This window comes from Vicugna pacos, chromosome 1 (assembly GCF_048564905.1).
Source record: "Vicugna pacos chromosome 1, VicPac4, whole genome shotgun sequence".
Lineage (NCBI taxonomy): Eukaryota > Metazoa > Chordata > Mammalia > Artiodactyla > Camelidae > Vicugna > Vicugna pacos.
Genome location: NC_132987.1, coordinates 49,278,902 through 50,432,334, shown reverse-complemented (window position 1 = coordinate 50,432,334; position 1,153,433 = coordinate 49,278,902). Strand labels below are relative to the sequence as shown.

Sequence of the window (1,153,433 nt, the reverse complement as noted above, 5' to 3'; positions counted from 1 at the left end):
AATTAAAAGAGTTAAATTCTGTTTTTAAAATAATAGAATTTTTATAGCTTATACAGAATCACTATTTTTAACAATATCTTTGTTTTTCAGGGGGTCCATCTCACCTATAGGCTAATGATTGCCAAATTTGAATTTTCCATTCTAAATTCTAACCATACCACAATTGCAGTTGCCTACTGAGCTCTCACTAGGTATCTCATTGTCACAGCACCACATTACTGAAATGGCACTTGATTTCCACAGAGTTCCCAGCATCAAAACCTCTTGAACACTTTCTGTGTCTCACTTGTCACTGGGAATTAAAACAGCTTTGCCAGTACCCTCATTTCAACAAGGCCATCATTCAAGAAACTCCTTTAGCTTCTGCCTGATGTTCCTCTCCCTAAAGGGCTCAGACACAAATGCAGAACATCAAGCTCTCTTCACATCTAGCCACAACTCTATGCAGTTAATCCCTGTGACAGTTCATCCCAAAAGGTCTGCATATAAATCTGTTTAGGCTTGCAGTCAGTAAGATCACCACCAAACTGGTTTGTTCTTGTTTTCTCCTCTGTCTCTCTCTGAATCTGTTTCTCCCCCGCCACCCCCCTTTTCTCTTCTCTCTTTCTCTCACTCTTCTCCCTCCCTATCAATTACATTCAAAATGCCACATAACCTTGTCCAGTCCATTTATAGTATATATTATAAGAGTTCCCAAGGAAAACTATATCCATGAAGCCAGAGATCTCTCACTACCATGCAACTAATATTCCTCCTCACTGAACGTAAGTGGGATGATAATTATTTGTGCTTTTAGTTAAGGTAGGCAAGGTTTTCTATGTCTATTCCCAGAAGATGAGTGATCTTTTGTAACAAAGGAAAAGAACATGTAATTTCTGCACGTTCTTTGTTAAAAGATTTTGTTTGTAATCAGATCTTGCTATTTTTGTTTTTTGTTTTATACTTGTCCTTATCAAAGAAATACTAGTTTATAACATTATATAAGTTTCATATGTACAACATATTTCTACTTCTGTACACCTTACAGTATGTTCACCACCAAAAATTTAGTTTCCATTCATCACCATACAGTTGATTCCCTTTAGCCATTTCACCTCCCCCATCCCACCCCATTCCCTCAGGAAACCACTGCTCTCTTTTCAGCATCTACATGTTTGCTTTTGTTCAGTTTATTCATTTATTGTTTGTTTGTTTGTTTTTATATTCTACATATAAGCAAAATTATATGGTATTTGTCTTTCTTGGTCTGGTTTATTTCACTTAGCATAATACCTTCAAAATCCATTCATGTTGTTGCAAATGGCAAGATTTTATCTCTTTATGGCTGAGTAATATTCCACTCTGTGTATGCGTATATATATATATATATATACACGCATATGTATATACCACATCTTTTTTATCCATTCATCATTCATCTGTTGATGGACACTTAGACTGTGTCTATACCTTGGCTATTGTAAATAATACTGCTATAAACATAGGGATGCATATATATTTTCAAGTTAGTGTTTTGTATTCTTTAGATAAATACCCAGAAGTGGGATGGCTGGATCATATCGTAGTTCTAGTCTTAACTTTTTGAGGAATCTCTGTATTGTTTTCCATAGTGGCTGTACCAATTTATATTCTCACCAATAGTGTATAAAGGTTCTCTTTTCTCCACATCCTTACCAACAGTTGTTATAGCTTGTCTTTTTGACAATAACTATCCAAGGAGGTATGAGGTGATATTTAATTGTTTTGACTTGTATTTTCCTAACAATTAGTGATGTTGAACATCTTTTCATGTGCTTGTTGGCCATCTGTATGTCTTCTTTAGAAAACTGTCTGTTCAGTAACTCTGCCCATTTTTTAAGTCACATTGTTTGTTTTTTGTTCAGTTGTATGAGTTCTTTATATATTTTGGATATTAACGTCTTATCGGATATATGGTTCACAAATATCTTCTTCCATATGGTAGGTTGCCTTTTTGTTTTGTTGATGGTTTCCTTTACTAGGTAGAAGCTTTTTAGTTTGGTGCAGTCCCATTTGTTTATTTTTGCTTTTGTTTCCCTTGCCTGAAGAGACATATTTAGGTATATGTTGCTAAGGCCAATGTCATATAACATATTGCCTATGTTTTCTTCTAGGAGTTATATGGTTTGAAGTCTTACATTCACATCTTTAATCCATTTGAGTTGATTTTTCTGTATGATGCAAGACAGTGTTCTAGTTTCTTTCTTTCTTTCTTTTTTTGCATGTGGCTGTCCAGTTTTCCCAATACCGCTTATTGAAGAGACTGTCCTTTCTCCATTGTATGTACTTTGCTCCTTTGTCATATGTTAATTGTCCATATATGTGTGGCTTTATTTCTGGGCTCTCAATTCTGTTTCATTGATTTATGTATCTGTTTTTCTGCCAGTACCATGCTGTTTGTATTAAAATGGCTTTGTAGCATAGTTTGAAATCAGGGCATGTTATTCCTCCGGCTTTGTTCATTTTTCTCTTTTTTTATATTGCTATAGAGAACAGGGAGACTTTGAATTTCAGTCATGAGTAAGTAATTCAGATCATCCTAACAAGAAAGGAAAACAGGAAAGGACAGATAATATATAAAACATTGACCTGAATGGGTTAGAGAACTAACAAGATGAAAGAATAAGTTGTCTGAGATATTGGAGAAGTCAGAAATCTAGAGAGGTTAGCCAAACATTAGCTTCTTTTGCCCTGACGGCATTTGCCAATTTGGGGCGAGGCAACTGAGATACTAAAAAGAACATTTTTTTATAGGCTAATGCAGCAAAAATGACAAAATAGAGTCCAGACCTCCCAATGATAAGGGCTCTGCTAAACCCTCCACCCTTACACTAGTACACCCAAAGAGCTGTACCCTGTGAGTTACGAGAACCAGAATGAAATCTCAGCTTCAACTAATTTGAGTGGTCTAGAAAATATCAGTCTCTGAAGTTGGATTCATGTGATTCCAAAGTTCAGTGCTTGCAGACACTTGAAAGAAGAGAAAAAAATCTACTCTGGAAGAAGGTAACATCCTTCAAGTTCTCAAATTTCTACAAATAGTTTTTTAAATAAAATGTCCATAGAAAATCAAGTAGAAGAAGATATAACAGAAGACAAGACAATATGAACAAGAATAAGTGTAAACAACAAACAAGGGAAACAGAGCCATTAAAGCTCCAAATATTTAACTGCTCAGATACTAACGTTAAAATAGTTCATATCCACTTTTTTCACTGAAAAGACTGAAAATTTTGTCAGTGAGCTAGAAACTATATACAGTGACTAGAAAATGTATAAACAGCCAAATAGAAATTCTATAATTGAAAAAGAACCAAAATTAAGAACTCAATCAATGTGTTTAATAGCACATAAAATTCAGATAAAAAAAGAGACTCTGTAAACTGAAAGATAGGTCAAGAAAAAAAAACTTTAAGAGTAAAGCACAAATTAACTCTGGGACAAGATGAAATGCATTGATATTCACATTATAGGGATCCAGAAAGAGAAGAGAGAGAGAAAAGAGAGGGAAAGGACCTAAGAAAATTTTTGAAGAGAGAATAACCAAAAACTTCCCTAACTCACAAAAGGAAACAGTCATCCAAATCCAAGAAGCACAGAGAGTTCCAATGAGGAACACACCAAGGCACACAGTAATCAAATTGACAAAAATTAAGGATAAGGAGAGAATATTAAAATCAGCAAGAGAAAGGCAACACATAACATACAAGGGAACTCCCATAAGGTTATCAGCTGATTTTTCAGCAGAAACTCTGCTGAAGGGAGTAGAACGATATATTTAAAGTGACAAAAGGGAAAATCATGCAACCAAGAATACCCTATCCAGCAAGGTTCTCATTCAGATTTGATGGAGAAATTCAAAGCCTTACAGATAAACAAAAGATAAAAGAATTCAGCACCACCAAACCAGCTTTACAACAAATCTTAAAGTAACTTCTCTAGTCATCAAATCACAAGAAATGAGAACAAAGAAGAAGAAAGAGAAAAAAAAAAAAGACCCACAAAAGCAAACCCAAAACAATTAACAAAATGGCAATAAGAACACATGTATCAATACTTACCTTAAATATAAATAGATTAAATGTTCCAACCAAAACTTATAGACTGGCTGAATGGATATAAAAACAAGACCCATATATATGCTGTTTACAAGAGATCCACTTCAGAACTAGAGATACAGGCTGAAAGTGAGGGAATGGAAAAAGATATTCCATGCAAACCAAAAGAAAGCTGAAGTAGCAATACTTATATCAGACAAAATAAATTTAGAAGTAAAGACTGTTACAAGAGGCAAAGAAAGACACTACATAATGCTTAAGGGATCAATCTAAGAAGAGGACGCAACAATTGTAAATATATATGCATCCAACACAGGAGTACCTCAGTATATAAGGCAATTGTTAATAGACATAAAAGGAGAAGATGGCAATAACACAATAATAGTAGGGGACCTTAGTACCCCTCTTACATCAATGGATCACCCAGACAGAAAATCAGTAAGGAAATACAGGTCCTAAATAACACATTAGACCATATGGACTCAACTGATATCTATAGAGCATTCCATCCAAAAGCAACAGAATACACACTCTTCTCAAGTGCACATGGAATATTCTCCAGAACTGACCACATGCTGGCCCACAAAGCTAGCCTCAGCAAATTTAAGAAAACTGGAATTGTATCAAGCATCTTTTCCAACCACAATGCTATAAGGTTAGAAATCATCTACAAGAAAATAACTGCAAAAACTGCAAACATGTAGAGGCTAAACAATATACTACTAAATAACCAATGGGTCACTGATGAAAGCAAAGAGGAAATCAAAAAATACTTTGACACAAATGAAAAGGAAAACACAATGATCCAAAACCTCTGGGAAGCAGCAAAAACAGTTCTCAGAGGGAAGTTAACAGCAATACAAGCCTACCTCAGGAAACAAGAAAAATCTCAACTAAACAACCTAAACTTACACTAAAGCAGCTAGAGAAAGAAGAATAAACAAAACCCAAAGTCAAAAGAAAAGAAATAATAAAGATTAGAGCAGAAATAAATGAAATAGAGACTAAAAAATCAATAGAAAAGATCAATGAAAATAAAGCTGTTTATTTGAAAAGATAAACAAAATTGATAAACCTTTAGTCAGATTTACCAAGAACAAAAGGGAGAGGGCCCAAATTAACAAAATCAAAAATGAAAAAGGAGAAGCTACAACCAACACCAAAGAAGTACAAGGGATCATAAGAGGCTACTATGAGTAACTATATGCCAACAAAAAGGACAACATAGAAGAAATGGACAATTTCTTAGGAAGGTACAATTTGCCAAGGCTGAACCAGGATAAAATAGACAATATGAATAGGCCAATTACCAGTACTGAAATTGAATCAATAACTTAAAAACTCTCAACAAACAAAAGTCCAGGACCAGATGGCTTCACAGGCAAATTCTACCAAACATTTAGAGAAGAGTTAACATCTATCCTTCTAAAACTATTTCAAAAAATTTCAGAAGAAGAAATACTTCCAAACTCATTCTAGGAGGCCATCATCATTGATATCAAAGCCAAAGATACCACAAAAAAAAGAAAATTACAGGCCAATATCACTTATGAATATAGATGCAAAAATCCTCAACAAAATACTAGCAAATTGACTCCAACAATGCATATATATATATCGTGGAATACTACTCAGCCATAAAAAAGAATAAAATAATGCCATTTGCAGCAACATAGATGGAGCTGGAGATTATCATTCTAAGTGAAGTAAGCTAGAAAGAGAAAGAAAAATGCCATATGATATCACTTACATGTGGAATCTAAAAAAATGGACACATATAGGGGGAGGGTACAGCTCAGTGGTAGAGCACATGTCTAGCATGCACAAGGTCCTAGGTTCAATTCCCAGTACCTCCATTAAAATAAATAAATAAGCATAATTACTTCCTCCCCCCAAAAAGAAACACACATAAAAAAACGGACACAAATGAACTAGTTATTATTTATAACTTAGATGACTGATTTCTTGAATATGTGTGAGCACATATGATTGTCCTTTATGATTGGATTACTGCATTCTGTTGTTTCTTATTTTGTGGTTGGCTTTATTCCTTTGATAACTATGTAACTTTAAAAAGCTAAAGCTCTAAACTGTTCTTAGAAACAATGAGCACTACACATATGTAAAATTTTTTAATGTGCAGAATATTGTATATATGTATTTACATTAGTATATTGTGTATCTTCAGTCAAATTCTAACAATTCTACCTAATAAAACTGAAAACAAATAAATAAAATTATTACAAAATTTTTTTAAAAGAGTAAAGCACAAAAATAGAAAAGGATGGACAAAACAGAATTCAAAGTATGGTGGTTTTAAAATATACCCCAAAATTATTTAATACTTGTCCTCTCAAAAAGTAGAACCTAGTTCCTCTCCCTTTGCATAAGTTGGACTTACTAACTCAACTTCTAGCAAATACAATACAATAAAATTAACACTTTATGACTTCCAAGACTAGGTCACAGAAGGCACTGTCTCTTCCTTGCATTCTGTCTCCTTTTTCACTTAATCTGGAGAAAGTCAGATACCATATCATGAGACACTCAAGCAGCCTTTTTGAACAATCCACATAGTGAGAAAATGAGGCCTCCTTTCAACAGGCATGTGAGTGAACCATCTCAAAGAGTTACCTTCAGCCCCCTTCAAACCTTTAGATGACTACTGCTCCGGCCAAAATCTCAACTGCAACCTCATGAGGGAGCTTAGGGCAGAATGATGCTTGCTCCTTAATTCCTGATCTAGAGAAAATGTGAGATAGCTAATGTTTATTTTATGCCATAAATTTTGAGGTAATTTGTTACTCAGACAGATAACTAATTCAGAGTGAAAAAAAGCAGATATATAGTAAGAAGTTTTCTCATGCATCTAATTGAGGTTTCAGAAAGAGAGAAAAGAGAAAATGGGTTAAAAACAATACATGAAGAAATATAATGGAGAATTTGTCAAAATGAAAAAAAATCCACAGGTTTCTGAAGAAAAACTGTCCCATGAAGTACAAATTTTTAAAAATCCACTTATAGGTACATTACATTAAAATTGCTGAACAACAAAGATAAAGATAAAAAAAAGCTTAAAAGCACCCAAAGAAAAGTGACAAATGTGCAAAATTAGACTGAGATCTTACTTCTCACCAGAATATAATGAGAGCCAGACACATTGAAATGTTTTATCTGAAGTGATAAAAGGAAATAGGTATTAATCTACAGTTGTATAGTGAATATATCCTTTAATAAGTAAAACAAAATAAAGATATTTCCAAGCAAACAAAAACTGTAGGTCCCCAACAGACCGCAATAAAAGAAATACTAAAAGTGTTTCTTCAGGTGAGGGGAATCTGACCACAGACAGAGGCATGGAAATGAAGAAAAGAAAAATAAAAAGAATAAATAATAATAGAAAGATAAATATCTAGGTAAATCTTAATAAACATTGCATAAAATAAAAACAAAGTTTCTGGTATTTGAAATGTATGTATAATTAAAGTACATGACAACAATAACATAAAAGGCAGAAAAGGAAAAAGATTTTTAGGCAGTGGCAAAAGTATTACTTTATATTAGATTTTAGTAAGTAAAAGATTCATGCTGTACCATCAGAATAGCCACCAGAAGAATAGTAAAAGAATGTGTAACCAACAACTAATAGAGGAACGGAAATGGAATTTTAAAAACAAAATGAAACACTTAACTGATGCAAAAGAAGACAAGAAAGGAGGACAAAGAGAACACGGAATAGGAGGGTCAAGTAGAAAACAAATAAATAAAATTAATTATATTATATATAAATTAAATAGACAAATTAAAAGAATTAAGATGATCAGACTGGAACTTTTTAAATTCTCAATTATATGTTGCTTACAACAGTAGTTTATAAAGAAACAGGGAAAAGAGAAAGGTGAGGGAGATTAAGAGGTACTTCGAATGCCAACTTATGAGTCATGGGTATGAAATGTACAGCGTGTGGAATTAAGCTAATAATAATGTAATATCTTGGTTTGGTGACAGATATGGTTAGACTTATTGTGGTGATCATTGTGTAATATATAGATATATTAAACCACTATGTTGTACACAAGGAACTAACATAGTGTTGCATGTCAATTATACTTCAAAAACAAACAAATTCATAGAAAAAGACATCAGATTGAAAGGTTCCAGAGGTAGGAGTGGAAGGATGGGAACTGGATGAATGTAGTCAAACGGTACAAACTTCCAGTAACAAGTTAAGTAAGTACTAGAGATATATTATACAACATGATAAATATAATTAGAACTGCTGTTATGATATGTATGAAAGTTGTTAAGAGAGTAAATCCTAAGAGTTCTCATCACAATGAAAAAAAATGTTTTCCACTTTCTTTTACTTTTTATCTATATTAGATGATGGATGTTCACTAAACTTATTGTGGTAATCATTCATGAAGTATATAAATCAAATCATCATGCTGTACACCTTAAACTTATACAATGCTTTATGTCAATTATATCTCAGTAAAACTGGAAGAAAAAAGAAAGAAGAAATAGGGTTGAAAGTAAAATATGAAAAGATACAGCATGCAAAGGTTAACCAAAAGAAAATTGATATAGATATACTAAGATCAGAAAATAAAACCTTAAGGCAAGAAATATTACTTGAGATAAAAAATGGATTTCATAAGGATTAAAAAGTCAATCCAACAGGAAGATATAACTATTCTGAACTTCTATGCATGCTATCATACCCTCCAAATACATAAAACAAAAATCAAAAAACTAAAAGCTGAAATGGAGAAATCCACAATTATGTAGAATATTTAACACACAAATATCTTTCAGAATGTGATAGAACAAACAGACAAATAATAAGATACAGAAGATTTGACCATTATTAGCAAACAAACTAATGATATATATTGAACAACGGCAGAATATGTATCTCTCTCAAATATACATGAAATAGTTATTAAAAGTGACCATAACCTAAGCCATAAAGTAAGTCTCAGGAAATTTCAATCAAATCAAATAATATAGAATATTTTCTGACACACTGCAATTAAACAAGAAGTCAATTTTTTTAAAAAGTAACTTAAAGACTCCATACATTTGAGAATGAATTAATTCACTTCTATTAAACCAATGGGTCAAAGAAGACAAAAATCTCAACAGAAATTAGGGAAAATTTGGAAATGAATGATAATAAAAATACCACCTATCTAAATTTGTGGCATATAGCTAAAGCAATGCTTAGAGGGGAATTTATAGTCCTAAATGCATGTATTAAAAAAGAGGAAAGGTGGAAAATTAATCATTTAAGCAAACATCACAAGAAGTCAGAATATGAAGAGCAAAATAAGCTCAAAATAAGTAAAAGAAAGGAAATAGTAAAAATATGAGCAGAAATTAGTAAAATCAAAACTAAATATATAATAGTGATAATAAAGTCAGATTTGGGTTCTCTATAAAACTTTTTCAATTGATAAATGTCTACTGAAACTGATCAAGAAATAAGAAAGAAGCATAGCTATCCCAAGAAGACATCATTATAGATAATTCAGACCTTACAAAGATATGAACAGGATATTTTAAATAACTTTATGCCTTTAAATTTGGAAATTTAAAGGGCAAAAATCCTAAATAATATATAACTTACCAAGAAAAAACAGAAAATATCGACATTTCTGTAAGTATAAAACGAAATAAATCTATAATTAAAAACTCCCAAAAAGAAAACCTCAGTTCAAAAGTATTTACTGGTGACTTCTACCAAATATTTTAAGAAGAAATTATATCACTTTTTCATATTCTTCCAGAGAATTCAAAAAAATAATGGTAAGGAACACTGCATATATGTTTGCTATGGCTGCTTTGACAAGTTATCACAAACTGGCCTAAAACAACAGAAACTTATTCTCTCAGTTCTGAAGGCAGAAGTTTAACATCAGTTTCACTGGGCCAAAGTCAAGGTGTCAGCAGGGCCACACGCCCTCTGGAGCTTCTAGGAGAGAATTTATTCTTTGCCTAGTCCAGCTTCTGGGAGCTGCCGACATCCTTTGGCTTATCCAATCCCTGCCTCCATCCTACACTGTATTCTCTACTGTGTGTAATCTCTCTCTGCCCCTCTCTTATAAAGACACATTTAGTAGCATCTAGGGCCCACCTGGAAAATCTCCCCACAAGATTCTTAACTTCATATCTGCAAAGACTTTTTTTTTTTCCAAATAAGGTAATATTAATAGATTCCAGGGATTAGGTTATGAATGGCATTTAGGGGGCCATTTTTCTAGTCTACCACCCATCCCAATTCATTTTGTGAGGTCAGTAGAACTTTGACATCACTACCTGAAATGACATTATAAGAAAGGCAAATTATAGGCCAATGTTTTGAGTGAACATAGGTACAACCCTAAATAAAATATTAGCAAACCAAACCCAGCAATACAGAAAAAGAATTCATGTATCACAATCCAGTTGAGGAATGCAAAATTGTCTTAACATTAAGAAATTAATGTAATTCTCCACATGAACATTGACAGAAAAGAAGGGAGAAACACACAACAAGAAAGAGGAGTTGTGTTAGATGTCACCTTAGTCTACAGTTTTTCCCCTGAGAAAATTTAATGAAAGGAGCCATAAGCTCCTCCGCCAACACCTCCCTCAAATAACAGATGATTGGGTCTGTAGGCACCTGCAGGTATCCCCCTTACCAGGTTCCTATAATTACTAAGAGAGCAATAACAACTTTGTTGGAAGCCCAGAACTTCTTTGATGATTGAAGAATCCCATTTTTCAGTAGAGGGCAGGAAAAGGGCAGGTTATATCTAGGTAATGTCTAGCACTTAGTTTCATTAGGAAGAGGGGACATGTGAAAACTTTCTGACTGGTCTCTGACTTTAATGACTTAAAATTTCCAGCTCATTGAAATCAAATAAAGTCAATGTATGATCTAGTCCAGAGATGGCTGGCAGGCCCAGTTTTAGTAGTCCCTGAAATATTATAGTACAGTAGTTCTCAACCAAAAGCATATCCCAGCCACGAGGGGACTCAACAAACCATGCATGCCTTAGACCCACCCTTGGATGTAAATATCCTATATTTACAGATATAGGGAGCCACTATTGTGATAGAAAGATAACACGTTCTTCAGGTGTATTGTTTGTGCAATATAGTGGGGAAAACAGATTAAAACCATTGGGACAATGGTGTAACAAATATGAAAATATAAATGTATAAAACAAAAATATAAATACACTCCTCTCCCTTTTCCCTGATATTTCTGGGCCTTATCACACAAACCAAATTAATGTACATGTATTCATTTTCTATTGCTGTTTAATAAATTACCATAAATGTACTGGCTTACAATAACATATATTACCTCACTAGGTCAGAGGTCTAAGCACACTGTAGTTAAGTTCTCTGCTCAGGGGCTCACCAGGCTGAAATCAAGGTGTCAGCCTAGGGCTGCAATCTCACCTGAGGCTTGGGGCCTCTTCCAAGCTCACTGAAGTTGTTGGCAGAATTCAGGTTTTGCGGTCAGAGAACCAAAGCCCCATTTTCTTACTGCTATCAGCTCCTAGAGGTTGATCTCTGTTTCTAGAGGCCACCTTCAGGTCCTAGCCACAAGACCTTTTAAACCATGATAGCTTACTTCTTCAAAGCAAGCAGGAGAATCTCACTCCAGTCTGCTAGGATAGTATCTAACATAAAGTAGTGTAAGCACAGTGACTATCTCAACACCTTTTTTATTTTGAGGAAATCACCCAAGGAGGCCATGTTCCTACCATATTCACAGGTCCAGTCCACTCCCAAGAGGACAGAATCATACAGGGGATGTATGCCAGTAGCTGGGAATCTTGGGGGCCATCTTAGAATCCACCTACCATAGTATGCATTGCAGAAAGGGAGAAAATATAAAAGAATGGGAAAACATTGAATGGGCAGAGAGTAACGGGACAAAGGAAATCAAATTGATTGAGGAGTGGTAGCAGGAGGAGAAAGAGCTGAGCAAACAGCACTGGGGGAGAATTAGGAGAGTCAAGAGTTTTATCTGGCAATGGACTTTGTGTGAGGAAGACAGTAAGAAAGATACAGTAAGGAAAGAGGACCTTAAGGAAATTCTTCTGAATGCTGAAAACTTAGTCCCTTTTTTGAGATTCTCTTTAGAGACTGCCATAAAATATCTTAATCTCTTTCAACTAATTGAATTTGTAGTTGTTTTTCTTTCTTATTTTTATTTTTTGCTTCACTGCCATTCATTGCAATGCAAACCTGTGCTCAGAATAAAACTCAACATGATCCAATAATATTTTGATTACATTGAGGCTTAGGAATCAAACAGACTTTAAATCCAATCTCCACACCTTTGCTTACTAAGTAAGTTATTTTTTAAACCATCACCAATTATTAAGCACAATATGCCGATTCTAAATGATGTTGTTTAACTTAGCTTGTGATCAAGTCATTGCCTCTAGTTGTCTAGTTTATCTCCTGTGATCTGGTTAAGTGACAACTGTGATCCACAGTTTATCCAGATTGACAACAAAATAAGTAAGTGTAGTTATTTCCTTCCTTAAATTCATTATGCGATTGTACATATTAAAAATGATATATATGACTATCTAAGGTATACATAAATGTCAGCTCTTATTATTACAGTTTTATTATTTCTTGCACCGTGGTAAACCAAGTGGCAAATATATTAAGTCAATTATCCGAAAAAACAGGACAGTGAAGTTGAGACATATCAGGAGGAGAGCTCACATTAAGATCATGCTTCCCAGCCTAGATTGCAAAGCACAAAAGGAGCTGAGGTTTCTGTCTGTCTTGTTCATTGATGTTTTCTCAGAGATTTGCACATAATAAGTTTTCAATGAATGATATTTAATAAATGAAAGTAATATTCTATGTCTAATTACCAGTTGCATTTATGGCGCTCATGGCCTTATTAAGGGGTCTAGGGTCAGGGTAGAGGTATAAGACCTGCCTGTCAGAAAATCAAAGGCTTAGAAGAGTTGGGAAATAAATGATGTTCCTGCTGGAAGCTATTATAAGTAACTCACTCATTCATTTTAAAAATATCCTTTGAGCACTTTCTGTGTTCACATGCCATAACAGATGGAGGGAGTAAATAAAGTATACAAGACATGATTTCTACTCTCTTCAGTCCAATAGAGAAAACACTTGTATACCAACAATTTCTATACAAGGCTAGATATGCTGAGTGGCACATATAATAGGACCAAATTTGTATAGGAGTCCAGAGAAAGGAGAGATCACTTTAGACCATGGATTAGCTAACTATGGTTCATTAGCGGAATTCATCCTGTGATCTGTTTTTGAATGGACCACAGGCTAAGAATAGTTTTTACAGTTTGATAAAATAAGAATACAGAGACTGCATGAGGCAAAGTCTAAATTTTTCCTATCTGTTACTTCACATAAAAAGTTTGTGGACACCTATTCCAGATGAATGAACAAAGACGGCTTCACAGAAGACACACTAGATCTGGGCCTTTAACCGATGGACAGAGCTGGGATGGGGGAAGGGTACTTGGAATGGAAGGAATTACTTTTACTCAAGCCCAGGGGCAGTAGGAGACACATCCGGAGAATAATGGTGACACATCCCATCTGGCAGGACTATGAGGTTTATGAAGGGAGAAGTGGAGGGGTCTGGAAGAGTTACCTGTGATAGATGAGCTAAGGAAGTTGACTATGCAGGACCTCACAGTTGCCAGAAAGAATCTCATGGAGTTTTGGCAATGGGCTCTCTTCAAGGGTTTTAATGATGAGAAAGAAGATTTTTCATAGGCGAGCACTCTAGTGATGTAATTTTTATCACAGTTAGCCAGAGATGAACTCCATGCTTTACTCTAGCCACCAAAAACTCATGAAGGCAATGCGTATTCTCTCAACTTCAGCTTATGTCGGACTGAAACTCCCAAATGGTTGCTTAAAGACACCTTGCTTTATTACTTCTCGTCTCCTCCACCAGCTAGCTCCCTGAAAAAGTGATTTAAAATGGGATTTCAGACAGACCCTCTAGCGTAGCTTTGTTTCACATGACACTATGTTATTAATGCATGACACTATATTATTAATAATATTCACCAACAAGTCTCAGACCTACTATTTCACCGTCATTTAGTAGCAGTCTCCAGCAATCAAATAATTGTACTTGTCTGTCTGGCCCAGGCACAAGATGCACTTACACAGACTATTCTGTTGGTCAGCTCCATTTACTGACAGCTCAGCAGGGAAGACCCAATTTATTCAATGCATAAAGCTGCAGCACACGAGTGGAACTCTGGTGAGGGAAGGGGAGAAAGGACTGAGAAAGGCAATGGAAAAAAGAAGTCCAAAAATGGAATGAAATGGAGGGTTGGTTGGGAAATCTCCATTTGGGAAAGGACCTCTAGACTACACCAATCTCCAAGCTTGCCCTGAAATCCTGAGTGCCTCAATTTTCCTTCCTCACAGCCTGAGAAAAGAGCAGAGCCTTTACACAGAAATACAAGCCTCCTGGGTGCTGTCAGTCTGGTCAAATGCATTGCATTCTCTGACTGGCCTTCCACTCACATACTCTGGACTTTATTTATAAGGACAACAGTTCTTATAAGTAGAAAGGAAAGTAGGAAGTCAGACTAAAACAGCTGCAGTGAGGAAAAAATAAAACAAGTTGAGGAAAGGGGAGAGAAAATCACAGGAGAAATAGTTATAAATTATTTTATAATAGCCACAAGGCAAGGGGGGGGGGTCACCTGACTTGGATGCAGATGAGGCAAACTGGAAGGAAGGGGGCTGAACCTCAGCCTTTCCTCCTGGCCTTCCAGCATCCTCCCCGTTTCCCCACTGCCTGAGGTCCTCATATTCTTACCCAGGCCTATTTTCCATCTCTCTTGCTCTAAACTTCTTCTTTCTTCCTTCCATTCTGCTCCCCGATTAGAGCATTTCGTTTCCTATTAATTAACACCAAGAGAATCTCTTAAAACGCTTCTGTTGATCATAGCTCAATATGATCATTTACCAAGAATATTCATATCCTAACAGGGGACAATAGGATGAATTCCCACTGGCAGATTGTCAGGTCATGGCAGGATCACTAAAGATCAGGAGGAAAGGAAGAGGATAAAAAGGGGTGGAGTGAAGGGCAAGGGAAGGGAATGAAATGTTTATTAAGTTCTGTTCAGTTTTACAGAGAGCACTGTGTGAGCAGCTGCCTACAAAAGGTTCTGTGGGCCAGATGGCTGCTAGTCAGGAACTTCAGCTCCATTAACCCAGATGTGAGCAAATTTCTAAAAAGAGTGGTAAGGAAATATAGAGAAAGCCAATTCTGTGACCATCTCACGACCCTAACATTATATACGTCTAGAAAGTGGACAATAGGGTGAGCAATTACTGGACTCTGTCAGGACTTGAGAAAAATCAGTCAACCATTCTGAGGCTCAGTTTCCTCATTCATAAAACAAAGCTGATGGGGGTCGGAAATGGTCTCTACATTTTCTTCTCATTCTTAAATTATGTCATTCAATGAATTTTGTCCATTTTTCCCTCTATAAGATCATTCCTATAGCAAATAAACATGCTTTAATTTCTTCCATTTTAAGAAAACAAAAACAAAAAAAACTCTCATTCTAAGTCTCCTTCTGGGCACGCTCTTAGTTCTCTAGTTCCTTTTTCAGCAAAATTTCCTGGAAAAGATGTCTTATATAATCCATATCTCCACTCTTTCTCTTCCTGTCCTCTTTTGAATTCACTCCAATCAGACTTTTGTCCCCATCATGTTGCAGAAACTCTTCTCATAAACACCATCAATGATCTCCAGTAGCCAATTCTCACTTGTTCTTTTAGCAGCATTGTATACAGTTCCTCCATTGAATACGTTCCTCATTTGGCTTCTAGGACACCACACTCAGTTCCTGGTCACCCCTTTTCACTTTAATTTGCTGGCTTTTCCTCATATTCCCAGATTCCAAATATGAATGATCCCAAAACACAGCCCTCATTCCACTTCTTTCCCTCTCCACTCGTACAGCGAATGATTTCATCTGTCCCAAGGCCTTGAAGACCATCTATGGGCCAATGACTCTCAGACCTCTCTCTCAACACCTGACACATATTCAAATGTCTACTTGAAAATCCTTAAATATCTAGTTGATATTTCAAACTTAACACAGCAATAGCTCCCACTCCCAGCTTGCTCTTCCTGAAGTCTTTCCAGTCCCATTAAGTGGCAACTCCAGCCTTCCAACTTCTCAAGCCTACTGCTTGGGAGTAATTCCTGAATCCTTTCTCTCGTATACTACATCTCATCCATCAGCAATTCTATCAATTTCCTTCAAATTCTCTTCCTTCAAAATATAAGCAGGAGTCCAGCCACTTCTTTCCGTTTCAACTGCTACCATCATCTCCTACATGTTGCAATAACCTCCTATATCACTATCCATGCTGGAAACAGATGGCATACCCCAATGGAATAAGTGAGGAAATTTTAATTAAGGACTCTTTACAAAGGTTTGGATGGGATTATGGGAAATTAGAATGATGGTCAAGTGTGCAGTGTCTAGTGCAGCTTCTAGGGACCAATGGAGTCATTACCACCCTTAGACACGAAAGAACAAGGAATAGGAGTAATTACCTGAACACACACATGCAACAGGAGCTGTATTCCTCAGTGGACAAACTCAGTCAGCCTGGAGCAACCACCAGAAAGGAAGATGGGAGAAATGAAGACTGAACTCCCTCTCCTCCTGCTTGCTGATCTTCTGATCCCAGAAATAACTGAACCCAAAGCCAGAAGACAAGGGATCCCATTGATGGAGTCCACTGAGGTCAGCCTCCTAGCCGCCTCTGCTCCTCTGGAACACAGAGTAGAATGGAAAACAGCAGAGAAAGGATCTGGAGGGGAAAACAAACATATTTATCAAAATATCCTCATCTGCAAAATATAAAAAAATATTGCTATCATGGAATAAAGTGAATAATCAACATAAAGCACTTAGCACTATGCCTGGCATGTAGTTTTTACAAAAAATAATAATAACAACTCTTATTTGCCTGGCATCATATTCCCAAGAGTGGATTTTTATGGAGTGATGCTTTCCAAACTTCAGATTATGAACACTTAGTCAGTTGTGAACTTACTGGGTTTCCTGGCTTTTTTTTTTTCTTTAAGAAATAGAAAAGACCAGCATGTATCTCATGAAGTAACTATAAATATTGTCTCAAAAACTAATTTCCATTCAATTCAATTTAAGTTCACATTAAATTCAATGTGCACTTGTGTGTGCATGTGTGTGTGTGGGTGTGTGTGCGTTCAAGTATATACTTATTCCTTAGGGTCACAAGGTAAAATATATTTTTTACTAAGAGTCATAGTCAAAAAGTGTTTGAAAGCCTCGATGCAAGCATACTTCTCGCTGCTCCCTCTCACCTCTCACTTATTTCTCCCCAAGAAGTGACTTACCTGATTGACAAATTTGGGAGGAAAAATTGAGCAAATGAGCTTGAGTCTTTTCTCATTCTCTTGTTCTCTTATCCCTGCTAGTCCCCTCTTTTGTTTTCTCTTATCCTCTATAGTAGACTAAATAATGGCCTCCAAAGAAACCAAGTCTTAAAACACGGAACCTGTGAATGTTAGCTTATAGGACAGTATTTGTATCTATGATTAAGTTAAGGATCTTGACATGGGGAGATTATACTGAATTACAGGGGTGGACCCTAAATGCAACTATATGTATCCTTTAAGAGGGAGGCAGTGGAGAGTTTACATACAAAAGAGAAAGGCAACATGAAGACAGAGATTTCAAGATACCGACCTTCCTTCAAGATTGAAGTTGTGCAGTCACAAGTCAAGGTATGCTGGCAGTCACCATAAGCTAGAAGAAACAAGGAGTGATTACTTATTCACTCATCAGTCAACGGGCATTTTTAAAAAATTGCTTTTAAGGGTTCTTTGCATGCCCTTTGTGGGCTGGGAAGGGATTACCAGGCTCACATAAATGGGCAAAGTGTCATGATAATTGGAAAGGCTTTTGCATGCCAATTTGCACTCTGACTTCCTTTTTAATAATTACAGATACACACTGAGTGATAATTATGTGTAGAGCACACTATGTACATTTCTATCCTTACAAAAAATTGCCAAAGTAATCATTACCCTAGTTTCACAAATGAGAAAACTCAGTCAGAAATAACTTGTCCAAAGTCACACAACTAGTAAGTGACAGAGCCAGGCTGTACATCTAGTTTGATTTGCCTCCAAAAACAAAGCAATCTTCGCTTCAACTTCAAGTGCCTCCCTGTGTTGTCCATCTCTGGTTTCCTGAGGCTGAGTTTGTGTTCCTCAAGTAAGCTGCATGCCATAGTTTGTACATACCAAAACTAAACACGATAGAAAGCTTTATAGTAGCAGGTTTTTTTCTGGCCAATTTGGTCCCAAGATCTTATGCCTTACTTGATTATTTCTTTTGTAGTTGTAGGTAAATCTAGATAGAAGAAAGGCAAAAGAGGAAGATGTACACTTAACACTAGGGTCTTAGTGCTGGATCATTTGTTGACAATAACTTGCATTACGAAAATATCAGGACTATCAGAGCTCTTGGAGAGTCAAATGCAGAATCTTTTTATAGATAAGGAAAACAGAGTCAACCTATTTCCGTATCTGTCTAATAACCAACCAGCTGGTCAAAGCAGAATTTCATTGCAGGATAAACAGATTCCTAATACTTTATAAGTTCTAAGTGAAAAGTAACTCCAGATTTATTTTAATCATCCAAACATTGCACTGTAAAGTTGTCATTACTGTCTCCATTATTTTTCTCTTCTTAAGCATTTATGTAAGAATATATGAAACTGATGCTCTGTAAGGGCAAAATCAAACCCTACTCTTTCCTTTGAGGAGAGGAGGAGAAATTTTAAATAGTATTTTTCAGTTGTGGGGATTTTGAGGTCTCACGTTCAGAATATTAACTGTCTTTCAAGTGGTAATTCCATTCTACAAAACAAAACCCCAAACATTCACACAAGTTTCTGTCAAGTCACATAGTTAAATAACATTATTTTAAATAAAAGAATGCTACCGAACACCCTCTGAAACACAATGTGGCTTGTTCGTTCGGTTTTCTGGAACATCTTCTTTTTGGTATACTGGGCTGGTACATATTTACCTGGCTTCATGATGGGACTGTTAGGCATTTTTAAGAATACTCATTAACCTTGACAATTATAAACGAAATAAATGGCAAATGGAAGTGCTGAGGTAGAAAAAGAAAAACGTTCCGAGTGAAGCTACACAGTATTTGCTCATGCCCTTCTACACCAGTACCCTTCCCCGCAGGAATTTCCGAATACCCTCGGCCAAGGAGCAAAGAGCAAAACACCGAGAAGCCCCACCTTTGAGCCCAGTAAAGAGGTGATCCGCCCACCCATCCACCAATCCGAAGTCGTGTTCTCCACCTGCTTGAGCGACCTTTTCCTTCCCGTCGGCTGTCTCCTTTTACGACAGTTTTCCGGCCTGGTTTACGGCCGTCACTGCCGTATGTCCCGGGGTGCCCGTGTCTGGGCGGTTTGTACCTGTAGCGGAGCCTGCGTCGCTTTGTGGTAGAGGCGCAGAGCTGGTGGCTGCGGCCTCTGGGCTGGGATGAACCGCTCTCCCGGTGGAGGCAGGGGAGCCGAGCGGGAGCCATGGTGAGTGCGGCCTTCCGGCCTCTTGGGCGATCTCAGGCCCAGGCCTCAATCTTGGTTCAAGGTCTCGGAGTAGAGGAGCCGCAGCTGTCTCCCTAATGCGACTCTGGGCTGGGGTTGTAGCGCCCCAGAGAGTCACCCTCTCCAAGACTCAAAGCTGTTGGCTCACCCTTCTTGGGCCTTTGTGCCCGCCGTCCCTGGGGATCGGAGATTGATGGAAACGCATTCTATTATAGCTTCCCTTCCCCTAACATCATCACAGTCTTTTCTCTGCTTTGCTCATCTTTCCCCTTGGCTCTTGCTGACACACTTCTTCTCGATTCCTGAACATATTTGGCTTTCCTTCCTGTTCTTTAATCGTGAGGCAGGACAGTGCCGAAGGCCCTGTGAAAAGCTAGTCTAGTTAAGCCCACGTTTAACGTTGAAAACAGGTTGTAAGAATTTTATAGGAATTCTCTGTAAACAATTCTTCCTGCTCTAGCAGAAACTATTATCATTGCTCTTGATTGAATTTTAATGACTCCATTTGTCTGGAGGTGAAAGAGAGGTCAAAGAGAGGGAAATCATCCTTTCACTTTGTAAAAGTAAATAAGCAAATCGACTTGCCTTTTTCTTCCTTAGTGAAAATCCCATACTTTTACAATTCATTAGATATAAAAATTGCAGATCCTTGGGCAGAATATTTTCACCCTAAAAATTGTTTCTCCCGTTGAAATAAAACTTGTAATAAGTTGGAATGGGAGAATGGGCATGATAGGGTAGGGTAAAAATAAGAGAAATAAATACTTACTCTCCTTCCCCTTACCAGGCCAGTACAGTGGTAGCAGTTGGACTGACCATTGCTGCTGCAGGATTTGCAGGTTTGTTTATGGTTTGGGGGTGGAAGTGAACTAGGAGAGGATGGGAACTTTTTAATCATTATTGCTTTTATTTTTAGGCCGTTATGCTTTGCAAGCCATGAAGCATATGGAGCCACAAGTAAAACAAGTTTTTCAAAGTCTACCAAAATCTGTAAGATTTGCTAAACATTTTTGCTAATTCTTTGCTGTCTGTGTATGAAGCCTAGAGCCACACTTGAGGAGGGTAAATTTCTAGACATCCATGAAGTTCTCACTGATTGCTTTGGACCCCTTCTCTTGCTTCCCACAAAAAGGGTTTAGAAGTTCTGAGCTGTGTAATGGTGCTACCCTAAAATCAAATGTTATGTGAGATGGATTTGGGACATAGGTCTTAATAGTTCTAGTATCATGAAAATTAGTATCACTCTATTGTTCACATACAGTTACCTTCAGCATAATCTGTCCACATTTGTGCCCTCCCTCATCTTGCTCTGCATCAAAAACACAGAGGGATCTAGGGGTCTATGTGGCCCTGGCACTCATAACATGATACTTGGGTCACACTGCAGTTAATTAGGCTCTAGAGTATGACTGGATGTGATGATCATACCTTCTGTGGTCACAATTCAGAGTAAATTTGACTGTGACAGCCTGTAGAGTATTGGTTTTTATTGTTGTGATTGAATGTGACAGAGTAGGGTGGTGGTAGGCTTTACCAGTATGATTTCTGACATATGATTCTGGACCTGATAAGCTGATTTTTTTCAATACATACCCTATGGTCTTATTTTATTTTAGCCTTGAACCTCAAAATAACCTTGAACCACTTGTCTCAAAAGACCTCTAAATCCTCTTTTTTAGGCACTTCTTCTAAAACATATAGTCGTATTCTGAGATCAGATTTTATCTAGAACATGGCTAACTTGGAATAATCCTCCCTTTACTCCCAGAAGAACTGGCTTTGAGGCACTGTTCTTTTTGTCTTATATCTTCAAAACAATTTAATTCGGGGGAAAACAATGGGTCTGTTTAATGATCATTAAAATATTTTTTACTTATAAAGCTAAAATACCATGGGAATTGTACTATATCTTAGTTTTTCTGCTGGTTCCATGAACATTTACAGACATTTTTTAGTAACTTTCAGTTTATTCTAATAATCTTTTCTTACAAACATTTTTTCTTTCAGGCCTTCAGTGGTGGCTATTACAGAGGTGGGTTTGAACCCAAAATGACAAAACGAGAAGCAGCATTAATACTAGGTGTAAGGTAAAATAATTTGTTTTTAATATTTTTCATCAACTTTGGAGCTATGAACAACTGTAAAAAAGACCTCTCTTTTATTAGTAGGGAGTTATTATGTACATTAAGATCTAAACATTCCCTACAAAAGTCCAGTGAGAAGGCACACTGACACATAAGTACTTTTTAAACTCATTGAAGGTAGATTTTTCAAAAGATAATCAGTGCTCAATATTGTTCTCTGTAACTGTGTAACACATTTCTGTGGTGAAATTCTGCCTTTGTTTCCAAACACTTAAATATGCTTTCCTTTGTCAATAAAAGGATTGTTGTAATGAATAGTTTCAGATCCAACTAAATTTTTGAGAATGCCTTATTTTTCCTAAGGTGCTCTGTTTAGTTGTTTGATTCAGAATACTCAACTTTCTGTGTGTTAAAAGAAGAGATTCCTTAATAGCTTTTCATACTGTTGTGTTGACTTACTCCATTTTCACAGTATCTTTACTTGACTTTATAAAGTAGTTTTCTGATGTGATCCAGAACTAGTCTAAACAATACCTTATTCTTTTTAAATTAGCCCTACTGCCAATAAAGGAAAAATAAGGGATGCTCATCGACGAATTATGCTTTTAAATCACCCAGACAAGGGTAAGTAGTCATCAAACTATTGTTACACGTTTTGTTGGAATGACTAATTATTAATGGGATAATTTTATATCTGATTTTTGGCTGTTATAAGGGAAATGCCTAGATCTGTATGTGAACACTGTCTCCCAGGCTGGATCCATTTGTTGATGTCTTAAAAGAATAAATTCTGCATGAAAAATGTATTTATAGATTGAGCAGATCTAGTAACTGCTATAATTTGGAAGTAGTGATAAGCATTAACCATGTTTTGAAATCTGCAGCTGTGATGTGATTTCCAGTAGTGTGTCTCAAATACTGCTACTGCTACTGTTGGGGAGGGTCTACATTCTTAAAGAAAATGCTGAATTTCAGTGAAACTAAAGGGTAATTTTTTCCTATCTATTTGACTTTTTAACTAGAGGTTACCTAGTTAGAAACCTATAGGATGTATATATTGGTTTCTGATTCCCTGCTAAGCAGCCCAGACTGTGTTGGGAGACCAAATGGAATAGCAATATATAAACCACAAAACCCATGTTCCAGTGTTCAAATCCTTTTACTTTCATAGGAGAGGCCTTTCCTTAAGAAAGGAGGTTTTGAGTTTAAATAGGGTTATAATTGTTTGATATCTGACTGTATAACCTCTTTTACGACATAGCTTGTATTAACTGGAAGGCTTCTGATTCAGTATGTCTAAGGTAGAGCCTATAAGTATGCAATTCTAGTAAGCTTGTTACTGATTATGGATGCTTGCCGGTCTGAGGACCACACTTTCTTGAGAAGCACTGCTTGAAGCAGTTTAGTAGGAAAGCAGCTGTAGGTGACATCATAAAAGGGCAGTTTAGTAATAGGAGATAAGGCTAAAGCAAAGTGGATCTTTGCAGCAAAGCTCAGAAGCCTCTGAGAATTTCATGGTTTTAAAAATAACACAGTAAAATAAATTGGTTTTCATTTATGACTTTTAGTCATCATGAATGGGTAACTTACACTATTTAAAAGTCACGTAAGTATGATCATTTTTTTAATCATTTTTATCAATATAAGCTTTTTTAAAAGGTGCCATTTTTGTGGAAATCTCTGTCCTGTGAATTACCTCATTTCCCACTGGTCAGATATATGAACCAAGTATTTGTCCAGTTCCAGTGTCAAAAGTTATTTTAAAAAGCCAAAACACCATTTCTGCTAATTCCACCTCTTAGATAAGCATAGGGATCTTTGAAACAAGAGAATAGCTTTTCACCAAGCAGAAATTGAGAATCCATATTATAACTATTCCTTCTTTCTTTCTTTCTTCCTATAGGAGGATCTCCTTATATAGCAGCCAAAATCAATGAAGCTAAAGATTTACTAGAAGGTCAAGCTAAAAAATGAAGTAAATGTATGATGAATTTTAAGTTCTTATTCATTTATGTATATGAATACCACCTTTTTATAATAAAATGCCTCAAAGCTACAAATTTTAAAAATGATTTAGCACAGGCTAAATCAAAGCCTTGGTATAAATTTCTTTTTTAAACTTTGAGGATTTTATATCAGATTACAGGATACTTATAGGTTGATACACAATAATTATACATACGTACTATTTGAATAGAACTATTGTTCGTTACTCATTGGCACATAACTCATTTGGTACGCACTTCAAGGCAAAGTGAACAAGACAGTCTCTGCTCTCAAGGGATCCCAGTCCGCTGGGAGACTGATACTGATGAAGTACAGTGTGATGTTATGATGGAATTAGCACAGGTGGTTCAGTAGGGACTCATCTCATTGGAAGGGAAGGCTGTTCAAGGTACAGAGGACTCCCCCAGCCATCTGAAACCTTGAAGTGAAAAGTGAATTTAGCCACAAGTTTAAGAAATTTTTAATCTAGTGTGTATTTATCACTGGCACAGTTCAGATAAATATTTAAAACTGTAATAATATGATAAAGATTTGAGAGTACAGGTCTTGTTTTCAATCAAGAAAGTATTTACATTTTGTTTAGCTAGCTCCTTAAATAGGCTGACCATTTGTAAAGTATTACTTTAATTGGTTATTTTTCAACATAATCAAAAGTTTTGCATTTGTTATGACCAAGCTTAAACAGTTAGTGAAACTGAAAACTGAAATGCTGTTGTTATCAAAGTATAACTGGGACTCCTTGAGAATGTATACACTGGTATATTTAAATGACATTTCAGTGTAAATGGCTATTGCTCTAATGTAAAATGTATAAGGATTGTAACCAGAGGACCTTCATAAAACATCTGAGGTTAAGATAGCTAGCCTGTGGCACTAAAAGGAATACTCATTATGTTCAGTTCTAAGGTGATAAATTATACTACCATCTTAACTTTCTTAAATTATCCTAAAGTTGTTAATTGTAAATGGAGAACACAAAGACTTTCAAAGTTAAAACGATGGAGTTGGTCATATTTAGTGATGGAATGTGTTTAGGGACATTTTAAAGTTGGGGTATGTTTGCCCTTCTGGCTTATATTCCATCCCATTTCCTTGTTTAAAATCTGATCAAGTCTATGATTTAGAGTATGATGAAGCATCTGGCTATTTCTAGGGTCAAGGGGGTATTAAGGTACAGCTGAGTCTTGTTATTCAAAGTACTTATGTTCATTGAGAACACTAAATTAGTGAATACTGAACCAGTTTTCGTAGGGGAAGTATGGGTTTCCTCTGAGCCTCTGGTCACAACGTTTTTGTCAGCCAGTCAGTATTTAATCTTGTTTTATGTGTTTCTGTTTATGATTCATTTATACTGAACTCACAGCCAACAACACTGTACCTTCATGCTGGCACATCACAGCCTTCTCGCATTTAGGAACACTAGACAGCACCACTTCATTAAGCATGAAAGCCAACTTAAAAGGGGGGGGAATAAAAAATAAAAAAGAACAAAAATGTGAAAAACTTGGCACTAAATAGACCACAAAAAGGATACTTAATTTACAGTAGGAAAAGTGAAACAAGGCAGAGCATCAGTTTATGGCTGTCAGGTGAGCCAGATTTTTCACCACTTTGCATGTCCACGGCCAACCAGGAAAACACCTCGATTGTTGATTTCGGGGGTATAATTTTAGTGATGGGTGAATTTGTAAGGAAGCTGCTAATGAGGATCAACCGTATCTTTTACTTCAGTTCTTTGGACTAATCAAAAAAATGTTTCTATGAACAAGAGCTTTAATTAAGAAAAAGAGATTACCAACTAAAAAGTAGATTTTTCAGACCAAGTAGAACATGAGATAATATATCCACAGGCAATCAAGTATTAATTTTTAAAGAATTTTTTTTATGTAGGTATTGGGCATTGAACCCAGGGACTCGTGCATGCTAAGGATGTGCTGCTCTACCACTAAGCTTATACCCACCCCCACAGCATTAACTTTACAAAGATTTCATGTAGCAGTTCTAAATACTTTTTGAGTGTTTAATGCAAAAATAGCATACCTGTTTTAAGACAAATATTAAGACAGTGGGAACCACTTTAGAATAATACTGAGGAGCACAGCAGAGCATATTTTTCTTTCATGGTAATCAGTTTTATTTCCTCTAGGTTTGCCTTTTCCAAACAGAATAATCCGTATTTCATCAAAGGCTAGTAGGCAAACCTACATGACTTTTCTTCCCTAAGAAAATGGTGTTTGAGGGCTCTAATCATGGTAACTGATAGAAGTATGATCTATAAAAGAACCTTCATCTTTCAATGGTATTTTATTGCAATATATTTGTGGTATTAACATTTATTGACTACTTAGAACGTGCTAGCACTGTGGTAAGCATTTCCTCTGTATGTCGGTAGTAAATATTATTTACTAAGTACATTCTACAGGTAATGAAACTACTTCAGTGAAGAAACTTGCCCAAAGAAATATGGTGAGTGAGGAGGCTGATCTTTCTCAAACCCAAAGTTCTGTGCTGATAACCTCTACACCTTTCTTAAATCTGACAACCCCAGTATGTTTTCCTAGGTGGCACTGAGATGTGAGTCCAGTACTTGTCATAAAATTTCTACCTTGGGGCCTTTTTATTGATCAGTTGGTGCTTACAGATACAGACTTTTCAAAAGGGGGAGGAAGATATGGTTGAATACACCACTAGGGAATAGGAGGGTACAGGTTTCAAGTCAGACTTCTGTAATAACACCCAGGCAACTCTGAGCAAGGCATCTACACGCTTAGGGCTACACTTACGGTTCTGTTTCCTCATTTGTTAAGGGCAGGGGAAGTAACGGCCAACCTGAATTGTGAGGATTCTTCCACACTTTATGAATAGGAAAACAAAATGCTTTCTGAAGTTACACAGCTAGTGAAACTATAAGCCCTGAATATCTTCTCTAGTTTACTATGTTCACTTATAACTTGGTTATCTATATGTATCTATTAGTCCTCAACAAATATGTGTAGAGGGAATGCCTATCCACGGCCTTAGTATTAGAACCGGCATACCAGAGGTTTAGTTTTCCTACTTAGCCTCTTCCCTCTTGGCTTCACTGGGCCTCTGGTTGACATTAGCTGAGCCCTTTGCTACTTTATAAACTTGCTTTGCTGGTGATGAAAGTGAGTGATAATGAGTGGTCTTGAAGTTAGATCTTTTGCCATCCTTAGAGTTTTAAGCAAATTCTCTTCCAGATGATAGAAATACTTATGGAAGCATTTAAACAAGTCATGCATGTCTGTATTCCAGGAGACCCAAACCACTCAAGAAATAATTGAGAACTTACATGAAAACAGATGGAGCACAAGCCCTTATATAGGCTGATTCTAGAAGCTTGGTTGTAGTTTTATCTATCATTAATTTGCTGTGCTCTAAGTTACAACAGAAGCAGGGATACAAGGCAGCTAGAGGTAAAACCACTGAGTACTGGATAACTGGGTAACTAGCATCTTAACACAAGAGTAAAACCTATATTGGACTATGCCATACTAAAAAGTTATAGTGTTCAGCAAACTGAAAATTCATGCCCTACCTTAAAGAAAACCTTGCATCAGAAGTTGTATTTTAAGTAATTCAGGCACAACACTTCGTTTACATTAAACAAGTTTTAAGTTTAAACACTTTAAGCTAAAATACTGAGTTCTACTACCTCAGAGAACTTACAAGACATCTTTGTGTTGATCACAGCCTGTAAGTTATTTTGCACTTCAGAAGTATACAGTGGGGGTCACATTTTACTGAGCATAATGATCCCCCAAACATGTTAATTTCAATGAAAATTTAGAAACTGTCTCAAAAACTTGAACTGAATGTATTATAAAAAATTATAAATCTAAGGTAAAGTTTAAAAAAAAAACTTATTTAGAATGCTATAGTAGGTTTTTGGTTACATAAAGAATCCTGGACTGAGAGTAACTTTGAGTACCAGGAAAGTTAAAACCCAAGCTTTACTTTTTGTTGGCACTGTTGTTTAGTGCTGTGTATCTACTTGGAGCCAAATGTTGCCTTAGCAACAGGATTTAAGAAGAGCTTCTATCCACTGTTAATTAACCTGTTATTCCTGAGCCAATGACAAAGTCATAGTCCAGTGTTAAGGTATAATTTGGAATATGTTAATACTTGTTGTGACCTTAGTTCTGTTTCAATTAATGTTCAATTAATTTCAAGTGTAATTATTTATATGACACTTTTCTTTAGAACCTGAAAATGGCACACTGAAAAATGAAGCTCCAAGAGGTTGAGGTATGAGCTCCAAGCAACAAGTATAAATTAGTTCATCGAGAGAAACTGGGGAAATGTTTGTAGTGAACATAGTCTCTAAACTAGAAAATGAGTAGCTATATTTGGCAATCCATCAAGTAAAAAGGGTACAAAACATTCAGAAAATATCCCTGTAATTTCACCCTCCACCCGCCCCCCACAAAATACCAGTCACTGAAACACAAATTTGAGAAACTGCTAACTAGTTTAATAGTGGGGCTTTCAGACTGAGTATGTTAGTGAGAAATTTTGCTCTTGCTTTTGGTATCTTCAGATTGCATACAGTGTAGTTGGAAATGTCTGGGATGGATACATAAATAAAATATACACCATTTCATTTCAGTGTACTCTTGTAGAGAGCACTCTGGACTATGGTTAAGTGTCACCTAGGATCCAACATATGATTACATCAAGTTATATTAATATTGGAATGGACCTTAAGGGATCACCTAGTCCATCCCTCTCTAGCTGGATTAAATGGAATGTAGAAAAAGTTAGAACGATAGTAACACCCAATTCTGTACTTATACCTAAAACATCTTTTCATATTATCAAAGGAAGAAACAGGAAAGCAAATGCACTGATGAAATCCTGCTATAAAGCTGCTTTAGTTTATCTAGGGTCACTTTTATGCACCTTATTTCAGTATTTGAAATAGTAATAGAAAAGATACAGATGAATCTGAATCTAAAGTGATCCACTGATAAACCATTTTAAAAAACAAAATTAATATATTTCCTTACAGACTGTGTACCTCCTTCATCCAGTAATTAGGGGTTTTCTGGATTATCAGATCCTTACCTGGATTTCTAAAGTAATTATACTTAAAAATGTATTATTAGATTGAACCATAAGTAACTGTCACTTTTGTGGGTCAAAACTGGTCAGCTCCTTGCAATTTCCTATGGTTCAACATAACTGACATTTTCAACTGGCAATTGAGTGCAGTTTCAAATTACCGCCACTTGCCCTAAGTGTAACTATAGCAGGCTACAATTATTACTTTATTGCAACAGTTCCCTGAAATAAAAATCAAATGCTATCATAGGTTAATCATGGGTTATAAGTCACTATCATCCATTCAAGCACACATCCTAATAACTAAAATTTTAAAGTAAGGAATCAGCAAATTCAGTATATGATATTTGAATAGAAGGGTTTAGGGGATCCGAACTGTTTAATAGCAAAAGATAGGAAGACTGAATGAGACTTTACAATGAACATCCTATTTGTCCTTCAGAATTTTGCTAAACCTGTAGATCAGTTCAAATCCAAGTTCCTTGAAGCCTTCTGGAAAATCCCAGTATAAAAGTAATTTTCCTTTACTCATTTCCAACAAATCTTGACATAGGACTTAGCAGCATTATAAGCAGTTTTCCATTCATCTGTCTTTAGTAGACTAACCTCATTGTAGGCAAAGTCTGAGAAAACTAACTAGTTCGTTTCTACCTCAAAAAATGTCAGTTTGCAGGACACGAATAGTAACTATTTCCCAATCTAACTGCAATATTCAGTTAACATCAATTTGAAGAGACCCTTCTCAAGTTAAAACACTAGACTCATAGCAAACAATAGCTACAAAAAGATGACGTATCCCAGCCACAGAAGAATGGCTGACGTGAATGGAAATCCAGAACAAAAAGTAAAACACCGAGTGTTTCCTTGTTCTTTGGGTTGTTCTGCTAACCTATATATACCTGTACTTTTTTAAGAAATTATTTACTTAACCAACCTCCCTCAGCCTTCTCCTAAGCAATGTCTCAGGTAAGTTTTCATTACAACTCACTGGTTCAATATACTTTTTAACTCAACATTAAAATAGTTAACTACTTAAAATTTTTGTGTATCCCTAGTCTAATTTTACCAGTGGTGACTGACCTGTCAACAGATACCCAGACCATTTTGCAAAACAGTTTTAGGCACATGGAAGGCTTAAAAAGTGATGCCAAAATCCAAGAATCCTAGGCTTCCCAGGGTTTCAGGGAAAGATCGTTTTTAATCCCCATTTAATCTCAACTCTTACTTCCTTATTTAGTTCAGATACATGACTTCACATATATATGCTGAAACTACTTAAGCCATATAAGACCTTTAGGGGTTTTTCTGCTGGCAAGTTCTACCATAGCATCATCTCATGTAACTAGTAGCCAAAAAAGATGCACCCCTCTCAAAGTAAGTTTGGAAGGCTACCTATTAACAATGAATGGATACCTCTGGGGAGTGGCTTTTCACTTCTGAATCTGAGCATGTGCTATTAAAAAAAAAAAAAAGCCTCATGATTCTACAGTACTTAAATATACATGTTTTTAAGGACATTGGGTTTATTAGTCTTTTGTAAATAATGAAATCTTAATACTTATCGCCTATTTAATAGTTCTAAAGAACTCTGTGGGCTAACCTATTTTTTTTTAATGGTTTTGTGCTTCTTCCTTTCCCAGTTTTTACAGAAGGATTTTAGTCAATCTGTTCCACATGTAAGAAAATGAAAAATCATTTTCTTTATGCTGTATTTATCAATTTGGGGATCAGTGAAAATTCTTCTCATAGCTTATAGTTAATTTATAACGCTACAATTGAAGAGAACTAAGAATAAAAAGGCTAACAATTTTACTTGTCTCTAACTTTGACGGATAGGAAGACATTTGTGGGCAAATTTTTAATCAGGATATGAAATTACTTGATAGTGTACAATGATTGCACACCTTACCTAAAAATTCTGTTATTGGGGGTTTTAGGAAAAAGCATTTAATATCATCACATCTTAACCTCAACAATAATAAATTTGAGGGCTAGGGCTATACATACACTGACCTGGCAAATATTTTTAACTATATACTTCACTCATAAATTAGAATCACTTAGCTTTTTTATGTACATAACAAATTAACACAAATTATGCACATAAAAAAGCACTTCAAATACCAAATGGACAAAACCAAGGGCTGTCTGTCTTCCTGCTCAGTATTCTTTATCTAAACACTGTGGAACCTTCCCATAAATCCAATTATTTGGTATCACCTTGCAACACACTCTCATGTGAAAGTCTTTATCTTCAAAAATTAAGCCACCTGACTAAAATATTTACAAAAAATACAATCATCAGTATGAGACCCTTGACAATTATTGTTGAGAATCAAAAACTAGTGCCTTATTTTAAAATTGTTCATTATACTTCTTTATAAAAATAATTTTAATAGAGAAAGGCAAAAAGTGAAATGCTGGATTTTACCACATCGCCTTCCAAAAGTTGCCTATGATGAGAATTTTGTTACAGACTTAGTCCTAATATTGAACCTATGATCAATACCCTAAACCATTCTGTTCTAACAGATTAAGTTTTTAAGTACTAAAATTTCAGAGGATTCATTACAAAATGATTAACTGACCAACTAATATTTTAATACTATTTATAAGCAAGTATAAGTGCTTCTTAAAAAGCAATCATAATACTATTCTAGGCCTTTTAAGTAGCTCCAACTACTTTTCAACAGTTGGTATAAAAACTAGAAAGTTAAAAATCAGCAAATGGTAGATCAAAGTTTATTTACTACCTGCATACAAAAACATATTGCACATCAAACAACCAAAATCAAAAAAAAAAAAAAAAAAGGAAAAAAAAGAAAAGAAAAAAAAAGGGGGGAAGGAGGGTTGGGGAAGAAAAGGAAAAGATACTCTATTGAAGACTAACATGTAGTTTATACAGAATAAACCTTCTGGAAATTGATCTTTTCAGTAGTTCAGGTTATGTCTGAATGGACATGACTAATTCAGCTTAGTGTTTAACTAAAGCTATGTTTGATTTTTTTTTAAATACTGTACACTTTAATAAATAAACCAAACAAAGCCTCATTGTAGAACAGTCACTGCCAATATCACCCAGTGTCCCTGCAGATGAGAGTTTAACAAATGTATTCCAGTGGTCTGCAGATTTTCTACATACAGCATTTTAAAAACACATTAAAACAGACCAGTTTCCAGACTAAACTAATGAAGAAATTACAATTCAGTGCAAAATATCTTAGACTGCATTTCATTCTAGTTTTCCTCAGGTGAAGAAGTGGTTGCATATTATTAAAAATGTAACAAAAGCAGCTAATGCTTTCATAAAGAATATTACGTTAGGGATCCCACCCCACCCACCTCCCCCGTTTCTGCCATATTTTGAAAACAAAATAACATTTCCTATAGCCAGCAACTTTTTTTAATGTTACATATACTATTCTCAAGGCACATCTGATGATATATTTTATAACACAGTAGGTGTCAAAGTATGTTTAACATATGATTTCTTCAGGATCCCTCCCCTTCCTGAATTCCAAATGGAGGAACTGAAAGTGCGATGTAAAGACTGGCGATCCATATTCTATCTTTGGCAAGCTTGTACAAGCACTATTGTAAAATGTAATGTAAAAGAACTGTAAACTAGGAACTTCTTCAGTTTATGAAACACCATTCAGGACTGCTGCTTCTTGAGTATTTTCTTCTTTTAAGGTATTAATCTTTTCTTCTCCTGGAGTACGCTGTAGCTTAGAAATTTCATCGCCAGAAGCACTAGTTGGGCCATTTATTGCCTTTTCTGAAGGACCATGCTCTTCAATCACATCTTTTGCCTGCCAAAGGGAGACAACTTTTTCAACTTCTTTATAAATGAAATCTACAGCTGAGGAGGAAAACAGCTACATAAACATTAATTAGCTAATAAATAATTTGTTTTATATACCACAATGGATCAAAGAATTAAAAGGTTCTTAAAATTTAGAACAAATAACAACGTACTCCACCTCTCTGGGTCTTTCAACTCTTTATATCTAATACCTAGCGGTCCATAAACCACAAGAACCTGTACCTGTTTACCAGAAACTTGCATCAAATTTCAGTTTAACCACAGGAGAGCTCACCATGTAAAAGATATAAACAGTAGATACCTTAAATAAGGCAAATAACCACCTACTTACTCACCTTTTTTTCTTTGAAACTCATATTTACATATCAAATCCTTTTAAGTATTTAAAAGAAGTGAAACTTAAAGGTCTAATCCATCTCTGAGAAGAGGTACATACAGCCTACTGCTCCCCCAAATAAAGCCAACAGTCTCCATGCCCAGTATCTTTGGGCAGACTGAGTTTTACAAATACTACTTAGAGTTCTGACTGCAAAGTATTTCAGGTTCAAGCATGCATATCTTCAGTTACCTGGGACCAAGAACAACAAGAGTACTCTTTAACTAAAATATTACTCGTCTAGTTGGGGAAACAAGTGATCACACAGTAAGTTAAGAAGTAAAAATAAAACTAAACCATACCAAAACAAACAAACAAAAAACAAACCAAAACCAAAACAAAAAGCCAAAAAAAAAAAAAAAAAAAAAAAGACCTACAGGTTAAATTCTCCTTACCATTTCTTTCTTGTTTTTAGCCAAAGTTTCCCTTGGGAGGTTTCTTTGTCTGCTCTGAGACTCAGCTCTAGAAATATAATCTGCAACTGTGACTGTTGAAGATGAGAGAAAAATTACAGGTGTTGAAAAAATATTTCTAAAGTTTATTTATGGATAAAGAGTTATTTTACTTTTAAAATAAACTAGTGGTGGGTTACCCAATTTCAAAATTTTCTTAAGCTGGGTACCACCTCCAACCAAAAACAAAGCTTGAAAAATGTGCCTGTGATTTAGTGCTGACAATAGAAAAATTTCAAGCTGGAGACTGAGGAAGTCTACATTAAAGTCCTCTTTCACAAGAATCCAGCCATTTGCTTCTGGTGAGTCTACAGTTGTGGGCTAAATTTGTTATAAAAATCCACAACCAAGAATAGGAGATGCAGCATTCTAAGCCCCAGACAGTGTTTACACTTCTGGGGGGAGAGGGGAAGAATGGGGCAAAATTAGTGCAAATCATGGTGTGGCAGGCTTCAAGCTGAAATTTTCATCAAAGATGTAACAGATTTACTCAGATATTAGTTGTTCAATTTTTTTAAGTTGTTTATGTTTTTAAAGTACAAATAAGATATCCAAGTGTGGTATTTTATGGTTCCTTTTTAACATTTCACACTAGGAACCACTCTGAGTAATCTTAAAAAAAAAAAAAAAAAAGAAAGAAACTGCAAGCAAACTAAAGATGACAGAATACCAATCTAAAAATGTGGACATTGATTATGGTGGGAAAAGCGCCACCATGAATTCAGTAACAACCCCCTTTCCTCATTTTGCCAATCTTTCAATCTTTTAAGAAGCTGACTGAAAACTATGTGTGTGCAGTGACAGTAGGGATACAGGGAGAAGACTAACCCAAACTCATACCCTACTGCCAACCCAACTGCAGAGAATGACCTCTGGTCTGCAGGTATTTGTAAGTGGGCTGGACCCACTCTTATAAGCTCAATCCTTTCTCTTCAAGGACTTACAAGTTAGAATTCACTGATTTTCAGAAATATCAAAATAATCACCCTCTTCCTTTCAAAGAATTATTTTTCTCTCAGAAACTGTTGGGGAAAAAATCTTGACTATGTGAAATACAGTGTATTTTAAATTAAGAGAACAAGTTATTTATGTAACAAGTAAAACTCAGGTAAATTTAAAACTTAAAGTCACTATGTATGGGGAGAATTAGTCTATTAGGTTCAAATTTTATGAAAATAAATCACTTTGATATAATAAACAGCTGGATAGTATTACAATTCCTTTTTCTTAAGAATTAACACCCTAGCACCTTTATTAAGAGCAAAGAACTTTCTAGAACTATTAAATGTTTTAAATCTCAAAAAAACAACTTGAGAATACACTTCTTTAGGAACACTGCTAAAGATGTTTCCTGTCTAAAACTCTTTTCTTCCAAATTCTAAGAAACTCAGTGTGTTTATTTTGGAGTTTTTTTCAATCATTTAGATTCACTGTTAGTGAATTTACAAATACATTTAATAAGTTTCCAAAATTGGGGAGGGAGATACTATCAAATACACTTCATCATTATGTCCATGTACATGGGAGCAAAAGCATCCTAGGAATTATTCTAGTTTGGAGAACATGTTAATGAATTCATTATTTTCATGGTTCCAGCCCTCAGTGACACCTGGGAGAACTCAGCTACTTGGAAACCCTGCTGCGTAGACACATATACTGCTAAGTTTCAACAGTGACAACTCTTAGACCCCTTCATCCGCTAGGTACAGACATGGAAAAATACACTTTGATACAGTTTAGCAATTAATTAAGAGGCACTTAGCTGGAAAGGTAAAAACTTAGCAGTGTCCCTCCCTAACCAAAGGGAAATAAAAATAAAAATAACCTCAGTTGATTCAAAAAAACACCTGTTTATAGCCAGTCTTTATAATATAAGCTACTTAAAAGTTCAAAGCAGATTAATAAATATTTACAATATCTAGAAAAAAAATTTAAGGCAATTTGTGCAGCATGATTTGGACTCTAGAATTTCCTCTAAGGTTCAAAGTTAATGAACTGGACACCAGTATACTGCACATTCTAAGTATAATAAAGAATGTTCACAGCTTAATTTATTACCAAAGGCAACAAGAACAAATTAACTGTATATTTCAGAGAATGCTGACATTAACTTTAGATGGAAGCTGACTTCCTATAACTGCTGCCGGGGGCAAGGAGAAAGGAGAAAATATGTGCTTGTTTTCCACCTATCCTATCAAGATGTGTGTGTGTGTTTTGTCTGGGGATAGGCGGGCTGAGAAAGGCATTCTTGCACTGAATTCTAAAGAGAAAAAGCAGTAATTCCAAAGAACAGAGTAAAATAGGAATAAATGCAGACACAAATCACTGTCAAATTATTCAAGTTTCGATTAACACCATGCAGAAATCTCTTCCTTTAACAAACCCTTTTATGTTACTTCCTTTATGTTATTTAGTTTATGTCCTTTGACTTAGTGATAAACCACCACCCATCTAGTTAATAAATTACGTTGTAATTTATCCTGTATCAAGCCCATACTTATAGCTTAAATCTTATTTATAAAATATAGCCAGAAAGTTTACGCACTGCTATGCCAACTTCAAAAAACAAAATCTCTTCATCTAAAAGATATTTCTAAAACTAAAGAGAAGTTTTCAAAAAGAAGGGAAAATAATAAACATTTTCTGGAAAATTTCTATTTTGACCATATTTAATTCCTTTTAGATTTACAACTATTTTTAAAACATGAACTTTTTTTTTTTAAGAGTGGGAACTAATACCCTTAACCAGTTTTCTCAAATGTCTCTACAACCACTAAACTTAAAATAGTAAAGATACTGGAATTTACAGTCTTTATTTGGGGAAAACACAAGAATTTGTTTTGGAAAGAATGCAAAATTGATTAGTTTAAAAGGGGTTTATTTCTGGTGAACACAATTTCTTCACTGTGGATATACAGCATGATTCTCTGTACATATGAAATGGAATTATGTTCAAAATAGTATAGACAACAGCAAACAAGTTTCTTTTAAGTTACTAAAAATTGTATCTACTTAAATTAACAATCTAAAGCTAAGTAAGTACTATTAATTTGAATAGTTAGTAGGTTTAAGGGAAAAGGCATCACACTACAATAAACAAACAAAAACATAACATGCATTCCTCTTATTAGGAAAAAGACACTTCTCAAGTATTTTTCTCATTTATACTTTTTTTTTTAAACTGTGGGTATTAGAATTCCCACAAAATTGAGGTGCTGAATCCAGATATAGTAAGCAGGCACCATGCAAAAGCTGCCCAGTTTTGCCAATCAACCTCAATCACAATCTACAATATAGTCCCTGGCATGGCAGGCCCCAACTCAAGTGTGCAGACTCTGCCAAGTGGACAAAATAATGATCTTCTCAACAGTATTTTAATGTAAAAAACTGAGACACAACATTAGTTCAATTAGAGAGGTTACTAAACATATGTGAAGGAAGAATGCATCTTCTTAATAGTAGTCTTATTAGTTGAGTAAACAATTTATGCAATGCACATCTTGAATGTATATGCACACATGTGTACATGTCAGTATAATATATTTAGGAAGCAGACACATGACAATTTTTTTTTCATGCTTGTGACCTGGTGTTGTCAACAGGTCCACTCAAGTTACCTGGCTGTCTATCTTCTGCCTGACCCCTGAAACGACGCCTGCGGCTACGATTGCGTCGCTGGGGTTTTTTTTCACTATCATCTGTAATTGCAAAGTTTACCATGAACTATTCTGACAAAAACAAAGCAAAAAACAAGGCAAAAAAAACAAAAACAGAAACAAAACCACACAAAGACAAAAAAACCTAAAAAACTTCTTTCATTTAAAGATTGAAGGAAGGAGAAAGAGAACCTTTTAATTAAACAGTAAAGATAAAACAACACACATTACTCACAGGAAAAATACTTCTGTAGTTTTAAGCATTCCAACTAAATTAAAAATGGAATTATCATCTGGAAATTAAGAGGGTTTTAACTCTTGATTAAACAAACTCTAAGACTTAATTTAAATTACCATCACTCAGGGATAAAGTTTTCCTCTCCAATACTGTTTAGTTTTTACCAAAATTAATGACCTTTTAGCCCTTTGGAAATCAATGCCTACTCAGTACACACATCTTCATTAGTGTCATTTATAGTAATATTTAAAGAGACAAGATGAAAGCCCAATTTTGGTTTATGAACAGTGAGACTATTCAGAGCCTTGCAGTTTGAGTATTTATATTGTTTTAATGGCATCAAAGGGCACTTTAATAAACCCTCCCAGTCTCAAAAAAAATTGGCCATACAAATCTGAGAACTAGACATTTAAGACAGACACAAAGCCATCTATTTTGTCTGAAGTAAACACTGTGAATTGCATATGTCTGGGATCTTTTTTTGCAAAAAGCATCATACATTAACAATATTATACAATAATATATGTCTTTTCCCTAAGTGCTTACATACCTAGCCCATTTTCATTAACTGAAGCTGTATCAGATTCAGTCATCCCATCCATCAGAACAGCATCTTCATCAGTCCTTCGTCTACGAGACCGCCTACGACGGTTAGTACTGTGATGAGATTCGCTGGCATCAGTGTCTGCAGTCTGATCTGATTCTGTATTATCAAGTAAGCTGTATGGATTGCTGTCTGGATCTTTGAGCACTATATGCATGTCAGAGGCAAGAAATATTCGTTTAAGAGAGCTGCATTTATTAGGAATGTTTTGATCTACATTGAACTACATCAATTAATGATAAACTTCAGTTCTCCCCCAATAAAAGTATACTCTTGTCTTCAGATAAAATGTTTTATGTATCACTATTTTACCTGAAAAATAGCAAGTATGAAAAAATTTTAAATGGCGATGAAAAATTAAAGCAGATCAGGACACCTTGACTTTCTACCATCTCTCTTTGACCTGTTTTGAAAACGTATTAGGAAATAGTATATTATAACATGCTATTTTTTACATTCACATTCCTAACTAATCCTATCCAGAGGCTAGAGAAATAAAAAATGAAGAAAAACAAATCAGCTAATATGAATTAATCCCAAAAAAGCTTTTTGTCTCCATAAATGAGTTCAAGGTGGCTGCTGCTGCTTCATGCCAATGTTAATGAACTATTTCCAAACAATACTCAACACCTGCACTCCATGACATAATAGAAATGCCACTGTGAACTGAAACAAGCAAAACAAGTCTACACAAAAATGCACACTGAAAAGTTTGAAATTCTAACTGGTTATAGGAAAATATGGAAATGAATGTTGACGAGTACTCCCATCTCTAGAAAACAAAGAGCAAAGGTGGGGTAAGGTGGGGTGAGAATGGGAAAAGAAAGGTTTTAAGATACAGTTCAAAAGAAAAAAAATACCCATCTTACCTATGTGCATTTACTGCCTCCACCAATCAAATTATAGAAGAAATTCACCTAATCACGATTTTTTCTAAGTTTCCTTTGGTAACAGCTAGCAAGCTAGCATCTTTGCAAAAGACACTAAGTTTATCCATTAATCATAAACACTATGTAAAGTACATTTATTTTGTAACTCGGCATACTATTAACTTTATAAACCTCGGTAACAGCAATGTACTAAAATTTATAAACTATTTCCCTTAAAGGCTATAAACTAAATTTAGGACTTAAAGAATATCAGTGGAACTAAAGAGTACCTTTTTAAACATCTCTAAAAAAAACATGCTAGGAACAAGTTTTCTGGTAATTTGTAAGCATGTTTGGTTATATGTAATTACATATACGTATGTTCTATAACATTTAAAGTACTATATAAACTTTCATAGGATGTACATTATAACATTAAGAAATGAGTGGTTTTCTTAAAAATGCCAGATAATAGTATGTTAAGGTTACATCCCTGACAGAATCTAGTCCATATATCCCTTAACAATTCTCCCCCCAGCACATTGCTAAGCAAGAACATTCTGTCCAACTCCTACCAATTCCATTTAAGTTACAGCATTTAAGCTTTCAGAAAGATATAAGCAAAAGCTGGTTATACACCTCAAATCTCAGTCTTCTGAACACTTCTCTTTAAAGGTCAATTCCTCAAACATTTAAAAGAAAGTTTTAAAGAAGGTGATTTCCCAGTTTTTCCCTGTTCCCCAAGTGGTACAGAGTATAGCAAAAAAATGCTTTTCAGTTAATTTTCAATACTAAGTATACAAAAGTATTTACAGCTCTCTGTGCATTAGAATTCTCTGGGTCTGTCTGGCAAACAGAAACACATAACCCAAAAATTCTAAGCGGAAAAAAAAAATTCTAATCACCTAAGCCCCCAAAAACTGAATGGATAAAACATCTGACCAATGAAACAGAGAATCAGCCAACTAATGTTACTCTGACCTGAATATTCTAGCTAAAACCTCACTGAGAAACACTCTATAGGGCTTTTCCTTATACTGCTATGTGTACATATGTTCCACTATTTTCCTTAGTCAGTAAAAAGTGGAAACATGAACTTCCAAAACTGGGTGGCCCTGGGAAACAAATTAACTTGTATAAAGTTATACTGTTTACAAAAAAAGGATGCTGACATAGTACATAAAAGACTACCAGAACTGATGGACGATTTGCCACCACGTGGTCCACCACGACCTCGACCCCCTGAAACACTTCTGCCTCTTCCTCCTGGGCGTCTCCTGCTGTCACGCTGATGCCGGCTCTCTCGATCATCTTCTCCTGCCAATGACCAATCACTCAGCTCGTCTTTACGCTCCGATTCTGTTTCAGATGGATTAGACAGCTCAGAGTTTGTACCTTGGGAAAGAAGAGAACATGAGCCAATTATAATTCTATAAAAAACAAAGTAAAATCATTCATAATTATTTTCTACAATTCACTGTTTAACCCTACTGACTGGCTGCTCCAAAAAAAGGAAAATACAAATAAATCTGCAATTTGTTAACTAAGAAATAATGAAGTGTTTATATTACATACTAGTAATGTAACATCTACCAGAGTCAGACTAAAAATTGATTGTCTAGATGTGCAGAAACAGTCAATAAAATTTTATAGAAAACATACAAAACATTTTAATACAGTATGAAAATGCACTTTATTAAGGAATACCAAAAAATTTTTTGCCCATTTTTAGGTTTTTTAACAAATTGTTAGCATAATAAAAACAACCATAATCCAATATTTAAAAGCAAGTTTAATTATATTTATACAAATTAATAATTTAGTTGTACAGTGTCTTCTACCATTATTTCACTGATTCTAGGCAGCACTTTTTTTTCCCACATTTAACATCTCTGAAATCAAGTATTTCTTATAATTGACGGTCATAAGCTGGGAGTGTATATAAAATAACAGTATGTTTTAAGCATAATAATGTCTTCAATTAGAAGAATACCGTATGTGAAATCACTGAACAAATTTTAGATGGTTATTCTGAGAAGAGACTTTAAATCTGAAGCCATTACCAGTGAGACAAACATTCAGATTCACTTTAAAAGCTTACACTATTTCTAACATCCCAATGAGTTAATTTAACAGTGACCTTTTAAAAAATGTAAACACTGCAAAGATTCCCCTACAGTATCATTATATCACAATTAAAGTGTCAGATTTATATGAACCAATCACTATCATACTTTTCCCTACTTTTATTCTTTGTTAGTCCTGGGATGGTACTTCTTCCATCCTTCTGTTGTATCATACAGGTAATCTGCTTTTCAAAAGTTCACTACACACCACTTTGCTTTTATAAAAGACCTATATTAGTACCTGTTTTCACCAACCAAAAGAAATCCAAAGATTTTCACTTCCAGAAAAAAAAAAAAGGCACAAAGAGAAAATAGCGTTCAGTATTTGTTTTAGAGTAAGCCATCACAGATGCAGCGAGCACCTCAGTGAAAGTGGCACTGCCCAGATCCTTCCTAGGGAACTAAACCACAGCATCTCACCATCAAGCCACCATAGCTTTGAACTTTGTGAAGGTCTATGCTTTATCTCAATTTATTTTGTGCATCTATTAGCAAGATGTGTCCTAAGGTAACTGCTTTTTCATATTATGCCATTTCAGCTTAAAAAAGGTTGCAAAGGAACACTCTACTTTCTGATAGTATGGGAAATCTATACATTCAAATATATGTCCTTCAGAGCCCAGTTCAATGTCTTTAACTTCAGATCAATTTAACTGTGAACAGACCTCTCCACTTACTTCCTTAAAAGTAATGTGCATCTATCATGCTGTACTGTCATGTGTTGTTTTCTATCTTTCTCCGTTTGGATTTACTTCCCACTTGGTCTGTAATATATTTAAAGGGTAGAGCTCTGTCTTAAACCTCTAAATGCCCCCAGAAGCCTAGCAATGTGCATTATCAATTTCCTCTTGATAAATGAATTTGCTGCCTGATTTTGAAGTTCCTTTGCTAAACTCCAAACATGAATGAATACATGATAAGCTAAAAATATCCTATATTAACGCCACAGTCATTGATGATAAAAGCAAACCAAAAGATTTTCAGATGCACAAAGTTGTAAGTACTAAGGTACAGGGAACAAAATGTAAAGTTTAACAAGCGAAGAAGCCTACCGACTTTCTTTCTCCTTTAAAGATAACTCAGCCCATCTTTTTTTCCCTCCATATGCCATTAAATATGGATGTAGCTAGTCAATTATGTAAGAATGGATTCAGCAGCAAATTAGAAGTACATTTCAGGAAAACCATAGCAAGCTTCTATTATTCACATAGGAGTCTTGGTTAAGAAATGAATCTCCCAAAACACTTATTTTTCCAAATGACAAAAAAACTTCATTAACTGATGTCATGGTTTAGTGGAATAAGGGCAATTTATCATTTCATGAGAAGCTAAAAAAAAAAAAAATTACAGACCTATATACCCTGCCTGAAAACATAACCAATTTGAAGGTAGTTGAGTAATTTTTAAAGATTTTAACAAAAGTTCCTATTGAATTCTCTTTAGAAATACAGTGTATTTAACTCAGCATCAAAGCAAAGAAACTCTAAGTTTAACCTAAATCTAGTATTCAAGATACTTAAAGGTGTCTAACTCATAAACAGATTTCAGTAGATAAAGACAGCTATTAAGATCAAAAACACAAAAAAAACCAGAAAGAGCTAATAAACTGAGTAGTGCTCCACTTTCTTAATATTAAACAAACCTTAGCCAATTTTGAGATGGCAAAAGGAACTATACAGATTAATTAAGGTTAAGGATATTGAGATGGGGGGATTATCTTGGTAAGGTCAAACTAATCACATGGATATTTGTGAACCACTCCCAGCTACAGAGAACCAGAGAAATAACAGCATAAGGATTCTTCATAGTTACAGGCTTTATAAGATGGAGGAAGTGGGGATGGAGCGGCATAAGCCAAGGAATGAAGGTGGCCTCTAGAAGCTGGAAATGTCAAGGAAACAGATGTTCGTTCCCCAAGAGCTTCCAAAATGGAATAAATACATGCCAAATTTTAGACTGAGACTCCTATCAGATTTCTGACCTACAAAGGAAAGACAATAAATTTGTGTTGTTCAAGCCTCTGAATTTGTTACAGAAGCAACAGAAAACAAATACTCTGTTGAAATCATTGCAATCATTCCAATCTCTCAATTTTGTAAAATGTAAGTTCATGAATCAAAAAAGTGGGGGGGACGTTAAAAATGACTCATGAAACTGATCCAATCTTAAGACTCCAAAAGATAGAAATGTTTTAAACAGAATTTTAAACCATATTTTCCTGTAAACTTCTAAAATCACCTTATGAAGATGGTTCACATCCTTTTCAATGAATACATATGCTAACGTCGTATTTCACCAAATCCAACATGCCATCCATTATAAATCATAGTATTCTGTGTGCCATTCAAGAAAATACTGCCAATTAAAGTTCTAAGACATCATCCATTATAAGAAATAGCAACTTCAAAGATGTTATATTGAGAAAAATAGCTTATACATATCATCACCTAAAAATACTTCTGCTATTAAGTGCACAAGAACACCTATAATCAAATTCAAATGATTTTTATTTCTCTGGAGCCCACTTAAGTTCAACAGTTATTTCAAGAAATACAACGTTATTAGTCTGTAAAGATTCAGAGGTTAAGAGTGCCATCTACTGAACAATTTATATAGCTTTCTTCACTCCAAATGATAATCCCCTCCCATTCTCATTTATTATCTTCCGTCAACAAAGCATTTTGCCAAAGGGTGACCTCTCATCAGTAAGTGGTCTCCCCAGAGGCTTATAAAATTCTTCAATAATTCATCACCTGAAAAGCCAAATCTGATTATTTGTACTAGTAATATATACCCCTAAAATCATTCAGTATGTACTCAATTTCTATTTAATTACTGGCTGTCTTTTGTATTAAATGTGTTTTCAGGAATACAATATTTTCCAATTCTCAGTCCTTCACATACAGACACATTTACTGTAATTTTGCCTTTCAGGTTTCAACAGAGGGTTAAATTTAAAATAATGAAAAGGGTGGAAGGGAAAATTAACTCTTCAACTCTACAACAAATGCAAGATAGCACAGATTTACTATATATCTCTAGCACTGGTAGATGACTTCAAACGTGAAATGTGGGTGTGGAATCTGCACATTGTAAGCCTTCATGTACTTCTACTTTCCCTAAATGCCTTCTATTCTGGAATAGGTGTATGAAATATTTTCCCACAGCAGTTAGGAAGAGCAAAGGGGAGTAGAGAAGAGAAGGGAGGAAAAAAATCAGGTCACAGCTAAGATCCAAGTCCAAATGTAGAAAAATGGAAGAACTCCAAAGCTGAAGAAGAGTAAGTGAGAAATTTAGGATTAGAGAATCATTGATCATCAACTGTCCACCGGCCCGTTCCTACATGAGTCAGGCCCCATCCTCAGTGAATGTATTTTAGAAAAATGTTCATTTATAAAATGTTAATTAGTTTCTCACTTTTAAAGCCCTCATATTATTGAAATGCTATATGTCACATATTCCAGATGTGAGATATTAATATTCAAAACAGCCAAATGAACCAATAAAATGTATTTTTAAAACTAGTACTTATTTGCTACATGCAGTCTAGGCACAGTGATTAGCATAATTTCACGTTCACTTTTCCTAGAGGTTAGGCAAAAGATAAATCCTAGTAGTATCACTACCATCACAACGTTTTTAATGGAAATTGTATACAACTGTACGAGGGAAATATGTGGAAAACAAGCTGCATATGTATTTATCCTAAATGTTTAGAATAAACATGATCATGAGCTATAAACGTAACAAAAACATTTCATTACACTGCTACTTGAACACTACGTATCTTTTACTGTCATTAATACAGAGTATGCTGTCACGACTATTAAGACACAGACCTCAGAATCATCTCCTGCCCTCAAAGTCAAAAAGTGATGAACTAATTAAATAATAATAAGCAAAATGTACTGGAGCACCTCAACTAGTACTACCCCCAAAAAGAATGTTTTATTACCATAACCGGAGGTGTAATTAGGGCCCCGACGACCTCTGCCTCTTCCACTATAAGACCTAGAACCTTGTACAGAAGAGACGGTACTTTCATCAGTGGCATATCCTTTCTCTTTTTCAGGCCCTCTGGTGGAAGAAGGTCTGAAACCCATACCAATCTGTCGTAGCTGTTCATCAATCTGTAGGCGTTCCATTCTTAGCTGTTCTACTTCCTATAATCAAAACAAAAAAGTGTAAATCTTACATGTATTTTTTTTTTCTTCCTAAAGCCTAGAGATCAAGCTATACTCCCTACCAATAAAAGAGGCTGTGGTCCGGGGCTGTTATTAGGTAAAGTGTAACTGAGTTCCTAGTGAATTTATGTTTTAAAATGCCCCAACCATACTAAATGCAAAAAAGACATGGACTCTCCTCCCTTAAGGGAATGTTTATAGACAAGCATCAAAATAACCTAGAGAATGTTTAACAGTCAAGTGTTAAAATAACCTGTTTATTAAATAGCTAATGATTACACAGTATTACCAGATCTAGCCCTCAAGGAGTAAAAACTGCTAAAGGAGGTAAGGTACCATTACTAAAGGTACTATTAATAACCTGCTTTCCTACCAAAATAGTGACACACTAGAGTCGTCACCTAGATGAACTGGGAGACTTGGTCATTCAGAAATTAAGGTCAGAAATGAAGGTAAGGTGTCTAGAGAAAGTGCCTGGCTAAAAGGTAGTAGAGTTGTGGAATATAAAACATGGAATGCCATATTGAATTGGACCTAAAGATGAGTTTGAAAAGAAAGGAATGACATTATCAGGGACACTTTCAAAATATTAACATAGCAGCAGTAGTACAAGTGACTAAAAGGAAAACGTACTAGAGACAGAGCAGATGAGGTACTATATGCTAAGCAAGAAAAATACAGCACAAATAAAAATTGAGTATAAAACAACAATTCCAACTTACAGTAATTTATAGGGCATTTCTTTTAGTTCTAAAACCTTTGCTCTTTACTTACCAACTCAATAGTATATAAAGAACAATGGTTAAATGTGACAATGAATATATGTATGTTCATGTATAACTGAAAAATTGTACTCTACACTGGAATTTGACACAACATTGTAAAATGACTATAACTCAATAAAAAAATGTTAAAAAAAAATGATGGTTAAGGATTATCAAATGATGTCTATGAGGGTACTGCATGTAATTCAGGGAATACCACAGTTATCAAAGCCCACCTTCATTCACGGTTCTGGGCCCTATTTGCATATAAAACAGAAAGGTAAAAACAAAATGGTTCCAATACAGAACATGTAGATACAAAAGTAATGACAGTTAAGTTACAAGAACACAAATGTGGCCATGTCTTAAACAGGAAAGAAACGTAGAAGTTCAGAGGAAAAGAGAAACAATGTGCATGAGGCCAATCATTTTATTACGGCAAAGGACTCTTTATCTTTAAATTCTCATGCAGAAAAAAAGGGCAAATATGAACATGAATTAACAAAAATATTTAAAGATTTAAAATTTACTACAAATATTAATGTTAATGTGTGGAGCAACAATGATATGAATGTGAACAATATACAAACCTTTAGATAAGCAATATGATACTCTAAAAGAACTTGCACGTTTCCAATGCTTTCTTTAGTGCCAACAAATACAAATGGAACCATCCCCTGTAAGAAAACACAGCATCCTCAGTATTTAATATTTTTGTAAAAGTTCTAGCCTAAATATGACATATCAATATATATGGAAAACTTTTCTAAAATGAACAGTAATTTACTTCAAAGTTTAAAAATAAATGACTTTTAAAACATCAATATAATTTAAAATACTGAGATTTTTTCAATAAACTGCCTTATTTACACTATAATTTAGCATTTATGTGTGCTAAAAATTTTTAATTACTTTCTAAGTATCAGTTTGTTTTCTAATTTCTAATTCAATCTAATTTTCTAATTATAGAAACCAATTTAAAAAGAAATTTTCCTTCAAATTGGCATGAATTTTCAGACTAGATACCACCTTAGTAGTGTTGCCTTAAAAGCATAATCAAACAAATTAGCCAGGTTATCCCCAAGTGCTCAGATAGCAGAACTTTAAGTGTCAATGTACTAAAAGGAGTGCTTCGTGACCATTAACATAAGTATCATCTACAGACTAAATATTTACACGATGTAAAATAAAGGAATTACTGATGTAGGCAAATAAGTCACCAGTTATTAAAGCAAACGAAAAGATCAACCGGGACCTGGAGTATTTTACTAAATTTCAAAAGAGGAAGGTTTTGAAAAGTGGGAAGGAAGAGAAATAAGATAGCTAAATGATGGGTTTTTCCCTTTAAAGAAATGCATTTCAGTTTCCTACTGGCTAAGGGAAATGAGTATAGCCTAAGTAAACTCACCCAGTTGCAATGTCTTTCCTTACTTTCCTGATTGTACAGAACAGTTCCTAACAGTTATTTCAGACATGGGAGACTAAAAAGAAGAATCGCACTAGGGCAGGTACTAAGGCTACAGTACAAAGCACAGCTATTGTGGAGCTTAGTGACTAAAGAAGTAACTACAACTAGGAAGGCATAAACAAGGGACTCTAAAGTGAAAGAAGTCTTGACCCTGTCCTCAGGAATTCACAGGTAGATAATACAGGATACAAAGTGAGTAAGAGATGGGGGTGGGAAGAGAGAGCTAAAAACTTAAGCATGTTATCATATTTCCAAGAGTGTATTATCTACGTTCATCATTTAATGTTCATTAAAGTCACTTTAAGAAATATCTCAATTTTACAGCTGAGAAAACAATTTGCCCACAGTCGTAAAATCAGCAACTGAGCCAGCCAATTTCATATCCAGTTACCTAATTCCAAATAACATCCACTTGTTAACTGCCAGAATCTATGTTAAGGAATAAGAACAAAGTCCCTGTTCTAAAGCTAACCATAATCTCAGAAAAGATACTAAACACTCCTATAATACTACTGTACAGCATTAGTGATAGGAATTAAAAAAATGGCAATATTAGGTGGAATGTGAAATTATGCCACCCCCAGATGTGGAAATTTAGGGGAATTCATAAGACTATTATCCATTTAAAGTGAATATTAAAAACAACTAGAATTTTACCAAGTAGATAAAGATAGGATATTCATTCCATACAATCAATCTGCAAGGATTATGAGAAATAAAATGCCTTAACCCTGAACTGGAGATATTATCACTAATAGTTACCTTGGTAAAAAGGCATCCTTAATGGTGTATATTTTATACAATAGTTTGATAGCTATTATAAACCATAACAAAAAAATCTGGAATAAAGAGTAGGTAATTATTACTGCATATATGCATTCACATCTAAGTAATTCTAGTGAACTTTCTAGATTAAAAAAATTTTAACTGATTATTTATAGTTAATAGATGACACTGAGACAAACAACTAGCACTCAGAAAAAAATTAAAGCTTATCCCTGCTCCCGATACATTATACCAAAAAAATTCTAATTGGAGAGAAAAATTTAGTCATTAAAAGAAAAACAAACTCAAACTGGAGGGGAAAATATAAATGCAATTCTGAATGATCTACAGGTAGGAAAGACCTTGCCAAACAACATACAAAATGCAGAAGTCATAAGGCAAAAGTCAGAAAAAAAAAATCCAGTACAAAAAAATTTGAATGCCTGCACAGGAACAAAAAAGTCAAAAGAAACAAATATTTGCCACATACATGAAAAGAGAAAAGACTAACTTCCACAAAATACAAAAAGGTCTTACAATTCAGTAACAAAAAAACCAAAAAATATGTAAAGGACAATCTGCTTACAGAAAATGCCTTTCAAGCAAACGGAAAGGTAACATGTCTATCTTCTGGAATGGCACTAATTAAAGTTTGATAAAACCCCAATATTGGCAAACGTGGAAACTAGACATTTCCTATACTGGTGGAAGGAATGTATGGGAAAACTTACAAGATCTAAAAATTTAAACGCCCTTTGATCTAACAAATGCACTTCCAGGAATTCACTTTCCAGTCACAAGGAACCTTTGCTACAGCATTGTTTTTAACAGTGACAGACATAAAAAGGCAATCTGACAACAGTCTTAAATCTATTAGGCATGATGGAGAAAGACAGACATGGACAGGACATAAATATATTTTTACACTCTACTCAAGTTATTCTTTCACATAAACCTGTTTCTTTAAACTCACTTATCCTTTAAAAAATCTTAATAAACTCATATTTATCAGGTGTCTACTCTATACAATTCACTGTGCTAGGAAAGAATGGAGAACATGAGAATTCAGATTTAATTTTTTGACTTCAAGGAGATCATAACGTGGCTTGGAGACACAAGATAAACCAGAAAACAACACATAAAGCTTAAAGAAAATATTAAATACACAATTACAAAGACAATAAATAAAGGCTGCAGTATACAGGTGGGAAAGGTCATTTCAGGCCACAGGTAAATTAGCAAAGACTTCCAAGGAAACAAGTTATGAACTGACTCTCCAGAGGAGTTAGTTTAAGTTGTGAAATAGTGGCTCAAAATAAGTCAGTATTAGCCTTCTAGATATAACATGTAATCTTTCGAAAATTGAAAAATTTTTGTATATTATTGGTTTCATCTTAAAAATATTGGAAGATACAGCAACACATAATACATGCATTCCTACATGGCAACCAGATTAAACCTGAGCAGCATCTGCTTCTTTTACAGAAAGACACAATGTGCCCTCCCATCACTATCTTGTGCTTCCCAACCTGCTTAATCATTTACATAATCTGTTTGGTATGTTTAAGCATTTTAATTTCTTAGCCCTGGCAGAGAAATGGCAGTGACAATGACTAAAAACTATAAACACAGGAAAGTACAATAACTTCTTAATTTATGAAGGAGGACCTGAAAAGAACTAGCTTGCAACAAGACAGTAAATACTGGAAAACAACTGGGAATAGAATAAGTCAAGCTAAGGGAAAACCAGATACTAGGATCAAGCTAAGAAAATTATAGCTGAGTCAAATGACCCTGATCAGTAAACATCTTGATCTTCAGATCAATTTTAGGCAGTAGCTGTATGCCAAATGGATGACATATTTCACATATTAAATATAAATGGGGAAAGCATCAATTTTTAATAATATAACACCACCAATTTTAACCATTATGTCAAAGGCATCTTTAAGTCATGAAAAATGGGGTCACCTCCCCCACCATGTTGGGCATAGTGTTTGCTTAACAGGAGGTTAAAATTACTTGAGGTTTATGGCAATTTTTGAAGTAGTGTAGGATGAAATCAATCCACAAGAACTCATTTGTATAACACTAAGTTAATTCTTTCCCTCATTCATTTCTAAGTGTGTATTTATCTCTACATTCTAACTAATTAAAAGGAATAAAGGAAATGGCTATCTTTCAAAGGTATCTTTACAGCATTCAATAATTGGTGTGAAGCTATTTAACTGAACTAATGCCTACAGTTCTCTTTCTCCCTCTCCCTCTTTTTTCTGTCTTTAACAAGACTTATCCTATTCAACAGGCTAACAATCTCTTCAAATAGTTATCTATTGTACAAAACTGAAGAAGATGCGAGCATACTACTTTCTGGGAGGTAATTTGGGAGAGAAATCCTTCCCTTGTATTCAGACATACAACTATATACAGAGTTGACCACTAGAGTCACAAAGGTGAGAAATGCTGAAAGTAAATAAACGAAAAGTAAAACACAGTTCTGTGAACAAAACATCAAAATGTAAGAAAACTGAAGAAATTTCAGAAAGTTATCAGAATTAATAGGATATAAAGCTTCAAGATTTCAATAAAGAAATGGTCAGAGCTTTCAAATTCTTAAAAAAAGTCAAAGAAAGTGTTATTAAGAATTCCCTTACAGCAGACTGTTTTATTTAGAGTATCAAATTTTACAGCTTGACACTCCAAAAAAGAAACAGAACTGTTAAGATTATCAAACTGAAGCATTTTTATCAAAGTGTCTTTTTTACTGAAGTACTGAGAAACCAACCAAGAGCCCAAGGCCCACAACTGAAATATGACTTGTTTTCTAAGTGTATAAAGCAATATTATAAGGAACAGAATTTTTTTAAAGAAAAATCTGCTGCAGAGTGTAAATAGTTCACTGGATATAACTTTCCTACCACTCTGAAACTGTAACATTGTAAGTAAACCAAGAAAACATGAAAAAAAAAAAAGACGAATTAAATTATTTTAAATACTTACATCTTCTCTAGGTAGTTTATTTTCATTGTCTCCTTCAATTCTCACCCGAACCACACCAGATTTGTCCACTATTTCTTGAATAACTTTGCCATTTTTCCCAATTACTTTTCCTTTAATAAGAAAAAACAAATATAATGATAAGTTAAAAACCAGTATTATCATTTCAACACCAGCCCAAATAACTTATGACTTGCTATCAAATTAGAAAAATCAAACAAAGCTCCACCTTGTCACTCTCAGAGTGAGGAATTTTATCCTTGGTCTGAAACCAGCTTCTCTTCAGTATACCTAAGGTTACTACTATTAACTGGGATTCATAGTGCTGCTCACGTGAGACATTTTCAAAGTCTAAGTATTTTTCAATATGTTCTATATCATTTTTATATTTTTAAAATATCAAGCCCAACCCATTTCAAAAGCTTGGAAATATAAATGAAGACAGAAAGAAAACTTATTTTGGCATTAATCATATCAATTTATTACATATTACATATATTATTCAAACAACTAATAAATTCAATCTTACATTTATTTTCAAGTTCCTATCTGTTCAAAAGACACCTAGGACTTCAAGATTCTTATAAAATGAATATTCTCGTCACAGAAATAAAATGTTTACATTTAACAAGCATTACATTCTATACCCATAAATTCTTAAACTACTTCACAGATATGCAACGACATACAACATGTATATGTTTTGCTGTCTTTCTAGATATGAAATACTGTAAAATGAAATAAAATTCAAATTATTTACCTTCATCACACTTTGTAAGTCTGTCAAATAGCAGTTATTGAGTATCCAACAATTAAAGGAGAACATGAAGATGCTCTTCCCCTTAGGAATGCACTTGTTATAAAGCTAACACACACTCAAATAACAAAGCAATACTGAGTAGTGTTACCTGGTAACAAAAGTAAATATTCAGGTAACCACCACTACATGGAATAGATGTATCGCTTATAGTTAACAGCAATACCATATTTGTTATTAAGTCCCACTTCTCAATTAGTTAAATTTTTATACTATATCAGCAATTTATTAGCACAATAAATTTGGGTTGAAAGAGGTTAAAATGGAAGTATTTCCTATTGCATGCTTAAGAGAACAGTTTCCAATAAAGAATAAATAAAGGAACAATGGCAAAAGTAAGCCAGTCAATACAGCAGACACTATTATAGGATTTTCTATCCCTAGTCTCAAACCTCCTTCCCCAATAACCCTAAATTTAAAAGCAGCAGCAACTGAGAGGGAAAAAGAAAAAGAGTAGGAGAGGAAATTCACATGATGTACGTCTTCTCTGAGTAGCCCTAGCAGCATCATACAAAAGCAACCTTCATGTTAACAGTGACGCTCAAGCAGCAACTCCATCCTTGACCCTGCTAAAAATAAGCAAATATCTTTTCGAAAATACAAAAGTCAGGTTGATGTATCATAATCACTCCCCAAAATCTTTGCCCCTTCCTTCTTGTGAACTGTACCAGTGGTGAGTGAACATTCATCATCCTTCTGGGGTCCATGGCAAGGACCTAGTTGACAGTTTTATTTAGTCCCACCAGAGACTGTCAATATTTTAACTAATCATTTCCACAGTTCAAATTTCAAAGCATACTGACAAACTGAAGCAGACCTGTAGTGTAATTTGAGCACTGAGCATAAATGCTGAAGGGACAGAGTAGAGAAGTGATTAAGGGAGGCTTCCAGGAGGTGAAAGGTTTCAATTCACTTTCAAACCAATTATCATATAATAAATTTTCTTTGATTTGGGAGGGGTGGGAATTTTCAGTCAAAGTCTAGAACTCTTAAAACCTGAATATGTATGGAAAACCTCTCTGCTCTGAAACTTACCCAAGTAGTCCTCATTCTCTTTTACTCCTCAGTCCTCTTTTTCTCTTTCACTTGAACTAAGAATGCACTATTTTTTGAAAGGCTGCTTCACCCATAAAACACTTGAGAGAAATGTCGTATTATTATACACAAAAAAACAATTGAAGTTTTCCACTACTTTCGAGTATTTCACCAACACATGTAATACTCGCTAATACGTATTTCCTAAACGGTAAACACATAACCCCTAATCACCAAAGCCAACCAAGCCAGAATAGAGGGGAAAAAAGAAAAATGACTGGACCTAACAGTACATAGATAAAACGAATAAAAAGAATCTGAGAGCTACAAATACATCCAACTTCCTTATTTCTGAAGTATCAGGAATTTTTACTCAAAACTAACACTACCAAAAATTCAGGACCAAGGCTATCTTCTATTGAATTGTTGGGTTGGAAACAACACTGACTCCCTTGGAAACACTCACCTCCAAATCATTTTTACAAGAAATCTAAATTAAATTATGTTCTGTAAAAGGAGCAACCACAATGTTAGTATGTCAGTGATGGAGTATGATTTAAGTAAAGGGGATCAGTTTCAAAAGCAGCTTTCTCATCAAAGGTGTTTTCATTTGACAAAAATAAGCATTTGGTAACATTCTATTATATTAACATTTATTAAAATTATACAGAATTCATGAGGCTTATATTCAATTTTAACATCTCATTTCTCCAGCAACTCAGCATACAGTGAACAACAGTTTCCAAGAACAGATAAAAGTGGAGCTTAGTTAACTGGCAAGATGTCATAACCATTCAAATGTGGGGACAGAAGTGAAAAGCTTTTTAGATAACCAACAGCTGAACACAAAAACTATCCAGATTCTTGTGTTGTGCACTACTGTTTCAAGTACACTACTTGTTACTGACCAAAACATCTTTTTTTACAGTTGAAGTGTACTGTTTTTTTTAAATCTTCTCCTACTGATGTTTTGACCAAAAAACACATACAGAATTCTTTTCCTAAAGCCAGAACAGAACTAACTATATACAAATGGAGCCTAAGCGGCTCTAATTTACTAAGGTCAAAAAACGAATCAATAGACAATCCTCTCCTCCCTCCAAAAAAAAAAAAATCATTCCCCTAGTAAACTTCACTAGTTTATGTTCATGCTTATTTTTATATTAAACTTTCAGAATAATCAGAGTATTTAACATGTGACTAAAGTGTTCCCATATGTCTCAAACAGCATTTAAAAGGGCAGCACAGATATAGGGGATGTTAATAATAAAGCTATTAAACAACTAATCCCAAGCTATAATGCTGTAACTTCAGCTTCAAATTCAAAAATTTTTGTCACTTAACTTACAACCCATGGGGTACAGTGATTCTCATTAACAGTGTCAAAAACTTAATAGTGAAACCTCCCCTCATATCCTTCTCTCCTGCCCGTGACTTCTTACCTTATTCTATGTCTTTGCAACAACCAATTATTATTTATTCAGGGCCTACTGTGTAGAAGTTTATTACCCTATTGTTAGTCCACTCATTTTTTCTTCTGCACTAAACAAAAGAAAAAAATTATCACAAATACCTTCTCAAAAAGTACTATGACAATTTTGATGGATAAATAAATAATAAAAAGACATGAAGCAAATGATAAGAAAGAGCTCAAAGGATGGAGAGGCTTAAGAAAAATTAATGACAAACTTATAAAAATCGTAAGTCTTATTAGTGGGTCACTCCGTACAGAAGAAAACATTTTAACATGATAATAATGAGATACAAGTAACATACATTATTACTAAAAGAAAAGGAAAAGAAAAACACTCCACATAACTTTAAGTGAAATAAGGTATCACAAAAGACTAATTGTCAATTAAGTCACTGTGTGTAATTAAGTAACATTTAACTTATTTAACATTTAGTAGAAGTTACTTACCAACAAGATTCCTAGGAACCTGAATAAAATCCTCCACAAATTCCAAGAAACCTCTAGCCTTTTTCACAGCATCAGCACTCTGTAAGGGGGTGGAGGAGGGACACAAACATGAAATGCAACCCTGAAGAAACCAACAATCCATAAAACACAAAAAATGAGAAAAAAACCCTTAGGCTCTAATACAAGATTCTGCTCAGCCCACCAGAGTGACATTTCAAATCAAGTAATTCATGAAGTTTTTTTTAAGTCAGAGTAATTATTAAATGGATATGAAAAAAGTCTATTAGAAATCAAAATGTTAGACATCCCTAAGGTCCCTTTTAAGCTCCTGAGAAAACGAGCGAAAGAGTCTAACTTACTTAATCCTAAATACATCTGGCCCATACTCCTATGCTGAATTTCTCCAGGTGGATGTTAAAACTCAATTGTTCATATTATCTGTACTGTCTGCACTGATTTTTTTCATTCTCACCATTAGAAATGACTTAAGAGACTGTTTTTACAGAAATGCATTTTTTAAGCTCGTATTGATAATACCATTAAAATTCCTAATTTTTAATGGGTACAATTTTAAAAGACTAAAAGATGGGGGGGTACCTCTCTAAAAGGAATGTATAGTTCTCAGTAAGTTAACTTTCACTTTTAATGTCTGCCCTTTAATAACCATAAATCAAGTATATTGTGTGCTCACTATATCATACACAACAAAAAATTTAAAACTGTATTTAACTCTCCTAAACTGTAAGGTAAGCACTATTATTATTCTCATTTTACAATAAGGAAAACTACACAAGGAAGCTGAGTAACTTTCTCCAAGCCCTCTCAAAGTGGCAGAGGCAGAATTCTAATTCAGGCAGTATAGCTCCAAAGCCTTTCATCTTCATTACTTTGTTATACTTCCCACTTCTAAAGGTTTCAGAAGTAAAAATCAGGCCTGTATTCAGATTTACTGTATGACTCAAATGAAAAGTCAAGACTTGAAATTACCACTCCAAAAAACCTCATTCATTTATTCTAATGTGAAGGATGGTCTCAATGACAAAAAGTTTATTTTTCAGATTTATTATTTTCCTGTCCACACAAATGTCACCAGCAACCAATGACAAATTACTACTCAAATTCAAGTTCCATAAAAGCTATTCTATTCTATGCTATTTAAAACTGCCAGTGCCTGACACATAGTAAGCACTCAAAAAATATTTGAATAAATTACTTGTAATGCACATAAAACAGAGTAAAATTCAAAAGCAGTTAGTTGGTTAAGGAACTTCTGAAAACAGTACACAATAAATACTCAGCAAATATTTCAATGCCCCATATAACACAGTATCTTCAATCTACCTACATATGTGTACTGATTGCTGGGCTGACTGGTTTTAAAGCATTTTACCAGGAAACTGAATTTCTAAACAACAGTTAATGTTATAGTAAAAGCTACCCAACGTAGGGGACAGCAGCTTACCTCTCCATAGATTCTAAATGTTCCAGTATCTTCATCTAGCTCAATAGCTGTAACTCCAGGAACCTTCCTAGCTTGCTGTATATTACTACCATGCGTTCCTATCGCCAGGCCCATCAAATCTTCTCTCACAACAAATTCCTCATGAAAAGCTGCTGCAAGTTGTTTTGTGCACTAGTAAAAGAGGCAAATTAGAATTTATTATAAAAGATCAGAAAAAATAAAATTTTTGTATACCCATGTTCATAGCATTATTCACAACAGTCAAGAGGTGGAAGCAACCCAAATAAATGTCCACTGACTAATGAATGGATAAACAAAATGTGATATATATTCATACAACACAGTATTATTCAACCTTACAAAGAAAATTCTGACACATGCTACATACAACATGGATCAGCACTGAGGACAGTATGCTTAGTGAAATAAGCCAGTCACAAAAAGACAAATACAGGGTTATTCCCTTATATAAGGTATTCAAAGTAGAACAGTGGTTGCCTGGAGCTGGGGGGAAGGGGAAATGGGAAATTGTTTAATGGACATAGTTTCAGTTTTGCAATATGAAAAGGTTCTGTAGATTGATCAATAATATGCATACACTTAACACTATGAAAGGCACACTGAAAAATGGTTACTTAGGATGGCAAATTTTGTTTATTTCACCACCGTTTAAAAAAAAGAACTAAAAAAAGGAATAAAGAAAATTACTTGGGATCATATAATGGAAAGGAGAAAAGGTTTGATCAGTCTATTTAATCATGGTCATAGAAAACAGTAATTTTAAAACAATTTTCCAGAATTACTGATACAGGCAGTTTTTCAATTCAGATGATCCATGTTTCAAAACTCATTCCCATATTCCTCGTTTAGAACTTTTAAATAAGGGTACCTGTATACCTGTCCTAGAGAAATTGATGTATGTTTATCTTTAAGACAGTGTGTGTGCATGTGTGTTTGGGAGATGGTGGGAGAAGCTAAATCTAATAGTGTGGCAGTGAAGAATAGAAGACAGGAGTACCTTAGGGCAGGGTAGAGAGAAGCAACAACCAGCTTTCTTTTAAAAACTACAAGCTATGTGTCCTTCCTCTCTTACACAATGGTTGTATAGTGAACTACTTACTAATGAAGTGCATTGTGACTGACAGACAACAGGGTAGAAAATACAGAGTAAAGAACCAGTAGTACAGTTCTACTGGAAATCCCTAGCGATTTTCTAAGCTCTCTGGCACCTGTCATCTAAGTCCTAAGAAATGACTCAACGGGCATTTAGCAGACAAAAGGCTATGTTTGAGGGGTTCCGGTCAAGATGGCAGAGTGGTAGGACCACGAGCTTGCCTCTCCTTGGGACTACAATGAAACCACAACAGAATGCTAAACAACCATTTAAACCACTGAAAGAAGACTGGAACCTAGTAAAAAAGATCTTCTGCAACTGGAAACAAAGAGGGAACCACAGCAGTAAGAGGGGCGTGCTCTTGATATAACTGGGTCCCATCCCCCCCGGGGGGGGGGGTGCAACCCACAAGCTGAAGATTTGTTACAGAGGCCCTCCCACAGGGGTGAGAGCTCTAAGCCCCACGTCAGGCTCCCCAGCTGGGGGAAGAGAAGGAGACCCCAGTACATCTGGTTTTGAAGGCCAGGGGGGATTGGCTCTGGGAGCCTCATGGGACTGAGGGAAACGGAGACTCCATTCACTTGAGGCATACACGGAAACACACGTGCACCCAGTCCAAGGAAAGAGGCAGTGATTTCATAGGAACCTGGGCCAGACCTGCCTGCTGGATTTGTAGGGTCTCCTAGGAACACAGGGGGGTGGCTGCGGGTCACTCAGGAGACACAAAGGCTGGTGGTGGACATTCCGTGAGTGTTAATCTACAAGAGCTTTCCTGGAGGCTGATATCTTGATTGGATCATTAGCACCAACAGCCTGTAGAGGCCAAACAACATACCGGGTGGGAACACAGTCCCACCCATCATCAGACCTCCTGAGCCACAAAGGCCTCTAGACACAGCCCTGCCCACCAGAGGTCCAGGACCAAGCTTCACCCAGCAGTGGGCAGGCACTGGCTCCTCCTGCCAGGAAACCTGCATAAGCCTCTAGTCCAGCCTCATCCACCAGGGGCAGATACTAGAAATAAGAAAACAATAATCCCAAAGCCTGTGGAAGGAATCCACTAACACATAGAAAGATAGACCAAACGAGGTGGCAAAGGAGTATCTCCCAGGCCACAGCACAAGATAAAATCCCAGAAGAAGAAATAAGAGATGAGGCGATAGCTAATTTATCTGAGAAAGAGTTTAAAGTAATGATGGCCAAGATGTTCAGAGAACTCAAGAGGAGTATAGACGCTCAAAGTGAAGTTTTTACCAAAGAGCTGGCAAACATAAAGAATACCCAAACAGAGTTGAAGAATAAAATCACTGAAATGAACAGTACACTAGAAGGAACCAAGAATAGACTAAATGAGGCAGAAGAATGGATCAGTGAGCTAGAAGACAGATTCGTGGAAATCACTACTTCAGAACAGAAAAAAGAAAATAGGAATGACGATAGTTTAAGAGAACTCTGGGACAACATGAAGTGTTCTAATATTCACATTATAGGGGTCCCAGAACAAGAAGAGAGACAGGAAGGACCTGAGAAAATTTTTGGAGAGATAGTAACTGAAAACTTCCCCAACTCGGGAAAGGAAACAGTCCCCCAACTCCTGGAAGCGCAGACAGTACCACACAGAATCAACCCAAAGAACACAAGGTACACACACTTGTACTTGACTATGACAAGGTACATAGTCATCAAATCGACAACAATTAAGGATGAGGAGAAAATACTAAGATTAGCAAGAGAAAAGCAATGAATAACATACAAAGGAACTCCCATAAGGTTATCAGCTGATTTTTCAGCAGAAACTCTACAGGCCAGAAGGGAGTGGCACAATATATGTAAAGTGATGCAAGGGGGAAACTTAAAACCAAGAATACTCTATCCAGCAATGCTCTCGTTCAGACTTGATGGAGAAGTCAAAGCTTTCACAGATAAATAAAAACTAAAAGATTTCAGCACCACCCAACCAGCTTTACAACAAATGTTAAAGGACCTTCTCTAGTCATCAAACTATAAGAAAAGAGAACAAAAAGAAAAGAAAAAAAAAGAGAGACCTACAAAAGATTGCTTTGGCTGTCTGGGGTCTTTTGAGGTTTCTTATAAACTTTGGAACTGTTTGTTCTAGTTCTGTGAGGAATGTTGTTGAGTATTTTGATGGGGGTTGCGCTGAATCTGTGGATTGCTTTGGGTAGTGTGGCCATTTTGATAGTGTTGATTCTTCCAATCCAAGAGCACAAGAAATCTTTCCATTTCTTTGTGTCATTTCGGTTTTCAGAGTATAGGCAACCTCCTTGGTTAAGGTTATTCCTAGGTATTTTGTTGTTTTTGATGTAATGGAAATGTCTCTGCCAATTATAAAATTCTAGTTTTTGAAGTGAAAAAAAAAGTGAATGAAGGGCCGCAAAAGGCAAAATATCCTTCTTTTTATGGGTGACTTCTATTCCATTTTACATATACATATATAACATATGTATAAATATATATATACTGCATCTCCAATATCTATTCAACTATTGATATGCACTTAAGATGATTCCATATCTTGGCAATTATAAATGATGTTGCTGTTAATAGCAGGGTGTATGTATGTTTTTGAGTTAATTCTTATTCTGTGGTTGGTTTTATTCCTTTGATAACTATGTAAGTTTAAAAAGCCAAAGCTCTAAACATCCTTAGAAAGAACAGTACATACACATAAATTAAAAAACACATGTGCAGTAAAAAAAAAAAAAAGATCTATCAAGCCATAAAAGACATAGAAGAAACTTAAAAGACATATTACTAAATGAAACAAGCCAGTCTGAAAAGGCTACAAACTGTACAATTCCAACCAAGTGACATTCTGGAAAAGGCACAGCTACAGAAACAATAAAAAGATCGTGGTTTTCAGAGGTTTGGGGAGAGGAAGGGAGGGAGAAATGAATAGATGGAGAACAAGGGATTTTTAGGGCAATGAAATTATCCTGTATATAGTATAGTGGTGGCTACATATCACTATGCATTTGTCAAAACTCACAGAATGTACAATATGAAGAGTAAACCCTAATGTAAACTATGGACTTTGGTTGATAATAATGTCCCCATGCTGGTTCATCGATTGTACCAAATATGCCACACTGATGAGGGATGTTGAGGGTAGGGGAGTATATACGCGTGGGTGGGAAGGGCTATGTGGGAACTGTATTTTCTGCACAATTCTGTTGTGAACCTGAAACTGCTCTAAAAGAATAACTATTAAAAGATTTGTTTTAAAAAAGGCTATGTTTGAGAAAAATAACAGAAAAAAGCAATTCTTCGAAGGACATATGACTCCAGGTATTGGCCAAAAAACAGATCCCAGGTTGCCTTACCTAACAGTCAAGTAGTTTTGAGCCATGGAACTTAAATAATGTACTCATGAAACTAAATGGGACACACAAAAAACCTTTTCAGTAAACCTACTTACTTCTAAGTGCTTAGTGGCCTCTTCATTTCTGGACATAAGCATCAACTTTGTACGAATACTCCGCAAATGCATGTCACTTAAAATATTTACTCTCTTCACAGTTGCTTCACTGGCAGACTATAAACAAACAAGTTAATCACTCAAAAATTTAAATGCCTTTTCAAGATAATACAAACACAATCTTCCACATAGGGCCTTCCTTGATTTTCGTCTACTGTACTTCTCTTCTCACCTAACATGCCCACCACCCATTAGTAATCTTTCATTTCTTAACTTTCGTATTATTTAGATCTGCTCTTCAAATTATGATGGGGAAGTGGAATCCAGGAATCCACACATTGAGAATTTTATTTTGTTAATAATGTCATACAAAGAATTTTCCTCCTTACTCCAGAGATTTTAAAAATTAACATTTTATAACTGCAAAATATTTTTTCTCCCACACTGTATTTTATTTATTTTTAAATTTTTTTGGAGTGGGGGAGGTAATTAGGTTTATTTATTTATTTACTTATTTTTTAATGGAGGTACTGGGGATGGGACCCAGGACCTCATGCATGCTAAGCACAAGTATACCACTGAGCTCTACCCTCCCCCAACCAATACACAGTATTTTAAGTCACTTATACCAAGTTAGCTTTTATCTTTTGAAATATTTGCTTATAAAAACCATGCAATATCCATTAGCTATCTTAAAATATGGAGTTCACTTACCAGTATCATTAGCTGCGTGGTTTCCGGATGGTAAAATATTCTGCATGCTCCCACTGCTTTCTTAAAATCTTTATGTGCATTTTCATTAGCACACCTAAGGAGAAATTAATTCATGTTTAAGACCTAAATAATAGGTTAAATTTAAGAGGGCAATTATAATGCAAATTAAGTAGTTTATTTTAGCACCATCCATTAAAACTTTTGTATACTAAAAAGATTTTCTATCACAAGTTTTTGATTGGGTATTTAGGGAAAAGAGATTTTTGTAGTACTGAAAAATCCTCTTAATTTACAAAGCAATTCAATAGTAAACAAAATTACTCACGCCTCTCTCAAATCCTCAGGAACATCCACTGTGCATTTAAAGAAGGTATTTTTTTTGACAGTTTTATTTTGATTGACAGGCCGAAGTCGTTCAAATGTGACTATTTCATTGTAAGTGGCATCACAAGCAGCATATTCAATGACATAAAACTAAAAGACATCAAAATACTTTAAAAATCCCATCTGAACAAAAATAATGAGCTTTAAATGAAGTTCTAATTACCTTGCTCAGCTTAACCAGTAGACCCTCCCCCTGTGGCATGAATACACAGCTTAAGTTACATCAATCTGATTTGCCTGAACTAGATTATAGGTTCTTAACAAGCATGAACCTTGAGGGTCCTTACATGCTTGTGGTATACCTCTAGAGAGGAGCTTTGGCGTTTGCAAATCCAGAACACAAACAGAAATTAAGGCTCTCATGAATTTTTTGAATGTGTGACTATTTCTGAAGTAGGCTTTTAGAAACAAAACTATAAGTTGGAGTAACATTTATAAAAATCAAGTCGAAGTACTTCCTTGGAAACTAGTCACAAAGCAAGTGTTAACAACACTTACTTCTCCCTTCATCATTCGAACTTTAGCCAACCACCATCCACATGGTTCTTGATCATTTGCTCTGGAATATACCTGACAAGAAAAAACAGATCCTTATTTATTCATTCCAAAAGATTTCAACACTGTAAGTAATGACTTATTATTATAAATGCCAAATTCCATTAAACTCAAGAATCAAAAATGTTATTATATTGAAACTGGCATACTACACATAGCTTAATAAAAAGAGTCACGCATGCTTAAATTTTACTACTGAAAAATAAAACTGAATCCTTTTTGGGTAATTTGCCTCTTTGGAAAATGAATTCCAAATTCATGAGGATTTACTAAACATAAATAAATATTATTGTAAACAATTGTTTCTTACAAGGCAGTTTTATACATAGTGAAAAACACAGGTCTTTCTGTTTTTGTCAAGACTGTACATCAAGCACTGCATTTTGATGATTCAAGTTATGATTCAAATATCAAAAGTAAGAATAAGCTACAACTTTAATAACATGTATTTTAAGTCTGATGTCAGTATTTATAAAATGTTGAAATTAAGAACTGTATTCAGAAAGTGATAAACCCTATTTTAAAATTCCTTCAAGGTTATGACATTTAAATCCCTTGCTGAAGAACTTAAATGTACTAAAAACTTTAGCTGAACAACAAAAAAATTACACACATTCAGCATCTAGCAGAATATGTTAAGTATCTTAGAAAACCTCCTACCTAAAAAAATCTGTATCTTATATACTCTACATCTATAATTATCAAGTATTTTTAAACACAACTTTAGAAGTTTCCACTGAGGATTAGAGTTATTTCTTATGACACAGTAGCTTGTTTGATGCATTTTCAATACACAGAAAATGGGGGCAGAGGGTTGTGAAGAGATAATTAATACCCCCACAAAAATCTTGGTTAAAATAAGGTTGCCCCGGTATAGGTGGCCAGAGAACTCTACCAATCAATACATAAAGCCATCTATGAAATAATGCAAACAACTACGGATAGGCAAACAGTTTTGGAAAACCTGAAGCTTCTATCAACATGATCTGAGTTATCTCGGAAGTGGTAGACTATTAAAAGTAAAAATAAATTATGACAAAACTTCATGATCAACTTTATCATATGCCATGATTAGAGAAAAAATAAGAGCGAAAAAGGAAAAAAAAAAAAGGAAGGCCTCTATAATAATCAATCTCCAGTAAATTCAATTTTAGCTTCTGCATTTCTTTTATGAGCAAATCTATTTCATGACTTTTACCCTTTCTTATAGATCTCCCAAAAAATACGAAATTTTACTTTTTAAGAATAGAATAAAACTCTAACTTACAATTATTATATGCATCCAGTGAATTCTATCACAAATCTAAGGCAGAATCCATCAATCTTATTTTTTCTATACACTGAAAAACTTTGCTATTTTCATCATCATTCATCAATTACTCACACCTATGCTTTTAAAAAATTTTAAAGAAAACAGAAGGATGATGGCATCACCTGGAAAGGATACAACAGTACACTTTATTGTTACTACTGCATCATCTTCATTTCATAGTCTTTCAAGAAAGTATATAAAAAGGCTGGAGATATCACTCTTGTAGTCTGCTTTTGGCTGTCATTAAACAACTGGAAATTCAGAATTTCTATTTTTTACCCATAATTGCAAAGAGAAAAAAACTCAGAGGAAGGATTTTCACGATTATGAAAGGGATCAATCAGACTGATGCAATGAGACAGACACCAACACTCTAGATTCTAATGATGAATGTGAAATTATCTTTTAAGCAGAATCTCAGACTATGACATCTTCAGGTGACAACATACTTGCTGAATATTCCCAACTAATATACTTCTAAGGAGAAAAACGTAATCTTTAGTATTCTCACCCAGCTAGTCATTCAACTGTGACTTCATCATACAAAGTCCTGCAACAAGATTTTGGACCACAGTGTTTTTCTAAAAGGACACATGACAGTATTCTTTCATCTTTTTATGTTTGCATACCAAAATGTACTGATACAGTTCACAAGAGAACAAAAGCCAAAAGCAGTTGGGTATAAAAAGAGAACTAGAAAAAGAACAGATAATGAAATGCACTGAATACAATGAAATAGTCAATCCCATTGGTTAAATACGAAAATGGTTTAATTATAGTGCAAAGATGACAATCCTCTGTTCAATAAGATTAGAAGTCACCAAAAGTTCCAAAATACAAATGACCCTTGAACAGCACAGGAGTTAGGGGCATCAACCGTCCATGCAATCAAAAAGTCGAGAGTAACTTTTAGCCAGCCCTCTGTTTATGCAGTTCCGCATACGTGGACTCAGTCAACCACTGATCACGTAGTACTGTAGTATTTGCCACTGAAAACAATCCAAGTGTAAGTGGACCCATGCAGTTCAAACCCATGTCGTTCAAGGGTCAACTGTATTCTTAAAAGTACTGCATTCTGATAACTCAAGTGTTTAGATAAAATAGAAGAAATGATAAATTACAACTTCTTAGAGATGGACTGTAACTTTTTTTTTCTAAATTGAAGTGGAGTTGATTTACAATGTTAGTTTCAGGTATACAGCAAAGTGACTCAGTTACACATATACATATATATATTTTTTTCTTTTCAGATTCTTTCCCATTATGTTATTACAAGAAACTGAATATAGTTTCCTGTGCTATACAGGAGGTCTGTGGACTCTGATATCAGTATTTGCAAGATAGGTATGTTCTGGGTTTACACACGACAGCTAATGAGCAATAAGTAACTTTACTCATTTTAGGTATATATATATTGTCAAAACCAGCAAGATATAGAAAACTTGGACTTTTGTCTAAATGCTTATTAAAAAGAATAATGCTAACATCTTCACCATCCTTTTATTTTTACTCCTATAAAATTGTACGTGGGGGAGAGTGTAGCTCAGCGGTAGAGCGCATGCTTAGCATGCTCAAAGTCCTGGGTTCAATCTACAGTACCTCCACAAAAAAATAATAAAGTAAAATAAAAAATAATTAAACCTAATTACCTCTCTCTAAAAAAATTTTTTTAATTATATGTAAAACTATTTTAAAATATGAAAAACAATAAAAATGGTTCACTGGACCCAAATGACTATTTTCCCTAGTATACTGAGGATTAAGAAAAAAAAAAAGGAAACCTAAGAACAAGGAAAATGCCCATTCCAGGCACTATCTCAGAAAGGCAGTTGAGCTAAACAGACTGAAGCATCTCTTGGTGACCTGTAGTGGACAGGTGCACCCTTAGCTTGAATGCTGAAAAAAACGGGTCTTAAAACTATCTGTTCTAATTCTATTTTCACCAAAGAATAACCTTCTAGGAATCTGGCCTCCTACATAAGTTTACCTCTGAAAAAGAAAATAAACCATTTTGGATTGCCTTGAGACTTTCTCACTGAATATTAAACGTTAGATTCTGTTTTATACTTACATCCACCTCTTTAAGCTTCATTAATAACTATACCCCTGAAGGAAAAAGCCACTCTCATAGACCCAAATAAACCTAATTTCCTGGCCTGAATCAAAATGCAATGGATTTGGCTCCACTTGAATGTTGCAGGTCAAATCACATCCTTTACAAAATGAACAGCGTTATCTCGACACAATAAAAAATCATTTTAACAACCCAGCATTAAAACTGTGCCCTAGTGTACTATACCTGAGATGTTGATTACTAAACTTACGACTATGTCATTAGAGTAAAAGCACCTCATAGAAATTCCCTTACTTCAGATTTCACTTACATCTCCAAACTATTACAAGGGAGCAATTAACACTCTAAGGTAATGCCCTCATTGCTCTAACATTCTAAGCTTCTTCAAATCCAAAGAAGTTTTAAAAAAGCAGAAGACTAAGGAGTGTCCATGAGAGACTTAAAAACACAGTAGTTCTCAGAATGAAGAAGGCAGGCTACAGTTTCCTGGAATAGGGGATGAAATATGAAGAATCAAATTTCAAAAGCCTGTTTCAGGACTCTTTCTACCAAATGAATCCAAGTCAAACCTTATTATAAAATGGTCTTCAAATTGCAGCACACAAACTAAGACACAATGGAGAAACAGACTCACAGACACAGAAAACAAATTTATGGTTACCAGGAGAGGAAGGGGGTGGGAAAGGATACAATGAGAATTCAAGATTTGCAGACACTGGTGGGTGGGTATCGCTCAATGGTAGAGTGCATGCTTAGCATGCGTGAGGTCTTGGGTTCAATCCCCAGCATCTCTACTTTAAAAAAAAAAAAAATTGCAGACACTAACTACTGTATATAAAATAGATACATAAGTTTATACTGTACAGCACAGGAAACTATATTCAGTATCTTGTAGTAGTAACTTATGGTGAAAAAGAATATGAAAACAAATATAAGTATGTTCCTATATGACTGAAGCACTGTGCTGTACACTAGAAATTGTCACAACATTGTAAGCTGACTATACGTCAACAAAAATATTTTTTTAATTTTAATTAAAAAAAAAGACATAATATAATTCCAGTCTGGATCCTAATGTTATCAACTTTTCATTCAAGTTAATGTTCAATATGCCTTTCAAAGTTACAACCAATTGAGATAAGAACACCAGCAGTAGAGAATTTTTAACCAATTTTTACCAAATTCGAAATAATGTTAAGCATTAAACTGAATATGGAATCATAACAACCCATTTTACAACTACATCAAATAAATTTTTAGCAGTTACCCCATATTCACTATTTCATCTCATTACAATCAATGAAGAAACAGAAATTATACATGATGAAAGCAAGCTTAACATCTAGGACATACTAATGTAATTTATCTATTTACACAAATAGTATTACTTCATTAGCATTTGAGGCTGATACTTTAACAAATGGGTTTCCTAAGTCTTGGAAACCGACCATTCCCGAAAAGAGAAAAGATATAAGTAATAGAAAAGAATATGTTTGCCATTTTTTTAATGTATGAGCATTTCTATGCAGTAAGACTAAAAATGGACTTGGTGTTATGTGAGAGACAACTTTAATTACAAACAGCTAAAATTTTCAGACTGGTTCCAAGAATCAAACATTTTTAAAGATAAGATGTAAACTATACAAGTATATCATACTTTTTTAAATAAGTAAAATATTAAATTTAAAAACTGTAAGGTAAGGGAGTATCCTTTCTCAAATTATTCTTATTCCCTTTACCTAATTTCTCTCAAGGGATCTATCCCAATGTTATAACTAAATTATAAAGGTATATAACTGTAACGTCTGACTATCTACCATAAAAGATGGAAGAAAAGGCATGTGTCCAAGAACAAAAACTTGCCAATCCCTATTTTAACCAGAAAACATCACAATTCAGAAAAAAAAAAGTTTTTAGTATCAAATATGTTAAACTCAAGAAGAAAATTTTTTGTCTTATAAAATTATGTATCAGCTTGGGCTGATATATAAAGCTTCCTAAGTAACATGTGTGTGTGTATATTAACTTGCTGAGTAAGTCAGGTTTCTTATAAAGACAAAGCATCCCACATGTGAAATCACTGGAGAAAAAAATTTTTCTAATGCCCTTACAGTATCTCAGAAAATTATATATCCAGCTCAAGAGAATCTAAAGAACTCTTCATTTTCCCATTGCTCCAACTTTACAAGGTAAGCATTATTTTCTTAGCTATCTTTAGTTAGCAAACAACAGTCAAACAATTACTTATAAAAAAATTTAATCATATTAAATAATATAAAGATTTTAAAATATAATGCTACCATTTTTTAAGAAATCAAATAAAAAGCCACTAATTAGATTTAAAAATAAACTTTGAATCTTAAGACTTTTCAAAACCAACTTTCTATTATAAATCATATAATGTCTTCTTGAAGCCATTACTACACCATGACACAAATTTATGTTTTATAATTTCACAGGAGCCCCCTAAGTGGGCTGGAAGGCAAACCTGAAGCAGCCAAATATGTTTTCAAAGTAATAGAATTTTAGAGTAAACCATGAAAAATCGTCAATGTTCAACCATTCCTGACCTACAAAAAGAAAAGAAATTTCACATGGCCGAACTTTAGACAAACACCTGAAGAGCTCAATGAAAAGCTCTTTCCTGGATCATTTGTGTTCTAAATCAATTACTAATAGCCAAATCAAAGTCACCTCTTCCTCTTTCAAAGAGAAAAGGTTCCTAGAGCTGCAAAAGAACAAGTCAGGAGTCTGACACAAAAGTGACAACACCCTGTGAATACAACATGACATATTAAAGAGAATAGTATTTAGGACAAAAACTAAAACTGGTTATCAGCTTCCCAACCTTCAGGCTATATGACTTAAAAGGTTAATAAAGTATTCAGAGTTTAGAAGAGGCCTTCAAGAGACTGTTATGTCAAACTGAGATAATGTGTTTAAACAGCCAGTTAGTTATATATTATATAGGTTAGTGTTATACAATTGTCAGGTGTTATCACTGCTATTATAGTATTTGTGACTAGTAGAAAGACAACAACAGCCAATGACAATTTTAAAAAATATATACTAGTCAATAAATTTCCCTGGAGAAAAGAATCAAGTTGTATCAAAAATCTAAATACTCTTAAAAAAAAAAAAAAAGCCAACATCCGAAGAAATACTAAAATGGATTATCTTGGAGGCCACAGAGAAAAAATTGGCAGATCTGAGCAAAAATATAACTTTTTACAAGCCACTAAACAGTTTTTTAACGACTGCCTGAGAGAAAACACAATACATAACAGATAAAAAACTTTCCCACAAAATGCAAACATTTCCTACATCAAAAACTACATGGACCCCCCCAAAAAAAAGCCTACATGGACAAAAAATAAAAACACAATCAACAGAACATGGGGCTAACAGCCAATAAACAATTTAAGACATTTTATATCCCTAGTGATAAAGATTCAGAAGACCCAGAAGGTAACAGCTTTCTTCTATCATGTTTATAAAATTTTACAGATTAATAATAATTCAGCAAGTCAGTCTATGAGGAAACAAACATCTTCATGTATTAGCAAAATTAGGAATTGGTAATTGAAAAAGCATTTTTGGAAGACAAAATGTTCCACTGAAGTTTTAAATACTTTAAGAGGGACGGTTCACTTGTTATTTCATGTAATTCTGTATCATTTCTTTTTCTATATTAAGCTTTATTACTTTGAATTTAAAGGGGAGAGCTTAACATAAAGTCACTGGGCTCAAAACAAAAAGCACTAAATAACAGAATACCTTAACATTCAATGTCGTTTGGATAAATTCCTAAATGATGGTGGCACGTCAATCAATCCACAGGTGGCAAGATTAGACTTACGTGAATTTTCAAAAATTTCAAAAGCAAGAATAACATCTTAATTCCAGATCGTAACTCTCACAATTTTAAGGAGCAAATTTCACCAAGACTGAACCATAAAACAGAAAGTGAAATAAAATACTCTGTAATCATCCATTTCCAAATCATTCAATGTTATATACACAACTGGGGAGGCAAGTCACAAAGGTGGTCCAGGAACCAGACAGGACCTTCCCAGACTGAGACTGGGGAAAGCATACTATAAATAACACCCTCAGCACTCCACCAACTTTTTCCTCTAATCTGAACCTTTAACTACTAGTAACTGTCTGAACAATTATTAAAAGTATGAAAAGCACTACTCTCAGAATTGACCACCATACATTTCTAATTCTAGCATTTTCAAAACTAAGTCATTCCTTGCCTGATCTGACTCATCATAATTCCAGAAGAAAAAACTTTCTAAAATGGAAATAAACTTTAAAAAATGAAAACAAATCAAGCTCTTTTATCCATCCTCACAGTAAGATGTTGATTAGAAAGGGATATAATATTAAGAAAAACATTATCACTGGAGTCTAAAGCCCAAGTGAATATGGAACAGTAATCAGCAGCATCACTGCTACAATTCATAGCACCCATCAAGTACCCCCAGTACTAATTAATTTTCAGTAGTCACTTTGCCGTATTATTTCCCCAAATCTTCCCGTTTCATCAGTGCCATTTCCCTCAAGGACACAAATACACAAAACACCTAGATTACAGTTAAAGGTCTCTTCACAAAAAAATTCTTAGTATCCATTTTTGGTGGAAGTCAACTATAAAAGAAAAAAGTAAACTTGAAAGCTATAATATTAGGGAGTGGGCTCATGGAGCCCTGACGCAATTAAGTTACAACATACTTTGATTTAGCAAAAGTAGAAGACTTCAATAAACTTAGAGCAGGTAATTAAAATCTAGGCAGGATTTTAATGTCATTTCAAGTTGTTAGGGGTTAAAGTCCTACAATTTGGTTTCCTAGCCTAACATCCACAATTAATGAGAACTCAAACAAAATGTAACGTTAAAGCAATAACGAAGAATAAAAGTGGCAGGTAACTAAATGAGTTCATCTACCAAGTACTCAGAACAGTGTCTGGCACAGAGTATGTACTGTTAGGTGTTTATAAAAATTTCATCACTAAAGATTCTCCTATGCCCCCAATTCTCCTACCCCAGCCTACATAAACTAGTACAAATGAGATTTAAAAATCTCTTTCAATATTACCAAGCCAACTCCTTATGAGAAATATATTTAGCACATTTGAGCTCCCTGGAGTTATCAATCTCTTGAAAATCAAAAATCAAATTTTCTATCTCCAACAAACTCATTATACTTCTGTTTGATAATTATCTCCAAGCTTCTTTTTACAAAACAGCAGGCGTTATTAATCAAAAATATTAACATATTGTAGACAGACATCCACGATCTACCAAGTGTGAAAAAAGCACAATACAAAGCAGGAGTGTAATTTTTATTTTTAAAAGGAGGAAGGAGAGCCTAGGGATAGATATGTAAATCAAGAAATGCGGTTTTTACCTCTGGGCAGTGATTTTTGGTTTTTCCTTTTTGTTTTTCCTTTCAAATTTTTCTGAAAATTCCCAGAATTGTCAACAAGGCAATACACTAGTTACAATATTTCATGTTGTTACAAATGAACTATATTATTGATCACTACAATAAATAACTATTTTTACAAAGATACTGAGGAAAAAGACAAAATTAGCAAAAAGAAGAAAAATAATGACCAACGTATATAGTTCTCTGCCAGATACTGTGCAAAGTAACTCAAATCCCTATCATATTCAACTCTCAAATTATTTTTGTTTTAGTAGTGAAGAAATCTGACAAGGGCTACAAAGCTAAAAATGGTAGAGCTGAGACATCTCAGTTCTGACTCCAAAACTCAAGCATTGCTACATGACACAGCCATTACCAATTAAAAAGAACAGAATAAAGGAGTTAGATTTATTCTCTCTCAACTAAACAGATTTTCCTACAAGAATATTTACTTAAAACAAAACAAAAATAGGCACACAAGAAAATAAACTTACAAATACATACCTCTACTTCATCTCCTTCACTAATTTCTTTTTTTATATCAGGTGGTGGTGGTAATCTAACTTCATTAAATGGAACCTGGCGTTCTGGTTGCCAACTAAAGGATTAGAAAATGAATTACCAATGTTAAAATATATTATTCTAATAGCACGTAACATGAAAGCTATATAGTCTGTAGTTAGTGCTGTATATTTTTCAAAGCAATCATTTAGCTTTCCCAAAAGAAAATCAACCTCCATATTAAATCTTTCTCCCAATAATTAGTTTGTTTAGGTCGAACAGACTGTATTACTTGATGAAGTTAACATCACTGATGATAATTATGTAATACCTTCCAAATTACTCACCCTAAGGTAACAGTACATACATTATTCTGCAAATGAAACGGGCTAAGTTCACAGTAATGATTGAGATTCAAAATAATGTCACTTCTACACTGCTGCAATGGGATCAACTTACTGCAAACACTTTTACAACTTTACAAACTGTCAAAGGAACACAATTTCAGAGATTATAAAACAACATAAATTGCTTAATTCCTTTCTGGTGTACATGTTCACAGAAATATAGAAAACTACTCAATTATTTTAAACAGTTGATTTATAAAATATTTCATTTTCTTACACAGAATTTATCTTTTCTACAATGAACACATAACACATACATTATAATTAAAACTTATAAAAAGCTTACTTTTAATCTTCGTAGCAAATATGAATGTATTAAAGCTACTTATTTAGCTGTTGTTTTATTTGTATTTTATACGGTTAAGTTGATAAAGTTAAAATTCTTCCCTACTTTAAGTCCTAAAAGGTCATTTATATGCCTGGGAGGTACCTCAGCACGTAAAATATTCCTACAGCTTCTATGTGCCAATGTTGGGCAAAATGCTAGACAAGTAAAATACATGAGTGCTTTTTCTTTTCATCTTTACTGTCTAAATGGCACCTGCTCAAATACAGAAATCTTCTCAACATTTGTTTCTACATGAAACAGCTGTTGGGCATATTTCTTTTCAGGCAGCTCCAGAAGTAACTTAAAAGCAAAAAGTTGACCAGTTCTTTTCTGACCTTCAATTATACAGTACTCCTTCATAATGCTTCCTATCCAAGTCTTTCACATTTTTACCTAACCTTTACAATATCTGTAAAATTAATAAGCAAGCAGTTAAAGGCAGACTAATACTTATTCTATCAGTAGTCACTTGGAAAGACTTCTAACAACATCGTTTCAAAATTCTGGGTTTTTAAGAATTAAGCATATGATATAAATCCCATTTATGCCATCTATCTTTGCAAAAACCACTTACTAATTCATGTCCACATGTGATCTGACAAAGAAAAGAGTCATGGAAAAAGAGACAGGTGAATTGTGGGCAGAAAAACAGGTGAAATTACCAAAACTAAAATTGCATAAACTCTTAAAATGATCAAACCATCAAAGAGTCTCACCCAAAAGCCAACTCATTTTCCACTGGCAATAGGAACAGTCAAAAACCAAAGTTTTTGCACTACCAATCTTTAAAATTAAGATCTCTATCAATAAAAAATAACTTACTTGTTCTCAAAAACAACTGTGAGGGAGTCTTCATGAACATCTTTGATAAATCCCTGTAAAAAAAATTAGAAGATACCAATACTCAATTAAATGTTACGTTAACTCTAAAAGGCTATATTAGAGATACAAAGACAACATGGACTGATAACAAACCAGATCTTGGAATTAGCTCATCTAGGTTTGATTTCCATCTCCATCATTTGTGAGATGTATGACCCTGGAAGTTACTTAACCTCAGTTCACATAATATCACCTACTTCAGAATTAGGAAAAACAAATGCACATCTCTGAAACATCACAGGTATTAGTCAAGACTCAAACTGGGTGAGGTAGTATTTAGTACTTGGACTAAGAGTTCAGGCTGCCAGGATTAACATCCCAGGCTGTATCACTTACGTATTATTGAGCATAGCTTTAACCTAACAGTTCATTACTATTTCCTACCTCATGGAATTATAAAAATTAAGTAAAATAATTAATGTTTACCAGTGTTATAAATATTAAATTATAGCTCACCTTTAATAAAAGGCATGTCTACATTTTGAATACTAACCTTACCTTTAAATTATACATTTTTCCTACCAACTTCTCTTTCTCCTTAGCTTAATAAAAACTGAGCCATGAGTATACTGCCTCAAAAACATTTTGGAATGAATATGGATTCTCAATAAAAATCAGTGGTCATTTTCTAGCCCTAACATTAATTTTGAATCTAGTCTTTTTATTCTATCTTCATTTGATTAATACAGCTGAAAGGAACCATAAGATCTGACGTATTCAAGGAGGAGCAAATGACTTGGATGTAGAATACAGTCATCCCTCAGTATCCACAGAAGACTGGTTCCAGGACTCTCAATACCCTCTCTCACTCCCAGCAGACACCAAAATCCAAGGATGCTCAAGTCCCTTATATAAAATGGTGTGGTACAGCTGACCCTCCATATCCATGGGGTTCAACCCACAGTTGGCTGAATCTGCAAATGTGGATACCAAGGACCAACTGTAATTGTTGTTCAAGTCCTTGCTCCATCACTATGTAATCTTGGGCAAGCAGTCCTTGCACTTCTGTGATCACAACTGGCATCAAATGACACTGTACATTACTGTCAATCAGAACTGCAAAGTTCTCAACCTTAGTCAAATGCTTACAAACTGAACCACTAGGTACTTAGTAAATACGTTTCTAAAACAACTATCAGACTAGACTTTCATAATGTGCACTAAAAACTAGCTAAATAGACACACATATTTGCAGTACCTGGTTAAAACATGATAAAAATAAATACATCTATTTACTTCATCTCCTCCCAAAAGTCTATTAACTACTACTAAAAGAATTTTAAGGCATAACCCTACAAGGGGGAAAAAAAAAAACAACAAAGAGGAAAAACTTACAGTAAAATTTGGGAAATTTACAAAGCAGAAAAGGAGTAACAGTAATTTAAAAAGCAGCAATTACCAACATATAAATGCTTACTGCGTGTCAGACATTATTTTAAGCAAATCAGCAAACCAAAGACTATAAAACAAATTTGTGGTGGGAAAACCATAAAGCAAGCAGATTGGCACTATCATCCTAGAGAATCTTTGGAACTGAAGATACAAAGTCTTGGAGAGAAGGTAACAGACGGGGCTGAAAATAAAATCATTTTATTTTCTTTAATAATGTAGGATCACCAATCATACAGTATATAACTCATAAATCCAATTTCCCAGCACCCTCCTCCCACATTTGTTACTCAATTGTATGATTCTGTAATTTGACCTTGCTCTCTCTCCAGCTCCAAATGCTTGTTACCGATTTATTTGTGTGCTACCAGATATTTCAATGCAAATATCCTAGTGTACGGCCTAACCCTAAAGACACCTTCCTTTCAAGAGTGCTACAGTAGCTCTTGCCTTTTATTTCTGAAGACATTTTTTGTTCCTTTCTCCTCTCAAAGCTTAAAATTAAGAGCTACCACACTGTTTAAGCGCTGATAATCTGATACTGCTGTAAGAATGACTTCCTGGCCAGCTTCTCTATTTCTACTAGTGCATGTAATTTCAGCAATCATTTTGGTCACTTTCATAGTTATGTCACCAGTAAATCTATCTGTATTATACTCGTGCCATTTCTAAGGAATATTTCATAAACTGAGATTTACCAAGTTCATAAATATTAAGAGTAAAACATCTATTCATCAGAGGTTAGTCATATTAAAACTTTCACTAACATTCTTCTAGTCCTTCACAAACAACTTTCAGAGTTTGGGCTGTTACATTAATTAATCTTTTTCATTTCTGTGTAACTTGCACCATGGATAAGTTCATATCAGAGCTCCAAGTCACTGGGAGAGTCCACTCTTTGTTATAATAAAAATCTTTTTTTCTATCTAAAAATCAGTGTTTATATCTCTCCCCACTTCTACTTTACTTCCACCACAAAAATCAGCATCAGCTTTGTTTGGGTGCACACTTTTAAAAAAAAATACAGCTCTGGAACCTACTCATATTGCTAATATCGTTCAGGCATGAGACTGAATAAAGTAAAAACCTGACACCCAGTCCTTTAAGTATACTTGAACTGTAGTGAACAATTAGAAGACATCCCCAAACTCTAGATTCTAGGGGTAAGGGACTTCTGATGGCTAGATCTCTATAAAATTTGAATCCATTTGATGCAGGACACAGTCAACACTTTTCCAGTCACTAGAGTGATTGTAGTTCCCTATATAGTAAAGAGATGCAAAATGGCAGAGTTAGGTCTTTACCAAAGTATGTGAGGGCCAGGGAGACATCCAATAACAATGGCAAGCATTTGCCTGCACAAGGATAAGGGGGCTTTATGACTTTAAGTGTCCGTAACTTATGCCCTGTTAGTCCAACCTTTGGGTATCTTCCTATTCACACTCATCTAGCCCAGAACCCATATTTCTCAAAAGAAATCCTTTGATATTTTTCTCCCTCCCATACATATGCAAACATGGAAGATTCCAAGCCATCATAAAATGGCCCTTTAATTTGTTCATTAACACGGTCTGATACATACTTATGTTTCAAACTCTTAACTGTAATTTAAAATAATGATTGATAGGTAACAAGGCACTTTAACATACATAAAGTGCAATCAAAATATCTTAGAATGCTATCCCTGACAAAGTAACAAATAGAGCATCATATAGTAAAAGTCCAGGAATGCCATAAATCATCTATAAATTAGGAGTAAGGGAGGGGATGGAGGGAATAGCAGGAATCCCTAAGCACTGGAAGCACCATTTGAAGAACTGTTTTCTCAAAATCAACCTAGCCTAAACATAAAAACTTTAAAAAGACACTCTAAGGTTCAGTAATGTGCCAAGTTAACCAATAATCAAGTAGCTAAAAATAAGAAGCTAGAAAATAAAACAGACAAAAAATATTCTACTAACAACAGCCATCAACAAATAAAGTCCTAGAAATGCCCTCAATAACAACACACACACACACAAAATGTGCAGGACCTATGTGCAGAAATCTCTGAAACCTGACTAATGAATATAAATAGAATATTTAGGAAAATGTAAACATCCATCACATTCTTAGGTCTTGATACTGTAAAAATTTCAAAATGCCTCTAAATGAGATCCCACTGAAATATTAAGGGAGTATGTAATTCTGTTGGGGGAATAAGGAATAACCTTAATAAAATTAAACCAAAGTCTATTTTGAAAACAAGGCACTCAAAAAGGAAATTTTTAAATGGGGGTAGCAGATAAGAAAACATTATCCATACCAAATACTAAAAAGTTTATTTTAAAGCTACAATAATCAAGACAAAAAAGGCATTTTAATAGAACATAGATCCTAAAAATAGGTCTAAATCTTTTAAGAAATTACAAACGGGGAAAAATGATTATTTTTAAATGGTACTGGAACATTTAGATAATTATTTGGAAAAACAGAAATTGATGTCTTCACCAACAATAAAACCAATGGATCAAAGCTCCAGGAGAAAGTATAAGTAAATTATTTATAACCTCAGATTAAAGAAGGCTTCTCTAACCAAAAATCAAAACCCAAAAGCCACAAACCAAAAGTTTGATAAATTTATACTACCTAAAAGCCAAATATGATCAGTACATGGTGTTACATACCAAAAAAGAAAAGGGAAAGAAAAGGTAAATGGGAGAGAGGGAACAACACACAACAGAATTGAATTCTCAATTTATAATATTCTCAGGTGAGTTTGGAAAGGCAGCTATCTTGTCCAAAACATGGACTGAGGTTAAATAAACTAAAATTCTTATGTTTGAAATACTGATCAATTTATCAGAGCCTTTGCTTGAGCGGTAACTTAGAAATCTACAGATGCATGAATTCCTTTGAAAACATGCCCACTAAACTTAGTAAGAATGTTATCATCCTACTCTAAAAAAAAATTCCTCTGACTGTAAAGTATCATTTCAAATTTACCTCTACTTTAGATTTTTCAGAAAACCACTAATGACCTGTTATTGCAATTCACTACCACACCAAATTTATATTCCTTATAAAGAGGGAAATAGAAACTTAAATCCTTAATACTCAGCAAACTACTACCAGAAGTCAGACAGCTTGAATCCTCAAAGTTAGGTTTAAAGTGGAAGAACAGATCCAAACACTCGAGACTTACACCCTAAACTAACTCTTAAGCTTCAAAATTCCTGTTGGAAGAGTTTGCTGACTGCCAACAGACTGAGCAAAAAAAAAGGCCATCAAGAAACAGAACAATCTTCCTAATTAGAGGGTAGATTTTTAAAAACTGTAATGTCAAGTTGTAAAAGCAAGGATTCATCAGGAATCAAAACCTCTAGTTCACATTTATCCTTTTAAGTAAAAACCAGAAAGTTCTCACACTCACATTACTGCCTCCTTCAAACCTGATCAAGTATTCTTACATAATTTAAGATCCATTCTAGCTTTAATACTTCTATCAAAGTTTTTGTTTTTATAAGTCTTCTCAAGACCACTGGAGTAAAATTTAAAGATTTTTTAAAATATTTATTTGGCAGAACTAACAACTACATTTTAGATGCCTTTTCCAATATGTTAAGGCATTACAGTCCATAGCTTAATTACTGAAGCAAACTTGTGATAAAACACTGTATTTCTAAAATTAAACTGATTAAAATAAATTTAATATATAACTTATTAGACATTGGGATCAATTTGTTCTATCCTGTAGGGCCTTTCCTCTGACTCGGTAAATGCTCCATTTTCCCCAACTCCATCAGTTAAATTTTACTGCTGTGGATAAATGATGAGAAAAATATGACCCAGGAGAAAGGAAAAGTTAATAGTACAATTTATGCAAAATGCACCTCAGGTTTTTGCTTTTCAAGAACTGGCAAAATGATCACTTGTTATTCTTTGACCAATTATCCAGTTTATTGAGATTCATTCTCTAGCCCCAGTCTACCTTCCCAGCCCATCAATTCTAACAATTTAACATCCCTGAAATGAGGGATGCTTCTTACAACTGAACAGCCAATAGCTGAATGGCAGTCAGGATATAAACGTCATTATTAAGCATGCTCAAACTTGGTTTGCTTGAAATTTTCTGTGGTACTTGACTGCAAACCCTTTGATAGTTTACTCAGCAAACCAATGAAGTATCATTTTAGGAAGGACTAAGGTTTCTTACCAGAAGGTTGTTCTGTTGACACCTTCTGATAAAATCAAGAAAGCACCAGCATCAAAACTTGCAGAGTGGCTGAAAATTCTTGGAAGAAAATCCTAGAGATAATAGAGGAGAGCTCTTTTAAAGTATGCTTGCAACATCAATGCTCTCCATGGCACTAAGGAAGATATTCTAAGAAGAAACACAAGCATCTGAATGTGAAGATGTTCTAACCAATTCATTTTGCTTTTATTTTCCATTTTATGTATGGGTTTAAAGATAATCTTTCAACAAGTACGTTACAAGAATTCTAAAAGATAAAGCTATCAGTTATAAATTAACTGGCAACATTTCTTCTTTCTTAGTGCCCCTTAACAGCTGATGTGCTTCTAGATACAATGAAATCATATCGATCTTTCACTAATTTCCCAAATCTACAAAAGAAAAAATAACCTGTTCCCTGGATTCTAAAACCCAACTTTCAACTATATAGACATCCCTACCCATCGCTTACTTTATACCTCAAATCAGTATGTTAACAGTGAGAATCATCTACTATCCAGCTTTTGCACTCTACATATGTATGATCCATTTTACAGGATTAAAAAGAGAAAAGTGAATACAGCAAACTATTAGCTACGGTTCGAAGAGAATAGAGCTCAATCACTAAGGCACTGTGTAGTGAACTTCTAGACTGCATCTAGAATCATACTAGTTATGCACAATCCTTGGAAGAATTGAGAAAATGGTGTTTCTGTATCATTTAAGTAGATAAGAAACTCTATTAGGTTTACAAACCTGACTTAGGGGCTCCCAGATCCAGGTGGTCATCTTTACCTAAGCAATTTTAAATATGAGTCTCAATTTACAAACTGAAGGAGTTGAAACTTCCTAAACTAAGGTAAGGTATTCCTAGGCACCCAAAGTTGTGCCAGAAGTAAAGCTACTCCTCTCCCCAAAAATATACCATAATCTTCCTGGAGCTTTTATATCAAGCAACTTAACAATAAAACAATCATGTCATGTTTCTGGATGGTGCATACAGTTAACAGTTACAGAAAGAACTCCCTATTAAGGAAATGAAAAAAACTATGGTATACTGGTTTCACTGTTAAAACTGGTCTCAGATCCACTACTATGTGGTAGGTCAAACAACAGCAGGCTCAGAGCATTAAAGTAAAGAAAATAAGACTCTTAACTGGCTTTATTTGCCCAAAGCTAAGTCACAATGTCCTCCCTTCAAGGACTCTTTATGATCTTTGCAGAGAACCCCAGAGACTTTTTGGAACAATTCTCAGAAGGTTCTATCAACCCTGAATGGGACCGAGCTCTCCAAGATTCTGGACATCCTCCTCCTGTCTCAATCCTAGAAGTGAGGAATATCTGGTTAACGAGAACAAGTATCTAATTTCCCACATGCAAAACAAAAAAACACCTTGAAAACAGAGATTATTTAATACATGGTGCTAGCACAACTGCCTATGAATATTCAAAATAAGTCTTGATGTAGTAGACATGAAATAAATAAAACTCTATCAGAAAATTTTAAAAATTACATGTTAATCTGGACACAGGCTGTCTTAACCAGGACTGGAAACCCTGAGCCTTAACAGGTAAAAGAAAAGTTCAGTATGTAAAAAGTAGAACTTCTCTATGGTCAGAGATACTGGAAAGTTAACAGGTAATAGACAGGGAAAGGGCATTATAATAGAATCCTTAAAAAAAAAAAACTCAAAAAGTGAAATAGGACATCCCAAAAGGAAAAATAGGGAAACAATAGGCAGTTTATGGAAAAGCAAACCCAAATGGCCAAACATTAAAATTCACAAGTGGGGATTTGCAAATCAACGTTGCAAAGAGATAACCTTTCACATCCAAAGGACTAGCAAAAATCAAAGATTATAAAACCCATTTCTGGCAAGGATGTAAAGAAAAGAGTTGACATTCATCAGCAGAGAAAATAGGAAGTGTTAAACTTTTCGGAATGTAATCTGTTAACATTTATTAGAGTTAAAAAAAAAAATCCCTTCCAGTAAGCTGTCAAACTCTTTGAAACCTATCCAATGGAAAAACATACATGGAGTGGCAAACATCTGAAAACAAAGTGTCTATTAACTGGGGAATGGCTAGATTTCATAATTTTTACCAAGAAATAACCATTAAAAAATTATACTCCAAGACAATACAGCCAAGATGTAGATTATCTTATTTTTATAAAGCAGTACTGAAGAAAACCTACATTTGTACCTGAATGTGTACCTATGTACATTCTATGAGTATTAAGAAAAATCTGGTATGATGTATATATACTCAGCTATAAACAGGCTACCTGAAATGGAGTGTGGATAAGAGATCAAGTGAAAGGAAGCCAAGGGGAAAAAAAAGGAAAAAAATTAACAATAGAGTAAATTTGTATATGCTTATAAATATATATAAAATTAAATAAATGTATATTTTTAAAGAGTTGATATATATCTTTAATGCTTTGTCAACCAGCACTTTTCCATATAGCATACACTACCCAATCTTTTCCAACTCTAGTGATCTCAAATCTACATTCTAAGTAACAAACTTGTTTGATGTTTACAACACCTAAAAGATCTGAGTTGCAATTTGATTCCAGTAATAAACACAAACATTCAGGACTGCTACTTCAATCAAAAACTAACTTCAAACAATACACTTTTTTAAAAGGACCTACACCTATAAATGGAAATCATTTCAAATCAATGGACACATATTCTACAAATAAAGTCCACAGATTTACTAATTACATTATTCATTACCAAAATAATTGCATCATTCTGAAATAAGTTCTATTAAGGAAAAAAAGCTATTCAAGGCAAGCCTTCAGCATCCATTACTACTGAAAATTCACCTTTTCTGAATAAAAAAATGACAATGAGAATGTGAGGATTTCATAAGAATACATGAATACATTATGCTTGCATAATAGTAATGTTCTTGGCTCATTAATTTCACAAGTTTATAATATCCAACAGTTCTTGAAATGGAGTGACTCAGATTTCAAATGGCCACACAAAACTATAATGATTTTCCTGTTACAAAGAGTTTAAGTTCCTTATAGTTTATGTATGCATAAAGTTCTGGGACAATATCTGAACTCAACGAAGATCAACACATAACCCATTAAAAAAATTCAAGTTCAGTCTGAAACAAAATCAGAAAAGATGAAGTTTGTACATGTGCGGTTATATAAAGATTAACAACAAATCAAAGAATGTCCAGAAACCAAGAATGATTGATTCGTTTGTTCATTCAACAAATATGTACTGAAGACCTACTATACTAAATACACACAGAGTCAGGAAAGACTAAGGAAAACTTAGACTTGAAAATAACCTGGGAGACTACTAAAAGCAAAAAGCTATGAAGCAAGAAAGAATTTTAACAATGATTGGCCAAAATAAGAAAGGCACAGAGACAGAAGTCTGAAAGTTGAGATTCCTGATGCTGAAGAAATCTTGACAGGGAAATGTCATGTTCCTTTGCCAACAATAACTATAAATTTCATAGTTATTAATGAGGAGACCTCTACTCATGCTCCCAAAAAAGCTAAGCAAAAAATGCTTAGAGTACAGGACACAAGTTACAACAACTGATATTTAACTGAGATTTAATTTTGGTTCAGTCTTCCCACGGCTTACAGCTTCTTTAATGTAAAGAAAAATAAACTGAAGAGACTGCTGTATGTGCAAATATCCATGTTCAGATTAACAAAAGCAACGCTTTGCATAGCTTAATCTTGTTTCACTCAAGCTATTCTTTATGAGGATTCAGTCCTAGAAGATTTAGTCCTAGAAAATTCAATAGAAGCATCACAACAGAATTTATTACTATTAGCTAAAAAATCTGCCAAAGAATTTTCTAAAACCTTTTGATACTATTGAGCCAATGTTACCAAGATGTGACACATCTTAAGAAAATTTGAGTTGCAAGTTTCACATATATACCTATATAAAAAAGCATTTCAAATATTTCCCAGAATACCATACACAACCAACAATATAAACTGATGGTATAAATCATAACTATCCAGCACAAATTATAATTTGATCCACATAGCTAGTTTTAAAAGTTCTAGGTGTATTAAAATACATAAAAAGTAACAGGTGGAGTTAATTTTAATAATTTTAATCATATGTATCCAAAATATTATTTCAACATGTAATCACTATTTTAAAATTATGGAGTCTTACATTCCTTTCTTTGAAAAACAGCATGTCTTTGAAATCTAGCATGACTTTTACAATTAAAGCACATCTCAATTCAGACTAGCACATTTCAGTCCCATGGCTTAGTGGCTCAACATAGAAAAGATTTTTGTAAAGGGAAGACAGCTCAAATCATTTCTAGAGGAATCCTCCCAATTCAGTTCTCTTGACTTCCGCTGTATTAATCAGTAATAATTTATAAGTAATGATCATTTATAAGCCATATATTTATACTTGAAAAAAAAATCACATAATGGTTAAAGAGATCAGGTGCTCTGGAGCCTGAAAGATCAGTCTGAATGTTGAATCAGCCTATTTTATGGACCTAGATTCCCTTAGCCTCAGTTTCCTCAGCTGATTGTAACTCTTTCACTGTGATTGAGAGGTCTTAATAAAATAAACTGATGTAAAGTACTTTCACATAATCTGATACTCCTGAGTGCTCAATAAATAACAGCTGTTGTTAGAGCGGAATGGGACTTCAGTGAAGTAACCTAGCAGATTCCACTTGATACACTGTCTTTTAAGAGAAAACCCAGAGCCTCACACTGCAGATGAAAAACCCAAGGTCTCACAAGTAGTTAGTACAATCATAGAACACATACTGCTCTTCCCACAACAAAAAAAGCAAGTTTGCTGCATCCTTCATCATGGTAGAGAATGCACTTCTTGAGTTACCCAGTCAAGTGTCTGCCTTATCTCCCTATCTAAAGCATAATCTTAACTACTTACTACCCTGAGATTTCCTTTGGAGAACCTCTGATGCTATGCTAAACTTATACAACTGGAAGTTGAGAAGCCCTAGAGCTAAATCTCATTTCAGTACAATATAATTGGGACAACTTACTTAATTATTATTAGTTGCCTAATACGTAAAACGAGGATAAAAACACATACCTCACTGCAGTCCTTGAGAGAACAAAATTAGTTAACACATGTATAAGCCGCAATGAATATACAGTAAATAACAGGCACTCATACTAAATTATTATCTTAGTCACAGAAAGCACACAAATACCTGATGATATAGAAAATACACAGGGGCATAAAAATAAAAATGAGGGAAAAAAATGTTTTCTGTAAGCAAAGCCAAAGCTTTTACAATACATCCTAGATGAGACTGTTTTTCTTTTTTTCACTTTTCTGTTTTCAGGTTTTTCCTAATTACATATAGTTCTTGTAATACAAAACAAAACTTCACAGGAAAAATATTTAATTTCAATTTCTAAAAATTAAGTGGCCTTTTCAAATAAGTTAAATCTTAGTTCTTTTAATATTTATAAAAACTGCATTTTAAAACATGCACAAAAGTAGCTTCAAAATACCTGTAATTGTGTGCTTTTAACTTAATAGAGTGACCCTAGTATTAAGACAGCCACTATCTTTTCCTGAATTACTAATCTCCAGCAAGATATCAAAACATTCTGTACTAACGTTGAAAAGTCAGTAGTCTCAAAATACAACTCTTTCACTGTAACTCTGTAGGTCACCTTCATTAGTGATAACAAACCTACTGCAAAATTTAATTACTCTCAAATCTCATTTTAATATTAAGCTAAAGCTAAAAGGAAATTCTGGAAATATCGCAGTACTTTGAAATTTGATTTGCAAACAATTAGAGTCAAAAGAAGAAATCACAGAGTTCCAAAAGTAATTCTATTTTCTACAGAGGCTTGAAAATTCATTCAGCCATCTTAGAGATCACACATTTCCTTGGAACACCATGGAAACTTTCCTCTACAAGAGCCAGAAATTGAGTGACTTACTTTCAACTTCTAGTCAAAATTATATTCTGCCCACGACTATGCAAGTTGCAATGCTATTACAAAGCTTAATATCATATACATGAGTTAAAAAGCATTTTAATTATTCCAAATGGGCACGAGGCTTTTCTGGGGTTAATGGAAATGTTAAATAAGACTGTGGTAATTGTTACACAACTCTGTAAATACACTATTATAGAATGTAAAATCTATTGAAAAGCTAAAGGAAAAGGTGGGGGGCACCTTAAATGTCCAGTAGTATAAACCCTAAGATGCTACACTCCGGTAGAAAAGGCAAATTTTTATATAAAATTACATCCCCTATCATAGCATATTTCCCATTCTTCCCAATCCCCAGTTACATGGCTGCAAACAGGAGCATATCAAATTTTTTATCTTTAACAACCACAGATCCACTGTTAAGTAAAAAGAACAGGACGCAGGACAAAGTATTTAGTGTGCAACAGTCTGTAAATATTTTCGGGGGTTGGGGGGGAGACTATCCTATTTTTAGGTCAACTCTTCCGCTTTTCCCTGGTTCCAATTACTATGTGAAATGAAGTTTTAGTTCTACTAAAAATCTTAAATCAATGTCCATAGAGCAATGCCTCAGGCATGATGATACTGGCTACTAATTCCATGACTCTGAAATTCTTCAATGGCAATTCACATTTACAGCTGGGGGGGGGGGGGGATCAGAATTACCTGTATGTTTAAAACCACCACTGAAAAAATACACCGAAGTGTTAACAGCTGTTATCGCAAAGCAACTTGTTTTTTCCTGATAGTTTCCAAAATCCCCTCAATGACCATGTATTAATTTTTAAATAGAAAAAAAATTACTTAAAATGAAACTATCGCTACACCAAACAGAAGACGCCAAATTCTGAACTTTACACAGTATTCTCTATGATTCTACATTTAGGACATTCTGGAAAAGGTAAAACTATGGGGACAGAAACCACCACAGGTTCTGGGAGTGAGAGAAGCTGACTACAAAGGGGCATGATAGAAATTAAGGGAATGGTAGGACTATTCTATCACTTCATCGTGTTCGTGGTGGTTACATAAATGTCACCATTTATAAAAAGTTTACATAACCATGTCAAAAAACATATTTTACTACATGCAAATTAATTTTAAAAATTCATGGAGTTGAAATTAAAGTGTGCAATGAGCCAATTTTTTTCCAAGTGGATAGTTTCATGGGATAAAAAACATTGCAGACTACTGAACTACTTCAAACCCCTCACTTTACAAAAAAAGAAAATATGTCCAGGGAAATTTGTTCAGGATGTTATTATTACTAGATACATTTAAACCGAGGTACAGACCTAAAATTCCCACTTGTTTAATTTCAAATGCAGGGCTCCCTCCTCTTCATCATCCTCACTCTTCTAGAGTTCTGAAGATCATAGTTTCCACACATGTACAAGCGGATTATGGCAGGACATTAAATTCCAACTGTGTGTGCTTTTTCAGTACATACAAATGTGACTAGGGTCCTTCCCAACCTCTGCCAAAGAACCACATTACTTTATTTTGTTAGGTAAAAATGGGTAATGAAATCAAAGTCTAACAATTTGTATAGATAATAATCAACAATAAACACTTTAGAGTTTCAAAACTGATTCGACTACTGACAAAATAAAAGGAAAAAAAGAGACAGAAAAAGCAAAGTAAGATGGTAAACAATCTTCACTAAAACTTTCAAACAGACCACCTTATTACAGAATTTTATAAATTTAAAAAGTGTATTTACAGCACGTGATATAAAAATATATTTGAGTGAATAAAAAGAAATGTTTTATCTACCATCGACATGCTGAAAATAATTTGTTAAGGCATAGTAATCCTTTTCTACTTTTCAACAGATAACCAGGAAAAATGCCAGTATGCCAGGAAAAAATGCATACTTTCATTAAACAAGAATTGTATGGCCAAATAGCAAGAATTTGAAAATTTTTCATGGGGTGGGAAGATGTTTATGCAAAAATGAACCTTATCTACCCTTGAGAGGAAAGGTATGATAAGCCCATTCTTTGTGCATCATGCCACAACTGTATCTGCAGTTCAGAGAACTGCAACCATCAGGCTTAAGTTAATGAAGTATCTACTCTTGTCTGACACCAAGTTTTAAATCTAGACTGATAATATAAAATTTGTCACGCATTAAAAGACTCCTTTCTACCAGCCATTGTTTTTACTTTATGCTGACCACCTAAACAGATTTAAACTTGTAAAAAGCTTAGGGAGATCGTTTAGACGCCAACTGTGATTCCCCAGTACGCTATTACCACGTGACAGCTAAACCAATTCCACACAGCTCATTAGTAAACAAGGAAAGGCAAAAACAACGCTGAAAGTAAGAAATTACGACTACCTAATAAATTAAAATACTGTGGGGGATAAAAGGTACGCTAAAAAGAAACTCAGTGAGAATACATTCTGCGTACCAACAGTATTCCTGTTATTAGGAGACGGCCCTTAACAAAAATAGCCAGGACTCTCAAACATTTGAGATGCTGGCTTAGTGAGATTGACTGACAGACAACAGCTGGGGAGATTTTGTATTGATCTTGTAACACGGAAAGCACACTCTGGGAGAAAAGGAGAATTGGGAGAAAAGACCGTTATAATGGCAAAACTAAACTAAGGATTTCATTTTCATTTATATGACCCCTACATCAGAAGCCCCTACTGAATTCCTCTGCTCTCGAATTCCTCTCCCATGTGCCAGCCCCGATCCCATAGCAATGCATCTCCTTCCTCCCGCTGGAAACTAACAAAAACCTCGTGGGGGGGGGGGGGGCAAAAATCAACACCTCCTTCCAAACACACCAGGTAACTGATTAAAAACAAAAAACCTAGTCACCTCCCCACCTGTGTCTCCCTGATCCCGTTTCACGCTTTAATTCTTAAAGGCTAAAACTCTTCGCCGTTTCTTCCGTAATAGAGGGGCTAAGGCGCCGCCCAATTTCCCAGGCTGCAAAAAATATTTCTACTAGCCACATTTCAAGGGTTTCTGGTTTTCTGTCTTTGATCCTAACCCTTAATCCGGTATCCGCTTCCCTTTCAGACACTAAAGTTTATTAGCACAAAACCGTAGTACAAAGGTGAATTCTTAAGATTCCGCGACGCGCCCCCCAAGGGGGTGGGGAGGGGTCGGAGCAGCGAGCCGAGGCGCTCGCGCTCGGCACAGTCCGAGGGGCGGGGGAGCGGCTGTGACCACACAATCCCACTACCTCCTTTCACGACTCCCCCACCTCCCGGCGCTCAGGCCTGCTCCCGAGAAGCTCCCTGCGGCCCTGCAGCCACTCAGCTTCTCCTTACCGGCCCGCCAAGGGCCTCGCACCCAAGAAGAAGGTTCACGAGTAGAATAACTCAAGAGGTGTCCAACGTGTTGTTTCAAAACATAACGGAGCCGGGGCCCCCGAGACCGTTAAACCGCGGGTGGAGGGGGGAGAAGCGATGAACCCAGCGGCCTCGGGCTTTGGCCTGGCCGCCCTTCTCGACCCCAAAACTCAGTCTCCTGGACCACTGACCCTCCCCCAAACCTGCCCCAGCCGCCAGAAAACCCAACAAAGCGCCAAAAAGCTCCGTACCTTGTAGAAAGCCCCGTTGGAGCCGCGAACCTCCACCGTCAGCTCCGCCATGTTGGAACCGCAAAGGCCGCTGGGAAGAGATTCTAGAAACTTTCCAACCAGAGGGGAGGAGGGGGGAGGGGCGTGAAGGAGGCAGGGGGAGGGGCGGGGAAAACAGGGCGGGGACTGGGATCCCCCGCCCCACACCCCTGGGGTCTCACCGAGCCGCACTGACTCTCCCTGTGGGATCCCTCCGCCCTTTACATCACTCGCCCACGGCTCCGCCCGCCGCCGCCAACGCCCAGTTTGCCTCCCGACACAATCGCCCGACCTTTGCTGACCCGCCCCTACGTCCCCGCCTCCTAGTGCCCGCTGCTTGCCCGCCAGAGCGGGTCGGTCCCTCCAGCCGCCGGGGAGTGAACTGATCGGGCACCGCCTGTCCCGCGCATCTGTATTCCTCTGCTCTCGGGCATCTTGCCCTGAAACTTCCTTGAAACGCTAGTAGCCCTGGAGTAGCGTCCTCACCTCGAGAAGAGCAACTTTGGGGGCTCCAATTGTCCATTGGCACAAATTTTGGAGGAAAGAGGAAGACTAAAAATGTACATGCTATGTGCTTTGAATTCTTTCGCCTAGCTCTATTTTTAAAAATCGGTGGCCTTTTTTTTCTTGGCTCAAATTCCACAGTTCCACACCACCTCACACGGTCCAGTCGAGCCCTCTCCCCACCTGTTACAACTTTAGCTGCTTAAAAAGTCAAGCTAAGTTCAACTTTTTGCGGTTCAACGTAGATGTGTTCATAACCTGCAACAGAGTTTAGGGTAATCCTCATTGTTAGAAGTAATCAGGGAAACTTAATAGGAGACGACGTTTTCCCCTGCTGCAATGAATAGGAATGTCCACAAACAGGATCAAAGCAGAATCAACTTGTGTGTTTTTTCTATCAGCACCTACCCCAATACTGTTAAGCATTATAATGGAGATGTTTTTAGTATCTATTATTTTCCCACAGCAAGGCCTGTGGAAATACTACTTAGAAGTATTCTTTTGTGTGTTATATTACCATTTTGACAAAAAAGCTTCGGAAAAGGATGATTTGCTGGCACTCTACACTTAAGGAAATGCCCACAGGCATAGCCCTAGTCTTTCTGAAGAAAGGGGGTCCCTAAAAAATGTACATAACATTTGATCAGCACTTCAATATCTCTAAGGATTGGGGAAAAAAATGGAGCCTGTAGAATTGCCCCATATTACGGAATACTCTTTTTAAAATACTGATCATGGTGAGGAAAATGTAAACAAACTAAACACACTCGAATAATGGCCACTATTTATTAAGGGCTTCATCTGTCCAATGCTTTTTTTTTTTAATTATTTATTTATTTTAATGGAGAATTGAACCCAGGACCTCTGCATGCACTCTACCACTGAGCTATACCCACCTCCCTGTCCAGTGCTTTATATACCATTTTATTACGATCCTTCAGAATTATAATGCCCTAGTTTGCTTTTTTCAACAGCTTTATTGAGATATAATTCACATATCATACAATTCATTGATTTAAACTGTACAATTCAATGGTTTTTAGTATATTCACAGAGTTGTGCAGCCATCACCGTAATCAGTTTTAGAACATTTTCACCACTCCAGAATAAAAACTCTATACTTGCTGGCAGTCACTCCTATTTCACCCCAATCGCCAGAGCCCTAGGCAACCACTAATCTACTTTTTGTCGCTATTAGATTTGCCTAGTCTAGATATTTCACATAAATAGAAGCATAGAATGTGTAGTCTTTTATGGCTGGCTTCTTTCAGTTAGCATAGTGTTTTCAAGGGTCAGCCATGTTGTAGCATATACCATCATTCATTCCTTTTTATTGTCAAATATACCATTGTATACCACAACATTTTATTTATTCATTCAACTGTTGGTGGACATTGCCGTATTTTCACTTTTTTAGCTGTTAGGGGTAATACTGCTATGAAGATTACAGTTATTGTATAGACAGACCTTTTAATTATTCTTGAGTATATGGTTAGAATTGGAATTGCTGACTCATAAGGTAACTGCATGTTTAACCTTTTGAGGAATTGCCAGACTCTTTTCCAAAGCAGCTGCAACATTTGCATTCCCACCAGCAATGTATAAGGGTCCTATTGTTATCAAACTCCAGTTCGGCTGCTCACTGCTCAAAAATCAATACTCAGGAGAGACAAATGTTGATAGAAAGGAAAGTTGCTTTTCATCAGAATGCTGGCCATCTGGGGAGGTGGTGGACTCAGGGTCCACAAAAACCAACTCTGAAGATTCTGCTTAGCCAAGAAAGTTTTAAAGGGGGAAGAGGAAGAAATCTCAGTGAATCATTGAGATAGCGGGTCAGAGTTGTCACTATCCCCCACTGAGTGCAGGCTTGTCGACTTCTCCTGATCTTTTCTGTAGACGCTTTCTTGTTCACATAGTTTGTTCACAAGATTACTAAAGGAGAAGCTAGAGAAGAGACCCAGTCATCTGTTAATTACTTATTCTCCATTCCTACTTCTTTGATCTATGAGAAGAACGGACATGTTAGGCAAGGTATTGTGTGATCAAGATTTGAAAGGTGTGTGAGGGCCAGACATGAGTAAAGCGTGGGGGTGCCTGGTTTAAGGTTGGTGATAAGACAAAAGGGGTTTCTGGCTGAGGGGCTGTTTCCTGCAAAGGGCTACTTACTACTACTTTGCTTTATGGATTTTTCTTTCTCTCTCTCTCTTTCTTTATTTGTTTTGCCTTCAGTGTATTACTTTCCTTTTTTTTTTCAATGTAAATGACTTTGGGTAAGTCTATGAAAGTTCCATTTGGACCCAGGTCAAAGCATTCGGTATCATCTAATCTTTGAAGAATAAATGTTGGTCCTCTTCAGGTCTTTCGTGCCAAAAACATTTGAGTTTGGACACCCCCATCTCACCTTCCCGCTAATACTTTACTATTCCTGCTAGGTAGACCTTATGATTTCCATTAAGCAATTGAGATTTACAGCAATCAGTTCTTTTTTTTAAATCACACAAGTTCTAGTAGTAGAACTAGGATTTAAGTTCCCCTTTCCATTTCCAAAGCCCACATCAATGTCTCCATGTTATATTCCTAATGGAATATTACACAAACTTTAAAATTTTTATGTAGAGCTATTTTCATTATCTTGAAAAGACATTCATTATTAAAAGGGAAATAATGTCAATTATATCTCAATAAAATTGGCAATAAATTAAAATTAAAAGTTTTTTAAAGAGAGGAAAAGTCACAAAACAGCAAGCATAATCACATTTTAAACAGTGTGTGTGCATATGTGTATGTGTACACATAAATGGCCAGAAAGTTAATAGTTGTATTAAATTTCCAGAAGGTGGACTTACGGTTGACATAAATTTTCTTTTTTTTTTTGCATCGTCTGAATTTTTTTGGAATGAGCATACTACTTGATTCTCAGGAAAAAAAAAGTATTTACATTTTTAAAACACTATACCATGGAATATTCTGCAGCCATTAGAGAACTATTTAGAGGAATATTATTAATATGAATAAATGTCTATAATGTAACTATAAAAAGAAGAATGTCAAATACTGTATGTGGGATCAATTTTGTACAGAAAATATATACATATATCACATAAAAATATATTATAAATATTTACCAAAATATAAATGTTTACCAAAATGTTAACAGTGGTTATCTTCAGGCAGTGGCATTATGAATTTTTTTTCGTGTTTTCTATGTTTTACAAGTTTTCTACACTGAAAAGTAGTATTGTTTCTAATTTTAAAAAATTATAAATAAAAAATATGTTATTTAAAAATAGATTAAATACACACATAATGAAACCTTGTATACACAGCTACTGGAACACAAAGAACCTAAGATTTTGATCAATTTTGTGGCACTGTATTTAGTTTGAGTTGTCTTAGTGAAACATGATATGGAAACGTGCTATCATCATTTTAAATCTTCTCAAAGTAGTTCACTTGAAAATAATTTTAATTTGACAAAACTGAGACTGTAGGAGTTTTTCTTCCTCAAGAAACAAAGACTTCAAGTCTAAAATTACTTTTAATATTTCAGCCAATTGTTTCCAAAACAAACTATGCATATTTTATAAATAGCTAATGAGAGACTGAGGAGTCACAATTTAAAATATTTCAATTTTCGTTCCATAGGCATCTTTGGTTTTTTGGGTTTTTTTTAATCACAATATATTATCAGACATTAAGTATAGGAGTTAGTATCAAGGAAAGTTACATTAAACCAAACTATTGTGTTCAGTTTTCTTGATATTGTAGAGTCCCTCGATGTATTTCTTATGGTATAGGCTGCCCAGGATTAAAGTAGAAAGAAACTATAGTGGTTTTATTTTGCAAGTCAGAAATTGAGCCTCATTCCTCTTTAGGCCCTAACCTAATGGGATGTTGAACTTAAAGCAAAAAGGACTAGATCACATGCCCCCTTGAAGAATAACAAATAGAGATAAGAGCATGGGCTCTGAATGTGGATTGCCCATTTTGAGTCCAAATGAAGTCTGTCATTTTCTAGTTTGGACTCTATGTTAGAGAGAAGGGAATTTTTATTAATGTTGTACCACAAATATTTAGGGTGGTTTAATGTGGCAGTTAGCATTAATTAAACTCTCAAATGCATAGCCCTACTTTACTGCTTACGTCAAAATAAATTCCAGTTGGAACAACAATTTAAGTGCAAAAGTAATCAAGAAAATAGTACAAGAAAATATGAGTAAATTTGAAACTACTGTTTGTTTCTGCCATAACAAAATGCCCAGCAGCCAATGGGGAAAGACTTGTAAATTTGAATACATAAACACTTAAAATTTCTCAAAGGGAAAAAAGTACCATAAATAAAGTTAAAGAATAGCCAGGAGAAAAAATGACTGAGTTTCTTACTAAATAAATATCTCTTGCAAATCATAAGGAAACACAAATAATTCCATAGAAAAAGTGGACAAAGGACATAAACATTTGACATAAAACTAAATATAAATAGTCACTAAATATAGTAAAAATGCTCACAACTAAAATGCTCAACAAAAAGATACATATTAAAACATCAAAGTTTCATGAAACAAGTGTTAGAAAAAATTAGGAAAATGGTCATGCTGATACACAAATATGTAACTTGGTTTATCCTTTTCGGAGACTTTTTTTTTAAGTATCAACATTTAAATTAATCATACCATTTAAGCCAGCAATTCAATTCATAGGAATTTATCCTACAGAAATACTCAAAAAGGTTGCAAGATTGCTCATAAGGAATTTTCATGGATGGAAGAATCTCACAGTCACAATTAAGAGAAAAATAAAAGAAGAAAGGAAATAAAAACAGGCAAGAGCCTAAGTTAACCCCTAATAGAGCAACAATTTAAATAGGTTATCCATAAAATTGGTTAATATGCACCCATTTAAAGGAATGGGATGGGGCCAGGGTTCCTATATTGTGCAACAAGAAGCACCAGGACATGGCAGTGAATTCACAAGAGTGTTTTGGGATACTTTACATTTTTGAAGTAAGCACACTGATGCATGATACCTGTTGGACATTGTGTATGCAGCTATCTTAAGGGAGTTCAGTTTCAGTATTAGATTATGCTACATTCCATTTGATGATTTCATATCTTTGTAAACAGGTTTTCAGCAATTAATGTAACAATAAAGCAAAAAATCAGTATCAAACAGGAAATGAGGGTGGCAGTGTCCACTGTGATTCCAAGTGACCAATGAGTTTGCACACCCTACTAGCAAGAAACTGATTATTTAAGAATAAGATTAAAATATTTCTTCTACTAGTTTACACTTATTTATTTTTCACATGTATAGTAAATCATTATGACATAAATGTTCCTTAAGTTTTTAGATCTAACTACTTAATAAACAGAATCACTCAGTATTTATTTGAGCAGTATACTGAGTACTAAAATACTAAGAATGTTATGAACCAAAAAAGTTTGGGAACCTTTGAAGTAAGAAGTACATCTAGATATACAAATATGGAAAGCTTTTCCTCACATATTAAAAGACATGAACTGCAGAATAGTTTATTTATGGGAGGGGGGAACTGGTTTCTTTCATATATTTCTTGTTACTTTTTTCTTTATGTACATATGTTACCTTTTGTGATTTTTTTAAAGTGAAATTTTTAAAATAAAATGACATGTTCCCCAAAAAACAATAATCAAAATGTCAATTGCCAAAATTCTTGCCTGCGTATGGTAAGATATTTAAAATTTGTCTTACTTTTCTATTGCTCCATAAAAACAAATTACTGCAGGTTTAGAGGCTTAAAACAACATATATTATCCTTTCAAAATATGTATTATACCTCACCCTCCCTAATGTGGGTGGATCTCATTCAAACAGTTGAAGCCTTTAAAGACTGAGATTTCCCCAAAAGGAAGGAATTCTGTCTCCCAACTTGCCACCTCAACTACCTCCAGAATTTCCAGCCTGAATGGCAGAAATGTCTTTTGTTATTCATAAGGAGACTTAACAGCAGAGTATATTCTAAGACGTGACTTAGGGTAGGGCCCCTAGGTAGCCTTAGGATGAGGCTGGATGTCCTAAAGACCAAGGGATTCGAATTTTCAACCCCAACCCTGGTTTCTGGGAAGGAGGAAGAAGGGAGACTGAAAATTAAGTTCTGTAAAAACTCTTTAACAAGAACATTTGATGATCAACCGAATTGGTGAACACACGCACATGCTACGAGAGTGGTGCACTCTTATTCCCTAGGGACAGAAGCTCCAGCGATTGAGACCTCTTCCTGTGTACCTCTTCTTGTGGTTATTCATCTATATCCTTTTTAATATCCTTTATAATAAACTGGTAAACATAAATAAATGTTTCTGTGAACTGCTCTAGCAAATTAATTAAATTCAAAGAGGGGGTTGTGGGAATCTCCAGTTTATAGGTTAGTCAGAAGCACAGGTGACAGCCTGGACTTGGAGATTGGCATCTGAACTGAGGGCAGTGTTGTGGGACTGAGCCCTTAACCTGTGGAATCTGATGCTATCTATCTCCAGGTAGATATTGTCAAATTTTAGTTAAATTTGTTGGACACCCAGTCACTGTCCACTGGGAATTGTAGTAGTATTGGTACTGGAAAAAACACATCAGAGAGCAATCTGCTTTATTCAAAATCTACTGTTTTAAATGTTAATCATATCTTTAAAATACCTTTAGCAGCAACATGAAGACTGGTGTTTGACTAAACAACTAAGTTGACAAATAGAATTAGCCATCATAGCCTCTGACCTGTAGATGCTCTTTTAAAAGGCTCACCTGATTAAGTTAGGTCCACCCAGGAAAATCTCCCTTTTGATTAATATTCACAACCTTAATTGCATCTGCAAAACTTTACCTTTGCTGTATTTTGTTGGTTAGCAGAAGCTTACAGGTTCAGTCCATAGGAAAACATGGATAACCAGGAGGCAAGTATCACAAAGGCTATCTTAGACTGCTGCCTACCACAGTGTAAAGAGAGCAGAACCTAGCAGTAACTCTGAAAATCTGTGAAGTATAGCTTTAACCAGCCAACTTCTTTCTAGTCTCTTTCTCTCATTTATTCATTCATTCGTCTCTCCATTTATTCACCTTAGGAAAAAACCAGACACACAGTAAATAGTAAAATACTGACTGCTTTCATGTTTATTTTTTATGTTTTAAACAATTATCCATAGTTTATGTCCAGTGCTAGGTGTGGTAGAAGGGCATACAAAGAAAAATAAAACTGATCTCTGTTTATAGTCTGGGGTTGAGGTCAGGGGCAGACCTGTAAGTAAGCAATGACAATTCAACAGACTACGTGATATTGCAACTCTGCACCATGTAAGATGGACAAAGGAGGAATGCAAATTCTGTGCTGAGAAGTCGCTATGTTTCTACAGGGCAGAAGACAATTTAGTAGCATCCAGAAGAAACTGTAGTTTGTCATATAGTCAAGGAAGGAGACATTCTAAACCCAATAACAACAAGAATAATGACTAAGTATGAAAAAGAGAGATTCAACCCAGTTGGAGCTTTTTACTCTGTTTCATAGAATTAAGGATATTTCTATTTCATTGAATTACACTACTTAATTGCAAATTTTGCCCTCATGTTATTTTCATATTAATATGAAAATTCATTTAATATTTTTGTCATGTTATTTTCCACTACCTGTAAGCTCTTTGAAGGAAGTTTTTTTAATACCTAATTATACATGTATTTAATACATATTTAATGAATAGATGTCTGGATTTTTGGATCCAATTGGAAAACATAATATAAGCCGCATTAAGAGGTTTAGAATTAGTATATTTCTGAAAGGCAGCTGTAAGATACTGTTAAGAGCAACAACTCCAGACTCAAACTACTAGCTCTGCCCACTTATTAATGCTGTAACCTTGACCAAATTATTTAAATTCTCCGTTCCCTGGTTTCCTCATTCATAAAATTGGAATGATAATAGTAGCTACATCAAAAGGGTTGATGTGAGGATGAAATGAAATGAAATATATAAAGTACTTAGAAGAAGGCCTAGGATATATTAGGTGTTCAATAAATGATGGTGATAGTGTCAGATAATAAAGAAGCCATCAGAAGTTTGGAGGTAGAGAAATCACTTGACTACTTTTGGGTTTTAGGAAGAGAATTTTTATCAGTCAAGAGGAAGAAAGATTTAAAAATCACGATAGAGACGGCAGAAACCAGTTAAAAGCCTATTGCAAGTGTAGAGGAGAGATAAGTAGAACCTGAACTAAAGCAATGAGAGGGAAGAAAAAGAGACAAAATTGATGTATTTAAAATGTTGAAGCAATGGGGCCTAGTGATATGATGAGAAATGAGGAGAGACTTGAGGATAAATTTGAGTTTTTACTTGGACGATTGGATACATAATGATGCCATTAATTTAGAACATAAGGGAAGATCTGTGGAGAGAGATAAGGTGTTCTGTTAGGAGAAATACTGCATTTGAGATGTCTTCAAAATATTCAGTGAAGATTTTAGTAGAAGCATAGTGTAGAGATTAAGTTTGGAGAGACTATGGTGACTAGCTTTTAAAATCAGGAAAGTAAATGAGATTTCCCAGGGAAAATTTATGAGGAGAAATTAGAATAAGAGTAAATGCAATTTATAGATGGGATTATTTGAGGAAAGAGGCTACACGGTGTAATTTACATAGCATAGGAGATCATATTATTTTATTAATATAGACTGAGTATTTAATAATAATACTAATAAATGATAGAAAGCAAAGTGTCTGATTAATGTAAACCAGACATAAACTCCTCTAGAGCAACCATTCACTTTTGCTTCTGCACATTATCACGCCTAGTACTCAAAATATTGTAGGCTCCAGATATAAGTGAATGAATGAGACAGGAATAATAAAAATAAATACCTAATCTATGTAACAACATGGAAAATGCCTGACAATATGTGGATAAAAACTAAAGCAGGAAAGTTGATCTGCACAATGATTACAACTATGTAGAACTTACATGCACAAATCGACAAGAACTAGATGAGCTTAAACAACTGAAAATAGTTTAATTTCTTAGAGTGATTGCAATGTTGCTTTTCCCCCCCCGTGTTTATTTAGAGTTCCATTGATAATGTAATTTAATATGAAAGAAAACTATGAAAACTTGACCAGAGGGCAAGAGTACTCTCTATGGCAGGCCCAATTCTATTGTGATTACCCTATATGGTCAAGTCACCTCTCTGAGGAAGCACCATTGTGTAGAACCTGAAAAAGCTGATTCCAGATTTAACAAGGTACAATGGGGACAGTAGTAAAAGGGACAGTATAATAGTCAGAGAAAAAAATTGTGTGAATGCCCCCAAAGTGTAGAATGACTGGTGTATAGAGTACAAGGGAGATGTGACAAGAGATGACCTTGGCTAGAGATCCCTGGGAAACAACCAAGGGGTTTAAATTTTATACTAAGGACAAGGGGAACCCATTAAGAGTAAAACAAAGCAAAGATGTGGCTCACACAAGACCTGAATCTCACACTGGAGAGCCTACAGTTTCATCAGAATGTAGAGTTTAGAGCAAAGACTATCTATCACAAGATAGCTGACTTGCCTGGCCAAGTGACCTAAGGAAAATTCTCAACTTCTATAAGTATGAAACATTGAAAATAGATGATCTCAAATTCTTATCATATGGGGCCTGTGACTAACCTACTAAAAATTTGCTCACCTCCACTTTACTCTGAATATTTTCCAGAATTTAATTAGAAAATTATGGGTCTCCTGATTCCAAGAATTATTTGCTTTTAGTTCTTTATTAGTGATACTGTTATTGAATTATATTTCTTTTTAATACATTTTTTATTTTGAAATAATTATTAATTTACAAAAAAATTACAAGGTTAATACAGAGAGTTCCCACACACCCTTTAGATTGTTTCCCCTAATGTTAATATCTTACATTACCATCATACATTTGCTAAAATCAAGAAACTGACATTGCTATATTGCTATTAACTGAATTCCAGACTTTATTAAAATTTCACTGATTTTTCTACTAATATTCTTTTACTGTTCCAGGATTTGATCTATGACACCAAATTGCAAATAGTTACCATCTCCCTTTGTCTCCTCTGGCCTGTGACAGTTTCTCAGCCTTTCTTTCTTTCTTTTTTTTTTTTTCTTATTGAGTTATAGTCAGTTTACAATGTTGTGTCAGTTTCCAGTGTAGAACACAATTTTTCAGTTATACATGAACATACATATATTCATTGTCGCATACTTTTTCACTGTGAGCTAACACAAGATCTTGTATATATTTCCCTGTGCTATACAGTATAATCTTGTTTATCTATTCTATATATACTTGTCAGTATCTACAAATTTTGAACTCCCAGTCTGTCCCTTCCCACCCCTCCTCCCCATTGGCAACCACGAGTTTGTATTCTATGTCTATGAGTCTATGTCTGTTTTATATTTATGTTCATTCTTTTTTTTTTTTTTTAGATTTCACATATGAGTGATCTAATATCATATTTTTCTTTCTCTTTCTGGCTTACTTCACTTAGAATGACATTCTCCAGGTCCATCCATGTTGCTGCAAATGGTGCTATGTTGTCATTTTTATGGCTGAATAGTATTCCACTGTATAAATATACCACTTCTTCTTTATCCAGTCATTTGTTGATGGACACTTCAGCTGTTTCCATGTCTTGGCTATTGTAAATAGTGCTACTATGAACATTGGGGTGCAGGTGTCATTTTGAAGTAGGGTTCCTTCTGGATATATGCCCAGGAGCAGGATTCCTGGGTCATATGGTAAGTCTATTCCTAGTCTTTTGAGGAATCTCCATATTGTTTTCCACAGTGGCTGCACCAAACTGCATTCCCACCAATAGTGTAGGAGAGTTCCTTTTTCTCCACAGTCTCTCCAGCATTTGTCATTTGTGAACTTTTGAGTGATGGCCATTCTGACTGGTGTGAGGTGATGCCTCATTGTAGTTTTGATTGGCATTTCTCTGATAATTAGTGATATTGAGCATTTTTTCATGTGCCTATTGATCATTCATATGTCTTCCTTGGAGAATTGCTTGTTTAGGTCTTCTGCCCATTTTTAGAGTGGGTTGTTTGCTTTTTTCTTATTAAGCCATATGAGCTGCTTATATATTCTGGAGATCAAGCCTTTATCAGTTTCATCTTTGACAAAAATTTTCTCCCATTCTGTACGTTGTCATTTTGTTTTTCTCATGGTTTCCATTGCTGTGCAAAAGCTTGTAAGTTTGAATAGGTCCCATTTGTTTATTCTTGCCTTTATTATTTTTAATATTTTTAAAATTTTTTATTTATTTTTGTATTATTTAGTTACTTTATTTTGTCAGGTCAGGGGAGGTAATTAGGTTTATTTACTTTTAGAGGAGGGGCTGGGGATTAGAACCCAGGACCTTGTGCATGCTAAGCATGTGCTCTACCACTTGAGCTATACCCTCCCCCTCTTGCTTTTATTTCTATTGCTTGGGTAGACTGTTCTAGGAGAACATTTTTGAGATGTATGTGAGATAATGTTTTGCCTATGTTTTCTTCTAGGAAGTTTATTGTATCTTGTCTTATGTTTAAGTCTTTGATCCATTTTGAGTTGATTTTTGTGTATGGTGTAAGGGAGTGTTCTAGCTTCATTGATTTACATGCTCCTGTCCAGTTTTCCCAGCACCATTTTCTGAAGAGATTGTCTTTGTTACATTGTATATTCTTGCCTCCTTTGTTGAAGATTTGTTGATCAAAAGTTTGTGGGTTCATTTCTAGGCTCTCTGTTCTGTTCCATTGGTCCATAAGTCTGTTTTTGTACCAATATAATGCTGTTTTGATTACTGTAGCTCTGTAGTATTGTCTCAGTCTTTCTTTGTTTTTCATGACCTTGACAATTTTGAGAATTACTGATCAAACATTTTTTAGAGTGTACCTCAATTTAGTTTTGTTTGTTAGTTTTCTCATGATTAGACTGGAGTTATGGATTTGGGGAAAGAATACTGCAAAGGTAAAGTGTCCTCATATCTCAGAGGTAAAATGTCATCAACATGACTTATTCCTGATGATATTAACCTTGATCACTTGGTTAAGTAGTGTTTTCTGATTTCTGCACTGAAGTTGTTCCTTATCCACACTGTACTCTTTGAAGGTAATAAATTCGACTTGCATTCAAGGCAAGGAGTGGAGGGGGAGTGGAGAAGGGGAAGCAGGATAAAGCTCTACTTCCAGGAGTGGAGAATATCTATATGTATTATGTGAAATTCTTCTATAAGGAAACTTTATCCCTTCACTCCCATTTATTTATTTATTCAATCACTTATTTATGTAAGTATGGACTCATGGTGATTTGTTTTATACTTTGTGCATAATGTAATACTACTTTGTTTACTTTGTTCAAATTATTCCAAATCATATTTAAAAACCAAGGTCTGGGTGATGAATATATATCTACTTCTTCTAAGATATAAAAATTTTTAAACATTTTTTAAGCTAAATTTATTTTTTAAGACTTTAGAATTTTATTCTTAGGTATAAAAGATGAGCTAGGATGCAATAGACTCCAAAAATTTCCTTTTTGGACTTCGGTAGTCCTGAAAACTAGCAGTTAACTTATTGTAAACACGGACTTGACCTTAGACTTTCATTATAATTTATAGTAGCAAAGAACTTGAGAAACACACACAATTATTTATACTATCTTTAATCTACTTTTCCATAACTGTTCTTTTACTTAAAAGGAGAGAACCACCACTACCTTTGAATAGCATGCTTCCCTCCTATCAACACTTAGGCCAGCAGAGAGAGTATAGTTCAGTGGCATGCCTAGCACACACAAGGTCCTGGATTTAATCCCCAGTAGCTCCATTAAAAATAAATAAAAACTTATTTACTTAAAAAAAAACTTAGGCCAATGTTTCTCAAACACTTACATAAATCCTTACTAGTACAAAGTACTTTGGTTTATTCCTTATTACTTTGTGCTGCAGTTTTAAAAATGTTAATAATGATCACCTAAATTGATTCCATGATCCAACAGTGAATCAGGACTAGCAAAAGGGCATCAAGTACCCATAATTATTTCAAATAATTGGATCTCATATTTAAATTAAAATACTGATTCTAACAGTAATACTCTTCTAGAGTTTATTAATAATGATTGAGCTTGTATGACATGCCAGACACTGTATTCAGTATCTTCACATACATTGTATCATTTAATCCTCTCATTAGCCCTTAGAAGTGGCTGTTATTATTCTTAATTTCACAAAGAGAAAACTAAAACTCAGAAATGTGAATTATCTCACCAAAGACCATATGACAAATAAAGAATCAAGTCGGAATTCAAACTCAGTCTTTCTGATTCTAAAGTTTGTGCCCTTAACAATATGACAATATCTTAATACCATTAGCAACTTAATTAAGGTGGAGTAGGCATAAGAGTTGGATGATAAGAGTTGCCTAAAGAGAATGGTGAAGGAAGTCAGCTTACGAATGGAGAAATGATTTGATAATGTGAGGTTGAAATAGGAATCTAAACTTGAGAACCAAATCTTACCTGTTGACCTGCTGAACATCCTTCCACTTCTCTCAGTTAGCACTGGTGCTTCCAAACCTCAGAGTTTCAGTCCTGAATTCTCTGCAAAGCACACACGATACACTTTCCTTCTTTTTTAAAAATTATATATCACCTCTTAAGCTTTTCTTTTTGCCAAACTTATACCTAATTTAAAGAATCAGTTAGTTCCCAAGGAATTTTAGAAACTGCTGTGCCCTACTCCCATATATAATCATTACCCCTTTCCCAGAAACAACCACTTTTAACTTTTTAGCTTATTATTTTTGCTATCTTCTATATATTTTTTTGTCTTTCTCACATTTTACTTTATTTCATTTAACTTTTTTTATTGAGTTATAATTATATTTTTAAATCATATGTTAGCATTATCTGTGGACTTCTCACTATGTAAGAGGAGGCCTTAGGTCTCTTCTTTTTACTGCCTCTCCTACAACATTCATACTTTCTATTGCTTTTCCTCCAATTTAGTCTTATTGAAATTTGGGTGAGATCAATATCATATATATGACTATATATTCATATACTCTGAATGCTGAGCCATAAGATAAATTAGGATACTTCCTTCACCATCCTCTTTTTCAGAGTTTTAAATTATTTTTTAAACTTAATGTTCTAACTACTTATCAACAATTCGATTCCAAGTCTTTCCCAGAGATATTTTTACCTCCTTTAAATTGGGCTGGTTATACTCTTTACCAGGTACACACGTATTATCTGAGATCTCACTGCACCAACACCCTGGGGAATTTTTTCACCTCTCTCCTGTATTAGTATCCCTTGTTAACCTTGCTTGCTTCCCCAGAAAGACTGTAGGGAGGTAAATTTTACTGCATTTTTCTCTGTCTTTAAGTTTCTCTATTCTGCTTCATAGCTGAAGATAGTTTGGCTGGCTATAAAATTCTCAGTGATACAGTGTTTGCCTAGCATGCATGAGGTCCTGGGTTCAATACCAAGTACCTCCATTAAAATAAATAAATAAACCAACCAAATTGCCTCCCCTTCCCACCCCAAAAAAGAGAAAATAAAACTAAAAAAATTCTAAGTCAGAAATCACATTCCTTCAGACATTTGAAGTGCATTGCTCAAGTATCTTCTTGTTTCCAATGTTGTTATTGAGAGGTCTAAAGCAATCCTAACCCCCTGTCTTTTGTATGGGATCATTCTTTTATTTATGGAAGCTTGTAATATCTTTGTCTCAAGTATTCTGGAATTTCATGATGACATGTTTTGTTGTGGGTCTATTTATATCCATGTGTTGAACACATGGGAAGGTCTTTCAGTCTGGCACCACATGTTTTTCTTTTGGGGCCATGTTCTTGAATTATTTCATTGACAGTTTCTCCTCCTCCTTTTTCTCTGTTCTTGCTTTCTAGAATGTCGACTGAATATAGTATCTCCTAAACTGATATTCTAATTTTCTTTTCTCTCCTTGTGTTCATTTCTTAATATTTTTGCTCTATTTTCCAACTTCCCTATCGAGTTTTTCATTTTTTGCTATCATATTTTTAATTTTCAGAGGCTGTTTCTAATTTTCTAAAATAAATTAATAAATATATAATTGTCTTAGTCCATTTGGGTTGCTATAACAAAATACCACAAATTGAGTGGCTTATAAACGAAATTTTTTTTCTCACAGTTCTGGAGGCTAGTCAGTCCAAGATCATGGTGCTGGCAAATTCAGTGTCTGGTGAGGGCCAACTTCTTCCTAGATAACTGACTTTTCACTGTAACCTCAAGTGGTGGGAGAGGCAAGGGGTCCCTCTGGGGCCTCTGTTATAGGGATGCTAATCCCATCCTTGAGGGCTTCACTCTCAGGTAAAACCACTTCCCATTGCATGTATGCAATATAGTGTATATTTTTTATATACTTCTGAGAAAAATATATATACACCTTCCTGTTATGTTTTGGCTACCTTGATGATGTTATTGAGTAATGATATTTTGTAAGTTTGTCCATCTTTCATTGTCTCTGTATCTTCCAAGTTGACTTACATTCCTGTCCTGATAGATGTTCTGCCTATTCACTTATGGCTTTACTCATTGACTTCTTAAAAAAAAGGGCTCATTTGCACTTTCAGGGAAGCTGAAGATTATAACATACAAACTGTTCAGTTTCTATTCTCCTTGGAAGGTGTATGTTAACAGTGGCAATATAGCCCTTCTGTATACATCTAGGTTCAGGGTTGTTACTCAAGAAACTTAACAAGAAACATGAAATTGCTTAAGGATGGGTGATACAAACTATAAAGAAAAGTAAGGGACTATTTAGCAGAGAAGTCAGGATAGCGGTTACATCTTGGGATAGGAGAAAGAAAGATTTTCAGTCTGGGAGGGACATGAAAAGACCTTCAAAGATACTGGTAATGTTTTATGTTTTATATTTCTGCTGTTATTTTTATTCTCTAGACTGACTAATTTTTATATGCTTCATGAATACATGATACATCTAAAATTTTTAAAGATGATCTGCAAACTTAAAAAATGATAGGCATTTTCAGTTTTTACTATAAAATTCCTGTATTTTGGACTTACCTGCTTTTACTTGCTTTGACTATACCACTTCTAATAAGGTATTTTGAAAGGTAACTGCAGAGGATACATAATTTTTAGTACTTTAAAAATATTTTGGATAAATAAAACTACTTTGAAACATGTATGAAATTTAATAAGGTTTTCTCCAACTTCCAATATAAAGGAAGTCTCAAAGCCAAAAAGATGGAAATTCATACCTTTCAAAAATTTTATTATCCAATACTCTCTAGAGAGAAGAGGGATTTGGTTTTATAAAAAATATTTTTAAACAGTCCATATCATTTCATAATGGTATGAAACATGCATCAAAGAAAATTATTCTAAGACTCTATAAAGCACAACAGTACCACAGTTCTGGTCAATTATGATAAGAGGAATTGGCTGGAACTCATATAATCTGCATGTGAATTTGATTAAAATTGTTTTGCTTTAAATCTATACTTGGTGATGTTTAGAAGAAGATACTTCTATACAAAGAACGTTAAAGATGCAGTTGGGCAAAAATGGGCAAGAAGAGGGTAGATAGAAAATTTTTTTGGTTTTCTTGGGTTTGACGAATCTTTTGACCTGGTTTAACTATTTTGTTTGTTATTCTTCTGTGAGTTTTTCATTCTGTTCCCTGAAAATAAGGTAATGATTTTCATTCATTCATTCATTCATTCATTCATTTATTTAATTTTGTGTGTGGGGGGTAATTAGGTTATTTATTTATTTAACTTTTTTTTTTATGGAGGTAATGGGGATTGAACCCAGGACCTCATGCATGTTAAGCACACACTCTACCATTGAGCTATATCCTCCCCTCAATTTAATGATTTTTAAAAAGGAGTTGCAGTAATATTAATGACATAGTTGTCTTAAAAGCAGAGGATGTAAAGGCTGAATTGGATTTAGTCCACTGAATAAAGCTAGGTTTTTATCCATAAACAAGGTTTTTTCCCTCTACCAAGCATTATTGGATATATTGGTTAACATAATCCACGTAACCAAATACACATTTGTATGGAGTTTAAGATAGGGTTTTCGAAAATTCTAATGTGCTATTATGAAAAACTGATTCTTATAAAAACTTTTTCATTCACTCATCAATTAAACATTTCTGGAATATATACAACAAGCCAAGCATTTGTTAAGTGCTAAGTGTGTAAAGAGCAAAAGAAAAAACATGGTCAATTTCTTTGAATCTCATATTCTTTTGATGGGTATATGTTGAATAAAATTTTTTTTAATTATGTGAATTCCCCATCCCCTCCCCAGGGAGTAAAGAGTAGGGGGTGGAGAGGAGAAAAAGGAGATAATTCTTGGACCCTCAGTTCCCTTTGAATTCTCTAATTTACTAATTACATTGCACATAAGCTTTAATATTAAGATAGTAACCATAATACTCTTGTTCATAGGTCATATTTTTTGTTTCAGTGAAGAGTGGCTTGGCATTCATCATGAGAAAGACCAAAGAATATATAACTTAACCAAGGAAATGGGTTGAGAACCTAACAAAATTGTTAATACACCAAAGCAGTCTTGATATTTTATCACAATTTTGTTTTCTGAAAGTTACTTATAGATTTATTTTATTTCTTTTTCTGATCTTGCTTTGAAAATTCTTTTTCTACCATGGCAGGAAAATAGAAACATTTTTTTCTTCTCTACTAAGAGTTATCTTCGTAAGGAAAAGGATGTCTTTGATAAGACGACATTTTTGGAAAATAATATGTAATTAATTCACAACAACTCAAAAAGTGTGATAATTCTGAATTTCATCTTCTTGGTGATCACTCATTCAAAGACATTGGTTATCTAGACACATATACTGTGAAGGCATTTTAATGATACTGTTTTGTTATTATTATTATTATTGTTGTTTCATTTCCATGCAAAAATGTCCACATTAATGTGTTAGAGGAAAATTAAATTGATTAGAACCTTAGGGGATTGCATCACTAATGAAAACTTTTTAAAGTAATCATTTTCAACACTGAAAATAAAATTTTATGAAACGAAGAAAAATCTCCAACTTTTTTTCATTCACCTTACAAGTATTTATTAGAGTTTTACTATGTCACATATTTTGCAAGCACATGTGGGTATCATTGTGAGAAAGATGGATAGAGACCTTGTTCCCTAAGAGCTTTCAGTTTATCAGGCAAGAAATGTGACTGAACAAGCAATTACAATAAAATGAGAAAAATTCCAGATGGGAGAATGTTCTTTTAGAGCCTAGAGCAGAGTGTCACAACATAATTGTGGGGACAGGCAATGCGCTGTTTACTGGAGGAAGTAAGGTTTAAGCTGAGATCTTATAGTAAGAAATTACACTATGCATCTGTAGTAGGAATATACGGAAATTAAAATGATGATAGTTAAAGACACATTCATAAACCTTCATAAACTTGACATTTGGCAAGTGATTTTATAAAATAGTTTACAAACAAATGATCATTAGGTAGGCAACTTTATCCCCACTTTATCTTTAAAGTTTAAACTTTATCTTTAAAGAAGAGGAAACATGTCCAAATGTTGAGGTATGATTGGAATTCTAATCCCTTGAATCAGTATGCTCAGGCATATTTCAAAAAAGGTGTTAAGCATATAAAGGTTGACATGAAAAGTTTACGTTTCCCTTGCATGTCAATTAAAATTAAAAGAACCAAGAATGTTAAATGTTCAGTTACTCAAGAAATCTCAAAGCACACTGAGTAAGACAGTGAAAAAGTATAGATACGTTTCACCATCACTAATCAAGTAAGTTATTATTCTGAGATAAAAGGCAAGGGATTTTTGGCATTGTCAAGGAATCATGTATTTCAAAATATCTTGATTTCAACATTATTTCAAGAATATTTACAAAACCCCTTGTAAACCAATTTTAAAAAAATAATAGATTGGAGCTGCACAACCTCAGCCAAACTGTCTAAAATCTCTGCTGGACCTTCCACACAGGATTATTGTGAGAAAATGAAACCTAACAATCTGCTTCGTAAACTCCTAAAAGCTTTTTAAGTTTACTTTCCTCCAACTTTCTCTTGCTTCCTGAGGGCTGGGACCAGTGCCCAGTAAATAATAAAGTAATCAAGGAATATCTGTTATATGAGTTGTTTCTAATCATATAACAATTAGACACTGTTGGGTAAGGAAGGAGGTTGCTCTGCATCACCACTGTTCTCTCCATAATCAACTCTACTTTTATCTTGTCTACATTTTAGACTGCCACAATGACAGAGGACACTGTTAGTTTTATAAAATCATGGAAAATGATTACAGTAAACCATAATTACTTGATGGTAATATCTCAGTCATTCTGGCCCAGATTTACATGTTTAAAGTCAATGGGGACTGGGGGTATACCAGAATACAGAAATACAAGTGTTTCTCAGGGCTGTTCCAATTTTGTGTTATGATATGGGAGCCCGATTTCTTTGAAATGTTTTTGGTAATCAGACCTCTTGAAATGATCTTCTATTTGACTTCTATAGTGTTTTTCATAAGGTCCATTCCTCTGGCAATCAGTTTTGTCCAACCTTAGAGGCTTCCTTGAATTCGGTGGTTAATTTCTGTCCTAAATTTTTATATGTTTGTCTTCTTTCTAGAACATGAACATCTAGTAGGCACTCAAAATATAATTTTTGATTGATTCATAACTGTGAATGTTACAGTCCTATGCCTCTCCATATTCTGGGATTTGACAAAGTAAGACACATAAAAGTCTTAGGCCTAATATACAGATACAGAAGAAAGATCATGAGCTTTGCATTCAGAGGGATTAAAATTCCAGTAAAGTCTTACATCTCTAAATGTTTCTTCTTTTTGAAAGTAGGAATAATGATGCCCACACCAACAGAACATTGTGAAACAAAAGCACTTAATACTTACAATTCAATTCTCTCTCATTAAAACACATATACTTTGTAGACCATGAAGTCTCTGGGATCAGAGACTGTGCTAATCACATGTCTATCTTAAATACCTAGCAAAATGTCTGGTCTATATAATATATAGTCAATTCTTTCACTTAATTCAACTGTATTAACAAATGGTAGTGGGTCTCATAAATAATGAGATAAACTGGAGACCTATTGTAATTGGATATTTCATTTACACACTTATTTTCAGCTATTACTGCCTTTATTTTTCTTTAGTTGCATATATGTCAAGATGGTCGATATTTACTGAGTACTTAGTGTAGTGTATATTTTGATGCTTTCAATAATGTTGGTTCACTTAAATTGTGGAGCTGTCATACAAAAGGTAAATAAGAATGAGTACCTTACCTCAGCAAAGTTACAATCTTACTGAAAATGTATAAATGTCCTTATAAAAAGGACTAAGAGCCTTTAAAAAACAATAAAAAGTACACGTGATGTATTAGAGGGCTTTCAAACTTTTTATATCTTGATACAGAATAAGAAATATGTTTTACATGGTGACCAAGCATATATACATATAAACAACTAAAATAAAAGTTTCATAAACAGTCAATATAGCTGCATTTTATTTTTTTTTATTTCATTGTATTTCATTTAATTTTAAAAATTTTGGAATCTGCCAATTAAACTTAATTTATGACCCGTAATAAGTCATGGCCTACAATTTGCAAAACACTGAGTTTGTTAAATTACTACTAATCATTTTTCATTTATCTGTAATAACATGCCTTCTATGCTTTCAATTTTTTGATCCACAAAAGTTATGGATAATATAAAAAATGACTACACAAAGACAATCATTTTATATGAGGTAGAAATTGTTTGACAGGAATAAAGTTGATAAAACTCCAGGTTTCTACAGAGAATAATCCTGGGCCCTAAGTGGGAACAAGGCAAAGTTAACTAGAGGCCTGTGGGAACTAGAATGGTGAAAAAAGTGTTGTCCCTAGGAGCAGCGAAAATAAAGTGGCATTAAATGAAACAAGAGCAGAGATGGAGACACAGAGAGGGAAATGGCTAATTCAAGACATTTGAGATGTGGGATCAGTTAAGAGAAGCCAGGGCAATATGATTTGACCTAAGCTTTTGATCACTTGGAATGACCCCAAAATACTTGGTAAAATTAGTAGAATGAGGGAAATAGAATAGTCAACATAAACACTAAGCAGATTAGATATGAGACCCCATACTACAAAGCTGGTTTCTGGGATTACGTTGTTTGCCTGCAAATTGGTCATTTAGGTGTGATTTCTGCCCTATGTGGTCTCAAAGTCATTTTGAGTTTCTTTTCTTAATTGTAATTTATATTAATCTATCTTTACTCTTATACATAGTCTCATTATAGTCAGCCAATTTGTGTCACACCAAAAATATTAACTTTTGAGATAATAAAAGCTAACGTTTTTTCAGTGCTTACTATATATTAGGCATTGCTGTAATCGCTTTGTGCATGTTAATTCATCTCAACTTTGAATGACCTTTTGAGATAGATGTATCATTACTCCCTATTTTACAAACAAGTAACGTTGGCAGAAGTAATCTGCCCAATATCATATAGCTAGCTAGTAGCAGAGTCTGACTTCAGAGCCCTTCTTTGTTTTTTTAATGCTAATTTTATTTTATTTTATTCGGGGGTAATTAGGTTTATTCATTTACTTATTTTTTGAATGGAGGCATTGGAGATTGAACCAAGGGACTTGTACATTGCAAGCATGTGCTCTACCACCGAGCTCTACCCTCTCCACCAGAGCTCTTATTCTTAAGCATTGTGCAGTACAGGCTGCCTGAGGCTAATATGGTCACAGCAACTCTCAACATTGTGTTTCTTAGTACTAGAGCCTAGCCATCTGAGCTGGAGGCCCTAGGCTGCCCATTTCTATGGTTTAGTATTAGCATACATAACATATACATGTTGCAAAAACTTAGAAACAATGACATGCATGAAAGACATGATAAATTAATCAGGCACAGATGAAATATTTAATGTCATTGCAATTTGTACAAGGAAATTACATGACTACTGATGGGATTCATCAGGGAAAGCTATTTCTGATATTAGCAAAAATGAAAGCTTTTGAAAGAGAAGGGCATACCCCCAGCTCGAGTAGCTGCACTCCTTCTTTTCACCACAGTTTGGACCTTGTGCTGGAGTGCTTCTGCTGGCCTCTCTAGGCCGTCTCTCCAGGCCGTCTCTCCACTCTTCTTCAACCAGCTCTATGCTCTGGGAGGCCGACCTGCATTGACTGCATCACAGGCTCTTTTGCCTTTCAGCTGTGTGTGGATGGCACCAAGAGAGAATCCCAGCAGGAGATGGTAGGAGGGCAGAGAGCTATGGGAATGGTTCCACTGTCTTGCATCTGTTGCATACGTACAATATCCAAAGAACACATGTCATATATGGGTATAGGTAATATATTTTTAATATATTATATGTAAATACAATATACACATATGTATTTCAGAATCCAAGATTAGCAGAATGAAAGTTGAATGAATATATGACATAGAATTTGCCTTCATAAATGCACTAGCTCTTTATAGCATACTTTATTGCATTCAATAGCAATATAGCTATGATTATAATGGGCAAGTACTTGGAAATTAGTGTTTTCTTCAATAGGACTAATAAAGTACAAGGTCTACATAGCATTTTGAAAACTTTGTTGCAGGATCCAAAATCAAATTCAGGAGGAAAAAAGTATCATGTAGCAAATCTTTTAAGTATAAATTTGTTGTTGTTGTTGCTGTTGTTGTGGTGGTAGGTAATTAGGTTTATCTATTTATTTTTCAGTGGAGGTGCTGGGGATTGAACCCAGGACCTCGTGCATTCTAGGCATGAACTCTACCACTGAGCTATCCCCTCCCCCGTTTTAAGTATAAATTTAAGAATATTTAAAAATTAAACCTGATTGGAACTACACCATGAATATTGTAGTGCTCATGTATATGTCTGAAAGACATTTTAAAAATATACATGTGTTTATGAATAAAAATTAGTTCTTTCTAAGTGTGGTACAATATATGCCACTTTTTTGATAATGGAAAATTTTAATTAAAGAGAGATTTTGAAGCAATCACTCGGCCCCTTGGTTTATTCAGCTGCAATGCACTAAATGCCTCTGCTCTGGAATACTTACAATATCTTGTTCAGGCAATTAGCTGAATCATTTGGGCTAAGATTCAAAGCCCTGATTCAGATTATATTTTGTTATTCTCTCATTTCCTTCCTAGATTTCTTCCTCCTTCTGTCAGCTGACACCCAAGCCATAAAAAATTAATATGCTACAGGAACCATATTCTAGTACAAATATAAACACTAACCACTATTCTTGGTTTATTTAAGTTTTGTGATTCATGCTTTAGGTAATTTTTTGAAATCATAAAACATGGCTGATATTGGAGATAAAGATAGTTCATGTATTGCAATATTATCCATCTCCAAATTCTGTTTTTATTTTTTGTTTGGTTCCTCTTTTCTTGGGTCTTTTGTTCTCCTAGTCATTCAAAGCAAACAAATAAATTCACTTCGGTGTAACTTATGTTGCTTGAGAAAGCAGTTCCGTGTGTTTATTTTTCTTTTGCAGTTGTTTCAATTAAACTTAAATTAAAGGTGCCTCAGTTGTTTTTTGAACTATGATATAACAGAAGCTGAATGTAAGCTTCATGGCAACAAGAATTTTTGTTTTGTTTGCTGATATATTCCAAATACAGTGCTGTAAAAGTTCAATGAATGTTTGTGGACTATCATACATTTTGGTTGCAACCAACATAAATAATAAAAAAATTTTAAATTTTAAAATTAAAGTCTTTCCTTCCACAATCTTGATTCCTAAAAGTAACTATATTAAGTAGTGTGTTCTTACAGATTTTTTTTCTATGTATATCTTTTTTTTTTTTTTTTTAGTTCTTAGTGAGGGTTCTTTTTTTTGTTATTAATTAGCTATTTATATTTCTTATTCTATTTATATACTTTGCTTTTTTTGCCTCTTGGGAAAAATATTAAAAATAACAAACTTCTATACTACTGCTCTATGGCATCAGCTACAATTTGTTCCTATTTTCAGTCACTGCATTGGTATTTTAAGATCATTTGGTGGGTTAAGTCACATCCTGAAATTTGCAGAAAGCTAATTCTTATTTGTTACTAAAACATTATGTGAGCTTGGGAAAGTTATTCAACTTCTCTAAGCTTTTTATTCTTTGTCTGTAAAATGGAAGCAGCCAAGAGGTTGGTGGTGAAATCTGGCAAACTTTGGTCATAGAAAATGAATAATGAATGGAACTTCTACCTCTCATAATCCAATCCCATGCCACCACTGAGCAAGAATCAAATAAATTGCACAAGTTGCAAAATTTAGAGCCAATAAGTCACTTTTTTCTTTGCGATTAATAAATCATTTTAAATTCACACTTCAAAAATTTGAATATTTGAATAATGTCATCATACAATCAAAATTTGAGGAAGCATTTATGACTTATAAATCACAAATGGTGTGAAATCCTTGTGACAGTTACCTAAGATTATTTAGAGTGAATAAGAATTAGAATGAAAATCACTTCTGGATTTACAAATGTATTTTAAAAATTCTTCCTAATTTTAAGCACCTTTGCAGATCTAAATGCAAACCTGATTCTAACTCATTACGTTTTAAAACAATCTTTGGTCGAATTACGAAGAGATTGCACTGATGTTAATAGGACAATGCTGAGAGTATAATTAAGATTTTTAAAAAGACTCAACTGAGAGATATAATCCAGTTCTACAGCCTTCTAAGAAATCTATTTACAAAGTCTCTGAACGTTTTCTTTCTTTAGTATGGTTAAATTAACTTCAATCTGACAGGAAGTTTTGTGTAACAAAATCCCTTACATGTACAAGGAATATTGTCTATTTCTGCACTTGACTAATATCTAACCTGGCCTTTGTGCTAATTGGAATAACTTAGTGTTCATTCCTTTATGGGTTCTTGTACTGCCAAATCACAGACGCCTTTTACAACTGGCTGCCTGGGAAGGCTCAACAGTAAACAAGTTGAAGAACTACTGAAAACAATATTGGAATTAAAATTAAAATTAAAATCCTTTGTTAGTGTTTGGGATTCCCAAGGAATTTTTCACTATGCATTTTGCCTTAAGGGCTTAATGAAGTTGGGAAAAGTAGTTATTAAATTTTAATACATGAAATCCACACCTAAAAAAGAGCAGATCATGACCCCATAGAAGTCTAAAAATAGCCTCTGATGGCTTCAGACCTTGATTCTGTTACAATATTCTTCTTAGGTTGCTAAAGTAAGAATTACTGCTAATGCAGACTGTAATATGTGAGGGACATTTGGTGTCATCGTTTGGTTTTTGACTCATGAACCACAGGAATACTTGATACCTTACATAAAACTTATTCTGCTTATGTAAAACAAAGTTCTGCTTCCTTTCTGCTGAATGAGAAAATCTATTTATAGACTACACGATAACCCGAAAAGCATGGCAGGTGTTCATCTTTCGGGCAATAAAAACGTAATGCAAGTCTTCATTTATAATGAAAAACAAACAGCTCAACAAGTGTAATTCTATAACTGCCTAAAAGAAGATCACTTTTCAAAAGCTGATCTTTTAGTCTTCTGAATGTCAAAATTAGAAACACCTCTTAGGAGTTGCCCATATGTAATAATTATTACACAGATATACCTCAGTGGGTAATGGAAGTACTAAGATTTGAAAGGTGTATGCTAACGTATTTAATAAGTGCTTACTGATATCTACACGTGTGAGAAGAAGGAAGGAAGAAAGAAGTGGAGGGAGGAAAGAAAGAAGGAAGACAGAAGGGAGGGAGGGAAGAAAAGAAGGAAAGAAAGTATTTGCTCTAATAGACCATGCCTAAAGTCAGCTTGCATTCCCAGTTTGGTTAGTCAGCTCATGAACTTGTCTGTTGCAGTGAGACATGAGACATTTATTAAGTATACTATTTTAGGTAATGTCCATGCAGGCAGTGATTTGTTTGTCCAAATGATAGATTATTACAACCTGCTTTAGACAACTCTCTACATATAATTGAAGCAAGAACTTTAATCAAGCATATGGGAGTGATTTAAAGGATATTTCATTGTTCCAGGTATATATTCTCTTAATTTTTAAAAATGGTACAGAAAGATATGAATAAAGAAATATTTATAGTTCATTGCAATGTTGTTTATAATGACTGACAATTGGAAGGAATCTAAATGTTACTGGATACAGTTGAATAAATTATATGTACTCCATTATTGAATATTATGCTGTTGTTAAAATGAGCTCTCTATACTGGCTTGGAAAAAATTTCAAAACAAATTATTAAGTAAACATGCAAGCCACAGAACAATATATTTACGATGACATTTATGTAAAATATTTAAAGTTATATGTGAGTATGTATGCAAATACTTATAAAAAGGGAAGGAACTTGGAGATTGAATCTTTCATAATAGAACATATTCATGTGTTACTTATGAAATTAAACAGGCATCTGTAAATAGCAGTTATATTTGGGTTCATATTGGTTCATTGTGTATTTAGCATGCAGCTGGGTACAAAATTAGTGCTCTTTGTTCTAGTTCTTTTGGTTTCTTGTCAGTTTTTAAGGCAAATATATTACAGTTACTGCTTAAGACATATGAGCATTCCATCTAATTTTCAAAATACAGTGAAAATAAAATCTGTCAATTGCAGAAAAAACTCAGGGCCGTCTAAGAATAAAAATTTGGGAAGCCTGCCCTTAGTTTGTTTTGGAATAAGGTTCTCAAGACTTTTAAAAATAATGTTATTATAATTTTTATTCATAATCAAAATCAATTCATTTTCTGAATATTCTCTGAGGCCCTGAAGACACTAAGCTTAGCGCTTCCAAAACAGGACAACCGAAATTTCCTAAAGAGAAATCAAACACACTCCCTTCCCACAAAATTAACAATACCAGGAAGAGAAAAATTAAAGTAACATATCCCAATTATCAGTAAAAGTGCCTTTGACTGCAGATAACCTAAGACTGTGCTCAATTAACGTGAACTATAAGGAAAATTTATACTTTCACACAGCAAGACTTATTTTCCAAGAAAATTGCCTGACAAGGTGATGGGTCTCCAACAGAGACTCTTGAGAAGTACGCTGCTGCTTGTAGTAGCAGCTAAGGGTGGACTGGTAGCTGTAAGTACAGAAAGGCCCATGTCATGGGAGTTACAGTTGGAAGGGTCTATCAGGTTAGTCTTCAAAGGACCCACAAAACTGTCTTCAAGAATGACTCAGCTTTAAATATCTGCCAAGCCAGAGAATGCAAAGACATCTTAAAATAGTACCAATCCTGGTAGCACTTTTCTGCCTCCCTTTCCTCTTTTCCCTCCTAGTACTCCAACTTAAAGGAACCAGCAACAGCAGCTGATAATGTGGAAGAAGGTAGGCAAACCAGAAAGAAGAGGCTGATCATGTTCTCTTTTGCCAAAGCAAGTGGCCTACAGTTTTGCCCTCTCTGGGTAAAAGGGTGAGTGGCGAGAATCCTACTATTGATAAAGATGTAAGTGCTGATTCATATAATGGCCTGGTACTGGAATTTCAGGTTCCAGTGACTGTATAGATGTACAATGTGATTTAAAGTAGTGGTTCAACTTTGTATTACTTAAGCATGAAGAAGAAAGTCAAAGCCTGGGTTGTCTTCCAAGGACCCAGGAAGAAATCTCTTTTTTTTTTTAACTTAATTTAATTTAATTTTTATTTTTTTATTTTATTGAAGTATAATTTCTGTGCAATATTATATAAGTTAAAGGCATACAATATAGTGATTTATAATTTTTAAAGGTTATACTCATTTATAGTTATTGTAAAATATTGTCTATATTCCCAGTGTTGTACAATATATCCTTGTAGCTTAGAAATTTCTTTATTCAATGTATTTTCTAAGAAAGAGTTGAAATTAATTATCTCTTTAGATTCATTGATTAGCTTCCATTTCTTTCATACCTTTCAATGCTTACTCCCTATTGGCTACTAAGCACAAGCTCCTAAACATACTTTTCACTTCTGTTTTAACAAACCTCCTCATCTCCATATTCCACTTTAGCTATAATGACCTCTCTACTCCTGTTCAAGGTCTGACTATCAGAAAAAATATTTATGTTTGATACAGTTGACATGTGTTATTAGTATCTGCCTAGCATTTGGTAGTGTGTGCATGCAAATTGCTTCTCACCCACTCCATATGGGTGAGTGTCAGAGGTGTCTATTCCAGGATCCTGAATTCCTAACCTCAACAGTGGACACTTGATTCCAACACAAAAAATTATAGTGATTCACCTCTATGGAAACAGCAATTTGTCTAAGGATAGACTATTGTTTCACCAATTGAATGGTCTTGGTAACCCAGTCAAAAATCAACTAACTGTAAATGTAAGCTATATTCCATTAATATATATGTCTATCCATGTTCCAGTACCACACTGTTTTTGCTACTGTAGTTTTGCAGTGAATTTTAAAATCAGAAATGATGAGCCTTTCAACTTTGTTCTTTTTTCCAAGATTGTTTGTTTATTCTGGGTCACTTGCATTTGCACATTGATTTTAAGACCAGCTTGTCAATTTCTGCAAAAACTCCATTTGGGATTTTGATATGGATTGTGTTGAATCTGTAAATCAATTTGAGGGAACTACCATCTTAACTATATTGTCTTCCAATCCATGAACATGGAATGTGTCTCCATTTACTTAGCTCTTTTTTAATCTCTTTCAGTAATGTGCAATTTTCAATGTACAAGTCTTTGACTTTTTTGGTTTAATTTATTCCTTAGTTTTTTATTCTTTTTGATGCTATTATAAATGGAGCTGTTTTACTAATTTTGCTTCAGATTGTTCATTGTTAGTGTAGACAATTCATTTTTGCATATTGGTCATGAATCTTACAAACTTGCAGAACTTGTTTCTTAGTTCTTGTAATTTTTTGATGAATTCCTTAGGATTGTCTACATACAAGAATGTATCATCTTCAAATAGTGAGAGTTTCACTCTTCCTTTCTAATCTAGACATCTTGTATTCCTTTTTCTTGCTTAATTGCCCTGGCTAGAAACTCCAGGATGTACAATGTTGAATAGAAGTAGAGAGCAGATATAGATATATATTGCTTATTCCTGTCTTAGGGAAAAGCATCCAATCTTTCACTATTAAGCTGACATTAACTGCAGGTTTTTCTGTAGATGTCCTTTATCTGGTTGAGGAAATTCTTTTCTGTTTCTAGTTTGTTGAGTGTTTTTGCCACGAAAGGGTGTTTGATTTTGTCATATGCTTTTTCTGCATCTATTGAGGTGATCATGTGAGTTTTATCAGTTCTTCAACATATATTCATTTAAACTTTGTAGATAATGCTAAATTGTTCTTTTCAAGCTGTAGCAATTTATATTCCCAAAAGACTTTATGAAATTTTCCATTTCTTCATTGTCAGCAATGATTATTATTAAGGTCATTTATTTGTTATCAAGCTAATAGGTGAAAAATACTATCTCATCTTTTTACTTTACATGTCTCTGATTCTAGTGAAGTTGGAGATGTTTTAATATTTTTAAATTTGTGGACATTTGCAATTTTTTTCTTTTCTTGTAAATTATCATAAAATCAATATCCTTTGATCATTTTTATACAGCCTCATTTATTTTTCTTATTAATTTGTGAAAGCCCCTTATATGTTATAGATATTTATTTCATGTAATTTATGAATATTTTAGATATTTTATCCAATTTCATAAAAAGATAATTCTGGAGAATACAAGAATCATTAACTTTGCCTTAATCACTGCATTAAAATTACTTTTTACATAGGATCTCACATTAAAAGTATGTAAAACAGTGATTCCTTTTTTTAGGCCTTATGACACATCTTTGACACATTTAAAATTATATTCTCAGATTATACTGATGCCTTTTTGCTAAAAAACTGATCATAAAGGAACCAAAAATTTCCAGGTGTTAAAAACTACTAACTATGCCCTGTAATTTTCCATGGTTACATCTGTTCTCTTTCAATTATACACTAACCTGCTTTTGCCTTCTGAGCAGAATTGGGATTTCCAAAGGAAATGCCTAGGTAGTTGGTGTCTTTCAGAGAATTTTAATATTTCATCTAAGTTATTGAACTTAATGACATAGAGTTGTTCATAATATTTCCTTACTGAACTTTTAGTATCTGTAGAATCTGAAGTTGATTAACCTCTCTCATTCTCAATCTTTCATTTGTGTCTTTCTTACTTTTCTATATATTTTATAACCCCCAAAACATATTATTATTTTTCTTTAAATGATTATCTTTTAAAGTGATTTAAATAATAAGAAAAAATATCTTTATAGTTATCTGTGTAGTTAGTTACCATTTCTGATGCTCTTCATCCTTTTTTATAGTTCCAGATTTCTATCTGCTATCATTTTTCTTCTGATTGAAGGACTTCATTTAACATTTTTTAAAGTGTAATTCTGCTTGCTGGTTATGAATTCTTTTAGCTTTTGTACATCTGAAAGAGTTTTATTTTACCTTCATTTTTGGCAGATATTTTTGCTGAAGATAGAAATCTAGGTTAACAGTTTATTCCTTTCAGTATTTTAAAGATGTTACTGTCTTCCAGCTTCTGTTGTTTGCAATGATAAATCTGTAGTCTTTGTTCCTTTGTACCTAAAGTGTCTTTTTTCCTCTGGCTGCTTTTAAGATTTTCATTTTATCAATGATTTTAAGCAATTTGTTTATAATGTGCCTTGCAATGGTTTTCTTCATGTTTCCTGTGCTTGTGGTTTGTTGAAAATCTTGGATCCATGGATTTATAGTATTCATCAAATTTGGGAACTTTTCAGTGATTATTTCTTCTAATTTTTTTCTGTCCTCTCATCTACTCTTTCCTTTGGGGACCCCAGTTACACTTATATTAGGCTGCTTGAAACTATTCTGCAGTTTACAGGTGTTCGTTACTTTTTTTCTGTCTCCTCCCTTCCCCATTGTATTTTTCATTTGGGTAGTTTCTATTTCCACATTATTTCATTCCTCAGCTTTTTCTTCTGCACTATCTTCCTCTAGCTAATTCCATCCAGTGTGTTTTTCATCTTAGATTTTGTAGTTTTCATCTCTCGAAGTTCAATTTGTGTCTTTTAAAAAATATCTTTTATATCTCTACATGTTCAATCTTTCCTCTAACTTAGTGAACATATGTGGAATACGCTTATAATGTTTGTAATACATATTTTAATGTCTTTATCTACTAATGTTATCATCTGTCTCATATTTGGATCAGTTTCTATTGATTTTTTTTTTCTTTCTAGTCCTGTATGAGGTCTGAGGATTATACTTCTAATCTTTTAAATGTTTTTTCCCCGGTGGCTAGTAGTTTCCTTATGTGTATGTACTGATCAGTACTCGGCTGACTACTGCAGAAGGAACCTGTGCAGACCTCTGAAGTTCTCTCTCAATGCAGATTTATCCTCTCTGGGACTCTGCCTTGTGAGCTCTAGCTGTTTTGGCCCCTCGAAAGCAAAGCTTCAATTCTTCAAATCAGGAAGACCACTGGGGTATGTTTCCCTATGTCCCAGCTGGGAAACTCTCAAGGCAGAAAGCTGGGCACTGGTAAACTCATTGTATAGTTTTCTGACTCAGAGGTTACTTCCTTTCTTGACTAATGAGTGATGTCTTAAAAACTATCATTTGATGCATTTTGTCAGGATTCTGGTTACTTCAGGAGGGAGGGTATATCTGATCCTAGTTACTCCACCTTGGCCAGATGCAGACATCCCTCATACTGTTTAACTGTCCATTTACCAACCAAATTAAAGCCTCAGCTATCCTCTCTTTTGTACTTCAGACCACTCAAAATAATCTCAGTTCTAGGTATTCATCTTATTTTCCTTCCCACCACATTAAACCTGGCCATTATTTCACTGTGCTATATACTGGTTGACTCATTAAAGGACCAGTGCAAAAATGAACTAATGTAAGTCCTATTCGAAGCAGTTTAATTTTTCAAAAATGAAAAAAAAAAACCTCCTTCTCTGCTTATAATAATGAGAATACTCAGTCTAAAGAGCATGTGTAAAGAAAAATTTGAAAATCATCTGTAATTGCTCTATTCAGAGAGAAATACTGTAAATATTTTGTTTTTGGTTTATCCCAAAATTTTTTCAATGTATTCTTTAACGGTAACATATAAATATGCAATTCTGCGTCCTACTTTTTTCACTCAACACTTTTTGCTCTATAAAATAAACTTTTTCTCTATTATTGAAACTTCTCTGAGAAGCAATTTAAGTGACTGTAGAGTATTCCATTTCACTATAACCAGAAGTTTGGATAATTTCCAGTGTTCACTATTATATATAACACTATACAAATATTTTTCTGTATCTTGGATGATTTCTAGAGTAAGGACTCAAAATCGAATTACTAAACTAAAAAATGCAAGCTGCTTTAAGTCTCTTAGTGAATATTACCATTTTTTTTCACAGAAATACTGTATTATTTACATTCCCCTCCAGGAGTGTGTGAAATTATCTGTCTCATCATCTTATTTTCATTGAATATCAAAATAGCAGGGGTTTCCTAGAGAGAGGAAAATACTTATTCACAAGGAATTATTTAAATGATAGAAATTTCAGTTGATAATAGCACCCAAGGCCTTTAAGTACAGTTGTGCAGTTTGTCCACTGGACAGGAGCACCAGGCTGAGGTGGCCAGGGGAGGCTAAAATCCAGTTTGTTCTTTGCTTTCCAAGTTGAATACAAATACCCACAAGGCTTTTTCTAATTCAAAGGAACAATAAAGTCTATGGGTGGCCCTGATAACTACCATTTATCCCTGTAATTACTATGTGTCCAACACTATGCTAAGAGTTTTAAATTTATTATCATGTTTAATCCTCATAACAAGCCTGTATTGAAAGCACTATCAATTTCATTTTTAAAAATGAAAAAAACCCTGAGGATTAGAGGACTTACATAATCTAAATTGGAGAATTTATATGTGTTATATTCTGAATTCAAATTAGATTTTTTTCTGATTCCAAACCTACTGTCACATCGTCAGTGATTGATTTTTAGTTAAGTGGACCATCAAACATTCCTCAAATGTCTCTGGTGGGTCTTTTAGGCAGGTAAAATGTTCACAGTTTACCAACCACTAAGATAAATAATACAATAATATCATGATAGTTTGAAAACCTTTGTACTCTGGGGATGAAAATTCTCTACTTTGATTACCCAGTGTTCATGTAAATAAATTATTTGGGTAATACAAGGTGATACACATTTATGAAAGTAAATAATTATCCATAGACACTTTTCTCTAATGAACTCTGGTTGTAAATAATCTCCCTGCTCTTCTTGGCAATAATAATGCCCACCTGTTGGGGGCGCCAGTTCATTCTGAAATAATCATTTTGTGAAAGGTAGAAAACAGAAATTTCACCTGTTGGTAGAAAGGTAAGTAAAGAGAAGACACCGGTTATGGTTACAGAAGAAAAAAGGTATAGTTATTCTGCTTGCTTTAATTAGTTAAAAAAAGGATGTTTACAAACGTGTTGGTTTCTCTGTTTGGACATCTCATGAACATAAGTTATGTTAATGATAAATACGTTAATCAAAAATGCAGTCAACATTCTATCTTGATTCCTGAGGGAAATAGAACTTGGATGTAATATAAACTCAGCATCTTTTTCGTATATGTTGTTTAGCTTGATGAAAAGATTGATGAGCGTAAGAATTTGCGGCTTCCAGTCTAGAGTAAATGAAAGTTGGCTTGAAATATACTTTTAAAGGACATTCATCCTCTGGTCATCACCTAGCTAGGGCTTACATTTTCACTGATTTGTATTTTAGACTATTTATAAAATTTGTCAAAATTTGGGAAACTGAGAAAGGTATTATGCTTATCAGTTGGCTATACCTTGATGAATATTTCTGACATTTTAAGATTATTCATTGATAATACTGTATCTTGTGGAGTTTTCTCTTGATATTTAGTTTAAAGAGTAAGATACAGTCTGTGATGAAGCTCAGGACTGGCTTCTGACTTAAAAACAAATATGGTGATTGCTCTTTACACACAACCTACCATCAGAAACAACAAGAGCATCTAAGGATGCAAAACTTTAAATCATAAGTGCATTGGGTTGCGTCCTGGTGTATCTGAAACATGTTACATACTACCTTGGCTTTAAATCTCTCTAATTTTTCAATTAGATTAGAAGTTATTCATTTTGGGAGCAATATAGAAATTCCAACTTAAACCGCCTCATATCTTTTAATCGGAATTTTCCCAAAGCACAAAAGTCAAAATGTAAAAGTTGCTGTTTCATTAGTTTTATTCTTTTGAATGTTGCTACACTGAAGGCTCTGTGTGAAATTATTAGAAGACAAGTTTTCAAATGGTTGTAAAGGAAGATGCATATATGGGGACTCACTCAAAGAGCATTATTTAAAAAAGAAAATTTTCAGCCACCTAGATCTCAGGGTAGCTATGTCCATTCAAGGACAGAGAATCCACCATCTGTATGATTATTTTTACATCTGAACTTTTTTATACACCAGAGAGACTCAAAACTTTCAAGGTCATTTGCCCAGCATGTAGTGGAATGTCCTGTGCAATAGATTCCAATTAATATGACCGTGTTCAATGGCCCTGTACCACCAATGATGTATAACTGCTTTCCACTTGGCTTTATATGGCACTTCTTTGTTGTAGCGGCAACCAGGTCTATCGCCCCTTTGATAAGAATTTCAGTTGCCCCAGGGAGAAGCTTTCAACTTTATTAAGCATTGAAGTCTTCACATTTATTCTTCTACGAAAGAACAGATAAAAGCACACTTCCTAAGGAAGTAATCTGAAAATTATGGATAGCACTTGCGGACTTTGGCAATAATGTTTTCCTGTAATTGAAACCTAAGAACTAGTATCTAATTACTAGACTATTATGAACTTCTTAGCATTTAACAAACCTGCTCTTTTTTTTTTTTAAGTAAATAGGGTTTCTTGATTCTATTTAACTAATTCTTTAGCATGCTGTGTCCCTTTTGTTGTGCTTAGGAAAACCTCAATCTAGGTTTAGAGAAAGGGAACTGACAATCAAGAAAAAAAGCAATTAGATGATCAAATTGTGGTGCAGAGAAAAGCCTGTGGCTTTCAGTCTCATCTCTGGCATTAACTCAACTGTAAAAACTTTAGCAAGACACTAAAATTTTCTGGGCCACGATTTCCTCATCTTTGAAAAGTGAGGATTGGCTAGAAGTTATGTTAAGATTTCTGCTGAATCTTGAATGTCTCTGAATCTAAATGTTGGGCAGGATGTGATCAGACACTGATAACATCTTACATTTGCACAGCCTTTATTTTCTTGCATCTTCCGTCTGCTTCGATTCCAGATTTGGTTTGGCAGTGGAATAACATGGTGGGTTTATATCTTTCGAGTTGAAATAAGATCTATCTGAAACACTCATTAAAGTCAGAGTAATACTATCTTCACAAAGGAGATTAGACTGAGTCCTATTTCTCCTACCAATCCCAAGCAGCTAGAACTTTGGAAAGGTACTGCACAGACTTCTCTTGAGAAAAGTGTCCCTTCTACACACACACACATACACACACACACAATTCAGAGTCCTCCACAGCTGATGGAACAAATTATTGCCTTCTGTGTAAGTCTGAATTTGAGGGCTACCCCTGTTATTAGTTCTTTTAAAGGTTTAGAGAAAGACTTTTGAATTCCAGTTTGTGGGGTTTGGATCTTTGAAAGGGGTCCCTTGAATCAAAATGTATACTGCGTATTGCCTGTAGACTGCGTATCATTCCTTGTAATATTTTGTCAATGGAGGCTCAAAACACAAGCACTAAATGTAGAATGTTTTAGTATTAAAAAGTTGGAAACTATTTTATAGACCAATTCTTTCTAAAGTTTTAAGTTCTGATGATTAAGGATCAAGTTGGAGCCATGTCCTTCAGAATTTTTGTAACTACCACTGAGGATCTAACTACCAAGACAGGGGTAATATTATTAGAAACTCTTTCTTGGGAGGTATGGATTTTGGAACTAAGTTTCTAATTTCAGATCTTCAGCAATTTATTTCTGATATTGGGCAATTTACTTGTTCTGTCTGTTCCTGCTTTTTTATCTTTATATTATACGAAACCCTATAAGTGATAGTTTCTTATAGGTTAATTGCAACATGGAAACAGAAACCATATAAATAAACTTTCTGTACTTGGTTGTATTCAAATCTACTGACCTATGTTCAACTTTGAATAAATCTTTTACTAATGCATGATTTCGTAACATTATTGTTTGTTTGTTTGGAATATATTGGTTCACTGACTTATTCAGATCTTCTGAATATGGACCCATTTCATTACACAATTTCAAACAAATTTTCTGCGAGAAATTGTAAAGTTCACTGCAGTGGGCTCAAGTTTTCAAAAATCTTAATTTTTTCTTGGAGGCTTAAATTTAATCAGGGGCAAAAATTACCATCTTGTTTTCCTGGAAGTGACAGGCTTACTTGTTAGTTTAAAAAAATTGAAAAGTCTACCAAATTCCCAATCTGATAATCCATCATTCTTCTGCCACTCTGTTTTTCAAGTAAAGATGATGTTTCATGAAAACATAAGCTGGTTCTGCTTGTTACTCCATTGTATGCATTTCTTTTCCTAGAGACAACACCATATTTCAGAATGCAGCAGAAGTACTGTATACACACTTCCCATTTCATCATACAGAATATTCATAAGAGGTATAGATTTAATAAAGTTAATCATTTTTATTGCTTTGTAAAGGACATTATGAAGTGAACCTGACATTTTATTTTTATTGTGAGTGCATGATGATGAAGGGTGTGACTACAGTGTAGTTTGGTATCAGTGGTTTGATTTTTCCTAAGGGAACAACAGTTTTATGCACCATTGCTTTTGTACCGTAAGTAAATTAGCATAATGAAGAAGAAAAATAATATGTTAGTTTTATTATAAAAATAGCTTTGGCCTTGCAGACTTCCTGTAATTTCTTGGGGACCCCAGAAGCATGCTGATGGCACTTAGAAAACTGCTGCACTTAGAAAACTGCTGAACTAGAGTTCAATATTATATTGATCTTAACTTTTCCCCTTCTGTTGTCAGAAGATTGGGCCAGCTTCTCACTGCTCCTTTTCTCACGAAGTTGCTTGCTTCATCAGAAGTAAAGAATCATTGACAACAAGGTTTACTCATTAGAAGCAGGGACTTACTCCTGAGTGACCAGATTGCCCCGTCTTGCTGACTGAGACAGAGTTTAGTAAAAGTAGGAACTTGAACTAACATAGTAGCTGGTAAGCGGTACTAATTTACTTTCTTCTCACTGTCCTTGCCTTTTTTCCCAAGGTGGGATAATAATAAACAGAACTTTAAGAAATTTGTTACAGGGGCAAGGCTAGGATTTGGATTTAGCCTGAGGCCAAAACCCATGTATTTGACTACTACCTTATAGTGATCTCTGTGTTGCTACTCAGCTCTGAAAGTCAGTGATTCTGGAAGACAGATATATTCCAGGAGTGGCAATAAGTCTGTTGGTAGTAGAGACAGGTCCCACAGACAGCCTTGAAAGAGTTTAGTACTAACACATACCCAAAGAATTTGGTTGAACTGGAAGGATTTTAGCAAATGCAACAAATAGAGAGTTTTTAACCATACCGAATGTAGGCAACATGGACTGATGGTTAGAAGAGTAGGCTTTGAATACTAGCTTTCCAAAGCCCAGAACAACCATTGACCAGCTCTTTGATCTGGGGCAAGTAACTTAACCTCTCTGTGCCTCAAAGTACTCAACTGTAAGATGAAATGATGATAATAATACTACTACTTATTGAAGCTTCAGTCAGTAATGGTCTGGTAAGCAGTAGAGCACATGGTAAGCAGCAATGAATCTTGGCTATTAAAATTAGTCTCAGTGCTGGGCACATGAAAACCATGCAGTACAAATTCGCTGTTATTATTTAACACACTGCCTCCTGCTTCTCATCACTGGTACAAACACAAGGTTCATTTGTCATTTATTCATTTACTCTTCTGTTTGTTTTGCACCGTTTACTGAACACCAACTATGTAACTCTCACTGTGCTGGGAGATGAGCCTGCTCTGGTTCTGTAGTTGGCAGCTCCAATAGGTCTACTATTTCCTTTTCTCTCACTGTAGATCGGAGGGAAGAGAAGTAGTACTTGCACTTTTCATGGGCTTTCTCAGGTAATGCAGTTCATGTCAAGTGCCATATCAGTTTCCTCTAGTCTTTTTTTTTTTCTTTCAGATTAGAGCCAGCTAGTTAATCATTGCATCTTTATATTTTGGCCAACATTTAAAATTAAACAAACATAGATGGGAAAGTAAGCACCTCCCATTTTCTGGAATTGTTATTAAGGTTTTAAAAATTCAAGCCAAAAAACACTCTGTGTGGTATATGTGTCTTTCATCAAAGTGAAAACATAAGCTAATATTACACTAATGATTACAAATAGATTATCTGAGATGAAGGTCTCTAACTCATTTTCCACTGTGCACAATGTACCTAGTGCTTGAAAATTCCTCAAGAAGTGCATATATGCAGATAAAGATGGAGTTCACTATTATCCATATAACAAATAAATTTCCTGAGAATGTGAAGAGTCTCCCTAAGAACCCAAGAACATAAATGCTAACACTTTATTCACTGCAACTGAAAATAAGATTTGAAAATTTAAAGAAGATAATCTTTGAGTGCTAAGAAAAGCTAATCATTTTTATTTAACAGATTTTAAGCTCCATTCTTCCTGAAAGTTTAAATTCTTCCTAATCTAGCAAACACTAAAATACAGAAAAATCATAGTACAGGTTGCACAGAAAATGTGTCTTTAAAATTTCATGTCAGACAGATTTGAAAATTGAATCATATTTTAAATGTATTAGGAAAAATCCTCATATAAAAGAATCATAAGACAAATCATTTCAGTAAGGAAGTCTACTGTTAACCACAGAAAAATCCTCTCTAAATTATATTTTGTGTGTCGGGATTTGTGTGTTCCATGTATTGAATGTAGAAGGCAAGATGTTATAGTAGAAGCTATGATACTTATATGTAAAATAGTAGAAGCTATTTATTATTTATCAAGTTAGAATCATACCATAAGTTATTCTATTGAGAAGTATCTTGATGGAAATAAACTGTAACGTGAGTCATGAGCTGAGCTGGCTTCAGTGATAGAATTAATTTCAGCATGCATTTTCCTTGACCTCTCAGCACCATTCAATACCATTGGCCACTCCCTTTCTTGAATATACTCTTTTATTTTTTTCCTTTGGTAATGGGATAAAAACTGATGTGATTTTTTTTTTTTAAAGTAATAATTCCTCCCGTTTACTTCATAGAACTGGTGTAAAGATTGATGTGATGGTAAATGTAAAAGTGCCTGACAATTAAATACAAAGTAATATATGGATGTAATAGATTATTATCTGCTAATAGCATCAAAATTCTCAAAACAGATCTCTGATTCAATACTGTGAATGCATATATATGCTCTTTTTAAGGCTCTAGATAAGAAAATTATTTTAATATCTGTTTACAGTTTGTATGCATGTATATGCACATGTATAGCCTTAAGCCTAAAATTGTAATTTATTTAATTTTAAAATATTCCATTTAATATAGACAAATAAAGCTCCTTTCTATCATAGTGTTAAGGTCCATAGGCTAGTATCTATAGTTCCTAAATCCAAAAAAATTTTTTTAAGTTTTTTTGGGAATTAATTTGTAGTAAAATTTGACTAGAACTGACTACTTATAGTCTATTTATTCCACTTAATTTATATGTTAATTCACATTTTTCACTGAAGAAGAAATATTTGATTCATCCTTTTAAGACGAGCTTAAGAAAACCAGACAATTGACAGATACTGACTGGTACATATAGAGTATTTAACAAGTTCATACTGTTTAGCACAAGGAAATATATTCAGTATCCTGTAGTAGCTTATGGTGAAAAAGAATATGAAAATGAGTATAAGTGTATTCATGTGTGATTGAAGAACTGTACACCAGAAACTGACACAACATTGTAAACTGACTATACCTCAATAAACAAATTTTTTTAAATAAAATAAAGTAAAATAAGAAAACCAGACAAAGACAGGAAAATTAAAGAAGAGTTTAAGCTGCATATATCCTAGAGCTGAAGCATGTGGTATAAATAATAAATTTTGTGTGTTATCAGAAAGATAAAATAACTGTAGATTGTATTCTACTACCTTTCAGAAAGGTGAAAAGAATTTTACTGAGTGATTCATAGTGTGTTCAAATTCAACACAGTCCCTTTAACAAATTCAGTACAGTTCCTGAAATGAACTCTCATTTCTTCTGAACAAAGGAAAGAACCCCTGATTCCTCAGAACTTTTCTTTCATCAAAGCTGAAACATCAAATAATGAAACTCTGTGTCCTTTGGTGCCGATTATGGCATGAATTGGCTTCAAAAAGTGTAGGGTTATTGTCAGTCTTAAGTAATAGAGAGTTTGATTTCCAGATGTTGGATTGACTTTGGAACAACACTTACATAGGGTTTTTGACCTCAGTTTTTGCTTAGCTCTCTTTCAAGGCTCTGTCTTGCTCCATCTCATTTTTGCAAGGTGCCTCTTTGCAGCCCTTGGTTGCTGCCCTGTCCGGTGTTTCAGGGCAAGGTCAGAATGCCCTGCATTAATGTTGGAAATGCAGTCCCTAGGATCCTCAGTGGAATGCTGCCAATCTTGACAATGTTTTGTTACTTTCTTTTTGGAAAAAAAAAAAAAAGACATATTTAAGCCTCAGACTAAAGATGTAAGCTCTTGGGCACTTACTTAAAAACCTAAAGTATCTTGAATTTTCAATCCATCTGTCCTCCTTCAAAAGGTCTTTCTACAATACACAAATTTATAACAGAAAGAAATATTTTTCTTCAGTAAATGTTACATTGCTGTCAGAAGAGCTAATCAAAAGCATTTCCACTCAGCAGTCATTGTAGGACATGGATTAGAAGTAGGAAGTTTAGAATAGGAGAGACTGAATTCAAATCCCAGCCCTGCCACACTTACTTACTCTGTGACTTTGGACAAGTAATGGAACCTCTTAGCCTCAGTTTTCCCCTCTTTAAAGTGGAGCAATAATAATACCTATAGTAACAGATTATTCTATGTAATAATGTTAAATTTTAAACTACTTAGCAAATTTCCTGACATTATGCATAAGAACAGAAGAAACGTTAACTTTTCACCATAGTAGCAGTGAATAAACCTATAATGTTCTAATAACTTTAGCTTGTGAAATGGTTCATTGTTTGATCCTATTTTACTACTGTCCCCTTCAGTGACTGCTGTATGTCTCATTTTGTCCCCTTCATGGTCGTATATCTGTGAAAACATGTCCTTCAAAGTGGCCAAGAATGTGTGGGAAAATATTACGCTACATTTATTCAAATGTAACTGGCCAATGTGACTGTGACCCAAAATGTTATCATGACAGTGTAGCTCTCTGCCCTCAATTTTAAAAGTCCCATTTTAAATACACTCATGCTGAGTCCTTTTACTTGAAAAATTCCTTTTTCTACCTCCAAACTGGAGATAGACCTCGCAGGGCCTGCTTGGCCAACACCCTTTTAAAACTCTATTTCTATATCTTATCAATGGGGAAGGATAGAAATAAGTTTTATATACATCCAAACTCTAGTGAAACTGATCATGTTGTCTTTCAAGATATGAATATGAAATTTACACACTGGTCTCACATTGATTCCATTTTCTAGAACATAACATATCATCTAAAGCAAAAATTAATTTCTGTATTTCTCTTGTTGACTACCTACTATATGCCAGGCACTCAAAATATTTTTATTAAAGGTAAATTAAGTACAGTAATAGTCACCCTGCAAGTTTTGACAAATGCATACATGTACACCATAAATAAATTATCGAACAGTTCTATCACTCCAAAAATTTCCCTGTGCCCCTTAATGTTACCTCCTTCCCCAAACCCCAGCCCCTGGCAAACACTGACATGCTTTCTGTCCCAATAGTTTAGTCACTTTTCACATATATTATCTCAGTTGATATTACTTAAAATCTGAGACGACAATACCACTTCTGTGGCAGAGACAGAATTGACTGAATATTTTAATTTACTGCCTTAGATGATAAATATTCTGTCTTTTAAATTTCTCCTCAACACAGAGCCTTGTATCAAAGTGTTTGGGGGAAAAAAAAGAAAAAACAGTTACTATCAAGTCCAGTGATTTGATTCATGGTTTTTAATTAAAGCTTCTTTCTTTCTTTTTTTTTTTTTTCAGTTTTCAGTTTTATTAGGTAGAATTGTTACAGTTTGGCTGCACATATGCACTATATTGCATGTAAATACATATACACAATATACTGCACATATTTTTAAAATTTACATATATGTACTGTTCATTGTTTCTAAGATGGTTTAGAGCTTGAGCTTTTCAAACTTACATAGTTATCAAAGGAATAAAGCCAACCACAAAATAAGGATTAATTCAAAAAGATGCATACACCCTGCTATTAACAGCAACTTCCTTTATAATTGCCAATATATGGAAGCATCCTAAGTGTACATCAATAGATGAATGGATAAAGAAGATGCAGCATATATTTGTAATGGAATACACCTCATCCATAAGAAAGAAGGATATTTTGCCATTTATAGCCCTTCATTCACTTTTTTCCCCTACTTCAAAAACCGGAATTTTATAACTGGCATAAACATTTCCACTGCATCAAAACCAAAATACCTAGAAATAAACTTAACCAAAGAAGTACTTATACTCTGAAAACTATAAAACATTGATGAAAGAAATTGAATAAGGCTAATTTATTAAAGGGATGAAAAAAATTTTGATACTATATTCTTCCTTCTCAAAATGTGGACTTTTATTCAATCTCCTTAAGATCAAATCATTAACTGTTTACCTATCTCTGACTCATTGAACTTCAACCATGAATAGGAAAGAGGAAAGAGTCAAACATGAATTTTATGATAATATTTTCCTGCTCATGCCAGACTCCCCTCAAGGACATCTTCTGCCTGGAAAAATTGACTAGAGACTCAGTCATGCAAATGAGTTTAGGACTGTATTTATCTTGATTGGTCCATGTTAGTTTATTTAAAACTAAAGTCCTGACCTTTTATTGCTCATCGTGAACAGCCGCAATAATGTAGCAACAAAAATGACATGGAATTTCCCAAAGTTAGATGGTTCCTTTGATTCCCTTGCTTTGACTGGAGCTCAACCATGTGTTGCTCCAGGCTGTGGAAGGTCAGGTGTCCGTGTAGAAACAACTGGGGTTTATGCCATGACTTTAGCTGTCACATTAACCCAGTGTCACAGATTCAGGACAAGCCTATTAATAATCTGTTCAGCTAATTTATTTTTAAATAATATTTATTATTTGTAATTATAAAAGTAATTCCTATTATTATAGAAAACTTATTTGGACATTTTGATTATCCATAATAGAATTGCAACCTGCCTGCCAAAATAAATAGGGCTCTTATACAACTGAAGATATGGCACAAATTCCTTTTTATTAAAACTCATTCATTCTTAAAGAGGCCCTTGCTCAGAATCAACTTACTCTTACATTAGATAGTGGTGGATAGGCTGGTGCCTAAAACACTGAGAGAGAGAAATCCCCTTTGACTAGGGGGAACATGGTCCAAGACTGAGGGTAAATCTCCATTGCATTTTTTTCTTTCTCTGTTCTCCTGCTGGTTGGTCCCAGATGCAGGGGTAGTCCTGGGAAGTGCTTGCAAGATTGAGGAAACTAAAACCCTAGCTTTCTGGACAGAGGACCAGAAAGAAAGACCACAGGGAGCTGGACAGTGCCACAGAGGCTGTGGGAAGAAGGGAGCTGAATAGTGATCCCATAAAGTGCTGTATGAATTCCTGGGCTCATCTCTGGGCTGTGATACATTTATCTAACCTAACAAAGAGTATCAAAGGCTTTGAGAACTGAACTATGGAGTAGACCACTGCCCAGGTCCCATGTTGGCTGTGGGAGGGGCATATATGGGATTGCTTAGGGTAGTAGTGCAAAGACTTTGAAAATTAAATTGACATTGGAACCACAGTTCACAGAAAGAAGATTGGAGCTTGCTACCTAAATAGGTTGACTGTTTACTACAACAGAAATATCAATATTTTTCTTAGAATTTAAGGAAGACCCAAAATCTCATCCATAGTATTTTAAATGTCCAGGATGAAGTCCAAAATTATTCAGCACATGAAAAACCAGGAAAATCTCAACTTACAAGGGAGAAGGAAATCAACAAATGCCAAGATGAAGTATATGTTGGAATTATTAAAGACTTTAAAGTAGCTATTATAACAATGCTGCAAGAAGTGACAAGGAATGATTCTGAAATAAGAGGGAACCTAAAAAGTCTCAGCAAAGAAATAGAAGATACCAAGTGAAAACCATATGAACATTTTAGAACTGAAAATATGAAAGTTGAAAACAAAAATTCACCAGATGGGCTCAATAGCAAAATAGAGATATAGAGATGACAAATTGATCAATTCAAATGTCCAGTCTGAACAAAAATTTTTTAAAAAGATGAAAAAATGAGCAGAGCTTCAGGAATCTAGAGGACAATACCAAAAGGTCTAACTTCAATGTTATCAGAATCCCAGAAAGAGAGCAGAAAGAATGTGGTATAGAAAAACCTTTCAAGAATTAATGGCTGCAATATAAAAAGAAAAAAGAAATGAATAAAAATACAAAAAAAAATCCCCCAAACAAAAACAAACAAACAAAAAGAATTAATGGCTGAAAACTTTCCAAGTTTGGCAAAACATATAATCAAGAGCTCAGAAACCATAAATGGGATAAGCTCAAAGAAATCCATGCCCAGATGCATAATAATTAAGTTACTGAAAACTAAAGACAAAAAAATCTTGAATGGATCTAGAGAAAAATGAAGCATTACATTTAAGGAAAAAAATCATTTGAATAGATGAGGATTTCTCATCAGAAAATACTAAGGCCGAAGGAAGTGGTAATGATATTTTAAAAGTGCACAAAGAAAAGAATCCAGAATTCTGCAAGCAGTGAAAATTTCTTCCATTAATGAAGGTAAAATAAAGACGTTCTCAGATGAAAGAAAACTAAGGGAATTAATCATCAGTAACCAGCCCTAAAACAAACAATGAAGGAAATTATTCAGATGAAGGAGAAATAATACCAGAGGGGAACCTGAAACCTAAGTGGTCAATTTTGAAGTAAATATAATGGAGTAGTCTTCTTAAGTTCTTTAAAATATATATGGCAGTTGAAAGCAAAAATTATAACATTGTTCAATGGGGTTCTCAATGTATGTAGATCCATAGTACATATGCTGCTTGCAATGTAAAAATGGGAGGAGAAAAAGGACCTGTATGGTGATCAGGTTTCTACATTCCACTTGAAGTAGTAAAATATTAATTCTAAGTAGAATGTGAAAACTGAAGGATACGTATTATAACCCCTAGAGAAACCACTAAAAATTACATGAAGTGTATGATTAAAAAACTCAATATGTATATTAAAATAAAGTACAAAAAATTCAAACAATCAAAAGAATGTAGGAAAGTGGGAACAGAGGAATAAAATACAGAGAGAATAACCAAAACACAAATATTAACATGGTAGATCTAAACTAAAAAAAATCTATAATGGCAGTAAATGAAAGTTGTCTAAACACACTAATTAAAAGACAAATTGTCAGAATAGATAAAAAACACTATGTGATGCTTACAAGAAACTCACTTTAAATATCACAATATAGTAGAGGAGGTGCCAAGACGTTAGAGTAGGGAGACACAGCTTGCCCTCTCCCACAAATACACCAAGAATTACATCTACAAACTCACTGAATCACACAGAACACTTACTGAACTCTGGCAGAGTGTTTCTCACTTCCAAGTACAGGAGGATTCTCACAAAATCTGGTAAGAGGGAAAAAAAAGAAAAAAGAAAAAAGAAAAAATCGGTGCGGGACTGGTCCTACAGGGAGGGAGTGGCAAAGGAAGAAAAGCACCCTCATGCTGGGACACCCCCACTTGAGTGGGAAGGTCAGCAGGGACAAAAGCGGAGCCTCTGAGGCTTGAAGAAAGTGGCAACCGCTTGGCAGACAGAACTAACAAAAACTGGCATGGAGGGTCCCTGCAATCCCCAGCCCTAGATGCGAGCAGGCAGGGATGAGCCAGGACTGGCTGCAGGAGATCGCACAGAGGGTTGGGGCCCACTGCACGGAGGCAGCCTCAGGGGACTGGAGGGCAGTGTGAGCTCTGGCTTGTGGGAGTGTGTGTGGAACAGAACAGCCTGAGATCCCCCGAAAAGGACCATTGCTGGTGTGTATGGCAGGAATGAGCGCAACGCAGCCGCTGCCTCCGCTTGGCTCCATGGTTGGTGATGTTCTCGCGAGAAGAGAGGTGGGGCTCGGTCATAGCCGGCGGGGCTGCCGCAGCTGCCTCTGGCTGTGTGGAGGCTGGGCTGAAAGCTGAATCCATACCCAGGGGCTCTGCAACTCCAAAGGCAGGACTGAGATTTGTTTACAGCCCCAGGCAGAGAGGGTGGATTTGTTCACTCTGGACCCTTTGTGGACCCGCACCTCTGAGAAAAACAGGCAGTGAGTGGAGTGCTGGCGCACAGCAGGGGTGAGTACGGGTATTTACAACAGGCCGGCTTACCATACCATACACGGAGGCAGGGCTGGGGGCTGCAGTGACCCTGTGGTGCACCACAGATTCAGGTGTGTGACTGCATGCTTGCTATGGCGGGCCCTAGCACCTGACACTGGCAGATTTGTGTGAGTGGTTCCTGGGGCCCAGAACCTGGGGAGACACCAAAGTCGGTGGCCAACATTCTCACAGCTAAGGCAGGGACAAAGGCAGCGTCAATAAACAGTACTTTGTAAGCCCACATAACAAGTGACAGACAATACCACAGAGGGCACGTCCCAGGGAACATCTCCTGTGGAGGTAAAGTCAGTGACATTTCTTCCCAGGTGAAGCGCTCCAACCCTGCCTACCACACACCACAGCTCAGAAATGGGTCTAGAAGCCTCTATTCCAGCAATAGGGGAGCAGACCTGGGCCCTGTCAAGGCTGTGACAACCACAGAACAAAAAAGGAGTCCCCACTCAACAACAGCAGTCAAGGCAGGCTCTGATCACCACAGCACCAACCATTCAGTCAAAGTGACAACAGCCAACACACGGAAGAAAGGTGTGGCAACGATCCATACTAAGAACAGCCCTCGCAACAGACCTATTAGAGGCACCCAGTCTACACAGGAACACTCCCACTTTAAATCAAAACAAACAAACAAGCAAATAAAAAGCCAGCCCTTCAAGACCACAGTAGATAACTGATACTCCTAAATCCATACAGCCAGAGAAATACAAGTAAAATGAAGCAGGGGGACCACTCCCAATTAAAAGAACAAGAGAAGTCTCCCGAAAGAACGAATAATGAGATAGACCTCGACAATCTGCTAGATCATAACTTCAAAAAGGGGATGATTAAAGCACTGAAGGAATAAGAGAGACTATGAATACAGAGAATACTATATAAAGGAAATAGAAACTATAAAGAAGAGTCAGTTAAAAACAGAAAACTCAATGGCTGAGATAAGAGCCAAGCTAAAAGCTGACCAGATAATGCAGAGGAATGAATAAGTGACTTAGAAGACAGGATAACAGATATCACCCAATCAAAACAGCAGAGAGAAAAGCAAGTAAAAACCAATGAAAGAAATATAAGGGACCTATGGGATAAAGTAAATTGTGCCAACCTATGCATAATGGGGGTCCCAGAAGGAGAAGAAAGAGAAAAGGGGATTGAAAAGGTATTTGAAGAAATCATGACTGAAAACTTTCCAAGCCTAAAGAAGGAAACAGATATCCAAGTACAGGAAGCACGGAGGGTCCTAAACATCCTAAACAAGAAGAACCCAAACAGACCTATACCAAGACATATTATAATTAAGATGGCCAAAGTTAAAGATAAAGAAATGATTCTAAAGGCAGCAAGAGGAAAACAAAGAGTTAGTTACAAAAGAACCCCCATAAGGCCTTCAGCTGATTTCTCTACACAAACACTGCTGGCCAGAAGGGAATGGCAAGATACATTCAAAGTCCTGAATGAGAAAAAGCTGTAATTTTAGAATTCCCAATTTATCCCTTCCCACCCCTTTACCCCATGGTAACCATAAGTTTGTTCTCTATGTCTGTGAGTCTGTTTTGTAGATAAGTTCATTTGTCTCTCTCTCTCTCTTTTTTTAAGATTCCATATATAAGCAATATCATATGGCATTTTTCTTGCTCTTTCTGGCTCACTTCACTTAGGATGATGATCCCCAGGTCCATCCTTGTTGCTGCAAATGGCATTATTTTATTCTCTTTTATGGCTGAGTAGTATTCCATTATATATATATAATATATATACATATATTCATTTTATACATACACACACACACACCCCACATCTTCTTTAGCCAGTTATCTGTTGATGGACATTTGGGATGTTTCCATGTCTTAGGTATTGTAAATAGTGCTGCTATGAACATTGGGGCACCTATTTGATTTTAAAATAACATAAAGTGTGACAGCTTCCTTGCCATTGATTCAACATAACTTATTTTAACATTTTACTTGAGTGTCACCCATTCATCACTGTAGAAACATTTTTATTGTGGGTGACACTGGGGGTTGATTCACATTCCAGAGAGCAAACTTTGCCTAGCACCTGTGGACTGTATTTTCTTGGATTGACTCACATTTCTCCCCTCTTGATGACCTCCCTCTTGACTGGTTAATTTCATTGTTGAAAATGGGAATCAGGATTGGAAGAGGTGATCCATTCATTTAATATATTATCATTCAGCACTTACTTTGTAATAAGCACTGTGTTAAATAGTGGGTAAACAGCACCAGAACTTGTGCTCCAAAGGGAAAGCAAATACAACAAATTACAATTAAGTAAGCAATTAGAATTAAAGGCATTGGTTGCTATGACAGTTGAAATATACTTTTTTTTTTTAATTCAAGTGTAGTTGATGTACTACTGTGTGTTGAAATATAGTTTAAAGGACAAAGATCACTTTGAGTTCAACTTCCCTTTGCAGTTGCTTTTCCATTATTCACCATGGTAAGCAAGGGTAGAAAATAGTATACCAAAACAGGTGTCTGAGCTGGTGGAGGACTGGCAGGATAGGGAAGGGAAACATCCTTCAGATGTGCCCTGGTACGTTCATAATGGTGTCATAGACCCAAAGAAGATTAGAACACACTGTTATAAGTTCACCACCCAGATCATCTTTCAAATTCAGAGATGCCAAAAGATTGCAAGATTCCAAAATTAGGATCTCCTTAGTTTCTCCAAGTGAATATGCTTACCAGCATTGCCAATATGATTTTACAAGTATCTATCAAAAGCTGACCTGAGGAAAGGACTCTGCTTGTAAAAAGTAAAAAGATTTGTTATTTTAAAGAAAATACTTTTCTATAACTAAAGACTCTAATGTCATATTACATTGTGGCTTCCAATAATGTACAGGAGACAGGTGTCTAATGAAGCCATAAGAGACAGAGATAGAACTCAGAAGATGAAATGGGGGGTTAAATCAAATCTCATGGTCAGCAGGTTTAAAACTGGTTTCTCAGATTAGAGAGGGCATAAGGAGCTGGAATGGAAAAGGAATTCCAATGAGTGAAATAACCAACTTTTTGACTGTACTAGAGAGAAGAGTAACTCTTTAGCTTGCATCCTTCAACAAATGGTTACGAAAAAAACCAGGGAGTTAAAATTAACACGAACATTATTACTGGCTGTTTTGTCAGGCTTAGCATCCTGCTGTAGAGGGACAGTTCAATGGATTAAGATGTTTCATTCAGTCACAGAAGCTTTCAACTAGCAAGGTCAATTCCTTGTTTATGGTAGATCGTCAAATCTGTAAGAACAGTGGTGAAACCTATTAATGAGAACAACAGAGTTGTCCTGGCTTGGCAATGCCTCATAGATCGCATACAATTGAATAACAACAAGCATACTGCACATAACTTGGTGATCTATAAAGATGTCGGTCTTCTGGACATTCTTAAAAATTAGAAGATTCCCAAAAGGAGAACTTAAAGAACTAATATCTAACCTTAGTTAAAATTCCACTGAATATTAGTATAAAGTTTTATAAAGTATGCACAGGTACATTCATTCAATCCATACAAGAACTAGTAAGAGAAGTTATTATTTCTTTTTTTATAGATAATCAATCTGAGGATCAGAGATGATAAATGACTTACTGAAGCTCAAATTATTGGTAAGTGGCAGACTGGGAACTTCCCTTTTTTGGATTATTCAGCCTCAATGAAATGGGAGATAACTTGAATATGTGAATAACCTCCATAAAAACATTGTTCAAAAGTGTAAAAATTAACCACAACTTTCAGAGATATCACTGCTATATAAGTACCAAGTAATTTTGTGTTGAGTGTAGGTCAACACCTTGAGATCTTATTCTAAGCTTGATAAGTTAAAATGTGATTAAATTATTATTTGACATCAGTTAATGGCATTTTAAGCTCATTTTTGTTTTATTTATAAAAATGATATGAGCTTTCTGTAGAACAATTCAAAAAGAGGGATAAACCAAAAGAAAGATTATCCAACCCTCAAATTCTTGGCCAGAGAAATCACTATAAATTTTATTGTATATCCTTCTATTGTTTCATTTAAGTGTGTGTGTATATATACATAAAATATATATATTTACATATAGTCAGTATATACTAGATTTTATTTATATTATATATTTCATATGTATACTTAAACATATACAGAAAATAAAACATACACATCTATAGATATATGTATGCGCATTTTAAATATATGCATATTTTACATTTATATAATGATATAAATATATTTGTATATATGCCCATGTAAAGTAAAATTATTGAGGCTATTCTATATATTCTGCTTTTATATTGATTTTTGAAAATTTGTCATGGACATCTTTTCATTCAATAAATATCCTTCTACAGCATTACTTTTATGACAACATTGTTTGACATTTCAGATTGTTGTTAGAAACAATACTATGGTGAACATTCTTGCAGTTTTTACTTTGTCTAAATTCTCAATTATTTCCTGAAGGTAAATTTCTAGGAATGAATTCTGCTGCGTGTTGACAAGTTCTCCTTCAGGATGTTGTACTTCCACCAGCAGTGCGTAAGAGTGCTTGTTTCCTCATACACATGCTGGGAGGGGATATTTTTAGTTTATCAATTGGCATTTATTAAATTTCCTACATGCCCATGGCTCTGTCCTCCTGAGGATCTCATGTTCCAAGTGACTGATCCTGAGATACATATGCATAGGGAAGTGATAGGCAGACCAGCTGGGCTGCAAGGTTTAACAAGATAATCCACGTATGCATGTGGTAGAGTATCTACATGCAGTAAATGCTAAGTAAATGGTAGCTATTTATTATTATTGTTATTTTAGTTTGGAATCTTCCCTTCCATCTCCACTAGGAAAAGTCCTATTCTTTCAGCACCCAAATGGAGTATAATCTTTCTGACACCTTTCTTGATTTCCCCAAGGATGATTTAGACCCTTTCTCTTTGCACTCAGCGCACTGTGTACACACTTCTGTTGTAAGTCATATCACATTGTAACATAATTATTCTTTATCTCTTTGACTCTCTCAGTACATTGTGAATGCCTGTGAATAAGGACTGTGTCTTATCGCTTCCCACAGCACTGAGCACAAGCCCTGACAAGGTAGCAATGCAATAAATGTTACATGAATGAATGGATGAAGAAGCAAAAGGATAGATTTTGCTCTTCAGATGGGTGTGTGTGACTTCCTCATGACTCTTTATTTTAGGATTTAAGATATGGAAGAAAGTAGGTGAGGACTATGTTCCTACCTCTTTGGAAGTTGGCAATACAATTAAGAAAATATGAAACAAGCATGAGGAAAACTATGGTTGAAGGTGTCGTGGGAAGTTTCATCACAATACCTGTGTGTGGATTTGAGTTACTGAGCTCCTTCTTTTCTACCTGTTTAGTCAGAGTATGTCATCGAATAGGAGAAGCTTGCCAAGTTCTCTGAAGGAGGGAAAGCTAGCAGATTCTTGTGGACTTGTCTATCCAGACTGCATTCCTCTTCCCTAATCCAAATGGATGGGCCATTTTCACCCCTTTCTGGCTGTGACTGAGCCAAAGTAGATACCTAACTCAGGAGAAACCAATCCATTCATTGTAGGGACACTTGGGGACATGTAGGGACACTCAGGGTGGCCGTCTTTAGCTTTGTGTGTGGAGTAGCAGAATAAGCACTTCTGCAGAGTAAGAAGAACAATACAGATGTGCACAAAGAAGCAGAAACATGCAATGGGATAGAGTGAAAGAGGAAGAGGGATAGAAGAAAAAAGAAAAGAGAGAAAGAATTAGTTGCCTGTGCTTTCCAGTCTGACTCTGGTCCTATGTGGAGCTCAACTGGGCCCTGTGCTCTAAATCCCAGGAGATACCCTGAGATTAATTTAGAACATTTTCCATTTCACTTGTTCATTACAGTGGTGTTGGTTACATCTAACCGGTGGAATTTTCAACAAGGCAGTAGGGTAGTTGGTTTTACAAGTATAGTAGTGTATCCTAGTAGTGCCAGAATTCTGTCCCAAAAGACTTGTTAGAGGGTGTGTGATGGTAGGGTGTCATGTTGCTGTCTCGTGGAGGGTTCCTGGTGCTCGATGCATAAGTCAGCCTTGAGGGCACCTCAGCAAAGGGGTCAAGCTAGGTGTCAAAAAGACTTTCTCCTAGCAGGATACATGGCATATTAGTAAACCCTTGATAAATATTTAATTACTGAATCTTAGTATGTCCAACAATTTGCCCAATCATTCCTCTGTTATAAATCATTTCCAGTTTGTTCACTGTTGTAAATGACATAATGATGAACTTGACTGTGATCCAGATGGGTTTTGGAGTGTACCCTTGCCCCCCATTAACCCTAATGCAGCCTGGGGAATCTCAGTATTCCTGGGGTAGCCTTGCATCGTAGCACATTGATAGAGACAAGGATTAGGATCTTTTGAATTGGAAGCAGCCTGCTGACAGAAGGGGAAGATTTGCAAGGTAATCTAAAAACTTTCTGGGAAAAATGTAAAAATATACCTGTAGGGTGATTTATTCAAACTTTTGAGAGTGATAGGGGCACTATTAATAGTTTACCAAAACAAGACATAAAGTGGCGCTGTCTTCAGCAAATACAGTGGTATTGTCACCACACTCTGAGTAATGTGCAGTGATTTACATATATATTTAATTAACAAAGGTCATAAGGACAGATATTTATTTTTATTTGGGAGTACTCATTTACTCTTGTTTTTTAAAAACAAATCTTTGTTTATTATAGACAAAAGTTATAAAAAGTAAACATGCAGGAAGAAGGCAATTAAAAAAACCTGCCACTCATCTCTTAAGGATAATAACTATTAATATTTTGATATGTACCCTTCAAGAATTTTCTATGTATGTATATGATACATTTAAATAAAAGATTAGACCATATTGTATCTTTTATTGTGTAAATTGCTTTTTTTAAATTGCTTTTTAATGCTTCCATGTCAGCATTTTTAATGATTACTTTCTAATTTGTTTATGATTACCATAATTCTTTTAACAACCCTTGTTCTTGGCCATTTAGACTGTCTCCAGTTTTATGAATTGTGCTTTAAAAGGCTGCTTATTCTCCTGCAATATTTTTTCTTACAAAATAAAAGTGGAGAAGTAGAGGTGGCTTGTACAGAGGACCATGCCCTCAAAGAGCTCTCAGGTTAGAAGTCTGTTGTAGGCTGTATAAATAAGTCTATTTAAGCATTTAACTGGTCACCAAATCAAATGTCTGTTTTTTTTCTTCTTCTTCTTTTTTTTCCCTTCATTTCCTGCAAGACAAAGGGAAGCATTTGGAAACAGGGCCTGTGCACCCCCTTGTGTCATCTGGGTGAAATGTGCTTCTAGCATTTCTTCTCCATCAGAATAGTCCTTTCCAACACAGGAGGAAGCAGGCTTTGCAAAAGACTGCAATAGAAATTAAAACACACCAAAAAAGGACAGTGTAATTTGTCTTTATATACTTAGGGACTTTCCTTACTCTGAAGTGATTCTGGCTTTTGAGTACAGGATTAGGTATGATTCTTTTTATGGTAGCCCACATTTGATACAATGCCATTTTGTATCATTAAAAAAAAATTTAATACTAACATACTCATTGTAGAAAATTGTTGAAAAATTATTCTGTTACCCTCACTTGGGGATAACAATGATTAACATTTTCATGTATTTTCTCCTAATATCTTTCTCTATGTATATATGTATATAAATTAGATAGTGGATAGTATAATAAGGGTTTTATAGCATTGTAAAGTATGATATTATTATAAAGGTGTCGACTGAAATAAATGCACAGCCTGAAAGTTGAGAGTTATGCTTTATTTGGCAGGAGGACTGGAGCCAGGATGACAGCCTCTCAGAGTGCTCTGAGGGACTGCTCCGAAGAGGTAGAGGAGGAGCCAGGATATATATATAGGAGCTTTACAACAAAGACCAGGTAGTTGGAACATTAAAATATTACTTGTTAACTAAAGAAAACCAGGCATCTCAAGTTAAAGAATTTAGTGCTTTTCTATATATGGGAGGAAGTAAACATTTGGGCTCATTGAATTCATTCCTTTGACAAGCACCTAGCTATCTAGGGCCACTATCCTGTCCTTTCTTATTCTGAGTCCCCTCAGGGTGCACCATTGTGAGCGGCTGCAGAGGCTGGGCTGCAGGCCTGTCTTCACTGGGGGGTGGCGGCAGTGGCTGATGACTTGATCATTTCAGCGTTCTTTGTTTACTGATATGGTTTGCAGTATTCTTCGTTTGCAAAGGTTTTCTTCCTGATTTTTTAAAATTTGACATTAAATTATTATTATAGGAAAGACAAGTTCCCTATCTGTCACGTTCAGTGCTGAATCTCCTAGCAGAATACATGGCAAATTAGTAAACCCTTGATAAATATTTATTCAAATACTGAATCTCAGTATTAACTACAATTTGCTTAACCATTCCTCTGTTGTAGATAGTTTCCAGTTTGTTCACTACTGGAAATCACGTAATGATAAATTTCTTTGTGCAGAAAGCTTTGTCTTCCTTCATGATTTTTCTCTCATGCAGATTTTTTGAATGCAATGATTAAATCAAAAGAAATTTAAAAAATAAAATTTCTGATTACATGGTGCTAGACTACTTTCCAATTCACCCAAACACCAGCAGGACCTTTGAGTAAATGGCAGAGCTACAAATCCAGCTAAAACCTCTGCATCATAGCCTGAGTCCTTGACACAATTCTGTGCTGCCTCTCTATTGATCTAGTTAAAAAATGATTGAACAATGGTAATCTAAAGATATTGATTAATTAATTCTGATTTATCAAGCTAATAATTTTAGAACAAAAAGAAAGTGTTAGTTGGTAGAGCTTTAACTTAATGACGCCCTTCTGAGTCACGATAACAGGTCCCTGGTGGTCCAAAGGACACTTTTGTGTAAATTAGGAAAAAATGACCCTTCTCCAAGATACTTTAATACACTGCAGGAAAGTTAATCAAACCAATACATAAACCTGTGGCTACAGAGATGTGAATTGCATCCTCTAGAGCAATGAGGCACAAAACCTGGACAATTGTATTTTCCAATCCCTTGGGAATCCGCTGTATCCAGCCTAGTGTGTGAGAATATAACGTCAACCAAGATAATGTTTTTCTTGAAATTCCTTTTTGAAAATTATTACAACTTTCATCTTTCTTATATTTTCCTGGATTTTCTTTAGGTCTTTTTTTTTAATTTTAATAATGTTTACAGTGTTTTTGCAATCTCATCTACAAATCATGTTCTGGGATCACTTAGGGAGTGATGGTGGAACATTTTATTTTATAATAAAATTATTTCTTTTATAATATTTATAAACTATTTGTAATTTTAATATATATATAAAAGTCAGTTTCATGTATGTATGCTTATTTGAGACAACTTTAAAAACATAAATTTATTAGAGAAACAGTAAAGTTTTATTCAGCTGGAGAACTTCTCTCTATTGTCTATTTGGCCTTTTATTGGATAAAGTTCCTTTAATTGTAAAAGCATATTTGACATTTGACCTTGACATCTCAGCTTCCAAATGTAAACTTATGTATATAAGCTGTGAGTCTTCACAGAGGTATTGTTATCATAATAAAAAATCTCTATAAATACATTATCTGTCACCTTACAAGTTGAACAATTGTGAATACATCTGTACCTTGACTTTTAACTACTGACATATTGTTGATATATTTGTAAACTGGAAGAAAAAAATGAAAGGGCATATTTTCTTTCAAATAACATTCTGAGACCTTTTATTTTTACCTAGTAGACTACATTCATTTCACTGAAAATAGAAATTTTTTTTCTCCTCTATTTTGTTCTGCTGCTGCCATCTAGAGTAAAAGTGAAGCAAAGGAAGCAGATCTCAACCAAACAGTGCAGAGAATCCAAATTCAGTTGGAAATGGATAGTGAGAGACTTTGTCAGAGCTCATTCTAGCACAAGTGGTACTCCACTAGATAGTTCTGAATCTAGCAACATATCCAGAACCTGTTTCAGGCCCAGCTGTGAATAAGTCTTCTTTGTCTAGAGTATCTTCTGCCTCCCTCCCCATTTTGCTCCCTTTTCTCTTGCTTGTGGTATCTCCCCAGGGTTTCTGGGCCTGTAGATACTTTCTGTTCCTTCTCATCAAAATGTACTTTTTGGACAGGATCTGATAAACATATTCATACTCAGCAGTAAAGGATAAATAAACTAGATGTGTGGCGTGACACCTCTCGGTATCTGTGTGGGAACAATTTGGGCTAAACACATTCAGATCCAAGTGGCAATGAAACTATGAACTCTTTAGGAGTATCTAGTTTACTTCCTTTGCATCTGGCTTTTAGGAAGATTTTGCCTATAACTCCACTGATGATAACATCATATAAGACCTCAATATTACCACACAAAAATTCTTTACTTGTGCTTTTTTTCTCCATAAGTAAATTTTCTCATAGTCAAACATTAATTTTTCTTTGATGGCTTCTATGTATTATAAAATATAAAAGGACTTCCTTATTCTGCAATTATAGAAAATATTTCCTGTGGTTTCTTACAATTATTCATTGTTTCATTTTTCACATTTAAATCTTTGATTTTTCTCAAATCTATTTTAGGGTAAGATATAAAGAGTAAATTAAAATTTACTTCCCTCCCAAACAACCATGCCCCTATCTCCCTAAGTTGGTACTCAAGTGATCCACTTGCTCATTTTAAATCATTTATAATTAAATGCCACTTTTATCACATACCGATTTTCTTTAAGCTTTTGGATTTATTTCTGGACTTCCTTTTCTGTTCTACTGAGCTGTCTGTCTATTCATATGCAAGTGCAATAGATTTGTTATTTTTATACTGAAATATCTCATAGGGCCAGTCTTGCTCGTTTTTTTTTCCCCAAAAAAAATTCCCACCAATTTTTACTGCCTTATTTTCTCAATAAGTTGTAGCTTATTTTGTTTAAAAAAAAAACAAAAAACTTGTTGATTCTTTACTGGAATTGCAATTTATTTAAAGATTAGTTTGGGGTTTAGTGCTCATATACAAGAACATGGTATGCCAATATACTTGTTCACGCCTCCTGTTATTTTCTACAATGATATTTGAAAGTTTTCCTCATATAGATCTTGGGTATTTCCTGCTACGTTTTCCCAGTATTGTATTTGGGTTGAAATTTGTGACCTACCTTTCAACTTCAGGTTGCTTTTCATCCTATAGAAGATTTTCATATTGATGTCATCATATTTTCAGCAGTTACAAACATTTTTCCTTAAGTTTTGCAATTCATGTATTATTTAATTAAGAAGGCCTTCCTTTCTCCATGCCTACATATAATATGCATATATATGTCTATATACTACATGTAACTTTTCTTAAAATCTGAGAAAATTATATTTTAATCTATAATTATGTGGAATTTCAGATCATACCCACGGGGCCATACACTTCTACATTTTATTTAATACATTTACTTAATATTATCTCTTTTCTTTTTTAAAATTTAAAATCTGTAGAATATTTTAAGGAACAGGGCACTGAACATCCCCATTCCCCATATTTTGTTATAAACAAAATAAAATTAGAGAAGAGCAATAAGAAAATATAGAGAGCAGCAATCAAATAATAAAAGTGTTTAAAAGCAATGAATGATGTTGATTCTAAGATAAATTTTCTACTTATTGAGATTATTAGTCACTTGATGGATATCAATTTAATGGACAAATTATTCAAAAGTTTGATGTAGTTATGTGAAGACAGGGATATCTTTTAGGGTCACCATTTGATATATGGTGCTGTTACTTTTCATATCAGAATAGTTTCCAATTGCTCCTTTGATTTTTTCTTTAATCCAAGAGTTATTAAAATGGGATTTTATAATTTTCAAAAAGACATAAATACATTTGGCTATTATTATGAGAATTTCTAATTTTATTGCATGTGGTAAATGAGTTTATTCTGTATGCTGTCTGTCTTTTTTGAGGTTTTCTTATTGGCGTATATGTGGCCCTAATTCTGTGCCATCTTCTCTTCCCCAAAGCTAACAATTATGTTAGATTTTGTCTTCACCATTACTACATTTTTCAAAGTTATTACACCTGTATGTATAATAAACAATAATCATTTTTTAGTTTTGACTGTTTTTGAACTTTATATAAATGTAGTATGACTTTTTGCACTCTTCTGATTTGCCTTTTCCTTGAGTTTTTCTATATTCTTATGTATCAATGTATATATCTAGAATTAATTCATCTTCATTGTTGTAAAGTATTACAGATATTAATTTATCATGTTTTTTAAATTATAGTTTACTTTTCACTTAATTGTGGACATTTGAGCTGTTTCCTGATATTTTTTCCATTGTAAAAAAAAAAAAAAAAAGAACTACGAGCATTGTTTTCCTTATGTTTCATGCCTGTCTTCTCGAAACAGCATATGGATAGATTTTGTGTCGTTATATGCACTCTGACAATTTTTGTATTTTAACTGGAGAATTTTAGTCCTTTTAGATCAGTTGGGATTGTTGGTATATTTGAATTTTTTTAATGGATCTGAGTGTGAGTTGGTTAGTATTCTCAAATTGCTCTCCAGGATTTCTGTGCTCGTCTGTTCTTTCACTAGTAATCCTTGCAGGTTACCATTTCCCCACATCCTTACCAACATCTGTTACTATCTGATTGCCTAATATTTGTCATTGTAAGGGTATAGAGTGATATCTTGTTTTAATTTGCATTTCTAAGATAAGCAGGGAGGTTGAACATCAATACTGTACTTATTTTTTTAAAAATAGCTGGTTTTGGGTGAGTGTGTATAATTATTTTCTGAACTAATTGAGAATAGATGGCATGCACTATACTCCTTTACCCCCATAATACTTTAGCGCTTATTTCCTGTGAACAATGATATCCTGCTTATATAACAACAGCACAGCTATCAGATTCAGGGAATTTAACATCAATAAAGTACTTTAATCTACATCCTATATCCCAATTATCCCAATATTGTCTTTTACAACATTTTTTTCCCTCAAGGACAGAATTCAGTCCAGATCACATATTAATTTAGTTGTCAAATCTCCTTGAATCTGAAACAGTTCCTCAGTCTTTCTTTGTCTTTTTTGGCATTAACATTTTTGAAGAATATGAGCTAGTTATTTACAACAGAATGTCTCAGTTTGGAATTTTCTGAGGCATTCCTTCTTAATTGGGGTTCCTTGAGAGAATTAAGCCTTGGGGCATCCGTTGTATAAAGTTAATTAAATTCTCTCCTATGTATCTAGAATAGAGAATAGAGAAAATAGTAACTGAAGTCATTAAGGCTTAATTTTGTCGTGGAACCCTTCATGAGAAAAGTTGGCTGTTTCTTCACGGTTTGATTTGGGTCATGTATCCCTGGCTAGAATGCGGCATATGTGATACTGTGTTTCTCTCAGGATATCACTACTGGAGGCATGCAATGTTAACTTCCCCTTATTGGTGATGTTAATTTTGATTACGCAATAAAGGTGTTTTCTAGTTTATCCACATCCAGTTATTGCTTTCCCTCTTGCAGCTAATAAACAGTTTGAGGGGGAGACCCTTTTAAGATCATTAAAATATCCTGCTCTTTATCAAACTTTCCCCCTTAGATTTAGCATACAATGATGATACTTGCCCGAACAAATCATTGCTATGATTGTTCCAAAATATGACGAAGAAATATGAAGAAGTTACACAGAATGCAGCATCAAAAGGCAAGTATGTGGAAAATATAAAATGTTTCAAGGCAAGCATATGGTCTGCTATGTATGTAGTCAGAATCCCTGAAGGAGAGAATAGAGAGAAGGAGGGAAAAGAAATATGAGAAGAGGTAATGGCTGAGAGTAATTTGAAACTGATGAAAGATATGCCCCTCAGATATAGTGATACAGGAAAAATGGGGTGTGAGAGGATGGCCATGTCCCAGGTCCCAGGCAAGTCCCTGGGATGTGCCCCATCAAGTGAGCATCTTTGGCTTTGAGCAGGAAAAGAATTCAAGAGCTAGCCATAGTAGAGTAAAAGTAAGATTTATTCAGAGAGATACACACTCCATAGACCAAGTGTAGGTCATCTCAAAAGTCCAGAGAGGCCACGAGGTGTGGGTGTTTTGTTTAAAGTAAAAGTAGATACATACTCCATAGACAGAGTGTGGTCCATCTCACTCAGAAGGGAGAGTGGCCACGAGGTGTGAGGGTTGTTAGTTTTTATGAGCTCAGTTATTTCATATGCTAACAAGTGGGAGGATTTCAACTACTTTGGGGAAGGGGCTGAGATTCCCAGGAATTGGGCCAATGCCCACTTTCTGACCTTTCTGGTTAGCCTCAGAACAGTTATGGCACCTGTGGGTATGCCATTTACCGTGCCAATATGTTACAAGAAGCATATAATGAAGCTCAGTGTCTACAGGAAGTCAAATCTCCTGCCATCTTGGTGCTAATTGCTGTGTCATTCCCTTACTGGCTGTGCCCTACACCCTTCCTTCCTTTCTCAATAGAAAGTCTAAGAATCTTAAGCAAAATAAATAAAGAGATATTCACACCAAGATATATTGTAGTCTATTACTAACCCTAAACAAAAACAGCAGATCTTAACAAAATAGTCAGATAGAAAAGATACATGCCAGCACCACTCCCATTGGTAAAACTGTGAAAAAATAAAAAAAACAAAGCAAGGAATTTGTTATCTCGAAAGGAAGGAAAGTGTTCACCTCTTGAGTGAGTCTAAAGGTCAGGGACAAGATTGTAATGGGAGTGGTGCTGGCCCAAGGTGAAATACCTTTCTGTTTTATTTAAAGATAGATTTTTATTAGATGGAATCTTGTATATACTTAGAAAAAATGTAAGCAAGATAAATTGGTTAAGGTACTCCTAAAATATCTTCACAGCACCTATCACGACTCTTTTACATTAAATCTAAAACTCTACCTTAGTGGCAACTTCATCAGTTGCCTGGGGTGAAGATATATCCCTCCAGAGTAGATTTGCTTTTGCTTCTGATGTTGTGGGGCCTAGAACTGTTTTTTCTTGAATACATGATGTATATATTTTTAGAATCTTATTTTAGATTCTTTCTTGGTCCATCTGTGAATGTTGTGCTTTAAAATTTTTTTCCTGCCTGTAACCTGACTCTAGTGATCGCGAGCGAGAGGTGGCATGGGTTGCGGATGGACTGGAGTATTCTAGGTATGGGAACTCTTCATACCTTCGGAGAGTTCCATCCCCACTGGGTACCTCTACCTCTCTGGACTAAGGACCCCACATTTGTTGCTTTTGTCTGGGATGGGAGCCCTCTGTTACTCTATAGTAGATAAATAGAAACAGGGTAATAAACATTAGGCCTACTTGGCTGCTCTTTCTGTGGACTCCCAAATAACTACCTAGTTTTCTTCAAATTTCTTTCATCTCCTCAAGTCTACATCTGTCTTGAAGTTTCCCTCAAGCTGCTTCTGCACATCTTTATGTATTCATTTTGGGCTGTGATTTCTCCTTCATAATCTCTGCTTCCCATATTTCAGAGATTTTTATATGCTTTCTAGACCAACATAACCATCCTTTATTGTTATCCTAGGCTATTGTGGATTTATTAATATTATTTTTCTATTTCTAACAAGCTGAGGTGGGTGTAAGGCTAGAATGTGCATTCATACTACAGTATTTCTAGTCTCATCTGCTAGCGTTTAAATAGTGGTTATGCCTGGGTAATTTAAAATTTATATTTGATATATTTTTAAACTTTTCTATAATGTACATATACATAATTTTGCTTAATTATATATTCAACTACAAAAATAATTGAAGTATGCTTGTACAAAATCAGAAGTGAAACTGTCTCCGCATGCCCACCTCCAATGCCACTCCTCAGAGTTAACCACAGTTTAGATCAGAGTTTCACAGTCTTGGAACTATTGACACATGGGCCAGATAATTCTTCACTGTAGACCATCCTGTCCCTTGTGGGTGGGTTAGCATCATCCATGGCCTTTACCAAGAATGCTAATAACAACTCCAAGTTGTAACAACCAAAAATGTCTCCAGACATTCGCCAAATGTCCCCAGGAGGCAAGATCACCTATGGTTGAGAACTACTGGTCTAGATTTATTTCTATAAATTTACAAACACATATATGCACACACATTTAAAGAAAAATAACTCATATATCAAAATGGTAAACCTGCCAGCTTATGAACCTCTAAGTCAGGATGCTAAAGTATACTCTTTGAACACTAGCCTGATGCTGAGTGTTGTATGAAGAAAAAAAAAAGATGTTCTTTGGTCAAATAAACTTGGATAATACTGAGTTAACAAAATTAAACCATGTTCTTTCCCATGTGACTATTCTGAACCTTTAAGTTAGTACTGCGCATTGTGAATCTCCAGGAGGGAGCTATAATTGCACTATTTCCTAAGTTTATATGGCTGCAGAATCTTTAGTGTATTTATTTCATAGAGCATTTCATGGGACTATATGTTCTGTGGAAACCTATTGGGAAACTACACATTGATCCTCTGAGTATAAGAAAGTCCATGGCAGATTTTAAACAAACGTAAAGCTGAAACGAACAAAAACTATTTTATGTTCCCAGTCTTCTCCCATCTTTCTACTCTATTTTAATCCTAAGGAAAATCAGACCACAAGGTAAGTGCAGCAGATGAATCAGACAGAAGCAGACTGGCAGGCCCACTTGGCACACAGAAAGTATGTGACTCTTACTAGCAGGCCAGTTATTTATGGAATACTACTAGTTGCCAGAGAGAAAAAAGGACACCAGTACCATTTGAAAAGAGGTTTCTCTCATGAGTGGCCATTACAGTTCTTTAATTTTTCCTCTGCTTAAGATTCTAGGCCACCATCTTATTTTTGTTCCCTCACTGGAGTAGGTGGATAAAATTGTTGTTTTCAACAGAATTACACTGGCAAGGAATTTTTTTTCCCTTAAATGCTCATTGACTTTCCGAACCATTTATTGGGGTCTCTGGATCTTAAAACAAAAATTCAGAGGAATACAAATAAATGAGAATCCTTTATATAATGTTTCCCTCAGACTGCTCAACACTGCTTATGTATGGTGAATCTAAGGCATTTTCTTCCTTGTTGCTGTTTTAGTTGCAGTTAGACAAGATCTAGCTTGGCTCTAGGGTGTGGAGCAGGGGTCCTTTTCAAAGATACACTTGATTCAAATGGAGGCAGCCTGGGATCAGTTGGGCATTCTGAGGTGCAGATAGCAAGGATAAAAATGAGTAACACCCATGCCCTCCTGTCCTTTCCTCTCCTCATAAATGAAATGAGAAAGTGAAAAGCTGAAAAAGAAACGAAAAGCTGAAATGGTATCACTGCGCCATTTCCAAGCTGATTATTCAATATTCAGAATTATGAGAGAGAGAAAAGAATGAAAAAAAATCATATCAACTTATTCGGTGGTACCAGAGCAGAAAAAGTGAAGGCTGTTTCATGTTTATCTAAATAGTCTTAATTTTCATTTTCAAAAGAAAAACATTATAAGTGAGGCCCGTGTCACAGTATCTTTTCTTATCCATGTTGTCACCAGAGGGCACTAGTAAATGTCTTAAAAAGTAAAAACTCTCAAATTTACAGAGTGCAAAATTTTGGTTAAGTCCATTAACCACTCTATATTTTTTATTTTTTCATCTATAAACAGAGATATTTACAACTACCACTCTATGAAGGTCTCATAAACAGAAATATTTATGACTCCTAAATGAAAGTCTCAATTCTTTTCATCTAAAACTATGTTTTAAATTCAGATTTTTTTTTAAATTATAATCAGTTATAACAGGTTTTAACTGTTACAGAAATCTTAGTTTAAAAAAGAAATCTAGACTTCGAGAGGCAGTGGTGTGAAGCTGTTACCCCCAGGGTGCCATGTACTTGGGGCTTTACATTTTTTTCTTTCTTAGCTGTCAGCCAGATACTACGTCTTGACTTTGTGGGCGTACTTCAGGAAGACTGTATTTGGAGAGAAGGAGAGGGTAGAGTGAGGTTGAGAGGGACGGGAATATGAAGCACTATAGGATTTGGGGGAAATTTTAATCTTTAAAGAAAAAGATTTCTTCACTGCAAGGAGAGGGGGAAGGGACAGATAGAACTGAAATTATGCAAGACATGCTTCAAAGGAAAGGACACATAGGCTTAATACACACAGATATGCTGTTTTGCACAAAACTCGATTTAATACAAAATGTTTATTTTGGAAGAGTAAAAGTATAGTTTGTTTAAATGGTAATTACAAAAAAATAGTAATTACAGGTTTACTAATTAAAGTCACCCACTACAGATTTTAATTAATTAAGTTATTTTTACAAATGAAGCAAGGAAAAACTTGAGAATTAAAGAGACTATCATTATTTTGGTAAAACAGAAGAAAGTAATTATGTGTTCAGGACTTGGTATCAAGCAGAAATGGAAATGACTTATTTTCCAAGAAGAGAGTGCATGGGGAAAAAAAGAAAAATAACTACATTTAAAATAAAATTTGTTGAATGTGGACTGGTTTTTTTTTTAACAGTTTCAGTTGTAGGGCCACTCTTTGCAATTTCTCCTACTTCCAAATCTTCATTTTTATCACCACAATAAACATTAGAAAACTAAGGGGTTCCCTAGGTTGAGAAAATCTTCTCTACTTGTATTTCTCTCATAAAATAAAGCCGATATAAAAGAGGATAAAAGGCTATCATTTTTCAAAATTGTTATGATCTTTAGTATCATGTTTGGTAAAAATCTTGGGCCAACTTCAACAGCTGTACACAGCAGGATCTTTTCATCTGAAATCTTGAAACAAAAGCCAGATGTTGATGAACCCCATTCATCCACAAAGACTGACTCTGTTTTTGTGAGGGGCTAAACTTATGCATTCACAAGAAATCCAACTGAGCCCAGTTAGAAGAATGTTCACTTTTTTACTGAAGACTTGTGGGTACAAAAAGGGGTTTCACACACAAAAAGTCAGCATTTCTTCAGAAAAATCCCCATAAGTCATTTCTTCTCCCAGGAATCTCCTCCCAGCTTCTAGTCACCAGGTACCTCTTCCTTTCTGTCCCATTTACTGCTCTGATCTACCCCCAAGAACCGCTTAATTCTGCTTCTTCTTTCCCACCATTTTATTTTTCAGAGCAGTTTCCTTCTTTCCATGAAAAATGCCGTCTCCCCATGAAAACTGGGAGCCATCTGTGGCTTAATTTAGCCAGAAGTGGGCTATCAAAGCAGCATCTCAATAGAGTTGGTCCCCTTTCTTTTGCTAATGCAATTTTCATTATTCCCCAGCTACTGAGAATTATTTTTCAATAAGTAATACATGCTCATACAAATAAACAAAATGAAGAAAGTCATTGTTCCTTCTCTGTGAAGTAGTGGATGAGAAAGTATAATTACTGAGACTTACTTATTATGGAGCGCATATAACTTTATCACTCATGGGATATTTTCAAAGACTTAATTTTGCCTCAAACACATTGTAGAGGACTGAGGTTCCTTAACTGCTAAAGTGCAGAAGAAAGTGTTTCTTCTTCTGAAACATGCTACAGTAGTAGGTTCTTAAGGATCTTGACATCAAAGTAGAGATCAGTTTCATAGTGTATTAATTTTCTACTGCTGTGTACAAATAGCCACGTATTTAGTAGCATTAAAAAAAAAAGTTATGGCTTAGCCAGGTCCTATACTCAGAGTCTTACAGGCCTAAGATCAATGTGTCAGCTGGGCTGTGTTCCTTTCTGAAAGTCAGGATTCTCCTCCAAGACAAATTGTTGGCAGAATTCAGTCTCATATGGTTGTAGGACTGAGGTCACTGTTTTCTTGCTGGTTATGAGCTGGAGGCTGTCTCAGCTCCTAAAGTCTACCTGAAGTTCCTCTAACCTGCCACATTTTGGTGCTAGTTAAAAAAAAAAACAAAAAACATGAGACCCTTGGGTCAGAAATGAAGCACAGTTTATTATTGACAGCAGTAGCAATAGCCAGAGTATCAACACTTGTGTAGGTTGCCCGTACCCCGTACCCCAGTTCCCACTGGGTTATGTGAAGAGAGCAGGATAGATGGATGCCCACACATGTAGTGGGTTGCATTACAAGAAAGGAACCTTGAATTTAGGGAAACTACATCTTTTATAGTGGACAGTAAGTACACCTGACCTTTGATCTAAAGGGAGATACTATCTCTATCTTCCAAGGCTGTTGGTCATATAAACATTCCTGAAAAGACAGTTTGAAACAAAGGTAGTCAGTGCCTCTGTTCAAAAGACATGGAGAATTATCTCTCAACAACAACCACTGTACAGTTTTCAAAATCAGAACATTAAAATTGCTATAGCACTATAACTTAAACTAACAACCTAATAAAGTATCACCAACTGTTCCACTAACGTCCTCTCTCTGCAACAGGGTCACATATTGCATTCACTTGTCATGTCTCTTTCATCTCTTTTATTCTGGAACAGTTCATCATTCTTAGTCTTTCATGTCCTGGCCACTTTTGAAGAAAATAGGCTAGTTATTTTGTAGAAGGTTCTTCAATTTTGTTTTGTCTGGTATTTTTCCTCACTATTAAACTCAGATTATGCATTTTTGACAAGAATACCACAAAAGTGGTGTTGGAGCTTTGTAGTGCATCATAGTAGGAGGTGCTGATATCATTTTGAACCTCTGGCTAGTAGAGCTAACACTGATCTCTTGGTCAAGGTGGTGTCTGCCAGCTTTTCTCTCCTGTGAATATAAGATTTTCCCCTTTGTAATTAATAAATCTCTTATAGGAAGACATTTTAAGACTACACAAATCAGCTGTTTTTCATCACAAATTTGCCCGTGAATTTTAGCATACATTAAAGATTCTTGCCTGAAACAATTATTACTGTGGTCTTTGCCAAATGGTAGTTTTCCATTTCCATTTTCCTTTACTATTTATTAGGTGGAAAACTACTATAAGAAATAGCTTTTCCTTCTCCTCATTTATTTATTAATTCAACTATTTATTTCAGCATGGACTCAATAATTACTTTATTTGGGGGATTCTAATCCAGTATTGTCACTATTTTGTTACTCAAATTGTGGCAGATTTGGCCATTGGGAATCTAATCTTCAAGTTGGCTCCTCTGCCCTTCTGACATGACCTCATCATTTTTTGAGTACTTCCTTACTTGCTGACAATTCTCACTGGTGCTGGGATGTCATTACCTCTGGACCTTCTCAGCACACAGGCCTAGGAGCTATGTGCACAACCCACCCCCACACACACAACTACACCCACACACACACAGAGCTATATCTGTCTATATATTAAAAAAACATGAGTTTATACTCCAATTCCGTTCCAACCCTACAGTAGTTATTCTAGTCTTTTCCTTTTCCTTATTTTAAACAAATTTTATCCTTAAATATGTCCTCATGCTTCTTTGCACAATTTCCTCTCTTTACCCCAAGCTTCCACAGATCTGAGTTCTTTCCCTATAGTGTTATCTTTTCTGGAATGTCATATAGTTGGAATCATAGAGTATGTAGTCTTTTGTGTCTGGATTTTGTCAGTTAACATAATACTTCTGAAATTCATACATGTAACATGTATTAGTGATTTGTTCCTTTTTATTGGTGAGTGGTATTACATTGTATGATGTACCACAATTTGTTTATCCATTTTCCAGTTGATATTTTTTATTTTTATTTTTTAATTGAAGTATAGTTGATTTACAATGTTATATTATTTTCAGGTATACAGTAAAGTGATTCAGATATATATATATAATTTTTCAGACTCTTTTCCATTATAGGTTATTACAAGATATTAAATATAGTTCCCTGTGCTATACAGTAGATCCTTGTCATTTGTCTGTTCTATATATAATAGTGTGTATCTGTTAATCCTCAACTCCTAGTTTATCCCCCCTGTTGTTTAGTTGTATTAGTTCTAGTTTGTCACATCAAATATTTATACATTATATTCCTTCTTTGTCCTCATTTTTTATTTGTAATAATCTACAATCATGTTATATACATACACACACACACTTATTTGGGCTCATATTTTCTCAGTTATTTTTTGGTTCGACAAAGCTTATTCTCTAGAACTATGCTGTCCAGTGATGTCACTAACTGCATGTGGATTTTAAGCACTTGAAATGTGGTTATACTGAATTAAGATGTGGTATAAGTATAAAATACAGACTGGATTCTAAAGACTTAGTGCAAGAAAAACTGTAGAATATTTCATTATGTGTTATACGTTGACATTTTAATATTTTGGGCATATTGTGTTAAACGGTGTCTATTATTAATTGCACCTCTTTTTTACTTTTTAAAAATTGGCTAAAGCTATCAAATATATTTTGAAAAACACAGTAATTATTTCATTGTGTTTAAAAAAAACAAGAAGAGATATAGGAGTCTGGGGAAGGGAGGCAATCATTGATTCTTGGAATCCTCGGACAAGGAGGTGAACGTGATTTAGAGTTTGAATCATTTGTAAGTTGCTTGTTTCACATAATAACATGTCGTGTGACTAATTACTAAGCTGTTGCCATTTAGCTTCAAATCCACTCTTCTTTACTATGTGCAATGCTAGGGCTGGGACTCTGCAATCATGTTTCTACTTTCCTGGAATGCTCTGCCAGTAGGAGGTGCTAGAGGAAGACAAAAAGGCTTAAGGAGGGAAAACGGACTAGAGACTTTTTGTTCAGCTTCCTGTTCAGCTTTTACTTCTTGTTCCTGTCATTTGGTTCTGGCAGCAATTGGTTGCTGAAGGAATACTCGGTCCTAGTTTGCAGGGTTTTTTAGAACCAGTCCCCTCTTCACAGGTTTAAGTCCCAGCTCTATGGGTCCCTCCTCCAAATTTTACAGTTTTAGAAACTGTGTCCAGTTTTACATTTGCATTTATCTGGAAGAAATTCCAAAATGTATTAGCTCTTATAGAGGGCAAATTACTACTTAATATACTGGACAATGTTACTTCTCTGCCGAACGCTTCCTGGTGAATTTTTTGAAAATAAAATTTGTATTATGATTACAAAAAGAATCTACATTCATGTCAAAATACTTTCAGAAAGTCTTGTGACAATTTATATTCCCACTTGCAATGTATGAGAGTGCCTGCCTTAAGCTAGTGGAATTTTAAAAAGAATAATGTTCAGATTATGATTATACAGGAAATACATATTTATAAGAAATAATTTAGAAAATACATAAAACTGAAGAAGAAAATTAAAATTACCTCAAGTCTAATTCCTTATATACAAGTAGTATTAAGTTTTAGTGTATTTTTTTCAAATTATTAAGGCTGTTTTTAACTTTACTTAAAAAAACTGTCAAAATGATACATATTGTTTGTAAAAAATTCTAACAATTTAAAAGTAAAAGGTTCTTTACCTCTTTCCCTTCTTTCTCTAATTTCAATTCCTGGACACTATCTTGCTTTTCAAATTAGCATTTTGAAATATTTTTCATATTATTATAAACTTTGATATAAATTACCTAATACAGCATTATATGAATACATGCAAATTTATTTACACACTGTCAGAGGGTGAGATTGTTTCCAATATTTCCCTATCATAAGTTTTGTAGTGAACATCTTTGTACAAAAATTATTTTTCTGAATTTAATTTTTTTTCCCAGAAGTGGAATCACTGAGTTAAAGGATATTCGTATCTTTTAAGGTCTTGATATCTAATGTAAAATTGCTTTTGGAAAAAAATTGTGAATTTATACTTCCAAGAACAATAGACTTTCTAATACTGGAGTTTTCAGTACCATGACTGATAACAGATTCTCAATAAGAGGCTTTCTATATTATTGTAAAGCCATCTTACACATATGCCTTTTTAGTTACACTAATTTAACTGCATTGCCTGTCCAATCATATCCTCTATAATGAGATTGATTCCAAATAAAAGGTATTTCAACCTCTAAAAATAATGTATCTATTCTACCCCAGATGAACAACACCTGGCAATTTTACATCCTTGGGATATCCTATTGGACACCGTCTCAGTGGCTGTTAAACTTTAGAGCGCATAATAATCCCAGGGCTGGGGATGGGGGCAGGAGTAGGCTGTCAAATTGCAGAAGATGGGCTTGAACTCTGCAGAGTCTGAGTTAGTAAGTCTGAGGTTGGGACCCTGATACCTGTCTTTTTAACAAGGGATTCTAGCCATGGTCTCTTGCTATATGAAGAGAAACTGCTCTGTGGATTGAATCACTGTTTCTTTATGTTTTTTTTGGTAATTAACAGTGATTGATTGTGGAAGGGAGACACTGGGTAAAAATAAATGTGGCCAACACTGGGTTAAATATATTAAATAGGTTTAAAAATATTTTTCAGAATGTTTATTATGCTAAAGTTACTTTGTGAATTTCCAAGGAGGGCTTTTTGTGTGTGTGTGTGAAATATTCCAAATATATACAACTCACTGGATTCATTTTATTGTTTATTTTGTTCAGTTTGTTTTGTTTCAGGGTAGGCCAACTATTAACATCTGGTGTTCCTTGGAGCAAAATTTAGAAATCCTGGATTAAGTGATTTTTCTATTATAGTATTTTCCATTATCCCCTTAGTACCTTTAAAATTTTAATAAACTTCCCTAGGCACATAGCTTTTAGTACAGTTTAGATAAATTAAAATATATTTTGTAAAATCTAAATTATCAGGGCTGGACTAAGTGGACCAGGAAAATCCTAGCAAACATGCATTAACTTCTTCTCTTTATATTCAAATGCCTTTTCTGTTCATTCTCTTAATAAAAAGTATACCAAAGAAACTTGTTTTGAAGCTCTCCATTTCCTATTAGTGCCTATTAACTAAAGTAAGATGTGATCTAGAAGAACTTCATATAATAGAAGTAAAGCCCACGTGACCAAAAATTTAACACTCATCCAACAACAACTGCTTTAGAAGTAGCAGGGTCTTTATTGTTTAGAATTTCTGATGTTGGGGTTTTATTCAAAGGGTTATAAAAAAGGTCTTTTGAAACACTCCTGTAGCAAATTATTTTGGCTGAATTATAAATCCTTAAAAGCGGGGTTTTATTATAATGGAAACAGAGTTAGAAAAAAACTCTAACAGCATTTGTAGGCAGCACTGTATAATGAGGATTGAGTGCATTGCTGTATTATGATTGCAAGTGTATCTTTTCACTATCTCGGTAAAGCACTCCTAGCTTTTATACACAGTGTTATTGGTCAAGTACTCTGTGAGTTTCCCTGTTTCTTTTCAATTAATTGTTTAACACATCTTCTGCATATGAAGCACCACGATCCCAGATGACCCTGTCAGGTTTAAATTATTAGCCCTGGATCATTCTTCTGTTAGAAATGTTCTACATATTTATCTTAGAAGTAAATAACTGCTTCAACTTAACATGTCAACAACTCTATAAAACGTTCTAGCCAACTTGGATGAGTCCTATCTTCTTAATAGCGGCATCTTAAATTTGGCTGGCTGATACGAATAGGAAGGACAATGAAGGTCAGCTAACTTGGTACTGGTGCTTTATAATTTGCAAAGCATTTAATATACTGATGAAATTAGAGAAAACTTGAAATAATCCTGTTTTCATCTCCATTTTGCAAAGGTGGAGAAATTGAGACTCAACTAAATTAAGCAATTTATCAAAAGTGTCTTATTGAGCAAATGATGCGACTAGGACTCAGAGCCAGGTAATTCAATGTGAAAACCTGTATTCTTTTTACCATATAAAGTTTCATTTCTCCAAGTCACCTTCCACTCAGACTGTATAAACTCCAAGAGAAGTTACTTGTTTAAATCCACATTCACTTTAAAGATCACCAAGGAATCCACCAACTTTCGAATTACAAACACTTTCCATGTAATTTCATGAAGGCAGTGGGGTGTAGGGCACTGAATCAATTACAAAGACCTGGTTTGAGTACCTGCTGCATCCACTTACTAGTCCTGTAACCTTGAGAATGTTACTTTCCATGAGCCTGGTTTCTATTTGTAAAAATGGGGGCAGTAGCATTTATTTCAGGGGGCTGTTATGAATTAAATTAATTTTATGAAGGTTATAAAAATATTTATGGACTATGCCCAGCATAATACTAAGGATACCAGTAATTTCTCAAGGAGTGGAATGGTAGCTATTTTTAACCTCATTTGCAGAAATTGACAATGTTAAATTTTACCTGAGCCCTCTGATCCTGGAAAACAGTGAAGGTTAAGAAATCTTGCCTTTTGTGCTCTGAAAAATGACTTAAGAAGACTCAAAGATGCCTCCCTTGTTTAAACGCAACAAAGCCTGACATAGACCCTCGCAATTCCTTTTTTTCTCTCATAAATGATCAGTTAAATTACTTGTTCCAATTGATCAGGTGGAACAAAATACTTGTTAACCAAACTTTGGTTACTCTTCTTTCTATCTTCCAGAACCCTGAACTTTGGCCCACTCTAATCCTGAACCAGCATACAACCTCTCCTAAGGGAGAGAGAAGTGGGAGGTGAGGAGGGGGAGAAGAGAGGGAGAGAGGTAGAGGGAGAGAGAGCTAGGGGGAGAGAGAAACGTGGAGAGAGAGCGAGAGATAGAAGGGAGAGAGGGATAGAGAGAAAGAGAGAGAATGAGCTCTCTGGTGCCTCTTATTATAAGGACGCTAATCCTATTGGATTAGGACCCCATTCCATGATGTTATTTAATCTTAATTACTTCCTTACTCCAAATACAGCCACACTGGGAATTAGGGTTTCAACATACGTATTTTGGGGGGAACATACATTCCATCCACAATAGACATATTTACTATAAAAGTTTAAATGAGCATATATAAAATTAGTGAAAATGTTCCTCTTTCCCTTTCTACTTCCACTCCAGAGACAACCACTATTCCAGTCTTTTTCTTATGTTCACACAAACATATATGAGGAGAGAATACATATACACTTACACATGAATACATGTGATCATGTATGTTTAGATTTTGGTTCTAATGGAATCATAGTTTCCATATTGTTTTGCCTTTTGCTTTTTCACTGTATGATACATCCTAGACAGCTTTCCAACACAGGTCATATGGATCTATTTTATTATTTTAAAGAGCTACTTAGATTCCATTTTGGTACTATCATTTGTTTAAGGATATTTTGGTTATTCTCATTATTTTTGCCTAAGCTACATTTTAAACATTTTAAAGCAAGGATAAAAATCATTTAGTACAGTGTAAGTCTAGTTTTGAGTAAGTAAAATACATACATTTAAAAAAGGCTAGACAAAAACAAATCAAAATATTAAACTTAACAAACTTTTGCAAAGGAAACCTTTGACAAAATGAAAAGACAACCTGCCGAATGGGAGAAAATATTTGCAAATGATATGACTGATAAGGGGTTACTATCCAACATATATAAACAACTCATACAACTCATCATCAAAAACAAACAACCCGACTGAAGAATGGGCAGAAGGATGAATAGACATTTTTCCAAAGAGAACATGCAGATGGCCAACAAGCACATTAAAAGATGTTCAACCTCACTAATCATCAGGGAAATGCAAATCAAAACCACAGTGAGATACCACCTCACACCTGTTAGAATAGCTATCATTCAAAAGAACACAACAAATGTTGGCAAGGGTGTGGAGAAAAAGGAACCCCCTCACACTGTTAGTGGGAATATAAATTCGTTCAGCCACTGTGGAAAACAGTATGGAGTTTTCTCAAAAAAGTAAAAATAGAACTACCATATGACCCAACAATTCTACTCCTGGGTATATATCTGAAAAAAACAAAAACAGTAACTCTAAAAGACACATGCACCCCAATGTTCAGAGCAGCATTATTTACAATAGCCAAGATATGGAAGCAAACTAAATGCCCATTAGCAGATGAATGGATAAAGAAGATGTGGTATATATATATTTAATTGGAATACTACTCAGCCATAAAAAGAATTAAGTTTTGCCATTTGCAGAACATGGTTAGACTTGGAGGGCATTATGTTAAGTGAAATAAGCCAGACAGAGAAAGACAAAAATTATGTGATATCATTTATATGTGGAATCTAAAAAATACAACAAACTAGTGAATAAAACAAAATAGAAACAGACTCATAGATATAGAGAGGAAACTCGTAGTTACCAGATGGGAGGAGGGGAAGGGCAATACAGGGGTGGGGGAGTGAAAGGTACAAACTATTGTACTATTATTGGGTGTAAGGTAGGCTCAAGAATCTATTGTACAGCATGGGAATATAGCCAATATTTTGTAGTAACTGTAAGTGGAAAGTAACCTTTAAAAATTAAAACAAAAACCAAAAAACAAGTTGCAGTTAGTTAAAGCCAAAAAATAAATAAATAAATAAAGTGCTTATTTCTACATGGCAGAAATAAAATAGTTTCATTATTAAAAAAAAAATTTGCTTTATTTTCTGCCTCACACTTGGTAAAGTTGCTGAACTTTTTTGTTTTCAGTTTCTATGGACAGTCTTGTATTAGGATGTTAGGGATTTCTGCTCTGTATCTCTGCTGCGAAAAATGACACTTCGACCGTTCTATAAGTTACTTAGTTTAGCTGTAAACACTAGCCAAAATAACTTTTAATTGTATCATCATCACCATTATCACTCTATTTCCATAAAGCAGTAGGTTCTTTTAGGAGAAACTGTGTGTCAAGGAGAATGTATATGGATTTTGCTTTTGACAGATTTGGGATTTAAACCTATTTGGACGGTGTGACTTGGAAAGGTTAACTTTGTTTCTCTTGGCTCAGTTTCCTCAGCTGCTAAAGAGAAACTTGTGAAAATTAGAGAGCAGGAGAGGGAAGAGCCCACTTGTTGCATTTAGATACAACAAGGCAGACACACCTTTAATTTCTCACCGTATCTGCCCATGATGAGTGGAATCTACAGTCTGTGTAATGTCCTTCTGGCCCTCCCTTGAATGTGTGTGAAATACATAAGAAAGAAAATTGGAGTTTTCTCTCTGCAACCAGTTTACACAATGGTAAGCCAGACCTATGTCATTTCTCCTTTAAATTGTTTTTATTCTGTAACACACTTGCCTTTTTCTGTTATGCAAGCATTTTAAAAGCTATTTTGAGGGGAGGAATATTGCTAACTCCAGGCTGGTTTTCAAGAAAAGGTCAGGACAGATTTTGTGGGTCGGGTTACTTCCTCTGGCATTCCGCTGAAAAGAATCTGAGGTCTGCAGTGCCCTTGGGCAGTGCTGTGCAGTAGAAGCAGTTAGGTCCCTGTCCCAAGCTCCAGCAGGTCTGTTCCCGTAGGCTAAACTAACCCAGGTTAGGGCGGCAGATGGCCCGGCTCTGTAGGGGAGCCTTTACAGGGGGAGGGAGTTGGCTTTCCGAGAGCTTTCCCTTAGCGTCAGAAGATGGCCTGGCTGCAGGCTGTTCACAGTTGTATCTCCACCCAAGCCTGGGAGCACAGGACAGTCTCCAGTTCTTCATTTCAGTGTTGGAGACAAACTCCTCCCTTTCTGCACTTAAAGAAAAAAAGAAAGGATAGACATGCAGGGTATTAATACAAAGCCAAAAGTGTAAAAAAAACCCCAAAAAACACCAAACTATAAAGTCTTCTCTATTTGTCCCCTTCCCCAATGTTAAAATAATTAATGTATACAACTTGATACATATAAAAGTATAAATATATATATTTATATATATAAACCCTATATATAGCATTTCATACATACACACACACTATATATGTGTATATATATATCTCATACACCCTTAACTCTTATCTGGTTATGTGTGTAAATACTTTTTTTTTCCAGAAAGTGGTATCATATTATCGGTATATAAGCTACAGTAAATGAAGCTAGGGTGATAGAACATAAAATTATAGGTGCATTTGGCTTCCATTACTTTAAAAAAGTAATTCCACACATTTAAACCTCCTTCCCTCTCCCTGCCCTCCCTTGGAAAGCCTCACGACGATCTTTCTTCTCAGACTTGCCAATTGTTGCCAAAAGTTTCGCTGAGAGAAGAGTCTGTGCAGGAAAACTCATACTTGCCTAGGTATTACAGTAAGTCTTCCCCCATCCCTGGTTTTGCTTTCACTGGTGTGTGGTTCCCCAAGGTCAACTGTGGTCCAAAAGCATTACATGGAAAATTTCATAAATAAACAATTCATAAGTTTTCAATTGCGAGACTTTCTGAGTAGCATGTTGAAATCTTGCACCATCCCACCCCGTTCTGCCAGGGATCCCCACCCAGCAGCACTGTCTGCTCCTGACATCAACTAGCCTCAAGCTCAGTGATCCAGAGTCACCCAAAGCAGATGATCCTTCTGACCTGTAGTCAGATGCTCAAATGTAGCCTAAAGCTAAGTCGCAATGCCTGTCATTCACCTCAGTTCCTCTCATCAAGTAGGTGTTTTATCATCTCACACCATCACAAGAAGGGTGAGTGCAGTATAGTAATATATTTTAAGAGAGAAAGACCACATTCACATAACTTTTATTATAGTATATTGTTTTAATTGTTCTATTTTATTGTTAGTTATTATTGTTAATCTCTTACTATGCTTAATTTAGAAATTAAACTTTATCATAGGTACATATATGGGAAAAAATGTAGTCTATATGGGGATCGGTACTATCTGTGGTTTTTTGCATCCATTGCGGGTCTTGGAATGTATCCCCTGTGGATAAGGAGGCACTATTGTATCTGTTTATATTTCCTTTTTTTAATTCCTGCACTCCTTTGGAGGCTTAATAGGTGGAAGGGAAAATTTTTTTAAAGAAATAATTTAAGTGTTTGCTTTGAAAGTCTTTATCTTAGTCTGTTGGTTTTGTGTCTAGTCATACTCGCCAGAGTTCAAGCTGAGAGACATAGTCTTTGTCACAGCATTTGTTGAATTCTGCCCAACCCCCACCATCCCCCCACCCCTCGCCAGGCATTGTAATAACTGCATTAAAAAATGTTTCTAAAACAGGATACTTGTGATACAATTTAAGGCTTATGTCCTCTTGTTCCCTTAGATAGAGTTATTTGTGCTCAGTTTTGATTAAGCCAGTAATTGGAAAATAATCACATTCAAATGGGCTTTAGGATCTTGAATGATACTTGGAAGCTAACAAATACTCCTCAAAGAAGCAGGTTGTTGGGAAAAACACAGTACAGGAAGCTTTCGGATGGGTCTGCCCAGAGGCCATCTTATGTCTTCCAGGATTAGTTGCAGGAGAGTACTGGCAGGCAACAACACTTTATTTCTACAGAGTGAACAAACAGGGATTCTGGCACTCTGCCAAATAGTTTGGCCTCAGGATAACTAGCCAAGTCTTTAAAAAATATTTTGTTAAGTTTCAATTTACTACCTATTTCCAGGTTGACCCTTTATAAAGATCTGTCTTTTTCCCAACTAGCCCCAAGGGAAGAGTTTCTGGCAGTTAGGAGTAGGGTGTTTTGGACAACCAATGGTTCCTCCCCTCAACCAGTTGTTACTCACCAAGAGGACAATTGCTCTTTCCTTCTTCACAATTCATTCAGTCATTGTCCCTTTAGCCCACATGAACTGGGGTAAGCAGCACTGATGAAAACAAAGCCACACCTTGCTAATTATTTTTGCACCTGAACTGGATATGTCGTGTTTAATAAGCACTGTAATGTTCCTTTAATCAGTTGGGTTTTAAAGACCTCTTAATTCTTATTTAAGACAATTTTTAACTTATTGTTACTTGTTTCTATATTTTATAGGCTCCATGAGAGCAGAAACTTTTTTATGCACTACTATATCCCCAGTACCTAGAACAGTACCTGGCACCCAGTAGGCCCTCAATAAGTATATGTGGAATGATAACTGACATTGTCACTTTACAGCGAGGGTCTCAATCTTAATGTTATATGGAGTAACTAGGGTTTTTTTTTTAAATCACCAATAAAGATCCTTAGTTCAAACTCCCTGAAGGTAAGAAACATGTTCCCAAAGTACCGGGAAAAGAGCTCTCCATAAATCCTCAGTGAAAGTTGTTGAGTACAGACTTCTTTCTAGGAACACTTTGTTGAGAGGTCAGTCAAACTCATCCCTCTCCTGAGATGGCTAATAGGAGCATAAATTAGTACCCATTTGTTCATGTGGAATCATGGATCACCAAATTTGGTTTTATCCATTTTCTTGAGTTGGTATCAAAAGAAATCATCTCTAATGATTCACTGGCACTGCAGTCAAAGCACCACACACGTGAACAACCAGTATACGAACTGCCCCATCGTGACTGCCTGTGTGTGTTGCATTGTACATCTGCTTTGTACCAGAAGTCTTTTGAATACCTTGTGCCATTGTGACATTTTTGTGACAAGATGCAAAAGATTAGGGCAAAATAAGAACGAAATAGGAGTTATTGTTGTCTTAGGAAATATCATGTATTAAGGGTTGGTTCTACGAGAAACTATAGTACAAAAAGTTAAAGAATGCAATTAACCTAAATGAAATTCAGTTAACAAATGGAATGAATGAATAAGTGAGTAAATGGACACATAGATGGTTAATATAAAAATCTATGTGTCTGGTATAATTCCTAGATCTCAGCAATCCTGTCCCCATTCTTATCTCTGCATTGGCAACACGTGTAAACTCCACGTTCACACGTTTTAAAAGGCTGCATACTTGCTGTTTTGTCTGTATCACCAGAGGAAGAACGGCCTGAGTTTCATTGACTACTAAAAAAGTACTGAGGAAAATTTGATTTGCAAAAATTGCTTTCACCCAATTTATTTATTTATTTGTTCTCTCTTCTTTTGGTCAATTATTCATTTTTCTCAATTGTATAAAAGGTGCTAGGCTCTGGAAATATACTGGGGGAAAAGTGCAGCTCTTGACTTACAGTGCTAAAGCTTCAGTGGGGACTTGGTTATAAAGAGTTTTATTAAAATAATGACTTAATCACGAGTGAGTTGGAAATCCTGATGTCAAAGTCCGAGTTAATTGCCAGAAAGGGAAAATTTTGTGTTGTCCTGTTTAACAGGCTGCTATTTCACTGAGGCCGCTGAAGCTGGTGTGGTCAAACATGGAGTCCAGAGAGTTGAATGGCTTCTGGTCCTCCTAAGGCGTTTCTGTTAAGGCAGTGTACCCAAGAGCACCTAGGTCAGAGTAAATGCCCATTTATTTCTTTTATTCCTTCAATGTCTGCTTGATTCATCTAAATATGATCCATAGTTACTTCAGAAATCACTGTTTTTCCACCCCTAAAAACTGAAACATATTTCTGAAAGCAAATTTAACCTACTTTTGAGAAATATAATTGCTTTAGGGGGTCTTTACATGTTTCTTTTCCTTGGTGCAATGCTTTTAATTTCCAATGTTTGTTTTTACTAAAAACAGAAACTGAAACTCAGAGGGGAATCCATCATAACATGCGTTAATCATAGGAAAAGGTGAAAACATATATGAGAGATGAGAAAAAGTATACTGCAAGGCAGGAAAAAAAATCCAGCACCCAAATTCACACTGACTTTGGAGCCCTTCATTACTTTATTGCATGCAAACCTTACTCCTCACTTGTCATTGCTAAAGGTACTTGTTGAGTTGCCCAACTGAGAAGGATTTGTTTTGCACAACTTTCTGGAGATGGCTAATTTTGATAGCACTTAAAAAGGTATACATTTTTATGTATATACATGTATGTATATTCATTTAAAATTACTCTTTCCCCTGTAGGAATGACTTTTGTTGTAAGCTATATTGTTGAGTTGCTGCGTTTCTATATAATGAAGTACCACTGGAGAGAACAGTCACTTGTGGCAGGTAGCAAAGAAATTTCAATAAAGTAAACTCTTAGTATTATCAAAATTATACATTTGGGGTTGTTAGCATGGCCTAGAAAAAGATGAGGACAGGCTCATCTCATTAAAAGAGAAGAAATAGTGGAATTAGCTTGAATCTAATTACAAGCCACACTATCTAATGTAAAAACATGACTGTTTTTTCACTCCCATTCATTTTGACTAGTAATTAGTTTTGGCCTCTAAAATGCCACCCTTTAATCATCCAAACACAGATGTGATTTGCCGTGCAATTTAATCTTGCTTTAATGAAGAACTAATGGACGCATCGCAAATTACTTTCCCTGTTGGAGAAAAATTCTATTTCCTGCTTTTCAAAAGATCAAGAGTATCTTGTGATAATAGCCCAAGCGGCCCTGGCAGCCTCACCGCACAGAGCAAACAAGCTCTTTTACTCAACTCCCAATTCAATGGAGAAAAAGAGGCTACAATTAGCAACAAAGCAGGGGAAACGCAGCATTACAGCCGAATCACTTTCTGTAGCTCAACCCCCAGCAACCACTGGCTTGTTAGAGCCAGGTCTAAAGTGTCAGGCACGAACAATGCGCTGTGATAAATTACTCTCTTCAAACAGCTGCACTGCTAATTTTCAATTATACACACAAATGGCTCTCAGATTGGAAGAAAATGGAGTGCATGGGGAGAACAGTAGTAGATTTCTATGTTTGTTTGGTAGTGAGTGTGGAGGCGGGAGAATGACATCTTGAAAAGAAAGCCGTGGTGAGGAGTCGGTGTTTGAACTTCAGAAGAGGAGCCATCCGGAATCTTAGGGAGACCTGTGGTTTCCCCGTTTTGCTCTGGGCTCTAAAAGGCATGAAATTACGAGTTACTTTCTTTCCTTGGTTTGCTTTTTGTTTGTTTGTTTTGATCCATTGCTCACTTTATACTGAACATTCACTACTGACCTCGCTGCTCTGCCTTGGGAAGCCCATTAGGAATCACAGAGGCTCCGTTCCCTGGGTACCCCTGCCATCCTGGTACCAAATCCACACAGATGCTCCAGTCTCTTTCCTTACTTCCTTAGTTTCCCACCAACCTAGTTGTACTTCATCCCTTACATTTTCTCTCCCATTCACGCCCATCAATGGCTATTCCTGAGTCATAGTTCAATGCTTTATGCATATACTTTAAAGGGACACCTCCTCTACCCACATAAAAGACATTCACCCTCTTAGAGCAAAGAAGAATGTTAAGAATCTCAGTTTTGTTTTGTTTTCCTGAACAAGACTTGCCTTCAGGGTTACCAAAATATCGCTCTCAAATGAAAACAAGTATCACGAGCTGTTTCCTCTTCTTTGGTTTTTGGTGCAGAGACAAGCACTGTAAATTAACACACTATTATTCTGTTTTCTTTACCTGTATGTTTTCCCTGGGTCCTAAGGGTCGGCCTATTTTCTGGTTTTTTGAAATTAGAGTTCAAGGAGGTCCATGTTACTCAGCCGTCTCTTAGGCGTTCAGGAAGGATTCATGGTGAGTCTGTGCCCAAACCAGCCCCACCCCAGACCATTAGCACCTTTGTGGAACATATGTCCCCTGTGCCCATCCTATTTTTCATGTGGCTATTACCCAAGAAAGAAAAGGCAAAGATGGGCTTTTTCATAGAGAGACACTTACTAACCCTCTGAATGGCAGCACAAATTTATTTTCTTACAGAAAACACCAAGCCACTTCCTGCTGGATTTGTCTCTATCTCATTCCAAGCAGGAGGATATAGCCACAAGTGTGTGACACGGAGTTCTTCCTTTAGCTCTCTTTCTTAGAATTCGGTTTGCAACCGCAGGAGCTGCTCTTTTGTCTTGCAGCAGGGTTGGTGTGGATGTTACCATGTTTGTCATCTTGAAGACGCCACAAATCTCTTGCCACTATTAGCGTCTGTTCATTGTGTTCAGTGATAAGGATGCATTCACCTTTGGGGGAGCAGTCTGGATAGACAAGCCCCTATTTACTGTGCTGATTCAGACCGGGACTTCCTTTGACTTCAGCAGCCCACAAGAAGACAACAAATGGGTCTCATCTGCTTAAGGGCCTCACATTAACATGACACAATCATTTGGCCAGAAGAGGATAATGGCCATTAAAATGTTCTGATTTCTAACCATTTTCTAGAAGATTGAATGTAATGTAAATTAATGTTCAAAAAGGGGGCTTCCAGAATGGAATTTGTTTTAAAAAGAGCAACCGTTTTAGAAAGATAGGGTAGAGTAACCTCTTTTAGAGTAGTCTTCCTCAGCAAGGAAAAATTGTGAGCATTATATATTTGAATTAGGAATATTATCATTTAGAAAAGACTATGTTGCAAATTTAAAATGCCAGTCCATTAAAAGTTACTTTCCTTGATGGAGCCAGGGAAGACTATGGGGGTGGTGGGGGATGGTTGCGATACCAAGTGGAAATGCAGTACTTTTTTTTCTTTCTTTTTTTGCTGAAGTGGGATTTTACTCCTTCTACTTTATAATCGTTACAGAAATTTAAACCTCAAACCATTTCAGCCCAAGCTTATACTAAGCTTGTTAGTGGTTTCTGATGCTGTGGACGATAATGCTGCAGCATTACCATAAATCAGCAGAATTAACTATGATCTTCAGAAGCATGCTTGAAAGTGGGTGACAGAAGTCTGCAATTTGGTGCTCTGAATATTATGATAACATTCTATATTAAATGTTCATAATCTACTTAAAGCTGAGCTTCAAGTACATTTTGTATTTGTGCTTTGCCCAATGTTAAAAGCCAGTAACAATTATTACCATCCATGTGAGGCATCATTATTTGCAAATGCAAAATGTAAAAATATATGGTCATGTACGTACCAAGTGGCCTTTTTGTTAATTTTTTAAAGTGTTGATTTATTGTTCATTTATATGTGGTTATTGCTTTGTCCATTTAAAAACTGGCTTGAAATTGTATTTTTATCACATTACCATTCACAGGAAAATGATTAGATTCAAATACATTTCAGATACTCGACTGCAAACTTCTAAAATATGTATTATTCACTCTGCCTTTTACATCAGATGTCAGTTTTCATATAATTTTATGCCTTGAAAGCATCCACTTTGGGCATTGAGTCCCAAAAAGTAACAGTCTACTTTGAAGGCAACAATAATTATTGTCTGTACCATGTTTTTTTGTACACACTCCCCAAGATATATATTCTCTGACTTGGTCCCTGAATGACCTATTTATGAGCAAATTGAGGTTTATTTCTTTATTGCCCTTGTTGTTCTATGCTAAATTGCACATATACCAAAGCATGTTGACCAGTGCGTTAGGGATGGAAAGAAAATATGGAGACAAGTCATTCTTAGCAAATGGATAGAAAGTGAATTTTTTGCAATGTTGAGAAAATACGATTGTTCATTGCTTGAAATGAAACCACCACTGAGCTATTTAAGCTTACCTCTAAATAGCACCTCCAATAAAGGTTATAGCATAATTAAGTGGTTACTTCAGCAGGTAAGCAAGTTAGACACAGTGAGGATTTTTAATACATACTTTATTGGCCTACAATGAGACTCAAGTAAATGATGAAAAATGTACATACAACTTTATTTTCCCACTGATTTTGTGAAATGTAAGGAAGCAAGAATTTTGACAGTATTTTTCATTCACAGGGGTTATATAGAAAAGCTCATCTAAACCAGATCCTAAATGGGATTAAATATGATCTATTTTAAATGGATCATCTTATAAAAACCTCATACATTCCTAACATTCAAATGCTCTCAAAGGAGCTCTGCCTCTCAGGTCTTGACTGGGGATACAGGAGGAATCCGAGTCCTTGAGATCCCACAGTGTACAGTGCTTTCTCAAGCTCACCCTTGTTTTCCTCCTCAGCAGTGAATGGTTGCCAGCAGCCCTCCCTCCCAAAGTCCCTGTGCCCATATTTCATCCATAGAAAGAACATGAAAAGACCCACAGAAGCACTTTGAAAAGAGAAAACTGCTATATGGATACAACAGAAATAACTGATAACATCACAATTTATTGAGTATCTACTAAGTGCTGCAATGTTTAAGTACTTTGCATACATTGTTCCAAATCCTTACAGACAACGTAGGCATCTTCATCTTTATTTTATAGGTAAGGAAATTGAGTTTCCCAAGAAGTTAAGTAACTTACCATAATCTATGAGATGAATTAAAATGTCTGGTTCTAAAGCCCATAATTTAAATCACTGAACTACTCTGGCTCTAATTATTTAAATATACCTATTATATATTCATCATTATTTAAAAATGTGTATTAATGTGAATTCTCCAAATTACATGGTCAGTATGTTATATTATCACTTATGAAAACCAGGATTTTTGATCAATTTCCTGCCTTTCTAAGGGAACAAGATTTGAGAGATATTTGTCTCTTGACTATATTAATTGGGCAAAGAGGGAAAGATGCCAAGGACTGAGGTTCTCGAAATCAGTCACTCAGGGGCATAATCGCTTTAGTATGAAGATGTAGTGGTGGAATTTGATATTCTAGGTAGCTTCAAACAGACTTTTTTCAGTATGATATGCATTAATAATGTTTTCATCAGAAGTAGCACTATTTTCCCCATGAATTTAGCAGTTCTAAGAGTAAACAGGCATATAGGGTTCATCTGGATTCCTCGGCACCATTACTTAAAATGAGTAAGAAAATTTAGGAAGAGAACTGCCTTTGAAGACTTACCTTACCAACAGTAAATGAAGAATATATGATGAAGATATGTTAATATGCATGAGGTATTGATACAGGGATGGAACAAGCAATGAAGAATTAAAAGTCTAGAACAAGATCAATGTATACATGGTGATGTAGTTATGATAAAAGTACATATCAAATCAGTGGAATAGATGATCTATTCAATTCATGTGTTGAGACAATTGGTTGCCCATTTGAGAAAAGATGCTATTAGATCCTTACTGTTCACAAAAAAATTCAGGGTAAGTGATGATTTAATGTAGCAAACAAACACACAACAAAATAACAATACCATAAAAATCCTAGAAGAAAATATAAGAGAATAGTTTTTATGAACTTCAGCCAGAGAAGTTTCTAAGCAAAACATGAAATTACCAAGTCAGATGTGAAAAGAAGTGACAAGTTTAACTACATAAAAATGAAAATTAAAAAAAAAATGAAAATTTTTTCTATTCATTAAAAAATGTTAAAAGACAAACAATAAACTGGAAGAAAATATCTGCAATACATGTAACATTCAAAGGAGTAATATCTACAATAGGTAAAGTTCTCCTACAAATCTAATAGTAAAAAGAAAAATATGCCAGTGGAAAATTGATCAGATACAGAAAGGCAAATAATTCTTGGAAAATGAAATACAACTAGGTAGTAAACACAAATGTATCATCTCACTAGCATTCAGGGAAATGCAGATGAGAGCAAGTTACCATTTTTTCTCCATTAAACTAGCAGAAATGTAAAAGCCTGCTCATGTCTAGTTTTAGTGAGGATATAAAGAGCACACATATACTGTGATGGAAGGTGGATTGATACAATACTCATCCAAATTAAAAATACACGAACTACCTGACCCAGCAATTCACCTTTAAAAGCAATTCTATAGAAATATTTTGTACACCTGCTCAAAGATATATGTAAAATGTTCATTATAACATTTGTAATAACTGAAAATTGGAAACATACTAAGAGTTCATTAACATTAAGATAATAAATATGGTACACCTACACAAGGAATATTATGCAGACAGAAAGAGGTCCATTGATTAGTCAAAAAAAAAAAAAGGCAAATCTTAGAATAGTATGTGTAGTGTAGTCCTATTGATATAAAAATCTCTCTATGTATATGCAGTGCATCGAAAAGCTCTGGAAAGATACACCTACAAATTGTTAATAATGGGAGGTAGAGCAAGACTGAGACTGGCTGATTGAAGAGTGTGTGTGTTTGTGTGTGTGTGTGTGCACATGTGTGTGTGGTTTTTACTCATTAGACTGTATTGTGAGAAACTTTTTAAAAATTTTACAATAGTAATAGTAATAAGAAATCCACTGTCAAATTCATATAAACAGGCATGTTGTAGGGGAGATAAACATATTGTTAGCATTTCCTTTCATGTGTTTACATAAGAAGTCCAGTTGCTGACCCTTCCCAGTTTAGCACCTAGTTAAGAGAAAGGGCTTTGGAGTCAGATACATGTGCTAAAGTGCCAGTGAAAAATTGCCAAACCTTTGGGAACCTCAGTTTCATCATCTGGAAAATGGGGATAAAGTTTCTCATTTTACAGGACTGTTGTAAGGATTTCAGAGGTAATGTACCTAAATTGCAGAACTCAAAATCTGGCCCAGAGTTTGATGAATGGTCGCTTTTTGTAGCCTCACAACCATTCTGTGATGTGGTAAGACATATTTTAACTCTAATTTTTTACAGATGGAGAAATTCAGGCTCAGAGAGGTTAAACAGCTTTTTTAAGATCAGACAGAATCTGGGACGAGAGTCTGGATTTAATTATTATTTTTCTGGCTTATGGTTCTTTTTCTTAGAAGCTGAAGGAATTGAAGGTTGGATAATTTTTACTTCAAAAATTGCCTATTTTATCTACATTTTAGAAACTACTAATTTCACCTGTGAAACGAAAAAAACTAATTTGCAGTGGAAATTGGTATTGAAGGAACAAAAAAATCCCCCAGTAGCTCTACATGATTTCCTATGAATTGCCTGGCCTCTGATGTAGAAATATCTGTCATTTCATGGACCTTAGGGCCATGAAAGAGACAGATTTCTGCTCTATTCTGATTCAGATGATTTCTTCTCCTAATCTCCCATCTCACTCCAACTAGCCTGCCCCAGTCTAGAATTTCAGCTTCCCCTTCAGTTGACAGAATCCTCTGGCCTCCAGCTTGCTCCCCTGTCACCCTGACTCCTGGGCAGCTGTAATGCAGTGCCTGCTACCATGTTCATTGATTGAATGAATGATTATGACTTTCATATGCTCTTTGTTTCCATCTTTCATCAATGAATAGAATGTTTAGTGCTACAGATTTCAGTTCAATCTAAAGAGGAAATATCTAACAATAGGACAGATTATCTGGAAAAGTTTGAGGATCTATCAAGGATGTCTGTAGTGAGTAGGGAGGTACAGATCATATATATGATCTCTGCTTAGTTCCTGGATTCTGAGATTTTAAAATCAATGTTGAATATCTGCTTTTGTTTGTGTGTTTTGTTTTGTTTTGCAGAAATTATTTTCCAGCTATTCATTTACTATGAAACTACTTATTTTCATGGAGGATGATTTGCTCAAAAGTTATCCTTACTCAGAAAGAGAAGAAAATGACCATTGGTTAATAATAGTCACAAAATTGCCATTAGCATTATGCAGTTTTTAATGAACCATCATCTATTTTAAGCTAATAGTTTTGTGATATGAAACTGACCATACTGTCTTTACAGAAGGGCGACTGACCAGGGTGGTCGGATCAGTACAGAAAATAAAAATAAGATCAGGAGCTTCAGGCCTTGCTTTTGGTCATGGGACTAAAATTGGGTCTCTAATAAAAACATTTTGAAAGCCCCAGAGGTGGTAGGAGTTTTCTTTTGGTTGACCACCGTAAGGCTTCAAGGACTTGCCTTCCCTATGGTGACAGGTTTTCTACAAGACTGTGGTCTGGGCGGCCTCTCCAGGAAGCCAGCAGGTAGCACGCAAGTTTTATGAGGGCTTTGATTTGCATTAAGTCTCCTACACACACTTCTGAGCAAAGGACGGGAGGGGGATTTTCCATGAGGAGATCCGTTGAGTTTTTGTGCCAATTGAAGACTATGAATTAATGCTTTTCTGATATTCCTAAAATTAAAACCCCATGAACTAACCATTTTAGGGTATTAAGCTTTGCTTCAAAATGCATTCTCCACAGATGAATCAAAGGGCCTAATGCATTTGCTATTTGGGAATAATAAAGCATGAAATGGGGTGCAGGACTTATATATTTACATAAGAAGAAAGAGCTGGAAAAGTTTAGGAGAAACAACAACAGAGGAAGGTGCCACTGTGAGACTTGCTCTGAAAAAAGCAGGCATGTAAATTGCTCCTCTTCAAACCGCTACCCAGTTTATGACAACTGAGGTGCATAAAGGATTTTGGAGGCCTCACCCCTTCCTTTCCTTTTGGTTTCCTAGAACTTCCTCTAGATTTTGGCATTGCTCTTGCCTTGCTGTGCAGTCCTGGGAGTACAGTTAACATTATGTGACACCTACAACAATAGTAATGACCTGGGAAGACAAGAGGTGAAGTAGAGGTGGTTTCTAACTAAGGAACAAAAAGACAAGGAAGCAAAAAGGGTCTAGTTAGCTTTCTCTCTCTCCTCTCCTCTCTTCTCCTCTCCTCTCCTTTCTCTCTCTCTCTCTCTCTCTCTCATTCACCTCTGCCCACCTCCACACATACTTGTACACTCTAGCTTTTTTTTTTCTTGGCCAGAGCACCTCACTGTGTAGTTGAAAATATTTCACATCATCCAGTGAAGAGAACAAGGATAGTTACTTGACCTTTTTTGCACTTAGTGGCAAGTCATTTCACAGAAAGGAAGCTGGTTTTTCTAGGGAATTAATTAAGAGGCAAATACTAATATATAAAAGGCATTAGAAATAAGAGAGAAGCAAAATCTTTTAAAAATCACTGTTAGCAGAAGAAAGTCAAAAGCCTTGAGTTTCTTTGGTTATTTCTAACACTCTCTTTTATTGGGTATCTTTTGCTCTCAAATTTTTGCCATTTGAGATATAAGTTATTTCACTGAGATAGCCAGTAGAAGTGAGATAGCCAGTAGAAGTGATAGGTTTTACCTATAGCATCAACAAAACCAATGCATTCAGTTACAAGATTCATTTGTTGTCTATTTCATCTTCAGGGTGGGAGTTGCCTTACTCAGGGGAAGCTATATGGTAACACTCAAATACATTGTAGATGGAGACTTGATTGGGCTGGCCTTGAGAGTACCACAGTGTGAGTCAAGACCAACACTATAATGTGTTGTTTGATTCATTAGTTGGATGATGGTAGTGTGATGTAGTAAAAATAATATATACTTAGAACTGTAGGTCTTAATTACATCAAGAACTTGCTAAAACCGTCTGATCCTGGTCCATCCCCAAAACTCTGATTTAGTACATCTGGATAGGTCCCAGAAATCTGAATTTTTGACAAGCATCTTAGGACCAACCTTTGAGTAATACTGACCTAGAAATTTAGGTAGCATGAGAACATTGACAGAATATGAGATTTAATATTGTAAGAACTGGATTTGACTCATCTTCACCATTTAGTAACTGTGTGATCTGGGCAGGCTACTTAACCTCTGAGCCCAGTTGCCTCATTTTAACATGGGTAAACACACAACTACCTTATTGGATTGTTCTCTGGATTAACTGGAAAAAGATACGTGAAAACATATTGTACATTGCCTGGCACCTAATAAGCATGTAAAAATGTTCCCCCATCATGACATAATCTGAAGTGTTCTGCAGGGACTGTTTATCTAAAACATCTGTCACAAGTAAGCACCTGAACTTCCTACCCAAGAATCAAGCCTTTAGGTTAAAACGTAGTCTTGAGAAAATAACTGTTGTGATCCAAGTAAGTCACTTGGAACTGCTTATGCTTTCCTGGTTCTTCCTGGGATGTGTTCTGGGAACAGGAATCCTATGGCATTAAGAGGTGGTATAAAAAAAGTTTCATGGTCAAGTGATTTTGGGAAATATAAGATTATACAAAATCAATAGTTTTTTGGTATAAGCCTTTTCTGAGCCTTTAATACGTTAATACACGTTTTGAGTCTATAAGAGTGGGCTTGTGTATAGCCTTCCCTAAATTTAACAGGAAAGTCTCTTTGAATGAAGCATCTCAGGAAAATTTACTTGGGAAACACAATGACGTATTTTTATACATTGAAGTTTTAGATTTGCTAGCAGAGAGCAGTAAACTGAGAGAAATACTTCAATGGGGGATTTGGGAAGGAAGAAATAGGAAAAAGCATGGGCCGTGGGATCCAGACCAGGGAGGGCAAATCCAAGTGAGAAGCTCACAGCAGCAGAGGACATCCTGGGGGTCCCAAGGGTCCTGGAGGCTAAGCCCTAAGAAAAACCTTCATAGTCAAAATGGCTTTGTCATGATTTAGTCTAATACTCCTTGGCAGGAGGAGCAAGTTTCATGCTTCCTTTCTCTGTTCTTATTTTTACTTTCAAAGCTTCTGATCTGCCTAACTGAAGTCACCTAGATACCACAGTTAAAGTGCATTCCTCCTCCTCCTCAACCAAAACCCAGAAACGTCAATTAGATATTTAACATATGTCAGGCATTGAGCTGGGAGCTAAGAATAGAAAGATGAACAAGGTATTGTTTATGTCCTTGAAGAACAGCTTTCTAGTAAGAGAGAAATATAGGTAAACAGATGATTACAGTTGCATGGTAATGTTAATTAGGTTACACATACCACTTATAGTGAATGAGGGGCAGTGTTTCAGGAATTGAAAGTATCAGAAAGATTTTAGGTATAAAGTTATGGTTGAGCTAATTGTTGAGGGGTAAGTGTTGTCTGAAATGCAAAGGCTTAGAAGCATGAAGGATAACAGAGTTCTATAGGACAGATTTTCGGCTGGAAGCAGGGAGCACACATATTTGATGGAGCACACAGCCCTTTTAGAGTGTAAAGGACTGGAGGTGAATTCAGAAAGCAATGACCCTAAATCCACCCTATAATTAAGAGTTATTTTCCATCCATAACACAGTGACGTTTATGAAAGAAGTCAGCCCTATTACACTATGGATAGGGGGATCTAAAGGACTTTGTGGTAACCCTGATAGATCCCCTTTCAGGTGGCCTTTTTGGGAACCTGCACGGTCACTGCTGAATCTTGAGTGCATCATCTGTGCTCTTTGCTTAGACTCGTTCTTGAGTCAGATAGCCCATCTATTATCATCTGAAATTAGCCTGTCCTTTAAGGAGTAATTCACATCTCAGTTATACCCAGTATGAAATTTTCCCTGACTCAGACTGTAGTTCACAGCATCATCTTTTTCTGAATGTATGAAGTGTTTATGGTCTAAAGAGAACATTAGACACACAAGTCATTCTCTAGAGTCGCCTCTTACATGTGAAAGATCCCTGAAAATTTCTTCAGTTACCATTTAAATTGGTAGGTCTGATCTGAGCACTCTGAAATTCAAGAATTAGCTAGTTTTTTCTTTGCTAATTTCTTGGCTGTGACCTCTCTTTCCTGGAGCAGTGCAGTCCAAGATTTCAATGTACACCTTGACAAGCAGAGGAAATGGGAATTTCTCCCCAAGCAGGGAAGACTGTATGCAATCTGAGGCCAAGGGACAGGTCTAATATCTCTTTTTATCCTCCCTGGTTTCCAGTATTATTCTTTGTTGGTTTGTTTGTTAGTGTGGAGAGAGAAGCACCTATATAGAATTAAAACTGTGCAAGTACTTTCCTGGACAAAAGTGGCTACCCATTGTGAAGGTAGTCAGACAGAGAAGCCATCTCTCTGCCTCAAGGCAAGTGTCCCTGATAAACACCTACTTCTTTTCTACAAGGCTCTATGTATTTAAATTATTTTGAAAAAGAAAACCTGGGATATTTATGAAATAAAGCTGCTTTCCCCTAAAATTCACAAATTAAGAATTTTAAAATATGTTTAGATAAAATAGAGATAAAAGTCCATAGACCTATTAATTATTTTAAGTTCTGGCAGAAAAAAAAAAACTATGCTGTTAAAGAAATAAGGGCCACCTTTTTAAGAGCCACCTCTCCAGTGCTTTTTGACAAAATGTGAAAGAGAAAAGCAGAATGCTCTCTCCTTCATAACTGCTATTACTTTAGGCAAAACTTTGGCCACAAAGTCCACTTCCTTGCCTCTCTGATTTTCTTATTTCAACAATTGCACTAAATTCTGGGTAAATTAATTTTCCCTCAAAATGAAAGGTCCTTTTAATAATTTCTTGAATGTTCACATCATTGTCATTAATGGGCTTTGTTCTGTTCACTGTAGGATAACTTCTTTATATACTTGTCTTTTCAAATGCTTTCTTCCCATGAATAGACATCATAGTAAGTCACTTGAAAAAATCTCCTGTAAATATGGATTTTTTTTTCAGTATTATCAACCATTGTCTCATAATTTTCTTTCATAACTCTGACTTGGAATTACAGAAACCCTGGTCATGAATGCCAGGTCACTTCTATACTTGTAGCTTGAAAAAGCCATTTGATAAGAAATACAAAGCTTTTTGTAGTTAAAAAAACAATAGTAAAGCATCAATATGGGTTAGGATTCTGAAGAACTTATTTTTAAGTATCTTTTGTTCTTTTTCGGTACTTTGAAGTTTAAACTGAGAATTCAAGATAAAAATATGAATAGTTAAGAGTTCAAGGAAATGTCACTTCTAGAGACTATATTCTTGAGAATATATATATATGTATGTATTTAAAAATATTTATAAAAAATTTATTTATTTAATTTTTGGGAGGGGAGGGAGGGAGGTAATTAGGTTTATTTATTGATCTTTTTTTTTGAATGGAGGTCCTAGGGATTGAACATAGGACCTTGTGCATGCTAAGCACACGCTCTGCCACTGAGCTATATCCTCCCCCTGAGAATATTTATTTTTTTAAGTGACCAAATGTGGGATTCAGGGTAGTCCAGTGGTTAGGGCTGTAGGAGCCAATGAGTGACACACCTGATTGTGCTGGTCTCTCGGCTCTTCCACTCATGAGTCCATTGTGTGGCTTTGGTGTCCTCATTGATAAATTGAGGATTACAGCAGCTACTTGAAAGGGCTTTTATGAAAATTAAATGAAGCAACCTATATAAAATGCTTAGCAGTATCCTAAACCTATCAAGATAGCTATTATTTTAACAGCTCAAGGTAGTGTTTGTTGTAAGACACATGTAATCGAATGTTAACTTTGTGGTCTGAAGTGTTTTGCTATTAAGCAGATTCTTTAGTAGACCAAATCTCTTGTCACTGAAGTGTTCTGAAACATACCTTGATGTTTAATAGAAAAACACATTGTTATTATTATTGTCTATATTTGCCTGCTTTTTTGGCACTGTATGGAATTTACAACTAGGAAGCTAAATAATTCCAGGAATGGGAATTTAGAAACTTTTTTTACATAGGGCCCAAAGGAACCATATTTAGGGGTGATAGTACTTTCATTTGAGGGGCTCGGGTGAGAACACAACTTTCCCAGGAGGTTTATGTGATTGAGTATTATTTTTGTGTGCTTCAAGAGGATGGTCAGTCACATAGAACAGGTTAGACCCACACTCCTAGTTCTTAACCTAGAAAAACAAATCAAGTGGATTGAGAATAGATTTATAGGCCACACACCCAGGTGTGTCAAAAGCACTTTATTTTTCTACAGATAGAATTAATGTCTACCTCTAGCTTTCATTTACTGAGGGGCAGAAATTCAATTTCCCTTTAATTCAGGTTTGCATCTAAATCCTGGAGGGTTTACACGGTGCTTACTCACCAAGGATTTCTGGGGCTTGACTCAAAGTGTTGGGTGCGGGACTCAGTATCCAATCCACTTTAAACATATAGCACAATTGCTTTCTTGTCTATCCCCTCTTCCTGCTTTACCTTCCCCCCATCTGGAAGACCTATATTTAGTCGTTGGAGTAAAATGTTATGTCTTCTCACATCGTCTCCTTCCAACTTTTTTTTAATGGATAAATCTTACGTACTGAATCCTTCAGAGATTAGATTTTTAAAATACTAAAGTTCAGTCTTGCAAGTGAAAAAGCTGTGTGTTTCATTTAAGGGCTGTCAGAAAAAAATGTGATTAATAAGATATTTGATGATATTAAAGAATTATTGTTTAATTTTTAAATGTGACAATGGTATTTATTGTGGTTATATTTTCTTTAAAAAAAAAAGAGTCTTTCCCAGTTAATACATCTTGTACAACAAACAAACTGGTATGGAAAAAGGGAATTACCAAAAAGTCTTTATCTTTTGGAGAAGCAGAGTGGGTAAGGGTGCAGATTAATCAGGATTGGCCTTGAGTTGATGATGGTTGAAACTGGGTGGTGCATAGAAAGGAGTGTATTATATTAATCTCTCTGCTTTTGTATTTGTTTGAGAGTTTCCATAATAAAAATGTGTTTTTTTAAAAAGGCATGAGTTCTAAGAGCCTGTTATAGCAATCAGAAAACAAGAACTGAGTGTCTGTGTGCTCTGAATTCTTTTAGGTCTTCCTTCTTTCCTTAAGTAATGCCTCGTTCTGGCCAACTGAGAAGAGTCGCAGAGTGACATAATATTCTTGGAAGAGGAAGAGCTTGTTAATATATCAAAATTTCATCCTATTACACAAACCAACCATTCACTTCAGAGTTTGGATATGGATATATTTAATGATTAATAACATGAATCATTGATACATCCCTAACATCCTTTGGTTATATATTCACCATGTTAGATGTGCAAAGTGATGTAGAAAGTTTGGAACTGCCAAAATATTTTGTAGACTTGAGGAAGATTTTTTTTTTTAATCAATCAGGTAGCCAGTATGTTTGGGGGTAGGAGCTGAGTAGAGATTATACCATATGAGTTATTCTGCAGAGTTCAGCTAGTGGAAAATGTCTTCTAAATTATGGCCTCTGTTGCTGAGAATTTGTGTAGATTGATCTAACCACATTCTTGAAAATGTTAACAAGCTCCTGTAAGAGAAAGAAGTTGGTAAGTATAAAACACAGTATTAAAGTAGTGGTAAAGTTCATGTCAATATCAAAAAAGAAACGACAAAGGCAGCTACTGTGTAGGCTACAGAATATTTAGCAATTTAGCAATATTTAGTAATCAGCAATATGGCTGGTTTCATCTCCGGCTTGTCTCCTACTGTAGAGAAGGTATTCATAAAACATTTGTTGAGCACCTATGCTGTGCCGGGAACTGGACATGAGAAGACAAATAACATAGATGCCAACATAGAGCTCACGGTATGGTAGGTAGCAGGAAGTACAGCTTGGTCTACTTCTGATTACCCTCTCATTCTCTCACTCTCCCAGTTTATATTATTACGTGTAAGATTAATACAAGTATTAAGATCAGGGGTAAGAAAATTCTGCAAAACTTTATAATTAGTTTGAAACATTTAGAAATACATAGATTTATTCTTCTTAATGGCAGAGTAGCTAAGATGAACAACTACTGAATATTATAATTTAGTGCATTACTTTTCTTTAATACTTTTGAATTTCAGAGCTAGGTGTGAGAGAAAAGGTATTTTTCTTCTCCACTTGTTTATTCTCCGACCCATTTCTTCTTTCTTCACTCCCTATATCCTTCCTAGAGCCACAGTGAAAATTACTTTAATTTCTGAAAGGCACTTCTGTGGGAGAGAGGAAAAAAATTATTACAGTGGAAATAAATGTTGGAATAGGCAGTGTCTTCTACGAAGGACACTGAAGTAGCTAATAGTTCCCCTAAGAGATTACCAGTGGAGTGCTCTCGAATGAAAGAAAGGTGGCATGAAAGATCATTGCTTCAGTTATTATTAATGTATTGTTATTCCCACAAAGATCATCTGGGGAATGGTTCTGATTGGTCAACTGGTACCATCAAAGGTAGTTTGTTTAGCTGTGTGACTAAGGCCACTGTTTTCAAGGTCTGCTCACGGTACTTCAATTAGCTGGAGGCTATGGCAGTTAGAGAAGCTTTCTTGAACTCTCTGGTGAGTTTCAGGAAAGGAAAACTTTTCCATTAACTGTGAAATTTAAAAAAAAATCCTATAATGTATTTCTTAACGAGATTAGAAACCAGAACCCTGGTAGGCTTTTGTTTAGCTATTTTGCTAAGGGTGTTCTGCTAAGTCCATGCAAAGAATGAATAATTCAGATTGAAAACCTTAGCATTTTACTTAAAAGCCTTATTTTCATTTTTGGAAAATGTGACAGCAAGAATTAGTACTGGCACTTCTGTTTCAATAATGGTGGTGATGTTTAAATGACAACAAATACATAATTGGACTTACATGCACATTTATGGACACAAAAATGTCATTACCTATTTTGGTGGAACATTTTACACTTACTCTATAAACAACAAAAATCAGCTTAAGTTGTTTTTACCTATAAGCAATGAATCAATGTGACAAACTCTTGTGGTATTCATACTTTGAGGAAAAATATCCTTTTTTTCCATTCCCTGATTTTGAAAGAATGAAATTGTTTGTTTGAAATAAGTTACTTGATGAGTCCTCTTTAAATAAATGTTAACCCATTTTCATAACATTCCTAAAGGTTCTTTGACGATCAATAATTAGACTCCTCTTCAAATTGGAAGATAGATTAGAGACAAACTGTAGCAGAATAATTCTATGCTTCCCTCAGTTTGACTGAGCTGAAGTTGTCTGAATATTATAGGGTATGAGATTAGGCATTTTATGGGAGAACAGAGAAAAGAGATCAAGAAATAGAAAGTTGTGGAAAGAATGGGGGAACTCACTGATATCACCTTGAGTACCAATCATTTTACCCGTGGAAGACACAGGATAAATAATGATATAAAACAACAAAGAAAAATAACTACTTATCTCCCAACTAATGCATAGATGTCTGTTTTAAGATTAAGAATAAAGCAAATTTGTGTATTAATAAGAAATATGGTTATGAGCTCAAAGGCTTGCAGTGAATTCCTGGTCTACTCCATCCCAGCAGGAGGTCTGAATATTTCCATACCTCCTTGAATTTTCTGAGACACGTAGTCACTCTTTTTTAAATTAATTTTTTAAAATTGATGTATAGTTTCTGTACAATATTATATAAGTTACAGATGTACAATATCGTGATACACAATTTTTTAAAGGTTATACTCCATTTATAGTTATTATAACCAACACTCTTATTATTGCTTTCTGTCTGCTAATCTCTTGGCATGATACTATATGATCAATTTGTTAACTTGAATTTGTTAACTTTCTTTTAAATAAAGGGTACCTTGGTAGGTGTTTTCCCAGATGTTGCTAATCTTAAAAATAATACATGCATTCAACTTTGGAGTAGCAAACTCTGATAGGTTTTTCCTAGAGGCAATTTTAGTCCACCTATTAGTTGGGACATATGGGTAAACTCTGAGAATTAAATAAAACAACTAGCTACAGATATGTTAAGATTGACTGTCCTGTCTTTAGCACCTTTATAGGATTAATCTGATTTCTCTTGCAGTGGGTCAACAAGAATGTGTCCGCTACTGTTTTTGTTCCCTGTTCCTTTCTTAGGCATATGTAATTCTTTATTCCTGTTTTTTGGCCAGGCTGCTCCACAGTTTATGAGCCCTCAGTGGTTTTCGCATCACATACAACTCACGCTTTGCCAACAGATGGTTCAGTACAGTTTGTGCTTGTCTCAGGTCCTGCCCAGGAATGCAGGCTGTCTCAAATGCAGTCCACAGTAGAATCCTGATACCTGCCTTACCGCTCCTCTCCAGTCATATCCCTCTTGCTCAGTTAGTGCTTTCATGCCCCTTTTTCGCCTAACAAGTCTAGGTTTTCCCTGACAAGAACGATGTTAAACCCACAATACGGTCTAAATCAATGATATTGCTTAAACAGTTGGATCTCTCAGGCACATCTACATCTACTAGCTGACAAAAGTTTTAGGGAATAAACTTATTCATTATTGGTAGAATTTAGGTCTCAAAAGATATATTGGAAAAGTTTTTTTGGGGGGGAATAGGGGTGCAGGTGAGTCAAGGGGTCTTGTCTGGCACCTGAGAAAATATTCCCAGTCTCTTACTTTGCTTACTTATAAGATTAGTTCTGGTGAGGCATAACTCTGCTTCTCCAGACCATCTCTCTCTCCCTACCTTCATACTGAAGATCAGGGAAACCTCCACTAAGAAGCTTTTCTTGATTAGTCTCACCATGCTTCAGCCAGTCTGTTTAAATTCTGACCTACTCTTCCACTGTTATCAGGCTGTTAAAGACCTCCAAGGGCTGGGGCCCTCCCACTTTTATAGACCCTACCCCACATTATATCACATCGAAATGCACTGACATCCTACTTCAACTATACATATACTTTTTTCTGCAAAAATAATTTAAAAGGATTGTGATACTTTTACGTCCCCAAATTTTTAGCTATGTATATCTTGTTTATTTTTAAATTGACTGTAATTTTTTAGTAATCATTGTGCCTGCTCAGAAATTTTGGTGATGAAAAAATATACCTTACTATTTTTTAATATAATGAAGTTTTATGAACATTAAATTTCACAAGTAACAAAGACGACACTATGTTGACAGTTTGTGGAAATTTAAGTAAACCCTTATTAGTTTACTTTTAAAGTTTTTGTGTTTCGTACTAAAATTGTTTTCAGGTGTCAAACATTTTTCCAAGTTCACAGAAGGCTCATTTTAGTGATTTCTGTATGTCAGGCAGTGCGCTGGCAGCTGAAGTTAAGAAGTTGAAAAGACAAAGTTCTTGCCCTCAAAGAGTTCAAGATGTGAGGAACATATTTAAATAAATAATATCCATACAGTGTGGTAAGTGCGCTAATAAAAATAGCATGAGGAACACACGATGGCTGTGACTAACTCGGTCCAGCCCAGTTCTCAGGAGAGGTGACTTTTGAGCATAGCAATGACTGACTTCAATCATTTCTAGATTGAAGAGACCCTGGCTCAGGATACCGCATGGAGAATTATCTCATTGGTTATTTTCACCGTCTTTTAACTAACACGATCTTGAGTTCTTCTTGTTGAAATCTGGAATGTCTACCAGAGCTGGTCTGACATAATTTTCAACCTGTGGGGCCACCCTGCACTGCAGAGAAAGAATATGAACAGGAGGGAAATCCAGTTGCATGTGGTCCTCAGAGAGGCCAGTGGTATTATGATCTCATCATATAGGTGAGGAAAGAAAAACTCAGAGAAACTTAGAGAAGGGAAGTCATTTGCCTAAAGTCAGATGGGTGGTAAAATGGCAGAGCTGGGATTAACCTCCCTCCTGTATGACTCCACAACCCTTAACCTCAGCACTCTATAGACTGAGACACGGAATGCACATTCCCCAACTCATCCTTTGGGTGCTATTCTCTAGGTAACTTGGTGTGTAGTACATTTTTTTCCATCAATTTCCTTCTCTGATGATGAACAGTAAAAGGACTTTTAAAACGAAGGGGGAAAAAACTTATATCAGGAAAAGATAACTCAGAAAGGAAAAAACGTGGAGCACAAAATCATTCCCCAAATCCCCCCAGCTTTTCCCATAGCTTCTTTTATAAAGTGACAAGCATTTCCATCTTCACCCTATATTTTTGTATACCTTAGCAAGAAATGTTTTGCTTGATACATAAACTTTGATAAGGGAAGATTCATCAGAATAAAAAAGCTATAATATTTCATATACTTGAATGAATTTTAGGAAGGAAGCTGAACAGAATAGGAGTATTCATATTATAAGAACCATTTTTAATGATCTAATTTTAAGATCCTGTTAGAAGCTGAGAGTAGAACCCACACAAACATTTAGTAAGTGAAAGGTACTAATAGCAAAAATTCCTCAGAACCATGAAGATTAGTCTTTGCTATAAGTTAGGATTATATTCTGTTAGAAGGGTTCTGATTTTAGTATTGTGTAAGCTGTTTTCTTAATACATATCTACCCTCTGCCTAGGTGATATTCATGGAATAAGGCATAGATAATGCATTTAGTAACACTGAGCTGAATCATGCAAAACATAATTTGTGTGCAATTTTGGGGAGTGTAAAATAAAAGTTGTTTTAAATGTCAGGGAAAAAAATCCATAAAAATAAAGCATTCTAATCAGAGAAAAAATTCAAAAGCTTGTGTCATAAAGGAAAACAATTTACTTGTGCCGGTACCCTTAATAAGTGCCCCAAAGCGTTCCAGTGCTGTTACATTCTCTAATGATATTACAGTATGTGGCACATCTCATCTAATCTGTTAGTAAAATCCTAAAGTCACTTATGTCAGTCTCTAATGCAAGCCAAATGAGTCTTTCCAGTAATAAGAAGCTTCACAGAATTAGTTTTCGTTTTGCAGAAAATTGCCATTGGGGCTGGCACTTTTATCTAAAAATTTCACTCGTGCATAAGCAAAAAACTCATATATTATTTGGTTACATTCCATCAGTATGAGAAATAACATTGTGAGAATTCTATGCATGCTAATGATATATAGAAATCCACCTGCTTTCAGATAAAATGAGTTTAATTTTCTGTTGCCCACTGCCTGGTTGGCCTTTCATAAATTACTTATGCACAGCTATTATTAAAATAGAGGGAAAGCAAATTAGAAAGTCCTCCTATCTCTCCACTGGATTTAGCCAAGGCAGGGCTGTGACAGCTAGAGTCAGCGTTTTTGAAAAAATTCTGCTCTCTTGAAAAATTTTGCATCTCTATACAATTCTATACCACTGTTGTAAACGTTCTGACCTGCCTTCTTACCAAATTAACCTAAATCCTTTCTATTTTTCAACATTAATGGAATCCTCTAGAGTCCTGCTGATATATATTAAAATATATTTATTGGTTAATTTGAATTCCAGTATTTTGTACCTCATTTCCAGCCCTCCTGTAATATCTGAACAGCTTTGAGCTTTAGCATTAAAAACTTACAAATTAAGATACATACAGTACATCTTACAATTATCAGATCAAAACAACTTAACTTTTATTGGAGTATAGAATGGCAAATTTAACTTTCTGATAAAATAGAAAATGAAGGCTGTCTGTGGGAAAGAGTTAACTGGATTTCAAAGAGTGTTTTCTAGCTGATTGGGGGTGGTCTTTACAGGTCAATGAATACTTGACCTCCTGGTTTTAAGGACAGGTGAAAAGTTTTCATTTCTAGAGGGTTTTGGAATCCAAAGTTTCCAATAACTTAGAACTAGTTTCTGTTAACTATTACATTGTTCAATTATGATCACAAGTTTCTGAGAATATCAGGTGACAATGTCTTTGAAGACTGAATAAGCATTGGTGAGGCTCCACCCTTTCAATGCCATGGTGTTAAAAGAATGATCAAAACACTGTTTTGAAAAGCAACTTCACCTGCAGTTCATATTAAAAAAAGATAAAAGAATACTTCCAAGCCATTTCATAAAATTTCAATATAAACAGATTATTTTTAAAGACAATTGTATCCTGGCTTGGGGAGGATGGTTACCAGACTCAAATAGCATTTAACCTAATTCTGGAAAATAAATATGTTCATTGGTTTCTGTTGCTAAGGTCTTCGTCATAGTGTTTTGATATAAGCTTTGTGCATAACTAAGTGAAGTTTTTTAAACAGCATCTTGATAGTATGTTATTAATACAAATAAAATTACAAATGAATATTTGTGGTGTATGTGTGGGGTGAAAGTGGAACAGTCTTAGGAGACTATAGTGGAATGAAAAAGGGAGACACATACCTCTTTTTATTCTCATCTCTGCCCTGAATCCAAAGTAGCCATTTTTCTATGTTGGGAGAAATCTTTCCAACAAAGGTAACAAATGTACTTTTACTGATGTTCAAAATGAATGTTGAAAAAGAATCCCAAGCAAATAAAACCTAGCAACACAACTAAAAGGCATAACAAATGATTTTGGAAATTGGCTGCTATAAGATACCAGAGAAAAATATCATTTTCAGGTCCATCCGCAGTGATTTTTAAATGAGGTCATCTCTCCTTCTGTCAAAGTTTAATGACAAAGTGGTTAATCCTTGAGAGAACTGGATGAAAAATATTGTTTATGTATCCAGCATTATTAATTCTTAAAAGTCAGTGTGCAATTATATGGTCTTATGATGCCTTTAAAATAAATCTATTCTGAAATTTGAAAGGTGGAATTCACTAGCAATAGAGTTTTGTCAAATGTCTCAAAAAGAATACAGAATTTGAGATCCGTGAACTACTTGAATCACGATATGTTAATCCTCTGTGTATAAAATACGTAACTAGCTGAAGCTTCTTAGATGTATTGTTTTTACCTTGGCAATGGTGGTTTGAGTGAAGAAATCCCAAGGAAGACAAATAATCAGTGTGTCATTACTCCCCAGGAGTCTGCATAAAGTCTAACACCTGCATGAAAAGAGAAGCGTCTGTTCCTTTAGATAGTTTAAGGTAGCAGCATAGTTGGCATTTTGCAGACACAGCTTCTTATCAGTTCTAAGGGTTGCAGACTAGGAAGAAACTTAAATCTAAATTGACAATAGAAAATGAATTAAACTATCAGGATAGTTAGGGCAAAAAGCTAAAATAAAGTTTTGCAAATAAATCAATCACATGCTATTCCTCAAAAACTATACCTTGTTTTTCCTGTAGACTATTTGCTTTGAATTGATCCATTGTTTCTCTGTAAATTGCTTGAAAGGCAGCATGAATGGAGTTGTGAAAAGTTAGGAACCCTCGAGTCTCACAGACTTAGATTTGAAACTTGGCTGCATTATTAGCTAGCTAGGTAGGCACATAACCTCAAGGAAGCGTTAATTTCTTCATTTGTAAAAATGGAATAATACCTAATTCACAGTTTATTGGGAGGATAGAATAAGATCATGTATGAAAATGATTAACTTATGAGTATGTAGGTGCTCAATAAACATTAGGCTTTCTTTAGTACATTTAACCAGCTGCAGGTATGTAAGACTTTTTAGAACGGGCTTCAGCTCTTATACAGTTTTGGTGGTATAATAGGTATGATTTCCCTTCAGTCAATTGTAGGTATGTAAAAATTTTATTTTTGTGGTGGTACTTTAGCTGTAACATATGTTTTTGTAGTGTAGTGTTATGATCTCCATATATAATTCCTCAGTATGTACATCCATGAATGAAGCAGAGAAAGGCTCGTTTCTTAAAAAAGGACATGGACTTTGAAAATGCAAAGGATTTCAATACATTCTTAAACAGGAAAATACTCGAGTTGCTCATTGTAGAATATTTGAGAATTATACAACAATATAAGTTGAAAAATGAAAATCTTGTTTCTCTCCATATTCCAAAGACATTTGAATATGTTGTCAGCTTACTTCTAAACATATATCCATTTTTTTACAAAACTGAGATCATAGTGTATTTGCTAAGATTTGATAAACATTTCATTTAATAATGTATTACTCTTTCCTCATGACAAAAATTTTTTATAAGCATAATTTTTAATGATTGCAAAATAATTGATTGAATGATCTGACAATAATTTATCAAACCATTTACTATTTGTGGATACTTAGGTTGTTTCTAATTTAGAGCTATTATATAAATTTATTTAACAAACTTTTGTCTGCATTTCATGGTGTCTTCTTAGGTGTCAATGAATATAGACATTTTTGAGGTATTTAGAATTTAATGCCAGAATCCAATAGAGTTATAGCACTTTATACTCCCACAATAAAATGCAAGAATATCCTTCTCAAATTCCCTCTGCATAAGTTGAGCATGTTATTTTTCAAAACTTTTGTGAATTTAATAAATGAAAAATACAATTTCTATCAGAAGTATGAGTACCAGTTTCCTATAAACCTCATCAGCACTGAACATTATCCACAAAGCACAAGATATTTTATTTGTTTTGATTAAATTTATTTTAAATGAAAGGTATAGTTGTTTTTACTAGGACTTTTTAAATTGCTAGTCTGTTTGAACAATTTTTTTCTGTTTATTGGAATTTGAGTTATCTTCTTTGGTAAATCATGTTTTCTCATCTTTTTATCATTTACCTATTGGTGTGTTTATCTTTTTCTTATTGACTTATAAAAACTATTTTTATGTGAAAATAAAAACCATTTAGTATTTTGCATTTATTTTTGGCCTTTTAATATTATGATGTTTTAAAATGAATATAGTCTTACTTTCCTATAGTAAAAAATAAATCTTTTCCTTTATTTATAATGTTGTAAATTTCAATACTTTTATAAATATTATCTCCAAATATTTTACTCATGGAGAGTAGAAAAATTATTGCTTAAAATTAATTCTCCTTTTATAGTTTCATTTTTTAGATTTTATGCAAACTGTCTGAAATTTATTTTTGTATTTATGAAGAGGTAGGGTACTACTTTTATTTTTTTCGATACAGTAGGCCACTTTTTCCAACCTCTTGTATTGATTAAGTCCCATGGATTTAAGACACTTTCTGTCTTACTTCTCAGTTATCTATAAGATCTGTGTATCTGTAGGTAGTTTTCCCCTAATATTATGCTCTTTTATGCAATACAAATCTTAGTCATTTTAACACTGTTTTGGCAAAAATAAAATAATAATAATTACAGTAAATGATAATTATCAAGAGGAGAAGAAAGATCATTTCAGTTAAGTCAATGAGTCATTTGCTAGGTGACCTTGGGTAAGCTACCTACCCCATTTGGGGTAAACAGAGTGGGAAGGATCTGTAAAATGGGGAGAATAGTATCAGTGAACTCGTCAATAGGCATTCCACTTCAACTCTTTAGTGGCCAATAATAATGGTCTTATCAAGCTTAACAGTGAATGGTTTAGATGAGGTCCTGTCTAAGCCAATTTGGGCCAATAAAACTTGAGAAAGTCTTGTTCAGGGCTTCTGGGCAAGAAGCTTCCGGCATGTTAGCAGATGGGCAGGAGTGGTTTCTGTCTGTCAGTCTGTCTCTGACACATATACATTTCTCTTACACATGAATAAGGAATTCCATTTCCCTGTCTACTACTGGCAATCATTTGAGATTATGAGGCAAGCCAGCCTGAGAACTAAAGCTGAATCAAAGAGAAGGGGAAAGCTGAGAAAATAACAGGAGATTGAGCCAAGAGTCCTTACCTTGCTTTGTCTGAAGCTCACACTACTACTGGCCAGTCACTGTTACTTGCAACTGAAAGCATCCAGATTGATACATATTATCTCTTCCTGATCTAGTGTGACAAGCAAATAAAATCATGATTCCACAGCGCTTTAGAATGTGGCCAGGAACATGGCAATGTGTGGTTGTTGTCATTAAGATGTTGCTAGGTACAAAAATGTTGCTGCTGTTATGCTTGAGTTCGTTTATCACCCATTTCTATTAGCAGAAAATGTTTAAGCGTGCAGCTTCAATATATTTATTTACTAGATACATTAATGTAAATATCTATGTGATATATAAGTAAAATGTGTATTAGATGTAATATATGTAACCTTGTATATTGTGAACATTATAAAAATTCATAAAATAGGAGAGAACTAAGAGGAGATAAAGATGAAATAACTAATTTGAAAATTATTTTGTTTACTTATTTATGTTATAGAAAACCCTTTCCCACTAACAGCATCATCATTATTAAATTTATTTATTTTTATAAAATACCTACTGGATAACATCCCATTGCTTAACACTTATCATCTCAGAAAAGGTCAACAAATTCTGAACAACTGTCTTTTAAAAAAAAGTCACAATTCTCCTTTAAGTTCAGCCACTCTTTTAAGTACTTTTTGAAGAAGTTACCAGCAAAATCTGTAATAAACCTGGCTTCTCTCTTTGTCTAATGTCAGGCATTGTAAAGATTCTCTTCTTTAATGAGGGGAGGGTATAGCTCAAGTGACAGGGTGCATTTTTAGCATGAATTAGGTCTTAGGTTCAATCCCATACCTCCATTAAAGAAAAAAAATTAAATAAATAAACCTAATTACCTCCCTCTCCTCCCTCCACCCACAAAAAAGACTCTCTTCTTTAAATCTTAATATCCATTTGTATATTTTGGCCTCATGCATAAACTGCAATAAGCCATAATATGCTGAAAGCTCGTAGATGAATTAGGGCTTTCCTGTTTACCCTCTGCATTGTTAAAACCACACACTTCCCTCAGCCAAACGGACAAACTTTTTATGATAGGTTGACCGATTTAGGGTGTCAGTATCAACTGTATATTAAGTACTACAAGGTTTCTTTTATTACTTTTTCAAGATAAAAATAAGTATGAACTCATTATTTCTTCTCCTATGTCAATAGATTATCATTATGTACTCTTGCCCTATGAGTGCCCAGCATTGGAATCTAATAGTTAGATATCAACTGTGAGCTGCTAAATATATATATATATTTTTTTTTTTTCAGAAAGAGCCATCATGAGGTAACATGTTGAAACAACTGAAAATCAATCCTCGGCAATAGAATATCGTAGTTGATAAACTGCTATGAATGTAGGGGCTCTTGTTTTTATTCTGGCCACAGTATTGATTACAGACTGTATAATGATAGTAACAAGTACAAACCTAGAGGAGCTGATGCTAAGGTAGAAATGGAGGAATAGCAATGTTAAGTCAAAGAGATCACTTCTCTCAGTTAAGGGACAGAACCAGGAATTTATCATAGTATATATTATCATAGTATCTAAATGCTATATAGCTAATATTTCAAAACCACATGAAGTATTATCATGAGTGCTTTCCACATCAGTAGAGACTCAGTAACATTATCATTTATTTGTAGGAAAATGCAGATGATTTTAAAATAAGGTAAAAATGTTGTTACATCTGGGTACTCTGAACTCTTGGCAAGTGAATTGTACCTTTGAGCCAAAGTGTACTGATCCTTAAGCACTAAACCCTCAATGATCAAGCCTTTTATTATATTTAAATTTTTCTAGTGTGAGTTCCAATCATTTATGTACTAAGCAAACATTTTCAAGAGTCTTCTGTAGATCGCTATAGAGGGCTCCTTGATGTAAGACCATTTGGCACATCCTTGAGCTCTGCACAGCTGCCCTTTTTGAATTCTTGCTTTGCTTTTTATGGTGGTTTTATCTTTTCTTTTTCTTCTGCATTGTCACTTCTTGTTAATATACTAAGTTCTGCTTGTAGGAAATATCCTACAGCCCTTCTCCCCCTTCTTAATTTGCTGCTTCAAGTCAGTTTTGGCCTTGAAACAAGTTAGAAATGTTCATTAATGAGTAATTGGTTTGGATTACTGGCATAAATTCTCTCCTGTGAGCGAAGTGTGTCAGTTTTACTGCCTGTCTGTTAAAATATACATTTAGATTACTTAATATTCTTTTTGTTTTTGGCTTTGATTTTGGTGAGGGGGCCACAGACCCATGCTTCAGAATAGGTAGATTGTTATTCTGGCGCTCAGTGTTTCCTGCTTTTGACCTGATGGCTGTGGATTCCTGGAAATCTGTCACATTTCTGTGTTGACTGATAATCCTTAGCTCATGAAGGATGGTTATAAGCATTTCCTGTTATCCCAACTTATTAAATGACTTTTTCTCAGAATATGGGGTTTGAAAAACACACAGAAACATCCTAAGTAATGTCAGAAAGAATCCTGCACTGAACACTAGTGACACCCTACTGAATTTCTGTAATTCTTTTAAGACCACATTACAAAGTATTAGCTGACTACGAGTTGTTTCTTTTTGACTTCTGGAAACTTGGTGTCATTGCCTAAATTTTTGGCTGAAATAAAATAAGAAGTAAGTAAAGTAAAATAAAATACAATAAAATAGAATGCATTTATTGTTTGTCCCACAATAACTTTAAGTTTATTTGCCTATTTACCACAATTAGAGTTGACAGTGTTCACTTGATATTTGAGATGCATTTTATAATATGGGTTTTTTTGCAATTTTAAAATTATTTCAAGACCTTTCCTTTGAGAAATTACAGAAATTTATTAATCATACAGAATGAAGTCCAATAACACCACTTTCTGTCTGCTTTGTATTTTATAATTTCCAAAGCATTTTCTCCATAGCTTCATTTTTTTTTAGTTCTCAGAACAATGCCAAGAGGCAAATGTGACAGGAATTACAACAATGAGATAAGAAAACGGAGCCATATCAAGATAGCAACTAAGGGTCTGACCAAGGAGGTCGCATAGCCAGCTTGTAACTGGCAGATCTCAGATGGGAATGCTGAGTCTGGTTAGTGCTTTTTTGCCCTTCAGCATGCTGCCTGAGGGTGCAGTTCATGGAGCTCCTGATATGAAAACGAATGCTTGATAAAAACCTGTTGATTGATTGATTGGTATGGAAACAAGTCATCTCTAATTGAAGTGAGGAGACTGGCAAGGATCTCAGAATAGGCCTGGAGAGGACCCGGCACATGCTTGTGGATTTTGTCCTCAGTCACTGCTGGGTCCTGCTCCTACTGTCCATGAACTGGCCCAGGAATACTTCTTCCCTGGCAGTGTTCGTACCAACTGTCCATGTAACTAGGGTTAAGGAGGGACTGTAGATAAGTGATCTCCCCACTAAATAGGCTGAAAAATATTCAAGATTCAATGTTAGAAACAGTGGGTCTTTGCTTTCCTATACATGTGGAAAAAGAACACTGGAACAAAGTTCCAGGTTTTCAAAGTTTGACGTTCCAGGACTTCAAAGTTCTGTTTTTTTGGTTTTTTTTTTTAATCTTGGGGGAGGACTTTAGGATGACGTACCACATATCAATACATACAGTATTTTACAATAATCAGTTCTTTGTCCCCAGAAGCTCATTTCCTTTCTTACTTAGTACAGGGCATATCCCAGGAACTTAGTAAAGGGCATGCTACAATATTAAGAATTCTATAATTAATGTTGGCCAGGATTTGAATTTAAATCCTTTACTTTTCAGGGTCTAATTAAACTGAGACATTACTGTGAGTGGAATGAGACATTTTCCTGACCAACCATTAATATATTAAAGGTTTAATGTGTAAGGATTTTATATTAAAAGTTTAAAACATATTTGGAATAATGCATTTTCCTTTGAAGTCAGGAGGAGTGAAAAGTTATCTTGCCTCGGCATGAAAGGAAATCACCTTTCTTAAAAGTGGCCTTATTCAGGCAAATATTATTTTATCTCTTTAGAATTCTCAGTAGCTGTAAATATACTACAAGATTGTAAGTATAATTATAGACACTATACCAACATAACTGCTATAGTTCAGAAGGTTTTGGTTCTAAATTACTAATTCACTTTAGATCACACTTTTAGCTGTGAAATTGAGCTCTTTAGGGAATAATGGTAATATTTGCAGGTAGCTTAACTGCAAAACTCTCGATATAACACAATTGTGTACTCAAGTGCTTAATTTCAGGCTTTACTTGGGCTATAAAAGGTAACTTCACACATGTCCTAGTAAGCCAGCTCTAAGAAAACAATCAATCTGTTGACGTTTACAGTGTAGTCTAGAAAGGAAATGCTGTTCATTTTCTGGTAATCATTTTCCCCCAGAATTCCAAATTATATGCATTAACAGCATTAATATCTTAGATGTCTATGGCAAATTTGTTCCAATAATTCAACTGCTTTTACATTTATTATTGCACTGTATCTTATCATCATTATCTGTACTTCATTATATTTCAAACTCACAAATCAATGTTAATTGAAAATAGCATTATAAAATTTAAACATAAAAGAGAAATGCATAATCTGAAATCTGTGAACTATAAAAATTTTAAAAAGACAAACCTCCAAAAATGCTCTGTTCCAAAAAAGAATATTCTTCAAATTTCACAAGATGAAACTATTAGTCGGATTATTTAAAATCCAACTAATATTGAATAAAATCATCAGGCATAAATAAAACAGCCAGAAATGCTATAAAATAAGCCCTCAGTTTTTGTGTAAAAATAAAACTGTGTTTTCATGCTCCTACAAGCTTATAATCTTCTGCCCCACTTCTCTGATCTTAGGAAGAAAGGATCAAGTTCTTTTGCTTTTTTTTCTGTTTCGTCAAAATAGAAATCATAGATCTTAGGAGAAGGAGACAAGGAAGCAAAACAAACGGCAAGCTAAGGGCGAAGTGGACTGAAAAGAAGGCTGCATACATTTTCACGAATCCAACTGTTCTCTGGAGTTGGCTTATCAACGTCTTGTATAGTGGTAGCAGTAGAATAACTGTCACTCATATTGATGTTCTTCCTGAAAATAGAGAAATTGCCTATTAAATTTAGGAAGAATATAACTTTCACGGAGTCCTCAGATTAAGATCCCTGGCACTGAAAAGAATGTATGAGCACTCAGAAATGTTTAATTTAAGATTGAACTTGGACCATTTACCTTTAATTGTCACCACCAGTGAATCCTGAAGTTGGATCTCTTGAAACTCACTTATGGTTTCAGCAGCACAAGGGTTAAGTTTCCTTCCAACTTGCCCTAGGCTCTTCTTAGGAGCTGGGAGAGCAGTTCTCCCAATTCCCAAGTAACTTATTCAAGACTGCATAAGGCAGAGCTCAGATTCTTCTGTTGAGGACTTATCATTACTAAAACCAGAAGGAAATCTAACGAAGTCTGCCAAAATGCTTCTCTGCTGCCCTCCCCAACCAAGAGAGATATAAAAATGGAAAAGTTACAAAGCAAATACAGGCTATGGAATATATATATATATATATATATATATATATATATATATATATATATAATTTAAAAACTCCACCACTTTGTCTTATTTGCATAAGCACAAATCGCTTTCAACTTAATGCCAGAGAAAAAGGCAACATTCCCTGTGATGACTTGCTGAAAAGCTCACTGTATTTGTTTGATAATGGATTTTAGTTCATTGTCATGTACTTCACTCTTCATCAGCAGGAGCACTTCAGGGTAAAGAAACAGGCTTTTACCACACTGGAACAAAAGCCATATAAGAAAAAAAATCCCGAGCAGATGGAATATTATTTGCATTTGCACAAATAGTGGTTTTTAGCACAATTCATATTACTCCATTGTGAGCTAAAGTAAGCCAGATGTGTCTACAGCATGCTGCAGACGCAGAATCGGCTTTCTGTTTGTCAGACTCAGAGGTCCCAACCTTATGATATCTTTGTACTTGTATATCCATTAGTTTTATTTCAGTTACTTATCAGGAGGGAAAAGAAGAAAATGGCACTATATATTTAAGAGGACCATTGCAGAGAGGGCCAAATTAACTATTTTTTTATTTTCATGAGTGAGGATCAAATAGGTTTCAGTTATCTGAATGTCCATCCAGAGGTCTAGATGATGACGTAAAGTTAAAAAGCAGAATGTAAGTGTAATATAAGTCAGTTTTCTATGATTACATTAAATAATCCTTGACATATGTATTTTCTTAAGTATCTCTCATGCAAAGTAGAACAACACATTATTTGACATGATTAAAATAGAATTTAGATCTGAAATGAATCTTTGACACCATATAGAACTTCCTCATTTTAAAGATTGGGAAAATGAGGTTCTGGAAGAGAAGTGAGTTGTCGGGAGTGGTACAGATAGGACTGGACCCTGGTCTCTTGACCTTGAATCCAATTATCTATTCATATATCAGCATTTTCTAAAATGTTTTAGTTGGGTTACAAGCTCAGACAGGTTTGATAATTCAGGCTTCAAAAAAGTTAAGCTAACAAATTTTTCTCAGCCTTTAGTATGTGCCATGCTGTTGTACCTTCCTAGGAGCAGGACATAATAAGCAGCATTTCCCAACGTTACTTGGCCCAGACACCCCTTTCCCACAATACATACCAAGGGTGACTTGTGTGGAATGGTCTTTGGGGGGTTGCTGCCATGGAGTACTGCATCTTCTCTACACTCTAAGACAGTGAACCAATTTAAAGAAATCACAGAGGGAAAAACATGATGACTTCAAATTCTGGTACAGATAAACTAAAGGTATTCAGTTTAATTAGAAACAATAAGTGATGTTTTTAAAGACAGCTAGACTTTTTAAAATCAGGTAACATTCATTTATTTCATTTCTTAAGTAAGCCTCTGCTTTCCATGTTATTCACTATGTTTTATATAAAATAGTGTGCTCATCCATGCATGCTGATAGTGGAATGGTGGCTGCTCTACTTTTGACCTAGGTAACATCTACTGGGTAACCCATAAGCCATTTTTATCTGGCTTTGAGATGCTTTCATTCATTTATCCATTTAAACAGTTAATGATGTAAGTGATCAAGCTCCTGCTGTATATCAGGCACTGTGCTAGGCATTGAGACTATAGAAGTAAATAAGAAGAGAACTTCTCCTCAAGGAGCTTACAGTCTAGTCAGGGAGAACCAAATAACAAATAAGCAAATATAAACAAGAAAACAAACATATCAAGAAAAAATAGTTACAGTAAAATACATTACACTATATTCCATACCACATGTTATCCTGACATACTTTCCAATACCGTAAAATAGAGAGTGCTTATAACAGGACACCATGCAAGCAAGTGGAAGGGCATATTACACAGACCCAGAGATCAAGGAAAGCCTCCTGCAGAAAGAGCTATCTCAACTAAGACCTGGAGGGTAACCAGATGTCAGCTATTGTTAGGCACAACGGAAAAGTGAGAAATCAAAAAACATTCTAGGCATAGAGTCTAGAATGTACAAAGACCGAGAGGTGTGTGATAACATGACATGTTCTACGGGTTCTGATGCAAGTGTTTCTAAGTGCTGGGGCATAGAGTATGACCAGGCAAGAAGCTATATGGCTGGGTATTTAAGAAGACACCAAAAGATGAGGCTCTCATAAACTATGTAAAGAGTTGAGACTTTATGTACTCAACAGTGGGTATGGGAAACATCCGAAGGATTTTACTTTGTCAGGATGATCCCTCTGCTTGCTCTATGTACTGAAGGGGAGGATCAAGGCTGAAAGTACACAGACAAAAAGACTGAAATAATCTAGGAGAAGGATGGTGGGGAAGTAAACTTAATAGTAGTGGTGATGAAAAGTAGACAGTTGGAAGAATACTAAAAAGAGAACATACACAGTTCTTAGTGATGGATGACTTGTGTGGACTGGGAAGAGAGAGAACTTTTGACTCACATGATTGGGGCGTTGGTAGGTTACTTTACTTAGTTGTACTTGGTTTAGGTTATTTCTTTAACCACTTGACAGCAAAGAAGAAAAAATGCCTTACGTTAGATTTGAAATGATGGAGAGCCACAGGGAGGCACATAAATATTCTTTTTTCCCCTAAAATCTGAGACTAAAAGAGAAACTATTTTAATCTCTTACTGTAAAAATAGAAATATCTGTATCTTAATAACTTTTTAACTATAAAGAAAGCATTTTAATTTAGCAAATGTGCATAATCTACAAAAGCAGATGAAGAAAATCTGTCATCTCTCACTCAGAGACAGTTACTGCTTTAACATACAGACATTTCTAACTGTCTGAAAGCTTATTATCTGAGTTCAGGAACTGAATTTTGATAGCCTGGAATATCTGTATTTCTTTCTAATCTTTTTATGTGTACATTTTACAAAACTGTATTTGTAATTGTGTCCTGACTTTTTGTTTAACATTTTGTTGCATATATATGTCCTGTGTCATAATATAATCTTTAAAAATGTGATTGTACTGACTGTACAACAATGCACTGTATCATACTCTTTTGTACCATCTCTCTATTGAAGAACATTAAGGTTATTTTTGTTTTTTCACCGTAACAAATACTGTGACAATGAATACTTAAAAATGCAATATTAGCCTTTAATTGTTTTTAGTTCATATTCCTAGAAGTGGAATTGATAAATCAAAAGTCACATCTTGAAGTCTCTTAATAGATAATGCCAAACTGGCCTCATACTTTATAACAATATTTTGAATGTTCTCTGTGTTCCCAGAACACAGTTTTGAGTGTTCCCGGAAAGCAGACATATTTCAGAAAATGTCTTTAAATCAGGAGTACATAACAGATATTTGAGTTATGGGAAAATGTGATTTGTTATTCACTTGAAAAGTGGCAGTAGATATACTTGCCCTAAAAAACAAGTGTTTAGTGTCTCTTTACACCAACTGAACATTTACCCTGGCCTAACAAAGGTGGGGACAGTGAAAGAGATCTAGTATGAAATGAACTCATCATTTTGTTATATAGTCAGTGGGGAATAAATTATACAATACATGATCAAATGTTTGACTACATGTTTCCATCAAGAAAAAAAGTTATTTGCTGTCTTCCCTTCTTCCCAGAAAGGAGATGCTTCCTCCAACCCACTCCTTAACTGAATTCCTTTTCCAGGATCTTGCACAGGAAGCTCCATTTTCTCTGCTCTTCCTTCAATAGCACCCTTCCATCACTAAATTATAATTTTCAAAGTGTTAAAAATATCAGTTTCATAAGCACATACAAAATGATTCTCATACAAATATAAAATAAACACATGACAAAAATTTTATTCAGCTCATTAATCAATGAAGGGCCATTATTGAAATAATTGTGACTGTACTGAAGGAGAATTTGAAAAACAGAGCTATGTACAAGTAGTTGGGAATGCTGAAATAAACTTGCTAGTAGATGGAAAACTGCTTAATATCCTTTAGGGCAGCAAACCATATGTTTAAGGTTACCTTTTTTATAGGGCGAAAGTCAACGATATCTCCACTAGACAAAATTCATTTGTATTGCTGTCTCCAAGAATAATTTGCATTACTACACATTTTTTTTAACAAGTAAAATTCCACCTCCACAGAGTTTTAAAATAGCTTGGTCAACAGAAAGTCAGTCAGAGGTACACAAAATCAGATACATCCTGGAGGGGCCCTGGAGGGGCCCAGTAGGACATTTAATAATTGTTTTTGCCCATTTCCAAGTCTCAGATATTTTTCCTGACACAACCATGTCCTCCCTTTCAGTTAAATGCATTTAACATTTTTTCTCATTTTACAAAAATTGTCCTTCTACATGTTTCATATTCAAGTTACCGCCACGTTTCTTTCTGTCCCTTTATCATTCAGCTTATTATAAAAGTTGCCTAGACCTTCTGCCCTCACATCTCTCCATCTCGTTTATGCAGCAGTCACTGTAATCTCCTTTGAATACTCAACATTTCTCTAGAATCACAATTTCAAAAATGACCAAAATCCTTTCTGCCCAATCACATGCCATACTGCAGCCCTCGTTCTCCTGGGTCTGTCGAGAGCGTTTGGCACTGTTTACTATCTGTCTTGACATGCTCTTTTCCCTTCTTTCCATGCCTCTGTTCTCTCCTGATTGTCCTCTTACCTCTCTGGCTTCATATCTACTCATGTGTGAATTCAGCACGCATTTCCTGAGTGGCCATGAGCTATCAGATCACTTTGTCAGAGAACAGAGGTATAAAGATGAGGAAGACATGGGAGGAGACTGATGAGTAGAAACAGATTTATAAACACATGATATCTACTCTTAGTCTAGTGTTTCCTATGTGCTTGTTGCTGTACCAATAGCTTTACAAATATCTTCTATTTTCAAAACCACCTTGCAAGGGAGGTATTTTTGTCCCTTTTCCCACATAGGAGAAAATTAAGACTTAAAAAAGGTCAGATAATTTGCCAAAGGCCACGTGGTTAGTGGATCACAGAGTGGAAATTCAACCCAGATCTGTCTAAATCTGAAGTCTGTGCTCTTGTCCCTAAAGCTCTAGAATAATAGTATTATAAGAACTATAATAAGAATATTATTGTACAGAATCCCAGGGGCCTGATACAAGGGTTGAAGCATTCAGTTTTATTAGAGGACAAAGATGAAGAGCCAACAAAATCTTGAAGAGGTATTATGATTGTGTAATGTCATCACAAATGACTATACATTCCTAAGGTAGATAAAGGAGAAGAGCACTCCACAGGGCGGGAGCATGAACAAAGGCGTATTCTTTAAATGCGGATGCTTTCAAATCTAGAGGATTCCTCTTCTGCCATCTTTTATTTCTCACTTGATGGGTTGTCTGTGGACGATCTCATCCACTCCAGACGCTGTAAATACTGGTATGGATGTGTTACTCTCACACCTATGTATCTATTGGATCACTGGAACTGTATTCTTAACTCACTGGATGGCTCTACTTGGATATTCAACATACACTTTATTTTATTTTATTTATTTTTATTGAGGTATAGTTGATGCACAATATTATATGTTACAGGTGTACAGTATAATGATTCACACTTTTTAAAGTTTATACTCCATTTATAGTTATTATAAAATATTGGTTATAGTCCCTGTGTTGTACAATAGATCCCAGTAGCTCATTTTATATATAATAGTTTGTACATTTTAGTCCTCTACCTGTATATTGCCCCTTCCTCCTTTCCTCTCTCCACTGGTAACCACTAGTTTTTTTCTCTATGTCTGTGTGTCTGCATCTTTTTTGTTATATTCACTAGTTTGTTGTAATTTTTAGATTTCGCATATAAGTGATGTCATACAGTATTTTGTCATTCTCTGTCTGGCTTATCTCACTTAGCATAATGCCCTCCAAATCCATCCATGTTGCTGCAAATGGCAAAATTGCATTCTTTTTTATGGATGAGTAGTATTCCACACACCTCCTTTATTCATTCATCTGTTGATGGACATTTAGGTTGCTTTCATATCTTAGCAATTGTAAATAATGCTGCTATGAACATGGGGGTGCATGTTAGTGGTTTTGTTTTTTTCAGATATATATACCCAGGAGTGACATTGCTGGGTCATATGATAGTTCTGTTTTTAGATTTTTGAAAAATCTCCATACTGTTTGCCACAGCGGCTGCACCAATTTACATTCCCACCAAAAGTCAACTTACACTTTAAATGAAACATGATTTGTTCCCTTCCAGTCAGGCTTCCTTCTATATATACTGAGATTAAACTGATTTCAGAATGTTCTTAGATTTCTACTGTTCCTCAACATTTAAAATTCTCTGAAAATAAATCACTGAGAACTATTGTTTCTCTTTCCTAAATTATCTCTTGAATCTGTCTTCTTCTCTTATTCTCGCTGGTATTGCCTTAGTTCGGGCTTTTACTATTTCTTATTGAGAATATTGCTTTCTAATGGTACAGTGCAATGTAGCATAGATATGGTGAGGTACAAAGAATATAGGCTTTGGAGTTGAACAAATCTTTAGAATATCATTTCCAACTCTTACTAGTTAAATATACTTTTTGAAATTATTTAATTTTGGGGGTCATGATTTCTCTCTCTATAAAATGGGGAATCATAATATCTACTTTAAGGGCTTTTGTAAAGATTTAATATGATAATGTGCCTAAAGTATCCAGTACCATGCTTAGTGAGATATAGATGTTCAGTAAATTTTGTTCAGTTGTCCTTTTGTATTCAGTTGTTATGTGAAATAAATGCAATTAAGAGACAAGCAAAAGATAAATGATATTGACACATATAACTGGAAATTTCAAGACACTGTCAATCCAGGGCTGACACAATGTCCATAGAGCACTTTTTTTCCTTTCATCTCTATTCTTTTCTCATTTATTGGTTTCTATTTACACAGACTCATTCTATGTAATGGCAGGATGAGTGCTGGAAACTCACAGCCTACATCTTCAGAGAATGTTTTCTGAAGCGATCCATGGGTTAAAACTCAGGAAAGAACTCAGGCTGGCTCTGCTTGAGTCATGTGCTTATCCATGAATCAACCGTTTGTCCCAAGAAATGCAGCATTAAAATTGACCTAAGCCTGTGGTTCTGTGGGACACTGATTGACAGTCTCACCAAGACCTCACAGAGCAGAGAGGAAGTTCTTACCAGGAAATGATTGCTTTCAGACAAAAGCAGCATACCCACCAGACCTTTCCTACTCAATCTCCTTGTCTTCAGGATTTCTGTCCCGCATATCCTCCACCATATAAGAAAATTATTTTTCTAAAATGTAGAGTATATTATGTAACTCTCAAAACCTTAAAAACCTGTACCCTGCTTAGAGAATACAGCACCAACTTCTTTATAGGGCTTCAGATATTCACCCTATTTGACCCCAACCAATCTTCCTTTCTTTCCCGCTGTGTACCACCAATACCATCAGACCCCTCAACAGATGCTGAGTTTTCCGTCTTCTTGCCTTTGCTCAAACTCTTCTGCTTGAAATGACCCTTTCCCCCATCTTAGCATGGGGGTTGGCCAATTTGCTTTTCTAGACTGCAGTGGCATTCATTCTTTTGATCTACCCAGAAATACTCTTTCAAATAAAACTTGCTTCTATCCCTTTGCAATGATGTGTTTCCAAAAGCCTTGCCAGTCACAATAGTGTCCAATTCAGGCTACTTGACATAGGCCATATAAATATCATATTTGTGGCCACAAGGGTGAGCAAGTAAACCAAGCTGGGCTAATCGGAGTCCTTCCTAGACTGAAAGTAGGCAAGAGAGACTCTTTTCTTTCTGAATCATTACTTTGGAATGAAGTTTAGCCCAAAGCTGCCAGTGGCCGTGTTCCTAATACAAGGAGAAAGCTCATATGTAGTAGAAGACACCAAAGCCAACATGGCAAAGAGAATCAGACAAGAGAGGTAGAAAGACTAAGAGAGTCAGTGTGTACCAGTCCTTTCCTAATAGTGACAACCCATAATCTCTGTTTTTCCCCCTTACACTTCTTTGAATTAAGTCTCTGCCACTTGAAAGAAGTAGTCTTCCAGTTCCATGTTAAATATTTCTTCCTCTAAGCAGCCTTTCTAGACCATACCCTTATAGACCTGTTTTATTATATATTTCCCATCTGCTTTTTAAAGCTATAGTTAAATGTGTACCTATCTCACTAGGTTCAATCATTCAGTAACATCTGCCAAGTATTACCATGTTTCCCACTGTGCTAGCCTGGGAGCTTGACTCCTACCCTGGTCAGCACAGGGCCTGGTACACAATAGAGTTTCAAAAAATGTTTATTACATTGAATTGCTGAAGGTCATTCAAAGAAGGATTTTCTTCCCATTGTGTCTGATGACATGTATTTCACTCTCCATTCCAAGCTCTGCACTGGTAACAGAATCACAAATAATCTACAATATTTCACTGAAAATGTAATTTTTGAAAAACTACATGAACAACTGGAGAACATGAGCTACATTTGAAGCAGAAAGATTAGTTTTCAAATAATGAACTCAAGCCATTTCTATGTCTTACCTCTAAATAGCAGGTACAAATTGGTTTATTTGCATTTTCTTGGTTAATTACACATTTTGGAATGATCTTTCCATGTGGAAGTCATTGATAACAGGATCTAATTCCAGAGACCAAAGTGCCATTAGTTTCATTGAATTGAAGCATTTTCAGAGGTTGGAGTCAAAGCCTGTGAATTAGAAATCATGGGTCTTAATTACATCTTGGTCACAGATTGGTTGTTTTCTTGGAAGCACACAACCTCAAAAAATTCAAGTGCCTGTAAAATGAAGATGAGAATCTCAGTTTCCTTCATCATCACTTTTATGTGGTTTCATGAAATATTACCTATACATACCCTTGAATTTCTAGGATGATGTGTGTTACATTTCTGAGTTCTTAAATAGAGTGGCTATTTAGCATCCTGGATAAATAGGTAAATTAGGGTCTGGTCCAGTGGAAAGCAAAATCCAGTTCTTTGTAAGGAAAGTACAGAAATAAGAAAGAGAAGGAAGCCACCCTGAATCGATGCTCCTATACACCAACTGGGTGTTGGGCAAGGGTCTTTATTTATTTTCAATCTTTAAAAGAGAGTTATAAGAAAGGGAATGTATTTTGCCCTAATGAGACCAAACCTCAGATACCTTAAACAATTTTCTTCAGGGTCACACAAACAACAACTGGATGATGGTCTGTGTGCTGGTCTTTGTAGTTAATTATGCTGTAAAAAGGCTATGCTTTTGGTCCTGGCAAACTAAGCCATTTACTCGTAACATTTAATAAAAACTGGGCAGCCATTCTGGATATCTGCAAAAGTAGTGTTACACAATTTGTTGTTAATTATTGTCAGCAATAAGAGGGACTTTGAACTTCAGGATGGTTTTGCTTTATCACAGTGGCTCATAAATTTAAAAAGTTAGCCCTTGAGTTTGTCTCTAGATGGGACTATGGGAAGGCTGTGGACAGTCATTCTTAAACCACAGATTAGGCATCAGATTTACTTGTGAAGCTTGTTGAAGAAACCAACCCTGGATGCATTTCCTGTAGACTCTGATTCTGAAGATTGTGTGTGTGTGTGTGTGTGTGCGCGCGCACGCACACATGCGTATTTACATGCTCCTCTCTGAGACAGGAAGATAGTAATCCAAGAATGACAGGTTTCCCTGGGAGAAGACGAAAGCCAGTCCTAGGGAGATGCATAAATATGGGAAACCCTATGAAATCTAGCGTATCTGGAAGGTATCCTGGAGTCCCTAAACCCACCCTCCAGCTGCAGACATTTCTAAATTGGCTTCAGAATTTACCCACTCTTATATAACCTGCGTGGCAGAGACATCACCTGGTCCTGACAGGTTTTCTCTCATCCTGGAGCAGGTTTGAGTCAAAACAGCTAACAGAAGTAAGAAGACAGCACCCTGGGTAAATATGTGAAGCAGCTAAAGTGAGAATCCCTTGGCTACAAGCCAAAAATCTTACCATGAAGGAGGCTGCACCCCTTTCAACCACCAGATAAGACAGGATAATACTTTCATGTTTCACTTGGCCAGTTCATAATGTGGCACTCAAAAGGAAGCAAGTCTGTCAAGCTGGTGTCTGCATTATCTGATTTCCCCCACACTGCCCCTGCTGTCCCCCATTGTGTCAGAAGTGCATTACTTGTTGGAGCACTGAGGCTCAACCAATGTGGAGAGTGGGGCAGGGAGGATTATGGTGAAGAGCAGTGAGGCTCAACTAATGTGGGAAGCGGGGAGAGGCAGGGAGACACATAACAACACCCACTCTGCTTTGACTCACACAACCAAATCCACTTGAAAAGCTGGTTCAGATTTGGGTGTAACAACTCTATCGGCAAAAGACAGCAAGGGTTTTCTCAAAGCTGTTTCTTCAGAATTCAGAGGAAACAGTGTTAGGAGGATGTAAATACCACTCCCTTAATTAATTTTATTGAAGAGAGGTTTAATTGTGTATGTGGAGGGGGCAGTGGGTTTGTGTGTGTTTATGCACACATGAGTGCACTCATTTATTCCTCCATACACCAGCATGAAACATGGAAGATGTCTTTCTTGGGAATGGCCATTGAGTGCTATGGGAAAAAGCGATTTCACTGGTGGTTTTTTTGTCCATAACACAAGGAATTTAATCTGATATTCCTTCCCCATAGAAACTGGCAGTAGTCAAATGATATAGCATGGGAGTCTGATGAGCATTAGGTGTATGAGGGTCCACAGTTTAGTTTGAGACCATATGCAAAAGCCAACAGTCTGTGGCATAGTCAGAACAATCAGTACAGGTTGACTATGGATTCTGAATAGCTCATAGAATCATTATTTATCAGTATAGGTGTAGTCATCACATTGATTATGAAAACTGACCTTAGAAAACAACAGAGATCATTTAGAAGATTGAAGTCTAACAAGTTTAAATAGATCAGATCATAGATGATGCCCTGTGTTTTCTCATCTCCATACTAAAGAAAAATATAAATTCTTCAGGTGAGAATACCTGAAGAAATTGCCTGGTAACTTTTACTAGAGACTCTTAGAGTTACTTTAAAAATGAACATTAAACAGTAATAAATAGTTATAATGAAACAGCTGTCCTTTACCTGACTTAGTAGTGTTTTACACACATTATTTCAGTTAATTCTCTCAAAAACCATAGGGCTTAATGCTTAATGCTCTTAGTATCCCCATTTTACTGATGAGGAAAATGAAACCCAGAGAATTCGAGTTTACACAGATAAAATAAGTGGCGGACTTAGGAATGGAACCTATAGAGGCCTGATCCCTGGAACCTGGTTCTTAATCATTGCTGTATTCTGGAACAGCAAGCACCTTCAACATAACCCAGAGATGTAGCAAGAGGAGTTAAATGGCTTGTCATATTGATAAATCTAGGGTGAGGTTTTCCAAATTCATAAACTAGGGTTGTTCACTAGGTCACATAACTTCATTAAAGCAAATCAAGTAATCCTCCTGGCTTCCTAGCCTGATATTAATAAAGGATGGACCAGGGAGACGAGATATCCAGTTGAAGTTTGTTCTAAGCACAGCCTTGTTTATATAAGCTTATATAATGTAAGCACCATCCTGCTGTCAAAAGATCTCAGAGAAACCTTATTACAGTCTCTTTAGGTTACTTTTCAATTAAGAATTGCTATTTAGAAAAGAAATATCCTTTCACCATAAAAAAAAGGGAAAGAAGAAAGAAAAATACACATATATTCAAGGAAAAAATCACCCATTCCTAACCTTATCGCTGTTTAATTTTGTTGTGCTTATATTCTCCTAGCTTTTTGTGTCCGTATATACATTTTTATTTTTAAAATAAAAATTAGATGTAGCATCATATTATTTCATTTACTGTGTTTCCTTGTCAATATATCAATATATGTTTCAGCAGCCACAACCTAGCTTTGCATCTATGAATTGTGAAACTTTAGGAAAATTGCTTAGTTTCTAAATGCCTCAATTTGCTCTTTTGTAAAAGAGAGGTACTATAATATTGCCATAAGGGTTTATTTTTAATATATGAAAAGTGCTTAAGGAAGTGCCTGGCACATAGTAAATATTATATAGACATTTCTTACATGAAAAAACAATACCGGAGAAAAGGATATTCACCCTTTTTAAGGATTCAGATATTACCAAATTGCCTTCAAGAAAGATTCTACCAATTTAATGCTTTCAGCAGCATGTGAGTGGAGCACCCATTCTCCTGCTCTTGGCAGAGTGGTTAAGAGTACAGAGGACAGGTCCAAATCTGGCTCCATTGTGCAGTAGCCATGTTATTTTTGGAAAGTTACTTGACCATACTAAGCTTCACTTTCTTTTCCTGTAAAATGGAAATGACAATAAATATCTACTTTTTCTTGTTGTGAAGCTGAAATGAGATAATATAAGTAAACTGATCAGCACAGTGTTTCATATAGAGAAAGGGGTCAATAAATGACAACTCAGTCTATGTTTGCAATCCCTCCATTTTAAAGACAAAAAAATTTGGACCAGGAAGTATGTCATCCATGACTGAAGAACTAAGGTAATGGGTCAAAATGATACAGGTAATCCAGTGAGGAGGATGTATCTGATTCTAGGTGACAAATTTTTGTGCCTGGCTGACCAGTATGGGTATCTTTTAAAAAACATTTCCAGGATGACTTCCTGTGGCAAGTGCTCAGCATTCGTTAAATAGTGACATGAACAGTGGGACAGAAAGTGCTTATTAAACCTGCCACTGTCAGAGAGGGAGTGCATGAATTTCATCTTGAAAGAACCAAGAAAATACTATTCTACCAGAAAAATATAGTTGACTACTTGAGAAAAATCAGCTGCCCAAGTACCAGATAGAGAATAAGTGATGTTCAAATCAAGAAGCAAAAGCTCTGTCAGTCTGTATGTGCAAAACAACGTGTGATGAATCTACTGAGTAAGTCAACCTATGAGACTCGAGCAGATAGACTGCGAACTGGGTGGTGTCCTGCTCCTTTTGGGCATCACTGACCAGCCTTTTCTATAAGTAACAAGATAGGACTGGGTTCCTTAGTTAGGAATGGTCTTGAAGAGTGTAGGATGTCATCAGATAAGGTTTACAATACAAATGGCTGAAAAGATAAAAGTACCTAGCATTATTCACCTTGAGGAATTTGTCAGACATTTTTGTTATTTTTTTTCAAGTACAGGCAAGACTCTCTTAGAGAGGAAAGTGTACAGTTGTTTATTTCCACTGAGACTGGAACTATGGGAAGTGGATTTCAAACTGCAGCATGAGAGATTTAAGTTAGAATGATTGGAAAAAACTTATCAGTAATGTGAACTGTGAAACATTGTAGATGATTACCAAGCAAAGCTATGTAATCTTTTCAGAATTATTTAAAATAAGATTTTTTTTATATTAGTTTCAAATTATTTTAGTGAGCCTTAACTAAGGGCAGGTGAATAGGCTGGGTAGACTCTCAAGGTTCCTTTTTATGATTTGATGATAAAAAGACTTGATCCTGTAAAGATTGCTCTGTCTTCTTTTTTCTTGCAGCTACCCAAGAAACAGCTGTTGCCTTGACAACAAGCGACATTCTTAGGTTCCTCATATGCTAATAGGAAAACGGCCAATTTTCTTGTTCATAAAAGAAAACTCTTGGTTAATGTGTGCATCTCTTTCTCTCTCTTCCCCACCCCTCTCTCTTTCACTCTCTTTCTCCCACCATTACCAGCCACCTTTACATGAACCTCAGTGAGAGGTAGAGTTAAAAGAATATGAGAAAGAAGATGAGAACAGTTAGCATTTTCAGAAATCCTCACTGAAACTTAAGAAACTCATTCTCAAAAGAGTTTGGAGTAAGATAATGTTATGGGAATAACAAGAAGTCAGCATTGGACACGTAGAGAAGAAAAACAATGGATGGCATAAAATTCTTAGAATGTGGACAAGCATACTGAACAGATTCCAAGAGGAAAGCCTCAATATACCGTCAATGGTCTCATCATGGGATGACATAACCACTTCCAATTATCTAGGCGCACGTATACAGACATCATCCACTTTTGACCAGACTGAGTAATGGTATACAGATCTAGCTTCACATAGGATTTATGTGAGTAATACTACAGAACATAGCAAAAGAACAGCAATTATTTCCACACACAGTTCATTAAAGTAATAGGCAGCAATTAGTACCCCTAGGGCAAGAACCACAGAATAATCCTGCTTTCTCCTTTGCTACCAGAAATGTAGCCAAATGCAGGCTAAGAAACAGATTGACAGCTGATAAAAAGTGCTTTGAGTAAACTTACCCATATATTATGTGGTGAGCTATAGGTACTTTGAATTAAAGCAGGCCACCTCTCTGCAGTGTCTCTTAAAGCCTTCGCTGTAAAAATGCCAAACTTCTTAGCCCGGTGGAGTGGTACTTTCTCCACACAGCAGCATGGAAGATTCAAGCCGTAGCACCATACCAGGCTTGTTCTCATGCTGTGCGCGCGGGGATGGTGTGTACATCACGACAAATGCATGTTTCTTTGTATCTTTACCCTACCTTTTTCTATACAGTAGTTATGTGGTGGGTATGTTTTTTGTTTGCTGTTTTCCCACTCCCCATTTCCTCCCAAGGATCTTTTTTTGCCCAGAGGAGGGGTATTATCGTAGTTAAAAAGTATTTTTCTTCTGATTGTAAAAATAATTCATGCTCATTGTAAGGAATATGAAAACAATTCAGAAAAGAACAAAGAAGGAAAGGAGAGAATCTTTATATTATTTTGAAAAGCAGTACTGAAAGCAAAGAAAGCCAATACCTGTATATATATATTTATTTCTTTAACTAACTGCTGGGATAGTATAAGACACAGGATAGTACTTCCTGATTGTCTTCTTTATCTTTCTGTGTTTACCACGGACCCTGGAGCGTAAGAACACTCTGATGATGTGCACTGTGGGTGTTGCTCTACACTCGACTAAAGGAGTGGGATTGTCAAGCACATGGGAGAATATATGAGGTTGAAAGGCTAAGCAAATCCACCATTTGTGGAATGATCTTGCTGGCAGATTTTGGAGCTGGCTTTTCTCATCCCAAGTCCACTGGTCCCTGACATTTCCCGCAGAATGAGAAGACCATCCTCTTGGTTTGCCTCACTTTTAAACAGTCGCAGAGTCTTATCTTCTGCCTCTTTTTTCTTTCCCTATTTCAAATCCTCATTACTGATCTCTTTTCCATTCATCCCCCTACTCCATTTAAAATTACTCAAGGTATCCCTATTGTCTGTAAGAGAATATTTTTGTGACATGGGACCTTTCCAGTCTCCCTGCCTCAGCTCATGGTACTCCCCCAGGCAAATGCTACCTCAAAAGTCACCCCATTCCCCGTTCAGCAGCATTGAACTATTTGTAGTTTCTCACTTCCCTCCACCTCCTAGACTTAAAATTTTCTACATTAATGTCTTTTTATTGTTATTCTCTCCACCTGGAATAAATTTCATCTCAGCTTTTCACCAGGAATATTTGCATCCTCATCTTTGAAGTTTCAGGTAAGACCTTATTCTACCGGTGTGACTGCTCTGCCCCTAATCCCCTCCCACCTGGAGCCAGACATGCTTTTTTTCTGATAAGTCCTGATAGCTTTGTTATACTGTGTGCACTTGGTGTGCTTTAGCTAATTTAACAAAAATTCTAGAAGGCAGCATCCTACTCTCGTTTCACTTGCTGATATATGTCCCCATCACTTACTACAGAGAGTATGTCACACATTAGGTGCTCATCAATGACTATAGATTGAATGAATAAATGAATGAGTGAATGTCTTCTGTGTGCCTAGTGCTGGGGACCCAGTGTCAAGTACGCTGGACACTCTCTGACTTATGTTGCTTACAGTGTAATAGGGGGACTCAGAGAAGTAAAAAGAGGAAATGCCATATAGCGGAACTATGAGGCCTGGGGAAATGCAACAGGGCAGGGAAGAGTGACATTAGCTGGGAAAGTGTGGGAAGCATGTCCAAGCAGCAAGAACAGATGTGCTAAGGCTTGAAGTTAGGGAGAACTTGAGGAAGAGGAAACAAACTCATTGTGGCCAGAATTCCCAATGTGAAATGAAGAAGAATAAGAGATGAGACCCGGAGAGAGCAAGGCCAGTTCCTGAGGGCCTTGGAATCCCTGTGAGGAGGCCACGCAGAGTGGTGGAGGAGCTTTTATGAGGAGGGCTGCTGTGCTGAGATTTGAGGGTTAGAAAAGTCATTTTGGCTGAGGTGTGGAGATGGTAGTAGAGAGATTAGTTATGAGGGCAGTTACCAGTCAGAAGGCAGCTTCTGTGGTCAGTTTCCCCACTTAATGGCAAAATCCTTGAAGGAAAGGATAAACACTTTTTCAATTTTGTAACTTAAGGGCTTAGGTCAATATTCCTTTTTTAAAAAATATATTTTTATTGAGGTATAGTCAGTTTGGTCAATGTTCCTTTTACGAATGAAGAACTCTACATATGTCAATTATCGTACTTCAGAAAGACAGAAATAAAAAAAGCCACTTCCTTAAGAAGTTGTATCCCGTGTGGCTCTTCTAGTCATTGGGTCAATGTTAACTACCTCCAGGTGAGTAGTCAGTTAGACAAAGGCGATTTAGTGGCACCCCACCCTGATCTTGTTCTCAATAGATATGTAAGTTGACTTATGTTATCTTACTTTACCTGTAGTATAACTGTTGAAATTGTTTTTTATTTTGGGGTTTTAAATAAGATGTCATTGCTAGATTAAGACCATGCTTTTCCCTGTTGCATGATCTACCTAGGAATAATCCACGCAATTCTACCTCTTTGAGTTTATTCAAGGAATGGTACGAGTTAATGAAGATGTGAATGCAGGAAAGCACAAGTGACAAAAATTTCTGACTTCCCTGTATTTGTGTTAGAATCTAGTCGTTAAAGTGATATAATTCACTGAATAAAGCCTTTTTACTAAGCCTTTGGTCAGCAGATTAATAATACCTATATTGTGTATAGAACTCATCTAAAATTAGTGATTACAGTTCTCATTTTTCTTTTGATACAATGAAGAGTAAAAGCATGTTCAAAGAATGTGAAATCACATCACAGTTAACTTAATCAGAATTTAATATAATAAACCAATACAGTAATAAAAATGTCCTAATTTTTGTATTGGCAGTTGACATCTCTTTATCCTTATTTTATAATATGAGACTTTCAAAGCATTAGAAATTTGTGAGCTAATAACAAATCTACAAAGATAAAAAAGGCAAAAAATTGATATCTTCTGATTCAGAATATATGTCAAGTTTAGTTGTCGTGTTTATAGTAAATAAGTAACATAAATTAACTATTTGTAGATTGCTGGGTGATATGGATTGTTTTTGCTGTTACCTAAATAGAGTTCCTACTTTTCTAAAGCTTCCAGTCTTTTATGACTCACAAAGAAATATTATGATCAGCTTAATCACTGATTAACAAATTTGCTTTATAAAATTTCATATACCTAAGTTTTTTTAAGCATGTGTTATCTTCTTAAATGGATAGTTTACATGTTGATTTATCCATGACAGTCTTAATTTAAACTTTCATTGTTAATTATTATCATTGTTATGGTTGCTTCACAATAATAGCAACTAACAGTGTTCAGAAGAATAAGAGGGACTATGATATTGAATCTGGTTGTTTTTAATGGAATGACACAGAGTTCTGTGTGACACCAAAGATTTTGTCATTTTAGAATGAGAATGAGCTGAGAAAAAAACTGTTAATAGATTGTTAGATTGGTATTTGGGCCACAGTTATTTCTGTTTTTTTTTTTTTTTTCTTAAGTACATCTTTAATGCTGCACCTAGAGATTTGGCTCAGATGTCAGGAATAATGAGCTTCATTATAATGGTAGACCTTGATGAGAGTTCTGGCTAAAAAAGAAAGAAAAGATTAAAAAAAAGAAAAAGAAAAGGCATTTGTGGTACTTTACATATACAGACATGTAGCACCATCTACTGGATTTGAGTAAGTGAATAAAACCTGTAAAATATGTGTTTCCACCAGCAAAAGAATGAAACTATGAATATGAAAGCTGCTTATAGTACTGGTTTATCCAATTCTTTTGATTTTGGGGATTGTTTTTACTGGTAGATGTGAATACTTTGCTATAAAGGGCCTTCTTTTCCCCTTTGTCCTTGCTTCTAGGAAATTGTCACAGAAAATCATTAGCCATTATTTTAGGTTACCCATTTACAGCAATTGATTTTACATGTGCATACACACACATATCCCACTGTACTCAACAAAATTACGTAATATTTTTTACAAGGCAGTAGTTGCCATGGGCAAAATAAATTTTGTGAATGTAATTTCCCAGAAAAGAATTTAGAAGTCTGTAATTAAGGAGATCTTTCCTCTACTGTTTCTCTGCAACAGAAAATGTTTCCATTAAATATAGTTATGGTTCCCAGTTATCAGGAGAAATAAATCCTTAGAACTAATCCATTCATTAGTTCATTAATTCAGCGAGCATTAATCAACGGATTACTATGTTTCAGCAACAATGATAAAAACATTGGAAAAAAAAGAACAGTGATTTCAGAAATATTGCATAGTATTTGGCTGTGAGGTAAGTGTTTTTTGGTTAAGACTTACATCCACCTCTTTCATTAACTGAACAGCCAGTTATCCAATATAGTCTTGTAAAATGTACAAGTTTGCAAATGGTTATAGATACTGGTCAAGATATTCACCACTGAAAACGTGTTTTGTATAGGAAGGGAAATTGTGGAACAGGACAATTAAAAGACTCCTCTGACCTTCTTCCAATGAGACTGTTATCTCATTATCCAAGTTGTTATCTGTTTCATAATATAATGCACTTCCTCAGGAGGGAGTGAGCACATAAGCACTAGCAGTGTGAAAGCATTACATGTCACTGAAGTGCACACTGTAGCTGGATTGTAGATTGTGGGCAATCTTGGAAGTTTCTTCTAATTCTGAGGTTATAAATATGCTCTGAATCTAGTCATATGCAACTATATTAAGAAAGAATTACATAAAAGAAGATCTGAGAAAATGGAGACATTGACCGTATTTCTGGGGAGGAAGACAATAAAAGTTTCATTTATTCTTAAATTATTATGTATATTTAAGGAAATTTCAGTGAAAATCCCTAGGGTCCTGTGTCCTTTTTTTGAACTTGATAACTTGATTCCAAGGAAGTGTTTGAGAATAGACAAGAATAGTTGTAATGGTGGTAGTGGATGGTGCATCTGGCCCTACCATAGTAAGAAGCTATGCTAGTCAAAACAGTGTGGTACTTTTGTAGAGATAAATAAATCAACAAAATACCAAACATCCAGAAACACAGCATTGGATATATAAGAATTTAATATATAAAAAAGGACACATTTTAAACCAAAGGAGCAAGAGAGACTATTTAATAAGTGATGTTGGGAAAATTTCTATTTTTTTTGAAAAAGAGCTATGAATCTACTTCCTCTAATACACAAATATGAATTTTATGTGCATTAGAATTTTAATGTAGAATATATAATTATAAAAGTACTAGGAAAAATATAAATATACATAAAACATTTTAATAAACAACAATAAATTTTAATGAATAAACATTAAAATTTAATATTTAAAAATTAACGATAAATATATAAAATTAAAAATTAAATATTATTAAAATTTAATAATAGTATAATTTTAGTAAATTAAATTGTATATTATATATATGTATAAATACATAATATATAAAAATAGATCAATTTCATAGTCTTCCAGGAAAGGCTTTCCTTTAGTGAGGTGCAAAACAAAAGTTATCAAGGAAAAGGCTGACAGATTTAACTATGTGAAAATTTAAAACTCCTCTTTTCATTCATACATTTATTTTCTCAGCAGATTTTTATTGAGCACTACCAGGTGCAGGTATTCTTCTAATTTCTGAATATAGGCTGAACAAAATGCACATGGATCCTATTGTCATGCATGTTATAGTCTAGTGGCAAAGACAGAAATAAGTAAACAAGCAATTAAAAACATGAGTACTAATTGTGGTGAATTAATCCGAATGTAATTACTAAGTGTGAAAAATTTGCTATAAGAGTGAATAACAGGTAAGAGCTATATTGGATTGAATGGGCAAGGAAGGCCTCTCTGAGGAGCTTATATACTATAAACTGAAGAGCATAGAGCCCTGAAGCATACTCCAGAACTAGACCTTATGGAAGGAAAATATTCCAGGCAGAGGGATCTGCAAATATGAAGACCCAAAGGCAGAAAGACTCCTTGGTGTTTTGAAGCTCTGAGAAAATAATTTAAAAAATTCAAGGTAGCTGAAACAGGGAATAAGGGGAAAGATGGCAAGAGATGAGGCTGGGAAAAAATAGGCAGAGATAAGATCGCATAGGACGTTATAGACCAGGGTAAGAAGTTTAGATTTAATTTTAACTAAACCAGGAATCCACTGAAGAGTTTTAACCTGTAAGAAATCTTAAGTTTTTAAAAAACCCTTAAAACAGTACAACTTTGGAAAAAGGCCTGACATGTTTTGTATAACTAAACCTACACCTCTCCTATGGTGAGCAATTGTACTCCTTGGTATTTATCCAAGAGAAATAAAAACATGTGTCCTTGAAAGGCTTGTACTGAGAGTATATGTTAATAATTCTGAAACTACTTTAAATGTACTTTGGGACTGAGCAAATAAGTAAATGGATGATGGATAGTGGGAGCAAAGTTTCTCACTGTCAGAGGGAAGTTTCACATAAATAAGAAAGGAATCAAAAGCCTGTAAGTTTAATTAGGCCACCTATAATGAAAAAAATATGAAAATGAATATATGTATATATATATATGGCTGAACTATCATGCTGTACACCAGAAATTGACACAACATTGTAAACGGACCATACTTCAATAAAAAAAAATCTCCCAACAACAACAACAAAATAAATAAAGGAAGGCTAGAATGAACTCTGTGGTATAGGATTGGAGACATCAGTATGTATTAAAATTTAGTTTACATAGATAGATAGATACAAACACAATTATAGAGGTTTATAAATTCTTGGGTTAATATACATACATATATTATCTAGTTTTGTCTGCTGAAAAGGCCCAGAAGCAATGACAACCTGGTAAAAGCAAACAGACGCAGAGCCTAGTTCTTGCTTTCTAAATACCATTCTCCAATAAAAAGAACCAGAGCTTTTTGGAGAAATGACTAATTCTTGGGCTGTGTAAGGAAAATACAAGATGAGCCTAGAGCATTTTGCAGGCCAGAAAGTAAGGAGTGCTCAAAAGACAAAAGGACGAAGGCATGTCAAAGAAACACGAGGGGCCAATGGCCAAATCTGGAATAAATTGGGTAACAAAATAGCATAGTTTGGATTATAGTCCAAAGTATAAAATATATATGAGTCTGTAGTAATATAAATAAATAATTGAAAAAATAAATAAATGGAGAAATAATCTTACTTATAGAAAAATTTCAAATAATAATATGTAGGTACTCTTCTTTTGGGAGGTAGGGTGTACTCTCCCTCCTTGAGGGCAGACTGAACCCAGTGAATTATTTAGAGTATGGAAGGGGAAATAGTTGCTTTGTAATGGAGAAACCAGGCAAATGTTATCTTTTTTGGGGGTGGGGAGGTAATTAGGTTTATTTACTTATTTTAATGGGGGACTGAGGATTGAACCCAGGACCTTGTGCATGCTAAGCATGTGCTCTACCACTGAACTATACCCTCCCACTAAGTGCTATCTTAACAAAAGGATCATAGTTAAAATCACCAGTAATGCCATGAGAACATCATGAGCCCTCTAATATGATGTGATGAGAAGTATATTTCACCTCTATGGTTTTCTTCCCCCAAACCCATAACCCCAGACAAATCATGAGAAAATCTTCAGATAAACCATTTAGAGACATTCTACAAAATATCTGACCAATACTTCTCAATATTGTCCATGTTATAAGTCACAAGAAAAAACTGAGAACTTGTCCTAGATCAGGGAAGACTAAGGAGACATCACAACAACAAAACACAATGTGGCATGCTGGATTGGATCCTGGAACAGAAAGAGAACATTAATGGAAAGATGGGAAAATCTGGTGTTTGGTTTATAGTAACAGCCCAATATTCGCTTCTCTCTTTTGTCAAATGTACCAGGGTAAGGTATGATGAAAATATTAGAGGAAACTGACACTAGATGAGGGATATACAGAAATTCTGTATTATCTTTGCAACTTTTCTGTAAATCAAAATTATTCTAAAATCAATAAATGTATTTAAAAAACTTGTACAAGAATGTTTATAATAGCTGTAGTCATAGTTGCCCAAACTGAAAACAGTCCAGGTGTTCATCATTAGGAGAATGGATAAACAAAGTGTGTTATACTTACATAAGGGAATACTACTCAGCAATGAAAATAAAGAAACCACTGACACCACAATATGGATGAATATCAAAAACACGAAGCCAAGTGAAAAAAGGCCTGACATCAAAAAGTACATAGTTTCATCAATCTGGGTGCCATCAGAAGAGAGAAACCACACAGTAATTTAATTGAGAAAGTTTAATGTAAAGAATTGTTAACTGTAACAGAGGATTGGAGTAACAAGGGGCTGGCTGGTAAGAAGTAAACAGAACTCTAAAGAATGTAGAAATATCAGATGCAAGGAGCAGTTATTATCCTTAAAGCTAAGAGAGTGTGCCCAGGGAAGTGGTCTTCCAGCACTTGATGAATGGCAGAGAAGTCACTGTGCTGGTTGAACTTGCTGGAAACCTTTTCTCTATGGTGCCAGGGGAATCTATTAATGGGGAGATGTTTCACTGGGGGCACTCTGTTGCCAAATTTCCCAAGTTGGGGTGGGAGTGGGTGCTAAGGAGAGCTGCTGTGCACAGCAGGAGATGGGAACTGGAGAAGCTGCAAGCCAAGTGCTGCAGGAGCCTGATGCTGGAGAAACTGCCTGTGATGCAGGACCTGGATGCTGGAGAAGCCGTGCATGCTGCAGGAGCCTGTCAAGTGAGCACACTGGAACCTGGGAGAAAAAGAGCTTTTTTCTTCCTGCAGTGTCTCTCCTGTGCTCTTTATTGATAAATCTTGATAGCGTGCCAACCGTTGAAAGAGAAATAAAGGGCCCATATCTGTTTTCACAGGGCAGGCAAAATGGGTGAATTTGGAGCTGAGAGGCAATAAATTGTAAATGTAACACAATATAGTGCCTTTCCATTTATTTGAAGTTTTAAAAGAGAGAAACTAACTTAGAGAAAATATCAGAACAGTAAGTTGCCTCTGGGGATTAGGGGAAGTGAGAGCAGGGACTGACTGGAAAGCGGCAAGTGGAAACTTTTTGGGGTAGTGTTAATGTTCAACAACTTGAGAGTAGTCTAAGTTAACCAGGTGTATGCATTTGTCAAGATTTGTATATTTCTTTGTATGTAAATTTTATCTACTGAGGAAAGAATGTAAACAAAAGTAAACATATGCATAGTGAAGTACTTACAGGGGAAGTGTACTGATCACTGCAATTTACTTTGAAATGAACCAATAAATAAGATAGATTGATGAATGGATAGACATATATGCGATAACAAGAATAGTCATATTGATGGTAGAATCCAGGAAATATCTTGATCAAGGGAGTACTGGTGCTCACTGTAAAACTTTTTCAACTTTTCTGTATAGTTTGAACTGGCATGGTGAGCGTGGAGATGGAGAGAAGTCATAAAAACCAAGAGAAGAAAATGTTTTAATAGAGAAGGAACAGCTGAGCTGAATATAGTCCATAGATCAGGTGAGCTGATGATGGACAGAACCACTGGAATGTGAAGCATACTGATGGAACAAGAGCAGTTTCTGAGGTATGTATGGCAAAATACACTAAAAACAAAGTTTAAAAAAAGCAAAAAAAAATTGGAAGAAAAATATTATTCATAGACACATACACAAATATGCACAAAAATACTATCTATAACATATAAAGCACTGCAGTAATTGAATAAGAAGAGACAATCTAATGGGAAAAAATGGGCAAAGGATATGATAAAGAAATTCTTAGCAGAACTGTGTTGTCCAGTTTCACTCGAAATTATAGAACTGTCATTTAAGAACGAGGTACCATATTGTTCTCCTTAGGTTGTTAATATTTGATACTTCATAACATTCAGAGTATGCAAGGATAGTCTTTCTCTTTTGGTATGTATAGACGTTTTGAAAGATAATTTAGTGGTAGCTATCAAAATAAAATTGCTTACTCTTGTTTCCCATTAATTTTACTCCTAAGAATGGCCTGAAGAAACAAACAGGTGTGCAAGATTATATCTTATTCACCAAATCTAAGATGCCACTAACTGAAAGATGTATTCCAATTTCAGAGATATTAAAATATGAAAATAAGTATACTCTAGAATTGATGAAATTCAGTATTGTAAAGATGTTCACTATAGCATTGTTTAAAAAGTTAATATTGATTGATAATACTGAATTTTAATCTCCATTAAAAGACCATAGATCTAATACATTGACATGGAAACACGGCCATTACTGCTAAATGAAAAAATGAATTTGCAAAAGAACATTCATAGTATGATTCTATTTCTATAGGAAAAATTAATATATGCATATATTTATAGCTTCCTTTTAAAAAATGCCACTAGGATAAACACTAAACAGTGGCAACATTTTAGGAATGAACTGGCATGGAGGTGAGAATATCTTTTTTGTTACTTCACACATAATTGTATTTTTCTATTTTTTTTGTACAAAGATCACATTTTTGCAAACCAAAACTCTCTTCATATTTTAACCTAAACAACCTGATTTGGATGAAATTATCTATTTGGGAATGAGATGTAAAAGAGTAACACCTACCTTATCATTTTGGGATTAAATAGATTATTTCATGGTCAATGACAAGGCTTGTAAATCTATGGGTTTTGTTTTCAAATCTAGATCTGAATGAATACAAATAGAGTTATGATCTGGAAGTTGTAGAATTATAAAAGTGGGAATTGGATGAGATGGAATGCTGTGCTGATGAGGGGGAGAAGCAGGGATATTGTTTAAAGGCAGAAATGTAGAATTTGGAGACTGCATACACATTTTGTCCAAAAGTCAACATTGTGTAATTGTCATCCTGAAATTCAGGAAATAGAAGCCTTGAGATATAGGAAACAAGATTCTTTGCAGGGATTTGGCTGCCAAAGTTCTTATGTCCTTGGGGCCTAGGGGAGTACACAGCAAAGACAGCTGCAGTCATGTATTTGGCAGCTACAGCTGACACTGAGAAGGGTGGATCAACAGATTGGCACAGGCCAAGGCAGCTGCCTCAGTATTCACATTTTTAAATAATTTTTAAAAGGGACATTGCCAGAACAAATTTCAAGTAGAAATAACTATATGTCATCTTAATATATGTTGGATACTAACAAGTCCATTATTCCATATAGGTCAAAATTCCCTCTTCATCTGAGTCTTTCTCGCCCACCAGCTTGGAAATTCAAGAAGTGGGGAATAAAATGCCTTGTTAACCCTAGTCTTTGAAGACACTATTTCTAAGTCCATAAGATTAAATATATGGAAAGTCATGTAAACACAAAGACACAGCTACAAAAGAGGATTTCAAAAGTATAGTGACAAACCAAGGATAAAAAAGACATTTTCAAGACATTTGAGGAAATATGAATATGAAAAGACATTGATAATGAAGAGATAGTTTGATATTAACTTTGTTAGATGTGATAATAACATTGTGTGATTAAACATTAGTGATGCATGTTCAAGTAGTTAGTGGTGAAATGTTATGCTGTTTGTGATTTACTGTAAAGTGCTTCAGCAGAAGATACAGATGAAGCTAACATAAAAAAATGTTAAATCAAGGTGATGAGTATGTGGGGGTACATATACCCCACTCATTATTCTTACATATGTTTAAACTTTTTATAATAAAAAAATTAACAATGAACAGGTAAAATAAAATTCCAAAGGGCAAAAAAATCTAGATAGTTGATTATTGGATAAGCAAAATTAATTGATCCTTATGATGCACTGGTAGAGAGTATTCCAGCCAAGAACACCCCTCATAGCAGAGAGCATAGTTTGGATTAGCAGACCTGTATCCTAGTTTAGGTCCTGCCTAGTTTAATCGCTTCACCCAGGGAGACTCAGGTTATTCATCTAGAAAATGAAAGGATTAAGTTAATTGATTGTTTTGTCCTTTCTAGTTCTGAGAAGCCTTACCACAGAGGCCCTAAACTCGGCCCTAAACTCAAACCCCTACCTGTGCCTAGCAGGTGATTCAAATTAGTAAATTGATGGAATGTTTGCCAGTCTAAAGGGGGCGCCTCTTCAGCCGAATAAAGTCTTCTGATAATGTAGGCACAGGTGTTCCCTACCCTTTTTTCAGATTAGGAAGAAACACAGGTTTTTATGTGAACTGTAAATGTTAACAAGTGAAAAATGTAAAGAGGAGTGGGGAGTCTGCGCTGCAAGTTTGCCTTCTTTGCGCAGTTCACGTCTGCGGTCAGCTTGGACTCTACAGCCGGGCAGCAGAGCACTGTGAGGAAGACCAGAAGTTAAAACAGACGAAGATCAAAACATCCAGTAACGATTCTAGGGAGTGAATTCTGCTTCAAAATACCAGTCTACTTCAGCCTGCGAGATTTCATCTACTTATGGAACTCGGTAAACGCCACTTGATTATTTTCCCTAGCTCTCATCTTCCGCCCGCGATCGCAGCTGCGTAGCGCTAAGCCATTCCCGTGCCCTGTGGTCCCCCGGAGACTGCGGGCGCCACCGGTTTTGCACCCCTCGGGAGCGCCGGGAGGACGGTCGGGGCTGCGCTTTCAAGGACTGTTGTGCTGGCGCCTGGCAACCCAGCGAACCTCTGGAGGAGTAATTTTATTCGCTTCTCTGTGTTCTCCCGAAGAAAAAAACGTTGCCCTGGGTCCAGGGAAGGAGTTCTCAACCGGAAGTCCTGCCCCCGGACTTGAGCGCTTCCTGTTTGGTAACTAAGGGCGCGAAACGGTTGCTTGAGCACCGGTAGCAATCACTCCCGAGCTTCGCGAATGCCTGGGATTATCTCAGGTGCTGCTCACGGGCGATACGAGAAGGTGACTCTTTCCTCCTCCGGACGTTTTCTGGAGTCCCCTCTCCATTTGTCATCATGAGTAGTGAATTTCTGGCGGAGCTGCATTGGGAGGATGGGTTCGCCATCCCGGTGGCGAATGAGGAGAACAAGATACTGGAAGACCAGGTAAGGATCAGGTGAAGAAGGCGGGGGATGGGGGGTTTTGGAGCTACGTTTTCTGGTTTGTAGAAATACAGTCCTTTTATTTCTCTCTGTTCCTTCCCTAATCTTATCTTTTCTGTCTACCTCCTCTCGGCACCATCTCCTTCGTCACCTGCTCGCCCTTTTCGGTACTTGCTAAGCATAAAAACAAACAAACAAAAGAAACGGTAATTGATATTCACGACTATAAAGCCTGAATCTGTATTCTTTCCTCCTCTTCCACTCCATGTACTCATTTCCAGCCTCTTGAGCAGTAAAGACTGTTCCCGCGCCTTCTTTTTCCTTCCTCAGAATTAAGCGCGGTTTGCAAAGGGACTTCTGAGATTTGCGTAGCATCAGCTATTTGCGGATGCTTGTAAACAAAATACGTTATGGTTGACGTTTCTTTTTGAGTTTCGGCGTATGATGTTTAAAGTTAAAGTGACTTGAAGAAATGTTTTCAAGAGGGATGTTCTAGTAAGAACGTAAAATGTGCAGTTTACAGCTTTTCAAAGTGAGGATTAAGTTGTCAGAGAACAATATAAAATATTTTATGTTGTGAGGAATATTTTACAGCAGCTTGCAAACAGAGCATGGTAGTTGTTAAAAATAAACTTGCAGCCAGCTCAGGAAACTTTTAAAAACCTTTAGCAGCCAGTCTAAAGTTCCATCACATGGCAATGTGTTGTATGGAAGAGGGTCGGAGAACAGATGATGTTTACACTACTTTAGAGAATGGAAAAGAAGGTCTTCTCTCCTCTGAGAAATGAAATTGAAAATCCCCCACTCTGTGTTTTGAAAAACTTTTTTCAAAATATTCTGACTTATTTACTTCTGTCTAATTTAGATGGCTTCAGTTTTTGATTTTTGTTTTTTTCAGTGAAGAGCAACATTAGGAAATAAAAGAAATCTATCACTGAGTACTGAGGAATATCAAGAAGTGCTGTTCAGATCCCACTTACTAGTACTTAGTCTATTTCTTCTACTGTAAACTGTAATAAGTAAAATAATTATCTCACAGTTGTGTTATACAGCTCTAAGGACATTAATATAGGTTAAAGTTACATTTAAATGTTAGTTTTTGGTATTGTCATACTATTTGTCTCAGGATTTTATATACATATGACTTAAATTAGCTATTTTGAAAAATATTAAAGAGCAATAAAAAGAATAATGAGGATCATAATCACCTCACCTGAATAAACTCTGATATTAAAAAAAGCAACTCTTGAAAGTTTAAGATATTCAAGCAGAACAGAAGGATATAAAATATAAAAATACATGATATTCCCTCCCCCCAAAACCCACTTTTGACCATAGAAGTGGCTATCATGGCCTTAAACAAATATCCCAGACATCATGGTCTACAGGTATATAGATAGAAAAAACAGGAGTATTATAAATATGGGATCCTATTGTATATTTTACTTGTATTTAAGAGAAGGAATTCATTGAATGTTACTTAATTACAAGAGAGAGTGGTTGCTAAAAAGCTTCTTTAATATTAAGAGAAACTAAGAAAAAAGGAAATGGTTAAATTGTTTTTTAAAAATTATTTGCTTCAATTGTAGACAGTATGGGTTGACTCCCTGCTTTTTCATCTTTTGTCTTCAAAATGAGGAAATTAACTCTCAACACTTTCTGCCACCTTCTTTTCCCCATTAAAAACTGGTGGTTTTATTATGTTTATATTATATTATTTGATTTTCATTCTATTCAATGTTCTTAATTTATTACAAGTGTTTTGTCTTAGTTTTATATTTAAGATGATTTAATGGTCCTTAATGCAGCCACTTTTGCTCAGTTTATCTTTTTTTTGAATTTTTCACTTTGATTCATCTTTTGATTAGTTGGGTACTATCCACAAATCGCTGTTTCAAGAAGGGCCCATACTACTGTGCTTTTAATTTCTCATATCCTTGCTTGCCAGTCTGGTTCCTTGCATTGCCCGCTTTGAGTTTCTGTTCCTTAAATCATAGTATCAAATACTTTCTCTCACCCCTCCTACCCCAACTCCTTTCTTCTGGAGTCTTGTGTTTTCCAGTATGGACTGTTTTTCCACAGGCATACCTCCAACTGTTAACTTAAGAATTCACTTTATTCCTTTACTGGGTTGATGCTCTATTTCCTACATCACATTATCTTCTTTTTAGCTTGGATTAGTCCCTTATTTTGATGAAATACTTTCTTGTGTCTCTTTAAGAAGAGTCTATGGGAAATGAACACTCTGAATCTGAAGATGTTTTTATTTATTCTCATGTTTGATGGTAATTTGGCTGGGTAGAAGATTATGGGTTAAAAATAAATTCTCCACAGAATTTGGAAAATATTGCCCTTTTATTTTCCAGCAGTGTTGTTGGTGAGTAATCTGATATTAAACTGATTTCCATTTTTTGTAGGTTACTTTTTTAATCTCTGTAAGCTTTTAGGGTTTTGTTTCATCTTTATGTAGCAGTTTTTATTTTGGCAACTATATTAATCATATTTTGAATTTTCAAGTTATTTGCTTGTTGCTTTTTTGTAGTACATGGCCTTGTTTTAGGAATACAGTATCATTTATCATTTATCATCTGTGTATGTGTGTCCGTGTCCATATCCGTGTGTGTGTGTGTGTGTGTGTATTTAGTATTTTTCTTTTTTGTCCTGAATTATCTGTTTCCTTTGGGATCTTTTTGTTTGTTTATATTGATATCCCTTACATTATGTAAGTTTTCAATAAATATCTGGTGGTCCTTGCATGTCCTTTTTATTTAAGAAAGAGGCAATAAAATATTGTTTGGAAACTGTGGGAAAAGAATTATCAACTTGTAGAGAGTTAATCATTATACTTTCATTAAAAAGCAGATGCTTTTGCTCTGGGTTTATTATGCAATGATAAAAGTCATAATCGATAAAGAAAATAAAAGTCGTAAAGTACCAAACAACACAACAGCTAAGTATATAAAAGTACAGGCTATTAAAAATGCAAGTAGATCTTGACCTTGATATACTGGGATACTTCAATATTGACTTCCTCAGAATTAGACAGCTCTAATAGACAAAAATAAAGATATGAAGGATATAAATAATACAGTAAAAATAAAAGCATAGAGAGCATATATCCCTTACATAGAATATGTTCATAAAACATTTACAAAGGTAGATCATGTACTAGACCAGAATAAAAACCTTAAAACTTTAGAAGGGAGTAATAAACTTTAAAAACATTATGCTAAGTGAAATAAGCTGGACACAAAAGGACAAATATTGTATGGTTCCAGTTGTATGAGATAACCTAGAAGAGTCAAATTCATAGAGACACAAAGTAGAATGGTGATTTCCCGGGGCTGAGGAGAAGGGAAATGAGGAATTAGTGTTTAATGAGTACAGAGTTTCAGTTTGGGAAGATGAAAAATCTCTGGAAATGGATGGTGCTGATGGTTGCACAACATGTGAATATGTTTAATGACACTGTATTTAATATATGCTGAAAAATGGTTAAAATGGTCAATTTTATGTTATATATATATATATAACCACAATTAAAAAATGAGTGATAGAAATTTTATAGGTTGATTCCCTGATCATAAACCAATAAAATTTATAATAAACCATTTAAAAAATTATCCTCCATTGTTATGGACTGAATGTTTGTGTGTTCCCATCCACTCAGCCCTTTCCCAGCCACCAAATTCATGTTGAAGCCCTAATCCCCAATGTGATGGTATTTAGAGGTGGGGCCTTTGGGAGGTAATTAGGTTTAGATGAGGTCTTGATGGTGGGGCCCCCATAATGGGAATAGTGTCCTTATAAGGAGAGGAAGAGAGACCAGGGCTCTTTCTCTCTGCCATGTGAGGACACAGTGAGAAGGCAGCCATCTGCAAGTCAGGAAGAGAAATTTCTCTGGAATTGAATTTGCTGGCACCTGGATCTTGGCCCTCCCAGCCTCCAGAACTGTGAGAAATAAATTTCTGTTGTTTCAGCCACCCAGTCTATGGTATTTTGTTATGAAAGTTGACCAAGACATCAATCTTAAATTCTTAGGCAAGTTTCTCAGAAATATATTCCTGGATAGCAGAGAGAAATTGAAAGGAAAAGGTCATCTTTTAGAGAACAATTAAAAGAAGACTGCTTCATATCCACTTTCGTGGGTAAGGACGAAAAATCTGTCTTAGATAAAACTTACAGTCTTAAATGCCTTCATTTTAAAATCAGTGTCTTAGTCAGCTTGGATTGCTATATAAGAATAACATAGACTGAGTGACTTCAAAAAAATAAACATTTAGTTCTCACAATTCTGAAGGCCGGAAGTTGAGATCAGGCTGCCACCATGATTGGATAACTGATGAGAGCCCTCTTCCTGGCTTGTAGATGGCTGCCTTCTAGCTGTGTTCTTACGTGGCAGAGAAAGAGTGAGCTCTGGTATCTCTTCCTCTTCTTATAAGGACACTAATCTCATCAAGAAGGTCCTATCTTCATGTCCTAATTTAAATCTATTTACCTCCCAAAGGCCCCACCTCCAGATAACATCACATTGGGAGTTAGGGCTTCAATATATGAGTTTGAGGGTAACATAAACATTCAGTTCATGAAAATCAGTAAGACAAAAAGTAAAGAAACGAAGAACTCCTCTAATAAATTAAAAAAAAAGAGTTAAAATAAAAACTGAAATTAATGAAATAAAAAGCAAAAAATACACATTTATTATTATAGTTGACCTTGAACAGTGTGAATGTTAGGGGAGCTAGTCCCCCCAGATTTGAGTACTGCTATCTCTGCCTCAAAAATCAGGAACTGATAAATGACTCACCCAAGGACAGGAAGCTGTGAAACAGTTTGGATATAATCAGGACTCAAACCCTAGTTCTTTTGATTCCACATATTGTGATCTTTAATTGAACATAGACTTTTCCCCACACTTAGTTAAAGATCTGTAAAATGAAAATATAGGTACTATATTTATTGAAAAAAATCCAGGAATAAGTGGACCCATAGTTCAAACCCGTGTTGTTCAAGGGTCAACTATATTTAGTAAGTTTAATAAAATAAAGGACATAACAAATGAGTAAATTAGTATTTATTTTTTTCTTTAAAATTAAGTATTCAAATATTTCTTCTGCACTTCAGTGGATGGTGTTATGCACCTCCTGAGTTGTAACCCCAATTTTGGGAACCGCAGCTCAAGACTCTAAGGAAGCATATGTTTGTATTGTTGAGCTTTTATATTGCTTTGAGGGATGACATATTCTAATGGTCCTGAGAATTTATGTTGTAATTTACTAAAGTTTGTTTGCTTTGCATTTACAATGTTTTGTTTCTACCCAAGGTTCTAATTCAAAGACACAAAATACAGTAGAAAATAGGTAGTAAGCAAATGGGAGTTACTCTGTTGTGTTAAGGTTAGTCTAAGTCTACTGGTTTTGAATAGGAATTTAGGGAGAAGCTATTATGCCTGGTGTTCAGCTACTTTTCAAGTTTATGATTCATGCTCTGTTTGTATTTCATCTTGTAGCTATGCTTTTGTTTGCTTTAGCTATCTTGTGATATAATTATGGAATAGAATCTCATTTCCTCTGTTTAAGTACTGCTGTATGAAAAACGCATTTTAGCAATGACCCTGCTAAAGCTATAAATTTGAGAGAGATTTCTATTCTCTTTTAATATGGTGCTAATTTTCCCACAGTAATCTCTAAATCACAATACTATTTTATAAGACTTAAAAGATCAGTAGATTTTAGAAGTTCAAATGGCTATTGAAACAAGCAAATAAATGAAGATTTAATTTTCTTTTAATTTTAGATCTTTTAATCTGGTGAAAACTTAGTAGGACTTTGGTTAATCATAGCACTTAATATTTACAGTTGTCAAAGCTGCAGAATGAAAAGTCAAGCTTGCAAGATCAGCAACGTGACTATGAAGATCGAATTAATGCTATGACTTCTCATCTCAAAAATGTCAAGCAAGAGTTCTTATTTACACAGGTATAATAATGTTGAAATCCACATTGATTATATATCATATATAGTCATGGAACATTTCACATTACATTTACATCTATGATTTGGTTTTAGAGATATAAGAGAAAACTTTAGCATAACTAAATGATTATGAACATAGCCTTGAACCTGGAAGTAGGTAGAAAAAAATACTTTTAGGATATCTACTGTCACCAAGTTCATGGAATAATTAATTCATTGAATGAGAAATCATCATTCATATAGTCTGATATAATACTAGGCAGCAGATTAAATGAAAAGGTACAGTGATAGTAGTGAGCAATGATGGCTTTAAGTGGGAAAAGACCTAATATAACACGTAATAGATTTTTTGTCTACATTTAAATTTTTCAGCATAATCCCCTGGGGCCATTTTGTGTGGAGGCAGAGTCCACACACTTGAGTAGCTCTTAGGACACCATGCTATTTTAACATGGTTTAAGAATTGAAATTTATAATGACAATCCTGAGATAACAGAGAAGTTAAATTATATTTAGGAAACTATTTAAGGTAACTGGGGAAAGTATAATGCATTTTAGAAATATTAATACAAATAATATAAATTAAAACTTAGAGTGATTAATTAAGTAAGCATCTGTTTTATGGATAATCTGTTCATGTGTAGAAGCTCTTTCTTTGTTGCTGCCCAGGAAATCAGACAGCTCTGCAAGTAAGCATTGGAGAGTATTCTAACTTCCATCTCAAACTATTTTTTAAAAAATACATCTACTTTTCTTTGAAGAATTGTGTAATTCTTGAAAACAAACAGTTGTGTTTTTAATAATAATTTATAATTAATATAGATAAATAACTTTTATGGTTTTTAAAAGTCTTATTTAAAGTTATAAATTTAATGACCTTTAAAAAAACAATCTCAGGATTTTTTAATCCTGATGTGATTTAGTAATTAAAAATGGCTTGGAATAACATCTTTTCCTCAAGTTATTAAACCACTGAGTTGGGGATTTGATAGACAGAGATTCTCTGTAGGTATATTTCATTATAGTCAAACCTCAATTAAATAGGATTATAGAGACAAAAGATGATAGACTTCCTACAACAGTAACAGCTTTAATAATGTAAAAATAATACTGATGGTGATAACTTTGAAGCCCTACAAGATCAGTAGTCAACAAGTACAATTTTTTTAAGTAAAACTTAACACAAAGGCATTATTGTATATTAATATATTCTAGGAAATATTTACAACCATAAGTGTTTACAAAATTATTTAAAAATTATGTTTTCTAATTAGAATGTGAGATCAATTCATACATTTTATTTCCTAAGTATTTTTTAATCAATTTCGTTTTTATTTTTAGATAAGTGAATTATGTTTTCAGGTCTCATCTTTATAGACTTTGTTTTCCTGCAGTTTCCCTAGACCAACATAATACCTGAAAATTGCTGACATTTTTTTCCCAGCACATTCCACAAACTGACTTTTTTACAACTAGTAAGCAACAATGACCACACTGAATCACAAAGTCTGACGTGGTGTGGGTTTCAGAGAAGAGGAATTAATACTACTTAATCTAACATTTTGTAGGAACTTTATTATCTTTTTGTTTAATGTATTATTATAAATATTTTATAATATTAAAACTTTAAAAGTCTTTCTGTCCTGTATATTATTCTGTAGTCTCTTTGTAAAGCCAGGGAGCATGAGATTGAAAGCGAAGAACATTTTAAAATTATTGCTGAAAGAGAACTGGGGCGAGTGAAGGGTGAAGTTCAGCGACTGGAAAATGAGATGGCTTCAATACGGGAAAAGAAAAGTGATAAGGAAGTATGTTTCAAAATGTTACTTAAATTTTGTGCCATTGTTCCTTCTTCTCTCACCCAATAAACATCGATTTTTTTTTTTTTTTCTGTATGGCAAAGGCATTCATTAGTTTCCCGACATCCACTTAGGTTGTTTTATGGACAGTGGAAGTCACATGGAGCTGTGATTTGAATCAACAATGACAGAATATTACATTTATTTTCACAATTTTCATTTACCAAATACTCATTGAGCCTTATTATGTGCAAAGTACCGTGCTGGCTGCCTGTTATGCCATATTAGGCATAATTTATTTATAAATGCTACATTTTTTAAAGCTACATTAATTGGGAGCTCTTTCCAAATTTGATTTCTTCTCTTTTACATATGCAAATTTGATTTTCTTCTCTTTACAAAATGTATATATATGTATACATACACATAAATATCTTATTATATTAATTTTTGCATATTGACCTATTTTTTTATGAATCTAGATTTGTTAAATGAATACATTAACAGAAATAGTTTATCTCTTTAACTACTACGATTATTTCAATTAGATATTCTTCCAAAATTTCTATTTAAGAGGCCTTTTAGAGGCAACAATCTGGTTGGAAATGGGGCTGAAAGGGGCTTGTCTTGGGTCTGAGTTAGCATATCAAGCACGTTATTTTTACTAAGATTATGTACCTACTTGTCGTGGCTTTGGTGAAGTGACTTATGAGATTGCTCTAGAGGAGCTACCCGAAAGCCTTTCTAAGCAAACTTTGGTTCAACTACTGTTCTCAACTTTGTGTAATCATCTCCCCTCTATTTCACAACTAAACAACTAAAATATAAGTATGATAGTTACACAATTAAATATGGTATGTTATATACATCTGGAGATCAGGGACAGGGACGGGGTTTCTTTCTTCCTTTTAAATATGTTCTGTAATATGTAATCTTATGTTTAATTTTAGTTTGTATAGTAAGTAATGTTTTGTAATCTTCCCTGCCCCCTCTCTTTGGAAATTAGAATTATATCTTTAAAACTACTCAAAAATTGGATGGTTTGAAATGTCAAATGAACTGGGACCAGCAAGCATTGGAGGCCTGGCTGGAAGAATCAGCTCGTAAAGACAGTGATGCCCTTACTCTTCAGAAGTATGCAAAACAAGATGATAATAAAATTAGGGTGAGATATTGTAAATTAAAAAATACTAGATTTTCTCTGAATCTGTAATAATATCAACCATTTTTAAAATCTGAGTTGGACTTATAATTCTAAAGTAGTTCTCAAAATTTTGGGGGTCTATTAAAGTCAGGTATCCTCTCTCTAGAAAAATGAATATGCTCAAATACAAAATTTTGCAAGTTTTACTTATCCTTTGAAGCTCTTTGACCATTTAGGGATCTAGGGACTTCAGGTTAAGAATCCTGATTGAGAAGTTTATTCAAAAGCATTTCATAAAAGAAAGTTTTGTGCTAAGACTATGGATAAGTATTTTAACTTCTCTTGTGTAATAGTTTGAATGTTACAGATAGTTTTTGCTGATTTGAGACCATAGTGCTATTGATTACTTAATATATTATTATGACCATTACTTAAATATCTACTTATAATTAAATCTGGTAGTACTTTAGTTATCATGAAACATACTATTTTATAATAGATTTAATACCACAGGCATTATTTAAAATAATTTTAAATGGCAAATGATTGTTTAATCCCTTTTCTAACTTTAAAAAGCACTAAAGGTCTTTTTAGAAACAATTGAGTTTTCATTGCAACACTTTGCAGTTAAAAGATGAATATATATATATATATGTTATTTTGTAGTTGTTTTAGATATCAAATAAATGAATATATATACTATAATATGACTTATAATATCACTTAATGTGAGATATACTAATATCTTTTATGTTAATGAAATGATAATTATGAATATTTTTGTGTGTAACTACATCATAGGCACTGACCCTGCAGTTAGAAAGACTGACTGTGGAATGTAATCAGAGAAGAAAGGTACTTGACAACGAACTTGCAGAGACTCTCAGTGTGCAGGTTGGTTTAGTAAAGATTTTTATTTCTTAGTTGTCAAGGTGATGTTTGCAAAAGCACTTAAATTCACAGAAATGTTATTTGCTCTTATTTGACAGTTAGAATTGGATAAAGCAGCACAAGATTTTCGTAAGATTCATAATGAAAGGCAAGAACTCATTAAACAGTGGGAGAATACAATAGAACAGATGCAGAAGAGAGATCGAGACATCGATAACTGTGCCTTGGTAAAGTAATTGGTCGTTGCAGTGTTCAGCTGTATTTATCTCTTTTGTATTTAACTCATTCATTTCAAATGTAAATCACCCTATTTGAAAGTCGCTTTTGTAGCATGATTCAATGGTTTTGGTAAATGTTTTTTTAAAGTTGACTTTGTATCCATTTAGAAATGTGATTTTTATGAAGATTATTTACTTAATATATATTATGCTGAAGACTCTGAAATGTGGGACAAGAGAAAATCAACAGATAGTGTTACTGCAGTAAAACCAATGCCCTGACTTATACACTGTTGTCCAGGGTGCCTTGGATTTAACATGTGTGCTATTTGTGTGCTAATTACAGGTATAGGGAAATGAGCCTTATGGATAGCCAATAAAGAAGGAAGGAGAGTAGGAAAGAAACCTAGACTGCAGCTTCCCCTTCTGAACCTGAGGCACCCATCATGGGCTAGAAGCTCTGAAGGGGAAGAACACCACTCTGATTAAACACGTGTTATTTTTTGCTACTTCCAGAGATAATTTAGGAGAACTTTTGGGGGAATCATTAAAGAATAAAATAGTGGTGAGTGAAAATTAGAGAAGATTGGAGAAAGTTGGGAAGGAGAAGGAGTTGAGGAGGAAAGAAGGCAGGTGAGAAAATGTGCTGACTTTCATTCTGAATATACTCCATGGAAAGGCCTTCAGCAAGCAGTTCAGGCACTAGGAGTTTGGAATTCTGATTCCTTGATGTGGTTTACTTGTTATATGTAACTTATATGTAAAATGTTATTCTTTTAATATAAATTTCTGCAAGTAATCAGTATTTTAGCAACAAGATGGCCTGTGCCTCCCTAGGAGGGACATGGAAGAACCAATCTTAACTATGAGTTCCTTTAAATTCTTAATGCTGATGTTAGTTTCTTTTTCTTGACTTTCTATTGCTTTCAAACACCAAGTCCTGATTGCTTCCTTTATGTAAATCAGATGTGTCGGATCCAAGATCGCAGATCCATAATTGAATTCTCATACAACCATACAGCTAAACTGACTCAGCCTGCTGATTTGGTGGAATCCACAGCTTATAGCTCCCTGGTCATGTTCATAGTGGTTCCTTATTTATGAAGTGACATCTGGCAGTGTGTATTGATGGAGACTAGAGAGAGTGCTAAGAAGAGGCTCCATAGGTAGGGGGATGTATTTAAGGCCTGGCTCCTGATATGTAGCATTTCTGATGTCTGGTGAAACTACTTCTATACCAACTTGATTCCACTGATCACAGAGTTGAGAAGAGGTGTGTAAGTCAGTTCTGGTGAGCCAGTGAGAGCCGTTTCACACCACTAGAGGATTTAATCTGAGACTGGACCCTTTTATTCTTCGTCCTCCAAAATAGTTCCTGCCTTCTCAGTGCCTTCTTGGCAGGAATCTGACCATATGATCCTGAAATTGGCTTCTTAGAATAAACTTCTACATTATTTAGGAAAGGAAAAAATATTTGTCTATTATAGTTCTATTCTAGTGTAGACATTTTGGGATGCTACTTACAAGCATCACCTATACGAAAACAATTGTAAATACATTACACTGGTAAGAAACGTGAACCTTGAAGTAGATATTAAAGCATGTGATTAAGTGATAGAAAAGTTAATTATAAGTCAGGAAATTCTAGAATAATCGTTTGACATATATAAACTTGGGAAGTTTTGACCTCTCCTTTGGTTGAATGAACACAGTAGATATATGTAGAATGCTGCAATTATAGAATGTTAATTGTTATGGAGATGGGAATACTAGATTAAACAAATTTAAAATGTGTCTAAAAATGCAGTGCATCTCAGATATATTTTGGCTTAATATGCCAATATGTACAATACTACATGCAGCATTTCTAAAACTTACTGATTTCAGAACATATACCCTCCCCTGAACCAGTCTCCTGGGGTTAGTTGTTTGGTGGGACCCCATTTCAGAAAACTTGAAAGAAATATATTTTAGGGTCAATTTTCCTTCTCCATCTAGTTCATCTAACATATTGCCATCAGAATCACCTGTAAAAACCATATATGGCCTTTTAATTCCACAGCTCTAAAATCTTCTTTGTTCCACATTGCTTAAAAGTTGACCCTCTTTAACATGGTAATTGAAAAATTGAATTTCTTGATAGTTTGGCCCTAACTTCTACCTTTCCAGCCCCAACCCTTTCATCTGTACCCACCCCTTCTTAATGTATCCCTGTTCCATCCCTGCCCTCCCCTGCTACACTTTAACCACACTAGAGGATTTATGCAGCCCTGTTTATCTTTTTAGGCCTGACTCAAGCAAAGCCTTTTAGGTAATGCCTTTTAATGATTTCTCTTGTGTAGACTTCATCACCTCTTTGATCCCATAGTGCTTTGTCCACACCTCAGTTACTACTTTGTATATTCTAGTTATTTTGTATTCCCGAGACCAGCAAAAAGCCTGAGTGAAGGCATTCCTATTGAAACTAGTAGCAAAAATATTATTCTCAAAAAATGAAAAAAGCTAGTCTTGTGAAATATTTGGAAAATGTCATTGAAATCCAGCTTTCTATGTGAAAACTATTCAATACTTTTATATTTTTAGATGTCATCTTCCATTGATAAAAGGTTGATATTTTTCTCATTCTTTAGCAAAGTACCAGATGGATGAAAGAAAATAGAGAGGCCTTTAAAAATAAGAACTTATAGGTATTATTGTCTAGTATATTAATATTGTGCTTTATTAATATAAAATAGTCTCCCTGTAAAAAAATTTTCTGAGAAGTTTTGGTAAAATAAATTTTGACTATTAAAAAAACTAAATTCTTCTTAGTTTTAGTTTTGTTCATCATATTAAGTATATATTTAACGCATTTTTTAAATCCTAGGCATTAGCAAGGATAAAGCAGGAAATAAGAGAAAAAGAAAATTTGGTTAAGGAAAAGATCAAATTTTTGGAAAGTGAGATTGGGAATAATGCAGAGTACGAGAAAAAAATTTCTGTTGCTGATCGTAAAGTTTTAAAATGTAGAATGGAATATCAGCGTCATGAAGCTAACAGAATTCAGCTGAAAGATGAGGTATGCCAACAAAAAAGACTAATTTGTGTGTTTATGACAAATTACTATACAAATAACCATAAAGACTTTCCTTTGATTAAGGAACTGCCTTCTAGTTCTTTTTGTGGAACTTCCTTGGGATACTCTAATGAGACCTTGGTTGGTGAAGGCAACAGGTGGGTGTCATTCACATTACAGGTGGCGTGACGGGCTCCCCCTGGAGATGTGCAATGCCCAACTTGCCTGTCACGCTTATAAGAGACCTGAGGCTGAAGGCTCCTGAAGAGTCTTGACTGCGAATCGTAATTATCAGATAGTTGGCAAATGCGCAAATGTGAAGGTGAATTATTGACATTGGTGATAACTAGCAATGTCCTTCCAGTGCTACATATGTATGGTGGTTTTAATTCTCAGATTCTAGGTGGAGCTACCTGCTTAAGTTCAGTTTCTCATCTTGGTAAGGGAAAATATTCTAGTGTGATAGTGGGACAATATAGTGGTAAAATACCTTGAAACAGACTAAGAGAGAATGAAACTTCTCCTGCTTTGTTCTTTTTTTTTGAGCATACATGCCAACTAGATTCCATAGGGAGAGTTAGCAGTCCCTTAGTTAGCAATAAAGGGATCTTTATGAAATTTGTGCCTTGAGGCCATGTTATCTGAAGTTATTGCTATTAGGTGGGAAATTGGAATATTGCAGAGCATTCTATTCTATAAGTTGTTATACTTTTTATTTCTGATAAAGAAGGAAAGATTTTTTTTCTGTCCAAAGAGAAATTATTACGATCCTAAAAAGTAAAATAAGTGAATTTCTTGCATAAATTCAATGTCACTCCTAATAGCTCATTCTTAAAAATTTTGAAGTTTAAACCAATTGCCAAAAAGAATTCCTTCATTTGTAATTTTTTTATTGAGATCGAATTCACATATCATAATACACTCTTTTAAAGTGTACAATTCAATGGTTTTTAGTACTTCACAGAATTGTGAAACCATCACCATCTAATTTTAGAATATTTTTGTCTTTCACAAAGAAGACCCATTAGCAATCACTTTCCTTTCCCTCCTCCAACCAGGCCCTGGCAACTACTGATCTACTTTCTGTTGCTATGGATTTGCCTATTTTGGACATTTTATATAAGTGACATCATATAATATGGTGCCTTTTTTGTCAGGTTACTTACATAATGTTTTCAAGGTTCATCTGTGTTACAGCATGTATCAGTACTTCATTTCTTTTTCTCAAAATTTTTTTTTATTGTGAATACATATAGCATACGATTACCATCTTAACTGTTTTTAAGTGTACAGTTCAGTGGTATTAAATACACTCCTAATATTGCACAGCTATCACCATCACCCATCCCCATAGCTCTTTTCTTGTAAAGCTGAAACTCTGTACCATTTAACAATGACTTCCCATCGTTTCCTCCCTGCAGCCCCTGGAAACCACCATTCTACTTTCTGTCTTGATGATTTAGACTACTCTAAGTACCTCATATAAATGGAATCATTAAATATTGGTTTTTTTGTGACTGGCCTATTTCACTTATTTTGCTTAGTAGAATGTCCTTAGGGGTCATCCATGGTATAGCATATGTCAAAATTCTGTTCCTTTATAAGGATAAATTCTATTCTATTGTATGTACATGCCACATTTTGCTTTTCCATTCATCTGTTGAGACCTTGGGTTGCTTCCATGTTTTAGCTATTGTGAATAATGCTGCTATGAACATGGGTGTATAGTTGTCTCAGAATTGTTGGATCGTATGGTAATCATATTTTTAAGACTTTGAGGAACTGTCATATTGTTTTCCACAGTGGCTATACCATTTTACATCCCCACTAACAGTGCACAAAGGTTCCAGTTTCACCACATCATCATCAACACTCGTTATTTTGGGGTTTTTTTGATTGTAGCTATCCTAATGGGTGTGAGGTACTACTTCATTGTAGTTTTGAGTTGCATTTCCCTAATGGTTACTGATGAGCATCTTTTCATGTGCTTATTTGCCTTTTGTATCCCTTCTCTAGAGAAGTATCTCTTCAAGTCCTTTGTCCATTTTTTAATTAGGCTGCTTTTTTTTGTTGTTGTTGTTGAGTTTAATTAGTTTTGTATATATTCTGGATATTAGTCCTTTATCAGATATATAATTTGCAAATATTTTTCCCCATACTACGCGTTGCCTTTTTGCATTGTTGTTGTTGTCTTTGAGGCACAGAAGTTTTTAATTTTGATGAAGTCTGATTTGTCTGTTTTTTCTTTTGTTGCCTGTGCCTTTGGTATCATATCCAAGAAATCATTACCAAATATAGTGTTGTGAAGCTTTTGCTGTATGTACCTTTAACTTATATGTGTAGATTTCTATAGTATCATACAAGTCATTTAAAATTTAGTATCAGATCAAAAAAAAATTGTTAAATATGTATTGCAGCAACATGATTACTTTATTTGTGGGTGTGATGTAGCCTAGAAATCAAGGTGTTCAGAACAGAACTTCTCAGAAATGAAATTAATTTATAAGATACAAAGTAAATATGTAATTTCTGTCTATTAACTAATAAATAGCTGGATTCTTTAAAAGCCACTGTGAAAAGAAGTTCCAGTGATTTAGAAGCTCTGAGGAAAAATATTTCCAAAATAAAAAAGGACATTAGTGAAGAAACAACAAGGTAAGAAAAAAGATATTTAAATATGTTTATGGTTTTTGACTAACCCTAGAAAAATTATTGAATATTTGACTTTTTGGTTAAATAACTGTAAAATTATAGCTACTAAATCATTAAACTTAAGAAACTTTTCCTGGGTTTTTCAATACAAAGGCTTAGGAGAAAATTTTTTTTAATTGTTATTTTAAAATTTTATTTCTTTTTAGGGGGGAGTTTATTAGGTTTGCTTATTTATTTATTTGTTTGTTTGTTTGTTTCTTTCTTTCTTTCTTTATTTTTAGAGGAGGTACTGGGGATTGAACCCAGGACCTTGTGTATGCTAAGCATGTGCTTTACCACTTAAGCTATACCCTCTCCACCTTAGGAGAAATATTTTTTATGGCTTATTAAGTATATATTGGTAATAAAAACGTTTATGGCAAAAGAAAACTTTAAGTTATATGAAGAAATCTTAGGTTAAACTATTACTTGTTTGTTTGCATTAAATATATTTTAGACATGTTTTCCTCATAAATTTATTTTTTCCTCATAAATTCTCTATAGGTTATACAAAATTAAAAATCATAATCAGATTGTAAGAAAAAAATTAAAGCATATAACTGAGAAAACTATGTCTGTGGAGGAGAAAGCTACTAACTTGGAAGACATGCTAAGGGAGGAGGAAAGAGGTGTAAAGGTAAGGTTTTTAAAAAATTACAGCAAATTTAGCAACAGTGACTTAACTAGACTCTTGATCAGAGGAGTAGGAGGTCTTTTAAGAGGCTCCTAAATTTCTGGTGTGATCACATTTGTAATCAGATTGTTGAGTTGTTAGACCCCTTTTTTAATCTTAAGCTCCTAATTCTCTGTTCTCTTCACTTTCAGCCTTTAACTTTGATGTCTTCTTTTAAAGGTAGCCCCTCTATCTTAGATTCTCTGCCTTCTCAATTCTTACTGTGTCCCTATTCCTGTTTGCCATTCATACAGATAGTCTTATATTGCAAATATACCTTGAAAAGTGCCTTTGTTTTACAACTGATTATCTTCATTTTTGTTTGTGATCAGATTCCCAGCAATGGTCTACATTCATTACTTCTTCATCATCTATCTCTTGAACCTCTTACATTCTTCTACCATTTATTGGTAAATGGGCTTTTAAGTGCTAACGTTTCACTCACTTCACTGGCATCCCCCTTCTACCTTCATCTCTGTCATTCTGGTGGCATTAAAGCCAACTTTTGAGGAACTGGAAAAGGCTGGTTCACCATTTCCTCTTTGAAAACTTCAGATTGACTTGTGTGACCTATCACTGTAGGTACTACTTCTTGCTTTTACTCTTTTTTGAAAGGGGGAAGAGGAGGGGCAGCTGAAGGTGGTGGCAAAATCCTCCATTTGTTGAGGCTTATGTCAAGTATGGTTTCACTTATATTTGGATAGAATCCAGCTTCCTCAGTGTGCTGTTGTGTATGTATAAAATTCCTGAGTAATGAAGCCATGCAACAATCTTTTTTTTCCCCTTTTCAGTTTTATTAGGTAGAATTATTACAGTTTGACTGCACATATACATTATATTACATTTAAATACATATGTACAGTATACTGCACATCCATGCAATAATCTTGACTTGAGTGGTATTTGAGTTCAAATCATACAACATTATTTTTTAAAAATTATGGCTTTTTCTCCCCTTAAGACCATGATTTTCCGTAGCACATGAAATGGGAGGGTGTTAGGACTTATTAGAAATATGTAAAGACCATGAAATTTATATGAAATAGACCTTCTGATGACAGAATTAAAAACTAGTGACTTTTTACAGAAATTAACTGAATTAGAAAAATATTAGATTGGTAGCATGTGAACTGATTGTGCCCTAATAGGGTTGTACTCATAATCTTGTAGCTGTTGATTTTGATTGCAAAAATCCCAAGCTTGTTTTGGAGATGTGCTATGTTATTCACCATCAATCACCAACTGTAAAACTGCCAGGCAATCTTTCAGAAGGTCTTAAACTCAATGAAAATTGTCTATTATATGACAAGTAATGTATTTCACAAGATTAGATCAGATTATATTTCTTGATTGGTGAAAACCTAAATGTGCCAGTCACAGACTTCTTTTGTTTCATGTTGAAGTTCATTGGTTGGCAAAGGGAATTATTCTTATCTGGGTATAGGTGCACAGAGGAAACTTACTCCAACATTTTAGAATGATAGCTTTCAATAGATCTTGGCATGGGAGGTCTACCTGAAGCCTGGAATACACTGATGTGATGTCTTGAGGTCAAAATAGGCTTGCCTCCTGAGAAAGGAGCAATGGGAATGGGGGACTGGTTTTTATCTCCTAGAGAGCTGCACATGTAGGGAGGGCAGCTACAGGCAAGGTGTGAGGAAGAGGTAGTGCCAGTAGTGTGTTAGGGCCAGCTCACACTAGCTCACAAGAGCTGATAGTTAAATTTTCTGAAATTTTATAAGTCAGCTGTTAACCATAACTACTATTAAAAATTAAATTATATAGACTTACAATTAAATTACATTATAAACAAAAGTAATAAGTACTCAGCACATATCATTTTCAAATTATTTTACAACATTTTACAGTTACCTATTCTCTTAAGACTACTTAAGATTACTAACATCTATTATATCTGTATAGTAGAAACACTGCATAATGGTCTGCTAATGCATATCTCTTCCAAGTGCTGCATTTAGTGGAATAACGTTAATAATGTACTTAAAATTGGCCATAGTGGGATTATAAATAATCGTGGTAATCAGCCTCTTCCCCCAGCTTCCCACCAGAAGGCTGGTGGTTAAACATTTGTCTGCCCACTGGGTAGTGCCCAAAAGAAGGTGGGAAACTGGGTGATGTGATTTCTTCCCTTGACACTCTAAAGACTTTGTTAAACTTTGTGAACTTATAAGCTGTGTGTCTCTAGTGTATTTATTTATCTAGCACTCTTTTTTACTGAAATATAGTCAATTTACAATGTGTCAGTTTCTGGGGTACAACATAATGTTTCAGTCATGCGTATATATACATACATTCGTTTTAATACTCTTTTTCATTATTTTTAATTATAGGTTCATGTATTCATATATTTTTTATTTTAGGTTACTATTAGATATTGAATATAGTTCCCTGTGCTGTACAGTAAAAACTTGTTGTTTATCTATTTTATATATAGTAGTTAGTATCTGCCAAGTCTGGAACTCCTGATTTATCTCTTCTCCACCCCCTTTACTCCCTGGTAATCATAAGTTCTCTATGTCTGTGAGTTTGTTTCTGTTTTGTAAATAAGTTCAGTTGTGTCTTTTTTTTTTTTTAAGATTCCTCCTATAAGTGATACATTTTGTATTTTTCTTTTTCTTTCTGGCTTACTTCACTTAGAATGATGATCTCTAGGTCTATCCCTGTAGCTGCAAATGGCATTATTTTATTCTTTTTTATGGCTAAATAGTATTATATTGTATATATGTACCACATCTTTTTTATCCATTTATGTATCAGTGGACATTTAGGTTGTTTCCATTTCTTGGCTGTTGCAAATAATGCTGCTGTGAACACTGGGGTACATGTGTCTTTTCGAATTATAGTTTTCTTTTGATATATGCCCAGGAGTGGGATTGCTGGATCATATGGTAAGTCTATTTTCAGTTTTTTAAGGAACCTCCATATTGTCCTCCATAGTGGCTGCACCAATTTACATTCCCACCAACATTATAGGAGGATTCCTTTTTCTCCACACCTCTCCAGCATTTATTATTTGTAGACTTTTTCATCATGACCATTCTGACTGGTGTGAGGTGATACCTCATTGTGGTTTTGATTTGCATTTCTCTAATAATTAGCATTGTTGAGCATCTTTTCATGTGCCTGTTTGCCGTCTGTATGTCTTCTTTGGGAAAATGTCTATATAGGTGTTCTGCCCATTTTTTTTGATTGGGTTGCTTGGTTTTATATTCTATATTAAGCTGTATGAGCTGTTTATATATTTTGGAAATTAGTCCCTTGTTGGTCACATCATTTGCAAATATTTTCTCCTATTCTGTAGGTTGTCTTTTCATTTTGATGATGGTATCATATCCTTAGCTGTGCAAAAGCTTGTAAGTTTGATTATGTCCCATTTGTTTATTTTTGCTTATATTTCCATTACTCTAGGAACTGGTTCAAAAAAAACATTGCTGTGATTTATGTCAAAGAGTGTTCTGCCTATGTTTTCCTCTAGGAGTTTTATAGTATTTGGTATTACATTTAGGTCTTTAATCCATTTTGAGTTTATTTTTGTATATGGTGTTAGAGAATGCTCTAATTTCATTCTTTTACATGTAGCTGTCCAGTTTTCCCAGCACCACTTGTTGAAGAGACTGTCTTTTCTCCACTGTATAGTCTCGTCTCCTTTGTTGTAGATTAATTGACTAAATGTGTGTTTATTCTGGGCTTTCTATCCTGTTCCATTGATTTATGTGTCTGTTTTTGTGCCAGTACCATGCTCTTTTGATTACTGTAGCTTTATAGTATAGTCTGAAGTCAGGGAGCATGACTCCTCCAGCTCTCTTCTTTCTCAAGATTGTTTTGGCTATTCAGGGTCTTTTGTGTTTTCACACAAATTTTAACAATTTTTGTTCCAGTTTTGTGAAAAATATCATTGGTAATTTGATAGGGATTGTATATTGCCTTGGATAGTATGGCCATTTTAACAATATAGTTTTTGAAGTACAGATTCTTTGTCTCCTTACATAGATTTATTCCTAGGTATTATATTCTTTTTGATATGATAGTAAATGGGATTGTTTTCTTAATTTCTTTATCTGATGTTTTATTGTTAGTGTATAGAAATGCAACTGATTTCTATATATTAATTTTTTATACTACAACTTTACCAGATTCATTGATGAACTCTAGTAGTTTTCTGGTTGCATCTTTAAGATTTCCTATGTATAGTATCATGTCATTGGCAAACAGTGACAGTTTTACTTCTTCTTTTCCAATTTGGATTCCTTTCATTTCTTTTTCTTCTCAGATTGTTGTGGCTAGAACTTCCAAAACTATGTTGAATAGAATAAAAGTGGTGAGAGTAGGCATCCTTGTCTTGTTCCTGATCTCAGAGAAAATGCTTTCCACTTTTTACCATTGAGTATGATGTTAGCTTTGGGTTTGTCATATATGGCCTTTATTGTGTTGAGGTATGTTCTATCTGTGCCCACTTTCTGGAGAGTTTTTATCATAAATAGATGTTGAATTTTATCAAAAGCTTTTTCTTCATCTATTGAGATGATCATATGGTTTTATTCATAAGGTTATGTTTCTCGACCTTGGAGAGGTGGCCTTCTGTGGGAGAAGTCCTGTGCAATCCAGCAGTGCACTCCCCTGTCACCCAAGGGCCAGGGCCCAGTTTGTCCCAGCGTAGAATCTGGCCTGCTATTACGGACTCCTTCCACAGGCTGTGGGACTGTTGTTTTCTTACTTATGGTATTGGCCTCCTGGTGAGTAAGGCTGGGCTAGAGGCTTGGACAGGTTTCCTGGCAGGAGGGGTTGGTGCCTGCCCCCTGCTGGGTGGAGCTGGATCCTTGTCCTCTGGTGGGCAGGGTTGTGTCTAGGGGAGTGTCTAGAGGTGGCTGGGGCTCAGGAAGTTGGCTGATGGGTGGGGCTGCATTCCTACTGAGTATGCTGTTTGGCCTGAGGTTTCCCAGTACTTAAGCCTACAGGTTGTTGGGTGGGGCTAAGTCTTGGCACCAATGACCTAAACAAAAATGTCAGCCTCCAGGAAAGCTTGTGTAGATGAACACTATCTGAATGTCCGCCACCAGCATTTATGTCCCCAGGGTGAGCCACAGCCACCCTCTACCTCCCCAAGAGAACTTCCAAAACTAGCAGGCAGGTCTGGCCCAGGTTCCTATAGAATCACTGCTTTTGCCCTTGGCCCGGTGCATGCAAAATTCTGTATGCAGTTGCAAAGAGGGTGAAGTCTCTTTATCCTCCATTGCCATGGGGCTCCTGCAATTAAGCCCCATTGACCTTCACAACTGGATGTTCTGAGGACTCCTCCTCACAATGCCAGAACCCTGGGCTGGAGAGCCTGATATGAGGTTCAGAACTCTCACTCTTCTGGAAGGGGCTCTGCAATATGATTTTCTCCAGCTTGTTGGTCGCCCACCCAAGGATAGGGAACCCAGTTATATCATGAATGCACCCCCTACTGCCATCCCCTTGTGGTTCCCTCTTTACATTTCCAGTTGAAGGAGATCTTTTTTGCTAGGTTCCAGTCTTTTTAATCAATGATTATTTAGCAGTCAGCTGTGGTTTTGTTGTGATCATGAGAGTAGGTGAGCTTGTGGTCCTAATACTTCTCCATCTTGACCAGAAAAATCCTCCAGTATATTCTATGTTCTAAGGAAACCACTGGAATAGCCAGGTTCTAAGGCTAAGGTGACATAGAACAGAGTTAAGATGACAGATCAAGGTGCATGCTACAGGAACAGAAAACTGCTCTTCTAGTTTACTAGATTTAGAGTATCCTACAAGCAATGTTGGGAATTTGTTGAAGTTGTGGGAAGGGCTACAATGGGGGCCTTTGAGCCCCCCATTTTAAGAGCCCACAAATTATAATATTCAGGCAATAAAACATTTCAAGGTATTATAATTTCATTAATCACTTTTATTCTTATCATCAGGAAGTAGAAGTTCAATTGAACATAGTGAAAGATGTGCTATTTAAGAAAGTCCAGGAACTACAGGCGGAGACAATGAAAGAAAAAGCTGTTGTATCTGAAATTGAAGGAACCCGTTCCTCTCTAAAGCACCTCAACCATCAGTTACATAAACTGGACTTTGAAACCTTGAAGCAGCAAGAAATTATGTACAATCAGGTAGATGTTACACTTATGAATATTTTCCAGATTAATTTGTTATCATTGTAACAGTCAAGATACTGCAGTATCCTAAGGAAACAAAAATTTCTAAGAACTCTTGAGGGGATAGATGGATGCCGAAGATGGGCTATCATGTTAGGTCAGTAGCTGGATGAGGGAGCCTTAGAAACTATTTTTCTCTCAATCTGAAATGAACAAGTAAGAGGATAGACAACTCTACTGGGGGAGAGCCATGCTTTAAAGGAATCTTGGAGCAATTGGATCTCTAGCAAAACAAAACAAGGAGTGGAATATCTGAAACCTAGAAAAACTGTGATTCTTAGTTATGCAGACATCGGCTTCCCCACCCCAACCCGTGGACCAATAGGTTAAAAATATTTTTTTAAGTTTTTCCTTATTTGTTCTGTTTATATATTCTGTCTTACGTTACTTTCTTAATGTCTTCCTTCTCTACATCTTAATTTCCCTGTCTGATATATTCTTAGTTTCTCAAAATTACAGATGCTAATATGTAATTTTAAAAATAACTCATTAGAAGTTCATCAGATTTATTAGGCCTTTCATGCCTAACAGTCTGTGACTTTATCTTTTTTACACCCCTTACAAAATGTCCCATCAAAAATTGATGTCTGTGTAAATTCAGTGGATTCACTGAGGTTCCATCATGGTAGGATGATAAATACCTACTTAGCTGCTTTGTTATATTTTCAGAAGATTATTTCTGTGTCATTGTCATGTACCCTGGCTCTTGAAGAATAGTTTGCTGTGTTACCCTTTAGACTAAGAAGGATTTCATCCTATAAATTACTGAAGGTTTAAAGTGACTTTAGTAAATGATGACATCAGGCCAAACTCATATAAGAAAGTATTTTTACAGTGTTTTTGCATTTGTAGAAATGATTTTAACTGTTTTTCCTTACTAACTTATTTTTTAAAACTGTAACAGGATTTTTACATTCAACAAGTGGAACGCCGAATGTCACGGTTAAAGGGAGAAATTAATTCAGAAGAAAAACAAGCACTTGAAACAAAAATTGTTGAACTTAAAAAGACATTGGAAGAGAAAAAATCTACAGTTAGCCTTTTGGAAACAGAGATCAAGAAGCTTCATGTAACTTACTTTTTATGCTTCATATATTCTATCATTAGTCATTCTGTTTTAAAGTTGACATGTTCATAGGACTTTACTTTGGATAGGATGACTGCCAAGCTACCCACATATATAAAAAAATGTATGAACTAATGTTCATATTTCTATACTGACTAAGAGAATGAAACATTACCATTCATTACGTATTTACTATATGCTAAATATATGTCTTTAGCATTTTATTTCATTTAATCCTTATAGATGTCTTGTGAGAAAGAAGTTATTACTTGTTTTACAGATTAGGTAACTTGTACATGATTACACAGCTACCTCATGGAGAGCTAGGATTTGATCCCTAATTCATGTGACTTAAAAATACTCTTAAATAGTATGATTTTAAAAATTGATAAATTCTAGTTTTATATTATGTATCTACTATAATAACTTGATTTCCCTTTATCTTTGAAATGACACCTAAAAGAAGCTGCTCTTTTATGGGTCATCTATTGTTGTTATCCAAATATTTACTTAGTTAAACTATTTCAGATGACTCAATATTGTTAATAAGATGAAAATGTTCATCATCTTTAGGTATTTTAATATGTTTATGGCAATATAAAACCTATATTAGGGGAACCTGTGTAATATAGAACCTATGTTAAAGTTTAACTGGAAAGTAAGAGTGAAGGAGTGAGCATGGACCTAAATGTGGGGAAAACTCCAAAGGGTTTAGATGTTAAAACAGCTGGAAAGGCTAGTGTTGAGTGTCCTCTAGTGGTTACAGAAAGAATTGCCCTGAACTGCTTTAGGGCTAAAAGGTGAAAGGGCTCAGCTATTGCTTTTTAAAATTAAAAAAACAATAATAATAAATTTTAAGATGACAAAATATTGGTTTGGGCCTGATGAAATTTTAGAAAACCTGCTTCTTGTGGTTTAATGGAAAAGAGCACATGTTTTGGAATTAGAACTGGTTTTGAATGTCAAGGTTATATATACTACTACTGCTGTTTTACTTTTTCTGAGTCCTAGTATTCATTTTAAAATAGAAAACAATATTTAATATTATTTTAGGGCACTTGGGGGCATTAGAAGCATTGTATATCTTAATATAGTACTTTTAGTAGGTACTCAATAAATGTTATTTTTAAAATTTCATAGAATATGAGAATATTAGTGCTGCAGAATGATAGGAGGATGACATTTGTATCTGAACATGTTTTTTGACCCCGACCTGAGTTATGTCTGTTTTGCTGTGTGGGGATGCTTCTAGTGTTCCCCCTTTTCACTACCGTGGGGCTCTGTCCATTATGCAGTAGGCTAGTACTAATGCCTATTTCAGCTGTGGTTTTGATAGAGAGAGAAAGTGAATGGAAATGCAGTGAATTTTTAAAGATATTAAAGCTAGTTAACCTGATAATGAAGGTTTTCTCTTCTCAGTAGTAGCATCAGATTGTAAAGTCATTCTGCATTCAGTCTCTCATTCCACTCCATCTCTTATTTTCCTTAATAGAAACATTACTTCAGGTTGGAAATTATCTCAAATTAGAATTTTCTTTCTGAAAGTTAATTTTATAAAATCATTCCTTTATGTAAAAATATTCTTACTGCCCTGCATCAGTCTTAGGTCCTGATACAGCAGAGAAGTACAAGCAATGAGAAAGACAGAGGAGGGAGGAAGGGAGGGAAACAGGAAGACAGAAGGAGAGGAGAGGGATAGGTCTTGGCACTAGAAAATTTTTGTTTTAGGTACCCTAAGAGGGGCTAACAGAGGACAAGGAGCACAAAGCTTGTTCTGGTTTTGCGTTGGAGGGAGAGTTCCAATTGGTATAAAGCTAGAAAACTGAAATCTGAGTATGTATGACCATCTACGCATCCGATGGAGTTACATCCTATTTAGCATTTTTCTCTCCAGCAATATGTGATTAGATATGTAATAATAATAATAAGACATGGCGTTTCTACATGTCAAACATTGTTGTACATACTCTTTGACAGTAACTTCTTTATCCATTACAACAGCCCAGGTAGGTAGGTATTGTTATTATCTCCATTTTAGAAATGAGGAAACGGAGGAAGAGGAGTTTGCCCCCCAGGATCAGATGGCTAATATGTAACTAAGACAGTCTGATTCCAGAGCTTATAGTTAACCAAGAACCTGAGCTTTCTCAGACTGTTAATGTTTTTAACCTTCTGGGACATGGGTTGAATCAAATAATGAACCCCAGAAGGTGAACCATCTATTGAACCAAAGCTTGAGATCCTCTCCCACCTATTTCTCCCCATAAATAGCAGTCACTTAATAATTCAGTTTGAACTGTAAGCATACGTAATATTTCCTAGAATGATTGAATTCAAAGCAAACCCAAACATCAATAGATAATTATATCAGAGACATTAGAGCATGAAGGGTGACATTTAAAAATTTGATTATTAGAAATATTTAATAGAATATATAACTTAATGTAAGACATGTTTAGTAGTATGTATTTAATATTGTTATTTAAAATATGTATTTATGTACCTTGTTTCCTTTTTACAGAATGATCTTTACTTTATCAAGAAGTCAAATAGTAAAAATTGTGATGAAAAGCAGTCCCTCATGGCCAAAATAAATGAATTGAACCTTTTCAATGACAGATCAGAGAAAGAACTTAATAAAGCCAAAGCTTTGAAACAGGTGCAATAAAATCATATGTATAGATACTATTAAAAAGCATATGTTTTCATGCTAATTGTAGAAAAAATTTTAAATATACCAAATTATAAAGAAGGAAATAAGTCATTATATCACTGTACACAAGATAAACAATGTTATAGTATATTATTTTCTTTCAATCTTTTGAAGAGAATTTGCTTTATGTATTGTATTTAAAACCTTAAAAATACATTGTACGTGTTTCCTAAACATTAAATATCTTCTAGACTTCCTATAGTCCATTGCATAAAGTTACAATAATTTATTTAACCATCTCCTATTTTTTGGATATATGTTTGTTACCAGTGTTTGGCTCTTCTAAATAGTACTATCATGTACTATGCATTTATTTTGTTGTACAGTTCTTCATGTAGTTCTTTAGGATAAATTTCCAGCTGTATAATTATGGTTCAAAAAGAATGAACATTTTTGGTGTCTTGAAACTATTTTCAAGCCAAGTTTCCCTCTGTAGGGTTCAGTTAATACTGCCACCAGCAGTATGTAAGTTTTCTATTTTACTCACCACCACCAGGGCTGGGTATTATAATTTATAAAATTGTTGTCAATTTGATGGGCAAACACGATATCTTATTGATTTTAGCCTGCATTGGTGACATTTTAAAACATCTAAAGTTTAAACATAAAATTTAAAATATTTATGTTTCAGTTAAAATATTTGAAACATTTTTTCTGTTATGTGCCATAATTTTTCTTTTGGATTTCTAGGTTTATTTTTTGGGCCCATATTTCCACTAGGAGGTTTATATTTTTAAATTGCTTTGCAAAAGATCTTTATGTGTAAAAATATTAACTCATAAATATTGTCAGTATTTGTCCCATTGTCTGTAAATTTTAATTCAGTTTTTTTGACATAGAAACTTTTTTTAATATCAAATATTTAAGTGTTTTTCCCTGTATAGTTTTTATGCTTAGAAATGTCTTCATTGCACAAAAACTCAAACAAATAGCAACTGTTTCTAGTAGCTGCATTGGCTTCATCTCTTATATTAAGTTTTTAAAATTCACCAGGAGTTTATTTTAAAATTATTATTATTATTATTTTGCATTTTTAAAATTTATTTATTATTTTTTAATTGAAGTATAGTCAGTTTACAATGTGTCAATTTCTGGTATACAGCATAATGTTTTCAGTCATACATGTACATGAATTATGTATTAATTCGTTTTCATAATCTTTTTCATTATAAGTTACTACAAGATATTAAATATAGTTCCCTGTGCTATACAGTAGAAACTTGTTTATCTGTTTTATTGGAGTTTATTTTTGAGATGTGGGGATCTAATCTTTTCTCCAACTGAAAGGCTGTTTTCAAACAGTAAAATCTTATATTCTGGAGTATTTTTTCTAGGCTTTCTTTTCTGGAAATTGATCTATTTGTGTATTCTTGCATCAATAGTCATGACTGAGTTGTTTTAAAATAATTTATTTACACGTTATTCTGTATGATTTAGTTTAGAATATAAAAATCCTCATCCATAGGCCTTTATATATATTCTGGATATTGTAAGTTTCAATTTTAGGAATAACTTCTTACTTTTTTTAAGTAAAACTTGAATTTAAAATTTAATTTATAAGAAAAGAGTTGGAATAGCTGTAAACCCTTTTCTTATAATAAAAAGAAAAGAAAAACCAGAGTCATGACTTGGAGCAATCTAAATTTAACCCTAATTAATATTTAGAAATTGGAAGAAATTGTATTTTCAGGTTTCACTTTTGTAGCAATAAAAAAGAAACACATTTTGGTTTAGGTGCACAAATGATTATATCAGTAGCTGATGATTTTGTTATATTGTTAGGATCTGATGGTAGAAGACAATCTTTTAAAACTTGAAGTTAAACATACTCGAGAAATGCTTCACAGTAAGGCAGAAGAAGTTCTTTCTCTGGAAAAAAGAAAGCAACAATTATACTCAGCTATGGAAGAACGGACTGAAGAAATTAAGGTTCACAAAACAATGCTTGCATCACAAATACGATATGTTGACCAAGAACGGCAAAACATAAGGTATTAATTAGAATGTTAAAGTTCTGCTTTAGCATTTTGAAAATGTAAGGGTAATATCAGAAGAGCTGGCTGCCACCTCCACCACCTTGCTTGTCCATCTTTTTCTTACTCATTTGAAAAAGCTTTTAATATAATACATAGGAAATATTTTATCCACAAATCTATGCTTTTTCCTTTCTCTTTCTTTAAGCTAACTCCTACCTCATTCTTTGGATTTACCTTTTTTATGTTAAGACCTTTAATTGGAATTGATTTTTGTGTGTGGTTTGTGGTAAGGGTCGAATAACATGCTTTCCCTTATGGATACCCAATAGCTGCCTTTATTGAAGCAGTTTTTTCATACAGATTTTGCATATCTTCTATAAGATTTATCTCTGGCTACATGTTTTTTTATAATTACTGTCAACGTTATCTCTTTTATAACATTTCATTTTTGGTTTGTTACTGGTATATAGAAATACAGTTGGTTTCTGTATATTAAGTATCCAGCAACCTTGCTTAAACTCTTACTAATTCTAACAATTGATCTGTAGATTCTAATTTCTAGGTATTTCACTGACATTTTTGGCAAATAACAGTTTTGTGTCTTCCTTTTCAATTTTTCTCTTTTGTTTTTCTCACTTTATTGCCCTTGTTATGTAACCTTCAGTTCACTGTTGAAAAGCAGTGGTGATTGCAGGTATCCTCATCTTGCAGGTGCTTGATCTCAAAGGGAAAGTTTTCATTGTTTTATCGTTAAGTATCAAGTTTACCGTGGTGTTTTTTGAGATACTCTGTATGATATTAAGGGAGCTCCCATGTATTTTCATTCTTTGTTAAGAGGTTTTTTTTTTAAAATTTGCATTCTTTATTGAAGTATGTAGTCAGTTTACAATATTGTGTCAGTTTCTGGAAGAGGTTGTTTTCATTTGTTTAATCAAGAATGAATGTTGACTTACTGTATGCTTTTTTGTACTTATTGTTATGATGTAGTTTCTTCAATCTGTTAATATCATTGAATATATTGATTGCTTTTTCAAAGCTCAAACAAACTTACATTCCTGTAATAAACACAACTGTCTGTCACATATTACATTTTGTATAGGCCTAGATTTTGTTTCCTAATATCTTTATACAATTTTTGTATCTCTGTTTATAATTCTCCTTTCTCTCCTGCCCTTGTCAAGTTTTCAGGTTATGAGGGTTATGTCTACTTTTATAAAATTATTTTTGTGTTTCTTATTTTTCTATCCTCTGGACAAGTTTATAAAAGAGCAGAATTATATCTTTCTTAAACTTTCAAATACCTCACTGGTAAAGCCATTGGGAATCTGGAGTTTTTTGAGGATTTTCAGCTGTTGGTTCAATTTATTTATTGGTTATAGGACAATGCAGATATTATATTTCTTCCTGAGTCTGTTTTAGTAAATTATATTTTTCTCTAGGAAAAATTTTCCATTTCACTTAAATTTTCGAAGTTATTGCCGTAAAGTTTTTCACAATATAATTTTATTATATGTTTAATAGCTATAGTGTTTGTAGCTTTTCATTCCTGATACTGATTATTTGTGACTCTTTTTTTGGATGGCATAAGTCTTGCCAGTAGTTAGTTAATTTTATTTGAAAAAAATAAACTCTTGCTGATTTTTTAAAATTGTGAATTCTTTTTTTATTTTACTAACTGCCGCTCTCATGTTTACTATTTTTTCTTCTATTTTGGGGGGTTTATTTTGATGTTCTTTTTCTGACTTCTTGAGACAGATAATTAATTTTCAACCTTGAAGGCTGAAACAATTCTTCTAAGTATTATTTAGCTGTAACCCACACAATTCTCTATAAGGGCCGATAGTAAATATTATAGGTTTTGTGAGCCATATGGCCTCTGTTGCAACAACTCAACTCTGCCATTGTGGAGTGTAAGCAGCCCTAGGCAATATGCAAATAAATGAGTTGGCTGTGTTCCAGTAAAACTTTATGGACACTGAAGTTAGAACTTCATATATTTTTATGTTTCATGAAATATAAATTTTCTCTTAATTTTTCAACCATTTTACATTAAAACATGTAAAAGTCATTCTTTGCTCCTACCCTAGGCTGTATAAAAACAAGTGGCAGGTGTAGGATGGTTTGCTGATCTCAGCTTTTTATCACAAAGTGGTAATATTCCATTGTATGTGTCTGTGCCTATATATATATATATATATATATATATACATTTATCTGTTGATGAATATTTGAATTGTTTGTAGTTTCGGGCTGTTGCAGATAAAGCTGCTATGAACATATATATTCTTGGTATGGACACGTGCTTTCTTTTTTCTTGGGTAGATACCTAGAAATGGAATAGCTGGATCATATGGTAGGTATTCTTTTTGTCTTTCCTGTCTTTCATTGGTTTTACTTTTTTCCCCTTTGTTTGTAGATACACATTTTAATTTTAATTATTTTGTTGTTTCTTTTTTTTTTTAGTTTGATGCAGAATTTATTTATTTATTTATTTATTTTTACTGGTTGTTTATTCTTAAATTCAGAAGAAACTCTAATCTTCCTATCTCTCTATGAATACTGAAGATTAAGTCGTTCCTATTATTTTTCCTTCCTAAATGAATTAAGACTTTTAGCATCTTTTACTGCTGCATTTCTTCTCTCCATCCTTCATGTATTGTTGAAATCAATGATTATAGTTTCAGGTTATTATTTATTGTTTTTAATATTATGTCTCTACTTTTAAAAGAACTCCTTTCTTATAATTTGCATTAAACTGTACAGCCCATTGCCAGCAATAATTTCAGCCTACCCACATTTTACATGTTTATTGTTTTAATATTCTTTCATGTATCTTAAAAAAATTTCTTTTTATTAAAGTAGTCAGTTACAATGTGTCAATTTCTGGTGTACAGCACAATGTCCCAGGGATGCATATACATACATATATTCATTTTCATATTCTTTTCCATTAAAGGTTATTATGAGATATTAAATATAGTTCCCTGTACTATACAGAAGAAACATTTTTAAAATCTTTTTTTATGTATAGTGGCTAACATTTGCAAATCTCAAACTCCTAAATTTATCCTTTCCTGCCCCCTTTCCGTGGCAACCACAAGATTGTTTACTATGTCTGAGTTTGTTTCTGTTTTGTAGATGAGTTCATAGTGTCTTTTTTTTTCTCTTTTGGATTTCACATATGAGTGATACTATAGGGTATTTTTCTTTCTCTTAGTGGCTTCACTTAGAATGATGACCTCTAGGTCCATCCATATTGCTGCAAATGGCATTATTTTATTCTTTTTATGGCTGAGTAGTATTCCATTGTATCAATATACCACAGCTTCTTTATCAAGTCATCTGTCAATGGACATTTAGATTGCTTCCATGTTTTGGCTATTGTATATAGTGCTGCCTTTCATGTACCTTTTGTCATAGTATTTTCTTGGATTCTCATTTCATTTCTCTGGAGTATATTTTGTAATTTTTTTCCCAGGACTGATGTTTTCTGAAATTTTTGAGTCCTTGAATGTTTAAAACATATTTATTCTACCCCATATTTGAATTAGAGTTGAAGTTTGAAACCATTGTTTCATATTCTTCTACACTAAAGTGTTGTTTATGAGAGGTCTGATTCCAGACTAATTCATCTGATTTTGTAGGGAACCTTGTTTTCTTTCTGGAAGCTTTAGGACAATGTTTTTATTTGGGAGCATTTTAGAATTTCCATGTATATGTCTGGGTGTTTTATACTTTCTCATTTTTGTTTGGTGAGCTCTTTCAGTTATTTCATTCAAGTCTTTCTTCAGCTCAGGAAAATATTTTAGTTCTTTAATTTTTTTTTCCACACCACTCTCCCCATGTGTTGCTCATTTTTAGTGGGTGTTGGCCTTCTTAGATTTGTCTTCCAGATTTTTAAATTTTTGTCTTGTTTTTTTTTTATTCCTTTTATTTCATTTTTTAAGGTATTCTCTCTCTCTCCCCATCCCCCTCCTTTCTGTCTTCTCCCCATTCCCTGCCCTTCTCTTTCTCCCTCTCTGTATATCATTGATTCACTCTTTTGACCTGTTGTGTTTCTGACCTGGGCCAGTTCACCCCTCCTGAGGCAACCTGGTGGTCTCCTGCTCCCTGGAGGTCACATATTGAGGCTGAACTTAGTGGGGACTCCTGATCGGCATAGTGCAGGACAGCCCAGAACTCCTGGCCTTAAGCAGTCCTCCTGCCTCAGCCTCCTGAGTCACTGGGACTGCAGGAGTGCCACCGTGCCTGACATTCTTCACTACTTTTAGATTAAAAAGGGAAGATTATTTGTAAGAACTCTGTTCTTTCATTGGTTCTCTCTTTTCATAGTGGCCCATTTTTGTTTTATGACTATTTTGGGGTGCAATATTCTTTCATCTTTTAGATGATACTAATTAGAATACTCTGAAGGTTCTTTTCTGTTCATATATTATCTTTGTTTCTCTTAGGGTCTGTTCTGTTTTGATTCATTTTCTTTTTATTCATGCTGCGGGCTTTTCATAAATGCTGATAGCCTTTGGCTTTCTGTTGTATTTATTAACAAATGCTTAATTAATAACCATGATGATTGGTATAGCTAGCTGATATGGTTTCTTCAACAATTAGGTAGATCTCTTTTTCTAACAGGTCTCTCCCCTAACTGGAAGGGCTGACTCTGCGCTCTGGGGTAGTCTATCTGGAGCATAAGGAGTTTATTTTGGGCAATGAAAACTTTCATTCCTGACTAGAACTGCCTTTTTTTATTAACCTCCACTATTGTGGAGGTCTAGAATTACATCATGTTCTTTTTAACTTTTCTCTCCAGGTTCAGTGTGCAACTGTAGGAACTCTGGTAATTTTGGAGATTATCATTGGAACAGAAATAATTCCTGCTAATATTTCTGTGTACTTTGAGGGGCTGAGAGTGGCCCAGATGTTTTGTAGGCAATCCTTTTATTAATTACCTTATTAATAGCCTGAAAGATCACTCTTGCTCTTTTTCTTTCTTATTCCTGAGTTTGGATTTTCTCTAGACTTCTTTGGGAAGAAGTGTCCTTTATTTCTATATTAATCTTCAGTGTGTGTATCCATTTTTTCTCCTGTCAATCATATTGTATTTGCTTTCCATTTTTTCATGAATTCATGAAAAAAAAATTGTCTTTCTTGTTCCCAGAGCTGTGGTGGGGTTTTTTTTTTTTCTTTTAATCATTTCCATTTTAGGAAGGAGGAGAGTTATGCTTGTGCTTAGTCCACCGTCTTAAAGCTGGAAGTCTACAAGCCTTGTTGTTTACAATCACATAAAGGATGAATAAATACTTTCTGATGAAACAACGATAATACTTTAAAACAAGCAAAGCTGTAACTCTGATACTTAATTATTTTACCATCAGCTTTATGTAGGAGTAGAAAACTGGTAGGTTTAAGATTTCTTTTGACCATGGTTGGAAGGCTCCCTTTCATGAGGTTGTAGCACACAGATGAGTCATTCTCTGCATTGCTATGCATATATTAGTGTTATTAGTATTATAATAAAATAAGTTTGAAACAAAAAATATAAATTTACTGTGATAAAAGGGAAAAAGTAACTAGCAAAAACAGTATAGTCTATTTTTGAATAAAGTATGCTATTTGTTTTTCAGTGTTTTCCCTTTCTTTTTGTTTTCCTACTAGCACTGAGTTTCATGAGCGGCTAAGTAAAATTGATAAGCTGAAGAACAGATACGAAATCCTTACTGTTGTTATGCTGCCTCCTGAAGGAGAAGAGGAGAAAACACAGGCCTATTATGTAATAAAGGTAATCTTGATTTATACTTGTGATAAAATGAAGTGTCCTTTCTTTCTTAGCTCTTTGTTAGCAACCAAAATGGCAATTTTTTTTTGCTGTGAAATTTGAAATTTTATAGCACTCTAGTAGTTACTGAACTTGATTAGGGACAGAAAACATCAGTTGCTAGATGGAGGTACTAAAGCAATATTAGTTTTATACACATCCATTAGGTCAAAGAGAGGTCTGGACCACTGTTGTTTTTTCTTTTTTCTTTTTTGGATTGTCATTTGTGTGATGTTGTTTTCTGTCATTTACTCAAGGGTCATAACCTCTTTTACTCTTAAGACCTGCTGCCACTCTGGCTGTCTAATATGCATGTGACAACCTGTTCAACACCTCGGGCTCGGAGCTTTACTTAACTGCCACCCATTTGTATGACCACACCCTAGACTTTATCGTCGCCTGGAGCTGCCCCACTGACTCTTATACCCCAGTTTACCATTGCTGTGTGTGGCAGATGTCCAGAGAGGAAGGGGTTGTTCCTTTGCCTTCATATTGGATGGAAGACAAACAGATCTGGTGAATCTGCTCTGATGTTCTGAGAGTTGTCTGCCATCTCATAGTTATCTTTACCTCATAAATTTAAGGGGCAGTTTAGAAGTGATCAGGAATTGGATGCATTTTCCTTCCTGACTATTGCTATCTTCATCTTTCCCATGTAGAAAATACCCTGAACAGGTGTGATTTCCTTTACAGAGAGGTCTGGGAAGTTACTCAAAACTACCAAGAAGGAATGGGAATTTTAACTTTAACTCATTTTTCCTGTATCATACATGGATAGGAGTGAGAAGGAGGTCCCCAGTTCACACTTTTTGAGGATGGCCCTTGTGGATGTGCCTTCCCTTTGACTTCTACTTAATTTTCCAAGTTTTCTTCTGTAGTCCTTCTTTAAGGATGCCCCAAACACATTCTGCACACTCTGCTGCTTTGCCTCAGGAAATTCCACCTAACTCAAGTATGAGAAATGAGTCCCAGCTCTCAAACCCTTCTTATAACTCATCAGTCTCTGGTACTTCATGCTTCTGCCCAGTATTAACAGGCCTTTCCTCCTCTCAGGTTTTGAATGTTCCCAAGAGGTGAGTGGTAGGTTCGAGTCTGTTAAGCTGGGAAGTAGACAGATGTTGCAGTTCCAGTTAACTTTCGCTACCAACAAGGGATCTGATGAGTTACATAAAAGCACTGGTGTTAGAGTGTCTTTGCCCATGCCTTGGCTCTATCAGTGATTAGGCAGGTGACCTTGAATAAGTTATTTAGCTATTTGAGGCTTTAGTTTTCTCACTTGCAAAATTAGGATAATATTGTTATTTTTGTTGTTAGAAGGGACAAAATATATGTAAAGCCTTTAAAACAGTACCTGGAACAAAAGGAGCCCTCAATAACTGTTAGTTATCATTATTGTTTTTGCTGTCATGGTAATGATGATGATGAAGAATTCACTTCTCAGGAAGACAGGCAAGTTTTATGAGGAAGAGTATTCCTTCTGTACCAGTATCAGGAATATGTGGAATTAATCAAGGCTGTCAGTCGCCCGTCTCAATTTCCTGATGCCTCACTTCACATTGCATCTTCTCCAGGATCCACAGCTTGCCACACGGTTATTCGCATTTTTTGTTGTGTGGCATATTTAAATATTTTACCCATATCACTTCACATGTGCCAGTTGTATAAAAATGAAACTTTTCTTTATAACTAAACTCAGTCTGGTTTACGTTGAGAAAAATTATCCATGGCCTGAAAATGGGCAAAAACAATCAGTGCGTTTGCAATGATGCCACTGCATGGTGACACTAAAGACTTGGCATTTTCTAGTGGGCCTTCCAGGGATTGCCTGATTCTACAGAAGTGCACACCTCTGATTGATTTTCTATTGACTAACATACTTTACAACTCTGTAGAGGGATAGATATTAATTTAAAAAAATTAAAGTATAGTTGATAAACAATATTGGTTAGTTTCAGGTGTACAACAACATGGTTTGGTTTTATATGTATATATTCTGAAATTTTCAGATTCTTTTCCATTATAAGTTATAAGATATTGAATACAGTCCCTCTGTTATACAGTAAATTCTTATTGTTTATCTATTTTATATACAGCAGTGTATGTCTGTTAATCCTATACTCCTAATTTATCCCTCCTCCACTCTTTCCCCTTTAGTAACCGTAATTTTGTTTTCTGTGTCTGTGAAAACAAACTTTTCTGTTTTGTAAACAATTTCATTTGTATTATTTTTTAGGCTTCACATATAAAGTGATACTGTATATGTCTTTCTCTGTCTGACTTACTTCACTTAGTATGATAATTTCTAGGTCCATCCATGTTGCTGCAATGGCATTATTTTATTCTTTTTTATGGCCATATACATATATATATATGATACATATATCTCACATCTTCTTTATCCATTCATCTGTTGTTGGACAGTTAGGTTTCTTCCATGTTTTGGCTATTGTAAATAGTGCTGCTGTGAACATTGGAGTGCATGTATCTTTTCAAGTTATAGTTTTATCTGGATATATACTCAGGAGGGGGATTGCTGGATCATATGGTAACCCTATTTGTAGTTTTTTAAGGAATGTACATACTGTTTTCAATAATGGCTGCACCAATTTACATTCCCACAACAGTGTAGGAGGGTTCCCTTTTTTCCAGACACTCCAGAATTTATTATTTGTAGACTTAAATTTTTTTTTAATTTTCAAAATTTTTATTGAATTTTTAAGTGTTAATTGTCATTTACAGTTATTATAAAATATTGGCTATATTCTCTGTGTTGTTATATGTAGACTTTTTGATGATGGCCATTCTGACTGACTGATGTGAGGTGATACCTCATTGTGGTTTTGATTTGCATTTCTCTAATAATTAGCGATGTTGAACGTCTTTTCACATGCCTGCTGGTTTATCTGTAGTCTTCTTTGGAGAAATGTCTATTTAGGTCTTTTGTCCATTTTTTGATTGGTTTGTTGTTTTTTGATATTGAGTTGTTTGAGCTGTTTGTATATTTTGGAAATTAAGCCGTCAGTCACACTGTTTGCAAATATTTTCTCCCATTCTATAGGTTGTCTTTTCATTTGGTTTATGGTTTCCTTCGCTGTGCAAAAGCTTGTAAGTTTGATTAGGTCCCATTTGTTTTATCTTTGCTTTTATTTCTTTTGCCTTGGGAGACTGATGTAAAAAATATTGCTATTATTTATGTCAGAGAATGTTTTGCCTATGTTCTCTTCTATGAGTTTAATGGTGTTAGGTCTTATATTTAAGTCTTTAAACCATTTTGAGTTTATTTTTGTGTATGGTGCGAGGGAGTGTTCTAACTTAATTGATTTACATGCAGCTGTCCAGCTTTCCCAACACCACTTGCTGAAGAGACTGTCTTTTCTCCATCGTATATTCTTGCCTCCTTTGCTGAAGATTAATTGGCCATAGGTGTTTGGGTTTATTTCTGGGCTATTCTATTCCATTGATCTACATATCTGTATTTTTGTGTCAATACCATGCTGTTTTGATTACTGTAGCTTTGTTGTATAGTCAGTCTGAAGTCTGGGAGGGTTATGCCTCCAGCTTTTTTCCTTTTCCTCAGGATGTTTTGGCAATTCTGGGTCTTCTGTGAGTCCATGTAAATTTTAGGATTATTTGTTCTACTTCTGTGAAAAATGTTATGGGTAATTTGATAGGGATCACATTAAATCTGTAGATTGCTTTGGGTAGTATGGCCATTTTAACACTATTAATTCTTCCAATGCAAGAGCATGGGATATCTTTCCATTTCTTTGAATTATCTTCAGTTTCCTTTTTCAGTGTTTTATAGTTCTCAGCATATAAGTCTTTCACCTCCTTTGGTTAGGTTTATTCTTAGGTATCTTCTTTTTTTTTTTTTTTTTTTGATGTGATTTTAAACTGGATTGTTTCTTTACTTTCCTTTTCTGACATTTCATTGTTAGTTTAAAGAAATAAAACTAATTTCTGTATATTAATCTTGTATCCTGCTACCTTGCTAAATTCACTTATCAGATCTAATAGTTTTTGTATGGAGTCTTTACGGTTTTCTGTATAGAGTATCATGTCATCTGCATATGATGACAATTTTACCTCTTCCCTTCCAATTTGGATCCTTTTTCTTTTTCTAGCCTGATTGCTGTGGTTAAAACTTCCAATACAATGTTGAATAAAAGTGGTGAGAATGGGCATCCTTGTCTTGTTCCGGAATTTAGGGGGAAAGCATTCAGCTTGTCACTGTTGAATATTATGTTAGCTGTGGGTTTGTCATAAATGGCTTTTGTTGAGCTATGTTCCCTCTATAACCACTTTGGTGAGCATTTTTATCATGAATGGATGTTGAATTTTATCACATGCTTTTTCTGCATCTATTGAGATGATCATGTGGTTTTTTTTCTTTTTTTTTGTTGATGTGGTGTATCACACTGATTGATCTGCATATGTTGAACCATCCTTGTGACCCTGGAGTGAATCCAACTTGATCATGGTATATGATCTTATTATATGTTGTTGGTTTTGGTTTGCTAATGTTCTGTTGAGGATTTTTGCATCTATATTCATTAAAGGTAGTGCCCTGTAATTATCTTTTTTTTTTTTTGTAGTATCTTTGTCTGGTTTTGGTATCAGGGTAATGTTGACTTCATAGAATGACTTGGGAGTGTTCCCTCCTCTTCAGTCTTTTGGAAGAGTTTGAAAAGAATAGGCATAAGTTCTTGTAGGTTTGGTAGAATACCCCACTGAAGCCATCTGGTCTTGGACTTTTGTTTTCAGGGAGTGTATGTATGTATGTATGTGTATGTATGTATGTATGTATGTATGTATTTATAGATACAGATTCTGTTTTGCTTCTTATGATCAGTCTGTTCAAATTTTGTTTCTTCTTGACTCAATTTTAGCAGGTTGTATGTTTCTAGAAACTTGTCCATTTCTTCTAGGTTGTCCAGTTTATTGGCATAAAATTGTTCATAGTATTTTCTTACGAGGTTTTTTTTTTGTATTTCTGCAGTATCAGTTGTTATTGATCCTCTTTCATTTCTTATTTTGTTGCCTTTAGAATCTTTTTTAACTTTTGCCATTTTAATTATATGTCTTGATGTAGGTCTGTTTGGGTTCATCTTGTTTGGGACTCTCTGCTTCCTGTATTTGGATATCTGTTTCCTTCTTTAGGTTTGGGAAGTTTTCAGCCATAATTTCTTAAGATACCTTTTCAGTCCCCTTTTCTCTTTCTTCTCCTTCTCAGATTCCTATTATGTGTAGATTAGCACACCTTATATTGGGATAGATGTTATTTTAGAGAAAATTGATGGTCATGTGTATTATTCTCGTCCATAACAATGCAAATGGATTTGGCCAATATAAATACAATTGACTTATGCTTGTAGGAAAGATAACCTAAACATTGTATTTTATTGCCCTAAAAGATATTAGCCAGTTTTGTATCTGTAAATATAAACAAACTTATTTCAGAATTTTTGACTCTGTGTGTGTGTGTATGTGTATATATATATATTTATGCAATTCTCCTTTTGAACTTGTCAAAATTTCATGGTTTACTTCATTAATGAATTGAACAAAATCTTTGACATGTTCATTTTATATTTGTATAAGCATAATTTTTTTTTAACTTTTTAAAAGTAAGACCTCAGCAGTTTCACTGCTAGGAAAAACTTGAACTTGCCAATTAGAAGCTAACCGTCATTTCTGTTTCTGAATGTGGTAGACTCAGGATGTAAATTTAGTCAATTTAAGCTCCTTTCCTTTCCTTAGATCCTTTACATTCCTCCCAAAGGTAATGTTTCCTTATATATATATACATATGTGTGTGTGTGTGTGTGTGTATATATATATATATAATAACTGGGGAAGAGGAATTCAGTCACCGTGCTAACAATTGTTTTATTTATTGCATACTGTATTTCAGAAGTAAGCAAACTATGGGCTCTGGGCTAAATGCTGCACAATGCTGTTTTGTAAATAAGCATTGGAACACACAATACATAAACTCATTCACTTACCTATGTCTGTGGCTGCTTTCATGCTACAATAACAATGGTATTAAGTATGAGTAGTTTTTACAGAGACTGAATGGCCCATAAGGCCTACAATACTGTCTCACCCTTTACATACAGTTTGCTGACCCCTTGTTTAGTTTGCTAGGGCTGCTATAACAAAATATCACAAGCTAGGTAGCTTAAACTATAGAAATTTATTGTCTCACAGTTCTAGAGGCTGGAAATCCAAGATGAGAGTGTCACCAGAATTGGTTCTTTCTGAAGGCTGTGAGGGACAGTCTGTTCTATGCTTCTCTCCTAACTTTTGGTGGTTTGCTTGCCATCTTTGGTGTTCCTTAGTTTATGGAAGCAACAGCAACACCATGATCTCTACGTTCATCTTCATGTGGCATAATCCCTTTGTCCCTTCAGTCTTCCCTCAAAGTATGTCCGTGTCTGTCCAAATTTACCATTTTTATAAGACACCAATCATATTGGATCAAGGCCTCCCTAATTATGTCATTGTAACTTAATTACATCTACAAAACCCCTATTTCCAAATAAGATCACATTCTGAGGTCCTGGGGGTTGGGACTTCTTATATTTTTTGTGAGGAAGCAGGTCAACACACAGTCCTCATTTTTGGTCCTGCACTGGCCTCTTGTCTATGTGGCACACATGGTTTTATATTTCCTTTTACCCATTTCCAAGTTCCCTTGTCTTTAAAGGAAATGGTCCAATTCTGATCACCACTGAATGAAACCGTCCAATGGAACTACTAGAAAATTCTTTAAAATGTTGATTTAAAAAATGTAAGTAAAAATGTCTTCCAAATATCAGCTTTTCTAATCTAAGATAAAAGGTAAATATTACATAATTTCTGATTTTGAGGCAAATGGGATCATAGAGATTTAGAAATTTAAGGTATATATGGAATTAAATCAGGAATTTGTATAAATGAACAAATTCAACCCCTTCATTTGACAAGTAAACTGAACTTGGAGTAGGAAAGTGTATCATTTAATGTTGTTCAACTCACTCATAGGAAATCCACAACTAAAACCTAGCTGTTTTGATTCATTCTAACTCTTTCTTTCACTATAGTATATTTCAAATGAAATGTTTGCTAATTCTGGACTCAAAGGAATTAGATATAATTTATCTAATGACTTTACTTTTTTTTGCTAAGCTTTTTTTATTATGTGCTATTTGCTATAAAAATATGTGTAATATATATCTTGAAGCATAATAAAACAAAGAACAGTGAAAATGTTAAGAATTGTAACATTACCAATAAAACTTACCCAGTGACCATATTCTGGTTTAAATGTACATACTTGAGACTGAATAAATTAACCAATGAAATTATTAGTTGATTTTGACAAAAAGTGGGTTTTGGCACTTTTAAGTATATATGCATGCTAACCCTGTAAACCCTTAATTGGAGAAGTTCTTTGGAACTATTTTGGCACAACTCTAGAAGGCCTAGCCCAGTGACACAGTTAAGCTGGAAAGTCACTGAGTATATCCACTCACTGAGGAATTGGTTTTCAGCAGTTTTTACACTTTATTTTTTCTAGCCACGTTTATCACAATTATCTTTCTCTAATTAAAACTATTTTTAAAATGTGGTAAAATATACTGAAAATTTACTGCTTTAACAACTTTTAAGCATACAGTTCAGTGGTATTAATTATATTCATATTGTTGTGCAATCAATACCAAAATCCATCTCTAGAACTTTTTTCATCTTTTAAAACAAACTATACCCATTAAACATTAACTCCCCATTTCTCCCTCCCTGAAACCCCTAGCAATCACCATTCTACTTTAGTTTTTGTAAATTAGACTACTTGAGATACTGCACAGAAGTGGAATCATGCAGTATTTTTCCTTTTAAAGATACAGGACACTTCATAAATTTGCATGTCATTCTTGCACAGGCGCCATGCAATCTTCTTTGTATTGTTCATTTTAGTATGTCCGAATGAAGCAAGCACTCTAATTCTACTTAAGGATGTTGAGATCCTACTTCTAATAACTACTTCTAACAACACACATAATAACTCTGCTTCTAATATACCTGGGTTTGAAATGATAAGTATTTACTTTCCTTGCTCACCTCTTTTACTTCTAAGATTTAAAATGAGAAAGTGTGCCAAGCCTCTTTCAGGCCAGAAACATACATTCTTTTTATTTAATATTTACTTTGAAATCCCCTTCTAGCTAACCTTATTTTTCTTCCCAGTAAAATTTATACCTGCTTGACTTTTTGGTCATTTTTGTTGGAGAGTTTTCATGTAAGCTTTGGTTAGTTACTACATTTCCATCACCATTTTGTATCTATATGCTATATTTGGAAGGCCTTGAGGATTTGTTCTACTCAAATCAAGTGCAAGAAATAAGTCCTTGGTGCTGCATGTAAGGCCCCAAGGCAAATTGGTACTGTTGTCAATTAAGTATTTCTTGCCATGAAAACAGACATTCTCCCCCATGATAAATACTTTTAATCAATCAGTTCTATTCTGTATTTTATAGGCTGCTCAAGAAAAAGAAGAACTTCAAAGAGAAGGTGACAGTTTGGATGCTAAGATCAACAAAGCTGAAAAAGAAATCTATGCTCTAGGAAACACTTTGCAAGTGCTGAACAGTTGCAACCACAATTACAAACAATCTTTTAGGAAAGTGACTCCATCTAGTATGTAGGAATTATTCAAACTTCTAATTGAATATACATGCAGTGAAAGCTGTACAGTTATTTATTTTAAAAAGAGGAACACTATGAGACAAGGAAAACAAAAATGTACCATGTTTGAGTCGGAAAAACTGATCACCCCCACCTCCTGTAAAATAAGTGCTAAGGTGTTATTTCCATTATTAGTTCTAGTGCTATGACATCACTTCTCTGGGGAATTAATTTCAAATCTGAAGAAAATAGCAGCATATTGGCTGCTCTGTGCTGACAAAATAAGAATAGTTATTTCATGCCCTGTTTTTCAACAGTTAGACATAAGGAGTTTAACCTTTCATAACAAAAAATGTTAAAGGTTTAATTTATGTAAGACTTTAAGGTTGCTTTCTTCACAGCATGTTAAACATTTAAAGTAAAAATTCTCTAAACTCCAGGTGATGAATATGAGCTAAAAATTCAACTAGAAGAACAAAAAAGAGCTGTTGATGAAAAATACAGATACAAACAAAGACAAATCAGAGAACTACAGGAAGATATCCAGGTAAATTCTATAGGATTTAATGATAAGCCCTTAGTAAAAGTTAACTACTGTTATTATTACTCTATTGTTTTCTTGTACAAAGACACTTTTGTAGAGAAGTAGATAGTAAGAGATGTCTCATTTAAGTGAGAAAAAAACAAGAGATCAAAATATTAACTAAATTAGTTAAAATGCCAAGGCTAAGCACAGACTGGATCCGTGACAATTACTTGTTAATTAGTTGATAAATTATAGCTAGCTAATTATGATCTACCCACTAACCTTTATTTAATGAACTTTTATTTCATTTAAATCCTTAAAGATCACCTTAAAGATTGTTCCTTAAAACAAAAAAGTTTGAAGGATATAAATAATTTAGTAGAAAGTAGTTACTAAAGTACATCACTGAAAGAGAAAACAATGTGCTTTGTAAGCAGGTTCTATATAAAAATTTAGACTTTTTTGGTTAATGAAGTTGAAGGAAAAGGTATGAATTGGGAATCTGAGAATTGTATGCTTTCAACAGTCATTGTTTGAATTGTTTATTTTTCTCTTAATTACCATAAAAATACTTTCCAGTGGAATTATATACAAAACTTAATCCATAAAACCATTGTACTTATCAACCAATAGAATGTACATTATATACAAAAATAAATGAAAATTAAATGAATACTTAAGTGGCAATTTATAAGTTATTTGATTCTAACCAATAAGTATGTTAATACTTTATTTTCTGCAGAGCATGGAAAATACTTTAGCGGTTATAGAGCATTTAACAAATGATGTTAAAGAAAAATTATCAGAGAAGCAAGCTTATGTACGTCAACTAAGTAGAGAAACTGAGGAGCAGAAGCCAAAATTAGAGAGAGTAACTAAACAGGTATTGATAACTTTTCAAAACTGACCTGTCATATTTATATTTTTTGGAGTTCCAAATGATGACCCCAAATCCTCCTTCATCCATTAAAAAATATTAAGTTGTGGAAAATAGGCTTGTATAATAATTGACTACTATTGACCAACAGTATGCTAAACTCACCAAGGAAATTCGTCTTTTGAAAGACACAAAAGATGAAACACTGGAAGAACAAGACATTAAACTTCGTGAAGTGAAACAGCTTCATAAGGTCATTGATGAAATGTTAGTTGATATCTCAGAAGAAAATGCTGAAATCGGAGTTATCCTTCAAACATACTTTGAACAGGTAATAAGAATACCTTCTAGATAAAACACTTAATGAAAATAAAAAATTTATGGCATTCATCATAAAGTGAAATCTAATGAGAAATACTCTAAAATGCAGTGGTACTAACGATTGCTATTGAATATTCTTCCAGAGTGGTTTAGAACTACCTACAGCTAGTACTAAAGGCAGTCGTCACAGCTCTAGATCTCCTTCACAGACTTCACTGTTATCAGCAAGGTAAGTGGAAGGCGAAAAAACCCATCTCCTTCCATACAACTCTCATGGCTTCCAGCCTAAGTGAACCCAGCACCTGCACATTTCCGCAGCTGTGGGATCTGCCAGTGCCAGTGCTCTCCTCTGCGTTACCTGCCTTCCTATGTCAGTGTCACATACGCAGGAAACAGCCAGCAGAGCCAGACTCTTTCCTTCTGACTTCTGCCTGGTGTTATCATTTCCATTTTGGTGTAGAGTGCTTTGTGACTCCCAGCTATTTCAGTAGAATAAAGCAGGGTGAAATTTTGGAGGTTACATCTAGCATGGTCAACCCTGAGTAGGGGGAAATTTATTAAACCATAAATGGGCAACTTGTCTTTACAGACATATAGAGTAAGACTTTTATGATTAAAACCCATTGTTAAATCTTAAGTAGTCAGACTTTTATGATGCTTTATTTTGCTAAGAAGGAAATTATTCTTTACTTCTGCAGTTTAGTTTTATCCAGAATTCTATAATCAGGTAGACATTTAGTCAACATCCTTGTGCTTTAACAAAATAAAAATTATTAATGATCATTCTAATTTTAAAATTTCCAATCTCCTACATTTACCAAGTTAGAGATGTCACAAAGGGGCTTCCCAAAAGATAGTGTTTAAAAACATAAACACCCCACTTTCTTTGTAAACATGATGAGCAGCCACTTGAACATCCCAGTACTTTCATATAAATATATATATTTTAAAAACTTAGCATTTAGAATTGTATGGCTAGTTATATTTTTCAAATGGACCCACCACTCTATCCGATCAGTAGGCCCCCTCACTTTCTTCTCGTCAGCTTAAATTACATAACCTATCATTTTAGTCACTCTTGCCGGCACTCAAATTCCCATGCCCGTTTTTGTTCTTTTATGTTTGATAAATTTTGCCAACTTTTAATACCTAATGATTCTACCTTTAAATTGATTATAATGAAAGCACTTTTCATATAGAAATATGTTGAACTGTTTTTTCTACTGGCTTGAAACCTTGTTACCGTTCTTTTCCTTTTTAAACTAATTTCTTCATATTATTAATGGTCATGCTTTTAAAATTTATTATTAGCATTATTAATAGTATATCTTTTTTGATTCTTTAATTACTTGTGGGATTATGGCATCTTTTGCCACTAATAAGGGGGTTTCTGCTAAAATATAAATTTTGAATTAACTTTTCAGTAATTCTGGTTTTATTCTAGGTCATCTAAAAGTACAAGTACTTCTGCTTCTCAGACTTCGATTAAAGTATTAGAGCTGAACTTCCCAGCCTCTCCACTAATTGGCAGCACTTCTAGACCAACTAGTGCTAGCAGTGGCTCCAGTAATGGTAAAAGCAAAAAAAGCACCAAATAAACATTTTAATCTCTTTTTTGAACAAGTTGTAAACGCAAAAACAAAAATCTCATAATTTTAAAATAGTATATCCCACTCTATGCTTTTGGGTGCCGTACATTGGTATAGAGGTCTACTGAAATAGTGTTAGAGGTGTGAAATGACCAGACAAAAGTTTTATCCAGTGGAAAATATAAAACTGTTAAAAATAATTTCTAAGAGTCATTGTACTATATAGAGTTTATATTATTATTAAAATTCTCTTTTACCCTAGAAGATCTTGAAGTTAGCTTTTATTAAAAGAAACATATTTTCTTTGTGGGAAGAAATTTGTTGTTTCTTCTTTTAGCATAATTTAAAAATTCTTAGCCAAAAAATAGCATTATCTTCCCTCAGCAGGAAAATGATTGGTAGGAAAGAGAACCACTATATAGCAATGAGTGCAGCTTAAATTTCTAAAGTAGTCTACTGATCTTGAAAGAAGTTACACAAAGATTTTGCTCTCAAGATGCAGCCAAGAATGTATTTTTAAGATTTCCCTGATTTAATAAACAACTTCAAGACAGCTAGGTGTGACTTGACTTGCAATAGGAATTTCATTAATTTGCAGTGAAGGTAGGCAACCAGATTAAGAATTAGTTATTCTAGTCAATACTTTTATTACATATGCCCAACACTTGGAACTCTTGGAACAGAGTGTGAAGTATGACTATGTTATAAAATTGGTTTTCAAATAGATGTATCAGAATCTATGTACTTAAATAAGTACTGTCTCTTTCAATCTTTGGGAACAAATATTTGTTATGACAGCTGTCATTCTTTAGAACTGTCATTTGCAATTCCTTCTGAAAGGCAGGAGTGGTGTAAACCTGTTTCTCCTGATCATTATTTGAGTATTTTATTATTACTATTTTTAGAAATAGCCAGCAAAAGGCATGGCCAAGTCCAATGAATAAGATGGGTAAAAAGCTGAATTTTTTTGGTAAAACATTGTTCTGATGAGTGAGATTTATTTTATAAGACCTAAAAATTGATTAATCTTATGGTCACTTTGAATGTTCACTAAAGTTCTTATTTTCCACCCTACAGTACTTTGTAAACTACTTGGAAGTTGAAATATTAAACACTGTATTTAACGCATCTATGAAACACTGAAGGGATTATGTCTTACTAGTTCTGTGACCTTGGGAAAGTTACTTCTCTATGCTTTCTTCCTCATTTATAATATAGAGACAGTAAGAGTTACCTCTATCAAGTTTATTAAAATAATCAGGTATTATATATAAAATGCACAGGGCCTGACACGTAAGAATTGCACAATAACTTCTACCTATTACTGAGTCACCAACCAGTCTAGCACAGTATTTGTGGAATGGTTAGGTTCTCAGGCCAGCATACAAGCCTGCATTTAACTCTTAAAGTAACATCTCCAACCTCAGTGTAATGTTAAATGGTTAGACAATGGATCAACCCCGTTATCTCCAAATGCGGAGTCATCTTAACATTCACCTGTTGTGTTAGAAAGTCATCTACTTATGGAAACCAAGATACAGCCTGGGTATGTACAAACTATAGACATAATGATGTTAAGGGGAAAAAAAATTGCTTAAGATACCAGTAGGGATTCTTAATAAGTAAATCCCTACCCCCCTTTTTTTTCTGTGATGGGTTTCTTTTATGTTTACGATTAATATGTCCTGGGAAAGCAGCTTTGGGGAAGATGCAATTTCTAAATTTAGGCAGGCTGTTATGTAAGTTACTATCCTAATTTTTTTGTACCTGAATCTAACAGTAAACCACAAAGATGCTTTGGAAAATGACAATGCTGGTTGACAGTGATGCTCAGAGATTTTATTAAAGTGTATGTAAAATTCTGAAGCTGTACTACAAATTCCTAAAGGTCAAGGGGTATGTCAAGAGACAGTTTCCACTCTTTAAAAACACCACTATGTAGGACTAGGTTGGGATGATACCAGAGCTATTAATACACAGAAAGAACTGGAGATTCCCTTCAGATCAATTTGTTGGTGCAAAGACTGATGCCCAAGTGACTGATTTCTACTGCTATCATCTACTGTTTTTGACCAGAATTTCTTTTTCTGTTCCATTGCAAAACAAATTTTAGCTTTTTTATTAGGCTCCCATCACTGAAGTCTAAAGGTTTCAAATAGTACACATCCAGTTGCACTTAAAAGTTTTGGTATTTTACTGTTGGCAAGAACTGCAAGACAGAACAAGGACTAAGTGTCTTCTTCCTCTAACATTCTCTCACTTAGACCTTTGTAGATGGATACTCATATCCCCCAACCCACCCATCCAGTGTCATCATGAGTTGGAAAGATTCTAAAACCAAGTGTAAACACCTATGACTTCTATTTTTCTCTCTCTCTATCCCTATCTATACTGTTTTCAATAATCTGGGGAAGATCCGTATGATACAAGTTCCTTTCTTCTTCAGCTCTACTTGCTGAAATTTATCCTGAGCAAAACGTGGCTCTGTCAGCTAGTAATTTATTCAGACTCTGAGAAAGGAGGCATCAGGGGAGAGGTGTTAAGGAAGAAAAGCGGAAATGCAGGGCAGCTCTAGGCTATTTAAAAACATCCCAGTGCCTTCCCAAATGGACATGAGCAATATTAGGACAGTTTTCTGGTTTCCTATCCCTTAGTGGAAAAGCAGGTTTATAGTGTGCTTCTCTAGCTGTTTTTGCTAACAGGATTCTTTCCTACTCCGATTTATTCTTGCCTGGAATGTAGTCTCTTAGGGTCTTGCCAATAGTTAAAGAAATTTTTTAGGGCTATACTGCTAGTAAGAAGGGAGAAGAAAAAGAAAAATGAGCAAAATGGGCCCCTATTCAACTTTCATGGCTTTATTCCTAAGAAACTTGTTAAACAGTCGGTACACAAACCATTTGAATTAAATGAGGCTTTAGAGGTCAATTAGACAAGACAGACAACCTGTCTACTATTTTAAAGTTATGCAAAAAACTTAATATTTAAACAAAAGACTATAAAATGGTACTTAAGAAATATTCAAATGTATCTTTTAAAAGCCAAGGGATTTTAATTTGACAGGAGAATGAAGTAATTTTGATAAAAACGATCCAAGTGTTCAATGCACAAATTTAATTTTCTCTCAAACAGCAGGATAAGGTGGACCCCCAAAATTCTCATACATAATGAAGAAACACTACTTTGAGAGTTATCTTTAGGTGAAGAAGTTTAAATCATCTGAGTAAGAAATACTGTACATAAACATACTCATGAAAAGCCTAAAAAATCAAGCTGTTAAAAGGGGACCTACAACTGAAACAAATATACGTTGAGAATAGCTATAAAAGGCATCTGATTTCTGCAATCTCTACAAATAAAATAACCTTAGGAGCAGAGACTTCTGCACCAGACTGTTATAACTACAAGACTCAAAATTTTTATTAAAAGCCTTTAGTGTAATGGTGCTGATCCCCTTGGCATATTAATTTTTTGGCTTATTTCCTTTTTCTTTCTCAAATGCAGCTATCTGATTAAATATATTGAGTAAATTTTGAGGTAAATTTTTTTTAACTCCACTTTCTGAATGCTGTTTGCTATTTAGTCCCTCTTCTGGAACCTCTGTTTTATCCTCCTCATAATTACCTTCTCTTTCATATTCTCCTTGATTTTTATTTAGTTGATATCTTTGCTCATGTCTACTGAAGTCACGTGATCCAGTGTAAGTGTATTTTTTATATTTTTCAACTGACTTCCAAGAGTAGTCCGAGCTTGCTGGTGAAGTGGAACATCTCATGGAACCAGGCTCCCACCTTCTATAGTGCTCTTTTCTTCCTTCTATCTCTTTTTCAAATCTTCTGTAACCATAAATTTTCATCTTGTCCTCTGAATTCCTATAGGACTCTGAGGAATCTCTTCTACTAGAAAAATGTCTTTCGGATTTATATGGCTTTTCTGTTTTGCTACTACCTGCCTGAGTTTTAGAGCTATTATAGAAATCTCTTGGATCTTCAGACCTACCTCCAAAATCATCCGGAATTTCAACTGAAGATGAAGAGAGAGGGCATCTATCTTTCTCTTTTACCTGTTTCTTTTGATATGGTAACCTATCCTGCTTTTCCAGTAGTTTTTCCACTTCTTGTTTTTGGTTAAGAAAAGATGCTGAAGTATTGGCTGGGACGGGGAAGCACTCATCTTTCTTATTCTGATCTACCTGATTTGAGGATGACTTAGCTGAATGCCTTTTGGAACTTCGAGAAGACTCTGAGCGGTTCCTCTTATGTTTCTTATGCCTTTTGTGACCAGAAGAGGAAGAGGATGATGAAGAAGAAACTGATTCATCAGCAGAAGAAACACTTGATGAAGAAGAAGTTGATTTTCTTCTTTTTTTCTTTAGCCTAAAAAAATGTAGTTAACTCATCAGATATGTTGAGTATAAAATGTTTAATTATCCATAAAGATTTTAGTTCTGTTCTAACGATTTCATAAAAGCTATGCCTTAGATAAGGAATTATTATAATAATCTTAGTTACTACAGAATCCAAGTTTATCATTACTCATGGGTTTTGGGGAAAAAATACTTGTGTAGACAGTTGTCACTGTAAACAAATCCATCATTTCTGAAAGACACAGTGACACTTCTAATATTACCTTAAAAACTTAAGACCATCTGAACACATAAAGGAGAGAACTGAAGTTTTATATTTGACCACCTCTGGTTCATAGTTTCTCCACCTCAGCACTATTAAAATTTTTGGCCGAATAATTTTTTGCTAGGAGGGTAGGGTGGTGTTGGGGGACTCCTACATCACTGTAGTTGAGCAGCATCTTTGTCCTCTACCCACGAGATGCCAGTAGCACTCTACGAGCTATGACAACCAAAAATGTCCCCTAGGGGACAAAACCGCTCCTAGTTGAGAACTACTGCTCTAGTTCTAAAACATTTCTACCTACAATACAGATAATTAAAATAACTTATTATATATATATATATATATTTTTTTAATTTTATTTATTTTTTTAACAAGAGGTACTGGTTTTAGATTAAACCCAAGACCTCATGCATGCCAAGTATACACTATACCACTGAGCTATAACCTCCCCCACTAAAATAACTTACTATATATTTTAATTATAAGGTTATTTATTTTGCAGAATTCTAGCCTTAGACTCCACTTTGCATTATCTCTTTTATAAAAAAATTTGTGGTGTACACATACTTGCTAAGAATTACTGATTATGACTTGAAGCACTTTTATTTTTTTACTTACTTTACCTCCCATATGGCACTTTGGTTCAACTCAGTACTTGCTTTAAGTTAAAGAATACTGAATATCATAGTTTACCTTTTCTCCTCTTTTAAGAGCTTACGCAACTTTTCTGCACTTGTTTCTATTTTCTTTGTTTTCTGCTTTTCTTCCTTTTCAGCTTGTTTTTCTCTTAATTCCAAAGATTTCTTTTAGAACCCAGATATCGGAAAAAACCACACGTTAAAAATAGCAGAATATATAAAACCCAGTTTTCAAAAGACCGCCCCCCAACCAGAAACCGAATGTAGTATATCCAAATCACCATTCATCCAGCATTAAACAAATATTTTTAACATATAAAAATTAATCACACAGGTGTTTGGCATTAATCATTGGAACAGCCAGAACAGAATTGAGGACCATATTGCAGTTGGTATTCCATGAAAAAAGGGGAAGCCATTGCATTGGTACCCATGACCCAGAATGCACGAAAGAGAAAAGAATAAAATACACAAAAATTAAAAAAAAATTAAAATTTAAACAGGACACAAAGTTTATAAATAAAATTCAAATAAAGAAATTCCATTAAGGTGAATTGAGGAAGGAATCACCACGTTCAAATACAAACCATTTAAAAAATAGCACAGCCCAGGTGGATGCATGATTACATAAGAAATCATTTTCCAGTTTGAGGATGGGGATGAGCAGCACCAGATGTCACAGACACAGCAGCAATGGTCCAATTCAGAAGAAAATGCATGAGAAAACATCATCATCAGTATTACAGGAAAAGACAATCTAAAATATTTCTCAAAAAAGGTTTTTATAATTAGCTCAATTACAGTAACAACCCTGAATTCTATAACCACCAGGAAAGCTCACAAGGACAGTTCTCAAAACCGCATACCAAATTTAGACAATGGGAATTTTCTCATGGGGTTATTTTTACTTTTGAGCATTAAAACTATGAAGCTATGTCAAACCCAATTAAGAAAACCTGGATCTGAAAAAATTCGTAATGCCTTAATTAAGTGATCTAGTCTAGTCTTCCCCAGAAGAAAGTTAAGTTTTGGTACTAATTTCAAATATCACTAAATTTCTAAGAGGAAATAAAGAATCACCTGCATATATTTATGAAGCTTCTGCAAAGCATCCTCTGCATCTTTAAAAGTTTCATCCAAAGCCAAAGCTTTCTTATAGTAACTTTCAGCATTTAAAAACTTTTCTTCTTCTTCTAACCTAAATTTGAAAGGAAAATTTAGCTTTTTTTTTTTTTTTTGGTAAAAATAAGAAGTCCTCAAATATGCATATGGGGCAGAGGATTGATTATATGAGAGAATTTATTAGGGAAAAACCATGTTTAACAAATTATTTTCCAAACTGAACAATACTTAATATGCTTATTGCCTTTTAATTTTTTTTGCAAAAAGACCATATAAAACCACATAAAACAGAAAAACAGAACTCATAGGTACAGAGAACAGATTGATGGTTGTCAGAGGTGGTAGTGGTGGTGATGGAGGGGTGGCCAAAATGGGTGAAGGTGGTCAAAAGGCATAAAATTCCAGTTAGAAGACAAAGTCCTGGGAATGTAATGTACAGCATGGTGACTATAGTTAATAATACTGTATTATTCTCAAAAGTTGCTAAGAGAATACTTCTTAAACGTTCTCATCACAAGAAAAAAATTGTTAACTATGTATGACAGATTTATTGTGAACTCTTCACAATATATACATATATTGAATCATCATGCTGTACATAACCTGAAACTAATAAAATGTTATGTGGCAATTGTATCTCAATTAACCAACCAACCAAACAAGTAGGAAACCATTACTGGTAACTAAAGCCATGCTGTAGGTCAAGTATTGGCACTGAAGTATACAGGACATGAAAATACATGATCAACTGAGGTCCTGTGTAAACTTAGTATGATCTTGATTTAGCCCAGAATTATACAGACTGACTTTTTCTAGTAATTTACAAAGAATTTTCTACAGAAAATTTTCCCCCAAAATTGCACTGTTAAAAGTTGGAAATACCAAGGCACATATGTATATCACAACCAGCCTATAGACAGAATAATTATTAGATGATGCTCACAAGTCTCTGCTGTGAAAAGTCAGAATTAGAAAGTTTGGAAACAGAGCTGTGAAAGGATTTTGCAAAATAGTTTCAGTTTTTAGAAAGAAGGAAAAAGTAATTATTGTAAAACAAATTAAAAAAAAAACAGTGGCTTCAATGTGATCACTTCTGTGTCAGATTGGATGAGGGGAATAAGGGACCAGTCAAAGATGATTAACATTTCTGGCTTGGATAACAGAATAGATGGCATTGCCATTCACTCAGCTAAAAAAACATCAATATGTGAATAATAAGACAACCATATCTAAGTAGGTACTTGCTATGTATCTAGTGAGAAAGTGAAAAGCTGTTCCAGTCACTTAGGTCCAAGTAGAAATTCGTATCGGTTAAAAACAAGTATTACAAAATTTCATTAACATGGAATTCTGGAATGATCATACAAATTGGAATGGTCAGGCAAATTCATGAAACAGAAAAGAGATGATTCTATTTTAAAAAGTAGTGAAAACATGCTATTAACTATAAACTGGCCTTTAATTATTAAAACTGGTTATTACCAAATTATTTATATTTGAAGTATTATGTTTCTTCAAAACATTTTATGAATTAGACTAGTCTGTTACTCATTAAATATTTACGATACAACTACTATGCCAAGTATTATGCCAGCATCTTGGGATAGTAACATAGGTTATAGGGTTTGTTTTTAATGTTTTGCTCTTCCATTTAATCTAAGTTTGTGGTTTTACTAGACAAAATAGAACAAATAAGCTGAATACAACAGTGACAACTTATTCACAATTAACTATAGAGTTCTAAATTTATATTTCAGGCATTATATTACTAGAATGATGGAATGAATAAGAAATTAAATTTCTTCCTATTAAAACAAAAACTTCTAGTGCATGTCTAAGAAAAGAATATTTACCTAACTGCTTGTACCTTTACTCTTCTATTTCTACATAACAAGAATTAATATTCAGAACAGTGAACTCAAGACACTAAAATATCTCCAATCATAAAGAATCTAAGTAATAAGGAAGGAAAAAAGGACTAAGAAAACATTTTCAACCAAAATTTAAACTAAGGGTATCCGAATTAAGTTGAGTTAAAGATGCTATTTCCTTACATTAAGTTCAAGATTTTATAATAGTTGGTTGAAATATTAGATCCCTACTATTGAACAAAATCTGACACTTACTGCCCTCCTCTTTCTACAAGTGTCTGGCAGAGGTATTTTCTTGCATTCCTGTGAGTTGGACAGTTTTCCAATGCAAGCTCAAAATCTTCTATTGCTTTGTTCAGACTTCCTTTTGTTGCATATCTATAGATATGAAAAAAATTAGAGGAATTCATCTTGTAAGCTATTCATAAATCTTGTACACATTTATGTTGTAAATAATCCTTAAAACCCATGACCCACTTACAATGCTCCACGAGCTACCAATGCTTCCACATTTTGTTTGTCTATTTCCAGAGCCTTATTGTATTCATTCATAGCATCCACATGGCGTCCAACCTTAAAATAATCAACTCCAATCTTCACACTAAAAAGATATTTGTCAAGCAAACGTAAATATTTCACAGACTATCCAAACAAAATGTTACCATGGATAAATTTTTAAAGCATATCAAATTTAGTTAATATTTAGTCTTCGATATTCTCAATATAACTAAAAGCATTCTGTCTTTGGATAATTTTATAACAAATATTTATGAAATCCAGATACCAGTATACTAATTCCTTTTTAAAAAAAAATGTTGGCTAAAACTTAAATTTTTAAAGTTTATGACATAACACCATTTACACCTGTAAAATAGCTAATGTCAAAAAGGTTATCAATTTGAATTCATTTATAAACAAATTTGGTCTTAATGATGACACAAGCATGCTTGCCTTACTCGATGCTTGCCTTAGACTAGATAACACAACTGTGGAAAGACAAAGTTTTCATACCATTTTAAAGCCCAAGATGCAGACTGTTTCTTTCTTAATGCAGAAGCAAAATCGTCTTCAGAGAAATTTTTGCTATTAAAGAAAACAAAAGTCAAACTGTAAATGCTTTTTTGGGTAACTATATTTCACTCTGCCCAGACAAATGAAAACTCAACACTAAAAAATGAATCCCAAACAAGAAACTGGTATTCCATTTACAAAGCAAAATTCCTGAACCCTCAGGAATGACTATTACTGTTAAATAGTATTTTTCTTAAGCATACACACAAAACTGATGAATTTTCTGCATCTTTCTTCACATCTTGTAAGTTTTTTCTGCATCCTCTTGGTCACATGATACACATCAAGCAGTGTTAAAATACTCCATTCCAGAAGGAGATAGATCACCTAGTTCCTTCAAACTTTGGCATATTGCTGCTGTCTGGCTTAGGATAATCAAAACTGTCCCTCAGTTTTGTAGCTTTTGACCTCAGCACTCATCTCACCACTTAATAGAATAATGCTTATTTACTATACCTCTGGAGGCCTCTCATTAAAGATGGTGGGTTGGATTCATCGATTCCTAGTTTTCCTAGAAGGAATTCAACTACTCCTGGATTAACAAATCCCAGGGAACTCTGCATGATATTCTCATAGGATTCCAAAGAATTGCTATTTAGTTCAACGCTTCTCCTTGAGAAAAAAAGAAAAAAAATGTATGATTAACACAATTAGCATGTCCCACTTCTACTCAAGAACTAACATTATCACATAGAGTTTAAATACTCAGACCATTTTTGTACATGAAGGTGTGGCATTATTATGATTTGATTCCTTTTATCAAGTTTGAAGAAATTAAAAGATTGTAAAAATAAAACAAGCATATTTTGAAGTAAGGGAAAGTAAGATTCTACTTTCTTGTTAGAAATTGGACAAAATTTGTTATTTTTAGCCAAGAAACAGTTTTGCAATTAACTTGTTGAGACAATGTGAATAAATTACCTGTAGTACAAAGGAAGTTCTTCAGAACTAATTACACCTAATTTAATACCAGACAGGTATGGTGGAAGAGATGAGCTATACAGAGATACTGCAAGCTTTTCATGATATCTGTCAATATCCTTGATTCCAGCTTTGAAAATAAGAAAATTAAGTTGATTAAAAGGCAATGCAAACTAAAATGACAACTGTCACTTTTTACTAACATGATAAAACTGATCACCTCGAATGATGTCACCAGTTTGATAATATGATAAAGGATCGCCGTGGTTACTGAGAGAAGGTACATCTCTTAATGGACACAGAGCCTGAAATGAGAAGTATTTTAAAACACCAGACATTCCATTCTTTGGTAGGAAGTGTCTTCTTTTATTCTAGTTGTTCAGTAGAAACAGCAAATAGTTGACAGGAACATTAAGGAAACAACTAGCACCCTAAAGTCTAAATTTAAATAAGGATTTTAATAATTTCTGTGCCCAGACACAATAAAACAATGGTTCTGTTCAAAAACTAACATCTCATGAAATTTGCAATTAGTTTTAGGAACCAAATGTAAGTATGGATTATGAAACAAAAAGATATTTTATGCTTGTTAAATATAAAACTAAAATTTGTCCAGAAAGCACGATAGTTCCAATGAAAATGAAATGTGAATTCTCCAGAGTTTAGATCTGTTATCCAGTTTGTGATACCTTCTGCTTTTCTTCCCTTTTCATCTGCCTTTTATATTATCAAATCTTTTAAAGTGACATGTTGAACCTTTTACATTAAAGTGACATATTACTTCAAATTCAGGTCTATTCATCTTGGGCAAAGTATCTCATTATAATGTACAAATTACTTAATTACTGTAAATATATAAATAGGACAGGAATTTGTTTCTAAATTATCCACATGCAAGTATCTAATGCTGAATACTAAGTAATTGAAGATGTGTTCAGCAACCTCAGGCTACCAGTCAATCTTACCACGTCCATTGATATCTCTTGGAGCATTTGTTTTAAAAATGATCCCATGGCTGCCAACCAAAGGTACCAAAAAACCCCCAAAACTAGAAATGGTGGAGGAAACTATAAATAACTCTATTACTACTAATTTTTTAAAAAGAAAAGGTGCTTTATTTCTCTCCAATTAACACTTAATTCTCAAAACTATGTCTGCAGGGTACACTTAATTACAACTGATGCAAAGACATAATTCTTTCATTGAGATGACACTTTATCAAAAAACAGAAACAACTGGAAAGTGAGTAACTTACTGTGATTTCTAAGTGGGATATATCTCTCATGATGCCACTGCCTAAGCAAATCAACACCATGAAAAACCCAAATTCCCGAATGGAACTAATTCTTCCAATCACTATATCACCACGCTCAATATCTCGGAAAAATAGCTCTCTCCGGTCCATACTGGGTATCTCCATGAATTGCTCTAAAGGTGGCATGACTGCATAATGATCTGAAAAATAATTAACAAAATTACTAACAATAGCTTCCTGTTCTGCTTTCTGAAGTGCTGTTAAACCAAACCGCAGTCAAAAGATTTTAAGACTAAACTCACCTTCATTGTCTTCATTAACTTCAGAAGCTGTAGGTACATCTGATTTCCAGGAAAGTGCAAAAAGCAGATCCGCTTTTTTGGAAATGAATTTTTGTATTTCAATGTTGTCAACTCTCTTCTCTTTTCTTAAAAAGAAACAGAATTTATGAAAACTGGTTTATCTGCAAGACTTTTTAGTACGTCCAAGCTTCTGCTCACGGCTTTCATCGCCCGAACGGGTCCATTCTAAGCTCTTGGGCGTAAATCCGGCCGTACATCCTCCAGGAAAAAGTTTTAACCAGGGATTCCCTCATTCGCCAGTTTGTAGGTGGAGGGCGGGGAAACTTAAAAAGTGCCACCCGCGCAATTCCAAATAGGAACACCCGAGGGATTTTAGCTAAAGAATCCGCATCTTTGCTACGCACTACCAGATTTAAAAAATTCAGCCCGCATCCCGCACTGCCCTCACACCAGGAGGGCGGACCCCTCCTCCATCCTGCCCTCCGAACCAGCGCCGCAGTCCTCACGTGCTCACGGCCACCGCTCGGCTCCTTCAGGACTCAGGACGCTGCGGTAGTGGAGCCAAGAGCTGCATCCCCTCCCCCGTCTCGCAGCGGCGCCGCCGTCCCATTACCTGCCCTGTAACTGCTGCTGGGACGGCGGGCCCCGGGCAGGTTCGGCCACCGACCCCAGGAGACTCCGGAAGTGCGAATTGTCCTGCTGTTCGCTGCGGAGCAGGGAGAGCAATGACGGCCCGTGGAAATTCAGTGACTGCCGCAGAAGGTCCCGGTCCATGGTTGAAGATTGCCGGGCCCAGTCCAATGACTGATGGGCTGCCAGCCTCCCGTTCCGTACCCTCTACTTCAGCCGGGTGGTCCCAGCCTGGAAGCCGCCGGAAGCACACATCACAGACGCTAACAGACTGGCCTCCCGGAAGTGTTCTGGGGCCGCCCCCAGCGGCGCCGCCTCGGAGCTCTGCCTCGGTCTCGCGAAGTTGAGCGAGACTACGGAGGCCGGGAGGATTGGGCCCGGCTTTTCCGGAGCTAAGGGCCAACTGCGGCTTTGAGGTAGCGATTCTTGTGGCAAGCTTGGTTTTTAAAACTTCTGTGGTGATGTTACATTGAAATGGCCCAGCTCTTATCTGTGGTAAATAATAGCTCATACTCTTATTTAGTGAGGTGCTTCTAAGTGCCAGTGTTAGGATGAGAACCTCAAACGGGTTGCCAAGTTTCCTTCCTTGAAGTATTCGCTGGATAAATTACTTTCTATGCGTCAGGCATAACCACGTTAAAACGACTGCTCAGGGAGATTTTCTGGTAGGCTAAAGGGCAGAAAAATGAAGGACACTAACATTTATTAAGCACTGAAGTTGCGTTCTCCATCTGTACCCCGTTCACTATTAGTGACTTTAGAGTTGAAACCAGAATGGCGTTAACGCCTAGATATGTGCATGTATACATTCTTTTTTATTTCAAGTGGTTTCTCAAAATTTATGGCCCACAAGGTCTACTTACAGTTGTGTACTCGAAAGTCAGTATACTGTACTTCTGGGTAATTCAAGTGATTTTCAAAGGTAGTTGTGACTTAGGCTCTCCCCCGCCCCTTACATACTGGCTTGAGAACCTCACCTCTGTACCTTACAGTACTCTCATTTTAGAGATTGAGGAAACAGGCCCAGAGACTCCCAATAAATTACTCAATGTCACCCAGCTGGGTGACAACCTAGGTCTGAAAAGATCCTCACCAGCAGAGTTGCTGGAGAGAGTATTTTTATCATATAGAAGGCTTAAGTTACACTTACATTGAGATAAGGTGGCTTGGTCTTATTACAGTATGTTAAAAAAAATCTGTACTACTTAAAAAAGGGTAGTTCAGTATAGTCCTCTTGAACAAAAATAAAAAGCTGTAGTTATTCTGCCTCCTCTCCAGCTATGTCTATTTGGGGAGATCAGTTTGCCCTTCAGTGTCTCACCACCTGAATAGAAGACCCAGCCAGAATATAGTGAATGCCTTCACAGTATTTTGTGAAAAATCCAGGCAAATAGGTAAACAGTTTACTAAGACTTGAGAAAATGCAATAAAGAAAAATAAGTTAAAAAAGTAATAAATGTTAAGCCTTTAGGGGCACATCAGGAAAGTTTAATCAGTGGTACAGACTGATTTGTGTTAAGCTATGCAACTCTAGAGAATTTCTGTTATTAGGAAAGAGGGTGCTGACACTGAAAAGAAAAGCTGACCACTAAAAATGAACTATATATATGGACATTTTAGTTAATATATTATTAATGATCTAATTATCTCTGGAGGGACTGAGAAGCTAGTGTCTGAGCCAGATGCCAGACAGTGGCAGTTGGAGAATGCCACCTTGTGATGTCCTTCTTCAGTAGCAGTGTGCCTTCATCACTATGGGATCTAGCTACTCTTTCCTAATTCCAACACCAAAGTAACCTTCAACCACCCCATATCTTGAACATCTAAAGTTGCTGTGGTTTAGCCATGAAAATAGGAGAAAGTAGCTGCTTTTAGAAGGTAAGCGGTGTTCATCAAGAGTGACATTTATTGGAAGCTAGCAGTATACACAGTAGTGACAGAAAATAAAATTCAAGCAGCTGTAATCAAAACTCAGGCAGGTGTTTTCTATCTTTGATTAGTGCTGGCCTGGAGGTAGTGATAGTAGCTAAGTGCCAGAAGCCACACTGTTCTTCACTTTTCAAATACCTCTCCCACAGCAGGGAATTGAGCCCTTTCTGATTACAGTTGTATTTGAATTCATTTTCTCCTGGGATAGACCCTTTGACTTTGAAGGGGACAGAGCACTGAATTTTTGAGGTAGGACTGGAGGGAGTGAGGAGAGAAAGTGAGGGAACTAGTTTTGCTTCTTATTTTGGAGAAACCAGTCCCACACTTGGGGTTTCTCAAGGTGGACATAGAAAGAGAAAACTTTTTTTTTTCACTTCTTACTTTAATTTTTTGGTTGCTGGCTTGAGCTTTAAAAATATTTTTTAAATGTTTTCAAAATAATTTTTCCACATTAAGCAGTATGAATGATAAAGTGAATATATAGGAGAGGAAAAGGGCAGGGCGTCCAAGACAATCAGATCTTTAGGATCCGCATCCTGGGCCTATTTTTACTGTGACATCAAATTCTGTTTCTAAATAAATAAATATGTACATCTTTTAACAAATGCTTTCTAGGCCCTGGAGATATAAAGGTGAAAAAAACACCTGTTTTTTCCGTGGCACACAGTTCAATGAGGAGTAGATATAAGAAGAAACAGATATGGCACAGTGGTAAGTACTATTGTTGTGGACACCTACTACGTGTCTGCTTAGCTCCCTTTTTTTTCCCCCAGGGGATGAGGTAGTGGGAATTGATGAATGTAAGAGAGGAGAGGAGGGGGTAAAGTATGTGCATTTCAGGATGAGGGAGCAATATAATTAAAGAAGTAGAGATGTGAAAAAACAAGATGCTTCCTGGAGACTGCAAGACTGAAACTGAGGTAGGTAGGGATGTTTTAGTTATGGACATTTTAATTATATGTGTCATTTCAGGTAGGTTATATAGATTGGTGGGAAGAGATCCTTTGTCGCCTCTGTGTGACTGTATACACACACACACACACACACACACACACACACACACACACACGAAGATTAAATGCCTGATTTATTTAGCAAGGAACGCAAAAACTTAACTCAACCAAGGCAGCCACATGAAGGAGAAGCAGCAGCATATCACAAAGTAGCTTTTCTTGGATCCTCCAGTTTTTCCAATATAACATGTGTATCTGCAAGTGACACTGTGTGCAAAAGGTAAAGTATCTGGATCTCAGAAACTTGTATATTACCATTTGGAAAGGATTTACACAAATAATCTATGACTGAATAAGAAATATCTGTAGACAGGTTCTTTCTAGCTCTTGACTCTAATGGAAACAATTTCAGCAAAGCCTATCCTCATCTGGGGTTAAGGATGGGATCAAATTCCACCTTGAGTGAATTTATAGTTTGGAACCAAAAGAATCTCGACCAACTAGTCTTTGCTCTAGTTTCTTCTCTAACATTTAAAAAATGAATAAACAGATATACGGAGCTTAATAATTTGTTCAAAAACTAACTTTAGAATCCATACTATCTTTCTGTCTATCCAGTATACTTTTTACCATGCCATACAGTTTAGAGGGTCAACTGAAACCATGCTCCTTAAGGATGTGGTTTATAAATATATATGCATGGAACTTATGTTATTCAAGAGCTATCTATTAATATCCAAAGATAACCTTGAATCTTTTTTCTTATAGTAGAGCTACTTGGTTTCACTCATAAGCACATGGTGCAAGAGATTTAGATTACATCTTTGCTACCATATAAGGTTGTTAGCTTTGTTCTTTTCAGAGTTCCATTCTAAGAGAAACGTTGCCAATCTAATATTTAACCACTTGAGGGTGCTATAAGATCGTTGTGGATATCAAATTTTCTACCCTTCACCAGAAAACCAACTGCAATTAAACAAAGAGTCAGGGATGGGAAATTTTTACCTATCACATAGAGTCATTTTAAGATAGTTGAGTCTCTAACACCTCCATTTTTCAGTTACTGGTAAATGTTATGAGGATATTATTTTAATGTAAGTCAGTTCATATCTCATTGTCTAAGATTGATTAGCTCAGTAATTTTGAATTACTTTTTCCAAGAGGAAAAGATCATTGACTTCAGTTCCAATCTGGGCTGGTTAGATTGAGCAGACCTACAGGTGAATACTGCACAACTCCAGGGCAAGGTGGTAGTGGGGGTGTTGGTGCATTTAGAATCCATACACGATCTATGTGGCACTCCCAGAGATGTGCAATGCTAGACCATACACGGTGGCCACCTGCAGTGCTATTCTCGGCCAGCCATTTGTCCATGTTTGTCTTTGTTTGCAAAAAGGACCTGGAAATAGAATGAAGATGTTTAAGAACAAATCCATCACTGTTGTTGGGAAAAAAAAACAGTTTAAAGATGTGTGCGATACTCGCAGGGAATAGGTCAGTATGCTTACCTTCAGACGCTTTGTCATGACTGCCTTTTAAATCTTTTTAGATGAAAACATACACACATACAATCACACACACTTCTGAGATTCTCATTTTGTGGCAGTTTCTCAAAATACTATGCAAGGGAACATGTCTGGATTGTAACCAAGAAAAACTGACAGTTCAATTGATGCTGAATATATAGTATTCCTTGTCAGATACATTCCGGGTTGGTTTGATATCCATTTTTAATGCAGCTTGGACGTTCCTTTGAAAAAGAGTAATTGATCATCTTTTAATTATTAAACAATAACTCCCTTTTATTTTATTGATGGCAACACCGAAGAAGAATTTCAGAGACTAGAAATGTATTATTGCTTTAGTATATTGCCCCCCTTAATAGAATCCATTGGAAGAGCCAGCATATCTGAGTAAAGATTTAACTTTGGTCTTGCTCACTTTAGGTATGACATCTTATTATTGGTAGATATAAAGTGGTCAAATTTCTGAATGCAATTAATTGAATGAATGAATTCATCTAGTAAATATGTTTTGAGGATTAGACACTGCTTTAGATGTTAGGGATATAATAGTGAAAAAATACACCAAAATTCTGCCTTTATGGAGGTCACATTCTGGTGGAGGGAGACAGATAATGAGCAATAAACATAATAAGTAAATGTAGTATAAAGTTAAATCAGGGGTAAGGGCACTGGAAGTACAGAGGGGTGGGTATAATCCTTTTAAATACAATGGTCAGGGCAGGTCACATTAAGTAGATGACATTTGAGCAAAGACTTGAAGGAATTAGTCATTCAGCTTATTTGGGAGAAAAGAGTTCCAGGTAGTGGGACCAGCTAGTACAACGGCCCTAAGGCAGGTAGGTACTTGGTGTGTTGGGAACAGCAAGGAAGACAGTGTGGCAGGAAAAGGGTGAGCACAGAGGTGCAGGGTTTGTAGGCTATTGGTAGAACTGGCTTTTACACTTAATGAAACAGGAGTCACTTCAGGGTTTTAAAGCAGAAAGGCACAATATGACTTTCATTATAAAAGGATCATTTTGGCTGCCATATAGGCTGGAGTTAACTACCTATTGCTCATAATGAGAAGGAGAATGTTTCATAGAAGGCTGTCTTTTATTTCTTAGGAAACATAATTTCATTTCAAAATTTACCCATCATTGCGTAGAATGAGAATATGAAGTTTCAATGGCTGCAAGATTAAGAGTGTGAGCAACTATTACCATGAGGTAGGGGGTTATCATAGTGGAAACAGTTTAGCCCAGGAGTCCTGGTTGTGTTTTGGGAGCAGACCATCTAATCTCCTAAGCCTCTCTTGTCACCTTTAAAACTAAGGATTTTGATACAATGAACTTTGAGATCTAAGCCTTAACATTCTCTGTTCTATGATTAAAATAGTCCAAGTGCTAAAACTGCATGTCTCTCTTTAAGCCACTGTTTCTTTTCCTGTGAAATAGGTAGGAAGTTCTTTTCCTATCACATTGCATTGCTGATAAGTGGGGTTCCTACTGTGGATAGTCTCTTTAAATGGATGAGATTCTCTAGTTCCAACTGGTTGTGGATAGAAAAGAGACCACCCACAGAAGTCACAGAGAGACATTGTTGGTCAGTCTGAGGAAGTCTAGGTGTGGTAGTTCCATGAGGTAGTCATTGCATTGGGAGATCCTGTGTTTCAAGTGTAGAAATGCAAGTCAGGCTTGGCAGACTGATGCACACTAACCAAACTAATGAGACACTGATGTAGAAACCACATTGTTGATGTTTAATGGTGAAATATAAATATCATGTGCACCAGAACCTCATATGGAGTATCAGTATATTCCCCCATGAGAAGCCAGCTTTAGTCAGAAGAAGTTTGTTTGTGAGCCTGGAATTGTAGCAAAAGCAGTCTGTCAGGTGATGTTAGTGAGTAATTCCATCAAACTACATAATCTTATGCATTCATTTCCTCTATATGAGTATTTCTGCTAAGACTATCAGATACTCTGCTCACCTAGCACCCTTCCTTCTCTCTCTCCCCTCCTCCTCTCCTTATGTATATATTTTATAGTCTCCACATATATAATATATATATGCTATATTCTCCATGTATATCAATTAGAGTTGCTGTTTTTGAAGCAGTTTTCAAATTTTTTTTTAGCCTTTTTTGAAATGGAAGCCCAATATGCAAACAAATAACAGCAGAACTGTCTTTGTTGGCATATTGACAAGAAGATATTGAGCAACCTATTAACACCTCCCCCACCCTCCCTATCCTGTCATGGCTGCAGAGGTACCTTTAAGGAATATCGCAGACTTGTTCACAGATTACTTCTTCAGGCAGGGTTCAATATCATTGATTATTTTTCACCTTAAGTTATAATCATATTCTAATCATTATTCTTTATGTCTATACTGTAGTCACTCTGGAATTGTATATTTCTCAAACTCTCTAGCCACACACACACTTTGTCTTCTGCTGGTAGCCGCTGCCAAAGATGGTGACTCTTGTGCATTACGCTTTAATTCTTCCTGGTTTCACTTTCTGAGAAAGTAATTGGATTTCCAAGTTCAGGAGGGCTCCATTCTTTGCTCCAATAAATTTACTATGAAGTTCTTTATGATCTCTCATTTTCAACCCTTTCCATTGTCATCCAGCTTCAACCACATAGATTTTCTGATATTTTCTAAATGCTCTAAGTTTTCCCCACTTCAGAGCTTTTGTACATGCTGTGCCCTTACTTTCCTTTATTTTATTTTTACCTTCAGGTCTCAGCTTAAAGGTGACCTCTTATCTCTCACAACACTCCATTTATTGCCATCATAGCAGTTATCATAAATTATTTTTTTATTGATTATCTGTCTTCTCCACTAAAGTATAAGACCCATGAAGTCAGGGCCATGTCTGTCTTGTTCATGACTCTGTACTCAATAACTAGCTCAGTGTCTGGCACATAACATGTATTAATAAATATGTTTGAGTGAATGAGTGATGATATACAAATACTTACATGCAGATACCACACTCACTCAGGGTAAGGGATGGGATAGAGTATGTCATATATGTCGCATTTATGGCTGAACAAGGCTTAACTAGGTTGCAGGAATGGGAACTGGAAATAAACTGATTCTGGGCCATGGGACCATCTCTTGGCTTGGGAGGTAGTTATGGCAAACAAACATGTCATTTGGAAATTATAGCAACAGACTAAGGTGGTATTCCAAAGAAGTAGTTCATATTGTTGGTTCAACTTGGAATAAAAGGGCTTTCTGGACAGGTGCAGGGAACATAGTAACTGGACACCCCAGAAGTAGGTGGGTTGATTTATAAGAAAACTTTAAAGGAGTTTTTTTTCCCTTTAGCTCAATTATGAGTTGAATGATGTGATAGCTAAAAAAGCAAATGTAATTTTCTCTCCTCCTGCCTTTATATTTTTCTTCTCCTGGGTTTACATTTGGTTTTTGTTTTTTATCTTGTATTAATATTTGTTGATTTCATTGTATCTGTGACAAAGGATCATCTCTCTAAGGTATGACTAGGAATAATCTCTCTGCAGTATTTTGTGCATATAGGACAAATGTCTGCATACTTGTTATATTAGTCAAGGTTTTCCAGAGAAACAGAACCAGTAGGATGTGTGTATATATATATAGAAAGAGATTTATTTTAAGGAATTGGCTCATGTGATTATGGAGGCTGGCAAGTCCAAAATCTGCAGGGTGGGCTGGCAGGAAGAGCTGAGGTTGCAGTTCTAATCTGAAGGCCATCTGCTGGCAGAATTCCCTCTTGCTTGAAGAAGGTCAGTCTATTAAGCTTATTCTGGCCTTCAGCTAATTGGATGAGACCCACCCACATTATGGACAGCATTTGGCTTTACCTGAAATCCACCAATTTAAATGTCAAGTTCATCCCAAAACACCCTCACAGAAAACATTCAGAATAATTTTTGCCCACAGGTCCAGGCGCCATGGCCCAGCCAAGCTGACACATAAAATTAACTATCACAATTATGTTGTACTTCAGTGCCACATTTTAAGGCAATGAAGCTTATTTGATAGTACAATCCCATGATAGGAAAGCAACTAGAGGCCATGTTATATGAAGAACAGTTGAAGGGACAGAGAATGTTTAGAAATTCTGTGTTGTTCAACCTACTGTGTTCAGTACTTGTTCATGCCAGTATCTTTCTGATTTCAATGATCACATCTTATTTCTATCAGAGTTGTAATGCAAATTGTAGACATTTCACTGTCCTTTTACTTTAAATTGCTTTAATTTCAGTTAAGGGTCTTTATCAACAAAATTTCTAAGCTTGTAATATGTTTATTTCATTATTTCCAAGATCTAGAACTTAAGGAGATTTCTTACCTACCCTTGTGATTTCTGCAAAATAACTTCTGTGTTGAGCACTAAGTAAAAAATTATCTTCCATTCTGCATGAGTCATTGACTTCAGGTGACTTCCCTCTTTAAGCTGTAAAACATCACTCCTAATTGTAAGAACCTAGGGCTTTGCTGTTAACTGTTTCGTGCCCATTTCTGTGGCCGCTTTTCTTTTTTTTTTTTTTTTTTTTTACATTTTTATTGATTCATAATCATTCCACAGTGTTGTGTCAAATTCCAGTGTTCAGCACAATTCTTCAGTCACACATGGACATATACACACTCATTGTCACATTTTTTTCTCTGTGATTTATCATAACATTTTGTGTATATTTCCCTGTGCTATACAGTGTAATCTTGTTTATCTGTTCTACAATTTTGAAATCCCAGTCTATCCCTTCCCGCTTTTCAACTGCTTCCCCAACAACAACAAATAAAACCAAACACCATCATGTCAGGAAAGGTTTTTTGCTTTTATTTTTGTTGTTATTTTCCTTGACACTTAGACGTGTATTAGCTGATGATCCAGAATTCTTTGTATTGTATTAATTTATTGAATTCATTGTTAGCATCATGGTGACTAGCATGAATATAAGAATTGTATTCATTCATTCACCTAATGTTTACTGAATATCTACTTGTGCTCTAGATGCTAGGAATTCACTAATGAACAAGTCACAGAAACACCATAATTGAAAAAGATAGCAGGAATGGTTATCACTGATACTTTATTTTCATCCTGATGAATCTTCCTTAGTTCCATACCTGTGGGCTTGGATATGAAAGAAAAGTGGATTATTTCTATAATTTTTATCAGTCCTACAGAATAGAAGGACCTATTAAAATTTTAAGATTTATAGAAGGATAAAATTCACAATAGTGTAGTATAATTTCATAATAACAAATACCACTACATTGATTATCTCTGTATGATTAAAGTATTTCCAAGTCTTTTCTTATTTCTGACAAAATTAAGGATAACTCATTTCCTGAACTAAGTGAAAAGGCAGTATCTGTTGGATCCCTGGAATTAGATGAATTAGAACTGAATTGTTGACATTTTTATACCATTTACTAGGAAATTTGTTTTATGAAATTTTCTGAGTTGGCATAATTTCCTTTCCCAATGTTCATGGAGAGAGTTGAACTATGAGCAAGTGTTCTTATGATAGATCCTCTTAAAAATGATTAAACAAAAATAAACATTTTGTATAAGAGATATTAAGTGAATTAATAGGATATCACTGCTGAAATTTTCCAGGCAATCTCAGTATTTACAAACCCATTTATCTATTTGTCTTTTTCAAACATTGATGCCTTACCTCTTCTCAGAGCTGTATGGGACTTTTTGGCATGCTTGTCCATTTAGGTTGTATACCCTCCCAGTTCTCCTGAAATTCTATCTTAAGTGTTCATTTCAGTTTCTCCTAAGATCCATGCAAGACCTATGTCGTGTTCCCCTGGGGCATGTGACACACTTCTGCTGTAAGGCTGGCTGTAGCACCTCACATCTTTAGTCTTGGAGGCAGCCATGAAAATCCTCTTAGCTCTTCCTCACTCAAGCCTCTATTTGTCCTCTTCTGATGGATTATGTTTTGTTTTACCAAGGCCATGCAGTGAGCCAACACCAGCCCCCATCCTGCCATTGACTGCAGGCTCCTGTATTATTAAATTCTGAAACTTTTCAATTTTATTAGAAAAGAGGAGAACTTAATCTCTCCTTTGTTCTCCAAGAAATTGCTTTTCCTTTGTTCTCCTGGAAGTCATTTTTAGTTCCCATCTTTTTCCTCTCTTCCAGTAACTTTTCTTTTGTCCTGTTTTGTGAATAAATCTTCTAGCTGATCTCTCTTCGTGACATACCTGAATTATGGTCATTACAGAAGTAATAAAATTTGACTATACAGTCTAGTTTACATATATATGGAAATGTGGGATGTTATAGTAGTATCATTTATGAATTATTAATTGATTTTTCCCCTGGTATAAATGATTAAATGGTGATCCTCTTCTCATTGGGCACCTACATAGAAGGATACCTATTATTTTAGGGGTTGTCAGTAGGAGTATAAATGGGGAAAACTGGCAACTGTGACTGATTGTTGCCAGACAATAAACAATTGAAAGAAAAACAGGACAAAATATACGAAACAACTGTTTTCAGACATTGTATAACAGGCAATGAAAAACTGCTGTGTCTGAGAGAAGGGAAGCAAGCTAGATAAGTCCTACAACTTCCCAGTTTTCTGGCTGGATGCACTTCCTGGACAGTGGTGCAGAGAGATGGAATCCACACAGAGCGCTGCAGCTTCGCTAAGCTGGGAAGACAGATATCAGGGTGAGAGAGGCTTAAGAAACTGTAATTTATGGGGCAGAGGATCAAAGATAAGGGAGCTAAGCAGAGAAAGAACTTCAGAAATTTTCATGGGGGTCCATTTGAGTATTTGACTGAATACTAAGATTAACATATATGGGATGAGACTCTGCAAGGTCAGACAAATAACTACCAGGGAAGGAACTGTAAGCTGAAAAACCATCAGAGTATCACAGGGTTGGGCGATGTTTGAATCCTGACCAAATAGATTGGAAAGACCTGTTCACATTCTGGGAATTCAATAGAGATCCCAAAAGGTTATACCATTAGTTTTGCTACTAAGAAGAAGGAAGGCTTAAGAAGGGCTAAAATTAGCCCTAGAATGAAATCTTTTCTAGACTCACCTTAACAAAGTTGAAAAATAAACTCCAAAATGATCATGTTAATCTCCAGGTAAGGCACACCTCAGAGATATTGTGGTTTCAGTTCTCTACCACTGTAATGAAGTGAATATTGCGATAAAGTGAGTCACACTAATATTTGGGTTTCCCAGTGCATGTAAAAGTTATGTTTATACTATACTATAGTCTATTAAGTGTGCAGTCTAAAAAAAATCTTAAAAACAATGTACCTACCTTAATTAAAAAATACTCTGTTTCTGAAAAAATGCTCATTCATCTGACAATGCAGAGTTGTAACAAACCACAGTATCTGTGAAGTGCAATAAAGTGAAATGCAATAAAACGAATATGCCTGTAAATTAAATGACTACCAGAACAAAACTCAACTCCCTTTAATGAAACAGAAAAATCATCCAACAATAAAATTTACCATATCCAACATTCATCAAAAATTACTAGACATGAAGAAGCATGAAAATGTGACCCATAGCCAAGTGAGAAATCCATCAATATAAACAGACCTAGAAATGACAGAGATGATGGAATTAACAGATGAAGACTTTTCAAGCAGCTATTATAAATATATAGGTTTAGAATGGCAATGTAGATAAAGGGAAGGAAGAGAGCTTCGTCTTTTTCTGTGTAAATGAAATAAATTCCCTTGGAATGAATTCTAGAGCAAGTATAGGGAGAGGAGAGAATGGTGTTGAATTCTTCTTCCCCTCTTCCTCTGATGGGTTTACTCTCTGTGAATCACGCTCTCTCTCTGGGACTTTGGTAGGCTTGCTGAGGATCACACACCGTAACAACTGGAGAGCAATGGAACAAAGAATGCTGGAGAGGTGGTATGGTATAGCAGGTGCCTACTGACAACCCTAGAACCTCTGTGGTCCAAGAGGTGTATGGAAAAACAGTGAACGTTCCTTTGTGTCCACAAGAAAAAAAGGGCCCAGAATATAGGTGAGAAAGAAAGACTCAGCAGACTTGCAGGAGGTTTGCCAGCCTCTCAGCCTGGGTAAGAAGAATCCTAGGGAGATGGGGGAAGATCAGAAGAGGATGTTGCCACATTTCAGTGGATTATCAACATAGTGGTGAAACATGATCCTCAAGGATACTGGTTTCCAAAAATGGGACCAATTAAAATGCAAGGTGGACAGCCCTACTAGAATGCCATAGTGACATATTTAAGTCTCCCAGCTCAGCAAAAACCAGAGAGGAGGAAGAGGACAACAGGAAAGCAATCTTAAATAGTAATGAATTTTCATTTTGGTACACCTCACTTTCTTTCTTGTTAAGAAGACTAAAAGAAAATGATTTCCTGCTCTCCAATTGCTTTTCTAATCATCTAGCTTTAGCTTCGTTACTGGGTAATTTCAGAGATGTGCTTATTTCTGTAGAGGAATAAACATGAAACCAGCCTATAAACCTTTGAGAAGCTAATGTGCTTTGTGTAAGTAAGCAATTTAAAAACTAATATGTAGGTACATTATTGAGAGGAAAGGTAAAAAATCACAGTAGACAGCTAAAAATAGATGGTTTCCTGTGTCATTTTAGAGATGTGATGATTAAGTACTTGCATTCTTCACTTTGTCTTATCAGCAAAGACGCAGCTGCAGTTAAAAAAAAAAAACCCTCCATTTGCCCTGTAAATATGATCTGAGAGAAATGAATCCTATGTCTACCTGGTTAAAGCTTTTCTTCCTTGAACAGGATGATTTAAGGAGAATATACATCTAGGCTCAGCCTTAATAGTCCCTTGCCACTCACATGGTTAAATTTACTGTGGATTGCGAGTTCATGTGGTGTCCCTGACTAAAATATAGAAGCTCCACTCATTACCTCGCCATACTATAATTTCTCTGGGACACAGCCTTTCATTTCTTCAAGATCTGATTTTAAAATGTTGTCTAGTTTTTAGGTCCTTTGAACTTTGTTAGTACTCAGTTCCTAAAACAGCCCAGGCCTTTCCAGCTTTAAACTTCTGTGACAGCGTGATATTTTGGATTTCAAAACCACTTATGTTTGAAAATAAAGATACTGCTTTTTCAGAGAAAAGTACCCCAAAGGATAGTTTTATCATTACTAACATCAAGTTGACTCATTAATTCATCCTCCTATTCCAATAGTTTGAAAGAATTTATACTATCAACTAAGAAAGAAGTGGCTCCTTTTTTCCCCAAGAATTGGTAACCTGAAGAGAATGTTCATGTGGTTCACACTGCTTATAGATTTTGAAAGCTAATATAAATATTTAATAGAACAGCAAATCAAATTATTGCAAGATGGGAAATTTTATATACATACTTATATAGATAGCAGTATATACACATATGTTTATATAAACATATACGCATGAATAAATGTATCATGATTTCACTGGCATAAAATGTGGAAATTAGAAGAAAGGTAGAAGTTGTCACCATATTTTTCTTATGCTACATGGTCAACCTAAACTGGTGGCTTCCTGGATATCCTAAACTGGATATCCCTGAACATCACGATAAGTAGAGCTGAGAAGTGAATTAGATTACCAAATAGGCCTCAGGGGTCATTGCTGTCTTTTGGCAGCCTAACATCCATTTTCTGTAGTTTTGGTAGCAGTGCCCACCTTTCCCCACCTTCTGTTGTTGGGCTTTGTCTGGCCTAAACTACTGAGTCTGAGAATAGGCATGCGATTCAGTACAGGTCAGTCATGTTTCATTCCTCTGATTAAGTTGATTGGTTTAGGAATAGGCAGGTGACTTGATTTAGGCCACTGAGAGTTAAGCCTAGGAACTCTGATCAAAAGGACCTTGAAAGGACCTGTTGAAAGGACCTTGTGTTTTTTACTTTATTATTTCTTATTTTGTTTTATTTTATTATTATTTTACTATTTTTTCTTGGTCTTCAGTCTGAAACTGCTATCAGATGTCTTGCCACTTTGAATAAAGTCTACATGGGAGAGCTGTTAGAGAGATACTGAATCCCGATGACATCCTTTGAAATGCTACATGAAGCTGGGCCTGAAGATAGAGCTACTGCTATAGTTTTGGGATACTTGAGTCAATAAATTCCCTTGTTTGCTTAGACAAGCTTCAGTTAGATTTTATGTTACCTGCAAGAGTACTATATTGGATATTTTCCATTTGCCCTCCCAGATTCACTCTACTCTTCTCCATCCTCTCTGTGCCCCAGGGGACTGACTGACCTATCTGGACTGCATCAAATATTTCTTTGTCCCTCTAGCTTCTGGTTGTGTTCAGCCAATGGAAATCTCCCTGGAGGCTGAAATCGGGGCATTTATTCCCCATTTATTCCCAAGGGACTCTCACTGGTAGATAATAAAATGTTGGCTAGTCTCTCTTGCAGAGGCTGTAGATCCTGTCAAGTGCCCTTCTCTTTCCAGGTTTGAGTAGTCATTTCTCCTTTGCACCATCAGACTAGAGGAGTAGTGTTTCTCCACAACTGCTATCCCTGGGGTAAAGCATTATTTGAAATTAATTTCCTGCAACCCTTACCATACTTCTGTAGTCTATTAAATGCTCCTCAATTATCCAGTTTGAAGATAATCCAGAGCCATACCTCCTTCTGCCAGAACCTGAGTGGTAACATACTTCATTCATTTAGACTCAAAATAAATGGAAAATGCAGTAGTTTAAGAAGACATAATCAGACTTGCCATTTGAATGATTTATTGATGGTGAATGCTCAATAGAGTATTAAGACAAGGCTTCAGACTTTTTGCAGTGTAGTCTCTTATGAAAGGAAAATCAAAATGGAGTCAGTATTGCTAAGAGAGCTTTCTAAAATGGAGCTGGGAGGCCACTGAGGAAGTGACTCATTCATCTCTCAGCCCAGATGGAATCTGATCATTTAAACACTTACTGTCCTATTCAAGATGCTTATTGGACACATCCCCTAAAATAACTTGTGACAACCTATCTACTTATGTAATTTTTACCCTAAAACAACTCATGATTACTTAAGGACAAATATCCTGACTTGCATCAGAGTAAATCACAATTCTCTCACAATTTAACACCTTTGTGGATTTTGTCTTTTTAAGTCCCTGTCTCTTTCTCTTCCCTGGAATAGTATTTTGGTTTTACCAAATCTGTGTCTCCCAAATCGCAATTCTTAAGACCCCAAATAAAGCTCTTTGTTCTTTGCAGCATCAATACAGATTATTGTTCGACACTTTCAGTAGCAAAACAGCTTTAAAAATATGTGCCAGTCTTAAAGAGAAATCTAATAGATTTAAGAAAATATGTGTTATAGTAATAGTTAATATTACACAAGAGTTCTGTAGCATGAATTAGTGCTTCACTGTGCTAGGGACCCTTGTTGATTACAGGGTACAATAAAATATGGTTCCTACTTTTAAGGAGAATTAAATTTAGGACAAATGAGCTATCAACACTAGGAAGTATAAGAAACCTTGACATTTCAAAGGACAGACTTGCTGAGGACTATTAGATGAAGAAAGAGGCAGTGTGTGCAGAACTCTGGCCTTGGCTATACTCTGAGCTTTAGTCCTGGGTACAACATATGCTAGTTATGTGACCTTGGCTAAATATCCTGAGACAAGGTTTTCAAAATGAAGATGGTTACTACCCTCCTGTCCCACAAAATCACTTGGGAAGATCTGTCTTATGCACTCAACTTTTCCCTACTAAATTCTCTTTCTTTAGTTTCCTTTGATATATTTTCTAGAATTCCATCCTCAGCTGTCTTGTCTTTTCAATTTCATAATGTCTTCCAAAGAAATTGCCTGGATGTATCAAAGGCTCCTTAAGCCCTGCATATCCAAAAACTGAATTGATAATCAAATTTATTAGACAGAACATGTTTAAGACAATAGCCAAATTTTCCCAGTTGTATTTTTCATACCTATAACTTCTGTTACCAGAACATTTAAATTGTGAAAGTAAGTAAAATGTGATCGTATTTTCATTTGCAAAGCAGTAACTCTCCAGCATCAATTTGCAGGAAAAATTAGGAGATAAAGGAATGGAGCTTCCAGGCAAAAGATTATGAAGATCTGAGCTCAGGCAATGGTTGTGGGCATGGATCATAGTTAAAGAGGGAGTTAGGAAGAGGATAAGCAGATATTTCCCCTCTATGTTTTGTAACATAGAAGCATTGGAATAATCTGATCTTTGGAGGTTTGCTAGAATTCCCTTGTAACACCATTTTGGCCTTATACTTTTTGTAGGCTAGTATTTTCAAAAACTATCTCTATTTCTAGAGATAGGGAATCAGTTTGTTCAAAATCTTGTATACACTAGCGTCAATATTCTGAATGCATACATTTCATCAAGTTTTTATAATTTATTAGCCCAGAGTTGCACCATGCAGTCTGTTAATGATTTTTTAAAATTTCCTGTTTTTATGGTTATTTACTTGTTGTCATTTCTTATTTTGTGTATTTGTGTTTCTTCTTTTGCTTGATTAATTAGTAGATTCCATATTTTGTTAATTTCCCCCAGACATTTTAATTTATTTATTCTTTTTTTCTGTTTATAACTCATTATTTTTGCCATTGTTTTTAATATTCCCTTTTCTCTGTGTTTATTTTTAAATGTTTTCAAGTTAAACTTTATGTGCCTGTGAAGAATTGACATCTCTGTGATATTAAATAAATCTTATTTAAGAACAAGGAATGTCTTTCCATTACTTCAAGTGGATGTTAATTTATTGTCCTTCTTTCATTTTTTTCTGTGTAACCACTTAAGGCTATCATTTTTTTCTCTAATCTTTGCTTTAACTTTATCTCACTGATACTAATATGTAGTGTCTGCATTGCCATTATTTTTATAAATAATTCTGAAGTTTCAGTTCCCCTGTGCTTCAAGAGTTGTTTAATAAAGGGTTATTTAACTTTGAATAGAAAGTCCTATTTATGTTTTGATTTTGTTATTAATTTCTATATTTTTAATATGAGAAGATTATCTTTGTATCATTTCTATTTTATGAAATGAAATAATTATTTTTGTGTTATTTCTACTTTGTTAAGCTCATTGAGATTGTCTTTGGACCACAATATATGTCTATCTTTATGAATGCTTATGTGCTCTTGAAAAGAAGATATATTTTCTATTTTGGGATGCAAAGTCTGATTTACATTCATATAATTTACTTTATTGATTATGTTGTCTAGGACCTCTATATCTTTATTTTTGTCAACTTGTCTTGGAGAGTGGTATATTAAAATTGTACATTATTGTGTGTTTCTGGTTATTTCTCCTTGGATCTCTTGGAGTTTCTGCTTTATAAAGTGATTGCTATGAAATTCGGTGCATAAATATTCAAAATTTTTATATATTATGTTATTTTGCATAATGACATGTCATTTATTGTCTTTTTTTTAAATGCTTAAGGTACTGAATTCTAGCTCGTCAGATATTAAGATCACAACGCCTCCCTTCTTTTTGTTTGCTTTTTTTTTTCTTGTATACCTTTACTCATCTCTTTATATTTAATCTTTCTCAATAACTTTGTTTTAGGAGTTTCTCTTATATATGGCATAGAGATGGGTTTTACTCTGTAAGCTGAAGTAACCTTTTCTTTTCATATATGAGTTAAGTCCATTTGAATTTGTCAATGTCATTGATAAATTTTGATCTCTGTCATTCACGTTGTACATGTTTCCTTTGTCCTTTTTATATTGCTTTTGGTATTTAGGAAGGTTTATATTTTTGTTCCAGTGGCTACCTTTATATTAATTCTAATGATTTTCTGTATATAATGCCTTTAGTACCACTTTTTCTTACTTAGGCTTCTGTTTAGTTCATAAGTTTCAGATGCCATTCTTTGACTATCACCTACTACGGTGTTGGTGCATAAACATCTTGTAATTTAGTCTTAACTGTTGATATATTTTTCTGATTTCTCCTATTGTTTGGTTAGTTATGACTTAACATCTCTCTGATGCTTGTTCATTTCTAGACTGAGTTTTAATATTTTTATATCTATAATTTCTTTTTAAATTATATTTAATTTATATTGAAGCCTCGTTAGTTTTCCCTACTCTGTGGTTGATGTCATCTCTTTTTTTCTGTCTTTCTGTCTTCCTTTTATATTTTCTGCAGCTGAAAATTTTTGACTTCTCTCCTTTTTTGGATGAGAAAATTTGAGGTGCAGAGAAGTTTAATGCTGAGTTTGGGGTCACACTACTAATTGTAAAAGAATGGGGATTATGACTCAGGTCTTTTGACTTTCAACATGTAACATTGCTGAGCTACATTAAATTCAAAAATGCAATCTTAAATGAATAACAGAAGCAAGGCTACTGAGTGATTGAATATACATATGGACAATGGCCAGACCATATGTATGAATAGAACTCTGACCCACAGTTTGCAGCAACCTGCCCAGGAAACCAACTTATTATCTATAGTGAGCAGCCCAGGAAGCCAGCCTGCTATAAATCAGAGTAGTAAAAAGTCAGACTACTATCTCCAGTAACAGTAAAAACAACACAACAAAAACCCTTGTTACAATCTGCCCCAAATGTCCAGAACTTGAGTAATAACCAACAGCTTCCATAATTTTTGTACCTGCTACCAACTTAGGACCAGCCAGAAAAAGCCAAATACATAGGATTAATCACATAGGATTAATTATTAATCACATAGGATTATTTTAATTAATTAATTAATTAAAATAATCAATCACATAGGATTCCCCACTTCTGTTTAGCCAGCCTACAGCTTCCCCTTGGCAACAGTCGTCATTCAAGGCATACCTGAAACCTTCCCTTTTTTTCCATTATAAAGGTTTCCCACTCTGCCTGCTTTGAATCTCTGCCAAAATGCAAGTGACAGTGGCTAACTCCTTTTCTGTAGCAAGGTCTGAATAAATAGCCTTTGCTTATTTTAATTTGGTTGATCTTTATTCATTTCCACACTGCTGTTCCTCATAATCAAAAATTTCCTTCAACATAACTCAAATATGACTCTCTCTCGATAGGACTACCTTCCCCTTAACCCTCTTACAGTGAGTGGCCTTATCCTCATTTCTCATTCTCCTCCTAGTGTATTGAACATGACAGAGGTGTCCTCCTTGCTCCCAAATATCATTTTTATGTCATTTTGTCACTTTATTTGCTACTGTCATCCCATTTCTCATCTGAGGTTCAGATAATCCATTTAGGAAACCTTATCCCCACTTGTAGTTTTGGGTACTGGTTTCCATAACCCATTCCTGTCTTCAGCATGTTGCGTGGGGCATATTTACATTCTCTGTCTCTGAGTTGTCCAGTAAGGAAGCCACTATTCACGTGTGGCTATTAAGCACTTGAAATGTAGCAACCAAACTGAGATGTGCTGCCAGTGTGAAAAACACACTAAATTTTGAAGATGATGAACAATAAAAAGAATATAAAATTCTGGGGGAAGTGTATAGCTCAGTGGTAGAGTGCATGCTTTGCATGCACGAGGTCCTGGGTTCAATCCACAGTGCCTCCATTGAGAAAATAAATAAATAATAAACCTAATTACCCCCCGCCAAAAGAAAAATTTTTATATTGTGAATTGAAATTTTGCAATTTAATATTTGAAATTGGTTTAAACAAAATATATTATTAATTTTACTCATTTCTTTTTACTTTTTTAATGTGGCTACTAGAAATTTTTAAATTATACATGTGATACATATTACCTTTCTATTGGTCAGTGCTAATGTCACCCATTTTTCCTACTTCCTCATTATCTTAAAATTTGGCTTACGTTAATAGCCTCTGAATTGCTAAACTTAATTTTTTCTTAATTCTCATTCTCATTGGTCTGTTTTCTTGTGCTTCACACAACTGAGATCCTCAGTTTCTTGCTTATCTTCCTCTCTTGACCTCTGTAACTCTGAGCCACTCCAGTTCTCATTCGGTTTCTCTGATTACTGTTCTGCTGTCCCATTCATTGGCTTCTCTTCATCATACCTTAAAGGTCCAGCCATATGCTTCGCTTGTTTTTCTTCACTCTTTCCCTTAGATGTTTCATCCATTATAATGCCATAACTGTTGCAGAAATGAAAATGATCAAATCACCACCTTTGGGCCTGCGCCCTGTCTTTGGCTGCAATACTGTAGCTGCAGTTATCTGCTAGACATCTCTGTCATCAGTTTTAATATCTCATATGTGAAGTGAAATGCATAATTTTGGTCTCAGAACCAGTTCTTCTCTTTTCTGTTTCTTCTGGTGGTGTCATGATTCTCTTTATCACTCAGCTTGAAACCTCTGATTTAAGTTGAACTCTTCCCTCTCTCCTTAGCCTCTACTGTCCATTCAGTCAGGAGGACCTAATAGAGTCCCTTGTATCCATTCTTTCTGTTATGCCACAGATGGATGTCTTCACGTGCTGCTCAGGCAGCTGCTGCTTTCTAAACCCAGGTTACCCAGGAGCATGCTATGGTATGAAACACCAAGGGATGGGGTTGGGAGCCATTCCATAGATCATTGCTACAAAATGATTTATTCATAGTACTTTTAAAAAAATGTTAACATATCATTTTGGCTCATGGGTGAAACTAGGATTAAAAAAGGAACTGTTCTTATATAGTCATAGTCAGAGGCAGCATTCTTTATTTGGAGGGAAAGAGCTGAATGTAGACATACAGGCAGAAAAGACAGAATGAAAGCACAGTATAGACAGTGGGAGAGTTGAGGAGAAGAGAAATGAGCCTTATCACTCAAACCACATTGACTATGAAACATATTGCAGTCACAGTGCTCTGAAATCCTCTTTATTGGATACATTGGGATTGTGAAAAAGGCTGTGTGAGTACTAAGGCTTTTGCATTACTGACAGTATTTTAAACTATTTAATATTCTGTTGCTTTGGATTTTAAGCCCACCTCCTCCCCTCCTTTTTTTTTTTTTTTTGACAGAAATGTAGTTCCTAAAGAGATAAAAACCACTTTATGCATTCTTTTAATTTCTTTGACACCTTCTACATAGATGGTATTTTTTGGCCACAGGAAAACACTCCATAATTCTCAAAGATGTGAAACTGAAAACTTCAAGAAAGCAAAGCATAAAGATCTTTGGTTGGTCCTGGATAGAAGTTCCTTAGGAATTTAAATAAAATATAAACATTATGTATAATACAAAATTGTATCTGAGTTTGGGCTGGCTGGTCAAAGATGAAAATGCCAAAAGACTGTGCCTTGTTCCTGCATTGACACATGTTGACCTAAAACAAATAGACTATCAAATATTTCTCCAGGAAAAGTGAGTGTATTGGAGATCAACAAGGAATTGCAATTCAAGGTCTAGAACTATGGGGAGCCACAGTACAAGTTCCCACACAGCAAGAAGTGAACTCTTTCACAGAGGAGAAAATGAAGTTGGGAGGGCTAAAGTAATGAATAGTTCGTTGGAGGAATTGAGAGTTGAAGTATAGTGACTTTTCATTGGCTGAACTCTTGCCAGGCAAGAAGAGGAAGTCTTTTTTTCTTCCTAATGGGCTCTGCTATTGTTGTGGAACATGAGAGCCCTCCTGTCTGCCTCTTGACTCTATTTTTATTGAAGTTTCTGTTTTACTAATTTTTACACACGATATGCTATACTTTTCCTTCAAGTTTTGCAAAACACTTCACAAAGGCAGATTGTTCCCTTTGGTGCACCTTCCCATGAAAGCTTTCATTTCTTTGTTGTTTTGTTGTTTAAGCCTGTGACATCATTCTGATGTTTTCTATCTTAGTTAAAAAATCAGTGAGTACAGTAAGACATTGTAATTTTGATTTCAGTCTCATGTTTCTGCCCTTTGATGAGATTCCCATCTGATCATCTTTTCTTTCTTGTCTAAGAGGATATACTCCTGATAATCGTATTATTTACTTTTGTTTTAGTTTACTGGTTCTCAAACTTCAGTGTACATAAATATAGCTTAGAGGAGCTAATTTAAAATGCCGATTACAAGTCACCAGTCCCAAGATGCTGATTGAGTAAGTCTAGGATAAGAATTGTAATAGGTTCTCTACTGAATGTGGGACATTGTGAGATCATACTGTCAGCAGCACTGGCTTAGTTAATTTAAGAAAATGTATTCCCTTTCCTAAGTTATGTGTGCATGTTCCTATTTTCTACTGTGGAATATAATTTTTATGTCCCTGTACATGAAATTTCAGATATTCAAAGGAAACAAATAGGGGAATAAGTAAAAGTCTACCTGGTATGGGAAGGTTATAGTGACTAAAAGAAAAGTTTTAAAATAGTATTAAAATATGTATTTCCTCTAGAGAGCTTTTTCTTTTAAAGTACAAACTCAAAACTTACAATATTAAACAAATAAAATTAAATTTTGATAAATATTATTAGAGCATATATAGCATAGGAAATCACAAAAGTCTACATTGTTCATTGAAAATATGTATATGAACAATTAACACAAAGGGAATTTATTACAATTATAACTTTTTATCATTCCATAATCATACCTAAATTAAAAAATTATAATTAAAATAGCAGTTCCCAAAGGAAACTGCTATTTTACACACTTCAAAGGAAAATCATGTACAGCAATTTTTAAAGATATGAATGTAAAGCATTAGTTTGCTTATTATTTGTTAAGAAATATAGTTTGGATTGACAACAATATTCATTAAGGATAGCATGTATCTATACTATCTGTATTTCATTTGAATAATTGAGATTGATTGAGAAATAAGTCTCATAGAGGTATGTTGATGGGAATGGGAAAAGAAATTTTAAAGTAATTTCAGAAAACTCAGAATCCCAGCTTTCAAGTTTTATCCCTAATGATGCAAATAAGACCATATTTTGAAAATGATCTTTAAGTCTTTATCAGTAGCTAGTTCCAACAATTTATATTGTAAAGTTTTTTGACAAGCTTAAATTACCTTTCAGCAGAAGAAATTAATTCAAAAGTCATGAATTTCCTGTGTGGATTTTCTACTGAAGGAAAATAAAACTCAGTACATTCTACCAAATTTATAATATATTTGGTGGCAGCTTTTCATAAATATGCAATATCAAGATTATCATCTACTTATTGATAATTGTTCAATTATGGAGCATACCATAATAATGTAGACAGCTTTTTTTTTTTTTTTAGCATCCTAAAAAGAAAACAATCAGGTAACTCTTAACTGCATAGCTCATCATTGGAACTGCTAGAATGGGATTAACCAAGTGAAGAAATGGATGAAATCTGATTTTTAGTTTTTCTTTCATCTTTTTGTTACTTTTAGGGAAGAGATAAGTATTGCCAAGAAAGTCCCCCTTTTTTATTGTGATAAAATACACATAACATAAAATTTACCATTTGACCAGTTCTGTGGCATTAGGTACATTCACATTGTTGTGCAGTCACCACTACCTTCCATATCCAGAACTTTTTCATCTTCCCCAACTGAAACTGTGTACCCAATAAATACTAACTCCCCATTCATGCCTCCCCCAGCCCTTGGCAACCACTGTTCTACTTTCTGTCTCTATGAATTTGACTACTCTAGGTACCTCATATATGTGGAATCATACAATATTTGTCCTCTAGTGACTTGCTTATTTCACTTAGTGTAATATCTTCAGGATTCATCCATATTGTAGCATGTGTCAGAATTTCCTCCCTTTTTAAGGCTGAATAATATTTCATTGTATGTATACGCCACATTTTGTTTATCCATTCACCCATCAGTGGACACTTGGGTTGCATCCATCTTCTGACTCTTATAAATAATGCTGCTGTGAACATTGGTATACAAATATCTGTTTGAAGGAGAAGGCCCTTTTTCTAATTTAGGAAAAGCCCTATAGGTTTATTGCTATGCTTTCTAGATACATAAAGTTTATTCTCAGCCACCTACTGATAGAGTGGATATAATACTACCACTAGCTTGCAGAACACAAAAACCCCTGGGTGGAAAGTCTGCTGCATTATTATTTATTTATCTTCTGTTCTGACACAAATAACTTCCTTGTTCAGGAGACAGTGAAGTCTTCAAGTGAAATATCACTCCAGAACTGGAGTACAGGTTTGCCAACCAGTGACCTGGAACCAATCCATATGCAGTAGCATTACAGCATACATAATACAGAAGTATAAGAGAAAAATAAAAATACATCAGAGTGCCCATTAAACCTGTAGCAAACTTGTTTCTAGCTCAGCTCTTTCTGCCCTTACAAGAAAGAAATGAAGGAAGTATTACTGTTTAAGCAGAACCAAAAGGATTGAGTATGAGGTGGATGTGCTTTCAGAAAGGGGTAAATATAGTCAGGAGGAAGATAAAAAGAACTAGAGCTTTGGCTGGATCATTGGGTTAAGCAGAGGCCTAGGAATGAGAGAATGTCACTTTGGGGGATCTCCTCTGGGCAGTCTTTCCAAAGCACCCCCTCCACCCAGGCCTGTGTTAGTGCTATCACAACACCCTACCAGTAGCTCCTCATAACATTACTCTCCTAGTGTGAAAGGACATAAAGCACTCTCCTAGTGCCCCTGGAGTTTATACTCTGATTATGGAGAAGAGGAATAGTTCAATAAAAGTAAAGCAACCAAGCAACATGAGATATAATGAATGGCAGAGACAAAGGTGCTTTAGAGAAAAAGGGAATCGATATGTGCTGATGCACTTGGAAGCTGACTCAGGCAGAAGTTGGAAGTTAGAACTGAAAGGACAGGTAGGGTCTGGATAAGCGGAGAGGAGACTGAGGGGCCCTCTGAGAGGTGTTAACTTGTGTAAGTTAGACCAAAGATGGAAGACAAAACAGATTTTCTTTTTGTCAGTACTAGAATGTTCTTTGTCAAAAAGAAAAAAAAGAAATGACAGTTTAAATCCAAGCAGCAGCAGCTGTCTCCTTTATAAGCACTTCCACACTTATAACAAAAAAAGCTTCCTTTCCTTTCCTTTTTTTTTTTTTTTTGAGATCACTAGACTTCACAACTTGACAGGATTATCTCTTTTCAAGGACTTGTTGTAGTGTAAGAAACAATTTAACAACTTTTTTCAACTTTGCAAATTGGGTCAATCTGTGTAAAACTTTCAGGTTAAATTCTGAGTACACATCAGAGTGTCAGGTTGGGGTTTGGCAGAACTGGGTCTTTAGATTCCTTGATAACTTTGTGCAGAGGTTGCCAAAGGAGTTGAGGACACAAAGGATTTCAAGATTCTCTATACCTAGTGAATTTATCAATAGTTTCACAGTTTTCCTCTTATCTTCGAATGAACGATTCTAATGAGCAGCTTGAGAATGTGCACAATAAATACTCACTAAAGAGCAATTTAGAAGAAATAACCATTGAGCATTCAATGAAGAGTAATTTTACACATTTCCCTAAAGTAATTAACATTCTTTTTCCTTGTTTTAAGTTTTGTTTTTACCTAAATTACCTTAATGTTGCTCTTAGTAAAATTGTTTAAAGTAAGAGTCACTGGAGTTGGATCTTCCTTGATTAAATGTTAGAAATACTGGAATAAATAGACCAAAACTGTATCTGAAGCTGTTGAGTACAGATCAGTGGTCCTGATGTTTTCTAAGGAAGTCTTATGTTTCACATTAGACTTGGAATTTAAGACATGGAGGACCATCATCCCTGGAGTTCCATTTGTACCTCCACCTTTGTGAAAACAAAGCACACAAAGGGCTAATGACTTGGAAGTATTATCTTGAGTTAGGTGAACTCCTTTCTTCTCACATCTTGTCTTGGAAACAAGCTAGTAAAAGTTGTGTTACCCCAAGTGGAGCTGAGGTGAGGCTTTGTAGACATGTTCTGAAAGTCTAGCCTGGCGGTAGAGAAGAAGCAAGAATTTCTAGAAATTAAATATCTATGATCCCTGAACAAAAGGGTATTAACTAAAACATATATGCCCCTATCATCCACAAAATACATTTCTTGCAAATACAATGGCTTTCTCAAACTTTTTGACCATTTTCTGTTGGAATGAGAACTTGTAGGTAATAATGAAGTGTCCTTGTTAACCTTCCCCCTGCTATCCTCCATGGACTGAATTTCATATAACTGTTTTAACAATAGAAGTGTGAATGACTCATTAGAACTACATTTCATTCTTGTCTTAAGACCTGTCAGTACAAAATTATAGACCCAAAATACTGTTGGTATAAGCATGACATCATTACAAATAGTCGAGTAACCAAACAACCATTAACAAACTCGACTGATAATGTTAAAGCTAAATGAAAAGTTCTTTAAAATTAAAAAACAAGAATTGAAGCAATTAGTGACCTGAAGCAATTCATTTCATTCATTCAGCCAACAAATATATAACAAACACTTACAATTTTCCAGATATGCTATGGGCTGGGTACACAGTGGTGGGAAAACCAGACATGACCACTGATCTTTTAGAGCTAATAGTCTGATCTAGACTTTAATTAAATAAATTAATTACAATTATGGTAAGTGGTATGGGATAAAAGTACAATGTGTTATGGTTATGATGGTGTTTAACAAATCTGTGAGGTAATTTGGTGATAAAACATGTAATCTTTGTAAAAGTTAAAAAGGCTAAGAGGTAGGGAACAATTCTGGTGTTGGGCCAGTTTTAGTTTTTGATACTAAATATAAGTAGCGTTTAATAAATCATTTAGTAGGTTACTAGTAAGTAGCCTCACATGTACATAACAGTAAGTCTATGGTATTTCATGTCATTTATCCAGCCCATGACAACCAAAGAAGGAACTAACAATTTTGAATCACATATGAGGAGAAAACTTGCAACTTCCAAGTTATCAAAGACCATAGTTTAAGAATTATCATCCTAGACCAAGGGTTAGCAAATTGCAACCTGTTTTTGTATGGTCCATGAGCTAGAGGTGGGTTTTACATTTTGAAATGGTTAAAGAATAAATAAAAAGAAAAACAACCTTTTGTGATATGTGCAAATTACATGAAATTCAAATTTGTATCCATAAATAAAGGTTAACTGGGACTCAGCCATGGTCTTTCATTTATGTATTATCTGTGGCTGCTTTTGTGCTCCAAAAGCAGTGTTGAGTAGTTGAGACAGATACCTTATGACCTGCAAAGCCTAAAATGTTACTATCTGGCTCTTTACAGAAAAAGTTTGCTGACTCCTGCCCTAGAATATAACAATTTAAATGACATCAGCATCACCTGTCCCCAACTTTATAACTTTTCTTGAAAGATCTTAGAAATATGATCCCCAGAATGATGACCCCAATTTTTTTGTGATGGTTTATCTTATGTATCAATTTGCCTGGATCATGTTGTGCCCAGGCAATTTACTAAACATTATTTCTGGGTGTGTCTGTGAGGATGTTTCTGGATGAGGCTAGCATTTGAATCAGTAGACTGAGTAAATCAGATTGCCGACCTCCCCCTGTGTCAAACAATGTGAGTGAGCATCATCCAATTCACTGAGGACTTGAATGGAACAAAAAGGCAGAGGAAGGGAGAATTTGCCCTTTTTGCTGACTGCTTGAGCTGGGACATCAGTCCTTTCCTGCCGGTGGACTGAAACTTACATCAGCCGCTCCCTGGTTCTTAGACCTTTGGACTTGGACTGAACTACAAACACTAGCTCTCCTGCATCTTCAGCTTGCAGACAGACAGTAGATTGTGGGACTTATCCTCCAGAATCACAGGATCCAATTCCTCATAATCACCTAATCTCTCTCTCTCCCTCTCTCTCTCTCTCTGTGTGTGTGTGTGTGTGTGTGTGTGTGTGTATATATATATATATATATATACACACACATACATACATACATATATACATCCACCTATTGTTCTGTTTCTCTGAAAAACCTTAACTAATACATCCTTGTTTAAAATTGACTAATCATAGGCTAGTATAGTAAGGCCAATACTAATCAATTGGTGTTGGGCCAAAGTAACTAAGGGTGACTTAAAAAATTTAATTTACTGATTCATGAATTGAATGAACTTAACTGCATAGATGTACAATCAGTCCATTGCAACAAAAACATATGCTTCTGAACAAAAGAAAGTTTTTGGTAGAGGCATTATCTCAGTTATCTGAGTTTCCTTAGAGTTTCTCTCTGGAAACTCAGGACACAAGATGAAAATGGACTTTACTCAAGACATGAGTAAGCCTACTCTTAGGCTTTGTTCACCCAGCAGAACTTGCAACCTGCTGCCTTTTTGTAGACATCCTATGGTCACTGGTTATGTGAACCCAGATGGTGTGATCTCTCAGAGTTCCTAAGACTTCTCTGAGAGTTGACCTCTAAGGGGGCCTCCAGTCTTTCCTAATTAGAGAGCCCTGCCTTAGATTATCCCTTTGGTCTTACCACTCAATGGACTATAGTCTCAGAGCATCCCTTTTCTCCTCTGAGCCTTAATTAAACACCACAAATTGAGATTTGGAAATCATATACTACAAAAAGAGCAATCATTGATTTGCCCCATAACCTGTCCCTAGAATTTACTTTTCATCTTTTCTCTCTGCAGCCCCAATTCCCACACTTCTGTTAACACTTTTTCTGAGTCCTTTTCTAAATGATGGCTCCCAACTGAGTTGTCTTTAGGCTTATGGATATTTCAGGCCCAGTGTTCTCTACTTCTCCTTGTTTCAAGCCTGGTCTACCCATAGACCCAATCCTACCCTCCCAGTCTAAAACTGGTTTTGTCCTGTTTCATCAGACAATTAAGGAACATTTAGTTAAGATTGCCCAGAGAAATAGAACCAAAGGGATGTGTGTATGTGTAAGTGCATATATATATGTAGATATATATAGGATGTGTACATAAGAGGATATGTGTGTATATGTATGTTTGTATGTATGTACATATGTATTAATAGGATGTCTGTATATATATGTTTATATAATTTCATATATATACAGAGAGAGAGAAAATGAATTGACTTAAATGACTATGGAGGCTAGTGAGTCTAAAATCTGCAGGGCCAGCAGGCTGGAGACCCAGGAGTGCTGGTGGTGCAAACAGATTCTGAAGGCAGAATTCTCTTTTGCTTTTGTTCTATTCAAGCCTTCAACTGATTGGATGAGGCTCACCCACATAAGTAATCTGTTTACTCAAAATTGAGTGATTTAAAACTTAGTCTCATTCAAAAACACCCTCCAAGTTGATACATTAAATTAACCTTTATATTAACTATGCCAACTTTGGTTTGATTTGGATATTTAGCTAGCATTTATTGTGTCTGCTGTTTGTCAGACACTTTATTCCTCTTTGAATCATACAGCAACCAGCAAGTTAGGTAATACTGTTATTTTACTGGTAAAGAAACTTGAGCTCTGTGAAGTTAAGAACATTGTTCAAGATCTTACAGCATGTAAATGGCAGGCCAGAATTGTGAATTCAGACTTGTTTGATTCCAAAGTCTGTGTTCTTTCTGTTGCGCTGTAGTACCTGAGAGACCAATTTCAGCTTCTGAATTCTTGGTTAGATGATGCCTTATAGGGCCAGTAAATACAATTTACTGAAATGCAAAGTCACAATGTATGCAACTTTGTCAGCTATATGTTTTTTTGGTATGTAGAGTGGTATATGGCAGATGTCAGGAAGCAATAGGCATCTGCTGTAGCCAGAAAATTGCACCCACATAAACATCAGTTGCCTAAATGTTTTCTTTCATATATCCTGATATTTCTCAGAAGTACACCATCTGCTCATCAATAGATACCAGGACATGTCTGCAGCAGTTTTTCTTGTCAAGTTATCTCTCTTACAGTGCATTAGTTTGGTTCTTACGCATACTTAATCCAATCCAGTAGAAAAGCATACAGTATTTGCTGGCTCATTCACCCCAAAGGAAGGGAATATATACTAAATTGATTCAATGTGGAGAAACTGAATGTGTGGAGATTAAGAGCTCAGTCTCTGGTATTTGACAAAACTAGCTTAAAATTCTAGCTTTTGAATTTTAACAATTTACTTTATTACTCTAAGCCTTAGCTTCCTCATTTACAAAATAAGGACAGTGAAAATAGTGCTTACCTCATAGGGTTTGGGGAAAATTAAATAAGGTATATGTATTCGAAACACAGCACAGTGATTATCTCATAGTAAGAACTCAATAAATTTTACATGTTTTTATCATGATCTTTTTTTTTTTTTTACTTGCATGACTTTCTCCTTTATTGTGAGTAGACTATGGTTAGTTGCTCTTTTGTTTGGCCCTATATGCTATGTAATGTTTTAAAATCAAACTAACCTCTCCATTCATTGTTTATCCAAAAAATATTTAATATGCCTTAAGTATTTTTCTAGTTGTGTGGAAGGAAACAGTAAGCCAAAAGACAATGTCTAAGTTAAGGTCTAAGAGCCCTTAGGGCTTTGAGTCTAATGTGAGAAAGAGGCATTGAGCAAATACCCATACTCACACTGGTTACCAAATAATTATAGTGAGGGGAGAATGAGAACAAGGAAGGTGGGGAATTGGGAGGGAGCGCTTGACTTTAAAAGTGACATTTGAATTGAATTCTGATGAATGAGTAGGATCTCACTAAGGGGAAAGAAATAGCAAGATAAAAAAATATTTTAGAGGGACTGATATGTTCATTTCCTCTCCCCACGCCATTGCTTTCCGTCTTCTCTTTCTCAGCTACCCAAAGCTCATGACAGTGTCAAGGGTAATGTTCGATTGGCATGTATTGTATGGCTCTTCCAGGAGTTAAAAATACTGAAATGCTTTTTTACTGGTTAGTAAAGAGCCTATACTCCAAGCTCTTTGACCCTACCCTCACCCCCACTGGCTTGGCCCTAGACCCTCCCCCAGAACTCACCAGGCCTCCCCCAAATCAGCAACAAAATGGTTCTTGCCTGCCACAAAAGGGGTCCTCAAAGACACTACTTTCTTACTCTGGCAGGCTGGAGTCTACTCTGCAAGGTCAGTGCTGGTACTATATTGGTTGTAAGATATTTTTGATCTCGTACCTGGTTAGGATATCAACAGTTCAGTCAATATTTTCTGGGAGAGAGATGAAGAAGTATTAAAATGATATAAATCAGTCTCAAGAGTTATGTTCACTGTCTTTGTTTCAGTTTGCTTATAGTTTTTAGTTTATTATCTACAGCCTTTGAAGCCCACAGCAGAGTAGCTAACTCGTTTTTTGAGTGAATTACTTAGAATTTCACCTCAATTCCTTGGTTTATTGTGATTATATATTACTTTGAGGTTGTTTATTTTAATGATAGAGTCACAGAGACTGTAATCTATGCTTCAAATAGAGTTTAAAATGAGTAGATCTAATCTCAGTAGAAGGTTAGCAGAGGGCACAACTTCAAATCTGTTTCTAGAGAACTAAATGCAGTCTTAGCACATAAAAAAGACTGTTGTTATAAATACTGTTTTGGAAATTGAGAACTAACTTATTTCAACTCCTATGATTGAGCCTAGAAAACAGCCAGTTTAGAGATTTTTAGTTTTATTGTTGTCTGTATATATGGAATCAAATCATAGATGTTGCTGTAAGATATTTAATGAAAAGAAAAGGGTTTGTATCCATTTTATGGTCTTTTAAACCACTAGATAGTGGTTACTTCCATAGATGTTTAAGGGAGGAATTAATGCTTTCAGAACACATGAATGGAATCTTCTAGAGCACTTTCCTGAACTATCACAGCTCAGGAGGGAAAAACAAAAAGAGACAAAGGCTTCTTATTCAACTTTCATGTGTCGGTATGTTTGACTTACTTGATTTCCCTTGATGAGGAAGTCAGGTTCCAGGAAGCAGCAGCTTTTCCTTTCCACACACTGTGTATGCACGCCACCAGTTTTTAAAACCTGTGATTTTAAAAATAAATAGTATCATTAATTATTCCAAAGGTTCTATCTGAACTGACAAACATCAGTCTTAAGCCAGCAACTTATCATTTGTAATGATGAGTACACAATACCTAGAGAATAAAGGGCTGCTGAGCAGGTAGTTTTTGTCATTAAAAAAAAAAAAGATTTTCTCAGGGCACTCTAGGAAGTTTCCATAGAATGTGAAAAGCGAAAGAAGCAGGGGGCAGCTTTCATTTCTGCATCTCCACATGGCATGGGCTTTTAATGTAGTAATTATCTTAGTGTTTAATGCTAATGAGTTCACTCTCCTCCAGTAGAGACAGAGCAGTTGCATTTTGATAGGAAAAAGTACAGAACATCAGAGCAGAAGTTCAAAGATTTCAGCAAGTTTCATTCAGATAGCAAAATATTCTCCATAATAAAAAATGGATAACAAGTCCACGAGGGCCAGATCATGATGAGTTAGGCCTTGGTAAGGAGTTTAGATTTCATTCTAAATATCATGGGAAACCATAGGAGGGTTTTGAGTAGACGGGTGATGTGATCTGTTTTAAAAATAATTACTCAGTATGCTCTGTGGAGATTAGACTGTAGAAGAGTAAGTGTAAAAGCAGGGAGGTGAATTAGGAGATAATTGCAACATTACAGGTGAAGGTGAACAGGAAGACACACCAAGTAGTAGCAGCATAGTAGTCAGAAATGGTTGGATTCTGGACTTGTTTTGATGGGAGACCTAAGATGGCTTGCTGTTGGGTTCTGGGGTGAGAGAAAGGTGAAAAATCAAGAATTACTCTTCGATTTTTTGACCTTAGCAATTGGATAAATATTGGTGCCCCACTATTGTAAACTAAGAAAACAGCCCCAGGAAGGATGCTATAATTAAACGTTATTATCCATTTTACCTTAGAAGACTATACAAAATCTCTTAATCTCTGTCATCGTCAGCCACCCAAACCTGTCAGCTTACCCATCGTCAAGGGGCAGTATAACACAGCATTTTAAGTGCTTGACTCTAGAGCCAGATTGGGTTAAAACCCTGGTTCTACACTTATTCTGCGTATGACATTGGCAAGTTACTTAATCTTCATGCCTCCGTTTCCTCATCTGGAAAATGGAGATAAAAATGATGCTAATCTCATTGAATTTGTGACAATTAATCCATGAATTCACATATTCGTAGTTCTTGGAAAAATACCTGGCATATGGTTATTCTCTGACTTAGCTATTATTATCACACAGACTTTTATGTACATAAACCATGCTTATATCCTAGACCCTGTTTTTTGCCAGAATTGGAGTACATCTGCATGGAGCTCTGGAGGCTTTATTTAAATCCAGGAATCTTTTATATTAGTTCCAACTCCTCCTCCTTCCTCTCCCCTTACCTCCTTTCTTGTCCCGCTCCCCCTCTTCCCTGCTTCTCCTTCTCCTTCTTCTTAAGAGGAATCTGGTTAAATGAGTTCCCTGAGGTCACAGAATTGATTAGTGGCTCAGCTGGGATGCCTACTTGGGTAATTTTCACTGCATTTTTACATCCCTGCCTTTATTTTAATTGAATTCTTAGTTTCTCCCATCCTATCAAATTTAATATCGCTATCAATAAAGCCACTTAAAGATTTTTGTAATATTGTCATTGATTATTAACAGTGACTACCATCCATAAATTGTATCTGACAGTTTTTGAGCCATATACTAACAGAGTTGTATAAACACATTGGACATTGCATTTTTTGTTTTGTTTTTAGCAGTAAAAGGAAAGACCAACAAATAAGATATTCATGTAAGTAAGAGAGATTTAGTAAGCAAGCTATTTGGGAAATATAGTCTGATAAGAATATTATTTCATGAAGTCTTGTGCAAGATAAAACAGTCAGCAAGGAAAGCTGAATGTGTTCACATTATAACAGAACTAGCACTGTGCAGGGAACAAGCACTGAACTAGGCGTGTTCGTGGCATAGATTCTGGTCCTAATGCTCTCTCTAACTGGTAGTTGTACTGTGTCAAAGAAGTCATGCAACCTCCCTGCACCTTAGTGCTTTGCATGTGCAATGAAAAGAGGGTACCAGGTTATCTTGGGATCTGTGCTGATCACTGGACTACTAATGCAACAGCTAAGTGGTTTTGCAACCGTTTTTGATTATGTTCATTAACTCTTATTCAAAGGAGTCATCATAGAACCATTTGAAAAATATTGGCTATAGATAGTATAGGAGTTGAAGAAAAAGTTAAAAACAGAATCAAATAAATGTATTTTCTCTGAGCAAAAAGCAGCCATCAGTTTCACAGAATCTGAAGTCTGGTAAGGAATGAGCAGCAGGATGATTTTAAGAGCTCTTCTTGAGAAACCTTGTGATTATCAGACTCAACATTAGTCCAGCCTTGCTATGCCCTGCCTTGACCTTTATGCTATTTGTAGCTACTGACTCTAGAGTCTGGCATTCTTCTCCCAAAGCCAACCTACAGACATTACTTGCCTGCAGACTTCCATAAAGTATAATACTGTCAGACTCCCTCTAAGCGTGCTTCACCTGCTCCTGTGAGGAGGGCCTGAACCAGTTACTTCTTCTGGGAGATTCCATCTGGCCCACCTATCTGGCTTCCCAGGGTATCTGGTGCATCTTGATGATTGTATTTCCTTTCACTGCTCAGAGTCAATTTTGTCTCCCAGTGTGGACCCACTAGGTGGACATCCATTCCTGCCGGAATTTCTGAGCCCATTCTGACAGCAGGGTCTCAGAGCTTTTTATCTTCTCTATAGTTCCTAGGTCTGCAGGGCTGGACCACTCACAAATATTTTCCACCATTGCCTCAAAAAGCCTTCTTGTTCATCATGAGCTCTCTGGTTGAAGGCTCATTCTAAAGCAATTATTTTCAGAAATGAGCTGAAAGCCACTAGTGCTGTACTAAGGAACATCTGGTACCATCCCTTAACACCCTAGCCATCCATTCAGTTCTACTCAATCTCATGGAAGCAGTCGGTTGCTATGGCTTGTTTAAAAAGTCAGATGCTGAGTTCGTCATATTGTCAGAACTAGAGCCAGAGCCTTTGACCCAGAGGCTACTGTTATTTTTTTAAGGATGCTGCCAAAGGATTTGAAAAGATATAGAGTTCATTTACTTAACAAACTTTTTAAAACACCAACAGTATACAAGGCATGTATGCATGGGGTTAGAGATAAAAATGGTGAAAAAGGCACGTGTCCCTCCTGATAAAGGTCTGAGGTATTTAGAGGACTTGGAAGTAGTTATAGACTCTCTCCACATGTCTAGAGTGTATATGCAAACTGAATCAGTGAAGGTCCTAAACATGCCTTATTTACTCAAGATATATATGTAAACTGTGATTGGGTATATTTTCTTTGAACAAAAGAAATATATAGATTGCATGAATAAGTACTCAGTAAGAGATTATTGTATAACTAAATTAATAGTCATATGTTTTTATAAAATGATCACGCTCTAGTCCACTACCATAGAAGTCAAAATAGTAGAACTGAGTAGCTGCAACTCCTGGCTGTTTGGCAAACACATAGGAAAGAGCCCAGTCTTGGATATTCCACACGATTATAGGCATTTTAGATTTGAGGGGTAACTCCACTAACACGGAGGGACCAGCAGGAAATTTCCATGCTGGTCAACGCAATGATAGTTTTTCAGTTACCTCTGTGAAATTCATTGCGATGTTGGCTGTTAGCAAGTGCTACAGATGAGACTGGGAATTACTGTCAACAGAAAAAGTACTTTAATATTTACACTTTTAACCACAAATGAAATTTAGGTAGCTAACTTAGAAATGATTCATACTTAACTTTAACAGAATATTGATTTGTGCATTGTTAGATACTCTAAATATTTACATCCCTTAAATTTTGAAATGGTTTAAAGTGATTTGTGTGGTATAGTGGAAAGAATACAGAGCCTGTTGTAAATTCAAATCCCAGAACAGCCACTTATGAACTTATTATTTGACCTCTTCTGTTGAACAAATTATTTGACCTCTTTAGCTTCCCATTTTTCTTCTGTAAAATTCAGATAATAATAATAATAATACCTAATTCATAATAATTTTGAAATAATGTGTAAAAAATAGCTAGTGTAGTGCCTGGCATATAATAAGTACTCAATAAAAGTTGATTTTTTGTATTAATACAATACCTTACATGTACTAGATTCTTGTAAACATTTGTTGAATGAATGATCAGATGAATGACTGCAACATTTTGCTTATCTTGATATAGGGGATTGTTTAGACTATCTTGTAAGTAAAATGGCTAGAAAAAAAGTTTTTAGTTGCTATTATTTTAATAATAAATAAATATCTTTTTGAAGTTAAGTTCCCATATATGATTTAAATCTTGCCTCAGTTGAGAGTGTATCCCTCTGCTTTTCTTTTCAATGGTCATTTTCTTGTCAAATGTCATTAGATTAGAAAAACATTACCAAGTTTCCATCCAAACCTTCTATCTCATAATTGCTGACAAAGGTGTTGGATTTCAATCTGTATGGATATTAAAAAGATAAGTAATGACTCAGGAATTAAGTAATTGTGCAGATTTTTTAATATCAATTTTGCAATCAATGTTGCCAAAATATCATTTTATTATTTTAAGAAGAATAAACAACAGCAAAAAAATCTATTAAAAAAAAGAAGCCTAATTTGTATCAAAGAGCCCCATGAGTAGGTTTTTTTTTCTTCAAAGAAAAGGGTTCTAAAATCAATTAAGTCACTCTTTTGATTTATAGTTGGTGAGTAGATAAAGTATTATTGGTCTAAATATCATCTGTTTCTTAGGATATAAGGCAAGAAAAAGAGCTAATACTCTTAAGAGGTGGTGATTGACTCTCTGAGGGGGTCTTCCAGAATCACCTACGTTAACTATTTAATAAATTATTGATCAATTACTGATGAAATTAAGGAGTTCCAAGATGATTTTAGGAAGCAACATCCTAAGATATAACTGATATAAAATTAGTCAGTTTAGAAATTTGTAATATACCATTATGTTGTAATGGCAGACTTTTAGTAACTGAAATATAGGAGACAAAGAACAGAGAGAATGAATTTTTTAATGACTCATTCATTAATGTATTCAACAAACATTAATTGAATATTTCGCCCTCGAACTATATACCAGGGAGACAAACAACTCAGTGGCTTTGCATACATTATTTCTTCCTCCAAGAATGCCTTTATACTAGTTCTCCATCTGGAAAACCACTCATTCCTCCAGGTTCAGTTCAAAAGAAATTCCCTGTTCAGAGCTAATTAGTTGGTCATGCCTCTGTGCTTTGATATATTACTTGTATATTTTATTACTTGCATATTTCTAAATAGATACAAGTAATGTATTTACTGACTCAATATATCTACCAATTTAAGTGTAAACTCTTCAAGAACAGGTACCACTATTAAACTTCTGGTATCTTTCCTTCTTGCATTTTAAGGTACATTGTTTTCCTTTATATCATTGTGGTAATCTTTTTGTTTCATTCTCTAAAAATTATATAAGTAACCACTCATGCAATTAAATAGTCTTCAAATCTGTTATTTTTATTAGAAGCATAATACCACATGTATGAATCATAATTAATTTAGCATCTACTTTGGACTACTTCTGGACAATTAGGTTATTTTCAGTTTACAAGCCTTATAAATTATTCTGAAATCCTGAAAGATAAATAATTGTCCATATCTCTGATTGTTTAGAGTTTTAAAATTTCTAGAAGTGATATTACTGTGTCAAGTGATATGAGCACTATTAAGGCTCTCACTGTAAATGGCCAAATTGATTTCTAAGTAGTCTGTTCCATGAGTAATAAATGAGAATGTCTATTTTACCACACCCGCTCTTGCCAACCCTAGACATTATTATTTCAAAAACCTGTGTCTATTTGGTATACAATAAATAGCTCTTTTATTTCTTGAATGAGTTTATGTTTTTATATTATTTACTCTTGTTCTTTGGGCAGTTGTGTATTCAACTACTTGGTTATTTTCTGTGCTCCTTTTAGAAAAAGAAGTTAATAAGGTTAAAGAAGAATAAACTTAAAAAATACTTTAAAAAAGGCAAAAATGTTTATGTAGTATACATTGTAAGTCAATTTTTAATTGTTGATAAATACAGATATTAAGGTAATTGCCATTGTGGTAAAAATAACTTATGAATAAATACTCTTATCCTTGTCCTTCAGTCACATATTACATTATTAAATGTGCCATTGTTTCCTCTAAATTTGCAGAGTAGCACAAGTTGTGTCAGGAACATCCAAGGTGTTAAAATAATGCAATAACAACTGGGATAGCGTACCCTTAGAGTGGTTAAAATGAAAAAAAAAAAAAAGAAAAATCTGACAATACTAAATGGTGACAGGTTTATGGAGCAACTAGAGCTCTCATGCTGGTGAGAATGTGAAATGGTCCAACTTCTTTGGAAAATTAATAGATATTTTTCAAGTTAAACATATACATGTCATATGACCCAGCCATTCTGTTCTAGATAAAAACTTGTATGTGAATATTTATAGCAGCTTTATTTTTAATAGCCCCAAACGAGAAATAACCTAACTATTCATCAATGCTTAAATGAATAAATGTGTGGTATATCTATACAGTGCAATACTACTCAGCAATAAAAAGGGAATGAACATTAATACATCCAGTAACGTGGATTAATCTCAAAATTAAGCAGAGTGAGAGAATCCAGGCTAAAAAGAGTACCATATACTGTGTGATTTCATTTATGCAGAATTCTAGAAGATGCAAATTAATCTATAGTGACCGAAAACAAATCAGTGGTCATCTAGGGGTAGAGGTGGAGGGAGGAATGGAATACAGAGGGGCTTGAGGTAAATTTTTGGGATGATGTGCCATGTCATTTTGATTGTGGTGGTGGTTTTATGGGTATATACATGGGTCAAAACTGATCACATTGTATATTTTAAGACATTTATTGTACTTCAATTATATTTCAGTTAAGTTAAAAAAAATTAGAAGGAGATGGCAGTGTAGTGGAATAGAAATGAATACTACAGTCATAGCTCTGGCTTTGCTGGTAAACTTTTGAAAAACAGGTATCACCCTAGGACATACTTTTCTCATTTGTAACAAGAAAATTTTTGGTTAACGGTGTTCCAGAGTTGTAGGTTTATAAGGGAAAACCAGAATTAAACATAGTCTGTTAATTTACTATAATAAATAAAATGGCCAGTTATTCTGTTGATCTGTTGATTTTAAACATATTTAGGATTACTTTAAAAACCTAAACCTCTGACATTTCTTGAAATATTGAAAAATTCATCAAAATATATCTCCCTCCCCAATCCTTACTTGTAGGAGATCTAAAATCTAGGTTGGCCTTAGAGATTATCTATTAGGTTGATTTAATTCAGCTGGGTGCCAAATTTAATTTATGATGTCCATTAGAGAGTCTATATAAAATGCATTTGGGGACTTAATTCTGAAAGCTTAGAGCTATCAAACATAGGGAGGCATAGCTAAAGTAATTTTATTTTTCCAGATTCTAAAAGGTATATTATTAAGTACCTTTATAAGATGTGCACTAAACCTGTGTTTTTTTCTTTTAAGTTATTAGCAGTTCGATTTGTTTGAACATAGTTGCAGGTAGTAATTTATCATAGTCTCTTCTTTTATAAAAAAAAAGTATCCATCAGATGTCATCCAATGACCTAAATCTGCCACGTGAACATCTTACATTTGGTTTAGAGTGAAGTATTTATGAAACTTTAAATCTTCATTCATGAATTTTTTGCTGTTGTTTAAGATATATAGCTATTTAATTGAATTATAGAAACTGAAAACTGAATGAGACCTTATAGATGATTTAACTATAACCTTCATTTTAGGATAAGGATGCTGAGATTTGGCTATATATATATCACTTGCATAAGAACACACATCAGATTTGGAAGACCTGAGGTTTGAACTAAGATTTTCACCCCTGATCGATCACCCTTTCTTGTACATCACCTGGAACACAGTAGATTCTCAATAAATACCTGCTGATTGAATGAGTGGATCATTGTGGCAAAATACTTTAACCCCACAAGCTACCCTTATAAGATAATGGATGTAAGGGAAAGAGAATCAAATTAAGAATCAGGAGGTTTCAGTTTGAGGTCAAGCCTAGTTACTTTCGAAGTCACTTTACCTGTAAGTTTTTGTTTCTAAAATGAAGTCATTGGCCTTATATAATCCAAGATTCTTTCATTTTTTAAAAATGTATACTATCAAAAACTTAAAGACTAATGACTGTGTTTTTGTTTAGTATGTTAACTGCAACTAGATTTAATAATCTACTTTGAAGTCTGTTTTTTGGGCTCATCTACCTTCATATTTTTGCCAAGAACATTGAAATTTATCTCAGATTCTGAGAAAAGTGCGCTCAGTATTTGAGGAAATATTTGCATGCAAGATGCTGATCAGGACCATTTTAATATTAGCTTATATTTCTAATGTTTCAAAAACATGCTACTAATTAGTTTTAAAATATGGGGCTAACAAGACCAGAACTCAGTATGTGGAGGTATGAAACACTTTTCTTTCTGTCCTCCCTTATTTCTAGCTCCATTCCCTGATTTGCCTGAGATCCAGGGTCAGACTCATACTGACATTTGTGACATTTATGAAGGTTGGAAAGTGGCTTCATAGGAATCTTTGAAGGAAACCAGAGTGAGATAAGAGATAAAATGGCTCCAGAGACAAAAGAACTATCACAGCAAATGAAGGTGACTGTCACAATGGGAAGGGAGAATTAGTGTAGGATATAGATGTATGAATAAAATTTATTTCTGCTTAGACTCTTGTGGGTGCTTATGACCTTGAAAAAAGAGATGTTTGTGTGCTAGGGTTGAAAGCACTTTATCACAATGATCCCAAGCTTTTCTGCTTTGGGATTCCTTCTGCCTTCATACATGAAGAGATGAAAAAGTTGTGGGTTCTTGTCCCTGCGAGTGGTGGTCACGTTGGGGTCACCAGTTGTGCGTTCTCATCTCTGAGAGTGGTGATCACATTGGGGTCACTAGTTGTGGGTTCTGTTTGTCATGGGTTTTGTCCAGCAAAAGTCCCCACTGCAGAAGAACAAAATTACTCAAGACTTTATCAAGTCAACAGAGTGACAGTGAGCCAGAGACCAACTCCCCGAGCTCCTCCAAAGCTCTTGTATTTGTTGAGACTAGTCAAACAAAGAATCAAAATAAAATACGTCATAGGAATAAGTAAGGAACATGGTGTACGTGCAGGGATGCAGGTCAGTATTTTCAGTTTGTGAAAAACAGAAACATTATAATCTTAATTTATACTTAGAGAGAAGATTACAATATTAATAGTACAAACAGTTATTTTACACCTTAATCATGAGCAGGGTTACAGTGTTCCGAACAATTGATAATGAAAACCCAGACCAGCACAGAGTATACAATGATCAGAAATCGTCTAAACATGCGAAGCAGCCCAGCTGTTCCCAGCTAAGGGCTAAGTCGCAGTCTTCCGTGAGCAAGAGCAGCGTACACTACCCTCCTATGCCTGATAAGCGAAGCATGTCCTGCTGGTTAGGGCAGGGGATGAGTTACAGTTTTCTGTAAGCACAAGCAGCCCTGAATCTATGACCTCAAACTAAGCAAAGCAAGCAAAGTATGTCTCTGCTTTTTACAGCAAGGAGACAGTTTGTAGCAGATTCCTGCTAGCAAAGCAGCTTCAAGGCAAATAAGCTAAATTCCATAGATAAGGTGGTGACTGGTATTGAGAGTTTAGTCTTTTGTGCTCTTAGACATTTTGCTTTGAATTAGCAGTATAAAGACAAATATAGGAAGCATTGGCTTTGATTATACATTTCTTATGTGTTTATATAAAGGTAAGAATTTGATTTGGTAAAAGCAATCATTACAATATCAGTTTGTTAACCCAAGTTTGTGCTCCCACAAAAAGTGGCAACCATTTCTCTCTAGGTGAGGACTGCAGGTCAAGACTGGGTTAACACCAGTATGGCCAGAATAGAGTTGCAGGTGGTGTTCATGCCAGGAACTTGGAGGCAGAAAGATTTCTTAGGCACCAGATGTTGAGAAAATAGACACAACAGAGAATGTCAAAGGTCACTACCACCATTGTGTTCCTTGCCAAGCAGAATTAGCCAAAAGGAATGTTAAGAGCGAGAGTATAAGGGCAGCTGAGATAGGAAGCTACGCATAGCCTATGTGAGATATTCCTTCCACATTCGCATGGAAAATCCAAGGACACCAGAAAGGATGGAAGGCCTGCCATTTGGCAAGTGGAGACTATTAATCTAGTGGCGTTGGGGAAAAAACATTACAGTGGCTATATGTAAGATCCACAAGCAGACAGCAACGAGGGACTCACTTGAGTTAAGATATATTTTATAAAATAAAAATTTTAAATCTAACTAGTTTAGTTAAGATTATGGTTTGTATAGAAGAACCTGTTGTTGACCAAAATTGGAAGAGTGATTTCTTTCATTTTACAAGTACAATAGACTGGTTTATAGATTGTACATTTGGTCCATAGTTCAAAAGCTGAGGTCCCAGGTTAGTCAAAGGGTCTCACATCAGTTACTGCCAGGGCTGTTGATCACCCATATCCTATATTTTAGACATGTAGCTCAAAGGTGTCCTTTATGGTGTCTCTGTTAACGTGTATTCCTATTGTTTGTTCTGATGTTCTGCATTTAATTTAGCAAATTTCTGCTCCCTGGTTATCTTGTTACTTTCTCTCTCTCAACAGATCAAGACTTTTACCCAAACATTGCATCCTGATGTAAAATAAGTTTGATTTGTGTTGTTATCTTGCCATTTAACCATTTAACAGCATGGTCACTTTGTGCTGGATTGGGGCTTTGAGGGAGTTTAATTGCATTCATTTGGAGGTCCCGAAAAATCACTGCAGTGCTCGTTCAGTTTTTCTCTTTGGGTCTCTCTCCTTTATTTGTATTTGAAGGAAGGATGAATTGGAGGAAGAAATAGGGTAGAAGAAGGAAAACAGTTCCCTTTCAATCTCCACTTGAGTTTTTAAGAAGAAACATAAAAGAAATTATTCCACATCTTAAAGTGAACAGATTCAGCTCATGGTAAAAAAACATTCATTTGTAAAAATACATTTGAGTTTTAACTTGAAAGTGGAGTCAGAATTTTTAGATTCTGACTATTTTTTTTTTTGGTAGCCAGATTTGGTAAACATTTATTGAGGACTTACTCTGTGCCAGAGTCTTCAGATGTAATAAGTAAATAAAATCAGGGCGTGTTCCTTGAGGTAATTAATATTTAGTCTCACTTTACTGATGAAGAAACTGAGGTGAAATAAAATATGGCTAATAAATGGCAGGATCAGGATTAGAGTTCAGGCCCAGCCATTACTTCCCCAGTGTGCCCAGCAGTATTTCCCAAACTAATCTGTGCATAACTCACCTGAGGGTCTTGCTGAACAGTGGGTCCTAAAACAGCAGGTCTGGGGTGGAGCCTGAGATTCTGCTTTTGTAACAGCTCCCAGGGAATGCTGATGCTCTTGGTTCACAAACTACGCTTTGAGTGGCAAGGCCTTAAACCCTTCTTACTTGGAGACCTGTAATGACAAGTGAAGCTAGAACAATTAGTATGCTTATCAGTTTGCATATTTAGTTATTTTGTTTCCTGGAAAATCTTACATTGTTTTATTGATGACCCCAGAAGATAGTGGTTAGGTATACACGTGCTCTAGTCTGATCCAGCAAATACACAATATGCTTTTGAGAATGTGATATAAAGTGGCATATACTAGCAAGAAAATTACTCAGTGCTTTTTAAGTGACTTAATTTTTTGAAATAATAGATTGAAAACACATCCAAATTAGATAATGTAGAGTTATTGTAGCAGAGAACGTTTGAGTAAATCCTGGGTAAAATTACTTCCTAAATCAGTTGTATGGAAGAGAATTTAATTGAAGAGCATGAATACACCCCCACTGTTCTCTTTTCTTTGTTAGGCTTTAAATAGATAATGGACAACGCCAGCTGTAATCTAATTGAAGTCAGTAGTCCCCAGGTGTTCAGAGAGGCTGCTCAGTCAAAATTTTCCAAATCAGGTCTGACGTAGCTAAGCTTTCCAAGGGCATTAAAATTGAAGTGCATGTGTATCTCTTTTCAGTACTCCTAAATTAATGATGCCTTTTCTTGTGATTAAATGCACTAGTAAAACTGACTATTTTAAATTTAATTTATGGTAGTCAAGACAAGATTTCACTGATAGTAGAAGTTATAGCAGGCAGTCCATTTCTAACGAGAGAGTATTCTAAATTTTAGAATAAATATTAGACTTAGAAGGACTCTTAGAGATGAGGATGTCATGTGCCCTAAGCTCCCTTTCCCAATGTCAGGTGAAGACATTGAGTCCCAAAGAGATTAATGACTTTTTAAGGTCAGTCAAATTATTGGTAGCATAACTTTATTAAGAGTTTGGTCATTGGTCACCTGGCTACAAGGGTCAGGTAGGAAACATAATTCAGGATTATAAATTAGAACGTGGAAGGTGGTGATAAAGAAATACATAAGCATAGGTGAAGGAGTCACTGCCACACAGATGCAGCTGATGATTTACATGTGAAAATGGAGGTTCAGTATAGCAGATCATATGATTTTTAATTAACAGCTGGGACTCCAGATATTTTATGTAAAATATTTCAATTTTAAAATGCTAACAACAAAGAAAAAGAAAAACAAAAAACTGTACGAGTCTAACAAAACACACTTCCAGGGCAGATTTGGCTCATAGGGTTGCACTTTTACAGTCTCTGACCCAGACCTTTGCTCTCTCAGTTTAGTGTGCCTTCATCAGTAGCTGCTGTAGGAGCTGAGGAGAGGCCAGGTGGATAGGGTTCTGGTCCTTCCAATCCCATATCAACAAGGTCTCCACATAAGGACTGTTTGTAAAGAAGTGTTTAACTAATGATACTTATTTCACTAGTACCTCCTTACATTAAAATAAAAACTTAAGATCCTTCCCACTGTCCTTGAGGCAAAGCCATTTAATTTACAAGGCCAACGAAGAAAAACAAAATCATAAAAGAGAAACTCTTACCTCAAATGGGCACTATCCTGATGGACAATAGTCAAGTTTCCCTAACAATTTAGCACATTAATCAGCTAATTTTGGCACTGCTTATTGTGGAAAATTACCTGTGAAATTTAGCCGTACACATGTATTTATATACATATATGTACATATGTATGTAAGAGAGAGAGGACACTCTATTTAGCGCTAGAATTACACTTTTTTCTTTCCCTTCTTCATGGCATTGAAAGAGAATTAAGGTCAGACATGAAGAAATGATGAGCTATTAGAATACCAGTGTTATCTGAGATGGAATTGGGGTTATGAAACGAATGAGGTTATCAGTATTATCAACTTTGGCATTCATTGGCAGTTTCCACTATTTGTGAGCCTCTGGAAGGCTGATGTTATATAATGTATAGTCATTTTTTTCCAAGACACAAATTTTATTTTTATTTATTTATTTATTTTTAATTGAAGTATAGTTGGTTTTTATATTCATATCCTTTTCAGATTCTTTTTCATCATAGGCTATTGTGGGGTACTGAATATATTTCCCTGTGCTAAACAGTAGGACCTTGTTGTTTATCTATTTTATATATAGTAGTTAGTATCTGTAAATCCTGAACTCTCTGTTTATCACTCCACTCCCCCTTTTCCCCCCTGGTAACCACAATTTTGTTATCTGTGTTTGTGAGTTTCTAAATAAGTTCATTTGTGTCATTTTTTTTTTTTTTAGATTCCACATATAAGTGATACCATATCAATGGCATTTGTCTTTCTTTTTCTGGCTTACTTCATTTAGTATGGCAATCTGCAGGTCCATCCATGTTGCTGAAAATGGCATTATTTTATTCTTTTTTGTGGCTGAGTAGTGTATTTTATATATATATATTTTACATACACACACACACACACACACACACATATATACATACATACTGCATCTTCTTTAGCCAGTCATTTGTCAGTGGACATTCAGGTTGCTTCCATGCCAAGACACAAATTTTAAATGCATGGTCAATGATTGCTATGGAGGAGAGGGACAATTATCTGCTGTGCAAACTTAGACTACCATTAAACATCTGTAAGGATGAAATAAGTTAATACAGTTAAATAAGTTAATACAGGTACAGTGTATCTAACATGGAGAAAATATTTAATCAATAGTGGCTGGTATTATGATTAATTATTTCTTTATGTTGTGGCTTTACTGTTAGAATGCACTACCCATCATCTTTGCTTGATGACCTGTTATGATACAGTTCAAATGCTGTGTCCCCTAATACCTTGACTGAGAAAGATTACACAGGCACATCATTTCTGATACATACTCTTCTCCAGATTCCTTTTACATCTACCCTAATGAGGTTAGATAGTACATGGTATAAAATTTAAGGATGACCTCATTATTTATTATAATGTTTTATCATGTGCAGGATTGTGTAGGGTATAAGACTTTCCCTTCCCTAAGGCTTACAGAATATTGATTTGAAATCATGATATGTGAGCTAAAATAATCAAATTTATGTAGTCATTGATGTAAGTTGTCAAACTATAGTAGGAAGGTAAAAATAAATATTGTCATTGAATAAAACTTTTCATAAAAATTATGAGAAATTAAAAATATAATCATTGTGAAAAATAATCAAGGTTGTCTTCTTTTACTGTATTTACTAACAACTCTCTACATGTGGACTTTATGAGACATTTGGGTTTTAAATCAAAGCAGTAAATATATAATTTATTTTGTTCTTGAGCTGTGCCTTCATAAACCCATTTCAATGCATAGTTGAGCTAAATTTCATTTAGTTTATTTTATCCCACTTTTGAAGATCATCTACCTCGTCTCTAACTTGCACTTATGAATATTTTACTCAATAATGAGAAATTGGAGTTATTCTCTTAAATTAAAAAAGGAAAAGGAATCTTCTATGGGGGAGGGAGCTGCAGTGTTCTTGACTTTCTGAAGTGTTTGCATGTCTAATTGACTGAGAGATATTTTGGGGGTCACACCTATGATCTCCTAGCCACTCTGCTTGGCTACACACTGAGATTTTTCAGCCATCTTAATTTGCAGATTGATAAACTGACAGTCAACTTCAGGAATTTCTCATAGAAATATTTTGTGGAAACTAAATGTCAGTAGTCACTATAGGAATTAAGGTTTAAAAAATTATGTCACTACCATTTTCTTGAACTTGGCAAATAAAGTAGATAAAACTTTCTCTACTTCTCCTATTTTACAATTAAAAAAATCATTTAAGAATGTGTTCTTTTTAGTTGACTGTTTATAGTCTTTAATGGACTTGAAGGTCAGACTTGATTGTCATTATTAACTGTATAGTATTGGGAGGTTTGTTGTTTTACTTATTTTTTTGTAAGATCAGAAACAACTCACTGTGTCTAGAGCTTCAAGTTTGTAATGATGCATAGTATTAGTTAGAGCTCTAGGCTGCAAGTTCTAGAAAATGAAACTCAAACTGTCATAAACAAAATATGGAATTGAACACTTCACATAACTCAAAAGTCTAGGAAGTATGGCTGACTTTTGGTACAATTTGACCCAAGGGCTCAAATGATGTCATCAGGATTCTATTTCTTTCTATTCATTGGCTCTGCCTTCCACTGCTTTCTCCTGTAGGGCTGAGTCTTTAACAACATGGCAAGTGCTGTTTTGAATTCCTGGAATAAAGAGAAGGCGCAGTTCCCTTAAGAAGAGGAAGGGTTTGGGCCATGTGGCGTTCTGTTCAGGAGAAGAGATAGGTATAGGACATCCTAAAAATATCTACTTCAGAAGCCAGATTTGAAGCATGTGACCTAGTAAGTCATCTGTAACCAAAGGAAAAGGAGTTTTAATTTGAATTTTTAATTGCATCAGATTTTTAATAGCTTTACTCATGCATCTCAGTAGTAGAAATATGCATGCCAGGAAGACCAGATGTTCATCTTCACTGTCCTTCTCCTTGAGAAATGCTTAGATGGCTCCTACCTGTGTTTAGCTCTACAACATTTATTTCTGCTCCAATTCTAAATAGACACATTGTTTAGATTTGTTAATACAGTTAGCAATCTGTTTCTCTAAGATTCTGCCTATTTCTGATGTATTTCACTACGTGTTGTTTTTATTGTTTAATTATCAGAGGGAAATTTTGTTTTCAAGTTCTGGGCAGGAAGCTAAGTGTTGCCCTATTTATCACCTAATCCATTCAGAATTTTGGAGTGTTTTGTACATTTTTCTGAAGAGGCAAAGGTAATTTAGCAGAGTAATCTCTTTTATAAGTAAATTCTTAAGTAGTAAGTGTACCTTAACGTGTTACTTTTGTTATTAAGCAACCTACTTTGTTCTGCACAAAGCATAATTTGGCTGTATATAAGTAAATTTAGAGGATTAGGGAGAAATCTATGAAATTGTTTTTACCATCTGCTTTGATGTAGAAAGATGCAGTAGTAGCTGCTGGAATATTCTTCACTTTATTTTTTTCCTTTTACCTTATTCTACCTTTCTCATCATGCATTACCTCTTTAACCAAGATTTTTTATATGACAGTACTGTCCTCACTCATATTTATCCAAACCCCAAACCCGAAGTCATCACATATGCCTTCATCTTGTTCAGCCCACGTCAATTAGTCACTAAATCCTATGTATTCGACTTCCTGAAAGCTTTCTGCTCCCTTTCACTCCGTTGCTGCAGGTCTTCACAACTTCTCAGCTACCTGTTGCCACTCTCCAAACAGGGTCTGTCTGCTTTAAGTCCTTCCCCACCCTAACTCTCCCAATTCTGGTTCTAGCCTCATCTTAGCCCTGTAGTAAAGGTTATTTTTTTCTGATATGCTGATTTGATTGTATAACTCCTTTTAGATGAACTCTTATAGCCTTCAGGATGTGGTTCAGATGCCATAGTTGGCACACAAAGTCCATTGTGATCTGGCATATGACCACTTTTTCAGCTTAATTTTCTGCCTTGGTGGCATATGTATTTTTTGCTCTAGACAAATCAAATGAACTTGCATCTTTTTTTCTTTTACACAGATCACTTTGCAAATGACTTTGTCCCCTCTCTTTCTCAGTAACTCTTACTCATCCTTCTAAATTTTGTTCAATCATTATCTTTCTTCTAGTGGCTCTTAAAATCACCAGGACTCAATTTGATGCCCTTAATCTAGCCTTTTTAGCACTTTAGCATAGCACTTTGCACACTGCCATGTAAGTGTTGATTTACTTGTTGCCTTCCATATGGTAAGTGATGGCTTGAGGGTAAGGTCTGAATCTGGAGTAGTACCAGGCCCTTGGGAGGTGCTCAGTAAATATTTACTGACTGAATGTGTGGTGGTTAATTTTCATGTGTCAGCTTGGCTAGGCTATGGTCCCCAGTGGTTTGGTCAAATACTAGTCTAGATTTTGCCGTGAAGGTATTTAGTAATGTGATTAAGAAGACTAACAATTATAATCGGTTGACTTTGAGTAAAGCAGGTTACCCTCCATAATGTGGATAGACCTCATCCAATAAGCTGAAGGTCTTAATAGCAAAATCAGTTTTCTGGAGAAGAAATTTTACCTTTAACAGAAATCTTGCATGAGTTTCCAGACTGCTGGCCTGCCTTACAAATTTCAGACCCAACTCTGCAACTTCCAACTTTTGTCTGAGTCTCCAGCTGGCCAACCTACCCTACAGATTTCAGACTTACCAGCTTTGACAAGCATGTGAGCCAGTTCCTTAAAATAAATCTCATTCTCTTTATGTGTGTGTTTATTCTTGGTTCCGTTTCTTTAGAGTATCCTGACTGATACAGAATGTATTAATTGAGTTAGGACATTCTGAACATATTTTATCCCAATCATTTGGAGAGATACTATAAATATTATAGTTTCATATTTAATGAAATAAAAGAATACAGGATAGCTGCATCTAAATTTAATTAAGCTCTCACAGGAAGCTTCTAATAAAATGTTATTTGTTGAGAACTGTATGTGCAAAACTTTTAGTGGACTAAGTTTATGACATTTAAATATTGCATCTTTGTAGCAGTTCAGAAAGTGAAAACAGGGTCTTTTTACTGGAGGCTTAGGAAGGCCACCTTTAAAAGATCGGATTATGGGAATATTGGCATCCTTGGTTCTAAACTTGTTTTTTTGTTCATCAGTATTTTTGGTGATAGAGTTCTGGTCAGTTTTGCAAAAATAACCTGAAATTCAAAGTATGGTTTGCACTTCTATTTACATGTTTTTATAACATGCCAAAAATGTGATAAAGTGTTAGAGCTCTTTGAGCTAATTTCCATTTATTTCCCTGAAATGTTCTATGAGGAAATGTAGAGCAACAGTGGAATTTTACAGCTATCCAGGCATTGACTTATCCTTTATCTAAGGCATTATTCACCTCAGTGGACAGACTAATTTTCTTTCATCGAGATATCAGAAAAATAGATTTCCCATATAAAGCAAAAATGAGCCAGAGAAGATTAAGATAAATATGTCTATGTGAACTAACATCTCTCTCTCTAAACCAAGTAATTAGTAGGATCTTGAAGTTTAAACAATTGCCAAATGCCTGTGAGATAAATAAATTTAAAAAACATTTATGGAAAAGTAAGAGTTACAATGGCTGCAAGCTAAGCAGCCTTCTTGTAGGTCTTAGTTTTGGTGTTATCAGATACTTTTGACTTAATCCAACTTTGTGCCATTTGAGCTGAGATTTAATTCAGCATTTAGTGTGCCTCTACTATGAATAAAGCCCTATACTAGACGTTTTGGGTGACTCAAAGATGATATGTAACTTGAAGCAGATTGAGTTAGAAATAATTAATAGAGGTACAAAAATGTTTTAGAGAGAAAAATGGCTAAGAGGTAAGACTAATTCCAAGTAATAGAAGTTGGGTATGGTTCACAGGATTGGAATTTGAGCTGAACCTTGAGAAACGATCCAGTACTTTGAGTAACAGATACTGGAGTGGGAAAGAAGTTTCCAAGCATCAGAACAATTTGAACATCAAAAGGAAGATATGGAAGGCAGGAAAGCACAAAGCCATTTGGAGCAGAGTTCCAAATCCAGATAATGATTGGAGAGGGAAATCTTGGCACCCAGGAGACCAGTTTTAAGGTTATTTTAGTGATCCAGGGGAGCACTGATGAGAGTCTGAGCTCAGACAGGGGTGACAGGAGATAAAAGGAAGCGCATATGAAAGACAGTGTAGAAATATTATGTAATATTTTAAGGCCTCAGATAAGATGAACTCTTTAAAAATGAAATTTCTTCTGTTTGTAAATAGACTTTTGCTAATAATCTAAACTAAATTTAAAAAGAAAGGATTCAAATCTCACAGAAATTTAAATAATCATGGTAAAAATACATGAATATTCATCTATTGTTTTTACCTCTTCCAATAAAAAGGTGGATCTTTAGAATGGAAAAATATAGTGTAAACATCTATGAAAAAGTAAATAGAGTGCTGAATTGTTTCAAGTTCGATTGTTTAGTCTTAATTAAACTGAATCCTAGGGTATGAAAGAACTTTTGGTGTGTCACAGGCCAATAATTATTGGTGATTTTGAAGGGCCCTATAGAATGGGGATGGACAGGATGCAGAGATGGATAACAACTATTTAAATTGTTAAAGGGGTGTGTGTGTGTGTGTGTGTGTGTCTGTCTGTCTGTCTGTCTGTTAGATGTGGATGGAGGGATATATCTTCTGGGAATAGAATAATTAATTTAACAACAATTCCTAGAAGAATCTGGAAGAGAATTGAAGAGTAGATTATTATGTACATAGAAATAATGTGTTCAATATTAGGAAACATCAGGGGTTCAAAGAACAAATCATGCTCAATTTGATTCCTTTTTATTTTAATTTTTTTGTTATAACAGTAGTATATATTCATGAAAGAAAATTTGAACCACCCAGAAAAAATAATCTCAATATAAACTTCATTGACATTTGTCTGAGTCTCCAGCTAACTGGTAAGGCCAGCCTACCCTACAGATTGTACACTTCTTGCCCTTAGTTTTGGGACTTCTGTGTAATGTGTTTAGAGGTCATTTTTAGATTTAATTTTTATTAAGTCCAAAAAATATGCAAATATCATTTATTTTAAAAAAAATTTTATCAAATTATTCTTCAAGACTCATAATGAAAATCAGCAGTCCCTTGCCCTGTTCTCAATACCAGAAGCAACTATTTTCAACTGTTTTTGCTGTTTCTTTTGGAATTTACTTTTGTATTTACAATAACAGATTTTTCTTTGATGGCATGACTTTCTAGATCTATTGACTTTCTATTATGGAAGATGAGAAATTGCTCTCTCGCTCCAGCATTACCCTTCACCCAACCCCCACCTATCCACATCTACTTTGTTTTCTCCCATATTGTTAGGTCACAAATTTTTGGTTAAATAAACATTTACTGTCTCTATTACTATGATGATTATATAAATTTTATTTACAGTTCTGCTCTTCTGTGTCCTATTACCATATTTCCTTTCTTGTGAAATTTTTTGTTTCCAGGGGAGATCTTTTTTCTGTGCTTAGTTTTTTAATGTGCTTGTCATTAAGTAAATTATCAATTGATTCAAACACATAAACCAATGCCTCAGTTTCATTGTTTTCTTGGTGAAATATTTGTATGATTATCTTGGTGACTTATCTGGAACAATCTGACCTCTGAGCCCAAAGCTCAGTTGGCCCCAGGACTTTCTTCCCTTCACAGTCATCTTAAGGATTATCCTCACCTTCTTCCTGAATGAGATCCTTTTTTTTTTTTTCTGGATTTCACGGTTTCCTATTTGGTTTATTGCCTTGTTTTGGTGGAACACATCCCTCTGTGGCTTCCTGAGAAATAATTTATGGAAGTATACTCTTTGAGACTTTGTATGTCTGAAAATGCTCTTATTTTGCCTTCACTCTTGATTAACAGTTTCCAGGCACAGAAATCTAGGTAGAGAATATTTTTTTCTTCAGAATTTTGAAGGCATTTTTCTCTTTTCCTTTTTTTGGTTTATTTTTCCCTCCTTTTAAATAAAAATAAGTATGTATTTACACATCTATGTATAGATTCCAGCTAATCCTTCTGTTTTTTTTTGTCCCACCTGTACCCCTACCTTTAGTACTATTTTCAGTTTTTGAGTCTTTCTGGGATTATTCAGTGTAAATCACTAATGTTTTGCCTCCCTCAGCCATATCTTTTTGTTCTACTAAATTGGTTACTTCTCAAATTCAGAGTTTTATTTTTATTTTCTCCTGTCTACTGGCTTCTTCTTTCCCATATTCTTTGTGCTTTTGATTTTATGACTTAAAAATTAATTAATTGGCATTTTGTGAGGGAATGGAGATAGATTCATGTTCCATAAGCAACTATTTGGTCTGTCTAGAATTTTTTTCTCATTTAATATTCTACATTATGAAAGTCCCTATATTATTACACACTCTTGGGTAAACAGTTAAATTAAAGTCAGTGTTTGCATAATATTGCATGAAATGAATATACCATCTTTCTTAACCTTTCTTTTGCTGGTATATATTTCAGGTTTTTTTTTTTTAATCACAATGAACATGTTTCTGTGAATTTTTTTTTTTAGTATGGAGAATGATTTTAACTAAGAAGGAATTTACTAATGATACGCTACCGGATCCTGTATTTGGCCCTGTCATTAACTATTTTTAGTGGCTTTGATAAAGTAAATTCTCAAAGGCCTCTTCTGTCTGTAGAATAAGGTTTAGGACAGAGTCTATTCATTTTTCATGATTCCAGAAGGCATAACTTGGATAAAAGTTTTTAAGGAGACAGTTCAATAAAAGTTCAATAAAAGAAAAAGTTTTTCTATTTAGAGTTGTGCAGAAAAGAAACAGGGCTGCTTAGTATGAAAATAGGCCCTCCTTCACTAAACAGTGAGCTCTAGGAGGGTGGAGACCATCTGGTTTCCTAAAGTCCAATCAACCCCTAGGACAGTGCTGTCACAGGGTGGGCACTTAATAAATATTTATTTAATGTTGAAAGCATGTATGCTATTTTACCACCAGATACAATTGTAGAAGCAGAGATGCTTGTTCTTAGTGAAAAGTTTACCTCTTAAAATCTGTCTTTGAAATTTTCTGCATCCAAAAGGAGACCCTAAAAGCCAACAGCTGATAACATGGGGAAAAAAATGAAACCAATATCTAAAAGTCTCTTTTTTGACACCTGTGTAGAACAATTATCATTAGTGATACCAAGTTAGATAGCTAACTCACATGGCTATGTTATTTCAATAGTCGGAAGATTAATGACTTAATTTGCTTTAGTAGTGAGTTCTTCCCATGTCCCCATCTTTTCTGCCTTGTAATCACAGGCCATTGTTTTCATTGTTCTCTGCTTAAACTTGATTACAGAGAGTGTTGTTTTTCCCCTGTTGGTGTCTTCTTTATTTAGCGGAATCATTTCATTTTGATCATCTTTCTGCCAAAATAATGAAAAAAATCAAATATAAAACTTAATCATATATTTTTGTATTTAATACTTTAAAAAATCATCTTATAAGTTAACTTCCTTGCATGTTTATTTATCTTCTTTCTTAATATACATATTTTGCCTAAACAGTCATTATTATTTTGCCTTAGTTATATGCTTAGAGTGGGCTAGGAATTTACATGGAATTTGCAGATGGCAAAACTTTAGTTCTTTATAAACCATCTGATATTACTTTGCGTGTAAAGCTCAAAGTTATAATAATTTGTAGAATCCCTGAAAGAGACATGTCCTTTAGTATTCTCCTTTGTATTGCTAGATTGTCTGTCTGGTTCACTGACTTACAACCAACTGTTTCAAAATTGAACATGGGGCAAAGGAATACCTTTATTTTTTTTTTTTAACATTTTTATTGATTCATAATCATTTTACAGTGTTGTGTCAAATTCCAGTGTTCAGTACAATTTTTCAGTCATACATGGACATATACACACTCATTGTCACATTTTTTTCTCTGTGATTTATCATAACATTTTGTGTATATTTCCCTGTGCTATACAGTGTAATCTTGTTTATCTATTCTACAATTTTGAAATCCCAGTCTATACCTTCCCACCCTCCACCCCCCTGGTAACCACAAGTCTGTATTCTCTGTCCATGAGTCTTTAGATTCCTTTAGATCCTAGGATGTGATTGCCCCTTAAAAAAAAAAAAAATTGAACATGGAATTAGTAACTCTTGAATACATTTTCCTGAGCCTGTTCAAATAGGGTTAATCTACATCTAAATGCTCATAGCAGCATCTTAATGTCTCATATCATTTATCCCTTTTGACATAGTACTTGTAGTGGATAAAAAGAGCTAAATCTCTCCAGGGCAGTGTCCATGATTGACAGCTCTGGATTTCCTGAAAACTGCTACCGAGAGCTCAATAAATATTTGTGAAATAGATTGAATTAAGTATATATTTGAATCCATATTTTTGCGTTGATAAAAACATTATATAAATATAACAGAGAAAATAATATTTTATTAACTGATATCAGGATTCCTGTTTTAGAAGGGAACTACCTAGTTTAGAAAAGTGCCTTCAGAAATTGCTTTTTTAGGTGGAAGGTGATGCCCTCAGGGAGAGCATGAATAAGAAATTAATAGGGATACCTGGGTGTAGGTGGGGAATAAAAAGAGGAAGAAGAGGAGGCAGATAAAGGTGTCTGTGTTGTGGGGGGAGAGGCTTCTAGACCATGTGGCAGGAACCTGCAGGCTCTGAAGGAAATAGGACATTACAGCTGTGGGGTGGTTAATAATGTCCGAGACTACATGTGACTAATATTCCAACTGAAATTGTTTGTATTGCTCTATGTAAACCCCCTTAGTACATAACTCCAGGGAACATGGTTCACTGAACAGTAATATATTGAATACACCAATGTGAGCCCAAACTTTCATTCAAGTCTATTATAGAAATGTACCTCAAGTGAGTAGTTTGGAGAAGGAATCAAGGAAATCAAGCAGAGTCCCAGACTGGATTTGGTTTAGAGCAGTAAGAAGAGAATAGCTACAAGAACTGAGAGACATAAAAATCAGAGATTTGGAGCTGTCAATGAGAATTAGCAGATGTCACTGGACTTCACATAGCACTTAGGGTAGAGGATAGTCTTTCTGATTTTATTTACAACTAAAAGGCATTGTGAACTCAAATGATACCTGGGTTACATAGGCATGGCTGAGATTATCAAAGGCCTAAATCCTTTTCACCTCCCTAACAATAGAAAATCCAGTTTTTTTGACAACTGGCTAGAGATTCAGTAAGGACCAGAAATTACCAAATCACATAACCTATGATATCACTTATATTTAAGTGATTTGTCTCACAATAAAGCTAGCTCTATTAGACAAAATAAGTATACTATGGGTTAAGCACTGTTTAAGGACTTTACGTACAATTACATATGGATCTTAAGCTTACAAGTAAACAGGTTGTTATTCTAAGTTGACAGGAAACTAAGTCATGGAAACGTAAGTCAGTTGCCTAAGCTCCCTCCCAGAGCCAGTTAATAGCAGGGCTGGGGTTTGAACCTAGGTAGTCTTGTTCCAAATGCCATGTTCTTAATAACGATAGATATTCTGCACTGTTCTTATTTAGCATAGTCAAAAGTCTGAGCCACAGAAGAGGGTGAAGCCATCTTAAGGTTTTAAGTAAAAAGAAATGTAGGTCAGCAAGTGAGAACAGCTCTGCCTAACTGTTCAGCACTACTGTTACTTATTTGTGTTAAGAACTGTTGTGAGTTACCTAATGGCTCTGATGCCTTTCATGGGGAAATTTTGAGACAAAATGAATATATAAGTGACACATTTAATCCATGTAGAAAAAGGTCCCATAGAAATTATAAGGTTGTGTATGAATACTACAGGTAATTTGAACCTTCAGCTAATGGTCCAGTAGAACCGAATAATGCCTCAACAACTCTTTGAGTTGAAAGATAGAAACTATCAATAATTCAAGCTTTGAAGGATATTTCCTAAACCTTGAATATTTTCTCAGTGGTGCAGTCAGCTGTGAAGGAAAACAGATGCTGGATTGAGTAACCCTTTGACCTTAACCAGGCTTAATTTTTTTTTGTATTTCTAATTTTAATTTGATTGTCTTAACATTATATTACCTGTGCACAGTAAAATTTGTCAGTTAGAGAGGGCCTAGGATGTTCCTCTTTGTTATTAGTTCCCAGTGTGGTCAAAGGCATGAGTGAGAGAGGAACTGGCAAGCAAATTAAAGGCCTTGGGTCAGAGTCTATAGGAAACTAACCCGTGGCAGTCCATCTATCACCCACACTGTCTGGCAACTTCAGTGCAATTACACTAGGTTTAAGATACTAAATATAAAGTGCTACACAAACAGAGTTAAAATGGGTGAGATGGAAGCCTGTAGCACTTTGCCAGGATTAATACAACAGACACTGTGAAGAGACAGAAAGTCCCAGTGTACGTTCAATTCCTGAGAAGTAGCAATTTCGGCAGAAGCTCCATAATGCAATGTAATACCATTATTTTTCCATTTATAGTTCAAAATGTAATGATTGCTTCCTGTGAGAGCAGAGATCTTTGTTAAAGGAAAAGGTTATTGTGATAGAGGCAGGGAACGATAAGCTAAAAAGGGCAAAACAAGATTATTTAAAGAGAAAACTTCAGTTTGTGAAAAAGAAAATACTTGGTCAATGTTGTATTATTCATTCTATAAACTATAATGGAGGCCTAAGTGAGGCGAAAAGATGGTGAGGTGGGAGGAAGAATAACATGAAATCCACAGTCCTGATCCTACTTAAGAAGTGTTGATCCAGCCTGAGATAGATCTGGGTGATGGTAATTAACACTGAGACCCAGATTTCATCCAATTTTACCTAAGTTGGTAAGTTTTAAAGAATCTTCAAGCTATTTCTTTTTCTTAATGAATTTTTTAGGGACCAATTGAGTGCTCTTTTTGAAATGGAGACTTAGACATTTCTTTACCAGCTCCTCTTGTGTGATTTTTGTGGCAAGAGCTCAGTGCTAGATACCATGAAGCCATGAAAATAAGACTCTGGCTCTGCCCTCAGGGAACTTACGATTTTATAAGGGAGATAACCTGTACTTAAAATAATATTAAAAAGTCAGGAAATAGCTCAGAGTGCTATGAGGGCTTACAGTTGGGAAAGATTACTTGCAGTGAAGATGTGAGAAGGATTTCATAGGGAGTTCAGGAGGGTGTCCTGAAGAGTGAATAATTGTATTTGACTAGAACATTGGGTATGAAATAACATTATTTCTGCTGGCTGAAATTTAGGGTTGCAAAAATGACTCCTTCTCTGAGGTGGCCTGAAAGTTTGGGGACGGACTGGAACATGACCTAGTAGCATATAGGCATGATTTAGTCCTTTCACAGGCTCTAGGCAACAGCTGACCACTCTCCACCTTTGTGTCTGGCCCAGGGGAACTCAGCCTGGATCCATTCCTTGACATTGTGCCTGAACTCTGAAGAAAGAATTCTTTCCCATGTTGAATTCTATCCCATATCATTCCATGCACATGTTTTATTTATGTATTTGCTTTTATTTAGGGATTTAATTATAAAAGATAGAGATTCACTTTTTAAAAAACCCTTGGTTGACACATCCTATAAGAAACTCAGTTTATTTTTAATATATTTTATTAATTCTGTTGGATAGAAGATTGGTTAGAGGAAAATCTTTTAATATTTACTAACACCTACTTTTTATGACACTGTGTGCTCATATTCACAGTGAAGAATCAGAAGATACCTTACATTACATAATATGAAACCTTTTAAAATTAATTATGAATTCTGCTTTAGGTTTCTACCTTTTAGGTTATAGTTAAATAATAAATCAGTGCTCAAGAGACCCTAAAATCATTTGGATATGTATACAAAATATAAAATTTCTCTAGAAGTCTATGAAATTAGGGGAAAGAAAATGAACCCCAGGGCTCCTATTTTAGTTAGTGATTTAGTTAATGTCCCCAGCAACCTTGATCAAGTCTTAGTTTGCAATTATTACAAAAGGTACAGACTTTCCCCCTCTTAATGGGGAAATAATAGTGAATACTTACTCAACATCTCTCCTATTCATTGTTTTCTTGAAATGAGTGCCAGATCTACTTCAGGCCCTCATTATCTCTTCCCTGGGCTATAATAAGAACCATCTAATTGATCTCACTGCCTTCTGTTTCTCTCTCCTGTAATCCAGCCCAACCCCTTAGAAACTCCGCCTGCTAAAACATAGATCATGTCATCTTCTTGCAGAAAATCCTTCAATAATTCCCTGTTACAACCTGTTCTAAGCTCAGATAGCTTGCCTTGATTTGCAAGGCCATCACCATCCAGTTCCTCCATATATCTTACATGCTCTAGTCAAAGTTGATAACTTCTGTGCAAACATTCCTACTTCCACACTTAAGCCCACACTATCTGGAAAATCTTCCCTGGCATTTCTTGTTGCAGAAATGCTCATCATCCTGCATAGTCTGACCCTAGCAAGTTCTTTTACCCTAACTCTACTTTGCCCCAGCCCATCACAGTCGAGCCAAGAAGGCTCTTCCTCTGAATTCCCAAACTCACTCTTTGACCCACCCATAAAGCACTTACCGCACTCTTCCTTGCATTACAATGATTTATGTGCTTATTTAAGCCCCTCCTATACTGTAAAATTCTTGAAGACCAAAATCACATCTCCTCATCCTTATATCGCACAGCACCTGTCCCAGTAGCCTGCACATTATTGTTGTACATAATAAATTCTATTGCTTGGAAGATATATTTAATGCAGTGTTTCTTACTCAAAGGTTATGACTGTCATTCATCTTATTGGGAGCAATCGGGGGCCTCCAGTAATTTCTTTGGGTTTCTTGTCCTGAAACTTCTGACTCATTTTAGGCCGTATTTCAAAGTAAAATATTTTAATTAGAGTTGATAAAACTGGACACAATATCAGAAGAGTGCCAGCAAAGGAAATGCTACAGATTGTACTTGTGAATTTGTTGAGCTCAGGATAAGGAAGCAGCATCTGTTCCAGAAATATCTACCAGTTAAGACCCCAAAAGTCAAACATACCTAACCACCCTGCATATCACATTATTTCAGCAGGAGGTGCCAAGAAGAAAAGGAGCAATCTACCATCTGCTAAGCCATCTGTTTCATAAGAACTATTCCTTATTTAGTGCCATTAGGGTTTTCATTTCTTTAAAAAAATGATTAGCATCATCAAAGACCCCAAATAAGAACATATGATAACATAACATTATCTAATAGCCACGTCTATTTGTAGCAGCTTCTATTTTTCTGATAGTTATTTCCCTACTGAATTATGTCCTTTACATTATGTGTAGTATGGAAAGAGCACAATTTGTGAATCAGAAGCCCTGATTCTGAATCCTAACTCCGCTTCCTACTAACTTATCTAGGACAATTGCCTACATCTGACCTTAAAACTCTTCCTCTGAAAAAATATTAATAACATTTACCTCACAGGATGTGAGCTAAAATATAAGCCCCATGAAGGCAAGAATCTTCATCTGGTTTGTTCATTGATGCATTCCCAGCACCTAGAACATTGTTTGGCACATTGAAGATGCTTATTAAAGACTTGTTGAACGTGGTAGAACTGAAATAAAATTGATAGCTATAGAAATATCTTGAAGCCTATTATCCAAATAATAGAATTTTAGGATTAGAAGCAGAAGGATCAACTAATGCAGTCTTCTTGGTTTTTAGATGAATAAACTGAGGACCTGAAAGCCTGACTTGAACAGGATATTGCAACCACACAGTTGTGGAGTTGGCATAGTCATTCAGGCTTCCTACATTCTAGTTCAGGTCTATTCTACAGAACCATGCCTTCTTCTCCTGTTTTTAGCTGAAGTATAGTTGATTATTGTGTTAATTTCAGGTATACAGCATAGTGATTCAGTATTTTTACAGATTATATTCCATTATAGGATATTGTAAGGTAATGGGTATAATTTACTGTGCTATACAGTATAGCTTCCTTGTTTACCTATTTTACATATAGTAGTTTGTATTTGTTAATCCCATACCCCTAATTTGTCCCTCCCTACTTTCCTCTCTCCTTTGGTAACCCTAATGTTTTCTCTGTCTGAGTCTGTTTCTGTTTTGCGTATACATTCATTTGTATTATTTTTTAGATTCCACATATAAATGATATCATACAATATCTGTCTTTCTTTGTCTGACTTATTTCACTAAGCGTAATTTTCTCTAGGTCCATCCACATTGCTGCAAATGGCAGACTTTCTTTTTTAAGGCTGAGTAATATTCCACACAATATAATACTGCACTTTTTTTTTAATCCATTTGTCTGTTGATGGACACTTGGGTTGCTTCCATGTCTTGGCTGCCCCTATTAACATTGGGAGTTACTGATATTGTGCCCTTTACCAATTTTTAGAAATGCTTCATCAGATCTGTCAAGTCTATTAACAAGTTCTTCACATATTCAAACACCATTCCAAACACTCTGTCAGTTCCTTTTTCTTTTCATCTCTGCAGAATTCTTTCCTGAAGGTCTCTGTCTCCTGCAGCAACCTGAATAGCTATTCTTTGACCTGATGCAAGCTATCATCCTGAGATTTTCCTGTTTCAGTTCCCCTATTTTTCCTGAATTCTCATTTCTTCCTCTTTATTTGAATCCTCATTATACAGAAACATGTGGCCTACAAGCTTCCTGTTGCCTCTATACTTGAATTCTGTGGGAGGAATTGGCTTGTTTCTTCTTATCCAGCCCTGAAAGTGCTGAAATATCAACTTCTAGTCATTTTGTCAGTTACTGTTCCTCTGTTGAGTTTCCCCCTTCCAAAATTTGCTGACATCCCTTGTCTACTTTGGTCTCCTCTAATGTCATTTTAATGGGATTTGTAACAGGAAGTTTCTATATTTTGTTTTAAATTTCTCCCCTCATCACTCCTTCCTTGACACCAACCCCAAAAAAGTGCTCAGCAGAGTAACTGCCACATATTGATCCTCGATATTTGTGAAGTGAAAGAAGCATAGGTGACATTATTGATATTCCTAAATACTAATTTCTCAAAAGTATATCATATTATTTAGGTATAAGTTTAAAAGGAAAGCTTTTTCTTTTTAATTCTTATCAAGAGAACGTTGTTTGCAAGGTTTTTTTTAAAAAATAAAGGCATTGGAGAAATATTAAAAATCTGAGATCTTTATCAACAAGAATGAAATTTAAGTAGTGTTAAGAGATGATTTCTATTAAGTAACTAAAAACTGACATAGTTTCTTTGAAAGCCATAAATAGTTCTTAGTAAGTTTCTTAATTTGGTCAAAAAGTATGATGGTGACAATCATTACAAAGACTATACCTGAAGCTCTTGTGTCCTCTATACGCTGGTGACCATGTAATTTATTTTCCAAACCAAAACTATTTTAAAGTGAAAGGGGGGGCTCTCAATTGGGCAATGTTAGGTGTAAATGAGAATTGTCCTGAGCAACCGGGACACTTGGTTTCTTTACTGATACTGCAGATTAGGTTGTGAAAGACCCAGAGCTATATATAACTTACAGAGGAGAAAGTTGGGGTAAGGTTCTAGGGGGAGGTCCCAGATACTGATGGATCTGTAATAAAAGTAAGATTCAGGATTGCTATTTAAATAAATAGACTGTGTATTGAGTTCATCTGAAGGTAAATGTATTTAGTGAGTAAATTAGAGTAACAGTTTTTAGCATTTTGAGATTTATCATAAACCAGAACAGGGTTTAAACTTATTTGAAATAAAAGATTTCCTCCTATTTGAAGTAGTTAATTTGTTGTGTCATAATGAGAAGCATTACCATATTCTAGCCAAGGAGCCTTCTGTACAGTGCCTTCACTAAGAAATAAAACAAAACAAAACAAAAATTCCCAAAAACAAAAACCTTAGTGCAAACTGTAATATGTCTCTTCTTCCCTGTATTATCAAAACACTTCATTGTGCCATTCATAGGTACTACCTTCATTTTCATCCAAATAGCATTCTTTCTGATAAAACAAAATGTTTCTCTATAAACTTTGAAACTTAATTATGACAATATAATTAGGCAATTTCCTGTCAATGTAAATAACTTTAAAAATACCAGACAAACTTAGAACCATTTTCATGATAAGACATTAACAAAATTGCTAATTTTTTGAAGTTTCTATTCTATTTTAACCATTTGAGTGATGCTGAGTTGTGCTTCCTCATTTGAGTTTTATTTCATCTTGTTCCTGAAATAAATTTTTATTAGTTTTATTTTGTTATTTTATCAAGATCACTTTTTTTGTTGAAGAATAGTTGATTTACAGTATTGTGTTAGTTTTTCAGATATACAGCATAATAATTCTCTTTTTTTCAGATTATATTCCATTATAGATTATTACAAGATAATAGCTATAATTCTCTGTGCTATATAGTATCATTGTTGCCTATCTCCTTTATGTATAGTAATTTGTATCTGTTAATCCCATACTCTTAATTTGTCCCTCCCTGCCTCCCTCTCTCCTTTGGTAACCGTAAGTTTATTTTCTGTGTTCGTGAATCTGTTTCTGTTTTGTATATAGATTCATTTGTATTGTTTTTTAGATTCTACATATAAGTGATTTCACATAGCATTTGTCTTTTTCTGTCTGACTTACTTCACTAAACATAGTATTCTCTAAGTCCATCCATGTTGCTGCAAATGGCAATATTTCATTCTTTCTTATGGCTGAGTGATATTTCACACACACGTGCGTGCATGCGCACGCACACACACAGACACACATACATATGACATCTTAAACCAATCATCTGTTGATAGGCACTTGGGTTTCTTCCATGTCTTGGCTGTTGTAAATAGTGCTGCAGTGAACATGGGGTGCATGTATCTTTTGGAATTTGAGTTTTCATCTTTTCTAGATACATACCCAGGAGTGGAATTGCTGGATCATATGGTAGTTCTATTTTCAGTTTTTAAAGTAATATCCATACTGTTCTCCATAGTGACTGCACCAATTTACATTCCTACCAACAGTGTACAAGGATTCCTTTTTCTCCATATCTTTTTGAGCATTTATTATTTATAGACTTTTTGATAATAGCCATTGTGACCAGTATGAGGTGATAACTCATTGTGGTTTACATTTGAATTTCTATAATAATTAGCAACGCTGAGCATCTATTAGTATTAATTTAGAGAGAACATGCTGTCATATATCTTTCTGTGTGCAAGTGTGTGTATATACACACACATATGTATATAACAGGAAATGTCATAAAATTAATAAGGAACATATTTTAGAAAAACTTGCATTTGAACAATTGTCCTAAATTTGAACATAGTTTCAAATTTCTTCCAATTTTGCTTTCTGTTGACTTTACTTAAAGTAGTGATATACCAATAATGGTTCTAACAGGTCTGTTGAAATTTCCCTTGTGCTTTCTAATGTTTTTCACAATAGTATTTTCATTTAAAATAATTGGGTTAGATTAAGAAATGCCAGTAAAGTCTTTTTAGTCCATGAAATCTCATGTCTAGCTGGACAGTTATCATATAAAATTAATTGTATAATGGAAATGTTGAATTGTAATTTATTCACATTAAAAACTGCTGAAGAGTGAGAGCTGTTACACTGATGCTTAGAATATTGACAGACCTAAACAGACAAAGAAAAATATTTGATATATTATTGTATCTTGGTGAAAATTTTGGTTAATTGTTTTTATGATACAGAAAATATAATTTAAAAAATCAGTTATCACTTAACTATAAAGACAATAACATTGCCCATTCTATATCAAGATTCTAATGAAGATTTATGTCCTTTTGTTTAAAAGGCTACCAAATGTCACATAACTTTCAATTGCTGAAACAACTGTTTTTGTTGCTGTTAACAAAGGATTCTGAATCCTTTTGTTTAAAAAATAGCCATTAGTTTTCATGGAGGTTTAAATATGCCTGTCATACTGGCAAAATCTCTCTTTGTACCTTAAAATAACCAAGACATGCTAAACTCTATTCTAATGATGTAGAGTAATACATTCAGAGACTAAATTTAACAAGTACACTGATCTACTGTGATATTGTTTTCATGGTCAAGTTACAATACATCTTGGACATCCTTACCATTTTGAATATAGCATAGCTAATAGAATAATTTGACAAGGAAAAGGTAATAGAATAGAGATTGAGTTAACATCTATGAAATTTCTCCTACTCTACTTTCACTGAGACTTTGTACTAAAACACATATATGCCTTTAGATCGTAATAGCAAAAAAAAAAAAAGCAATTAAGTTAAGTGTTCATTAATTACTGGTAAAGGAATTCTGGGGTGCTCACTGGACAAAAGCTCTAAAACATATTGATAAATGATAAAGAACTAGTTGCAGAAAGAACTCACATTTGTTTAAACTTGCTTAAAGTGTATTATACACATATATAAGCTTGTAAATCCATGGGAAATTTCTAGGAAGAGATATGTGAGTGAAGGAGAGGTTATGTGAAGGACAGGAGGCTTTTTTAAAAAAAAAATGTTTTTTTTTAATGGCTTGCTTTTTTTTTTAAGTCGTGAACAGCATTATCATTATTGTTTTAAAACTAATTGATTAAAAAAAGACTCTTACAAAGATATGAATAGACATTTTACAAAATAAATACAAATTACCAGTAAATCTGCAGAAAAAACATATGCCAGTATCTTAACACTGTAGTCAGATTTTTAAAAGGTCTTGCCAAATATGGACTTTGTGTCAGGAACGGTTTTGTTTGATTGATAATGATGTCATACTGATCTCAAATTATAGCCTAGTCATAGTCATAGTCATATTCACAGTCAATATTATGAAAACATTTGACTCTCATGAACACATTGGCTAAGTCATCTAGATTTCACTACTGTTTCTGGGGCTAAAAACCATATAGTGAATAGCATAGAGTTATACAATCAGAAGAAGCCACATGTTATCTGTGGAAACATACTTTACCTCTACTTTGCTCACCAAAATCCTGCAGTACTGAATCTTACCTACATTTATTGTGCAGAGCCTCCTACCAAAACTTGAAGTAGTCCACATTTTTAAAGAAATAAGTTCTTTACACTTGGACCAAAACATGAAGCATTTATTTGTAGCTTCCTCTGAGTACTGTATGTGATATATAGTCTTGTTGGCTTTTCTTGGCTTCCAAGCAATCTTTATCAAATCCAGTTACATGGTACAAGATCTGACACTTCTCAGGGCAGGCAAGCACATTTCAGTCTGTACAATTTACAGGTAATGCTCTCAAAAGTCAGTCAGAGGAAGAAATTTTATGTTCACATTAAGCATCTTCAATACTCCATCCAGCTGTTTGAACAATTAAACCTGGGGTAACAGAACATGTGGACACAATAACTTTCAACTGTGAGATCTATATCTAAACAGTTACTGATAATAAAAAAGTTCTAATGCCTAAACAATTAATAATACTGGATTCTTGATTAGAAGTATTATTAGCCATTACAAACTAGTGTTTCTGTGGCTAAATTCACCCTGCAGATATATACATTTGGCTGGATGGTGCTTTTAAAATCTTAAACTTGAGTGCTTTTTTAGGTCAGTTATGTACACTGCAGCTCACCGTAGGCAGCAGTAGTTCCTAACATTTTATACCTGCCGCTTCACACTTACATCCGTGTACCTGTCCTCTGAAGGGATTTGCAAATGCTATATGTTTTACACTTTCTTAATTTCTTATCATTTAATAGTATTAAATTACAGTTTAAAAGTAATAGGGGGAAGGTATAGAGATCACAGGGAAGTAATCTTCTGAATCTTGATCTGGTATGAACGGAGATTTGCAGAATCTTTCCAAATGTGGCCTTTGCTTATTGAGATTTCTGAGCTTCCAAAGGGTTCATTAATCATGTAAATATCGTGACTACAGAATTAAGATCTTGCAAGGGAGAATATGTATGTTAAGAAATGTTGGGTGTGTCTAATCACTCAGCTGCCTCGAGATCAGAAATAATACATTCTTATAGGTTACAAGATACTCAGAAATAATTGACATTAATTGAAATGCCTGTTGCCTACCTACCCTTACTTCTATCAAAGTTAAATTGTCAAATTTTCTGATAGAACAGGTTTTTAAGCTTTGAAGGTGAGGAAATTCATTATTTATGAAAATTTATTTTGTTATGAGCAGTCATGGTAAATCTGAGAGGAAAAGTTTTAACCATATGAAATTTCTAGCCGTGTACCTGCCTGCTTGTTTTTCCCTTTTTACAATCTGTCAATTCCTGGAGGCAGTGTGGAAATACCAGCACATAGCACATTGTTCAGAAGAGTCAGTGATTAATGCATAGTGACTATAGTTAATAATACTGTATTGTATATTTGAAAGCTGCTGGGAGAGGTTCTTATCACAAGAAAAAATCATAACTGTGTCATGATGGATGTTAACTAAATTTATCGTGGTAGTCGTTTTGCAATGTGTACATATATCAAATCATGTTGTACACTTAAAACTAATACAATGTTATATGTTAATTATATCTCAATTAAAAAAAGAAAAAAGAAAGCTTTGAGTTTAGCTCTAATTTAGAATAATTTCAATAGTGACAATACAGTAAGCATTCAATAGTTTTTTTTTTTAAAATGATTCAGGAGTTACATAGTATGAAGGAAAGATTTAGCACAATAATGAAAGAAAAAAGGCCAAGAAAAAAAGAAAAATTAGTGGTTTTCTGCCTAAGGAGAGCAGCAGAGGAGAGAAAGGAGCTCTCTGATGTTACAGGCTCCAGGAAATAATGTTACCACCTATCAAGTATTTACTTTTTGCTATATACTATCCTAAGTTATTTACAATCATTATCTTATGTAATCCTAACAATATTTTAAGGTAAGAATTATTTTCTCACTTTACAAATGAGGAAACTTGGCTCCAAAGGTAAGTTGCTGAAAGATACACAGCTAGTAAATTAAGGAAATGTAATTTAAGTCCAATCTGTCTGATTACAAAGACTGTATTTTAGTGGCTCCATTACATTGCTTTTCTCCAAGGACACTAAATCTCCATGATTCCCACTCTTGAATCCTTTATTACCTTGCAGATCAGAGTATTGTCCACACCAACATTACGTCATGGCCTGGGACCTTGTTAGAAATGCAGAAACTCTGAACTCCTACCCTTCACCAAATGAATCCGAATCTTCTTTTTACCAAGTTCTCCAGGAACTTTGTATTTTAAAGCTTGAGAATCTAAGGCCATCCACACCTTATTAATCTTGAATCTTATCAATACAGGCTCAGCTTCTAACAGATTCTGTTGTACATCTGTGTTTCACCCATTTCACATTCATGCCTCTGTGTCTTTGTGCCTTCCTGCCACATGGAATGTCCACTTCCCTTCCCTTTCTCTATCTAAAGCTAGCACATTACCCATGAATTGATTTATTCAGATGCAACTTTTTTGTTCTTTTGTATTCTGATCAATTGGAATTAATGGTTCTTTCTTGTGGATTCCCACAGTCCTTAGCATGTATTTCCACTGCAGTCTGTGATTGCCTCACCTTGGAGGACTGTCACATTTGCCTTCACATCCCTATATGCCTGGCAGAGTGCTTTCTTTGCCATTGCAGGTGCTCAATAAATGGTGTGAATGGTTCATCTTTCCATACTTTCTAGAAACTTTCAGTTTTAATTTCTTCTTTGATCCAAAGGTTATAGAAGCATGAATCTTAATTCCCAAGTAGTTACCTTTGTTTTCTGGTCGCCTTTTAATTATCTCCATTTTTATTCAGTGACATAGATTCTACTGTTAGAAACTTGTACATGATAGATTTTTAATGCATGCACATAAAAAAAATAAAAAAGTATTTGAGAGGTGAAAAGTTTTATACACATTTATGAAATTCAGTTTATTTTTGTATTCAGTTCTTCCATGTCATTGTATTTATTACAAAATCTTTCCAATTCTGAATGGTGTGTTAGTATTATTGTATATACATGGTAATTATATATGAATTATCTAACAATATTTAGATTTCCAAGCCTTCAGATGCATCCCTTGAATGTGGTATAAGTTATATTTAAAATAAAAACTTTATTTCACCCTACTTTTAGATTAACATGCATTATGATATCTGTGTTTGAGTTGTACTACAGTTTTACCAGACATTTCCTTTAGCAGCATTTACATAATAATTATAGCATATTTCATTTGCTATATCTGATCTCCTCCCCTCCACCCCCATCCTCAAACCCCTCAACTTTTCTTAGGATAGACACAATATTACTAGCAGGGACTGTTTCTTTTGTTATGAAAATAGTAGCAGTTCTACATTTTCAGATGTTGAATAGTCTCAGCAGTCATATAAGTTTATAAACTGCAAAGGAGTATCAGCTATAGAATTAGCATTAAAAAATGCATGACTCTCTCCCTGTGTGTCTCTCTCTCCCTGTGTGTCACCTTTGCTGTCTCTCAGCTCTGTGTTGTGAGCTGACTGTGTATTAAAGCATCTGTTTGTGCACAGGACAAGAGACATGAGGTAGGGAGATTTGGGCTGGCTCAGTCCATCTGATGGTCTGGGGTCTCTGTTCTTGAGTACTCTGGGAAGGGTAGTGGATGGGAAGACACATTGAATGAGAAGGGAAGGTGTCTAGGACATAGCTATGAGATGTGACCTCACATAATAATTGAAGAGAAATGTTAGCTCCTGCTGCCTAATTGGGTTTGGTTCATTTTAAAATTCTGTTTACTTTAATTAGGTTCACTGCAGAATGGAAATCTTGCTGAGCTTGAAAATCTCCTGTCTCAAAATAATAAAAGAAGTTTAGCTCTCTTGGTGGTTCTTTGCCACTCTTCCACTCTCCAAATTATTTTAGACATTAGTGGGACTCTTTCCTAAAATGATTTAAGTTAAATGAAACCTGCAGTCAGGTCCTTGCTTGTTTCCTCAGTCAGCTCAAATAGGCATAAACACTATTTAATCTGCCCCTGGAAAGAAACCAGGATATGGATGAGGATGTCCACTGGAGACCTATTCTTTCCACATTCTACAGAAAAACAGCTGGCTTTTTAAGCATGTAATTCAATACTTTTTCCTTTTTTCATCATTACGCGTTTAATAAAGTGACAATTTATAAAGTGCAGGGGCAGAATGTAGGGAGAATACAAGGCATAGTACAAAAATCTGGGTGTAATAACAATGGCCTGTTGCTAGGAGGAGCTGTAGACTTTGGTTGAGGGGTACAGTCCAGTCCATGGAAACCTTGCAGAGGGATAAATACTCCAGCCTCTCTCGCTTCCCTTTTATCTTTGCTGGTGCACATCCTGTTAACTGTATGCAAGTTACTAACTGAAAGCATGAGGAAAAGAGAGTTCGTAGATGTTATCCATACAGGTCCATACATGTATCTCTTCTCGCACAGAGCAGGTGGAGAGTGGATCTGGAAGGGGCCACGGGAAGATCATTAGCATTCTGTTTGACGTTTGGTGCTTTGAATCCTTCAGAGGTTCTGTTTCATCCTCCTCTCTACTACGTACAGGTTTTTTTTTTCAGTCATTGGCTTGTCTCACTCCAAGTGCTCTTCCTTGGTGATCTCACTCCTCCTCACTTTCTTATGACCACAAAGACTCTGTCACTCCTTTCTGAAACTTCAACTCTAACTCTAGCTGGGTTGGTTTTTAGATTCTCTTGAGAAATAAAAACCTAAAATAGGTTCATCATGCTTCAGAGCCACCATAATTCACTATTTATATGACTGTTGTGTAAGAAGGACTGCACACTATTAATTGAGAAAACTGTAGTCAACTTAGGAAACAGTAGTCTTCTCTGCATAACCAAGGAGGATCAGATATCCATTGTCAGACTCAGTGCTGCTATGTTTACTTGATTTGGACCGACTCTATATGAAACTGCCGTGTGATCAATCAGGATTCCTGCAGATTCTAGGAGTTGAAATTTAAAAGAATTCCTGAGTTATAATGTGCAGTCTAGAGCATAGCAATGGCAGCTACCTACCAGGTAAATGTTGTATAACACTGTTTCAATCCATTTGCCTAATTATTCTGACTCCAGAGCACGTACTGTTATTGTTTCACTATCCTGGACATGAATGATGGAGAGAAAGGGTAGCATCAAAGTTGATGCCAAGGTTTTGATTCCAGGTGATGGGGAGGAAGATGAGAAGTCGCAAAAGTAACAAGTTTGGAGGGGAAGATAGTTTTCTTCACCTTCACTGCTGTCTGCTAATCCAAGACATTGACATCTTTGATCTTTTGCAGTAATCTCCTCACTGTTCTGTATTTTGTCTCCTATTCAATCCATTCTCCCACACAGCCCTCAGCCCAGGTGATCTTTTAAAATATGGGTCTTCAGAGTTTAAACCCATCCAAGTTTTCTCATTACACTTGGAATAAAATTCAAGCAAGTGCTTTGGAAAGTCTACCACGTCTCTGAATGTCCATAGGCACATGCTATATCTTCCATCTAACTTTATCTTATGCTGTTGTTCACTGTTATAAGTTCCTATCATACTGGCTTTCTTTAAATTTCTGGTAAACATCGAACTTCCAAATCAGAACCTTTGCTCCAACTCTTCACCTGCTGGTTCCTTTTTATCCTTCAGTTATCAGCTTAAATGTCACTTTCTCAGAGAAGTGTTCCCTTTGCCCCAAGTGTAAAGAGTTCTCCATCACTGCATCTTGTTCTTTTGCTTAATAGCATGTGTCTGAGTTCAGAATTATGTAATAATTTGTGTTTACTTTTAAAATACCTACCTCTATTTCGATTTTATTTGTAAGGAATTTATTGAATATGCAGCTCCTACCACATAATACTCAGTAAGTAATTGTTGAATGAATGAATCTATACTCATTCAAGTTATCTATATTAATTTACCCTGTAATCATTGACGTCCCCTAATATTTATGTATTCCCTGTATATCATTTTCTCATCTCTCATTTATTAAGTGACTCTCTGTGCATGGGTGCTAAGTAGCTGAAACTCTAAAGCCTCATTTTTTATCTCCCCACAGGAGTAAAGAGATCATTGTTATACTTTATGCAAGCAGCTGCAGGTAAATTTCTGTCAAGATCAAATAAAGACAGCAATATTTAGATGGAAGACAGGAATGACCTCCTTTATCTATGTTCTGTTTAGAAAAAAACCTAATTTCCATAATTGGCTATCATTTTATCTATAAATATTATGCAAACTATCTTGAGTCCTTATAATGCAAGTTAGGTTATAAGGAGAAATGAGTAGCAATGGCCCTCAAGATGAGCTATCTTCTGGGTGTATTTTTTCCAACATGCTTATGGAGGAATTATAACAGAGGTTAGGGTTCATGAAATAAGAAAAGGTGGGGCCGAACCTGTTCTTTCACTTGATCTCTTTATTTTTTTTTTTTATCCTTTCCTACCTTTTCTGTTTCCTCTAGGGTAGATGGTGAGAGAATGAAGAGTGTAGGAAAAAGTGAAAAATCCTACATGTAATCTGGTTGTATGAGCCCCCCTAATAAGGCAGGCACCGTGCAAGCAATGTGTCCAGGCTGAGCTCTTATGACCCAACCTCAGCCCCTGCCCCTGGAGGTTCACCTTCTCCCTTTCTCCTGGGTTTCTCTATTTCTGACAGAATATTAGCTTATGTGGGGTAGCTTGAGCTTGGTTACCTCCTGCGGTCTCCCACTGACCCACAGGGAACTCACATCCTTGCCTTAACAGTGGGGAAAGGGTAAGCTGTTCCCTCTTTGCTTTCTTCTCTCCTTGCTGCCATCATGGGGAGCTCCAGCCACCTTCATAATCTTCAGGTGGGAGGCAAACTTACATCTTCCTGTTCTTAAATACTTCCAAATGCTGGGGGTCACATATCAGGGTCACTCTCTCAGAGTTCCAACCTTGGTGGTCACACCAAGATGGGCCTCTGGCTTTTGTGGTTCAGCAAAAGCCTACCTGAAGTAAAATGTTTGTCTCCTCTTCCCTATGGTTCTCTCAGCCCTTAAGAGTGGTTCTCTAGGGGCCCTTCCATTGAGAGTATAGAATAAAGCCAGTGTGCTGTCTACTTACATGAATCCCCCTACCAAATGTTCTCCCTTCCTCTGTCCTTCCCCACTACAGTTCCTTCTTAAAACAGAAGCCAGAGTAATTTTTTGAAAGACTCAAGATAGATTAGGTCACTCCTTTGCTAAAAATTCTCCAATTTTTTAAAATCTCATTTAGAATTAAATTCAAAGTTCTTATCATTGTCTGTGTATTCCCCTTGCTCTGTTCCTCACTATTTCTTTGATCCCATTTTCTCCTATTCCTTTCCTTTAGCTTATTCTGCTCCTTGCTTTTCCTTGAACATACCAGGCTTGCTCCTTTCCATATGCCTGGAATGTTCTTCTTCCAAACATCCATTTGGCTAGCTTCTTTATCTCCTTCTACTTGGATATAATCTTCTCAGAGAGGCCTTTGCTGACCACCTTATCTGAAATATATCCCCCACCCTGCTTCTGGTTTCCAAGCAATGCTGACAATGGATAAGTTGGGTGTTCTAAGTCTATAGCCATTATTTCTTTACTTGACTCTAAAATGATTATGTAATTTTTCTACTTTATTGATTTGTTTAGTGTACCCATTTAGTTCATATGTTCCTGGGAAAGCATAATCATGACCCTTTTTATTAGTTCTGCAGCAAATAGGTACTTAATAAATGCTTTTTGAAGCTTGGAGGAAAATCGAGATAGACAATAGTTTTTGAAGCTCTCCAGAAGCTTACTGTGGGACATGCAATTTACTGATTTATACAGTCTGGTTGTTGAAAGTTATGATGAAATTTAGTAGACTTCCTGTACCCTGGTTTCTACTATAACCCTTCCTTAAAAATACTGTCAGATTGTTGTTTCTAAAGGACTGCTTTCATCATCGTCCTCCTTTGCCTAAAACCTTCAAAATCATGTCTGTGTGGTTGTGTGTGAGTACATATTAGCATATCTGTATCATGTTAGGCCAAAGCTTGCTTTCTTTCCCCTCCCATCCTCACTTCCTCCCTTTCTTTATCACTAGTATTTAGTGAGCAATATTATATATTAGGTCTATTTTTTTTTTGTATTTTACCTGAAAAATTTTCCTGTAACCTTCACAACATCTTGCAAGGATCTATTATTATCCTCATTTTACAGATGGAGAAAATAGAGCTTGTACTGGTTAAGAAATTATCCCAGGTTATCCAGCTGGTAAGTGGCAGAATTGCAACTAGGAGCTAAATCTGTCTGTTCTAGAGCTCTTCTACCAGTGTTTCCTCAAACCTAAGAGATATACAGACTACTTTGGGGGGGGTTATTTTTCCACTTTTTCATTGAGGTTTAATATAGATGCAGTAAAGTACACAAATATTATGTTCAGTTCAGTGAATTTGTAAATATCTGTTCATCCATTGAATTACCACTCAGATCAAGATATACAGTATTTCCAGTTCTTTATTTTAGGTAGACTGCTTTTTAAAGACAACACAATTTTTCATAGATGACCAGTGCTGACTTAAATTATTTTTACTAAATTAAAATAAACAGAAAATTATATATAATCATCTTATATTTATAGTTCTTGTACAAGCATAAAACCTATAAAATTATATATTTAATTTAAACAAAGCTGAAAATTCAGTAAAATTTCAATTAGCAAAATTCAATGAGGCAGATGATGTTTTGCTGAAACCAAATCTCTGTCACCAGGTGAATATAGTATTGATTTAAAGATAGGTATTTGGCTTTTGCTGTGCCTGGGTCACTGTGTGGTATCACTTTTTCCCCATTTGAATTGTCTCAAATGTTTAATCATACATTACTCTATGTCACCATTTGGACCTTGTTTCATGTGAATACATCATTTATGTATTGAATCAACTTCTGTTTTGTTCTTCAATAATTAATTAGCACCAAGATAATCACATACATACATAGATGTGGGTACTAAAATCTTTTGTCAATACTTGGTATTGAGGTGGTCATAATCTATCAAGTATAAAAATTTTCTCAGAAAATAAAATAAATGAAAATACAAAATTTAAAAATTCTGTGGAGAAGAAAAAGAATGCAGCTGAGGCATAAACCTCTCAGACTTTAGACAATACTACAAAGGTACAGTAATTAAAACAGTGTGGTATTGGTGCAAAACCAGACATGGCTCAATGGAACAGAATAAAGAGCCCAGATGTAAACCCACACACCTATGGTCAATTAATCTTTGACAAAGGAGGCAAGAATATAGTCTCTTCAGCAAGTGGTGTTGGGAAACCAGACAGTTGCTTGTTAAATCAATAAAGTTAGAACACTCCCTCATACCATACACAAAAATAAACTCCAAATGGCCTTAAAAACTTAAATTAAGACATAACACCATAAAAATCCTAGAAAAGAACACAAGCAAAACATTCCCCTACATAAATTGTAACAATGTTTTCCTAGTTCAGTCTACCAAGGCAATAGAAATAAAAGCAAAAATAAACAACTGGGACCTAATCAAACTTACAAGCTTTTTTTTTTTTAACCTTTTTTTATTGTGTTATAGTCATTTTACAATGTTGTGTATAAGCGTTGAATAGCAAAGGAAACCATAAACAAAATGAAAGGACAACCTATGGAATGGGAGAAGATATTTGCAAATGATGTGACTGACAAGGGCTTAATTTCCAGAATATACAAATAGCTCATACAACTCAATAACAATAACACTTAAAACCCAATCAAAAAACGGGCAGAAGACCTAAACAGACATTTCTCCAATGAAGACATACATATGGCCAATAGGCACATGAAAAGATGCTCATTATCACTAATAGAGTAATGCAGATCAAAACTGCAATGAGGTATCACCTCACACCAGTCAGAATGGCCGTAATTAAAAAGTCCACAAATGATAAGTGCTGGAGAGTGTGTGGAGAAAAGGGAGCCCTCCTACACTGTTGGTGGGAATGTAGTTTGGTGCAGCCATTATGGAAAACAGTATGGAGATTTCTTTAAAAACTTAAAATAGAGTTAACATATGATCCAGCAATCCCACTCATGGGCATGTATCTGAAGGAAACTGTAGTTTGAAAAGATACATGCACTCCTGTGTTCATAGCAGCACTATTCACAATAGCCAAGACATGGAAACAACCCAAGTGCCTATCAACAGATGATTGGTTTAAAAAGATATGGCATATATATATATATATGTATATGCATTTTAGTCAGCCATAAAAAGGATGAAATAATGCCATGTGCAATAACATGCATAGATCTAGAGATTACCATACTAAGTGAAGTAAGTTAGACAGAGAAAGATAAATATATAATATCACTTATATGTGGAGTCTAAAAAATGACACAAATGAACTTATTTACAGAACAGAAACAGACTCACAGACATAGAAAACAAACTTATACTTACCAAAGGGGAACAAGGGAAGACGGATAAATTAGGAGTTTGGGATAGGCAGATACAAACTACTATAGATAAAATAGATGAACAGCAAGGTCCTACTGTATAGCACTATATTCAGTAGTTTGTAATAACCTATAATGAAAAAGAATATGGAAAAGAATGTATATGTGTGTGTGTGTGTATGTGTGTTTCTGAATCACTATGCTGTAACTAACACATCATGGTAAATCAACTATACATTAATTTAAAAAATAGTTGCCAGTTATTAAGTAGTGGAGCTGAGATGGACTCTTCCTTTCTAAGATCATGTTTGACCGTTTGGTCAAACTGTTAAGTCCCACTGAGCAGATTGAAGGAAGAGTAGGTAGTAAGTGTAAGGAGTCTTGTTACCTGAGTTTTCATGATTTGAGGCCGTGTAGTTATGGGATTGTGTAAGAAGGTAAACTTTGTCATAACACAGAACTATTAATAAACTAGTGACTTAAAAATATCTAAAAAAAAAAATCTTATGGAGAACCTTGTGGACTACTGAGGCTATGCCCATGGAGTTTCAGTTAAGGAAACACTGTGCTGTATCCTGCTCATTCCAATGTCTGAGCCTCAGGGTCAACCATCCTATGAGTCATTTCTACTTAGAGCACATGATTGGTGATAAAACATGGCTCCTGCTCTGTTAGGCTGGTGTCCTTACTTCCTGAGGAATGTGTCATGGATATTTCTAGTATATGCCTTAAGTTTCCTAGAAAACCTTCCATTAAGGTATTGCCTACCTAATGCTGACCGTTTTTTTAAAATCACAGTTAAAATTTCACCTTCTTTATAAAATCATTCCTAATCTCTTTAACTTGTGTAAATCTCTTTTCTTTCTACAGTTTGTATCCATATTTTAGTAAAGATCTTATTTAGTTCATAGCGTTTTTTACAAATTAGTATAATTTACAGTCATAATTTCTTTTCTTTTCTTTTTTTTTTTGAGGATTGAACCCAAGACCTCATGCATGCTAAGCAAGCTCTCTACTACTGAGCTATATCCACCTACCCCCTATAACTTATAGTTTTAAAGTTTATTATATTATACCATGTGTATTAGTTTTAGTCATTAGATTTTAAGAGTTTGAGGTCAGTGAAGTTTTGTGATAATGTAGTGTAGCAGAAAGAACACTGGTTTTTAATTACATTTACATTACTGCAAGCCTCACTGGAATTGTTTTCATATTTAAAAATTGGCATTAAGAATTCAGAGGAGTTAATATGTTTAAGAAAACCTATAATAATGACCTAGGAAGAAGAGTCTTAATGGTGAATGTTTATTTACTCTGTATTGAAGATGGGTATGGTTGTAGCTACATGAAGATTTACTAGGAAGATAGAAAACCTGAAAGTCATTGAAACTGCTGACCATTACTTTTGATGATAAGCAAAACCATCAAAACAAGCATAAAATGATTGCTAAGTGACTTTGGGATCCTGGAGAACTCAAATGGTGAAAAAAGAGAAGATATTACAAGTGAATAGCTAACTGAATATATAGTATCATGGGATAAAAAAGGGTTTTCCAGACTAATTGGGAACCTGGGAAATTTGGAATATACATTGCAAAACCTGGAAGAGAACCTGCAGACTTTTCAAAGAGTTTTCAACTCAAATTTAAAAGGAGTTTAGACATAGAGATAATGTTTATCAAAAAATTTAAGTCCAAATAATATACAAGATAGCAGATCTAACACTGACAGATCAATAGTGGAAAAGATGCATTTTCACTGAAGAAAATAGGAAAGGGGTAATTAATAACACTTTTGGCCTTAAATGTCTCCATACCAATGCAGAATGTAAGTAATAGGAAAGTAAACTAGAATGTTAAGACAAGGATGTAATTATAAAGATCTGGGTGGGATGAGGTTTAGAAGTAGAATTGAGTAATGAAATGGCATAAAGGCACACCTTGTTCAAAGAAACTAAAGAAATGATAGTGTGCTTCGTATTTGTTTTTAAAAAGTTGAGGAAGCAGTGAAGTAAACCTCCAGTATGAGCTTAATCTGATCAATGAGAGACAACTGCTTGAAGATATGAAAGTGTGAAAGACCATTAATACAGGAACCATGTCATTTTGGATTTTGTAAAACCTGAAAAAAGGTAATGTAGGAATGTCTGTACCACTAAGTCATGCTAAGTAATGGTGGGTCTTATTTATTGAACAGTTGCTAATATAAAAGACACTGTAATAAGTGTTTGACATTGATTATTTCATATAATTCTCATAACTATTATCCCAGTTTTACAGATGAAGAAACTGAGGCTTACTTAGAAAGATCAAGTATGCTGATGACATGTTACTATATATAGAAAACCCTAAAAGGTCCACACAAAAGCTACTAGAGCTGATTGAAGAATTCAGCAAGGTAGCAGGTTACAAAATTAACGTTCAAAAATCAGTTGCATTTCTTTACACTAACAATAAATCAACAGAAAAAGAAAGTAAAGAAACAATCCCCTTTAAAATAGCACCCAAAGTAATAAAATATCTGGGAATAAATCTAACCAAGGAGGTGAAAGAATTATACACAGAAAACTATAAACCACTGATGAAGGAAATTAAAGAAGACTTTAAAAAATGAAAAGATATTCCATGCTCCTGGATTGGAAGAATCCATATTGTTAAAATGGTCACACTGCCCAAGGGAATCTACAGATTGAATGCAATCCCTATCCAATTACCCAGGACATATTTCACAGAACTAGAACAAATCATAATAAAATTTATATGGAACCATCAAAGACCTAGAATTGCCAAAGCATTACTAAAGAGAAAGAAAGAGGCTGGAGGAATAACTCTCCCAGACTTCAGACAATACTATAGAGCTACAGTCATCAAGACAGCGTGGTATTGGTACCAAAACAGACATATAGAACAATGGAACAGAATAGAGAGCCCAGAAATAAACCCACAAACTTTTGGTCAACTCATCTTCAACAAAGGAGGCAAGAATATACAATGGAATAGAGACAGTCTCTTCAGCAAATGGTGTTGGGAAAACTGGACAGCAGCATGTAAAACAATGAAGCTAGAACACTCCCTTACACCATATACAAAAATCAACCCAAAATGGATTAAAGACTTAAACATAAGACAAGATAGAATAAACCTCCTAGAGGAAAACATAGGCAAAACATTATCTGACATACATTTCAAAAATTTTCTCCTAGAAGAAATAAAAGCAAGAATAAACAAATGGGACCTAATGAAACTTACAAGCTTCTGCACAGCAAAGGAAACCAGAAGTAAAACAAGAAGAAAAACCTATGGAATGGGAGAAAATTTTGCAAGTGAAACCGACAAAGGCTTGATCTCCAGAATATATAAGCAGCTCATACGACTCAATAAGAAAAAAATAAACAACCCAATCCAAAAATGGGCAGAAGACCTAAACAAGCAATTCTCCAAGGAAGACATACAAATGATCAAAAAGCACATGAAAAAATGCTCAGTATCACTAATTATCAGAGAAATGCAAATCAAAACTACAGTGAGGTCTCACCTCACACCAGTCAGAATGGCCGTCATTCAAAAATCCACAAATGACAAATGCTGGAGAGGCTGTGGAGAAAGGGGAACCCTCCTACACTGCTGGTGGGAATGCAGTTTGGTGCAGCCACTGAGGAAAACAGTGTGGAGATTCCTCAAAAGACTAGGAATAGACTTACCATATGACCCAGGAATCCCACTCCTGGGCTTGTATCCAGAAGGAAATCTACTTCAGGATGACACCCGCACCTCAATGTTCATAGCAGCACAATTTACAATAGCCAAAACATGGAAACAGCCTTAATGTCCATCAACAGGTGACTGGATAAAGAAGTGGTTGTATATTTATACAATGGAATACTACTCAGCCATAAAAACCGACAACATAATGCCATTTGCAGCAACATGGATGCTCCTAGAGAATGTCATTCTAAGTGAAGTAAGCCAGAAAGAGAAAGAAAAATACCATATGAGATCGCTCATATGTGGAATCTAAAAAACAAAAACAAAAACAAACAAACAAACAAACAAACAAAAACAAACATAAATACAGGACAGAAAGAGACATTCACAGACAGAGAATACAGACTTGTGGTTACCAGGGGGGTGGAGGGTGGCAAGGGATAGACTGGGATTTCAAAAATGTAGAATAGATAAACAAGATTACACTGTATAGCACAGGGAAATATACACAAAATGTTATGATAACTCACAGGGAAAAAATGTGGCAATGAATGTGTATATGTCCATGAATGACTGAAAAATTGTGCTGAACACTGGAATTTGACACAACATTGTACAATGATTATAAATCAATAAAAAATGTTAAAAAAAAGAAAGATCAAGTTATTTTCCCAACATTGCCCAAAAATTTAGTAGAGGAGCCAGATTTGAATCCAGTTAGTCTGAATTTAGAAATCTATTTCTAAGAATGTAGATTTCTTAGACTTTTCAGAAAAGATAAATAGATTTCTTTGACCAGTGAATTTAAAAGAAAGGATGGCAACCCAAAAGACCCCAAATAGCCAAAACAATCTTGAGAAAGAAGATCAAAGCTGGAAGTATCAAGTGCTCTGATTTCAAACTATGCTACTAAGCTACAGTAATCAAAAGAGTATGTTACTGCCACAAAAACTGATACATAGATCAATGTAACAGGATAGAGAACCCAGAAATAAATGTACACACTTATGGTCAGTTAATCTACAACAAAGAAGACAAGAATATACAATGAGGAATAGAGCATCTTCAGTAATGTTGGGAAAACTGGATAGCTTTATGCTAAAGAATCAAAGTGGGCTGTTCTCTCATACCATGCATAAAAATAAATTCAAATGGATTGAAGACTAAAATGGAAGACCTGAAACCATAAAACTTCTAGAAGAAAAAGTAGGCAGTATGTTTTTTGACATTAACCATAGTAATTTTTTTTAAGTATGTCTCCTCAAGCAAAGGAAAGAAAAGCAAAAATAAACAAATGGGAATAATCACACTAAAAAGCTTTTGCACAGCTAAGGAAATTATCAACAAAATGCAAAGACCACCTCCTGAACAGACATTTTTCTAGAGAAGACATGCAGATGGCCAATAGGCACATGAGAAGATGCTCAACATCACTAATCATCAGGGAAATGCAAATCAAAACCACAATGAAATATCACCTCACATCTGTCAGAATGGCTGTTATTAAAAAGACAACAAATAACAAGTGTTGGTGAGAATGTAGAGAAAAGAGAACCCTTGTGCACTGTTGGTGGGGATGTAAATTGGTACACCCACTATGGAAAACAGTATGAAGGTTCCTCAAAAAATTAGAAATAGAACCACCATATGATCTAGCAATTCCACTTGTGGCTATTTATTTGAAGAAAACAAAAACACCAATTCAAAAAGATATGTGCAACCCTATGTTCATTGCAGCATTATTTATAAGAGCCAAGATATGGAAGCAATCTGTGTCCATCAATAGATGAATTGATAAGGAAGATGTGATATATTGCCCATCAATAGGTAAATGGATAAAGAAGATGTGAGAGACAAATTTCCAGTTGCAAAAGAAATGAGTCATGGGTGTGAATTGTACAGAGGGGGAAACTATAGTAAAGATTATGTATCTTTGTATGGTGACAGATTTTACTAGACTTATTGTGGTGACCATTTTGAAATACATAGATGTATCAAATCACTATGTTATATAATAGGAGCTAACATAGTGCTGTAGGTCATTTATACTTCAAAAAGAAACAAATCAGATAAACAGCAATGACCTACTCTACAGCACAATGGAACTATATTCAATATCCTGAAATAAACCATAATGGAAAAGAAAAATAAATAAATGTACAAACTCGTAGAAAAAGAGATCAGATTTGGGGTTACCAGGGGTAGAGGATGGGTGGGAAGCAGGGGATTGGATGAAGGTAATCAAAAGGTACAAACTCCTAGTTGTAAGATAAATAAATACTAGGGATGTAATTCACAACATGATAAATATAACTAACACTGCTGTATGTTATATATGAAAGTTGTTAAGATAATGAATCCTGAGAATACTTCTTTCTATTTCTTTAATTTTGTATCTATATGAGATAAGGGATGTTCATTAAATTTATTGTGTTAATCATTTAATGATGTATGTAAGTTGAATAATTATGCTATGCACCTTAAACTTATACAGTGCTATATGTCAATTATATCTCAATAAAATTGGAAGCAAAAAAAATAAAAGAAATGATGGCTCAATAATAATGAAAGTCCTTCAAATAACATGTTGGCTTTACAATTTGAGATTATTCCAACGAGGGAAGAAAACAAAGGCACCAAATAAAACTTACGTGGTATATAAGGATTGGGTGATATGGAGGAAGGGTCTCAGTGATGTTTTTACTTCTTTTTCCACTTGTACTTTATGATCTTTAAAGAGAAGATGGAAGAGATATAAATTTGAAAGAGGAGATATGTATTACTTCGAGATTAGGTTTGACTAATAGGAAATTTAAGTTATATTAACTTAAAAAATTGATTTCTCTTTCCTGTTAAATCTGAAGATAGATAGTCCAGGACTGCCACAGCGTCCATGCTCTATAAGGTTCTCATAAATCCAGCCTTCTTTGTGATTCTGTCTGATTGCATACAGACATTATTTTCAGGATCACCCCATGGTTCAGTGTAGCTGCTCTACTTCCAGCCATTAAGAAGGAAGAAAGGAAGAAGGACATGGCTCCACACTATGAGGATACTCTTTAAGTTGCACGTACTAGTTCCTTTTACTTCCTTTGACCGAAATTAGTCAGATGCCCACACCTAGCTATAATGAAGACTAGGAAATTCAAATTTTAGTCTGGATATCTGTGTTTCTACCTAGAATCTGGGTGTTCTATTAGTAAATTAAAAGAAGGAAGACGTATTGGGGGGCATCTAGCAAATTTTGTCACATATATGTAATCAAATTCAAATAGATGGATAACCAAAATGTCTAATAGTGTCAGGAAGGATAAAGGCCTAGAGTAATCTGAAGCATATAGAAAATACTAACAAAATATTGGCTTTTGATTGTTTAAAAGTTTTGCATATTTTTGGAATAAATATATTTATAATGATATTAAGAATGAATAGAATAAAAGAAGGTGACATTTCTTACTTGGAGAAAATTCTAACATTAATAGGTGATGGAGAAATAGTAGAATTAATCCCTATATTGTCAAAACTAATAATTAAATTGGAAGAAGAATGTGCTGATGAGAAACTGAAAGCACAAATAGGATAGGACAACACCCTGATTCTGGCCCTTTTTATTATTTGCCTGCATTATCTCAGCAGCCTCCTTAAAAATTCATTCTGCTGCTTGGCATACATTTTCTTCTCTCACCCTCCAATCAAGTAAAGAAGAGAACTTCTTTACTCCCACAAATTATTTCTCTAAAAATAAATCTTGTCATTCCCCTGCTTAAAAACATTTTTTGTTCTCTGTGATTTATAGAATTAAGCTCAGACTTCTTACGTTGGCACATATGGCTCTTTATGGTATGTTTTGAGCTTTTCTTTCATCTCATCTGTTCCTTTCATGCTTTTTGAACTCCAGCTTTGCCAAACTTCTTAGTGTTTCCTGAATATTAAACCTACTGATCCTTTTGTGTAAATGCCTCCTCTTAGCCTGGGGAATTCATGGACAGTCTTTAAAACTTAAATATCTCAGTCTTTTTAAAGCCATACACAGGTGGATAGTTTTTCCTCTGTATCCACATGGCATTCTGTACATACTTCAATTGTAGCATTTGTCATGTTGAAGTAAATATGTATTTATTTACATATCTTTCTCTCCTGCTAAAGTCTGAGTTCCCCAGGGGAAACAGTTTTAAACATACTGCTCTGTACTTAGTATTCAGAATGTTTATTGACTGATTGATGAGAGCATGCAGATGGTCTAAATTAATTCAAGTCCTTAGGGTCAAATGAAATACACCATGCTAGAGTGAAAAATATCCATCTGCGACTTAGGAGATATTGCTAGGCATCTTGGAGGAATTTTGGATAGTAGAAGTGTCAAAAGACTGGAGATAGGCAATGTTCCAATTTTCATAATGGGTGTAAAATATATCTAGAAATCATAGACTCACAAGCTTTAGGCCATACCCAAGTGGAGAGCAGATTATTAGACATTGTGAGCACTTTAGGAAAAAATACTGAAAAGTACATTTCTATTGTTAGATTTTTAACCCTGCCTACTTTCGTAAAGAATTAGAGGCAGTTGTTGATTCCCAGGAAACGTAGAGGTTTGCTTAGGACAAGTTAAAATTGTGTGAAACTCTTTTCCTATGTTTCTTGAAACTTACTGACTGAGAATAGTGGCCCAACAAATTCTATAGGCATTTGTTGATGTCTCTCATTGATTCTCTATTGTGGTTTATGTGGATCAGATGATGTAGTTGTATATTGAAAACTATAAAACTCTGCAGAGTTTTTCTATTTTCAGTCATTTGCTTAATATCTTCATATTTTTTGCCACCATATTCATGTACCATCTCTACTTTTATATTTGTATTTTTTCTTTAACATCAACTGATTTGTTTTACTTAAACTTAGCTTAGTGCTAAATGATAGTATCTGTAAGGTCACAAGTTTGTAATGTACCAGTGATTTTTTTTCTAATATGCTCTGTAATAAATAAATAACTATGAACAAAAAAATGATGGCCCATGTGTCATCTTGAATACAATCAGTATATAATTTTATAATATTTGATGCTACAATCATTATGTAAAATATGGAGGAATTAAGCTAATTCAAAATACCAGTACCATGAGTAATTTTTATCTATTGCACCATTGCATGGTACACGAAGGCAGCTGATTAATAGATTCATATCAAGTTAGAAGGGTGTTTGAGTGACAAACGGCAGGGCTGTAACTTTTGTCCTGACCTGTTTGGCATGTTTATTAGTGACCTGAAGATATAGGAAGTGAATGGATTCAACTGGAAGTGACATAATCCAGAAGGGAAAACTAATATACCGGATGATAGAACTCACTCAAAAATTTTTGACAGGTTTGGATTATAGGTAAATAGTAGGAACATCCTCACAATTAACACAGAGGATACAAAATTAGATTAAAACAAACAAGTGTTTAAATGTAGAAAGGAGAAGATCTGGCAAAATTTCTTCAAGGTTTCAATTGGCTATAAGTTCATTAAAAGTGAAAAATTTGATATAGATGCCTAGAAAGTAAATGCACACTTAGATTTTAGTCATAATGGTAATATGCTCAAGAAAGTGCTTTAAAATGACATGTCCAAGGTAAGAGAGTCAAATTTTCTGCAACTGATCAATCATATCTGGAATATTACATTTAATTCCAGAATATAATCCATGAAAATTATAGAGCTGGAAATCCTATCAAAAAAGAGGGAAAACTGAAGGAACTGGGCATAGTAAACCTAAAGAAAAAAATTCTAATTTGGGACATGAGAATTGTTTTCAAATACAGTATTGGGAAAGCTTTCAACATAGAAGGAAAATTTTATTTATTCTGCAGACTTAGTAAGCAGATTTGACTTCAACTCAATAAAAATTAAAATAACTTTACAATCAGTGATACTTCTTGCCAGGGAAGGAGCAATCTGTCAGGATTGCTGTATGGTCATTTTCAGGGTATGAGTGTATGTTTGTGTGTGTGCGTGAGTGTGCATAAATTGGCAGAGAGGTGACCCTTTAACTTTGTATGACTTTAATTTTTACAATGATCATATAGTCAGAAAAAAGATGTTTCAATTTTGAAATGTAAAATTTAAAAATACTGGAAAAGGGGAGTGGTTGGAGACAACTCTTGCTTCTGTCACTTAATACTGATGTATTTCTGACTGATTCCTTAAGTTCTCCAAGCCTGAAGTTCCTCTTGCAGACAATGGGGATAATAACACTTTCCATGCTTGATGGTTGTGAATATTAAATTAATACTATAAACAAAAATCCCTGACATAGCACAACTTCAGTGCATGTATTTAGGGTTTTCTTTTCCTTATGGTTGATCTTGAGTTTGTTATTGGAAGGGACTGCCAAAAATTAGTGGGCAGCCAAAATTTCAGCACTAATTTTGAACCTTAAGCATTTCAGTCCTAACTTATTATTTAGAAGTTATGTTGTATGGGAAAAGTAATATAGAAGAAATACAGAAAATCCTAAGACCTATATGCACGCTTTTGGTCACTAATGGAAGCCCTCATAGTATCATATTAATAGTCGTCACAGATGAGTTCAATATTCATTATTTTCTTGCTTGTGTTTCTTTTAAGTGATTCAATTTTTTTTATAGATTTTACTTCGTTTAAAGCTATTACAAGATAATGACTATATTTCCCTATGCTGTACAATATATCCTTGTTGCTTATTTATTTCATATGTAGTGATTTGTGTCTCTCTACCCCATTCTCTAACTTGCCCATCCTCCCTTCCCTCTGCTCACTAGTAACTATTAGCTTGTTCTCTATATCTGTGCATCTGTTTCTTTTTTTGTTATATACATTCATCTGTTTTATTTTTTAGATTCCACATATTAGTGATATCACATGATGTTTATCTTTCTCTGTCTTACTTATTTCACTAAGCATTAATACTGTCTAGATCCAGCCATATTGTTGTAAATGACAGAATTTCATTCTTTTTTATGATTGAGTAATATTCCATTGTATATAGATACCACATCTTCTTTACCCATTCATCTGTTCATGGGCACTTGGGTTACTTCCATGTCTTGGCTATTGTTTGTTGTTGTTGTTGTTGTTCTTGTTGTTGTTGTTGTTGTTACTGAGTTATATGAGCTATTCGTGTATTTTAGAAATTAAGCCCTCGTCAGTCACATTGTTTGCAAATATTTTCTCCCATTCCAGAGGTTGTCTTTTCATTTTGTTTATGGTTTCCTTTGCTCTGCAAAAGCTTTTATGTTTGATTAGGTCCCATTTGTTTATTTTTGCTATTATTTCTATTGCTTTGGGAGGCTCACCTAAGAAAATATTGTTATCATTTATGTCAGAGAATGTTTTGCCTATATTCTGTTCTAGGAGTTTTGTGATGTAATGCCTTATATTTAAGTCTTTAAACCATTTTGAGTTTATTTTTGTATATGGGGAGAGGGAGTGCTCTAATTTCATTGATTTACATGCAGCTGTCTAGTTTTCCCAACAACAATTGCTGAAGAGACTGTCTTCTCCATTGTATATTCTTGCCTCCTTTGTCATAGATGAATTGACTGTAGGTGTGTGGGTTTATTTCTGGGCTTGCTATTCTGTTCTATTGATCTATATGTCTGCTTTTGTGCCAGTACCATGCTGCTTTGATTACTGTAGCTTTGTAGTATTGTGCGAAGTCTGGGAGACTTATGCCTCCAGCTTTGTTCTTTTTCCTCAGTGTTGCTTTGGCAATTCTGGATCTTTTACGGTTCCATGTAAATTTTAGGATTATTTGTTCTAGTTTTGTGACAAAAATCTGACCTTTTTTGGGTATTCTCTAGTTAAAATTCTCACTCTATTCTTTTCCCTAATTCAGTTAGCATCATTATTACTAATCCTTTGAATTCTTTATGTGGTAAATTGTTTATATCCATTTCATTAATTGTTTTTCAGGAATGTTCTCTTGCTTTTTCAGTTGAGACAGGTTCCTCTGTCTTCTCATTTTGCTTAACTTTGTGAAATTAAGTGAAACAGTTACTTATTGCAGTCTTATGGGGTGTCCTTATGTAGGAGCATCCCTATATAGTTTCACATGCCCAGCAGCTTTTGTGGGAGAGCTATATTTGACATGAACACAAGTTGTGTCTTTTCTCAGGGTGTGCTGGCAGGTATCACCTTGGTTGGATGTGGAACTGGAGATGAAGGGGCTAGAGCCAGACCCTGGTGTCATCTGGGCTTCCCCTCTGCTCAGTGGCCATCACTACCCTATCAGGGGTGGGATCAGGTCCCATATTGTTGAAGCAAAAGCCTTGAGGATAGGGTCTGAGAAGACTCATTTCCCTTGAAGTGTAAGCTTTCCCTGCTCCCAGCAGCCCTGGAATAAGAGGGGCTGGCTTGGGCTCAGGGAGGTCCTGGGCATTGGGCTGTAGCAGTCTGGCAGCCCTTTGATGTTCCAGCTGTCTCTGATGCACCACTCATGTAAGTGCCAGCAATGGTTTCCCCCTCCCTGCTCAGACACCACTTCAGGTTTGAGTTGCCTCAGCATCTCACAGCCATGGTTTTTTCCCAGTCCTGGTAGCTCTCATTCCGATGTGGAGCTGCCACATGAAGCAAGTAGTGCTGGAGCATTTGCTCAACCCAGGCTGGGGCATGTGTTAGTGCGGTAGCAGGATCCAGTCACCGACACCTGCGTTCTCAAGCCACACTCTCCACCCTACATCAGAAGCAAGCAAGCACAGATGCGCTCCTCCTGAGTATAGTCCACTCTTCCCACAGCTCTCCTGTGAGTCCCATCAGCACTCCCACCAACCAAGGGCTCATCTTCCCTTTGCTGGACCTCAGGGCTGGAGCACCCTGTACGTGGCTTAAACCGTTCCCTCCTCAGGGATGATCTCCACCCATGTAATCTCCCTGTCCTCTGAGTCCTCTCTCAGGGGCTCAGGTCCTGATCTGATTGTTTCTCTTCTCTTCTTACCCAATTCTGTGTGGATTTTTCTTACAGCTTTGGTTGTACAGGAGTCTTTCTGCCAGTCTCCAGTTAGTGTTCAGTGAGAATTGTTCCACATGTAGATATATTTTTGAAGTGTTTGTTGGGGGCAAGTAAGTTCTGTGTCCTACTACTCCATCTTGATCTAATGCCCTTGCTTGTCTTAATAGCCAATCACCAAGCAATAAATATGTGGGCCACATGGCCTATTCAGTTTAGTGACAATATGGATGAGATCATCAAATCATCAATTTCACATTCCTGTTAACTGAGTTTTTATATCATTAAATTAAGTATTATTTAATAATCCAGTTACTTGCTCTATGAATTGACCCTTCAATTACTTTGTAGAGTTCTCACCTACATCAAGTAAATGTACTTGAAACTCTAGGCTAGCTTTTTCTAAAGATGCTTTCAGATTTTACTAATTTGGGTAGGGGAAAGTGAATAAAGGGCAACCTCAGACAAGCACGTCATCATTCAGTCTAGGCAAAAAGGATACGTCTGCAATTCTTGAGACATCACTTCATGTCTTTACTTTCAGATTCTATATTCAAGATGTTAGTATCAGTTTTCAGAGAGATTATTCTGTTACTTAGGAATACTGCCAGCAGGTAACAATAACCTCTACTGCTGTTAGTTCCAGAAGGAAAGGCTTAAGTTATAGAACCATTCTCTGGGATTTCTAAGTAGTAGTGTTCTTCTAATGCCTCTGTGATATACTTATTATTTTTCTATGTATTTTTATTTTACATAAAAATAAGTTTTCCTGAGTGGTTGAGCTCAAATAATGTTAAGCCATCACTATTTTAAAGATGATAATTTAGAAAAAAGTATAGAGATAAATGTTTAAGGTACAATCCATTACCTTCCTCACTAATCCTTCACTTTTTTTTCCATTAACCCACAAAACTTTTAGCTTAAAATTTTATCACTTCCTAGAAGCCATGTTCTCTCTTTAGAATGTCTTGGCTTCAGTACCTGGCTTGTTTCTCTCAGTAGTCAACAAAACATTGCCTTAGGAACAAGCAGCCCATTGGTCCTTTCTCTTTTCCCTTCCCCCAACTGTTCACATTAAAAACAGAAAAAAGTTTAGTTGCCATTGTAGTTTTGTTACTTTGGATTCCCCTTCTAGTTTTTCTTTCATGCATGCTAATATCAAATTATAAACCATATTTCTTTCTAAAAAAAAATCAATTGAGTGAAAAAACAACCCTCAGAGATTATACTAGCCTTTCTCTATAGATTTTTAAGTTATATCTTAGTCTACAGTTTCTTTACAATTTCCAGAAAATGTATTTGCATTACAAAAGATGGATTACAGTAATTACGACTAATTTCAGTAATGAAAATGGATATAACTTTCTTGGGAATACTGACTTTAATTCTTTTAGTTCACTTGCCAGTATCAATAATCTTCACACTTGTGTGGCTAGAGGTAGGGGAGAGGAAGAGGATGAAGTAATGGAGATGGTGGCTTGCATTTTCTTTTGCAGTTTCTAAGGCTCATTGTTTGACACAGAAGGTTTTAGAATGTGAACTATGCAAATGTATTTTTAAGATATTCATTAAAACCAGTATGCAAGTCTCCTGGTGCTTGCTCTATTGCTCAGGAACCTAAATGACCTCAATCCACTCAGGACTCTTTACTGTGTCACGCTATTTTTGAGCAAGGAGAAATTGCTTTAGGCTTGACTTTACAAAAATAGAGAAGAGTGTATATAGAAGGAAAAAATCCCTATGTATTTAATTGACCACTACACCAGTTACAAGAAAGATTTCTTTGCACTCAATAGCTTTAGCTGTCAAAGAGGAAGAAGTGCAGAATAACCCTTACAAAAGGTTAAAGATAAGAAAACTACATCTTATATATAAAATACATTAATGTATAAGATGGATAGTGCTTTCACAGTTTGTATATGATTTTAAGAGATATTTAGAGGAGGCAAGATCAGATTAGCAAATTTTTCTTGTAGAAGTCAACAGAGAAACTTTTAAATAACATTGCATGCGGCTTTCATCTTCTGAAAGTAAACCCCCTTCTAATGGCCAGTGGGAATAAAATGATTTTCAGATCATTTCTCTAGTACATGGTGAAAATATCTTTTGATTCCATATTAAATAAACAGTTGCTGATTTTCTTATAATCAAAACATGTCTAAATTGGAAAAAGAGATATGGAATCAGTGTGACGTGGTAGAAAGAACAATGAACAAGGAATGAGAAAAACCTAGATTCTAGTCCAGGTTCTTTATTAATTTAATAGCTGTGTGGCCTTGGGACCTTAATTCATCAGCGATAGTTTCTTCATTGGTGACAGAGGGAGTAATAATGGCTGCCCTGCCTTTCTCACAGGGTTCTGATGATGATCACTTGGGAATACTGAGAAAGGTCTTGCCATAACAGCTACTATCTACCCTAGTTGTTCCAGGAAATGCTCAGTCACTGATGATCTTCTACTCGGAACCTCAAACACTCCTTCCTCTTTTTGAAACTTCCCTAAGCGTCTTGCCTTTTTACAGTCAACCAAGGGCTATCAGTTTATCTGAAGACCAATTAGAAAGTCTCCCAAACTTCCAAAAAAATCCCACATCAATAGGACACTTGCCAGAGATTATCTCAATATTTCTTCTATTAAACTTAGTCTTCTTTCCAAAACTTTTGAACCTTTGCTGAAACAAAAAATGAGTTTTCTTCTGCCCATTTTTTGATTTTTTTGTTTGTTTGTTTGTTTTTTGGGTATTTTTGGTATTGAGTTGTATGAGCTGTTTCTATATTTTGGATATTAACCCCTTGCCAATTGCATCATTTGCAAATATTTTCTCCCATTCCAGAGTTTGTCTTTTCATTTTGTTTTTGGTTTCCTTTGCTCTGCAAAAGCTTTTATGTTTGATTAGGTCCCATTTGTTTATTTTTGCTGCCTTGGGAGACTCACCTAAGAAAATAACTGCTATGATTTATGTCAGAGAATGTTTTGCCTATATTCTGTTCTAGGAGTTTTGTGATGTAATGCCTTATATTTAAGTCTTTAAACCATTTTGAGTTTATTTTTGTATATGCGTTGAAGGAATATTCTAATTTCGTTGATTTACATGCAGCTGTCCAGCTTTCCCAACAACAATTGCTGAAGAGACTGTCTTTTCTCCATTGTATATTCTTGCCTCCTTTGTCATAGATGAATTGACTGTAGGTGTGTGGGTTTATTTCTGGGCTTGCTATTCTGTTCTATTGATCTATATGTCTGCTTTTGTGCCAGTACCATGCTGCTTTGATTACTGTAGCTTTGTAGTATTGTGCGAAGTCTGGGAGACTTATGCCTCCAGCTTTGTTCTTTTTCCTCAGTGTTGCTTTGGCAATTCTGGATCTTTTACGGTTCCATGTAAATTTTAGGATTATTTGTTCTAGTTTTGTGAAAAATGTTAGGGCAGAAGATCTAAATAGACATTTCTTCAGAGAATTCATACAGAATGTGCCAACAGGCATATGAAAAGATGCTCAACATTGCTAATTATTAGAAAAATGCAAGTCAAAACTACAATGCAGTATCAGTTCACACAGGTCAGGATGGCTATCATTAAAATGTCTACAAATAATAAATGCTGGAGACATTGTGGAGAAAGGGAATCCTTGTACACTGGCGGTAGGAATATAAATTGGTGCAGCCACTATGGAGAACAGTATGGAGGTTTCTTAAAAAACTAAAAATAGAGCCGCCATATGATCCAGCAATCCCATTCCTGGGCATATATCTGGGAAAGATGAAAACTCTAATTCAAAAAGATACATGCACCCCAATGTTCATGGCAGCAGTATTTACAATAGCAAGACATGGAAACAACCCCAGGCACCCATTAACAGATGATTCGCTTAAGAAGATGTGGTGTGTGTGTATATATAAATACACACACAATAGAATATTACTCAATCACAAAAAAGAATGAAATACTGTCATTTACAGCAACGTGGGTGGACCTAGAGAATATCTTACCAAGTGAATTAAGTCAGACAGAGAAAGACAAATATTATGTGATAGCACTTACATGTAGAATCTTAAAAAATAATACAAATAAATATCTATATAAGATAGAAACAGACTCACAAACATAGAAAACAAATATATGGTTACCAAAGGGGAAAGAGAGAAGGGAAGGGATAAATTAGGAGTATGGGGTTAACAGATACAAACTACTATACATAAAGTAGATAAACAACAAGGATTTACTGTGTAGCACAGGAGACTGTATTTAATATTTTATAGTAACCTGTAATGGAAAAGAATCAAATATATCTGAATTACTTTGCTGTACACCTGAAACTAATACAATGTTATAAGCCAACTACACTTCAAAAAAAAAATGAGTTTCCTTGCTTCAAGTGTATGCCTTGGTTAATTTTGTATTGGACTTAAGTTTTTCTTTGATGACATCTATGTGTCAGTATTTATAATGTATTTAAATAGATGTAAGATTGCTGCTGCATAATTTTAAATTTGTTCAAGAAGGTAGCAGAACTAAAAATGAAATTTTAAGGGATCAAATTTAAAGTTCTTTTGGGAAAAGCATATGGTAAGATATAGCTGATTTCATGTTTCAGAATCTAGGTTAATCATTTTTGATAATAGCCACCTTTATAAGTGTTCTGTGCATACCACTTTAGAGATAGAAGAGTGTATCTCTGGAGGCTGACGGCCTGGCTTTGATCCTTATCTCTAAAGCTTACTAGCTCTATGACCTAGAACGAGTTACTCAATGCGTACTGTTATTTATTGAGCACTTACTGTAAGTCAGGCACTGTGATAAACATCTTATGTGGATATTTCATTGATTTCGCAGTGAGACTGGTATTTTTATCATCCCCATTTTAGAGAAATCCAAAAAGGTAAGTGAGTTTCCCAAGATCACACACCCAGCAGTTTCCACATAAACAAAACAAGAGATATTAATAGCATATAGGTTAAAGTGTTGTTGAAATGGACACATAAGACAAAGCATGTACTTATTTAGCAAAATGATACACAGGAAGCATTCAGTAAATGTCTTGTGACTATTACTAGTGAGTATAATTGTCTACATTATTAAGATAAAGAAACTTCAGCTGGCCTTAAAAAAAACCAAACCAACATAGTGTCAGGAATGATGAATAACATATTGGTACTCTAAAATAGAGACCAATTAGATTAGCCAGAGAAAAAGTTCATAAGCTTTTTTATGCATAAAGAGCTAAAATGTTCCTCTCTTGAATCCTTACGATTAATGTAGGAGAATGTCAAGGGAAAAAAGTTATTGATAGATTCTGATGGGAGACAGCTAGGGACAGCTGATGTACACTGCTGAGGGGTTGAGTTTCGTGTGGGGACATACTTCCCTAGGAGTCATTGCTTTTCTAGAATCACTCCATTTGAAGGATCAACATTTAAAACCATGAGATATAGGGAAACTTACATTATGCCTTGATATTTGAAATGCTAGCAAGTCATATATTAATGGGTTATTTGAAAGATTGGGAGAAATGGTAGTGGCCTCTAGATTATAGTTTATCATAGCAGGGCCTGGTTACATAGATTAATAGAACACAAGTCAAATAAGTTTGGCTAGTCAGTGAGGTAATGTAGAAAGATCTGGGTCACTGCTGGGAATTAAAAACCCCAGTAGGAGTGGTGCTGGGAGCAGACTTCAGAAGCTAAAGAGTCCTCTGAGGCTGCAAAAGAAAAAAGCAAGAGAGTAAGAAAGAGACCGAAAGGAGTATCAAAGCCAAACTGTGCTTAGTTCTTTCCAACCCCAGTTCTAACAATGTCATAAAAGAACAATGATTCTAGTTACCCAACCCCTATTGATTAATTGATATAAGTATTTTAAGTGTCAGGCATTGTGAAGCTGATGGGAATTTTAGGCCAGGTGGGAGAGGGCTAGGGTCATTGCAGGCCAATGAATGAGATGTTCTGAGGCTTGCAGGACAATTTAAATTGCACTGTGTAATAGTTGCCTAGTCATTTAACCTCTGGGCTTCAGGTACTTCATCAGTAAAATGAAGACATTGAACTATAAAATCTCTGGGGAACTTTGCCACATTAAAATGTTATGGTTCTCTTTGGCTTACTTTGAGGGAAAAAGTATGATCCTCTTTGGTAAATAAAGAATTAAGAAAAGAAGCTCGCATCTCACAAGGGTGCATACAAATGAATATGTGCATACCCAAATACACACATGCATGTATAGCGCTATGAGGATTAGCATGAAAAATTACTAACAAAACTGGAGTGACATAAGATTGAAGAGATCCAACTTACAAAGTATCTCTGTCTTTGCAGCATGAAGTAACATAATAACACAGATACTCTTACAAGGAGAATCTTCTGGCCAAAGGTAAGGAAATGTAGCAATGTATGTAAGTTCAAACATTATTTACTCAAAAAGTAGTAGCATTCTTTGGTCTGTATCTTAAAGCTATAACAAGTATTCCATGCTTTATTGTCCATGGTTTGTCTTTATCTTAAGTACTTTTCTTTTGATAAGTATTCATTTCAGGAATATTAAAGCCAAGATTCCCTAGACTGACCCTTAGGAAGTACTTTAATTTTCAAATTACTCAACCATTACCAATGTCATTTTGATAATTTCTTTTACAAGATGCTTTATGTATTTAAAGCTTTATATATAGCCAGCAGACCTGTTCCTCATGAGGTATGGGATCTAAGGCAGTGTGACTCCATTCTTTCTTATTAGTATAGAAGTGACAAGACTTACTGGAAACTGAAACAATGGGGTCAAGCAGTAAATAAAGGAAAAGCAAAAAAGCAAGGCTGGGAAATTCTCAACCCAAACTAACTAAAACATTCATGATGTCCTATAAGGAGATGGCCGCAGTTGAAATGTCTGAGCAACAGACTGCTATTTAAGAGAAACTTATGATGACCATTAAAAAGTAACTAGCAAAGACAGGAGAACCAAGGAAGAGAAGAAAAGATTAAGAAATAAGGTCTCTCTCTTGTCTTGTGCAAATGGAAGGCCTCAATACCTTTCTGTGTGGTTTGTATAAGCTGCTCATGGTTATCAGTGGGATACTCAAGAGAGGTAGATCAATTTCCAAGAAACAACTTGAAATTTTTGGTTGTTTCTGCAGACTCAGTAATAAAGAAACTGAAGACTAAACAAAAGTTTAAGATTTTTTTATGCTTATAAAATGTTTTAATTCATTCATTCATTCTTTTTATGTTAATAAGCACATAATATGAATATCCTTCATATTCCAATCACTGGATGAAATACAAGAAAGAAAAAAATGGTCCTGGCCCTTAAGGAGTTAAAAATCTATTTGCAAATAAAATATAATGCTTTTGTTCTAATTAATTCCCCCTATTACTCTAATAAACTAACTTATAAGAAACCTGAAAAATCAAGTAAAAAAGTTTCCTCTGAAATGCTTAAGGAGTGAGGGTTTAATAATACTGTTTCCTTTATGTAAAAACTGGCTAAACGATAACGCAGTCTATTTTATTAGGCTATTAGAGCCAAATTTATTCATATTCAATATGCTATAATTTTATTCAGAACCTATTTTTATTCTGCTAGATATTTCAATACTAAAATTTACATGGTCCAAGGGAAAAACGTCCTGGAATGTATCATCTGTTCCACTCAGTAGTTAGAGTTCCAACAGCTGGAACGCATGCCTGCTTTGCATGATCTCCCTTTATCCCCATGGAGCCCTTTAGACTTGTTCTTACTCCCCTGCTGTCCTTGGGGGAAAACTTCTAGCATCTGGTATCTGGGACTACACATAAGTTAGATATAGATGCTTTTCTCCATTTGTTGTTTAGGGCCAGTATTCCAGTTTTTAGTTCAGTCTAAGTATGTAAAGCATGATGGCGGAGGGGTGTATATTTTTCAGACAAGTGGGAGTGCTGGTAAAAATGAATGAAAGAATATAAGATTTAAGAATATGGTGATCACTCATTTCAGTTTGCCTGTGATTATCGTGGTTTAAGCTGATTTGCTGGCGTAATTATTAATAGTGCTCCTTTTCACTCACAGATACTGTCCCAGTTTGGACAATAAATTATAAAGTCACCCTATTTAGGATACACAATAAGCAAATGCAAGTATTGACTTCATTTTAATCAAATAATAGACTATAAAGAAATATTTATGAGATAATTTGGAAAATTAGAAATTGATCATCTATTTGATTATATTAGGGAATTATGATCAATGTTTTGAGGTGAAGTTATGCTGTGATTATGTTTTATAAAGAGACCTTGTCTTTAGATATTTGTAGGTGAAATGATATGATACCAAGGATTGGCTTCAAAATAATCCGATTTTGATGTGCTGGGAGTGTGGTTAACAGCATAGACAGCATTGAATTGTACACTATAAAGTTTACAGTTGTTGAAGTTGAGTAATGCATCTATGGGAATTCATTATGCTGGTCTTCTTTCTTTTGATTTTGTTTGACATTTTCCATAATGAGAAGTTTTAAAAGAGATATATATATATATGACAATTGGAAGAGCAGAATTAGAAATCACTATTCTTAGAAATATTTTTGAACTTTGTTCTGGGGATACAGTTAAGTTACTTGGCAATAGTTGGATTCATTTTGGGTTTTGCATTTAAGCTCTGTTAGGCAGGATCAGAGCAGAATGTAGTCTAAGGTTAATTTTCCTTGAGGCAAAACTTTTGAGTACCCTGCTGGATGCTCCGTGAACTATGCAGTTGTTTACTCCTGCTGTGGGGAACAGGGACTACTCCTGACGCTGTGAGCTCCTAGAATTATTCCTTCTAATATTTTTGTGAGGTTCTTTCCCTGGCCTCAGGTAGTTTCCTCTTAAGCTGATCAGTATATAACTGAAGACTCAAAGTGGATCTTCCGAAGATCTCTGGAAATTTCTGTACAGCCGTCTCCTTAATGATACTCTCTATATTGAGAATTCTAGCTTTTTAGTCTCTGCAGAGTATCAGCAGAATCTCCTCAGTTGTTGATGCCTATGGTGTCTGCCTTGGTTCTTCCTTGCGGAATAGTGGCCTTGGAACTCTCTCAAAGCAGTAAACTGAAGCAGTTTTAGGATTCGCCTCATTTGTTTCCCATTTCTCAGCAATCACTTTTCTTGTCTGATGACTGATATCTTGAAAACTATTATTTCATATATTTTGTCCTGTTTTAATTGTTCCTGGGGGGAGGCCAAATGTGATTCCTTTTACTTGTTGGCTGTAAGTGGAAGTGCTTGTCTGACATTAGGTTATAATTTTTTCTTGTTTGGCTGCTGCTGCTAAAAACAGGTTACTTGTATGCCAGTTTTCTTTTGCTTAGTTTTGTTTATCACAGTATCAGAGGGATATTCTGTAATCTGTGTAGCCATCTTTATGTGTTTACTGGACATTTATATTTTCTTTTCTGTGATTCGTGATTTTCATGCTCTTTTCTTACTTTTCAACTGACATCTACATGAATTTCTTACAAGTTTCACTGAGATATTAAATATCAACTATACATGTCGTTTATATGCCATACTTACACCAAATGTTGTTCACAGTTTGTTGTTTGTATTTAATCTTGGTGATGTTTTCTTTTGAAGTATAAAAGCCTTTTATTTAATGTAGTCAAACCTATATAGTCTTTTTTTAAAAAGTCCCTTCACAATCAAAGAATATTTCCCTGTATTGTTCTATGTTTTTTGTTGCTTGATTGTTTTTAATATTTACTTCTAGATTTTTGAGAAATTAATTTTTTTACATTGAGTGTAGCTCTAAATTTATTTTTTCCAAAGTATTCTGTTTGTGCTATTTATGAAGTATCCCTTCTTTTATGCATATTTGTAGCACAACTTTTACCATAGGAAAAATTCTGTCTGTTGTTGGATTATCTATTCTCTTTCACTTACTCATATATCTACTGCTATGCTGTTTAATTATTCTATATTTGATATCTTATAAAGTAAGAGCTCCTTTTAAACTTTTTTCCATATGAATTAAAAACTTTTATTATGCAAAATTAATATATGTTCATCACACAAGAATTAAACAATGAATGTTCATGCAAAGAATGCAAAGCATCCATGCCCAGCCAAAATTAACATCTCATTTTATAGTCTTTCAGATTATTTTTATGTACACACTTTTAAACTTTTTGTAAAATGGGCTTATACTACATTATTTTACAACTTACTTGTATTTTCATACCAATAGCATACTGTAATATTTTAATGGTTGAAGAATACTTCATTGCATGGATATATGATGATTTAACCAACCTCCTCTGCCCTTTTAGTAGACTTTTTATTGAAGGACATACATACAAAAAAGTTTATAAATCACATATGTACAGCTTATGTTTATACAGAGTGATCATACTCATGTAATTAGTACCCAGATAAAGAAGCAAAACATTACCAGCACTCCAGAAGTCTTCTTATAAATTCTTCTCATGCACAAGTAACTACCATACACCCCAGGGCCATAACCGTTCTAGCACCATCAGCTAGTTTAGCCTGTTTTAGAACTTTACATAAATGGAATCATAAAATATGTACTCTTTTGTGTATGGCTTCTCTTCATTAACATTGCGTTGAGATTTACCCATTTTGTTGCATGCAGTTCTGGTTATTCATTCTCAATGTGCTTGAGATTTTACAGTCATGGTAAATGTATGTTTAACTGTATACAAAACTATTTTCCAATGTAACTATAACATTTTGCACTCCTACCTTCAAAGAATGGGAGATTCCTGTTATTCTGCATCCTTAGTAGCAGTTGCTGTTTTTGCTGTCTTTGGTTTTGCTCTGTAATTGAACCATACTATAGGTGCACACTGGTATTGCATTGTGATTTTAATTTGCTTTTCCCTAATCAATAATGATGTTGAACATCCTTTCATATGTTCATCTGATATCCATGTATCTTCTTTGATAAAGTGACTGTTCAGCTCTTTTGCCAGTTATTTTTTCTTGTGTTATTTGTCTTCTTACTGTTTAGTTGAGTTTTTTTTGTCTGTTCTGGAAATATCTTTATCAGATATGTGATCTGTAAATATTTTCTTCTGGCCTGTGGCTTGTCTTTTCATTCTCTTAATGGTGTCTTTCACAGAGAAAAAGGTTTTAATTTAATTTAATTTAACTTATTGACTTTTTTTATGGAGTATGCTATTAGTGTCATATCTGGAAACTCATCACCTAACCCAAGGTCACACAGATTTTGTCTTACAGTTTCATCTCGAAGTTTTGTGGCTTTATTTTTACATTTGGAATTATGAGTCAAAGAACATGTATATTTTAAAGTATAATAAGTCATACTGAAAAAATGCTTTATGAATGATTTTACTAATTCACACTCTCATCAGCCATTTATGACAGTTTCCACATCCACCACCACACTGAATGTTACCCTTTGTTTTTAAATTTTTTGCATCTTGATGTTTTAATAATGGCAGCTTGTTTAAATTTTTTCTGTTGTTAGTGATTTTCAGTACCTTTTCATATTTGATTTTTGTAGTTTTAAAATTATATGTTGTATGTTTAGTTCAATTTTTCCCTAACAGAATATTTATCTTTTTCTTTAAAAAATTGTTTGAAAAATTTTTTTCAGTTTAACTACACGGAACAAAAACCAAATAGTGTACCTTAATTAAATAAGAGTATATATTTTTTTTCACACAACAAGTTCAGCAGTGGTATTCCAGGGCTGGTGCAGGCACTCAAGGAAGTAGACTTCTTTCTTGATGCTTCACTCTTATTGGCATGTGACTTTTATTTTCTTATGGTCAAATATAGTTGTTTTACTTCTAGGCATGAGATTCATACTTCAGGAAGGAAGAGAGAAAGAATAGATGGCAAAAGGTATTCATTCTTAAGATAAGGATAAGGAAATCTTTCTTTAGATAAGGAAAACATAATTTTCCTAGAAATGCCATCCAGAAAATTTTGCTTATATTTCATTGGCCAGACTAGGTTACATGGCTACCTCTAATTACCAGAGTAAAGAAATAGTTGGACACATTGTTGTCCCAAATACAATATGGGTTCTTGAAGCGAAGAAGAAGCATCATATAGATACAGGCTAGGCATTAGCAAAGTCTTCCATAGGAATATGTTGCTTTTTGCCAGTTTTGAGTGTTGAAGATTTTTCACTTTGCCTTTTGCCATTTTATGTATATATAAATGTGTGTATTTTTATATAGAAGCTTTAGATTTTTATATTTGTTGGTTTCTGTTTTTGATAATTGTATTCAGAGGGTCTTCTATAAGCCAAAATTTACCTAATTTTTATTTTATATTCTTTGGACTTCCCTATCAGAATTATATCTTCAATATCGAGAGGTTGACAGAATTATATTAAGCCAAATTATATTAAACTATACTAAATCTGAAGAATTGATATCTCTGGTATCTTTATTAGCCAATTATATCTAAATGTATAGTATAGAAACAAGATGTATTTTCCCTTCTTGCTCATGTGTTTTCCCATCTTGTTCATATAACTCTTATATATCACATTAAGGTTGCTCCTAGATACTGTATATTATATGGTTTTGTTTTTGTTTTGTTTATTGTTATGTGAAGAATCTTGTTTTTATTATATTTTCTAACTATTGATGATTTGTTATAAACAATATATATATTTTATATGTATATGTATGTGTGTATATCCATACAAATATGTATATGTTTGCCTAGAGAGAGACTTATTTGCAGTTACTTTTCATAATTCTCTTATTAATTTTAAGCTTTTTTGATGATTTTCTGGAAGTTCTGGATATATAATCATATTTTATGCAATGAATTATACTCTTAGTATTTTCTTCCAATTTCTTAATACTTTTCAGAACTTCAGAATGCCTGTATTTATTCTGGACTTTAATGAGACTGACTTTAATATTTCAACATTACAGTGATTTTGGTTGCTGGGTGAAGATATATAATCTTTACAATATTAGGAAAGGATACTTCTAGTGCTGATTTTTTATTGAGATTTTGTTTTTATTCATTGTAAAGCATACTATCAACTGACTGCAGAAGTCCTTTTTTTTTTCTTATAGGGCTCAGGCTTTAATCCAGTTTTGCTCCTGAGTCTTTCCTGGGGTTTCAAGTTAATTTTAAAGTTTTCGAGCTCAGGTTATATATTTCCAAACTGCAAAGAAATAATTGAAATTCAAGTGATGGCTCTGCTAGCTGTTTACCTAGATGTGTCTCCTGATTTTAAGGCAACTTAGGATCATAGGCAAAAGCTGCTTTTACCACAAACTGAGGTCCTTCCAATTAAAACCTATGTGTTAATCTAGTCTGAAATATATATCTTATGGTGCTTCATTCACTAAAGAAAACTCACTCAGTGACAGATGCTGAATACTATTATACCTGAATAAATTAATACCCTTAACTATGTTTACCCATGAGAAGTTCAAGATTTTCTGGATCAGAATATCCAGGGAAGGAGCAGCTTTTAGTAAAGGATGAATAAAAGTGCAAGTCAGAGACATAGGTTTTTACTGTATGTATCCACATAATGGATATTGAACACCTGTACTTTCCTTACTTACTGTTTTGGTCGATTCATTTAGATGTTCTGTCCTCTGAAACTGTTTCTTGTCTAAGGCACAGTGCTTATTATGGTAATTATTTCAAAGAAATTTTAAAACAAACTTTTTATGGTATCTGAAAAAATGCAATAATATTTCTACGTTCACTAGAGGAAATAGTTTTTCATTCTTTATCACTTAAATTACAAAAGTTGTATCAATACTGAATCTACTTTTAATGTTGTCTCTTTCATTCATTCATCTAATATTATTGATTACTTAGCACATATTAGTACCAGGCATTATCTTTAGGAGTAGGAATATAAAGATGAATAAGTCATATTCCATGCCCTCACAGTGCTGATAGTCTGTAAAGGGAAATGTTTAAACAAAATAATTCAGGTCATTGTAGTATATACTAGGATCAGGTACTTTAATAGTGTAAAGAATAGTCATCTAAATTAAACTAAAGATCAAGGAAATTCACTGACAGTGGCAGTGGATGTTTGTCCTCCTCTTCTATTATTATAGATTTTTTTTTAGTTATGTACATGAATAATTCAGCTACAGCCTACATTTCAGCTAATTGTAGCCGTATGAATAAGTCCTACACAAAAGAATGTGAAGGAAAGTGATGTGTGCCACTTCTGGGTCACACCTCCTTCCTTCCCTTTCTCCAGATGGCTTCCTAGAATGTGAATACTTTGAGAAGCCATCAGGAACCATACAAAGCAAGCAAGCAACGTCCTAGGAGCAGTAAAGAGATTGGGTTCGTAATAACTTTATAAAGCAGGGTCACCCTTCTCTAGACTACAAGGGAAATAAATGTCTACTTTGTATAAATCACATAGCCATACCTAGATCCAAGCTAATGTAGTGAGCTTTCCCTAGTCTTCACTCTTTGGACCATTCAGTGTATTTTGACCACATTCACCAATTCTCATGTTTATAAGCTTCTTTATTGATGTCTTTGCTTTGGTTCTCTTAATGCCTCTCAAATATTTCATCAGACTCTTATTAAGACTCTTCTTCCTATTTATTCTGTTTATGTAGAACTTCCCCAAGGTTTTTTCCTTGACCCTCTTCTATCTTTATTCTTTTCTTTCCCCATAGAATTCCATGGTTTTAATATTCTCCTTTGAAACTGATTTCCAAAGCTGTATTGCTCTCCTAAAGTTTTGGTGTATCCTGTGGGCTTCAGGTCCAGGTTTTCAGTAGACTTCAATAACTTTCCACTTGGGTGTCCTGCTGCCATTTCACATTCAGCTGGTTTAAATTTAAACTCATATTCCTCTCCAAACCAGACTCCCTTCTGGAGTTTGCTATTTATGTTAATGACATCATTATTCTCCTAGTCATTTATGTTGAAACTTTAGCATTGTCTTTAGTTTCTCCTCTCTTACCTATCAACTGAAATTTAAAATGGTAGACCATCTGAATCACCTCCTTTAATAGTCCTGGCCTCCCACAGTCCTCTTTATAAAGATGGAGATGATAATTTAGGTATCCAGAACACTTTAATTCCGACTTGTCAAAGCCTCATCAAAGTAGCTGGTTTTAGGTCACCTTTGTGGGAAACCCAGTTTAGGTTATAAAGGAGGAATTATGCTGGCAACTAAATTAAATTCCTTTGCACAGATTTTGAACCTGTAGCGCTGACTCTTCTTTTCTCATATGACTACTAATTCCTGTTTGTGCATCTTCTCTCAAATAATTTCACATAATTCTTCTTTTCACATAATTTCTGGCCTCATGTTTTCCTTTACATCTGCCCATCCTCTGCAGTTTAATCTTGCAAAACTAGTACCTTCATCACTTTCTTTTCATAAACCTAAAATGGTTCCCATTTTTATTTTAATATATAATCAAGGCTTATTATTATTTTTTAGCTTTTTGACCATACCCTTTTACATGACATATCATCATCTCTAAGATCACTTCTTCAAAATACTGTGGAAAGGGAATGTTACCTGCCATTCCAGTAAACAAAGAATGTTGTCTGCTACCAAACCATCAGCCACTACAGCCACCCTGATGGTGTGCCCTGAGGGGAATTCAGTACAGAGAAAAATAGGAACCATTCTGTTCCCTGGATGCTAGCCTTAGGTAGTTAAGATGCATATATGAAGAATAATTTCAGTAAGCATCTTCCCATAATACATAGAAAAGCACTAAAATTGTTAACTTGAGATGTCTGGTTTTTTGTGATTAGCAGTTATCTTTTGATGTTTGACCACTTTTTTTTTTTTTTAGCAAAAACTCCTACGCATTCTGTCTTCTGTCTTACTTCTTCAGAGCAGTTTCTCAAAGCTTTCTGAGAAGCTGTCTGCTGGCCTGTTGTTCTTAGTAAGATCTGCAAATAAAACTTGACTTTCAGACTTTTAGGCTGTGCATTTTTCTTCAGTCAACAGTACTGAGAAATGCCTATGTTCTTTTCCTTCCAAAGCCTGCAGTTTTGTTTTTTTTTTAATTGAAGTATAGTCAGTTTACAATGTTGTGTTAATTTCTGGTGTACAGCATAGTGATTCAGTTTTATACACACACACACACACACACACACACACACATACTCCTTTTCATATTCTTTTTCATTACAGGCCATTACAAGGTATTGAGTGTAGTTCCCTGTGCTATACAGTAGACACATGTTGTTTATCTATTTTATATATAGTGGTTAGTATCTAGACATCCCGAGCTCCCAGTTTATCCATCCCCACCCTTTTTCCCTCCGGGTAGCCATAAGTTTGTCCCATGTCTATAAGTCTGTCTCTGTTTTGTAAATAAGTTCATTTGTGTCCTTTTTTGTTGGACACTCAAAATGTCTTTCCTCACACAGGAAAATCTTGCTTAGCTCTTTTATTCTTAAGGCACATTTTCCCCTCTCAGCATCCTATAGATGTTACTCCATTGTTACTCTACTGTTTAGTGTTGTGAAGTAGTTTGGGTCATGCCAACTTTTGTTCCTTGAGAATAATCTGGTATTTTTTTCTTTCAAAGCTTATTGGATTCTTTCTCTTGAAAGTTTGAAAATTCCAAAAGAACTGGCCTACATATTTTTTTTTCAATTAGTTTGTCACAAATATGATGTAGATTTTGAATTTTTAGACCAAAGTTTTTCTTTAAAGCAAGAGAGTTACTTGTGTGCAGTCTGGATGTGACTCATGGGTAGCCTCCATTGTTGTCTCACATTAACCTTGAGGCAGGATTTGAGCACAGTGCATTGTCTCCTAATGCTGAGAACACCCTCAAAGCACTAGTGAACAGTATGTATTTTATCTAAATTTTTAATTGGGAAATGGAGGAAAATGATTCTTTTATGGAAGGTACATCATTTTCTTCCCCAGTACTCATTTGAGATCTTTTTCCTTCTCTCACTTCTCAGCTACTTTGTTTTCCCTACTTCCCCGGCTTCAGCCTTTGCTTCCTCCAGCATGTTTTTTATTCCCCATGTCTTTTTATATCCCTTTCCTTGAACAGAAGACTTTTACTTTCTATGGGATTATTCATTATCCAACAATAGAATCCTTCTTAAAAGTCATCAAGGGACTGTATATTAAAATTTTTCCTAAAACATAATTTTTTTCAATTACTTGAAGATTTTTCACTATTATTTGATTATTGCTTCTGCTCCTTCTGCTGTTTTTTAAAAATAATTGTTGATATTTATAGGTTGATTTTCTAGTTTTGTCATTTCTCTTTTCTCTCTTTGTCTTTATCTTCTTTTCTCTAAGATGGAAAAAATTCTTGAATTTAATCTTAAATTTCATTTTGAGTTTTGCAGTGTCCAGTGTGCTAGTCATGATCTTTGCTCAAAATCATTAATTTATTCATTGAGTGTCTCTACTATATTTAGGCTGGTCATCAGTATGTGCAGGAAACTTCAGGGCTTCCAAATATCACTCCATTGTCTCACTATTGTTAGTCAGAGACCTTTAGACTGAAGCCTTGAGTGGTGGGATTTCTGAAGTAAGGAGATGTCTTCTGAATTCCTTTGGTTCTTATCTTGCACATGCCACATCCTCTGAATGGAGAATTGTGTGTGTCATCCTTCAATACCTTCCTCAGACTATTGGTATGTATCTAGTAGAAATTCTCCCAACTTTCAAACATTAAGGATAGCTTTCACCTTTGTTTTACAAAGTTGATGCATAATTATATATTCTGTTATTCATTTCAGTGGGAATTTGGCATATGAAAAAGCAATTGTCTAATAACACTGCCTTAATCCTTGAATACTGAAAATTTTGGGCTCATTTATGCAGTGCAAATGATCCAGGTCACCAGTTATGTCAAAATAAAGGTAAACAACATTTTCTAGATTAATGATATGGATTTCTTATTCTAACTTCTTAAGAAACTGAATCTGTTGACTTTATTATGGTCAGAACAAAACAAGAAAGCTTTAACTATATTAGAACTGAAATAATTAATTTTGTCACATATTTTCTCATATGTAAATGAGCAATCCAAGAGAATCTCAACCAGAAGGTCTTCCATTGAGTTACCTGAGAATACTTTTCTTCCTAACTTGTCTTTGTAGACTCATCAGAATGTAGTTCAATTTAAAAGTAGCTCATAAAGGAATTTTTTAATTTTATTTTAATGTGTAGGGTAGGTTCTTTGATAACAACTGAAATAAAAGCTAGCAAATGCTTCTGTTCACAAATAATGGAAAATATAATTTAACATAGCTTATAAAATAAGGAAATTTACTGGTTCATGAAACTGAAAAGTCTAGTTTTTTGATTTGGAATGTTTTGATCCAGAGACCCATGGTGCAATCAGATCTCCAGAATCATTTCTCTGTGATTCTTTTGACTCTGACATCCTGCTTGTGTCAGTTTCACCCTCAAAGTGAGTTTCTTTACAGTAGTAAAACTGGACATCATGGCTTTCAGTCTCAGTCACATAACAACAGCTTCGGAAAGGATTTGAAAAGAGCAGATTAGTCCCAATAATGCAAGCCAAGCCCTAAGATTCATTCTAATTGGACTGGCTTGGGTCTCATGCCTACTCCTGAATAATTACTATGGCCAGGGAAATGGGTGGTGCTAATTGGCCAGCCTGACTTATGTGAGTTGGCTGTGGCAAAAGAAGCATTCTTAGAACTATATGGATCCCTACTTTGGATAGCCAGTGCTGTTGGGAAAGGAATATTGATTGTTCACTACCTATTCCAAAATTGTTTCTTTCATATATAGCACAAAACTTGAAGGTTTTAATTAGATACTTAAGATAGCTGCCTGGGAATTTAAAAAAAATTTTTTTAAGAAAATATTAATGTTTACTGCAATTACTTTTAAAGTTAGTGTATACTCCTACTGAAGTTGGCCTGCTGTTAGTTTTTCCTGTACGTTTCCATAGCTGAGTGGGAATTCTGTCCCTCATACATATTCTCTAAAATATCTGAAGCCCTATTTAGTTCATAAAACAGAATATTGGCACTTACTAATAAGGGAATTCAGCCATGAATTCCTAAAACTAATTTATCAATCTTATATTTGAAAAACTGCTTAGTGAACAAATTAATTATCTTTTTTTTTTTTCCTAGTTTGTCTACCTTCTCCATCCATATTAAAGTTAGACCATCTGAAAGCAATATAGCTGAATGGTATTATCACCACACTCTGGAGAAATAATTTTATGGAGTGAAGATTTAGTATCATGTATGCTCTCAATTTTATAGATGGCTCCTTGGTTGACAAAATTACACATTGATTTATCCAGTGTTTCTCATTTATAGATATATGCCGTAAAATCTTCCTTAACATTAGTGCCAAGTGAAATTCTATCTCTGAAAAAATGACTTGCATGATTTCTTCTATCAAACAATAAAAAACTTGGCAAGAAATTAACATTTCTAATACTGCCTTTATGCATTTCAGAGCTTTTCTCCTTTTGTTTTAGCTGTCAGGAAATCCGGAGTAAATATTTCACTAACTTCTCTCAAGTTGGTATGACATCTATCACTCTCCTTTTATCAACTTGTTTGGTTTCTAATTGCATATTTGTGGCTTTTCTTAAGCACTTTTTGAAAATAAGGGGAATAGAAATCTTGCATACATGTAAAAATGACAAACAGTGTATTACTTTTTCAACTGAAGTTGTTTAGTACTTTAAACTGCTTTGAGAGCTTATTGATAACTTCCGAAGTTCTCAGTAGGTCTTCCTTCCACGCAATTCTTTTGAACTCTGTAGTCAGCAAAGTCTAGATTTGGTAATTGTAGTTATCAAATGAATTACGTTGCAGCCTCACAAGCACAGCAGCTACTCAGGTTGTAGATTCAGAGTGGGATAGATCATGCTGATGCTACAAACTAACAACATTTGTTCACAGAAGCATTTGGATCTAGATTTGTCATTGTTCCTCGTTTAACATCCAAGTGCTGAGACTTTTCACAGAATTTAGTTTAATAGATATAGCAGTGTGAAGCTTAAAAAGAGTGATCTGCAGTGTCTGGAGACCAGCTGCAGAATACACAAGCCTTCAGAATGAACCTCAAAACTCCCTCACGCTTAGGCAGTCATTCCTCTTTTATGACAGTCAGTGCCAATTTGTATCATGTTGCATTAGAATTAAATGAACAAACAAAACAAATAAGCATAAAGTATTAATAATAATAAAAATAGTGATAGCGGTGGCATTTAGCTACTACCTTTTCTTTTCCTTTACCTAAAAAAAGGAAGTTATGCACAGATACATTTCCACGTAACTTGAAATTACATATAAATTGGTTCTCTATAGTTGAAAAACTGACGTATTACAGGTGAGGCAAAAGTCTCTTTTTTTAACCTTAGTCTCCTCTATTATATAACAAATTAGCCTTCTCTTTTGTATAATGAAATTACCACAATGTAATGGCTTAAATATTACAAATTTATCTTACAGTTCTGGAGGTCAGAAGTCGGAAATGGGTCTCACTGGGGTAAAACTAAGGTGTCAGCAGGGCTGTGTACTTTTTGGAGGCTCTAGGGAAAAATCCATATCCTTACGTTTTCTAGCTTCTAGGGGCCACCCTTACTCTGTGACTTGTGGCCCCATCCTCCATCTTCAAGACCAGCAATATCAAGCCAAATCTTTCTCATGCTACTATCTGTTTGGTTCTATCTCTCCTGCCTCCCTCTTCCACTTTTAAGGACCTTTGTAATTACACTGGGCCCACTGGGTGGATAATCCATAATAATATCTGTATTTTAAGGTCATTTGATTAGCAACATTAACGCATTCTATTATCTCAATTCCCCTTTGTTATGTAACCTAACATAGTCACAGGTTCCAGGAAAATGGACATTTTGGGGGCCCATTGTTTTGCCTACCTTACCGCTACCCATAAATCATTATTCAGTACCATCTCCTCAGAAATGAACTGTTATCCCTTTGGTATATTCCTTCTAGATTTTTTTTCGCATTTACCAAAATATATATGCATCCATACAGACATATAGTTTTATTTTTTGTTGTTTATCTACAACTTGCTTTGATCTGATAATCTGTCTTAGAAAAGATGTATTTAAATTCATTCTTATTAATATATTATTTATTTTAACTGCTACATATTACATAAAGTGGGGAGTCCCAGGTTTATGGTCCTTATTTCCCTTTTGATAGACATGTAAATACTTTCAAAGTTTTCTTTATCACAATCCGTTATGAGCAACCTTGAGCACATCTTCTAGAGCATATGTGTAATTCTCTAGGTGAGACAATGGAACTGCTTGGATGTAAGATGTGTGCCACTTTATATTTGAACAAACACAAAATTGTCCTCCTTAGGGCCTTTGCCAGTTTACGCTTTCAGTCAGCAGTGTATGATGCACTTTATGCATCTTCACTAATATTTAATAGCAAAATTTAAATTTTTGTCATTTCAGTGTGTTCTTTTAATATACATTTCTATGATTACCATTGCTTTGGGGGTTCTTTCTTTCACGTGCATTGCCATTTATGTTTCCTTTTCTGTGAACTGCCCATATGGTGGTGGAGGGAGCAGGTCTCTGTCTTCTGATTGAGTTAAAGTTCTTTATATATTCAAGTTACTAACCCTTAGACTATTATATATATTGTAAATATTTACCTCTCATTTTGTTACCATGTTTATGCTATCTTTAAAAATACAGATTTTTTTTTTAACTTTAGGGCTTCTGTTCTTGTGTTATACTGAAGAAGATCATCTCTACCTCAAAGTCAAAAACATATTTACCTGTATTTTTCTACCATATTTTTACATTTGGGGGCATATTCTGAAGTTGTGAATTAACATGATTTGGGTTACTACCTTTATTTTATATTTCCTTATTTACATACATGACTCAGTTTCAGGATGCTCTGTTGTGTTCCATTGATCTATTTTGTTCCTGCACCAAGGCCATATTATATTAATTACTTTAATTTAAGAACTTGTCTTGATTTCTAGCTGGTATTGATAGATACTACCTTTATTTGTATTAAAAATGATTATGGCTTTTCTTTTTTTTAACATTTTTTATTGATTTAGAATCATTTTACAATGTTGTGTCAAATTCCAGTGTTCAGCACAATTTTTCAGTCATTCATGGACATATACACGCTCATTGTCACATTTTTTTCTCTGTGAGTTATCATAACATTTGTGTATATTTCCCTGTGCTATACAGTGTAATCTTGTTTATCTATTCTACATTTTTGAAATCCCAGTCTATCCCTTCCCACCCTCCACCCCTCTGGTAACCACAAGTCTGTATTCTCTGTCCATGAGTCTATTTCTGTCCTGTATTTATGCTTTGTTTTTGTTTGTTTGTTTGTTTGTTTGTTTTTGTTTTTGTTTTTTAGATTCCACATATGAGCGATCTCATATGGTATTTTTCTTTCTCTTTCTGGCTTACTTCACTTAGAATGTCATTCTCCAGGAGCATCCATGTTGCTGCAAATGGCATTATGTTGTCGGTTTTTATGGCTGAGTAGTATTCCATTGTATAAATATACAACCACTTCTTTATCCAGTCACCTGTTGATGGACATTTAGGCTGTTTCCATGTTTTGGCTATTGTAAATTGTGCTGCTATGAACATTGGGGTGCGGGTGTCATCCTGAAGTAGATTTCCTTCTGGATACAAGCCAGGAGTGGGATTCCTGGGTCACATGGTATGTCTATTCCTAGTCTTTTGAGGAATCTCCACACTGTTTTCCTCAGTGGCTGCACCAAACTGCATTCCCACCAGCAGTGTAGGAGGGTTCCCCTTTCTCCACAGCCTCTCCAGCATTTGTCATTTGTGGATTTTTGAATGACGGCCATTCTGACTGGTGTGAGGTGAGACCTCACTGTAGTTTTGATTTGCATTTCTCTGATAATTAGTGATATTGAGCATTTTTTCATGTGCTTTTTGATCATTTGTATGTCTTCCTTGGAGAATTGCTTGTTTAGGTCTTCTGCCCATTTTTGGATTGGGTTGTTTATTTTTTTCTTATTGAGTCGTATGAGCTGCTTATATATTCTGGAGATCAAGCCTTTGTCGGTTTCACTTGCAAAATTTTCTCCCATTCCATAGGTTTTTCTTCTTGTTTTACTTCTGGTTTCCTTTGCTGTGCGGAAGCTTGTAAGTTTCATTAGGTCCCATTTGTTTATTCTTGCTTTTATTTCTTCTAGGAGAAAATTTTTGAAATGTATGTCAGATAATGTTTTGCCTATGTTTTCCTCTAGGAGGTTTATTCTATCTTGTCTTATGTTTAAGTCTTTAATCCATTTTGGGTTGATTTTTGTATATGGTGTAAGGGAGTGTTCTAGCTTCATTGTTTTACATGCTGCTGTCCAGTTTTCCCAACACCATTTGCTGAAGAGACTGTCTTTATTCCATTGTATATTCTTGCCTCCTTTGTCGAAGATGAGTTGACCAAAAGTTTGTGGGTTCATTTCTGGGCTCTCTATTCTGTTCCATTGTTCTATATGTCTGTTTTGGTACCAATACCAAGCTGTCTTGATGACTGTAGCTCTATAGTATTGTCTGAAGTCTGGGAGAGTTATTCCTCCAGCCTCTTTCTTTCTCTTCAGTAATGCTTTAGCAATTCTAGGTCTTTGATGGTTCCATATAAATTTTATTATGATTTGTTCTAGTTCTGTGAAATATGTCCTGGGTAATTGGATAGGGATTGCATTCAATCTGTAGATTCCCTTGGGCAGTGTGACCATTTTAACAATATGGATTCTTCCAATCCAGGAGCATGGAATATCTTTTCATTTTTTAAAGTCTTCTTTAATTTCCTTCATCAGTGGTTTATAGTTTTCTGTGTATAATTCTTTCACCTCCATGGTTAGATTTATTCCCAGATATTTTATTACTTTGGGTGCTATTTTAAAGGGGATTGTTTCTTTACTTTCTTTTTCTGTTGATTTATCGTTAGTGTAAAGAAATGCAACTGATTTTTGAAAGTTGATTTTGTAACCTGCTACCTTGCAATTCTTCAATCAGCTCTAGTAGCTTTTGTGTGGACCTTTTAGGGTTTTCTGTATATAGTAACATGTCATCAGCATATAATGACACTTTTACCTCTTCTTTTCCAATTTGGATCCCTATTATTTCTTTCTCTTGCCTGACTGCTGTGGCTAGGACTTCCAGGACTATGTTGAATAGAAGGGGTGATAGTGGGCATCCTTGTCTTGTCCCAGATTTTAGTGGGAAGCTTTTGAGTTTTTCACCGTTGAGTACTATGCTGGCTGTAGGTTTGTCATATATAGCTTTTATGATGTTGAAATATGGTCCCTCTATACCCACTTTGGCGAGAGTTTTTATCATAAATGGATGTTGAATTTTATCAAATGCTTTTTCTGCATCGATTGAGATGATCATGTGGTTTTTGTCCTTTCTCTTGTTGATGTGATGTATTACATTGATTGATTTGCGTATGTTGAACCAGCCTTGTGTCCCTGGGATGAACCCCACTTGGTCATGATGTATAATCTTTTTTATGTGTTTTTGGATTCTATTTGCTAAAATTTTGGTGAGGATTTTGGCGTCTATGTTCACCAGTGATATTGGCCTATAATTCTCTTTTTTTGTAGTGTCTTTGCCTGTTTTGGTATCAGGGTGATGGTGGCTTCATAGAATGAGTTTGGGAGTATTCCCTCCTTTTCAATCGTCTGGAAGAGTTTGAGAAGGACTGGTATGAGTTCTTCTTTGTATGTTTGGTAGAATTCCCCGGTGAAGCCATCCGGTCCTGGACTTTTATTTGTAGGGAGGTTTTTAATTGCTATTTCTATTTCCTTTCTAGTGATCGGATTGTTCAAGTGTTCAGTGTCTTCTTGATTCAGTTTTGGTGGACAGTATGTTTCCAGAAACTTGTCCATCTCCTCTAGGTTATCCAGTTTGGTTCCATATAGTTTTTCATAATATTCTCGTATGATATACTGTATTTCTATTCTGTTTGTTGTAATTTCTCCATTTTCCTTTCTTATTTTGCTAATTTGTGCTCTCTCTTTTTTCTTCTTTGTGAGTTTGGCCAGAGGTTTGTCGATTTTATTTACTTTTTCAAAAAACCAGCTTTTGGTTTGGTTGATTTTTTCTATGGTCTTGTTAATCTCTATTGTATTTAATTCCTCTCTGATCTTTATTATTTCCTTCCTTCTGCTGCTTTTTGGGGCTTTTTGTTCTTCTTTTTCTAATTGATTCAGGTGGTGGGTTAACTTGTTTATTTGAGATTGTTCTTCTTTTTTGAGGAAGGCCTGTATCACTATAAACTTCCCTCTTAGCACTGCCTTTGCTGTGTCCCATAGGTTTTGAGTGGTTGTGCTTTCATTATCATTTGTCTCAAGGTATTTTTTAATTTCAGCTTTGATTTCCTCATTGATCCATTGTTTTTTTTCAATAACATATTGTTTAAGCTCCATGCTTTTCTTTTTTTCTCCTTTGTTTCTCTGTTGTTGAGTTTCATGGTTGTTGAGTTTCTTTGTTTCCAGTTTCATGGCATTGTGGTCAGTAAAGATGCTTGAGATAATTTCTATCTTCTTAAATTTGTTGAGGTTTCTTTTGTGTCCAAGTACATGATCGATCCTGGAAAATGTTCCATGTGCACTTGAAAAGAATGTATATTCTATTTTTGGGGGGTGTAATGCTCTGAAAATATCCACCAAATCTAGTTTTTCTATTGTAGTATTTAATTTCTCTGCTGCCTTGTTTATTTTCTGTCTGGAAGATCTGTCTAGTGATGTTAATGCAGTGTTAAAATCTCCAACTATGATTGTATTCTCATCAATATCCCCCTTTATCTCTGTTAGTAATTCTTATACGTACTTAGGTGCTCCTATATTGGGTGCATATATATTAACGAGTGTAATATCTTCATCTTGTATCACTCCTTTAATCATTATAAAATGTCCCTCTTTATCTTTCTTTATGGCCTTTGTTTTAAAGTCTATTTTGTCTGAAATCAGTACTGCAACACCTGCCTTTTTGGTTTTTCCATTTGCATGGAATATCCTTTTCCATCCTTTCACTCTCAATCTATATTTTTCCTTCTCCCTAAAGTGGGTCTCTTGTATGCAGCATATTGAAGGTTCTTGCTTTATTATCCAGTCTGCCACTCTATGTCTTTTGACTGGAGCATTTAGTCCATTAACATTTACAGTAATTAATGATAGATGTGTGTTTATTGCCATTTTGAACTTACCTTTGCAGTTGAATTGGTATATCCTCTTTGTTCCTTTCTTCTTCCTTTTGTGGTTTGGTAATTTTCCTTTGTATTATCATGGATTTTATTTAATTTTTGTGACTCCCTCGTAAATTTTTTACTTGTGGTTACCCTTTTTTGTAAATCTATTAACCTATACCTGTTTTTATTAAACTGATAATATCATGATCTCAAACCCATCCTACTGTTAAAAAAATTTAAAAAAGAAAGAAAAAAAAATTCTATATTTCCCTGCCTCCCTCTCCCACTCTCAGTGATTTGTATGTCTTCTTTTATAATTTTGTGTTTTCTTTATTTGTAATTCATGAGTTATCACCTTTCCAGTTGTGAGTTTCTCATTTCTGTAGCATCCTGCTGCTTTTCTACTTAGAATAGCCCTTTCAATATTTCTTTTAGCATGGGTTTAGTGTTGCTAAACTCCTGCAGCTTTTTTTTTTTGTCTGTGAAACTCTTTATTTCTCCTTCCATCCTAAACGATAGCCTTGCTGGATAAAGTATCCTAGGCTGCATCTTTTTTTCATTCAGGGCTTTGAATATATCTTGCCACTCCCTTCTGGCCTGTAGTGTTTGTGTAGAGAAATCAGCTGAGAGCCTTATGGGGATTCCCTTGTAATTCACTCTTTGCTTTTCTCTTGCTGCCTTTAGAATCATTTCTTTATCCTTGACTCTGGCCATCATGATTATGATATGTGTTGGTGTGGGTCTATTTGGATTCTTCCTGTTTCGGACCCTCTGAGCTTCCTGTACTTGGATATCTGATTCCTTCTTTAAGTTTGGTAAGTTTTCAGTCATGATTTCTTCAAAAACCTTTTCAATCCCCTTTGATCCTTCTTCCCCTTCTGGGACCCCTATTATGCGAAGATTGGGACGCTTTATATTATCCCATAGGTCCCTTATGCTATTTTCATTATTTTTTATTTGCTTATCTTGTAGTTCTTCTGAATGGGTGCTTTCTATTGCCCTGTCTTCTAGATCACTAAATTCGTTCCTCTGCATTATCTAGTCGGCTTTGTACAGCTATTAGATCATTCCTCATCTCTGTCAATGAGTTTACCCATTCTACATGGCTCTTCTTTATAGCTTCAATTTCATTTTTGACATATTTTATATCTCTAAACACTATCTCTTTTAATTCCTTCAGCAATTTGATCACTCCTTTTTTGAAGTCTTGATCTAGTAGGCTATCGATGTCTATTTCATTGATCTTTCTTTCAGGGGATTCCTCTTGTTCTTTTAATTGGGAAAGGTTTCTCTGCTTCTTCATCTTGCTCATACCTCTCTGGCACTGTGGTTTATGGAGTATCAGTTGTCTATTTTGGATCTTAAGGATTTTATCTATCTAATGCCTATTTAGGAATAGAACTTAGGAAAAAAAGAAAAAAAATAAGAGTGGGAGAGAGAAAGATTTTTAAAAGAAGGGAGAAAGAGGGTTTGAAAACAGTGTATAATGAATAATAGAAGAGCGAGTTGAAGCAGAGTATTAATCGGGTTGAGACATCCTTTCAAACCTTTAAAAAAAAGGGGTGGGGAGATGAATAGATGTATTTGAAACCTGTGTCTAAACAATAACAGGACATCAAAACCCAAGAGAAATAGAAATGAATTAAGAAGTAAAAATTAAGAGAGTAATAGAAAATAGAACAGGTAAAAACAGATTTAAAAAAAAAAAGGGGGGGTTGTCAGTGTTCTCCTGGAGTCTGTGTGCTTTTAATGTGAAGTCTTTCTGTCTTCGTCCTGTTCTGGAAGCTCAGCTTGTTGTTTTCAGAGGCCCTCCGTTGGCGCCCTCTTCTGTGCTGCTCCCAGCACCTGTCGGCAAGCAGATCGCGCCTCCTCCTAACACGGGGTCAGGTGCAGCTCTCTGCTGTGGGCGGGCGGGTCACTGCCCCTTCGGATGCCGCGGTCAGATGTTGCCGACTGGCCAGGCAGGAAGGCGGGTAGTGCCCCCTCCCAGCACCTCGGTCAGGGGCTGTGTTCCTGCCCGACAGGCGGGGGGCCGCTCTCCCTCTACCTGGGCTGCTGGTAGCTCCGCTGCTGTGTGCGGCTGCGCGCTCCGCCCCGGTCGGCTCTCCGCAGGTGGGCTCCGGGAAGACTGAGGGACAGCCTAGTCCCTGCTCCGAGCCAAGACCCAGCTCCCTGTTTGTCTTTGTGGAGCAAGTTCTCTGAGGGACCAGGATGGAAGGATCCTATCTGCCCTGGGCTGTAGGCGAGTCTCAGTCTGGCCTTTGAGGCTGCTAAGCCCTTTGGTGTGGATGCAGGTTTCGCCCCTGCCCCCGCCTGGGTGCTAAGTGCCGGAGATATGGCGGCTGTGCCTGAGCCCTGCCTCTCTTCCCCTGAAAAGTTTCCGCGGGTTTTCAGAGATGGGGGTATGCACCCTTCCCCCGAGAGCACATCAACCTTGCTGTTCTATGGAGGGCCCAGGTTGTTCTGTCCTGTACCCCCACAGCCACGGCGCCCAGCCCCTTGCAGTCCCCCTGGGCTGCCGCTGTGCAGCCGCCCCCGTGCTCCGCCCGGCTTATACAGCCTGGCCCTGCCCGCCGCTGCTGGCCCCCGTCTCAGGCTGGGTGTCGGGGGGGACGCTCTGTGCCCGTTTAACTTAGTTCTGTCAGACAAGGGCTGCTCTGTACAGATCCGAGCCTCGGAGGCTCCCCCTCCGTCCCGCTGGCCTCTCAGTTGGAGAGGGGAGACCCAGCGAGTGAGCGCCAGTCCTCCTTTGCCGCTCCCTCCCCGTGGGACCCTTCCCGAGCTGCTTTGCCTTTTGTTCTTTCTTTTTTCCTTTTCTCCTACCAGATTTTTGGCGTCTTTATCTTTTGAAGAGGGCGATGTTCTGTCGGAGTTCCACAGGTGCTCTGGTTGGCTGAGTGGGTCTGTAGATGTGGGTCTTGGTGTATTTGTGGGAGAGGGTGACTTACGAGCGTCCTTCTACTCCGCCATCTTCTCCGTCTTGATTATGGCTTTTCTTGTTCACTGTGCATTTTTAAAAACTTTGTCAAAAATTTGATGAAACTTCTTATGGTATTTTGATTGGATTGCACTGAATCAATAAATTAATAGTCAATAAATCAATAATCAATAAATTAATCCTGGGAGTATTGATATCCTTCCAATAAACAACCTTCCTGCCTATAAATATGTTATATTCCCACTTAGCAAACTCTTTTATATATTTCAGAAAAGTTTTTCTTAGTTTTTTCATAAATGTCTTGCATTTCCTGTTAGATTTCTTCTTGAGTACTTTGTGACTTCTCTTGCTATTGTGAATAAGCTTGTCTTTTGATTCTCTTCTATTTCCTAAATTGACTGTTACATTGTTTGCAGAAATTGACAGTTTGTCTTTTCTTTCCAATCTTTACATCCCTTATACCTCTTCAGTTATTATTCATTCATTCTTGCTCCAGATCTTACTGCATTAGCTGGAGCTTATATTGCAATGTCAAAGAGTTGAATGGTTGTGTCATCCTGGTCTTATTCCTGGCATTAATGGAATGCCTTCTAAAATTTCACTATAAGATGAATGTTTGCTGAAATTTCTGATGGTTACCCTATATAAAATTAAGAAATTTACTTTCCATTCTTAGTTAACTAAGGGTTTTAAAATATGATTCTGATTTCAGATATTGGATTCTATCAATTTTTAAAAATATCTATTTATATTATAAAATTTTCTCCTTTAGATTGTTAATATAGTGTATTACATGATCAATTCTGTTATGTTAAATTATTCTTGCATTTATTGGATAAAACCTACTTGGTTATTATTTATGATTATTTTTACTGGCTGTTGTATTCAGTTTGTTAATATTTGATTTCAGAAGTTTGCATCTACGTTTATGACATTTGTCTTTCTTTGTGCTGTCTTCACTTAATAGGTATTAGAATCTATATCTACTTGATAGTAGAATGATGCCTGTCTCAGAAATGAATTGGGGAGCATCTCATCTTTTTCTGTGCTTCAAAACAGCTTGTCTTTTTTTTTTTTTAGGTTTTGTAGAACTCACCCAATCTGGGTCTGCTACCTTGTTTTGGGAGTATATCAGCTACTTTTATGTTTGTTGGTCCAGTTTTTCTTCATAAACTGACTCCTTCTTATTCTGCCAATTTTAGTCTTTTTGTTTGTTTGTTTGTTTTCCTGGAGAGGAGAACACAGAGTGAAAACACTGCATTTCATCTAACTTGTAAAGTATCTTAGTATAAAGTTGACTATATCTGTCTCTGCAGTTTTGCCTCCATTTAAAATTTTTTTTTCATTATCATTATATTTGTTTTATTTATTTATTCATTTATTGCAGTGTGGTTGACTTACAATATTAGTTTCAGGTATACAGCAAAGCAATTCAGTTATACATATATATATATTTTCAGATTCTTTTCCATTATATATTATTAGAAAAAAATTGAATATAGTACACTGTGCTAAGCAGTAGGTCCTTGTTGTTTATCTATTTTATATATATTTATGTATATCTGTTAATTCCAAACTCCTAATTTATCCCTCCCCTACCCTATCACCTTTGGTAAACACAATTTGTTTTCTATGTCTGTGAGTCTATTTTTGGTTTGTAAATAGGTCATCTCAATAGATGCAGAAAAAGCTTTTGATAAAATTCAACATCCATTTATGATAAAAACTCTCCAGAGAGTGGGCATAAAGGGGACATACCTCAACATAATAAAGGCTGTATATGACAAATCCACAGCTAACATCTTACTCAATGGTGGAAAGCTGAAAGCAATTTCTCTTAAGATCAGGAACAAGACAAGGATGCCCACTCTCATCACTTTTATTCTATTCAACATAGTTTTGGAAGTGCTAGCCACAGTAATCAGAAAAGAAAAGAAAAAAAGTAATCCAAATTGGAAAAGAAGAAGTAAAACTGTCATTATTTGCCAATGACATGATACTATACATAGGAAATCCTAAAGACACTACCAGAAAACTGCTAGAGCTCATCAATGAATTTGGTAAAATTGCAGGATAAAAAATTAACATATAGAAATCAGTTGCATTTCTATACACTAACAAGAAAATATCAGATAAAGAAATTAAGGAAACAGTCCCATTTACCATCATTTCAAAAGAATAAAATACCTAGGAATAAACCTACCTAAGAAGGCAAAGACCTGTACTCTGAAAACTATAAGATACTAATGAAAGACATTGAAGATGACACAAACAGATGGAAAGATATAGCATGTTCTTGGATTGGAGGAATCAGTATCATTAAAATGGCCATAATACCCAAGGCAATATACAGATTCAGTGCAATCCCTATCAAATTACCAATGACATTTTTCACAGAACTGGAACAAAAAAATGTTAAAAATTTGTGTGAAAACAGAAAAGACCCTGAATAGGTGAAATAATCTTAAGAAAGAAGAATAGAGCTAGGGGAATCATGCCCCTGACTTCAGACTATACTGCAAAGCTACAGTAATCAAAAGAGTATGGTACTGGCACAAAAACAGACACATAGAGCAATGGAATAGGATAGAAAGTCCAGAAATAAACCCACACACTTATGACAAAGGAGGCAAGAATATACAGTGGAAAAAAGACAGTCTCTTCAATAAGTGGTGCTGGGAAAACTGGACAGCTACCTGTAAAAGGATGAAATTAGAGCATTCTCTAACACCATATACAAAAATAAACTCAAAATGGATTAAAGACCTAAATGAAAGACTGGATACTGTAAAACTCCTAGAGGAAAACATAGACAGAACATTCTTTGACATAAATTTCAGCAAGATTTTTTTCAAACCAGCTCCTAGAGTAATGGAAATAAAAGCAAAAATAAACAAATGGGATCTAATTAAACCCCATTTAAAATCTTGATCTTGTTTACTTGTGCCCTTTATAAATTTTTGTGGGCAGTCTTATCTGAATTTTATCTATTGTATTTTTTTTTTATTTTGTAAGACAACATTTTTTTCTGTTATTTGTATCTATTGTGAATTGAAGGAAAACAAAGTAGAATTGGACAGAAGGAGAAAAAGAACTGTTGTGTAGGCTAAGCAAAGCCTTGGCCGGGAGCTCTGATGTGGGAACTGCCCCTCAGAGTTGTCTTCAGTGGGTCAAATAGTTCTTTACTCCCCACCTCCCTCAGTCACCAGGTACAGGCTACTCTGGGAAAGTTGGATATAGGGGCTTTTTGTGGCTGAGGTAGACCCTGAAGCAGCTGGCAACTGGAGGCTGCCTTCTGACCACACTTCTTTTCTGTCCCTGGGCAGAAAGTCTTTCCTTGAAGGGAGATCTGGTGGTGAATCTCCATGTCTAATACTTGGTTTATTTTGTCCTTTCATGTTTATTCAATCAAAATGTTATGTCATTTACTTTCAGTTCTTCTTGGTTAATAATAAATGTGTTTCGGCTTATAAATGTCCCTCTGAATATTACCTTGGCTGCATCCCACAGATTTCAATATGCAATGACTTAATTGTTCATTCTACACAGCTCATAATTTTTATTTATCTTTACTCTTAAACTTAAAAAATTATTTTGTATTATGTTTTAAATCTCTAAATTATAGCTGTAAGAAATCATGATCATAGAAATTTTCAAATTTGGCCTATTAATGCAATATAAATTTATAATGTAAGCCATTGTTAATAGATCTTTTCTGTGGAGAGAGGAGATATACATACACACATATATATGTACACACACACATAAACATACATATAGTTACATGTGTATACACATACATGTGTATATATTACTTTATATTTCTCTTATGCATCCTCCTCCTCTGCCTGGTCATCAACTTCCTCTTCTTCCTCCTGAAAATAAAATAATTATCAGTTCATACTAATTCTCTGAATTCAAAATCAGGACCGAAGAGTCACAGAAATATTACTTATATATTTATTTATTTATTTAATATTATATTTATATTTTGTTTGTTTGCTTTTGTTTTGGGAGAAAATAATTAGGCTTATTTGTTTACTTATTTATTTTAATGGGGGTACTGAGGATTGAACCCAGGGCCTCATGCATGCTGAGCATGCACTCTACCACTGAGCTGTACCCTCCCAAAGAGTTTTTAATTAATCTCTTCTATCGTGCATTTGTATTCTTTTTTACTCCCTCACAGAGAATTCCAGACCTGAAGGACACCAGAAATGCCAGAGTCAGTGATTGATTCTGGCACTCCCACACAAGACACTTCCATTGAGAGTAGCTTTTTACTAGTGCAGGAGCATCTCTACATCCTCAGAAAATTACTTACTTTTAGTGAGTGCCTGCATTGCAGGAAAAGGCCTAGCTCCCTCCAAGTGTCAAAGGGTTGAGAAATACCCATTAGCGCAAGAGGGAGAGAAAAGAGGTCAGAGTTGATGGAATGTTCTTGTTCTATAAAGACAGACTGCACTCAGCAGCTCTCTTGTTTCTGTTGATCCCCAAAGGTTGACATTTAGCAACTCTCCATTTAAATGAAAAACATTTCCTTACTGCATTGACCCTAATACAGTCTAATCTCCATGTTAGTAATCTTCTGTAAAGTTGTGGCAAACACTGAATTATTGAACACTGAGCTATTACTCCCATTGGAAATACAGGGTTAGATTTCCATGAGCCTTCAGTCACAGCATTTTCATCAACCAAAATGCCATTGAAATGCCGTTTGCATTACATAGGTTCATTTGCCAGCGTCCTTGTAAAACAAGTCAGTCCTGTTGGCATAGAAAACCTGCTTTTCCACATAACCCTTTTCCTTTATAACACATAGCAGGTATTTTAAAAATTCTTCCACAACTTCCTGTTCTGCAGAACCTAACCTTACCTGCAAATTTAACATCTTTCACCCTGTATTTCCTTATTTCCTTCAGAAACATGCAAGCAGCCAGCACTAGCTAAGAAGGGTTTAACATTTTCCTGACCCGAGATAACATAACCATAAATTTCTTTGACTTTCAGCCTCACAACAGTACTGTCTGCTGTGCTTTTTAAATTGATTGTCATCTGATAAATTGACAGACTTAGCCATTTTTCCATCTTATCCACAGCTCCGTCACACACTATAGATGTTACTTTAGCACTTCCAGGATGGCTTCGTGTACAGATCAGTAAATTTCCTATTTTTTTTCCTAGATGTGTCATTTTATTGATTCATTAGCATTGAACTCTTGGCCAACAGCACTATAACTCCCAGCTGATGGAAGCTTATCTAACATGTATTTTCTTCATAAGGCACGTCACAGCCTTTTCACACTTCAGAACACTAGGTAGCATTTCAGCACTATGCTTGGGGGCCATTTTAAACAGCAGAATCATGAAGAAAAAGCTCAAAAATGCAAAAAACATGGTGCTAAATAGACCACAAAAAAGGACAGTTGTTTATAGTATTAGAGGAGACAAGGAGACAGGAAGGCAAATATTTCCTTGTATGACCTCAGCTGGGAAAATTATTCTCTATTCTGTGCATGTTCATGAATGACCATGAGAGAATCTGAGCATTGATTTTGAGGCTGCAAATAAATTTTAATGAGTAGGTGAATTTGCAGATATGGAATTTGTGAATAATGAGGATTGACTGTAGTTGTGCAGATGATGGCAGAGGAATAATCTATATTCTTTCCATGCCAGCAGGGTTATTGTATAAACCTTTCACCACAGACTGCCGTCGTTCTTTGTGTACAGAATGTCCTTAGAAGATTGTTATACAAGGTAGCTAACGTCAAATTTTTAACATCACTTGGTATAGGTTAAGGAAAAGGTTTACTGGGAAATTTAGGACCCAAGAGCCAGTGTGAAGGAGCACACAGACCCCTATCTAGAAAAGCAAGCTGGGGCCAGGGGCACAATGTAGGAAGGTAACATTCTAGGCTAGGAAGGCTTCCTCCTTAGAGGAAAAGCATGAAAGCAATCTTCTCAGTTGGGAGTAGGATGGAGGAGGTGCAGATCTGGGATGCCAAGCAGACTGAATTTAGTTATTTTCAGGAGATTTCTGTGAGTTTGACTGCCCTAGACCCGGAGAGCTTAGAGCGGGTGGTAAGTTTCAGACCCTTCTGCTTGGGGGAAAGGAGTCACAAGTTTGGAGAGTTGAGTGCAGGCACAACCCTTCCCACTGGAAGAATGCAGGAATCTGAGGTCCTCACTAAGGTTTCTGGACAAGTGAGCTTCCATGTCAGTCTAAGTCAAATCTCATAGCACCGTGGTGGTAGTTGTATTATTGTTTGTGTTAATCTCACTTCCAGATTGGAAAGAATCCAATCATTATACTTGAGTGTAATTTTCTATTATATTGCCCCCTCTTTTCTTTCTGACCAAAAACATTACTTTTTAAAAATTGAAGTATAGTCAGTTACAATATATCAATTTCTGGTGTACAGCATAATGTTTCAGTGATACACACACACATATATATATATTCATTTTCATATTCTTTTTCATTATAGGTTACACATGATATTGAATATAGTTTCCTGTGTTATGCATAAGAAATTTGTTTTTCATCTATTTTATATATCGTAGTTAATATTTGTAAATCTTGAACTCTCAATTTATCCCTTCTCACCCCCATTCTCCCGGTAACCATAAGCTTGTTTACTATGTCTGTGAGTCTGTTTCTGTTTTGTAGATAAGTTCATCAGTATCTTCTTTTTTTGTTTTTGTTTGTTTTGTTTTTTAGATTCCACAGAAGAGTGATAGCATATGGTATTTTTCTTTCTCTTTTTGGCTTACTTCACTTAGAATGATGATCTCCAGGTCTGTCCATGTTGCTGCAAATGACATTATTTTATTCTTTTTTATGGCTGAATAATACTCCATTGTATAAATATACCACACTTTCTTTATCCAGTCCTCTGTTGATGGACATTTAAGTTGTTTCTATGTCTTGGCTATTGAATATAGTGCTGCTATGAACTTTGGGGTGCAAGTATCTTTTCTAATTTGAGTTCCCTCTGAAAAATATTACTCTATATTGAGTACTCTGTATTCAAAATTGTTGGAGAGTATAGTAGAACATTATCAAGTTTGTACTAGTTAAGTTAGCTATAAAAGTTAGTTGTATAACATATATTACTTCCTTTAAAAATTAAATCCATACAAATTAATCTATTTCCCTCCCTTCAAAAAAAGACACATCTATTCAGTTGAAAGTTCAGCTAAAGAAATCCTCAATTTAAAATAAAATCTAATTTATCTAATTTTGGTGTAATACACATTTCTGCCATCTTTACACTCTTTAGCTTTTATTGTAAAGGCTTTAATATTTTAAAAGTTTAAATTTCCCAAATAAAGAGTCTTTCCAATTTGTAGTTATATATATCTCTTAAAAAGCATACTTTATTAGAGATTTTGGGAGGGCTGGCCAGCACTCCTTTTCATTTAGAAGTCACAGATTCCATAGCTTCAAACCAAGATACAAAATAATCTTCAAAGAATTATCTCCCCAAACTTCAGCCTTGAAGAATAATTGTTGGATAACCACTGTTAAACATATAATGCCATGCATTTCTGTGTTATAGGAAGATTTTCTACCTTTACCCACTTTTGTACTCTTATTTAATATCACCTTTCTAAAAACAAGCTTAAGCCTAACACACATAAAAGTGATATAAAATATAAGTCAATTTATAACATGAGACCAACAGAGCAGTTGTTTCAAGATCATTTCAGTTCAGTGTACTTGGGAACAAAGGTCTGTCCTGAAAGTTAAAAACCAAAACCAAAACCAAAACCAAAACCAAAAACGTAGCCTTAAAAATTCTTATAAGCATATCCCAAATTCGAATCTTTCTACCTGGTTTGTTTTACAAAAATGTTTCAGAAATACATCACTGTAGTTTTGCTAATGGATACGTTGTTCCCATTTCAAAGTAATGAATCCCTGAAGATTAATTTGAAACCAGTTGGCTCTCTTTTGTACATTCATAGTCTCAAAGGCTAGAGTTTGTTATTTGCAAGGAGAAAGATTTGAACTACCACATTTAAAAAAAAAAAAAGGTTTTTTTTTCCTTTAGAGCTTAAGGTTTTGTCTTATAATTAGCATTGTACTTAGAGTTTCAAAATTTTTTACTTTAAAACACTTTACTTGGAACCAACATTTTTTTTTTAGGCTGTTTCTTCTGAGAGGGTCAATAAAAGCACAGCATTGCCCCACTCTCACCTCTTAAACCTTTTGGCATTCATTCAGTTTCTCTTGTTTTTTAGCCTTTTATTGCTGACAATTCGTAGAGATTTCTTCTATATTCCCTTGTCAGAGAGGCAGGCCATCTTATGAGGTGTCTCACTCTGTTTAGCCACCTTCTCATTTTGATGTCCTTGATTAGGACAGTCCAGTGATCCAGATGCAAGATTTGCGTCAGCTGCTGAATATAAAAAGGAATATATATGTATATATATTATTTAAATCACTATGTTGTACACCAGGAATTAACACAGTAAATTGACTATATGTCAATTTAAAAATTCTAGTTTAAAGTTTTTTCCATCAGTAGGGCTGATGAGTAGAATAGACGAGACATCATGGAATGGAAGAAATAGTTGACTTATTATCCACATCAGCAAAGCACATGGAGAAACAATAGATATGCCCTGTTCCCAGAAAATATCTTGAGCTTGCAGACTGAAATGAGCTCTACTATAATACATGATCCAAAATTCATCCTTTAGGATCTAATCATTGTTTTTGGCACAAAAGCCTCCAAACCTCTCTCCAGACCTTTGTCAAAAGGTGATAATAACTAGACTATGTATAGTGCCACCTCTCGTTATAAATTTACTTGCGTGTGGTTTTCCCCATCAGAATGCCAGTGGCATGGCGCAGATGTCTGTTACCAAGAAAACTAAATGTGGACCTTGAGAATTTCAGCCCCAGCTGCTCCATGGGGTTTAAAAGTGTTCTTGGGGCACCTTAATTTTCTGGTCATGCATTTGTTAAGTTTTCTTCAACTTCTCCCTCTTTTTTATTTTTAATTTATTCTTTCACAAGATCTTGCTGACCTATACGTGTTCCTCTGAATTCACTGACTTTACATATTCCATTTCTTCTAACTAACTCTAATGCTTTTACCTCCTCCACTCTCATGGATTTTTTTCCCCTCTGAATTCTCCCTCTGATCAGTATTGCCCACTTGACATAACTGATGAGGTAAGTGCTTTTGTAGAAATGTGGAGGAATTGCTATGTGGAATCAGAGGGAGGAATTATTGATTTCACAAGCAGAAAGATTTCCTAGAGGAGTTAGAATTTGAGGACATTTGAGGAATGCACAAAACAGGAGGTTGGGAAGGGCATTTAGATTATGAGAACAGCTTGCGCGAAGAGTTAGAGTTGTGCTGGTATCTGAGAAACAGGACAGATTGGAGGAGGGAGGGCAGTAGAGATACTGAAGGGCCTTGATCTCATGCTAAAGACTGTAAACTTCATCATATGGGATCTGGCAAGCAAGTGGTGTAGTTAAGTGGTATACTTTGACTGGTAAAATATATGTATTAGAAACAGTATTTCCTGGCAGAAAGAGGAAAGAATGGATGGGAGATGGGGAGAGGCTAGAGGTACGGAAATGAGTTAGGAGGGACGTCATCAACTGTCCTCATTCCTCAGATCAGTGCGTGTGCTCCCTGTTCTCCCTGCCTGTTGCTCCAGATGCTGTAAAGCTATTCTGGTCTCCAGAGTAGAGCAGTGAGAGAAGGAGGGACGGGCGTGGTCCTCAGGATGTACCTTGAGTCGGGGTCTAGCCTTTGAGTGCCTTCCGCAGTGGGGACTTACCGTTGTAACCCTGTTTGGCGTATAGTACTTTGCGTATCATAGGTACTCAAAAATAATTGTTGGCTGAGTGAGTAAATAGGAAAAAATCCTTCCCTGGCTTCATCCTACCCACAAAGTCAAAAGTCCCCTTTTACATGTCCCTGTAGAAAAATCTGATCTCCTGAAATCTAGTGCTAGTATTCCCCCCCCCCCCCAGTTATATTTCCTTGAAAATTGACTACTTCCTGCGATGGAGTCAACTTGGGGGTTAGAAATAGCGTAGGCTTCAGAGCCAGGGAGACTCAGATTCAGATCTTCACTTGGTAATGGTGTGAACTTGAATATGTAACATTCTAAGCCTCCATTTCCTTATCTCTACCCTCTCAATGAGAAACAGGTTGCAGTGAGGAAATAGACAATGCCTGTAAAATGCTTAAGCTCAAATTTGGCTGCAGCCCAGCCAGAGGCACACAGGAGTACATGCGTAGGAGCTCTGAGAGCAAGTCCCAGGAAGAGCTAGGAATTACAGCAAATCACTGTGGCTCCTCCCCTTCACTCCCCTGCTCCAGTCTCATGGGAGGGAAGTCATCAGTTGTCCTCATGTCTCTGATCAGTGCATGTGCTCCCCACTTAGGCTCTCGTCTGAATCCAATGCATGACCTAAGTTAGAATCAGACAGGGTTGATCCCATTTAGCTGGTACCTCTCAGTCCAAGAAAACAAAGTTGTACAAGAATATTAATTTTATTTTTCTATAAGATTTAAAATTTCTAATTTGAGAATCAATTTAATGGAAAGGTAGAACCATAATTTCAGTCACTGTGGCATTCCTTCTCAGTAACTGCCTTTATCTGGCACTGAATATAAATTCTGGGACACTTTCATAGGGCCCAGTCATTGGGAAACCACATCTGGCCCTTTATAGTGTCAGGTGCCCACATCAACATTTGATAGAACGATCTCGTTCCTCTTTGGTCCTGCTGGTAACTTCTGGGTCCCTTCTTACCCTTTACCAAGCTGCTGGCTCCCTGAGCGATTTCTGTACTGCTCTCGGGAACACAGGAAACATTCTATGCTCCTGGCCCTGTAGTGTCACGGGGACATCTAGGACACCATCTGAAGGCTGCCCACCTCCCTCATACAGCCATCTCTTTTGCATGTCCACCACAGGACACGTGGGAACCTTAGAGTTTTGCTGCTTCCTCAGGACTCACCCAGGAACTGGAGCAAAGATTCATCCAAACACACCTGGGCCTCTGTGTTAGGCAGGGTCTCTCCCCTCTGATCTCTTCCATCCTAGGAATCCTTATTTTTATTATTTATTTATTATCATTATTTATTTTCTAGCTTATTTTTAAATCTTTTAGCTTTACTGGGATTCCTATGGATTGTTTCATCATACTTCTTTCCTTTTGTCCTCTGATTCCAAGTTTTTGAAATTCAAAAGCCAAAAATAAATATTCTTTTTCTCCTTCTTGAGACAATGAGTGCTGTTGCTACTGAACTGGGGTGGGGCTGGGAAGTCAAGGGATAGGAGTAATACAGAAGGGAACTGTTAGTTAATTTAAATTCTTAGCCACTTCAGTTTTTATATTTCCTTTGGTTAAAAATTCCACTTAATTTTTCCATATTTCACCTTCTTTTGCCCTTGATATTATACCTTGTCTAAAGCAATTTTCTCTGCGTTGCCAAGCACATCCTTTTGAAGCTGACCATGTTAAAGTAAGAAATACGGATCTCATCTACTGGGCTATTCAGCATATTCATGAAAATCATTCATGAAAAATTTAATTCGGAATTAAATCAATCAGTCACTTAAAACTAATGTACTTATATACACCTCTATGGACAGTGTTTTGAAAGACTGTAAAAGGCGGATAGTGAAACTCTCTGTAATCATTAGATTTGGGGCATTATTAGGACAAGAACTTAGGTGTCTTCTTTTAGTCCAGTTGGTAAATTATGGTATTATATGTCTTTATTTAAAATACAAGTTAAATTAGGGAAACTAGATAAATGCCAGTGGTTTTTTCTTTTTTCTTTTTTACAGTTTCATGTGTTTTTGTGTCTCATCATTAAACATAGAATTTATTAGCATCTTGTTTTTTTCTGGTTCATTAGTTTTGTTTATAAACATTTCTATAAATATATCTTACAGAAATAGTTGACAATTTAGTTTGTTGGAAAAAGGTCAGAGTAGTAATATATTTTAAAATCTGGTTTCCCAAAGGAGTAAGTTATGTAAAATAGGAAATAAGAGCTTGGGAAAGGGACTAAGTGAGGCTTTCAGTCTTTTTATTAGACTATCATGATCAGATGATTCCTTTATCAGAGTAGAATGTCTATGTCTGAAATAAACCTGAGCCTCCATCAGAATATAAATGGAATATACAATCAGTTGGAATGTAAATCTTAAACACTGATTTGTGGGGACAGTCAGTCAAAAGTTCTTTTGATTTGAAGTCCAAATTGATTCATAAAATTACCTATGATTTGTGATCAGTCATGCCAGAAAGCAGTAATATTGTTGAACTTGAATTTGATATTTTTGGCCTTTGATCATAGAGTAAATTAAAAATTTTTTCTAATATATAATTTATACCAAAGAATTACTACACACAGGGATTTCTACTTTACCCAGCAGCTCTAACTCTGCATAAAGAACCTCAGCAAAGCAGATTATAGAACTCTTTCATCAGATGAATAAGCTTATGGAATAGACCATTTGTTCATAGAGATGTACATAACTTCATCTTTTATGCACAACTTATAAAGCCTTTATTTTGATGTAAGACTGATGTAATAGGACACATAAACCTTCCTGTAGCTAACCCCTCCCCAACACTAAGACAACCTGTTAGGAGCTGAGTCAGAAAATACTGGAAATGGAAAACACCTTAGACATCACTTAGTCTAACTCCCTTGTTTTTTCAGCCCAGAAATTAAAGTTTTAAACAGCTTTGCCCCAGAACACACGTTGACTAAACCTGGCCAAGCCAGACCTGGGGTCCTGGGCTTCCTGACTCTTACCCTCTGAATACCGTTGCAGAATTTGCATTTCCTGCTTTTTTGCGGGATGGAGATAGATCTGTAGTTTAACCATCTCATTTATGAAAAGTAAAGAATGAAGGACTATGAAATAGTTTTACCTTTTAATTTTACTTTAAAGTTTTTTTATGGTTAGGATTACAAAAAAAAAAAGTTTCTTTAACATTCCAAACACTTCTAATTATAGAGCAAAAGTCCAGCTCACCATGCATCGCCCACTTTCTCCTTATTTCATTTGTACATTCATTCTATATTAACAAAATTGCATTCCAGTTATTCACTTAAATATTTTTCCCATTAGCAATGAAGTATTTGAGATCAGCTGTCATGTTTTATCAGCTATTATATTCCTAAATCCCTAGCATAATTCATGGCACAATACATTTTTGGTGAACAAATGCCAGATTATCAGTTTCTTAGAGGAAGTAGCCTTGTTCTATATTTTCATCCTTTGTGTATATTAGGCTCTCAATGTATGTTTTTAATAAATAGTAGAATGAATGAATGAACAAAAGTTCAGAGGGTCCTTTTGTAGATTTTCTTAACTAGAAACAGTGGTGATTTTTTAAAGTATTAAGCTGTGCAGTTCTTAGTACTACTGAAATTGGGCTTTTTTGTTGTATCAGATAGCTTACGCTGACTGATGACATTGCTCTACCTGCAGTGCTCAATCTATCCCTGGCATATAGCAAGCTTCTAGTAATTTATAAGGATAGGGGAAATCAAAGGAATAGCAGGTTTGTGTTGAAAGATGATTAGTTTTGGTTTGTATATAAAGCATCTGCATGGGAGAGAAGTGACCACATCCAAACCTCCTCCTCACTTCAGAAGGCTTGGAAGAATTTGGAGGGACTAAGGATTTAGAGGTTGCAGTGTTAAATTTGTGTAAAAAGTGACTCAGCAGAATGAGTCAGTGGGGATTTGTGGAAGGAGAGGTGATCAGAAAGAGAAATTTTGATGTAGGGATCATTAATTTGTAGAAACTCTGAGTGATAATGGATTCACAGTGGTAAGTAGGGAAGTTGGAGTTGAGAAGGCGTAGGTGCTTAAAGGACCATTGAGTTTTAAGGTCAGCAGGATGAATTTGTTATGGGATAAAGGTGGGATGATGTACTGTTTGTTGAAATAATCCAGGATGATAATAGACATTTATGTGGCTGAGAGAATGATACATTTTTTTAAACACTGTCTTCTCAGGGATCATCTTTCATTTGTACTTTCGCCTGTCACTGATCTATCAGTCGAGCTTTCTTTAGGTAAGTTCAGAGAGATCTTTCTTGGGGGTGTTGAGGAGGTGCTATCTACCAAAGTTTCACCTTTAAAAATCTGAGCTTACTACTATAACATTTATTATTACTAATGCTTCTATGGCTAGCTACAATTTTTTTCTGAATAGGAAAATTACAGTGAAGCAGAAGCAACACATCAAAACTTTAGGAACTTTAGAGAAAGAGGCTCAAGCTAATTCTGAATAACAAAACTTTTCCTTTTTATAATGTCTGTAGTATAAGATCAACCATTCATTCACATTATTCTTTACAAAGCCCAGTATTCAGTTTCTTTTTTTGGTGCCAAACCCAGGAACCCAGTATCCAGTATCCAATTTGTATTTTCAACTATGCCTCTTTAGACTGGCTTTGTAAGTTTCCAGGTATTTGACTTTTAATAGGGGATTTGCTTGCGTGTGTGTGTGTGTTTTCAGGAACATAGAACTCCTCTATAATTTGGTATAACCTGCTCCAGAAAGTTGTTTAAGAGACTTTCAACTTTCTCCCGGAACATGTCTTTGCTTCTCTCTTGTTCCTACTTTTGGAAGAAGGCAGAAAAGAGTTAGTGCTGATCAGGGTGGTGATATTGGATAGAAAAGAATAGTTTTATTTATCTCTCTCATCTCCATATTAAAATGTCTGAAAAGTAGTATCAAGGTTGGGAATCTCGAAGATCTAAGAGTAAGATTAATTTATTTCCTTCTCGTCTTTCAGGGTTTAGCTTAGATGTTTTCTCCTCTGGGAAACAGTAGGTAAATTCCCAAGGCTGAGTTGAGTGCCATCTCCAGGGATACTCACAGCATTCTGTGCTTCTCTCTTCACATGTGATCCCAAAGGATGAGCTCATTCCAGAGGCAGAGCCTGTAACTGCGTCATTATTGGATCCTTACAGCACAACCCAGGAACTGATAAAATATTCAATAAGTATCTTTTAACAAAAGGGTAAATAAGATTCTCATTTTGGATAACAGGATCATCATTGGAGGCAGTGATTATTTCATGTCTCCAAGGTTATTTCAAGGCCTGCTAATCGAGGTTTAAATACATTTTAAAAAGGAGAAGCAGGGGAAAAGCAGACTACTCTGGGTTGAGCTTTAATTTCAAGTCAAATGTTTTTTCCTTGGTTTTTCTTCGTTATTCTTAGACTACTCAGTATGAGTTTATTGGAATGGGCTCCCTTCTAATTTGTAACCCACATTGAATAGACATTTGGCACAGCTTCATAGTAATCCATTTTATCTTCTAAATTTGCAGATTTTTATCTTCCTTGGCTCTTCTTAGACTTCAATTTAGTGCCATGGGCTTTCGACCATTATAAAAGTTTCAGTTTTAAGGTGGAAGTTTGAGTTGATTGGTTGATTGGTTGATTGCCATCCTAAGATAAAGCTAAGTTATTTGATATTTTAGCTGTTAAGTTAACACATATATAGTAGTCATGAGAGAATTACACTCAGTCTTAAATAAGAGCTTAGTTAAGCTGCAGCCCTAAGGCTTTTTTATTTTCCCTGTTAGGAAGTTGTGAGAAGCAGGGTGACAGGGCCCTGCCTAGAGGGATCTCTGGCAGAAATCTGTCTGTGGCAGTGAATTTGGAGAGATGAAGTGAAGGGTGAAGGGGAAAGGAGAAAAGAGGTTGGGCTAAAATAATAGGGACTAGGACCAGGTGGAGTAAGGAGAGGGCAGTATGAATAAAAGGAATGACCAAAAAATTAACAGCTGCTACTATGCTTTTACAGGTAAGACAGACATACAAAGGAACAAAAAAAAAAAAAAACCCCACATTTGTATCTACCACCTAAACCCAGAGTATTTGCAGAGAGATAGAAAGGTGTATTTAACTGTTATTTAAATAATGACCAAGAAAGAATCAATAAATCTGGCATGAACAATACGATAGATCAAGAAACTCAGACAATCACAAATATAATTTGATTTCTTGGGGGACAGCACAGTACCTGACATGTCAGCTGTTCTGAAAGTATTGGTTGATTGTTCTTGAATTCTGAATAGGACACACTGAAAGAATAAGAGGAGGAGAACAAATTACAGAATCAGGACCAGAACCTGAATAGAGAAATGACCATAACTGCCTATTATTTGGTACTATATCAAAACCCCAGAGATGAATGAAGTATCCTTATCAGTGAGTTAAGAATCAAACTCATTTAAATAATTACAAAAATTTAATTTATAATTATATTTAGACTGTTATATTTTATTTTTCCTCAACTAACTATTTTTGCTATTCTTATAGAGTCCTTAGGTAAACAACTTCTTCAGGTATTGTTAAAACAGAGAAAGATGATGTTCATTCACGTGAATAGACAATATTAATGATCTATTGGTGCCTTCTCAAGGAATGACTCTGCCTAGTAAACCTATCTGAAAGTCCAGTCTCTAACAATGCTTGTTGTATTCTTAGCACTCAGTAAATATTTAGTGACTGAACTGTTTGGTAGATGATTAAGTGATCTCTTAAATGAGTGTCACTTATACACATATACCCACCGATGATGGAATTACATATGCTTCCTTAGTGGTTCTGTAATTGAACTTTCCTGCTTTACAAGAGAAAATATTTTTTCTTCAAAATGCAGTGTTATGAGCTACATCCTATTTATTGGCTTTGTTTTTATAGCTATAGCTATAGAGGCACAGATAAGTCAATCATTTCATCTGTCACAAGGATTTAATCTTTTTAACACTTGCCCAGCTGTCAAGCAGTATTGTAAACTAAAAGTTATCGAATAAACACAGCCACTGCCAATTCAGTAGCATTGCACCAAATAATTATTTCTCTCTGAAATTTCTGAATCAGTGCTTTTTCCAATATGTAACCTCTTAGGATTTGCCTGTCTATGTTGTTTAAACTTACTACAAATAACATGCAAAATGTTATAAAACCAAGGCAAATCATAGAACAAGTGAATGCATTCACAACTTTAGTAAGCTATACATAAATCAGATGACCTTGTTCTCCTATGATGGTTCCATTTCTGGTTTTTCTCTTTAAACTGAATTCCACAAAGAATTCTAATTTAAGCAGAAGTCTTCGCACTCACTGACAGTGTGTGTGCTATTCAGGAAATCTATTTGGCTTTAAATCACTTTATCTGCAAATCACTTTTCCATTTCTGGTTCCTTCTAGCAATTAATGGATTACTATTTAATAATGGCTCTAGTCCATTTATGAAAAATTTTGCTTTTGTCTGAAAACTTAAATTGATGAATCTCTAACACTAAACCTTTTTTTGTCAGTGGATTTTTTTTCTAATGAACTGCGCTGAAATTGGAAAAAGTAAATTGCAAGAAAATTTTTACAGGATAGTTTTATTGTAAAGCATAGAGACAATGGAATAAAATTACTTAAAATGAAGTGGAGAAGTGAATAAGAACAAATGGATTTAGTGAAAACAATATATATTTTTAAAACCATTAATATATTCAGATGAAGAGTGTTTCTCTGTAAATTTCTAACTCTTTGCTTCTTTCAGATTCATCACTGTGTACACCCCCAAACTCTGAGCAGTTAATTTCAGTGCCTTACTCTTGAGGCAGATAGGCAAATACTAGTATTCTACGGGTCGATTAGGTGTACCATACTTGACATGCCCCATAATTTTATAGTTGGGAAAGCTAATAATTAGTCTGTAAACTCTCAGGGATGGAGAAATTAAGGAATTAGTCCAAAATCATAATGACTGTCAGAGTAATTGTTATCTTTGTTTTCACAGGTTCTTGGCTCCTATACACAAAGCTTATCTCCTCATTTTTTCCCTTGGTCTTGAATTCCCCTGCCCCTAAACCTTTTCCTGCCATTCTCCATGCTATCTAATTTTCCTCCAACAATTTCCCATGTTAATTTGTTGACATAAATACCTCTTATTACAAAAATTCAATATATACCTTGAGAAAAACTGTTCTGATTAAATAAAATTAAAGAAACTTTAGGCATAGATTGTCTTTATTAATAGGATGGTGATCCCTTAATTTTCTCCCCTTCAGTGGCAAACCCATCTATCACTTCAGCCACCTTTGGAGCTGTTCATGCACAAAGGCTCAGTCCCTCCATCTCTGCAGCTGCGTAATTCTAAAGCGTCTCCTTCACTGGTTTCTTCACATTTGCTTACAGATATGCTTGAGTTTTTTTCATTCTAAACACAAAAGAAAACTCCCTTACTTGTGTTTTCCTCTTCAACCACTTTCTGCTTTAGCAGTCTTCCTTTCACTACCAGGAATAGAATTCTCTAAACTTATTGTCTCTCCTTTTCTCCCATTATTTTGCTCTTTAACTCATTGAGATCTGGTCCATATTCCTGTCACTTGATTGAAATTACTCTCATAGAAATCATCAAAGATGTAGTAGCTCTTTAATCTAGTAGTATCATTAAATTTCTAATCCTCAATTACTTTCTGTAACATATAGCATTATCTATCACATCTTCCTTTATTACAGCTTTCCTCTAGCTTCGTATGTGACTGTATTTTCTTTGATTCTCTCTTTAAAGAATGAATTTCCCCCCTCTCTTTCATTCATTGCTAATTTCTCCTCAACTATCACTTTATTTTTTAACGCCTTTATTGTGTTAAAAGTATAGGTATAATTCCTATACAGTAAACTACATATAATTTCAGATGTACAATTTGATGAATTTTGATAGATGTATACACCTATGAAACCACCACCACAATCAAGAAAGCTAACATTTCCATCACTCCCCAGGAGATGCAAATTTCAAACTCCCGATTTATCCCTTCCCACCCACTTTACCCACTGGTAACCATTGTTTTCTGTCCACTATCACTTTAAATGACTAGCATTTAACCTTGCATCAGCATGAAATACAGTTGCCTCCAAATATGTCATTCCTGACCCAATTTCTCTCCTACATTTCCTCTATATTTCCAACTGTTTATTACTCATTTTCTCTTCAATATCCTTTCCCAAACTCCATCTTTAACACGTACAAGGCAGAGCTTATTATCTATCTTCTGAAATCTGCTTTTCTTCCTAAATTACTATCTCAGCTAGTTTCCATCAAGCTCAAATCCAAGAGAATCAGTAGACTTGGAGTCAGAAGTCCTGGGGTCAAGTCCTGGATCAGAATCAGATTAGTTTTATGATTTTATGTGAGTTTCTTCACCAGAGCCTTCATTTTCTCACATGCAAAATAGTAACGAAAGTACTTTAGAGAGTATAAAAACAAATGAAGATTCAAAGTGAAAGCATCTTGCAAAATGTCTAACATATAGCTGTCACTTTCTACATTGCGTTCTGCTTGTAGAAGGAAAAGACTACCACACAGTAAGTAAAACAAGCAGGTTAATTTATTAGATAGAGACTTATTAGGCAGAGATCTAACTTGTTCTTTTTAAGAACTAGGTAAAGTGTTATAGTATGGATTATACTACCATTTATTCAACCATTTCTCTGTTATTAGACAGCTAGCAAGGCAGTCCCTCTTAGCAAAGCAAACATTTGGACAAGCATGGGAGAAATTGACAGACTTTGGGGTGGCATGGATTTCAGAGTTTAGAAGACTTACAAGAGTAGGAGTGTGTTGAAGTTAGCTGTAGAAGCATGGGTTCTTGGGTCAGACTTATTGGATGACTTTCAGAAATTTATTCTCAGAGGGAAGTTGTCATCTTTTGACTAGTAGTTTTAACTCCTGTTTGGGTGGTTACTCACTGCCATGGCCTTAGAATAACCAATCTTGTCCTAAGAGAGTAGGATCTTTTTTTTTGCTTTCTTCATTTTATTTTTTCTTTCCTTCCTGCCTCTTAACAACTTTCAGTTGACCAACAGCCTTGCCCATTCAATTTCTGATATCTTTTAAAACTGCCCCCAGCATCTGTCTCTGCTGCTGGTTCCCTGACTAGTGCTTTCATTACCTTTCAACTAAACTTTGGTAATGCCCTCTGGATATCTTAACCCAATCTCCCAGTCCCCAGGCTGCAATTCTAATTCATTCTCTACATTGATGCCAGAATTAGTCATCTAAAACACAGGTCTGATAACATCATCATTTTAATGAAAAATCTTTGATGATTTCAGCAATTTTACAGCGTTGTTTCTGAATAGCAGCATCACTCGAGTATTATAATGCAGATTCTTGGGTCACGTGGGGCTAGATTTCAGGAATCTGAGTTGTAATAAGCACTCCTGGGACATCACTATGTACGTTCAAGTTTGAGAACAACTCACCCATAGGCTACAATTCATATCCCTTAGCACAAAAAACCCTAATGTACTTGCTTGGCAAATTCATATTTTGTCATTTTTTCATGTAGCCAGTGTTGTAGTCACACTGACCTGCTCACCACTCCTCAGACATACACAGGAAATCCTCTTCTGTTTTCTCTGTATATTCTGGTCTTTCAGCCTAGAATATGGGTTAACCTTTTAAACTCTCGTTAATCCTTTGAAGACCACCTCTTCCCTAAGATAATTATAACCTCATAGACGTTCCTGTGCGTTTTTGTATACTTTGTAATTGCAACAGGTAGAATTAACTGCCTCCTTTTCCTCTTGTAGAACTCTGATTTTTCTATACTCTTAAGTCTCCTAGATCTAGATCTGTCCTCCAAGCCTTTTACTTTTCCTTCATGGTTTTCATCTCTGTGTTTTTTGCTCTGCTTGTGAAACATTTAGTCTAGCTGATCAATTACCATCTTCTAAAAAAATTTGTACTGACATTTTAAATTAAAAAATCATGTTAATGGGGGCACAATTAATAAGTTATAGGATTGTAATATGGATTAAATGTGATAATATATAAAAATAATTTAGCATATAAGTAGCTATTGGTGATATGTGGTAGTTTTTAGTATTATGGTTTGTATACAGTAACTCTTCTTTGTGTTGTAAAAGCATGTTCTTTACATTTCCTTTCCGTTACAAACACAGGACAATGTCCAGCTCATGGATATGCTAACTATATAATGCTTTAATTAATGAGCAAAGAAAGAAATAATGTTTCTGATTGAGATTGCTTCTGCCATTAGACAAAGCTGTATGTACACTTGGAAAAATTTTAAACTGAAATAAACTTTCTTCCTATTCTATTTTCTCTTTCTCTTGAATCTCAAATTGTTTCTATTTTAATCTCAGTTAGTTCAACAACATGGATGACTAATTGGAAAAAGGCTGAATTCTAGAGACATGCTATGGCTCACTAGATACAGAACAGAAAAAATGTGCCATATACGATCCAAATAATAAAAAAGCCGTGGCTTTGGACATTGGTACCCTGCTCCTTTATTTCAGTGTATACTAAGTCAACTACATGTTACTGGCATAGTTTACTATAACTGTCAAGTGTAAACATTGCCTTAACTCCAAGAAATTTGTTTCTTTGTGAAATATATGGGAAAACTATTTTAAAATAACAGAATGATTCATTCTTCCTAGTTGAAAACATTTATTCAATGACAAGGGCAGCATAAATGTTTCTGAATCATACAGAATCAGTCAGAAAACATGGTAAATCTAACATTCTTTTCATGCAACAGGAAGCTGGAAGCATGGGTTCTATATTTCGAGGGGGGCTGTCTTGGGGGTCACAGATTATAGATGGGTCAAAACATTTATCTGTCTCTTGACTTAATCATCTATGTAATTGCTGAAAGAAATTTTTATAATTTCTATTTTAATGTCTTTTCACTTTGAGAGTCTTCTATTTTTGTGGCCTTTAAAATGAAACCTCCAAGTATGCCATTTTTCTAGCAGCAATGTGTTAGCATGTTTTTTTTTTATTATTTTATCTTTTCAGTATGAGGTGTTGTTTATATCTTTCTACAAGCTGAAAAAATTTCTTATGCCAGAAGTATGTGTTACATATTCATTGTTTTTGGAGACTATCCTTGATCTTCTTACACTATCTGCCATATTACCCACACTACTTCTTAAACACATATCGTTTAAATTTTACAGCAAAAAAAATTTTTTTTTAACCTAGAACCTTAATTAATGGACTTTAGTTCAAACTCTGCTATTGAAATCTAGAACTTTACTTTAAAAAGTTGCTTAGAGATCTCATTTTTATGTTTAAATCTTTTCTATAAAATAGAATTAGGACACTGATTAATATAAAATACATTTTTCCAAAATTGGATGATTGTTGAATGAATCAAACATAAATAAATTAATTTTGCCATCTACATGAATTAATGTATTTATTGGTTTGCCAAACATGAATTGAGTATTTACTATGTATCAGGTACATTCTAGTCTTTGAATGTACAGTTATCTATTGGATCTGGTCCACTTCCCAAAGAGAACTCATATTTTGGTTGAAGAAACAGTTGAACAAGTAATTCATTATGGATGAGTATAATAATAGAGCCATGGACAGGTTCAGTGCTGGTAAAGAGGAAGAAATGATCAGTTTTGTCTTGGGCTATGTAGAGGGTATCTGGTAGGTTTCATTGAGAAGATAATAGTTAAATTAAGACTTGAAAGATAGATAAGCATTCCTGGGTGGATAAAAGGTACGAAGTCATACAGATAGAAGGAAGAACATGCCCAAAGGCAAGAAGGGAAAAAACACATGGTACATTTTAGGGAATGCAAGTGGTTTAGTGTTTTTTGAATATAAGATTTGAGGAAAGGAGTTACTGGAAATGAGCCTGTATTGATATAATGAAGCTAATTATGTGTGTAGATGATACACATTCTAAGGAATTTTCATTATAAGATTTACCTTTCAGGTAATCTAGCTGTAGTGTAGATAAACCCAAATACTAAAACAGTCTACTTTTGTTCACCAAGGTAGGAACTGTGTAAAAGCTAGGTAAAACAATGCGGATGCAATTGTTTGTTACTTATTTCCCATGGGTATTTTGGGAAATCATAAACTGTTCATGAATGCATAAATAAGGTCAGAGCAATTCATATACAGACAGTGAAATTACATTTAAGTTACAAGTAAAACTAAAATTATTAAGTATGAGAATGAGCAATTACAATACTAATTCAATGATGAGACTGAAATAAATTTGGATTTAAAAGTTTTGATTTGGTAACAACAATACAAACTAACTGAAATAAGAAAACAGTTTACTGTTCCATTTATTTATCATTCAAGAAACAGTTCAAGTGGATAATTAAAATTTGGCTGAGTCACAGTAATTTCATCCAATAAGACAACTATATAAACATTTGGAAAGTTGAAAGTATTTTTATCTTTTCCTTAAGGTATGCTTCTTTAAGGGTTCAGGGAAATGAAAGATTATTTCTAGTTGGATAAGGCAGTATTTTAGAGTTGGGATTATAAATTGTGGACATGTATTAGTGAGTTTGCAGACTTACAATAAATGAAATATATTCAGGAAAAATGGAGTAAAGTAAATACTTAGCAACTGACCAGAAATTTAGGCTGATGGGATTTAATACTTTTCAATTTATTTCATAAAGTATGAGAAAGCCATAACTTTGTTAGCCATTACTCTTCAGATTGCAGTCATGGAAACATAAATAGCTCAAGCAAAAATGAAAATTTGTTGGCTTCCATTACTGAAGTGTCATGTATGGCTATATCCAAGGGTTCAAGCAATGTCACTGCTACTCTCTGTCTTACTCACTGTTGGCTCCTTATAAAGGCAAGTCCTTTCCTGTTTCAGTGACAGCCAGCATTTTCAGACATATATGCCATTGTCTTAGCAACTTCTACAGAAAGAGAGCTTCTCTTTCACAATTATTTCAATACACTTCTCATTATTGGCTGTGTTTGCATTAACTGAGATTCCAGGTTCTTCCCTGAACTAATCACCATGGCTATTGGTTCATTCATGGGCCTGGTTCATATAATCTCATGAAGTCCCTTGAAGTACTGAAGTAGGGCCAACCTGAGAAAATTATGTGAACTCAGAGTTGGGAAGCAGTTCCCCAAGTGGAAATCAAGTGGGTCCTGGTCTGGTAAATCCAATAGTTATCTATCATCATCATCTTATACTTTACTTTCTTAATTTTGAACTTGGTATAATGGAACTACTGGTACTTTTTAATTTTATCAAAATTAACTAGAACAGGGAGCACTAAGCTTTGTTCTTACTTGGCCAAACCTTACATATTAAGTTTTATATGTTTCAAAGTATACTTAAATGATTAGAATCATCCAGCTGTAGTACTAGTAACTGCCAGCTCACTCTTGAACTCATGTTCCTGATACATTCATGGTCTGTAATGTAAGAGAACTACAGGAGGAAATTAGGTTCAGAGAGAAGACATTATATAATGAGAAGGTACTTTTATCACAAAATTCAAAAAATTAAATATTTACATACAACCCTGATTGATTCAAACAAATATTTTATAGTCCCTATATTTCCCTGTTCTCAAAAGGCTCAAAAACTAGTAGGAAAAAAAATCAATGGATTAAAAGATAATTACAGTGTAATAAATATATTGTTGGAGGAGGCTCTGGGAACCCAGAAAAGGGGTGTTTTTCTAGGTTGTAAAATTGGATGTGAATGTTGTGGGCAGATGTGTCTGGGAAGAAAATGTGGTCTCTAAGAATTGTTGAAACATAATTTCAATGTCCTCTGATAATTTAAAAATGAAATTTCTTAACTGTTGAAAAGAGTAATAGCTAAAGAAAGAAGTAACCTAGGTTTCATTTCCTATAAATTGCTTTAGTGGAAATATATTCCACTGACCTCTCACAGTTTTCAGCTTATTAATATTACAACTATCCTGTCCTCTGCATTACTAGGCAAGGATGGAACTCTGGAATGGAGGAAGAACAAGAGAACCAGTAAATAATTTTTGAAAGAATGCTGTGAATAAGGGATTTCTTTTGAAGTTTCTCTGCTCATATTAAGCAAAGCCCTGGTTTTATTCATTAATAGAAAAAACTGCTTCACACAACTGTCTCTATCAGAGGACAGAGAGTCTCAATGGGAAGGAGAAGGGAAATATCAACTTGTGGGGGCCTACTCCTTTCCAGACGCCAGATTATGTGCTCCCTGGACTCTGAGACAGTTGAGTTCTTGTCTTAGCTTGACCAGTGAGTCAGTCCATGGGTAGTCTTGGACACTTATTTTTTCTTTTGTTTTCTCATCTGCAAAATGAAAATGATGTTTCTATTTCTTACTTTAGCAAGCAAGAATGACTGCTTTCTTTCTCTTCCCTTCACCTTTTCCCTCCCTCCCTCCACTCCTCCTTCTATTCTCTCCTTTTTTCTAGAAACATTTCATTAGAGCCCCCTAAATATTGGCACTGTGATTAGTGCTGCGGATACAGAAATGAACATGATATAGTTCTTTTTCTCAAGATCACAGGCAGTAGGGGAAACTGAACAGTGAAGAAGAAATGTCAGTATAGTACGATCTATGTTCTGGGAAGAAGAGAGAATGTTACCTCAGGCTGCTGGTAGTCTCTCAATAGCTGAGAAAAGAAAAATACCTGCTGGCAGCATATGCACAGACTTCCTTATAGAAATCAAACCTGAAGGAGAGTAAACATAAGTTACTTTAACACATTAAATTACTCAGTGAATCATGTCAGCCACACAGTACCCATCCACTGGACCTTTAGACCTGTATGAGAGAACTTCTTTTACCTGTCAGTAGTGCCACTGCTCTCCCTAACGAGTGCCGCTAATCTCTCTAACTGTTCCACAACAGAGACCATGAGTTACTGACATCCCAGGGCTCTGGTGAGGATTAAAAAATATATATATTTTATATATATATATAATATATATATGGAAACTATTCTTAAGTAAGTGATATTTTAAAAAATTCATATACTATGTATTCAACAAAAATATGGACTTACTTACTCTATGCAATGTGCTGGCTAAGCACTGAGAAACCATGCAAATAATATACTTTTCTTATCCTAAGGAGTTTTAGGTCTAGAAAAAGGAAACAGTCATGTGAAAAGATATTACAATACCATGTGTTGAGAGCAATAACAGGATGTTCTATTCAAGGTATCAAGGTGGCTCAGAAGAGGAGGTTTTATTTTCTGGCACATCAGAGGGAACTTCACAATGGAGAAAAGTTTGGGTCTGTTCTGTAAAGAAGAGTAAAAGTTTGGTAAATGGATGTTGCAGTGGGTGAGTATGGGAATGGAAAAGACATTCTAGGCAATGGGGAAACTATGTGCAAAGATAGGAGAGCATGAAACAATATGCTATTTGAGGAACTTAAACAGTTTACCCTGACTGAAACACAAAGTATGTATAGGATGTTGAAGTTGAGAAAGTTGATAAGAAGGCCAGACACTGGGTTTCACATATCATACTGGGGAGACTAGATTTCTTGTTGTAGGCATGTGGAACCATTGAGGGCTTCAAAACAGTGGAGTTATATATAATCAGATCAATGTTTTAGGAAGATCAGCCTTGGAACAGTATGGATAATGTATCGGGATGAGGACCATTAAGAAATGATTGCATTATTCACAATAACCAAGATAAGGAAACAACTTAAATGTCTGTTGACAGATGAATGGATAAAGAAAATATAGTCTATACCTACAATGGAATATTATTCAGCCTTAAAAAAGAAGGAAATCCTGCCATTTACAATAACATGGGTGAACCTGGAGGACCTTATGCTAAGTAAAATAAACCAGACACAGAAAGACAAATACTTCATGATTTCACTTATATGTGGACTCTAAAATAGACTCGTAGAATAAGCAAGTAGAAAGGTGGTTACCAGCAGCAGGGTAGAGGGGGAAGTGGGGAGGTGTTGGTCAAAGGGTACAAAGTTTCAGTTATGTAATTAGAGTAAATTCTGGAGATGTATGGCGAGGTGACTGTAGTTAACAATGCTGTGTTGTAGACTTGAAATTTACTGAGATGGTACATCTTAAATGTTCTCACCCCAAAAAGAAAGAAAAAAAGAAGCAAAAAGCAAGGAAGGAAGAACAGTACAAAGGAAGGAAGGAAGGGAAGAGAAGGGAGGGAAGGGAAGAGAAGGGAGGGAAAGGAAGGAAGGAAGGAAGGAAGGAAGGAAGGAAGGAAGGAAGGAAGGAAGGAAGGAAGGAAATGTAGCTATGTGAGATGATGGACATGTTAGTTAGCTTGATTGTGGTGATCATTTCACAGTGTATACGTATATCAAAACATCAAGTTGTATACTTGTAAACTTAAGAATATATAATTCCTATTTGTCAGTTATACCTCAGTTAAGTGGAAAAAAACAGTTCCATTAAAAGAGCAATAAAACAATAATAATTTCATTATTAGATTAAAAATAAGAAATATGGAGAAGAGAGCAGGTTTGATGGGAGGAAGAGATGATGAATTTAATATTGTACATGTTGAATTTGAAACAGCGCTAGAGGTCTGGCAATCAAAAGTATGATCTGGCTTAGAGCTATCAATTTTGGAATCCATAGGCACATAGAAGCTCTCAATATAATTTCCTTTTCTTTTTAAAAATGTCTTTTGCTCTGAAGTGATATGAATTATAAAGGACATCTCTAAAATCTACTAAATAACTTATAGCAATTCCTACTTAGAAAAAGATGGATTATGTTTGTGTTGGCAAACACTTGCCCAGAAAATGCTTATATCTGAAAATAAGCCAATCTATCTCTTCTCTTCTAATATCATGCAGTGTTGTTCCCTGTAGATATAAGAGGATGTTATAATGGTAGAATGAAGAGTATGGACCAAGAAGCAATCCATTGTATGTGGAAAGAGAACAAAAAGCTCTCAGCACAATGCAGTCATTTTATGTACTTGGTTTCTTTTTTGTCATAACAGAGTAATCATCAGTTACTCTGGGCACCAGAAAACATACCTCTATTCTCTTTTAAAAGGTCAAATGTTGTGTCCATTATATGGACTTTTCCTCACACCCAGACTTTAAGTAGTAGTTGTTTCAAATTCATACTATAAAAAAAGCATAGGTAAATGATATTTCATCATAGTCTTTTTTTTCCTCATTTTTCTCCCTTTAAAAATAAAACCAAGTAAATATATTTTGTATAATAGGAATTCTCTCATTGCCTGAGACGATCAATACTAGAATTTTGTTTGATGAAAAGAAACTACAGAGAACGAAAGTATAACAGTTTCCCATTTGCATATATTTTTTCTAAAAATATTTCACAGTTTAATCTTGTAACAACTTGTTAAGTAGGCAAGGAAGATGCTATTATTCCCGTTTTGCAGATACTTAACTTCCTACAGATTTAGCGATTTTTCAAAACCAGTGACTTGGAGACTGGGGACTAGGGTTCACGAGAGGTACTGTAGAACTCTAGCAAATAACAAAAATTATGAAATTTAAATTGTGCATTAAAAATACACAATTTCCCTAACAGTAAAATGGAGTTCAACAAAAGATGTCTAAAGTCCTGTTTATATTAACGTCTATCAATTATTCCAGAAAAAAGTGCTGTATTCACTCTATGCACTATTCCTGTTGCCCAGAAATTTAGTGGATCATTTCAGGCCATCATGTATATTGGGCCAGTATTTATTCCAGAGACAAGGATCAAGAATCTCTCATTAATTTCATAATTCCCTGTATTACTAGTTTTTTAGATAAATGTTTGCTTTGTACTAGAATGAACATTATTGTTGATAATTTATGTTTTATGTGAAGCTACTCCCAAGCATTATTTGAGGTGACTAAGTAACCATAGCCTGCGTTAACTGAGGTCCTGCTGTATCCCAGGACGTGTGGGCTCTGCATGTGCTTTGTAATTTAATGTTCCAGCAATGCTGTAAGAGAAGCAATAGGAGTGTTCTCATTACCCTCAGTTTACAGACTAGGACGTTTAGGCACAACGGAATTAAGTCACGATGAAGAAAGCTAAGGGTTAAATTCCTATACATGTCTAGTGAACTCCAAAATCCACCTACTATGGAGTCCCTCCATCATAAAACACACATGAAATATGGGGGAAAACAGAAGAAAAGCTTTTAGAAGGAGGATATGGATAACAATAACTTAGTTGCTACAAGTATTCACTATATCCAGCTCTGATTTCCTAACAAAGCAAAAGATATGAAAGTGTTTGGGTTGGAAACAATCAGACAAGTAGAAATATATATTCATTTTTTATTAACAGTGAATTTTTAGAAGTATTTTTGTTATACCTCTGTATGATAAAGATACTGAATAAAACAATGGTCTACATCTTTTATAAAAGATTTTGCAGAAGACACAGACGTCTTCTTCAAATGAATGAGTATCTTGCTTGAAATTTACCAGAGTTCTTGGGTTGGTGGTTTGCTGTTTTTGATCAAATATTAGATTGCTTTTAGTCAGTATTTCTTCAAATATTTTTCTGCCCCCTTTTCACTATCCTTGCTTTCTGGAACTATGCTTTCATATATTTTTAGATGGCTTGATAATGCCTCATATGTCACTGAATTTTTTTGTTGTCTTTGTTGTTGTTTCTCCTTCTCTTTGTGCATCTGTTTAGGTAGTTTCTACTGACCCCTGCCAGGTTCACCAGTCTTTTCTTCTGCTGTATCCAATCTACCATTAATCTTTTCAATACATCTTTATTTTATTTTATGTAAAAATATATGTTTTCAGTTCTTGAATTTTTCCCATTCTCTCCTGAAATCCCCCAGTTCCTTTCCCACTATAGTATTTTTTAAATTTATATGTGTTAACATACTAATCATAGTTATTTTAAAGTCCTTATCTGCTAATTGAAACTTCTGGGTTTTCTGTGGATCTCCTTTTAGTGACTGATTTTTCTTTGGTCTATGTGTCACATTTTTCTATTTATTCACATATGTAGATATTTTTTGTCATATACTATATTTTTAAAAAACACTGATTTTTGACAGCTTCCTCTCAAGAGTGGGTATTTGTTATAGCAACAGATAACTTGAAAGCTTTATGCTTTCTTCATGAGGGTCTTTACATTTTGCCCTTCACTTTAGGGAAAATATTTTAGTTCTGGAGCTTAATTTGTATTCCTAAGATGTGGTCATTGTGGGATGTCAGTGGAAAACCAAGCGGCTTACCAAGCCTGTATAACTGGCAGAACTCAAATTCCAAACTGTCTCCCCTGTAGTGGGTAGAAATGGAAATATCTGCTGATACTACCATACCTACCTTTAAACCTAGGACAGAATGTCCAAGTGAGCATTCTGTGTTTATCATGTCCAGATCATGTGCTGGTGAAATTTCTACTTTCCCTTCCAAACTGGGTCAGATGTGATCACCCGAGTTGCTCCACCGAAGTGTTTTTCCTTAATACGCTCCTGAGAACTGAAGGTAGACAATGGTGATCTTGAAGTAGAAAATACAAAACTAACTTTTCCTATTTGTCCAGCCCCTGGATATACTTCAAGTCTGCCAGACAGCCAACTGCAATCAACTCTAATTTTCCATATTCATTTATCATCTTGTCTACTGCTTTCCTTAGAGGCTCCCATAAACTTTTGGGGAAGCTGAAGTCAGACTATGCCCCCAGAAACTTTTCAGTTTATCTTCTCCTGAGAACCTTGTTCTAATTGTGGTTGCAGTACTGACTTTTCCTATGAACAGGATTTATTCTTGTGATGTAATTTGTCAACATGGAGTAAAATATGTCTAAGGCTACATACATGGGTGACAAAATGATAAAGAAACACAAAAGAATGATTAACATAAAGGAGTGGTAAATTCTGTAGGGGAAAGAGAAGAGTAAGATTAAGGAGGGGCTTACAAAGGACTCCTGACATGTTGGTAAAATTCTTTTTCTTAATCTGGATATTTGGTTATTCATTGTATTATGATCCTTTAAAATATACATATCCATTTCATGCAACTTCTGTGTACATTTCATAATTTTTAAACAAGAGGTACAACTTAGTACAATTTAAAAAAGACAAAAGAAAGGAAGAGGCAAAATGAGATATTAGAAAATGATTTCTACATTTACATTTCTGTTTTACATAGGGAGACTGATGTGCTATTTTCAGAAGATGCTTGCTCAACAAATAGTTAATGATGATGATGTTCAAAGATGCAATTAATTAAAATAACGTCCTTTCTATGGAAATAAAAAGCAAAAGTTTAGAGCCTGACTCACCAAGGTTTATATCCTACCTCTGGCAAATTCTAGTAGTGTGATTTGAGGCAGATTATTTCACCTCTCCAAGGCTCAGTTTCCTCAAGGATAAAGTGAGGATAAAAGTAACTACTTCACAGAGCTGTTGTTAGAAATGTTGAGTTAGCATATGTAAAGTACTTGCTAGCACAACATCTGGTACATAGTAGGTCCTCAATAAATATGTCAGCCAACCCCCTAGCCTCAAATTTATTTACTTGAGTATTGGACAAGTAGAGGCAGAATCAAATCCAGAGCCAATTTAAATTCTTCATATTAATTATGAGAGGCTCTTTCAGCTCAGGTTTCTTGGACCTTCGTTTTTTATTCTAGAGCCAAAAATTACTCATGGTATCCATTGTTATTACACATTCAATTGCTTTATCTCTCAATATCCTTCAAATTCAGTGCCCAGATACTTTCTCTGTTACTGAAGCACATGAAAATGGAGGATAGGGAAAAAAAAGAAAGAAAATAGAGGGTAGGAGTCATTCATAGAGAAGATGCAAATTGAATGAAAACAAATGAACTGTGAAAAGAGTACCCACAGGAAGATTGTACAAAGTCCTCCCTGTTTTAATGATTAACATGGTAGAATTTTCTTGTATTAATCAGCAGCATCCCAAGAATAAGAAGTGCTTCACATGAAGAAGCACTTAGCCCTAAGACATATTACTCTACCTAGGATGAATTTTTATGAACACAGAAATTATTTTCCACAGGCTAGCAAAGACATTTAAAGATAGTTGGAAAAATTTCTCTGGACTTTTTTCTAAAGCTAAATTTATACAAAAACATTTTAAAAACCATATAAGAAAGAAGCAGTTTTTGTTAATGAAATTATCACTCCTAATTAAACCTGACACAAAACAACCTCTTCCCTACCCTGGACAGTCTATTTTTTGGTTTTGTTTTCTAATCTTTCATCACAAGCAGTGCTTTTTCATGGTGCAGAGGTTCATACCCATATCGCTTACACAAACACAAAATAGTAATTTAGAGACAGCACATTCCTATGTTGAAGCAATTATTTTGCTATTATCAGTGCAATAAAGGGTCAAAATGTTAAGAGTATAAGATTTGAGAGTTAGGCAGACCGAAGTCCTGGAATAACAGAAGTGGGCCTTGAAATTAAACAGATCCAACTTTGAGTCCAGGCTCAGTCATTCTCTAGCTCTACCACCTAAAGAACTAAAGAAGCTATTTAATCTCTCTCAGCATCAGTGTTCTTTTTAGTAAAGTACCATGTCATTTATCTTCATAGAGTTACTGTGGGATTAAATGAGAAGGCATTTGTGAAGGGCCTAACACCGTGTCTCTTTGCTTCTCCCTAGAAGCTAGATTAGGACTGGAAACAGATCTAAGCCCTCCTGAGTCCCACACCGACTACAGTTGAACTGCTTCCCTGCTCTCCTCCCCAGTGTTTTTCTGACCTGTACTATTGATTATAAAATATAATGCAGCTCTAAGGGCTCCCCACTTGCTGCTCTTACCTTGCTTCCAAACACCGAGCTGTCTTAAATCAAAACCACATTCTCCAAGGCTGGCAATTGAAGAATAACCCCTCACAAAAGGAAAAATGTCTGTATTTTAGTCATGATTCCTTCCCCCAGGTTGAGTTTCTCCTTAAAGTTTTCTCACCAGTAGTGCTGCCCTCACCCTCTGGCTTCAGGAATGTTATTTTCCTAAAATATAAACCTAGTTATTCTTCATCAAACATTCATTAATTGCCAAGTATACTCCTGGCACTGTTCTAAGCATAGGGTAATGAGGCTATGCTAAAGCAGACACACACCGTTGCCCACATGGAGCTTGAATTTTTGTGTGGACTAGAAAGAAACATTTAAAAATAGGTTCAGCAAACACATGGGAAAACACAAGGGAAAGTGATAGAGCTGATAATTTGTGATTGGATAACCTGGCTCATAAATCTAGCTTCTTATCTCTCTTCAGCCTGTGACCGACCTACTCCAGAGTGTTTTGATGAATCTTTGTTGCAAAGTGTCATTAGATGTTTCTTCTCCAACATCTAGAAGTGTCCTTAATCTTGACTTGACTCCTTCTAGTCAAAATGAGAAGTGTGGGACCTAGAGATAATATCTTACAAAAATCAGCTGGTCCCAGAACTAGTCTCATTGCTTTTCAGGGGCTAGAGAAACTCACCACTTTCTCACAGGGATGTAGTCTTTCCCCATCATCTCAGAGCAACAATGTTAAGTAAGCACTGGTATCCAGTAAACACAAAATGAACCCTTGGGCTACACACATGCTTAAGTGTCTGGATGGTGGAGAGAATGGCTGTATTTAATCACATGCACATATGCACATACATACACATTCAGGCATGACATTTTGAGTTGCTGGGTTTATCTTGTATTTTATTGATGACTACACAATTGTGTGTAAGGGCTTTTCTTTCTCTCACAGAACAAGACTTGAAAATTCATGTATTTGGGGATATATTGGAATTTGTTATTTAAGATGACATGCATACTTACCACATACGCTCATACTTGTAACAAGACATTTTGACTGGGTTCACTGGATTCAGACTCTGCTAGTATCGATAGCATCTCCTTCCACTTTCTTTGAGTTAGCTATATTTTTTAACCATGCAGAGAGTTTACCATGAGTATATTTGCCTTAAGAGTGCATGCTCTTTTGTCGTCAGGACCTCTCCCCAAAATAAAATGTTAGACATTTATGATTTCTGATCCTACCTTTAGCTGGAACATTATTTGACAGATGACATATATATGTTATTTAAGAGGGATTGTTCCTTTTTCTCATATAGAGAAGAATATTTCAAAGATTCATTCCCTAGAAAACACTTCTCTAGTTTTAAATGCTGTAGCAAATTGTCAGTTTCTGCTACATTCATTTTTCAAGTGGCAATGCTATTAGGATACTATCACTCTGTGCACCTTTCAGGGGTAAATTGCATTGGGGGATGGTTGAAAGCTCTAGGTATCAGTGATTCTATCAAGTCTGGTTGCAATTCTACCTTCTCAAAAGTCACTGAGAAGAAGCTTTGATTCTGGAACAGTATTATAAAGGCTTCTGTAACTCTTTATCAGCTCTCTGTTTTATGGACTTGTTTTCCTTATGTAATTTACAATACTTCATGGTTAATTCTTTTCTCCATGCTTGCAAAAAGATTTAATTAAAGGTTTCCTAATGGGGATGAAGGTCTTTAGCACACAAGCACATCGTAATCCCTTTTATGTACAGTCAAGGGCCATTTCTTTGGTCCTATCCTTTATCTCTCATTAAATTTTTCCTCATTCCTTCTCCTGACATGGAGCTAGCTCCATCCCGGATTCCTATAAACTACAAGTACTTGTGACTTTTCTCATTGATAATATCATTAATATGAGGAGGAAGTTTCATGGCAAAAAACCAAGAGTAGAGTTTACACATTTTAGTGTCAGTTATATGCTCTGTGCACTTGGGTAAATTCCAGCTGTGTTCTTGGCTTATCTAACTTCTGTAGTCCCAAGAATAAAAAAGTCCTCAATTTCCTTATCTTTTCTCTTTTTCCATACTGTATTACAAGCCTATGCCTATTCCCTTGAATTTGCTGATATAACATATTCTCTTTCCACTAACCTTACACAGTTCCCTCCTCTGATACAATAAATCCTCTTGTGATCAATTCTATCTAACTCCAGTAAAGTAAATGATTCCTCAGGCATAGGTGAGAAAAGTGTTCTACCAATGAAACAAATGTTCAGTTTTTCCTCTAATGTCATTTTTTATTCTGAAAACCTCTTTATTGTAAAGATAGCTTTAATTAAAACCAGCTTTCACTTATATATACAAGAAACAAGGTTAATTAATGTATTCCACATTAAGAATAATGAACAGTTGAGAAAATCCATTTTTATAGCTCTTTTAATGACTGCTATGGTTAGTATTTTAAATACTTTCATATTCTATTTTACCTTGAGAAAAATGTAAAGACTATTCTTAAAAATTCAAAGTTACATTACCAAGAAAGTGAAAAGACAACTTAAAGAATGGGAGAAAATATGTACAAATCATATATATAATAAGGGTTTAATATCTCCAAATGTATAAAGATCTCCTAAAACTCAGCAACAAAAAGAGAACTCAATTAAAAAAGGGGCAAAGATTTGAGCAGGCATCTCTCCAAAGAGGACATATAAATGGCCGATAAATACAGGAAAAGATGCTCAACATCATCTTAGTCAATAGGGAATCACAATGAGATACCACTTCATACCCACTAGAATGGCTATAGTAATAATTTTTAAAATATAGAAAATAACAAGTATTGGGAAGGATGTGGAGAAATGGAAAACCTCATACAATGCTGATGGAAATGTAAAATGTTACAGCCACAGTGGAAAATGGTTTGGTGTTTTTCAAAAAGTTAAACATAGAATTATCATATGATCCAGCAATTCCACCTCAAGGTATATCCCCAAAGAATTGAAAGAAAGAACTCAAACAGATATTTGTATGCCAATGTTTCTTGCAGCCTTATTCACAATAGCTAAAGAATATAAACACCCCAAATGTCCATCAACAAATGAATGGATATCCCAAATGTGATGTCTGTCTGTCTGTCTGTCTGTCTATCTATCTATCTATCTTATCTGGAATGGAATATTACTCAGCCATAAAAAGGGTGACGTTTTTGTACAAGCTGTAACATGGATGAACCTTGAAAACATTATGCTGTGTGAAATAAGTCAAACAAAATGACAAGCATTATATGATTACATTTCAATGAAATTTTCTAAAACAGGCAAATTCATAGAGACAGAAAGTAGATTGGAGGTTAACAGGGGATTGGGAAGAGAGGAAGAATGGAGAGCTATTACTTAATGGTTACAGAGTTTCTATTTTGGGCTATAAAAAAGTTTTGGAAATAGTGGTGATGGTTTTCCAACATTGTGAATGTAATTAATGCCACTAAATTATACATTTTAAAATGGTTAAAAAGGTTAATTTTATGTTAAATTATTTTACAATTTAAAAATTCAAAAAATTTCCAAAAAAAGGCAAATTTAATTTAAGGGTGTGTTTTATTTATGGTGTGCTGGTAAGAATCAGTGTTTGTGGTTGTTTTTAATTCCAAAGAAACCTCCTAAAAGTTTTGTTCCTATACCCAATTTTTCCTTGGTGTTAGGTTATGAAAACTACTTCTGAGAATTTTTGAAAAATTATTTCCTCAGTATGCCCATGAATACAATAAAAAAAATCCAGATTGGCACTCTGATTTACATTATGGCAAATGAAATTATTTTAACTGATCAATTTCTACAAGAATGGCTCATATTTTCTGCAGCTAAATAGTACTTAGCAAACCTATGTAGCGTCAAAGAGTATCATAATTTATGTTAACAGGCTTAACTGAAGTAGTAATTTGAATAAAAGGTAGATGTTCTTTTTAAGTTCTAATAGAAAACATCAAGTTTAAAGTGGCACTCGGGGACTTGTATCGTAGAGAAGGCACAAACATTTAGAGGCTTGTTTTTAAGAAAATTTGGAACAGCAACAGTAATAAAAAGACAACTTAGGAATTGCTTCGATTTCTTTTTCAGATCAGAGAACTATAATTCTGGAAGCAAACATGCTATAGCTTTTGAAGATTCTTGTGGTTAGCACAATAAAAATCTGCAGGATTTTATAAAAATTTAAAACTCTTTATCCTTACTATTTGATCATACACAGTACCTTTAAAGGTTTCTTATCCTTATTTTGCAAAGGAAAATGTTAAATGTTAGGTTTGGGTGCCCATTTTTCTGCATTTATTCTGGTCCCATGATTTATTCATTTGGTCCTACAGGATCATGAGAAGCCCTAAAAATGAGGTATTCCTTTCATTCCAATCTAGCCTGCCCAGTCTCTGCCAACGCCTGCTTAATAATTCCTAGCCAGTCACTGAGGAACAAAGTTCCCTTAGGAACGCTTGACTAATTCAAATGCTTCTCCACAATGTAAAATCTGAAGAGGATGAGAAAAAGGTGGAGAAATGTTTGACTTAAGTACTAATAATTTTTGCCAGCATCTTTTGCCAAATAACAGGACAGATTGAGCAAAATCTGCTGCTGCAATATCCCAAAGGTGTTCTTCAGCAGAGTGGGCTGCTTTACAGGGTTCCTCTGCTCCTACTTCTACCAACTATAAGGGTTTTTTTTTTTATATGATATTTTTCATTTCATGTACTGCTTTCATCCCTGACTTTTTATTATTTTTCTTGTCTTTAGTTTATACATCATTTTGACTATCCCAGGTATGAATTGTATTTTAGCCTTTTGAAGTGTTTTGTTTATGCTGCCTCAAAACATTTTTGGAAAGAGAGAAGAAGGAAGGTTTTTATTTATAAAAGAAAAGTAGCTACATTTGCCAAATACTTACTATGCTAACCTATGTTTTAAAATTTATTAAGCATTTTACATGCATCAGTACATTAAATCCTTACAACCCTACATGGCAGGTTACTAGTATTATCTCCATTTTTCAGGAGAGGAAACTGAGGCATGGAAAAGGTTGAAACACATAGAGCCTTTGCATGATGGAGCTAGGAACCCTGGCTCCACAGCTTATGCTCTGCCATTATATTATAGTGCTTTGTCTGGTATATTGAAAATCTCTTCCTGTATCATTATTATCACATGGCTAATTGAATTCTTATTAATTGTATTAATCATAGTGCAATCTATTTTATTTTTTGACTAAACATTTATTCAGAGCTTATTTGTATCAGTTGCTGTCAAGGCTGTTGAAAGTAATAAGGTGCAAGAGATACTTTTCTATTGGGTAAATAAGTTAAATCTTCATAGACAAATTTGTTATGAAGCTAATAAGCTTAAGCTTCAGCAGCACTGGAGCTTCCCAAAATCCTGGGAGGGGGCCCAAGTCCATGTTCACATTGTCAAAAAAGTTTTGGTAAATTTTTTTAAAATTGGATATGTTAATAGCAATTGGTCAAGATAGCTGTCTCTCTCCACACCTATTTACTATCTGTCACACTTCTAGTATCAGGTAGCATTGGAGAGGCCAGAGTTAATTTGGGGATCCAACTAAAGGCAAGTTGAGTTGGGAATACATTTAGTTTGAGTTTTGTGGACTATATTTATGTAGCTTGCAATTACTTTCTTATATGATTAAATTAGTGCTAGCCATCCCACTGTAGGAATCATTTCCAGGATAAATTTTGAGTAGAAGCAATGAATTAGGCTTTTAGATTGTTTAATAACCCAATTAATGAAGAGAAATACATCATATGAAAGCACATTTTAATATTTTAATTTGATAAGAGTACTGAAATTGATGAAGATAACATAATTCTAGGATAAATTGATCAAGGGGTATCACTAAGTCAATGACTATGTTAAGTTAGAGTCTAGACAGGAAAACATGAAATGCTCTGAGATCATAGAGCACACACAGGAAAGACACTAATAGAGGTTTTTCCACATTTGACAATAATTTTTAAAATGTAGATGATACTGCCAAAAACAAATTGCGAAGCTAAAATTTATAGACTATTCTAAGTTACTTTAAAAATTCTGATCAGTCATCTTAAAGGAAGGTTTGAATTATTTTTCTTACCATCAAAAAATTATATTATAAAACCATTGTCATATCAAGAAGTATTTAAAGAGGGTCTAGCCAAAAATGTAGGAAAAGCCTATTTTTAACAACCTGTCAGACAGTTAATTAATAAAAATATTATGCTGGATTGCTGGATTTCATCATGTTTGTGGTATTTGTCAGTATCTTAGTGTTTATAATTTGCTGTGACTTATTTTATCATTCTAAATTAATAGATACTTCTGTATCTAATTTTATATTCATAATACTGTATTTTTTCCTTATAGGGGGCTCTCAATGTATATACATACATACATAGATATATGTATGTATATATATATAAGCCTCATGGCACCTGAATGTGTTCTTGAATTTCTGTATAGTATTTTCAGTTTAGAAAGTTTTTTCACATTTGTTTTTCAAAGTTATTATACCTGTTTTTCTGGATATGAAAGGAAGTTTGAAAGGCTTCAGTGACTCACTCATATCCACTGAAGTCTGAAATTCAATATCCAGAATTCAGGCTTAGATTGCTGGATTCTGCTGTGCTTGCCCCTACACCTCACCGCATTCCATGCCTAAGATTTGTTAATTAAAGCAAAATCTCCTGGAAATGTATGAGTAAATGAAAGCAACACCAGATTTTAATGGTTTGGTATGACCTTGTAAGGAAATCTTTTGTGAACTCCCATAAAGCTATAAAGATCTCAATGAGCACTTAATGAAACAGTCTAAACTTAGACTTCACAAGTTTGGAGTTTGTAAACATTAAGGGATGTGACAAAGGGGCTTGCTTGTTAAGCGAGTAGTAAGTGTCCACGAAGGTAAAAGGGAATGTGTAAGGAACAGAACAGGCTATTTTCAGGCCCTTTGTTTTATTTTTATATGACAGTTTCCTTTGACTCTATTTTCTCTAGGCTTAATGGAATGCATTAGGTTTTAGAGAGATGATGGCGTGCCAGACGGAATGTTGTGTATAGTCTTGAAGCTATAAAAGTTTTTGCATACACATAGTACTGCTTCTTGGTTGTTATGTCTCCAAATCCATCAGGTCATCACAGTAGCCTGGGAGGTCTTATTACTTTGATAGTCCTTATTGTGTGCCAGCTCTAAGAAGCTTTATTGAATACCAGGCACTAAGTTTTTTTACATATATGAACCCATGCTATAGTCACATTAACCTTACAAGACTGGCATTATTATGATCACTCCCAGATAGAAATTGAGGCATGGAGAGGTTAAGTAACTTGTTCAACGCCACATAGCTAGTTAAATGGGACTCAAACCCAGACTTTGGTGCCTAAACCCTTCATTAGGCACTCTATACTGCTCCCTTTATCATATCTGTGAGAGGGATAATGCTGCTTGCAACATTTTACTTGGATATATTTATTCAGTATGAAGGCTACAGCCACAGGTCATGTTCCATATGCAGTTGGTTCCTTTCTTTGTCTCTATTTCTGCTAAATTAGAAATTCTTTCATCATAATTATAGGTTCTTAGAAATGGCAGAAAGTGTTTATTGGCACTGTCATCTAGTTCTAGATTTTCAAACTGCATGTGGATCCAGAAATATGAAGAAATTTTCCACTGAAACTTACTTTGAGCATTCTGAAAGATGCTACACAGGCAAGGTTAGCACACACTAACCTTAAAACTCTCAACTTGGAAGATACAGCCAGTGGTTTTCCAGTTTACTCTTTAGGTAGTACTCAGCTTGAAACTATAACCATTTTCTATTGCAGGATTTGGATTTGGTTTTAAAATAAGCCAATTCTTTTCTCTGACAAGCACTGGACTCTTGACAGTTAAGCTGCTTGTCCTACTACTTGGTCTTCTTAAGAAATCCTGATATCCCAAATCTCAGTATCAAACTTGTGCCATTTTGGCCACAAGGTGATAAATTCAGGCTTTTGAAGATATAGGATATATCTTAGAGACACAGAGACTGAGCAAGTCACTTGAAATAATAGAAGCCATCTTTTCTGGTACTGTTAATTTATAAAGAAATGCTTTTATCTTGTCCATCTTTTCAAAACACCTATTCTTTCAACAGCTGGCATTCTGGGTTTTCTTTCACTTTATTTTATTTTTTATAAGTAACTACATATTTTTTAATTGAGATATAGTTGGCATACAATATTATATAAGTTATGGCTGTACAATATAGTGATTCACAATTTGTAAAGATTATACTCCATTTATATTTATTGTAAAATATTGGCTATGTTCCCTATGTTGTACAATATAGCCTTGTAGCTTAGTTATTTTATACATAACAGTTTGTACTTCTTAAACCTCAACTCCTGTCTTGACCATTCCCCCTTCCCTCTCCCCACTGGTAACCACTAGTTTGTTCTCTATATCTGTGACTCTGTTTCCTTTTTGTTATATTCACTAGTTTGTTTTATTTTTTAGATTCCACATATAAGTGATATTATACAGTATTTGTCCTTTTCTGTCTGACTTACTTCACTAAGCATAAGACTGTCAAAGTCCATCCTTGTTGCAAATGGCAAAATTTTATTCCTTTTTATGGCTGAGTAGCATTTCATTGTGTATGTGTATATATATATATATATATATATATATATACACACACACACCATATATATATATATATATATATATATATATATATATATATATATACACACACCACATTTTTTTTAAATTGAATTATAATCAGTTTACAATGTGTCAGTTCTGGTGTACAGCATAATGTTTCAGTCATACATATACATACATAAATTTGTTTTCATATTCTTTTTAACTATAGGTTACTGCAAGATATTGAATATAGTTCCTTGTGCTATACAGAAAAAACTTACCTATTTTATATATAGTAGTTAGTATCTGCAAATCTTGAACTTCCAATTTTTCCCTTCCCATCCTCTTCCCCCCTGGTAACTATAGGTTTGTTTTCTATGTCTGTAGTCTGTTTCTGTTTTGTAAGTAAGTTAATTTGTGGTTTGGTGTTTTTTTTTAGATTCCATATACGAGTGATATCATATGGTATTTTTCTTACTTTTTCTGGCTTACTTCACTTAGAATGGTGATCTCCAGGTCCATCCTTGTTGCTGCAATGGCAATATTTTATTTTTTATGGCTGAGTAGTATTCCGTTGTATAAATATACCACAGCTTCTTTATCCAGTCATCTGTCAGTGGATATTTAGGTTGCTTCTGTGTTTGGGCTATTGTAAATAGTGCTGCTATGAACACTGAGGTGCATGTACCTTTTCAAATTAGAGTTCCTTCTGGATATATGCCCAGGAGTGAGATTGCTAGATCATATGGTAAATCTCTTTTTAGTATTTTGAGGAATTTCCATACTGTTTTCCATAGTAACTGCACCAAACTGCATTCCCACCAACAGTGTAGGAGGGTTCCTTTTTCTCCACACCTTCTCTAGCATTTATCATTTGTGAACTTTTGAATGATGGCCATTCTGATTGTTGTGATACGTCATTGTAGTTTTGATTTGCATTTCTCTGATAATTAGCAATACTGAGCCTTTTTTTCACGTGCCTATTGGCCATTTGTATGTTTTAATTGGAGAAGGGCTTGTTTAGGTCTTCTGCCCATTTTTGTATTGGGTTGTTTGGGTTTTGTTGTTGTTGTTGTTGCTATCATTAAGTTGTATAAGCTGTGTTTTCTAAAAGTTAAGCCCTTGTGAGTCTCATCATTTGCAAATATTTTTTCCCATTCTGTAGGTTGTTTTTTTGTTTTGCTTATGGTTTCCTTTGCTGTGCAAAAGCTGGTAAGTTTAATTAGGTCTCATTTGTTTATTTTTGCTTTTATTTCTATTGCCTGGATAGACTGCCCTAGGAGAACATTGCTAAGATTTATGTCAGAAAATGTTTTGTCTATGTTTTCTTCTAGGAGGTTTATAGTGTCTTGTCTTATATTTCAGTCTATAAGCCATTTTGAGTTTATTTTTGTACCACATATTCTTTATCCATTCATCTGTTGATGGACATTTAGGTTGTTTCCATATCTTGTCTATTGTAAGTAGTGCTGCTATAAACATTGAGGTGCACATATCTTTTTGAATTAGTATTTTTGTTTTTTTCAGATATACACCCAGGAATGGAATTGCTGGGTTACATGGCAGTTCTCTTTCTAGCTTTTTGAGAAACCTACATATTGTTTTCCACAGTGCTGAACCAATTCACATTTCCAAGAAAAGTGTAATAAGAGGGTTCCCTTTTCTCCACATCCTTGCCAACATTCATTTTTTGTAGTCTTTTTGATGATAGCCATTCTAACGAGTGTGAAATGATATCTCACTGAGGTTTTAATTTGCATTTCTCTGATCTTTACCAGTATTGAGCATCTTTTCATGTGCCTGATAGCCACCTGTATGTCTCCTTTGGGAAAATGTCTGTTCACATCTTCTGCCCAGTTTTTAATGAAGTTGTTTGTTTTTTTGATGTTAAGTTGTATAGGTTGTTTATATATGTAGGATATTAACCCCTTATCCATCATACCATTAGCAAATATTTTCTCCAATTCAGTAGGTTGTTTTTTCATTTTGTTGATGGCTTCCTTTGCTGTGCAAAGCTTTTAAATGTTATTATGTCCCATTTGTTTATTTTTGTTTTTATTTTTATTACTCTAGGAGAGGGATTCAAAAATATATTGCTGTGATTTATGTCAAAGAGTTTTTTGACTGTATTTCCCCCTAGAAGTTTTAGAGTATCCAGTCTTACATTTAGGTCTTTAATCCATTTTGAGTTTATTTCTGTATATGGTGTTAGAGAATGTGCTTATTTCATTCTTTTACATGTAGCTGTCCAGTTTTCCCAGCCCCACTTATTGAAGAGACTGTCTTTTCTCCATTGTATATTCTTGCCTCCTTTGTCATAGATTAACTGACCATAAGTGTGTAGGTTTATTTCTGGGCTTTCTATCCTGTTCCATTGACCTATGTGTCTGTTTGCAGGGGGGCAGTACTATTACTGTTTCTATTACAGTAGCTTTGTAGTATAGTGTGAAGTCAGGGAGGTGATTCCTCCAGCTCTGTTCTTTGTTCTCAAAATTGTTTTGACTATTTGGGGTCTTTTGTGTTTCCATACAAATTTTAAAATGATTTATTCTAGTTCTTAACATCTAGCATTCTTTAGTGGGGAAAGCAGTCCTGTTCTCTGCCAGTTTCTCTGTGCAGTTCATAGAGAAGGTTGTACCAGTAAAACCTTTCCTCTCCTTCCAATTCCCTTTCCTTCACCCTACCTCACCCTACAATTCCCTCTCCCTCTGCCCTTTTTTTGTATCCATTGTATTTATCATCTTCTAAAATATTAAGTTAAACTACATGAAATTGTCACTTCTTCAGAACAAAAATGCCAAATATAAAGTATCTAATTCATTTATTTATTTGGTTTATTGTCAGTTTCCATGCCCATACCCACACCCTCACCAAAATGAGACAGGATATTTTGTCTGATTTCATCACTGGTGTGTCCCAGTCTCCCAAAATCAATGCCTTTCAGATAAAATGAAAGTTTGAATTAATTAGACTATTATTTGCAATTTGAATCATTTTCTTCAATACTGAGTTAAGATGAGGAGTCAAGTTGGTGACTGCCAACAGTTCTCTATGAGTAAGGCAGTATGTGGCCTGGCATTTGGGTGCTGTTTCTCTATTTGTCCAGCAGTACTCCTCCTTCCTGTGTACACACACACACACACACACACAGCTTGCACTGTCTGTTCTGAGTCAAGCTTACATTTTCTTACAATGAGCATGTCACAGCACTTTACTCCTTTACTTTGTATGTAATTGATATTAAATGACATCCAATAGTGTTATTTGATAAAGGAATTTTACCTACAACTCATTCTACTTTCCCTGTGAATGTAATATTTGTTAACTTTGTAGCTAATTTAATGAGTGTCCCACACTAGTAACAGAATGTTTACCCCTTTTCCCTATGAGGAGTACAACTGTGAAAGATGCCTATGGTTTTGGTCACATCTCTCTAAATTGATTAACAAAGTTAATTAACAAAGTTAAAAGTTGATAACAAAGTTAATCAGTTTCATGCTGGAAACATTATTATGCATTCATTCTGGTAAAATGTAATTGGTTTACTAGAAAGATCACTGTGCTATGTTTGAAAATGAGAGAGCTTCTTTACCTAGTTACTGTTTTACATAGTCTCATAGTATACAATACATGGAGAGAGAGAGGTGGCTAGATCTCTTGTCCGATGAAGTCTACTCTTTAGATAAATGTAATTGTGTTTGTTATTTGCAAGAAATAATTATATTCATAGAATCTCTGTCAAAACACACACATATTCAATTTCCACATTTGCACTGGAATACTGTTCATATATATGGTGATATTTCGAACTGAAACCTTTTCATTACCCTTTTTGTCATTACTTTCATGCTTTTCTGAATTATTTTAAGTCACTGATTTATTTTTGTAGATACAATATAACCATATAATAACAATTTAAAATGCCAGCTTTATGCAAATGATGTGAAAATTCATTAGCTGAGACTAATTCAACTCTTCAACTGTAGCTATCCTTGCTTCTGAACATCATTTAAGGAGATAATGATAATTAAGAAGCAACAATATTTTGAGGATGGTAATAATTAATCTTGAATTTCATATTTATGAAATGGAGGTGAGCAAAACACTAAATAATTACTTTTTCTTTTGAAATTGCCAGACCACCTGTTGACCACTCGATAATGTTCAGACAGTGGTGTGCTGGTAATTGTTTAACGGGAAGCTCTCTGGGAAGAAGGGCTGCTAATTTGTAGCATTTACCAAATTTTGTGGTGTAAACACTTTCAATTATGGCCAGTTTTAACCTACTACTAGCTTTCAAAATTCCTAAATACTTAACAGTTGGTTCTCACAAAGTCAAAGTTGTATTAGACTGTTTCAGCATCCATTGCAGGGGCCATGCACCCATCTTGGAAAACTGTGGCCAAAGAGAGAAAAGTAGTAAACACTCTGGATTAAAAACTATGGCTTAAATTGTAAGAGTTCCTTTATTTCAGTTTTGTCTTGTGACAGAACTGGCTTATTAGGAGATGCAACTAATTAAAATTCAGCAGAAATCCTAGTTTTGAAACCAAAGGAAAACTTCATATTTATAGCTTGATTTTATTAAATATGTGAATTTAAATTGGAAAATGACTAGAGCTTAAATATTTAAATCAAAATGAGCCACAAATTTATTTAAATCTGTGAAATATCCAGTATGTAGTGAGTTGAATTGTATCCCTGAAAAAAGATATGTTCAAGTCCTAACCCTTTCCCTCCATCTCCCCATACCTATAAATGTGACTTTATTTAAAAAATAGGGTTTTTACAGATGTAATCAAGTTAAGAATCTCAAGGTGACATGATATGGATTTAGAATTGACTAAATCCAGTGACTGATGTCCTTATAAGAGAAAGGACACTGAAGCACAGGCACTGTGAGGGGAAGGGCATGTGAAGACAAAGGCAGAGACTGGAGCTCTGCTGACACAAATCAAGGCACACCAGGAACCACCAGGAACCGCCAGAAGCTGGAGGTGGCCAGAAAGGGTTCTCCAGGGAGTGTGGCCCTGCCAGCTCCTTGATTTCGGACTTCTTGTCTCCAGAACAGTGAAAGAATAAATTTTTGTTCTTTTAAGACACCAAGAAATTTGTTAAAGCAGCCCTAGGAGACTAATATATGGTAGATCAATTTAGTCATAAAACTAGGGAAAATATTACTTGGCTAGTTTGTTTTCAGCTGAGTCACACAAAAGTTCAATTTATTTATTTATTTTTACTCTACTCTGCCACTATCAGTTTAAATACAAAATTACTACTTATTGATGAAAAGTAATGAACATTAAATAGAATTTCTTGTAACTGTTCCTGTAAGTGTTAAGATCATTGCTAGTACTCTAAGTAATGAGTATCATAACTCATTTATTTAGGAAACTGGCATTCACAGTATCAAATAAATGCCTAAAAACATGAGGCGGGTAATTTAAGTGAGTGATTTTGGCTGGATCTGGTGTGCGGTGGTACACGAAGGGGCCTCTGGGACTGGGGTATTCTAGCTGCTGTTGCCAGTGGAAATGTGAGTTGCCAGGTCCTCAGATTTTTCTGAGAAGAAGCCAGGAGACCAGATTTTTATGTGATTCCTGAAATTTTAAATTTTGTCTCAAAAAAGTTTAAAAAAAGAAGGAAAGAAGAGGAAAAGATTAGAGACCAGTTATCTGCTTTTAGACAAATCTGTGACCTCTTCTTTATACAATAACTTGTGATTTTGTTTTCTAAACGTCTTCTAAATCTGAGCAATGCCTTACAATAAAATAGATTTAAAATTCTCTGCTCTTTGTCTTCTTATCAAAGTAGTTAGAGTGGTCAATGATCTAGAGGAAAATTTTAAATGTCTGGGGAATTCATTTTCTAAAACAATTTTGAGGTAAAGATTTTTAAATAACGAAAAAATTTTTATATTGCAAAACAATACTTAGTTTATTTTCTAAATTTGGCTTTTCATATATTGCATTTTAAGAGACCAGACTGATGTTTCTATAATAAAAATTGTTATTTTGTGAGTGATTTTGACTACTCATCTCCTGTTTGAAACCTACAACTTTCAGAGCTTGTTATTGTGTCTTAAAAATTTTAACCATTCCAGTTGAAAGAAAATTCATTTTCTCAATTTTAAACATACACTTGGGACATGTATTTTTAACTGTGAGGATAAAGGTGAATGGTTTGCTCTGCTGGTGTCATGCTGTCTTTAAATTTTTATGAAAAGAAGGAATTAGGAACAACTTCTGGACAATATACTGCAGCACATAGCAGCTGAGGTTAATTTATTTTGATTCTTTATGGCTACCTGCTTGAGGTAGTAATGGACGGGTGGCAGTTTACATTATCCAGAAGCACAGCTCTCACAGAGGACTGAAGGCACTGTCACAGGAGCTGTAGGTCAGGGCTCTGGGTGCAGAGGCTTTGAGACAGTGTATAGAAGTGGGCCAGAGAAGGCTTGGCTGCGAGGGGAGCAAAACAATGAGGCATGACGTCATACAGGTAAATGAGAGAAAGTCTGGCCATTTCAACAAAGCACACTTACTGTTCAAAAATGGTGCAGGAAAGACAGCTGTGCCTCATGGAACAAGAGAGTAGGATTTACAGCAAGGATTATTTTAAACGTATTTAAATAAATGTAACCATAAGGAGAAACTATGCCTCTTTATTTGGAGTTCTCTGAAGAGGCAAAAGGATTTATGGAACATGAATGATAGGATTGGGAGGTGAGTGACTAATGTTTGCTATAGAGAGATGGCTTGGGACAAAAATCCAATGGAGGAATAAGTGAATATTTTTCTGCATAGAGAAAGATACAGTAAGGTTTCTTCTTGAGAAACTTGTCTTATTCAACATTTTCAAATTAAGAGATATAAAGTAACTGAAAGGAGGAGGACAATGTAATTACTCATTTTGCATTTGACCCTATATTATTTATGAATTGAGTACCCTGGTCAGTTGTACATATCCGAACATACCTGCATGGGCAAAAGAATATGGGATGAGTTTCCTCCCCTACTTTTACTTTGCCAGTTTCCTTTTTTTAATTGTTAGCAAAACAATATGTGTACGTAGTCTAAAAAGTACAATAGTACTAAGAAACTTAGAATAGCAGTTCCTGACTCAACCTTTCCTTTCTTTCCGATCCTGCTTGAAAGGCAGCCATCTTGCATGCATCTGTCTGTGTTCCTCTAGCATTACTTGAATGCATCTAAATAATGTAATTACTCTGTTAATCTTGATTGATCACTTTTACACATTGTTAGTGTTATACATAATAATGTAGATGCATGCTTCTGTGTCGCTTACCACACACTCCACTTTTCTTTTTTTAAGAGAAGTTGTCCTAACTCTTGAATAAAGCAATTATCTGTTTGCATCGGAGATGTTATTTACAAATCTCGTAAATGGACCTTAAGAAAAAACTAAAATAATTAGAAGGGTAGAGGCGTGCTGCTTGTAGACTGACCAAAAAGGGAGGACAGACCAGGCTAATACTGGATATGATTAATATCTAAAATATATATAAATGCTATGGATAAGATAGACACAGACGTCTTCATTCAATTGTGAAATTACACTAAGTAAAACTTTGTAAGAACATAAACACTTTGTTCTAAAAGTGCTATTTTTGTTTTAGAGAGTTAGCCTACTTTTCAGGTGCTCAGTTTATACCTTTAGAAGAGGATCTCATTTTTATAGTTGAGACAGACAGCTGTGTCCATATGTGTTTGTACGTGTTTTGCATTTTGCTTTGATTTGTTAATGACAGATTCCATGTTAAGAATATATAAGAAGGATTGAAAGTAAAACCTGATTAAATTTTCAATATGTGAAATTTGTTATTCCTTAAATGTGTATATTGCATGAAAATAGAGTGGCTTTAAAAGTGAAACAAAGTAAACAATATATTTCCTGAACTGAAAAATGAGGAATAATTTTCTTCAAATGCACATGTGTTGGCTCTATGACACTGGCTTTCTTGGGAAACAAACATATGAGGAAATCACACTTTATCCTGGGTTCATGAATCTATAAAGAATGTTAGCTTTGCATATTAATAGCCCTTGTTATCGTGTTATTTAAAAATAAAACAAAATTTTCTCTTTCTGCAAAGGCCACCTCAAAAGATGTTTCCATAGAAACCTGAGAAGAAAAATAAATGGGAATATCATTTAAGCTCTTCTCAAAGTGATCTGCAGTGCCCAAAGACTTAAACTTGACTTGAGATAACATTATCTATGGTCATTACATAGGTTTGTTAGGAAAAGCAGTTTATCCCTTGAGTATACGTTTCCTAAATAGCTGATTTATTGCTCTTACTAATTTTGGGTTGGGGTTATTTTCTCTTGTCATCATTAGGATAGGGAAGAAACTCACAAGGTTTTTATGCAACAGATGCAACATTCTCAATTTTAGAGCCCAGGGGAAAATTCACCTTATTCTGGTTGAGGTATACCATGAAAATTAAAAAGAAGCAATTTATCCTGTAAACTGTTTATATTGTACTTCAAGGGTGGTAAATTCATTCTTTAATAATTAAAAATCATTCAATCTTTCAATAATTTCAAGCCAACCTTGACCTAGGGATGGTGCTGCTAGAAACATTGTGCAAACCTTTTCTAAACTCAGCAGGTAAAAGTAATGAGTTTGATTAGCAACAGGAGCTCAGGACAGAAAAGTGACAGCCTGAATGCTACATGTTTACTATCCCTAACTCTCTATATTCATGGTTACATTCAACAGACTCATGTCTGGCATTCATCTCTTTACCCTGATTAGTACTACAACTATGTCTCAGTCTAAGTTTCTATTTAATACAATATTAGAAATAATTTTGGACAATAAGAACTTCAAAAAACTTTTCAGATCTAAAGTTAAATTTTAGATTTTGCTTCTTTTGTATCAAAAGCCTAAATAATTCCAATTGTTTTCTCACCAAATTGATCTTTAGAAAGGAAAAGAGATAGAAAAAGCAACGAGGAATTCCTACATAATGCAATAAGATAAGAAAAAGAAATAAAAATATTCAGTTTGGGAAGAAATAAAACTGTCTTTGTTCACAGATAACAGCATCATCTGTGTAGAAAATCTGAAAGAATTGCCAAAAAATTGAAACAAATAAGTAGTTATAGCAAGGTTGTGGGATACAAAGTTAATATACAAAAGTAAATTGCTTTCCTATATACCAGCAATGAACAAATAGAATTTGAAATTAACAACACAGTATCATTTACATTAGCAACCTCAAAAATGAAATACCTAGGTGTAAGTCTAAAAAATATGTGTAAGATCTACATGAGGAAAACTATAAACTGATGAAAGAAATTAAAGAACTAAATAAATGCAGATATTTCATGTTCATGGACAGGAAGACTCAATATTGTCAAGTTGTCAGTTCTTCTCAACTTGATCTGTAGATTTAACACAATCTCAGTCAAAATCCCAGCAAGATATTTTTGGGATATCAACAAACTGATTCTGAAGTTTACATGGAGAGGGAAAAGACCCAATGTAGTTAATGAGATATTGAAAGAGAAGAACAAAAAGTTGGAGGACTGACGCTACCTGACTTCAAGCTTGCTGTAAAGTTACAGTAATCAAGATAGTGTGGTATTGGTGAATAAACAGATAAATAGATAATTTGAACAGACTAGAGACCTCAGAAACAGACCACATAAATATAGTTAAATGATCTTTGACAAAGGAGCAAAGACAGTAAAATGGAGCAGCAATAGTCTTTTCAACAAATGGTGTGGGGACCATTCAACATCCACACGCAAAAAAAATAAAGAAGAAAAGAAGAATCTAGACATGGACCTTACACTCTTTACAAAATTAATTCAAAATGGATCAGACAAATGTAAAACACAGAACTATAAAACTCTTAGAAAATAACAGGAGAAGATCTAGACAACCTAGGGTTTAGTGATGACTTCAGCTAAAACATTAAAGGTATAATCTATGAAAGAAACAATTGATACACTGGTTTTCATTAAATTAAAAAATTTCTGCTCTGCAAAAGACACTGTCAGGAGAATGAGAAGACAAGCCACAGACTGGGAGAAAGTATTTGCAAAACACATATCTGATAAAGGACTGTTACCCAAAATATACAAAAAAAAAAAACAAAAACAAACAAACAAACAAAAAACTCTTAAAACTCAACAATAGGAAAACAAACAACCTAATTTTAAAATGGGCCAAGATATACAGGTGACAGATAAGAATATGGAAGTATGTTCCCCATCTTATGTCATCAGGGAAATGTAAATTAAAACAAGATATCACTAAATATCTATCAGAGTGTGGTCAAAATGTGAAACACTGATGACACAGAACACTGGCAGAGATGTGGAGCAAGAACTACCTTTCGTTGCTGGTGGAAATGCAAAATGGTAATCACTTGGGAAGACAGTTTGGCAGCTTCTTACAAAACTAAATATACTCTTACCATATGATTCAGCAATTGCATTCCTTGGTATTTACTCAAAAGAGTTGAAAATTTGCACCCACACAAAAACCTCACAAAAACTCAGATGTTTATAGCAGCTTGCTTCATAATTGCCAGAACTTGAAATTAACCAAGATATCCTTCAGGAGGCAAATGGATAAACTGTGGTACATCAAGAAAATGGAATATTATTTACTACTATAAAGAAATGAACCATCAAGCCATAAAAAAGACATGGAGAAACTTTACATGCATATTACTACGTGAAAGAAGTCAGTCTGAAAAGGCTACATACTGTATGATTCCAACTATATGACATTTTGGAAAAGGCATTATAAATTCCAAATCCATGGAATGTATAATACCAAGAGTGAAGCATACTGTAAACTGTGGACTTTCAGTGATTATGATGTATCAGTGTAGGTTTATCAGTTGTAACAAATGTACCATGCTGGTGGAGGATGTTGTTAATAGAGGAAGCTGTGCATGTGTAGGGGCAGAGAGTATATGGGAAATATCTGTACCTTCCACTCAATTTTGCTGTGAACCTAAAAATGCTCTAAAAAAATTCTATTTAAGAGAAAAAGAATTAATGCAAGGAGAAAAAAATGTAAATAAAGAAAATGAGGCATGAGTACTCATATCTTGATAAATAGTAAAATGTCTCTCCTACTCCTCCCCTATTTCTGCATTCTGTATTGAATGTATAATATCAAACTTATATGTATTTACTAGGACACTAGGTACATGCCCACGGATGTCACTTTGAAAAATGAGAACAAGAAAAAACAAGATCTTACTGCTCTTTAATGCTGACTAGCAGCATGAAAACACAAGGATACACCATATTTTCTGGTAGAATCAGTCCAGGCATTGGCATGTGAATTTGTAGCTACTGCCAAATGTATCAGTCAAATGTTAATTTATTTAAACTGACATACTTAAGCATCATTTTGGGGGAGAGGGATAAAAGATATTTCTAAATTGTTAGTAGCACATATTATTTTTCAAAGTACTGACATCATAAAAAGAATCAGATGAGGGGAGTATGTTTTGGGAACAGAAAATAGGCAGAAACCAAGGTTTTCAATAATAAGTGATGTTTCTCTGAAAAATAAATACCACAGAAGATTCCAATAATTAGAAGAATTAATTGTAAATTTCAAAAGAAGTTTAAGTCTAGTGTTGGGAAACCAGGGACTTCTCCTACATAGACGTTTCATTCTGAACATATTCCTTGGTGAATTATGTTTGATTATGTATTTCTATATTGACTAGAAGTAAGTAGAAGAAATGTGTGTTTTCCTCCTTGTAACTAAATAATCAATGCAAATATATTTTTAAAATATCCTAGTGTTGAATTTACATTTGCCCTGCATACTGTGAAGTTCAGTCTAGTCTGCACCTAAAACTAGCTTCTCAGCAGTCTTTAAAATACACAACTGTCAAATAGAGAAGACACTTCTGTCAGGCTTTAATTTTTTTAAATGCTAATGGAAGTCTCATGTTGCTATTGATTATGAATTCAGTTTAGCATCTTGTGTAAAAAAATTTTTTCTAAGGTTAATAGGATTTTTAAAAGATTTGAGGCAGGATAAGAAAATTCCTTGTCACAAGTATCCCTAAGTATGAAGGAGAAAAAAAAAAACACCATTGTCTTTCTCCTAAATAGTCATTTTTTTTGTTACAAGAGAACCATTCTTGTGTGAAAATGTGACCTTTATAGGATTATAAATGTCAAAACATGGCCTTTTTAAGTCTCCAACTTTCTGACAGGCAAATATCTAATTTGTTTACTAATGTCAGCTCTTTTACTTTTATGTTCCTAGCTCTTAGCCCAGTGTTTGACACATAAGTCTCTCATAAATGCTAGCTGAATTTAAATGAATTCTTTGAAAAAGTTCAGTTATTCAGATCATAGCTGTTACCTCTATCATTATCACATTGCTATTGTCAGACATTTATTAGTAACCCTTTATTGAAATAGAAGAAAGTCTTATCAGTCAGTGAAACCACATATTATAAGAAAGGTGGAGACTTGCAACATAAAAGTTTAAACTGGAAAATAAAAGTGAGTAAGGACCTGTATTTTCCATCTCTGTCATTACAGCAACATTATACTGTGTTACATTACAGTAGTCCTGTGTAACGTAGGTTCCTCCAGAAGCAGACACTGAGGCAGAGAGTCCAGTGCAAAGAGAGGAATCAAAAAATGGGATAGGAAAGGGAAGGAAGTTGATAGAGAATACGTATCTTGCTAGTTATTACTGCTAGTTAACTTGGAACTCTGGGAGTCAGTGAGAAATTCAAGCCACAGAATTATCCTAACTGTGGTTGAGGGAGTTGAAGTCTATGTATTCAGAGTTCCTGAGTCTTTGGTTGAACTGAATGCTGCTCCCAAGTGGTGTTAACTCCCTGGCACTTCCAGCCTGCCAATCAGGAAGCTAAACCAAGCTACCAGAAGAAGCCCTCAGGAAGGGAGAAGCAGAATGCTAACCTTCTGGGAAAGCTGCGAGTGATAACTGAAACAGTAAAGCCAAGGGGAAAGGGTGGGACAGAGATTGTACCTGATACAAATATTACTCTCCTCTTAAAGGAACCAAGACTCTTTGGGATAGCTTATTCCAGGTCTCAGGGCAAGAATAATTTAGATAGTTCTGGAAAAACTCATTGCCAGAAAACAAGGGTATTTTACTTATTTATATATTTATATTATTTTATTTAAAGGACATGTAGCAGTGCTAAAAGGATAAAGTTGTGATAATATAAGCATCAAAATAATAATGATGATGATTATTGTGACTAGTTGGAAGAAGTGGTCTGTGTAAGGCCACGAGTTTTTATAATAATGTAAGTATACAAAACAGTCATAACAAAAAAGGAAGAGTAAATGGAATAGGGCATGTCTAATTTTTGTATTTACCAAAAAAAACAGGGGAATGCTAATATATTTGGATGTGTTGTTACTTCTACATTTGTTTATAAAGCATAAATAGGTACTTATTTCCATCCAGACACACGGAACCACGAGTACAATCCTACAATCCTGGTAAAAGTATCAGTTACACTAGGGTCAGTACTGGTGGTCACACATTACAACCAGTCAGGAGGAGAACTGAGCTGTGAATTGGGATTAATGATCACACATAATAACCAAGGAGGAATAAGGCTTAGCAGTGTGTTCAAGATGATAAATTAGCCCCATGATCTAAAGACGAGAACTAATGGCTAAGGCCGACATAATCTCCGTCTACTGAAAGACACAACCTCTAAATGGCCCCAACCAATAGAAACAATAATGATAAATATATAAACATTTAATAATATTAACAATACAAGTCATTGTTTTAGGGCAGAACAATAAGTTATAGTGAATCTTGACAAGTGAGAATTTAAAAGTACATCTTGGAACGTAAACACTCATAGAAAATAATTACTTCACTGACCTAAAAGGCAGCATTTTGACTGTAGGTACTGAAATGCAAAGAAATCTTAACCTACAGTCAAAAATTTGTATTGTTAGTGGTAATATCAATGATTTTTTTTGAGTATATGAGCATACATATATGTGTATATAATAGGAAAAATCAAATAAGTAATTATGTTAATGTTGTTAAGAATCAAGATTTTCAGAGACAGAGCTCGAGAATCAATGATGTTAAGTAAAAGTCCTGTGACTTTAAATTTCAATTGGAAATATTAGGCAGAACTCATGACTTTTTTTCTCTTATCTTATAAAAATAAGTGTTTCCCAACTGTGTCCACTGAAAAGGCATGGAGGTATGACGACTCAGGAGCAGTGAGCATTCAGAATGCCTAAATTGTAGTGTTGAAATTCCTCTGCTAAAAGGAGTCAGAGCTCCTTGGGGGAAATGGCTGATTCCATATGTGGGACAGGAATGTTCAGGATGAACCTGTAATATTTCATCGTGCTGAAAAGCAAAGAATCTATCAAAGACTAATGGAGTCATACCAAAAGAAAGTGGGAACCAAATGAAGTGACTCCTTTTGGCCAACATTAAGACTGCAATTGAGTTTATCATATTGAACCTAAAAAAGCTGTGTTTCTAACAATATTAATCCTTCTAATCCAAGAACATGGTATACCTTTCCATCTTTTTGTGTCATCTTCAATTTCTTCTTTCATCAGTGTCTTATAGTTTTCTGAGTACAAGTCTTTTACCTCTGTAGGTAGGTTTATTCCTAGGTATTTGATTCTTTTGGAAGTGATAGTAATTGGGTTTATTTCCTTATTTTCTCTTTCTTAAATTTCATTGTTAGTGTATAGAAATGAAATAGATTTCTGCAAATATATATAAATATATATAGATATCTATATATATATCTTTGTCTTTTGTTATAGCCTTTATTAAGTCAATTTTGTCCAATATGAATATTGCTACCCCTAATTTCTTATAGTTTCTGTTTGCAAGAAATACCTTTTTCCATCCCTCCGCTTTCAGTCTGTGGTTTTCTTTTGCCCTAAAGTGAATCTTTAGTAGGCAGTATATTGAAGGCTCTTTTTTTTTCCCAGTCAGCCACCCTATGTCTTTTGATTGGAGCATTTAGCTCATTGACATTTGAAGTAATTATTGATAGTGTATGTATTGACATTTTATTCCTTGTTTTCCAATTGTTTTTGTAGTTTTTCTCTGTTCATTTCTTGGGTTTTGTTCATTTGTTTGTTTCTCCTGTTGTGTTTTGATGATTTTCTTTTGTAGTATACTTAGGTTTCTTTCTTAGTTTCTGTGTGTCTATTGTAGGTTTTTGATCTGTGGTTACCATGGGGTTCATATATGTTGACCCTTAATTGTATTTGCTTGTTTTAAACTGATAGTCATTTTGGTTCAAATACATTCTAAAAGGTCTACATTTTTAATTCCCCTCCTCCACATTTTGTGTTTTTGATATCATATTTTACAACTTCATGCTTAACCCTTTACTGTTTTTTGTAGCTATAGTTGTTTTTACTTTTTTTTTTTTGTCTTTTAAATCTATGTACTGGCTTATTTAAGTGATCTGCAATCCTTATTATATATTTGCCTTTTCTGTGGTGATTTTTCCCTTTCCCATAGATACTTTTCTTCCATTTAGAGAAGATTCTTTAATGTTTCTTTTAGGGTAGGTTTTGTGTTGCTGAATCCTTTTCGTTTTTGTTTGTGTGAGAGGTTTTTATGTCTCTCCTCCTATTCTACGTAATACCTAGGCTGCAGGTATCTCCATTCATCACGTTGTCTATATCATGCCACTCCCTTCTGGCCTGCAAAGTTTCTGCTAAAAAGTCAGCTGATATACCACTATTCCCTTGTATATGACTCTTTGTTTTTTCTCTTGCTGCTTTTAGAATTCTCTTTTTATCTTTAACTTTTGCCATTTTAATTATGATATGTCTTGGTGTGGGTCTGCTTGCGTTCATCTTGTTTAGGACCTTCAGTGCTTCCTTGATACCTTTTCCTTCTTTAGATTTGGGAAGTTTTCAGTTATAATTTCTTCAAATACATTTTCAATACCCTTCTTTCTCTCTTCTTCTGGAGACTTTTTAAAGTGAATGTTGGCACATTTTATGTTATCCCATGGATCTCATATGCTGATTTCATTTTTTAAATTTGTCTTTCTGTCTTCTATTCCAGTTGGATGATTACTGATATTCTGACTTCCAGATCACTTATGCTTTCTTTTGTATCATTTTGTCTGCTATTTATTGCTTCTAGAGTGCTTTCTATCTCAGATATTGAATTATCTATTTTTGATTGGTCATCTTTATGTTTTCTAGTTCCTTGTTAAAAGGACCCATGTTTAGGTCAGTTGTTTTCTCTAATTCAGTTAGCATTTTTATTATCAATATTTTAAATTATTTGTCTAGTAAACAGTTTATCTCTGTTTTATTATTTTTTCCCTGGTGGTTTTCTCTTGCTCTTTCAATAGGGAATTATTCTTCTGTCTTTTCATTTTACTTAACTTTCTCTGTCTCTGAATTTAGGTGAAACAATTACCTATTGTGGTTTTTTAGGAGTGATCTTAAGTGGGAGCGTCCCTGTGTAGATTGTGTTTGTCCAGTGCTTTTTGTGGAAGGACAGGGTTTGATGCAGACATTAGTCTCACCTTTCTTCAGGATGTGCTGGCCATCTTGGTTGGAGGCATGATTTGTGATGGAGGAGCTAGGGTCTGCTTTGGGTGTGACATGGGACTTCCTCTCTGCTCAGTGGTCCTCACTTCCCTGCAAGGGTGGAGTCTGCTCCCAAGTTGCTGGAGCAAAGCCCTGAGAATTGGGCTCAAGCTGGCTCACTTCCCTTTATGTGTGTGTCTTCCCTTCTCCCTACATTGAAGGCTTTGCCCCAGAGGAGGGGAGTCTGAAAGCAAGTGGGGCTTATGTACTTACAGAGGTCTGATGTGCTGCCTGTGTAGGTATCTGTAGCTCTGCCCAGATGCATCCCACAGTCCTATCTTTTCCCTTGTTTTACTGATTATGACCAATTATAGGGCCATTACTAGATACAGGCCTCCTTGTCGGTAGGGTTTTTAAAAGTCAGATATACTAATATTGGTTGTAACCATGGTAATAATGATATTGGTAACTACCGTTTATTAGGTCTCCACTATAAACTTGGTGTTTCTGTATACTATTTCAGTTAAGCCATATATCAGTTCTATGAAGCAGGCATATTGCTGCTTTAGAGATAAGAAACTTAAGGCTTAAATAATTTATCCAAGGTCACATAGTAAGTGGTAAAGCAGAGATTTAAACTCAAAATAAATATGACCTAGAAGTTCATGTCTTTAACCATTAAACCAATTCCTACAATCTGTCTCTCTCCCTAAGACTGGTACTTGGCAGAGAGTTAATATTTAGTAATAAATACATAAAATAACTCAGATAATACATGTGAACAAAGCTTTGTATGCCCTAGAGGACTTAGTTAAATGGAAATGGGAATGATATATAATTAACAGAATAATATCTATGCATAAAAGATGATAGTAAATTAAAAAATATAAACCTAGAAAGATAGATAAAATGTGGTATAAGGGGCTTATTTTCAGATCTTGAAAAACTAAGGCTAAGATGAAAGAAAAATGAAATGGGAAGATACACATTCAAGTAAATGATAAGAGAGGAGAGACAAGAAGAGGGAGATTTGTACGTGGTGGGGACTGTGGCAGTCTATCAGCAGTTGCCTCAGATATTATTACTCACTGTTAGAATGACCATCCCTATTTCACCCTTCCAAACTGAAATTATTTCTAGCACTTCAAACTTCTGTATTGTAACAGTTTTTAAAAACTGAAGTTATGTGACATTAAATGTAATCTCCCTATGTTATTCAAGATATACGAACTGCTGTAACAAACTACCTTTAATTTCAGTGTTATAAAGAATCAAAGTTTAATTCTTGCTCATCTTATGGTACGTAACCATGAGGGAGAGGGACTCTGGTACATGCAGTTATTCGGCGATCTAGGCTTATTCCATTTAGTGCAACCACTAGCCCCTCAGGCTTCAGAAGCCTCCACTGGATCCTCCACATCCAGTCAGCAGGGTAAGACAAAAAGAGAGAGTGAGGATATCTACATGAGGCTTCAGTGGCCATGTGTGGAAGTGCTGGCATGCCTCCTGCCCACATGCCGCTGGAGAAGCTCAGTTCCATGGTCCATCAAACTGAAGGCACGCTCTGATAGTAGCTTATTGATGTGTTAAAGAATGAGAACAAATATCAATAAACAATTACTCAGCCACTTGCATACTCCCTTACTATGTTGTTGGCTCCTAAGAGACATAAGTAGTACTTACTAGTTATTTGTATGCCCCGTAATACCTAATAGAGCTTCTAGAATATAGTGGACTCTCAACTAATTGTTGAATAACTGTATGAACTCTCTAGCTCACTATTTATGTTGGGGCCATTTAAAGACCTTCAAAGGCCACAGGCCCACTTATTTTAGAAGTCCAAAGCTGTATTGTATCAAAATATCAGCATATCTCACATACCATATTAAATATGTTTTTTACCAGTTAGATTGGGAAAACATTACAAATCCTCATTTTGGAGTTATTTGACTACTATCAAGTGGCAAAACTGATCAAAAAGAGGATTTGTTATGTTGAAGAAGAAAAAGGTATAAATGCTTGATAGGTAAAATAGAATGCATTATTAATACATTCAAGAAAAAGTGTGTAGGTTGGAAATATCTGTTAATAATGCACAAAATAAGGAGAAGGAAACTGAAAACTGTAGTGTTCTTGCCATCACAAGAAGAGTGAATCAAGAACACAGTTAAATTTTGACCAAACAGAGGAGAGGATCTAACTAAGAAGCTGCACAGTCACCCCTTCTGGCTACTTTGGTAACTAAACCCTACATTATAATAATGTTATTATACTGTGAAATGCTTCCATGAAAATAACAAAATTAATAATTAGAGGTGGAACCACATATTACCCCCTCCCCCAATCTGGAGGGAAGTTTTTGCGATTTTGGAAAGAGTTTATTCAACAAAGGATAAGCGTAAGAATAATTTGGGATATTGGGTTAAATTAGGGCCTGCAAGCTTAGGAACACCTTGCTTACCAAGGATGTTGTATTCTCTACCAACTTCGTTGTGCATAAATGAAATGTTCATCCATGTTACCTCACCTGTCTTAACTGATACCATCATTACGTAGGAGAAAGCCCTGTAGAAGATGGTAGAAGACAGAGTTTTAAGTAATTCATTTAGGTAAAATCAGTTCTGATTTCTTTACAATAGTTATATAGACTAGGGAATTCCTAATTAAGTCAGAAAGTCTAACCTAAAAATTGCTTTCAAATATAAAGACAATGTGAATTCTAAGAATTAAGTTGGCATGTTATAATTTATTTAAATGTTTAATTATTTATAGATTTAGACTTCACTTCTTTTCATATTTTGAAACCAAGGCATATATATTTTTCATGTTTCCAGTGTTCGTGTAAGCCCTTCAAAAGCTCAGAGGCCCTGGGCTCTGTGCCTATATTGTGTAACAGAACAAATGGTCATGCTTGGTACTTGCCATTTGGGTTTGCATTGAAACATTGCATGTGGTGAGATGCACATTTCTCCTCCTGTGTCAATTCATGGATGGAAACCAAGGGTGTTCTTTCAGAAGGGTTTTTTTTTGACAGATAAGTTTAAATTCTATAAATAATAATTATAAATACATATATATGTATAATAAAAATTAAAAGATAGATAGATAGGTAAGTTTTACCTGATGCCAGACTCTGCTGGTTATTGCTCTTTTCAATAGCCCTTACCTCCAAAGCTTTATAGTAATCAGCTAGTTATTGATTTTGCCTGAATCAATTTTTTACATATATTATGAATATAAAAATTATAATTTTCTAAATTCATTATTCCCTCTGGTTATTATAAGTAGCAACTTTTTCTTCTGTCTATCTATCTACTGTCTGTCATCATTATCATCATCAATATGGAGTCATGGATTCTTATTTTACTCAGTGAGTTACTGTCTTCAGTTTGATGCTAAATTGCTGCAGATGTGGCCAGTGGGCCTCTTTTAAAGGGGTTCTGGTCCCTTTATCACATCTCTATAATTTTTAGCACCTTTCTTATTTTCGAAGGAGCTCTGGATCCTTTTAAGTGTGGAAAGTTATTTAGAAATGGAGATCTGTGTGCTAGTTCTACTCCTTGCTAATGGGTCTTATTGCTTCTTTTCAGCAAAGAAAGCTACGAAATACATACTCTCCACCACATGCATACACATTAATACTGAGATCTCCCATTCCAATGCAAACTCCATAGGGTTCTTTCTTTACTACCCTTATTCCATTTATATCTCCCTTTTGCAGTGAGAACCCTCGTTCCTAACGTCAATATGTTTACTTAATTTTTCTCTTCTACAATACACTCAAAAAGTTTCAGAATTGCTATACTGCTATAAAAAATAAGTCTACTAAAAAGAGTTCAATATTTGTTTTAATTTTTTATTTTCTTTTGATTCAGGTTATATAGTTAAACTTTATAAAGTTTCAAAAATTCCTTAGATCTTTTTAATCCTCCTTCAGCCTCCTTAACACATTTTGAAGCCTGGCTAATTCCCATTCTTTTTAGCTTCAGTATCACTTTCTAATGGATGCCTTCCCAGACTCTCTGTATTAGGTTAGGTCTGTTTGTTAACTGGTCTCATAGCATCTTTTGCTTTCCCTATATAGCACTTTTCTTTTTAGTCTTTGTGGTTGTTTACTGTCTCCCCTACTATGCTGTAAGTTTCAAAAGGACAGAGATAATGTCTTTCTTACCACCTCTTATTCCTCTCTGAACACATAGTAGATATTAAATAAGTGTTCGTTGGCTAAATGAATTACATCTAATAGTTGCTACAGGAGCTTAGAAAAAGGAGAAATTATGAAAGGTTGTTACATTCCTTCTTTCTCTCACTAGTCCATCCCTTCCTCCTCCAGAGGCAAGATGTTTTCAGCTTACTTGGCAAACATTTGTTAAGAAACATTATTAAATAACTAATGTATATTTCCTGGGCACTGAAAAAAAATATATATATATCTCAGGAGATTAAGATATAGTGCCAAAATATATCTAGTGTCTAGTGACTAAAGGAATGAATTTGGGTTTCTCAAAGACCTCAGAATTGGTTAGATGAGTTTCTACATTTATCTGAATTAATAGGCAGATGTTCTTTTTTGACTAATGATCAGTACATTTCCATGTTCATTTTTGAAGATATTCTGCCAAGTATACCAAATATGCTTTCTTTTCAGTGGTTAAATGTAAAAACAGAACTTCTCCCTTGAGCCTCTGAATTAAGTTCCATGAATGAGTGTGAAAATCCATTACTGACAGGATTGCAGTGCAAATAATTGTAAATAACTTTTCTGAGGTGGGTCTGGAGCTATGTGACTTCTAATTTGGACCCTCCAAATGAAAACCATGTGGCTCATGACTAAATTGAATTTTTTCATTATGTTGAAAAACAATAAATAGGAAACAAAGCAGTTTAAAAAATAGTGAGACCCTCTTCACAAAGAATTTAAATGAACTAGGAAAGAAATTAATATGACATGATTTCTGTCACATGCTTTTCCTTCCTTTGTTTCTGCTAGGTCACAGGAATCCTGTGTCATCTTTCTTCATACCCTAAATCAGATCATTTTTAAGTCTCATTTTCTTCATCACTAAAATAATAGTCCATTTGCAGAATTTTTTTTAGGATTTAAAATTATATACAGTAGGAGAAAAAGGAACCCTCCTACACAGTTGGTGGAATGTAAATTGGTGCAGCTATTATGGAGGACAATATGGAGGTTCCTTAAAAAACTAAAAACAGACTTATCAATGATCCAGCAATCCCACTTCTGGGCATATATCCAGAGAAAACTATGATATGAAAAGACACATGCACCCCAATATTCATAGCAGCACTATTTACAATAGCCAAGGCATGGAAACAATCTAAATGTCCATCAACAGATAACTGGATAAAGAAGATGTGGATATATATACAATGGACTATTACTCAGTCATAAAAAGAATGAAATAATGCCATTTGCAGCAACCTGGATGAACCTAAAGATTATCATATTAAGTAAAGTAAGTCAGACAGAGAAAAATACATATCATATGATATCACTTATATGTGGAATCTAAAAAAAATGATACAATTCTATTTACAAACCAAAAACAGACTCATGGACATAGAAAACAAAGTGGTTACCAAAGGGGAAAGGGTGGGGGAGGGATAAATTAGTTCAGAATTAGCAGATACACATTACATAATAAACAACAAGGACCTACTTTATAGCACAGGGAACTATATTCAATTTCTTATAAAGACATATAATGGAAAATAATCTAAAAAGAAAATATGTATATGTGTATATGTATAATTGAATTGCTTTGCTATACACCTGAAACTAACACTGTAAATCAGCTACACTTCAATAAAAAATAAAATAAAAATAAAAATGCAAAAATTACACAGAGTAATGTTCCTTACACTATGCCTGGTACATAGAAAGTATAAATAATTTGTAGTCATTATGTGGGTTCTTTGTCTTATCTCTATCCACGAGCAGTTATTATATATCTATTATGTGTTCTGTGGACTAGGTGGGATATAAATTAATTGTAGGATACAGTACCTATCACATATAAGGGCATAACAGGAGCCGATAGAGGAGGGCTGAACCTGCAATTACTGTTACTATCTAGGTGGGAAGAAGGCCAGCCATGGTTGTTGAAGAGATATCAGAACATAGTATCTAAGGTTGGCAGAGCCCTCTGGAAGATTCAGCATACAAGGGACCCAGTGTGGGTACAACATGAGACTCAAAATATGGAAAGAGCCCACTAACTCCAGGAGTGGGTGCTATTCTTAAGAGTCAGGGATATAAGTCAAATCAGTCATATCTTTCCACAGACACAAAGTTGATAGTCATTGTGCTAGGTTGTTGAAACAACAACAACAACAACAACCCTCAAATCTCTGGTAGAGACTAGCATGAAAAATGCAGGACTTTAGTCCTGCAAAGTCTGAGGTCGTCAAGTTTATCAAGAGAGGGTTTCAGGAGACAGAAATCAGAGAAGAGCTAGTTAGCAGAGCTAGGATGTAGAGAAGGGATGGGATCCCAAGAGTTAAGTAGAGTACTTTTTTCAAGGCTGGGCGCAAGGCTAGAGTCAGAGAAGCAGAAGTGTGATTAGATGGTGAGATAATACAAAGAACTGGATTATCAAATTGGACACACAAATCAGAGATTCTGGCCAGGAACAAGTTTTACTAATGATTTCAGACACAAGTAATCATGAGACACAGGTGAAACAGAGGAAGACATCTGAAGTAGTGCACCTTACTGGGTCTTTTTTTTGGCTGCATCAGGATGTTTCCTGGTCCCAGATCTCCAATGAGGTGTACAGTTAAGTCACTTATGGAGAAAGAGCTATTTGGGCCATGACATTTTATACTCTATTTTATACTCAGAGAGTTCCATAGTTTCTGTGACATTTTCTAGGAAGCCATGTCTATAAATCCATAGATGCCAGGTATGTTATCATAAATAATCCTATAACAGGTATATCCTGCTACAGATGAGGACTGTACTGTTAGTAAATGCCATTACTTTGCTAGAAGTCATTAGCCTTAGCATATTTACAAGGATATTTGACCAGGTCATCTTTTTTTTCCCCCCTGGAAGCATCCCCTGCCAATAGGACAGGAATGGGAAACAGGAATTGCAAATCTTCTACTTGACTATTTACTTCCCAGGTGATAAAACCCAGAAAGTTGGAATCAAGCCAAATTCCCCCCTCCCTGAATTCTGGATTACTTTTGGAGTTTGACTAAGGATAGAATTAGCAAGTGGGAGGAATACAGAACTGGAGAAAAACTTAAGGACCGTTTGTGCTTGTCTCCATACTCAAGGGATAAATATACTCCGTATCATTAAGGAGTAAAAAGGACAAATGGACATATAATAGATGAAAGTGCCGTGAGCATATGGATAAAGGGAGAGCAGGTGAGTTGAGGTAACTAGGGCAGGCTTTGTGATCTTCTTTGTTTTCCTTCTCTTTTAATTTAACTCTTTCTCAGCCTGTGCTGTAGTGAGGGTGATTTCTCCAGTCCACTAATGAGTGAAGTTCTGTACATAAAGTCAAGGCTCACTCAATGCAAAGTTTAAAACAGAAGTATTAAAGGTAAAAGAGGAATTGACTATGAGAGAGGATATTGATAGGTAGGTGGTTTCTGTCTTGAATGGGCTTAATTTATCATTGACATCTGGTCCATTGTCAAGCCTGAAGACCTCTCCTGGTAACATCTCAAACCAGTTGGAAATATTTTGTAGGGTGATCATGGTTCCTTAATCATGGTTTCTTGTGCAATATTTAACACTCAAACTAATATGAACAGATTAATTTCCTTATCAAGGCAGGGGAAATGTGTGTGGGAGGACCCTACAGGTTCTCTGAGTCTTCTGGTTAATGATATGAGCAATGACTCATTCATTACCTTGCAACGTTTCGACTGTTGTCTTGAAGTATTATTTAAATATGTTTTATTGTTTTCTACATTTCCATGCTTGCATTTTTCTTGCCGACTAAATTTTCAGTTTCTAGAGAGCACAACCAGTATAGGTGCTCAATAAATGTTTCTTGACTTAATTGGCAGATTTATGGTATCTTGGGGAAATATTTTAAAAATTAGTCTCTCTGGTATTCTATCTCTGCTAAGGCACCTTTAAGAATCTATAATGACAGGCCAAGTACAATTTATAACAGATAATTTAAATTTTCTTTTGGTGGGCATTCATTATTTCCAGCTTCATTTTAAGAGCCTATACAATAGTTCAAAAATAACACTAGGCTTAAAGAGAAAGAAAGATAAAGAAAGAACATTAAATATAATCAAAAGGGAATTAAACTGCAATCAAATAAAAATTTCTTTAGTATAGTTTGAAATGGATTTTAAGAGAAAGGGTTGAAAATATTCTGATCTTTCAATAAAATTTAATTTTTTATTCCTACTCTATTGTAAATAATTCGAAGAAGATCTTAGGTTCTTCACTAATGTTACAGTTGCTATCTGTATCGGTCAGGTTTCAATCAGAAAAACGGATGTTACTTTTAAGTTATTCCAGCTGGGGTCTTGAAGTGAATGATTCTCTGGAGTTTGTCCGAGGCCTCTGCTAGCCTCCTGCATCTGCTCACATGCCAGCAGAGACTACTGGCTTCTTCTCTTCCAGATTCCAAATCTACTCTAAGTGCTTCTCATCGTCAGAATCTGACTTATGTTGCTGGGGATTCTGGGAAACGTAGTTTGGATGTCTTACCTGTGATACAGAAGAGATGTAGAAATGGGTAGGCAATGATGTCCAGGAAACCACAGATCATCTGCCACACTATCTGTTCAGCACTTAAATGTTTTAAAAGCAGTTGTAAAGTACAATTGGTTTAGTAATACTTACATATTTGCTTCAAAGGTACAGTGAACTCCCCTTTCAGATAGAAACCAGACATTTTCAAATATAGTTAAGGAAATTCAGAACTGACTCTAAGTGTCACAGTGGACAGTAGCACTGCCGGGAGAAACCCTTGTTATCATCAGAGCCAGTGCTGACACTGTGAAGCACCCCAGCAGAACGTTCTTTGCTTTTGTTTTGTGCTGAAGGAGTTCCATGAACTATGGTGAACTAAGTTTTCTCATTTTTTGATATCACAAACATGACTGCAGGTAAGAATGAAGGGAACCAACTTAGTTATCTTAACGATGGATATAAAAAGAATGAGGTATACAAAAGGCAATTAACAATTAACAATTGTATTTATAGTGAAGAGGAACCTTAGAGAGAGCTAGTCTGGACTGTGCATCTTATACATCAGTGAGCGGAAAGCTGAAGAGCTGGCACATATTGCCTTTGGTTTACTGCTAATTGCAGGGTTGTTACTATGACCTGGGTACAACAGTGGGGCCACGCTAGGCTTGACTGCAGTAAAAAAGACCTGAAATTGCAGTGGCTTTACCACAAATATTTGTTTCTTCTCTTACAAAGACTAGTAGAGGTCCAGCAGTCCCACCCTATGGAACATGTAGCCTCCACTTGCTTTTAGCCTTCTGGAACTAAAAGTGACACATTAGATTCCACATGAGAGAATTAACGAAATGATCTCAACCTAAATGTCAGGACAGCTGGGAAATATGGTTTTCCTATAGGTGTCTTCTATCATAACAGGAGTCTTGATACCAGGTTACATCCTTTTATCATGACATTAGTCTGCCTCTCACTCCAGACAGGCTCCAGCTTTGAAGCTGGTTTAATATTTTTCAATACAATATTTTTAGCTAAAGCATATTTGTTTCCATAAAGCTAATCATTTTTATCTTTCTTTAAAAATATTAACTGTGGCTACTTATAATGGATGTGACTTCTTTTTTTAGTTCCCACTTGATATAAATATCAAAATATACATGCAATATTCAGCATAGCCTCTTATTCTAAATAGATGGGGGAACTCATCAGGCCTCATAGAAACACCTCAGGTTTCAAATTTATTTCTTCTAGTTTTACAATGCAAATAAGCACTGTACACATTTCATATCCCCACTTTCTGTTAAATAATGTCACTCTATAGTTCTAACTCCATGATTTTAGATGAAATATCTATAGAAATATGTCATTGTGATAAAGAGGAGATTTGGCTAAGAATCAACATTCAGAGAAAAGCTATAACAAAGGCTGAACAATATATCTGCTATATGAATAGAAGATATATAATGATGCAAAAATGCAAATATTTATTGAGTAATAACTAAATACAAGGGAGACAGTTTGGATCCTACACTGACACCCAAGAATCATTAAGTGTGGTTGGACAGCTGAATATTACCAAACAAGGTATGTAGTCAGTGGGCTTGGCATGCTCAAGTCCTGCATATTCCAGAGAAAGGACTGGGCCTTGACTAGCTCCTTGGGGACACCCTCTGAGCCCTTGGAATGTTTTGCCTGAAAAGAGTATCTTTGTATACCTGAACCCTTGGACTGTACAAGATAGTTAATGCCAACAATGAAATTTATAGTAAATACCTGTTTTTATTCTCTTGCGACCCAGAGCCATGCTATGTCAGTTTGACCTCTGGAGGGTGCAGGAGAGGTTGGAGACTGAATAGTTAGTTAAGTCACATAAGCATGGAATGCCTGTGTGACCAACTCCTAATAAAAACCTTGGACACCACGGTTCTAGTGGCCTTCTCTGGTTGACAATATATCATATACCTTGTTGCACATTGTTCCTGGGAGAATTAAGTGCTGTCTCTACAACTTTAATGGGAGAGGATAACTTGCACCTGGTTCTCCTGAACTCCATCCTATGCAGCTTTTGCTTTTGCTGATCCTTTAATCTGTATCCTTTCTCTGTAACAAATTGCAACCATGAATATAATAGCTTTTCTGAGTTCTATGAGTTCTTCTAGTAGATTGTTGAACCTAGGGGTAGTCTTGGGGTCCCCTGAAACACAAGGTGAATAAAAGTTCATAAACAAAAAAATTCCCAATAGAATTAGGAGACGCAAAGTATCATAATAATGTATCAAACATTTGTTAAGTGTGTTACAGTTTACAAAAGTTTCTCTTAATTTACTCTGTTTGTTATAGGGATTCAGAAGGAGTGAGAATGACTTCAAAGTATAGAGATAGAGCAAGGTTTTATGGAAGAAGCTGCATCTCAAAGGGCTCAGAAAAGAAAGGAAGACAGAACAAGGTAAGGAAAATGCAGTCCAGGGTCAGAGGGCAGTAAGCGGGAACACATGGGCTCATGTGTGAATTTAAGGTAAGTGAAGAGTTAAGACTGTAAATGCAGGTTCAGGCCAAATTGTAGGGTTTTAATGATGCTGCTGTTTACGATAAAACTAAAAGCTAAACTTTTAGTAAATTAAGCTAATCCAGAAAGTTTCTGTGTGGAGAAATTTCCCTGTAGGGGATCTCCATATGCTGCAGAATTCTAAGGATAAAGTGAATCTTACTGCCAGAAAAAAAGTCACTGTAATAATAACCTAATGGGGTTCCACATGTATCCTCTTACAGTGATGTCCACATCAAATTTGCACAATTTTTAACTACAAAATTAAGTTGTCTTCAGCCAGAAATTGTGAGCTCCACCTGTCATCTGAGAATCCAGCTATGTTCTTTTTAGATTATTGTAATATCACAGTATTAAAGATTCTGCAATTAGAATTTAGCTCACAATTTTGGAAATGATTCATGATCCAAAACTGTCTCCAGCTCAGCTTCCCTGTGGCTTCACCAGCCTTAAAGCTCCCAAAACTGCTGTTGTCAGGAAGACACACTGGCATTACTTTTGTTGTTACTCACTGAGTGCCCTAAATACATACCATTTTCTTTGGAAGTAAGTTGTAGGGGATGGGACTGGAGTGGGTAGGATTTATAAGGAAAGGATGTTAGGTTTGTGCAAGGGTTTGAATTACAGAAAGGCATAAAACCTAATGAAGGTCTTAAAAGGCTGTAACTGTGGGCAGGCCACCCCACATCTTTATTTCTATAACAAAATATTATGCCAGCCTGCCCACTTCCTTTTCCCATGGCTATATAATGATGAAAATGATGTGTGTTTTTGTTTCAATTGTGTTTATTCCATCAGGAATGGAAAATGGAAGCACTCCTTATTTGATGGTCCTTAGTTTAGTTCAACACAGTTCTGACCCTCCAGTCCTATTACTGTGCAGACATACTCTGTTTCATATTTTAAAAAATTATCATCTGTATTTAAATTGCATGAACATTTTCTCCAGTTTCTCCTTAGTGTTTATTAGACATGAGCTTGCAATATGACTGAAATTGAACCACTTATTTCCTTTTCTCCAAAACTGAATGCTTTCCATGTATTTCTGTCTCAGTGTCACTAGTATCCACCCAGACTCCACAGTTAGAACCTAAAGTCATCTGACTTCCCAATCCTTCACACTTCTAATCAATCATTGACTACTGGCTAACTTACTGCCTGAAAACTTCACCATCCTGCCCACTTTTTTCCCTTCCTGTGACTATTTCTTAGTTTAGACCACCATTATTTTCCACATGAATTGTGGAAATAACTTCTTGCCTAGTTCCTCTGTTTCTCATCTTCTACCTCCTAATTCACTTTCTTTTTGAAAATGTAGCATGAAATATTATACTAAATTTTTAGAATACAGAGCAAGAGATACATGACGGTCAGGGAAGTTCTTTCCTGCCTCTTTCCCTCTCCTTCCTCCCCTGTGCAGTCCTGGAGCGGAGCTGGGGAGTTGGGAGGAGACAGAGTGAGAAAGAAAATAAGCCAACTATATCCTCTTCTCCTCTCAAAGAGGCCTACTAAGGAGAGAGGAAAACTTTAATTGGAACGTTTTGGAATAGAGAAGAGAACTCTGATATAGACATGTTAATTTTGAGCTATCTATTATGCATTTGAGTGGAGATGTGGAATTGGCAGTTGGATTGATGAATCTAAAATTTAAGGCTGAAAGGTGCCCATCTCATCACTGCTCTTCAACATAGTACTGAAAGTCCTAGTTGGAACATTTAGACAAGAAAAATAAATAGAAGGTATCCAGATTGGAAACAAAGAAATTAAATTGTCTCTGCGGATAACATGATCTTATATATAGAAAACACTAAAGACTGTAGCAAAAACTGCTGGAACTAACAAACAAGTTCAGTAAAGCTACAGGGTACAAAATCGACATACATAAATCAGTTGTTTTTCTATATACTGACAACAAACTATCTGAAAAAGAAATTTTTAAAAATCCCATTTATAATAGCATCAAAAACAGTAAAATACTTAGGACTAAATTTAACCAAGGAGATGAAAGATCTCTACGTTGAAAACTATAAGAATTGATGAAAGAAATGGAAGGAGAAAAAAATATGAAAAGCTATGCCATGTTCATGAATCAGAAGAATTAATATTATTAAAATGGCCATACTACCCAAAGCAATCTTGAGAGAGAAAATCAGAGGTTGGTGGTATAACACTTCCTAATTTCAAACTATATTACAAAGCCATAATACAGTCTCCAGCTTATGATGATCAGCTTATAATTTTTCAGCTTTGCAGTATTTCTTGTGATGCTGGGCAGATCCCAATTAGCCACTCGATCAGCAGGGTAAACAACCAATACACTTTCAGCCATTCTGTACCCACACAACCATTCTGCTTCTCACTTTCAGTACAGTATTCAATAAACTTCATGAGATATTCAACACTTTATTATAAAATAGGCTTTGTAATAATTGATTTTGTTCATGTAAGCTAACACAAGTGTTCTGGGCATGTTTAAGGTAGGTTAGGTTAAGTCATGATGTTTGGTAGGTTAAGCATATTAAGTTATTTTCAATTTACAATATTTTCAACTTACAATGAAAATATTATTGGGAGAAGTGTATTAGGAGGTAACCCCATTGTAAGTTGAGGAAAATCTGTAATCAAAACAGTATAGTACTGGCATAAAAACAGGCAGACCAATAGAACACAAAAAGAGCCCAGAAATAAACCCGAGCTTGTATGGTTAGCTAATTTTTGACAAAGATGTCTGGGACACACAATGGGGAAAGGAGAGTCTTCAATAAATGGTGTTGGGAAAGCCGGATATCCACATGCAAAAGAATGAAATTGAACTGTTACCTTACACTATGGACAAAAATTAACTTAAAAAGCATAAAAGACTTAAACATATGGCCTGAAACCATAAAACTAGAAGAAAACATAGGAGAAAAGCTCCTTGACATTGGTCTTGGCAATGATTTTTTAGATGTGATGCCAAAAGCAAATGTAACAATAGCAAAAATAAAGTGGGACTACATCAAACTAAAAAGCCATAAAAAAGAAGGAAATCCTATTTGTAACAACATGGATGCAACTTGAAGGCATTATACTAAGTGAAATAAGCCAGGCAGAGAAAGACAAATTCTATATAATCTCACTTATATGTGGAATCTAAAAATATCAAACTCATAGAAACAGAGAATAGAATGGTGGTTGACAGGGGCTGAGGTTGGAGGAATTGAGGAGATGTTGGTCGAAGGATGCAGACTTTCAGTTATAAGTTAGTCAAGTTCTGGGGATCGAATATACAACATGGTGACTATAGGTAATAATACTATATTGCATACTTGAAATTTACTAAGAGAGTAAATCTTAAACGATCTCATTGCACACACACACACCACACACACACATACACACACATACAAAAGTTAACTATGTGAGGTGACAGATATGTTAAACTAATTTTATTGTGGTGATCATTTCACAATACATATGTATATCAATTTATCAAGTTGTACATCTTAAGTTTATACAATTTATTTGTCAATTATATTTCAATAAATCTGGGGAAATATGAGTAAAAATGAAAAAAAATTTAACCCCCTGGAAATAAATAAAGTAGAATAGAATTTAAGGCTAGAGATATAGATTTGGGAGTCTTTAGGACATTAGTGGTATCAAAAGCCATAAGGCTAGATGAGACCATGAGGGAGTGAGTATAAATAGAAAAAAATGGGAGGTTCAAAGACTGAGATGTGGGGCTTTCCAATGTTTAGATGGTGGGTTGATGAGGAGAAAACATAAAGGAAACTGAGAAGGCACTTCCAGAGATAGGGAAGAACAACTGGGCTAGTGTGTCCTGGAAGCCAAATGAAGAATGTGTTCAATGAGGTGGACTGATGGCCTCTGTGAAATAGTGGTCAAGAGAAGTACAATGAGGATTGGGAAATAACCACTGTATTTAACAACATGGAGGTTGTTGGTGACCTTTCAATTTCAGTGAAGTAATGGGGCAAAAAGCATGATTTGAACAGACTCTAGAGAGAACAGAGAAAGAGCCATTGAGGGTAAAGAGTATAGACAAGGAGAGGAGGAGTTTTGCTCTAAAAGAAAACGAGGTGATTGCTGGAGTCAGAAGTGGACTCTAAAAGGACTTTTAAGATAAGAGATGTTTACATGCCGCTGAGCAAGAGAAAAATTGATGACACAGGGAAGAGAGAGGAACAACTGAAGCAGTGTTCTTGAGTAAGCAAGAGGGGATTGGATTTGGTGCACAAGTGGGGAGGTTGGATTTATCTGAGAGCGTCAATAGTTCTTCCAAATTAACAGGAGAGAAGGCAGAGTATACAGGCACAGGTGTTGATAAATGGGTTGATGTGGTAGGGGCTTGTGCAGGTTCTCTCCTGAATACTTCAATTTTCTCAGGCAAATAGAAAGCAAGGTCATCAGCTGGAAATGGAGTATTGAAAATGTTAAAATGTCCCCTTTTCATCAAGCTATCTAAAACTAAGCTCCCTGAGCACTTGTCATTAGCATACTATGTATTTTGATGACTTATCATGTGTATCGTCTATCTCCCCATCAGAACATGAACTGCATGAGAGGAAAGTTTTCTGCCTAATTTAGTTACTGCTGTAACCACAGAACCTAGAATACTACCAGGTAAATAGGTGTTCAGTAAACAGTAAATTAATTAAGGGAAGAATTTTGTGATTATTAGACTTGGAGTGGATTGGGCTCTTTAATATGAAAACAAAGGAAGTATCTGTGTATCATATAAGAGCAACTACAAAAGCTATGGGACTTGGGGAGCATATTATCCTAATAGTGAGGGGAAACTGGGCTGCTGAGTGGTTTGAAGGAAGGGGGAAGAAAAATAAGGTTTGTTTCTACTGGCACACTCCTGAGTCCAGCTCATTCAACAAACTGATTATAATATTTCTGATGTTTCAGGAAAGGATGAATCTTCACCTGCCTGAAAGCATTCTAAAGCTTGGAGAAAATAGTTTAGACTGCTTGTGGGTTAGACAGTTATGAATATTGAGTCTCTTTTTCCACAACATATAGCAAAAGCTTCAGGTTTAGCATTTGACAATATAACAAATTGCAGGACTGGTGGCTAAAGGGAAATGAGTCTTAGTAAAACATTAACATCCATGGTTATGTGTCATACTTTTTGGGCTCCATATATCTCTCTGCCAAAATCCAGCCCACACTGCAGTAACTTATACAGAAACATGTTTTGAACATAGCTATGTCAGTAATAGTTTCCAGTTACATAAAAATATTTTTAAAATGCGTAAAGTGACAAGACATCGGATAGTCAGGGGATATATGAAATGGAGTCATAGAAATTCTTGGCATATGTTAATAATGTATGACCATGCATTCATCTTAAAAAAAATTACCTTTTTGTTGGCAGTGTACAATCGTGGATTAATAGAAAGAGAGCTAGGCAAGGGTATCAAGCAGACTCAGATTTGAATCTTTATCAGTTAGGCTGAATTAGGAGCAGAGAAACCAATCCTGGAGCTTCCTTCCTTCCTCCCTCCCTCCCTCCCTCCCTCCCTTCCTTCCTTCCTTCCTTCCTTCCTTCCTTCCTTCCTTCTTCCTTTTTCTTTCTTTCTTTTTTTTTTCAATGCTAGAGTTTTAATGCAGAATATTATTTACACAGGTGATGAAAGCGCTGAGAAGCTGATAGGAAAGGGAGCAGGGCAGGCAATTCAGAGATTAGCAAGAACAAGAAGCAACAACCCCTAAGGCTAAAGCAGCAGGGAGGAGGTGGATTGTCAGAGCCCCAAACTGAGGCCATTTAATGGGAACTAGAACTACAGCTAGATCCATTAGACCTGGAGGCACCAAGTTGCTGGAGCTGCTTCTGGAAAAGTTAGCTCAGGCAAAGCGAGAGAGGGAGGACAATCTTGTCTACTTTTCTCTGGCCTCCTAATCTGTTACTGAACCGAACTTGAATCCACCCTCCCAATGTGCAGAAAAGCCAATCTACTGACATTGGCTGCTGGTGTACATTTATTTGCAGGGCACCCATCAAAGAGAATGGGCAGGTAGTGCTCAAAAGACCCCGATGGCGTTTTTAAAGACAATTTAGAGGTGAGAGCTGCAGAGTATGAGATCAGCTCATGGACATTCTTTTGATTGGTTGGTGGTGAGATAACAGAGTGATGTTCAAGGAATCTTAATCATCAGCTCTCTGGTTCCAACCAGTCTGGGGTCTGCTGCTTGTGGTCAACACGCAGTCACCATCCTCCCCTAGGTGGAAGTCTTAGTTTCTGCAGAACAACTCAAAGATATGCATCAGATTGTCATCTATTTCCTTTCAGGAGGAACTTGGAGTCCTGTGACTCTACTGTTCTAATCTTTAACTTCTTGAGTCTTCTCTTTGGAACTTGGGGAAAGCCAGACAAGAAGTGGGGGACACAGAGGGGCTTGTACCTGAGAAGACCCCTCAGGGTTCTGCTCGGTTCAGTCTTCCCCTTTTTTTGGATACTCCTCAATCCTGAGGGGAGCAGGGGCTGGACAAGAAAGGGAATAAAGTTTTGGATAGAGAGGTTAACCATAAACTTGGTAGGGGGACTCAGTTTCTTCTCCACCATGTCCTGACCCTCCCACTCCTTGGCTGAATATATCCAGAAGCCACAATAGAGGAACCTGGGAATTGTAGTTTCCTGACAGCAAGGCAGAGAATGTATCTGAGAGCAAAGAAAGAGCTCAAAAACTCTGCTCAGTCTCTCTTTATCTGTGAGTCCTTGAGTGATTGCTTTAACATGTAGTCTTGTTTCTTCATCTGCAGCATGAAGGATACCTACCTCATAGGAGTTTTGTGATTCCAAATCCAATAACGTTTATACAGTGCCTGGTTCGTAGTAGAAGCTCAAGACATCTTTTTCCCTTTCCCCATTTAGAAATATTTCTCAAAGCATTGTTTTCCTAGAAAGATAAAGAAAATAATGGTTCTGAAGAAATTTGGCCACCAAGTCTTATCTTTGGCTCTGCTTTAATTTCAGTAGTCTTTATCAAAAGTGGCACAGAACCCAAAGCTTACTCAAAGTGGGCAGTTCTCAAAGATCACATTTATCAAGAATTGTATCTTTGAAATCTTGGTCACTTCCAGGTCCATTGATAAGATAGTAGTTGTAGTAATGACCATAAAAATCAATGAGCAAGTGTTTCTAGAAGAGACTAAGGTCAATAGTCTGTTTTCCTTGCTCCTAAAATAGGATGTTTTAATTTTTCATAAAATTATTGAAAGAGAGGGTTTTTAATGGCTGCACTAAAATCTTAAGGGAGACCTATCTCTAGACTGTAAAACCATTGTCAAGGTTAAGAATCATGTTCACAAAAGTGTGCATTAAGAAACATAATAAAACCTCATTTGTTTAGTTTGTTCTTATTTGAAATTTAGGATAACCTTCTCTTGGAAAGATTTAAGTTCCTGCTGAAGGATCTGATTAATTTAATTCATGAAGTTCTTACTAAGTCCTTACATTGCCTCTGACCCTGGGCTGGGCTGAGAACTACAAAGTCACCATACTTGTTAGTCCCTGCTTTCAAGGCATTCCTCAACTTTGATAAAAAGTTTTGTATAAGTTATGATTCAGGAAGCAATCTTAATCTATTTGATAAAAAGCTTTAAGTATGCAAATTGTATGACTCACTACAAATACTTTTTATTTCTTCATTGAAGTAGGCTGTGAACTCTTACTTTGCTTAGAGTGTTAATTAATTGCAATAGAATGAGCAACACTATTTTTAGCAGATAATCCTGGAATCAAAATCTGACTATACTAGAGTGAGTTTAGACAAGCCATCAACATGTGAATAATGACATCTGCTCTATGTCATTTCCATGGCAGATAGCTAAGGAAATATATGAGAGGGTTTGTCCCACCACCTGGTTCTACATTCAGATATATTTGATTCACATTCTACCCTTCTCTGGGAAATGCTCTACCTTTTTGTGACCAGTTCTAGTTATCTGGTCACTGGACAGTACTAAAAATGATTTTAAAATCTTTCTATGTTTTAGAATTATTAATAGTCAGGCTTGCCTTATCCAGAATTTATTTGAATTAAAAACAGTTTTCTTTTGTGTTTTTAACTTATATATAAGAAAGCATAATTAAGGGGACTCTTTTCTCCTGATAACCAGACTATTACAGGAATTTAGGAACTAGAGGAAAGTTTATGGGTGCAAAATTATTTTTCTTAACTTCATTCCTTAGAAGTACCACTGCTATCTTTTTGGTGTATTTTCCTTTAATCTTTTAATCAACAGTTTTCTTTATATAATTGAAATGATACTGTATATACATATGCATTTTGGTATCTCATTTTGGGTGGTGATTTTATATTATAAGCATTTTTCCTGTAATTAAACACACTGTAAAGCACTACATTTCATTGTAGTGTTAAAAAATAAAATCCAACCAAGTAAATTTGAAGATCTAACTGACTTTATTCAATGAATTGGGCAGCATCCTGTCTAACAAGTGAAAAGGAAAAAGCTCTGAGGAGCTGTACAGAGTGGAAGGTATAGGCACAAAGGGGATGGGACAAAGAAATCATAAACAAAAGGAAGAATTATTTCCAGCAAGCTAACTTCCCTTAAGGGTAAGGGCAGGGGTCTCTCATGCAGATTACCTCAGTAGTGCTGATCAGGTAATTTCAATTGATTGGTTAAAGGTCACATTCCTAGGAATGGCTGAAATTGCAATTGAGTTTTGGTTTGCTGTCATGGAACTTAGCACAAGTGACTCCATTTGGGTCCTATTGTTTCTTTTTTAACAGTAGAGATATATCACAATTTAAGGAGATTAATTATTTCGTTAACTCTGGTCCCCTTGCTTCTGTTCCATTTTCTTTATTATAAATAACACTGTAAACACAGGTCAGTGCAATATCCACATTGTTGGATTATTTCATGAGAATGGACATCCAGTAATATATTTACAGGGAAAACTTTATAAACTTATTAAAAGCACTTTCTAAGAAGTACTGAACTGAGTGTATCAGCAGTAGTTGAGGTATTATAATTATCTTAAGTGTTTAACCTAGGAAAGAAAATAATGTGTATTATTTCAACTTTCAGCTGTTTAAATAATAATGAGATTGGGTATTTTCTAATATGTAAGCACGTTAGGAAATAATGAGTTAGCCATTTGAATTTCTTCTTTGGCAAACTGCTTGTGACAGAGCAAATTTTTTTTCAGTTCCATTCAGTAAATATTTCTTGGGCATTTTCCATGCTCCAGATGTTGAAACAACAGGAGTTGCTGTATAGAGATGCATAAAATGCAATCCCTATCTTCAAGGAATTCTAAATATAGAAGGAGAGAAGGGGAAAAAAATAGTATCATATGATCAACGACAGAAACAGAAATGATTTGCAGTTAGAATAGAAGAAGGAGTGATTCATCTTTGAGACTAAGGAAGTTTTTGAAGGATGAATAGAAATTTTCCAGATAGATAATTAAGGGAAAGGCTTTTCAATACAGAGTTAAAAGCATGGACAAACCTTGGAAGCATGGAGGAGCAAATATTTGGTAAGTAGAAGTAGTTAGCAACAGGAGTATACAAGAGAGGATGGAGTAGGCAGATGAAGATGGGAAGATGGAGAAGTTTGCAAGAAGCAGCTTGTGATGAAACTCATATTCCACACTGAGCAGTGTGTCTTTACCCTGAAGGTGATATGTAGCCTCTGAATTCAGCCTTTTTATCTGATAATTTATGATTTATAACTAAATAAGAGGATGGCCATTTAAGCTTTTTTAATATCTCATCTGTAAGTTAGAACAATCTGTTTATATTTTTGCTGTGCTAAACATGGTATGGAAAAACCAACACCGATTACGTGATGTTACCTTGGAGACATGAAAATTATTTTAGGAAGCAGACTGATTGCCTTGTTCATAGATCAATCCCACCAGGGCCCAATTATTTCGCTCATATCACACACATCGTTTATCTACTTAGTTCTGGGAAACTGTGACCCTTTCCACACCACAGCAAAATTGTATGTATTTTAACACTGTCAAGCAATTTTTATTGCATCCATATCTTTATCAAGCCATCACATGACATTCCTTTTAGGGATATAATTAAACCATATTTCCCTCTTTATATGTTAAATTTTAAAAATGTAGATGTTAATTTGACAGCTAACCCTCACCTTCCCCCTGAAGGTCAAGGAGTCCCAACTAGCCTCAGGCCAAACTAGGTAGGGATCCTCTGTGCTGCTCTAGTTCTGTCAGCACTGCATACACGACCACAATTGGCAAGTGAGCTTTGGATGGCAGATGTCCGAGGAATAATTTAAATAACAACTGAGGGTTAAGCCACTTCTACACACTTCTTAAAAATAAACTTAAAAAAAATTTTTTTTACTGAAGTACCATACACACAGAAAAATACAAATAAGTATACAGCTAGATGAATTATCACAAATAAGCACCTCATGTAAGTCACAAAATAAAATACTACCAGCACCCCAGAAGCACCACTCACATCCTCTCATATCCACTCATAAAATAGCAGTCATTATTCTGATTTCTAATAACATAGATAACTTTTCTCCTTTATTTTTTATTATTGTTTTGTATCTGTCATTTTCCCCCCTCAATCCATTAGTCCAATAAACCATGCTGTAAATATACTGCAATTTCTAAATTTACATTTTTTAGAAATAAACTTCGAGAATATTTTCAGTTTAGGGCTATTACAAATAATGCCATAGACATACTTATATATAGTTTTTGGAGTGAATATGTGTGCATTTCTACTGCATATATATATATACACCAGCAGTGTATGTATCTGCACTTCATCCTCACCAACACATGTTGTTATCAGTCGTTTTAATTTTACCCCTTCTGGAAGGTGTGTGATGTTGTCTCATGTGGTTTTAGTTTTCATTTCTCTGATGCCTAAATTGAACATCTTTTCATACATCTATTGATTCTTTGCATATCCTTTTTAGTGAAATATTTGTTCAGGTGTCTTGTCCATTTTTTTATTTCATCATTTACCCTTTTACTTATTGAATTGTGAGGGTATTTTATACATTCTGGATACTAGCTCTTTGCCAGTTACATGTTTTGAAAATATCTTCTCCCAGTATGAGGTTTTGTCTTTTTCTCGCTCTTTATGGTGTCATTTGATGAACAGAAATTCTTAATTTTAACGTAGTCTAATTCATCAGTCTTTTCCTTTTATGGTCAGTGTATTTTATATTGTCCAAGAACTCTTTTTACACCCTGTCTGTGTACCTTGCAAGAAATTACTAAATGCTTTCCGCCCCACTCCAGAAATTTTACTCAGTTTCTTTGCTGTTTGTAACCAATAGGAGATTAATACAGGCAAGGCATTTTTGAGGTATAGGAGCACTTGGGTCTGCACAAATTCACATCAGTTTTTTTCTTTAAAGACTTTTTTTGCGTGTGAGCTCAATCTTCTGGAGAACCAGGGACTCTCTGCAGTCATTTGGTCTATTAATACCAGCCTCTCAACCTGCCTCAGGGTGAAACCAGACACCTTTAATCATATCTGATTGTCTAATCTTCCTCTTGAGGAAGGAGGGGATGAGTAAAGGGTTTTGCTTATCCAGAGTAAATTCATATAGAGGTCATCTTTCACTGTCTCACTGTCAGTGGGGTATGCAAGACAGGCAGCAAATAACAAAATCATGTCCAAGAAAAAGCATCAAGGCTGTTAATCCAGGGGACCATATCCATTTCTGTTTTCAGAGAAAGGTGGGCCTGGGTTGAATATCAGTTCATCAGTAACCTTGCTGAAGAACTGGAAGGTGGTCTGGGCCAACCAAGATGGAGTGGCTGTTTCAATGACTGGTTTAAGTATGTTTCTGGAACAAGTCCCTTGCATGGAACAACGTCATGGAACATACCTGAAGTACTCGTTATCAGACATATTTCCCACATATTTTCTTTCTTTACGTGTTAGACATTCCTATATCAATAAAATCCTCTTAAATTTAATCTACTAATTGTAAACATGACCATAATCTTAATGATGTATGATTTCCTTTCATAATTTCCCATAAACAAGAAAGTGCTTTTTATTTCTTAGTGTTCTATTTATATCAAGCATTGTGTTTCCCTAAGTGCAGCAGGGAAATGTGTGATTCTGTCTTTTTTCCCTCTTCCTTAGAGATTGCTATTTATAGCCTTCCAGGGATACTAACACAATTTCTGCTCAGAGAGGAAGAGGCCAAGGAGTCTAAAATAGCTCTGCCTTTCCCTGCCCTCAGTCTTGCCCAGAACGTTAGTCCTCTTGGGGGAGGTGAGGTCCTGTAATCCTTCCTGGCTGTAGTTGGCAGTCATTTTCTACATATGTAGCCAAGTATGTGTATCTTCTGTGTGTTTTATCGGGTGCAAGTCAGAGCCTTTAAGAGTCCGTGGGCCTTCAAAAGAAAAACAGATCAAGGAACTGTTTGGTATTGTTGGTTACAATGTTCAGCCAACTGCTCCTTGTACTTCTCATTCTCATTCCCGTAACTTCCTTCCCCCAAGGTTTATTCATTTCCTTTCCCCATATGGCTTTGGGCACCTCTTGACATCAGCTAGTGTCCTTTTGTTATGGACTTTGGCTGCTCTTGAAACCTTGCCTCTTGGATTACATGTTGTGCTGCCTACTATTTCTTTAGATGGTGGAATCTCTCTACTTACAGGCAAGTGAGTTTCAAAAATGCTATCTACCTGTGTTGCTGGGATGGAACTCAAATACTTTCCTATCAATCCCCACTTGCCTCTCTACCACATTCTCTCCTAAGTTCTACTGACCTGTTTTTAGGTTTCTAAATCTCTCCCCAACTCCCACCCCTTCTTCCATCTGCCTCTCTTCTTGGTGATGGAGACCAGCCTATTTGCTTGGAACCCTTTCTGACTCCATCCCCTCTTGTCGTATGCTACTTATAATTAACCCTCACAACTCCCTTCAGGCATCAAGCTTCCTAGGAAGCTTTTGTAATTGCTTTTCCAACCAAATCCTGGTCACTTAAGTTGTTTTAGAAGCTTTTTCTATGGCTCCCCATAGCTCCTTATGTGTACCCCAACTTGGAACTCCTCAGGCTCTGTTTAGTTATGTGTCTACTCATCTGTCTCCCAGACCAGACTCTAAGTTCCTTGAAGTCAGGGATCCCATATTTTTCTTTGATGGGTTCCCAACTTCTGTGCCAATGCTTGACACAGCTAACAAAGTATATTTGATTGTTGAGTGTTGACCTGAAAGAAGAAGCTCTGAAATACAGCCGAATGAATGTCTTACAGATTAATGCTGAACTCTTTCTAATTAATTTGTAATTTCATTTTGGACCCTTCAAAAATTTCCCCTCAAGACTCTACTAATACTTTACCATATACATCCTAACAGAGGAAGAAATTGGCTAATTTTTTAGCCTTATTAATAGAGAAAAACATCAATTTGTTTTCCGTTAATTTCAAATTTGTGAAAATATAAACAAGGACTGAGCTCAAGCTTAACAAATAGGTTTCAAAGATGGTACAATTTAATCTTGTAGGCAAGAATGTTCAAATTATTCAAGGAAGCAAATATTTAAATATTAATTTAGAAAACAAATTCATATGTTGCTTATCAGTCATTCTCATATAGCTATTAAATTTATAAATTATAAATATAAAATAAAATTTATAGAATAAAGAGGGAGACCAAAGATTTCTGCTAAGTAACTTTTTCTTTTTAGCTGTTAGCTGATAGCCTTGAAAACAACAGAACAACCTCACGATGTTTCAGAACATGTCAGACAACATGAAAAGATTTCAACCAGTTCATGATAATGAATCTTGTGAAGAGCAGATCTTTAAAGCCAGAAGCTCTCTTCCACTAGCTACTTGCATGACTTTAAGCAACTTAATCTCTGTAAACCTCAGTTTCCTCTTTTGAGAAATGTAATTGCCCTAAAAATAGTGTGACTAATGTAATCCTTGGCTCAGCATGCCACTCAGTGCTAGTAGATATTATTGTACTAAACTGATCTAAATTAATGAGAGTACTTTATGCCTTCAAAGTTTTTATTGTACTTCCTGATAATGACTGCAATGATATTCTTTTCAAGGTAGGAGAAAGATAAACAGTATCTTTTCGTTTTTAAGCATTAGATTCCATGAAATGCTGATTTGCCCCATGAGTAGTTGTCTGTTGCTGTTACTGTTTTGCTTTGTTTTTAATCTAACCATAACCCTAACCCTTTCCTCTGGGAAACTCCTCTCTGTATGGGGTAGATGTATTGAATCCAAGCAACTCCGCTTACCCACAGGTCTGAGCTCAATATCCAGATTCATTCAACAAGAATACTGTATCTCCCTCCTTCCATGGTAGATTCATAATCCAAACAGGGCCAATCAGAGCCTCACTATTAGGTGATACAGGGACAATGGGAGAAAGTAAGACTTTCTTCCTCTCAGATCAAGAGCTATGTGAATACCATAAACTAGAGCTGCTTTCACCCATCTTCTTTGGCTACATGGAAGGGGCCATCTGAAGAAGAAAATGAGATCAAAATATAAAACAGAGAATAATATGGCGCCGAATCAGAAATGAACATAGACGAAGCTCTGCCTTTGGAATTGGAGGATCTGGAATTTAGATCTGATTGTATCAAATACTATTGTGTGACCCTCAAAATTTTTTTTCAATTCTTTAAATGGTCAGTTCCCTAAATGTCACAGAAGGGGAGGAACACTTACCTCCTCCGGGTGACTAAAGGACTAAATAAAATAACATATGTTAGCATTTAATTTTTTAAAATACAAATTTCTTTACAGATTTTATGATTCACATTAAAATTATATATGTATAATATATATGTATATATTATAACTGTACCAATTTCTTTGACTTTAATCCACTTTTAAGTACTGATTACCCTATGAACTATCAGAAGTGTAGGTTGTACACTTCAGATCAAAACCTCTATTCCATCCATCCTGAATCTCATGATGTCTGTCTAGAGCATTTGCCTTCTGTAAATATTCAATAAATGCTGGAAAAAAAAACAGATGAATAGAGATAAACCCTGGATCAAGCCATGGACCTTTCATTTATGTGAAACAATATATTCTTTCTTTCTTTTGCATTTGAGCTATAAATAGTATGAATATAATTGGCAGTAGAAGCATTCCTACTTATATACTTCAAAGCAGGAGGAAACTGAGGCAGTAAGAGATAAAAATAAAACTAAACCCTTGGTGGTCAGTACAACTATTTATGATCAAAACATTTATATTCCAGAAGAACTTTCAATTTTACAAACATGTATCCTCAAATAACTATGAAAGAATGTACCTACCCTAGAAAATTAGAAACTCACAAATATCCATTCTTTCTGTTACTAAATTTCAAGCTATGAAAAAAATATTTATAGATTGTGACTCTGATATTAGGAAGAAAAAAAACTGGGCTGTTTTCTTTATCCTCTTGGTATTTCCTATCACAAATTTACTAATGGAATAAATGAATCTTTCCTCTTTCTATTAATCTCAAAATAACTTGAAGTTTCAAAATGAATGAATACTCTACTGATTATCCTAAAATTATCAGCAGTCTTTGGATACGAAGTTCAAACCAAAGTGAAACTGAAAATTCTCACAAGGGGACTGTGGTGTGGTGGGAAGGAGGAAATGTAATTGTTATCCCTGTCATGAATAAAATTAAAGCCTCTTCTCTTGAATTCGTGTAAAATAATTTTCATTTGTATCTTCTCTGCTATAGCCTGAGTTTAATATATGATCTAGTACTGGCAAGAAGTAATAAACTCAGGAGTCTTGCCCAATCTGTATTATGGGATCTCTCATTGTCTAAAAAAGTCATTCCTCTTGTCCATATTTTTCCCCTAGGATACTTCCAGTAGATATCTTTTGTGTGTGCTCAGAGATAGGTCTTGAGCTACGAGATATGGCCACTGTTTACTTTCTCTTTTGCTTCCCACTTACCTTCCATCCCATGACACCTGGTATTGGCCGACCCTTTTAATTACTTACTGAGTCCACTTTTCACCTTCTCCCTTACTAAAAGGATCCTGACTTTGGGCAGGATGACAATGTACTCAGTCTCAGGGATGGGTAGTTGATTAGTCTAAGCCAATTATGGCTGGCCTTGCCAGAGGTGGTCATGTGAGATAAAGAATACATTTGTTCCAGGGTGGTTCTGGGAAAGCTTTTTCTTTCTTGATGAAAAGAGGCATACTCTGTCACGGTCTCTTACACTGTTTCCTTCTTCCTGGCTTGGACATGAATTTGATGTCTAAACAGCAGCAGCCATATTACATACAATTAAGAGTTATGGACACGAGGATGGAAGCTGAAGTGCTAAGAATGACAGAACATGAAGCTGGAAAAGTGTGGGTCTCTGATGTCATTGCTGAATGGCTGAACCAATGCAACAGCTAGCTTTTATGTCATATGTCTTGGCTTGTATGAAACGCACACTATTTGTTTAAACTACTATTAGTTGAGTTTTCTCTAATTTGCTATCAAATCCAATAATAATTTTCACATATGCTGTTTTGGTCTCCTTTACCTGAAAAACCGGAGGAAGTTGTCTCATCACGTCCTGTTGGACATCAGAATCTCTGCATGTTGCTGATGCTGGGTGGGCACATCGTGTCGTCTGGCTCCACTGAGCACAACTGTCTCCTGTGAGCCTACCTATTACCTACTCCAGGCATCATTTCTTTAGTGTGACAATCCTGCTGATGTTCCTGCTGTTCATGCTACTAAAACAGTGAGCACATATAGTAGTAAAGACCAAACACCAAAGTGCAGTAATAGTCTCAAGGTTCAGAATGAATATGGTCTGGAATTAGAAAGCAAAAGTGAGTCAGGTCTACATGATAGTGCCCCCACCCCCATAAACGTGGAGATCCAGTTGTCAGAAGTGCTTCAAGACTGGGCTGAGACATACTAATATGTTGTCTCTCTCAACCAACAAGATTTAACTGCCTATTCAACATTTACTTAGTAGAGATGAAGAGAAACTGATTTTCTATTAATCAAAATTACACACCAAAAAAGGTAACATACTAAACTCACTTCTACTGCCTGAAGCAGATTCAATCTTCTAAAGATGAAAAATAAGAAAAGCACCTCCTTCGTTTCTGTCATCCTGGTTCTCTAGTTTTCTTTGTCAATTTTCTGAACCAGAAAATTTTCCATGAATCATATTAAAGGATTTAACATCTGGATATAGCATGTGTTCACTCTAAATAACCTTGTGCCATTCTTTATTTTAGTAATTTTAGCTATCATTGCTGAGTTCAGGATCCTCTGAATATCCAACAGAATAGATAGGCACATCCAGCAGGATTGTTTGCATGTCCTCTTGGCAGAAGTAATACCAGTTTGCATTTTGCTGGTCAGCTGCAGGTGGAAACCTGCGTCAACTGGCACCTGTTTCTAATTTATCCTGTTAATGCCTTGGCACTCCTTAAAGACTGACATCCTGGGCAGTTGTCTGGTTGGCATGCCCCTTAATCTAGTTTTAGATGAGTCGAAGTTACTGGAGAAGCGCAGGAGAAGGAGAAAGAAGGGCATCTACAGTGCCCACAGGGAACTCCTCTGGACTGCTGGGTGCTGAGCATTCTCCGTGTGGGCGTTCTGCCTGCAGGCCTGAGAGGAAGGAGCACAGCTCCCGACAGAATGCGTCATATCACCACAGGATGATCCTCATTCAAGCTTGTTAACAAAAATTCAGAATCTTAAACTAAGTCAGCTAGAACAAAATGGTGTAGCTGCTTCATTTAAAAAATTCAGAAAGCTCAACATATTTGTTGAGAATCTATTATATATTAAGCACTGTTCTAAAAAGCACAGGTGATATTATGAGAATATCAACAAAAGAGTTACTGAAAAAATCACAATGGGATTGAAATTAGAAATGAATGTGGCAGTAATTGGATGATAGGCAAAATAAAAATGAAAATTATCATAATTGAGTTAATATGTGCATTAGTTGTTGTCTTCAACAACATCAATTTCACTTTGCCTGCTGACATGTTATTTTAAACTTCTTAAGATAACATTGTATCAGCCTCCAGCTAATGGCAAGTGGATAGAGGATTTAGGCCCACTCAGTATTCTAGAAGAAGTGAAAAATGATGTATAATATTTTAAGAAGTGAATTACCAGCAACTTTCTACAACTCAGCTGACATTCAGCACACAAGTCCACATTTATTTGGCCTCAGGAAATTATTGTAACTGGAGGGAAAGCAAAATCAAAGATACACATTTTTAAACTTGAGCGAAAATCTGAGAAGTGTCAATTTTGCACTAAAATTTGGGGCCATAATTTTTAAAATGTACTTTCACTAAACTAGTTCTGACTGTATTGGGTCACTCTGAGAGAAGTGATGGTTCTATCATAAGTAAAGTTTTTAGGAAGAAGAATTTCTTCAGGACTGCAAACAAGGATTGCTGTCCCATGGAAATGATTGGGTCTTTGAGTTGCATCTTGGAAGACTTTTTGTATTATCTTACAGCTTCACAAGAGAGGCCTTAAGCTTTTCTAGCAAGAAAAAATTAATAACAATAATATCCTTTGAAAGGAATTACTGAAATGAATTTCTTCTACTGGACACAGAAATAACTGTTCAGCTATTTAAATACGTTTAGTTATGTATGCAGATTTTCAATGAACATTTAATATTAGATAATCTTCACTTTATATAATAGCTGAGTTTAAATAAGATCAGATTAAAAATTTGTAGAGAGTCTTAGTTTTGTCGTCTTTTTAAAAATTAGAATATATTTCCTTTTAGAGGAAAAAAAATGTCATTAAAGGCTTGAGTTAAACATCTTCGATAAAAAACAAAACCTAATGGTTAAGTCCATGCTACGCTCCCCATCATATTTTACCAACAGTAAAGATCTGTGGAAAGACAAAGTTCTTATTTAGCAACTCAATCATATTTTTTTAATCGAATTATCTTTCTTCTGTTCTTTCATAACTTTAAGAAATTCCTTTAGGTACTTTGTCATTCCCTTCTATTCCTGTTCCCCTGGTCTGTTTATATGTTCTCCCTGCTGTATCTGGGATTTCTTTCACACTGCATTCAAGAATCTCTGAAATTGATGCATGGCTATTTTTTCCCTAAATTCTGGTTACATTACTTCCAAAAGTATACATAGTTAGGTAACTCTAGCTGTTTAACAAATACCAAAATTTCAACAGTTTAGCAAATTACAAGGTTATTCTATATTCATCTAATAGTGTCATGTGCATGTTTCTGGTTGGAGGGCAGGTTTCTTCTATAAGGAGATTCAAAGACTCCGGCTATTCTGTTACAAAGGTCCACCATTCTCTCAGGTGTTTTCTTCTTAACAGCCTTGCCTGGAAGTGACTCAGTACTTCTGCTCCCTTTCCTTTGACAAAACCTTTTTCTATGGCTCAACTCAATCAAGTTGTGAGCAAATTAATCACTAGCTGGGAAGCTGCTTCCCAATTATGACTCTCCACTAAGAAAAAGGCAGTACCAATTTTTATTAAATAGCTGCATATTTCTACCACCGATTTGCAATAGAACTAGACTACAATACACACTTTATCAGAAGATAGCATTATTGTTCATGATGGACTCTAGCCTCAAAAGTTGTTTATATATGAGGGTCTAGGTCATGCAAAATTAATTTGAGGTGAGGAGATACACTGAAATTTCTTCATAGTACTTGAGCTTTCCCTACTTCAGCAAACCAGTAACTTTGAGAAAATAAAGATGCCTATAGTGAGAAAAAGTTAATTTATGTAATAAATATGTGCTGAACACATATTATGTGTTGAGAATTAGGTGACCTAAAACTGGAAATAATAAGAAATGTAAAACCCCATCCATGCTCTTGACTTGCTCTTAGAAAAGTGGGCAGAGGTTTTTGGGAGGGAAGGGAGTACTTCTTTGTGAAGTTTATCACTATCCCTATAAACTTCTTTTTTTTTTTAATGATTTTTGTAAATGAAGTGTAGTCAGTTTATAATATTGTGCCCATTTCTGGTGTATAGTATAATATTCCAGTCATACATCCACACATATATATTTGTTCTCATATTCTTTTTCATTGTAGGTTACTACAAGATGTTGAATATAGTTCCCTGTGCTACACAGAAGAAACTTGTTATCTATTTTACATATAGTAGTTAGTATTTGCAAATCTCAAAACTTCGTTTATCCCTTCCCAACACCTTCTGCCCAGTAACCATAAGTTTGCTTTCTATGTCCGTGAATCTGTTTCTGTTTTGTGAATATATCCCTATAGACTTCTGAAAGAGAAATATTTGACTCTTACTGGCTCTAAACTCCTACTTGCTCTACATAAACTTCATCCCTCAAATCTGGGTACAAGTTCCAAAGCAAATTTATGAATCCTGTACAAATTTAGAAAACAGTATACATTGTCCTCTGTGTCAGATCATTAATTTAGTATCATTTGATAATGCTATTTCTAAATGTCAGGGGTGTCCTGGTTGAGCTAAAGCTAAAAATTAGATATGGTTGGTGGGTTGAGCTAGCTGAACTGAACTCCTCTCGTCTGTATGTTTTCAGCTGACGACTGACCTAGGAATATAAAGCATTTAAATGGTGTATCCCAAAAGAGATGACCTGATAGAATTATAGAATTCAAATTTCCAGGAAGGGGTGGGCACCCCATCAAAAGAAAAGAGGATTTGGATATCGTTTTCTCAAGTCAAGAATGGGACTTGATGTCAGTTATACTTGATGTAAGTAAATGAATGAAGAAAGGAAAGGAGAGAGGGAGGGAGGAAAGAAGGAAGGACCTAGAAGCCTGAGAGGAGTAGTGATTCTGAGCTAGGCATGATGGTCAGTACTTCAACATGACATTACTCAAATTCCTGGGCAGCGTGTGAACATGGGGAGAAGGTGGGCTCTGCATGTACCATCTCACTAAATACTGTAACATGCACCCCTGCCGTGGGACCCTTATAAATCCGCCTCCCTCACCTGGCCCTGAATGCCAACTATTTTCTGCTGATGGTTAAATGATCTGCCCTGCCAAGGTGCAGGTCTTACCGTCTGTGCTAAATACCAGGCTGCCTGCACAATACTGCAGTATACACGTCAGCAGTCACTAGCATAAGAAAATTCTTCCTTTTTTTTTTTTGTATTTCGTTCAGTTGTCAGAGAAATCCTGTAGCCTATTTACCAGTCTCCTGTTATTCCTTGGTATTGACACATTGTCTTGGGGACAGTGTCAAGCTTACTTAGATACGGACTCAGACCAAGGTGCAAATCTTAGCTCCACCACTTTCTTCTGAAGTGACCTTTATCTTTCTAAGCCACAGTTTTCTCACATTAAAATTATTTAAACAGTAATGCCTGCCCTACTTCTATTAGAGTTTCTTTTAAGGATCAAGTGAGATAATGTTTATAAAAGTGTATTGTGAAGCATAGACTGTTATACAGATTTGAATAAATTCTCTTTTTTAACCATTGTTAATTTGTAAAGGAAAATAGGAAAAACTATTTATGAGAAAGAACAAGCTCTTCTGAAATTCTCAGAACTATTCCAGATGGCAAAAGTCTTTTCACTAAAAGCTTAGCATTTTGTTACCTCTGGTAGGGAATAGAGAATATAGAGAATTAAGAGAAAAGCACGATTGAAAGAGAAAGCACAAAGATGTTTTGTGTGGGCATTTCTAGGCGAACGATATTATAGAGATGGTCCAACTAATGTGAACTTTGTTGAAAATGTTAAATGATCCTTGAAGTGACAGACAATACATTTTGTGTGGTAGGAAATATCCACTTTTTAAATGAAATGATTTAGGAATCTTTTCAATTTGAGATGAACCCATAATTCAAAGGGGCTCGTCATAAATTATTAGTGCTTAGAATCTTGCTTGCAGCTAATATAGGAAACTGGAGACATTCTTCATGAACATTTTGTATTAAGTTGTAACTTCTTTTCTGAATGAAAAGAATATGAGTGGCTGCATTACTTGCATGAACGTGAATGTCACCTTGGAATTTGTACCTGATAATTTTAAGACAGAATATACATTTTGAAAAATCCAACATTTAACTTAAAGACAAACTCTCAGAATAAAATTTTTACAATTTATTTTGGCATTAATAGGGTAAATAGTATCTTAATGACTTAAAATTGTTAATGTAACTCACGTTTTGTCATTCTTTAGCCTGAACTTGTTCCAGCTTGGCCCATAGTTCTTGTTGATGTGAAGGTATTGCCAAGGAGATTAAAGTGAGGAGTTTGATCCTAATTCAACTACATCCTAATCAAGCAACCAGTTGAAAGAATATGAATGGGTGAATACTAGCCAACACCAAAACCAGAGAAACAATTCGAAATAAATTTCCTGCTGACGATGATTATTAATACCACCTTGTGGTGCACAGATTCGCTCTTAAGCCAGATTCTCTTTTCTCTTCATTTATTTTACTTTTTAAATTTCCCAGTGAGCAAGTCCATTTTTGACAGCTTGTTCTGCCGTGTCATTTACATGATACTGAAAAGTTTAAAAGTAATTTTTAAAAAACACACACACAAAGCAGGAGGTAAATAATTTATAGGCAATAACTCTTCTTTTCCTGAAAGTTACTGAACTCTTCTAGTGAGTTAAGAATAATTTGAACAATAATGCTCTAACAGGAATGAAGGGGGAAAGGGAGAAAGATGCACAGTATTTCAAGTACAACAACCCATTCCTCCATACATGCCACCAATTTATCCTATGAATTAGAAATTTACTAGTTATGACAAACAAGAAAATCTCATAGCTGATAAAATTGAGAAATCACCTTTGTATCACTTTTTCAGTTGGCTTTAAATTAGTCTCCTAGTTTCTATTACCCCTCACCTTCTTCAGTCCCTCATTGTATCTACGACATTAACATAGCCTCTTAACCAGTCCTCTGCCTTCTTCCCCTCTGACTGTCCTTCCACCACTGCCATCTGATCTTATTCTCACTTCAAATCAAAATGTGAGATGGCTTCTGCTGCCTGTAGGTTGAAATCTCAATTACTCACCTGGATTTTCAAGGTCCTCGATAGCAAGACATCTACCAATCTTTCTAGCCATTTACTCTGCTTGGAATCTAACATCAATAATAGAGATTAGACTTAATAGAAATTATGAGTCAATCAGAGTTGATTAAATTAGAGATGATTAGAGATATCTCTAAAGCAATCTTCATTATTCTTGGAAAATAGTAGACATTAATAAATGATAACTGCTGTTGTCGTTTTGCTGTTAGTGTTCCTATTGTCACTTGCTATTTCTTCCTGGGGTGCCTGCTCAAGTCTTGCCTTTAAAACTCCCCAATTCTAAGGTCCTCTCCCCCTCACTGTCCCACAACACAATACTGAAACCTTATTTATAACGTTTATCATTCTACTTTAGAGCAGTGTTTTCTTTCATTGTCTATTTTTTCATCATGATAATGAACTTTTGGGCAATAGGCATCATATTTCCACCTTAGCTTTATAACTTCTGAAATATATTTTGCATGCAGCAAACACTCAATAAATGTTTGTTGGATTGAAGGTATGGCATAGGAAAATCAGTGTAAGTTATATAATGTGTTCAAATAAATTGTAAATTCATTTTACAAAGTATGACTGTGGTGACCAAATAATATATTGTTCCAAAGAAGGACACTGACAGTACGAGAGGATGTTATTGATCATTATATGAAGACAGTAGGCACACACTAGAATGCATGGTCATCACAAGTAGGAGAAAACTTCATGAAAACACAGCTGAATGCTGCAAATATTATCCTAATTATATTACCCCTTTCCCTTTCCATCAGGAAACCAACCTCGTTACAGAGAGAAGGTTGGGTATGATGAGGTTTTTTAAGTGAGGAGCACTAATAAAAGCAATTGGAGTATGTGCCACAGTTTGAGGGTCCTTGAAATTAGCGTGGGTTGACAAGACTCCAGAGGATTTGAAATGAACACCCTTCTCTCTTTGTCACCTGGGATGAAAAATATGTGCAGAATGTTTTAAATTTGCCTGCCATGTTGAACAGGAGTGTAAAGAGGGAGTGTCCCTGGGCAGAGAAGTGTGCTGCCTCCTGATAATAAAACCCTTGTCTGAGCTGTTTCCTCTCTCATCCCAGAACTCAGGCTGTAGCCTTCACAGCTCTGTGCAGTCTTCTGTTTCCACATTCTTCTTTCCTTATCTCTTAATGCTGGGTGACTGTTTTAAAGAGGTTTTATTCTACCCTCTGCACATCCTTAGTGAGCATATTCTTAAGCCATCAGTAGTGTTACCCACAGTGTGTTGTTAAAAAACAAAATTCAGCCGAGGAAATTTGAAGATTTAATTGGCTTTCTTCTGTGATTCATGGATTGTGCAGCATCCCATCTAGCAACAAGAAATGTGCTCCAAGGAGTTATATAAAATGAAAGTTTTTTTTATAGAAAGGAAGATAGGGCAAGGAAGTCACTAGCAAAAGATGAAAGTTCTTTTGCATCAGTACATCATCTTTTTTAAGGGTGAGGGACCAAATGGGTTTTATCATGCAGATTGCCTCTTCTTCCCTAGTTGGGCAGGGGTGGGATGGAGAGGGCCCATGTGACAGATTACCTCATTGGTTCTGACCAGAAAATTCTGGAATGGTTGATTAAGATTAAATTTTTGATGAAGGTTGAAATTGCAATTAGATTAGGTGTTCAATCTAGGTTTGGCATCATGGGCTTTAGCACAAGTGACACCATTTGGGGCCTGTGTTTTTGCTCTTTAAAAGTAGGAAGGAAGGGCATTTTCCAAGGAGGGCTGTGGTACCCGCCGGTGGAGGTAGCTTTGCGGTGAGTCAGAGAATTAGCAGGGCCCATGATGGAGTCAAAACTCTGATGAAGTAGGGAGCAACGCGTTCTGTCCCACTTCTCCCAGACACTAGACCTCAATCAAGGAATTTAGCCGTGCCCTTTACTGGGTGAGCATCTGGTCACTTGGCCAGTGTCCAGGACACAGAGTACATGGTTCAATGAAGGGCTGTTAGTGTAGTGTCAGGGAAACTCTGAACTGAGAGCCAGGAGACCTCGAGACCAGGATCTCACCTAGGCAGGGCCACCAACTAGCTGTGTGACTTTGAACAAGTCACATAGCAACCCTGTGTCTTAAGTTGTAAAAGATAGTAACACCATTGGATAATTTATAATAATTTGGGTAGCTGTAAGATCATTTGTAAAACTGTAAATTGCTTCAAATGTCTTATCTTTTCTTATTAAAGCAGGCCACTTTATTCCCTATACATTACACCCTGAAGTCTTTGAGATATAATTGTTTCTTTTAAGTACTGTTCTGAGTAAAATTAACCTGTTTCTTTTCGTGATTGCAATTTTGGGGCCACATTACTGCAAGACAAGTATTATTACTTAATGAAAAACAAGTTAAGTGAATTTTGTTTTTCAAATTAAGGAAATTAGCTTGAGATGATACGGCTTTTAACAGCAAAAATGCTTGTGAGCCAAGCTGTCTAATTTGGAATGCAGATACACTCAGCTATGTAGGATTTAATTGATTCTGAAAAAAAAAGTATATTGTTTTGAAGCACGATGGTATCTTAATGTATCTAATTTCATTAAGAGTTTGAGGGGAAAATAACAGATTTTTGATCCAGTTCAGCTCTGCGAGTCAGTTGCTCTGTGACCTCTGGTGAGTCACTTAACATCTCTGGATCTTAATTTTATTTGCAGATCGCTTGGAGCAGATAATATCTAAAATCCTTTTTAGGTTCTAAAACCCAGGCTATTTCACAAGCATTACAATTTTAAAAGCAATTTTAAATTTAGATTTTTTTTCCCTTTTTTATTAAAACTAATAAATGCTTGGTTGGGATTAATTTACCCAGCACCAAGCAAATGACAGCCTGGTGATGGTATTTACAAAATGAAGCTGTCAAAATGAAAGAGTGACTTCTCAGAAAAGAGTATTAAAGTGCAGTTGACTTTGAAATAACCTGCTTAGGCATGGCTCACAAATTCTACCCAAAGCAACATTCTTGAGACTGTTTGCTTAGTATGCAAATTAAAATCATCATTAAAAGATCACTAGCCATGTGGTGGCTCTATGATTAATGATTTCCTCAGCCAAAGGGAGAGATCTGAGTTAATTAGCCTACCTGATCTCTTGCCCCCTTTGCCTCCTGGGACAGAGCTGAGTGCAGAGGTGCTTCCTTAAGGAAGTAGGAGGGACTCTCAGTTGTGGATACCAGACTCCAAGCTGCCTGCAGCAATCTCATCCACATCAGCCCATCCTTTTTAGCGGAAGGGAGGTCAATCCTTGAAAGACAAAGTGATAATGGCTGCAGTGAGGGAAGCAGGGTTATTACGTTACTGTATCTGGTCCCTGATGGAAACTAAAGCAATAAATTGTGGAAATAAAAATACTTAGCAAGAATTAAGAAAAAAGTAATGCAAATTAGAATTTTTTTAAATAAAGGACAAAGTCCAAACACTTTCCTTTCTGCGCATACCCCTCTCTGCTCTTGCCTCTTTGTTCCTACTTTTACAGTAGACATCTCAGTACAGTAGAGAAAGCAATGTCCCTTGGCTTTCCCACTAACTTGTTTTATAATCTTGGCAAGTAAGCACCTCTCTGGGACTGTTTCTTTATATTCAAAGTGTTTCCAACTTCAGCAACTCTCAACTCAGTGACTTCATAACTTTTCATTTTACTTAAAAAAAAAAGACAGTAAGAATATTCATGAAGTCTGAAAGTCAGGGAAGTTGTAAGGCAGAAATTGGTAAGGCAAAGGGAAGTTAAGAAGACAAAGCAGAGGTGGTTGGGGGTTTGAAGTTTCAGTCAATTGGTCTGTGACCAGGTCAGCAAGAACTAGAGTTGCTGGAAATGTCTGGGCTGTCCGCACTTTCACTGGACACTGTTGCTCCTACCCTGGACACTTGGATTGCTTAAGGAAGTCAGTTCTGGAAGTTCTAACTCAGTTTTATGTTGTTCCAGTCACCTTCTCCACTTCTACTCCCTGATTGCTGAGCTCTGATGGCAAAAATCATACAAGCACTCAGACTGATATCAGCAAAAATCTGTGGTCTTCCACCTCTCAGCAACCAGAGGAAACCCCAGTCCACCTTCTCTCCGAGCCAAAAACTTTTTCTCAGCCTCACAGAAAATAGATTTTTTACCAGGACCTCTTCAATGTTCCCCTTACTATTAACTCTTTCCTCCTAGCAATAAACTTGGTTGTTTCCCTCTCTTAAAAAGTAATCCTACATTCTCTTGTGGTTACTTCCCTATTGATTTCCCTCCTTTCGTAGCCAACCTCCTAAGAAAGGGCTTGTTGCTATTTCTTCTTCACCGTCTATTTACTTTTCAGTCAGTTTCTGTCTGGATTTGGGTTCTCTCAGAAGTAGATTCTGGGTCAAGTGCAAACAGATTATTTGGAAGGCGATTCTGGAAACACATTAGAAGTGGAAGAAAGCAAGACAAGGAAGAGAAGGAAGCTAATACAGAATATGGAATCAAACAATCACTATTATGCTGACAATTCTCAAATCTGTATCTCCTGGTCACATCCCAAGTTCTAGATCTATATTTATAAATCTACTGAGTGCCCCTAACTGGATATCCATGGCAACTCAAACCCAACATCCACAAATACTGGTGTCAGGGATTCAAGGCCTGACTCTCTGACTTACTACTTAGGTAGCATTGAGCAAGTTACTTCACCTCCATATTTCCCAGATTACTCCTCTGTAAAAACAGGGACAATAGTGCATCAACAGTGTCTTGAGGATTAAATGTTTGTGTTAAGCACTAAGCACAGTGCCTGGTAGGTAAGAAGTGATCCATAATATTAGCTTCTGTTACTAATGTAGTGAGGAGTTTCTCCACAAACTAATTTCTTATCATACACTCCCTCTATGTTAATGGCATCGCCATCCACCCACTTAAATCAGAAATTTTCAGATCATCCCAGAATCTTTTCTCACTCTCAACATCAGGCACCATATTCTGCCAAGTCCACCTCCCACATATTTCTTAAATTTGTCATTTCCTCTTTATCCTTCTTCCTCTGCCTTAATGCCAGACCTCAGCACTCTTGCTTGGATTAGAATTCCCCAGGGGATTCTTCCTGGTCACAATGCCTAGCATACTGTCTGACACAAAGTAATCATTTAATAACTGTCTGAATGAATATCATCAAATTATCTCTATTATAATAAATGGTACCCCACTCCTAAATGGTACCTGGATGTCTGGTAGTCTTCCTTGATTCCACTTAATTCCTCCTTGCACACATTTAGTTCATTGTAACCCTGTTGCCTCTGCTTCCAAATAGACCTAGAATCTAAGCATTTCTCATTCTCTCCCCGATATAGTCCTCGTTTAAGACCAGACTCATCTGTCCACCCAGACTTTCCTCTTGCCTTTCTACACATCTGTCACATGGAAACTGGAGACATCAAAGCATAAATAAGATCTTGCCATGTCTCTTACTACCTTCCTATGGCTTCTCGATAAATTCTGTAATATCTTCAGGGACTCCAAAATCCCCTATTGACTTCTGCCACCTTATCTCTTTCCCTTTCTCTCTTCACTCTTTATTTTGGCTGCAGTGGCCTTTGTGCTGTACCTCGAATACACGAAATCTGCACCTTTTGCAACTGCTGTTTTCTGCTTGGACTGATCATTCACTCAGCTCTCCATACTTATCTCATTACCTAATTTATGTCTTTACATCTTATTGTCTATCTCTCTCCCCATCTTCACTCTGAGAACATAAGCAACTTGAGGCAGAATTTATGTCTCATTGATCACTGTCTCCCAGGACGCGGAACAGTACTTAGCACCTGGTAGGAGCACAATAAATATTTATCGACAAATGTTTATTAAATACTTAACTCTGTTCAAACCAGGCTCCTTGGGACACCAGAAGAAGTAGAAAGAGGTTAAAAGATATCAACAAGAACGTCATCAACAACAATAACAGCAAGGCCCTAAATACATATAAATAAGGATGAGAAACAAATTAGAAAAATTGGAAGTAGCTAATTTGTTAAGATGTTAAGATTGCCTGTGTTTTCTTTTGAAAACCTCCTTAATTATCATTAATGTAGAGCTACAAATGGAAATTGCTAGTAGGATGCTATGACAAGATGTCCTGTAGCAGTGCTAAGAAGGAAGGAGTGTGTTATAGTCAGGGTGGTCTGAGGACTAACTTCTGTTACTCAGGTCATTTAGTAAACCAAGAACTATTCGACATAATGCATTGTGAACATTTTTCTTCTTTAAGTTATTTCTCAATAATTGTCTATGAAATTTTTAAATGGCAGTAATGTTAACATCTTAATGAAATAGAACATTCAGAGTTCTGACTCTGATGGGCTGACTTGGAATAAGATTTGTGTGTTTGTGGAGGGGCAGTTTGCAGATACGTAGGGAAGATGCTTCTTGTTTGGGGGCCTCCAGCTGCTCATCAAATTGCAGGTGGCACAGCCACTTGTCACAGCTTCCCCGTTCCAGTTACCCTGGAAATTCTGAACAAGTTTCTGAGGTTCCCTTGATTTCCCTTGAGAGTCTCTGTACCAAAAACAGCTCTTATGGTAAACTTGAGCTGAGAAACAAATTGGTCTGAGAACATTCCCGTGATTCCCATTACCAGAGAATGCTGCTGCTTTTAATGATAGCAGGTTTCCAGAGCCTTATTTAGAGACAGAAAGAGGGGGAAAAAACTATCAGAGTATTTTTTTCAAAAGAAAGGGGCAGGAGAATTTATCATGTTTTGGTGCCATCATGATTGAGGAGAGGGTTTCAGTGATCCACATAGTGAGATGATTTGGTATCATAAACCACTTCTTAATTTCTACTTAAGTCAGTAATGATAAAGTGGGATACATGAAAATTACTTTACAAATAAAGAGCTCATGATGATATGGCTTAGCCAAAAATAAATAAATAAATAACTCTGGATAATTCTGTCAATACCAATACAAAATCTGAGAAACAGTTACATTATCACTTTCTAGACAAGGACAAATGACAAATCAGAGCACTTAGAAAAATTAGTGCCAGTGGTTTTGTATTTCTTCACTCAAAATATTGTTGAATATAAATTTGCTATTCATTTAGACTCCCAGAACTGACATTTAAAAGGATAAAGCAGATGGCTTTTATGGTAGAAATTACTAGCTGATGTTGTCAAATATTTCCTCTTCTTGCTGGACACTCAAGTAGACTGTATTTCCCAGCCTCCTTTGCAGTTAGATGTGGCCATGTGAGTGAACCTTGGCAAGCAGAGTAAGTTCAAAGGTGATGTATATTCATTTACCACTGGTCCATAAAGCCCCTCATGCATAATTTTCATTTCCTCTGGCTTGATACAGATGAACATAGTGACCTTGGAAGCCACATGTTGATGTTATAGAGCCACAAGCTAGAAGAATCTGGGTACTTGAACCATTTGCTAGAAAGCCACTTGTCAATCAGGATTTATCTAAGTGAGAAATCAACTGGTCTCCTGTTATGCCTCTGAGATATGAGGATTTGCCTCCTGTGTTAGGTGATATTACCTTCACAAATACAGCTGGTTAGACCTGTTGCTTATAAATCAAAGGTCCTATTGGTTCTGTCACAAGCTTTCCACGAAAAGTGCTGAAATTTTAAACAGTATCTTCATTCTCATGATCTTATATTATTTCCCATTCTGTATGTAACTTTCCAATAATAATTCCCAATTGGGAAAATTCTGTCCACTGGTATTGTGTATTACATAACTGCCCCAAAAGCCTAAGAGCTTCCTGAATGAACTTTTTCTAAGTCATAAATTTATGCATTGATGACTTTTTAGGCCAGTTAGTTAACAATGAAAGTCGAGTAATTTCATAGTTCAGAACGGTGGCATACATTATAAAAGAAAGAAAGATAAAGTAAAATCATTATGTTAAGTAATTCTAGTCATTATCCTCAAATGGCATACCAAAATAAGTACCTTTCAGAGAAATGCTTCTCAGATCAGGTCACAGATCATCAGTTTCAAGCACTTGGTGAAAAGATGTCTTTCAAAAATGGGACACATTGCCAGTTCTCCAAATAGTGAAAATATATGTTGGTGCCCTCTCCTGACCATGTGAATTGATGTCTGCAGATACTCACTAAAGGAAGATAATGTATCAAAAAGAAATTTTGTCCAGAGGCACAAGTATAGGTTATGGTATAAGTCTCAATATAAGAAACTTTCTTTCTTCAATCCACAGTTTACTTTGTTTAAACTGGAAACATTTTTGTTACTGGTTCTAAACCAAGATTCTCTTCCTAAGGATTTAATCAATCATTCTTTTAAAACCTTACCATGCAGATAAGAAAACAAACTGTTCTCTGGTTTACAATTGAAGATTATGGAAATAAATTCCAAGGTGTTGACTCATGCATGAAGTTACATCACTCTATTAGTACTCTATTTGTATATGTGAATATTTATGAACTCCCTGGAGGTTTACAAGTAACATGAATGAGAAGAAAGGCAGAAATGTTCTTCTTAATGAAATTTTGAAGAAGGACCAAATTCTTAAATTTGATAAACAACTTTCTTAGGAACAGAGATTAGCAGCTTGAAATATTTTTATAACCATCATCCCAGTTTAAACATTGACTAATTCTCTGTTACCTATTCTTTTTCTCTGGCTTAATCCAGTCACACATATACGAATAGAACACTTCTTTTTTTAATTACTTTTTTTAAGTTGAAGTATAGTTAATTTGTAATATTTGTGTTAGTTTCAGGTATACTGCAGAGTGCTTCAGTTATATATATATTTTTCAGATTATTTTCCATTATAGCTCATTACAAGATACTGAATATAATTCCCTGTGCTATACCGTAAGTTCTTGTTGCTTATGTATTTTATATATAGTAGTTTGTGTCTTTTAATCCTATACTCCTAATTTATCCACCCACTTCCCTCTTTGGTAACCGTAAGTTTGTTTTCTATGTCTGTGAGTCTGTTTCTGTTTTGTATATTGATTCATTTAGATTATTTTTTGGTGTTCCTAACTGTCACAAAATGGAGCTGGACATGTAAGAGTCATCAGTAATAAATTACTAGGTGGCACTGAGTTCCCAGCTGCCTCTCATGGCAAATCCATTTTTGCTTCAAAGTTCTTTACCAATTCTCACCCAAATAGTCTTTTCTTCCATTATCTTATTTCCTTCCTTCTCTCCTATCCTACCGCCTCCCACCCCTACCCACCCCACCAAAAGGATAGTATTTTATAAGTCTTTGCCGTGGTGTCTTGCCAGTTCTGCCCTCTCAGCCTCTCCTCATTCTGTTTGCTCAGTCAACATTTTACTTGATATTAAGGAACACTGGCCTGGAGTCAGATGGCTTCAAGACTTTATCACTTATAAGTAGGTAACTTAAATTATCTTGGCTTTGAATTTGTTTAAATCTGTAAAATAAACATAAATATATCTATGCCAAATGACTAGGTACAGAAATAATGTTTGCCAAAACACCTAGTAAAATTCCTGGCACATAGTAGGCACTCAATAAATATTAGTCTTTAAGTTAGTTTTTGCGTCATATAAATCACCCCGAAACTTAATGTCTTAAAACAAGAATGATGATTTACTGTTTTTCATGGTTCCCGTGGATCAAGAAATTAAGAAGGCTCAGCTGGGCTATCATTACGTAGAGTCTCTAATGCTGTTGCAGTCATTTGTCAAATGGGGCTGCAGTCATCTGAAGGAAGTGGAGGATCCAATGAGGCTCACTTTCGTAGCTAGCAGGTTCTTCCAAGCTGTTGATGGGGGCTTTGGCTTTGGTTTCTCTCTGTGAAGACTGTTCCACAGAGCTGCTTGAGTACACTCACGGTGTGGCAGCTAGCTTCCCCTGAAGTGAGTGAGATCCGAGGAACCAAGGTGAAAATTGCAATGTCATTTATGAGCTTACCTGGGAAATCACATACTACCATTCCCACCATATTCTACTGGTCACATCTGGACAGCCCTGATTTCATGTGGGAGGAATTTACGTATGAGTGTGAATACTGGAAGATATGGATCATTGAATGCTCTCTTGGAGGCAGGCTGCCACAGTTAGATATCAGTTTCCTTAAAGAAAATGCTGACCACTTGGATTACTGTTAAACCACCTGGAGTACTTTCCAGTTTCACCGTAAAGTATTACTTTGTAGGCTAGCTAAGCCCAACCTTCCTCCTTCTACCGGCTTTGTTCTCTACCCCTCCCTCATCCACCCCCTTTCCCACCACAATACACAGGGCTACCATCCACGTCTAAATTTTGCACATGTTATTTTTCCAATTGGAATAATCATTTTTTTAAAAAAAATAAAGCATTTAGTAAAATTTTAGAGTAGTTTTAGATTTACAGAAAAGTTGTGCAGATAGCACAGAGAGTTCCCATATTCTCCCCACCCAATCTCCCCTGTTATTTTAGGCAGAGCTTTGAAAGAAAGAGTTTTGATAAGTCAAGATGGGACAGTGCAAGCAAAAGCTCTAAGGCAAGGAACTCATCTTCTTCAGCATCTTGGAGGTGATGGAATCTAGCCTTTGAAAGAGATGCAGAATGATATAAACTGAAGGAGAATTAATGAATCAGATGAAGTTGTTGTTCTGCTTATTACAACTCTGAGAAGAAACAATTAATTATTGAAAAAATCATTTTAAGAAAATAAAGTAATAAAACTGTGTATGGATAGGTAATCAATTTGGAAAATTCATGGTCCAAAAGAGACAAAATTGAAAGATTTTTTTCTAAAACCCATGTCATAAAAAAGGTTAAATTAAGATGGAATTGAATTATATGAATTTATGATTTTATTTTTAGAGTTCTGCCACAAGATCAAGTAGGAAGGTAGTGACTGCAACTTTTAAATAAAGAAATGATTTAACTGAATGGTGATTTAGCTTTTGTGAACAAATACCTCATCCCACAGGATAATTATTAAATGGAAGGAGACTCCTTGATCAGAGTGGAAAAGCAGTTTTGTCTCACTAATAAGCAAGATGTTGTATAGTGACCTACAATATATACAGTTAGGTGGCATTTGATTCTATAAGAAGAGCGGAAAGTGATTATTGCCTATTTACAGATGAGCAAACTGAGGCTCAGGGGAGCACTCTACAGACCAGGGCAAGACCACAGACTGAGTCAATGCTAGAAACCAAGTAGACTAGACCAAAGATTCATCGTCCACAAAAAGACTCAAGGACAGAATTCTGAGGGAAAAATGGGGGAATTACCTGTAAGTTCTCTTCCCTCAAGCGTGCAGATTCCCAGTGTCCACAGCAAGTCTGAGGGCATTAAATTTGAGTACATTGACTGAGGAAGGGAGGCTGCTGTTTCAAGGACACACACACAGTCTTTGAATTCACTCCCACTTAATAATTTTACTGTGCTTTGAAAATGTTGGAGAGCAATGAGAATCGGAAAACTCCTACAGAAGATCCCCAAAGCCTCCTGAAAGGTCTTTCTTCCCCCAGACACACAATCCTTTAATCTATCATTTGTAGTGACTTCTGGTTATCCACCCTACTCCACCTCCTGCATCTGAACAAATCAATCCTATCCCTGCTTAACACCAAAATGCAGGTGTAAACATGTCATCTTCATCCCTGCATAAAAACCTTTGATGGCTTCCTGTAGGATAAAGTCAACCTTAGCTTGACATATGTATCTTTTAAATATCAGGTCCTAACATTCCATTGTAACCTCATTTCTCACTGCTTTTCACCATGAGTACTACACTATAGGTACATTAAACTACCACACTGTGGAGTAGGAGGTGCTGGTGTTCAGAGATATACACACACAATTTTCACATGAACAGTTTCACCTGCCTATAATAACCATATAACATGACATATGACAGTAACTACTGCTCTAGTTACTGAGAGCCTACTTACAACAAGCATTGTAGTGGGTACTTTACATGTTGCATTTCAGTTAGACCTTATAAAAAGTTTCTTCAAAGTAATTATCTCCAATTTCAGTGGAGAAAACAGATTTAGATGTTAATTTTCACTCAAGGACCCACAGCCAGTTCAAAGGATTCAAGCTCAGATCTGTCTGCCTCAAAAACCTGTTTTTGTTTTTGTTTTTTCTCCTGAATGGTATAGTGTCATGAAGAGCTATGACTTTGGAGCCATGTGGATCTGGGTTGAAATCATCTTAGCCCTGCCATTTCCAGGAAGAATACCTTATGTAAATTGATTAATCTCTTCAAATCCCAGTTTTTTCATTTGTAAAAATTAGGAAATTAGGATATTTGGAAGCACCTAATCCATAAAGCTTTTCTGAGAATCAAAGGGGAAAACAGATGTCAAGTGTATCACTGCTAATGTTACTGAATCTCATCACCTCCACTTGGCAAACACTCATTTATTTTTTAAGACCTAGTTCAAATGTCACCTCCTAAATTGACAGTGTATCCAACTCCGCCAGACAGAATTGTTTTCTCCTAGTCCCCATATGACTTTAGTCTTATAATTATCTGTTCCCCATTAGAAAAGAGGTTCTGGATGTCATGAGTTACTCTGTCTAAGTCTGGGTTCTTCCCAAAGCCAACTCAGAGACAAGGGTTTGAATCAAGTAGTCTTTTGAGAGGAGCAGAGAACGTGTCTAGATACAGAAGAAAGCAATCAGGGAAGAGAAGGCAGCCTTTAAGAGATATTAATTCAACTATTGTCATGGATAACTGATCATTACTGTCATATAGAGAAACTCTGGAAAACTGTGCAAAACTAACTTAGTACTCAGAATTATCCCAGACAAGAGGGTGGGATCTGGGTATTTTTATCCCTACACTGACTAGCCCTGGGCTACAAGTTACCTGGTACTGGTATAGGTACTTCTGGTTTGTGGTGCACATGGGCATAGTGGGCTCTGGAAGCCTGAGGGCAGCCCCCCAACAAAGATGCCACTGTTGCCTTTGTCAGTCAAGCTGATATATGATAAGGGGGTCTGAGAGAACAGAGTGGAACACTGAGCGTATCTGCTATTCTCATCTTACACTCCTGTATCATCATTTATGCATCCACGCACCTGACCTTGCTCTTTATCAGTCTCCTTTTACCTCAGATTTTCCTGTACAAGGACTTGTATGCAGTGAGCAACCAATAAATGATTAAAGAAGAAAAGAGAGAGATGTGAAGGAAAAGACAGAAAGGAAGAAAAAGGACAGGATAAGAAATGCATAGAAGAAAAAACAGGAAGGGAAGGGAAGGGAGATGAAGGGAGGGATGCATCCTGTGCCGCGATTTGGAATGTGAAAGTCTCCCTTCTGTTTACCTCTTATGGAAGCAACAAATGAACTGTATATAGATGTTAAGGAAATAAATTCCCAGGATGGCATCCATAAAGCTGTCTAAACATCAGTCTAGGTATTTAGGATGAAAATTAATTGTGGAATCAGAGTTATGGTCTCTTATGTTTTCTGCGCCTGATCAAAAACCAGAAAGTTGCTATAAAGCTGGTCAGGAGTCCTGACCTTCAGTATATACAGTTTGAGAAAAGAGTCTAAGAAAGATAAGTGAGGATTTTTTTTTCTTGCTGTACTAGGTAATGAGTTTTATAATGGAAACACAATTGCAAGTTACATAATCAAGTAGGTCAGAGCTATTGATCTGCCCAGTGACAAGACTTCCTGAGTGAACTGCGTTATTGTAAAAGGATGGTTTGAAAGCTAATAATGGCCAAAAGTGTTACCTGAAATTTGTACTTCCATTAGGATGAGGCTCATTGCCTCTGTAGCTCAGAAATATTATGCTAAACCAGCTTTGTTAAGCAATGTAGTATGTGGACACAGCACCAGGAAGCAGGTGCAACACTCTCTGACTAGCTTTTGTGACCTTGGAGTCAGCATGAAAACTCCCTGGGTCCCAGTTTTACCATTTGGAACTTCAGGGCATTGGACTAAGCTGAAAGTTGGACATTCAGATGATGACACCTCCTGAATGAATGAGAGTGATGATGGGAGACTGAAGAGCATGTGCCCCATCTAAAGGAGCAGCCATTACTCAGACTCAGCCAAGGGTTGCTGTGCTGAAATTTCAGACTTGGGCTGTCAAGTTTCCCAGTATTTCCTAAGAACCAAAATATGAAGTTTATGTCATTTTTTTTATATTTTAATGTGTTGGTACAATTTTTATGAAAGATGCAGTGTAGGCCTAAGAAGAATTATCAACAATGGAAAGAATATAGCCCACAGGTTATTATTCACCTCTGAACCAGCTAAATACCAAATGCCCTTCCAGTTATTGACCTTTTGAAAATGGTATTTGGAAGCATAGATGTGTTCTTTTAAACTGAGACATCCATGCATAGTGCTGCTCCTGTTCCTACACCTGCTTTTTTCCCCAAAGGGGTTTGTGTATCTTGACTGAAGTCCAGGACAATCACCAATAATGTTCCTCACTTAGGAATTTCGGCAGCAGGTTTAGCAACCTCTTTCCTGACGACCCATATCTATGTCCCGAAACCTAAAGTTTGGTAGAAGTAATTATCCTAACTTGAACAAACTGCTATTACTTACCATAATGTAGGTTACCTTAAATATTGCGTGGGTCCCTGTATTTCTCTGCACTCTGAAAACTTGTTGAAGTCTCCCATGACATCTTTGTATCCTTCTTGATCTTTAATTAGGATTGTAAAGATTGACACCTTTGAGGTCCAGTTTATACCTTCAATCGAGAGGATTCCACTGCAAGTTGCAAGTTGGTTAGTTATTTCAAGTGACTGATAGAAAGCATGTTCTAGACATAGAGGGATAATCCAGAGAGAAGGAACAATAGAAGATATAAAAATAATAGAAGGAGCAAAGTGTCAGAAAGAGTGGGATGACAAGTGAAGGGATGGGGGCCACCTTTGAAGGGACACTTTGAAAAAGAATCTCTTTCTCTGAGGTGGATGGGGCAAATAAGAGCTTGTGAAGCCAAATTGTTGAGAAGGAGAGAGAAAAATCATATGGTGTGGCCCTCCATCTTCCCTGTAAAGTAGGAGCTAAGGTTTTGTTCAGGAAGAGAATACCAGTAAGCTAATCTCTGATGAGGGAGAAGAAGATTGAGAAAAGCTTCTTTGGAAAATGTCATAGATAGAAAAATATAGATAATTTTTAAAGATACCAAGTAGATTTAAGAGTTAATAGATTTCAGTCCACAAGAACCCACTATGGAACAAAATGAACCAGCTTATTGCCGTTCTCCAGGAAGGTAATTAATGGTTTATGACAAATGAAGAATGAAAAAGAGTCTAGGGGTGGGAGAAGGGAAACTTTAGTTTTATAGATCTGGGATATAGAGCTATTCTGAGGGAAGCCAAGTTGCAGGATGTGGTCACGCCTGGGACTGGTTCAAATGGAGTAGAGACAAAGGCTGTATGTGTTGAGAAGGTCAAGAAGCTGTGACACCAGTAAGGGAAGATGCCAGAGTTACCAAGGAATGTAGTGTAGAGGACACCTTGAGATAAGATAGGGGGTTGTTCTGGAGGTTAGCCGTATCTCCGGATGGTAGTAGGGAATAAGGAGCTTATTCTCCTTGTTTTAAGAATTTTGACGAATAACATAAGGGGTTGCCTCCAAGGGAGAGAATTTTCAGGGAAATGAAATTATTAGCAAGAAATCACTATCTCATTTTTGGTGAGAAGGTGAAAAGAGTGACCCAGTAATGTTTTCTGCTAATGGAGGAGGAGTTTCAATGGAAAGAGAGGGCAGAGGATCATGCAAAAGATAGTAGGGAAGGAACAGAATTAAGCTATAAATGAATGAGAAGAAAAAAAACTATAGCAAGGGGTAGCTTTGAAATCAGATAGACCTAGGTTTAAATCTGGCTCTGCCACTTACTAGCTGCCGAGGTTGATCCAATTTTAGAATCCCACTTTAAGAAAAATAATACATGGATGACATTGTAAGATGATAAACTAGGAGGTTCTAGCCCTCATGCCCCCATAGAAACAATAATTTAATAACTATGTCATCACCAATGAAAATAGCTCTGGAAAGCTCTGGACTACAATTAAGAAACTATAGCAAAACAGTGAGGCACAAAAACTGAAGATGGCTGTGTAGAAAAATGTAGGAAGCGTTTTACCTGTATCATCCCATCCTCCAGCCCAGCAAAGCTTAGGGCCAAGAGGGATCCCCTGGGTTTTAAATTCTTCCCACAGGAGAAAAGGAAACCAGAAGGACCTCAGCAGCCTTCATCACCAAGGACTACAGTTTACCCCAACTGACAGAGCTGCTTAGAGTCCATGCCGCTGTACGCCCCCTAAGCAGGAGCAGTCACTGCATCCAGCCAGGGCCAGAGGTGCCGCACCCTTGCCTCCTTCACTCCACTTCCCCCCAAGCCCTGATGCCACAGCATGAGCACCTATGTCCCAGACAACGGCACTGCCATGACTGTACATACACCTTTGCCCCTGACCCTGGCACCAAGAAGGATCCCCAAGGCTGTGATTTACCTCCAATGGGGAGAGAGAGAGGAGGAGGATTCCAGCAGCCTCATCACCACTCACTGTGCACATCTGCAGTGCAAGTGAAGTTAGGTTGTATCAACTTAAAATAGAAAATTATAACTATAAGACATTTTATGCAAAACAAAAAACTATGGTAGATACACAGAAGATAAAAAGAAAAGAATCAAAGCAAATCGCTACAAAAAATCATTAAGTAACAAAGGAAGACAGCAAGAGAGGAAGAGAGGGACAAAACAATTGCAAAACAGACAGAGAACAGTGAACAAAATGGCAATATTAAGTCTTACCTATCAATAATTACTTTATAAAAACTCCTCCATCAAAGGCGTAATGTGGCTGAATGGATGAAATAAAAAACCACAGAGATGCTGTTTACAAGAGACTCACTTTAGATTTAAAGACACACAGGCTGAGAGTAAAGAGGTGGGAAAAGATATTCTATGTAAATGGTAACCAACAAGAAAGCAGGACAGCTGTACTTATATCAGACAAAATAGACATTAAGTTAGAAACTGCCTCTAGAGACAAAGGAAATCATTATATAATGATAAGAGAGTCAATTAAATAGGTAGATAGGACAATTAAACAGTCATATGAATGTAGGATTGTACACTGGAAATTTGCTAAGAGAGTAGATTTTAAATGTTCTCACCATGCACACACCAAGTAAATGGTAGCTACGTCAGGTGATGTGTTAATCAGCCTGGTTGTGGCAATTATTTCACAATGTGTATACATATATAGAAACATCAAGCTGTATATAGAAGACCAGGAATAAATGAACACATATGTGAACAAACACCCACTTTTTGAGCAACTCTGATGGACCAGGCATTGTGCTGGGCCCTCTCATATTTGCCATATGAGTTAAGCTCCACAGCAAGCCCGTGCCTGTGAGGGTCCTCCGTGTGCAGATGAAGATACAAACATGGAGAGGAGATCAGCCTCTTGAGCCCTCACTTGGAATGTTTTGTGTAGGAGTGCAAAAGCCCAGGGTGATGGAAGCTGTGCTCCATCCGTGTGGTTCTCAGCTCCACTGCAGAAGTGCCTGAGCAACTGGCCTGGCCCTCCTCCGCATGTCCTGGTCCTGGGGCCAAGCCAGCACTCTGAGCCACTCTCCAGAATTCCATGTGTCTGGCCATGGGGGCAGGGCTAAGCTCCATTAGAAAGAGTGAATGCCAGGAACAGGTATGGGACTGGGGGCTGATTAAGGAGTGGGGAAGAGGAAAGGATGCCATCTTCAATGTAAGCAGAGTGTGAAGTGGAAGTATTTTTTTAAAACTACACTTTTGTGTAACAGTGAGAGTAGTTTTCTTATCTCTCCCATCCCAGACCTTGTGATAGTATCAATCAGAATAGCTGCTTTATTTTAGTTTTTTAAGGTGTCATTTACATAATTCTAACATATGAAAATCTATGTTCGTAAAATAAAGAGGGCATTATTTTATTGACTAAAGTAATCATTGTAAAATTCCTTTAACCAACGAGTACCCCAGAACATTTAAAAATGGATCTGTTTCTTGAAGCTTTGTCTATTACCCTAAGCAGCAAGGTGTCCTGGTACGTCAAACTGTCAGTCTCCCATGACACTGAAGATGGTTCCTGTACCTCAGGACTGAGATGAAAAGTGAAAAGGCACTGAAATAATTTTATTCCTGTCCCTTCTCACTCCCCCAGACTCTGACCATCATATCTCTGTGCTCCTGGCCACCTCTCCCATTTCTTGTCCCACTAACATAAGTGATGAGGAGGCAAAGTAAGAGGCCCTGTTCTGCGTGGATGGGAGAAGGGGCGAGTGTCTCAGGTTGTGTTCCCTGGAAGCAGATACTTAGACAAGCATAATGTCTATGAAAGGAAGGGAAGGGGGAGGAAGCGAGATTGGTCAAGAGGAGATTTTAGATCATGATACAGGTGTATCAAGACCTCTGCCGACCCTGTGGGGCTCCAGAGCAGATATTGACCATCAGAGGAACTCTGCCTTGGGCTGAAGTATTCTGCCATGTTGCTCAGTCACTGGCTGCCAGTCATCCCAGGAAGAGTGAGGCCCTGGCTCTCTGCAGTTGCGACAAACTCTGAAGAAGCTAGTGATTTGAGGCTGTCTGCTGTTTGCTGCTTCCTGCAGTTGGGCAGAAATGTATTCCTGGAAGCAGGATCTGGGCAGCTCATTTCTTTGTCTACTACCATCCATCCCTTGGACCCCCTGGATCTCCTTCTCCACATGTTTTGGCAGCAGATCCTCTGGGATTCTGGTGAACCTCCTTTCTTGAGACAAGCTTAGAAAAGGAATGTTAGTAGGACAATCTCTAGCTCCCACAGCTGACGTTGGTACCAACAACTGGTACTCATTGTCTCCCTCCTCCACTCAGCTTTTCAGGGTCTCCTCACCTTCCGTACTAACCCTTCTCTATAGCGTACCTGGTAGCCCTACCTAAACCCTTATCCCTAAGGGATCTGAGCCCATCAGAATGTCCCACCATGCACCAAAATGACCCACCACTTATACCCCTGCCTTGTGTACTCAATGGATGGGGACAACCCTGAGAAGAGTACCATGCTGACTCTCTGCATCCAAGACAGATCCTAAAGGACCAATGAGTGTACCTTAGAATGGCCTGTAATGAAAAAGAGTATGAAATAATTCATCTATTATTCAGTATTTGTATGTTTATTTTTGTTTTTTTAAGTGAAACAAATAATTTTTGTTTGTTTAAAAGTTTAGGTTTTTCTGTAAAACCATGTATCTCTGGGTTACTAGGTAGAACAGAGCAGGAGGAAATGGCCATCTGTCTCTCAAATAAGTGTGAGTTTTTGATTTAGTAGGTTGTGGTTGTGTTAAAAAACACAGGTCCTTTGGGATGTCTGTCTTCATTCCTTTAAAAAAATGAGACATACATTCTAAAATAGTCCTGTTTGGTTGTTTAAGAGTCAGTTATTTTTCTGATAACTAAAGCTTCACAAAAATAAATTCATCTCTTGGGGATGAATTGGCATCAATGTCAGAAATGAACAGACTTAAGAGAGGCTAATGTATAACCTTCCTCCCTGGGAGGAGGCTCTGCTCTGTGTGAGCCACCCAGCAAGCTCGCCTCAACAGGGACACAGTGATTCTTGCAGTTGTTGCACAAGCAGTAGTATGTCCATGCCCGAGTTTGGAACCTAAGAGGGGCTAGAGTCCTGTGAATTGATATGTTTATCACTATCAGTGTAGTTGGTAGACTTCAGTGGCTTGAGTCTTTATACGTGTATAGACATACTTTGTATGTATACAAATGTTGCAGATAAAATTCCAATATCTGTGTCCATGGGAGAACACAGGTACATATATACATATATATGTATACATATAGAGAGAGGAGAGAGAGAGAGAAATCTGGCATATTGGCAAATTAACCAACCTTTTCTGTTGATGAAAAGCATCTTGCCTAAGTCCTGAATACAAATTAACCTTTAAAAACTACAGTGTCAAATACTTTAGTAGAGTTCTTTAAGGGCAGGGACCTTATTGAAGCTCCTAGAGGGATGCTTGGCATATTGAAGTTACTCAACAAATGTTCCTTGAATGAAGGATGGATAGATGATGAATGAATGATATTTGATTAAGTACATGCAGAAGAAAGAAGTGAGTCAATCAGTCCTTTGGAGCTGTCAGTGATGATTTACTTCATTTAGCTCAAATCAATGCCAATGGTTATAATGATAGGCATTGTAAGAATGGGAATAGACTTCAGGAATCATCTAGTTAAATTCCTTTACCCATGAGAAAAGTGAGGCTTAGAGGAGTGAAATGACTCACATAAGATCACTCAACCAATCTGTGATCTAACCAGTTCCAGATTCCAAGAATTCTGCCTTTGAATTCACAGTGCTGCCAGATGGTTGTCAGCAGATCTTAAATTGGTTCTACATAGATATGTCTGTATATGTAATGCCATATGTGTGAGTGAGAAAGAGAGAGGGTATATGTGTATATATGCAGTATTTCTTTTTTTATATAATTGACATCTATCACTGTATGAGTTTCAGGTGTACAGAATAAAGGTTTGACTTGAACATATTGTGAAATGATTACCATAGTAGGTTTAATTAATATCCATCATTTTACATAGATCCAATAAAAAGTACAAAAAAGAAAGAAAAAATGTCTGATTCCATTTCAGGTTTCTTCTTGTTGTCCCCTCACAATGCTGTTTGCATAGGGATGGTCATCTAAATGTGCACACGCATGTGACCCCTGTCTGGTTCTCCTCCCTTTACCAGTACTCTCTCTCTCGGAATATTTTCTTTTTGTGGATATTTTCGAGTTCACTTCATTTTCAGTTCTAGTAAATCTGATCGTTGAAAACAGCCGGGGCCCTGTCTTGTGTGCCTGTTCTGTTTATAGTCTCTGCACTATGCACATTTTGGTCTTCTGCAGGTGCAGTTACTAGATTTAAGCCATATAATGTCATGCATTTGCTGTTCACTTTCCATCTCCGGTGCCCTCTGCAGCTAACCTTTTAACAGAGTGCTTGCTGTTATCATTAAAGGGTCCATAGAGCTCTGTTACAGAATAATAACCTTGGCAGCCTGGTGCCAAGTGCCAAACCACTCTCCACAGCTGGTTCTAAAATTTGGTCCTGTCTGGCACTCGGTCACCAATAACTGGGAAGCTGGCCTTCAGTGACCTTTCTATTTTTAATTGCAGTCTTATTTTCCTTCTCCCATTCTTTCTTCTCTTCTCCTTTGCCTCTGTAATGTCTTGTTTCAGGTCAGGCTCAGCTCAACTTCCACTTTTTTCATTTAACCTCTCAATTCTCCTGACAGCTCATTCTTTTCCTTTGTAAAAGCCGTACTTTGCAGAATGTTCTCAGTCTATAATTGGGGTTTTGGCTCATGCTTAGGCAAAAGTATGTATTTTATTTCTAATTATAAAGTACTACTTTATAACTTGAAGGAAAATATTTATGGAGCAGGGATGCTGCAAGCTTGGTGATGGAGCACCGAATGACGTTGTCCCTGTCCTCAGTGGAGCTAACAGCTGAGAGGGGAAGGCAGATTATATATGAATATACAGTCAGTCGAAGTGAGGAAGGGAAAGAAGGCAGGGGGAGGAAACACACAAGAACAGAGAAGTGAAGGAGCAATGCCTTGGGTAGTGTCAGGAAAACCTCTCTAAGGATATGACATTGAACAGAGACAAGGATGAATTGAAGTAGACTCTGCAGAGACCTGGGCAAGTGTGTGCCAGGCAGAGGAACTAACAAAGGCAAAGTCCTTGAGGTGGGAACAAGCAGGTCATTTCAGAGATGAACAAGAAGGCCACTGTGGCCTGAGGAATGGTGGAAGAGGGGGATGGTAGAAAGCTGGGGAGGTGAGCCAGGACCAGCTCCCATACAGCCCAGGGAAAGATTTGAGGAAGCCATTGGGAAAGAAATGCAGAACAACACAGTTTGAATTGTGTACTCCTAGAACTCTTCTAGCTGCACTGTGGAGTATTGACTTGGAGGAGGGGAAGAGGATGAACAAGAGTGGAAATAGGGAAGCCAATTAGGTGGCTATTGAAGTAAATCTAGGAAAGATTTCAGAGGATGGCAGTAGAGCTTATCAGAAGTGGTCAAATTCAGGATATATTTTGCTCTAATGTGTGCTCTTCTAAAGAGAGGAGGCAAGAATGACTCCTAGGTTTTTGGCCTGAGCAAAAGGAGAATGGAGAGAGAGCTCATTAATAATTTGTGAAAGTCTGGCAGGGTACACATACCTGGCTTGTGTGGTAGGTAGGGAAGAAATTTAAGAGTTCTGATTAGATGCAAGTTTGAGATGCTGGACTTGGAAAATTCCAAAGAATAAAAAAGCCGTGTTTAAAAATCTCAGATACAATGCTCCAATTCAAAGGAAAATACCTATTAACATTGTAGTTTTTCTTTCTGAATGTATTCACTTCATATTTTTTATTTTAGCTGTAAACCTACCTTATTCAAAAGATCTGTGTACTTTGAACTCATATACAAAACCATATTGTATTAGATGATGTTTCAATGTGTATAGGGAATTTTCTGAAAAGTTTCTTTCTCTCTGCAAACTAAAAGTATCTGTGCAAGTTTGAAATATAATAGCTGAGAAGACTCCAAGAGAGCCCAGGCCTTAATGTTTGGGAAGGTGGCTGGTCTTCTCCCATGGTAAATACCGTGTGGGAATAATGGGTAGTAATAGGTAGTAATGGGTGGATATATACTCTGCTCTCCATTCTATCAGCTATTGATGTTCAATATTAATAAGGGGTAGAACAGGATGAAGTCAGCCTCATAAGAAGCTCTGTGTGGGTCTAAAGAGAGGCTGGTATTGATTTTTAGAAGCTGGACGCTAGAGTGGATTGCATTCGAAACGCCCTGTATTGAGAGTGAGGACACCTGCCCTCCAGTCCTGGTGTTGTCATTTTACTACTGTGTGACCTTCAGTCCCATGATCTCCCCGGAACTCAGTTTCTGTACATCTGCAGTAGGCTCAACACTATGAAACTCATAGGACTACTTTGAGGATTCAAGAAAATAATGTATATGGAAATACTTCAAGGGTAATGAAATAATATAAAATATAATATTTTATATATAATACAAAAATATATATCATACAAAGATATATAGACAAATAACCAGTGGGCTATATAGGAACCATATTTCTAATTATGCTGTACCATACAAACAGGCCAATGGTGCAATTATGTATGTAAAAACTTCAGTTATTTTAAACACTAAGAGCTGTAAAATTACACATTAACTGGAATTGAAGTTATAATTTTCTCATATATCAATATCAAAATATACATAATTATAATTACAAATAAAATGACATGTCATAATATACCTCATCTCTTAGGATTTGCTAACATAAGTAAATAGACATGGTAACTATGAATGAGTATTATGAGAACAAGTGGATGAAAAAATGTCTCAGTGGTTTGATCTGAGCATTCACCACCAACCAAAATTTTTCTAGGTACCTCTGTTAATTTTTCAGTGATGTACCTGCATAAATACAAATTATGTAATTCCTGTTCTAGATAACGTTGAGACCATCTTTGAAGGTGTGTGTATATGTCTGATATGCCTCTTTATTTTATTCACATAACCTCATATATATTCTACTTTGATTATAAATATCTGTCAAAAACTATAGAAAGAAATAAGCCTTATGGATAAAATTGAACTGAATGGAGCTCAAGGACAATGCTGATTTACACAGCTAAAGAACCCTCTAAGTCTTAAAATTATTCATTTGATTTCATAACCTCACAGTGGGTAATATGGAGCCTTTCTACAGTGAACACTAAGGGATGAAAATAAACTTGTTACTCAATAAAGGTGTAATAAGTTTTTTTTTAATGTATGTACCTACACCAGCAGGTACATTGAAAACAGCATATGAAAATTGTTTCACTTGTTCTTTATATAATGCCTTATTTCAAAAAATACTTGAAATTATTTATGAAAAAATATCAGTAAAAATGATATGATTAAGGAACAGATATAAAGGAAAAATGAAGGTAGGAAAAGAACTCAAAGCTGGGAGGCAATGTTTTTACAAGGAAAACAAAAATGCTGAAAGAACTTTGCTATGGATTTGATTGCTCCTGATTTTGTTCTGAGTTTCCTAGAAGGCCCAGCACAAAAGGAAATATGAGTTATGAGTCACAGGGTCAATTTTATGAAAACAAGTAATGTGGGAATTTCTTTTGTTGTGGTTTTTTTCTACCAAAGAAACACATTTGTGCAAGTAAATATAACTTGAATGGTGTAGGCCATTTCCTTTTTTCGCTTAAAATACTGTGGTTATCAGTTTGGTAATGAGTCATTAAATTGAGAATCAACCTATATAATCCATTGGTGCCATAGAAATCACCTATGACTTAATAGGTACTTTCAAAAAGCAATATAATTTGACCAAGTTGGTAATGACCTGGAGATTTATAGTGAACACAGGGAAGTAGGAAGGACTTGCAGTGGAAAGAGTATCAAGCTAAAATTTAAAAGTGTGGTTTTATATCTGACTCTCTTGCTTGTAACTAGTTTTATTATCAAAAGAGAGAAACCTTCTTAGTTTGCATTTTTTCATCTGAAAACTTCTGATTTTGAAGTAGATGACATTTAATCTACCTTTCTAGCTGTGAGAATCTGAGTTTGCGATTATCCTCTGGACTCAAGATAAACAAAGTGGATTGCCTTGAAAAAGGAAAATAATGTTCAGGATGATAGCGAGTGCCAGAGTACCAGAAAAAAGATAACAGTGACTCACTAAATGCATTGATGTATTAATTCTGTAATATTTTAAAATACTGAATTTTGGTGTAAAGATTTCAGACATAGTTTTTCCTATGTAGTAACTCTCCATTTCTGAATGCCTGATCTGAGAGTCAATAACTAGGAACCTATACTGGGACATACAGCTGAAAAATCAAACGTTCTAAATCTTCGGTTCATTACAAGGCCCACACACTCTCGAGTTCCTCACCTTACCACAAAAATTCAGAAATCTGGGGAAAATAAGAACATAAAAAGGAAAGAGTTGTTTTATAAAACATTTTCAAATGGTCGAATAATTAAATGACCCAGTTGTTGGAAGATGAATTAAAGATAACTGTTACGCTTTCATATATAGCCTTTTCCATATCAGTAGGTTTACAAAATTATTTTTCTGATTATATAAGAATTACATGTTCATTGTAAAAAAATTACAAAGAAATATAAATAAGAAACTATAAATTACTCCTGACTACACCTCCTAGAAAAATGATCACAATTACTATTTTGGTGAATTTTCCTCTAGCACTTTTTGTATATATTTAAATATGATAATAACATAAAATATTTATTGAATGTTACTATGTGTCACAAACTATGCTACATACATGCACTTTCTCATTTGTCTTTCAACAAGCTCATGAGTGTGCATATATTAGTATTTGGCATTTAGCATATATATACATGTACATAGATATGCACACATGCATATATATACCAAACTTTGTAAGGTCCCATATGTCCTTTTTAAATTCTTCTCTTATCTCTTAGGATTATATTATGAGCAGTACCTCATGTACTTATCACTCTAGGGCCCTCTCACTGCACAGCCTGCAAGAGACAGCACTAGGACCTCAGGATCCCACCTCCTGTATGACTGAACAAGGATGGACTCTTTGCCAAGTAGGGCCAGTCCACCAGTCTTGGTGATAAAATGGAACTGAGGAACTGAAAAAGAGTCAGGCAGATAGGGGTCTATGCTGGAGCTTGAAGCTATTTTCAGCAGTGGACACATTAAGTAAACAGAGAAAGATTGTCTGAAAGGTGAAAACAAGAAAATGGAGGAGATACTTAGAAAGTGGGGTGTGAGAAATGGGCAGCTTTGTGTCTGGAGTGAGGGGACAGGAAGAATAGCTGCCAGAAGCATCTCCAGTTGCAGGAGATCTTGCTAACCTTCCTCCAAATTGATTCCAAAACTCTTCTCTATATCTTTTCTCTACATATATTTTTAACTTAAGCTAATTTGAGTGTTTCTGTTCTTAAGATATCATGTCAGTATGTATTAATAATGACTAACTTGCTATATGAAAGACATCATTCGAAATGTTTTATGTCCATTTATCTCACTTATTATCTTTTAATCTTTATCTCAACCCTAAGAGATAAGTATAATTATCTTAATTTTGCATATGAGGAAACTGAAACTTAAAGCACTTGAGCAGAAGGTACTATGTGGAAATGTCATGCTTATCTACCCCCCACTACCACGCCTCAACACAGGTTTTGCCTTTGTCAACTCCTCAAACCTGCCAAAATGACCAAAAGGGGAGTTTTTGAAAAGGCTTATATACACCAGGACTAAAAGTACAAAATTAGTTTACAAAACAGAGACAAACTCACAGACATAGAAAACAAATTTATTGTTACCACAGGGGGAAAGGGGGTGGGAAGGGATAAATTGGAAGTTTGAGATTTGTAGATACTAACTACTCTATATAAAATAGCTAAACAACAAGGTCCCATTGTATAACACAGGGAACTATATTCAATATCTTATAATAGCCTATAATGGAAAAGAATATGAAAAGGAATATATATATATGTGTGTGTATAACTGAATCACTATGCTGTACACCAGAAACTAACACAACATTGTAAATCAACTATACTTCAATAAAAAAATAAATTAAAAACAAAGCAATTGGACAAATGTAATTAATGGAATAAATCCAAGAAAGCTGAATCCTAAACTGGCAGTGAGAAAATTTGAAAAGCAATTCATTTTGCCTTTTGTAAATAACATCAGAACTCAAGAGAGACACCAAGAAGTACAAGAGAAGATGGGGCTGAAAACTGGAGAAATGGTTGATAGTGCTGAAGCCCTAGAACTAGAATCCTGCCCGACACGTGGAAGTACCTGCTTCTTGTCTCCCCACTTCCCACCCCAATTCCGAGAGGATACTGGAGGTTTAGTCCAGGGAAAGAGTAAAACAGAGTGTCCCTCAAAGGGGAGCTACCAGGGCATTTAAGGATATGGGTGCTGTGTCAAATGCACAGGAACTGGGTACACGTGTACATGGAGGCTCTCTTCCAAAATGCCATCAGCCAGACTCTTCCCATTCAGACTGGAGACTGGAACACTAATCTCTTAGCAATGAGACTAACGCAAACATCAAGAATTCCCTAATGAAACAGCCCAGCCATTTCACTACACACATGCCCAGTCAGCAAGCTCCACCCACCTGTGCAAAGTCTCCAGTCTAATACAAATAGCCTATGGCCACCAGATAACACAGATAAAATACAAGCGAAAATAAAAAGGGCAACTTGGATAAATTTTTTAAAAATCAAAATATTCTGATTAATGTGAATATGAATATATGAGAGACGTTCATGAGATGATAAACCTGTGGGGGAAAAAACCCAGAGTGTTTTAAAGAAGTACATTCAGAGGACACAAAGAAGCACTCTTGGACGTTAAAACATAACAGCAGAAATAACAAATTCAGTAGAAACTTTGGAAGATAAAGCTGAGGAAAGCTTATATAAAGTGGAGCAAAAGGTAAAGCTATGGAAGACAGAACAGATAGAGAATAGGAAAGTGAGTGGGACCGGTCTACGAAATCTAGAAACAGAGGACAGAGAAAATGGAAGGGAGGAAACCTATACAGAAGTAACTCGAGAACCTTCTCCAGAGCTGAAGCACAGCATTTCCAGACTGAAATGGCTCACTGTGTGTTCATGGTAATGAATGAGAAAAGACCCACCACAAGGCGCAGCATTGGGAAATGTCAGGATACTGAATTCAAAATAAGAAGAAGAATAACAAAAGTATTCAGATTAAAGTTCATGGTTTGTTGAAAACATCACTAATCAATTTGTCAGTAAGGCATGAAGGCTAAGAGCCTGAGCTTGCCATCCAGCTCAGCTGAATTCGAATCGCAGACTCTACACTAGACCTGTAACTCTGGGAAAGTCACTGCAACTCCGAGTCTCAGTTTCCATATCTGTAAAAAGGAAGTTACATGTAGCACCTACCTCATAGGTTTACTGTGAGAACTACATGAGATAATAAACATAAATACATACAGAATCGTGACTGGCACATGGTCAGTGCTGAGAAAATGTTAGCCTTTGTTACTGAGCCTCTTATTAGCAACTATTGAAACTAGAAAACAATAGAGCAAAGCCTTCATAGTTCTGAGGGTACATCTTTTCTAATCTAGTGTTTTATTCCCAGCCAACTATTAGTTAAGCATAAGATTAAAATTTTTAAATTATCAGACTGCACAGTCTCAAAAATTTTACCTCCTATGTCCAGTTCTCAGGAATCTGTGTTCTTCCAAAACAAAGAAGAAAATTAAGAAGGGAAGACATGGAATCCAGGAAAAAGGAAATTCCATGCAAAAGCTGGAAAGAGAAGCCCCAGGATGATGGTGAAAGGAGACCCAAAAAAACAAAAGCTAAGCTTCAGCCATCTGGATGTGGGAAGTCGAAAGCTCGTGGGAGACTTTCTTTAGGAGGATGACATTGATACTTGAAGTATGTATGTACTGAAAGAAGATTTGTACAACTGGGAAAGTGAATAAAAGAACCACAAATGCAATGGAAGCTAAGAATAGACATCAGTAGCTTCATCTAACAAGGAAAAAAAAAATTAAGGAAAACCAAAACTTTTTCAGAAAAGGAAAAGTAATAATAGTACCCAATATGACTCAGCTAGGTCTTGTGTTTGTATAATCATAATGCCGTATAGACTGTAGTGATGTAACCAAAGTTACGATAAAACTCTGCTGGGAAGAAAGCGGAAGGAGTAAAGGTGTATATAAGCTGGGGATAGGGGCTTATCTTATCCCCAGCTTAAGAAAAGAAAAATTGTAATTTTCCACAGCAGGAAGTCAATGGGTAATACTAAAGGATAAAAATTAAGCTTGTTTGCTTGTTTCTTCTGTTTGTTTGTTTGTTTTTAGGGTCATGGAAGTATAGAAGCAAATATCCTAAGAATCAGTCAAAAGAACCGAAAGTGGCTACCTCTAGGGAACAGAGTTGGAAAGAGGTAATCAGAGTTCTGCTGTTTTTCTGTATTAAGCCTTCTACAACAATTTGACTCTCTAAATTAACACTGAATTAAAAAAAAAATTACCTAGAAACTTAGAGCACAATTCAATTAAGACACTTGTTCATGATCAGTATTATTATGTAACAAACATCCTTATATCCTCAAATATTCATCTCTGACAAAATCTCTGATGATTTATTTTAGATAAACATCCAGAACTAGAACTCATTTTCTTTTTTAAAAAAGGGGACTGTGAGCTCTTTAAGCCCCTTCGTATATGTCTTCAAATTATTTTCTAGAAAAGTTGTATCAAAATACCCTCACACTAGCAGTAGAGAGTAACTTTTTCAACATACTCTCATCAGCATTAATTTTCAATCAATTTTGTCATTTAGTGTAAAGAAAATATAATTTTATATATTTTTCTTATTAAAAGAAAAATTAGGTTCTGTTCATATGAATAACAGCCTACTGGTTAAAAAACTGTTAGTGACTTCCTGAGGCATAGTACAGAAGTCAGTCATCAATATCCACCTTTGGGGCCCTTGCCTTTGATCAGAAAACTGGTAAGAAAATGTGCTATCAGACAAGTTACATGATACAGATTTCATTATAGTTGGTCTTATAAGAAAAAGCTTTATCCTGAGCTGAAGGAAATTAATGATCTTAGACTTTAGACATGGTCTTTCATTTTAGAAGTAGTTGTGTATTTTATGACTATCTTAAATTTACACAATGCTTCTCTCTCAAAAACATTTATTCAATATTCACTTAACAAATCTCACTTAGTCCTGAATGTAATAAGTGCTGAGACACAATGGTAAACAGTTTTTGCACTAAAGCTCAATCCTTTTGTAGGATTCGCATAACAGCCTCAGAAAGTCCAGATAATCTCGGCAATTAAAGGAGAAAATTATTTATGAAAATATGTCTCTATAGTATGAGAAACAGAGTTGAATAACTCGACTTCCTAACTGCCAGCCAAGAGCTCAGGCTACTTAGAAATCACCACACATGAGAGTATTTAAACTAATCAGATTCAAGGGTATCATATGATTACAATTAATCATATGGGATGCACGTGTGATTCAGACGTCTCGCAGTCTATTCAGCTTATAAAAATGGATAAAGACTTTTCTTCATGTGATGTATATAGAATGTCCACAAGCTATTTTATCTTTATACATTCTCTGCAAATTAAATTTTTGTCACAGGAGAGATTTGATCCTAGCTCAGAAAACCCAACTCAACACTGTTACATGGTCATTTCTGTCTTTCAATTGCATGGTCAGTGACACTTCAAAAGTAAACTAGATATGGGACCTGACACATACTTTAAAATGTCAACAATGAATTATATCACCATGGTAAGAAGGAAAAACCTCACACAATTTTCGCCCACCAGACACAGACCGTCCTGTTCCTCTGCTTCTCAGCCTTAGTGACAGTTTCCCACTTGTACAAAAGCTATTTCTGTGACAGAAACATGCCTTCTCTTTATTAGGCAGATCTGGAGTTACAGCTCTCTTCAAATAAAAAAAACCCACACCGCTCAGAAACCATAAGAAGTACGGATTAAAATCATTTTCATCCCCTACTCTTCCTCACAGTGCTTCAAGAACTTGATTTCCTTTTTGAAAAATGGTTTAGTGATTAGAATGGAGCCGGGATATATTTGTAGAAGGACAGATTAATAGGTCATGTTAGGACAGTAGTTGGATAGTGTTATAAACATCAGGGGGCATGACTCTTCAGTCCCAATGCTAGTAAGTAGCAAGTGGAGGAATCACTACCTGAATGTCTCTATTATCAAGAGGCCGTGCCTCTCAACGTGACTTATTAAAACAAACTCATAGATATATCCTCTTATTTTCTAGCCATTTCCCTATCTTATGCTTCTTTTTGTGTAGCACTGAAAAAAGAATAGTTTTATAAGTCAGACAGAGATGGGTTTCAATCTTGATGCCATTTAATTAACTATGTTAACTTGGGCTTAAACTCTCTACACCTCAGATTCCTCACCTGTAAATGGAGTGAAATGCCCTCAGGAGGTGGAACATGACTCCCCACTCCTTAAGCGTGGGCTGTGCACAACGACTTCTTTGCAAAGAGTACAGTACCAAAAAGAGGGAAAACAAACAACTTTAAAGTGGAGGAATCCAAGCCCTCCCTCGAGGTTAACATCAACAGTGACACATCATATTGACAGGACCTACTCTTGATACCATGTGATGAGAATCGCAGTTTTCCTCGGCAGGCTTCCTCCCCACAACCCCATAACCCCATAACCCCTATCTAATTATTAGAGAAACATCAGAAAAACCTAAACTGAAGGACATTCTACAAAATACCTTCCCCTCCAGAAGGGAGAAATGACATCTATCTTTGCTTGTGAAGATTTTTAGCTATAATACATGTAATTGATAATTACGTATTTTCAAAGTACACATTCCCCCCCGACTGACGTCAGACTTGGCCACATCACTTGCTTTGACAAGTGAAATGTGAGTAGAGATGAAGTATGTCCCTGTGAGCTTCTGTCTTGTGATTTTGTCATGCTGTTTTCCCTCTGAAACCTCCATTAAGGCCTCTCAGTCCATCAGTCCAAACCCTAAGTGAAGACAATCAGCTGCCCCGTCCCAGTGTTACTGTTGCTGCTGAAGGCAATGTCCCGCCCAGGGACCCGCAGGTGTCTTTAGGTCTGACTTTTCTCAGGAAAGAATTCAAGAGCAAGCCCAAGAAAAGCGAAGGCAAGTTTATTTAGAGAGATGCACACTCCATAGGCAGAATGCAGACAGTCTCAAAGTGAAAGCGGCCCTAGGGCATGGGGTGGTTGGTTTTTATGGACTGAGTAATTTCATAAGCTAAGAGTGGGAGGAATATTCTTGTTGTTTTGGGGAGGAAAGGAGGGATTTCCCAGGAATTGGACCACCGATCACTTTTTGGCCTTTTAAGGGCCGCCCTGGAACTGTCATGGTATAAGGGGGAATGATTTTTAGTGTTACAATGAGGGTAAAATGAGCTGAAGGTCAGTGATCTGACTATTCTCTAAGCCACCTTGGTTTCAGCCAGTTCCAGCCAGTTTTTATTCACATGCTCACAGCTGCAGCCCCTCTTCATTTATCTAGTGGTTGTGCCCTGCCCCTTTCCCTCCCATCTCATTACACCAGGTGAAGGGCTTGCTGCCTGACGTGCACAGACCCCAATGCTATGGCCTCGGCTTTTGAGAAAAGAGAAAGCTTTATTGTGAGGTCGACCAGCAAGGAGACAGGAGGCACGGCTCAGTTCTGTCAAACTGGATTTCTGTCAAACTTTTATGAGTTAGGGGAGGAGAGCTGGTCTGTGGAAGTGACGGCAGGACTTGGGAACTTGGCCATTTATGGTAAGGTACGGTAAAGGGGCTTCACTTCGGGCCCTCCGCATCTGAGAAGGTTTCAACATTCAGGTTCCAGTCATGTCCGGGGGAGAATCTTTGGTTCCATATATTGTTTGAGGTCAAAATCTTTGCCTGCTTCAGCTGCATGACTTGTGGTTTTGTTCTGTCTCTGAAAATAACTCAGTATCTTGTTAGAAACAAGATGGGCCAGTTTGAGGCTGGTTCTGCAGTTACAGCCATGGACCTGTGATAGATGTGTAGCATGAGAGAGAAAGAAATGTTACCATTATGAGTTACTGAGACATTAGGCTCCTCTTCTAACAGCAGAACTGAGCTTCAGCTGATGACCTAGCTCTAATCAACTAATGAAGTTCACACCTTTTCCCCATCTCTCCTGTTCTTCTTTCTTCATGTTCCTTCACATCTCCTCCTGTCTCCTACCAACTTCTCCTCAGGTTACACATTAGTTTCTGAGTTTCTCCTTCCTCTAATAACTGCCTGTAGACTTGAGCAGTCTAGCTTCTCTGCTATTTCCATCAGTTTGATTTTTTCAGGTGTTTTCAGCCACAGGCATAAATGAACAACTGGGGCTCAGATAAAAATTCTCTGCTGCCCACCTGCCTTGTCCTTTATTCTCCCCACCTTGATGTCCTGGTGAAATCAGATTAAAATTAACATCCAGAAACCATTTGGATGGAAAAATAAACCCCTACAAGGGGAATTAGGGGTGTTTTTAAGGAGGTTACCAGCTGATTATAAGCATGTAATTCCCATATTTTCTTTTTTCTTTTTTTTTCTTTTAGCATCAGCTACCTCCTGAATCACTGCGCAGTTGCCAGCTTCAAGTCCTAACTCCAAAGTAAGTCTGGCCAATTCTGAAGTTCTGGTTGACTTATCCAACCTTCATGTTCACCCAGGACTTACTTAAGCTTCCAAAATGACTTACAATGTAGATGCCATCTTCCTAAGAGATCTGCACCTGGTAAATGGGCAAAAAAGACTCCCCTGAATCATGTCCAATTTCAATTTCACATGCATGCAACTTATATGAGAAAAATATAATTAGATTTACCCAAACTTCACAGGGTCAGACTATCCAATCAACCCTTTTTGAAGGAAGTGTCCACAGCACAAAGCCAGAAGACTCCCAAGGGGTGGTGCTATCAGATGATAGCAGAAGGAGCTGCTATTCTGAAGTCAAGTGCAGTTCATATCAGCTTCAAGATTAATTTCACTGGCATGGAGAGCAAGCTTACTGCCATCAGGTAAGCAGGCACACAGTTTTATCTAGTTCTGTAAAAAAGAGTAAGGGGTTTGATTTTCCATCTCAGTTTCAATCTTAGAGTTCATTGATCTCTCTCACCTAAAGGTATAGGATATGTCTGCTCTGGTGGGTGCTCTGGGCCTAGGTTGGAGCCAAACTTGAGGAGAAAGTCAGCCTACAAAATGGTTGTTCAGAAGTAGCTTGTGTACTTCCTCCATGAATAGCCTCATTGGTGCAGCTATTCTGGGAGTTAAAAGGAGACTGTAGCACAGGGGTAGGGGTTATGGTTGGAGGAGAAGGAACATTGTAGGGTTGGAGGAAAATGCAAAATGTTCTAGCAAAGAATCTGGTATAGGGTACATTTTTTCTGGTATAAAAACTTAAATGTACATTTCATGAAGACAGAAAGTTGTCCAGTTTATTTTGCCACAAATGGCATCTAGACAAAATTTGCATCAAGCAGATTCCAAATCCTATTAAAATATGGTGGTAATTGGGACTCTATAGCTTCTAGAAAGCTGATGAGGCAATTTTCACAATGTATCAGAATCTCTGCAGAATTTCCACTACTGTTTCTTTCCAGGCTAAGAAAGAGGGAGGAAAGAGGAGAGTGATGGTTAGGGCAATCCCCCTGGAAAACATTTAATTGCCCTAGAGGTTTTATTTAATTCAGCAAATTGGTCCTTAAATTTTTCTGAGCTCAGTATGGAAACCTTTGCTGGTCATCAGATTTCTGTTTTTTCCTATTCCTTGCTCAGTTGTTTTTGTTTCTGTGAGTTTTTCAAGATTGTTTTATTATCTACTTTCAATTTTATTTTTGAAGTTTCATTATGGGATCAAGAGACAATTTGCTAAATCCTTTATACCTTTTTCTTGTACAAAGTTCATAACACTGTCTTATGAGGATTTTTAAAAATACATTTTTGAATACAACTTACACCATCTCCTTGAAGGCAAAACTGGAAAGTCATATTTTAAGTATTTTGATAATCACATACAATTCCTAGGAAGAATAAATCAATAGAAACAATTAAAGTGTGTCAAACATAGTGAAAAAAAATTGCCAGTCAAAGAGATGGTTATCTTCTTGACAGTTTGAGATAGAGGTTAAGCCCAGGAAGTACAGCATTTGAATTCTTGCAAGAAAGGAAGGCACTGATGAGGTCTAAATTAAACATAATGGATTGCTAATGATGGTGTGTACTTGTGGCTAGGTGATTCACAGAAAATGATTAGAAAATTAGTATTTGGAAAACTTCAGTATTCAAACATTAGCATATTATATTAAAGTATGGGGCATGGACAGAGCACTAGTTGTCCAGGTGAGTTGCTAAAGATAAAATTCCCTGGAGTGGTTCTACCTTAAAGTCTATGGTTGGACAAGATTTTTGAATTGAAGGAGAATGGAAAAATAGCCTGAGATTTTGGGGGGACATGGTGAGTATATTCTTTCTTGGAATGGGCACGAGGCTGCTCGAGTATATTGTTTATTTCCTTGTATACAAAGGTTAGATGTTCCAGGTATTTGAGGTTACTTGATAAGTAATGTAACATGCATATAATAAGGAAATAATAAATATTGATAAAAACACATGGAGGAAAATGTGTGCCAGACATTTGTATTAGACAGTGGTATCAGTCATATCACACAACTGGACTTGTAAATTTGTTTAAGTTAAACATACATAGTTTTGTTGATAACTTGCCTCAATGTTGAATCCTCTTCTCTAAACCTCTCCTACCCACCTCAAAAATAAAAAAACAAGAAAAAAAATTCAGGACTTTTTAATCTACTCTACCAGTACTCCTAAGAAATACTTCTCTTAACTTACTTGTTCTAACACTTGTTTGACTGGAGTAGTGACCCCTGAGCTTTTCATTCCATTGTACTCATTCATGGTGCTCTTAGTGTCCTCCTGATGGAATAAAAACTAATTGGCATATTTGTGCCTTAGCTTTTGTGCCTCCTCCACCTGGAGTTCCCGTGGCTCTGAATTTAGTCAGTATTATTCATCCTGTGAAGCCTAGATCAGTGACATCTCCTTTTGAAGGTTTTGCTGTATGAAGTAAGAAGTCAATCATTAATCTATTTATTTACATTTATTAAAATGTTATGGTCAAATGTTTAAATATTTCCATCAGATTTCTTTTCTTTTACAAAATTTACTTCAGATTCTAGCTGGCGGTGTTTATATTTGTTAATCCCATATTCCTAGTTTATCCTTCCCACCTTCCCTTTACCCTTTTGTAACTATAAGTTTGTTTTCTACTGTGAGTCTGTTTCTGTTTTGTGTATAGGGTCACTTGTATTATTTTTTAAATTTCACATATAAGTTATATCATATAATATGTCTTTGTCTGACATGCCTCACTTAGTAGGATATTCTCCAGGCCCATCCATGTTGCTGCAAATAGCAATATTTCATTCTTTTTATGGCTGAGTAGTATTCCATTGTATGTATTTACCACATCTTCTTAACCCAATTGTCCAGTGATGAGCACTTAGGTTGTTTCCATGTCTTGGTTCTTATAAATAGTATTTCTCTGAACATTGGGGTGCATGTATCTTTTAGAATTAGAGTTTTCTTTTTTTCTGGATATATGCCAAGGAGTGGGATTGTTGAATCATATGCTAGCTCTATTTTTAGTTTTTTAAGTAATCTCCATACTGTTCTCTATAGTGGCTGTACCAATTTACATTCCCTCCAACAGTGTAGGAGTGTTCCCTTTCTCCACACCCTCTCCAGCATTTATTACTCATAGACTTTTTGATGATAGTCATTCTGACTGGTGTGAGGTGATACCTCATTGTGGTTTTGATTTGCATTTCTCTAATAGTGATGTTGAGCATCTTTTCATGTGCCTGCTGCCCATTTGGATGTCTTCTTTGGAGAGATGTCTATCTTGGTCTTCTGACCATTTTTTGATTGGGTTGTTTTTTGATACTGAGTCGTGTGAGCTGTTTGTGTATTTCAGATATTAACTCCTTGTTGGTTGCATCATTTGCAAATATTTTCTCCCATTCTGTAGGTTGTCTTTCATTTTGTTCATAGTTTACTTTGCTGTGCAAAAGCTTTTAAGTTTGATTAGGTCCTGTTTATTTTTGCTTTTTATTTCCTTGGCCTTGGGAAACTGATCTAAGAAAATATTGCTGTGATTTATGCCCTAAAATGTTTTGCCTGTGTTCTCTTACAGGAGTTTTATGGTGTCAGGTCTTATATTTAGATCTTTAAACCTTTTGGAGTTTGTTTTTGTGTATGGTATGAAGGAGTGTTCTAGTTTCATTGATTTACATGTAGCTATAAGAGAAACTTTTCGAATGTTTTTCTTATCGTTTTGATCATTACTGTTACTTCTTGTACACTTTTACTTTTATAAATAAATTGCCTGAGGTGGTGACTTTGGCTTCCTGGGAATCATATATGCTTACTTTCTGGTTTGTATTAAGGTTACCAAACAAGTCACTGCAAATTAACAAGGTATTAATACATTAAATATGAAATGAGATTTTTAAAAAGTGTATGTCAGTTCATGGCACCTGAATTCCTCTTATGGAGACAAATGTTTTTGAAAAGGAAACTGCCTATTAGTGTGAAAGATGAGGACAGAGGATTATAGTTTGGAAGGAAATATATGAAAGTATTAGCTAGAGTGTTCAGGGTAGAAAGTTATCACAAATTTGGGGGGTTTCACTGAGGAAGAGAAAAATAACAGAGGTATTAGTCAGACAAGAGAAGTGCTCAAATTATATGACAGAAGTCTGGAGCCTGAAGAGAGTGAGTTGGTGTATAATTCCTGCTAACAGGTCCACTGAAGGAGTTTTAAGAAAAGGATTATCTAATACTCAGTTTTAAAATGTTTTCTGTGTAATTTTGTGCTGTAACTCCCCTCTTCCATTGCCTTAAAACTTCAGAGAAGTCTCTCTAACAAATTGACATTATTTTGGAGAAATCAAGGAAAAGTCTTTGTGCCTCCCCATTTTGTGTAAGATACAGCAAAAAGAAGAATCACTGGGGATGAGATAACAGTAAGTTATCAGTTAGAGTTCAGCTAGAATAGGAAATGAGAACTACTGGTGCCCATGGAAACACCAGTTAATAGAAATCTCTCTGAAGGTGGGGTGGTGGGGGAAGGGAGTGGATTTTCTGCTTCCAAAAAGGATAGAAGAATTGCGTTGATTTTATGTTAATCTTAAAAAAAAGGTTAATTTTGTTGATAAATACCAAATTATAAAAATTATTTTTGAAATTTTTATAGATGATGATGCTGTCAACACAAATAGGTTTTCTTTGCCATCTGATTATGTCATATTTCTTATGTCCTCTGTGGGTGAGTTGTAAGAAAATCATCTTCAGTTTCAAAGCACAGACCCCAAAATGTGAAGAGGGTTAGTGACTTTCTGAAAGCCAATCTGTAAGTTAGAAGTGGAATGAAACAGAATTGAAACCCACATGGCTCAGGTTAAATTCATAATCTGTAAATACTGTGGTGAAAATAGTTAATACCTGGCACTTCACTAGCTGTGTGACACTGGTCGTTTATCTCAGTAGTGTCATCCTTCATTGTTTTTTGTAAAAAAGTAAATATAATATTGAATTAAATATCTGCAAAGCAGTAATCACAGTGCCTAGAACCAAGTAAGCATTCAATGAATGCTAACATTATGTATTAGTTTATTTTTTAAGTCATCTTTGTTTGGAAAATAAAGATTAATATTAATACAATTATTCACATTCCTTTCAATTCCTATCATTCCAGAAGGCATTGTCTATAAACATTTATGGATTTTTGGAACAGAAATTTATAGCATTCTGGCTCTTCAGTCCACATCAATTTCAGTCTCATGGATACTGCAAATTTATATTAATTGTATAAGTTCTAAACAGAAATCTTCCACAGATGCCTTAACAAACTGAAAAATCAATAAAAGAATCCATAGAGCTCATGGTACAAGAGCCAAAGTCAGATTCTACATGTCAATTTATAATGCTGCCACCCTTCCTTACCGTAGAAAATGTTTTTGTTAAAAATATAAGTATCATAGTTTAAGTCTTCCTCTATCTCCCTGAATGTGGCTTATACATCATAGATTATGGATGTTGAGTGGGGACCTTTTATCGTTTTAGAAGTCAATTATTTCTTAAAATTGCAAATTTTGAATCCCAGTGATGTTAGTAACTTGCTCAAATTCCACAGCAAGTCATGCTGTGGGCTTCTTTCCAGTAAAGTAAAAATGAAAGACTAATACAGTCACCAAAAATGACAGGTAATTAATTTTTGTTACAATTTTATTGAGATCTGATAGACATACAATGAACTCTGTATATTTAAAGATTATATTTTGGTGAGATTTTACTTACATGTAGACCCATGAAACCATTACCACGATCAAAATAATGAACATAACTATCACCCCAAAAAGGTTTTTCATGTCTCTTTGTAATCTTTCCTCCTGCTCATCCTTGGTCCCTGCCATCCTACCCCTGTGGTCCCAAAGCAACCATTGATCTGCTTTCTGTTTTTATAGTTTAATTTGCATTTTCTAGAATTTTCATGAAGAAAACTATATTTTGTCTGGCTTCTTTCACTTCAAAAATTATTTTGATATATACCCTGTGTTTGCATAAATATCAGTAGTTGTGCCCTTTTATTGCTGTGAAGTATTTCATTCTATGGCTATACCATAATCTGTTTATTCATTTACCTAGCAGACAGGCGGTAATGGTAGACATTTGGATTATTTCCAGTTTCAGGCTATTAAAAATAAAGTGACTATGAGTATAGTGTAAAAGTCTCTGAGTCAAAATTTGCTTTTGGTGGGGGGGGGTAAATACCTGGGAGTGACTGAAATGTTTGAGCAGTATGATAGCTATGTATTTAACTTTTTAAGAAACTGCCAGACTACCTTCCAAAGTAGTTAGGTCATTTTATATTTCTACCAGCAGTGTATGAGAGTTCCAGTTACTCCATGTCTTCGCCACCGTTTTGTATAGTCAGTCTTTTTTATTTTAGCTATTCTAGCTGATACGTAGGGGTTTATCATTGCAGTTTTTATTTGCATTTCACTAATGACTAATGATATTGAGCATATTTTCGTGTGCTCATTTGCCGTCTTCTCTGATCAAATGTCTGTTAAACCTTTTTGCCCACTTTTAAATTGGGTTATTTTCTTTTTACTAGACTGTAAGAATTCTTTATATATTCTGGATAAAAATCCTTTGCCAGAAACCTTTTATTGCTTTCTCACACTGGGGAGAACATCCAGTACAGTATTCAAGTGGTGAGAGGACATCCTTACCTTGTTCCTGACCTTAAGGTTAAGTCTTTCACCACCAAGATGATGCCTTTTATCCAGTTGAGGAAGTTTCCTTACCTTTATTGAATAAGACTTAAAAAAAAAAAATAGGGCAGAATTCCCTTAATGCTGCAAGAGAGAGCTCAGCTGTGAGATTTAGGCATAGTTCCACAGGCATAAAATCCCTGTATGCAAAAATAAAAGGTGGAGGCACGTTTTGAAATCAAGCTATACTGGCCACACAGGAAGCAGTTTTACTTCTAAGAGGAATGAAAAATATTAATATATGTGTCTGTATTCTTCTTTCTATGCTTGTGTTAGAAATTAATAGTTGATCACAGCATTCTTTACCGGGGAACCCAAATGCACACAGAAACCACATCTTCACAGGGTCTGGGCAGCCATTAGAGTTGACATGTGTGATGAGTATTTTCATCCCTGACCTACAATATTTATACCTAAAACATGAAGAATAAAATATTCAGTTAGGTGAGAGTATGGATGTGAGTATAATAGCCCTTGATATCTGGGTATGGTCAGTAAGCAACTTTAGACAATTATTTTACAGCTTTGGGAGCCTTTCTTAACTGTTCTTCCATACAACCTTGTGAAGAAGGCAGGAATTTCAAGAGGCTGGATCATTTACAATACTGTAGAACCATGGGATGTTCCAGCAGGAAAGTTCCTTTGAGATAATCTTACTGAGAAGTTTTCAGACTTTTCTGTCCCTAGCTTTAAAACATTTTCTTTTAAAAGAACCCTGCAGAAAAGTCCAACACATAAGCCAGCTGAAAGTAGGACTGTTGTGTCTCCCCAGCCCTACCCCTTTGGAGCCCCTGAGAGATTGCAATGAAAAATGTTAAGGCTCCACTGAGCAAAGTTTTAAAACCACTGGTCTCATCTAACTTTTCACTTTAAAGATGTTAAAATGTAAGGAGTGATGTCAAGTATCTAAGCTCACCCAGGTAGAGAATAACAAAACTGAGACTTGAAGACAAATCTGTTGATCCTGGTCTGATAGTTCCTTCTGCAGCATGTGCACAGAAAGAAAATAGTTCCATTATATATACACTGGTCATTAATGATAATAATAAAGCTGCATAGCCACACAGTACTTTAAAAAGCACTCTCACTTATATCTCATTTGGCTCCCATAGTATCTTTTTATCTTATTTTTTTCTCCCTCTGGATATCATTCTTTATTTTTGTCTCAGTTGAAGGCAATGGATTGAAAACTACTGTTGTATCACATAATTATTCTCTTTACAGAAAAACAAATGAGAGCTTTCCTGTATTTATACTGTTCATATTTTTTTAAACATTTTTCACTGATCTATAATCATTTCACAATGTTGTGTCAAATTCCAGTGTTCAGCACAATCCTTCAGTCATTCATGGACATATACACACTCATTGTCACATTTTTTTCTCTGTGAGTTATCATAACATTTTGTGTGTATTTCCCTGTGCTATACAGTGTAATCTTGTTTATCTATTCTACAATTTTGAAATCCCAGTCTATCCCTTCCCACCCTCCACCCTCCTGGCAACCACAAGTCTGTATTCTCTGTCCATGAGTCTATTTCTGTCCTGTATTTATGCTTTGTTTTTGTTTGTTTTTGTTTTTGTTTTTTAGATTCCACATATGAGTGATCTCATATGGTATTTTTCTTTCTCTTTCTGGCTTACTTCACTTAGAATGACATTCTCCAGGAGCATCCATGTTGCTGCAAATGGCATTATGTTGTCGGGTTTTATGGCTGAGTAGTATTCCATTGTATAAATATATCACCTCTTCTTTATCCAGTCACCCGTTGATGGACATTTAGGCTGTTTCCATGTTTTGGCTATTGTAAATAGTGCTGCTATGAACATTGGGGTGCAGGTGTCATCCTGAAGTAGATTTCCTTCTGGATACAAGCCCAGGAGTGGGATTCCTGGGTCATATGGTAAGTCTATTCCTAGTCTTTTGAGGAATCTCCACACTGTTTTCCATAGTGGCTGCACCAAACTGCATTCCCACCAGCAGTGTAGGAGGGTTCCCCTTTCTCCACAGCCTCTCCAGCATTTGTCATTTGTGGATTTTTGAATGACGGCCATTCTGACTGGTGTCTTCATTTTCAAATTAGGACACTGAGGCTCAGAGAGAAGTAACTTGCCCAAGGTTACACAGCTGGTATGTTAAGTCAAGACTCAAGCACCAATTTACCTATACTTAGGCTAATGTACCATGCACTCTCAGCACCCACAGAAATTTAGGGCTCACAGACTTCTGCATAGCTCCAGACTCCTGTGTCCTATCACTCATGGGTTATTTTCATCTCCATCTTCAATGCCCCACAGGTATCCCCAACTTGTCACATCCAGAGTTAAACTAATACCTCTGCTATCCTCTCAAATACATGTAAGTGGGTTCTGGGCATCTGTATTTTTTTAAAAAATCTCCCCAGGCAGTATTAATGTGCAGCTGGGATGGTGAGCCACTGTCCAGGAGAGCAGAACCCCAGCTTCTTAGCACAGCCCACAAAGCCTCTATAATAATTCCAATTCAATCTGCTTCTCTGCTACTCTATGCCTGAAACTTTGTACTCCAGGATCGTAATATCTGCCATTTATTGAACTTCATACATTCTTTCACCCTTTTGTACAATATGCTCCTTCCTCTCTTTCCATATACCTAACAAATTCTTATTCATCCTATTAAGACCCTGTTCAAGCAGTGTTTCTTGGGTGAAGATTTCGCTGACCTCTCCATGTAAAGTCCATGGCCCATTCTTTTGGTGCCATTTTACCATGTGTATTATTCTGTTGTTGCATTTATAATGGTGAATTACTTAAACAATTGTCTCTCTTTTGGACTGTTAGCAGAGCTATGTCTTGTTCATATTTTTTGCATAATAAGGATGGAGTTTTTTTTTGTCTATGCCACCATTTCTCATCCCCTCCACCCCTTGATTCAGTACAAATGTTCCTGATTTTGTAGAACCATTCTTTCTCCTATAGATGCAGGAACTACGAACATAGTTCACAACCACTTGCTGCATATCATCTGTAAAAGTATTGCAGGGATTGCTTTTGCAGGCAGCAAAAAGCAAATAAAATTATCAATCCAGAGACCAATGGCCACAGCCTGAATCACTGTTAGTTGACTAATTAAGTAACAGAGTTGTGCATCTGTTGTATGCCTGGCACTGTGCTAGGCATCTCAGCATTATAGCAGCAGGTAGTTTCTGCCTGAAGTTGCTAACTCTCTAGTTTGTTTCCTTGAATCATATGAAGGACTGAAGGTATATCAAGCATATTTGCAGCTTAACTGATAGTAAACAGGGCAGGTAACATTTACCCCGAAAAACCTTAAAATAAGAAGAATAAGCAACACATTATATGATTTGTTTATAGGGGTCTTCTCCAACCTTCTAGTGGACCTACAGTTCCTCCACTAAAGTCTCATCTTGTTAATATGAGGGTTTTATCCCTGTTAAAATGCAAATGACTTCAGAAAGGAAAACATTAAGTTGTTTTTAATTAATTATGCCTCCTTGTAAATAAAATACATAGGACTAGGTTTTGAAGAAGACAGAAAATGAGAGCAAGAGGGAGTGTAGGAAAGAGGCTTTGGCAAGTGGTATAAAGTTGAAAAACTGAATGCTAAGAAAATGAGTGATTCCACAGGGCTTAGTCAAATCAGTTATGAATTATGGTTTTGGATGAGCAAAATTAAGCTGGATTGTTATATAAGAATAGAAAACTAAAATTTAGCTATTTCAAATAATTTTCAGAAATTTCTGTATTAAAACAAAAAGTAAGTATGTACTAGAGTGAACAAATCAAAAGGTTATGGATGATAAAGCCACTATGCTGGAGATAAGCAAAATATCCAGTGATACAGATGGTTCAGTAAATTATGTATTTGCATTACAAATAATGTTCTAGAACACATATAATTTAAGAGATTATAGAATAGGAAACATATCCAGGTAAAGTGAAAATGAAGTAAAAAAAATTCATGTTATAATGTAACATATATGATCCTGTATTTGTGAAAAATGTGTATGCCTACACACATATACACAGAGAAAAGGACCTAACCCTGATGTTCAATACTGCCTGTCTTTGCAGGGGGAGAGAAGACTGAATATTCTTTTTAAGGAAATCAAAAATTTAGCTTATCTATGTTCTTTATTTTGTCTTGAATTGCAATTTTAAAATTATTACAAACTTTCTAAATGAAGTGTAGTACAAGTTATAAAATTCTAATGCGTTCTCAGATCACACTGGATTATTAATTATAAGGGAATATGGGGGTGAACACGTGCAGATGAGTACATGACTAAGAGCCCCAGTGAGGATTCTGTAAAGCAGAGAAGTGCCAGAGTTGCCATAGGATCATTATATGCAAGATTCTGCTTAGATTACAGAAGCAGACAAATAAACCCAGAGTATCCACATAATTTAAAAATGTTTAAAGTCAAGTAAGGTTTGCAAGATGAAGAATGTCATTCATGGAAATAAACGATAATGATGAAAACTGAAGAATACCTGACCATTGAAGGTTTTATTAAGAAATGGTGCCAAGAGCCAAAATGGATGACTTAACCATTTTGAAGTAAGGAAAATTTCCCCATGTAAAATGAATCTTGCCATCCTAGTCACAAATTGATAAAAACCATAAAAACTAGTGGCAAAATTCAAAAAAGATAGCATGGGAACATGTATCCATTATGACATTTACTTGTAGTACAGTTCAGTGTCCATCTATACTTGTTTTATTTCTTCCCCCTCCTTGAACTCTGAGGATCAGATATTGGAAGTTCGTTCTACTTTCTCCAGTAATTAATTCAAGGAAACAGTGGATCAGAGATTAAAATCTCCTCACATAGTTCTTGGATTCTCATTTCTTTACTAAGCTTACTGAACGTCAATGGCATTATAAAACATGAAGGTCTAACTTTTCCAGTAACTTCTAAAATGACTGCTGCAAGCAGAATCAAAATTAACAAAAGAAACAACTCAGAAACAATACAAAGATCTCTGTGGTGTGTTAACACTAAGAGGAATTTAAATGCCACATGCAGATAGCAAATGACATTTACAAAGCACATACCCTGTCTAAGTCTTCTGTGAGCTAATGCGATAATTACAGATTTTATACTTTCCAACAAAATCACCATCCAGAATACAGCAGTAGGAAAATTTCAAATATAGGGTAAAAGCCACAAAGTATTACTGAAACTGTCACCTACTCAGATATAAAGTTCAGAGGGTTGATTCTGCTAATTACTGCCTGACTGATCCTTTCCTCCTTAAGAATGAATGTCAGGAGTTGGGTAACTGTCAAATAAATATTGATATCTAAATCTGTATCTCTATCTGCATCTTTATATCTGCATATCTATGACATTTGGACTTCAGTCTAACATATTGAGTAATTGTCTGCTATGAAAAATTAGGAGTACAGCTCTGGGACATATCCAGTTTATACCTAAAGACCACTTTAGAAAGCAAAGCCATACTCCAAAACAGTTCTATTTAACAGAATATTCTGCAATAATGAAAATGTTCTATACCTGCACTGTCTAACACACTAGCCACTAGCCACATGTGGCTAGTGAGCATTTAGTGTGATGGAAAAACTAATTTAATTTAATTATACTTTTATTTAATTTAGTAGCCAAATTTGCCTATTCACTACTATACTGGGCAGCTCTTAAATAAAGAACCTCATGAAATGACAGTGATGAAATGTGATGTAAGGAGAAAAGACTATTTGCTTACCAACTGCTTGCATATGAACAAGCTGGGCTTCTCTTCCCTTCTGCAGAATTAACCCATCCACATGGTGACAGGAAAAATGGATAGAAGACAAACAAGCTATTTGAGATGTTTAGGATTGTTTCTTGAAGGTGGAAACTATATGCATCTCTATATATGCAGTAAGTAGCACAGTGCCTAGAACAAAATAGTCAGTGTTTGATTTTAATATGTTTAATAGAGTGCTTCTATTCATTAAAATGGGGGACAAATCCAGGCAGCTGAATTCTGTAAATATAAAACATATAAAACAAACTATTGACTATGTTCTCCTGTCCATGATTTGCATTAGACTAAACTTTGACTATAGGTATATACCCTGTAAACATTAACATGTTGAAAATTAGACATTTAAAACTTTACTACTGTTAAAATACATAGAATGTCTTCATAAAAATTTCTTCACAGAGGTTTGATTTATTTTTTGTCTTGATTTTCTTCCATGCTTGTGTAAGAAATGGCTATAGAAAATTAATTTCCCTGTATTGTACAAAACTCTGAATACATTATCTATTATTTTGTTTAATTTATGTTCTAGGTAAGCTTCCAAGTGCCTGTTTCCTCTATTAGCTTTCGGCTAGAAAAAAGTTTATCTCAACTGTCATGCTCCATTTTTTAAGGAGAGCTGTATATTTATTACGAGGAATATGTACCACTTGGTCTTGGTAGCCAGAAAGCTTTGAGGAACAAAATAAAAGGTGCTACTCATTGTTGTGAGAGAATTTCATGGTTTTCTTCCTGACTTGCAAGTGAGGCACTAATTACTCTTTGTCCTAGATTATCTTTTGAGGATTTTTTTAATAGCAAACAGCCTTGGAAGACAGAGATAATATTGCTCTTCAGAGCAAAGTGCAGGCATGCGTATTACCCATTATAAAAGATTTGGTTTCTCTGAGCTCAGAATTCTCCTGCAGTGCAACTTGTTGTCTGTGCAGGTATCACTTAGCTCTCTTTTCACCACCCAACAGCAGCTGGAGCTCAGAGAATCAGTGCAGATGTGTAGATACTCTGTAAATACTCTGGCTACTGCCACTGATGTAAGTTATAGTACTTGTCTTTACATTAGGCACTCCACCTGTTAGATCCTGCATAGGAAAGATGAATCCTCAAAACACCTGGCTTTGAAAATCAACAGGAAATATATCCAGGAAAACTACAGAACTGCAGGGAACAGAAAACTCATTCTTAAAGGGCTTGCACACAGGCTCACTCGACTCTAAAACCAGCACAGAAACACCAGATTGAAAAGCTTATGGACTGTAAATGAAACAGACCCACTTACTAACCCATGGAGAGGCAGGAACTAGTTGGTACACTCCCTGGGAGACTGAGACACTGGAGGGAGCAATTTTTGTGACCTCAGGCTATCTCTCTAATGCTGGTGCCAGCAAGCACTATTTCAGAATTCTCCCTCTTACCTGTCAGCACCAATGGGCATGCCCTACTGAGAACCCCACTCACCCCTGCATCTGAGGCCATCCTCACAGCCAGTGGGGGTCAGTCTCACCCACCAGTGCACTGCAGCAGCAGCCATGGCCCTGCCCCAATAGGAGGGTGCATAAAGTTCATATAGGGGACAGCCCTTGAGCACATGGCTCTGGTGGCCAGGTAGGATTGTACTTCTGAGCCCCACAGGACATCTCTGAATAAGGCCATTCCTTCAAGACTGGGAGAGGAAACTGATTGACCTAATACATGAAAACAAAAAGTCAGAATTGGGCAAAACGGGGAGACAGAGGAATATGTTCCTATCAGAAGAATGAGACAAAACCTCAGAAAAAGAACTGAACTAAATGGAGATAAGCAATCTACCTGATACAGTCCAGTAATGGTCACAAAGATGCTCACGAAACTTAGAAGAAGAATGGATGAATACCACGAGAACTTCAAGAAAGAGGAAATACAACAAAGTACCAAACGAAAGTTATAACTGAACTGAAAAATACATTAGAAAAGGTTCAACAATAGATTGGATGAGATAGAACCTCAAATCAATAAGCTGGAAGACAAAGCAATAGAAGCCAGACAGAGCAGCAAAGTTAAAAAAGAATTTTAAAAGTGAAAACACCTTCAGGGACTTTAGGGCAACATCAAGTGGAATAAAAATTACATTATAAGGGTACTAGAAAGATAAGAGAGAGACAGAAAGCACCAAAAGTTTGTTTGAAGAAAATAGTGGCTGAAAACGTCCCTAATCCAGGGAAGGAAGTAAACATCCAGGACCAGGAAGACAAGAGAGTTTCAAATAAGATAAACCCAAAGAGAAACACACCAAGACACATTACAATTAAGATGATTAAAGTTAAGGGTAAAGAGACAATTCTAAGAGCAGCAAAAAGAAATACTTATTATGAACAAAAGAAACCTTATAAGGCTCTCAGCAGATTTAGCAGAAAATTTACAGTCCAGAAGAGAATGGCATGATATATTCAAAATGCTGAAAGGAAAAGAAAAACTTCCAACCAAGAATTCTCTACCCAGCAAGGTTATCATTTAGAATTGAAGGAGTATTTAAGAGCTTCCCAGTAAGCAAAAACTAAAGGAACTCTTCACCACTAAACTGGCCCTACAAAAAATGTTAAAAGGGCTTCTTTAAGTTGAAAAGAAGTGTTACTAATTAATAGTAAGAAAACATACAGAAGTAAAAATTTCACTGGGAAATGTAAATATATAGTTAAAGTAGTAGCTCAATCACTTATAAGCAAGCATGAAGGTTAAAAAACAAAAGTAGTAAAGTTAACCAAAATTGCAATAATTAGTTAAGGGATTCATAAAATAAAAAGATGCAAAATGTGCCATCAAAAGCATAAAGCATGATAAGGGAGGAGTAAAAAGATAAAACTTTCTAATGTCTTTAAGTTGCTACCAAATTAAAACAGACAGCTATTTACATATGAAGAGGAAGGAAACCTTCCAAACACATTTTATGAAGGCATAATTACTCTGATATCAAAACTAGACAAGGACACCACAGAAAAAGAAAATTACAGCTAATACCCTTGATGAACATAGATGCAAAACTCCTCAACAAAATATTAGCAAACTGAATCCAACAATACATTGAAAGGATCATATACCATGATCAAGTGGGTTTTATCCAGGGATGCAAAGCTGGTTCAACATCTGCAAATCAATCAACATGATACATCATATTAACAAAACAAAGAAGAAAAATCATACAGTCATCTCAAAAGATGCAGAAACAGCATTTGACAAAATTCAACATCTATTTATAATAAAAAGTCTCAACAAAGTGTGCATTGATGGCATATACTTCAACATAATAAAGGCCATGTATGATACACAGCTAACATCAAACTCAAGGGTGAAAAGCTAAAAGCTTTTCCTCTAAGATCAGGAACAAGACAAAGATGCTCAGTCTTAACCATTTTTATTCAGCATAGTATTGGAAGACCTAGTCACAGCAATTAGGCAAGAAAAAGAAGTAAAAGGCATCCAAAGTGGAAAGGAAGAAATCAAACTCTCATATTTGCAGATGACATGATACTATAGAAAACCCTAAAGGCTCCACCAAAATATTGTTAGAACTAATAAATGAATTCAGAAAACAGTAAGCAGGATACAAAATTGATATACAGAAATCTGTGGCTTTTCTATACACTGATAATAAACTATCAGAAAGAGAAATTAAGAAAACAATCCCCGATAAATCAACAGAAAAAGAAAGTAAAGAAACAATCCCCTTTAAAATAGCACCCAAACTAATAAAATATCTGGGAATAAATCTAACCAAGGAGGTGAAAGAATTATACACAGAAAACTATAAACCACTGATGAAGGAAATTAAAGAAGACTTTAAAAAATGGAAAGATATTCCATGCTCTTGGATTGGAAGAATCAATATTGTTAAAATGGTCACACTGCCCAAGGCAATCTACAGATTTAATGCAATCCCTATCCAATTACCCAGGACATATTTCACAGAACTAGAACAAATCATAATAAAATTTATATGGAACCATCAAAGACCTAGAATTGCCAAAGCGTTACTGAAGAGAAAGAAAGAGGCTGGAGGAATAACTCTCCCAGACTTCAGACAATACTATAGAGCTACAGTCATCAAGACATCGTGGTATTGGTACCAAAACAGACATATGGACCAATGGAACAGAATAGAGAGCCCAGAAATGAACCCACAAACCTTTGGTCAACTAATCTTCAACAAAGGAGGCAAGAATATACAATGGAATAAAGACAGTCTCTTCAGCAAATGGTGTTGGGGAAACTGGACAGCAGCATGTAAAACAATGAAGCTAGAACACACCCTTACACCATATACAAAAATCAACTCAAAATGGATTAAAGACTTAAACATAAGACAAGATACAATAAACCTCCTAGAGGAAAACATAGGCAAAACATTATCTGACATATATTTCAAAGATTTTCTCCTAGAAGAAATAAAAGCAAGAATAAACAAATGGGACCTAATGAAACTTACAAGCTTCTGCACAGCAAAGGAAACCAGAAGTAAAACAAGAAGAAAACCTACGGAATGGGAGAAAATTTTTGCAAGTGAAACCGACAAAGGCTTGGTCTCCAAAATATATAAGCAGCTCATACGACTCAATAAGAAAAAAATAAACAACCCAATCCAAAAATGGGCAGAAGACCTAAACAAGCAATTCTCCAAGGAAGACATACAAATGATCAAAAAGCACATGAAAAAATGCTCAATATCACTAATTATCAGAGAAATGCAAATCAAAACTACAATGAGGTATCACCTCACACCAGTCAGAATGGCCGTCATTCAAAAATCCAAAAATGACAAATGCTGGAGAGGCTGTGGAGAAAGGGGAACCCTCCTACACTGCTGGTGGGAATGCAGTTTGGTGCAGCCACTATGGAAAACAGTGTGGAGATTCCTCAAAAGACTAGGAATAGACTTACCATATGACCCAGGAATCCCACTCCTGGGCTTGTATCCAGAAGGAAATCTACTTCAGGATGACACCTGCACCCCAATGTTCATAGCAGCACTATTTACAATAGCCAAAACATGGAAACAGCCTAAATGTCCATCAACAGGTGACTGGATAAAGAAGAGGTGGTATATTTATACAATAGAATACTACTCAGCAATAAAAACCGACAACATAATGCCATTTGCAGCAACGTGGATGCTCCTAGAGAATGTCATTCTAAGTGAAGTAAGCCAGAAAGAGAAAGAAAAATACCATATGAGATCTCTCATATGTGGAATCTAAAAAACAAAAACAAAAACAAACAAACAAACAAAAACAAAGCATAAATATAGGACAGAAATAGACTCATGGACAGAGAATACAGACTTGTAGTTACCAGGGGGGTAGAGGGTGGGAAGGTATAGACTGGGATTTCAAAATTGTAGAATAGATAAACAAGATTACACTGTATAGCACAGGGGAATATACACAAAATCTTATGATAACTCACAGAGAAAAAAATGTGACGAGTGTGTATATGTCCATGAATGACTGAAAAATTGTGCTGAACACTGGAATTTGACACAACATTGTAAAATGATTATAAATCAATAAAAAATGTTAAAAAAAAGTTTTAGAAGAAAAAAAGAAAACAATCCCATTTACAATTGCATCAAAAAAAAAAAAAACCTGAGATTAAATTTAACCAAGGAGGTGAAAGACCTGTACTCTGAAAACTACAAGACACTGATGAAAGAAACTGAAGAAAGCACAAATAGAGTGATATTCCATGCTCATAGACTGAAAGAATTAATATTGTTAAAATGCCCATGCTATGCAAAGCAATCTGCAGATTCAAAGCAATTCCTATCAAAATTTTAATGGCATATTTCACAGAACAAGAACAAATCATTCTAAAATTTGTATGGAACCACATAAGATCTCAAATATCCAAAATAATCTTAAAAAAAGAACAAAGCTGGAGATAGGCGACAATGCTCCCTGATTTCAAACTATTCTACAAAACTACAGTAATCAGAAATAACATGGTACTGGCACAAATATAGACACATAGATCAGCAGAACAGACTAGAGAGCCCAGAAATAAACCCACACATATATGGGCAATTAATCTATGATGAAGGAGCATAGAACACACAGTCAAGAAAGGACAGTCACTTCAATAAATGGTGTTGGGAAAACTGGACAGCCACAAGCAAAAGAATGAAACTAGACCACTATCTCACACCATACACAAAAATTAACTCAAAATAAATTGAAGACTTGAAGATAAAACTTAAAACCATAAAATCCCTAGGAGAAGACATAGGCAGTAACCTCACTGACATCAGTCTTAGAAATGTTTCTCTGGATCTGACTCCAAAGTAAAACAAAAGCAAAAATAAACAAATGGGACTACATGAAACTAAAAAGCTTCTGCACAGTGAAGGAAAACATCATCAAAATGAATAGGAAACCTACTGAATGGGAGAAGATATTTGCAAATCATATATCTGATAAAGGGTTAATATCCAAAATATACAAAGAACTCATACAACTCAACAACAACCAAAAAAAAAAAACTAATTAAAAAATGTACAGAGGTCCTAAATAGACATTTTTTCCAAAGAAGGCATATAGGTGGCCAACAGGCACATTAAAAGATGTTCAACTTCACTAATTACTTGGGAAATATAAATCAAAACCACAATGAGATATCACCTCACACCTGTTAGAATGACTATCATTGAAAAGACAAAAACAACAGCTGACAAGGATGTGGAGGAAAGGAACCCTCATACATTGTTGATAGGACTGTAAATTGGTACAGAAACTATGGAAAACAGTATGGAGATTCCTCCCAAAATTAAGAATAGAATTATGAACCATTCCACTTCTGGGCATTTATCCAAAGAACATGAAAACACTAATTTGAAAAGATATATGTACCCCTATGTTCACTGCAGCATTATTTATAATATCCAAGATATGAAAACAATGTAAGTGTCCATCAATTGATGAAAAGAAAAATAAGATGTAGTAGATATACACAATGGAATTCTACTTAGCCATTAAAAGAATGAAATTCTGCCATTTGTGACAACATGGATGATCTTAAAAAACAGAACAAACAAAATAAAATATAAACAAATTCAGATTAGTGGTTACCTAAAGGGAAGGGATTGAGGGGTGGATGAGATGCATGAATGGGGTCAACTATATGGCAGTGGATGATAACTGGACTTGTACTGGTGATCACTATGTAGTGTATCCAGATGTCAAATTATAATGCTGTACACCTGAAACTTACATAATTTTAAAAAATGGACAAAGGAATAGGCATTTCTCCAAAGAATATATACAAATGACCAACAGTGACCAATAAGCACATGAAAAGATACCCAACATCACTAATCATTAGGGAAATACAAATCAAAATGATAAAGCGTTATCAACTCACATCTATTAAAATAGTTACTATTTTTTAAAAAACAGAAAATAACAAGTGCTGACAAAGATGTAGAGAAATTTAAGCCCTGGGGCACTGCTGATGGGAGTATAAAATGGTGCATTCCCTATGGAAAACAGTATGGCAATTCCTCAAATAATTAAAAATAGGATTACCATATGATCCATTAATTCCACTTCTTGGTGTTTACCCCAAAGAATTGAAAGTAGGGTCTCAATGAGATATTTGTACATCCACATTTATAGCAGTACTATTTGCCATATCTAAAAGGTGGAAGCAAGTGTCCATTGATGGATGAATGGATAAACAAAATATGGTGTATACATACAATGAAATATTCTTAAAAAGAAAGGAAATTCTGACACATGCTACAACAGGGATGAGCCTTGAGGACAATGTGCCAAATGAAATAAGCCAATCACAAAAAGACAAATACCATGTGATTCTACTTATATGAGGTCCCTGGAGTTCTCAAAATCATAGAGACAGAAAGTGGAATTGTGGTTGTCAGCAACTGTATAGAGTTTAGTTTTGCAAGTTAAAAGGAGTTCTGGAAATTGGGGCTATACTACAATGTGAACATACTGAATACTGCTGAACTGTGTAGTTTATAAACAGGTAAGATGGTAAATTTTATGTGTATTGGACTAAAAATTTTTTAAAAAACACAAGGCAGGGAAGAATCGAACTTGCTTGGTCAGGTTATCAAAGTGGGATGCAGGTCAGGAATTTATAGCCCTGAGCCCCAGAGCTATTCCCATTTAAGTCTAGGCTCCTCTAGCCCCACATAATCACTGTGGGCTTAGGGAGGAAACTGGATTTTCCTCCTATGCAAAATTTTTAGTCTGAGTCAATTAGATACAATTTGAAAGTGTCGTAAACATTTTCAGATGAGTAGTGTCAAAAAATGAAGTACTTACTCTTACCCACCCTTTTTACTTCAAAAATGGTTTTTAGTTACACAAATAATATATAAACTCATCCCTCTGAAAAACATTAAAGCATTACAGGTTAGGTCAAAGACGTTTGGTGACTGAGGCAAAAGACCTCAAGTGCCTACCCCAACATCCATCCTCCCTTTTTGACTTAGTAATAAAATCCCTCACTTGAACTGGAGACATGGCCAGGTAAAATGGCAACAACATTTTTCAGCCTTCGTTGCAAGTAGAATCCACCACCTGACTAAATTCAGGTTAACAGGATATAGATGAAAATGTTATATGACGGCATCTGAGAAATTGCCTTAAAAGATGGTTGGCAAGTGTATTATGTTCCTTTTTTTTTTTCTTTCTTTCTATTCCTCCATCCTACTCCCTAGACCTCAGAAGTGATGACTGGCCCTCTAGCAGTTGTATTGGGCTGTGAGAATAAAGGCTACACACTAAGGATAGCAGAGAACTCTGGAAGGAACCCATCCCCTTATCTTCATGGACTCTTCTCACTTGTACTGTCTATCTCTGAACTTCCCTTATATGAGAGAACAAGACACTATTAAGTTGACTTTTTGGTCACATAATGCTGAAACTAACCCTGATAGACTATCATCACTATTTGGATTCCCCTCTTTGACTTTTCTTACTCTCATCTCGAAGGAATACTATCATCAGTTTGGTGTATAACTTTCCATACTTGTCCCATGGATTGATGTGCACCCATAGAAAAATACATAGGATTTCTTTTGGGGATTTTATGATTTCATTTTTTTTTCCTTACCAAAATGCCATCACAGTTTATATACTGTACATACTGTTCTGCTACTCAATTTACTTAGTCTCATGTTTAGTACATTCTGAAGCATATGCTTTCAGATGTAAGACATGACTTGCAGCCTGAATTCAGCTCAGAATGTTGCTTCAGGGATGACTGCCTTCGTACATGAGTGTTAAAATAATTTTTAAAGATAACAACAACAACAACAACCCGCAAATGTCTGGAGAACACGATATGGCTTCTACTGGTAGAAGTGACTTAGAAAAGTGGTCCTGTTAATACTTTAGCCTAAATTTGCCAAGTCATTTAAGATATTGGCTTAAGGGGGAAAGTCTGAATTACGCCATATAAATGGAAATCAGTTTGGAAATAGTCTCCCATAGGGATGGGCCTTCTATCCTAGAGGTTTAAGTTGGGAGTTTGCTGCTTTGAAGCAGTTACTTAAATTTAGGCTCCTGTGTCAGTGTGGTGCTTCATAGGAGAGAAGAGCAGCAAATCTGCTGTGACAGGCACAAGTTTCTTGTGAGCCCTAAGAGGGGCATGTCCTCCTAGAGTTATTACAGTGGAAGCATTTCTCCCAACAAACTGATGTATTGCATTTGATACGTAATTTTCAGATCATTATGTGGAAATAGCTAATGAAGCTTGTTTTGTGACAGATTAAAGCTAACCCTCTTGATATTTTTGTTTCCCACAAAATTTCATTGGAATTTCTGCATAATTCCAGAATCACAGGAACTCAGCACTAGGCTGCCACAGGGCTTGGCGCATTTAAGGTACTTAGTAAATGCTTTTTGAATGAATGAATGATTGATTAATGGTGTAAACCCTCTCTTACAAGTATTTTTTCTGTTTCAGTTCGGTAGAATAAAGACATATTTTCTTCCTTCCCTGTGTTTTGAAATGAAACTTGAACTATTCTAAAACTGAATGATCATGCTTTCTTCACAAGACATAGATCAGGCTCATTGGCATTTACTTTTTCCACATGGAGACTTTCTGTCACATCAGAGAACATCAACAATTCCATTTCTGAGAATTGCTCAACCTGGTCATTAATAGTAAAAAGAGTATCTTTGTGCTAATAGAACCTCACTGGCAATTTGTCTTTTGTGTTGTGAAGAAACATAGAGCTTCTTTGCTAATGAATGAAAGTATTCAGTAATTTGTGTAATACCGTGAAGCTTATGCACAGGTAAATTACATAAATGTGGCTCTGACGAGACCAATCCCACTTCTCCTTCAAGGTCTTGATCAGCTTTCACATTTTCTCTGGCTGGCTCCTGGATACTGACCTCTCCTCGACTGTCCCCTCACCACTAAGGATCAGGGGACAAATGCAGAATGCAATGGAGTGTCTCAGCCTGCATTAAAGGATGCTTTACAATTGTCTTAGCACTTTAATGTTTACAAAGTACTTTTCCACACTCCATCCTCCTCCTGAGAACTACTCAAGAGGAAACTGAGGCTTCCATTTTGGCAGCAGTAACGCTCCTACTGCCTGAGGCAGGATCTCAACACCATCACCTTGTAGGTATAACCTTGAGTAAATTTCTAAATTTCTTTAAATTCAGTTTCCAAATCTGTAAAAATGGGAGGGTGATAATAGTACAGAACTCAAACTTGCCAGAAGAATAAAAGTAGATAATCAACATAAAGCAAATAACACTGTCTAGCACATAGGAAAACATCCATGAAGGTTAACTATTAGTATAAGGATCTCCACTGTGAAGAACAAAAGCTGAGACTCAGGTTAATTACTTTGCCCCAGATTATACAGCCAGTACATGGTAGGGCCACAACTCAGATGTGTGTCTAATTGAAACTAGAATCTAGTGAAATCCACCAGTGCCACCAGTGCCATTTCTCTGAGAATTAAAGTGCCATACCCTCATTGTCAGCCTCTACCCAGATGAACGTAATGAGTGCCCAGTAGACTAAAGGCTGCCCAATCCTCTGTCCAAGATCATGAAAAACCACCGAACAGGAGGGCATTTACTTTTGCTCTGTTAACTGAGGGATTTGGAAGTGGTCTTCTGATACTCCATTTCTAGGAGACTAAAGAACATGGGGAGCTGTTTGGTGCCTTGAGCACTTTGATGGCCTAATGTGTGTGCAGTTTCTCAAATCTAAGCTCAGCCATACACCTCCTCCCTCCCACCAAGTGCTCTCCCTCTAGCCTCCTCCTGTCCTAATGTCTTAGCCACTTGGAACAGCTCTGCCTCCTCAGGAATGTGACACCAGGAGGAACTAGCCCTGTGGTCTGCCTACCAGCCGGGACGTACTAGAATCATTTATGACCCTGAAAAAAGTACAACTAATTCTTAGTTGCCATGTGCTAAACATTTATAGATGCTCAGGCCCTCTTCTGCATGGTTCCAAAGTGGGCACTCTTAGCTACTCCACTACACTGTAAGAGGATTTAGGGACAGGAGCATAAAGTGGATTCTTGATCATGAAGCAGCCACACAGCAACTGGATTCATGATCACCACCTGAAAACTGGGGGTACAAGATGTCATGAGAATGGGCTTCCAGCACCTTGTAATGCAGAGGCTCAATCCCAACCACAGAGGGGTTTGGGAATTGGTCCTGTGCACTGAGTTGAATACCTCCTTATTTAATTATAAATATTATGCATAAATTATTTTTAGATAGATGAATTTATTATAAGAAATTGGCTCATGTGATTATGGAAGCTGACAGGTTCTGAGATCTGTAGGTGAGCCAGGAGCTGCAGGCCAGGAGAGCCAATGGTGTAGTTCCAGCTACACCAGCAGTCTTGAGACTCAGGAAGGGCCACTGTTTCAGTTTTGAGTCCAAAGTCAGAAAAAAAGTGACCAATCCAGTTCAAAGGCAGTCAGACAGGAGGACATCTCTCTTATTTTAGGAAGTGTCAGCCTTTTTATTCTTTTCAGACCGTCAATTGTTTGCATAAAACCTGCACACACTGGGTAGGGCAATCTGTTTTACTTGGTGTATTTAAATGTTAATCTCATCCAAAGGCATCCTCACAGAAACACGCAGAATAACGTATGACCAAATATCTGGTCACCCTATGGCACAGTCAAGTTGACACATAAAATTAACCATCATGTTTGGGAAAAAGCAGGTTGTTCTCATTTGGAATTGTTTGCCTCTTCTGTTTCTTTCCTCCTGGATGACCTCAAGCCAAGATGGATTCCTTTGGGGTGGCTTTAATTGTTAAAACTTCTACACAGACCAAGGTAGCCTCTTTCTAGCCTTGACAAGAGATGGAGACTCTGAGAATGTAAGTAATGTGCCAAGATTATAAAGGGTAGAGCCAGCACTTGAAACCAGTTCTGCCCAACTCCAAACTTCGCTTCTTCCATTCTTCCCTTGAAGCATCTACTTACACTTCTCACAAGTTTCTATTTCCTATTTAATCACTCAGTTAATACCTGCCTTGGAGAACTGGCCACTAACATCTTCTGAAGAAGTAGACTTTCTTTAGATTGTGAACCTACCTATTGCTGAACTGGGGTTGCCTTTCTTTTATTGGGACTTGACAGAATTATCAGCCTCTCCCTAGCCATGACTCCTCTTCCAGCTAGCTCTCTTTCTATATCATCTCTACTGTCTGCAACCCAGACTACTGTACAGCTGGAGTTGTGCTGCATTATCCCAAGCCGTCCTGAGAACTAAAACTAAGCATTGGTAAAGCCAGGAGTCAACCCCAAGTTTTCATCTCTTAAGCCCAGTGCACCCTCCTCATGACCAGGGATCTATCTGCACAGTGGGTATGTGCTCAGAATGATCCGTTGAGGCTATAGCAACAAATTAACTGGAATGCCTATATTTTAACTTGTTATTTTAATTTTTATTTTATGCAAAATATATAATGCATCATGTTACAGTGATACATACATAATTTTTTTTTACATTTTTATTGATTCATAATCATTTTACAGTGTTGTGTCAAATTCCAGTGTTCAGTACAATTTTTCAGTCATACATGGACATATACACACTCATTGTCACATTTTTTTCTCTGTGATTTATCATAACATTTTGTGTATATTTCCCTGTGCTATACAGTGTAATCTTGTTTATCTGTTCTACAGTTTTGAAATCCCAGTCTATCCCTTCCCACCCTCTACCCCGCCCCCCCCCCCCCCCCCGGTAACCACAAGTCTGTATTCTCTGTCCATGAGTCCATTTCTGTCCTGTATTTATGTTTTGTTTTTGTTTGTTTTTGTTTTTTAGATTCCACATATGAGCGATCTCATATGGTATTTTTTTCTCTTTCTGGCTTACTTCACTTAGAATGACATTCTCTAGGAGCATCCATGTTGCTGCAAATGGCATTAGATACATACATAATTTATAAGTATATACACATATTGGAGAGTGTTACTTTTTTCAATGGGTAGGGATGCATTATTTTAAAAAAAAAAGATTTGGAGACTGCCCTACACTGGCATTTCATGAATGTTGATGTGCATATAAATCACCTGGGAAATTTGTTAAATGCAAGTTCAGGTTCAGCGTGTCTGATGTGGCTAAGACTCTGCATTTCTAATGAGCTCCCTGCTGATGTCGGTATTTTGGTCTGGGCCGCACTTTGAATAGCAAGGGTGTCCATATCACACTGCTCTTCTTGACATAGTGTTATGGGGCCACCATAAGTTTTCAATACACGACAGTAGATGAATGAGAACAAGTAAATCAAAGGTATATGTGCACAGAAATTATTTCAAAATTTTCAAAATGTTTCTTTTTTGAGAAAACCAGTGCCAACATTTTAAAAATAACTATTAAGATTGATATGAAATCAGGTTAGGTATTATATTATTTTAATTCCATCCTTATGATAAATTGTGTTTGGTTTCAACCCTCATTGGGATAATATTCTAGATTAAAGAAAATAACAACAGCAAAGTGACTAAGTAATAAGTTTAATTTTGGACTCTGAAATAAACGTTTCAGGAATTCCTTTCTCCTTTCTCCTTTCATCCCCAGCAGCTCTCTGGGGAGTATGTCAGCCTAGGAAGGCACATCCTTCCCATGGTATTACCCAAAGTCTACCCTATCATTGCTAAATTGAGGCTTTCTCCCTGTGGGCTGGAGCGCTACAGGGGGTAATGGATCTACTCATTGATTGGTAGCAGCTTCCTTCCAGCTGGTTGTAGCGAGTGAATGGGGTGGAGGCATTAAACTTAATGAGCACATAGGCTGCGGTTGGGAGGGTTAGAAGGCAGCCAGAGGTCATATCCATTACCCTCCAGCTACTGCGGTGCCAGGCAGAGGGATGGCTGGATGGAGACAGCAGTGCTGCATCAGGGGCCACTTGGGGCTATGTATGCCCAGACTCGGGGGGCCCCAGAGTCACTGTAGAATGTAGGAGCAGAGGGGCAAATGCCAAATTGAAGCAGCAGTTAGCCTCTTACAAAGGACTTTCTTATTTGTCTCTCTCTCTCTTTTTTAATTTTTAAGTCTTCTTGGTACTTTATTTTGTAAGGAAACAATATGTTGTTTTTAAATGGCTGTTTTATTCTTGGGCAAGAAAGAAATTCATTTCAATGAACTGAAGTGAAATATGTGTAAATGATCCTGTTTAGTAGCTGGAGGTATTTTAAGAGTCCAGAAATGGATGGTTTAGAGAGCAACAATGAAAATGAATTTTAAGGATGCTGTTAACTCTGAAAGCCCAGTTAACGTGTATTTTCTACTGACTGCATGGGAAAATTTAAAACACAGAACTGTCTCTATGGGAGTGAAAAATTCACAACGGGAAAATGGGAACAAATATTTTCACCAAATTTTAAGCTCTTCTTCCCCACCCTTTATTGTAAATTTTTGTGTTCTCTAATGCATTTATATTTTATAAGATGGACTTATGCTTTTTCTGTATTTGATTTACCATATTAAGTACACGTTATTCCAACTACCTAGTTTTTCAGTTTCATTTTTCCAGATTTTTAGCAAGTAATTGTGAACTCCTTTGTATAATATTTATTAAGCAATGTTCAAAATACTGTCTTCTAGGTTCTGAGAATACAGAAATGAATGAACTGTCACTACCTTCAAGAACCCATGATTTGAGGGCCAAGTTTTCAAATATTTTTAAACAAAAATTTCTTTCTCTTGATCGTGGCTTCTTTTGTTCATATACTTTGTTTTACCTGTTTTGGCAGTTATTCCATTCTGTTCATCTGTTAGTTTATAGAAACTATGGTAAGAACATGCACACACTCTTCTTTATAGTGTACTTCTTAGAACTGGCTCACCAACTCCTTCTTATGAAGGCAGCTGTGGCCCTGAGCTCGTATATTGGTGCTCTCCTCTGAGCCAATGACTTTGTTTTAGGCCAGGGTCTCAGAATGTACCTCTAGTGAAGTTGATGTTCTGAGCTCAGTCCCCTTGTGGGCCAGTTATCTTCACACGACTTGTGAGAAGCTCACACCCTGGTGTTTTGTGAGTGATGTCTGTGAGTGTCTGCCATTGATTACAGGGCAAGCAAGTGAAAGAGTTGAGAGTATTAGCCCAAGTCCACCTTCACTGGTGGAAAGAACAACCAAAGCTCAGGTTTTGTCGTCAGAGGAGTCTTTTTTAACCATGAGGCACTCTGCATAGCTTTTATGGCCCAGAATCAATGTTTTCTGGGTGAATAAATGAGCCTGTGCCGTGGTAGGGCCTAAGGGGGATGGGAAGTCTGTCCACATTAAAGGGAGAGAGGCCACCAGGGGTAGAACTCACACAAATGATTGCTTCCAATATGGGGCTTAGGAAACAAAGCGGCTTGCTAGCATCAGAGACCATGACCATGCCCTATCCACTCCCACTCCCAGGACACAGCACAGAAAGTTATAATGACAGCCCTGCGGGACCTTTTCATTGTCAGCCTTTGGGACCCATGGTCACTTTCCCGTGCATCCAAAGCCTTAGACACAGGCCTGTCTCTGGGGTGGCAAAACTGGAATACTGGAGGGGCAGGTCTACAGATGAGCCCTGATCTCTGCTCTCTGCTCCTCTCCCTCTTAACACATCTCACACTGTGTTGTTATTGTTTGTCCGTCTTTTTTCCCTTTTAAATTCTGAGCTCCTTGAGGACAACAACCCAGTAACTCCAGTGTCTGACCTGGTACTTAGTAGCCCTTCAGTAAATGTTTGTGGACTACATTGGAGGCTGAACACGGACTCTGGGAAGTAAGGTGTTAGTTAGCTGGCCAAAGGCAGGCAAGGCTGGAAGTTCTCTAAAGGTAGTGATGAATGCTAGAGAGGGCTTCAAGAAAGCCTCTAGAAAAAATAAAATCTGCAGTGAAGTGCATGTTGGAGGCTTGGAGGGAACCAATGGCAGCAGCAGAGCAGAGGAGGACTCTAGTTAGAGGGCAGGAAAGCCTCAAGCCCCCTATAGTGGCTTCTGGAGTTGAAGTCAGCACTGAGTGGACTGAAGACCTCAGAAAGTGAGTGGTGTGAGCCCAGAAACCAGCAGCCAGAGTGACAGTGCACAGTGGAGGAGTCTAAAACCCACTGGAATTATCCTTGCAGGAATGAATGGAACTCATATTGCTCAAATACTGAGAGAATCATGGGCCAGGAACTTTCACAAACAGAATCTCAATCAACCCTTCAGTCAATTCAATGTGGTGGTATTTTTACACCCATTATGCAGATGAAAAAACTGAAGCTTAGTAGCTTGCCCACATGCACAACTAGGAAGTGTCAGGCCTGGGATATAAACCCAGATCATGTGGCTCCACATTCAGTGTTGCTTTCACTGCAACACACATGCCTGGGCCAAGCCACCAGAGCCCCATCTCATGGAGCAGAAGGTGGATGTCTCTGTCTCTGGGAACTGGGCTTTGCATCTCAGCTTTAAAGAACCTGATGTGGTTACTTATGGGTGTATCAGGCCACGTACTCTCAGTGACCAGTGAGTAGTGGCTCAGGGCTCCACACGGGGCTCGTGTGTCAAAGAACATATCTTCTGTCACCCATTGGCCAGTGGGGTTGAAGAGAAGTTACATTCACATAAAGAAGATAATAATTGTATTATACTTACTGTATTCTAAAATTTCTGTCAGTTTATATTGCATTATTTCTGTTAGCTTAAATTTATTTAGTTGACATTCTACCCTTCTGAATGTTAACAATTCAAGCTTAAACTGCTCAGTCCTCTATACTAATATCATCGGCTACAGACCTTTCCATTCATGTTATATTTGCCCCTTTAGCATAGAACAAGAACGAAAACATTGTTGCTTTAAAAATGAAAATAGATAATCCTCTTTTTCATTTCAAAATATACAGGGCACCCACTACTGTACAAAGGTTGGTTACTTACATATAATAAGACATTAGTTTCTGTCTTCAAAGAGCTTACATGTAAACAGCAAGATGAGAACTAAATGCCTGTTAAGTAAGACTACAAATAATATGGCCATGACAGCTCAGGGAAACAGTTTATCCTAACAGTACCCTGAGAGCCAGGGCATAATAATGACTGTCATTTTAGTGGAAACTTGAACCCTGAAGAATGAGAAAGAGTTCAAGAGTTAGACAAGAAGAAACGGCTCTCCCATTGCCTTACTGTAAGGCCTTTACTGTTCTTTAGGCCATAGTTCAGTGGTAGACTACCTGCATTTCCATCCTGGCTTCTGTCACTTCCCTTGAACAAGGCAGTGATCTCTCTGTGCTTCAGTTTTCTCATCCACAAAAAAGCGGATAATAACGGTTCCTACCTTTTTAAAGTTGTTATGAGGAACTAAATCCATCAATATATGCAAAAACTATTTGAAGCATTGCCTGATACACAGTGTTATATAAGTCTTAGCTACTGTTATTTTCAGTGCATCTTAGTTTCCTTGTCTCTAAAACAGAGATAACAATATTGACCTTATCGATTTGTTGTCAGGATAAAGTGAGATAGTTCATGTTAAGAATCTGGCACACAGTAAACATTAAACATCAGTTTCCTTCCTACTTCCTTAAGAGAAAAAGTCATTTTCTCAATTCAAAACAGAAAATAATATGCATATGAAAAGTGTTAGCTTAAGGGTTGCCTTTTTGGCAATTGCCACGGTGAAGCTTTAGAAATTTGTGAACATGCCAATAAAAGTATTGGCTCAAGTTTTGCTGGGAAATGTATTATTTATGCCCAAGTTCCAAAATTTATCAAGTTCCCAAAATTTTCATGACAACTTTCATGATAGACTTAGCAAAGCCTTTTAAGAGGCTTATTTATGTCATCATTTCAGAATAAAGCAATCCTATCAATATCTGTAAAGCTTTGCAGCACTCATTTCTTCCACCCACTCTAACGGCTTTAAAGTCTGTAAGCTTGTCAAGAAACTTGTTTCTCATTTCACTTTAGAACTCTCTAAGCTAATGAATGAGAAGGCCTGCATTAAAGGGCATTTATAATAACAGTAATAAAACACTCATACATTTGGAGATAAACCAACTTTAAAAATGTGTTTTGGCTGTAAACTTACTCTTTCACATTAGCATATATTTTGAACAGGGGCCCCCACAAAGGCATGCAAATGTTTGAGTGTGGGCAGTAGCATATTTTAACTATTTTCTTAATACACTTTATTTTTTGAAGCAGTTTTAGTTTCACAGCAAAATTAAACAGAAGATACAGGGATTTCCCATACATGCATAGCCTCCTTATTATTCACAGATCCCGTCAGAGTGGTACATTTACTACAGTTGATGAACCTACATTGACACATCAAAATCACCAAAATTTGTAGTTTACTTTAGGGTTCACTTTGGTGTTGTACATTCCTTGGAACGGGACAAATTTATAATGACATATATCCACCGTTTTAGAGTATTTCACTGCTGTAAGCATATTCTGTATTCTGCCTATTCATCCCTCCTCCTGGCCCAACCTCTGGCAACCACTGATTTTTTACTGTCTCCTTACTTTTGTCTTGTCTGGAATGTCATATCATTGTTAGAATCGTACAATATGTAGCCTTTTTAGACTGGCTTCTTTCACTTAATAATATGCCTTCAACGTTCATCACTATCTTTTCATGGCTTGAAAGCTCATTTCTTTTTAGCACTGAATAATATTCCATTGTCTTACATACCACAGTTTATTTATCCATTCACCACCTGAAGGACTTCTTAGTTGCTTCCAAGTTTTGTCCGTCATGAAGAAAGCTGCTGTAAATATCCATATGTAGGTTTTTGTGTGGACATGTTTTCACTTCCTTTAGGTAAATATCAAGGACCAAAATCGTGGAATCATTTGGTAAGTGTATATTTAGTTTTGTAAAAGCTGCCAAACTGTCTTCCCAGGTGACTGTATCATTTTGCATTCTCACCAGCAGTGAATGACAGTTCCTGTTACTTCAAATCCCTGCCAGCATTTGGTATTTATCAGTGTTCCAGATTTTGGCCGCTTGATAGGTGTGTAGGGGTATCTTGTTTTTTCAATTTGCATTTCCCTGATGACATATCATGTGGAGTATCTTTTCATACTTACTTACCATCTGTATATCTTCCTTGATGAGGTGTCTGTTAAAGTCTTTGGCTCATTTTTAATCAGGTTGGGTTTTTTATTGTTTATCAATTTTATGATATTTTAGATAATAGTCCTTTTTCAGTTGTGTCTTTTGCAAATATTTTCTCTGAGTCTGTGGCTTGTCTTTTTATTCTCTTGACAATGTCTTTTGCAGAACAGAAGTTTTTTTTAAATTTTAGCGTAGTCCAGTTTATCAAGTCTTTCTTTCATGAATTATCCCTTTGGTGTGTATCTAAAACAGGCATCACCAAACCCCAGGTCATCTCAATTTTCTTATATATGTTATCTTCTGGGAGTTTTATAGTTTTGAGTTTTAAGTTTATTTCTATGATCTGTTTTGAGTTAATTTTTGAGATGTATAAGGTTTGTGTCTAGATTTAATTTTTTGCATGTGATTGTCCAGAGAATCCAGCACCATTTGTTGAAAAGACTATCTTTGTTCCATTGTATTGCCTTTGCTCCTTCGTCAGAGATCAGTTGGCTATATCTGTGTAGTCTATTTCTAAGCTCTGTAGTCTGTTCCATTGACCTATTTCTCTATTATTTCACCAATACCATGCTGTCTTGATGACTGTAGCTTTATAATTCTTAAAGTCAGGTAGTGTCAGTACTTCAGTACTTTGTTCTCCTCCTTCGATATTGTGTTGACTGTTCTGGGTCTTTTGCCTTTCCATATAGACTTTAGAATCAGTTTGTCAATATCCATAAACTAACTCGCTGAAATTTTGATGGGGATTATGTTGAATCTATAGATCAAGATGGAAAGAACTGACATGCTGACAATATGGGTCTTGAGTCTTCCTGTATATAGCAAAATATCTCAACTTACTTAGTTCTTCTTTGATTTCTTTCATCAGAGTTTTGTAGTTTTCTTCATATAGATCTTGCGTATATTTTGTTAGATTTATACCTGAGTATTTCTTTTGGCGGGGGTGCTAATGTAAATGATATTTGTTTTTAATTTAAAATTCCACTTGTTTATTGCAGGTACATATGAAAATGATTCACTTTTGTATAATATTTTTTCCATTTATTTATTGAAGTATAGTCAGTTTACAATGTTGTGTCAATTTCTGGTGTACAACATAATGTCTTTCTTTCATGAATTATACATACATATATTCCTTTCACATTCTTTTTAATTATAGGTTACTACAAGATACTAAATATGGCTCCCTGTGATATATTTGTTGCTTATCTATTTTATATATAGTAGTTAGTATCTGCAAATCTCAAACTCCCAGTTTATCTCTTCCCACCCTCTTTCCCCCCGGTAACCATAAATTTGTTCTCTATGTCTGTGAGACTGTTTCTGTTTTGTACAAAAGTTCATTTGTGTATTTTTTTAAGATTCCACATAGAAGTGATATATGGTATTTTTCTTTCTCTTTCTGGTTTACTTCACTTATAATGACAATCTTCAAGTCCATCCATGTTGCAGCAAATGGCATTATTTTATTCTTTTTTATGGATGATTAGTATTCCATTGTGTGTGTGTGTATATATATATATATACATACACACGCATATATATATATATACACACACACACACACACATATACATACACACATATACCACAACTTCTTTATCCAGCCATCTGTTGATGGACATTTAGATTGTTTCCATGTCTTGGCTATTGTGTAAGTGCTGTTATGAACATTGGAGTGCATGTATCCTTTCGAATTAAAGCTTCCTCCAGATAGATGTCCAGGAGTGGGATTGCTGGATCATATGGTTAGTCTATTTTTAGTTTTTTGAGGAATCTCATACTGTTTTCCATGATGGCTTGACCAAACTACATTCCCACCAACAGTATAGGAAGGTTCCGTTTTCTCCACACCCTTTCCAGCATTTATTGTTTGTGGACTTTTTAATGATGTCCATTCTGACTGGTGTAAAGTGATATTTCACTGTAGTTTTGATTTGCATTTCTCTGATAATTAGCGATACTGAGCAGTTTTTCATGTGTCTATTGGCTATTTGTATGTTTTCATTGGAAAATTGCTTTCTGTTGCCTGAGTAGACTGCCCTAGGAGAGCATTGCTTTATGTCAGAAAATGTTTTGCCTAAATTTTCTTCTAGGCGATTTATAGTATCTTGTCTTAAAAATGTTTAATTCTTTAAACCATTTTGAGTTTATTTTTGTGTATGATGTGAGGGAGTGTTCCAACTTCATTGATTTACATGTGGCTGTTGTATATTAATCCTGTGCCTTAAAACCTTGCTATAATCATTTATTATTTCCAGGAGTTTTTTTTGTTAGTTCTGTCAAATTTTCTGTATAAACAATCATGTCATCTACGAACAAAGACAGTTTTATTTTTTCCTTCCCAATTGGAATACCCTTTATTTCCTTTTCTTGTCTTGTTGCATTAACTAGGACATTCGGTACAATGTTAAAAAGAAGTGGTGAGACGGGACATCATTACTTTATTCCTCATCCTAGTGGAAAGGCTTCAGGTTTCTCACCATTGAATCTGATGTTAGCTGTAGATTTTTTTGTAGATAGGCTTTATCAAGTTAAGAAGTTCTCCTCTACTCCCAGTTTACTGAGAGCATTTATCATGAATGACTGGTGGATTTTGTCAGATGCTTTGTCCATATCTATTGATTTGATCATGCGATTTTTATTTTTAGCCTGCTGATGTGATATATTACAAAAAATGATTTTAGAATGTTGAACTAGCCTTGATACCTGGAATAAATTCTACTTGGTTGTGGTGTATAATTCTTTCTATGCATTGTTGGATTTGATTTGCTAATGTTTTGCTGAGAATTTTTATGTTTATATTCATGAGAACTATTGGTCTTTAGTTTTCTTTTCTTCTAATATTTGTATCTAGTTTTGGTATTAGGATAATGCTGGTCTTACAGAATGAATTAGGGAGTATTACCTCTGTTTCTGTCTTCTGAAAGACATTATAGAGAATTTGTATATTTTCTTCCTTAAGTGTTCTGGTAGAATTTATCATTGAATCATCTAGTGCTTTCTGTTTTAGAAGGTTATTAATTATTGATTTAATTTCTTTAATAGATACTGGCCTATTTATATCATCTATTTCTTCTTGTGTGAGTTTTGGTAGATTATGTCTTTCAAGGAATTGATCCCTTTCATCTAAGTTGTCAAATTTATGGGTCCGGAGTTGTTCATAGACGTCCTTGATTATTGTTTTAATGTTCATGGGATCTGTAGTGATGTCCTGGCTTTCATTTCTGATATTAGCAATGTGTATCCTTTCTCATTTTTTCTTATTCAACCTGTCTAGAGACTTGTCAATTTTATTGATCTTTCCAAAGAACCAGCTTAGGTCTCATTGATTTTTTCTCTATGGACTTTCTATTTTCAATTTCATTGATTTCTGCTCTAATCTTATTATTGTTTTCTTCTGCTCATTTTGGATTTAATTTCTTCTTCTTTCTCTAGTTTCCTAAGGTTTACACATTTTTAATTTTAGATCTTTCTTCTTTTCTAATATATTCATTTAATGTAATTATTTTTCCTCTAGCACTGTTTTCAGTGCATTCCACAAATTTTGATAGGTTGTGTTTTCATTTTCATTGAGTTCAAAATATTTTAAAATTTTCTCTTGAAATTTCTCTTTGCCCATGTTTTATTTAGAAATTTATTTGTCTAGCCTTCAGTTCTTTGGGGGCTTTCCAACTATCTTTCTGATACTGATTTTTAGTTTAATTCCATCAAGGTCTAAGAACAGATATTATATGATTCCCAATCTTTTAAATTTGTTGTATTGTGTTATATGGTGCAGAATGTGGTCTATTTTGGTGAATGTTCCATGTGAGCTTGAGAAGAATGTGTATTCTGCTGCTATTAAATAAAATAGTCTTTAGATGTCAATGATAGCCAGTTGATTGACCATGTTGTTGAGTTAAACTATGATATTACTGACATTTGGCCTGCCAGATCTGTCCATAGATAGAGGGGTTTTAAAGTTCCCAGCTATAATGGTGATTCATCTGTTTATTTTTGCAGTTCTATCAGTTTTTGCATCACATATTTTGATGCTCCTCTGTTAGGCATATAACTTTAAGGATTGTTGTCTTCCTGAAGAACTGACCCCTTTATCATTAAGTATTGCCTCTCTTTATCACTGATAACTCTCCTTGGTCTGAAGTATGCTCTGTCTGAAATTAATATAGCTATTTCTGCTTTCTTTTAATTAGTGTTAGCATGGTATATCTTTCTCCATCCATTTACTTTTAATTTATATGTATCTTCATATTTAAAGCAAGTTTCTGGTAACCAATATATACTTGAGTGTTGTTTTCTGCATCTACTTTGGCAATCTGTGTTGTTTACTTGGTGTATTTAGACCATTGATGTTCAAAGTGATTACTGATACAGATTGATATCCACTATATTTGTTACAATTTTCTATTTTTTACCCATATTCTTTGTTCTTGTTTTTACCTTCCTCTCTTTTTCTGCCATTTGTAGTTTTAATTCAGAATTTTATGATTCCATTTTCTCTGCTTTCTTAATATATGTTATATTTCTATTTTTAGTAGTTGCCCTAGAGTTTGCAATATGCAACTAATCCAAGTCCACTTTCAAATAACTCTGTGCCATTTCATTACATTATAATAATATAATCCTAATTCCTCCTCTCTGCCCCTTGTCATTGAAGTCATTCATTTCACTTAAGGCATAATCGTGTATATGTATATAAACATACATAATCAACCTAACCCCACCTCCCTGCCCTTTCACTTACTTCTCATTCTCCCTCTCAAAATCTGTCTTAGGAAAGGCTATGTTATCAGTGATTGAGAAGCATAGAACCAGAATCATCAGAACCAGAGTGACAAAGAGTGCTTAGTATAACTGCACCTGAGATGACTGAAGCTCTTCTGCAGCATCACTGACAAGCTGTCACCAACTGTGCATACTAGTGGTATTGAACTCACCAGCACTTGTAATCTGTATACAGAATAAGCACAACTCATGCAATGTAATCAAAATACAATTTTTTCCTTCCCATTGTCACTTTAATGTGTACTTGGTGGAAGAAGCTTTCTTCAGCCTCTGAAGAGAAACTCTGGCAGAACTCATGGTTTCTGGTCACTCGTGGCTAATGCATAATGCTACAGGTTTGTTTTTTTTTTTTAATCACAAGAGTACATTCTCAGTTCCGTAATTAAATATTCAATTCAATATGTTGGTCAGCACTTCAGTCTTCATACAAAGGCACAGATCTCTTCCTACCCTCTATGGGGTGATCTGCCCCCTTTCTTCCTGACCCACCTAGCTAATTTTGTTCTCGGAGCCTTCTGCAGTTGGAAGAGAGAAGTGGGCAAGGCAGCAGAAAATTCTTACTTCATGAACTTGGCATAAAGCCACTGGAATCAAGAGCTCTTTTTAGAGCTCTTTATTTGCAAAGGCCTCCTCCATGGCCTTTTACATAATTCTGTATTTGTGATGCTTTATTTGTTTTCTTAAAGAGGGCCTCTCAATTTCTACAAATTTAAGAACTCACAAAACTTGGAGTCAAGAGTGCTACCTTAAGCTGGCTCCACAGTCCATGGTCTGGTTAATGATGGAAACTGATAGTTCCTGAGTATATGGAGTTGGCGGATTCTTTGGAGGCTCTCCTGCTGGGCCCCTCTGAGGTGATTCCCAGGATACCAGAAGTCCTACCCTTTGGCTTATTGCTCTACCTCCCTCCTCAGCTTCTGATTTTCCAGCAGTCCTCCCTATCCAGACCCTCTACTGGACTTCCTTCATCTTCCAGGAGAAATCTTCTCAAGCGGGAATTTACTAAAGGTTCCACATATGTTCTCTGGGCCTCACGCACCTTTGACTCAGCACTGAAAAAGGGCAATTTCTCCCAACACAGAGCATCTGTTTCTTTTTGCACTACCCACTGAGACTGATGGCCAAAGCCTCTTGCTGGCCACACCCTAGTCCAAAGCTCTCACTCACTTGAGGCTGGACATAGAGAAGAAACCACCCTTGCCACATTCCCTGTGAGGAAGAAAGAAGAGAGAATCTCCCTCTAAAGAAATCTCTTCAGAAATCCTTCCCCATCTCCAATCTTTTGACCCCCTGATAGTCTCCTTGTGGAGTCATTTTCTTGGAAAATCTTTATTTCTGTCTAGCATGTCTCTTTGGAATGTCCTAAGTGTTATATTGTGGTGTCATAGTTATAATTCCAGTTTAAAATCTTGTCATACACCTGAGTGAATCCTCTCCACTTTTGGAAACTGCTTATAATCCAAAATACTTCCTTTCAAATTTCAAAAATTTGTCTTACCATGGCTGGTTATATTCATAGTCAAACAAAACAAAGTTAATTCCTCTTCTACTCAATAGCCCTTGGACTGAATAATGCTCCCCCTCCCAAAGGTGTCCACCTACGAATCCTCAGACGTTGTGAGTGGTACCTTACATGGCAAATGTGACTTTGCAGATCTGATTAAGAATCTTGAGATGGGGAGACTACCCTGGATTCTTCATGTGGGCCTAAATGTAATCACAAATGTTATTCTAAGAGGCAGAAGGAGACTTGCCTACAGGGAAGGCAATGTGATAATGAACAAAATTGAAGTGATGTGCTCTGAAGATGAGGGAAGTGACCATCATCTAAGGGATGAAGGTGGCAACAAAAACTGGGAAACACAAAGTAATGGATTCTCTCTCCAGAGCTTCTAAAAGGACCCTACTCTGACAACATTTTGACTTTAGCCCAATGAATCAGATCTCAGACCTCTGGACTCTGGAATTCTAATAGTATAAATTTGTGCTATTTTGAAGGTTGAAGGTTTTAAAGGGTTAATACCACTAAGGTTTAGGTATTCTTTTATAGTAGTATTAGAAAACAAAAACACCCTTCAAATAGTTAAAGAGCACTATAGTTTATTAAGCCCCTTGGTGAGGAAGTCACGTGGCCCAAAAGGATTGGGACTCCTGTTTAAAAATATTTAAGCAAAAACACTGGTCCTTCCTGTTGCCCCAGCATCATCCAACTTAAATAAACATCACTATTCTAAAATGATTTCTTATGTTTTATTTGTTTGTTTTTGCATGGGTTTTCCTAACTAACGCCTACCAATTAGTTTGTATCAAGTCAAATCTCTACCCTGTCTGGACTTTGGAGCTCTCTCCAGCTCTGAGGATATAAAGTAAAGGAAAACAAAAATACTGATGGTACCATCATGCATGACTCCACTGCTGTAGGCAGTTTCAAAGTTCCCTTTAACTGAAACTTACTTCTTTTGTTCTAAGAAGTTCAGCAGGCTGCATAACTGCCTTCTGCTGAAGAGCTTTAAATAACCCCTGCCCCATACTATTTTTGGTATCCAGGACAATAGATTATTATAGGCAAAAGGAAAAATTCAGAGCAGTACTCCAAAAATAGGCCATCTCATTTTGAAATGAATTATCACTTACTTGGTCCCAGGGTATCTTGCAGGGACAAAAAATTCCTTAGGGGAGCAAAGCAAGGACCTTGGTGGCATTTTGGGCAGTGACTTTGGGTTTATTCTGTTTTGTTCACTCTTTAAGTTTGATCAGTTTCCTGTGTTCATTTGCATAACTGCATTTTACTGAGTTCCCCCAATAACTGGATAGTCTGGCAATTTCAATTTAGCACTCTTAATATAGCTTTTTTTTTTTTTAGCAAAGCCCAGAATACTAAGAAAATCCCAGACAGCAATATTTATGATCTCTGCCTTGCTATAAAAATTAGATTATTTGTGTTTTAATAGATGTATGAATTTATCTATTATTATTATTATATGATTTACAAACAAAGATACAGCAGCGACATCCCAACACCAAGTAACCAGTCTTATGCTAAACACTTTTGTTGGTGTCTCTAACTATTGTACATATAGGCAATTTACATTTTTTCACTATTTATGTTCTCTCAGAAGAACAACTTCAATTGAATTTATGTCAGCCTGCATTTGTGGAGCAAGTACAATGTACTACTGTACAACATGCTAGACACTGGTTACAAAAGTGGCATGCATATGCTCCCCATCTTGAAGAGTTCACAGGCAGGAAAGTGATACAAACATGCATAATAAAGCCATTCCAAATGTGAGTAATGTAAGTACAGATACAAAGAGGACACAGATGAGGAAGCAATCATTTCTCTTTGGGAAGGATAAGGAGAAGCTACAGTAATGAAGTGATCTTTGATCTGGGCCCAGGGCTTTTGTTTTGTAGGGTGTTTTGTTTTGTGGGAGCCAAGTTTTTGTTTTGTTTATAGGGCCAGGAATACGATGGAGAAATATACTTCAGAAGAAGCTAACAAAGGGAACAAAGGCATTAGACAGTGCAAATGCCTGGTGTATTGGGGGGAAAGCATGTGCATCAGTAGGAGTGTAGGCACTACCTATACTTAGAAGCCCTTCAGGAGAAGTACCAAAGGTAGGCTAGGCAAAGAGTGCAGGGGGCCTTTTAGATCGTATTTACTTACTTCCTTGATTCAAGTGTATAGATATATGTGAGCACATGGGCAGAAACATCATACCCTTCATCTTCCAGCACATTCATCTTGAGGCCAGTTTCCTGCTTCTATGTGCAAGGAGGAGGAAAGGAGACATAATAGATAGAAGAAAACTGGGCTGGAAATCAAAAGGCTTAAATTCAAATCTAAGTCATTACCTACAAGTGACTGGTTTTCCACTTGGACCTTTCCTGAGTTTCACTAGCAATATCTGTAGAACAGAATTGATGATAACTGCCCTGCCTACTTTTATCAGGTGATTATACGTATCAGTCATAAGGAGGAGCTGCCAGTTCTGAAATTCCACTAGGTATTAGTTTCTTCAATGCACATTGCAAAATGATTACCACCGTCATGTTAGCTAACACCTCCATCACATCACAATTACCTTATTTCTGTGTGTGATGAGAATATTTAAGATCTATTCTCTTAGAAACTTTTAAGAACATAATACAGTATTGTTAACTATAATCACCATGTTGTACATTCGATTCCCAGAACTTATTCATCTTCTAACTGAAAGTTTACACTCTTTGACCAATATCTCCCTATTTCTCCTACCCCATGATAGCCACCATTCTATCTTCTGTTTCTATGAATTGGGTTTTTTCAGATTGCGCATAAAAGTGATACATGCAGTATTTGTCCTTCTCTGACTTATTTCACCTAGCATAATGCCCTTAAGGTTCATCCATGTTGTTATGAATGGCAGAATTTCCTTCTTTCTCATAGCTGAAAAACATTCCAATCTTTGTGCGTGTGTGTCTTTGTGTGTATGAATACACACACACACACAACAATCCCATCTTCTTTATCCATTCATTCGTTGATGGACACTTAAGTTGTTTCCATATCTTTGCTATTGTGAATAATGCTGCAATGAACGTGAAAGTGCAGGTATGTCCTTAGTATTCTGTTTTCATTTACTTCAGATATATCCCCAGAAGTGGTATTGCTAGATAACGTGGTAATTCTATTTTTAATTTTTGAGGACTGTTCATACTGTTTTCTATAGTGGCTGCACTAATTTACATTCCCACCAACAGTGCACAAGGGTTACCTTTTTTGCACATCTCTGCCAACACTAGTTATGACTTTTCTTTTGATAATAGCCATTCTAACAGGTGTGAGGTCAGCTCACTGTGATTTTGATATGCATTTCCCTGATGTTTCATGTACCTGTTGGCTATTTTTATATCTTTTTTGGGAAAATGTCTGTTTAGTTCCTCTGCTCATTTTTAATTGACTGGGTTTTTTCCTACTGAATTATATGAGTTCTTTAAATACTTTGAATATGAAACCCTTATCAGATATATAATTTGCCTACGGCTTTGCTCTTCTTTCTTTTTTAACTTTACTGAGGAATAATTGAAAGATATAATTGTATGTATTTAAAGTGTACAACATGGTGATTTGATATACATATACATTGTAGAATGTTTACCAAGATCAAGATATTGACACAGCCATCACCTCACATAGTTAACTCTTTTTTTGTGGTAAGAATGCTTAAGATCTACTCTATGTAACTTTCAAGTGTAGAATACTGTATTATTAACTACAGTCATCATGCTGTACATTAGATCCTCAGAACTTATTCCTCTTATAACTGAAAATTTGTACTCTTTGACCTATGTCATCTCATTTTCCCCTTCCCCCAACCCATGGAAACTAGCATTCTATCCTCTGTCTCTATGAAAGTTGCTTTTTTTAAAAGATTCAACATAAAGCTATCAAAATTTCAATGACATTTTTCATGGACATTGAAAAAACTATCATAAAATTCACATGGAAGCACAAAAGACCCTTCACAGCAAAAACAATTCTTAGAAGAACAAAACTCAAGAGATCACACTTCCTGATTTCAGGCTATATTACAAAGCAATAGTAATCAAAACAGTATAGTATTAGCACAAAAACAGGTACACTAACAAGTGGAATAGAATAGAGAGAACTGCCATAAAGCCACGTAAACCCATCAACTAATTTTTTAAAAGAGTGCCAAAAATACTCAATGGAGAAAGGAATGTTTCTTCAATGAATAGTGTTGGAAAACTGGATATCCATATGCAAAAGAAAAAAATTGGACACCTATCTTACACAATTCAAAAAACTAACTCAAAATAGATAAAAAACTTAAATGTAAGATCTGAAACTAAAATTCATAGAAGAAAACATACAGAAAAAGCTCTCACATTGGTCTAAGCAATGACTTCTTAGATAAGACCCCAAAAGTACAGGCAACAAAAACAAAAATAAACAAGCGGAGTACATCAAACTAAAGAGCTTCTGTACAGCAAATGAAACAATTAGTAATTTAAAAGGCAACCTAAAGAATGGGAAAAGATATTTGCAGACCATACATCTGATAAGGGGTTAATATCCAAAACATATAAAGAACTCGTATAACCTAAAAGTAAAAATAAATAAGTAAATAATTTAGTTACTGAAAAACCAAAGGACCTGAATAGACATTTTTCCAAAAAAGACATATAGATGTACATGAAATACGAAATACATATATGAAAAGGTGCTTAACACCACTAACCATCAGGGAAATGCAAATCAAAACCACAGTGAGATATCACCTTACATCTCTCAGGTTGGCTATTATCAAAAAAAAAAAAGAATAAAAGTGTTGGTAAGAATGTGCAGAACAAGGAATAACTAAACACTTTAGATTAGAATGTAAATTGGTACAGCCATTATGGAAAACAGCATGGAGATTTCTCAAAAATTAAAAATTGAACTTTCATATTATTCAGCTTTGTTCTTTTGCAAGATTGCTTTGGCTATTCAGAGTCTTTTGTGGTTCCATATACATTTTAGGGTTTTTTTTTTCTATTCCTGTGAAAAGAAAAAAAAAGCTATTTGAATTTTGACAGGGATTGCATTGAGTCTGTCAATATTTAACAATATTAATTCTTCTAATCCATGAAAACAAAACCTTTTCAATTATTTGTGTCTTCTTTAATTTCTTTCGTCAATGTCTTACAGTTTTCAGTGTAGAGATTTTTCATCTCCTTGGTTAAATCTATTCCTAAGTATTTTATTCTTTTTGATGTTATTGTAAATGGGATTGTCTCTTAAATTTCTGTTTCTGATAGTTCATTGTTAGTATATAGAAATGTAACTGATTTTTGTACATTCATTTTGTATCCTGCAATTTTACTGAATTTGTTTATTAGTTCTAACAGGATTTGGTGGAGCATTTAGTGTTTTCTGCATATAATATTAAGTCATCTGCAAATAGAGACCATTTTACTTTTTCCTTTCCACTTTGGATGTCTTTTATTTCTTTTTCTGGGATGTCTTTTATTTCTTTTTCTTTCTTAATTGCTCTGAATAGTGCTTCCAGTAGTATGTTGATTAGGAGTGGTGAGAATGGGCACTCTTGTTTGTTCCTGATCTTGGAAGAAAAGTTATCAGCTTTTCACCACTGAGTATGATGTTAGTTGTATTATGTTGAGATATGTTTTCTTTACACACAGTTGTTGAGAGATTTTATCATGAAAGGATGTTGAATGTTTTCAGTGCTTTTCCTGAATCTATTGAGATGATCGTATAATTTTTAGCCTTCATTTTTAACGTGATATATCACACTGATTGAATTTGTGGTTGTTGAACTATCCTTGTATCCCTGGAAATAGATCCCACTTGATTATGGTGTGTGATCCTTTTGATGTACTGTGGAATTCAGTTTACTAGTATTTTTTGAGGATTTTTGCATCTATATTCTTCAGGGATATTGGCCTGTAATTTTCTTTTCTTTCATGTCTTTTCCTGGTTACAGTATCAGATTAATACTGGCCTTGTAAAATGAGTTTGAAAATGTTCTCTCCTCTTTTCTGTTTTAGAAGAGTTTGAGAAGGATGGTATTAATTCTTTAAATTTTTGGTTGAATTCACCAAAGAAGCTGTCTGGTCCCAGCTTTTTGTTTGTTAAAAGGTTTTAGATTACTGATTCAGTCTCCTTCCTAGTAATTAGTCCATACATATTTTTCATTTTTTGTTTCATTCATAGTAGGTTACATGTTACTAGGAATTTATCTATTTCTTCTAAGTTGTCCAATGTATTGGTGGTATAATTATTATAATAGTCTCTTATGATCCTTTGTATTTATGTAGTATCAGTTGGACTGTCTCTCTTTCATTTATAATTTTATCTGCTTGAGTCCTCTCCCTTTTTTTTAGTGAGTCTAGCTAATGGTTTGTTTACCTTTTCAAAAAACTAGCTCCTAGTTTCACTTGTCTTTTTTTAAAGTCTGTTTTCTAGTGTTCTTCTTGTAATTGATTTCTAGTTTTATATCATTCTGGTCAGAAAAAGATACTTGGTGTGATTTCAGTCTTCTTAAATTTATTAAGATTTGTTTTGTGGTCTCACGTGATCTATCCTGGAGAATGTTCCATGGGCACTTGAGAAGAATGTGTATTCTGCCAGTGCGTATTCAGTAAATGTTTTGTGATTATTCAACCTGGTTTCTTCTTAGTGGCTCTCAGTCGTTGAAAGTATGCCAAGACCCATCAGTGACCCAGAGGGGAGAACTGCACTTAGCACCTGGATGCTGGAAGCCAGACCCTCAGGCAGCATCTGGGAGAGTATGTAGCTAAGCCCCTTTCATGTAAAAACTGGGAGGTGGGTATTTTTGCCTGCTCCCTCTGCACGAAGCCCAAGTGTATATCCATGGTGATACAGGTGGAGGGTGGGTAGTTCCTAAGCCCAGTAAGAACTTTTTTTTGCTACAGTTCTGTAGGACTCCTAAATGCAAGCCTCAATGGCTGTCAGAGCCATGCAATCTAAGGTCCCATCTCTTAGGTGACACCCACAAAAATTGGCATGCCGTACATGTGTATAAGCTCCTTCCAGAGAGATACTGGTGACTTGGAGCAGGCTGGGGAAGAGAGGTTGGGAGAGGTATCTGCCAGCTTCCCTAGTGTCTGGAGAAGATTGCTGTCAGCCCTAGGTATGTGCTAGATTAGAAATCTGAACCTCAGGCAGAAGCTTTTAAAGTATGCAGGTAGGCCCCTTTCAGGGAAAGACGGGGAGATGAGCATTTTTGCCTGCTCACTCTGTGCTGAGCTCTGGAAGTCCTGTGGTACTTCTGAAGCCCCATTGGCTATCAGAACAGACAATCTAGGGACCTGTCCTTTCGGTGGCAGTCCCGAAAGCTAGGGTGCAAATGTGTGTACAAGATCCTTCCAGAAAGATGCTGGTGACTCAAAGTGGCCTGTATTGATGTGCATATTTTGTCATTTGCCCACTGCATAGGATTCACTCAGTTTCTGGATTTCTTTCCAAGGGAATTGCCTCACATGTAGCTGCACGTTTTGTGTCTATGGGAGGAGAGGATTTCAGGAGCCTCCCATATTGCTATCTTTAAAGACCACCTTGAGAAATAAATGAGATTAAATAATTTTTCTCAAGACTGTAGACCTAGAGAGTGATGATTTTGGACCTAAACTTACTCAGATTGGCTCCAAAGTTGGCACCCATTTCTTCTTACCCACAGGTTATCAAATGAGATAAAAGTATTTTGCTATTTTGTGTGGAGTGAAGCAGGCTCCAAATGTAGGTATTGTGATTGTTGCCTGATTGATTATTCTTGCAAACACATTGAAAGTTTAAAATTGTCAGATGAAATTATGAATAGAATACCAAACTACCATATAGCCATAAGTATTTTGTCAAACTACAGCCTGGACTATAACCTTTGGTACAAAGTTTTCACTTCTTCTTTGTTCGCCACATGTTAAGTCTGATTGAATGTGAGGAACCTGATCTAGGTTACCTAGGGGGTCTTAAGACCACTGCTGAGAATCCAAAAGAGTCATAAGTGTAGGAGCATGGCAATTGCTACCAACGAGCAACCAAGTGAGGAAGTCATTTTCTTTTTAATTTTCTTGCAATATATTTGGATTACATGAAAGAGAAAATCTTGTTTTTGTGCTATTTTTCTTTAACATCTCCTTTGTACTTGATAGTCTCTTTTTTTATCAAAGAAAATGTCAAATTCAGGTTCAGATCTTTCAGTAGGAAACTTTATCTCAATTCTTTTTATAAGATAGCTCTGTTTTGTTTATTTTCACATTTATCTTCTATTTATGGCAACTGATTCTAGTTTTCTAGGCAGAGATATATCATTTCCTTTTATAAAAATTTACTTGAGTAAAATAAAGGTCAGTCAATTTAAAGAAATATTAAGTAAATGATACCTCATATGGTACTCAGTTATTGCAAAAAATCATCAAGATGGTTCATAAATGACTGTAATTTGTGAAATTATAGTCTATTCCAACCTCCTCAATTTACAAATATGATTCTAAAGTGAAGTTTTAGTTTGGGGAAGAAAACAGAACTAGAACTCATACCCTCTGTCTTTGTCATCTCAAAGAAATTGGGGTTCACAGAACTTAGATAACTCATTCTGTGGCACACAGATAGCAAGTGCCAGGATCAGAGCTTCAATCTGTTTAAGGCTAATTCTTGTGTTCTTTACACTTACTATTTTACCTCTCACAGTCCCAAACTCCAGTAACTTATAATTTAGCAAGATATATATGTGGTTTCTCCCTTCAAAAAACTAACAGTCTATTTGGAAAGGGAAAATTTTGAAATATAAAAGAGGAAGAATAATAATTTGGACTATTCCAAATTCCACACAAATATCCATAGACATGGCCAGTGTCTGAAACTTCATTGAGTGTGAACATTGGAAGAGTTCTCCTGCCTCAACTAGAAAGGAAGTCTAGGGTTCAGAGAAGCAAAGATGGTTTGGAAAAGCGTTTAAGGCAGATAAATGGGAGTGTGCAAAGGAATAGAAGATTAGAAGAGAGAAACTAGGAAATGTTAAACAGACCATTATACTTACAGCAGATGATATGCATTAATAAGAAGAGGAACAGAAATAGATAGGTTGACTAGGGTCAGGTCATGAAGAGCTTGAATGCCAGACTTTGGGTTTTATTCTAGAGGCAAGGGATCCATTGAAGGTTCTTGGGCAGGGGAAATGTGGAAGACTGTGCCTTAAGAAGATCCATTTTGCAAGAGCATGCAGGTTAAGTTAGGAAGGGAAAGGGAGGGAGACCATAGCCCTGGAACTGCAATAGCTTGATTGGGAAGAAAGTTTGGGCTGAGGAGAAGCTATGGAAGCAAAAACATAGGATGCCTCTAACCACTCAGTAATCACCCATAGATTATATATCCAGGGTCCCCTCCAGGTTCTGGATCTCTAAGTCTCCTCTTTAGAAAAAGGCAATGATGAGGAGATTGGGAGGATATTAGTGAAATAAAAACCCACCAAGTCAGGAATACAAAAGGAAAGAAAGTAAAAAATAACTTAGGATGATGTAATTCAGGGATAAGTAAGACATCAGTGCAGGTGACAGTAAAGGCAGTACTTCAGAGAACTGGCAGGAGGGGATGAAAAATCCTTGCAATTAGTTAAACCCATATAGGTATGGACTATACAAAGCGAAATATATATAAGGCTAACCATGATTGTTCAGTAACTTTCTGAAGGTCTCGTTGAAACCAAGACTAAGGAAAAATGTCATTTCAGATCTTTGGAACTCTGCCTCAAAAAGGCATTTATCTGGAGTGTGTTTGCTTCGTATTGCCAGGAAAGTATTATGGGGTTTGAAATGGCTGCCTGTTCTGACATGTAACTGCTTTGTAGTAATTTGCAGTCATGTATATTTTGTGTTTGCCTTATTATATGACTGTCCATTTGTGAAGCATAATTAGGACTTAGTAAGCTATAAATAAGGTAGCGTTTACTTTCTGGCAAATTCTTTAATGTGACTGGTTACCCTTGGCACAAAAACTACAGTTGCATGAGCTTCTTAAATAAAAACTGCATAATGATCTTTCCATCTGTCAAAGTCACATAATTAAAGGCATCAGCAGTGCATAGAATTAGCACTTCAGGTTTTGTTCACAGATTTGGACAGCATCCATCATCAGTTTGACAGATGGGATTGTTTTTTCTCTGTTTCTCCATTTTGCTCTCAGTTCTGTGACTACAAAAGTCCCTATTAAGGGACCCTTGGAAGACTAAGAAACAGGGACCTGAGATAATTGCCTGCAGGCAGGATCCCTTAGCTTGCTTCATTATTTATCACCAGATGTAAGCTGAGACTCTGTGTGCTCAGAGGGTATCAATCTGCCCTACTGTCCCTTTGACACAAGGGGAAAGCTATTATAAGGGCACACGAGGACACCTGGCATTCTCTAAGGTGGAAAGAGGAAGAGGTGACTTATTTGCTTCTTGGTGGCATTTTCTGAGCACCTGCTATATACTTGGCTTTTGGAGCTAACTAGAAGAATTACAGTGAATCATCACTTTCACCTGCATATTCAAGCTCTAGTTGTTACATTAAATAATAACAATAATAGTAGTCACCAACATTAAGACTGGCATGTCACAGGCACAGTCCTCAAGCATTTTTTTTTCATTTCATAGATGAAGAAATAGACACAGAGAGCTAAAATTTGTCCAAAGTCACATTTTTAGTAACAGAATGAAAATTTTACTCTCTACTCAAAATAGTCTACATAAATAGAAAAATATGGCTAAGTAGTTGGTACAGAGATTTGTTTCTTTCCCATACACAGAAGAATGTCCATAAGGAAAAAAGAATAGAAAATTAATAAATCCATTATTCAACTCAAGGTGGAAATACAGGCAATCTTCAAATCAGTAGATGACTGTGCTCTAAAAGTGTACTTGTAAATTAGCTGTTTGGCATTGATTCATAAAATGATATGATGTCTGGGATTTGTTTCAAAATAGTTGGTGGGGAGTGAGGATAAAATAAGATTGGTCATGAGTTGATAATTGTTGAAGCCAGATGATGGGTACATGAAGGTTTATTTTATTTCTATAATATAATATATATATAATATATTATATTTATATATATAATATATTAATAAAAATATATAATAAATAATATAATAAAATAATAATAAAAAAATATAATAAATTATATTTATTTCTCTACATTTGTATATGGTTTAAAATTTTCATAATAAAAAATTTTTAAAAATAAACATGAAAACCTAGCAGCTTCTCTATGAAATGTACAGATACATATATGGAAATGCATATATGGGGCATTCCAAATTAAATTCCCAAGAACCTTTGTTGCATTGGCAAACGCTGCCTTTATACAATCTGTCTCAAATTTTAAGAACTCACTCAGATGGCTATCACACTGCAAAAATTAGTTTAAGAAGTAAAATAGTTTCTAAGTTCCCTTTCATCTCTAAGAGTCCATGAATATCTGCTAGGTGCATGTGTCGGTCTGGATTCTCTAGAAAAACAGAACCAATATTTTATTTGTAAAATATTTATATAGTATATAATAATATGTACATATAGATGATAAGAAGGAAGGGAGGAAGGAAGGAAGGAAAGAAGGAAGAAGGAAGAGAGATTTATTGTAAGGAATTGGCTTACATGGTTATGGAGGCTGAGAAGTCCCAGAATCTGTAGTCAGCAAGCTGGAGACAAAGGGGAGACAATGGTGTAAGTTCCAGCCCAGGTCCATCCAAGTCTGAAGGCAGAAGACTGATGTCCCAATTCAGTCAGAGAGGAAATTCTCTTACTTCACCTCTTGTTCTCTATTCAGGCCCTCAACAGATTGGATGATGCCCACCCACACTGGGGAGGGCAATCTACATTACTCAGTCTAGCAATTCAGATGTTAATTTCATTCAGGAACAGCCTCACAGACACAGCCAGAATAATATTTTAACCAAGAATTTGGGCACCCCATGCTGAAGACATGGAGAACCAGGCAAGCCAGTTACCTAATGAAACTCCTGATCCCTCAGTAAATCCATGATCACAAGGAATTTAATAGATATGGTGGTACTTAAGTCCACGGACACCAAGTTTAAAATCCCTGAATGGAAAGCTGTCAACTTACCTCACATTGGCTATATCTGAGACATTTCTGTGGAAGGAAATTGGTTTTCCTTGTAGTCACAACTACTTCTTCCTTCCTCCCTCCATACTCTCTCCTCCCTGCTTCCCTCCATTCCAAATTATTACTCTTCCTTTTTTGTATTTCAAAATTTTCCCTTTCCTAATAGGTTGTTTGTGACCAAATGCTATTTAACAGGTATAGTGCTAGGTACTAGGAATACAGAACCGAATCATAGACATTGTCTCAGGGAGAATCAGTTTTATAATTTCTGTGCAAAGGAGGCTTAGAAATAAAAACTGATTGAAAGGAGGGCAGGACATTTGTCTTGAATCTTGTTTTGCTTAACACCTGACACACTACTAATAAAATGCCAATTATCCATATCAAGTCATATCCTTCACTTATACCCTCCTCACAGGAGCAACCTTCCTACATACCTGCCCCAGGCCCCAGCTAGTGTTTGTCCTTATCAAAGGAGAGGTGAGAGTCGTGGCGCTCTGCTAGTTTCCCTGGTAACCAGTGAACTAACCTGAGGTCAATTCCCCTTGTAACTGGTAACCTCCCTCCCACACACACCTGTCCCCTACCTCAGTGAAGACTGCCGCCATGTCCTGCCCCTCCACACGTGGTGCAATGTTGCTCCAGGACCTTGCTTCCGATACAGGCTCCCTCTAGCTATTAAACCATTTATGTCTCTGTTACTGACTCAAGGCTCTTTCTTCGGTTTTGAAACTGGGCAGGTGCAGGCTCTGCAGGCCTGCATGGGACAGCGAACAAAGTCTCAGCAAAGATGAGTGATCAGTTCATTCAGAATGAGGTTTTGTCAGGGAGATATTGTTGCAGAGGAAAGGAGTAAGGGACTAATTGTGATACTGCGCTTTGGAATCCAAGCTAAATAACCAGTGAATTAGAGGTAAAAAATTTGTTTAGTGATACTATATTTTCTAGGCTAATGGACAACCAGAAACACCTGCTTTAGCCATAGACAGTAAGCTCTAAATCAGACCCTGGTGCCATCTTAAATGTAGAGCTGAATTTATCTTCCCAAAAAGGTTATTCCACTCCAAACTTCTTATTCTGGAGGCTGAAAAACATCTTCATTATCTCCCCAAATAGTATCAAAATTCAAATCACTTTATTGTGTTGGTGTGCATACTGGTGACTCCTAGACCCAGCTTCCTACCTCTACCCTGCCCTTCATGCCCCATTACCTATTAATTAAAATGGTGTCCAAAAGAGTGCTAAAGTACTACCTTCAGTTATCACAGATTTGGGACAGAGGAGGTTGGTACTGAGAAACCTTGTTTGTGCTGAATAGGACTAAAGATCTCCAGGTCAAATGCCAACAGAAATTCACCAAAGTATCTGCTTAAAAATGATGGAATTCATTATTTTCAGAATTTTAATTACTCATTATATAAAGTTTCTGGCTTCTCTGCTTCAAAAACACACGCAAAACTTATTTTGCACAAGTATGTCAAGGAATGCTTTCTGACCAAACCAAGCAGGCTTGATTTAATGACTGTAGAGATGAGCCTTGTCCCAATTGCATTAATTGGTAAATATTTATGACCCACAGTATCATAATTATGTACAAACGTAAGTGGGATGTTGAGTGACCCAGATACCACTGAGAATGCCTTGTCTAGGATTAGATTAATTCTTCTCGATCCCATTCTTTGACACTATTGAGAACAACTGAACAGAAACTCTAGGGCGGGGACAAGAAAGAGAAACTCAGGAGAACTCCCTCAAGTCGGTGTGCCCCAAGTCAGAACTCAGCAGTGCACCTTCAGGCAGAAATAGCAAAAGGTTATTATCAAATTTGTGGCTTGCCTACTATGTGTCAAGTCCTTTTCCATCCATCAGCCTATTTATTTTAACAACATTACACGGTAGATGTTTGCTGATTAGAAAACTAAGCTTAGCAAGGATAAGTGACTTGCCCAAAGTCATATTCCCAGTAAGTGGCAAGCCATGATTCTGACTTAGGTTTGTCTGGTTCTTGAAGCTCTGCCCCTGCCCTGTGCTTCTTTGAGAACAGCCCTTTCCATACTGTCATACCTATGGCAATTTGCATCTCCTTCAAGGCTGTTTGTTGTACTCCTTGTACCTGTTTTCACCTGGATGAAAATGTTAGAAGGGGCAGGAGTACATGTTCATATTTGTCCACATAATCCCCATTGTCTCTCTTGAGAAATGGCTTGTTGGAGTAGATTATATTCAATTTATTTATTTTATTAATGATGGCTTTATCATTTCCACTGCAAAAGAAAAAAGGTCACAAAGAACTGACAGAATAGCTAATAATCCTGAATATTAATTTATTTGAATCTCATTTATATTATTATAACAATAAAATCAAAACATTTGACTCATTATGGTCATCACTTACAAATATGTAAAAATGAGTAAGATAATACACACTAAAAACTGTGGAGTGTTTGTAAGCAAAGTAGTGAACAAAATCCAGTAGTAGCTTTATTAAGAATATCCAACTTCTCCTGGGTCTTACAAGGTCTTCCTGCTGAAAGTGTGATAGCCTCCTGGGATCTTATAAGAACTACAGAAGCTCGGGCTCTACCCCAGACCTCCTGATTCAGAACCTGCAGTTTAACAGGATCCCTAGTTTATTTGTATGTATATCAAAGTTTGAGAAGTATTGTTCTAACATACTTACTTTTAATAGCCAACACACAAGTGTACGTGGAATCACTCCTGTTGAAGTAGTTTTTGAAACAGTGGAAAGAATAAGTGCTTAGGTGCCAGACAGACTGATGTCAACACTTACTAGTTTTATAACTCTGGGCAAGTTATTTAAACCTCTTTAAGTCTGAGAGTCTTTATCTATAAAGACAAGAAAAGATCAAAATGGGGCATAGTGGAAGCCAAGAGTAACACAAGGCAAAAAGGTGACAGGAGAAATGGATTTTGACATAAGGTCTACTAGAATGAAGAGGTGGAGGGCAGATTTTGAAGAATACTCCTTCACTTTGTTACTAGAAATGTATGCATATAAGATTTGGTTGACATTTAGGAACTAGAAGAGATAAATTTTAACTTTGCTTTTACTATGCCATTTTGCCTTTAAGCAGTTTAAGTTTTTGATAAACAGTCATATACTATAGGAAGGCAACAGAAATGTGAAACAGAGGTGACTTAAGGACAGACAATTGATTTAATGGAAAATTTCTTATAAGCAAAACAAAAAATTTTCTTATGAAAATACATCTGCATAATATATGTCTCACAGTTACTCTTGTGATCAAATGATTTGTGGTTTCTCCTATACCAAAGTCTATAGTTTTTAAAAATTCTGAATTCTAATAATTAAAGTTAAAACTTATTATATTGGAGATACTGTTCAAATAGTTTCCCAGACAAATGTTTTTATATTCTCTTGCCAAAGTAAGGATGCTGCAAGTGTTTCTTGGACAATAATAGTGTCACAGCAAATATCATTAAGGCAGTTTTTTAAAATGAGAAACTAATATCATATTAATAGTAAATTGTAAAATACTCTTCCCACTCTATCTGACATTGTCCTTGCCCCCTTTTTCATTGGAAGATCTTGCACGACTGCATTACCGAGTTCCATTTACAGATAAACAGATGTCTTCAAAATAACATGAAAAAGAAAAAGAAAGCCTTACCATTATTTGATTGTTGTTGGGACAAAAATGCAGTGATATGCTGTATTTTTAATGGAGCTTACTTGGACCAGCTTGGATTTTGGCTTTCAGACTGTTGTTTTTTTGACCAGAGGAGTCCAATAAAATGAAACCTAATATAATTGAGCAAACCCTTGACAATCCTGTGCACAAAAATTTAAAAATAAAATGCCATTACACAGTACTGGAATCTATACACATAAAGACAAATCACTAACTTTGTGAGACTTAAGGCATTTTGAGATTTTTAAAAAGCTTCTATTTTTAACAAATCATCGTACTTTGTTTATTCCCTGGAAAAAGCTAGAACAGAAAAAATGATTCAAACAAAAATGTTGTATCAGAAACTAGAGGAAAGAGAGCAAGATTTATAGCACATATTTCAAAGAAAGTAAGGAGATTATAAAAATCTAAAACAATGCATAATTCATGACAAATCTTGGCATATTTGAAATGTCCTTGAATATTAATTGGATAGCCAGATAGAAGATGTTTCTATAAATTCTGTCCCATGATGAACCTATGGAGAACTTTTCATATTTGTATAATAATTCATAAGTGCCTTTGCAAAGAGAAAGCTACCCATTGGGGATTTTCTAATGTAAAATATGTGACCCTATGGAAAGATTGAATTGAAAAGTTGGGAGTACCTCAGAAGGATGACTTATGAATCGCAAGTACATTTTTTTTATATTTGTGAGTATAAATATTCCAAAGGTTGTATCTTAACAATGATTACAAACTGTTGATATAAGGCTTCAAATTGCCTTAACAACAGGTGTCATTGTCTATGATTTCATGATATCCACAACATAGACGCATCAGTCACATCGCCCCATAAAAATCTGTGGACCAAAAGTAATCTCTTTTAGAGGGTTATCCCAGTCTTCACATCTCTGAGTGCTCACTAAATGTTTTGAGATGGAGTTGCACAATAGCCCATTGGCACATCGAGTTTAAACTCTAGAGGCAAGCAATAGTTAACCAAGCAAGCTATGCCAATGACAGACTGCAGCAAGAAGTTTGCATATGGAAAATAAGAATATTTCTTTTCAGAAAGGGCAGGTATCTGAAAATATGACTTTTGCAATGATCAACCATAAATCTTTTGGGAATTATGTAATATTATAGGACTACTAACATCTAAGTAGCATACGTTGAGAAATGGTTTGTATTGAAATGATTGTTTGGCACAAAACAGAAGAAGATTTAGACAGTTGGGTGGGCTTAAGGTTATATTATGCAAGACAGAGTAATTGCTAATAATGCTTAATAGATACTGCTGTTTTCCTCTGTGATAATAAAGAAATCTCTGTTGTGACAGTTAATTGTTCCAGGCATTCATGTAAGTCAAGGTAAATCAAATTTCCTTCAAATAAAATATCTTAAGTATGAAGACTGAGATAAAACAGTGATCCCCTACATCATCACAGACATGTTCCACGTTGTTCAGAATCCTGGCTGTATCAGTTTCCTGGGGCTGCTATAACAAACTATCAAACCGGGTGGCTTAAAACAGCAGAGAAGGATTCTCTCACAAGCGAGAAGTCTGAGATCAAGGTGTCTGCAGGGCCATGAGCTCTCTGAAGGCTCTGGGGCAGGATCCTTAGTTGGCTCTTCTAGCTTCTGGTGGTTGCTGACATTCATTGACTGTTAATGCCTCACTCCAGTCTCTCCATCTATCTTCACATGGTCTTCTCTCTGTTTCTGAATCCAAATCTCCCCCTTCTTAAATGGACACAATAGATTAGGGCCCAACCTAATCTGGTATAACCTTATCTCAACTTGGTTGTATCTACAAAGACCTTATTTCCAAATAAAGTCACATTTTGAGGTCCCAGTGTTATCTTTTGGGGCAATACAATTCAACCTAGAACACTGGCCTAGGGTTAAGTTCATTCACAAATATTTATTTGTATTTATTGAGTGTCTATTATGTCACGCATTGTTATGAATAAAATAGACCAAGTGCTCACCCTTAAAAGAGCTTATGGTTTGCATTCAAACCAAATCTGATAGCTATATATACATTATATTTTAAAATTTTATGTAGTTTATAATTTAACAAAATCTTTTAATCTGTATCTCTGTGATCAGTCTTCAGAACATCCTGCCATATACACAATAGTTAGTAGCTACATTTGGGGGGGGGCATGGGGAAACTGAGGCTTAGAAAGGTTAGTATTTGTTCAAAGCTGCCTATCTGGTAAAAGCAAAGTTGGAACCAGAACTGAGGTAAAAACATAACAGTGTATAAAATGCTGGGTTTCATCCACTTGCCATTTATAGTTAATGTCAAGGAGGATTACTTCATATAGAGTATCTTACAGTTCACCATATAAGAACTATGATTAAAAAATAAGGAACATTAGGTCACAAAGCAAAATTTATTTATTTTGACAAACTTTCTAAGTATTCATGATACTCCAGAAAACATTCCATGGTATATTAAAATAATAATAATAATACTTTAGAAATGGCAGGAAGCTGTCATAGATTTTCACTGAGGAATAAAGCAAAGCTAGATTTTACTGTGAATACGTAGAATCATAGTTACATTGGAATTTCAGTGTTAAAAATGTTGAATCTTAATGCTCATGTCATTCAATCCCACATCCCCTCCACAACAGATATCCAGAAAGAAAATCATGGCAATGAAGAAGGAAAAAAAAATGTGAGCATAGTATAGTTAATTCCCTAGAATTAATTTAGGTAATGGGTGGTATTTTATATACTCTATTCTGAACTGCAATAAATAACAAAAATATGACAAATTCTAATCAACCACCATTATATCTGATGAGGTAGTAGTGGTGGCAGGAGGTGGGGAGATGGCGAGGCAGTGGATGAGCCCAGATTCTATCCCGCAGTTGTGTGTCTGTGTGTGTGTGTGTCTGTGTGCCTGTTAGACAGTCTTTCAGACTTATTTCTGGCACACTCACTTATTAGAAATGCTTCAGCAGACACACAATTCTTAGCTTCCTATGACAAAGATTCTGCCAGTGCTGAAACCAACATCAAGAAACAGAGAAAAAAGCATTCAGGATGAAACCAAGGTGTTAGAGACATGGGCTCAAAATCAAATAAGGCAGATGACAAATGCAAGCATATACTACTCCCTCAACAAGGCTCTGCATTGTATAGCAAAAATCATGGCACTTTAGTTCATCAATAAGAGGGGTGAGGGAAGGGAATGAATAAGCAGGAGAGGGAACTAGAAAGAAAAGTCTGAGAAGATAAGCTGCTGCTCATAGGCAAACAGAGCACATTCTGATTAACTTAAAGAAACAAGAGTTGCATGTTTCAGTAACAGTGTGTCTTCGGGACATTTGTTCTTATTATTCTCCCGATACTGAAGGATCTCCTTAAAAGCAAATTAGCTGCTTTGGGACTATGTATCTTGCAATATGGATTTTTTTTTTCATTCTCCTAAAAACAACCAGAGCAGTATTTTCTTATGAATAACTCATCATGTATGGTGGTCTCTGAGATCATTTTTGTCATGCATCAGGGAGCCTGCCACTCTCCAAACCGTAGTTGTGTGTCAGTAGCTGGAAGCTCTCCTTTCTCACTCATGCTAAGGGCTTTAACAAAGATTCCATGCTCCCATTCCTCAAATCTGCAAACCCCTTAGCATGACTTCTCTGTTGTGTTTTCCTGCCCATAATCCATTTCCACTTCTGATAACCACCTCCAGCATGTCCCTTAAATTTTTTGCTGATTTCTCAGTTTCAAGAGAAGACATTCTAGAGGTGGGAAAATGAGGCACATGTAGCTAAACACAGCCCTCAGATTTCCTGGAACTAGCAATCTTCACAGGGGAGATGTTGTTGAAGTCAGGCTGAAGAGAGCTGGCCTGACTTTGTTAGAATTAGGGGAATGGAAAGCTTTCTTTCTACTCAGGTTCCTAACCCCACAGAACATTAGCTTGGAGGTTGCCAGGCCATTTTCATGCCTGAAAATAAGCCCAGCTAGAAAAAAGTAGAAGCAGGATATGAAGAGAGAAATATTTCTGAAGATAGTGTTTCAGCACCTTGATTCAACTATGCCTGAAAAAGACATCTCCCCTGGACTTTTCAATTACTTTGAATAATTGTTTCCCTTCATGCTTAAGCCAGATTAGATCCAGTTTTCTATTGCTTTCAGCCAAAAGATTTCTGAGTACTCAAGCTCTTAGGACCTAACCCAATTAGCCTCAAGTTCCATAACTCTTTGCTCCAAAACTATGTATTCTCTGCCTTTTTCTCTTTTTCTTCCTCTGCCCCCAGTTCCACTGTGCTCTTCCTGTCAGAATCATACTGATCTGGGAAAAGGAGGTATTATGTTTATGAAAGATAATTTATTATAAGAATATTTCATGCTTGTCCTAAAAATATCAATCAAAATAATAGTGTATGAACCAAGAAGTACAAGACATCTGTTCCTCTCCCTTCCCACTTTATCCCACTTCAAAACCTATGCTGTGAGTACATCCAGGTATTTTAAGTTCAAGTACAAACCTCTGTGTGTGTGTGTGTGTGTGTTGGGCAAGAGATTTAAGTTTAAAAGCACAAAAACAGCTATTAAACAGAAGAGGTACTCCACATTTACTAGTGTCCTCAAAATAGAACATTTTTAAAATAGGCACACATTTCACATAAGTAGTATGATCCTTCTCTGATTAAGAATCATTGCAAAGCAACCTCTTCCATAAACCACTCTCACCCCATAGTGAGAATGTGAGCCATCATTTCCTCTTCTCCTGCAGTTCTTTCCTTGTCTATTTATTTAATTCTGCTTTACATGACAGACAGCTGCCAACACATAGTTCACTCCTCTGAAAGGTGAGCACTTTGAAGGGAAGCAATGGGTTTGATTACTCTTTGTATTCTCAGGATTTAATGGAGTGGTTACTTTATGTATTTAAGTGAACTAATGAATGTGTGAATAATGAAGAAGTGATAAAAGGTCTCGTTGACAAGTATTCTCTAAAGCTGAATTAAAAAGTGGCCGTTCACTCTCCTGTATTTTAATTTAAGCTCATTCTCTCTGAGTTCCACATATATTAGCAGAGACCTGGCAACTAAGCAGACCTTTCGTTCTAATTCTTTTGGGAGAACAAACACTCATCTGAGTTCATCCTGTTTTTAATCACTCTAGAACGATGACAGAGAGGAAATAAAAAACCAAGTAAGATGCAATTAATGATATTCCCTGGGATGCCCAGTTGGACTTCACTTAGTTGACCAGATCTTTTAGTCTGGACCCTGCATGGCTTTCTATCCTTGATCCTGTGCCCCAGCTAGTAAAGAGCTCTTGGTTTGTTCTGTGACTGAATCTCTATCTAGTTATTTATACCTCATTTTCTCCCCTTCATTTTCTCTTAAGTCCTCTAAAGTTTGAAATTGGAGCCAAAGTTTCAGAATGATGGATGGGGACATTCTAGGGGCCACAGATTTTTACCTGCTTGCTCCAATTACCAACTCCTGGATTCCCATCACCCTGGCTCCATCGGTTTTTGTTTGATCTCCTCCATACTTACTGCCCTATTACACTAGCAACTACTCTTATTTGTCTTCCACCTTATAAAGAAGGCAATAGAGCCTAATGGGTAAATAGTCAAAGTTAGAAAGAAGCCTACATGCAAATCCCAGTTCTGCCACACAACAGCTGTGTGATCTTGGGCGAGTTACTTAACTTCACTGTACCTGCATTTCTTGTAAAATGTGATTTATAATTAATGCAACTTATATGTACCTTATGGATAGTATAAGGTGTATTTTTAGTGCCCCCTTTCATCTACATTTGTTTGTTCCTTGTGCCAGTTACTTGCTTTTTAGCTCTCAGTTCCATCTCTTCCTTTTCATGTTCTTCCAAATATGATAGTTAGCCAGAAGTCCACAAGCTTTCTGGACTCTCTTGCCAATCTTCTTTTGGTTACCTTATGCAAAAGGAGGCTCTGCTGGCACTTTGAAGGGCTGGGAAGTTGGGAGGAAGAGAAAAGCTATTATTTTCTGCTTCTAATGGTACATTCATCTGCAGCAGCTGTCAACTCTGGGATGCAGGAGAATCTCTGGCAGTTTTAGTAATATTCTGCAGGACTGCAAGCTCAACAGATGTTGCTTGGTCCCAGCAACCAATGGAGCACTGGCCATGCCCCCAGAGTATCTGTTTTCATTTACCAAAGTTAAGAATATGACTCTGATGCAAATATAGACTAAACATTGTCAAATATTTTATTCAGTTTAGTAACAAAAAGCAAACCAGCAAGATGGTAAGGCTGGGGCAAAAGAGAGAATTTGAAAATAGGGAGTTATACAGTCAATCATACAAAAGGACGATTAAAATGATTGACTAATAGATGTAAAGTGCCTGCAAGGCAATAAACTGTAACCATTGGTGTTATCTTTGCAAATGAACAGAAATCATTTGGATTCCTACCAGACACAAATCTTAAATTAACATGTAACATGTATCTTCACTAAGTCTGGACAAAGTATATTCTCCTAAATATTCTAGAGTGAATCTGTTAAACAGTGTCCTCATAAGATAGTGGAAAAAAAAATATATGCTGCCCAATTTTTTGCCTTTTGAATAAAGCTTTTGCAAATGAAACTTCAGGACAAATCCCACACTGCCCTCCCATCCACCTGTAACCAAATTGTTAAACCCAGGAAATTCTTCAAATACACAATCTGAAGCCATTATTGTTTAAATTAGGTATGGAGTATTAGTGCGTATTTAGTGTGTGGTCAATAATAGGTGAGAGTAATAATAGTTACCACTATTTTTTAAATTATACATGAATAATTAATTAAAATTAATATAATTTAGGGCTATTTCTAGCATCTCTGCCCCACTCTCATGGTTGACTCTAGTTTTAGGACCTGGCCCCTCTTGGTCTGTACAATTCATTCTAGTAGTCATGCGAAGCCCTGGGACAGCACATGGATGAGTCCAGAAGTAACTTAGTAATTAGATTGATGAGGAAAGAATCACTGTCTCATTCATTTGTCACTTTGCTGAGTCTTTAAGAAATACAGCTGTAAAATCAATATCAGATGATGGAGCTACAGCTAAGATTATACTGTGCATTTGTCCAGACACAGTTGCCTTCTCAATAGGCCAGCAAGGTGCTGTCATGATGCTCCATCTTCTCACATTTGTATGGCACTGAATCTAGCTCCATAATTCCTAGCAAAGTGTGAGTACAGACAAGATAGCATCTGGAACACATTCTTCTTTGCCTAATAAGGAAGAATGATTAACTGTGGATTGGAAAGATTCAAAAAACTTTTGAAAACTCCTGACCCATGTTTCTATATTTAATTTAATTTAATTTCTGACTCAATGTGGACATGAGGAAATGTATTAAGTGATAAGAAACCACTCAACTCTCTGAATTGAATTAGAGAATGCTGGCCATTCTTCTCTAACAATTTGTCTCAGGGCATTTAAAGTCATCAGCACTTTGTTTCAGTCCTTTGTCTCTTATCAGTCCAACGCTCATAGGTGAGTAAACTTAATCATCATGTAAGGCTTTGTTGCTTGTGTGTGCAACCTTCTCTCCTGGATTTGAGCAGCCCCATTCCTAATCAAGCATATAATTCAGAAAACGCAAGATTTCCAGTTGGGGAGCTCAGCACCAGATTTGCTTTGATGTTAGTTTCCCTCTGATACTTACCAGGATTTCCAGCACACAAAGCAATACCAGCAGTTAAACCTCAACTTCGGTGCCTGCTCAATTCCCAACTTCCTTCCACAAGGATGAGAGAATCCTGCCTTGTGTCTCAGAAGTAGAGATGTCTCCCTCAACCGAGTCCTGTTGCTAGTTCCTTTTCTATACAGATAGACTTCCTAGAATTCAGCTATTTTCCTGGATTTGGAGTGATGTCTCCTGCTAGACAATTGTGGTCATTCCCCACCTGCCTATTCCTCCATGCTTCTTATTTTGACCAACCGTGAAGCATCTCTATGATGAGTGCCTGGTTCTGACCCTTCTTTTGTTCTCCTGCAAGAGCCCCATTTAGACATTGATGATTTCCATTGGGAGAAGGAGAGTAATACTGATTTACACAGTTTGTGGTATGTAGAGTCCCTAAATATGGGTTGCCTAGGTAACATAAATTAATGATTCAAGCTAGATAAAGAGTTGAGGAACAAAATGCTGTTCAGTCATCATTTACTTAGAATCCATGGGGATGACATCTTGAATCATGCAGAGTGGTGGTCCTGATAGGTTCATATGCCACACAGGATTGTTACCAATTCTTTTCTTTTTTTTTTTTTTAAGAAACTCAGGAATTTCGTTTTTATTACTTGCAATCAACAATTGTTTAAATGTTACCAGTGTATGCAAAATGTTTACAATGCTGTGCTGGCTAAAGTAAATATGTCAATCATCAGGATTTGGTCAGTAGGCCACCAGTGCGAGTCAGGCCCTGGATGGGCTCTAGAGCTAAAGACTGTGGGAGCGGAGGCAAGCTGTTCTTCCAGCTGCTCACTTTGTCATGTTGGAAAATTAGAAATATAGTCTAATATTCTCTTATATTTTCACTTAAGATTTTTCTATCTTATTGCATACTCATAGTCATCAATATTTTTGTTCAGAGTAAAAGCTTCTTAGTTTTTAATTATTAAATATTTTAACCTTTTAAAATTGCTCTATTAGCAATTTATGCAGTATTTTATGCAGTATTATATTAACCATCGCTATAGTTTAGCTCCCATATTTTTGACAAAAACTCATTGTATATGGGTGTATTGTGATAGGACCGTTACTGAATTCTTACTGGTTGAATTTGTCTCAGTTTGACTTCTTTAAAAAGTCCAATAATTTTGTACATTTATAAGAGTACAGGTTACACTAACCATTCTTGCAGAGAAGTAATAGTGTATACTTTTATTAATGCATATTAGGTAACATGAAAATTTTAAACTTTGGACCTGATAGTGTTCATTAAGGTCTAATATAAGCTCTGTAGTCTAATAATGTCTTTACACTTGGAGCCCTAGGGTAGTTCTCGATTTTCCCTCCAAACTACCCCTAAATGCCATGAATCTGGGGGTTCAGCCCATAATTGCTCACCTTAAGCTTCAAATAACTTTGCCATTGCATGTTTTAGCTATAAAAATAATATGAATTTTGCTTTACAATCCATAAGACATCTATATATAGTCAGACAATCATGGATAAAATAGATTAACTCAGAATTTAGAAATAACAGAGCTAGGTGGGGGGTTGTTTTTCTGAAAGAAAAAATAGATATTCTCACTATCTGTCATACTGAAAAGGTATTAGATTATGAAGTGGGAAGCCAGATATTAAATAAAGAAAAATTCCCTTCTGAGGCAGGGATCAGCTGCACCCAGAACTCAAAGCTATCCTTAGATTGGAAGATTGAGACATCTAATGTAATTTAGCACATTTCTCCTGAGAATCAGTGGCGACATGATTATACGGTTCCCTTGCCATTATAATATCCCTTAGTATGCAAAACTTTCTGAGGGAAGACAAACTGAATAAGGAGTTAAAAGATTTCCTGAAAAACTAATGAGCCCTTTCTGGTTTTGAAGTTCAAAATTATTTTTAAAAGTAAAAAACTTTTGTTGCATTAGGATAGCAGTAATAAAGTTCTGCTGGTTGGAAACCTACCAATCACCCTGTTATCCAAAGGTAGCTTACCATGGGGAAAAAGGAAGTTGGATCGGGCCCATATATTTGTTGAGTGAGGCTTGAAAGCTTGTTCAGATTCATCTACCAGGCACGGAGTCCTGTTAGGGAAGTGGTGGCTGATCTTAGAAGCACAGACTAAGACAGCAGTAAGCTTGGTGGTCAAGCATGGGGCACCATTGCACCCTGTGCCAGTAAGAGTGTCACTGTGCCTGGACAAACACCTGTGAGATTAGAGTTCCACCGCAGCATGTTGTGGCAGTGTCCAAACCAACTGTGCTAATAGGTTAATTGGGTTTTTACATTTGTTTGCTTGGCTTTTGGAGAATGGACTAATCCCTATAGACAGAATAGGCTCTAGAGTTGCTGACTGAATTAGGAGGATGCAGAACATGAACAGTTGGTTTGAAAAACAAAGTGCACCTATTTGTAAAGTGTATCTGTATTTGTACTGTAAGTTGGTAAAGCAGATCATGCCAGTTACTTGCAGAAGACCTGGATAAACTCCTGTCATGGGACATAAGCTGTCTGTGACCATATGCCAATCCAGAAGTGATACGGGACATACCTGGGGAGAGATCAAAGGTTTCGTTTACACAAGATGTAAGGCTGTGGACTCAGAGAAGAGCCTGGGGATACTTGGAAGAATCAATACTAAAGGAGAGTGTAGCACCTCTCTCCTGAATCCAGGGCATGGGAGGGCATTCAGAGCAGACAAGACATCCATGGAGTGCTGGGCTGCAGAAGCTGGCTCAGACAAACAAAAAGCAGCTGAACTAAGCATCTATGCTGTCTGGGCAGCAGCAGCCACAACGAGGTAACCAGGTTATTAGATATTAAGCTTCCAGAGCCCTGTTTGTGTTGATCTCCATTCTCAAGAGAGAACATCTGAGATCTGCATCAGCTAGTGGGAGATTAGAGCAGGCAAGACCCACCCTCTGAACTCAAGTGAGCCCCTTAGGACCCTAAAACATATCAGGAGTCGCTAGGAAAGCCTGGACATCCTAACAGAGTGGGCAGGTAGTGACCTCAGAGTTGTCACACTCTGGGGTTCTGATGTAGGATGACATTGTTTCTACTCCACGCTGATGAATCTAGACATTCCAGCATAAATGCTTATTTAGTATAAAATATCTTCATCTAAAGAGTCTAGTAAAATTGACATTCCAGGAAGATGCTTCAAGGAACCACTGTCACTTTGCTGTGAAAACTCAGGACCCAGCTTCAGAAGCATGCCCTAGGTAAAAAGTTAATAGCATGGCTTTTAATTCCTTCTCTGCTCCCTAGCAGCTGCAGGTAACCTCATATCTAGAAACTTTGATTCTCATCTATAAAACAGGACAAGGTTGTTTTACCCTCATAAAGTTGCTGTGAATTGAGGCATGTAAAGTTCCTAGCATGGTGACTATCAATATCATAGCAGATAATTTTAGAACGTCAACTGCTATGGGTTATTTTTATCAATAGATGTAGCACATGACTTATTGTATCAGATTTTTTTATTGAGGTATAGTTGATTTACAATATTAAGTTCATTTCAGGTGTACAACATGACAATTCAAAAATTTTATACATTATACTCCATTTAAAGTTGTAAAATATTAGCTATTTTCCCTGTGTGAAAATATTGGCTTTATTCCCTCTGCTGTACAATAAATTCTTACAGCTTTTTTATTTTATACATTGTAGTTTGTGCCTCTTAATCCCTTTCCCCTATCATGCCCCTCCCCATCTTCCTTCTCCCCACTGGTAACCACAAGTTTGTTCTCTATATCAGTATGTCTGCATCTGTTTTGTTGTATTTATTCACTAATTTTATTTTTTAAATTCCACATGTAAGTGAAAGCATACAGCATTTGTCTTTCTCTGACTTATTTCACTAAGCATAATACCTTCCAGGTCCATCCATGTTGCTGCAAACGGCATTATTTTATTCTTTTTTATGACTGAGTAGTATTCCATTGTATAAATATACCATAGCTTCTTTATCCAGTCATCTGTCAAGGGACATTAAGGTTGTGTCCATGTCTTGGCTATTTAAATAGTGCTGCTATGAACATTGGGGTGCATGTATCTTTTTGAATTTGTGTTTTCATTTTTCTTCAGATATATACCCAGGAATGGAATTGCTAGATGATATGGTAGTTCTGTTTTTAGTTTCTTGAGGAACTTCCATACTGTTTTCCACAGTGGATGTACCAATTTGCATTCCCAGCAACAGTGTACAAGTGTTCTGGTTTTTTTCACATTCTCACCATTTGTTATTTATGTCTTTTGGATGATAGCCATTGTGACAAGGTGTGAGGTGATATTGTGGTTTTGAATTGCATTTCTCTGATGATTGGTGATGTTGAGCATCTTTTCGTATGCCTGTTGGCTATCTATATGTCTTCTTTGGAAACGTGTCTAATCAGTTCTTCTGCCCATTTTTAATTGGGTTGTTTATTTGTTTTGATATTTTGTTTTTTGAGCTATTTATATATTTTGGATATTAACCCCTTATTAGTCATCTGTATCAAAAATTTGAATCATTTGAGAAGTCTTATACAATCAAAAAGTTATTTCCAGGAAACCTTTCTGCAAAATCAGTTTGTAGTAAAAGATATAACCTCTTGCTGAAATCAGTATGTGTCAGAGACAATTTGTAAAAATCATTGGCTACTGCTAATAGCAATCTTGGATGCTATAGGAGTCACTTATGTAAAGGCATTATAAATAAGTGATGAGAAGAAACAGAGAGGTCTTTCCAAAAGAAAAATAAAAGTGATCAGGTAGAAGTATTAAGAATTACAGTACAGTAAACTAGATACACTGGATGAAGACTTGCTTTGACTGCAAGTCCCACTCCAAGAGCTGCAGAATGTATGAGAAATGCTGTGGTGAGAATCCTAGTCTCTACTACTCCATCTCTTTCAGGCCAGAACTTCTTTGACCCTCCTCCCTCCTTCACTGATCCTCTGAGCTGTTAGTAAGGTTTTTTGTTTTGTTTTGTTTTCTCCTTCAAAATGCCTCTCAAACCATCTATTGTCTGTACTTTTCAGCCTGGCCCTCCGGAGACCCCCTCCAGGGATCTGTTAGATCTGAAGCCAATCCTACCATTAGACTAGTGCGGTTTAAACAGGAATATGCCAAGTAGTTTAATGTTTCATCCTCAAGTGAACCTGTACAGATTCTAATTCCTGTGGAACTAGATAGACAAGCAGGAATCCAGGAACAGGCATGGAGCAAAGGAAATAATATAGGTCAGGACTTCCCTCAAGTCCTCCAGGGCATGGATTCTAAACTCCAACACCAGTCTCCATGATTGGATCCCTACCACCTGATTCTGGCTTTATTAAACTTAAAAAAAATAAGATAAATGTCACACCACTATCTATTGAGCAGTAGCTTTATACCACATGCTGCACAAAGCATTTTACATACATTTGTCTCATTTAATTCTCACAATAACTCTTTTGAGCCAATTATATTCTTATCCCCATTTTAAGTTGGAAAAAAAACTAATATTAAATAGTTGTTACTTCCCTGAAGCCTCACATGTAGAAAGAGACCAAGTCAGGATTTTAACCCAACTTTATCCAATTCCAAAGCCCAATGCCATGTGTTGAATCTTCCCCACTTAATTCCACTTTGAGTTTGTTCCCTCCTCATGTCCAGATCACTGCAAACAGCCTAGTGACCAAAGCCTTTGCTTCTGTCTTCTTCCCCACTTCCCCACTGTACCATCTGTCCTCAGAAATGCTTGTAGCATCTTCCTGGACTCCTGTCTTGAGCAAAGATCAATACAGAAAGAATTAAAATCAATATGGGGACTGGAGGCTAGCTTGTGCTTCATCCCCTTACATTCTTCAATATCAAACTTTGTTCAGGATCACCAAACAGAGTTGCTGTGATTCTCAGATGTGTTTTATCTAGAATGGACAAGGGACAAATGACAATTTTATGAAATAATAAATCATTTCCCCCTATAAAATATGTTCTTTGTATTATCACTTTGATTCTTTCAGCAAATTCTTGTGAGATTAATTTGTACAATTTTACCAGCTAAAAGCATGCTGATGCCAAGTTTTCAGTGGCAATGACACAACAGAATCTGAGATCTGCCATACAGAAGGTTCAGAACCAGCAATCAGTACTGCTTTTTAAGTTTACAAAAACCATGTATCCTCAAACAGTGAACAAACTGCTCTGGTTTTTTTTCAATGGCTGATTAGGGGATAGAGTTATTTTTAGTAAACAGTCCCAAAGGGACTTTTGAAGGAGTAGGAGTAACTAAAGAATAGGCACAGTGATACTTATGACTTTACCTTTCACTTAGAAAAATAAAAAAGACTTTATTGTAATCAATTGAAAATTTTCAAAGTTACAGGAAAGAAAAAAAATCACCTACAATTCTATTCTCTAATACAACTACTATGAATATCTTTATGTGTGTATCTCATCATTGCATTATTTTTTCCTCATTGAAATAATTTTCATAAAGGGTATAAACAGGTAACTCATAGAAGAAGAAATATAAATGGGCAATAAGCATGCTTTACTGGTAATCAGGAAAATTTAAATTTCAGTTGGATGTAGGTACTGCTATATTCCATTTGTTGGAATATATATGGAAAAAGGGGTTTGTAGGGCAGTTTGCAGTATCTATTAAATTTGTATTTTGATATATATATATCAAATTATATATATATAATATACTTAAGAAATATTCATATAAGTGCAAAACTATATCTGTGCAACAATGCTCATTGAATCATTGCAGAGTTTTAAAAAAACAGATAACCATCTAAATTTGCGTCAGTAGAGGAATAAATACATTGCAACATGTTCACACTTAGGAATTCAATAGATGGTTAAAAAAATGTGATGCAGTGTGAATAACAGCAATGTTAGTTATGGAAAAAACTTCCAATACGTATCATTAAGTAATAAAAGCATGTTGTAGAGTAATAGATTTAATATAAATCTCATTATTTAAAAAATGAAACATGGAAATGTATAGAAGGTGAGAAGGGAAATGCCCCATGGTATTAACAATGATTACATCTGGAAACAAGAGTAAAATTAGAGTCATAAAGGAGTATTATTACTTTTTTGACTTTTTAAAAAATTTTAATAAGATTATATGCATGTGTTTGAATTTTATGATGCAATTATTATCTTGTGGAATTTCTTAAATGTTGAAACAAAGAAATTACAGCATGTATACAATTGTGGATATCAAGGTTCACTTAGCATTATACCCAAGCATTTTTCCTGCTTTTAATAACCAACATCTTAATAATATATAATATTCCATCCAGTGAATGTGCCACTTTCCATAGCAATTCTCCTCTTGTTGGACTTTTACATTGTTATTAACTGTACGTAATGTTGCAATATATATCTCTTTTAGAGATAGGGTTTTTTTCACTTTATTTTGATATGAATTTCTATCGGTTAGAACCCCAATATAGAATTACTTGGTAGAAGTTAAAAATCCTATTGAGTTGAAGAATCCTGTTGAAACAAAGAGCAAGACTCTATTGCTCTCGACCCTTGCTGCCAAGGAGTCTCCTCTGCAAATAGCAGAGGCTCTGTTTTGTTTGGTCAGTTTTTCCCTTTGTACCGATGATAAGTGGCTTTGATCTTAAATTATAGACCGTTAGTATTTCTACCATCTTGGATTTTATGGCTGGGCCCAAATTCAACGCAGTAAGGTGAAGCAAGGAGACAGAAAGATGGCTTGTTTTTATCATAACATGCAAAGACTTGGACATCAATAACTACTTGCCATTCCAGAGAGCGTTCTCCAGCGGGTGAAGACTGTGCTATAGAACATCTTTTCCCAGAAGGCAATGAAGTTGCTCGGCAAGAGCAGCCTTTCGTGAAAGGAAAACCTGATAAAGATTGAGTAGCCGCAGGAAAGCTGTGCTCTGTTTTGGAACAAGGTGTGACGTCAGTTACATGAACTTGATCTTGGTGAAAACCAACTGCATTCATATAGCCCAAGACAAACATTTTCACCTTTTTGTTGTTGTTACTTTCCCCTGAATACCTGCTCCTTAAAATAATATAAGAATTCTTAGCCTTTTTCCATTATCCTATAATTAGGGAATAATTGAGGTTGGGCACCACATTGGGAGTCTTAGGAGGTAGAGTTTTTGTGATATGACAATTTAAATCAGTTAAAGACATTTATATTGGAATGGCCCTATAACAGAAATGATTGATTGGTAAAGTGTTAAAGGGGACAGTTCTCTTGCTGCTCCCCTAGTCTGAATAAAGCTCGGTGTTGAACACCAGCCTGATGTTTTGTATCCCCAAAACCTGTGGCAGCAAGCACTGTTTGGCTGTAGCACCATTTGAGCTGGCTCTCCTCTCTGCCCTTCTCCCCTTTTCCAACTAGACAGTATTCTTTGCACAAGATCCACTTAGGAATTCCTCTCCTGCTCCCTCACCAAAATCCCTTCTCTTGTTCTGGGCCCTAGCCGCTCTCCAGAAACAATATCCTAGTTCTTCCTTGAACCCTCTGAAGAACACCCCAGGGAAGTTAAGAGTAAATGCTTTAATTAAGTCACTAGCAAACTAATACTAATAGAACTAGAAATGATATAGACCCATAAATGTATCATAGTGAACAATTACATGTTAAGTTATTTATAGAGTCCCTCGTCAAAAGGTAGAATCTATTTCTCCTCCCCTTGAAATTGAAAATGGCCTCATGGCTGCTTAAACTGATGCAACAGAAGTGAAGCTGCCTGACATACAGAGCTATGTCACAAAGAGCAAACTGCTTCCCCTGCCCTACCTTGATGCTTGCCCTTGGAACTCAGCTACCACGTTGTGAGGAGACACATCATTTGGGAGAGATGATGCGTAGGTGTTCCAGCCTACACATTCGTCTCCCCTAAGGTCTCAGTCAGTAGCCAGCATCAACTACCACATACGTGCCAACCTTCGCAGTGGTTCTCAACCATGGACCATGTTGCCTCCCCGCTGGGAGGGAACATTTGACAATTTTTGGAGATATTTTTGGTTGTTACAACTCGAAAGGGAGTGCTACTAGCATCTAGCGGGTAGAGGACCAGAATACTTCTAGATATTCTACGGTTCACAGTTCCCCACGACAAAGTATGCCCAGCCCGAAATGAAAGAATTGCTGAGGTTGAGAAACTCCACTTCAGATGACTCCAGTCTCCAGTCTTTTAGCCATGCCAGCTGATTCTAAGTGAAGCAGAGACAAGCGGTCCCTGCCAAACCCTGCTCAAATTGCACTTTCATAAGGTGGTTTGATTTTCAGCAATAAACAATTGGAACATCATCAAATAAGTGGAAGAACCAAATAATATCCTCAGGTGTTTGTAAGTCTGGAGCTCATGCATCATCCCACACTGCCTCAAAGAAAGAGTAACAAAGAACAAATAACAAAGCAGCTTTGGCCGAAGTGTGGTGAAACCTGGGCACAGGTGAATGAAGGAAAGATGACTATTACCAAGAAGAGTGCAATAGAGCATTTCTCACTGTGTATTTGTCCTCCACCTTCCTAATCTCAAACTCAACACCATTCTTCTCTTCCCTGGAAAAGCTGGGGAGAGAGCCCTTGGTTTCCTCTTTACAAGTTCTGTGTGAATATGCTACTGAGGGTTTGTTTCCATCTGATGGCCCCAAATACTCCTCCAATAACTTCTAAGATCTGAGAGACCTGAAAGAGTCCCAACCTTCCCCTAGTAAGCTGTGAATATATTGTTTTTCTAGGGAGAACAACTATATTCTCCCTAGAAAGAACTGATCAGTCAAGGATCATTTTTCAAATCATATCACACCCCACTTAGTTCATAAAAATTCTTTAAATATTCAAGTGGTTTCCTAAGTACCTCACTACTTCAAAATGGGACAGCATCCAGTAGTTCCATTTCCTGTATCTGTCCTAAGAAAATAAGCTAAAATTTAGGCAATTTTTATGGGCAAAGCTGTTTACAGCAAGATTGTTTGTAAGAGTTATAAACTGGAGGAAAAAACTTTAAGGTCTGACAATAGTAATGTAATATAGTAACATAAATTTATAGTATAAATCTACAGTAGACTACCTATCATGCAAGCATAAATGAACTGCTCTATTCTGTGCCCTGCTTATATATTTTTCCTGGTATACCTTCCTTCCGTAGTTGGTCCCCTCCCATGCCTACAGTGATCACTCCTGTTTTTCAAGCTGAGATCTTTAGTACATCCCGTCTCTGTTCTGTTGTGTTGTACATTTTGTAATGCTTTCTTAACTTTATTTTTGACCCTTTTATTGATTTGTTGTTCTTGTTGTTTTTCTGGTTCCCTATTTTTAATTTCTAAGAGTTCTTTCCTTGTCTTTTGTTCCCTTTATATATTACCCTCATTCATGAAGTATCTTCCCTCATCCTTCTGAGGATACAAATTATAGGGTGTTTTTTTTTTTTCTTTGTTTCCTCTGAGGATTTTATTTGTTTGCTTTCTGTTTCCTTTGTCCTCTTTATTTCAAGTTTTGCTTAATTTTCTAGTGTACCACGCACATTTAAGAGACAGGTTCCACAAATATGGTTGGAGTTTTTCTAGGGGAAGCGGGAAAAAGATGACCTTTTAAATTGCTAGGCTTTGTTTTAGAGCAAAGGGGTTAGGATGATAACTTTTTAGATAATGGAGCCTAAATGTAACTGATATTGGGGCCCCTTCTCAATTTCCCAAGAAAGTAATCCTCTTTTATTTAGCCTGGGGTAGGTAAATGACTGACTGTTGTTATGGGAACAGCGTTGGAGGAGACCCCGATTCATCCCATTGAGATATCCCTCAGTCCTTCTGTTTTCAAGTTTACCACATTCCACTGTGTCTGGACTTCACTTCAGTGTCACTCGATGCAGGCATAGGGGTTATAGCTTCCTTCCCTCACTGAGTTAATTACTATTCCTCCATTGGCTCTTTGTTTTCCCAAAATTGTATCATCTCTCATCTGCTTTCGTGTTCTTTCCTGATCCATTTTTACTTGTAGTTATAAGCTCTTTAAAAATCCTTTTACTGATATTTTAGAAAGGTTTCTACAGAGAGAGGAGATAAATGCATTTATTCAATCACACTCCCATCTTTTCCTCCCTAGTTTAAATGTTACTTTCATAATACACTAAAATTGGCATATACTTGGCAATATTTTGAGGCATTCTGATCTATCCTACTGTGCTATCTAATTATGTAACAGTACCAGACTTCTAATTATCATGACTTTAAAATATATTTTCATATCTGGCAGTATAATTCCTAATCAGAATTCTTTTTAAAATTTCAAAAATTTTCTTGGCTGTTCTCATACTTTCTAGATTAACTCTAAAATCAAGTTGTATCAAATTTATAAATCAGTTTGAGAAAATTGACTTTTTCCTATTTGTGTCTTCACATTCAAAAACTTTGTATGAGTCTGTTTATTCAGTAAAGTTTTATATTTTCTTTCATATCAATACTGATTAATTCTTAAACCTTTTTTTAGGTATTTCATATTTGAATTTTATTTTGAAAAGAAAAAATTTTTTATGATATTTTCTAATGTGTTTTTGCTGATACAATGAGAAACTACTGATTTTTTTAAAATCAATTTATAATTTGAAATTTTACAGATTGTTAACTTTTCCTAATAGGTTTCTTCTTGAGTCACTTAGATTTTCTAGGTACATAGACATGGAATCTGCATTTAATTAGAATAGTTGTTTGGTTGCCAAGAATTATTTTTATTCATTTTCCTGGATTATTACACTAGCTGCCATTTGAAATATAACATTAAATAATGATAGTAATAATGGGCATTATTATCTTGTTACAGATTTCATAGGAATGTCTCTGGTGTTTTGTTATTAAGAATAAATTTGTCAGGTTCAAACAAAAAACTTTTATGACTTCATGAAAGTGAACACAATAAATGAGAGCTTTTGTCAAATCCTCTCACTGCCACCTAGCAGCTCTTGACTCTTCCATCTACCTTCCCCTCTCCCATATCCAGTCATCACTAAGACTTCACCATTATACCTCCTAAATATCTCTTAAATCTACCCTGGCTTTCCTCTTCTACTGCCTTAGTTCATACCGTTACCCTCTCTCTTCTTTTATCATACGAACTTACACCTAACTGCCAAGCCGCCCCAATTCATTCTCATACTTCTGCTCAAATGAACTTTTCTAAAATGCAAAACTGATTATGTCACACACCGCCCCTCACCCCCCACTTAAAATAGCTCTCTAGTGCTCTCAGAATAAAATCTAAACTCCTTAATATGGCTCACAAGGAGCTGAATGATCGGCCCTACTTACTTCTTCAGCTTCGCCTCTCACCACCGGCCATCTGCCTCTACACGCCACCATACTCTATTTCCTCTCAGTTTGCAGTCTTTGTGCATATTATTTCTTCTGCCCAAAACACTTGTTTTCCGTCTTTGCTGGCTAACTCCTCTTCCTTCAGCAAGCTTTCCCCAGGCACACCAGGCTGGAAGAGCTACCCTTGATACATGGCCCCCTTAGCACCTGTACTTCCTTCACAATTACTCTGTTTTCACTCTGTAGTACAATTACTCGGTTACCATTCTGTCTTCCCCACTATTATGTAAACTAGCTGAAACCAGAGACGGTACCCATCTTTTTCATTGTTTCATGTCCAGTGCCTGGCAGAGCACCTGAAATTAGTGCTCAATAAATATTTGTTAAGTAAACTAATATTCAGTGAGGAAACAGATATTGGATAGATCAGTGTATATTTTTTCTTTGAACTACCTACTGATAGTATTACTGATATTTTAATAATTTATCACCCTTGAATGTCTGAAATAAGACCTATCTGGCTTTGGCATAATTGTCTCCTAATATACTGCTGATTCAATTACTTAATATTTAAAAGATTATTTTGCATCTATCTTTGCATCTTTCTTTCCTTCAGATTATTCTGGGGTTTTTCTTTTGTTGCTGTTTGTTTGTTTTTTACTATCTTTGCCAGATTTTGATATTATATATGATAACTTGATTTTATTATTATTTTTCTGTATTTAAACTCCTTGGGAACTCTCATTCAATACTGTAGCCCCAGAATCTAATAGGGTAGGTACCCAATAAATATTTGTTAAATGAATACATAAACTGAATTGGAAAGCTTTCTTTATTTTTTCTGTGATTTGCAACTGAATTCGTTGTTCCTTTAAAGTTAAAATGACCAATATCAACACACATTAAACTTGAAGCTTTACATGGGTCAGGAAAGAATGAGAGGAGGAGGAATTTGATGAGTTCCTTTAATTTTCTCTGCTTTTTATCTATTCGTATTTTTTAGTTCCTCTTATTCAATTTTTATGTTTATTATCCAAAATATCATACATGTAGTCCAAATTTGTAGGTTGTATTCCTCCATCATAAACTATATTTTCTTTGAAAAATACCAAAATTACAACAAAGTGAAAATCACTGAGAATTCATATAGATATAGATGCAGATAAAGATATATAACCTACATCCAATCCCAACCCCCAAATCATCATATTTGTTGCTAATTTATGACTGATTCTACACATTTTCTTATCGACTCGTTCAAACACATGTTAACAATCTTTCATTCTGTGACTTGCTGAAAGTCTCCCTATGTCAAACCATAAAAATAGTCTCTTCATATTTTGTTCTAATACTGTCAGGTTTTTTTTATATTTGCATATTTAATTCCTCCAGAATTTATTTTGATTTAGCATAAAGCAGGGCTCTGATCTGACTATATCTGTCAATTGTCCAATGTCATTTATTGACTAAATCTTTCATTTACTTGGCTGAAGTGAGGTATCACTTTGATCGCTTTGGTAACTATGTAGTCACTTGTTTCATTGAATTAATTAATAGTACGCTTTTATAGTAATGTTGGCAATCTAACAATGACAGAATATCTGTCCCTTAGAAATAACATGAATGGAAGCATCCTTAGAATGCCATCAATGTTGGTTTCTGCTTTAATCCTCCGGGGCCAGATTGTCTGAATTTGAATCAGTGGTGCACTGCAGTCTGCTTGCACAGGCTCAAAGAAGCAAATTGTGTGCATCTTCCAACTCTACTCACAGTGTCTACTATGAACGAAAAATACTGCAAACCACATCAATAAACAAAGAATGCTGAAGTCATCAAGTCATCAGTGGCTGTCATCAAGTCATCATTGGCTGCCACCACCCCACAGTGAAGACAAGCCTGCAGCCCAGCCTCTGCAGCACTCACACTGGTGCCCTCTGAGCGAACTCAGAATAAGAAAGGACAGGATACTGGCCCTAGATAGCTAAGTGCTTGTCAAAGAAATGAATTCAATGAGCCCAAATGTTTGCTCCCTTCCATAAATAGAAAAGCACTAAATTCTTTAACTTGAGATGCCTGGTTTTCTTTAGTTAACAAGTAATCTTCTAATGTTCCAACTACCTAGTCTTTGTTGTAAAGAGCCTGTATAACCTAGCTCCTCCTCTACCTCTTCAGAACAGTCCCTCAGAGTGATCTGAGAGTCTGTCATCCCAGGCTTTAAGGGGTTCAAGTCCTCAGAAATGTCCGCTGAATAAAACATAACTCTCAACTTTTAGGCTGTGCATTTATTTCAGTCGACACTACTCTTTGGTAGTTTGAAATTGATCGTGGTGGAAGTACTTGCAAACACTGCAAATCAAGGCTTATTGAAGGGAGGCGGAAGGGAGTATGAGAGGACTGCTGTTTGTTAGTTATTGCTAAGCATTTCCCAGCACACCACTAGTTTGAATTCTGTCTGTTGTTTACTAGATAACTCCGGGCAAGTTATCTATCTGCACCTCAATGTCTTCATATGAAAATGAGCATAATAATAGTGAGTCCCTTATAGTTTTTCTATGAGGATTAAAGGAGTTAAAACAAGTAAGACATTTTAAATAGTGTCAGATACATATAACCATTTATAATTTTCTCTTTTTCTAATTTGCAATTTTTGTTGTATGATTATTATCCTCTTCTTTTTGGTCTTAGTCATGTTTTTCTAACTTGCACTGAATTCCTTTTTCATTTGTTTTAATTATTTCTTATTTAAACTGTCTTTAAGACTGTTGATTTATCTCTGAATTCATTTTTTACCACATTGTATATATTCCTTATGCAGTTGTCTCATTGTCCTTTCGTTTCACATGATCTTTGAGTTGCAGATTTTCTTTTCAGAGTAAATATATGCATGGTGTTAAATATTAGAGTTCTGAAGGACTATAAAGAAAATTAACCAACTTGTACCCTATCCCTCTCCACTGAAGTGCCTCTAACTGGTGATAGCCATTTAAACCAATTTTGTCTTAATGTCTCTAGTGATAATGATGCAGGAAAACAGATGTGGGGCGTGAGGAGGGCCATGTCCCAGGCTTCAGTTGAGCCCCTGGGATGTGCCCTGCCAAGTGTGGGTCCTTGGCTTCACGCAGGAAAGAATTCAAGAGCGAGCCACAGTTGAGTAAATGTAGATTTATTCAGAGAGATACATTGAAAGGCAAGAGAAAGACCACAAGGTGTGGGGGTTGGGTGCTCAGATTAAAAGTAGGTACACACTCTCTGGGGTGTCTCCGAACGGAGAGAGAGGGGCAATGGCGAGGAGCCATGTTGCCAATTTTTATCGGCTTGGTGGCTTCATATGCTAATAAGTGGAAGGACCATTCTAAGTAGTCTGGGGAAGGGGCTGGGATTCCCAGGAGTTGGCCATTTTCCACTCTGACCTTCTGTGGCTAGCTTTGAGACTGCCATGGTGCCTGTGGGCATGTTATTCACCATGCTAATATATTACAATGGGCATATAATGGAGCTCAAGATCTGCTAGAAGTTAAATCTCCCACCTTGAGCCTCAAGGCCTACCGGGGGTTGAATCTTTCACCATTTTGATGTTAATTGCTGTAGCATTCCTTGAATGGCTGTGCCTTGCCGCCTTCCTGTCTCAATAATCTATTTATCTCTAAATAAGATCACTAAACTTCTATTTCAAGATTCACATAATTTAGATACCCTCGGTTGAGTTCTTATTTTGATAGATAAGGATTTAACACAATTTTATCACGCTTCTTCCCCCACCCTCTTTTCTCACCAGAATTATACCACTATTTTCAATTTCCATTTTAGCAACATTCTTAAACCACCACTTCTTTTCTCAATAACAATATACACAGCTTTTAACTACTCTCTTTGCATAAGAACATTATCCCTGCTTATCTTCCCTTGCCCTTCAAATCCCAACTGGAGTGGGCTTCATCTTAGCATTTTCATTGTCATTTTTATTTTCTTCTATCATCTTAGTTTCTCCATTACATGCTTATAAACTGTCTGTAAATCCTAAAAGTTGAAAACCAATACTTAGTAATTACACTCTAATGACTAGGTAAATTTTTCAGCTACTGTTGTTGTCGTTTTAGTAGTTTTAATGGTATCCTGTTTCATCAAAGGAGAATATTCTCAAGCCAAGTTCAAATTTATTCCTCTTGTGTGCACACTAATGAGTCCCCCAAGACATGCTACATCTTTGATGGCTACCTCTTTGGATTATGACTTTGTCATATAGTTTTCTTTTGTTTGTTTTGCTTTAATGGAATCTCTGATTGTATTTCTTGGTGTACTTTTATCATATAAAGTAGTCCCAAGCTTTTCATCATTGTATATTTTCTATCACATTTTTAATACCTTTATTGTGGTATAGTTCCACAATAAACTACACATATTTCAGATGTACAATTTGATGAATTTTGGTAGATATATACACCAGTGAAACCACCACCACAATCAAGATAGCTAACATTTCCATCACTCCCCAAGAGGTGCAAATTTAAAATTCCCGTTTTATCACTTCCTACCCTCTTTACCACCTGGTAACCATAAGTTTGTTCTCTATGTCTTTGAGACTGTTTCTGTTTTATAGATAAGTTCATTTGTATCTTTTTTCTTTTTAGATTCCACATATAAGTGGTATCATATGGTATTTTTCTTTGTCTCTTAGAATGACAATCTCCAGGTCCATCCATGTTGCTTCAAATGATATTACTTTATTCTTTTTTATAGCTGAGTAGTATTCCATTGTATATATATACTATATCTTCCTCATCTAGTCATCGGTTGTTGGACAATTAGGTTGTTTCCATGTCTTGGCTATTGTAAATAGTGCTGTGTACATTGGGGTGCATGTGTCTTTTCAAATTATATTTTCCTCCAGATGTGTATGTATGTATATATATATATATACATTTTAAGTTGTTTTGTTTTGTTTTTTCCCAGAATCCCCCTTCTCCAATCTGAACAGTTCTCTGAGCCAAGGATAGAACTTCACTTCCCCTCATTGTTCCCTGACCTCCCATTTTAATTCATGCCCTTGTTTCAACAGAGTACATCCTCTTAAAAAGTAAATCCTAAGAAAGACAGTATCTGGGTCCTTTCATATTTTAAAATATTTTTATCCTGTTCTCATACTTGTTAAAAATATGACTGGGAAAAGAAGTTTACTTTAAAAATTGTTCTTCCTCAGATACCTGAAGGCATTTGTTCCATTGTCTCATAGCACCCCACATTTCTGAGAAATATAATTTCAGTTGGAGTCTCATTTTTTTGTGGATTATCTTTTGTTCACTTTGGAAGCTTTAGGGACTTCTCTATGATTAATTTTCTAATACTTCACATAGATATGTCAGATTTTAATCTTTTATTCATCCATCTTGTGCAATATGTGAACATTTTCTCTTCAGCTCTGGGAAATTATAAATGTTATAATTATAACATTTACATTTATAATTTAAAAACCTTCTTTCCAGTTCTTTTCTAACCTCTCTTTTTGGGTCAGGTAATTCGATACTGGATTCCTACAACTGACCCTCTATGTATCTTATCCTTTTTCGCATAATTTTATGGTTGTCTTTTTATTCTACATTCTGTGTAATTCTTTATTTTCAAATTTGAAATTATTTTTAATATAGTAATCTTATATTTAATTTTCAAGAGTTAATCTTGTCTGAATTTGCGTTCCCGTACAAGATAGTACTAGTAATATGCATGCATTATAGTCTTGAATTTCCCTGAGGTTAATAATTAGAGTTTTCTTTTTAAAGTTCTCTTCTTTTCCTCAATTTATTTCTGTTTTTTCTAGAGACAGTTTTTCCATTTTATTCTCTTGGCTTTTCTATCATGCTGCAGGCTTCCTTTGAATTTCTGGTGATTCTTATTTTTTCATTTATATTTAATAATCTAAATGTCATTTGGATTTCCTCACATATATATAAAATTATTTGAACATTTTTTAATTGGAAGAGTTCTTTCTGTTAATGTTCTGTTGTTTTGTTTGAGTAAACTAAACTCTTCTACTATTTACTATTTGGAATCAAATTACTATTTGATTCTGTTGATGTCAGGGGCTGTGACCTGTACAATTTTGCCCTTGAAGATAAATTAAGACGTAATTTGTGGCTTATATGATCAATTTTTATAAATATGTCATGAATATTATACATACACATATATATATTTGGTCTTAATAATATATTCAAAATATTTAAATCTTATTTAATTTTGTCACATTGATCTGTTAATGGCTGAAAGATTTCCACTAAATTCTCCCTCTACAACAGTGCTAATACTGTTTTTATTATCCAAATATTCCATTTTAATTGTTAAAATATTAATGAAGGATCAAGAGTAATATTCAAAACCTACATACACACCACCCGGAACAAACATATAGTATTCATCATATTTGCTGCAGTTAAAAAAAGTTTTATTTAATCTATTTAAATAAAAGAAAATAAACATATAAAGTTGAATTCCATTTGATCTCAACCAAGCCCATTCTCCCTTCTCTCTTCTTAAAGACAAGAATGAATTTGATGTGTATTACTTCAGTCCATGTGACTGTCTATTCATTTATAATATAAATCTGCAAATATGTACAGATAAATAAGCTATATATTTATCTGTATTTTTAAATTCATCTAAATTATGTTTCTTTCTACAATTTTTATTTCAATATTAAGTTTTAGAGAATTAATTCTTTCATATATTTTGACTGTTTCCAGTGATGATTTTTCAAGGATTGTCTTGCCAGTTCTTGGGCATCTCATAGGTAAATTTCTGAATCAAATCTTTGTTGTTGGAATTTCATGAAATTTATAGATAAATATGAAGAAAATTAACATGCTTGCAGGATTTTAAAATTCCACCTAGAATATGGTGTATTTCATTATTGATTTAGGTTGTTATAATTTGTGTACCACATTAAATACCTAGATTTTGTTTTGTTTTTCTCAAATCTGAGTCTTTTAATTGATGAATTTATTCTATGTGCATTTATTATTTGTGTGTGCATTTTTTTTTGATTTATAATCATTTTACAATGTTGTGTCAAATTCCAGTGTTCAGCACAATTTTTCAGTCATTCATGGACATATACACACTCATTGTCACATTTTTTTCTCTGTGAGTTATCATAACATTTTGTGTGTATTTCCCTGTGCTATACAGTGTAATCTTGTTTATCTATTCTACAATTTTGAAATCCCAGTCTATACCTTCCCACCCTCCACCCCCCTGGTAACCACAAGTCTGTATTCTCTGTCCATGAGTCTTTAGATTCCACATATGAGCGATCTCATATGGTATTTTTCTTTCTCTTTCTGGCTTACTTCACTTAGAATGACATTCTCTAGGAGCATCCATGTTGCTGCAAATGGCATTATGTTGTCGGTTTTTATTGCTGAGTAGTATTCTATTGTATAAATATACCACCTCTTCTTTATCCAGTCACCCGTTGATGGACATTTAGGCTGTTTCCATGTTTTGGCTATTGTAAATAGTGCTGCTATGAACATTGGGGTGCGGGTGTCATCCTGAAGTAGATTTCCTTCTGGATACAAGCCCAGGAGTGGGATTCCTGGGTCATATGGTAAGTCTATTCCTAGTCTTTTGAGGAATCTCCACACTGTTTTCCATAGTGGCTGCACCAAACTGCATTCCCACCAGCAGTGTAGGAGGGTTCCCCTTTCTCCACAGCCTCTCCAGCATTTGTCATTTTTGGATTTTTGAATGACGGCCATTCTGACTGGTGTGAGGTGATACCGCATTGTAGTTTTCATTTGCATTTCTCTGATAATTAGTGATATTGAGCATTTTTTCATGTGCTTTTTGATCATTTGTATGTCTTCCTTGGAGAATTGCTTGTTTAGGTCTTCTGCCCATTTTTGAATTGGGTTGTTTATTTTTTTCTTATTGAGTCGAATGAGCTGCTTATATATTTTGGAGATCAAGCCTTTGTCGGTTTCACTTGCAAAAATTTCTCCCATTCCGTAGGTTTTCTTCTTGTTTTACTTCTGGTTTCCTTTGCTGTGCAGAAGCTTGTAAGTTTCATTAGGTCCCATTTGTTTATTCTTGCTTTTATTTCTTCTAGGAGAAAATTTTTGAAATGTATGTCAGATAATGTTTTGCCTATGTTTTCTTCGAGGAGGTTTATTGTATCTTGTCTTATGTTTAAGTCTTTAATCCATTTTAAGTTGATTTTTGTATATGGTGTAAGGGAGTGTTCTAGCTTCATTGTTTTACATGCTGCTGTCCAGTTTCCCCAACACCATTTGCTGAAGAGACTGTCTTTATTCCATTGTAATTCTTGCCTCCTTTGTCAAAGATGAGTTGACCAAAAGTTTGTGGGTTCATTTCTGGGCTCTCTATTCTGTTCCATTGGTCCATATGTCTGTTTTGGTACCAATACCACGCTGTCTTGATGACTGTACCTCTATAGTATTGTCTGAAGTCTGGGAGAGTTATTCCTCTAGCCTCTTTCTTTCTCTTCTGTAATGCTTTGGCAATTCTAGGTCTTTGATGGTTCCATGTAAATTTTATTATGATTTGTTCTAGTTCTGTGAAATATGTCCTGGGTAATTGGATAGGGATTGCACTAAATCTGTAGATTGCCTTGGGCAGTGTGACCATTTTAACAATATTGATTCTTCCAATCCAGGAGCATGGAATATCTTTTCATTTTTTAAAGTCTTCTTTAATTTCCTTCATCAGTGGTTTATAGTTTTCTGTGTATAATTCTTTCACCTCCTTGGTTAGATTTATTCTCAGATATTTTATTACTTTGGGTACTATTTTAAAGGGGGTTGTTTGTTTACTTTCTTTTTCTGTTGATTTATCATTAGTGTAAAGAAATGCAACTGATTTTTGAACGTTAATTTTGTAACCTGCTGCCTTGCTGAATTCTTCAATCAGCTCTAGTAGCTTTTGTGTGGACCTTTTAGGGCTTTCTATATATAGTAACATGTCGTCAGCATATAATGACACTTTTACCTCTTCTTTTCCAATTTGTATCCCTTTTATTTCTTTCTCTTGCCTGATTGCTGTGGCTAGGACTTCCAGGACTATGTTGAATAGGAGTGGTGATAGTGGGCATCCTTGTCTTGTCCCAGATTTTAGTGGGAAGCTTTTGAGTTTTTCACCGTTGAGAACTATGCTGGCTGTAGGTTTGTCATATATAGCTTTTATTATGTTGAGATATGTTCCCTTTATGCCCACTTTGGTGAGAGTTTTTATCATAAATGGGTGTTGAATTTTATCAAATGCTTTTTCTGCATCGATTGAGATGATCATGTGGTTTTTGTCCTTTCTCTTGTTGATGTGATGTATTACATTGATTGATTTGCGTATGTTGAACCAGCCTTGTGTCCCTGGGATGAACCCCACTTGGTCATGATGTATAATCTTTTTTATGTGTTGTTGGATTCTATTTGCTAAAATTTTGGTGAGGATTTTGGCGTCTATGTTCACCAGTGATATTGGCCTATAATTCTCTTTTTTTGTAGTGTCTTTGCCTGTTTTGGTATCAGGGTGATGGTGGCTTCATAGAATGAGTTTGGGAGTATTCCCTCCTTTTCAATCGTCTGGAAGAGTTTGAGAAGGACTGGTACGAGTTCTTCTTTGTATGTTTGGTAGAATTCCCCGGTGAAGCCATCCGGTCCTGGACTTTTATTTGTAGGGAGGTTTTTAATTGCTATTTCTATTTCCTTTCTAGTGATCGGATTGTTCAAATGTTCAGTTTCTTCTTGATTCAGTTTTGGTGGACAGTATGTTTCCAGAAACTTGTCCATCTCCTCTAGGTTATCCAGTTTGGTTCCATATAGTTTTTCATAATATTCTCGTATGATATTCTGTATTTCTATTTTATTTGTTGTAATTTCTCCATTTTCCTTTCTTATTTTGCTAATTTGTGCTCTCTCTTTTTTCTTCTTTGTGAGTTTGGCCAGAGGTTTGTTGATTTTATTTACTTTTTCAAAAAACCAGCTTTTGGTTTGGTTGATTTTTTCTATGGTCTTGTTAATCTCTATTGTATTTAATTCCTCTCTGATCTTTATTATTTCCTTCCTTCTGCTGCTTTTTGGGGCTTTTTGTTGTTCTTTTTCTAATTGATTCAGGTGGTGGGTTAACTTGTTTATTTGAGAGTGTTCTTCTTTTTTGAGGAAGGCCTGTATCACTATAAACTTCCCTCTTAGCACTGCCTTTGCTGTGTCCCATAGGTTTTGAGTGGTTGTGCTTTCATTATCATTTGTCTCAAGGTATTTTTTTAATTTCAGCTTTGATTTCCTCATTGATCCATTGTTTTTTCAATAACATATTGTTTAAGCTCCATGCTTTCTTTTTTTCTCCTTTGTTTCTCTGTTGTTGAGTTTCATGGTTGTTGAGTTTCTTTGTTTCCAGTTTCATGGCATTGTGGTCAGTAAAGATGCTTGAGATAATTTCTATCTTCTTAAATTTGTTGAGGTTTCTTTTGTGTCCAAGTACATGATCGATCCTGGAAAATGTTCCATGTGCACTTGAAAAGAATGTATATTCTATTTTTGGGGGGTGTAATGCTCTGAAAATATCCACCAAATCTAGTTTTTCTATTGTAGTATTTAATTTCTCTGTTGCCTTGTTTATCTTCTGTCTGGAAGATCTGTCTAGTGATGTTAATGCAGTGTTAAAATCTCCAACTATGATTGTATTCTCATCAATATCCCCCTTTATCTCTGTTAGTAATTCTTATATGTACTTAGGTGCTCCTATATTGGGTGCATATATATTAACGAGTGTAATATCTTCATCTTGTATCACTCCTTTAATCATTATAAAATGTCCCTCTTTATCTTTCTTTATGGCCTTTGTTTTAAAGTCTATTTTGTCTGAAATCAGTACTGCAACACCTGATTTTTTGGCTTTTCCATTTGCATGGAATATCCTTTTCCATCCTTTCACTCTCAATCTATATGTATCCTTCTCCCTAAAGTGGGTCTCTTGTATGCAGCATATTGAAGGTTCTTGCTTTATTATCCAGTCTGCCACTCTATGTCTTTTGACTGGAGCATTTAGTCCATTAACATTTACAGTAATTAATGATAGATGTGTGTTTATTGCCATTTTGAACTTATCTTTGCAGTTGAATTAGTATATCCTCTTTGTTCCTTTCTTCTTCCTTTTGTGGTTTGGTAATTTTCCTTTGTATTATCATGGATTTTATTTAATTTTTGTGACTCTCTCGTAAATTTTTGACTTGTGGTTACCCTTTTTTGTAAATCTATTAACCTATACCTGTTTTTATTAAACTGATAATATCATGATCTCAAACCCATCCTACTGTTAAAAAAATTTAAAAAAGAAAGAAAAAAAATTCTATATTTCCCTGCCTCCCTCTCCCACTCTCAGTGATTTGTATGTCTTCTTTTATAATTGTGTGTTTTCTTTATTTGTAATTCATGAGTTATCACCTTTCCAGTTGTGAGTTTCTCATTTCTGTAGCATCCTGCTGCTTTTGTATTTAGAATAGCCCTTTCACTATTTCTTTTAGCGTGAGTTTAGTGTTGCTAAACTCCTGCAGCATTTTTTTGTCTGTGAAACTCTTTATTTCTCCTTCTATCCTAAAGGATAGCCTTGCTGGATAAAGTATCCTAGGCTGCATCTTTTTTTCATTCAGGGCTTTGAATATATCTTGCCACTCCCTTCTGACCTGTAGTGTTTGTGTAGAGAAATCAGCTGAGAGCCTTATGGGGGTTCCCTTGTAATTCACTCTTTGCTTTTCTCTTGCTGCCTTTAGAATCATTTCTTTATGCTTGACTCTGGCCATCATGATTATGATATGTCTTGGTGTGGTCTATTTGGATTCTTCCTGTTTGGGACCCTCTGAGCTTCCTGTACTTGGATATCTGATTCCTTCTTTAAGTTTGGGAAGTTTTCGGTCATGATTTCTTCAAAAACCTTTTCAATCCCCTTTGATCCTTCTTCCCCTTCTGGGACCCCTATTATGCGAAGATTGGGACGTTTTATATTGTCTCATAGGTCCCTTATGCTATTTTCATTATTTTTTACTTGCTTATCTTGTAGTTCTTCTGAATGGGTGCTTTCTATTGCCCTGTCTCCTAGATCACTAATTCGTTCCTCTGCATTAACTAGTTGGCTTTGTACAGCTATTAGATCATTCCTCATCTCTGTCAATGAGTTTACCCATTCTACTTGGCTCTTCTTTATAGCTTCAATTTCATTTTTGACATATTTTATGTCTCTAAACACTATCTCTTTTAATTCCTTCAGCAATTTGATCACTCCTTTTTTGAAATCTTGATCTAGTAGGCTATCGATGTCTATTTCATTGATCTTTCTTTCAGGGGATTCCTCTTGTTCTTTTAATTGGGAAAGGTTTCTCTGCTTCTTCATCTTGCTCATACCTCTCTGGCACTGTGGTTTATGGAGTATCAGTTGTCTATTTTGGATCTTAAGGATTTTATCTATCTAATGCCTATTTAGGAATAGAACTTAGGGGAAAAAAAGAAAAAAAAAGAGAGAGAGAAAGATTTTTAAAAGAAGGGAGAAAGAGGGTTTGAAAACAGTGTATAATGAATAGTAGAAGAGCGAGTTGAAGCAGAGTATTAATCGGGTTGAGACATCTTTTTAAAACCTTTAAAAAAAAAAGGGGGGTGGGGAGATGAATAGATGTATTTGAAACCTGTTTCTAATCAATAACAGGACATCAAAACCCAAGAGAAATAGAAATGAATTAAGAAGTAAATATTAAGAGAGTAATTGAAAATAGAACAGGTAAAAACAGATTTAAAAAACAAAACAAAACAAAACAAAAGGGGGTTGTCGGTGTTCTCCTGGAGTCTGTGTGCTTTTAATGTGAAGTCCTTCTGTCTTAGTCCTGTTTTGGAAGCTCAGCTTGTTTTCATAGGCCCTCCGTTGGTGCCCTCTTCTGTGCTACTCCCAGCACCTGTCGGCAAGCAGATCGCGCCTCCTCCTAACACGGGGTCAGGTGCAGCTCTCCTCTGCTGTGGGCGGGTGGGTCACTGCCCCTCCGGATGCCGCAGTCAGATGTTGCAGACTGGCCAGGCAGGAGGGCGGGTCGTGCCCCCTCCCAGCACCTCGGTCAGGGGCTGTGTTCCTGCCCGACAGGCGGGGGGCCGCTCTCTCTCTACCTGGGCCGCTGGTAGCTCCGCTGCTCTGTGCGGCTGTGCGCTCTGTACTGGTCGGCGCTCCGCCCTTGTCGCACTCCGCGGGTGGGCTCGGGGAAGACCGAGGGGCAGCCTCGTCCCTGCTCCAAGCCAAGACCCAGCTCCCTGTTTGTCTTTGTGGAGCAAGCTCTCCGAGTGACCAGGATGGAAGGATCCTATCTGGCCCGGGCTGCCGGCCCGTCTCAGTGTGGCCCTTGAGGCTGCTAAGCCCCTCGGTGCAGACGCAGGTCTCGCCCCCGCCCCTGCCTGGGTGCTAAGCGTCAGAGAATATGGCGGCTGTGCCTGGGCCCCGCCTCTCTTCCCCTGAAAAGTTTCCGCGGTTTTCAGAGATGGGGGCATGCACCCCTCCCCCGAGGGCACATCAACCTCGCTGTTTTACGGAGGGCCCAGGTTGTTCTGTCCTGTACACCCACAGCCCCGGCGCCCAGCCCCTTGCAGTCCCCCGGAGCTGCCTCCGTGCAGCCGCCCCCGTCCTCCGCCCGGCTTGTGCAGCCTGGCCCTGCCTGCCGCTGCCGGCCCGCGTCTCAGGCTGGGTGTCGGGGGGCGCTCTGTGCCCGTTTAACTTAGTTCTGTCAGACAAGGGCTGCTCTGTACAGATCCGAGCCTCGGCGGCTCCCCCTCCGTCCCGCTGGCCTCTCAGTTGGAGAGGGGAGACCCAGCGAGCGAGCGCCAGTCCTCCTTTGCCGCTCCCTCCCCGCGGGACCCGTCCCGCGCTGCTTTGCCTTTTGTTCTTTCTTTTTTCCTTTTCTCCTACCAGATTTTTGGCGTCTTTATCTTTTGAAGAGGGCGATGTTCTGTCGGAGTTCCGCAGGTGCTCTGGTTGGCTGAGCGGGTCTGTAGATGTGGGTCTTGGTGTATTTGTGGGAGAGGGTGACTTACGAGCGTCCTTCTACTCCGCCATCTTGCCTCCTATCCTGTGTGTGCATTTATTTTGATTATACCTACATTTGTGCTTGTTTCTACCACACTATTTGGTTTTCAACTTACCATTTTTTCTTTCCTGTATTTACAATAAGTTTTATTATTTCCTTTATTCCTAAATAGTTGGCTGCCTTAAAATTATATCTGTAAATAATTCCTTCAGTAAATTCTACGAGTGGCCAACTTCCTGAGTTTTTGAAAACCATCCATCTTTCCTCATTCTTTAATACTCTATTTGACAGGTATTTTTTTAACTTTGAAAATGTCATTCTATTGTCTTGATAGCTACTGTTGCTCCCAAGAAGTTGGCTATTGGTCTACTCATTGCTTCTTAGAAGAGAGTTTGACTTTCCTCTGGTTGCTTTTGAGATTTTCTCTAATCCAGGCAGCCTGACTACAGAGGCCACACTTTAATTACTGCACTATGCTACATGTTAATTTTTCACACAGTGACCCTTTTGCTAAATACCAAAGATAGGTATTATTTATGCTTTGAGAATTTTTTTTTAATGGCATGAGTACACCCCTTGACAAAAGTATCAAGAGAAAACTACATTAGCATGGACAAAGCAGGAGAGATGCCTTAGACAAGATGATGAGAGAAATAGATGAGTAAAGCCAGAGTAGTGATCTATGGTAGTCAATGATAACTGGTATCAAGCTGTGAAAAATTCAAATACTCATTAATACTAAAAGAAGATAATACAATGAGAGTCCAGGCTTCCTAGAGTTATATCAGATGGACTTTGAACATTTTAGCTAATTATTATAGAACTAATGGACATCTTTGTTACATTTAGGCTCACCATAAAGGGAAACTATTTTTAAAGGAAAAAATATTTTGGAAGACTATTAAGGGGGTAAATAATCTGAATTAAAATTTATTTACTCTGCTAGGCTATCATTGACTAGTGAAGGTAAATGAAGAATAGTCTCCAATACTCAGCAGCTCATAAAACTTGTCTGAAAAATCTGAGTGAAGATACAATTCAGCCATCTTAAAGATGAATCAACAAATTAGCTCAAGAGAGGTGAAGACAGTAAAAAAAATGAAAACTGTCAGGAAGTTCTGAATCCACTTAAACACAGCAGTAACTATGGCTACAAAACAAAGTAACTGTAATTCTTGAAATTAAAGTCCATAATGTAAAAAAAATCATAGTGTGTTCAATGTCATAATATAGAATAGAATAAATATTTATGGAATAAAAAAATTCAAGAAAATGTCAATAAAAATGGATTGGGGGAGAACTTGAAAATGGAAAATAGTGAAAGAGAGGTAATATAGAAGTGGGAATTTCACAGGGATTCAAAACAAAAGATAAAATTTCATTTCTGAAGTTAATGCATTGAAAAGTATGTTTTAATCACATTCATGAAAGATATAAATACCATTTTAAATGGAGGTTTCAGAACCATAGATTTTATTTTTGTTAAAGCAAATGTGTACCAAGTTTCTTTCTAATTGAACATTGAGAATTGATTCCAGAAGTCTTTTTCTAAATGCATTTATTCAAAGTCATTTAAATTTTTAGAAAGGTGCATAAAAACTCAGGAGACAGGCTGTTTAAAGTGGGAAATGTAATTTTGTGAGGGGTTTTTTTGGTATGTGTGTATGTATTTATTTATTTATTGCATTATAAACTGACCTGTAAAAGGAATTTGTAAGATCATTGTATGTGATTTGTAAGAGGAATGGCTTGAAGGAGATGATAGCTAGGGTTAGGAGGTAAAATCAGTAGCTAGAATTGGAGGTTAGGTTTAGCTACTGTTTGGACCTAGGACATGAGGTTTAGATACCAGAGATTAAATTCAGTGTACAGTGGGCAAAGTATGCATGTGTTCTGAAGGTGTTTGATTTATAGTTGATTTATTAAAGATATGTTCTGATACCTATGCATTTCTTTACTACTACTGAAAAATATTCTACTGGATATGGAATTCTGGGTTGACAGTTTTTGTTCTTTCAGCATTTTAAAGATGTCACCCCGTTGTATCTAGCTTAGAGAGTTTCTAATGAGAAGTTGGCTCTAATTCTTATCTTTGTTCTGCTACATGTAATGTGGTGTTCTTTTTTTTTCCCCTTTGGTTACCTTAAAGATTTTCTCTTTATCTTTGATTTTAACAGTTTAAGTATATGTATAGACATATGTAGGTGTATGTGTTTTGTTTCTTTTGTATTAATCCTGCTTGGATTTCTCTGAGTTATTGGCTCTGTGGATCTTTCATTATTTGGGGAGAGGGGATATTTAACTTTTGTCTCTGAATATTTCTTCCTCTCTATTGTTCTTTCTCTCTTCTCCTTATGAAATTAAATTGCATGTATAGTAGAGCTTTTGGTGCTGACCCACAGCATTTGACGCTGTGTTGTCTTAAGAATTTTTACATGATAATTTTCATTCTCCTATCTTCAAGTACACTGATTTTTTTTTTCTTTTTGCTTAGTTGAGTCTACCTGTCAAAGAAATTCCTCATCTCTATGACTGAATTTTTATTTCCACCATGTCCATTTGACTCTTCTTGTTTCTGTTTCTCTGCTGTAGTTTCCCATCTGTTCATGAATGTGGTCTACTTTTTACACTAGAGCCTTTAACATATTATTATATTTTATAATCCCTATCTAATAATTTCAACATCTGGGTCATTTCTATGTCTGAATTGGTAGATTGTCTTCTATCTTGACACTGTTTTTATTTTTCTCTTGCTTTTTTGTGTGACATGATTTTTATTATTTGTATGAGAGTAGAAGCTAAGATAAATATTATTTATGCCTTGAAAGGCATATGATATGTATGTTCCTTTTGCCGCTAAATGATTACTATGAGTGGGTGAGTCAAGAGTTGGTCTGGAGGGTTTGTTGTTGCTACTGTTAACTTCCATGCCTCACCAACTAAAAATTCCCCTAGCATTACCTAGTGCTTAGGTTGGGGGCTAGCATGCAGATGAGTGTTTCTTAATAATTCTGCTCTGCTCTTATATTTTGACCTTTGCTGTGTACCCGGGCCTTAGAGGGGGCCTCTCTGTAAGTCCTTGCCATATCCCCAATGGTAGACAGCTGTTTCTTAGTACTTGGTTCTTGTCTACCTTATGCTTAGGAGAAGGAATGTTATCTTCTGTCTCAGTTTGGCCTGTCTTAAGCAGGCTTTGCATTCCTAGGTTTGTTAGCTGTGGCTTCTCCAGAGGTCTCATCCCGTCTCCCCAGTGGCAGCCAAGGTCTGCCTTTTATCTTCAGGAGGTCTTGTATAATAGTGAGATTCCTGCTCCCTCCCTGACAGTAGAATAACTCTAATGGTTGCAGCCCAGGAAAATTTCCCCCTACTACTACCCAAGATAGAAGGCTTTCTTTTTTTAGCTTTTACCCTTTCCCCAGATGCAATAAATTGTCACCTGTGTCCTAGAGACAATAAGGTTTGCTTCCCTTCCATGAGAGACTTAAGGCTTTTCTTCTCTGGGCCTATAGGACCCAAACAGTTTGTACTTTCCCCACAGGGAGGCCACTCCCTCTCTCCATGTCTGCGTTACCAACAGAAGCTTTCTTTGGTCTCCTTCTTAGTCTTTCTCGTAAGTACCCCACGGACACATGTGAGAAGATCCTGTGAGCTGGTATAAAATCCACTTATACCTGTGGTTTTCAAGGCTTTTATAGTCTCACAAAAGCCCACATTTGGCTTTTAGCAGTATGTTAAAATTTTAGCTGAATTCTTCCTGCCTGCTTAAATAGTACACACACGGCTTAATTTCCTAGCACAATTCATGTCTCTTAGAGAAAAGTTATGAGTCAACCTTCTCCTTCTAATCAGTTCTGTAGTACCTGCATTCTATTTATAGAATATTGTGGATGTTTCTAGAATGTGAATGACACCATTCCTTATTTCCAGAACTGCTACAGGTGTGTCTCTGGTCTTCACTATTAACTGGATTATTTACATGGGAGTCTGTGGGGTAGGGGGATCTTATGTTATCTTCCCCCACTTAACATGGAGGGCCTCCGTATTCAATGGTACTAGTTACATTGGTTCACTGTGATTCAGTCCCAGACTCCTCTGGATAAAAACTCAAGACAAAGAGAAGGCAAGTAATAGAGACCTAAAATAATTTCCATTTCTTGTGGACATAGAAGGATGAAGAGATAGAAATAAGAGATAAAGAAAGGCCACCCTGAAAGGACAAAATTGGCACTTTACAAGGCCTCACTGGTTTATTCATCACAAACCCATGTTTTAAATGTAGCTTGTTTCTGAAAATAAAGCTCCATTCAAAGAGACTGAAAAAAATTCACATGCTCTGGGGAGCCAGATGGTCTTTTATTCATAAAACTCTGTCACTTCAGGATATTATAAAACTTTTAAACAAATAGAGGCCATAAAGTATACTGATTTCACCCTGAAAGTATTTTTAAAATGTCAATACATAAACTATCACTCACAGTAGTCAATGAATATGGATAAGTTGTTTTGACTTTAAATTGCTATAAAGAGGACACTGGTTGTTTTTACAGTTTAGAGTATTTTCCTCTTTAATAGCAAAGCAAGGGACAGATGACTGAAATGGGTTGACTACAATTAAGAAATAAAAAAAGAAAAGTGACAGATATATCTACTACCTTCAGGAATTTAACATTTTCTAGACATTTGTCTGTGACATTTGACATGGTAATACAAGTTCTCAGAGCTACAGGAGGGTGTTTTATTCTGGGGTTGGTTGGTTGGTTTGTTTGTTTTGCTATGAAAGAACTATGTTTCAAAAGCAGAGTGAAAACTATGCTAAGAAAGTAGAGAATGAAGAGAGGGAGAAGAGAGGGAGAGAGGCAAAAAGAAAGGAAGGGAAGAAAGAAGAGGAAAGGAGGAGACAGGAACAGACAAGACAAATAAATAAGGAAGCAGTGCAGGTATTTTCCAAACAATCTTAGCCCATGTCTTACGACAACTTTATTTTCCCATTACAAAGAGGTTGCTCCAAAAGTAAGCACCTACAAAATGTGAGTTTATTAAATGTGGCTGTTGCCTTTGTAAATAGAGCTGGTGTACAATAGAAGTCTAAATTCTTACGCAGTGATGGAAATGGCTTAAAAGAAACAGCATAAACTGAAATGTATGATGGTATGCCTGACCGTCATAACTTACAATCTTCGTGTGATCAAAATCTTGGTTCCAGGGCCTTGAATTTTAAATTTTCACATAGAAATTTATAGTAATACACACATTTTCATTTCTAATTTGATTGTTGGTTAAGTCTATCACTTGTGGCTTCTGTGAATAGACTCAATTCTCATCTCAAGGAATAGAGTGTTTTTTATTAAATGTAAAATATGAAAGCTGGATATAGAGGCCTCTAGATGAAGATTCTTTGGCATGAATGACAAAGGAGGGGGACAGATAAGTTATTTCTCAGGCTGTTTTCTCTGCTTAACTTCTGGTGCTCCAGCATCAGTCGCTCCTTGCTTTCTAGATTTTCCACATCTTGGAGACCAAGTATCAGTGCAATATGGGGGGTGTTAACTCATATCTTTAGTTCATAGCTCTTCAGCTTGAGAGGAATTGTACTCAAGGAGCTGGAATCAAAGAACCACACCTTAAAAGCCTTATCTCTACCTAGATCTGATATAGGTTATGAGATCCTAGACATTGAGCCTGAGCCTAATGTCATAATGTGGAATGAGACTTTTTTGGATCTTGGGAGGGGCAAGTGTATTTTTGCATGTGGAGGAAGTATACATAATTTGAGAAAAGTGTAGACTATGATAAAGATGAAGGTAAATTCTTTGACACTCCGACTGAGAGATGGAGGTAGAGGGGTGTCTGTAGGTACTTCCCTTGAATCTGGGCTAGCTTGTGACTGCTTCCACCAGCATAGTGTGGTAACAGTGATGCTATATCACCTGCAGGCTTCTTAGACTTTATGACACCCAGCATTTCCTCTTCCTTCCTTTCTTTCCCTGATTATCCTGAGGGAACCATGAGATGAGGAAGTCCACACTAGCCATGTGGAGAAGCTGTATCAAAAGCAAAAGAGAGATGCTTGGACAACCACCAGTAATTTCAGTTCCCTGCCACACAGAATCATGGTGTATAATATTTTTAACTTGCTGGTTAAATCCATTAAATTTGGGGGTAGTTTGTTATGTAGTAATAGATAATTGGAACACTAGAAGAAAGCATCTTTTTTTCTTCTATGTTGTGCCTTCTTCCTGCCTGGACACAAGACTTGAAGATCTAAGAAAACTTTTGAGATTGTGAGACCAAAAAAACAAATGAACAAACAAATAGCTACATATTAAAGATGTCAGAGTGGAAAGACAGAAGGCACTTGGGTCCTTCCTGACACTGATTAGTTGGTGAAATACTTAAAACTTAGCACCCACAGTTGCACCTACAATATTCTCTTTTTAAAATGAGTTTTGGGAATTATCATCTACTTCTGCCTTTAAAAAATATGAGTAAAATAACTGTAAACCAATGAGAAATAAGGTTAAAGCACTAAGGTGCCTATATTTGGTGCAATTTCTATCTCAAGTCTTCTAAGTGGACATATTGGAAGAAGAAGTAAAACTACCCCTTTGGAAATACTGCATCAGGCAAAAGCTGAGTTGCCAAATACGGAGTTAATGATAAATTAACTAAGTGATAAAATGAAATAAAGAAGCAAATCAAAAATTATGGTTCCTCAACCAATAAAACCTAGCAAATATCTAATGAATCCTGATGGCTAACATGATGGAGTAACCATTGTGACTTCCTTAATTTCTCCAGTACAGTCTCTGAATATTTGTACTTTTAGGAAATATTTTATGGAAAGTATCTACATGCCCTTTTCCATGGAGTAAAATCAACTGTAGAATGTACATTTAATAATAGACTGCAATAGACCCTCTAAGAACACTTTTTGTTACACAACTTAATGTTTATTTGGACCCATTCACCCATATGGTAAGCTGAAGATGTTCTACTTAGTTCAGAGAAATTCCTACTTATAGATTCACAGAAATTGCCTTTACAAAGATAGCCCATTTCTGTTAAGTGATATCTTAAGACCTGGTGATTTAATTCAGAACCCAAGTCTGCATCACAGTATCATAGTTAGAATATTTGTTTCTTATAATGACAAGTTCTGCTAATGTTTATGCCAATTGGAAAAGGGACCTTGGTGAGAGGAAGGAGGAAACCATATTTCATGTTTTCCAGGACTGGAAGATGAGTACTGAATAGGACACTTTCAAGATAATTATCTTTTTTCGTTAGTTTAAAGTGACTTTTTGAGAGATTATCTTTAGAAATAACAGTTGGTAAAAGGCACAGTAATTTGCACATATTTGACATGCACTGTGTAAGATTTTTCCTTTTGGAAGAAAGTCTTTTATATATGAAAAGCCAGGCAAAAAAGTACTGAAAATAGAAGAGTTTTTTGATTGATTCTTCCTTATTTTACTGGGTTGAAAGACTTTACTTAGCCACATTATTCATCAAGTAAGTGATTTTTTTAATGGTATATCAGTTTCAGTAAATGGGCTTCAAGAATAGTCTTTTTATGGAGCAAAAACACCTTTGTGCCAGCCCCATTTGAATTTAATTGTGTCATTACAGTACACAATTACAGGAACCCAAAAGTAACAAAACACCCTATAGAAGCCCCAAAGGAAAAAAAAAAACCCCACCAAAATTAAACTACTATTGTTGGATAACTCATTTACATAAGACAGTTAAGGGAAAGATAGATAGCTTTTGCTCCTTTATATAGGTCTAAAAGCCTTCAAATTGTTTAAAAAGTAAAAAAAAATTTAAAAACAAAAAAGAGAATCCATATTATTGATCACCTACTTTGTGCATTGTCTGTTATCAGTGGTGAAGTTGGAAAAATAAAGGAAAGCATTCTTGATCTTGAGAGCTACCAGTTTACTGCCAGTTCAGATGCAGTTTGCTCTTGCTTTCTCTGGATAAGATCTAACGACAGCAGTTATTTACAGTTTTCTGCTTCATGATCCTATCAAATCTCTAATCAAGAACAAAGAAAACAATAAAGTCTTCTGGGAATGAAAAGTTTCAAACCTTCAGACTATTGCCCAGTGTCAGCTCCTCCCCATCTTCAAGGGGTCTTCAAGGGCAGCTTTCTCTGGGGCATGGGAGGAGATAGGAGATTGGGCCCCTGTCTCCCCTGAGCCAGCCTTCATCTCAGTCTCAGCAGCTCTTGGATCATGTGTAACTGGCTGTTCTCTCGGGATGAACTTCTGCTATTGTCACTCAAACTTAAGTAGAAAAAGTATTTCAAATAGGACTGAAACTCCTTCCCCATCTCCTAACTCAGGATCTCTAGAGGGGGCTCTCAGCATGGGTGTTTTTTAAAAATTGCTCAGGTGTTTCCAGCATGCACCCAGGGTTATGAAACGCTGTCTATAAGAACTCCACAGTGGGTGGGTCAGAGTGTGCATGTGAGGGAGGAGGATGGAAAAACAGTCCAGGTGAACTTTGGCATTCTAGGCCTGGCACAAGGATCCTGAATGGGGTTGATAACTTAGGATTTGGTCTCTGAAATCTGCTCACCAGTATTTGGTGCAATATGTTCCCTCTGCCCCTTTATTCTATCTGTAGTACTGCTCTTCATGGTAAAATTTTCACCCAGAATAATCACTCGGAAGTGCAGACATACACACATGATCCTCAAGGACTAATAATTTTCATTAGTAGGACAATGTAAGTTTACATTTAAGAAGAGAAACAGTTTTCCCAAATTCAACAAAATCTGCAGAATTTGTTCTGCCCCAAAGGGAGAGATCAGTATACATTATTATGCAGAGTTGCACAGATACTTAAAAGAAAATAAGGAATGAGACATATTGCAGAATCCTGCCAGACAACAAAACCATCATGATGACCACTCTGAGTCACACACAAACAGAAGCTGTAAAAGCAAAGCGTTTTGTTTCACTGGGGCCAGCCGTACCCTCTCTAGTCTCTGTAGTGTAAAGGAAGACTTAACAGCGTTTATAATTTCTCTGTCCATTACCCTGCAGGGGTGGAGGTGAAGTGGGTGCTGCTACCCGAGTCACATTACTACATTTGCACTTTCTACTACAGGTTGTGGACAATCTCAGACCAATCTCAGATATCCACAAAGTGGTGTAATAGGAAGGGTGAGAGGATATAGCTTCTGCTTTTGTTGGGATCAGAATCTTGTTAGAGGTACCCTTGATTCCCATGGCCTGCAGCAAGGAAGTACGCTGCAGTCTAGTGCCTTTAACAAGAGAATCCACACAATATAGTGTAATGTGTTAATTTACATAAAGCTTTTTGAAGAGTTCATTTGCAGAGATTGACTAAAATTAGCGCAAGTCTAGGGAGTTCACCTATAGCTTAAGAGAACAAAGAAGATTCCTTATAGCAATATACTGTGCAAGATTTATGGTTATTATAAACCTCACAATTAAATGTTTCTTCCTCAGAGATTTTTTTTTAACTTTGCAGTTAAAACAGTTGAATACCACAGAGATATTCTTGTTCTTCTTCCTTTGGATATGGAAAAAATAGAAACTGTGATCATGATAACCAGAAACAAAATGAATAGTTTTAAAATTATGTAAAACATTTGCCACATTCATCTAAGCTCCATCTATCTCTAAATTCATTGTGCTTTTATGGTTCCTGGAATATTAATAGTCATTATCCTTCTTTTACTTATCTTACTACAAAAGGCAGTAAACAGCAGAGCTCTGGAATTTTCGAAGAAGTGTTTGTTTGTTTTTTCTTTGTCAACAGGATTATTTTCTGCAAGGGTTTCTCATCAAATGCCATTATGATCTATAAGTTATTTTAACTTTAACACAAATAATTCCAGTTTTGAGGCTTATAATTTTGACTCCAAAACAGAAAATTATTGAATAGCAGCCAGGTAAAAGCAAAGTATATAAAGTAGCTGGTGGCAAACATGAAACATTCCTTGAGTGGGAATTTTAAAGTGTCTCCTGAACAAGCGCCTTTTGGACAATTTTGGTGTTATTTTGTAACAAAATAGGGAAAACAAAGTTAAACAATTTCTTCACTGAAGAAATTCCGAAAGTTTTTCATGTGGTGATGTGTGTTATGAATCTTTCAGAGAAAAGCATACTACACAGCCATTCTCAAACTGACTTGATTAAAAAGACCGTTTTTTTTTTTTTCTTAGAGAATCTTCCTTGACTAGTTTTCTGGATGGGAAACGAGATAGACAAATCATCGGTCACTTTGCTGTTCAAATGAGGTCCATGGACCAGCAGCATGGGCATCACCTGCTAGATTAGAAAGACTGAATTTCAGACACCACTCAGACTTACTGCATCAGCATCGGCAAGGTTCCCAAGGTGATACTTTGCATATTCAGATTTGAGAAAATTTGGAGTAGAAGATAATTCTGAGTCCAAGGTGACAAAACTTTATGTTTAGATAAGCATATTGCACAATCATCTTTCTGCAGTGTAAGCCAAGGGAATCAGAACATGCCACCCTCAAATATGCCTCTTTGACATACGGATTATTTTGAGCTGAAGGCAATTGAGAATCAGCAGATATGGAAGGAGTTCTCTTCTCTCTTCTTATCTGCCTGAAAGCAGGGTATACATTTGCCTTTGACAAAGGTGCCCATCTCCCATACTAGGGAGAGGAGAGATGCTCTTGTCTTCTATGATGGGGAGTTAACACCATAATGAGTTTGCATAAACAGACCTTAATAAAATAGTCCTTATCTTCCATTAGTTCTTTCATATGTTTCTCAGTCACTTGCCCTCTATTTATTTTCTCTGGAAGCCCAAACTCTCTTTCTTTTGTTAAAAGGGTATATAAGCCCTGAGTCTAACTGCTTCTCTGAGTTTTACATCTTTTCTGAGAACTCCTGTGCATATAAAGATTAATAAAAATTGTATGTTTTTTTTCCCTGTTAACCTGCCTTTTGTTAGTATAATTTACAGGCCCCCATTCAATGTATATAAGAGAGCAGGGGGAAAGTTTTTCCTCTCTGACATAAGCTTCATGAAGGCAGGAAGGTTTTGCTCACAGATGTATTCCAAGCATTCAAAACAGTGTCTGTGGAGCATCATAGGTATTCAATAAATATCTGTGGATGTAGTGACTTATTATCCAATACAATGCTTTAATTATCCATTTTATGCTCTCAATATTATTTAATCTTAATGAAATATTATCTAGATTTGGTGTTTCAAGGGGTGGATCATGAGCTTAGGGAGAAGAAATGGTAATGTTCCTGAGAGGCATCACTGCAGAGTAACCTTCAGCCTCCCAGATAAAATTCATTGCATATATTATGGAAGATACTTTTTTTAATTGGCTATAGGGAATAATAATAAATACTCTACAGGCATAGAAGCAGGATTTTCTGCAAGGGTTTTAGCTTTAGAATACTTAAATTGACTGTATTTCAGCAACTTCCCTGAATTCTTCAAGATCAATTTTACTTTCCTCTGTGAGGTTGTCTTTCTTCAGTGGTTTCTCTGGTGTGTGATCTTCACTCTGGGCTTCTCTATTCCTCCCTTCTTTAATTCTCAGTCACATTCCTGTAGATTATAAACCTTAAACTGCCACATGGTTTCTAACTGTAATTTGATTTGCAATTTAGCTCCTGATGATCTTCATAAATTGAGATAACAGATTTAACTCCTATTAAAAGTAATTGTGACAGCCCTGTGGTCTACTTGGAAATCTGTATAGATAACATTTCAAGGGAGGTAACCCTGTTGGTTTTGACTGGATATTTAGATAAACTTTTTAAAGAGATGAGTGATAGCGCTAACCCTTATCTGTAAGTTTTGAATTTAGATTGTTTTTTCCCATATACAAAACTGTTTTTTACTATGAAGTATGTTGTTTGTTTTTTGTGTTGGAGGGGTATAAAGGAAAGCAGAATGTTTTATCATGATTTTTGCTTCAGCAACTTTGGGACAAATTAAAAGTGCTAAACTCTGGGGGGAAAAAAGTAATTGTGGAACAGCTTTGATGTGGAATTATGAAGTATGAACACATTTCCTGATTCAATAATCTGGAGCTTTCATATAAAAAATACTATAATAGCATAATTCAAAATAAATGTGTAGTTAATGGAATCAAGGGTATGTTTATGTGATGACAAATATAGTATTGCTTATATAGGGTCTGAAGACATACTGAAGAATTTTCTTCCTTCCACCAACACCACATAATAGTTCTTTCATAATATTAATAAAGTCTCAAACTCGGTCACTAGCAACCCCTTAAGAAACCAGTTCTTCACCTCTAGTCTTACCTTCCCTTCCAGTATCTGTCTTCTCCAGCTCCTCCCTCCATACTCTATATTCTAACCTTCTGGACTGTTTGACATTTCTCAGAAACATTTCATTCCTGTAGACCTTGCTCAAGCCATTTCCTGGAATATCCAGCCCACTCTTTCTTCTGCTCATTTCTCTGCCTATGTTCCTATAAAGTGAATTCACTTAAAGTATAAACCCTTCAGAGAATAGCTTAACTATTAGCTCTAGGAAGACTTCTCTAATGTCTCTAGATGAGCCTCACTGCGCTAGGTGGTTGTCTCTCTTCTTTATGTCTATTTGGAAATGTGTTGGATCTGTATCTCACTACATATACCCAATTAGGTCTTGCTAGATTATGAGCTGCTCAGGGATGGATGTCACATTTTTCATCTATGTGTTCCTAGTCCCTAGCATCACACACTCAATTTCTCATACAGTGATGATGCTGATTTATTCATTAAGCATTTTAAGGAACTCAAAAAATGAAAGATCAGCAAATGAATAATTTGACCCAAAGAGGATTTAAGTAGTGCAGCTTTTCTAAGCAAGGCATATCCAAATCTAATTTAGTATATCATTCCTTTTTCACTCAGTCTTGAAATGCTTAATGTAATTATTATTGTAACAATAACCACAATTTATCAAGCATCCACCATGAAGCAAACACTGTGCTAGGTACTTTGATACAGGGAGATGGATTTCTTTTTTGAAATAGACTTTCTCAATTTCCAAAGAAATTAAAATACTACTGCTTGGTGATGTGTCTTTCAAGAAATTGGTCCATTTCATCTAAGTTTTTGAATTTATGGGCTTAAATATTCCTACTCGAGCAGTTATTTGTACACTCATGTTTATACAGCTTAGTCAAAAGTGAAGTAAGCAAGACACAAAAGAACAAATATTGTATGATTCCACTGATAAGAGGTACCAGAGCAGTCAAATTAATAAAGAAAGTAGAATGGTTGTTTCCAGAGTCTGGAATAAGAAGGTGATGGACAGTTATTATTTAATGGGTTTAGGGTTTCAGTTTGGGAAGAAAAAGAAAAAGTTCTGGAGATTGATGGTAGTGATGAGTGCACAATGTGAATTATGTAATGCCACTGAAGTGTACATGTGAATAATGTTAAAATGGTAACTTTTATGCATATTTTACCACAATAAAAAATTCCTTGTGTATTAAAATATAAAATATAACAAACTAAAACAAAAATGCAGTAAGAAAACAGGAACTAAAGTTTGAACCATAAAGACACAATAAATAAAATTAAAAGATAATAGAAAAGGAATTTGATGTATAATATACAAAGAATTCCTTCTAAACAATAAGAGAAAGCAAATAAAGCAAATAGAAAATGGACAAATGACCTGAATAGATAATTCAGAACACACATCTCAAAACAGAAGAACATATCCAAAAGTAATTCCATATCGATTAAGTTTTAAACACAACAAACTATAAAATATTAGCAAAAAAATAAAACACATTTTAGAAATAAGATACCAAATCCAGAAGCTGTGAAGGAAAACATCAGTAAATTTGACTATCCAAAGATTTTAAATTCATACTACAAAGGCACCATAAAAAAGTAAAATGACCATTAAAAAAGGCCTGTGATATTATTGCTATTAACACAGTACATTATATGGGAGGTGTTTCATAGATAGTAGTTAATGGATTAGAATGAAAATTTGCCTGAACTTCACCTTCCAGAAACCACCAGAAGTGTTATTAACCCAAAGACATCAGTGATGAGCCATTCAGCATCTCATTTAATTTTTTCCTTTTACACTTAAACTTACAAAACTTGCTTTTTGACAAAAGATGTTGAGACTAGGAAAATATAAAAACAATAGGAAATGTCTCAGTATTTTTCATATAGACAGTCCTTTTAATATGTGCATAATATTATTTTAAGATATCTACTAATAAAAGGACCCAACTCAAAAAAAGTAAAAAGATGATGACAGAAAATGAATATTATATAAATTATATAAAGAACACCTACCAATTAAAAAGCAAAGCAAAGCAAATCAAATCAAAGATAGGAAAAATTTGAACAAAGAATTCACAGAATTAATGCAGATGATTAACACGAAGAGAGTTATCTTTAAAAAAAAATCAAAGAAATGTATTTAAAACTATTAAGAGAATAATTTTTATCTATTATAACAGTAAAAATTTTAAAGATAAATGATATCCTGAGTTGGCAAGTTCCTCATCACTGGGCAGGAAATATAAATTGATATGGAATTTTTGAAGGGCAATATTTAGATTTGATCAGTATTTAAAATTTGCATATCTTATGACCCAACAATTATTTCTGGGCATTTGTTTGATATATGTAAAAAGATGCTTACTACAATATTATTGTAACAATAAACTTTTAAAAACCAAACATTATCATCAAGGAGAAATTCTTAAATTATCAGTTGTTCATACCATGGAATACTATGTAATAGTTAAAAATGATAAGTTAGATATATGTCTATGTACGGTCATGGAAATCTCATAGATACATTACTATGTTAAAAAATTCAGAAAAATATTTTTAGAATGATCCCATTTCTATGAAATGTAAGAAATTTCAAACAAACCATAGTCAGTTTGTTTCTGGGTGGTGATAAAAATGATTTCTCTACATACATGATTTTTCTCCAGGAATATGTTCATATATTGAATATATTCATATACATTAAATGGGTTAATACCTAAAGAGTGCTTCTACTTCTGCCTGGCCCAAACACAGCACTCAATGAGTGCTCACTATTTTTTGTATTACCATAGCAAGTAGACCTTCTTTATGGAGGTTAAGGCATAGATAGAAAGTTGCAAAACCCATAGGCTACACACTTTATACGTGACTGAGTTGGTTTTGAGGCAATAAAAAGATACACTGATACTGAAAAGAAGTCTTTGTCTCATAAACTAAAATTGTATTGCCAAATGTTATTCAATTTGAACATAAGCAATAATGATGGAGGACATTTCTGACCTACTCATCACTCAACAGATTCAGCATTTCCACTTGCTTTTTTCTCCTCTAGAGAATGGCAGACAGTATGTGTCGAATTCACTCCTAGGTAAGAGCTGGCTCTGCCTGAAAATTCCAATCTGTGTCAGAACCATGAACAAAGGGCTGAACTTTACTAAACTTGAGACAACTTGCTTTCATTAAACTTGTAAGTTGTATAATGGCTCACTAGTAAAAAAGGTATTTTTAGAAGGATGTAGGTTCTTGACAAAAACACAGAGTGACCGTCCTTATTGTCTGATTAATTCAGTTCTCTTTATTCAGGGTTCTCTGTATTCTCTTCGTTCATTTTATTTTCTGTGAGTGTTTGAATGGAGACACTAAGGTAGAGTGAGGTGAAGTGATCTGAGAGCAGCTCTGAAGGACATGGTGCCAAGGCCTGAAAATCCCTGCTCAGATCTGCTTCCCTGAAACAGCTTTGCTCATGTATACACAGCTGTGTAAATTACACTGATTTGAAAGAAACAAAACACCTTTTGTGCTTGTCTTACTTGGAGTTCTTTCTCATCCATGCCAGAATTCTTTCTCTGTAAGAATAATAGCAAAGATTTGCTTTGCAAAAATATGTGCTCAGAGCTGGAAGTGGGGGTTGGGGAGAAAGGAGAAATTTGATCCTGATTCTTTTTTTTTAATATCATGTAGTAGGCTGAGATTTCCTCCGGTGTGATAAAAAAAAAATGAGGCCAGATGGTAGGAGTTGTTTATGGGTTCTAAAGTAAAAGTATTGTCATTAAAATTTGGAGGCGTTTCTCATTTATTTCAGCTTCCTCTTCTCATCAAACCCCTATTTTATGTGGTTGGAGGTGCAGGGACATGATGTCTGGGTGGCAGATGTGACTGCTTCCTTGCACTGAACTTCAGATGTGTTAAGTAAGTTGAATTTACACAGCCAGTAATTGGAAGTGTCTGAGTCTGAAAGTCCGAGTCTGCTTTTTGAAACTGTGCTCTTAATTATGATATGTTGTGTTAGAGCACAGGCTTTGGAGATAACCAGACCTTAGGGCCAAATCACAGGTGAGTCATTTACTAGCTATATAATATCAGAATTGCGTCAGCATTCTGAGGCTCAGATTTCTCAACTGCAAATAGATATGACATGTACACTGTCCTGTTAGGGATAAAGGGAACTTTAGAAATAGATCCTGATTCATAAGGGGTTCTAAACACACTGAGCTATTGTTTTAGTTATTATTAATAATATTAAAAAGTCCAACAATAGTAAAGGCCCCACTCCATTTCAGTGCTTGCTGACAATCCAGCATCTATGATTCTATGGCTTTCCTCTCAGGTCTGCCCTTTAAAAGCCCATGAATTTCTGAAGAATATTTGGATAATAAATAGGTCATAATACCTTTCTACCTTTTCAAAAGAAAAAAAAATCCATCATGTGCATTCCTGCTTTCATCCTTAAGGGCTAAAATAAAAGCTACCACATCAGCAGAGATTATATTGTTCTCGAATGTTTTCTCCTAGACTTTTGTGGACTGCGCTGTTCTCTTAGAATCTACTTCCCTTCCCTTTTAAGAGCATAAAGGCGATAGCATAGTGTCAGCCACCGCAAGCATGCAGAAACTTTTTCCATTTTCATTCTGTGCATGAAAATTAAATTTAATTATTCCTCAACATGTCAAAGGCACTCATCAAGTTAGGCTGGTTTGTGCTGAGCAGAAACTGTGAATAAGATTTAATTTGGAAATACTTGTTTCCGCAAATCTTCCTGAACTCTGAGGAAGAATTACTATTTGTGGCAATACATATGGCAAACCTAATGTGCTGACTAAGAAATGCCATTTGAGGTGGAAAAGCTGTGAAATGCATGGCATGTATTTATTCCACCACCTAGTAAATCTTTCACTGAGAAGATATGGACTATAAAGCCTTGTCCGTAGGAACCAGTCCGCAGAAAGTTATGATTGCATTTAAGGAGGCAGTAGGGATTTATAGAACATATCAACCCTATCAAATTTGATAGAATCCTTTCAGAATGAAAAAAAAATAATGCTGACAGGCAAAAACACAGTCATGGCTGTTTTGAAAATGTTGCATAAAATACCAGAGGAAGTCATATACCCTGGCTATAATAAATTGCTTTGAGCCCAAATAACTTAGATTAACAAAAAAATATGCAACTGAGGGAAGAGAAGAAAGGAGACTGGAGCAAGGAGTATGCCTAGTCATTGGGCCCAACAGACTTATCTGTGAGGTGGCTTTGAATCCAATTCTTGGTTTCACTGTTTGCTGTGTAGCTTTGAGTAACTTAATTACCCTTTAAAAGCCACAGTAGTAATAGTATTGTTGGATGGTCATGAGGATTAAATGAGATAAAATATGTAAACCACCCACAGGGTATGGCGGCTCTCATATTTCTTGGTTGGGCTGTTACATTGTTGGCAGAGTGAATGGAAGCTGAGAGGAAGCAGGTGATTTCAGTAAGGACAAATGTGGTTCTGATAGGGCAGGCAGAGCATGTCTGGGAGGTGAGGATTTGACATCAGTTTCAAACACATAAAATTCCAGTTGCGTACAAGACCAAGGAACTAGAACACACATTTTTTTGGTCTTGGAGATGAAAGTTATTATCAGGAGTTGGATAAAGTAGATCCTTCAATCAGCCAAATATTTTTAACTAGAAGAGTCATAGTGTATTTGTGCCACTCTAATAAATCTTTGAAAAACATGGAATTGTGTAATAGTCAGGATTCTCCAGAAAAAAACCAATAGGAAATATAATGTAAATAAATGTTAATAAATATATAAATAATATATATATAGAGAGAGAGATGGAGGAAGAGATTACTATAAACATTGGCTCCCACAGTTATGGAGGCTACCATTTGCAATCTGCAAGTTGGAAAGTCAGGAGACTGGTCATATAGTTCCAGTCTGAGTCAGAAGTTCTGAGAACCAGGAGAACCCACGGTGCAAGTTCTAGTCCAATTCTGAAGGCCTGAGAACTGGAGAGCTGTTGTTGTAAATTCTAGTCAAATGCCTGAAAACCAGGAGCTCCCATGGAGTAAGGTGCAGTCTGAAGGCAGGAGAAGACCAGTGTATCAGTTCAGTCAGGCAGGCAGAGGGAGAATTCTCCCCTGCCTCCCCCTTTTTTTGTTCTATTCAATCCTTAGTGGAATGTGTGGTGCCCACCCACACTGGGGAGGGCAATCTGCTTTAGTCAGTCTCCTGATTCAAATGCTAATCTTTTCCAGAAATACCCTCCCAGACACTCTCAGAAATAACGTTTAACCAAATGTCTGGGCACCATGTGACCCAGTCAGGGTGATGCATAAAATTAACCATAACAAATTGTATGTAGGATTCAGGGGAACTGTGATTGATGACAAAGTTAGAAGGGTCCACATTTTGTGCATATACCAAGGAAGGAGGAATTTGAGTTTTCTAAACACTTCTATGGTTGTAGTGACAGGTACCAGCAATAACATATATTTTTCTTGATAATAATGAGGAAGAATCTTTTATATTAATTCTTTGCTTCATCACAGGCAAAAATCCTATTGGAGCCTGTAACAACCCCATGAGGTAGGCAGAGTCAACCATGTTATTCTCAACTTGGAGATGAGGAAAACAAAGCTAGGAGAGGTGAAATGGTTTGCCCAAACTCACACAGATAGAAGTGGGGAAGCTCAAAACAGGTAAAAGTCCATCTGACTCTCAACCCAGCGTCCTCAGTGCTGTACCACGCTGCCTACTTCTAAATTTTTTAAAGTTGTGATAGTTGTGATATAATATATCCTGTTCCTGTGACTCTCCATCTGTAATGAAACAAATTTTTAAATAGAAATTTAAAATTATCCTATTTGTACTAAAGGTTGTCTTTGAGACATCACTATTGGTACAGTCCCACCAACACATTCCTTGATGCGTTTCTAAGAAGATAGAATCTCCCATAAACAACAAGCCAAAGTCTTGATACCTAAAGTGATTACACACCACGTCAATCACTCTCTCTCACCTTTGCCACTGTCGATCTCACTTCAAATGCACAACTTTGCAGGGACTGAAACTAGTCAGTCATGTCACTAGACTTTTAAGATAAAATTATGAAGTGCCAAAAGGAGGTGGCAGGTTATAAATGGGTGTCATTTATTCATATCTCAGGACAATATCTGCAGACTCTAGGAATTCTGACAACAATTTCTTAAAACCACACACTAACAACAGTATCCAGGTTTTTGTGTTTGTGGGGGTTGTGTTCCTGTCTGCTGAAATATAACAGGCAGATTAAGAACACACACACATGATTACCATTAGTTTTTATAGCTCTGTGTCTCCTCTATAAAGAATAGCAGTTGATTATGAATATAGAGATTGGTAGTAATGTGGTTATTATTGTTCAGGAAAGTTCCTATTAGTAAAATGACTTTTAATTAAAAATTGGGCCTTTGTACCTTATATTTAGAATTCTCAAGTATTTCATATATACTTAATACTTAACATTTTAATTGATTTTCTATCTTCTATGTAGGCTTTTAAATTGGACCACTTTATGAACTTCGGTGAAAATAAAAACCAAAAACTCTAATTTTCTCTTTTTCTTTCTTGCCATATCATCTCACATAATAGTAAGTGCCAAAAATCCTCAACATTATTACTCATTGAAATATCTGCTTTCTGTGCCTTTTTAAACATTTTTATAAGTTATTCACATACATTCACATGACACATGACAAATTCACATGGCATAGCTGAGAGGCACCCTAAAGACCATCTGATTGAGCCTTGGCCTAAGGCCCCTGATTTTATAGGTAGGAAAGAAACCTGTCTCGAAGAGTCAAGTGACTTTCCCGAGATCACACAGTTGGCCAGTCAGAATTGGCACTAGAACTTAGCTTTCAATCCAAGGATTTTTCCACTTCATTTATATAAAATATTATAAATGTAGATGTCAGTATTTTTCATTAATTAAAATTAGCACCAAATACAAAAGGCCATGATTCTTCTCTTAGTATAAGTTGGAAGGAACCCTTAGGAAGTAATGACTTTTCCTGCCTATTAGCCAGCAATTGACCACTTATGTGGTATGTCAAGGCTGAATTTTGCCCAGATTTATAACATTTAAGCAGTCTAGCATTTCATTTTGAGGTGGTTTGGTAGAGGCTACCATAACTAGGCTGCCTCTTCTCTCTGGCAAACCATAATTTGACCTTTTGGATTAAAAATGAGATAGAATTTCACTCGTTTCTCTCGCATATCATGCAAGCAATATGCAGATATTTTCTACAATGATTGCAGCCCTCCAAAGCCCTGTTTGATATAGCTCAAATAGTCCTGAACCCTGGAAATGATATAACTTGTGTGGGAATAGAGGTGAGCATAAGAGTTTGCCAGCAATGTCCAGACATGTCCTTATAAGAAAAACTGTAGGACTTTTACAGGGAAAGAGGGGCAAAGGTTTACCTCTTATATCTTTACCAGGGCAGAAATTGTGTGGCCATGTGCCATTCAGTAAGAATCCTTTTTACTGGATTCTTGATACGCAGGGATGAGTTTCTATCTGATTTATATACATGTATATATGTGTGTATCACAACAGTGAGCAAGCAGGATTTCTAAACAAAGAGTTTTAAGTAGAGACCAGTTGTGTGACACACTCTCTCATGGCAGAGATGCCATCTTTCTTTTGGGAAGGGGTACGTGGTTTGGCATTACTTTGCTTCAGAGCAGTAAATCAGAGCCGTAATCTGTTGATCCATCTTCTTCCTATGAGAAAAAAAAATCATTATGTAAGGGCTCTTGAGCCTCACAGATAGGATTTTTTCCCCACTGGTCTTTATAACAGGAGAATGTAACACATGTCCATTTAGTGCTTGTACAAGTTCAAGCTTGCATTTTTCTTGTGATCAAGCATTTTTCCATCCTGCTCCTCAAGCATTTTGCTTGCTCATTATTTACTCAATTTTTGCCTAATGTGTTCCAGGCACTTTTCTAGGCGTATTAAAATGGAGACATACGGTGCTAGTCTTCAAGCAGCTCATTGTCTTATAAAAGTGACAGCCTGGTAAACAAATATTGGTCTTTGTATTCCCAGTGTGAACAACCCAAACTCCAAAAGGCCTACAGCTTCAGCCCCTCTCATGTAACTCTTTGTGTTATGTTCCACTTCTGGTCTATTGAGGTGTTTATCTTGTTTTAATGCCACTATGCCATTTAAATGTTCTCTTTGTGAATTACCTATCATGATGTGTATTTGAAGCAGAGCAGGGCTTCTCAGCTTGAACTTGAAACTCAAACAAATTGGGGTAAGAAGTCTCAACATTTGCAGTGGTTTTAGATATTTTATAAAATATAGAATGAGCTGTTGTTAGTTGACAATTTAAAATAAATAAACAAAACATGAGCCTCTGGATTTTAAAAGCATTTTGTAAAGGAAGTTATTTTAAGCTGTTTATTAGAAAAATCTCATACAAAAATAGTAATAACGAGTCCCTGTGTACCCATCACATAGATGCAATACTGAGAACCATTCTGCTAATCTTGCTTCATCTGTTTTCACCCCAACTCTTTTTTATTTTCTTTTAATCAGTGGAAAGAAAGTAATGGAGCATTTTAAGGCAAATGTCTAGCATTATATAATTTCTGCCATAAATACTTCATTCTTTTAACAGAAAAGGATTTTTTAAAGACACACACATGCTCAAAACAACATATTATGCCCAACACAATTAACAATAATTCCTTAACATTATCTAATACCTTATCTATGTTTAATTTTCTCCAACTGTCTAAAGAGCTGTCTTTTCATAGTTGCAAAGGACCACACATTGTAACTGTTTGACTTTTCTTTAATTCTCTTTTCATGGATATCAGTTTATGCTCCCCTTTTTTTAAACATCATTTATTTGGGGAAAAAAACTGTAGAATTTGCCACATTCTGGATTTGGCTGATAATATCTTTGCAGTGTAAATTAACATAGTCTTCTTTCTCCTTTTTTTCCCTTAAAACTAGGACTTATATCTTCAGGTTAATTAGATCAAGTCATTTTTTCAGGGATATTTTATAGGTAGTGCTTTGTAATTTCTATTGCTTTACATAATGTGGCACATAATATCTGTTTAGTCTATTTTTAGTGACATCAAGATTAATTACAGAGCTTAGGTGGTGTCAACTCAGATCCATCCATTATAATTTTCCATTAACCATTCACCTAATGGTTATAGCAGCCACTGTTGATTGTTACCTATTCATTATTCCATTAGGTATTGCAAAAGAGTGATTTTCTAATTCTATCATTTATCTTGCATTTATTAGCTGTGATTCTTTTATTAAAAAAGAATTTTCCTTCAGTAACTATTTGGGTACCCTGATATCCAGTTCATACAGGAAAAGAGGAATAAATGTGTGATTCTCTACCTTTTTTTTTATCGATTTTCAGAATAATGAATTGGTGCCTTATCTTGCTGTTGGATCTCCTTTGTGGTTTAAAGTATCACAAAATTGTTTTTCATTTCCATGTAAAACTTCTTTATCTTACGTGGTTCCTTTTCTGTGACATCCTGATCTAATTTTAAAAAGGAACATGCTCTTAAGTCTTCCTGAGTCCATAAATCATGAATCTCCTAAACATTCTTCTGTTTTGTGTAAGTCAGTGAAAAGAAGCCATGCTAGGTTTTTCATTCAGAGGAAATGTAACATAGGACATTGGTAACAAATAGGAGGTCTAGAGAAGTAAAAGGGGAAAGATACTGGTAGTTGCAAGATGCTGTTCTAAGCTGAAGGAGAGGGAAAATGGTGGTATGAATATAGATGAAGTCCACAAGAACTTCAGTACTAAGGCTACTGAGCACCTGCCACTGGCATTGGAGCCACTGCTGTCACCACCATTGCAAGAAGCCTGGAACTCCCATTTCCGCTGATGTTGCAGTAGCTCAGAAGGCTTCTGTCACTGTTGCTGCTGGAGTCAGCCCACCTGAACACCGTGCTGATGAGGATGATGGGACACTCCCTCCTGACACAGCTGCTGGATCACATTGTCTGAGAGCAACCCAGGAGCCTGCATTCACCCCAAGCAGTTGTCACTGTTCAGGGAGCGAGCAAAACTTAAAATAGGAAGAAAAATGTCTACTTTTCCCTCCTGCCTCTCAGTCTAATCTCCTACATTGTTTCCCATTGATAGAACCAACCAGAAGAACCATGCGAGCAAGGGAGTCTGTGAAATGTAGTTTTCCAACTTCTCTTCCCTGAAATACTGAGCAAAGCATGAAAGGACAGGATGAAGCTGACAGCAGTCAGACAAATGACCATACATGCTTCTCTCAGTAAAGCCACTGCTGCAGAGGGAGCCAACTCCTCCAAGTCTTCAGTAACATGTGGAGCTGCAGAATTTTTTTCAAGTCTTCTGATTTTCCTTGCTTATTATTCCACAAATAGGAAGTTTTATATATGTCTAATGTGGTTTTATAGGCAAATAGGAGTTAAATTTAATTCAGAAATTAAAGAGAGGCCTTTAGTTTCAGATCAGTGACATACATTTTTAAAGTATTGATGTCAGACCAATTTAGAGATCAAACTATCTGGGCAACAGAAGAAACCAAAATCATGGCCTTTACCGGGAGCTTCATCTCTATAAAATATAACTTGGGCAGGATCTCTAAGGAAACCTGCCAGATAGTATCTCTGTTAAGTAACAATTTCCATCTGGATCTAGGTTGAGACTTTCCAGGTAGTAAGTATGCTCTTCCTGTAGCCAGTCTGTAAACAGCAGGGGAAGCCAAAGAGAGACTCCAAGGAGTCCCTCAGACTGTCCTTGTCCATATAATTCTGTAATGTGGTTACTATCTGGTAAGGCTACTTCTCCCTTGTCAGTTTTCTCTTTACTACTTTAAAGCCTTCAGGACCTCAAGATGTTTTGAAACTATAGATATAAGCAATCTTCTGTGTGTCCATGCAACAGGAAAGGCTTTGGATCAGTCAGTCCATGTAAGCACAGAGTCAGCATCCAGTGTCCAGGCTCTCTTGCTGGATGTTCAGTAAATCCCAATAAAATGGTGGTTCAAGATGGTGCCTTTTGTAACCATAATAGTTTAAGAAACTTGAAGAATTTTAAAGAAATTTTGCTATGTAAATTCATTCCCCATTCTGCTTCAAACTAAAGAAGAAGAGGGAGGTATTATTTCAAAGGGTCAGGCAGAAAAGGCAGATAAAGGAAGAAAAATGGATTTGGCATTGGATCTAGAGCAGGGCACCACATCTTGAATCAACACTACATTTATAAAAAGGAGCCAGGAACAAGTCACCTGTCTACTACATTTTGTTCCCACTTGGGTACTGTTCAGTCATCTTCCCTAGCTTGGGCGTTTGTGTGATTCCATTTCAACTCTGATTTATTAAGTTGTTACTGTCTGCTCTGGTAGAAAAGCAATATAGAGACACTCTTAAAATCCTGGTGTAGATTGCCTCAGTAAAAAGCCTGTTTTATCACTTACTAGCTGAGGAATTTAGGCAAGGTGCATAACCTCTCTGTGTAACCCCTCCCCACCCCCTGACCCCACCACCCAGCTTCATTTTCCCTATTTGAAAATGTGAATAACACTAGCCCTACTTTATCGGGTTGTCTTGAGAACTAAATGAGATCATATGCTAGCATGTAGCACAATGCTTGGCCCATATTTGGTACTAAATAAAGTTACTGTTAACTATGATGATCATCTTTTCATTTATTTTAACAACTAAGCAACTATATGATGAAAAATTTATTTTTATTTTCACTTTACAGAAACCAAGGTTTTATGTCTTCCAATTCCCATAGCTAAGCTAGTACTAGAAGGGTGACATTCAACCACTGTTTTGAGTACATTTCAATGAAGCCAACTGTCTTTGTGGCTCTAAATCTTAAAATTATGTTTTCTAAGTCTAATACTGACCAATGAGCATATCTTGCAGTTTTTTCTTATGCTTCTTCTGTTGATTCCTTCTCCAGGCAAAATTGACTGACTTCACTGACCCAAAATCTTTGTCCAGTTTAAAACTGACCTGTATCCCTTCTCTTAGTACTTTATTATATCTCCTCAGTCACTCTCTTCACATAGTGAAACATAATGCCTCCAGCTGTAATTGTATCCTAGAATATCTAGTTAATTTTGAGGCAAAGCCCTTAGGCTTTTCACCAAGGACTTTAGTATTATGTTCCTTGTCACACTCCTTAATAAAATAATAGAAATGAAATCATCACTGGAATTTTAACACCAAAAGGATTGTCTTATTCGGTCTTCTGTTCCTTACTATACCTATAACAAATCTTCCCCCTATGTTTGTTTATTGATTGATTGATATATAGTTGATTACCATGTTGTGTTAGTTTCTGGTGTACAGCAAAGTGATTCAGATATATATATATATATATATATATATATATATATACACACACACACACACACACATATATACATACACACACATGTATTTTTTTTCAGATTTTTCTCCATTATAGGTCATTACAAGGTATTGAGTATAGTTCCCTGTGCTATATAGTAGGACCTTGTTGTTTATCTTCCCCCTTTATAGATGAGGGAATTCATCATTAAAAATGACTAATTTATCGAAGCTATAGTCTAAAGTGTGGTTGAAATAAACCCTGGGAAGTGTCAGCCTTCTGTTCTCCAATCAGTAGAACATGTAACTTGGCTTATTGACCTAGAAAATGCTGGGCCACATGTAACGTAACCCTCTGAAGTAGTTCAAGAGACTGACTTGTATTTCAGTGCAATGTTGAGCATAAGAAAATAGCCTGGCCTCTAAGAGCTCCTTATGGAATGATAGATGCAAGGACGTGTGGTTAAATAATTAATTTTTAGAGTCCCTGCTTCAGGACTCTTTGCAGCTTATCTATCTGTCTGTCTACCTACCTACCTACTTATTCACTTACTTGTTTTTCAATACATTCGACAAATTCAAAACTTCTGTAGAAAATATGGCTAAGCCTAATTAGTTCCCACTGACTATTACAGCATCACAGCACTCTACTGGAATCTAATCTGAGGGATTTACAAACCCTTGGAGGAAATAGAACAGAAGCAGTCAAAGAAACAAATTCAACTCAAACTTGTCAAGTATTGGGAACTTTTTGGCTCAAGTAAATGAGAAGTTCATGACAGAACTGGAAAAGGTGCCCGATTTTTGGAACAGGTGCCACTTTTCCAGTGAGTCCAGCAAAAGTCCCAAGACACGCTGTAATTTAAACAACTTTGTTTATAAGCCTATCCATGAATCATACAGCCAAGATAAGGGAATATACAGTTTTGCCAGGTCTTAGAATTGGGGGTGAAGTGATCTTTCTATCCCACCTCATCCATGCCCAATACCATGTGAATTGAGTGTGGAGAAGGGGTGGTTCCCTATAGGATAATGAAAGTGACAATACCAGAAGAAGACAGAAGGGTTGCCAGGAAGGCAAAAACAAATGTTTACCATATGTGATTAAAAATATGATGACATATATTCCATTATTTCATTCATTCATTCAAACATTAAGATAACAAAATATTAAAGCAGCACAACCTTTGCCCTCAAGAAAATCATATCAATGATTTTGAAATAATCATGTCAATACATTATCATGGTATATTAGATTCCACAAAATAAGATATAGAAACTATACTAGGAGTATCTATTATATTTACAGAGGACTTGGCTATGATTTTGTTATTAAATTTCACATTAATGTCCACCAGTAACATACTAATATACATAAATGTACAGAAAACCAAAACAGAGACCTCACTCGTAATTCTTGCTGAGGTGAGTGAAAATTAATAAACAGACACCTCAGTTAAAACCAAGTCAGGAGATCTCATGCCCTACAACAAAACCAGAGCACAACAGGAAGAAGAAAGACTTCCAACTGCATGCCTGGCTAAAGCTCAGCCAATGAGAAGTCACTATACTTCAAACTCTTAGTTCCTTCAGTAGACTCTTTACTATAGCTCTCCCAGCTTCCTTTTCCCCTCTTTGAAAGAGTTCCCCTCGCCTTGCTGTGTGGGGACTTGAATTGCTGTGGTTGTAGAACTTGAATTGTAATTCTTTGTAGATCCCAAATAAACCCATTTTTGCTGGCGAAATAACTGGCAGTCTATTTGTTTTAGGTCAACGGGTGACTAGCCTTATTTTAGATGTATCTGCGGTCTAATATGGAATCAACAGCTGAGTTGTAGTGTTTGTCCATGATCTGCCACTGCTTGGTGCTGCTAGGAAGAGTAAGTTGGCAGCATCCACACTGAGGATTTGTTAACTTTGTACACTGCAATTTACTTTTTGATGTACCATGCCACAACTACTATTAAATTTTATACCATGGCAGGTAGTTATTTATTAGATAGGAAACTGCTCTCTTTAAAAGATATCTTTCACTCTTCTGCCACTTGGAAAGCACTGCAATTTAATTGAAAATTGGTTTAGTCAATCTGCCGTGGGCTCCTGAGAAATAATTTGTGTGAATAACTACCACCGAGAGCTTCCCCCAGGAAAACCTTTCATTAGTGCTGAGAACACTTTCTGATGATTCTAATAATTACCTTTCTTTGAGTTACTGACTCTCCAGTATGGTTGTCATAAAGTACTTTGCTGGTTTTCTTTCATGCTTCTTGCCTTTCTTTATAGATCAAGATCCCACAAGAAAAGGAGAAAACTGTTTGATCAGTACATAAGTGTTTATTAAGTACTGCTTTGCATGAAGTATTTATTGAAATGTTTACAAAACAAATGCTGAAAAATATTCTTCTAGAATGTAATAGGACATGGCCCCAATTCATTCTAGTAAGTCCCTAAAGGATTTTTCTCTGATATGATTGTTTTCATTACTAAAGTGAGGCCATGGATTTGAGAAGGGAGAATTCTCAGATTGGAGATAGGAGATCTGGGTTTGAATTATGGCTCTGCCTAAACTATTAAGTAAGTGAAGATAATAAAACCTATGCCTTTCCACAGATTATTATGCTATAATAATATAGTATAGAGAGTAATCCCAAGCTTTATGCATGGCACATAGATAATGCTCGTACATGTTTATTGAATATGAATTAGTGGTAAGGATTGAGTTAGACTTCCAACTTTCTTATATTTGCTATTTGAATGGCAAGAGTTCACTAACACTATATTTGTTCATTCAGTTACTGAAATCAGTGGTGGTGCACCTCCATTTACTTGATGCTATAAAAGATGCTTGGATTGTAGAAAGAGGAAAAAAGAAAGAAAAGACATATTAGTCTCTGTACTGATGAGTGGAAAGGCTAGGTATTTACATCATATTGAGTATTTACATCATATTCAGTATAGTAAGAGAGGTGTGCACAAAGATCCCTGAAAGCATGAGGAAAGAGCCTTTAAATCTTCTTGAAGAAATCAGAAAACAGTGTTCACAGAGAGGACAGCACTTGAGCTGAGGCATGAGTAATAAGCAAGAGTTCTTCAGATGGAGGGAGTTGGAGCAAGATGAGTAGAGACCTGCAGACAGAGAACAGAGTATAAGCTAGGCATGAGGGGAAATGGTGTGGTGATAGAATGGAAAGCAGAATAGTATGACTAGAAAAAGGCTGCATGAAGAAGAAAACCAAGAGGTGAGGGAATAGAGATCATGATCTTTTTAGGAGTTTGAGCTTTATTTTCTAGACAAAAATGTCAGAATCACTTGCAGATTAGCTAGTAGCTTAGCTCAGAGTTGCTTTGAAGTTGAAAATCAAGATGTTGATCAGAGCTGCTGTCATCTGAAGGTTTGACTGGGGCTAGAGAGTCTCCTTCCAAGATGGCTCACTCACATGGTGATTTGCAGGGAGACTCAGTTCATAGTCACATGGGCCTCGCTCTAGTGCTACTTGAGTGTCTTCATGACTTGGTAGCTGGCTTCACTTAGAGCAAGAATCTTGTGTTTATATTCAAGACAGAGCAAGGAGTAGGCCACCAAGCTATTTATGACCTGGTCTCAGATGATGCACAATGACACATCCATCATATCCTATTAGTTATGAGTACATCACTAAGTCCTGTCCATACTCAAAGGGAAGAGAATGAGGCTCCCCTTTTGAAAGGAGGAGTGCTGAAGAATTTCTGGAGAATATTTTTGAAATCACCACAGGTGGAGATCTTGTTACCCATTTACACATCTGCTATCCACAGTTTGGCTGCTTGGAAACTTACTTGCTCAAGTTTCACTTCATAGATTTTTTGTGACCATGCCTATAAAGATGCCCCCCAACATTGCTTTGGGTACCACTCCCCAGATGGAAGCTATTCTTGTTATATCCATCTCCCACTTCACTCTTTAATTCCTCAGACACATTAGTGCCTGGTCAGATCTCAAGATATGACAAATATCCTCCAAATCTCTTCAGTGAAGCCTTGGGAAAAGAAAGGGCTATGAAGGATGTTGAGTACATTCAGATCCAGCCCATGAATTGCAATTATTAGGCTCTTGATAGCTGTGTAAGAGGGAAGGGAAGACTTTTCCAGTGTTGATAGCTGTTAAGTCATTATCTAATTCCAGACATTTATAAATCTCTGTTCTAAACACCAGTTAAAGCATGACTTAAAGGTGTTCTCCTGAGGTCTTTTCTTTAACCAGTTTGCAGATTTGTTTCACTAAGACATCTTTAAAATATGTGGCTATGGTTGTTCTGTTTCCTGTTATCATTATCCATATAGAATGTGTTTTAGTTCTGTTGCTTCTGAAGCACAGCCAGACACAAGAACAAAAGTCCAAACCTTTATTTAGGCAGTTGTCTCAAGAATCAAAAATGAAGGAGCGGTGAGAGTGAAATAGGAAAGAGAAAAAGTCAATGTAAGAGTGTTTTTCGAAGTTACTGTTGGAAGCATTAGGATCTCAACTTTACTGGGTGTGAAACATGTACAGAATACTTCCCAGAATTTTCCAGCCAAAGGACAGGAAGCTGGTCGTTTATCCTCTGGCTCCAATTGGTTGAGAGCAGCCCAAGTTGTTCAGTATTCTGTATTTCTGGATTGTCCTTCTGAGTGGCTAAGTGGACTTCTGCAGCTTTGGAAAAGGCATGAAAATTTCTAGTGGGATACTATCCATGTGCTTCTGAGTTCACATGTAGCTGTCCACTGCAGCTGCTGCTGAAACCAGAGATGGGCTGAAGGGATGTGAAGCAGAACAACAAAAGCCCATGATACAACTTGTAAATGAGCTCTGAAGACAACACTTCAAGGGATATCTTTATCCTACAGATGTTAAAACAATCTCTAGGACAAGGACTTTGCCCCTTGAGGTAATTGCTCCAAAAGAGTAACATTTATTTGGATCTGTAAGTTCTGATGTTTGTTTATTGTTTTGAAGGGGTTTAATATCACAGCTCCTATGGAGGGCAGCACAAATCAGAATTGTAAAGTAGAGCAAATATATATATATAATATTATATATATATATAATTTTTTAAAACACTTTTAAATTTACATAAAAATTGAGCAGACAGTACAGAGAATCACTATGTACTCCCAACTCCCATACGTAATTTCCCGTATTTTCAACATCTACCTTTGGTACATTTCTTATAACTAATGAACCAATGTCAATACTTTATTATTAGCTAAAGTCCATAGTTTACTGCCAGGTTAACTCTTGTGTAGTACACTTCTGTGGGTTTTGAAAAATAGATAGTATCCTATATCCATCTTTACAGTGTCACACAGAATAGTTTCACTGCCTTAAAAATCCTCTCTGTTCTTAACTAATTATCCCTCTTCCCTTCCCCAAGTCCCTGGAAACCACTGATCGTTTTATAATCTCTATAGTTCTACCTTTTCCAGAATATCATATAGTTGGAGTCATAAAGAACGTAGCCTTTTTAGACTGACTTCTTTCACTTAATAATATGCATTTAAGTTTCCTCTATTTTTGTGGCTTGATAGCTCATTTATTTTTATCACTAATTAATATTCCATTGTATGGATGTACCATTGTGGGCATTTATCTATTCACCTGTTGAAAGACATCTTGGTTGCTTTGGATTTGGGGCAATTATGAATAAAGCTTCTGTAAATATTTATTTTCAGGGTTTTGTGTGGACATAAGTTTTCGTCTCCTTTGGGTAAACACCTATGAGTGCAATTGCTGGACCATATAGTAAGCCTATGTTTAGCTTTGTAAGAAACTGTCAAACTATCTTCCCAGGTGCTAACCATTTTGCATTCCCTCCAGCAATGAATGAGAGTTCCCCTTGCTCCATATTTTTACCAGCATTCGGTGTTGTCACTTTTTTGGAATTAGAGGTGGTACCCCATTATTGTTTCAATTTGCAATTCCCTGATGGCATATGATGTTGAGAATGTTTTCATATATCTTCTCTCTTTTTTCTAGTTAGATTGACTAAGGTTTATCAGTTTTTTTGGTCTTTTCAGAGAAGCAGATTCAAGTTCATTGATTTCCAGTTTTCAACTTCATTGATTTATTCTAATTTTTATCATTTATTTTTTCAGCTTGCTTTCCCTTAAACTACTTTTCTTACTCTAGTTTCCTAATGTGAAAATTTAGATTTTCATTTTAAATCTTTCTTCTTTTTAGTATATTCATTTAATGCCATAAAGTTCCCTACAAGCACTACTTTTGCTACTTCCCACAAATTTTTTAACATTTTTTATTGATTTATAATCATTTTACAATGTTGTGTCATATTTCCCACAATTTTGATACGTAATTTGAAATATTTTTTTCAATTTCCCTTGCAATTTCTTTCACCTACTTGTTATTTATAAGTGTATAGTTTAATCTCCAATTATCTTGGAATTCTCCAGCTATCTTTCTGTTATTGATGTCTAGCTTAATTCCATTGTGGTCTGAGAGCATATTTTATATGATTTCTGTTCTTTTTAATTTGTTAATATGTGTTTTATGGTCCAGAATGTAGTTTATCTTGATGAATGGTCCCTGTGAGTTTGAGAAGAGTATGTAGTCTGCTGTTGTATGAAGTCCTCTGTAAATGTCAGTCTGATCCACTTGATTGATGATGCTGTTCAATTCAACTATATTCTTACTGCTTTTTTCTGCCCACAGGATCTGTCAATTACAGGTGTAGAGGTGTTGAAGTCCTTAGCTACAATGGCGGATTTATCTGTGTATCCTTGCAGTACTATTGGGTTTTGCTTCATGTATTTTGATTCTGTGTTAATGAATTACTTTAAGGATTGCAGTATCTTCTTATAGGTTTGACCCCTTCATCATTATGTAATACCCCTCTTTATCTGATAAATATTTTTGTTCTGAAGTCCATATTATCTGAAATTAACTATTCCAGCTTTCATTTGATTGGTGGTAACGTGGTATATTTTTCTCCATTCCTTTACTTTTAATCTACTTGTGTATTTTTATCTAAAAGTGGATTTCTTGTAGACAACATATAGTTGGTATTATTTTTTAATCTATTTTAACAATCTCCATATTTTAATTAGTGTATTTATGCCATTCATATTTTAATTAATTATTGATATAGTTGGATTAATATCTATAATGTTTGTAGCTCTTTTCTATCCTTTCCATTCTTTTTTGTTTCTTGTCTTCCCCTCTTTTACTGCCTTCTATCATTTTAATTGAACTTTTTATATTATTCTATTTTCTCTCCTCCTTTAGCATGCCAATTGTATTTCTTTAAACCTTTTTAGAGGTGCCCTAGAATTTGCAATATACATTTACAAGTAACATAATTTGTAATCTACTTTCAAGTAACACGTTACCACTTCATGGATAATGCAGCTACCTTATAACAGGGTATTCCCAGTTCTTCACAGCCATCTCTTACAACATTGCTGTCATTCATTATATCTATCCATATGCTATAATCATGCAAAACATGGTTCCTATCATTGCTCTGAATTAACAGTAATCTATTAGATCAATTATGAATTAGAAAGTTGTATGTCGATTATACCTAAAAAAAAAAAAGAATTAGGAAAATAAAATATTTTAATTTTACTTTATTTCTTCTCTGATGTTCTTTTCTTTATGTTGATCTGAGTTTCTCCCCACATTATGTTGCTTCTCTCTGAAGAACTTTTAATAATTCTTGCAAGGTTTTAATAATTTTTTCAGGGTGAAATGAATCCCCTTAGTTTTTTTTTTGTCTGATAAGTCTTTGTTTTTCTTTCACCTTTGAATGTTGATTTCACTGGATATGGTCTCTTATACAGTTTTTCTTTAAATACTTTAAATATTTCACTCCCCTCCCATCTTATTTTCATACCTTATGACTAGAAGTCTGATGTCATTCTTATTTTTGTTCCTTATAGATAAAATGTTATTTTGCTCTGGCTTCTTTCAAGATTTTCTCTTTGTTTTTTATTGTCTGAAGTTTGAATATATCTAGTTGCAGTTATTTATTGGCACTTGTTTGGTATTCTGTAAGCTTCCTGAATCTGTCATTAGTTTTGAAAAATTTACAGCCATTATCACTTCAAACAATTCTGTTCCTTTTTCTCTGTCCTCCTCTTCTCATAACATCTATTCTAGCCGTTTCCTAATTGTCCCACAGTTCTTGAATATTCTGGTTCATATCTTTTTAATTCTTTCTTTCTCTGCATTTCAGTTTGGGAAATTTCTACTGACATATCTTTGAGATCACCAATTTTTCCTTTGGAGTGTCCAGTCTCCTAATGAGCCCATTAAAGTTGTTTTTCATTTTGTCCAGTTTTTATTTTCTAGAATTTACTTTTTTACATTAATAAGCTCTTTTTTATTGAAGTATGGTTGTTGTACAATATTATATAAATTACACATTACAATACAGTGATTCACAATCTTCGAGGGTTATACTCTATTTATAGTTATTACAAAATATTATCTATATTCCCTGTGTTGTATAAAATATCCTTGATTCTTTCTTAGAGATTCCATCTCTCTGCCAACATTATTTATCTGTTCTTACATCTGCTTGTCATCTACTTTTTTCATTAGCGTCTTTAATATATTATAGTTATTTTAAAGTCCCTACCTAATAATCCTAAGATCTGTGCCATATCTGAATCTGGTTCTGATGCTTGCTTTGTCTCTTTAGAATACATCTTTCCTTGTCTTTTAGCATGTCTGGTAATTTTTTGGTGAAAGCCAGACATGATACATTAAGCAAAAGGAACAGAGGTAATTAGACTTTTGGTGTGAGGTTGTATGATAATCTACCAAGAAGGTAGGCTGTGTTTAACATTTGCTATATCTGTAGGTGCCAGAGGCTTCCTTTCCTCTAGTTTTCAATGTGTGTTTGTTTTTTTACTCCCCTTTGTTTTTGTGCTTAACTAAGACCTCCTTCTTAAATTCAGTTTGTGACCTATAGTTCTCTCAATTGTAGTCCACCGATATTATACTGGAGTCCTGCTGATGTGATGGTGAGGGATTATGGAGGGGACATTTTCCGTAATCTTATGATAAAAGCTCATTTTTTCAGTGAACCTAAATTCTTGGGCTTTGGTAGTACTTCTTAGTCTTTTCTTTTCCCCCCTCCTCTTACTTGTGGTGGGAAGTCTAGAGGGAAACTGAATCTGGCCAGTTGCTCCTCTTTTAGGTCAGATAAGACTCTGATAATGTAGTTTCAGGAGGGAGGGTATGTCTCAAGTGGTTGAGCACATGATTAGCATACACAAGGTCCTGGGTTCAATCCCCACATCGCCTCTAAAAATAAATAAGAAAACCTAACTACCTCCCCCACAAAAGTAAAATAAGTTTAAAATAATAATAATAATAATAATAATAATAATAATAATAATAATAATAATAATAATAATAATAATGATAATGTAGTTTCCCTTGAAGGGCAGGCTTTTATTATGGAGGTACTCTGGGCGTATTTCAAAATGGTTACTTTTCCCCTCCCCCTGCTCTAAATAAGGGAATTATTCTCTCATCTTCAAGATAAGAACCTGGTGAGATTTCTGGAGATAAAACCCAAGAAAGTGTGGCTGTCTCCCTAAGACTGGGCCTCTAGGAGTATTTAACTCTCAAGCTAGTTCATGTCCAGTCTCCAGAAATTCATCAAAATTCCCATGCAATTGTCCTACCCATTTATACTTCAGTGGCTTCTGCTTCAGGTAAACTGATCTCAGCTGTGATTCTCTGTATTCACTAGTCTCTCCAGGTTTTAGGGTAACAATTTGCTCTATAACCTCAATTATTTAATGGATCTAAGAGAAGTCATTGCTTTTCAGCCTGTTCAGTGTTTTTCTTGTTGTGAGGATGGAAATGACAGCTTCCAAACTCTACATGCCAGAGCTCGAAAAACATATTTTAATACCTTTATTGAGTTATATTCTACATATTATAAAATTCATGTATTTCAAGTGTACAATTCAGTGATTTTTAGCAACTTTACTGAGTAGAGTAACCATTGCCATAAGTCAGTTTTAGAGCATTTTCACCTCCCAAGTTGGGGAATATATGCTTTTGATATCCCAGTGGCCCCCTAAATAACTCTCCCACATGCCCAGGCCTAAATGCCTTTGCTGCTGTTCCCCCAGCATTTTATTATATCTGGTAAAATGCTATCTGCCGGAACTCTTCTGATTTCCAGCCTTGTTTACCTCAAAGATTGGATTTGGAGTTTGAGGACCCCCACATTGCCACTTACTTTTTTTTTTATCACCTTGGGCAATTCACTTAAACTTTAGAGGATTTCCTGAGAAAAGAAAGCAGAAATTATTTATCTTGATATTCCCTGCAACTAGCAAAATAGCAGGCACATAGGTGCTGATCAGTAAGTATTTGTGAATGAATGAATCTGGAATTGGTTTCAAAATTTATGAAATTGTGGGATTGGATAAGATTAGCAGGTGTGTTCATGGATCTAGGCACACAGTTTTGAGGGGTACAGGAACATCTTAATACTGTCTGAAAATTTTTGTTGGTATAGCCTTTATGAAATTTAGAAGGGTTCAAAGCCCGAAGGGGTGAAGAACAATGGACTGGATAATATCAAAGGACTGTTCCAACTCAAAACATTCTGTCAATCAGTGTATACTGTACTTCCTGTTCCTAACTCGGGATTTTTATATACCAGATGTTGTGCAACTGAGAGCCTTTTGGCATTTGACTCGTTACTAATAAGATTTCTTATTATACCACACACCTGAATTTATACAAGCACTGGTAAAAGCTGGATTCCACACTGCTTAGGCACAAAGGTCACAGTTATCAGTTTCTCTAAATCTAAATCTTGGAATCTAACCACCCCTAGTTGACCAATGAAAAGAAGGAGGTTGAGGGGCTGAAAGGAAAAGAAATGACTAGGTTTGTAAATCAAACCCTGGCTTAACTTATCCAAATAGCTGCATGTGTGGATAAGGTAGAATTTTGTTTGGTTTGCCTAGCCAGCCCCAAAGAGATAGGCTGTGTTTAGACCTGCTTATCACTTTAAAACAGGAAACAGGAAGTAGAACACAGGTTCATCACTTAAGAGACCATGATAAATTAGGTTGCAACTATTCATTCTTTTAGAGGGCGAGCAGGTAGGTGAACTAAGAAGAGGATGGACAAAAGAGGCAGGTCTGATGTGGAGAGAAGGGGCTGAGAATTTCCCTCCCTCTTACACTTGGACATTGGAACTTACTTTTAAAGGCTGTCATTCATCACTCAAGCATGATTTTGCCTTGAGCGTGACTTCAATTTGATAAATGCTTTGTTGTTCTAGCAAATGCTTTGTTGTTCTTGCTGTACATAATCTTTCCTTAGGCCAACATGTCTTCACTCAGCCATTCAGTCATTGCTAACAGCTATACTCTTGATACGTTGACTTTATACTTAATCATTTTTTTACTCACTCCACACACACACACACACACACACAAAATTAATTAAATATATTTTTACTAGTAGGTAGTAAATAAATTTTTATTAAGTGAATGGATAAATGCATAAATGAATCGTTACTGGCTTAAAGCATTTAGTTTGATGGTGTGATATGTATATTTAAATTATTTAAATTATTATTTTTCTTCCTTACTCCCAAACTATACATGGTAAGATATAGAGTAACAGGGGGACAGAACAGAGGAAGATATATTTGGGGATGAGAAGAAATTTTCGTTGCCTGGGCCCTCAAATACTGTGAACCATGAATAGGTTTTATCTCATGGATCATCACCATAGTCTGGTAAAAACAGGTAGAATATGATTATATTTATTTTCAGAGGAGGTAAAACTAAGTGAAAGTAATGGACTTACCCAAGTTCAAAGAGCCAATAATGATACAGCCATGCCAGAAATCTAATGCCAACTCTAATTTAGCACAGAACCAGCATGCATTTTACCCAGAGCCTGCTCGGACTGAATGTAAAGTCACATCCACAGGGTAGGCCCAGGCTGACCCTGAAGGGAAGCAGAATTTGTCACCCCAAAATGAGGGTTTTTGACATATTGATTATTTTAAGCTGGTTATTTTTAAGAAACTGCAGACAAAGAAGAAACTCTGAAAACTGGGTAAAAGCTACTCTTTTGGAAGAGACATTTATGTTTGTAAGAGAAATCTCCATTTGTAAGGGCATCTCCTCTCCCTACCAGGAAGAGAAGGATAACTCAAAATCTCTAGAAACTCTTATCAGTGGAGAGGCAAGGATTTAAATCTCTGTACAAACTTACCCTTGTCTAACTGTAATTTTCCTGGTCACCTCCCATAACTGACTCCTCACCCCTAACATGTTCTTTTGTCTTTAGCTGAAGGTGGTAATTAAGGTGATGGTTGGCCATTTGGGGGAGTTACTTTCCCTGGGTCTCTCCCATGTATACAGGAGGTATACATGTTATTAAAATTTGGGGTTTTTTCCTTTTAATCTGTCTTATATCGGTTTTTAATCTGTCTTATATCGGTTTAATTATTAGACCGGCTAAAGAACCTAGAAGGGTAGAAGGAAAAATTTTCTGCCCCTATAGCCCACAGAAATAAAGCAGAAGAGAGGTGTTCCTTAGTTCCTGGCTGCATTGTAGCCCATTTCTAAGGGCTCAGCTGAGATATGGTGGTGGCAAAGAACAACTTCTGACTGATGTATTTTATGCTAAAAAGTCCTGCAAAACAGCTGGAAGTTTATTCTCATTAGTAAGAAAAGCACTTAGCTGCTGAACCCACAACTACACCTCATTTTCATTTGCCATTCTTAATTAAGATTGACTTGTTAGTAGTCTCTAAAGACAACAGTACAGTAAGAGGTGGCTTCTGAAATGATCTTACTCATAGATGGATAAGTCATTAGTATTCTAGGAGAGCTTTCTACCCATCTGTATGACTAGAGCAGGAGGACTAGGGCACAGAAAAGAAGTTGGTGAGAACCTCTTCCCTAGCGAAAATCATGGGTTATTTTCCTTGATAAATCGGGACCAAATACCTAGGCCAATATTTATCAGATTGTAGAATCACCTGGGGCACTTTTTAAAAATGCAAATTCCAGGTAACCCTCTCTAGAGATTCTGATTACATAGTTCTTGGAGCATGGGTGGGAAAAACCCGCATTATTAACAAGCACTACAGTTGATACTGAGCCAGGTGCTTGAGCCATGCCTGATAGGGACTGGCCAAATCTATAAAAAGAGAAGTCAGTGTTCATCGAAATAACAACAGGCTTACAAATAATATGAAATTATATTCAACAGAGAAGATATAGATGCAATCATATTAATATCTCTAAAGCTCTCTATTTCACAGGAGCACAGTGGTAAAACAAAGGCAGGGTCAACTTTTTGCCTAGAAAATTTGAGAAGGAACCATAAGCTTTCTTTTTTAACAATATTTCCACAACTTGACTTCCACAGTTCTGTGCAATTCAATTAATTAAATACTTTTGCAGCACCTACCACGTGCTGCTACCTAAATCTCTGCCCTCCATCAGGCCTAGTAAAGGAGATGGATACAGAATTATATAAATAACTTCAATTCAGAGAAGAACATGATTACTGAAAATTTCAATTATTAGATTAAGTCCTTGTAGCCTACTTCAGAGATGAGCTCCCTGAAAGAACTAACACAAATTGGCATTGTCCCTGGTATACATGTGTTCAGTAAATCAGATGGATAAACAGAATTGGCTGTCTAATTAACTGGATAACTCATCACAAATTATCTTGGTAAACTGGTTTTCAATTCTTTACTTGCAGGGCAGCCCTTGTACAAGCCATATATATTATGGGACCACTTACCTCCATATATACACAACCCCTGCACACACTTGCCAGAAGTGGTCTCTGAGGGCTTCTGGAGAACACTGTGAAAACCACTATCAAGAAAGGAGAGCAAAAGAACAGAAAAAGAAGTGGGGAGAGAGAATAGAACGCATGGGGAAAGTTGGTAGAAATATATCCAAACATGTTAGTAATTGCATTTAATAAAAATAGACTCCCCTCTGCTTCCAGCCAAAATGTAAGAGGAGGACCAGGTTTATTTTATCTACCTTGCATATTTAGGGAACCAGAAAAAAAATGCATGAAACCATGGTTTTCAGACTTTGAACAAAGCAGCATAGGACTGTGATCCTATGAGGAGGAAAGCAAGCACTCTTGTACCAGATCCCTGCCTAGGTGGTCTCCATGCTGCCTGTTGCACAAAGAGAGGGAACCCAGACAGAGTCCTCTGATTCTGCTGAGTTAGGGAGGCAGAGTTTGAAGTTTGAAGAGAACTCAGTGGCTAGAATTTGATGGAAAGAGCATCTTAGAAGAGAGGGCAGGACAGGAAAGCGAGACCTGCAGAGGGGGCCCCTTGAGTCTGGCTGAGTAGTGCTGTGCACACATGAGAGGGAAAGAGAGTGTGGTAAGAGGACCCACAAGTTGAGGCCACTTGGCAATATGTAAAAAGAGCCATGAAATTATCATGTACTTTGACCCAGGAATCCTACTTCTGACAAATGTCATATACATCTACATGTCTACAGCTGCATTATTTATAATGGAGAAACACTGAAAAGAAATCTGTCCAAAAATTAGGTAATAGTCATGTAAACTGTGTTATATAAACTATATGGTAACCTGGGGCTCTTGAACCCAAAGAACCCATGAATCTTACTGCTGTACAATGAATTTTGAGGATCTATATGGGGCTGAGGGGTGCATTCCAGTGGAATCTGTTGTTTGTTTGTTTGTTTTTCAATGTTGTTGCCTGGGCTCACTTCTGAATTTCTGAGACTGAGACTCAGACAGCAGACTTTCAATAGTCCCCATGTTACCCTGGAGCACACTGAGGGATGAGAATCACTTGGAGTAGAAACTTTCATCCAATTTTCAAAGGGATTTTCATCTAAAATACAAGAACTAGTTTTATAGATAAAATAGTAATGCAGTCATTAAAGCTGCTTATTACAAGTATTATTTTTAAAACATGGGAAAATACTTGTCATGTTGGAAAAAGTACAGTGCTAAACTGTATGTATACTGCAATTACAGTCACATGAAGAGCGTATACTAAGGTGAAATACCAGAAGGAAATATGACAAAATGTTGCAAAGAATGGTTTTAGTAACTCATAGCTGTCTTTTTTTCCTTTATTTTCCAAGTTTTCTGATTCACATCTGGGGGCAGGGAAGTGTCGCTGAAGGACACACAGCAAGTGGTGGTGTGGGAGCCCCTAGTGGACTGCCCTGCTGTGGAGCCCTTGGGGATCGTTGGCCTCCTGACATCTCCCTTTCAGACTGAGTGTGCCACTGAGCCATTGTTCAGCCTTCATCAGCCAGACTGGTATCTAGTATAACTAAAGAATACGATGATCTAACTTCAGGGTTTCCTGCAGGATATCTGCCTCTAACCTCTGCACTTTGGCATACCTTACAGTCTTTCAGATCTCCTAAATCAGAGGTTTTAGATCCAACATTTCTTTGGAATCACAAATAGCTTTCTTTTCCCTCATGAAGAGACCTAAATTAAGAGATGGGTGTTTGGTATCCTCAACTCTTTTTCCAGAGAATGTAGGAAATCTCCCTGTGTGGAAGCTAGAAAACAGCTGATGCCAACCATAACAAGACGCAAAGCATGAAGCGTTTAACTACTGCAAGACTAATAGACTGATTATGACCTCTTGACTGCTGAGCCTTAAGAACCAGACGATATTATTCTTTTTCAGAAGTTAGATAATAGCTCCTGTTGTTTCTTCTTTTAATTTCATAAAACAGCAAATCTCTATAGTCCTGAGTGATTTAGCCAAGTAAGCAATTATAGGAGATTGCTGGATCCACCTGCTTTTCCCCGATAGATTTGAAGATGAGAATGAGTGTGTTCAGTTTTTCATTCTTCCAAGATATCAAACTCCTACTGCTTTGTAAGGTCAGGGAATACCTCCTGCAGGCTCCTTTGAGAATTCTAGTTGGGAAGCTTCTTAAAACAGCAGTCCTGTTGTATTAGTCAGGTCTCCTTTGGTTGCCAAAGGCACAAGCTCCTCATACTAGCTTATGTAAAAATTTTACAATGAGAGTAGGGACTGTTTAATAGCTCACATAACAAAAAAATCTAGGAGCAGACTGGATGCAAGATGTCATCCAACATCTCATTCTCTCAGCCCTGCTTTCCTCTTTGGTAACTTTATTCACCACAGGTCCCTTCTAAGTGGAGGCAAAAATTGTTGCCCCTACCCAGCTCTAGCCTCATGTCATCTTTGTGTGTGATCTCAGAAGGAATGAGGTCCTCTCCCTCCCAGCATCTGTAGCAAACTCTGCAAAAACATTAGCCCTGCTTAAAACACACACAGACTGTGTGTGTTACAGGCTTAAAAGATACTCTAATAATTGGGCAACCTAGATTAGAAGCATCTTAACAGGAATCAGGATCAGGAGGAAGGAACACTGTATCTCCAACATAATGTACATACAAAAAAAGTTATCCATTTAAACTTATCAAAAGCAAAGGAAAGGGAGAGAGAATTTTAGTTGAAAAATATAATTTTAATATCTTTCACTGAAAGGTAGAGGTAATACAGTACTGACAAAGAATCAAAGAGAAATGTAAAAGACAGCAAAAACTGAGATACAGAGCATTTGCATGACCCTAGAAAGTTCCTTGTGCCCAATTCTAGTCACTGTGCACTCCCATGTTGGCAAACACTGTTCTTTTTTCTATCCCCATAGATTAGTTTTAACTTTCTTAAACTTTATATAATTGGAATTACTCAGTATGTACTTTTCTATGTTCTTTCACTTAATATGAGATGTATTCATATTTTTGTGTGCATCAGAAGTTCATTCTTTATTTATTGGTAAGTACTATTCCATTGTATCAATACCTACAACTTTCTGTTGATGGACATTTGGGTGATCTTCAGTTATCAGCAATTATGAATAAAGTGTCTATAAACATACTTGTACATGATTTTTCTTTTTTCTTTTTTTCTTTTTTTTTTTTTTTGGCCAAATGTTTTCATGTCTCTTGAGTAAATACCTAGGAGTGAAATTGCTAGGTAGGTGTTTATTTAAAAAACTACCAACCATCTTCCAAAGTGGTTGTACCATTTTATACTCCTACCTATTATGCCAGGTATTCCATTTGTCATGAAATAAGCATCTTTGTCATGATACTATTAGTCTTATTTTAATTTTAGCCATTTTGGTGATTGTATAGTGATAGCTCATGGTTTTAATTTGCATTTCCCTGATGAGAGTTATGTTGCTTATTGTCCATTCAGTATGCTCTTTTGTCAAATGTCTTTTTAAGTTCTTGGACATTTTTATTGAGTTGTCATCATTATTGATTTTTATATTATGGACACCTATCCTTTGTTGTACTTATATATTACAAGTGTTTTCTCACAATCTGTATATCTACCTTGCTCCATCTTATTACTAACTTTGGATGGGAAGAACTTTTTGTTTTGATGAGAACTAATTCATCATTCTTTTTATGATTAGTGCTTCTTTTTTCTTTCTGATTAGAAATCTGCCTGTCCTAATGTCATGAGGGTAGTCTCCTATGTTTTATTCCATATACTTTACAGTTCAACTATTAAATTTAGGTCTTGGAGTCTTTTCAGATTATTTTTGTACATAGTTTGGGGTAGAAATGAAGGTTTCTTTTTCTTTTCATACCTTTATTCCAGGATTTCTCTGAGACTTTGGGTCAGAAAATACTTTGTGTGGGAGGATGTCCTATTCATCATAGGATGTTTAGCAGCATTCCTGGCCTCTACCCACTAGATGCCAGCAGTGCCCCTACTCAGTTGTGGTAATCAAAAATGTGCCCAGACATTGCTGAAGGTCAGGGTTGGGAAGCAAAATTGCCTGTGGTTGAGAACCACTGCTTTATACAATTGTCCTAGCATCATCCTTTCACCATTGAATTATTTTAGCACCTTTTTTCAAAAATTAATTATTGTATTATATACATGTGAATTTTTTCCTGGACTATCTGTGCTGTTCACATGATCTACTTGTCTTATTACACCAATATTACAATACACCAATACCATAGTTTTTGTTATTTTAAAATCAGGTAGTAGAAAGTGCTTCAACCCTGTTTTTTCTTTTTCAAGATTTCTTTATATTGAACAAGATTGAACTGAAATCTTTCCCTAAAATATTAATTAGTTCAAATAATTTTTTTCAGATTTCTTAGGATTTCTACAAATCCAGTCATGTCATTTGCAGCTAAAGATAAATTTACTTCCTCTTTTCTACTTACATGCCTTTTTTTCTTGCCTTGTTGCACTGAGTAGGACATCTGGTACAATGTTCAAAATAACTGAGAACTGATACCCTTGCCTATTTGTTCTCAGTTTTATAGGGAAAGCACTCAATATATTATCATTAGGTATAATGTTTGTTATAGGTTTTTAGTAAATTCTATTTATGATATTAAGGAAATTTTCTTCTATTCCTAGTTTTCTGAGAGTTTTTAATTATGAATAAGTTAGTGTTTGTATGGCATATTTATTTTACCTTTTAGTTCTATCCAAGTCTTTAAATTCGGAGCACATATTTTAAGATAGCACATACTTGAGTCTTGTGTTTTTATATGCAATCTGACAATCCCTGCCTTTAAGATAAGGTGGTCAGTCCATTTTCATTTAGTGTAATTACTGATATGGTTGGTTTCTAATTGTCCACTCTGATTTTTGTCCCTTGCTTCTTCTTGTTTCCCTTCTTTTGGATTAACTGAATATTTTAGTATTCTATATTATTTTGCCTATTGACTTTTTAGTTGTATATCTCATTAATATTTTGATAGTTGTCCAAGTAATTATAATATTTATCCTTTACTTATTGTTGCCTCTTTAAAATAATATTGTAGCACTTCAGATGAAATATTAGAATCTGGAAACAACATGTTGTGTAGTTTCATTTACCTTTGTCCCATCCTTTGTGCTATTGTTGTCATATACTTTCCTTCTACATGTATTATAAGCCACATAGGAAATGTAGTATATTTGTCTTAAACTCTCAGTTGTGTTTTAGAAAAATCAAGAAACAGAAAAGGTAGTTTTTTCACATTTACCTAAATTGTTATCATTTCCAATGTTCATTCCTTTCTGCAGATTTCAGTTCTCATATTATGTTCTTTTCTATTTCTTTAACCTGAAAAAAACTCTCAGCATGTTAAGTAGCACAAAACTTTTTTTTTAATTTAAAAAAAAATGTTATACAATTTTGAAAGGTTATTTCCCATTTAGTTATTTTAAAATATTGGCTATATTCCCTATGTTGTACAATACACTTTTGTGCCTATCTTACACTCAATAGTTTGTGTCTCTCACTCCCCGATCCCTATATCACAGCCCCACCCCCAATGGTAACCACTAGCTTGTTCTCTATATCTGTGAGTCTGCTTCTTTTTTGTTATATTCACTAGTTTGTTATATCTTTTAGATTCTACATATGGGTAGAATATATACAGTAGTTGTCTTTCTCTGACTTATTTCACTTAGCAAAATGCCCTCCAAGTCCATCTGTGTTTGTGCACATGGCAAAATTTCATTCTTTTTTATGGCTGATTAGTATTCCATTGTATATTTATATACCACATCTTCTTTACCCATTCATCTGCTGATAGACCCTTAGGCTGCTGCCATATCTTGGCAATTGTAAATAATGCTTCTATGTACATTGAGGTGCATGTATCTTTCCAAATTAGTGGGGGGTTTTTTTTGGATATATATCAAGAAGTGGAATTTCTGGGTCATATGGTACTTCTGTTTTTAATTTTTTGAGAAACCTCCATACTGTTTTCCACAGTGGCTGCACCAATTTACATTCCCACCAACAATGTAGGGGGGTTCCTTTTCTCCACATTCTTGGCAATATTTATTTGTATTCTTTTTAAAGATAGCTATTCTAATAGGTGTTAGGTGATATCTCATTGTGCTTTTGATTTGCATTTCCCTGATGAGTAGCAATGTTGAGCATTTTTCATGTGCCTGTTGGCTATCTAAATATCCTCTTTGGAAAAATGTCTATTCAGTTCATGTTCAGTTTTATGAACCGTTTGTCTGTGTTGGATGTTAATCCCCTATCAATGACATCATTTGCAAATATTTTCTCCCATTTAATATGTTGTCTCTTCGTTTTGTTGATGGTTTCTTTTCCAGTGCAAAAGCTTTTAGATTTAATTAGGTTCCATTTGTTTATCTTTCCTTTTATTTCCATTACTCTAGAAGCTGGTTTGAAAACAATATTGCTGCAATTTATGTCAAAGAGTATTCTGCCTATGTTTTCCTCTAAGAGTTTTATAGTATCCAGTCTTACATCTAGGTCTTTAGTCCATTTTGAGTTTATTTTTGTATATGGTGTTAGAGAATGCTTTAATTTCATCCTTTTACATGTAGCTGTCCAGTTTTCCCAGTACCACTTACTGAAGAAACTGTCTTTTCTCCACTGTATATTTTTGCCTCCTTTGTCATAGATTAATTGACCATAAGTATGCACATGCATTTCTGCATTAAAAAATTATTTGTTTTTTTTTTACTATATATAGATTTCTGGTTTACATTTAGTTTTTGTTATTGATTGATTACTTTGAAGATATCCTGCCCTTGTTTTTGGCCTCTCTTTTTTCTGGTAAGAATTAAGCTGTCATTCTTATCATTGTTTCCAAGCTTATCTTTTTACTTCTGACAACAGGATTTTTTCTCTTTATCTTTGATTTTCAGCAGTTTGACAATTATGTGCCTAGTGTAGCTTTCTTTGTATTTACCCTACTTGGGATCCAGTGAACTTCCTGAATCCCTAGACTGATATTTTTAACAAATTTAGGAAATTGGTTGTCACTTCTTAAAATATATTTTTGCTCAGTTCTCCATCTCCTCTCCCACTTAAGCTTCAATACATATATATTATATGTAACTTGATATGTTACTTGATATTGTTTCACAAGTTAAGGAGTCTGTACATTTTTAAAAATCTTTTCCTTTCCCTTAGTTACATAATTTATGTTGATTTACGCTTTGTTAGTATGAGTCTATTTGAGTTTTATCCTTAGTTGTAGTGCATGGTACTTACTTACTCTAAGATGTGGATTTTTGTTTCTATTAAAACGTACCCTAATGGATTGCTACTGGATTTTTGAGGTAGACAGTAAGTGCACTCCACTCTGGATGGGGTGGCCTCCATCTCCCAGTACTCTGTGACCTCTTTTACATCAATTTATTTCTTAACCCTTTGCACAAGTTGCTGTGCGCTGGCCCTTGAGGGATTTAACCCTATACAAGACCAGCCCTTATTTAAAGACATGAGCAAAACCCTACAGACATCTGGGTACCTCTCATACACCCAGGTCTCTTTTTTTACAATCTCTGCTACACAAATTCCAGCCATTTCTTCAGCCCTAAACTGATCCCTGCCTCGTCAGAGGCAGACTTCTGGTTTCTGCTTGGGTCAACCTACCTGCACCACAGTCAGGAAAATGCCTCAGGGCAGAAATCTGGGGTTAACATGGAGCTCATTACATGTGTTTCCCTCCTCTCAAGGATCCCAGTTCTGCACTGCCTGTTTACCAGTTCCTCAAAACAGTTACCTCATTTTTTCCAGTTTTATAGTTGTTTATGTCAGAAGAGTAAGTCCAAAACAAATAATTTAGTCCTGGCTGAATATGAAAGTGTATCACCTCTTGGGCTTATGGCTAAGATCAGATGTAGTATCTGTTCTTATCAGTCCTATAAATTTTGAAAAAAAATGAATAAATGAATGAATATTGGCAGAGTCAGGAAATATTATTTTAAAAATATGCTTTGCTAATCATCTCTATCTTCCTGGCAACACTTATACAAACTCACCCACCTAATGTGTCCATTCATGAGAAAAAAATATTTTTAATTGTACATCAACTATACTTCAATCAGAAAAAAAGAAAAACGGTTTTAGATCCAAATCCTTGTTAATATTAGGATATTTGCATTTTCAAAACATGCTTTTAAGTAGAAAATCTTTAGAAAATCAGAAGAATAAATATTTAAACTTTCATGCATCTCTACTAGCTGATAAAATTAATGGACAAGAAATGTTCCTTTTGATTCTTAAATTGTCCCTTTTCCATTTTGCCACACACTTTGCCTACAGGAAGGTCATTCCTGATATCAAATATATACTTACCATCTTGGCAGTACATTTAATCAAATATATACTTGCCACCTTGGTACTACACTTATAGCATAAAAGAACAAGTTAGCTGTGAACTAACATTCTTTCTCACCTCATCACTTTTTTCCTCAGATTGTGGCATTTTTGTATGTAATTCTCCATGTTTTTTTCCCTTATTACTGCTCATAATTAACAGAGAAGGTGGGCAGATAGATCAGAAATTAAATAATATTTATATTTCGTGTCAGCATTGATGTTGGAACACCATGGGTTATGATGCCTCTTTAATTTGTATTCAGGTACTATATTCAAACAATCATGTAAAAGGCACCAGGGATAGGGGAAAGAATGAGTCTTCTCCCTTTTATTATGAGCCCATAGGTGATTTCACTTAACATCTTTGATACCTTGATTTCATCATCAATAAAATGGAAGGATTGGACTAAAGAATTATAGTATCTAACACTTACTGAGAGTACTTTCTGTGTACCAGGTACTATGCCAGGAATTTTAAATATTCAGTTTTGTTTAATCTTCACAGTAATCTAGACCATTTGTCAGGGTTCTCCAGAGAAACAGAACCAATAGGAGATGTATAGATACATAAGAGGAGATTTATCATGAGAATTTGCTTATATGGTTATGGAGACCAAGAAGACTTACAATAAGCCATTTTCAAGCTGGAGAGCCAGGGAAGCTAGTGGTATGATTCAGTCTGAGGCCAGAGGCCTGAGAACCAGGGAGGTCTGCTGATTTAAGTCCTGGGTTCAAAGGCCTGAGAACCAGGAGCTTTAATGTCCAAAGAAAGGAGAATATGGACATCCCAAATCAAGAAGAGAGAGAACAAATTAGCCCTTCCTCCTTGCTTGTTCTATTCAGTCCCTCAATAGTTTTGGTGATGCTCACCTGCATTGAAGAAAGCAATCTGCTTTATTCAGTCTACTGAGAAATGCTAATCTCATCCAGAGACACCCTCACAGACATATCCAGAAATAATGACCAACTATCTGAGTATCCCATAGCCATAAAGTTGACACATAAAATTAACCATCACAGAGACAGATGTTATTATTATTGTTATCTTATGAATACTTAAAACTGGGGTTCAACATCTCTTCTAAGTGGTTGGTGGAAAAGCTAATATTGGACTTAAGCCTGTCTGACTCCTGGGCCCAGGCTGCTAACCCTCATAATTCCAAGTGAAACAGATTTCTAAACATATTTCTCTAAAATAGTGAATTTCATATCCTATTAGGAAAAAAGCTTACACACAAACTAAAGAGTCTTATCACTTCTCCTTCTGTTGAACATAACCCAGGCTTATACATGTTTGCACGTTGTCTGCCTGTCAAATTTAGTTCCCAAGCAGAAACTTCATCTAACAACAACATTCTGCCTGGAGGTTCACACATTGCTGGCACTTGGTTTAAGTGTTCATAACAATATGAATGGCATCTGTTTAATAGAAAGAATTTTGCCATTAATGCTTATTTGATATTAGTTCAAATATTTATTTAGCAATGCTAAATGTTAAAAACATTCTAATCTTCTTAATATATGTAAAAGGTTATTTATATTAGTTTTAGCCCACAGTTGCCTGGGTTTGGCGTAGTCTGGTACTAGATAGACTGTACTTCCAATAAATATCCCTAGCCGAGGTTTATTCCAGTTCATTCATTCATTTATTCATTTATCAGTGAATGCTTAGCATTTAGCAAATATTTAGGCATATTGTTCACCTACCATTCTACTAAGTGCTAGACAAATAAAACAAATACGATTTTAGCCTCCAGGAATTTATTGTCTAACACACTGGGGTTTTGCACATAGGTAAGTAAACAGACAATTACAATTTGGTATAATACCTACAATGGAGTTAGTACAACAGAAGGGGCATCTGAACCATAATTAGGAATTAGAGAAGTCATCCAGCACAGTGATATACCAATAAGACTTGAAATATTTTCATAAATTAGCCAGGTTAAGAGCAGGTGGAAGACAAGTCCAAATTCAAGTTCTTTGAATTTGTTCAAAGAACCAAACATTAGGGAAAGAGAAAGGCATTACTGGAAAAGCTGAATATAGTTCATTATGGTCCAAAGGGAGTGGTAAGAAATGAAACTGAAAGGTTGGCAGCATCATCCTAACAGAACTTACAAGCTCCATGTTAAGCCATGGAACCTTTACCTGATGACAACTGAAAAGATTTAAGTGGTTAAGTGAAATAATCAGATTTGCATCTTGGAAAGGTCACTTTGGCTGCAAATGTAGGAAGCAAATTACAGGGGACAAGGATGGACCAAAGGAGAACAATCGGGGACCTTTTTAAATGGTGATATCATTAATATAGGAAAGGCAGTAGATGAATTACAGTCAACTGAGATAAAATTGACAGGACAAGGTGGGAATTGTTAAAAGTAAGGTAGTTGGGAAGGAACAGGAAAACGGGATGTTAATTGAAAACGGGATGTTAGTTCTACTCATTGGGATAGGAAACATGGAGGGAGAATCAGCTTTAATGTGAGAAAAACTGATTAATTTAGTTTTTGTCGAGTTCAAATAGGTAGTTTTATTGTTGTTGTTGCTGTTGTTTGGAATATCTTCTGGTACTATTTCAATTCTCAGGTAGTCCTAATCTGTACCACAAATTAACACCTGTGAACTGTATGTTCAGTTTTATCTTTCTCCATCAATTTAGTTAAAAATGCCCTTCAATTACTGGAAAGGTGATGACAGGAAATGGAAATTACTCATCCTGAATAATATTGATTATTGAAGAAGGTGATAGTGAAACATACCTCATAGGCTGAACCAGATCCTGTAGGGAAAAGTACTATTCTGGGCTAGTCAGTAAAATTTATACAATCTTATATTGTGGCCCAGGCACATGCACTGCCATACTAGTTCTATGGAAAATAACTGAGAGAGAGGTCTCAGAGGACTGCAGGTCAATCTCAGCTGACACAGCATTTCTGAAAAGGTGATACAGCACTTCTGAAAAAGGTAGCTGCTTTCATTGAAATGGACAAGAGACCTGGTGATACAGGAAAATTAAATTGAATGTCCCAATCCAGTAGCTTTCACTGTCCACTGCCATAGGATTCCCCTCAAAGACTGGAACTATTCATTGAGGGAAACCATTGGCAATGTCCACCAAATTGCCTAACTGCTAAAAACTGAGACTGTCCTCAAAGAAGCCTTGTTCCCCAGCTAAATACATTTCTCACCCAGACTATTCTACTCAATTACTTTACTCTCCAGCACCTGCAGAGATCTGCATTTGTGACTCCACTGCAGAACCGGGCTCAATGACTGTAGCCTAGGCATTTTTCAGGGAAGGTGTTAAAACCATAGCCATAAAATTGAACTATATAATAAGTCCTCCAAAATGAATTAACTGCAGATATCTTAATAAGTTGATGTAATGGAGAATGTCTGCCAAGAAAGAAGGCTTTGGCTTGGAGCAACTGATCTTAGGTCCATCCTTCTGATGATAATTAGGTAGTATGTCTGGTTGCTTATTGTTTATTGAGGCCACTCCTTATTTATGACAATAAATTCATGTTCTCAATTTAAAAGGAAAAGTTTCTGTTTCTGTATTCTATAGTGCAGTGACAAAAGTGGTTTAAAGTCTCTCAGATAAAAGTTAAAGAGAACAGTGAAGGATGCCAAAGAGCATCCCTGTTTTATGCTGTTCTGCCTTGTCATCTTCAAAATGATTATTTTATCCCATGGGATTCTCAGGGTTATTATAAACAATGTGAAGAACATCTTTGTAATTATCTCTTTAGGTTAAATGTCTAAAAGTAGGATTATACCCTAGATCAAATGATTTGCTCAATTTATAATTTGATATATACAATAAATTACTTACAAAAAGAACTACCCATTTAACTCCCATCAATAAAACATGAGAGTGATTATTTCCTTACATCTTCATTAATAATGGATTTTATCTATATATTTAATCTGTACTAATCCAAAAGCCAAAATGTATTTCATCATTTACTATTTTCAATTATATGATTATTAACGCAGTTAGATATATTTTCATGTTTCTTGGCCATTTGTATTTCTTCCATCAGTCACCTTTGTATGACCATTGCCCTTTTTTCAACTGGGCTATTGATTTGTTTTTCTCATTGTGGGTCTCATTTTTTACTCCTGATTTTTAAATTTGTAATGTTTATAACATTAATATTTTTTTCAATTTTACCACCTAGAAATCAGCTTCCTTTGATATTAATATCATTGCTTCCTATTTTCTTTTTGCCTGTTTATGTGATACACATTTGCCATGTATATCTATAAATTTCTCTAGCAAAGTCTAAAGTTACTCAATTTTTCTATCCTCTCAGATAAGTCCTTTGTACATTTTCAGCCTCATTCTTTCAATGTTTCTTGATTTTGTTAAGTAGAGCCCACATAAAAACATGTTTTTCACATTTAATTGCTATTCTAATATGTGTTGTCAGTTTCTGAACTTACTGTAGGTCCTTGCATCCTACTCCTTTTCTTTAAGTTCAATTTTAGTAGGTTTTTGTGCAAGAATCTATGAGTGGTAAACTTTCTAGAACCTCCTGTGTTTGAAAACAATGATTTATTTAGCCCTAACTCTAGAATGACTATTTTTAATTGGATATGGAATTCTGGCTCAGCACTTTGAAGGCGTTCTTCCTTTGTCTTCTGACAGCTGCTGCTGCTGAGAATTCTATTGTCAATTTGCCTTTCTGGTTATCTTGCGCTTTGATTTTCTGAAGTTTCACTTTTTCTTTTCCTTTTTCCCTTTTCAGTATTTGGAGAGTTTCATGGGTTGGACTGTATCCTCTGAAAAAGAAATGTTGAAATCCTAACCCCAATGTCTCAGAATTTGACTATATTTGGAAACAGAGTCCTTACAGAGGTAATCAAGTTAAAATGAAGTCATTGGGGTGGACCTTAATTCAGTATGACTGGTGTCCTTTTAAAAAGGGGAAATTTGGACACAGAGACAGACAGAGAAGAGTCAGAGACACAGAGAGAATGCCGTGTGAAGATCAAGGCTGAGATTGGGGTGATGTATCTACAAGCCAAGGAACATTAAAATTGCCAGTAAACCACCAGAAGATGGGGAGGGGCAGGGAATAAATCCTTCCTTCTAGCCCTCAGAAGGAATCAGTGCAGCTAACACTTTGATTTTGGGCTTCTAGCCTCGAGAGTTGTGAAATAATGCATTTTTGTTATTTTAAGCCATCCAGTCTGTGGTACTTTGTTACAGCAACCCTAAGAAACTAATACAGCAGGCATTTTCAAATGAGGCTCATGTGATTCTTTAATTTTAGAATATTCTTCCCCATCATTATCTTTGAATATTTCTTTTCTGCTATTCTTTCTATCTTCATTTCTGGATTTCTATTAAATTTTTATTGGAATATCTCAGTTGAACAATCCATGTTTTTAAACTTTTCTATGAGTTTTGGTTTGACTCCTATGCTATATTCAAATTTCCTAATTCTCCCTTTGACTTCTTCTAGTTTATAGTTTGCCCAAATGTTGATTTTCTTATTCCAGTGTTTAAATTATTTTATTTTTAAGATTAACTTGCAAGTTAATTAATCCAGAGTTAGCCTGAAGTTCATTTACTTCCTCATTTTTGATTTTGTTCATTTTCTTAGTATTCTTTTCCTTTGTTTGTTTGAATTTTTAGTTTGAACTCTTACTTTCTGTGGCAATTTGTTTTTTACCACTGTGTACATTCCTCCTTGCCTAACAGTTTTACAGTTGTCTCAAATTCCACCTTGTCCCAGGGTCCCCTTTCAATTACTTGATGATATTTAGTCAATAACCAGCAAATAGATTGGCCCAGGTCCTAGCTTTGAATCTGTGTCTGCTTACTTTTGTCTCTCAATATACACTATCTGTAATTCAGGAAATTATCAGTCACAACTTTTCACAACATCTTTTCATGGATGATAGAGGTCCAACAGAGCCCCTGTTTTTAAGCAGTAAACCTGACCCTAGTCTCCTGCCTTACACAGGACACATTTAGTTCCTCTTGCTCCAACTCAGATTCGCCTAATTCTGGTTCCGAAGTCTAGTAGGCTTATAGTTTACTATTTTTGGTTTTCTCTTGCATTTTCATATGTGTAGTTAAATTTTTTGTTTAGCATGTCTTTTTAATTTTTTTTCACTTTAGAGTTTATCTATTATTGCTGTGTATTTAGAGTGGCAAATGAGGATTCAAACACAAAACGGCCACCCCATCTTGAACAGAAACCCTGGACTACTTTCTGACTTCAGACTTTTGTAAGTCATTCCTAGTTAACTACTTTTAACACTGTTTCCACAGCCCAATGCAGAAAACTCTGTTGGCCTGGAATGGCCCATGTGAACTGTTACTAAGCTGTAAATAAATTAAGCTTAAATAGCTTTAGGCAAAAATCAAGCTAAGATAGGCCCTATTTCTTTTCTCCAGGTTGATAAAATACACACATAGCAGCACCAGGTGCAATGTAAACAAAGAAAGATAGATAATGATTTTTCCTCAATTCTGAATGCTGAGCTGGGATTATTTGCCTTCTGTAATGCTGAGTCAAGGTTCTTGGCCCTTAACACCTTGGCATTATGAAAGGGAAATACAAAAGAAAGAGACATATCCACTTACAAGGATCTTTTAATTTTCGTTACACAAGGGCTCTCCCCACAAGCAAGCCTGGGCTATATGTTGTATATTTTGTGTCTGACTAACAATTTTCCTCATTCCTGGAGAGGAAGAAGTAATGAAGAGAAGCTCTGAACTCATTCCTTGAAGGTTTACATTTATTTTCCTCACAGCTTTTTATTGTCATTCCATAATCTTTTACTTCTAATGAGGCTAGTAAGTCTGAGACCATACTGATTTTTCCCCCTTGGTGGATGTGCTACCTCTTCAGCCTAGCTGAAGTACTCTATTTGTCATTCAACTTCACTAAGATTCTAGTCATCATCTACCTGGGTGTGGTTTATAAATTCCCTTAAATTTTGAGCTGAAAATCTAGTGTACAAGCCCATTAGCTCTTACTTAGTCATTCATTTACTAGGGAGTTGAATGAAGAGTAAACTGGAGAAACCAGTAGCCAAAGTTTAGGTGGGCTATGTCTACCTATTTCTATGCAAATGTGAGTACCTTACTCTGGGAGCTTTCCCTTATCTTTAAGGAAAGAGTGTCTTTGTCTGGTTTTGGTATCAGGGTGATGGTGGTTTCATAGAATGAGTATGGAAGTATTTTCTCCTTTTCAATCTTTTGGAAGAGTTTAAGAAGGATTGATGTGAGTTCTTCTTTGTATATTTGGTAGAATTCACCAGTGAAGCCATCTGGTCCTGGACTTTTCCCTGCAGGGAGGTTTTTTGTTGCTGATTCTATCTTACTTCTAGTGATCGGTTTGTTCAGATGATCTATTTCTTCTTGATTCAGTTTTAGTGGATGGTATGTTTCTAGATATTTGTCCATTTATTCTAGGTTGTCCAATTTGTTGCCATATTGTTGTTCATAGTATTTTCTTATGATTTTTTTTTGTATTTCTGTCATGTTGGTTGTAATTTCTCCATTTTCATTTCCTACTTAGTTTATTTGTGCCCTCTCTCTTTTCTTCTTGGTGAGCCTGGTCAGAGGTTTGTTGATTTTGTTTACTCTTTCAAAAAGCCAGCTCTTGTTCATTATTAAACTATTATTAAACTATTCCCCAGCTTTGGTCTCCCTAGATAGTCTTTTACAGATTTCAGCTCCAAATTTCCCACCACTACTACCCGCCCCCCAACCAGGAACTATTTACAGTCTCTCTTTAGACTTAATTTTGCCTCCAATCATGTACCAGATTCCTGTTAAAAACCCGTCTAGGAATTAAAATGGTAGTATAATGTGATTTTTCCATTAAACCTGCTTCTCTTCTGTTCTGTGGAAAAAGGATGAGTCTCAAATGGGCCACTTCCTTTTTTTTCTTCCATGGCTCTCTTTCATCACTGGAACCTCCTCACTTATTCACTGATCCAAACCTTAGTATCTTCATTTGTCTTCATCCGAATGTATTAAATCTGGCAAAATTGTAATATGACTTCATGGTCATGCCTCTAGTGTTCCTAAAGATGAAATGTTATCTCTATTTTTGTTCTTGATATTTTTGTTATCCTTTTCTATAAATATTAGATAAAGGCATATATTATGCAAACATGCCCTGACCCTACACTGTGTCCCATAAATGTAACAATAAAGTGGGCTTTAATTTAGCTATTTATAATAAAAAGTGAGAACTAGGCGGTAACCAGCTAAAGAACAGAGAAACTATAAACCATGGTCAAAGACACTGAGGAGGGCTGCTAAAAGTTTGGTTTGGGTAAACATAGCTTACATCTAAGGGAGCCGTATTTACTTCTTAGATTCTTATCAGAAGGTTTCATGGATAAAAATGATAAATATTAATGCTATAATAAATTTGATTGCTCCTTTTATCATTATAGGATAATGTATTTGACAAAGTAGAATGTATTCAATGGAATTTAAAAAAGCAAGGAATTATAATTCATAGGACCTTTTTTTTTTTTCTTCTTCTTCTTCTTTTTTTTTTTTTTTTTTTGGCTGGAAACAACTGATGCTAACTAGCTCTATGCACTTGGATATGGCCTCTATCATCTCTGGTGTTTATTTACTCCAACCATCAAATAAAAGAGTGAAATTCTCTGTTCTCTAGGGTTACTCAGTGCTGCACTTATTTTTGCACAAACGGTAAAAAGATGACTTCTTTGTAGGTGAGGTTGCCTGCCTATATTTTCTGTAGAAAATATACTTTGATCTCTGCCTAGCTACTTTCTTCAGAGTTTTGGTATCCATGACATCACAATCAGCAATCATAAAAATAATTGAGAAATCTTAATTGAACACATTCAAGACTCTTCAGGCAGAACTGAGAAGAAAAGATTTCAAAATTGCACTCAGATGAAATGTTTATCTTTTAAAAAATTTCTGTTTAAATGGATTTTAAAGCAGAACTGTATTTTATTCAAAACTAGAGTCAAGATAGTCATGATTAATATTGTTTTGGGAACAGTTTATTATAACATAGTTTAAGTTCAGAAAATGCCTTCTGAAGAATCTTAAAGACCTTTTCAAATTGTTTTCACCTACCTCTGAAGTGAAGGACATTTTATGCAAGCACAAAGTGGAAAAAATTATGATGTAAACAACTATAGTTATTAATAGAAAAGCAGGTGGCATTGATTAAAAGAAAACAGTAAAAGATTCTCATTTGGAAGTAATTCCACAATTATGCACTATGGTTTAATCTATTCTGGAAACTATTATCTGAGAGTAATGCAAATTTTGCTTAGCTTTATAATTACAAACTATTTACAGTGAAAATTTATCAGCCTAATCACATTATCCTATATACAGGAGCCCATGGTTAGATAATCTTGCATCTGAATTTCTCTCCTGTCACAGACTGTTGCTATATACTACCTTCCAAGCAGTGGAGTTTAATGGAGGGAAATAGCCAAGCTATTTGACATTTTGTTCTGTTTCTCACTACCCAGTATACAATGAATACTCACTAAATATTGATCAACAATGTCTTTAATGAAAGTTCAGATTAAAATAAGTGTTTTATTATGAATAATCTTTGAGCACAATGCAATAACTAGGATCATCTTGACATAATTTCACATAAATCACTAACTGGGCAAGTTTGGGCAATTGGCTCATGTCACCACTTATCATTTTCAATATTATGAAGTCTCTTAGATAAGAAGAGAGGAGGCCTTTGATACACTATCACTTTCTCTGACATCTCGTAATTCATTTATGCAATGCAAAAGTAAAACTGTTTTCAAGTTGTTAGGTAATAGCTTCTTTGGCCAGGGAAATGACTTTGAACAGTAAGAAGAACAGATTTCTCCCCATACCGCTCTTCTTTTGTAAGGACACCTTCCTCTTTGCAACAGTATGCACTGCCTAGTTCTCAAAGTCAGTTGTGAATAAGAATAACGTAGGAATGTTGAAAAAATACCCAGTTCCTGAATCTGACCCAAAGAGATTCTAATTAAGTAGGAAGTAATGCAGGTTGCCCTGGACATCTCCTAGGACTATAGGATAGCACATATGAAAGATTTATTTTTAACTTGAATTTTTTTCCATGGAGTTTAAAGTAACACCTCTCAAGAAACTGTATAAGAAAAGATTATTTTGAATATATTTTTTCTAATTATAAGGGTATTATATATTTATTCTATAGAAAATTTGGAAAATAATGGAAAAGATAAAGAAGAATCTAAAATTTGCCCATATCCCACTGTGGAGAATAACAACCATTAATTTTTCTTTCTTTTTTGGAGATTTTAAATTGTTGTATAAAAACCCAAAGAAAATTGCAATAATTACATGTGTTTAGATAAGTAAATTGGCACAAACACACCTATATAACCAGTTTCTAGCTCCCAGATCAGGAAATAGTACCTCAGATTCCTCCCCATTTCATGTCCCCTTTTGTCACAACCCTCTACCAAAGATAAGTACTATTATCTTGACTTCTAATATGATAAGGGAATTTTGTATGCTTTTCATTGATATAACATCTTCTTTCTCTCAACATTAAGTTAAGAAAACAGAGAGATTTGTGAAATTTATTCATCTCATTCTGTATAGTTACAGTGCATTTGTTCTCATAGCTGTGAATATACCACCAGTTTGGGGCAATTGCAAATAATTCCACTATGAACATCCCTGTACGTGTTTTGAAGTGAACATATATTTGCATTTATGTTAGTTGTTTACTTAGGAGTAGAATTTCTGAGTCATAGGATATATAAATATATATAAATATATATATAAATATAAATATATAAATATGCGTTCAGTTTTGTAGATACTGCCAAATGATTTTTCAAAGTGGTTGTACCAATTTTACACTCCTACCAGAAGACTGTGAGACTTCTAGTTGCTCTATATCTTCACCAGAACTTAATATTTTCTTTCTTTTTCACTTCATCAATTTTGATGGATAAAGTGTTGTTGCATTATGGTTTTAATTTCTGTTTTCCTATGTCTAATGAAGTTGAGCTCCTAACCATCATTGATATTTTGATGTATTTCTTTGCAGTCTGTTTTTCTGTGTGTCTGAATATGTAAATATGATCATTTAAAATTAAGATTATATTGCATGCACAATTATGTGAACATCTAAAATTACATAATGAGAATTTCCATGTTCATAAATATTCTTCAGAAATATGATTTTTAGAATATCATTGTGACTCATCTCGTTTAAAGTAATTAAATAATCTTCTAATATCTGGATAAAAATAGGCTAGAGAAAACTATATCTGAATTTTAAATCAAACAACTGATTTCACTAGTTTGTTTTCTAGATCTCTCTTTTTCTCTTGTCTATGTCATGAACATGATGTTGATCTGTGACTATTTTATCACATGATGAGAAACAATGGAGTGGACCTACAGTGGTCAAGTCACATTAGGATGACAGCACATTCCCTGGCTATGTTGGGAAGATTGTGGCAGGTCAGTGAGGGTTATTTGAATCTGAAAAAAGTTCGTACTACATAAGGCAAGGCATTATGATAAATTAAGAACTATTATTATAATTTTAGTACAACATCCTGTAAATATGAGGCTTTCGATCAATATTTGCTCAAAGTCAAAAGTACAAGAGGCCATCTACCTTTGCAAAGTAAAGTCTATTCTGTGACGTTCTGTCATTGCAATGTTCAAAATTCCAGTTTCTGTACAGATACCATGAAGATTAATTCTACTTCTCATCACTGCAAAGAAGAGAAATTTAATGTTGATCATAAATTTGCCCTATTAGAATAGACATAAAAGATTCCAATTTTTTTAAAAATAAGACTATTCCTATTAGCCAGAGGTTAGGTTTAACTTGTAAATACCTGTCCAATAAATGGTAGTCTATTACTTATAAACTCCTTCATAGAACTGATTTAGTGAACTCATTTTTTCAGAGGAGTTCTTAGCATCAGATTCTCAGTAATATTCTGGGTGTGTAGGAGTGTAATTTAGTTTATTCATTCTAGTTAGCTACAGCTGACTCAATAACCAGTTACAGCGGATACTTAAATGATAGAACAACATAACAGAGATCCTTTCTTGGTATAGAGGGAGAGGGTCTTTCTAAAGAAGACATGAAAGGAGAAGAGTGAGTATTCATTAAGTATAAACCATGTTCTATGAACTTCACAAAGTAGTTTAAATGATAAACATTTCCTTTAACTGGAAAAGGAATCAATGACTTAATTTCTGTCACTGTGTATGAGTTAGGCTTTAAAATGTGAGCATTAAAAAAATTGACCTGAGCTGTCCTGAGCCTGCTTAAGGAGGACAAGTCTGAATTCAGCACATGTTTCAAACCTTCATGGCTTATGTTCTTTTCCTTTTGTTTATGTGGTTTCTAAGGTTACACCTAACACACTGCACTTCCCTCGGTAATAACCTGCATTTCACAGAGAGTGAGCACTGCTAGCTTTCCCTTTTCTCCTCTTTATTTGTTGACATTTATGTAGCTTTGGTTCATCTACTGATCCATTGTATACATCTAAGCCACTTGGTGGTAAGATGTTGGGAGCGCCCAGATCCACAGAGTGACATTTCCAGAGCTAATGACATGTGCTATATGTCACAAGTCATCCAGAACTCACACACACTCACACAAAAGATTAGCACACCAAAATCCTAAATGCAAACATTTCTGAATTCATGGCAAAGATCACAATTACAGTCTTGCTTATTCCATCCCTTCCAAAAACATTCCAGTAGGACATGGATTGTCATGGTGTTAGAGAACAGAAGAGTGCAGCCCAGTGTTTCTCAAAATATCATTCAAGAATTTCCTGCATCAGAAGCATCTAGAATACTTCCTAGAAAATGCCACACCTAGACCCTCAGAACCAAAATCTCTGAGGGTTAAGCCAGCAAACTTAGATTTCTGTTAAGTTCCCTGGGTGATTCTTATTCATGATAAAGTTTGAGCACCTCTGCTTTAGTGGCTAACAATATTTATCAGCGTTAACTCTGTGAAGCTGGCTTCATACAGCACCTGGCCTGCTAGCTTAAGAAGCAGGGGACGTCTTAAACACAGGTCAGGAAATTCTCCTAACATTCTTCAAGCCAAACTGTTCTGTCATCACACCTCTACCCGGATGCTGCAGGGAGACTATGACTTCTAACAGCAGGTCCTGATGGTGGGAGCAGTGGATTCCAGTTGGGAGGTCACAGACTCCTTTATGGTACAGATTTTTCCCTTTGAAGGGGCACGTGGAGGCAGATGCACATATGAGCATATGAGGCACCATGAAGCAATGAAAAATAATGTGAAATTAGAAGACCTGACTTTAAATCCCAGCTCCAATAGTTACGACTAGTTGGATGATACCTTACTATGTCCAGAGGCTTTTCTATGTGATCTTGGGGAAATTGTTTAAATTTAAACCTCAGTTTCCTCAAAAGAAATACAAAGACACATAATAATTACTTCATAGGTGTGAGGACTAAATGAGTACCAAACACAATTTCTGAGATCTGGCAAGTACTCAACAATTTATTTATTTAGTAATTCTTTACATTAACACGTGTCTGCAAACAGTGTGTAAATTACAAAGAACTATCCAGAAGGATGCAGTACTGTGGAGTCAGTACCATGAGTGTGGTCAGGAGACAACCTGTGTTAGAATTCCAGTTCCATCACATACTATTCTAGAGATATTGGGCAAGTTACTTAATCCCTCTAAGCCTCAATTCCCTCATCTATAAAATGGGATCATAATAGTACCCACACAAAAACCATTGCAAAAATCAATAACAGAATGCATTTAAATCGCTTAGCATAGAGTCTGATACATCGTAAGCACTCAACAAATGTTCACTATTATTTTGTTACTAACGTAAGTTGTGTTTAGCATTGGTTGTGTATTATATAATAATCATTGTAATGGACCTCCATGATAACTTTGTCGGGCAGGCTGGTAGGTCTTCTTTCCCTCCTTTTACAGATGAGGACACAGGATATAGGATCTAAGAGCACTGACCATCATCACAAGATTAATAAATAAAAGGCAGCTCCATAGCTAGCTAGCTGGCTGGCTGGCAGCCAAAGTGTGAACATAGGGCAACAGGAAGTTTGCTCAAATTATCTATAGATATTTATTCCAGCCCTTATTTTATTTTGAGTGTCCAAAACTAGTCTAGGACTAGTAAAACAAATCTATTTTTTGTAAGGGTAGCAATCAGAAAATCCTTAAGACTGGACAGAATAAAGAATCATCTCCCTAATTTGTTTTGAATATATTTAAATAGTACCTCCATTGTCATAGATGCTGGGATTTTTCTATTAAAGGTGTATTTATTTTTATATTGATTACTTCAGGTAATCAAAGGCCATCTGTAAAACTGCTTTTAACAAGTTGTCATGGCACCAGTGGTTCTCTTATAGAATTCTCTTTTGAATATTGCCCCTCCTCTGCAGTTTGAATGCCCCTAACATGGTTGAGCACCTCATCGTCATGCTCCATAATTAGCATAGTTGTCCTCTATTTAGTCTTCCTACTCTGATCAGTCCTCCACTCTGCTCCCAGAAATATTCTCGAAATTATATCTCATTGTTAACTCTGTGGCTTAAAAATCTTCATTGCTTACAGTGTCTCTTTGAAAAAAAATAAAAAATCCTGTTACCTTGGCTGGCTACTAAGACCCTCACAAACCAACTTCCTGTCCAGCCTGTATTCCCCTCCCCCACGGCAGCCACACTGGACATTTCCAGGAGATTTCACTTGCTGCACCCTCGGACTGAAATGTCCTTTCCCCAGCGGACCCCGTCACCTGGAAAACTCCTCTTCTCTGACAAGTCTCAGCTCAAACAGAACCTTCTTTGTAAGGCTTTCCCACAGGACTTTGTTACATGTGGTAAAATATAAAATGCATCATGTCACTTCTCAGTATGTGGTAATTCTTTCCTCTTATGTCCAGAGGCCTTTCTTTTATGGATTCAGTCCTCAGTAGCTGTTCATGACTGTGCCTGGCACGTGGTAGATTCTCAATACGTATTTAATACACAACTGATCCGACAATAAAAGCTAATTTAAGCAAGGCCCTATGGGAATGGATCCCAGACTGGAGAAAGAGATAGGCAGGGAGGCTGGAGAGTGGAGGCAGGAAATAAAGCAACTTTTTTTTTTTTACTGGAGTTCTGCCTGGGGCTGTTGTTTGGTGAAGACACCTCCTTAGGTTTCGCATAAATCTTCTTGAACTCTGGTTACCTGTTTACCATCTCCCACCTAGGTAGGTTTGAACTGCACATGGCTGTTGAGATTCCCCCTGAACCAGATGAGTAGCAGAGTTAATTGGTCAGGAACAGATATTTGGAGTTAGCACAGAGGATAATGTTGCCACATCTAGCAAACAAAACTGTGGGCTGCCTAATTAATTTGAACTTCAATTTCACTGATAGACAATGAATACATTTTAGATACTTATATCCTGTATTTTATCTGGCAACTCTAAAACAAGGCCATCAACTGAGTTTGGTAGGAGGAATGGTGTAGCTCAAATGGTAGAGCGCATGCACTATGTCTTAGATTCAATCCCCAAAACTTCCATTAAAAAAATAATAATAATAAATAAATAGACCTAATGACCCCCCCAACCAAAGAAAAGAAATTAATAAAAAGAGTTTGGCAATGATGAGTATTTTATTGAATTTGTAAATGTTTCGCTTTTCTCCAAAAAAGATTTATATCAGCTTAAAGAAAAAGACATAACATAGGTTAGTAAATTAGAAATAGAAAACTAGGGATGAGTGAAACCTATAATTAATATAATTGAGCTTTAAATTTTGCCCTAAACTTTCTGAAACAGCACAACAAGACATGATAAGCTGCATGTGTCTAGAGATTAAAAAGACTGTTCTTTAGAGAGAAAAAGTAGTATTATCATAAAGAAGAAATGTGACACAGTAGACTGTATTTTTAGTAAGACAGTTTACATGCAAGTCCTTAAGTCACAATAGCATTCTCGACCTCATTTCAGAGCTCTTCTATAAAATGGGATTATTACTGTCTGTTGCAGTTGTCTACCTATGGCTGTGTAATATAGGTATCTGCCTATAATTTGGTGGCTTAAAACAACAACCATTTTATTTTGGCTTATGATTCCTGAATCAGGAAATTGAGCAGGCCTTAACTAGGCAATGTGTCTGCTCCACGCAGCATTGACGGAGGTCACTCTGTAGAACTGAGCTTGAGTATGGGCTGTTCTGAGGTTCCCAGATGTCTTCACTCTCATATCTATGCCATAGCAGGACTGTGTGGAAGGCCAGGCTCACCTGGGACTGTGGCTCAAGGTACCTACATGTGGTCTCTCTGGTATGACAGTCTCAAAGTACTTAGACTTCTAACAAGGGCTGTTGGAGTGTTTGTTCTAAGATACACGAGGCAGAAACTGCCAATCTCTTAACGCTTGGGCTCAGAAATGGACTCAGTGATACCTCCTCCATATTCTACTGGTCATGCAGTCACAAGGCCAACCCAGATTCATGAATAGGGAACATAGGCCCAACCTCTCAATAGGAAGAGGGTCCAAAATATGATGGCCATCTTCCCCTCTGACTCTTCACCTGGTTCATGGGAAGATGGAGTGACGATATTTGCACAAGTACAGATAATGTAAATGGCCTATTAGGATATAAGGGGCTAGTCCTATCAAAATCTCCCTTAACTATGACCCCTACTTAATCCCTGCTGCAGACAATCCTTTAAGCCAGAGAAAAGGTGTACATATTACAAGTAAATCAGATGATTGGGACCCTCACAGGTGTTCTTTGGGAAAACAAAAGAACCCTGAATGTTAAGAGCAGCTGATAGATAAGACACTGATTTCCAGCTATTTCTGGGTTACTGAACTCTGCCTTAGGCCACTGGACCAGTATAAGCATCTTGGTTTTCTCAGCAAGTGACTCATGAGCCTAAGAGTATTTATATCAATGATAGTTCCCAAGATTGGAAAGACACTCACTGCCTTCACACTTACCTACAGCTAAGGAAACAAAAGCTGAGGGAGATTAAGTGACCTGCATCAGCTCACAGAGCTTTGAGTAGTAGGGACAGAATATGATCATAACAACAGCTCTACATTTATATAATATTTGATAAGCCATAAGGCTCATATGCTTATTTTATGCCACTAGATCCTCATAATCTCTTAGAAGGAAACTAAAAGCCAGCACATCTGAAGACCAGCCAAGGGATCTTGCCACTACACACCTCCCTGACATCTGGGCCCCTAAACTTTGCAGGATGGAAGTGGGAGAGGGATGAGAGAGGACCAGCAGCCTGATCTAGGCTGGAAGTCTGGATGGGTCATGCAGGTGAAGGAGCCCCAAAAGAAAATGGCTATTTCTCAAATTTCTTCAGGGGTTCATTCTGAATAGTTTCTTCCTTTTCCACAAGTCCTTTTAATGGCCTTAAAGGACACCTGACCTCACATGATCATTTTTGCAGAAGAAGGACTTGCCCTAATACAGACTGTTTAGCCTTTTCTCCTTTTCTTTAGCTATTTTTGCTGAACTGTCAATAAATTCTCAAGTGTTTGAGCTAAGCAACAATGGGAGTAATTTCCATTTCTGCTTCTCTCAGCATGAAAGAAGGCAGTCTCTTTTCAATCCAAGGAACTTGGTTAACAAAACTTAAAGAAGCATCCGAAACTACCAGTTTCTCTGGCCTTTTTTTACCTTTTTTAAAAAGAAAAAAAAACACCAAATATGATTTTTGTTTATTTCTTTTGCAAGAAGTATTTGCTCCACCCCCCCAAGCTTCTGAGATGTTATTTCTAGGCTTATTCTGTCAATATCTGAAGAACACTTCACAGCAATGCGATAGCTTTTGGGTGCATGGGGAGAAAATAAGCAGCACTCAGATCCTCAGAGAGCATTGCTTGAGCCACGCACCCTGAGAACACGGCTTATATCCTTTATCAGTGTCAAGAGACCCTGATAGTGAATGTTTCATCCATAAATCCAGTAGTTGCATTTCTAAAATAAAGATCCTGGGGCCATTTTGCAGTATCTGAATTTAGCTAGATAGCTGGATGGATGGATGGATGGATGGATGGATGGACGGATGGATGGATAGACAGACAGACAGATAAGAGAAAATTTAAAATAACGCATACTATTAGATGTATTATGAAAACTCAATTATATGAAGACATAGCTGAGGGAAAATACTGGTTCCACTGCAGTAAAAAGATAAGGAAATAATGGTCCCATTGACCAAAATGTCTTGGTGCTGGAGACATAAAGTGACATGAGATTGGCGTGAACAGTTAACAGTAATTCCAAGAGATGTTATTGTGCTAGAAATTTCAGATGCTCTCAGAAAGGGTTTTTTCAAAATTAAAATATTTGTTTTTATTGTAAAATTATTTTATAATTTTGTTTCCAAGTATAAAATAATAAAGAAAGTAGACCAAAAGAGTTCCCTTCATCTCCAGACACTCTCCTCCCCGCTTCTGCAACACACATATACCTCCTATCCCAGTGCCAATCCCTAGAGGCATCCACTGTTAACAGATTTAACATAGCCTTCTGGACCTCTACGCACAAGGAAGTATTTTAAGTTCATGTGTTCATACTTTATATAATGTTCTACAGTATGCTTTTAAAATCATTAATATAGCCATCTTTCCACTTCAACACGTAATAAAAATCATCTCATCTTTTGTAATGATTACATAAAAATTCATTTTCCAAAGTCCACTTTAACCAAGACCTTGCTGAGTTTAGGTGGTTTCCAAATGTTTCTATTTCACAATGCACTGCAGTGGACATCCTTGAATTTATATCATAATACACTTTAATGAGTATATCCCTATGATAAATTTCTTGCAGTGAAATTTGAGGCCAAAACATTTGCACATTTTGTAATGTAACACATTTTTCTAGGTTGCCTTCTAGAAGATTATAACATTGCTCACTCCCACTAAGAACCTATAACATTCCTAGAAAAATTTTTGTGCTGCCAATGGTTGTTTCATGGTAAGAGAAGTTTGTCTCTGCCATGTAATTACTAGCGAGAAAGTGATGACTTCTACAGAAGCCAAAGGATCAATGGATAAGAAACCATGGAACTCAAAGACTGGTTTAAAACCCCAATAGTGTGTGGATAGCTTTCCTCAAATCTGGTGATATAAGACACTGGACTGTTTGAAAAGTGTACATCCCCATGTCTTCATTGAAAGCTGTCCAGGTGCCCTCTCAAGTGCTAGATGGGGTGTATTTGGGTTATTTTCTTTTTTCCTTTCATATAAAATACACTTAGAGCACAGTATAGTAGGCGAAGCACTGCGCAGGAGGTTGTGGCACATGGAGCTGCTATCAGCTGTACCGCCAAGTAGCATGTGGAATACACAGTAGGGAAATTGATCTGTGAGGACAAATCACAGGTTAGGCTAGACATGGCTATTTAAAGTGAGTCAAGCATAACAGTTGCAGCCATTGGTTGTGGTCAGATGGAATATGAGGCAGAAATACTGGTTTGTATCAGCAGAAGTCAAAATTGGGTGAGAAAATGAGAAAAACACACTTCAAAGCAAGCAGAACAAGAGGTCAGGTAGAGAAAGTGCTTCACAGAGAAGTTGCCCAGGCTCTGAATACTGCCTTAGATAAATACAGAGAGTTGAAGGTCCTCTGAATTGTAATCTATTCAATAAAGATATAAACACACACATATAATGCAAATACACATCTACGTATGTGTATACACTTATGTATACATACATGGGTATATATATGTATTGTGTATTTTGTGTTTGTGTGTGTGTATTTAAGGATATAGCAATAATCAATCTTTCTTTTATAGAACTAGTATTTCAGTTAAGGAGACTAAGGATTTTAATTACCAATTTCAATGTGTGTTGGGGAGAGTGTAGGGCTTCACCACAATACAAGCAATTCTTGGACACCAGCTGGATGTCCTGCCATTCAACACAATTCTGACACTATCTACCTGAAAATAGCATCAGGTTCACGATGTTAAGGGCTCAGTCTTACAAGACTGCCCTTCATCTCAAATGCCAGCTGCAAGTCCAGGTTGTCACCTGTGCTTCTGACTGACGGGCTACAGATTAGAGGTTCCAATGACACCTTCCTTGTGTTTAATTAACTCGCTTGAGCAGCTCATAGCTAGAGGAACATTTTATTTACTAAATCACTGATTTATTACAAAAAGATATAACTCAGGAACACCCAGGCAGAAAAGATAGTGAGGGAAAGGCATGGGGAAGGGGTGCTAAGCTTCCCTGGCCACTCTCCCTGAATTTCCACAAATTCACTAACTCAGAAGCTCTCTGAACTCTGTCCTTTGGAGGTTTTGTGGAGTTTTTATTATGTAGACATGATTGATTAAATCATTGGCAGTTGGCAACTGAACCCAATCATCAGCCCCTCTGTCTGCCCTGGAGATGGAGGAGGGAGGAGGAAAGTTTCAACCCACTAAGCATCTGGCTGGCTCTACTGGCAACCAGCCCCCACACTTAGGTGCAATCTAAAGTCACCTCATTAACATAACAAAGATACCTGTATCACTCTCATCACTGGAAATTCCAATGGCTGTAGGAGCTCTAAGCTAGAAACTAGGACAAAACCCAAAACTATTTCAGATAGAATGATCAGAGAAATATCTTTTATAATAACTTTTGAGGAAAGACTTGAAGGAAGTGAGAAAATGAACCATATAGATAACTGGAGGAAGAACTTCTATGTACAAATTTCCAAGACTGGAGTATGCCTGGGGTGGTGGAGGAGCAGCAAGAAGGCCCATCTGCCTGGAGCCAACTTATGAACCAAGGGAAATATAAGAGAAGACAAGATCAGAGAGGTTACTATGGCAGACCACGTGGTGTTGCAGGCCTAAGGACTTAGACTGGGCAGAATAGTATTTTAAAAGAGTTATTCTGGCTGCTGTGGAAAAAAATCTACAGAGGGATGAGGGTGGAAGCAACAACAGTTAGGGTTATGTCCAGGTGAAAACCAGAGTGGTAGCTGGAGAGGTAGAAAGAAGTAGGCTACTTCGAAGATAGAGTGGGCAGGATTGGCTGATGGATTGGAGTTAGAATGTGACAGAAAGAGAAGAGTCAAGAATAATTCAAGGTTTTTTGCCTGAACGACTGGAAAAGGTGGGGAAGCTGTGGAAAGAATAGGTTTAGAGGGAAGTGGGAAACAAGAGTTTGACTGGGGGAACTGTTAGGTTTGAAATGTTTATTAGGCATTTAAGTGGAAATGTTAAATCAGCAGTGGGAAATATTAGTCTGGAGTTCACAGGCAAGAACAGGGCCAGAGAAAGAAGTGCTGAATCATCAATGTAAAGAATGAGACTGGATGAGATCATCCAGAGAGTGAGTGGAGATAAAGACAAGGCTCAGGGAATGAGTCCCAGCACACATCTGTGTTCAACTGAGGAAGAACCAGCCATGGATAAGAAGAAGGAACAGATGGTAAAGTGGAAGGAAGCCAAAAGAGAGAGATGTCCTAGGGGCAAAATGAAGGAACTATTTGAAGAGGTGGAGGTGAAAATCTGTATCAGATGCCACTAACAGGTCGAATAAGATGGAGACTGAGAACTGACCATTAGATTTGATGATATAAAGATCATCACTGACCTTGCCAAAGCAGTTTTGATGATACAGGATAGTCAAAAGCCCTAATGGAGTGGATTCCTGAGAAATTAGAAAAAGGGAAGTAAAAACATCTGGAATAGTCAAATCTCTTAAAGAGTCTAACTGTAAAGGAACTGAGAAAAGATTGATAACTGGAGGAGAATGAGTCAGGAATGTGCTGCATTTTAAGTTGGGAGATATTACCATGTTTTTAGGCTAATGGAAGTGAGCAGTAGAGTGGAGACAGTTTATAATGTAAGAGAGAAATGGAAAAACTGCCCATGTGAAGTTCTTGAGGAGACAAGAGAGAATGAGATCTAGTTCAGAAGGAGAAGGGTTGGCATTAGGAGCTGAAATTTTGTCTTTTGAAACAAAGGGAAAGTAAAGTATTCAGGCACAGAAGCAAGCAGATTAACAGATGAGGTGGTAGGAGAGTGTCAAAATCATCTTGGTTTTTTGTATTTACCTAGTGAAATAAAAAAATTGAAGTAGTCAGCTGAGAGTAAGTTGAGGGAAAGAGGCATTGAGGATCAAAAGCATGAGATAGTGAATTGACTAAGGAAATGAAGGATTGCTGGGCGGCACAAAAGACCTACTTGAGATTTGTGGACCTGAGTTCAAGATGAGGCCAACAATGTTTTGCAAGTATCAGAATAGTTGAAGATGGGATTTAATCAGAATTGAGTTTTTGCCAGGTGATTGTGACGGATGGACAGGGGAGCAAGGGAGTCGGAGATGTAATCTTTGAATTATAATTATAATCACAATAATCAAAATTTATTCATCATCTGTGATGTGTAAGACACCATGCTCAGTGCTCTACAGACTACATCTACAGTCTTTGCAACATACTTTAATAGTAGGTATTTTTATCCCTATTTTATAGGTGAGGAAACTAAGGCCCAATGATATTCAATGATTTTAAAAAGCTACATATGTCTGGTGTATAACTGAGCTGGGATACAATGATATTTTGCATATCTTAAATTTATAACAAGGACTTCAATATTATTAATTTTAATTTCCCATCTATGGTTCATTGGAAAGGTAACAGGGAAAAAGGAAAGCATGGCTGTTGATATCTGCTCTGGAAAACACCCTATGCACATACCCCCAACCAACCAATGTTAGGACTGCCATGACATACTCATTCAAATACTTTGAATAGTTTTCTGTTTTCAAAGACTTTGGAGAGAATGGGGGAAACAATGGAAAGATTAGTTTCTTTAAACTGAGCTAAGCCCAAGGAATTGATTCTGAGGGCACTGACACTTTTAAAAATATGCTTTAATTTCAAAGTTTCTGCACTTCTGTGTGTTATTCATGGTGGGGACTTGGTTTCACCTTTGCACTTGGGGCTCTCTTGTTTGTGAAATAATGGACCATTGGAAAGGCAACTAAAAGCAAGATCCTGATCTTGAATGGAAATTGAGGAGTGACAATTCTCTGCATAAAAAAATAAAAGGCCCTCTTCATTGGGTGTCATTTCTGAAAACCAAAAATCTGTCTAGGCTTCAGGGCCCTGGACTCAAGAACAAAGAGTACTTGTTCAAAGTCACTCCTAAGTGATGGAGAAGAGCGGACCCCTCCAATACGGCATTAGCCAAGGGAAACAGGAGAGCGTCCAGTTGGAAGTAGCAGTGTCTCTACCCTCCAGTTGTGTTTTCCATCTTCTATATTATAAACCCCATTCTGTTAACTTCATGTCTTCTATAAAGTTTTATTAAAAACTACAGTCTGGTCTTACAAGTTTAGGGGATTTCAGATGGGACCTGTGTTCACACATGGAATAATTATGTCACTTGCTACAGAAGCCTAAAGAATAGTTGTAAGAAAGCAAGAAACCCAAAGAAGCCATCCAGATGAATAGGGGACCTGTAAGTACTCCCTGGGAAGTCTCAGAAAGAGGAAGTAAGGACAAATAGGACTTCCTGCTAGATCAAGTGGTACAAAGAACCTCCACTGCTCTTAGTAAAGGAAGAGAATCCTGAAGGCTGGAGAACTTTGGGGCAGCTACCTTACAGAAACTGTTTGGTTGTCTCTACCACACGGTTTTAACAATACTTGTAAATATTCATGTTCCTTCTTTATGAATAATTTAAATACAGGGTATCTCTACTAATGTTAAATGCCTAGAATTTGTGATTCCAGTTGCTGACTCTCAATACCACTCAAGAGACACGAAGTAATATGAATTCTTAAGATGCAAAAGAGAAAAAGAGAGGCTCTTGCTAAGTAATTATTCATAAACTCTTTTTCTCAGAACCTATGTCATAAATTTAGGTTTCAACCATGATAAATTTATGCAAAAACACGTTCTTCCCACACTTTATTATACAAATGTGGTTCAGCTTCTTCACTGAAGTCCTGAGACCCTCATTTATCTCTCTTCCTTCTTTTGCTTTACTGGAAAAACTTCATGGCAAAACTTTATTTTACAAAATTCAGAAAACATGAAAATATAATGTAAAACAGCATAAACTCACAGTATCATAGAGAAGACATGGCTAGCATTTTAGGTGCATTTCATTCCAGACAAAAATCAAAACTACTCCCAAGAATCTCTCATTATCTTCATTATCTGAATTTAATCTGCTTCTCAAAAAATGTTGGATAGCAAATATTCAGTTAAAAAGAGCCATCTTTCATTACTCTAAATACAGAAGTTCTCAGCCCATCAAAACCTTCCAAGTGATTTCCTCAAATATCATTAAAATACTCTTAAACATAAATGTAACAATACACCAAGAATTTCTGCATAATATAAAGCATATAGAACACCAATAACCTAATTATTAAACTCTTAGTGAACTCATTAGTAGGTATGTTTACATACAGTACAGGTGGAGACTGTACATTTGCAAATACAAATTCCATTTCCCTCTATACTACAGGAAACATGAACTGTATGTATGTAATGTAAATGATAAAATAGTGAGTTAGACACTAAAAATAAGATCTGTGTTGGGCCTGGGCTGGTAGAACCCTTAGACACCTCACAGAAGTGATCTCTGGCAATGCTGAATGTCTAGACCATCCGGGAGAGAGTGGGTACTGAAGATGGTACTGATAACGTATGGCATGTTTACTCTTCTGTGGGGAACAGGGACAGTGAGCCTACAGCACTCTGTATGTCCTCTTGCCAGGACTCAGGGACAACTGAAAATCTTCCCTAAATAGTGTTTGCAAATCCCTTATAGTTTTGTTTTTAATTTAGAGAATAAATTTGGATAGTGAATAGGTTAGTCAATTTTATGTAATTTTTTTATAAGTGATTACAATGAATGTTCACACAGAGTCAGATAGCAATGAATTATATATTTATTATGTATAATAATTAAATGTAAATAGTATATATAATAATATAAATATAATATGTGTGTACACATACACATATACACATGTATGTGTACACACACCCCCTGTATATACATACCCATTCTATTATTAATATGACAGAAAACACTTTTTTCATTAACATATACCCTCATATTTTCCATGCTTTGGTTTCCAAGTCACCATTTTTAAAGATCAATAGTGTCCCGTTATCTCCAAATTAATAAATTATCATTTTCCTATTGTTGACCATTTAAGTTGCTTCAATTTTCCATTATTACAAATGGTGCTTCATATATAAATCATAGTGTAAACTTGTGGTTATTTTTAAATTCTTGAAAGTGGAAATACTAAGTCACTAGGTATAAACATTTTTGAAGCTCTTGATCCATATTACCAAACTATCCTCCAGAAAAGTTGTATTAATGACAATACCCACTGCAGTGTAAAAAATATTCATTCAAAAATCTCTGAATACTGAGCATTTTCTTTACAAAAAAAAAAAAAAAGTCTGCCAACCTGATAAGTGACAATGGAGCTTCCATATTCAAGTACCTATTTATTATTACTATTTTTGCTAACTTTTTTGTTTATCATTTATATTTATTGACCATTTATACTTCTTTATGAATTTTCTATTTAGGTTTCTCCCACATTCCTAATGGATTTTTTTTAACTTTATTCATAAAAGTATTTGCATATTAAGTATAATTGCCTATTATCTGCCTCTTATGTTGTGAATATTTTTCCTTCTCAAAGTCTGAGAAATTCCAAAGCTCGACCTATATCCCATTTACCAAACTTAATCAGTCTCCTTAGGAGTACTTGCTGGTGTGAATGAGGCTTATCAATTCATTACAGAAGAGAATCTATCAAATTTCCCACGCACCCCATCTCACCTCAAAAGCTTTTCTTCTTCACCTTGGGTGGAAGAATCACATCTTCAGCATTGGTCTAGGCCTCCTGTGGCCCATCCTGGTTTTCAGGAAGGTCCAGTCAGTTGGTCAGGTAGTTCTTAGACTTGTTTTCCTGAAGCATTCAAGCCCTGGGAGTCCAGTGCTTTGGGGCTGGGCATAGAGGTTGGCTAGGACTGAGGCCTTGATCAGGTTAATCCCTTAACTTGTCTATGCCTCAGGTTCCTCATCTGGAAAATCAAATGCGTGATCCATGTGATTCCCAGCACCCTTTTCAGCTCTATCCTTCTGTGAGTCTTAATTTAGTTAATGTTGCATGTGCCTGAATATAACTTTCATTAGAGGACTTAAAAGACTCCATTTGTTTTGAATGCCCAATTCCTTATTTTGCTAGATGGGTAAAACCCATAATTTATTTCCTTCATTAGCATTGACATGGTCTTTTTGCATATTTACCCACTAAAAGTTGACTGCATCACTTCAGAAAACTCAAGGGTAAGCACTCACAGCCCTGAGGTTCTTACACAGTGATGTGTAAGAAAGAACCACCTCTGCTGCAAGGCAGATGTGTACATTGTCTTGAGATAATAACCATGGCATGTGTGTAAAACCAGCATGCAGTCATAAACAAGGCCTGCAGGAGTGAGGGAAAATTTCACAGTGGAGCTGACACTTGAGCAACCCTTGAAACAAACCTGAATTCCCCAGCACATGAAGGAGAAGAAGGAAGGGAGTGGCAAATGGAGGGAACAGCATATGTGAAGGCACAGAGGTGCAATCCAGTGTGGCATATTCCAGGGAGAGCAAGCAGCCGGATAACCCTAGATTATATTTGGGGACTTGTGAGAAAAGAAGCTTATGAGGAAAAAGTAGTGAAAAGCTTTACTTGTCTTGAAAATGGTGTGGATTTTTATCCTCTTGTTAAAGAGAGTTGAAGGACTTTTTAAAAAGTAATTTACATTTATTTTTGAATGTTGACTCTCATTGCATTGTAGAGAATCAATTAGAATGAAGGTGGGGGCGGTGTTTAGAAATTTAGGAGACTCTTGTAAGTTAGTCCAGAAAGGAAATAAGAGTCTAAACTCAGGCATCATAGATGTTTATTACAGTAACATACAATATTCTAGTGATTCTAGTGATTCATTCTTTGTGGAATTAAAAATATATATACTATCGATCTACAAAATTGCCTAAGCTTTAATAAATACCAAGATTATTTTACTTTTAAAAAGTTAGAGTTTTACAAGCATTTACCCACAGGGATTATATATCTTTATTTCCTCTTTCAAAAATAGCCTTAAGTTTTCCTTCTCCCCCATACAACTGTCTGTTTTAACACTAGGTAAGGGAGAATAGGATAATGTAAGAAATTATGTGAATTATGTGAATCAGGATTAGAAACCATGAGTTTACCCTGAGAAATAATTCTCCATTCTTTATAGATTATATCACCTCTCTAACTGATATAATATTGCTCATCTCTCCCTCTAAGAAGAACTCTTAAAATATAAAATCCCCTCTCTTTATATCAAAACCAAGGCCATTTTCATTATTATGAGGTAAATATTATGAGGTAAATATTATTATGAGGTAAGTATCACATTCCAAAAATGTCTTTGCAAATTTTTCTGAGGATTTACAACTTTTCCTAAGTCTAACAATTCTTCCATTGCATTTCCTCCCTTAGGGTAATAATCATCAAAAAAATTTTCAGATATCAGCATTTTTGTGGCATTAACTAAATTTCATCATCACTAGTGTACTCCCAAATTCCTTTATTCAGCTGTAAATATAATTATTTGTTTCACGTTTGTAAAAGCATGTCAAGAAAAAGTCACTTGACTTCAGTGGTCCTCAGATTCTTCGTTTGAAAAGGGAAAGAGTCAAACCACAAAAGCTATAAGCTTTTTTTCCAGTCTTAGCTTTGTGTGATTCTACATAAAATCAACACAGGGTCATTAATATTTTATTTAAAAGAATTATATCTGAAATATACCTTCAGAGTAAATTTTTTAATTATTTTATTTTAAAAGTTTTCATACTGTTCCAGATACTTCCAAAATAATTTATGTTCTTCAGTTATTATTAAGAATTTTCCATTCAAGATGTTGTAAGTTATTTAAGCAAAACAAAAATAAAACAAGGTTTTTGTCTGCCTACATCTAATAGGGCATGAAAAAAAAAAGCATAGAAATGATTAAACAAGGGGAAACCTTTATGAATTAAGAGAATTTCCTATCATAATGGAGTTCCCAGCAAGGAAATGTATTAAACTGGAGGATCAGTAAAGGTTTCATGAAGATAATGGAATTTGAGACCAAACTTGAAAAATGAATGAGCTTTCATTTCAAAGCAGTAGGGACAGAGAATACATTGCAATGAGAGGAAAGAGTAGAAGTGTAACTTGGACTATCTTTGGGGAATAATATAAAATAAAGTTACTACAAAGATTAAGGAATACACAGAATTGAAAAAAGACAGGCCAGTTTGTGGACGACCACTGTATTAATCAGTATTATTTTGGTTGCAGGTGACAGAAAATCCAACTCAACCAGAAAAGGGAATGTACCAGTTGAAATGACTAAAAAGCACACAGGTAAGCTAACTTTAAGTGTGGTTTATTTAATAGTTCAAATATTGTCTCCAGGAACATGCCTAGACTCTTCTTCCCCCAGGTTGGCTTCCTTTCAGGTTTGGGGTGCTAGATTCTGGCAGCTTCAAGCTTACGTCATTAGAACACCCAGTTTAATGAAGAATCAATCTGCTCCCACTTAGTCCTGGAAATGAGTCCATTTGCCCTGGTTGGTTGACTTGGGTCATATGTGTGACCAACAGGGACTGAATGCACTGGTCAGCTCAGCCTGGGTCTCGTGTCTCACCCCCAAAGCCTGATTGTAAAATGTTTCCACCCTACAAATGGGCCAGAGTGGGGAAGAAATGGTTCCTCAAAGCGAAAAAAACAGTTCTTTCTGCACAAGAAAAAGACATGGCTCTGAGTGGCAAACTATATTCCATGACTATGAATAAAAAGCTAAAGCTTTTGGATATTAGTTAGCAATAGGGAAGCCAAGAAGATATTTGAACGGGGCAGTAATATGATCAATGTTGGCCTTTATGAAATTAATCTGGCTGCAATGTAGTTTGGAGTGGGAGATGGATGAGGTGATAAAACTAGCTTTGAGATGGGTAAGAGGTTTAGAGAGCCTCTGCTAGAATAGTGGTGAAAGGAGTCGTCAAAAGCAAGAGACATTTTTGTTTGCAAATGTTTCTCACTGGGACTAAGAAACTCTAGAAAGTACATTTAATATTAAAAGCAATATTGGATTGCTGAAAGAACATCATTATAAAGAAAAAAGCAAATGTAAATTCTTTTAGTATGATTTCTTAAACTGGTTTATTAGGAGGCCAACTAGGAAGCATCCCCCTTGTTTGTTCATTTGGAACAACATTGCTGCCTTCTCCTAGTCAGCAGAGTCCACATACTTTTCTTCGATCATAATTCCCCCCACGGCTTGGGGTCTGCTGTGTGGGCTTTTGAAATTCTTTCCAGATCTAATGCCCCGAACACCAGCTAATCCCATTCAATGTGTCAAAGAGACAAAAAGGGCAATTGGGCAAACTTTAACAACACGTCCCTCCCTCTGATTGAACAACAAAAGCCAATTAGTCATTCTAATTTAGGTCTACAGTTATTTTGACTTTTCTTCTTTCCTACACCATCTTTGAGCAGCAAGGTTTGAATTGTACAGATTATAAAAGAATGCTTGAATCACCAAAAGACTATAATTCCTAATTTTTTTAAGTCCACAAGCATACTGACATCATCATTATTACTCAGCTTTTTGAAAGATTTAATAAATCTTGAATCTTCAATAGCCATTTAATATGCAGGAGGAGTCACCTACTTATAAACAAAACTTAATTTGATCAATCCAAAATATATTCTGCTACCACTCAACTCTTTAATTTTATTACGGTGATTAAAATTGCAAGCAGTATTAGCACAGCTCTTGCTGTAAGAAAGCTGGGTGTGCTGTGATAGTATGCCAAGTCCTTTGGCCTCTCAAAATACAGTGAGATTATCTTATAAATGGAGGATATGTGTTGTGCTTTTTCTCTTGGCACTCATGTGCTATCCTTGCAAAAAGCAAGAGTTAGCTTTACCACATACTTCCATGAATAAATAAACCTTCTAGGCCGCAGTACTGCTCAAATTTGATAGTGCCTACAAAGCACTTAGGGACCTTGTTAAAATCAGATTCTGATTCCGTAGTAAGTCAGGTATGGGGCCCAAGAGTCTGCATTTCTAACAAGCTCTCAGGAGATTCAGATGCTGCTGGTCAACAGACCACACTTTGAGTAATGATGGTCTTTGAATTTCAAATGAGAAATATTTTCTGGACCTTGGATCCAGAATTAAATCATGCCAATTTTAGGTGGCAAAACAACTATGTGAAAGATATGAAATATGGATTATCTTTATTTTCCTTGGAAACAACATGTACCATCATAACATGAATAATTCTGGGTTTAGCTGGGCAATGATGGCCCAGCCACTTACAAGTGAGACTATTGCTGATGGCAGCATTTCTGCCAATGAGATGTATATCTGTGTGCAGGTTGGTTAGAAAAGATTCATTAGTAACTGTTCCTTCCACAGTGTTTACAGAGACTTTCTTCTTTTGCTTCATATCATAGATGTAATAGTTTGGATTTGACACATATTACAAATTCATCTTCAAAGTCCTTTTTCCATGATGCCAGATATGAATGTGAAAAGTAGAAAATCCTGTGAAAAGTCAAAGCCTATAGATGTTTGGCAGAGATTTCCATTTTTTATTCAAATATTTCTGGTATCAGAGAAGCAGATATATGGCTGTTATCCCTTGCCTTTGTTCCAAAAGAACCACACCTTTTTCAAACTGCTGCATCTCTGGTTTGTTTGCCTTCTGCCAGTTTACCTTAATGACTCCCTGGGGGGACCAGAGATTACACAAAGAGAAGCATTTTTCACCATTACTGCAGTCACAGGATAGAGAAAGTTATGCACATTTTCTCCTTTCAAGATCTCTTAAAAACAATTTGATTTGCAAAAATGATTTCCACATATGTAATTATATTAAGATTCAGCTTTTTATCATGGGTATCATAAAATTCACACCTGCTTTATCCTTTCTATGTTCTCCTGATATGTCTGCTAGCACCAGAACACCGTATTACTTGAGCTAAAATGCTGGATCTGGATGAAAATGTTTAGGCCTGGCCAAATGAGGTGTATAAATTGCTAGATGGTTCTGTAAATCAACAGTGTCTCAAAATACTGACACTTGAATTGGTAACCAGCCAAGTATCTTTGCTCACAAAGCTCGTATTTATAGGCTTTGAAGGAAATATTTGTGCTAGAGGGATAATTAAAGTTCAAAACTGAGAGGGAAATGTTTGACTAGAAAAGCTTAGATGTGATCTCTTAGAAAAGAGAAATAGGGAAATTATGGAATCTCTGTAGCGGGGTGGTGGTGGTGGTGATGGTTGTTGTTTTAATAAAAGTCTAGACAGATTCTCTTTCTGGGATAGTAAAATGTACTCTTGTCAGGAAGTTGGACTGTGGGTTCCATGAAGGTAGAGACCATGTCAGTCTCATTCATCAATGTATTTCAGCATGGCACAGCATTCCCACATACTAATAAGTTCTTAATAAAATATGAATGAATGAGTAAATGTATGAATGAATGAAGAGAGGGATGCCTTCACAGATGCACTTTCATTCCTGAGATTTGGAGAATGTAGGGAGTAACTAAATGAGTTACTTAGGTTTTAAAAAGAGGTTATATTGACTTCTATCTTCAGTTCTAGGTAGTTGCCATACTAGTTCAAATTCTTTTCTGGTTGACGGCTCCTTGAATTGCCCATGAGCTATAAATAAGCATATAATGGATTGGAAAACTTTGGCCCCACTGTTACTTCACAGATTTCTGGCACTTTCAAATCAAATACTAGAATTTCCTCAGGGTTTCTATACTAACATGCAAGCATTTTATAGTAAATCATATAACCCTTTTAAATTTGTAGAGCTTGAAGTCTCAGGAAATCACTACTCATATTTTCTGGACTGGAAAAAAGCCTGTTTACATACTTATATATGGTGGTTTAAAATTTACAACTCCCTTTGCAGCCCTGTGCAGTGGGCTAAGTAGATAGATACTTGCCTTACTTCAAAAGTGAGGAAATAGAGAATTAGTACACTTGCCCAAGAGAGCAGTGAGGTAGTGAGGCAGAACTAGCCCTTCAACCTGCTGACTCCTACTCCAGTGCTCTATCCTATAAAGGACAATTAAAAATTAGAACTGGATTGTACTTTACAATTTACAGTGCTTATGAACATATCTCAAATTTCAAGATGAAGCAATCAGTTTATCATGCAGAGTTAAGACATTAAAAAGCTGAAGTCTAAAAACAGTAAAGGAAATTGACCAAGGTTAACTATTGGTGGAATGTAATAGGAATTTATGCTTCCTGCCTGCAAGTCTTAGTCATTCTGTGTTTGGTTGGCTGGTTGTTTTAGGAACTCAGATGCATTGAAATGGATTAATCTGTTTTTGGTTATTTTCAGTGTCTTCTCACTAGTCCATGCATGGCTTTGTTTTACTTAGTCACACAGTGATTTTTATAGGGTAATGCATGTCTATGAATCACCACTCAACATAATAGCTAAGATGCTGACAATTAACCTTCATATAAAATACAGTACTTCCCCATCCCTTTCTCCTGCCTTCCCTCACTCAGTGTCATCAACATTGCTTTTCTGTTTATATAGTTATATACAAATATTATTTATATTCCTAGGGAGTTTATTTTTTTTAACTTTATGAAAGGTATACAATGCTATATGCAGTATTTATGGGATTATATCCTGCTGTATATAACTTAAGGGGCTTGTTGTATGATTGGAGATCTTTTTACCAACAAAACTAGGTACTGACAGTATATACACATACACTAGCCCATGGTATGTGTATGTGTATGTATATACATTTATAATGTAAAGATTACATTGAATTATCCAGTCTCTTCAACTTGGGACATATTTAAATGCACTCTACCTATATATTATTGTAGTAAAAACCCATTCATTCAACAAGTTTTTATAGGGTGCCTACCATGTGCCAAGAGGTACTGTCCTGTGCTGTGATACATCGGATATACTCCTCCCCCAAAATATCCCTGATATCATGGAAATAATATTGTATATACAGAAACAGACAATAAATCAAACAATTGTATAAAATATGCAGGATGTTAAGTGATGTTAAGTGCTAAGGAGAAAAATCGTGGAATGCCCTTAGGGATAGGTTTGCGATTTTAGAGTGGTCAGCGATGAATTAGGGGTGGAGTGAGAGGGGAGAGTCTTTTTCACCAAGTGACACGGAGGTAACTTGTGAGAGCTGAATCGGAACAGAAGTAAACTCTTCGGAAATCCCCACGCTCAGCTTATTCTGTCTGTAAAATGACGGGCTTAGTTGGTTTTGATGGCTTTTGGAGAAACAAGGCATCGTCCTCCTACTTCTCTTGCAACTAGCCTCCGGCTCTTCTGGAATCCCGGTAGAAGCAAATGCCGCACCTAGCACGACCACCGCCCGCGGGCAGTAGGCCGCCCCGTGCGCGCATTCCCGAGCACGCGCGCGGAGGGGCGCACGCCTCCCTCGGGCTGCTCCCGGGCCCCAGTGGGGACGCGCGCGCGTGCCCGGCCCCGCGGCCTCTCGGCAGGGACGCGGCCGGGAGGGCGGCGCGCGCCCCGCTCGGCAGCTGCGGCGGCGGCTGGTGTGGGCGCTCACGTCAGGGCTGGGAGGAGGAAGGGGTTCGCGGCGAAAAGAGTGAGAGAGACATGAGGCAGCCTGGCAGGAAGCGAGAAAGAGTTCGGCGGGGAAGGAGTGAGTTTTAGAGAAGCCGGGAGAGCAGGACCTGAGCCTGCCGGAGAGCGTGGCCGCCTGGGCTCCTCGCCTCCTCCGCGCGCTCTCCTGTGTCCGCTTTCAGCACCCCGAGCGGAGAACAGTTCCCGGCAGCCCGCAGCTTTGTCTAGGAGCCGCCGCCGGCCGGCTACCTGGAGCCTTCGAACCGGCTCAGGGGCACCCTGTAAGAACCCAGTGTGCACGCCGCCTTCTCCCCTCTGTTGGTGTGCAAGTAGACACAGGGGAAAAGCATCCGGCGGCCTCTGGGAACCCTAAAGAAGCCTAAGCAGAATGTACCAGGGACACATGCAGGTAAGACATTTCCATCGAACTGGATAAGAATATTGGGGACTAATGCAAGAGCAAGGCAGTTCACCAAGTTACTGTGGTCAAGTGCTGCCTTCCTAACAATTCAACAAGTGAAGTGGTGCAACATGACCATGACATTTCAGTCTAGTGCTATACATAAAACTAGATGGGTTTCTGAGGGTGGGAGAAGGGGGAGGAAAGATCTCAGAACTTCGATTGGGGAAGTTTGTTTTGTGTGCATTCCGTGAGCCTGTTTCTTTAAACAAGATCAAGGAGCCAAACAGAGGAAACCTGGAGATGACCGTGTTTCCGTTGTAATCCTATTGATGCAACTCGGCATGTATGTCAACTGAAGGGCAAACAATAATAGGAAAGACAAAGCTTTTCCTTTACCATCTGCAAAGGTTTCTTAACAGTTGGAACATTTTGCCACTTTCGTATTATTTTTTACAGTGATAATTTTTTTCAATGGTTTGTGCTCTATTTTCCCCCCTTCAGATGATGGGACATTGTCACCTATCCCTAGAGTCACAGGATGACTTAGGAGGATGAGTTTCAAACATATGTCCAAGAGGCTCTAATGTTTTCAGGGAAGGTGCTGTCTCTGGCTATTAAAGCTTATCTGAACTGATCCACTGCTTCTCTCTGATATTCTCCACTCTCTTGGACAAGAATACTTTAACCTTGACTCCAGTACTCATTTCCTTGGTTGGTTCTTCCTTATAAAGGCAGGTGTATGTTTTGAGGGAGAAAAATGAAATACCAGCTCAGTTTCCTAAAGTATAAACTAAACTCTTTTTTACTGTTTCTAAATACTTTAGTCATCAGGTTTGATGTTTTGTCTTCTCTTCTATTCCAAAGATGGTCAAATACAGTTATCATATGTGGTGCCTTTACCCTAGTATGTAACATGTATGAATACTGAGGATGTTACTTCTGTGTTTTTAGAGCAATTGAAAATAGATAAATTAACATGTTATTGCATTTATGACTTAGTATTACTCAATGTTTGATTTCCAAGTCTGTGGGGAAATTCTTTTGGATTATAATTTACTTTTATATAAATTGGTATTATATCATATTCCTAAGTTTTGTAAGAATTCTGAATCAGCACTATCAGATTTCTAAAAGCATTTCCCATGTTACTAACATCATCCTGTTTTGAAAATTATTAATAGAATTATATCAGTTGATAGACAATAATTAGTGCCTGAAGTATATTTCTCAATATATATAATAAATATGCATGTTTCTTATTAAAGCTACATTAATTGGAAAGTTTAATAACAAAGAAGCTTTCAAACAATGACAGCTAAAAAAAATTAACACAGGATTATTACCATAGTTTTATGCTTCATCTTCACCTAAGAATATTTACAATTTTATATATTATCTATTTATTATCCCTAAACAGTTTATCCACAAGAGTGAAAATAGGAAGATTTTAATAAATAGAGTCAATCTTCAGAAAATTGTTCATTCACACAAAATTCATAATTGACTACTTGGCCAATTTACAAAAACTTTCCACATTATTTTTTTGTTTGAAAATATGTTTCTGTGAATAAAGAATTGAAGCAAAAATCTGGTAAACTCAAGCACCTCCAAAACAATTTAAATTCAATTTTCTGAATATTTCAAGGGAGGATGTTACTGAAACTTGAATTGTCTAGAACAATATCTGAGGGCTTCATTTCACTTTCAGAGAATACACAAAACGTAAGGCTTTGCACATGCTCCCGACTTAATGTTTTTTGCTTGTGCACTGCTGTAACAGCAAATATGATAGCTTGCAGTAAAACTCACAAATCTATGCTGCCAAGCTTAACTTGGAAACATTACTAAATAAAGACTGTAATCCAATATGCTTGCCAAAATTCCATTTCACAATACTTTTTTCCTATTTACTATTGACCATGATGTTAACTTCTAAGTCTTTAATAGTTTAGTAGCTATCAAATGATGTGATCTTCTGAGTGGGAACCCCTCCAAAATAACGCTTATTACAACCTGATTTATAATAGTTATTTGCATAAGTTTTAAAACCCCAGTCTCCTTCCTAGAGAATAGCATTTAGCCTATAGACAAAATCTCCTTTGTGTTGGTACATTTAGATTAAATAATCTTTCCTTATCAGAGATAGCACCATCTTCCTATGTGTAGCCGGCTCTAATGACAAGGGAGAAGAAGCATAGCCCAAACACTTCAAAACATTTGTGATTTAAAATCTGAATACATGTTTGGTGAAGTGGACCAGAAATGAGCAGATTTACTAACATTTCTGCCAACTTTGGAGTTATATTTGAAACACTGGTGTTACTTGGCTGATACCTTAAAACAGGAGTGAAACAGAAAATATTTGCAGTCATTAGCTGAGGCTTCTAATTCTTCACTTTTCTGTATCCAAGAGATTTTAAAATAAAATGCTTTGTAAATAGGCAGTCTGAAGTAGGGGAGGTGTTCACATGAAGCCTTGAAAAACAGTAATTTAAAATTTCTGTAGTGGCTTTGTACAACTTAACAATTTTGTAAATAAAGTCTATTAATTCTAATACACATGGCTAATTCATCCAGTTTTCCATAGAAACAATTTGTTTTAGAAGCTGCAAACTTTTAAAAACACACATTTGGCTTACTCTACTAGTTTATTAGAAAATAAAAGTTGATATCTATTACAGATAGATAGACAGCATAGCATAGTAGTGTATATTTCTTGGTTTCAAAGTAAATGCCACAGGTATAGTTCTTAGGAGCAGGGCCCCAGAGTTGTGCTGTTTTCCAATTGCCTCACCAGTTATTTCCAAGGGGAATTCATCACCCCAGCAACTCAAGCAAAGGTTGTTTCTTTAGCGACTGTTTTAGATGTACTTCATTTTTCGTTTTGACCAGGGGAGCCAGTGGTGATTAAATATACTTTAGTATTGGTTCTGACCAATTCTCTATTCTTGACAGATGACCTGTTATCTTAATCCCTCCAGGACCTCTGTGTGCTCTGCACTGAGATACTCATTTGTATATGTGCTTATGCGTTAACACTGCCAATTAGAGCAAAATAATTACGTCTCTGAATATTCCCTTTACTAAACTTTTTTCTGAAATACTATAAATACAGAACAACATAATTTCAGTTTTGAACTGACTTGTTTATTTTTAATAAAGCATCCCCAGTAATTTTTTTGTTAGAAAAGACAGTTATTTCAGAAAGCAATCAAACAAAAAAATCTATTCGTAATTGTAACTGATCTTTATTATAGGCATTCAAAACAGACTCTTTTGACTTATTCAAGCCTTCCGAGAAGACATTCTACACCCTCTGGCTTCTCAAGACAGTAACTAAAGAAAATTTAAATGACAAAAATTATAAGATTATTAGCAGTTCTAAAGGTAGCCATTTTATTTGTCTTCCCTCAAAGGAGTTTTGTGTTTTTCTTTATTTATGACTTTACTTAAGCTTTAAAAAAATTTTTTTCATGAAGAAGAACAGCTTGAATGACATAAATTATGTTAATACATTAGATCTGGCCACTGGGGATTCATTTGGTTCACTAGAAACAACAAACATAAGAAACCAGTCCATGGTAAGATTATAGAATGTTTTTAACATCTATAACAGCAGTTTGTCATAACTGACACCTTAAGAAAAACTCTAAAGTAGGTAATATTTGTCATGGGTACTTCTGCTTCTCTAAAGGATCACTTTTACCTCCTGATGCCACCATTTTCTATCCTGTGTTATTTCTTTATCAACCCTTTGCTAACAGAAATATAATTAACACCACATACACACACACTCACACACACACGCGCACGCCCTACAGTAGTATTTGCATTTTTAGAGGGGAATCTTTGAAGATTAGGGGGTTCTTTGCAGGGGTTATGTTGTAAGATGAATGAGGTGATGCTGACCGATGGATGGGTTGGTTGTGCTGTTCTGGTCATGGGTAGCGGCTGCCCTCCCCTTCCATCTCCCTCAGCTCATACAGTACCTGCCCCTCCTCCTCGAAGTGTTCCTATCAGTGATAATCAGTATTAGTACTCCTTGAATGAATTTATTGTCTGAAACAGTATTAACTAAAACTCTATTAAAGGAAATTCATATACAGTGAAGTTAATGCTCAAAATTATGACATGAGCTCCAGCAAGATTCCAGAGTGCTTTCTGGTACATTACAAGCAAATCATGCTTGGTGTGAGAGTAACATTGAGCTTCTAACACTTAAAAATTATAATACTTATGGTATAATATTGCTGAATATCTGATTAACCTGAAAATCTCATTTCCCAGCTATACTGGCCAACAGTTTACATTACAGACTTACTGTAAGAAACACAATATGTTCTTCCTAGATTTTGTTTATGGTTTATAAACATTCTTCCTAAAAACATGTGTTTGAAAGAAAAAATTCTAGCATACAAATGTTTGACTCTAAAACATTTTTAAAGTAAAGAATAATAAAAGGTTAAAAAAGAACTTGTTAATTTTAAAATCCTGAATCTCTAGTATTACCACTGCCAAACTAGGAAACATTAAGATGTGATGCACCATGTAGTCAAAACATCTGGCAGGCTGCTTTTTCACACTTTTCAGTGAGATCACATGTTGCCAACATAGGCATAAGCTAGAGCTGTTTAAAGTCTTTATAGTGTAGAATTAACTTCTTGATATGTTTATAGAATAACTAGTGTGCATTTCCTACACTAAAAGTGAAGGCAAACTCCAAGCCTGATGTTTCCTTATGGGACCTAAGTCCAATTTGAGTGTTTAGGGACATCTAAACACGATGTCCTTTCAACTATACCGATAAAGAAAATGGGGTTGTCAAGTTTCTGAAATATGAAACGTTTTTATAATTCAGAATTTGTAGAAGGAAAAAATCATCTTGAACTATAGCATGGATCAGAGACTAGGTGCTATGAATTGGGGGTTGCATTTCTTTCAACGACCCTTTACTTTATTTCACTTCACCCATTTCTGCCCCTCCTCATCTATGCCATCCCCTTTACTAGGGATACCGAATGGAAGACTTTTTTCCCAGCCTGTTAAGAAATATTTGTATATCTTATATATTATTATACAGAATATAAATAGGAAAATAGTGAATACCCTATTGGTTAAATATCAAGGCCATTGCGGATTGTTCAGAGCCCAAAGTCTGATACAGCATACTGCCGATGCTGTCTTATAACGTCATTGTTTTCATTTATGACTACTTTATTTGTGACAGAGGTGACACCTACATTGCAAGGGGAAACTGGTCTTTGTCAATTAATGATTCTTGGTCAGTTGGATATCCATATACTAAAAAAAAAAAGTGAGTCTTGACTTCTATTTTACATGTACATTAAAGTCCATCCCAAGTGGGTTAAAATAAGAGAATGTATCTATGTCCTTGTGGATAGGCAGTGAGCATGTGAAAGTACATTTACCCGTAGCTGCTTTAATGTCCTTGTTTACTAATTATATTATCTGTGTCATTTCCTGAACTGTTTCTATTGATTGATTTTCATCCTCATTATGGGTTGTATTTTCCCACTTCTTTGTATGCCTGGTGCTTTTTGATTGGATGCCAGACATTGTGAATTTTACATTGTTGGGTCCTGGATTTTTTTTTTTAATCCCTTTTTTTTTTTAAGCTTTGTGCTTGGACACAATTAAGATACTTGGAAACAGCCTGATTGTTTCAAGGTTTGCTTTTAAGAGTTCTTATGGGGTACCAGAAGCTACCAAAATATTTTGGTCTAGGGCTAATTTGTCCTCTCTACTGAGGTAATATCCTTCTGAGTACTTTACCTGATGTCCCACTTATTAGGAGGTTGCTTGGCTTGGCTTTGGGATTGTAAAGTCCTTATAGCCCTACTTGAGCTCTGAGAATTGCTCTGCCTGCTCCTTTCTGATGGTCTGAGGGTAGTTTCCTCACATACACAATCAGAACTCAGTGGAAAACTAGAGGGGAGAGCATCTGCGTCTTAGAGCTCTCACTCTGTGCAGACCTCTCTCTAGAACTCTGCCTTGTGTATTCTCACATCTTGGCCTCCTCAAATCCTCCACTCTGTCTCCTCAACTCAGTGAAAATACCAAACTCTTTTGTGGTTCTCACTTCTTGCATTATGTGCTAGGAACTCTTTCCTGGCAGTAAGCTAGGCAATTGTAGGGTTCACCTTTTTTGTTTCCCTTCTCTCAGGGATCCTGTGAGGCCTTTTCTTCCAATGTTTAAAAATCATTGTTTTGTACATTTTGTCATTTTTTCCCAATTTTACTGAGAAGTAATTGACATATGTCACTGCATAAGTTTAAAGCATACAGCATGATGGTTTGATTTACATATATGATGAAACTACCGCAATAGGTTCAGCTACAATTCATCGTTTTATGTAGACACAATAAAAAAAGAAAGAAGAAAGGAAAAAATTCCTTCCTTGTAGTGAGAGCTCTTAGGATTTACTCTAACAAATTTCCTATCTATCATACAGCAGCGTTAGCTATACTCATCATGTTGTACGTTACATCCCTAGTACTTGCTTATCTTATAACTGGAAGTTTGTGCCTTTTGACCACCTTCTTCCAATCCCCGCTCCCCACAACCTCTGCCTCTGGTAACAGATCTGATCTCTTTTTCTGTGAGTTTGCTTGTTTGTTCTTAGATTCCACAGGTAAGTCGTATCATACAGTATTTGTTTTTCTCTGTCTGCCTATTTCACTTAGCATAATGCCTTCAAAATCCATCCTTATTGTCACAATTTCCTCTTTTTATGGCTGAGTAATAATCCATTGTATATGTATATACTACAACTTCTTTATCCATTCATCCATCAATAGCTATTTCAGATATTTATATGTCTTGGCTATTGTAAATAAAGCTGCTATGAATGTGGGTGTGCTGATATTTTTTCTGAGTTAATGTTTTTGTTTCCTTTGTATGTATTCCCAGAAGTGGAGTTGCTGGATCATATGATAGTTATATTTTTAAATTTTTGAGAATCCTCCATATCATTTTCCCTGGTAGCTGTACCAATTGACAGTCCCACCAGCAGTGCACAAGGGTTCCCTTTTCTCCACATCCACACCAGCATTTGTTATTTCTTGTTTTTTTCGGATGATGGCCATTCTAACAGGCATGAGGTGATTATCTCACTGCGGTTTTAATTTGCTTTTCCCTAATGACTAGTGATGCTGAGCATCTCTTCATGTACCTGTAGCCTTTCTTATATCTTCTTTGGAGAAATACCTTTCAGATCCTTTGCCCATTTTTAAATTGGGTTATTTGTTTTTTTGCTATTGAGTTGCGTAAGTTCTTTATATATTTTGACTATTAACCCCTTACCAGATATATGGTTTGCAAATATTTTTTCTGATTCCATAGGTTTTCTTTTCACTTTGTTGATGGTTTCTTTCGCTGTGCAGAAGCTTTTTTAGTTTGATGTAGTCCCACTTGTTTATATTCGATTTTGTTGCTTATGCTTTAGGTGTCATATTTGTCATTTTTTACTGATCCTTATTAGTACTAATATATGACTTCTATTAAAACTGCATTAAGTAAATGACCATTATTATTCTTCATGTGAGATTTCACTAAATTGATCATCTTTTAAAATTATTTTTAGACAATAATTGTTAAAAATCGCATAGATGAAAACTAATGAGCTCATTTAGATAGGAAAAGGCTCTTATCCACCATTTCATTCAAGAGAAGCACACAGAACCCTGTCAGCAGCTCTGAAATGGGCGAACCTGAGCGAAGTGGGAAATTTTGCATTACAGGTACGTTTGCAACTCTCCAAAGCCCCTGCTCATGCAGCAGTACCCCTGAAAAGGCAGACAAAGCCTCTAAGTGGGACTTGGTGTAGTGAAAACTTTTTTTCCTCCAAACAGAATGCCATATGGTGGTCTATAAATCATGGAGATTCCAGGAGCAAGTTGGTGCTGTTGGGATGCCAGATGCCAGAAATCTACCTAGGGAACCACAAAATTCCCACTCCCACATGCCCTCTTAATAATTATACAGTTTTTAAAGCAACCGGTATGGTTGAGGAGTTCATCTCATATGAGTAAGGATAGAAGGGACTGGGAATGCTTAGCCTGGAAAGTAAAGACTCAAGGAGACCATGATGACTTTATATAAATATTTGAAGTGTTATTATGTAGGAAGGGGATAGAATTATTCTGTACATCCTCGAGGGTTAAAACTGGTATCCTATCAGGGTGAGGTAAGAAGTTTTCTTGAGGCAATGACAAAAAGAAGACCCTGGGTACAGTATCCAGTTCTCACTCAATGTCTGCTTAGAGATGGAAGAGGCCTAGAGTGAAGGGGGAGCTGAACATGAGCAGAGCACATTGTTCCTGTGCACACAGACCTCTGATCTGGGACCATTACACCAGTGGATGTAGTCGACTGAAGTAATGACCTAAAATAAGCAAAACGCAGCATAATCTGGGGGGACTATTCCCTGGTTACCTGAAAGTATATGAGTGAGCATCAGACAGAGCCATACGAGTACCATCATGCAAAGTGATCAAAAATAGTGAAAGATCAGAAAATATGGAACGTCTTCAAGGAAATGAGAAAGACGAAAACAATTAAACATCATGAGAAGATGAAGGTGCTAGAGCTGCAGAACATCTTTTTACCACCTTTCACATGGGTGTTGACGGTAACATACATGCTTATACTGAATGGCATCCTCTGATCATGTGGGGATATTACATCAGACTGGACAGGTGATTATATACACATGGAAAAACCTGGGAGTTTGTTGGAAATACAGAATCTCAGGTCCCAATCCAAACCTACTGTATCAGAAACTGAGTTTTCCAAGATACCCAGTGATTTATATGTGCATTAACATTTGAGAAGCACTGATCTGAAAACGTCTACATGGGACCTGATCTACTGCACTGAGAACTTAGCAAAAAGCTTGATTCTTGAGTAGTTTTCTGATATCACAGAAGCATGATGGGGTCCCTGACAGAAGAGCTGGCAAGAGGAACTATCACAAGTATATTTAAATAAAATTTCTTCCTTATGTTGATATCATTACCTCTGCCCAATTGGTTGCTGTTTTTCTGTCTGCAGAAAGCAAAGCAACATACTATGTTCCATCTGAATAAAACAAACTTAAATGTTTAGAGAACTATTATGCCTTCATCCCATTAAATCTATTCTTCTCCAAGATAAACAGCCCAGTTCACTCAATCGTTTCTCATAATGACATTTCTGATGTTTTAATGGCTCCGTGAAAGCCCTCTGAAGAAGATACGCCACTCGAGATGTGATCAGACCATGCCAAGCACTGTGTTCTGATGTTTCTATTCTCTGAATAACTTGGGAGTTATCTCACAGGTGTTAGGTTTTTATACCAGGATAATCTTGGATTCACATATGCTCATTAGAATATTCTAAATTAACAGTTCTTTGTGTCTCCAACAGTTGTACTAATGTTCAGTTTTGAGGTCACAGAATCCTGAGTTTGAAGAACGCTTGAAAATTTGTTGTTCAGCCATCTCATTTCGCAGATGAGAAAACCGAGGTCCGGGAAAGTAAGACTTGCTCAGAAAGTCCCACATAGCTTAATTAGCAAAGCTAGTACTGGAATGAAAGTTGCCTTACCCTAGTGTGTTATTCCCATTACAGTATTGTTCTTTATTTTGATGTTTATTACAATCAAAAATCTCAGTGAAAAGTAAACATTATAATAACCACTAAAGGTTTTCAAATAACCAAGTGTGTGGCATTTAGTCACAAAAATTGATTTTTTTTCCTGCTTTTTGGTGTTAGTTTAACTACTTAATATTTTATATTTTCAGTTTTAGTAGTCATTTATCTGACTGACAATGGAAGAAAGCCTGGTCTGTAAGTCTTACAGAATGAAGTGCCATGAAAAGTTGTATCTTTTTTTTTTCCTAAAGGTGTTCCTCACTGTCCCTCCTTGGGCTGACTAAATTGACCATTTGAGTGAACTGGTTTGATAGGTTCTTGGAACTAGTTGCCTAAGTTTACAAGTAAATCAGTCAGGAGTTCTTAGCTGTAAGCAACAGAAAACAACTCTGGCTTATTTAAGCATAAAGGAAATTTATTAAAAGTATATTTGGACAATTATTATGCACAGAAGGAATGATAAAGATAGAAAAATCACCATTTTGCAAACATCATAGTGAAATTTGATTCAAGTGAAGATGGTCAATGGATGCTAAATCTGAGGAAAGGGTCAGTTTGAGGAAAAACAGGATATTTACATACCATCAAAATATCAAGCATATAAACTACAAACCAAAACAGAAAATAGTGCCTTTTCCATGGAGAAATTGGACAACACCCTAAGTAATCAAAATCTACATCACCAGTATGGTGATCAACTGGATGTCCACCTCTGGATGCGGTGCCCCGAGAAGGACAAACATCACTCATGTGATATTACTGCTGAGAATGCACAACCTGAATCTAATCATGAGAAAATCTTGGACAAACTCAAAATGAGGGCTATTGTATAAAATAAACAGATTATGTTTTCCAGAAATGCTAATGTCAGGAAAAACCAATGAAAAGAAGACTGAAGAGACATGACAACTAAATGCAATACATGATCCTGGACTGGGAAAGAAAATTGTCATAAAGCACACTGTTGGCATAACTTAAACTTGAATACGGTCTGGAGATTAGATTAGTGTTAGTGTTATATATGCTGAATGTGATAACTAAACCATGGCTATGGCAAGAGAATATCATTGTACACAGGAAATAAATGCTGTAATATGAAGGGGTAAAGGGGCACAGTGTATGTAACCTACTCCCAAGTGATTTGGAATAATGAAAATAATAGTACGTATGATATAATTACATAGAGAGGAATGCAAATATAGCAGAGTGTTAAAAGTTGATAAATCTGGAGAAGGGATATTATGGGAATCCATTGTATTCTTGCAATTTTTCTGTAGGCTTGAGACTATTTCAAAATAAAAAGTTGCCTAATGTTTTAAGAAAAGACATTATGGTACTCACAGACTCCTAGAATGAGGTTCTGAATGGAGGAACCATGAAAACCCCATGTTTTTCAGCTGCTGTCCCCACTGCCAAGAATTCTCTACCATAACTGTTTCTGTGTGTCCCCAAATCTCAATTCAAAGTGGGCAAGTGTGGCTTGTTGGTGGCACCAAGTCAACACATCTGCAAGGTAGTTTGGGAAAGTGCATGTCTGCTTGCCTCCAAGATTCCAAAAGTGGACAGTTTCCCAAATATGGAGTTTAGATTTGGAAAAGTTAAAAAAATTAAAAAGCCAATGCCCACCATAACATGTTATAGATATTGCTTAAAAGAGACATCTCTCTTATTTTGACTGAGCTACAGTCCAGTCAGCCTTAAGGGATAGGAGTTAAAAAAGAAAATAATGCTCTTTAAGCCTTGTGCATTTGGTATTCCCTGCCATTACATGCAGGCCTGTAGGAGAATATAGTAATGCTAGAATATATCGGCTAATTATATCATGTGGCAAAGAGGAGCAGAATGAGCCCTCCATCATTCATCAGTGTCCATCTACTGCTCAATTCTGTTCTTTTTGAGGAATTGGAAAGAGCCCTAAAAGAATTTAGTAATTAGGGGATTAAAATACATATCATGTACCTTCATGATAAGAACATTTTTTTCCCTCCATATGCAGGAATTTAATGTGCAAAACTGGGCCTATGAGTTTTTCATATTCATCCAAAGAATGATTATAATCAAGATGCCCTGTGCATTTGAGTCATTAATATTGATATGCAGTCTATTATATAAGTCCTTAGAAAGATTTATGTAAGACAAAAAGGAAGTGTTCTTTAAAAAAGTGTTCTTAAGCTTGGGGCAAAATTAAATTAAAATAGAATCTTTGAGATATAAAGGTCTTTAGAGTTCACATAGCACAACTTTATCATTTTACGTATGAGGAAACTGAGGGCTAGGTCTTGATGGCTCAGACTTCTGGAGCTAATTGCTTTCCCAAAAATGAGAAAAAAGAGGATGCTAAAAGGCTTTTGATGGCATGCATCAGACATTGCTTAGTGATCGCTCGCATTTGAAGAGGCTACAAAAACATACTGGTTAAGAGCTTGCGCTCAGGATTGGACAGACCCAAGTTCAAATCCTGACTTTCATCTGTGTGATCTCATTCGAATAACTTATTCTCTCTAAACCTCACTTTCCCCATCTGTGGCAAGAAGATAACAAACATACCCATCTGTCGTGATGCCTGTGTAAGGATTAGCTCATGTTTCTGCAGAGCTGGCCAGGCATTTCATGTATGTTGTGTGTGGAAGGAGTTCACCACAACAGCGCCTGTTATACTTGGTTGTTTACAGTGGTAACAGATGCTTGATTTTCTCCTCTTATAGTTCTGTTTTTTTTTTTTTCGTTTCCTCATCCCCAAACTCTTGCCTTCTGTACATTGAATGTCTACTCATCCTTTCAAATTCCACCCAAATGTCATCTCCTCAGTAAGTGCTGCTCTTTGCCCCCACCAGCATCCTCCCACCTCCCCCACACACAATGCAGAATTAGGGATGTCTTCCTTAATGCTTCCTTAGCATCTTATATCCATCTCTAACACCATAATTAGCATATAGCTTTAATTATTTATTTTTATCTGTCTTCCCGACTACTTGTAAGCCCATCTGTGGCAATGACCACATATTCAATACACCTTTGTATCCCCAGAGACTAGTAGTGCTAGGTGCACACTGTTAATGTGGTATTTATTGAATGAATGAATGAATGAAAGAATGAATTGGTGAATGAATGGATAAGTGAAAGAATAAATGATTGAAATACACAGAAGAGCCCCTTACTGTCCTGAATAAGGACTCCAAAATGCAGTTGGTATGGACTTCCTGATTCTAAGACACACGGCCCCATAATCCAGTTTATTCCCATGAGTTTCAGTAGTGAATACATATCAAGTGAAGTTTCCACACACTTGAGAGGGAATCAATTACAGGGAAATCTTATAAACCTTATAATTAGATTGCCACTGTAATTAAGCAACACTCCACTGTCAAAGCAGTCTACGCAGTTTAATGGGTTCAACCTCTGTAAAGCCTGAGGACAGTCTGGGGATGCAGATTTAGAAATAGAATAGATTCTCTAATGGTTTCTAACTGTACCTCTAACTGACCAAGGTCACTTGGAGTTAGAATCCATGCCTCTAAGCTTCTAGACACCTCCTCACCACCTCAGCTAGTTGTCAACAGTGATTTTGATAATAGTGCTAACACACACCCCTGAGACCGTTGAGACAACAGAACATCATAGCTGGAACTGTCCTAGGAGGACATCACTTGCTTACACCCAGTTGTAAGGATTGCTTACATCTCTAGCCCTGACCTTTCCAGATGCACGCACGCAAACACACACACACACATACACACACATATTTTTCCAAGAATCCAAGGGAGGAACTGCACTCACAATAGTCACCCAGGGGATGTGTCTGAATATGGAGATTTTCTTATTATGTCTCCCACAGTTACATAATATAAATATGGGAGCCTGAGATACGGAGGAATAAATCTTCCCATTCAGATACAGAGTAAAAAGATTTAAAAATCACAAGTCAAAGCTCTCTCTAATAGGAGAGGGGAAATAACTATGCCAGTGATATGTGCCATCTCTGGGCAACTTATAAAAAGGGACCCTCTCTGAATGGGCTGCATATGCAAAGACCCCACTTTTCCCTGGAGGACACAACCCCAAACCCAGGCACACAATTTCGCAAGTGGAGTTAGAGGCTTGGATTTCACACCTGACTTGTGCTCCTGATCCAGACGACCTTGCACAACGAATATGTACAACCATATATATATGTGTGTGTATGTGTATAATGAAAGGTGAAGAAATGAGCTCTCTTTTACCAAAGATATTCAAACATAGATTGGATGTGAGTTTGCTAGTCTCTGTGGAAGATGGTTGGCTTAGAAGATCACTGGCTTTCCTTGTAGCTCTAGGATTCTATTATGAGGCCCTTAATTAGTGATACAATCCATCTCTGAAGGTTTGGTCAGGGCAGATTTTTCCAATTTACTACTAACCATATTATAGAAAATAAATTTAAAAGTTTTGCTAGCATCAAGATACTTGTTACTGCTTATGAAATCAGAGATCAACCTGTCCTAATTCTTCAAGTAGTATGCACCTTGGGAGGATCCTGCTGTACTTGCAGCATTCTCCCCATTCTCCAAATAACAACAGATACTTTTTGACAAAGCAATCCGCAGTATGGCAGAATTCTCAGCTGTGGTAGAATACTGATTATCTTGACTACAATAGTCATTTTTTGTGAGAGCCTCATAAAAGTTAATCTTTAAAATGCTTCTCTGAGGTTGGCAAAGGATAGATACTTTATCTTTGTCATGCCAATGAGGAGAATGCAACTCACAGGGTTTGGCTGCCTCACCCAAACTTCTACATCAAATCACTTGGGGACTGGGGTCAACGATCTGGGTCTTCGGTTTTTACTCTATTGCTTGAGCCCACATAGCAAATTCAGTTCATGTCTCTATGCCAGTAACTCACCTATTACAAAATGACTCAACCATCAGGGGTCAAAAAGATTTTGCAAGTCTTCTGGAACATTGCATGGCCTTAGAGGGTAGAAATTCTGATGCATTCTTCCTAGCATTTCTGCAAGACAGATGCTAAATCCATTCAGCTCTGTCAAGTCTCTGAACTCAACATCTGTATACATTAGTACCTTGAGACTACGTTTGTCTGTAATGGGATGCACTCTCCTAGTGGAGTACAAACAGCTGTGAAACATCCATCTTTTTGTGCCAAAAGCCTCCCTAGAATCAGAAATGCCCAGGAAGCTGGGAAAATAGTAAGGCTATGGGAGGGAGTAACTCGAGCTCAGAATCCCAGTGTAGCATCACTCTGGGTTGCACGTGTAGAAGCAAAATCTCAGGTTGTATGTATAAACTAAATCAAAATATGCCCCCCCAAACCTGTCACTTACCTAAATATTTCACTTGTGTGTTTTGTTTTCTACTTTGCTATTATAGAAAATTCAAAAATAGTATGGTGGTGAACCAAGTGATTTATGTTTTACTTTAATGCTTTAACCTCTATTAAACCTATCTTTAAAATACCTGGCTTTAGTATTGAAAAATTAGTTACTTCTTATTTGGGGGCCTCTCTTAATTTCTTCTGTCTTAGAGATTCAGTTTTTGCAGGGAAAGAGAAAAACATCAGCTTTACTGAAAGAGAACTTCTAAATGGTAGGATCAAGATTAGTGGAAATATGCATAGATTTTGCTAACCTCAATTGATATTAAAATGTCTACATAAAATGGAACCACTGTTCTCTAATTTCTTTTAATTAATTTAAAACTTCCCATTACTTTAGGAGTGGAAGCCCTAGAAATAACATTATAAAAATCAGAATGTAATAGTATTGGTCAACGAACTCAATATAAAATTCAAAGTACCAAAATAAAAATCATGTTTTCCGTTACAGATGATTTTGTTAGAATTGATTTTTCAGAGTTCAACCTCTAACACGTTCATGTGATCATGTCCTGGTTTCAGAATCAATAAGATAAGAATGTAAATGTTCTGTGTCATGTCAGGGAAGCATTAATCTAACTAATCTCCTAGTTAAGAGTTAAAGTATAAGAATTCTATACCTAACTTGTCAAAAGTGATTGTTTTACCTGTGGCTTATACTGCACATGGTTCTGCCATTTTTAATAAATGGTTATATAGATAGTTGGTCTGTTGGCAAAGAAATGGTAAAGTAACTAAACTGAAAACATAGTAAATCTGGCATCTATGCTCAGCCTAAATATCTACAAACCAGTATTTTCTTCCCTGTTAAATACCAGCACCACTAACTGACCACCTCTGCCTGATCCAACTCAAAGTCAACATGTTTCAAACTGGATTCATTATCACCACCATAACTTCCATAAAGCCTGCCTCATATTCTGTTTTCCTGAATTATTTAATAGCACCACCACCTACTCAATTGCCTGTAACCTAGGACCCATCCTCTCCTCTTTCTCCCTCATCCATGCCTCTTTTTCTCTCACTCCTCAAATTAAATCTAAATGCTTGAGCACTTGCTTCAACTTACTCATACTCTGCCCTGTCTTTCCATCCTCACAGCCACCATCTTCAATCACTCTATTGTCTTTATCTGAAGAGTCCCTATAGTGCCTCAGCTAGCCCTTTTGCTGACAGGATCACACGTATCTTACCACCCTCTACTACAGCATTAATTTGATCGTGTCACCCTTCTATCTAAAGTCCTTTCAAGGTACACCGTCATCTATAGCAGTGTTTTTCCAAGTGCAGCCTTCTCTGGAATAGTTATCTAGAATGCTTGTTAAAAATACAGATTCCTGGAACCCACTACAGCCCGACTGAATCAGGCTCCATGAAGGTAAGGCCTGGGAATCTGCACTTTAACACTCAGCAGGTGAATTTAGTGCACACTGACATGTGGAAAACACTAGCCTCCAAAATAAGATAGGACTTGTAAGGCCTACTTATCTGTCCTTCTCACCTACAACTTCCCCATAAGCACCCTGGCCTCTAGTCTTGCAAAATTTTGGTGCTTCCCCAAATGACACCCAAGCTTGCATGCCTCTGGCCTTCTCTAATGATCTCTCTGAACAGAAAACTCACCATCTCATCTACCATCTCATCTACTTAGTGAATCCTTGCTCATCCTTCAAAACTAAGTTACAAGAGTTAAAGCCGTATCTCCTACAAGGAGTCTTCCCTGAATCTCCAGGGCTGGGATACATACCTTCCTCTCTGTTTTCCTAGCACCCCACACCTATTCAAATGTTCATTTCACCTGCCCTCACCCTGCTTTCTGGTGAGTTCCCTTGGCTGTGTCTTGTTCATCTTTTTAACCCCGGCCCTTAGCACAGAGCCTGCTCACTGTAGGCAAACAATACGTGTTGCATTAAGTCACAAATCACTGAACTAACTGATCTTTGAATTAGCCTGAAATTATCTATTTGGTTTGATTTAAACTTCTAGAGATTCCCATAGACTGGCATAGATTGAGCATCTTATCTCAGCTCTTTAAAGATGGAATTAAATTAAATTATGAAAATGGAATATTTCCTTTAGAAACCAACTAATCCTGAGTAATGCACTCAACTTCCTGTCTGATTAATATCAAAAAGGGAGGGAGGCAGGTATGCAGAGCCAAAGAAACAGTATGAGCCAGCAAGCAAAAGAATTGGACCCCAGTCCTCTTACGCTCTAACTAGTGAATGATTTGGGGAACACCTCCTGATCTCTGTGCGTCCATTTTCTCATCCACAGGAGGACTAAACAGAATCTTAATCTTTCCCCAGTCATTATTTATTTCCCCTATTATTTTATAATTCTAAACTAAAATTTAGTAAGTTTGCATTTTGAGATATTACTTAATGCAAGAAAAAAGCAATTTCAGTAAACGATATGCCGAGTTTGACATATATTTATGAAACTGGATTTCGGTAGGAAAAAACTATACCATAACATTAGACTTTACCAACTTTACCATAACATTAGACTAATATTATATTTTCTCTACATTTTTCTACTTAGTTGTAATATTTGGTCACACAGGCTTAGATTTTTCTTTTATTAGTTGTGTGATTTGCGTATTATGTGAAATGACAATCGTCTGTTATTCACCCCCATGAATTATGTTATGATGAGTAAAATGAATGCCATAGCAGTATTTGACTAAGAAGATGATCTTCACATTTTCCTCATGGTTTCAAAGACACGGGAAAAATTTTTGAGTGGAGTATCAGTACAAGTTATTGCACTCCCTACCTGTGTGACAAGTTTCTGGGCCTCTCCAAGCATCTCAGAGTAGAAAACTGAAATGTATAATAAGTCATACAAAAGCCTGACTTTTTTATTTCTGACTGTTAACAATCAGAACATGGATCTGTTGCCAAGTTTGAACACTGGATTCTCTGCTTAAGAAATACCCTTATATTATTGAGGGTGAAAAAGGGTTGCTCACACTACCCCATTAATGCAGTGTCTCATTAAAACAGAGGCTAGCACTTCTCCTTTTCAAAAATTCTACAAGATTACCATAATGGAAATTATACCCTCAAACCAATTAATGGATTAAGTTAGTTGCAGTGAGAAGTATTTCTGTTTCCTTTCATCGATCTCATTTCCTCAGTGAACCCCAAGGAAATGTAAGATATTGGTGTCCTGCTCATCTGATCCAGCTGCAGAGCCTTTGTAACTGCCTTTGGTATACCCATTTAGGGGGGATTGAGAACAATTATGATGATAAGTAAAACTGGGAAACTAGACCCTAAAGCTATGCTTGCCTTTTTGAAAATTTAAAATTAGAGGACCTTGTAAGTCAAAAGTAGAGACCAGAAACTAGCACTCTAACAAGAGCTAGGAGCTCCCTTTTATAGGAAGCTATCATGTTTAATATCTGGGGCAGTGAAAGTTTTTGACTAACATTGATTTATAAGAGAATAAAAAATGCTGACCAAATGGGAGGAATGTTGATGCACTTATTCATGCATCCTTTAAGTAAGCATGATTATACAAGTGAATCACAATCTACATAAAAATCCTAAAAATCCGGCGATTTAGAGTTCAAATTCTTGCCTTCATTCCCAGCTATGACTCTGTATGGCCTTAAATAGCCTATGTGATCCATTTGAAGGCCCTCTCAACAGCTTGTAGGATGCTACCCCACTTAGTCATGAAAAAGATTGTCACTTCTTCCTTCTCACTTCCCACCCCCTTATGCACACAATTAAAATAGACCCCAATATACAGAGCTCGAAGAAATGCTTTCACTTATTGACCATTCACACCTGTTTGTGAAATGTAGTTGCACTGATCTCTGAGGCTCCAAATGCCTTTAAAAGAGCAACCCAGACGCTCTATCTCTGCTGTCCTGGATCACAACGAAAATCCCAGACTGCTTGAACAAACTGAATCTGCAACAATTTCCAAAAGCCATTCCAGAGGCAGGGGGAGCCCTTTGAGAAGCATAGCAACTGGATGTCACCAGCCAGGACAGGCAGGCATGGATGACAGGCTTGTTGGGAACAGTCTAAACACTGTACCACAAGCCTTCTGTGAATTGATGTGCTGCTGTTCAGAGCAGCAGCCAGTCTGCTGTCACAAAGAACAACTGAACAGTTGTCCAGGCCAACAGAAGCCCTTCTCCTCCTCCCTGAAAACAGACCAAGCAAAAGGCAGGTTTAGAAAAAGCTTCACAGTCACCAATGTTTGCATTGTCTTTAACCAGAACTTTTCACTTAAATTTTTTAAAAAATTGTGTTCTGATTTATATCGTGGCTTGAGTTCATGGCACTGTTGTGAAGTCAGAAGTCAGTTCATAATTACTAACAGATTGTTAGTTACTTGGCAGTAATTGTCTGGTAATTGTCAGTTATAGCTGGTTAGTGGTTAAGCCGGACTGGCCTCTCACTGCTGTAGTCAATGTTGTTTCCTTTAGAATATGCTTGCATGAACTACACACTGGCCAAAACAACTCCAGCCCATTCAACAATTTGTTAACAGAGAATTATCAAATGATGGGAAATTGTGAGTGTAAAACTAATCATGACGGCAATTACTACCTATGTTTTGTTTTGTGTTCATATAAGGTATATATGTTATATAGGTGTGAAGCAGAACACAGCCTTTGAAGGGAAAGGACAGTGTCATGTAATATCTATGTTCCGTACAGTGCCTGACACACTATACAACCATAATAAATGTAAATCACTGAAATCCAATTTATTTTCTGGCCACACTCCCAGGAAAGCTTATCTGATTTCCAAACTGTTGGTGCTAAAATAAAATCTGAGAAACAGCAGAATAAGAAATAGATCTCTTCAGCATATCTGATATCCACCCACCTTGTGTCTTCCTTCTTCATCTTACTTTTTCTTTATTTTGAAATCTGATCCCTTTCTCTGAAACTAAATCTTTTTTGAAAGGTGTGTATCCAGCTTCTGTTGATAAAAGTATATGCTCATTCATCCATTATCAAATATTTTTGAGCAGCTCTTTTTATAGAAGTGAAGCCTTATGACAATCCCTCTTTTTAGGGAATTTTTAATTTATCTGAAAAGACACAAGAAACTTACACAGCAAGATAAGATTTAAATAAAACAAGAAATAATTAAAGAAGTTTCACAAGGCAATATAATTCAATGAGAAGTATACGGAAAATAAGGATTTTAAATTATGGGTCTGTTGCACATGACTTATAGAAGTAACACACTCAGTTTGAGAGTTAATGAATAGGCCATATAGACAGTGTTTTGAATTAAGTGTCAAAAAATAGTTCCCAATCAAATATAAAAGTTTAAAATTTTTTCTTTGCTGAAAAGGTTAGCTTTTTACTGATCACAGTTTTAAAACATATTTTAGAAACATATAAAGGGAGAGAAATCTGTGAAGGCATCCTGGGGCTTGAATTAGTAATCTACGTATTCTTTTTTTCAGGGTTATTTCATAGCCTAGATGTTATGTGAGGAAAAGTGTCCCTTTCCCAATGCAGCAGAGAGGAAATTATTAGAGATATTTCTGTCTGGGGATAGGTAAACATTTAAGTTTGGTTAACTGCCAACTCAAGCTATTCATAAGTCAAAAATATAGTGGCATAGTGGTTCTCCTGATTTCCTTCATACCAAAACACTAGTCTCAAATCTGTAAACAAATCTTTTTTCCTTTTATCGTGACACAGCAATTTACCCCCTGGGGAGAATCTTTTATAGAAGTTAACCCAGTATAAAATTTCATTGTGGAAAAATAACTTCATAACACAAATATAATATGTTAATAAACATTCTTTTTACACTAACAATTTTAGTAATAAAATTTTCAGTTAAATATTTTTCTTCATGAATCAGTAACGCTCTATTCTTCAGAATCCCCATCGATTTAAGTGTATTGATTAACAGAGCAAACCCAGATGATAAATGCAAAATTATTTATATCTATAAAAAATGTTCAGACACTGATGCAAATAAATTAACTAAAATAATAAATACCAACATTTAAAAATAATACTTTGCAACTAAATATAGTATTTACATCCTAAAAGTGATTAAAAAAGAAGAATCCATTAGGAATCCTCTGAGTTGCTGGTAGTTCAGCATCCTTCACCTTGGAGGTCAATGGCAAGGCCAGGCGTGTACTGAGAGCACAGTACTTCCAGAACTAACCCCGGTTCCGGCTGCGCTGGTGGTTACATCTGCTTCTTTTGAGAAATCAGCAGTCATTTCGATCCTGTTCATCCCCAGACAGATAACCTAACCAGATATACTCAAGGACAAATTAAACAACCAAATTAAAGGTCACTTGGGGATAGGAGTTCCGTGTTAGCACCTTGTAAGTCTCATCTGTTTTAACTTAGAAATCCCTTAGGCAGGATCATGAACATTCACATATTGAGAGAAATGGATATAGATATCAAAAGAATATTTCATAGCACTGAGCTGACATCTAGTTAATAGGAAGTTAACTTACACGTTAGAAATAGCAGTAAGGAATTATATAAAACTTTGAATGCTATGATCTAACGATCGATTGAAGTCATTCCTCTCTGTGGTATGACCTGCCACATTTTCCTGAGGATGAGATTGAGATCCTAGAATAAAATGAAGGATAGATTTAAGGACAAAAAGATAGAATATTTCATGTTGTTGGTGGTGATGGCATTACAGCATTTTACTTCTTGCTTTTTACAGAAAGATATGTTTTTTCCTCAATTTACTCATGCCCATCTGTTGTCTAAATCAGTTAGCCATTATTTTTCTGTCTCTATAAACTTAAGCCCAAATAGTTCCATTATATTTTTCTGTAATTTCACATGTTGATTATTCATTCCTCATTTACTCTTTTATTTATTTATTATACACTGATTAAGTGCCTACTCTGCATCAAAAGTTCAGACCATTTGTTTCAAAACTCTCATATCATTGCTTTTGATTCTTCTAACTTGAGTCCTCTCTACAATTTGGTTTCCTCACCTGGATGTTGAGGAGATTAACATACAGAATGGAGGGCCCCTCTCACTCTGAAATTCTAGTTCAATACAAGACATCAGGGTTGTTGCTTTGTTTGGGATTTTAATAATACAGGATGATGATCACTTGAAGTAACATCTCATTGTATGAGACAGTTACGGATGCCTGGTCCCTGAATGGAGCTTCCTCTTCTTCTTCTGCTATACTGAGAACATATAGTATATAAATTTACATCAGAATTTAAAAACGAAAACAAAAACAAAACCCTTATTTTGGAGAAAACACATTTTCTGTAAATCATAATTAAATTCCAGTAGCTCATTCTCTAACTTGACGAAGATGGGATTTTGAGCCCAGAAAATCTGGCTCCAGAGTCCACCCTCTTGTTGCACAATATTATCAAACAAACACTTTTAAGCATTTTCTAGAGGGTTAGCCATAGAGGATGCAAAGATGGACAAGGTATGGTCCTGTCCTCAAGGGGGTAACAGAGCCAACTTGTCTTTCAGCACAGCATTTCTCCAAGGCTTTGCGAAGGGAGAAAACAGCTCTTTCTGCCTGGAATCCCCACAGTCCTTCCCCTGTTCCTTTCTCACAGCACTTTTATAAGTGGGTTATTGTTATTTGTGTTCACCCCTCAGATCCCTTACTTGACAGGCATATGCCGTATTCATGTTTATACTCTATTGTTGATGCTGTAAAGTGGTTTTAAATAATGGAAAGAATACACCAGTGTTTACATGTAGCCAGCATCTTATGGTAACTACAGTGCAAGGATGAAATGAGAGTCTTTGGCGAAACAGCTGCAACTGCAACAGCAAAATCACCATAATAGCCCCAAATGGTTTCTGGGTGCTGGGGTTTTTTTCTCCCCCTCGCAGAAGAAAAACGAATTTAGTGGAAAGAGATTTGCCTTATTTTTTCAGTAAGTACCTATAAGATAGAGCACATTTTTTACTACACATTTTTAAGACTATCCTTATATGACTTAAGAGTTTAGCCAGACTACTTTCTATGGTTTTTGTTGTTTTTGTTTTTGACAAGTCTCCAGATTTAAATTTCTGGCATGCTTGCTGGAAACTATAACCTCTTAGTTTGTTTGTAAAGTTTTAATTTAAGTAATAGCTCTGCATGCCTGTAATTTGAGTCTCCTTTCTTTGCCCATCCTGGGCACTAAAGTCACGTACATCGTATACTGCCCCTTAATTGAAGCACAGAATCAGGAGGATGGTTCCTTTCTCAACTAACAGTTTCCTAAGAGAGGCCTGCTGACATGTCACAGGAAACATAAAACGAATTTCATTCATTTTCATTCTGCTCTCAGACTCTTCAAGGGCATAAGCTTGGACAGGTTATCACGTTGCCCATCCAACGATGCTAAGACTTCTCAGTGCCGTCAGTGCACGCTGGCAGTTCTGGCAGCTCACAGTGGAATATGATAGACAGACGTGCTGGAGAAGTTCAATAAAACTTAAGAGGCAATTACTAAACTAAGATTTGATTTCTTTTTCTGACCATAAAGTCGTATATGCTCATTGTAGAAAATTTGGATGATAAAGAAATACAAAATCATCCATAATATGATAATTATTAATTTTTAGTCATTTTTCCTGGAATATTCTTTCTGTAAGTGGAGATGAGTATCCTCAGGCTACTATGAAATACTAATTATATTTCATTCGTGTTGTATGAATAATAATCAAAATAGCCAACATTTACAGGATGCTTACTATATGCCAGGCATTCTACTGAGCTTGTCATATACATTAATGAACTTAACTGGAAATGAACTTCTGAAGGAATACTTTGTAGTTCCAACTTATGGTAGAAGACACCAGATAGAGTCAAGATAAATGGTCTTAGCAAGTGATCCAAAAATTATGGAAAAAGAGTATAAAAACGATAAATTAAAAATTAAGACATGATTTTAAGGAATTTTATAATAAAAGTAAAAATTTTAAGGATAGTAAAACTTAAACTTACATATTTTTAAGGATTAAGTTATGTTATCCAAAAAATGTTCTTTGCCATCATTTTGAGTTACTGAGACCTAATCTCAAGGTGAGAAAAATGAAACTACTTTGAATTTTAAACACACACGTGCATGCATACAGAAACTTACACTCATATGTGTTGCATTTAATGCTTGAACATGACTAAATGTATCATGGACAATACACTGTTGTGCTTTTTCTTTATTAAAAAACCAAGCATTTATAGTTTCGTATTTGTCTAAAGTCATTCTTACATATTTAATTATATAACAATAACTACTAACTTACTCAAAGGAACAAAACTCATCATTTTTCCTAAAAGGAAAACAATCTAGAAAAAAGTACTGCTATGAAAACTACAGAAAGCTCAGTTGAGAACCATTTGCAGTTTCTTACTGAAGATTGCTAAATAATTAAAAAAGAAATTCCCTTAGTAATCCTTAATTGTGAAAAGAATTCTATTCTTAGGTCTGATGAATGAATGCTTGATTTTTTCATTGTGATACAGAGAGATACATTTTAAAGTTAACTGCATCTCAAAGGATAATTTGATAATATAAAGTCAGGATATCTTTAAAATAAAAACATTTTAAAAGGATTACCATAGGTAATCTAAAATATTCTTCCCATGTATGATATATATCCCATGTACTAGAATTTATCATTCTCTCTCAGTATATACATATCCCATAAAATGAGAATCATTAACCTATTTCCTCCTTGTAGTTGAACTCTTTTGTCCTCACTTTATGAACACTGTTAAACTCTTTTTATGTCCTCGCTTTTTAATTTAATTTAATTTAATTTAATTTAATTTAATTTAATTTATTTGTTTGTCCTCACCTTTTTAAATAAAGCATGTTAAACATAAACTTAAACAAATTCAGCCCTTTTTTTGTAATACCTGTACCAGGGTCAACATTTTATACATCAATTCTCCTTGCTGAGTACTGTAATCATATAATTCTTCTAAAGAAGATACTGGGCTTAAATGGCACTGACTCCAAAACAAAACCTGCCAGTTTGGGGTTGTTGCTTTCTATTCATTCATTCCTTCATTTATAATAAAATCTCTATTATCAGTTTGTTATGGTAGAGATGGTGGGGTAAGGGGTTATTTGCCTCTTTCTCATAAAAAGATTGTACAAAAGTACTCTACTTAATTGCGTATTGTTTTGTGATAGTGTTCAGGTAACCTTAAATGGATCGCAGTTGATGTTAGCATTAAAATACCAATAAGGCAAAATATCTACCTATGATCGTAACATTTACAAATAAATTAAATTGGGAATCCTTTTCTTCTTTACTCATCTCAGAGTAGTTTTTAGAAGTCTAATTACAGATCATATCACTACCCTGTGAGGGGCTATTTACCAAACCTGGGACAAATGAGATTACCATGAAGGTGATGGACATAAAGCCATTTAAGGATTAAGTTATTTTAGGCTCCATGAGTCTCTTCCACTAGGCAAATTGCCATGAGATGATAAAAGGAGAAAATAAAATTAAGGGGACAAGATTGTTTTCTTTCTATATGGATTCCAGCTGCCATGTTCGATATTGAATTTTATGGTTTCTTCTCAGGCAGGCAGTGCTAAGAAGCTGTGCTCATCCTTATTCTTGCCTTCGGCGCGTGGTTGCTTTCTGTCTTTGAAAAACTCTTACTCTTTCCAGTCTTCTGGAGTTTAAAAAATCACCCTTTAAATGAGGTCTGTTGTCATTTCTTTGAAAAGGAAAAAAGACAAGGGGAGGAAGGACGGGACGGAAGAGCTAGCGAGGGATCACTCAGGAATTGAAATTTACAGTTCAGTCTTGAGAAGCAAAAGACTGCATTAGCAAACCAGATCTTATTTGCATTCAAAATCAAGTATCCTGCTCCCTTTAAAGTCACTTAAGCAAATTATCACAAAGACCTACTAAACAGAACTCTTTATAATTTTCTATAATGGCAAAAGATGGAAAGGAGAAGGTCACATTATCAAAATGCTTGGCAACTTCTGAAATATTAAGTATCTTAGAACCATAAATCGCATGCATTTCCCCAGTCATCTTTTCAGGAGAGGATGCCACGGTTTTCTTACAATATAGCTTACACTGCCCTTTTTGGTAATTAGTGTAATTTGACACATTTTAAGATAATGAAGCCACCTGCTTTGAATAGCTAAATCACCATTAATGCTTAAAAGCTTTTCTCTCAGCAACAAAAAGATATAAAGGAACTCCTAATCCAACTCTGCTTTTGCAGTTTCCTTTTCCAGGTAACATTTAGAATCATCATGATTTGGATTTCAATAATACACTGTCATTGACAGCTCACGTTGTTTTAGGTGGAGACCACCAAGGAAGTTTTTCAAGGTGTGTTAGTCTCATGTAGTTCATGGAGTATTAACAGGAGGGAAGGAAAAACGTGGATGGATGCAGTCTTCCCCTGTGTTCAGGCCTGTGTGAGGTGCTGTCACTTTTGCACGTTATTTAAATGGCATGTCTTCCTCAAGGCCACGTGACCTAATCAGTGGAGGACCCTCTACTGATCGCAGGTGTTCTATTGACCAGCACCCTTTCCACTACTACTTGCCAATTCTCTGTTATTATTTAACCTATTTCATAAGGGAGATTAAAAAGGAGTAATGTTAAAGGAGAGAGTTTTTAATACTTCAGTGAATCACAGAAAATTGAGAATGGTTAGTGCCACAAAATGTATACAGGAAGAGACCTTTGGGACAATGAGATATGGCAAAGATGAATGACATGACATTTTTATTCAGATTAAAGTATAAGATTGGTACCAGATGAGAAGGAAGAAGCTAGGTGAAGAATGTCAAGTTTAGACGTGATTTAATTTCATTTGCCTTGAATGTATGTGAACTAGGAGAAAACCTCAGTTGCTGAGCCATTTGATAAACTACCCCTGTAATTCAGTTTTGCTCCTCCAGACTAATTGTTATATTTTCTCAGTGGACAATTAATAGAGTCAACACAAGTTTCTCAGCATCAGTACTATTAACATTTCAGGCTCCATGATTCTGCATTGTGGGGGCTGCCCTGTGCATTGTAGGGTGTTTAGCAGCATCCCTCCCATCCACCCACTAGATGCCAGTAGCACCCTCCCAGTTCTGACAAAACTATCTCTAGATGTTACCAAATATCCCCTGGGGGCAAAATCTTCCCCTGTGGAGAACCACTGGAGTAAAAAACCATTTACCAAGCATGTAGAAGTAGGCTGGGCATAGAGAAGTGAACTAAACAAAGACCCTGCTTTCATAGAAATTGTAATCTAGTGAGGGAGGCAGGGAGGAAAAGACTAAACTATATAATGCAGTGACAAGTGCTGAAAAGAAAAATAAGGCAGGATAAGAGCATAAAGAATGACGTGGTTGATACTAGAATCAGCGCTTTCCAAGGAGGTGTCTTGAGCATGTGAGATGTGAATATCTGAAGGAACAGTGTTTCAGATGGATGGAAAAGCAAGTGAGAGGGCCCTGAGGCAGGACCAGTTTGGAATGTCTGAGTATAGCAAGGAGCCAGTTGTTGCTAGAGCTGAGTAGGGAGGTGAAAAGAAGTAAAGGGTAAAGTACCAGAGGCAGGCAAAAGCCAGATCATGCAGAGACTTCTAGATTAGTTCTGCCCAACAGAACTTACTACCATGATGAAAATTTTTCATGTATTGTACTGCCCAAAACAGTAGCCACTGACCACATGTGGCTGTTGAGCATTTGAAATATGGCTACTGTAACTGAGAAACTGAATTTTTCATTTTATTTAATTTTAATTGATTAAAATGTACATAGATACGAGTGATGAGCTACTATATTAAACAGTGCAAGTCTAGACGTTAAGGACTTTGAATTTTATTCTGAATATGATTTTTTAAAAAACTACTAAAACAGTTTGAGCAGGAAGACATGATCTCCTTAGCTTCAAAAGGACAGTAAAGATTATAAAATCCAATATGTTTTCTCCCATTTTTGGAGATCAGATCTAAATCTAGTGAGAACTTATACTAAAGAACTCATGCTGGTTCCTACAATCTTGTACTTCCCTGATCCTTTTAACTGTCTTTCCTCTGGTTTTATTTTTTAAATTATTGTTTAAGATTAATTAAAAATTAAGATTGCTTAATTTTGTGAAACTGTTTCAAATCCTTTTGGGGGTAAGGATAAATATAATCTAAGTAAATAAACGGTAAAATGTAGGCATAGTCTCCATTAATTAAGCATTGAGGAAAAAAAACAATTAACTAAGCTGTTTTGCTTTATGAGAACATATAAGAAGACAGAACCAAAAATTCAAAGATAGAAAAGTTGAGGAATATGATCTGGACACAACCCCCTACAGCTACCCATTGTAATTGCTCATTATTTGTTTAGTAAATGAATCCATAAAGAAATACTATCTGCAGACTATCTCAATTCTTATGATCAAGAAATGGAGAAGAGAGCATAACATATAAAGGTTAAATTTTGATGAATGTGAATAATAAATTATTTAAAAACTGGAAATTTCCTTAACCAATTGAAAATAGCAATGATGAGTAAAATTATCACTTACCCATCAACACTATGTTTATACACAATGAAATGAGGTTAATCTTTGGCAATTAGATGATTAATCTGAAGTATGCAAACAGATTAATCAAAACATTCCATTCTAAAAAATCAGCTGTTAAGCTGAATGAAAAAGCCCGAGAATGTCACCAAAAGAGTCAAATCATTAGTAAATATGATTTGAAGATTTATTCCTGCTTTCTGTATTTTTTCCAGTGGCCCTCACTCTATCTTCCTCTAACTTTGATACTTTGAAAAAAAAATAGATATGTCTATCTTCCACAAGTGTAGGATATGCTTTTGACCTTGTATATGTCTTCACTACTTCAGAGATTGGGTTTAGGTGCACTTGTAACAAAAATAATTAATAAATAAGGAAGGAAATGATGAAGAGAATGTAAGACCTTGATATGAATAGGAATAAGGTTACTAAAGTAATTAATTAAAAAATGTCACAGCTGCCATTAAGGGAAAGATTAGCAATTAAAGCAGAGAGGTTTTATTAATTACTCAAGGTTGAAGCACAGAACAACCTAAGAGCAATGAATCCATTAACGAGGATCATGTCAAGGGAAAATGGTAATTTTTTGTGTCACTTGATTGAAGCTGTATTGAAAAAGTTTGAATTAATAACAATAGCAGGAGGCTTCTTACAGATAAACATGGTAAGATGAATTCCCTTATGCCTAGATATTTCATGTCTCATAGTGACATATCACGTCTGTAAAAATGTCAATTTTGAACAGACAAGAAAGGAAAGCACACCTGTGGTAGGAATAAATTAGGACTCATCCATTCATTTGATTTGTCTTAAGACTCAAAATAAGTTATTTTCAATTTTATCTATCTGTTCTAAGAAGTAATTTAATGCAGGGCAATTCGTTATAATTTCACCATTTTCAATGCCTATTTTAACACATTATTTCTCTTCCAATCAGAAAGATTTCACCCTCCTCTATATATATATTATTTTAAAAGTTACTGTTTTATGCTTAAACATTAACACACTAAGAAAAAACACTCATAAACTAAAATTTTAACTTAAAAATATTTTTAAATGTCTTCAGCAGTTTTCGTAAAGTTACTTTAATGTATTCTAGGTCCTGAATTTACAAAAATATTAAGCAAAATGTTAACTAGTCTGATTTATCTGAAATACCTAAGTATCAAGTAATTCTGGTCTATATTTTGCATTTCTTTTATTCAAATTCTTACAGACTGATTCAGATCAAACATTTGATGAACTCAACCGGGTATTCTACTTTGTCCAAGTCAGTGATGTTCACACTTGAGTACATAAGAAGTCCACCTGGAGTGCTTTTGAAAGTGCTCTCAGGGCCCTATCCCAGAAATTTGATTTCAGTGTCTTGGGTGGAGCCCAGGGATATCATTTTTAACAAAAATCCAGGTAGTTTTGATGTAGCAAGACTTTGAACCTCTGCAAAAACAACAGGTTAAGATAGTTCAGAATCAGTTTTTCATTTCATTTTGTTTGATGTGTATTTGGGCCCCAGTGTAGAACTGATATTTTCATTCATATTAATATACCCAGTTGTTCTGGACATTATTTTAATATTTTATTAACCAGATATAGTTCCCTTTAGCTTGACCAAAAAGCTTTATCTTCAGTTTGGGTCTCCGTTCTATCTTAATTCCAAATTTTGCCAAATGGTAACCATAACTGTATTAATAACTAAAAATGAATTTGGCTTGCCCATCATGAATATAAAACTGTGAAGATGTCATCTGAAGTGCTTTCATTAAGTGTGACCATCTATACACCTAGCAGCAGGGGTCTCTAAACAGAGGTCTCTATGGTCTAAGTTTGAGGACATAGAAATTTATTGGTAAGTTATTCAAGATTTAACTTTCTAGCCAAGGTTTTTTAAGGCAGTTTAAGAGCAAAAAAATACATTTCTAGGATGACCTTTCTAAAATCTTAACTGTTCAAATAATATTGCTTCCAGATTGGAAAGCTATTCCAAATAGCTGTCTATAACTAAAATTGTCAGATCACTTGTGTAAGAAAAAAATATAAGATTTTCTGTATAAACAGTCAAGGGAGAGATTGGAATAAAAGCAGTGGTCAGTAGCATTTGCTAGAGAATTACCTCACATGCCTCATTTTAAAATTCAAATCATTATTGTGTAAAAATAAAATCATTATTGTGTTAACCCTTTCACTTATTTGCAGAACAGATTTCTACTGGATTTTAAGACATTTAATTACTCTTTTAATATTATCATTTTAGTGACCAAAGGGAGCCAAAGTAGTCTGTTAAGGAGCGTTAGGTAATATGTAATTATTATTTATTTGCCGTTTGTTCTTCTTGGGAAACTTTTAGGTTAAATTCATGATATTTTAATATAAAATATGCAGAAATATCTTCCAAACTGAAAAACAATTGTACCATAATTGAACTTGAATAAAAGATCTGAGGCCTTGGGAACTTTTAGATATGAAAAAGTTTTCATTTTTATTAAAGTTTTTATTTTTATTAAGTTTTTGAAATAATAAAGGCCTATATATATATGATTTTTTGGTTTACATAGGTTTGGACAATTTATTTAAAGGATTAAAATATCAGTAATATAAATTTGATCAAATAATTTTAGTATTTTGGCTTTGCAGTTTAGTATTAAAATGTATGGCACTGTAGGGTGTTTTTTAAAAATTTGTTTTTGTTTTGTTCTTTGTGCACAGTCCACAGACCACAGAAATTAGACAATCCTTCTTAAAACCTAATATACTCCTCATTCAGTAACACGTAAGCATGGGGCAAAATACAGATTGTTCTCATAATGAATTGAGACCCAGATGGTTTCTAGGTTTCTCAGGATAGAATAGAGTGAGCTAAGCTCCCTTTGGAGACTGAGTTTTCTGAATAAACTTGTTTACAGAGCTGCTAAGACTTCTGGCTTTATTTAGAAAAGTCTCAACAGGGTATTTGAGGCCAGGCTCCAAATCCCCACCTGAATTGTGTCAGTTTACATCTCTGCTAATAACCCAGAACGGATTAGATTTATATCACTCCTTTCTCTGTTTGAAAATAGAAACTCGTTGGTCTCATCTATTATACTTTCCTAGCCTGTGAAATGAATGAGGATTTATCTAAAGATAATATTTAAGATCCCCTCCAGATTTAGCATGCTATGAAAATACAAGATAATTTGGATCTTTATGGGACATTCCACATTGTGATTGCAATTGGTTCCTGATTTATCAAGATTATTAATTATACTTGTCAAATTTTTCTGAAAGGAAGAGTTTTATTATGTTTGCCATTATCTCAGTATTTTGTTGTAAAATACATGTGTTGGATGTTCTCTCTGCAATTCCAGGGCAGCTGAATGTTCTAGATGTACTTGAAACTGAAGTAAATATATTTCTTGATGGAAAAATTAACCAAAAAGGGTTATATTGATAGAAAAATAGAGGGTTGTAAAATTAATTCCAACTCAGCTGACAAAGGGTTAAATAGGCATAATGTGATTAATAGCCTACTATGCAAAAAGTTCTTACAAATTGCTGACATATATAAAATATATATGCAACCCAATATAAAACTGGGAGAAGGACACAAATGGCACTTTCTAGGGGAGAAACTCCAAATGGTGAACAAACATGAAAAGATGTTCAAATTAACTAATAGAGAAATGAAAGGAAAGATATCACTTTACATACAGTAGACCAGGAAAAAGAAATTTAAGCAGTTAATACCTATTGCTGCCAAGGTTGGAGGAAAGGTGTAATATAATAATATAATTATGACCTGGTAAAATTCTTAAACAATTTTAAAATTAAACACATGTATGCTTCTCTATTCAGCTATCCCACCTCTAGGAATCTATCCCATAGAACTAAAACAACCAGAAACTGAGGATGCTAGTTGGAGCACTGTTCAGAGCTGAGGCGAAAAAGAAACCAAGCGAATGCCCATTTTAAGAAAACGGTTGAAAAGTCATAGTACATTCATACCTAGAATAACATGCAAGTATTAAAAAGAACAAACTAGAGCTATGAAGGTTGATTTAGGTGATGGTTTATGAGGCATAATTGTGAGAGAAAAAAAAAAGACACAAAGAAGTAGCATCATATCATATTATTTGTAAAATGTAAAACAGTGACAACCCCAGCTAATGTATATGTATATATGATTAAACGTATTTATCTACAAGTATGTGTGCTTGACTATGACAATGACTAAAATAGAGAAAATACATACTGCATTGTTAATTATGCATGAGAGGGATTTGGTGATATGAATATATTGGGAGGCAGGAGTAGGCAAGAAAATAATACATATTATATCATCCCATTAGAGCATTTATGTCAAGCTATAGATATTCTTAAATTTTTATCTTAAAATGATTAAAATAGTGGTTTCAAGTCAAACTCACAGACAACTGCTTGAGAGCACAATGAAAAATAAATATAGCTTACATTATTTATCAACCCCTACCAAAGAATGTACACATAGTTTTAACTACAAGGACATGGTTTGAAGCCTTATTTTATATTTTTATACCTTCCCCTCTGAAGCCTTATTTTATAAGCAATGACAATAACAGAATTCAATAAAAACTTAAAAGTGTCCACCACTAGTGGTAAACTATGTAACACTGCATAGCAATTGAAAATGATGTTGTGGAAATATGCATATTTACAAGAAGGAAGCTCATAATATATTAAATCAAGAAAGCATATATACTATGATCCTTTTAAAATCATTTTTAAATCTCAATGGAAAATGGGCAAAATCAGAAATAACTGATAAGCTGGAATTTATTAAAATTTATTAAAAACTGCTCTGCAAAAGGCAATGTCAAAAGAATGAGAAAAAGCCACAGACTAGGAGAAAATATTTTAAAAACTACAGCTGATAAAGGACTACTATTCAATATATACAGAGAACTCTTAAAACTCAACAATGAGTAAATAATTTGATTTTTTAAATGGACCAAAGAACTTAAGAGGCACCTCACCAAAGAAGATATAAAGATAGCAGATAAGCATATGAAAAGATGCTCCATATCATATGTTACCAGGGAAATGCAAATGAAACAATGAGTTACTACTACATACCTACTAGAATGGCCAAAGTCTGAAACTCTGATAACACCAAATGCTGTCAAGAATGCAAAACGGTACAGACACTTTGGAAGATAGTTTGGTGATTTCTTATAAAACTAAACATACTTTTACCATACTATCCAAAACTGCACTTCTTGGTAATCACCCAAAGTAGCTGAAAACTTACATTCATACAAAAACCTTCACATGGATTTTTACAGCAGCTTTCTTCATAATTGCTAAAACCTGGAAGCAACCAAGATGTCCTTCAGTGGGTGAATGGAAAAACTGTGGTACATGCAGACAGTGAAATATTATTCAGTGCTAAAAAGAAATGCGCTATCGAATGACAAAAAGACATAGAGGAACTTTAAGTGCATATTACTAAGTGAAAAAAGCCAATCTTAAAAGGCTACATGTTGTATGATTCAAACTACATGATCTCTGGAAAAGGCAAAAAACTATGGAGACAGTGAAAAGATCAATGGTTGCAGGGGGAAGGGAGAGGCATAGAGGATGTTTAGGGCATTGGAAATACTCCTTATGATATTGTAATTCTGGATATATATCATTATACATTTGTCCAAACCAATAGAATATACTACACCAAGAGTGAACCCTAAAATAAACTGTGGACTTGGGTAATTATGAAGTGTCAATGTAGGCTCATCTTTGGAGACAAATGTACCATTCTGGTAAGTGATGTTGACAATAGGGAAGCCTATGCGTGTGTGGGGGCAGGAGTTGCTCAATTATGTTGCAAATCTACAACTGCTCTAAAACCTTAAAGTCTTAAAAAAAAAAAAAGAAAAATGGGCAAAAGATATGAGTAGGCATTTTATCAAAACTTGTACAAATTGCTGACAAACTTATAAGTTATATGTTCCAATTCACTGGTAGTCAGGAAATGAAAATTAAAGAAACATCTATTTTATAGAAACTTTGGAAAAACAGACATCAAAATGTCAAGGGTGAGCTCTGGATAATGGTTTTCGTAATTTTTCTTTCTTTCTTTGTCTTACTTATATTTTTAAATATAAGTAAGACATGTTAAAATAACGAAGAGTTTTTACTGCTATCCAAACCCAGTAAAATAGGATCATTCATACTTATTTTTCATCACTTAAGAGCCAGATCAAGAATCAGATATTTTATAGAGTCTTCTCAAACAGTTCCATCCCACATTCTTCTTCACCATTTTGGACATTCTTGTGCATTGATAGTCTACATATTTTAATACTTGTTCTTTAATTGCTTCATTTTTAGAAATTTTATTTGTTCAACAAAAAATTATTGAGGGCTTTTGTGCTACATACAGAATTTCCTTATGAGTAGGGGCCATTTGCTCCACTTCCATTGCATCTCCTAGTTTACCTACTCCAGCTCTGACATAAAATCACTATTTGATGAACACACAGTAGTTGATTTTTAGTTAACCTTTCTTGAGCCTCATTTTTTCTCTCATCTGTAATGCTAGGGGATCAGAGGTTGGACTAAATGTTCTTTAGATTCCTTTCAGCTCTGAAAATCCAGTAATTTTGTTTCTACATTTTCCCATTTGTACCTGGCTCGAATAAACCTTTTAACAGTCTAGCAATCAGGACATGTCCATGGGGTTGGGCAGAATAGACTATATTGAGTATCACCTCAGAGCATATCTGCTTTGTATAATAAGTCTACTCTGTCTTCATTTTAATAACTGGACTGCTTGCTCTCTGAGGGCACTATCTGGGTGGGATTGACTCATGTTCCTCACAAAGCCTGGCATATAAATAGGACTCAGGAGGTGACATCATTATTATATCCTATCTTTTAAGAACAAAAACAAACGTCCAATATACTACTTTCATAAACACAGTGGCAATTACATATCTAGGAGACAGGATAGTCTATATTTGATTTGTCATAGCAAATGGCTAAAGTGAAGAAAATATACTTTGTTACATGTTTTGTATGATTTACTTTCTGCAATATTTTTAAAATAAATACCATGTGTTTTAGAGAGAAGGGAAAGAGAGAAAGAAGGAGGATAGTATGATCCTAGAAATGATTTAGGCAGCAGAAGAGCTGTGCCTGTTGATACACAGAGGGAAAGAACTGTGGGAGACTGAGAGATGGAAGATGCATTTGAGAGAATAATTGGTGAAACAGTGGCAAAATCCATGTGAGGGAAATGAGATCTGAACCACAGGTGGAGAACTTCATCCTATCAGGCAATTTTTCCTCCTAAAAAAAAATTGGCAAGAAAGAATAACCACAAGATAAAGACCCAGAGATGAGTGAAGGGAAAGAAAGGATGTCAAGGCTCTCTACATCTCAGAAAGCTGCTCTGACTGGGGCAGGCAGAGGGATCAGCCTTTGGGGCAATGATGATAAGAAATTGCCAGCTGTTATGCGAACCCAGCTATTATACATCAGCATGTGTCTGCAGTGGATGCAGTCACCTTGGCCTTGTGACTTTGCTCATAAAACTTGATGATCTGGACGTGGCAATGCATCCAGGATGCAGTAAGCACATCATTGAAATGCCTTGTGGGCCCCAGTGCTATGCTGTCCGGGGATACCAGAGAGGGTGATGGTCCAAGGGGGAAGTGCCCAGGGCCTCCATGTCTGCTTAAAGACCACAAGTCGTTTTGGTGCAGTTTCAGTGGAGGTGAGGGAGCAGGCTGCTGAAAGACCAGGCTGTCGTGGTGGAGGGGAATCCTGATGGAAGTGCTCGACATTTGCAGCTGCTCCCAGGAATACATATAGGACAGAAGGAGCCAGGTGGTCCCTAAGTCTCAGACACATCCCCAGATTTTTGAGGGATCGTGGGATGCAGATCCTCTATCCTTCAGGAGGGTTACAGAGTTGTTCATACGCAGGGATAGGAGTTGTGCAAATAGGTTTGAATGATAGCTCCAAAACTGACTAGCCAAGTGAACTAGTGGGAATGTACCAGTACTTTTACATCTCAGTTTCCTCATCTGTAAAGCAGATATAAGGAGAATACTTGCCTTAGGAGGTTGTGAAAATTAAGTGAAATAATGTAAGCACAGTTCTGAGCAAAGTTCCTGGGATAAGGTAAGCACTCAGTAAATTATTGGTACTAACAATCAACAGTTTAAATATTATCAGAATGATGGAACATGATGAGAAATAGGGACCAATGGAATAAAAAGAGTTGAACGTTATTTTTAAATGTAGGGAAAATACGTAAGTAAGATAAAGCCAAGATCTCTTCTCTATTGAAAGTGATTGATAATAGAACCTACATAAGATTTATAAATGCAACAACCAAAGAAACATTTTCTTACAAGCGTAGATACATAGAATGGTGGAGCTGGAAGACAATAAAAATAATTTCATCTGATCCAGTCATTTTACATATAAGAAAACCAGGGTTCAGATGTATTAAGTAACTGACACAAATGGTATTAACTGGCAGTGGCAACACTGGAACAAAGCTATCCTTTACTAATATGCTTGACATATTACACTCTAGTATTAGCACTCTTCATTTCCCATTAAGTTTGCTTTATGCATTTAGGTAATAAATGCAAGATCAGGATATCCTGATTTCTAGCCACAGAGCACTGTCCAATGAACCTACATATTATTTTTAGCTCATTTCTTTCATATTTTATACTAATAACTACCTTCCACATAAATGTTGGGAAATACAAGGTAAGGAGTTATCATAGAGTTAAAAAATCAAAATGTGATTTTGTAATATCCAACAACATATTCTTAACTCCAAGTTTCCTCTATATTGATAAAAGTCACATTTTTATCATTTGAGATGAAATGTACCTGTAACAAACAGCCAGTATGAGTTTTTTTTTATAACATTCTTTTACAAATAATATTCATGGTATTTTTTTTTTTACAATATTCATGGAATGATTCTGTCAAAGTTTATTGGAAAAGCCATTGTTCCTGGAGAATCATTTCCATGATCTAAATGCGTAAGGCAAAGCTAACAAGAAATGAAAATTGCTTAATGTGGTTACTAATACTAGATATAAATATGTCAAGTATATTAGTAAAAAAAATACTATTTAAACATATCATAACAAAGTTAGAATGGTAGAAACACAGTATATATATGCTTAAATTTTATGTACTAGTTACCTGATATTTCTGCACTTTAATTTTTATCTACTAAAAATAAAAGAGGGGCTACATATCCCTCTCCAATATCTACTTCGTGAGAGGTTTGTAAGAATTTGAATATATAAAATAAGCATGCTGAGCATTTTTAAAATTTTTAATATATAAATATAGAAGCATCATTCAAAACAGCAAATGAGTTAGTAGAGATAATCCCATTTAAAATATTATCATGCTCTCCTAGTGACTTGTGATTATTTATGTAACTATAAATCATCTACACTTTCCAATACTTGCCAAAGAATACATTTAAGATACCAAACCTCATATATTAAGTTTTTGTGCTAAGATGACTACATAAAAACTGTATTTATATGAAAATTTTTGAGTCTGTTCACAGCAAGATGCCCTCTTGTTAGAATAGCAGGACTTAAAGTTCAAAGTATTTAATATTTTCATGGTAAGGGGGACACTTCATTTCTGGACGGTATGATGGCTTGAGGGAAAATGTTAGCAGTGGCACCACTCAGCTTCCATTTAATGTTTAAGTTGGAAGCCAAATCTCAAACTGGGGCACCCAGAGCTCCGCTGATCTGGTGTGTAGTTAAGTGGTCCATCTGTACAGTCCAAGACGAAGAATTCTGAAGGTATTGCTAAGCCCTCTGTGGACTAAGCTGGTCTGTGGTACATTGGTCTATTCAGATATTCTACTGTGATATATAATTTAGGTAATGTCCTTCACTCTATCATGAATAAAAAGAAAATCATTAATCAAGAACACTTAAGTCTTAAATTTAGCAAAAGCAAGTTTTTGAAAGTTGACCACAGTCCTCCAAACAGGAAACATAGGAAAATCACCTTAATCTCAAGAAATCTTAGTCACACCTGTACCTGAATCCTGAGTTCATAACCTTACCTGTTCCCTTGGCCCATTGGCTTCTCTCTGATGACACCTCTTTGTGTGCTCTCTGGAACGTTTTCCTGCCATGCAGTTTGGCTTTGGCGTTCCACCCAAGTTTGTGGGTTCCAGCATTCTAATCTTCCCATGTGATTGGTTTTATCCAACCCAGGCCCACAGTGACTGTTACACTTCACCATACCCCACCCAACTGTGCAGCCCCAGATTTAGAAATTTGTGTCCAAAAAAAAAGAATTTCAGTGCATCCGTTTGTACTTTACTGTCCTGCTGTCATACAGGGAGCAGCTGAGTCTAAGGGCTCATGCCATCAGGTGCTCTTTTTACCCAGTGCTTCACCTCCTGCTGCCAACATTAGTAACTCTACCCTCTATAATTCAGCCCATTCCTTAATAGACTCTTAGATCTCACGGGGTCTATAACTGATTTAGACTGCCCTAAATTTAATCATTTTTAGCTTTTGACAGAAGTGCAATTGTTCTGATTGTAAACCACTGCTTACATGGGGTCACTGACTTCACTCCTGTCATTTTTAACCTTTAGTTGCACATTGGAATCACCTGAGGAGTGTTTTTAAGTGTTTAAAGTAATACTGAGGCCCAAGCCCACCCCAGACCAGTTGTATCAGAATCTCCAAGTGTGGGACCTGGATATTTGTTTAGATACAAACCCTGGTTCTTCCTTGAGAAAGCTACTTTACTCTCTTTTCCTCAGTTTCCTACCTGTACTATGAAGACAATAAAGTTCTCATATGGTTATAGTGAGAACAAGATTAATAGATATATGTAAAATGCTTAGATATACCTGGCCCATCATAAATACTTAATAAGTGTTATTATTATTACCTCATAGGATTATCATGAGAACAAAATAGCTATAAGTGTTCAATAAGTATTAAGCAGATGATAAAAGAAGTTTGTAAGCACTAATGTGCTAATGAAATGTAAAATTTTTCCAGTATTTTATATTACGAGTAGTATATGCATCTGAATATTACAAAATTTAAATTTCTTTAACTTTACATTGCTATAATGCCAAGCACAAAATATGTACTTAATTACAATTTTAAAGTTGATTTGGTTGTGTTTTCAAAGATCATGTCCACCAGAAACAATTCTGTAATGACTATTGAAAGTCTCTTGACAGTACAATGGAATGGGAAATTTGGGGAAATAGTTTTATCTAGATAGTGATATTCTGGAGGAGAGGGTACTGGCCTAATTCATTTCTGTGTGTCTGAGTGTTGCATAGTGACTGGGATATATTAGGAACTCCATAAATAGTAGGAAAGTTGGGAGGGGAAGGTAGGAAGGGGTGTTCATCTCTTAGTCAAATTTAGGAAACCAGAGGAAATGTTATGGGATATATTCTTAAAGATGTACATTATCTACTTTTTATTAATTTTGATTTTGAACACATAACCTAACCTTTCTATGTGATTCAGTTGTTTCATCTTTAATATCTATGTTAGCGTAGGAATTAGCACAACTCTTCTACTTGATTTAACAAATTTGAATGCACTTCTTTAAAGTTTAAATAACTTTTAGTGAAATGGTACAGACAATGACAGAGAACTGGAAGGGTGGATTGGTTTGGATTAATTCAGTTGGTTTCACTGGTACAACAGTGTTACTTAAACTGGGAAGCGGGGTGCCGATTCCCATCAAACAATTAGCTTTTAATGTTTACTGAGTGTTCTCTGTATCAGAAACTGCATTTGGTGCGGGTTGGACACAGAAGGCAAGTAGGGGCCATGGGCCCTGGCTGTCTGCAGTGGATGGAGCCGGGGGACTCCATTCTGTTCCAAGGCCTCTGACTTATCCCTACCACTGAGTTCTGCTGGCTTCCTTGGAGGCCTGTGCAAAAAATGCCAGTGGATTCAGCCAATTCCAAGACCAATGCCAGGAAAAAAAAAAAAAAAACTACTCCAAGTCCATCCTCTATTCTTTGGGACATAATATGTAAACTTGTCTTTTAGTTTTTATATGGAAATGGCATTTCACTGATTTTTCAGTAAAGAGCCTTCCAGAATAACACAAAGGATACACATCCAAGTTTATTTCTATGTAAACACCAACTTGCCAAACCCTGGTGACTCTATTCCTTTTGCTATTATCTTCTTTCAGGTTTATTACCTATAATTTGGCTCCTAGCTACATTTGTGTCTCCACTTTTCACTCCCTTGTTGCCTGCTTGGTTTTCCTGAACAGGTGTTTACACAGACACTTAAAGATGACTGAGCTTTAATGTATTCCTTCTTGTGAAAACATATTTTCACATCCAGTTTCAACTATTTCTATTTGTTGCATCAGAATGGAGACTTACCTTTGTTGCAGCCTTTTCTTATGTTAAGAAATATTGAACTGGACAGATGTGAAGGAAGTCTACATAGCAGCTTGTGGAAGACCCTAAATCCTCTTCAGTATTTGAATTCGTATTATATTTTAATTAGGCTTAGCTTCTTTCTTTAATTAACAATGGCTCTCTTTCTTAATCACTACAAACGTACTAATTAACTGGCTTCCCAGTAGTTTCAAAAGAAATCATACAAACAGCAACATTAAAGATCATCGAGTATAAACCTCTATTTGGAAAGTGGAAAAGCTGAGCTCAGTCAAGAGTTGCGATAAACAGCCTGCTAAGAAAAATGTGATAAAAACAAGGCTGGGACCCAGATGTTGACACAAACCAAAGTCCTTCTCTACCTACTTTCCAAATCCACCATCTGTAGTCATTCTTTTCCTCTATCCTTAATACTTTGCATCATCCCCGAAACACTGTAAAAAATCCAGTTTGTGTTAAAAGTAGATTTAACAAAGAGGTGAACTTCAAAAGGGTCAGCAGCAAAGGCTCACTGCTGGGGTTCTGCTCCAGTTACTTGACAGCAGCACCTGAGTTGGGTTTAGTTGGCTTTCTGCAAAGGGGAGGTTTGGTCAGGCCAGAACTCTTCCTGTTGCTTGGCTTTAGGTTCACAGGAAAGCGAGCCGTCAAGGGGATGTTCTGATGTATCCATGAACTGCAGCTAAGCCATTCAGGGTCTTCTTAAAATAAAGCTCTGCTGTTCTCAGTACAGCCTTCTAAAAGTTGACACAGCAAGAATTGCTTCACACCAGGTTCTATTTTTAAATCCTAGTCAAAAAAAAAAATTTTTTTTTAACTTCAAGATTGAGTTTCTGAACCATCTTTGACGAGTCTTAACCATCTTGCTAGAAAAGGTTGCTTAGTGGTTACACACTGTCAACTCAACCTGGAAGGAAGGAAGGAGAGAAGGAAGGAAAGAGGGAAGGAAGGAAAGAGGGAAGGAAGGGAGTGAGGGTGGCAGAGAGAGAGGAGGAAGAGGAAGGGACTGAAGGAAAGAAAGATATCAGCTAATAATAGCTAATATTTATTTTTTGTTTATATTAAATGTGCCAAGCGCTGTTCCAAACACTTCCCTTGTATTAATTAAATCTTTCCCTCAACAACTCAAGGAGATAGGTCCTGCTGTTATTCTCAGAAGAGAAAACTTAGGCATGCAAGAGTTAAATTACTCGCTCAAAGCCATACAGCTAGTATGTGGCAGAGCTGGCTTTAAACCAAGCAATCTGATCTCAGAGACTGACCTCTTTGAGCTGGATGTTTGTCTGAAAAAACACTAAAGGGCTGTTGACTTTTCTTGATTTTTTTTCTTTTTCTCCTTAACCAAACACGAGTCTTTGCATTACGTATTCAGTCAGATGGAAATATGCTGGAGGCAAGGGGCTGAGCTAAAAAGAACCCAGCCTTTTGGACTGCTCAGAAGCCCTCAGGATCTAATTCTGCTCTGCTGCTTATGCATTGTGTGAATTTAGGCACAACCCTGAAAATCCTAAACCTTTAGGACTTTCCATTTCCTCATTTCAAAACTAAAAACAAATAAAAACAAAGTCATAGTATTCTTAAGAAGATTAAATGAGATAACATATGTAAAGTCATGATTCTAGTGCGTAGCAAACCATCCTCCCCCAGATAAATTTGCTATAACAAAGTGAAATTTTTAATGGATCATTCTCATTTTATTACTGTTGCATAAAGTTGTATATATCTATATAGAAAAATAGATGAGGTTGTTCCTATGAATGCTAGCTGTTATCATTGTTAACTTATCGGGTATCAATATATAAATATACTATATTGATATCAATGTGCAGAGATAGGTAAGTTAATACCATTAATAATCCTCTGCTAATGAACTGCTTCCTCCAGAAACTCTTACCTCCTTAACTGCCAGCATTTGGCTCATTTCCTTCCACACCCGCTTTTACCAGCTTTGCCCCCAAACATCACGTAGTTGAAGGGCTCTGCCCGAGCTGCTCGGAAGCCTGACTTGTCCTGAAGGAACTGAGCAGAGAGAGGCTCCAGGTGTGAAGCCAAGAGAACCAAAACTAGGAAAACATAGAGAAAACAGCCTTCGTAGCTAAGGTTAGGCAGCCTTACCCGAATTCAGCAGCCTAAGGGAGGGACCGGAAGGAGGACATTCAAGGTGGCGATGTCTAGCAGCCACTCAAAGCTGGTCTGGACCCAGCCTGGCAAGAGTGATGTATTGGCCTAGCTGGTCACCTCTAAATTGGAACGCAGAGTTGAGGTGTAGGTCAACAGCATGTATAGAACGACCGCTGGCTTCTAGCCTGGAAAAGTCTGCATTTCTGTTATTGCTGTTCAGGCCTGCAATTGTTCTGAAGCTTTTCACTTGCCATTTATCTATTTCTGTCTTATTGACTGAACCTTTCCATATTTGACCTAAGAGTTGGGTGAAACCCAAGCTACTCTGGCCTTGTGCAGGGTTACACTGTTATGCTAAGTAAGAAAAATAGTAATAACAGGACCTAATGTATACTAAGCACTGTTTCACATAACTGGGCATAATATTATTTCCCACAATCCTTATATATGGGCAAAGGAAATGGGCTTGGCGAAGTCAGGATCCTTGCTCAGATCCAAAAGGTATGTCAATACCCAGCTCTTGTTTCTTTTGTATGAGAGTTGTGCATAGTCTATGCCAATGATAACCAAAAAGGCTTTTTTTCTCTCTAGAGATGAAAAAAGACCACAGAACCTAAGATCAGGAGACGTCAGTTTGACTCTGTGTTCTAGATGGACAAAGCACTTTTTCTCTCTTAGAATCCATTTCCTCAGCTGTTAACATAAGTAAGGAGAATAATACCTACCTATGAAATTGCCTAGAAAAAGTGAAGGATATAACACATGTAGAAGTATTTGCAAACTCTAAAGCTATAATCATTAAATGTAATTCAGATATATACTAAGTATCACGCAATGCAATTCATCACAAGATTTAATTGGATCATTTTTAACATGGTCTATTATGGAATTTTCCACCAAAATCTAAAAGGGCTAAATTGACTTTGTTTATCATTATTAAAGAGAGGGAAAATGAAAACTCATCTTCTAAGGGCAAATTGTTCTACAATCTCAGAACAAGAATAAGTTTACATTCTTTCTATTATAGCAGTCGTTTTCAAACTGCTGTCTCAGTGCCCCTCTGCACTCTAAAAAGATATTAAAGACACCAAAGAGCTTTTGTTTATATAGGTTATGTCTATTGGCATTTACTGTATTTAAAAAAGAAGACTATGAAATTTTTTAACTATGTATTTACTAAATTCATTGAAAATAGCAACGAAACACTCATTGCTAACACCGATAACTATTTCTTAAAAATCTCTACTTTCAAAAATTAGAAATTTGGGGGAGAGGCATGGCACTGTTTTACATTTTTACAAATTTCGTTCATATGAGAGCTTACTAGAAGAAGAATGAATTCTCGTATCTGCTTCTGCATTTAATCTGTTGCCTTTTTTTTGGTTAAAATATAAAAAGAAAAATTTGTCTCCATACAAATATACAGTTGGAAAAGGAAGGAGTATTTTAATAGCCATTTCAAATAATCATGGATAATCTTTAGTACTACATCAAAACTTGACATGTTATTTCTTAAGGTTTAGTAGCAATGTGGCACTTGAAGTGATATCAATAAACTGTGTACTTTTTATATTAAAATCCATTGTTCTCCCCTACACTTTGAGTAGATCTTTAACCCATGCACAGTTTGATAACATGCCATGTATCTGTCATTTGGGAAATATTAGTTCACTGAGTTACTCATATCTTCCAAATGTTGCCATATTTCATTATACAGTACCAAAAAATACTTCACTAATATCACTAATCTCATGAGGAACATCTTTGACTATTGGGAAGTTATCAAGATACAAGTTTGCAAAATTCAAACTTTCATTGAAAGCTTGAATTTTGGAATCAAATGTTGATTGTTCTCCTTGAAAGCTCTCTTCATTTATTTTGGGGAAAAATGCAAGATGCCCAGATTTAAGTAGCCATAAGTTTGTCTGTAGGTCATTTTTTCCAAGTAAAAATGCTACTATGTTTATTTAAATTAGCCAGTTCAGTCCCCAACAAGTACAGTTTGGTGCCACTACCTTGATTCCTACCAAGGTGCTAATAATTTTATCCACTGTTGCCTTTGCACCATCAGTGCAAATTGTCAGCACAGCAAAAAAAAGTAAATAATGTTTTAGTACTATCATGAAAATAGTTTTAACTTCACAGACCACCTGAAAGAATCTCAGAAACCACTAGGGTTCTGCTGACAATACTTAGGAGCTGGCATTGTCTCTTAAGGGTTAAGTGCATTTTTCATTCTGATGGTTTTCAGAATTTCTTAAACTTTTCTTAACAAAAAAAGGTGTTTTTTTTGAGGTGGACTTGAACTTGTCAGATAGATATCAATGTGTGTTAACGTGAAGAGATATTCATAATACATTATTGAGTAAAAAGTAGCGTAGTGTTTATACTACGACCACATTTATGTTGTAAAAATACATACGTATACATATGAACATACATATTTATACACATATACATATATGCATCTGTGTATAAACATGGGTGGAGGATGACATCAACAAGAGAGAATAAGAGGGGTGAGGAGTAATGGCAGTAATTAATCTTTTCCTTTTTGCTATAAAGCAAAAGGATTCCATTAAATGTTTACTAAGCATCAACAATGTGACAGGCACACTTCTGTACTTGAAAAAAAGTTTAAGTGTTTCTTATAAGGAGAAGCTTCTGGCTTTTATAATTTTAAAAAGCTTTTTCCATTTGGGGCATGGTACTATCCATGGCGATTTAGCTGTTCCTTACTGAAGCCTTGCTTCATAAACCCCCACACTCGCCTACCCAGGACAATTTTACAAGAGTGCAGGAGTTTTTAAAAGATTCTTTGTTAACATCTATAACTACTTCCAAAGATGTATTTAAAGTAATTGAGCTGCAGTCATCCTGTCTCTCAGTGCTATGTCATCCATATAGTATTCACTGGGGGTGTTAATCAGAGATTGCAAGAAGAGTCTTCAAAGAAACCCTTTCAGTGCTCTCAAGTGGATATGAGCTTCGTGCTCTTCGTTGCTGAAATTTCTCTGCTCTATATTGTTTGAGAAGTCTTTCTCACTGTGTCTTTAAAATCTTGTGATGGCCTCTGTAAAGCAAGCATCTAAGATTTGGGGTTTGGTTCCTAAAGAGGAAAAAAAGGAAAAATGCAAAGATTGGAACTAATGGAAGAAGATCATCCATAGTCAGCTGTACTCACTGGGATGCTGTGGTCTTGTAGAAAGAAGTCATTCTGTAGCTCTGAGGTTTGTTTGCATGTTGCTGAATATCCTTTCACAGTTTGCATGTAACGTGTAATTATTTTTAAATATTAATAACAAAATAGTGTCTCATTAGATAGCAAGCATCTCCAAACCAACTTTGAGCAAGAAGATAAATATTGTGGTTGGATCTACCTCACTTTACCTCACCTCATTCCAGCTTTCCCCCATTATAAAGTTTTATCCTCTGACAAGTTAAAAATAAGTGAAATGCAATGGAAGCAATGAGTAAATACATCCATTTTCAATATTTTATATTCCTGAGGCAGTTTTTAGGTTTGCATAAAGAATTCCTGTTGTTGATGTCTAAAAATCACAATAAATCCTTTTAGAAGTTCTACAGTACTGAACAATTTCACATTGTATTTTGTAAAACAGACTCCCTTTGTTTTTGTCAAATAACAAAAACAACAAGAAAAGTTTAGATATTGCTTTAGAACTTTAGAGTGCAGCCATTCGTTATATGCCACTTGATTTTCCCCCTCATTAGCAGTAATACTTTCTATATCAAGCAAGGTGTTAGTTGATGTTTGTCAAAAAGTTGTGTATGTGATTTAACTGATTGTCACACATCCAGTGGATAAACAAGCTGTCAGTGACCCAGGTCTTTCTTGTTCCTGTACATCCCATGGCTTAGAAGAGCTCCCTCAACAAGTCATTGCCCAGAAACCCTTATCCGTGAAGAAGTTGGATAGGAATCCCAGACCTGCCCACCTTTTAGTGATTTCCATGTCTTACCTGTAAGGTTGTCTTCAGTGCATTTGTAAGCCATTGCCGAAAAGGGATGAATGGAAGAAGTCATCAGGAAACTGATGGGAAAATGACAAGAACTGTGATGTTAACTTAGGATTCCTGAGGTTATCAAGGCCAGAGGGGAGAGCCCAGAGGTGAGAGGAGTAATGGGCTGTACCTCCAGGGAATATCACTCTCAGGAAGAGAAAAGACTTCTAAGCTGTCGTGGCTCTGTGCGGATCCATATGAGAAACAAAGTTCTCAAGTTATTTCATCCATAATAAAAAAAAAAAAAGCTGGTTGTAAACCAGCGAGTCACATAGATGCAGCTTAATGGTAAACAGCTTCAACTTCCTGCATAGATTTTATGGTGGAAGCGCCAACTTTAGGTTGACTCTTGTCAGCAACAAAATTTCATAGACAAATTTTTCTTAAGCACTGTCAAAGCATCAAAGCAGTGTGTGGTTTTAGAGAAGGTATGAGAACAGACGCATGATGTACTTGGGAAGCAAAATGCTTATAGAAGCAGCTAGTTTGTTTTTTTTCTTTTCATTTTCATTGAAGTAAAAAGGTTGCTGTTTTCTTCCATAAGGACATAAACTCATCTTGTCCAGAGCAGTTGTTGTGAAGGAAGTCAGTGGCAGGTGTGCAATCCAGGTGCACCCGCTGCCCGTGAGAGGGAAAAGGAGCCACTGGAGAGACCAGTGGTTAAGTACGTGTGTCTGAGGTTGGAGATCGGACCAGCACGGTCCTAGCCCCATCTACAAGGGCCAATACCTGTAAAAAAATAAGAAACCATATCGATAGGGATCAGAAGCAGAACATCAAGTAATAGTTTTCATTTTAAGTAGATTATTTCTTATTTTCCTCAAGCTACAAAGATACAAATACATAGTTTACCCTTTTAGTCATTTTTTTTTCAGGAAGGGGGACTTTTGATGAGATAGTAGTGTTCATTTACCATTTGAGGAGCCAAAATCATGTCAGTTCTCTCAGTCATGTTACTGGTCTTACACCAACAATCACTCGAAACTTGCTGTTTGGGTGATGACAGGTAAAACTGCCGAATGAGAGCTTTTAGTTTCACCTTGCCTTGGAAACAGCACCAAGACCACATAATGCCAAGAAATCTAGTAGTTAAAATATATACCATTTTTCAATCATTATTGTGCTTCAGACAGCAGAAAACAATTTTTATATATCAGTCATTTCATGCTTCACCACTGCATTTACAGCTTTAAGAGCCAAGTCTAGAAGAAATGAAAAAATAATTTTTGTAGAGATGAGAACCTTTCAGATGAAAGAACTGGACTCAGAACTTTCCTGTTAAAAAGGACCTCATTTTTTGTTTGTTTTTTCTTTGAATGTGGTTTTGTTTGGTTTGGGGAGTAAGAAGAGTTTACTTATTGTCCTCAAAGTAATGTGGAACATTGCTGAATCTGACATAACTGACATTTCAAGTTTAGTTATTGTTTTCTGCCTACTTAAGAAACCACTCAAGTACTGTACTGTTCCTTAGAGCATGTCACCCCTCTGAGAAGCCGTTAGCCATCCAGCCCAGCCTGAATCTTGCTACTTTTGCTGGAGGTACCAGAGGGAAATACTTACTATACAGCCTAGAGTAAAGTGAAGTTACTTGCAGGAAACACTGATGATAAAAGGATATGAAATTGTGGACGTGATAATTAATGTCAGCTGGCACTACCCATCACACCCTGGATTTGTTTCAAAAAATCAAGTTGTTTGATCACTTGCTTTTGACTGAGAACTGTAAAAACCTCAGCCCTCTGATCAGAAATCCTTCCCCTAATCCTAGTGAGAGGGCCTATCACTAGCACATAATGCTAGAAATATAGTTCACGGATCTGCTTTTCAAATGAAAGTAACGGGAGGGTACTACTGTTGCTGGAAGGTAACAAATCCTAAACTTTTGGTGCTCTTATTTTGGGAACTTACTAAACCAATGGTTTTGCTTTTCTGAGTTTTAAAGTGAAATTCAATTAAATAAACCTTGGAGGAAAGAATGTGTAAAAATGTGATGGTGTCTACTATATGTACTATACTTTAAAAATACATCTCAGCAGATAGATGATGGACAGATAGGAAAAAAACAAGTATATTAAAATGTTAGTGGTAGAATCTAGGTAGTAAGTATATAGGTGCTCACCGTAAAATTCCTTTAACTTAGCTATATGTTTGATTTTTTATGATAAAATATTGGAAAAGATATATAAGAAGGTGCATACCTATTAGTGAATTTGTGTACTTGCGAAATAGTCATTGCACAATGATGTAAGATTGAGTAATCTTAATGGATATTTATATTGGAGAATTCTTATCTTTGGAAAATTTGGAAAATAGAAAATATTTTTAAGATGCTTGGGAACTCTTCAGGTTATTCTCTTACAGACCAAAAGCCACTCTAAAGATAGGAAAGGTAGCATTAAGGAAGAACTGCAAGGCTATATAGCAAAAATTATATTGTGTGTCACTGCCGTTTTATTATTTAACAAGTCACTGGATATCTATTTTCCCAATTAGATTTAGCCTAAAAATCAGAAAGTTACTAAATATCTGGGCACATGCATATGACTTAAATCATAGTTTAAAATGCATCAACATATTTGTTGTGCTTGCATTTCTTTTTTCAGCCAGCAGTAGACCTTTAGAACTGAGATTGATTACCCTAAGTTATGTGTGCCTGAGCCTGGCCCAAAACTAAAAAATTGCACCCTGTGGCTATTTTGTTTTGCCATATTTTCACAGTTGATGAGGAGAGAACACAACGGTGAATGTCTTTCAAGAACTATTTAAAGAAAAAAAATAATTCTTGAAAAATGCCAAACATAAGCCCCTCTGCAAATGATTCTCCATACGGATGACATTATCCCTTCAGAAAGTTGATTTCCTCCACATATAAGAAAAATAAGAGATCTCAAAATTGTCCTTTTACTTAGTAAGGTGATTACTTTCTGTTTAAAAGGTCTCTCCAGGCTTATGTCCTAAACAGGGAAACTCTCAAGCTCTTATTCCAAGTCTTTGGGGAGAAACCCCTTCTCCCTCATTTTCTGTTTTCTCTTTTCATTGTTTCTTTGGCTTCCACAGCAGTTGTGTTGGTAGATGTGTTGACACTGTGGATCTTAAAAAAAGAAAGGGGGGGGGGGACATGGAGCCAAAATGATGTCAAAGAAGTGAAAGCGTAATATTATAAGGGAGAGTCAAGAGGAAATGGGCATATTAAATGCAATAAACAAAACGTCCACTTCACCATCTGACCACACTTGCCACAAGGGACAGAAGCAATAACTGTAGCATGAATGCCTAACATTTAAAAAAAAAAACAAGCTTTCATTCCTCCGGAAATATAATAAAGGAAGAGTAAAGCCCTGACCAAGTCATTTTTCTGTGAAGTGGACTTTAAATGAGCCTTCTCGATGGCAACTTTATAGATCTCTCAAGCCATCACACTTTGTTTTCTTTTTTAAAAAATATAATTATAAAAGAAATTTATTCTTCTTTCAAGAAACTCCTAAGTCTAAAAAGAACACACAGATCATGCATAATTCCATCCCCTAGGAAAAGGGGTTTTAATATTTGGTGTCTGTCCTTCCAGATTTTTCTTCTAGAAATATGTATCACACAATTGTACATTTTAAAAGAGAACCATACAGTTTTTCTCCGAAAGCACTTTGCTCTTACTTTCTTGCTTTATGAATGATTCCCCGTCACCCTCTGGTGTCTACATTTTCACTTTCTTTATTGTTCCTTCTCGAACTGTAAATAAGGATACTCAATAACTTTACACAGGGGAAGAGGGGGAAGCTATAACTTTCCCAGTATTCTTGCCCTGTATTTTTTGTCATTTCACAAATACTTCTGCTCCCTTTTCCCCCTTCCCTTTTTCTTTGTAAGCTGTGGTAAGAACACTTAACATGAAATCTACCATCTTCACAGATTTTTCCCTCTGTCTTTTTCTTTCAGGCCTCTGTAAGGGAAAATAAGTCCTCTCTCACCTTTACTGCCATTTATCCATGATTTACCCTAATCTTGCTTCCATCTTCACTAGTTCTCTATTCCCAAAGTCCTTGGTGACTTCCAAAATGCCAAGTACAATGCAAGTGTGCAGTTCGCCTCCTTATTTAATTTTCCCGGCATCTGACCCTGTCTACAACATATTTTCCTTCGGCTGCATTCTGCCTCTCCTCCTACACCTATGACCATTCCTAGTCTGCCTCTTTCATGGGGTTCTTTTCTTTGGCCCACTCTTTACATGTAACAATTCTGCAGGACTCCAGCCTTAGTCCTCATCTCTTCTGTCTCTACATGTTCTTTAATGAGCTCTACTGCTCCTACAAGTTGAATTATCCCCATCAATCCACATTTCCTGCCCTTATCTCTCTTGTAAGATACAGACCCAAGTGGCCAGCTGGATCTTTCCACTGGGATGAACTTTCCACAGACACCACAAACTCAGCAAGTATCTTCTCAGCACAGCGTCTCCTTTCCCAGTCCTCCCCTCTTCTCATCGATACTCTGTTCAACTGATGGTAACACCATTAACAGTTATAACAGTGTAAATACCAGCAAAGACATTTCTGAAAATACTTGATACAGACTTGACCACCGAAAGAAGTAATATTTGCATTTATTTTGACATCTATAGTCAAGCATAAAGTGCACGTGGGACTAATTCATACAATTAGCTCTAAAGAAGGGCTACTAGAGAATTTGATCATTAGGAGTCCATTGGTGACTCTCGGGAATGCAGTTACAGTGAATTGCAAACTGATTGTGATTGGTTTAGAAGTGGCGAGAAAGGAAAGGACTGTGACTAGTGGGCATGGACCACACTCTCGATGGTAAAGAGGTAAGAGAGACTGAATGAATATCTTTAGGGGAAGGCAGAGTGAGAAAGGCACCTTTTAGGACAGGGAAAACAGCACTTTGCAGGCTGTGGGGAAGGAAGGTGGTGGAGAATGGATTGAAGATAGGAGAGACAAGAAGATAGGAAGTGAGTTCTGACAACCACAAAGAAGAGACTGGGAAGATCTTTGTTTCTTCTATCTATATTATACGGTCTTCATTAACATTTACTTTAATAAATTCAAGTCTACTATTTAATTCTTCTTGCAGTATTGAATAAATAATAGCAAAACAAATTTTGAAAATATTTCTATTTCTATTTCTTTAACCTTTACATTTATTTTGACATCTGTAGTTAGGCAAAAAATGTAATTGAGGCTAATTTGTACAATTAACTATATCACATATTCTTTTCCCTTTCGAAACTTCCTTTGTATATGCCATTCCTAATGAGAATGAAGAATCCTTTTAATTCAGTCCATACACAACTTATCTTTCAACTAAACTCTTACTTTTTAATAAACTCTTATTCCAAAATGGACATTGGGTGCTTCATTTTTCAGGTATCTATCCCGTCAGATTTTGTTGATGTTTTGTTGTTACTTACTTGCAAGATTTTCTTATAGAATACGTCCAATATCTGCGGCCATGTATTATATTCCTGTACAGTTTCCAACTTTTATGATTCATTTAATTCAAGTGAATAAACCTACCTTTCTGTTCTACTTTTGTGGAGGTAGACAAGGTTGAGGAGAGATGATGGACCATCTATAGAGAGGGAGGGTTACCAGTTAGGCTAAATGTTTCTAAGAACACAACAGATTTGATTCCATGGTGTTTAAAAAGTTGTCAACACTAACCAAAAACCAGATAGTTCTCATTCCAGTTATTCAGAAAGGATTCATAATGGCATGGGGAAGATGGGAGACACTGTGTTTGGACTTTAAGAGATGGGACACTTATACTGAGCTGAAAGCTTCTTCCAGGGAGGGAGGCATTCTCAGCAAATGATGACTATTTCCTTTCTCTCTGTACCCACTTCTCCCGCCCCGCAGTCCTCACCGTTTTATTTCCTCTGCACTGATGCTCCCTCCTCAGCTGCATGTAGGAGCAGTGCCCAGCAGGCAGCATGCCCAGGCTCAGGTCGACTGGGGCCTAACCTTACTGCCTCAGTTGAGGTCCTCAGCTCCAGTGTTAGCCAGCGGGGTGGGAGGAGCACAGGAAGTGAATAGCATCTGGCTTCTCCTCCCACAGAAGCCCTGCCTCCTCACGCTGGGACAGTGGAGAGGTTGGCTTTCTTTCTCCTTCTAGTTCTGTCCTTTGACTAATGGGAAAGACCACGCAGACGCTATGGAGTTGCTTTTTGTGCCTGACAAAAGTGCATAGATAGAAGACAGGGATTCCCGGCTGGGAGGAGGGAGGAGAGCTGAAGATCCCTGCCCAGGCTGGCCGGTCCAAGCAGTCAAAGTGGGAAGCTGAGTGCTTGAAAGAGGATTATGCTCGCAGTAGAAATAAGCAGTAAGTGAGCGAATAACCATTATGGCTTAGAAAAGGTTTAATCCTCCTGGGGTTATGGGGTGAACTAGAAAATATTGCTTAACTCAAGAGGAAAACTGCTTCTGACTCTGTGTACAATTGTCTGCTGTTTGGAGACTAAGGGCTTAAGTACAAACCCAGAGCTCTAAATGCCTCCTCCCACTCTTGGAAAATGCCAACTTCTCCTTACAGTAGTTGGGGATATAATCTCCTTCCCTGACCTAGCCTCTTCCTGGGAAGATTTACTACTAAACCAGATAAGGAATTGAGATTAAATTGGAAAGGTGGAATCTGGTACTGGCAGAAATGGCAATTTTGAATTATGTTCTGTGAATGCTAACATTCTTATATCTATTAGTGGTGATTTGCTAATCACAAGAAAGTCTGGGGTGGGTCCTTAAAAAGAAAAACTGAAAGCCCTTATGACAGAGAAGCTGAGTAGTCCATATGTGTGAGATGAAATATAAAAATGTATATAATTAATAATGGGGGGGGTTGAGCATTAAACTAGGACCGCCATCAGGGAACATAGAAATGCTTGGATAAAAATTAGTTAGAAAAAGAGAAATTTTAGTTTCAATGACTTTTTGTGCTAGCCAAAAATTTCCTAATGATTACGAAGTCAAGACAGTGATTCAGGGATGCTTTGATTATTTTGGTACATTATATATATGGTTGCTGGGCAAGATCTGTGGTTCTCTAGTCACTGAGTTCTGGCAATGTAGCCACTGCTGCTGGTACAAAGAATTCTGGGATGTCTGACAGTGAAATGGATGGAAGGACCCACATTCCATCTCTACTTAATGTCCTTTTGTCCAGAAATCGGGTCATGCAAATGAGCTACTTGGTACGTATACAGATCAATATTCGGAAAGGCATGTCTAAATGTTTTGCATTAGAGGGTCTCTGGACAATATTTTATGGCAACCAGTGGACTAAAAGGATACAAAAGCAAAATGATAGGAAGGAAGTCAGCTTGATTAAAACCAACCTTGTACTTTTTGTTTTCCATCAGTCCTGAAATGGAACCTCAAATGAGGACGAGAATAATAATAGAGAGAAGTACTGTGGCCATCTGTTCTGTTCTAAGTGGCTAAACTCATTAATATATGAATGAGAATTCAGATTTTATTTATGAATCCTAATACTTGAAGATTCAGAAAATCTCTTTATTACAGAAAAAAAACCCCACAAAAATAAGAAGTGTGTTTATTGGGGAGGAAATGTGGAAATCTGGTTTTGAAATGTTATAGGGGAAAAAACAGACAAGAATTGTGTCCCACAGTGTAAAGAAGATTTATGTCTTATTTGTTAAAGGATGTAATTCTTCTCCCGATGAGATGAGGACCCTAGTATGGCACAGTAGATGCAAACTTAAGAAGTATTTTTAAGTCCTTTAATTCTAGTTGATGTAGTTAATACATAAAGCAAGGAATGTTTTTTAAAAAATAATAACCTTGGACTACAGCTAACTACGTAGTGAATTTTCTTTTCTTTTTCTTACTGGTCCTCTACAGAGGTACTATGATTTCTGAAATTATGAAGAAGCAACTGTCGTTTCTGATATTTCCTTTAACCAGTGCACTGGGAAAAAGGAAAAAAAGGCTCAGACATACTATCTTTCTCCTGTAACACAACAGTAAAATGGTTGTCATGATCTGTGTCCTTTCCTAACTTTATAACTTTTCCTATGGGGAGGGTAGATGGGGAGAAAATGCCAATAAAGTGCATTTTTCAAAATGGTCTGTACTCTTCCAACTTTTCAAACTACCTAATTTTGAAAATTATTTATCTTTTTAAAATTATTTCTGGATTGTTTTTTCCAAAGTTAGTTTTCATTGGATTTATAAGCAAATGTAGAAAGTCTAAGGATTTATTATCTGAATTGTGTTATACTTGCTTATTCTTAAAAATATATAAAGGATTAAAATAAAACAATAGCTTAAGTCTTAAACATAGTATAATTACTAAATGTGGTTTCGATCTTTAAGAAAAATGTGCTGGGACTCTAAGAAATTGCTTATTTATCTCAAGTCATTAAAGAATCTTTTCTGAAAATATAGAATTGAAAAAAGAAGCATAACAAGATTCAGAAACGCATTAAAGGTATAATTTGGATGCAAAAGGCCAAGCAAAGGCCAGCAGTTTAATAAAGATATTTGATGTTGTCCGTGAGAGATTGACATAAAGCATGATGCATTATGCCCAGTGAACAAGGCTAAGTAAATACTTTTGTCTTTAAAAAGTGTTAAGTAGGAATTAATGTTATTAATGGAAAGAAACTAAATGATCATTTAAAATTATTCTTTCACAAGAAAAGTAAAGAAAAAGGATATGGAAAACTAAGCAGTGATGAAGACCTGGAAATAATTGTTGATCAGAAGCAGGTAAGTGAATGCTTCCGTATATTTTCTGCTGTTGCACTGTAGATTTTTGACAACCGAAGCACTTAAAGTGTTCAGCCCTGCCCTGGAGGCTGGGTTAGCCTGTCTGACAGAGGCCGGCATAACAAGGTAGATCTTGAGAGCCACTAAGGCTCCCCAGATGATGCCTCTGATCCACTGACTCCTGCATAATGTCACTATGTATGTTCTGTGTGTACGAATGATGAAAAATAAAGCAGAGCAAGATAAGAGAACTTTTGGAAATCTAAAGCCCCACTTGAAAAATGAATCAATATATCAGTAATAATTTGGCTGGAAAAAAAGATTTAAACAAGAACTAGAAAGTGTATTATTTTGAAAATGAGAAATGCTACCACCATTACTATAAAACAATGAATATAATTTAGGGGGTGGGGAACAAAAGACTTTTAAAAACTGAGAAGTTTAAAACATAGATGTTGCCTAATTTAATTTCTCAGATTGTCTGCAGTAAATTTAGAGATGATTCTTAAAAAATAAATAAATAAATAAATATTTACTATCCCTTAATATTGCCTGTCATTTGAGAAACATCTAGGTTGGATTTCATATGGGCCCATAAGGTGAAATGAAAACTGCTTAATAGACCATAAACAATGACATACCAGGTAATGGAAGGTATCCAGTTCATGCCACTGAATTGGCATTAGCCCTTAATGTCTTTGTTAATTATCAGGGGAGACAAGATAGCTGCACATCTATTTAATGTGTAAATGGCACTGATTCTCAGGGTGATGTAAGCTTCAGTAGAGATAGGGAAATAATTCGTAGGCATCTGAGCAGATGAAGAGGTTAGAAAGAAAGCAGTCAGCAAGTTACAGAAAGCCAAGTTGAATTTGGACAATTTCCTATTCAGGCAGTTTGTTTTGCATCATGGTGATTGCATTAAAGGAGCCATTGTGTCTATTTCTGAAAAAAAAAAAAAAAAGAATGACCATCAGAAGATAGGAACCAGAAACAATTGACTTACAGACTTGTTTGTTAGGCCTGGAATAACTGAGGTAACTGAAGTGGTCTCCTGGGAAAAACCGACTGAATAAAGCATCTCCCCAAGAGGTGGCGAATACGTCCATTCTACAGTGTTCACTCAAAATACCTTCATGTTTCTCTTGCCTTGTCTTTACACTCCTGCTACTGAGTATATGAAGGGGTGTGAGGATTGGATTTGGCCCTATATCTCTACTTAGTGCCAAATTGTCAATTCAGTTAATAAGATAAGTGGGACTGGAGCCTGAGTGCTCTGCTGGGCTATTAGCTATCATTTTAACTGTGCCAGAATAATTACTTGGGGTGTGTGCTCTTCATCTCCTATAGATCCTGCCCTGTAGACTGGCATTCTGATTAAAGGACTGGACGTCCCTGGCAAACGAACTAGTAAAATACAATTGAATATATTATGAGAACACACAGACCTCTACATTTCTCTATTAAAATGAAGTTTTTTTTTATTTCTTCCTTATTCATGTAGCAGTTACATTCTTACTCTTTTTTGTGCTTCTTTAGTTATCATTCTACCCTGAAAGCTGCTTTGCTTTGCTTTGCTTTGCTTTGCTTTGCTTGTTTGCTTGCTTTTTTGCTTACTTGCTTGCTTGGTTGCTTTTTCTTTTTTTCCCTAAAGCTTCTTTTTGTTTCAAGTAAATTTGGGGAGTCAGAAAAGGAAGTCAGAAAAGGGAGTCATTGTTCTTTTTTTAATGTGGCACTTTACACAAAATTTATGTTGTTGTGCCTGAACATATTTTATTAACTAAGTTTAATAAGGACTCTTTTTAAAGAGAGAACCCACTTTCCTGCCTCTTCAGAAAATAAGGCTTTTCTTACTATAGTTATCATGTTTCCTCCAGTGCCATTGGACCAGTTGGCACCAGCTGGCATTGACCCAGCTTTGCTGAGTCATTCATGTCAAAACATGTTTCAAAAGATGAGTAATTATGAATATGAGCTGGCTTTGGTGTTTGCTGTTGGCAGTAAGAATAGTCCTTCTTTTGGGGGAAGGTTTATTTGGTGTTGATGTAATGAGCAAATCCTAGGTTGAAACAATGACAGTGTTGACACCTCAAAGTAAAATATTTGGGAAAACATTCTAATTAGCCTTTATAATACTACAACAAATTCTTCCTAAGTTTACGAGATCAACATTAAAAGTGTGTCTGTCTGTGTGTAGATGTGTGTAAAATATATTTGTCTGATATTGCTTCATCTCATAGATGTTATATATATGTATTTTGGGAGGAATCTTTATGTTCAGTTTAGTCTTCCTGTGTCTTTTCAGAAACATGGTAGAAGTCTGTTAGCAATCTTCATATAATTGCAAAAAGCTTTTTCAGTAAATGGTGCCAAAAGAAAATCTAAAGAAGGTAAATAAGATAGTTGGGGTGCTGTAATGGGCAGAAGTCTACTAATCTCGTTAAACTTGCCATTCAGAAGTTGTGGCTCTACACATGCTGTGCAAGCTATATGCCATTTTATCGGTCATGTGATTTGCAAGTCTTGTACTTCCACAGAAAACCCACAATTTTGCCTGTGTAAGCAAATTAATAACAGAAGCAGCACAGAGTACGAGGATTTTGTTCACTCTGGCTGCCCACATTCAAGGGAATAAAAGGTGATTTCTGTGTTATTTCTACATGAGGAAAAGTAATTTTGGAAATGTGTCAGGTTTTATTCTTAGGAGGCAATGTTGTGTTTCTCTTTTTGTGAAATGTTATTGACAAGATTTCTTTGAGATACACACAAAAACATTCTAGAGAATTCTTAGATCAGTGTTGATGTCCTAAAGTAATAGGAGATGCCATTTAATATGTAATCACACTCATCCACACACTTCTGTAGTCATTTAAATATAAACGTGTCACATTGACATTTAGGTCCATATTTTCCTCCAGAAACCCCTAGAGCTTTTAAACTTCAAGCATGGGAAAACAATCAAAGGAAACAATGAATAAAAATCTTTGTGCCTCTAAAACCCATTTGATATAAGTATATACATATATTTCATTATATGTATATTATATAACATATACAATATACACATATACAATTATTTTATATATAATTATAATAAAATATATAGAATTAGTTCTATATTTGACTTTCTAGAGTAGATATGAAAAGAAATTTTAAGTATATTCTTTGGATTATTTTTATTACTTATTAAAACTTTCTTTCTTGATTGGAAGGGGATGCATCTTGTTTAGGAATAGATTTCATTTACAAATGAATTTCCTCTCTAGTTACTGAGATATCGGGAATGGGAGTCAGGGAGTAGATGGTCAAGAACCTTGAGTAAGTGACTGAAAACATTAGCCACTTTGAATAAATAATGAATTCATTCTACTTTAAATTACTGTTTTTAGTTAGAATAGAGTCAGCCTAATTCAAAGTTTATGATATGCTGGACCAAAATAACTTTGTTTCTAAAATATTTTCAAATTCCAAGCAGATTTAAAGAAGGTAACCAAGGCTGACACAAAATTATAGCGTATTATCATTGTAAAGAGGACACGCTTGTAGATTCCAGCATTTCAAAACGATTTTAACAGTATGTCGTGGATTGAGTTGGTTGTAGGACTCAGAGTTGCAGCTGCATATTCTTCAGTGCACTAAGGTGGGGAAATGTCAAATGTCAGCCCATTACAACGGGAACAAGTGTAGAGAGACCAGAATCTCGGTTCTCAAATTTTAGCAGCTGCAGAATCCCCTAGAGGGCTTTTCAGAACACAGATTGCAGGGCTTCACCCCCAGAGTTTCGGATTCTGCAGGTTGAGGTGGGGCCCAGGAATTTGCATTTCTGAGTCCTCAGCTCCCACTGCTGGTCCCAGACCATACTTTGTGAGAACAGCTGGGTCAGAGGAAATAGCTATTGCAGTTCTAAAGAGAAAAAATACATGTATGCCTTGTAATAAATCTACCATTCTTCTCCTGGGCATTACCTGAAATCTGAAAACTGAAATTCATAGACATCCACAGTAATGATGCTGAAAACAAAAGACCACAGCCATTTACAACAAAAGGTGCCTGAAAGACCTTTGCAGTCTGACTGAATTCCATTTAGTAGCCTGTGATCCTGTGGTAGCCTTTGATGTGAAGTATTTCCTTATTTCCTTATTTGTCAAATAATACTCTGCTTCCTTGTTTGTAAAATAATACGCTACTTTTCCCACCTCTTAGAGTTTCTCTAAGAAGATAAAATTTGTTAAAGTGCTTTATAAACTGTAAACCATTGTCTTTTCAATTAGCTAGTCATCACCGCTTGTTAGTCAGCTTGGCCTCCCATATAAAATATCATAAACTGGGTGGCTTAAACAACACATATGTATTTCTCACAGCTCTGGAGGCTAGAAAGTCTAAGATCAGCACACTGACATGGTTGGTTTCTGGTGAAGGCTCTCTTCTTGGCTTGTAGATGACCACCTTCTCACTGTATCCTCACATCCTCATATGGCAGAGAGAGAGAGAGAGCTCTGGTGTCTCTTTCTCTTCTGCTTAGGGCCCCTTCCTTATGGCATCATTCAACCATTATCACCTCCTCACAGGCCCTATCTCTTACAACAGTCACATTGGGGGGTAGGTCTACAACAACATACGAATTTGGAGGAGACAGACATTCAGTCTGTAACCCCACCCCACACCCCCAATTTAGCAGACAAGAATGTTGAGACCTAGAAAGGTGAATTGGGTTGCCCCAAGTCCCTGGTTAGGTACAAAGAGAGCTCTGGAAGCCAGCCTTCCCTCCTGACGTCTAGTCCAATACACTGTCCGTCATCCTACATAGCTCTCTAATGTCACCCATTACCTGTCAACTGATAGATGGAAATTAAGAGGCTGTTTTGCTTCGATGCTCTAGTTATATAAAATAACCGTCTACTAGGGAAGTACTATAATTGACCAGTATTTATTTATCGAACGCCACAGGGATAACCTTTTCCACAAACACGCCTTAACTGTTTATTTCCCTCTTTGGCTCATATGGCTTCGCTAAGAGAGAAATGCCCTTCAAAGAAAGTGTATACAAAATCAGAGCTGAAGGGTGGTTATTACCATCTGTTCACCCTTCCTTTCCCTACACACCTCCTCTGGGAGGGCCTCTGCCAGGCATGAGAAGCACAATGGAGAGACAACACATCCCTTTCCTAGTTTAAAACCTTTGTGAGGTTTACATTTGTAGGAGAGGCCTGAGCAGAAAGCAATGGAAACTAGAATTTCTGTGGTTTTTCTCTAAAGGAAAAGAAGAGACACAGTATGGCCACTCTCTTGTGGTTCTAATAGCACGTAAGCACTTAAGGAGGATTGTAGCTTTATCCTACTGGTCATTGTAGGAATGAATCCTAAAGACGAAAATAAAGGCCAACATGAAGGAAAAATGGAAGAATGAGAAAAACAGATTAACGGGAAAGAATGCTGAGCTTCCTTCTGGTACTAACAGTTAGTGTGGTCATACCACCATCTAAGCAGCTGGCCTGATTCTCGGACTCATAAATAGTAAAAGGGATGGGAGTGATGTGTGTCATTGCCTTGTTGTCCTCAGCACCATCTGGGCAGTGCTTTTTTTTTTTTTTTCCATATCAATGTGGTAACTTAATTTAAATATAATTCAGATCCCATTTACCTCTGAGGAGACCTACAGAGAATGAGACCCTGTCTCTTGGTGTCACGTATAACACTCTCACTGGGTACCTTCTTGGAACTCCATATTGGTCATTAAGAACTGAAGCCCCCTCTAGAGTTGCAGAACAGAGACAAGGGAGCAGCCCAGAGATTCTGAAGCAGGACCAGGCATATTATGCAACTGTGGTTGCCCCCGTTATGCTCACACCAGACATAGGCTTATTGGCATCTTCCTCAGGAAAGATTGATGGATGAGAAATGGTTCAATGAAAATAAACCATATTTATCTGTGATGAGAGAGGCTGAATCTTTCCAAATTTGCTGTCTCTCTGAAATCAGGATCGGAGTAAAGAAAGATTCACTGCTGTAGTCCAATCAATGCCATTTTGGCAGCAAAGAGATTTATGATCAATATACATTGTACAAGGCAAAGGGAAAGTTTTGCACCAGGTTAAATTAAAAAATTACTGAGATAAAGGCACTTTCACTCATGTTTTATTCCAAGGTATTATCTATTTATCTATTTATGTTAGGTAGTATGAAAATAGTTCTCAGTAACCGGTAATTGGAAAGGGGGAGGGGCGTGAAAATCACAGTAATGCAAAGTATCTTTATTTTTTCCCTTGTAAACTCACAATGATGAGTTTATTTTATTTTATTTTACTTCATGCATTTCAGTTTAGTGTACTGATTCCCCTAGGCATCACCTCTGATTCTAGGAAAAACAAAAAGGGCCGACCTAGTATCTTAATTTTGGAGTCTTCTGCCATGTCAGAAAGATCTGAAGGTAAAAGGCCAGAAAGTGTAAAGGGTCACTCGTTGTAGAGTGACACAGGCAGGCGAGAGAGACCAGAAATGAAGAGGCTGTTATCCTAGTTTCTAGTCTCGGCTTTGCCACTTACTATGCAGAAGACCTTGGAGTGAGCAGTTTAAGTTCTCTGCATTTCTGTTTCTTCATCTGTAAAATGGAATAATATCATCTGGCTCAGACGTCTGTTGTGAGGTTCAAATGGGGATACCTCTCTGAGAGCCTCGTGTCCAGCTCAGCCTGCTTCAGTCAGAGCCAAGTCCAGACTCCAGGGCCACCACTATTTGGTCTCATGCTCTTTCCACCAGCAGCTCACGCTTCCTGCACGTCGAGTTGGTTGCTACATCACGACATTTTCACTTGGCTTCTTCCCACTGTTTCACCAGTAAGCAATCTGCGCACCTTCTGTAGGACACGGCCGGGTACTCTAGTCTGATGCCTTTGAGAGCCTGCCGGCTTCTCTGCCGCTGCACGTGTTGCCACTGGGAATTTAGCAAAGTTGTTACACAAGGTTCAGGAGCAGGGCCTTCACAGTCAGAATCTGAATGAAAACAGGCTACAGCCAGACAGCAGCTGTATTACCTTGGGAAAGTCAACCAGCCTCTCTGAGCCTCAGGCTGCTCTGCTATAAAATGAAAAAATACTATCTACTTCATAAGGTAGTTGTTAGGATTAAATAAGTTGCTATATATAAATGCTTAGCAGAGTTCATGGTGGATGCATAATAGGTGCTGGGGTTGGTGGTAAAACCCTTAGATTTATTAGGTATAGAATTCCCTTGGACTTCTTCAAGACTGAATTATAATAATTCTAAAAAATAAAGTCTATTCTAAAGTCATAGATACAAATACCTCCTTGGATCAACCAAGTACAGAAATGAAGGGAATAGACTGTGTGTGAGAAAAATAGGGAGTGAGGAGGACAGTGGCTAATGTCACCCACTGGCCCCTCTAGAGCGGACAGCACCTGCCAACTTCAAATAATTGCTCTCTTGTTGAAAATGGGCTCAGAATCACCACATATACTGATTTTTCAAGAGAAGCAATTGATCTGCTGCTTTTTGAATATTTATAATAAATTTAAAAGTTTTATAGCAACGTGTAGTCAGACAGAACAGTCTAGGTCTGTATACAGCCGTGGGGTTCCAGTTCGTGACCCGTTATAGTCATGAGACTCTAAGATCAAAGGATAGGAGGATGGTGACATGGACCTGGGTGGGCCTCTGCTCTCCTGCTGTTTCTCTCCCACTTTATACCCTCTCCCTTGAAAACTAACCTAACCTAGTTGTCCATCTGGTTAAAATAATGGACGTTAGGTATAGTTGTCAGATGGCTTTCAGTACCTCAAAAGGGAACCGGTTACCCTAAAATATAAAAAATCCCTATCTGATAAAATGAGTAGGTCAAATATTTGGAAGCAGAAGATACTGCTGATATTTCCACCTGTTCAGGGTTTTTTACTATCTTCTGTTCTCACCAACTCAGCATCTCAGAGAGTAAACAAGGTACCAGCCTGGTGGAGTAGCCAGCACCCAGCTTTTCTCCACCAGTCCATCTTCTCCAGTTTCCCAAACAATAATGCAAACCACAGGGCTCAGTTAAAAACTGTGATCACCAAGAGAAATACCGTGAGTTACCACTTCAAGTTTAACAAATATCTTGAATGCCATTATATATCTTTATTTTACAATATTAATGTACAGCCTATGTTCATTATATGCAGCATAAAAAAAAACTGGACTTCAAGTTGGAAAAATATGTAGATGTTAAGTAATTTTCAAATGGCCCATTTTTTTAATCTAATGGGAAAACGTGCTGGCAGCATGTTTAGTCACTGAGAAAAATACATGCAAAATTGAAATGACAAGAGCTGACATGCTGAGAGTAAAGATGATGTGATATATGAAAATAACAGCCAAGGACAGTGATGCTTAAACTTAGCCATTTGGAGCACAAACAACTTGAGAAGAAACCATTCAACCTTGCACTGTGGAAGGTTTGTTGTGCTTTTACTGGTTTGGTTGTTTTGGGATTTGTTTTGTGTTTTGGTGGTATTGTTGTTTTAAGTAGATTCATTTGGTCAAGCTGAGAACCGTAGACAATAGGGCTGGAAGGAACTCAGAAGATAATCTAACCTGGTGGTTTTTAATTGTACTCCATGGAACCCGTTCCCAGTTGAACGGAGGAAGGGTCGATGTATGTGATGCCACCCCTTCGAGCACAAGTCAGCCCCTAGGGGTGCAGACGAGTTTTGTTTGAAGAAAGGGTGCTGCTACTAAGAACTCTAAATATATTGGCTCTAGTTCAACCAAAAGAAGTTGAGTCTTAGAGTAGGGAAATAGCTTGACTGCGTCACTAGGTTATTTTTTAACACAGGGAATCTTAGAAATCAGGTCTGTAGCCGCTAGTCTTGGCTTCATTCATCTATCCCTAGAACTGCCTTCCTAAATTCACTGCTTCTTATCCTTTCTTCTAAACTCCCTCATGCTGATAAGCTAAGCATACCAATCAAGCCAGAAAAATCACTCGAGACGAATGTGTATTTCAAGTGTGCAGCTAACTCTATTAATTTGTCTGATAGACTTTTATGAAAGGATGTCTATATGAGATGCTTCCTACTTCATAAAGAGGTTCTCACAAACTTTGTGACAGCTCTCCAGTATTTATCAGGGTACAGATATGAAGGATTTTAAAAGTGGGATTCGAAGGTCCTCCTTGAGATTTGCAAGGTGTTTGCTCTATGTTGAAGCTGACGGTTTTTACGCAGCTCACCCCTCAGGTCTTCTCCACTGGGATCAGCTGCTCATCTCCCTTTCAATTGGCCGTGGGGATTGTGAACCTGGCCCACTGTTCAGCTTCTCGCTTCCAAATCCATCCATTCTGAATTGAGCTGCCAGAGCTTTGTGTAATGAACCCTGCATGTAACCCTCCTGATTACTGATTCGATCAGCATCCAGTGTCATAAGGGCTTTGAAAAGCAGTTGTGGGTAGCAATATTTATACTGAATTGATTTATGTTACAAATTCAAAATCTGATAAATAAAAATGACTGAGGAACAGACAGACCATACAAAAATGTTTTTTTCTTATTTTAATACTTTAACAGCAGAGAGGATTTAGAGAGTAAACTCCCCTTCTTTCTCTCCTGACTTTGGACCTAGATGCCTGAGCTCTGCCATTGCCCTGACCTTGTCATTTTTGTGGTTGTGCTTTTATTTCTCTGCCATCCAGACTTTGCAGTACGTGTCTTTTCCTTCCTGCTCAGCCCCACTCTCTGATCCCCGCCTCTGGAATGTGTCTCTTATTCTGACACTGCATATATCAGGTTTCACAGAAACGTAGTTCTTGCAAACCTGTTTTTTTTTTAATGCTCCATTGCTTCCTTCCCTTTCTTCAAGACAACGCTAAGATTCGGTCATTTCAGAGTGAGTACCACTTCCTTCCTGTCTTGTGATCTAGGAAAAACACATGCACACACAAATGATCATTCAATACAATTGTTATTTATTCTTCATCATAGTATTTTTTGACCAAATGATCTCATTCTTGAAACATATGAATAAGTGACTTACTAAAGAAATGGTGAGAGAATGTACCATCTCGGCTTTGTGTTGGATGTTCTCAATAGAAAAAAACATTCATTCATCACTTTTTGCTAACAAAATTATCTCATTTGTATAATTTGTGAATAATTAATGAATTCTGTTGTAGAAAAACACTAAGCGTGGAAGTAGTTTTCTTCCAGTCGAAGGTTGTCTAATTATCACTTCCCTACACTCTCAGCTTCTATCTTTAAACTTTAAATGTGTCCCCCAAATTGACACATTAATTTTTGTGAACTATGGGAGTAATTTCTAAGAAAAAAAGAATGATGGTGCATCAGTTGATGGATTTTTTTAATCAAATTGTTTAGTACAGAATAAAACAAATTAAAGCTGACAAACAGGCTTCGTTATTCTTAAACTTTTAAGCTGAAGATATAAAACCTTGGAAACTTTGCATTTTAAAAAACTGAAGCAATTTGTTTTAGTTTTTGTTTTTATTACTGAAGTAGTCAGTTTACAATGCTGTGTCAATTTCTGGTGTACAGCATGTTTCAGTCATACATGAACATACGTCTACTCCATTTTATATTCTTTTTCACTATAGGTTACTACAAGACATTAAATATAGTTCCCTGTGCCACACAGTAGGAACTTGTTGTTTGTCTATTTTACGTATGGTAGTTAGTATCTGCCAAGCTCGAACTCCCAGTTTATCCCTTCCCACCCCCTTCCCACCCTGGTAACTGTAAGTTTGTTTTCTATGTCTGTGAGTTTGTTACTGTTTTGTAGGTAAGTTCAATTGTGTCTTTTTTTATTATTATTATTCCATATATAAGTGATCTCACATGGTATTTTTCTTTCTCTTTCTGGCTTCACCTAGTACGATGATCTCTAGTTCTATCCACGTTGTTGCAAATGGCTTTATCTTATCTTTTTATGGCTGAGTAGTATTCCTTTGTATGTATGTGTGTGTACACATATGTGTACATACATACACACACCACAACTTCTTTATCCAGTCATTTGTCGATGGACATTTAGGTTTATATACTGTGTTGGCTATTGTAAATAGTGCTGCTGTGAACATTGGGTGCATGTATCTTTTCGAATTAGAGTTCCCTCCAGATACAGGCCTAGGAATGGGATTACTGGATCATAGGATAACTCTATTTTTAGTTTTTAAAGGAAAATCTATACTATTTTCCATAATGGCTGCACCAAACTGCATTCCCATTAACAGTATGGGCAGATCCCCTTTTCTCCACACCCTCTTCAGCATTTATCATTTGTGGACTTGTGAATGATTGCCATTCTGACTGGTGTGAGGTGATACTTCATTGTAGTTTTTATTTGCATTTCTCTGATAATTATCAATATTGAGCATTTTTTCATGTGCCTATTGGCCATTTGTATGTCTTCACTGGAGAAAAAGAAGCAATTTATTTTTCACTAAATGAATGAGCAATCTTACCCTAAAAACAACAGATTCTCAGATTTTTCTGTTTTCCCATTCTCTCCTTCCTCTTTTTAGGAATAGACTTTACTTTTGTTTGTTTGTTTCTGCCTTGTTCCCAACGTCCTTTGGAATAGGGCAATAATAACACACATTTATATAGCATTTACTATGTGCTACACCCTATTCTAAACACTTTATATATGTTAATTCATTTAATCCTCCCAACAAATCCTTGATGTAGGTACCATCATCCCCATTTCACAGTGCACGCTGAGGCAGAAGGAGTTTTTACCCGCTGCTACATTGCACTCCCCCAAGGAGATGTGCTGTATGCTCAGGCTGTGCAGCTATACATGACCGCCCTGGGTCCAAGGAGTTCACAGTTAGGAAGTTATCCTTTCCTCATGCTTCCCTGACTTATCAAGGAGATCTGTTACTATCTTTACTGAGCTAGGAATGTAACAGGGTAAAATCTGAGAAAGCCCTTCTATTTGGAAGGGAAAGATGTACAGGGATAAAGAAAAGCACATATCAATTAAGATGGGTAAACTGAAAAAGAAATGTTCTCCCTTCAAAAGACAGTATTCCTGCGCGTGTGTGTGTGTGTGTGTGTGTGTGTGTGTGTGTGTGTGTGTAAAAGAGGAAGAGAGAGAGAGAGAAAGAAAGATACAGAGAATGCGTAGACACATACCATAAACGCACATACCCAAAAGCAAACCTATGAAAAAGGGCGGTTGCCCAGTCCTTGGATAAATGCCCACCTCTGAGGTGGTTGGGACCCTGCACTGTACAGAATAGTAGGACGAGGTGATCAGACAGCCTTGCAAGGTAACCAGCAAAAGGCAGGTACTGCACTGAGATTGTTACATGTGTTCGAGTCATCCTATCTGAGGTGTTTCTCATGATAAGTTAAATTCTTCCTTTGTGCCTAGAATTACCTCTGTGCTCATTTGAAAAATTTCATGCCTGCCTGGAACGAAACAAGAAAGCCTATTGCTTCAGCATTTGTTGAGTAGCTTTCTGTTCAAGAGTACATTGCTGTGCTCTGGAAATGTCGCTCTGCTGGGTGCCCGTCTGCCCCACAGGGGCTGACCTTTCTTCTCAGCCTGAAGTCCCTACTGAACTGTTCGGGAGAGCTAGTTTATCCAGGGTTGTTGGCAGAGCTCCAGACTCCCTACCTGTCCATCTGGAAAAGTGGTCTGAGAATTGGTATTCTGCCACCCCTTCAGACTTTTACTGGCCACAACTCTGCCCCTCCAAGGTCCTGGTGATGCTTGCATCCAACCAAAAGCAGCGCCTAGCCTTCCTCCCAAAGCCTTACCTGTTGGGCTAGAGGGCTGACAGTCACCCTGGGAGGTCCCATCTCACTGGTTACTATGCTTATGAGTATGCAAAACCCCCCTCAGAAACTTTGAACAAGATAAAAAGTACCACCCATGGCTCCCAAGGACTCTTCATTTTACATCCTCTCCCATTTTTGCATAGTCATAAGCATAATTTAAATTTTTTTGCATAGTTGCAGTTGGTATGCATTCAATTTTGTATCTGCCTCTCAATGTAACATTATGCCAGTCTCCTTTCTTCCACGTCATTATTTAGTTTTTATAAACATCATTTTAATAGTTGTCTTATATTGAATCAAAGTGATCCTTAGGCATTTTTTTCCCCACAGCTTTCCCTGGCTTGTGTGTGATCATCCAAATCTTTCCCTCCTTTCAGGATGCAAGTTATCAAATTAAAAAGGAAAGGAAGGGATTACAAGAAAATCATGTACGTTGCTATGATTAGACATATACTGATTTACCATGAAATATGCATATTTATGGAAATTTGCACGTTGCAGTCTTTTCATACCCCTGCTGCACCTTTAAATGTCACTGGAGACACCACCGCACACGTTTCACTGCTGTTCTAAAACCTCAAGTTTAAATCACATCCTACATGGCAGTTATACAGGATTCTGCTTCCTGAGGCTGACCACAGCCGAATCACAAACATGGATTTGCATAAATTTGGTTTGCTTGAATTTTTAAGTTTGCTGAGAAGGGAAATTGACTAAATATTGTTAGAGCCAAAAATAACTTGGGATATAATTTACTATGGTACCATATGCATTGAGGACACAGATGTATGGACCCACCAAGATATTCCTATGCCAAAAATATATATGTAGACCTATATATAATATATAAGACCTATATTGAAGTCTAAGCAACTTATATGAATGGAGTAATAGAATTAAGTCCTATGACTTCTTCATATTGAAAGGCAATGATAAAAATAAATCATTGTGAATGCATTTTAGAATATATAGTCTTTTGTAAACATTCTAGATTTTTAAATTTTTGCTTGTGTTCCAAAATGCAAAACTCTTACATTAATGCAGATCCAAAGAGTACAGGAAGTTATTTTAGCAGAGCTAAAATACCAGTGAGGATGCTCATATTCAAGTTTCTGGCTTTGCCAATGACTTTCTCCTTGACCTTGAATAAATCTCTAAGCCTCGATGTCCCTATCAGCAAAGTGATAATATTTTCCCTACTTCTATCTCACAAGAATTCTGGAAGAATTTCTTAAAGAAAACAAACAAACAAACAAACAAAAAAATCATCTGAGCTACTCAAGAGGATTACTTCCTGTGAATAAATCCAAAATGGTATCATCTTTAAGGAAGCCACTCACTAAGACCCTGTGGTTATGAATCAATCTCTTGTGTTAAACAGCAATTTTAAGATGAGATCCCCTGTAGAAAAATGAACACATCTAGAACTATTATTTTTAGATCAGTAATACTAGGGAGGGAGGCAAAGTGTGGCTTAATTTTATGAATTTACAAGTGACAGAATTATATTGCATTTCTTTTTTAATAATTCTTTTGATAACTTTCTAATCATAAAGAGAAAAAGTGTATAAGCTTTCATATTTGTTCTTCAACTGTCTTGAAAAGATGACATGATAAATAGATAGTTCTAGAGAAGTAACTTTAGTATTTTTATCACTACTGATTCTCTTTTTTTTAATGAACAAAATTTTTTCCTGGAGAAGCAAAACTTATGCTGAGGCTTCCAAACTTTATTTAGTAGTCAAGTAATTGCATATTCCAAGTAAAAACAATGTATCTGTCCCCCAGACTAGAAAAAGCCCTCTTAGATGAATTTTGTTAACACCCGAGCCTTCTTTAAAATAAAAATGAAAAGCATGCAGAGCTCATTATGAGTCTTTAGCAGAAGAGTCACATAATATCTCCCAAAACAGAGAAACCTGATTAGCATCAACAAAGTGCCAAAGAAAAGGAAAACTTCTCTCCCAAAGTAAGATGACATTTAGAACCTCTTTGTATACCTTTGAAGAGAATCAGACCCTCTACCAATCAACTGTCTTTGGAACAATTATTTCAGAGTATACTGGTATGAAAGAGTAGTAACCACCAGTGAGTTTTTATTATTCTTCCTTCTTTAGAAATCTACTTCTGACATCACAAGTAAGGCCCTCAATCAGCTTCCTCAGAACTTCCTGCCCATCAGTAAGGAAAAAAACAAATCCATAAAAACATATATATGAGGTTTTAAGTTCATGTTGAGGCCAGATCTGGGGACAGGGTACAGAGAAATTTAGTTATGTCAGCTTGGGCAGAGTTCATTTTAAGCATATGCGTAAGCATTGTAGATGAGATTGGTGGATCAAACTTTAATTTCCCAAATGTCCAATTTAGTTTTGTTATGACAGGAGTTGGGGAGGGGTGGGAATAAAGGGAATTAACATTGTTGTGCACCTACTATGTGCCAGACAACAATCTGGGGGGAGGGGGGACCCAAGGCTGAGAAGGGTTGAGAAACTTGGAAAGTGTCACATAACTAGTAAAGCAGCAAAAATGGAATTAAAATAAAGTTTGCCTCAAAAACCCATGCTCTTCCTGCCAACTACCTTCCCACAAGGCATCAAGAAAACTAAACTGCACAACGTTTTGTTTAAAGATACCATCATTAGTTACTGTATATTACTTAGCACCCATGGGAGTTTAAATAAAAGAGTCTTCTTTAAACAGAATTTTTTTAAGTCACAGATAGCAAAGAGAAAGATGGGACTGCGTCAGGGTCAAAACAAAGCTCCTGCTGGACACCTGCTTCAGAACTGCCAGTCCCTACTTAGAGATTATTTGGAAGAAGCCGAGTGCTGAATTATGGAGTTGCTCAGGCAAAGGTTTCTCTGGAAACACAAGAAACAAATAGAAATGAAGAATGTAGTGTCCTGTTTCCTAGTTTGCACACAACTATGCCTTTATTTTACTCATAACTGACCTCAAGATAAATGGGAAAAATGGCTCACTTCACCAGGTTTTCCTCGCGTTCTTGGCACCAAAGCGCCTATATTCATGACAGATTTTTTTTTTTACTGAAAGTTAACTCTTGAGCTTGTTCTTGTAGAACTTAAACAATAAAGCTATCCAAGGCAGGTACAAGGAACAAAAAAAGAAGTGTCTTCAGATCTTAAGAAGCAGCAAATTTCCTCAATAGCCAGGTGAGATTACCCCTCGTATCTCTTCTAGGACCTATGGAATGAACACTGTTGGGAAACACAAAAGCCTTTTTTAATTTCATAGTTTTTCCAGAAGATTAAGGTAGATAAAGGGGGTTACCTGTGCAAAATATTTTACCATTGGGGATATTTTGAGTCCCTTGCCCACTTTTAGCTATAATCATGCTAACAGAATTTATACTGGCATTAAAAAAATGCTTGCAACATATTAAGCAAAACACAAATGCAAGATAAAAATTTGGAAAGATCCAACTGTGTTAAAACATGCTTAGCAAAAAAGACTCTATGGAAACATTCTAATTTATTAAAGGTGATTATCTCTGGATGCTGGAATAATAAGTGATTTTTAAACTACTTGTCTGTCCTTTCCAGGTCTGTATTTGGTAATTCATTAATTCTCCCAAAAACAATTTTTAAAAATAAAATACAACCAAACTGACTAAAAGTAAAAAAACGAGAAAGCTATGTATAACTAATCAAGCTGAAATAGTGTTCTTCCAAACATCAGCTATCAATAAAGCCATGTGTTTCCTCTAAATAGAAGAGATATAATGGAATTAGAAGCAAAAAAGCTAGTGGTAGGATCTGCTTACTGTTTGTGTGGCCTTTAAATATTATTAAAGTCTCTTGCCATGAATCTAGATATACTGATTGCTTGTGTTTAAAATCAACATTAGCAAAAATGTTTCTTAAAAACTTCTTAGTTGCCAGTTTGTATAATTGTGTTAAAAGTGCATTTTAACAATGAGCATTAATAGCTTTAGTGGCTGCAGATTAATAAAAGAGTCCTGTGCTTCCATAGAGGGAACATCTGAAGTAGGCATTCCTTTTGTTTGGTATTTTGTTTTATCAGCAGCTGGTGGGGCTGGGGGATGAGAGAGAAGGTGAGAAATGTAGCCTGCACCTACCCAGCTTTAAGAGTGGTAGCATCATTTATAATTTCCCAGGATTGAATTGGTAACTCCTGCAGGGAGGAAATTTCGCTGAGCTCTGATTCTCTCCTGGGCTCCGCACACCTAATTGTATTTCTCCCATACTGCGTTCCTGTTTGTCTCCTCATTCATCTTCTCTGGTGAGATGACAACTCTGTCAGCACCCATTTCCAAATTCTAATTTTCCTCCTCATAACTTCTCACCTTACCGACCACAAACAGGAGAGAGGGAACCCAGCTGTTTTTAGCAGATGCTTTAGAAAAAGACCAAACAGAAGCTAAAATCCTGCAGGAAGGAAGACAGTTAGCTAAATAAGGATTGCATCAGGGTTCTGTCTGCCTCTTCCTTTGTGAAGTTTGATGGTTTAATAACTTTAGGAGGTGTCAGTGTCTCAGATGCAAAGACCATCATGAAAAAGTGGACTGAACTTCCAGGTCCCTTGCTCTGAAATATAAATGCATAAAATGAACTTATAATTATGAAAAGTTGAATACATTTCTATTTATTCCTGGATGTTAATGCTTCTAATTCAGAAAAAGCATCTGATTAATAACAGAGTTCTAAATAATAGATCTGATCCCTGTACTTAGCATTTAGTTTTTCTTTCCTCAAAAAAAAAAACAAAAACAAAAAAACTCTGGATTATAACATGTAAAATATAGTTATTGTGAAAAATTGGGAAACTACAGGCAAAGAATGCTGTTTACTTAATATCAGTATTCTATATTTTTTCTGATTTGTTTCAGAGAATCAAGCAACTGAATAGAATAAGTGTTTCAACAAACCTGGGTTTTAATCATGACTTGGCCACTTTCTGGCTGTGATTATGGACAAGTTTCTTCACCTCCCTAAAAGTTTTCTTTGAATGAGAATAGTCATGCCTGCCTCATGTAGTTGGCATGAGAGTTAGAAATAGTGTATCCTTGGCACGTGATAGGTGATCAATTAATGTCACATATAATAATATAACTACTAATAACTACTAATCACCTTTTAAGTTTAAGACTTTAAACATTTTTAAATGCCTGGGAATTTCAACCCCATTTCTAATAGACAAATATACCTAGTGCATGGATCTGAGGAAGACACTACCAGTTTGTCAAATGAGTGCACTTTCTCGATGCCTCAGTAAGGGATTTGCCACGTCTGACCTGCTCCTTAGTTTGTGAGAGCTCCCACCCAATAGAAAATCCCCAAAGGAGGAGGTCCATTTCTCAAATACCATGAAACCCCACACAGCCAGGAGCTGCTCAATGCATACCCTCTGCTGCTGACACTGGCCCACAGAAATAATAATTCATGTCAGATATTGCTCATTCATCCTTCTCTTTCTGTCAGTGCAAAAATCCTTGTATATCCCAGCTCTGTTTCACACAGTTTAGAAGTGGCCCCTGGTGTCCAGGAGAGCCTGAATTGGCAAAAGCTGCCTCCACTAATTGGAAAGTCTTTCTGGTGCTGTGTACTGTGTTGGTGGGAAAGCCTCCAGCTCCTGGGTTCTTAATCAGAGCTGCACACTGACACAGTCTGAGGCCTTTTTTAAAAAAAAAGACTGATGCTTGGGTCCCACCTACAGGATTTCTGACTTAATTGGTCTGGAGTTGGGCTCAGCTCTGGCTCACCTCACCCTGGGCTTCTGCCTTTTCAGTAGCCATTGAAACCCTGTTACTGACCCTGCTCGGAGTAGTTAAGAGTCCATGTGTGCTTTGGGAACTGGTTGTTTTATCTTCTTCTTACTTCTATTCCAACATAGTTCCTCACCCAACTTTTTCATCTCTAATATTTCTTTCTTCAGTCTCCATGTTGGACCTGTAAACAAGGAATTTCTGTGGGAAGATTAAGAGCTGTTGTCCAGTGAATTTGTATTTCCTAAGTCCCTGCCTGTGCCCAGCACTGTTCTAGGCACTATTTCATTTAATCTTCACAGCAATCTTGCAAAGCAGGTGAGAGCAGCCTGTCTACTAGTGAGGAAACTGTGATTCATGGGGGCTAGTCCACTTACCCTGTATCATACAGCCAGGAAGAGCCTGGATTCAAGTTCAGATCATTGTGATTTCAAAACACTTCTTCTTTGTGCTCACCCTGCACCATAAAATCAGAGGTAGGGGAGATGACACTTCTTCTTTGTGCTCACCCTGCACCATAAAATCAGAGGTAGGGGAGATGGTAGGCCGTTTAAAAGAGTGAAGCTGTGTGTAATGCAGTAGGGGCAGGTGAGGACTGTGGCAAACTAGAAATGGATGCCCCAGTGAGAACATTCAGATGCAGAATTTTTCAAACATTGCAGGTTAACAAGACACACTGAATTTGGCTTGTGGGCTACCAGCTTTTCAGGTTTTTTTCTCTTTTCCAACTTTGAAAAATACCATAGTCATGCAATTTCACTCTGCAACCACATAGAAGATGCAGAAGACTATACTGTGTGGCCTTGAGTGGGATAACTGAGATGAATGAGTGACAGAGGAAGGAGGAGGATTCTGATCTGGTATGTTTAATAGACCTTGCCATCAGAGCTGCCCAGCAGAGGAACTCTGCACCAGAAGAACAGGGTGCTGAGCAGAGAGAATGCTGCAGCACTCCTAAAGACAAGCTCCTCCCCAGGGACAGAAGGTACTGTTCTGTTAAACATTTACTGAGCCTTTAGTATGTGCCATGCACTGTGCTGGGCACTGTGGGAACTGTCGAGATGCAGGACCCTGGTGGAGGAGGCTGCAGTCCTCACTAGCCTGGTGTCACATTAGCAGGTTTATATACATTTGTTCTTTAACTTTTGTCATAACCTTGAGAAGTAGTGCCATTAACCCCAATCAAAAGGTGAGGATATTGAGACTTAGCAAGATTGAGATACTTGTTCAAGGGCACAAGAGAGTGAATGATAGAGAGAGGACTTTAACTGAAATTAAAAGTCTGTGCTTTTAATGACTGTGCCAAATATCCTCCCTCAGTGGGGACGCCAGCTTGGAATCCTGAGTCATCACACAGGAAATCTTTCCCAGCCCTGGTGTCCCAGAGCTCCAGCATTAGCCCGCTGCACACTGGCCAAACCACAACAAGAAAAAGCAAAGCAACCTAAGAACTCCCATCCACCAGCCCCCCCCTGGTTCCTGGGGTTGTGATACAAGGACAGCAGTTAACTTGTTCCCATCCAGTCAAATACTAAGGAAGCCAGTTGCAAATTGTCTTAAGTTTTTCACTCTGTCATTTCTAAAGCAGAAAATAAGGTAGGAGATGTTCTGAGTGCAAGCACTGCACACCTTTTCTCATTTCAAATGTGACTTTGAGGTCAGCATTACAGTAAAATACCAAGAAACAAACATATTGAGGGGCAGTCTTGCATTGTGAAGAGGACATAGAGGGAGAGCTTATGAGATATGAGTTTAAGTCCTGATCCTACCACTTACTAGTTTGTAATCTTGCATTTCCCTTCATTTCAGTGGGTTCTTGTTTCTGCATGTATAGAAATGGGGCTTGCAGATTGTTATGAGTGTGTCACAGGTGCTCAATAAGTTTGTGTTCCTTTCTTGAAAAATAGCAGAAAAATTGCTAACTGTGCCTTAAAATTGGCATAAGTTGAAATCTTTCAAGATTTACAAGAATTGGCTTATAAACTCAATATACCAGTCTAACATGGGATATGATCATTTGAAGAGCATAATTAACTAAACTAGAGGAAGGGGAAGGGAAGAGGAAGGGCAACTGACACTGATTAAGCCCCTGGCACAGGCCAGGCCGTGCTAGATCTTTCAGGCATTTCATCTAACCCACACAGCAGCACTGTAAGATGAGCAGTGGTACCCTCATTCTCACAAATGATGACCCCTCAGACTGAGAGGCTAAGGAAACTGCCTGAGTATTCAAGATTAGATTTGAACTCAGGTTCCCAGACTGCTCCAGCTCTTCTAGCAGGGACCAGAGTCTTTTGATTCTTGTTGAATAAAAGTTTCTTCTTAGGAGGCTGAGTTGAGTACAAACATCGCATCTCCCATGCATCTCTGAAGGCAGCAATCTGCTGTTGTCCAAGTTAATAGTTGCTCTTCCAACAGGAACTGGTGTGGACTTATATTTCTAAAATTTCTGGTGTATTCTCTCTACTCTATAAAATTTGGAATAACTCCTGATGAAAGATATTGATATTATGACTTATTTTTACATGGAAAAGTAGGCTGTACGTTCATAAGTGTGCATTCATAACTGTAATTTGAGTGGCTTACATTTACAAGTTTTTCAATCATTATAGTTTTGGGGGGAGGACGTATTCTTCTGGGAAGTTTATTGAGAGTCCCACTGAAATTAAGCCTCTCTTGCGCTAAATATATGAGTTACCCAGTTTTACCAGAAGGCCTTATCTGGTCCTGTTTCTTTCTGCTTTGCCCAGGGAATTTGAATAGTTGATGTAGAAAGGAGAAAGGAGTTGGAGATCTAGAATTGGTAGAATTAAGCATTGTGTTGAGAATTGTGACTGAGCCCTTCAAGAGACCTTTGTCTGACTTAAGCATCTAAGAATTCAAGCCTTGTTTTTCCTTCTCATCCATAATGACAGCAGTGGGCCACAGATGTCACATGCTTTGCATGCACCACCTCATCTGTCTTTTTGGGATTCTTCACATGGTGGAAGAATCATCACTCACAGAATTCAGATTGCATTCCGCTTCCCAGAGAATTAGCTTTCAGTGGGCAGAAACTGAGTTTCTATGTCTAAACACTACAGCAAAGAATTTGACTAATTGAACATGAGTTTCTGTTCTCCTCACAATAATTTACTGCAGGCTAATTGTTACACATTTAAATACTTTGAATAAATGAATTAAAAGCCAGTTTTCATCTTTGTTCATCCGATTCATTAGGTGATTTCATTTTAGGATATGAGGAAGTAGATGTGATTCATTGTGCAACAAATGAACAATTCACTCATTTATGTAAGGAGTAAGTATTGGCTTGGCTATCTCTGTGCTAAAAGATGGGATGATTTGTTTCCCCTCCCCACTGCCAAGGTGACCACTGGGCATACGGTCAGTGGCCACACAACACAAATGCTGATGGTGGAGCTAACTTAATACAAAGATATTGCTTTGTATTCAGGGTCACCTTCATGCGCCATAAATAGAAAATTAAGTATGGTCCTAAAAGTAAATACAGTAAGAAAAAAAACCTCTTTCATAGTGCTTTATTTTTGCAAGTGCTTTGGTATGTGTTCTACACTTTGATTGTTACACAACAACCCTGGATGTCAGTATTATTATTATCCCCATTTGACAGGTGAGAAAAGTAAAGTTCAGGGGACATTAGTGCATTGTTCAGAGATACCCAGCTTGTAACTAATAGAGACAGACTTGGAACCCAGGCCTCCTGATGCCAAAATGTTATGCTCTTTCCATTATAGCTGCTGTAATTAACATAAACGGGCAGAATGGGGAGAAAAAGAAAAGGTCGACCTAACGCTGTGTCTTTTGGCTGTTCTAGCTCCTATCACAGGAGGCAGCCTGCCTCCAGGGGCTAAAACAGGGTGTGGTGTGTGGGAGGCTAGGCTGGGAGATGAGCCTTGTCCCTGCCCGTCATCCTCAATGTGGGCACCAGGGAAAGCAGGAGCTTGGGGAAACCATCCGTCTCCTGGGCCTGAGTAGGGAGGGGGAACCTGGGTGCAGCATGAGGCAGGTGAGGACAAGGAGATTCCCAGGGGAGGGGATTTCACCACTCTGAGGTGAGAGCTGAGGGCTTTGGGCACAGGCAAAGAGGCGGCAGTCAGAGGCTCCAGGCGCTCCGATGATCGCTGCGACCCCGACCCCGACCCCGACCCTGAGTACTGTCTTTGCTCTCGCTCCCGGACACATCCCTCTCCCAAGCAGCCTGCTGTGCGCTGCCCTGGGAGCGGCCCTCCTCCGGCTCCAGCGCGGCGGGCTCTAAATGGGCCGAACCTCTGAAGTATCCGCCTCAGAAAGGAGTCCTGGGAGGGAAAATGGGGCTCTTGTTTGTTTGGAGCTACATAAAAGGCTGTTACAATTATTTTCAGTCCGGCAGCCACTTTCTGGGAGGATTCCGTATGGTAATAGATGTATTTACCACAACTGGTTTTTCTCCCAGTTGTGAAAAGCGGGGTGAACCTTAGACCCTCTTCCTCCTGTCAACCTTCTTTCTGAAATAACTGATTAATAACCTTGTTACTTCCGAAGGGAGGGATTCCTAATCCTGTAACTAGTGTGAGCTGTATCAGAAAGCTTTGGGTGGGTTGGTGGGTTGATTGGTTGACTGAATTTTTGTAGTTCTCCTGACTCCCCCCTCTTCCCTACCGGATGAATCAGTGTTGTAGCAAAGGCTTTAGCACCACACAGACCAGGGTTCAAATCCCAGCTTTGCTGTTGATTATCTGTGATTTGTGAGCCAGTAACTCTCCGATCATCAATGATCTCATCTGTAAAATGGTAGAAATGCTACCAACCCGACAGAGGTGTAAAAATCACATGAATACTGCAGTTAAATGCTTACCATAAAGTTATACTCAGTGAAATAAGCCAGACACAGAAGGACAAACGTTGTATGTTTCCACGTATAGGAAGAATCTAGAGCAGTCAAGTCCACAGAGACGGAAAGAATGGTGGTTGCCAGGCACTTGGCGGGGAGGGGACGCAGGTTAGTGTTTAATGGGTACAGAGTTTTAGTTGGGGAAGATGACAGAGTTGTGGAGAGAGACAGTGGTGATGGCTGCACAACAGTTTGAATATACTTGATGCCACTGAGCTGTACACTTAAAAATGGCTGAAATGGCAAGTGCTGCCCTATGTTATGTATATTTTACCGCAATAAAATAAACCCGTCTTTAATGTTTACAGTGCCACTTGGCCAACAATAAGTAATAAAGGGCACTTTTGATCCTGTGTCCCAGTCTTGGCACACTTCTATCAGATGTCATTTTTCACACTGTATTTTATCCTCTGTGTCTGTCATGACTTCCGTCTCCCCGAGTGTGAGGACCGTTGATTATCTCTTCTTCATCCATCCCATCTCCATAGCGTCTGGCACCTAGTAAGCACTCAGTAAATGATCTGGGGGAAGAGAGAAGGTTATTAATACTCTTCCCCTTTCATCTTTTACATCTTAGAGCCTCTAAACACAGCGGTACTAAGTCACTTATTTCTCTTGGGCGCTAGAATATCGTTATTTGTACCAAAATAATGAGCTCACACTACTGTACAAATGTATTAGTTTCTTTAATCTTCAATAAATGTGGGAGAAATTTCTCTAAATTAAGTCTCTGAGGATTGACTCCATGCCATTCTTAAGGAGTTCTAGTTTGCTCTAAAAATATAGAGGGAATAAAAATGGAGCGTAAACGTTGCTGTTCCTTTAGAAGGAAATGAATCCTATATAGAGAGCATCTTACCTGCATGGAACTGGAGCCCCGCACAGTCCAATCTAGTGTCATTTCAAAGAAACGGCAGTCAGATGCCGTAGCTTTGAAGAATCCTGCAGAGCATTAATGAAGTTTCCTGACAGTGGTGACTGGGGCGGGGGGTTGGGGGTGGGGACTCACAACACCTCACACAGAAAATCTCTCAACAGTGTATCTCTTTGCATCTCCTTAAACCTCCCCATTCACAGGAATTACTAAAATCAATCTCCAACTTCTCTCCCTCTCTCTTCCCCCTCCCTTCCTGCCCTTCCCTCTCCTCCCTACTCTGCTCTCATCCATCTCTGCCAACCCTCACCCAAAGTCCAGGCTCCTTGGACTTGACTGTCCCCTCTGTACACACTCCCTGGGAGGCATGGCCAAGTCCCCAGCTCTGACTGGTACCCAGCCAGAATCGGCACATTTTCATCCCCCTCCCTGAAACTCTGGTGAATAAAATTAAAATTCTGCACCTTGTGAAACGCTGAGGAGTCCCAATGCCAAGCATTTTGGGGCTGTACTGCGGGAGACCCATTTGGCTGTGATTATACCAGTTCCATCTTTTTTTTTTTGCCCACCCTCATTTTACAGGACAAGAAATCAGTACTAAATCACATCAGTTCGTTCTTTCTCTGGGTAAGTGCTTTCCAGCTTTTTTCAGCTGTGCACCCTCAGACCCTACTCTTCTCAGGCCCTCTCCAAGGAAACATGACTGGTCACAGCCCTGCCTGGTCACTCGTGGGGATCAGGGCAGCTCCTGGCCCAGCTGTAACCTCCACATGACTCATGTACATGTTAGGTGGGATGCTCTGCTCTGGACAATAAGAGAAGTCTAGGTGTGTGAATTGTCAATTCATTGGACCTCTCTGCACTTGTATAAATGAGGGGCCTAACTGGGTTGTATGTTCTGAAGTCTCCCCCAGGCCTAAAAGTCTGCGTGTCTGTGGTTAACACAGAAAGCCACCTGTACTCAAAGCTAAGATTCAGCCTCTGCTTTCTTCAGGCTTCCTTTGAAGCTTTATTTCCCCAAGACCAAAATATTTTATTCACCCTCTTCGGAACCCTCTAGAAGTCTTTAGTTTAAGGCTTCAAAAATGACCATCCACACAGATTACCAAGACCCCCCCCCCACCCACACACACACAGTTTCTGATTCAGTAGATAATTTGCATTTCTAACAAGCTCTTGAGTGACTGGAAGGTTTCTGGTCTGGGGACCACACATTGAGAACCACTGGACTAAGAATTTCAAGAAGCCTTTACTGACACTTTCTAGTGAGAGCTATTAATCCTGTTTTTCAGGACTGTTCACTCCTGTTTTATGTGGTTTTTGTTTTTTTTTTTTTTAGTATGTTTATTTCAAAGGATGCCTACTCAATCAAAAGTTACTGTCCTAGAACCTTTACCCTCATAAAAAGAAGTCCGTGTAGGAAACTTAATTTTCAGGACAAGGAAACTGAAGTGTAATTCTTAGGTGGATTTCCCAGCGGGATGCAGATGGCACCAGGTCCTGTGGCAGACTTCCAAGAGCGCAAAACCATCTTTTCCCCAGTTCATGAGCCATTCACTAGACTAGGCTGTCCTTTCCGGGCTCATGTTTTATGATCCCTGTGAATAAAACACTTCTGACAATTACTGCATCAGAACTTAACCTCTAATACAATAGGTGACTGTACGCTGAACTCAGAGGAGATTTAAGACTGGAGTCTAATGGCTGAAGACAGGCCAACACCAGTCTCATATCCTGTGGGAAGCAGCAATAGCAGGTCCTGGAGCATTTAGAAGATGCAGCACCCCTGCAAGTCAGCTTCTGAAATGGAATGATGACCCCCAAGCATTTGAAACACTCCAAGAGAGGCTGCCTCTCCACCTGCATCCCCTCCTTGATGCATATCTGCTTTGAAAGTTCCTTTTCCTCTTTTCATTATGTTGCTCCATGATATTTTCCCCTTCAACTCTTATTTTGTGTGGTTGTGTTAATGAACCTTATGACGCCAGTCCCAGTGGATGCTGAGAGTTTTATTAAACACACTATTTCCCTTACGCACCAGAGTGTTAAATGATGGTTCTGAGGTTTGAATTCATCGTGCTGATCTAATCATACCAGGCGACGCTTGTTGAATCTCCAGAGTAACTGGATTTGAAGGCCTTTTGTGCAGAGGCGCAATTTTGAAGGGACTGGCAGATTAAATATCATCTAACATCTCATCTGTCCAAGTTAGCAATGGGCAGGGTGCATCTGGCATCTGTCTTCCATTGAGCCTAATGGAAAAAGGGGTGCTCAGCCAGCCCACAGTTAACTGGGTGAAAGGAGGGGTTTCTGGCCTGGATGTCATGAGTAGTGTCATCTCTGTGGAGCTTGGCTGGAGAGGGGTCACCCCCATGTTGTGTATTCACCTCTGCAGAGTTCGTCTTAAAGACACTTACCTCTTCAGAGTCAATCGTCATGATGTTTAGTAAGCCTTCAGGTGCCATCATTATGAGGTGGTAGTTAGGAGTGGGAATGGTGGTGGCGAAAGTGATGCTGGAGTTGGTAGAGGTACAGGGGTAGCGTGGTGATGGGAGGTGGCGGAAACAGGAGAAGTGGTGGATGTGGTGGAGGTGGAGGTGGGAGCAGAGGTGGGGCCTGCCACTCTGCTTGGACTAGGTCAAAAGGACCAAGCAATGTCAGAACTGATAGTTATCACCCTACTTTCAGATGAAGAAACTGAAGCTCAGAGAGGAGACAGAGTTATCATTTTCCACAAGAGAAGCCTTATCTTCCTGCATTCTTCCTGTTCCAAATGCACCAGACTTGGTGAATGTTGGATGCCCCTGAGAAATTACAGCAACACCCCTGAGCTAAGATTCCAAGATTACTAAATCCTTAGAAACAGGTATTTAGAAACACTGAGGACACCCTGCTTCTCCCAAGCCAAAGAGCTGATCTGATTTCCACCACATCTGGTTACATATGTCTTATATCCAGTGCAAGGGCAACCCCAAAGCCAAGATTCTGTGCAGCTGAGGCTTGCAGCTAGAACGGGTGAACACATCAGGTTTTCCTGGAGAGAATAAAATCAAGGTGATTGATTATCATCTGAGGGTTACATGAAAGGAAGTCAGGGTTGAAAGGCTGAAAGTGAATTTGTAGGCAAAACTGTTTGCCATGCTTAACAAATGCTATCTGATTTTTTTAACTTTATTCATTTATGTACTTATTTTACAATATCATATTTTTTAAATTGAAGTATAGTTGATGTACAATATTATATGTTACACGTATACAATATAGTGATTCACAATTTTTAAAGGTTATACTCCATTTACAGTTATCACAAAATATTGGCTATAGAGAAGGAACTTGTCTTTCCCAGTGGGGAGAGGGTAGGGGGTTGGGCAAGACGGAGGTGCAGAATTAAAAGATACAAACTATCAGGTATAGAATAAGCTACAAGGATATATTGCACAACATTGGGAATATAGCCAATATTTGACTTTTTAAATAAACTTTCTTTTTTAGAATAGTTTTAGGTTTACAGAAAAGTACAAAGGTTAAACAAAGGGTCCCCACAAACCCTGCGTTCAGGTTCCCCTGTGGTTAGCATCTTAGGTTAGTATCATACATTTGCCACAACTAATGAATCAATGTTGGTTCTTTGGTGCGTTAATATTAACTAGACTCCATACTTTAATTGTATTTGATTAGCATTTCTCTAACTATAAAACAATATGAACTTTGTACTATTGCAAGATGGTTAACGCTGTCACACAAGATTACTTGGAGCTCCTGAGGATAGGCTCTGCTTTATACATTTGTTTATGTTTCTTTTAGCACCTGGGATCTGTTAGGGATACAATAAACGTGTGTTGACTGCTTACATAACTGCAACATCCCACTGATGCCATTTTAGCACTCAATGAGGCACCAGCCTCACTCAGTCCAGAGATAGTGCTAAATACATGGAACATAACTGAGTAACTAGGGAAACACAGTCATGCAAGCTGTTAAGTGTATTCCCCTTACTTTTATTTTCAGAAAGCCCAGCCCAGCACACATCTCAGTGCTGAAGACGGTGCTTATAGCTTATAGGAGTGAGGGTTAAGCCCTTCCTGGCGATCTGAGATAGTACAAGAGAGAAAGCCTGGAAAGTCAAGAAGTGTATAAATCCCTGCTCACCCTGACCCTTCTTCTTGATGACCAGGCTCATGGGGAGGCACGTGAAATCCTATCCCTTCTCCTGTCAAGGGCACCTACACAAACTGTGCCCTGCCCTCCTAGCAAAGACCTAATTCCTTAGTAGTCAAAGTTCCTTTGCAAATTGAAGGTGTTCCGGAAAATTAACAGAGCAAAATTAGGTTACCTAGAAGGGACAAAAAGGGAGAAATCATTAGATGCAAAGCTTGAATAAGAAACTAAAAGTAGCTCCTTTTGATTCAATAATAATAGTTACCATTTTCTAAGTGCCACATGTTCTACGAGGTTTACTAACTCACTTTATCCTTCAGGAACCCAGGAGGCAGGTTCTCTCCTACACAGATGAAAGCTTCTTCCTCTCCCTCCTACTCCACCTTCATCCTGTAAGATGGTGAAGTACTTCACCAGTGTATAAACCTGACTCCAGAACCCTGAAAATAATGGCAGGAGGGAAATACCAGCAATCAGGAATTATTCGGCCCAGTCCTCCTCACTACCCTATCCCATCTCCTCATTTCTTTTTTTCTTTCTTTCTGTCTCTGTCTCTCTCTTATGCGTGCACACACACACACACACACACACAGTAGAAGGTAGGCTACCATGATAGCTTTCAAAATAATTCGTACTGCCTGCCTTACACTCTAATAGGGACAGAATAAGTAGGTTAACTTTAAAACAAATGAAAGATGTATTTATTCTCATTAAAGTACTATATGATCGTGGTAAGAAAATAAACAAAAAAAGTACACACAGGTGTAAAGAATGCTAAAATGACCCATAAGCACATCGCAAAGACAGCTATTACCATTATTATGTTGTAGTTTCTCCAAATCTTTTTTCCCGTGCAGATACGGTTTTCCTTGATTGAAATCACCCGCATATACACTTTGAGTCTCCTTATTTCACATGACATTGCACATTATCATTTTCCCGTGTTATTATAAATTCTTCAAAAATACTTTCTGTGGTTACAGTTGTATATCTCATATTGTAAGCTGGGGCTGATGTAAGGCTTCTTACCTCAGTTGCTCCCTTGGTTCCTCTGATTTCACATACACAACATTTTTTTAAAAATAATTCTCCCACAATAACAAAATCATACAGGGCTTTTCATAAGCTTGGTTTTTCTTCTGGGTTTGATTCCTGGCCAGATTACTTCTGCCAAAATCTGATCCTTTGCTATCCAAAATGCTTTAAAATTGACAACTGGCCGTTTGTAACCGGGGAAGCACACAAACACAATGACTTTGTGCCATCAAAAAAACAATGTTTTTAAAAGTACATTAGTTCAATCAAATGTACATCAGACACACAATGAGGCTACTAGTATTGAGCTCTTTCATGTACTCAGCAAAAACCCACACAACCACGGTAATAAATGATCTATGGAATACAAACTGATGTTAGATTCATAATAATATTTTTATCAAATTTTTTATTTGCTCCATGTTGTGTTAGTGAGAAAACAGTGGAGAAAATATAGACTTTGAAGTCAGGTGTAAATGAATTCCAATTCCAGATCTGCCATTTAGTAGTTTCATTCTTACTAGACAAGTTGTTTATCCCCGGAGACTCAGAGACCTCATCCCCTGAGTAAGGATCACAGAGCCCGTCTCATTGTGCCATCTGTGCTCAGGAGTAACTGAGACACTTTGTGTGAGGATTCTTACCAGTGCATGGGAGATAAGGGAGGCTTCAAAAATGCTCATTCTCACTGCCCTTCCTTCTAGCTAAATAGCTCAGTTTACCCAACAGACATTTAGCTTAATTCCTGCTTCAGTATACACATCCGTTCCAATCTTCCTCCTGTGTATACATAGATCCTGCCATATCTGCTTGCACAGAACCATGTTATATGTAGGTGCAAATTTTACTCTATGCAGGTACATATATGGTAGTGGCTATTCATATACACAAATGGTATGCCAACCTGCTCAGTCTGGAGAGGCCTGGTGCAGCCTGGATGTGAAAGCAAGCTGGCCAGGGCATCTGCTCTGCTCATCAATTGCCAGGCTGGATTTGGCAGATCTGCATCAATGGTCTGGGAGGATAGTCCCATCTTTTGTGTCCCACTGGGTCCTTCTGAGTACTGTGACAACCTTCCTGGATAGAGAAGTGTGCTTCTTGCATCCGGCATGTCAGAATGGGCCACAATTCAAACGCTCAAGTGTCAGAAAATATAGGGAACAGACTGAAGCCTAAAGCAATGCTTCTCAAGGTTGTCCATCAGCACCACCTGGAAGCTTATTAGAAATGCAGATTCAGGGGCTTCCCGCAGACCTACTGAATCAGAATCTCTGGGGACAGAGCTCTACAGGGACTCCAGTGCTCAGGAAAGTTTCATGTAAAGTGGAACTACATTCATTCAACAAATGGGTTTTCAGTACCTGCCACTCTCACTTGACTCCAGACATATGGGTCCCCTTGCTGTACCTTGAAACTGGAAGAGAAAAAGTAAAGACACACCATAATTTAAAACTGTTAAAATTCTATCTGCATTTTAATCAACATTTCTGGTTCAAAATTTCAAACTATTTTCCAATTTCAGTTAAAAATTCATTTGAAATGCTTGCTTTTGAGTAGTATTTCATTGGTGTTGAAATTAGCTTTGTCAAAAGAGGGAAATGTGCCTTGCTCTGCTGCCTCCAGTCACTTAATCTAGGACGAGCTCCCTGAAGTGCCAGCGTGAGCAGCATCGCTGGTGGGGTGGGTGACAGCTCCTGCGTGGAAGGCACATGTGTGCATAGCAGTTATGCAGCAGGTGGTCAGCGGCATTTCCGTGACTGGCCGTAGATTTCCTGGTAACAAGAGTCACTGGGTACATGATCAGGAAGAATATTCACGGTCCAGAAGAGCTGTCGCTGCTGGAAACAACACCTGATGTCTGTGGATAAAAGTCTGGCGTCATGAGTCTTTTCGACAAAAGTGTCTTTATAAAAAAAGTTAACAACACAAGTGGAGCTTAAGTTAACCTTTATTTTTCCGATTTGGAATAAGAATCAAGTCAAATTATATTTGAAACCTAACCCTTGTGGCTTTTGAAACATCATAAATGTATTTGCCTAGTGTTCATGTTTCAGAATGTCATAAAACAATTTGGTGATATTAAAATATTGAGTTTCATTTTGTTTAAAATATGAAGGTAGATTTTTTTCTTTCTAATTATAAATCTTATACCTGATCATGTATAAAATTCATGTAAACATAAAGAGGAAAAAAGGCAGCTCGAGTTCACCATCTCAAAGTAATCACTTTTAACATTTTGAGAGTCATCTTTACACATGCCTCCCTATAATCACACACTCACACACACGCACAATTTTATGGAAATATGATCATACTGTACCTGAGGTATTGAACTGTGTTTTTCTCTCCTGCTTATGTTCTAGAGATCTTTAAATCTCAGTAAATATAATTTATAATTTTTAATAACTATGTGGAACGTTGTTTTATGAATTATCGTAATGTATATAACTAATCCCCAATTCATAGACTTTAGGTTGCTTCCAGTTATTTATACTTCTAAATAATATTGGGATAAATATCCTTGTACAGGGACATCTTTGCACTTTCTGGTATCATTAGCATATGATAACTAGAATCAAAACTCTTTTGGGGGGGAGGTAATTTGGATTTCTTATTTCTTATTATTTTTTTAATGGAGGTCCTGGGGATTGAACCCAGGACCTTATGCATGCTAAGCATGTGCTCTACCACTGAGCTATACCCTCCCTACCCAGAAGCAAAACTGCTGATGTAAGACCATGTGCTTTTAAAAGTTTGACTCCATCGGCAAACTGTCCTCCAAAAAGACTTTGTCAATTTCCCTCTCATATACTGCCTATGAATCTTATTTACCTGTACTCCAGCCAAAAGAATTAATCTTTGCCAATCTAATAGACAAAAATCAACATCTCATCGCTATTTTTATTGCTTTCATTATATATGCAGCTGAGGAAAGCTGAGTTCAGGATACATGTGAAATTGACTGAATATCTTAGGACCCCTCTGGTTAGCATTTGAGTTAATTGGACCATGCTGCATCCAACGAATTTGCAATTTATAAGCTTGGAAATGACACTTCTTTGAACTTCTTTAGGAGAAGAACACACAGCGAATTCCTCTTAAAAGAAATAGATAAGAATAATTTAAATAAGTCAGAGCATACGGCTTCAGGCATATTGTCATTTTTTAAGATATTTATAATCTTGAAAAAAAAATTTAGGGAAAAGTCATCCTTTCCAATGTGGTTCTATCATTATAAATAAATGCCAAACATGATTTCTAAAGCAGACTGGGAAAAGAATTAATAGGAAGTCTGGGTTCTGTTCTAGGTTTTGCCAGCAACCAACTTGGTGACTTAGAAAATTGACTTCACCCCTATTGGCCTGTTTCCTCCTCCAAAAAGTGAAAGGAGTTCGTTGAGGTCTTTACAGCCTGAGATGTGATGATGATCTACATTCTAAGGACAGTAGCTTTGCCAGGGCCTTTACTGACAGAGATACCCAACCCAAGTACTAATTCTACTGTAGCTCCCCACCTTGAACAGTGGATACTGAGCTTAGATCTTGGTCAAGTGCAAACAGTCCATTTTTCTATTGGTAACCTTTAATAATCTAGACCATCTGGAGAAATAGATCTTTAATTTTTGCATGTGAGAGAGAGAGAGTGTGTGTGTGTGTGTGTGTGTGTGTTTCCATTCAATCATTTCTCAAACATACATTGAGCATCTACCATCTTGCAAACTAAAAATACAAGAATGAACTAGACAAAAATTTCCTTCTTCAAGGAGCTCAAGATGTAGTTGGGAAATGGACAAATAAGCAAAATTTGAAGTTGTGCTTAAGTAATATGATTTCTTTCTCAAAATTCACATTTCTATGAGCTGGCATTTCCCTTTTCCTCCATTTCGCTGTACAGATGAAAGGTATGAGCAAGTATGTAACGTCTCCAGGGGAAAAAAGGAAAAACTGGGCCCTCTTTTAGAACTAAGGTATCTACTTTGAATGACATCTCCTAACACTTCCTCTTATTTTTAACTGCTCAAATGTAAACAACCTAGAAAGCATTTACTATATTTCAGATCTAAAAGTGGTTGTTTGGTACTAATGAGTTAGAGAAAGACCAGATATAGTAGGACCCACCCACCAAGGCAGGACAGGTCGGGGGGGTTGAGCCCATCCACAGGAGACTCAGGCAGGCAGGCAAAGCTCCAAGTTCAGGGATACCACGAACTCCAGTTGCAGCTGACACAAATGGCTGACCTCCTGGGTTCCCAACAGATAGGCAGAGGCTAACATTTCAGAACCCAGAGTGGATGATATCAGCATCCCAGGAGGGTGGCATTTGGTAACTGAGAAGTCATTCCGTGCATAATAAGGACCCAGCTACAAGCCTGGGATTCAGCTGAAGTTTAAACTGCTGGGAAGGAAATTAGAAACTGCCTAGAAGATAAAAGTTGTAAAAGGCCATTGGTAACAGAAAACAGAGATCAGAGGAGAAACTCAGCTTTATGACCTAGTCCAGTGGTTCTCAAATTTCACTCTGCATTCAAATCACCCAGAGGGCTTGTTAAAACTCAGATTGCTGGACCCCATCTCCAGAATGTCTGACTCAGTAGGTTAAAACTAAGAATCTGCTCTGTAAACAAGTTCCCAGGTGATACAGATGCTTCTGGTCCTAGCCATGGGCCACACTTTGAGAACCGCTAACAGAACAGACCAAGAAGAACTCACCCAAGGCTCAGCAACTTAGACATGGAAACCTTGTTTTCCAAGTGGGAATGTTAGCTAATAGATCCCCTAATTGGAAAGCCCACCAAAAGTGTGGGTCCTTGCCCACCGGTTGAGAAAGAATTCTCAACAGAGGCAGAGGAACAAAGCGGAAGGCAGGCTGCTTAATTGTTCAAAAGCAGAAAAGGAAAGAAAGCACTCGAGTGGAGAGATGCGAGCCAAAATGGCCGGTGGAGACAGCTCCAGCTCCAGGTTGGGCCACATTGGCTTTTATTGGAGACTCTGCCATCATCTCCTCATTCAAGGTGTGCTGGAGCCAGTTGCCTTTTTTTCAATCCTATTATGGCTCTTTCCAGCTGTTGCATGGCACTGGTGGGTGTGTCATTTAGCATGCTAATACATTACAAAGAGGGTATAATGAGGCTTACTGTCCACTGAAGTCAAATTCTCCACCATCTTGAGCCTCGCTGGTTCTAACTAGTTCTTGTTTTTTCTTTCTCCTGAGGCTTAGATAACAGTAATTGGTTTCTGTTCAGGGGAGGAGCAGGAGTATGTATGATCCTGGGGGCAACAGCCTCAGTAACAGTTCACGTGGTTACTGAAGGGGAGGCCAGGGAAGAGATCTGGTCATCATGCAGTTTAGTGTTTTCCCTCTGGTGGTAGATATAGTACCTGTAAAACAACTTAGGAGTGTGCATCAGACAAGGACTCTATGACTGTTGTCCTAATCGTCAACTGCTTGAGCCTGCTCTTTTATGACTCAGGGAGGCCTGGGAGACTTTATCTTTTCTATACACAAGAGGCAGGAGCTGGGGGGGTGGAGGGGCGGTCCTGCTTGGTCTCAGGGGGTCTGAACGGAAAGGGAGAACTGTAGAGCCTGTGATGTTAGCCACAGCTGAGTTTTGATCTGATGAGCAGTGAGAGAGACTGGGACAGCGAGGTGAGTGAGTATTCATGGGGCAGGCGGGGGCACTGTGACCAAAGCTGAAGCAGTGCTTGGTTGGGAACAGACAACATGGATGGGGATTTTGGAGATCCTCATGATCCCAGATGTGGGGAGCAAGGAGAGGTAGAGGCAGGCAATTAAACAGGACCTGGCCTTACTTTGCACAAGGACTCACCATCACTGTCTCTTTGAACCAAGGACTGTTGTCTACTTGAAGAGAACTTCTGTACCTAAATTCTGCTCAAAATATTAGCTTTAACCCTTTGAAATTGCCAATATTTAATAGCTTTTGACTTACACCAAAAAATGGCAATTTCATGAGGGTCAACCTAATACAAACTAGAATATAAACTGAAAATAAATGGAAAACTCTTCATGCTTAACTCAGCTCTTTTTTAAAAAAATTTAAATGAGGAATCAACTCTTAGGTTTTCCATATTTAGGTTTAAGCACTTTGAGGATTTTTCTGCGGCAAATTTTCCATCCTTGAAACCACGTTCACAGAGCTGGAGCCGACTCTGATCTGCTGCCCCCTGCTGTCAGCCAGGGAAGCAACCTGATTTTAACTGCTTTTAGGAGGCTAGAGCTATTCTTCAAAAAAAAAAAAATCAGGATTTCTAAACATGTCACTTAGGATTATCCCTTGTTTCAAGTAATCCTTGCCACTGCTTTTCTCCATTATAAGACTATTAGGACTTGATGGGATAAGTCATTCTTATGTGAGCCCGACTAGCATGACATATTTCCCTTTGGGATATAACTTTGAGTCAGGAAAGAAGGATAGAATTACAGTTGGACTCTCAATAACTCGCATGAATGACAGGGACAACTGCTTCCAGATTTCAGTTATCAGGCTAAAGAGGATGTAGTGAAAGGTAATAGAATAAAGGGGCCTCTAGGCTGGATCTTGGTGATTTTGCTGGAGTGTGTTTGCATTTAATTACCTTCAACAAAACTGGGGTTTATGCTCTGGTGCTTTTGTTCTCTGTGTGATAAAACCGAGTAAGTGTTAAGCCAACTCCAGGCCTTCACCCTCAATTCTCCTCCGTAACATCAAAAGGGGCTTCTGGGTTTTTATAAGAATCTCTGAGCTTTAGATCTGACACACAAAGAACTATGTGCTGCTGGCAGTAACTGATGGTTACTTGTGGGAAATGAAGGAAGTGCTTAAAATTCAAGCAAGAATCAGCTGGAAAGTTGAGATTGTGACTCAGATATGTAATTGTTTCAAAGTCACACATTCCCCACTCACCACTTGTCTTTAACTGTTTCTGAAGGCCACTCTGCACCGTTTCTGGAGCCTGGGATGGGAAGTGTGTGTGTCCCCGTCTGGCTATAACCCTGCCTTGTTCCCCAGTGTCTGGTGGCCCTTCTCCCTCCTAGAATAGTGAGCCTTGAACAAACCAGGGGTCTAAAAGGGACTGGTACAAGCTCCTAGCTGGGTCACAGGCTGAAAACTTTGAGAGTGACTATTCTGAATTATAGTTATAATTGAATTCAGCAATATTATTCTGAACTTCTCCCTGGAATTAGGAAGGCTCTGGAGACCCAGGAACAAATAAATCCCATCCAAGGGCTCACAATCTACTAGTAGTTTCCTGTACATGCATGTAGGGTGGTTTTACTCAGCTATTAATGAAGTAAAGGAAATTGTTGGCTGAAACTAGCTTCACAGCCAGACCATTATGTAGTATGCCAGCTCCATGAGCATTTGCTGCGCTATATGTCTGTTTCTCACAAGATGAAAACCAAAACCTTTAACTTGGTTACAAGGTACAGCCCACAGCTGCACAAACTATCTTTACTAAAGGGCCACTTTTGCTTTTTAACATCTAACTGCTGTGAATTGATCCTTTTATGAATATGATAAAGATTAAATTCTCAGATAAATGAAAGGAAAACAAAAACGGCATGCAAAATGCAAGCCCCACATTTTTATTATCAGATTGAACAAACATAAAATTACTATAAAAATTTCTGAGTGCGTACTTTCAATTTCTATACCTATCTCATCGCAGCATGATACCAGCGAGTTCATAGGCCCACACAGCACACTGAGTAACACCGTGTAGCCCCTGCCTGCCTCTTGCTGTCACTCTGCAGGCAGCCACCTTGGTCTGTTTCCCCTTCTCAGAATGTGCTATGCTCCTTGCCCTGGCAGGGATGTCCCCTCTGCCCAGAAGTTTCTCCAACCTCTCTGTGCCTAATTAACTAGAACCACCCTTTAGATCTCAAGTCACATGTCTCTGTCTATCCTGACATCCTAGAATTGGTAGAGTCCCTGTTCTGAGCTGTCATTGCGCCACATGCAACTCCTCATCACACTTTTTACTATTTGGAAAAATGTGACTTCCCTACCTAAGCTGTAAACTCCACGAATGGAGAGCTGCCATTAGCCTTGCTCACCAAGGATGCCAAATGCCCAGCACAATGCCTGGGACATAGTAGATGTTCAATAAACACTTGTTCAATTAACAGATAATTAAAGTATAACTTGAATTCATACCATTCAGATCCACATTTTACAAATGAAAAAAAAATGATCTACAGAGAGTTTAAGCAGTTTGTCCAAAATTTCCAAAGATACATATACATATATATTTAAATCTATTTAAGATCTTTCAACTTCCACACCACTGCTTTTTATGACACATTCTAAAATAGGACATTACACAGACGTTATGAAAGCTGGTTTGGTTGAAAGCATTTCGTCAGTTGAAGTCTAGTTTTCAGTACTCTGTCATTTCCAAAACTATCCAAAAATTTGCACAAACAAGATTTTATTTTATAATCTATCTATTCATTCCACAGATGTTTATCGAACACCTACCATGAGCCAGGCACTACTCGAAGTGCTATAGATGCAGCAACAAATGAGAAAATTCAAGCTCTGCTGAATCTCAGCCTCATGGTAGAGACAACAGCAAACACTTAGAAAAATAACCATAATTGGTGATAAGAAGCACAAGGTAAAGGGCTAGAGAGTGATGGAGGTTCTATTTTGATACAGTGATCAGAGGGCCACTTGAAGGAGGTGACACTTGAGTTGAGACCTAAATGTGAAAAGCAGCCACAAGGGTCTGGTGGCGGGCAAAGGAGACAGCAGCTGCAAAGCCTTGGGGTAGGAATGAGTCCAGTCTGTCCCAGGAGCAGGAAGTGTGACTGGGGCACGGGGAAAGAGCAGGAGAGGTTTTCAATGTTGGGAAGGTAAGTGGGGGGCCAGTTGTGATTTGCTGGGGGAGAGTCCAGTGACACGATCTGACCTGCCTTTCCAAAAGACCTCTCTGATTGCTAAGGAGAATACTGGGGGGCCGGGACAGGGACAGGTGACAGGTGGAAGCAGAACATCAGGGATGCTGGTTCCTCAGTCCGGGTGAACAAGGAGAGCAGGATGGCAGCAGTGGTGCTGTTGAGAAGTGGTCAGATTCAAGATTCATTCTGAAGGTAGAGTTGACAAAACTTGCTGGTAGATTGGATGCTGAAGGTGAGAGAAAGAGATGACCACGTACAGATTTTTGATCCGAGCGACCGAGGGACTGCTAGTGCCCAAAACAGGGATGTTAGAAGACTAGAGAAGAACATATGGAGGGTGGAGTTTGATTTGAAATCAAGAGTAAAGCTGTACTGACTGGTATATATAAAGAGATAAACAAGTCATACTGTACAGTGCAGGGAACTATATTCAATATCTGGTAGTAGCTTATGGTGAAAAGAATATGAAAACAAATATATGTATATCCATGTATGACTGAAGCAATGTGCTGTACACCAGAAATTGACACACCATTGTAAATTGGGTATACTTCAGTTAAAAAAAAGAAGAGTAAAGCTGTGTGTGGAGCAAATGACACATAGTATAGACCACAAAGAGAAAATAATTTTCAATAGAATCCATCAAAAAACTCATTATGCTGACATTTCTATAAAAACTTTTTATAACTTTATTTGTGCTAATATTTTGTGCTACAGTTTAACTTTTATATAAGAGAAGATTAGCCAGAGTTAGATAGAATAATAAAATCAAGTAACTGAAACATTAACACTCTTATAGAGCATTGGTATAGATTTTTTTGTTTGCTTCTGTCTGACCTAAAATCAAGATAATTTTCCAAAATTTAGCAACAGTGAGTTAATATTGCTCCTTGAAAATATGTAGCACCATGTTCAAGGTTATTTATTACAGCAATGATTATAATGATAAAAAATAGAAAATAATCTAGTCAGTAATAAGATACTAGAGAAATAAAGTTATACCCTTACAACTGAATAGTGTGCTAATATAATATAATCAAAATGAAGAAATTATGTACTGATACAGAAAAACCTTTAAGGTGTATTAAGTGGCCAAAGCAAGGTACAGAATAACTGGTTCAATATGTTACCTCTTGTCATTAAAAGGGTGGGAAAATAAAAATATGTATAGTATCCGTGTTTGCTTGTATAAGCATAAAGAAACTCAGGAAGAATACAGAAGAAACTCATCACAGTGGATGGGGCACTAGGGTGGATGAATTAGGGCAATGGGGGAGGGGGGCGTGAGGAAGATTTTCCACTAGATATCTTCTTTCATTTTTTTATTAAATTTTGGGACCATATAACAACTATCCAAAAAATTAAATTAAAAAAATAATAACACTAGGCAGAGTTGAAAGAATGACCAGCACTATTATTGAAAACACACTGCTGCCAATAAAAGGTTTTTATTAAAGCAATACACTTCCTGTGGCCCCTGAGTATCCCCCGTGGGAAAGGGGAAGAGGAGTTTCATTATTTACTTATTTTTGTATATGTTTTATTGAAGTATAGTCAGTTTACAGTGTTGTGTCAATTTCTGGTGTACAGCACAATGCTTCAGTCACACATGAACATATGTATATTCATTTTCATATTCATTTTCACCATAAGTTTCTATAAGATATTGAAAACTAGTTCCCTGTGCTACAGAGTAGGACCTTGTTGTTTATCTATTTTATATATATTAGTTAGTATCTGCAAATCTCGGACTTCCAATTTATCCCTTCTCACTTCCTTCCCCTCCTGGTAACCATATGTTTGTTTTCTATGTCTGAATCTGTTTCTGTTTCATAAATAAGTTTGTCTTTTTTTTTTTAGATTCCACACATAAGTGACATCATATGGTATTTTTCTTTCTCTTTCTGGCTTACTTCACTTAGAATGACATTCTCCAGGTCCATCCATATTGCTGCAAATGGCATTATGTTGTCGGTTTTTATGGCTGAGTAGTATTCCATTGTATAAATATACCACATCTTCTTTATCCAGTCACCTGTCGATGGACATTTAGGTTGTTTCCATGTCTTGACTATTGTAAATAGTGCTGCTATGAACATTGGGGTATAGGTATCTTTTTGAATTAAGGTTCCTTCTGGATATATGCTCAGGAGTGGGATTGCTGGATCATATGGTAAGTCTATTTTTAGTTTTTTGAGGCATCTCGTACTGTTTTCCATAATGGCTGCACTAAACTGCATTCCCACCAACAATGCAGGAGGGTTCCCTTTTCTCCACACCTTCTTCAGCATTTATCGTTTGTGGACTTTTGAATGATGTCCATTCTGACTGGTGTGAGGTGATACCTCATTGTAGTTTTGATTTGCATTTCTCTGATAATTAGTGATATTGAGCATTGTTTTGTGTGCCTATTGGCCATTTGTATGTCTTCATTGGAGAGTTGTTTGTTTAGGTCTTCTGCCCATTTTTGGATTGGGTTGTTTGGGTTTTTTGTTAGTAAGTTGTATGAGCTGTTTATATATTCTGGAAATCAAGCCCTTGTCAGTCTCATCTTTTGCAAATATTTTCTCCCAGTCCATAGGTTGAACTCTTCCCTGTACTGCACTTTCCAATCCTGATTTCTCAGATTCTGTATAGAGCCTTCCAACCTGAGTTAAGAAAGAGCCAGAACGTCTGGCTTCCAAGATGATAAACACATCATCTTATTGTATTCACTTGATTGCTTTTTTATTATTCTGCCAAGTTCAGTGCTTTACAGCCCTTTTTCTTTCATTCATTTATTCAATAAATATTGATTGAGCACCTCCTATGTACAATGTACTGCAGTATATCTGAAAATACAAAGATTAATCTAATGTTTTATTGATCCTCTTTATATATTTAATGTATAAGGTGGCAAGGAAATACCATAGTCTCTGCAGATGGGGATATTTCCATGGTCCTAAGAGATTGAATCACTGGTCTGAAATCACAAGTACTTAATAAGAACAGGATATGCATTTGCCAGCTGGGTCTAGGAGGTAATATCCACTTGCTTCCGTTTCTTTCCTGGGTGATGATAAGGATCAAATATCACTTTGGGATGAAATAGCTTGTTCTCTTCTTACAGTGATTGCCTGTTTACTGTACTGGGAATACATTATTTCAGTTTTTGTACTTAGGCTTGAAAACTTAATTCACTCCTTCATTCACTCATTTTTTCATTCCAAAGACATTGATCCCATCCCAGGGGCTAAGTGTGATGGTAGATGCCGAGATTGAGCTCGGTATGAGGATAACTCAGATTTGGGCCCTGTCTCAAGAAGTTAACACCTAATTGGGAAGTAATAGCATGCTCACAATTAACTGTCATAAACGGCAGAAATGATCAGTGCCTTCGGAGAGGTTCAGAGAAAGAGTTCTAAAGAGACAGACGTCAGCCTAGCTGCCAAGGCAACAAGGAAGACTTCACCGCAGAGCCCCAGGCAGAGGTCTCTCTGATAGTGTTGGGTCAGACCTACCTGAGATAAAATAAAGCTCATGAAAACCTCCTAGTCTGAGAGAGGCTTCTGTACCCAGTGCTCCCAATGTGGTGATCAAAGGATATCTCTTGATTATCAATCTTAGTTTGGGAGTTTTTCTATGTCTTTGAAATACATTGATGGCTCTGATGAAAGTTTTGATGTCACTGTCTACTTGAACAGGATGTCACCTTATTAGAAATAAATATAGCCCCACTTTGTCTTGCAAGTAAACAAGGTCAATAACCCCATAAGTCCAGTCACATAGATGAAAAATAGCTAAAACTTCATTTAAAATAACAGCCAACACTCTTTAAATACTTACTATCTTACCTACTTTACAAGCATTGCTTCTTTTAATCCTTACATCAAACTTATAAGTTAGACACCGTTACTACTGTGCCCATTGTCCAGAGAAAGAAAACGGAAGCTTAAAGAGGCTGTTACCTATTGTCCCACAGCTACTAAGTGGTAGAGCTGGGAGTTGAATCCAGTTCTGTCTGATTCCAAACCCATGATCTAACCACTATGCCACTGGTTTTCAGACTAAAGCTCACACCAGAATCCCTGGAGGGCTTGTTAAAACATAGCCAGACGGCTCCACCCCTAGAATTTCTGATTCAGGAGGTTGAGAGTCTGTCCAAGAATTTGCATTTCTAACAAGTTCCCAGGTGATGCTGATACAGTGGATACAGGTGCCACATTGAAGAACCACTGCCATCTGCTACCCTCCTACAGGGAGAGTCTTCCCGGTGTTCTGTGGAGGAGCTTGAACCCCATGTCACTGGATAAATATTTATGGCAATTTTCCCTTTACTGGAATAATCAAGAATTCACTTGAAGTCTTTGAGCATACTGATTCATAGAGAATTTAAAGCAAATAACCAATATATTAAAGTTTCTAATTAAATTTACCTATGAAATGAATATGGAATTCTTTTCCAGAAAGGGCAGAGATGATCTTCCTTCATGAAGAATGAAGATTTTTAAACTAGTTGAGTAGCATTCCGATCACTATTGCACTGACTATTTTGTCCTTCAGACAGAGGTAGGATATGAGCAGGCAAAGCAGGAAAGCTCTCGAATTCTAAGGGCAGCACTGGACAGTCGAGAGGAGGAGGCATTTTCCTGGCACGTCTAAATGAGGGAAAAGGTCTCTGTCTTAGCGTCTGCTGTTGTCTCTTCCCGTAGCACCCTGTGCTTCTCCTTGATGGCATTTATCACACTTGAAAATAATTGTGTGATATCTCTCATTGCTTCCAAATTGGAAGGATCGCATCTGTCTGTCTTGTTTACCACTATCTCCTCAGCCTGGTACAGGGCCTGGTAATGTTTGTTGACTGGCTGACTTATGGCTCTCTAACCCATAGTCTTACAGACAACAAATCACAGTCACAGCAGTTACAAACCTGCCTCACTAGCTCCAGAGAGAACTTTGTACAGAATATGCAATAAACACTTGTGTGTTACAGGGAGTAGAGGAGGAAGACTTGTGTGATCGCTCCATAAATCAGAAGCAACATGCTGCTGTTGTCATTGCTAAGGCTTTTCCTGAAGTGCTTCTCTGAGATGCCTTCTTCCTGTTAAATGACTTCTGGGCTGGCATATAAAGAAAACTACACATTGCTTGAGGAAAGCTACAGTTCAATGAGGCAAAAAATAAAAGCATCCTATGCATCCAATCCAGCTGTGTGGGTATTTCCTGACAAAAGATGTAGGAGTTGGAGTAGTAGGGGATGTGCCTGAATGTGAATGGATGTGAGAAGCCCAGATGGTTGCAAGCTATCTAGGGAAGAACCAGTGACTGTGCTCAGTGTCACGCTCCAGATGACACAGTAGCTGTCCCCACCCTTGAACACTGAGGGAGAGGATGCTGACTGAGTCAGCTCTCTCAGATTCGTAGATCACATATGTCTCTCTTCACTCCCATTGTGCTTATATGATACTTGGTGGGTTTCAAAGTCCTGGGAGTATAATCATAAAGATTGAGGGCATAGATATTAAAAACTTTAGGTGGACTCCAAGCAAATAATTGAGCAAAATACATTTGTAGTTGAGTTCAAATACGAGTTGCCAGCATTAGACAGATGAGAACCACCTGTGCAGACCGAGACCGTAAGTAAAAGCCTTTGTTCTGCTAGTTTCTTAAGCTCATGTGCAATGGGCATGATAATGTGTGTTGGGTTAGGCTCCAGTGTGATGCTACTGGCCAGAGTGAAAAGACACAGTAAGAAACAGCCTAATAGAATGTGTTCATTATCATGCCTCCCTTAAAGATATTTTTAGGACATTATTCATTATATTATCTAGTACCCTCTCCTAGGGTAGAATTCTCTAGGAGGGAAGTGATTTCTTTGTAGGGAGCTGTACATCCAGAGTAATTGGTTTGTTTCCTGTCTTAAAGAAACTGGAAATTGTATAACTGATTAGGTTCAGTGTTCCTAGTTAGTAATAAGTAGCTTAGGAAAATGAAACTCATGGTATCCATTTTTGTTCTAGACTGACTTTTGACTAGTATGCTACCTTGATTCTATACATGTGCATTATATTTTCTTTCTCTAGTAATTTTGAAAGCTAACTTATATCCATTTATGCAGCCAGGTGGAAGTTCATTCCAGAATACTTTCTGAGCACATATTAAGTGCAAAGAACTCTCTGAGTTGACGGGGATTTCATAGTGAACAAAGCTGATGTAATTCCTATTTATACTCATGGAACATAGTTTGTGAAGACATGCAAATTTAAAAGGGATTAGTAGAAAATAGATAATACTCTCTCAATGATTTGGGCAAATTACCGAATCCCTTTATGCCTGTCTCTTTTTATTAAACTTGGGCAGAATAATACCTTACTTTTGAAAGATTTTTTGAGAATTAAATTAGATCAAACATGTACCATATGCCTCTCACATAACAGGTTCTCCGTCAATGCCTTTCTGTTTTCCGACCTAAAACCATGATACATGTTGTTTAAATTCTTCTGACTTAAACTTGGCTTCGGAAAAATGGTTGGTTCAGGTTAAAGCTAAGAGAATAGATGTTTAAACACAAATTTCATTTTATTAAAGACCCAATCTGACCAAGTCCAAGGGAGGCTGAGAAGGGAAAGGGGCTCCATCTTTCCTATTCAGTATGTTTTGCCTCCAGAGAATGAATTTGGGAGCAGGAATGTTAGGACAGTTCTTTATTCCTTTTTCTGAGGGACATTTTGTCAGGTGTCTCTCTAAAGCTAAGAAAGGCAAGCATTTCTAACATTTAATTATTTTTAAGAAGTTACACTCAACTATTTTAAGGAAGTATTTGCTGTTTGATTTTTTTTTTATTTCAAAGATAGAGAGTTGAGTGGAAGCTAAGCTTGCTTGCTTGTCTTCCTAAGCTTGTCTTCCCATTCATCACAGAAATGTGACGCCCGAACGTCCCGACCACGAACTACTTACCCAGTAGCAGCCTGTCCTATTTGCAGACAAATTACTCAAAGGGAAATAAACATTCCCCTCAATTCTGACCCTGCAATTTCTACACGTAGCGTGGAGCCTGAGTTCCATCAAGTGTGACTCAAGGGTGCCTGTGAAGGACCCTCAGGGGTGTTCACCAGAGCAGACCTATCCCCTAATAAGGAGTAGCTCTAGCTAGGAAAGGTTTTCATGAGCCTAGAGACTATCTTAGTTTAGCTCATGCTTATCAAGCACCTAGAGGGAGGCAGCTTGCTGTCGCAGTGGGAATGTCTTCAGCTTCAGAGTTCAACAAACCCAGATTAAATCCCACCTTGCGACCTTAACCTTCAGCATTGTTAAAGGAAGTATTAGGACCTAGTTTGCTGGGGAGTTTTAAGAATTCTGCTTGATCTCTGACGTAAAGAGTTTGCCAGAGTGGCTTGTCACTTTCCTCCTCGCCTCTCCCTTTGTGCTGGTAACTGTGGTATACACAGAAGACAATCCAGGATATACAGACGCAAGAGCAGAAAATGAGATGGTACTTGACCAGGTTCTGGTATCCGTGGAGTGGGCTGCCCAACCCATGGCCAGTCTTGAGATGGCCTGAAATATAGGGTACCTGAGAGAATTCAGTAGGACTGGAAGACTGAAAAAATTCTCAAATGTTTTCATTCCACAAAACCCCTTTTCTCCTCTACTGTCTGTGGATGCCTCATGAGTATACACAAATACACACCAATTGTAGCGAAGTGCTTATAACACTTAAAAACAGTGATATCTTCTGTTTTGCTCAAGAGGAGAAAGAGAAGAGAGACAAAGGAGCAAGGAAGAAAGAAAAGGAAACTAATGTCTATGACACGCCCACACTATTCACTCCCTTTGCTGGGTTCTTTCACGCAGCTCTGTGAAGTGGGCCCCACTAGTCCCATTTTAACAGATGAGAACAGAGAAGCTCAGAAAGGCAACTTTACCCAAAGTGACACCCTCATAAGTGCGAGTGCTGGGATTTAAACTTGGGCTTTCTGCCTCCTGGTCCAGAGGGAGGTAGAAAGGGAGTTTTACTAATGACTCGCTTCAAAGTCACCACGTGCTGCGGTGTCTTCGGCCTTTTCACTTAAAGGTGCCTAGCGCAGCACAGAAGAGAGGGCATGGGCTTGAGGTCGAATGTGCCTGTGCCCAGATCCTGGTGCTCACTTTCCCACTAGCTGTGTGGCCTGTTTGAGGAACTTATCCACGTATGGCTACTTGGAACCCATATACTTTTATCCACGGAGGAAATTAACAGCAGTGGGCATTCTGAAGTCTGAGCATGTACCCAGTCTTGACTTCTAATCACAGGTCTAATGAGAGACAATAAAACAGTAGTTAAAAACAGACTCTGAGGCCAGACTCTGGGCTCCTGTCCCAGCATTGACACTTACTGACTCTTTCTGCTTAACTCTCTCCATCTGTCTCTTCATCTGTAAAATGGTTATGAGAAAAGTGTACACTTCAAAGAGTTGTTGTGACCTAGGTACTACTGAAATATATGTGACGTATTCAGCACAGTACTTGGTACATTTCAGATGCTCAGTGATTACTATTATTACTACTACTACTGTTACTAGGTACCTGTCTTTGGACAAGTAATTCTCTTTGAGGTCCAAGTACCTCTTCTATAAAATAAGGAGGAGATAATCAAATTGACTTCAAAGACATGTCTGTGAGAATTCAACTGGAAACTCCGTAACATACTTAATACCATTTTGGTAGTTACTTTAATTAGCTAGATGCTCTGAGGTTCATCTCTTCTGTGGACCATGACACTCTTTAAATAAATTTACAGTTCTGAGTAGTTTTCTAAGAAGTAGAAATTGCTCTCTTGTGGCTAAATATTGAGTAAAATACTGTTTTATTCTTGGAGGCTTCAAAGCGAGGAACACATTTAATGCACACAGCCATCTTCTCCAGGACTGACTCTATAACCGTCTCCCTGTGCCTCCTCCATTCTCATAGTGTTCCAGGAAATTGTCTTAACTCAGAAAGTCAGAAAATGCTTTCTGCCTTCCTCTAGGCAGAACACATAATACTATATTTCCACGTAAAACATCTCTGCAATTTTCAACTTTTGCCAATAATCTTCAAAAGTGGGTGACTTTTCTGCATATCTCTCAGCACTAAGTTAATTTGTGTTGGTTTCAATATCACTGAACAAGAATCTACTAGTCCTTCCTTAAGGCATCTTTGATTAAAGTTATACTTTCTTCTCTTTATTTTATGTAACCTCTATGCCAGCTGGGTCTCCCTGAATCTTAGGATCAAAATAAGATTGACTCATAACACTCCTGCACTGTGAAATTCAATATCTTTTCACCCTAGCACCACTTCACCAGATGTCTGCAAATTTGAGGGATGCTGAGTGACCTGGCTCTGAGCTCCTGCTTCTGCTTTATCAGAGTTGTTTGTGGTTTTTAAAGATTTATTCAACATACTCTGTGCCAGGCACTGTTCTGGGCTCTTCCAATGTGATACAGAGCAAAACATACAAAGTCACTTCTCTGTTTTCTCTCTTCATCCACACCTTGTCAGTATCAATGTAGAACTTGGCTCTACTACTAAATTATGAGCAAAAAGTTGCATCTTACAGAAGGTATTTGTGTCTCCAGCAGATATCACTGGAGATTTGGGGATATAACTTGAAGGGAAAGGGGGTAGAAGAGAGGACTAAATTGCCACCAATTATTTTTAATTATGCAGAGCCTTTTATACTTGATCTTAGCCAAAAGGCCGAGAAGTGATATGCAGAGCCTTTTTAGCCAATCTTCTTTCTCCCTTTTCTCTCTATTTCAAATTTCTACTATATGTTAATCCAAAATAAATGTGATTTCCACCACCCCGACAAAGGGCTTTGCAGAAAATATGAAAGGAGCCCATGGATGAACCATAAACTCCTAATAGCCTTTCCCCGGGCCACTAAAATGGGGTGAAAGGGTTTTGAATTCTCACTGATAAGTACTCCATTAAATTCTTAGACAGGAGTCATTTCTAGTTTCTGCCTAGTGGTGGAGGGGTTTGGGAAGGAAGTGGTATCATACTTCTGTAGCCCAGGTTTAGGAAAAACCTCAAGAAGTCTTAGGCAGATAGGACTACATATCATCTTTCCATCCATCCACCCATGCCTTCATTCATTCATCCACTCCACAAGCCTTCATTTAGCACCCCGGTACCCACAGACACTGCCTGTGGCAACACAAAACAGAATGAGACTAAGTGTCCAAGGAGATCACAGGCTAAACTTCAACAAGGGAATCATTGTGATTCAATAGACTCTGGAAGAATACCAGGTATTCAACAGGTAGAGATGAGGAGATGGGAATTCCAAGTGAAGAACACAGCCTCTGGAGACATGCAGGAACTCACGTAGACACTGCCCTCACTGGTGTGGGCAGTGGCCTGGAGGAGCTGTGTGAAGGGGCCTGTAGGAGAGGAAGAGATGGAGGAGACTCCTGCAGACCTGAGCAGGCATATATGCACCAGGAGCCCCTTCTCTCAAGAACATTCCATGGTGCCAGACAACTCACACAGACTGTCCTCTGTCAAAATTTGATGCCCTATAGGAAGATTGACATTCTGAGAGCCATATTTGCATGTACTGAGACATAACTTTCTGAAACCCAAGTTATTGAAAGGAAAGTTCCAGTCCGTGTATTTTTGTCAGCCCTTGCTCTTGCCTCTACAGTCACAAATATCATATAGACAGAAACCAGGTTTATAAAAGACTGCAGCATTCTGAAGTACCTAACTGCATTGTTCATTTTAGAGAAGGGGGAAAAAATAAAAATATTGACATGGTGCGATAAGATTTTTAAACAAAACTATAAACCTTCACAGAATTTAAACTGAAAACAAATGAGTAAAACTCTACAGTACTAATTAGAAAGAGACCTGAATAGATAAGAAGTTCCATATAGAGAAATCCAAGTTAAATTCTTACAAAAACTTTCAGTCACTTTCTTTCTTTACTGTGACATAGTTTGTTTTATTTTTGTTGTAACTGAAATCACTATGATATTAAAATATTCAAAGTCAAGAAGCACATTTCTCTTTCCAATTAAATCTTCTCTAAGAAAATAAGCGTTTTTTTAAATGAGGGTAAAAATGCAAACAACTTCATTTTCACTTTTCAAAGAAAAGGTCAGGATAACTTTAAGCCTCCTGAAAGATTTTTTTTTTTAAGTTGTTGGAAAGGTCAGGCAGAAAATATATTTCTGGAATTTCTAAATCTTGATGACTTCGTACAGAAAGTTCTACAACAGAATACATTGTATTTTTACTGAAATTTGAAATCTCTTAAAAGACATTTGTAATAAGGTCTTTACAAACATTATAGATGGAAATAAGGCTAGAAAATGAATCTAACTTTTTGTTCAGTTGAATAAATTCACTTCAGTATGGATATAAATATAGTAATACATATTTAATATATATATGTAGGTATGACAGAACATATATACATAGATGTACATATACATATACATGTCTCACCTAAAAGCAACTGTGCATCTGTAATAGACTAAAGGAAAAACAGGAAGAAAGCCTTTAAAATAACTCATCTTCTGTGACTTTGATGGTGACATTTGAGGAAAAGTAGTGTTTAAGAAATAAAACAGAAGTCTTTGTGTTTTTTCAGTCTAGTGAAATATTACAAGTTTTCAATTAACCAAAACACTCAAAGCTATTTGAGTGTTATTATTAGTTGAAACTTTTCATCACATCAAGGTTGACTAAAAGGGGGAAAAAAAACTTTTTTAGTGGCAGATCTATCTAAAATGTATTAATGTTTCTTTCTATATTACTAAGTACAGTGATACTATACCTGATTCTTTCTTTGAAGAATGAGGATATTGTAGTCCTCAGGGCTATTACTCAGTGCATCTCTCTTTACTGAGTGGTACCCAGGTGTAATTGTCAGAGATGGGCTGACTGTGGGATACAACTTGGTGTCTTTAGTATCCTTCAGATGAGCTGGTTTGTTTTTAAATTAATGTCTTCTTCTAAATGTGAGATTTTCTGTAAAAATTAATTGAGGATACTGGTTAATTAGGTTTTTGTTTTACGATAAGTGGCTAAAAGGAAATAATGTAATATTGTTCATGTGTTGGGGAGGGAAGAGTAATGATAAATTTTCAGACAAATTTTGATGGATTTAAATCATTTTGTGCTTTCTTCAATTAAGTGTTTAGAGGAATAGCTTAGGCAGAGAATCTAAGACTTTCCATACTTTCTGGGAACATTTTAAGAGCTGAAAAAAACTCTGGCATATGTTGATGTGGGAACAACTTGGATCTTAAAATTAAAGAAATTAATTTTTTTCTATACAAATAACATCTGTCTAGAATTAGGGTCAATTTTAATCTATTTAATGAAATATCAGTATCATGTAATTGCTTTTATCTTAGAACCTGATAGACCTTAATGCATTATTTAGCAGATTGAAATGAGTTCAGGCCAAATCTCTTTTAAGTGTTAATTTCTTTTGAGATATATCTGAGAATCAAGTGGAAGAAAATGTAGGGGATAGCAGAGAATCCATCTTTAGGAGACTGAGAAAAACTTCATAGGCAACTTAAAATTAAAATATTATCAAATTACTCTTCTGCCTATTTCTAGTGGCTTGAGACACAGATTATAGGCATATTTCCCACATAGGAGATACAGGCAATCTGCCTAAAGCAGGGTGTAGAAGTGACCCAACACCTCCTTGAACTAGATAGTCCACAAACTGTTCCAGTCCTTCAGAATTAGGAACAAGATATGAATGTGGTACTTATTTATAATTCATCAGACAAACCAGTGAATGCATTAGTAGAAAAACATATTTTTGGAACTGCTAGAAATGTTTCAACAATCTTAAGGTTCTCTATGTTGAATCCTTTCTTAGACTTTACAAGTTGAAGGTCATCTTTTTTATTGTGATTATATAACTTTGGTTGAATAGATTTCCTAAATGACTCTATATTTGACAACCTTAGAGCGCATAACACAGTCTGTGAATTCATCAGCAATCTAATGGTACCTAGGAGTTTTGCAACTGCTACTTTAATGGGCCAAATCCAGACTTGCCTTGTTTTTCTACTGTTACGGGAAGTCCATTAACTTTTTCATTTCATTATGGTGTAGCCTTGTCAAATTATTCTTTCAAAATAATAAATAGTTATTTCAGTTACTATAGACTTCCAAATACATATGGAAAACAATTTACTCAGCTAATGGGATTTTGCTGATTTATAAAATTATTACTGCAGAGTGAGTGCTCACTTTTACATACTGTCTATTTGCATCACAAAAACCCTTCAAAGTCAGTGAGGCAGTTATTAGTACCAGTCTCACTCTCCAGCTTAGAGAAAACTAAGCTCTCTGCCCTAGGTCACACAAAAATAGAAAGTGTTGTTTCTGGGGCTCAAACCCTGGGTTTCCAACTTCATATCCCATGCTCTGTCAACACAGATCCCACCTAACTAGCCTCAGAAACCACATGTATGTAAAGCCACGTTGTCACACACCTCTGGGTTAAGGTATCCCTTGGCAGTTTGGAAATGACAGATAGGCAAATAGAATTATACTCAAGAAAAGGTAGAAACCTGGCAACTATATCCTTCCCCTTTTGGTTTGTTAGTTGAAGGAGAAGCTCCAAAAAAAAAAAAGAAATATGTTATATAGAGAATAGGACGTGAGTCTAGGCACAATAGAGACACTGGCTTCAAAACCAGGCCACTGACCACTAGACCACTGACCACTAGGCCACTGACCAGCTAGAACAGATTACCTGGTTGCCTCCTAATCCAGCCTTTCCCGTTCATGGTGTCAGTACACACAGTGGGGGAAAGAACTGAGAGATTGCTTTTTAAATAAGCGCTTAAATGGTAGCTTCAAGAGAAAATTTCATCTGTTGATATCATTATAACAGTGTCCTACATTTGGAATTAGTCAAACTGTGATTTTAGCCAGAAAGTCTGACAGAAGAGTAAAATGAACCGGTACATCATCTGCATAACAATGGAAGTGTGAGTTACAGATTTGTGGTGATTAGAAAGAGAGAAGCTGGCTTTATTTAAAAGACTCAGGCACTCCAGGGATCCTGTTCATTTCAAATCCCCTATGGACATCATCTCAAAGGTGACATCTTCATTCAGAACAATCCAGGCTGTATGTCACAGCCAGAGACATCTGTACGCTGTACCCCAAAATAAACTGCAGAGATATTAGCAAGAGCTTTGGGGGGAAAAACAACAACAACAAAGCTACCTGTAATACATGATTACTTTCCAGTTCTGTTTTTTCAGTTGTTCTCTGTTTATGTACATATCCATTATATATTTAGCTGATGTATATATTTACTAATTGAAGTCTAAAATGTATATAATCTAACAAACTTTTAGTCGGGAATAAATAACTTCCTTGGAGCATTCAGATTTCAGAAATCAAAAGAAACTTGTTTTTTCACAAGAAACTTCTTCTCAAAAATTTCCAAACTATAATTTAAGGTCATGTGGCTAAAAGCTCAGTTCAGCTCCTGTTGGCACTGGCCCAGCACTACAGGCACGATCTTCATTTGAATTTCTTTTAGGCAACTCTCCCTTGACAAGCAGCTCATAGTCCCTGATAGGATATCCCCATAGTGGCTGATTTTGGTCACCTGGTTCAGAATGGCTAGTTTTCAGTATCTGTGAAGTCTTGTTGATCAGATTAGACATCACAAAAGGAATTAACTGAGAAGGCTTAAAATAAACCTCAACTGAATGGTCTTTGGATGTTTCTAAACAGTTTTCTAAGGTAATTACTATTGTAATTATAGTAGTTGTTTCCTTATTGCATTCGTTTACTGGGGTTTCCATGACAAAGTGCCACAGGCTGGGCGGCTTAAACAACAGAAGTTTATTGGCTCACGGTTCTGGAGACTGGAATTCTGAGATCAGGGTGTCAGAGGTGGTTTAGAGATGGCTGTCTTCTTCCCATGTCTTCACACTGTCTTCCTTCTGTGTCCTAATCTCCTCCTCTTATAAGAATACCAGTCATGTTGGATTAGGGCCCACCCTAACACTTCATCTTAACCTAATAACCGCTTTAATAAAGACTCCGTCTCCAAATACAGTCACATTCTGAGCTACTGGAGCTACTGAGGGTTAGGCCTTCAACATATGAATCGGGGGTGGGGACACAGCTCAGCCCATAAATTACTAATCTCAACCCGTTAGAAACTAGTTTCTCATTATCCCTGGTCACTAGATTCAGCATCCCAGTCTTGCTTCTGATCCTTGATTTCTGTGCCTTACTAGTCCCTTTTGATTTAGGTCATCCCAGCACTGGTCTTTGCTTGTTGGCTGCAGACATAGACTTCCTCTTAATTTGCTCATGGATAAGACCTCTTACCCATACTGTAACTGTTCTTTGCCTCCATTGCTGTTATTGAAGTCTCTTTACTGCTCTCACACCTTTTTCAGTTGCCCCTCTTTTGTTCCCTGCAGCTTCTCAACTCAACTTCATTACAGTGTTTTCTACAATAACCAAAAACTAGAAATAATTCAAATATCCATCAACAGTTATTAGATAAGTTATGATATATTCAGGTGATGAAATACTATGCAGTGGAGAGAATGTAATAACGATTTCTACTTACTACATGGATGAATCTCACAAGCAGAACATTGCATCTTTGCTACCTACTTCATGAGGACAACTAGGCCACAGAGCCCATGAGCTCAGCAGTAACAGTTCAGAGTCAGTATTTATTGAGTAACTACCAGGGACCAGGCATTGGGGAAGTGCTTTCATACTCATTTAATTCTCACAAACTTATGAAGTAGGTAGGTAGTATTTCTATCCTGTTTTCAAAAGGTAAAATGAAGCCTTAGAGAGAATAATTATAAAAGGCAGAGCTGGGACTGAAACTCCTGTCTTCTGACTCCAGTCCCGATATTGGTGCCAACATGCCACATGGCCACCCCTCTTTCCCTTCCACTGACCAGGAAGGCTGCCCTGGCTCCGTTAGCTAATCCCCTGGCCACACAGTGACTGGGGCTCACATCTCTGAGGTCTCTCCAAACTTCTCCTAACTCCTCTCCATAAAGTGAGAAAGACTGTTCATCCCTTTAAGGAACCGGAAGGCACTAGGGAGAAGCAGTCTCACACACTGCCGATGACCCCAGAGGACTATTAAGATAAGCAGAGATGCCAGGGTCTGATCTAGAATTTCAGAAGAGAAATGCCCAAAGCCTCAGCTTCTCTCATAGAGCTGTTTCAGAGAAGTCAGGCAGATGGAGCACCTTAGCTGAGATCTTCTTGGCTTGTGAATTTAGCCTAGTTTCTGTGCTTTAGTTTCCCTAAGTTATATCAATAAAACTGGGGAATTTGGTGATTGGAGAACAAGCTGGTCAAAATACGTGCACCTGCCAGAAAATGAGGAAAGCCACAAAGAAGGCCACTGAATAGTCAGGCTCTGAGTTCACAAGTCTTCTTCATAAATTGGTGATAGAATTTGCCTGAAACATACATAACAGGGAATGCAGATTCACTAGTTACAAGTCCTCCTCTAGAAAGAAAATGGACCCAGTGTAATTCTGCCTTATGACATCTACATAAATTTGCTATCTCAAAGCCAGAATTTTGGTAACAAGGTATTTATCATAGGGTCTTTACATCTATTTTTTAAAGGTGTTGGGATTCAATTTCTTTGCTTTAAGATAATGACAGTCAGTATTTACAGGCCTTCAGTTTGGTAGAGGAAAGGAATTCTTCCTTGTGACTCGTTTTCTGACTTGGTAAATAGATTTTACCTACTAGGAGCAAGAAGTGGGGGGATGCAAGTAATCGCTGATGAGAAAAAGAGTTTCACAGGTAATAAAATCCATTCAAGGTAACTGTTTGACGGTATTGACCACACATCTACCTACAGGGATTCTTATTCATTATATTTACTTTGGAAAACTTTCCAATCAAGAATATATGGAAAAGACAGGAATGATAAAGAAACCAAATTTTTGTACATGGTTCCTCCCAAGTGTCCTTACCACCAGACTTCTGTCTACCACATTCTGCTACCTTGTATACTACTCCAGCTTGCCTGCTTGCAAACACATAGAAATCAGACCTCAATACCTCTTCTCCTAACCCCTCCCAGAAAGAGGCCACGTCTCACCTCGCCCTTCACCCAAAACACCATTAATTCAGCATAATTTAAGCAACTGTCCATGCCGGTGACGAATGATTCTCATAAAATCTTACTTTCTCTCCAGTGTTGGAAATCCATCCGTTTGTGCAAGTAAGCTACAAGCAGTCTGGAGTATTTGTATTAGGGAGGATATTTTTTGAAAAGAAAAAAATAACAAAATAATCTTTAGATCTTTCAGTTGTTTTCCTTTTAATTAAAAAATAACCACCCCCCCAAAACGCCCGCTTTATAAATCATCTGAGATTTAACAAGGAATTGAAAATAACAAGAGTAACTCTTTAATTACAGTTAATTTTTTTGGTGACCTATTTCACATAATCATCAAAAACCTCAATCATAAGTATATTTGTATAAGTATAAATAACAAATTTAGGACTTATCATACAAAAAGGAAAGCTTACTACTACATTCTCCAGTTACTTCTTAATTATCAAGTATGTATTATTTATGTCATCTTTAACATAAAGTCAAACAAGGTCAAAAGAAAACAATTTTTTTAAACCACACCAGCCTAGGTAGCAAATGTTGATATTGAGAAACTCAATATTACAGTAAATATTGAGAGAAACTCAACATTACAGTAAAATAGGCTCCAAGTAAGTTGGAGCCACTTAATCAGAGAAAGCCTGGGAGTAAAACTTCCCTAATTCAGAACTGGTTATAGATGAATGACAACTGAGTGTTGTGACTTTGACCCTTTGTCAGGAAAGCTTGCTGAGCAGAGTGAATAAACTTGAGGACAAGGTGGGAGTGAGATGGGGAATGTTTAACCTTCTCCAAAGAACAAACAAATGGTAAATTGTGGACCAATGGATCTTAGTTGTTAAAAAAGAAGTCTTATCTGCCCTTCAGAGCCAATTTTCATCATCTTTTACTTGGCAACACTTTTCAATTTTAATGAATTTTTATTTAGGTTCTTGCAACTAGTTCATTTCTTTAAATGTCTAATTAAGACTTTTTATCTAATTCAAAATCACTTTCTGTCAAAGTTGGCCATATTATGTGATTTCAGCATCTTGAATAATCTGAAAAAGGTGTTTAATAGTTCCTTGTATTTACTGAGTAAACTGGAGTGTCTATTACTATACCAAATAATGCAAAATGGTTCCAAAAAAACAAGCATGATCATTGCTTACACAAGTTCTATAAAATAAAGGACTAAAGTGAGGTCCCTGGGAGGACCTTAATTTTCATGTACAACTCAGGAATTTTGGGTACCAGGCAGTTCTCTTCCTCTAGCAACCCACTGTGTAAATAGGAAAAAATGAGGACTGCACTGGAACTGATTGGTGACTGTGGTCATTGAAGGCTGATTTTGTTTTAATAAAGGGGGAGAGAGAGAGGTTGACTCAGCTTCCTCAGAAGTGCTCCTGGATGGTCAGGAACACCCCATGAGGCAAGAGAGAATAAAGTGCTTAGGCCTATTGTCTGGTGAAGAGATTACATTTTAAGAGAGTCACATCAATCTTACACGCCAGTGTTTTCTGCTCCAGGCCTAAATGTTCCAGGTGTCCTGAGTGTGTTTTAAGAACTGCGAGATGAATGCTGCTGATTGGGCCCCCACCAGGGTGTGTGAATACTGTTAAGAGAGGCTCCCTGAATGCTCACAGAAGTCGTGAGAGCGGCAGTGGCAAGGGGGCCTGTTAGGGCTGGAACACCCACGCTGGGACGTGCTGAGCGGGTGGCTGAAGCCGCTGCTGCCAAAATGGACCACCCAGAGGTGACAGAGCAGCTCCGGGGACAGCACAGCAGCCCCAGGGACACCACACTGAGTGTTGAAAAGACACCAACCTGGGTCAACTTCTGCACCATGCACAGTGGACACAGTCCATAGGGTATAGTAGCATAGATGCGTTTAAGAGCCCCTAAAAATGTTTTATGTCCTTTAAAGTCAGAACCCCCAAAATGACTATTATGATAATGAATATATAATAATAAATCCAGTCTGGATTATATCTGTCTTCATAACAATACAGTCCTAAAATACAATTTTTAACTTTTTTTTTTTTTATGGAGGAAGGGGCCCAGGAAGGCAAAAGTTCGAGGGCCTATAAAAGTCATAAGGACCCCTACACCAATTATTCAGGCCAAGGAAAGTGAATGTGCATGTGCGGGGCTTAGAATCCCAGCAACTTTGGTGGATGGAGATTTAAAGTTAAAGAGCTTATTATCCATGACTCTCCCGTCACCACATACAACAAAAAATGCCAAATAGTACGTAACACAAACTGAGGACATAGGCATTATATTGTAGATTGTAATTAGAAGCACCCCTCATTTATCTCAGAAGACTTGATAGAGAAAGTGATGATTTGGAGAAGAGTGTACCTGTCATCCAGAAGACAACAACACTGGAGGGAAAAAACTAGTAAGAGAGAAAGATATGGAGAATCAAGTAGATGTCCTCCTGTTAAATGCCCTGTGTCATTATTTTAAATAGAGAGGTATCAATTTCTTTACTACAACTTGACTACCCTTATTAAGGAATCAGAAACCACATTATTTCCAGCTATAAACAGATCACTGAACCAATGGTGAATGCATTATGATTTGTGAATTCCACATATGTATCTCTAGTTAAGAAAAGAGAGAATTCTGTTTGTTTCCCAATTGTTTCCATCTAGATCTGCGCTTCCTTTGGGATGTTTAGAAACAAGAATTGATCAGTATGCCCAGATTTAGTTCTATTTGTTCCACTTTTAAAATTTACAAAACACCGGGGTGGTACTGGAGTGAGTTAAATGTTACTATCATAGAAGCAGCATGGTCTGAACTCTGCTCTGTGTTGGAAGAAATCTATAGGAACACACTTAACTGGGAAAGGACACAATATGGCAGGCAGAGATCGCCAGCGTTCAGGGAACATTGCTCTGACATTTTTCTGTATTGAAAGAGAACTTTGAAGAGAGCATGACACTTCCCATGACATTTACCTTCCCAGTAAAAGAAGATTGTCCTGGCTCAGCACAAGAGAAACAAGCACAGCCATCAGAAATTAGCCATTTTTTGTGGCCAGTTTACCACATGTGCATGTAGGTCCAGGGTCCCAAATTTATGAGAGAGATGATTTTTTAGCATATGCAATACTGAATAGCACTTCATTTGAGATAGTATGGCTAAAATGAATTAAATGGCAGGTTTTTGCTTACATATATGTATATATGAAGAAATACATTCACACTTGCAAACTTGATTATAGTTTGTCTATCCTTAAAACATTCATCCTAAAAAACTGTTTAATTTTCAATATTGTAAAGATAAAATTGGGGGGGAAATGCATAAAAATGTTAAGGTTGCTGTTTTTATTTTCTTGTTTCTGTTTTATCTTAATTTTTTGGCAATAACATATATTAATTTTATAATCAGAATAAAAGGAAGAGTACTTTTTAAATTCATAGATTATTTAGGGTTAGCAGAGATGTCTAGTATTATAATCTTTTAATTTTCCCCTAATTTAATATCTCCATTTCTTCTGTTTAATATCCCTGATAAAGAGACTCTGTATTACTGTTGATAGATTAAGGATAATAAAAATAATTTTTAAGTTACAAACTCCATAGTAGCAGTAATAGAATAAAACAACTAGAAAATTGTTTATGAATGGACCATGTCACTGTGGAATTACTTTATTTCGTGCATCCAAAATAGATCTCAGGAAAATCCTAGTAAATATGGCATTTAATGGCACTGAGTTAGCATTTAATAAGAATTAGAGAGATGCTAAAGTTCATAAACCTAATATGATCTACAGAATAAGAGAAGTTTGTGTACATGAAATGCTGAGGTCCATTTTCCATGAAGACAGAAGAAAAAAACATTTTGTTAGAAATCTGCTTACAGCTGAAGTTATGGGTGGCTGAATCTTATTGACCATTGCAGACTGAAGAAAATATTTCTCTAAAATGTCTGCTTAGATCTAGACTGCGAAATTATATTGAGAAGTGGTTGCTGCCCCAAAGTTGAGTGATACCATAACCAAGCTGTGTTTCTGGCCATCAGTGAGGGCGGCGTGGGAGAGCCCTCCAGGCTCATGAAGTGGAAGGAGAGATAACAGTGTGGTAGAGAAGGAAGCACAGAGGCTGGCAGGTGGGTCTGGGTTCCTGTCCTGGCTTAGCCACATACCAGCTTTGAGGCCTGGGCCAAATCATGCCATCTCTGAGTCACAAAGCCCAGAAATGTCTAGCAAAGACAATAATATCTGCCCCACAGAGCTCTCATGAGATCCAGTAAGTACAGCTATGGAGCAGATCTGGTAGAGTGCTCAGCACACAGTAGCTGCTCCGAATAGGTTAGGTCCCTTCCCTGCAAGACACGCTTGGAGCCAACACCTCCTCATCTGGAGATAGCTGGTATCCAGCCTGTGAAGATCTGTGACTTCCAATACTTCTACTCTGTTTCTTATATTCTATATTGGAAAAAAATAAAAAGGGAGAAGAAGTGGGCCAATATTGAGTTTTCTTAATGAATGTTATTGTCACCTTGCTATACTCCCTGTGTTTCATTCATTTAAGCCTGGTCTTATAGCAGAAGTTAATTTTAAAGACTGTTCTCAAAAATTATTGTTTGTTAGAAAAGCTGTTATTCTATACATTTCATTTGTGAAGAAACAAAATGATAAAAGAAACTTTCAAAAAATCAGAATTTTCTATGACAAACCACAAAAAAAGATAGAAGTTTCCCCTTATGCTGATAGTTTTCCAGTCAAAAATATCTCAAGAGATTCCAAAAGGAAGTGGGAGGAAGTGATTTTGAAGTATTATGTGAAAAGAAATAGGCTGCAATAATTGCTAGAGGGTGTCATGATATGATAATCAACTTGTAAAATGTCACTGTTTTTTGTTGTGGCTAGAATGATGTAGAAGCATACCAGCTTAATGTACTCTAAATCCACTTATATGCTTGAGTGTATAGTCAGTGTTTATTTCCTTTTTTGCTGTCTTCATGTTGTTTCAAATAATAGGTTAATATTGACCCTTTGGTATATTAAGTTATATTAAGAAAACTGAGCTTGAAGTATGGATAATTATGCATATATATTTCTTACAATGTTTTAAGCCACTGAACTTAAAAAAAAAAACTGCACAGTTGTATTACTGTCAGCCCTGCAGAGCTGCTGATAAGCAAAGTTGTATAGCTTCATGAATTGCCAAGTCAGTTAGCAGCCAGGATCTGAATTCTAGCAGCATTATCCCACAAGATAAATGGACAAGTCAGAAGTAACACAGCTTGATTTTAAGAAACCAGGTGGAGGTGGCAATACAACCTGGGGGGAATCTTGCTGTGATAAATGAGTTCATTCACGTGATTTGGCAGTGGTTTTAGACACTGTCTGGAGTCGTGGAGATGTCACGTGACCGACCTTCCTGCTCTCTTCTCAGACTGTACCACACTTGTAAAGCAGTGAGGCTCGTTGGGTAATAATTCAAAAGCCAAAAAGGCTGTAAAGAAAAAAAGTTGCTAGCAGGCACTAACCTGGGTGTCATGACTCTTTCAGGTAGTAGGTGTAACCTTGAAGAAAAAGTGGCACTGTCTTCAAAAAAGTGACCTGACCCTGGCTTTGGTGGGTTTTTCTGCAAGAAATAAAAAGCACCGCATGTGATTATTATACATCCTTTCTAGCTGACCACTGCTTTGTTCTAGAGTTCAGCATGAAAGGACTAATTTTTGTTTTGTTTTGGTTTTGTTTTAGTGAAATGGCATGTCCGTTGCTAATTCTAGCTATTATATAGTTGCACATATGAAAAATACCTGTATGTAGTTTATGGATTGGTAGCATTTCAAATAAATCGTATATCAAAATATTCACCAGAAATTTTTTGAGATGCTTATCAATTGACATTTTTTCCTTAGCCCGAGAAAAGAGTCTGAATTATAATTCTTTAATTATACCTTGTAACATTAGATACGTTTTTAAAAATATATTAGGAATTTAAATATAAGCATGCCACTTTGTTTATTGCTATATTATTAAACTTCTTGGAGCATGGAAAGAATTCTTCACAAATGATTTTGCTCTTTTGGAAAAAAACAAACTGCAAAAATATTTGTTAAACTATATTTATCCTGTAAATGAGTATAGCTTATAAAGGTATACTAAGCTGATAGTATATAATGTTTCATCCAAATAATTTTTATAGTTTGAAAATATGTCAGATAGTTTAATAGTGTCATAGTAAGTCTTTTCCCAGAATTCAGAGTTATATGTATCTCTATTTTAGGAAGTTGACATTGATTCATTAAAGGAAAAACCCGGGATCATTATGCATCCCAATTAGGCAATGAATGAATCACTGTTTCCCTTTATTCTTCCTGAAGTCAGTTAATCTAAGGATTGTGCCCATTTAAACTTTTCAGAACACATATGAAAATTACTAGTGTTATATCTGATGAATAAAATCTCGAATAGTTAACATTCCTTCAATAATGCTAGTTCTTAAGTCAAAACAAACTATTTTCAATATCATTCAATAATGCTAGTTCTTAAGTCAAAACAAACCAAAGACACAAACTTTCAGCAACGTAGATTCACACATTTTTAAATATAGTTAACTATACAGAAAGTTTTTCTTTGTTCTCAAAATAAAAGCAGCCACTTGTTACATTTTGCAAAGGCAATGCCTGAGAAAATGAACATTGTTTTGCTTTCAAGAGTAAACCTACCTTCTAAATACTTAAAGCCCTGCGGAAACCAAAGATGATAATGTAATTCTATCATTTTTTTTTTTGTATAGAAACTATCAAGATTTATTAACCTCAAGAGTTAATATTGACCCTAGCTCTTAATTCCCTTTCAGACAACGGACCCCCTGTCCATTTTTGTTCCTTTGCCTGTGATATCTCTGTATGCTACATCAGTATTTTAAGTAGATTTACAACACAGATATTCAGGTGTGCACTTAGTAGAAAATGGTTTTCTCTAGGGAGGCTCTACCCAGAGACCAAAGAAAATGGAAGTTTTTGCTTTTAAGGTGTTTAGGATTATTTAATTTTTACATAGTATGACATGTTGCTAATTGGGTTGGGAAGGTGATATTTTGGTTTTTGTTTTTTCCATTGTGCCATATCTGCTCTCAAAAACTTAATAATCTGGTAAACTAAAACCACAGAAAGCCAGCACACCCCTTCACAGTCCAGAATGCTGCTTATATAAGACAAAAAAAAATGTAGATATCTATATATCAGTACCTCAATTATTAACCATCCTTTATTTACATCTGGATTTCTGGAATTCTCCAATTAAAAGACATTTCTAAAATCCTGTTAAATTCTTTGGTCTCAAGAATGTTGAGAGTTGCAAACTTTTTTCATAACTACCTCCACAAAATAAACAAGCTGGGCGAATTCCTGTGATTTTAGGCCACTGAAGAATTTTTAGAGGTTTTATGACAAATTTACTCTTTTTATGCCCAATCCCACTCAAAAATGACAGACTCCAGAGATCACCCAGCAAAAGTCCTCTTTGGGGTTGAGACCCCAATGCTAATCCCTACCCCAGGCTCTTCACTATCATTCAAAAGATTTAGGGATTATATACGAATAATTTATAAATGAACATAGCAGGCAAGCCATAGTGCTTTTAAATCAATACTATAAAAATTATGTCATGTCATGTAAAATGCCTTAAAATATATTATACATATAAAATACTATGTTAAAATTAAATATAATATGTCAGCTGTAAAGGTGAGAAAGTAGCTAACTAAAAAGTTCACAAATAATCTTTTTTCAGATTTTGTGTGTTTTCTCCTCAGCCAAAAGCCTCAAGATTCACTTGCAGCAGCCTACCTCTTCATTTATGTTGGATTGCTCTTTAAACATTAGAGTATCTTGTGATAAATAATAAGTTAAAGATTTCTCCTGATACAAGTCATTGTTGATTTCACTGTTATAGGGAAAAGGCTCTAGGGCGGCAGATAAGGCTGTTGCCATGGTGATGAAGGAGATACCGAGGGAGGAGTCTGCTGAAGAAAAGCCCCTCCTTACTATGACATCACAGGTGGGCAGACCCTTAGGGTTCCTGTAGGAAGCTGACATATGTTAATATATCAGACATTGTGATTTTTAAGTAGCAAAAAAAAAAACCATTAACTTGATCCAATTTTTAAAAAAACAGTTTCAATGAAACAATTATACAATATAAAATGAAAACCAAAATTCTTTTTAAAAAAAGGAAAATTCCATCATTTAGTTAATTATTTGTGGATATTAATTTTCATTACTCAACTTTAGTTAAAAAAAGAAAAAGAAAATGTACATGCAAGTAAAACATGTTACTTCTTTATAAAGGAGTCTTGTTAATGACTTTGGGAAAGAAATAATAATTAAGCTAATGGTACATTTGAACCACAGCAACCAAAAAAAATTTCCTGTGAATAAATACAACTTATATTATATACATATGTCAGTTTACCAGTAGAATATCTAAATTTTCTTAAATGTTAAATATATTTCTGTTGTGACTATGCATACTACATATATGTCTATACATATTTATGTGGATAACTAACTTACAGGAATGAGCCAGAAGTCCCTGAGTCCCCATGCAGAAAATGGCATTTGTGACCCCTCTTCTACTTAGTGACCTTGACAACAAAAATATCATCTCTATTAAAAGCACATGAGGGCCATTTTCAGCATTTATTATAACAAGTATAGAAAAAGGTTTGCATTTGTATGCAAAGACACGCTGAGACTGAATCCTGTATGTCCTCAGGGACTTTTGAAACACCCTGTAAAATCCACATACATATGTATAATATATTCATCACCACTCTGTGGAACTATCAGTTTTAAATTCTTAAATGCAAAATATTTTTACTTGCATTTATCTTATAATTTAGATTAGATTGTTATCTTAAACATTTGTTTTTTTTTTCCATAATGCAATAGTAAATGCAGTGATTCACTTCCAATTTATATGAACATGTCTAGAATTAGAAAATGTCCGTTTAAACTCATGAAAGGCATTTATATCCAAAGCTAAATTATGGTAACTTATTTTTAGAATATCATCAGATCACAGCCCCAGCTGCTGCCAACATGTGTGGTTTTATTTCATTCCTAAACACTATGTTGTAAGTAATGAAAATTATAGCAACATATAACATCAAAATTGAATAATAAAAAAAGTTATTAAAATTCCCAGGATTTGGGGATAAATCTTATGTTGGGAGTTTTTTATCCAAAAGAAAAGATGACTTCTTCCCAATGACACATAGTAATAGTTGGAAAGAAATTTGCTTGATATTTACCAAAGCCTCCACTATTTACTTAGTTTACATAGTGAAACATACAATTTTACACTGATCTCCTGCCCTTTGTAGAATCCATTTCTGAAATAGTCAGCCCACAGTTCTTCACGTGAAGGCTATGGAAGGTGAGAACTACTTGGAGTTCTCGGCGAATAGCAGAGCCATGTACATCATTAGGTAAAACCTATCCAAATTCGCAATTGGCGTATTTATGCTATAACATATCACATCAGGACAACACAATTTTGGACAGGCTCTAGTGCCCAAAATTCTTTTTCTTCAAAACCATGCATTGCTATGTGCTTTCCAGTAATCCTTTTCAGTTGTCCGAAATTATCTTTATAACCTAAACTTGAATTTAAATATAGTGCAAAATAATATTTTTGATTTTTAATTTAGAAAAGAAACTGTGATGATTACCACTTTCTCATACTCAGAACACTTGTATGTACCAAGTTCCTTCTTTAATCCCTGTCTAATGTTGCATTAAGTGTTTTGAGGTACTAGCTACGATTATACTGCATGAAGATGATATAAACGCTTCCTTTGATGCATCATATTCTTGTCGCATACTGGCTAGTTTATGAATCAGCACACAGGGAGTTCTGATTCATAAAATGCAATGCACCTATTGTGTTGATAATTTTATGGAATTAATCCAGTGACAGCTGTGATACAATTATTTCTCAGTCGAATGCAGTTTTATTAGTTGATATACTTTTTCCACTATACACAAGTGGCTTCTTCCCTGCCATGCACCAGTGTCGTGCACAAGCCAAAAAGCAGCAGAATGATCTGAAAAAGTGAGTACTTCTCATAGCAACCACAGCATCCAATCTGTGTACCATACCACATTCTTACTCGTTCCCCTTTGTGAATGTATTAGTGTCTGGAAACATGTCTGTCCTGGTGTCTCCTGCAAAGCCCCTACGACATAGTGCTACATACTGCCGAGTAGATTGACTCATCTTCATCACCAGTGTGTCGATGCCAGCTGCTCATTCATAGATTCCAGAAATATCCAGAGCTAATTGCTGTCTTCAGGACCATCACAATCAATAAAATACAGATAAGACCTTGAAACACTGAGTCCCTGACTTGTTTAGTAACTTCATTCTACAGACTGTGAAGTGTAGAATAGTTTATATGGAAACATTTTTGTATTATGTGATTATTAGGATTGCTTATAGAGGGATTTAGCCAAGCATAGGCCAGTCAATTCATTTGTAGTACATTGAACAAATTGAACAAAACAGAAGAGTTGGCCAGGTGACTTGAACTCTTGAACCCCCCACCCCGAGAATTGCTCTTTTTGTTTCATTTAGTTATTACTTCTGTGTTAAACAGTATATCAAGCTTTCCATAGAAGCTTAAGTTCATGCTGTCCTAGACTAACACTGTTTAAGTCAAACAGTATGGAAACAAATGTGCATTGATGATAGGTTTGAAAGGGAAAAAGAATATCTGAGCCATCAATTCTTGGAAGAAGTTAAGTTTCTCTAGACCTGTGCTGTTCAGTACAGTAGCCACTAGCCACACATGGCTATTGAGAGTTTTGTGGGAACCCCCAATTGATAAATGCTATAAATATAAAATACATATCAAATTTGGAAGATTTAGTCCAAAGAAAAATAATGTAAACTATCACATTAATAATTTTTATATTGATTACAAGTTTAAGTGATAATATTTTGGAGATATTGAGCTAAATAAAATGTGTTATTAAAATTATTTTCACCTGTCTCTTTTCACAGTTTTTAAAGTAGCTACTTGAAAATTTAAAATTACCAGGCTCTCATTATATTTCTATTGAACAGCACTGCTCTAGACTGTAATAGTATAAATAAATCCAGTTTGAGGGTAGAAAGGAAAACTATGTGCCAGAAGATTGAGTATATCGTAGGAAAAATTGTATTCTTCTTTATGAGAATGAAATGACTTTAGCGAATATTTTTCTCTCATAAAGAACCTTCAGAAATTTCCATTTTAACCACATCCCTGGTCCTTTTTTTAAGCAAAATATAGCTCCCCCTTTCCTTTTTTTATTTTTTTCCTTTGTTGTAAAGCACAGGGTCTTAAAACTATGTGTTCCAGACATTCTTGTTAAGGGAATTTTTTTTAACTCTGCCTTTGTTTTTCTATCTGTCCCCACCTCTTAAACCTAGGCATTGGTTTGACTTTGTGTCTGATAAAGAGTAATGTCCTTGATTGGAAAAACATTCTCAAAGCTACTAAAAATAGCCTTGTTTGGGTTTCTGTTACTAACTTGAAACAATTACTTTAATTATACTCTCCCGCTTGCCTTCATGTTAGCACTAGCCAAGGTGTGAACAGTAATATTTATTTTCCCATGAACAGATTCACATTTTAAAGTCTAACTATCCTGTCAGGAAAGTATTTGTAGTTGCTTGGTTGACATTTAGATCAAGTCAAAGAGTTGAAAATTATCACATGGTTAATCCTTTACAGGAAGATCCACTGGGACAATTTCCAGGAACTGGGGGATGAGGCAGTACCATGAGTCCTATTAGCTCATGAGAAATTAATTCTGTTGGTGTCAGAGTTACCATGACAAAGCTCTCAAAGGCTGAATGCATAAGTGGTGCATAGTAAGATTTAGTTGTCTCATTTTTTCAATGGATTGAATCAGTCAACTTAGTTTTAATATGATCACTATTTTGATGCACTTGGCCCATCAAATTTCTAAACTTGAATAGGACTAATAAACAGATAGTTTACAGAATTATGAACAAAAACCTACTTAACAGGCGATACATACTTTGAATCAACAGTCACAAATAATAAAGGAATGTTTAAAATGCATAAAGATACATCTTTTAAAAGCCCATTTGTGTTTTTATTTATATAAAAACAAAATCTTAAATTTTTTCCTATTACTTAGATGACATAAAAAGACTGGTATATTTTTACAAATTTTTTTCTAACCAAGATTGCAATATGAGGCATTTGTCAGCTGTTTATTAACTTATTAGCTTCAATGTTTTAACTTTTAAATTTATTCTTTAAATACTAAAATATTTAAAAATAAAATAGAATATTTTACTTTAAAATAAAATAAGTTTGAGATCATCAATCTGAAGTGTAAAATTATGAAATAATGGATTATTATCCTTTACAGACCTTGTTTTATCATCTAAAACACATTTTGTTTTGTAGTTAATACAGAGTAATATAAGTTATCACAAAGTTTAGCTCTATATTTTTAATAAAACACCTAAGCAATATACTGTTTAAAGATAAACTTAGGGTTAAGTCATAAAACAAGCTATATAAACATGCACTGGAGCTTAGGTAGCAGGTAGTATTTAAAAACAAAATACTCTCCTTTCATCTTGGTTAAACGTTTCCCCTGTATCATATAATAATTTAATTTTTTAACATTGAAATTAAGGAAATTCAAGTTGAACTAAGGCAAATGCATTTTTAGACAAAGTTCTAAAACAGACAGTAATTCATTAAAGCTGGACGATATAGTCTGCATTTTGTTCAAAACTAAACATAGTATTGATATAAAATAAGAACCAGGAGGGGGAGGGTATAGCTCAGTGGGAAGAGTGCATGCCTAGCAGGCACGAGGTCTGGGGTTCAATCCACTAAAAAATAAAATAGATAAACCTAATGAACTCCCCCCACCAACAGAATTTAAATAAAATAAAAATAAATAATTCTTTTTTAAAAAATTTAGTCACTAACTCCAACTCATATTCAAGGGGAGAATTGGGCTCTACCTTTGGAAAGAATCAATTTGGTCCTGTGGTGGCTACCATTCGCCACATCAAATGACCAAGTCATAAGCAAATTGAAGGGGTTTGACTGAATATTTCATTTACAACCTATGATTACAAGGAAGTTGTAAAGTTTCAATAGTTTTTTGAACTCTCAGCAACAAGAAGTCCCTACATGCAAGTTCTCACCTGTCTTCTTACTTCTGTTTCCTTTTGTTTCCATGTTCATTGACCATGTAAGGGTTTTCACTCAAAATCTCCAAATTTGAATCTCTGACTTAAAATCCCCAAGTGTGATGATAGTGTTATGTCTTGAAGTGCCACTGGCCTCTCATTTGCACTGATCCTTATCCTTCTTCCAAGGATGGAGTAAGGCAGGCCCATGCCTTTATTTCTGTTTGTCTCATTAGACATTCATTCTTTGCATTCTTGACTTCTCAATAGAAGCCTTGCATTTGGAAATGTTCCTTTAGGTAGCTCTAGTTTTCCAAGCATTTAAATGATGTGACAGTGGAGGAAAATGGTCTTAGATTTGTGGTTTAAAACCTGCCAGGAAATTGACAAACATTTCTGAGGAGCACTGGCCTCTCTGTGAGTTGATCAAACCCAGCATGAAACTGAGGACACCCATGCAATCATCCTTTTGTACAAATCACCTTTCAGTTAGACTGTATAAAATCAGTCAGCATTTATTAATCTGCTACTAATGAGATACAAAAGAGTAATTGGATAAAGTCTCTGCCCTCAAAGAAGTCATAGTCTAGTGGGAGAAAAGCAGATAAACATAAGGTTAGAAAACCAAATAACACATGGGAACATGGAGGTCCCCCTCACTGCCTAGTGCCAAAGTAGGTTTCCAGACAGTGTGCCAGTAGAACAGGGTCTTGAAAGAGAAATGAGAATCTGTTGCCATTAGAAAGGCCTTTGAACTAATCTAAATATTGAGAAGAGGACAAAGAAGGAGAATAAAGGAACATTTTAAATGTAAACAAAGTGAGACAAAGGCCTTAGCACCTAATGAAGTGGGTCATTTTAATTCATTTATGGTAATCCGAATGGACCAAAATTGCAGCCATTCCAACATAGTTATTCAAGAAAACATGGGAACCATTTCACTCACCTTCTATTATTGTTATAACATCAGTGTACTCTGTACCAAAAGGATGAAATGAGGTAAGTTCACAAAAGATTTTCAAACTGAAGGAAGTAATTCTTAGAGAAAGTCAATAAGCTGTATCCTACCCATAAATAGAGAGAGAATAAAAGGCACACAATTTGGAAGTAAAACTTAAGCAAGCTATGTAGGGGATTCTGTTCAGTTTGCGATATTCCTTTATGACCTAAAAGATTTACTCATTCTCAAGTCACCGTAGGGAAATCATAAATTTGTTTGAAAATGAGAAGGGGACATGTGGAAAGCTATTCTTAGCTATAGAAATAAAATAAAACAGGACTTAGTGTGGCTAAAATAATGATTCCTAAATTCATCAGACTGAAGAGAGTTCAAAATTGGACTGCTTAAGATGGATAGTTTTGTATCTTCAGTTTCTGCAGAGTCACTGCCCCTCTTGGTAGCCCTTTGTTGAACCCCTCTTCTATGAAGACATTTGATTCCAAGTTGTGAAAGATAGAAATATAAGTAAGACATAGCCTCTGACCTCAGAGCTTATAAGAAAAGATTTTTTCGTGGTATCTCCTCTTTCGTCTTCCATATCGCCATCAAAACTGAAAAACCATCAGTTCCCAAATTACCTCTTCATGCGATTTGAAATCCAACCCTTCATCTTCTTACCCCAAACCCTGCCGCTGTCCCTTACTCCAATCTTGGCATTTCCCAACAGCTAAACTGTGCTTCAGCTTGAAAAACACGGACTCACAAAGTAATGCGTTGTTTCCTCTTTGACTTGTGTCTGTGGAAGAAAGCCAGAGGAACAGTTCAGTTATGGGAACTGGGCAGCATAACAGCTCCATCAGCCCAGGTGTGACGTGTGATCACAAATAAGACAGGAGGTGTGGAACAGACACAGGCCTTAGGAGGCAAATGCTTAGGAAAAGACTGGAGAAGCCATGCCTTAGTCCTGGATTCCCTAGGATCTCTGAACAAACCTCCTCTTTGGTGTTCTTTTCTGTCCATGCTGACAACATATGAGAATGCCAGAGATGCTTTCTCCAGATAATAAGGCTAAAGTCTGAATGAAAAGAGAGACTCCCCAAAGTAAGAAAAAAAATTCTATTACCTTTGGTAAAGCAGACCTGACTAAAAGGATAGGCCTTTCCATTAATTGTGCCTTTTCCTTTGTTTTTCCATTTAGGTGTTTATGTGGACAAAGGTTTTTCTTTCTAGAATTCTTTTATCAAATTTAGACTACCATTTTTCAGTGTTTACAACTGGAAGTGCCTATAGAAATCTAATATCCCAGTCTTCTAAAACTATAGGGAATTTGGGTCTATTCCACACATCTACTCACAGAGCTATGATTTGGAAAAAAACTGTTAGTCCTTTTTTTACAAAGGAATTTAATTGTATCCAAAGTAAAGGAAAAGCATAAGGGGCTTTTTGTGGAATATAAATAATATTTATCTTTACATAATAGTTGATATTTCTCCATACTATGGCTAAGAGAATAACTAAATTTTTTTAGTTATCTATGAATAAAATCAGATTTCTTCTTCAGAGAAATAAAGGCTAACAAAGAGATAGTTATGACATCACACATGCATACTTATGCGTATTTTAAAGTCGCAGTTTTGTTGGTTGTATTGAGTCTTTGCTCCATATACACTTGAGCCTAGGCCAGGAAGACCTAGAACCAGACCTCAGATAATTTGATTCCTAGAGAAATCTGTGAGTCTTTATACCAAGTAACACCAAAACTTATAATACTTGAAGAAATTTCTGTCTCCGTGATTTGAACACTAAAAGAAAATGAGCATTCTCATTACTTAGCCCGTGATAATGTGCACAAATTAATATGTATGAAAATCAAATTGCCAATTCTATGTGAAAATGTTAGACTCTAGCGAAGAGCTGAGATTTATCCATGTTAAAGATAATAGTGTGAATATGTAAAAGTACCAAATGTGCCTCTTGGTTTTCAGTCCCCAAAGGATCACTGAAGGTTTCCATATTCCTCCTTCAGCAATAATAGAATTGCATTTTTTTCTTCCCATATTTACCATTATTTAGGTCTCTTGCCATCTTCCATAAGCTTTAAGCTATAATACCACTATAATATAAAAACACTGTGCCAGAGAAATAATGAAGTGAAACTGAGTCATATAAAATATTTTGATTTGGCAGTACTCCAAAACCATTTGTTATTTTGCATGTCTCTTAAAATACAGCCGTGCAAATAAGTATTTAAAACCCTAGAGGTTTTTTGACACATCTTTTTTTATAACAAGTAGAAAACTAGGTGGCTATGCCTCTTTTAAGAAAGGCCTATATAAAAACTCCCAAAAAACTTAAGACAGTTCGTTTAGGAACTAATCACTTGTGTATCTTGTGTATTTTTTCTCTTAGCCATAGAAACAGAACTTAAGGATGTTTGGATTCAAAGAGGTGCAGAGTAACTGCAAGTAAATAGTTGGCTGCCACTGATAATGAGGCCTAATAAAAATCAAACTGAAAGATTTCTGAAATTAGAGAACAAACCAATGGGGAGATATAATTGAATTTACAGAAATCTATTCTACATACAGATTTTCACAAACATATCTACTGGCTACTTGTACAGTTAATATAACATTTTCTACTCTTTCAAAATTATATTGCTTATACACTATTGAAAGCATTCCAAGGATATGTCAGGAAGGGTGTATGCCTTCAGGTGACTTGAGCTTTTTGAGAGCGGGAGAAAAAGAGCATGTATCCACACACACGGATCTGTGTGTGCTCTTAGCACATAGCACTGAGTGACCAGCCCTAGCCAGAATGTGTCACCTCAAGATCTGAAGTCACTGTTTCCAGACTCAGTAGGAGTTTGTCATCCAAGTAAAAGTGGGACTGGCCCTTAGGTACTGTGATTCACTAAATGTCAGTTTCTGCATATTGAAATTATAGAATAATCCTCAAACTGTTCTAGGAGGAGGAAAAAAGCTTGAGCTTTAAAAATTAAAGTTGGCTGCATCACAAACATGTTGACAATGCTGAAAGCCTCACCCCACCCCTTTTTCCTTTCTCGCCCCTGCCCCACTATTTATTGATTTATTTATCTTTTTGGTAGGCTTGCTATTCTCATTTTGTTGCAAGGCTGCATTTTAATTCATCTGATTTTGCTGTTCAGCAGTGCCCTTTGACACCTGTGTTCATTTGTTCTCAGCTGGTGAATGAACAGCAAGAAAGCAGACCCCTCCTGAGTCCCTCCATCGATGACTTTCTCTGTGAAACCAAGTCGGAGGCAATAGCAAGGCCAGTAACGTCCAACACAGCCGGTAATTCTTTCACTTTTAACTGATCCTCAAGGAGACTTACTTTTCACTGTAGAAAAATGGACATTTTCTTTCCACAGTATGTTTTAAGTGGAGAATAATGTTTGCAACCAAATGAAACTTTGGAACATACACAGTTCAACATAAACCGATAAATCATTTTTCATTATATAAGAAACTTCAGTGGATGTTAAAGCAACCACTTTTGCTGAACACTAGAGTACCACAGTTAGCAATGAATCTGCTTTCAATGCCTATTTTCTGATTTACATCTTCGCATCTCAAGTCACATCACATTAGGAAATCTTTCAAATAAAAGCATCTATTTCAAAGTAAGGATTGTCAAGTTCTGGCTGGAAATATTTTGTATGACAAAAGTCCAGTAAAATTAAAATATAGGCAGCCCCTTCTGGTGGATTAAAATGACAATTAAAATGTCCTAGAGAGTTGGGAGATTATCCAGCCAATTACATTTTTTTGACATGTAAATAAGTTACTTGCTCCCTCTTACAACAATTTACTTGAACAATCTTCTGAGATTAAAGACATTCAAACAGTAAATGATCTGTATAGGCACTAATGAGCAGTCATCCCATGAGTGAATGCAGGATGTCACTGGTATCAAGCACGCCTTCTCCACCATCCTCTGCACTTTCCAATTCTCACTGATGCGAAAACTAAGTCACTTAGGTAGGGCCAGCCTGAGGCTGCAACAGAAGATTTGACTCGAAAGCTACTTTTCACCTTCTGGGTCAGTGGCAGCCTTTCTGCATTGATCTCGTTCAGTCAACACTCACATTCAAAGGCATGTTGTTCAAATAGGAGTGAAAAAATAATGTCCAGAATCAAAGAACACTAGTCATGCTGGACTGCAGGAGAGAATTTAATGGGGAAAGGAGAGGATAATTACCTACTGTCTTGTTAAATTGATTTCATGTCCTCAGCTTGCTGTTTCCTGGCGTGGTTTTATTGTACTTTTAAGGAAGCGAAGAAAATCACAAGTGAAGGAAACTGTGGTTTTTAAGAAATGCTAAAAATTACAACAATAAGAGTAATACAAGATAGAGGCACTTTATGCAGGAGTGTAGTCTACAGTCTCGAGTCAAATTTGTGATTTCTAACCCCAGCTCTGCCACTTAGCAGCTCTGTGTCCTTGGGCAAGTTTCTTAACTAAGTCTATTTCCTCATCTGTCTAATAACAGTAAGATCTATATCTCGTAGGTTACTTGGGAAGATTAAATGAAGCAATTTATGTAAGCGCTTAAGCCCATGTAAGCTCTAACAGACGTTACCATTACTGTGAGATATCGGGTGAAAACTGTACACCCAACACTTCCCTTTCCAAACGCATTAACTTTCTTTCTAACACACCAAAGTAATCATTTTCCAAATTCAGTTATCACTTTGAGTAATCAAGCCAATAAAAATGTACTTGGTACATTTTAGGCAGGACATTAAACAAGTTCAGATACTATCAGGTCAGATCCATCCTCCTTCTTTATGAAACTGGAGACCACCCCTCCAAAACTGAGCTCCCCCCAGAAAAATACAGAGGAGCCCTGTGTCTCTAATTGCCGGAAAATCCATGAGCATGGGACACACTGAGAACTTCCCACTATTCTAGGAAAAAGCTGCCAAGCCTAATTCTCAGATCTGGATTCCAGCGTCCTCTGCTGCTAAATCTGAGTCACATAGGAAGGGCCCACCAGAGAGAGCAACACAATATCCGACTCAAAAGCTGCTCTTCACCTTGATTTTTCTAACATATGAAGGAGAGGCCTGTGAAATATTGGAGGGGGAAAAATCAAAAGAATGTGTAATTTCTTGTGATCACACTGCCTACAGTATTGTCTCCTGTGTTAGTTTCCTAGGGCCACCATGACAAAATCCCACACACTGAGTGCACTAAACAATAGAGATTGATGTCTCACAATTCTAGAAGCTAGAAGTCCAAAATCAAGGTGTCAGTAGGACCGTGCTCCATCTGAAGGCGGTTGGGAAGGATCTGTTCCAGGCCTCTCCCCTGGTTTCTGGTAGTTTCTCGGCTTGTGGCAGCATAACTCTGTTGCCACAGGACATTCTCACTGGGTGCTTGTCTCTCAGTACGTGCCTCGGTCTCTGTGTCCAGATTCCTCTTTTGATAGGGACACCAGTCCCACTGATTAGGGGCCCACCTTGTCTGACTCATCTTAACTAATTACATCTCCTACAGCCTTATTTCCAAATCAAGCTACATTCTGAGGTACTAGAGGTTAAGACTTCAACATATGAACATATGAGTTTTGGGGGAACACAATTCAATCCATAACACCATCCAAAGTAAGACATCAGGAAAAATGGTATGTTGATACTGTGGGTTTTTGATTTCTCGACCTCAGCATTCAGTGCATCTGAGTCACACAGATTTTTATCCTTAAGGAAGACTCTAGATAGTGTGTTTTTTAATCTTGAAAACTTATTTCAAGGCACACTATATTTTGGTAATCCCTAAGGATTATAGTTCTTTTTAAAAATCATTACAAGCCCATAATTTACATCTCAGTATGCAACATAATTCACATTATTTCACGTTTTTAAACAGAAAAATTTTCAGCATACAAACACCTTGAAAAGAATCCTGATATGGTCCAATAATTTTATAGCTAAGGTTTCTGAGCAAAAGATACAGTTATCATTTTCTGTCCAAATTTTTACTAAATAGTAATTTTAAATGGAACATCATCATTTTATAGAACAGTATGAAATTACATTGAGCAATTAGGACAGTCATTGAACATTAAGTGGCTATTATATCCCAAGCATTATATATGTCGTTACACTCAAGGAATGGATAGTAAACAATCCTGGATTAAGTATGGGGGAAAACCTGCTTCAGGTTGTACCAAGTCAATCAAGTAGAAATTTGAAGAACCTTGTATCAAGATGAGAGGTTTTTATACTTGGCATCTTCTTCCAGTGAAGAAATAAACCAGTGTGCCACCATCTTGACAACTTCTTAAATATATAAAGAATATAGTTCTTATATAAATTAACACAAAATAAACAAGATAATTGTCTCTTCCAAAGGTCAGTCAAATGACAGGTTTTTTTCTCTACTGACCCTGAAAGAACTTACCAATCTCCTACCTCATAGAAGCTCTAAATTGTAATTTTCTTCTTAAGTATTTCAGTTATCTTTTTTACTTTCTGTTTGTTTCTAAATTAAAGATTAACTTTGGTCATCCAATGATGATAACTTCAAGCTGATCAAATCAGGATATTTTCCAATTTTTTTGCCTTTAACATTTTAAATTATCTTTAGTTCATCAGTAATCTAGATAGGTAACTAATTCCTTGGCCCTCTCAAGCTGTATCCCTAGACGGTAAGTAGGCCAAGATCATCGCTAATATCCTTGATTTTTAATGGCAAATAAATATATATTATATACTGATGCATATAGTAAATGCTCTGAAAGTAACTAGAAAGTAGCTGTTTTTAAGATACTGATTATATTATAGGACAAGTAATTACTATAAAACTTGCAATAATGACTTCTTGGTCTATAGTCTTCAAAAAAATCTAATATATTTCAAAGTACAGGAAAGACTCTTTTCTAAAGAGCAAGAATAGGGGGTTCTTGGTTTGCATTTATCAATCTACATAATCTAAAAAAATTATCCATAGTCTTGAGCTATTAGGTGGCAGTTACTTTAGAAGAAATATTTTTCATGCTTTAAAAAAGAATAATATATTGGTATTATTGGTGTGGGACCTGTATACCTGTCAAAGAGACCCCTATATGAAGGAAAAGCTACCCTTAACAAAGTTCACAATCCCATTATAGCCACCTAACTGCAAAATTAGTGTAATACAAATACATTTAATTCCAAATACATTTTTATGAAGCCCAAGTAGTCGTGAACCCAATGGCATGCCTCTTGAGAGAACTTAGAAATCTGGGAATTAGCCTTAATTACATATTCCAATTAAAAGGCAAAAGTTGGTTGAATTATTTAAGTTCAGTTTATCTATTTGACATCACTGGCAAAATGTTTCCTAAAGGAGTTTGCTTTGTAAGCACTATATTAAAGAATTCCAAACTATACTTCAGTTTAAAAAATTTTTTAAAAGAATTCCATGTTTTCTGGAATGCCAGGGTAGCTTACAAATTGGGTGGCACATTCTGTGACTACCCTGGTCAGGGCTGTCCCATGGTCTGTTCTCTCTGACCACTCCTTGTAGATTTATTCCTTTAGAGAAAGTCACTAAAAATCTGAGGCTCATTATACTATAGTGATATTAATAGCATTACCATTAAAATATTAAATCAGGGCTTCATCATAGGTGCCATTGTATCCTAACTGTTCTAAGCAGCCTCACCTCCCAAAGCCCAAGTAATGCAGTATTCATAAACATCTTCATTGCTGTGTGGAGGCTTCCAGATTAATAGGCTGTGATCTTCAATCAAGTGTCCTTGAGACAGATGGAAACAAATACTTACATAACATATTTCATCTTCTAGCTTCAGGAAATTCCACCCAATGGAATTCGGTTACCAAAAATAAGTTTCTGAGAGCACCAACTATTTAAATTATGCCTCAGACTACCCAAACTGGCAAATAATTGGTAGCTAAACAAAAAATAATCAAAGTCACATCAATAGTATCAGCACATTCCCTCCAAGTTCAGATAAAGTCTAGAGAGGAGTGGTGAAGGGCACAGGCTTGCGGGTGGTGGGACCGTGAGTCCGGTGTGGATGCTGGCCTACCAGCTGTATTAGTTGCCTATTGCTGCTGTAACAAATTGCCACAAATCTAGTGGCTTAGAAAAACACAAATCTATTATCCTACAATTCTGGAGGTCAGCTGTCTTAAATCAAGATGTCAAGAGGGCTGCATTCCTCCTGGAGGCTCTAAAGGAGAATTCATTTCCGTGCCTTTTCTAGCCTCTAGATAGTACCTGGAATTCCTTGGTTTATGGCCCTTTCTTCTACCTCCAAAGCCAATAGCATAGCATCTTCAGGTTGCTCTGTTTCCTTCTCTCTCTCTCTCTCTCTCTCTCACACACACACACACATGTATACACACCATTTCACATCCACTATAACAGGTGATTATCTTAAATCGAAACACAAATTCTGAAACACAAAGCTTCATGTGCCTAAGAGCATCTTTAAAATTGGGTTCAGAAAATCAGTAGAGCAGACGCCCTCTTCTGTGTCAAGGTATGCTGTCTTTGAAGCCCATGTGCAACAATGAAACCCTTTATTTTTGTCTTAACTAAAGTGCACACCACACACACACACACACGCACACACACGGTAAAATGAGATTTATCTTTCTTAAGAAAGTGAAAGGCTGCACCCGTCCTTCTATGCTTTTGAAATTGTGTTCCCCGGGGACTCTCTCAGCTTCAAGGTTGCCATTCCACCTCCCAGCCACCCCCTTCATCAACTGGGTACCAAATAAGGCCTTTTGTGCCTGCCAAGCAGTTGTTTCACATTTGCTGGGAAAAGAACAAAGGAACAGAGAGCTCAGAACAAACGCAGGAAGTGCTGAGGACGTTTGGAGGAGAAAGATTGTTACTGAGCCAAGTTTGAATTCACAATTCAGGCTTTTAGTAATTCATTTATTCTGAATGGTGAGAAGCAGATACAGAGTTAAATTAATGCTCATCAGTTATTATTCTGTAACAAATGTACTTCTATATACAAGCAGACGAGTCCTATATAATTTGCTTTTAAAAGAAGTGTAGGAGCTAGTGACTAATTCTTAATTGTTTGTACAATTAGTAAAAAGACATATACAGCATTCCAGAGACTGTCATCCACTTCCTTGCCTCTATTGTAAGGAAATCATGGTAGGCTGAGAATTCCTGCCAACGTAATAGTGGCCTAGAAATTTCTGTTTAAATATTCAAAGGATAGGAAATGTGTGGCATCCTAGCTGACCCTGGCTGCTTGCCGTGCTTGGATTTTAGACATCAAGCCAGGCAGCTGAGCCTTGAAAGCCACTTCTTTCCCCCCAGATTCAAGTACTTGCTCCCACAGAACACTCCTCATAGTTCAGAGCATCTTTCGTTGGAAAGTGGCTCCCATTTCCTCAGGAAGACTCAAGTGAGATAAGCTGACACTTTCAGGGTGTTTTTTAAATAAATTTACTTCATAGCATCTTCTGTGGGACCACTGGTGTTTTTTTGTTCTGTCAGTGTGTAGACCTGATTCTTGCCTGAAATAGAGAAGAGTAGGGAAAATAGGAGATCAACAAAAAGGAAAAGGAAAGAAAAGCATCACAAATTGGCCACCAAAGAATAGAAATATTTACTGAGTACCTATGATATGCTGGCACTTTACACATTTGACTTACAAATTAGATCATTTAATCTTCATGTCATACCTAAAGGACAGACTACTAATTCTGCATTTTTCAGCTGAGGACACTGAAACTCAGAGAGGTCAAGAAACCCATTTGAAGCCACATAGCTAAGCAGTGGTAGAGCCGGGTCTTTCCACTTCACCATCAGCTTCAAACCATTGTGATTTGTAATTGAAGTCAGAAAGCAAGATTATTGAGAATAAAGCTTGACATCCTATCCTAAGGATCCCATGGGACTGGTTAGCTCATGATGACAGTACAGTACTAAAGAAATACTTGCTGTGAGCTCAGTTAAGCCCTGCCCCAGCCTTGAATGCAAGGGGGCAGTAGATGGAAGAGCATCGAGATGTCAGCAAAAATCCATCCACTCCCTACCAAGAGGAAAAGCCAGACATCAAAGAGGAGGAGGAGGAGCTGTTGTAGACGGTGCTGGGAAGGGTTAGCACAGGGAGTGTCCCTGTCACTTTGTTCGCTTTCCTAAGCTAGCCAGGTGAAGAGATCCTATGCCAAGAAGCCCACCAGGCCAGTTCAGAAGCCAGCCTCTCGGAAGGAGGGCTGGAGGGACCCTTTCTAATTGGAATTTTCCACTTCTCACAATGAGCTAGTCAAACATCAGTTACTTGCACTGAAGAGAAAAAAGAATGAAGAGTTACAGAGCTTGCCTTTTTAATTCTCATTTGCCTAGTTTGCATTTGAACAAATTATTATTTCTGCCTTCATTAGAGTATTTAACACAATGTAATCAACCTGCTGGGAAGTAAAAGGGTAACCATTTTATGGTTTGTTACGTTGAAATTTGAATTTGCATATTAAGCAGCAAAGGTTTTAACATGTGTACCTATTCATCAACTATGGATTGTAAAATACCTCTCTAGTGTGAGCCTAAACAGCAAGCCGTTTTCTGATTGAACTGCTTAATTAAATAAAAGATGATTAACAGTCTTCCTTTATACCCTGGATATCTCAGTAGTTTGAAGTGAAAACACAAAGGCACTTAGAAACTTTACCAAATCTTCGCCTTCACTGTCTTGCAAGCATCCCTCTGAATATGACAGTTAGGCGCTACCCCAGAAAATCTGCCCTCTAAAATATGCCTCTTTATAAATAAAGCAAAGCCATAAAGTAAATAGTATCTAAACTCATATTCAATTTTATCATTTTACTTTTGTTCAGACCTTCATCACTGGGGAGGCTGGTCTAAGCCCTGTTTTGCGAATTTGTAATGTGACAGCTGAAGGAGAGCATCCAGCAAGGTTCCCAGTCTAAATACAAACTGTCTTGATAAATCAGTGGGGAGCTAACTTAGTTTGGTGCTTCTCGCCTACTCTACAAACACAAAATCCTTCTGCACCCAACCGAGACCTATTTTTAAAAAACAATCTGAGAGCAGTGAATGGGCTTATCTTAACCTCTTCCATCTCTGATAGTGTTGACCACAGGCTTAGATCTCCTTGACCTGAGTGAACCCGTCTCTCAAACCCAAACCAAAGCCAAGAAGTTGGAGGCCTCATCGAAAACATCATCCCTCAAGAAAAAGACCGACGCATCTGACCTCATCAGTGCAGACGCTGAGCAGAGAGGTCAGGCTCTCCGAGGCTCGGACACGGCATCCTTAGACTTAGGTAAGGCGATAGCTTGTGTCTGCTGCTGTTCACCCTTGCCTTGATGCAAGGAAGTTCTACAAATGACATTAAAACCATGGGCAAAGCAATCCAAAAGATGAATTCTATATCAGAAACTGGGCAGGACACACTTCTTTGTGCTTAGATTAAAGAGCAGTTGGGGAGTTCAACTTTGCAGAACTGGTGTGGATTTATTCATTCACTTACTTGACCCATGTGTATTGAGTTTTTGATAATGGCAGGCACCAAACTAGGCACTGGAGTTACAGTAAAAATAAGACATGAATCTTGTTCTCTAGGAGCATTCAGTCTAGAGAGAAGAGAGTCTAGAGAGAGAGAAAGAGGAAATGCTAACCCAAGTTCCAGGAACAGCCAGACGAGACAGCCACATGTAACATGCATGGGGATACATCCAACACAGTAATAAGAGCTACCATTTATTGATGGCTTACAATATCCAGAACTGTGTTACATGATTTACATATATGAGCCCATTAATTCATCACAACACTTTAAAACGAGTGAGGAACCAAATTTTCAAATTTAAATAACTTGCCCAAGACTCAGTTAGTATGAGGAAGAGCTAGAATTGGAGCCTCACTCTAACTAACATCAAAGCCCATACTTCTCTCCATTGCACATCTTCCTGAGAAAGGAGGCCTTAACCTCAGCTCATGGAACCAGTCAAATTAAGCTCTCCTTTCTTAGGAGAACAGTGGCAGATCTTTCGGAAAACCAAGGGGAATGTGTATCTCTCCAGGCTGTGACTGACTGGTGGGTATGGGTATACATATGTGCATGAGGAAGTAGCCATAAAATGAGCATACTAGTAACTTTTATCCACAAAGTTCTGAAGGTTAAAGGAATATATATATATATATATATATGTGTGTGTGTGTGTATATATATATATATACATATATATATGTAAAATCACTTAGCACTGTGATATATACATGTTAGATGGTCATGAATTCATTTATTCATTTGTTCAGTAAATATTTCTCTAAAAAACTACTATGTTCCATACTATGTGCTGGAAATACAAAGATAAATAATATAAGCTCTCTGCCCCTTATTAAGTTTACAGTCTAGAGGAGAGATAGAAAAAATTATTAAATGACTGTAATAAAATATGTCCTGTGTACAGTAATAAAGAAAAGCCCAAGTTAGTTAGTACATGAGCACCTTCATAGAGCCCCTGACCCAGCCAGGAGGTTGTAGGTGTCTTATAGAAGCTGCTATGTGAGCAGAGTCTTGGAGGGTGAGTAAGAATTTGCCAGATAAGGAAATATGGATCCGAGAGAGGTGAGGAGGAAGGGGCATGGCGTTCCTGGTGTAGAAGAGAAAGGGATGCACACACAAACACTGACAGATGTCTTTTCAAGTCAGTGCAAGTGTTGGCATCATAGTCAAGCATGGAGAGAAGTGGGAAATCAGGCTGAGAGTCACCAGGGGTCAGATAATGGAAGTTCTTGGATGCCATATCCTTAAGTTTGAGGTGAGGGCAAGGTTTAAAGGGGTTTTGCTTGGAGAAGTGACATCAGCAGGTTCTATTTTAGAAAAATTTTTCTCTGGTGGGTGTGTAGAGAAAGGCACGGAATCAGGGAGACCAATTCAGGCATCTAAGATAGTGGCAGAAGGGATAGTGAGAAGGAGACAGATTCAAAAAATAAAATAAAATGAAACAGGATTTGTGGACTGAGTAGATGTATGTGTGCCAGCCAGGAAGACAAATAGAATGTGTCAAACTCTGTGATGAGGATACAGCAGGGAAAGGTGGGGAGGAGGAAGTCAAGGTAGAAATTGCTGAGTTCAGTTTCGAACCTGTCGTATTTTAGGAGATCGTGGGACTTCTCTGTGGAGATGTCCAATGAACTGTTAGAAGTGTACGTCCAGAACTCAGGAAAGAGAACTGAGCAGGACATGGAGATTGGAAAGTCAGAGCCTGGGAATGGGACATCCATGATTTCACAGTCATGGATGTAGATGAGCTCAACCTGGGGTGGATGGTGGAGAAGGGAAGAGAACCAGCACGTTGTGCAAACCAGCTGCTCACACAGGCTCCCCTCTCCTCTGCCATGCCCCTCTTGGAGACCTCTCTTTGGAGGAAAACCTTAAAACTATCTCCGACACTTCCTCGCCATCCATGAGTTCTACGTTTATTCCATTTCAATCAATGAAATTTATACATGTGCATAGGATATACTGTTAAATACATTACAATACAGTAAACATGTAAGTAAAATTTTCACTTCTCTGCTTTTGAGAAAATGTCCTGTGAAGAAGTCAAACAAATTCTTATTTAAAGGTCTTTGGAGGGCACTGACGGCAAACCTAGCTTTTTATAGATGAAAAAATTGACCCCCAAGGTTGTTTAAGTGGATTGTTCACAGTCACACACCTGTTAATGAGAGAGAGCCCAGCCAGGTTCTTTATCTGTAAGAACAGAGCCACAGGGAGAAAACGGCTCTCGCAACCCTCAGCTTTCTCTGTCACCTCCTTTCTCTCTATTTCCATTATAAATTCCCTTCTTTGGTGAAAAATTAAGTAGTCTATAACAAAAACTGTGAAAAGTGTTCCAGTTTCTTCCCACTTCCTTTTAACAATGATATTCATTCTGTTCAACAAAATCTCTTTCTAGAAATGTGCCAGAAGTATCTCAAAGCCGCCTCCTTAGCTGTTAGCCCATTATCAACCTGACCCCATGCGCTCATACACAGAATGCAGAATGCACATACCTCTTGAGATAAATTCAGTTTAAAAAAACTGGATTGTTTAACTGTAAAAACAATCTAATTTCTCTTAATAGATCTCATTTATTTAGCTGCAAGCATTTTAATTACTTTCATGCAAACTTTGGTCTTGGGGTTTGAGAGCATTGGTTAAGTAAAGTTCACTTGTATGAGACTTCTTGGTCTTAATCAATCTCTTTTCTTCTCTGTACACCTTGTATTCTCCCCCTGTTCCCCCCTCTTCGTCCCCTTCCTGTATACTTAGCAGACATTCAAACACAACTGGAAAAATGGGATGATGTTAAGTTTCATGGAGATCGAAATGGCAAGGGGCATCCCATGACAGAGAGAAAATCCTGCTCATCTAGAACTGGGTCAAAAGAACTTTTATGGTAAGATATTTTAATATCAGAAAATAGTTATTTATTTCAACCATAAAAAAGAATGAAATTTTGCCATTTGCAGTAACATGAATGGACTTGGAGGGCCATAAAAGTGCATTAGTCAGGCAGAGAAAGACAAATACTGTATGGTATCACTTATATGTGGAATCTAAAAAATACAACAAATTAGTGAATATAACCAAAAAATAAAGCAGACTCACAGATACAGAGAACAGAATAGTTACCAGTGGGGAGAGGAGGGGAGGAGCAATATGGGGGGTGAGGGAGTGGGAGGTACTAACTGTTGGGTGTAAGACAGACTACAAGGATGCATTGTACAACACAAGGATGATAGCCAATATTTTGTAATAGCTATAAATGAACTATAACCTTTAAAACTTACATAAAATATTTTTAAAATTTTTAAATGGATAAAAATTCTTAAAAACTGAAAAAAAAAGAAAATAGTCATTTATGCATCATGTACTCTAACACTGAAATAGCCAATGAACTCAGTCAGTCCAGATTCTTGTTGCCATTTATAACCCCCTATTTATCAATGTTAATTTTTGTGGCTTCTAAAACTAAATTATTTCATCTGAATTGCTAAAAATTCAGCCAGTTAGGATTTTGGTAGATTCATAATTCAAAATTCAGTATTTGTTCCATCTTTGTTGATAATTTTCTAAATATGTAACTGGGTGACCAATTAAAACAGGTGCACATGTATGTTTACATATGTGTGTGTATTCAATGTATTGTATGAATGGTAGTTAAATGTTTCTGGCTACACATAATCTTTTCTGACTTTCTTAATCATCACTGTCAGATAATGCACTAATTAAGAAGAATCCATGGAGAGGAGGGTAGAGCTCAGCGGTAGAGTACATGCTTAGTCTTGGGTTCAATCCTCAGTACCTCCTTTAAATAAATAAGTACAAACCTAATTACCTCCCCCTGCCCCCACAAAAAAAGAATAATCCATGCGTGCCCATGAGAAAAACTAGCCACTTGAATTTTAACGATGTTTTTAAAGCTTCCTAAGGGACGGCATGTTTCAGTTTCCTGTTGCCCCTCACACATCTCCATTTATTATGACATCCCAAATTCTATATAAAGATCAAATCTCACTGAGGCACTTTATGAGAAAGCTCCCTGCTCCCCCAGAATTACTTTTTTAATGAAGCAGAACTTTCAATAACAAAAATGGCATTGCATTTATTTACTTTTTACGCATAACTGAACTGAATTCTAAACCAAAGACAATAACACCTAGCACACTGCAGCCTTGAATTCCACTTAAATTCCAAACATGATCATTATAACAGAAATATATGTTATCTTTTTCATCAAAAGTCTGATGAGAGCTTTGTGACCATGGTTCTCAGTGATCCAAATTCGCCGAGTTTCTTGGCTGGGTTTCTAGCTGAATTTGCTTGTCGACGTACATGACTCTCCTTCATGTGTCCCTTATAGGTCCTCAGAGCACAGATCTCAACCAGAACTGAGTGGTGGGAAAAGCACCTTGAACTCTGAGTCGGCTTCGGAGCTGGAATTAGTGCCTCCAACACAGGTAACAAAACCAACTCCTCAATGTACCTGTCTTTTATAATCATAAACATTTTATTTAAATTTTCACAGAAAAGGTTGAAGTATTTCTTCTGTATTTTGTATTTCATGTACTTTCTCACTCAGCATCTGTCTCGATGCTTAAACTGATGACTCAGATAGATAGAGAGAAAGATAGATTTGGCTGGAAAATGTGTCACTGAAGTCACTTTGTACCTAGCACTTTTTCCTTGTTATACCACCTACTGTTCCATTATTTTTCAATACAAAATCTGTTCTACTGCACTGTTAGCACTATTTATATAACAGACCCAAATAGAAGGAAATTATGTCTTGAGCACTCATCACATTTATGCTCTGCAGACCAAGGTACGTACACATCAGGAACATGAATGCTAAGGAATAAGTAATTATAGTACTAGCTGTCATGGTAAGACTAAGAGAGACATTTGAGAGGACCCACTAAGTATTAGGGACTTTACTATGTGCTTTTCATATGTTACATCTAATACTTAAGTCATCCTGTGAATTAGTATTAGCCTCACTTTAAAGGTCTTTGAAGAATCTTGGTGAAGTCAAAATCCTTTTCTGGGGCACCCGACTAATCACTGGCAGAAGTAGGGTGTGAACCAGACCCATCTGTCCACTACTTGACCCTTGACTCCAGTGTAACTGTCTTGTCTGTAACTAGTTACCACCTATGGTGAGGGCTGTGCCAGGAAGGCCCAAGTGAGTCTCAATCTTTTTATTTGCTCAAACACTTTACAAGGGTACAGCCTTGATCTAAAACCGTAAAGATCTCTTAAGAAATGTGTCCACATTCATGCATCTACCATATAGTTGGCAAATAAGTGGGATGAAATGAGCAAGAGAGATTTTCTTGAGTTTACTAGATAAGATATTGAAACTAAGAGGGGAGGTGTAGTGTCTGAGATGAAGTAAAGGCTTAACTCTGATAATAGCAAATATTAGTGAGTGCTGTGAGAAGCCCTCCAGTACATATTAATTAGCTTGCTTGATCCTGACAAATGACTCTGTAAGGTAAGTTTATTTATGGGGTAATAAATAATTTTTTATAAATTTCCCCATTTTATAAAAGGGGAAACTAAGGCACAGTGAGATTAAGAAAATTGTCAATGTACCTACAGTTTAAGAAGTGGCAGAGAGAAGCAAGACACAGAGAGAGAGGAAATGATGAGGAAATGGAAGACCTCTGGAAATCTTTCTAGGCCATTAACAGTACCCTCCCCTACACCTCACCCTCTGCAAGAGAAAGGTGGGCAATCACCGCTCCTAGGACTCTGCTGGAAAACAAATCCACTGACTGCCAGAGCAAATAACCCTGGGAAGCTTAATGAATTGTTAATGTAGCATGAAAATGTATTTTCTTCCTCTGTGTTCATTCTACATGTATATTTTTCAAAGTAAATTGGTAACATTTATTAGAGAAACATTTCTTGATAAGTGCATTAGAGATTTAGACTCAGCTAAAGTAATCGGTACTGTTTCATAAACTGGAATCCTTGAAACGATTTAATGGAGCCATAGAACGCTTGTTCCTGCAGCAGGGGGAGACTTGGCTGTTGCACACGGAGCTGGAGGGGCGGAGGAGCAGCCGGGGTCCTCAGTTGCCGTGGAGACCCACAATGCATTTATCTTATTATTCCGATGACTGCTACTTTTCCGCTGGTTGTCTGATTTCATCCCACCACATCCTCCTTCCACTTACCCACTGGTGTGCCTTTAAGCAGACACAATGTGCTTCAGAAAATTTGTATGAGATTCCCAACATTGTCCTCCAAAACATCACGTAAAGTGCCCTGTGATAGTTCTCTGTCTAGATAAAATGTAGTGAATCCTTTTAGAGGGTTACCAATTATTTGTAAAGAATTTATCCCTTAAATTGGTTTTTTTAAAAACACTGCATGTTTACTTATCAAGATTTGCCTGAACTAAGGAAATTTATAATCTCCAAGTTTTAATTCCAGCCTGTGGTTAAATTAGGAAAATTTCATGAATTTGGGATTTAATCATCTAAGATACGAAGTCACTCCATTGGAGCAGCAAGAGACTAGACTGATTCATCTGTTAGTAATAAAGGGCAGAAAGATGTTTTTACTGTTAGAAGCATACTGCTTTTAAATATATGCTCTCTTTACATAAATAAGATGCTGAGGTGATGTAACATTTCAACTTGCAAACTATTCAGGTAAACAATTTCAGCTCATCAAAATTTGTTACTGTTCCACCATCACTCAATTGGTTCACAGGAAAATCAAGGATATGTCTTTTCTCTCAAGCTAATGTAAATTATTTTAGTTAAACCAGTGAGGAGCTATTTACAAGCCTTGCTTAAAAATCATATTTCAGAATCACAAAGAGAACTGAAAGCTTACAATAGGAAGAATTCTCATGTTAGCTTGTTTTCTTTGCAAGATAGGGAAAAAGAAAAACATAAACGAGTCTCCTTCAAACAGTGTTTTGAATACACTAATCAGAGTGGCAGAAGATTATAATAAATTATATAATCTCTGTAGATTTAAGAATAAATTTTCTTGACATTATGCAAACTGTGTACTTAGTATTCCCTGGAGTTAATTGTTTAAAGAAATCACGCAATCTGAAAAATTAGAAAACATTTGAAGAACTGAGGAAAAACACAGAAGGTAATGATATAAAATTAGCTTTTTCAGTGAGTTAGTGGTGAGGCAAAAGAAAAAGAATCCAGTTTCTGCTGGAGAGTGATGGTTCAAGCATTTCTTTTTCAAGTCTGGACACTGTAGGGACAGTGCCAACACAGGCTCTTCCCAACCTAGGCTGGACTTCAGGAGTCAGTTCATCAGCCAGGCTCCCCAGATACCAAGGCACAATCATGTAACTCTCTGATGTGGCTAACTTTGGCACAGCAAATGCTTCCTTCTGCATAGTCATAATTCCATCCAGTTGGCAGTACCCCAAACCAGAACAATTTAAACTTTAAGATAAAAGTGCAAATGTGTTTTCTAAATTTCTAAAGGAGTAATATAAAAGTAATGTAAATGTAAACGTCATGTAAAAAATGAGTAAGGTAAATGCACATTGATAGTAATATGAGATACTTCTAATATATTATTTGAAATGTTTACGGCAATCTTGGCAATTAATATTATCTGCATTTCTCAGATGAGAAATGCATCTTAGAAGACAGAGCTAGTTTTCTCAAGATGACGCAGCTAAGATGGAGAGGAGGAGCCAGCCCTCAAACCACACCCATCAGCTTCTAAAGCCCTTGTTCTTCATCACACATCACCTCCTATCAGCCACATCGAGTTTATCCACCTGAGAGAACTCACAAACCATCCATTTCCCTTCTCACTGCAAGCCCTGATTATTGCTTAAGTTTATATGGTTAATATGAGTTAAGTGATATTCAAGGCTATCACTTTCTTCTGGAAACTGCAAGATGAATTAGGGTTGTCATCTGATCTGAGGCCATACACACCGTTTGTGCCTCTCCTCCCAAATTCATTCTCAACCTCTTACTCTTAGAAATGCTGATGGCTTCCATTTCAGTTCAAAAAATGAGGTTGAATGTCCACTGTCCATCAAGCCACAAGTGAGGCAGTGGAAAAGCTAGAAAGATGAGATAAGATTATAGGAGGTATGAAGACCTTTATGTCTAATAGAAACAATTAGATAGGACACTATAAATATCACTTTGCTGTTTGGAAGACAGTACAGGAGCCACATCAACATCCCTTCTCCCCTCCTGGCCATTCATGTGAGCCACCAGTGAGGAAGGAAACAAGGGAAGATGGAAGGAAGGAAGGAAGGAACAAAGCAAAGAAGGCAGAGAGAAGGCAAAAAGGAAGGAAAGAAATCTGAAGATCACTTCTGCATAATAGGAAATCTGCACATTCTAGGTACTCAACAAATACTTCTTAAAATGAAAAAAAATAAAGATGCTAACAAAAAGAAGAAACAAAATGTCACGTTAAAAAAAATTGAAAGTAAAGGCTAATGGTTAATTAAAGGGAAGGAAAAATGAAAGGACAAAATTTTATCATTTTGAAGCTAGTTTGAAAATAATTTTTAGTTATGCATGATAATAGACTGTCTATCTTTTTTAAAAATCAGCCCTGATTCGCCTTGATGTTTCATAACAGAATTTCATAGTTGGGTGGAGATGGGAACCATGTGCTGCCTGCCTTTGCACAAAGTTCTAGGAATTTGCTCTTGCTCCAGGTGCAGCCTTTTTGTGTGCTTTCAGTGATAAATGTCTGTTGACTGATTAAGAAAAAACATCCTGACCATCTCAATAAAGCAAGTGTTTAAACGATCTATACTAGCATAAGAGTCCAGCTAGTCTCCATCAACCACTAAACAAAAGCACTCCAACCACAGATTTTTTTAATGAATGTCCAAAGTACATTTGATAAGCACTAACCAGAAAAATGATCATAACAAAGCCAGTTTTACTGAGCACTTACTCTGTACTGAGCATTTCGTGTGTGTGTTTATATGAACTATTGCGCTCAGTTCTTCTGTGGGCTCCATGAGTGACTATGCCCTTTGCAGATGAAACTACTGAGAGTTATTGAGATTAAGTAATTTGTCCAGGGTCACCAGTTAGTAGTTAGTGGTAAACCAGGATTTGGCCCCATGCAGTCTGACTTCAGAGATTAAGCCTTTAATGACTGTTGTGTCAGGTCTGCTAGTTGTTATATTTTTCTTTTCTAGGTTAAACAGATCCCTTTTCTCCTTCAGTTTCTTTTGGAAAGATGCTGGGTTTTTTAAAAATGTGTTTTGGTGGAACATCTCTAGCAATAATGTAAAGGCAATTGTATGAGAAGCTATGAATGACTGATACAGAGGTTAGCCAACAAAATTATGCCAGGACAACCACAAACACAGTAACATGCAAATCATTATTTTGATCACAATCATAATTTTGAATAAAGAGAGGAAACATTATTTTTAGAATTATTTCATGCTTTTTTCTTTCCTTCACCTAATGCCGATCATCCAGTGCAATCAACAGCTGGAGGAATTAAATGCTTTCTTCTCTGGAGAGTGTAATTCCCTAAAATCCAATTAGCTTAAACCAATTAAAATGCTGTTTTTAAAGCCAGGGCACTTCCAGGAAGTTGCTGTTAACTGCGGAGCATTTTTAAAAATCATACAAAGAAGAAAAGAAATGCCTACGTCAGAGTATATTTGTGAACTCCAGAGTTCCACCTACATGCCCACAATGGCAGTATCGGAAGTTCCCAGGGCGTGTTTTGTCCCTAGACAGCGGTGTCAGCGTCACCTGGAAACTTGTTAGAAATGATGATTCCACGACCCCACCCCACACCTGCTGACTCAGAAACCCAGGGGGTGGATCCTGCAAATTGTGCTCGAGCAAGACCTCCAGGTGATTCCAGTGTGAACGAAAGCTTGCGAACTGCTGGGACAGCCATTGTGCCACCAAAATAGCTGCAACTCAAGTTTATGGGTGTAATTGTCTTGCTTATCATTCCTCTAGTTAAATACTAAGAAATGTCTGCAGTTTATAAGCATTACTTATTTGTTTTCCCGTATTACAGTTTTGCCTGTAAAGAAATTGGATGTAAAAAAAAAAGTTATTTGAAAGGAAGGCTGCTCTTCACTATGTGCTATAATCTGTATTTCATTCTCAGTCCTACATCAGCATGCTGGGCACACTGCTGCGTTGCTAAAAAGTTTCAGAACCTTTAGATGTATACTGCTCTCAGCTTGAAAACTGCCTCTGTTTACATTCAGTATCTGCTTATATTTTATAACTTTTATTTTATGCTTCCTTGGGCAAAGTAAATGGCTTTAAAATGTGAGCTCAATAAGATTTGAATTAGTAATAACATAAGGCTTTTCTAACAATGTAGAAAATAGCACTTACCTAAATAGTAATTGTGCTATCAAAATAAAATTTCATTTTCACAGTGAGATTCTATTTACACTTGCAGTTTTAAGTGGTAAAGAGAATACAAACTAGTCTAGACTCCTGAGAGAGAGATTTCCACTTCTTCCTGATATATGGTGACTTTTGCATCCTGTGATTCATAATCCACTTGGGTCATGAAACATTAATGAAAGGAAGCCAGTGACAGTAACGGAGTCCTGTTAGGTCAGGCTTCACAGGAAAGACATCGTATTTCACTGCTGAAAAGTGCCTCTAATAAAAGGAAGTGGCTTGGGACAAAAATATTAGTGCATTCTTTCTTCTCCTAATGTCATTCATGACATTATTTTATAAATGCACGAAGTATATTTCTTACCACATGTCCACATTTTTAAAATGTATTTGTTTGCTTATTTCATTAATGAAGGAACCAGCAGGAAGGCAAGAGCAAAGGATTAAGGAACAGAGATTTATGTAGCCAGTTGGAAAGAAATGCCAAAATAAGTTTACCAAGTTAGATACAAGATTGATTAACTTTCAACAAGACAATAAAGTCATATTATTTTTGAGGTTAGCTTCTCTACCAGGCTGTAACACCCTAACAAGCTATAAATTCTAAAAGGTTATAAATCGTCTGCACCTTTATATTTGTTGATCAAAAATAGTCACCCAAGAGTGTCAGATGAGGATGGCAGTAGGCTGAATGGGGGCTCCCCAGAAGACATGTTCACATCTTAACCTCTGGGACCCATGATGATCAATCTCGCTTATGTTTTTGGAGATTCCCTCCCCCTCCCTGTCTTGATTGTCTGGATTAGAAAAAGGTCCGTTACCCACCCCCCAAAACCAGGGCTTGCTGGCACAGAACTCTGCTACTCCAGGCACAGGCAGAAAGACAAATCCCGCTCAATCTCCTCTAAACCCTCCTTAGCCTCTGGACTGGTCGGGAGACCTTGACTGAGAACACAGAGCTTCCTTCTGGGAGTTGGGGAGAGAAATGCCTTTAATTCATTCACTCATATATTCCCAGCAGCATTATTTGCAACAAATATTTACTGATTATTTATGGAGCACCTGTTCTTTGCAGGAGATACCAGGGATATGGCAGGGAATACATCAAGGAGGAAAAAACATGAATTAATGTTCCAATAGATTAACCTTCCACATTCATTAAAGCAAAATACAGTCTGACTATCGTTTATGCTCAAAAGTTTTCCTAATAATTACTTCATTATTATTTTCAGTCCACAGTCGTCTTGAAGGCTTCTTGGCTGACTCCCTCAACCATGCATGAACCTCCAAGGGACAGCTTTTCTCCATTTTGCATCTTCTATGATGTTCAGTTGAGCACAGCCTCCTGTGAGAGGCACTATAGGGCAGTGGTTATGAGCCCGGCCCCAAAGCACCAGCCCTACCACTTACTAGCTGAGAGACTTGGGGCAAGTTAATTGATCTCTCTGTGCTTCAATGTCATGGAGTTTATGGTAATACCTACCTCAGGTCGTTGAAAAGGCATGAATTATAGTAAGTAAAGGGCTTGGAGCAACATCTGGTATGTAGTGAGCCCTGGTTTTACTCCTGTGTAATCATAAAAGGTCGGGGGGAGGGGTTCCTCTTTAGGACCAGTGATGGTGGAGAAAGACTGAGAAACAGCTGAGCAGCATAGATGGTAAGTGCTGGGTGACGAGCCATGTTTTGCTATAGAACAGTGATTTTCAAACATGACTGCTTTTCAAAATCGCCACAGGAGCTTTTCAAACATTTAATGCCCGGGTACCCCAGCTTCACAGATTATTTCATTGGTCTGGGTTGGGACCCAGGCCTGTTCAAGTAATTCCTGTAGAAGCGGAGGTTGAATATCCCTGCATAACAGCAATCTGCCACATCGGCTAAGGAGCCACCCTGCCCCGCAGTGAAAGGGGCAGGGAGACTTCGCTGCAAGCCTCTCCCCTCCTCCTCCCCAAGGCCTGGCCTCAGCGTCCTCGGGCATACATCTCTTGTCAGGCCCTGGGCTCTGTTTGAGAAGTTACCACACAAAAACCCTACCCATGTGGATCCCACAGCAGAGCAAGATAGACAAGAAAACAAGCAATTAGGTGGCGAAAAATCAGAAACATGGGGATAATTCTCATGGGGAGAATTCTGATCAAAGTACAGTATATACTTACTAGGAAATCTTGAGGAAAGACTGAGGTAGAGCTACATGAATGAAGTGTGGAGACTGCAGGATACATTGTTGAGTAGAAAAAAGTAAGCCACAGAATAGCATACCAGTTGTGTTTAAAAAGAATTTTTGAAACACATTGCAATATTCTATCTACGGGTGTGCAAATATATGTTACTTCAAAGAAAAAAGGTCTAGCATTACACTTTCTTCATGATTAATTTTTTTCAAAAAGAATGTATTCATTGTGGAATTAAAAAGTAATAATTTTCTTTTAATTTCAGCAAACCCCTTATGGGGGAATCTTCTGGAAATATCTGCATTTAGCCAAGTTCTGTATCACATTACCTGTTAATTGTGAAAAAGCAGTTGGTGTTACCAGACGAGATTTTATCTAAGTGATTTTAATATTTAGCAGAGAGCAGCGTCCTGAGGACACAGGACATGAGGCAGGTGTGCGCCAAAAGAGGGGAGGCCAAGGAAAGGGAATTCAGCAGGATGCCCTGCTGTGTTTCTAAGGAGAAAGACCTGGCAGCTGCCGTCCATCTCTGCAGCTTTCACAGTTTCACGTGAGGCTGGTCCTCCTAACAAGCTGAAAGCTCAGACAGCTTCTATGCCCAGCCCGCTAACGGAGATTCTCCTTCCTAGCTGCATATTAGCATCACATGGGGAGACTTAACTAAAATAGCAACGCCTAGAACGAAGACCAATGAGAAGTAAGATCTTTGGGAGGTTGAGCCTAGGCGTTGGTTTTAATAGGACCAGAGCTGAGCCCCACTGTTCCGGGACTCGTACACGTTTTGGCGTCTTTCCCGTTTGGGCAACGTCATGCTTGCAAAGTACTACAAAAATGACATCAGTTGCAGGTTCTTAAACTCTAGGGGACTATGGGAAAAGGAAAAATATTTGCATTTTTGTATTACGTGATTCCAAAACTATAACACCACATGTTTGGTTTATTTCAGGCTCGACTGACCAAAGAACAGCGTTGGGGAAGCGCTTTGCTTTCCAGAAACCACTCCTTAGAAGAGGAATTTGAAAGGGCAAAAGCAGCAGTGGAGGTAACTTGTTTGTTTTTGTGTTTCATGTTTCTGAGAGTGGAATTCAGAAAAACTCAGACTTCAGCAGGATACTGTGAAATGGGTCTTGCTTTTTAGACATGAAATAACCGTAACTATGATTGTTAGAATGAAACCTGTTACTAGAAAACTTTTGACTTCCCACAGGAGTGACTAATAGGTGTTACCTTTTATGCCAATTCTGTGGTAGCTGAGCAGCGGCTGTCTGGAGTCTTGGGTCAGAAAGAACTCTGAGCCTTGTCTGGGTTCCGTCATGAACCTGTGCTCTGTATTTACTGTGCTTCTGTGAGGCCAAGGTTCATGCCTGATGTTTTTATCTCTGTGGCATCTAGCACAATGTCTGAAATCTAGAAGGTCTTGATGCGCCTGAAGTATTATACATTTTCCTGAGTGGGTGGGGAAAACGGCAGGGCTGAGAAAGTCTAAGCAATGGATAGCTCATCTCAACTTGAGCCATAATTTTTTACTGTTAGGAGTGTCCAAAACAATAACAATGTTGATAAGTCAAATGAAATACTTAATTTGAATATTAACGTCCTTATTTAGCCTTCTACAGAGAGAGAGAAAGAAAGAAAGGAAAAAGGGAAGCCAAAAAAACAGCATCCTTTGCTGTTTGTATCCCTTTGCTTCCTGGTTAGAATCACAGAATGCGTCACAGACGCCCTCTGATTCTCACCGGAGCTTTGCTAGTTTGCTGTTTGAGAGTGGAGCTTTTCCCCAAACCCAAGTATGAACTTGTCGGAACCTCCATTTCTATTACTGATATGAAATCTTGAAAATTGAAAGTATTTCTGTAATAGGGTTCATTTATGTGTCTGAAGACTAGAATTTGGATGAATTATTGTACTGTGGGCAATCTTTCAGTAACTCCATACTTGAAGTGCAATTAAATCATATTTGCAATTAAAAGTATTCTTTATATTCTAGGAAATAACTCCAGCCAAATTTCTTATCATTCAGAAACCCAATAACACTTTTATCTCATCACAATGCAACCCACCCAAATTTCTTCTAATTTTAACTTTTTGTTTGTTTAAAAAATAGTTAATGCACATTTAGGGTTCTTGAATGTGATCAACTGATTTGATTGAGACCAGCTGAGTTCAAATTATTCAACTGCATGGAGCCTGCAGCTCAGTTTATCTTTAAAGTGTAGTTTTTCCAGACTTAAGAGCAAATTTAAATGTATCTTTTGAACTCCTACGGTGCATACACACTGAATTAGCACTAAAAAGAAGAGTATTTAGAACTATAGGATCTTAGGGCAGTAAAGACTTTAGAATTTATCTGGTCCCATTTATAATGAAGAGACAGTGGGTTCACACTCAAAAGACAATTACAAAGAAATAAACAACAAGGGAAATTTTCCTTCTATCTATCCGTATATATTCATAAAATCACTTAATCTTAGTTCTGGTAGAGACCTTAGAAGCCATCTGTCTCCACCAGATACACAAAACAATTTTTTTTTCTTTTCAAACATAATTGACAAGTTATTTATTCAAACACACCTGTTTCTACTTGAACACTTCCAATTAGGGGCAACTCACTTCTTTTCAAGAAAACCTATTTCGGTTTTGGACAATCTTAACTATTAAAAAGCTCTTCCCTGAAATTGGCCCCCTAGCCACTACCAGCGTTGCTTATCCCTGGCTTCACCCTCCCAGAACAAGGCAGAATGAGTTGAATCTCTTTACATGACACCCATCTCACCCCAGAAAGCCTTTTTTTCTCCTGGCTTCTCCTTGTCTCTCCTGGGAGTTAGGAGACCTGAGTTGTTATTCCAACCTGTCACTAATAACTAAAGAACATCTTATTAACCAACATGAGTCTCATTTTCCACACCTCTATGGTCCCCTCCAGCTACAAAATCCTAAAAGGCTATACGTTTTTTCAGGCAGTCATTCAGCAAACATTACTGGCTGTCTACACGTGCTGGCTGCTGAACTCCGTACTAGAAATAAAGAAATGAGCCAGCTTTGAGTAGCTGTCTAACAATGGCCTGGACCAGATGACCAACTGGACAAATCACTTGCTCCCTCTACTAGTTTCTTCATGCTAAGATGAGGGGCTTGGATTTCTTATATACTAAAAATGCTATAAGTTTATAGCTTCGGGTAAAGTGAATAATAAGTAAGAATTTTCAGTAGATAGAAACTGGTAAGCAAATTTGCTCAACTAGAAGCCCAGAACTGAGTAGCTTCCTTAAGGAATGAGGAAGGTTGATGCTGACCAGAAGGTGTGAACAGTGTGGAGAAAAAAGGCACAAGGTTGGGGCGAGACTGTATTTCACTAGGCTCATGATAAATCAGACATACAAAACTGCACACATCTGTGAACTACCTACTTACTTCCCAACATTATTGTTACCCAGGATATAATCAAAGTCATAGTAGAAGACATAATAAAGTGCTTCAAAGAGTCTTGGAAATATACCTGCCCCTTGACCCAGACACCTCTTAGAATTTATCCTAGAGAAATAACCATGAAAGTTTGCAATATTTTATCTGTAGAATTTTTTTTAATAGTGAAAATTTGGAAATAGCCCAAGTGTCCCATAACAGAGAATTAACTAAATTACTATCTCTATAGTAAAATGCTATGTAACCATTAAAAACTACATAGAAAAATATTTAAGATCATGTAAAAATATCTAGTGATAATTGAAATAGTAATTTATATGCTGACAGTTTTACAATGTGATCCCAACTTCATAAAATGTTAATAGCATAATACCTAACATGTTTGAGTCCACCCTGTGTGCCAGGCACTACCTCAGGAACATTGCGTGGATTCTCATTTAATCCTCACAGCAGTCCTATGACCAAGATATTATTACTGTTCTCATTCTGCAGATGAGAAAACAGGCTTACGAAATATTGTGTACAGTTATGTGGCATTTTATAAGCGATTAAGATAGACTGAGAAATGAACAACCCTCATTTAGCAAGTTACAAGCCATGATTTTTCACCCAGACTCAGAGCCCAGATTCTAAATCACTGCACTATAGAAGCATAAAGAGAGTCTGTGCCCAAATGTTAACAGTAGTTATCCCTGAGTGGCTGGATTTAGAGTGATTTTATTTCTTCCATTAGCTTATCTGCATTTTCCAAATGTTCCGTCATAAACACGTATTATGTTGGTAATCAAGGGAAAAGTGGTGAGTTACAGACACTGTAGTGGAATCTAAGATTCTCAAAAGAACTGAAAGTGTCACATTTTTCATCTGAAGACCAATAAAGAATGGCAGTGCAGATTGGCTTCATCAGAGACTGTTCTAAATGCTAGTAAGACCCAGATGAAAACCATGCCTGGAGCAAGCTGAATTTTTCCAGACTCTCCACTTTTATATCCTCTGATTCCAGTTTTCCTTCTATTCCACATTCTATCCCATTCTTAAACCCTGATTTTTTTCGGTCATCATTCTGTCTCACGACCTGGCACCTGATCCCCTTTCCAGCTCCTCTGCTCCTCGTCCCCACATGAGCCCCGGGGGCACTGCCGTGCTCTGTTCATCCTGCACAGCAGCCTCACTGCCCGCTGTCCCCATGCTGGCTTTCCGCTGCGGGGCACACTCTTCCCCTAGATCCTCCTGTGGCAGGTTTCTTCCTGTCATTCAAGTTCTAGCCTGTGTGTCAGAGCCTCAGACACTCAGAGCCGAACCTGACCACCAGTTGCTATCACAGCACCCAGAGTTTTGTTTTCCCTCCTTATATTTATCACTTTGTCTTTTCTTATTTGTTTTCATTTATCTGTTTGTTGTCTGGCTCTCTATTCTCAAATGTAACCTCAGTGAGAAAAGGGATCTTGTCTCTTATTTAACATTGTACCCCAAGATCTAGAACAATGCCTGGTACTTAGTAACTATTGAATAAATATTTTTCAAATTAACAGATAATTGTTAATTGCCTAATGTGAACAACACTTCTATCTATTGTTTCCTATAAAGGGCCATATTGCCTTCTGATGTAATTTAGTGTTTGCATTTTCACAGCTGATGTAAACAATTTCATCTGTGGCGTACAGGTTTCTGCCAGGGACTGTGCTGAAGTGTCTGTGGCTGGTCTTGGTCTCAGTGTTGGTCAGTGAGATGCATTTATAACAATGTGGCTAACACCAGCGCATCGTGCCATGAAGTAACGTTAGGCATGTTTTATATTTTGCATGGAGCAAACTAGTCAATATTTATACTACATAATACCCGACAATATGCAGTTCAACTAACATTGAGCTCAAATGCCCTAAAATACAATCTTTTCTGCTAGAGGGAAGGCAACGAGCACCATGTGCACACTGATTGCGTGTCTTCAGTGACCTGGAAACCTGTTCAGGTGCACAGGCTAACATTGTTCAAGTGCAAGTTGAACGGTTAGATCTAGCAAGGCCTTGTATGGGTGAACCTTTTTGCCTCCATACCTTACATTTTATTGAAAAATCACTGAAAATTCATCTCAGCTTAAAGTATTGTAAATTTTAGGACAAAGAGCCAAATATTTCTATTTTGGGGCTTTAAAAAAAAAGCCTCTTTCCTGGAGGGACTTCCTCCATGCCTCCTCCTGGATTTTCTTCCTAGCCCACAGCCTAAATGCACCATCAGCTACAATGAGTTCCCTGGGAAAGATGCACAGGGAGGTGCAGAAGAGAGAAGCTGGGAGAAGCCCCAGAGGCTCAGTAAGGCCTAGAGAGAACTATGCTGCATTTGCAGAGGCGAGCGGTCACGTGGGCAGTCAGCACACCCACACCCACACATCAGGAAGACCTCTCATCACTGTTAGGGAGAGAGCCAGGTAGCATCTGATACTGTGTTTTTTTTCTGTTTTGTTTTCGGGTTTTTTTTTTTTTATTAAAGGATATTACAAGATACTGAACATAGTTCCCTGTGCTATACAGAAGAAACTTTTTAATCTATTTATATATATATATTGGCTAACATTTGTAAATTTCAAACTACCAAATATTCCCCACCCCCTTTCCCCAGTAACCATAAGATTGTTTACTCTGTCTGTGAGTCTGTTTCTGGTACTGTGTTTAGCTAGTCGGCCTCTCGAGGTGCCTCAGCCTTCAGAATAAACTGTATGTAGCCACAGACTAGTCAGACATGTTTAAGCTCTTTCTGTGGGCCATGCGCTCGGCGAGGGACTAGGAATAGAAAATGAGTAAGACAGCTTTGCCCTTAAAGATCGGGGAGAATGGCAGGTATTTGCAGCTCAGGAGATCACCACGTGCAGCTTATCCCACGGTGTCATTATGTTTTTACACGTCCATCTCCTGCTAGATTTTGACTTCTTACAGGTGGGATCGTGTCTCATCTTGCTAGATGCTCTTAGCACCTTTCAGAGAGGCTGAAGCAGAACAAGGCACCACAAACTTCTGCTGGATAAATGAACAAATTAGCAATTTATTCCTCTAATGCATCTATTTTATCTAAGCACCTCTTTCATGCGTGCTTCAGAAATAGCAGAACTTGCTGACTAATAGAAGACAAGCTTGTGCCCTGTCAAGCCTCACTGAAAGCTGCCTCCTGACTTCCCATTTCTGTGTCCTGTCTCAGGAGACACAGCTCACAAGATAACCCCTCTTCAGACTCGGGGCTAACTTTCCCTCAGTAGCACTGGATGAAAAAACAAAGGCAAATTAGTAATGACTGTTTGAAAACATGGATAATGAAAGAGTTCAATGCTAACTAGTAATTCTTCGGTCTAGATGTGTAAGTGACCTTTATCTCTGTTAAGTTTAACCAAGAAGTGTCATGTTCAAAACAACGCACAACCAAACCCAGCTCTAGTGACATAAACTTAAGAATTCTTTCCATACAGAAATTTTGTTTCCACCTGAAGTTATTCTGTGTATACACCATGGATCTGATAGTCAACTCAGAAATATTAAATGATTGAAGAAAATTGGAGACCATTCTTGAACTGCTTTTATTAATACAGGATTATGTAAGAAACTGCTGACTTGGGTGCCCTCCTACCAAGATTCTCTGTCTCTGCCACCCCCTCGTATTTTCTCTTGCTTTCTATGACAGTGTCACCTTTTTGAAGTAGGAGGAAGAGATTAATGGATTAAACACCACTTAAATCATTCTGACTTAGATTCAACAGCCAAAAAAGAGAAAATCTTCTGAAAATATGTGGAGACATTCTTTGGGCAATGTTGAAGGAATCTTGAGGTTAACTGCTTGAGATACAGGTTTCCTAAAGCTCAGCACATCATGTTAGCTATCGTGTTTCCCATGTCAAATTGTAGACAGATCACATAAAGATTAGATGTGCTGCGAGTTCATTGGGAAACTGGCGGCTGTGCTCTCGAAATGATTCAATGTCCTTCCATTTTAAACAAAGAAAAGTTGATTTCCAAAAACAGTATGAAGCATAGATGAGAAATATTGTTGAGTGACTAGTGATAAACCCTCATAGGTGATACGGGTGGAAGTATAAAGAGATGTGAGATGGTCTTAGATAAATTTATGGATAAGCAATTCATTTAAAGGAAGAAATATTTAGAGTTCACTGATAATTTTTTAAGTCGGTGTTTTGAACGGCTACCAAAATCTTTCCCTGCCCCTTGATATCCACTGTGTAAATACTAAAGTAAATAAATGTTTGACTTGACCCATTTTAACAAAACTTCAGTTATGCACAGACTGGTCTTCTAGACTATCATGTGTAGACAAGCTCCAGACCAAAAAGTAGCTTAGCTAAATTCCCCTCACCTCCAGACTAGCAGGCAGATCTCTTCCATGCCATCGCTCAGGGCCCTGCGTTCCCTGCAGTTTATTTCCCCTTGACCTTGGGGTGTTATCCTGCCCTGCATGGTCAAAGCCACGTTGCAGGTGTGTTTCTCCAGCCCCTACGAAGGCAAGGAGAGGTGGAGGCAGACCCACTTTCCAAAAGTTCAGGCCGAGGTCACATCTGCTCACGGTCTACTGGCTGGAGCTCAGTTAAGCACCCACACTACCACCACACCTCCCCCACCCAAACCTCAGGGGAGGCTGCGAAACGACCACAGTTCTGTCAGGAAAGGAAGTTGTGTCTTGACTGATGGCTAGCAGTCTGTGCCACGAGCACCGTCCAGCTCTGATATTTGTATGAAAGTTAGAAATCCTCTTTCTCAATCTCTTTTTCTCTTCCCTAGATTTTTTAACTTTTAGGACCAATTATTAGATAATTTTCTAGGAATTTTATTTCTGTGGGAGGAATAACATCCTTCTACTTATCTGGAACGTTCAAAACCCCACCTCTTGATGAGCAGTGCTGTGCCATATAACTCAATCATCGGTATTCTACAAAACCTCCTGTAATGTTGAATATCATTGTTCCTGGTTTATCGTAAAGGAAGAAAAATGAGATCTGCAGGTTAATGTCTTATTCTTGTCAAATAGGAAAGTCAGGGGTTAAAATAATTCTAGTCTTTAGTGCTGTGTTCAGGTCAGTAGAGCCATCTTTCCATTTTGATTTTAAATGACTTTTTATAAAATCAAGATACTGGATGATGAGAGATCTCTCTTTTTTAATGATAAAAACTTAAACTGCTCATTGATTTAATAAGTAGAACACCAAACTCAACCCTACAGGGTTCAGTAAAGAATCAATAAACTCCCTGTGGGCAAATTGGATTTCCTTTATTCATGTGACTAGGGCATATAGTATACCACACAGTGTTGATACACAGCTGATGTTCAATACATAAATATTTTCTATTGATTAAGAAAGTGGTCCTTTTCCGTGAGGGTAACCAGTCTTCCTTCTTCCTCCCAGATGATCGGTCATCCGCCCCTTACATCTTATATCAGTCGGGGGTCTCCAGAGAAACACAACCAGTAGGGTATATAGATAAAGGCAGACAGAGAGACTGAGATTTATTATAAATAATTAGCTCACAGGATTATGGAGGCTGAGAAGTCCCACAGTCTGCCAGCTGCAAGCTAGAGACCCAGGAAAGCTGGTAGTGGAGTTCCGGTCCAAATCTAAAGGCCTGAGGACCAGGAGACTCGATGGTGTAAGTCCCAGTTTGAGGACAGGAGACCATGTTGTAGCTCAGCAGACAAGAGAAAGGAGGAATTCTTCCTTCCTCTGCCTTTTTGTTCTTTTCAGGCCCTCAACAGATTAGGTGATGGCCACCTACATTGGAGAGGGCCAGTGCTTTACTCAGTCTACCAATTCAAATGCTAATCTCATATAGAAACAGGCACACGCAGGGATGTTTAACCAAACATCTGGGTACTCTGTGGCCCAGTCGAGTTGATACAAAAGATTAGCCGACGCAGGTCTTAATGACATTCGCAGAGATCCCCAGTCTTCTCTGGAACCTCTGGTACTTAACTGTGAGAGATGTCACAGGCCATTTTAGTTTGTGCTTCATGCCAGGGATTCATAGTGCTCACCTCATCACCATACGGAGGGGCTGAAATCCAGAGACACTATGGAACTTGCCCAAACATACGCAGCTGATTACTTGCAGGCAGAACTCGAAGCTGCATTTGTACATTCCCTTGGAGCTGTTGATAAAGGGAGAAACTTCTGAATTCAGAGAGTAAACAACATTAAAAGTTACTCAGGCTTGGAATTTGGTTAGGGATTTCTTTTTCTTTTCTTACATCAGATTTTTCTATTTTTATTGAAGTGTAGTTGATTTAAAATATTGCATTAGTTTTGAGTGTACAACAAAGTGATTCAGTTATACATATATACTGTATTCTTTTTTTGATTATTTTCCATTATAGTTTATTACAGGATATTGAATATAGTTCCCTGTGCTAAACAGTAAATCCTTGTTGGTTTATCTGTTTTATATATAGTAGTGTGTATCAGCTAATCCCATAGTCCCAATTTATCCCTCCCCTCTTTTTCCATTGGTAACCTTAAGTTTGTTTTCTATGTCTGAGTCTGTTTCTGTTTTGTAAGTAACTTCATTTTTACTGGTTTTTAGATTATATATGTAAGTGGTATCATATAATATTTGTCTTTCTCTGACTTCACTTAGTATGATCATCTCTGGATCCATCCATATTGCTGCAAATGGCATATTTTTTACAGCTATGTAATATTTCATTGCATATATATACCACATCTTTATCCATTCATCTGTCAATAGACACTTCAGTTGCTTCCATGTTTTGGCTATTAGAAGTAGTGCTGCTATGAACATTGGGGTGCATGTATTTTTTCAAATGAGAATTTTCATCTTTTATGGATACATGCCTGGGACTGAGATTGCTGGATAATATGGTAACTCTATTTTTATTTTTTTAAGAAACTTCCATACTGTTCTCCACTGGCTGTGCCAATTTACATTTCCACCAACAGTCTGAAGGTTCCCTTTTCTCCACACCTTCTAGAGCATTTGTTGTTTGTACACTTTTTGACAATGGTCATTCTGAACTGCTGTCATTGTAGTTTTGATTTGCATTTCTCTAATAATTAGCCATGTTGAGCATCTTTTCATGTGCCTGCTGGCCATCTGTATGTCTTCTTTGGATAAATGACTATTTAGGTCTTCTGCCTATTTTTTGATTGGGTTTTTTTTTTTTTTTGTTATTAAGTTGTATGAGCTGTTTGGATATTTTGGAAATTAAGCCCTTGTTGGTCACATTGTTTGCAAATATTTTCTCCCAGTTCATAGGTTGCCTTTTTGTTTATGGTTTCCTTTGCTGTGCAAAAGCTTATAAGTTTGATTAGGTCTCATTTGTTTATTTTTGCTTTGATTTCTATTTTCTCGGGAGGCTGACCTAAGAAAACATTGCTACGATTTATATCAGAATGTTTTGCCTGTGTTCTCTTCTAGGAAGCTTATGGCGTTATGTCTTATGTTTAAGTGTTTAAGCCATTTTGAGCTTATTTCTGTGTAAGGTGTGAGGGAGTGTTCTAACTTCACTGATTTACATGCGGCTGCCCAGCTTACCCAACACCACTTGCTGAACTGTCTTTTCCCAATTATATATTCTTGCCTCCTTTGTTAAAAATTAATTAACCATAGGTGTGTGGGTTTATTTCTGAGGTCTTTATTTCTGTTCATTTATCTATATGTCTGTTTTTGTACCAATACCATGCTGTTTTGATTACTATATCTATGTAGAATTTTCTGAAGTCTAGGAGGGTTGTGCCTCCAGCTTTGTTCATTTCCCTCAAGATTGTTTTGGTAATTCTGGGTCTTTTGCAGTCTCATGTAAATTTTAGGGTTATTTGTTCTAGTGCTGTGAAAAATGTCATGAGTAATTTCATAAGGATTGCATTAAATCTGTAGATTGCTTTGGATGGCATGGCCATTTTAACTGTATTCATTCTTCCAATCCAAGAGCATGGGATAGCTTTCCCATTCTTGATTTTCTTTATCAATGTTTTATAGTTCTCAGGATATCAGATTTCTTTATGTAATATATTGATTTTAATTTGTATTAAAATGACTTGATATTCATTGAAACACACATCAACCTCTGACAAAGGCAGCTGTATTTAATGGGCCAAGAGGGTTGGAGGCATGGAGAGAGAGTAAGTAAAAGGTAGAGAGGTATTAAAAACATAGCTAGAAATTATCAATATCATACATGAGCCATATGCAAATAGTTGGAGAAAATTTTGATTTCCCATAAAAAAAAAACAACTGAATGACATGGTGAAATCTGAGGATAAAAAGCTTCCAGGGATATTCCATCCTAGTTTACCTTGTATCCAAAGAGTAAAAATGAATAAATAAACAACCTCAACTCAAGCCCCCAAATCAGAATATTATGGTTATTAAACACTATTTGCTGCCTGTGTCGAGAAGCTTGGGTAAGCATAGAAAAGGGAGAGCAGTCAAATAATCCATGTCTGTGTCCTGCGTGGCTCTGGAGTGAAAACACAGACGTACACAAGATTCACTACCTGATCTGAATACAGAAGGGAGGTACAGAGATCACTCTGCTTTTAAACCTAAATGTGAAAAAATTTTTCATTTTCAAAGAGGAGGTAAAATCAGTCTGAGTGTGTTTCCCCTAATTAAACTCAGGTGTGTTTCTGTGATGGTAACTGTCTATTGAAGCCACAGCTGTAAAGAATACACTTGAGGAAGCTACATTTAAAGTTAGCCACTTCCTTGTCTAAATAATTTCTTACGACTCATTTGGTATTCTGAATAGTCGTCTTTTCCGAAATAAGCTGACTTTTGATAGTAAAGCCTTTATTCTCTACCTGTGGTGAACAGACGTTGAATTGTGAGCATCACATTTATGAGTCGCCTCATAAATTAGGTTTTACTTTTAACTGGCCAGGTGCCAGTAATACAATAGCGTCTTCAAAATTGGAATTATGTCTTGTGTTTAGTGAAGTTTGATTTTATGGACCTATCAAGTCACAGTGATCAGTTGGATCAATGATAAAGATTTATCCTGTTCAAAATAACAGCTTTGCACTGTTCAGGTTGCCTGAGATGGGTGAGAACACACATGCACACAAATACACACAGCCCACTGTAAATTCAGGTGAGGTCCTGACTTATTCCAGCAAGGACCACAAGCATGATGAAAGTGAAGTGGCTACATGCGTGGGGCAGATGCAGCTTCTCAGTCTGACTTCCCCTCGCGTCCCTAGTATGGGTGCATAGCTGTTGGTGACGCTAAATCTATATGGGCTTGTGTCTTTACTCAGGGAGAACTTACATAGTCCATCCTGAAACCATTTGGTTCTCAGGCTAAATGCAAGTGTCTGGAGAGGTGGGGCCTCAGGCTGTGTGTCCATCAAGAACGGGGAGAAAACGGCAGAGATGTGCCCCAGCCTCACCCAACACCATCAGTACCTCTAGCTCCCTCGACTTCCAGAAAGCCCACTGCCACGCTCTTAGGGGTGATCCTAAATTTTGCAAAAATTTAAAAGTACACATGGACTTTGAGAAAAGAGTAGAAGGAAATGCAAAGTATCAGCAGTAATTCATAACTTATCTCTGAATAGTGAGATGGAGAGATTATTAATTTTCATTGGTAATTTCAATGGTTTTTTAAAACTATCCATAATGGTAATGTATTGATTTCATAAACATAAAATTAGTTTTTTTTTTTCTTCTCTTAAAACATACCCTGTGTATCAGATCAGGGTCAGGAGACTTGAGCTCTGTTTCTCCTGGGCCACTTGCTGCCTTGGCAGGCTTGAAAACATCCTGTTTCCCCTCTGGGCCTCGATTTCTTCACCTGTGACCTAAGACCATTAATTGGATCCACAGGACCCTAACTAGGCTGCCCACTGGAAATACCTGGGGTGGGGGGGCTTCCAAAAATCCTGATGCCTGTCCCACGCCGAGAGGAGACCATGATTGCATTTGCCCTGGCTGTGGCCTGGGTTTGGGAATTTTGGAAAGGTCCCCAGGTGATTCAGTGTGAAGACAATTTTGGGGAACCTCTGGATTCGATGATTTCTAAGGCTGTATTCTGCTGTGACGGTCTGTGAGTCTGTGATTCTCCACATTTGCCTAGGGCCATCCCTGAGTATCAGTTCTATTTTTAGCAATTGCTAGGAAATAATATTCCAAAACTTTCCTAGGTGACCCATTTCAATGTCTTGCAATCATTTCAATCAGGATATATTTTCTTTATGTCTAATCTAAATTCCTGCTGCAGCAATTTAAGGCACGATGGGCAAAGAGAACATGTAGTTCTGATTGAATTTGTTGCTGAGCTCCTTGCATGAACTTACTGCACAGGCTTCGGTCATTTTTCACTCCTGACTAACTTCTCTACTTACCAGATCTTTACCTAGCAAGTTCCTTGTCAAGGTTCTAATTGCGAAGGAGAAATGCAAGTTTACTTTTTGCTCTATCGCCCAGAGTATATTTTCCAGTTTCTGCCAAAATCATTCCTAGTTCTGTGTTCCTGTGACATTCTTTGGGACAGTATGTTTTCAACCTTTATTTTTCTTGACCTAAGAATAATAATTTCAAAGAGAAGATATCACTAGGATTGCAGCTTATCTCTAATAGATAAGCAGTCATCTTCTCTGCTTACTAAATACATATTTCAGTTTTTTCCTATTTCTGTCTGTCATTGATCATCTTAATTGGCTGCTAAATTAAATAACTTGTAATATTTTTTACATTTTATTTATATATATTTCATTATTGGTTGAATATTCCTTTCATGTTTTTATTATATTCTTCCTCCTCCCCAGATTTTCTCTATCATTCTTCAGTGTTTTTCTTTCCTTTATTAGTATACTTATTGAAGTTAACAGATTTCAGCAAAAATAATTACAAGGGACGTGTCGCACATAATTTTGGACAGATGCTCAAGGTTCAACTAAAATTATTGAAAATACTGTGCCGCTTAGAAAATAATTCTTTCCTGTGCTGAAAAAATATGGTCTGATGCTCTCTACAATTGTGCCAGAATTCAAAAAGGGTGAATGACGTGAACATAGGCTCTCTTTTAAAATTTTTCTTAAATAGGTCCCCATTTTAGCTCTGAACACTAGCTCTAAAGCCAACTTTGTTCTTTGTACATTTATGGACAGTTCGATGTGAACCCTTCTTATGTCTTGCTCTGCCCCATCCATTTGCAAATGAAAATAGAAACAGTTGCCTGTCCTGGTTACAGGATTCTGGGTACAGGGTCCTGATGAAATCTGAACTACACTGAAGGGATTGGCCCCACATCACAGCTGTGTCACATCTGGGTTTTAGCAGAAAGAATGCAGCCACTTGAGAAGTTGATGGTGCGTGTGTAATTAATACTGCCTCATTGTTAAACATGAGATTGATTGAGCAGCACTGTGATCCAGTAAAATCACTGCAATTCATCGGGCTTCTTCACGATTTTTATAGGATCTTTGAAATATTTTCAAAAGAACAGGAGCTTTTTCCATAAATCCACTGAATGATGCTGACGCTAAAGAACCTTTATGATTTGGCTTGAACCGTACTGTATGCTTTTTATCTCTTCTACACCATTGATGTCTAAGTTGTTTACGTGGTGAAATGTTGATGTTTCTAAAGCCTTGTCAAAGGAGGTTTCTCTCGTGTAAGATATGGATGAGCTGTGCACAGAACAGAAGGCATCTTCTGTTTCAGTTGAATAAGCACAAGTAGAGAGCTCTGAACATGTTGTGCCACCGTGTTCTCTGGGTCTGGGAAACTAACCAGGCACCTGCTCATGGCATTTGGGGGTGAAACATAAGCTAGGGAGAATGTAAGCTCATCTAGGAAGCTGAATTGATGCTCACAAATTGAATAGTGCCTTTATTTATTTGTTTAAAAAAGCATTACACTTGTTAAGTGACTATTCTTTTCCAACTCTACATTAGGCACTGGAAATCCCAAAATGAGAGAGAGCAATCCTTGCCTTCAATGTACTCAAAATCTGGTGGAAGATAATTAAAAATCCTAAAACAGGGACAGAGGAGGTTTCCTAAGAGCAGGCATCACACTCAGAGTTAAAAGAGGGAGTGGGAGCAGAGGGAGAAGGCATTCAAAGCAGAGGAAAGAAAACATGCAAATGCACAGAGGCACAGATGAGTGTCTGGCACAGGGAGGTCCTGCAGGGGTCATGGGGTAAGGTTAGAATGCAGGGTGGGGACGGAGGAGCAGTGGGAGATGAGAGCAAAAGCCAGGCAAGGGAGGCAACAGCCAGATCTATCATGCTTTCCTCCAGCAGGTTTGTGTGGACCATGTACTGTGTGCCAAGCAGTGTGTTGTGCTAGATACTGGTTTTCTCCCACCTCACAGGCCATTCCTCCCCAGTCTCCTTTGCTGGCTTGTCCACTTGTGTGCGTCTACACTAGTCCCAGGACACAGACCTTGCTCCTCCTCATCTCCATCTTCTCCTTAACCATCTCTTTCAGTCCTGTGGATTTAAACACCACCTCTACCCCAATGGCTCTCAGTCCCCAGAGATCCCAAAGCAAATATTCAATTACTACTGATTCTGCCACTTGGGTTCTAGTATTCACTGTATATGTAACATGTCAAAAAAAGCAAACTCTTAAATCTCACATTCCAAACCTTTTCCTACCCCAGTTCAATAACAGAACCTTGATCTGCTCATACCAAAATCCTAGAAGACACTCTTCCTTCCCCTGCAGCCTCACAGCCAATCCAGTAGGGAGGACCTGTTGGAATAATGACCCAACTAAAGGATTCCAACCACATCTATTATCTACCCTACTTACACCTTCCTCCACACCAGCAGTATCCCTGGCAGTATCCACTGCCACAGCCTCGTCCCTTGTCTCCCGGCTTCCAGTCTTGCTCCCCTGAAGAACTCCAAGTTCTCTTCTCAGAGCATGCATCAGATCCTATTACTTCCCTGCTGATAGTGGCAGGTGAAATCTGCCAGTAGTTCCCATCACAAATAAAATGAGATCCAGAGTCCTTACTTATGGTCCACAGGACATGCTCTGACCCCTGCTATCATTCCGTGTTGTCCCTTCTACCCACCCAATGGGACATTCCAGCCACACTGGCTTTTCTGTCCCTTTGTCCCTCCAAACTCATGCCCATCTCCATATTCTCTGCCCACAGTGCTTTCACTTACACATCAGCACCTTTAAGGGGTCTTCCTTGATCACTAAAAGAAGTCTTCCATAATTGTCCTATGTAATTATTTCTTAAAGTGCTGTAATTATCTGAACTTATATTACTCATTTATCTGTATTTTTATTACCATATCCTTCAGCTTAACTGGAAACTCCATGAAAGGGTGGACTTTATCGTGTTTACTGTTGTGTCTCCACTCCCCAGAATGGCGCACAAACTGCGCTCAGTACAAATGAAGGAAAAGTACAGAATTTATGTGAGTTTAGATGGCATTGAAAAGTAAAATTCAAGCTCCTGTTGAATGTACCCAAAGAGTTCTGTTTATTCTCTTCAGTATAAGGCATTAGCACAATAGCATGACTTAATAGTCTAGCCCTCATTTGGACATTCCTGCCCTATTTTCTTTGGGAAAACTTGACCAAGTAGCGATGTTTATGACTTTGTAACAGCTAGACTGAGGGATGTGTCCCACTTACATTTTTAATGTAAAAAACGTGATGTTGAATTACAGTATATTCAAAGAAAAAACAATACAAAACCCTAGGAACAATTAAGTCTTAACTCAAAAACCACTAATTTATGTCAACTGCTTTTTAAGCTATACCTGATTTTGTAAACAACTTTGAATAATCTTCTTGAAACTGGAATTTTTCCTGAATCTTATTTAGAGTCAGATCCTTCTGTTTCCTTATCTCAAGTCCAAAGGGAAGAAAAATCAGAATCATTACATCACAATCTATCACCTGCCTGGATGAATCCCACCTCTTACACCAGAAAGAGTAGATTTTTCTCTTCTCAAATGAGAAAGCGTCTTCCTTCAACAAGATTATCAGAGTCTAGATTTGCTGATTAGTTTTGAGACTATGGTTTCCATAACAACCAATACGTTTAACAGCCTGTGTTGAAATTTTTTTTCTCCTTAAAAGCCTGTCACTAGAGAGCAAACTACATCAGAACACTGAGGGGGGATAATGGTTTATATATATATATATGGCATTTTCTTCTTGGTAAAATGAATCAATGCATAGGTTAAATTATTTATTTTTCAAATCTCTTATTTTGAGATACATTTATTTGCTGTTACCCTACCATGCTCTCACATTGTTAGGCATCTGTTATTTGTCAAGCCTGCACTTAGTTTTGCACATATGCTATCACATTTAATTCTCAAAATAATCTTAAGAGTTAAATAGTGGTAACCCATTTGTAGAAGGAGAAATTACCCAAAGGTGCATAGTAATACATTAGTAAGTAGGAACAGTCAGAATTCAAACTCAAGCCTTGCAATCCAAGGACAGTGACTAGAAAGTACATAATACTGCCTTTCTCCAGAGATTTTAAGTAGAATAACATTAGTGGATCTAAAATTTAAATCTCTTTATTCCGAGTGAAACTTGCACAACTCATCAGAAGTAAATGAATTTATACCTTCAAGATAAGGGACTGTTAACACTTCTTTAAGAAAAGCTGCCATAAAAGATCTGCATTATTCTTTAATAAACTTGAAGTTGGCTTCATGTGTTTTAATGATGTATCAATATATAGAGGCAACCCTGGTACATCCAAATTAAATGCGATTTAAGGGAAATTTAATTTTCTGAATTTTATTTCTCTGATTTTAACCTGCTCTTAACTCCTCTGTCTCAGTTTTCATTGACATAATCGAAGAAACAAAACACAGGTGGAAAAAAATCTTTCTCAGTACTGAATGATAGGAATGGATACCACTAAAATGCCAAAAAGTATGAAGAATTTCTAAGAATATTCTAAGATTACTTCTGAAATAAAACGCATGTAATATCTTTATTAACAATCAAGGTCTAAAACTTGATTTTTCAGCAAATACTGGGAGGCTAAAGTACAAGTTGAAAGGAGTAAAAAGGATAAATAATCGCTCATCTTAAATGAAGGAATTCAATATTACATTGGTTATTGATACAGTAGAGAAGTAAAAGGTCAAAATTGTTTTTAATTGAACTGTAACTACTAATACAGTAAAAGTTAATGTAACACTTTCAATTTAATAAAGGACAAAACAGGAGAAAGTATGGCAGTATGGCTGGTGATGGAGGAAAGAGCCAAAGTCAGTCCTCTTATCTCAGTTTCCACAATAAATATGAATTAGTTAAATTCTTCTGTTAGAAAACAAAGATACTCTTACAGTTTCAAATATAAATTACAATTATATGTTTTTTAAAAGAAATTCATCCAAACAAAATTATACAGAAAGCATAATTACACAGAAAATTAGTAATAATGAGATGGGCAAAGCTATACTAGACACAATACTAGATAAAGTAGAATTCAAGCCAAAAAGGAGTAAATGGAATATGGACAGTTTACACTGATTACAAGTAAATTTTATATTGAAGATATAAGAACTATGAATTTTTATGCGTTGAATATATAACCAAACATAGAAAATAAAAAGTTGAAAGTCCAAAGAAAGGTCTACAATATGGTAGACCAGGTATCCTTCAGTCTTCTACTGTAAATATTAATATTCAAACACAAATATTGAACATCTTTTTAAGTGTGTGAATTAGCATTAACCAGAGTAAGAGAAGTTCCCAGAGGCCAAAAATGTGAAGTAGGAACATAAATTCAGAATAAAAACTAACACTAGCAGCTACCTTAAATTATCTGTTAATGCCATTTACTTGCAGCTAAGGATTTTAACAGTCACATAGTTGATAATAAACAAAATCTTGGACCTAAAAAAAGTGGAGAGTTAAGTTTTTTACAATCCAGGGTACTTGAAAGCCCACACTTTAAAGAAGGATAAATTGGGGGAGGGGGAGTGTGTATTAATTATTGATAATAGATAAGGATACAGTAACAGAGCAGAAACTTTGAGGAATTCTAAAAAAATATAGAATTGGTTAAGGGAGTTCCCCTAAGAGAATGTGGAACAATGAGCAGTCCTCAGGCAAATTAGGCTATAATTCATACGTGCATGGTCCTAAAAGTATTAAGCCAAGAATTCAATTTAAAGCAGCCCCTCATATTGGTACCTCCAGCCATTTGCCCAATATGCATACATACACAGACAAACACACATACATACACACAAACACATACACACGTGTGTACATTAAACCACACATATATGACACATAACATATGCACATATATGATACACATACATAAATATACATGTACATAAACACATACACATTCTCTGTAAAGGAATGCTTCTCAAGCCAAATTTATCTGTGAAAATTTCCTAAAATACTTTAAGTTAAAAGTTGGATATCTCAAAACACACAAGAAGGGAAACAGTGAGAGTCAGAAAAACAAAAGATCATACCTCAACGACTTGAGAATTATCAGATATAGAATGTAAAAGAGTAATGTTTCATATATTTAAATAAAAGAGGGAATTGAAAAATATCATTAAAAGAAATGACTGTCAATAGTAACTGGGCAAATTTGAAAAAAATAGAACTTTAAGAAAAAATGGTTGCAATTAGTGTCTAAATTTTTGTGTTTTTCAGGTGGATAAATATATGTATTAACTTTAGACTCTGATGAAATATGCATGTTAAATTTTTAAGGGTAATCACAAAAATGATAGAATGCATGACTTACAATCTATTGAAGGAGAAAAAATAGAAGTAAGGAAGTTTTTAAAATGTAGTCATTCCAAAAGATGGTAGAAAAGGAGAAAAATATTTTAGAAAGGTAGACCAAATAGAAAGAACAAAATAAGATGGAGAAATCTATCCACATACATCAGTTATTGTGTAAATTATCCCATCTCTCCAATTAAATGACAAAGATTAGCTGACTAGATTTAAAATAAAACTAATTCTAGACTGTTTATAAAAGACACATCAGAAACATTAGGACACAAAAAGTCTGAAAGAAAAATCGTGGAAAATATATACCAAGTAAACTGACATAGAAAGCTGACATAGCTATTAGTATCAGATAAAAGAAAAAAAAAGACTTTAAGGCAAAAGCAATACTAAAGGCAACAAAGATTTCTAACATAAAAGGCTCAGTTCACAGGAAGATAAAACCATCCCAAACTTGCATAAGACTGAAAAGATATAATCAAAATGTATAAAGCAAAAATGGTTAAAACTAGAAGGAGAAATAAATAACTCTACCATTTTAACAGATATTTTAATATACCTCTCTAAGAAATTGGTATCATGCAGAAAGAGATCAGTAAAAACACAGGATTTAATCTAGTGGCCAAATATAAAACACTACACACAACTGCAGAATATACATCCTTTCCAGACACACCTAGAACAGTTCCAGATTTGATCATGCCATACAGCTAGGTCTCAACACATTTCAAAGAATTTGTTTCATGTAAATCATGTTCTCTGGCCACAGTGCAAAACTCCATGTATTTGGTCATTTAAAAACACTCTTCAGAATAACTCATGACCTCAAAATAGATTATAATGGAAATTAATAAATTCTTCCAACTGAGTAGTGCCAAAATTCTATAAAATGAAACTTGCAGAATATTGATAAAGCAATACGTGTAAGTAGCTAGATACACTTACATACTTTAGGAGAGGAGACTGAACATTGGTAGATTAAGCATCAACGTAAGACAACTAAAAAGTTAGAGAACAATGAACCCAAAGAAAATAGAAAGGAAGGAATAACAGTAACAGTAGCAGCAGGAATAAATAGAAAACATATAATAGAGAGGAACAAGAAAGCCAAAAACAGGGTTTAAGATGAATAAAATTGATAAACTTCTGATAATGTTGGTTAAGAAAAAAGAGAAAAGGCACAAATAAGTACTATTAAAAGTGAAATGGGAGGCATAGCTGAAGATGAAACAGACTTAAGATGGTTTAAAAAGAAAGTCAGAAGTTGAAAAATTTAGAGAAACGAAATAATTCTCAGTAGAATATAATTTACCAGTACTGACTCAGGAAGAAATATGCAACCTGAATTGTCCTATGACCATTAAATAAATTGAATCATTAAAAGTCTTCCCACCAGCCAGAGACAGGTTTACAAATTTTCTAGCAACCAGGAATATAAATATGAGAAAAAAGAAAGCTCAGCATCTTAGTGGCCACTGCGGCAAAAATAATTATTTTTTTTTAATGACAATACTCAGTATTAGTGGAAGAATGGACTTGTGTGATATTTCAGAAAGGCAATTTCAAAGTATACCAAAAGCTTCCAAATGTTTGTGCCTTTTGTCCCAGCAGCTTAATAATCCTAGAGAAATAATGACTCTTGCATAAGGATACATGCCCAAGGATATTTGATACAAATTTTTATAATAGCAATAGTAGGAGAAGGTGAAATGTATTGAGATAAATCTGTATAATGGGATACTACAGGGTCATTAAAATGATGTAATAGTTGTATATTTATTGACACGCGTTAATGTCCATAATTAAAGGTTAAACAGTCACATACAGTAAAGTTCCACTTCCACAATAATGAAATACTACTACTCAATAAATGCTAGCTATTACAATTATGTTCCAGCTACTCTGCTAAATATTTTGTAAGTATTATGAAATTTACTCCTCACAACTACCCTATGAGGTAGTATTTGACTCCTTTTTATGGATGAGAAAACTGGAGCTTAGAGATGGAAGTAACTGGGCCTAAGACTGAGTGTTAATGAGCAATCGGTTTTATACATAAACGTAGGGGAAAAACCTAAATTAAGATACATCAGAGTGCTCCCAGTTGTTATATCTAGATAGTAGAATAAGTAGGGTTATTTTTTCTTTTTGTTCATCTATTTTTTCTCTGATTTGCCTACCAGGAAACAGTATTACATAATTTAAAAAATATTTTTAAAGTATTTTATTTTAAAAAAATCAACCCCAAAACAAAAGCCCAAATGAAATAAAAGCCCTGTCCTCTCATACTTTGGGTTTAAGGAATACTCTAAAAATACCCTCTTGGTGGGGAGTGTATGGCTCAGTGGTAGAGCAAATGTTTAGCATTCATGAGGTCCTGGGTTCAATCCCCAGTGTCTCCATTTAAAGAATAAATAAATAAAACTAATTACCCCCCCCAAAAAATTTTTTTAATAAAATAGTTGTTTAAAAATCCTTCAATACTCACTTACTCTAGTTTGAAAGATCTGGGTGATCCCTAATTTAAATACATTTTAATCCTTTTATTTCCTGCCATCTGGGCAGTTAGTAGGCTCTGGGGAGTTCCCATACAAAAACAGCATGTTTATAGTTTATTATCATTAAATACTTAGTTAAAATGTGGGACTACAATTATCTCTGAAAACAACCTTTTAATTATTCAAATGCCATGACAGCACAGCTTAGATGCAACAATTGACCTTTACATTTCTCTTGAGTCAGCAATGTTCTTCATATTCTAAATATTCTTTTAAAAAATAAATCACAAGCTCTGTCTCCAAGGGAAAAAAAGGAGGGGGGCCCTAATGCAGTTTTGTCCTTAAAGAACTTAAACGGGGTTGTTTATGCTTGACTAGTTAGCAGCATCCATTAGTTTTTTTTTTCTATTTTTTTAAATTGAAGGTTAGTCAGTTTACAATGTTGTGTCAATTTCTGGTGTACAGCATGTTTCACTCATACACATACATACATATATTCTTTTTCATTATAGGCTACTACAAGGTATTGAATATAGTTCCTTGTGATATACAGTATCAACTTGTATACCTATTTTATATAGACTAGATAGTATCTGCAAATTTCAAACTCCTAATTTATCCCTTCCCACTCCCTTTACCCCCTGATAACCATAAGTTTGTTTTCTGTGTCTGAGTCTGTTTTGTTGATAAGTGTCTCCTTTTTTTTTTTTTAATATTCCACATATTAGTGATACCATATGATATTTTTCTTTCTCTTTCTGGCTTACTGCACTTAATATGACAATCTCCAGCTCCATCTGTGTTGTTGCAAATGGCATTATTTTATTCTTTTTTATGGTTGAGTACTATTCCTGTGTGTGTGTGTGTGTGTTTGTGTATACATGTACACACATATAGATATACCACAACTTCTTTATCCAGTCATCTGTCAATGGACATTTAGGTTGTTTCCATGTCTTGTCTATTATAAATAGTGAGCAGCATCCATTATTGATTGATATTTTGTGTCACATCTCTTCGGATTTTAATCATACAAGAAAAGTGTTTTGGAGAGAGTATAGTTCAGTGGTAGAGCATGTGCTTAGCCTGCACAAGGTCCTGGGTTCAATCCCTGGTACTGCCATTAAATAAATAAATAAATAAAAACCTAAGACCTCCCCCACCAAAAATTTGTTTAAATAAATTGAAATGTGAAATTATTTTTAAAGTGTTTTTATTAATAAAAAAAAAATAACATCACCTAACTGTGGTGTTACTCTTCACAGTTTACAGAGAAAGTTCCCAAATTTTGGAAATGAAAAAAGATTATTTGATTTGGTGACATCACACCCCTAAGGACTGGTGGCACCAGGACAGGAGTCCACATCTTATGACTTCTGGTCTATAATACTTCTCAACAATCAAAAAAAATCCTCCCAAGTGACTGTGAGTTCCTTGAGGTCAAGAGCCATCCTTTTTTAGCTTTGTAATCCAAGAACAAAGCATGGACCTAGAATCTAAAATTTAATATGTGTTGAATTTATTTGAGCTACCCAGTCTATTCTCTGACTGTTTTCCTATAGACAGACTTTTCAGTTAGTCTTTTTAAAAGCCACAATGGCCAAGAAAAATATATTCTTGCATCCAGAGTCTAAGAAATCATTTCAAAATAAGGCATAGTTCTCTGAATATGGACTATAAGAAAACACAAGCCATTTGACACCTCACCAGTTGTTGCGGGACTAATCTGATGATAGTAGAGTGGAGAAGCACAGGCTGGAGTCAAGGAGATCTCTGTTCAGATCTCAGTTCTGCATACTGAGCCGTTGCCCTTGGACAAGTTATTTCAGCTCTGTGATGTCAGCTTCCTTGTTTGTAAAAATAGAAATAATGCACATAAGCCCATTTGAGGAATTAAATGAGAGTGCAAGAAAGGGTACATCTCAGTAAGGTAGGGGAACCGTTCATCCACAACTGGTATTTGTTGCATAAACAAATAGGCAGTAGGTCTCTTGGCTAGCGTTTCAATTAATGGGCAGAACTTGCTAGGGCGAGAGTGAAAAAAACTTCATGGAATCTTCTACTGCCCATTCAAACGCCATTTGTGATCTAGCCTCTGACTGAAATAAAGGAAATTTAGTGACTCACAGCTCTGGAAATAAGTCTGAAATCAAGGTGTTGGCAGGGCCATGCTCCCCCTTAATCCTCCAGGGTGGATCCTTCCTTGCTTCTTCCTGTTTCTGGAAGCCCCAGGTGTTCTTTGGCTTGTGGTAGCATAACTCCAGTCTCTCCCCCAGCTTCACATGTTCTTCTTCCCTCTGTGTCTGTGTCTAAATTCCCTTCTTATAGGGACATCAGTGATACTGGATTAAGGGTCCACCATAAGAACCTCATCTGAACTTGATTACATCTGCAAAGGCTCATTTTCAGATAAGATCACACTCACAGATACCAGAGGCTAGGACTCCACCATATCTTTTGAGGAAACACAATTCAACCTAAAAGAGTTCCATCAATTTTGCAGTCAGTCTAAGATGATACAAAGTCCTCCAGACACTTTTGGTCTCAAGAACAGTGTTGTTTCAATAACTAAGATATCCAGTCCTCTCTAATAATTGTGTGCCTCCTTCCATATTTACGATTTAGAGCTCCTTGCCTCCCTGAACTAGGAGCACCTTCAGGCCTGATCCTTTTAGTGGGGAAGCCACCAGGAGAATGTTCTCTCTCCCGGCTCTGCTTCCTCCACCTCAGCTCAGTAGTCAGAGTTTCTGAGCCCTCCAGGGTGGGACCAGAGCAGTGAGGACTAGGGGAAGGAGCCTAGCTTTATTTACATGGCAGGTGCTGGCATGCCCTGCACGGGTGTTTTCTGTGTCCAGTGAATGTTTAACACAAGCACATCCTCTCATGTTCTGCTTGTGTGGGTCTCTCAGAGATTAGCTAGGAATAGCCAGCTGCAGTTCCAATGACAAGGTCACCAATCCTCAACCTTCCAGGAAATCCTTTGGGGTGGAATTTAAGATGGCTCCGGGTTGGCTCCCCGCCTGGTGGCCCAGACCTGGTCATAAGAAACAAACATCCTTGGCCATTCACTTTGTGAAAATGCTGTCCCCAGCCCCTTCAAATTAGCCATAAAAGGATCCTAATCCTGTAAGGATAACAGGCTGAATCTTGGGGGGTATATATAGAGAGAGAGGGAGAAAAATTTTATTTATATTTACAAAACTATTCCTTTTACAAGTCCTGCACAGGTAGTCAGGCACCTATTGTTTCATTCTTTTTTCCTTTCCTTTTCTTGGAACCACAGCCAAAACTTCAACTGAAAGAGTCCCATTTTAACATTCCATCGCAGTTTCCTTCATTCCTGATAGAGAAGAAGCTGAATGCAGTATCAGTGACCTTGTGTTTATAAACAGAATGAACTTGGTTTGTCTCAGAAAATTAAGTGACAAGAGACAAGCAGAAGGGCTCTGTTCTGCTCTTTTCTCCAACCAAGATAATATTTGCCAAGCAACAACCTTGATTGATCCTTAACGTTAAAGACAAGTTAGAGCTGCAGAGCAGGATGAGGGAAACAAGGTTGCATTAATGAAAAAGGTGTAAGGACAGGAATTAGGAGCTGTGGGTCTGGCCCTGGGTTGGTTATTAACTAGCTACTGACCTTGTAGAAGTCACTTATGAAGGTCAAATAAGTTAATACACTTGAAAGCTCTTTAGAAATTATATATATTCAGGGTGGCAATACTGTTATATTGTTGCTTTCAGTAAGAAGCAGTGCAGTTTTGTCACTAAATCCTTTTAATTTCTTCACTTAGAAAATCTCTGACTCAGTCTTTTCTCTCTGTTCCCTTTGCAATCACCCTCGTCTCAACCTGAATTTCTACAATAGCCTCCTGATTTGTCTCTCTTCTCCCCCAGTCCCGCTCGCACATTTCATCCCCATAGGGAAAGGTTGACTAGATGCTCCTGAGGCTTCTTTCTTCCTGTTGTGATGCTCAGGTTCTATGAGATAATAAACAGGAAAAGAAAACATGGCTGTTCCTTTCCCTACCTCACTTTATCCCTAGTCTTGGCTATAATTCAGATAAGGCACTTGGCTTAACGGCTCACTGTAAGATAGATAAATAAGTAGATAGGCAGGTGGGTGGATAGTTATAAATGCATAAAACTGAGGGGGAAAAAACAGTTAAGCAAAGCTGGGGATTTTTCAGCTACTTCATAGTTGCAGTAACTCCACAAACACGCCAAAGATGGTTGTATTTACTGTTACAACATGACTGTGTGTATGTGTTTACTCTCACTTGCTCTCATCTGTGGCAATGTGGCTTCCACCCCTATTCTATGGACATTGCTCTGGACAAAATCCTCAGGTCTCCATCACTGTCCGCACTCATAGATGCCCTTTAGCCTAACTTAACCTCTTTGCAGCATTTCACGTTGTAAGACACTTCCCCCACTTAAGGGTTCTCTTCCTTTGGATTTTCTGAACCCATCCTCTTTCTCCTTCTCGAGTGAGTTCTTCCTCCTCTGCCTATTCTTGTTGCTGATGTTCCCTGGGCTGCAACCCTGGGCAGCCTGCTCTCCTCTCCTGACACCTCTCACTGGGTGAATGCATCCTCCCGTGTGATTCGTCACCACTCACACGGTGATGACTCCAAAATCCACATGCGCGGCTCTGACTTTCCTCCTGAGACCCAGACTCACAGCCTACTCAACATCTGTGCTCAGTCATACCAAAGACATTTTCAGCCACACATATCCAGATCTGAGCTCTTAACTATAACCCTACTTCACCTCTTCTATTCTTTAACTCAGGGACTAGAATCTCCCAAATGAGAAGCCTCGTATCTCTCTGTTTCTTTCTGTCTATCTCTCTTTCCTTCTCCCCCCACTCCCCCTCCGCACACAACATCTCTCTCTCCTCCAGCACCTAATCAGACACCAAGTCCTCTCTCTCAAATCCACCCATTTCTCTCCATCTCCCCTGCCAACACACTACTCTGGTCATCGTCACTTCTTAAACAGACAGTGACCTTGTAATTGTCTCCCTGCCTCCAGAGTGGAGACTGGAATGCCCCTACTCACTCCATTCTCTTCATTTCAGGGAAAGTAGTCTTTCTAAAACACAGATCTGAATGAAGACTTCCCACTGCTCTTATAGAATAGAGTCCAAACTCATGGTCCTAGTTTCATAAGGTCCTTCATGATTTGAACCATACTTGCCTCTACATCCGCAATTCTGACTCCCAGCTTGATGTCTACACTGGCATCATAATACCTTGTGAGTTCCCAGAATAGGCCATGTTATCTTCCTTCTAGCTTTTGCACATGCTGTCTCTCCTATCAGAAATGTCCTTTCCTCACCCCATTACCTGGCTAGCTTTTGTTCACTCTTAGAGTCTCAGTTGGCTTCCCCTGCTTCTAGAAAAGATCCCTGAACTCTTAAGTCTAGGTTGGGTTCCCCTCCTCTTTGTTTCAGACCACCTCCCCCCCCCCTTATCTTGCAGCCCTGAGTTGCACTGATCTGTGCCCCACCAGACCGCACACCGAGGCAGGATCAGCGTCTGTCTTGTTCACTGCTCTACCCTAGTGACTAGACCATTGCCTGTTACAGAGCAGGCTTGCCAATAATTTTGCTGCCCGAGTGAATTAAATGTGCAAGTATATATAGTAAATTACTTTGCAAAGATGCTCCCCCTCAGATTTTATGAGTTACCTCAATGGAAGAGGTTACATATGAAAAAATCCATTTTATAAAGACATTAGAAAAGCAATACTATCTTGTCTCTCTAAGTATCTTTTTAAACAGTGTTGTTCCTGGCCTTTTAAAGTGTGTTCCTAATTACATAACAGCTCCTGAGAGCAATGCAGGTATTCTCATTTGTTAAAGTCCAGCAGATCTTGCCAGGACAATCTAATAATTGAAAATAGATGACTGTCAATCTACCTATAACCTCCTCTACATTTTTCATTAGGTTCTGTAGAAAAGAGCGTTCCAACAGCAGATTTTCTCCTGAGCCGTAGAGTGTCTGAACTGGCATTTTACTGGGCTTCGCTTCTGTGCTTTGATACTGAGAATGAGGCAGCTGCTGCCAAGACCCTAGATCCAATGCCTAGTATCCTTGGCAGAGAAAATATTTCTCTAGTTCTAGCCAAATAAATCCTCGCAGGCCAATAAATCAATACACAAGGAGAATGTGTGATAATTTTGACCATCTGGCATTTTTTTTAAGGCACCAGTGGGTATGACAGAAACTGCCTACCTCCACAGAAGCTATGAACTCCACAGCTAGCTGGATGTTAGCTCAAGGTGGCGTGAACACTGTCCCCTCCCCACGTGACGACACCACCCTGACCCAGGGAGGGGATGCCCCCAGCAGCTCGTCAGAATCCTTGCCTTGCCATTGAGTCACCCGGTTGATTTCAGGGTTAAGGAACGCATCTTCCACCGTTCTCCTTCCTAGTACCCTCTTAAGATGGCAGACTGGGTCACAGTGGTTGCCCTGGTGTGAAGACCATCAGGTGGTCAAAAGAGAAAATCAAAATATCAGTGCAATATGATCAATACAAAATGAGTGAATTTTTAATCTGACTTTTCCTGTCGAAATGACAGGCCTAGGTTTTCTTCCTTAGATATCCTGACAGGATGGGGGAGGCAGTGTCTACCTGGGCATTAGATATGCAGTTAAATTCGTTATCACCAGGAAATACTGTTACAGAGGAAACTGCTTCTAAAACAGTCCCTCTGGTGGCCTTGCCCTGCATTGAAGGAATGCAGTGGAGGAAAGAACCAATTTACATGTCAGTTTACAAAGGTTGCCTTAGTTGTAGGTTTGAATGCTTCCCCAGGGTGAGCTTTATGTTTTGAACCCAGTGCTTTACGTTTTTCAAGACACTCAGAGCTCATAGCAGCCCTATCAGTAAGTGTTACTCCCATTTTAATGCGGGAAAACTGGGACAAAGAGATTCGGTGACCTACTCAAGGTCGCACCACTATTAGGTGGCGGAACTGGGATAATGACCAGGTCTAACCCCAGAACTCCTGCTCTTAATCGCTATTCCCAGCATAAAGAGTGTTTGCATGTTTTGCAGGCCCTGAACCAACTACAGAACTTCAAAGTTGTTGGTGACCAGAAAATAATTCTTTTATCAAAGATTTTTCTCTCATTTATGTTATTTTAAAAGCCACAACAATGAGGGAAAATCAAAAAGTTGGGGAGGAAAGGTCAGAAAATACCCAGAAATCCTACTGCACTAAGAAAGTAACTGTTGCCACTTTGTCATGTTTCTTCCAGTCTTTGTCCAACCTGTATACATAATTATACATAGTTTCAAAAGCCATTGTAAATGACTAGTTACTACTGAAATGGTAAATACGTCAAGTTGCCTTCTGAAAAACATACAAAAATTATTTTAATTCTCCCTTCCACATTCTGGGTTTCATTTCCCCTTCTGGAACAACAACAAAATCTTGACGAATTCTGATTCACACAGCAGATGTGAGGCTCAGAGAACCTGCTGGCGAATTGGAGACGAGTCTCACTGGAAACAATCACATAAAAACAATGTGTGGTAATTTCCTATCCCTGATAGCTTCTAAGGATGTTATACCAGATTTATCCCACCAAACAGCTCTGTCTCAGGTGCTCACGCTCTGGGTCTCTAGATCAGCATTTTCCAAGCTATGTTCTAGAGAACCCTAACACTGCACCACACACACATGCACACACACGCGTGCATGTGAGTTTCACGGTAATTAACATTTAGGGATTACTGCTTATATACCCCTCTTAGAGATTTTTAAATCCACATTAGTATATGAAGATCCCAAGAAGTCATGCAGAAAGAAACCTGCTCACTTTTGTCCAGAAGTTGCAAATTCAGTTACCTTCAGGAGCAAGGCAGGAAAAGTCATGATCTGGTGATGACAGTGATGAAGTGGAAACCATGTGTACCACCCGAGAATTGCTGCTTCTAGACGTGTGGGCTTGATATTAACAGATCTTTATGGAATTTCTGAAATCTGCGAGTTTTTTAATTGAAGTATAGTTGATTTATAATGTTGTTAGTGTCTGCTGTACAGCAAAGTGATTCAGTTATATATATTCTTTTTCAGATTCTTTTCCATTATAGGTTATTACAAGATACTGAATATAGTTCCTTGTGCTATACAGTAGGATCTTGTTTATCTATCTTATACATATTATTGTGTATCTGTAAATCCCAAACTCCTAATTTATACCTCCCCACCACCCTTTCTCCTTTGGTAACTATAAGTTTGTTTTCTATGCCTGTGAGTCTATTTCTGGATTGTAAATAAATTCATCTGTATCATTTTTTTAGGTTCTACATATAAGTGATATCAAATGATATTGGTCTTTCTCTGCTGACTAACTTCACATAGTATGATAATCTCTATGTCCATCCATGCTGCTACAAATGGCATTATTTCATTCTTTTTTATAGCTGAGTAATATTCCATTATATATATATATATATATATGCCACATCATTATCCATTCATCTGTTGATGGAAACTTAGGCTACTTCCATGTCGTGGCTATTGTAAATATGCTACTTGAACATTGAGGTGCCTTATCTTTTCAAATTAGAGTTTTCTCCAGATAAATGCCCAGGAGTGTGATTCCTGTATTATATGGTAACATTTTTATTTTTTAAGGAACCTCCATACTGTTCTTCATAGTAACTGCACCAAATTACATTCCCACCAACAGTGTAGGAGGGTTTCCATTTCTCCACACCATCTCCAGCATTTATTATTTGTAGACATTTTGATAATGGCCATTCTGACTGGTGTGAGGTGATAGCTCATTGCAGTTTTGGGGGTTTTTTTTGTTTTTTCAGAAGTAACACATATTTCTCAGTTATGGGGGCTTCTGATTATAGCTTTGATTTACATTTCTCTAATAATTGGAGATATTGAGCATCTTTTCATGTGCCTGCTGTGGTCATCTGTATGTCATCTTTGGAGAAATGTCTGTTTAGGTCTTCTGCCCATTTTTTGATTGGATTGTTTGGTATTTTTTGACATTGAGCTATATGAGTTGTTTGTATATTTTGGAAATTAATCTCTGGTCACATAATTTGAATATTTTCTCCCATTCCATAGTTTATCTTTCCATTTTGTTGGTGGCTTCATTTGCTGTATAAAAGTTTTTAAGTTTAATTAGGTCCATTTGTTTATTTTTGCTTTTATTTCCATTACTCTAAGAGATGGATCCAAGAAAATATTGCTGTGATTTACATCAGAGTGTTCTGCCTATGTTTTCCTTTAGGAATTTTATAGTCTCTGGTCTTACATTTAGGTCTTTAATCCATTTTTAGTTTATTTTTGTATATAGTGTTAGAGAATAATCTAATTTCATCCTTTACATGTCACTGTCCAGTTTTCCCAGCACCACTTATGACTGTCTTTTCTCCATTGTATATTCTTGCCTCCTTTTGTATTAATTTTGTATCCTGCAACTTTACCAAATTTATTGATGAGTTCTAGTAGTTTTCTGGTGACTTCTTTAGGATTTTCTATATATAGTATCATGTCAACTGCAAATAGTTACAGTTCTACTTCTTCCTTTACAATTTGGATTCCTTTTATTTCATTTTATTCTGATTGCTGTGGCTAGGACTTCCAAAAGTATATTGACTAAAAGTGGTAAGAGTGGGCATCCTTGTCTTGTTCCTGATCTTAGGGGGAATTCTTTCAGCTTTTCACCATTGAGTATGATGTTACCTGTGGCTTTGTCATATACAACCTTTATAATGTTAACATAGGTTCTCTCAATGCCACTTTCTGGAGAGTTTTTTTCATCATAAACGGATGTTGAATTTTATCAGAAGCTTTTTCTGCATCTTTTGAGATGATCATATGATTTTTATTCTTCAGTGTGTTAATGTGGTATATCATCTTGATTGATTTGCAGATATTGAAAAATCCTTGCATCCTTGGGATAAAACCCACTTGACCATAGTGCATGATCCTTTCACTGTATTGATGGGGTTGGTTTGCTAGTATTTTGTTGAGGATTTTTGTACTATGTTCATCAGTGATATTGGCCTGTAATTTTCTTTTTTGTGTGGTATCTTTGTCTGGTTTGGGTATCAGGGTGATGGTGACCTCATAGAATGAGTTTAGAAGGGTTCCTTCCTCTGCAGTTTTTTGGAGTTTCAGAAGAATAGGCATTAACTCTTCTCTAAATGTCTGGTAGAATTCACCTGTGAAGTCGTCTGGTCCTGAACTTTTGTTTGTTGGGCGTTTTTAAATTACTGATTTGATTTCAGTAATTCTGTTTTCAGCAATTCTGTTTATATTTTCTATTTCTTCCTGGTTCAGTCTTGGGAGATTGTACCTTTCTAAGAATTTGTCCATTTCTTCTAGGTTGTCCATTTTATTGGCATATAGTTGCTCAGTGTAGTCTCTTATGATCCTTTGTATTTCTGTGGTGTCAAATACCACTTCTCCTTTTTCATTTCTGATTTTATTGACTTGGCCCTCTACCTTTTTTTCTTGATGAGTCTGACTAAATTTTCATTGATTTTGCTTATCTTTTCAAAGAACCAGCTTTTTGTTTCATTGATCTTTTCTAATTTTTTTAGCCTCTATTTCATTTATTTCTGCTCTGATCTTTATGATTTCTTTCCTTCTACTAACTTTGGGTTTTATTTGTTCTTTCTCTAGTTCCTTTAGAGTATAAGGTCAGGTTGTTTACTTGAGATTTTTTTCTTATTTCCTGAAGTAAGCTTGTATCACTGTAAACTTCCTTCTTAGAACTACTTTTGCTGCATTTCAAGATTTTGAATCATCACGCTTTTGTTTTCATTTGTCTCTAAGTTTTTTTTTTTTAATTTCCTCTTTGATTTCCTTTGTGATCCATTGGTTGTTTAGTAGCATATTGTTTAGCCCCCACGTTTTTGTGGGTTTTGCAGTTTTCTTCTTGTACTTGATTTCTAGTCTCGTAACATTGTGGTTGGAAAAGATGCTTGATGTGATTTCAGTTTCTTCAATTTACTGAGGCTTGTTTTGTGGCCTGGCATGTGATCTATCCTGGAGAATGTTCCATGTGCATTTGAAGATAATGTATATTCTGCTGCTTTTAGATGGAAGGCTCTATAAATACCAGTTAAGTCCATCTGGTCTAACATGTCATTTAAGGTTTGTGTTTCCTTACTGGTTTTCTATCTGGATAATCTGTCCATTGATATAAGTGGGGTGTTAAAGTCCCCTACTGATACGTTACTGTTGATTTCTCCTTTTATGTGTTAGTATTTACCTTATATATTGAAGTGCTTCTATGTTGGGTGCATACATATTTACAATTGTTATATCTTCTTGGATTTATCCCTTGATCATTAGGTAGTGTCCTTCTCTGTCTCTTGTAACAGTCTTTATTTTAAGGTCATTTTGTCTGGTGTAAGTATTGGTACTCTGGCTTTCTTTTAATTTCTATTTGTGTGGAATACCTTTTCCCATACACTTTCAGTCTATATATGTCTGTAGATCTGAAGTGAGTCTTGTAGACAGCATATGTATGGTTCTTGCTTTTGTATCCATTCAGCTAGTCTTTTGGTTGGAACATTTAGTCCATTTACATTTAAAGTAATTATCAATAAATATGTTCTTATTGCCATTTTGTTCATTGTTTTGGATTTGTTTTTCTCAGTCTCCACCATCCCCCCCCTTTCTTCTTTGTCTTCTTCCCTTGTGATTTGGTGTCTGTATTTAGTGTTATGTTTGGATTCCTTTCTCTTTTTTGTGTGTGTTTCTCTTACAGGTTTTTGGTTTGCAGTTACCATGAGGTTTTTTGTATACCAGTCTATATATATAGGTGATTTAAGTTGCTGATCTCTTAATTTCAAATGATTTTTAAAACCCTGCATTTGTACTCTTTTCCCCTCACAATTACTGTTTTTGTGTTATATTTTACAACTAATTATTTTGTGTATCCCTTAACTACTTATTGTAGATACAGATGATTTTACTACTTTCGTCTTTTAAACTCTTTACTAACTTTGTGTGTGGATGATTTCCTACCTTAATTGTATATTTGCCTTTACCAGTGAGCTTTTTCATTTTGTAATTTTCTTGTTTCTAGTTGTGGCCTTTTCTTTTCACCTAAAGAAGTTCCTTTAACGTTTGTTATATAGCTGGTTTGGTGGTGCTGAATTCTTTTAGCTTTCGCTTGTCTGTAAAGCTTTTGATTTCTCCATCAACTCGGAAAGAGAACATAACTGGGTAGAGTATTTTTGGTTGTAGGTTTTTCCCTTTCATCACTTTAAATATATCGTGCCATTCCCCTCTGGTCTACACAGGTTCTGCTAAAAAGTCAGCTGATAAGCTTATGGGAGTTCCTTGTATGTTATTTGTTGCTTACCTTGCTGATTTTAATAGTCTCCCTTTATCTTTAATTTTTGTCAGTTTGATTACACTGTATCTTGGTGTGTTTCTCTTTGAGTTAATCACATATGGGACTCTCTGCACTACCTGGACTTGGGTGACTATTTCCTTTCCCAGTTAGGGATGTTTTCAGCTATTTTCTCTTCAAATATTTTATCAGGCCCTTTCTCTCTCTCTTCTCCTTCTGGGACCTCTACAATGCAAATATTAGTGCACTTGGTGTTGTCCCAGAGGTCTCTTACACTGTCCTCATTTCTCCTCATTCTTTATTTTTTCTGTTCAGCAACAGCGATTTTAACTACCATCTTCCAGCTCACTGATCCGTAGTTCTGTATCATTTGGTCTACTATTGATTCCTTCTAATGTATTTTTCATTCTTCATCTCTGTTTGATTGTTTTTTATATTTTTTAACTCTTTGTTGAAAACTTCTAACTTCTTGCTCTTTACATCCATTTTCCTCCCAAGTTCTTTGATCATCTTTATGATCATCACTTAGGCAATCTACTGAAGAAAGAATTCTGTCTCCACTTTGCTTAGTTCTTCTTTTAGGGTTTTATCTTGTTCCTCTGTCTGGAACATATTCCTCTGACATCTCATTTTGTCTAAGTTGCTATTTGTTTTTTTTCTGTACATGGTAGGTTAGTTATGTTTTTTCGACCTTGGAGAGGTGGCCTTCTGTAGGAGATGTCCTATGCATCCCAGCAGTGCACTGCCCTCTCATCACTCAAGCTATATGATCTAGGCTTGTCTAGAGGCTTGTACAGGCTTCCTGGTGTGAAGGTCTGGTGCCTACCCATTGGTGGGTGGAGCTGAGTCTTGGCCCTCTAGTGGATGGGGCCATGTCTAGGGGCATGTGTAGAGGCAGCTGTGCACTCAGGAAGTGTTTAGGCAGCCTGTCTGCTGATGAGTGAGGCTATGTCCCTGCCTAGTTAGTTGTTTGGTCCAAGGTATCACAGCACTGGCACCTCCAGGCTGTTGAGTGGGGCCAGGTCTTGATGCTAATAAGCCAAGTGGCAGCCACCAGCAGCAGTGTTCACACACTTGAGTGATCCCCAATATGTCTACCACTTGCGTGTACATCCCCAGGGTGAGCCACAGCCACACCCTGACACTCCAGGAGACCCTCCAAGACCAGCTGGTAGGTCTGGCCCAGGCGCCTATCAAATTACTGCTTTTGCCCTGGGTTCCAGTGCATGAGATTTTGTGTGGCCTTTCAAGAGTGAAGTCTCTATTTTCCCCAGTCCTGCAGGCTTCATGCAGTCAAGCCCCACTGGCCTTCAAAGCCTAATGCTGTGGGAGATCATCTTCCTCATGCCAGATGCTCTCAATTCTGTGGGAGAACCTCTGCAATATAAATATTCTCCAGTTTTTGAATCGCCCACAGCAGGTATGGGATTTGATTATATCATGGGTCCACCCCTCCAGCTCATCTTGTTGTGGCTTCTTTTTGTCTTTATTGTTGAAGATCTTTCCTGGTAGGTTCTAGTCTTTCTCATTGATGCTGGTTCTGCAGATAGTTGTGATGTTGGTGTGCTCTTGAGAGGAGTTGAGCTCAGGGTCTTTCTACTCCACCATCTTGGTCGCTGTCCTGAAATCTGGGTTTTGGTGTGGAATTTCACATTCAGGATGAGGGGGAAAGCATGATTCTTGGCTAGACCTGGCTATAGGCCACCAGTTTGCAGCCTCTGGTCTAACCTAAAGTTTCTCAAGCTCATTGACCACAGAACTCTTTGTTCCTAGAACACTTTTTGAGGAAATGCTACGTTACATCACTAGCCTGCCAGCCCTTTGAGGAAGCCCCGTCATAAGGTCTCTTGTCTACACCTGGTTTTCCTCTTCTCCAGTCCTCTGACCTAAAGTATGTTCCAGTTACTCTGCGTGTGTAATAAATTACTTCCAGCACTTGTGGCTTAAAAACAGCAATATTTATTTCACTTGGATGTATGTAATTTGGGTAGCGCTCAGAGAGGATGGCTCACCTTTGTTCCACTAGGTGGCTTGAAGGCTGCTGGCCATGGCGAGGGGTGGGAATCATCTGAAGGCACTCTCACTCATATGACAGAAGCCTTATGCTCATAGTCACCTGAGACCTCAGTGTGACAGATGGCTGAAACACGTGGCCTTTCTTTGAGTTGTGGCCTTCCTTCCAACATGGCAACTAGATTCCAAAGGTCAGTGGCTGGAAAGAAAGAGAAAGAGAGGTAGAAGTTACATCACCGCTTACAATTTCGCCTCAAAAGTCACACCAGTTCACTAACATTGCATTCTCTTTGTTAAAGCCAAGTGTTCAAAGGCAGGGCAATATACTCCACCGTTTAATGGAGTGTGGAAAGTTCTGATGTGGGACCAGAAATAACACTGAGGCCATTTTTGGAAGATGCGGTCAGCCCTAAAAAGGAAGAATGGAGTATCTTGAATTCCAGATCTTTTGTTTACCAATAATAGTGTGATTTTGATCAAGTGATTTTCTCTCTCTTTGCAACACTTGTTCACCCTCTCCTGAACTACAGTTACCTCTATTTTAATTGTATCATTGCACAGTGACCTTCTAAAGAGTAGGTGTTTTGACCTTCCACATTTAGATGTTTTGTTTTGTTTTGTTTTAATACTGCTATGATGCAAGCACAAACATATAGTTTTGGGTTAGCAAATATTTCTCACATCTTATTTTATAAAACTGGTAGGGAGTTTCCCAGTAACCTTCCCCACTTGCAGACATGGCTAAAGGAGAAAACCCCTGGAACCGAGGCGCATTGCTTGCGGTTCACTGTTGCTCCGAGCCTGTCTCAGCCTGTCTGTAAGCAATGTTGTGGCTGGGCTGGCCCTTGTGCTTCTTATTATGATTGCAAGATGCCCTCAGCAAGACCCATCAGGAAACTCTAAAAGAAAAATAAAGGTTTATTACTTACACGTCCTGGAAATTACTTGGCACACCTGGGGCCACACAGCAAAGTCACAGGTAGAGAACGAGAAATAGTACAAATGTGGGCCCAAGGTTCTCCTTTCATTGGGGTGGAGAGTCGGGGCCTAGGGCTTCAAGTGCTCACCCTGTACTGGTGAATTTAAAACATGACAGTGGGAATTTAAAGCTCAGGAAGAGAAAAAAACACTCCTCCCAATGGTCAGTTATCAAAATCAACCAAGAAATCTAAAACAAAAGAGTCTTCATGGCTGTCCATGTGTTTATTCGAGATAGCCTTCTTTGAAGAGGATACCATCTTTAAAATGGGTGTCTCTTTGAAGTGGCAATCAAAGCTTAAGTCAGGCACTTGCATTACAGGAAGGAAAGCTAACTGTCAGGTCTGACACTACAGCTATCCACCTGCCCCTTTCTTCATCACGTGGGCTGTGACTCACCACATGGAGCATGAGACAAGGCTCACACCCAAGGGCCCTCCTCATCTCCACACGCCTGGGGTAGAGCAGCCCTGTAGTCTCCCGTGGCTAGCAGCCTGAACTGCAGCCGGAGGCCTGCAAGACATAAGCAGCCTCTGAGAAACTGGCCTACAAGACCTTACTCCCAAAGTAGCAGCAAACCCCAGGCTTAGTCCCCAAACCCCATTCCAGGGCACCTTGTTGTGAATGCAAATACCAGCTGGAGCCACAAACAGAGATATCCTGTGAAATTCTGGTTCTGCAAAGGTGCTCATTTGCTGATGAATATGCTAAAAGCCCTTTGAAAAGCGACCCCTGCCCATTTGGACAACAGATTTTGCTCACTGTGCTTTAATACTCCGTTCCTCTCATTCCTTTGCCACTTGCAGGTGAAGAAGAATAGAAAGCAAAAAACAGGAAACTCTCTTAGATTATCTGTTTGAAATGACTCTTGGTTGCCTCTGACATCCTGCTCAAACCTTGTATTGAATTATTTCCAGCCTTCTGTGCCCTTTCCTCTCCTTCCCATCACTTCCAGTTTTTCCTCCCCACGTTCCTGCAGCCAACAGCTGGCGTGTTGTTTGGTGAGAGCCTCAGGCTGTTTGCCCAGGTTCCTACCAACATCAGCAGTGATGGCCGCCTCCATTAAATAGGGGAGCATGTCTAACCCAGAGGCAACCGGAAAATCTCTGAGTGTTAGTACCAGTGTTTTTGTTCTTCATTTCCGAACCATACAGTTTACAGTTTGTGAGACTGCGTCCTCTCTCTATCGTGGGAAATATTCTTTTTCATTTGCAATACAAAATAACATTAATTGCTGATTCCTTAGATCTTTATGTTACAAATTCTAAGCACTTTATTGTACTTACTTCACTTAATCTGCACAACCACTCTAAGAGAACTGTTATATTTTACAGACCAGAAAACTGAGTTACAGAGATGAACTAAATTGCCAAAGGTCATGTTGATACAGGAAAAAGAATGTGAGGCAAGAGGATGGCCCTGTCCCAGGTCTTGGTTGAGTCCCTGGGAGGTGCCCCGCCAAGCATGGGTCCTTAGCTTCATGCAAGAAAGAATTCAAGAACAAGACACAATTGAATAAAGGTAGATTTACGGAGAGAGATGCATACTCCATAGATAGAGTGCAGGCTGTTTCAGAAGGCAGGAGAAAGGCCACAAGATGTGGGGGTTGGGTGCTCAGTTTAAAGTCAAAGTAGATACACACTCTGTGGACAGAGTGCAGGCCGCCTCACTCAAAAAGGAGAGCAGCCACGAGGTGTAGGGTTGTAAGTTTTCATGGGCTCAGTAACTTCATATGCTAACAAGTGGGAGGATTATCCCCAACTACGTGGAGGAAGGGGCTAGGATCCCCAGGAATTGGGCCACCACCCACTTTTTGATCTTTCATGGTCAGCATCGGGACTGTCATGGCACCTGTGGGACTGTCATTTACCATGCTGATACAGTACGATGAACTTATAATGAAGCTCAAGGTCTACCAGAACTCAAACCTCCCCCCATCTTGGGCTTCAAGGCATGTTGGAAGTTGGATTTTCCACCACTGTGGTGTTAATAGCTGTGTCATTTCTTGAATGGCTGCGCCCTGCCCCCTTCCTCCCTGTCTCAATGTGACAAAGAGACAAAGAGCCTAGATAGGAATGCAGCCTGTTAAACCTGATGCCAAAGCCCATCTGTTTTCCTCCCTATACTGTTTAGCTTGAGAAAAGGGCATACATGGCAGATCCATTTCTCATCTCATAGAGATTTTATTCATTTTGCACCTCCCTGTTCGACTCAGTAAATCAATCCATTAATAACACTGCAAGCAAAGACACTCAGGGTCATAAGAGACCATAGGTCAAACTTTTCTGTGAATCATCTGTACAGCACTCCTCACATTGGTCATTGTGTCTCTGAAGACTTCTAACGTCAGGGAACCCATCCTTCTGAGGAGAAAGCAGCCCATTCCATTTTCAGACAGCTTCATGTTGTGTTTGATAACTCTGTCTCCCTGGAACTGCCATTCATTCACCCTAATTCTGCTGTCTGCAAAAACAAGGCTAAACCGCTTGCTCTGTGCTCAGCACCCCTCTGAGCTTTGCTTTACCAGGCGAATTGCTTCATAAACAGGTTTACTCTTGCCCATCCACTCTTGCCTGAAGAGACTCCAATTTGTCGGTGACCCTCACTACCTGGGACCCCCAGAGCTCAGACTAGTTCTGACCAATCACAGTTCTATCCTGTCCTTGATCAGGGTGCTGCACACGTTTGATTGCAGCCTCAGGTTGAATATGTTCTCTGGGCAGCTGCATGGAACCCTCAACTAATACTAAGTTGTCAGTCAACAGATGATGTGAGTGGGGACATGTCAGGCACTCTTCACCAGCTTGGGCTACCAGAGCCAGAGTGATGAGGTCCCTAAATCATGCACATAATTTTGCTTCAACAAAAATTATTTATTTTGGCAAATACTTTGTCCAGATTTCCATAGCGATTTTCATTCCTCACCATGCAAGGGGTACTCTTTTTTCTTTTGCATACACAGAATGCGTTGGTTGGTTGGTTGGTTGGTTTTTGTTTTGTTTTGTTTCAGTTTTGATCCAGTGACAGTTAATCAACGGATGTCTAAAGAGGCAAAAGGAAAGTCAGACTCCTCACAGGCAGAATTGACTTGTAATCTCACACTGATCAGTTCCTTCACAACACAACCCCAGGATCCTTCTAATCAACAAATATGCTTGACCACAAAATTAAAAGGAACACTATTTTAACTCAAGAGTGACCAAAATAGACTGGTGAATGGGAGCTGATAATATGCTGCTATCCCTTAAAAGTCCCTGGTTCTAAATTAAATTGCTTATTTTCTTATTCTTTATATCTTGATCAATATTTAATTTTGTCATGGTCCTTGTAGGAATTTTTATTTACTGGGTTTATAATCTAAAATTGAAAGGAAAATGTCAAATATACTTTTAGAAAAATGCTTTAAAATATAAATTTTAGAGATCAGTGAACAAGCTAGAAGCCCCTTTATTAAAAAAAACAAAACAAAAACAAAAACAAAAAACAGATCCTGGACTAATCTCTCTCTTCTCCCTTATTCTGACCCTCTGAGGCAATCTACCCAAAGAAGCCTGAGCTATTGTCAAATGAACCCAGTCTTCTCACTTTACGAATGACAAGAAGTGATGTACAGATGAGTTTAAATGACTTGCTCAAGCTCATAGGGATAATGGTGGCCTCTAGTACACACCTCTCTTCTTCCAAACCGCTGATCCAGAATATCAGTATTGAAAGCATTCAGAGAGGCAAGAGATTGCTCTAGCGTGTGGTCTTTGGAGAAAACATCATGGAGGAACTGAAACTGAAAAGATGTAAGCTTTTTTTTTTTTAAACCAAATCTTACTTTCTTACCAAAATAACACATGCTAGCAATAGGAAGTTTGGGAACTGTTGAAAAGTACAAGGAAAGATGACAGGGCAAGTGACTCCTAACCCCAGCTGAGGAACACAGTACTTTCGGTGCATTTCTTTGGAGTCTTTTTTTCCTCACACATCATTTGTGGTTGTTTTCCATCATTGTGCTCATACTACATGACAAGAAACAGCATAACTCAAGGCGTCTTCCATGTTACAATAAATGCTTCATAAATACCATTTTAATTGCTATATAACAGTCCATATTTGAAATAATCTTAACCTTGCTCTTATTTTTGAATAATTAGGTAGAAAGGAAAGATTTAAAGGAAGGGGAGAAAGGTATCTAGAAGAGGATATGTACATACAGAAAATTAAAACATCTGAATACTCACAGATGTTTGAGCTTTGAGATTGTAGGTAATTTTTGTTTCATTCTTTATACTTTTCTCGGTGGAACAAAAACACTGATAAGCACATCTACTTTCATTGAGCATTTACTACATACTTTATGCCATGGATATTTCTCATTTAGTCCTAATAATGATTAACCAAGATCATCACTAGCCCATCTTCATTTTAAGGATAAGGAAAATGAGACCTGGAGATGTTAAGGGACCTGCAAAAGGTCAGTGGTAGAGTCTGAGTTGGTTCCTGGTCTTTATGAGGAGAATGCTTCTGTTCTTCACCACTATGCTATACATCCCAAGTTCTAATGGCTACCTACCATTGTTATCATCAGCAAGCTACTTCAAGAATGAAAATGGATTGCAAACAATAGTTCATTTCTGGTGTAAGAAGATAATTTACTACCTGTAGGGTATAAAAAAAATAAGCTACCAAAATTCCAGAACAGCTAGGAAAATCATCAATACATAAAATGCCCTCGGTCATGTCTAAAATGTTAAAAATTCAAATACATTTCAGGTTTCTCTGAAATTGACTAGGAATAGAAAAAAATAAGCAGTGTTAATTGCAGTTACTTGAATGAAGTCTGGATTTTGAGACCGGGAGAAGATTGATTGTGCTAAAAGTAGTCTTCTGTAATTAAATGAAACTATGCTGTGCACTTTAATTAGTCAGCAGAACTTATTCTAAGTGGTAACAGTCCTGCTGTATCTCATTAAATTAGAGCCTGGCAGCCCCACCTCAACTGGGGTTCTTGCCACAGCAGTCTTATTTATGCATCTACTGCTCTAATTTGAAACTGCAGGAAAGGTGATGCATCCGTTGGTAATCCAGATGTACACATTATAAAATCTTCTTCATTCTGTCGTTCAAAAGACTTGTAATAGCTTTAGATTCCAAGGAGTCTCACTAGGGGAACATAACTGCCTTAGAAAGTACTTGAAGTCATTGGCATTTCACATCTCCCATCAGGAGGCTTGGGAAAGTCAGTAAACATTATAAAATTCATTTGATAGATTTCTCTTTACTTCTCTGCAGACAAGTTGAACCTAAATCTTTGAAAAGCTATTCAAGAAAATGAATCTCCTCAGTATCTAAATGTGCAGGTTTTATGGTATTTTTAAAAAGGAAAGATAATTTTTCTTTGTACTGTTTTTTTAACCTTTTTAAAATTATAAAGGCAGTGCATACTTACGGAAAATTCAGGAAGTGCAGAAAAGCATAAAGAAGCAAGAAAAACATTACCATCATCCCTTCATTCAAAGACAGAATACTCTTAACATGGTAGGATATTTCCTTCCAGTCTTCTATCTCGCTGTTGAATATCTGAGATCATTCTGTTTGCATAATTTGGTATTCTGCGAGAAAGACTCACTGAAAAAGAAATCTTGAATTTTATTCCTAACCTTAACCTGGATAAGGGGTAGCCATTCCATGGGGCTTCTAGCATCTCAGCACAGATTGTCAAGATGCCTGCTGCCCTGAGCCTTTGTTGAGGGAGGCCTCCACTGGAGGGACAGGACCCATTTCTGGGGTAGGAATAAGTATTCTGGACATAATAAAAGACAAGAACGAGAAGTACTATTTATTTAGTAGCCTGAGATTAATCACATTGGGTTGACCCTTTTTCCTTGCACATCTGTATTCAGAAGAAATAAGCTTACAATTACTATTCAGAGCAACTTTGAAGAAGAGGTCCCACCACCAAGCAACCACCACCCAGGCATGAGGGTGGAGTAGAGAGTGAGGCTGGGAGGATTAGATGGTAAAAGTACAACCGTGATGCGACAGTGACAAATCACAGGATTTAACATCATAGATAATGAGATTTGCAGAGAAACTGGATCCCAGTCCCAGACTCAGGTGTTCAGGGAATACCAATTTCTTTGTTTTCTTTAAAGGAAGAGGTAGTTTCCAAGCATCTATCTTACCAAACTGGCAGGTAACTTAGTCTCAAGCACCAAATCTGGAAGGCGTAAGAGATGCCAGAGAACAAAGACAGAGCCTCTACCCTGTGTCTGCCATGCTGACTGCTGACAGCTAACCAAGCCCCCAGTGGTTCCTTGAAATCCAGTTTCTCTCCATTTCCCTACCATATGGGGATCAGAGTTCCCAGCACAGCCTCTCTCATCCTCTTGGAGGCTGGGTAGATTTGCCAGGGAAATACCTAAAAGCCAAGCATCATCTCCCACTCATCTCAGAACCTACCTCCTTCCTTCTCTTTCCCCACCCCTGGGAAGTTCCCCTTCCTCTCTTCGGTACTTTAAGATACCTGTCCCTTGTCCCCCTCCCCAGGACACCTAAAGTACCCCCTTCAGGCTTCATAAAATAGAAACCAATCAGGGACAGATCTTGCAGAAAAATTCTGCTTCAGTCCAGGAACACACACGTTCCTTGAAATAAAGGAGAGAAAACGGTCAGTTTCCCTTTTGGAAGATGTAGAGAAAAATTATAAAGAGAAAAATACAAAGTATTATTTTTCAAAACATCATCCTGCCATAGAAAAGATTCAGTTGAGTTTATACCCAAAGCCATCAGCACCAGGAGCCCATGTCTGCCATAAGGTGATGAGCGTGGGCTTACAAGCCAGACTGTGGTTTAAACCCTGTGCAATCCCAGCTTTACAACCAGAACCCTCTAGGCTCAGTTTTCCCTTTGCACAGTGCTTGGCAAAGTGTAGGGTCAACCAGTGTTGCTCCCCTTGTCCATGGCAGCTGCCTCCCCAGGCACTGCCCAGCCAGTCCCAAAGCAGTTGCTCTTAATTCCTCATATCCTAGGAGCAACTCTAGGGAAGACCGCCCCTCCCCAAATTTGTGCCTGGTACCCACACTTGAAACTGTTCAAGTAATGGATTTTTAGCTGAATTTGGCATAAGTCACAACTAATCAAGTTCATCTTGACCACCAAGTACCCTCCAGAAGCTCTTCAACCATGAGTATCATTGGATGTGGCCAGTTTGCACATTTTATTCCTCCTTAGAACTCATGTTGACCGATGAAGAAAACTGTCTCTCTGAAAATAAACCAAATGATATGGCATGTTCTTAAATCCATCTCTCTTCATTTTTCCTGTCTCCTAGTCAGATACAGAGTTTTGGGATAAGATGCAAGCAGAATGGGAAGAAATGGCCCGGAGGAACTGGATCTCCGAGAACCAGGAAGCTCAGAACCAAGTTACAGTCTCAGCCAGCGAGAAGGTGACCATTTCTCTTTTTACATATGCTGACCGGTTTTCTCAGCCTCTTTCGATCATATTTTTATAAAGTGGCTGATAACTATCTTGTGAAACATTCAAGAATTAAACAGAAAATTTAATGTCAATCTGACCTAGGAGAAATTCTGGTAGATAAACAGTATAATCATCCAGTATGTGAAGGCAGCAAAGCTGGAATGGAATTCTCATCTTTACCAATGTGCAGACAGACGGCTTGGCAGCCAACCAGAGCTTGGATCTTGATGGCTGGCCAGTTCCTGAACTAACATGGAGGGTGTGTTGGAGCAAGAACTGGGCTAATCTCGCCAGGCTTTTTATCAGTCCGCCACGTGACCCATGTTGAAGAGCTAACGGAAGTGGTACCAGTGGGCAGGGGAGTGAAGAGGGGGCTTAGGGCTGTATTTCACAGGTGGTCTCTATGCAGCTAGCAAAAAAATCCATGGAAAAGATGCCCTTCACACAACCAGGTCAGGTTTCAGGGGGATTCCTCAGAGCTATTTCCCTGACGAGAGGCCCAGCACATGTGTGAGTCCAGAGTAACCAGCCAAACTATCCATGAAGGTCCCAGTTGCTCTAGGATTTATGCTTTTAAAAGCACTTGGGGGGAAAAATAAACTCACTTGAGACAAGTTTAAATGACTTGAAAGCTAGAAAGGGATGTGGAATTTTCTTACACAGGGGAAATATATATGTATAGGTTTGTGTTACAGTTTATTCTGGCGGAGAAACTCCAATACTCGGTTCTGGATAACTTTCGTGATACTCAGTTCAATGCAACAAATGTTCATTGAGTGTTTTTTCTAGATGCTGGGGATTATGTTGAATAGTCTGATTTTAGGGGACTAGCCATCTACATAGTCATTAAAATGCCTTCCTCTTCCCAGTATTCTTTGTCCCACAATACTCCAGGCAATCTCCTAAAATCAGAACAACCATCTCATTAAAAATAACTTCTTTCCACAAAGAAATCAAAACTAAGTGAGACAAGAAAACATTGATGCACAACATCAGTCTCTGGGTTCTAATCCATGCACATGAGGGAGGCATGGCCAGGGCCCCAGATCCCTAACACCACTGCACGTGCTGGTCACACCCTGTGGATTCTGACAAAGGGTTTTGTCTTTCTAAGCACGTATAGAGAATGAAGGTCTCCATTTGATGTATTTTAAAAACCTTAGTAGCATCATCAACAGACTAGCTTATTTGTATCTATCATATCGGAAGGATTTTATGATCATCTCTGCTAAGGCTGCAACAAATAATATCTCTGATACTTCTGCTGAGAGTGTAAGTCGGGACATACTTTCTCAACAACAGTTCAGTTACACGTATCAAGGGCCTCAAAACAGCTCATAGCCTTTAGTGTGTTAAATCTCTCTAGAAGTCTGTCCTAAGGTAATCATACACAAAGGTTTGAGCATGAGGCTTTCACTGTAATTTTATTTAGGATGACAAAAAAATAAATTGGAAGTAAGCTGAATGTCCATCAAAAAGGAATTGATTAAATAATTTTAGCATAATATAAATAATTTTAATAACTAAAACTAAGGCTTAAGCTATAAGTATGAACTGATTTGTTTAATTTATATACATATAGAAAAATACTAGTTGATTATTTATACGTTCTGTATTGCTTAAATTTTTACAATAAAAAAAGGTCTATAAGTTTTAAAACATGCATTCTCAGTGGAGCAACAAATGGTTTGAGGCATAGAAGGTGAAAAAAAATCTTAGCTATCACAATGGTTTGTAGCCCTCCTAAGGACCACTATATATATGCAGATGTACAGTATGTGGTAGGCTGAGTGGCAGCACTTAGCAAAAATATGTCCCCAAAGTCAGTATTTTTTAAATCCTGGGGGGAAACAGCTAAAGTACCAAGAACAAAAGAAATATCAGAAGGAACACAAACTCTAAAATATTAGCAGCAGTCATATTTAGGTGGCAGCATTATGGGTAACTTTTTGTTTCTTTTTATAGTTATTCAATAACAGAATGTTATCTAACATTTCCCCAGTGAAAATGTACTACAGTCATAAAAAGGAAAAACATCAATTTCAATTTCATTGAAATTAAATAATTTAAGTAAATAAAATCAATTCAGATTTGAAAAGAACTGACTGGATGTAACAATGAAGAGATAAATCAGTGGATCCATGTTGGCCCTTCCCTGTGTTGTAGGGGTATTACTTTCACACTGAAAACCCCTTCAAGGACTGGCCAGGAGCGTTTGAAGAAGGCTTAAAAAGGCTGAAGGAAGGAGACCTGCCAGTCACCATCCTGTTCATGGAGGCGGCAATTCTTCAGGACCCCGGAGATGCAGAGGTACCATTTCCCTCCATCCCTCCAGGCTCAGGAAGGGGTTTGCTGTGCTAACAAGGGACAGAGCTCTACTGGGTGGCATTTTTATCAGTGTAAAGCTTCCCAAAGAAGTTAAGTCAGATAGGTGTTTGAAAGTTACATATAGGTAGATACCTGTTTTTTAATGAAATCTATGGTCCCCCAAAATAAAGGGTGGGGACAAGAAATGAAAAATCAAAACTGCCAACTTGGAGGCTCAGCGCAGGTTTTCAGGGGGCAGACTGGAGTTCTGTCTGGGTCTAGAGCCACACTACATCTCACCCTTGATTTACTCAGTCAACATTCATTGAGCACATACCATGTTCCAAGAATTGTGCCAGGCATTGGCTTAAAATATCGAAGAGCTGGGAAAAAATGGAACAGTTGAAAAGACACATTGGTGATCCATATGGAAGACAAGTAAATAAATCAATGCAGTGTAATGAGTGCAGTGTAATAAATGCAACATCAGAGGATGCACAGGACACTAGGAGAGCAGAGAGCAAGGATCCTGCCCCAGGTTTTCCTGACAAGCTGAGATTGGAAGGAGAGAGGATCAAAGACAGCAGGGGAATCAGCTGTTGTTAAGAGAGAATGGTTCGTGGGTGGGCAGAGGGACACAAAACACAGGTCCGTGGGGAGAAGGGAGGAGACAGTGGCAGGAGAGGAGGCAAGAAGACATAGGCAAGATTTTGAACTTCAGCCGGAAAGCCCCGGGGAGCCACCGTGGGAGAAGGACAGGACCAGATCTGCATGTTAGAAAAACCCCTTGCTCTGAGGTGTGAAGGGTGATTGGAGAGGGAGGCTGGGAGACCACTGAAGAGGCTTCTGCAGTTTTGTCTTGGTTCACAATGTTTCTCAAACTGTGAAGGCCTATAATCAGATGCTGGTAGGTTAAAGGGCTTCTTTTTTCATTTGTGAGTGGTTTTCAGGAAACAGAAGGGATATTCCCAGAGGAATCTGCAGAAACATATATACAGTGCTGAGAAGGCAGTACAGAATCATGGTTAAGCTTTGAAGCTCTGCTGTCCTGTGTGGGTTCAAACGCCCACTCTACCACTTGGCAGCCATGAGCCATGCCATCTAGGACAAGCCATTTAAACCCTCTAAGCTTCAGTTTCCTCACATGTAAAATGGAAATCACGGTTATAACTATCTCACTGTGTATTGTGAGGATTAAATTAGTTCATACAAATAAAGTGCTCAGTTCAGTGCCTGGTACATATTTAGCCTTCATTATTATTATTGGTTGTACTTAGTTTGTATAGAAATTACAAGTAAACTGATCACTAGATAAAGCTCCTAGTATCTTGTTAGTCAAAATGTTGATAGTGAAATGAGATTGAAATGAGAACTGGAATTCTGAATCAAAATACTACAATTTTTTAAAAGATCTATCATTTGGGAAAAGAAAATCAATGCATTGATAGGAAACTACAACCCACCCTACACCCCCAACAAAACAATGTCATCTTACATTTCTACACGCTGTATGTTTTCATACATATTATATCATTTGACACAACCACGCTGGGAAGTTTTTTTTTTTTAAGGTATACATTATTATCCCAGATTCATGACTGAGAAAATGAGGGCACTTGGTAACTAATGGATCCTAGACAAGGAAGGACCCAAGGCTTCTGAATCACTGGAGACCCCAAGGCTAAGATAATAGATGATCTGTGAACAGTCAAAATGATACCACACCCAAAGGCTTGGAAGATGCCCCAGAGAAAGATTGCTTCATCAGTCTTTTCTTAAGAAGCATTCTGAGATGTGTGGAAGGTGAAATCAAAATAAAGACTGCTCTGTATAGATTCAAAAGATTAAAAAGAGTCACTGTTATTCTGGAAAGGGGTGAATAATTAGCATTTTCTTTGAGTTTTTATGGTATGTGTAATAATAACCCATGAGGGGAAAAGCCAATACAACTTTTACAGCGCTTTAAGATGTTTTCATATAGTTCTTTCATATACATGTTTTCATATAGTTCTGCTTTAAAATGTTCATAGCGTTGATTCTCAAAGGTGGGAGAGTTATGCAAACCTTTTAAAATCCCTAAGATTCTGATACAAATCTTTTTAAATCCCTAAGACTGATACGCCCCCAGCAAACGTGAGAACAATGTGTGTAATGAGAGGTTTTGTTGGTGTGTATTGTTCTTGTAATGGTGTGAGCATTACGGTTCTTACAAGGATAAAAGTACAAATTTGTTCCATTCAAAATTTCCATGAAAAATCTGCCTGAAGATATTCTTCACATTATTGACAACAGCAAAGGGCTGGAAACAACTTAGAGCAACAAGGGAACTGGTTAGGGAAATAATGGGATATCAGTTTAACAAAATTTAAATTAAAGATTATAAATAGGGGATTTTATAAAAACATGAAAGTGCTTATGTACAGTATGAAGTGTAAATGTAGGCTGTACAATTATATATACATTATATAGCCTTTATATCTGTTTTATGCTTTTTAACAGTGACTAATATTAAGTAGTGAACACATTGTCGGGGGGTTGTTTTGTTTCCCTGGTTCCTAAATTTCCTGTTACCTCTTCTAATACCTGCTTGACTTTCATTTATACAAGCTAACTTTCATTTATTAATTTGTACATCTTGAGATTCCTTATTGTAAACTTTAGGCTATTTAGCTACATTTCTGAGTTATTTTTCTACCTCTTTTCCTAACAGATGCATAGTTTTATCTATTTCTTTTGGTTTTAAGACCTAATATCACGAAACCTCAGAAACTCAGAGGTTCCCATGGGGAATAAATACTGCGAATTTGTAAGTGACAGAGAATCTTAACCCAGATGTCCCAAGAGAGTTTGAATGAAGAAATGCATGTGATATTTTTCCCTTTTACAAGGCTCTCACATCCGAGACAGGTTGCTCTGCATAGAGGGATCTGTCACATGTAAACAAACCAACAAGAGCGTGTGAGTGATTCTGCCCCTCTTGCAATGTTGACATGGGTTGTTTTTGCAGGCTTGGCAGTTCCTCGGGATAACCCAAGCAGAGAATGAAAACGAACAAGCAGCGATTGTTGCCCTCCAGAGGTAGGTGAAGCTAAGTGCAAACTCATGGGCCTGGTGGACTCTCCTAAATGGACCTGCTGCTGTTTCAGATTTGTCTTTTGACCCTTAAGTACATTGTAAAGAATTTGACCAGATGCCAAGTATTACTTAGACTTAGCTCTGGAAAGCAAGAACTTATGAAGAAACCGTGTTTCTAAGTCGTAGTGTTTTACCATTTACAAATCAATTGACCTTCATTGGCACAAGAGAATCTATGTCAAAAGCAGCCATAAAATAGATTCACTGAATCAATAGTTCCTTTTAACGTTCCAGACTTCGTCAGCACCTGAAAGTTTTGTTCAGGAAAAACGTACTCAAAATAATCTCACTATAATTTAGGTCCACATGTCTACGGAGAATCTCCTGAGATAGTTTCAGCAGCCGGAAAGTATAACTCCTGAGCCCCTGACTAAAGGTCTAGACCGCTTTGGGTGGGTGTAGCGTCTCGTCTTACTTGATTAGAGCCCCTATTTAAATCCTGGAAAAATAGTCCCTACCAAATAAACTTTCACTTCCCCTACCATTTCTTATAAAAAAGTAAATATGTAGATATAAATATATAGATATAATCTCTTCCTAAATAACTGATACAGGTACTACATAGGGCTTGCTCATCAAAGTCTTATCCAGGGACTACCAGCATCTCATCACCTGGGAGCTTGTCAGACCTGCATGGCCTCAGGCCGCCCCTACCCCAGGCCTGCTGTATCAGATTCTGTATTTTACCAGATCCCCAGATGATTCTCATGCACATCAACGATTGAAAAGCCCTTGCCAGAGGCCAGTGGAATAGCATGAGGGGGAGCAGCGATAGCCTGTGCCTCCTAAATCCACATCTGGAAACAAGGGAATCCCCTCTCCTTTACAAAACACTGCGCTGTCCTCTATCTCTGAATGTCCAGTATTAGTTCAAGTCAGTTTGCTTTGTGGATGAGATACATTTAATATATTGATAGTAAGCAGCATTAAAATAGTGGTATTCCCTACTTCTCATTAGATACACTTTATAGCTACTAATAAATTATGTGCAGGGATTAGCCACATTTTCTACAGTTTTTAAGCCATTTCATTAAAATTACCAAACCTGGCACTCCTCAGGATGAGTTATAACTTACTTAAAAATGTACATAGTTCCCAATTTCTATGTAGATAAATGTGCTATTTTCCAGGGATTTAACATAAACTTAGCAATGCTTTTGCACTGTTTAATTAATACAGACCTCAAATTTTCTAAAGAACTGTTCAGACTCTGGCTCCAAAAAAAAATCTGAAATTGGTTTTATTTATTTATTTATTTATTTATTTATTTATTTATTTATTTATTTTTGGTCTTCTTGCAGGTGCTTAGAATTGCAGCCCAACAACTTGAAAGCTTTGATGGCTTTGGCTGTGAGTTACACTAACACTGGCCATCAGCAGGATGCCTGTGAAGCTTTAAAGAACTGGATTAAACAAAATCCAAAGTACAAATACCTTGTGAAGAGCACGAAGGGATCTCCAGGCCTCACCCGGCGGATGTCTAAGTCTCCGGTTGACAGGTATCCTCATTAAACTGCATTCATGTACACAGTTCATCACCTTCAGGGCAATTAACAAGCCTCAGGTCCCCACCACCACGCATTTCAGGATGGTCTCCAGGACAGCATTCTGCTGAAGTAGCAGCACCAATTTAAAAGATTGATGCTGAGACCAGAGCCAAACGTTGGACAAGTGATCTACCCCGTGGACACTCACAGACGTTTATCTGAGTACCATTCATCAAAGCCAAATGCTTTGGACATGTAACAACCTAAAATAAGTTATAATAAAGACCAATGAGCTAAGTTTTATAAAGTCTGAGAATTAGATATGGGGAAAAGTGAAAGTCCTTTCTTCTGGGAATTTTATTTCTATCAGCAATAAATCATGACATTAAATTCTTTCTCACTGAGGCCTTAGGAAACTTAGCCCTGGAGTTTTCTACACTGGACTCAGAGGCTCAGTGGAACTCTCCTTGGGAAGACCTTACTTAACACAGTCTTATCTGTGTACAGCAAAGTATTTCATGAAAATTAGCAGGTATTTTTTAACATGCAGTATTCACAATCCTCTCATTAAGCTATTTTAAGCAAGATTTTCCCAGTCTATAATGTTCTCCTGGAACAGAGAACATAATAGTGAATCATTTATGTTCAGACTATTTGGATAACAAATCTAATTTTTTAACCTTGTAGCTCTGTTCTGGAAGGAGTGAAGGAATTATATCTAGAAGCTGCCCACCAAAATGGAGATATGATTGACCCAGATCTACAGACAGGTCTGGGAGTACTGTTCCACCTGAGCGGAGAATTTAACAGAGCAATAGATGCATTTAATGCTGCGTTAACTGTTCGGCCAGAGGTAAGTGCACAGCAAGAAACCATAAGGATCTCTGTTAATTTTCACAGGCCAGACTTAGGAAACTTACGCTACATTTTACTTCCCTGAATCCAGTGGTTTAAAGTGATCAACACTAATGAGATGCTACCTGGTTGTTAATACTTAAATACCTAAAGTAGAAACATGAGTTGCCTGACCTGACAGCATCAAATGGTAGCTGCTCTCTGAGGAAGGAAAGTCATTTCAGAGGGTGTCCAATAAGGTTTTCGAGTAATTCACCAGTCGTGTCCATGAGCACTGGATGATACGTTTTTAGCTATCATCCTTCTCTGGCAGGGGTGTGGGGATGCTCTGTCGCTGTGGCTTGTATGGGTTGTCAGAGAGCTCTGATTCTGTCATCAGGACTATTCATTATGGAATCGTCTGGGGGCGACCTTGGCAAATGGAGACCGCAGCGAGGAAGCAGTGGAGGCCTACACGCGAGCGCTGGAGATTCAGCCGGGCTTCATCCGGTCCAGATACAACCTGGGGATAAGCTGCATCAACCTGGGAGCCTACAGGTGAAGTATGGCAGCAGGGCTGGCAACCAAGAGCCATGCTCGGGGCTGAGGTTGAATGTTTCCCAGTAAAAATACCTCCTTTTGTAGAGTAATCTCGTGTTAAGGGTAAGTTTCAAACCTTCAAGTCGTGTGGCCTGTTGAAGCAGGAACAGTTTCCCTCTCTGTTTCTCAGCCTTGAGAGGGTAGCAGTCATGTGGGCACCTTGTGCCATGTTGATTCCCAGACCCTTCGCTCAGATTCTGACTTGACTGGGGGTGAGGACAAGTTATCTGGGTTTTTAACACCCTCAAGGGCAACTCTTTGAAAAACATGAGCCATCCAACCCTTCATTTCCAGGTAAGGAAAAAAACCATGAAGCTGGGGCAGGGGGACCACAGCAAAATGACTCAAGAAGGTCCCAGGACTAGTTGTTGGCAAAGCAGAACCAAGAATCCAGGTGTTCTAAGCCTAATTTACTAGTAAAGTTAGTTGTTGTTTTTTTTTTAAAAAGGAAAAAATTAAATGGTGGGTTTAGAGCTTGAAATGTCTTTCTTTTTCACTGGTGACGCCTCATTAACCTTCAGGTCTGTATCGTCTGTCTGTTCCCCATTGACATGGACCGTAAATGACCTTTATTTCTTTGGGGTAATACAAGTTTGGGTGCTTTATTTTCTTCTCTTTTCCTAGTCTTTCTAGGAAATACAGGTATTACTTTCATTGCTTGGGGGGGGAGAAATTAATGTTAGGGTTTATATTTTTGTAGAGTTTAAAACTTGCTCATTCTCAGAAAGAGCCAGGCTTTTAGAATCAGACAAGCTTGGGTTCAGATCACAGCTTGCCACTTACTAGTTTTATGGCTCTGGGTACAAAACTTTGAACCTCAGTTTCTCCACTTGCGTTTAAAAAAAAAAGAGAGGTAATAATATCTATCTTGCAAGATTATTCTGCAGGATAAATGTTAATTTCTGGTATACAGCAAAGTGATCCAGATCTATATACACAAATATGTGTGTGTGTATATATATATATATATATATATATATATATTCTTTTTCAGATCCTTTTCCATTATGGTTATTATAACATTGGATATAGTTCCCTGTGCTATACAGTATAAACTTGTTATTTATCTATTTTATATATAGTAGTGTGTACCTGCAAATCTCGAACTCTCAATTTATCCCTCCCTCTCCTTTCCCCTTTGGTAACCGTAAGTTTGTTTTCTGTCTGTGAGTCTATTTGTAAATAAGTTTATTTGCATCATTTTTTTAGGTTGCACATATAAGTGGTATCATATATTTGTCTTTCTCTGACTCCACTTAATATGATCATCTCTAGGTCCATCCATGTTGCTGCAAATGGCATTATTTCACTCTTTTTATGACTGAGTAATATTCCATTGTGTGTGCGAGCACGTGTGTGTGTGTGTGTGTGTGTATGTATGTATTTATATGCCACAACTTCTTTATCCACTTTGTTATCAGTGGACATTTAGGTTGTTTCCATGTCTTGGATATTGTTAATAGTGCTGCTGTGAACACTGGGGTGCATATAAGTTTTGAATTAGTTTTCTTCCTTTCTGGATATATGCCTAAGAGTGGGATTGCTGGATTATATGCTAATTCTATTTTTAATTTTTGAAGAAACCTCCATACTGTTCTTCATAGTGGCTGCTCCAGTTTACATTCCCACCAACAGTTTAAGAGGGTTCCCTTTTCTCCACACCCTCTCCAGCATATATTATTTGTAGACTCTTTAATGATGGCCATTCTGACTGGCGTGAGGTGATACCTCTTTGTAGTTTTGATTTGCATTTCTCTAATAATTAGCAATGTTGAGCATCTTCTGATGTGCCTGTTGGTAATCTGGATGTTTTCTTTGGAATGTCTAGTTAGGTCTTCTGCCCATTTTTTTGATAAGGTTGTGTTTTTTTTTTGTTCTTGAGTTGTATGAGCTGTTTGTATATTTTGGAAACTAATCCCATGTCATTGGCATCATTTGCAAATATTTTCTCCTGGTGCGTAGGTTATCTTTTCATTTTATGGTTTCCTTTGTTGTGCAAAAGCTTGTAAGTTTGATTAGGTCCCATTTGTTTATTTTGGCTTTTATTTCTATTGCCTCGGAGACTGACCTAAGAAAACGTTGCTATGACTGAAGTCAGAGAATGTTTTGCCTGTGTTCTCTTCTAGGAATTTTATGGTCTTATTGTCTTATATTTAAGTCTTTAAGTCATTTTGAGTTTATTGTTGTGTATGATGTTGAGGGGTGTTCTAACTTCAGTGATTTACATGCTAAAGGAGGCCTTTCTAAAGCTTCCAGATGAGTTTTTCTTAACTGTAACTTCTTGTATAGAGAAAAAACACTTGAGGGGCAACAAAACACTTTCTTGGCATTCACAGATGTACATCTCAGTAGGGCAACTATTTGCAAGAGGCTATGAAAGTCCGTAACAGGTATAAATGGACAGACTTTGTTGAGGTGTGTATTTTTAATCTCAAGAAGAAAGTCTCCTATACAGGAGCAAGTCAGTTTTAGGGTGTCCAGATAAAATGCAGAGTGCCCAGCTAAATCTGAATTTCCAATAAACAGCAAATATATTTTAAGGTAAACATTTCCCAAATATTTCATGGGACATACTTATACTGAAAATTATTCATTGTTTATCTGAAATTCAACTTTAACTGTGCATCCTGTATTCCTCTTTGCTAAATCTGTCCATCTTGATCAATTAGGTACTTTGGAACAACCAAGTGTTTCGGCTAAACTTTGTGGGTCTTTTATTGTCATGCCAGATATGGGAAATCTTGATAAGTGATAAACATCTTGCATTTTTTCCTGAGAAAAAAGACCATCAAGTGAGACATTAAATGGATTCTGAAAATAAGTTTTGCTTGAGGTGTCAGCAGATGCTTAGGAAATAACTCTCAGCAGAGGTGTGGCCCAGAAGCACGCCGGGAGCTGGTACCAGCACCTCTGTCTCCACCAGTCTCGGGACCTCTCCCTCAGGAACTGCAAGCGTCCGTGTACGCAGCTGTAACACACACCGTTTGTCATTTCACACATTCTGTAAAGAGTCAAAAACAAGCCTCCCCTCATACTGTATGCAGTTGAAATGAGAGGAAATTGTTGGCGTGAAACCTAGGTGGAGCTTAAAATGCTAGCCTTGGTCAGTAGGAGCTTCAAAGTAGAACTGAGACTAAAGAATCTTAACCTTTTCAAAAGGGAGGGCCCTTTTTTAATGACAACATAAATCTCATCCCCTTTGATAGTAATATTTTTAGTATTAGCATAATGTGGAAAAGCGACTATAAAATGAAGAATGCTTTTAAATGTGCTTATCATGCCAAATATTTAAAACAATTTAAACTTCTTACATATATGTGTGAAACATTTGAAAACGATTCACACTTGTACACTATACAATCTTCTGAGGCCCCCAAAAGGACTCTGAGTTCCCAAAGTTAGGGGACAGGGTTAGACTATCTTCATGGGAAAAACCTGGAGTTTCTTGACAAGGCTAACGAGTTAGACAGTTGTGCTCCTCTCAGGCCCTCAGAGACCGCGCCCCGGGGGCGGGAGCAGCCCGGGCAGGAGGGCGTTCCGGGATCTTCCTTCTCCAAGTTCTTACAGGCCCAGGATGATGAGAGGAAATGGAGTCAGTCATTCAAGCTGCCACCCTGTGCTGAGGAAGCCAGAAAGGGCTCCCAAAGTAAACTCTCCATGTGCATATGTTATGAATCCTCCTCTCTTACTTGGTTACAAGAAATCTAAAACGGGGGGGGGGGGGCGGTGATGCGAACACCCACTCCCTTCATAACCCAGGTTGCTACATACAGTGCAACCATTTCCCAATCACCCTTTATTTCCAGGCAGATCTAACAATTTACAAGAGCCAATGTCTGGATTGTGTGCACCAGAATCAGAAATCCAGCCTCGCTTTAAGATTTCTTACAGATGCTTGATGGTGACTACCTTGAAGGATTCAGTGGAGTTAAGTGTACGGAAAGCTTTTAAGAAGACCACAGAAGATACATGTTAAAGCGATGCCATTCTTAGCAAAGACAAGTTTGTCAGAAATGTAATAGGCGCCCCAGGAGACAGGGGAGCTGAAGAGGGCAGTCCTGGCAAGCTGACCAGATGCACGAGCAACAGAGCACAGTCGTGGACCAGAGGGGCTAGAGGGCTTTTGGACAGCATCTGACTCAGCAGGTCACAAGCTGTGTTCTCCGGACCCCTTTACACTTTAACAGTTACTGAGAACCTCAAGGGGCTTTTGTGTATGTGAGCTGTAGCTATCAATATTTACCATGTTGGAAATTAAACAGAAAAGTTTAAAAGAGTCATTGAAAAGTAATAATAATTATCTGTTAACAGAAATTATATATTTTACAAAAAATCATTCTCTAAAACAGTGAAGTGAGAAGAGTAGCATTCGTCATTTTTGCAAATTTCTTTAATATCTTGCTTAATAGAAGACAAATTCTCACATCTGCTTCTGCATTCATTTCATTGGGATACCATACATCATATAGTTGCTGGAAAATTCTATTGTATATTTATGAGAAAATGAAAGTAAAGAGGTAAAATAAACACCTCAGCAGTATTATAAAAGTAACTTTTACCTCACTACTCCCCAGAGTTCCCCAGACCACACGTGGAGAACTATTGATCTAACTTAATGATAAGAACTTTAACATAAATTGATTCAACTGCACCTCAGAACAAGGTTTTAAAATGACATCTATTCTCTCTGTAATACAGCTGAGGAAACCAAGGCTTGGAGAAGCTAAGAAATTTGCCTGTGGCTAAATAACTGGGATTCAAGCCCAGGGGCTTTGATAACAAACTCCACTCAACCTCCTGGATTTCTTGTTTCTAAGTAAGGCCAGATGCTTCCTCTGATCATATAAATCATGCAAAAGTCTTCAAATCATTCCGGAGAGGGGGCAAATCAGAGGCATTAATGCTTTAGCAGTGGTTTTGCTATTACTTTTCCTGTCCCACGTGACATGTGTAAAATAAAATTTGCTTTCCTTTTTTCTTTCTGATTTCACTATTTAACAATACCTTTTCACAAAGGAATGAAGAGAAAATCAGAAAGTTGTTCATCTGATGATCCAAAACACCAGAGAGGTGATTTAGGATTTCAGACTGTGACAACTTAATTCATTTTTAAGTTTGCTAACTCAAATCTGTTGCATTTTTAAATGTCTGTTTTTCTACCCTCTTAGAGAAGCAGTCAGCAATTTTCTCACTGCCCTCAGTTTGCAAAGAAAGAGCAGGAATCAACAGCAAGTTCCTCATCCTGCAATCTCTGGGAACATCTGGGCTGCCCTCCGAATCGCCCTTTCTCTGATGGACCAACCGGAACTCTTCCAGGCAGCTAATCTCGGTGACCTGGATGTCCTCCTAAGAGCTTTCAACTTGGATCCTTGAAGGAAAAGAAAAAAGTAAAAAATAATAATCCCTCATCTGTGTAATTATACCGAGAAATACAAAACTATTTTATTATGAATTCCAACAAGGATAAAATGGATGTTCAAAGACCATGGTGATGTAACCCAAGAGAATTCCTACAGATAATGCCCAGTTTTGTTCGGATCCAAAAGCACAAAATGTTGCATACAGAGTCAGGGTTGGGCTCGAAAGAAGAACGGAGAGACACAAGACAACCCAAGATAAAGTATCGGTACGTGAACGCTCTTCACAAGCTGCAAACGTATTGCAAGTATTTTCTTTGGGGTTTTGTCCCCACTTGCAGCTGGTGACGCATCTAAGGAACTTGCTCATGGGATACCTAGAGGAAGCACTGCCTCGGATCAGGGACTTCTGACTGTTTCTGAACTGTCCCCTGAAATTCCCCCCTTCCCAGATTGAACATAGTTTGAGCCAAGGTGCATGCACATATATTAACTCTTGACTGAAGAGAGGCATTGCTTAAACCTGTTCCAGTTTTAGCTTTTCCTGTAGCCCTTTGATTCCAGAGAGGGAGCTTTGCTGGCAAAAGCTGTTTTTGCACTAGAAATTTTTGCTGTTCCCAATTAAAACTTTTCTGGGACTGTAAATATGCACTTTATTATCTTATTTATGCCTTGCTGGAGTTTTGTTTTGTTGCTCCAATTTTTAACTTGGGGGTGAAAGATTTGAGAACTCAGCCTTGTTAGATCAATGGACCAAATAAAAACTCCTGAAAATAGTTTTTCACAGTGTAGGATTTTGAAAGGAGTGTTTTTCTTAAAACAGATATGACATAGGGTGTAAATATTTCAAACATAGATCTTATTCTCATGCTTTTCTGGAACTGTATGAATATAAGCAAGAGATAAGGTAGCATCTCTTCACAGATTCTCTGCAGGGAGAAAGTGTGATATTGTGATTCCCACTGAGTTAACATTAACTTGCTTAACCGTCATATTTTCCTTGCTTTCTAACTGCCCTGCACATCTATATTCCTTTTAAACTGTCAATATTTTAAATAGTATTTAAGAGATAAATATTTTAAATAGTATTTGAGATAAATACATCTTTTCTTAAGAATTACTTGTTTTCTTAGTTCCACAATCTGCATTGCTCACTCTTTCGCATTTTAAGTGATAGAAGATCAGTTTTTTCTAGCTGAACCTCACGGAATGTCAGCGGTTTAATATGAATGATGCATGCCTGCCTCTCACTTTGAACATTTATCAAATATCAGGAATTTTCTGCTGGCAGTGTTTTATTTACTTGGTTATATTCTACTTAGTTCTTCAGAGTGTCTTCTGCCTGTTGGGAGTCTGGTGATGACTTGGAAAGACATCATTTTTTTAAAAATTAGAAAAGTTACAAAATGCTAACCAAAATATAACTTCACTGATGTCCAAGTCTAGTAATGAGTCATGGTGCACTGTCCCATTCTTCTTTTGTCTCCTTCCTTCTTCCAGACTCTTCCCCAAAGCAATTTGATCCCAACTTTTTCTTCATATTCTTTGGTTAGTAATAGCTGGTTACTCGCATGATCAGAGTTACCACGCAAAACAGCATTTGGCTCCGGAGTGTAACTGACTGGGGGAGGAGAGATGCACGTATGTGCTGAGACGTCCAGTCCCGGATCCAGGTAGGGATCTTCTCTCCTGTTGGAAGTTGCTGCGGTAGGAAGGGGAGCCAAGGACACATGAAACCACAAGTCCTTGAGGCTTCCATACATCATAACCTATTTCAGTTTGTAAGGACAAAGAGTTGAGGGCACTCTGGTGGTACCCAGCTTCTATCTTCCCATCAAAGCTCACTTGGGCTAGGTGATGCCTCGCGCTGGCCAGCAGGGGGCAGAGGCGTTCAGTCACTCACTGCTGGGCAGTAGATCACAACCCCATGTTGACCTGCTTTCCTGCAGACTGAGAAGCAAAATAAAGCTCAATATTTTCTAAAGAATAAATGGTATTATTTAGAATTTTAACATCCTAGAAACTCAGTCTGGGAGGGACTCTGGGCCAGCCTCCAACCCATGAGAGCTGCCTGCCTGAATATCCCGGATAGAACAGCATCCCTTCTCTGCGTGTTCCTCCTCCCAATCCTGTGCATTCACCAGCTGGCCAGCTGACACGTGCAGCCATCAGAGTCCATTAGGAGCAAACCTGACAGGTGTTCTGTTGATGTCATTCTACACTTCCAACAGTAACTGAATTTGCAGTAATGATCAGCTGTTTTCTTAGCCTTGCTGGCACTACCTGCGTGAGATCAGTAACAATTGAAAGCCTCACAGTAGCACAAGTGCAGGATATTTCAATTTGCTTATTGCTAAGTGGTGGCAAAGTCTGTAGCCCGTTTTATTCTGCTTTTGGAATACAAAGTAACTTCAAACTCCAAAAAGTTGTGTTAGAGTAGACAATGTTCCATTCCCATCATAATTTGGTAATTTGCAGAGCATTCAGTAAGATTTTCTCCAGTATATCCGTGTCCATCAGAAGCAAGATTTTCATGTCAAGGAGTACAGAATTATTGCCCAAGAAGCTTTTCAATAATACTTTTAAACAAATTTAAGTAAAAACAGTTACTAGAAAGCAAGTGGAAGTTTATAGAAATCAGAGCACCACCAAAAATTAAGTAGCAAGATTTTAAAGCAGTCCTTAGTGGTTTTTTTTTTTTCTTTAAGCAGAACTGTTTTTGGCTTCTTATCGTCCTGGTGTGAAATTGTCATTTACATTACTCTTTCCACTTGAAAGGTAGGATGTTTTGGGTTACTTTCTGGGGCACCATGGGAAGGCTTTCAGTATGTTTTTTATTACTACTGAGGAGTAGCCTAAGATCTTTTATGTGACTTTCAAGGAACACTTTCACTAGTAGATGGGATGAAAATGCAGAGAAGGCTGGTGATCACTGCTGAATTTCAAAATATAACTGTCTAGTGGGCTATTTCTATTTCCTATACCTTACCAGGGTGGAGGGACAGGAAACAGGAGCAGTAAGGCAATCATGGTGAGTCATCATTCCTTTTGCTTTCTCCCAAGATCACTTCCCATGACTCTCCTTGAAAGAACGGCAGGTCTTGTGCACTGGGAAACTTTAATAGAAAAGCTATGAGCTGTGCTTTCTCAGTCTGCGTGGCAACTAGAATGGCAAATTTGTGACACTTAACAGGCCTGGAATGTCCAGGACCCACTCTCTTTCAGAGTAGTATTAAAGAGAACTATGTTAAATCTTAGGTCCATGTCTAGATACTACTGTTAGATAAACCTTTCCAGTGTATTTGTGCTATACAAGCAAGACTCAAACACAGCTGTAGCTAGTCCCAGTTATAACAGGAGCACCCAAACTCTGTGCCGTGAACTTGGTGTGCTGCTTGGGCAGAGAGAGAAAGCAGGATGGTCATTTTGTCTCCATTTGTCCTTGAATCAGTGGCACAGGACTGGACTGTAAGTTGTTGCTGTTTAATTGCTTGAAACGCTTCTAATAGCACTATAGAAACAGGGTATTTTGAAGGCTTAATTTGTGTGTCATCTTTTGGAGGCCTCTTGTTTTAGAAATTACTACACATGCACATGCATGATTTCAACTTTGTAAAATAATTTCGCATTTATTCCCTCTCCGGGTGTTATGGCACAGTTTCCCTATCATCTCAGTCTTTATAGAACTGGTTGAAATTACACTGTTTTGAACTAAGAAGTAGATATATTTTTAAGGAGTGGTTTGTAGATGAGCTCTGGCATAAGGTTTGTAAAAAGGCAGTTTTTAAAAAGACTTATAACCTCAGGTACCAAAATAACGCATGCATTATTAGTACTTGCAAATCTGCCTACTCCAATATTAACCAAAGCATGCAAGAGAACTTTACTGAATGTAAATCTACCCAGTGCATGAGTAAGTCTCATAGGTTAGCGTATTTTTCCTTGCTTCTGAACAAGGAAGCATTTTCATGAACTTTGTGTTCTAGTTTTTCTATTTGCTTTCAAAATCCTGTCCTAGAGACTGTTCTCATGCTGTCACACGTCTGGTCTATGCAGTATTGCAGCCAGTGCCAAACTGGTCCTCTGAGGAATCCAGGTGTTTAGACATCCAAACGGTTTCTTAAAACCAGTTGAGGCACAATAGATGCAAGATGGAGACAAAAATCCTTGTGTTTGAATGCTGCTAAACAAAATCATGTTGATTGCCTCAGCAGTTTTGGGTTCTAAATTCTGAATAGTGCATTTCAAGTTGTTTGTAACTGATGAAAACCATCAAAAGGCAAGGTGGACCTGGGGCCTTAATTTCTGCAAATGCCCCACAGTGTGTGGGGTGTCTGTCACACCATTGTCCTCAACACAGCCCTACTTGTAAGTGAGCTACTTGCACCCACATTCCTTGAGAAATTGGACTTGGTCAATATATCTAAAAACGTTGAAATTCAGGGTTGATGAGGTGATTTCACAGTCACTCAACCTTAACTGTAAAGTTCTCTCACTGCCTTTTTCTGTGACCCCTGCTTTATGAAAAAAATAAAGGCAAGGAGACCAGAAAATGGAGGGAGCAAAGTTCGAAAGACAGTGAGGACATTGTATGCTAGTGACAGCTTTGTCCTCATTTCACACACCCCTGCACTCCCACACCTACAGATGAGCTCCAAGACAGAATTCCCCAAGTACCGGCAAAGACCATCGTGTGGCAGCATCAAACAGGTAAGAGGAGGAAAAAAACAAAACTAAAGTGAGATTTAACAAACTCTCATGTGGCATTTTGCCTCGAATAGTTTCCACTACCTGCACGCTCTGCAGAAATACCGAAAGAACAGACTCTGAAAACAAGCGCCCCGATCCCCAAGCTCAGCCCTGTTTTCTCAGGACCTACCTGAGCGAACTCTCCTGGAGCGTTGCAGAGCATCACAGCACAGCTCCCACAGGTCCCGTGGAAACCTGCAAACCTGCACTCAAAATAAGATTAAAAAAAAAAAAGAGGCAGTTCTTTGCCCAACAATAAAATGGGTATAGTTTTTTTTTTCCTTTTCCTTTGAATTCCTTGGAAACGGTGTGATAAAAAGGACTAGGGGATATATACACTCACTCAATGAGGCAGTTTGGCATTTTCACTGAGACACATAAAAATACCATTAAAAACCTGTGCCACGTGAAGAACACATTCATGATTGAATGTGTTACCAGTAGTTAAAGGAAATTTTTACCAATTTATTTTCAATTTCCCCCCCCATATCATCTAATCCAAGCCCTCTTCAATTTCATTGCCTAAGTTTGTTTATATTTGTTGGGGAGAAAAAAACCTGATTAATAAACTTTATACAAACTATAACAAGCATTTATTAACTATTTAGAAAAGATATTTCTATATATTTTATATATCTATGAATATTGCATATCTAGTCTGATCTAAAATACTGTTTGAGACAAATTCTTCTGTGATGCTTCCTTATGTTCAATGTTTAAAATCTTGGGATTTCATTTTTAAGCTGAAATAGGTAACAAAAAATTTAACCTTAAATGTTTACATTGAGTTTTCAAGTTAAAACCAACCCAAACTAAGTGACCTATAGTAAATTAATGGCAATTGGGGTGTAAGTTATTGGCATACTACATGATAATGTGTCTGTACTTAGTGAAATATATATCATAGCACAACTCTATTTCCCTCTGTTGCTCTTTGAAATAAAATTACTATCATAAAAATAATCTCTTATCATATTGATGTGTTTAATTTACTCCACGGGCTTACCAAGATGAAGGTAGTATTTTTGTACTATAATTGGAAGCATGCCTTCCCTTTTCACATTATTAAATTGTATTTATATCTGTGCAATTTTAAACTATGTTTTCAAATAAACTTTGTGGCTTCAAGGTCTTTTCAGAAATCTTTGAAAATGAGTTACTGGGTTCAGAATTGCTTCAAATCAAATAGAATCTAATTTGTACTACTGATTAAAAGGTTCTTTTTATTGACTATCAGTCACTACATCTGACTTTGCATGAGTTATCTGGAAATCAAGCATGCATTTTAGATACAAAGCAAAACTTTAAAATCGTACTCCTTTGTTAATTTTTAAAGACTAAAATATTATTTAACCTGAAATTGGATTTTGTGATTTTTTGTTTTTAGAATAAAAGTATTAAAATATATTTCAGTTTTAGGGTCTTTTTCTTTTAATATTTCAGCACCTACTAAGTTGCAGGCACTGTTCTAGAGCAGGACAGTGGTAAGTAAATCAAATCAAGCCCTTGAAGAGCTTAGATTTCTGGGAAAGATCAACAAATACACGAGTAAGAACGCCACGTGCTGCAAAGCGCTAAGAAGAACTAGGCAGGTAAGGGATTCATAGGTGGTCAGGAAAGGTTTCTCATAGGTGACCTTAGAACTGAGATTTAAATTACAAGAAGCCAGCCAAGTGGAGCTGGGGACAAGCGTCCTGGCAGAGCCCACAGCTAGCAAAAGATGCCAAGACAGGAACAAGTGTGGTGTGTGCTTAAGGAAAAGGAGCCCAGGGAGATGTGAGGTGTCCGAACGGAGACGGGAGGACTTCCTGGAGCAGGGAAAGGGCGGACTTACTTACCCCCGGGGGGATGGATGCCACTGAGGTGGAAGTTTGTGTTTCCAAGATGCATGCTAAAGTCCTTGAGTGGTCAGGTTGGGGACGGAGACAACAGGCTCTCCCTCTCGACTGCCCCTGCTTCCCATCTGCGGCAGCACTTCAGGTGGGATTCTGTTTTCTCCTCTAGAAAATCAAGCTGTACATCTTTCTTTCCTGCTCCACTGTTACTCTACATACAGTAAAATGCCATCTACCTAGTGGTGAATTGTGGCTTCTCTCCCCACCTGCTGCATGACTCAAACTCTTATGTCTCCTACCCTCCCACATTAAACGTGAATTATGTTAATGTCCCCAAACAGCTGCTTCACCCCAGTGTATACAGAAGCAGCCCAAGGTCTGAAGGGTCTTTTACATTTCTGTACAGGGCTCCTTGAGGTAGTACCTCAACTAGCCAGTATTTTAGGTCTCACAAGGACTGGCCTATTTTTTTCCTTACTTACATCGCATAATAAATAATGCCGCCTAGTTAATCGTCAATGAATCAGAACGTGAGGAACCAATGGTTAATGTTACTTTAGTTCCACAGGGCAAAAAACTATGATTCTCAGTAGGTGCTCTGCTCGAGTCTGCTCACTGTTCAGAAGGGTGGAGACCAGGCAGTAGAGCCTTTCCAGCCTGAGTTCTTTGAAAAGGGAAACAGAAAAGGAAGCTATCAATTTACTGGAAGCTACCACGTTTCTAACCTGCAGTTTTAAACTCAGTGGGCGCCCAAGGTCCTAAGTCTTTGCTCTACTGATAATTGCATCCAGTCCATAATTAATATTCCTGCAAATAATTAACATAATAGCAAAAACTGTGCCAGGTGAAAAAAATGTCTTAAGAGATTTAAAGACAGGTGAAAGATCCCATCTAATACTAAAAACTGCACAAACTGACCTGGGAAAAAGTAGGCTTGAGAAATTACCAAGATGATGGCCAACACTGCTTGTAGTAAAATTTGCTATTGGTTAAAAACTGATAAAAACAAAATCCTCTCGACAAAATTTAGATTTACAAAATTTGACCTGGGAAAGCTGGACCCAGTGGAAATAACGGCTGCAAAGGGGAGTTTGCAATAGCAAAAGTTATAATAGTGAGAAAACCTGATGAGGATGGAAAACAAACTGATGACTCAGACTGTCCTTATAAAACTTACAGAATTGTTAACAATTAAAGTAAGTTCATCAGAATAGAAAGGAAAATGTAAAAGTCTGGGAAGAGTTTGGGTAAGTTTCTTACCCCCTCCTCTTTCCTCAAATCCCCACTCTGCCCCACACCCCCCCTAAGCTGGCCATGCTTCCTACTTCCCTGAGGCAGTGAAGGCAGACAGGAGAGAACTCCCAGACTCACGGCACTCAGTCTCCTGCTCTCCTGGCTGTGGCATTGACACTCCGGTCCCTGCCTCCTCCTGTCCCCATGCAGGTCTTCCAGGCCCTGCCTAGAGTCGGCTCCGACTTTGTCACCAGATTCCATCACCTCTTGCCTGTTCAAGAGTAATGGCTCAGCACTTCTTCCCTCTCCCTCCTACATCCTCCCTCCTTTGTTTGACCATCTTATTTCTCACAATTAAAAGGAAAAACTTCTCTAAATCCCATCCCACTTCCCCAGTCAGCCATCACCCCACTGCTTCACTTTCCTTGGTAGCAAATCTCCCCCAAGAGTTGTCTACACTCATCTTCTGCAATTCCTCTCCTCCCAAACTGTTCTCATGGAGATCACCCAAGAGCCCAAGCTGATCAATCTCACAGTGAACTCATCTTACTTAACCTACCGCAGTTATCTGACAGGTGATCACTCACCTCCTCAAGACGCCTTCTCCACTTGGCTTCCACTTCCAGGTGCCATCGTCTTGGTTTCCGTGCATATTGGTGGTCTCTCTTCACATCTCCTTCGTGGCTTGTCTTCTCCCTGACTTCTTATGTTGAAAGGCTCAGTCCCTGGACCTCTTATATTTCCTGTCTCCCTCCATTGATGATCTCACCCAGTCCCATGGCTTTAAATACCATCTAAATACCAACCACTCCCATTACCGACAGTCAGGACTTCACTCTCAAAGTCCAGAGCTGTATTTCCAGCTTCCTACTCAACATCGACCACGGAGGTCTAACAGGCATTTCAAACCCAATGTATCCCAAACTGGCCTCCTAACCATCCTTCCCCACCACCACCTCCAACCCCACCGCACCCTAACCACCTTAGCTGATTGCAACTACATTCTTCAGTTGCACAGAACAAAAACTTGGGGGGCAGCCTTAACTACGCTTATCCCCTCACATCCCACATCCTATCCAGCAAGAAATTCTATTGGCTTTACCTTCAAATGTGTCCAGAATCTGCCCATCCATACCACCTCCACTGCTACCCCATCCATCTGAGCCATGATCCTCTCCCCTCACTTGCCACAGTAGCTCCTACTTCCTCCCTGGCCCTCCTATCATCTACTCTAAACAAAGAATTATCTTCTTGGACCTTAGATCAGGTCACTGCTCTGCTCAAGACCCTGTAATGGCCCGCCCTGCACTCTAGAGTCAAGCCCTTCCAACACCTCCTGGGCTCAGGTGATCTGGCCCCTTCCACTCTCCTCTCCCACTAATTCCCTTCTCTCCAACCACACTGGTCCCCTTGCTGCTTCTCTGACAGATCAGAAATGTCCCCACCCCGGAGTCAGTGCTCCAGCTAGTCCCTCTGCCAAGCACGTCCTTCCCCCAAAACATCCATTTGAATGACTCCTTCACCTCCTCCAATCCTTCATTCAAATCTCACCTCCAGACGATGCCTTCCCTGAGTATCCAATTTAGTCCTTCAGTCTGCACCTCCACCCCTGCTCTTCATTTTCTTTTTTCCATAGGACTCAATCTCTTCTAACGTACTTACTTATTTCTTATGTTTAGTATCTGTCTCTCCCTGGTAGAAAATTAACTCGGCAAGGGCAGAGACCTAGTCTACTTTGTTTACTGACACAGCTAAGAAAAACAATGTCCAGCACATGGTAGACCTTTAGTATTTACTGAATGATGAACCATGCTATACAGAATAACAAAATAAATTGGCTTAATGGAATTATTTCCTGAAAAAAAAAAAAGTCATCAATGCTGGTATAATTCTGATTGTTTTAAAGGAATTTTTTAGACTCAATAGGTCAAAGCCTCCATAGAGGTAACCCAAAATGCTATATGGGTTAACATGACGACATAAAATAGCACAGTAAAAGTATCCTGTGATACTCGAACTCAAGTATTATGCCCACTGAACAGATGGGATGACTGAGTCTTAGGGTATTAAGTGCTTCGCACAGTCACACAGCTACCCTGTGTTGACAACAGGATTTGACCTTGTCTCTATTCTTCTCTTCCCATTATCCCACCCTGCCTCCTGACCTCACTGAAAGACGTTTCCGAGTAGATTTTTAAGTAATTGGCTACATGAGGATAACTCACCATTTTCTTATTAAACTTCCCCACTGTGACTGAAGTTTGTCCCTGACGACATTCGAAAAGCAGGACCATAAGTTCAAACAGCACATACACACACTGGTACACTCTCCCACTGGACACAGTGGGACGGATCAAGGGGATGTAAACAGCAACTGGCTTGCAAACATGGTCCTAAAACTTCACAGTTCTCTGGATTGTAAATGACCCCTCACTCTCCCAATCATTCCCTTTTCCTCTCACCCCCTCACCAAAACATACGGCGTAACACTGGCGTCAGTCATTTCACTTGGATTTTTAGAAGCAGAGGTTCACTCTTTTAAAAATTTTAAGCATTGAATAAACATATTTTAAGTAGTAACTAGCATCTCCTATATGGTAGGCAAAATAATGTCCCCCCACATCTGTGACTGTGTTACCTTACATGGGAAAAAAGGAACACTGCAGCTGTAGTTAAGGATCCTGAGATGGGAAGATTCCTCTGGAAAATCTGGGCAAACCCAATGTAATCATAAGGGTCTCTGTAAGAAAGGCAGGAGAACCAGTGACAGAGATATGACAACACAAGCAGGTGCTGGAGGAAAGCCAGTGCTGCCAGGAGGGCGTGAGCCAGGGAACAAGAACAGCTTCCAGAAGCTGGAAGACCAACGAATGGGTTCTCTCCTCCAGCTTCCCTGCCAGCACCTTGATTTTAGCCTTGTGAGACCCGTTTCCAGACTTTCTCACCTAAGAAATGTGCTGTTTTAAGCCCCTAAGTTTGTGGTAATCTGTTACAGCAGCAACAGGAAACTCATATACAGCCTAGAAACACGGCGTCATAAAATGCTGAAATCCCTCGATGTAACTAGTGTCGATTCTGCCTATACCTGCGTCAAGGAAGCCACCAGCAAACTGAGAGCCGGAAACCCACAGAAAGGTTTCAACTGATTCCAATGTGCAACTTGAAACCCAGGAGAGAAGTTCTGAAAGACAGCAGACACCCCCGCCCCGGGATAACGTCTTGCCACTGCGGATGTTCCACCACTGACGGGGACCAGGCAACCTCGGGGCCCACACAAAGAAACCCTAGAAAGAAATAAAATTAGGCACTGTCCCACGTTACCTGTTCCACTGATGGATAAGAACCTGCAAAAGGCAGAATCTGTTTACTTGGCATCTTGCAAAAGAAAAAAGAGAAAGAAAAAGCCATAAAGGGACCTCAGATTGTGAGAATAGCTTTTAATTTTAAAACAACTGAAGCAATAAATCATCCATCTCTCTTTCTATCACAGGCAAATACTCTCCCGAAACATCTGAGATATTTTAAACAACAACTGTGACTAGTGCGAAATAAAACAGACACACACTCTTTCAGAAGCCAACGTCAAACCCTGCTGGGCAGACAGGCGCTGGCCACAGGCTGAGCCCTCTGCTGAGGCCGGGAGGAGTGGCAAGATTTGCACAGGATTTTAACACGCCCAGCTCTGAACAGATGAAACAATACCTGGGGAGGGGAAACCACAAGAGAATGTTGCCCAAAGTGAAATAAGTCCGCCCAGCATCCTCATGTGGCTGACATCCCTGGCACCTAGAAGATGCTTAAAAAATAAATGCAAAGCTGGCAGCTTCTAGGCAAAGCTGAAGGGACAGGGTTTGGACTCATTTGCTTTTTTAATAGGGGTCTTATATATATTGGTTTTTATGTAAAAAAAATCTTCTGCTTTCTGGAAGGCGTTCGTTCTGTGCCTCACAGTGCTCCCAACTCCAGCAAAAACATTTGTGTTGCCTCTGTCTGCCTGGATGCTTCAGAGAATTACCTTCCACTCCTACAGCATCTCACTGCCTCCCTGACCCGACCTGGTCTAGAGAAGCACTGTTCAGCAGATGTACAACGCAAGTCACATGTCCAATTTCAAAATTTCTTGGTAGCCACATTTGGAAAAAAGATAAAATTTTAATAATACCTTATTTAATATATCTAAAGTATTGTCATTTTAGCACATAAAATCCATAGAAAATATTGATGCACTATTTTACATTCCCTTTTTGTTACCATGCCTTCAGTCTGGTGTGTATTTCCTGTGTACAGCACCTCAGTTTGGACAAGACACATTTCCAGAGGTCATTAGCCACACGTGACCACGGATGACTTACTGAACAGTGCAGATCTAGAGACTCGTAACACACACTCTTCCAGGATGACTTACTGAGTAGGGAACCTCCATGGCACTGCGTGGGCGATCTCACACACCCGCGTCAGGGTACAGAACCTAGGACTTCTGACCTTAGGTAAAAGATAGAACCACGTTTTATCTAACCCTATCCCCCAGTCCTGCCCCCGACCCTGGCCATTTCCCTGCAGATGGTGTGATTTAGCAACAGTGATGCCTACGAGATGAAAAGGCATCCTTTCTGTGGCAGAAAAACTTATTTGAGGATCACAGCTATAACTGAGTTAGAGTAAGAAAATATTCCATTAAGGTCACAAAGTCAGCAGAAGGTAGCTCTCAGATTTTTTAGGGCAGGAGGTGTTTTAAACAGATTTCTCATTTTTGAGGAGGACAGTAACAAAACACCTTATCAACTGGGAAGTGGAGAGTTTCCAGCGTTGGAGGTCGGAGGGGCAGTGGGTGTTGGAGGAGGGAGATGGAATAATTACCAAAGAAATTACTCAAGAAAGTAGGAATAAGCAGTTGGGGTGGGGACACTAAAAATGAGGCAGGTTCTAAAGTGGGGTGCATGAGCTGTAACAAACCAAAAACCTAACATCTAACCTCTATGTGATCCCTCACATCTCACATGTCTGACCCCAGCTGTAACCATAGGAAAATAAAAATAGAATTGGATGTTAGGGCAGAAAGGGACTTGTGAGCTTACCTGGTCTAACTCATCATTTTAAAGGAAAATGCTGAGAGAGGTACCGTGACCCAGTCCCACCGCACCCAGAAGCGGAGCCGGGCTACAAGGACAGGTGCTCTCACTGTGAATTGCAGGTGAGGCTCCATCCAGTTCAGGCAGAGGGAGTAAATGATGTCGGGGGTAAGAGGCTCGAGCCACTCCCTCCGGCCCACGGTGAGCACAGGGAGTGCCAGGCACGTTCTCTTGTGGGTGGGAGAAAACGGCACATCGATTCAAAGTATTAAAGCAGTGCTGACGTGAAGCCGCATTCAAACATGACTTCTTAATAGTCCCTTCGGCATACTTTTTCTCCCCTCAAAAAAAAAAAAAATCCCAAACTGAACCAAACTGGATTTCTGATTAGTTATATGGGCATTTAGATCAACTGACAAAATAAAAATCTGATAGCTGTATTCTCCAAAGACATATTCATCAGGATTTTACACAAATGGGTATCAAAAGATATTTACAGGAAGAAGGTGCTCTCCTTCACACATACACCCGCACACAGTGAGAATTTCACAATTACACCAGCACGCCTCACACAGAAGAGTCCTAACAGGCTGATGATCAGTTGACAAAATACACACACTATTCCAGTTTCAGTCATAATCTCATCTACATACATGTGGAAAATTAAGCAGTATATTCCAGACTCTGATTCCAGGGAAACTTGCCTTGAAATATATTAAGATATACATGTAAATACATTGGTAAGCATAAAAGAAAACCAGTATTTGCTCCAGTTTTTCCCAACTCTCAATCAGAAATAAAGAATAGCACATATATAAAACTTTGCCTTATAGAAATAGCCCTTTGTTTTGTGACGCAGAAAAAAAAAAAGGCAGCCATGTTACATTTTCTTACAATATGGTTAGGTATCAAAAGGGCTAAATCTTTTTCTACTGAATGAATTAATGTGTAGCCTATAATCTTAAATACCAACTTTGCACCATTTGTTTTTCAAAGTTTGATTATAAATTTTGTTTTTGTTCAAAATACACATGCCATTTTCTCCACATTTCAATCCAAATTCCCAACCACCCTCCCACCCCCCAAAAAAGGCCTTCACTTCGTACCAGCAGTGAAAAGACGTCATTTTGGATGTGTGTTTGGAGTCATTATTCTATGAGACTCGGCCGTGAGGAGACTGGATTTTGTAAGGCTCCTTAGTGTAGGGGTTTCTACAGGAGACAGGGACCCGTGTCCCAGACTGGGACTGCTCTAGGATGTCCGAGACCATGTTCGAAGGTGACACCAGGGGGCAGAGTTTAGTAGAGGATTTTCACACCATGAGCTCCCTCCTGCCAATCTCATTTGTTCTCAAACTGAAGAAAACATCAGATCAGACAAGAGAGGACACTTACTCTACCAGGACCTGCCTGCGCACAACACTTGTCACACCGGCTCTCGCCAGATCCTCCAAGCACAGCTGGAAGGAGAGGGTAGGTGTCACCACACCATCGTGCAGATGACTGAGGCACAGGGAGGCTAAGGGGCCTCGCCCAGCTCAGCAGCACCCAGGTCCCCGGGCCACAGGCCTCAGGCTCCCCATCCCTCGTACACAAAGTATCACTGATCTCCTGTGAGCAGGGCCCCAATCAGAACCAGAATCCTGACTGCTCATAACTCACAAGTCATCATCCCATTTCTGTATTTCACAGAACTGTGAAATTCTGTGCTGTATTTCACCCAACTGATTCTGCTTTATTTTCCTAGTTTCCAGAAAGATCCTTTCTACCAATCAAATGCATGTTAAGCAGACAGCAATAAATCCTGCTTTATTTGACTGAAGAATCTGAAATAGAAACTCCAGAGGCCCTGGCATTTGGTACAGCGCAGTAGGAAAATTTTAGAGCACTAGCCTTCTACTTTTTTCATCACATTTGAAACTCTGATCCAATTCCAGATTGCAACTAAAATACTAAAATACCAAAAATGGAAACGATGGTCTTTCATAATGTCATGTAAAGTTTCTTTGCAACTGAAACCCTTAAACTGCCCAAGATCACACCGTTGGTCACAGCAGATAAGCAGTGAGGCAAGTCAGGAGGTGACAAGCCAAGAAAGGGCAGAGAGGAGACTCTGGCCCCAGAAAAAGTAGAAACGGAGGCAGATTGCTGGGGGATGAGAAAACGACAGACAAATCTGGCGCAGTTAGCATGATTCCAGGGAGCTGTCACGTGTTATGGCAGGAAGAAATCAGCTATCCTAACTAACAATACACACCACGACGCCTTAGGGGAAGGGCTGCTGACAGACAGAATCCATCTACCTTTGGCAAAGAACAACATGTGCTGCTGTGGGCATCTGTGTTGATACCAGTGTCACAAACCCACAGGGATTCTTGACAGCACGGAAAGGGGCCACAGCCCTTTTTACGCCTGAACATCTAAGTGGGGGAGCTAATTTTTTAAACTGTTCCTGAGTTATAGTTTCTTTAAAATATTTACTTGCTTTCTCCAGCTATGCTTAATACCACCTATTTTAACCTTTAAAAACCAACCTGTCACAGGTTTTCTAGTTGCCTAGAAAGGTCTCACACTCTGGGTCTCATTCTCACACACATTCACACAACCAGATTATGAATTTTGATATGGTTTAAATTAAACATCTCTCGTTGTGGATGTTCTAATCTACTGTACATGGAGAGGTCAGAAACTATTGTGCATCATGAAAAAAATTATGTCACAAGTAAAGCCCAGCCTGGTTACTGATGTTCGATATGAAACAAAAGCGGGCTTTTTGTTTATTGTGGGTGAGGCGACAGGACTGGCCCCATGACCTGGTTTCTCTGGAGGCCACGGCCGCTGACCCCCAAACTACAACAGAGGGCTGGTGGCACAGTCCTGTTTTGATGTGCCAGTGACAGATCCCTCACCAGCAATATGAATACTTCTTTTTTTAAATCATTCTCTTCTTAAACATTTATAAAAAGAAAAACTATCTACAGTAGTGTATCATCACTGATAGAAATTTCCTCCCAGTTCTATTTCAGAAGGCATCAAATGATGTTCTTTAAATAAACTATAAATACCCCATGTATTCCTTCATGTCTGGCTGTCCCAACTTCTTTTTTTTTTTTTTTTTTTGGCAAATTAAAAAGGCATATGGCTTCTTCTCGCCAGTCTGCACATGAGGTTTAGCTCGGTACCCTGCGGTAAAAGTACAGGTAGCCCAGGTCTTTAGGGGGCCTTTCGGAGGCACAGACTTTGTGGTCGTTGTAGATCACCCATCTGAAAACAAAGACAGAAGCATTTGATGGGTTTAAGTCAGTTCCAGGTAACGCTGCAGAAGAAAGTTACTGCACCAAACCTAAAACAATCAAGATGTTCTCAATAAACCAAACTTAAGTCCGCTGTATGAAGGGAAGAAGAACGCTGGCAGGGAAGGACAACTGCTTTTTTGTTCTCACATTTGATCAAAAAGCAGTTCCCAAGGGAGCCTCCAAACATTTCAAACTCTTTGTTCTCCTAATTTCATTTGTAGAAACCAGAGATGGCCTCAGAAACTGAGTCAAAGAAGTATGTGTTCATTTCAGCCTTAGGTGTAAAACTAGCTAAAAATCAAAAGTAAGTAGACATGCAGTGAACTGTCCAACTATTAAAATACCTTCAAAGAATACTTGGTAAAGTGAGAAAATAATCACAATATGAAGTGGGGAAAAGCAGGTTACAAAATTACACACACTGTGTGTGGACATTAAGCTTTTACAAAAGTTGTAAATACATACACACATTTCCACGTAGGACGTGTGTATACAGACATGCACACCCTCTCCCGATGAAAACAATAAAACAAAGAGAACTGTATCAAAATACGGACAATGGTTATCTCTAGGCTTCCAGACCCCATATTCTCTGTATGCTTTTGTATTTTACAAATTCCTTACAATGAATTTCACTGCTTTTTAAATTATAATTAAGCTATTTTTCTTAAGAAAAGTATTTTTCAAAGAGTCATGGGGCTTGGTAATAAAAACAATTCACTCCAAACCAAGTTCCTGTGCTCAACTATTTTATGAATCAAGTTGAGAAGACAAAACTAAAAGACACACCAGAAAGGAGAGCAGTGGACCCCCGGGTGGGAACCGGTCACCCCTGCAGTGTGGGGCCCCAAGTGAGAGGTTAACGTCCTACCAGGAGGAACAAGGGAACACGCTCCTCCCGCGCCCACATGGCCCAGGCACTGCCTCAGAAGGGATGCTGACCCACAGGCCAGGCTGCTCAGGGGGAGCTCAAGGAAGGGAGACCGGGGGCCCTGTGTGGATCCAGCCCAGAGAGAAGGTTCAAGGTTCTGAAGAGAGCAGCGGCCTCACGCCCCACAACTGTCTCATTCCCGGCTCACCACACACCCTGCAATTCTTAAGCAGCCAAGGCTGCAAGAGGGCAAACACTGGGCGTTAGGGTTGCCAGACAGAGCACTGGGTACCCAGTCAAATGTGAGTGTCACATAAGGAACAAACGACTTTTTTAACGGAAGTATGTCCCATGTGAGAGTTGACACCTATTCGTACTAACAAGTGATTCATTATCTGAAATTCAAATGTAATGGGGCATCCTGGTTTTCCTGTACTTCATTTTGCTGGCCCAATCGGACAATCCCACAGAGGGTCCAAATGTGGACATCCTGCTGCAGGGTGCGCCTTTACTTCGGGCAGCCGCCTTGCTGTGACGGTGGAGAGGCGCTCTGAACACCAGCTCAGACGCAGCTGCTACGGTCGAGCTACTCAGCCTCCCTGAGCCTCAGCGTCTTGATGCATAAAATGGCTTTAAGCGTCTACCCCTACTGTGAGAACCAAATGAGATAATAACATGTGAAACACCGAGTGGAGTGGCTGGCACATAGCAGGTGCTCAAACAGATCTCCTTTTACCTTCTCAAAGACTCACCTTCCTTCCTTTTTGATGTGGCAAACATAATGGCCACTCATTGTAGATGTTCCCATGTGACTGATGAACGCAAATAATTCGTACACTGGGAAAGAGGAAACAACTCAGTTACAAGGTGGCACTTCTAGAAATCAATAGCACTTCTGATCAGAATTTAAAGCCAGTAAGAGTGTAATCCAGCAACTGGAAAGACACAGTCTGTTTACTTGCTATGCTGAGAACACCCACATACACACACATCCCAAGTGACACCAACTTCAACCTGCAAATTCGTATCAAAAGCAGGACATAATCAGAGCACAGCCGACAGTAAGTTCCTATCTGAAAGGGGGTTAAAAATCCCACAGCCCTGTCTGGGGGCAAGCTCACAGGTCTAAAAGGGTGGTCCTGGCTCCGTCACTTCCGAGCAGCATGCGGGTGGAGAAGTTGTCTCATCTCTGAGCCCATTTCTTCACAGAAATGAAAAATCCACCCACTTCACAAGGTTGTGTGAGGCTTAAATGAGCAGTTCAGACTAAAATACCACACAAATGTCAGGATTAGGAAGAAGACAGCAGATAGCTGGTACCATTTCCAGGAAGGGATGATGCTCAGGATATGCGTCTCGTGATTTCTGACTTGCTCATGGTTATAAACTATATGGGACCAAACTTCAGGCTTCATGCCTCAACAGATGTGTAGCCTTACTTAGAGCACGAGATGGATGTTTACTCCCTAACAAGTACCTCCCGCCATCGAGCACAGGATGCTGTACAAATCCACACTGGAGGAAATTCAGCTCATGCTCCCCTGGCCAGTCCTAGGCCTACACAACACCTACGCAACACACAGTGGGTCCCGAGGCTGGTACCAGCCCAGCTCCGCAAACTGCTGCAGACTACGATGAGGCAGCACAGACACCGAGTAGAGCGTTGACAAGCTTTCTTAATAACTTAATAACAGTCATGGCTGTTGAATCTAATAAGGGAAAAAATGGCCTTGCATATTCATTTTTTTTAGTACTCAATTTCTGTTGTATTTTACAAGTGTATTGGTTCTGGATAGACCCTTTCCCTGGCCCCTCTCTCTGCCATTCTCTCCCTCTTGCTGGTTGCCAGTACCCAACCAAATATTCAGCTGTGAATCCTCCCTCCTCATCTTACCCTTCAGCACTTTGCACACTGTGGACCACCTCCTCCTTCCTCAAGCATTTGCCCCCAGGACATGACTCTACGTTGGTTGCCCAGATGCCTCACTGGCGTCTACTCTTCTCGCTGACCTTTAAATATTGGTGACCTGGGGCTCTGACCTCAGACCTTTCTTTCCTCTATCTGTTCTCTCTCTCTCTCTCTCTCTGTCTCTGTCTCTCTCTCTCTCTCTTCCCCCCTCTCATTTCCTCTCTCCCTCCCTCTCTCCCTCTCTGGGTGATCTCATCCAGTCTCATGGCGTTCAATGCAAGCATTTTCCTAATTTCATTTCCAGAATTTTCTTTGCTAATGCACAGAACTACAATTGAATTTTGTATATTGATCTTGTTTCCTACAATCTTGCTGAACCCATTAATTAGTCCTGATAGTTTTTAAAGTCGATTCCTTAGGATTCTCTGTATACAAGACTATGTCATTGGCTAAACAGAAATAGTTTTACCTCTTCCTGGCTTATCTGGCTGCCTTTGTTTCTTTTTCTTGCATAACTGTCACGGCTAGAGCCTCTTGCCCCACGTTAAACAGCAGTGGCAAGGGTGGACATCCTTGTCTTGTTCCTGCTCTTAGGGGAAGAGCGTTCAGTCTTTCACCATTAAGTACGATGTGAGCTGTGGGGTCAGGCTGAGAAAATTCCCTTTCATTCCCCATTCACTGAGCATCTTCTCAGCTTTATCTACATCAGTTCATGGTGATTCCCTTCTTCCAGGAACTCAGGACAAAATCTTGACTTCTTTCACATACTCTACACACATCCAATCCATCAGCAAATCCTTCAAAAATATATCCAGCATTTCCTTCAGACTTTATAGAGAATCCAACCACATCTTAACCACCTCCACTAGTAACCCCTAATCCCAGCAACCATCCTCTCTTGCCCGAATTAATACAACAGCCTCCCCTCCTACCTGGACGCCCTGCTCCCTCCCCTGCCCCCTCCCCACCATTCTCAGTGTGGCTGCCAGAGCAGTCTACGTGGAAGTCCAACCTCACTTGTACAATGACCTGTGAGGCCTCCTGCACCTCCTCATGCTCTCCTCCTCACTCCACTCCAGCTACTCCAGCCCCCTGGCTACTCCTCTCGTGAATACAGAGGCCTTCAAGCCTCCACACCTACTGTTCCCTCTACCTGAGCTCTTCTTTCAGATGCCGCATAATCCACCCCTCGCTTCATCGAGGTCTCAATCAAAGGTCATCTCCCAGAGGCCCTTCTTATAAAACAGCAAATTCTTCTCCTTCCACCCCACCTCACCCCAACCCTGCTTTACTGTTGTCCACAGAGCTCCAAGTAACACCGTGGCGCATCCTTACTTGTGCATTTCTTCCTTGTTGCCCTCCCTTTATCCCGGGCTAGAATACAGCTCCATAAGGACAAGTCTGCTTTCTTTCTGGAAATATTCCAGGCACAGAGAACAGCGCCTACCATGCGGGAGGCATGGCCCCCTTCACTCCATGTCCTCACTTGTTTTTATATCTTTTCATATTGTATTATTTATATAAACCACCTACCGAAGTATACATTGGGGTATAAATTAGTGAAATTATTTTAAAAAAGAAATGAATCGGGGGAAATTGCCTTTCCTGTCATCAGCTAAGTTTTTGCTGTGAGCTGTCACATCAACTGACAACCAAAAGGAAAACAAGAAAGGAAGGGAAAAAAAAAGCACAGGTTTGAAACAGAAACCAGACAAAAAGACAGCTGTGAATAATCATCACGTTGCCTGGCACTTAGTGATCCAGGGCCCCCGCCCTCGGCTGCCCTCCCCTGGGTCCCCCACCACTAAGAACCCACCCGCTCCCTAGTAAGTAAGACAGTGTAGGTGGTGACTTTGTCAGGTTTCTTGGCCCTGGTTGGTGTTCAAAGCTCTTTTAGAATAATTTTACATCAAATTCCAAATCTTCAATTTGAGACATATGGTGCCAGTCTCCTATAAGACGGCTGCCCTCAGAATTTTCATGAAATAGAATGTGATGCTCCAACCAGTATTTTTCCCCCAAAGGAACTGTCCCCCAAAACAATGACTTAAATAACTGAACAGAGGATTTAATGAGCACTTCCCACCATAAGTCAGGGGCATGTCAATCAAACATTGCTCAGACACCAACACAGCCACCATGTGGACAAAACACACAGACACAGAGAAAAGAATAAACCCCTTCACCCCAATGCAGCCAAACACGTCATTAAGCCCCCAAAGGAATGTTTCCTCTCTTTGGTTAAAAGCAATTAATTCATGGGTTTACTCAAAATGACAAAAATAAATTAAAGAGAAAAGATTAACATAAATCTTAGTCCTATAATTAAAATTAACTGTGTTTATCAATAAAAGCAATCACGCCATGCATTATTCAAGGCCTCCTGCTAGGAACCAACAGCACAAGAGAAAAATCTCAATAAATTTGCAAACATTCAACAGGTAAGAAATCTCAATTTACATCTGTTTCCAAAGAGAGAGTGAAGGTGAATAAACCAGCCAGGAAGCCACTGCTGGTTCTTCTCCCAGTTCCCAGAGGTCTCCCTCCAAAACACAGCATGCCCACACTCTCAAAAAAACATACAGACCCCTTTTTCTGTAGACAGAAAATGCATTTTGAAGCAAGGTAAATCGTTCCTAAAATGTTGACATTCAACAGAGAAACTTTCAAAGGACCGGGAAACACTGGGCAAAACTGCCTAACCCAGTATGTCCAACACCCGGCCGATGGGAGTCCCTCTAAACAGCCGGAGTCAGTGTCTGAAACTAGCAACTTCCCTCCCACTTCCCTCTCTCATCAAAACTTGCCCTTTTTCGAACTTGGGAAAATGTTCCCAACTTTTCTAATATGAAGAATGTTTTAATATCAAAATTTTACCACCCCACCCACCAAAATAGGGATTGTATTTAGATCTTATTCTTTGAGAAAGCACTGTTAGAAAAGTTACATGAAAACTTGGAAAGCAAGCGAGGTAGCAGAAGGCCCTTTTGTGTCACCCAAGGACTGTCTAGGGTAGGAGCTGGCGTACCGCGATGGCCCAGAGGCCAAATCCAGCCCACAGCCTGCTTCCGTACTGCCAAGGAGAAAGGGGGAAAGGGCAGGGACAGAAAGATGAGATGACAAGTGTGTGGCCTGTGAGGCCTGAAAGGTCCACTCTCTGACCCTCCAGGGAAAAAGTCTGCTGGCCCCTGGTCTAGGGGAATGAACTTAGCTCATCTCACTGCTTACTACTGATTAAAGAAAGGTTCCAAACTTACTTGTTAATGTGTAGATTTTTGACCTGTACCAAAAAATTCTGTCCAGTGGAACAGACATGGGCATGCCTCAGAGACACTGTGGGTTCAGTTCTAGACCACAATAAAGCAAATATTGAAATCACAGGAATTTTTTGGTTTCCCAGTGTATATAAAATCTATGTTTACACGATGCTGTAGCCTATTAAGTGTGCAATAGCATTATGTCTACAAAAGCAATTTATGTACTTTGGTTAAAAAATACCTTATAGCTAAAAAACGCTGACCATCATCTGAGCCTTCAGCAAGTCATGATCTTTTTGCTGGTGGAGGGTTTGAAATATTGCGAGAATTACCAAAATGTGACACAGAGGCAACAAAGTGAGCAAATGCTGTTGGGGAATGGTGCCAAAAGTCTTGCTTGACGCAGTGTGGCCACAAGCCTTCAATTTGTAAAAAATGCACTATGTGTTAAGCACAGCACGGCGAAGGTATGTCCGTGTAGACTGCCGGCCATCCCAGGGCTACAAGGATCAAGCCATCAGGCACTAGAGCTGCCCTCTATAGTCTTCTTGGAACACTGATCTGCTTTTCATAACAGACTGTAAAGTTTCTTTACCTTTTAAGTAATCTGTAACTTAATCTGTAACTTTCTGTATTTGCCTTTAAAACCTTTTATTGTCACCCTGGTTGAATGAAATAAGTACTGTGTCACAGTGACCTAGGATCCCATTTGACCACATTTTTTAAAACCTTTTGATATCTTTGACAAACTTCCCCAAGTCAAATTCTAAATAAAGCTCTCCTGACCTCTAGCAAACTTTGGGATGCTTCAAAGGGCCCTGAAACATCCCAAAGAGAGATATTAAACTAATTAGATTGATTTGGTATGTTAAATTACATGGGAAACATTGTTAAACAGATGGTGATACACCTTCTTGCATTATATTGTATGGGTAAATGTCATTCATATGGATATTCCAAAAATTATATGGAATCTCTAAAAATCTGGTATGTCCTGGTTACCAGTCATAGTTCTAGTTACTATCTTAAAATGTTGTACATCTTAGAAATAACCAAGTTTTTTGTCAACTGCATTGTAATGATATCTTAACCATGTCATTTAAAGTCTTATGTCATTTATAGACAGTCACTGTTTTACTTTGATGCTTTTAGAAAATGAAGACCTTCAAGATCCATAAAAAAGACTTTCTGACAAATACAGGTTTCTGATGACTTACACATATCACAGAACTACTTTTAGAATGAACCACTGAAGTGGGCAAGAAATTACAAAACCAATGGAAAACCTGATGGCTTCATCCAGATCAACAAAAATTAATTACATAGGACTGAATGGACTGATAAATATGATTTATAATTTTATGACTTTTTGTATGAAATATTAGTGGCTTTTAATCATTGTTTTCCAGAAAACCTTTCCTCTTATGCTAACTATGACTTACAGCAGATTGATAAGGTGTAACTTTATGCACAAAGAAACATTTATCTTTCCCTCTCTACCTGGGCCCTCCCGAATCTGGCTTCTCCAGCTGGCTCCCCCTCTGGACTTGATGACTCACTGCAATCCAGACTGCAACCAGTTACACTAATCATTGTTTTAATTTGTTCTCTTTGTTGTTTCAAACTGTCTATACTTTGACTCTCTCTGCATGCTATGCCCTTACTAACACCACTCGCTAGATGACTGATCTTCTGCTTCATGAGACTGTTGTCTCTTGCTTTACCTGATGTGTAACCAGGCCTCTGACAAAATTAATGGTAGTACACATCCTGAGGCCATCGATCACATAGAGAGCTCTATACAGAATAACCCTAACAGTGCAACTCTAGATATGGGAAGAAGTAATAAAGGAAAACACTTCCTGGATCGTAATAAGCCAGCAGGAATCAGACGATCCCGAGAACTTCAGGTTACCAACAGGGTCTAATTCAAAAACAGCACACCGAATGGCCTATCAACAAAATCCTCATCAGACCTAAGAATGAGACTTCTTAGTGCTGCAGGACAAACTGGTCACGAAATGCCTCCCTAGTCTTGGTGGAATTTATGACCAAGAGAGGGCACTGTGGGCAGGGAGTGTTGCCGGCCATTTCGGTTCTACAAGGATCAAGCCATCAGGCACTGCAGCCAACCCGGTGGCGTGCCCTGAGGGGAATTCAGTACAGAGAAAACACAGGAACCATTCTGTGCGCTTGATACTAGCCTTCGAGAGTTAGACGCAAATCTGAAGAATTTCAGTGAGCGCAGACTCTTGCATCTTCCCATACATAGAAAAGCACTCAGAATATTAACTTGAGATGTCTATTTTTTGTGATTAGCAGTAATCTTTTCATGTTCCTTTTTTTTTAAAGCAAAAACTCCCATACATTCTGTCTCCTGTCTTACCTCTTCAGAGCAGTCCCTCAGAGCTCTCTAAGAGCCTGTCTTCCAGGCTGTAGTTCTCAGCAAGGTCCCTGGGTAAAACTTAATTTGCAACTTCTAGGCTGTGTGTTTTTCTTCCATCAACACCTATAACTTCAAGGAGTTACGATCCTGATAAGACACTAATTTGATATCTAGATCAGCAATCAAATTATCTTTAGATATCCTAGCTTTTCAGATGCTTTTGAACCTGCAGTGACAACTAAGTGGTTCCCTAATTAATGATTCAAAGAAAACCTGTGGTACGTGTTGTTTATACGTACCTGTCAGTCATGATTTTTTGCCTTTTTAGAAATTACAGTTCAGTAACACATAATGACCAAAAGCAACGCTCGACTCAAGAGTGCAGTTAATTTATATTTTATAAGCCTTTAAAGCATCTACAACCACTTGAAAAGCAGCAGCATCTCACGAGGGCACGACACACTATTTAGTGAGGCTACAGAGTGCTCAAAATACAGAAACACCAAAAGACTCCTTGAAACCACCACCAAGACCCCAGGGGCCCTGCAGAATTCCAGGGAGAAATCCATACTGAGTTTTCCAATTGAATCTTCCTAACTTGAATAATCTGTTTCATCACCTATCCCTTACCAACAGAGGGGAACGTGTCATCCCCAATTTACCAACATCTGACTCACAAACACCTTCTACCTGCAAACAATCTCTATCCCCCACAGCCTGGTTTCCCTCAGGCCTGCTCCAAGACAAGACCCAGGCGCGTGGTGTGGGGCAGAAAGTGGATGTGGAGCTTTTAGAGAACCACTGAATTCCCAAAAAGAGAAAAAGGAGGATTTGGGTACATCAATAACAGCTTAAGGCAGCTGACAACATGGACAGACTCTTTCAAGGTCGACAAATTGCCTCTTCAACCCCGGCCAGCTCAAAATTACCAATCCACCCGACTTTCTCTTTTTTATACTGCCTAAACAACAAAGATCAGACACTTCCCGCCAAGTTTAATAGTTCTCGGTCACCCACACTTCAGTGTAAATTAGTTTACTCCCCAGAGTGGCTTCCTCTTGACTTCCAGTAGCACCACTGAAATGGATAGATGCTGACGTGGGATGAGAACGAGAGCCCAGAGGGACTGAGCGAGTGTGTGTGGCTCTCAGGTGGACCACTGGGGCTCACTTCCCTGGGCACCACACCTCTGCTTTCCTGAGCCTGTCCTGGCTGCATTCCTTAGGGAGCCCTGCACCTCAGGAGCCCCACCACCGTTTTGGAAATGAAACGTCTCTCTGCTCCCCTTGCTGGAAAAGCCTCAGCTGCAGCAGATGCCGGCACCATTACAGCAGCATGGCTGAAGGAGCCAGAGCAGGTTCTGAGTAATCACAGCCTGATCACATTTTAATTACACTAGCAATCAGTGAGTTCTTAAAGAAAAGAAAAATTAAATGCTCATAAAGTACAACACAGAAACAGAAATGATTCTGCAAAGGGTAGAAGCCCAGACAGGTCAGACTGAAGGCTTCATTTCCCACTTCTTCAAAATTTAAAAAACTCAACAGAAAGTCAAATGTAGCCCTTAAAATGGGTAGGACATGACAATAAAATAGAGCTTTCTGGAAAGGACTCCTGCCTCCATTCCCATTTAGAAAATTTCAAGTAAGATGACTCAATAGGGGGTAAAGGAGAAAATGCAATCTTTAAAATCAGCCAGACCCAAATTCCAAGGCGGTTCTACCACAAGCAAGCCAATAACCTTGTCAGTTACCGCCTCTTCCTCTGAATACTTCGTGTAAGGAGGGAAAAGCCGTAGCGGAAAGGCCTGGCACTTAGTGGACACTCCATAAAGGACAGCTGTGACTTCACCAAGTGCTAACAGCACTGACCCTTTTAATCAAAGTAGGTAACATTTAAATAAAAATCTGATGCAATGACACTACTTCCTCATTCAAAAAGATGGCAATAGTCATTTTTAATTAACGTATTTCCTAAAGGAAGAGTTTAATACAAGTGCTTCTTTAATCCCTGTCCTTGTAATAGTCACTTTTTTTCCAATTCAAACACCTACCTTGTCATTATTTTCAGCATTAACCTGGTACAGTGATGTTCCAGTGGCCACTAGCCTCTTTCTTAAAGAGTAACCTAACTTTGCTGTTAAGGTGGTGGTTCTCAATTTAAGCTGAATTAGAACCACCTGGAGGGCCTATGAAACCGCAGATTGCTAAGCCCGCCCCCAGAGGTCCTAATTCAGAAGGTGTGGGTGAGGCCCAAGAATGTGCATTTCCAACAAGTTCTCAGGTGATGCAGATTCTGCTGGTCTAGGACCACACTCAATCCAGTGCTTTGAGAGGCTCAACCCTTCTCCTCTCAGCTCACACATGACAGGGAGGGTGCATGACAGACACTCATATGCCCAGAACCCCTGCTGAGAACTGTGCGACAAGACTCCTTCTGCTGGATTTTAACCTGGAAAGATACAGCAGTAGGAGGCACTGGCAGCCACCTTGTGGCCGTGACGGAGATCCTGGCTGAGACTGGAACCAACCCCAAGGAAGCAGAGCCAAGAGACATACCCAGATAAAAGGGTTCGAGTCCCAAAGTCAAGGGGATTCCCGAAGGCAAGTCTTCCTGGGACTTTCCAGGAAAGTCCTGTCTTTTACAAGACAAGACATCCCTTTTTGCTTAGATAAGTTTGGCTCAGCAATTCAGCTACTTACAAAAGAACCCTGAAAACTGAGCTTGTTGGCTTTACTTGGTTTGTCTCCCTGTCTGTTTTGGCTCTCCATTTTGCTCCTAGATAGCAAGTGCTTAAACCTTTAAAATGTCTTCATTATCTCCAGGTCAAATGTCCCAACCAATTCATCGATCAAAACAAAGGTAAAAGGCAGTAGCTTGGGAATGTAAACAACCCACCTACACAGAACACACATTTCCCTCTCCCAGGGTAGAACCTACGACGTTAGTGTAATTCTAATCAAATACCCGCTGAATGGCCAATTACAAGGTCAGGAACTTTTCAAAACTCAGTAGGAACAATTTAGAAAATATAATGGGAAAAAAATATTACTCATAAGTAACACAGAAAATTAATTCTGAGAAGTAACTAAACCAGAAATGCATGGACATATATAAAGAAAGCCATATAGCTTTGCAGGGGCAGGAGAAGGGGGAAATGAAAAAAAGGAAAAGGGTTACGTTTCTGGCCAGAAAAACTCAATATTGTAAAGATATGAGGTATTCCCAAATTAATATACAATATCTGAAACTCTCATGCAAATCAATTTTTTTTAAAAATCTAAAAACCTCAATAAAAATGGGGAAATGGGCCAAAGGCAATGAGGAAGCGATTAACACAAGAAAAACAACTAGGCAATAAAGATATGAAAACCACGCAGGGTGCGCAGCCCATGGGACGCACTGCCGGGAGGGACGGGACAGGAGCACACGGTGGTGCTGTGTTTCCGGGGGCTAATGGGGGCATCTGTATTAAAACCTCAGCACTACGCAGTTCTGACTCCAAAGCTTCACTTCCAGAAACTTACCCTAAAGAAATAATAAGTGACAGCCCAAGAATGTTCATTACAGCATCATTTTTGGTAGAGAAGGGAGGGGAGGAGGGAAGAAGTGAAACCAACTTAAGTGCTGAACAAGTATTTACTACCTGCATAAGGACGGAAAGAGGCACTGGTTGTACTTCTGTGCACTGAATTCATCCTTTTAAGAAATGTATTATTTAAAAATTGTGGCCATCACCTTCTGAATATGCAAATAACCCTACTATTTAAAACTTTCCGAAATTGTCTTTTATTTAAATAATTACTAGTTGGCCTAAAATTAGATATGTACGTATTATGGTACAATGAAACATCATTCATATATGCTCAATGACCTAGATTTGCAAAATGTACACCCTCAGTGAGGGAAAGAGCAGGCTATAAAGTAGCAGGTATAATATAAAGCAGACAAGCACCCAGGACACACTGTACAGCACAGGGAAATACAGCCCTTACTTTGCAGTAATTATAAATGGAGCATAACCTATAAAACTACTGAATCACTATGTTGTACACCTGAAACTATTACAAATCAACTATACTTCACTTTTTAAAAATAGCAAGTATAGAACAGAATGTCATATTTTTATAAATATACATATATTTATATTCACTTTTATATATTGCAAAGAAAGATCTAAAGAATATACACCAAACATGTAACAGTGGTTATGACTGGGTAGTACGATTGTGAGGGATCTTTATCTTCCTCTTTCGTATGTCTGTATTTTCTCAAGTTGCTAAAATTATCACATATCCTTTTAATTATAAGAAAAATAACATAAATGTTAATTTTTGTAAAAGGAAAAAGAAACGTGACTGACATATGGGTTCAGGTGCTAATGCAGCAAAGTACAAGAAATCACCTCTTCCCTTTCCTGTGACTTACGCAATACAGCACAGCAGTGCACTGCCAGTTCCTCCAGACGGCACTTAGTGGAGGCACTGAAAGCACTGTCCCCGTGCCCACCACCACCTAGCATTCATTTAATTCTTCATTCAGCCATTCTCTTGCTGTTCACCTCCCATGGGCCAGGCACAGCGCTGGAAAGGCTACTTTAAAAATATCTGTTCTTCCAGAAAATCAGATGCAAAATGCACTGGGTGAGTTAGGGTGGTTTATGCTTTTTGCATAATTAAAATTTTCACCTCCTACTGCCCATAGATTCTGCATATCCTGTGTGATTTCTCATAGTGCTTTCTCCTTCCCCACCCTCGCCCACAAGTGCTCTAAATTTGGAAGCAACAAGGAGTAAAGCCATAGAGTTTGGCCCAGAGTGCATTTAAATTTAAGAGTGTTTGAACACATCATCATGACATCCTTCTCTACGCTGCAACTCAAAAGCCAGGGACATCTGCAGGTGACGGAGTTCAGTGAGCCTAGGGAGATGATCTGGCTGGCCCATGTCATTAATGACCATCTCAGAGGGCAGCTGGCCCCTGCAAGCTCCATCAGAAGACAGGAAACCCTCGTGATCAGACTCTCCCTCCCTCTGCAGCCAAATATCTTGGCAGCTTTACAATAGCCCCATCTTGTGGTTGACTCCTTCTGCAGGAACTCACCACCCCTAAGGAAAAGTCCATTACAGAAAATCAAAGAAGCAGAGAACCGATGGACATGTAATATAAAACCATGAATTATTCAGTAACTTGTCCATTACAGCGTTTAATACTTTAGGTGAGCCAGTGATTTCCAAAAATACAAGACCCGTTAGATGAATATGGAAGTCGGGAGAACTACACCTCATTCTTTTCTTACCTACTCAGGATCGAAAAGAGTTTCAGTGGAGAAATTCCTATCTCATTATAAATGAAGTAAGTTTCCTTTCTGCTCTCTGTCTCCACAGTTAGATCAACACACCCCTGTTAGGTCTGGCTAGACCACTAATGAGCAGAGCTGCAGCTAAATGACTATAGGAACAAATGCTGTAATAGTAAATTTAATTAAATCCAATTATTATTAACTTGGTAATTACTATGTGCTAGATACCATGAGCTTAATAAAAGTCACATGGTTTGTGTCCTCCACAAGCTCCCAGTCGCCTGGGAGACACAGGTATCTACGTAACTCATTTTATTGCACGAGGAATGTGACACCTCTGATAACAGAACACACTACGTTACAGTGGCTCCAGGCACAGGCTCTGGAGGCGGACTGCCTGGGCTGGAACTCGGGTTCCACTCAGCACTAGCAGTGTGGCCTCGGCAAGTTACTTCACTTTCTCTACCTCAGTTTCTCCATCTGGAGAATGGAGGTAAGAACAGGTTGCTGTGACGCTGAAACGTGACACACATGGCGGTGCTGTTGGCCCTGGTGTAACCGCGCCCAGCATGTGCAATACAAAGGGACCGAGGACAAGGGCCTGGGGAAGCCGTCCAGAGAAATGGAATCTGCGGCCAAGTTCTGAGTAACGGTGAGGACTTCAGTGCGCAGTGACAGGAAAGACAGGTGAGTCCCAACGAAGGAGGATCCTGACCAAAGGCCTGGAGGTAGGGAAGACAGCGTGGAGGACGTGGCTACAGGACCAGGCCTCTGAGCTGCGGGCACCGGGGGCACAGGAGAAGCAACACCGAGACGAGCAGGCGGGGATCTGACCGAGGAGGTGCGGGGCCAGTACCCTGCAGGCAGGGCCAGCCCGAAAAGCAGGGCATCACAGTGGTGAGGAACATGGGTTCTGAGTCTGACTCTTGGCTCCAGCTCTGAAGGGCTACGTGACCTTGGGCAAGGTTACCTAATCCTTCTGTGACTCTGTCTTCTCATCTGCAGAAGGGGTGTGGTGGGGACTAAGTAAGCATTTATATGACAAGTGCCTAGCGCAGCGCCCGGCACAGAGTGACATACCCAAGTGTCTGCTGTGAGAAGGCACCTCTTCCTGCCACCCCAGCAGCCTTCAGAAAGTGACCGGGAGTAGGTCTGGGCAACAGCAGGGTCAAGGGTGCTTTTCAACTCTTCAAATGTATCACCATGAAAATCAATGCTGTCCTTTGGACAAAAACATCCACGGTCAAGGATAAAATTCCACCTCCAGGCTAGACAAAGAGCCAGCGCTAAGCTGAGGCGCACACACTACCAGGTGGCATGACAGTGAGTCTGTCCCAGACTCTCTGAGATCACCCTGGCCTCTGCAAAGTGGCCAAATACACCACGTATGAGACGGGACCTGTGCCAACTTCTGAAGGATGGCAAAAGTTTTCACACACGCACGAGCGGGAGGGGAGGGCAGGAGCCAAATGCATACTCACAGCTGCTCCCACAATCCCTAAGATGAGAACTTACTTCCAGATCCATCCTTGACTCTAGGTCCTTCAGGCTTGGCCTCAGAAATAATGTTCGCATTGGTATTATTCTCCATCTCGATCACAAAGTCACTGTCCTCCTCAAACTCAGGGTGGCTGAAGATCCAATCCAGTGCTCTTTCCAGGTTACTGTTCTGATAAAACAAAAGCACTGTTACAATGTCCGCAGTCCCTGGGCCTCATTCTCTCCTAACCGTTTAAACTAGGCCTGAATTCATTAGTCCTAAGGGCATCTGAGTAAGCAGCCCTGACCCTGCACGTGAAACGCACTGTCAGCTGACACTGTGCAAGTCTCCCCACCCAGGTCTGTAGCTGGATTCAGCAGAAAGCAGCTCGGCATTCCAGAGCCCGTTTCAGTCTGAGCTCAGCAGTTCTGCAGGCTGACGCTGATGTTGATGGAGGCAGAAAGCCAAAGAGAATGGCATTTGTTCAAGTGCAGCCCCTTCCAAAGCACACACTATATTCTCTACCAACTGTATTTGCCACAGATAACCCTGCAGGGTAGAGAGGGGCCAACACGGGCCCTGTGTCAGGGCCTCCTCTCCGTCAGTGCTGGATAAATGGTCAAACAGCAGTAGAGATAAGATTAATGCCTTGATTAGTGATGATCACACTGGTTAGCTAAGTGAAATTGTTTTAAACTGAACTCCATGTAGTTCAAATCAACAGACCATGAAAACATTTCCATCTTCCCCCATTTGACTTATCATTTAGACATAGATTCTCCAATTAAACAATCAAGCAAGTAAAATAAGTGGGGCATAAGCAAGTACCCTGAGTGCAACTGAATCTGGCTGAGACATTTCAAACATTTTAAAGGGAAACAGACGGTCCAGCCACATTGCCATGAGCCAGGTGGGAGCTGCTGTGATCTCAGCAAGGGACCCCAGCCAGCACCCAGCCAGGACAGGCAAGAAGGAATCGGGAGCAGATATCCACTCAAAAATGGATTATGGTGTAAAAAATAAGTATTTTCCCTTGATATTTAACAGTTATCTGCACTACAAGAGGAAGACTTCTATCTGCCCTCCAGTCTCATGGTCCCTTCTCTCTTGATACCATCAGGGTGTTCATGAATACCTGAAGAATCTTCCCTCTTTGCAGACAGAAACAGAAGCAGAGAATTCCAAGAAGCCTTCTCTATGAGGATTGTTCAGAGACCTTGCTCCAAGGTCTTGGTGTCAGAAAAACACGATTTCTCCTAAAAAACTGCCTTATTGAACACAGAATCTCAAGCATTCTTCTTAGCTCTAAGACCACAAGCAATCTCCAAGTCAAATCTCTGACCTCCTGCTAATAAACATTAAGATGATACAGTTTCTTGCACTTTGGTCATCTTGCTCTTGCTGTATTATCTCCCCCCTCCTTTTTTTTAATCTCCTATTCTTAAAATCTCTGTACGGTTCCCTCAATCATTTATTTTAGCAAATAAATCCCTGTGGGGCATGGTGGGGTAAGCGTGAGACAGACATGATTTTAAACAATCAAAGGACATTAGAAAGTTTCAGCTGCTACTGACAGAAACACAAACCACCGCCAATAAAAGGAAGGTGTTCCCACACAGTCTCTCATGCTTACCGTTGCTCGTAGTGCCTGAATAGCCTGATTTCGATGGAATCCCATGGAGGTAATAATAGCTATAATTTCCTCCGGAGGCTGGTTATCCAGTCCAGTAGCACCAAAAACAGAGGCTCCAGCAGAAGCTGCTCCTCCATAACCAGGCATGGTCAGTGGTTCAGCAAAATCTGGGGAAAGCAACACACTCAGACCCTTTTCTGTTCTGGGTCTTGAAATAAACAACACTTTAGAGCTAAGAAGAAAAAGTACCTAAAGTTATGATAATCAAGTGGTTCAGCAAAATCTGGGGAAAGCAACACACTCAGACCCTTTTCTGTTCTGGGTCTTGAAATAAACAACACTTTAGAGCTAAGAAGAAAAAGTACCTAAAGTTATGATAATCAAGTGGTTCAGCAAAATCTGGGGAAAGCAACACACTCAGACCCTTTTCTGTTCTGGGTCTTGAAATAAACAACACTTTAGAGCTAAGAAGAAAAAGTACCTAAAGTTATGATAATCAAGACTGCCTGGTACTGGCATAAGGATAAACATACAGATCAACAGACCAATCAAATAGAACTGAGAGTTCAGCTAGAAACCCACATCAACTGATTTTCGACAAGAGGTACCAAGAACACTCAATGGGGAAAGGACAGTCTTTCCAATAAACGGTCTGGGACAACCACACACCCACACGTGAAAGAATGAATCTGGACCCCTACCTCACACCATATACAAGAATTAACTCCAAACAGACCACTGATCTAAATGTAAGAGCTAAAACTACAAAACCCTTAGAAGAAAGCATAAGAGAAAATCTTCATGACCTTGGGTTACACAACGGTTTCTTGGATACAACACCACAAGCACAAGTGACAAAGGAATAAACGGAATTTCAACATAATTAAAAACTTGTGCTTCAAAGGACACCATCAAGAAAGTGAAAAGACAACCCAGACAACAGGAGAAAATATTTGCAAATCATGTATCTGTTAAGGTACTTGTATCCAGAACTCTTAGAACTTAACAAAGACAAATAACCTCATTTTAAAAACGGGCAAAAGATTGAATAGACATTTCTCCAAACATACATAAATGGCCAATAAGCATATGAAAAGATGTTCATCATTAGCCATCAGGGAAATGCAAATCAAAACCACAATGAGATATCACTTCTCATCCACTGGAATGTGAATAATAAAAACAATAAGGCTTGGTGAGGATGTGCAGAAAATGGAACCCTCGTACACTGCTAGTGGGAATGCAAAATGATACAAACACGGCTGAAAACAGTTTGGCAGGTCCTCATAAACATGGAATTATTATACAACACAGCAATTCTACTCAAGAGAAATGAAAACCATTATGTCCATACAAAAATTTGTGCACAAAAAGCTTATAGCAGCATTATTCATAATAGCAAAAGAGTGGAAAAACCCAAATGTCCATCAATTGATGAAAAGATAAATAAAATATAGTATGCCCACATCTTTCAATGGTCTTTTTGCTACCACATTATACATTTTAAAAGGGTGAATTATATCCCAATTAAGCTATTATTTTAAAAAAGATAAAAGACAAAAATTATGACTTTGCTACACAGGCAAAAAAATCTTTCTTCCCCCAACACAGCAGATTGTGAGCTGGAAAGTCATTTTTTAGAGGACATTCAGAGGACAGGGAAGGACCAAGGCCTAGCATCACTGAAGATGGTTTCAGACGCCAAAGTCATTCCATTTTCTGACCACCTACCTGGCTCTTCCATGTGAACAATGATCCAGTTGAAGGCCACCTCAGCTCCCATATTTCCAGTAAAGTACACAGCCTTCCGGCACGCTTCTAGAGGGAAGCCCATCTCGGCCAGCTGCATCACTGATGACTCATCGATGTCTGATGCTACAGAGCACAACAGGACATGCTGGTATAAGAGAGTAAACCCTATTTCTTCTGTCTTAGCTTCTCTCGGCCCCCTTGCCCACATGCTACCCAAAGACAAAGCTGTTTTCGTTTAATGTGCAGATGACGGCTTAACTGTTTAGTTTTAAGCCATCCAAACAGTAAGCTATTTGAGCTGAGTTTTCATCTTTGGCCTAAGTAGGAACCATGGCAATTACCTGAACAATCCAAGTACTGACAAACGATTCTCTAATTTCCTATGAGACCTAGACCTAGCGTGTTCCCAGAACCATTTCAGCCTCTCAGATCATTCTCAAGACCTCCACAGCAGCCTCTCCCCGACTGAAATTTGAATAGGAAAACATTACCTACATGCCAAAGAGCCTGTTCCCTAAATCTCACAGGAAGTTGTAGCGGTCCTTCAGGCATATTACAATCAAAGGAAGTAAACAGCTTAATGCTAAGACAGAAGGAAAGAATGCATTTTTCAATTGTATACATTTAAGATATTAAAAAGATTGCTTTACAAATTTAACCTTAGCTTAGACACAGAAGGTCTTCTTTTCATAATATGTAGATATTGGCAGAGATGTGTATATCCACGTGTGTGTATATACACACACAGACTTGTATGTATATATACATACATGCTTCTGTGGATATGCATACATGCACTTGTATTTGTGTGTGTACACAGACACACCTACACGTGCTCTCAAATTACACCAAAGGTGGCTTGGGAACAGGAGCACAAAATATATCCCTTATGTGTCCATGTCCTGAGGTCTCTCATCTACCAAAACCTCAGCCAAAGACAACAGTCAGTACAACTCAGGAATAGAGTAACCTGCCCTACAAAAATTATATTGAAAATGTGTTACCAAAGTTCTCTTTCATGAAGAAGATACACAGAACATCCTACCAAGATAAACTTTTAGGAAAGCAATAATGTCAGACAGTGATTCCCAAATTGTGTCTCAGAGTATCCTAGTGTTCTAAGAGAGATGCAATTACTGAATCACAAAACAGGGGGTTTCCTTGGTCAAATAAGTTTTTTAAACATACATTCTCTATTCTCCACTTAGAAATTTACAATGTAAGTTAACAAAGTGAAATTCCAAAGTCCTGCAGGAAAGAAACTACGAAACTCTTTGTAAGACTCTTTTCTCTAGAATGCAGTTAAAGTAGTGAAGCTTAATAAGGCTATCTATGTATGTATATAACAGCTTATTAAATTGAAAAGTCTAATTCCATTTCTGTGTAAACGAACCAGGCACAGGTAAAGAACAGTAGAAGGACAGGTACCCATTGCTAACAGTGGTCACAGATGGGCGCTAAAACCAGAGGTGACTCATTGCTAATTCATAATTCCCAAATATGTTTCTACTTCTGTAGTAAGAAAACAATCAAAGTTACTCCTTTTAAAAATCTGAGAAAGACAGGATGTAAATGTAAATTAACCTCCACTAATTCTGTTTTCTCCACTAATTCTGGAATATGAGTAATTGCTGGTAAGACAGCAGGCTTAGATCAGGAGGAAATGAGTGGCCAAACCAGTTAACGCTGGAAAATGGCTGAGCGCTGAGGTCAGACAGGGTCCTCTGATACGGGCAGGTTCAACCATCCATCACCTCCCTGGGGCAAGATTTTGGAGGCCAGCGTTCTGCAGCATCAGGGCCAGCCAGCAAACATCTCACATTCCAGGAAAGGTCGAGTGACATGAAACGCACACTCATCTCCGAGCCCTGGCTCTGGTCCCAGCTCTGGGTCTCTGAACTTCCCTGGGTCTCAGTTTTAACCTCTGTAAAAGGTCACCTGCTCTGCCCTTCTTACCATGATAATCAAGTGAGAATCTGGGCTTTGTATTAATAGTAAGGTTATATACAGTTGAAAGAATCTATGGAGTAATAAATACAACATGACTCACTGTAACCATTGGAAAATAGTAACAGCCACTGTTATTAGTACAATCAGATTATTCACAGGCAGTGGTTTGCCCATGACCCACACTGACCCTAACAGCTTCTCTCAGCAGTCAGCAAATCATAATTGACCCAAGAAAGGATATATGAAGGTCGAAGCCACCTGATCAATCAAGTAAAGTGCTTGCAATGTAAAACGCCTGAACTTCTAAATTAACAATGGTGTCTCCAGAACGGCTTTATAGACAACAAGATTTAGACTCCCTCTTCCTCCTAAATACATAAGTTATTCACTATAAATAGTTGATTTTTCAAATGTTCTTTTTAGAAAACCAAGAGCATCAACTCCCACAGGATTAAGGAACTAAAAGGCTACAAAACTAAAAAGCAATCCAATGAAACTAGTAACCTTAAGAGTATTAACTAACACTACCATGTCCTGGCAGTCGTGTGTCTTCATTACGTGTCCAGAAGCAGGAGTGGAGAAAGTGACAGGCCACTGCACCACCACTGCAGAGAGAGGCCCACTCGCGCGGCCAGAGGGGGAAGAAAAGGCATCATTATCCCCCTTTCACACACACGGAAACTGAGGCTCAGAGAAGTTAAGTCAGTTATTCTAGGTCACACAGTCACAAATGGCAGAGCCAAGATTCCATCCCAGGGCTGGCTGGCACTCTCGCTAACGGCTGCTCTCCTGAGCCACAGAGCCGCCTCATCACCGCGTCACTGGTTTAGATTGGCCGCTACCTCAACCTGAAGACCAAGAACGGTCCCCACCCAGGAAAAGCTGCACATCCACATGCAGAGAACAACACCCCTTTACTGAACCCCCACAGATAAGCGTGTCAGGCCAGTAACAACTGTAGGACACTGAGAAAAAAAATGTAAAAGATACATACGGTCTATCAGTTGGTTCATCAGGCGATCTGGAAATTAAAGGAGAGGGCAGGAAGTGAGACCAAACCATAGCAGAGAGTTCTAGAGAAAGAGTTAATCCAGAGCACTTACCAACCCCCCACCCCTTGAGATCCCACACAGTTGTCAGCCCCTCCACTCCCCACCCAGCCCCCGCCAGCCTGCAGGATAAAGTCATTCCAGTAAAGAGAGGAAAACACCAGGTTTGGGGCATTCAGAGCAGATAAAAACATGACGCTCTGCTTATCATCTTAATGAACCAGATAATTTCTCTCCCTGTACTTCTAAGAGCTCTATATAACTACAAGCCAAGGATTCTGTTATCGGCATCAGAGAAAGCAGGAGAAATGCTAGCAAACCATCTCGTATTTCTCAGTCACACAGATTGATCTCTTCTTCCTTGAACCCATTTAATGAACCATCTGTACCACTAACCCAGACTGTCCCACCTACAGCTCCTCCCCTACTGGCCATCCTCTGTAACTAGCACCTGACTGGACATTAGAGAACAATGTGATCGTCTGGATCCTCTCTTGCTCCTCCTGGATTCCCCTTACCCTTCCTTTGCACCTGAACGTGATCACCCATAATATTCGTGGCTCAGCTGATGGGAAACCCCATGGCAGAGGGGCCCAGGGTGCTCTGTTTAGTGCACTATTGGCTGATTTACCTAATTAACTCATTAGGAAGGTGAACAGTAAACAGGTGAGCAAGCGAACCCAGAATGAAAGTGATTTCATCAGAATGCCTGAGCTACTCATGAAACCAAGATTTCTCCACGCTGTTCTTGGACTCACAAAGGCAATTATTTTTTGCATGTCCTTTTCCCTTAAAAAGTTAAGGACTCTGAACAATGACTACTTAAGCATTCACAGAGTGAATGAGAAACTCAAACTGCTGTCTTGCTGTGAAGCAGTGACGAAGCTGGGGTGGTGAGATGCAGACAAGATTTTTAAAACCAATGCATATAATATGGTTGAATTTGCCCTTTAGGTGTCCAAAGGAATGACACAGACCCCTAGCCTAAGAGCCCACTGAAAACACAGGCCTCCTCTTCCCCACAGGTGCGTTAAGGGGAAGAGGAGGGAGGGAGGCAAGACCAGAGGCAACAAAACCGAAAAGCCTTTTTGGAGGTTTGCTGCCCTCTGTGGCAGGTCCATTTCGACTGCTCACGATGGGTCCGTGCCACTTCTCATGTCTATTTTAAGTTTACAGGTGCAGCCAGGCTTCACGTCTGTGTGTCTACGGTGGGTTACAGCACAGGAAGGCACCAAGGGACAGCTGAGTGGTGGAAAAGGACTATTCCAGAAGAGGAGCGGGGGACGGGTCGAGAAGGTCCTGCTGGCAGAAGACGGTACCTTTGGAGTCATCAGGAATAACTATGGGGGGGCTGATGTCCGGAAGTTCCTCCTCTCCTGGCTGCAACCCCCTGGCTCGGAGGTGGTTGATATCAAGTAGGTCTGGCATGTCAATTGAAACATCTGCAAAATGAGAAAGATAATATTCACTGGACTCTCCACACACACACAATCACCTCCTAAAACCAGCACTGCTAACTCAATGCACACGTGTCTAGGCAGAGCCAAGGGATGGTATATAGTTCCCTGAGTAAAGCACTGGACCAGAAGAATCAACTGAGACTAGTCAGATTTTAATGCAGAATCAGGGGAAATACAGAGGGTGGCAGGATTTCACACTGAACAAGAACAAATGAGGTAAGCCAGAGGTCGCCCACTTTGATGTTTTTTGAATGTTGGCAACAAATTCCAATTTTTAAATCAGAAAATTTAATTTGAACATCTAGATTTCCAGCTTATTTTGAAAAACAAAAAGCTGTAGCATATTCTCATATGGTGACAACTGCCTGGGGCTGGTCTTCAGCTTCTAGGCAACATGTGCCCCCTGTGCTGGTCTGCTACAGACCCCACCACTCCCTATTGCCCCCATGATCCAGAACATCATATTTATGTGATTCTGATTCTTATGGTAGAGAACAGTTTTCCTAATCCATGACTTTATCCAAAACAGGAATACCCAAGAAAGACCAAGGCAGCTTACAGCTGTATGTTTCTCAGACCCAGCCTGCTTCTTTCATTCACATTATCACCCTGGTTAGGCATTTGAGTCTGCAACCCCTAGTTTATGCCTTTTCTCAGATCATGACTGGTATTGTAATTTTTCGACCTAAGGTAATAAATAAAGGATGAAGCTTTAAAGAAATTAATTGAATCTCAAGTGTATTCGTCTTAAGGGACTTTTTTTTTTTAAACATTCTCAGGTCAGCTGTCATTACGTTGACTAACTCAAATAAAAAATGTATCAGTCTAACAGCCTGTTGAGATTGAGTCCTGCACAAATTCAGATAGGGTAATAATGGAAAATGGGTTGAAACGCTGGTGCAGGGTATGTCTCCTGGGCTAGCAAACCGAACCTGAAAACACTATCCTCCAAAACAGTTATGATGCCAGGTACATAAATCCTAAAACAACCAGCCACGGAAAAAGCTTAGTTTAAAAAGTTTTTTTTTAATCTCAGGGGACAGCAAAATCAAACATAATGCCTGACCCACAAAATCAATACAATTGTTCCTCAATAGAAAAATTCAGGTTCATTAAAGAAAGCTTTGGGGCTGCTTTAAATTCAGCAAGCCTATAAGATCTGATCTGAATTTAGCCTTTACAGAAATTCCAAGGACAAAAGAAAATAAGAAAACTGTTTTCAAGGCAGTTCACAGCCTTTAGAAGTCAGTTTTCTCTCTCAGGAACTTCTCAGGTCCACGAGTAAAGGCTGAGTGATGAACAATCTGCCCTCTGCCCTCCTCCCTGCCCAAAAATTACTCCACCAGGAAAAACAAAAGATGCTGCAGACTCAGTCCCTGGCTGCTTGATGCCACGTGGAAACGGGCTCTATGTAAACTGTAAGTGCCGGAGGTCTCTGGGAAAACACTCCTGCTAATTTTACATTCTTTCTACCTATCCCCTCCAGATGAGCAGATGAGCGCTTAATTAACCAGCATAAGACTTGTTTTTTTTTTTTAAGTGCTCAAAAACATAAAAACTTTAAAAGACTGGCAAATGGTCTGAGGTACTTGCTTGAGAAACCAGAGGGTAAAGCTGGACATCCTTCCACAGCACTGAGGACAGCCTAACAACACCTTGACATTAGACTGAAATGAAGAAAATGTTCTTATACATTGTCTAGTCAAGGGCTTTTATGATTAGCAAGAAGAAAGCCCAATTAAGCCAGTCACATCCCTTCCCTGACTTTTTAATACAACTGACTACTCACATTATTATTAAAATGTGTATGATTTAAGCAAATGCCATTAGCCACACCTGCCCGCTTCAGAGGCAGAGGAGCGATGCTGAGTGTATCTGTGTTTTTGGAGCAGCCACACTAGCGGATCAGCATCACCTGGGAGCTTGTTAGAATGAAGAATCCTAAGCCCCACCCAGACCTGCTGAATCAGCATTTCACCAAGATCATGTGAAAGTTTGGGAAGCATCATTTATTTGACAATGTGAAGGTCCTGTGTTCACTCTTAGAATCCAGTCTTTCCAGAACCTAGAATCTAGTCTTTACAGAACCTATTATTAGAGGGATGGGTTAGCATGTGGCAATTTTTTTTTTATTTACTGTCAGTGCTTATCATATATTTTTATCTTTCAAAAGAGAAAGGTGGGAATCATGGAAAAGCAATGTAATGAAACTTTCTGACAGCCAACACCAGGGGCTCTTTCACATGCCATGTTTTTCAAACGGCTAATTTGATGTTTTAAGCAAAAGCATGCAAAAGATACCTACCAAATTTTTTGGGAACCCAGTCAAGACCAAAAGTGAACTTCTTTATCTGCACTACCAAGTATTCAGGGAATGAGGCAAAGCGGGATGTTCTGGGAAACACAAGGGGATTAGATCAATGAAACAAGGCAGTAAGAATTATGAATACAGTTCATGAAGCATCAAAAGCTTTGTCTGAGGCATACCCAGCAGTTCCCCAGACGGCACTGAAGAGGAGCAACACGCAAGCAGACACGAGCGGACACACACACACTCCTTCACCGTTCATCCTGGCCTCTTCACAAGAAGAAAATGTTTAACAGAGAACACTGCCCCTGGAGAATGATTTTGGGCATGTTGCAAAATTATTACTTTTACTTTGCTGTGGCATTTTATATTTCTGGAAAGTTGTCTTCACCAGAAACATGTTTTCTTCTAAACCCTTGCTGGGATTTAGTATACACACAGGTAGGTGTGTGTGGGCACGTGTGCTTTATACGTCTGTGTATGAGGTCTGAAAAAGCTCCCCAAGAAATCCTGACACTTCCCCCAATTCCACCAAGAGTCTATCTTGTGATAAAGAGTTGGCATCAGGAGGATTTATTGGAACTTTGGTTGAGGTTGACTGCTGTAAATTCTAGGGCCTCACTAAAAACTACTGTAGCTAAAATCCATGGTCACAAGGTTCCTAAAGGTGTATGTGTGTGTGTGTGTGTATTTTATATGTATATATATAATGGGGAACCTAAAATATCTAAATCTGGGCCTTAAATTTAAAAATTAATACATATGGTCAATGTCTTGAGTTTCCCTTCATTCAAACTTTCAGGAATGCTGAATTGCTTGAACTTGAGTTTGACAATTTCATGCACAAACTATTCAATTTATACACCAAATTCATGCCTGGTTCCAGCTCATTCTCTCCACATTTACTATCTTGCTTATAACAACCATTTCTATTTGAGTGGGTGTAGCAGGTATACGGAAAAAAGAAAATTAGCTGTAGACAGATACTATAGGTGTCTTTTAAAATAAAAGATCTCAGAACATGCTCCCTACAAAGTCCACTTTTCAAAATCTAGTCTTTGCCTTCCATTCGGAGCTCATCGTCCCAGAGTTCAGAAAACAAATGCAAATACATTACTGCCCCCTAGTGTAGACGAGAAGCCACTGCACAGGGGCTGAGGGACTATCCAAAAGGTATCAAAACACTTGGATGCTACTTAATTCACTCCAAATCTGACCCTCCTTGAGGCTCCATTTTCACATTTACAAAATGGATGTATTAATAACATCTACCTGCAGGGCTGCACAATGTTCGTGAAATGATATGAAACTGCCCAGAACACTAGGAGGTGCATGATTATCGTCATGAAAGAGCCAGAATCTGTGAGGCCTTGGTCACTGACTTGGTCTGTCACTGATCTGTATTTTGCCTCAGGCAAGTGACTTAACCTCTCTGTATCTCAAGTTCTCCATCACAAGGAGGGCAGAAGGGTGCAGGCAATCACTTAATGGAGTTCTTAAAAAAGCAACAGAAAACAAAACAAAAATAAACAAGGAATTAACTATCCTAAGGGACTGATCTGTTATGAGCCTGGCTCACGCTCCAGAAATTACATATTATCTCTAATTAGGTTTTCCTATCTTTTGAGAAGCAGTAATAAACATCATTCTTAAATGTAGTAGAGTCCTCAATTTCACCAAAATTAACAAACTCCATCTGATATTTTCAACTACTATAAAAAATGTCACCTCCCTAACCTCTTCCTCTTACCACGTTAATTTAAAATCTGGAAAATATAACAGTGAAATCAAGCAAAAGTCATTAGTAAATCTGTGATTTCCAAAATCTGGTTCAGGAACCCCCAGACGATTGCAGTTGTTATGTGGTCAGAACCTGGGTGAAGAAACAGCTGGCAATACCAGGGAGTAGGGGGCAGCGGAGGGAACTCAAGGCTGGGGTGGGGGTAATTTAACACATCACTTTATTATGGGTAACTACCAACCTAAGAGTAGATTCGCAGGTTAGACGATGCCCACATTATATTTGCCCTGTTGGGTAAATATTCTTTAATTCATCTTTGTAAACTATATAGGATCTCAAGTTGAATCACACATGTAGCAACTGCTCGATATAAATTTGTTCAAATCACTCTCTAACTTAATACCTGACATTCATTAATTGCAGGTTTGGGACATTAAGTTTGTTAGTTAAATCCAGCAAAGTTATAAATTATGTACCACTTACTCTTTTATTCCTAAAATTAATTCCTGGAATTAAAATTTTTCTTAAAAAGTTATGTATTTAATAAAGACCATTAGAATATAAATCATTCAAAAAGATCCAGATAGACACAGAGCAATTTCAAGAACTGTTATGGGAAATGAATTAAGACATTAAGTGCTTAGAACCCTGCCTGACAACACTAATGCATTGTCTATTGACAACCTATTACCATTATTTAAAATACATCAATTGTTCAGTAATTACAATTCAGGCAAAAACACTATGAAAGCCTTATTAAGAAAAATATATATAACTGTCCCTCTCTCCTGGAAATTAAGACTATCTATTTTATTGAAAACCTGGCAACTGAAAAAATACAATTCTATCCTTTCCATGAAATATTTTGAAAATATAATTAATCAACCACAGCCAAATTGTACAATCCATGGCCAAAAAAAAAGATAGATATAATGTAGTAACAATTACAGTACATACCTAACCTGCCAGGCACTGTGCACGGCACTGTACAGCTTATCTCGCCTTAGCCCTCACCCCAACCTTATAGAGAAAGTACTATTTTTATCCTCAGTTTATCAGTATCCTCAGTTTACATAAGAGGAAACGGGCTTATGGAGGTGAAGTCACTTGGCCGAGGTCACCTACTAGTAAATTCTACACTGAGAATTCAAACACTGCCAGTCCACCTAAAGCTTGGGCTCTGGTACCCCATACCCTGCTTTTCTCTTCATAAATGATAAGGTCAAGACAAAATTTCTCCCTGTTGATCCTTAATCTGTGAGCTGCTTGAGGGGACGGACTAGATCTTTTCAACTCACTGCCTAGAATACACCAGGTGAGCAGTCATAGCCGCTTACTGAATGGAATTTCCGAACGCCAGCATCCGTCCGAGGCGCTGTCGTTCAGGGCTGATGAGGGGAAGAGTCTTTATGTCTGGTCCATTCTGACCCAAGACCTACCAAGAGGACATCTTTTGCCTCCTCCTGGCCTTTCAGGCTTCGGTCTCACACAAGAAAAACTCAAGGCCCCAAATTAACATCATAAGGTGATCAGGGCTAGATTGCTGGACAAAAGAAAGAAAAAAGATCTGATAGGAATCCACCGAACTGGCTTCCCCAAAACGAATACTTGAAACATAAGACATAATAAGGAATAAACAAGGCTATGTAAGGATTATGAAGATAAAAGCATAAGCAAGGATGGTAAGGAGTGAGGGGCACTGTACACCTAACAAGGATTAAGAGTTCAAACTTCGAACATGAATGATTCCAAGTCTGCCACTTAGCGGCCAATGACTTCTCCTTTTACTCGCCCCTCTGTAAAATGGGGAGAATATGTAATGGCCCCGCCCCACCACAGTACTAGGAGGATTCAGTGACAGCTGATGGGAAGCACTCAGCACATAACCTGGAACAAAAATGTGCCATAAATGGTAGTTGCTTTCTGATCCTAAAACACTGTTTTCTCCTTTCCCACAAAGGCCAGTTTTCAATTATTAACAACTGTGATACACCTAGCATTAATTCTCTTTCCTATACATAAAACCATAAGAGCACATTTATATGTAAAAGAGAAAGAGAAAAAACATGTTTAAATCCACTGTGAAGGATTAGAGACAGCAGAAAGCCCTCCTCAAGGATTCTAGATGATTATATGAGCACTGCCTGCAACTAAATATTCTGTAGCATTTGAGGAGAAAATCAGGTCAGTGGGCGTCATTCCTCCCGTCAGATGAAAGGACACTGGGCGGCGACTTTGCCCCTGGATAGAACACAAGCTGGGAAGTGGACAGACGAAGAATCCAGGTCTCCTGACCACTAGCCAAGGGTCAGAAATCCCATCTCTGGGGAAGGTGGATGCCTCCCAGCTCCACCGCAAAAATGGGCCTTTTCCTAGTGAAGAGCGGCTCCTTCCCGCAGGCCCAGAGAGCAGGTCACACCCTGCACTCCTAAGACATGGGGCCACTTTCCTGAAGAGCAGAGAACGGCGACCAAGCGGCCAGGCCAAAGATGACCACTCTGCAACGCACACCTGATGCTGGGGGCTTTTGAGGCTGCCAGGCCTCAGATTGCTTCCACCTTCCATACAGAAATCAGAATGAAAGGGCAAAGAGAAGGATTAATGTTTGAGCACTCTTCAGCCCACTGTTGATAAGTGAAAAATAAATAAATAAAATCAACTTGTACACCTTAAACTTACTCAACATTGTATGTCAATCATATCTCAATAAAGCTAAGAGAAAAAAATTAATTGTTTCCACTACTAATATTATGTGTAGGTTTTTAACTGCCCAAAGATGGGTCCATGTTGTAATGAAGTGAATCTCAAACACTTAGCCTGAACTCACCAACTGATCTGCAAGGACAACCCCCCCCAAAGCTGAGCAGTCCTAGGGTGAAAACTTAACCCACAACGGATAACTGACAACTGAATTATCATTAATCTCATCTGGATATAAAGAAACTTGGGGGAAGAAATTATTTTAAGAAAATATGGCTTTTTCATAGCTTTTGAAATAAATTCTTTTTGGTTTTCCATGTTTAACACATGAAGTTGATTATCTGAAACAGGGGAATCCTGGGGGATGCTGTCACAGAGAGTATGGGATTGAGGTTTGACTGCTAGTGAGGTCGTGATTAAAAAACCAGCAGTAGCTTGTCCATCCTCCTCCCTTCACATCAGCCAGGGCCCTGTTAGCCTGGAATAAAATGGCTGAGAAGTATCTAAAAGTGGTGAGAGTTCCAGAGCCTAACCTTCAGCCCTCCCCTCTTCTTATGCCACTGTAAGTACTCTTTTTCCAACTATATGAAGGGTGCTGGCAAGGACTTAACTGTATCAAGTCAATCAAGGTGTCAAGTGGAGGAAAAGAAGTTTGCACCTGATACAAGGCTCATGCTGTGGAAACAGAGTACCTCCTGACCATGTCCTGAGCAGCTGCTTGTTGGAAGAACGCTCAGGAGCCGTGATGTCCACCCTGTGATGCACTGAGACCCCCGGTCTCCGGGTAGCAACACAGTCACCACCTTAAGCCAAATCTTTAGTTGTGGAATTAAAATCTATCACAGTGGAGTTTAAACACTGAAGACTGTCCTAAGTATTTTTATAATTTCTTCATTAATATCATTCTTGCCACAGGAAGAAAGGATTCTCGGCAAATAAAAGAAAGAAGGAAAAACAAATTCCCTACAGAAGATAAACTACAAACTTGCTTTCTTTAAAAAGAAAAAAAAAAAGCCCTTGCACATAATAGAGATTACAAGCCTGTCTTACTGGGTTGGTCTCACACAAGAGAGGCTGTGACAGCTATGGCGTGTAAACCTAGTCCCACCTGCTACACAGGGGCAAGCACGCACAGACTCACACAACACCCGCCAACCCTCCCCTCCCCCGTCCCTGTCTCCACCACACAAGCGTGTACATGCTCACACACACACACACTTACTTCACACCCGCAGACTTTGCTTGCAGGGCACTGCTCCAGAAATCATCAACGTTTTCTGGCTCAGAAAAGGCCTGAAGGCAGGCGCTGAACGGTATCTTGGCACGAACCAGCTCAGGAAGGGGTCTTCTGTTTGCTTCTGCCTCCCTTCTCGTTAGCTCGTAGGCAATTAGTTCATCTGAGTAAAAGAGCAAACGAATGACTCTACAATCTCTTTTCTTGAAATGAGAAAGACCTCCCTGAACAAAGAACAGTCTCCCCCGAAGGCTTCTGGGCCGGGGCAGGGCTGCTTACTCACTGCCCTCCACAGAAACGGAACCAGAGAAGCCTGCTGAAGGCCTGCTTACAGTGGCAGTGACAGGCTGCGTCACGCTATTTGTGTTTTTCTGACCCCTTTGAGACTGAGAGGGGGGACTGCGAACTCAGCCCAGGTGAGAGGCTCGGACCATGCGTGTGATGTAAGTGATGCATGCATCTGGTCCTTTGTTTGTCCAGAGGTCAAGTGTGTGGACTCCAACACCCCCTCCAATCACAACGTCTTCACACCAGAGAATAGACCCGAGCTTTCCTTTTCCGGGCCCCTCACTATGGTTAGAGGTCTTGAAGGATGTGGGCCAAGGAGCAGGACGAGCTACAAGGACAGCAGTTATCCAAGGCAAACGCCCATGACCCTAACCAACGCCACCAAGCCAACTCCATGCTGGGGGTCCCGGCACTGCAGAGAGCACAGCAGCCAACCTGCAAGGCCTTTCTACACCATATTTAAAAGATTAAATACCAAGGGGAAGGAAGTGAGCACACTGTAAACTTCCCAAGAGTCAGCAGACTTGCTCCTGGAAACTACCCGTAAGTCAAAATTTTGTACAGATTTCAAATGGACCTTTCTGGAATTCCTTTTGTTACCAAAACAACAACGACAACACTCCTGACTTATCAGCTTTCAGGCACACTGCTGTACCCCGCGTCTTCCTACACACATCTGAACATGCTTCTGAAGTTCAGTCCCCAGGCCACAGTCACTTCATGATGCCCTTCTACCTAGGATGCTAGCAGTAGGTGTCCCCAGCAATCCATTTCCTGAGACTACATTATAAATCTTCTTTCTGGAAAGAAAGAAGTTACCGTCATAGATTATAAACAGTGAGTTAGAGAGGACGCCAGCACTGAGCAGCACACGTAAGGCAGAGTCCCTGAGGTAGGCGACAGAACGCAAGTAAGCCCTCTTCTAAAAAGGAAACACACTACAGACCCCCGCCCTCGGTGGCGCATTTATTCCACTTTGTATGATAAATGAGAATTAAAACACTAGTCAAAAGCTGCATGAACCTAGAGAAAAGGGGAATCATTCCACCTTAAAATCATCACTTTCCAATGAACACAATAAAATGATGGCCCCCGCCAAAAAAAAGAGGAAAAAGGACACCCAGGGAGTCTTTGAACTTTACAGAAATGACCAGTTCACAAGAGATAAGCAATCTGGCAGATATTCAGCCCTTCTCTGTTTCTAAGATGTGAATTCTAAGAAATTACTGTTCTGCCCAGGAAGAACCAGATCTGACTGATGGAAGGAACTTTCCCCTGAGGCCCCCCCCACCTGGCTATGGTATCTGCCTTCTTGCTTCCAGGGTCCAGAGACCCTTCTAAGGGGCCTCACCCCACTAACAGCCCTGACTCTATGTCCCACAACAGGCATCTGACTCAGATGTCAAAGCTGGACTATGTTAAGAGGCCTCTGCTTCAATGCCCCACAGCAGAAAAAATGCAGTTCTGATCATTTCCCTCAGACTCTACAGCACAACTTATGAGTGATAATGTTAAAGAATTTTTCCACATATATAATCACAAATAGTTTCCTAATTAAGCTGACTCCAAACCAACCAGCTGGTCAAATTCACAGGCCTTGAAGTAGGTTCCACCCATAACCCCTCCACAAAAATCTGTGATGCAACTGATTCCTCTCAAAAGAAAGTCAGTGGGGACCAAGGAAAAGATGAGAGAGAGAGACACGAGACGTGCAAACCAGGCTCCCTGGGGGCTGGGTCTACTCCCAAGCGGCTCAACCGCGCTGCCTCTGATCGGAAGGTTTTTGCACATGAAGCAGCACACTGCTCCTTTCTGCTCCGGAACGTTACCCTTGTTGGTTGCTGCCTCCATGGCCACAGGTAACTGCATCAGGTAATCCACCCTCTCCGTGTAACGGACTTTCCGGGTCTGACAGCACTGAATACGTTCTTCCACCAAAAACCGAAAAACATCACTCGGGTTTTCTGAGCCAATGCGGTTCCTCTGAAGGTGAGATTGTATCAGGTTAGTAAATTTACTAATATTAAGCCAGGAATAAAAATTAGCAGAAAATCAAATATGAATCAGGTGTAAAGAGCTGGGGTTACCAAACATTCCTGGGCCTGCCAGTTCTCCAGAGTACTTGAAAAAGCAAAATATTGGTATTTATCTAAAAAGTCCAAAAATGGGGGATCGGTTAAAAATCATAGTTCATCATGTGAATTAATCTTATGCAGGCATTAAAAGTCATGGCAGAGGGACTGACCTAGATAGAATTAGGAGATGAAGGAGCCCAACTTAAGAAAAAGGGGAAGGAAATCAAGGACTGTCCTGGAAAAATTAAACCAAGTATGATATGAATACATAGATGCACTAATGTAAATTATACACAAACAAAAAAGAAATCACGTTGTATTCAAGTATGTAATGACTTGTTCACAACAGGTTAAGTGAAAAACTCTGCTTACAAACCAGCATGGAGAGAATCAATTGCACCTGGAAAGGACTGAGGGTGAGGGAGAGGGGCTCACACTAAAATGTTAGCACTGCTTGTTTGTGGGGCTGAGAGCATGAGAAATCTTGAGTTTCTACTTTGTGCCTCTCTGTTTCCACAAGGAACATATTTGTCATCAGGGAAAAAAAAAGTTGTTTATTAAGAGGGGAAAAAAGCCTTTAACCATGAATTCTCAGTGGCCTTTAAAAACCACAGCCTTGAATGTGACTCGCCTCTGCTCTGAGCCAAGGGTGACCATCTCGGAGTGATGCCAGGACACCAAATGCCACACAGGACTCTCAAGGAGCTTGTCACAGAGACAAAAAAACACAAACAGCGAATGAAATAATGGATAACACTCCTACAACACAGGCGAATTAGGAGAACAGGAGCCCACAAGTGCCCCGGAGGCCAGGCACGAGGAGCGATCGCATCAGGTGTGCTGAGCAGACAGAGCCTCCAAGAAGCAGGCTGTGGAGGAGCCGGTCTGGGGGAGACTGAGCTGGGGGCAGGGGGCATCTCGGCCACGCCAGTGTGGACCGCACGCAGGGGCTGGGCACGCCTCTCACAAACCCTTCAGGCATTTCTGATAACTGACTCACCTCTACTAGATTCACCAAGTGCAAGAAAAATTCCTGGGCATCTTGCTGTCTGTTGGAGGAGAATTCCGGGTGGCTCTTGCTCACAAAGGCCTTAAACATGCGTGGGGAGATCCCGTTCTGTTGAGGCTAAAAAAGAAAAATAAAACCAACTCACAATACGTTCATCACACGAGCAGCGCTCAGTGGAAGGCAGAGCAGGGATGACCATTAGCCCCAATTTTCAGGTAAGAAAATGGAAGCCCACGGAAGCAAAACAGGGCTAACGGCCAACATGCACTGGTGTATTGGGTACCGGGCACTGCCCAACGGATGACCCTGACGCAGAAACAGGATGGGGCCCTCCCTGGACTCAAAACTAAGGCATGATAAACATTCCGCTTTCCTTCCTCACAGAACTTGCTCCAAGCTGATGGCCAAGCTGGTCTGTCCACGACAGTCCATTTGAGAGCAGGCAAGAAATGCACTGGGTTGGGGGAAATCCTCTGAAGGAAATAAGGAAAACTCTGCAGCAGCTCCATCCCTCCCTCCCCCTAGGGAACCCGAGAGGAGCCCTGGTAGAGACCAGGGTACTTGCAAGAGAAGGAAATGGCTTCAACCGCTGCAGAGCCACTGGGCTCGTGAGCCCACCCAGGGCTGTTTCTGGAAAAGAGCAGAGGGAGCCCCCAGGAGCTCACCCCTCACTGGAAACACGAAAAGAGGCTGGCCAGAGCTGCTAGTATAGGAAGAGCAGGGACAACTGTGGCAGGATGAGGACGTGTAAACTTCCCCAGCTCAGAAGGCAGTCAGGCTCCTCCAGGGAGGACGCCGCAGAGATGCTAGGAGGGCGGCCAGCTGAAGAGATTCGGACAGGAGCCGGAGTGGGGGGTTACAGAGGTCACCGCAACAGGGCATCAGGGAAAAGGCCCTTTAGGAGGTCCACTGAGGGGACAAGCAGGGGTGGGAGACACCTCTAAAGGACCACTGATATGCCCCTACAAAACAACTGGCCATGGAAGAAAACACAGCAGCCAAGAGAGCCAAACGCACTAGCTCAGTGAAAGATTCTGCCTCTTCTCCCATCTCCCAACCCTATATCCTTGATGCGGGAGGGGCCAGAAGGGGTGGGAGGAGGCAAAGAGGTGGAGCAAAGACGCAAAAGGACGAGAACCCTTCTGCCCTGCTGGTCTCCAAGGCTCCCAAGCTTGGTCATGGGAGAAGCCGTAAACTGGCTTTGATGTGAACTTGGCTTTTTAATGCTGGCAGTCTGCAGGAAACCACTAGAAATCTAGGCAGTCTGCCTGAGGCAGAGTGGAACACCCACATCACCTTCAAGCAAAGAATAAAGCCGTTTCCTGAGTTCCCTCTAAGTCCAGCCCACCTAATAAAGGTGCTATGTGCCACCTCATTCAACCCTCACAACAGCCCTACAAAGAAGGTACTGCCGCGACCCCCGTTTTATAGCTCAGGAAACCGAGGCTGCCAGAGAAGTGCCACGTAGGTCTGTCAACAGGAAGTGGCCTTACGACCGGATTATCACGCAACTGACAGAACAGAATCAGGATTCCAATTCTAGGCTCTCCACAGCAAAAACGGAGAGGCAGCTGTAGCATATTGTAGGTGTCTGAGACAAACTTCACCTGGCCAATCCAGCAGAAGTAACTCGTGTGCTCTCTGCAAAGGTGGGGCTGCTGCCCACCCACTTCTCAAAACCTCCTCGTGCTCAGCTTCCAGGCCCCTTCCCCCTCTTCCGAAGGCCGGAGAACTTGCTATCTGGGCCATCTCTGGGTACACAGCCCAACCAGCCTCCTACTTTAACTTCTGCTTCTGGCCAGTCTCCTCAGCCTGACTGTGGTCCTTGGAGGCGGAGGCCCTGTCCCATACTCCTTTGAGATCTCTAGGACATCGGGGTCAATGCCTAGGGTCAAGAGACCACGGCAGGGTGTGCCCAATCACAGTCAGACGCAACGGGTGATGGGAAAACTGCAATACCTATCTCCCTGCGGCCATGGGGCAGCTCTACATATAAAATCTCTCCAATGTGTGTGTTCTAGGCAATGTTCCTAATAAAACTCAGGTGAATTTTCCTACCTTGCTTAAAAAAAATTGGCATCCAGTATTTACCAACCACCTACTTCATGCAGAGCATTATTGCAGATTCTGCCCTCCAACAGCTGACAGACAACAAGGAAGATAAGAGACAAAATGTATCTGTAACAAACATTAAGGAGCACTGCAGAGGACCTGAGACAGTGCTGGCAGCTTTAACTGTTAGTTAAATATCGATTTAACTACCGTTGCATACATCTTCTGAGAAGTATGTAGAAGTTGTAACGTTCTTCACTCACAGTGCTGATGTACATCCACAGAGTATCAGCTGACACATGCAAAAATAATGCCTAACCTTTGCATAAGGGCTAACATTTAGTCATTCTTTCATTCAAAAGATATTTACCCAGTGGCACAACATGTCAGATACCATCTAGGTACGAGGATGAATATTTACTAGGTGCAAAGCATAGTTCTGAGTACTTTACATGCATATCTTGCTTAAATCACCCAACCTCACAAGGTGATGACGATGATGATTATCATTATCATTATTTCCTCCACCTGACATGAAACTGAGGCAAAGAGGAGTTAAGTAACTGACCCACTCACACAACTAGAAAAGTCAATCTCTCTGTCTCTCTGTGTCCATCTGTCTGTCCTTCTCTCTGTCTCTCCTGTCCTAATGCTGCTTCTTGCATACATGTGCCTAGTTCTCATCTCTGATGTCCCTGAGCCCCTCTTACCAGCTCCTGAGAAAAGAAGACAGTGTGTCCCGGACTCTGGATAAGCCCTCTTCAAACCCACACACCTCTGGGGCCAACATTACAGGCCAGGCCAGCAATTACGTCTCCACTCTCGGCAGCATGGAGGCCCACGTAGAATAAACCTGCTTGCACTGTGCATTTCGGTTGAGGCATTCACATCAGCGCACACTCACTGCCCGCTGCAGGCGGCGTTACTCCCTACAAGCCGTCTTGGAGCTTGAGGTGGCTGCCAGTCCCATCAAAGCAGCTGCTTTGATGAAAGTTTACTAACTTGTTGAAAGTTAGTAAATTCTGAAAAGCTGGCTGCTGCTCCGTGCCACCATGTGGTCATACAACTGGGAGGAGACGTTTCAATGAAGACTACGGTGAAAACTCCAGAGATTCGGCCCTGCACTTGGACGGTGGCCCAGCCTCACTCATCCCCCTCCCATGCCTCGTCTCTCGGTGCCCATTTCATTTCTTTGTTTCCCGTCAACTGACCTTGCTTAATCCTTCGTTCAACAGGCAAGTCATAGCTTGAGAATTGACGATCATCAAGAAGTTATTTGAAAAACTTCCTCAACAGAGAGAGACTGCCTCTCCCTCTCCACGTCCTGCTGCAGACCGGCTCCCGGCTTTTGCAGCTGGGTTTGATTTGATCTCAAACTCGGCTACCCCACACTCAGTGCCTGAGCATCAGCTGGCCCCTCCGCCTGCACCTATGCCCCACACCGATTCTAGCTCTGATTTCTGAGGGGAGGCCTCACTCATGCCCAGGATCAGCTATTACTGTGGTCCCCTCATGTCTAATATACATGAAACTCAGGCTGTCAAAAAATTGAGCATGAACCCAGTGACGCTTCCAGACCTAACTTCCAGCTTATAAGAAACAAAAGCTAAACCACATCTCAAGGGAGCAATCCTTAAAGCAATCCTGGGGCAAATGATCCAGCTCCTTCAACATATCAATCACCTGCAAAAAGAGGGGAACTTGAAAAAGACGTCTTTGATGCTGCAGGGAAAACCTAGATACAGGCTGGGCGTTGGCTGATACATTTTTTTGCTGTGCTTCTAACACGTTAAACAACTTTTAACATGATACCAATGTTTAAAAAAAAGCAGTCTAGTTATAGGTGCATACTGAGTATCTACAGGTGAAGAGGAGGATGTTGGGTTTTGTGTTAAAATACTGCAAGGAAAGGAGAGGATGGGGGGTGGGTAGGAAAAGACTGAGTTCAGGGGGAATAAAGACCCCAGACAGACAGACTGGTGACGCTGCAGCTACACGATGATACAGGGGGGAGTCATTATACTTTGCTCTCTCTGTCTGTGTATGTTTACAAATTTAAATAATTTTTCAAAAGGCCTGGCTCTGGAATAAGGCAGTTACTTAAAAGAAACCAAAAAGCCAAAACAAGTACCGAAGACCTAAATCAAAGAAATACCACGTTTTCTGGTTGGCCCAGGGCCAGTGACATCACCTGTAATATCCGCTATGGGCCTATCCCCAAACAGGGTGAGAGAGAGAGACCAAAACTGACCAAGGGTCAGACCTGCCTTCAGGAAGCTCACGCTCTCAGGGTGAGCTGGCCCTCGGGCACCAGAAGCGATGGCCGGTCCCAACACTAACTTTGTAAGAGGGAGCGCCAGGTAGTCTCCAAAACAGCAACCACCTAAGGACCCTGTCATATTTATAGGCTACTGTACTTACTTTCTCCATCAGCAATTGCAAAACAGATCAGCTAAAATTAGAGAGAGGGCTAGACTACGGTGTTCAGAATCTTTCCCAAGTGCTTACACAGGACTTTGTTTAATGCTGCACCAAGAAAGCGGCTGGACACTGTCCACTCACATTCCTCTGAGCCTAATGCTTTAATTAACAAACAAGCAGCAAGACTGAGGCTTTGTATCACTGTAGAACAACATTTGTACAGATATTTACATTGGAAAACCAAGGGAATGAGAAAAAGATACACGTAGCTCAGCCCGGCCCCTGTAAGCAGGTGTCTGCCATCTGGTGATTGAAACGTTTAAAGCATAAACCCTGAACCAGTAGTTCCTAACCCAGGTTCAAACCCAGAATCTCCTAGGCTAAAAGAATAGAGGATATTCCCCAGGATATATTTCATATTTCAAAAGGTGACTTAGAAATGTCACATCTGTCCAACACAGGAAAACAGAGGTTAGTGAAAACAGTTCTTATGTTTGGAGCTAAAATTACATCACCTGGAAGTAGATCACTGATTACTTTATGTTAATCAAAAATCGAGACCAGTAATTATGTGTCAAGGATTAGCTAGATGGGAAATCAAATGAATTATCATTTAAGAAACTGTTCAGAATACAGAATTGTTTAAAAAAAAGCTATTTTTGGAAAGAAAAATAAATTAAGGCATATTCAGCATTAAAACGTGAAAGCGCTGTCTTAGAGTGCGTAAAGATCAGGAATATATTTTTTGGAGAAGAAAAAGTATCCCTTCATAGTGAGGAAGCTTTATCTACTACAGATGCAATTTAATTTTAAAAATCAATTCAACAAACTTATACAGAAATGGCAGTGCCCAAGAAAATAACTGCAAACCTTTTTATAGAAGAAATATATAGTAAGCATGTGTATATAAAAATTAGATTTCATCTTGGTCTGTAGCAGAGCAATTTAATATCAGGAAGTATATATTCTAGAAGTGACCCAACACGTAAGTAGCCCAAGATACTGGGCTACCTGGTAGTTCTGCAAACCTTAAGCAGCCCCTTTGGCCATCCACTTACCAGCATCCACACACTGAGACACAGGGAGCCTGAAACAAGTACGGGAGCCACTGTTACGCAAGCAGGACAGTGCGGTGGTCAAAAGCAGACTCAGGCGCCAGACTTGCTGGTGTAAACCCCCGCTCCCCTACTCCCTAGCCTTGTAACGTAGACAAAGATTCTGTGCATCAGTGACCATACAGGAAAAGCCTGGCCATCAAATGTGATGCTAGTTATTGGTATCACTGGCTGTGTAAAAAGGAGTTCCTGCCACATGGCTCTCCGGTGTTCTCTCCCCTCCACCACACATTCCTCTCGTAATCTATCCTCCTCTCTGCTTCAGCACATCTTCCTTCCTCTCTTGGAGCATTTCAGGCTCATCTACAAGATAAAAACGCCAGAGGCTAGGGACAAGATCACCTGACCAAACGGCTCCTGAGACCTGAAAGAATAAGATTCTCACAAATCGGTTTCTCTGAAACCAACTGCTGGTGAAAATCCTGATGCCTCAGAAAGTAACTCCCTCCACTGTCAAGAGGAGTGGAGATTGTTACAATGAATTACTTGTCTGTTGCAGTAACAGCTTGAAATTGACACCTCCAGGGCCACAAAGAAAATCCTGTGGTCAGTTCAAGCTCATTTTGAATGTTACCAGGATCCTATTGATCCTGGCACCTCAGAGCAACTAGGGAAAGGACTTTACAAATCATCTAGCTCAAGGGTCACACACCCAAATACCATGCGTACCAGCCAGGTCACGAACCACAAAGGGACTGAAGCCAGCTGGGGACTGTGTGTCCTGCGTGAAGGGAGGGCTATTACTCAGCTCCAGCCAACCGCTGTCCTTGGCCTGGGACTTCCAGAGGGTCTGAGTGTTTAAAAGAACCTGGAAATTCACAGATTTGTGTGGGAGTCAAGCAAACACACCAGCAGGACAAATGGCCCAAATGCTGCCAGGTTACACACCCAGAGCCAGACAGGGAGGGGTTCTCACCTGCAAGCCTCAGAGCCCTGAAGATCACACAGCTACCACACTAAGTCCATGGCAAGGAGGGGACAAGGGTCCCCAGCCTTTCGCAGACTAAATTACATGCCTTGCTCACATAGGAAGTTATTTTTTTCCTAATGTAAAAGGATACTGTGATATTAACAAAACCAAATTTTACTTCCGAACACTACTAAACCGATGACTTTTCACTTCACATTTTCTCAAATGAAGAGATTCCAAACGCACAGCAGTCATATATCGGATACATTTTGTTTACATTAGAGAGGGGACCGTCACACTTGCAATATTCACAACCCCTGGAGAGACCAATCTGCCATTTGATGGCTGAAACTGAAGAGTTACGGGACTTGCACACAGTCTACAGATCCTTGCTGGGCAGGAGAAAAAGCCAGGATCCTGAGTCCCAATCCAGTCTCCTCCTCCTCCAGCAGGGAGGGTGGACTCTGCCCCAAGAGTGGTCCAAGGAGTGATAGCCTGGATGAAAATCCAGGATAAATGCCATCAAAAACAAAATTTTGGACCAAGTTTTTTTCACCGTCACCTCTTCAAAGTTTCACAGGAACTCAGAGGTAAAAGCAGCCTGGATAACCCCATACCCCAGCTCTAACACCCAAACCATCCCAACTGAGGGTCTTCCAGTCTCAGGCGGACAAGGAACTCATGATCTTGCAATGCCAGATAACAATGCAACTGAAGAACTGAAGTCTTCCTGCCTCACAACACTCTGATCTCCAGGCCTGGCCACTCCAAATGTCTAACCCTCTCTACCCTCCTCACAACCAACTTCCTTCTCCCCACCCCAGACACTGCCTCTATATGTTCCCTTCCTAATCTCCCTTCTCCTGTTTGTTCCATTTCCCCAACTAATTGGCTTCATTATGAAGATGTACTTATTCACTTTTGATTCTTGCTCTCAGTCTGCAGGCATCCATCAAGGACAACTGACTGAAGATAGGAGCCCACAGGTCACACACTTGACAAACAATTGAAAGAACTTGCCCACTAAGTTAAGACAGGGTACTGTGAAGGCAGAGGAGGTGCTGGGGAAGTGGGATATGCATTCCAGCCAGGACATCTGCAACAGTGGAAGCCAAGACTGCCAGATACAGCTGCCTAAGCTACGCACTGCAGAATTCCAAGAGCACCACTCAAAAAGGCCAGGTGGCAAGGGGCGCCCTCTGGAGATGTGTAACAGAGCAGCCCAGGGAGGGGTCAGGGGCCCATCCTGCAGGCACACGGAAATGCAAGTCTGGCTACATTAGGAGATGTAGCACATCTTTCAATTAATCAATGAATAGTGACTGAATGGCCAACTAAGTTTCTTACACTTACAAACCCTCCGCCGTTTACCAAAAATGAGGACTGCCCAGCCCTCCCCAGACATTCAGAATCCTCAGTTCTGCAGGGAATAGCAATGTGCGTGTTGTTTTTTTAACAACCAGCCTCCTGAGAAACCCTAGCAAACAAAATTGAGGCTTAGGAGAAGAAAGACACTAGGAAGGCCAAGATTCTGTTACCAAGGGGAAAATGTTTATATTTTTATAAAGTTTATTCCTTCTACTTCAGCTCTATTTTATGCAGAATATTATTTCTGAAGACCATTAACGATGGCAATTACATATAATCCACGAAGCAACTGCCACTAGAAACCCCAGCCCTGGCTACTCCTCACCACGATTTTTAAGAGCAGACACACACCGTGGACCCTAAAATGAAACAGCTATTTTAACAGCTTGCTACATTTACAGCCACCATTCCCCAAATCACAGGAAATCCACCCTCTGGCTGGGAAGGTCTCTCCTTCCTACATAGCAACATGGCAAACACATGGACACATACCTTATGCTCCTCCTTCATCACCTGTTCAATGAGTTCAGATTTCACGGGAGGTTTTGAATACTGGCCCGAGAGAAGGCCATGTCCTAACTTAGTCCTGGCCAGGAGGGAGAAACAGACAAAAAGGTCATTGTTGTTTCCTCTCAGAGATATTAAAATTATCCACAAATTCCAACAACTACAGCTGAACACTGTGTCTCAGTTACTCGCAAATAACTCTTTTGATTCTGCTTGATACTGATTGAAATGTTAAATTTTCTCAGCACTTCATAATTTTACTAATTATATATATAATATATAAAATTTAACTTATAAATTTTCTAACTCTTATAAAAGCAACACATGCTCATTTTAGAACACTCTTAAAAATACAGAAAATAAAGAACTGCCTTTAAGTCTGCAACCCAGAGACTACTATAAACACTTTATCAGATACTTTTCTTAAAAGCTACAATTGGTTACTTACATCTGTGTGTTAAAATCTTGTGTTGGATCTAAAGGAGAGTAGTCAAATATTCTTGGAAGATTTCCCACATACCTAGAAAATGAGAAGCAACAGTCAAAACAGAGGAACGGAGGGAAAAACAGAACCAAAATAAGCCGTCATCCTGGCTAAGACCTTCTTGCCTTCCTGTCAAAATTAAATCATCTACCCAAAGAGAAGTTTTTCCTGCAGCCATGTTCCTGGACCCCGCTGAAATGTCTGTGCTTCTCTGAGTGGGTCTCAACCCTGGGTGCGAGTTAGAATTCCCTAAAGGATTTCTTGAAAAAATGCAGAAGCCAGAGCCACTGCCCAGGGGTTCTGATTTCACTCCCTGGGATTCGGAATCTTTTACAAGTTGCCCAGGTGATTCTAACATACAGCCAGAGTCACGGACCACTGGCTTATGCCATCACAACTACCATCTCGAAAATAAAAAGTAAAGTTAGGAATTATCTCAATCATGTCAAAATGAATAATGATGACAGTAACAGTGACAACTACTGTTTCTGGAGGGTTTCCTCTGTTACCTGATTAAGTCTTCATTACAACTATACGAGGAGGGGATTATTATCGCTACCCCGTTTGAGAGATAAGAAATTGGGAGGCAAATTCTTCAGTGAGATTCCAAAGTCATCCAGGAGAGAGTGATGAAGCCCAGAGAGGACCCAGGCAGCCTGGCTCCCATGTGGTGCTTTGAACCACTCTGCCAGCTGGACCTGCCACGGCCACAGTCTCCTGCAGTCCACAACCCCTTTCTGACCAGTCTATCTCGACTGAGCAGTGCTAACTGTAACCACCGGCCTCTCATCTCAGTGCACAATCATTCCCTTCACTTCTTACGTTCTTCTCCTGTTTCACACCCCCTGCTTGGAGCTGTTCACCTTTCCCTCTTGAGGCTTTGACCCTCTGAGCCTGAAGGTTCTAGGAAGAAGGATCCAGAAGCAGATCCCTTTCCCTGGCCCTTCCTGCACTTGCTCTGCCTGCTTCTCTGACCTCACTCCCCCTCGCACACAACGCCCCGGCCACTTCCTATTCTTGCTTCCCAGGGCACGCCAAGCTCGCTCCTGCTTCAAGGTCAGGCATACACTGTCTCCTTCCTGGAACTCTCTCTACCCATCCCTGTTCTTTTTCAGTTCTGATTAAAAGTCCCTCCCCAACCTTCCTAAAATCCCCTATCAGCCCACCCTGGCTAACTTTCTTCTTGGCATGCATCACTATTTGCAATTATATTAATTTATTTATGTTCTTGTTTATTATTTATCTCTCTAGGGATTACATACTAGAATATAATCTCCATGAACTACATAACCAATTTCTGTAATTGACTACCTTTAACCCAAAAGGAAAGGAATTATTTCAATAAAGCCTTAGCAGAGAGCCATGATACACTATAGTTAGTAATGACCTCTAATTAGATCCCTCAACTACTAGAAATTTCTCAGACCGCTGTCTACAAACTCAGAATTTGTATCTGAGGTTATGGACCAACATCGAAACTAACAGCACATGTCTCTGGAACAGTCCCATTCAAACAGCTTTTGGATGTGTCACTAGGCAACAATTCCATCTAGAAATTTTCAGTGGACCAAGAGCCAAATAATAGACAAACCAAACTTTGGAACCAAACCGTATTCAGAGTCAGAGATTGCACTGAAGAGCTGTTAATAACATACAACATGATAAATGTTATAAACCTTAGCTCTCATACAATCCAGTCTTTCTCATATCTCAAAACCTGACAAGACAAAAGAAAACCTACTGAGAAGATGAAGATTAGTGAAAAGTTTAAGTTTTCAGGCAAGATTGCTGGAGAAGAATAAAGTTAAAGGGGGTAAACCATCGGTATCAGAAAAGTCCATTTTGCTAGTAATTTATATTCCTTTTCTAATCAACAAGGACTGTCCTCCATTAAAACAAAATTAAATTAATATGCAGCAGTAATGTGGGATAATTTTTAAAGAACTTATTATATCTTCAATTTGTAATCTAGTGGTTTTCAAAGCAAAAAAAAACAGTTTTGCTGTCTGACAACCCGAGCTGTCATTCAATTTGCACACCAGTTTATTTAGATTTGCTCCCCATCAGAATTATTTTGAAATGTAAACTGGGTTCAAGCAGCAAACAGGGTATCAAGGAGTCAGACTAATGTTCCTGAATTCCACTGTGGTTGTGCAGAAGTCATTTAATTTCTCTGGGAGTCACTCTTTCTACTTGCAAAATGGAAATATTGCTCCTAGACGAAACTCCACTGAGTTAGTCCCACTGGGGAAAAAGGAGTTTGCAGAGCAAGTATTTCAACCCAGTAAGACTTGGGAAAAGAACAAAAAGATCAAGGTATGGATAAGTTGCTCATTTTCTTATACAGTAAATGTTTAGGAAATGGAATATAAAATATTAGATGACATAAAATTCTAAAACTCTTGAAACGAGACTTGAGGCAAGAGATTCAAATCTTAAATCCAAAATACAGACATGAGGTACATTTTTTCATTGAAGAAAAACTTCAGAAAGTTAATTGTTCATCAATCTTTGAAACGTAGAAAATATTTTCAAAAACTATAGACTGTAAAGCACTAAAAACGCTGCTGGGCTTTGTAACAAAAGAACGTAAGTCTCTTCCATTATAGTTTGAAAGAAATAATAATCATATAACACCTACCATAAGGCCATAAGAGCTTTTCTTCAATATTAAAAAAAAAAATCTTGGAGCATGAGAAAGAGAAGATGAAGCTACATTGTTCCCCAATCAAATCGTAATACAAGTAAGACACATGGGTCAGAATTCATAAAAATAATACAATGCATGATGCAAAACTTCGAAAAGGTTTTCCCATTTCAGAGCTTCAAACTAGCTCCTCCTTTTGTCCAAAACCCTGTTTCCACTCCTCCTGCACATCATTCAAGGTCGGTGTCCCTTCGTGTGTCCTTTCTTCATAGAGATCCTCCCTGACCACCTCCTTCCCTTCTCCTTCATGGAACTCACCATGTTTACAACCATGCAGTTTTTCTTAGGATTACAGATCTTCCTTGACAAAGGATGGCGTTACGTCCTGACAAACCCATTGTAAGTTGAAAATATCTTACACTGAAAATGTATTGCAGGGGGGAGTGGACAGCTCAAGTGGTAGATCCTGGGTTCAATCTCTAGTATCTCCTCTAAAAATAAAATAAGTAAATAAGCCTAATTGTCCCCCTCAAAATATAAAATTAAATAAATAAACCTTAAAAAAAAGAAAAGAAAAAACAACCCCATTTAAAAAAAACCTTACATATTATAAAAAAAAAAGGAAAGAAAATGCACTGCATACACCTAACATATCAAACACCACAGCTTAGTGTCACCTACCTGAAACGTGCTCAGACCACTGGCATTAGCGCAGAGTTAGGCTAAATCATTTAACACAAAGCCTGTTTGATAACAAAGTGTTGACTATCTTATTTAATTTACTGACTGTGGTACTAAAAGTGCAGAACAGAAGGGCTGTCTGGGTCCAAAATAATTACTCTTGGGATCTAGTGGCAGACCGGGAGCTGCCCGGCATCACAGGGGAGTATGTACCTCAAGTCACTAGCCCAGGAGAAGAGCAAAACTCAAAAATTCAAAATACAGTTTCTACTGAACACATACTGCTCTTGCACCATCATAAAGTCAAAAAATCTTAAATCGAATCACCACAAATAATAGGCTATCTATGTTTATTCAATGTCTGTTTCCCCAGGGAGGGCCAGGCACCTATCTTTTGTGTACCACTGAACCCCCAACACCCAGCACAGTGCTGAGCAGAACAGAACCCACTGTTTTTGGCCAGATGGAAAAATGAAAATCTGACGTGGAAAACTGACCATAGATTTCCAAAGCCAGGAACAATTGAAAAAAAAAAAAAAGAGGTAAGACTTCAAATACCAAGAGAGGAAAGAAAAGGATATTTGATATACATGATATATAATCACCCTTAAAGCCATCAGTGGTCAACTCCACGTGGGTGAAAAATTGCCCTGTGTTGTTCCTAGCGTGCTGTCTGCCAGTCAGTCTGTCCGAGCACGCATGTGTCCTCTTCCATACTTGAACCAAGATGGAAACCTACCTGCTCTGGAAAACATTAGAGATTATTTCCTAAACTTAGGCAGCAGCTGCCCATGAGCTGCAGCTGCCAGTCTCTGCGGCTCCCTGTCCCAAGCACAGCCTACATTAGAAAACGGCCAGAGGCAGCCACTCCGCCCAGAGGAAGGGAGGAGGAAGAAGGCAACTAAATGCGCATAGTTAGCAAGCGCCCTAAATCAGTGCTTCCCAATAGCTTGTGGTGAAGGGCCAACTCGTTTGTTGATTTCAACTCATATAAATGACACCTTCTAAAATACAATAAAAAATGAATTACAGCTGAGCTTTGAACAACACGGGATTTAGGGGCACTAACCCTCCGCACAGTCGAAGTTCCACGCCTAACTTTACAGTCGGCCCTTTGGCTTCGGGGTTCCTCCATACCTGAGGTTTCAACCAACCGCAGATCATGTAGTACTGTAGCACATATTCATTGAAAAAATCCAAGTATAAGTGAACCAGTGTAGTTTAAACCTGTGTTGTTCAAGGCTCAACTATACTGGAAAAGCGAAATGCCATTTATAAAACGGAGCAATGTCAAATTGCTACAACTTCTGAATGCTCACTCCCAATCTCCATACTGGTCTCACTACGTACAGATCCATATCCAGTAGTCAAAGGCTCAGCGCCATCTGGGAACCACATTTTGATAAGCAAAAAATTGAAAAGCCTAAATCCTTTAAGAAACTCCACTCACCAGGAAGGCGACACTGACCCAACAGATCACTGACTCTCTCCTAGCGCGTCTATAGAAGAGATTTGGCAGGTTTGCTGTGAAGATTAATGATTATTATATTCTTGGCATACAGGGTGATGTTCTAAAACTGGAAGCCACTATTAATATGACAAATGCCCTGTTGATGTTTTTCCGTTTACAAAGTTCTCCCTAGCTCAGCTGATTCCCATAGCCCTCGGCAAGGGTTGTCACCCAGCGCAGGGCAGGAAGTCACAGCGCAGGCGGTGCGGCGAAGTGTCCTGCCGCCAAAGAAGAAGGGCTTCCCCGCGCACTGGCCCGGCTGCACGCGGCGGGGCGGGGCGCCAGGCAGGCTGTGCGCCCGCTCTGCGGGGGACACTTACGCTCTCTGGAACTCCGGGATGCTGAAGATGGCCTGCATCACGGAGCTCAGATAGCAGCTGTTGCCCAGGTTCTTGAGCCCCGTGTAGCCGGGGCCGTACATGGGCTTCAGCTTCGACCCTGTCTCCTGGATCACTTCCCACTCGCTGACCCGCGGCTTGATGTCGTTGTCTCGGAGCCCGTTCTCTGTCTGGGGCAACATCATTGAGGAAAAACAGCTTTAACGATGATGATCGCTCTAAGATCATGTCCCAAGAATTATTTCTACTAGCAATTGATGTTTCTGCCCTTTTTCCCCCAGTTAAACAGAGAAATAAACAACTTCATGAAAAGAGACTGAGACGGTGAAGGCTGCACAAGGCAGATGTACTTAATGCCACAGAACTGTACATTTAAAGATGGTTAAAATAGTGAATTTTATGTTATATCGTTCGATAATTTTTTAAAACCACATTTAAAAGATTTAAAAATATAAGAGACAAAGGCTGAGAGGAAAGGAGATAGGAGAAAGAAAAATAGGAATCAAAAAAGAAGCAAGTAGAATAATTTCAAGGGCAGATACAATGCAACACAGCAAACACAAAAGCAAGGCAGTTGCAGAGGAAAGTGGAATAAAACAATGGGGCTTGGGAGCAGCTCAGCATAGGAGGAAGGTTAAAGAAGAACAGTAAAAAGTCTGATGAGGAGGGGTGGGTAATAGCTCAGTGGTAAAGCACCCACTTAACATGCACGAGGCCCCGGGTTCAATCCCCAGTACTTCCATTAAAAATAAACAAGTAAACCTAATTACCCCTACCCCGAAAGAAAACAAAAATAAAGAGCAGTGAAAATAAATTTAAAAGTGATATGAGTGACAAAAGGAGTCAGAGAGACATAATGAGAGGGAGATGGCCTGGGCGGGGAGAAAAGGGCTAAACCAAAACACGCACACTTAAATCAGCTCCTCATAGGGACAAACGTCACCTAGTCACAATCTTAGCCTGAAAACAGTATGAAATGAGGCAGTGTTTCTATCAACAATAACATGTTGGCCTATTCTTTCCACCCCTACCCCCAGCCTCCTTCCCGAGCCCTGCTTCCCTTCCTGAAAGTAATTAAAGTGATACTGGTCATAGATCATTTTAAAGGTCCTCTCCCTGTACCTGCTCCCTTTAGTGAACAGAGTGATTCATGCAATTATCCATCAAAGGAGACAGAAATTTTGCAAGTAAACTCCAGCTAAAACAAAAATGGTACTTGATGAGGTACCATTTTTATTATAACATAAAAAAAATTAGCCAATAACCAAAAGAAAACAATAATTAAGTTCAAGAAGTAAGTGCCAACATTAAAATCTATAAAATGAAGATTTGCACTACAGAAATTATATATTGTATAAATCAGTTTCCCCGCAAGACAGAAACAGAGACAAAAGTAGACCTGCTTACCCCATGCATATGAAGCATATCAATTCCAAAATGTGCTAAGTGCTTGGCCAAATGAGGATCCAAAACAGGTTCCTCTTCTTGGAAAGAATAAACATCTAGAGAGTGAAGAGAAAATAAGCACTGAGATCTTCAATCAACTCATTCAATATTCAACACATACTTACTGAGCTCCTACACGCACTTGGACTATATCAATGAACAAAACAAAACCCCCTTGTGAGTCTCAACTGGGGAAAAGACAGATGATAATAAATATAATGGGTATATTTGTAAATATACTCATATAGCAATTCTTCTGATAGTTTAGAAAGTAATTTTTTAAAAGGTTTCCTGAAACAAGAAAAAAAAAGTGCATAAAGTTAAAACAATTTAAAATCAAATATAAATGCCGAGAATTTGATTGTTCTAACCCAAACCCCAATAGCATCACTGTAAGTTGAGGAAGAGGGAAGGGTGAGGAAGGAGGTGACTCCTATTGCACCCGGAGGCAGAACCTGTGAAGAACAGAGAGAACACACGGCCTCCGGGTGGCTGAATGGTGGCACTGGGGAGTAAGTCCAGGACAAAACAAAATTCTGCCTGTGGAACCCTCTGTAGTCTCAGCCCTACCATCTCTACCTGCCCCCTCCCCCTCTCTCCTCTCTGTCAGTGTCCACACCCCACAGAGCTGGTGAGGGACCTGTGAAGACCGCAGTGCTTCCAAACATGCCGCCTGCAGCACACAGGAAACAATGATGCGCCAGCACCACGGGGAAACTCCGGAGGCTCCGCCCCCAGGCCACGCCCCCGCCCCCGGCCGGACAGATCAGCCTGTTGGCCTCGTGGGTAACCCATTCCAGGCGCACTGGTGCTGGGAAGCTGGGTACCGAGGGGGGCGGCTTCCCTCCTAAGGGTCCTCACAGCCCACCTGACAACATAATGCTTTAGACCGCTCCTTCTTCTCCAAGTGTGGGGCATGGATTCAAAGCAACAGCATTCCCTGAGAGCCTGTTAGAAATGCAGAATCTCGGGCCCCACCCCACACCTACTGAATGGGAATCTGCATTTTAACAAGATCCGCATGTGCACAGTAAAGTCTGAGAAGTCCTGCCTAGAGTTTTCGACAGCTATCAGAACTGCTGCCTTTTCTGTCCTCAAACAGCTGTTCAGTGTGGCAGAGGGAAACATTTTCAGGCCTATTTTGCAGATCAGAAAATAAGGCTTAGAAAAGTCATTTGCCTCAAACAGCACACGTGGCCCAGAATTTAGATATTCTGACTCCTGGCCCGGTCCTTTTTCCTTTGCACCAGACTATTTCCTTAGATCTCTCAGGAGACCAACAGACTCAGTGAAGCACCAGGCTGTTAACAAGAAGGGAGTGAAAAGCTGCAATTTCTTTGCTCCTAAATTTGAAAAACAAAATCAGAAAATAGATATAAAGATATTATTCTTTAGAACAGTAAAAGACTGTTCAAGGAGTTTCCTGCTCTTTGGAACATCAACAAGAGGAGAAAGAAAGTAACATATAGGAACTACGGTGACCCTCCGACCCAAACCCAGATACGTGGAGTCTCACCACCACCCCAAAAAAGTCAATGTTTCTACTATTAATAGATTAAACATTATATAGCTTTCTCTTCTATACCTCCTCCCCTAGAGGCCTATTTTAACTTGCGGATGGTAGCCTTCATTTATATTCTTCTTTAAATATAACTTAGTGCTCTCAAAGCAAAAACAAAAGAAAATCCCCAGCCCACTTAGGAAAAAATTTCTAAAAAGTTTAAATACTAAAAAAAAAAAAAAAAAAAATTATTTGAACTAATAACTTAAATACAGCAACAATATTCCTAATCTATGACAAGTGATAGGAAATACTGGCTGAAAAATGAAAGTGACACTCCTTTGGCATTTAATTCTGGTAATTATTAACTAGTGAGATAGTTTTCAAGACTCAAGACATTAAGCCCCTAATTATCAGAGCCCCAAAAGAAATAGTAAGATTGCTAGAAATGCACCATTGGCATTGGTCTAGGATTTTGAAATAAGTGAAAATCACATAGAATTCTATTGTTCTTAAGCCACTAGGCTCCTGCCACAGTGAGAAATTTAACATTTCCTATCTCCAGTCATTAACTGCTCCAAAAATATGACATGATTTGGTCAGACATAATAGTTACTTCTTACTCCAATGACAAAAACAGTTTAGTGAGTAACACACTAGAAATCTAAAACTGAACTGTGATCCTTAAACTTGGCAATCGTGAAGAATTTATAAATGACATGTGGTCATAGAAAAAAAATTTGAAGTAGACGCAGGAGCTGAAAATCCTTACACATTTTTCACTGGGAAACTCATTTTACCTCCAACTTCAGCTTAGCAAAGTCAAGTCTTAGCTCAGAAACTACTGTAGCACATAAGCATTGCCTGACAAGTATTACCCTCCCCGACTCCTACTTGAACTTAAAAATTTGGAGCCAAGGAACACAGTTAGGAAGTTCACAGAAAGATCCTGCTAGGAATAGCCCAGCAGCGTTTCATGAGTAACCACATTCACTTTAGAAGGAAACTAGTCATTGCTTCATTTCAAGTTAAATGACAAGTTAAGCCATGGAGGGCACAGAGAGACCCACAGAAGGGAAAAGGTAAAAGAAAAGGTTTAGAGCATGAATAACCCACTGATGTCATAAGCATGTTAGAAAATAGTGCGTATTAAGTTCCAAAATTAACTACAGAAAAAATTACAGAACAAAGATAGAGACTAAGACTCAGACAACAGCTGAGAATCTATCAGAAATTATATAAAAATGGTAATAATTTCTTATCTCTGGGAAGGTTTTTTTTTTTTGCTTTTCTATTTTTTTCCAAATTTATTATATTTTGATTGAAAAAAGTTTTATAATTAATTGCCAAAGATTAAAATGTTTATATATGATGGCATGCTATTAGGTATGGCTAGTATATGACTGGTCATCCTTGTTCATACACAGGGACTCACTCACTCACTCACTCATTCATTCACCCATTCATTCACTGTATTCAGCAAATATTTATTGAATACCAAATATATACAAATACTGAGGATATAATATTAAGTAAGATAAGCAGGATCCCTTTCCTCATAAGTTTAAATTTTCTTATTTCAAATAATCTTATACGAATGCTGGTTTGGTATAAATGACCTCAACAGACGTCTTCTTTGGCTAGCTATGGTTTACTTATTTGACTTCAGGCTTTCTTCCTAACCCCTAGAAAATGGCAGGAGTTCAGACCCTTCCCTCAGATCCCCACACAGGAAAGCAGAAGGAGAGAGGTAAAGATGTACCTCAACAAGCTCCTGTGTTTAGAAAAAATAACAAAACCAGAGACGCCAGCCTCACTGCTCTGTTCTCACAGCTCAAATGGAGAGAAAACCAGAACTCTTGGTTAAACACCAAGTCATAAACCAGAGAGGAAAGGATGAGGAAAAGTTCTCTCCAGGGTAAGTGTGATCTACCTAAACTGCATCTCTCCTCCTGGAGTTTTTTGTGTGTGCGCACAGAGCATCTGCCACAGACAGGAAAAAGAGAAACAAGAGACGGCTCCAACAATTAATCTAAAAGACCAAACACAAAATGAATGAGGTCAGAGGTATGTACAATCACCTTAGACAGTCTAACTCCCAGGCCTGACACAACCTAGACTGTGGCCAGGAAAGGAAAACAAGTAAGAGTAAAAAGATGTCAATAAAATTTTTAAAAAAGAAAAAGAAAAAAGGTGAATCAGAGAAACAAACTTTATTGGTATGTCTGTCTTCCTCCATCTGTTTACTTCACAAATATTTACTGAGCACCTACTACGTTTGAGGGGCTGTGCTAGATGCTAGAGCTGTAACAGTGTACAACAAACATGGTGCTCAGGCCCTGCTGTCCAAGGTGACCCCCAGTAAGCATGAAAAGTGTCATGATGGAGCAGCACAAGGTGCTACAGAGGCACACAAGAGGGGCACAAGCCAGGTCAGAACTAAAATGAAGTAGTCAGGGCCTTGACTCCAAATCTTTGGGCTGATGCCAAGTTGAGCATGGAGAAGACCAGAGAAGAAAAACCACCTTGAGATGCTGCTAAGTTGGTGCAGGGGCCACTGGGATAGTCGACTTCACAGCTGCCATGAGCATCTCTGGAAGACTCTCCTGCAATCACCAAGGCTTCTTCTCAGGCAAACAAATTTCCATGATGGAAGAAAAAAAACACCCTCTTCTGTCTCCAGCTCTCTTCATTTGCTTCCCACCAAGAACATCATCCTTGTGTTGCCAAATGAATGTCTCCTCCCACAGAGGAAAGCATTTTGTTTGTTTGTAGGGTGATCTGCTGCTTTGTTTGTTTGCTGCTGTACCCATGGGGAACCAGAGTGGAATCTGACAGGGGGCCCACTTTTATCACCCAGCAAGCACAATGGCGTAGCCTGTGGGATCAAGGCTTCTTGGGAGAACTAATTCTAGGTTGACACTTCAAGATGAGTTAGTTTCTCACTGAACAGGTATATCCTTATTAGGGAGAAGGAAACCAGGATGATCAGATCACATTACCATTAAATATTTGAGTTCACAACCTGCTTGGATTCCATGTTCACTAAACAACATTCTAAATATAAATCAGGCTCCCACAGGGAAGGAATGTACTGGTCAAGTTGACATAAACATCCCACTTAACAAGCAGTTGTGGTTCTCCTTATAAACTAAAAAATGAATGCCCTGACTTTGAGATTCTGTCTCTTGTGAGTTGAATTAGCCTCAGTGAGCCTAGTTCATAGCGAGTAAGGAAATTGGGCCCTCGGCAGTGGTACCTTCATCAGGAGGTGGTCACCCCACCCCCAGATAGAGAGGCCTCAACATTCACAGGTCTCATCGTCAGACATTTAAGGAAATTTTACGCATGTTTTCATTAATTCACTTGGCATTTAAACAAACAATAAAGTACAACTAGCAACCTATTAAACAGATTCCAAAGAAATGAAAATAGAATTGATGTATCCCATAAACTAATATAAAATGATAATTAGACTAAAAATAATCACTGGTGTTAAAACCAACTCTGCAAATGATAAGCTGGAATCAAATCCTGATCTATTGTCAAAAAGTCAGCTTTTTCTTTTTGGCTAAATGAATTCAAGAATCCTCAACACAGGGTACATGTTCTACATTGTTTTTACCAATGGTCAATGCTTTCTATGACTGAAAATGAGTATTTATTCAAATACTCTCAATTATATGATAAGAATAATCTTAAAAGTTCTCCCTCCTCTACCAAAAAAAAAAAGAAAGAAAACCTAATTATAGCAGATAATGGGTTAATATTCTTAATAGCCAAGGAGTTTTAAAAACCAGTAAGAAAAACACCTACACATACACCTACTGGAAATATCAGCCTAAGAAATTCACAAAAAGGTGGGGAGAATAGCTTAGCTCAAGTGGTAGAGCACATACTTAGCGTACACAAGATCCTGGGTTCAATCCCCAGTACCTTCTCTAAAAATAAAGAAGTAAATAAACCTAATTACCACTTCCTAGGAAAAAAAAAAACCTAAATAAATCAATATATCAGTCTTCAAAAAACTATTTTAAAAAAAAGAAATTCATAAAAAGAACTACCAACGGCCAAGAATACTATGAAAAATGTTCAGCCTCACTATAAAGCAAATTAAAACAAGATAACAGATTAGCAAAGGATTTTTAAATTTCTGAATACTCAGAGTTGTCAAAGATTTGTTGAAATGGATATTTTCATACATTTCTGGTGTGAATGTAAATTACTACAGCTGTTTAAAAGAGAAACTCAGCAATTAAAAATTTTAAAGTTTCAACTCTCTGTTTATTGCAATGTGTCCTAAAAAAGAATCATTAGACAAACACCCAAAGATTTGCATATGTACAAAGATATTCATCAGAATAGCAAGATTGTAACAAACTCACAGGGGAATAGTGAGATGACTTATGGAACTATCATGGGATGCTGAAGAATATTTAATGACATGGAAAATATAATTCAATATTAAATAGAGTAAACAAGGAATAAAACTTTATACCGCATGATTCAATTTTTTGTAAAAATGTAGGATATATGTGTGCATTTGTATAAAAACTGATCAAGGTCTTAGAAAGGAAAAAAGACTGAGAGGAAATACGTTGATTGTTAGAAGTAATTTGTCTGGGCAGGCGGTAGTACCAGTGATTTTTACTTCTCTAAGCTTTTCTCTCTGTTTTCTAAATATGTTACACTGAACATCTGCTTTTCATATACTCAAAGGGCAAATATAAAACTTTTCCTTCCTCAAGTTGAAAGGAAAGAAACTTTAGATTAACTCTAAATCATAATTTGAAAATAAATTTCACGCTAGAAAAAAAAGGCTTCTGGAAAATTAAAGATGCATAGGGAACAGAATTAATCCTTGCCTTTATTATTAGCATACATTTAAACAGAATCTAATTACTTACATACTTATAAACCAGTTGGTTCCTTTAACAAAAGTATTCATGCCTACTATGTGTAAGATTTTGTATGGAATCCAAAGATGGGTAAGACATAGCCCTGACTTCAAACACCTGAAATTTTACAACAAAGCCTCCTATACAGATAACTGTAGTCCTGGACAGGAGGTTCTGAGAACCGGATCTAATAACCAGCCTTATCAAAAAATACTGCATAATTTGATGAATTTTGATAGATGTATACACCAATGAAACCACTACCACAACCAAGATAACTAACACTTCCATCACTCCCCGTCTATCAAAATTCATCAAATTGTACATCTGAAATATGTGTAGTTTACTGTACAGGAGTCATACCACAATAAAGGTGTTTTAAAAAATAAAATAATAAAGTAAAAAAAAAAAAAGAAATTCAATGAGAGGAAAAAAAATACTACATAAGACAGCGCCAAAAATAGAAACATCTAAATTAACCTTTCCTTGCAATTGTACCCTACAGAATGCCTACACTACAAACCCTTCTCTCAGTAGATCCTACAAGGACAATGACAGTTACCATATAAAGCAGGCATTCAACACAGCAATGACCTGGAAGCACCGTGTTATAAGATGAGCATAAAACATTGGCAAAAGCAATGTAGAACATGCACCCTGTGTTGCACCCTGGATCCAGCTACATGTCCTGGATTTCTTCTTCAGATCCTGGAAAGCTCAGAATTCAACTTGGCTTGTGTAGAGGTTTATTAACTTGAAGGGAAATGTTTGGCACCAGCACCTGAGATTCTTGAAGCTACTTTTCTCTAAAGAGTTAAAATAAGTCCACTAACCTTTGGAAGCAGGAAAATTACCCAAAAGGTGAATCAAAAGAATCTTGACACAACCTAACTGCCAGCCATCAATTATAAAACAAATGAGAAATGAAATCAGTTCAATGAAAAGGGCGTGGCTGACCAGGAGTGCACCATATTTAGTGAAAACACCCTCACCAGTTCTCTCTGAGGCAGGCTGATTCAGTCAGGGAAAGATAACAAAGGGGGAGAGAAAAGACACATGTCTTTATATTTTTCCTTAAAAAATCATCTTACCTTAAAGGAAACAAGAAGAGACTAAAACCTAGACAGATGGAGAAGACTGGCCTAGGTGTTGGTCCAAGTCTGTGCTTCATAAATGGTTTCAGTGATGCTTAGATGATGGGTTCTTAAGGCCACTGCTCAGTATTTAAGTTTCTCATTATTAACCCTGATATTACTTCCCTTTTCCCTCACAAAATGATAGAAGGAATTTACCGTACAAACATAACCAAAAGCTAACATTTTAGAGCATACAGTGTGAGAGCATAAAGGAAACCAGTGGTGAAGCTGACAGTACAAGTAGGAACCACTTCTAACCCTTTGCTGCACTGGAACACCATCACCGCCAGCTGATGTCAGGGACACGGAACAGACAGTATCCTTTAAAACCCATCTTCTCCATTTGTTCCTAAAATGATAATAATTCTTATAATGAATTCTAGGGCTTCCTCCTACTATTCTAATGGTGGATTTGATCATGCACATTCATATCACAAGTCTTGGTTCCTGCTTCTGTCCTCTCAGCCAAGAGATATACAGAAAGACACTAACAAGAACAGCTACCTTTTATCGAGACCCTGCCGTGTGCACTGGGCTACATGCTCACGCCCCTTAACAAACCTGTGAGAGAGACACCATGATTATCCTCAAGATGAGGAACCTGAAGCTTAGAAGGATCTGAGAACTCGCCCAAGACTTCACAGCTAACAAGAGGCAGAATCAGGATTTAAACCTGGGCTGAGTCCAGAGCCTACGCCCTCCAACCCCAGAGATTAAGGCACTGGCTGAATCTAAGAGGGAGCCTCTGAAAGCTCCCAAGTCAGTAAAGGCACACTTACCTGCCCCATCAGGAGTGATGGTTCCCAGCTTCACAGCTAGAGGGTAGCCCAGGTCTCTGTAATGTTCCAGCGCATGCCCGTTGCCCCCAGAGCTGTCAAAGAACCACTTCCCACACAGCACAGAGCCGTCAGTCAAATTCAACCAGAGGTTTTCCCGCAGGTCACACCTGGCACACTTCCAACCACTGGAAAGTCATCAGAGAGCAATCAGTACAGCCGGGGGATCAGGCGTGATTTGAAAATGAACATCTAAGAAAACAGAGTGTCTCTAGCTAGGGGTCCCAGGAGATGGTCAGTGGAATAACAGAGACTCATTCCAGAGCTACAGGACCACTCAGTACCCTGTCTGCCCCTCTGGTGGGGGCCAGCTCCTCCCAGCTCCAAGATGGCTCTTTTACTTTAGAAAACTGATACAATGAATACAAATATATGTATGTTCATGTAAGACTGAAGCATTATGCTGTATACCAGAAACTGACACAACATGGTAAACTGACTATACTTCAACAACAACAACTATATATATATATATATATATATATACACATATATATATACATACACACACACACACACACACACACACACACACACACAAAAGAAAAAGAAAAAATTGATACAGAACCCGAGGGCAGGAGGAAAGGTCATTCCCTTAAAATTACTACATGAGGGAAAGTGAATCCTGAATAAGCTTAAAACACTAAAGATCCCACGTGTACAAACATCTAAAGTCTAAAGCACTAGCCACAAATAGTAAGACTAGTTTCATCAAAACTCTACGACACTGACAGTCTAAATTAGGTAGAAGGAAAACAACTGAAAGTTAAATGTCAGGTATGTGCCAGGTGCTTTACAGAAGTTTTATCATCATTTAATTCTAATAAACATCCTTCACCATAGCATTACCATCCTCATTAACAAAGGGAGACAGGCCCAGAGGTATCCTGCCTTCTCTAGGCCCACACAGAACAGGAATGCAGTACAGTCAGGGTTCAACCACACCGGACACAGTCCTCATCCACCTGCCCTTTGCCTCTAGCACCTGCCTCTGGAAACACACCAGCATCTAATTACAGGAGGTGCCAAAGTAGTCTAAGGAGCATTTCAGCCAAAATGTGCGAAAGACTGTTGTAAGTCTTCCTAAGTTGGGTTTCCCCTAGAAGCAGACCTGAGACAAAGATCTGAATGCAAACGGCTTGTTTGGGAACTGATCCCAGGACTCACCCTAAGGCAGTGGGGGAAGAGAGACTGAAAGGGCAGAAAGCCAGCGCAAGGACTGTCAACAAGCTGATGGCCCCTTGGGCAACTGGGGCTCAGTCCCTCTGGGGAACTCCAGGAGGCAGGCCCCTATCTGAGGGCAGGGATCTAGGGTAGCCATCCTCCACTCTGCAGTCACTGGTTGAGGGCTGTTCCAGGAGGACGGGAGGGAGCATTAACTCCGTGGCATTTCTGACTGTCCCACGGCCTACCTGGCTCCGCAGGCAGAGAAAGCCCTCAAGCAAAGAGCTGCAGGTGCTTGCAGCCGGGGGCCTTAGGGCGGGGAGGGGCTTGAGGGTATGGGCTGGCCATGTTCAGCATCTATTACACAGGTACAGATAATTTTAGAGAGAATTTTTTAGCTTATTTTTAAGAAATGGCATCTGATAAGAAAATATATAACTGCTAATTCAGTGAAGAGGTAGAAAAAGAAATATTCCTTCAGCCAGTTTTAAGGGGTAGAGTTCCACTTTGCTGTCTGACCCTCACCTTGGAGGAATCCTGACTCCGTTGTCCAACTGCGTGAGGTTATTGGCATATTTGGATACCGGCAATTCATTTTCCCATGTGTCTGGGTCCTGCTTTCTATACGGAGACTTTGAGCTGAGAACTGCATCACAGGCAATCGTTACCTGTAAGACAAACCCAGATGTAATACATTAAAACAGTCTGAGAGAACCGCAACTTATATAAGATGAATTTAAAAGTTTATTAATAAATACAGCTTAATTCAAGAAAATTCAAACAGCTCAGTTACCATGAGAGCAAGATGCTACTTTCCTGACACCAGCACTTTCTCGCTGGGTCTAGCTAGGTTTTGTCCAGGCCTGGAGTATGCAATATTAACAATAACACAAGATAGCAAAGAACCAAATCCACTTTGTAAACCCAAGCACAGGAGTCAGATTTAACAATTCCTACCTCTCAGCCAGCGAAGTGAGAAGCATAAGCTGAACAATTTACGAGGGTGAAATTAGCAACAGGAATGCCTAGGATTTCCCCAAGTGGCGTGTTTTCCTCCTAACAAATATAAACCCAGATATCCAATATCCTTAACTCATCACACAATGACATGTGTTCAAGGGCACTTGAATGGAATACAAGCAGCACGGCTCCTTCTTAATCTGGTGCAAATGTGACCCTGGATGGGGACATGCCTAGGTGTCTCTGTGCCAGATCAGTCCACGTCCTGAGCAAATCTGTGATGTCCAGCTTGGCACCAATTACCATGGGGAGGGCAGACTCTCTGCTTTCTCCCAAACCCCACTGATTCTGGACATAATGCCTCTCACCACATTCGCTATTTGCTTAATGCTATAAGCTATTTCTGCTCTCTTTAAAAACACAGTCTGATAAGCATGTAAAATGGTGCAGCCACTTTGGAAAACAGTTTGGCAGGTACTCAAATGGTTAAAGAGAATTACCATATGACCTGGCAATCCCACTCCCAGGTATACACCCAAGACAAATGAAAATGTGTCCACACAAAAACTTACACAAATATTCACAGAAGCATCATTCATAACAGCCAAATAGAAGAAAAAACCCAAATGCCCATTAATGATAAATGGATAAATAAAATGTCATATATCCATATAATGAAATGTTATTCAGCAATAAAAAGGAATGAAATACTGATACATGCTACAACATGGATGGATCTTGAAAATATATGCTAAGTAAAAAAAAAAAAAAAGTCAGCCACAAAGAACCATGTATCGTATGATTCCTTTTATATGAAATGTCCAGAATAGGCAAATCCATAGAGACAGAAAGGAGATCAGTGATTGCCAGAGACTCGGGAGATGAGAGGTTGAGAGGAATTGGCTGTGAGGATAATAAAAGCATTCTAAAATGAGACAGTCATGATGGATTCCCAATTCTGAATATAATAAAAGTCAGTGACTTGTTTAAAAAAAAAATTTTTAAACAAAAATCTGTATTCTACATGACTGGCATCCTGCACAGTTAGCTGAATTTCACGCAGAATATTTCCCCCTGAGGAGCACTGACCACTGACCCCAGAGCTAATGAGGAAACAACAGAGGAAGCTCCCTCAGGAGCCCTCCCACCCCCACCCCCACCCAGGCCATGAGCAGTTCCTATCAGTCCTTCAGCCAAGATCTATTTGGAATCTACCTCTTCTCGATTTCAGTCACACGCATCCTCGTCTCAGCCACCATCCCAGCTCACCGGGATGGCCACACAGCAGCCTCCTTCCAGTCCCCTTTCTTCCGCTCTTGCTTCCTCTTCTCTGCCCAGCAGCCGGAGAGATCTGCTGTGAACATTAGATCCTATCCTTCTCCAACTTAAAATGCTCCAGGGATTTATACTGAGCATCACCAATTGACAGCACGGGGCTAGGCACGGTCAGGAAAAGGAAAAGGTCCCTGCCCTCCAAAAGCTCGTACTCCATTTCAGATCAGGCAATCAGGCCTCCGTGAATATATCTGAATTTTTTTTGGCGGGGTCAGTGGGGAGTGGGGGGTATTTATTTGGTAGAAATTTGTAATGAAAGTATAGTTGATTTGTAATGTTTTATTAGTTTCAGGTGTACAACATAGTGACCTGATATTTTTATAGCTTATACTCCTTTTAAAGTTATTATAAAATATTGGCTATATTCCCTGTGTTGTGTATTATATCTTTGTATCTATTTATTTTATACCTAGTAGTTTGTACCTCTTAATCCTCTATCTTGCCCCTCCCTAAACCTTTTAAAAGATAGTCCCATTTATCTCCCACAAGCAAATGTTATATAATTACCTTTCCTTTCAATTATCAAAATTCATCTCCACTCCCTTCCAGTAAGGCCCTTAGAAAACAGGGTTGAGTTCACCATTAGCTGCTTTCTGATTTTAAGGGTGGACATGCTGCCTCAGCACTGCTGGCTCCACATCCTAATCTTTTTAGTCTGGCCTGTTGTAACTTTGTTTCACTAACGACCTCGATCCCTTCCCTGTCCTCCCATGAATCTTCTCGACCCCATGAGGTCTTTTCAAAGTGTTCTAGTTTGCAATGCACAATGACTTTGACCACTATTTGGATGTAATATTCTCTTTCCTTTGAACATCCTTCCTGGTGATATTCAACAAAATTCCCTTAAACGTCTGAGACACTATAAAACAATGACCTAGTGTTCTCAGAATACCATCTAAAATCACTCAGAGGCCCTTTTTATGATCACAACTGAAGGTCAGGATCCATTATCCTATAATTATACTGTGAATTATCTCATGTTCAGGGATGTTCTGGAATTGGCTCAAACTGGCTCACAGAATTGATAGTTGAATTTTAAGAAATTCTGCAAGAGAGTTGTTAAACACAGTCATTATTAAAATTAAATTATAAAAACTCACAACAAAATATACTCTTAAAAGGTAACAAATATTCAAAACTCTTTACTCCCTAGCTGTGTTACTCTTACTATTATCTTTATGCTCTTGAGGTCATTTAGGTCCATATCATGTGAACAGTGGAACCTCTGTGTGATGGTGTCCTACTGCACATATCTTCCCAATACTGTGATCTGTGCTGTTAGCCTGAAATCGGCCACGGTGGGAGGATTTCCACCACAGAAATCAGCAAACATTAGAGCACAGGGCTCCTCCCCCAGGGAGCTGGTTGCTAACCATTCCCAAGCACACCAATGCTCAAGTTTCTGAGTCAACAAGTAGGCACTGAATCGCAGGCTCTAAGATCCCTGCTGAGCCCCAAATGCGATGTCTCTGTGACCCTTGCATCACTAAGAGCTGGTTTAACTCTCTGGTAGAATTTATAGAGTACCTATCTGAAACCAAAATTTTTTGTGATGAGAAGCTCAAGAGATGACGGAAGAGTCACTTGGTGGGGTGATTTGGTGCTGAGTAATTTGTGCTATTTGAAAGCTTCAAAAGAGAATTATCAAACACCAAAAATGTAGTGAAAGCATGAAAAGAAATTATAGTAACTAGCATCTGTCATACAGATAAATCTTACCGGTTACTGTCAGATAAATCCAGGCTTTTCCTTCTAGCTCCCTACCTCACCTTCCAAACAATTCTCTCCCTCTTTAATTCTTAAAGCATTTCTAAATTCTAAAACACTCTGTATTAAAAATTATAATATGTATTGCTGGATTCAGATTTCTATGACACTTCACTTTTCTGTAAGTGTTCACACTTAGAATTATGTTCTCAATATAAGAATAATTGAAAGTACTTAGAGTTTTTCACATAAAGACTTCTTAAGTGAGTGAGAGAAAAATCATTTCTCATGACATTCATTCACAGTGTGCTGCTGCTTTTCTGACAGCAGTATACATAGGAGTTACATTAAACAAGAACCGTAAGAACCCTCAGTGTCATACAGATAGAAGCTTTGTATATAACATCAGGTAATGGGACAGGTAAGACCATATTGTCCATTCATATATTTCACCCTTGTAACAGCCACGTGAGTCAAACAGGGAATTGGAGAAAGCAGAGGTAATTTAATTCACACATTGCTAAAAGCTATGCACTCAGGACTCAAAAGGCTATGCTATATCAGATAATTAAAGGGAAGAGCTACAATAGCTAAACACACAAAATTTTCATTTCTCTGGTCTTATGTTTAGGTATGAAGTAGGTCAAAGAGGTTGAATGGTAGAAACCTGGTTCCTAACGACAGTGGAACCCCAAGCACAAACGTCCCCTCTCCGCAGGGGCGAGTGAGGAGGTGGCTGTAGATATAGAGTCACACAACATCCAGGAGGATCGGGACCCCAAGACCTGGCTTTGGTCCTGGCAGAGTTTGAGGAGGGAAAAAACGAACTGGCACGTGTAACTCTGTCGACCCCAACCTCTGACCGCACGCTATCTGCGGCCAGGCTCAGAAGTCAGGGGGCAACAGAGAGGGAGAGAGGGAGAAATAAGGAAGGGAACACAGGAAAGAAGGATGCAGCGGTGGAGACAACACAGGAAATGAGGGAAGAACAGGAAAACGGTCTGGGTCCCCACGAGATTTGAAAATCAAAGTATAACAGAAACTGGCTTCCTACCACCACCCCCAGCTTCACGTTGTTCAAGAAGACGTAAAGTCACTCTTCAAAAAAGAAAGGAGAGGAAGAGAGAGGAGGGGAGGGCAGGGAAGGGAAGGGAAGGGAGAAAAAAAAAACTCACCACGAAATCTAAATTCTAAAACCTAGAAAGCAGTCTTCGTCCTGGAACAAAACTAACAAGTGGGGTTCACAGCCGCACAGTGCTCCTGCAGACCCGGGATCGGTAAATATTCGGTCATTTTTATAACTGTGCTGCTGTGTTCTCAGTGGGGCCCTTTTATGTTTCCCAAACAAAATTCTACGTGGAAGGCCAACGTGCAGGAGAGAGAAAATTTTAGGCGTTCCTCTGATCGGAAGGCAGCCCCTCTCCAGCAGTCCTGGCACGTCTCGGGGGCGCAGTCTGACAACCTAGGCAACAGACTGCGATTCACAGATGGCAAGAAGCCAGCCGGCCTGGAGGAGGCCGGCCGGTGAGCAGTGAAGCCCAAGCAGCCCCGAAGTCACAGGCGGCGGAGGGGACACCGCGCAACGTTCCTGGAATGGAACCTCGCAAGGCCCTCCCCGGGAGGGAGAAGCGATCTGCTCCTGCTCCTGCTCCAGCTCACTCTCCGCTCCTCTCGCTCGACCCGCCTTCCCCGCCGCCCAGCGCACGCACACGGCACACGCACACACACCTGACACAGAGTCACGCGCATCTAGCTAGCAGCCGTGCACACTCACTGACCAGGGCTGGTAACTCCTCAATATTTGGCAGTGCTATTTCATAGTGGTCTGGAAATATAACAAGCTTGGCTTCATCTTCATATTCATAATCGTCGCTATTTAAATCATCATCAGTATCTAGATCTGAGGAGAAAACAAAAACAGAGAACAAGAAAGTATGAGAGCACATTCTACACCAAGGCAGCACTCACTAGGAAAGCCAGAAATCCATGGGGACGACAAACCACGGGCCGACGTTCACAATTCCCGCCTCTGACGTTGCCACCCATCAGCCTCAAACCAGGAATAAGAGGCTTTTTCCACGTTGCCGAAGTTCTACATCCGTATCTACTCGGCACAGATGTACAAAGAGGACTGAGCCACATCACACAGCTTTACCACTGAAATAGACATCCGTGCTAGATACTCAATTCTTAAAGATGTTTAGAGGAATAGGCTGGTCCTTATTATCTGTTGGGTACCTGGCTCCTGATTTCCCAAGAATGGGCTGGAATGTTTTTCACAGCACAGTGGAAGACAGCACATAGGTTTGAGAGCAGATAAACCTAGGCTCAACTCTGGCCCCCAAAATTTAATGTTTCTTTAAGCAAGTCACAAACTCTGTAAGCCTTAGTTTCCTCATTTGGAGAATGGAGACAACACTTATCTCACACAGTTTATACGGGGAATAAATAATAAATTATAAACAAGAGACCTGGCACATAAAAGGCTCTCAGTAAATGGTAACAATTATTTTAAAATAAAATCTCGATTTCCCTCCCTCTCTCTCCCCCTCCCTCTCCCTCCCCACTAAGAGTAGTTGATATACTGCACAGTAAATCAGAGGGGGAAACCCCATGATATAAGTAGTCCTGTTGTGCTTGGGCTGTGGAGAATTCTCAGTAAGAAATCTAGCCTGTTGTCTATCAAGTCATCGCCTCTTTGCTTGGCTAATCTCTGGGAAGGTTAGGCAAAGACTCAAGGAAATGTCTTGTCACAATATTTACATGGACATTTCAGCCTTGTGCCCACATGGGTGCCAGCATCCCAGATCATGTTTGTATATTTAGATGTTTGGAACTATGGTGACAAAGAGCCATTGAGCCATGTTCCACTCACACACACACAAACCCACATACAAACATGAGCTCTGTAAACAGGAGAAAGCTATTTTACTAGACCAAGCAGTCGCCTGGGAAACAAAGTATCTAGATTCTGTTATGACCATGTTGTATGCCTCCAGCCAAAAACCTGGTATCTTTTTATGTACAGCTCTGCTCTTAAATTCTCAATGGGAGAGCAGTTTTAGTGGAAAATGAGATACAGCTAAAATGCAGTCTACACATTTTAATAAAAGATTCTAAATAATAAGAATCAGATATGCCAAAATAAACAAACTACATTGTTAGAAAGTTATAAGAGGTTATTTTTGACAAAAAGCAATGTTTAAAAAAGAACCTAAGAGTTTAAGAACTAACTAATGGCATTTACTTAAAGAAAATGATTCAAATAAAGGCAGACATTATATGTGCGATAAAAATCTGAATGCCCCAATATCTACAATGTTTAAAAATTAGAACCTCAATATTCAGTGAGAATGGTGTTCAATCCAATAGAATATTATTTAAATGATATTTAGTTAGACTACATAGAAATACGGAAATGTTTATACCATGTTAATGTTAAAAATGCAAAATTCATCTTCCCTGAAAAGACAACTTTGTAGCAGTTAAAATCATAGACAAAAATTAGAAGGAAATCTGGACAAATGAAAATCGTGAGTGGGGAAGCTTTATTCTTAAATTTTTCTTTATTATTATGTATAATAAATTTAAGTAACCAAAGCACAAATCTTTCATTTTTGTGTACAGATTCAACTCATGTAACACATTATCTATGTGTCTCTTTTTCACAGAAAATATACTTAATGCTAATTCAGATCTTACCTGGCCAAAAACAGTGATAAACTAAGCCCCCCGACTCCGCCAAAAAAAAAAAAAACTGCTCTGATATTGACTAGGTACTAAGCCTGGGCAAGTTCTTTCCAAGTTCATTTTCCTTATGAGTAAGCTATGAGTAATAATTACCTACCCAAGACTGTTGAGAGGATGAAATAAAGTAAGTTTTTAAGGCATCTAGTACAGGATCTGGTAGGTATTAGGGGCTCCACAGACAGTAGCTGCCACCCCCCTTACCACCACATCATCTCTTCCCTACGCTCCTCACAACTAACATGATTGGCAGCTCCAAAGCAATCCTGAAATAAGTTTCAGGAGGACCAGGATATCATGGGGGATCTTCTGTGTGATCTGAGTATAGAGAAGATGCAAACTTCAAATGCTTCCAGGCTGTAGCTTTAAGAGCAGGAAATGAGTCTAATTCACCTTCCATAACCTTAGCCCCAGCCCAGCGCCCAGCACACACCACACATTCAGTACATGCCTGTGAAAGGAGACTTTAGGAAGTTCACAACACCAGCATGCCAAGGACAAGAGCAAGGCCAGAGCATCCAAAGTGTTGTTAGAATTTTTTTTTAATTGGTAACTGATGCATTGTTTAAACAAGAAGGACTGCTGTCATGCAAAATGCAGAGCTTTGATGAGCTCCCTTACACTTAGTTTATAGTATACTTTTATTTTTAAGTCAATGGGATCCAAGGGCACCATGATCTTTCCCAGACATCTTAATCCAATGCAGGGGAAAGTCACCAGAGGTAACCTACACTCTGATTCTAAGGGACAAATCTAAGGTTTCTCCTCAATACATGTGACCCCCCCCCCAATCCTAGGTATAAGTCCACCTTTCTGTATTTGTCTAACTGGAGTCTCACCACCCCAAAAATATCTAGTTGAGGAACCTACAGAGTAACCACAGCCTAAGAACTAGCAAAACAAAGGCTCCCAACCTCTCCAGCAGCTAAATTCCACTGGGAATATTAACTGGCAATCCTGGGCTCTTTTTCTAAGTCAAAAAAATTTTTTTTCTAATACCTCTTCCTCAACTCTACTTCAATGATCCTCTCAGATTCCTAGGAGAAGTGGCTGGGACCACAGCCATTTCTAAGAAGTCACTACAAAGCAGCACAGTCAAGGAAAGAATCCCTAAATCAAACGAGAGCTCTGAAGCCTGGCTCAGAGTTCTCTCGGCCTGACCACGTGGACTTTAACTTATGAGCTGGAGATGAGCAGGCTGCTGCTCCGGGGCTGTGAAATCTCACCAACTGCTCAAGAAGGCACAGGGGGATGGTCCTTGTGCACAGACCCGGCCCTAGGACCTACTTCAGAAGGAAATGGCAAAATGGGGTTTACGTCAACCTTCTGGTCATTACAGGCGCAGATGAGTTTTCTGAACAGGCCCATTCCTGGAACTTTCCACAAATGTTGTTTTCAACCTGTCCCTGGTGAAGCACACATGCCAGGGCTACAGCCAAAACAGTGGAACGGAAGCTTTCTGGGGTTTAGCGGTCACTCTTTGATCTCCCAGTCTACAGACACAGAAGAACATTTACTCTTATCTGTGAAAGTGGGGAGGTGTCAATAAAAATGTGAATATTTAACACTATTTTCATGACATAACAAAGACATGGTATTTTTTTTAATTCACTGCATTAGCAGTTATTTACACATCTATACACATTTGTAGTTTTATTATAAAAAAAAATACATATGAGATTAGGCCAGAATCACATCACGAGTCCTGGGGTATTTCTTTGAAGACCCCAGACTCCCTTACATCCCACTACTCTCCTTCTATCTCATTAAACAGTAACTTTTATACCTGCCTATTCCCCAAAGTCACAATCTTTCATACAGCTGTAAGTTATCTTTGTAAAAGACAGCCTAATAGTGTCCCTTTCCAGCTTAAAAAAACATTATTGCAGAGCTACACACACTTTCTTGGTTCACAGCACCATTAAGCACCCTAGCAATTTTTGCACAGCAGCCCTAAGCCAAAAGAAATGCCTAGTAGTTCTGTTTATTTAGTAGTTAGGTCCAGATAACTTAATAAGCATTTACATTCTAACAAGTTAGTAACCATTTGAAAAAAATAATACACATATATTCCAAGAAAAATGTTTTATTTTGCTCTTATATAGTCATAATTCCTTACTAATGGGCTGTGTGTGCCTGCTGGGCACTGCTCAACTTTTCTCTTTGAATGAGACTGGACACTGTCTCCCATATTCCCATTCCACATTATTTTCCTGTGGTACTTGCCTTTACCATAGAAAACACCAAAAAAGCAGCTTCAGAAAGAGATGAAATTAATGAAACTACAACAAGCTAATCATTCGTGCAATGTTCAAGCATCACTATGTTTCCTTGAAGAGTTAAAACATCCCATGATGGACCTGTGAGTTCGCTGCAACACCCTAATGTGCCTCAGAACACAGTTTGGGAACCAAAATGTTAATTCTCCCTCCTGCCTATAGGAAAAAAGGCTGTAAGTATGGTATATGTCTAGACTATTGCTGGAAGAATACACAAGACATATAAGGATGCACAAACAGAAAATACTGTTTGTCTCTGGGCAGGGTAACCAAGTGGCAAGGAGATAGGGAAGGGAGAGAGAAACTTACTTTTCATTATGGAGGCTCCAATAAAGTTTCAATTTTAAGCTATGTCCATGCGTTATGTATTCAAAGAATATTTTTTAAATCCTAACTACTAAAAGAAGTATAAAATTTAAGTGATTCAAAAATTAGCAATAACTGTCATTGTTGATCTAAAAAAAAATTACCAGCAAAAGCTAGAGCTGAGGGAAGGATTCTTAACTGGGGTGTGACTTAAATGACTGTCCAGGTATTCAGAAGAAAGAGTGACTTGAATGTCGAGGGACAGAATGGGGCTCAGGAGACTCGGGTAAGCCATTCAGACTCAGTTTCCCTTGTAAAATCAATACTGAAGGTCCTAACTGAATGATTCAACAGTTTCAACGTAACTGTTGAGCCAATGGAAAAGGATTAGTCACAAAGTCATTAAGTGAACAGGGGGGAACCCTCTACCCAGGAGAAAGCATTAGTCATCTGCCTGTGTTCTGTGAAGGGGAAGAAGGGTCATCATAACCACGCTTCAGTAGCAATGAAAAAGTACTTTCTAGTTGAAGAAACAAAGAGACTGCAAGAGAGTTCCGAGTTCTCTTCCTCTTCATGAAGAGACAGCCCAATGTCCCTTTTAGGAAGGACTCATGCTGAGGCTACTAGCTGCCTCCCAGCATTCATTCTCCCTTTCTTCCTCAGTAACAGACTTTATTCAGTGAGGCACACGGTATAGGCATGTGACCAAGTTCTGACCAGAGAGGTGTAAACTAAAGCTCTGCATGGGGATTTGTGAGAAGGCTGACAAAAGGAAGCTGAATCCACTGGGAGATAAGGTTTTTCTTTTCTGTCCTTCCCTCTTTGTCTTCCCTACTTTCCAGAAGGGGGACGTGATGGCTAGACTTCCAGCAGCCATTTTAGGCCACGAAGTGACCATGAAGGTTGGAAATCACAGGGCAAGATGGAGGGTGAAACAGAAATATGGGAAGAACCTAGATCATGATCAACATGAGGCCACCACGTCAGCCTGCACTTGCCGCTTCCTAACATCTGCGTGAAATGAGAAAAACAGTTACCTTATTTAAATTCACCAGTTTTGGGGGGTTTAGGGGGGGGTCATCTTTTTTTGTTTTTGTTTTTTGGGTTTTATTCTTTAAAATCACCAGTATTTTAAGTTTCCTGTTACATAATCAGAGGCATGCCTAATACAGTCCTTCACTGAAATTAATTTACAGGCCACACCAACCTGAAAACAGAGCTGTGATCAGTGTGGCAAGAGAAAAGGGCCTGCTGTTGGGAGATAAGACGCACCAGCTGAGGAGCTGTAAGTCACGACTCACAAAACCAAATTCTTACTGACATAAAATTAGCAAAGCATCTCAGTATAAAACAACAGAGAGAAACGGGGCCTAGGACAAACCCCAGAGCGCCTACAGCATTCAAATTTACATTTTTTAAAAACTGGTACAGTCCAAATGGAACATTTTTACTGGGCTGTGAGTTTCAGGCACACCCTGTGGCTTTCTAAGACGTGGAATGTTGAGAAAACACAGAGAACAGCCTGTAGAAGTCCCACTGAAATGAAAGGGAGGGCTGGTGCTCCCAGGAGGGGGCCACACTGAAGCCCAAAACTTCAGTGCTTACCTTTGGATTAACTTTTAAAGCAATTACTTGACAATATCTTCTACCACCAAAATGACCACTAGAAAAATCAAACTGCAAGGTCTTTTGAGTAAAAGACATAAAGGTTAAAGGACAAGAGGTCAACTAACTTCTTTATTCAACCAAAGAAAATAATGAAAAAATAACAACAGCGAGTCAAAATGTTTAATTATTTCCACCTTCAAGAATGCCGTGCTGGGGGCAAAGGGTGTAGCTCAGTGGTAGAGTGCGTGCATAGCACAGAGATCCTGGGTTCAATTCCTAGTACCTCCATTTTAAAAACATTGTTTTTAATAAATAAATAAACCTAATTATCTACCCTCTACCCACTCCACACACCCCCAAAAAAAGAAAAAAAAGTGTTTTTTAAAAAAAGAATGTCATGCTGATGTCACTGAATTCAGAAGAAGTCAATTATCTCTATTATTGGAAGGGAGCCAAAGGCTTATAACCAAAACATCAGAATGCAGTCACTTTAGCTTTCAGGCCCATTCTAAGCTGCTCTGAGTTTAATTGGTTGACTGGGGTTGTGGTCCAAACACATGCCAAGCAGTGCGAAAGATTGGCCAGGGTGGAAAAACCCACTGCAGATAAGCCTCATCAAGAAAACCATGACTTGAAAATCGAGAGAGAAAGTTAGCAAGTGGGCCCAGCGCAGAGCAACAGAGAATCAAAGCAGGAAGGAAACTCAGCCCCATGACTGTTTCCAATGGCTGTACTTTTCAAATAATTAATGTCTTTTTATTACAGTTTGTTACAGAAAAAAATCAAATACAGATAAGCAAAAAGAAGAAAATAAAAATTACCTCAATCCCACCACCAGGAAAGAGCTACTATTAACAATTTGGAGTATATTTTGCCAGACTCTACCAGATTTTCAGTAATCTATGTACATGTGTATATGTGACACACACACACACACACACACACACATACACACATGCACATACATATATGCACACACATACACACATATGTGAGTATATATGTATAGATGAAATCACAATATGCAAACAATTTTGGAATTCCTCTCAAACAATAATCCCAGCAATTTAGGGGTATAAACCTGCTTGTTCAAAAATTAATAAACCACTTCTTCTCTCAGGAAAACCGTATCAGAAGCTTAATATGAAATAGGATCATGATTACATGATACAGAAACCACTACGAATTTGCATGAGCAAAAAACCTTTTCTTCTGAATGAGGCAGACAGAAAATCACCGTCAGGCAAACACCACAGTAATCACTGTCGCAGGCAAGACCCACTGATGGACAATTAAATTAGCCAGCAAACTTTGAGGAGAAACAAGTATTAGCGTAATCTCAAAGTACCACTCCTGAGATTCTGATTAATTACACTTTAACTTTGCAGTGGAGAAACCCAACAGACACCACCTTCACAAGGGATCAAGGTTAACCTCACCAGTGTGAAGACATCCCAGCTTCATGTGCGCCCTGATACCAGGCACCGTGGAGGGCCCATCACCCCTACAGTATTCTTGCCAAAAATGCATGACCTCAGACTTACCATGAGGAAACACGAGAAACCCAAACTGAGGTACATTCTACAAAATAACTGGCAAGTAGTCTTCAAAAGTGTTATAAAAGTGCCACAATTATTAAAGACAAAAAAAGACTGAGGAACTATCATAGATTAGGATTAAGGAAACATGACAACCAAATGCAACATAGGATCCTGGAACAAAAATAGGACATTAGTGGAGAACATGGTAAAATCCGAATAATCTGTCGTTCTGCTAATATTAAAAAAAGAAAAAAAGAAAACCTGCCTCTTCATTAAAGGCAGTGGAAAAAAAGAGACCAGAAGCAGAATCACAATTACTCTCCACTCACTATAAAAACAATTGTTTCAAAACACTAACTCAACAAGAGTGCTGAGAGCATCCTTCACCACTGGGTAAACACGAAGTAGAGGAAGATCATCAGGAATTAAATTGGCTCCTCTCATCCTTAAACTGTAGAGCAATAAACAACCTATTATTTAAACCGAACATGCACATACACACACATACACAGAGAAAATCTGGGCACATTATTGATAACTATTTACATTACCTAAAAAAATCTTGGAATTCCTCCTTTTGGGTAAAGCTCCACCAGAGGCCCCTCTTACCTTCTGAAAAGAAAACAAGAGATTGTTAAAAATGCAGCCTATGCAACAGACAATGGAGGGATGGGACAGGGGGCACATCTCAGAGTTCCCGGTTTTTATAAGAGGCCAAAAGGAAATATTCAACCTGAACTAGAGATCCCAGGATAAACAGGAACTTGACCCAAGTCCATGAAGGTAGGTAAAGGGCAATGCTACTGTTCTACCGGATTATGTTTTCACCAAATTATCAAGTAAGCACTTCTGGAAGGGGAAGTGAAACCAGGAATCAAGGTGAAGTAGGCACTTCAACTGTAAATCGGCACGTGCTCCCAAGAGGCTAGGGTCCATGCCTGAGATGGGAACTACTCCGGAGTGATGGTGATGGCCCCAGGAGGGAGACTCTTGTTCCCCTGCTACCCACCCACCAGACCTCTGTGCTTGGTCCTGGGTATGCACAACAATTACTGTTGAAAGAGTTCATAATTATTAATAAAGAGTCACTGATGGTCTGATCATATTAAACCTCAATCTAACCTCCCTAGACATTTCTGGAGCTCCACCGGTCAGCCATGTTTGCCATCCTAAGCTTCATGTATCTTCCATCCCTGGCCCCAGCGCAAGGACATAAATAGCCATCAAGTGGCTATGCAAAAGAGGTCATTCATTCATTCATTCCCCTTCTGATTCACACTAAGAATTTTACTCTCAAATAGCATAATTAAAACGTTTGTCTCAAAAGGGCAAAACCATATTTCCACACTGCATGTGCCTCCCGTTATTAGAAAAGAGCACGTTTCCAACACGCTGCAGCGTTGGGGTCGAAGCCCAGCCTCTTTTCAAGCAGCCACACCTATGGCAGCATCGAGGCCTTGCTGCTTCTTTAGTCTCTACTCCCGTCAATCTTAAGTCTCCTTTCCCACATTTTATCATTTGGCAATAAAGGCGGAGACTCATCTTTGCGATTCTCACAATAAGTTTTTACAGCTTCTAGTATAAGTTTATAGTTCACATCTTAGGAATGTGAAAATTATTGAACACTGTAGCTCAAAAGCCTATCTCTCCAAACACTAATGCCACGTTCACGTCACCTTTCTTTGAATCCGCCTCCTCCAACATCTCAGAGCCTCTGTTCCTCTCCCTCCACTTAACTGCCTCAAAAAATGCTGAAATAAAACCTGCACCAATAGCGTATTTAGCAAGCCACATTTACCAATCCTGGAGGTCACCTGAAATCTCTCTACAGAAGTTTACGGCATCCTTTTAATTGTTCCAACCTCACTGTCCCCTCCGGCCCTGCGTGACAGTGGAGGGAGAAGAGAAGAAAGGAACTGCTGGAACACGCGGCTCTCCTTGACTGTGAGAGTCACATCTGAGACTTGGATTAGATCCACTTCCTTTCAGAAAAGAAAAAAAAAAAAAACTACTAGGTCTTCCTTCTGAAGACCATCACCTCTGTGCGTGCAACAGTCAGCACTAGAAATCAACAGGGTTTGAGAAACTGGAACTCCTCAGTCAGCAGACGTGCCCGTCAGACTCTGTGCGGGAGTTCAGGCTGCAGAGTGAATGAAGACACGCTCCACCCACTGAGGAGCTCGCCAGCCTAGTAGGGGAACATGCACACAAACAAAGAGCAGGACAGACTCCGGTGAGTGTTACGTGAGGTGAGGATCACATCATAAGAAAGAAATGATAGTTCTTCTGGGGATGGAGGGTTCGGGCAGGGCTAGTGAGGGAGGAAGAGCAGCAGGCCTGGCATACAGCAGCTGCTCAGACAGTATGTGTTGGTTGGTTGGATGGATGGATGATGACAGATGGACAGGTGGATGGATGGATGGATGGACAGATGGATATCCTAACCTCAGGGAGTACAACAGATAAAAGGAGTGGATGGGAATAGAAGTAGGGTACCCACCCCCAGAAAAAAACAGCATGTACAAGGGCCTGACATCACAGTGTGTCCAGAAAGGAGAAGTGGTCTGCTGTGTCTGGAGCCCAGAGCTGATGGAGTACGAGGGAGGGATAGGAAGGTTACAGGGGTTAGATCATGGAGAGCCTTGTAATCACACGCAGAAGAGTCTGGAGTTCATCCTGCAAAAAAGAGAAAGACATCTGGGATTTAAGCTCCAGTGTGCCACCGATGCACAGATGGAAGCATCTGTGAAAAGATCGCTCGGGGTGCAGTGGGCAGACTGGGTGGGATTAAAGGCGGCAAGTCTGAAGGAAGATTAGTCGGGAAGGTACAGCGCTAGCCCTTTTAAGGGATGAGCACTCGGACAACAGTGAGGATGAAGAGGACAAGATGGACATCTGAGCCATTTGGGAGGCCCAGATAACTAGACTTGGTCACCAACCTGCCACAGAATGAAAGCAGATTTCAAAGGATGTCTCGGCCTTGAGAAATCAAGATGAAGAACAACTCGGAGAAAGAGGATAATTCATTCAGTCTGGGCACAATGAGCCTGAAGTACCTATGAGGTGTTTGAGTAGAAGAAGCCAGGCCCAAGTCAGATGGTCAGGTCTCCAGCTCTGGAGAGATACTGATTTGCAAGTCGCCAGCTCAGAAACAGCCGCTAAACAAAGGTATGGGTGACACGGATGAAGAAGAGCAGCTTTCAGAGAAAGAAGACAGGATGGTCAAATGGCATCCTAGGAAATGCCAGTATTTAAAGGATAAAGGAATGAAACGATGCCAGTGAAAGGAAGAGAGAAAGGGCAGTCTGCGAGGGGGGAAAGCCAGCAAAGAGCGGTGCTAATGAAAGCAGGGGTGGAGCAGTTCCAAAAGGAAAATAAGTTCAAAGACTCAAAAACTCGTGTGAAATCAGAGCTAAAGCATATCCACCAAGTGTGGCAACTAAGAAGTCACTGACAACCTCAGCAGTTTTAGCAGATTCACAGGAAGATGGATCAGACGGCAGTGGTGAACTTAAAGGGAGGTGGAGTGAAGATGATGAGAACAGAAAAGTTTTAGAGAAGCTTTAATTGATGGATGGGATGACTGAAGGAGGACTCAAGTCAGAGGGACAGTTCTGAGGTGTGCTCTTTCCTAGCGTGGGAGAAAAAAGCCAGAAGAGGGAGGTGTTGGAGATATGGAAGGAAGTGGAGTTAATGAGGCAGGAGAACAGAGAGAACACAGCTTTCTGCAGAGATGGGAGGAAACCAAAGTGGAGCCACTGCACATGAGTTCCCAGGAGGGGAGGAAGGAGCTCAGGGAGTTCCTGTCCAGCGGTCCCTGTTTTCTCTGGGAAGTACAAGTCCAGTTGTTTTCTGAGAATGATGAGGGAGGTGCAGGTAGGGGCTCGTGGAAAGCACCCAAAGTTTGGAGTGGGAGAGGAAGTAGACCAGATTTGCAGGGCAGTGACAGGGCCCAGCAGAAAAGGGAAGGCCAGGAATTTGACACGGTCCCAAACCCCATGGCAATGCGGGATTCCGAGCCGTGCGTGCGTGGAAGCAGAGGATGATACTGATGCATGCACGGGCTGGGGTTCTGGAGGACAGCCAGGGAGGCAAGACAAGGAGATGAGGGTCAGTTGAGGGTATCAATAAAAAGAGAATGTTTAAAGTCATGGATCCTGAGAATCAGGCTAAACAGATCAAAATAGGAACAAATGGGTGAAAGAGCTAAAATGAGAGAGGGTTGTGGTTGGAAAGTGAAATACTTAATTTAAAATGTCAGAGGCAGAGCTAACTGCATTCTCTAATTCTGCCACTAGCTTTGTGACCCTGAGCAAGTTATTTCAAGCCTCTGGGCCTCAGTTTCATTTTTCCCTCCCAGTTTCCTAAAACGTCATCACTTTCCACTAAGACAGATGATACAAAACGAACTTCATCAGAATTGCTATGTCCCACCTAACAGGAGTGGTGAATGTAAATCACGTAGCATCAGTCCAACGTTAGATTATTTTCAAGCTAATCATTCAGTTTATGACCTATCTGACCTCCTGGCCTTTCTTCCTCCTATTCTCCCCACTGTCCAATTAGGGGATCTCTCCTTTGTCCAGAACTTAAACAGAGAACATATTAGCTAGGCTAGGGTGAGAGAAAGATGAACTTTAAATCAGCATGGACTATTTAGAAGATCCAAGACGGTCTACAAACTATTAGGACTAATGCAAAAGTTGAACAGTATTGCTAAACATAAAATCAATATTTGAAAATTAATAACATCCCCAAACACCATCAATAACCAATTAAAACACCTTAGAGGATAAAAGACAGCAGTAACAATAGTTCTAAAAATTATAGGGTACCCTTAGAAATCTAACAAAATAAAAGCTCCATTATTAAAAATTGCAAGATATTACTGAAGGGCATAAAAGAGACCTGAATCAATAGAGGAGTATGCCATGTTGAACAGTCATTCAGTCAATGTTTATGAAGCACCTACTATGTGCTGGGCACTGTTAAGTGCTGAGGACACAGAGGTGAACAAAGCAGACAAGAGTACCTGTCCTCATGGAGCTTACACGGTGCTGTGGATTATAGATCACCCTACAAATTCAGTGTTATCATGATCAAAATCTCAACAGGATTTTTTTAACTAGATGAACTGATTCCAAAATCTATATAGAAAAATCAACATCTAAACCCATTAAATTTCTAGGAAAAAATGAACATGGAAGAAGTGCTTCTACTGCTAGATGTCAAGACCTTTGGGAACAGTACAGAGTTATTTGTCTAAATAAGAGCAACAGAACAGAACTGAGAGCCCCCAAGCAGACCCAAGTGTGACTGGCAACTTAAAATTTTTTTTTTAACGGCACTATAAACCACTGAGAAAGGACCGCACTACTCTAGTAATACCGAGACGATTAGTTATTAAAAAGGGGGAGGGGGAGGAGCAAAATCCCACATTTGACACAAGTATAAAAGTAGGTTATAGATGAATTAGACCTAAAAGGGGCCAGGTCAAGATAGCAGAACAGAAGGACGTGGAGCTCACCTCCTCCAACAAATAAATCAAAAATACATCCATATGCGGAAAAATTCTCACAGAATACCTGCTGAACGCTGGCAGAAGATCTCATAAAACCAAAATTGCAAGATTATCACATAACCAACAGGACGAACAAAAAAACAAAGGAATTGGGACGGGACCTGCGCCCCTGGGAGGGAACTGCGAAAGAAGAAAGGTTCCCTCTCCCTGGGAAGCCCCTTCACCAGCGGGGATATCAGCCAGGACAGTCAGGGAGATTCAGAGGGTCAGAGGAGAACCCAGCAGCAGGCCTGTGGCAGGCAGAACAGAGCGAGACCAGCACAGAGTCCCGGACACCTCGCTGCACTCCCCAGCCCTCGGCATATATCTGCTGGTGCACACGAGGGCTGGGTGCTGAAACTCAGGCTTCAGAGAGCAGACTTGGGAAGAGGCCTGGGGTTGGCTGCGTGGAGGGGCTGGAGTGTGGTTCAAGGCACAACCAGGGGTGTGTACAAGATGCTGGGGGCCACCACTGAAGCCCCATTGTTAACGTGCACACTGAAGGGAGGAGTGGGGCCGCCACAGCAGCCTTATTCTCGGGGTGCTCACAATGCGCAACTCTGCCTCTAAGAGTTTTGGGACCACACAAGTGAAGTGGGTTGCCCACATGCAGAGACAGGGCTGAAATCTGAGCCAGTCCCCAAGGGTCACGCAGAAGCAGGGCTGATATCTTAAGTGTCCCAGTGGCTGAGTGATCCACGGATTTACATGCCACAGGCAGCTTTGTAAACTCAGTGCCTGCAGGACATTCAAGCAGACTACTTGTGCTCCTGGAGCCAGTGCGGTCCAGCAATGCCAGCTGCAGGCTGAAGAAGTAGGGCTGGGGTCTGGGCTAACTCAGTAGACCCCACAGTGGATCCGGGTGTGCAACTACAGCAGCCCCAATGCCTGAGCTCCGCGGTTCTGTGCTAACGGATGTGCACTAGAGGCTCTGTGAGCACATGTGAGGGACACCCAGGCCGACTGCCTGACTACCTATGGTTGAGGCAGGGCTGAGGGCAGTGCCAAAAGCAGTGTACTTTGTGAACCCACACAGCAGGTGACAGGAGACACCACAGAGTGCCCTTCCCGGTGGACGGCCCCTGGGGAGGAATACGCAGTGGCGTGCTTCCCAGCAGCAGCTTCCAGTCCTGCCTATCTCACACCACAGCTCAAAAACGGGTCAGGAGGGCCTCTACTCCAACAACTGGGGAGCAGACCCTGCCCCCGACAGGGCTGTGACACCACAGAGCAAAGAGGAGGCCTTGCACAACATCAAGTGCAGGCTCTCGTCACACCACCAATCATATCCCCTATGGAGGGGTAACAGCCAGCACACACAGTGGAAGGATATAGCAGGCTTCCATACTAAAAACAGCCCCTAACAAAAATATTAGACTCACGCAGGCTACACAGGGACCCTCCCACATAAAAACAGCCCTTCAAGACCACAGTAGATACCTGTTACTCCTAAATTCATAGTCAGTGAACTATAAGTAAAGTGAAGAAGCAGAGGAACCACTCTTAATTAAAAAAACAAGAGAAGTCCCCTGAAAAAAGAAAAAAAATGAAATAGACCTCTCCCGTTTACCAGATCCCATGTTCAAAACAGGGTAATGAAAATTCTGGAGGAATTAAGAAAGGCTACTGACAGAAATGGAGATTACTGTAAAGAGGAACTAGAAACTATAAAGAAGAGCCAATTAAAATTAAAAACCTCACTTGCTGAGACAAAAGACAAACTAACTAAAGGCAATAAATAACAAACTGCCATTTGCAGCAACATGGGTGAAACTAGAGATTATTATATTAAGTGAAGTAAGTCAGACAAAGAAACACAAATATCATATGATGTCACTTATATGTGGAATCTAAAAAAAAATTACAAATTTTATTTACAAACCAGAAATAGACTCACAGACATATAAAACAAACTGTGGCTACCAGGGGGGAAAAGAGGGAGGAGGGACAGATTAGGAGGTTTGGATTAATAGATACACTTTACTATATACAAAATAGATAAACTACAAGGACCTATTGTATAGGTAGGGAACTATATTCAATTTCTTATAATGAGCTGTAATGGAAAAGAATCTAAAAAAATATACATATATATGTATGTATATGTATAACTGAATCGCTTTGCTGTACACCTGAAACTAATATTGTAAATCAACTATACTTCAATAAAAAATAAGAATTAAAAAAAAAAAACAAGGGCCATAAAGAAGGACATATATGAAAAAAGGATCAATACAAAAAGATATTGCACTTGTTAACATATAGGCACACAATATAGAAGCACATAAATACATAAAACAAATATTAATGGACCTAAAAGAAGAAATTGATGAGAATAAAAAAATAGGAGACATTAACACCTCACTCATATTAATGGACAGATCTCCCAGACAGAAAATCAAAAAGGCAACAGAGATCCTAAATGATACAATAGAACAGTTAGACTTAATTGATATTTTCAAGACATTACATCCAAAAGAAACAGAATGCACATTCTTTTCAGGTGCACATGGAACATCCTCTATGATGAACCACATACTAGGACACAAAACAAGCCTTAACAAATTAAGAGGATAGAAATTATTTCAAGCATCTTTGCTGACCACAACAGCATGAAACTGAAAATCAACCACAGAAAGAGAAACGAGGAAAAAATCAATTACATGGAGACTAAACAGTGTGATACTAAGAAACCAATGGGTAAATGATGAAATAAAAGAGGAAATTTTAAAAATACCTTGAGACAAATAACAATGGAAACACAACCATACGAAATTTATGGGATACACCAAAAGCAGTTCTTAGAGGGAACATAGCAATGCAGGTGATACAGGCCTTCCTCAAAAAAAAAAGAAAAGAAAAAACTTCAAATAAAAAATCCACCATCTAAAAGAGTTAGAAAAAGAAGAACAAACCTGAAGTCAGCAGAAGGAAGGAAATAATAAAGATCAGAGAGGAAATAATAAAATAGAGACTTAAAAAACAAAACAAAACAAAGCAAAAAAAAAACAGTAAAACTAAGAACTAGTTCTCTGAAAGGATAAACAAAATCTACAAACCTCTAGCCAGGCTCACTAAGAAGAAAACACAGAGGACCCAAATAAACAGAAGAAGAAATGAAAGCAGAGAAATAATAAACAATACCACAGAAATACAAAAAACTATAAAAGAATACTATGGACAATTATATGCCAACAAATTGGACAACCTAGAAGAAATGGACAAGTTTCTAAAAATGTACAGCCCACCAAAAACTGAATCAAGAAGAAATAGATAATTTGAACAGACCAATAACTAGAAGTGAAATAGAATCCATAATTTCAAAAAATCTTCCTGCAAATAAAAGTGCAGGACTGGATGGCTTCCTTGGGGAATTCTACCAAACATACAGTGAAGAACTTACACGGATCCTTCTCAAACTCTTCCAAAAGACTGCAGAGGGAACACTTTCAAAGTCATTATATGACGCCACTATCACACCCTGATACCAAAGTAGACAGACACTACCAAAAAAGAAAATTACAGGCCAGTATCTTTGATGAAGATACATGCAAAAATTCTCAACAAAATATCAGCAAACCAAATACAACAACATATAAAAAAGATCATACAATACGATCAAGTTGGATTAATCCAAGAGACACAAGGATGGTTCAACATACGCAAATCAACTAATGTGATACACCACATCAACAAAGAAAGGACAAAAACCACATGATCATCTCAATAGATAAGAAAAAGCATTTGATAAATTCAACATCCATTCATGATAAAAACTCTTACCAAAGTAGGTACAAAGGGAACGTATCTCAACATAATAAAAGCTATTTATGACAAACCCACAGCCAACGTAATACTCAATGGTGAAAAGCAGAAAGCCTGCCCACTAAAATCTGGAACAAGACAAGGATGCCCACTCTTACCACTTCTATTCAACGTAGTATTGGAGGTCTTAACCACAGCAATCAGATAATAAAAAGAAATAAAAGGGATACAAATTAGAAGAGAAGAGGTAAAATTATCATTATATGCAGATAATATAATACTATATAGAGAACCCTAAAGCTACTAGAGCTGATAAATGAATTCAGCAAGGTAGCAGGACACAATATTAACTTACAGAAATCTGTTCCATTTTTTTACACTAACAATGAAACATCAGAAGGGAAAGTTAAAAAAAATTCCTTTCAAAATCTCATCAAAAAAAAGAAAATACTAAGGAATAAACCTGACCAAGGAGATGAAAGACTTATATGCTGAGAAATATAAAACACTGATAAAGGAAACTGAAGGTGATGCAAAGAAATGGAAAAATACTCCATACTCTTGGACTGGAAAAATTATTGTTAAAATGGCCACACTACCCAAAGCAATCTACAGATTTAGCATGATCCTATCAAATTACCCAGGACATTTTTCACAGAACTAGGACAAATAATCCTAAAACTTATATGGAACCACAAAAGACCCAGAATTGCCAAAGCAATTCTGAAGAAAAAAAACAAAGCTGGAGGCATAGTTCTCCCAGACTTCAGACAATACTATAAAGCTACAATAATCAAAACAGTGTGATATTGGCACAGAAACATACATATTCATCAATGGAACAGAATAGAGAGCCTAAAAATAAACTCAATCACCTATGGTCCTTTAATCTTTAACAAAGGAGGCAAGAATATACAATAGAGAAAAGACAAGTCTCTTCAGCAGGTCGTGTTGGGTAAGCTGGACAGCCACATGTAAATCAATGAAGTTAGAACACTCCCTCATACTACAGACAAAAATAAGCTCAAATTGGCTTAAAGACTTAAATATAAGACATGACACCATTAAACTCCTGGAAGAAAACATAGGCAAAACATTCTCTGACATAAATCACAGCAACATATTCTTAGGTGAGTCCCTCGAGGCAATAGAAATAAAAGCAAAAATAAACAGATGGGACCTAATCAAACTTATAAGCTTTTGCACAGCAAAGGAAACCATAAACAAAACAAAAAGACAACCTAAGGACTGGGATAAAATATTTGCAAATGATGAGACTGACAAGGGCTTAATTTCCAAAATATACAAATAGCTTATACAGCTCAATAACAAAAAAATCAAACAACTCCATCAAAAAATGTGCAGAAGACCTAACTAGATATTTCTCCAATAAAGACATAGAGATGGCCAATAAGGACATGAAAAGATGCTCAACTTCGCTAATTAAAGAGAAATGCAAATCAAAACTACAGTGAGGTACCACCTCACACCAGTCAGAATGGCCATCATTAAAAAGTCTACAAATTACAAATGCCAGAGAGGGTGTGGAGAAAAAGGAACCTTCCTACACTGTTGGTGGAAATGTAAATTGGTTTAGCCACTATGGAAAACAGTATGGAGTTTTTTTTTTAAACTAAAAATAAAGGTGACATATGATCCAGCAATCCTACTCCTGGGCACATATGTAGAAATGACGAAAACTCTAATTCAAAAAGTTAGAGTTTGTAGCAGCATTGCTTACATTACTCAAGACATGGAAGCAACCTAAATGTCCATCAGCAGATGACTGGAAAAAGAAGATGTGGTGTATTTATATACAATGGGACATTACTCAGCTACAAAAAAGAATGAGATAATGCCATTTGTAGCAACATGAATGGACTAGAGACTATCATACTAAGTGAAATAAGCCAGAAAGAGAAAAACAAATACCACAGGGTATCAATTATAGATGAAATCTAAAATATGACACAAGAGAACTTATTTACGAAACAGAAACAGACTCACAGACAAACATACGAAATCTCCTCAAGGAAATGCCAAATGTTTAGATGCCACTTCAACAATCATTAGATTGGCAAAAATCAAGTCTGATCAAGCGTTGGTGAGGGTGTGGGGAAACGCACTCAAAATCACTGCAGATTGACATATAAACTGGTGCAACCACTCTGGGGAGGACTTGGCAATATCTAGGAAAAATGAAGATAAGCTCACTCCTGAGCTGATATTTCCACTTGTAGGTGTATTTCTGAAAGAATTCTTGTACATGTTTCCCCAGGAGAAATGTATAAAAATATTATTCAATACGTTGTTTGCAGAAGCAAAAGAAATGGAAACAATCTAAATGAATAGAATAACAGATAACAAGGTGGAACACCAAACAACTACAGAAATGAATTAAATACATCCAGATGCACTGCAGCATGGATAGATTCTGCTGCAGGGGAAAGCTCCACGGAGAATTAGAGGTAACAACATGATGCTTATCGACATCTTTAAAACACATGAAGCCATACTATACACTGTTCATGAATACCCATATAGCTAAATAAAATATAATGACATGCACGGGAATGAGAAACAACGAATTCACAACAGCGGTTACTTCTGCAGAGGGAGGGGACCAAAAGAGACTTGAACTTTTAGGAAAGCTCTTTCTCCAGCTTAAAAAAAGAAGCAGAACATGAAGCAAAAATATCCAAATGTTTTTTGTTTCTGATTTTTGTATCCATGAGTGTTTCTGGCATTATTTTCTGTACTTTTAGACTTGATTTTTTTTTTCAATCAGCCAATCCATGTCTTTCTGAACAATTCTAATCAGAAGTTCAGAGGAAGAGAAATATAAAACTAGCTAAGATAACGTTTGGGAAACCTATGAATCTCTGCCAACAGTGCTATCTTTCTTTCCCATCATCCAAGAGAATGAGAAGTTACGTGGGCATAGTAAATTCTCCATGGGACGAACCCCACCAACTAAGACCACATTACAGAGAAGGTGTCAAGGCCAGTTCTCCCGAAGCGTGTACCTCACCTCTCGCACGTGTCTTTTCAGGTGCATGTAGACACTCTGTCCAGTTTTCCGAAAATGTCTTTCTACGTGTTCCCTTCCAAAGGCCAAAAATGTATTCATGCATACATAGAGTCCACCTTCAGAATTCTAGAAGAAAGAGACACGTTACAACATTAGTCAAGCAGTCTAGATGCAGAAAAAGGAAAGGGGAAGGAAGGCAAACGATGACAAACAATGAAAACAAAGTCTAGCAAAAGGCCACCTGGCCGTGGTAGTCATCTATGGTGACCTCTAAAAGCTCACAGCCACCCAGCAGCAGCTCCTGCCCAACCTGGGGTTCCAAGTGCTCCAGCCAGCTGAGCACAGTCTCACAGGCAGGGAGCTCCTCAGAGAGCCTGGGAAATAAACATGCCTGTCTGACTTTCTAAAATAGGGTAACGGACGATCAGAGATAGAAGAAAGTTGGCAAGTGATCCAGCGCCCATCACTGCAATGGTTCATCACCAGTCTTCGTCCTTGGTCAGTGAAAATCTCCAGGAATATAAAGTTTTATACCCTTTTCACAGGATAGGATGCTTCAAAGATATTATTCCCTTCCTTTGGCGATGCATGGTATTTGATGGTACCCATTAATAAATAATAACAATTCAATAAATAAATAATAATGTAATAAGTAAGTAATAAAGGATGGAGTCCTCACCTTACCTCATGCCTGATGTGTGCCAGGGGCTTTGCATGTACTATTTCTAGTCCCAACAACGCTGCACGCTGCTTAGTATGATTTCCATTGTGCAGTTTAAAAAAAACGAAGGATAAGTCACTTGTTCACATAGCTTGGAAGTGTCAGAGTTAAATTTGAATCTATTTCTCTTTTATCCCTTTATGCCACATTTCAAATATTATTAATTATAGACATACTTGAACAGTCAAGGACAGTGTTCACATTTTAGACACCTGGTTTTCTATCCCAGTTTCATCTCTCCTTTTCTCTCACTTTGCTTAATGCGCTTCTCTGTAAACTTAGCCTATAAAATCAGCCATCCTTTCCTCAGCAGAAATAGATTTTTATTATGCTATTAGTCTCACCTGTCCAAATAATTTTTTAAAAAGCAAGAATTTTAAGCACCTGTCAGAATTGCCAACAAACACCTACCAAAAATCCTTACATTGAATTTTAGAAGAGCACAAATTACAGTATCAAAACAGACATTGATGCTCATTGCAAATATATGAAAAATAATTTTAAGGTTTCAATACCTCAAGATTGTTTATTTTTTTTAATTTCTAATAAAATTTTCCAACATTGTAGATATGGTTTATAAGCCAGACATAAAGGACTCTTGTCACAACAAGAACATTATGACAGCATTAGCACAAACATGTGCTTATTATTATAGCATTTACATTGCATAAGGCAAGAAAAAGGCACAATGATCACAAAGAAAGAAAGAAAATGGTCTCAATTTGCTGATGACATTATAGTCTATATGGAAAATCCTAAGGAATCTACAAACTACTAAAATAACAGCTAGTAAAACCAATAAAGAATTTAATTTGGCCAGGTCATGGAATACAGGTCAATAGATAAAAAATCAATTTCAATTTTATACACTGGCAATACTTACAAATGAAATTTTTAAAACTTGACTATAATATACCATCCAAAAAAACTCAGAATTATACATCTTATGCTTCTGGTTAGCTTTTTTTCCTTTAAATGAGATCATTGGACTAAAATTAGAAAATTTCTTCAACTGGAGGTAACACATTACATTCACCTGATCCATAGATCAGGTAAATATTTTCAAAAGTTTTTTTTAATAAACATATTCTTTTGCATAGTCATAATCCTTAAGGAAAAAAATATTACATCATTATAATGGTCAGTTATTCATTAAGCCCATTAAATTGAGCTTTAAAAAAAAAGAAACCACTTCCATTCTCTTCCAAGAAAATGTATTTGGATCAAAAGGAATTCAAACCAGAAGATATACTGGAGGAAATGAGATTTGTAACCCAAGGTCCTAAACTGCCACTAATTAGCCCTGTGGCCTAAACAGGTTTGTCATACGGTCTCTGAGCTTCAGTTTTTTCCTCAACAAACATGGCTGAACCAATCATTCCTACCTCACAGGGTTTCATGATGTTCAAAGGGGATGACACGCCCTCTGTACTATAAAGTAGTGCATAAACATCAATAACTATTTATTGTGAGCTAAAAGTTCTGTGTGCTATCTCCTATTATCTCAATTATTTTATAATTGAGGGGAAATTAAGCAGAAGCAGGGAAAAAGCAGAAGGAACAAAAAAGCGAGTCTGACAGCCACACAGGCTGTGGATAACAAATATTAACCTGTCAGAAAAAATGTATTAGGCAGCTAATGGGTGAACCAAGAAGTTAGCAAGCTGAAGAAAAATGTTCAGAGCATTTTTCTGAAGAAAAATACAGACTAGCTACATAATGCAAGAGTAATCTCTAAAATAATTATACAGTCTTTGCTATTTCATTGCTAAGAGTCTTTGACTTATTAGAGAACTTGATAAAAATCTGACATGCCAAACATTCAGTCTCAAGTTTCTGGAGTCACTTGATATTGTCACAAAGAGAAAAATGCTTTGGCACTCACAGACAACCCCGCATAGGGAAGGATCCTACTACAAACATCCACGGGCATCTTCCATCCAGCACACGGGCTGGCCTCTAAAGCAGCACATGCCTCTCACCAGAGGCTCTGAGATGTAGGCACTGTCCAGGGCACTTGCCAGTAATTCTAAAAATTCAAGACACACTGAGACAGAAAACCCTTTAAAAGCTAACCCATACAGAACACTCCCCCAGTCTAATGATCTACACTTTCTTCCCTCTTGCCTCATTAATGTCTAAATGCTGGTCCTATAAGACACTTTCTTTCACATACAAAATCAATACTCCATGCCACGTGCTCTGAACAGCTTCTCTTACTAATGTTGAGAAGTCTGTGCTGACAAATCTCCCCCAAATTCCTTTGTGACCAAAGCACACAGAATGGTTTATAGCCTGGGATCAATCAGAGCTAATTGACTCTTAAGTTTTCAAACCTTCAACCTCATCCTCTCATTGACCACCCACACCCCCACTAAGGTCTCTGCCCCTAGAAAGCTCTCCAAAGCAGTTCGCTTCGTGTGACCAAAAGTGCCGCCAAGGAAATCAGGCAGGACGTTCTTGTATAAGCACGGTGCTGAAACTGCACAAACTAGGGCCACATCTTGGACTTCATAGTAATGCTGGCAGAGTACACACAAGAAGAAGAGTAATTATACTTGACTGTAAAGACTGGGGTGGCCCACCTCTGTCTTAATGTCCGGTGTCCATTGTCTTAAGGTTTGTTGTGCTGTGTCTTTAGAAAAAAAAGAAAAATTAAAGAAAAATTTTTTTAAAAATAAATCAGGCCGGTTAGAGAACTGTACCAACTGACAGTGAAATGCAACTCAAAGAGTAAGAGGGCAGAACACAAAGCAATATTTTTTTCAAGTAGTAGTAGTAGAGTGCTTTATTAAATTAAAATAGACCACAAATGCAATTCACATATATTGGACTAATTTTTTTAACATTTTTTATTGATTTATAATCATTTTACAATGTTGTGTCAAATTCCAGTGTTCAGCACAATTTTTCAGTCATTCATGGACATATACACACTCATTGTCACATTTTTTTCTCTGTGATTTATCATAACATTTTGTGTATATTTCCTGGACTAATTTTTTTAAAATAAATGGTAGCATAATAATGGAGATTCCAAAAATATATTCATTCTATGATCACTGCTGCCATATGTCAAACCAAAAGATACACAGGAATGGGAGTGGGAGGAAGAAATTAGTAATAAAAGTTACTGGGACAGTCGGACATCAGCGTAGAAGAAAATTAACCTAAGATGATCCACATCTTATACCAAACACTATAATAAGGTCCAGATAGATCAGCATTTCAAAAACTGGAAAAGAGCAGAATAGCATATTTATCCTATTTGGGAAGAGGAAAATAATTTCTGGCCAAGAAAACATGGGATATCAAAAGAGATGGAGTACTCGAGGATAAAAATGTAAACACTAGTGAGCACGTTTTGCGTTACAAAATGTAATGAAACAAACAGAAAACCAACAATAACAGAATGGGGAAAGATACAGCATATAATGAAGAAAAGCTTATTTCCAAACTATGTAAAAATTTGATAAAGTTGCAAGATGTCAACATTCAGGTTCAAGTTGATAAGAGTTTGTCGGCGTTTTTAAAGATCTTTTAGTTTCAACCGTAAGAAAATATTAAAATCGAATCATCATATCTTCACCACCTCCCGAAGTAAGCACATTAAAGCAATCTCAAGGCAGTTATATGTCTACTGAACTAGCAAAAAGTATGGAAACTACACAGCCTGAAGCCACAGAGGAAACGTGCACGTCCACCCCCACAAGAGAAATCAGTTCCACCCTTCTCGAGAGCAGGGAAACTGTGGCCTTCGACACAGTATCGCTCCTTTGGGTCTGACTTCAGAAACCCAACAGTAAGAGAGAAAAATAAAAATTATTTTTATAAAAATATTCACAGATAAACTATTAATAATTGGAAAAAGTAGAAAAGGCCCCAAATAGAGGAGCTAAGAATATATGACACAACAAAATACTGTAACATCATTTAAAATGACAAATTTAGGACTTGTGTGTAATGTGTGTAGAAAATATGTATAGAGCTGTGTAGAATGTGCATAGAAAAACAACGTTCATGAAAAAAGGACACATGCCAATGACAAGAAAGAAGAGGAGGAGGGGAAGGGAAGTTGTATACTGACGAAAACCTGAGATAAAACAGAAACAGATCAATGGTTTTATATTTACTTAAGTTCTTGGCTTGGGGGCCCTCAGCCTCACCTCCCATTACCTTCATGCTTGATCTACAGTGGCGTTTCTCAAACTACTAAGTCCTCCTGAAGGACCAGGTTTGGTTTTGTTATGTGTTTCATTTCACTTCTATTCATTAGGGAAAGATATGTGGTCTCACTGCATGTAGCTAGTTCTCCAGCCAGGTGTGAAGTTATATATGTAAGCAACACAAAACCCATACAGATCTATATCCTGTTCAAACAAACTAATCTGCTCCTGCGCCTGGATGTGGCTGCAATGTCAAGTTGCCATAGAAATTTCTAAACACTTACTCTCAAAGTTTGTACTTATCTCTTGGCACCAGTCAGCTGACCACACTTCCAGAAGCACTGGTCTAGAGCTGGGTGAACTGTCCAACTCTGAGTGTCTCACTGCCAAGAAAGTATCCCTTCAAGGACCTTCGGGGACACCAGGCAAGGCCTCAAGCCTTCAGAGCGGCCCACGTCAAAACTGGCTGCACATACCACCATCTGCGCGTTTGCAGATGCTCCCCAGGTCCCACACCCGTCCACCCGTCCACTCTGCCAGCCTCTGCCCGTGACCAATTCCCATAGCCCTCTGCTCGGTCCCCTGTGCTGACAGTCCTTAACCCCATATCCACTTTCATTTCACAACGATTAGCATCTTGCTCAATAAAATCTGTAGCTGTGAGAAACCCATGCTTCCTTCACTGGGGGCCACTACATTCAGAAGCTGAACCACGCATCCCTTGGCTCCTTGAGGGCAGGAAAATCACACTCATCACTGAACTGCAAAACCAGTACCTAAGCAGCACAGCGCAGGGCTGAACAAACATTTATGGAAGGAATGGTAAGTTTTACATAGTTATTTGTCATTCATTTACATAGTTTAGTCTCTCAAACTGGTCCTCAGTGCCCTTCTGATCTGGATTTAAAATACTTCGCAGCACTGGCTCCACTTCAAGTCTTTGGCATAACCAAACAATGGGGTTCATCAAAAGAAAACCGATGGCCACGCACAGAGAAACAGCCTGAGGCACCAGCAGGAATTCTAGCTTCTCAGGCGTGTTTGGCTAAAGTCAGGATCTAAGCAGCACGACACCAGAACTCCTGCCTTCCGGAATCAGGCCAGCCTCACATGGGTCTTTAGGACAGAGGTGCCATCTCCACACCCCATCCCACCTTGGACCCTATCTGGCTCCTGCTTCCAGAGGTCCCCAGCCCAGAATAGCCGATGTGTGCTTCTCTGCATGATCTTAGCTAAGTAAGATTCTAATTATCATTTACAGGATGCATTGAACAGAAACTTGACCAAGAGGCAAGACTTGATTTAGAAACCTGAAATTACAAGGAAGTCAAGAAATACCACACAGGGCACCTCCAAGGCTCTATAATGATTTCCTCTGACGACCACTCCCACCCCACCATCAAACCCTAAGAGAGAAGAGCAGCGTCAGAAGCCCCTGCGTTGTTTAAACTCGCTCTTCAGTGCATCTGAATATAGATACGAGTGCTACAGAGCCATTCATTTATTGCTTTATGTTGTAGGACCCTGCATACGATTTAGAAGTAACATCAAGGACAAAGTCACCTCTTTGTACACTGCCTGCCATTTAAAAGAATCAAAACAGTGGCAAATATAAAGGTCAAGGTTATAACATGTTTCAGAAGAGCAAGTGAATAGTCATTTTAAATAAAAATACACCACATTGTCAATCAGTAGGTGTTCAAAGAACTTTGTTTACGCTGGTGTGTTCTTGGAGACCAGCCCCCGCTGGAGGACAGGAAGGGAGAGTGAGCCTGTACCGCCACGCATTCAGGAAGGAGCGTCGCCACGTAACACTTGTTTGTATAACTACAGGACCGTGTGGAAAACAAGCGGTCATTGCCTCAAAGAGAAACATGATGTAGGGAGACAGAGTCACAGCAAATCCTTGTCCAGGACAAATTACCTGCTAACACGAGCTAAGACTGACTCACACATTCGTGCACCAGGGAGACAAAAAGGACAAGAACACAGTATTTTCTAGAACGTTGATTATTTAAAGAAAAGAAATGAACTAAACTGTTTGTAATGGTGAAAAGAAATAACCAGCATGCTCAAGAACAGATCTGCTTAGTAATTCATGGTACATCCATGAAACGTAACCCTCTTCAGCCATTCAAAACTGACTTGAGGTGAGTATTTACTGATAGGAAAAGCCGTACATGGTATTCTTGGGTGAAGAAAGCAAGTAACAAAAGTGTGTGTGTGTGTGTGTGTGTGTTGTAATATACACAGCACACACACTTCGTGGCACAGGATGTCATACCAGCACAGAGAAATGTGGGATTTTTTTTCTTCACATAATCTTTTGGCTTTGTCTAATTTATTTTTCAGGAACATGGATTCACTTACTTTTTAATAATAAAAACAGTATTTTTCTTAACTGAAAGTATTTAGAATCAAAAAATGTGCATGGACTAGAGTAAGCATTCCTTCAAATGTCCCCTTATCTTAAACTAAGCTTTCCTTAGGCTTTTGCAACCCAACTTCACAGCTTTAAGGGGCTGTATATTCTCACTACTCAAAGTAAAAGTGCGGTTTGAAATAACTAAGAGATCGTCTCGAAATGAGTAGCCAAGGAAACGTGGGAACACACAAGTAAAAGAGAGGTGACGTGGGAGGCAGACAAGAATGTGATTACAGCTGAGAAAAATGAAACTAATCAAGGACACCGTACCCCAGTTGGATGCCATCCAAGTTTACAAAAGGGGATGGTCTGTGCGGAGTCTGGAAAGGAAGTTGTGAGAGAGAATGAGGCTGTGATGTCTTCTCCGAGGGCAAGAGAAGTGGGGGGTGGGTGGAGATATGGGGCAGGAGGAGTTTACTCAGCAGAGAGAGACAAGCAGGCCTGCTGTCCTGATAACATTTACATCCTAGCTAGGAGAGAGAGAAAATAAACAGAAGGAGACATACAAGACAATTTCCAGCAGAAAGAAGAGTGATAGAGGAGCCTGAGGATGGAGACAGGAGGGTTGGGGTCTTGACACAGCACGGTGGGCATGGGGCATGGGGTGGGGGTAGGTCTTTGGGAGGGAGAGATCTCAGGATGAGGGGCCAGGCAAGCAAAGTGGGACGAGCACCCTCTCTAGATGGAAAAGCACATGCAGAGGCCACAACTCCAAGGAAAGCTTGGCCCTCAAAGAACCGAAAGAAAGTCAGGGTGCTGGAGTCAAGGGACAGTGAGGAGAGGTCCGCAGAGGCCAGCAGAGTCAGCCTCACAGGCACGAGAGGAACAGGATACAAAAACCATGGGAGGGTTCCCAAGTCAGAAGCACCACAACCTGATTTACATTTTTAAAGATCACTGTCTACAGGGAGAGGATCCAAAGAACACATGGTCACAAGGCTACTGTATAGTCTGGACCAGGGCTGTCCGATACAGTGGCCACTAGCCACATGTGCATATTTCAATCTAAATTTATTTAAATTAGGTTAAATAAAAAATTCAGTTTCTTGATCGCACCGGCCACATTTCAAGTGTTCAATAGTCACACGTGGCTGGGGGTTACCATATTGGACAGTGCACCCCATGGTTCCATACGGAACCATCCCATTGCCCTGGCAAGTTCTTCCGAACAGCCCTGTCTACCCAGGGCAAGATGGTGGCTCAGCCTGTGGGCGCGGCAGAAGGAAGAAGGGAGGGGCTCGTGGTAGAGATGGGGAAACTGGGGCAGACTCAGGATATAACTTGAGGATACAGACTTCAGCCTAGAAGACAGAACTGATGTAGAGGTGTGTGGAAATGGGAGGAATCGACGTCAACTCCTCCCTGTTTTGACTCATTACTTCATAAGACTACCCATCTCTCTCTGTTTAACTTGCTTTCATCAAGCAACCATCTGCCTATTAATTCAGCCTCCCGGGAACTTCCGTATCTGAGCAGCACATATGAATATTCCAATGACCAGAGCACAGATTCCCAGTACAATCTGGCTTCTAGAGCAAAACAAACAGACCACAGTTTTAAAATACAAAATTTAAGTACACGCAGATGGCAAGCAAAAGTACAATAAAGTAAAACAACGTTTCAGATCAAGTGCAGCAAGCATTCAACCCACAGAAAAGGGAAATGTGATGGAGAAAAAGCACTATCAAAAAAATATGAGGAGGGAAAGGTACAGTTCAAGTGGTAGAGCACATGCTTAGTATGTGCAAGGTCCTGGTACCTCTATTAAAAAAAAAATTTGAAGAAACCTAATTAACTCCCCCTGCCCCGCCAAAAATCATATATAATCAGTCATAATTCTAGTAACTGTAAACAAGTCTCTTTATCAATTACAGGTATTTAACCATGTCTTTTTAAGTCTTGCCATTTACGGACAGTTAAACTGATGTTACAAAGGTGCTTCATCTTTAAAAAAAATTCATTGGAAGTCCCTGGAAACAGTGGGTAAAAATCACTTACACCACCATCTCATCTAAGCCAAGAACATAAAATACTACGGGACTTAACTATACTAATAGATCTTTGTCCCCACACTATGTTCATAATTTATCTCTTCCATGGATCCAGATGACTGCTTCCTTGTTAAAATTCATCTGCTCTCAAATCTCTTACTGCACCTTCAGGATATATCTGGGTACGTGGCACTCCTCAAAATGAGGGCCCAAAGACAAGTGTACCCCAGTGTACTTCTCTTTACATCGATAATATGTGGCAGGGGGAAACCTGTGCATTAAGACATTTGGTCTCATTTACAGTTAATAGTCATAATCCTACTCTTCCTCTTTAAACTTTTTATCTTTAACCTCTTGGTAAAGTTTGTGTCTTCCAGGTTACAACAGTCCCACATCAGAAGACGGCTGTGCAAGGACTCCAGCCCATCCCGCCCTCCGATGCAAAAACGAAAGACTGTCGTGCCCCTGGGGCCCCTAGGTTAGGTGTTCAGAGATTTTTTACTCCCTGATAGGGAGGGTCCATGTCCCTACTCAGCCCGGAAGTAGTTTTGGAAGACAGACCATCGCCCCTCTGCACCCCCAAAAGATTATGGGAGTAAAATCTCTGAGGGGGGAATGAGACAGGAAGGAAGGGGGCAGGGCACAGCCATTCAAGGAATAATGTAGCAATTAACACCAAAATGGTGTAAGATTCAACCCCCCAGTAGGCCTTGAGGCCCAAGATGGAGGGAGATTCGACTTCCAGTAGACCTTGAGCTTCATTATATGTTCATTGTAATATTAACATGGTAAATGACACTCCCACAGGCACCGTGACAGCTTCAAGGCTGACCAAAAACGTCAGAGTGGGTGATGGCCCAACTCCTGGGAATCCCAGCCCTTTCCCTGAAGTAGTTGGAATAATCTTCCCACTTGCTAGCATTTGAAGTTAGCGAGCCCATAAAAACTAGCAACACCGCCCTGAAGGCCTCTCTTGCTCCCTCATCTTCAGAGAAGGCCCGCACTCTGTCTATGGAATGTGTATCTACTTTTACTTTAACCTGAGCACCCACCCCCACACCTCGTGGCCTTTCTCTCACCTTCTGAAACAGCCTGCACTCTATGTACTATGTATCTCTCTAAATAAGTCTATCTTTACTCAAAAAAAAGAAAAAATCATGATCATGAGGAAAAGACTCAAATAGTTCACTAGTAGAACAGAACTACCAGAATACAATATTTGCAAAATGCAAAAACTTGTTTTCAACAGCAAATCCACTGAAATAAATTTGTCCCTATTAGCTAAATAGGGAAAAAAATGCATATAATCCCAAGAGATTGCTCAACATTGATAAATCATGCTTGTGGCCACGAAATGTTAATGCAGTAATGATTCTTCCAGTTTGCTCTGACTTGCATGTTCTCTCTGCAGAGAACTCCTACACCTTGGAGCTGCATGGCTAAAGGCACAGTCCAAGCAGCTTTTGACACATTACAAATGTACTGTTCCACTGAGGAATCATTTATTAACTTTTATCCTGAGTATAAAACTATATCCTTGCTCTGGGTATTTGGAGCAATGAGGATGCTGTCACCTGAACAGTTGGAAAGGGTTCAGGCAGGGCACCAGGAGCAGCGACTACAATGCTCACAGGACAAATGGGCAAAATAAAAATCATCAGAGGATGAAGACACTAAGGTGAGCATCTTCAGCAATGCTAAATTGAAGCTATAATACAACTAAGTCATTCCCATCTTACATCTAAAAAAAAAGTGTGAAACCACCTTGTCAAAGGTAAAAACCTTTTATAGACATTTCTTATTATTTTTAAGAAGAGATGATTTTCTTCAGGATGCATTTCCCCTGATAAACTGCATTAAACACGAGGATTAGGTTTCCAGGCTAACCCATAAAAGCCCATCAATATGTACTGAACTTCAGTCTGAATAATAGCCCTGAACAGAGTTCCCCACAAGGAGGCCAGCAAACACAAAGCTTTCGCTCTAGGACAGAGCCTCACAAAGAATTACCAAGTACAAAACGTCCCTTTATGGTAATCCCAAAACCCCCTAAATCCCATTTCACCTTCTTAGAGGGACCCCTCTGCTGCATCTCACTAAAGAGATGGAGCTCAATAAGTAACATTTCATGTGCAGCCGTGATTACAACAACCGTGCAAGGGAGGTCCTACAGAAGGGAAAACCAAGGCTCAGAGAAGTTCAGTAAAATTAAGGCACTTGCTGAAGTCATGTTGCTATTAAGTAATAAGAAGCGGGGCAGATTTGAACCTAGGCCAGTCTGGTCCCCCACATGCTACCGAGTGCAACTGAGAAGCAGATGTCATTTTGGTGGCAGGTGCCAGGTGGGCGGCTGTCAGCAAGCACACGTCGTCTTGGGGAAAAGAGCGTTTCTTCTTTTTTTTCAAGGCTCTTTCATTCCAAGAAAGCAAAAGGGGCAGGCAAAGGAGAGCCACCCCGCTCAAGTTAGTAGCCTGTACCAGGTGCCCTGCCAGGCTTTCCTGCAAGGGAGGGAAGAAGCTTCAGCAGGCCCTGCTGGCTCCCCTCCCCAGACTCGAAAGGACAGCTGGAGTCCTTGGAGGTGGCCATTCTCAGCTGATAGCTTCCTGACAACCACAGGGACAAGGACCCACCAAGCTGCGCTCCGAGATGCTGGTAAAGTAGCTACAGGATTCGGCGGCCTCCTCAGTGCACCCACCCTCATCAGCTTCAGCCACTCAACCATATCTGTCAGTGGTCCTGCTCAGCTGCCTGGGGGTCTGGAGAGAGAGGCCACACCAACGCGCTGGAGGCACTGCCCCAGGCTCCAGTCTGAGTGTCTCTGGAACATGGCTAATCAGTGGACGGCAAGAGGCCTATGCCAGTCACTGCTTCCCCCACAACCTGGGGGAAGATCCCAAGGGCAAAGAGGTGGAGCCCTGGGGCCCTTCAAAAGGAATTGCTACTCACAAACCCAGGGTCTCTAAACTAAGGACTCCCAGATTCTGCAGTCTGAACCCTGACCCCTGAGCTCCGTGCCAGACCCACATTTTCCGCACGGGCATGCAATACATGCCCACTCACACTTGACCACTTCACCTTCTTCATCTGTGTCCTTTTGTTTGTTTGTTTGGTTGGTTGGTTTGGGGGGGGGTGGTAATTAGATTTGTTTGTTTGTTTGTTTCTAATGGAGGTACTGGGGATTGAACCTGGGACCTCGTGCAGGCTAACTAAGCAAGCACTCTACCACTGAGCTATACCCGCCACCCTGCTCATCTGTGTCCTTGACAGGCTCCATCTCCCAGGGTGCCAGCCATGAAGTCATCTTTAACTCCTCCCACACCTTCACCCACTGCGCTAAGCGACTCCGTCACTAAGTTGGGCCCTATCTTTCATTAGAATCTCCACTGAGGTTGGTCCCTCCACCCCACCACCTCTATCCCCACTGCCATCACTCTCATGAAAGCACCCCCCGCCAATATTACAGGAGACTCCCAGCTGAATTCCTAAGGAGTCCCCACACCCAAACCTACTCCTCATTCCATTCCCAGAACAGAGGCACCACATAACCACTGCCCTACGCTGTTCTCCTGCTCCTAACTGGCCAGCCCTTCTGGGTTAACCTTATCAAGACAATCTCCACAGAGGTCTCAGCCTTGCTTTTCAATCTCCCCAGCAATCCTCTCTTCCAGAAGCCAGTTACGTCTCTCACATACATGTAGGGCTTGGTCCCACCTCCATGCCTTCGTCCTCTCCCTCCCCCAAAATGCCACCTCTTCAGACCCCATCCAGTTGTCCACACCAGTAACTTCTAGATTTTACTGATTATTCCTGTGCCTGAAATCTCCACTCACACATTACAAGAGCCACACTGTTTAAAACTTAAATATCCTGTAAGTGCTTCAGGGTCCAACCTCATGACATGTCAGGGCTTACGTTCCATCTCTGTCAGGAGCCAGTCTTTGGACAAGCTACCTAATCTCCCTGACTGTCAGTTTTCTCTTCTGTAAAATGGGGCAACAATGGTAACTATAATTTACTAGCTAGTTACTACTGTAATTAAATGAGACGATGTATATAAAAATACCTAGTATAGGCTTTGCCTCATTACAGACATGCAAAATCGGTGCTCACACTCCACCATGATAGACTCACATCATACTCTTCTCTCCTGGGGCCTCTGTTTCTCTCCTAAATACTCACACCTCCCGACCCCCTATCACACGGAGCGCAGTCCTGTGTACCTAGTAGGCTCTAAATAAGTATCAGTACTTGCTACTTACCACAAAACAAAGGTTTTATTTTTAATCTTATCACAGGAAGCACATACTATTCTGCCCCTCAAGCAACATCTCTGATCTAGAGGCATGTTCAGCTTCATTAAATTCTCGTCATTATTGCATTGTCCTACTGTTCCAGCTCGAAAACTAGGTGCTCCTGTTCACACCTGCCCTGCACGTGGGGACAAGGGGAGTCCTGGGCTGACCCCCTGTAACACTGAATGTGAACAGTGGTGGCACAGAGGCCTGGGCCACGTCCACAGAGACCAGCTCTCTTGTCATCTCCCTGAGGAGCGGCACATGTGAGCATGTCTACCAAGACCCCAGGGCATCTACAATCACCATCTACAAAACACGCAGACAAGTACCCAAGACACTTTTCCCCAGCTTGTCAAGGGTCAAGCTTATGACTTTCCAGACAAAATGATAAAATGAAAATATGGCAGTGGTTATTTTCAATAACATTTTTTATTCCAAAGCAAATGTTCATGGTTTTTAAAAAATAGAAAAAAAATAGGAAAGATGCAGCCTTACTAGGTTCACAAATGGCACAGTTTTCAGTCCTCAACTTTTTTCTCTTTGATTCTGTAACACCTTCTGTGTCTTCAACAATCAGTATTCCAACCATGATAGAGATCTACAGAGTGCTTTGAAAGCACAGGAAAATAAGTCTCTAACCCAGCTTGGGGGGTTGGGGGAAAGGACCCCATGAGAACCCCCGAGCTGATTTTTAGGGATGGGTGGGTTTCCCAGGTGGTGAGGGGTTGGGAGAAGGCATTCCAGGCCAAGGGAAGAGCACGGGCCAACGTGTGGGGCAGAGAAAGCACGGAGCACATGCAGAACATAGTCCTTCAGGCCAAAGGGAATGGGGGCAGAGGACAGGTGCCAAGGGACAACCTAGCAAGGAAAGCTGGAAATTTCGAAAATTTCTAGGTAGGGAAATGATATGTTAAGACCCATGCTTTAGAGAAACAATGAGAGTGCAAAGTGACAGGGAGGAGGGAGGCAAGGGGGTCAGTTAACGGGCTTCCGCCAGAGTCCAGGCAAGAGATGATGAGGGCCTGAGCCCCAGTAGTGGAGAAGGAGAGAGGAGGCCAAGCCGGAACCTGGTCACTAATGGGACATGATGTAAAAGAGAGGGGATACCCCCATGTGCATAGCAGCATTATTCAAACAGCTAAAAGGTGGAAGCCATCAAGTGTCCACTGACAGATGAATGGATAAACAAAATGTGGTGTATATGTACAATGGAATATTATTCAGCTTTAAAAGGGAAAGAAATTCTGACACATGCTACAACATGGGTGAACCCTGAAAACATGGTACATGAAATAAGCCAGTCACAAAAAGATAAATACTGCATGATCTCCCTTTATAAGGTACCTAGAGGACAGAAGGGACGCAGGAGGAATGGGGAGTTATTGTTTAATGGGGACAGAGTTTCAGTTGCACATGAAGAGTTCCAGAGATGGACAGTGGTGATGGCTGTACAATGGGAATATACTTAATACCACTGACATGTAGGCTAAAGATCGTAAATTTTACACAACTATTTAAAAACAGAGAGAGGGAGCAGGAGGTAGAGTGGATGATACCGTACATCTCCCAGCCTGGGGCACTGAATGCAAGGCAACACCTTTACTGAGCTCCAGTCCAGAGGAAGAAGAATGCAGGGGAGTGAAAAGAGAATGCACAGTTGCACAGAAGTCCAGATTCAGTATGGCTGAGATCACAAACATTCCCAGCAAGGCTCCCAGACAGGATCAGCATCATCTCTTACATTCCAAAGCTCTAAAAATGATTTAACTTTAAAGGTAATTAATTAATTGCTGCCAAAGAGACAGCAAGTGATTTCTTGATTATTAGTTTGGAAAAGCAGGACTCTAGGGTACATAGGCCTGATTACATCCATACATCAATTTCACTCCTTTCTGAAGCTCAAATAAAAGAACACTTAGGAGATTTTTTTTTAAAAAAACATAAACCACAAAATCTGGAAACTGGGCTTCATATGGATAAGCGCTTAAAAAGACTAAGATGAGCTGACAAAGCCGAATCCTAGACCTGCAAGTGGGGAAGTCATGATCCAATCTGATTTACACCCCAGAATTTCCAAAAGACTCCAGAACTGGCAGCTCCAGCTGATTCTGAAATTGGGGTGAAAAAGGAGCTAAAAATCTGTGTAGGTAGCACTCAGAGCCCAGACCCCTCTGCTACTCCAAGAAGTCCCCTCCACACCAGAAAACTACTGCTTTATTCTCTAAAGTAGGTAAAAACAAAGGACTCAGGTCTGTGGGACAATGGGCTTAGTTAAGAATAGAGGTATTATAATACACGGAGACTTAGACATGTATCCAGAACTGGTCAGAAAACTACAAACTATTCTAGGTATTTCAAGCAGGAAAGGATGTAACATAGGAAATGAGGCTTACAAAATCATGGGAAGAGCTGTGAAAGCCAAGGTCAGAGAAACCACTACTCAAGTTCAGGAAATCAGGATGAACAAGCATCACAAGAAGCTGAACAGACGACCCCAGCTCTCCCACAACCAAGGTGGCTCTGAGTCCCAGGAAGACACTCAGAAGCTGCTAGGGAAATCTCACATCTGCCAGGTACATTAGCAATAGTGACTTCTCCTTCTCTTCGGCCTTCCAGGTCTCTCTGGCAGAATCAAAATCAGAATCGTGGTGTCAAAGAATTCCAGGAAATGTAGTGTCCAGGTTCCTAGCCCCTGCAACATGGGAGAAAGCTTAGCAAAACAGGTTGAGAGCCAGGAGACAATATCCACCTGGTATTCAATATCCAGATACTGAGACCACCCTCAGCTTCTTCTCCCGCTCAGCTCCCTGAATCCGGCAGATAAGTGTTCAGTTTTCAGGCAAGAGATGACAGAAGTCTCCTAACCAGTGGCCAAAGAAAAAAAATCAGGATGCTAAAATTTAAGGTTCTCCAAAGAAACAGCCCAGCCATACCACCCTACAGTAAAGCTTACAGTCACCTGAATGAAGAATTCCCATCTCTGAAAGAGCCAACACTTTCCAGCCTGAGTAGCTGCAGTTTTTTTTTCCAAAAGGAGTCAAATTCTCTAAATTTTAATTTGCTTAAAAAAGAATGTACATGTGGAATATGACATTATAGTTGAGCTAAGATTAACAACAAGTTATTCAATCACCACAAATATGAAAATGTGAACCCACAAAAACCACAATGCAGGTGGAGTTTGTCGCTGGAATAACCAGTTGTATTTTTCTTGCCTAAACTCTAGAACTTTGGTTTTCGAAGTATGGCCTGGGAACCCTGTAATGCCCCAAGACCCTTCAAGTGATCTGGGAGGTCAAAACTATTTTGATAACACGAACTTATGCCTTTTTCACTCCCATTCTCCCATGAGCTTTCAGTGGCATTTTTCAGAGTCTACCTGACATCCGAAGGCATCATCACTCTATCAGCTAACGGAATGGAAGTTGTTTTAAGTTTTTCTGTCTTAATTTCTAATATGGTAAATATCAATGGATAGAAACCACACAAAAGCTCTCTGGCATCCTCAAAAATATTTAAGAGAATAAAGGGGCAAAAAGCTTGAGAATTGTTGCTAGAAAACAACTTTTTAGTTGCTTTTGGAAGGGAACTTTTGATATGTGAAACCAATTAGATTTGGTTTAAGTTTACATCCTCAAAGAGGAAAAAAAAAATCTATAAGTTCCTAAATTTTGCTTTACTATCTTATATCTGTTTACCCATTAGGAGGAGGATTTTTCCACATAGATCCTAAATTAAATTATTTTTTCCCCTGGGAAACAAGTAGGCACCATGATGGCAAGTCTCATTGCCTAGAAGGCAGCATACATAGCAGAATAGTAAAAAGCACAGATTACACAGGGACTCAAGCAGATACTTGTACACCACTGATCACAGCAGCTTTATTCATGATGGCCAAAAGGTGGAAGCAACTCATACGTCCATCGACAGAAGAATGGATAAACAAAACATGGTCTACACAAACTACAGAATATTATTTGGCCTTAAAAATGGAAGGAAATTCTGATACCTACTACAACAACATAGATGAAACCTGAAGATATGCTAAGTGAAACAAACCAGACACAAAAGGACAAATACTGTCTGATTCTACTTTTATGAGATACTTAGAATAAGCAAATTAACCCAGACAGAAAATAGAACAGTGGTTACCAGAGGCTGGAGGCAGGGGGGATGGGAAGTTATTGCTTCATGGGTATAGAGTTTCAGTTTGAGATGATAAAAAAGTTCTGGAGATGGATGGTGATGATGGTTGCACAACAATGTGAATGTACTCATGGCACTGAGCAGTACAATTAACACGGTTAAGATGGTATAAACAAGGGACAAAAAAAGGAGAAATTCTTGAGCCAGACAATCTGGATTCAAATCTCAGCTCTACCATTTACTGTCTGTATAACTTTTTGTGCTTTAGTTTCCTCATCTGCAAAATGATGATAACAATATACAGCATAAGGTTGTCATGAGGATGACATGAGTTAATATATGAATAAATTATCTGTTTAGAATGATGCCTGGTACCTAGTAAGCGCCCTATCACTGGATCTCAAACTTCCGCACGTGTCAGAATTAGCTGGTGAGTTTATATGAACACAGGTTGCTAGACCCCATCCCCAGAGTGTCTGTTTCAGTAGGTCTGGGATGGGATCCAAGAATCTGCATTTCTAACAGTGTCCCAGGACACGCCAGTGCTGCTGGTCCAGGATGCATACATTGGGAACCACTGCTTTGTACAAATATTAGCTGTCATTATTAGTAGTAGTAATGTCTTAGGTAGTACCAGGCAGATCCATAAATATTTGTAGAAGGAAGGATAGAAAGACAGAAGTGCACTCCTGTGTTTCTCCTCTACTCACAGAACACTTCACTTCTGGTCACCAAAGTGGGATGGGGGTAAGGAAGACATTTCCCACAGGAAGCAATTCTCCAACCCTCTGAAGGCACTGAGTGTCCCACAGTTTAACTCAATTCTGACACTACCTGGAGTCACCACCAGATTCCACAGGTTAAGGGCTCAGTCCCCTAAGACTGCCTCCTCCTGCCCCCCTACTTAAGACACCAATCGCAAGTCCATGTTGTCACCTGTGCTTCTGAAGCACTGACTGTAAGTCACAGGTTCTCACGGCCTCCTCTGCAAGTTTGATCAATTTGCTACAGCAGCCCACAGAACTCAGGAAAACAATTTACTTACTAGATTATCAGTTTATTACAAAGGATATTAAAGGATACCAGTGAACAACCAGAAGAGATACGCAGGAATTGGGGAAAAGGTGTAGTGCAGGGATTTTCAAGTCTTCAATGGATAGGCAAGAATGACTAACCCATTGGCCACTGTTGATTACATAAGTCCCCAGCTTCTCTCCACTCCCAGGAGGTGAGGGGGCCCCAAAGTTCCAACCCTCTAATCTTGCAGATGACTCCCCTGACAACCAGCCCATCCTTAGGCGTGGTCCAAAAGCCCCTAACAGAAACTCAGGTGTGGCTGAAAGGGCTTGTTATGCATAACAAAAGACACTTTCCTGGCTTCTATCATGTAAGAAATTCCAAGTGTTTTAGGAGCTCTGTGCCAGGAACAAGGACAAAGATCAAATATATATTCCTTATTGTAAATCACAGTATCACAGAAGGATTTACTGAGCCCCTAACATGAAATTTTCCTACAAGTAGATGATCTCAAAGCCTTTCCTGATGGATATCTAAACCAGCAACTACCAAAGTCTTTCCACCAGAGTTTTGCAAAGACTCCCAGGAAGGCAGAGACCCAACAGTGACACCGGGAATCTCTCGCTTCTCAGCAGCTGCTGGTCTCAGCGAGCCTGCGGGGAGCCTGCTCAGCCTCTCCAACACAAACACAAACCAGGAAGAGTCAGAGTCTTTCGGCCACCACGGGGCACCCCTGACCAGCGGGCCGTGGGAGCCAGTGGGTAAGCACTCTCTTCTTCCGTGTCCCAGGTGGATGATGCTGAGGTGCACTGACAGTTCCCCAGGCAGTCCTGGACGGGCTGAGCATCCACCGTGGTAGCAGGCTCGATACCTCACCTTTGGATCCGCTTTCTTTCCTTCCCTTTGTCCCTATTCCCTTGGACGTTCTTCCACTTCTGTTCCCTGGGGTATCTTTCCAAAATAAACAGCCTGTGCCAAAGCCCTTGTCTCGGTCTTCAGTGGACTCCAGCTAAGATGGGGCATAAGATAAACTCCCCACCCTCAGACAGGTGGCGAGGGGGCATAATCAGCCAAGTGGCTGAGCAACTCTCGTACCTAATACTCAATAAGGCTTCACACCTAGTAATGTTTTAGAACTACCAGTTAAATGGATAAAAGAAAATAGAATGATTTTCTATAAAACTATAGAAGACAGACTGTAACTAACTGCCGTGTTGTATGACACAGACCCTAAGTATTGTGCGGTTCAGAGGAAAGGATGCTTTTCTGAAGCAGACAGGAAAGATGAGAATGCGCTCTGAACGATGATCAAAAGAGGAAGGTGGTCCTGGAAAAGGAAATGAGTCTTATATGCTGAAGACCCAGAGACTAGACTCCCCGGAACTGGTAACCTAGAAGGTAAGGGGAGGTGGGACAAAGTACATTCAGAGGACAGAGGAGCTCAGTAACTAAGGACATGAGAGTAGATTTTCCATGGTAGTTCATGAAGGCTTGTGAGCATAAGTATGAACCAATTTCCCCACTTACCCACACCAAACTTTCTACATAACACCTGACAACCAAACACTTGGGTTTACAACCCATGATTAACTCTCCTTATCTCTTTCCTTTCTTCCTATAGTGATTACTGTTTGGCCAGGCACATTTTACATATTAATTTATTTAATCCACAAAACAACCCCATGAGGTAGGTTCAAATATTGCCCCCATTCCACAGATGGAGAAACTGGGACACAGAGAACTTACACAGCCAGGACACAGAGCTGGGATTCAAACTCTGCCAGTCTCACTCTCTCTTTCACGTTTGTCCCCCACAACAAAGTCACTACATTCTACATGATAATCCCATGTGATTCCTTTCTCACTGTTTCCCCTATGTTGTATAGTTAACCTTTTCAGAAGATGTAACTGCATGTAATTCATACATTTCCTAGACATTCATTGAGTTCCTGGTATATATACCAGATGCTGGGCCAATAGCTAGGGACACAAAGATACAGTCCCCACTCTCCAGGAAGGTCCCACTGCAGATCTTGCAAGATGAACCAAGTCATCGAGAGGTGAACCTACTGGTCGAGGTGAGAAGGTGGGCCTGGGATGAAATCAAATTGCTAGTGGAAAAACAAATTCGCACTGATCCCAGAACTGTTATTACACATCTACTGTGTGCTAAGTCCTAGCAGGTGGGCAGAGAGGGAGGAGAGGAATATTGAAATCAGTCCCACTTCACCCACAAAGGTGAAGAACCACAAAGGTGGTCACACCTTGCCTTACACATGGTAGACACAAAATAAAAATTTATCAATTCAGTCTTCCTCTAAGACCACTTCAAATCACATTACTCACAGTAGCTTTCTCATAACTGATGTATGAAATCAAGATCCTATTCTAGCTATAAAAGGCCCCATCTTCTACTCTCTACTTAGTTCTGATCTTACTGCTTAGAAAATCGGTCTTTTTCTTCCAAATACATTACAAGCAAATAAGAAGAAAATAGTCACACTTTATGTGTTTGCACATGTGATTTACCTGGGTCAGAATGCTGGTCTCCTATTTATTTCTATCCATCTTTATCTATGACCATTTACAAAAGTATCCAATACAAGGATGACTATTTCTTTCCACTCACATGGTTTTAGTCTTTTATCTACCATAGTTCTATGGCACTTGTGGATTAAAGTCTCTGCTATGTTTGGTACCAATGGATTTTGCTCCAGATGGGTATAATCCAGTTACCAAGAATGTGACAGTAAAGAGTGAAGGGGCTATTCAGGTCAACTTCACACTTGTTCGATCTTCAACAGATTTAAACAATAAATCAAAGAAAGGAAAAGGGGACAGCACCAACACTGAAGAGGCCAGTGATCCAACTACCAAAGAGTTTGAAACTTTAATCAAAGACCTTTCAGCTGAGCATGGCCTGGAAGACCTTGTGTTACACTCCTCCTCAAATCTGAATCTTTATCAATACCATTCATACAAGAACTTATCAGAGTTTCTGAGAGGACTTGTGATGAACTATCCACAAATTACAAATCTTACCAATTTGGGACAAAGTGCTGAATATCGTCATATTTGGTCCCTTGAAATCTCCAATAAGCCCAATGTATCTGAGCCTGAAGAACCAAAGATTCGTTTTGTTGGTTCTTACAGACATGCATGTATGAGATGACACATAGTAGGTGCTCAGGAACCTTCATGGGTTTCATGATGAAGTGTTAAGTAAGTACCATAGGGAAAGATCTCGAATTATCATGCACTGTGCTTTAATATAACTTGTTATAAACCCTTCTTTCTCTTCCTCCCTTGAAACACAGAAAATGAAATATACTGATTCATCGGCCTTGTAAATAAGCCCAGTCTTCCCCAAGGAACTACTGTGACATGAATGAAATCATCATTTTATACTGGATAAGATGCTTCTAGGTTAGTGTTTGGCAAACAGTAAGCTCCCAATAACTATTTGTGGAAGTGAATGAAGATAAGCAGCTTTTTTTTCACACCTGCCATACACTACATGATGTGGTAAAGACTTCCAATAACAAAATCTGTAAGAAGAATTTTAAGAGTAATCCAGATCAAACACAGAAAAGTAGTTTTACCCACTTCATATGTTGTGTCGTCCTAAAAGACTTAAGGCCACTTTCTTCCTGGAGTTCACAATCCACTGACGGCTTAAGTTAATTAGGGTCAACCCTCTGCACCCTTAGAAGCTATTAGTGGGAAACTGCCCAACACTGGACACAAAATCTGAAAATGCCACCTTCAAATACTTTGTGGTTAACAGTATTTAATGACTGCTGGCAATCACATTAAGTAGTGCGATCACAATATGCTAAATATTCAATATAACCATTTCATTCCACTCTACATAGACCTTTTTGGAAGAAAAAAATAAGTCAGGTCACAAACACACACATGAGATTTTTATCCACCAAATGATCTGGAATTAGCATAACAGAAAAATTAAATATCAGAGAAGATACTAATTCTGGGACTCCAATGTGTACCAAGCAAAAAAGCTTTGAAAGCAGCCGAAATCAACTCACAAGATAATAAAGGATACTTTGGAGATTTTGCCACTCATTTGATTTTTTCCTCCCTCCAACAATATATAATAGGAATAAAATGTGTGACACTATTGTTGTGAAACCTGCCTCAGTCCCTTCAAATCCATGCACCTCCTGGTTGCATTGAGATCTGCGGGTGACACATGAGCTCTAAAATGGGTGGATAAAAATAACCTGGTCCTCAAAAAGACATGATAAACGCCAGACAGCTGAGTCACTTTGAAGCCCATTTTGACTCCTGAAAGGGACATTCACCCTTCTTTTCCTTCCTACACACACACATACAACCTGGTGAAAACCACCACCAACCGTCCTGGGTGGAAAACGGCGGTGCGTCTCCCCACTCCAGTCTGTCTGAGGTCACGACTCGCGACTGAACTTTTAATAATATACACTAGTGCATTTCAGTCAAAGTGACTCATTTATAGGGGGAAAGGGAAGGCTTGAGGAAACCGTAATAATCCGGCAGACCCCCTATTTCTGCTGCCCGAGTGGAAGCACCCGAGGGTTTCTTCCGACATTCTGACGGAACGAAAAGAAGCGGGGAGAAATTTAAAGTGGACGGAGAAAAGCTCAGAGAGGAAATGAGAACTGTCCAGGAGTGGGAATCCCGGGAAAAGCAAACGGTCCCAGAAAGAGAAGGGCTGTGTGCGTCCGGAGGGAATCAGTCTCATCCACCAACCCGCCCTCCGCTCTCGCCCCAAAGAGGACGCAAACCATCTGCAGCGGACTGTTAGATCAGGAAACTCTTCGATTCGATCTATCTTTCAAACGGTGGCGGGGCTCTGGGCAGGCTGCTAGGAATTGGGGCCCTGTCAGCCTAAGAGGGCTGGCAGAGCAAACCACCCCGGCCGCCAAGCCCAGTCTTCGGCCGCAGCAGCCTCGGGAATGCAGCGCCCGGCACCCAGTAGGCTCTCGCTAAGTGTTTGCTGAACTGCCGTGCCCCTGAGGCAACTCCGCCGCCTCCTCCGGGAGGAGGTCCCCGGCTGCCACTGCGCATCTTCTCCCCCCGCTTCACGTGCCGCCGAGTTCCGCTCGCGGCCGCCTCAGGCCGCCGGCACCGCGACCCTCCCCCGAGGCGCCGCCGCCGCCGCCGAGCCTCACTTACGGGGGAGTCGTAGGAGAAGGCGCACTCGTTCTTGTAGACCCTGTCTCCAGACCTGGGCACACGGATCGTGGGCATGTGGGGCACCAGCAGCTCGCCGATGTCTCCTGCAGCCATCTTCCTGCTGCCGCTGCCGCCCGGCATGCCGAACAGGGCGCCCCGGCGCTGCATGGCCGCGGCGCGCAGCCGAGCCGAGCCGAGCAGGAGCGCTGGGTCTGCCGGCGGCGGGCTGCGCGGGCGACCGGAGCCGAGCCGGGGCGGGCGGGGAGAGCGGGCCGCGGGGCGGGAGCGGGCACCCGGGGCCCCCGGCGGGCGGAGGGGACGCTGCTATTTTTAATCCAATGGCGAATCGCCGGCCCAGCTGCAGCGTCAGGCGGGGCGCTTGGGAGCGCCAGCCGCAGCGTGCGGGGAGGGGGCACTGGAGAGGGGCCTGGCGCCCTGGCCCCGCTCGGTGGCGGGGGCGGAGGGCGAGCCCCCGGGCGCAGGCTCGGGAGCGGGCCGCCGTGGGCCCCCACCGCGGTGTTTTCTATCCTACATCGCTAGGTTGCGAAGAGTCAACTCTGAGGCAGCCAACACAAAGAGGATTTGAGGTTTTAAAAACCGCTTGCTTTTAAAACAGCCGAGAACAGCGGGGACTTCCCCTGATTGGGTAGGGATGGGACTCGAGGTGCAAATCTGGAACCTAACGTCGGGCCCAAATCGAAATTTGTGCTTTGCACTTCGGTGTTAATCTCACTAAGCCTTATTTCTCACTTTTTAAAAAACATCTAAAGCTCATTAAAAGAAAATAGAGTCGACTCCAGTAAGGATAGCTGTATATTGTTACAATAATACAGATTTTCTTTAAGTACGAGGGTAGGGGTGTCAAGATTACTTTCAGGGGTGAGGGCGGCTTTATGTTTTTCTCTATCTTTGGAACGTCTTCTGCGAGATTTGAGTTCTCCGTGTCAAGCATTCAGTTGACTGATTTGGGATCTTAAGTACAGACATACATCTTACCTGACTTGCACGTCCATTCCTCAAAATAAATAATAAATGGGGTTGGGTTGGCGGGTGCGGGGAATAATCTGCAAACAGAGCATGCCTCACAGCATACTCTCAAGCTCTTCCAAAAAAAAACTCTTAAAACACAGGTTCAATTCCATTGAGGTTCCCCAGCTACACTCAGCGTACGGGGCAGGGTACAGGCGATCCCTGACAGTTAATGAAATGGGAAAATTGTGAATCAAAACGCTGACTTCTGTAAGCCTCTCCCAGATCAAATAGTACTTACATTCTTTTTTCTTCCGTTATTTGTCACTTTCCCTAATTCTGCAGATGTGCCGGTTCTGCTAGGGAGAAAGGATGGTACCTGGAATTTGATGTGAAGTAGGCAGGCTGCTGAGCTCTTTCTTGCCCTGCTCATCTAATTTTCCATACCTCAAGCAAAGCTCAACACACTATATGTTTATGTAACTCACAGCTTCCTAATGCAACCTGATGGAAATGGAGACGAGAAGGCATAAAGAAAAAAAATAATAATAATTAAGCACTACTGCTATCCTCCTCTTTGGGCAGATACTCTCAAGGAGTTTTTGCTTTGTATTATCCTCACCAGCTTATTATTTACTTTCTAGTAGTAGCTGTGCCTGTTTCAGGTGCGTGGGTGAAGCTTGCTTGTTTAAATACGGAGAAAAACTTGCTTCAGAAGCGTTCAAAACAACATTTTTAATATTTTTAGATTAAATGCAAATTAAATCGAGACACCGTTTTTCACCCTTCAGGCTGATAAAGATATAGTGAGTTGGCCCAGGTTTTGGAAATAGGCCCTCATATACATTGCTGATGGGAATAAAAACAGTAAACCTCTTTGGAAGGAAATTTAACAATACCAACCATGAATTTATATGCATATACTGTTTTCCCCAGCGAGTCTTCATCTAGACGTTTATGCTACAGATAAATTCACATTGTATAAGGATATTTGTTGGAGGGTTGTTTATAGTAACAAGAGACTGAGACCAGCATAAAACTCTATCTGTAGGAAGCAGTTACTGTACAGTGCCACTGTGGGGAGGGACTGGTCTGCATTATATCCCCATTACCAACATTAAAAGAAGAAAAAGGTACCAATAGAGAAGTGAAGCACTCTGTATGTGCTGATGTGGAATAATCTCCAAACCATATTACTAGGTTAAAAAAGCCGAGTGTAAATCAGTGTGTAAAAGCAAGGCTAAGGGTGCACAGTAGGGGCTCTGGCACATTCTGTATACCACGGGCCATCCAGGTGGTTGTATCCCTGCTAAGTATTTTTCATGTTGCCCCTACATAGCTATAGATAGATATCGATATCAATATCAATAAATTTATACAAATTTTAGATAGCTAGGTGCTTGTTTGAATTTAGGAAGCCTCTGGAAGAATACATAAGAAATTAATGACAATTGGGTTCTGTGGAGAGACACACAATGCCTAAGGTTAGAGAGGAACTTAGAACCACTCTTTACCTTTCTCTACCATTTACATTTTTATTGTGTGCAAGTATTGCTTTAAAAAGTAATTAAAACTCAATTGGAAAAAACAATCTAAGATCAGTAACCAGTAATATTAACAGAGATTGAAGCACCTCTGTAAAAGCACATCCCAATTTTTTTCATGCAATGGCACATATCGAAAATGATATTTGTACAGCCCAAGGAAGTAATCCATCAGGGATGCTTTATGCAGCCTGAGGCTACTAGTCTGGGGGGTCCAAGTTACTGCAAGTCCTAACCATGGCCTCCCAAGGACCAAAGAGATCTCATCACACTTGAATGCCATCTCTGCACACCAGAATGCCAGTGACACATCAGATGGAAAGTTCTAATCAAAATGGGAAAATAACACTATTTAAACATGGAAAATGATTAAATTGGATACATCTATTCAGAGATGTTTATACAATCTTAAAAATGATTAGAAAAATGTTTTAATACATTTGTAGTATTTAGTTCAACGTATTTACAATACTTGTACAATATTATTGCAACTGGGTAAAAATAATACTCATTTTGACAAGACTGGAAAGATGTAAAATTTAAACAGTTATGTTTAGGATTCGGTTATAGGATTGTGTTTCTATTTTCAAAATGTCTTCAATGATGTTACATTTGTATTATAATATAAAAATTTATCAAGCAAAAAAGCTAATAAGAGAAACATCACTGAATTAAGACAATGTCTTAATCATGCTGTTTTAGGACAAAATTCTAGTTCAATTACTTTTGCAAAGTCTACATATGAATTTATAACTGGACTGTTTTCCTCTTGGGCCAGTTTCTGCATGTGGAGCTTGATCAAAGAGCAGGAATAAAGTGATGATAAGTAAACAATAGGTAAACAATTTTAACTTCCAACATAAATTCAAAGTCTTACTGAAGAGATATCAGAGGACCTAAGACTAAAAACTGACTTTTGTACATCGAGGTGATTAGGCCACCAAGTCACACTACAGCTCACAAGCCTCCTCCCATGATGTTCAGGGTGAAGCCCAGACCCAGACAATGGCCTGGCATTGAGGGACCTCTCTGTCAAGCTCTCCTTCCTTGCAGACTTTACTATCATTCCTAAACTTCTGGTGAGCTCAGTCCACTGTCCCCCAAAGATAAATGTACTTTCTTCAAGCCTTAGGTGAAAGCTCTCTCCCTCTCATTTCTACCTTCCCAGTCCTTTCAAGACTTTGTCCGTGAAGCCTTTTCTGACTGCTCCAACCCTCAGGGATCAGTCTTCAAAAAATGACAGCCCCTATTGCCTGTACCTCTCATTAGATACTGCCTTATAACATCTTTTGTGCTCTTATTTAATTAGTCTGAGTTCCATATCTTGCCCCTCTATATAGAAAGCAAACCCTCTGAAAGAAGTTCTACTTCATATCCTTGCACATTGTGGAAGCTCAGTGTTTATGGAATATTGCTGGCCGGAATGGAGTGCACTGTTTATTTTAGGCACTCAACAAGTACCTACCAAACGAATGACTCACATCTGTGACATTCTAACAGATATATTTTGCAGTCAGCTTTGTGCCTTTTAGGTAAAATTCATTGCTGTATTAATGTTCCCAGAACTGACAAAAGTGACATTAAGACATGACATGAATATTAGTTACTGTGACTAGTGCCAAAAGGGAAATTGGGGAAATCTATAGAGGAAAAAAAAGATACCTTAATTATTCCAATTAATGGAATAGCTCTTGACCTCAGATGTCCTCTAATTATGTGCAGTGATCTGGTAAAGCCATAAATGGTGACAGCTAGTTAGGGAGACAAACCCATAAAATTTTCTATGCTGGCAGGTAGCCTCTGCAAGAAGCACTGGTTACTAAATATAAAACAATAGGTTCACTGATTAAGAAATTTAAGGCATTTTCTGTTTGAGGAAATTCTACATAACCATGTGGTATAAGAATATTCATTGACATGGAAAAACAATCACTATAATGTAGATTTCAAGAACAGAAGATAAATGAGCATATATACTATCATCCCATCTAAATACACACACATGTAGAAATAGCACAGAGAAAAGATTAGATTGGATAAGCAGTATGTTAATGGTGGTTATCTCCAGCTGAAAAAATATTTTTTTCTTTGTGTTTTTCTGTGTTATTTTAGTGCTTTTCATGGAGTTATCCATTTCTTTTTATAAATAAGGGAAATGCTAACTTTGCGTTACCACTGATTACGTCAATCCTCTCTTCCATCTACCCTCTTTCTTACCTGCTTGTCCCCTTTACCCTCCATAGAAAACCCAGCAAGTTTCTACTGTTACATTTATAGACAATCTGCCTAACTAGAAGGCAGGTTCACATTGGAATGAGCAAACTCCTTGCACAGCTCTTAACATCGAGATGAGGTAAGCTGTTATTCCACTTAAGAGGAAATCTGAGATCCCCATTCACCTTTCTGGGTTTCATGATGTGTAATACTCACCACAGTCCTTCTAGGAGGCTGACTCGTAAGTTACTCACAGAGTTGGGCAGGCAGGTTGCCTTTCAGGCCAATCTGATACCATCCCTCCTCATGCCCACCACCATTTCCATGCACATGTGAGACCTGTCCTCCACTCAGGTGTAGGCAAGCCTGGTGTGAGCACAGTGAAAAAACATGTTACCCATGGGGCCACAAGCTGTTTTTCAAGTTTCCTAGTAATGGACAAAGCAAGTATCTAAACATGATACAGACTGGCTCCAAAATTCAAAGAAACTCACCTCATTCTCAGTAGTAGGGAGCTAAAGAAGAAGAATCTGACTTTCATTTTTTTTATATTATTAAACTCTCCTTTGGAATTTCACTAGGATGGCATTTCTCAGACTATATCTCTCACCTTCTGTCACAGGACACCTGCTACTTCCTGCTCCTCAGGTCCTGTCTATACACTGTTGTCCCTGTAGGACTAGCATGATGTCCTATAGACATTGATGGTCAAGATCAGGAGTCAGCCAACCGCAGCCCATGGACCAAATCCAGCCTGCAGCTTGCTTTTGTAAATAAAGTTTTGCTGGAATCCAGCCTCACTCATCCACTTACATTGGTCTGTGGCTGCTTTGGCACTACAAAAGCAAAGTGGAGTGGATGCAACCAAAACCATACGGACCAATGCCCAAGGTATTTACTGTCTGGCCCTTTACAGAGAAAGTTTGCCAACCCCTGGTCAAGATCCCTACAGGTCGTGTGTTATCATCCAGAATCAGAGACTCGACATGCCCCTAAGCTAGAGAGTTAAGTTGTGCAACCTATCCTTCAGGTGACAACAAACCTGTTTACCTAAATGGAGAAAATACTTTCCACCAGATCAGTAGCTGCAAACTGAATGCCACGAGATGTACTAACTTGCTTCATAAGCAGTTCGTCTCTGGAACATCAACCAAACTGAAATCACCATCTTATTAACTTGACTGCAATCTGCTATCATTGTCTATACTAATGGGAGAAATAATAGGAAATGACAGGGAAAAGAGCGAGAGTATGACAGAAATCGCCAAGTCTATGTCTTCCTGGTCTTTGAGACTGGCACGAATTCCTGCAGTTCCACTCGAAAGGCAGCTTTGATTCACATTTACAGTTTTATTAGGGAAGGGGAACACCGGTGGCATCCTCTCGTCCTCCCTTCTCTGCTAACTCTTAGTCCACAGGTCAGGGAGTCAATATGGAGATTCTACAGTTTGCTACAGTCATGTGATCCAAAAATACTTCCAGGATCTGGAATACTAGCCACAAGATGAGCTTGGGGTCCCAACTCAGTCTACTGTGTGGTGAACGAGGTCAGAAATCCATATATCATTGGCTCCCATAACCTCCCCTCTAGCTGATGGGAGTGGCATTCCAGCAAGCTATCATTTCAATCATAGCCAGTTTCTAATAGTCTTTAAAAGTTTGGCTGTTTTCCATTCTCCAGGGCACTGCTACTAGGGAAGCAGCTGCAGGGAAGGCCAGGAGGAAAGTTCAGAAGGTCCATAACTGATAATACTTTATCTTTAGCATCTTTCCGAAGGAACCCAGCCTCCTCTCCAATCAAGGGACTCTAGGGGGTGCCAACTAACTCCTCCTGACTGTCTAGTGAGGTGGCTTGATTGAGGTCTCTGCTTGCTAAACTTGAAGATGGAGAGATTGGGATACACTAGCTTAGTGGAAGGTCCACTGCTCATACACCTGGGAACCCCATGATAAAACATAGCCAGAATTGTCTGTAAATTAGCCATTCCCTAAGATCTATTAATCACGTTTGGACTGTTGCCTCATATCAAAACCGTGCTGGCTTTACTCCTGGCAGTGAATTACTACCATCTGGGGTATCCGCCCCGAACTCTTCCAGCACCACTGGGATCAGGAAACCCACTTTATGGGCAACTCCTGTGAGCAGCAAAGTCAGTTGGAATGATTAGTAAACTGCCTTTGAGAGATTCTGGGCCCCTTTGGAGACATATTTCATAGATCAAAGTCAGTGCTTCTGTCTCGAGTCCCTTCTATGCTATGACAAGGGATTTCTAGCCTTGAGCCAGCATTTGGTCCAGGTGTGGGCTGGGCAACCAAAGTTGGCGTTAGGATCACGCCCACACTAATGCATTCTATACAGAATGTCTGCTGAGTAAATCCATATTGATCCATTTGGCTTGATCCAAATTCTTGTTTTGCCCTCCTTGGTCAAAAATCCTCAAAATCCATTCCCACAGACATTGCCCCATTTTGTAGAATTTACTGATTTCTGCGACAGCTTTCAGTATAACTGCTGAACTCTTCCACTTTGATTCCTCAGTGTATTCTTGGAGACTACATTGAGTTATCAGAGGAAATGGTTATCAGTTGAAAATATTAAAGGGTTGGACAATGAGAAAAAACACTAATTTGCTCTTGAAAGGAAGTGTGGTTTCCTCCGAAGGAAGGCAGGAAAAAGAAGGAAAGAGTATGGGGAGAAGTTCAGAAGAGTTTTAGAATTCGGGACTCCCCAGTCCCCCTGCACACTCCTAGGTTTTTCTGTTTCAGTTATGGGAATCTTACTCTTTCCTCACTTGTGCCATTACCTGAACATTAAAGTGAGGAAGACAGCATTTTCAGCAGTAGGATTTGATTTTCCAGGATCTCATTCTACAGCTGCAAGCAGAAAGTATTTTTATCATGGTCATATAAATATTTTGAGATTCATCTTATTCCTTGAAGACTGTAAAGTTCTGAGTCTGTCCATTTCTTGCATCAAATTATTTGATGTCTTTTAAAACAGAGCCCTGATATTTCCCCAAGGTGTAGGGCGGCCACCTTTCCCAGAACTTAATGGCTCTGAGCACACAGTCCCAGACAACACGGGTGCTCACCTGATTGATCTGTTTCATCACTGAGTACTGTGGTCTCCTATTTCCTATCTTGAAATTTGAATGGAAATCTAACTGCCTTCTATTGAATCTTGAACTGAAAGGCAATTCCAAATACCCACTTTGTATCCCTCAGCATCTGTTCCTTGCAACACATTCTCTGAGACTGAAAAATTTGGAGTTCTTCTGTTGTAAGCAATAAAAAAGTAGCTCTGACCAACATAAGAAGGGGTGTTTGGAAAGGTAATGGTTGACTCCTGGGACTGAAGGATAGGCTGAACTATCAGAAACCAAAGCTCACGGTAGTAACCACTCACACACCTTCTTTCCAAATGCTGCCACCAGTTGATGAAACAGTAATTTCACTCCATCCATACATCTCTCTACTCAAGATCCAGATTTCTGGGAGAAAGTCGGCTTGGTTGTGTCTCCGAATATATCCATGCCTGTGATTGGAAAGGGGCCATTCTGTAAATAAGGGATGCTCATCAGACCAAAATTCAATAAATAAATACTGTATTAACCCTGCAGAATTGTTACAAGGATGTGAAATGTTTGTTAAAGCATTTAACAGAGTTCCTGGAACATGCTAACTATTCTTAATATTTCTATCATCATCCACAAACCTGAGCCCTTCCTTTCTCTCCAGGGTAGTGACTTCAATTTACTATGGGGGACTGCTTTCCTCCACACATATAGCTAAGCAAATTGATCACTTCATGAACATTCATGCTTTTATACTTTTACTTATGATGAACCCCATCTGGAACATTCTCCCTCATTCACTCAAAATTTCTAAATCCTATTTACCCCACATGTTTCAGAAAGTCCATCACATACACTTACTGACTATATCACTCATTAGACAGTAAGTATATTTTTTAAAATCTCTTATTTATCTATTCTGTCTCTCTAACTAGATTTCAAGCCACTTGAGGGAAGAGACCATCATAATACATCTTTGTATTCCCAGACCTAAGCTGCACTTTTACGTATATATGTTGCTCAAAAAAAAGTTTTTAATTTTCCCCAAAAGATATTCAAATCCTAATATCTGGAACCTGTAAATATTATCTTTTATGGCAAAAAAAAGTTCTGTGCATGGCTTGTGAGATTAAATTAAGGATCTTGAGATGGGAAGATTATCCTAGATTATTTGGGTCCATCCTAACTGTAATCACTAATGTCTTTATAAAAGAGAGGCAGAATGAGATTTGACACGCACAGAAGAGGAAATGGCAAAGTGATCACATAGACAGAGATCGAAGCGATGTGGCCACAAGCCAGGGAATGCTAGCAGCCACCAGAATTTGGAAAAAACAAGAATGGATTCACTTCCGAAGCCTCCGGAGGAAGAATGGCCTTGCCAACACCTTGATTCAGCTCAGTGATACTGATTTCAGACTTTGAATCTGAAACTGTGAAAGAATAAATGTCTGCCATCTTAAGCCACCAAGTTTGTGGTAATTTGTTGCAGCAACCATAGGCAACTAATACAACTTGAATTGCCTTTCTGCTTCTCTTCTAACGAGGAACTATACTTTCTTCTATGAACCACCTGTTGTCTTCTCAACTCCTAATATCTCGTGTCTGACACTCTAGACGCCCAAAGTATATATGGTAAATGTATAAGTCCACACATTTTCCCTTTGTCCACCTAAGATGCGATGTTCCACAAACAACATAGACAGGATTAGCCATCAACTACATGACACAGATTTAAAACTAGCATACTAGGGGAATGCATAAAATAAATGTAAAGGATGGACCAGTTTTGCAAGAATCAAGGGTCCAGAAAGTTTATCATTGAAAAGAATGTGACACTGCAGGCAATTTAGATTGGGGAAAGGACTTTGGGCTTCCTCCTTACAGGCAATGGAAATTCACCAAAGGCTGTTGAGCAGGAAAGTGATGCACATGAAAGTGACCTTTGAGGAAGATGAGGCTGGTGGCCCAGAGTAGCATAGCCTGACGTGGGATGGCTGCTGGCAGAAGGAGCCTGCTGGGGATATTGCAAAAGGGCATGCAGCAAGCAATGACCAAATCAGGGAGAAGCAGTGAAAATCATGTTTTGTGAGGGAACTTGTAAAGTAAAAACTGACAAATATTGATTTGGGACATAAAAGGCCAATGTTCTAATCTTAGCCATAGCTATCCAGCTGTACTTCCGAGTTACATCACAGCTCCATGCTTGAGTCTCTTCATTTGTAAAATATTAGGAAAATAAAAAATACTTTCTGTGGATGAGGAAAAAAATCATGTAAAAATTGCATTTTCCCTCACTTTCTTCTCATTCTCATTGTCTGCTCTATTTAAAAAAACAAAACAAAACAAAACAAAAAACCTCAGCTATCTCCTAAACCCTCTTGAAATGATGACAAAAGCTCCAAAGTATATGAGGAAGTCAAGACATGTAATGCAATTTCGAGCAGATACAAATGGTAGTGTCGCTCATCTAAATTGTGTTGTATTATTTCTAGTGTCACTTTGACAGCCCCATTAAATATAAGCAGTTTGCAAGAACAGTTGAAGTACATGAATATTTCTCAAGAAAAGTTTGTCCTGTAAAACTAATGAGAGAAGAAAAAGGTAAAGGACAACAATAAGAAGAAGAGGATGAAGAAAAGGGAAAGAAGGAGGGCAAGAAGTAGGTGAAGAGTGATAACTTATTGAGCTTCTATTAGACTGGGGGTTACATGTGTATTATCTCATTTAATCCTAACAACAACCCTAAAGTAGGGCCTATGATTGTCCTCATTTTACAAATGAGGATATCAAGACTACACAAAGTCAAATAACTTGCCCAAGGTAACACAGCTAAGAAATAAAAGAACTGGAATCCAAAGCCCTAATGCCTGTGTTCAAGAAGCTTATAGTTTCATAGAAGGGCAAAGTTAAATATGTGACACAGGTAAAGAAACAAGACAAGACAGTATGGAATCAAGGTTCATGTGATGTATTATATAATCTATTCAAACACAATCATTTCTGTCCTGCCCTCCCCATGCTCACCTGTGGGCAGAGTATTGTCATCAAAGATTTCTCCTTCAGTCTGGAGTCTTAGAAAAAGAAGATATGTGGTACCAGAAGAGCCCAGCTGGTCCAAAGCTAGCCATCAGCCCTTAAGACCAAGAAATAGTTGTTCATTATTAAAAGCCCTGGAGGTGTTGGGGTTACTTGTTACCACAGCAGAAGCTGACTGATACAGAGCCAAATGTGTATTACTGCTACTGGCAGTCAGGTTTCCTGCTAAACTTTATTCTTTTTTCTGTTATTGCCCAGACAATAAGATATTTCCTTCCTTCTTATTTTTGAAGAATATACACAAAAAAGTTTCTGTGAACTGAACATTAGTTCACTCAATTAGAAATGATTCTTAAATTTTTCCACCATTGTAGTCCTAAAAGCAGAACAGTGTGAAAATACTGTGATGAAACAAAGTTACAAGGACTAAAGCATGTAAATCATCCAGGTTTTTCACTCAGAACTACCATTGTCAATAGGTGAACGTCACTCTAAGTATCTATGTATGCCTATAGATTAAAAGGATTATGGATAAATGGCCAGTCAGAAATAATTTTACAAGAATGAGAACACATGATACGGGAAGGAAGTTCGATTTTTCTACTTTACAAGTGATCTGATTTTTTGCCTAGAAATTTTCCCTACCCCCATTATAATTTTTTAATTCTGTTTTTTTATACAGTAGTGCTATCAACTATAGTCACCCTGTTATACATTAGATCCTCAGACCTTATTCATCTTACACTTGAAAGTTTGTACCCTTTTACCAACCTCTCCCAATTTCCCCTATTTTTAAGTCCTAAAATGCTATCATTTACCAGGGTATGTCTTTGTGTCATTGTTTGTTAGCACATAGTACTGTGTGCCCTGTCTTCAGCGTGGGTTCTTTATTTCTTGTCAATTTCTCTTCTTAAATCTCTACCTCGGGGATTTCCATGCTCACTCCTACTTCACATTCAACAAGGTGACTATAGTTGATTAACTATGTATGTGTACATATATATTCTACACATCCACCTATCAAACTCAATGCATATAATTTCTGATTTAATATCTATCATCTGTACTAAAGAGTAAACTCCTTGGAGAAAACATGTCTACCGTGATGACCACCTTATTCCAGTATGTATCTTAGTGACCAATATATAATTAGTTTAAATGTTTGAATTGGAAAAAAAAAGTTTGCATAAAAACCAGTATATGTTTTTAAATTAACATTTCTCTTCTAGAAACACTTTCAAACTTAAAAAAAACCTCTCCATTATATATATATATATATATATTATATTTCAGCTATGCTGAAAAAAAAATTTAAAAAAAAGGAAATTTCTCAGGTACAGGTAGTGGAATTATCAGTATTTCTTGTACCATTTTCCATATTTTCTATGGTAAGTTTTCCTATATAATAGTAGAAAGGAGAAAATAAAGTATACTGGTGTCGAGAAATAAATGTCAAGTCTAAAAAAACTGAACATAAATGTACATAGATGTAACACATTTACAATTACCAGTGACAAGACCTATCCACTTCCATTCTCCTTACCTCTCTCTTACAGAACTGAATGATTTGAGTAAGCAGGGGCTCAGGGACAGCATGCCTTTCCCTCAAATCCTTTGGCAGAATTATGAGGTGGTAATTAGAATGCACAGGGATCCTCAGAACAAAAGCTGTTAAGTAACTAGGTGAGGCAGCCCTCTTCTGGGGAAGTAAGAAAATGCAGCCACCTCAAAGGACACTGGCTGGATTCAAAGGGCACTTGGGACCCTTAGGACACAAGGACATTCAAAAGGTATTCACTGAAAATAATGATTTTTTTGAAGCTAACATGTCATTTTGGAAGTTGGAGTGTAAATGCTTATTTTTGTAAATACTGACTATGTGTTTTAAATCTCTGAGCCTCAATTTCTCATCTATAAAATACAGAAAGTAATAGTACCTCAAAGGTCATTTTGAAAATAATGTGAAAAATGCAGTCATTCAGCACAGTGCTCAGCAGACAGTAAATGCTTAATAAATAATAGCCAATATTTTAGCCGTTACTCACATTTTCTAGGGTTGGCAGTAGTCGTTTTACCTTGTGGAACTTCTCTAATGTTCACAAAAAAGGCTTCTAAGTAATCTTAGATAGTGCATTGAAGAAAAATGCATATGTGTGTGTGTGTGTGTGTGCGTGTGCATTTAAGCAGAACAATATATGGCTAAAAAACTTGAAAATATTAAACTTTGAGATCTGTTCACTAAAAAATTGTTTATTAAGGGGTTTATGTCTTGTATAGTTGGTTCAATATTTCTGTAATTTAAAATTGAGTTGCCCCTGAATAATCCAGATGTTTACAATACTCACATGTATATAAACTGCTCTATTTCCTGATGCTTAACATAATTAGACTTCTCTAACTTCCATTTATCAGGCAAATAAAACATTCATCTTTTAAAGTCACACTTTTAGGAATTCACAAATTCCTATTTCTCCAAGTGTTTTAAAATTATATTTTAAACTTTCGTAAAAGAGGAAGCCAAACCCTCCAAATCAAAAGCCTTAATCTGCCTTTCACAATGTATACGTATATCAAATCACCATGATGTACACTTTAAATATCTTATACTTTTGTCAATTACAGCTCAATAAAGCTGGGAAAAAAACCTGAAATCACACACAAAAAAGTGTTAACCTGAACCAATGTTGAGAAATGGAGCAATGAAGAGGATCTTTTATTTACCACACGGAAAAAAACAGAATGCACTCAGTAATTTATTTCTCCCTAAATAGAATATACTTTGTATTTAAAGAATAAAAGATTAGTTGTCAGGAGTTGCTTTTGGAGAATGATCAATAAGTGCCTTATCAACAGTTGGATATTGATACCAGGGCCCATCACCTCTTGCACGCATTAATCTTCGTACTTCCAACTCCTTTAACCTGTAACAGATAGAATAGTGATACTGTGATTATAGCATTTCCAATTACAAATTTAATGAAGTATCTCCATAAAGAACAACCACTAGAGTCTTTTGCTTTTATGTAAAGTATAATGTCCCTCCACAGATCCATGTGTATACATACATCTGACAAACACCCATATAAGCAAAATTTGGGATTTATTTGGCTTTTATTATCTTGCTTGTATAGTTAACCAACACATATTGCTTTTAGTCACCCAAGCAGCAGTTGAGTTGATAATCAATTCTTCCTCCTGTCCCTTTTCTTTGACGACAGATCGCTTTCACTTGAATTGTGGTAATGCATTTCCTGTTTTCCTGTCTTTTAGATGTTATGAGAGTCATTTACAGAATGCCTGCTATTATGCCCCTATGCTGTGCCAAATGCTAGGACTTAAAAAATGAGCAAGACTTCCTGGAGGAGCTCACACTCCCTGTCTATACTGGCAGCCTATCATCAACAGGACAGAAAACCTCTTGAGAAAAGGAATGGTATCTTATTCACCAGCCACCAGCATCACACTGAGCCTGCTCAACATTAGACAGACAACTTGTAAAGAAAAGAAAAAAGAAAAACCAGGATTGAGAAAAACATTCTCCACCTCTAAGATCTACTTACTTGTCCTCAATCTTCTTCACGAACTGAATAATCTCTTTCTAGAAAGATACTTTCCTTCCCCTACAGCCAAGTCTTTGCAAACTACCACATGTTTCTGAAGTAGTTCTTCCTCTCCATCAAACCCTTCCCTTTCCATTCTTATAGACTACATAGCAACTTTTTCATATGACTGGAAATCTATCACAGTTAAATAATTCTTTAACCTTAACCAGCTCACTAACCCTATCTATGAGAGATTATATACCTTTGTAATAGGGTACATAGAGAATATATTTAGCTTTTTTAAGGATTAAATATCATCTTTTTTCTTTTCTATTCTTTAGAATGTAATACTCAAAATGCAAGTAATTAAAATATTCGTCAAAGGGGACTGGTTAAATAAATTATGGTTCACCTATATAACGGATAACCTATGTACCTGATAAAAAGAATGAAGAAAACTCACATATAGCAATATGGAAGGAGATGACAGATATACTGTTAGGTTAAAAAGCAAGGTATAAAATGAGTATGTGTAGCATCTTCCTGTTTCAGTAAAAAGCAGAAAGTAATTATTTGTGAAACTCGACACACACACGTATACACGTGCACGTGCACAGAGTATTAGAAATTCTGGAGAACAAAAATAATAGTTATCTCTGGGGGAATCAATAGGGGAGATAGTCCCTTTCTATTTTATACCTTTCTTTTAAGCTTCAGTTTTCCAAATACTTAAACATGTATTCTTTTTTAAACTGTAGGTACTCCCCATTCCATGCCCACACTGGCATCTCTCCTTGAGGGGTAAAAGTCACAGTCCTGTTTTTGTTTACTTTGTTTTGTTTTGAAATTGTTTAGGATCTCTATATGTCTAAGGAGTTCTGGGATCTGGTGTTTTATTTGGAACTCAAAAGTATATGTCTGAAGTTAAAAAATATCCAAAGTTATTAAGTATAAGGCATAATGCTGTTCCATGCTCTTAAATACTGACAGTTCTATACGGTAACCACATATACATGCAGTTACATACTAGAAAATAAGCCAACCATGTGTTCATTAATCATTTAAATATTTTTCAATATCATAGCAATTTTTGTAAACTACAAAGTTAAAATGAACAGAAAGCAGATCAATGGTAGCCTGGATCCAAGAGCAGGGGATGGGGACTGATTGAAAGGGACAGGAAGGAGATGAGGTAACTGAAATGACTTCAACCATGGTGGTTACATAGCTATATTTTTTTTTCAAAACCCACTGAACTTAACAGGTACATCTGATTGTATATAAACCTCACTCGAAACATCAAAATAAACCTCAGATGAGATTATATTTTAAAGTAGCAAAAGGAAACATGAGTGGACAGTAAAAAAATAATTTTGGCAGGTGAGAATTCTACCACTGAACCACCCATGCACCTAAAAAAATAATTTTGGACATGTAATATTTACTTATTTTATAACTATCAGAGACCTATGCATGACACAAATTCCAGAAGCTAAGGAGAAAGAATGACAAACCTGACAAAAAGTAAATACATGTAAAGTAATGAAGCACTGATACACAGTAGGTGTTCAAAAACATATGAGCTACTACTACAGTTTTGTTATTTGGAACATAAAAACACTATGTTGCAAAAAATTCTACACTGTCAATAACAAATGACAAGCCAGGAAACCATATCTGCAACAAAAATAAAAGAGGCTATTTTAATTAATGTACAAATTAGTAGAAAAATGGGCAATTTATGGAAAAGGAATACAAACAGCCAATAGATATGAAAAAATACTCAAACTTTATCAAAAAATTCAAAACTAAAAAAAAAAACTGTAATGATGAGATAACATTTTTCAACTATCTATTCAGCACAAATGTTTAGGTTTAATAAATTCTATTATTAGGAAGGTATGGAGAAACAGAATCATCACGTACTGATGACAGAAAAGACAACTGGAACAATTCTTTAAGAGTTTGTCAAATAGCTACTTAAAATTTCAAACATAACATTTGGTTTATCAGGGCCATTGCTAGGAATTTATATTCCAGCTACATTGAATAAACATGCAAAAATACATATATGAAGATATTTACCAAAGCACTATGTATAAATCAGAAAACTTGGAAAGAGCCTAAGTACTAACAACAGGCTCCCTACTGGCTAAAAAAATTAAAGCACATCCATCCAGTGCTGCCATGAAAAAACAATGGAGTATATGCTATTACAGAAAGATCACCAAGATACAGCTGGCCCTCCCCATCCTCGGATACAGAACATGCACATACGGAGGGCTGACTGTGCTATGCCATTTTACATAAGGGACCTGAGCATCCTTGGATTTTGGTATCTGCTGGAGGTCCTGGAACCAATCCTCTTCAGATACTGAGGGATAACTACATATTTAGATGAAATATAGACAAGGTGCAGAACAGTGTTGATAACAGGATTCCACTTGTATCAATATATTTTGTAAATGATACATAAAAAATATACATATTTATTTTTTGGTTGGGGGATTAGTTTACTTGGGGATTGAACCCAGGATCTTGTGTATGCTAAGCATACGCTCTACCACTTGAGCTATACCCTCTCCTGCCATAAAATATATTTTTAATGCACAAAATTTTTTCTAGGAACATATATAGGGAATCATTAAATAGTGGTATCTCTAAGGATGAAACTGGGTATAGGAGGAAAGGAAGCTGTAGGGGGAGGGGGAAGGAGAGGGCTGCCTTGCACTTTAGAGTCAGGATATTTTTTAAAAGAATTCCGTTTAATTTGACAGATATTATCTCCTAATAGTCTTCTAGTCTCCAACACAGAATCTCCACTTCAAACAGGCTAATTCTCTCCCCATCTTCAGCCTTTTACACAGAGCATCCTACAGTGTTAAAATAGCTTTATTAAACTTCTTGTGGTTTGCAACTGTAGGAAAGGATTTCCTTTCCCGCAACCCCCCACCTTTCTTGTTTTTGTTTTTGTTTTTTACCGTAATTCAGCCTTTTCAGCTTCAATCTGAAGGATAGCCATTGTTTTTTCATAATTCTTTTCAGGACTATCAAAGAAAGTTCGAGCAATCCATCTTGATATAGGATGCTACAAGAAGAAAATTTGTTTAAAATTAGTTTCTGAAAAGTACTTTGCTTTTCCCAGTTTACTGTTCTCCTAAAATGACATCTCAGGTAAATCAACAGTTACTATTTGCCAAGCCCTTTATATATATTTTAAATAATTTTAATCCATTAGGTAGGTACTACCTTTGTCCTCATTTATGGGTGAGCAGATTCCACCAGGTTATACAGTTACTAAGTTGCAGCAGATGCAAAGAAAGGACTCAGGCCAGGTCTGTCTAACTCTAAAGCTCTTTCCTATTACACTATGCTCTGAATATCTTAAGTGGAAGGTTTAGGAGCCATCCCAGGGTTTGCTGATCCAAACCTGGAGCTCTTTCCACCAGTCAGCAAAGAGAAACCACTTGTACAGCTTACCTTAAGATTTAATAATGAAGTATTTGTTTTCTAAGATATAATTCACTCAGGTAATAAAACACGGTAAGATATACTGTAATCAAGGTAATCTCACTACAACATTTAGTACAAGTAACAGAATTAATTCTGGGTTTTAGCAGCAGTGACAGTGTGGTCAAGTGACTAGTGCAGATTAGTGCAGACTCTAGAGTCAAGACTGCCTGGGTTCAAATACTGGCCCTGTCCCTTAGACAGGTCACTCCACCTCTTTCAGGCCTCCTCTTCCTCATCTCTAAAGCGGGAATAATAATAGTACCTTTTACATGGAATGAGATAATATTTGCAAAACACTTATCATAGTGCCTGCTGCACGGTAAGTACTCAATAAATGCAGGAGCATTAGTCTCAGTACAATCTTTCCTATGGCCATTGAAGGCAGGAGAAATTCGGACTGTTACTCTGCTAGGTTGACAACACGGTGTAGAGCCAGTCTTTAAAAAAAAACATAAAGCTTAAGATAATAAAACAATGCAGAAAATTACCAAAACAAATTGCTTGTAAAAAGTGAGCACAAAATGTATCATTTACTTGATATCAAAAACTGAATATAAAACTATATCACAATTGCTAAATTAAGACATTAACCAGTACATTGACAAGACATCTAACTCAAAATAACTTTCAGTGATCTATGCCAACCTTGAAATATTCCCAGTGTTCTGGGGTATAGCCTTCTGGAATTTCTGCTAACTCAGCTTCACCTAGTAAGAGAAAACAGCGATGTTCAACTTTAGTATCAGGAGTTTATAATATTGATTCTTCACTATTTAAGTAAGAAACCATCTTCTGGTGATTTTAAAGAAACTTTTATTTTGTACCAATGAAGATATCTAATATTTTAAATTAATTTCAATCTGGTAGAAAATCAGTTCATTCATTAGATATTTTTGAGATGTCTTCTACGTGTAAGGCATTGTCTATGGGCATTATACAAGAGTTCCCATTTTCTTTGTATAAGTGTAACAAGATATAATAAAAGACGTATTATTCCTTCTGGTTTTCCCTAAATCTCCTAGACAAAATATTTTAGGATACAAGACATTGGAAGCACTTTGAGCAGAATTTCCCAGGAAAATCTAATATTTATTGTCATTCACAAATCCATTCTTTTTTAGATTATCATTTTACATGTTCCAGGATGGATAAAAACAATTACTCTATCCCTCAGCCTCTCTTCCACCTCTATCTCTTTCTATTTTCCTTATTCAGACTTCTCAAAGCTAGTTTTGAGAAATGAGAAGGAGGAGGAAGAAAGGCCTTTTACGTGGCCTATAGAGTCAGTGACCTCAAAGGTTTTCAGAGGAAAAAAAAAAAAGCAAAGTCCACTGTATATTATTGTAGATTAAGGTTTGGTTATTTTAAAATAAATTCCCATGCTTATGTTTATTTATTATTTAAAGAACTTTTCTTTACAGTATCCATAACTAATTATTTATATTAATGTCACAGGTTTTAAAAATGTACCAGTTTAGTCAGCGGGGATGATACTTACCAATGAATACATTCACCAGAGTTATGCCAATCGCTACTGGAATCCCAGTCAACAAAATGTAGAATCTCTGTTAAGATTTAAAAAAAAAAAGTTTTCACACAACAGTTTCCTAATTCTCCTTCCCCACTCTCAAACTGTCCTCATTTTGTGACTTCCTTCTATTTCTTGTAAAATAAACTTGCCAAATTGGAGGTGCAGTACCAAATAATTTATTTCTGTAATTTTCTTCTGCTTTAGTTTTGAGATACCTATATTTAGCATCAGAAATGAAAGGAAAAAATAAAGACTAATTGTACAAGTATAATGCAATGTGTATTTACATGATTTTTCATTCTTTTTGGTTAAAGCAATGTAACAAAAGAAATTTTTGTATTAAGAATAAAAGTAAGACTATGAGGGCTGTTTCCAGAGATTGAGTTAGTCATCACAAGAAAAGTGGGCTGAAGAAGGGCATTAAGCACACGGACAAGCAAGAGAAGGTCTAAAGGGCAGCCAGTGTGCAAATGGTGGGTCACTGCTTTAGGAACAGTGACAGGGAGTCCAGACAATCTTCCACCTTCTAAGTCTCTTCTGTATAGAGTCTTCAGATACAAATACACAGTCAATACCCTGCTTCACTCTCTGAAACCAATGTTCCTAAACACAAAGAAATAAAAATCATATCCCAAGATAATGGAGTTACTTATTTAAAGAAGTCCTTCAGTGAGTTCTTCAGTAATTCAAAGATTATCTTAGTAATATAAATAATTATCCTCAAATGAATCTGTTTTTAGCTTTGTAATTTATAGATGTAGAGGTGGGGCAGGGAACAAGAGGTTACATTTCAAAACCCCATAATCTTGAGAAGAAAGAAATGGCTCAATTTTTACCTCCATTATGCATTAATACTTTTTTTTTGAAAAAGGAGAAGGCTCACTAAATTAAAAATAAATTCGGTAATAAATCAGGCCTTACTACACAATTTCAATATTTGTTGAGAAAAGAAATATGAATTTATAAAATAGAATCTTTCATAAAATGAAAGATGTTTTCTAAACAGGAAAAAAATTTCCTGTTTCTATGTAAAGAGTTTAGTTCAACAAAACTTTTAACTCACCATTAATTTCAAAAAACGCCCGTCATAGAATCCAGAGGGCTTGATGATAAATAGTCTTTTCCCATGGTCTCCACTGTGTCGCACAGGAGCTGGAAATATTAAATTACCCTGTTATACACAAGGTTTATAATGTTATATTTTGAGATAAAATCAGATTATAAGAAGATGTATACGCATAAATACCTGATATGGATTAAGATAAATAAAGCATCCTTTCTCTGCCTCCAAATACACATACCTGAGATTAAAAATGCAAGCTTCTTTGAGTACTAAAGGCAGGGCAGATAAGATATCTCTAAATAGACACTGATGTACTGTTCTAAACTATAGCTTTCCTCATTTTTATTTAATGTTAAAGCAACATCTAAGTAATTTAATAGGTTTCAGTAGCAGGCAGGGAGATCAGATACTCCTACTTATCTTTTGTTTACCTCTGCAAAAAATATCTGATAATGTTGCAAAAGAAATTAACTTAAATTATACCATTTCGTATGATGAGGCAATATATATTAGGGACTTGATACAAAATAAATGTAAAGATATTTATTCAACGTATCTCCAGCAGGAGTTTGAACATGTTTAAAAGTTAACATTCTAATATATCTTGATAAAATCCCTTTGTAAGCCATTTGTTACCGTGAATTTCTCCTCCTCAAATCCTCTCCCAGACGGTATTTAATCAAGCCTTGCTGGAGATAAACTGAGGCAAAACTTCTGCCCTTGGATCATCTTTCTACATGACTTTCCTTTCTTGGAACTCTGAAAGGATACTACGTCCACTCCAAGAGCTTTCTGTTAAAAGCGGGAAAGGATCTAACATTACTGAGAAACTGGGAGTTACTGTCTTTCAGCTGCACAACCTCATTCAAGGAAATTTCACATGAGTTACTGCAGAATAAAAAACTAATTTCCTATTAAAGGGATTTCAGTCATAATAGATGGCAGAAAGATTTGTATACTGTGTTGAAGCTTAAATGTAAATGCTCTCACCTCTCCTAAAATCTATTCTTTAGGCCCAGATGACATCTTATCCTCCAAGAAACCAACATGCGTCCCACCCAGACGAGAGCTCTCCTGCTTTTGAATTGCTGTGTATTTTACTGATGTGTATACTTGCTTTCACTGCTCCCACTGAAACATAACTGTCTTAAAGGCAGAACTGTCTTTTTAATGTTTGTATCATCTGCAGCAGCGTGCAGTGAATGTAGGAGGTTACTTCACAAGAGAATTGGAAGTTGGCATGAATTTACTAAGCATAAATAATACCATTAAGACTTTAAAAATAACAAGAGAATTTGACAAGGTAAGTACGTATTTCAGCAAATTATGTGTACAATATTATGGAAATTTTTGTGGACTAGATGAAAAAATGGGCTGGATAACAGTACAAACTGCTCATAAATTCAATAAATATTTAGTGCCTACTATGTACAGGTCTTACGCTAGGCCTACAGTATAAGAGGAATATAGATCCTGTGGGGAGAAACAAATAGGTAACATAATCATAAATCTATCAGGACAAGAAAAGAAAGAAAAAGGATGCAGTGTCAGTAAAGAATATGCCCAGAAGTTTCTCTTTAGACAGGACAGTGGAGTTGGGGGGGTACCAGGAAGGCCCATTATAAGCCGACAGAAGTAGTAAGTTAGATGAAATTTGTAATAGGTAATTGGTTGATTGATTATACCCAAAAGGTGATGATCACTTAATGCAGTAACCTGCCAAAGGGCTGTCTCAAGATTTCTATGAATGGCCTGGATGAGGTGGAGATGGCATTCCTGAAGATACAAGGCTACAGTTACAAGAGCGGGTACCCTGATGATGAAATGAGATCCCCCAAAAAAGTCTTCCTACACATTTATAAAAAACTGAATCTAAAAGGATTAAGTATAGTAAGTGGAAGGTCCTGCCTGAACCCTTCAGAAGTTTAGCTGCTCACAAACTTAAGAAAAGTCATTGGTGTGATGTGGTTACTAAAAACAAACAAACAAACAAACAAACAAACAACAACAACAAGAAACTACTCCAAAAAACAAACAAAAAGAACCCCCAAAGGTAATTCAATCTTAATCTGATGTACCAGAAATACGAGGTCAATACAAGAGGAGCCCCACTCCCATCCATTACCTAGACCTGCGTAAGTGTGTCCCTCCCAGAGGACACTGTTTCAGAGGGACAGTCTGGAGCATGCCCCAAGTTAAGCAACAAGGATGGCAAACAACCTGGAAACTGAACCTACCGAAACTGAAAGAAGTGAAGCTGACTGGCCCAAAGAGTCAGGATAGAAAACAGATGACTGGCCTTAAATAGCCAAAGGGTTGTCCAATGACAAAGGGCTTACACTATTCTGTGTTGACCTGAAAGGAAGAACTAGGATCAATGTGTAATTTTCAGCTTAATACAAGGAAGAAGCTTCTAACAATTTCAGTGGTTGAACAGAATACTGGATTGCCTCCCCAGTTCCCCATTCCAGGTTACATTCAAGTATCAGTAATGGAATGCAACAAGGATTAGCATACTACTGGGGGTTGGCCTAGATTTCTAAGGTCCTGTCCCTCACAGAATATGAATAGACGGCCTCTCTGAATTAAAAAGGCACACCTTTCCTACTCACCAATCTCAATGGTTTCCTTCCAATGCCAATAACTCTTTCCTGCTTTCAGGTTTTTGGCATTTACTTCCCTCTTTACCTGGAAGCTTTTCCTCAGGCTCTGAATGGCTACCTCCTCACCTCATCCTTCAGGTCTAAGAATACTTATTCACAGAGGTTTTCTCTGAGTACCTTATGCAAAGCTGGCTTCCCACTTATTCTCCTCAATATCATTTGGTTATCTCTTTCCGAACAATAAGCCCTAAGCCAAATTATTTTGTTAAAGTCCATCAGGTCAGGAACGGTCTTATTCAGCACTGTATCTCCAGAACCCTTCAGTGTCTGCCACGTGGTAGGAGCTCCATAAATACTGTTACATTTCTTAAGTAAATTAAATGTTGGTAGGGGATCTTTCTAAGGTCCTTGAAAGTAAATCTTCTCAGAAGGGACATATACTTCCAACTTTCCCTTTCAATCAGAAAGATGCACACAGATAAGAACTAAGGATCAAACTATGTGATTTTAGGGACAACTGACTATGAGTGACACTATTAACAGATATGGAAACTGTAACCAACAAACAAAAAGAACTACAGACAAAAGCTTGGTCTGGCTGCATTCTAGCAATATTAAGCAGTTAGTAATGTGAACTTACTGCTTTCTTTCTGTATAATAACCCTATTGTTAAGCAACACTTATTCATGTCATTAAATTTATAGATAACTGTCATACCATTCATTGTTCTAAAGAGTATTTCATAGCACTCAACTCTTTACAAATATTGTGAGCCTTCATGATTTGTTCTTGCAGTATGGCCATTTGCTTACAATCTAAAAATATTAGGGTGAACACTGCTTACAGTCAGGTGACTGCCAGGATTTCTGGAACTCAGACCCTCCTGTCACAAAAATAGGCATTTTCTACCACTCTCTAAAGCCTGGAATTCTCAACTAGCTATTCATTAACTACAGGGAACTAAAGTTTAAATAACCAATTTTTTAAAAAATGCAAGTAACTTCTGGAAAGCTATGTTTTGGAGAATTGTGATATTTTTAAGGATCAAGTAAGACAATGTAAGACTTTTTTGTGTCTCCAAGACAATACTGAAAACTGGTCATTTTCTTTCCCTTATTCTCAGACTATTTTGAGTTAATGGCACCATCAACTCAATTACTCAGGCTAAAAATCTCAGTCATCATCCTACGCCTGATTTCATCAGTTGTCAAGGCCTCTTGATTCTAAAATTCAAGCTCTTCATTCCTTTCCATGCCTTCACCTCACTGGCTTAAGTAATCAACATCCCTGATAAACCACCCAATATTCAAAAGCATCTTCCTAAAACATACTATTGATGTTGTTCTCCTGCTAAAACACTCTCGGCTGCCTACAGAATGTTAAGATATTTTGGCTTTGCATTGAGTCCCTCCCCCAAACTGGCCCTAACTTCCCTTTTTTTAGCCTTCTCTCTCAACCTACCTATCCCAAGAGCTCCATATGCAGATATATCAGAAAACACATCCTTTACTTTTCTGCCAATTGCACCTGTTAAAACTATCCCCAGAATCCAATTAACATGCCCCACTATCCATGTCTGAATTAAGCCCACACCACTTTGTTTATAAAATCATTTCAATAATCTTCTCAGTTTCTTAAGCCATAATATGTGCACATCAGTCTTTAACATTAAAGTTCTCTGGAGCTGAAGGACTTAAGCTCATTTCTAGAATCCCTTGATGTCTCACAGTTAATAAATAATTTAATTAAGTATAATACTTTTATCTGCTTATTTTCTGAGACACGTTTTCACTGAGGTGACTGATGATAACATAACAGTGCCAAATGTTTAAGAAAAGTGTGGCCACAGGGCCCTGTAGAAGACAATGTTCGGTGCTGTAGCTTTTTCCTGCTCACTCTTCACCACTACCTTTGAGGTAAGTTAAATTTTCATCTTTTTTTTTTTAAAGTTTTTATGGTAAGAGACAAGTACATTTCAAAATGACATTTCTAGAAAGATGCAAAATTATGCAGAAACACATTTCAGGGCTATAATTTATCCTTGTCAAAGGGAAAGAGATTAGTTTTTATTTCCCTGTCAAGTCAACAGAATATAAGCACACTTGTAACAAAAATCCTCTTTTTAAAGATGAAAAAATGCAAGTTTGGAGTAATTAAGTGCCTTTAGTTTAGTTTCCAAGATGGGATGACCCAAGTTCACACAGCTACTAAGTTCTGGAGCCAGGATTAGAACCCAGGCAATCTAGCTCCAGAGGAAACAAAACCTCCATCTACTCTGCTGGATCTCACATCCTCATAGGTGCAGACATAAACATTAATATAAAACAGATTACAACCTTTCATTCCACGGTGACAGATTAGGCTTCACTTGCAAAATACCTTTGAAAGTAGGTATACCACTGAAGTACCATAACACTCAGTATAGCTATCAGATCCTTTCCTGCATCCAGTGGAAAGGGTATAGATTACCTGCAACGATCCTTCCAGAACTCCAAGAACGGGAAGTATCTAGATCAAAAGGATCTAGGGGTAAAATTTTACCTCAGTTTATTTCCAGCTAGGCATGATTAAATACTACGGGGTGGGGGAGGAGTATTTGAAGAGAAGGATATCTGTAGTCAGAAATGGCTTACAAAGGAATTTTATCAAGGATGTTAGTATATGGAGTTTTGCAACAAGTTCAAATTCCTGCTTGAAATGTGTTGAATACCACTGGTCCTTTCCATCATTTTTCCAGCAACATAATTCAAATTAAATTGGGAGACGAGCAGAGCAGTAAACAAAAAAAAAGATACTTTTAAGTTGGAGAAGATATTTTTAGCTTTAAATTTCACTTCCTCTGTACCTACTTGTATTGCACAGGACAAATAGCTTACAGTGTATTCTTGATCAAGAGGGTTAAATGAATACCTTTACTATCTTAGAATGGTACCCCACACATAAGTGCTCAATAAATGTTAGCCACCATTACTATTACTCAGCTTATTACAGCAGTGCATTACTTTTGCAACAACTGAGTCACAGTTTCCTCATCTGTAAAATGGGAATAATAACAGTGTACTTACTTTGCAGAATCCAATAACGAATAAAATACACTGAATACAAAGCATTTGATGTTTTGCTATTATGATTACTCATTCTCCTAGAAATCAACTCACAGTCTCCAAGAGGCTTCAAATAACACCCCCCCCCACTACTGCACTGACCTTCCTAGGACCGAGGAACTTTCTCATGAGTCCCTTCTTCTCTAAGAAGATATTTAAAAGTAATTATTTTATGACTGCGTTGATATAAAACGAATTCAATCCAGGCTGGATTCACCATCACATATGCATTAATATAGTCCTTTTCCTTCTGACGTTAAAATAAAATTTTAATTAAAACATTTCTCAGCTCCTTGCCTTTGTAACCTCAGCTTGATCTGAAAATTAGCACCAACAGGAGAGGTAACAAAGCGTTTCACAAATTCTAACTATTAACTTAAATATGACCGATTTGATTACTTCAGAAACAACCTCAGTCTCCTCACAAGCCCATGCTCCGTCTCGCAAGCCCCAAGTCCTCAATTCCTCCCGGCTCCCTACAGATTCCACCAAGGTCACCCGGGAAGAGTCCTCCGTCTCTCCTTCCGCATCCCCTGAGCGCGCTTTCTCCCAAAGCTAGCACCCACCGACAGTCTTCGGAAAGCCACGGGTGAGGAAGCCCCCAAATCCAAGTTGAGTGCCAAGACGGCGACCGGACAAAGCCGCTACCGCAGTGACTGAAGCCCGCTGCAATAAACTCATGGCCGCCATGGCTACTACTGGCAAGAGAAGGGCGAGGGAGAGTAACGGGGGCCGAGAGAGCCAATTTACCTCCGAGGGCGAAGCCGGAAAGTGGCCATGTTGAGTGAGGGCAAAGACAATTCCTGTTCTTTGCATCCGGTCGGCGAGAGACACAGGAAGTGACATCATTGTTGGCAGAAATGCGATTTGCTTACTTAGGCGGAAAAATGGCTGCAGCCGGTTTGGCTGTTTTCTGCAGGAGAGTCTCGGCTGCTGTAAAGGCTTCCAGGTCGTTAATAAGCCCTCAGGCTCTTGCTAGCACAGGGTAAGTGATGTGAGGACTCAGTTTATCCATCTGTTTAACGTTGGATCTTATTCGGTTGCCAAGATGCGGAGAACGCTCAGGGATGGAAAGGCTGCTGGGATGGCTGGGCCCGAACCCACTGCGGTGTGGAGTGAGTGACCTTGGAGACGTCTCCCATCTCCCCCATTTCCTTCTTCTGCAAACATTCTGTTGCCACCTGCTGTGGACCAGGCAGTACTTCGAGGTCTGTAGAAGCCCAGTATTTGTTGAATTAAACCTAGAGGTACAGAAGCACCCTGTGTGGCTTGGTGAGCTGGGAAAAAACTTCACTGAGGAGCATTTGGCTGTGAAACTGAAGACTGTGTCAGGTTTGGATAGATTTTTTAAAAAGGCGGTGGATGGGGGAGGGAGAGCGCTTTGTACTCCCAGAGTTTGTCGTAATGGGATTGTTTAGTGTGTTGAGTGAATAAATGAAAGTAGCCAAATGAACGGAAAGTCGCCCTGCAGGTGTGACAAAGGAATAGTCTACACGTGGTGTTCATTATCTCTGGAAAGATCCTTGTCTTCTGGACAGACTGATTATTTCTGACTTGAGGATGTACGGTTTCCTCCCTTTTATTGGCTTTTGTTTTTAATGAGTTGAATTTTATATATAGTTGTGTATGTCAGTTTTTTTTTTAAAGAAAGTAATGTTTGTGCTCTCGAATCTGGCACAATTATTGAGCGTCTATTATGTTCTGCGGTGTTTAATTACTTACATTGACTTCAGAGACAAGCAGTGTTGGGTGGTGGTGGTGGTTGTTTTGCAGAGGTCTAGGGGTTGCAGCTTGATCAAGGTGGCAAACTTGAATCAGTTGTCCCTTGTATTTCATCCTTTTTACTTAAAAAATAATTTTGGATCTTTATCATTACTGTGAATGAATATCTGTCCATTTGCAGTCATTTTGGAAAATAGGGTTAAGTATTCTGAAGAAGAAATCAACAATAATTCTACCATTCAGAGATAAACAGATTTCCTTTCATTCTTTTTGACTTTGCATGTATGTGCATACATGTAATTTTAAAATAAAATCAGGGTCATATTTACATAAATGCATTTTTGTATTCTACCCTTGTTTCCCCAACTTAGGAAATTTAAGAATTTCAGACCAAAAGAAAAGTTGTAAGAGTAGTACAGAAAATAACCATATACTCTTCACCTATGTTGACTAGTCCTCAACATTTTGTCGCATTTTCTGTACTTTTTATATCCATGCTTTTTTTTCTGAACTGTTTAAGGCATGTCAGAGTGTCAAACATGACACTTCAGCATATCTCCTAAGAACAGGAATACTATCTTAATAACCACAACACTGCAGTGATTACACGGGGCAATGAAAATGAATACACTGCTATTATTGTGCCACTCTTATCTAGCATACAGTCCAAGTTAAATATCCTCAATTGCCCTGGTAAGTTCTTGTTCTTCTTTTCTTAATTTTTCATTCAGGGTCCTATCAGTAATCATTTATTGCATTAGTTGTCATGTCTCTTTAGTCTTCTTTAATTCAGAATGGTTCATTTTTTTTCTCTTTCATGATATTGACATTTTTTTAATAATGTCAGCCTTTTTAGAATATCCCTGCATTCAGATTTGTCTGATTGTTTCCTCATGATGAGATTCAGGTTAAATTTTTTTCATAGGAATACAACACTTGTGATACACTTCATTATTGTGTTTCAAATTATTTCCCCAAGTCATGAAATATTCTTTAAAAACATAATTTTTACATTACTGCATAGTAGATTATCATACAGATGCACAATAATTTTTTTAACCATTCCCTGTTTGCCCATTTACATTATTATCAACTTTTTGGTATTATATACAATGCTTTACTAGACTTTTTTTGAAGTGTAATTGACTTACAATATTATGTTGGTTTCAGGTGTACAGCATAGTAATTTGATATTTTTATACATTAGAAATGATCACCACAATAGATATTTTAATTTATCAATTCTAATTTTTGATAATTTCTTTAGTTGAAATTTTTAGATGTGAAATTACTGTGTTAAAGGAAGAAGCATTGGGGCCTCTGACACATGTTGCAAAATTAACCTTCAGAATGGTTTTATCTGCTCATATACCCGCTAGCACCTTATGAAGGACTTAAAACGTTACCTTAAAATAGAATTATGTCAATTTATTACCTCTGAAATTATGTGAATATATTCAGCTCTGAAAGTATAGGGTAGTGATACCTATAATGCAGTGCTAAAAATAGTTTCTAAAGGATTTTATGACTTTATTGTTTCTTGTGCAGAAACTCCAAGTAGATTTTTTAACGAGGTAGATGAGGAAATGATTCTGTTTATTGTTTATAAAATCCAAATATAAAAATTTAATCACTTGTTTATGTATGTTCAGTTGTAGGTTTTCTCTTAGTCTGTTGACCAAGAACACACCAAGTGTCACATCTTTTCACCAGTGTAGATTACTTCATACCACATTGTCAAAAAGAGGACTAGAAGAATTTTTTGATGACCCAAAGAATTGGGGGGAAGAAAAAGTGAAATCTGGTGAGATATTTGCATTGGTCAATATTAAATATATTTATTGAGCCCTCCATCATTTTAGGGTTGTTAATCCAGTTTGGGGATTATTTAGGTGTTTCCTTTTTTGATTTTCTTTGGGAATGGCTATTAGAAAAAATTAGAAGGACAATGTAATAGCAGAGTTAACTGTTCCTTGGCAGGTTGGCAAAAGGTTTAGAAGAGGAGTAGTTTGAAATTATTAACTAAAGTGAGGTTTGGGTTTGTTTTAGATTTCATTTTTTAGAAATAATTGAAAATTAATTTATAATAATATGAAGTATTTTGACATTAGACTTGAAAATACACTATACTAATACTAACATTTTTGAATGCTGTTGTCAGTCACATTACTAATATTTTCATGTTACCTAATTTAATCACAATTTAATCATAATTATATATACTATAATATATTAAAAGTATTATACATTTTATATATAAAGGGACAAGTTTAGAGAGGTTGAGTGATTTGCCAAAGGGTACATAGCTAGAAAATTATTTCATATTGTGGATTTATCGATTTTGTAGGAGCTTCATGGACCTGTCAGCAATTACGGAACAAAAGTAATGAAGATTTACATAAACTTTGGTAAGTGGACCAAGTACATTAACATCTACGTGTTTGAACCAGTTACAGTATAGTAATGAGATATAAACTTCTATCTAATGTAAGAAATTAAAGTGATTTATAGTACTGTGGGTGATATTATAAGACCATTAAAGTTTTTGTAAATACAACAGAGGTCAAATTACATTAAGACAAATATATCAGAGTTGTCAAATAGTTGGGAGTTTAGAAATTTTACTGTAACTGTTACCAGTCATACTACCACCTTTATACTAACAATTTCAGGGAACTAATAAAATGAAATGGGGACAAGTTGGTCACATTTAGGCCTTCTTCCTTTTTATTACCTTTTGCATGATCTGGAATCTTTAGCTTATTGCTTTGGTGAAGTGTGTTGGGGGTGCACTTAATAGGAAGTTTAGGCAGGGTTTCCTGGCAGGTTCTCCTGGTGAATTAGAGAGGGTTGAGAGGATTTAAGACAGAGTGGCATTTTTAATAGACCGTGTGTGTGTGTGTGTGTGTGTTTGTGTGTGTGTGTAAGTTAAGGGATAATTGTGGTAACGTATTAGCTTCAGGTGTACAGTGTAATGATTTGATATTTGTGTATATTGCAAGATGATCATAAAAAGTACAGTTAATATCCATCACCATATGTAGTTACAAAAAGAGTTTTTCCTTGTGATAAAAATTTTCAAGATCCATTCTCTGAGGTACTTTCACTAGCTGTTATCACTGTTCATTTTATAAAATGAAAAAGTCATGGGGATGTAATGTTTTTGTACCTCTTGACTTCCCACCCCCTGCATTGACTATATTTAGCCCAAAGATAATTGTTTGGGCTGTACTATGTTTTTAAACTGGGAAATTTCACGTAAAGATAAGGATTTCTGGCTCCTCTTGAATGTTCAGACCTGTATTATAGCAACACTGGCTCTGCATTCCTACATGGTAACAGTTCAGCTGGTCTAAGTGGAGCAGTGCCCTGCTTCTTACCCATCTTGGTCTTTCACCAAGCCCACTTCACTCATAATTGTTATTTGTCTAGGCACTGTAGTAGGAATTCTAAGTTTTATCCCCTGATTTAAAGAGTTATTTATCTTTCATGGCAGGTGAAAGAACTGTAAAATGCTTATAAAACCACTAATGTTATAGGCTTATTTGTATGATACAATGAGAAATATATATTTTATCTTTGTTTCTGATTGCTTAACACACAGCTCCTAATCTCTTGGAATTTTCCTGAGTGATAGGAGTGTCTTTTGTTACAATTAGGCAACTCTCTACTGGGGCAGGATGTGTGTTGGGGGTTGCTGCACAGCTTCAAGATAGAGGCTGGTCGCTAGAAAGACCAAGGTGGGATGAGAGGGTGGAGCATTCAGCCTCACCACCACTCCCACCTCTGGAGTGGGAGAGGGACTGGAGACTAAGTCCAGTCACTAGTGGCCGGTGATTTAATCAGTCATGCTATAAAACAGTGCAGATTCATTATAGTAAAATAAGTTGTATTAAAGCACTGTTGTTGTGGCTTATTGGTAAAGGGATAGAGCAGTTTCAGTATTCATCCTGGCTAATACCACATAGTTTCTCTTCTGCCACTCCTTCCCCCAAATTGTCTTCTTCCATACCAAAAAGTACCTCAGTTCCTTTGCTTCATTTATTTCCTTTCCTTTCTTGCAGCTCTGATTCTCAATCAAACATTTATTCACAAAACCTATTCTCACTTGAGCTTTGCCACTTCGGTGTTTTGATTTGTGATTTGATTGTGTTTGCTTTGGTTTCCTTTCCAGCCTAACAAATTCCATCTCTATGAAGCTTTCCTTGATCATCTTATTTAGAAGGGTGTCTCATCTCTCCTCTTAATGCTACTAGTACTTGTCTATACCACCAAGTACACCACACCATATTAGAGTTCTGGAGGCAGCATAGTGGACTAAAAATAGAATGGCTTTTACACACAGGGAGTTCAGGATTTGAATCTTGAACTAGCCATGTGCCCCCAGATAACCGACTTCTCTCAGACTTAGTTTCTTCATTTAGAAAGTGTAAATAGTTCCAGTCTCAGAGAGAATTGTAAGAATTCAATGAAATAAATGTATATAAAGTGCTTAGCACATTGCTTGGTGTATAACAGTCACTGAATAAATGTTATTTAATCTTCCATGTTTTGTCTCCATTTGGAGTGTAGGGACTGTGTTTTGTGCTTTTTTTGTAACTCTTCTGGCACTTACTTAAAACGATATGTGGTACGTGGAAAGTTAATTGAACAAATGAGTAAGAATAGATGTAGCTCTGTTTAAAGGATTATTCTTTGTAATGATATTCTGTATAATCAAGATTTCTAGAGGACATTTGAGTATATCATTAATTTTGATGTCAAAAATCACAACTTTATTACTGTAACCACAGGATAGCATCACAAGCTTTGTGTTTTTTGATATAGGTATGTTCTCCTGAAAGAAAGAAACATGCTCCTAACTCTGGAACAGGAGGCTAAGCGGCAGAGGTTGCCAATGCCAAGTCCGGAGAGGTTAGAAAAGGTGAGATTTGTGGGAGGCTGGAGATAGCTGGGAGTGAGATAAATGTTGAAAGGTGTGAGTATATGGTTCCTGTATTTCTTGGCAAGAAGATTTCTTTCTATTTCTGCTTGATTTTTAGGAAATTTACAGAGTTATGTGATTATCACAACTGTCTATTTTAGAACATTTCCAACACCCCAAAAAGAAATCTGCAGTCACTCCTCCTTCCTACCTGCATATACATGAACATATGTTTTTATTTTTATTGGATAGATACCCAGGAGTGAAATTGCTGGCTGGTATGGTAAATCTGTGTTTAACATTTTGGGAAATAGCCCAACCATTTTCTAAAGTACCTGCACCATTTTACGTTTCTGGTTCTGGTTTAGATTCTTCTCCACTAGCTAGGTCAAATTTTTTTGACACATTGATCACCTTCTGTGGATTGAGTGCCCCTGAGGAAACACGACTGTCACTCAGATTTGGGTGATGTGGCAATCAACATGTTTAATGCATTTTTTTAAATTGAGGTAACAACACATAACAAAATTTATCATCGTAACCATTTTTTAAAATATATTTTTATTGAAGTACAGTCAGTTTACAATGTTAATCATCTTAACCATTTTTAAGTGTAGAGTTCAGTAGTACTTTTTAAATTGAAGTATAGTTGATTTATAATATTGTGTTAGTTTCAGGTGTACAGCAAAGTGATTCATTTGTATGTATTTTTTCAGATTATTTTTCATTATAGGTTATTACAAGATATTGGGTATGATTCCCTGTGCTATACAGTAAATCCTGTTGCTTATCTATTTTATGTAGGTGGGAGTGGTGGTGAGGCTGAATGCTCCACCCTCTCATCCTAGACCTTGGTCTTTCTAGGGACCAGCCTCTATGCTGAAGCTGTGCAGCAACCCCCAGCACCCCCTTTGTCATAGATTAATTGACTGTAAGTGCATGGGTTTATTTCTGGACTGTATCCTGTTCCATTGATCTGTGTGTGATTTGGTGCCAGTACCATACTGTTTTGATTACTGTAGCTTTGTAGTATAGTCTGAAGTCAGGGGTGATTCCCTCAGCTCCATTCCCCTTTTTTCAAGACTGTTTTGGCTGTTCGTGGCTTTTTGTGTTTCCGTACAAATTTTAACATTTTTTGTTCCAGCTCTGTGAAAAATGTCATTAGTAATTTGATAGGAATTGCGTTGAATCTGTATATTGTCTTGTTTAGTATGGCCATTTTAACAATATTGATTCTTCCAATCCAAAAACACAGTATATCCTTCCATCTGTTTATGTCATCTTCAATTTCTTTCATCAGCGTCTTACAGTTTTCAGAGTATGGATCCTCCGTACATTTCCTCTATAGCCACTCTGGTGAGAGTTTTTATCATGAAGGGATGTTGGATTTTATCAAGTGCTTTTTCTTCATCTATTGAAATGCTCATGTAGTTTTTTTTTTTTAACATTTTTTATTGAGTTATAGTCATTTTACAATATTGTGTCAAGTTCCAGTGTAGAGCACAATTTTCCAGTTATACATGAACATACATACATTCATTGTCAGATTCTCTTTCACTGTGAGCTATCACAAGATCCTGTATATATTTCCCTGTGCTACACAGTACAATCTTGTTTATCTGTTCTACATTCTGAAATCCCTGTCTGTCCCTTCCCGCCCTCCATCCCCCTGGCAACCACAGGTTTGTATTCTATGTCTATGAGTCTGTTTCTGTTTTGTATTTAAGTGGTTTTTGTTTGTTTTTTTTTTTTTTAGATTCCACATATGAGCGACCTCATATGGTATTTTTCTCTCTCTTTCTGGCTTACTTCACTTAGAATGACATTCTCCAGGAACATCCGTGTTGCTGCAAATGGCATTATGTTGTCATTTTTATGGCTTAATAGTATTTCATTGTATAAATATACCACATCTTCTTTATCCAGTCATCTGTTGATGGACATTTGGGCTGTTCCCATGTCTTGGCTATTGTAAATAGTGCTGCTGTGAACATTGGAGTGCAGGTGTCTTTTTGAAGTAGGGTTCCTTCGGAATATGTGCCCAGGAGCGGGATTACTGGGTCATACAGTAAGTCCATTCCTAGTCTTTTGAGGAATCTACATACTGTCTTCCACAGTGGCTGCACCAAAATGCATTCCCACCAGCAGTGTAGGAGGGTTCCCTTTTCTCCACAGCCTCTCCGTGAAATGCTCATGTAGTTTTTGTCTTTTGTTGATGTGGTGTATCACATTGATTGATTTGCACATATTAAACCATCCTTGCAACCCTGGAATGAATCTAGCTTGATCGTGGTGTATGATCCTTTTTTATGTAGTTTTGGATTTGGTTTGATGATATTGAGAATTTTTGCATCCATATTCACCAAGGATATTGGCCTGTAGTTTTCTTTTTTTGTAGTGTCTTTGTCTGGCTTGCTATCAGAGTGATGGTGGCTTCGTAGAATGAATTTGGAAGTGTTCTTTCCTCTTCAGTATTTGTAATAGTTTGAGAAAGATTGGTGTAAGTATATAAGTTCTTCTTTGTATGTTTGGTAAAATTCCCTAGTGAAGCCGTCTGGTCCTGGACTTTGTACGTAGGGAGATTTTAAATTACAGAGTATTTCACATCAGTGATCAGTCTATTCGAATTATCTGTTTCTTCTTGACTCAGTTTTGGCAAATTGTATATTTCTAAAAACTTTGTCCATTAATGTCAGTGGGGTGTTAACTGTCTCCTACTATTATTGTACTGTTGTCCATTTCTCTCTTTATGTCTGTTGGTATTTGTTTTGTATATTTAGGTGCTCCTATATTGGGTACATACATGTTAATAAGTGTAATATCCTCTTCTTGTATTGATCCCTTTATCATTAGTTTCTTGGTACGGTGACCTGCATTTCTGTTGATAATCTTTCTTAATTCCTTTAGCATTTTTATTATTTCTTTTTTAAACTCGGGGTCTAGTAGACTGTTGAAGTCTTTTATTATTCTTGTTCTTTTAATTGGGAGTAGTTCCTCTGCTTTTTTTTTTTTACTTAACTTTCTCTGTTTCTATGAATTTAGGAGAAACAGTTATCCACTGTGGTCTTGAAGGAGTGTTTTTATGTGGGAACGTCCCTGTAGACTGAGTCCAGTAATTTTGGTGCAAGGGCCGTTTTGGTACGGGCGCATGCTGGGTCCCCCCTCCCAGTGCCCTGGCCGTCACCCCTTGGCAGGGGGTGTGGGCGGTGCTGTGTCTAGAGCCTGTGCTGGATGTGAGACGGGGCTTCTATGCTTTGCCTTGGGCTTTGCTCTGTAGCTGTCACTGCCCTGTAGGGGGCAGGGTGTGCTCCCCAGTTGTTGGAATAGAAACCTTGAAGTTCTGCTTCAGTTAGACTCTGATGCTTAAATGTGTGCCCTGCCCTAAAGGAGGTAATTGCTGAAGCCAGTGAGGCCTGTGTGGTCACAGCGCCTGGGTAGGTCATGGTTCGGCGCAGAAAATCCCAAAGTCACGTCCCTTTCTCTGTTGTGTTTGTTCCGTCTCTAGTGCAAGGCTGCAGTGTGGAGTAGGCTGGAGGTCAGGACATTGTGATTGCAAAAATTGAGGTAACTGGGTTGCCACCAGAGATCTGTGCTGCCTCTGTGGCAGAATTCTCCTAGGACCTGTCTGCTCCAGATCTAGTGCTAAGCTGCGGTGTAGGGCGGGTGAAGCCGGAGTCTCTTGCTGGGATGCGAAATCGCTGCGTACTCCTGCCTGGGACCTGTCTGCCTAAGATTCAGCGCTTAGCCACCGTGCATTCTCATGGCCGTTGCCAAGTGTGTACACTGACAGAGTCTGCCCACCACCGCCATGTGCAAGCTTCCGCCCAGATCACACCCAGGGACCCTAGTTTGTCTCTGCATAGCTAGACCAAAGCTTTGCCCTGATCTCATACCAGGCTGTGGCGTGGAGTAAGTAGGGCCGGGGCATTCACCCTTTGGATTGGAAGTGCAGCAGGCTAGCAGCTGCCAGTGCAGGGCTCTCTCTGGCCTGATTGTCAGCAAGCCAGCATGCACGTACTCCTTCTGAGTAGAGTCTAGGCTTCTCCAGCCCTCTCTGTTTCAGTGGATTTCTCAGTAAGCGTTGGGTCTTGTCTCCTCTGTACAAGACCTCAGCAATGGGATGCCCAGATTGTGATTCAGTTCACTCCCTCCCCAGGGTGAGGGTTCGTCCGTGTGATCTCTTCCTTACAGATCACTCCCGCAGGTGCAGCTGATACTCTTTGTTTTTAAACCGTCCTACCTAGAGGAGATCTTTCTTGCACCTTTGTTTGTATGGGAGACCTTCTGCCAGTTTCCAGTTCGTTTTCCTTGATGTTGATTTGTTCTGTTACTGAAGTTGTTAGTGTTAATAATTTGGTTAGTGTCCTGTCTGTCAGGTTCCTCCACTGTGTAGTTACTAATTTTTCTTTGTATTGAGGTCATGTAAATATATTGTAACTCCTCACACTTGCGCTCACTGGTTTTCATATCCATGGATGTTGATATTGCCTCAGTTATTACTATGATGTTTGCTGAATGGTGGTTTTCTAGTTTCATATTAGTTAGCTTCCTTCTGTAAGGAAAGGCTTTTCCTTTTCTCCATTTCTTTGTCCCCTCCCCTCCCCCCTTCTCTTTCCTTTCCTTTCTTCTTCTTTTTCTTTCTTGATTTATTCATTCTAACTGTATTCACTGAGTTATAATCCTTTAATATCATCATCCCAGATTTGGCCAGTGTGGGTTCCTTCAAGCTGGATCCTGTGTCCTCATTATTCTTTGATGAGGAACAGCAAGATGCTCTGGATTCATTTTGTACTTTTCCTGCCCCAGCCCTGGAATCAGCCATTTGACAGAGAAACACTGGTTCCCTTGAATGGAGATTGGTATATTTAGAAACCAGTATCTGGGTGATACATGTCTTCATTGCTGCAAAACATTGGTAAAGTAATAGGATTTTATGTTTAGATATATTTGTCATATCTGCCATCAAGGAAAATTATGTCTTAGAGACTCTTTTAAGTGGTTTGGCTGTTTATAAATAGCACATTGTTTATCTGATGAGAAAGCTTTTGCTAGAATGGTGCTATTCTAAGACTTTTAAACTTCCATGGCAGATTAGATTATAAAGATAATCCCCCAAGTAGCTGTAGGACCTGAAAGAGATGTGGAAGCCACACACTGAGATACACTATCTGATCACCTGTCCATGCAGCCCACACTCAGCACTTCACCCCCTACATGAACTCAAGGCCACCCAGAGTAGCTGAATCCACATGTCACTTCCTCTCAACTGTACGAATTTCTACGAAATCCTTGAGAAAGTAAGAATGACAAATCCTATTGAAGACAGACAAACTAAGAAGTGTGAAGGGACCAGAGAGATCAGGGCCTAACACAGAACTCTCTGATCCTCAGGAACTCAGTAAACCTGGCTGCTGACTACGTTAAAGAATTTGTCCAAGCAAAGTCAGGGCTGAGGCTCCTAACTGCAATCTAACGTTAGCTCACACAGATAAAAAGTAAATGTCTGCCAAGTCCACAGAGTTAACACCCAGTTATTCACGTTCATGTCAACAGATGACAAGGAAAATCAGAAGTATCAATTAGATACACCCTATAGATACACCCTATTCAAAGCAGCCAACTTCAGAGAGCTTCCTTTTTTAGTTTATAACTTTCCCAGAGCCAAGAGTGTCCTCACACAGTTCCAGAGCTTCAGTTTATTTCTTAATTTGAGAAAAATTACTATTTTTATTTTTTGTTGATAAATTTCTGTTAGCAGTATATCACAAAACACAGAAAACTGCACCTATTTGAGGTTAAAAAATTATGGTCACTTTCAGTTTATCTAGAGAAAACTTTTATTATTTTGCATTCTACTAATTCAGGAAGTGTAGTACTTATTATTTATTGGGCTGAAGTTCACCTCTGAAATATATTTTTTTAAAGCAGGGAGAGGGAATAATCTATTATCAAAGTTTAAAAGTCTTAGAATAGCACCATTCTAGCAAAAGCTTTCTCATCAGATAAACAATGTGCTATTTATAAACAGCCAAACCACTTAAAAGAGTCTCTAAGACATAATTTTCCTTGATGGCAGAAATGGCAAATATATCTAAACATAAAATCCTATTACTTTACCAATGTTTTGCAGCAACGAAGACATGTTATCACCCAGATACTGGTTTCTAAATATACCAATCTCCATTCAGGGGAACCAGCGTTTCTCTGTCATATGGCTGTCCCACCCCCTTTAAAGGTTTCTTAAAAGGAACAAATTTGTATATGCAACATTTCATATCTGTCATGCTTAAGATAATAAACACACATAACCACCTAAAAATGGCTCTCGGTATTTAGAACTATGAAAACATTTAGCTCATATGTTATTACAATCCCCAATGTATGAACATTTATTTATAAATAAATATATATTACTCGAGCAGTGTATCATTGTGTACAGTGTACAACACAATAGAAATGTTAAAAGAAAGAGCTAAAAATAAATAGAGATTCTAATAGCATTCTCCTGTATCTTGATGGATCTTTGGAGATTAGTATTAGGATAGATTGATTTTCTGTTTCCTATAATAGCAACAGCTGCCAAGCGGGCACAATAATGTGTCTGTGTGTTAGGGACACACTGATTAGTTAAGGCCAAAACATGGGTTTTAATATTAAAAAGTAGCAAACTGTTATCACTTCTTAGTAGCTCATTGAGTTTTGAAATGAGGAGTCAAATTGGATCCTTAAAAGGAATCTGTGCGGGTGTATCCTACTCCAAACAAAAGTAATATATGGAAATTTGAGTTAAATAGATTTTCATTTAGATGAAGCTAAACTTTAAAAAAAAAATTACTGAAAACAATATCACAGACACCTATGTAAACGCATACTGGAGCCAAAAAGATTTTTGGTGAATATTTGACGGAATGGCTCTTTGACAGAAATATTCATGATAGGTTTTCTGTAGCATAGTCTTTATATGTTCTCTTTCTTTGAAATTCTGTCATGAGTAATTGTTGAAATTATGTCTTTCTATTCTCTTTTCAGGTAATAGACTCCATGGATGCATTAGATAAAGTTGTCCAGGAAAGGGAAGATGCCCTTAGACTTCTTCAGACTGGTCAAGAAAAAGCTAGACCTGGTGCTTGGAGAAGAGACATCTTTGGAAGAATCATCTGGTACATGGTGGCTTTTCTGAGATAATAGTGGAAATCTCATGCCTCCTTTCCCTATCTAGCACCTTTTAAGAAAACTCTCACCATATGCGTTTAATTTAGAGATATATCTAACATAAGCAGAGGTCCCCAAGCCCCTCTGTAACTTCAGGATCTGAATGAAGGTAGCTGTATCTAAGCCCAGGCAGCCCATTCCCATGATACAGTTACTTACAGGTTCTTTATAATGGTCGTTCTCATGAGAATCACATGACCTTTGGGAATTTGATGAAAGTAAGTTATAGATACTTTCCCCAGGAAAATGTGCATGTGTATAATTTCAGAAGGTTGTAAATCCTATGAGGCTAATTTTAGGACACACCTATCCTCTTTACCCATTAAGAAACTGGCACTATTAAAAAAGAAGTTCTCAAGGAATAAGGCCACATGAACCAGTCTCAGTTTGCTCCCAGTGCCATTAGGATAAGCCCTAGTCCAGATTTTGAAACAGTTTATTTTTATTACATCTTTCCACCTTTTGTGACATCTTGTTCCTTACATCCAGTTCCCAAAGTCCTGTCAGACCTTGGAAAGGGTCTGATGAAAAAAACATTCACACTGAGGTATAATTAACTGAGGGGACCCAGTGTATTCTCTCTTCCTTGGGTTTTTTTGCATTTGGGTTGAGCTGCCAAATGGAAGCATCTTTAGTAGAATTTTAAACATCAGTCAGCAAGATGAGGCATTATGGGTGGTTGAAGACTTTCCCTACACTCTTGAAATTATACCACATAAATGTGCTCCTGCATTTGGTAGATTCTTTTCACGGATTTGTGGTAATGGTGCCGCTCAGAGTCAAATTTAAGGGAGTGGCTATGTTGTCTGTAACTCTGTAATCCAATACAGAAAAGAGAGGAATTGTCAAAACATCTGACTGAAAACTTTGATCTATTTTATTTTCTACTAAAATTTACTGAGGTCCTGACTGAGGTCAATTAAGAAAGGGTGGGATTAGGGGAGAGACTAGGTGTCAGATTTAGAATCTGTGAGGGTGCTGTTCTCTGTAAGGTTTTTAAAATTTTGCTTTTTAACTTTCCTAGAGTTAAACAAAGTAATGAACAAAACAGTTATATCATCTTTCCAGTGTAGCTTATTAAATCAAATATAATTCCAGTGCCTTTTCCCTAATTTTCTATTGCATGTTAAAATATTTAAGGTAGCCATTTAAATGCAGAGCTCCTTCTTAAAAATATTACATCTAAATTTTTTTTTCTGACAGAAAAATCATGTGGCAGTAATGTCAGAGATTCCTCTTTGGATGTGTCTTGCCCTGCCTTGGCTGTTGAGAAATAGTGGCAGACTATTATCCTGATGAACTGAGGGACTTTAGTACAATTATCAGTTCTGCTTAAAGCAATGTGGTCCATTGCTCCAGTGGCACTGCCTGTCAAATTATATACTAAACGCCAAAATTACAAAGAGATTGGAATTTAGGCTTCTAATATTATAGATTAATTCTGGATTTTTAGAAATGATTGGCTAAATGCCCTGAAATTAATCCTTCTGTTACTTTTTTAATTGAAATACTTTCAAATAAATGTTATAGTACGAATTCACAGTTTTCCTTATTCCCCACTCAACATTATGATTTTTTAGGTTTTGTTATGTTAAGGTAGATACAGATAGATATCTGTGTCAGTTGGTGTCATTTGTTTACATTTTAAATACATAAAATAAATTTCAATGTTTCAAATTATGTATGTGTGTATACATGTATATGTATAAAATTAGTGAACACAAATATATGTATGTAGTGAAAGTATAAAATATATCTGGTAATGCTATTCTCTAGTTTATGGCTAGGAGCTATTGTGAAAGTAGAGAACTTAAGGTGCATCTTTAAACTTTTATATATATGTGTGTTCAAAAGAATCTGAAGCAAACTTTGTAAAATACTAACATCTACAATTTTGTAGTGGGCTCATGAGTGTCTTATATTACCTGCACTTTTCTCTAAGTTTAGAATACGTTATAATTTTAAGGTATAAAAATTTAAAAATCTTTAAAAGCCAATTACATTTCATTGTACTGAAAATTTATGGTCCAAAGATGGCTAAATCTCTGCAAAAAGTGAAAATATACTCAGTATTTTCTGTAAGGTGACACCTTTCTGTTTTCTTGGCAGGCACAAGTTCAAGCAGTGGCCTATACCTTGGTACCTGAATAAAAGATACAATAGGAAACGATTCTTTGTGATGCCCTGTGTGGAACGTTTTGTCAGGTGAGCACAAGTACCCTTAATAAAACATATCTTTACATCAGATGACATATGTTAAACTTTTACATAACTAACACATGTTCATTGTGGAAAAACCAGAAAAATCAGGTAAAAAAAGAAATTAAAGTCTAATATGATTTCACCATCCAGAAATAGCTACTGTTAACATTTTAGTGTATATCCTTTCAAAAGTTTTGTTGCCTTTCTAATCATCAATCTGTATGTAAGTAGATGGTTAAATCCCTCTGTAATGTTAAAAGAAAGGTCCAAATACTTCAGCTGCACAGAATGTGAGCTGTGTTTTGCAGAGCTGGGGTGAGGAGAGGAGCCTGTTGCAGTACATCTGAATTCCTGTTATCCGGCAGAATGGTGATTTCCAGATATTTTTTATAGCAAATTTTTTTCCGCACTAAGTTTGTTATTGAGTAGGGAGAACACAGGGCTTCTGTTCCATTAGAGGAGTGAAGGGGTCATACGAACTCCCAGGCTAATAATTATAAAAATGAAATAAGATTTTTAAAAACAGCGATTTTGAAACACTTAGATCCACATCCAAAAGCAGACAGAAGCCTAAGGAGAGTTTAATCCCCAAAACTGCAGTTGAAAGGGAAAAGAATTGCTAGTTTATAGTTTCTGGAGCATGGGTGCTGCTTAACTCCCAGGGCTGTGGCTGCAGAAACAGGTGGGGAAGCTGGCCGGTTGCTGGCTAAAGATGCTGGGGATCAGAATTCAAGGCAGGAAAGCAACTGGAAATTTAAAGGAGAAATCCTAGCCGCACAAGAACCACAGCTTTTAACAGCTGCCTAAGATAGTACAGTCATCTTTCAGCAAGAGTTCTTTAAAAACTGATTTTTCTCCCCCAAAATCTTGTTTTCATACCAAAATAAATACAAACAAAAAATTTAAACAGGAGGAAATATATCTTTAAACAGAGCTTTAAGATGTTTTAGTATAACTTAGAATCACAGTTTTTTTCCCCACCAAACCATTTCCAGTTTTATGTATAGAGGTGTTGTGATTTATGATAAATTTATTTGGTCTTTTGGTCTTTGTCTCCATTTCTGGCAAATGGAGACAAAACTCTTGAAACCTTTGAATTTCCTAAGTGATGAGGTGGGAGGCTTTTTTGTTTTGTTTTTTGGGGTTTTTTTAGTCTTTTTTTATGTGAATGACATGACTTTTGGGAAGCACTGAAGGAAGAGGGTTGGTTGCCAGGGGAACCAACTTTGAATAGCCCTTTGAAACTTTTAGTCTCACCCCATAATTTCCAGGGAGGGGAAAGGAGCTGAGGTTGGACCAGTTACCAACGACCAGTGATTTAATCAGTCGTGCCTTTGTGATGAAGCCTCCATAAAATCCCGAAGGAGGGGTTTGGGGAGTTCCTGAACACGTGGAGATTTGGCGAGATTGGTGGGTCAGAGAGGGCGTAGAAGCTTCTTGTCCTTTCCGCATGCCTTTCCCTAACTCTCTCTTTCATCTGGCTGTTCCTGAGCTATATCCTTTTGTAATAAACCAGTGATCTAGTGAGTAAATTGCTTTCGAGTTCTGTGAGCTGCTCTAGCAAATTAATCAAACCCAAAGAGAGGGTTGTTGGAACCCCAATTTACAGCCAGCCATTCAGAAGTATGGGTAATAACCTGGATTTAGGATTGGCATTTGAAGTCCAAGGAGGTGATTGTGGGAATTTCCAGTCGGTAGTGGGTCAGTCAGAAGCATAGGTGCTAAGCTCTGATGCTGTTTCCAGGTACAGTGTCAGAAATTGAGTTGAATTCTTGGACCCCCTGCTGGTGTCTTGAGAACTGGAATTGGGTTCAGAACCCCTTTGTCCATATGTATCCATTCTAAGTGGGCCCTAGATGTCAGTCTTTCTCATCACCAGTGCTATATGTTCAGTCAATCCTTCATTTAATTCTTCCTGCAAAATGTCTCCAGAATGTGTCCTTCCTACTCTGTTTCTGTGCTAGTGCAGACCCTTGTCATCAAATTGCATCACTGAACATCTTCCTCACTCCAGTCCATTCAAATGTTGCCTCCTGGCTATTTTCTTCAAACCTTTTGATCACATCAGTGATGTTCAAAAACATACGTAACTTCTGGTGTACCAGACAGAATCCAAACTCCTTCCCACCCAGGGTTCCCACAGTTTAGTCTTAGCTATCATCAAAGTCAGACCATTCTTTTTGTTTCCCAAATATAACTTGTTCATTTTACCCTTTTCCTGCCCCTGTTCCTACAGTTCCTACAGTTTTGAACTCTATCCACCTAGTCATATTTTAAGGCCCAGTTCAGATGCTAAGCAATTGAAGAAATTAACTGAATTAGCTGCACTGGCTTTTCCACCTCACTTTTTCCAAACCTAATGTTCCAATTTGATCCTTTTGTCCTTAGTCATAAATAGGTGAAGCTATAAATAACATGACTTTAATATGTAAGAATTTATGAATCCAGTGTCACTTTCACAGACCTTAAATATTTTCTATATTTGAAACTACCTCCTTTAGCCTTACCTTCAGAGCATGCAACATAATCTTCTGAATATTCTTAAGAATAGCAAACCTTTATTATTTCACATGGGTTTATTTTTTATAAATAACCAAAATTTAGTTGGAGTAAAGATTGATGAATAAAATGGGTAATCTGATTTCAACTTTTAGTCTTTATACGTAATTTACAAAGTAGCTTATATATTTTGTATATATACATATTTTTGTCTTTCTATATAACCCTCATCAAATTTGTGTGACCTTCCCCACCAGTAGTACTGGCATATTATTCAGTACCTGTCTCTTAATTGTATTGTTATATTTTATATAAACATACACCTACTGATTAATAAAATATCCTATAAAAAATCAAGTACACTGGAGGCTTGGCATCTGTGAATTTATCATTTGCAATTTTGATGACTCCGAAGTGACCCTAGAAGTCACTGTAATTTAGCTGAGGCATAAATAAATGCCTAATGCCTTGGGATGCTGCTGATGGGCAGAGGCAAATTCACTTAGAATGGCAAGTCCCCTAGCACTAAGCATCATCGCTCGGTTGTGGGGAGTTAACATACACTAGACTGAGTGCTGTTGAAATTAGGAAATTCCTTAAAGTCTCAGGATGTAAAAAATCTAATGTATTCAATAAAATTAGTGTTTCTAAAATAAGGGAGAAAGATAGCCCAGTCTGTTACAGGATTATGAAATCTCTTTATTTCCATCAGGAAATGGGAAAGAGAATCAGTGTAGAGTCACAGATGGTTTGTTTTGCCTTAGTGGCGGTGCTGGGGATTGAACCTAGGACCTTGTGCATGCTAAGCATGCACTCTACCACTGAGCTATACCTTCCCCCACTGATGCTTTTGATTTTGTGTTTATCTTTGACTCATGTAGGTTTACAGTGATTATTCAAGGTTAATAATACACGTGACACATCTAATTCATGACTGGCATGATTGAGGCCTGTAGTAATTGATTGGATGTATATATATATTGAGTTACAGAAATAGTTTTGTGTAAGTTGCTGTTATGCTTTTATTATTCTAGATTGAGACTTGAGAAACAAGCCCGCATCAGAGCAAGGAAGAAAAGTTTAGAGAAAAAGAAAGAAAAATTTCTTCAGGAAAAGTTTCCACATCTCTCTGAAGCCCAGAAGTCAAGTCTTGTCTAAGATACAAACTCTTAATTTACCATTTTCTTGGATTACAGTCTGTATACAAAAGTAAATACATATTAAGTGGTTTATAAATAAATAGTGTTTTTAATCAAATTACTACCATTTTAAGTGTTGTTATGGCATGCTAATTCTGGAAGTGGTCAAAATGTGGTGTAATTTCAGATTAAATTCCCATTTTATAAATTCTGACATCTAAGCGGACTTCAATTAATCTCTTGTATCTTAGAGTGGGAAAATGATATCAACTTCTACAGCAAAGGCAATAAGGTAATTTTGGAATTCAGGTTAATATTTTTACTGCTATTGTTACTAGATATGAAGGGGCTGTGGATTCTACTGTTAATAAATAGTACTTTCATTTAAAATAATGATAAATTCATTTAGTGATTAAAGTAGCAAGTTACAACACAGCAGTCCAAAAAAAAGTATTTCTGGAATGGCTAGTAATTTTTATTTAATTTTGCAAGCCTTAGATAAAAGGCATAGGCAATAAATTTTACTAGTCAATAAAAAGTAATTCTACCAATCCACTGGTAATATACTAAACAGAGTTGGAAAACATTTTACTGAAAGCAAAATATTTAGAGAAAATAGACATTTATACAAAATTATAAAATGCTTGTAATAAGAATAAGTGCATTTCAAGGAAAGCACAAACTTATTTTAATTTATAGAGCCAGTTAAAGCCTTAAAAAATTTAAGTGGAAATTGAAATATGCAAAAATGTATAAACATTCTACAAAAGATGGTTGTTCTCTTCCTGAGTGTACTAAAGCTATGAAACGTAAGGTGACACAGAAGGTAGAGGTTTGGGAACCTTCTCAGGGGCATTTCCTTTCTACACACTGCTTCCCTCCTTCTTCATATTCCTGTTTGGAAATCCACATCTGTTGAAAGGTGCCCTGTGAAATGGAAAGAAAAATTATATATATTAATGTGGCTTTTTATAAAAAATTTTTTCTTTTAATATCTTTATTTTCACAACTCCTGATTTTTGAAGAAATAAACAGAAGGTTAATGGAGGAAAATGACCAGAGGAAAGAACCTGGACTACACTGCTATTAAGACACGTAAGCAGGAGAAATCTACTCCCTATGTTACTCAGTTTTGAACTAAGATCTTTTAAAAGACTAGAAATAGAACACAGACAAGAAATATGTAAATGGACAGTTACAAATATTTAATAGGTCTAAAATGTTTAGCATTAAGTACTTAGTGACATTTACTCTGGCTGCTCTGAGGTGAAGGGGAAATTCTCCAAATCTAGGGTATAGATAAGTACAAGGATTTTCTCCTGATTCAAGGCAGGCACCAGTCTAAGCAACATGCAAAGCCCAACACCATGACTTCACCATCTGCCTCAAGAACCAATTCCTGACTTCTACCTTGCCAACAGGCCAGGAAGCAACCAGATCCTGAGAAGGAATGATTTAATTTTAAATGTGCTGCAGGTAAGTCCTGACAAGTGCCTACGTGGGGAAACTGAAATTAGGCTGACAAATACCCAGTAACAAGGTAATAAAGCATTTTCTTATACTGCAACATGTAAAACTATTATCAGGGCCACTACTCATTTGATAGTTTAAAATGCAAAGATAAATGATGTACTGGAATTATTTTTACTCTTTTTACTAAATTTAGTATTTTCAGTGATACATTTAAGTTAAATAAGAATCTTTAACTATTTTACAAAGTAGTGCGTCTACTAACCAGAGAAGCCAGAATGGAGCCACCAATCCATGAACTGAATCTCCGTTCCACTGTTGTATTATTTGCAATCAATTTCAACCGCATGCTCTAAAATGGAAAAAGAAAAATAAGTATTCCTAATGGTCAACTAGAACAAGTGACTCAACTTAGGAAATTCAGTTCTGATGAATTCTTTTTAGTCGCCCTGGTTCAAGCATTAGTTATACATGATTATTCTACAATAGCTAGGCTAATAGTAGGCTGGACTACTGTATATAAAGATAGATTAAAGAACTTTGATTATGTCTTATATAATTTAATAAGGAATAAATTATATAAACCTTAGAAAACTGAATACTGTAGAGTATGGCATTCACAATTTAATCCTGGAACAGCAAACACATACTTAATGCTTAACTATAAATCAGGTACTATGCTAAGTGCTTCATATATTACTTCATTTCGTCTAACACCAAGGATAATTATTACCCCAACCTGCTGCCCTTTCTGCAGTCCTCAATTTTCTATTAGCTTTTTAGGCCTTCATGTTACTCTAGTCCCTCCTATCTTAGTTCATCTCTCATATGTAAGTTCATCCCTCCTGAATCCTCCGTGTCTCCCACCCAAATCAAAATGCAGACATTAGATCTCTGGAGAGTTTATTTATACAGCTTTCTTTCCAAATTAGTTTCTGTTCTGCTTGAACGCTCTCTTAATGAACATGGTCTTACAGTCAGCACTATCCCTATCTCACTTCCTGTACTGAGAGATTTTTGCCCCCTACCTAGGAATTTGCTTCTGGGGATAGTCCTCAAACTGTTCATACTTACCAAATATTCTATATATGAACACACAGTTTGAGTCTTTTTCAAAGTGACATAATGTGTGTGTGTGGGAGGGGTGGAGAATGTGGAATGGCTGGGAGGGAGTGCTGGGAGCAAGAGGGACGAACATGGGTTTTTGTAGGCGAGGAACTGGTTGATGTTTATTAGAATGGATTGTGTTATTTCATTAAATTCTAATCACCTCCTAAAAGCCAAGGATAGTATCTAACTGGTCTTGACCAAACCTTAGACAGCCCATGTCTACAATCACTGTTCTGGGATTTTCTATGAAATCTAATTAGTACTATAATTGGGGTATGTTCCAGATCAGACTGTATCTCCAAGAAGGTAAGACAGGTGTCAGTCTTGTGCTTATATCAATACTTAAATAACAATTATTAAAATGTGGCATATGTAAAACATTCTTTTATATGAGAAACCAAAGGCTATCATATATACAAATTCTATAGATATTGTTAGGGCCTATGTAACTCCTAGTAAGTATTTTAAAACATAATTATTTACCTTACAAAAAACTACTTGATGGAAGTTTATGAGATTATGATTGCTACTATTACTAATGTACCATATAAATCACCTTCTCCCTAAACCACGTTCTTCTATCCTTTTAAAAGTTGTCACAGTGCATGAAGGGATCTTTTTAAAACAACACAGAAGCTCTTCAGTCCTCTACTATTAATAAATGACAATACCTGATACCTATCTGTGAGTTGAACCATGTCCCCCAAAGAGATATGTTGAAGTTCTAATCCCTGGTCCCTGTGAATGTGACCTAATTTAGAAACAGGGTCTCTGCAGATGTAGGGTGGGCCCCTAATCTATTACGACTAGAGTTCTTATGAGAGAACAGACCCAGGAGGGGAGAATTCCATATGATGTTGCAGATGGAGACTGACGTCCTATAGCCCAAGAAATGCCAAGGACTGCTGGTAAATCATCAGGTGCTAGAAAGAGGGAAGGACAGATTCTCTTCTGCACGTTTCAGAGAGCATAGCCCTGCTGACACAATGATTTCAGACTTCTAGCTTTCAGAACTGAGAGGTAATACATTTCTGTTGTTTTAAACCATCCAGTTTGGATACTCTGTTACAGCAGCCCTAGGAAACTACTACACCATCCATCTTTCCAGCCGTGTGGCTCTCCCTGCTTCTACACGAGTATAAGCTAATGCCTTTAAACTGAAATGTGCCATCTTCCCTTCATATTTTGCACACAGTATTCCCTCTACCCAGATGTCCTTTCATAAACTGCCATCCAGCCAAACTCCTAATCATGCAAACGGCTTCTTCATGAGGCTCTCCTGATACTCCTAGGGAGTTACGTGCTTGTCCCACAGTGTTCCTGAGAGTGCCTGGTTGATAACATACTGAACCACTTAGCACATTACAGTTTTTATTTTTTGCATATCTACTCCTCCTAGTAGACTGAGCGCTTGGTGGGAAGGGACTGTATTTCCTATCCCTAATGCCTAGCGGACTATAGGTACTTACATATGGAATCTATGAATAAAGTGAGAGTCAATAATACAAGAGTAACTAATAGATGTCATCTAGAAAAATTTGATTAATAAGGGGTATTAACTTTAAGTAATACTATACCAGGCAAAAATACCATCAATCTACTGAAAAACAAACCATGTCTATATAAAGTTACACCTGCAGTGAGGATACGTATGACTGAAAAATAGCACTGAAGAACAGACATAACTTACTGGGGGAGTTTTCTGAGAGAGTTCTCTATTCAACCTGTCAGTAAAGCTCTGTATTAGCGTGTTTCCTCCTGCCACTATAACGCTGCCATAGAGTCCCTGGGATGAAAACAAAAATAAATTAGTTCCAAATGTTTCCAACGGTTTTAAACACAACTACAAATAAAACCATGTCCTCCACTACAGTTTTGCCTTTCTTTTTAAATTTTTTACTTCTATATAGACCTAGTAGCTTAATCCAGTGGTTCTCAATCCTGGCTGTACATTCAACTCATTTAGGAAGCTTTTAAACCACCAATGCCTGGGGACAATTAAATAAAAATCTCTGGGGATGGGGTCGAGGCAAAGTTTAAAACTCTCCAGATGATTCTACTGTGCATTAAAGTATAAGAACCACCAATTTAAAGCAATTATTCTAAAACCCAATCATGATTTTCTGGCAGATAGCTGCCAATATTTAATCAGAGGTGCATTTCATAATTTCATCATCTCAGCATGCTCATCTAGAAGGTATGGTGTTTAAAATTAGACAAGATTGAATGATGATGATGGATAATGCATACTCCATCAGTTGTCCCAGCCAAAATGACTGCTACCTTCCTCTTGCAGGGATGTGCATCAGAACCACAGGGGGAGCTTTTTCAAAATCCACATGCTGAGGCCTCCCCAAATAAAACTAAGTTCCTAGTAATAAGGACTATATTTACCTCTAACTTGCATGTATGGCATCAAAAAGTTAAATGTCAACCTGCCTTTTTAGTGGCTAAGTTCATATTTTAAAAATTTATTCCAAATGTCTAAATCATCTAACTTTTGAAAGAGAAAATGGAATACATAAGCCTCTCCTCTGCAATCAACATTAGTTAAAAGGAGAAATCTCACCAAAAAAATAAAGTTATCAATCTCTTACTTAGTAAATCAATTGCCTTATTTCAAATCAATTGCCTTCCCCCAAAAGTGGCCTTTAGCTTATACTAAAAAAAACTTCATACTTATAACCCTATTGTCCTAAAAAGCAGCACATGCCGGGTAGGTAACTAGCTGAAATAAGGAATGTTTTTCATAACTACCCAAAACTCTTTTTTGAATATGATTTTTTACACACCCTTAGCACTATGCTATAAACAAATAAATTAACTCAAAGAAAGCAGATACAGTATATTGGCTACAAATTACATCTACTGTTTAAATAAGACCCACTCTATCTAATAATTAGTATGGTATGTAATATGGAATTAGTCCTGGAGACTTGGCAAAGCACAAAAAATACGAAGGTAAGATCATCATCTAAACTCCATGTATAAGTTACATAATTTAAACCCACCTTCCTGAAAAATAAAAGAAATGCACTATATACATGAAAAGTGACCAATAATATATACATATTTTGGTTTGTGTCACATTTTAGGAAATCTCTAGAACTGTGCTATCATACAGTAGTGACTAGCTACATTTATAATGTGGCAAGTATAGCTGAAGAACTGAAATTTAAATTTCTATTTATTTTAGTTGAATTAGTAGCTACCACACTGGACACCACAGCTCTCCAGAGTTCTGCATTTTTCCTTTTCTAGTGGAACTTCATTTTTTTTCTTTTTACATCTCTTTTATAAAATGGACTTCAAAGTCAATGGGCAAAGTTGCCTTCCTAAATAATGATGGCCATTATAAATAATGGGGGTATTAGATTGCGCTATAGGATACCTTGATGTCATAAACAGGAGAATGGCACTTACTGGTCTGATATCAATATCACACATTCCGACACTCGTAGTGACAACATGACTGACTCCCAGCATTGTATTTCCCGATAACCCCTACAACAAAACAGAAACAAGCAGTCACACAGAAGAACTTCAAACAATAAAGCACATCCAAACAAATTTAGTCAGTCTTGTTTATGTTTTGCAATTACACAAGATTTTAAAAGGTAAAACCAGGCTAACTATGGAAGCTTTTATACCTTTACATTGGAAGGGTCGAATAATCCTTCAGGAATCTTTAACCTTTCTGCTCCAAAATCACAGTTGTAGCCATTGGGGAATTCATAATGAACAGTTGGCATCTGTGCGGCTACTCTGAAAACATATCAAACACTAATAAACAAAAGACAAAAACGATGCTCTTCAGAATCATAAACTACTAAGGAATCATCACCTTGTGAGAAAGCAGAGTGAGAATATCTTTCTTTTAAAATGTTATTTAGTATTTAACAAAACTTTTCACCTTTAGACTGCTTAAGCATATTCTATCACTCTTTTAACTAAACAAATGAATTTCTTTCCTCATTTAGGAAGTATACAGCTTTTAAAATGATTAGTATGAAAGTTTTAATGAGCTATTAAATTATAAATCTTCAGATAAAATATGAAAACATACTGTTCATCATAAGTTGAATCCGATACTTGAAGTACTGAGGCTTGAAAATCCTGGATAACACACTATGGATTTAAAAAAAAGGTTAAGAAACAAGGTTACTGAGGTTTGTCTTTGTATAATCTATGCTTTTGTAACATTCTTTTAAAATTCTTAATGAAAATGGACCACGTTCCTTGTTGGCTGTCATTTCAAAGGTATAAATCTACCCAGCAAGGACTCTCAGCATCAAGAAATCAGATTCTAAACACTCACATTACAAGCTAAATTATACATTTAAGTTACAACCATTATGAAAAAAAATGAGGAGATAAAAACAAGTGGGAACCCTTGTACCACAGTCCTACATAACGAAACTGGTTTTAGAACACTGTTTTTTCCTTAAAAATAAGCGTAGACTTAGAAGCAAGATATCATTAGCTGAATATATATAAGCATGCATATGTATTGCATGTTATATAACTTTTAAAGACTGACAGTATAAAAGTTACAAAACTTGCTGTGAAATACATATGACCTCTGAGCTGTGAAGAAAAATCTTGTCTAATGTCTAGGCAGTATTATTAATCATCATCACAATTTTTTCTTGTACTGAACACCCACAAAAAACTTTTAGGTGTAAAAAACTGTCAAATAGGATATATCCCTGCCATAGAAAATTATGAAATTCATATCCTCTTACTGTTAGAAATAAAGGTATACTGTAGTGTGAAAAGTTGCTTTACTAACCTCTCCCCCATCAGTAAGTCATATGTTCAGAGATGGATTCTGAGTAAAGAAAATCTATTGTTGGCTCCTTGCTATGAACAATAACACATTTTTTAATATAGCTGACTCATGTTAGGAAAAAGAACATAATTGAGCCACACTGGCAGGTTTCTATACACAAAAACCATTTTCTTAGCCAAAAAATGTACAGAATAGCATAATGCTTGTTTTTACCTGAAAAACAAAGCTCCTTTCAGGTCTCACCACAGTAATCCAAGTGAATATACAGCAGTTTGTTGAAAAATTGGGCAAGTATGAAAAGCACCCCCCACCCCCACCAAAAAATTTTGTTTGTAAAATATCATTAAAAACATAAAGTTTAAAAATATAAGTGCTCATATTCTATTCAAAGACTTATAGCCTATAATGCTTTCATAAAGAGAGTAAGGGTTACTTACGTTACACATGTAATTGTGCCAAGACCTTGTAACCTGTGGCAACTTCTCTTTTCTTTTCCAGTTCGCTGGAGATCCTTCTCGAACAGCTTCCTGAGTGCCAAGAGCATGAGCTTATCAACAGAGTCCACAACATGGGGGTGGGGAGCTGGAGATAAATCCCAGAAATAAATCAACCGTCACTTACTTTTGATGCAATCATATATGGAGGAATCAGTTCTATATTCATTTCCTGGAAGAGTTCTCTGCATTGCATAGTAATAAAGTCTCCAGCAAGAGGGGATTTCACAATGCCTATGAAACAGATTAAATAAAGCTAAGAATTAAATCCAAACTCCTTGGGACAAATTTCCTCAGTGTATTTATAAACAAATTTTCTTCAAGTAGAATTAACTGAACTATCCCTCAAAGCATGAATGAATTCATGCATCCATTTTAAATATATACTATATACTAAAATTTAAAAAACACTGTTAAAAACAGACATTCAGAAACTGATAAATTTTGATAGTGGACTATTCTTTACTTTATTTCATTATCTGTGTCTTCATGGCAGCCCACACGTCCAGTGTACCCTGGTTACACGGTTACCTTGCTGAAGGACATAGCCATCGTGAACTGGAATTGCAGTGGTATGAGTGGCACCACTGTCCAAAATCAGCCCAGTAGAACGACCATTAGCAAATCTAGTTTAAAGCATTAAGGAAAAGAAAGTATCACGGCTCCTAAAAAAAGACTTATTGTGAAGGGAAGGTTTTATTAAGGCACTTTTTAAATATGTGCATTATGGCTCAACATGTGTTAAAGTAAATCTAGGGATGAAAGTTGATATCAAATAACATCTCTGGTTTAAAAACAAATGACAAAAGTCAGGACTCAGAATGGTGGCATGAAGAAGTCAGAAAAATCTTTATTCCAGAGACACCTGTTATTTAAACTGGTCAAAATTAGCACAATTACTCAAAGTCTCTGGTATAGATCAAAGGGCTTACAACAAATTCAGAGGCATTTAAAAAATCTACAAAAACTTGGTAGGAAGAGTGGGAGGCTGTTACATTTGAGCTAAGAACAAGAACCATTCTCATACAGGATGAAAGCAGTTTCAGCGCTTTGGCGGCTGACTGGCAGTTATCATCTCCCTCCTGACTCAATAGGAAGAGCCATTCCAGGCAGGTTCAACAGCCAGGGAATATTGGCAGATCCCATTTATTCCATCTCCCATAGCTCTGTGCTGCAGAAGGCCTGCATCATGTGAACATCGTAAACGAACATTCAGGAGTGGAGCCATTCACTGGGTCATCAAATATTTACCGAGCATCTATTATGTGCAAGTGATGAGTCTGGTGCTCGATAAAGGAGGGAAGAAGGGAGGCCAGTCTAGCGCTAGCATTCCTTAAGCACAGAAGGCATACAGAGGTGAACCAACTGCCTCTGCCTTGAAGGATATCCTGTTCAGTGAAGCAGAGATCAATTAAAGCTATAAAAAGAACAGCTCAGGATGCCCTGGGGAGTATAAAGGAGAGACCACCCAATCAACCCCCAGGATATCCAAGTATAAGCTGGGGAGGGAGACATGGGGAGGAGTAGGATCCTGTGGGAAGGCCAGGAGGCAAGGGGGCATGGTGAGGTCAGAGAAGTGCAAAGTAGTTTAGCAGAGCTTGAAAGCAGAAGGAAAGATGTGGAAGATGATTCTGGCTTATATCAGCAGGCTGGCAATTAAAGATTATCAGAGCTGCAGTGTGAAGACTGGACCAGGTAAAAGGAAGGGCTGCAGCAACTGCAGTGGACAGAAATAAATGGATTTGAGGGTCTGGACTGGGGTGGGGAGAGGCTGGAGAATAGATACATCTTGATAACTACTAAATCTGAAGGGTTGATGAGGAAGACTCCTGATCTGGACAACTGGGAGTAAGATGACACACAAAGGAAAAGGAATAAATTTGGCAAGGTAAATTCAGATTTGGACATAATGAGTTTAAAGAGCTTAAACAGAAACTAATTAAATGCTCAAATTTAAACTAATAGAAAAAGCTCTAGTAGGCAGCTGGACGTGGCCTGAAGCTCACAGGAGATCTGGGTTACAGATAAGGATTTGTAATTTGTCACTGTATAACTAGTATCTGAAGCCAAGAAAATGGATAGTTAAATCACCTGTCAAGAGGCTAAAGGCAGAAAACCAAGGCATGGGTAGGGATGAATAGAGGAAAGAGGTCTGAGAACAAATGGCCAGAAAGATAGGTTAGTAGTTATCTTTGCTATTACTGGTACTCTACTGATTTCTGGTCAACTATACACATAAACACTAATTTTATCTCTATCAGTACAAAGTGAGACAGCAATGCCAGACTAAAAAGTAGCATAAAGGCATGTAAACCCTCCTATAGATGGCAACTATAAAATCTGAGCTTATTTGAGTGACCATTATAAGATACCAGAAAGTATTCAAAAGTAGTCAAAATTCAGCCAAAATTTTAATCCTCATGAAACTGCAACTAGGAAGGGTTAAGAATTGTACGTTTGCAGCTTCCTTGCCTGAAAGTGCCTCCCAGCTCTCCCAGCTCCATGGCTATGGCTTAGGAAAGCAGTGGTGAAAAACCCTAACTTTACCACAATGAGTGAACCAAGGGAAAGCAGTTCAGGGCTAGAAGAGCTAGTAAAACTCAACAGAAGAAAGAAAAGCTGGACATTTAAGATAAAAACTCTGGAAGCAACAGAACCACAGAAAGGGTAAAATCCAAAATCCGAGTATAAAATCTACCCAAATCACTAGCTGACCACTGAACTATTCAAGTGTTGGACTTCAGGGGGACCAACAAAAATGCAGAGGGAACAGAAGAGTAATGCAGTCTTGAAGAGTTGCACCACTAAGTTCTGTGATTTTGCTTCCTTTTTAATTAAATGAATTCCCCAACAGTATGCAGCTCAGGCAGCAGAAAGCTGAAGCCTTCCTCCCAACTTGCGATGTCTAGGACAGACAGCCTGAGGCTGGCAGATATGAGAGCCCAGATATCAAGTCAGCTAAAACAATACTACTCTTCTCATTGTTATCTGTTTTGGAAAATAGAATTACCATAAACTGTTATTTGTGTTGGCACTAATGCATCTATTTTTGTTCTTTTTAACTGAACTAACAAGTAAATGTTAAAAGAAGTCTTAGTTTTAAATTCTCGAACAGTAATATTGATAGTTATAATTCACACAAACAAAAGGTCTGTAGCATCCTCAGTAATTTTTAAAAGTGTAAAGGAATCCTGAGGGCATGTCTGAGGAGCCAAAACAATTTTCAGAATTATACTAAGATATTATTCACCTTTTTCACTGTCATTCTCTTATGAGTGTACAGGGGAGTTTTCCAGAGGCTATGTCATGTGTGATACACAACAGACTGAATACAAAAGCTAGATACGAGAATCCAACTTCTGCTATTAGGTCCAAAGTCAAAGGGATTTGAAGAAATGTAAAATGAAGCCACCCTTTCATTAGCATTTTTGGTTTTGGAAAATATAGTTATTTTTTATTCAAATATTTTATTTATGTTAAAATACAATGGGCTTATTAATTTACTTAAAATAAGCAAATATAATTTTTAAGTTTTTTTTAATTTCTAATTTGATAAATACTGTCAAATACAATCGACATAAAAGTTCTAGGTAGAAAAAATTTGAGAACCACTGAGCTAGAAGAACACAGTAAAAAATACCAGTTAGCAAAACCCAGAAATGTTAGAAAATTCTATGAGACAAACAATCTGCTTCCCTTAACAAATAAATTATAAGAAAAAAAAAAAAGGAAGGGCAGAATCTATACCCCAGAAGAGACCTATATCAAACAATACATCACCCTTGTCGTTTAGGTCCTGATTCAAATATACTAAACTGTTTGTTTCTTTTTTTAAAAAAAAGAAAATAAATTGTGGTTATATCTTTTTTTGTAAGAGACATAACAGCAAAATCTTCTAGAGATACATGCTAGAGTTTCTATAGATAAAGCTACATAATATCTGGAATTTACTTCAAAACCATGGTGGGAGGGGGAGTGGGTGAGGTTGTAGTTCATACAACTTAGCTCTGTGTTGAAAATTGTTAAACCTGGGTGACAAGCACGTGGAGGTTCAATATAATAGTCTATCTTCTGTGTTAGAAATTTTCTATAATAAAAAGTTAAAAAATAAAACACCAATTATGTTTATAGCCAAACAGACCTATGTTCAAATTCAGAACTGCCATTTTCAAGTTGCAGATTGGGAGCAGTTTGCTTACTTTGATTCTGATTCCTGACAGAGTTATTGTGAAAATTAACTGAAATAATGCACACAATGAGTCTGCTAGTACTCTCCCTCCTCTACTCAAAACCTGCAATGGTTCTCTAAAGTTCACATTTTTTAAATCTAACATGCAAGGCCTCTACAGCCTGACTTACACCTATTTTTACAACTCCTTCTAAAGCTGAGCATGAATCAACTATAAACTAAGTCACTGTGAAGAACATTCACACCTTCCACCTCCACACTTTTGCTAAAGTCATCTCCAAGACACAGCACGACAGACAAATGCTGGATTACAGTTACCACAGTGATTCTCACACATACATAAAATTTATTTGAATATGACAGCAATCCAGGGAGGTATACATGATAAATTAGTAAAAAGTGAAGCTCTGGTTTTAAGTACCTAATTCAAGATCTGTTTATAAGCACTGAAACTTCAACTCTAAATATAGGGCTCTTTCCCCCACATATACAACTAAATTCTCTTTTCTTTATAAAGGTTTGTCAAGCTTCATTATTCCTCCACTGAACTACAACTACTACTTGAAAAATTAAAATCACATACTTCTTTATGACTTTTGCCAATTTTATTTTGAAGTACTATTTAAATTTATTATTTAGCTTTCAACAAGAATATTACATTATACTTTGAGATCAGGACATAGTATTTCCTATAAATATCTGGTAATTAACTCTTCAATGAATTTATAGCCAATTTCCACTTTTCTACAGTATTGGAGAGGAGGAGGGAAATGGCAAGCTTTGAATTCATCTAAGCCAACTGACTTAAACACTGCCCTCTACTCCCATTCCCCTTCTAAAAACAAATTTTCTTTCAACTCTGTTAAATTAACGAGCAGGATTTGAATGTTTCTTTCCTATTTCCCTCTCACATTTTCACATGTATCAGTTCCAATAAGAAATACTAAAGGACAGATATCCACAAAGCAATAGAGAAAAACCCTCAGACTTCTGAACCAGCAAGAACTGGCTCCTGCCCTCCTGCTGGGGCACCACCTTCAGCAGCAGCACAGCTGCTTCTCAAGAACCGCAGAGTATTACTCTCTCAAGGATACGCTGTCAAAACTGCAGTTTTGCAGAGGAAGAACGCAGGGATGTTGTAGTGTTCAAACATTAACTCTGTCAGCTTCTCTCTCTTTGCTCTGGTATTCCACTTGAGAAGAGGGAAAAAGAAATGCAAATTACTTACTATTTAAAGACTAAAATGGTGATTTATCTCGACTCATTACAGCATTAATAAAGATGTGAAACATTAAAAATAGAGTAAAATACCATGGAAAATCTTCATGGTAATATCTTTACAACATTTATATCTGTTTGTAAATAAATTTAATAAATTAAATATAAAGTTTATTATTTAATAAGTAAAACTGCTATGAATTCTAGAAATTAGACTTTTCAAAGTACAGGGAAATCAGGATTCTTATAAAGTATTATTAAATCTTAACAGTGAATCTAGTCATCAAAATCTTAAATATGAATTTTATTTTTCTAATCAGCATAAAATACATTTATTTTGACATTTTAGATTTTAAAATAACTTTGTGGTATAATTAACTTATAACAAACTGCACATATTTAAAGTGTACAATTTGATAAAATTTGACATATATATTCAAACATGAAAATGTTACAATCAAGACAGTGAACATATACATTAGCCTCCAAAAGTTCTTTTAAGTTCCTTTATAATCTCCCTTTCCCATTCTTCCTCATATCCTCCCTCCCCAGATAACCACTAATCTACCTTTTTTTTAAATATGAATTTTAAACTAAATTCTCCCACTAGTAGTTGGTATTCATAAAAGAAACTACAGGTTAGAAAACAATAACAAAATATTCATAATTTACAATCATTACACTAGCCTTCTGGGCCCCTTTGACTCTGTACCAAATGTATTTCACAAGAGACTTTGGGCTAGCAATTTCTAGCCCTAGTTCAACACTGACTTCTTTCCTGGAGACCTAAATATAAAAGCAGATATGCAATGCCCTTGAGGGATAAGGGACAATTCATAAACCAAAATGGGAAGCAGCCAAAGAAAATTAAATTTTAAATTCCAGGAAAAAATAGCCACCAGAACCCACTAGGGCGCTTTATTATTGTTGACTATTTTAATTACTAAAATAATAAAAGTTTTAATTGTATTTAAAAATTAATCCACCTTTCCCTAACTTCAAAATCCAGAACATGAATTTCTATTTCTTTAAAGAAAAAAGAAACATTCTTCAAATGAGTTAAAAACAACCTAGAGAAACTTGAAAGTCTTTGTCTCACCGGTGCTTCTGACATGAGAACAGGATGCAGGCTGGCTTCTGATTTGACATGCATTTTGTAGGTATGATCCAAAATAGCCTGGAAACTATCCCAATCTTCAACTAGAATATAAGATTAACACCTTGAAAACAATGCTTAGTTGAATATAGCAGCTTTTGAGAGATCGTTTTTAATGATTTAGCATTAATACCTCAATATATAGAACCTACTTATTTTACAGATCTACTTCGCAACATAGTACTTTACACAGACATAATTTTTGTCTTCTAGATATGGTTCTTCCAGCCCCCACAGTATTACAACCCCTAGGCCTGTCCCAGATGTACTTAATGTATCTAATAGACCTAAAATACCAAATAAGTAAGTACTTATTAGAGGCCCAATATGCAATTGGAAAGGTAGGAGGAAACACAGAAGAAACTTAGACCAGACATTCAAAAAGCTTATACTCTACATGAAATAGGATGAAGACATGAAAAAGAAAATTAAGGAATAGTATGTTTTCAACTTGTCTTCCACCTAAACATTCCACTGAAACTGCTCACGTAAGTCACTAATGACGTTCTAACAGGCAAACTCAGCAGATATTTCGCATTTGTAATCTCACACAACCTCTCTTCATTATCTGACACTATGGACTCAAGAGTTTATAAACTTTTTCTGCCACAGTCCAAGGAAGAAATGTCATTACTTGTACAACATACAACAGGCCTATCAGGATGGTTCTTTTTGGTCAATGGACTTCCTTGGTAGCTTTAACTTTTCTTTCCCTTTCTTAATGTAAATCTCAGTGTCACAGCTGAGAACAATGACAATCACTGGACTTCTGTGCTTCTATAACTTTTTCTTCTCTTGGCCTTCTCCTGAATTTTCTCCTACTTCCCTAACTGTTCCTTCTAATTTTCCTTCATAGGCACCTGTTGGTTAAATACATAAGTTTTCACAAGGAATGCCATTGTCAATCCCAATCTCATACCCCAAACTCCTTCTGGGTAATAAGATGCACCTCCATGTCTTAAAATCTTTCTCACCTGCTTACTAGATCTGCACTTATGTTCATATACTTCGAACTAATAACAAACTCATTTACTTGCTGTGCAGAAAGAGTTAAACTTAGCAGACCTGCAAAAGGCCTGTTTACAAGGTTGACCCTTGGCTGGTATCTGGGAACTTGGCCAGTAAACAGTTTCCTACATTGATATAAAACTTTCCCTAAATAAGAGTAGTTCATTGTGCCTAAGCTGTTTATACCAACAATGTGGTTTATGCTGAACACCCTTCTGTGAGTCCAAGGTTTTGGTACATGTTAGGCACAGGGTACCTACATGACCAACTTCCAGTAAAAACTACGGGAACTGAATCTTTTTTTAATCTAAAAGTCAGTCATTTATTCCAAGTATCAAGATAACACAATAAGATGTTTGTAACAAAAAAAGTCCTCCAGTTCTTTTTTTTTTAAACTGCTCTATTGAAGTTTAATTTACCATAACATAGATCCATTTTAAGTGTAAAATTAAATGATTTTCTTTTGTAAATCTACAGAACTGTGTGACTAGTATTACAATCCAATTTTAGAATGTTTCCATTACTCCAAAAAGAAACTGTATGCCCTTTCGCAGTCACTTCCCATTCCATCCACAGCTCCCAGCGACTACTACTCTACTTTCTGTCTCTATAGGCTAGCCTTTTCTGGTCATTTCATATGAGAATAATCATACATTATGTGGAGTTCTGCGTCTGATTTCCTCCATTTGCCATAAGGCTTTTGGGGTTCATCCATATTTTAGCTTATATCAGTATTTTGTTCCTTTTATTGCTGAATAGTACTTTATTTTATGGATATACCACATTTTATATATCCATTCATCCAGTGATACACATTTGGGCTATTTCCACTTTTTGGCTAATAGGGATAATGCTGCTATGAACATCTGCGTATAAGTATTTGTGTGGACATATGTTTTCATTTCTCTTGTGTTGATATGCAGGAGTGGAACTATTTCGATTCTATGGTGAATTTATGTTTAACCTGTTAAGAAACTGTCAAACTATTTTCCAAAGCCGCTGCACCATTTTATGTTCTCTCTAGAAACAGCTATGGAGGTTTCACTTTCTCTGTATCCTCATCACACTTGTTATTGTCTGTCTTTATAATATGGCCATCCTGGTGAGGGTGAAGTAGGATGCTGAGTCGTTAAAGAGCTCCCCTCGTAGACCACACGTGTTCCTGGTGGCTGGCGGAATTAACCTGTGAGTGATCTTGGGTCTCACACTTGCTTTTTAAGACCATAAAATTTACTCCTCCCCCTTCTATTCCTATCTCAGTGTATGATACCCTCTATTTAGTCACTCCAATCAAAAATCTAGGAAAGTTTCTCAACTCTTCTTGATTCACCCCTTCAGTCACTTAGTACCATTCGTCCTAGATACCTCTGCCATCAGTGTTAAAACTTAAACCCTCTTCATTTCTCATCTGGACTCTCACCTCCCTAACTGATCTCTCTGCCTCTAGTATCTCCCTCCAATATAGCCTGAATATTGCTGTTAGGATTATCTTTCCAGCTGGCATATATTCACTCGTCTGTTTAAATTCCTTTGGGGTTACCATTCAGTTACCAGCTTAATACACCCCTGGCCATTACAAGCCCTTTTATGACTACTCTCTGCCTACCATTCCTGCAGTTGGCCCTCATGAACCCAATGTTACAGTCATATTCAATTGATGACATTTCTGAATATGCAAGTATCTTCCACATCTCCATCTCTTCACACATGCTGGTGGCTCTGCTTTACCCAGCCTTGCCAGTCAGGCTAATTCTTATTCAGTGATTAAGATTCAGTACAAAAGTTACCTCCTTTGTGGAAACCATCACTGACTCCCAATGAAAGAGTTAAATACCTCCCCTCTCTAATCCCACTGCGTATCAAATATACTTATATTATAGCTGTTACACCACATATTTATATATATACATCTATCTCCCCTACCTATGAGTTTTTTGAGGAAAAGGAACATGTTTTATGCATCTTTGTACTCTCAGTGCCTGGAACATCAGTTTTTGGAATAAAAACAACAAAAAATAGCTGATGTTCAACTTACAAGAAGCCATTGCTTTACATCTAAAATATACTATGCATACTCTACATTTATAATCAAATCCATAAAAAAAAATCATACCCATTCCATTTTTCAGTGGTGAAATGGCCTCCATATTCTCCCTCGGAACACGTAGGGCATTAGTATCTATGTAGTAGGTGGGGCCGCCTTGTTTGCCTTTATCGCCATCTATTTCCATCAAGGTACTTCCATCATCTCTTTCTACCACCATTCCAATAGCTGTAGGGAAATCGACCTGGAAGGGTCAAAAACATGATTGACAACTTTTACCTGTCTTTATCAAGGAGTCATTTTCCCCCAACTACTGTCTTTTACCATATTTGAGTCAGAATTTCTGCATGAATTTAACTCTGCATGAATGGCCCCTGATTATCCAATTAACACTAATGTTACACTTACCTTGGGACAGTCCTCACCAGCATAACCAGCTCTCACAGTATAGGATCCAATGTCAAAAACAAGGGCTCCAACTTCATCTGAAAAGATGAAAAGATAATTAACATTAACAACTTATAAGTATCATATGAAAATTAAGAGTACTTAGCATACTTAAAATGAAAATATATGTGAAAGCTCTATAAAAATCAAAACAGGCATTACATTCACATTACTAGCTTTAAACTAGTTTTAAATACACCCTAAAGGTTCACTTAATTAAAATATACCAAGTTATACATAGTATATCAGTAGAAGTTCAAACAGGAAAGAGATGGTACACTAAAATTAGGTTAACTTAAGCAGAGTTTACTGATTAAAGAGACAATTTACAAAGATACAAGCACAATATAGAAAACCAGAAAGGACGGTATGATACCCTATGACTAGTAATAACAGAAATACGTAGCCACCCTTAGAACTGAAGAAATGCAGAGAGGAAACTGTTACCAGAACCTGGAGAGAGCTGTGTGGGGAGGGCACCTGACAGGATCTGTGACCTTCAGTTGAGGGATGGAGGCAGTCTTGGCTGACCCTGAGGGAAAGGAACCAGACTAACATATGCCAACCTCTCTCCCCACTGGCAAGGGTGATCTTATAATTTCTCATCCAAACTGAGTCACTTCTGAATGTGATAGGAATCCCTATTAATATTTTACCAGGACAAGTGGCACAAAGCAGGAAGTATGATTACTCTACCACCGGCCAAACCAGAGGTCAGAAGAGTCCACTGATGAAGTCTAGAAGGGTCAGACTTTAAGGGCACAGAGAAGGTGGAAATGGGTGGAAGGTAGATATAAGGGGGCAAAAGAATGATATTCAGTACACTTAGGTATCATTTTTTCATACATTAGAGGAAATTATATTTCATGCACGTAGGGAAGAAACTTAGCAAAACCCCAAGAAAAACAGAACCTGAAGCATACCCGAATGCCTGAAGTTCAAGGTATAACAATACAGGCCAGGTAGAAATCATTAAGATGAAGGTATCATCAAAGTTTGCACATTTCACAGATGTGTAGGAGATAAAAGTTGAATGCTGAGTGAGAATGCTGGTATTTTTTTCATATTCAAATTCAGAGAAAAGCCTCTATACTTTAAAAATACTTCACCCAAAACAGCATGCTTCTAAAACAAAGCACTTGGGTTTTCTAGGCACTGATTTTTCAAAGAAGGATTTTTTCAATCAGTCATTAAAGATAATAAAGAAAAACTACTCAGCTCCATTAAACTAGCAAAAATTAGTAAGTCTGATAAGACCAAGTGTTGTCAAAGACATTGGGAAAAAGGAACCCTTATATATTTGCTGTTAAAAGTTGTAAACCAGTACAACCACTATGGACAATTCAGTCATATACACTAAAGTTGAAAATGTGCATACATAGAAATTCCACTTATATCTTCCCTCGAGAAAGTCTCTTAAGTATATCACAAGGAGACATGTACGAGACCGTTCACTAGCTATGTGACCTCAGTTGATTTACTATCCTGCCTCAGTTTATGCATATGTAAAATATGCATAATAATAGTTCCTACCTCACAGGATGCTCTAAGTATGTAAGCACTTAGAACATTACCTGGCACATAACAAACACAGTAAGTGGTAGCTGCCATTATAATTATTATCATCACACTGCTTGCCACAGGAAAAGGCAGAAGGGTTAAATGACCTCTCAGTAGGGAAACAGATAAACTACAGTTTATTCATACAGTGAAATACTACATAGTAGTTAAAAATGAATAGTCTAGATCTGCATGTATCAACATGGATAAATCTCAAAAGAATTAGCTTAAAAAACTCTTTACTATGCACACATATTTTGATACTATTTAATTCATTATGGATTCACACACACTTAATAAAGCATAAAAATATGCATAGGATTGGGAGTATTACATACCAAGTTCGGCTTACTGATTACCTCTCACGGGGCAGAAAGGAGAATCTATATCAACAACATTTTGTAAAATATGAGGCAAATATGACAAAATATTACATTTACTTAATCTCAGTAGTGAGTACAGAAGAATCACATATGAACTTATATACAGATTTTATTTTTAGTATGTTTAAAGTATTTCAAAAACCAAACAAATAATAATATTTAAAATAAAGAAAAATGAATTCTTGGCCTCTTCCTCTCGGTCCCATATTGAACTCGAGTTGGAAGAGGCGAGTCCGGTCTCAAAGTGGAGGTAAAACCGCCGCCCAAAAGCCCCTAGCCCGACTCCGGCTGTCGCCGCCGCCGCCGCCGCGGGGAGGAGGGCCATGATCCAAAGGAACCAGAGCAGTTGAGAAAACTGTTTATTGGTGGTCTGAGCTTTGAAACTACAGATGATAGCTTAAGAGAACATTTTGAGAAATGGGGCACACTTATAGATTGTGTGGTGATGAGAGAGACCCCCAAACAAAACGTTCCAGGGGCTTTGGTTTTGTGACTTACTCTTGAAGAGGTGGATGCAGCAATGTGTGCTCGACCTCACAAGGTTGATGGGCGTGTAGTGGAACCAAAGAGAGCTGTTTCTAGAGAGGATTCTGTAAAGCCTGGTGCCCATCTAACAGTCAAGAAAATTTTTGTTGGTGGTATTAAAGAAGATACAGAAGAATATAATCTGAGAGACTACTTTGAAACGTATGGCAAGATTGAAACCACAGAAGTTATGGAAGACAGACAGAGTGGGAAAAAGAGAGGATTTGCTTTTGTAACTTTTGATGATTATGATACAGTTGATAAAATTGTTGTTCAGAAATACCACACTATTAATGGGCATTATTATGAAGTGAAAAAGGCCCTTTGTAAACAAGAAATGTAGTCTGCTGGATCACAAAGAGGTCGTGGAGGTGGATCTGGCAACTTCATGGGTCGTGGTGGAAACTTTGGAGGTGGTGGAGGTAACTTTGGCCATGGTGGAAACTTTGGTGGAAGAGGAGGCTATGGTGGTGGAGGTGGTGGCAGCAGAGGTAGTTATGGAGGAGGTGACGGTGGATATAATGGATTTGGAGGTGACGGTGGCAACTATGGCGGTGGTCCTGGTTATAGTAGTAGAAGAGGCTATGGTGGTGGTGGACCAGGATATGGAAACCAAGGTGGTGAATATGGTGGCAGTGGTGGAGGATACGATGGTTACAATGAAGGAGGAAATTTTGGAGGTAACTATGGTGGTGGCGGGAACTATGATTTTGGAAATTATAGTGGACAACAGCAATCAAATTATGGACCCCTGAAGCAGGGCAGTTTTGGTGGAAGAAGCTCAGGAAGTCCTTATGGTGGTGGTTATGGATCCGGTGGTGGAAGTGGTGGATATGGTAGCAGAAGGTTCTAAAAACTCAGCAGAAAAGGGCTACAGTTCTTAGTAGGAGAGAGAGCGAGGAGTTGTCAGGAAAGCTGCAGGTTACTGTGAGACAGTCGTCCCAAATGCATTAGAGGAACTGTAAAAATCTGCCACAGGAGGAACGATGATCCATAGTCAGAAAAGTTACTGCAGCTTAAACAGGAAACCCTTCTTGTTCAGGACTGTCATAGCCACAGTTTGCAAAAAGTGCAGCTATTGATTAATGGAATGTAATGTCAATTAGATGTACATTCCTGAGGTCTTTTATCTGTTGTAGCTTTGTCTTCTTTTTCTTTTCATTACATCAGGTATATTGCCCTGTAAACTGTGGTAGTGGTACCAGGAATAAAAAATTAAGGAATTTTTAACTTTTCAATATTTATGTAGTTCAGGTTTTCTACATTTTAGTATAGAAACTTTAACAAAATGCAGTTTTGAAGGTGTTTCCTTGTGAGTTAACAAGTAAAGAAGATCATTGTTAATTACTATTTTGTATGAATTTTGCTAAAGTTAACTGTAAAGAAACACCTGCTTACTTGCAGTTTAAGAGGAATCTATTCTCCCCATTTCCAAACCATGAAATGAATGGGCTCTGACATGTGGAGAGAATAGATATTTGTATGTTTGCAATGTGTGTTTTAGATAACAAAATTGGGTATTTAAATTAGCATATTTGTGAACTTAATAGCATTAAGATTTACCTTCAAATGAAAAAATCTCAAAATTTCTATTTGGTTTTTGTGCATTTTCTTTCAAAATGTAATCATGATTTTAGTGTATTAGCTTTGCTGAGAGTCCTAGCTGTGTTTAGAACATCATTCTGCATTCACTTTGGTCACATGTAAACTGCTGCCATAGTTTTACTTGGGTGTAAAGGATGTCTACTGCCCTCTGTTTAAATTCTGGAAAGGGGTAGTGAATGTTTTCCCTTTCCTCCTACCTGAAGAAACATTCTTAAAATCTTGAAGATACAGGACCACTAAGCTTGCTGTATCTGAGCAAATTAGTGGCTACCCTTTTTTTCCTTTTTAAAGCACAAGAGGCCCTTAAGTCTTCAGTTATTTTCCTTGGTATAATATATATATTTTTTGATACAAGCTCTCAGAGCAAGAGAATAAAAATCATACATTGCTGAACCCTTAAAAAAAAAAAAGAAAAATCAATTCTTACACTACAACTATCACAATTGAGAGATTGTATCTTTACAGCATAATGATGTCATTTTTATTTAAATAAAATGAAAAGCCACCTATTTTTATTTCTAATTTGAAAGGAAGTTTCTGCATTTGTTATATTTCCCAAAGTAATCAACCTTTCTACATATACTCACTGGTCTAAATTATTTTGTCTAAAAGTAGAGGTTCTTAAAAGTAGAATACTGCATTTGTTTTCACTACACCATGTAAACTCAAGTACAAACAGTAAGTAAAGCAGTATACCAATGAACATGAATTAGTAAACTTTAACACTCTGATTAGCCAGAATGCTGGGTACAGAAATATCCTAACTAAATGAATTAATTGCCTGTTTAACCAAACTTTTCAACTCCTGTCCTCAAGGATCAGTCTTTTGCCACGCACCAGGGCTCTTAACCTTTTCTGTGTCATGGACCCCTTTAATAATGTTCTATTCTAGGATGAACTGTTTCCTCCTAAAATTCACATGTTGAAGTTTTAACCTCTAAAAACTTAGAATGTGACTGTTTTTGGAGAGAAGGTCTTTTTAAAAAAAATTTTCATTGAAGCATAGTTGATTTACAATATTAGTTTCAGGTGTACAGCAAAGCGATTCCATTATACATATACGTAAATACATATATGTTTTTTCTTTTCAGATTCTTTTCCATTATATGTTATTACAAGAAACTGAATATAGTTCCCTGTGCTATACAGCAGATCCTTGTTGTTCATTTTATATATAGTACTATGTGTCTGTTAACCCTCAACGTCTTAATTTATCCCTCCCTGCTCTTTCCCCTTAGGTAACCATAGTTTGCTTTCTATGTCCATGAGTCTGTTTTTGGTTTGCAAAAAGAATTTGTATCATTTTTTTAGATTCCACATATAAGTGATATCATGCAATATTTGTCTTTCTCAGTCTTCACTCAATATGATAATCTCTGGGTCCATCCATATTGCTGCAAATGGTCTTCAAAGAAATGATTAAGTCAAGTAAAAATATCATTAGGGTGGGCCCTAATCCTATCTGACTGATGTCCTTACATGAAGAGAAAATTTGGACATATACATGAACACAGGGAAGATCATGTGAAGACACAGGGAGAAAAAGGCCAACGTAAGCCAAGGAGAAAGGCCTCTGAAGAAAACAACCTGACAACACCCTTATCTCAGACTTCTAGCCTCCAGAACTGTGAGAAAATTTCTGTTGTTTAAGCCGCCCCGTCCATGGTACTTTGCTATGGCAGCCCTAGTACACTCATACAGAAAGCTGAGGACACTTATGAACACCTTCTTAGAATGTTTTCAGACAGACTACATAAGAAACCAATTAGAATACAATAGTTACATGCATGGACTCCTTGGGAAACCCCTCTAACTTTACTTTTCCTAGGTAATCTGCTCCACTCCTACAGCCTCAACTTCTACCTAAATACTGATACTTCTAATCTCAAATCTCTCTCTCCAGCCTGCACCTTCATCTAGATCCTACCTCAAACTTCCTACTGTACATCAACATCACTTCCACCTGACGTTCCACGGCTACCTCAAATTCAGCACATCTGAAGCAGTCTTCTCTATCCCATCCCGCCCAACCTAATCTCAGCAGTGCTTAGCAGTCAGTGGCCCCGGTCAGCAGAGGCAAAAACCTTTGTGAACACCTTCATATTTCATAGCCCTCATCAAGTTCTGCCAAATATCTCTGCTAAGTATTTCTCAACTCCCTTCCTCTTTAACGTCATTGCCATTGTCTTGAGTCAAGCTCTAATCTCAACCACGAACTACCACAGTGCCCTACGGGTACTATGCTTCCATCTTCACCTGCTCAATCCACCTTTCAAACTGCTGCACTGGGATCTTTCAAAATTGTAATTAAACTTTTTGGTACATAACTCCTTCAATGAAAAGAAAGGGGGTGAACTGACTGGTGGTTTCTCATCTGCAAGATAAAATTCAAATCATTCTACCCAGGTAATGTTCAAGATTTGGCATAATCTGGCAGCAGTCTCATCTCCCTCTCATCCACTAGCCTTGCTGATATTATGCTGTCTCCTAAACATACCATTTACTCTCACTCAGCTAACCTCTGCATGCTGTCCCTCTCTGTTCCTCTTCCATCATCTCCAAAACCTCCCTTGTAAAGTCCCTTGACTCCCCCACACTGAGTTAATAACTTTGTGCTACCTCTGTACCTTCCATACCTTGTCATGATTGAACATACTTCAGTGAATTAGTCCATAACCTTTACCATCAATACAAGACACTATAAACTATAAGATGTACCATTATTTTTCTCACGCACGACTTAAAAAAAAATAAGCTGCCAATTAAACTCTGCCATGCCATCAATAATATTCCAATTTTGGCTCTTTAAATGTGAGGAAAAAATATGCAACTAAAAATAAATGAAATATGGTGTCTATTTATTTGACTGACTCACCTACAAGGAGCTGCAAGCTTCTTGCAGGAGGAAGCTATACTCTGCACACAGCAAGCACTCAAAAATATTTTTTGTGTGAAAAGAAAAATCTAATAAATCAGTTATTTTCCTGTCTTAATTAGTGTGGTAAACTTGACACTGGGATTTTAATTTGAATTAAGACTCTAGATTCTCAGAATTTTGCATCTGTTCATTTTCCTTTTTTCGAGGATGAGAGATAGTTCCTATGTTTTGTTAAAAACCAAGCAACAATGAACCTAAAATAGGAAAATGGTAAATGGAGCTAGGCAGCTTAATAGCTTAACTACAAAGGTCCAGATATTTTAAAACTAGTTTGCAATTTCTAGTGGATAAAAATACTTCAGGATTGAATCTCTTTTCACTAAAAATGCTATTTTCACTTTTTTGAGGATTCTGATGTTTTTCCCCAGAGTAAGTGGTTTCCAAGTTTAGAGGTGATGTGATTTTTTTCTGAGAAAACGCAGAGCAATGAGGGCAATTTTCTAATTTGGCCTTAAAATGTTCCAATATAATACTGAAAGCTAGTATCTTTGTGAGGAGGTAGAAAGGTTATTGTTTGTTTGTTTGGACAAAGGTGCCCCAATTCATGAAGAAGATGATTTTGAGAAATTCTTAAGATTAGAGATGGGGGCGTGGTGCAGAAGTGATAAAACCAACAATTTATCAAAGATGGGCTGGTAGTATACCTGTTTATTTTTTATCATGCAAAGGAGTCTGAAGCAGAGGAGTATCAGAAAAGATGATCACAGGAGCAATGAGCAGGCCTAGGAACCAATTATGGGAAGTACGGAAATCTGGATGAATTACACATTATACCTAAAGCTAAAGATCAGTGTCATATATCATCAGAAAAAACTATTGGAATAAGACAGGCACAAATTTTGAAATTTAAACTACAGATACCTTTTTAATAATTAGGTTAAAAATACAGTTTACTAAGCTAATTACACAAAATTTAGGGGGGAGGTTTGGTTGCTTTTCACAGAAAATGTGACCCACTATAAATACTGGCCATACATATCTTTATCATACACTTATTTTTGTGCGTTTTAAATACTTTATATGTAAAATAGGCTTTAACATATATTCCTCTACATAATCAAATGAGAAGCAGGATGTTTATTGTGAATACCTAATCCATACATGAATATATATTATGGTTATATACTTAAAAATGGCTTATGGAAAAACAACCAAACTCTTTTTTTTTTTTTAATTTTAAACAGCAAAAGGTTTTACTGAAATGCCTTTTCTTCATCCCAGAGGTCAGCTCCCCATTTACTAGAAAGTTATGTAATTCTGGGCTGGTTACTTAATCATTTCTATACCTCATTTTCTCTCTTTAAAATATGGGGATAAGCAGTACTATTTCCCATGGTTCTTATGGATTAACTGAGTTAATGCATGTATTAAGTGCAATGCATGAAAAGCCTCTGGAACACTGTTTGGTGCCCAGTATGCATCCAATAAATGTTTAACTGTTGGCATTATCAGTAACCATTTTCTACCTTGGTCACAATAAACAATGCCTCGTAAGGAAATAAAGTGGACAGCCTTTAGGTTCTTGGATCAGTGAACGTGAAAGTCAAAACAGAGACAGCAGTCTCCATGAGGCAAAGGCACACAGATCCAGTTTTTCTGTGAGGACTGCATCTTCAGATGGGGAAGACGTAAATCATGAAGATTCATTAGGCTTTCTCCAAGGTAAAAATGGGAAACTAGTAACTCTCACATTTAAGAAATCAACGTAAATGGGTAAGGAGGGGGTGACGGTCAGCGTCATCATCTGAGTAAAGACTCAAGCTTCACGCCAAAACTACTAAGAACTTTGAAAACCTTATCTTCATCTCCTACTTATAAAATGCCATCCTCTTCAGAAACAGTATCCTTATTAAACACAATAACAAAAGAAAGCAACACTTTGGATTTGTCTCTGTTTTCTAACTCATCAAACACGACAGAAAACATGAATCGTATACATCAGGGCTTCATCAAGGTATCCTGCAGAAAACGGAGGTTCTGATTCAGTAGATTTAGAGTGGCGCTTGAGATTCTACATGTCTAAAGAGCTTGCAGGAGGTGCTGATGCCGCTGATCCTTGGATCAGACTTTGAGCAGAAAGTGTAGCATTACACCCACTTAACCCTCACAACCACCCCAATGGGTAGGGATTATCATCCCACAAACGAAGAGACTGAAGTTGGGAAAAGTTAAGTTACCTGCCCAAGACCAAACAGCTAAATAAATGGTGAGGCTATTACAACCCAGGTCTGTGTGACCCCCTAAGCCCCTGACCATCTTTCACTACACCACAGCCTACTCATCCTTAAGCATCCTGAAATAACAATGTGTTCCTAAATTAAGCCCGAGCTGACCCGCCCACGAGTAATTTCGGAGAATGCACAGCAGACAAACAGGCAGGAGTTACTGAAAGGTGTGAGGCAGCGCGAGCGCGGAGAGGGGACGGAGAGGAGGCTGCGCCCTGAGTGGCCGCCACTCCTCCAATCAGTTCTACCCCTCGCGGCTCGCTCAGCCATCTCCCACACGCCGCGGAAACCCTCCGTCCGCGCTAGCGAACTGCTGGGACCTCCCGAGTTTAAACACACACACGCTCACAGCCCGACCGAGCCGACTGTGAGAGGGAGGGGGCCCGGCCGCCCAGCCCCGAGCCGGCGCGCACCCCCAAAAGCCGGCTCCGCGGCAGGCGGAGGCTGGAAGGGGCCGCAGGGGGCGGCGACTCCCGGCGCCCGAGGCGCTCGCAGAGACGGGTGGGCTCCGGAGGCGGGCAGAGAGCAGGGCGGGGATGGGGCGGGGAGGCCGGGGTCCCGAGAGGGGGAGACCGGAAGGGCCGCCGGGGAGAGGAGGGCTGGGGACGGCGGTTACACACCCAACACGCTAAAAAGGCGCGCTCTCCCGACCGGCCGCACTCACTCACCTCCCCCGTACACCCCGCCGCTCATGGCTGCTGTCGACGCGACTCCTACGGTAAAGGCCACCGGGTGAAGTGACTGCAACGGCCGCAGCTGCGGGTCCTGAGAAGCGCTAGCCCCCGACCCCCTTAACTTCCACCGCCACCCCCCTCCAGCAACAAAGCGGCGTCCACACACCCCGGAGCGCAGTCACACTTGCTGTCTCCTCCTATTAGCCAATTACGAGGGGCCCGGCTACCTTTGATCCAATCAGAACGAGGCTGTGCTGCATCCCTGTCGCGGCACCGCCAGGTTAGCCAATCGAGGGCAGCCATTGGGGCGGGGAGAGAGGAAAGCGACGGAAAGAGGAAAGGAGTTGGGTTGCGGCACTGGGGGCGGAGCTTTCCGAGTGGGCGGGAGAGTGGGGCGGAGGGAGCTGGAGAGGGAGGAGGAAGGCCAGAGTCCGGGCGGGCTCAGGGGTTTGGTTGGGTGCAGAGGAGCGGTAGGAATCCAGTACAGCAAGGTAGATAGACCCCTGGAAAACAGATTCTGGAAATTGAGAAATTGTCTCCACGCAGTAGTTCCGACGATTTTGCATTGTGGTGAATGCAACTTTTTTTTTCAGAAAAAGTATTTTCAACTTTGTTGAAAAAATTTAAATGTTATGCTCCACTTTGGGGTAGGGGAAATCAGTAAATCGGACGAACCGATACGATACTGAAATTTTTTTAATGGTTAATAATTAAAGAAGGAGATGATACAGTATCTCAGCTAAATTTAGGTAGCACTTTAAAAATTATTTTTGTAAGTGTCATCAATTTCTGTTATCCAGTGAGACAGGTATAAAGCAATGTAATCAGTCCTCATCCAAGTGAGTACCTAATCCTAAATACGTCTCCAAACTGTTCTTAGTCCCCTATTTCTACTAGCCCAGTCCATCCGGATCACCATTATCTCTCCGCTGGATTACTGCAACAACTTGTCGCTCTGCCTTTTGGCCACACTGCAAGCAGCTTGATCTATAAAAAACGCCCCAATCCGATCATGTCATGCCAATTAACACTCGTAAGATCGGTTGTATATCCTTGTGGTTGATAGCCGTTCTTAAGTTGGTTTGTCTAGGGTCTAGACATATAGGTAGCTCTCAACCTTGGCAACAATTGAATAAAGCCTCATCAGTCTCAGTGGCAGTGGCTTGGCAGAAAGTGATAGTAGGATGGGGAACAAGGCTAGTGAGAGAATACTTTTCTCTTCACTTAGCAGCGTAATCTCAGTATACCTGTTCATTTTTTTAGAAACTCCATTTACCCATTGAGATATCGCAGAAGTCAGGAAACTGTGGCCCCAGGGCCAAATCCAGCCTCCTTTGTTTTTGTATGGACAGTGAGCTCAGAAACTTAATTCCATTAAGATTTTTTAAAAAATATTTTTAAGAAAAATATTTTGTTAAATGAAAATTCTATGAAATTCCCATTTCTGTGATAATAAACTAAGTTTTACTGGAACACAGCCAAGCTTATTCATTTATGACTGCTTTTGCTCTGTAAGGCCAGAGTTGAGTAGTTACTACAGAGGGCACACTAAGCTGGAGGATGTATTTACTATTGGATCCCTTAGAGAAAGGGTTTACTGACCCCAGAGACAATGCCTGTAACACAGTAGCACAGCACACCAAGTACTTACTTCATATTATTATCTGTGGCCCCCATGATTACAGCTCTATGGATACACATGAAATCCCCATACTGTTTGCACTGTTTTTATGTTGTGTTAGACTAATAAATAGCTGAGTTATGAAATAAATAAAATATAAAAACTATTACTTTAAATAATAGTAATAGTTAAATACTGAAGAGATACTATTTGTGTTTATAACACAAAATAATTCATTTATATCAATTTACCATTTAAATGCATAGTCATACATAGCAATTTAAATAGATTACATGTATTGATATCTCTCAACAGCACTATCTCTTAACATCTCCCATGGAAGTAAAATACCACGTAGATTGGAAAAAAGTAAAATATTTGTCCCACTAGTTCAGAGTTCATCAGAAAACAAAACAGTTCAGCAAGGTTAATGAGGACCACACCCCTAGCCTCTAGGGAGGCCTGAGATGCTATGACTGTCTCTTCCCACAGAGGACACACTGGAATACAGGGAAATCTTCAATCTGATAGTACAAAGAGGGCAGCTTGAGAAAATACTGAAAAGTCATGCTTAGATGGGTTGCTTAAAGTAAGAGTTTTGCTTTGACACAACATTGTAAAATGACTATAACGCAATAAAAAAAGTTAAAAAAAGTAAGAGTTTTGCTTCATTTGATAACTTGGAAAGATATTAGAAAATAGATCAGCACAGGGAATATAGCCAACATTTTATAATAATTTAAAATGGACTGTAATCTATTAAAATTTTGAATCACTGTGTTATACACCTGAAACTAATATAATGCTGTAAATCAACTATACCTCAATTAAAAAAGAAAAGAAAACAGATCATTCGTAATTTCAGGTCAGCTTGTTCTCTTGATGTATCATTGGACACATTGCTTTATAAACCATTTGAAATACACTTCAGAGTCCATCTGATATGTCAGGACTGATCTGATGTTAATGCAGATAAAATTGCACACTGAAGCTTTTCACAAATTTCAATCAGCAAAAGACGTAATAGGGCAATAAGATTATTGGCCTTAACGTATTAAATTGCCGAAGGAAAGGACTGTTGAGAAAGGAAACTGATTCAGCAACCTAAGAGAATACTGTCAGGGGACTGCGCATCCTCAGTAATAATGACGTTGTTTCCTTTGAGGCAAGAATTACTCTGTGGCAGCGTGTTTTCTTCCATTCTTCATAATTAGGAAAACTGGTAGAAAATACATTAAAAGAAAAATACTGACACTGCAGAATCTACTTTACAAAATATAAAATATCTGAGGGGTTTTTTTTTGCATTAATGTTTCTCCTTTGTAGCCTAACATATTTTCTCTAAAGTCTTGGCACAGCCTTCATTATTGTTACTGATAGCTAGTCTGATCAAACAACAACTCAAGGCCTATTGTCTGTATGTCAGTCCTCAAGGGCATAACATACCAAGACAATCTATACTTGCAGTTTTCCTGCCTGAGCTAGCATATTCTGTATGTCAACCTAAAAATAAAATACGTTGAAGTAACACGTATATAAACGTATCTAGCCCACAGGAGGTGCTCAGTGGTTGGCTCTGAATCCAGATCTATAAAAATGAGTGCCTTTTCAGAAATCCTTTGTGATCTCCAAGCATCAAGAATTTCCTCTGTGTACCCGGTGCAACACTTGGTTTTGCCTCAGTGGGTCGCTGGTCTTCCATTCTTGTAAAGCTGCACCAGAACACGTCTGATGCTGCATCCTCGCTCCTCTTTCACTAGCTCTGTTAGAATTCAGATGATGGAATCACAGCAGTCATCACAAAATGTTACTGATCGTGTCCTCTGTCTCAGCCTTTATCAAGTTTGGAGTTAAAAAAAAGAACTGCAATACTTATTAATGCAAGCTAGGAAAAATATTCAGGGGATTATCATCAGTTAAGAATAACACAAACATTTAAGTACATTAGGAATTTTTTCATGCTGCAAAATATATGACATTAGCAATTATGAAAAACAAATGTCAACATAAACATTTTTGTGTGGATATGTGTATGTATAGTCATTGCAAGTACCATCCTCTCTTTATGGAAATTCCAAAAATAAAACACTCATGCAAACACTACTGAGATAAAGGATAAATATCTGGAGTCTGGAATTTTTTTTACCAATAGACATATGATCAGTAAGATTCATTCATCTATTTGCCGTTAGAATAGTAAGAGATCTGCTAACCATTTCAAATAATATGACCTAGATACACAAAGAAGCAAGTGCAATTATATTTGGTCATGGCAGGTACCTTTATAACACACAAATAGGTTTGTTGTAGTATTAACAGTGTGATCCTGAAAAGACAAAAAAGAAAAAAGATGAAGTGCTAGATACTCTGTGGATTTTACAAGTCTTTACTGTTACCCATTATCACTTAAAAAATTTCTTTGTTCATTTGATATAGGTCTTGTGAGAAATCACAACACGAATAAACATTTAATCGGTGCCATAACGGGCTTCCGCATTGCCATGGGTCACTTTGAAGTTGTGAGCTTCCCACTGATCTAGGTCGGTGCCAACGCCATGTTATGGGATTGCTACAAGCCCAGGAGTAACTGAACCGAGTCCAAGGTCCTTGCTCTTGTATTCCTTCTTCAGGACGACTGAAACCGTTTAACAATAGGAAGAATTTCATCTGCCATACAATAATAATGACTACCAATGACTGACCTCCTAATATGTGCTATCATAGGAAATGTGCTTTTATATACTATTTTCCATGTAATCCACACAACATCCCCATGAGGGTTTTACATAAGAGGCCCAGAAATTCAGCATGTTGCCCAACGTCACCCAGCTATTGAAAGAGTCAGGATTTGAAACTACCAAGCATGCTGTTCCTTTTTCTTAAGATATATCTTTCTTCCTCTACACTTTCAGTAAACTTTAGAAGTTTTTATTAAGTATATATTTTTATTTTATTTTATTAAGTATATACATATATATCTCTTGATCAAAAAGTACAAAAAGAAGTGTCTCCCTCCTACCTGTGTCCCCAGCTGCCAGTCCTCCTCTTCAGAGGTGTTATATGCTTCTATAAGTGATTATGTAGGTATATCCCCCCACAATTTTTCTTATATAAATGGTAACTTACATTATGCTAGTGATTTCTATGTATCCTTGTGTGTTTTTTTTTTTTAACGGCAGTACCAGGGATTGAACCTAGGACTTTGTGCATGCTAAGCGCTACACTCTACCACTGAGCTATACCCTGCCCCCTATGCTAGTGAGTTTTAAAAAGCATTCTCCTTGGAAACTAATTTTAAGATATTTACTTTTGAACGTTTTTATTTTAAAAATTTTAGTGAATGGTCTATACACATGGCTAGAAACTAAAACAATACAAAAGATTGAAAAGCCTCTCTCCCTCTTGTCCTTGAAATTCTTCAGTACCTCCCCTCAGACTGAACCACTGTTAACCAGTTTCTTTTATAACTTTCCAGAGCTCTTCTTTGCAAATAAAAGCATATATTTGTATTCTTTCCTCCCACTATATTTTGTTTATTTACATAAGCAGTAGCATACTGAACACTTTGTTTTGTACCTGTCTTCTTCCACTAAACCCTAATATCTTGAAGATCATTCCATGTCCATATTTATAATTCCATCTTATTCATTTTCAATGTCAGACAGAATTCCATTATATGTTTACACCATAATTTATTTCACCAATTCTCTATACATGGACATTTATGTTATTTCTAGTCTTTTGCTACTATAAAGAATCTCGCAGTGACTGTCCTTTTCTGTCTGCATGTGTGAGAGAGTTCTTTTTAATGCAGGATGGATTCTCAGAAGTGGAATTGCTGAGTCACAGGGTATACGCATTTATTTTAATGGTCGTTGCCAAATCACACACAGGTTGTACAATTTACATTCCCCCACTAACGTGTTTGGAATTGCACTTTGTCGTCCAAACCTCACCAGCACAGAACTTTATCAAACTTCTGTCAAGATGGTATTTTATGGGGGGGCGGGGTATAGCTCAGTGGTAGAGTGTGTGCTTAGCATGCATGAGGTCTTGGGTTCAATCTCTAGTACCTCTATTTAAAAAAAAAAAAAGACAAAAAAGATGGGTTTTTAGAAAAGATGTTCCATTTATTCATCAGCTATTTAGGCAGAGCCCTGATTGTATTGACTGTACCATTAATGGTGTACCATATCTAGGAGTACATTCTTGGGGCTCTAGACTGTGGATGACAAAATCAAGGTGAACCTTTGGTCAGCTAATTTATGGAATACCCACTCTGGGCCAGGCACTGGGAATACTGGGAGAAATGAGCCCTGATTCCACTCAGGGACTGTAACTGTTCCCACATTGGGTGGAAATGGCTGCTAACACTTCCCAGTTGCTACTTGGAGAATGGATCCCAAATTTTCACTTGGGCTTAGACTTCCACCAAAGCTTGAGAAGATGTGGGTGGTGGTTGTGCAATCCTTCTATTTGAAGTCTTTTATCTTCACTCTGGCATCTGAATAAGACAGCTGCAAACAAAAGAGGAGGCACTCGGCACACCTAATAGGTGGTACTCCCTTTTTAATTGTAGCGTGCTCTGTATCTCTAACCAGGGAACAGGCTATAGCATTTGTTTTATTTTGTTGGTAGGTGGGGAGAAGGTGTTTCTTTGTTCTTTTTTAGGGGGGAGGGGGAAGATATCAAAGGTATACATATATATATAAGAAATAGAGGAATTATTAATTATAAAACCATCAGTTTTTGCAGATGATTCAAATAACTGCCATCTTCCAGCCCTACTTAAACTGCAAGAAAGCCTAGATTTAAACCTACCACTGTGTTTGTTGATTTCTGATAAAGACATCAAAACGTGTCCATAATCCAGATGGAAACACCCAATCACTGAAGAATTTGAACATTAAGTTAGGTCATAATTAGCCTATTATACATAATACCGTGAGGTGTGATTTTTGAGTCCAGCCTCTCTGTGCCACCCCTCCCATTACCTCTGGTAGCTTATATAGAATCTCATTATGCTACTCTTAAGATTACTCACCCTCTTTATCACTGTCATACTTTGATAAACTAACACAGGGATTAAAAAGCCTCTGATTTTATTGCTTGTACCATCAGCGCTGCACTAAATCTAGGAGTATGTTTTGGGGGAACTCAGACTCTGGGTGACAAAAGCAAGCAGAGTAATTTACAAGCTGAACCTTTGATCATTTCATATTGTTCTGTCAGCTGTTAGAAGCATTAAAGTCATTCCCACTGTGCCAGCTGGGCTAGAGAAAGAAACAGACAGTAATGTGCCCAGAACCTTTTTGGTATCTACCCCCTGGGACATGCGAACAAAGAGATTCTGAAGGATTCAGCAAGATATCCCTTCTGAAAGGTTCTTGACTAACACTCAACAGTAAGTTTTGACTGCAGTTGCTAGTCTGAAGCCTTACTGTAAAAACTTTTCCTAAAATTGCTCTACTTCACATCATTATCACTATGATCATAATCACAACTGTTAACTAATATTTACTGAGCTGTGTTTTTTATAAAATGCTGACACTGAGGGTACAATAGCAATACAGCAAAGAAAACCAGGAAAATATACATACTTGGACAAACATATAGTGCAGATAAGGACTGAAAGGGAACACAGAAAAATGAAAATGGTTGTACATGACTAGCAGAGTTACGTGTATGTTTACAAATGTTTTGTTTTGTGTCACAGATTTGTTTTAAACATTATTGCTTTTAAAAACACACTTAAAATATTATACTAGGAAAATAATTTTACAATTCTAAATTGGGGTTTTAATCTCCAGGTTAGCATTTTGGTATGTATTATTACAGTCTTTTTTCCTTTGCTTATACTATCTCTTTATCGGTAAAAGATATAGATATAATTTACATATAATTATAATATTTTAATATATCATTATATATAGTTATACATAACTTTACTTATATAAAAATAACAATATACTATGTAAGTACAAATTCTGTTCTGAAACATGCATTTTTCACTTAATATATTTGGACAGGTTTCCACAGTATTATATATAGATTCACATAATTTTTAAAAACAGGGGTCAGCAAACTATGACCTGTGGGCCACTCACCCATTCTTGTAAATAAAGTTATATTGGAATGCTCCATGCTTTTTTTGCTTCCACATTGTCTATGAATGTTTTTGAGCAACAACTACAAATTAAGTAGTTGTAAAAGAGACTTTATGGCCCATAACTCTAAAATATTTATTATCTGGCATTTTAAAAAAAAAGAAAGCCTTCAAATTTCACTGTAGATATTTCATAATTTATTTAAGCAACTATCTATTAATTGACATTTTAATCATTTCTAATGTTCTGCTGTTATAAATATTCATATAGATTAAATGATAGTTTTATCTGTATTTTAGGTATCTTAGATGTCTATGTCTTGGCATATTTGTGAATATTGATTGTTATCTAGAAGTTCAAAATTTTTTTCCATTGACATTGATATTAATACAGCAATTATTTCCTTTATAATTTTTATCTTTAGTATCATGCATAGAAAGATGGATAGCTACCAGAAATTGGGCTTTTTGTTGTTGTTTGTTTTTTCAAAAAAGCTAGCTCTCTGCTGAATTCTCCAATATGTACTTGGAAGGCCCTGCTCCTCCTTATTCCATTTATATCAGGAAAACCGCTCAAAGCCAAAGAAGGAAGGGGCCAGCTGCTGCCCAGAACCCAGCCACCCTGCCCTCCCTGTGCTCCCACTGCTGGCAACTGAATTGATCTTCCCAGGCTCTGGCTGAGCTCCTTTACCTCCCTGCTTGGTAACTCCAGATCCTGACTGGCACACTGAAGCAGGCTGCCTGGGGTCCTGCCTGGCCTGGCTCTCCCCACTCTGCCTTCCCATGACTCTGCCTGTGCCCCGGGCCATCCAGGCAGAACTCAACTCTCACTTCCCTCCTTTCATACCTTGGTTCCATCCATTCTCATATCTCCCATGTCTGGTCTTTAACTAGGATCTCCTTTTGGGCATTGGGAACCCCCCATTCTAGGGTCAACAAGTTCACCTACATTCTTGAACACAGTTTGTCTTAAATACAGTTCGTGCCCCGCTGCAATTAAAATTTGGTTTTCCACCAATACCAGTGTCATCTCCAAAGGAGACCTGTCATGTTTCCCCATTGCTCACAGGGCAAGGAGGCATATTTTATTTCGTTGCTACTTCCCTACTTTTTCTCTACCACTCGTCTCAACACAATATGTGTTTTGGAAAGAAGCCCAACCCATTCACTTATACATCCCTTCCCCCACCTTCCCTATTACTATCTTTGGAAATTCAGGACCTCTCCCCTTTCCTTGATCATTGCAGGATTTCAGTCCTTCTCTCTGCCCTATCCACTGCCATCAACCTCAACAGTCACATGTGAACTTTCCAACATTCTGATCTTACAATTCTTCTGGGACCAACCCTTTCTTACCCTTCCCATACCTCCTCTCCTTGCCAGCTGGGTCCAGCAACACTCACTCATTAATTCTGCCCCAACCTTCCATGGTCAAAAGGCTCTGTGAAGCTCTGCATCACCATTTGGAAAGCTCAGAAGCAAATAGAACTTCCTGCAGTTGAATTCTTTTTCAGTTCTAGAAATTAGGCTTCAACTTGATATTAAGAATTTACCAGTGGTAGAGCACATGCTTAGCATGCATAAGGTCCTGGGTTCAATCTCCAGTGCCTCCATTAAAAAAAAGTAACAATAAAATAAATTTTTAAAAAACAGATTAAAAAAAAAGAATTCACCAAGTAATAAAAATGGTTTTCATCTAGCTCCTCTGAGTTTAAGTTCTATAAAAGTGTCCTTTCCCCACAGGTCTCCATGGGTCCTGAACTGTCTCCTCCAAAACTTCACTCCAAGGCCGGGGCTTCATCTGTGGCAAGCGTTCCTGGCTCCTAAAACCTGCCACTGCATCACCTCAACTCTCTGAATATTGCCTGTGTCTAGATTCCAGTAGCCACATTCACCCTAAAGCCGACTGCTCACTTGAACTCTGAATTTTATAGGTTTATAAATTTCCTGACTACTGTGTTCTGCCTCCTTGACTGGACATTCTCCAAGTATCAACAACTGGGCCTTTATCCTTGGCACCTGCTCACTCGAGTAGACTGGTCCAGCTTCAATTCAGTCTGTCCCACCAAGCTGCAATGAACTTTTCTGTGACCAGCTTTGAAATGAGACGTGATAATAGTCCCTGAGCTTCCTAGCATTCTCTCACAGCTGTCAGGCTGGATTTGCCTTCTCCCTTTGTTCTCCAGTTGCTTAATATCTCCCCATGGGCTCCTTGCTTTTTCTCTTGCATCACTTGCTTCCCTGACTGTTCCGGGACATTCCAAACTTTTTAGATCCTCTCATGTCTTGGTTTCTCTGCCATCTTCTCTCTGCCAATAATCCAAACTTGGTTAGTCCCTAGGGTCATCGTTAGGATCATCTACAAAACTTCCAGGTCTCTTCTCTCTAGGTAACTGGTTCAGTCTTACTTCTCCACCTCCTCTGCTCTGGCCAACAAAATGTGAGTAATTATGAAGTCTCACTTCCAGGCAGAAACTTTAAGAGATAATGCTTCCTTTGCCACATTCTCTTTCCTTTTGCCTCCATGACCAACAGTATACTCCGAGGAAAAAAGTGGCCAACCAACCTGCAATGGACATGTAGCGATAGACAAAATAAATCTTTGTTTTCAGCATTTGTGTTTAGGAGGTTGTAATCGTACATAACCCAGCCTATCCTGACACATGCTGATCCTACCGTCTATTTCCTCTGCTCACATTTTCAGCCTGTAGCAAACCCCATTGTTTTGCTTGGTCAATGTTCCTCTAAAAACCACTCCTTCCCCACTTTGAGTTTGTGTAATTCATGGCTTCAGGGGTGAGTGTGACTCAGACCCAGTCAGTCAAACTGTCTCATCTCCTGGCCCCAGGGGCTAGTCCAGCGGTGGTCACGGTACCCAAGTGGGGCCAACTGGAGTCTATATTAGGGTTTGACTGGAAAATTGGGAGAGAAATGCTCTTTTTGTGTGGGCTTGCTAAAGCAGGTCAACTGTATTCTCAGGGCTGCCAGTGGCTACCTAGGAAAGTGGAGCCAAACAATGGAGAAAAACACAGTTCTGACGACACTGTTTGAGGCCCTGGATTTAGCCATGCCTTAAATCATTATACTCTTTAGACTTTCCTGTTATGTAAGCCAATAAATTTCCTTTTTTCTATCATCTATTCTGAATTGCGATTCCTGTCACTTGCAACTGAAAAAGTGCTGATTAAAACAGCTGTGAAGCATTAATGGCAACATCGGGAAACTATAATTTTTCCTCATACTTTTACCCTACAGAATATCGACTGAAGTCACACTTGGATCAGCAGTCCTTTGGTTCAGCGTTATTTGCTTCCTGTTTTATTCCATATGGTGCCTATTCCACAGTTTCTCTTCTCCTGAATTCCTTTCCCGCTCCCTAAGATAAGCTAGCCTTTCACTTCTCTGAAATCAAATTCATCTGTCTTGAGCTTCCTCCACTTTAACCCCATTCTTCTGTATTTGCCTCTATCCATCTGTTTCCAAACTTAACCACATTACTTGTTCCTCTGCGGGTGGCTTTTGTGTCCTGGTTTTCCTCTTATATCTCTGACCACTCCTGAGTCTCCACTTCTTTCCACTGCAGCCTGGGAACAGCTCTCCACAGCCTCGACCTATCTTTTCTTCCAGTGCGGATCCCTGATATCTCGTTCATTCCTTAGGCTTTATCTGTCACCCACAGGGAAATACCTCTCCAATCTATACATTCCAGTCTTGGCCTGCTAGAATTTTGCATTCACATGCCCCAATTGGAAATGTACCTCAATCTCAATATGCCCCAAAGTGAAATTATTCTGCTCTTTCATAATTCAAACTCTTAGTTATTCTGGGCAATCTCAGTTTCTCTCCTCTGTACCCTCAGATCCAATTAGTTACTATGTTCAGTCAATATCACCCTACAATACCTCCCCAAACCACACCCTCCTCACTACAAACACAGCGGCTGGTTCTGGCTTTTATTACTTGCTTTGCAGATTCATGCAATCATTGCCTCAGTTTCCCTAGGATGATCAGACTTCAGAAGGCCAAAAACAAATGAAGTGAAAAGACAAACTGACGTAAGCTTTCAGTTGCTATCTCTGGTCCAGGCACATACATCAGCTCAGGACTCTCAGTTGACTGCCTGTTAGAGACCTGTTATTCACAAGCTGGGTCTCAAGATTTCATACCTCTAATCATATCCTCAGCATCCTTGGAAATAGCACATCTTATGCTCAGTGGCCTTTGCTGAAAAATTCTTTTGTAGTCCACATTGCTCCACTGAACATTTTAAACATGCTATTGTAAAAGGTTTTCAGAACTCATGCACTATCACTGTTTGGTTAGAGTGTTTGCCCAGCCTTGTCCCAGGCTCTGACCTTCTAGTTTAACTATAGTCCTGAACAGTTTTTTGTGTCAGGGTCTAATAATTAAAAAGGAAAAACTCAGATATAGATGGTACCAGTTCCTTTCTTGAAACAGCATGGATCACTCTTTAAAATATTCAGTTGCTCAGACTAACTACACAATCCAACCCAAACTCCTTTGTCTGTTTCTTAGTCCATTTGGGCTGCTGTGACAAAATACCATTAACCAAGTAGCCTACACAGTTGACCCTAGAACAATGCAGGGATGAGGAACGCCCACCATCTGTGCAGTCGAAAATCTTAAAGTAGTTTATAGTTGGGCCTCCCTATACACGGCCCATCCATATATGTGGTTCCACACCCGGGATTCAACCAACCAGGGATTGGGGATTGTGTAGTACTGTAGTATTTACTATTGAAAAAAAAATCATATAAGTGACCTGTACAGTTCAAACCCATGTTGTTCAAGGGTCAACTGTGAAAAAACAGAAATGTGTTTCTTATAGTTCTAGGGGCAGAGAAGTCCAAGATCAAGGTGTCGGCCTCTCTCCTTGGCTTGTAGATGGCCACCTTCTATCTCTGTCCTCATTTGGTCTTTCCTCTGTGAGCATCCACGCCTATGTCCAAATTTTCTCTTCTTATTAGAACATCAATCATATTGGATTAGGACCCACCTTAAAGATCTCTTTTTAACTTCATTACCTCTTTAATAAGCACTTGCCAATATTCTGGTTTTCGAAAAGTAGATTTGACTTAGATGTGCAGAAATGGGGGATGCAGTAAGGAAACAATATTATAAGCAAAGCCCAGAAACCTGGCAAGGAAACCTCAGGGAATGACGAGTGGGCAGTCTGGCTGGCAAGAGAATCGGACATGGGAAATAATACACGGATAGATGGCGTCATGGGCTGAACTGAATCCCCCTTAAATTTATATGTTGAAGTCCTAATGCCCCAGGACCTCAGAATATAACCATATTTGCAGATAAGTTCTTCAAAGAGGTAATTAAGTTAAAGTGAAGTCTTTAGGGCCCACCTTAAAGTCTTTGCAAACCCTGGCTTAGCCAATAAACTAAACCATTTCTCCTAAGGGAAATACAGGGTTAGGTTCCTGCAAGCCCCTGATCACAACATTTTCATCAACCAGTCCATACATAACCTTCTTTTATGTGCGTTTCTGTTTAAATACATCTTACTTAATATATATGTTGTTGATTGATTAATGTTGAACAGCCAACAGCACCCTAATTCTCGTCTGAACGAAGCTTATCTAACACTTGTATTTTCTGTGTAAGGCACATCACAGCCTTCCCGTGCTAAGGAACACTAGACAGAACTTCAGCACTATGCTTGGGGGGTCATTTAAAATAGCAAAACCACCAAGAAAAAGCACAAAAATGCAAAAACGTGGCACTAAATAGACCATAAAAAAGTGACTTGTTTACAGTATGAACTAAAACAAGAAGGCATAGCATCACCTTGCTTTAACTCAGCTGGGAACATGGGTGTTGGCCACTCAAATTTTCGTTGCGCTGCAGGTGTTTGTGAATGAAGCAGAAGTGCTGCAAGTGTGGATTTTGGAGTCACAGATAAAGTCTAGCAAATCGATGAATTCGCAAATAAAGACCTGTAAGTACTGAGAATCAACTGTACTACTAACCCCACTTTATAGATAAGAAAACTAAGACTCAAAGCAGTTAAGGTCTTTCACAAGGTTAGCATGGCCAGGATTCAAACTCCACTTTACAGAAGAGGGAGATTTTTTTCACCTGTACCAAGTCAGGGTAAGAAAAAGAGAGCTAAGGAAATCAGCTGAGCACACTAACACGGAGCCTGCAAATAGTGAACAGCTTTGCAAAAACTTGCCAATTACACAAAGCATGCTTTCTGGGAATGGCACCAAGATATTAGTGAATAGCAGTTTTACCCTTTAAACAAAGAGGATTGTTCTTAGAAGTGCAGCACTAATATATTTATCTGATGGCCCTAGAGTCCAAGTGACCGAAATCCACAGCCTTTGTTTCTGCAGAGTCTATGTTGTCAGCTTCTCAATACAATTCTGTCAAAAAAAAAAAAAATACATTCACGCTTAGGCATTACGTAGTATACAAAAGCATAATCAGGGAACTATTATAGTAGGACAATTCAAGGAGTTAGTTTTCAAGTCTGTAAAAAGGGCCTTCATGCACCAAAAGCATGGTGTAACTACATCACAATGAGCCATTAAAAAAATAATAATAATAGTTCATCAAAAAAAAAATCTGTTAAGCTCCTACTGTGTACTGGGCATTATGTTAGGTACTCAGCATGAGTGGTGAATATGAAACAGGTCCTGCCTTGGCCACAGTCACAGTTTGTGGCCGAGACAGGTATAATTGTGTGTGTCTGTGTGCGTGTGTTCCTTGGCGATTCCACTCCCTTTCCCTCCCTCTCATACCTAATGCATCTGTACATTTGCACAGCTTCTGAGAGCCTCCAAGGAGAACTCAAACCATCTCCCTTAGGGCTGAGATACATAGAATGAATCAGCTGACCTGGGGATGTCAGAAGCCAAATTACAAAGCAATTTCAAAACCCATGAGAGAGAATTCACCTGAGGCAAGAAGGAGTCAGAAATGGGAGAGAGGGCAGGAATCCCAGGCCAAGGGTGACTTGGGGCACTTTAGGAGGGCCCTTTCTTGCACCTGTCTTCACTGAGCCACCGCCCGGACACCACGTGTCCCTGATTTTTTTCTGTCTCACTGATCTCCCCTTTGTGGAACCCACCTCCTCTATCCAGCCTCTAAATAAAACTGTCCTAGGAGTCAGTATGCAAATTTCTTTTCTTCCTCTTCTCCCTAAGGGATCTATCTCCTCCAACCTCAGGCTTTTAAACCCAATCAAGGTCCCAACAAGAAACAGATGGCACACTCGAATTGAGAGAATTCAAGCAGAGATCACTAAAGGGACTGTAAAGGTGTAAGGACAGCAATACTTTGAGGCTAGTAAGGGGAGGAGCTGTTTCCACTCAAGGACGGGAAGGGGTGACCGGAGGGAGCAGTTACTGCATCTGGAGGGGCAGCTATGTGCAGGCTTGTACATTTTCATGGACGGGCTCAGGCAACTGAGGGGAACTGCAAGAGGGGAAGCTGGGGAGTAAACCACACCACCTTGCTCTCTTCTCTTTTGATCTGCTGCCAGGCTGGCTGAATCCAGCTGGAAACCTGAAGGTTGGAGTCCACGACTCCTGTACGGAGGCAGGGAGCAGGGTGGAGAGGCCTGGAGAGAGAATCTGGAAGGCCCACAAAGCTATCCAGCAAGCGATCATATGTTGAAGAGTCTCAAATTGTTACAGCTCTAACCCTCACCTTTCAGGTTGAATCACAATGGCCTGCTTGGACCTCTCTGCCTGAATTTTCTACTTGATTGTCCCTTGCCCAGGCCGGGTCCCTGCCTATCCTGTTCCTTCCTCAGTCCCCTCCCGGTTTTACCACCATTCACTCGGTTGCTTAGGCCCAAACCTAGCTTCATCCCTGAATGGTTTCCTCTACACCCAATCCGCGAGCAAGTTATATCAGCTCTACTTTTAACAAGTGTCTAGAATCTGGATGCTTCTCGTCGCCTCCACCGCTTCCACCCTGGTCCATCCCCACATCATCTCTAGCTTGTATGGCTGCAATAGACTAACTGGTCCCCCCACTCCCACTCCTGCTCCCATACGGTTGATTCTGCTTCTGGCCGCACTAGGTCTACACGGCAGCCAGTGACCTTCCTCCAGCTACTCTCTAACCCCCTTCCCTATTTAGATTGTCTTCCCAGCAACTATCTCCACTTAAATGCCTGTCATATGTTTATTCATTTACTTGTTTATTGTCATTTTCTCTATCTATAAAGTGTAGGCTTTAAGAAGGCAGGGATCTTCTTAAATGAAAAAATGAATAATACCTCTGTGAAAGACACTGTTAAGAGAATGAGAAGACAAGCCAGACTGGGAGAAAATGTTTGCAAAAGATATATCTGCTAAAGGACTGTTATCCAAAATATGCAAAGAACTTTACAATTCCACAATAAAAAAACAAACAACTTGATTTAAAAATGGGCTAAAGTCCTTAACAGATGCCTCACCAAAGAAGATACACACTCTTCCTGTTCTCCATCACAGCTCAGGATCAGGGTGACGAGGAGGGCCCCACGTGGGAACTTCGCATCTGTGAGTGCTGCCTCACCGTTCATGTGAGGGAGAGTGGAGACCAGCTGACCTGGGCAGCCACGGTGCTGGAGCAGCTCACGGGCCAGACCCGTGTGTTCTCCAAAGCTGGGTACACCTTCAGACGCTTTGGCATCAGGAGAAATGAAAAGATTGCCATCCACTGTACGGTCTGTGGGCCAAGGCAGAAGAAATCCTGGAGAGAGATTAGAAGTAGTTTAATACTTGGCTGTCACCATCTTAAAACTCTTTAAACAGAGGCCTTGCATTTTCATTTTGCTCTGAGCCTTGAAAATTACATAGCCTGTTCTGATTTTGCCTTTCATCCCTGGAGGGTGAGTATTGTGATTACATGGCTGAAGGAGGAGGGGGCGGGAAAGCTGCAAAGGGGAAAAGTAAATGCTGATCACGCTTATGTTACATGTCACTGAATGTGTGCACTTTTAATTTGAAGGGTGAATGAAGTCCTTGGGACAGTTCAAGGGAGGAGGCTCTTAGAAGTAATAAGCCCTTATTCAAGGCTCTTAAAAATACTTTTAGAAATTAGAAGAGTAGTTGACTTTGGAGGGCGGGTAGAGATGGGTACTGAATGGGAAGAGGCACATGGGAAGTATCTGCAGTGATAGTAATATTTAATATCTTGATAGGAGTTTGTATGCATTTTTCAAACCTCAGAAAATGTACATTTAATATCTATGCATTTCATTGTTTGTAAATGTTATATCAAAAGAAACTCTATAAACAGAATTGAACTCTAGTTAATGATATGCATGTTGAAATATTTAGGGGGAACTCATATCTGCAATTTTGATGTTCGAAATGCATCAAAAATTAGGTAAATTAAGGTATATATAAGGAGATGGATGGATGGATAGATAGACAAATAGGTATGTGATAAGGCCAGGAGAGTAAAAAGTAATGGGAGATGCTGGGTGATAAGTTCATGGGTGTTCCCTGTAAAATTATTTCAACTTCCTATGTCTGAAATTTTTCATGCAACGTTGGGAAAAAATACTTTCAGAAGAAAAGGCAGCTTCCATTTGTTTTTGTGATTTACTAATACAAAACACTTCAATGGGCTTGGCAGTTACTGTGAGATCGAATACCTAAACTAATAACTGAATGCTATTTCACTTAAATTAAAAACTCAAAGAGGCTCTTTTCAGATCTCCAAGTCCTTAAAAAGTTTGAAGAATGTTTCTAAAATGCAACATTGCTTGTGCTCATCTTAAAGCCATTTAGGGGCTGTACGAGTCTAAGAATTCCAGGTCCTCAGGATGATTTATAATGCATAGAGTGTATGCTCTCAGCAGTGTTTTTCCTCTCTTCTTGACGTCAGTTGCCATTTGTAAGGGTTGCCAAGGTAATGACCAGACACATCTAAAGACAGGCTTGCAAGAAAGGACAGCATACTTATTTTTTCTCTTTTAGCATCAAATACATTTAAAATTCATAACACATTCAGTTTGATGAAATTCTACTTCACAGAGAACGAAACTTTCACAGTACAGATAAGAACCCTCCCACTTCCCCTAACCCTTGTCTTTGCAGCTCTGCTTTTAATGACTGGAGTGGTTCAAAAACTGCATACAGACTTTTAAACTTGCCATGTTGTTTTTTTTTTTTTTCTGGGAAAAAAATGTGAGATGGTACTGGCTGTATTTTATAAAATTATTTTGGTAAAGTCAATAGAAAGACCTAGTTTTCCTCAAAAAGGAATATTTCCAAAAGGAATATTTCACATTCCTTGGTAAGTATGTGATTTTTAAAAATTAATCAAGAAATAATACTTGGGGTTATCGATCAACATGGTTAATCGATATGTTTCTAGTGGAACAGATTTGTCACATCACACTAATTCGAAGATTTATATCAATAAAAGAGTAAGTTTTGCAACTTTACACACTGACAGATACATTTTTGTTTTATGGCAGTGATAAGTAAACCACTGTGGGTTGAGGAGGAACCTATCACAGTTAAGTTGAGTTTCAGTCTGTTTTGAAATGAATTCAACCTGATACTAGAAAATTATGTTCAGGCATACACTTCAATATTCTATTTCTGTTGGTGGCTCTTTTGTCTCAAAATAAGTTCTCACTATTGTGTACTCTTAAGTGTGTGTGTTTTGGCATTACTGAAATTCATGTATTTACTTTTCAAATTAAATTCAAAACATTAAACAAAAGTCATTTTCTAAGGAAATCCTTTATGTTTGAACAAACGTTTAAAAGTATTTCATACAACACACAGGGATTTTTTTGTTCTTGAGTATGTTTGCCCTATAGGAGGCCAGTATAGTGGGTCAGAAACACATCTGTCCTCAAACACACTTTGATTCTCTTAATAACCCGTTGTGAATTTGATTATCCAACATATTTACCTTTTTCGAGACTGTTTCTATTTTCAGTCTGAACCACTTTCATTAACTTTGTACCAAGTGTATCAGGTTGTAACTTATCTCCTTTTATGCATCTTAGAATTGTAAGATTCAAGCTTCAAATCATGTGCCCTTCCGCTATGGAGTCTGATGGAAAATTCACCATTCACCCAGTCTACTCCTTTTCTTACTTAGTGGGATGCAATCACACACTTTTCTGAGACTCCAGCCCAGGATTCAGAGTCCAAACCCCTGGAGGTCATTCTCTCTCCTTTGGTTATTTTGGAACTTCCCCAGCTCTGTTAAGTGTTCCTTGAGAATAAACAGCATTTGATCCATGTGTACAAATGGATTTTAGCTTGATCCTTAAAACAAATGAATGGATTAATAAATGCTGAATGGTAACATATTCATGGGTAGAGAAATTGCTGATGTGGGAAATGGGCGGAGAGGAGAAAAACCATGATCCAAAATGCCTGCTGGGTTGTTACCTTCCTCAAATTTTCCAAACCTCTGTTTTCCTTGAATTTTAAGGGTAAGAGACATCTATTAATGCATCCGTTATGGGCAAGCTTGTGACAGGTAATCAGTCACGGAGTATGACTGAGCCCCTGATTTGGTGCCTGGCACTGCTCCAGGATATTACAGAATTTGTGCCTTCTTGTGGCTTTCCCAACTACCAAGCTTCAGAGACCATGTGAAGAAAACCAGTACGACCCTCTGACTCAGGCAAAATCTGTCCCTCCCTAAACTCCTATTTCTCACAGATTCGCTGGCTTTGCATCCTATTTTCCAGCTCTCCTTCTCACGGTGACCTCCTCAGACCTCCTATTTGGCTTCACCCACTCCAGCTCTGCACTTCCACACCCCACCTCACTCTCACCTGCCTATTTTGCTTAATTCTGGCAACTGCTCCCAGGGAGAGAGCCCTGCCCCAGCGCCCTGGCCCAGGGAACTACCCCAGCCCCCCTTCCTCCTCTATTCACAGGCTTCCCACCAAAGGAAAGGATTAGACGTGTTAATGTCGTCCAGATAGATTTTAAATGTACAGGGGGCAGAGCTCACAGAGTTGAGAGCTGGGTGACCTTGGGCAAATACCTAACAATTCTGCATCTGTTTTCTCTTCAGTAAAAGAGTTAGACAATGATGTTCACTTCACTGGGTTATTGGAGGGATTAAATAAATGATGCACAGAAAGGAACTACACAGAGAAGGCTTTTAAAAAGATGGGAGCCATTGATACTTTGAGATCATCTCTGAATTATTGAGTGTCATATTTATGTGGATGTCTGAGATGGCTTCAAAACAACAGCAGCAACAAGAAGGAGGAAATAAATTGGTTTGGCCCAGAGAAATTTAAAGTGAAAAGGAAGAAATGGCCCAACTTATCTAAACTTCTAATTTTTATGCAAACTCACTCAACTAACGTGTATTAAATGCTTTCTATTTGCCAGGTGTCATGCTGGCAATAGGTAGCTGAGTAGATGTTCCTCTCTTCCAGGGATGTGCAATCTAGTTGAGAAAACAATCATGTAAATAACCATGTGGTGGTAGGTGACAAATATTGAAAGGATCATTCCTGGGAGAAGCCCTTGACTCTGCCTGGAAAGATCCAGAAAGGCCAAACACATGTTCTCAGTTCTCTGTAGAAGCAGCCGGGCAACGAGGAAAATTTCCCACCATTGCGCTTAGCCAGGGTTGAAAACTGGTAGCCGGTGGGCCATATCAGGACTGCAGACTTGTTTTGTTTGGTCTATACAGAGTCTTAAAAAAAAAAAAATCAAGAATACTTTACATAAAAGGCCAGAATTATGGATTTTCCAGAAAAAATTACAAGATGTGATCTGGCAATTCTGAACTGTAATCAATTGGATCTAGACTAGCTGCTTTCAGTTTGTTTTATAACCAAAGCACTTGACCCCTGTCTGACCCGCCCAGCTTCTGTAGGCATTTGAGAGGTCAGCCTTTCAACCAAACACACCTGGGTCCAAATCCCACTTTAACCACCAATTGTATTGCCTTCAGCAGATGACCCTCGGCTACCTGGCTGTTAAATGGGATCAATAATATCACTTTTGCCTTCTTAAGAAAGTGCATGCTAGGAGAGCATGGATTGGAGCAGCGTTTTTCAAAACATAAAACAACAAACACTAGGTGGGACACCTGAGACAAACACAATGTTGTCAATCAACTATTCTTCAATTTAAAAAAAATTGACAACTTTAGTCAGTATCACCCAAAAAAGTACTTCTCAATATTTACTGTGCATCTGAGCCATCTGTGTATTCTGCAGCCTGTGCTGTCAAGTCAAAGGGCTGTGTTATCTAACACAATCCAACGCAGCAGTCACTAGTCAGCTGTGACTATTTAAATTTCAATGAATTAAAATTCAGTTCCTCCATCACACTAGTCACATTTCAAGTGCTCAGTAGCCACGCGTGGCCCGTGGCTACCTCACTGGACTGTGCGGTTATAGAGCGTTTCCACCAGCATGGAAAGTTCCATTAGCCAGTGCTATAGACAACGTTGCCCAGTAAGGCCACCTGAGATCACCCGATCATCTGGAGGGTGTAATTTTGTTTAACCTACTACATTTTATTGATTCGGGTTCCAAGTCTTTAAAAGTAGATGATAATGTCTAGAAGATTGTTAAGTGGCAAAAGATTTTTGTCCTACAGAGATAAAAAAAAATGATTTTTTGTCCAATAGAAAAAAACCCCTACAGGTTTTAGTTTTCTTGTTCTGTAGGACATTAGTCAGTCTTATCTATCTCATTCACAGTCTTTTTTGGGATTCTTTTCTTCCACCGTTGAGGGGCACGTGCACACAGTACACACAATCATCCTCTCTTCTAAACAAGCTGGTTCCCTCACAAATGAGGTAAGCACATCTTGGACATTATATATTTGTATGAAGATCATGTTTCTAACTTTTAGAAATCTGTACTATTAAAATTTACACTTTGGGCAAACCATTTAACCTGCAAAGCCTCACTGAGGGATTATTTCTAAAATGGGGATTTTCCTCATAGGGTTCTTAAGAATTAAATGGGCTAATGAATATAAAACACTTAAGGCTGCCCTTGGCCTGTAAAAATTGCCAAACAAATGTTAGGTGTTACGATGATCATGTAAAAAGTCTTTGTCAGCATGTTTCTAGATGTCTAAGCAACCCAATTCCTAATTTCCTGGAGCTCCACTCAATCTCTGGAAGTCCCAAATGTATTCTGGGCACAAGGCCTGTGTCTCACAACTTTGGCCTCCCTCTGTCTGCACTCAGCACCTTTTCACCCTTTCTGCAGCAATGGGAGACGTTTTCTGGCCACTATCTGGCTTCAAATTGTGAGAAAGTCTTCCAGGCTGAGAACAACTGAAAATCCTCTTCTCCCTCCGGATGCCCAGCTCTCTTCCCCTACTCCCTCTCCTGTGCCCCTTCCTCACTGACTCCACACTTCCTCCCTTCCTCACTCTGTAAACACTCCCTCAGGCTGCTGCCTGCCATCCCTCCAGACTTAACTCTTTAATCGCTAAAGACCCTTCTCGCAGAACATTGTCCAAATTTGCAACATTCTTATCCTCTGGGATGCAGAATTGTTCACAGAATTTCCCTCCCCTTTCCCTTAAGCCTCCTACAATATCCATTTGTACCATTGAGATGTGAAGTTAAATTTTTGTTGTTGTTAATACTGGGAATGGTGTCACAGAGAATTTTTCTCTAGCTCAGAACTGTTTATTGAGGATCTTCTATATGTGCAACACATATATTCTTTATCATCTAAGGAACCACTCAACACAGAAAAGAGAGAGGAAAGTTTTGTTCTCTATCTTTCAAAATTTGTACAACCAGACTAAGAAAACTCAGTCTATAATATAACTTGACAGGGTCTTGGCACAGAAGCACAGTTCAGACTTTCGCAATAAAGATAGTAAAGACAGTGTTGAGTTAGAGAGAATGAAATAGAGATGTCTGAGAAAGATCAGCAGACCACTCAGAGCTTTCTAGAGTGGACTTCCAGGGTCAAAAGGGTACTCCTCAGCTTTATGGGCCCAGAAACTCCATTTTTGGTTTAGACATTAGAATCTTGTGAGGAATGTTTGGTCAGATATCTGAAAATTGGATTGGAATATGTTTTATCTTCAGGGATAGTAGGGTGGAGAGAGGCAAAGAAAGCTTAAATTCAGTTTGAAGCTAATACTCTACTGAGAAAGGATTATTGTGGATGAATCGGAACTAGTTGGCACGCAAGGAACTCAAAGAGGAGCTGAAGCATGAACTGATATGAAAGTTAGTTGAATGTTGATTGCATCCCAGTGACCACCAGGTAGGAGCAGACAGAGTAGGAGGAGTCTGGAAGGAAAAATACCAAACTTTAACTGTGGTTATCTGTAAAGGAGTGAGATTTCAGACATCTTTCATTTTATATTTGGTATATTTCTGAATTGTTTGAATTTTTTGATATATAAGCCTTAATTTTTTAATAAGTACAGGTACTGTAAATTTCAGGCATCTTTAAAAAGAGGTAGGTGGTAAATTGGGAGTTCGAAATTTGCAGATACTAATATAAATAAAATAGATAAACAACAAGTTTATATCGTATAGCACAGGGAACTATATTCAAGATCTTGTAGTTACCTATAATGAAAAAGAGTATGAAAGGAATGTATGTATGTATATGTATGACTGAAACATGATGCTGTACACCAGAAATGGACGCAACATTGTAAACTGACTATATACTACAATAAAAAGGATGCAAAAAGTAAATAAATAAAAAGAGTTAGGTGTGAGGAAGAAAGTTGATGTCAGGAAATACGGCTATTATATTTAAAATGCACTGTCCGTGTGGCCAAGATAGTGAAGGAGGAGGGCTTTGGAGGCACCTGAGGTGTGTACATATTGCAGAAGTGCTCATTCTCAAAATAATTTAAAAGGTTTTTAGAAGTATTTGATTATTTAAGATATGTGCATGAATAACTGATGAACATGAAATCTTGGGGAAAAATGCTCTGTGTGATAAATGCCTTTCCTGTGGTTTTGAAATTTTTTTAATGTAATCAATTTTCGAATATAATTTTTACTTCACATTGAGTCTGCAGCTTGTCATTTGTTTTCCTTTTGAGGTCTTCACCACTACATGGAAAAGTATCCCAAAGTTCCAGAGACAAAGCAGAGATTGTCTTTTGAAATTAGAAAGCACAAAATCTTTCAGTGATGAGTGGAAGATAGATTTTAGTAGAGTAAATGATAACATGGTTGGGGAAAAAAGGTAAAATCTATGTTAGAACATGCTTTCAGCCTTCATGCATACCTTTAGGGTTACCTACACAAAGCTGAATTGACACACACACACCTCCTACTAAGAAAAGCTATAGATATTTATCCTCTTTACACTTAACAATGCATGTGAATAGAACCTAAAACTATGGTCAGTCACTTTCACTCTGCTTTGAACACAAGGTAGAAATGAGTCCAGAGAAAACATGAAGTGTGCTTTCCCAGAGTCCAATCCTGCCATAGAACACAGTGAATGTTGTCCTCTGGGAGAGAGGCAAGCCATTAAAATTCAGAGAACAGATTCTCAACACTGGCAAGCTATTTTTAGCACAAGCTGTAGCTTAATTTGGAATCCAATCAGTCGAGGTCTTGCCTTTTTCTTGAATTGATTTTTTTTTTTAATGACAATAGATAGCTATACACATGGAAAAGGAGTTCTCCAAAAGAAGCATTTAAAATGTTCTTGAAGAATATATATTGTAAAACCGGTTGAAAAAAAGGTTCATGTTAAGGCTTTGGTAGTTTTTGTGTATCTGTAGACTTTTTTTTTTTTTAATTTATAGTGTCTGGCCCTAAAAAAAGGAAAGATGCTTTTAATTGGTTTATTCAACCACAGTTTTAGGGGAAGCCAACCTGCACAGGTACCTGAGAGAATAGGAGCTCTGCCTTGATGCCAGATGCCTGGCCGGGGAGGCCTGACCACAATAAAGATGTGGGGAGTCTCTTGGCTTCCAGGAGGCTGAGCTGCTCATGCTCAAAAGGATCTCCCTGGGTAGCCAGACCCCTGTTCTATCAGCTGTGATGACTTGGCTGCTGCAAGGATCCTCCTCCTGACTGTCCATTATTGAGTCTAAATTCTAATTCTAATTCATTAAGATAAAATAAAAAATGAATGTCCTCAGTCACACTAGCCACATTTCAAGTGCTCAGCAGCTGCATGTGGCTAGTGGGCAACTATACTGGGCAGTGTAGAGCCTTTTCATCATGACAGAAAATTCCACTGGACAGCAGTGGTCTACACCAATGACAAAATATTAGGCAGTTTTTTGAAAAGCACTCCATAGGGAATCAAGAGACCCAGAATATGGTGCTATTCAAGCCTATATATATATTTTGTTTTTGGACAAGGTCTTATATAGTGTTTACTATGTACCAAGTAAAATTTTAAGCACTTTATAAAATCATTTAATCCTCTCAACTACCCCCATTTTCCAGATGAGGAGATTGAGGCACAAAGATATTAACTTACTGAGCCAGTAAGAGATAGAGGCCAGCTATGAACCCAGGCATTCTGCCTTCAGAGTCTGTGGTCTTAACTACTACAGAATGCTGCCTTTCTGAAAATCTAAGTGATCTGAGTAAATTGTTTTACCTCACACATCAAATGAGGAAAGCAGACCGAACACCACCTAAGGTCCTTTCCACTGCCAGTGGTCTAGGATTCATTCACGCACGCGGTGGTTGTTGAGTGTCACTCTGGGTAGGGAGTGCGTGAGAAGCTGGGCACTCACATCCACAAGCACAGCAGACACGGTCCCTCATGGTGAGAGAAGCAGACCTTCCTCAGACACAAATACATGCACAACTGCCACGGGGAGCAGTGTGACAAAGGACTGGCCTTCAGTACTGAGAGTGTTTAAGAGACTTGACCCATTCAGAGGGGCCAGACAGGGTTCTTTTCAGCAGGTGAAACTTGAGCAGTACAACCAACATCCAGGGGAGGGGTGATCAGGGGTCCTCCACTGTCCTGGCTGCTGCCATGCAGGGAGGGTCAGCTGTGCCCCACCCCGTGGTGCTGGGTTCACCATAGGTCTCTTTGGGTCAGGGTGTGAGGGAGAGGGTGAGGTTTGGAGTCTTGGGGGAGCAGCACCACAGAGAAGCAAAATTTGCCCTCCCTCAGGGCATTCTTCTCCCTGGTTTACCCAGATTCATGTCTCCTAGGCAACCAGGGCATGTGCCTACGTCAGAGTTAAAAATGGAAGGCAAGCTAACATCTGTAATAGGGACCAAAACTGACTGGGGTTTCAGTCTGTACACAACTTAAACACAGGAGCTACCTGAGTGCATGCCTGTGTCTGTAACACAGTGGGTGACATGGCAAGTATGTGCAAAAACTCAGCTAGGAAACTTTGAGTTAGAGATTCACTTCAGGAATTCTGACTACAGAGATTTTGCTCCAGAAAGAGCACTGATTCCCAACTCTGTAAGTGGGAAGTTCTGTTAAAGGGGGAAAAAATTAAAAGGAAAGAAAAGAGCAAATAGGAACCTTGTTCTGAAGAGGCTTTTTCTCCTCCTCTCACTTTTCTGCTGTGAGTTTTCCCCAAGGCTCAGACCTCAGTCTCCTCTTGAGCAAACTCATTTGATTTATTGGCTTTAAGCAGCTCATCAGTAGCTGGTGCAAATGTGGACAGGAGGCCAACAGGGAGACAGCCTATTCTGGCCTTGAACCTGGACACTAGGAAGAAAGGCTGGCTTCCGAGAGTTAACTGCCATGCAAGAGCAGTGGCTCAGAGGAGGGACTCATCCTACAGAGACACCTTAGAATGAGGGCTGCAAACTCAGTGCCTACAGTGGCAAGACAGGTGACAGAAACGAGTGATGCGGGCTGGATAGGGTTCATGATGAACTGAAGGCTGTGTGCTGCTTCTGTTACTCCAGCCAGTCGTTGCCCAATTTCTTTTTTCTATTTCGTTCTTTCTTTTTTTAAAAAGAGAAGTCAGAAGTCTGTGTTTTCATTGAACTGTGTGCAACTGATGTTGTAGGATAAGTGGCAAAAATCCACGTCTGCAGGACAGATGTGGTCTTCTGCTCCTAAGACTTGACAGTCTCATCATGTCTAAAGAAAGAAGCTGCTTAGGAGGAGGACAGGGGCCAGAAGAAAAGAAAAATGAGGGGAGGGTGAGCAGAGGCTGAGGGTCTGTAATACTGCAGTACTGGGTAAGTAGAGCAGGGGAATCCACCCTACGTAGCAGGTGTGTATTGAGTCACCTGTGTGGCTGAATGCCTCCGATGATTACGGCTTGATATATCATCAGCTGCTAGAGTTATTCGGCTAACACTAGTCACTCCAGCTTGGTGCTCACCATGCTACTCCCGCTTGTCATTTGGTTTCCCAAGCTCTGTCCACAGACAGAAAATGCAAATATGAATATTCAGTTTAGTTGGTAGTTTTACTTCACCTCCTAGAATAATAAAGAAGCATTCGGATTTTACAAATTCATCTCTTTTGGTTAAACCGGTACCTCATCATCTAAGACATGCTTGATAATTAAATTTCTTTGTGATGATCATATATATGATGATAAAGATATATCTAAGATATATATATATATATACACACATCTCAGGTCTTAGATCTAGAATCACTCATTCCTCCAAGGAGCCTTGTCTTTTTGAGTGGGAAATGGTATTTAAAGGCCACAGTCTGTGCTGTCATTACATCTAGGCCTTTTCAGTGGTCAGAGCTAGGAAGCACATATTTCTGTAAACTTAAAGAAATCACAGGCACACACTGATATTTCCGATTCAGATTTAACATTACAGGGATAACATTATAGGGCTATATATATATATACACAAAATATAATATATTACTGTGGAAGATCTTGATTCCTAACAGCATTAACATAGTTATCTGCTTTATCCTGCAATATAAAAAATAGTTGCGAAATAACACTAATATTACTGTTAACAATAAAACTATTTAATGCATGAAGTTTATGATTTCTCTGCAGCTCAGTGTGTCTTTAGAATACATTCCATTGATGATGTACAGTCAAAATGCTGGCTTAATAACTTGAAGTAATTTTCTCTGTGTAATTATATCACTGACTTGATACATAATTAAAAACAATGGAACATTCATTTTAATTCTTTTTTCATTTTTAGGGACTGCTTTTTCTTTTTTATTTATCTTTTGGATATGTAAAATATTAACAAGATGCTAAAACTATGTAATAAAGTCTATTCTGGGAAGAATTACTCCCATCTGCATTTTTATTAGTTTTGATTTACCTTTGCAGTATTTTGTTTTGCAAATATGAGCAGATAGGTATCTATTTTAACCTTATTCCCTTCTTATACGCTACTGAAAGGAGGGGTAATTGTGGGAGACACACTGCTCTGGGTGCTGCCACTCCAGTGACAGGTCAGATGTGCCCACGTGTCCCCCATGGTGGTGTGATTGTCATGGGGCTGTGTGAGTGAGAGCACTCTGGTTATATTTTAAAATGTTCAAATTTGTCTCTTCCATGTGGACACAGTCAGTTAAAGTTCATTATGTATTAAGCCAAAGCATCAGCCTTTCCCTCAAACTAACTCTGCCTCTAAACTTCCCTGTATCTATTCTCAGCACCTCAGTTCTCCTAATTACCCAGTATCAAAACTTTGGTCAACTTGGACTTCTCCATTCTGGGTAGTCTTCATACTCTATCAGTCACTAAGACATTTGACATCAATATTTTCTGAGCATCAACTATATGCCAAGCACATGATAACTAGGACATGATTGGTGATTCTTTCATTGGGGAAAGACACAGAATAAATAAATGAACCCAGTGTGGTGTAAGGTGCTGTAATCAAAGTAGGCAAGAGATAGTTTGGGAGAACAAAGTGAGTACAGAAAACTCTAACAAAGGAGAACTTCACAGACGAGGTGATGCCTGAGCTGAGTTCTGGGAGGAAGTGGGAGTAGGATTTAATCATGAGAAGAGGATGAAGATGGGAGAGAGAGTATCCCAGGCAGAGAGAGCTCAGAGGTAAATCTCGGAGAGCAGGATGTGTTTCAAGAACTACAGGGTTTTCGGTGAAATGTGAACCAACTATTTAAGAAATCAGAGTGGGGTGGGCGTTGGGAATTACTAAATACTAATTTGCCCCCCACCTTTAATGTACTCTTTTTCATTTGTGTCAAATTAATAAAAATGAAAATTTTTTGCTTATCCAAAAAACAAAAAAAGAACTACAGGGTTTCCAATATGCATAGAGTGTTATAGTTTGGCAGAAAAAGGAAGACAATTAGAGAACTGATGCTGGGCAATTTTGGTCATCTACCACATTACAGATTTTGGTTTTTTACCTGAACTCTCTGGGAAGCTCTTGAAGGATTTAAAATTGTATAGTGATGCAATCAGAATTGCATTTAAAAAATCACCCTGAATATTGGTCAGAGAATGAGAATGAAATGAAAAAGGAAAAATCTGGAGGCAAGACGAATGCCACAGTTCAGGGGAGAAAAGATGGGTGCCTGAAACAAGGGCCAGGGCAGAAAAGGTGGTGGGAAGAAAACTGACTTGAGAGACACGAAGGAGACAGAACCAGTGAGACTGGCAAGTATATGGTGACTCTGGAACACCCTCAGACATCTGGGTTCGCCAACCGAGTGGATGCTGGCATTATTCACATAGAATAAAAGTACTAGAGGAGAAGCAACAGGCTGGAGGATGCACAGCAATGATGAGGGTATCCAAGTGGAATGACACTATGAAAAAATATTCAAAAAACATCTATTGAACTTCTGCTCTATGAAAGGCACATGTTTTCTAGGATGTGATCAGCAGACTGTAAAATAAGGGCAAGGATGTGCAGGAGTTTATTCACAGTTGAGAGACGACTACAGAGGGTGACTTAGGAAAAAAAGAGAGGGGAAAGAGCAGAGGGATGACAGTATGGAGCTTGCATTTGAGAAATATGAAGAAAGTAACTAATCTCAAGGATCCAAATAGTTCGTTCACCCGAAATTGCTTCGTATGAATGGATGCTGAAGCCCCAGGGAGTTTCAGAGGCTGGTGAACCAAGTTCCTATCAATTCTTTTACGGGTGGGTGGGCAGGGAGAATTAGGTTTATTTATTTACTTTAATAGAGGTGCTGGGGACTGAACCCAGGACCTCGTGCATGCTCAGTATGCACTCTACCACTGAGCTACACCCACCCCCCATCAATTATTTGATAAAGCTTCTTGTATATTTCTTTTCATTGTCATTGCTATCACCAAAGCTCAGACATATTTTTCTTGTTCCTTTAATTTGTGGATTTCTCCTCCTTTCCATTTGTATTTTTAAATTTTAAAATATTTTCCTTCTCTACATAATATAAGCAAAAAGAAGGAAGTTTAAGTATAGCTTATAATCCTGTCACTGAAGATAAATACTGTTAATGTTTTAGGATAATCTTCCACTTTTTCCTAATGATACGGGGGAGGAGAGAAAATGTATTGTTTGCATTTACAAAAAGAGAATCATATTGTATATTTTGATTTGTAACATGCTTTTAAAAAAAAAACTTTATAACATAGATCTCTTCCTCTGCCCTAAAGTTTCCTCTATAACATAATTTTTAATGACCTAATAGCAGTATGTTGTATTTTATTAAGCTGTTTTCAATTTTCAGGATTAAGAACAGCTCTGACCATTTCAACATTATATCATAGTTCCCTTCTCCAAATTCATAATGTTTATTGTCAGTGCCACTTATTTCACCTCTTATCACAATCTACTTTATGATATTTTAATATTGTTACTTATCTTTTTATAAGCTTGTGTTTTGGTTTTACCCAGTATTGTGTGTATCAGTCACACTAGGTCAGTTATGCTGCAGTAACAAACAACCCGAAATTCTCAGTGACTTACAACAACAAAAATATTTATTTCCCACTCATATTTTATGTTGGCTCCAGGTTAGCTGTGGGTCAGCCTCTCTCTGGGACATGCCATTCTTGTGGAGGGGAAAAGCATGATGGGGGAATCGTGTGATGACTCCCAAAGCTTTGGCTTGAAAGTTCAGTATATCACTCCCACTCATATTTTATTGGCCAAAGCAAGTAGCATGGTCAAGCCTGATGTCAGTGGGTGGGGAGGTATAATCCTCTCACATGGAGATAATGATAAAATCCACCTCAGTTCTAAATTCCTGTGGATACATGTATTTTGCTTATTCTTTATGTATCATCTTTATGAACTAGCTGGATTTTGTGGGCAAAATTATTAAATAGCTTTATTTTTTTTTTACTGCCTTTCAGACAGGACAGAATGGCAGCCCCTTCCCCAGCTATGGACATTACCTGGGCCAGATCTGAAAGATTTTCTTACAACTTTGAGGTATTATTACACAGTCTTGTCTTCATAACTTAAAAAGTTCAGTTGATCAAAATAAAAACTTTAATCCCTCATTCAGTTTAAAGCATCTCTCTTCCACAGCTCTTCACCAGACCTAGGTTTGAACACTGGCAGTGAGGGGGTCTCCTTTTCTCTACCTTCCCCCCAATCATTTTGCTTGACTGGGACCACATTGGTTTAATTGGTCAGGCTCTCTGCCTAACAGATGAAGTTACTGGCTCTTTCTCTCATGGGATGTTTTTGTGGGTTGTTTGAAGACTCCCTGCTAGAGGTCCCCACCGCACTGTTCCCTAATGTGGGTAAGCGTCTTCCAGCTGAACCCACCACAGCTCCCTGCTTCTCCCCTTACATTCCAGGACCACTCTTCCTCTCAGGGACATCTCATCAGGCAGACAGACTCCTAGGATGAAGATGCTTTAAGACAACTCACTAATGCAACATCGTAAATCAACTATACTTCAATTTAAAAAAAAAGATGATGGTGGCTTAGACTAGAGCATAGGAGGGGAGGGGTGAGAAGCAGTCAGATTCTGGATCTTTTGAAGGTAGAGCCAAGAGAATTAAAAAAGAAAGAAAGAAACATATAAAGAAAGCAAACCTCATGCTGACCACGTACTGCGATGTCCACTCTGGTTCACTGGAAATACTCATATTTTTCCTCCAACAAATTCTGAAAGTGCTGGTTATTCCCACTATAACCTTCACTTCTCACTCTGTCATCAGGGGCAACTCTAGTGAGTCCCTGTCTTTTGAATTTTCCAGGTGCAAGTCAGTCTCCAAGTCCTCTAGACACCTGAAGATCCATGGCAAGTTCTCTGAGATCTTCTCTTGCAGCTTCTTATCTCACTTAGGTAGGGTTGGGGTAGGGAGATTTCAATGCTTATGCTCCAATAACTGTTTCCACCTCTGACAAGTCTCATCTTTTCTATAGGCTGGAGGTAGGAGATAGGCTTAGAGCCACAAAGTAAGTCTTATAACCTCTTACCAGTTCCTTAAAGCTAGGTCAGCAGTTCCTTTAGTTTATTACTTTGGGGCAATAGTCACAAAGACAAAAGGATATCATGCCATATACATTCAGAATAAATGTTTTCTACTTATGATATAATTTACACATAAACTGGTTAACATCAGGCCTAAGTGAGAGATGGGAGAAGGTGATCTCTAGTTACTTTTGTAAAAATTTACCTCTTTCTTACATCTAAGATAGCTACATAGAAGACTTTTACCACTATAAAAATAATTTTTAAAAAGCACAGACTTGTGAAACAGCAAACAAGACCAGAAAGTTCAGAATTATGATTGATATGAATGAAAAGGATTATAATATCAAAGGAGAGCAGTTATGAAAACTGACCTGTCCCATCCATCCCTGGAAACTGTGATCAACTGGGAAAAGGGTACACTTAAAAAGGTCTGGGAGTTCAGAACTCAGCCATTCCCCAGTTTAGTTCAACTCAGCTTTATCTGTTATTAATCTTACAAGGGAAAAAAACCAATGCAGAGACCTGGGAGTATTATTTCAAATCTTGGCTGCTAGCAAATGAAAAACAGATTGAACAAGTTTGGCTTGTGATTCATTCTACAATTTAAAGCCCCTGCCCTTTAATTTAGTCCTTTGAATGCAACCGTAGTAGGTTTGCATCCTTGTATTTGGATAATGAGCCAACCCACCATGAAGGCTGAAAGCTGTGTCTGGGCTGCTTGCTGGCACTAGATTGCATTGGGTGCAATGACATTATGCTCCCAACAGTGTTAATTATAAGGGTCTTAGAATAGAAACATGGGACAGAAAATCAAAGATGTTTTTAGTTCACCGCTAGTAAACAGATGGCAAGCCACAAATGGCAGAGGTTCTCTTTGTTGGAGGTAAAACCACTGAGATATTGACCAGCTTTTAAAGCCCAAGATATTTTAACCGTGTAGTTGATAATAGGAATTTTTTCCCCTGAAATTTAGTTCTGGAGTGCTTTCACCTAGACTTTAATAAGAGCAAAAAAGTGATGTTTTTGGAGTCTCTGTCACTCTGGGCTAATCTAATCCTGAACAGTATATCTACCCTAATCTTCTCTACCACTCCCCCGACTCCGGATTGATCGTTCCCTCCTTCTGGCCCTTCTCCTCTCTGCGTGCTCCTGTCACAGCACTTTCCATATCGTATTGTCATGATTTGGGTGCCTTAGTAGGTGCTCTGAGTTTGCTGAAATCTGTGAATGGATTTCAGTCTTTTATTTTAGATGTTTATTCTCTTAGGTATTACTGTAATTTTAACATTTCTTTTCCTTCTAATTAGATCACAAGCATTTTGAGCACAGGGACCTTTTCTTATTCATCTTTGTAAAAATTTCCATTTGGTTTTTTATATTTTCTATTTCTTGTCTGAGAATTGTTGTCTTTGTATATGTTTAAGAGTGTTCACCCTTACTTCCTAGAACATTTTTATAAAAGCTGCTTCAAGTACTTTGCCATATCATTCTAACGTATGTGTCATTTTGGTGTTGGTATCTAGATGACTTTCTCTTCCAACGTGAGTTGAGACTTAACTGGTTCTTTCAATGCTGAGCAATTTTGGATGGTGTTCTGGATATTTTGAATATTACAGGGCTCTGGGTCTTATTGAAATCTTAAGAGAATGTTCATATTTTTATTTTAGTGGGTAATTGACCTAGTTGGGTTCAGGCTGCAAATTTTGACCACACTTCTAGGTTTGGGTCTGTCTTGAGTTCAGGCTAGGGAATACTGAAGGAATAAAAGCTGGAGAGTCACCAGCAGCTCGGTGATACTTCAAATTCTGATCTTCTCCTATCTGTCTGCTACTCTTTACTTTTCAAGTGTCCTAAAATAGCTGCTCCATGTATACTGTTTAGATTTTATAGTGGTATCTAGTGGGTAAAACAGAGTGAATTATGCTATCTTGACCAGAACAGTACCTTACTAAGTCATTTTTTAAAATGTGTATCTTTCATTTCTATGGAGGTTTTATAGAAGAAATGACCATACGAAGAATGGTTCTGAGTTTCTAATAAAGTCCTTATGATGTATCCTGATACATTGCAGGGTTTAAAGTGCTCTTTGCAAAGAATTTGGAAAATGTGGAAAAAGCATAAACCTTGATATTAAACAATCCTAGATCTGAACCTAGATTTCATAGAATGGAAAATGGATTACTATGACATTCACTGAGAGGATAAAATCATACCATGTATGTAAATTCCCCAGCATACGTAAGATAGAAAATAAATGTTAATTCCACTTCCTTTTAGAATTCAGTATCAGGAAAAGACTGCTTGAAGAAATAGTATGTTTCTTTTGGTCAGATGGGAAGAATTATGTAACTTGTATTTTTCTTCATGCTTTGGCTGACAGGAGGCTCAGAGCTAAGTGTGATGAGCAATCAATATGTTCATTTGTGGAACTGGTATATTTGCCTCTGTGGAATAACATGGCATTTTATTTTCCATTTTTTTAATTGCAATAGCCAAATTGTATAATGTGACTTTTACAGTAAACTATTTTAAGGTTTTGGGATGTAGATAGAACGTTGCCATAAAAAAGCTAGCATAAACTATGCCTTTTATTTATATGGTATTACTAAACATTTTATGCTCCTTAATTGAAAGTCTGCAGTTATTTCTTTCTAAAATAGATCACTTCAAATTAAGATAGAGACACTTATTTCAGAGTCATGAACACTTGGTCATGGAATAGTCACAGCTTACAACTGAAATTCATATTTTACAATTAGAGCTAGCATTTTAGATCTCAAATTGGCATTGCTCCTCTATATGACCTATTTTTAAAATATTTAATATAAGATGCTGACAACATATTATATTTTTCTATCAAAATCAGATGGTGTGATAAGATGTAGTTGTACAGGGAACTATGTTCAATATCTTGTAATAACTTTTAATGGGAAAAATATGAAAATGAATATATGTATGTATATGCATGACTGGGACATTGTGCTGTACACCAGAGATTGACACGTTGTAACTGACTGTACTTCAATTAAAAAAAAATGTGGTTGCATAATCTTCCTTCTTTCAAATGTTATTAGCATATTCATCACAGCTAACAGTATGCCCTTCTTTGTTAAACAGGAGGAATTGGTTTAGAGTCTAAAGGCATTCACAGTAAGCACATGTTGCATTAAACGACTCCTATTTAAAATAGGTTTGGTTAGATTTTGAAATAATGAAGCATCTTATGCTGTTGATGAAAGCTTTCTTTTCTTCTTTCAGATTTCCCTTAGAAGGAGCCATTTTTAAATAGAGGTGTTTTTCTAACTACAGCTTGATTTATGCCAATATGTTTTTAAAAGAGTTGTATGAGTATGTTGTAAGGCCAGATGTTTAAACAGTTTTCTTTTGTTTTTAATTTGCAGGCACAAGCTCACCTTTCACAGGGCCGCACAACTCCCTAATTATTGATTGACATCTGTTTCTGAAGCCTTAGATTTTTCCTACCAATGCAGGTTATGGCAGTGCAGCAGTGTCTGTGTGCCTGGCTTACTGAATTTGAGGTAAAACTTTGCTTTTTAAAATGGGTTGGCCAAATTCTGCCTGCTAAGATCTTCTTTGGGCTTAACTGTACTTGTAATTTGCCACATCAAGTGAAATAGGATGAAAACCTGTCCTATGTCACCAGGAATTCCTCTCTAAATTCAGTTGGAATCCTATAATTTAGTTCATTGACTTATTGTAGGAAAAGTCAGTGATATTCTTGTTTGCTTTTTGTATGTTCTTACTCTTGTTTACCAAAAAGATATACAAATACTCTTCAACTTTAGGCAAAAATTGGTGACTGTAGCTGGGAATTGGAAAAGCTTAAGAACCCCTCAAATTAATGTCACAATTTTAAGATGCAGCAAAATAAGCAGGGAAATTGTTCATCTAATAGAGAATTTATTAAGTCAATCAACACCTGATTTTTTTATTTTATTTTTTAATTGTAGTATAGTCACCTTACAATTATGTCACTTTCTGGTGTACAGCATGTTTCAGTCATACATATACATATATATATTCCTTTTCGTATTCTTTTTCATTATAGGTTACTACAAGATATTGAATATTGTTCCCTGTGCTATACAACATATACTTGTTGTTTATCTATTTCATATATAGTACTTAGTATCTGCAAATCTCAAACTCCCAATTTATCTCTTACTACCACCTTCCCCCCTGGCAACCATAGTTTGTTTTCTATGTCTGTGAGTCAGTTTCTGTTTTGTAAGTAAGCTCATGTCCTTTTTTTTTTTTTAGATTCCACACGAGTGATATCATATGGTATTTTTCTTTCTCTTTCTGGCTTACTTCACTTAGAATGACGATCTCCAGGTCCATCCATGTTACTGCAAACAGCATTACTTTATTCTTTTTATGGCTGAGTAGTATTCCATTGTGTATACATACACAAAACCTTCCTTATCCAGTCATCTGTCAATGGACATTTAGGTTGTTTCCATGTCTTGGCTATTGTAAATAGCGCTGCTGTGAACCTTGGGGTGCTTATATCTTTTTGAATTAGAGTTCCCTCCAGATATATGCCTAGGAGGCAGATTGCTGGATTATAAATACATGATTATTTTAAATTGTTTAACAGAAATGTAGCTTAAAGAATACTCACAATTAGTCGAAAGAAGGCAGTTACAGAACCCACATCCCAATACATCCTCAAAACATTAGCCCCCTTGGCGCCTGTGTCATCCTGGGTTTGCAGTTTCTCGAGCCTCACACATTGTCTTCCAAATGACCCTTCTCACAAGCTATCCCTCTTTTCACTTTATTTTCTTCAAGTTTCAGCTTACGTATTACTTTCTGATCTCCGGGACTAGGTTCGACTTTGTATTATTCACTTGCAGCTGGCAATTAAAATAATAGTGGGAGGTAAATGAGCTAGGTGGTCCTCAACCTCATTTTAGAGATGAGATAAACTGAGGCACAGAGCAGTGAGATGATTTACCCATGATCACACCAGTGAGTGACAGAACTTGATGAAATGTCTTTTGATGCTCTACAGCAAGTTTTTTGAATTAGGAAAATGACTCTCACCCTAAACATAAATAAGGTCCTCTAAACTTCCAAAAGCAAACAAATCTAAGGGGCTTGTAAGAGCTTAATTTGCCATCTTATATTTGGGTTAAGAGCAAAACATGATATAATCGTATAACTGAAATATAAGTTTTCCAAAGAGTAGGAATAGCAGAAAGGAATTTAGGAGTCAATGAACAACAGCATAAGTATGAATTTCATGTGATGATGTTTAAAGCACAGGAGACTGAATTTTATATGTTGGAAGACAATGCATTTCTGGAGTCAGAAGGGGGAAAAAGGCATTCCACATTGTACTGATCTAAATATTAGCAGAGAAATGTGTCCTGCTTTGTGTTTCACAACTTCAGAAAAGAGCAGAGAATTCTAGTGGGGTCAAGGCATTTTACAAAGCTAATTATATTACTAGAAATATTATCTGAAATTTGGAAATAAGCAAAAGAGTTACCAGTCCAGTGCTAGGCTTGACTTTCTATTTCCAGGCCTATTTTGTAACCCTGCACATGCAGAGATTAACTTGCAGATAGAGCTGAGCCTCATTACTCCTGGTAGTGATGTTCTATAAAGTCTCCGTGAATACTAAATTGGCAAATATTACTTCTACAGGAAATACAGTGCTAGGTTCCTGAAAGCTTCTGGTCACAACATTTTCATTAACTGATCAATATATAGCCTTGTTTCATGCGTGTTTCTCTTTAAAAACATCTTATTTAATATATACATACATAATGTTAATTCATTAGCATTGAATCACGGCTGAAAGTATTATAACTCATGCTTGAACAAAACATAAGACACACCGCAGCGTGCTTGCACTAGGAACGCTAGACAGCACTTTAGCACTATGCTTGAGGGCCATTTTAAACAGCAAAATCACCAACAGAACCACACAGAAGTGTAAAAAAAAAACACGGCACTAAGTAGGCTAGGAAAAGGACACTTGTTCACAGTGTTAGAGTTGCACCAAGAAGGCAGTGTCATTTGCTGGACATGCACATCAGGCAACTCAGATTTTTCACAAAGATCGACTTTATTCACCCCCAAGAGATGCAAATAAGAACTACCCAGCGGAACGGAGTCCTGTGGCTCTACTAGGGGGTTAACCAACTTTATACCTAGGACAGGATCAGTTAGTTTGCCTTTATCAGCCTAGTTGCTCATTTGCTCTTTGAACTGGTTTTAATATCCTTCTGGTTTCCTTACTAATTGAATTGAATAAAATCTTTGACATGTGTTCATTTTTTATTTCTCTGATAGTCACTTTTTTAACAATTTGAAAATTGTACTCTAGAAATTTTCAGAGACTAAGACACTGAGAAAACACACCCATAACTGCTAAATGAGGGGAAAGAACTAGAAAAGTTCTAAAGTCCTTTCTTTCTGGTCTAAATTCTGCAATATTAGGAGACTAGACAGCCTTGAGAAGGAATGAGGGAGGGATAGTTCAGAATTATTCAAACTATATTGATTGTAATATAATGTTAAATATTTTTACTTTATTAACATTTTCTAATCCTAATCTATGCAAGGACACTGTCAGAAAAGAAAAAATTCTCTGAAAGTTGAAATAGAAATAAGCCATCTAAATCATCTACAGAGAGTATCAAAAGATTACTTAAACTAGTATCTGGGTAAAGGTAACAATTTTTCAGTCTTAATAATAGAGGTTATATTTAGTATCATGAGAAACAGTTGCCTGTTTGTCACAGGATTTCTGCCATTTGTGATTTCAATAATTGCTTCATCATATAAATCTACCACAGATTCCCCTGCTGAATTAATGAAGGAAAATGAAATTATGCTGATTCTTTCTTTCTTTTAGCTTTAATTTCCAGGCAACTTCGAGTGAAATTTGAAGCTCAGCTATAACAACTATACAGTTTTTCAAGACCTGTGCCTTTATAAGCCTTTTCCTCTTTCTAATCTTATTTGTAATTTATTCTACTTAATTAGAAATCGACTAAAATATGTTTATAATGCACTATATGTTAATTACAAATTTATTACTATTTATTTGTAATTTCCTCAATCCTAACTTTCTGTCTCTATTTTACTCTTTCATTTTACATGTCTTTTGTTGTCAGCCATACAATTCTGGAATTAGAAGGGGAAAAGTATTCTCCTTTGGGTAAGGAGACAGAGTATACACAGGAAAACAGACTAATAAAGGAAATAAGTAAATAGAGGAAAACATTAAATTGTCTTTTAGATAGAAGGAAAACAAGCCATTGCATTCCTGCAGGCAGAACTATGTCTACAGCTTCTTATATGGACACTGGCATCCTGGTTTTATGCTCATGAGCCAGGGGTGACCTTAACAACTGGCCCTCTAGCTGATTATTGCTAGAAGAAAGGCTTCAGGCTGAGGACTTCCTATGCTTGACATGATAAAGAAGAGATATCATAAAAGGCTCACTATCTTTTAGGCAGAGGAAGATAAGATATTTTACTTCTCAGGACTAACTTTATACCCCAAGGCCAGAAAAGTCATACCAAAAAATTGAGTTTTCCACCTGTCCGATTTTACCCATGCCACCTCCCTTGCTTGAAAAAGGGGGGTCATGAAAAGCCTTAGAAATGTGCCAAAATTACTCAGAAATATAAATTGTTTAAATTTTGACTTACAAAACTGAAGATTAGCTGCATTGAAGAGTAACTGTAAGGGTAGAAGTGACTCCACCCTTGAGGACAGCAGGACTTAGTAGCCTCAGTGCCTCAGATTCTTGGTGGGAGTGGGGGATTATGAGGAGATGGCGAGAAGGAGCATTCTGTCTTTTTAAAGTAATTATTTTCAGTGGAGGAGGGTTTAGCTTATGCTTAGCATGCATGAGGTCCTGGGTTCAATCCCTAGTCCCTCCATGAAAAGAAAGGAAGAAAGGAAGAAAGAAAGAAAAAAGAAAGGAAGAAAGGAAGAAACATATGTTCATATTTCAAGATTTTGAAAAATTTAGTAAAGGTCACAGAAGAATATAAAAATCACTTGCCACACTATCACTCAAGAGATAACCTATACTAACATTTTACTGTCTTTCTAGCCTTCTAAACTTTGTTCAGGTATGCATATATTCCCCCTCTGAGGAGCTATGGTGTTACAAAAAGATCATTTAAAGAAGGAATCATACTTTTACATGTAGATGATAAATAAATGTTTGATTGAAACTTGATTTCTAAAAGGAGAAGATTATGAAACTAAATTCAATTTATCTCATACTGAACAAAATTTAGGTTGGAGTTGAAACTATGCATGAAATCTTACCATGAATCAAGCTCTTGACTTTGTTTTGGAGCAATTGATTGAACAAAATATAGTTGATACTTGCAGCATAATTAAAAAGATAGTTCATTAGTTTAATAATTAAATCATTCTTTTTACAAGTGCCTGTTGCATTATGACTCTCAGCTACTTTCTTTTCTTTAATTAACAAATTTAATCTTAAATTGTGTCAGATTCTCATTATCAATAACTTCGTCTATCTTTGAAAAATTAGAGACAGGGAGGTAAGAATCTTTATTTCCTAAGACTAATTTTACAGCTACAGACCTCATGAATTCTGGCACCTTTAACAAGGTTTGCAACCTTCATTTTCAGTCAGGTTGCACTGTATTCCCATTCTTTTAGCAGATGTTTACTGTATCTAAAAATCAGATGGAGATGACTGACCAAGTTGTAGATGCCATGTTCAAGGAAAGAAAGACCAGTGTTAAATATGTGGGAATTTGAGCAGTGATTTCATTACTGAATATTTTCATGTGATAATAAATTCTGCTTCTTTTCACCATATCTTATGTGTATGGACTTGGATAATAAACACAAACCCCTCTGTACTTGATAACAGTACCAAGTAGTGGGTGGAGATGTGCATGGTGTGAGACAGGGGCTGTGCAGGAGACAAATTGTTTCCCAGGCTTCTCCTAGAGGAAGCCAGGACCTTGGGAATGACAGGCTGGTTTATGATGGAGGGAAGGAAAAATAAAGACAGTGAGAGTTAAAGGGAGACAGCATAAGAAAAGGTGTTCAGAGCTGTGCACCAGGGGACTGTTACCACAGGGGATTGGAATAGCTGGGTTCAGCTGCCAGGTGTATCCAACGCCTTGAAGCAAGTCAATTCCCCCAGGGGCACTTGTTATCCTTTGTAAAATGAAGGGCTGAGCTGCACCCGATCCTTAGGATTTATTATGTTTCTAAAAATTCTGTAATTCTATGACCTGAAAATGTACAATATTTCTAAAGGATGCTGGAGCACTTAAGAAGATTTGAAAACTGTAATAATGTGATATTTGCTATTTTAAAAGAGTTTATAGCTATTTGAGTATTTTTTCTAATACATGCTCTCATACTTTTTGCACTTAAATCTTTCTTCTATTTGTAATTGAACTAATTAATTAGCTCGTAGGATGCCTTTATGTGGAATAGGAAAATGCTCCTTCTTTAGCTTGGCAAAATGACAAGGATTTTTTTTTCAGTTTAGGTACTCCTTCCACTGGATAGACAAAGCCAAATTATCCCTGTCCTGGGCTCTTAACCTGAAAGTGGTAGCCCTCTGATTAACAATCGCATTTGATTTTCTCTCAATTTTTCAATTTCTACATGAAGTGAACATAAAAATGTTAAGATATCCGAATGGTTATAGGAGACAAACACAAGTATAGATAGGAAATTTGGTCAGATGGTACCTGGAGATGTACGTTGAGAGAAGAGAATTCCAGCCATTCAAAAACAAGTAGGCACATGAGATTATATATAATCACTTGTTAGAGGCTAAAATTGAGGTGTATCTTATAAATTGACATTATCATAGTACACATGCAGCTTTATACTGGTTTTAAAGACTTCCTGATTCCTAGAAACATACTATGACTGAATCATGAAGAAATAGAAAATCTGAACAGACTGATTCCAAGTAAGGAGATTGAATCAGTAATCAAAAACCTCCCAAGAAACGGAAGTCCAGGACCAGATGATTTCACTGGTGAAATTTACCAGACTTTTAAAGAAGAATTAATACCAATTCTACTCAAACTCTTAAAAAAAGATTCTTGAATAACGTTAGGTGGTTGGGAATCTCAAAGAATGTGAATGAACTATTTATAATTTCTACAACAGGAATAATAGCTAATATTTCTTGAGTGGTTCAACAGGCCAGGCAGATAAAGAAACTGAGGAACAGGAAATTGCCCAGGGCCACATTTAAACCTGGGCAAATCTGACTGCAGAGTGTCCCACTTAACCAGTGCCTCCTGCCACCTATGAGCTGCCGAGCTTCTACCACTATCCATGGTTAAGTAGTCAGATTTGGCAAGAGAAGTGGTTAGGTTTTGTCCTTTTGTTTTGTTTTGTTTTAATCTCATCATCAAGCAGATGTCATTTAATAGAGCAGTATTTTTTTCAGTTATCAATGTTTTATATTTCAGTTATGTTGAAGCCTCAACACATTAAAAATGATAGGGAAAGTTTTATCAGTCAAGACTATCTTTTCCACCCTCTTTCTCTGCAACCCTTGCATCGGCTTAGCTGAGCAGAGTACCCACAGCACCTGGTAATTCCCTATAAAGAGAGAAGCATAGAGCAAATGCACTCTTGAACTGAAACTGCAACTAAGAGGTTACATTTACACATGTATATGGCAGGAGAAATTATACAGCATAGTAGGCTGAGATTTCTTTGTAAACATCTATGACTCAGGTCAACCATGGGAAGTTAAGAAAAAAGTTATTTCCCTGTTTTCAAAATAGAGAAACCGAAAGGACTGGACTTGCTGTTAGAACTGACGACACAGCTGCCCAGCGCTAGTCTCCTGCTGTAAGAATAAAGAAATGAAATCTGTCAAGTAATTCATGTTTAAACGTTGCTTCAAGAGGAAATCGGGTGAAGGGCACAACACACCTCTCTAGTATTATCTTTGCTATTTCCTGTGCATCTATATTTATTTCAAAGTAAAAGGTTTTTTTTTTAAAGTTCCTTCAGTATGGGAAATGGACTTTTAAACTTAAAAAAAATTACTTTTATATTCTTCAATTTAGTAGAAGAATAAGGGACGACTGTCTGTGGTCAGGCCTTTGTCATTTTCAAAGGGTATATTTAGTGTCTGTGGAGGGTCGTTTTCCAAATAACGGACAGCAAGCAGAGAATAGTGGTAGAATGTTTCATCAAAACCAATGTTCATAGCAGCACTATTTACAATAGCCAAAACATGGAAACAGACTAAATGTCCATCAACAGGTGACTGGATAAAGAAGATGTGGTATATTTATACAATGGAATACTACTCAGCCATAAAAACCGACGACATAATGCCATTTGCAGCAACATGGATGCTCCTGGAGAATGTCATTCTAAGTGAAGTAAGCCAGAAAGAGAAAAAAAAATACCATATGAGATCGCTCATATGTGGAATCTAAAAAACAAAAACAAACAAACAAACAAAAACAAAGCATAAATACAGGACAGAAATAGACTCATGGACAGAGAATACAGACTTGTGGTTACCGGGGTGGGGGGTGGGGTAGAGGGTGGGAAGGGATAGACTGGGGTTTCAAAATTGTAGAATAGACAAACAAGATTACACTGTATAGCACAGGGAAATATACACAAAATGTTATGATAAATCACAGAGAAAAAAATGTGACAATGAGTGTGTATATGTCCATGAATGACTGAAAAATTGTGCTGAACACTGGAATTTGACACAACACTGTAAAATGATTATGAATCAATAAAAAATGTTAAAAAAAAATACTCTCCCTTTTCCAACTCAAGAATTGAAATCAGAAGCAGTAATCAAGGAGTACCAACTATACATTATATTGCTATTTAATTTTTTTCCTAATGATAGAAATAAGACATTATAAAAATTTTGGTAAATATTGAAAATTATAAATAAAGATGTATTTATCTTATAATTGGAAGTTTGTATCCTTGCCTCCCTTCATCCCTTTCACAGGACTGCCACCACCCCAACTCCCACCCTCCCCAGTCCCACTCCCACACATATCTCTGGCAACCACTAATCTGTTCTGTGTATCCATGAGTTTGATTTGGTTTTGTTTTTTAAGATGCCAAATATAAGTGAAATCATACATGTGTCTTTCTCTGTCTGACTTATTTCACTTAGCATAATGCCTTCAGGTTCCACTCATGTTGTCCCAAATGGCAAGATTGTGGTTTTGATTTGCATTTCCCTAATGATTAGTGATGTTTAGCATCTTTTCATGTGCCTATTGGCCATCTGATGTATTCTTTGGAAAAATGCCCATTTTTAAATCAGATTTTTTTTTGCTATTTTTTATTTGCTTTTTTTTTTGCTATTTGCTATTTGCTATTTATGAGTTCTTTACATATTTTAGATATTAACCTCTTATCAGATATATGATTTGCAAATATCTCCTCCCATTCTGTAGGTTGTCTTTTCATTTTGTTGGTGGTTTCCTGGGGATCTTTTAAAAAGGTAGATTCTATTCTATAGGTTGAGGGGTGGGGCTTGTAACTCTGCATTTGTTAGAAGCTCTGTGGACCACTCAGAGTAGCAAAGTTATTGGGCTATTAAGCAAGACAACAGTTTTGGATACCAATTACATAACAGGCTCATAATATACACTCAACAAATGTTTAGGCTTGTTATATTCACTATTATGACTAATGTGTACATTAATTCTTTCCCTCTCCAGCAGAAGCAATGGTAAATTTATTTCAGGAAATTCTCCTTAAAAATTTCTTCTGTTTTGGGAGACCAAATACCTAATCTCTCAATATATGCTGGATGTCTACATTTCTTTTCAATATCTTATTTTTAAAAGACATAGTAGAGGAAGGAAAAATTCAGAGAAAAGTGAGTTTGACTTCTTTTTGATTTCCAGGGGCTTTGTGGCTTTGATTGACTGCAGATATTGCTTCCTGACTCACTGAATGTGCAGACCACTAATAAAACTCCTTCAAGAAATTGGAAAAAAAACCCTATTTTTCTACTCTTTCTTTTCTTAGCTAAACACCTTTAATTATTTTTTTCAAACCTCCTTTGACTTCCTGTATAAGCTTTCTGTCTCATTCATGAGCCTGTTTATCTCCTTTTATCTTTATCACTTTTCTTTGGTATTTACAAATGGGATTGGGTTAGGTGGAAAGAATCTTTTTATTTACACTAATTTTGCGATAACTCATAGCATGAGAGAGAAGGCAAGTGAATCAAAGACTTTTCTACAAATGAAAAAAAACAAAGTCAGAAATGGAAGTTACTTGTCCAAAGTCTCACGGTTCATAAGTGACAGAGGCACTATACGATCTTAGAACTTTTTCCCAACCTCATAGCTTGTGTTCTCTCAAGCATGCCATGCCTACTCTCCAATCTGGGAGATAACACAAGCACACAGGTTATTATCATTTAAGCCAAAGTGGGCAGTAGTGACAGAAATACACAAGAGTAGTATAACCCAAGTGTTGCAAAGATCAGAAACTATCTGTTCGGTTGGGAGGATTAGCCATGGCTTTGTGGACAGGTCCCTATATAAGGCACTCTAGTTCCTGAGAATGGCACAAGAAAAATGGGAAATCCCAGAACCTCTTCTCAGAAGTAGGAAGAGCCAAGTTTCAATGGAAAATACCATAGAGATAAAGCTGGAAAGGACAGGTTAGGGCTAGGTAATGGCAGGCTATGCATGTCAGGTGAGGCAGGAGCATTTAACTCAGTAAACAGCCAGAATCTGTTGTAGATTCTTAACCAAAAGATTACTTAAGCAGAGTTGAACTTCGAGTAAATGATTTTGACAGTAGTATGTTGGGTGGATTGGGGCACAGAAAGTTGGAAAACTCTGGTGCTGTAAGAAATACAAAGATACTCAGACTTGGTTTATATCTCTAAGACTCTTATTACACAATCACACAGATAACTTCAATAAAAGGCAGATTTTAA

At 37.1% G+C, this 1,153,433-nt stretch overlaps 9 protein-coding genes, 3 long non-coding RNA genes, 3 other non-coding genes and 2 pseudogenes across 58 annotated transcripts in view; 7 read left to right on the top strand and 10 right to left on the bottom strand.

Annotated features, from left to right (window-relative positions):
• LOC116282262 (uncharacterized) overlaps positions 1-17,893 on the bottom strand; it is a 48,168-nt gene extending 30,275 nt beyond the window's left edge. The window contains exons 1-2 of the long non-coding RNA XR_012072942.1: positions 17,876-17,893; positions 16,696-16,955 (exon numbers count right to left, since the gene is read on the bottom strand). This is a non-coding gene — a long non-coding RNA (uncharacterized lncRNA). The remainder of the gene's footprint in view (positions 1-16,695; positions 16,956-17,875) is intronic.
• Positions 17,894-19,578: 1,685 nt separating this feature from the next.
• On the top strand, positions 19,579-23,916 carry DNAJC19 (DnaJ heat shock protein family (Hsp40) member C19). Its single transcript, XM_006210646.3, has 6 exons — positions 19,579-19,745; positions 20,551-20,602; positions 20,680-20,753; positions 21,771-21,850; positions 22,401-22,471; positions 23,751-23,916. Exons 1-6 carry the CDS (start codon positions 19,743-19,745, stop codon positions 23,819-23,821), a joined length of 351 nt encoding a protein of 116 aa, XP_006210708.1. The 5' UTR covers positions 19,579-19,742; the 3' UTR covers positions 23,822-23,916.
• An 8,403-nt stretch (positions 23,917-32,319) lies between these two features.
• FXR1 (FMR1 autosomal homolog 1) lies at positions 32,320-89,026 on the bottom strand. 6 transcript variants are annotated; one of them, XM_015244714.3, is made up of 18 exons: positions 88,808-89,026; positions 73,585-73,637; positions 72,031-72,124; positions 62,646-62,717; positions 62,089-62,237; positions 61,764-61,857; positions 61,050-61,166; positions 56,500-56,670; positions 55,038-55,116; positions 51,268-51,377; positions 46,625-46,711; positions 45,192-45,249; positions 45,042-45,104; positions 40,152-40,355; positions 38,038-38,238; positions 37,211-37,291; positions 33,537-33,628; positions 32,320-32,751 (listed from the first exon to the last, which is right to left on the bottom strand). In XM_015244714.3, exons 1-18 carry the CDS (start codon positions 88,856-88,858, stop codon positions 32,581-32,583), a joined length of 1,947 nt encoding a protein of 648 aa, XP_015100200.1. In that variant the 5' UTR covers positions 88,859-89,026; the 3' UTR covers positions 32,320-32,580. The 6 variants fall into 6 exon arrangements, with proteins under 6 accessions (XP_015100200.1, XP_006210706.2, XP_006210702.1 ...); XM_006210644.4 differs by having other exon boundaries at positions 45,042-45,249; XM_006210640.4 differs by lacking the exon at positions 37,211-37,291.
• A 23,101-nt stretch (positions 89,027-112,127) lies between these two features.
• Positions 112,128-112,200, bottom strand: TRNAS-AGA (transfer RNA serine (anticodon AGA)). Its single transcript has one exon. It is a non-coding gene; the product is annotated as a tRNA-Ser (tRNA).
• A 101,788-nt stretch (positions 112,201-213,988) lies between these two features.
• On the top strand, positions 213,989-275,292 carry CCDC39 (coiled-coil domain 39 molecular ruler complex subunit). 4 transcript variants are annotated; one of them, XM_072961529.1, is made up of 24 exons: positions 213,989-214,118; positions 215,502-215,544; positions 218,537-218,607; positions 223,684-223,859; positions 226,507-227,251; positions 233,107-233,226; positions 234,885-235,031; positions 236,029-236,187; positions 236,968-237,060; positions 237,156-237,284; positions 240,142-240,333; positions 242,882-242,985; positions 243,526-243,658; positions 249,637-249,831; positions 250,781-250,945; positions 253,464-253,601; positions 255,438-255,646; positions 261,284-261,407; positions 269,966-270,125; positions 270,554-270,660; positions 271,382-271,522; positions 271,668-271,847; positions 271,981-272,066; positions 273,282-275,292. In XM_072961529.1, the coding sequence occupies exons 5-24, from the start codon at positions 227,162-227,164 to the stop codon at positions 273,433-273,435; spliced, it is 2,826 nt and encodes a 941-aa protein (XP_072817630.1). In that variant the 5' UTR covers positions 213,989-214,118; positions 215,502-215,544; positions 218,537-218,607; positions 223,684-223,859; positions 226,507-227,161; the 3' UTR covers positions 273,436-275,292. The 4 variants fall into 4 exon arrangements, 3 of the variants coding, with proteins under 3 accessions (XP_072817630.1, XP_006210701.1, XP_072817632.1); XM_006210639.4 differs by lacking the exon at positions 218,537-218,607; XR_012072830.1 differs by lacking the exons at positions 218,537-218,607; positions 273,282-275,292 and having other exon boundaries at positions 271,705-271,847; positions 271,981-272,063.
• On the bottom strand, positions 269,326-269,429 carry LOC116282889 (U6 spliceosomal RNA). Its single transcript, XR_004192426.1, has one exon. It is a non-coding gene; the product is annotated as a U6 spliceosomal RNA (small nuclear RNA).
• A 973-nt stretch (positions 275,293-276,265) lies between the features above and the next one.
• Positions 276,266-286,152, bottom strand: TTC14 (tetratricopeptide repeat domain 14). 4 transcript variants are annotated; one of them, XM_006210638.4, is made up of 12 exons: positions 285,848-286,026; positions 285,235-285,359; positions 284,933-285,132; positions 283,898-283,982; positions 283,678-283,807; positions 283,213-283,368; positions 282,697-282,768; positions 282,167-282,286; positions 281,941-282,063; positions 279,773-279,890; positions 278,748-278,857; positions 276,266-277,799 (listed from the first exon to the last, which is right to left on the bottom strand). In XM_006210638.4, exons 1-12 carry the CDS (start codon positions 286,006-286,008, stop codon positions 276,887-276,889), a joined length of 2,313 nt encoding a protein of 770 aa, XP_006210700.1. In that variant the 5' UTR covers positions 286,009-286,026; the 3' UTR covers positions 276,266-276,886. The 4 variants fall into 4 exon arrangements, 2 of the variants coding, with proteins under 2 accessions (XP_006210700.1, XP_072817652.1); XR_012072835.1 differs by having other exon boundaries at positions 277,664-277,799; positions 278,748-278,840; positions 285,848-286,152; XR_012072832.1 differs by lacking the exon at positions 276,266-277,799 and having other exon boundaries at positions 278,747-278,857; positions 279,280-279,890; positions 285,848-286,152.
• Positions 286,153-286,185: 33 nt separating this feature from the next.
• Positions 286,186-909,129, top strand: PEX5L (peroxisomal biogenesis factor 5 like). Of its 21 annotated transcripts, XM_072961574.1 has the most exons (27): positions 286,186-286,280; positions 288,409-288,504; positions 326,598-326,760; positions 379,926-379,971; positions 381,401-381,455; positions 383,124-383,187; positions 418,193-418,251; positions 472,991-473,096; positions 525,098-525,183; positions 529,366-529,421; positions 529,648-529,827; positions 627,838-628,012; positions 693,897-693,962; positions 755,390-755,461; positions 818,894-818,998; positions 828,322-828,433; positions 836,212-836,406; positions 839,407-839,533; positions 841,001-841,097; positions 850,122-850,217; positions 894,482-894,598; positions 896,797-896,940; positions 899,945-900,015; positions 901,374-901,571; positions 902,247-902,412; positions 902,794-902,951; positions 908,162-909,129. In XM_072961574.1, exons 15-27 carry the CDS (start codon positions 818,930-818,932, stop codon positions 908,364-908,366), a joined length of 1,755 nt encoding a protein of 584 aa, XP_072817675.1. In that variant the 5' UTR covers positions 286,186-286,280; positions 288,409-288,504; positions 326,598-326,760; positions 379,926-379,971; positions 381,401-381,455; positions 383,124-383,187; positions 418,193-418,251; positions 472,991-473,096; positions 525,098-525,183; positions 529,366-529,421; positions 529,648-529,827; positions 627,838-628,012; positions 693,897-693,962; positions 755,390-755,461; positions 818,894-818,929; the 3' UTR covers positions 908,367-909,129. The 21 variants fall into 21 exon arrangements, with proteins under 21 accessions (XP_072817675.1, XP_072817711.1, XP_072817677.1 ...); XM_072961610.1 differs by lacking the exons at positions 326,598-326,760; positions 379,926-379,971 and adding an exon at positions 671,613-671,722; XM_072961576.1 differs by lacking the exon at positions 326,598-326,760.
• LOC116282906 (U2 spliceosomal RNA) lies at positions 664,960-665,072 on the top strand (annotated as a pseudogene).
• LOC140696474 (uncharacterized) lies at positions 779,185-818,920 on the bottom strand. Of its 4 annotated transcripts, XR_012072880.1 has the most exons (6): positions 818,788-818,920; positions 816,475-816,572; positions 805,651-805,844; positions 786,320-786,372; positions 784,232-784,363; positions 784,017-784,098 (listed from the first exon to the last, which is right to left on the bottom strand). It is a non-coding gene; the product is annotated as an uncharacterized lncRNA (long non-coding RNA). The 4 variants fall into 4 exon arrangements; XR_012072881.1 differs by lacking the exons at positions 784,017-784,098; positions 784,232-784,363 and adding an exon at positions 779,185-779,412; XR_012072876.1 differs by lacking the exons at positions 784,017-784,098; positions 784,232-784,363; positions 786,320-786,372 and adding an exon at positions 786,414-786,816.
• LOC140696478 (uncharacterized) lies at positions 907,366-917,931 on the bottom strand. 6 transcript variants are annotated; one of them, XR_012072888.1, is made up of 5 exons: positions 916,755-917,931; positions 913,230-916,438; positions 911,340-911,466; positions 909,765-910,300; positions 907,366-908,361 (listed from the first exon to the last, which is right to left on the bottom strand). It is a non-coding gene; the product is annotated as an uncharacterized lncRNA (long non-coding RNA). The 6 variants fall into 6 exon arrangements; XR_012072883.1 differs by having other exon boundaries at positions 907,366-910,300; positions 913,230-913,302; positions 914,938-916,438; XR_012072890.1 differs by having other exon boundaries at positions 907,366-910,300; positions 913,230-915,099; positions 916,306-916,438.
• Positions 917,932-921,676: 3,745 nt separating this feature from the next.
• Positions 921,677-1,034,045, bottom strand: USP13 (ubiquitin specific peptidase 13). 2 transcript variants are annotated; one of them, XM_072961510.1, is made up of 21 exons: positions 1,033,727-1,034,045; positions 1,009,788-1,009,913; positions 997,983-998,043; positions 989,729-989,850; positions 984,474-984,616; positions 982,728-982,912; positions 974,375-974,469; positions 972,950-973,137; positions 967,756-967,827; positions 967,293-967,386; positions 958,926-959,051; positions 957,680-957,833; positions 955,551-955,725; positions 949,885-949,973; positions 947,439-947,561; positions 946,065-946,091; positions 943,100-943,243; positions 941,369-941,535; positions 939,771-939,924; positions 926,155-926,239; positions 921,677-924,499 (listed from the first exon to the last, which is right to left on the bottom strand). In XM_072961510.1, the coding sequence occupies exons 1-21, from the start codon at positions 1,033,892-1,033,894 to the stop codon at positions 924,406-924,408; spliced, it is 2,592 nt and encodes an 863-aa protein (XP_072817611.1). In that variant the 5' UTR covers positions 1,033,895-1,034,045; the 3' UTR covers positions 921,677-924,405. The 2 variants fall into 2 exon arrangements, with proteins under 2 accessions (XP_072817611.1, XP_072817617.1); XM_072961516.1 differs by lacking the exons at positions 989,729-989,850; positions 997,983-998,043; positions 1,009,788-1,009,913 and having other exon boundaries at positions 1,033,727-1,033,980.
• Positions 1,012,963-1,013,143, top strand: LOC116282915 (small nucleolar RNA SNORA81). The gene has a single exon (XR_004192457.2). It is a non-coding gene; the product is annotated as a small nucleolar RNA SNORA81 (small nucleolar RNA).
• A 13,261-nt stretch (positions 1,034,046-1,047,306) lies between the features above and the next one.
• Positions 1,047,307-1,060,647, bottom strand: NDUFB5 (NADH:ubiquinone oxidoreductase subunit B5). The gene is made up of 6 exons (XM_006210622.4): positions 1,060,489-1,060,647; positions 1,054,216-1,054,304; positions 1,053,120-1,053,186; positions 1,052,267-1,052,328; positions 1,051,090-1,051,196; positions 1,047,307-1,047,487 (listed from the first exon to the last, which is right to left on the bottom strand). Exons 1-6 carry the CDS (start codon positions 1,060,610-1,060,612, stop codon positions 1,047,367-1,047,369), a joined length of 570 nt encoding a protein of 189 aa, XP_006210684.1. The 5' UTR covers positions 1,060,613-1,060,647; the 3' UTR covers positions 1,047,307-1,047,366.
• Positions 1,060,648-1,060,755: 108 nt separating this feature from the next.
• MRPL47 (mitochondrial ribosomal protein L47) lies at positions 1,060,756-1,079,828 on the top strand. 3 transcript variants are annotated; one of them, XM_006210618.2, is made up of 7 exons: positions 1,060,756-1,060,907; positions 1,063,297-1,063,448; positions 1,063,992-1,064,052; positions 1,066,472-1,066,568; positions 1,073,598-1,073,728; positions 1,075,890-1,075,985; positions 1,079,516-1,079,828. In XM_006210618.2, the coding sequence occupies exons 1-7, from the start codon at positions 1,060,783-1,060,785 to the stop codon at positions 1,079,637-1,079,639; spliced, it is 786 nt and encodes a 261-aa protein (XP_006210680.2). In that variant the 5' UTR covers positions 1,060,756-1,060,782; the 3' UTR covers positions 1,079,640-1,079,828. The 3 variants fall into 3 exon arrangements, with proteins under 3 accessions (XP_006210680.2, XP_072817605.1, XP_031537629.1); XM_031681769.2 differs by lacking the exon at positions 1,060,756-1,060,907 and adding an exon at positions 1,060,942-1,061,254; XM_072961504.1 differs by lacking the exon at positions 1,063,297-1,063,448 and having other exon boundaries at positions 1,060,783-1,060,907.
• Positions 1,079,829-1,080,071: 243 nt separating this feature from the next.
• Positions 1,080,072-1,107,644, bottom strand: ACTL6A (actin like 6A). The gene is made up of 14 exons (XM_006210616.4): positions 1,107,453-1,107,644; positions 1,097,510-1,097,586; positions 1,097,171-1,097,345; positions 1,093,993-1,094,093; positions 1,092,770-1,092,867; positions 1,088,018-1,088,112; positions 1,087,614-1,087,720; positions 1,087,430-1,087,519; positions 1,086,267-1,086,328; positions 1,085,851-1,085,965; positions 1,085,624-1,085,704; positions 1,083,891-1,083,986; positions 1,081,356-1,081,442; positions 1,080,072-1,080,547 (listed from the first exon to the last, which is right to left on the bottom strand). The coding sequence occupies exons 1-14, from the start codon at positions 1,107,475-1,107,477 to the stop codon at positions 1,080,467-1,080,469; spliced, it is 1,290 nt and encodes a 429-aa protein (XP_006210678.1). The 5' UTR covers positions 1,107,478-1,107,644; the 3' UTR covers positions 1,080,072-1,080,466.
• On the top strand, positions 1,098,526-1,101,254 carry LOC102544340 (heterogeneous nuclear ribonucleoprotein A3 pseudogene; annotated as a pseudogene). Its single transcript, XR_001459731.3, has 2 exons — positions 1,098,526-1,098,531; positions 1,099,769-1,101,254. The product of XR_001459731.3 is annotated as a heterogeneous nuclear ribonucleoprotein A3 pseudogene (transcript).
• Positions 1,107,645-1,153,433: the final 45,789 nt, after the last annotated feature.

What these genes read in the sequence shown, in the direction of transcription:
- MRPL47 (XM_006210618.2), top strand. Translation starts at nt 1,060,783, where the DNA reads ATGCGATTTGCTTACTTAGGCGGAAAAATGGCTGCAGCCGGTTTGGCT. An exon ending in CAGGCTCTTGCTAGCACAGG is followed by an intron (nt 1,060,908 to 1,063,296) that starts GTAAGTGATGTG and finishes ATGTATGTTCAG; the next exon opens with TTGTAGGTTTTCTCTTAGTC. An exon ending in ATCTTTGGAAGAATCATCTG is followed by an intron (nt 1,073,729 to 1,075,889) that starts GTACATGGTGGC and finishes TTTTCTTGGCAG; the next exon opens with GCACAAGTTCAAGCAGTGGC.
- ACTL6A (XM_006210616.4), bottom strand. Translation starts at nt 1,107,477, where the DNA reads ATGAGCGGCGGGGTGTACGGGGGAG. An exon ending in TGGCTATGTCCTTCAGCAAG is followed by an intron (nt 1,087,721 to 1,088,017) that starts GTAACCGTGTAA and finishes TCTGTTTCATAG; the next exon opens with GCATTGTGAAATCCCCTCTT. An exon ending in GCTCCATTCTGGCTTCTCTG is followed by an intron (nt 1,080,548 to 1,081,355) that starts GTTAGTAGACGC and finishes TCCATTTCACAG; the next exon opens with GGCACCTTTCAACAGATGTG.
- FXR1 (XM_006210644.4), bottom strand. Translation starts at nt 88,858, where the DNA reads ATGGCGGAGCTGACGGTGGAGGTTCGCGGCTCCAACGGGGCTTTCTAC. An exon ending in ACAGTTGTTTTTGAGAACAA is followed by an intron (nt 72,125 to 73,584) that starts GTAAGTTATTTT and finishes CTAATCCTTTAG; the next exon opens with TTGGCAACCAGAACGCCAGG. An exon ending in ATCATATTGCTTATCTAAAG is followed by an intron (nt 45,250 to 46,624) that starts GTTTGTATATTG and finishes TTTTGATTATAG; the next exon opens with GAAGTAGAACAGCTAAGAAT.
- TTC14 (XM_006210638.4), bottom strand. Translation starts at nt 286,008, where the DNA reads ATGGACCGGGACCTTCTGCGGCAGTCACTGAATTTCCACGGGCCGTCA. An exon ending in CAGCAGCAGTTACAGGGCAG is followed by an intron (nt 285,360 to 285,847) that starts GTAATGGGACGG and finishes TTTCTTTTTAAG; the next exon opens with AAAAGAGAAGAGAGTTGACA. An exon ending in CTCTTAAAAGAGGAGAAAAG is followed by an intron (nt 277,800 to 278,747) that starts GTAAACTATGAT and finishes ACATTTTTTTAG; the next exon opens with GCTAAAGAAAAAAAGAAGAA.
- DNAJC19 (XM_006210646.3), top strand. An exon ending in TGCTGCTGCAGGATTTGCAG is followed by an intron (nt 20,603 to 20,679) that starts GTTTGTTTATGG and finishes TTTTATTTTTAG; the next exon opens with GCCGTTATGCTTTGCAAGCC. An exon ending in GCATTAATACTAGGTGTAAG is followed by an intron (nt 21,851 to 22,400) that starts GTAAAATAATTT and finishes TTTTTAAATTAG; the next exon opens with CCCTACTGCCAATAAAGGAA.
- CCDC39 (XM_006210639.4), top strand. Translation starts at nt 227,162, where the DNA reads ATGAGTAGTGAATTTCTGGCGGAGCTGCATTGGGAGGATGGGTTCGCC. An exon ending in ACAAGATACTGGAAGACCAG is followed by an intron (nt 227,252 to 233,106) that starts GTAAGGATCAGG and finishes TAATATTTACAG; the next exon opens with TTGTCAAAGCTGCAGAATGA. An exon ending in AAGATGATAATAAAATTAGG is followed by an intron (nt 236,188 to 236,967) that starts GTGAGATATTGT and finishes ACTACATCATAG; the next exon opens with GCACTGACCCTGCAGTTAGA.
- USP13 (XM_072961510.1), bottom strand. Translation starts at nt 1,033,894, where the DNA reads ATGCAGCGCCGGGGCGCCCTGTTCGGCATGCCGGGCGGCAGCGGCAGC. An exon ending in CCTTCTCCTACGACTCCCCC is followed by an intron (nt 1,009,914 to 1,033,726) that starts GTAAGTGAGGCT and finishes TCTTTCTTCTAG; the next exon opens with AATTCTGAAGGTGGACTCTA. An exon ending in TTCAGGCACTACGAGCAACG is followed by an intron (nt 939,925 to 941,368) that starts GTAAGCATGAGA and finishes TTGTTTTATCAG; the next exon opens with AACAGTAACCTGGAAAGAGC.
- NDUFB5 (XM_006210622.4), bottom strand. Translation starts at nt 1,060,612, where the DNA reads ATGGCGGCCATGAGTTTATTGCAGCGGGCTTCAGTCACTGCGGTAGCG. An exon ending in TCTGGTGAATGTATTCATTG is followed by an intron (nt 1,052,329 to 1,053,119) that starts GTAAGTATCATC and finishes TTCTCTTACTAG; the next exon opens with GTGAAGCTGAGTTAGCAGAA. An exon ending in GCTGAAAAGGCTGAATTACG is followed by an intron (nt 1,047,488 to 1,051,089) that starts GTAAAAAACAAA and finishes TATCTGTTACAG; the next exon opens with GTTAAAGGAGTTGGAAGTAC.
- PEX5L (XM_015244704.3), top strand. Translation starts at nt 753,829, where the DNA reads ATGTCTGACAGTGAAATGGATGGAAGGACCCACATTCCATCTCTACTT. An exon ending in GGGTCAAAAGAACTTTTATG is followed by an intron (nt 839,534 to 841,000) that starts GTAAGATATTTT and finishes TGTCCCTTATAG; the next exon opens with GTCCTCAGAGCACAGATCTC. An exon ending in GCGATTGTTGCCCTCCAGAG is followed by an intron (nt 900,016 to 901,373) that starts GTAGGTGAAGCT and finishes GTCTTCTTGCAG; the next exon opens with GTGCTTAGAATTGCAGCCCA.